Genomic DNA, 1,059,780 nt, shown 5'->3' with positions numbered 1-1,059,780 from the left:
ACAAATGTCAATTTATGTACGCTTCCACAAACGTTAGTTTCTATATATGTTTCAAAAATGTTGATTTTTATACGCATTTCTACTGTACACGTTTCTAAAAAATGCCGATTTCTGTACACGTTACTAAAATGTTGATTTTGTACGCATTTCTACAAAAACTTTTTGAAAAATGTCAATTTCTGTACTCTTTTCTACAAATGTCGATTTTTGTGCGTTTCTACGAACGTGAAGTAATTTTTTCGTAATGTTTACGTATCTGATAATAATGAATAAGAAACTCGAAACGTTTCTAAAAATCTACTTGCATACGCTTTTCTACAAATGTCAATTTCTGTACATTTCCACAAATGTTAGTATCTGTACACATTTAAAAACGTTGATTTTTGTATGTTTCGCATTTCTACAAATGTAGATTACTGTACACGTTTCTAAAAATATCGATTTCTGTACACGTTTGTAAAAATGTCGATTTTTATATACACATTTTTGAAAAATAGCGATTTCTATATTCTTTTCTACAAATGTTGATTTTTCTACATTTCTACATATGCTGGGGTAATTTTTTCGTAATGTTTATGTATCTTGATGATAATTAATAATTTGAAACTCGAAATGTTACTAAAAGTCGACTTGTACACTTTTTCTACAAATGTCAATTTCTGTACGCTTTTCTACAAATATCAACTTCTGTATGCTTTTCTGAAAATGTCAACTTTTGCATGCGTTTCTACAAATGTTAGCATCTATACGCATTTCAAAAATGTTGATATTTGTACACATTTCTACAAATGTAGATTACTATACACGTTCCTAAAAAATGTCGATTTCTGTACACGTTTCTGAAAATATTTATTTTTGTACGCGTTTCTACAAATTTGTACACATTTCTGAAAAATGTCGATTTATATACTCTTATCTACAAATTTCGATTTCTGTGTTCTACAAATGCTGGGATAATATTTATATATCTGATGATAATTAATAATAAGAAACTCGAAACGTTTCTAAAAGTCGATTTCGGCAAATGTAGAAAAACGTACGAGATTCTACAAAATAAATAGAAGATCATTGGCCTATGCTCTTTATCAAATCTGCATAACATTATATTTATTATTTATTATTATTTATTTTTAATTTTTTTCCAGTCTTGGCTTCTTGTTTATGACGTGGTCAAATTGCCCAACACTGGAGGCAACTGTGATTCGAGCTGACCAATAACAGCCCATCTACAGTTTCAGGTGGGCGTACACTGCACGCAGAGGGAAGATTAGAAGCGAACGAGGGGGTTCAGACAAAGTACACTCATAGTTCTAAAGGTGTTCGGGGGAGCTTCCCACACCTGCTACCGAAGAGAGTCCTTATTACTCGTGGTTGGGGGGGGGGCGAGATGATGGAAGAAAAAGAGCGAGGGTTAATGTTGCCTTCAGGGACTTTTCACCCCCTCCCCCTTCCGAACATCAGCACTGTTTCCTATCTGCTCTCTACTGTCCCATGGCGTCCGGATCCCGCGGTCGTGGGTGGGGCTGGAAACCTGTCCGGCATCTTCGGCTGTCGAGTGACGGGTATGCCCGTAATAAGTACAATGGTAAAAAGAGATAATGGTAGAGTACTCTCCGATACCTGGCCCTCAGATCAGAGTTCAGGCTGGCTCGTATCCAGTCTCGCTGTCTTGGGAGTCAACCCTACAAGATGATGAACAAAGCGGGGTTGATGTAATTGCAGCATTTCATGCAGACTGGGCTTTTTCCCTTTTTTTCTTTTTTCTTTTGTTCCTCGTGTTTTTCTGCTCGTTTGGTAGTTGGTAGCAGTGGAGTGACATGATCATCATCAAGTAGTTTTCTTCATCTCGCAGATAGAGGGCGTGCAAACTAAAATGACCCTGTGGTGATCCGATTCGGGAAATGGCTGTTTATGAGGTCAAAAACATTTTCGTTTGGTGCCGTTTTTACATGTCCGTTTCTCGTCTGCTTTTCTAGTAGAGACAATGTTAGTGGGCAGCTTTTTTTTTTAAATATCGGTATGTAAAAACAGTAGCGATAAAATATTTTTCAATTGACAAGAAAAAGATTTTCGTTTTTATTTATAGATTTATAAGAAAGAAGAGGGATTGCCTTCAGCCATAAAACAAGTCTTGATAGTTCATTGGTTGATTGACGTCTGTAATGAGTGTCGGATATCATTTAAGTTTGGAGTCGAAATGCTATCCGCTAAGATCGCTGTAATGATCCCTTCATGAATCAGAATTCAAGCAGTGATGGACGATCTTACACCAGTGTCCAAAAGTTAAGTTACAGTCATGTTTAGTATCAGGTATTTTTCTTGATATCTCAGCTAGATTTAGGGTTGAACTTAACTTTTGGACACTGATGTAATATTGTAATTTCGAACACCACTGTACTCGCAAGAGATTGGGCTAACACTTAAACAACAAAGGTTTGCACCGATGATCTTCATAAAATGGGTACGTAGACTCCACATAGACTACATGTTCCTTGGGATGCAGGCTTATGATTTGGGCTCCATATCACGAGCCCAAAGAGTTTGCTCCAATCTTATTATCGAGTTGTATGGATCGGTCATCTTCTCCTCTGTTCTATGTCCATTAAAATTTTGAAATGGAATGTTGAGGTTTCAACTTTACTATCTCTCGATCTGTCTTTAGATCCAACGTTCCACAATGATATTCGTTATTACACGAAATAACTCCATTCTTGCCCAATTACCACAAAGATGATTCTTCCAGACGAAACTATTTATCACGTTAACTAGAAAAGGCAGGAGTATAAAACCAGGAGCAAAATAGAACCTTTGTAGAGCTAATTCCGAACCCTATTAGTTGGACTTGATTCGATTCATTTTCGTTCAGATGAGTTTAGAGGAGGTGACATATGTATGGTTATAGACTCCTCAACGATCTTATGACATTGGCATACATTAAAAAAATTTCTTTTTAAATACGTGTACAAATAGGCGAACTTGTACACTTTTAGGTACTGATTCCAAGTCTGTAATTGATTTTTCATTTGGGTTTGTTTGCAATTCTTTTTTCAACTACATTAATCCTTTTCAATAGTCTGCCCTCATTGCCTCAATATTAGCAAGCGTTCCTAGGAGCAATGAATGCCATGCGGTTCATTGACATTCTGGACAGTCCTTCTTTCCTACATTGTGACAGGTAGTATAGAGAGAGGGATCCCTTTTATTTTTCTTCATAACTGTTTACCATGTCCTATTTCACAGGCTGTAGTGACTTGGTTTGAAGATATGGCGCAGAAGCCTCATTGGCCTTCAGAGTCCACAGGAGTCTCTTTTTGTATCGGTGGGATCCGGGCCGTGTCGCATCCAGTACTCCCTTCCTCCTTGGACCTGCACTCTGACATTAATCCCATTTCGGTTGAACGTAATTGTGACTTTGGACCAAGCCAATACGACTGCAGTCAGTAGCTGAATTGACCGCTGTGTTCGAGGAGTGTACCAAAATACCGTCCTATCCACACCTGGTGGAAAAGACCAGAGTTTGAGTCTCGTCGATGACGTGAGGAATTTTTATGGGCCTTTTTCACAACGTGGCCGAGTTAATCGGTCTCGGGCGAGGGTTGCATGGTTTTTCTCCCGGAAACTCGGATTTTTCATCCAGCAAACAGAAAATCGACCTCAGGATTTTAGGAGCATTAGCCATTTTACTCCTGAAACCCTACTACTACCAAAATACCGCCTTCATGTTAACAGTCTACCAACAATGATACAGTGGGCCAAAAAGATTAAATATTTTATCAATAAAAGGTTATTTTAATCATGTCATAAAAGCTAGGGATTCAGGGTACTGTCTGAATAATGGACCAGTATTCAATGGTTATTAATAAGCTAAGTACATGTCTTTAGGCAATGTCCTTCAGAAGTTGAGTGCGTAATCACAATAGCTTACACATTGCTCTATTGTCTAGTGACAATTATTAAAAATGAAAAAGGGCCCTGAGGGAAGAATTAACGTTATTTTAGTTGGGATGCAGGGATGAGGGGAGGGGTTTCACAGAGAAGAGAGAGAGAGAGAGATCAATGACTACCTATCTTTTTATATTCCAACATCGTTATCCTAAGATGGTGTCACAGGTATTTTATTTTTTGGATAAGTCAGCTACTAGCCACGTACCAGGCATCACGAGGTTCGGTGACCCTATCTCATTTTACCTGTCAGGTGAGCCACTGACAGATACCACAGTCACGCACGTCAAACTATCCCAACCCCTCGCTAAAGTATTTTCCCAGCTACTGATTATTAATGAATAAAAGAGCATCAAAAAAATTATTAAATCACTTGCTGACACGTTTCCTTGAATACACAGGTCCGGGGTCTCAAATATTTGTTCCCAACCCTCATAATAATCTACAATGTATTTCTTTTCTTAATGACGCTATTTATAAGCTTCTGTCACAATAATCCTTTAACAGAAGTAGTCGTAAATATTTTTGCGTGACCTTACACGATTGTGAACTATTTAATGGTTGATTAAGGGGGCACTAAGGGGGGCATGTATCAAAGTCTGCGAACAATATCTGACAGTTTTTTTTCGAAGCAGATTTTGATCTCCAATACAGATAACTCCACCATTGTCTGAAGTTCGAATTCGACATTGTTATTGTTAGCAACAGTCCTTGGCAAATCAAGGAATTGAAACCCCCTTACTATGACGTCTCACCTTGGCAACTATAACACATTGCACGAGCTATCGCGTGCTTGGCAACAATTAACGTGATTTTTACGTCACCAATGTAGATTAGATGGAAAAACTGATAGTTATTTTCTTTTGACAAAGCGCAGGTGATACGTTAGATATCCAATGGCAAAACAAGCCATAATCTTGTCGAATATAAAAAGTATTATGAGGACCATGACAACATTCATTTTCCTCCTGCCTTAGGAATTTTTTTTTTCTTTCTTTTTCGACTGTCGAATTTTATTGCTTATTTTATCTGTCTTTTGTTCGTACTGACAACGAGGGAATAAATTAACTCGTAATGCGAAACACATTTGTTAGAGAACCAGGGGATGGCGCTAAGGAGGCGTGGTACATTGGTATCTTCTCTTTTAAAGAAGGCTTCTTTAAAATTCAGAAGATTCCTTGGATGTCCCTAAAGGCGGTATTTGTTTTTTTCTTATTGCGAGTCTGGGTTGGAATCTCGTCAATTACTCCAGGAACTTTTATGGGCCTTTTTCACACGGTGGCTAAGTTAGTCTCAGGGAAGGATAGCAAGGTTTTCCCTCCCGGAACTAGGGATGATTTTGTTCAGCAAAAACAAGCAGATCAACCAGAGAACAGACTCAATTTATTCACACGGTGGCTAGAAAGGATAGCAAGGTTTTCCCTCCCGGAACTCGGGATGATTTTGTTCAGCAAAAACAAGCAGATTAACCAGAGAACAGACTCAATTTATTCATTTATTCACACGGTGGCTAGAAAGGACAGCAAGGTTTTCCCTCCCGGAATCTGGGGTGATTTCGTTCAGTAAAACACGCAAACCAACAAGAAGACAGATTCAATTGGAAAATTACTGATTCCAAAAAGAGTTAGAATAGTGGTACATGGATAAGCAATCTGGGTTATTTAAGAGTCTGGCCAATTAACATCCACCAACAGGATGACGCATAGGAGTGCATCGTCCTATTGGTGGATTCTCGTCAATTACTCCAGGAACTTTTATGGGCCTTTTTTCACACGGTGGCTAAGTTTGTCTCGGGGAAGGATAGCAAGGTTTTCCCTCCCGGAACTCAGGGTGATTTCGTTCAGCAAAACAGGCAAATCAACCAGAAAACAGATTCAATTGGACATAATACACATGTGCAGATAAGTTTGTTCTCTCCGGTATCCCTAATATGAAAATTTATACTTTAATTTACTGATTGCAGAGTTAGAATAGTGGCATATGGATAAGGAATCCGGGTTATTTAAGAGTCTGGCCAATTAACATCCACCAACAGGATGATGCATAGGAGTGTATCATCCTATTGGTGGGAGATGTTGACGACAGCATTATTAGAGTGAGTGACCATCACCATGGACTGCAGAAGCGCCAATGTCTCCTTCCATCCACAACGGAGGTGCAAGAGACGGGAAGTGCAACTATAGATCGTGGTGTGTTTAATGGATCACGGATGAAGGGACAGGCTTGCCTGGTTAATCTAGTTAATTGTTATGACGAAGTCATAAAACTCTTGGATGCAAGAAACAACTTTGATTTTGTTTATCTTCATTCAGTAAAGCTTTTGATCAGTTCCCTATGAACGGTTATTATATAACTGCAGAAAATTGGGATTAATGGCAAGATCCAACGAAGACAGTAGATAAAGAGTCCTGATCGAAGATAGGAGACAGAGGATAGTCATAAACAGCAGTTGGAGTGATCAATGTAGCAAGAGGAGTCCCTCGTTGGGATCATTTCTTTTCTAATCTTCCTTAATGACATTGATGAGGATGTGTAGGAGAAGAGGTCAAAGTTTGCTGATAATTTAAAGATCGGAAAGGTGATTAATTAAAGACCAGATTGGTGAGAGAGGTTCCAATCGATGATTATATGAAGAACGGCGTAGGAGGTGCAGACAGCAAAGTTTGACAACTAAACATCATGGGGAGGCTTTGGTAGAGGTTTATAAAGCCCCGAAGGGAATCAGTAAAATAAACAAAGGAGGTATATTTTTAATGGTAGAAGAGGGAAGAACAGAGAAGAACCAGAGGATACAAATACGAAATTTCAATTTCACACCTTTTTCAATTGAATCCACTGATGCTCAATAAAACTGAGACTCCAGAATTGGGTTGTCCAGAACAGATGCTTGACGTCTTCCTCGTGTTCTTGGAACCATTTATTTTTTCAAGAATTTGGTGCGGTGGATGTTGAATTGTCATCTTGAAAGTACCCTGTCCTTAGGAGTAATTATGTGACATTACCGGGTGTCTCTGATTTGCAAGCTTTCGCGGGTAGCTGAGTTGATATAATCACCTTACTCCCACACCGGGTGGAAAAGTGCTGAGTTCAAATCCCATCAATGACGCAAGAAATTTTTATGGGCCTTTTTCACAACGTGGCTGAGTTAGTCGGTCTCAGTTGCATGGTTGTTCAGCAAATAAGCATATCTACCACAGAACACTTAGGAAACGTATAACTCGTGCAGCATGTGATGAAGTGGGACAAAATTTGGTATGGTGGTGTACCATCGAATAACGATGAAATAAGGAAACAGCGAGAAACTTCGAAGAGGTATAAGGGACATTTATAGGGGGTTGTATAAGAATTATAGGTCACATTACAGAAGTCGATATAAGATACTCGAATTTACGGTCACATGACATCAGTACGGCGTATGATCCCCTCCAACCGCTAAACAGCGGTGGACCATGTTCCATATAGGGGTTTCTATAAGATTCTGTGGCAACAAATCCCATTCTTCCACCAGCGCAGACCTTAGCTCACAAAGGAGTTGGCTGTCGGCGTGTAATGCGACACCCAAGGGCATCCCACATATGTTCGATCGGATTTAATTCTGCGGATCGTGCTGGCCACGGCAGTCGCTGGATATCTGTAGATTCAAGATTCCTCCACTACGTGAGCTCTATGAGCAGTGGCGTTGTCGTGCATGAAAAGAAAATCTTGGCCAACCACACCCATTACAACTCGCACACAGAGTTCGAGGATCTGTTCCTCGAACAGAGGAACAGATCCTCGAGGGGTGCGGCTGTTGATCATTATCCCGCTCCACACGAGAGCACCGCCTTCACCCTCCCTTTCTCTGATGTTCGAGTGATGGTAACATAATCCTCGTTGTCTTCGGATGAAATAACGTCTAGAATCTGTGTGCAGGCCAAAACGGGACTGATCACAAAGCAGAATTGTACCCTATTTGTCAGGGCTCCAAGTCACATGTTCATGCCACCAGTTTCGACCAGCTCTGCAGTTGTTTGGGATTAATGGGATATAAACCATTGGTTTCCTTGCGTAGAGTCCACTTGAATTAAGCCTTCTTCACGCAATCAGTTGGAAATGTGTTCATCTGCGATCGCAGCAGCCTCAAAAAACAGTTGATGACAGGGCATTGGAGGATTCCGTCTTGCTGTTAGAGCCAGATAGTGGTCTCTTCTGTTTGATGTAGTCCTCAAGCGAATTTGGCCAGCTCTTCTTGTAATGGTTCCTGTCCCTTGAAACTGCTTCCATAGTGCCGAGACGACACTGCGTGAAACATTAAGCCGTCGTGCCATCTCCACCTGCGATTGCTCAGCTTCAAGTCGTCCAACGTCCAACGTCTAGTGACAAAATGATGCAAGGAAGCAAGCTTATACTGAATTAGCCAAAACAAAAAAAAAAAAGCAATCATTGATCTTCATGAGTCCTCCACTCCTGTAGTGCAGTCTTTATAGTATCTGACCATTGGTGATGTACTTGTGTAAAGTTCTAATGACACTAGTATTTGAACACTCTACAAGTACAGCCGCCCTCTCTGCTGCAGCACCTGCTAAACGCACACCGACAATCAGACCTCTTTCAAAGTTCGCAAGATTCTATTCGTTCCTCATTGCTGGCCAGCTGATTCCAGCTTTACAGTGATCAAGCAACTTTATGGTGCTTTCGTGCATATGTTAAATGTCACTATTTTGCATTTAGCTCAAACCTCCATGGTTCTAATAAAATGGATAGGTAGTGTAGTATGCTGAAAGGGCCAGAGATCTGATGAGCTAAATAAATTGTTCCTTGACCAATTTATCTACGGCTAAAAGATTTATTAGGTTACCATAAAAATTTGCCAACAAAGACCACTGTCGTGGTGTGCATCTAACGAAGTGTCTAAAGAGTGCCATAGGGATCTTGGTCCATGTTGAACTCGGTTGCTTCTACAATTGCTGCAAATTAGATCTTTCGTCTTACATTGGACATATACAGCATCCCTAGATGTCTGCTAACCTGCTGTATATCGCACGATACCAACAATGGGTGGTGCTATTACCGGATACATTTATTGCAGGACCATGTGACTTAAATTCCTCATTATTGGAACGATGCGATGGAATTGATGGTGGTCTTCATGCATCCTCCAAACATGATGGACAACTCGTGCCCCTAGAAGACATCATTGTTCCAGACTCCACAAATTTTTGAGAGAATAGTGTGCATAATTAGCGATTTTGTATTATCCATTTCCTTACCTCTTTGTTATTACAGAGACTGTCCTTTGAACTGTATCACCAGCTATATGCGTACCAACGATCATACCTCGTGTGAAACTGGTGAGGTCCTTTCCTTGTGCTAATGAACAGAATGCGGTAGTGGTGTTCCCCCACATCTCATCGAAGTCTTTTGCGTCCCTCGCACACCACATCATTGAGTTCATTTGCATAAATACTATCCAACTCACCTTTTGACCCCCCCTCGGTCCTAATAAAGTGATTAAGCAGTGTAGAAATCATAAATAAGCTAAGTGGCCTGTATCCAGTCTTGAGATTAATAAGCCAAGTCAAAGGTTAGGTTATGTTATGTTATGTGTGCATTAAGCGCCAAAGCAACTAAGGCTATGAGGTGTGGAGGTAAATTGTGTCGTTCGGTGATGTTTTATTTGGGTGTTGATGTAGTGATGGCTGTCTTTTTAATAATAATCAATAAACTACAAAGGCAGATTTTAAGAAAAAAAATTTATTTAGACATAGTCATTTTGTTTTTAAATAAAAGTCTTGGGATGTGACAGGAGGGTCCACAATCATTTAACGTACAAAAAAAAAAAAAAAAAAAGTATCAAACATAAACACAAGAAAGGCTTGTAACAACGCATCTGGAATATATATACAGATGTTCCCACATAGCTGAAGACACTGAAGAGGAATCCACTGTGAGGCATATCTGGCTAATCAGAAGGATTAGGTCAGTAATTATCAAACAAGACGTGGGGGAAACATAAACCCCTTTACATCTAACAGCAATGATGACCAACAAAGATTAAGTAGAAAAGCAGAGCTAAGACTGCAGCGCCACCTACCAACACAAATAGATTCGCAGATCTTTAAGCTAAAAATTTTTAATTATCCTACCAGGAGCAGGTAACATATAGGCTGACAATTCCAGTGTTAGATGCCCGTGACTATAAGTTTGACCAGGGCCTCCTAATAATTTGGTAACTCACTGTAGATAATTTTATAACTGAAATTTCATTATTTCTAATATTAACAGCTACTGACTATCGTAGCAAAATAGCTAGTATCATTAACAATTTCTTTCTTAAAGAAAAAAAAAATTAAACAAACGTCTTATAAATGCCTTCATATTTTATCACATGTATCCCCTAAGGATATTGATTTATTTATTTAACAAAAATATTATTATTTATTTTTTTTTTTAATTCCATATCGCATGGAACTTCTAAGACTACTGATTTTTTGTTTCTAACCTACAGTCCTTCTATAGGGCACCTATGACGTCACACCGTATTTTTAAATTTGGGCGGTAAACACAGTATACGTCTTTGGACGGTCAAAAGCAGTTTTTACTATCATCTATTAACAGTAATAACAAGTTTTCCACTATTAAGAACACATTAATTGAGCTCCATCAATTGGGATAGTGAGATTGAAGTAGATCAGCTTTTATTTTAATAGCTAGTGCAAGTTATCCAAAGGGGGGGTTGGGGGAACGTACTTCCCTCATTCGTTTGTTTTTCTGCAGAAAAACAAACGAATGAGATTAATGGAGAAAGAATAGAAAAGAAAAATCATCCAGAAGATAAAAGATAAGTAGGATCGTTGCCCTGGCAACCGCTTAAAAATTCTCTTAAATCTATGGAAAAATACGTTTTCTAGGTTTCTAACCTGGCATTTATTATTATTTGGGGGGGGGGGAGTTTAGTTTTTTGGGGGGGATAGTCAGCATTCCACTAAGGGTATTTGAGCAAACTGTTCATCTATATATATATATATATATATATATATTTTGACAGAGAAAAAGGGGTTTAGTGTTTGTCAACAAAGGAATATTTGGCCCACTGGGTATTTCAAAAAATGAAAGACAACAGGAAGTGACGTGGTAGATTATGGGAAATAAAATACAACATTATAACATCATTAATATTAACGTGATTCTCAACTTTCCTTCTAAATAAAAAAAAAAAAAAAATGATATTCATTATACCGATGTATAAAGATACACTTGAGCAATCCAATATAAGCAATTGGCAATTCCCTCCATTATTAATGTACATCTTTAACATACTCACGCACGCACACGCACACACACACACACAAACATACACTCAGTCTCACATACACGCGGGCTAAATGGGACCCTGAGTTTGGCATTTCGCCATACTTTACAACCTCTTATTTATTCCTTCTAAACCCAACATGTACTGAGCCTATCAGGAAGGGATCTGCTCACTAGCGCCACCTAGCGCCACTCGGTGCATATTCCGCATAGTTGCCATTGTAACGATCTCAGTTTGGCACACATTCTAATATCACCTTCGCGTTACGTAAGGTGCACATTCGAAGGGTAGCTAACTAACACCACCACCCCCTCGTGGGATGCACTTTTTTTTGGACCAATCACATCGGTCGTTGTAAAAAAAAACACGCGCATGACTATATATGTGGATCGGTTTGTTGATTCTCGATCTGTTTGGCAAACAGTTCAGATTCTGATAAATATTCGTTAGCTCTTAGATTTTTTTTATCATTGTGTACAGTCGTGGACACAATATTGTTCCAAAGAAAGTGTCCGATTGCTTACAAAGCACTTGATTTTTTTTTTTTTTGATTGTTCTCTGAAATGGCAGCTGAGTGCTCTGTAAGATGCAATGATTCGACAAGATCCAATGACGACTATGACTTTGTGGCAAGCCAGTGAACAGATCAATCCATCTGAAAAGTGGCGAGGGAGGGTGGAATATTACGTGATTAATATAGCGAACATTTTTGAGCACAACATTGGTCAATATACAACCCTTTCTAATATACAAAGTACTGGTATCAATAGCTAACAAAAGCCCTTTTTTTGGCACACAGTTATTTTAATACATAAACAAGCACGCACGCACACACATACACATGCGAGCTTTTTTTTTATAAAATTAATGTGAGCATCAGGCAATGGATAACCACTAAGGAGCTACATGACTCCTACGCGATTATCTTAAACTCTTGTCACAAGGAGAGTTGGTAAAATGTCTCTTTTATTGGCGTGTTGAATAATATCTTGTGTGGCACAGCATAACACATCTTTTTTATTTATTTATTTATTTATTTTGGAGACAGCTTTAAGCTCTCATCATCGGCACTAAGTTACTAAAGGAGGCATTAAGATAGTTTAATCCCTCTCTTTAAGGAGTGAGCATTTTTTTTTTCATTGTGTACAGTCATGGACACAATATTGTTCCGAAGAAACTGCGAAGGTTAAAAGTCTGTTGATCTTCTTCTTTTTCTGTATATATATACACACACATGCACATAATTTTTTTGTCAGTGTTTTATGATACAAGTTCTTAAAAGAGGTAAGAAATTTGTCTTCGAGGAGACACGTTGAATTTCCAGTACTTCGTATTCTTGAGAAACATTTCTTGAAATTCTTGTACATGTAGATATTGGGAGATTCATTTTTCTGATGATCGTCATCATGATCAGATAACAAAGGTTTCCAGCGCCACCTAAGAAGAGGAAAAAACAGTCAGTGAATATATCAAAAAAAACATTAGAGATTAAGACATTAGAGATTATAGGATTAGGGATTATAGGATTAGGGATTAATGCATTAGAGATTATCATTTACATGCATATAGATCATATGTGTGTATATGGTGGTAAATTTTGATGGAATCATCTTCTTAAGGTATTTACCAAATAAAACGGTTTTGATTAAATAGAAAGAAATCCATCCATCATCATTCAAGAAATGAACGATGATGGATGGGTATCTTTCCAACTGGACAAAGCAATAATGCTGGTCTGACGAAACCTCTTCCAATAGCACTCTCCAAATATACACAGACCTCAGGCTCAACCAACACAACTTCTGTAACGATAAGGAAGCAGAAGGTCCAAGGGATCTACCATCATATCAGTCTCCAAAGTGGATCCCAACGCTTACAAAATTCCACGAAGCCATCTAGCATACCATTCTGTTCGCTGTTAGCTCCTTAAATCAAATCTTTGCAGTAGCACAGTAATTATAATTACTGGCTTCTCAACAAAGCTGGTCACACACACACACACATTGGCAATCCTAAGGGGACTAAAGGGGCTAGCCCCCTATCATCAAAACATGGCGCTTAAAGCTTAATGATTTTCAGAACACTGCTTTAGCTCCCCCTTTAGAAAATCCTTGGACCGTTTCTGGTCACACACGCTCTAGATGATGCCTGCGTACCAGGTGTAGTCATCAACAATAATGCAATCGTAGTGTTAACATACTCCTTCGGGATCATAGAATGGATTAACACCGAGCTGGAGATCATGACCAAGAGCTGCCAACACCACACGAAATCGTCCTTGGAGAGACTGACCATAGCTCTGAAAAAAGAAGGAAGAGGATTCATAGCGAACCTGAAGGATTACTTCCAGAAAAACATAGTGCCACTCTACACCAGGCCATAAGGAAGGTAGACAAGCAACATTCCTCAATCAACCTAAGTGAGGAGAGCCCTCGCACCCAGAACTAGAAAGATGGGCAAAGAAGACATTTCATTTCAGACAATGCAATCCACCAAGACCAAACAGATAAAATGGCTTTCCAGCTCACGAGGTATGAGGTATGAGGTATACCTCATACCTCGCACCCAGAACTAGAAAGATGGGCAAAGAAGACATTCCATTTCAGACAATGCAATCCACCAAGACCAAACAGATAAAATGGCTTTCCAGCTCACGAGTGGAATGCTCTTCCCCGAGACTACGATTCATGCTTGCCATCCAACACCAGGTAATAAACACAACGAACTATAAAAAATATATCGCCAAAGAGCCCAGAGTGACAGATGAGACATGTCAATGATGCCAACTGGCCTCAGAAACTATCCAATCAGAATAATCACTCAGAAGGAGTACACTCGTAGACATGACCAGTTAACCAGGATAATACATCAGAAGCTAGCGAGGAAATACCAGTTGATCAAAGAAAGTGTACCGTATTAGAAGTACGAACCCCAGGCCATACTAGAGGTCCCAACCCAAAAGCTGTACTAGGACCGCGCCATAATAAAAAACAAGACAATCCTGCACAATAGACCAGACATAACCCTCATTGACAAGAAGGAAATGGCTACATACCTGATCGACAGAGTGGTGCTGGTGCACAGCACCATCAACCTCTAAAAAACATGCGAGAAAAAGATCAGGAAGTACACAGACAGGAAGTCAAAGAAATATGGCATATGGAACAAGTAATGATCATCGTGTCAACCATCAGCATGGTGCCAAAGAGCCTCCATAAGAACCTAGCAGCAAGAGACCTCCCAGAGAACACGTACATGCAACTCCAGAAGGCTGCCATCCTAAACACCTCTAGGACTATCAATTAGTTCCTCGACCAATAAATAAGTAACCGGTATTAATTACCTCCCGCGTACCTGGTACTAGTCCCCTTTGCGCGATAGGAAAAACCCATTGATTTATCAACCAATATGTAGATGGCGCAGTGAGTGTTCATAACGAACATTCTCTACTCTTAAGATTCATGGCACATCTGCAACTGCTGACCTATATCAGGTGTAATTTAAAAATGTGAGCAGTTTCTATATGTGGAAGATCTGTAGTTACCCAAAAATTTACCACAAGCCATTCGAAAATATTGAGCCATTTTTCAAAGCTTTCATCCTGCAGAAGCTTTCTGAGGACCACAAAGATTCTCTCTTTCACTTTCGCGGCACTGATCTTTGGAAAATTCTCACTTAATAATGAAATTCTCTCGAATTCATCCTCCTCTTGGTTACCACATTTGGTAGAGTCGCTGACCTCTCCATACTGGATGAAAAAGACCTGAGTTCGAATTCCATCAATGACGAAAGGAACTCTTGTGGATATTTTTAATAACGTGGATGAGTTAGTCACATGCAAGGGTAGCGTGGTTTTTGCTCCCGGAAACTTGTGTGTTTTTTGTCCAGAAAATAGCAAATCAAACCACACGCAATTGATGGACATATTATTTTAGTCTCCAAGCGAGAAATTCCGCATTGTCTTTGGAGAGGACTAGATCTCTAAAGAGATCATTCAACTCATCTTGGATATACAGATACAGATTGGCATGTATCATCATGAGGGTTTCATTGCTGAATTCAGGTTTGAACAAACAGTTTTTGCCTAATTCTTCACGTGTTTTAGTAATTCACCGGACCTTACCTGAAACAATTCATAACCATTAAAAAATTCTATTCAATCGATAACGAAAGATCTGTGGAAAACCGAAGGAATTAACCACCATGACAATGCACCAGCTCACAAGCATTTATTAATAGAGACAAACGTTTGTTAAAGAGTTGCATTATTATGTTATACCATTACATCATGCTTAAGTGATTCATTCTCCATCTACTCCAGACAACCTGGCAGACAGACTAAAAGATTTTAATTCAAGGGATTTATTGCGAGTAATTTGTAGAAGACATCACGATCTCGGAAGTTGTTTTTAATATAATCTCTCGATCTTCACACATTTAAGGAATCGTAATTTCTTGGGGTTTTCCTTCTTGCACAATGGTCTTCTCATTGAAGATGGTTGGCACGTAGGTGCTTGGAAAATACACGCGAGCTGACAGGTCTGTTTGATATGTAATTCGCTTCCTCACTTTCACCCAACTAATTATTAAGTCGCTACCTTAGAAGCTGGAATCTTTTCATAGATCAAAACAAGTGGACTCAAAGGTGAACTTAGGGACCACTCGTGTTCAAGTGGAGCGTTATTAGTAGGCTATTAACACGTCCGAAACCTACGTGTTTAAACACCTACGCTGTGACATTTCGGACAACGCCCTTGTTGAAATTCCCCGGGTGAAACCACTCTACGCAATGCAAAAAATTGCGCCTGCAAGACCAGGAAGGCGTCGTGTGATTAAAAAAAAATGTAGACAGGATTCTTGTGGGGAATATCCACAATATACAATCCCTCCTAAAAGATTGGAATCACAGAGTCACGCTACAAAGTATTTTTTATTAAGCATTGAAAAATTTGTGGCATTCTGGTGATTAATTCCATAATAGTGTCTTCCCTAAGCGATGGTTCCCCATAAATTTGGTGAAGATGGACAAACTTCGCGGACTAGATGGTCCCATAAAGGGTTTAAGTCAAGCGATGATCACACCATAATTTGCAATACCCTCTCCTGTTTTTTAGTTGCTAGAAAGTCCTTGCACAGCTTAGGGTCATTGTCTTGTCGAAACATAAAATTTCTTCCGAAATGTCAAAGTCCAGAGGATTATGTTCAAGAACGTTTTTATAGTCTTCTTTTCTTAAAATTCCTTCAATTCTGATAATGTCATCCCACTCCAGAAAAACAGAAGCAACCCAAGATCACGATGGAACCATCACTACTGTAGGCACCATTTTTTTTTTTTTTTTTATTCAGTTGGTTGTCTCACATAAATTCCACGCTTGGATCCAAAAATTTCAAATTTGGATTCATCCATTCACAGTACGTTTTTCCACTCTTCATTGTGTAATGTTGATGACTGTTGGCCCAAGCCAACAGTTTATTTCGACTTTCTGGTTTTGATAAGGGTTTTCGGACTCTCTGACCATGAAGTCCTTCTTGTTTTAGGTGAAGTTTTACAGTGGATGTAGACATGGAAGTTTCTCTGTTCCTATTGAGCTCAACTCGGATTTCAGGTGCAGTAAGTCATTGGCTGCGTTTAGAAATCAGTGTTATCTCGTGCTTCCACTATTACGCGCGATCCTCCTGATTGTGGTTTATCCTTTAAACTGCCAGTGTCCTTGAATCTTCGAATGGTAGTCTGTACTCCTTTAAATGACCACCTAGTTTTTTGCCAATACTTTTCATGGAATAACTTTTTTCATCTACAATGTTCTACCACATTTGGGAATCTTCTATACTTTTTTGGAAAAATTAAACGTGATTTCCCTACTTTTAGGCGAGAGTGTATATAAACTTGCCAAAATATTAGGAAATCGGATATCTCGATGTGAGTGCCACCTATCGATTATAAATGAAAATTATGTCACTTATTTTAAGAGTTCAGTCTAGGGGATGTATTATAAGAACTTTTCAAACAACTCGCCTGTTATAAAAGTACCAGTAATGGATAAAGAATACACACTCACTGGCCACAAAATTAGACACCTATATTCAGTATCTAGTAGGGCCATCTTTTGTCCGAATTACAGCGCGTACACTTTGTGGCATGGATTCCACTAGGTGTTTGAAGGAGTCTAGCTCCTGATTTGACCATTCTTTCATCATGATATTTGAGAACTATCGTGGAGAATTGAGAAGCAGAACTGCCCTTTCCAGCAGATCCAAGATATTCTTTATTGCATTCAGATCCAGAGAATTAAGCAGCTAGGGTAGATGTTGGAAATCTTGAAACGTTCTTCAAACTATTAAGATGCAAGCATTTCACAGTGGATGGTTGAGTTGTATCTTTAAACAATCCATTGCAATCCGAGTAAAAATGAAACATTGCAGGCTGAAGTTTGTCCGAAGTGGCGTGCCAATAGAACATACCACATACCACATACTACGATGCCATCTACAGTTGTTCGGTGGTGGATAGGAGACAGTCTGGTTGCATGGCTTCATGAGATTCCACACTTTCATCCACCCACCATTGGTGTTAATCGAGATTCGTCTCACCTCATGATCTTTTTCAATTGTTCCACAGTTCAATGTTGACGTTGGCAGCACCACCAGTCGAATATTTTGATTTTTTACAGAGAGAGAAATGGATTTTGTATACCCACACGACCACCAAATCCCAGTTTGTTCAACTCTCGCTGCCTTCGTGGGTAGCATAGTTAGTAGGATCACTGTCCTCCCCACACTGGTTGGAAAAGACATGAGTTCGAGTCCCGTCGATGACGTGAGGAATTTTTATGGACTTTTTCCACAACGTGGCCAAGTTAGTCGGTCTCAGGAAAGGAGAGCATGGTCCAGCAAACAAAAAATCTACAGTATACAGGAGCAATACGACCTTAGTCTTCTAAAACCCAACTAAAACAACAACTCTTGCTGCACAGTTCAGAAATGGTCATTGTTGTCCTAAATTAAATTTTCCAGTTGCTCGTTGGACCTACTGTTCTGATGCATTCTTTCTAAATACTTAAGGTCCAATTCTTGGATTACCGACTTTCTGCCTCATTTCTTCCTTGAGTTACATTTTCCTTTCATCTCCTACCATTCATTGTATTTCTGTAAGATAATTGCTTTAAACACACCAGTGATTTCCTTCTCAATTTTATCATCTGCTAAACGTGCTCCAACAATGACACCTTTCTAAAAAAATGCAAATATCTGTTGCACGCCAATTGCAAAACGTTTCTAATTTTTTGACAAGTGAGTGTAGAAGAATTAGAAAGTCACTTAGTAGAAAACTGGATGCTGGCATTCCCATGCGAGCATACACTTTTGTCCATTCTTGTTTTAAAACGTCTCCTTCTTCTTCCCCCCACCACACACACACACAGATCAAGGCAACTCGGGTGACGACGCCTCGTGACCTGAGTTGCCTTGATCAATGTGCGCGGTCTGCGTTATCTCTAAGGGATTTATTTGTATTCGGAAGCGTCACGTTGAAGGTTGACAGTGGATAGAAACTGCAAACAGTTTAGGTTGTTGCACCGTTCGGCTTCTGTAGGAATTAAACAGTTTTAGTTTAGAAGGGGCTCTCGAACAATGCAAGTTTTGTTTTTTTTTAGAGAAAGAGGGTCTAGAAGTGTGTCATCGTTTATTAAGTGTTTGCGCTCTTAAGAAGTGGGGGTGAAAGAATTTAAGTAGGGCCGTAGGAATAAGGTTACTGGAGAAGTATTAATAAACGCAAGGGCATTCTCCGAAAGTGGGGATAGTCGAGGGAGGGGGGGGAATACACCGAGCCACCCACAACAGTAATGCGTGCATCCGACGACAAATGTGATTGTACCGACTGCTGCTGACGGGGCTGTTTCGGTGCGCGTGGAAAACAATGCAGTCACTGAAGGTTTTGTCACAGACAGCGGCTAAGAAAAGTTTTCCGCGTCTTTGTTCCCGTAGCGTTTGTGGCGGCTAGACCGGGCATTCCGTAGCTGACAGGCCTAAATAGCTGCCACCCTCCATTCTGAGGGAGGACGACTCTTCTCTTCTGTTCTTCTCCCGGGACAGAATGCCCGACGCCTATTTATAGCCGCATGACCCCAGAGATTAGATGCGACTGCGGAATGATCAGAAAATGTCGCTATTTACTTACGGACGATGCAGCGTCTTTCTTCGGCTCTTTTCTCTTTGCATTTGCTCCACCCCACCCCTCTTTACCCATCCCATCCCCCCTTGTTGTTATTGTATCTCTTTAACGTTTGCTTTGCAGCTTGCTTTTTGCAACGTTCGCTCTGATACTAAAACCGGATGATCTCGACAGTTCTTCGTTCCTTCTTCTTCTTCTTCTTCTTCTTCTTGTGGAAAAAGAACGAGAAGATGGAAGGGATTGATAGACGCAGGAAGATGCGGAGAGGAGAAAAATCAGAAAGAGGAAACAGAAGAGATCGTGATGGAAGAAGCGAGACGATGAGGAAAAGGGAGAGAAGGAAGGAAGGAATGAAACGGAGATAGAAAGAAGGAAATAATTGAAAGAAAATTGGGGATAGAGAAAGAGAAGGAAAGAAAATGAGAGACAGAAAAAGACAAGCAAACTGAAAAGCGAGAAAACGACAGAGTGAGAACGAGAGAGAGACAGAGAAAGGAAAGCGAAAGAACAACGGAGAAAGAATGAGAAAAAGAGACGGAGAAAGAGAAAGAAAGACAAAGAAAGGTGAGATAGGGAAAGAGAAAAAAAGAAAGAGAGAGAGAAGAGAAAGAAAAACACAGCGAAAGGAAAGGAAAGAGAATGAGAGACAGAGAAGAATGAAAAGAGATAAAACGACAGAAGAGTGGGAACAAGAGAGACAGAGAAAGAAAGAAAATAGCAAGAGAGAAAGAAAACAGAAAGAGGAGAAGAAAGAACACAGAAAGAGAGAGAGATAGAGAAGGAGAAAGAAAAAGAGAGACAGAGAAAAGAGAAAGAAAGAAAGAGAAATGGGGACAAATAAGGAGAAAGAAAGAAGAGAAAAAGAGATAGAGAAAGGGACAGAAAAGATGGACAGAAAAAGAGATAGAGAAAGGGACAGAAAAAGAGAAATAGAGAAAGAATGAGAAAGAGAGACGGAGAAAGAGAAGGAGAGACAAAAAAAAAGGTGAGATAGAGAAAGAAAAAGAAAGAGAGAGAGGAGAAAGAAAAACACAGGGAAAGGAAAGAGAATGAGAGAGAGAGTAAAACAAGCAAACTGAAAAGAGAGAAAACGACAAAAGCGTGAGTACAAGAGAGAAAGTGAAAGGAAAGAAAATAGCGAGAGAGAAGAGAGAGAAAGAAAACAGAAAGAGAGTGAGAAGGAGAAAGAACACAGAAAGAGAGAGAGATATAGAGGAGAAAGAAAAAGAGATAGAGCGAAGAGAAAGAAAGAAAGGCAGAGAAAAAGAAAGGCAGACAAAGAAGGAAAAAGAAAGAAAGACAGAAAAAGAAAGGGAGACAAAGAAGGAGAAAGAAAGAAGAGAAATAGAGATAGAGAAAGGAAGGAAATAGAAAGAGAGAGAGAAGGAAAAAAGAAAACGGAAAGAGAAAAAACAGAGGGAGAGCTAGAGAAGGAGACAGAAAGAGAAATAAAGAGAGAGAGACGTAGAAAGAAAGAGACATAAAGAGAGAGAGAGACGTAGAAAGAAAAAAAAGAGAGGCAGAGAAGTAGAAAGAAAGAAAGAGAAATAGAGACAGAGAAAGGAAAGAGGGACATAAAAAGCGAAAGAAAGAAGAAGAGAAACAGAGAAAGGAAAGCGAATGAGAGACGGAGAAAGAAAGAGAGACTGAAACAGAGAAAGCAGAGATAAAGAAGGCGAAAGAAAGGAAAAAAGAAAGTGAGACAAAGAAAAGCGAGATAAAGAAAGAGAAAGAGAGACAGGGAAAGGAATGAAAGAGAGAGACAGAGAAAGGAAAGTGAGATAGATATAATTATAGAAATAGAGGGAAAACAAGAAAAGAAAGAGTGTGTGAGAGAGAGAGGGAGAGAGACAGATAGACAGACAGAAAGAAAGAAAGAAAGAGTTAGAGAACAACAAATAAAGAGACAGAGAATGGAAAGAGGGCGACATTCAGACAAAAAATAAACAAAACTAGAGAGAGAGAGAGAGAGAGAAAGGTTGTTGGTGGTGGTGGTGTTTCTGGGAATCATCATATTATGGCGTATTGCGTTGTATGTATAATCGCTGTACAATGTACAGTTCGGGAGTCGATTTCTACCTTGTCTGGGCTGACAAACCCCAATTAGCGCACACGCACACAAAACTGCACCCCTCCCCTCCTAGAAATAGAAAAGCAGAAATTCACTCGCTACGGCCCCGATTGAAGAGGACTTTAAAAATTAGCACTGCTCTCCGAAGGGATTTAAACATTCTCCAAGCGAGTGCTCAACACTATACTATCAGCGAGGACCACCGAAAAACACAGAGAGAGAACGAAGAAGAGACAGAGAAAGAAAGTGAAAACGAGATAAAGTCAGAGAGAAAAAGAAGGGGAAATAGAAAGATAGGGAAACAAAGGAGGAGAAAGAAAGAGAGATAGACAGAATAAGAGAAAAGAGAGGCAGAGAAAGGAAAGACATGATACACAAACAAACAAATTGAGAAAGAGAGAGAGAGAGAGAAAGAGAGAGAGAGAGAAAGAGAGACTAAGAAAAAAAGGCTGGCACTGAAAGAAAGAAAGAGCATGGGAGAAAAATATTGAGCGGTGACAGAGCGACATTCATCTTTAACGGAAGTTTTAAGAAATAGAAAAGCAGAAAGAAAGAGAGATAAGGGGAAAGAAAGAGACTGAGAAAGTAAAGAGAGAGAAGGGGAAAGAAAGAGACTGCGAAAGTAAAGAGAGACAGCAAGAAAGAAAGAGAGAGGATAATCGTCCACTGGACGTAACACGAAGAAGGCAAACAGCGCACCTGATGACCAAAGAAAAAGAACTGATAGTAATACTTAAAAGAAAATGAAGTGATTATAAAACTTTAAAGAAAAAGAACTGAACTCTAAACGTCGAAAGAAAACTGAACTCTAAACGTAGAAAGAAAACTGAACTCTAAACGTAGAAATAAAACTGATAATAAAACTTAAAAGAAAAAAAAGTGATTTCCGAACTCAGAAAAAGAACTGAATCTATGAAAAGAACTCATAATGTCCATCTGTATTGAAATCCCTCCCTCCCTCCCTCCCTTATGGAAACAAAAAACCTTTCCCCTTCTTTTGATAATAGCCATTTCTTTAAATAGACCTAACGTTAATCGATATTATCTTTTATTTGATGAGAGCGCCTGTAGAGGATGCTATGTAACTGGAGGAAGTGAGAATTTTGAATATCATTTGCTCAGTTTGTCACAATCCATGTTTGAAGTCGCACGCGTCATTACTAGTGAATAAACGACATGCTATATACCATCAAGTAACGTATGTTTTTTTGGGGGATTGAATCATATCACACGGACTATGGCCACCTAGGTCTCTCTCCTGATTTAACATCCCCAGACTTCTTTTTATGGGGATTATTAAAGCAGAAAGCTTTAATAACTCCACCCCACAGCAATCTACTAAGCATTCACCAGCTCAAAGAGAGCATTGAAAAAATTTGTGCCCAGAAAACCTTTTGCTCAAAGTGTTTAGCTTCGTGTATAGTATGAAATCCAGAAACTTGTAGCGAATGTAATTTTAAAATAATTTTATAGACCATGATGAAGAGTGGGAAAAAAAACACTCGAAACGTTATTTTGTAGCGTAGTTAATTATTTCTTGGATTAATATTTTTCGCAGTCTTTCGTGTTTCTTCCTCAACCTAAGAAAAGAGACATTAACAGTCTCGTTGCTATAACAGCCACACGTGTAATTCAGTTAACAGTGAGCCGCGTATTTTTGTGGCGTCGTGCGGGTTCGAACGCGCCAAACGCTTTTCTTTAAATACGTAAGACTTATAATTCAAAGTTTAATTTACACTCTCATTTCTTATTATTATCCGAATTGCTCTGAATAACCCAAAAAATTCAAAATTGTCAAAATACCTTGGCTTTACACTTTAAGTTCTTTTAACAGAATTTAACTGTAAATTTGGACAGTAACAGATTGTATTTCTTTTTCCTTGTTCAAGATAGGACACTAAAATTAAAGCTCCAGTTGACTTTCAAGCACAATCTGTGGCTCCACCTTTACAGTGAGCTGTCCCTGCTACTTTGTATCATACGAAAACATGTGGATCATTGCCAGCTCATCAGAGAGGCGAGTAGCATCCCCAGTGAAATGCCTACCTTCGTTTCTGCTAGCGAAAGAGGTAATTAACAAATTCCATTGGTTAGTTAATTCAAATATATCTGTATACTGAGTCTACGTGTTGTGTTAATAACGAAAGACAAGTAAAAGAACTTGACTTGCTGATTTTTACATCCAGGCAATAAGTTTGTTGTTATTTCTAACAGAATGGATGGTTGGAAATCAGATTTTCTGTACAAATAATAATTATTTGGACTTTAGATTTACTGTATAATGGTCATCAGAGCCAGCTAAGTGATGTTAAATGTTTTTTTGGGAAGTTTATGGGTGTTCATCATCATCAGCCATTTTCAATCCACTGCAGGATGAAGGCCTTTCCAGCAACTTTTCAGTTTCTTCTGTTTTGTGCAATGGCCATCCATTTACTACCCACGAACTCTTGAATTTCATCGTCCATCTCCGTTGTTGTCTTCCAGGTTTTATTTTATCTCTTGGGTATCATTCTATATATTTTCTTGGTCCATCTGTCACCATGTCTTCGAGCTGACTCCTGCCCAACTCCATTTCAGTTCTTTAGTTTTGATAAGAATGTCCTTTACTTGAGTTTGCTGCCATTTGTTTCTCTTCTTCTCCAACAGTCTAATTCCTAATATAATTCGCTATTCGCTGTGCAGTTTTCAGCTTCTCTTCCATTCTTTTGGTGAGTGCCCAAGTTCCACTCCCAGTAGTCATGGTGAGGAGTATACATTCGTTCATCATTTTATGTTATCCATCCGAAATTTATTCTTTTCTTGACTTCCGGCCATTTATCATTATTCCAGCTAATGACTTGATAAGTATATGAATCCACCATTTCAATTACTTCTCCTTCAATGATTATATTTCACCATGTTCATCTTTAGTCCGAAATCCTTACTAACTCTGCATAACTGATTAAGATTTTCCTCTAATTCCTCAGGATCGTGGCTTATAATCACAATGTCATCTGCAAATCGTAAATGATTTAGGTACTCTCCATTCACATTGATTCCTTTCTGCGACCAGTCCATTCTTCTAAAAGCTTCTTAAAGGGCAGCAGTAAACAACTTCGGAGATTATGTCTCCTTGTCGAACTCCTTTCTCAATTTTAAATTTGCTACCGTCTTTGTCTAATCTAACAAAGTCTTCTTTAGACCTTTCTAGTCCTTTTATGGGTATTATCCACACTTATTTTTGGGGAAAAAAAGGACTACCATCTCTTTGGGTACACTCAGACGTTGGGCAAACTCAAAAGAGAATCAATTGAGTAAGACAACAATACGGCAATGTTGTTTCAGCATGGCAATGCTCTACTTGGACGAAGAAGTTTGAAGAATTTCCTAGCAGAGATTTGAAGCTATTTTTCATCCTTTCTATAAATCATATTTGGCTGCAAGCAACGTTTTCTTTTGCAACAGTTGCAAAAAAAAGTTATGTAATAAGAAGCATTACTTTCTAGGCCACCCTCTTTATTAATGAATATTTTAGGTGTTGAACCAATTTGTGGATTACACATCAGAAAGAAAACGTCTCTTGATTCGTAATCCAATCTGAATTTTTTAAATAATATTTCCGAAGAGTAAATTTGACCAAGATTGATGCATTAATCAGATCTGCAACTATAAGACCCTGAACTGTCTGTCTGTCTGTCTATAGTTGCGCAAGAGGCCACAACAAAATTCGTACGAGAAAAGACTGGTCTAGTTATTACAAAACTCGTTCAAGGACTATGGTTTTAGATTAGCCAGAATGAGGTAAAACCAGTTCAAATCCATGAAATCTGCTTTATTTCCCCCTCAACCCATATATATCGGAATGCTAATTTTCTTTGAGAATAAATCCTATTTTTAAATACTTAGAATTTCAACTCGTAGTGGGATGGGTATTGAGGGTATAGTATAGTTTAATCACATCGCTCAATGAATTATAGAAAATCTTTCGAATGCTCTCGACACCATGTACTTCTTCCTTGAATTTATTCAAACGTTGTAACAGATTTCCCAACAACAGATGGAAATCTGTTACAACAACAACCATCCTCTTGCTCATGGCAAACCTCCCGCACGTCTATCCTGCAACCATCCTTCCTCAAATTGAATTTGAGCTCCCTCATATCGGCTGTGGGTCCTTTAGCCACACATTATGCTCTTGGTCCTTTAGCCACACATTTTGGGACATTGCCTATTAAACTATTGTCTTACACAGATGGCATTAAGCTGTACATTAAGAGGATGGCATTGCCGAATCCTCTGGTCTATATAGTGCGAATTGCTTAATCAGGCACTCAACAAATTTTCACAATGGACTTGACACAATAACCTGGCTCTTCACGTATCAAAATGTACAGTTGTAACTTAAGTGGACCCAAGAAGGAGAAAGATTTGTCATCAATATGAAAAAAATATTTCATGCAAATCCAATAATAAAAATCTAGATGCTCTGCTTTTCTTTCCTCCTCTCTTTTGTTTCTCATATACTGAAAACTTTTAAGAAATCCTACAAGATAGTGGAAAGATTTTCGAATATGTTTAATAACTAGAGTGGATGGGATTCATCCAATCATATTGAGGGAGGTAGCAAACAAACATTTGTGGACTGGAGATGTGCAAATCAAAGGGTGACATGAGAAATTACAGATCTCTTAACTTAACCTCTATTCCAGGGTAAATAATAGAGTCACTAATTAAAGAAGTAATGCAGGACCATCTAGACAGGACTGCAGTTACATTTCAGTCACAGAAGGATTTGTCAAAGGGCTGTCTTGTCTCATTATTTTGATTGGATACTATGATGCAGGGTTACTACGATGCAGTAACAAAGGAACTGAATGCAAAAAACAATTTTGATATCATATACTTGGATTTCAGGAAAGCTTTTGGTACTGTTTCAAATGGAAGACTGCTGTACAAATTGGTGCAGTATGGCATTAGGGGCAAGTTGCTGTTATGGATAAAGGGATGGTTGAGTGGGAGAAGACAGAGAGTGGTAATCAATGGACACTGCTCATCATGGACTAATGTTATTAGTGCAGTCCCCCAGTGGTGTTGGACCCATTGTTGTTTTCTATATTCTCAATGATATAGATGAAGTTATATCAGGCTTAATGTCCAGGTTTACAGATGATACGAAGGTTGGCAGGATGGTTAATGACAGGAATGATGGTATGCTACTGCAACAGGAACTAAAAAAGTTAGGCAGATATGGACTGAGAAATGGCAACTGAGGTTTAACATTGACAAATGCAAAGTAGATGAAATGGCGCTGTAACCCTAGAGCAACGTGCGAATTGTGTGGTTCTACGCTCAGGGTAATTGTGCAGTCAGACCTGAAGTTCTGTGAGAATTGCTAAGACAGGTTGCCAGTACAGCTCATGGGATTTCGTCAATGATATACAGAATTTTGCTAGCAGGGATAAGGAAGTGTATCCTATTGTATAAAGCAATGGGTACGCCGCATCTTGAGTACTGCATATAGGTCTGGTGGCCTCATTTTAGGAAGGATGTAGAGCTGCTGGAACGGGTACAGGGAAGGTATATCAGATTTAATGTCCAACAGGAGGACGAGACTTAATATCAGACTTAGTGTCCAAGAGGGCAACGAGATTGGTGAGGAGAGCATACTGCTTCAATTCTCTAAATTGATGTCTGGAGACTAAGCACCTGCGAGGTGAGTTGATTGAGGTGTTTAAGGCTTTCAATGGATTGAGCAAGCTCAATGCTGATGGGATTCTTCCTCTTGCTCAGACTACCCACATGAGGGGGCACAAATTCAAATTGAGGAAGGATGGTTGCAGAATCGATGTATGGAAATTTGCTTTCAGCCAGCGAGTGATTGATGGCTGGAAGAAACTTTCATCTATTGTTGTGGAAGTGGATAGCTTAAATAAATTCAAGGAAGAACTAGACAAACTGTTGGCGGGATGGTTAATATCAGTAATGTGCTATCTCATTTGTCCAAGAGCTGGAAAATATTCAAACAAAACTGTTTTGTTCCTTTTACTTCGCTACTATCTGACTCTCTTTTTTTATTTAAATATAGGACTGATTATGGAAAACTGTCCAATATTTAATTCTTTATCGTTAATGATCAAATTGCGTTTAGATCCTTTCATAAATCTACCAAATTAATTTATTGTTTGTTGATATAAATATACATACAATCACTGGCCAGAAATTAAGAACCCTTTTGCAATTCACCTGAACGGATAATTAAATGTGTAGTATGCAAATATAAGTTGATCCGTGGTATGATCACAAGGTCATTAAGATCAGATAAATACCGTTCGCTTTCTTAATCAATTCTGTCATGGGGAAGACGAGTGATCTTTTCAATATATAGGTGTTATCTTTTGGAGCATGTTTAGCAAGAGTTACAACAATTGAGAAACCAAAAGGAAATTGCAGGTGTGTCGAAACCATTTCAAAAGTATACAAAGAGCGGAAGACGGAAGGAAAATGCAGCTGTTAAAGGAAGAAATGGGGCAGAAAGTCGGTACTCCAAGAACGAGACCGTAGCAATTTAAAGCAAATTTGTGGGTCTGACGAGATGGTCCAGCGTGCAGCAGATGACTGAAAATTTCAAATTAAGCAAAGAAAGACTCATTTCCGATAGAACCATCAGTCCGAGTTAAAGAATATGGGATTTTTAGTCGTGTGCCTGTATGAAAACCATTTCGTTCTAAAAAGAAATCGAAAAATTCGACTGAAGTGGTGGAAAAAGATCAGGTGGTCTAATGAGTCTCGATTTACACTTTTTTTTTTGCAACAATGGTAGGGTGAAAGAGTGGCGTGAACTTCACGATGCCATGGATCCAGATTATCTGTATGTCCATCAACTCAAGCGGCTGCAGATAGCATCATAGTATGAAGTATGTTCTGTACAAAGGTGGACTAGGACTGCTCATACCGGACCAGCTGCTGCCGTCTGCATTGCTTCATTTTTATCGCATTGCAATGGATTCTTTCAAGACGACAACGACTACACAGCCTGGCAAAAAAATTACGAACTTTATTCAGAATCGGTAGTGGTGCAGCATGGATATCATAAGGCGTTTCATGCATTTTGTCTAATTATAACCATCCTTCCAGCAAATTATCGCATTGCTGCGACAAAGTTGAAGAAAGAGGACTTCGTTGCTGAATAGCTCTCTCCAGCATATCCCACACGTTCTCATTAGGATTGAGATCAGGTGAACGTTGGGAGATGGTAGAAATCCACGTCATGTTCTCCGAACTATTCTTGTACGATTCTGGGACGATGCGCTGTTGCATTGTCATCCATAAATTGGCCATCGCCTTCGGGATAAAGTGGAACATTGCAGGGTGCAGTAAATCGCACTCGCCCTTGAACTATTAGTTTTCTGCCACATTTACTCCTGTGTGTGGAAGAATTGCTTGCTCTCCAGTCATTTAGAACCTTTGAGATTGATGTTTTTGAGAAACCAGTTATGTCATTCGTTTCTTGAATCGTGGCTCCTGCTAAATGTCCAGCCACGATAAGACCCCTTTCAAAGTCTGATAGATCATGCGTTTTCCCCATTCCGGCTTCAGATTACTACAGTCGAAGAGCCTGTGCAGTCTTTATACTCAACAAGACAACACATCATCGCCCCACCTTACAGTTTTCTTTGCATCCATTTGCATTTCTTCTGTCTGCGACTCTTAATATAAAGGTTCGTATTTTTTTGGCCAGTGTGTGTATCCGTCGTTCAAAAATTTGGTTAGAGGAACATTCCCAGAATTTCCTACCTATATCCTGTTCACCTAAATTTCCAGATGTGAATCCAGTCGAGAATGTGTGGGATATGTTGGAAAGGGCAGTTCGACTTCACAGTTCTCTACCGACCACAACAGTTGACAAATATCCTGATGGAAGAATAGCGAAATGTTGAGCAAGACTCCCTCAGACACCTCATACAATAGGCGTGGTAAGAATATAGAAGCTTAGAAAAGCATCAATGTTTTAAAATGACAGAAAGGTCATGATGGAAAGCAAAAAAAGAAACATTGCAATTGTATTAAAGGTAGCATAAGAAAAGGCGTTCCTTGTAGTCAGGTGTAGCTACTGTTACAACGTTCCAGCACACCTGCAATGTTGCTGATGTAGGTGGTTGCCCATTGGTAAAGACTCTGTCGTGTGGGTGGGGCAAAACCCTGTCATCTTAATTGGTAAGAGAGCACTGGCTTTTCCATTCTGTAGCACAATGAAACAAAGTATGGACTTGTTCTACTTTTAGATCATTAATCAAAGTGAAAACCGGGAATTTAGAGGTGACATTTCATTCTTTGATATGTATTACCAGTTGCCAAATTGACTTAAAAATTTAGGGCAAAAGAAGTAAATGACAGCTTTATAGACTGGACGTTATCTCCGACTTGTAGTACCAATGTGACTAAGTAATTGTCTACCTGTTGTTTATGGCTGAAAATTTGATTAATCGCTTACTCCAAAATGAAATGGTCAACCGAGTATTCTACCTTCAGGTTTTGGAAGGTTTAAAGCAGCCCATTTGTCGAAAAAGATTGAAGATATCAATCGTATTGGCCTGACCTTGCCCCATGCGACTTTTTCGTTTTCGAAAAATAAAATTAAACGCTCATTGAAAGGATAAATTTGGATCTAAAAGACCAGATTCATATAAAATTCCAGAATACTAAAAGTTGATTTGTTTACCATTGTTCTTTATTGTCCCTGAAATCAGTTAAAGGGGTCTGTAAGCGTGGTATTAACATAAACACGATAAACCAGACATGACACCCTATAATCTTGACTGCCAACACGGAGATTTAAATTCACACCTGCGCGTTGGATGCAGAAAATATCGAGTTAAGTTTAACACGAGTCACGGAAGAAACCTTAGATCCCTCCTCCAGCAACTATTACTTTCCACAAATGCATAACAAATGGGATTAACCGAGCGTGTCCCAATGAAACATCGGCTCTTCTATTTCCCCACACTAGTATCCTCTTGCCAAACATCCAAAGTTACACGCAGAACCGCATTTGGATCAGGTTCAATGCAAGAAACACTGCGACTCCCACCTCTATTATTATCTTCTCACTCTCTAAGGGAAAAAAAAAATAGACAAAGACAGAGAGGCTGTGAGGAGACAATGAAAAAAGAAAAACAGAAAAGAAAAGTGGCCGATTTACGAAAAAATTGCTGGCACCACCCCAAATCGACAGAAATGAACCTTGAACAGAGGGAAGTCCTCTTACTTATATCGGGATGTCTGTGTCTGTCTTTTAAGCGGAACTTATGTCTCTCACTCACTCTAGGGTGGTTCAGTAGGAATTAAACGCGAACTCGTACTTTAAGGCGCTGTTTATATAACTACAGCAGCTTCTGATGACGTCGTACACATATTAACATATGTAGGGTTATATATTTTAAGAAATTTCGAAAGATGTCTGATTAAATGGGCTGGTGTTAATCCCTTTTGGGGTCCGATTTCATTTATTATTATTATTTTTTTTTTTTGGTGGTGGTGGCGCCTTGTACTAAGTTCATTGTGCGCAGCCATGGAAACTCGAGAGGTTCACATCCTTTTTTTTTTTTCAAGGGCCGTTTCTTTTGATTAAAGATAAACGAGACGAATGCAAATAGGGCAGCAGACGACAGATGTCAAGAAAGCGTCGGCTCACCCCCACTTACATCTGTTTGATAAGCACCAATTTATCTTTTGGACCTCTTTGCTGTCGCTATTTGAAACCACAGAAATATTTGACTTTTACAGTAGTTTAGCAGAAACGGTTTAGGTGAGTTGACAATCGTGACAGCCAGCGAAACGAGATATAACAAATGGGCTGGCACGCAGTCGAATCTCGTGAAAGGGCAAAAAACATTAGAAGGCAGTCCCACCCACTAAAGAAGAGGGAACACCACCTTTTCTAAATATACAGAAATGCAAATATAGACGTAGATTGGTAGCCATCTATCCACGCTTTAAATTTTAATCAAATTTATGTGGGGAAGACAAAGAGGAGGGCATGGTATCATTAAAGGCGGGACTAACCCCACTCCTCCCTCTGTTGGCTAGAAGGGGTGGGACAGTCCCGCCTAAATTTGGCTTTGCAGATCTACTGCTGACGTAAGAACTGGACCAATTTTAGAAATGCTGACGCTTTAAAGAGACAAAGTTTTTAAACTCCATCTTTTAACGGCGAAAGAAAAGCAACAACAATAAACAATCCTCCTCCTCCTCCCCTTTGCCCCTCCCCCTAAAAAAAAAAACGGTGTGAAGAAAGAGATGAAAGAGAAAAATTTGCGAACGTATTCTTCCGGCAAGGAGTTGTCTTGTCTTTCTTAAAACGGCTTGCACCGACTGCTGGAGACGACCCGTCTAACTATGTGAGGGGAGGGGGGAGGGGAAAACAAAGCTTAGGTCATCTAATTCGGGTCACAAAATGCTCGTAGGAGTCTTGTTTTGTCGTGTGACTATAATAGAAATCCCTGTCTTCATTCCGTTGTAAGGGTTAAATATAAATTTATCTGCTCTAAGAATTTATCTTCATCAGTGAAGAGAAGCAAACCTCTCTGTGTGTAGCCCTCTCTTCATCCCTCCCACCCACTTTATTACCCCCCCCTTATCCCTCTAAAGTTACTAACCCCTCAGCTGTTTCCCCTATGACGTCAATGCAAAATTAAGCTCTTTTAACGCGTCTGATACGAAGATTCTTCGTTCATTCAAACTTAGGTTTTTATAAAATCCATTTTTTTCCCAAGTCATTAACCTCCCCCCCCCCGCGCCCCCCAAGTGTCATTTTGAACAACACGTGTTTTGTGACAATCGGTATATGTTTCACGCTACAAAGCAGAGGCCCCAATCAATAACAGGCCTTACACGGAAGATGTGAGATAGATCTTTTTCCACTGATATTTGATAGTATTTGCTTGGTTACGCCCATCTGTGTAGGGAAGGAATTGAATACCCCCCCTAAGAAACCAGATGAAGCGGATGAAATAAAAAAGAAAATAAATAATATAAAGGTACCGGTTAGTACCTTCGGATGTTACGTCACCTAAGGGCTGGGGTTACATGTTTTAATAATGTCTATCCGTGATAGAGTGATAAAAGAAAGGTAATTGATGCCAAAAGCCAGATAATGGCCCCTGGTAAAAGTCGCATTTGAAGAGGTCAGGTGATAGGGTTAAGGGGATGGGTCTTTAACCTATTGTAATATCTATTTTGTAAACTCTTTTGACCCTATATATCCTTCCCCTAACACAGCATACTTGTTGGGCAAAATCAATTTTAAGGTACTTTGGCTAAGTGTCCACGTACGAGGGCTGTTTGAAAAGTAAGGTTACATGTTTATGGAGACAAATCGAATCCCCAGTAGTGAAATACCGCTCAGCCACGTTGTGAAAAAGACCCATAAAAATTTCTCCCGTCATTCATGGGACTCTGACTCAGATCTTTCCCACCCGGTGTGTGGAGAACGGCCATCCAGCCAACTGTGCAACCCACAAGGGCCAAAGAACTAGCTGCAGAGCTCCAAACTAATGTACGGTCTGTGGAGAACATCCATCAACAGTTCTATATGAGTAAAGTGTCTGCTAGATGGGTTCCCAGTCTTCTGACCCCTTACCAGAAGAAAGGTGCACTTTGTCGATGCGCCAGGAAAAACTGAACTCTTGCCTCGTCCTCCTTGCTAGTCTAGAAACTGTTGGTGAAAACTAAAATATCATGAGAACTGAGAGTGTCAGCAACAAATTATCCATTTCTGCGCATTTACCATATAATCCATTCATTCCTCCAACCAGCGTACGACAACAAACATGATATCCAGCTATAATATATGGTGGATAGCCTGTGTGATATGCATGTAAAAATAAATACTAATTGTCCGATTTCTATTGGTCCGATTTTAATGACATTTGTAATTTATTGACAAAACTTTTTAAAAGGCCCAAATATAAAATTTCATGAAAATCCCTCGAATGAGATTCGTGTTGTTACATGCGAACTGACAGACGGACATCTAAAAAAAGGTAGCATATTCAAAATTAGCATTAAAATTTTTTAATTGTTTAGTATTATTAGAAGTCTGACTTTTATGGTCTCATACAAGAAGTAATTAAGAAAAAAAAAAGAAAGTTTAAAGAGAAAGAGAGAGAGATGAATATCAACTCTACCATCTTTGTGCTTTGTTACTGTATAGAGAATCGGATTTCGTGCTTACTATAAAAAGTTGTGCAAACAGAACTAATCAGCTTGACAGCTTCGTGTCCAATCTTTTCTTTTTCTCTTTCTCTTCACCCCTCCCCCCTTTTCTTTTTGTTTCGGAATCAGTGTGAGGGTTGGCTACCGAATAAAACATCGATTCTCTTAAATCGCGGTGTATTTGTAAAATCTTCCTAATGTTTTTATGTAGACAGCAAACGCCATCCGCTTGTTTTCCTTGGCGTAGGTATCCTAGTCCCCGACACCCCTCCCCTTTTTCACCCCTCGCGTTGATACGTTTAAGTCTTTCACTTGACACTCTATTTTAGCTCTTTTAGTGCTTATTTTGAGTGTACATTGGATGTGGGCGCAACTCTCTGAAGAAAAGCGCTTAATGAAAATTCAACCTTTGTTTTCCTAAATTGCCAATTAAGAATTGGATTGCATCAGCCGGGATTCTGTTTACAAGAAATTCTGATTGGGTGTTTTAACAAAAGACTTCCTGATTTAATAATGCATCTCTTCTAAATTAAATTGCTCGAATTGCAAACAGCTTTGGCCCTAAACGTTCCACCTAAACATTAACAACAATGGATGAGAAGCTGGCTTGGTTAGTTAGTGGTTATAACTTGTCCCAGGTTTGAAACTCATAATTTTTTAGGAGTTTTCTTCCCACTATGACCGAATTAATCGGACGAGGATCGCATTGTTCCATCCCCACGTGGGAAACTTTCATTTTTCATCCCGTAAACTCTCACCAATTTATTAAGACACAATACGTCGACCCCCTCATGGCCATAGTAGCCTAGCAGGATGTTTTTCCTTCAACGGCCGTCCGTGTAATGAGATGGACAAATAAACAGCAACGCATTTCTCCTTTGGGAGTACTGCTGTTTGTTTGCAATGCAAGACTCGTGGCAATTGAACCATTGAGGCTAATTATGAGAGAATCACTGGACTCAGGAGAGATTCCGTTGGATTGCCAATACATAAGAACTTCTAAGAGTGTACTGGGAATGACCAGTCAGGCTAACTTCAGTAGTAGGGAAAATCATGGAGACAATGATCAAAGGTGGAATTCAGGATCATTTATATAGAAATGGAATTCTGAAGGATACGCAGCATGGTTTTGTAAAGAGAAAATCATGGTTAATAAATCTGGTTAGCTATTTTGACAGGATCACTCATGAGCTGGACTTAGGGAATAATTTCGACACTGTTTATTTGGATTTCAGAAAAGCATTTGACTCAATCCCACATTAGTGGTTACTTTATAACTGGAACACGTTGGAATTACATGAAAAATCCTTACATGGATGGCGGGATGGCTTCAAGGCAGAAGGCAGAGGGTTGTGATAAACGGTTATTCCCCAGATTGGGTTAATGTAAGAAGTGGAGTTCACCACGGATTAGTATTGGGACCACCGTTGTTTTTGAATTTCTTAAATGATATCAATGAAAGGACAGATGACGTGATGTCTAAATTTGCATATGACGTTACGATTGGTAGAATAGTTAATGATCGCCGCCAAGCAAAGCTTCTTCAGAATGACCTAGAGAAACTTCAGAGATGGTCAGAAAAGTGGCAGCTATGCTTTAATCCAGCAAACTGCAAGGTCTTACACCTTGGGAACAGCAACCCCAAAATAACTTATACGCTTGGTGGAATTGAACTAAAGTCAGCACTAGAAGAAAGGGACTTGGGAGTCAGACATGAAGTTCTCCGAGCATTGTAGACGGGTTGCAAGGAAGGCCCATGGTGTCCTATCGATGACCACAGTAAGATCACACTTGGAATACTGTGTTCAAGTATGGAGACCGCACCTAAAGAAAGACATTGAGCTTCTTGAAAGGGTCCAAAGACAGGAACTCGCCTGGTGAGATCGACAAAAGGGCATCCATGTGAGGAAAGTCTTCGAATATGTGGGTTGCACAGCTTGGAAACCTGGTATCCCAGAGGATACTTGATTGAGGTGTTTAAGGCATAAGTAAAATGAATGAGGACGAAATTTTCACGGTTAGAAATGATTCTAGAACTAGGGGCCATAATTTCAAGTTACTGAGGGAAATGTTTAGACTGGATTGCAGGAAGTTTAATTTAAACAGCAATTACTGGAAAAAGTTACCTACATGGGTGGTAGAGGCCGACAGATTGGGGAAATTCAAAGGTCAGCTGGATATAGATTGTCTATTTTCTTTTCTTTTATTATTTATTTTATTTTACTTTTTTTTTCTTTTTGGCTGGTGCAGCATAAGCCTTAGACTTCATGGTGACTTGCTTTGCAGTAGCAGATTTAAGTGTTTAAATCTCATTTAAGACGTTCTTAAGTGTCAAAAGTATTTGTTGGCTTAAATTTATCGATTTATAAACGCAGCAGGGGCGTAGCAAAAGTACAAAACTCATCAGAGGAATTGCAGTTGACTTCCTTAAGATGCAGACAATGGCCTAATACATTTTTATATTAATGCGCACAGGAGGAAGGACACAAAATGGTTCGAACACGAGAAGGAAACGTGACTTCTACAGTAATTGCTGACAATTAGAACGAATCGTGTTATGTTTGGTGGTTGGATCGTCTACTTTCCAGTGGACAATAAAAAAAAGAAATCGAAACTGGGTTTTTTTTGTTTTTACAGGCGAAGGTCAATCGCTTGAGGAAGTCAAAATAACTCCTTTTGTCGTTAACAGGTTTGGCCATCTATCATTATTTATTAATCCAATTGTTTACCTACTAAACAACGCGGTTATCTCAATGATCAGCAACTTTCTGAGTAGCATGTTAATAGTGCAATTAATATATAATGGGGGTAAACAGATACCAATATAATAAGGCACACGTGAACCCTCGCAATAGGCTGTCAGTGTCTCAAGAAAAAATCCAGAATTCTTATCTAAGGCTGAGTTATGGGTGTGTTGACAAGAGGTTCGAGCCATTTCCTTCAAACAGGAAATTCTAATGAGTCAGACTAGTTATTCACTTTTTGCTTAAGTTTGGAGAAAGTCGAGAAGCAGAGTGTAAAAAGGAGGAGTTTCCATCTAAAAGGGGACACGCTTTGCTCGGTTTTAGAGAAAGTCGAGAACTGGAGTATAAACCCAAAGAGTTTCCACCTAAAAGGGGTCGTTCTCAGCCCTCGCATAATTAAATGGCAAGGGGATGTGAGCAGTTTTTTGTTTATTTTCTATTTTGGGAAATTATGAACGAATGAGATTAATTGGGATGTCCAGAATTGATTTTGGTTGTAAGATGGATAGCGGTCCTCCCCACACCTGGTGGAAAAGACTTGGGTTCGAGTCTCGTCTAGAACGAGAGGAATTTTTTTTTATGGGCTTTTTTTATAATGTGGTTGGGTTAGTAGGTCTCAGGCGAGGGTAGCGTGGTTTTTTCTCTCTGACTAAAACCCTACAACAATAGTATTCCTGGCAAATCTCATCGTACCACACACGGATTAATGTCTTCTTCAGCTCTAAAAGTGTTTATGGTTTCTTTTGAATTATTTTAATTTCATTCCAACAATTTTCAACTGGATTGAGGTCTGGACTGTTCCCAAGCATTCAACCATTTTTTTTATTTATTGTTTGTTTTTTTGACAGCGAAATAAACCACATTTATTTAAAGAAGATGGGACATTTCATAAATTTAAAACTTTTGCTAATTTTCTGAAGTAGTACTTAAGTTTGGATTCTATGATATGGAGTAGAGTCGTCCTGAAAAATGCAATTGATAATTCCCCATCATCATCATCATCATCATCGGCCATTTTCAATCCACTGCAGGATGAAAGCCTCTCCAGCAACTTTCCAGTTCCTCCTGTTTTGAGCAATGGCCATCCATTTACTACTGACGAACTCTTGAATTTCACCTGTCCATCTCCGTTGTTGTCTTCCAGGTTTTCTTTTAGCTTCTCTTGGGTACCATTCTCTTATTTCTTAGTCCATCTATCGTCACGTCTTCAAGCTATGTGTCCTGCCCAAGTCCATTTCAGTTCTTTAGTTTTCATTACAATGTCCTTTACTTGAGTTTGCTGCCTGTTCCATGTGTTTCTCTTCTTATCCAACAGTCTGAGTTCCATAGTGTTTTCTAACTGTGGGAGGTAATTTTGTCCCAAGAATGTCCTTGTACACTTCAGCATTCTCTGTACTCTTTACAAATTCAAGAAGACCACGTCCTCTATGTGAAATACAGTCCCCATATCATTTGAGATGCAGAATATTTCACCGTGGAGATGATACGGTCAAGATGAAATTCATCTCCTCTTCTTCGTCTAACAGTCTGCTGGCCGTCAAAGCCATTCAAGTTTGATTCATCAGAGAAATTTTGGACCAACTACCATGCCCTTTTGCCCACTTTAGACTCTGGGCTTTCATTTTTTTTCTGCTTTTTCTTGGGCGAAGGGTTACTCATCCCGATGAGGAAAGACATCCACGTACCGTAACAGTACTTGCTTTTACTCTTGTATCCTCCTCCCGTTTTGAAATCTGTTGATGAGGATCTTATGTTTTGAACATAGAGACAGACCAGAAATCTGTCCTGCTTTGCAGAAGATATTCGTGGACATTCAATGCAGTAGCAACACTTTTCCTGTGGTGTTAATTGTGAGAAGAGCCATTGCAATAGCACAGAATACTGATCTGGTGGCATATGCACTGTGTTTATACTGTCGCTAGGGTGATGCAATCATTTATGGCACATGACATCATCTAAGAGACCATGCTAGAGATGGATGATGCAATAGGGTAATCTATTACGAAACATATACGATATTTTGCCAAATTTCATAGAAATTCAATGAATTCTGCAACTGATGCAATTTTTTTGGCAACCACTGTAGGTAATCTCAAATCAAAGATATTCAAATAAAACCCCAAATCAAATCTCTATTCAAATATCAAAGAAGATGTGACATTTATCTTAATTAATATTAACACTACAATAAGTTGAATCCTCTCTGGCTGTAATTTAGAAATTTTTTTGGACCTCCAAAACCAACTTATAAGTCCATGTGTATTATGTCCATAAATTGCATGTTCTCTGGAAATTGTTGTGTATTTTTCTAGTTGCTTGTTTTGCTGGATGAAAAATCCAAGTTTTCGGAGGAGGGAACCTTGCTATCCACGACTGAATGGTTGATACATGATTCCATCATCCTAGGGGCAATATAAACACAGTGCATATGCCACCAGTCCAGTATTCTGTGCTATTGCAATGACTCTTCTCACAATTAACGCCATATGAAATGCGTTGCTGCTGCGTTGAATCCAGAGGGACATTCTACGCATGAAAACTGACTAACTCAGCCATGGAGTGAAAAAGACGCATAAAACTTCCTCGCGTAATTGACAGGATTCAAACCCAGTGTGAGGAAGATGGTGATTAACGCACAGACGAATTGGGTACAGACACCAGGCTGCCACAGATTTAAGTAAATTTATCAGATCCTCTACATTCTGCAATTCTTCAGAGTTTTATTCCAAAAGGGACGGCCGCTTTCAACAATGCGTTATCAAGGGCCGGTGCTAAGGGGACATCAAGGAGGAGTACCCTCCCTGGATAAACGAGATTCTTTTTTGAGATTTGGTGTCCACTCAGTCCGAGACCTGGATGCATTAATCCTCCAAGCTACCGTCCATCGTTCTGCATTTATTCAATTCGAGAAAATTAGTGTTCACAGACCAGGTGCTTGCAGATTGAAACACCTGGTTTCTGTGGAGAGTTATTGAAGGATCGACTCGTTCACTATACAGTGCTGACCTAAATTCCACGTAACATCTCTGGGAGGGTAAAATCGGGGCATTCCACCTCAACATACTCCCTCTTTGCACTGCCTTAAAAAATAAAGCAACATTTGTTTGATTAACGTTGGTAAACACAAGATCACGTTTCGAGAGAAATACAAAGCGTTGTTTTCAGGGCTAATTGCTCACGCATACAATCACGTGACTCCTTTCATTCACGAATTTACCGGAGGAAAGCTTGATATCATGTCTTTTACCAACATCATTCAGATTCTCATGACTCCCTTTTTTTTTAAAGCATCTTTGGCCTTCTTTTCCATCAGCTCGTGCTACCACTTCCACCAGTTATTGCGTCCGTGTCGGGTCGGTTCATCCTTTCTTCATTTTAATCCCCCCATCAATCCTCTGGGGATGGAAAGTCCCGGTTGTGAGTGTACGTGGAAGGCCGTGGGCTATCAAAACCATAATCATATTGTTAATTACACCAAATTACTTGTGGGGGGGGGGAAGTTAAACGTTTTCTTGTCCTCCCCGTTGCTTTCTCCTCGATTGTAGGAACGCTGTCTCCGTCCACGCCGAGAGGCATGTTCGACGACGACCCTCCTACACGAAATGCCTCAAAGGTCATCCAGGCTATGGAGGACTAGACGCTGATGAACGGTAGCTATTGAGTTTCTCCCTTGAGTGTCGCAAATTAAGTGCAAATGAATCTCTTTTATTTTCTACTGACCCGTCCCTTAGAAAGATTTTCAATCATACTTAAAAATGATAACGTATTTTAAAAGGGACCGGCGTTTTTTGTCCCTAATATTATGGGGACGAAAAAAAATGGATGAAATTTTCTCGCCAAAGAATGGACTGATTTATCTGAAAAATTTCATGTGATGTACGTGGACGTAAACGATTATCATAAGAAGTTAATCGGCACAACGTGGCCAAGTTAGTCGGTCTCAGATGAGGACAGTATGGTTTTTTTTTTTTTTTTTGTTCAGCAAACAGTTTTGATTGCGAGGGTTCAGTTAGGTTAGAGTGAAAGGTATTTGTTGAAGAAGAGATGGAGGAATTAATGAGTTTATGATATTGTAAACAAAAAGAGACCCATGGAGTTGTTTCATAGTTTCCCTGGTACAAAATGATTTCGAAAGCATAGGAATTTGACCAATTTGATTTTGAATTCGTTTTTTTTAAATATTGCTCCGTTTATATTGTTTGTAAATTTCGTGTTCTGAGGTGGATTTTCTGTTTGCTGGATGAAAAACCCGATTTTCCGGGAGAAAAACTACTCTTCCCTTGCGTGAGACTAACTCAGCCACATTGTGAAAATGGCCCGTAAAAATTCTTAACGTCATCGACGGGACTCGATTCGGGGTCTTTTCCACCCAGTCTGGGGAGGACAGCGAGTCTACCAACGGTGCTAGCCACCAGGGCTAGCACCGTTGGTAGACTCGCTGTCTACCAACAGTGCTAGACAGCGACTAATATACAGTAATCTAAAGCCAGAATGGAGGAAGCGCGTGATCTATCAGATTTTGAAAAAGGTCTTATCGTGGATGCACTTTTAGCAGGAGCTAATATTCAAGAAACGAAAGACATAGCTAGTCTCTTAAAAGCATCCATCTCAAAGGTTCTTAATGACTGGAAAGCAAGTGGATGGTATATTGATGGTTGGTGGCTCTGAATGATAGGACCTCTCTTCTTCGAGAATACAATTGATGGACACATACTGTGCAGTCAGAACATTATGACCATCTACCGGATAGTGGACATATCCTGCTCTACCACCAGTCCTGACACCACACGGCATGTGCATGGACTCTATAAGGCCTCTGAAAGTTTCAGGAGGTATGTTGCATTGTGTTGTCAGGATTGTGCCCACCCCCCTTCTACGACAATCCGTGACAGAGAATCCAAACGACGGATCCGTTGAACCAAGTAATCCCAAAGGCACTTTGCAGTTGCCCTATAAGAGACTAATCCTATTACAAAAAAAAAAAAAAGGAAAAGAAAATATCCTTTGAACATCCCTGCCCTTGCCTGATCTTTCCCCCATACGATTTCTTTTTCGTGTGCACTCAACTGGTATTGCTAAACGTCCAGCCTTTTCATTAACTATAAGTTAAATTATCGCTAAAATGCTTTAATCCCGGGTAAAATATACTAATGTATGCTCAACGCATTGGATGGCAATGTCTACCAGTTCCATGACTAGTTCGGATAATCGAGGGTTCCAACAATACATCTTCGGATTATCGAGGTTGCTACTGTTATTTTTTATCACACTTAGAAAAGACCTGGGTTCGATTCCTCTCTGGACGGGAGAGGTTTATACATGTTTCTTTCTTTTTTTTTTCATATTTTGGCCGACTGAGCTTGCATGGTTTTTCATCCCACAAACAAAACGGACAAATTAGAATGAAAAGGCTGAGAAGTTATACAAAAATAAACATCGCTTTCAGATCGTTTTAAATAATACGTCAAAATTGTTTAAGTGGAGCTCGTTAATTCTTTGGGGATTAGATACTAGACCTCCTCCCTCCCCTTACTGTTCAGAGATTTCATTAATTCATAGCCATTTTTTGCTTTTGCCCTCGTGGTTAGCGCTGTGGTCGTAAAGTCCTCAATGTTTCAGATCAAAACCTATTTTATGCAAATGACATAAAAATCACACCAGTTCTTAAAAAAAAAAATTCAAAAAGTTTTGGAACATAAAAAAAATAACAGAAAGTTGCATGGAACAAGATCAGGGAAGTACAATAGATGTTTCAATAATTATTTTTGGGTAATATAAGTAAGCGACTAAAATTCTATTACCGAAAAGCAATGTGGGAACAGCTCCAAATTGTCTTTGCCAATATTGCCAACTTTATATCCCGAAAATTATTTATAAAAGTGTGCGTGCGCATTAATAGAAGTGCAGTGATGAATACAGTACGCTACATTTTAGTGTATATTAAAAGAAATTTTTACACCATTCCAGATATTAATTATCGATTAACTTTTTCGTGTCGTTTCAAAATTTTAATCTCGTCAAAGGGATTAAGTAAGATTTAATCCACTTTGTAATCCGAATTATATCAGAGTACACTGTCATTAGTGCTATCGTTTAAAATTAGGGCTTGAAAGAAAAAAAAAGTATTCTAAAATAGTGACAGTTCCTCTTTGTAAACATTTCCTTAACATCAGCTGATGCACCAAAAAAAGTGCTGATGAACTGTGCAAGTATTAAAACAGAGTATTTGGCAGTTCAAACCTACACTAGATGCCAAAATATTTGGCATACCTTCCACTAAACAACTTTTACGTTTGTACTATCTCTACAAAAACAAGTCGGAACCATAAGTTCTTAAAAGCGATAAAAGTATTTTGCAACTGTGACTTTTTTTCTCAATCATCCCGGGTTCGATTCACAATGCGTGAAATTTAGTAAAACGTGCTTCGATTTGTCTGAAGAAGGATCATAAAGTAATCTACCGAAACGTCCCAATCCATTGTATTGTTTTTAGTGTAGAAGTATTCATTTTTTTTTATTTGTAAAACTTATAATTAAGACGATTAATATTTAAAAAAAGATTGATACATTAAAAAAAAAAGTCTGATGGGGCAAGATCAGGGAAGGGTGGTGGAAATTAGAAGGTACTTAATACTTAATTCCAAAGTTTGTCTTTGTAATTAATTCTGATTTATTGATCTAGAATATCCCAATAGTGGTTTCGTCACTTGATACTCCTTTGGAGAGATCTGGGTTTGATTCCTGTCGATGACTGGAAGCATTTCTAAAGGTCTCTTCAAATGAGGCTGTAGCTCATCAAGTAGGTTATTCCGGATTTTTCATCCCGCACAACATACAACGCGTACATACATAATATAAAACGCTGCAATATGGTCTAGGTCGCTGATGCTCACAACAGCATCCAGACGGATAAGCGAATACCTTTAATTAAACGTAACAACAGTAGTATTAAAGATGGCCATCTTCAAAGTACTCTCCTGCTAACTGCAAACATCTCAGCCTTGCTTGTGAACCTTTCTGGAAACCCGATACGATTATTTTCTAGTAACACAACCACATAGTCCTTGGTTGATTCAAAATGAGATATAGAAAGGTTTTCAATTTCGCGAGAAAGTTGCATGGGGCAAGATCAGGCAATTATGGTTGATGTTCTTATATTGTTGATGGTTGATGTTCTTATAATTTTAGCGAACTCAATAAGCCTGACCTATCTAAGGTTGACTTTTAGAGGATATCCTTATTGAATTCGGTTAACTTGTTGGCGGGATGAAAAACCCGAGTTTACCGGGATAAAAAATAACATCTTAACCCTTACCAGGGATATACTAACTCCTCCATGGTGTGTAAAAACCCCGATGAGAGTCAAATTTAAGTGTTTCCAACACGACTGAAACAATTTCAAAACTTATCAATGTTTATAATTTCTTTCCGGGTATTCCTTTTATTCTACTACTGCGAATTTGTTTTCTAAATGTCGTGGCTTATAAGAACGCTATCAAAGGTAATAAATTGCGTTTAATGTCGAGCCAGACGACGTTCTCTATCGATGCAATTCTCCCTTCGTATACCCTTTCCGCCAAAGTGTCTCCTATCAGCGGGCAGGTGCCGGAAACCTGATGACAGAATCGTTTTGACGTGTACACTCTTGCAAGAATCCTAACATCCCCACTTTAATGACCCTTATCATTGTCGCGATCAGTGCGGACAAGGAAAATGCAGCCGAAAGGAAAAAAAAAAAAAAAAAAAAGATGCGGAGGTGGATTGAGACCCGAGACAAGCTAAAACGGAAATTACATTTAAAATTCAGTTTTTGACAAGGTTGCGTTCGTAGAATTTCGAGCTCGGCTGGCCGTGTTTTGTTAGCAGAAGACTTCCAAAAGGATTGCGCAACTTCCGATTATGCAATTTTTATTCTTGTGACCTTTGATAGTAACGTATATTGGCCCGTACATTGCTTCGGAAGTCATGTGTGTGTGTGAATCGTTGCTGTTCTTAAGGCTGGTTTGTCCATTTTCGGGATGAATAAACCTCCCATTGTATTTTTCTGAAAAATTGGGGATACAGATCGTCTGCACTGACCCTAAAAGCAAGATCGTCTGTGTTCTAAAGGCTCGTTTGTCTAGTTTAGGGATGAATAAACCTCCCATTGTATTTTTTTTGAAAATTACACTCTGAAAAATTGGGGATACAGATCGTTTGCACTGACTCTAAAAGAAAGATCGTCTGTACTGACCTTAAAGCAAGATCGTTTGTGTTCTAAAGGCTGGCTTGTTCATTTTCGGGATGAATAAACTTCCCATTGTATTTTTCTGAAAAATGCACTCTATAAAATTGGAGATACAGATCGTCTGCACTTTCCCTAAAAGCAAGATCGTCTGCACTAACCTTAAAAGCAAGATCGTCTGTGTTCTAAAGGCTGGTTTGTTCATTTTCGGGATGAATAAGCCTCCCACTGTATTTTTCTGAAAATTACACTCTGAAAAATTGGGGATACAGATCGTTTGCACTGACTCTAAAAGCAAGATCGTCTGTACTGACCCTAAAAGCAAGATCGTCTGTACTGACCCTAAAAGCAAGATCGTTTGTGTTCTAAAGGCTGGCTTGTTCATTTTCGGGATGAATAAACTTCCCATTGTATATTTCTGAATCCCCAATTTTTCAGAGTGAAAAATGCACTCTGAAGAATTGGGGATACAAATCGTCTGGACTGATCCTAAAAGCAAGTCGTCTGCATTAACCCTAAAAGCAAGATCGTCTGTGTTCTAAAGGCTGGTTTGTCCATTTTCGGGATGAATAAACCTCCCATTGTATTTTTCTGAAAATTACACTGAAAAATTGGGGATATAGATCGTCTGCACTGACCCTAAAAGCAAGATCGTTTGTGTTCTAAAGGCTGGCTTGTTCATTTTCGGGATGAATAAACTTCCCATTGTATTTTTCTGAATCCCCAATTTTTCAGAGTGAAAAATGCACTCTGAAAAATTGGGGATACAGATCGTCTGCACTGACCCTAAAAGCAAGTCGTCTGCATTAACCCTAAAAGCAAGATAATCCGCGTTCTACAGGCTGGTTTGTTCATTTTCGGGATGAATAAACCTCCCATTGTATTTTTCTGAAAAATTGGGGATTGAGGATTCAGATCGTCTGCACTGACCCTAAAATCAAGATCTTCTGCAATAGATTTTAACATAATACGATTCTTATTCAATATACAGTACAACGCAAAATATATTAATACAAAATGATAAAAAAGCATCACTCTGTTAATGGAGTAGTATATAAGCCCTGACTGTGAGTGCGCGCATCTGAGCTTTCTTAAACTGAGATTGCACTTATTGTTCGGCATAAAGCCTACGACACCTGAAGATATTTTTAAAATGTCTTAGCTATTGGGTATTTTCTGTACGTATATTAACTGTTACAAAAGATAAGGAACACCATACTGTGTTTGGTATCATCCAGGTTCGAATCGCAAAAAGTATTGAAGACAGCTCAAGTTAGTAATCGTGCAGAAATACAAAGATTTCTATCCAGGGAATAGAAATCTTTCTGTATGTCTATTAACTGTTACAAAGAATAAGGAACACGAGACCTCGTTTGGTATTATCTGGGTTCGAACTGAAGAGTATTGAAGACAGGTGAAGTAAGTTCTCGTGCAGAAATACAGTGATTTCTATCCAGGGGAACAAGTGCGTTCTAGGGACTGATTATCTAGTACAGTTCAGCCTTAGAACACGCTTAACTGGCAGAAATAATCTGCCTACTTTCACTTAATTGATATTTAAACTTTTAAATGAGATCACTTACCTATTTTTTGTTCGGCTGTCAGTCTTTACTTGGAGATTCGATAGGTGGCGTTGCCGAGCTACCAACAGTCAATGCACTTAGCTTTTGGGTTGGTGACATTGTACGCACTTCTTCGACAGGTGGTGTAGACGGCATTTTTTCTTTGGGGGATTTCTCCCGGGGGGAGTCACTCACGTCTTCGAAACTGGAACTACTATCGGGCAACTCGTATCTCGCGTGCGTTCTCATGTGTCTGGTGATCATGTCTCTGCGACAGGCGGCGTAAGGGCATTGGGGGCACTTGTACGGTTTCTCCCCCGTGTGGGTTCGCTGGTGCGTGCTCAGATGGTCACTACGACTGAACACTTGACCACAAACGCGGCACGTGTACGGCTTGATGCCCGTGTGAAGACGCATGTGCCGCGTTAGCATGTCACTGCGGGCAAAAGATCGCTTGCAAACTTCGCACACGTACGCCTTCGTAGTGCTGTCGATCTGTCGGCTGCGGTGACGACTAGCGACATGTTTGGCGAGACGATCGTGCAGGGAAAACATCTGTCCGCAGATCGGACACACGTACGCCATCTCCGTACCGGGGGTCACTTCTTCGACGACGGACGACACCTCGCTGCCGTACCGGGAAAGCGGATTGTCGGAACCGAATGGCGCTTCGACTTTCGGGAACATCAGGGCGCGACCGCCCATCCCAGCTCCTAACGCCGGGATGTCGAAAGGGGTGAAGGGGAGCCGCTGTTCCGTGCCGAAGGTCACCGGAGATAAAGGAATGCCGGCTGTCGGAGGCTGCGGACTGCCCGATTTTAGGGAGAGGTCAAGGGGCGAGTCTTGAGGCGACTGGTCCGAGTCGAGACTGCCTTCTTTCTTCACGCTGGGCATGCGCAGTGGCCCTTGACGCAACACGGTCCCTTGGATGGGTAGCTGAGTCGGCTGGCGGGGTGGTGGAGGGGGCATGATCACCGACGACTCGGTAGCGCCCTCTAGCCACTGTTGCAGATCGCTGTCCGAATGACTGCGACGTCTGTACAATTCGGGAAGGAATTTGGTGTGGAGGAAAGTTTCGAATCCGGGACCGACGGTAGTGACGGGGGTCAGGGAGGAGACCGGAGAGGTAGACAGAACTTTGATCGTCTCCGCCATAGTTCGCTGCTGCGTCATCTCCTCCCACACGGGCCCGAAGAATCCATGAGAACCAAAGCGGCCTCCGGTCCTTGTGGCGAGAGTTCGGCAGTGGTGGCAGTCACAGATGGGGAAAGGGGGGAACGAACCCCCCATCGGTGGCATTTTGGTTCTGGTGGCGCCGTTTCCCATAATGATTGGCGAGTGAGGCGCCATCTGTTGACCGAGCGAGGAAGCGAGGCTAGGGAAGTCTCTGTGTGTCGGAGAGGAGTGAGGGGGGGAAAAGATATCGGAAAGTTCGCCACTAGGGGGCACTGGTGGTTCCACATTAAAGGGGTCGTCCAAACACTCCTCTTCGAGGCTGGGACTGAGATTCTGGTCGTGGACGTCACCTTCCTCTCTACTGCCACCCGCACCGGAGGCTGTATCTGAAGCCGGTGGTGTAAACAATCCCATGGCCCCTTCGGTAGGGGACCCTTCTTCGTCTCCTTCTTCGGTTATCCTCTGAAAGAGCGATTTGCGTCCAGAAGACTCCAGTTTGAACACTCCCTCGATGGGACTAGACATCTCCGATGAAGATGGAGTTGGCGTTCGACATAGTGGCGACCGGGGTGACCTCTGGCGGTGAATAAGTTCTAACTTATCCGTTGTAGGCGGCATCGCTTTAGTGTTTTCGATCTCTTCCTCCTCTTCTTCTTCCTGTTCCTCTTCGGATTCAACTGGATCGACGTCTTCCAGACCCAGCTTGGTTTGGACGGAGAAGCTGACGTACGAATCAACCGACAGTTGTTTAAGGGGCGGTTTATGGGCCCGAATCTTGGGGCGCGATGGTTCTAATACCTGTTGAGTACTTTCGGAAGGTTCCTCCTTTATGGTGACGTTGGATTCCCTTGGACTTTGAGGAGCGGTGTCCTCCGATCCACTTTCAACGCTTCGACGTTCGATCTGCGTGGTCAGTTTGTCCAATACTGCGTTCAGTCGTTTGCGCTTCCTCGTGTTCTCAGCGAGTTCGGCTGATTTTTTGCTGTCCTCTTCATTACTGCTGGTCATGGTTGAGGTGCTATCAGCCATAATACACAGGCCTCATGTCAGGTTGAATGGGGAGCTGCTCGTAGCAGCAGCTAATGGCTGACATTCAGACGGCTGAATTGACAGTACGAGTCAATGGTAGAAGGGAAAAGTCACGTGGTCGAGCGATCCTCAGTGACCCTGAAGACGACTATTTGTAGTTGACCTGAAATATGAAAAAAAAAGTTTGTTAAGACATGAAATAGAGTAGAAAATAAACACAAAAGTATAACAATATACAGTGCCATACCAAAATATCAAAGTGGACTTTTCGTTTGGTAGAATGAGTGCCAAAAAGATCAACTCATTATCTGCGTCTCTAATACTTTGGTGCGGTAGTGTACATAAAAAGAACTTTCCCCTTTATGTATGTAGTTTTATCGGATTGCAATGGTATACATTGTTTAAAAAAATCTTTACCAGCTACACTTCCTGGTCACAAAATTAGAAATCTTTTGCAACTGGATAGATCTTGTCATGGGGAAGGCACGTGATCTTTCTGATTTTCAGAAAGGTGTTATTGTTTGAGTACGTTTATCAGGATCCACAATTGAGAAAACAAAAGACTTTTTCCATTGAGAACAATGGAAAAAGACCATGTGGTCTGATGAGTCTCGATTCACTCTTTTTGGTGCCAATGGTAGGGTGAAAGTGTGGCGTAATCCTTACAATTCCATGCGTCCAGAGTGTCTCGTGTCCTCCACTCAAGGGCTGGAGGTGGTATCATCCTAAGGAGCAAAGTTGTGTTGTTACAGACTGACCGCTCAAACCGTTATAAGGTTGTATTACCTCCAATGAATACCCTTCTGTCTTATATGACCAAGCTTACCCTGTAATACTTCATTTTCATCCAGATAATTGCGATGGATTCTTTCAAGACGACAACGCAGCTATCCACCGTGCAGAATTTGTACGTGAATGATCAGAGGAACATTCCCAAGATTTCTAACATCTACCCTCCCTGGCAGCTTAATTCTCCAGATCTGAATCCATATGAGGATGTCAGAAAGGGCAGTTCGGCTTCTTAGTTGTCTACCTACCACAATACAGCAGGTGGCAAATATCCTGTTGGAAGAATGACCAAATCTGGATCTAGACTCCCCTCACACACCTAGGGGAATCCGTGCCACGAAGTGCGTGCGCTGTTACTGGAGCAAAAGGTGGCCCTCCTAGATAGCGAATAAAGGTTTCTACTTTTCTCGCCAGTCAGTGTATAAATGTAAATCAAAAGCATCGCTTGGACTTGCAGAAAGCCTAAATGTTGGGACCTTCAGGTCCCAACATTTAGCTTTTTGGTTGATGTAGGTGAGAGTTGTCTCATCCCCTTTGCTACCTTCCCCTTCTTTATTAGCTTTGGACCTGCCCCCTTTTTAACCTAAATGATCCAACATCCAAGAATTCTACTATGGCAAAGCCTGTCCATGTGGGACGACCCTATATTTGGTTTTGTGACCACTTGACACCAAATTTCACAACTTCTATGACTCACCAGACGTCACCCCAACTTGCTCCAGAAGCTAACGATATTTAAGAACGCTAAGTTTATTTGCAAGGCTCTCGCAATTACTAACTGGTGACATACCGTACTCATGGATGTATTCAAACAGAGACCTCGCGAAGATTTCAGCTCCAACAAGCTCCACCCCTTACGCCAGATGCTGCCATCCCCAGAATCGACTTTCTTTGCATTAAAATACCAGAGAAAATCAATTGAGTCATGCAACAAACCATGCTGTCTCTGCAGCACACATGTTTTGTTTCCTTGGTAACCAGAGTATTTTTTTTTTTTTTTCTGCTCGTAGGTTACCACCATCAGAGCGAATAGTATTTGATTTCGGCTGTCTGGCGCCAATTACATTTTGAACATTCGTCCCCCCACTAGAAGACACCACTGGGGTCTTCAGGGCCAAACAAAATAAGAGGGGGGAGGTGGTTCGTCATAGAATTAGTTCCTTCATGCAGATCAAATGTCATTTCAAAAAGTTCATTCCGATTGCATAACAGGGAAGAGGTTCCGAAGCGGTAACAGTTCTCCCATTTTGGGCAGACGCTTTGTCGTGAGGAAGGTCACGAGTGTAGGCAGAAAATTGCCGACGCAGTCAACAATTAAACAGTTAGGTCATTGGGCGAGGGGAGGTAAATAGCACGTGGGATAAACGTGATGTTTGAAGAAGGAAAATGAACTCTTTTTTTTACCATTAACAAAGCCTGGATGCCTTCAGTAGAACTCGATGCTGTCCATTTGATCTATTTTATTGCCATCGTGGGTAGCATAGTTGGTAGGATCGCTGTCCTCCCCACACCGGGTGGAAAAAACTCGAATTCGTTAACTACTTGAGGAATTTTTATGGGCCTTTTTTCACATGACTGAGTTAGTTGATCTCAGGCCAGGGTAGCATGGTTTTTTCGCCCGGCAAAGAGACAAATCGACCACAGAAATACAACAAAAACTTTTATCGCTAACTCTAGGCTGTAGACTTGAACCCACTTACACGTTTGTCGTTTGTTGGTTAAATTCTACCTGATTAACTGTTTTTTTTTTTTTTCTCATTGGAAAAATTGTTCCCCGTCCTCGGTTCAATAAAAAAAAACATCATGGGTATACTCCTGAAACGAACTTAAATCAATTTCCGTTGTGTTATTATTATTATTTTTTTTTCTTCAAAAAAATCTGCTTTGTTTATTTCAGAAGTTCATCCTTGACGTTTTTAAACTGAGCCGAGGACGGGGAACAACTTTCTCACTTGGGAAGAAAAACAAAAGTTGATTAGGCAAAATTTAAATCTTGAAACCGCAAGATCAAAATGGTAATACTTAGTCCAATTTTAACATCAAATTTCACAAAAAAAAAAAAAAAATAAAATAAAAATCATAAAAATAAGCATGATAAACCCCGGTGCCGTTTAATCATCCCCCTGTTTAAAATAACTGGAAATTTTATGAAAAACAATTGCCGAAAATCTATTGGTCCGATTTTAATGATTCTTTTTTTTAATTAAACCCTAAAATATCATGAAAATCCGTCCACTCTGAGTCCAGTTATAACATGCGGACTGACGAACGGACATGGCAAAAATAATACGCTCTTTAAGCACATGCAAACTTTACCAGCAACTGTTACTTAGTTTACCTATTTTTGCATAATTTTGTCTTTCTGGTTTTGTTTACAAAGATTCATTTCAATGAAGCCTTCTAAGTTTTGTTGATATTTGTAAACTCCTCCAGAAGATCTGTGCTTTTTTGACTCTCTTTCATCAGGTATTATACAGGTTTCATTTGATTTGCCAATTTTTTCCCTTTCAAAGAGATTCTTTTTGGGGGGGGGGAAAGAGGGCAAATCAAATGAAACCTGTGTAATGTTCAATTATTACATTTATTCCCAGAATGTATATTTATGTATGACTTTCAAATTTCGTGTTTTTTCCCTCTTATGGAATATTTGAAAACTGCATCGGGATTTCTGGCTAAATTAAGCTCATCCCAGTTTGTTGGTCACGTGATTTTTATATATAGGATGGAGTAACTTCGTTCTGTATGTGGAAATCACTTTTAGAAATCGCTTATAGATCTCTTTAGAACAATATAGCTAATATTAGAATAATATTAGTTATTTTATTCTAAAGAAACGTCCGTCTGTCAGTGCGCATGTAACAACTTGACTCAGAGTGGACGGATTTTCATGAAATTTTATGGTTTCATTAAAATGTATTAATATTAGAATAATAATAATAGAATAAATCGTATTGACCAAATTGAATGGATTGTGTGCAGTGGATAATTTAGATGTTTGTATTCTTAATCCTAATTAAAATTCAGTGAGGTGGATAGCATCTCTACGTAAACATATAGTTTTTCTAACTTGGCATGCTTGCATGATGGGTGCAAAGATTGTTGCGTAAATTTACTGCGAAGTGCAGCTATTTATAATGTTATTTACTAACACGTTGTCCAATCAGGATAGTTTCCTGTAGGATTAAGAAATTTAAATAGATGTTTGATATTTATATCGATCCTTGATTTCTAATGATGCTGAATTTTAATTACATCCGTATAAGTCTAGAGCTAAAAATATAATGAAAAATAACAGCAGTTGCCACAGCATTTCATTTCGAATAAACAGCACTGTTCTTTAAGAGATATTTCTTGTTTTTTTTTATTATTATTTATTTATTGCATTCAAAGCTACAACTTTGCTTCTGAAGAGTTAAGAAGTTTTATTGGGGGAGGGTTAGAATAGACAGATATGCACTGAGAAAATTAAATTAAGTAGGAATAGAATCAACACATTAAAAATAACTTAGGAAGAACTCCTAAAAGGGTTTCTACAACCCAATCTGGTCGCTGATCATCATTTCCTTATAACCTGTCTGTTTATCAAAAGTTATCAATAATATTTACAGAGGTGGACAAAAAAAATTGCAACATTTATAAACCTTATGGAAATATTTATGACATTTCGTTTGGGCCTCTGGATATTGGGCCTCTTTTGTGATAAAGGTTAGCCAAAAACTGTAAATATATGAAGGAATGTAGATGCTAAAGAAAGCGAGAGGGTCCCAAAGATGATCCTAAGGGAACTCCACTCAACAATGAGAGTGAGTTTTATTTTGTATCTTTGACCAACACTTGAAATGTGTACTTTACAACAACTCTACATACATTCTAGACTTGACAAGTTGTTCCATCTGGTTCCACCCGCTTTCTGATGAGGCGCAATACCAATGAAACAGTTATCAGGGTATCGATACATAAAACACGTACGGTTTGACTTGGGTTCAGATCGCTCGTGGCCAGTTCGTTGGCGTTCCGTGATCCCCGCTCACTTCATTTTTACCGCTTTCAAGAAAATCCAGGTGTAATTACAACTCTGCCATCTAGCGGATTGATAGTAAAATACCAAAACATGCCAAAAAGAACTAAAACAAAAAAAAATCGATTTGAATATCTCATGAAAGAATCGAGAGCTTCTGTACAGGCCAAAAGTTTTAATTGGGGAGGGGGGGGCGAAACCATGTAAGGGGGGCTGTCTATATTCCCCCCAGAATCTTGATCTATTTTAAAAACATTTTTAATACTTAGTGAAACTTGAGATGGGGGGGATGAAAAACAAGTTTGATTTGGGACGATACTATCCCTCCCCTTCAGTGCTGAAACCCCCGATTCCGGAGGGGGGGAGGAGAGAAGAGAGAGAGAGAGAAAGAAAAAAGAAAACAACCGAATATTAATTCTGTATACGCAGAGCAAACGTCCTACGTAGTTCAATATAATTACGTTGCTATGGTAACTGCCTTTAAAGACTAATGTGGACTTACCGCTACTCCGTCTGTTGGTAGTCGAAGTGTTACACCTGTTTCGCGATCCACGGATAGAGAGGACACAAACGGGCGGCACTTCCCCATGCACGCGCACCCAAAAGGACACAAACACACACACTCCCGACAGTTCCGGCACACGGTAACTCGTCGAGTCGCAAGTGCGCGAGCTCACGCACCCTGCTAACGACTGGCAGTCTCACCTGAGTCACCTCCCTCAGCGGGTAGCCAACACTGCAACCCCCGCCGCTGCTACCGGCGGCCTAAACTTCTTCCCCCCCCCATCCCACGTCGGCAAGTGGGCTTACGGCGTAGGCGGGGCACACACGCTATCAGCGTTGGACCGCCGCCAGTGGCCCGGGTCTGTTGGAAGTTACATGCCCCCCCCTCCTCTTTTCCTACCCTCAAATGACTCCGTGATACTCGCGGGACTACAAGCATTTCCTCCCCTGCCCACCCCCTTCCAGCGAGGCAAGCCTCACTGGCTAGAAAACAAGTCACGTGATTGCGCAGGACACCGACGTGAAGCTGCGAGCGCAGCTGAAATTTAATTAGACGTTTCACCTCCCCCAAAGCGTTTCTCTCTTCCCCCATGGGTACTTTGTATCCCCTTGACACAGTGAAGGATAAATAGGAACTGCTAGCCATCCTATTGGGTTGTTATTAGCACCTATCCTCATCTATAGTCCTTTTCCATCCCCCCCCCCGAGTTTTAGATATCATCTAATAGACCTTAGATTGTCTGCCCCTGTAAATTGTCTTACTGTTGTCTTCTGGAAAGTATTTTTCTTTCTGCCAAGTAGGGACAAAAGATCTTTCTTGTGATGAAGCTGCTAAAAACAAAGAGAAAATCATGAGAATTAGCACTTCTTTCTGTGGAGTCAGCCGAAAAGTTAACCAACTGTCGAGATTTGCAACTTTGTGTATTTGCCATTAACAGTGTCTTGGTTAATGGCCATCTTGTTAATGTCTTACTTTTTGGATTATAATCAAAAAAAGAGAACGAGCGCCATTTTGGAATTTAGTTTTTCTTCTGGTTAGACTTTGGTCTGGAATTTAGCAACAAGAACCAATTAATCTTTGGAGTATTTCTTCTTGATGTTGTAATCTTATGCTTCTTCCACTTGCAAAACTTTCCCCAACATCATTGCCTCACTGGGACTTAACGAAGTTACTGAAGTGAAGATTTCTACGATGATTTTTTTCTCCCTCCTTCTTTCTTTCTCTTTCTTCTTGGAAGGATTTTTGGAGATGCCCTACACTTCCGGGTAATAACTGTACAGACGATGCAGACGCACTTTTACATACGGCTACAAAGGCGTCAAGGACGGAGAACCTAACTGCGTCAAGGTCAAGGACCCCGAGCCCCAGGCACGAAGCTCTTATTTCTCCATCAGGCTCCTGTCACCGTGGTGATGTGTCATGCTGTGATAAGTTCTGTTGCGCTACACTTGACAGTCACCATGACAACGGTTACCATCGCAACTGTTTCCCACGTGATGAATATCGGCGAGATCGCTTAAGCTCCAATGATTCGCGTTCGCTTTTGTCAGAAGAGGTGGCACACAGCGCCCTCTATCGGAAAAAATAATCAATGAAGGGTTAAAAATACGAAACGATTTTTTTTTTTTGCTTTAAAATGCAAAAAAATCGCTTCGTATTCGAAAATTCAAAAAATATTGATGAGTCTTAAGGGTACGAAGATTTCCCTCCCCCCTCTCGAATATTTTTAAATATATTTTTTAATAAACTTGGTATTTGTTTCGGGTTGGCTGTGGTCCTGCGATAGTGTAACTTCAGGATACGAGAAGATGTACCAGGGTGGACAGGGCCGGTTTTAGGGTAAGCCCGAGTAGGCACTCACCTAAGGGCACCAACGTCCCCTAAACCTTGGCTCAAATTGGTGAAATTAATTATTCTAAAAAATTAAAATCTTCTCATTGGCAGGAGGCGAGCGCCATGTCAGTGTGGCCCTTGAGCCGGCCCTGGTTATGAGCAGCATTTAGGATCGCTTCGGCGTCCAGTAATTTTGAAGACTCCTTCCTCTACGCCTCAATATTTCTTACTATTCCCCCCCCACTTGACTTTCATATTCCCCAATCTCTATCTTTTTTTTTTTGTCACTGAAAGCTCAGGCAATTAGGTGGCAGGACCCGCCAGAGAATAATGAGCAGCCTGGCTACCTCCTAGCGGTGTGTACGGGTAACGTGGGGTCCCATTAGGGGTCCTACAGCCAAAAGCCAGACCACAACAACAACAGAACCCAACATAATACTTCTCCCATACAATACTTTTGTTTGGCTTTTACAGAGTATTGTATACTTCACGAGTACTTATGGCACAGTTGTGGGAAACCACCGGTGGCGCCCCCCTTTCCCAAACACTATGTGCTGTCGAATGAAGTTAGGGCCGGTCCTGCGGGCGTTACACGCCACAATCTGTGCAAAAAAATCTATTATTATTATTTTATTTGTTTATTTTTTTTGTTTGCTAGGATATATCGGCTCTCCTAGCAAACAAAAAATAAAATAATAGTAATAATAGAATGTTAATAGTAATTGTGGGAGTCTAATGTTGGGATGTATTAATAGTTTAATTGGTTAAGCCGAATTACAGTTACTATAATTAATTCAAGTAAATCCATTCCTTCATCAGTAATGGCGACTGAGGTGCCTTATCACCTTTTATTGCAAAAAAGCGGGGGCCGTTTTCTAGTTGGAGGTGATGACTCGCAGTACAAGAAACGGCCTCCGAGTTGCTCATACCCTCCACGTGACGAAATGTGCGACCAATTTGAAACGCTGTTCGTATTTTGTGGTTGTGATAATGTCACGATGCATTAGTAAGGCAATCAGATCTTTCTCAGTAATCAGAATACAGGTTTGCCTCGGTCAGTTCCCCAGCGCAGGTGTCCTTTTCGTCCAGGTCACATATTAATCATTTACTTAGACAACCTATCTAACAGAAGGAAGACAGGACCTCACGCGCAGAGACTTTTTTTTTTTTTTTTTTTTGGCTTCTTTTTTCCGCTAAGCCCTGGGCAAGGATATCTTTGCTCAGAGAAGCTATTAATTCTTACAAGGTACAACAGGACGGCAAAAATATGATGAGGTGTATGATTGCTGACCCCGATTAAATCGTGTAACCCCCAACACTCCCCTCTTTTTCCAACAAAAAACAAAATATAAATATAATTGGATACTAAACGTTAATCTGGCAGTAACAGAATACAACTTGAAGTGATTTTGAAAGAAGAAAGGAAGGGGAAAGAGAAAGAGTGAGGATTTTAAGTCGCTCGCGAAGAAGACATTGATATTTATTAGTTAAAGCGGTCCCAGCCAACCAATAACAGAAGAAGAAGAAGAAGATAGAAAAGGATAGAAAGATGAGAAGGATTCTCTTGAATAGAAAATACTGAACTTTCAAAAACATCACTTTCTGCAAATAACAGTATCGCCATGGGTTATTTGAAGATTGTGCTGGCGTGCTGAACCCACGTGGGCGAAAATATTAGACAGAAAAAGAAAAGAAAACAACTCGAGCATTATATCAACTCTCCGAAGCGAAAGAAGTCAATAATCTGTAAGTAAATATCCCCGCAGAGTTTAAAAAAAAAATCCAGTATCTCTACACTAAGATATCAACGCGCTTAAACATCCCATTAAGTGTGCTGCTGGAAAATATGGTATCCAATTTCGAGGTCGTTTTTTCCTAAAGGTATCATGGCTTCTTGGAAAAGAACCTTGCACATCTCTAAAAACAGGCCTAGCATCTTTTATTAAGAAATTCTGGAAGAGAAGAAAGATTGTATTTTCCAATATTTAAGTAACAGCTATTAACCCCCTCGGTACAATGGGGGAAAGAAGAGGAAAGCTCTTTCATCATGAATACTTTGATGATACCTTCCGTATACGCGAAGAGGTGATGACCTTACCAGACACGCGCGGAGGTGTCTTGTTTCCAAGATGCTTAACCCCAAAAAGTTACTCTCCCTGCTGTCAAATATCTCCTACACGAGAGTTCTTGCCCTGGATGGAACATGTTCTCCAAGAACACATTGGTCACGCACCGTCTTCATTTGATCGAACGGCTACGTGTTGGCCCAGCGATTATTTTTTAATTTGAGATTCTACATCTCCCCTACCCCATCCGTCCCCTCCATACATACGCCTACCAAGCAATCCATTATGTTCTGCACACCAATCAAAACTCTAATTGCAATTACAGGATGCAGTCAATGACACTCGAATGATAGGTGCTTAGACAATTGCAATCATGATACAATACAGTAAAAAAAAAAAAAAAAAAAAGCACGCATGCTCAGTTGAAGCTAAGAAACGAGTTTATTTATTTATTATTTTTAAATTTGGCAACTTGGTAACGTGAAAGCATCTATGTACCCCTCTAGGTACCTCTTTTTTCATCGTCTCTGTTATTCTGACAAAGTGCATCTTTAAGTTGAACAAACAAATGTAAATCAGAAATGGCAAGATCAGGGAATGGGATAGGTTTTGAAAATTTTAATTAATTTTTATGACAATCAAATCCGTTTGTAGAATCAACTGGTGTTAGAAACTATTTCTCTTTAAAAAAAAAAAAAAAAACTCTTGTTTTAATTAAATTAAGACTTACCGAAAGAGGTAGCTTTTCCATCATATTCCATAACACATTGGAAAAGTACAGAACATGCAATCCAGAAATCAAAAAAAAAAAAAGGGGGAAAAAATTAGCAGTAAAAATTTCCAAGTGAAACTATAAATCCAAGATGACAACTCAGCTTAAACGAACGCGTAACCAGCTGAAGCAATGATGTTGTCATGGTGACAGTAAACAGAACAGTGTAGGTGTCTGGGAAGTTAGGGACATCGCCATGCACGACTTTTTTTTCTCTCTCTCTCTCTCTCTCTCTTTTCCTTTCCTCAGCTATTGTCTGCCCTGTTGCATTTTTCATAGGCACATTACTGTAACTTCAACGAAGACCTCCGTGTCCAAAGCTCACACGCGAACAGAGAAATACCACGCCGCCTACTCTTGTTGGCTACTTGGATGTACTGAAATCGCGTGCAGTCGACGTGCTCTTTTTTGTCCCGTGTTGGTTACAGTTTGGTGACGCGAAGTCTTGTTCCCATGGTTTCTAGAAAGTTGGAACAACACTCACTTCCTAACTCGAATGTGACAAATGTGACGATCTTCGAAGTCTTTCTCTCGATATGCAACTGCAATGAGTCTGTTATTATACCCACAATAAAAACCATTTGTTTTTAAATTTACTACTTATTTGTACACAATAAGGTAATAATGTGATTTTTCCTTTATAATTTTTCATTTTTAATCCAATTATGTAATTGCCAACTTTGTATTGCAAAAACTACATTTTTTGCTATATAAAGTTGGCAATATTGGCATTTTTGGTCAATTTTCAAAATGGCTGCCACTGTTCTCATTTCATCATGAAGTTGTACTGAAATCCACTAAATTTAATGAATAAAATATAACAATTATTATTATAGTTATTAATAATAATAGCTATTATTAAAATATTATATATAATAATAATTATTATTATAATTATAATTATTATTATTATATTTTTATATTTTACCTACTGACGGAGATTTAAATCTGGTGTTTGATTTAACGTAATAAACTTTTACGATTGCAAGGCTAAATTATTTACTAAATTTATTTTGTTAAAAGGTTTATGTGTAACTGAACTCTAATAAATAAATAGTTTCTTTAATTTTCTAAATACATTTTTTATTTATTTTTTATTGCATAATGCTTAAATTTCATTTTAATAATAGGTAAGACATGCTTTATTTTTGCACGATTTCTCAGTTAATTTTGACTAACGAGGTGTAAATTTATTTTATTTATTTACTAAATAAAATAAATTTACTTATTAATAAATTTATTTATTAATAAGTAAATTTTACGAAATAAAATGAGGGGATTGGAATACACTGAAATGAAACAAAAATTGTTTAAAAAACATTTCTCAGAAATAGTGCATCTTTCAAAAGTGATACTCATTTTTTTTTTAAATTTAATAATAATAAATAGAAATTATACATAAAAAAGTATTACTATGGTTAATTTGCATAAAAAGATTTGAATACTGAAATTTCCATTTAATTTCTTAAATTTATATTACTGTAATCTTAATAACAGTCTTTTTAAAAGCAGATTTTATAAGACACCGTTTTATTTTTATTAAAAGCAAATTTAAGAACCAATCGAAAAATGTGTTTGTTTTTCATGCAATCTGATGGTAGGTTGGTTTCAATCTTCATTATGTATATAGGCTAAAGCCGTTTCAGTCTTTATTGTTTCCGGTTCCTTTTCAAGATACTTCAGTCACATAACCTGCCATCTGGTGAAAAAAAGTTCAGGATTTTTTTTCTATAGGGCAAACTGCTTAGCATAAATGCTGTGCCACCTGTTGACAAAAAATTTAAGAAAATTTCGAAGCAACTGTTGAGTGCGCATCGTCTCTGGGCATGTGCGTAGTATGTACAAAAGAGTTTCCGAGTGGGCGCTCAGTCAGTTTGTGTAGGTTCAATAAAGTAGTTATTAGAAACAACTCATTCTGAAGAACAGCGCACCTATATCTTTGTTTCTCTTCCTTCAGAAGCGGAGGGCCCATGCAACGTACCAAGCATGCGCACAATTTTGCCCTATGATTTGAGCAGTCCTGTATTACTGTCCCTGACATCCACGCATGCGCACAGCATTTCAGAACTTTTACTATTTACGCTGAATGACGTCATAATTTGCCCTATGATTTTAAAATTTTTGAGCAACTAATTTACTTAGCAGTCCTGTATTCTGTGCCTGACATGCACGCATGCGCACAGCCATTTCAGAAGTTCCTGCTACTATTGCCTTATAACGTCAATTTTTTGAGCAACTAATTTGCTTAGTAGTCCTGTATTTTATGCCTGACATCGACGCATGCGCACAGCCATTTCAGAAGTTCCTGCTATTGCCCTTATAATGTAATTTGTCCTATGACTTCCAATTTTTTGAGCAATTAATTTGCTTAGCAGTCCTGCATTCCGTGCCTGACATCCACGCATGCGCATTTCAGAACTTCCTGCTACTATTGTGCCTGATAACATCATAATTTGCCCTGTGATTTTAGAGCAACATGCGCAGGCAAAGAAAATAGGACAATCCACGTGCCTGACATCCACGCATGCGCATTTCAGAACTTCCTGCTACTATTGTGCCTGATAACATCATAATTTGCCCTGTGATTTTAGAGCAACATGCGCAGGCAAAGAAAATAGGACAATCCACGCATGCGCACAGTAAAGTTCCGACTAAATCTTGAAAAACTGAGCAAACAAGACATTCGCAAAAATTGAAGATTGCGATTTCGCTCTATAAGAATCGTCTAAGAAGAAAAAAAATGGTGTTTTGAAAAATTTATAATTATTAACTAGAACATTCTAAACATTAAAAAATAATGAAAGAAAACAAAGTTGAATTTCATTATTCAAATAATTGTATAAAAATCATCGGAAATAACAATATTATTATGCAGATTTTGCGTTGTAAAAGAGTTCATTTTGCCCATTTTACTTTTTCATTTTACAGATGCGTATATATAAGAGAGAGAGAGAGATCCCGTTTTTCCTGGTCTCTTGCGTTGCCCCTGAACTCTTTCTATAGGCGCGGTGGGAGGGTGTGGAGAGGTAGAATTACGGACACTTCCGCCTCTACACTAACCTACGTCCATTTCTTACATTTTCTGTCTCTTATTCGTGCGAAAGTCGCTTGTCGGTGCCGTCGATCGATTTCAACCGTACTCCGCGCACGAAATGTTGCATGCCGTGATTTACTTTGCGGTAGAATTCTCATTTACATGAAATTATATATGCGAAAGGCGCAATCTACATCGTGTAGACAATGAGAGTCCGTTTGATTTACGTTATGCAGCCAATTCTTCCTTCTAGCGACCAATAACGGAACACCGCTCTCAAAGAAATGCAAAAAACACCGGAGGACCCGGAGGTAAAAAAAAAAAAAAAAAAGCAAAAGCAGATAAAGGTTATGTTACTGTGTTACAACTACGAAAACGATATCAGTAATCCATTTAGAATCCACTCGGAGGAACTGAAAGATTTAATGGAACGCAATTAAAACGCCACAACTAAATCGCTATCGGAAATCAAATCAATTTGCTCTAATAAGCGAGCACGTGTTCTAAATACACGCGCGAAAACAGTGCGCACGCGCAGCCAATGAATTACGTGACAGCTCGAGCGTGGTCTGGGGTGAAATTGACGTTATCTCGTGCAAGCTTCCCAACTGAAGCAGCAACAGTTCAAAAGTTTCTCCGTTGCCATAGCAACCGTCATGAACAGTTGAAAAGTGCGCTCGTATTAGAAGTGCACATTTGTTTCTGCGCATGGGTATTTGACTGATTTACGCATGCTCGTGTTTTTCAAGGTGGGTCTCCCTCTTCCCCCCTTCCTAAAGTGCAAATCGTACTTCATTTGTCTAATTAATATTAGAATTATAAAAAAAAAAAAAAAAAAAAAACCCGACATGAGCTGTAAAAGGAGAGCAAAGAAGGCTAACTTTAAAGACGGTCTGCCATTTTTTTTTTTTTTTTTGCGCGCGCGTTTTTTGTAAGTGGGACAGCTACGAAGATGTCCTGGCCCGAAGTAAAAAGAAAGTGGAAGAGACGCTTGAGTACACAATGAAGTGCGTTTAATGCATTATCTCGGTAGCCTGGCGTCGCCAAGAGACTAATTAGCAATAATCTAAGGCTAATTATCTTTAACAGCAATGGGGGTTAAAGGCAACGCCACCAAATGCTATACATGTAGACAGGCGGACGAAGATGGAGAATAAGAGGTGGGACAGGAGAGATAATGAGATGATATTTAATAACCGCTAACAATAGCTTGGGGAATTTGCAGAAGTACATCCCTGCCCCCTGGCGACAAAATACCGAAACTAAGCTTTCAGTTAGTTAATGTGTAGTTTAGCCCGTTTAAGCCTCTAAATGCCCAGAATTAGGATAAATATTGGAGTGGAGTGGAGGAAACAAAGGGGTAATTCCTCCCCTCGAAAATTATAAAAAAAAAAAAAAACTTGTCATTTTCACAGCTTTCAGGCCAGAAATGTTAAAATGCTTAAAGTATCTTTTTTGGAATTAATTTCAGCCCTTACTTCAAAACTTTGAAAAAAAAAAAAAAAAAAGAAAAAGAAAAAGAAAAAAAGATATCACAATTTTTGTGGATTTTTTTATATTTTTTTATACTATGATATTTTTATAATATATCATTAAAATTCATCACGTAAAATATCAAAAAAATATATAATTTAATAATATTTTTATAAAGTATTATTAAAACACACGAAAATGTAAAGTCCACAAATATTGTGATTTTTTTTTTTTTCTAATGTTCAGTAATAAATTCAAACGCTGTATTCAATCTACTACGCCGGTGATTCTTAAAGGGTTTCTATAAAGATATTTTAATGATAGTTTTATAAAATTTTTATGATCTAAAGGATTTTGAAAATATCGAAAAATTCGATTACCCTCTGAGGAAGAAACTGTTTCATTGTAGTCTGCTATAATTTCCTGTAAAGACAAAGAATGTTTTGTTTTTACGCTTAAACAACACATATATAATAATTATATGTAGAAAATTCATAATAAAGCTAATAACAAAGAATTCAGTTATTGTACTGCTCACTACTAAATAACATTGAAATTGAGTTTACTAAGGGTATTGGCGTAGTAAACTGAGAGTAGCTTTGTATAATTTTCCCTATACCACTTTCGCATATTCCATAATGTGATACAACTACTTACAGGCTTAGTTTACACTCAACTAGGATATTCGGATCTTTGAGTCAGCCATTTTTTTTAAAATTTTTAATGTTTAAATAATTGAATTTAATTTCAATTGAATAATTGAACCAAGTAAATTCAAATAATTGAGTTTACTTGGTTGTTTAAAGCATTTTAAAACAAATACAGTATACGAATTTTTTTTTGGAATTAACAGAAATCGTATATGCTGCCATCTGGATTTCGAAATGTGAACCATGTGAAAAAAAAATTAATTAAATATCAATCTATAAATAACTGATTGAAATACGCTTGAACAGTGCAGGTAGTTAATTATAATTTAAATATTTTTAGCTAAATACAGAAGTTATCACAATAGTAAAGTAAGAGAACAATATATTAAGTGAAGCTGATATTTTTAGGGTTAACAATTCTGCGTAACGCTAGTGACGTCATTCCAGGGCCCAGTATCTCACATCGATGAAGCTACATGGGGATGTGCAGCTTGAGAATGCTCCAAAGTGATGCTAACTTGATAACATGCATCTTAAAATATGCATTTTTTTAAAAAAATTATCCTTTTAAATTTTAAAATAATATTTGAATTTTTATAACGTTCGAATCCGGTACAGAAAGATTTAAACAAACAACTTTGAAAATAAAGAGAACTATAATTATTAAAAGACACTATTAAAAATTAATTTAAGCATTGTCTTTAATAAAGAGAAGAGTTGATTTAGCTTCTTAAGAACTCATAAAAGCAAGTTTCTTAGGGCGAAGTTTACAAGTTTAAAAGTGCGCACAAACTCGCTCTGCAATTCTGCATCTTTCTCGAATTATCTCTAAACTTAAAAACGAATTTTTCCAATGCACTCCTAAAGATTTTCCCAACAGGACATTAACCAAAGAGAATTTTGCAAAAGAGACAAACTTTAACTTACGTTATGTTCTCCAGGTGTGCAGCGTAGAATGCCAAAAGGTAGTCTCTTCCAGGAGTAGGGATTCTGGAGAAGTTGGTGATGGCGTTTTATTTTTACTCCAATGCCGAGCCCGCATCTGGGCAGACAGTGTCGGTCTACGATGCTTTCTCCTTTGACCCCACTTTGTTCTTGAGCGGAGCACAGGTCATCGATGCATCGATATCGCTGGACGGCAAGAGTTCTCCTTTGCCTCCTCACCCTTAGCTTCTGGTTCTCGCCAGGCCCGCCGTTGCCACAGCAACCGCACTGACGCATGTTGGATGCAGTTTCTATGACGACGAGCGGAAAAGCCCCCACATTTGCCGACATGAATATTGTTCAATGTCAAGGTCGGGCTGTACCTTGGGTGTCTCCAGAGAGCGCTAGCATCGAACGCCTAGCCAGCACACAAACAAAACCGAGAAAGTAGGAGTTTTTACGTCATAGCCGGATCAACTTAACGTCTCTCTCTCTCTCTCTCTCTCTCTCTCTCTCTCTCTCTCTCTCTCTTTCCAAGGCACATGATGTTGTGCAGCGAGCGTTTGTTAGTAGAAGCATGCATGCTTCTGCACATATAGTGATTTTTTTTATTATTATTATTTTGCTGTTTTTCAGGGGGTTATCAATTTTACCTGCTGTGCGACTCCAATTGGTAGAATATTGTTTTCTGAGCATTTTTGTTATTTTGCAGGTTGACGTCATTGTCATGCTCGTCTGTTTGCAGTGCTGCTGCCGGTCGATTTTGATTACGTCATTGCAAAATTTTGCCCGTGAACTTGCTCTATTGCTCACTTATGCATCATTTCAAGGTTCGGTTGATAAATAAGATGAGTTTTTTTAAAGTTTTTATGAACATAAGTACCTCTTATATACCTTTATTTCTGCGACATTAAGTTGGTAAAATTGCAGCTAGGGTTGAAGGGTGAAATGTCCGCATTATTCATACAGTCCTGATCTTGCACCTTTGCACTTTCACATGGGTGGGAAGCTGAAAGTGCATCTTTACGATGTATTTTAAGCCTCCATCTTCATAAACACTTTCTTATCTGATGAAATTGCTGGTATTACCTTGACATTACTAGGCATGAACCAGTCTGACGCCGGATTCGAGTCGGATTGACAATTCGTTGAATTTATTGACATCCTTTAAAACTAAATGACCTTAGCGATAATACTGCTTTTTTTTATGAAGCAATACTACGTTTAGTATTTTAGTCCGGAGTTCTAACTTTCCCTCCTAACGAACCCCAAGATCTTCCGGCCAGTTAGCAATCGTGTCACGTGCTAGTAGCCACCACCGGCAGCAAGGCAGAAGCTGTTCAACTGGTCCAGCTCCCCGGCCTCCGCAGTCATAATTGTCCCAACCAAGCCTAATAAGTGGTCTGAGCTCGCACTAGTCTCCGACCCCTTGTTTTTCGCAGTGATGGAATGATCGCCATCACTGCCCCCTGGCAGATAACAGTAGGGATGTGCCCCTAACCCACCATTAAGTTAAAGTTTGATCACAGCAGCTTGCCAAGCTATTAGAACCCGGGAAGTCCATATATCAAACTGGGCGAACAGCACACAATTTGTCCTGCTTAGACAAAACAGTTTGCTATCTGCGACGACGCAGTTGATGGAATTACTGTGGGGGGATGGGGGAAGGAGCTGCTCGAAAGACGTCCTCTGGAGAGGTGCGATTTTATCTATCGGTAAAAAGAAACCCATAACGTGGGATACTGATTAATGATTAAATAAATAAATAAAGTCGTGGAACTCATCCCTTATGAGTCCTAAGGATCCTTGCAATACGGGCAGTTGTAAAATTTTGTCGGAGATTTTATAATGGATTGTTCATCATGACAATGCGCCAGTTCCAAACTTGTGTTTCTTTTTTCCTATTTTATTCTGTTTCATTTATTGGAAGGGGGCATTTGTGAGGGCAGATGATGCTGCAGTTTGATCACCTTCCCGATTCAGCAGCTACCTGTATCCGTTTTCCGTTTCCTAAGTTGAAAAGCCCAATGATGTCTCTTTGGGTTTCTGACAGGATATTAGAAAATTGTAAACAACCTTGATGCCAAGCAAGCTGGTGTTCTCAGTATTTCTCATCTTGTTTTCAAAACCTGTGCTCCTGTTCTCTCTGTCCTCTTTTTTACACATAAGCTATCTCGAAACCATCCATTTGATCAATGACTGCCAATATGGATTCCATCAGTATGGATCAGCTTGTGATATATTAGCTTACGTTACTCATCTTTGGACAAATTCCATGGAAAAGTTTGATGAAACTGAAGCAGTTGCTTGTGATATTTCTAAGGCATAAAAGTCTTCTAAACAAGCTCCCATCTTATGGATGCCGACTGTTTTGTGTAATTCGGTATCCAGTTTTCTCTCTGACCAGTCTCTGATGGTAGACAGCTTTCTGTATTCTCTCTTCTCCGCTGGTGCTTCCCCAAAGTTCAGTTCTTTTCCTCTCTTTTCCAATTGTATATTAATGATTCCACTAACCAGAAATCTTATCGATAATTATGCCGATGATAGCACACTATATTCCAGCTTCCAATTTAAGAAACATTGCCCTAAATAAATAGCCTCAACTTCTCGAATACCCACCACTGATTTCTTAACTGTCACTCTTCTTAATTCTCCAATGGGGATGAAGAAAATTTTAATTTCAGTCCTTCTAAAACTCAAGTTTGCCTTATTTTTCACACAAAAAGGCGTCTACTACTTATATACCCATCTTCGATGACACTCAGATTTTCTGGACAAGTTCGCATTGAGGATTACCCTGACTTCTAATCTCTCTTGGCATAAGCACATTACGAATATTGCTTCCTCTGCATCTAAAAGAACTGGATTTTCTTCTAAACAACTACTCACTCTATACAAATCTTAAATCTGCCCTAGCATGGAATATTGTTCCCACCATCTGGAGTGGTACCCTCATAACCTAGATCCATTTCTGGATGGATGGATCTAGAAGGCTTCTATACATTGAAAAGAAGGCAGTTAGGTTAATTAATTATCCATCTCAAACAGAGTCTCCCCATTCTCAGTCTCATAGATGTTCTGTTTCTGCTACATGGCTTTTCTATAGATATTTCCATGGGCACTGTTCTTCTGAATTGGCTTCTATAATTCCTCCACTCTCTTCCAAACCAATCTGAACACGTACTGCAACCGGTCATCTTCCGTTCATTGCCCAACTGGAAACTCACAGAACCAATATTTCCTCTTTCTCATTTACCCTTTCTGTTCTCAAGAACAACTTTTCCTTAAATTTCCTTAAATCTAGAGAAATTCAAAAGTAATATCAACAAGTATCTTCTTTTATCTTTCCAATCTTCAACTAAATATATATATTTTTTCTACAGTGAAAAGAAATTTGGGTAAAGCAAGGCAATTCATTTTGCAAGAAAATAGTCGTAGCCAAGTTTCATCAAGTCTCATTTTGGAAAGAGGGGGTGTTTGGAAGGTGAATGGACTATCAAATACAGTAGAAACATATACACGGAAGGGACATCGAATCATATACGTCATTAGCAGCAACAGAATTTAAACACCTCGCTGAACTCCTCCCCCTGCATGTAACTCTGGCTTACAGCAGACTTGGGGGCTACGTGGCGCCTACATCCACCCCCTAGATGGCGACATGTTCAACGGCATTCTGGCTCCTTGCTTTCTGCAATACAAAGCTACTGCGTCATGCAACAGGGTAGCGATTCGCTAATATGCATAAAATGAAGTCTCAGGTCAACTATGGCTAATGAGTTTTGGCAACTTGGTATTGTACTAATGGAGAAATCGTTTCTCTGAGGACAGACCTAATTGCATTCAAATTCTCTTTCCCACTAGTTCCACAGAAACTTTGTTTATGCAGCCAAGGATATCATCATACAAGAAGTCGATTTGTATTTTTAATGTATATATTTACTTACATCGACAATACAAGACATTCTTCTTTTGGACCCAAGTTTGTATTAAAAGTATACACTCCCATCTAAAAGTTTAAGATCACGTCTTATTTTTCTTTATTAAAATAGGACCAACTTGTTTACCAATTTATATTAAAATATTTTCTTGTTATGGTCTTATCTTGTGCTTCCGTTGTTTGGATAGTGTACAACAACGAAAGCACAAAATAAGACAGGCCATAAGACTGATTTCTAAACTCAATCGATGACCTACTGCACCCGAAATCCGAGCTGAGTTCAATAGGAGTCAGAAAAACTCCCGTGTCTACGTCCACTGTTAAACTTCGTCTTAAAGAAGCGTGGTTGAAACAAATAGTGGTTCGAAGACCCTTATTAAAACCAGAAAATCGAAAGAAACGGTTGGCTTGGACTGATAGTCATCAACATTGGACAATTGAAGAGTGGATAAACGTACTGTGGACGGATGAATCCAAATTTTAAATATTTGGATCCAAGAGTAGAGTTTAAATTGAGATGAACTGGGAAAAATGGTGCCACATTGTTTAGTGACTACAGTCAATGGTGGTTCCATCTTGAATTACTTCTATTTATCTGGAGTGGGTGACATCATCAGAATGCAATATCCTCTGGACTTCGACTTTGTTGAAGAATTATATTACAACAAGGCAATGACCCAAAACACAGTCCTAAGCTGTGAAAGGACTTTCTAGTAACTAAAAAAGAGGAGAGGATATTGCAAATTATGGTGTGGCCACCTTAATCGTCTTAAACCCAATAGACCTTTTATGAGATCATTGAGACCATCAACTCCGTGGTCTGTCCATCTTCACTAAATTTATGGGAAACTTGCAGATCACTTGGAATAATGTTAGTTCTACACTCCACCTCACTTCAAGGAACACCTCACTTTAGAATACCTCATTTATAACTATATTTATTAATTAATTAACTCTTTCATCTTCTTAACCTTCAATGCACGCACGGTTATAATATCTTTCTTGTTTGGGGGTTTTCATAAAAAAATTAATTAACCACACCAAAGAGAAAAAATCGTTTGAAAATCATTGGCGTAAGAAACTGAGTGGAGCTTTAGATTTATTACAAAAAAAAAAAAAAAGAATCCAAGAAGACATTCCTACACTTACTGGCACGACTCCAAATACCAGAGTAAAAGGAAGACATACATACAAAATGGAATGTGTGAAGTCATTTGTTTTTCTGTGCTTCTACCACTTGATGTATAGAATTAGTCCAAACCAACAAAATAGCGTTGGAGCAGCCCAAAGTCATTACCTCAAATTTCGGGTGGAGTTGAGGAAATTTTCCTCCACTCGATTGTAAAATAGCAATTCCCGGTATATACTTAAACAGATTCTTCATCTGCTGTTTGCTAATGAATGAGTAAAATGGCCACAGATGCAAATTACAGAGAAGATAAGGTGGATTGTCGGTATGAAACGCGTAGAATTCAAGAAAAAAGGAAAAGATATGTAAAACGCACACCCCCTGAACTCAGAAACCAAAAATTACTGCGTAAATTATAATTTTCAATCGTTCTATTGACCATTCTTCACCCATGTCACTCCACACCAAAACATCTGCTGGACTGGGGGGAAGGAAAAGGGAGGTAAAAATTAGTTTGGGGGGTAGGTAAAGAAACGAGGGTCGATAATAGGTACAGACTAGCTTTTAAAGCTGGAGGGGACAGGTCCCGATGGTAGTGTCATGTGCACATAATTTATATCGACTACCCCAGACTATAATCCTTGTTATTAACTTCCCATTACAACGTCTGAGGGACTAAAAAAAAGAGAGGGTAGGAAGTGGTTAGGCTTGTCGAAGAGAGCAACCCTCTCTATGTCCCACACTTCCCTTAGGGTAGGGAGCTCATCGCTTGTCGGGTGAAGAGGGCAAAACCTGTAGACCCTACCTGCCCTCAGATATCAACTCTCTTAATAATAATACAGAAGGGAATTTAATCTTACGAAAGTAGAGAAGTTGAAGGTGGGTGGATGCATAGACCATTATGTCAATGTGGCCCATTAAGTTGAAGCAATTTTCATGGGTCAGTGCTTCCCCGATAAAGTATATTAAAATCAAAGATTTGCGCTAATCTTACAGCTAACGAGAAGTTCAATATATCACCACCAGATGGTTTCCTTTTTTTGCTAGTTTGACCACTACCATCATTAATGACAAAATTTCAGGGACCGTGAAGGAAAACCTTCTGGACAAGTGATTTGTTTACAGTTGCTTGGTTTTTCTTTTTGTATGAAGACCAGATTAAAAATCCCAGACGTCAGTTTGCCGCTGGGGGCTAGAAATTACGTCATGGCCACTGAATATCTTCGGTTATATCAATATAGAATTGAACTGGCCAATGAGAATTGAATTAAGCTCTGGGGATGGACTTTAAGCCCTATGTAAGCTTTTCATCCTTCTCCATTAGTGTTTGCTCTTTGGTGAATCATACATAAAAAAAAAAATGATAAATTGTAATAGTATTCCCCATATAGTGCAGTTGACCTTTGAATTCATTCAAACTTTCAGCCTCAACTACCTGCGAGGGCAACTTGTTCCAGCAAGCAAGGACTCGCTGGCTAAAAGGAAACTTCCAAAATCGAATCTAAACCTCAATCCCTGAAATTTTAATTTATGATCCCTAGTTCTGGAATTCTTTAGAATAGTGAGAATTCCACCTTCATTCATTTTACTAATCCCTCTCAGAGCCTTATAAACCTTAATCAGGTCACCTCTGAGTTGCCTGGTTGCCAGGCTCACATAATCGGAGTCTTTCCTCATACGGTCGTCCTTCTGCCGATCTTACCATTCGATTTGCCCGTCTTTGGATCCTTTCAAGAAGCTCAATGTCTTTTTTCAGATGAGGTCTGCATACTTGAACACAGTGTTCCAAATGTGGTCTTACAATAGCGTTATATAGTTGGATTATGACTTCCTGTCTCTACAAGATATCAATGAATTATTGATAGGACACCATGGACTTTCCTGGCTGTCCGTTTACACTGTTCAGAAACTTCATATCTGCCCGTATTGTAACTCCCAGATCCCTTTCCTCCTCCACTGTTTTCAATTCATTCCCACTAAGTGCATAATTTATTTGTGGGCTGCTATTCCCAAAGCATTTAGCAGTATTAAAACATAGCTGCCACTTCTCTGACCATCTTTGAAGTCTATCCAAGTCATCCTGAAGGAGCGCTGCTTGGCACTGATCGTTAACGATTCTACCAATCTTTACATCATCTGCAAATTTTGACATCACGCTTTCTATCCCTTCGTCGATGTCATTTATGAAAACGAGAAACAACAGTGGTCCAAGGACCGATCCTTGATGGGCCCCACTCTTGACTTTACACCAACTGAAGAATATCCATTAATCACAACCCGCTGCCTTCTGCCCTGCAGCTACTCATCAATCCATCTTAGAATCTTACCAGTAATCCCAATCTGTTCAAGCTTATACAGTAACCTCTCATGAGGGATCGAGTCAAATGATTTGCTAAAATCCAAATAAACTATGTCGAAATTATTCCCTAAATCCAGCTCATGAGTAACGTGAGCTAATGAGGCCTTTAATAATCAAAGGAAAAGCCAGCAACTCAACGATGAAGTCATTGGCAACTGACTTAAATGCTGCAAAGAAAATCTGACAAGTACGATGCATGTGGCATCTACACCACCCTCCAAAAATATTAGTGAACGCTGATATTTTCCAAATCGCTATCCACTGTTGACTTTGGACGCTGCCTTCCTGTCCTACAGAAGGAGGAGGAGCAAAATGGTATACGGATTGATCCACGTGACAATACTGAAATGGATCTTTGTACAGTGGACCCCCCCCCACCCGAAATAATTCTACTTAAGATGTTTTACCGCATAAGAAATTTAAACATATTGTAAGTCCTATGCGCTTAATGTATTTTTTCCCGCTTCTAATGTTCCCATTCAAAAGGAATTTCCTACTAAGAAGTTCAAATCGTTTGGTCCTGAAAACTTGTTTGCTCCAGTAAATTTAATATATTTTTTTATCTGTTTAAAAAGGATTTTTTAGATATTTTACTTCTGCATTCATGCGCGAAGAAGAAAATTTTGGGGGCACCAGAAGTATACCATGTTATAAAAGGAAACTAAATGATTTTGTGATAAGTGAGCGAAAGTATAAGAGAAATTGTTGAAGTTAAATGTAAATAAAGCATCTGGGGCTGAGGAATCGAGTCAAAGTATTAAAAGAAACAGAGAAAGAGATAAGCAAACCTTTAGCCATGATTATAAAAGCATTCTTGGATTCAGGCAGGGTCCCTGTGGACTGGAGATGTGCAAATATATCTCTGATGATGGGCTCCGGAAAGATTCTCGAAACGTTACTTTAATGTATGGGATTTAGTTAAAGCCAAATAAACTATCTTCATATTCACGTGGTACATGAGTGATCATTATAGAAATCTAGTAAGTTTTGACATGTTTGTGAAAGAAGTCAAGGTAGCTTATCCAAATTAATTACTGCGAAATTTTAATTTGGGTTAATTTATGTAAAGATTAATTTACAACCTTATTATTATTATTTTTTTGTCTCTTACAGTTAATTTTGTGTCAATTTTATATGAAATAAATAAATAAATAAAAGCAGAAAAAACTTTGAACGATTTTCGAATAATGGAAATTTCGGATAATCGGAATTCGGATAAGTGGAATTCTGTAATATGATTCATAATAATAACTCATTCTGTCTCACATGGGTTCAGATGAGTTGTACCATGGATAGCGTGATATGGATGGGTTGAGGGCCGGGCATATTTTAGTAATATCAAGTTTGACTACTTCTCCCTCGCCTGAATATTTTGTGGGAATATATTTTTTTTACTTCTGAATAACAGCAATATTTATAGTTAAGTAAACATAAATAAATAATGCAAATGGCAATCTTTTTAGGCGCATTAGCATATATGCAAAATGCACCTATTGCCTTCACCATGTCGGTCCGTCTGTCCGTCCACATGTAATAAATGGAGTAAATGGAGCTCCTAGTAAATGGAGTTTCATGAAATCTTATATTTTCGCCTTTTAAAAAAAAGATTTGTCGAGCCATTCAAATTTCATTAAAATTGGACCAATAGAAATTCGGCAATTATTATTATTATTATTATTATTATTATTATTATTATTTATTTATTTATTTTATTATTTTATTTTTTTCCGCCACATAACTCGATTTCTCGATTTTTATGAAATTTTATATTTTTGGACCTTTTCCCTGTTTTACAATTTTTTGAATAATTCAGCTTTCTCAAAAAATAAAAATAAATAAATAAAATAATAGTACTAAAAAAATTAAAATAAATCGAATGATGTGGAAGTTCAAATTTTGGTATTTGTAGTTATCCTTTTTTTCTTTTTGTAAAAAAAAAAAAAAAAAAATATATATATATATATATATATACAGTATATATATATATATATATATATATATATATATATACACTGTATATATATATATATATATATTTTTTTTTTTTTTTTTTTGCCCGTCCGTCCGTCCGTCTGCACGTAATAATTCGAATAAAAGTCGTTGCTTTTTGCTTTTTTTTTTTTTTTAAATCATAATTATTCATTCATGGTTTATAACAAACATTCCCCATCATGACGAGATTGATTGGACCAGCGTTGCAATAGGATTCTGACTACGCGATGAAGAGTAAGTGCGCATGTCTGGTAACACCGATACATTTTTTTTTTTTTTTCCGCGATCGTGTGTTATAGCTTAGGGAGGGGTGGCTACATTCCGCGTGCAACAGAAACAAATTCGTAACAAGGAAACCGGGATAACGAAAGAAAGAAAAAAAGAAAGAGAGAGAGAGAGAGAGGAAAAAAAAAAAAAAAGGATTGAAACGAGTTTTCGAACAGGAGGAGATTCGGATGGCTCGTGGCAGAAGTGTGGCCGAAAAATATATCGATGTCTGCAAATAGCTTCCGTATATCAACTTTAAGGATGCGAAGGTCGAATCGGCCATTGCCCTCCGTGTCCTGCGAAGATATCCAGTGCGTTTTTTTTTTTTTTTCTTTTTTCTTTTCTTGTCGTACTTGGAAGAGCAAAACCGGCCTGACCCGAGGGATGACAAAGTTACGCGCGCAAAAGAGATACGCGCACTTGGTGTGAGCGTAAAGAACGAATATTGGAAGTGAAGAGAACATCGGAATGAATCGGGTCGGTCCTCCGTCAAGCGTTCTTCGGTGGGGTTCAGCTCGCTGTTAAGAGCGGAAGGAACCGAAATCAGTTCCCGTTCATTTGCAGCTCTTTTGTATCACATTCAACTTCAAAACTGTATCAGATTACAAAACATCTCTCTCTCTCACTTCTATTTGCATCCTGATTGTCATTTTTTCTCTTTCCTTTTCTTTCCTTCTTATTTATTTTTCTCTCTTTTATTTCTTTTATATTTTCTCTTTATTTCTCTTCTTTTCTCTCTCCTCGTCTTTCCTTTCTCAGTGTCTGTATTTTTCATTTCCTTTTCTGTTCTCTATCTCTCAATCCAGTCTCTCTCTCTCTCTCTTTCCATTCTCTTCTTTTTCTCGTTTTCTCTATTTCACTGTTTCTTTTTCTCCATTCTCCCCTTCTCATTATCTCTCACTTTCCATCCATCTTTCTACCTTTCACTCATTCCCCCCTCTCTCTTTAATTCGACTGTTTGTTCTCTCTTTGAAAAAATCTCGTTTTCATCTTTCTTTCTTTTACTTTCTCTCTATTTCTTTTGCTCTCTTTCCATCCTTTTTTTTTTTTAATTTTGCTCTCTTTCCATCCATCTTTCTATCTTTCACTCTCTCTCTCTCTCTCTCTAGCTCGATTGTTTCTCTCTCCAAAATCCCGTTTTCTGTCTTTCTTTTACTTTCTCTCTCTTTCTTTTGCTCTCTTTCCATCCTTCTTTCTGTCTTTCACCCATTCTTTCTTTCGTTCGATATGTTTTTATTTATTTTTCCTTTTTCTATTTCTATCGTTTTCTCCACGTTTTCTTTTACACTTTCTTTCCATCTCTCTCTCTCTCTCTCTCTCTCTCTCTCTCTCTCTCTCTCTCTCTCTTACCAATTCTTATTTCTTTAATTCGATCTACATCTTTTTTTCTGTCTCGCGCTTTTTCTTCGTTCGATCTGTTTCTGGTAGTATTTTCTTTTTTCTTTCCTTCCACCTCTCTTTTCTTTTTTACTCTCTATTTCTTTTGTTCAATCTAACTTCTATTTATCTCTCTCTCTCTCCATTCTCTTCTTTTTCTCTATTTCACTGTTTCTTTCTCTCCTCGTTACCTCTTATTTTCCATCTATCTTTCTATCTTTCACTCATTCTCTCTCTAACTCGACTGATTTTTCTCTAAAAAGAAATACCGTTTTCTCTCTTTGTTTTACTCTCTCTCTCTCTCTCTCTCTCTCTCTCTCTCTCTCTCTCTCTCTCTCTCTCTCTTGCTGTCTTTCCAGCCTTCTTTCTGTCTTTTACTCTTTCTATCTGGCGATATTTTTTATTTATCTTTCCTCCTTCTCATTCTCTCGTTTTCTCCACGCTGTCCTTTTCACTTTCTTTCCATCCCTCTCTCTTCGTCTCTTTTAACTATTCTAATTTCTTTCATTCTATCTGTTAGAATGAAAGAAATTAGAATGGGAAACAGAAAAACGTTTCTGTTTTTCTATCTCGTGCTTTTCTTCGTTCGATCTGTTTCTGTTAATATTTTTTTGTCTCGTTCTTTCTTTCTTTCCTTCCATCTTTCTTTTCTTTTTTACTCATTATATCTTTCATTCAATCTGACTTCTATTTATATATCCTTTTCTCTCTCTCTCTCTCTCTCTCTCTCTCTCTCTCTCTCTCTCTCTCTCGCTCGCTCTCTTTCCACCCTTTTCTCTCTCATTTTCTCTCTTTCCATCCTTTATATCTTTCGTTCATTCTTTCTTTAATTCGATATGTGTTTATTTATCTTTTTTTTTCTCTTTCTGTCGTTCTCTCCACGCTCTCCATTTCATTTACTTTCCATCCCCCTCTCTCCATTTGTTTTAGCCATTCTTATTTCTTTCATTCGATTTGTTTCGTTCAATTTAACTTCTATTTATCTCTCTCTCTCTCTCTCTCTCTCTCTCTCTCTCTCTTACTTATCCTATGAAACGAAAGCAGCTAATGTATCAAGCCAAAACTAGTTCTACAGGGTGCCTATAAATTATTCACCTCATTATGAAGCTCGATTAAAATTTTATTGTAATTAGTATCTTAAAGCAACTCAATGAGTTTTTTTTTTCTCATGCGGTTGGCAACCATGATCCCAGAATGCATTGCGACAGTGCAGCATTAACTGTTGTAACTGTTTCAAAAAACCGGCAATGTGCTGCACCAGAAAGGAGCAGGTAGGTCTAATGTATCTGCAGATAAAGTTCGAAGTCCTACAAAATGTATTCGCATTTTGTAGGACTTCGAGTAAAGTTTACATCTGCGCATACTGCGAGCAACATTGCACAGGGTGGTTGGAAAGTGATTTCTCTCCACAAACAAATTGTTTGAGTTGCTTAAGTGTAGCAAACGTTTCACAATATTTTAATAGAACAAATCAAGTTTTGCACAAATCTGTTTCACTTAAACAGATGCAAGATCTCCTTCATCTAATAAACCCCTTGAACACACCGATGCTCTACAATTCCATCGATTAAAAGCAACACTCTGCAGATAAAACTTGCAATGACAAATCTTCAAAGATTCATCTTCTACTCTCCCGCTGGAGGGCGTGAACATCGGACAGTCTACAAGGTGATTTAAAAAAAAAGTTTAAAACTAAAGATGGACACGAGGTTCCTTTTAAGCCATCTCAAACAACTGTCCAGTGTGTGCCATCATATCATTACATCCAGAATGGTACTGTTGACACACTTTTAGAAGTATAACAAACATTACATCAAATTGCTAAGCAACCATGCAGCTACCTGGCAGAATCAACCAATCAGTCACACTTAAAGATTTTAATATAACACAATTATTACAGAATAAACATGATCCAGTTGAGGGAATGGTGTGGATTGCAGATTCCATTACAGATCGATTGGCCATGGCCCTGACATGATTAATGGATCGTAGCGCGGACAGACGTAGAAGACCGAAGTCTAATTTTTTTTTTTAACTCTCATAGCAGGGGAGAGGGGTGCTCGTACATCAGGTATTGTGCCATTTCCGGTTTCCCACACTATAAAATCTCACTCCACCTCCACTTTTCCCAAAGATCCAGCCTCCACCAGAATGCGTCAGGTAACTAAAAACCAACACGTGGTAGCTTGTATTTGAACATCCCCTTAGGGTTTCTGGGTAAGAGCAAAGAGAAAGGTCGTGAGAGCATTTGAGGCGTTCTTTTATCCGAGCAACGAGGGGTCAAGCGGGGGTGGTCGGATGAGAAGGCCTGTTTACCTGAGCCCACATCTGCTGCGGGTACTCCGCGATTTCAGCTAGAAAACACGAGTGTCTGGTCAACGTTTGACACAAAATATTCTCCCCCCTACCCCTCCTTCACCTTACTCCCCCTCCCTCCCTTCTGGGAATACGGCAGACACCTGTATCTGATGCGAGGCGAAGGCAATTGAGTGTCCTTCGCTGTCGCCCGAAGCTACTCCGAATTAAGTGGGAGACAGGGTTGAGAGAGAGAGGAATGTCACTCACAGGGTCACTGGCCTCCTCCCCCGCCTGTCCTTCACCACCTGAATTGCAACCGGGAACACGGGGGGTCGACAGGTTGCTTTGGAAAAGCGACAGGCTTCGAAATGTGGTGTTGAAAGAAGTGAATACAGTTTGTGTTATTCTACAGAACAATCTCTCTCTCTGCGGTATTGACTGTGTTCTCTCTTTCTTCTTCTTCTGTCTATTCTTTGCTTCCCTCTATCTCTCTAATAAAGATACACTCGAATAAGGCCGTAGACTAGCACGCTTAAACTTTCATCCCTTCGGCTACTGACACCACTACTTCCTGTTTACTCACCATTGTTTTCCTGTTGTGTGCGCATTCTATTAAGCAACGTGTTGTTCGAGTCCAAAACAAATTAGTTGTTAAAACTGTTTACAGAGGGCATTAGCTGATGTGATAGGTGTCCGGAACGTATCAGATAGAGGGAGAGGAGGAGGAAAGGCAGAAAGTGTGAAAGAGAAAAACAGAGCGAGCGAGAAAGATAAAAAGAACAGATATAGGAAGTGACAGCGAGAGAGAGAGAGAGAGAGAGAGAGAGAGAAAGAATGAGGGAAAGAAAAAGGTAAAAGAAAGAAGAAAAAAAGAGGCGGACAAAGTGAAAGAGAAAAAAGAAAGTGGCAAAGAGAGAGAGAGAGAGAAAGAAAGCGTGAAATAAAACGAGATGGGTTAGAAAACTAAAAGCGGAAAAAGAAAGAAACAAGAAATAAAAGAGAGAGAGAGAAACAAAAAAGGAATGAATAAACGAAAGGGAGAGAGAGAAAGGAAGAGGAGAGGAAAAAAGCCAAGTGAGAAAGGGGGAGAGAGAGAGAGAGAGATAAGAAGAAGAGAGAGAGTGAAAGAAACAGAGAGCGAGAAAGATAGAAAGAAGCAAAAAAAGGAGAGGGTGAGAGAGAGATAGAAGAGAAACAGAAGAGCGAATGAACGAAAGGGACAGGGAAAAAAAGAAAGGCAGAGGAGAGGAGAGAAAGAAAAAAGGTGAAAGAGAAAGAGAGGGAGAGAAAACAAGATAGATAAAAACCAAGAGTGAAGAAAATGAAACAGAAACAGACAGAGAGAGGGGGGGGGGGGAGAGAAACAGAGAGAGAGAGAGAGAGATAGAGAGAGAGAGAGAGAGAAAACAAGGTAGATAAAAACCAAAAGTGAAAAAATGAAACATAAACAGAAAGAGAGAAAGAAAGAAAGAGAGAAAGAAACAGAGAGAGAGAGAGACGTGATAAAGAAAAAAATGAAAGAGAAAGAGACAGAAAGGGGAAAGAAATGGACAAAGAGGGTAAAAGAGAGAAACAGAAGAGCGAATGAACGAAAGGGACAGGGAAAGAAAGAAAGGTAGAGGAGAGGAGAAAAAGAAAAAAGGTGAAACAGAGAGATACAGAGAGAAAACAAGATAGATAAAAACCAAGAGTGAAAAAAATGATACAGAAACAGACAGACAGAGAGAGAGAGGGGGGGATAAAGAAAAAAAGTGAAAGAGAGAGAGACAGAAAGGGGAAAGAAATGGACAGAGAGGGTAAAAGAGAGAAATAAAATAGATAAAAAATAAATAAGAAATAGGAATACAGAGGAAAAAGAAAAGTCGATGTTAAATAAAAAAAGAAAAAGAAACATAAAAAAATAAATAGGGAAAGAAAGAACAAAAGAGAATAAAGATTGAAAGAGCAAGGAAAATATAAGGAAGGAAAGTGAGAAAGACGAACCGAAAGAAATAAAGTCAGTGGTAAAAATAGAAAGGAAAAAGAGAGAGGGACATTGAAAGTAAAAGACAGAAAATTAAAAAGGGGAGAGCGTGAGAAAATGAACGAACGAGAGAGAGAGAGAGAGAGAGAGAGAGAGAGAGAGAGAGAGAGAGAAAGAAAGAGAAAAAAGACGAAGAGGTGGGAAAATAAAATTTTATTTTTGTTTATTTCGAAAGAGAAAGAGAAGAGGAAGACAAGAACCAGTGACGCAGAGATAGAACGAAAGAGCATGAGAGAGCGGACGAAACAGTATCGAACATAGAAAAAAAAAATAATTCATATCACAAAAGGCCCTCACTAGCGCCCCCTACTTACGTGCACCAAACTAAGAGGCGGTAAATACAAACTAGGTTCAGTCACTTTGAAAGCCCAATCATAATTTCTGAAAATAAAAATTAAATTTAAACTGTACAACTTCATTTTGATATCTCTGACCCTAGCGCCAATACGAGTTGCCGCGGACTTGCACCACAAATAAACAACACTTATAGTAACACAAATAAACAACACTTTTAGTAACACACATAAACAACACTTACAGTTGCTTATTTATAGCACTATAACTGTCTCTAATATTTCTATTCTTACTCCTCGGCGTTTTTCCTTCTTTCTTTTCTACAATAAAAAATAAAATCTTATTTTATTTCTTGAAAAAAAAATTCCCTAAGTTGCGTTTATCGCTAAGCCTACTTTTCTAAATACACCCGTACCTAGCAACAAACTAAACTTCTGCGTAGGACAATTTGAAAAGTTTCAAAACTGTGTGGCTATTGCGATAATTACTTACACTCCCCATTTATTATTATTTTATAAAAAATAAAAAATTACAATTACCTGAACAAGCAGGGGTGATAAGCACTGAATGGAACATCTACGAGTGAATTCATCCCAAGGCAATCCAGGTGTCAGAAGCAGTTACATAAAGCGAGAACACTTCACATTAAGAGCCTCACAGCTATCTCCACTCAAGGGTTTCCACGTGGACAACGTCTTGACTATAGTCGGGTAAAGTCCACACCGACCGTACCTCTCTATCTTTCGCTCGCTCGGCCGTCCCGTCAGAGTTTTCCGACTCAGGTAGCCTTCCACTTAGCCGCTACGGTAGCCCTCTGTTAGTACAAGGACACTTTAGGTCTGCAGCTACCGGAACGGCAAGGAGAGAGAGATTCTGGTCACGTGACGAGGGGAAAGCGTTTTCCTCGTAAGCACGTGCCATGTACGGAAGCGGTATTGCAGGTGACACCGTCGAAGTCAGATAACCACGAAAGAGATTGTCTTCTTTTTGAATACCTACTTAGCAGTTTTCAATTGAACTGTCCATTTAATAAGATGCAGACCATAAAAGTTGGTATATCAACTTGGTATACCATTAGAAGATCGTGTTACATCCACTGAATAGCTTCATGGTATCAACCAACTTCGCCCTAGAATGTTTCATTTTTAATCCGATTGCAATTGTACCTGAATGGTTTTGAAGAACATTCCAAAGATATACAACATTTTCCTTGGCTACCTATTCTCCAGTTCTCAATCCAATTGAGGATGTCTAGATTTGTTGGAAAGGGCAGTTCGGGTTCGTAATTTTATGACTACAATACGGCAACTTATGATGGAATAATGGTCAAATCTAGAGTTAGACTCTCTCGGACACGTGGTGGAATCCATGCCACGACGTGTACGGTCTGTAAGTTTGGTAAAATATGGCCTTATTGAATAAAGGTTTCTAATTTTTTGACTAGTGAATATATTATCTGAATGAATTTATCCATTTACTACGTCTTTTATTATTTCATGTCCTCTGACAGTATAGTAGATTCGCCCCTTGCCAGTCATTTGGAGAGGAATGAATTCGATTCCCGTTTATGACTGGAATGAAGTAAGTTTATGGATAGAATGGTTTATAGTTTTGATTTTTCCCCCCGGATTGTACACCTCATGGATTTTGATGAGCTTAATCCAAATCCTAAATCGGATATTGCCTGAAATCCAAAGATTTAGAGAGGAATGTAGATTATGCTTATCAAAATTTTATCAAAACGTTACCAAGGAAGGCTTCCACCTTCCTTGGTAACGTTTTTCTATGTTTGCCATGTTCGTTGCTAACTTCTCCAAGGTCATCTGGGAAAAGAGGAAATGTGGCACTGGTTCTGTTCTTACCCGAAAGTGTTCTCAAACTTTCTGAAGGATTTCCAAACTTCGAATTCTTGTGGTACCACTTACAGTTCCAGTACCCACTTCTTCCCTTGATCACCTATTTTGGAGCGAAAATAAGATTCATATCTTTAATAGAAGCGTTATATAATATATTAGAAAATTTAACACAATGTCCAACGGAATCATTGGATATTATAACAATGTCAGCAGAACATGATGTGATGTGTTGAGTCATGCTATACAGTCCAGATATCATCTGGAATCGCCTGGATGTGTTTTATGTCCAAAAATGGCACCCTTCTGAATTGTATTGAACGAGCAATGACATGTGGTGGGGTTGGTAGTGCAATGGCATGGGGTTTTCATCGTTTAGACTTGGTCCACTGGATATCCTCGATATAACCATGAATGTAGATGTATATTGTGACATCCTGAAGAAATTCTTTCTTACTTGCATCATAGCAACGTTTGGAGAGGACCTATAATCATGCCGGTACCATAAAGCGTGGTAAATACAATAGCGGTTCCAGGAGAATAATGTGGAGAACCTGACATTTTCAGTCCACAGCCCTCGTGGTAGCACAGTTTGTAGAATCGCAGTCCTGGCCACAACGGGTGAAAAAGACATGAGTTCGAGATGACGTGAAGAATTTTTATGGGACTTTTTCACAACATGGCTGAGTTAGTTGGTCTCAGGAGAAGATATCATAGTTTTTTTCTCTCCCGGAAACACAGGTTTTTCATCCAGCAAACAAAAGAGGCATGTAAATTTACTAAAATATGAAATATAGTATTGTTTCTCTTAAAGGTAATATTGAGTTGGTTTATTGAATGTCCTCGATTTTCTACTAAGCCACTGCTACACCCCTCAATATATTTTTTTTTTATCGATCAACATGCAACAATCTTATATCATATTGGTGTTACATTTGTGGGCAGCCGTCCCTTTTCTATGATCAAAGATTTTAATAGAGACTAAGAGTGTCTCCATCTATTGAAGGGATCGTTCTTCCAGTTATATTATTTAAAAAAATTAAAATAATATTTATTACTTTTAAATTATTTTTAAAATTTATTTTAATCATACATAATTAAATAAATTAATTTAATTTCAAAATTATTCCAATATTCATTTTTTAGTATTTAGAATTTCATATTTGCGTATTGTTTTAATAATTAAAATAATTTAATATCTCATTTAAATATTAATCTTTAATAAACAAAATTGGTCAAGTAGATCTTCAAAAAGATCTTCAAAAAGATCTACTTGACCAATTTTATCGCTAGAGGAAATTCAGTGAGCTTTTTCTTTGCACCAAACTTGCGTCCATGTTTTCATCTGTCTTTCAGCCTCTGATAATTGACAGAATAGATCCTTACACGGTTACAAGCAACCACTTGTCGTGTAGGAAGGTTGACTTTGTTCTGCTGACCCTCCTTGTTTCACCATCTTATCGATCGTATTCTTGGGAGGGAGTGAGTGAGAGAGGGAGGGAGGGAATTGGTCACATGATAAGCATGCTTTTGTACAAAGCCACTGGAAGAGCGTGCATCTTCACCCCAGCCGCTTGACGTAGTTGTTGTACAAGAGACGGATTGACGTCATTGCCGGGAGCACTAGTTTATCTGCACTAGTAACTTGCCGACGAGTCATCAGCTGGAGCTATTGTGCGATGGTGTTTATTGGTAGTCAGTCGGGTAAAAGATCTAACCATTTGAGATTCTTTTTTGATTAATAGGTTGGACCAAGTGAAATGTCAAAGATTGTTTACAGGAAACAGGTGACAGGAAGCACTTCGGACACCACTCTTCCGATTTCATTTTTTTATTTCTCTCGAATTAAGTCCTGGAAGACCACAAGTGGACGTCTGTCTAGAGAAGCAATTTTAGTAAGGTTTCTTGCATTTCTAGAGCATAGTCATGCAACAAATTCAGACGTATTTTATTCGAATTGCACTAAGTGGCCATATTAGTAGGATCGCTTCTGAAATTTGGAAGACCTCATTTTAAGTTACCCGGTGGGTAGCACAGTTGGTATAACCATCAATCTCCCCAGCGGATGGAAAAGACCTGAGTTCGAAACTCGTTAATGAACGAGGAAGAGTTTTTAATGGTCTTTTTTAACGTGGCTGGGTTAGTCGGTGGTAGCATGGTTTTCTCTTCTGGAAAGTCGAGTTTTTCATCCAGCGAACAGCAAATGAACCACAGAACACACGCAATTTACAGACATATGCATGGCGCAATATGGTCTGTTCCTGATGCGCTTACAACCAACAGCCAGGACTCTGCAACCTGGAGTCCGGGTACATGGTTGGTTTGAGTCCTCCCCTTTCATTGTCTCTTTCTTGATTGAGTTAATTAGGGATTACTTATTGTATTAAATAGGAAAACTGTACAGTAATAATAATACTGTTACTATTGTCAGTTGCGGGTTATCCTATAGGCAAAAAAGACATCTGCCTAGGGCCCCTATCAGAGGAGGCCCAAAATCACTGTTTAAAAAACTCATTGCTGTTTTTTACTAATATTTTCAAGTGATTTTTATCAGAAATGGAACTTTCTACCTGCCAAGGTCAATGAACTTTGATCATTAATCTGAAAATTACGTTTTTTCAAAAATGGTTTTACTGATTTTGATAAAATTTTATATTTAGTTCTTTTTGTTTGTTTTGTTGTCACAATAAAATTAAATTGAAAATGTTCTTTATTAGTTTTTTCTTTAGATTCCCCAAATTCCATTTTGCCTTGGCCCCCCTGAAAATATAAACGGGGTCCCCAAATTCCATTTTGCTTTGGACCCCATGAAGGTATAACGCGTGTTGTAAGTGCTCATCGAAATGCATGATGGAAGCGTTACATTCAGAGTAGCAAACGAGATTTTACACATAATTTCAGAAGATTAAATACATTTCTTCAGTGTTTCAATAGGATGTACTGTTTTAAAGATCGTTTCGAACTTAGTATTTCTTATATCTGCCATCAGGTGGTGTACAGTACTTAAAATTGATTTGTTTGTCTATAGAAATGTTATAATATTTAGGTAAAAATACAGAAGAATTTAAAAGAAAAAAAAATTGAACAACGAATCACAATCGAATTGCTGGATGAAAAATTCTGGGACAGTAAGTGAGGATGATCTCTTTCCCTCTCTCTCAGGTTTACTTTCGTTGGTTCATGCGCCTTCACCTTTCACTGCTAGGGGAAAGGCCCCCGAAAAAAAGAAAGGGTTAGTGTTAAGATCGCTGGAGGACACACACACAAAACGCAGAGGTGAATTGTGTCAACACAACACGGGCGAATTGCATCCCCCTAAGGAATGGCCTTTGAATGTGGTGAGAACTAGGTTAGTAGCAGTATGTAAGGGGACGGGTTAGACGATCCGTTACTCGGGGACTTTGGGGGGTGAGAAACACAGGTAAAGCTAAGGTGGGAGGCCACGAAGAACAGCTGGGTGGCAGGGCGTGGGAGCTGCGGGACCTACCGTAAGTATTACGTAATCTGTGAATGTCGGAAGTTTCCCGACTTTCCGCTTGGCTGTGTTCGATCTCTGTGGTCGGCACTTCCGCTTTTCGTCCGCCTGTCGTTTGTTCTTCAGCATCTCGAGAAGGCGGGAAGATTCGATCGAGGGATGTGTCGTCGTGCACCCCGAAGTGCACACAAAAGGCGAGTCAACGGACGGATGAAGGCGGGGTAGGCGAAGTCCCCGTGAGTCGCATAAGGGAAAAGCGTTCTCACGGGTTTACCTGAAAAGCAGTCGTAGGAGGGTTGGGGGAACGGAGGGTTCACTTTCTTTGCGGAGTGAGCGAGAAGAGGCGTCTCTCGCTACGCAGTTTGTGCAACACATCATCAGGTAGTCATGGATACCAGCGGGATGGGAAGACCTCACGGTGTTTCTACTGCGTCTTCTGTTCCTAACGTTTTTCTTACAGGGGGTTTGTTTGTAACGGTTCTTTGGTGTTTGTTTGGGGCGATATTGAAAGATCTTTCTGTTGCAGAGCTAATTAAGACAGTAACGACTTTCAAAATGGACTCAATCAGGCCTTCTTTGGCCCGATTCCTTATCTCTGCTTTCATGCCTCTAACAGACCATCGATACACATAATTACAAACAGACAAATCGACTACTAATACGCATGCTTGCACACAAACTGACCATTAAGCATGATTACGAACTAATTGTCCTTCTTCAGCACTTTATGCACCTCAATCAAAGCCCCATCCATGATATTAGAACCCTTTATAATCGCTCGGACATGGTAGGATAAGTAGCAGTCATCCTTGGTCATTTGTCTTGTTGCATACCCCTAGCATCATCTTCTCTTTACTGCAAGTCATTTCAAACCACACTGAATGAACATCTGCATTATCTTGATCTGACTCAGGGAACATTCTTGCCAACTTAAGACAGTTTTTGACGGAAGCATTATCCTCCTCCCTCCCACCCTTCCATCCTTCCATCCTTTCTTACCTCTTCTGAACCCGCACCATTCACGAAATGAAATTCTTCATCAGTTCTGAGTGGCACCATGTTTGAATAAGTCCAAGTACATTATTATTATTATTATTATTATTATTATCTGTTTATTTCTCTTCCGAGACACCCATAGACAGCACGTGGCTAGAGGGTGTGGTTACATTATAGTATTTACAAGCATGTTTACATGAACTTATTTACAAAATTTGGAGATGAAAACACAGAATATGTGGTTAATGAATTAATTGTTAAGTTGGTTTAATTAATTACAAATGGTTGTTAAATGCTAAATATTATTATATAAATTATTAAATTAGTCTTCTTATTATATTTATACTTGCCGATACACCTTACCAAAGATTTCTGTCCTATACATTTTGTCTGTACATAGTTTCTCTGGATCTATATTTAAATTATTAAAATAATTCACAGTATTTGCTGGGAAAAATCTCCCCAGAGAGTCCAATTGAATCAGTTGGCACTTGAGACTTGGTTCTTCTCTGTTTATTCTCGGTCGTGTCATCCGAGGGCGAGTGATCACGTTTCCCACTTTCGGCGCATCTATTCTCTCCGTTAGTAGCTTTGCCAGAGTTAAGATGTTTCTGGTTGTGATGATATACTTCCAGGGTATGATGTCCAGATTGGCAGACAAGACCGCTCTTGAGATGGTAAACGGTTTCCCGGCGATCTTGTTTAGCCATCTCAGGAGCCAGTATTCTACTCCTAAGAAGGCCTTGATGTTGCTCTCAGGGGCTGATGACCAGATAGTCGATGCGTACAACGGAATCGGTGTAACGCATTTAAGGATGTATTGAATTATAAGATGAGGGCTTCGGAGACCGGTGAGTTCTTGTCTAGTGCTCCACAGTGCTGCGTATGTCTTTTTCCTAATGTGTTCGAAATGAGGTATGAAGTTTAATCCTTCATCCCACTTAAGGCCAAGGTCAACATGTGCGGGGGAATTTTGGATTCTGGTATTGTTCACAAAAATCGTAATTTCATTTTTCTTCTTTTTGTTGGTGAAGGTCATTTGGGCAGTTTTCTTTTCATTAAGTTTCAGGCCAATGTAGTGCAGATATTCTTCTAGCTTCTTGATTGCCTTGTTTGCTTCCTCTGATAGATGGGGTGCAGTTTCTTGTTCTTTAGATGTTACAAAAAATTTCAAATCGTCAGCATATGTAATAAATTGTTCACAGTTTTGAGCTAAAAATGGGGCTAGTGCTATTGCAAAGAAGGTGGCGGACAATACGCCCCCTTGAGGTACTCCCCTGGAGATACAGTAAGATGCTGTTTGTTTCCCGTTTATTGCGATAATTTGTCTTTCTTGAAGGGTGTTAGTGAGAATGCTTAAAGTGCTTCCTGAAATGAGGAAATACTCCTTGAGGATTACTGTTATAGCTGGGATTGAGACGTTGTCGAAGGCTGCTGCAACATCCAGAAAAACGATGTCCAACTGTTGTTTATTATTTAAAGCTAACTGTATTCGGAGTAGAGTCTCCATTAAATTAGTAATAGTCGACCTTCGAGGAAGCACAGAATGTAAGTATTCTGGCCTGTCCCCAAAGCAGTGCTGATTGATGGTGGTCAGGATTGCTTTTTCAAATATTTTTTGCAGAGAGCATCCGATTGCGATGGGCCTGAAATCTTTACTGGTTTTAGGATTGCTTATTTTTGGAACTGGTTTTACGTAATATGTCTTCCATTTTTCCGGGATAACCCCCTCACTTAGTATTCGCTGGAAGAGGTGGTGGAGCGGGTCGATTATGTAAGCACTACATATTTTTATCATGAATAGCGGGAACTGGTCCGGCCCGATCGTTGCTTTACTGGGGAGCGAGTTAATAGCTTCCTTTAAGTTTTCCCTGCTGATATTAATTTCACGTAATATGTTTCTATCTCTAATTCGGTTAGTGCCAGTGGAATCCATCAGTTTTTCAATCATTTTCTGCATCTCGCGGATGTTTTCCTCACAATTTTTCTGCTTTTCATTCAAAGGTTTTCCGAATGTGACTTCTGTCCACTCTCTAAACAGCTGGTCCGTCATTTCTTTTTTGTTGTTTTTCTCGCTAACTATTCTCTTTCCCTTTTTTAATTTTTCCTTCATAACCTCAAAGTATGCTCGTCTTTTCAGTCGAATGAACTGTGCCCTTTCGCGTTTGTACATAGTCCGATCAGTCGGGTGCCCAGTTCTTTTCCACTTTCGGTAGAGCTTTTGCTTCTTTTTAAACATAACTTTTACTTGTGGAGTGAACCAAGAGTTCGCTCTGTCGGAGATCTTTAATACTTTTGCTGCTCCTAGACGGGCGATCTGCAAGAGTAACCTCGAAATCTCGTCTATGGCTTCTTCAGTGGACATCTTGTGTAGACTTTGAAAGTTATATTGCGCTAAGAATTGCAATATGACCTCGCATTTGATATATTTTGTGGAAAATATCAAATTTGACTCATTACTCTGATGTGTGTCGCAGTTCTGATAGGCAATCTGTCTTCGAAGAGCAACTTCCATTGAAAGCGCAGAGTGGTCGGAGGAAAACTGTAAGGAGTTGTCTATTAAGTTAACATCTTGCGCGTTGTAATAAATTAAATCCAAGCACTGTAATCCTCTTGTCGCAGGTGTTGTTAATTGTTTCATTCCGAGTGCTTCTACTGTGGCGTCTAGCTCTGCTTTTGCATCTTTATTCCTCGGTAACGGCATATTCAGATCTCCTAAGATGATTGTCTCAATATTTACGTCTAAGTTTGATACCAGCCAGGTAAAGAACTCATTTCTGATCTCCCTCGTATGTTCTGGTGGCATGTAGATAAGACAAAGCTGTACCTTGCTGTTCTCACCAGAGAATGTGGCGATAACAGCTTCAAAGTTATCAGAATTAGAGCTGTGTTCTTTCCCAATCTGGAAGTCGGTTTTATATATCATCATTACTCCTCCGCCCCTTTTGATTTCTCTCCCTCTACCGATGCACTTGTAGCCTAAATTGTCTGCCAGTGCGTTCAGCTGTTTATTATTTTGGAGCCACGTTTCTGTCAGACAGATAAATGAGTGTTCTGAATTGATTAGAAGGCTCTGCAAGGTGTGGAGTTTATTGGATATGCTGCGAACATTTTGTAGGAAAATGGAGACTTTTGTATCTTCTTTGAAGACTGGCGAGGTGTTCGTTAATTGCTATTGTTTTGCCAGGGTGTTCACTGCACTAGTTGTGGGCCTTGTCGATTGCTCTCTGTATCTTTTAACAAGGGTGCCACTGGGCCATATGTTTCTGCTCAGTAGTTGGGCTTCACAATTAATGGGGCAAGAGATGGTGAAGGAAGAGTAGGCAGGGTGTCTGGTTCGTACTTGACGTACCTCAACATCGATACCAATTCCCTCAACACACATTTCTCTGATGACACCAGGAGTAATATTGGGGTTGATTCGCGACACAAATATTTTCCCTCTCGTTTGAACCGAAGTGATGTTGTACTTTTCGGCAAGACAAGGACGATATCCTGTGGGTAACCTCGGCGAGGAAACAGGGATTTTATGCATAGGATCTCCATTTGGTCGCGTTGCATCATGTTGCTGATTGGTAGGTAGCGGGTGGCTTTCTCTTTTAGTAGAACTTTGGTCAGCCGATTTTGATGGGAGAGTAACCATCTGTGCGTAGGTAGGTTGTTTCGGTGCATATGGCTCTAAGTTGGAACAGCGATTCATATCTATGCAGGGTTGGCTTGCGGGTAACGCAGTGCTAGCGACTGTTGTCACTGCTCTGTTTTCCGTTCTGCAGTCTGGATTTCTTCTGTTCGGGGAGTAGTTTTCACTACTTTCTACAATTTCAGGGCGTATCTGTTCTCTGTGGGGAACAGCTTCGTGCAATACTGTTTTTATTTCGCCTGGGAGAGTAGTCCTGAGACGAGTATCATGCTCTTTATTTGATTCTTTAGGATGGGTAGCAGGGCCAGCTCGTAAGTTTTTTTCAGCTGTCTGATTATGTCGTCTGTTAATATGTTGTAGCTGTGTTAGGACGGTGTCTAGTTTCTTATCCATTACTTTCTGACTGGCAATTAGTTTAATGTTTTGCTCTCTTAGTTCGTGATTTTCCTTTTGGATGTCCTGGAGAGTTTTGAAAATGGGGAGAAGGAGTTCTTCTAGTAAGTCTCCCTGCCTCCGTATGTCGTTGGCTAATTGGTTGTGCTTCGCTTCGTTTTTATCTTCTGTCTGAAATGCAATACAGCTCGCTTCTATAGTGTGGTCTAAAATGTTACAAATATCCTGGGGGTCGTCACTTGTTTTCTTGTGTTCACATTCTTCTGGGCATGTGTCACAGCCTAAGATTTGAGCTAAGGAGTGATTTAGCTTCCTAGCGGACTGTGAGGTGGGGTCTTCATTTTCTGAGTCACTAGTGTCTATGATATCTTGTGGCGCTTCAGTTGTTTTATTCAGTTGTTCCGTTCTATCATTTTCATTTGTGGACTTACAACTTGTGCACAGAAACTTCTTGCGTCGTTTCTGATTTAAACGCACTATATCCACTTGAGAACAGCAACTTCCAATTATGATTCTGCACCGTGAACATTTGATCGTGTATTTATTTGCTGTCATACATTAGCTTTGATGAAGTTCTCAAATTCATTTAATTTTTTTATCACACACATGTCATTATTCGGATTACACGTATATAAACTCTTAACACTCATGACTGCAGAAAACAGACGATTAATATGCATGATTGCAGAAAAACAGACGATTAATACGCATTATTGCTGACAAACAGATGATTAATATGCATGATTACAGACAAACGATTACTATGTTTGATTACAGCAGACAATTACTACGCATGACTGCAGACAAACATACGATTAAGACGCATGATGGCAGACAAACGATTAATACTTATGATTGCGGACAAATAGACGATTAATGTGCATGATTGCAGAAAAACAGACGATTAATTTGCATGATTGGAGACAAACAGACGCTTAATATGCATGATTGGAGACAAACAGACGATTAATATGCATGATTGGAGACAAACAGACGATTAATATGCATGATTGGGGACAAACAGACGATTAATATGCATGATTGGAGACAAACAGACGATTAATACGCACGATACAATTGTAGACAAACAGATGATTAATACGCACGATACAATTGTAGACAAACAGACGATTAATATGCATGATTGGAGACAAACAGACGATTAATACGCACGATACAATTGTAGACAAACAGATGATTAATACGCACGATACAATTGTAGACAAACAGACGATTAATATGCATGATTGGAGACAAACAGACGATTAATACGCACGATACAATTGTAGACAAACAGACGATTAATATGCATGATTGGAGACAAACAGACGATTAATACGCACGATACAATTGTAGACAAACAGACGATTAATATGCATGATTGGAGACAAACAGACGATTAATACGCACGATACAATTGTAGACAAACAGACGATTAATACGCACGATACAATTGTAGACAAACAGACGATTAATATGCATGATTGGAGACAAACAGACGATTAATATGCATGATTGGAGACAAACAGACGATTAATATGCATGATTGGAGACAAACAGACGATTAATACGCACGATACAATTGTAGACAAACAGACGATTAATACGCACGATACAATTGTAGACAAACAGACGATTAATACGCACGATACAATTGTAGACAAATAGACGATTAATACGCACGATACAATTGTAGACAAATAGACGATTAATATGCAGACTGCAAACAAATAGACGATTAACATGCATGATTGCAGACAAACAGACGATTAATACGCACGATACGATTATAGGCAGACGATTATTATGCATGATTACAGACAAACAGACGATTAATACGAACGATACGATTATAGACAGACGATTATTATGCATGATTACAGACAAAACGACTATTATATGCACGTAAATCACACACAAGCAAATAAAAACAAACTACCATACATTGATCATGCGTAATCATATATTAATGCATATTAACACATGATTTCATACAAACCTACTTAATACACTTGATAAAAGACAGATCATTAATACGCATGATTAAACAGAAACCTTTAATACACATGATTTCAGAAACAGACAAAACATGATTCCAGAAACCGCCTATTAATGATCATAATTACAGCATTACATAATTAATACGCATGATTATAGATAATACGCATGCTTACACACAAACCGATCATTGATAACATGATTTCTCAAATCGCTTATTAATATGCTTAAGTACAGACAAACCTCACATTAATACGCATGATTATAGACAATCCTCCCACTAATACGCATGCTTACTCACAAACCGATCATTGAGATGCATAAAAAAAGAAAAAAGTTTTAGCATTTGAAGAACATCCTTACTGTTCACTGACGAGTCTATAAGTTATCTGAAACAGATCTCGCATTAAGAATATGTTTCTCCCACTATAGCATCTGTCTATATTCAGGGAGTGTGGGAAAATTTACTCTCCCCGAACCCTAGGTCGGGTAAGTAAGCGCTGCATGTATACCTATATATACATATGTGCAACGAGGGACCACGTAAGAAGGAGGAGGGGAAGGATATGGGTGGGGGTAAGGCAGATGCACTTTCCTCTGCTCTGATGATAAATGAAGTAGAAAGTGTGTCCGGTTGGGTTGATTGTGTCTGCTGCTGCCCACCTTTCCCTGTTTTGAGGGAGGAGGGGAATACGAAAAGGAAATGAGGGAAGTTTCGTGATCGTTTGGTAGTAGGGGTCTAAAAGAGAAGGGGGAGAAAAGTAAGATCTGTAATCTACGGAAGTAAAGGTGAACCTCAGGGACGGATCATATACTTTACTGAATAGCGTCATTTAGAACCCCCCCTCTCTTTTGAGAACGTTCAACAATCTTGAAATTACATTTTTACACCGACGCATTTTGGCCTGAGTTACCTTGGCATCTATTCGTATATATCTTGCAGCTCTGGTAACATGGGATGCTTTCAGGGCTTAGCAACTTCTCACCAGAACAGACTATCTCTGATGATGAACTGATTATAGGATATTCTGTGGAAGTTGTCTTCCAAGTTATGAATAGGTTACTAAGGTCTTGAGTTTCCTTCTTAATCCTCTGATATCTTTTAGGATCCATCTTCCTTCCCTCTTCTCTGTCCCCCCCCATCACCCTTATTTCTTATTCACCATTTCTCTCTTAGTTTCCTGCCTCTCTGGAAAATCTTTTTCGCAAATTTAAGCCTTAAACTGCCACCCCACGATCTTTGGTGACCTCCGTTTTTCGTTCTATAAACTCCTACCGGCCGACTACGGAGAACGGAGAGAGGGAACGAGCGGAAACACCGCTTTGAACCCACCTCTCGCACACAAACTGGGTAGACAAGCAAAAGGATCGGTTCGTTCGCACGCGGCCTTGCGTGGGAATGGCGGCTACGGTGTTCTCCGAGTTTGGTCGGGTCAGCCTGTTCCGCAACAGATTTACGAGCGAAGGACTAATCACTCGCAGTGAGCGGCAGGAGGAGGTATAATGGAACGCTTTATTCGTTGATAAACCGTGCGCATTCCGTTGTCGAGTAAATGAGAGAGAGAGAGAGAGAGAGAGAGAGAGAGAGAGAGAGAGAGAGAGAGAGAGAGAGGCTATTTTCTCCAGCGCGCTATTACTCCTGAGGAAGTGGTAGCCGGTGTTGGGTTACAAAACAGCCTCGTGTAATGCTTCTATCTGGTTCGTCTATCAAGTGTGGCCCGGTACGCTGTTCACGCGTTGCAGCTCGTGAGATACCCTGAAACAATGAAGACAGATGGTTCTGTGATTGCTCCATCTTCCTGGGAATCCACTTGCGCAATCCATAAACATTTTCCATCACGATACGTCATTGGCGTATTTAAATTATTGGTGCAAACGTGCCACAGCAGCGAATTTCTCAATAATTTTGCTGGATAATTAAATGTGGGTTTAAGATCAGGCCAAGGGTGTGTGCAAAAGAATGGCAGACGTTAAAAGTCCTCTTCAATCGAAATGGTGCAAAGAAGCTACCCGAGGCTCTTGCTATACTGGCATCTGATAAATAATTAATAATAAAATTCAATAAAATAAACTGCCTATCTGCCTTTTTCTCCTTCAAGAAGCTGACTTTTGAACTACCCTAAAGCTGTCAACCTCCACCACCCGTGGAGGAATTCCAGTAATTAAAACTCGCTGGCTATAAGTACAATACCTAAACCTCCCTCTCTCTCTCTCTTTCCGAAATTTCACTTTATGGTCCCTAGTTCTGAAATTATTTGTAAAAGTGAAAATTCCACCTTCATTCATTTTACTTTCACTTCCCCAGAGCCTTATACTCCTCAATCAGGTCTTATCTAAGATGTCTAGCCCACATATTTGAAGTCTTTTCTCCTATGGGTGCTCTTTTGCTGATCTCACCAATTGGGTTGCCCTTGAAGCCTTTATTCAAAGATGTGCAACCCAAACGAGATGTCCTTTTCAAGTTGGGGTGTCCATACTTGAACACAGTATGCTAAGTGCGGATTTACAATTGCCTTATACAGTGGAATTATGACCTCCCTATGTCTATAAGCAAATGTTCAATAAGTCGTCGATAGGACACCCTGGACCTTCCTTTCCGCCTGTCTACATTGCTCGAAGAGCTTCGTGTCCGACCATATCACAACTCCCAAAAGCCTTTCTTCCTCTGCTGTTGTGTAGTTCAATCACACCAAGTGCACAAGTTATTTTGGAGTTGCTGTTCCCCATGTCTAATACAGCTTGCATTTTGCTACATTAAAAGTAGCACGTTAACTCAATCTGAAGCGTAACCATTCATTACAATCTTCTGTCCTGCAGACATCCTGCGATCCATCTAAGCATTTTCCCTCTGATTTCAATATGTTCCAGCTTGTACAGTAACCTGTCCTCCCTCGTACAGTAACCTGCTTCTCCCACACTTGGTGGAAAAGACCTGAGTTCGAATCCCGTCGATGATGAGGAATTTATATGAGCTTTTTCACAACGTGGCTGAGTTAGTCTGCCTTGCGTTTTTTCTCCAGAAATTTAGTTTTTTCGTCCAGCAAACAGAAAATCAACCTCAGTACACACGCAATTTGTAGATAGTATACACGGAGCAATATGGCCTTAGTCGCCGATGCTCCTAAAACCCTACAAAAACAACATTCAGAATTCCATCCCTATCTAAATGATCCTGTTTTGTACTCTTGATCATTGCCACCATGATTTTTTCTACGACTGAAGTTGGACTGACCAGTCGATAGTCATCCACTTCACTCTTATAACCGCCTTTATGTATTTGAGATATATTGGCACTTCTCCAATCCAATGGAGTCTTTCTAGAGGATAGCTTTTAGCCGACTTCTGGGGGAGGAAGTAAGGTTTCCTCTCGTAAATTATTTCGAATTTTACAGCCAACACAACATAAAAAGGAGAGGTTTGTCATCAGAGGTTTGTTACCTCTGATGATCCGAAAAGAATGGAGATATAAATAAAAATACAGAACTAGAAATAAACCTACTTGTTGATTATTCAGAGATGGCGGGTCTAATTTAAGCGAATTGATCACAATTTTCCATCACAAAAAAGAATAGAAAGTGGTATAAGTGGTATTCTTTCCCCGATAAATTGCAACAAAGTTGGAAGGTTTCATCCGATTCGGATCTTGCCCTTACTGGGATGAAAACTTTGCATTTCTGGAGCATTTCACCCATACCAGAAGAAATCCTATGCAAATTTCTAGATAATCCTCCAGATGCTCATTATATGCTAAAATATGATCTGCAAATGCATTGAAAGGTAACTCATGACGATCCCTTTATACGCCTTTGATATATGGTCTCAGCCCCATTCATGAAGAAATTCATAACAATTGAGTACTGGATCCTGATACGGCTGAACAGAATCAGTGGAAACCCGTTCACCATCTATAAATCAATACTGTTTGCAAATACTAACATGATTCGATGAACACCAAAATTCTTGAAAAAAATCTTATCACTTTTGTCACACTATTAATCAGTAGGATGCATTTTCCCAGGTGAATAAAAATATTCCTCATCACCTCAGAGACATGGTCCCAGCAAACACAATAGAACAGTGCAATACTTTGTGAATTGACCCCAACAAGCTAGTGACCAAATATAAGAAGCAACTCGTGGAACACCTGCATCGAACTCCAACTTGCAGTGTGTCTTGGCCAAGACCATCGACCCAGTTCATTTATGAGACCATCAGCTGCTGTTCAAAGACGAAGAAGCTGCTGTTCCAAAGACCAAAGAAATAATCAGAACAATACCACGTGGATACACTAAATTCAAGTTAATGTAGCTATTTGAAAGGAACACAAGAAATATCTTGTGATATATTCAATTATTCTCTTCTTAATAGATGATAACTTTACTTACATTTTAAGGAGATGGTGGAGAAAATCCTATCCAAGGTTTTCTCTGATCTCCTTACATCAGCCTGGCAAGCTTTTCAGACATCAGTAAAGAGTCATCTGAATCTCCAGTGCGAAGGTGTTGAGTTCTTCAGGCTCTGAATAAACTTTAGTCAGAGTTTTCAGGACACAGCCCAATTTCAAGCTCTTCTACCCCACGAAATGTTTGATTAAATAACAGTTGTTGTGTATTATGTTATTCATTTGTTCGTTGTTTTACTTATCAACGCTGCAAACAGGAAAATAGGTCCTACCCTTCTTGACACTGGTTTGTTTTATGATCCTGTTCATAGAATCATCCTTTCACAATCCCTGTATTACAGAGCACATAAAAGAATTTATTATACACAGGGATAAAAGTTTTTTAGGAGCCAACGATTCAATTCATCCTAGAGATTCTCTAAGAAGAAGAGTCTAGGCTGGCAGTCCTATTTTTCGATGTTCAAATCCTCAAACCACTCCGTAACAACGCGAGCAGTATGGCATGGAGTGTTGTCCATTTGACACAGGTATGGCCTTCTCCGACACTCTGCTGCAACGTAGGTAACATATTGTTCTCCAGGACGTACATGGACCTCAGCATTCAGAGTTTTGTCCAAAACAATGAATGGTACCAGGCCCCAGATTATCACGTTGGTTGGTTGTTGTAAGAAAGGTTTTGGGAAAACATGCAATTTACAGAAATAATGTTTCTGTAAATTGCATGTGTTCTGTGGTCAGTTTGCTGGATGAAAAACCTGAATTTCCTGGAGAAAATACCAATGCTACCCTCGCCTGAAACCGACTAACTCATTCACCTTGTGAAAAAGCCCCATAAAAATTCCTGGCATCATTGATGGGATTCGAACTCACATCTCTCCAACCCGTTGTGGGGAGGAGAATAATTACCAACAGAGCTACAAATGATGAGATCTTGTGAACCGTGCCACACTGGTGTCTATATAAAATGAAGGTATATCAGTTGGCTCCAAATAATCCCAAAAACAGAGTAAACATGTAAACAGAGCTTAAAGACAATCCTAAATCTCTTTACCTAGGAGGTATTAGTTCCAGAAATATTAAGGTGACTTTATAGTCACCTGAATATTGCTGGAACTAATACCCCTCTCATTTATGATTGCAACATTCAGTTTATGGTATTCAGATCGTTGTTAGTAGCAATCACTGGGGCAGTTTTATTTTCTTAGAAGACTCGATGTTTATTCTCTATGGTCTCATGGTGCGCAGTAAGTCAGGTGGAAACAAAAGTGAGCAATTTCCCCATAATTATCTTCTAGGAAACAATCAATGTAGAAGTTTAAAGGAACATCGTTTGAGTGTTCTGGGAGATGTTTTGGACTATGTTTTGGAGATGGCACTATGTAATCAACTAAACAGAAGGTTTATTTGATAAATCAATATCAGTACGTAAATAGTAACAATCAGCCCTTACACGTGTTTCACAGTTGGTAAAATCACAATCCTTCCCACTGGATGGAAAAGACCTGAGTTCGAGTTCTCTTAGTCTCAGGCGAGGATAGCGTGAGTTTTTCTCCCTAAAACGGTTTTTCATCCAACAAATCGATCACTGAACACATACAATTTACAGACGTATTGTACACGGCACAAGATGGCCATAGTTGCTAATGCCCTTAAAAATCCTACAGCAACCAACCAACAATGCAATTTTGACGTTTACTTTATTTTACCCCCATTCGGGGTTACTCTATCAACTGTGTGAATTGTGTATGTGCTACTCGATCTACATGGAAACTGAGCGTCTACTTTTTATGTATACCTACCTAACAGCGATTAGGTTTGAAGTCTTGTCAGCCTCCATTGGACTTTCGCATTGAACTAGCTGCTTCCGACCACATCATCGCCGTTGACTGGATGTTATTAGGATATAGGACCAATCTCGATACACCCCAAACACAGTCGCACCTGAAAGGTATTAGATCCAATAGTACTTAGTACGGTGCATGGGCTAAAGGTTGAGAAGATACTTGTTGACATTAGACTTGAACTTCTGTAGATTGTAACTTTCAGGAAATACATATGAAGGAAGATTATTCCAGAAAATGGAAGATGAATGAATAAATGAGGAAGAAGAAGCCTTGGTTCTGTAAATTTGAAGCTGGACAGTAAAAATATGTTGAATGGTTGCAGCATATGTTCGGACTGCTTTGAAGGAGAGAGCGGGAATTATATAAGCCAACTCAGAAGGCAGTGTCCATGGAAGTATCTATAGAAAAGTCATGCAGCAGAAAGAGAATGTCTATGAGATAGAGAGTGGAGAGACTCTGGTAGAGATGAGTCGTTAATTAACCTAACTGCCTTCTTCTGAATGGAATCAAGAAGCCTGAGAGAGGTTTTGGGGACACGGCCCGAGATGTGGGAACAATATTCCATGGCACGGCGGATTTGTGATTTGTACAGAGTGAACAGCTGTTTGGAAGAAAAGTAATTCCAAGAGCGAAAGAGAAAACCCAGGTTTTTAGATGCAGAGGAAGTAATATTTGTAATGTGCTTTGGCCAAGAGAGATTAGAAGTCAGGGTAATCCCCAATAAAGATATGATCTTGTCTAGAAATCGAAGTGTCATCAAAGATAAGCATAGGAGCAGAAGAATCCTTTTTGTGAGATATAAGACAGGGCAAAGTTTTAGAAGGATGGAAATCAACTACGTTATCTTTTCCCCACTGGAGAATTGCTGGAAATCAGCATTTAACGAATTTGTAGTGGATATTCGAGAGGTTGAAGCTGTTTGAGCGGCGTAAGGTTTCTCACACTGGAAGGTTGAATGCAATGTGCTGTCATCAGCAAAACTATGGATAAGATTTCCTGTCAATGGAAGAAGGTCATTAATATACAAGAGGAAAAGAGTGGGAGAAAGAACTGAACCTTTCGGAGAACACCTGCATTAGTTTAGAAGTTAGAAGACAGAGAGCCATCTACCATTACCCTCAGTGAGCGGTCAGAGAGAAAACTGGATACCCAATTACAAAAACCAGTTGGCAAACCATAAGATGGGAGCTTATTTAGGAGACTTTTATGCCAAATGCGATCAAAAGGCTTTTGAAATGGCAAGAGCAACTGCTTCAGTTTCATGAAACTTTTCCATTGAATTTGTCCATAATTGGATACCATAAGTCAGATATCAGCAGTGGATCGACACTGACGGAATCCATCCTGGCGATCGTTGGTCGAATGGAAGGTTCTAGATAGTTTAAGAGTTGGCGGTTAATTGATTCTTCCATAACTTCAGAAAGAGCAGAAGTAAGTGCAATGGGACGATAATTGTATGGGAGGGATTTGTCACCCTTTTTTAGGGAGTGGCTGGATATGAGCAAATTTCCAAGCAGAAGGGAAAACACCTGTGAAATAAGAAAGTGAAAAAAGGAGAACAGGAGTAAGTTCAAGAGCACAGGTTTTGTGAACAAGTGGAGAAATACCATCAGGACCTGGCGCTCTCTTAGAATCAAGATTGTTAAAAATCCTTCTGACATCCTTTTGACGGAAGACCACTGGAGGCATTGAATGAAGTGTACTGGGAATGGTGGGAGGTGGTTTACCAATATCATCAATACTCGAGTTGGAAGAAAAGTAGGATGCCAGCAGGTCAGCTTTATCTTTGGCTGAAGTGGTAACAGAACCACTTCAGCCAAAGGTTTTAACAGAGGTGGGAGTTGCGGCCAATAGCTTTGGCAAGAGACCAGAATGCTCGGCTACCATTTGCACAAGAAGCAAGTTTTCTACTCTTATCCTGTTCGAAATCTAGTTTGGGCTGATTAATAACTGTTTTACAATTGTTGCGAGCTTTGGTGTAGGCAGTAAATGAACCTGGAGATTTGGATACAAGCCAATTACGATAAGCAGCATTATTCTCTTGAGCAGCCTCAGCACATTTATTGGAAAACTAAGATTTCCTTAAAGGACGAGATTAAGAGATAAAGAACACAATAGAAAGAAAGAGATTATACATACAGATATAAAGGCCACAACTATAAAATAAATAGACATAAATAATAAGCATGGTATTAATTAAGTTAATTTAACCAATTAATAACACTAATGATCAATAAATAAATTTTGTTTTCACATGGCACTAAATAATTAATGAATTCTTTGGAATTAGGTCGTAATATTTCCAGAGGAAAGTCATTATGAACTTTATTATTCATAAAATACGATAATATTAAGTAGAATAAAAAGAATGGAGGGGGAAGGAATGTCTCGTGCATGTTGATACAGTGTACTTGTAAGGTTGTAATGTCCCCAACAACAACAACAATGAAGAAGGGGTGAATCTATTCTGGTCTAAACCGTCTGCAATTTAGGTAGGTTTTAAAAGTAGCAACTTGAGTAATGGAACAAAGTGGGGAGAGACACACTGGAATTCCACACCCTCGTTAAAAGAAAATAAAATACGACCTTGGGATAACGATTAACAGGAATAGTCAGATAAGAATGTAATGATGGGACACAAAAAGAGTACGCACATTTCTTCTGTTTTTTATTGAAGTCTGATTCAGTTAATTTTGAATTATATCATAAATACTAAATACGCTGCTATGGTTGGTTATAACTGGAAGATAATGGAGTAAAGTGGGTTCATTAAATCACATGATGCTCGTGGATTCAGGGCTGTTCCACTTCAGACAGAAGAAGGCTGTAATCTGATCTCGCTGATCTCAGAGCGAAACTATACGAAGCATTTCTCCCTGATTTTTGAATCGTAAACAAAAAATCCACCCACTCTTGCCAACACACGCACACAGGAGTAATCAAAAGTTGGTACACACATTTTAGTTATAATAATAATTGAACCTTGAGGCGTATTGTGTTCGGTTTGTGAGCGCTTTTTATTTTTTTCTAATATTGGCACTTGATTTGGGTCAATGTCCAAGTGTAAACACGTGACAATTGAACATATACGGACAGGCGTAATTAAATTATTTTAACTTTATTGTACGATAGCAGAATAAAAAGAATAAAAAGAAGGTTCAAGATTTTGTATATTTGGATTTCGATATTAAAAAGGGATTAGAGACATTAACATGAATCCATTTTTAGTATTAGAACTTCAAAATGATCAAATTAATATTGGAATAGTCCAAAGGTGTGTTGGCATAATCACCGTCCACCCCACAACGGGTGGAATAAGATCTGAGTTCGAATCCCGGGATTCGAACACAAGGGATTTTTATGGGTCTTTTTCACAATGTGGCTGAATTAGTCGATCTCAGGAGAAAGTGCATGGTTTTTTCTCCCGGAAACTCGGGTTTTTCTTCCAGCAAATAGCAAATCGACCACAGTACACACGCAATTTACAGATATATTATATGCTATATGGCCTAAGTTGCTGATGCGCCTAAAACCCAACAACAACAACAACATTCTTTTCCTCCTGTATATTAATAACCTTTTTCCTGTTGACTATAAATACAATTCATAGTTTTGTTAATGAAACCACTTTTCCTTTGGCAAATCTTGATCTATACAAACAGCTGCTGCGACTTCTCGGATATCGACCACCAATTTCTTACATTCTAACCTTTAAGTTATTCTAAGTAAGGAGAAGAAAGTACACTTTAATCCTTCTAATGCTCATTACTGTCTGAAAAAAAAAAAGGAATCCTACTCTTATGCTCATCTTCAACAACACAGATTTCTTGACGCGATCACATATCTTTATTGGTGATAACCTAACTTCTAACTTTTCTTGACATATGACAAATATTACTTTCTCTGTATCTTCTCAAGAACCTTTCTTAAACTACTAGACTCTATCCAAAGGAGGGCGGTCAAGTTAATTAATGGTCCGTCAGTTAAACTCCCTACACTCTTTATCACACAGACGTTTTTCTACGATATTTTTATATAAATATCTATAGAAAAGACTTGTGCATGGTAATATGTCCATATTACCATCACAAGTGGTTTCATGGTAATACATCTGGGCCATAATGATTTAGAGAGCATAAACGAACTGATGAATTGGTTATGAAATATATGGCCATGTTGAAAAGTGTCGTAAGATAGGACAAAATATTCCTGTGTTTGCAATTCTTCATGAGAGATTTAATGATGAAAATCTTGTGGATTAACTGCAGGCTTGAGGAACTCTGCAAGACTTATGGGGAAATTTTTTTCTTAGCACGCACGGTTTGTTTGAAAGACGGTAATCACTTAAAAGAAGTATGTACTGGGTGTTTAGTACTCATTGAAGAAGCTGGTTGTTGTAAGGTTTTGAGGACATCAGCAACTTAAGCCATATTGCACCAACTATAATGTTCTGTAAATTGCGTGTATTCTGCGGATGATTTGCTGTTTGTTGGGACAAAAACCATGCTACTCTCAAGTGAGACTAACTCAGCCACCTTTTGAAAAAGACCCATAAAAATTCGTCGCGTCATTCACGGAATCCGAACTCAGGTTTTTTCCACCCGATGCGGGGAGGATGGCGATTATACCTATTATGCTACCCACGAGTGCTCCATTGAGGAAGCGCTGAGGACCCAGGGAAACTGCTAGTTCAGGGGTTTAGCAACTTTTTGCACATGATCGATTTCTGGTCAATGGCAAGGTACAGAATTGCGTTTGTACTTCTCTGAACAACTGGTAATTAAGAGTTGTGTACAACTCTTAATTACCATTAGCCATGAAATGTAAACTAATTGAAATAAAATCCAACAACAATCTTGGAGCACTCAAAAAAACACATAAGGGAGCAGTAAAAAACAATAAAGTACGAAATTTAATTTGTCTACACAGTGATGCCAGGAGTACTGTAAACGAATTAAAGGAATTTGAACTTTTGATCAAATCAAATCCTCTCGGGTAGGATGATGGTTGTAACTAACGTCCTCCAGGTGGGAAAAGGCTGGGGTTCGAATTCCGAAAGAAGATTCCCTCAGTCAGATCAAGGTAATGAGGACTTTCAGATGTCTAAAAGATAGGAAACAGCGGGTTGTCATGAATAGCCGGTCTTCACAATGGACCAATGTAACAAGTGGGACCGCTCAGGTGTGTTGTTTCCTTTTCCTATTTTTGATTTTCATAAATAGTACTGATGAGGGTATCCATGGTAAGCTGTTAGAGTTTACTGATGATCTGAAGGGTGGTTAACAATTTGAGCTAGGCGGCTAGGGAGCCCCTCAGTATCCTGTCTATGATTTATAGCACCTTTACTATTGGGAAAAGGACGTCATTATTCGTCTATACAAGACGATGGTTAGACTGCATTTGTAATATTGCTGATGAGTAAGGTAATATTTAATTGCGAGTACTCGGTTTGCCTGTTTGTTGGGCGAAACTTCGAGTTTCTAGGAGAAAAAAACATGCCACCCTCGCCTGAGATCAACGAACTCAGCCACGTTGTGAAAAAAAAAGCCTTAAAGCAAGCAAAATTTACCCTGACGTCTCATGTCCTGAATCGCCTAATCGAAAGCAACTTGTAATAATCTAAAGAAAACAATACGCCTCCCTTTCTCTGTCTTTCTCTCTGTCTCTCAAATCACCTTGTCAACCCGGAGTGAAATAGGGTGGCTTTGTTTTGACGACTGTGATAACATTTTGTCGCCAGGTGTACCAGTCCTCGCTAAACAGTAGTTGGTCCGATTACATTGGCAGCAGCTGCAGTCTGTGATAGAAACCGCACCTGCGTCTAATACCGCTATTTATGATCTTTCCTCCCTCTTTTGTGATGACCCACTCTTATAAAATTGCATCTTCAAATGTCAATGCACGAAGCCAGATTTTTCCTTTGATATATATATTTTTTGTTTAATTTGTATTTCAAAATCCGATCTGCTTCTGCAAGGAGTAAGAACAGTATCTTGTCATCAAATAAAAATGAAGATCACGTGAGAGAGGACAATGAGCCAAACTGAAGTGTTTTTAGCTTTATAATTCAATTACTCTGCATTTGTAACATGCTAACGAGACAGGATAGGTACTTTCTCCCCAAGGCATCGCTATATCCTCTTGATCCGTGTTGTTTGATAAAATTGATACATGAACATTTTTGATATTTTGTTTATTTAACTATTCAACACGCGATTTATAGCATTAGTTATGAACATTGCATTTCATTGAACTTTACTCCAAGGAGACACCTCCCTGCTTGCAATAACTACTTCCAGCAGTCATATGTCGGATAATGAGGAAACAAACTTCTGTTCTGTTGTTGGGTTTAGGGAGCATCAGCGACTTGGTCCACATTGCGACATGCTGTACAAGCGCATGTTCATGGGCTGATTTGCATGTGAGAAAAAAATCCCGAAATAACCCACTGAGGAAAATTCTACGCTCTTCGCTTGAGATCGGCTAACTACAGCCTCAGTTGAAGACTTCAGAAATTTCTCCAGTCGTCGATGCGAATTGAATCCATACTTCTCCAAATGAGTGAAAAGTGACTAAACCATACTGCCAAGAAGGAAACAAAAAAACATCGGAAAAGACTAGAATAGGTTACCATGGTTGCACAACTCGTAATACCCAAAGAACTATATCACCCAGATTTGTGGCCAAGTTAATCGGTCTCAGGCGAGGATTTAGTAAAGCTTTTCTTTCCAGAAACTTGCACAAATAATGAAGTTCAATAGTAGCAGTGTGAGAGTACGGGCCTGTTTCACGTGGTTTAGTTGCATTGTGGATGTTGTCGAGTTTTAGGAGCATCAGCGACTAAAGCCATATTGGTCCGTGTATACTGTGTGTTCTGTGGTCGATTTTCTGTTTTCTAGACGAAAAACCAAAGTTTCCGGGAGAAAAAACCGTACTACTCTCCTACTCTCGCTTGAGACCGACAAATTCAGTCACGTCGTGAAAAGGCCGATAAAAAAATTCTCACGTAATTGACAGGACTCGAACTTAGGTCTTTTCCAACAGGCGTAGAGGATGGCGATTCGTCCAACTGCTACTCACAAGGACACTACATAGGTCAGCCAGTTGATGTTGTGGTCAATCAACTCGACTACATAACAATCTTACAAAGTCTCTCTGATATTTGTTTGGGTCTGCGCGGATAGTAGTGTCCTTCTCACCTCAGGCCGAAAAGTCCTGGGTTGGAATCCCGTCGATGACGTGAGGAACTTTAATAGGATTGTTGTACTACTTTGTGGCCAAGTTAATCGGTCTCACGCGAGGATTTAGTAAAGCTTTTCTTTCCAGGAACTTGTTTGTTTTTTTTTTTTTGTCTAGAAACGCCCTCTATTTGAAAACAACTAATAACGTGATTATTAAAGATTTTCAATTAATAATTACTGGAAGGATTACTAAATTCCACCTCACCACCTCAGAGCACTTGAACTAGCAAATCATCAGCTTCGACGTGCTGATGTTTTATATCCAGCAGCTTTATGCAGATCTCAGAAAATTTCGAGTAGTTCTGTATTTCACACATAATATTTGATATATGAATAATAATAAATAATAATATTATTCATAGTATTATTTTCGCATCCATACACATTTTTTACATTAATTCTGAAACAGGGTTTTTAAGTCTCACATACTACAAAATTCTCGTGTTCTCTTTTTATGGGCTCTTTTCTCTCTAATAAAATTAATAATAATATAAGAAAATAGAAATAATAATAATACTTTGAATAATTACTACGCTGTGATAATAAAGAAATTCTTATATAGTCCACATTGAAATAATGAAAATTATTTAATTCGTGTGCTGCCATCTAGTGAGCTTAAGGATAATAAATTTAAAATTTAATATAGTATATATTTTTAATTCTTACACAGTTTTCGTTTCAATAAACACGTGAATTTATACACTTAATTTGGCTTAATTAAATCAAAAAATATTAAAGTAAAAATGTAGGAAATGCATTTATCTCTAATTATATTTAACTTATTTACATGCTTCTAATTTTAAGCGAATACCTGCAAAGCCAATGGGAATGATACCAAAATAACTTTGAATGCTTGATCTTTGCCACAGATGGTGATGACGTCATTTAATAATTCATGAAAACTATGCAAGAGAACGTATTCCGATAGATGTCGCCACTTGCGATAGTACTATTTGTTTACATTCGAATATTTTATTGATTTAACTTTTCTCCATGAAAATTTCTGCATCATAATATTGCCAAAAAACCGAATGCTTACTCTGTACAAAAAGAAAAAGAGAAAGAAAGAAAGAAGGGGGTTGCTTTCTTCTAATGACTACAAGAAACTATTTAGTAACCTGTTCCACCACAATATAATATACTCGTATTTCAATAGCTACAAATCAACGGATGGATGATGAATGAAATGTTATTAATGGTTCAAGATAAATGGACTGTCGGGGTGGGGATGAAAGATGTTAAGAAGTATGAGCTATAATACTCTCCTTTCCCCAAGATGGCGCCAAAATGGATGACAGGTATTTTTATTTATTTTTTTTTTAAGATGCATTTTACAAGAAGCCCTTGGCGACAGAATGAGGTATGCTATCAAGTCCAACGTACAGAAGGCAGGAAGTTTGTTAAAGTATTAAGCAGTCTGCTTAAAGCAGCTATAGTGGGACACCGATTATTCGATATTCGGATATTCCAAATTTATAAGTATTGTTCATTGATTGACTCAAGTTTGTTTGAAATCATAATACCAGGGCTGTTTGAAAAGTACGGTAACAGGACATGTTTTTACGAAAAAGATATTTAATCTTAGAACGATGAAACGAAGAATAATTGGAGGAACGTTACTGAACTACTTTTTGGCGTAGTCATCCCCCACATTAAGTGACTTGTACCTCTGTCTCATGACTGGAATTATACCGCTGTCCTGAAATTTAGGGATGTTCTCATTCAGCCAGGTTTTAATACACGGTTTAAATTCATACCTCACATGACTGTTCAAAGGCCCAAATAGATGGAAGGTTAAAAGGAGGAGGTGGGGACCGTATGGGAGAACACACTTTTTAAAATTTTCCTCGTTTCAAGTAGAGCCATTTTGGTTTCGTCACCATTGTCAACAATGGTGTACGGTGTTCTGTAACAAGAAATAGGGGGGAGGACACCCAAAAAACTACATATGAAGCGCATTAATAAAGTTCCCGGGCTGGTGCAATGAAAAGGACACAAAGCGAAGGAGCTCACAACCTGATTGAATGCACTTATTACCAAAAGTTGAAAGATTTTCTGAAAACAATCAGCGAAAGCTTCCAAAGAGATGATGTTCAGTTCGGTGGTTACTTTATATCCTCAACATCTTGAAATCTTTTTCCTTTGAGGGAACTTTTCACCTTGGGAAAGAGAAAGAAGTCCACTGGTTCTAGGTCGAGAGAGTGGTGTGGATGGTTGATCTGTGCAATGCCATCTTTCGTCAGAAATGTCTTTACAAGTGTGGAATGGGCGAGGGCATTGTCATGCAAGAACCAGCGTTTCGCCTGAAATTGCGGCCTCAACCAGAAAAGGCCCTTCAATTCTTTGAAGCACCACTACGTAGAACGCAGCATTAACTCTCTCCCATTCAGGTACAAATTCTTTGTGAATCACACTCTGTTTGCCGAAATACATGATTAGCAACTTTTTGGGCCTTGATGATTTTGAAGTCCACTGCATGCTCTGACGCTTCGTCTCTGGGTCGCACTAAAACACCCAACACTCATCTCCAATGAGTGTTGGGTTGTCGAAGAAATTAGGATTGTCTGAATGAAGACTTCACAATGACTCTCTTCGTTGCTTTTGCTCATCCGTGAGTCTGTGTGGCACAAATCATGCATAGACCTTACTTTTCCCTAAATCTTCAAGCAGAATTTGACAGATCGTCTCCTTATTCATATTAAACTCATTAGCCATCATTCTGAGTGACAAATAATAATCGCTTGCCACAATTTCCCGAACTTTTGCAACTCTGTCCTCATTTTGAGAGGTTGACGGACCCCCACTTGTTGGGTCATCGCGAACATCCTCATGTCCATCTTTGAACTGCTGATGCCATTCAAACACAATGATATGACTTAACGTTTCATCACCATAAACAGTTTTAACATTTCATTCGTTTTGTTGCCGATTTTCTCAGTCTAAAGCAAAATTTGATATTCGTTCGTTGCTCCATTGCAAAATCGTAACCGACGCTTTCTGATTGTTACCTGCAACCTGTCAGACTACTGGACAATCTCTGCACCACCACCAAAACTGGAGGACGTTTGAACTACAACGTACCACTTCCGTTTATCTTCAAACTCATCGAACATGACGCAACAGCACCAGTCCGGGAACTCTATTGTCGCACCTCGTGTATACCTTTATTTATATGACGTTCTACTATTGTCGAAGGCACTGCTTTATACTCTAACGTTACTTATCAAGCAGCCCCCATAACATAGCAGCAGTGAAACTGGAGAAATTGTTATTTATTTATTTTTTTTTTCAGTGGAAAGGTCTTCCCCGTCCTCGGTTTATCTAAAAAAGTCACATCTGTGACTTTTTAGATTAAACAGCGGTGAACCATGCCTTATATCGGTAAGGTTCACCGCTGTCAGGTCTGTTTAGCCATTGGAGGATCATGCGCCATACTGATATCATGTGACCATATTTTCGAGCATCTTGCATCGACTTCTGTACTGTGACCTTTTTGGTAATTCTTATACAACCCCTATAAATGTCCCTTATACCTGTCCAAAGTTTCTCTCTGTCTCCTCATTTCATCGTTATTCTATGGTACACCACCATACCAAATTTCGTCCCGGCTCATCACAAGAGTTACATCCCTTTACTACGTGTTCTGTTAATTTTGTTGAGCAGTGTAGTTGATTGTTCTAAATGTGTTTATAATTGAAAAGTGAATTTCACATGCAACCCTTGTGTCTATATATCTGTTTATCTTGGAATAAAATTGGTTTTCGTTCGTTTCAGAAGTGCACCGATTACATATTTAACTAAATCGAGAACAGGGAACAACTTTCCCGTTGGAAAAAATAAATCAGCTGATTAGACAAAATTTTAAATTTATAAATTACAGAACCTAAAAGGCAATAATCAGTCGAAAGTTAACATCAACTTGAAAAATTTCAAAATATGACGTTAGAAGATAGACAGACTAAACCTAAAAAAAAAAAAAAGCGAGACAGATTTAGGCGCTTTTTAATTTCATGCGACCCTTGTGTTATTTACAATTAAATGTATAACACTGTATATAAATGCTGAAATAAGAAAGGGACTCTTAAAGAAAAACAAGGCCGAATTGTAAGATGGAACTTGAGATTAATGATGTAGAACCCTCTCCTAACTATGATTACACGTCCCATCATTTACGTGTCTCAAACAGGGGACCTGATTACCGGGACTTCCTTGGTCATAAGAACTTAACGTTCTTATGACCAATGAAATTTCTCACCGCATTCTCCAGTATTAAAAAAAAAAAAAAGAAAGAAAGAAATCACCTGCACTAAAATGTTAATAGCAGCGGTCTTTTTACAAGGGGGTGGAAGCAGCAACCGTTCCCTCATAAAATGCATTATGAGGTCGCTTCTGTCGCAACTATACCCGAATATCTCTTTTAATTGGCCATTTCCATATCGTATGAGAGCCAATAAATCGAAAATCGTCTATTTGAGCCTCGAGAGATCTCGCAAACAATGCGAATGAACGTGGGTGTGGAGAAACAGACGATCTTTCTTTACAACGCCCCACAGTGGCTGGTATGTTAATTAATGGGATGGAGGAAAAGAAAAGAAAAAAAAAAGTAATCTCCCCTTTAGAGCTCATCACGACCTTTAGGGGGGGCGTGTCGCATTCTCGTATCAGAAATCGGACGTTTCGTCCTTGTCACCTAACTTTTGATGCTGCAGGGAAGCAGACGACTGGCTTTCCTTCTTCTCCTTCATCGGGTTGGGATCTTCTATCGTCATCAGCATTCATTAACAACTCAGCGTCTCTAATTTCTACGACCTACCAGCCCCGAAGAAGTGTTTCACTGGGGTGTATGACTTTACTAGTAACCCTCGTAAACTTTAAGGTCATACGTAAAGGTCAACACGACGGCATTCACTATTCCCTACCCGCTTATTACTCTTACTTTGTCTCTGTCGGGGAAAAGTCGGACGGTTAACAATTAATTGATCCGATACCACGCATAGTAATCTCGATGGAAGATAAAAAAAAAGAAAGAAAAAAATATTTAAAAAATATACAAAAAATTCCACGTTGGGTGTCTCTGCAACCCAACGAATTTCATATTTTCTTCCTAGTTTTGACTTTAAAAATTACGTTAAAAACTTCTTTAGTTTTTAAAGAAATCAAATCAAATACACTACCCTAACAATATATTAGAATATTAAACTGAAAATGGTCATTAGTTCTTCCTCCTGCGCAATGGAAGAATATCTGTTTCAATGGTGGTATTACATCTAGTACTTATCAAGTGACAGTGTGTGATGAAAAACCGAAATACTCCAAGGAGACAAAACCCCTCTCTCTTTCTCCATCTGAGATCGATTAACTAGACCTCTGGTTGACGAGAGATATGTTCCATCAGAGTTTTATTTCGATACGACTTATCAAATCCAAAATCGCTTAATATTGATAAGCAGTTGGTATGGTGTCATCTAATGAAGGCAAAGGCCTGAGTTCAAATTCCATTAGTGACATAAAGATTTTTTAAATGCTTTTTTCATGGTGGCTGATTTAGTCGGTCTCAGGAGAAGGGTGCATGCTCCTTTTTTTACTCCCAGAAACTCGTATTTTTCGTCCAGCAAGCAGTCACATTAATTGTAGAATATACTTACACCCCCATAGCCTTACTTGCTTTGGCGCTTAACACATCTAACCAACCTGGTGTGGTATTGAAATGAGATGATATTAATATCAGCTTCTCTAGATCTTTTCTATATCTATCCTAGTACATTAATAACCGAAAAAAATATGTTAAAAATTATAATGATACAAAAGTGGTGTACGCTACAAATATGCAAAATTTATTATTTTTATTATTTTTTAAATTATTAATTACGATTTTTCACGAAACACTTGTTCACTAGTGTTCCATGGAACACAATTTGGGAAATGCTGTCTGAGGATCACCGAGAATGTTAATTCAACTACTCATGTTTATTGTGTCTGTAAATTGCGTGTGTTCTCTTGTCAATTTGCATATTTTGCTGGACGATAAACCTAGTTTCTGGGTGGAAAAACCTTGCTATCTACGCCTGAGACTGACTAACTCAGCCACGGAGTGAAAAAAACCCATTAAAGTTCCTCGCATCATCGACGGGATTGGAACTCGGTCCTTTTCCACCTGGTGTGAGGAGGACGGTGACGATACCACTGTGCTACCCGGGCAGACCATACACAGTGCTAAGATATACACTGAGTGATCATTGAATTATGACCACTTACCTAATACCGTGTTTGGCTACCGTTCGCACGGATAACAGCCGCTATTCGCCTGAGCATTGAATCCACTAGATGTCTGGAGAAGTCCTTAGTGATCTGCAGCCATGCTACCTGCAAGACTTTCCACAGTATCGGAATAGATGATGGTTTAGTGTCCATACGCCTCATTTTCCGTTCCAAAACATTCCACAGGTGTTCAAATGGATCGAGGTCAGGCGAATTTGGAGGCCAATCAAGATGAGAGATATCTTCACTGTGTTCCTCGAACCGCTCATACACAGTGCGGGCTCGATGACAGGGAGCATTATCGTCTTGGAAGATCCCGTTTCTGTCCGAGAAAAATGCAACATGACATGCCCCATATTAAGCAACCACCGCCACCTGCTGGATATTTAGCACCATGCACACACGAAGCCATCCGCGGTCTGTTGCACCAGATATTTGGACTCATCCCACTAGCACACTCGTTTTCAGTCCTCCAGTGTTAAACAGAGTGTTGTTGGCACCACAGCATTCACTTTCGCTGATAATTAGCGGTGAGGAGAGGGTGTCTCTTGGGTCGGCTGTTGTGGAACCCCATACGTCTGAGTGTGCGGCGCATCATCATTTAGGACATTGTTCTTGCATTCCTCATATTGTTTGCGATGTCAGTCAGCTGTCGCACACAGTGACCTACCATTGCAGCCGTAAAGCGCTGCACCTTTTGCTCACCACGAACTTGCGTAATCCTTTACAGTTCTGTCGACGGTGGTTTGACCTGTTCGACACCATTCTTTGTGCACCTTATCCACAGTGAGCCGTGAGCAATGGACAAGATGTGCGCCGTTTCAGATTTGGAAACCCGAAGGATCATGCCCTTTTGAAACTCCATGATATCGTTACTATGTTCCTTAACTACTACTTTATCACTTTGTACCATCAGACGTAAATTAGCACTGCTCTAGTGTACGAAGCTGTTTTGAGTTAAATACGGTATAGTTCATTACGGATGAGGTGGTCATAATTCAGTGATAGTAGTGGTGGCATGTGATGCAAGAAAGCAAGTGTATGAGCTTATGCAGCATCAGCCAAAAAAAAAATCACACCATTCCCTCCAAATTACTGTCCAGTTCCTCCTTAAATTTATTTAACCTATCAACTTCCACAACGACAGATGGAAGTTTGTTCCAGCAATTAACCACCCGCTGGCTAAAGGCAAATTTCCCCACATCTATTCTACATCTGTCTTTCCTTAATTTGAATTTATGCCTCCTTAGGTTCGTAATCTGAACAAGTGGAAGGATCCCACCAGAATTCAGCGTGCTCAACCCATTCAAGGCCTTATACACCTCACTGAGTTTATTTTGAAGTTCGTTGTTGGGGTGAAGGATCACCCCGTTAGAAGTTCGATTATTTATTTACTCAATAAAGTCACCCGATACCTAAGTATCTAAGTATTTGGTTATCACTCTCCTAGGTTATGGCTGTCCAGGGTTAATCCAACAGGATTAATAAACTGATAATAATAATAATAATAAATATTCTTGCTTTCTGTGTTAGAAGCGTTGTTGATAGGTACAGTGGCTTCCAGACAATCCCTAAATCAAGATGGTATTAAACTGGCTTTATTTTGGCGTCTCTAAAATTCTGACAGAAATTTAAAAACCTATAAAGGGATTATTGGTTGCAGAGTAATGCAATCTTTAAAAACTCTACAACAATAGAATTATTCTTATGGAATAAATTATTAGTTCCAAATATTACCAGAAGGGGTCCTGATGCACAAAGTGACGTCAGTAAAGTACGTCATAACTTTACAGCAAAAACCGTTCAATTGTACACACACATTCTAAGGACTCGTTTAGGTAAGACTTGAGGTAAGCCCATAATAAAAAATCATCAACTGGTTTTAAGTCCCAGGATCTAGGAGGGTTGGATTTATGGACTCTTCTGTGAAAATCGAGTGTTGTGTAACATTGCATTTCTCACGAATTGAAAGCTTTTCTGTTTATCGTTTTCGAAAAGTTTATGCAGAAACTTTTCTTATATGGGAACATTTTGAAATGCGACTAAAGCATCATTGATAACAGAACGCCCAGATATTCCAAGTTTACGAGCTGCTCTTTGTTTACCTTTGTGGATTATTCTGCATTGAAACCCAGAGGGCTTCGACCTTTTCTAGAAAAAGAACGCTGCCGCACGTGATTGTTTTTGTTCTGTTACACAGCCCTCCACTTCAGACTGCTGGGATTGACAAAGTATCATGCTTCTTGAAAGGACCCAATGAGTTTCAAAAATATCTTTTCTCAGGAGCATTTATTGTTGAGGCGAAAATAAAGAGCGGCTCTTCTACTCTATTGTGATGGGAGCACGTGGCATTCACGGGCATGTAGACTGCTTGTGACTTATTGCGCTCTTTAGCAAATTTTTCAGGAACTACTGCAGATTGTCGCCAACGTTAAAAGAAATTCAACTAATGGTTCAGCTTTAAGTGATGCAAATGTGGTAACATTTTGGCGTGGCCAGCTATATTTCGCAACTTAATCCTATAGCGAAAGTTTGGGAGGCTTTTGGGAGATGTTTCGCAACTCTCCAGCCATCTCTGTAATCTCTCCAGGAATGACAGGAAATCTCCATCAAATCTCTCCTCATGAACACCAGCAATTATCACTGTTACTGAGTCCTGAATTGCAACCACAACCCTCACTGACCAGTATTAGGACCACTGTTATTTTTGATTTTCTTAAATGACATCGATGAAGGGATAGAGGACGGGATGTCTCAATTTGCAGATGCAAATTTGCAAATTCTTTATAGTGACCTCAGGGATGGTCAGAAAAGTGACAGCCATGCTTTAATTCAGCAAAATGCAAGGTTTTTACAACCGTGGAACAGTAAACCCAAAATAACACACACTTGGCGGAGTTGAACTAAAGTCAGCAGTGGAAGAAAGGGACTTGGGAGTTACGATACGGTCAGACGTGAAGTTTTCTAATCATTGTAGACAGGTTGCAAGGAAGGCCCATGGTGTCGTATTAATCGAATATTTGCTAGTAGAGATAAGAATGTCATAATCCCATATATAAGGCTATTGTTAGACCACACTTGGAACACTGTGTTCAAGTATGGAGACCGCACCTAAAGAAAGACACCAGGCTTCTTGAAAGGGTCCAGAGACGGTAATTCGCCTGGTGAGATCGGCAAAAGGGCGTCCATATGAGGAAAGACTTCGAATATGTGGGATGCAGAGCTTGGAAACTGGACACCTTAGAGGAGACTTGATTGAAGTGTTTAAGGCTCTGAGGGGCATAAGCAAAATGAATGAGGACGAAATTTTCACGGTTATAAATGATTCTAGAACTAGGGGCCATGATTTCAAGTTATGGTGGGAGATGTTCAGGCTGCATTGCAGGGAGTTTTATTTTAATCAGCGAGTTATAAATTACTTAAATAAGTTTTCTACATGGGTGGTTGAGGCTGACAGTTTGGGGAAATTCAAAGGTCAGTTGGAAAGTTACGGGAGGATAAGATGCAAAAGTTGGATATTTCTTTCTTTTTTTAAATTTTATTTTATTATTATTATTTTACTCTCTTTTTTTTGCTGGTGCAGCATAAGCCTTGGGCTTTCTTGCACCATATGGCTATTTATTATATCAATACTACACTGGTGCGCAAAACTTAAGGACCAGCGCTATTTCTAAAGGTTACAACCACAAAATCTTTACTTAAGGTACCCTTTACTGATGAGAGTAGATTCAGTCTCAGCAGCGATTCTGGACGTTAGCTAATCTGGAAAGAGGTAGGCACACGGTATTACCCCTCAAACATCACTGAAAGAAATCGATATGGCTGTCGAGGTGTTCTCGTCTGGGAAGGCGTTATCTTGGATGGACGTACACAACTCGTGATACTAGAAGGCGGTACTGTAACCCGTGCCCCATGTGCGTCTGTTCCGAGGTGCCATTGGCCCCGAGTTCGTGTTTATGGATGATAACGCCACACCCCCATCGCACTGCACTGTTGATATGCTTTTGAAAAGTGAGAACATTGTTCGTATGGATTGTCCTGCCCTTTCCTCCCTCCCCATCGAACACATATGGGACGCTTTGGGGAGACGCCTAGCGGCATGTACACACCCACCAGAAAATGTTCACCATCTGAAGATGGCGCTGACAGAGGAATGGACGATGCTACCGCAAGAACTTACCAACAACATCGTTATAAGTATGGACAGGCAGTGCAAAGCCTGCATCGACATTAGGGGGTGGCCATATCTCCTCTTGAGGACCACCTCTTCCCTTTGTTCCATCTTTGGCAGTGATGCATCTGTATCATGGCAGCCAGTGCTATGTTGCCATTTTTGAATAAAGTCTCTCTGTACCGTTTTGTTTCCGTTGTTGTGTCGGTGTTGTTTCCTTCATCATTTCTGTACCTCACGAGGTTCCTTTGGTATGCTTTTCCCATATCCAGGCCACTCCTATGAGAAGCTACAGGTGAAAACCTGACTAGTCCTTAAATTTTGCACACCAGTGTAATACTAATTGACATTCCATCCACGATTTATTCTTCGCCGACGTCCAGATTTTTTCTTGAGTATTTACTTCTCATTTTCTGTTTGCCAATCTACAGTATGGTACTCATTAATGATCATTTACAGTCACTGGCAAAAAAATTGAAACCTCTTGTAATTCATATCAACAGATAATTAAACGTATATAAATGTAAGATTGTTTCTTGGTATCCGATAAATTCGCTTTCCTCAGTCTTCTTAGTCGATCTGTTCATAGGAAAGACAGGTGATCTTTCCGATTTTCAGAAAGGTATTACTGTTGGAGCACGTTTAGTAGGAGCCACAATTGAAAAAAAAAGACAAAAAACAAAGGAAATCATTGGTCTGTCGAAGTACGCAATATAAATACCTTTCTGTTGTATCGGACCAACTTCACCCTCCAATATATCAATGGATTCTTTCAAGACGACAACACAACTTGCAAAAATTGCATCTGAATGATTCGAGGAACGATCCCAGGATTTTCAACTATCCTGGCCGCCTAATTCTCCAGATCTGAATCCAAATGAGGTCATCTGGGATATGTTAGAAATGGCAGTGCGACTTAGCAGTTGTCTGCCGCTAAGTATAGCAGCTGATAAATATCCTGGTCAAATCTGCTAGTCTCCTTTAGACACCTAATGGAATCCATGTCACAACAACACGTATGGGCTGTAATTCGGGTAGTAGGTGTCCCTAATAGATATTGAATAAAGGTTTATAATTTTTTGGCCAGTAATGTATTGTGAAATGGCAGCCAAATGTTTCTGATGTTCTGCATTTTGCTTTTGTTATTCTGGATACTATTTATCACTGTTTACCAAAGGGAATCGTGCCAGTTTAACATGATAGACGTGTGTCAAACAGCGCATATACTTATCAACTTACAGTTAATATGTAATGCATTCTACCACTCCACTCTCTTTCTTGAAATTGCTTTCCCCATAAATATATGGTAAGATCAACAAAGAAGTTACATGTTTACAGTATGAGACGCTGTTTACAAGTGCATACAAAGACCTACCTGCGGTCGGGATGACAGCTGCGGATGTCAAAGGTTACGGAGCCACATCCTGTGGGCGTTCATACGCAATCCTTTTTTTTTTTTTTTTTTTTTTCTGCGCGTTACTTTATCGACACGTGCGTTTGTTTGTCTGGAAACTAAACCAGACGACCACCTGGCTAACTATCCGCACGCCTCCCTTCCTTTTTCCGTCCTCTAGAACTCACTCTTTCTTTCCTTCTTTTTTTTTCACCCTCCCCCCTCTCTCTCTCTCTCTCTTCTTCTTCTTCTCCTAAGCCCCCTTTTCAAAACGATTTTGTGATCAGATTAGCTTTCCGCTGTTAAACGCGTTCACTGCTTTCGATGTTTATGACCTCTAAGACGCTGAATCTGGTCAGTGTGGCGTGTACGGTGGTCATTCCTCCGAATGCACTTAGCGTCTCTTCTCTTCCTTCCCTCTTTTCATCATCTCGCAAGTGACCATGAACTGTACGACTCATTTCATGTTAAAATGGCTACGTCCAGGAGCTACAAGTGGGACCTTTTATTAGCAAGGTTAGAAATTAAAAAAAAAAAAAAAAAAAAAGGGGGACGGAGGAGGAAAGTGTGTGTTGTGAGGGGTCAGTTGAAAAAAAAGAAAAAAAGCTGGAAAATAAAATTTGCCAGCAACTATGAGAGGTGTTAAGAAAGTAGTGGACACGGTTGTTAGAAAAGCAAAAACTTTAGTATTTGGCAGTCATTCGTTCCATCAGAGTAATCATCAGTCTCTCCTCCCCTCTGTAACTCTCTGAAGATATGAGTTTTATGGACGTAACCCAAAGAATTGCAGTCTTCTGCGTGCTAAGTCATTCTTTTTAGATCCACAGTACTCCTGTTGGAACACAATAAAACTCAACAGTCAGTATTTGCATTGCATATCGGCGTCCATTAGAGAAGCAACGAGCTGTACTTTGGACATGCATATTTTCCATCCATGTCCATACCTGGCTACAGTATGATAGAGTAATGCATTATACCTGCATGCATTCTGCAAACCACAGAAATATTTATTTTTTTTTCACCCCTTGGTACTTCATTCTTTATCCAAGAACAGTGATCTAGATTGATAGTGTACCTCAGAGCATTTTCTGCTTCCAGCGAAACAACTTTCCCAACCCTACACTTAAAGAAGTGCAACTGTCATACATGTATCCTTTTATACATATACACAGTTGAGTTATAAATACTTTTGGGGCAGTTGTACACTGTGGCATATGTTGCAAAAGTGTGGAGACGATGCAGACGAGAATTATATGAAAAAATAGTCTGTGGCCACTAAGCATTAGCAGCATCAGTAAAGGCACATGATGCAAGAAAACAAGCTTATACAACATTAGTCGAAACAAAAATGGATGGGTGAAATACCCATCCATTCACTCCAAATGTTTGTCTAGTTCTGCCTTGAATTTATTTAAGCTGTCAACTTCTACAACGTCAGATGGAAGTTTGTTCCAGCAATCAACCATCCTCTGCCTAAAGGGAAATTTCCGCATATCTATTCTACAACCGTCTTTCCTCAATTTGAATTTATGCCCCCTCAGGTGCAAAATCTGGGCAAGAGGAAGAATCCCATCAGCATTGAGCCTGCTCAAGGCCTTACGCACCTCAATCAGATCACTTCGCAGGTGCCTAGTCTCCAGACACTGCATTTGCAGAACTTACCTTTCTTGGTAAGAGCACCCTTTCGTTCTCCTCACCAATCTTGTTGCCCTTCTCTATACTCATTCTAGCAACTCTACATCCATCCTAAAATGAGGCTTGTATGCAGTGCTCAGGGCGTGGCCTGACCATTGCCTTTTACAAAGGAATAATTACCTCCTTCTTACTAGCAAAATTCCTGTATATCATCGACAAGACCCCATGACCTACCCTGGCAAAGGTCTATTACCCCTAGACCTTTTTTTATTCTCCACTACCCTGAGTGTATTACCACATAGATGGTACATTTCTCTGGGGTTACTGCAACCCATATGCAGTACTTTGCATTTGTCAATGTTAAATTTCAGTTTCCACCTCTCAGCCCATCTGCTCAACTTTTACAGATCCTGTTGCAGTAGCTTACTGCCATTAGTGTCATTACCAACCCTGCCAACCTTCGTATCGATATACCTTCATCAATATCATTAATAAATATAGAAAACAAAAATGGATCCAACACCGAACCCCGGAGGACTCTATTAATAACATTAGTCCATGAAGAGCAGTGTCCATTGATTACCACTCTCTGTCTTCTCCCACTCAACCATCCCTTTATCAATAGCAGCAATCTTTTATATGCAACAGTATCAAAAGCTTTCCTAAAATCCAGGAATATGATATCAGAATTATTCTTTGCATCCAGTTCCTTTTTGACCACATCACAGTATCCAATCAAACTGGCCAGACAAGACGTCCACTTAACAAACCCATGTCTGAACTATAACTGCAGCCTTGTCTAGATGATCCTGCAGTGCTTCTTTAACCAGTGCCTCCTAATTGTCTCACATATCCCAATATCCAAATGAAATGCATACATTGGAATACAGCTGAATGCTTATACATACATTCACTGGCCAAAAATTTAGAAACCTTTGCAGTTTAGATAAATGAATAATTAAATGTTTCCCACTTTCCTAGATATCCAAGTATATGATATCGAAATTATGATGTGATCACGTAACCTATTAATGAGAAGAGGATTTCTTAAAGATTTCCTTGAGAAGGGCGAGACTACTTGAGAGGATTTTTAAATCACAATCTCGAGTAGATATTGAGATGCAAGAGAACATTACATCGGGTATTTTCATATTTATGAATTTTTTTTTCTTTTTGACAATGAGTTTCTTGAAAATATAAAGGCTCTCAGATCCTGTACTCATAGTAAGTGAGAAAAGCATGCACCCATCTGTCCATTCACCTTTAAGGATTACCCAGTGTCACGTGGTACCCAGGGAATATTATTGAACGTAGACAGAGAATATAAAACAGCACTTAAAAGCAGACTAAGAGTCTAAGAGCCAGCAGGAACACCCATCTATCGCAGGTACATCGACAACAAACACTCCACGGTATTCGAAGCGCATGCTGAGAGTTATAACGGTTCCAAACAATCCCACAGTTTACTATCCGAAGTCCCCCAAAAGCTACATTCAGAGTGTTCATCCTAGCGTGATCCTTCTGTTCCAAATGCTCGGCTCAGAACAGAGACCTCCCTCTCGTACACCACCTGTACAATTTTCTGTTCTGCCGATCAATACAACGACAAAAAAAGTAAGAAAAAGAAAAGAAGAATAAAGAAAAAGCGCTTGCCAGTCTCTGACAGCCAACTGATGTTAAAGGTGAAATTTTTTGATGGAGTAGTCTGTCCTGTTTTCGAGTAGAATCTCACCATATCTCTCCTACCCAAATTGCTCACCGTAACAGAGTTATGCAGATGATTTTATTCGATTTCCATACAGATCAAAGCTTACGGTTACTAATCTTCTGCATGGCAGTGTACACAATCTTATGCAATCGACTTCTAAATATGAGGAAACGTTTGGTTCCTGTCTATTGAGAAATACTATTGTTTTCGACGTGTTTTTGCCGGAATCTACTCAACAGGTGTGTTGTAGCTGCCGAACGTTCAACTCTCGACCCCCAAACAAGTAATGTAGGTCAACTTCTCCCTAGTGAACGCCATTTCTGTGCGTTGGCTAAAAAGCATGTGGGAGAATGGTGAAGGGGGGCTTGAAGTTGGAAGAAAAAAAGAACTCTAGAGGTGACGCAACATTACACCCTTTGCTAGGTCGGTCCACCGATTCAGCAGACGAGAGACTTATGAACGCACGCTACCGCAAACAAAGATCGGGCGATTCATTCCCACGCCGCCCCCAAAACCACATACAATAGTAGCTTAAATGTCGGGCGTGCCTTTAGCGAGAGTTGTCTCATATAAGAAGCTTTAAAGTCTAGAGACATGTTCTTAAAGTAGTGTGGGGTAAAGTAAGCACACAATGTATTTACTACCCCTCTCTCTCTTCCCCCATAAAAAAGGCTTTATATCAAGGCACAAAGAACTTTTTAGTACGTCCACCAGTGCTGAAGAATGGTAATCTGTTATCGGCACAACGCTGCCATCTAGCGTGCGTTTCCCGAACACTTCAGAATTTTTAAATATTTTAATTTTCGATACAGTGCCATGGTAACAGGTACACTGATTTCTTAACCAGTGCAAAATTTTCACGGGAAAACAAGGGTTTAAAAACTATTTGAGAAGGTTTAATCAATAATTTCGGTTGAAAAACTACAAATTCCTCTCTAAAATTCTCTGTGCCTGTGATTTTCAATGTCGTTTCGACATTGAATTATTTCTACTTTCATCAGGAAAAGGGTTGGGTCAGATTGTTTTTGAAATAGCACGAGAAATATTTCAGTTCATATGCGTAACTTACGACGACTACCTGAGTCACATATATCCAGGTTTTATAGAACAAAGGAGGTTTTAATCTTTAAACGTGTCTTTTTCTCTTAGTATTTCGATATTTTTGGCAAGGCAGTGTAGTTTCGTTTCGCAATATTAAAACTGTCATATTAGGGCCACCCAAGAGCTTATCTGTCAATGTGTATTAGGTCTATCAATTGCGCGTGCTCCGTGGTCGATTTTCCTGTTTTTCTGAAGGAAGAACTCGTGTTTCCGTGAGGAGGAACCTTACTGTCTGTACCTGAGACTGACTAACTCAGCCAAAAGAGTGAAAAAGTCATCGCGCACCGACGGAATTCGAACTCGAGATTTTTCGCCCCGTGTAGGAAGGACGGTGATTATAACCATTGTGCGGTAAAATTTCAGAATAGGGTGCGCCCTCCAGACTATCAGCGAGAAGAAAAGGAAGAATGCATTGATTGACCGGTGGAGACTTGGCCAATCATTGCTTTCCCCCTTCTTCGCCTGCACGTTACTGGGGGGATGTCACGTGAAATCACAATATATCAGAGCTGAAATGGAAAAGCAATGGCAAAATGGCAATTTTTTTTTCAACAACAAAAAAAATTAACACCACATACAACCACTAATTCTTCTTGCCCATACATTACTAGACAATTTCAGGTGCATTAATAATGAGAATTGCTCATGCATGTCGACAGAAATACTTTTTTGGGGGGTTCCTCCCCCAGTCCCCTGCTTTTGTGGGGGATGCTGCCCCCACACCCCTGCTACTATAAAGAGAACCTGATACTAACAACTCACACAGTTACTATTAAAAAAATGAAATCATCAAGAAACAGCTTGAAAACAATAAAAGACTGACCTCACCAGTCCTCACATGCTGGCTTTATCACAGTGCATATCAGATTTGTCGCTTTAAAGAATTTTTTCAACCAACCATCTACTCCGAACTTAACAGCATTATACTCATTGATCTGAATTGACTTTGTGATGAAAGGTTTAACAGTTCTACTGGGGAACCTCCAGCTGAGGAAACGCTCTACCTACAATGTGTGCACTGACAACTGCTGCTGATAAGATCCCATTTACTTTTTCTGGGTCCTAGTGGGTAGCACAGTTGGTATAATCAACTGTGCTACCCCACATGGGATGGAAAGTGCTTGAGTTCAAATCCCATTGACACAAGAAATATTTATAGGCCTTTTTCAAAATATTGCTGCATTAATCCATCTCAGATGAGGGTAGCGTAGTTTTTCTTCCAGAAACTCGGGATCTTTCTTCCAGCAAACAGCAAATCAACCACAGAATACACACAATTTACAGACATTATATATATGCCACAATATGGCCTAAGTTGCTGACACACCAAAAACCCTACATAACCTACCAACCAACCATCTTTCCCTGACACCATCTCAATTATCAATTACCTCAACCACTACTTATCTGTTATCCTAATGATTTGCTCTCAGATTCTTTTTATTTCAAAGTGGTAATTATGCATATTGTCCACTGTGATATTCCTTGCCAGAAACTTCTTGGATTGGAATCTCCTCATTTTGATCTCCTCTCAGTTAAACTGTCTTTACCCCACTATGTCAAGTTCATATGTTGCTGCTGTCATTCTCTAAATTCGAAAAATCACTCTGACCTTTATGACCCTTTCTTTGAAACTCAACTTTATCCAGCTATTTTCCTAAGAGCAAAGTAATTTTTCCCCTTAGGGATTGTAATATCCACTACTCCAGCTGATTTTAATTTTTTAATTAGTATTAGCTGTACAGTGCCCTCATGGGTAGCACAGTTGGTAGAAGTGCCGTCCTTTCCCCATTGGGTAGAAATGGCCTGAGTCTGAGTCCCACAGACGAGATGAGGAATTTTTATGGGCCTTTTCACAACATGGCTGAGTGAGTTGGTCTCAAACGAAGGTGAAAAACCTCGAGTTTCCTTCTGGAAACTAGGGTTTTTCATCCAACAAACAGAAAATCGACCACAGAACACATGCAATTTAGAGACGTATATACAGCAATGTGGCCTTAGTCACTGATGCACCTAAAACCCCCACTACTACTACTATAAGTATATATATAGCCATAAACCCAGGGGCTCATATCTGGTGAGTATGGGCTTGGCACACCCAGGTCCTGAGCTGGATATTATCATTCTCTTTCTTGGTGATTCCTTTCTACTTCTGATTCTCTCTCTCAGCGTAACTCGGGAATTTTTTTTGGCTGGTGCAGCACAAACCTCGGGCTTCCTCGCACCATACTGCTAATAATAATATAGTGCAAGGAAGCCATGGGCTTTTGCTGCCAAAAAAATTAAAATAAATAAAAATTTAAATAAATAAAAATAAACAAATATATAAAAAATATAGTCACCCTTTTGCCAATCTCACCATACAAGTTGCCTTTCTTTACACTCTTTCAAAAAGCTCAATGTCTTTTTTTGGATGAGGTCTCCATACTTGGACATAGTGTTCCAAATGCGGTCTTACCATTGTGCTATACAGTGGAATTGTGACCTCCCTGTCTCTACAAGCAAATGTTCAATAAATCATTGATAAGTCACCATGGGCTTTCCTTGTGCATCTCTATACAGACTGGACAACTTAATTTTTGACTGCATCATAACTCCCAAATCCCGTTCTTATTCTACTACTTTTAAATCCCACCAAGTGCATTAGTGATTTTTCTATTCCTCAAGTGCAAGACCTTGCATTTTGCTGCATTAAAAGATAGCTGCTACTTTTCTGCCATCTCTGAAGCATATCTTAGTCATCCTGAAGGAGCGCTTCTTAGTGCTGATCATTAATCACTCTTCTAATGTCCTTGCAGGTAGTACAGTGCATATAAGCACTGTCCTCCCCCCCCCCCAAAAAAAGGTTCCAGGTTTGAATAACATCAATGATGTGTGAAATTTTATTGACTTTTTTAACAATATGGCTTAAGGTTGTCAATCTCAGGTGAGAGTTGCATGATTTTTTCTCCCAAAAACTCAGGTATTTCATCTAGCAAACAAGCAAATTGATCCCAGAACACACACAGTTTACAGACAGAGTATAAAAGGCACAGAGTCACTGAAAAATCCAACAACAACAATAACAACTCTTCCAATCACCTACAAATTTTGATGTCATGCCCTATATCCTTTTGTTGATGTTATTTGTGTAAACCAGAAACAGAGTAGTCCCAGAACTGATCCTTTGGGATCCCACTTCTAACGGTAGATCAATATGAAGAGTAACCATTAATTTCAACCTTCTGTCTCCTACATGGCCCGGATTAAGGATGAAATTTGAGGTCTCCTTCCCTGGCCATATTTAAATTTGAGGCCCCATTAATATATATATATATATATAATTAATAATAATAAGTTGTAGTGAAAAATCAGAATGGCTAAAAAAGAACGAAAAAAATATATATATATTGCACTAGTTTATGGATCCAGGTCACTGCTAGTAATAGCAGAAATACCCGGGAACTATAATGAAATATAGACAAATAGATTAGATTAGTGTATGAGTAGGGGTGCTGACCTGTCAGGTGTAGTTACAATGGAAAAAAATTAAAAAGTGCTTGAAAAATAAAAGCAGATTACATGAAATTAAATAAAATAATTAAATGAAAAAATATAAATGGTACTGAATGCTACCGATCCTAGTATTTTAACTACATCATCAAGGGCCAGCAGCCAAAAGAAAAGGAAATACAGCAATAAGTAAGGGCTCTGTTTCTGTTATGGATATATATACGTAGCAGACAGAAAAAGTGAGCAAATGTATGCATCATAGCCGACCCGACAGAGACCAAAAAGAAAAGGAATAGAAAACTAAACAAATATAATAATAAATAAAAGTAAAATGCAAAATTAAGCTGAAATTAAAACCAATTAAAGAAAAATTGAATGAATAGAAAATGGCTCTACTTGAATTTTAACAAAGAAAGTGTAATTTAAAGATGAAAGGATATAGTCAGAATATGACAACTTCCTGTCGAGCCTGGCAGGAGACGGTGAAATGGACTGAGAGAAGCAAACCCAACAGGCTGTATTGGAAACCAAAGAGGTTAGTTGAAAGTTCCCGGCAAATTTATAACCATTAAAGTAATCCTGTGAATGGGGGAGATTTGTGGAGTTACTTTAACAGCTTTAAATTTTCTAGGAATTTTGGCTAACCGCTTTGGTTTCTGATACAGCCTGTTGCATTCTCTTCTCTCAGCCCATTTCACCATCTCCTGCCAGGCTCAAGAATTAGTTGTCATATTCCGACTATATCCTTTCGTCTTTAAACTACACTTTCTTTGTTAAAATTCAAGTAGGGCCATTTACTATTCATTAAATTTTTCTTTAATTGGTATTAATTTCGGCTTAATTTTGCATTCTACTTTTATTTATTATTATATTTGTTTGGTTTTTTATTCCTTTTCTTTTTGGTCTCTGTCGGGTCGGCTATGATGTATACATCTGCTCACTTTTTCTGTCTGCTACGCCAGGAATATATCCATAACAGAAACAGAGCCCTTACTTCTTGCTGTATTTCCTTTGCTTTTGGCTGCTGGCCCTTGATGATGTAGTTAAAATATTAGGATCGATAGCATTCAGTACCATTTATATATTTTCATTTAATTTTATGTAATCTGCTTTTATTTTTCAGGCACTTTTTAATTTTTTCCATTGTAACCACACCTGACAGGTCAGCACCCCTACTCATACACTTATCTAATCTATTTGTCTATATATATATATATATATATATATATATATATATATATATATATATATTAAATGTAATTTTAAAATTAAAGTTTCAGTGGATGAGAAAAGGTTTCAGTGGATAAGAGAAGGTTTCAGTTGATGAAAAAGTTTCAGTTGATTAAAAATTAATAAGTCAGGTATGACAGATGCACCTAAAAGTGCAAAGCAGCATTAAAGGATGCAAAAGTATATATAAGTATGTATGAATAGATATATTAGATAAAGTATGCATAGATGGAGGTGAAAATTATACAAAATGCCAGTGACTAGAAGGGTAAGGATAGTAGAAAAAGAAGTATAGTAGATATGTAAAAGGTGAAAGAATTTTTTTTTTTCATGTAAACCCCAAACACGAGAGGTATTAGAACCTATAGTAATTAGTACCGTGCTTGGGTTGGAGGTTGAGAAGACTAAAGAAGATATTTGTTGACATTGGACTTGAACTTCTGTAGACTGTAATTTTCAGGAAATACGTATGAAGGAAAGTTGTTCCAGAAAACGGCAGTTGAATGAATAAACGAGGAAGATGAAAAGTTGGTTCTGTGAGTTTGAAGTTGGACAGTAAATGGATGTTGGCTGGTGGCGGCACGTGTTCAGATTGTTTTGAAAGAGAGAGCGGGAATTATAGAAGCCAATTCAGAAGAACAGTGCCCATGGAAGTATCTGTAGAAGAGGCATGCAGCAGAAACAGTACGTCTATGAGACAGCGAGTGGAGAGACTCTGTTAGAGATGAATCATTAATTAACCTAACTGCCCTCTTCTGAATGGAATCTAGAAGCCTGAGAGAGGTTTTGGGGGCACCACCCCAGATGTGGGAACAATATTCCATGGCAGGGCGGATTTGCAATTTATACAGAGTGAGCAGCTGTTTGGAAGAAAAGTAATGTCGAGAGGGAAAGAGAAAACCAAGTTTTTTAGATGCAGAGGAAGCAATATTTGTAATGTGCTTGTGCCAAGAGAGATTAGAAGTCAGGGTAATCCCCAAAAGAGATATATCATTTTGCCTAGAAATCGGAGTGTCACTAAAGATAAGCATAGGAGCAGAAGAATCCTTTTTGCGAGATATAAGACAAGACTGAGTTTTAGAAGGGTTGAAATCAACTAAGTTGTCTTTGCCCCACTGGAGAATTACCTGAAGATCGGCATTTAAGGAATTGGTAGCAGATTTTCGAGAAGTTGAAGCTGATTGAGCAGGACAAGGTTTCTCAAAATGGAAAGTGGAATGCAATGTGCTATCATCGGCAAAACTATGGATAGGATTTCCAGTCAATGGAAGAAGGTCATTAATATACAAGAGGAAAAGAGTGGGGGAAAGAACTGAACCTTGGGGGACACCGGCATTAGTGGAGAAGTTAGAAGACAGAGAGCCATCTACCATCACTCTGAGTGAGCGATCAGAAAGAAAACTGGATAACGAATTACTAAAAACAGTTAGCAAACCATAAGATGGAAGCTTGTTTAGAAGACCTTTATGCCAAACATGATCGAAAGCCTTTGAGATGTCAAGAGCAACTACTTGTGTTTCACCGAACCTTTCCATTGAATTAGTCCATAAATGGGTAACATAAGCCAGAATATCACCAGTGGATCGACACTGACGGAATCCATACTGGCGATCGTTGATATGAACGATATTAATATTCTAAAAGTTATGATGAATTAAGAAAATTATGGGCTGAATTACAAAGCCAATAGGAGGTGAGTGAACTGTAAAGTAAAATTATTAATAATAAGGTAAAATACAATACAAATAAAATAAAAAGTGGTAAAGCTGTCATCAGATATGGGGAGGGATCATATTTAGATAAAAGTTGGTAACGCAAATATGCAAAATGTGATGTCAGCTGAAGTAAATATTGATATTTACTTCAGCTGACATTGATACTTACAAAGCCAGAGTCCTTACTATAAGGTTGGGAGGTGCCTCCGTAGCCAGGTGGGAAGAAGCAGCAGTGCGTAGCACACGCTTCTTGATTAGACCGGGGTTCGAGCCCGTCACCACCAAATACGGAGCATGCGGAAAGGTCAGGGAATGACCACCGCACCGGAGCAATATGGCCTTAGTTGCTAATGCTCCTAAAAACCAAATAACAACATAAGGTTGGGCTTCACAACCCCAGCTAGCTCAGTGTGACTTAATAACTTTTTCTTTGCGTTTGTCTTTCTACTATCTATTTCTACCTTTCTTCCCGTTCGTAAAACTATTAGTGTATACGAGGGTGATATGAACATTCCTACTATCCTCCTTCAATTGCTATTTTCATCTTTATTTACTTAACTATTCCTTTTTCCTTTCCCTATCCTCAATTTAATACCTCACCCTATACCATGTGCTTGTTCCAAATTATTTAATTCTAATTTCCACATAATTACAACATTTAAATCCTACACAAAACATATTTTTATAAAAAATACCTTTTCCCATTCTGAAAACACTTTATATTTTATTCTAACTTGATCCTTATTTTATCTTAATAATTGACACTGCATTGCTCTTTTGTCCATGAAACATGTGTTTTAGCCCAAGCAAGTTGGTTCTTCCTCATTTGTTTGGTCAACAAAGGCGTCTTCTTGGGCCGATAGGCATGCAGACCACATTCCGAAAGCCGTCTTTGGATAGTTCGTGCACTTGTTTCAACACCAAAGGCCACCTCAAAGTCCAGTTTTAGATCAGGGGCACTAGCATGGTGATTATGAAGGCATAGCTGTTTCAAATATTGATCTTGGGAATGCATAGTCACTCTCTTACAGCCTGATCAAGGTCTTCTCTTCACACTTTAATTTCAGCACCCGGGATACTGTTGACTGGTGGCAGCCTATTTTATCAGCAATAGCACACGTAGAAAGCCCTTCCTGGGCCAGAGCAACAGCTACACTTTTTTTTCTTGGTGTCAACTGAATATATGGAGTCATGCTTACACCTCCACAAAATAGGATACTAATGAGCGTGCATACCCTTCCAATGCCTTATTTATATAAACGGCTAATGCAATACCTTGCAGTTGCTGTCAGATGCAATAGAAGCGTTATCTGATTCAATACCTTTGCTTTGCGACAAACAAAATGACTGTAATCAAACAATATCTTATACGTTTCACTACAAATGTTACTTTTTTAAGGTGATACAGTTTTTTTGTCCACCACTGTATGTATGTGTGTGCGTGTGTATTACATACATGCATATAAATGCAAATACTACATAACTTTTTACAGAGCTGTGCCGAGGGTGAGGCAAATGAGGCTCTTGCCTCAGATTAAAAGCTGAAAGGGAAACTAAAAGAAAGATTAAATAATTGCCAATGTTGCTGTGATTAACTGTAGGGCACAATTTTTCATTCTTGCCTCAGGTACTAAAATGGCTCGGCATGGCCCTGGTTTTTTATATTTATATTATGAATAATAATTCCTTGATAAAAATGTAAACTGAGAGGTCAAAAATGTTTTGTTTTTTTGACTTGAAAAATAAAGTAATAATAAAAAAAATTTAATAGAAACTTTTAACTTATTTATTGTACAATAAAAAAGGTATAGGAATAAAATTTAAGCACTTAAAGTTAAGTTTAGAGAATGCTTTTATATTACACATTTTCTTGTTCCAGCTTATATAGTATCTTATCGCAAGGGACTAATTCTCCAACAGTAAGAGATATGGGGATTTCAACTAAATTTTCTTCTCTCTTACAGTTCACCTGTGACAATATTAAAAAAAGGATTTTTTTAAGATGGAGTGAAGCCCCTAAGCTGTAGCTTGTTTAGCTTATGTGTAAATCTGGCCCTGCCTAATGGCTCTGATGAGTACAATGAACAACTGCGCAGGGAAATAGAGTGGGTGAGTAAATCAGATTGTATTCTAATGGGGGATTTTAACTTCCCAGATATTGACTGGAACTTGTGGGTTGGTCACTTGCACACTAGAAAGACTTTTGTGGATTTATCGGATGACTGTTTTGTGCAGCAGCATGTTCAAGAGGCAACCAGAGGGAGTAATACTCTTGATCTGATTATTAGCAGTGATTATTCATGCATTCCCCTCTGTTCGTTCGAAATACCTGTCCAGCTGAGCCTTAAACTTATTTAGACTATCAACTTCCACGACAAGGGATGGAAGTCTGTTCCACCCACCAACCACCCGCTGGCTAAAGGCAAATTTCCGCACATCTATCCTACATCTGTCTTTCCTCAATTTGAATTTATGCCCTCTCAGGTGATTTTTCTGAGCTAGAGGAAGAATCCCATCAGCATTGAGCATGCTCAAACCATTCAAGGCTTTGTACACCTCTATCAGATCACCCCGCTGGTGCCTAGTTTCCAGACACTGTAATTTGCAAAACTTAAGCCTTTCTTCGTAAGAGAACCCCTTTGTCCCATTCACCAATCTAGTTGCCCTTCTCTGTACTCGTTCCAGCAGCTCTACATCCTTCCTGAAATGAGGCCTCCAGGCCTGTATACAGTACTCTAGGTGTGGCCTGACCATTGCCTTATACAAGGGAATAATCACCTCCTTATCCCTGCTAGAAAAATTCCTATATATCATTGACAATACACCATGAGCTACTCTTGCAGCTCGTCTGCACTGCTCAGAGAACTTCATATCTGCCTGCACCACCACCCCCAGGTCCCTTTCATTCTCTACCACTGTCAGTGTAGTACCACAGAGTTGATACGTTGCTCTGGGGTTGCCGTTTCCCATATGTAGTACTTTACATTTGTCAATGTTAAACTTCATTTGCCACCTCGAAGCCCATCTGCTCAACCTTTCCAAATCCTGTTGCAGCAGCATAGTGTCAGTAGTGTCCTTGACAACCCTGCCAACCTTCGTATCGTCTGCAAACTTGGACATTAAGCCTGATATACCATCATCAATATCATTTATAAATACAGAAAACAATAAAGGCCCCAATACTGAACCCTGAGGGACTCCACTAATAACATTAGTCCACGATGAGCAGTGTCCATTGATTACCACTCTCTGTCTTCTCCCCCTCAACCACCCCTTTATCCATAGCAGCAACTTGCCTCCAATGCCACACTGCTCCAATTTGTGCAGCAGTCTTCCATGTGCAACAGTATCAAAAGCCTTTCTAAGATCCAAGTATATAATATCAAAGTTATTCCCTGCATCCAGTTCTTTTGTGACTGCATCATAGTATCCAATCAAATTGGTCAGGCAAGACTTCCCCTTAACAAAACCATGCTGTGTCCTAGCTATAACTGAAGTCTTGTCTAGATGATCCTGCAGTGCTTCTTTCACCAGTGCCTCCATTAATTTTCCGGGAACAGAAGTTAAACTCACAGGTCTATAATTACTTGTGTCAGCCTTTGATCCCCCTTTGTGAATTGGGGTCACATTTGCACATCTCCAGTCAATGGGTACCTCCCCTGAGTCCAAGGAAGCTCTCATAATTATGGCTAAGGGTTTGCTTACCTCCTTTGCTGCCTCCTTTAATATAACTGGATAGATCCCATCCACCCCAGGTGCCTTTCTTGTGTTTATCTTCAACAATTTCTCCTCCACTTTGCTCTCAGTTATTACAAGATTCTCTAGCTTACTGCTAGATTTGAATACACCTCTGGCATTCCCCTTGCTGAATAACTCCTCATGTGTGAATGTCGATGCAAAATATTCATTTAGTTTGTTAGCTACCTGAGCAGGGTCATCAACATTTGACCCATCGATCTCAAGTGGACCAATCTGATTCATCCCCTTCCTTCTAGAGTGGAAGTGGTTATTTTTATTTATTTATGTTACTTTTTTTTTTTTTTTTTTTTTTTTTGGCTGATGCTGCATAAGCTTGCTTTCTTGCATCAAATGCCTCTACTAATGCTAATGCTAATGCTAATGCATTAAGAATCTGCAGATAAAGGAACCACCATTTGGCAGTGATCACAGTGTGCTGACATGGGATTTACTCAAACATGTTACTTACTACCATTAAGGATAAAGGGAATAGTTTTTGATTTCATAAAGGTGACTACAGTGGTCCCAGACATTTTTAAATTTTATGCAGTGGGATCAACTGATGATGTTAAAAACAGTGAATTATAAATGGGAAGCCTTCAAGGAATAAATCTTGGAAGTTACAAGGCTTTTCATACCAACTAAGAAATACTGTTCAAAGTTTAGACCTAAATGGATGTCAGATGAACTAATGAGGCTCGTGGCAGAGAAGAAAAATGTGTGGGATGCATATAAATTATCAGGTGACACAGAAGCCTATGATAGATACAAGTTGGTCTGTAACCAAGTTACAAAGGAGGTTAGGCAGGCGAAGGCAGATTACGAGAATTCCTTGGCAAAGGATGCAAAGAAAAACAACAAAGACTTCTTTATTTATGTAAACTGTAGAAGGATGGGGATGAATCAGATTGGTCTGCTTGATATCAGTGGTTCAACTGTTGATGATCCTGCTCAGGTAGCTGACAGACTGAATGAATAAGTTTTTTGAGCAGTGCAGAGAGTCTGCAAGAGTAGCTCATGGTGTGTTATCAATGATATACAGGAATTTTTCTAGCAGGGATAAGGAGACAAAATTGATTATCCCCTTGTATAAGGCAATGGTCAGGCCATGCCTTGATTACTGCATATCGGTCTGGAAGCTGCTGGAACGAGTACAGAGAAGGTCAACGAGATTCACGAGGGGAACAAAGGGTAGCTCTTATGAAGAAAAGAAGAAAGGCTTAAGTTCTGCAAATTGCAGCATCTGGAGACTAGGCGAGGTGATCTGATTGAGGTGTATAAGGCCTTGAATGGTTTGATCAAGCTCAATTCTGATGGGATTCTTCCTCTTGCCAAGATTAATTGCCTGAGGGGCCATAAATTCGAATTGAGGAAAGACAGTTGTAGAATAGATGTGTTGAAATTTGCCTTTAGCCAGCGGGTGATTGATTGCTGGGACAAACTTCCACCCATCGTTGTGGAAGTTGACAGCTTAAATAAATTGAAGGCAGAACTAGACAAACATTTGGCTCGAATAGATTATTATTAGTATTACTAGCCATATATTGCAAGGAAGCCTGAGGCTTATTTATTTATTTATTTTTTGTTTTAGTTAGTTGTTGGCGCATCGGCTTCTGTGGCCATAATGCACCTCCCAAGGTTTTTGCAGCACTCTGATCTAAGCCTGAGGTGGGATTCGAACCAGTGCCTGAGGCTTATGCTGCACCAGCTAAAAAAAAATTTCTGAGTTACTCCGAGAGAGAGAGAGAGAGAGAGAGAGAGTCAGAAGTTGAAGGGAATCACCAAGGAAGAGAAGAATAATGATAGCCAGCCAAGCCCACACTCACCAGATATAAGTCCCTGGGTGAAATGGGAAGGTTTTTTTTTTTTTTTTTTTTGGCTGATGCTGTATAAGCTTGCTTTCTTGCATCATATGCCTCTATTAATGCTAATGCTATCAATGTGTTATTATTTCATACTAAATTATGTACTTCAGTGGTTCATTGTCCTGAGTGGTTGACGGGCATCCAGCAGGTTTGTTGCTTTGGTAGACATTACCACACTTTAAAAAAATGGAACCACTTAAAAACTTGCACAATTCTTTGTTGCATCAATTGTTGTTTTAGTCATCATGTTTCCAATTTTCACCTAAACTTTAAATAATATGTTTTGTTCTGTACTCTTGAACAGGGTTGTCAAGAGGGAGAAAGGTCAGCTGTTCTAGACCAGCCTCAATCATGTAGGACTTCTTGGTGAATCTGTTCATAAGACCTACACTGGCTCTTGACAAGGTCAAGAACCATGCCTACTCTTGAACCCAGGACTCAAATTGGATGAGAATGCACTGAAATGTTGTTCTGGTTTTTCATATGCATTGGTAACATCACATATCTTTAATATTAAAAATAAGATATTTTATTAATGTGTACTGTTTCATAAAATTTTCCATTTCCTGGTTAAATTCTTTCACCTCAAATGATTAGTTTTAGTTTTAACCAAATGAAATGTCCCTGCTTTATTGAAGGTATGCATTCTGTCCATTCTCTCTCCATATATACTGATAATTCTCATAATTAGGTAAAAAAAAAGTAAGTTTTTTCCTAGACAAACTCCTGCTTCCCTATTTGTAATTAGGTCTGTTTCCCTATCTATAACTGCCTCCAAATGAAAAAAAAAAAAGAACTTAATAAGAAAATTCCTTTAATTTGCAACTAGAACTGAACCTCATTTATAACTGGCTGAGTACAAGGGACTGTGAAAGAGGATACATTTTCTTGTAACACAAGATAATTTATTGTAAAGCAGTTAATCAAAAATGAGATGTGCATCATTAATTCTCACACTGCACAATCAAATCCAAGCTGTGCTACAAAAAATGTAGCCTATTGTTAACTGTGGCATGGGGATGCAGAAGCAAACTTATAGATTCTACACCCCACCCCACAAGATACTCAAATGGGTTCCCTGTACTCTTTAGAAACCAATACAGAATGAACCATTAATTCCCAGGTCTGTCTTAAGCATATCAACTGAAGACTAAATCTGGAAAAGACCAAAAACATTGGTCTTCCATTTGCACATGGAAGACTGCTACACAAATTGGAGCAGTGTGACATTGGAGGCAAATTGCTGCTATGGATAAAGGGGTGGTTGAGGGGGAGAAGACAGAGAGTGGTAATCAATGGACACTGCTCATCGTGGACTAATGTTATTAGTGGAGTCCCTCAGGGCTCAGTGTTGGGTCCATTATTGTTTTCTGTATTTATAAATGATATTGATGATGGTATATCAAGCTTAATGTCCAAGTTTGCAGATGATACAAAGGTTGGCAGGGTTGTCAAGGACACTACTGACACTATGCTGCTGCAACAGGATCTGGAAAGGTTGAGCAGATGGGCTGAGAGGTGGCAAATGAAGTTTAACATTGACAAATGTAAAGTACTACACATGGGAAACAGCAACCCCAGAGCAACGTATCAACTCTGTGGTACTACACTGACAGTGGTAGAGAATGAAAGGGACTTGGGGGTGATTGTGCAGGCAGATATGAAGTTCTCTGAGCAGTGCAGACGGGCTGCAAGAGTAGCTCATGGAGTATTGTCAATGATATACAGGAATTTTTCCAGCAGGGATAAGGAGGTGATTATTCCATTGTATAAGGCAATGGTCAGGCCACACCTAGAGTACTGTATACAGGTCTGGAGGCCTCATTTCAAGAAGGATGTAGAGCTGCTGGAACGAGTACAGAGAAGGGCAACAAGATTAGTGAATGGAACAAAGGGGTGCTCTTACGAAGAAAGGCTTAAGTTTTGCAAATTACAGTGTCTGGAGACTAGGCACCAGCGAGGTGATCTGATAGAGGTGTATAAAGCCTTGAATGGTTTAAGCATGCTCAATGCTGATGGGATTCTTCCTCTAGCTCAGAAAAATCACCTGAGAGGGCATAAATTCAAATTGAGGAAAGACAGATGTAGGATAGACGTGCGGAAATTTGCCTTTAGCCAGCGGGTGGTTGGTTGGTGGAACAGACTGCCATCCCTTGTGGTGGAGGTTGATAGCCTAAATAAGTTTAAGGCTCGGCTGGACAGGTATTTTGAACGAACAGAGGGGTGAAGTGGAAGTGGGTTTTTTTTTTGGCTGATGCTGCATAAGCTTGCTTTCTTGCATCAAATGCCTCTACTAATGCTAACATTTTAAATGTATGTATAACAATTGCATTTTGAGATTTCTGAAGGGTAGAAGGTGCAGGGTGGAGTTGAAGTTTATGGTGGCCAGTGATTTTCTGCTATACAATAATAGTATTAAATATTTTTTTTAATATGTGAAGTAAAAATAATAAAAAAATCTGTTAAGCCTATATTTGAAATTTTTTACTGTTCCTTGTTTTTTATTTACTTTTATGGCATAACATAATATGTACCAAAAGTTTTTTGAGAAATAATTTAACTAGAAAGGAAGTTTTGTCAATAAGTTCCTTAAAGGGCATGTTAAAAAATAGAGCTATCCATCAATTATAAAGACAAGACACTTTGCTGCATTGAAGTTTTTTAATTTAGAAGAATTTACCATTAACAAAGGAGAGGCAATTTTTTTTTTCATTCTTTAACATTTTTACTAATTAATAAACAAATGAAATATTAACATGATTAAAATCAATGGACTTACTCTCTTCATAGACTTTGGATATTTCAGGCAAAAATTTAGTCCCAAAATGTTTCTGCTGACTTGAGAGTCCTTTCCAATGTGCCTCACTTTCTGAAGCCAACTTCCAGCCAATAAGAGTTGACTTAATATAATTTGGAATGCAACTACAATGCACATTACTTCTACACAATTTTTTGCCTAAAAGTCAGAGAAACCAACACTGTATGGTCATGATATGAAGCATGCAAGTCCATGTCTGCTGTGACAGTATATCGGTTTTCCCACTTGTCACTCCTTTGGAAAGGTCTGGGTTTGATTCCTGTTGATGACTGGAGGAATTCTAAATTCCTCTTTAATTGAGGCTATGGTTAGCCGATCTCAGGCAGAGGAAGTAGGCTTCCCCCCCATGAGTTATTCTGGGTTTTTTTTTAGCCTATGCAGCATGCAGATTGGCCCAAGAACTCACTTATATACAGACATAATACAAAATGGCACAATATGGTCTAAGTTACAGATGCACCTAAAACTCAACAAACCAAAAGCAATTTCACTGATTTTAGTCATGCAATATTTCATTAATTTATCAATTAACAAGGCCATTAAAGAAAGGCAAGAAAAACTGCCTGAAACAAATTATAACTGTAAGTTTTAAATTAAAAAGTTTCAGTGTGTTTCCTTTATAATTATTTGGTTTGGCATAGTTTGTGGTTCATATATGGACACATGGTTATATAAGAAATATACAATTTATTTATTTGAATACTTATTTTTGGAATATTCTGCTCTCATTAGTGAGTCGGCATCCATCAATTGCTGCACTGATAGGTGTTTATCCAACCAGTGATGAGGAAAAAATCAAGGATGTGGAGAGCCAGCATGGTTTGTGGAGAAAACTACTTTTCCCTGTAGGGGACCTGGATTCCAATTCTGAGCTCCTCCTCCAATGTCTCGTGTAGCTGATCCACTTGTCCTATTGGAAATGTGTCACATGCCATCTAGGGGCAGATCCAGTAGCCACGCAAGGCAAATCAAATCTGCAATGCTTTTTCATACAACCCCCCACTAGTGATCCAAGTGGCACCATTTAATTTTTTTTAAATATATAAGTAAATTTTATGCTAAGTGCTTGAAATAATAAAAAAAATTAAAATTTAATACAGGTTTAAAAAACAAATGTTTGTCTGGCATAAATCATATCACAGGATGTTTAATAATGCCCTTACCTATATGCATTCATTAAAAGTGAAGCTAACAAGTGGTAAATATGAACCATGGGTTCCGGTTCCCATCTGTCGAAACTCAGAGTGTAATTTCCAACAGTAAAATTGGAATTTAAAATGTATATGCTTATCTTCATTTCTGATTTTTTAAATCAGTTGTATAATTCACATTATTTTTTCCAAATCAAGTGTGTCATATGTACTGCAGGTTGGCCAGCCCTAGTCTTTACAAACAACTTTGTGAACTTATTAGAAATTAATCATCCAGCAGCCTACATGTGAAAAATTATGTACAAAAAAAACTTTTAAAGTTACTTTAAGCTCCTACAGAAGATTAGGAATAAACCTTCACATTTTGTTGAGTTTTATATACTGGATTTTTAATTACGAAGATCTACTGTCAACTTGGATGAGATTATTTTTCCCAGCTCTGGACACATGAGATATGAAGTACTAGAAATTCTTATATAATTTGCATATTTGGTATATTATTTTCACAGCAACAAACTGTGATAGGTAATTCACATTACTTTTTTTTTTATTTTTTCATGTGAACAAATATTTCACTGCGACCAAAATTCTTCTATGAAATATCAAAAAGATTATTTAAGCAATTATAAACTGAAATAAAGCAATGTTAATGTTAAAGCAATAAATGAACAGTCTGGTTGGTAGATCATAAAAAAAATTTGAGGTTGACTTCAAGATTCTTTCAATATCTAGCTGCAACTTTTTGTTTTTAGTTGCTTTTGTTTTAGCTAGCATTTGCTATTACAAAATGTAAGTAGGTGGGTAGGTGATCAAAGCAGAGTACAAATCAGAAGGCTGGATGAAATTGTTGATATTAACAGTCCATTATGTAGACTTAAAGGAGCAAGTACATGGCAATATCTTTTAAAGTGCAAAAATCCAATATTACGAGTGTTTTTATTCTATTTTAATTCATATTTGTTAATATTTGTTAATATTTGCTATTTTTATGAATGAATGAAAACTGTCTGTGGGATACACAGGGGCGTTCCTTGGGCATGTGGTGCCCAGGTGCCAATCAAAATTTGGCACCCCCTTTAAAATTTTTTTCATATGTGTATATAAGTTTCAGGTTTTTGGGCGTACCCTTGAATGTTGATGCCCAGGTACTGTGCACCCTCGGGACGGCCTGCCCCTGGAGATACATGAAATAGGCTGCAAGCAGTATGTGGATCAGTTTTTGCCCATCTTTGATTTTCATCATGTTTAATTTGGAAAGAGAGCTCCTCAAGATTCAGGGCTGTCCAACTGGTGCCTTTGCAGACTGCATGCACAGGGCCGTACCAAGCCATTTTAGTACCTGAGGCAAGAATGAAAAATTGCACCCTACTGTTAATGATGGCAACATTGGCAGTTATTTAATCTTTCTTTTGGCACACCTTTCAGCTTTTTACCTGAGGCAAGAGCCTCATTCATCTCACCCTTGGCAAGGCTCTGTGCATGCAGCCCTCAAAGTTAGTTTTGTGTGGTCCACAATAATATTCTTCATTTTCCAGAATGCATATTAATGCATTCCTCTTGTTTGAAAAAAAAAAAAGCAGCAAAGTTTTCCAAATACAGTTAATGAAAGTGTTTACTAAATATTGCATATAATTTTTCAACTGATTGAAAAATTACATTGATATCTAATAAATAACTTTTTGTAAGAACAATTCATTTAAATTTTTTAGAAAAATTTGGTGTCTAGCATTAAAGTATATTAAGTTTAAATAAATGGTTTTGAACCTTATAGGTCTAATTATTATTTGTGCTTCATAGACCTAATCACTGTAGAGCAGATATTAGCATTAGTAGTGGCAAATGATGCAATAAAATTAGCTTATACAACATTAGCCAAAAAAAAAAAAACCCACCAAAGTACCAACATCATTTGTCCAACCCCTCTAATAAATTTTCCAGCCCTTCCTTGAATTTATTCAAACTATCCACTTTCACAATTTGTATTGGAATATTGAGAAAAAAAAAAAAATTATAATGCGTTTAAAAAATTTAATGCGTTTAAAAAATTATAAAAAAAAAAATTATAATAGTGGATTTAAGTTGGGCAGCTCTGCTTTACAGGTTCAGTGGTGAGATATAATTAGTTTGGCTCTTGTTTATTCTCTGGCATGACCAGAAGAGCTTACAATTAATTATTTTGGTACAAACGAATACAATCATTAACCATATTTAGCTGTCACATAAGCTCAAACCATGGTACATCCAAACACATACGTATTACTGCATTCTAACACTTAACCACTTGGTCACATCAATGTGTTAATTGATTATTAGCACCTCACTTTCAATGCTAAAGACTACATTATATTAATGTGAAAAACTATAATCTATTAGATTGTAAGATGTAAAATCTTACAAATATAATATTTTGTGGAGGAGTGAGATTTATTTAAAGTAAAACTTATAATATGGCAATATGGGGGAGCGAAACCATACGTCAAGAATATTACTAAGATCAGCCAAGGGATTAAATTTAGACAACGTCTATACAAGGGGAGCGGTAAGTGAAAAGCTATTAGCAAGCTAGGTACACTCCGACTCCCAGCTCACACAGCAACCAAACAATAGAAACGAGTAGCAACTGCTATTAGTAGAAGGGTCAACTCTGGTAAACAATAGCGCGGTGGACCATGTGTGGTCGGGACATTTCTTTAATCGGTGACATCTGAAGAGGAGACAAGGTGGGAAAAAACGGAACAAATGCTGGGAAGTAGATTTAAGTCTGTCTGGCTGGCAGTGATAGCAAGTTTTATAGATCGTGGGAAATTAGTCTGCTAAAGTATAACTATAAGCGGCGAACTTCAAAGGTACAGACAGCCTGAGAAAGTTTACTAATTTCTTAAAATAAGAAGTTAGATCGAGCAATAAGGAATCAGCTTGAGAAAATAAAACAGGCAAATAAGAAGAGAGTGGAAGTTGATAAAATGAGTAAGATTGGTTAAACTAAAAACTAGGGCAGATTTGACATATGTAGGCGGTACAGAAATTGAGATGAACAAAAAGAGAGAACCGGAGTGGAAGTGGGTGAGTCTGTGAGGTTTCCTTTTTGAGAAGGTGTTTTTTAACAAGGTGGAAAAACAAAAATAAAGAGAAAGTAAAAGGATGGAGTGAAAAAACATCAGCGAAGGCGTAAGTGCTTAGGAAAGGAGGAAGTCCCTTTTGATGAAGGCATCGAGTTCTGATGTCCCAGACAGGAGGAAGCAGATCCTGTATCGAAGCTAACAGGTGGTGAAGGCAAAGTGCTAGCTGATTAGACGGAACGAAGCCTAAAAATTAGTAGCTCAACGAGAAGGAAGGAAGCAGCGAATGGATGGTAGCCCGAATAAGGTGGAGAAAGAACGCCAGTCCTATGCAGCCAAGAGTTCCTAAAAAAAGTATCTGTAGCAAATTCAGGTGAAAGCAGATGAAGGAGATCCTCAGTGAGCCAAAAATGGAAGTTTGAAACCACCCCGGAAAGCAAAGGAAAGAAAAAAGATAATAGTAAGTACTGTAAGTTAACAAGGACTGTTAGTGAAACAGTATAGTGATTAATTAATGAAAACAGAGATAGCACTAGAAGTAAATTGATAGATAAATTATCTCTTAAGTAAATTATATATATACTAACAGAGTTTAATTAATTCAAAAAGGTTATTGTAAAATGCAAGAGAAACGAAAGATAAGTAATAGATTAAATTGTTGTTCAGATGATTATAATATATTAGAAAGATAATTGAACTATATAAAAAAAACTTTGAATGTTTTAAGGACAGATAATTGAATCCTATGAGAAGTTTTGATTATGTTTTAAGGATAGGTAATTGAATATAGTGTTTGTATTAATGAAGAATTGTTGGTCCAACTGAAAGACTAATAACAAATAGAGACTTTAGGAAAGTTATGATTGGTCTTCAGTGTATTGTAACAGAATGGTGAGAACACAGAGTATAATGATGAAAATAGCATATTGATTGTTAATATAAGAATAATATTTGCAAGGTATCCTATATTTAACTTTGTATGCATATTACATGTTTTTTTATTCAATTGTATATTATGTTGTATATATATATAAGTGTAAATAAACTATGTTATGTTATATATTAATGTGTGCGTTGTTTGTCATTCCTGAACACTCAGCCTTTCCGAAGGGAATTATACACAATTGAGAAGTTCCCTCGAATCTGGAATTCTCCTAGGAAGTAAAGTCAGATGCGTAAGTGGGGGAAATAAGAATAAAGTGGACAAACACATAATAGGGAACAAAATGAAATAAGAACAATAAAACAATAACTAAATATATAAACAATCATCTTTTAATTCCACCCCCCACAAGATCAATTATAGTTAAATTTAAAACTATTGAATTTTAAATAAAAGAAAAAAATTTAAAGAAATTTAAAGCTAAAAGGGTCTTCAGTTAATTAAGGACCCTTTAAGCTTTAAATTTTTTTTGAAGGTTCCCATCAAACAGCAAAATTTACTATTCTTCTTAGTTTGTAAAACTAAATTTTCTCAATTTTTAAAATATACAAATTTCAAGCATATTTATAAGACTCCCTGGAGTACCTCTATTAGTTACTGTATTTAATGATTCTTCCCACCATATACATGGGGATGAAATCTGTAATGTTCATTTGTGAATGACAGCTTCATAGAAATGTTCACAAGTCTCTAAAGTTGATTATTATATAAAATGCACTTTATTAAATAATCTTGTCTACAGCAGACGACTCATTACACAGTAACTGCTATAAGATTATAAAGGAGAGTCAACTTTGCCACTCTACTGAATGTTACTGGCTTGATGGAATTTTTAAAAGCCGAAATACATACAAGTGTGGAAAGATGAATTAGAAACATTGAAGTGTAGAAAAATACATGTTCGGAGGAGGAAAAAGAAGATGAGTACAGCATTTTACGAAGAGAAAATGAAACTTGGAGATAAGATTCAAGGAAACTGTACATGAAATATTTCACAATTTTTGTCTTGTAAGATACCTAATTTTCATCACCTGGGGAAAAAAAAAAAGAATTAATATAAAATTTTTGTTTTTTCAGGAATAAAATGAATTATATAATTGCTGATAGACTAAGGCGCATTTAGGGCTAGAGCACTTTATGATGCTAAGCACTTTATATACATAATTGCTGATATAAAGAGGACAGAAAACAAATTTTTTCAATTCTCTTTATATGCATACAAAAGTTGTTCAGAAAATAAAAGCAATCTATTTGTTATTAAAATCAATGCCAATCAAAAAGTATTCATTTCATTTCAATAATTAACATACGAGTAGCTTATCAGTTTTTAAATACTAAAAGGATAAAAAACTTCAAAATTCCATACAAGAAAAGAAGTAGTATATAATGATAAAAAAAAAAGTTTATGATTGGTTACAAATGTTTAATAGTATTGTATGTTATGCTGAGCAAATGAGTTTTATTGCAGCATGACAATGGTAGATTACTGATACAATTAAAAAACTTGGACAAGATATCTTAGGCTGGTCTAGATCATTTGGAGTTTTGGCTCTTTGGAAATTTTTTGTTTTTAGCCAAGAAATTCTATCTCTAGTAAGGCAATAACTAATTTAAAACTCTACAAACATAATGATATAGTGCAATTTATACAACACAAACTTTATAGTATAATATGTATTATTGCATTTAGGTATCTATTAGTTTAGTGTATTATTGTCAAATTAAATTGAATTTAAATGGAAATCATGCCTCAGACTAGAACAGCAAAGGAACAGCCTCAAAGTAGCAGGAGTGCTGTGGCTTGGGGAGAACACCGAAGGTACAGTTCTCCTGATGAAGGCCTTATGAAATGTGCTGCTTGTGTGATGATTGCCACTGACTGTATGGAATGGGACATGATAATGTCAAAGGGGATCTTTGTGTTCGGTGTAAAAATTATGAGGAAATTAGTTGCAAACTCAGTATTCGACGGGCTTCAAGAATAGGGTGGATGCTCTCAAAGGAATTAAAATGGGGGCCATTAGGCTCTCAGCTGCTCAACTCAATGCCAGGTTTTACACTTGAACATCATAGTGGTAGCTATCGTTGGTGACTCTATTGTCAGGTAAACAGGAAATATAGTGAGCAAGAAGGATAGGTGGAATAGGACCAGTGTATCTCTACCAGGGACAAACACTGATGACTTTGTAGAGCACTTATTGTCTTTTAAGGGCACAAAAGGTGATACTTTTGTACACATTAGCACTAATAATATTAAGAATAGGACATCTGAGGATTTACTTAATGAAGTACATGGCAACGTTATTATTATTATTATTATTATTATTATTATTAGCTATATGGTGCAAGGAAGCCTGAGACTATGCTGCACTAGCCAAAAAAAAAAAAAAAATTCTGGATTATCCTGAGAGAGAGAGAGAGAGAGAGAGAGAGAGAGAGAGAGAGAGAGAGAGAGAGAGAGAGAGAGAGAGAGAGAGAGAGAGAGAGAAAGAAAAGAAAAGAAAAGAAGTAGAAGGGAATCACCAAGAGAGAAGAATGATGATATCCAGCTCAGGACTCTGGGTGTGCCAAGCCCATACTCACCAGATGTGAATATGAAAGTGTAATTCTGCCCATAAATGATAGGAAGGAGTATATGTTGAGAGCCTTGTCAATCAATTTGGCCCTGAGAGGATGTGCAAGGCTCATGAGGTAGAATTTTTATCAGTATGGTCTGTGCTTGTTAACAGGAGAGACTGTTTTTAGAGGGATGGAATACACTTAAGTAGAAGAGGTGCAAGGGTATTTGCTGATGCTATTGGGGCAGTGATAGGTGAGTGGAAAGCTGTTAGCTTGAGGGGATATATAGACTAAAAAATTAACTTGAGCTGCAGGCATAGGTGAAAGTGATTCTTGCACTGCTTCTATTGTGACATGCAGCAGCCTGGAAAGCAAGGTGTAGGGAATTTCCAGCCTTGCTGTGGGTCATCATGGAAGAAGTAAATATATGGGCTGTGTTAGGGTAACTAAGAGTAAGAACATGCATATACACTAAAGTTAGGAGAATTATAAATAAATTTGATAAATTTGGAGTACTGATTAAGTCATCAAATTTACATTATAGGGATATCAGAGACATGGCATCACTCAAACATAAGCAAGGCTAAATTTGAATATGGGGAATACAATGTATAGAGAGAGGACAAGGAAAGTTAACAAACACAGGCCCACACTGAGAAAAATTCTGTCCCACAAGCCTTGCACAGCCTCTCCTGGGCCAAATTTATTGACAAGGCTCTAAACGTGTAATCCCTCCTATCATGTCTAGGCAAAATTGCATACACTTTCAAATTTAATCCTAACTTGCAACTTTTTCTTAACATTTCTCTTTACTTGTTAAGTAAGTCCTCAGATATCCTACTCTTTATATCTTTAGTGGTTTACAACTTGCTGGCTAAAAGGAATCTTCTTACAGTCCTGTCTAATCCCTTTCACCATAATTTCAATGTATGGCCCTTAGTTTTGGAATAATTTATAACAGTAAAATTTCTTCATTTCCCTATTTCCTCTCAGAGTCTTATAGACCTCAATCAAGTCCTCCTCTAAGGTGCCCTGGTTACCCAGTGCTGTACCACACATATTCATAGAGCTGTTGGAATGAGTACAGAGAAGGGCAACAAGATTAGTGAATGGAACGAAGGGTTGCTCTTATGAAGAAAGGCTCAAGTTTTGCAGATTACAGTGTCTGGGGACTAGGCACCTGCAAGGTGATCTGATTGAGGTGTATAAAGCCTTGAATAGTTTGAGCATGCTCAATGCCAATGGAATTCTTCCTCTTGCTCAGAATAATCACCTGAGAGGGAATAAATTCAAATTGAGGAAAGACAGTTGTAGGATAGACGTGTGGAAGTTTGCCTTTAGCCAGCGGGTAGTTGATTAGTGGAACAGACTTCCATCTTTTGTTGTGGAAGTTGATAGCCTAAATACATTTAAGGCTGAGCTGGACAAGTATTTGGAATGAACGGAGGGGTGAAATGGGAGCGGGTTTTTTTTTTTTTTTTTTTGGTTGATGCTGCATAAGCTTGCTTTCTTGCATCATATGCCTCTACTAATGCCAATGCTAATGCTAAAGTATTTCCTCATATAGGTACCCATTTGTAGATCTCACCAAGTGGGGTACCTGTCTTTGGATCCCTTCAAGAAGATTAATATCTTTTTATATGCAGTCTCCACACTTGGATACAATATTCCAAGTCTTCAAATTGCCTTATACATTGGCTTATTGCCTCCCTATCCCTACAAGCAAATGTTCGATAAATTATTGAAGGTTGATAAATTATTGAAGGACACTATGGACCTTCCTTGCCATCTGTCTACAAAAAGAGAACTTCATGTCTGCCCATAGTAACTCCCAAATCCCTTTCTTCTTCTACTGTTTTTAATTCCGCCCACCAAGTATTGAAGTTATTTTGTAGTTACTAAACCTGAAGCTGTAAGACTTGGCATTTTCCTGCATTAAAACATAGCTGCCACTTTTCTTACAATCCTTGAAGCATATCCAAGTTGTTCTGAAGGAGTGCTGCTTAGCATTAATCATTAACCACTGTTCCAATCTTTATGTCATCTGAAAATTCTCACATCTTGCTCTCTATCCCTTCATCAATATCATTTAAGAAAAAAAAATAACAGTGGTCCCACTACTGATCCTTGAAGGGGGAGAACTCCACTTCTAATGTTAGCCAAATCTGAAGAGTAACGACTGATCACAACCCTCTGCCACCTTAATGATTGACCACAGTCCTCTGCCACCTGCTCTGCAGCCACCCTATAATCTGTATTGAAACCTTACCAATGATCCCAACATGTTCCAGCTTATACAGTAAACACTCTTGAAGGACTGAATCATTGTTTATTTGAATTTTAGCTTTGCTAAAATTCTAAGAAACAAATACTTTTCTCCAAAATAACAGCATATTACTTATGGTTAATATAATAACAAAATTTTATGACAGCAGTGATTTTTTTACTTTGCTCATACTAGAACAACAGGCAGCTATAAAACCAAAAATCACAACAAAACACACACTAATATTTCATTGGCCCACCTCTTGCTTTGATGACTGCTACACATTATCATGGCATTAACTGGATGAGGTTCTGAATATATTCCTAGGAAATCTCATGGTACCAAAGACAGATTGGTGCCCCCTGTAGCCAGGTGGACAGGAGCAGCAGTGCGTAGCACACGCTTCTTGATTAGACCGGGGTTCGAGCACATGACCACCAAATACGGAGGATGTGGAAAGGTCAGAGAATGACCATTGCATATCCCCAGAGAAATATGGCCTTAGTTGCTGGTGCTCCTGAAAACCAAACAACAACAACAACAACCAACACAGATTAATGTCTCCTGCAGCTCTAAGTATTTTTGGTTTCTTTTGCATTACTGAAACACCCATTTTGTTCCAACAATTTTCAACTGAATTGAGGCCTGGACTGTTCCCAGGCCATGTTACAGTCCTTCAACCATTTTTGCACTTGTGGACAGTAAAGATAGCAAAATAAATTACACTTATTTAAGCAAGACTGCAACATTTCATAAATTTAAAACTTTTGCAAATGTTATGAAGTAGTACTTATGGTTTTGTCTCTATGGTATGGAGCAGTGTCATCCTTAAAATTGCAATTGGCAACATCCCCATAGTGATCTCTAATTGTGGGAAGTAATTTTGTCTCACAAATGACCTTGTACACCTCAGCACTCACTGTACCCTTCACAAATTCAAAAAGACCAACCTCCTCTATGTAAAATACAGCCTACATATCATTTGAGATGTAGAATGTTTCACTGTGGAGATGATACAGCCAGGATGAAATTCTTCTCTTCTTCTTCATCTAACAGTCTGCTGACCATCTGAACCATGCAAGTTGAATTTTGATACATCAGAGAAAATAACATATTTTTACTGATCAACTAGCATACCCACTTTAGATGCTAAGATTTCATTTTTTGCGTCAAAAAGTGGCTTTTTTCTTTGGCAATGAGCTACTAATCTGCTGAGAAAAGGCATCTATGTACTGTAGCAGTACTTTTCTTTACTCCTATATCCTCCTCATATCATGTGTTCAAGTTCTGTTGATGAGGAACTTTGTAACAGAAATTCCTCATCAATGGAACAGAAACCTTTCCTGTGCTGCACACAATATTCATGGATGTCCACTTCCTTTCTTTCTGTTTAGACCACCAGTTTCTGATAATTTTATTAATAAACATGCCACTGTTGACTGATTACAGTGAATCCTTTTAGCTATTTCATGCATAGAATATCCCTCTGCATTCAAATGCAGCAGCAGCAGCACTTTTTCTACATGTTGAAAACTTAGCCACTGCAATAGCACAGAATACTGGAATTGTGGTACATGCACTTTATTTATACTGTTGCTAGGGTAATGTAATTATGTATGGCACATGATGTCATCTAAGAAAGCTTGCTAAAGATAGATGATGCAATAGGGTAATTGCATTACAAAACATACATGATATATTGCAAAATTTCACAGAAATTTGGTGAATTTCGCAAGTGATGCAATTTTTTTGAGCAGCACTGTAGTTAAAGGTGATTTTCCTTAAACTATAACTATGGTGCAATGTTCAGATGGAGAACTGACTGTTATGGATTTTGTATTTATAATAAAAATAGCAGGAATAACATTATGACATAGATGCAGTATTACTCTAAATATATAAAAAGACATAACTGAGATATCTAGAATAATTTAGTTAGGAGGAATATAGTTAGAACTATTGTGTATTTAGAAAAGTATCTGATATTAAGGACAAAAGAATAGAAAAAAAAATACACATGGTACATACCTAAGGACATACTCATTTAATATTAGGATTCTGTAAAATTATGTACTTATTTATTATTACATTTGGATGAGATGTGTTATTTTGTTATTTGTTTTTTTTTTTTTTTTAGGAGCATTAGCAGCTAAGGCCATATTGCTCCAGGGGGATATGTGGTGGTCATTCCCTGACCTTTCCGCATCCTCCATATTTGGTGGGCACAGGCTCGAACCCCAGTCTAATCAAGAAGCGTGTGCTACGCACTGCTGCTCCTGCCCACCTGGCTACGGAGGCATCTTTGGATGAGATGTCCCACTTCAACCCCAAAGCAGAATTCTCAATTCATTCTGGCATGTATCAACCCTGTTTATTTTCCTGCCACTGATTTGTTGCTAATCTATATTAAATACTTTTGGAAATGCAAATTAAGAGTTTACTTATGTTTAATTATTCACACATAATTAACAAGCTATAATCATTCACATAAATCCAACTTACTTTTTTCTGTACAAGTGTTTACAGTGGCTCGAGGGTGTCAGTCTCTAACGATACTGACCTAAACAGAAAGAAAATATTGTAATAAGTTAAGTGAGTAAGGAAGTGTTACAATAAAAAATTTTATATATCAAAAAATGACTTTTTTTTTAGATAAAACAGTAAAATTCAGTACCAAAAGAGATCATCCAACTTTATGAATTCTAATGGAGCATATGTCATTAATACCAAGTAGACTAGATTTCATTTGCAATTTCTGCCACCTATATTCTGTTCCCAGAGCAAAGTTAAATTCATGTGTTATGTCAGATAAATCTATGGGTTATGAGGAATTCACCAGTAAAGATACACTGTTTGACTTCCTATCAACAGTTAAAATCCCACAACAATATGCATTCAACCAAAAAAGTAAAATCAATTTGTGCCCTTTTCATGAATCCCATCACTGATCTGATTAGCATTCTCCATAGTGTTGCTCAACATAGACAGATATAATTTGGAAAAACATATTAAGAACTCACTAGCATCTTTCCTTAACAAAAAAAAAAGACAAAAATTTAACCATCCTGAACATATAGGTACAGAAATTTCAGAGGGTAAAGGCCCTTATTCTGAAAAACTTGACAGTATCACAATTTTACAAATAAAACTTTTATATCCAAACAGAAGGAGGAACAGAATTTACAAATTCATGCACTATGGTGGTGAACTTTGCTACTCATTTATATCTGAGATTTAAAAATAGTATTAACAAAACAAAATATCTAGTCTTACCACTTAAATATGAGGTGTGAGGCAGAGTCCTAGACCAGTGCAGTAAAAAAGGATAAGCTTACCTTAGTCAGCATGTTCCCTTTAAAATATCCCCCCACATTTGGAGTTAATAAATCAAGTGCACAATTTCTGCCACTGCTGGAACTTTTTTTAAGATCACATTCAGTACTAACTGTATTGTATTTTTAATTAAAAACTACAGAATCTTATTCATGACAGGAGTCAAGCTGATTGGTTTATAATGCCATCACCTCTTTAGGTTCCCTTATGAACTAGGGAAATATTAGTGCTTCTTCAGTCCAAGGGGATCTCAGAGTGATGATCTAATTAACTGATGAACTGATGCACTCATATACTGCTTCTTTTAATATAACTGTTTATATGCTATCCATATCCTGAGGCTTTATCCTCCCTTAGGTTCAGAAACTTTTCCAACAGATGCTTCTCAGAGTTTATTATATCATTAGCATTAGCATTAGCATTAGCATTAGTAGAGGCATATGATGCAAGAAAGCAAGCTTATTCAGCATCAGCCAAAAAAAAAAAAAAACAACCACTACTCCCATTTCACCCCTCCGTTCGTTCGAAATACCTGTCCAGCTGAGCCTTAAATTTGTTTAGGCTATCAACTTCAACAACAAGCGATGGGAGTCTATTCCACAAACCAACTGCCCGCTGGCTAAAGGCAAATTTCCGCACATCTATCCGACATCCGTCCTTCCTCAATTTGAATTTATGCCCTCTCAGGTGATTATTCTGAGCAAGAGGAAGAATCCCATCGGCATTGAGCATGCTCAAGCCATTCAAAGCCTTATACACCTCTATCAGATCACCTCGCCGATGCCTAGTCTCCAGGCTCTGTAATTTGCAAAACTTAAGCCTTTCTTCATAAGAGTACCCCTTTGTTCCATTCACTAATCTTGTTGCCCTTCTCTGTACTCGTTCCAGCAGCTTTAAATCCTTCTTGAAATGAGGCCTCCAGACCTGTATACAGTACTCAAGGTGTGGCCTGACCAATGCCTTATACAAGGGAATAATCACATCCCTGTCGCTGCTAGAAAAATTCCTGTATATCATTGACAAGACACCATGAGCTACTCTTGCAGCTCGTCTGCACTGCTCAGAGAACTTCATATCTGCCTGCACAATTACCCCCAGGTCCTTTTCATTCTCTACCACTGTCAGCGTAGTACCACAGAGTTGATACGTTGATCTGGGGTTACTGTTTCCCATATGTAGTACTTTACATTTGTCAATGTTAAACTTCATTTGCCACCTCTCAGCCCATCTGCTCAACCTTTCCAGATCCTGTTGCAGCAGCATAGTATCAGTAGTGTCCTTAACAACCCTGCCAATCTTGGTATCGTCTGCAAACTTGGACATTAAGCCTGATACACCATCATCAATATCATTTATAAATACAGAAAACAACAATGGACCCAACACTGAACCCTGAGGAACTCCACTAATAACATTAGTCCACGTTGAGCAGTGTCCATTGATTACCACTCTCTGTCTTCTGCCACTCAACCATCCCTTTATCCATAGCAGCAATTTGCCTCCAATGCCACACTTCTCCAATTTGTGCAGCAGTCTTCCATGCGCAACAGTATCAAAAGCCTTTCTAAGATCCAAATATATAATATCAAAGTTATTCCCTGCATCCAGTTCTTTTGTGAGTACATCATAGTATCCAATCAAATTGGTCAGACAAGACCTGCCCTTAACAAAACCATGCTGTGTCTGAGCTATAACTGAATTCTTGTCCAGATGATCCTGCAGTGCTTCTTTAACCAGTGCCTCCATTAATTTTCCTGGAACCGAAGTTAAACTAACAGGTCTATAATTACTTGTGTCAGCCTTTGATCCTCCTTTGTGAATTGGGGTTACATTTGCACATCTCCAGTCCATGGGTACCTCCCCTGAGTCCAAAGAAGCTCTCATAATTATGGCTAGGGGTTTGCTTACTTCCTTTGCTGCCTCCTTTAATATAACTGGATAGATCCCATCCACCCCGGGTGCCTTTTTTATGTTTATCCTCAACAATTTCTCCTCCACTTTCCTCTCAGTTATTAGAAAATAATCTAGCTCACTGCCAATGTTTACTTCACCTACGACATTCCCCTTCCTGAATAACTCCTCATGTGTGAATGTAGATGCAAAATACTCGTTTAGATTGTTAGCCACCTGAGCTGGATCCTCAACTGTTGAACCATCAACATCCAGTGGACCAATCTGATTCATCCCTTTCCTTCTTGAGTTTAAATAGGTAAAGAACTCTTTTCTGTTTTTCTTTGCATCCTTTGCCAAGGATTTCTCATAATCCGCCTTTGCCTGCCTAATCTCCTTTGTGACTTGGTTACAGACGAACTTATATCTATCATAGGCTTCCATGTCACCCATTAATATGTATGTATCCCATGCATTTTTCTTCTCTGCCATATGTCTCATTAGTTCATCTGACAACCATTTAGGCCTGAACCTTGAACAATATTTCTTGGTTGGTATGTAAAGCCTGGTAGCTTCCAAGATTAGTTCCTTGAATGCTTCCCATTTTGAATTTGCTGTTGGTAACATCATCAGTTGGTCCCAATGTATAGAATTTAAATACTGTCTCAGACCATCATAGTCGCCTTTACGAAAGCAAAAACCCTTCCCTTTACCTCTGATGGTAGTTACCTCCTTGAGTAAATCCCACTTCAGCACACTGTGATCACCGCCACCCAGTGGTTCCTTTATCTGCAGATTCCTAATGCATGAAGAATCACTACTGATAATCAGATCAAGAGTAATACTCCCTCTAGTTGCCTCCCGAACATGCTGGTGTAGAAAACAATCATCCAATAAATCCACAAAAGCCTTGCTAGTGTGTGAGTGACCAACCCACAAATTCCAGTCAATATCTGGGAAATTAAAATCCCCCATTATAAGACTCTCTGATTTACTGGCCCATTCTATTTCCCTGTACAGTATCTTATTATACTCATCAGAGTCATTAGGCCTATAGCACACTCCTACTCTCAATTTTGATTTACCTATGCTTATGTCACACCAAACTGACTCGACACTGCCCTGTCCATCAATGTCGACTGGCTTCACTTCCTTGGATTTTATGTGTTTTTTAACTAATAGCATAACCCCTCCTCCCCTCCTGTCCTGTCTATCCTTTCTATACACATTGTACTCCCCAAATTCCAGTTCTGCATTCCTTATATCTGTGTGACACCATGTCTCTGATATCCCAACAATATCTGCCTTTGATGTTTTGAGCAATACCTCAAATTCATCAAATTTATTTACTAAACTCCTAGCATTGGTGTACACGCAAGTATACATGCACCTGTTTCTATTCTTAGCTACCCTAACACAACCCATGTGTTTACTTGTACCGCAATGACTTCCAGCAGTCTCTGAAATATCCTGCATCTTGTTTTTCAGGCTTCTGCTCATTCCAATAGAAGCAGTGCAAGAATCTCTTTCACCTCTGCCAGTGGCTACTGTTAATCCATTAGTCTTTGTCTCCCCCCAAGCTAGCAGTTTTCCGACCCACCTAACACTGCCTCGATAGCATCAGCAAATATTCTTGCACCCTTTCTATTTAAGTGTATCCCATCCCTGTAGAAGCAATCTCTCCTGTTAACAAGTACATTCCAGGCTGAAAAAAATTCTACCCCTTGAGCCTTGCACAATTTTTCCAGGGCCGAATTGATCAACAAGGCTCTCATCATATACTCCCTCCTATCGTGTCTGGGCAGAATTGCAGACACTTTCAAATTCAACCCTACTTCACGGCTTTTTTTCAACAGTGACCTGTACTTGTTAAGTAATTCCGCTGGTCTCCTACTCTTAATATCATTAGTGCCAACGTGTACAACTATATCACCTTTTGTGCCCTTAAAAGATGATATCTGCTCTACAACGTCATCAACCTTTGCCCCTGGCAGACATACCCTGGTCCTGTTCCACCTATCCTTTTTACAAAGCATGTTCCCCGTTTCCCTGACAATAGAGTCACCAACAACTACTAGTTCCTGTGGGACCAGCGCATTCTGCCTTGGGGGCTGCCTCTGTGTTGCAAGATGACCAAGTGCAAGCTCTGGCGTTGATGTGGGCAGCTGAGAGCTTGATGGGCCCCTCAATTTATTTCCTTCGAGGGCATCCACCCTGTCCTTCAAGGTCTCATATAGGCCCATAACAACGCCGAGTTGTCGCCTAATTTCCTTGCACTCCTTGCATCGTGCACACACAAAGAAATCCCCCATGGCAGTATCATGTCCCGTACCCGATTGCTCCACAAACATCAAGCAAACAGTGCATCTTAAAAGGCTGTGATTCAGAGGGCAACTGCCCCCCTCAGTTCTCCCCTGAGTCACAGCACTCCCATTAGCGTGAGCCTTTTGCTTTGCTGCTCTGGTCAGAGTCATGATTTCGATTTAAATGTCAATAAAATTACAATTTCAGAACAAAATTAAAACCTTAAACTTGTATCTTAACATAGTTATAACGCTATATTTATTTTTCAGTATCGAGTGTTATCTCGATACTATTAATTTAAAGCAAGTTGATTTGTGTTTACCTCCTGGTTCAAATACATTTTCACTTGTAAGGTTCAATGCAAAGTGCCTGCCTGTTCAACTCACCTACAACATTGTTTGGATTTTCCAAGATTCCACTACTACCATTTCATAAGGGTCCTATCTTGTTTACTCTCTTCTTTCTTGTCTTCCATAACAGTACAGTAGTTCTGTAACTAACATAGACCTTTCCAAATAGTGACACATCACTCATTCAGAGAGATCTAGATTTGAATCCCACTGGAGACTGAGTTCTTAATAGGGAATTCTTAAAGGTCTCTTGAATCAGGACTAAAGTTAACTGATCTCAGAAAGAGGAAGTATGGTTTATAGCTGTGAGTCATTCTGGTTTTTTTTAGTACACACACACACACACACACACACACACACACACACACACACACACACACACACACACACACACACACACACACACACACACACAGCATAATATATACAGAGCAATATGGCCCTAGAAGCCAATGTGCTACATAAATAATAACATTATTCTTTCTTGTATTCACATATGAATAGTACTCCTGGTGCCCATTCTTAGCTTACTTTGCTAAAGATTTGTCCTACTCAGCTATTGACCTGTTTCACCCCGTCAGTAGTTTTGTATAAATATGCTTATAATTGCTATACCAAGCAGCATCTCAAGATAGTTTGTAATAATTATCCCATGAATTTTTCTTTTCCGATATTAAACATTTTAGCTCTCTCTGGTCCATTTTGGCATCTTCATTTTGATGAATGTTTGTTGAATGAATATTTTTGCTGCTTGCATAAATTCCTTAAACACTTCCCTTAATAGATTCATAACATGCAGCATTTAGTTGTATTTCCAATTAACAGAGCCCAATAAGTTTTTTTTTTTTTTTGGCTGATGCTGTATAAGCTCTTGCATCATATGCCTCAACTAATGCTAAAATGCCAGAAAGTTATATTCCTCCCCTCCACAAAACTGAAGCTCTTAACCCCCTTCCATTGATCAACAAGATTTCCTTTATCCCTACCCATTTTATGATGTAGTAGCTACCTACTGTCAGTTCCTGCACAGTTCTTTTGTGAGAACCAGGTCAAGGACATTTCACCACCCCTTGCTCTCTCTCTGTGACATGTTGGAATAAATAAGTCATACAGTTCATTCAAAAATCTGATTCTATTTGGTGCATTGCCAGTCCATAATTTAAAGCCAATACAAGTTAAAATAAAGGTACTCATAATGAGGCAATCACATTCCCTTAGTTTGTTCAATAATCACATTTCCTTCATTAATAGTCATTTCATGCCACAGATTCAACTTCATGTGGATTTGATCATATTCAGTGTAAAATCTGGTTGCTTTTGGGCAGCTTTTTTAAGAAGCACAACTCCCTTTATGCTGTTCATATTTCTTTGTACACACTGAAAATATCATATTGAAATTCTTAATGCCTTATCTCAGGGTGGCACTAGACCTTTCATATGTCTCAGTTTAAGATGTGACCAAAGGTTCGAACTTGTTCATTTTGCTTGCAGCACTACTGGCAGCATTGGCATGATAGAGATAAATGAACATGTTCCTAACTGTTTATGAAATTTCCTCCTTTACCCATCTAAGCCTTTTCATTTAGCTAAATAATAAGTTTGTGACCGTAGGTTATGGTCATAAGGCTTCTCTAGCCTTCCTCTTCACATATATGCAAAACTGATTCTGGAGTACATGCAATTAATTTAATCAATGCATGGTTAGAATCAGCACTTGCAGAGTAGTAGAAAGCCATAAAGATTATCATATCACATAAACTTCAACAGATTAGCTAGGCACCCCTCCTATTTCACTGGATGGAAGAGAAAAGGAAAGTAAGGGAATCACAACATCAAAATCCTTCATGATGCAATACAACACCTGATGATAAATAATTCCATTATAAAACATTTTATTTCATATACAGTGAATGCTTGATTTTATGGACCTCAACTTAACAGACCTTGGATGAAACGAATGAAAAAATTTGACAGGCATTACAGTGCATTATGAGTCTCATGAGATAGAGAAAATCTGGAAATCATGATTCATGGCAAATTAAAGCAAGCATCCCAGTCTGTTTATGGATATGCCCACTCTCATATCTTTAAGTGCTCATTTGTGCACTATTTTTTTATTATAAATTGTATCATCATTTTGGTCCTAAAAAAATTGGTGAAAAGAGAAAGCATGTGCATCTGTACATTGCACAGAAATTAAAGATTACAGAAAGTATTACACACCTTCTGTAATGGCTTTAATTGGTGTGTCTGTTTTCTGCATCTGTGAAGAATATGGCATGAAAAATATAATAAAAAAAACCTGTCAGATATTGTAAAAAGCAAGGTTTAGGGAGCATTTAAGGAATCTGATTGAAAATTCACCAGTATCTCAACTTTGACTTCTTAGCTCTGACCCTGAATAAAGCCTTTCTGGGCACCATTATATGGTCCCAGTAAATTATCTTCTAATCAGGTACTATCAATCAATATAGTAAAGGTAAATAAAAGCTGTTTTTTTATTTCTAAATTTTAAATTATGTGGGGTACAAATGGTCTTAAAAACAAACTTTCAATTTTACAGACATTCAGCATTAATGGACACCATCCCCTTCCCTTATTAGTCTGCAAAATCAAAGGTTTACTGTAACTTATTCTATTTAACATGTGCAAAAGTTCAATTATTTCTGTATTACAAAATGGTTTTGTAAAATTTTTGCAAAAAATTTACAACATAAAAGGCATTAGGAAACTGTTTTTATAATTCATTTAATATCTTACCTTGTAAAAGACATTCCAAACATATTCAACAGACTAGATGGAGTAGATGCCCTCTTTTTTGCATGGAATTGTTCAGAAAATTCATGAATACGATGAGATAGGAAGACAGCATGCTCACGTTTCCTCATCATGAACTCATTTGGTAGCAGCCATTTGTTCTCAAGGCATTCATCCACAGTTGGGCGTTTTCTGCAAATGATTTTTAATTAAAGTTTTCAGATATATGTTTAGGCTATCTTTTTTTGAGATCACCTTAACTAATTATACTCTACTATACATAATAAGCATTTTAATTTTTGAAGATGAAATCCAGTAAATATTTCTGTGGAATAGATGCATGAATGTTAGAGAATAAAGTATGTTTAGAGCAATTCTTAAGTCAACTGACAAGTTCATTAGGCATAAATTGTGATCACTATTTATTATTATCATAAACCTTTTTTTTTGTTTATAGGATTGTTTCTCCCCAAGTGCATGGGGCGATTGGTTGTATCTGGTTACTATTATTATTGTTATTACTGTTGGTCAAGGAACTCTCTTTCTATCCTACAGGTGTTCAGAATTGCAACTTTCTGGAGTTCCATGTAAGTGTTCTCTGGGAGGCCTATTGCTGCTAGTTTATGAAATAAACTAGCAAATGAAGTTTAACATTGACAAATGTAAAGTACTACATATGGGAAACAGTAACCCCAGAGCAACGTATCAATTCTGTGGTACTACACTGACAGTGGTAGAGAATGAAAAGGACCTGGGGGTAATTGTGCAGGCAGATATGAAGTTCTCTGAGCAGTGCAGACGGGCTGCAAGAGTAGCTCATGGTGTCTTGTCAATGATATACAGGAATTTTTCTAGCAGGGATAAGGAGGTGATTATTCCCTTGTATAAGGCAATGGTCAGGCCACACAATGGTCAGGCCACAGGTCTGGAGGCCTCATTTCAAGAAGGATGTAGAGCTGCTGGAACGAGTACGGAGAAGGGCAACAAGATTAGTGAATGGAACAAAGGATTGCTCTTACAAAGAAAGGCTTAAGTTTTGCAAATTACAGTGTCTGGAGACTAGGCACTGGCGAGGTGATCTGATAGAGGTGTATAAAGCCTTGAATGGTTTGAGCATGCTCAATGCTGATGGGATTCTTCCTCTTGCTCAGAATAATCACCTGAGAGGGCATAAATTGAAATTGAGGAAAGACAGATGTAGGATAGATGTGCAGAAATTTGCCTTTAGCCAGAGGGTAGTTGGTTGGTGGAACAGACTTCCATCCCTTGTTGTGGAAGTTGATAGCCTGGACAGGTATTTTGAACCTCAATCAGATCACCTCGCAGGTGCCTAGCCTCCAGAAGGAGGGGTGAAATGGAAGTGGTTTTTTTTTTTTTGGCTGATGCTGCATAGGCTTGCTTTCCTGCATCATATGCCTCTACTGATGCTAATGCTAGGCTCTTATGGAGACTCTTTGGTACCATGGCAGTGGTTGATGCAGTGATCGGGATGGTGACTACTTGTTCTATATGCCACATTTCTTTGACTTCCTGTTTTAGATCTGTATGCCTCCTGATCTTTTCTTCATAGGTTTTTTTGGAAGTGTTGGCACTGCTATGTTGATCAGGTAGGTAGTCCTTTCCTTCTTATCAATGAGCATTATGTTTTGTCTGTTGTGCAGGATCACCTAGTCCATTATTATTATAGTTTGTGAGTAGGGGTCTTTAGTATAGCCTGTGGTTCATTCTTGTAATATGGTACACTTTCTATGATCAACTGGTATTTTTGCACTAGCTATAATAATAATAATTCTGCAATAATAATGATAATTATTATTATTATAACATTAATGGAATGAACATTTCATTTCAGATTCAGTCTTAGAATGAACAACAATGCTTCCAAAAATAGCACAATATCCTTAATGTCAAGCATAATTTCTTGGAGCATGGAATGTGGTTACTTCTAATATGAATTTTAATAGTAGTAATCGAGGCATGTGCTGCAAGAAAGCAAGCTTATGTAGCATAAGCCAAAAAAAAAAAAAAAACTTTCACACATCCATTACCTCAAATGTTTGTCCAGTTCCTACTTGAATTTATTTAAGCTATCAACTTCCACAACAACAGATGGAAGTTTGTTCCACAGCAATCAACTACCCACTGGCTAAAGGCAAATTTCTGCACATCTATTCTATAATAATCTTTTCTCAATTTGAATTTATGCTCCCTCAGGTTCGTAAACTGAGCGAGAGGAAGAATCCCATCAGAACTGAGCCTGCTCAACCCATTCATAGCCTTATACACCTCAATCAGATCATCTCGCATGTGCCTAGTCTCCAGAAGTTGCAATTTGCAGAACTCAAGCCTTTCTTCATAAGACCACCCCCTTTGTTCCCTTCACCAATCTTGTTTTCCTTCTCTGTACTTGCTCTAGCAACTCTACATCCTTCCTAAAATGAGGCTTCCAGACCTGTATGTAGTACTCAAGGCATGGCCTGACCATTGTCTTATACAAAGGGATAATCACCTCCTTTTCCCTGCTAGCAAAATTCCTGTATATCATTGACAATACCCCATGACCTGCTATGGTAGCCTGTCTGTACTGCTCAGAAAATTTCATATCTGACTGCACAATTACTCCCAGGTCTTTTGTATTTTCTACCACCCTAAGTGTAGCACCACACAGTTGGTACATTTCTCTGGGGTTACTTCTACCCATATGCAGTACTTTGCATTTGTCAATGTTAAACATCGGTTGCCACTTCTCAGCCTTGCCCATCTAAGAAGTGGCAACTAATTTCTTAGCCCATCTGTCCAAATGGGCAGATGGGCTAAGAAATCTAGAAAAGCAATTCTAGAGAATGATCAAAGAAATAGGACCAGGGAAGAAAGATATTAAGGATACCATGGAATTGCTTGCCTCTTGTGAAGAGGAATTGTCTAATGAGGACTTGAGACAAATGGAATAACAGTAAATTCTACAGGAGAGAGGGAGGGAGAGGAGGGAACAGGAACAGGAGAATCCTACTAAGAATCCAGACTCTAAACCACTTTTGAAAAAAATTACCTAAGGAATTCATATCTTTGATAAAGATTATCCTGAGAAAGCATAGCATATCAGTTAATAGTACAGTCGATTCTGTTTATTTGGGACACATCGGGACTAGTGCATTTTGGCCTGATTAAGCGGCTGCCCCAATTATGTGAAGTTTCACATAAATAGTTAAAAGTACAGCGGATCCCCACTTTACAATTAGTTCATTAAACAATCAAATCACGTTACGGTGGACTCACCATAGTAAAGTACAGTACATTATACAATGTATAGTAAGTGCCGGTCATTGTGATCACATTTGTGAATTGAATTTTAATTCTATTAAACAGTGATTCTAATAAGCAAAAATAGGAGGAATATTATCCACAGGCTATAAAAGTAAAGATATATTAGGCACAAATTTACCCTTTATTGCCTTACCAATTAAAAATTTAAATGATATGTGAAAATCAAAAGAATATATGTGGTAATCGGAAGAATTAATACGTACTGTAATATCGTATGTACATTCTATCTAGTTGACATTTCTGTTCACTGACATTTGTGGGTGGGGGTTAAAATTTAAAACAGTAAAAAGATAAGCAATCAATAACAAAGAACATGGCACACACAAATTGCAAGTAACATGATAAGCACAAGTGAGAATGGAGTAACAAGTTACAAAGGTTTAAAAACAGGAATGAAGAGAAGATTCTGAAAATTAATTTTTTTTATATGATTGAAGATTTCATGGAAGTGTAAACACATTTCACCATAATAACTCATAGAATTCAAACTGTCGGTATTATCACAAATTCAATAAGGTCGAGTTTACTATCTGTTTATGATAGATTGCACTAACAAAAAAGCCCAATACACAGGTGACTGCTAATTGTTTTTATTGTTTTTATGTTGTGACCTCCAGAAATCCCACTGAACCATGAGGTATGGTCAGAGAATCGTAGGGTAATCTCCAGTGCTGGGATCTCCTGCCCCGATTAAACAGCATGTTGTCCCAATTAAGCAAAGTAAACCCTGGCCATTTTTTCGATTGGGTTCTGTTCTTTAAGATTTGTCCCAAATAAACGGCTGCACCAATTAACCAGTGACCCAAATAACCAGAATCCACTGTATTTTAATCATAATTCAATACTACAGAAAGTTATACAGAGAAAATAAGAAAATAACACTGCAGCCATTATACAGCTACTTTTAACTTCACAAGATCAATTTTTCATGTGAAGAATCCTTCTAGTCACTCATCCAGTAAAACACAACAAATTCCATACAGTTATCTTCTTAAATAAAGACAAGATAAAAATATAGTGATTTTCTGTGTGGTCTGCCAGAGCAGATGATTAAATATCCTGAAAACAAGTGGCCAGTAATTTTTACTAAAGAACTTTTATTGTGCTTCCAATGCTCTGGTTCCAATTAGTGCACAAGGATCTGGAGAAAATTAGGAACAGCATTCAACCATTAAACAATGAGGTTCCAAAACAGTATAGGGGGGGAGTTGTAATGTGGCAGAATGGCCAGTGTGAGCTAATTCCTCCTAATTTTTATTGATTAACAATGTCAGCAAACACAGCAGATATTAAAATGTAAAATTTTTGTTAAAGAGCATCTCTTTCTATTCCACTAATTCTGTTTCAATAAAATAGAAATTTTTTTTCATTTTTTTATTCCAAGTTGTAAGATTAAAAGATACTATGCTCCATACAATTTTGGCCAATAAATGAGTTTACTAAAGTAAAAAGAGAAATTTAGTTTACAATTTACATTTCAATAACCTAACAGTTAGTGCCAATTTTATATGTTTTGATCTCCCTGTGCAACTCATTTTCAAGTCTGGATTACGAGTGTCTGATTTAAGTCTTACCCACTGGATGGTTACTATGGACTACCGGTTCCATAAAAGAGATAAAAGAAGAATCTCCACCTTCCAAACTTTGAAATGATGTCCACAGGGAGTTTGAATATCATCTAAAATTGGCACAAATTGTTGGGTTATTGGAATGTATACTGTAAAGAAAATCATTCCTTTCACTTCAATAAACTCAACTGTTAGCTGGAACAATATGGGATACAGTGTCCCTTTAATCTTAAAACTTAGAATTAGTTATTTCTTGTGTCTTTTTCTCAATAAATTAAAATGTTATTTCAATTTTATCGAGAAAATAGAAGGAAATGCAATGTTAAGGAGTTGGTTAGCCAAAGCCTGGTTTTGGCTAACTAACTCCTTTGCATATAAATAATGTCTTTCAATGTGTATAATGCTTAATAAATCAATGAGAATAATATATGTTAAAGGAAAACTCCAATATATTGAATAGTCATGAAAAAATTCATGCATCTCACTATATAGCTAAAACTCAACTTGAACATCAATTCTTTGCAACTTTTAGCCTCAATATTTCTCTCAACAACAGCATTAATTTTCTCAATCCAATAATATTCTCTTACTTTCCAATTATTCTTCATGTTGAAACAAAGCTTTAACGTAAATAAATATATCATCATACTGGTTTAGGCATGTTAGCATATAAGACCTAACTCTTACTATTAACATATGGATTTTTATGAAATTTTATATTTGGCTCTTTTAGAAAGAACTATCAAGATTTCCTGAATTTTATTAAAATTGGACCAACAGAAAGCTGGAAATTATTATTTCGTTTTTTTCTTTTTTTTGATATACACCGATGAGCCAAAACATTATGACCACCTACCTAATATGATGTTGGTCCTCCATGTGCAGCCAAAACAGCTTGTACTCAATGAGGCATGGATGCTACAAGATTTTTAAATGTGTCTTGTGGTATCTGGTACCAACACATAACCAGCAGATCCGAGTTGCTGTTCCAACACAAACCACAGATGCTCAATGGGATTGATGTCTAAGGAATTTGGAGGCCAGGGCAATACCTGGAAGTCTTCCTCATATTCCACGAACCAGTCTTGAACAATTTGGGCGGTGTGGCATGGCATATTATCTTGCTGAAAGACCGCACCACCAAGATGGAAGACCGTTGCCATGAAAGGGTGTACCTAGTCAGCAATGATATTTAGGTAGGTAGCAGACACCAGAGTGCCCGGCACATAGATGACTGGACCCAGGGTATCCCAGCAGAGCATCGCCCAAAGCATGACGGTGCTGCCACAAGCTTGTTTTTGTCCCATGGTGCATCCAGGCGCCATCACTTCCCCAGGTAAAAGATGCACATGTACTCGGCTGTCCACATGGTGCAACTGAAAACGTGATTCATTAGACCAGATGACCTTCTTTCAATCACTCAAGGTCCAGTTTCAATGCTTGTGTGCCCAATGTAGGTGCTGTTGCTGGTGAACCTTGGTTAGCATGGGGACTCGGAGCAGCCTGCGGCAACGCAGTCCCATTTTCAGCAGGGTTCAATGTACTGTGTGTTGTGACACATTACTCCCATCACCAGCATTCCAATTAACAGTGAGTTGCACCACAGTCGCCCTTCTGTTGCCATGTTTCATCCGGGAGAGCCTTCACTCACCTCGAGCATCGATGAGTCATGGTTGTTCAACACCTTGCCGGCAGTTTGTGAGTTTCCCCTCCTCGGACCACTTTCAGTAGGTACTAACCACTGCTGACCATGAGCATCCCACCAGCCATGCTGTTTCGGGTATGCTCTGACCCAGTCGTCTGGCCATTACAATTTGGCCTTTGTCAAACTCGCTTAAGTCCGCTGCCTTTCCCATCTGAAGAACAAGAGTAACACTGATTAACGGAGCTCAGTATCAGGTGTTTTTTATACTGTGTTTTGACACCTGCACGGGTCTTAGTTCACTTGCAGTTGCTTCGATTTGCATAATGACTCACTGGTCATAATGTTTTGGCTCATCAGTGTATATCGCATTGGTTATCTATATATTGTATAATGCAGAAGAAACACTGAATATTATGTTCACTGACATATGCTGATTGAAGAAATGAATGGGCAATGCATTAGCATTAGCATTAGCATTAGTAGAGGCATTTGATGCAAGAAAGCAAGCTTATTCAGCATCAGCCAAAAAAAAAAAAACCACTTCCACTTCACCCCTCTGTTCGTTCAAAATACCTGTCCAGCTGAGCCTTAAACTTATTTAGGCTATCAACCTCCACTACAAGGGATGGAAGTCTGTTCCACCAACCAACCACCCGCTGGTTAAAGGCAAATTTCCGCACGTCTATCCTACATCTGTCTTTCCTCAATTTGAATTTATGCCCTCTCAGGTGATTATTCTGAGCTAGAGGAAGAATCCCATCAGCATTGAGCATGCTCAAACCATTCAAGGCTTTATACACCTCTATCAGATCACCTCGCTGGTGCCTAGTCTCCAGACACTGTAATTTGCAAAACTTAAGCCTTTCTTCGTAAGAGCACCCCTTTGTTCCATTCACTAATCTTGTTGCCCTTCTCTGCACTCGTTCCAGCAGCTCTACATCGTTCTTGAAATGAGGCCTCCAGACCTGTATACAGTACTCTAGGTGTGGCCTGACCATTGCCTTATACAAGGGAATAATCACCTCCTTATACCTGCTAGAAAAATTCCTGTATATCATTGACAATACTCCATGAGCTACTCTTGCAGCCCGTCTGCACTGCTCAGAGAACTTCATATCTGCCTGCACAACCACCCCAAAGTCCCTTTCATTCTCTACCAATGTCAGTGTAGTACCACAGAGTTGATACGTTGCTCTGGGGTTGCTGTTTCCCATGTGTAGTACTTTACATTTGTCAATGTTAAACTTCATTTGCCACCTCTCAGCCCATCTGCTCAACCTTTCCAGATCCTGTTGCAGCAGCATAGTGTCAGTAGTGTCCTTGACAACCCTGCCAACCTTTGTATCGTCTGCAAACTTGGACATTAAGCTTGATATACCATCATCAATATCATTTATAAATACAGAAAACAATAATGGACCCAACACTGAGCCCTGAGGGACTCCACTAATAACATTAGTCCACGATGAGCAGTGTCCATTGATTACCACTCTCTGTCTTCTCCCCCTTTATCCATAGCAGCAATTTGCCTCCAATGTCACACTGCTCCAATTTGTGTAGCAGTCTTCCATGTGCAACAGTATCAAAAGCCTTTCTAAGATCCAAGTATATAATATCAAAGCTATTCCCTGCATCCAGTTCTTTTGTGACTGCATCATAGTATCCAATCAAATTGGTCAGGCAAGACTTCCCCTTAACAAAACCATGCTGTGTCCGAGCTATAACTGAAGTCTTGTCTAAGTGATCCTGCAGTGCTTCTTTAACCAGTGCCTCCATTAATTTTCCTGGAACAGAAGTTAAGCTCACAGGTCTGTAATTACTTGTGTCAGCCTTTGATCCTCCTTTGTGAATTGGGGTCACATTTGCACATTTCCAGTCTATGTGTACCTCCCCTGAGTCCAAGGAAGCTCTCATAATTATGGCTAAGGGTTTGCTTACTTCCTTTGCTGCCTCCTTTAATATAACTGGATAGATCCCATCCACCCCGGGTGCCTTTCTTGTGTTTATCTTCAACAGTTTCTCCTCCACTTTACTCCCAGTTATTTCAAGATTCTGTAGCTTACTGCTAGAGTTGAATACACCTCTGGCATTCCCCTCGCTGAATAACTCCTCATGTGTGAATGTCGATGCAAAATATTCATTTAGTTTGTTAGCTACCTGAGCAGGATCATCAACAGTTGACCCATCAATATCAAGTGGACCAATCTGATTCATCCCCTTCCTTCTAGAGTTTACATAAGTAAAGAACTCTTTGCTGTTTTTCTTTGCATCCCTTGCCAAGGATTTCTTGTAATCTGCCTTCGCCTGCCTAACCTCCTTTGTAACTTGGTTGCATATCAACTTGTATCTATCATAGGCTTCTGTGTCATGTGTTAATTTGTAAGTATCCCATGCATTTTTCTTCTCTGCCATATGCCTCATTAGTTCATCTGACATCCATTTTGGCCTAAACCTTGAACAATATTTCTTAGTTGGTATGTAAAGCCTAGTAGCTTCCAAGATAAGTTCTTTGAATGCTTCCCATTTTGAATTTGCTGTTGGTAACATCATCAGTTGGTCCCACTGTATAGAATTTAAATACTGTCTCAGTCCATCGTAGTCGCCTTTACGGAAGCAATAACCCTTCCCTTTACCCCTAATGGTAGTTACCTCTTTGAGTAAATCCCACTTCAGCACACTGTGATCACTGCCACCTAGTGGTTCATTTATCTGCAGATTCTTAATGCATGAAGAATCACTGCTGATAATCAAATCAAGAGTATTACTCCCTCTAGTTGCCTCCCGAACATGCTGATGTAGAAAACAATCATCCAATAAATCCACAAAAGCCCTGCTAGTGTGTGAGTGACCAGCCCCCAAATTCCAGTCAATATCTGGGAAATTAAAATCTCCCATTATAAGACTCTCTGATTTACTGGCCCACTCTATTTCCCTGTACAGTTTCTTATTATACTCATCAGAGTCATTAGGCCTATAGCACACTCCTACTCTCAATTTTGATCTCCCAATGCTTATGTCACACCAAACTGACTCGACACTGCACTGTCCAGCGATGTCGACTGGCTTCACTTCCTTGTTTTTTATGTGTTTCTTAACTAATAGCATAACCCCTCCCCCCTTCCTATCCTGTCTATCCTTTCTGTAGACGTTGTACTCCCCAAATTCCAGTTCAGTCCAGTTCAGCTTAAGTCCGCTGCCTTTCCCATCTGAAGAACAAGAGTAACACTGATTAACGGAGCTCAGTATCAGGTGTTTTTTATACTGTGTTTCGACCCCTGCACGGGCCTTAGTTCACTTGCAGTTGCTTCGATTTGCATAATGACTCACTGGTCATAATGTTTTGGCTCATCAGTGTATATCGCATTGGTTATCTATATATTGTATAATGCAGAAGAAACACTGAATATTATGTTCACTGACATATGCTGATTGAAGAAATGAATGGGCAATGCAGCAGATGCAAATCTGCCACATTGTTTTCAGTTCGTGCATAAAAGTTGTTGCTTTTTTGTATTTTTTGTTATTAGTTTGCTAAATACATGAATTATGAATTATTACTATTTGCTTATTATTATGCTAATTACAGCAGAAACATTAAGTACATATGTTTCAATTATTATTAAAATCAGAAATATAGAAATTAATGCATTACAAAAGTATTAAGAGTATGCTATGACTGTTTAATTATATATTCAATGCAAATGAAATACTAATGAAATGGAAGTGTGGTTAATGATAGTAATCATGGTGTGCTACTTCAACAGGATCTGGAAAAATCAGGCAGATGAACCGAGAAGCAGCAATTGAAGTTTAACATTGATAAATGCAAGGTATTGAATATGGGTCTAGAATAACATAATCACTGTGTGGTACCACACTCAGGGTAGTGGAGAATGAAAAAGAAATGGAGTAATCATGCACATGTGAAATTTTGTGAAGAGCGCAAACTAGCCTTCTAAGACAGCTCATGGGATTTTGTCAATGATATAATGAAATTTTTCCAGCAGGGAGAAGGAGTCGATTATTAATTGCTTATTGATTATTAATCATATAAGGCAATAGTTTGATCACATTTTGAGTACTGCATACAGATCTGGAGGCCTCGTTTTTTAGGAAGGATGTGGATCTGTTGGAATAAGTGAAGAGAAGAGCAAAAAGATTAGTGAGAAGAAAAAAAGGAGTGCTCTTACAGTTCTGAAAAATTGTAACATCTGGAGACTAGGCATCTGCTTCTTGCATAGACTACACATATGAGGGACATAAATTTAAATTGAGAAAAGATGGTTGCAGGGCAGATGTATGGAAAATTTCCTTTAGCCAGCAGGTCAACACATCCATATCACCTGTCCATCCCCTCTAGACAAACTGTTAGAGGGAATGAACAGGTGATATGGATGTGTTATTGATATATATATATTTTTTTTTTGGCAGTTGCTGTACAACCTTGCTTTTTTGCATAATTTTCCACTATTAATAGTAATACTAATATATGTTATATTAGTATTACTGTTAATTACTGTTAATATGCACTGTTAATATGTAACAGTATTACATAATGAGATTACATGAATATTATGTTGGGGTGAAGTGAAGTGAAAACAATTACTTTTATATATTATTAGCTAATCAATTAGTAAATAATTGGTAACATGATAATTAGTTATTTATTTTTCACTTCTATTAAGCACAGAAAGAAAAAAAATTAAATTAATTTAAAAAATAAAAATCTAACAAACTTGAAATGTAATGCACTGCATACATTAACGAACTTGATGTTTCTATCATACCAGGAGTGAAAATTAATCAGAATGTAACCATTAAACTCCAAATGCATAAGTTTTTATAATGCCTTAGCAATGATTGTTCATTTAAATGTACATAATGATCGAAATGTTATTCGTTTATTATTCAAACTTTCAAGACTTGATGAAACAAAAACAAATTACTCAGGTACTTTTGGAAAACAATGCACAATTTCAGCTTCACAAAACAAAAGGAGAAACTTGTATATAAAGATTTCTGTATTATCATTTTCTAAGTATCAGCTGTTCTAATTCAGCCTTTAATTACTTCTTAAACCATTCTAACCCCCCCACCTCTTTTTCATCCATTATAATAATAATTCATATCATCTCCTGGCAGCACTGAGCAAATATCAGTTCACAATGCTATGTGCACTAGTTTGGTTGGAGAAATTTACAAAAGTAAGCAGAAAGTTTAAAAGTTATCCAACTTATACTATATATAATTAAGTTTTTTAAAATTAATTTCATGAAAAGGAAGTATGACTGGCTCTTAATTAAGTAATTACTTATTTACTTAATTACTTTTACAGAAAAATTTATATCCTTTTAATGTTAATTTAATTTTATATAGAGTTAAGTGTGCATATATAATATCAGAATCTGTAATACATATAATGTAAAATTATGAAAATCATAATACATTAATGCAAGAGGTTATCAAATATTCTTAGGCATTTAATATAGGCTAAATTAGGCCATCAGTATATTAATCATATAATACTTTTTGTTTAAATAATTTCAATGAATTCAGTTTGCTGTTGTTTTCTAGCAACTACACCTGCTGTATGCAATTTGAAATCAATACACTACTGACTGACTTAAAAAAACTTAAAGTAAATGACTTACTGTGGTGTGCGTTTAAAAATATGCATTAAGAACCTGGTTGCTTCTTGAGTGGCTTCTTTGTGAAGATTATCAAAATGATAGCGAACATACATAATATTATTGGCTGTTTCATGCTCATTTTCACCAACATAGGGGGAGTTTCCACTCAGACTGAAAAAAAAAAAAATTCCATTTTAAATTATTGCATAGACAAACGTGAGTTGAAAGAAAAACTTTATAGATAAAAGATCAATAAATCACCATATAATTTACAAAAAATAAAAAGATAACCAAAATAGTAAAACAGACTTCTGCAGTATGCAATATAGAACAAAATAAAATTATTTATTAAAAACAATTACAATTAATATTTTAGAATCAACATCTGCATATGATTCTACAATAACACAAATTATAATTGTTTTAATTTATTTCAAAATTCTAAACTCTAATCCCTGAGCAGTTATTAAACTATTCTATTTTATTTTATTCCAAAATAGCATGTAGTGCAGAATTATATTTCATGGTTTTGATAAATAGATGTGCTCTTCAAAACATATATCAGAAATAAACAGAATAGAGTAGGCAAGAAAGTACACTGCATTTAATTAAATTTAAGAAAACACTTTATAGTAAAATCTCAGTATAACAAATTTGTGTGGATGACATACATAAATTAATGTAAAGGATATTATTTCATCGAAAAAGTAATAGCAAGTTTGTTTTTAAATGATTTTTTTTTAACAAATTAATTTTAATTTTTTTTTTGGAAAACCTGATTTGATTTTAACAATGATTTCATTCATGACTGGCATAAGTGACAAAAAAGATCATTCTGCTTCATGATAATCACATACCAACTAAGAAATATTGTTCAAGGTTTAGGCCTAAATGGATGTCAGATGAACTAATGAGACATATGGCAGAGAAAAAAAATGCATGGGATATATATAAATTAACACGTGACACAGAAGCCTATGATAGATACAAGTTGATCTGTAACCAAGTCACAAAGGAGATTAGGCAGGCAAAGGCAGACTATGAGAAATCCTTGGCAAAGGGTGCAAAGAAAAACAGAAAAGAGTTCTTTACCTATGTAAACTCTAGAAGGAAAGGGATGAATCAGATTGGTCCACTGGATATTGATGGTTCAACTGTTGATGATCCTGCTCAGGTGGCTAACAAACTAAACGAGTATTTTGCATCTACATTCACACGCGAGGAGTTATTCAGCGAGGAGAATGCCAGAGGTGAAGTAAACTCTGGCAGTGAGCTAGATGATTTTGTAATAAATGAGAGGAAAGTGGAGGAGAAATTGTTGAGGATAAACATAAAAAAGGCACCCGGGGTGGATGGGCTCTATCCAGTTATATTAAAGGAGGCAGCAAAGGAAGTAAGCAAACCCTTAGCCATAATTATGAGAGCTTCTTTGGACTTTAAGAGAGGTACCCATAGACTGGAGATGTGCAAATGTGACCCCAATTCATAAAGGAGGATCAAAGGCTGACACAAGTAATTACAGACCTGTGAGTTTAACTTCTGTTCCAGGAAAATTAATGGAGGCACTGGTTAAAGAAGCACTGCAGGATTATCTAGACAAGACTTCAGTTATAGCTTGGACACAGCATGGTTTTAGGTAAAGTCTTGCCTGACCAATTTGATTGGCTACTATGATGCAGTCACAAAAGAACTGGATGCAGGGAATAACTTTGATATTATATATTTGGATCTTAGAAAGGCTTTTGATACTGTTGCACATGGAAGACTGCTGCACAAATTGGAGCAGTGTGGCATTGGAGGCAAATTGCTGCTATGGATAAGGGGATGGTTGAGGGGGAGAAGACAGAGAGTGGTAATCAATGGACACTGCTCATCGTGGACTAATGTTATTAGTGGAGTCCATCAGGGTTCAGTGTTGGGTCCATTGTTGTTTTTTGTATTTATAAATGATATTGATGATGGTATATCAAGCTTAATGTCCAAGTTTGCAGATGATACAAAGGTTGGCAGTGTTGTTAAGGACACTACTGACAGTATGCTGCTGCAACAGGATCTGGAAATGTTGAGCAGATGGGCTGAGAGGTGGCAAATGAAGTTTAACATTGACAAATGTAAAGTACTACATATGGGTACAGTAACCCCAGAGCAACGTATCAACTCTGTGGTACTACACTGACAGTGGTAATGAATGAAAAGGACCTGGGGGTAATTGTGCAGGCAGACATGAAGTTTTCTGAGCAGTGCAGACGGGCTGCAAGAGTAGCTCATAGTGTCTTGTCAATGATATACAGGAATTTTTCTAGCAGGTATAAGGAGATGATTATTCCCTTGTATAAGGCAATGGTCAGGCCATTACCTTGAGTACTGTATACAGGTCTGGAAGCCTCATTTCAAGAAGGATGTAGAGCTGTTGGAACGAGTATAGAGAAGGGCAACAAGAATGGTGAATGGAACAAAGGGTTGCTCTTATGAAGAAAGGCTTAAGTTTTGCAAATTAGTGTCTGGAGACTAGGCACCGGCAATGTGATCTGATAGAGGTGTATAAAGGCTTGAATGGTTTGAGCATGCTCAATGCCGATGGGACTCTTCCTCTTGCTCAGAATAATCACCTGAGAGGGCATAAATTGAAATTGAGGAAAGACAGATGTAGGATAGATGTGTGGAAATTTGCCTTTAGCCAGCAGGTAGTTGATTAGTGGAACAGACTTCCATCCCTTGTGGAAGTTGATAGCCTAAATAAATTTAAGGCTCAGGTATTTTGAACGAATGGAGGGGTGAAACGGGAGTGAGTTTTTTTTGGCTTATGCTGAATAAGCTTGCTTTCTTGCATCATATGCCTCTACTAATGCTAATACTAATGCTAATGCTAACTTCCAACATTTAAAATCTGATTCAAGCTTTGTTTGGGATACAGCATTCATTTTTAGAAAAAAATAAATGCAGTATCCAAAATTTATTTTTTATTTATTTATTTTTTAAATAAAATCTGGGAAGCACTCAGGCACTTTATATACAGTCTAAATTTGCCACAGTGGGAATTTCATGGTTTTTTATCAGTTGGCAAAAAAAGGTTTAAAAAAATGCTTCAATTTGGATACTGAAATCAAAATTGTTGGATAATGGTCTCATCATCCAAGAGAAAGAATTTAAGAATTTTTTGAAGAGTTTATGTATTGATTAGCAAAATGACAGGATCCATGTAACCTAAAGGTGATTTAATTTTTTTTTTCAAAAGTCTTAAATGTGTTTTAATCGAACAACCCTTGTATATGTACATAGGATGTTCAAATTAAAAGTATTACCTAGGTCTGTCTTACTATTTTCATGTTTTCTCACCTAGTTCGTATCAGATTTGTATTGAAATCCTTAAATTTCTATTAAGATTGAGTTAAATATTACAGTTTAGTTGTGAGATCTGAACAAAGATATTACATAATCAACCAAATAATGCAAAAGTTTTTTTCATCACTGGTTATAGCCATCATTTTACAAGTACACCCTGTTTATAAATATCACTAGCCTTTTTGTAAAATGAACTTAAACTATTCATTTTCAAAAAAAATTAATGAAAATAAACATTTGATGTAAGAAAGCTTTCACATACAGTGGAAAGCTTTCATAAACAGTGGAAAGTGAAAAGAAACTATCCATTCTACATTGGGAGAACTGTTATTTTCTTTTTAAATAAAATTAGTTCAATTAATGTGTAAAGGCATATCCAAGTTGATAGACCTGTATATTTTGCAACATTCTGTATGATATAGATATATAATTAATCATACTTACAGAATATAAGTTAAGACTCCTACACCCCAGATATCTGTAGCCGAGCTCACCTCTTCTCCTTTCACAATTTCTGGAGCTGAAAAATAGAAATGGATTAGGTTATGAAACATTTAAGAAACCCTTAGGAATGACAATGTAATTCTAAAAGAACATAAAAATAAATACATAACCATCAGTACTGCACCATGTTGTACATGTATAATATATGTATCTACATGTACATGTATATCTATTTATCTTTTAAAATATAACATTGTTATGGACCTACTCAAGTTGAGCTACAGTTTGTAAGATGGATATTTGAGGTTGTAAATTAATTTTTGGTGTCAAAAATTCTTGTTTGTTGATGGAATGTTCATAACTTGATTGTTTGTAATCAGGAGATTTGCAAAGTACAATATAGTTTAGTTCTGTTCAATTAATATAACTTTCAACAGAATAGAGGGATTCAACTTCTGATATTGTAGCCCTGTGACATAAGATGGCCATTAATAGTAGGATGACTAGTCACTTTCTCTCTGCACATTCTTTTAGCCTACTACTCCAACAAAACTGGAGTGAATACTGTTTATTGTTTCAAAGTCGTGGGTCCATGGATGAACTGGAGAACTGCATGAAAAGGAATTGGAGACTGTATGAGCTGCAACTGAAAGATAAGTGGAATGAGAAATGATTATGCTCATAAAGATGATGTATAAATAATATTTTGATAAAACTTCTTTAAGAGAATTATTCCCCGTTGTATTTGCTCTTATCCTTCTGAATACTTCCATAATCCATCTAACAATTTACTTAAAAACCACTAAAAATTCTAGCAGCTACAGAGATACATCCAAGCAACACACAATAATGCCGATCACATTGAAAGAAGCTGATTAACTGAGCAAACAACAATGTTATTTCAAATTTGTTGGAACACTAAGCTAAAAAGAATGTGTAAAGAGAACAGTCAGTCAGGCTGCTACCAATGCAGTTTTTGGCAGCTAGAATATTGCACATTGGTAGCATATTCTGCTAATTTTGCTATTTTAATGTGCTATTGGAAAACAGTTTGTGCAAATGGACTGTTTTTCACTAGTAGTATATTAAAAAAGCTTGATGTGCTTGGCTGTATATGATTTTTATTTTGGAACACCATATAGAAAAAATAAGTTCAAATATCAACACAGGAAGTTTTTATTAGCAAAAGGATGTTCTACTCATCACAGTAGAACTCTGTTTGTCCAAAGTAATGTAGACTAAGGCAAGTTCGGATATTGATTTTATCTGATAATGATGAATCGAATATTTCCAAATACACAGCATTGAACTTCTTTGTATCCACTTCTTTGATTCTTTTACTTTCTTGTTTAATGTTCTGCCTTGTCATTTCTTCTTCTTCTCACTGAAGAAGTAGAACACTTACCAGAAATGTCTGAGGAGTCTTATTTTATTAAATTTTTATCCTACAAAACTGTCATAACACATTTAAAGTCTCCTACAGCAGGAGAGTACCACTGCTTTTTTTTTCTCTAATAATAACAGTCACTTCTCTATATATTGGTGATTTTTCTACAGTATATATTTTTAGTTTTCTATAAAGTTCAATTTGTTTTTGTCTCTTATATTTTAAAAGATTTCATCTATTACATTACTTGATTTCACTCCTTTAAAAGTTGACAGTTCCATTTTGGTTATATCTGTGTAAGTATTTAATTTCACGGCTTCATTTTAATATTTATAATTACATGCTGAATCATAAAAAGAAAAAATTAATACAGTACTAATTTTTAGAGTATTTTAATAAAAGAGAATATTTTAAATAATATATTTTAACAGCGTAAGTATACTGAAAACGAAATTTAATATTCATTTTTTATAAAAATATTATTATATGATAAATAAGTAAATAAAATTAAATCTTTCATACCCATGTATTCAAGTGTTCCCTTTATATCCACCTTTGCTCCCTCTGGTGGAACATAACGAGCTGAGCCAAAATCTACAAGTTTAATGTTTGGATGGTGTTGGTCTATCATTACAACATTATCTGGCTGCAACTCTAAGTAACAGATATTTCGAAAATGAAGGTATTCAAGTGCATCCAGGACCTAACAAGAAGAAAACAATATTGCAATAACTTGTGATAATACCCTGTGAAAAAAGGTAATACCGTTTGTTTTCAAAAGTACATTTTTAAACTATAATATAGTTTATAACTGTTTTGGTACTCAAAATGGAACACATCACCTAAACAGGACATCACATGAAACTAATCAAGATGACATCTCACCTTGAGCACTTTGTACTCATATTTAAACTGATTCCATCACAAACTAACTTTATCAATATATCTATAACTATAACTATTTTAATTAACCGAAAGATTTCAACTTTTTAAGCAGGCTTCTTGTACTGCATTTGTATACAAACTGTTGGCCCCTTAAGTGTCTGTACTAGTAGTGGCCAATTAAACCACCAGATATCAACTTGACATATCAAGACCAGTGAGCTTCCTTTACTAGGTGGTAAAATGGTAGTGCATGTTTTAGATGGTTTGAAACATAACTAGTGGAGTCAGACTGAAACATTTCAGTTTTTGATTAGTATTACTATTCTTTTCCTGATATGAGCAATCAAGTTGTTCACATCCTTGTGCATCCTTCATTGCACAATAGTTTGTTACAACGGCACTATGACAAAAAAAAAAAAAAGAAAAAAACTAAATCCAAACTCTGATAGATCTAGTCAAGCTTTTCAACATTAAATTTCATTTACATTAACTTTTTAATATAATAAGAGAGAGAGAGTATATGAATAACTGTTATCTCCTCATTCTGACACTGAAAAGTCCAGAAGCCTTCATTAATGTTTTTTGAATTGCAGCTACAGATTAACAGAAATTTAAAAAGATAATATTAATGTCCCCAATAAATATCTGTGAGCTTCTGCTAAAGCATTCCATACTAAAAGACCATATACTTGATACTGTTTCTATGGATTTGCTAATGCAAATATATCAAATGGCATTGATCACAAGCATAGAACACACTGAAAATTCTTGGAATATCCTTGTAAATCCTCAAAGCTCTGGATTATAGCAGAGTGATCTTAAGATATTTAGGATCAAATATGTGGTTGAAACAGATCCCTTTTCCTGAATAACATAATATAAGTACATAAAAAAAAAAAGAGGTGAGTTCACAGAAACTGACTTCTGGCTCATCAGTAGATGTGATTATAAGCAGCACAGCACCACTGTTTTTTATCATTGCAAGGGTCAAATTCAATCAAGTGCAATGTGAACAAATAACCATAATTCATCCTTGGTCACAGCAGCACTTTGGAGATGAACACTGGATTTTCCAACAAGACTTAGCAATATATAGCAATAAGAGCAATACAGAAAAATGGTGTCATGAGAATTTGTCAACTTAGATCAATACTGAAAATGTCTTCTGCACTCACCAGATCAGATTCCACTCAACTATTTTGAGTGGAGTATACATGAGTGGAGTGGAACTCATGTTCCTTAATGAAATGAAATGCACCAGAAAATTAAGGACAAATTCTCAAACTGTTTGGAGGTAGTAATCAAAGCAAGAGGCAATCTTGCCTCTTGCTTTGATTATTATTCTTGAATTTTGTTGTCATTTAAGTTTGTGATAAACATAAATAACAATCATAAAAACATAAAAAGCAATTAATTTGAACTGTGTTACTGATTACTAGGACACATTTAAAAATTGTGTTACACTTCATGATGCTATTTTCAAATAAAAATATTTAGTAATATAACAGTCTAAAAGTACTTTTTTGTCCTTGTATGATATACAAGATAAAAAAAAACAAACTAATACTGCCAGAACTAAAAACTAATAATATCAGAAGTCCAGGCTATGACTTCTGAAATTTCATACTTTTCCTGAAAGGCAGATAAAATTTCGAAAGGATCAGTTACTTCTGTGCAGGAAATATTTAAAAAAAATGCCAGGGAAATTTTTTTTTTTTACATTATGTGACTGCTGATGACTTAAGCATAGACAATAAAAGTTTCATTATCCAAGTCCTGGTTAACTGGAGTTCTGCATCATATGAAGATAAAACATTAAACATTTTCTATATTATAAAAATATCAAATAGAAAAAAAGAAAAAAGAAAAAGCAAACTTTTTTGAAATAACAAAGCTGTATCACAGCAAAAGGAACATTCAACTTTAAATCACTGCTGTTATATGAGTGGCAGTATGTATAAAAAAATGAATGAGTGGTAGTATGTGTATAACCAAACAATCTTACATTTACTATTACAAGCAGCATTTAATGAGAATAAAAATATTCAAATTTCTGCATACTAAATTATGCAAAAACCAAGGTTAAAACAGATATTCCATATTAACTAAGTTTTTGGTTATATGAGTTGTCCTTGTTCCCAAAAGTATTTTTGGTGCTACTTAACTTACCTGAACAACGATTTTAGAGATAGTCTCTTCAGAATATTGTGACCTGGAAGAAAGATATGTTAGCACATCCATCCCTGTAAGTTTCTCCGTAACCAGAATCATAGCACTTTCATCAACACTCGCCATCTCTAAAGCAGCAATCCTTTCATGGCGGAGTGACCTGAGGATATCATATTCTCTTTGAACTGCTGTTTTTGTCTCTGGAGTAATTAATGCTATCTTTGCCATTAATGTTGTGTTGAGTTTTTTTACCCATACCTTGACTACTACTGAGAATTGGCCCCTGTAAAAAAAAAAATAATAAATTAACTGATTAGTATAGAGCTAAGTTTTGAAAGTTATAAAGTTAAGTTTTTATTCAGTTAAGTTTAAATAAACTTAACTGAATTCAGATAGTAAAATAAGTCACAACTGAGTTGTTAGTTCTTGCACCTTCAGGTATCTATCTACCCACTGATGATGGGTCAAGCAGTCCTGAAATGGCCATATAGGTGTGGTACATAATTTAGCTCAGAATAAGTAACAATAGATATCATCTATTGAGGAAGTGTTGCCTATGTGAAATATAAGAGACAGACAACTTGTGAAGGACCATGCCATATGAGGTGTTTTATAATGATACCGTTCATACAACTTTGGTTGGTTTAGCTGCATACAGAAACGATGCAATTTTCCCTGAACTTGCATGTCAGTTGAATTATTCTCATGGCTTCAGGCTTTTTGCCCTTAAAATTTATGAGCCTGTTTTGAAGAATAAATAATATGGACGCTTTTTACCAAATGGAGTCAAAATAGTAAAGCTTAAAAAATGGGAAGAATAAAAGTACTGAGTAAAGGAAATCCTATAAGGAAAAGGAACATCTCTCCACCTAGAACAATCTAGTTTAAGTTAATCTATATAGTAGCTAAGTTTCTGGATCCACTTTTGAATCCTGTCAGCAAACCAAGGGGGGAATGGAATTCTGAGACTGCTAACTGCTACAACTTCAAACCAGAAATAATCAATGAAATTGTTGAAATGGTAGCAGTAAGTACTCTTAGAACTCCACTCGCTTTGGCTTGATAGAATTCCAAAGTGAAACTAGAAATGTAGCCAGTTCATAATTCAGTAATTTGACTATGCCAGGTGAAGAGACATAATAACCTACTGAGATGCATACTATTATTAAATTATAAAATTTTTCTGCTGGTATGTAATGTGAATATTTGTAAATAGATAGTTTTATTTATGTACTAAATAGCAACCTGTTTATTATGTGCAGAGAATGACAGATACACATAAGATTTATGTATATATGGATCATCTGTTGTTTGCTGTGTACACGAATTCTATGTTTTCCATATAACATCATTTAAAAAAATAATGAAAATCATACCTTGCCACTTCAGATACAAAATTGTAAAGCTCCAGAGGATTGCCTTCTATTAAAGGTATAGGATCGTCTTCTATATTATAATCAAGATCTGTAGTTTCTGGTTCATCTAAAATGAGCTGCTGGCCTTTCTCTGTTAATTCTTGCTGATACTTGCGTGCTTTACTTATTCTTATCCTTGGAGATCCTAAAATGTTGTTAGAACAGCATAATATGTAGTTGATAAATAACAAATTCAATGTAGCAATCAACATATAGATAACTGTTGAAAGAACCCTCTAAGGTTGGGTATACAATTATATTACTTCTATAATCAGTAACCAAACTGCAATTACGATGTCATTTGATATGCTAGTCCATTACATTGTCAAAGGTAAGATAGTATATATTATGTACAAATAAAATTCTAAAACTATAAATCAATAAAATTTGTATAAATAACAATAAAGATTATTTGCAATTAAAATTCTAAAATGACACCATGGATGTTTTTAACAATGAATATTGTTTTTCACAATATTCATTGTTAAAAGTCAACCACATATTCCTTAGGTCTGATGGCCTCTTATGTATATCAGCAAAGGTAGCTGAATCATATGGCTGAATCTTGTGATACTGCAATGCCAGTGGGAATAGCCCAAACTACAAATCATCATTAGCATAAACCAATAATTCACTGAATGACAGAATCCCCCCCCACCTTTCATTTATAATGATTTTCCATTGTGTTGTATCATAATGCAGTGTGAGTGACTCAAAGAGAGGGTAAAAATATGTGTTTGTTTTATCTCTGTTCATAATGCATTTCTTGCACTGGATATGCATTGCTCTTAATCATCAGTGGCATTTTGGTCTTTTTTCATATTTAATGGTTGCTGCTGCCATACAGCAGTTTAATAGGTATCCTTTATAAGTGTTTACTTCAATAGCTGAAGTAAAATCTCCATTGTGTATAGCATCCACACAGTTTCTCAGGTGGTCCTTAATCCGCTAATATTGCATATGAACTCAACAGTTACTTTGCATCGATATTTACAGAAGAAAAACCCTTTATGTCAATGAGATATTATGGGAATGAATTTGAAAAATATGTAATTAATGATATTGAAATTTCACATGATTATTTACCGAAAAATCTTTCGAGCCTACAGGAGAGTAAGGCTCCTGGGGTTGATGGCATATACCCTATAATTTTAAGGGAGGTGGCAAGTGAGTGCATTGAACCATTGAAGCTAATTATGAGAGCATCACTGGACTCAGGAAGATTCCATTGGATTGGAAAAGTGCCAATGTATCTCCAATACATAAGGGCAGTTCTAAGAGTGTAGTAGGAAATTACCAACTGGTCAGTCTAAGTTCAGTAGTAGGGAAAATCATGGAGGCAATGATCAAGGGTGGAATTCGGGATCATTTGGATAGAAATGAAGTTCTGAAGAATACACAGGATATACATGGCAGATATTTTTGGGATATCAGAGACATGGTGTCACACAGACATAAGATGTGCAGAACTGGAATTTGGAGGGCGCCTCTGTAGCCAGGTGGGAAGGAGCAGCAGTGCGTAGCACACACTTCTTGATTAGACCGGGGTTCGAGCCCGTCACCACCAAATACGGAGGATGCAGAAAGGTCAAGGGAATGACCACCGCATATTCCCGGAGCAATATGGCCTTAGTTGCTAATGCTCCTAAAAACCAAGTAACAAAACAAAACAAACTGGAATTTGGGGAGTACAATATATACAGAAAGGATAGACAGGACAGGAAGGGAGGAGGGGTTATGCTGTTAGTTAAAAAACACATAAAATCTAAGGAAGCGCATCCAATTGATGTTGGTGGACACTGCAATGTCTAGTCTGTTTGGTGTGACATAAGCACTGGGAAAGGAAAAATGAGAGTAGGTGTGTGTTATAGGCCTAATGAATCTGATGAGTATAATGAGCAATTGTCCAGAGAAATAGAGAGGGCCAGTATATTAGAGAGTCTTATAATGAGGGATTTTAATTTTCCATATATTGACTGGAATTTGTGGGTCGGTCACTCACGCACTAGCAAGGCTTTTGTGGATTTATTGGATAATTGTTTTCTACAGCAGCATGTTCGGGAGGCAACTAGAGGGAGTAATACTCTTGATCTGATTATCAGTAGTGATTCTTCATGCATCAAGAATCTGAAGATAAAGGAACCACTAGGTGGCAGTGATTACAGTGTGCTGAAGTGGGATTTACTCAAAGAGGTAACTACCATCAAGGGTAAAGGGAAGGGTTTTTGCTTTCGTAATGGTGACTATAATGGTCTGAGACATTATTTAAATTCTACATGGTGGAACCAACTGATGATGTTACCAACAGCAAATTCAAAATGGGAAGCATTCAAAGAATTTAATCTTGGAAGCCACTAGGCTTTTCATACTTTTCAAACAAAGAAATATTGTTCAAGATTTAGGCCTAAATGGATGTCAGATGAAGTAATCAGACATATGGCAGAGAAGAAAAATGCATGGGATACATATAAATTAACATGTGACACAGAAGACTATGATAGATATAAGCTGGTCTGTAACCAAGTTACAAAGGAGGTTAGGCAGGCGAAGGCAGATTACGAGAAATCTTTGGCAAAGGATACAAAGAAAAACAGCAAAGAGTTCTTTACTTATGTAAATTCCAGAAGAAATGGGATGAATCAGATTAGCATTAGCATTAGCATTAGCATTAGTAGAGGCATTTGATGGAAGAAAGCAGCTTATGCAGCATCAGCCAAAAAAAATAAAGTAAAATAAATAAATAAAAATAACCACTTACACTTCACCCCTCTGTTCGTTCGAAATACCTGTCCAGCTGAGCCTTAAACTTATTTAGGCTATCAACTTCCACGAAAAGGGATGGAAGTCTGTTCCACCTACCAACCACCCGCTGGCTAAAGGCAAATTTCCGCACATCTATCCTACATCTGTCTTTCCTCAATTTGAATTTATGTCCTCTCAGGTGATTATTCTGAGCAAGAGGAAGAATCCCATCAGCATTGAGCATGCTCAACCCATTCAAGGCTTTGTACACCTCTATCAGATCACCTCGCTGGTGTCTGGTCTCCAGACACTGTAATTCGCAAAACTTAAGCCTTTCTTCGTAAGAGTACCCCTTTGTTCCATTCACTAGTCTTGTATCCAGGCCTGTATACAGTACTCTAGGTGTGGCCTGACCATTGCCTTATACAATGGAATAATCACCTCCGTATCCCTGCTAGAAAAATTCCTATATATCATTGACAATACACCATGAGCTAGTCTTGCAGCCTGTCTGCACTGCTCAGAGAACTTCATATCTGCCTGCACAACCACCCCCAGGTCCCTTTCATTCTCTACCACTGTCAGTGTAGTACCACAGAGTTGATACGTTGCTCTGGGGTTGCTGTTTCCCATATGTAGTACTTTACATTTGTCAATGTTAAACTTCATTTGCCACCTCTCAGCCCATCTGCTCAACCTTTCCAGATCCTGTTGCAGCAGCATAGTGTCAGCAGTGTCCTTGACAACCCTGCCAACCTTCGTATTGTCTGCAAACTTGGACATTAAGCTTGATATACATTAAGCTCAATATCATTTATAAATACAGAAAACAATAAAGGACCCAATACTGAATCCTGAGGGACCCCACTAATAACATTAGTCCACGATGAGCAGTGTTCATTGATTACCACTCTCTGTCTTCTCCCCCTCAACCACCCCTTTATCCATAGCAGCAATTTGCCTCCAATGCCACACTACTCCAATTTGTGCAGCAGTCTTCCATGTGCAACAACAGTATCAAAAGCCTTTCTAAGATCCAAGTATATAATATCAAAGTTATTCCCTGCATCCAGTTCTTTTGTGACTGCATCATAGTATCCAATCAAATTGGTCAGGCAAGACTTCCCCTTAACAAAACCATGCTGTGTCCGAGCTATAACTCAAGTCTTGTCTAGATGATCCTGCAGTGCTTATTTAACCAGTGCCTCCATTAATTTTCCGGGAACAGAAGTTAAACTCACAGGTCTATAATTACTTGTGTCAGCCTTTGATCCTCCTTTGTGAATTGGGGTCACATTTGCACATCTCCAGTCCATGGGTACCTCCCCTGAGTCCAAGGAAGCTCTCATAATTATGGCTAAGGGTTTGCTTACTTCCTTTGCTGCCTCCTTTAATATAACTGGATAGATCCCATCCACCCCAGGTGCCTTTCTTGTGTTTATCTTCAACAATTTCTCCTCCACTTTACTCTCAGTTATTACAAGATTCTCTAGCTTACTGCCAGAGTTGAATACACCTCTGGCATTCCCCTCGCTGAATAACTCCTCATGTGTGAATGTCGATGCAAAATATTCATTTAGTTTGTTAGCTACCTGAGCAGGATCATTAACAGTTGACCCATCGATATCAAGTGGACCAATCTGATTCATCCCCTTCCTTCTAGAGTTTACATAAGTTGATGATCCTGCTCAGGTAGCTAATAAACTGAATGAATATTTTGCATCTACTTTCACATTTCAGGAGTTATTCAGGGAGGGGAATGCCAGAGGTGTGTTCAACTCTGGTAGTAAGCTAGATAATCTTGTGATAACTGAGAGTAAAGTGGAGGAGAATTTGTTGAAGATAAACACAAGAGAGGCACCTGGGGTGGATGGAATCTATTCAGTTATATTAAAGGAGGTGGGAAAGGAAGTAAGCAAACCCTTAGCCATAATTATGAGAGCTTCCCTGGACTCAGGGGAGGTACCCATGGACTGGAGATGTGCAAATGTGACCCCAATCCACAAAGGAGGATCAAAGGAAGACACAGGCAATTACAGACCTGTTAGTTTAACTTCTGTTGCAGGAAAATTAATGGTGGCACTGGTTAAAGAAGCATTGCAGGATCATCTAGACAAAACTTCAGTTATAGCTTGGACACAGCATGGGTTTGTTAAGGGGCAGTCTTGTCTGACCAATTTGATTGGATACTATGATGTTGTCACAAAGGAACTGGATGCAAATAATAACTTTGATATCATATATTTGGATCTTAGAAAAGCCTTTGATACTGTTGCACATGGAAGACTGCTGCACAAATTAGAGCAGTGTGGCAATGGAGGCAAATTGCTGCTATAGATAAAGGGATGGTTGAGTGGGAGAAGAAAGAGAGTGGTAATCAATGAACACTGCTCTTCATGGACTAATGTTATTAGTGGAGTCCCTCAGGTTGCAGTGTTGGGTCCATTGTTGTTTTCTGTATTTATAAATGATATTGATGATGGTATATCAGGCATAATTTCCAAGTTTGCAGACGATATGAAGGTTGGCAGGGTTGTTAATGATGCTAATGACAGTACACTGCTGTAACAGGATCTAGAAAAGTTGAGCAGATGGGCTGAGAGCGGAAAATGAAGTTTAACATTGACAAATGTAAAGTACTACATATGGGAAGCAGTAATCCCAGAGTAACGTATAAACTGTGTGGTACCATACTGACAGTGGTAGAGAATGAAAAGCACCTGGGGATAATTGTGCAGGCAGATATGAAGATTTCTGAGCAGTGCAGATGGTCTGCAAGAGTAGCTCATGGTGTTTTGTCAATGATATACAGGAATTTTTCTAGCAGGGATAAGGAGGTGATTATCCCCTTGTATAAGGCAATGGTCAGGCCACACCTTCAGTACTGTATACAGGTCTGGAGGCCTCATTTTAAGAAGGATGTAGAGCTGTTGGAATGAATATAGAGAAGGGCAACAAGATTAGTGAATGGAACAAAGGATTGCACTTACAAAGAAAGGCTTAAGTTTTGCAAATTACAGTGTCTGGAGACTAGGCACCTGCGAGGTGATCTTATTGAGGTGTATAAAGCCTTGAATGGTTTGAGCATGCTCAATGCTGATGGGATTCTTCCTCTTCCTCAGAATAATCACCTGAGAGGGCATAAATTCAAATTGAGGAAAGACGGTTGTAGGATAGATAGTAAGTGCAGAAGTTTGCCTTTAGCCAGTGGGTGGTTGATTGCTGGAACAAACTTCCATCTGTTGTTGTAGAAGTTGATAGCTTAAATAGATTCAAGGCAGAACTTGACAAACATTTGGAGCGTGAAATAATGTTTTTTTTTTGGCTGATGCTATATAAGCTTGCTTTTTTGCATCATGTGCCTTTGCTAATGCTAATGCTAATTGGGTGGACAGGTTCCTACAGCTTTAACAGAAAGAAATTGCCCAGTCTCTTACTGATAATTTCTTCGAGGAGGAGGAAAATGAAGATGAACCTGAATGAATACCAATTACAAAATGACAAACTCGTGAAGCTATAGCCATCCTCGGGAAAGCGTTGGATGAAACTGGTACAAGTAATCCTGAATATAGACTGTTATACAATATTCAAAAATCTATAAATAGACTCTGTAGTGATAATTTAAAGCAATCTAAAATAACTGACTATTTTAAATTATAATTATATTACAAAGTGTAATATGTATATTAATTAAGCTATGTACGTAAGTATAAATTTATTTTTATCTTGCTAACACGTGGATAAATTTATTTTTATTTTGTTCGGAACATAAAAATCAGAAGAATATTCCGATTTTTACGTATCTTTTAATTGGTAATAAACCTTTGGTAATAAAATGTAAATTTTTGCTTTATATCTTTATTTTTAAAGCCTCTGAATAATATTTGTCGATTTTTGCTTATTAGAATTGCTGTTTATTAGAATCAAAATTCAATTTGAAAATGTGATCACTATAACCGGCACTTACTGTATTTTATTTATTTATTATTATTATTTTTTTGGCAGGTGCAGCATAAGCCTTATGCTTCCTTGCCCCATATAGTTAATACTAATACTGTCTTTTGAATCATCCTATCTTTGAATCACTCACAAGATTTATGCATATAAATCTTGTGAGTGACTCAAAGATGGCTCAAATATGTAAAATAACACAATGGAAATCTGTCACTAATGAAAGGTGTTGGTGAGGGGAAGAGGATCATTCAATGAATTTACATGGCACAGAACATTCCTATGTGGCATCAAAATTATATGGTTCAACCACATACCTTTGCCAATATACACTGATGAGCCAAAAAATTATGACCAGCGAGTCATTATGCAATTTGAAGCAATTGCAGGTGAACTACAGCATGTATGTGGGTCAGGACATGGTATAAAAACACCCAATACTCAGCTCCATTAATCAGTGTTACTCTTGCTCTTCAGATGGGAAAGGCAGCAGACTTCAGTGAGTTTGACAAAGGCCAAACTGTAATGGCCAGAAGACTGGGTCAGAGCATATCTGAAACGGCATGGCTGGTGGGATGCTCATGGTCAGCCATGGTTAGTACCTACTGAAAGTGGTCCGAGGAGGGGGAACCCAAGAACCACTGGCAAGGTGTTGGACAACCATAGCTCATTGATGTTTGAGGTGAGCGAAGACTCTTCTGGATGGTAGTGCCAACAGAATGGTGACTATGGTGCAACTCGCCGGTAATTGGAATGCTGGTGATGGGGGTAATGTGTCATAACACATAGTACATCGAACCCTGCTGAAAATGGGGCTGCATAGTTGCAGGCCAGTCCGAGTGCCCATGCTAACCATGGTTCACCGGCAACAGTGCCTACAATGGGCATGCAAGCATTGAAACTGGACCTTAAGTGATTGGAAGAAGGTCGTCTGGTCCGATGAATCACGTTTCCTGTTGTACCATGTGGACAGCTGGGTATGTGTGCATTGTTTACCTGGGGAAGTGATGGTGCCTGGATGCACTGTGGGATGAAAACAAGCGGGTGGCAATGGTGTCATGCTTTGGGCGATGCTCTGCTGGGATACCCTGGGTCCAGTCACCCATTTGCCGGGCACTCTGATGTCTACCACCTACCTAAACATCATTGCTGACCAGGTACACCCTTTCATGGCAATGGTCTTACCCTCTGGTAGTGCCGTCTTTCAGCAGGATAATGCACCATGCCACACCACCTGGATTGTTCGAAACTGGTTCGTGGAACATGAGGAAGACTTCCAGGTATTGCCCTGGCCTCCAAATTTCCCAGACATCAATCCCATCGAGCATCTGTGGTTTGTGTTGGAACAGCAACTCCGATCTGCGGCATCTCAACCATGGACCCTACAGGAGTTAAAGGATCTGCTGGTTACATGTTGGTACCAGATACCATAAGACACATTTAGAAATCTTCTAGCATCCATGCCTTGCTGGGTACGAGCTTGTTTGGCTGCACACGGAGGACCAACATCATATTAGTTAGGTGGTCATAATGTTTTGTATGTAACATATCTAAGGCATTTATGGTTGTGAAAGACAATATTCATTGTCAAAAACTTCCATGATGTAATTTTAAAATTTTATTTTTAACAATCATTATTTTATTTCTACAGATTTTATTGGTTTACAGTTTTCAGAAATTTATTTGTACATAATTTATGTACTCTTACTTTTGAGAGTGTAAAGGACGTCTTAATTTCAGTTTGGTTGTTGATTATAGAATTAATATTTATCACGTATTACTGTATATACTTACACTGAAGGAGAAAAAAGTGCAAAATAACTGATAGAAAGGGATTGATTTGGTTTGGAAGTTCATTATGTTATGAGCCAACAGTACCATGTGCAAACTAATGAATAAAGCCATATTAAATATTCAAGTCAGCAAAAACATACAATAGATTCCCCAGTATTAATAGCCATTAGAAAGAAATCGGTGCTTACTACATTCCTAAACAGTTCGATGAATGGTTTACAGATTTCATCCCTATAACAATAAATGTGGCTGCTAAGACAGAAGCAGTCAGTCACTGTTCTTCTCTCATAGCCACCAGGGAAAAGGACTGCTATGAAGGAATGTACTAATGGTCTATAGGATTAAGGTCGTGATTATAATTGGATGATCAGTATCCTCCCTCTGTGAATATTGATCATTCAGTTAAACCCTGTATAGTGTGAAATTACTTTTCCTTAAAATGAAGTGCAGACTATGTTACTTATTATGGAGTAACTGATAAAATTTTATTTGCTCCTTTTAAATTTGAACATCAGTATGTAAAACAAAACAATTCTCAACAATTTTTTTTTTATAAAAACATAATTAAAACTGGAAAGACTATTTTATTTCTCAATTGATAATATTTTTCCTTAGTGTAATATAACGGCACAATTTTATATTAAACTGCACAGTTCTGATTTTTCCCCCCTCTGTAGCATATTTTCATTGTTTCTCGGCCAAAATGAATATGTGTATTTGGAATTTCCTAATTTTCTTGTATAGTTACAGAACACTTTTTAATATATTTTAAAATGTTCCATAACTACAAAAGAAAATTAAAAAGTACACAAATTCATTTAAAGAGATATATTAATTAATCAAATAGAAAAGTATCAATAATCTTACTTTCTGCTAGAGTATTCCCTGGTTCTGAAGGCAAACTGAACTCTCCCCAGCCATATTTATTCATTGCTCGAACCCTGAGGTGATATGTACTAGCAGGTTCAAGCTCATGTACCAGAAAGAATTCATGACTGATGTTACTTGCTACCTTGGTCCAGTTGTCTTCATCTGAAAAGAAAAGAAAAGATTAGCATTAAGCGAGGCATATGATGCAAGAAAGCAAGCTTATAGAGCATCAGCCAAAAAAAAAAAAAAAAAAAAAACCCTTCCCATTTCACCCATCCAGTCACTCCAGATGTTTGTCTAGTTCAACCTTAAATTTATTTAAGCTATCAACTTCCACAACAAGAGATGGAAGTCTGTTCCAGCAATCAACTACCCACTGGCTAAAGGCAAACTTCCGCACATCTATTCTACAGCTGCCTTTCCTCAATTTGAATCTATGCCCCATAAGGTTCTTAATCTCAGCAAGTGGAAGTATCCCATCAGCAATGAGCCTGCTCAAACCATTCAAGGCCTTGTACACCTCAATCAGATCACCTCGCAGATGTCTAGTCTCCAGATGCTGCAACTGAGAGAATTTAAGCCTCTCTTGGTAAGAGACCCACTTTGTTCCTCTCACCAATCTTGTTGCTCTTCTCTGTATGTGTTCTAGCAACTGTACATCCTTCCTAAAATGAGGCCTCCAGACCTGTACGTAATATTCAAGGTGTGGCCTGACCATTGCCTTATACAAAGGTATAATTACCTCCTTGTCTCTGCTAGCAAAATTCCTATATATCACTGCCAAATCTCCATGAACTGCTCTGGCAAGCTGTCTGCACTGCTCAGAGAACTTCATATCCAACTGTACAATTACCCCCAGGTCTTTTTCATTCTTCACCTCCCTGAGTGTAGTACCACACAGTTGGTACGTTTATCTTGGATTACCGCTACCCATATACAGCACTTTGCATTTGTCATTATTATTAAATTTCAGTTGCCACTTCTCAGCCCATCTACCTAACTTTTCTAGATCCTGTTGCAGTAGCATACTGTCTTTACTATCATTAACAATAATGTGTCATCTGCAAACTTGGACATTAAGCCTGATATACCTTCATTGATATGATTAATAAATATATAAAACAGCAATGGGCCCAACACTGAACCCTGGAGGACTCCACAGCAGTGTCCATATATTACCACTCTCTGCCGTCTGCCACTCAACCATCCCTTTATCCATTGCAGCTCTTGCCCTTAATGCCATACCTGCTCCAATTTGTACAGCAGTCTTCCATGTGCAACAGTATCAAAAGCTTTCCTGAAATCCAAGTACATAATATCAAAATTATTTTTTGCATCCAGTTCCTTTGTGACCACATCCCAGGGGCTCACATCTGGTGAGTTTGGGCTTGGCACACCCAGGGTCCTGAGCTGGATATCATCATTCTTCTCTTTTTTCTGGTGATTCCCTTCTACTTTTCTCTCCCTCTCTCTCAGGTAACTCAGAATTTTTTTGGCTGGTGCAGCATAAGCCTCAGGCTTCCTTGCACTATGTGGCTAGTGGTAATAATAATAATAATAAATTTTTTTTTTTTTTTTTTTTTTTTTATGAAAACCCCAAACACGAAAGGTATCAAAACCTATAGTACTTAGTACCATGCATGGGTTGAAGGAGAAGTATGGGGGGAGGGGGATGCCGGAAACTTTACTCTAGAGACTAAACATGGGTTTCACCACTTCAAGCCTCCAATAAGCAAAGTGGTGGTATTTCACCGGTTGATGAAAATCATCTACCACCTAAATTGGTCAGATAAGACTTCCCCTTAACAAACCCATTCTGTGTCTGAACTATTACTGCAGTCTTGTCTAGGTGATCCTGCATCACTTCTTTAACCAGTGACTCCATTATTTTCTCTTGAACAGAAGTTAAACTAACAGGTCTATAATTATTTGCATCATCCTTTGAACCCTCTTTGTGAATTGGAGATACATTTGCATATCTGCAGTCCACAGGGACCTCCCCCGAATCTAAGGATGCTCTCATAATTATGGCCAAGGGTTTGCTTACTTCCCTCGCTGTCTTCATCAGTATAACTGGATAGATTCCACCTGCCCCAGGTGCCTTTTTTATATTTAACTTCAACAATGTCTCCCCTAATTTTCTTTTCGTTATTACAAAATCATTTAGCTCCCTGTTAGAGGAATTCTGTCCTCCCCTTCCTTACAGAATTCTTCATGTGTAAATGTAGATGCAAAATACTAAATCATTTATCAGCTACCTGAGAATGATCATCAATAGTCAACCCATCTTTAAGTAAATACCACATCAGTAGACTATGATCACTGTCACCTAGTGGTTCCTTTATCTGCAAATTCCTAATGCATGCATCATCACTGCTGATAATCAGATCAAGAGTATTACCCTCTCTGGTTGCCCCTCGAACATGTTGCTGTAGAAAACAATCCTCCTATAAACCCACAAAAGTCTTGCTAGCATGTGAGTGACCAACCCACAAGTTCCAGTCAATATCTGGAAAGTTAAAATCCCCCATGAAGACATTCTGATTTACTCGCCCACTCTATTTCTCTGCACAATTGTTCGTTGTACTCATCAGCATCATTAGGCCTATAACATACTCCTACTCTCATTTTCCCTTTCTCAGTGTTTATGTCACACCAAACTGACTCAACATTGCACTGTTCATCCTGCACTGTTATACTTTGGCACAACTACCAGGTAAGAGGAGTTTATAATAAATTATGACTACAATCGTTAATCATATTTAGCAGTCACACTAGCTTCAATCACTGTCAACCCAAAAGAGTATGTATTACTGCACTCTCAGAAAGAATAAAAGAAGTTAGTCAGAGCCAAACCTGGTGAACGAGAGGCTTGATCTCAATAATCCTTTTTGTGAAAAAATTCTTTAAACAATTAATTTAGAATGTGCAGGTGCACTGTTGTGCAACAAATAATCAGTTCTTGTTTTCACAAAAGTCTGGTCTCATCCATCAAGTTCTTTTAAAAAACTGGTCCATCATAAATACTGATGAAACAATGATGGAGTGACTGCTGCAAAGAATTAAATGGGTTAAACCAGACTTTCACAAACAAGAACTATTTTTTTTTTTTTAATGCACGATAATGCACCTTCACATTCTACATTAACTGTTTGAGATTTCATTTGGAAACCAGGGTTACTGAGATCAAATATCCCCCTTTCCCTCCTTTGGCTGAACTTCTTTCTCTTTCTTTCAGTCAAGTGAAAAATGAAGGTGAAAGGGATATGATTTCATACCATCCAAAAGAATGTTAGCATCCATCTCAGGGAGATAAATTTGGAGGTATTTCAAGAACACTTTCAATAATTAAAAGAGGTATGACAAGCGTATAGAGATAGAGTCCCATGAGGACTATTTCAAATGATTTTTATAATAAATTCTTTTTATGAACATTTGTTTTTTTTAAAATTATTGTCTCATTACTTTTCAGATAAGTCATATGTACACGTATGTGTGTGTGTGTGTTCACTTGAATTTATTTATTTATTTATTTATTTGGTTTAAATGTTATGTAATGTGGTCACAATCAACTGTACAACAGTTTTTGCTAACACAACGCAAAATTAGATAAGGAATTAGATTAGAAATAGACAATTCCATCCTCAGTAACATCATAACAGCCCAGATGTTGAAATAAATAATTGAAGGAAAGAGAAAAGTATACGAACAAAGACACTATGCAGTTTGTACTCAAGTTATATTGTTGTTATGTCGATTAGGAAATGGTTTTATGTTTTAAAACAACTATCTCCCATTAAGGTTAATTTCAAAAATTATATGTACAGGTAACCCACTCATATATGGGAAAGGGTATCTCTTCAGAATGCCACACTAATTTCAGTAATTTGTAAAATAATAAGAGAAGTTAACCTCAATGTAGTACGTAGAACACTTACATATGATACTCTCCAGAAATTAAAACGAAAAAATTGAAAAACTTACATTAGAGTAACAAATTGTTTAAAAAATAATTAAAAATCAATTTAACACAATAAAACTCAATTTAACACAATAAAACTCAATTTAACACAATTAAAAATCAATTTAACGCAATTAAAAATAAGAAAATTAATTGCGTTAAATTGATTTTTAATTGTGTTAAATTGAGTTTTATTGTGTTAAATTGATTTTTAATTATTTTTTAAACAATTTGTTACTCTAATGTAAGTTTTTCGTTTTAATTTCTGGAGAGTATCATACAGAAGTGTTCTACGTACTATATTGAGGTTAACTTCTCTTATTATTTTACAAATATCGATATCAACGTAGAACATATTGGGCACCACAGCTCTGGTTCATACTATTAATTTCAATAATATACACTGAGGTAGTCCATACATATAACCTATAATATTTCAATAGTTGCCTATATCCTTATGCTGAATTACAAATAAAAACTCTTTTAAATTTACTTAGTCAATGTACAGGTAACTGTGGCATGAATACTAAAGTTATATATATATATGGAAAATTATGGATATATATATTTAAAACTTGTATATATATATATATCAATTAATGCAACAGAACTTGGTCTAGAGGTATCATAAGCCCAGCCCAATTACAGCTCCTAGACAATTGTCTTATTTATCCAGGCATAAATTCAGTCTTCAGGATAACTACTGTCTTTCATATGTCTGATGACGTGCTGAAATGAACAACTAAAAATCATTTAATGTTCTTTTTACACTAATAATAAAATACCTATTTTCTTATATTCCAGTGTATAACCCAAAGTTGGGGAATTTCCTTCAAATTTTGGTGGGTTCCAAGTCACAAAAAACTCTGCATCTGAGCACTGTTCTATTTTTGGAGGTTCTGGTTTTCCTGGAACATCTGAAAGCAAGAGAGAATATTTTTTAAATTTATTTGGCTCTAGCAATATAATTATACTAAAAATAGCAATTAAGAAATAATGAACTCTTTAAGAATAAATTTAATCAAAATCTTAAATGTCATTAATCTCTCAAAAATCCATTTTATTTTTTATATGTATTTTTTCAAGCTAAGGCAAGTTAAATTTTTCAAATGTTTCTCACAGCAGCTGTGCTAATGTTCATTTGTTTTCAATGCATCACCATATTAAAATTTTATACAAATATCATAATACCTAAAGAAAAATAATCAAAGCAGTGAAAGTGATTTAGCACTTTACCTCCAATTTTTAGCCTAGCTCTACATGTTGCAACTCCATGAACATTCCTAGCTACACACTTATAAACACCAACATCATATCCTCGAGCAGGTTTCAAGTGTAATTCACATCTATTATCTTTTGACTTTTTCACCTAGAAGTCAAAAATACTTTCATTATTTCATTTTGATTATTAATTAAAATGAAGAAGCATGTTTTAAATCAATGATAAAAGATGAATTATTTAATACAATCTATGGGAGAGTTCAAAATGTCACACCATTTTTAGAAATAGATGAATGTCTGATAGAGTATATGGTCAAGTTCACAAAGTAATGCATTGCTGTTTCTCAAACTTATGGAAAACAAAAGTTGGAATTTATTTCAATACTAAAACAAATACTTCAATACTTGGTTAACTCCTCCCTTTTCCATAACTTGAATCCCCCCCCCACCACTATGAATGCTTCTGTATTGCACTTATTTATAGCACAATATCTATGCATCAGAGAGGAGACCCATGTAATAAAAGAAATTCAGAGGATGAAACTTTTTTGTTTCAGAAATGTACAAACCTTTTTTGCAAGCAGCACCTAACTACAATATAATTAGTTTATTAACCTTCAAACAGATGGCCCACAAGGTGTATCAAAAAATTAAAATATCTATTAGGAGCAACATCAATGCAAATTTTAGTTTTCTTTCAATATGTAGTTTTGACTTTCAATCAGCATCACCAATTTCATTAGAATTAAAGGAGCATTGCTAGAGAAAAATGAGCTGACAATGCTTTTATTGTTGGCATGCTCTACCTAATATACTTAGTCATGCAAGTGGAATCTACAGATGGGAAATATACAACTAGCCATTCAAAGTGTTCTGTTTACCAACTTGTGTAACCTAAGCCCGAGAAAGGCTTAGGTTCTTCAGTGTGCCTGCACAATTTTTTTCCTATAGAAAGGCATAGTGATAAACAAAGGTCCCAGCAGGCACTTTTATTTTCAAATTCAGTTTATATATATGTTTGCAATTTAACGAAATATATCATTTCATTAAATAAATTCATAAGCTGTATCCATTATACAGTAGTGCTAAAATAAAGAATGATTAATTACAAAATGCACAATCCAGAAAATAATTATGAAGTGCACAATTAAGAAAGAATAATTACAAGAATTCTTCTTTATTTCAATAATTTATATAAAAGGAAGCAAAGGAAGTAAGCAAACCATTAGCCATAACTATGAGAGCATCCTTGGATTCAGAGGGAGTCTCCATGGACTGGAGGTGTGCAAATGTATCTCCAATTCAAAAAGGGGACAAAGGGTGATACAAGTAATTACAGGCCTGTTAGTTTAACTTCTGTTCCGGGGAAAATAATGGAGTCACTGATTAAAGAAGCATTACACAATCAACTAAACATGACTGCAGTTATAGTTCAGACACAGCATGGGTTTGTTAAGGGGAAGTCTTGTCTGACCAATTTTATTGGATACTATGACATGGTCACAAAGGAACTGGATGCAAAAAATAATTTTGATGTGCTGAAACAAACTTCCGTCTGTTGTTGTGGAAGTTGATAATTTAAATAAATTCAAGGTAGAACTAGACAAACATTTGGAATGAATGGATCAGTGAAATGGGAAGTTCTTTTTTTTTTTTTTTTTGGCTGATGCTGTATAAGCTTGCTTTCTTGCATCATGTGCCTCTACTAATGCTAATATCATATACAGCAGACTCTTGATTAACCGGGATCGGATTAACTCAAGACTAGATTAAAAAAAAAAAATCAAGCAGAAATAAAAAAAAATTCAAGTAATAACCAGAATAGGTATAAACAGATATTTCACAAGTCATAAATAAGCAACAAGCGGCATTATAAGTCATCACTGGGAGATTAGTGTACCTATTATCTTGCAATCCCCACCATCTTCACTCGCCACGCAAAAAAAAAAAAAAAAAAAAAACAAAAAAAAAAGAGAGAGACCAAATGTTTAATTTGTTTTAGTGCGTTGCGTCTATTGTTGTGTTCCATTGCAGCCCATTGCGAAAATGATGGGTAAACGCAAAAGAGTTGCATTTTCAGTTAAACAAAAACTTAAAATTATTCAAAAGTTTGAAAACGGTGCATCTGTAAGGAATCATTATAATAAGGATGTATCAAAATGGCGAAACGTTAACAAGTATCGCGCAAAATTCAGATTTGTCAATAATAATATAGTAGCAGTATGTTATTAGTCATTCCTGAGTTACGTAAAACTCGATGAAATAAGAAGTCCTGGACCATATCTCTTACGTATGTCGGGGACTTGTATTTTTGGATTAACCGGGAAATTGATTTTCTGGGATTTGTTTTTTACCATCTATCCTGGAAAATCGAGAGTCTACTGTACTTAGATTTCAGGAAAGCTTTTGATACTGTTGCACATGGAAGACTACTATACAAATTGGAGCAGTATGGCATTAAGGGCATGTTGCTACAATGGATAAAAGGACGGTTGAGAGGGAGAAGACAGAGAGTGGTAATCAATGGACGCTGCTCTTCATGGACCAATGTTATTAGTGGAGTCCGCAAGGGTTCAGTGTTGAGCCCATTGTTGTTTTGTATATTTATCAATGATATTGATGATGGTATATCAGGCTTAATGCCAAAGTTTTCAGATGACACAAAGGTTAGCAGGGTTTATAATGACAGTATGCTATTGCAACAAGATCTAGAAAAGTTTGACAGATGGGCCAAAAAGTGGTAATTGAAGTTTAACGTTGACAAATGCAAGGTACTGCATATGGGTAGCAGTAACCCTATAGAAGTGTACCAACTGTGTGGTACTACACTCAGGGTAGTGGAGAATGAAAAAGATCTGAGGGTAATTGTGCAGTCAGATATGAACTTTTTTGAGCAGTGCAGATAATCAATGATATACAGGAATTTTGCTAGTAGAGAGGAGGAGGCGATTATTCCTTTGTTTATACAAAGGAATAATCCAGGCCTCATTTTACGAAGGATGTAGATTTGCTAGAATGAGTACAGAGAAAGGCAACAAGATTGGTGAGGAGAACGAAAGGATGTTCTTATCGAGAAAGGCTTAGGTTCTGAAAATTGCAGTATCCGATGACTAGGAACCTGTGAGGTAATCTGATTTTGGTGCATAAAGCCCTGAATGGTTTGACTAGGAACCTGTGAGGTAATCTGATTTTGGTGCATAAAGCCCTGAATGGTTTGACAGGTTCAATGCCAATGGGATTCTTCCTCTTGCTCAGATTATGAACCTGAGGGGGCATAAACTCAAAACTGAGGAAAGACAGTTGTAGGATAGATATGCAGATGGGGTGAGATGGCTGACGCTTCATAAGCTTGCTTTCTTGCATCATATGCCTCTACTAATGCTAATATATATATCATTAATAAATTAAAATTAATTAGTAAATTGTAAAAAAATAACAAGAATAAAGCAAAGAAGAAAGAAAGAAAAATAAAATAGAGAAGAAATGGCAAACATCGGTGACTACATAGCATAACGGACATGTTGTCAGTTATGCTATGCATTAGCATTAGCAAGGGCACACGATGCAAGAAAGAAAGCTTATATAGCATCAGCCAAAAAAAATAAAAAATTCCTTATTTCACCCATCCCCTCGCTCCAAATGTTTGTCAAGTTCTGCCTGGAATCTATTTAAGCTATTGACTTCTACAACAACAGATGGAAGTTTGTTCCAGCAATCAACCACCCGCTGGCTAAAGGCAAACTTCCGCACATCTATCCTAGAACCGTCTTTCCTCAATTTGAATTTATGCCCTCTTGGGCAATTATTCTGAGCAATAGGAAGAATCCCATCAGCCCCATCAGTATTGACCATGCTCAAACCATTCAAGGCTTTATACATCTCAATCAGATCACCTCGCAGGTGCCTAGTCTCCAGACACTGTAATTTGCAAAACTTAAGCCTTTCTTTGTAAGAGCAATCCTTCATTCCATTCAGCTCTACATCCTTCTTAAAAGACCTGTATACAGTACTCAAGGTGTAGCCTGACCATTGCCTTATACAAGGGGATAATCACCTCTTTATCCCAGCTAGAAAAATTCCTGTATATCATTGAAAAGACACCATGACCTATTCTTGCAGACAGTCTGCACTGTTCAGAAAACTTGATATCTGCCTGCCAAATTACCCCCAGGTCCTTTTAATTCTCTACCACTGTCAGTGATACATTACTCTGGGGTTATTGCTTCCCATATGCAGTACTTTACATTTGTTGTGCCTCCATAGCCAGGTGGGCAGGAGCAGTAGTGCGTAGCACATGCTTCCTGATTAGACTAGGGTTCGAGCCCATGACCACCAAATATGGAGGATGCGGAAAGGTCAGGGAATGACCACTGCATAACCCCGGAGCAATATGGCCTTAGTTGCTAATGCTCCTAAAAACCAAATAACAACAACAACTTTACATTTGTCAATGTTAAACTTCAGTTGCCACCTGTCAGCCCATCTGTTCTTCTCTGCTTGGTTTCTTTTTTTTTTTTTCTTTTGCCAGTGCAGCAAAAGCCTGTGGTTTCCTTGCACTATATGGTGAATACTATTACTAATATAACAATGCAATAATATATTTTTATGTAGACCTAATGTTCAAAGTTTCAATCTGGAATTTATAACAAATTTGGAAATCTTAAATTTATATCATGATGGTATGAGGTTGTCTTTGCTGGTAAAAAATTGGTTTAATTTAAATGAGAGTAATTCTGGAAAGGTATGACCACAGGGATGGACACAGTAATGCTGTAGATGGAGTATAAAAATTGAAAATTCATCTTGATACAATGACACATTCAGCCGTATACTAAATAACTAAAATTTAATACCGTAAATTAAATTGTATACAACTCTAGAATGCTCTACAATCCATCACAGGTTTTCAGCTCTACCCTGCTGTTCACAAGCTCAGAAGATACTAGACAATAATTCACTATGTGTGGCATACTTCAATGGTAAGTGATAAAGGGATTTTATCTGCTACACCTATTAAGATAAATTAACTATAACATTGGGCCAAAACCAACTGTGGATACTTACTTCCCTTCCAACAAGTGCGCATATGCACGCACACACACACGCACACGCACACACACACGCGTGTGCGCAAGCACACAAACACGCACACAAACATGCACACACACACGCATGCACACACAAACACACACATCCTATTTATTGATTAAAACTTAAGCTATAATATGTGGTATTAGAGAATAATAAACATACCACAATTCGACTACTTTCAATCAAAATGCCATCATTTCGGAACCAGCTGTAAAGAGGCTGGGGGCTCACCGACTGCAAGACACCTAAACAATACATCATCATTTTCCTTAATAACAGCATCCTTAATTTTTTCACGAAAATATGGAGGTGTTCCTGTGATTAAAATAAAAATAAAGTGATGTTGGAAATATAAACACACCATGATAAACTTTTCACTAAATCTCTTTGGTAGAACAGCATTATATGGTTTTTATGCTCACAATTATAGAATTTTTCATATTATCTGATAATTACACCATAAAAATATGACAATGTAATATTACAGCTCTCAAAAAGAATGGGGAGTACATCAGTGATATAAGTAGAAAACTATATCCTTAGTGCAAACTACGTCAATTACATACACCAATGAGCCAAAACATTATGACCACCTATCTAATATGATCAGAGTGCCCAGCACATGGATGACTCGACCCAGGGTATCCCAGCAGAGCATCGGCCAAAATATGACACAGCCACCACTGGCTAGTTTTCTTCCCACGATGCATCCAGGCACCATCACTTCCCCTGGTAAACAATGCACACGTACCCGGCCGTCCACATGGTGCAACAGAAATTTGATTCATCAAACCATATGACCTTCTTCCAATCACTCAAGGTCCAGTTTCGATGCATGCGTGCCCATTGTAGGTGCTGTTGCCTGTGAATTGTGGTTAGCATGGGCACACGAAGCAGCCTGCAGCTACACAGCCCCATTTTCAGCAGTGTTCAATGTACTGTGTATTGTGACACATTACTCCTGCCACCAGCATTCCAATTACCGGTGAGTTGTGCCACAGTCGCCCTTCTGTTGTCATGTACCATCTGAGAGAGCCTTTGCTCACATCAAGAGCATCAATGAACCATGGTCATCCAACACCTCGCTGGCGATTCATGGGTTCCCCCCTCCTCGGACCACTTTCAGTAGGTACTAACCATGGCTGACCATGGGTATCCCACCAGCCCAGCCATTTCAGATATGGTCTAACCCAGTCATCTAGCCATTACAATTTGTCAAACTCACTTAAGTCCATTGCCTTTCCCATTTGAAGAACAAGAGTAACACTGATTAATGGAGCTCAGTATGAGGTGCTTTTTATACCATGTCTCGACCCGCACACGTGCCGTAGTTCTCCTGCAGTTGTTGCAATTTGCATAACGACTCGCTGGGCATAATGTTTTGACTCATCAGTATAGGTACTGTAACACTAATGAACAAACTCTGCATTGCAGAAATATATTTACAGTCAAAGTTCTATATAACGACCCAGTAGGGGAATAACAAAAACAGTTGTTATATCAGAAGGACGTTATATCAATTGTTCATAAAATCAGCAATAAAACAAATAAAAGCTTGGAAATTTAATGTAACTACTAATATAATATAGCATAATCTTATTTATAATATGTACTACAGTATTAAACAAGAAAATTATGATTGTAGAGCACAGTGAGGTTGCAATTAAATTGTAAATTTCACTACAGAGGCTACATACCTATCAACACCTAACAAAAGAATTGTTTCATACTTTAAATAATCTGTCAGAACACACTGTTTCAATGGTAGAGCATGTTTTAAAAGAGAATTATGAAGATGCGTGATAGCAGTTATTTCACTTTTGCAGCTAGGCTGCACTTGAAAAAAATCGGCGTACAAGTTCTCATCCTTGATGAGCATCTTGCACTGAAACGTCTTATTCAACCACAGTAGGTTCCTGATCTTCATCACTACAAATTTCAGATTCCATTATGTCTGCATCTGCAATGAGTTAATCTTCATTTGTGCATATTCTGAAACATTCAATGTCTGCATCCACTTTTGCGTAATCTTTAAAGCTTAAGTTTTCCTGTAAGTTTAGGTGATTTTTAAAACTTAAGCTATAACATGTAGTATTAGAGAAAAAATAAACTTACCACAATTCCACTACTTTCAATCAAAATGCCATCATTTCAGAATCAGCTGTAAAGAGGCTGGGGCTCACCGACTGCAAGGCACCTCAAATATTTCTTCCCTATTATTGGACTGTTCTTTGCAATTAATAGAGGAAGAAGCATGCAAAACTTCACACATTGCATCATTCAAGGTGGTAAATCTAGCATGTTTGAAGCAGTTGGTGATCACTTTTTCATCAACTTCATCCCATGCTGAAACACATACATACATTGCCTGCAGGATGTCAATTTTGCATTGATTTTTGCTTTCAAGACATAACATTGTTTAATAGAATTCTTCAATAGTTTTTCTTAAACAATTTTCCTTCTATTCATTTATAGCATCAATGTCCATGGCTGCATTTTCACCACATTTTTTTGAAAGACACCATGACAAGTCTTAAATTTCTGCAACCATCCATCTGAACTTTCAAATTCTTTAATATCCATTCAATGCACAGACGGTTCAGTCTAAGCTTTTAAAAGATTACCATCTATGTTTTCTGCATACATCATCATTAACTAACAATTACATAATTCATATTACAGTATATTTACATAAAACAGAATTATTTCAATAATTAAAGCCTGCATCTATAGTTCTTAGAAATCATATTTTCTTACCAGGTGGCATTTTGACCCCACTTCTCCTCCTTCAATGTTGTTCATAGCCAGAACCAAGGGTTCCAATTTCTCGCTGAAGCCTTAATGGGGACAGAGCGAGACAGGCCTCTCTTTTCATCATCAATTTTCTTCATCCATAATATCCATGAACTTTCTTCGTTCTTTAACTGCTACCTGTAGGTAATAAATTGAGCATATTAATATTTTTTAATCATGTTTGCTAAACAATATATATTTATTAATTATTATTACTATTTTTGTTTTTTTTTTATTTCTTCAATAGAAATAATTAGTGTTACACTGAAGTTATTTGGAATGTTACCAGTCAATACGGAACTACATAATACTAATTACAGTGGCCAACCATCTATGGTCAACCACCAGGAGTTGGCTGATCAGTTAATTACTCCAAAAAATTGTGTCTGTGTAATAAACATTGAGTTACATAACTGTTAGATTAGTCATTATTATAACCTACGGTGAAAAAGAGCTCAGACTAGCAGTTGCACAAATCATATTACAATACACTTATGGTATATTACATAAACCAGAGAATTACTTCAATAATTAATGACTGCATCTAATAGTTCTTAGAAATCATAAAATTTAAAATGGCAAGCTCTGCTATCCTAATTTATTTTAATGCTTAAAAAAATAAATTGGGATAGCAGAAAATAAAAAACAGGCTACTGGATACTATTAATAAAGCTTACAATGAGTTCTCCACATAAAAATAAAGTGTTACTTGTAACTCTCCGTGAGATGATAAATGCTAAGATTATTATAGAAAAACCTTGAGCAATGAGGCACATGACAGAAAAGATTCCTTGAGACAACCAACTAGACATGAGGTTAAAATAAAACTTTTATAAAGCAAAAAAACAATACAAGTATAAATAAAACATTAAAATGGAATTAAAAGTGTTAAAACACAAAGTTAAATAAAAACTGATAAAATCACTAAAATACCAAGAAGGTTTGAGGTGGAGTGTCCTTGTATCCTTATATTTCACTTGGGTACCCTTTCAAAGTTTCTTGGTATTTGATTTTGTATTTTAACACTTTTAATTCCAATTTAATTATTTTATTTATACCTATTTATATATTATTTACTTTATTAAAGTCTTATTTTAACCCCATAGCTAGTTGGTTGTCTTAAGAAATCTTTTCGATGATTATAATATGTATTTATAGGTAAAACAGACACCACAACCGACAAGTATATTTTGTGAGCTATATCTATAAATCTGAGACAGCAAGTGTATGAACCATTTTCTAGGTATAGCTGTGATAGGAAGTATTCATTTTCCCAATTCAAAATTTTTAATTGTCAATTAGAAGCAGCAGAAACCACAGATTGACCAGTGATAAAAAAAAAAAAAAAAAAGGAGATTACCAACCACTGTATTACTATTTGAAGCAGTAACAACCCAATTCTGGAACTATTAGGTAGTGACAGTTCAAGATGCAGCTGTGATGACAGTTGATTAATAAAAAAAATTATCAATACCTTTAAGGGAATAAAATGTCATAAAAATGCAAAGATTTCAGAAATTAAAGACACATGATTACCAAATAAAGTGAAAACTACAAAAACATATAGAATAGTGTCTTCCATTTCCTTATTTCTATTCTACAGTGCAAAAGAGATGTCTTTACAACATAGTCTTCATTTTTTTCACTTGGGTTCCCTTTCATCCTTATATAGTCCCTTCCTGATATTGTGCTAATATCAAATAAACAAAATTCCCCACAAAAACTAAGCATTTTGTTATTTATTTAAATGCTTGATTTAAAAAAAAAAAAGAAAAATTGATAATATAAGCTAGTTTAATCAGTTAATATTTGCAAACACAATAAGTGACTTTCACAGAACAAGGTTAGAGTTATAATACATTCGTTTCCTGAATAGTAATTTATATTTACTGACCGCTAAACTTCAGCATAAGCCAATTAAGCCAAGTAGGGGAGGGAAGGTAGAATAAAAAAAACAAGCAGAATATGAATATTAATAATCATCATATTATTTAAGTAAATTCTTAAGTTATAATTAATAACAAAATGTTAGCAATATTCTGTATGATTTTCTTTTTGTAGAGTCAGAAACACACACACACACACACAATTTCTATTTATTTACCTCACAATTTCCCCAATGCTTGTCCTGCAAGTGTTTGGCTAATGTTGGGCTGCGTCTGACTCCAACTCTAAGATACTGTCGAACTCTCACAGGAAAATCAGCATCTCTTAAGGGTAAAAGGAATGTATCTGGCCCACTTTGGTATCTATGAAGTGTAAGTGCACAATTACTTACTGTAGTAGAATTCTGTTCAAATTATGGCAACATGAATCATCACTCATTTACATTTAACATATAACACAAACAATATCAATATACCTCAATCCTAAGCCTAATTTCCTAATCCTAATTCCTAATATTCTAAAAAAGGCAGTCTAAGTATAAATTACTATAAACTTTGTTGTTAGAGTTTGTGTAATTATCATAGAATATTAATTTTTTATGTCTCCATTAAAATTATTATACGTAATAATAAAGCCCAACAACTAGGTGACATTGATTTGATTACAACAAGGTTATTACTGCTTAAATTTGTGTTTCAGTTGTAACAAAGTTAATATATAGCAGATATTCAAAAATAACTAATGGCAGAAACAGTTATTAAATGCAGAAAGAGGAAATGGCTCTACAAGTTCTAAAAGTGATTATAAGTTGTTTCATCATTTCATTTCTATAAATCTTTATGGAAACAGAATAAAAGATATGTGCATGGAAAGAGGTAACAAATTACACAATCAAAGTTGAATTACAAAACGAAAAGAGGAATTGATTTGATTTGGTAGTTGTTGGCGCATCGGCTTCTGTGGCCATATTGCACCTCCCAAGGTTTTTGTAGTACTTTGATCCAAGCCCGAGGCGGGAATCGAACCCGCGACCTTTGGGTTGCCGGGCAGGTACTTTACCCACTCGGCTAGCCCGGTCGGCTCGAAAAGAGGAAAGAGTGAAAAATAGTAGCACAGCAAACATTGGATATAAAGGCATACTCTTAAAGTATGTCTTAAAAGGCATATTTATTAGTGTATATTTATTTTGGTATAAGCTTGTCTTTACTTTTTTTTTCTTTTTAAAAAAAATATACATTAATAAGTGTACATCAAAACAATATACTTACTGGCTTTCTGAGCGAATATCTATAGGTTCTCTATTTATCTTCTGCTGGTAGGTATCATCAAAGGCTGCAGGCTTTATACGTGTGCGATCTAAGTGTCTTTCAGGGGTACTAGGAGGTGTGTATTCTTCAGTTGATGGATAAATCATACGGCTTGGATGTGTAAAACAAGAGTCTAGTGGTCGGCGCCTATAGAACCTGCGACAAGATGAACCAGCATACTGCAAGAGTATGAAACCACATTCAATATTACGAAAAATAACTATAGCAGCACAATTATAAACAAAAATATTATTTTGATCTCTATATAATGGATCATTAGCTTATAGTAATATTTTTCGATTTTCTTAATCCCATGAAAAATTATCAGTATATTTTGATAAAGATAAACAATTTAAATTGTTTCAAATTAAAAATTAAATTCTCATTTTACTGCATGCACATTGCATGAGGAGCACCCCACCTGTATCACATGTTAAACATATTGTACTATGCACGTGTGGTAAAACAATGTTTAATTTTTAATTTGAAATTAGTCTATAATGCACTTTGTTTTTACTATGATATAATACTGCATCAAATAAAGAAAGTACTAACCAATTCCTTGCATCATTTGGCCATTCAAATACTAACCATACTGTAACAAAGATGCAAAATAAAATATTTAGCACACATTCTCCAATCATATATGTTAAAACTGCTCCAGTTCACTCTTGCTAAGAAAAGAACAATAACAATTTTGAAAAAAAAAAAAAAAAAAAAAAAAAAACATGAAAAGAGAAAGAATTTTTTTCCAGTGCTAAACTCCATATTCCTAAAGATTTTGATCTTGTAGCTTGGTTTGACTGGAGGATTCCACCTGCCCTGCTCAGAGCAACCCCAATAATTTGCCCTCTTCACTTACTCCTCCGCTTATCAGATTGCTTCCTACCCTACCAGTTGCTTGGAAAAATCCAGGGCATCGATGCCAACTTACAGAAATTTGCTGTTAACTGACACTATAGGCAGAGGCTTCTGGGTCCCACACATCTCATGCCCTCCAATCACTCAGCATAGATAGAAGGTGCCCTCGACCATCTAGTCATATGGAATAGTCGATGAAGGTCTGGACAGTCTGCAAAAGGAAAAGCCTTCTCTTCATCGCATCCAAGCCAAATATGCCCTGCACTCACCACTTTAATGCTCCAGTTAATTAGGGAACATACTGGGGAAGGAGCCAGCGGTATGTGCCTCAGCTGCCTCTGTTCATGCTTTCTCTCCCACGAGCTGCGAAGACAAAAATCGGGACTTTCAAATGTATCAAGTGTCATTTTGTTAATTTAATTTAAACGTTATGTTATACCAGTATTTATTTAATGTAATTTTTATATCATCTTAATATTTTATGGAACCTAATGCCATTATGGAAGTCATTCGATGCTATTTCATTTAAATGTCCTATATCACCTAATGGCAATTTATTTATTTTTGTAATATATCTGCTTGTTATCATCTCTATAAGTGTTAACCCCTGGCCTTTTGGCCATGGGGGGACATTGCAACACTATCCAATTGTGTAACTGTCGCAAGTGAAGGTGGGGCAATAAAAGACTCTCTCTCTCTCTCTCTCTCTCTCTCTCTTTATTATATCAGAATAGCAAGTTTTTACACACTAGATATTCTACTTATTAGACCATTATCTAAGCATTACATTCTTCATGGCTGATTCCAATATAAAGTGATTCAAATACATAAAACTATTTTGACATCTGATAAAAAATTTTTGACCACTAATAGCCAGTGGGTCTTTCAGTGTCATTACTGCTTACAATTCTCACCAACCAATTATTTCCAAATGGGTCCAATCCATTCATTACAATATTTTCCAGGCATCAATGCTATTTGAGGATTTTACATGAGCTATATTACATTCCCTTTTACTGCCAGATGTTGTAATGTGGTTAACTCAAAGGTTACAAAACTAATCATAAATAAGCATCCATATAGCTCCCTCTCTGCAAATCATCTTTGTCAGTTCAACAGTAGCATTTGGTTCAGTACTTATCTCTCCCCTGCCTTTATCTCTTACAGGATTATTTATGTGATGTCAGGATCCAGTTCTGGTTTTTTGAATGTACGCTGAAGAGGGTTTTAATTTTAAAAGATATTAAACTTTTCAATTTTCCCCAAGTAGGTATTTCACAGAGTGGCTCCCTCTGCTTTCTTTTTTGTTTTGTACCTTTCTTAGAGAAAAATCCCATGTAAATAGCATATTCAGATAATATCACATTGGCTGTTCCTACTCTCAAATGTATTCCACAGAGAATTATTAGCATATTATTGGGCTTGTCAAGTAAATTTGTGAATTGTATATCAGAACAATTGAAATCTTAAATACACAGTTCTTCTGGAAATATGATCAAGGCACATATTCAATACTTTGAGAATGAAGGTTTTGAAAGTGAGTTTGGTAAATTGACCTCAATTGTGTATCTGACATTAAAATTCTAGGAAAATACATATTTATTGTGCTATGGATCTCAAAATAAGGTTCGTCAAACAAAATACCCTTTCATGGTAGTTACATCTTTAAGTAAATCCCATATCAATGATCTTAGTGTATTGATGTGGAATTTACTTAAAGATATAACTACCATCAAGGATAAAGGGAAGGGTTTTTGCTTTCATAAAGGTGAATGCAATGGTCTCAGGAGTTTTTAAATTCTATACAGTGGGACTAACTGATGAAGTTACCATCAGAAAATTCAAAATAGAAGCATTCAAGAGAATAATCATAGAATCTACTAGACTTTTCATACAAACTAATAAATACTGTTCAAGGCTAAGACATGTCAGATGAACTATTGAGACTTGTGGCAGAGAATAAAAATGCATGGGATGCATAAATTATCAGGTGATACACATGCCTATAGTAGATATAAATTAGTCTGTAATCAAGTCACAAAGGAGGTTAGGCAAGCTAAGTCAGATTATAAGAAATCTTTAGCAAAAGGATGTAAATAAAAACAGTGAAGACTTCTTTACATAAGTAAAGAAGTCTTCACTGTTTGCATCTGCATTCACACTTGAGGAATTCTTTATTAGCATTAGTAGAGGCATAAGATGCAAGAAAGCAAGCTTATGCAGCATCAGCCAAAAAAAAAAAAAACTGCTCCCATTTCACCCCTCCATTCGTTCCAAATACCTGTCCAGTTCAGCCTTAAATTTATTTAGGCTATCAACTTCCACAACAAAATATGGAAGTCTGTTCCCACCAACCAACTACCCGCTGGCTAAAGGCAAACTTCCGCACATCTATCCTACAACCGTCTTTCCTCAATTTGAATTTATGCCCTCTTAGGTGATTATTCTGAGCAAGAGGAAAAATTCCATTGGCATTGAGCATGCTCAAACCATTCAAGGCTTTATACACCTCAATCAGATCACCTTGCAGGTGCCTAGTCTCCAGACACTGTAATTTACAAAACTTGAGCCCTTTCTTCATAAGAGCAACCCTTTGTTCCATTCACCAATCTTCTTGCCCTTCTCTATACTCATTCCAACAGCTCTACATCCTTCTTAAAATGAGGCCTCCAGACCTGTATACAGTACTCAAGGTGTGGCCTGACCATTGCATTATATAAGGGGATAATCACCTCCTTATCCCTGCTAGAAACATTTCTGTATATCATTGACAAGACACCATGAGCTACTCTTGCAGGCCATCTGCACTGCTCAAAAAACTTCATATCTGCCTGCACAATACCCCCAGGTCCTTTTCATTCTCTACCATTGTCAGTGTAGTACCACAGAGTTGATACGTTACTCTGTGGTTACTGCTTCCCATATGTAGAACTTTACATTTGTCAATTTTAAACTTCATTTGCCACCTCTCAGCACATCTGCTCAACCTTTCTAGATCCTGTTGTAACAGTGTACTGTCGCTAGTGTCCTTAACAACCCTGCCAACCTTCGTATTGTCTGCAAACTTGGACATTAAGCTTGATATACCATCATCAATATCATTTATAAATACAGAAAACAACAATGGACCTAATACTGAACCCTGAGGGACTCCACTAATAACATTAGTCCACGATGAGCAGTGTCCATTGATTACCACTCTCTGTCTTCTCCCACTCAACCATCCCTTTATCCATAGCAGCAATTTGCCTCCACTGCCACACTGCTCCAATTTGTGCAGCAGCCTTCCATGTGCAACAGTATCAAAAGCCTTTCTAAGATCCAAATATATGATATCAAAGTTATTCCCTGAATCCAGTTCCTTTGTGACCACATCATAGTATCCAATCAAATTGGTCAGGCAAGACTTTCCCTTAACAAAACCATGCTGTGTCCAAGCTATAACTGAAGTCTTGTCTAGATGGTCCTGCAATGCTTCTTTAACCAGTGCCTTCATAATTTTCCTGGAACTAAAGTTAAACTAACAGGTCTATAATTATTTGTGTCACCCTTTGATCCTCTTTTGTGAATTGGGGTCACATTTGCACATCTCCAGTCCATGGGTATCTTCCCTGAGTCCAAGGACGCTCTCATAATTATGGCTAAGCATTTGCTTACTTCCTTTGCTGCCTCCTTTAATATAACTGGATAGATCCCATCCACCCCAGGTGCCTTTTTTATGTTTATCTTCAACAATTTCTCCTCCACTTTCTTTCCTATCAGTTATTACAAAATCATCTAGATCACTGCTAGAGTTTAATTCCCCTCCCTGAATAACTCCTCATGTGTGAATGTAGATGCAAAATACTCGTTTAGTTTGTTAGCCACCTGAGCAGGATCATCAACAGTTGAACCATCAATATCCAGTGGACCAATCTGATTCATTCCCTTTCCTTCTAGAGTTTACATAGGTAAAGAACTCTTTGCTGTTTTTTTTTTGCATCATTTGCCAAAGATTTCTCATAATCTGCCTTTGCCTGCCTAATCTCCTTTGTGGCTTGGTTACAGACCAGCTTATATCTATCTTTTTTTCTTTTTTTTTTTTGATTTGGTAGTTGTTGGCGCATCGGCTTCTGTGGCCATATTGCACCTCCCAAGGTTTTTTTTTGCAGTACTTTGATCCAAGCCCGAGGCGGGAATCGAACCCGCGACCTTTGGGTTGCCGGGCAGGTACTTTACCCACTCGGCTAGCCCGGTCGGCTCTTATATCTATCATAGGCCTCCATGTCACCCATTAATTTATATGTATCCCATGCATTTTTCTTCTTTGCCACATGTCTCATTAGTTCATCTGACATCCATTTAGGCCTAAACCTTGAACAATATTTCTTAGTTGGTATGACAAGCTTCCTAGTAGCTTCCAAGATAAATTCTTTGAATGCCTCCCATTTTGAATTTGCTGTTGGTAACATCATCAGTTGGTCTCACTGTATAGAATTTCAATACTGTTATAGACCACAGTAGTTGCCTTTACGAAAGCAAAAACCCTTTCCTTTACCCCTGATGTTACCTCTTTGAGTAAATTCCACTTCAGCACACTGTGATCACTGCCACCTAGTGGTTTCTTTATCTGCAGATTCCTGGGACAGAAGTTAAACTAACAGGTCTGTAATTACTTGTGTCGCCCTTTGATCCTCCTTTGTGAATTGGGGTCACATTTGCACATCTCCAGTCCATGGGTACCTCCCCTGAGTCCAAGGAAGCTCTCATAATTATGGCTAATGGTTTATGGAAGTGGATGCCAACAGTTTATCACTCTTAACAGATATATAAATGATTTTGTAATAACTGAGAGAAAAGTGGAAGAGTAATTGTTGAAGTTAAATATAAGAGCATAGATGTGCAGAAGGTTGCCTTCAGTCAGTGGGTGGTTGATTATTGGAACAGGCTTCCATCTGTTGTTGTGGAAGTGGGTGGATTAAATAAATTCAAGAGAGAACTAGAAAAATTCTTGGAGGGTACAGATGGGTGAAATGTTTTTTTTTTTTTTTTTTTTGGCTGATGCCATATAAGCTTGCTTTTTTGCATCATTTGCCATTACTACTGCTACCAATATCTGCAGTGGATGGGATCTATCTAATTATATTAAAAAAGGTAACAAAGGAGTTAAGTAACCCTTTAGCTATAATTATGAGAGTATCCTTGATTTCATGGGAAGGCTTCATGGACTGGAGATTTGGGAATGTATCCCCAATTCAGAAAGGGGGATCAAAGTCTGACTGATTACAGACCTGTCAGCTTAACTTCTGTTCCAGGGAAAATAAATAAATTCAAGGAAATAAAACACAGGATATAAATAGAAAATATAAAAAAATAAATTCAGCTTAAATAAATTCAAGTAAAAACTAGATAAACTTTTGGAGGGAATAGATGGGTGAAATAAGTAAGGTTTTTTTTTTTTTTTGGCTGATGCTGTATAAGCATGCTTTCTTGCATTATATACCACTACTAATGCTAATGCTAATAATGAAGTCAATTAAAGAAGTAATGCAGGACCAAATAGACAGGAGTGCAGTTATATTCTTCATTCACAGCATGGGTTTGTTATGGGGAAATCTTGCATGACCAATTTGATTGGATATTATGATGCAGTCACAAAGGAACTGGATACAAAAATAATTTTGATATGATATATTTGGATTTCTGGAAAACTTTTGATAATGTTGCACATAAAAGACTGCTGCACAAATTGGAGCAGTGGCATTAAGGGCAAGTTACTACCACGAATAAAGGGATGGTTTGAGTCAGAGAAGGCAGTGTACATAGCAATGTACACTGCTCTTCATGGACTAATGTTATGAGTGGACTCCTTCAAGGTTCAGTGCTGGGCCATTATTGTTTTCTGTATTTATTAATGATATCGATGAAGGTATATCAGGCTTAATGTCCAAGTCTGCAGATGATACAAAGGCTGACAGGGCTGTTAATGACAGCAATCAGGGTAAGCTACTGCAACAAGATCTAGAAAAATTAGGCAGATGGGCTAAGAAATGGCAAATGAAGTTTAACATTGACAAATGCAAAGTACTGCATATGGGTGGGTAGCACTAATCTTAAAGTAAGGTACCAACTGTGTGATAATACAGTCAGGGTAGTGGAAAATGAAAAGATCTTGGGGGGGGGGGTATATGTGCAGTCAGATACGAAGTTCTCTGAGCAGTGCAGAGCTAGACTGCCAAGACAGCTCATGGGGTTTGTCAATGATAGATAGGAATTTTGCTAGCAGGGACATGGAACTGATTATCCTATTGCATAAGGCAATAGTTAGGCTGCATCTTGAGTACCACATACTGGTCTGGAGGCCTCATTTTAGGAAGGATGTAGAGCTGCTGGAACTGGTGCAGAGAAGAATAACAAGGTCATTGAGGGGAATGAAAAGGTGTTCTTACTATGACACGCTTCAGTTCAGCAAATTGAAGCATCTGGAGATTAAGCACCTGCGAGATGATCTGATTGAGGTGTTTAAGGCTTTGAACGGATTGAGTAATTTTGATGCTGATAGGATTCTTCATCTTGTCAGACTACATATGAGGCGGGGGGGACATAAATTAAAATTGCGGATGGATGGTTGCAGAATTGATGTGCAGAAGCTTGCTTTTAGCCAATAGGTAGTTGATTGCTGGAGTAAACTTCTGTCTGATGTTGTGGAAATGGATAGCTCGAATAAATTCAATGAAGCACTATGAAACTACTGGAGGGGATGGATAGGTGAAAATGGGAAGGGTGTTTTTTTTGGCTGATGCTGTATAATCTTTTTTCCTTGCATCATTTGCCACTACTAATACATATACTAAGCTATGAATTTTGGATATGCACATGGATCAATGTGAAGGCCAAATTATCTTGCATTCTTTCCAGGTCTCAGTAACATTTTTTTCTTAATGCTAATGAAAAATTTTAGTGTTTAAGCCAGTATCATCAACATAGATGATTTAACATAAAAGGACATGATTCCCACCTTAATATATCACTAGTGGAATGAAATATTCTGTCACATAACCTGTCTGATTAAAGAAATTTTGAGATTTTGTAAAAAAAAAAAAAAAAAATGAGTTAGTGTTTAAAGAGTTAAACTTAGACTGCAATTGATGGTTAAAGGATTACTCAAACAGGCCAATAGGTAGAATTTAACTTGCCTCATCTTAATTGGAATAGTCTCATAAATAATCTTGTTAATATTTGATGACAATTTTTAAAGGTGCCTATTGAAATGTATATTTGTATGCCTTTCTCTAAACCCCTCCAAATTATTCTCCCAGGGTAATGCTAATTTTATTATTTTATGTAATTACTTTATTGCCAAAATATTATTTTGAATGAATGGATAAATAACAAATTTTATTTATCCATTTTTTATGATGCACTTGAGCAACATTACTACTGCAACTACAGACTTACCCAGTTCTTCCATCTCTTATAATATTCCCTGAGGTGGTCAATATTATTTAGCTCATCACACTTTCCCGGTACATCAGCATACTGCAAAACAAAATCATCCTTTAAGATCCATTAAATGACTTGCTATTATTATTATTTAATAGAGTTAAAAAGAATAGCAAAAAATGCCAGTGCATGCCTGCATGTTTGTCTGTTCATGTAAGGACATATATGAATATAAGAAATCAATGACTGGTTTGGGCATGCATACTCAATCATTTTATGGAGACTGAGAAAGGTATGTGTATGTGCATACTCTTCACTGGCATCAGATTTTTTCAAACTAAACAAGCAATGACCACAACCGAAGGTTGCAGGTAAAGGCTTGTAGATCTGCTTCCAACAATCATATTTCCTCTAAGCTGTGGTGGATGACAGCAAAAAGGAGCAACTCTGACGGCAGCATGCAATAAAACAACTAGTATCCCTACAATGGCACAAGCTCCAAAACTCTGGCTCTACTACACAACCTTAATTTTCATTATATCATTTGAAAATAATATGAGTTTGCATGCATATAAAAATTAATTACATAAAAAGTTACACACTGTTATCTAAAATGTATAATATTATTATCCAACATTGTAAATAAAATCTACAGGCACAACCATTTTTTAGATAAAGGATAAGATAATGGTGCTAGTAAAGTAAACCCCCGCTATTCGCGGTATCTGTATTCGCGGTTTCGCGTATTCGCGATCGCCAATTTAATATAAAATGAAACCTAAAAAAATGGGAATTTTAAAGCGCCGTGAATATTTTCCGCCATAAAAAAACATGAGCGTGGCTAAAATTATCTTTCCCGGTCAAAACAGCGCTCAGTGGGTGGGGGGAGAGGGGTGACAAAATCGCGAGCGTGGATGTTTCTCGCTAATCCTTGTTCAGTATGTGTTATGCGCTTGTCATGGAAGGTTTCGTCGTTTGCTTTTAATTTCTATGCTTATAAATTGATATGCTTACAAAAATGATAAATCTACCGTTTTGCAGTGTAAAACAGACTTTTTCGAGTGTTTTGACGGAAGAAAGTGACTTTATTGTGGACAAGTTCTTTCTAACCCCTACAAAAATATGGCTACGAATAACAAGAGAAATGTGAAAATATCAAAGAAGGTGATGACATTAGCGAATAAAATTGAGTTATTAGACAAAATTTCTAATGGTGAAAGTGTCTCCTTAGTGGCAAAACATTATAAAATCAATGAGTCAATGGTACGATCAATCAAAAAATCGGAATAAAAAATCCGCCGTAGGGTCCGTGAAAACGCGCTAATTGCTTCAAAAATTTGCTCTGTAACTTGTGATGTTAAATTAGAAAAAATGGAAAAACTTTAAATCTGTGGATAAAAGACCGAACTCAAAATAAAATTCCGTTAAGTTCACTCATCATTCGTGAAAAGGCAAAACTCCTTTATCAAAACTTTAGCGAAACTGGTGATAGCACTGGCGGGATAAGTTTTTTTGCTAGCAAAGGTGCTGGTTTGAAAGATTTATTTGAAATTTCTAATAAATATTACATTTAATATTAAATTGTTTCTTATTTTCATTTCAATGCCATATGCTTGCATTTCACTATGTACTGTCTATGTACATAGTCATATTATGAAGGTACATATAATAGATACATAGACAAAATTTTAGACTAGTTTTTCTTATATATTTCATACTTTGGAACGGAACCCCTTTATTTCTATGGGAGCCATAACTCAGTATTCGCGTTTTCGGTGTTCGCGACATTTCTCAGGAAAGTAACCCCCGCGAATAGCGGGGGTTTACTGTATTTTGGTGCCCTGAGGACTGCTTTTTTTTTTCATTTAAAAGCAATTCCTTTTATTGAAATTTAGTTTTCGATAATGACCACTCTTATACCATGTGAATATTAAGACAGTTTGTTTAGCTAATAACTAAATCCCTATACATTAAGGTAACATTTCGGGAACCATGCTAGAACCCATCCTCAGATTATACATAGGTTGTTGAACCTCCTACTTGCTAAATTTCTTAATTCTGACAGCACATTCTTTGAGCCTCCTACTCGAAGAATGCACAGGAGGCTGGCAGGAGCTTATGTATGGTCAGAGGATCGGTTCCGGCAAAGTTCCCAAAAAATTACCTTAATATATAGGGAGTTAGTTAATCTTAATATTCATGTGATATAAGAGTGGTCACTACAGAAAACTAGATTTCAAGGAAAACCACCATGTAATGTCCTTCTTCAACTACAGTTATTCCCCAACTTATGTAAGCCCGAGTTACGTAACTTCGGACTTATGTAAATTTTTTTTGGCAAAATCGTAAAGATACTTTCTGTATAATTTTTAAGAGTGAAGTTGAATGAAGGAACAATAAGTATACGTTTTTTAATTTTCGTTCCCATACAAACTCTGCTGGATAATAACCTGCATCATAAATAGAATCTAGATAAATAACTAGAATAGCCTGGGTGACATGTTTGAAGAATGGTTTCTAAATGTGTTTGTCCTTGAAGTTGAAAAATATTGCTTACAAATGTCAGTTCCTTTTAAGATATTAATGCTCCTTGACAATGCTCCTGGTCATCCTAAATATCTAGATGATCTGCACGACAACATCAATGTGGTATTCTTCCCTCCAAATACAATGGCTTTGATTCAACCAATGGATCAGAGAGTTATTTGGGCATTCAAAACTTATTACATACAAACAATTTTCTGAGGCTGTAAATGCAACAGAGCAAGAGAAAATGGATCTGCAGCAATTTTGGAGGACATTTAACATCTTTGATGAAATACACAATGTTTCAAGGGACTGGAATGATGTGACAACAACTTTTATGAGCAGAGTTTGGAAAAATCTTCTAAAATGTTTCAAGCATAACAAAAAAGGCTTCAACAAAGATGAGCTGATGTCTACTGTTACCAAAGAAATTGTAAACTTAGCCCAGGAGTTGCAGCTGGTCCTGGAGGATGAAGATGTAGATGAGCTTGTGGATGAACGAGGTGAAGATTTTACAACAGAAGATCTGGTCCAGTCAAATGTGCAAAGAGTTGAGGAGCCAAATCTGTTGAGGAATCGGAGCAACCCACAAAGTAGTTCAAATTAAAGAAAATGGCAGAAGCAGTTCATAAAATTCAGGAAGGTCTCTCTATGTTTGATAGAATATATGACACATGTTTCTTTAAAATAGAAAGAAAAGTTCAAAATGGCTTATTGCGAAATTTATGAAGGGGAAAAAAAGCATATAAAGCAGACGAAAATCAAAGAGTCTCTGATCTCTACTCAGTCTACAACGCTCTGTGATTAATGTGCCTTATTAATGCTTCAGGTTCGTTTTAAGTTACCTTCAGTTCAATACCTGAAGTGTATAGACTTTGATTCACTAATTTATGGTTAAGACCCTTAAATGTGTACACTTTGGTTTTGATTCCCTTAGTAGCCCTTATAAAGCTTACATGGCGTACGAAATACATATCAGTTTTTACAGTACAATAACATGCATTTTTTGCTCCTTTTATGTTTTCTTTTCTTATGTGCCACTCCAGCTACTTCACCACTGTCCATAGATAAAGTTTTAATTGTTATGGTATATAACTTTTTTCTTCATTCTTCTAAGGAAATTATGTGTAATTTTGGCATATCAGGGATATAGTAGTAATATTTTATTAGTTATTCCCGAGTTACGTAAAACTCAAATTACTTAAGAAATCCTAGAATGTATCTCTTACGTATGTTGGAGACGGACTGTATATTAATTTCTTTTAAATTTGGGAAAAAAAATAATAACAGTTCATGGTAAACAAATTTATATTTATTCAGATATTATTTTATTTTATTTCAAGCAGCTGTATGTAAATATAATTGCAAATGGAAGGGTTTTATTTTTATTTTTTTTATTAATTAATTGTCGTAAGAGCTTTGAGCACAATATTGGTGTGCATATAAATTAAATATGAGTAAATTTAAGACAAATTTTTCATCAGCATCATCCACTATAATTAATTTTAGGAAAATTGCTTATAGACTATAATCTTCTTATTTTTCCTTTAATCTTCTTATTCTTATTATAAATATTTATAATAAATTTTGGCCACAGCTTGCAGACCTCAGATTTAATAGAGAAAAGTAACAAGCAATTTTTGTTCATATTTTAATGCTTTTCCTAATGTGCTTTTCTTTTATTTAGATATTTTCATGAAAGATGGGAAACAAAATCAAATTCAGATGTAATAATCAACAGCATATTTGGAATTGGTAAAAAAATAAAATAATCCCCGAGGACTTTTACACCAGATACAATGACAAAGAATGGTTTAGCAACATTCGTCATCTTTGTCCACAAGAAACTGTGTCATTCCCTCTGCAGGTAAATCCATACCAAGTTTTAGACATAGCTTTCTAATGGAGTTGTGCTTGTTTGTTGTTTGTTATTTGGTTTTTAGGAGCATTAGCAACTAAGGCCATATTGCTCCGGAATATGCGGTGGTCATTCCCTGACCTTTCCACATCCTCTGTATTTGGTGGTGATGGGCTCGAACCCCGGTCTAATCAAGAAGCATGTGCTACGCACTGCTGGTCCTTCCCACCTGGCTACGGAGGCACCGATGGAGTTGTGCAGGTAATCATTATCTATATTTACCTGTAAAAACTGCTTTAGGTATGCTCTTTCACCAGGGCAATTTTTCTGCCTACAAGATTATAGTAGTATTGGATGCCATCAGAAATATGCAATTTGACCTGATTAAAACCTCCCCCCAACTCCCTCACCTTATCACGAGATCTGCCCTTTCTCCAATGAATTCCATAAGATAGGATTTTTATTTTTTTTTTTTTATGTAAACTCCAAACACGAGAGGTATTATAACCTATAGTACTTAGTACCGTGCTTGGGTTGGAGGTTGAGAAGACGACAGAAGATATTTGTTGACATTGGACTTGAACTTCTGTAGACTATAATTTTCAGGAAATACATATGAAGGAAGGTTGTTCCAGAAAACAGCAGTTGAATGAATAAATGAGGAAGATGAAAAGTTGGTTCTGTGCATTTGAAGTTGGACAGTAAATGGATGTTGGCTGGTGGCAGCTCGTGTTCGGACTGTTTTGAAAGAGAGAGCGGGAATTATAGAAGCCAATTCAGAAGAACAGTGCCCATGGAAGTATCTGTAGAAGAGGCATGCAGCAGAAACAGTACGTCTATGAGACAGCGAGTGGAGAGACTCTGTTAGAGATGAATCATTAATTAACCTAACTGCCCTCTTCTGAATGGTGGAATCAAGAAGCCTGAGAGAGGTATTGGGGGCACCACCCCAGATGTGGGAACAATATTCCATGGCAGGGCGGATTTGCGATTTATACAGAGTGAGCAGCTGTTTGGAAGAAAAGTAACGCCGAGAGCGAAAGAGAAAACCAAGTTTTTTAGATGCAGAGGAAGCAATATTTGTAATGTGCTTATGCCAAGAGAGATTAGAATTCAGGGTAATCCCCAAAAGAGATATATCATTTTGCCTAGAAATCGGAGTGTCACTAAAGATAAGCATAGGAGCAGAAGAATCCGTTTTGTGAGATATAAGACAAGACTGAGTTTTAGCACTTAATTATGAATGATCACAATTTTATTTCATTGGTTATTTGGTTCTGAGTTTTATGACCTTTTGGTCTTAGGTTCATTGGTCATCTGAATAAATTTTTTTTTTTTTTTTTTTTTTGGCAACCCTGCTTGGAATAGGATGCTAATGTCTGATTATTCCTGTATGCAATACAATAAAGATTCTTATTATTTTTTTCAGAATAAGAACAATTATTATAATAATAATAACTCTATAACTGGCCAACTTAGAATAATAATAATTATAAGTGGACCAGTGGTCAGTCATATACTTTGAACAACATAAAGCAATACCAGGATACAAAACATGTACACCGCTACACTTAGCCATAATCAGTATGATATTTTGAGGCAATAAATCGCAAAGTTGCTAAAGATTGAGTGGGACTACCTACATATGATAAATAAAAGCACATAAAAATGCTGTCCTTGGGAACATATGTGGCCCAATACATTGCTGTCTGAAGAGATCCTCTGTTTAGTTCCTATCAATGACTAGAGGAATTTTATCTTTAAAAAAGAAGAGCTGTAAAGCTGAAGTTAGCTGATGACATGACAGAGAGAGAGAGAGAGAGAGAGAGAGAGAGAGAGAGAGAGAGAGAGAGAGAGAAGGCTGTGAGTTTTTCCCAGTTTTTCAGCCTATGAACATGCTTTCACAGGACATAATAAACATACAGACGAGGCTTGAATGATATTAAAATAAATAATAATCTGTTCCCAAGAGTGAAGGACTTAAATTTTCTGGTGACTGGGCTATGATATTTGCCACAATGTTGCCGTAAATAAATGACTGTGCAACCAAGGCAATGAATTTTTTCAAAGAAGAATATACACTTTGCAGTGCCATTGAATCAAGTGCATTTCAATTCTTGGAGACAACATTAAAAAATGTATTCTCTAAGAATTGAGAATTTGGTACCAAAAATGCTTTGGTACTTTCTGGTACTTCATCTGCCATGAAATATGAGCAGTTGGCCCAAATCACAAGAATATTAACGTACAATAATTTTGTTGATTTTCTTGAAGAAAGTTATCTGCCTATTTAATTACTAAATAGAATTGTGAGTAGATGGCACAAAGGATACTCACACGAAGCCAAGGATGCTTAAGAGCTGCTTTTACATCCATACGACCACTAAAAATAAAATAAGAAATCGATCAGAATTATCAAAAATATTTTATTTCAAGTATTTAAAACAGTAGAATCTATATAGCCATGAAATAAATTTAGTAAAATGAGGACTGCCTTGTACTTCTCTCATCTTTGGCAGCTACCAGACATTTGACTGCCATACATGCAATGGTCTTAGTATTCATGAGTGAATGGACTTTGTAATCTAAACAAAGAGCAGATTATCCTTTTAGGGATATTATTTGTTTAATTAGTGATATCTCTGGGTGAATCAGAGATATACAAAGTCCCTTCTACTGTGAGTACTATGACCATAGTTTTAGAAGAATATTATTTATTAACTGAAGCATTTAAAATACAAGAAACTTATTGATGACACTTGAATTGTTTATCAATTCACTTTTCTAACCTTGCAGTCATTCCTTTCCTTTCATGTCTATACTAAAAGCACTTAAAGAAATGCTTTTAGTACAGACTATAATAAGTCTATTAGGGCCAATCAATGTCCTCTTTTTGCTGCCTCCCTCAAAATTACTGGGTGTATGCAATCAACTCCAGAAGCCTTACTCACCTTTAGACTCAAAAGTTTTTCTAATAAATAATCTAAAATTTCAATATTGATAATTTCATGTTTTCCAGCTTCCCCTGTAGAATTTCTTTTCACCACAAAGAGTCTTTCTTCTGTAAAATATCAATGCAAAGTACCTGTTCAATTCATCTACAACATCAGCTGGGTAATCCAAGACATTCGTGCATTCATTACACAAGGGTCCGATCTGATTTTTTCTTCTTTTTTTTGTATACTATTACAGATCTTTGTATACTGTTACAGATCAATTTGCTAATAGTATAGGCACCATTAGCCCTATGATGTAATCTGGTTCATCAGGTTCAGAATACAGTTTCCCCTAGATAAGTTATCTGGTTGATTTAAAAATTTTGTGCCTCATGGCGAGTTCCCAACCTATGCTGTAATCAATTAGGGGTAAACTTAAATTAAATCACCTATGAAATTAAACCACCTATGTAACAGTGGTACAACAGTGAGGAAAGTGGAAAAAGAAAAATACCTGTGGATAATCATGCAGTCAGACATGAAGTTCTCTGAGCAGTGCAGACTAGTTGCCAGGAAAGCTCATGGGGTCAATGATATACATGAATTTTTACAGGAGGGATAAGGAGGTGATTATACTGTTATAAAAAGCAATGGCCAGGCTACATCTTGAATACTGCATACAGATATAGAAGCCTCATTTTAGGAAGGATGTTGACCTGTTGTAACAAGCAAGGGGAAAGGCAACGAGATTAGTGAGGAGGGATACAAAAGGACACTTATACCAAAAAAAGGTGTCAATTCAGCAAATTGCAGCATCTGGGAATTAGGCACCTGTGAAGTGATCTGAGAGGTTTGAATGAATTGATTAAACTAAATGCTGATGGCATCAGCATTTAGCTTACTCATTTACATAAATTTAAAGAAGAAGAAGGTTGGTTGTAGGACAGAAGTATGAAAATTATTACTAATAATTAGCTTGCTTTCTTGCACATTTGCCACTACTAATACTAAGATATTCACAATTGCTAGACCATTCCATTTGCACCTAGAGGTCTCATCATAAATCTCACAATCTTCTGGTCTTTAGATCGCTCCCACTCTCATTATAACTTTGCCTCCAACTACCTCACATCACACAGATTCTATACTAGCATGCTTTGAATCAAGGGAAGCTTTTATTGCACTTAGGATGCTTTTGATAAAAAGCATGACCCCCATTACCCTTCTATCTTCCCTAACATTCCTAAAAGTATTGTAGTGAAAACTATCATAGTGAAACTCATCATCTCCTATTTCCAGGTGGTGCCATGTTTCCATTAGTCTTATTACATCAGTGTTATTTGTTCTAACCAGAGTTTGAATTCATTCATTTCACTGATGACACTCCTAACATTACTGTAAGCACAGTTAAGATTAAATGTTCTCATATAGTTTACTACCCTGATACACACCCCTTGAAGTTATTTAAGCTTGTTTTCTTAGCATTAGCTTCCTGCTCAGGCAAGATGTTCTGAGCCTAGTGAAACATCACTAGGCTCAGAACATCTTGCCAATATCAGCTGCTGTGGCAACAATCAAGAAATCTTGATATGTGTGCAAAAGTAACTTTGACCCATACCATCAGATAAATGTGTATCTAAAGGGTGAGACAAAATTATGTATACACACTTTGACAATCCATAATTCATGAATTTGATGACTTATTTATATTATTTCTTTTTCAGATTGGCTGACACCCTATAGAAATGATGGAGAACATGCAAATAAGTTTTGACGAGAGAAAGGCATTTCTTAAATGGTACAAGAAATTTGAAAATGTCATAGATGTTCAGCATGCATGAGAAAGACAATATGGAATAAGGGTGCCTACACTTTTAACAATAACCTAGCTGCATGATATATTTGAGGAACATGGAACTGTACATAATATCAACAAGACAAACAGCACGAGGGACAGGACATCAAGGCATATCGAAAACATTGAAGCTGTCATGAATGCATTTGAACATTACCCACATAAATCAAGAGGGCAGTGTTCCTGAAATGAAAACTGAAAATGAGTTAATTGAGCATTATAAGAATTTTAAAGGACAAAAATTTGAAGCCTTTCAGACCTCAATTACTACAGTCAATACAGGAAGATGATCTGGATCAATAAACACAATTTTATGAGTGTACAATGTATTATCATAAAAATGGCAAAACTGGTACTATTGAGGATGGCATTGTATGATGAAGCCATGAACACAGATAAAGCCATGTTCAAACTAAATGGACATTTTATTCATCACAACTGTGTTTATCAGGCCAGTGAAAATCTTTACTCACCTTGTAGAAAGGATGTTAATCTGCCAGGGATAACTGTGTGGATGGGAATCTGCTCTCATGGGATTACTGAAACTCACAGATTCAATGGCAATGTTACTGGGGAGAGTTATCTTGAAATTAACATTAAAATTAGTATTAGTAGTGGCATATGATGCAAGAAAGCAAGGAATCGTGCTGCACCCAATATCAGAAGCACATTTTCAGATATGATGGTTTTTTCAACAGGATAGTACACCTTCACATTTTCATACTGCTCTCCATGACCATCTGGAAAGGGAATTTCATGAACTATGGATATGTCACAGAGTGCTTCTGAATACCATACACGCTGACTGGGCTAGCCTGGTGAGTAAAGTACTTGCCTGGCAACCCAAAGGTCGCAGGTTCGAATCTCGCCTCAGGCTTGGATCAGAGTAATGCAAAAGCTTTGGGAGGTGCATTATGGCCACAGAAGCCGATGCGCCAACAACTAAAAAGAAAAAAAAAAAAAAAAAAACTAAGAATTTTTTTGGATGGGAATATTTGAAATATAAGGGATGTGTGCCCGAAAACCAAAAACACTGGAGGAGCTGTGGATTGTGATATAGAAGAAAACATACAGAATTTCAACTGATTTGTACATTTTTACATACAGGAGTATTGAAAAAGATGCCAGAGAAGGACATTTTGATCATTTTAAATAAGTGTTTCTATTTAAATAGAAGCCAAACATGTAATTCAGCTATCAAAAAAGAAAATTAAGGATGGTCTATATATAATTCTACCTCCCCTCATATATTACCCCCCACCCAACTAGCAATTTCCCTGAACCCTTAAGGTATCTTCACTAACACTGACAAAACCCTTGCACTATTTTTGTTCAAATGAATTCCATCTCTACAAAACACATTCCTTCTACCTACAAGTGTGAGCCATGCTGATAAAAATTTCCCTCCCTCAAAGCCTTAGAGTCCTTCAAGTCTTGAGTTAATCCACAAGGCTTTCAGCATATTATCCTCCTATCATGTCTAAGCAGAACTGCAGACAAATACACATTCTGACCTAACTTGTAACATTTTTTTCACATGGTCCTATAGGTATCTAATAAATCATCAGTGCATGTGTGCTTTATGTCACTAGTCCCCTACATGGATAATAATGCTCTTTATCTCTCCTCCTTAAAATCTGACAATCCGTTTGTGACATCAGGAATTTTTGTTCCTAGCATATGCAGCTTGGTTCTAGTTCATCTGTCCTTATTACAAAAACTGTTACTCATTTTTTCTTGACAATGGAATCTCCAAATAGAACTAAATTCTTTTGAACCAGAACAATCTGCACTTGATTGTTCTGTTCTGGGACTGAATTGGCATGCACCACATGGCAGATTACTAGAATCTTGAGTCCCTTATGAGCTCTCCAGTTAATAATTGTTACTATTGTTTTGACTTCTTGTCATGTAGTTTTGTTTTGTTTCAAATATAACTTAATTGTTCAACCTGTGAAAAATTAAGTGAATAAAGATAGTGAGAGGAGGAAGATGCATGCAAGCATTAGCATTAGTAGAGGCATATGATGCAAGAAAGCAAGCTTATGTAGCATCAGCCAAAAAAAAAAAAAAAAAACTTCCACTTCACCCCTCCGTTCGTTCAAAATACCTGTCCACCTGAGCCTTAAATTTATTTAGGCTATCAACTTCCACAACAAGGGATGGAAGTCTGTTCCACCAAACAACTACCCACTGGCTAAAGGCAAATTTCCGCATCTATCCTACATCTGTCTTTCCTCAATTTGAATTTATGCTCTCTCAGGTGATTATTCTGAGCAAGAAGAAGAATCCCATCAGCATTGAGCATGCTCAAACCATTCAAGGCCTTATACACCTCTATCAGATCACCTTGCCAGTGCCTAGTCTCCAGACACTGTAATTTGCAAAACTTAAGCCTTTCTTCATAAGAGCAACCCCTTGTTCCATTCACTAATCTTGTTGCCCTTCTCTGTACTTATTCCAGCAGCTCTACATCCTTCTTGAAATGAGGCCTCCAGACCTGTATACAGTACTCAAGGTGTGGCCTGACCATTGCCTTATACAAGGGAATAATCACCTCCTTATCCCTGCTAGAAAAATTTCTATATATCATTGACAATACTCCATGAGCTACTCTTGCAGCCCGTCTGCACTGCTCAGAGAACTTCATATCTGCCTGCACAATTACCCCAAGTCCTTTTCATTCTCTACCACTGTCAGTGTAGTACCACACACAACACACAGAGTTGATATGTTGCTCTGGGGTTGCTGTTTCCCATATGTAGTACTTTACATTTGTCAATGTTAAACTTCATTTGCCACCTCTCAGCCCATCTGCTCAACCTTTCCAGATCCTGTTGCAGCAGCATAGCGTCAGTAGCGTCCTTAACAACCCTGCCAACCTTTGTGTCATCTGAAAACTTGGACATTAAGCTTGATATACCATCATCAATATTATTTATAAATACAGAAAACAACAATGGACCCAACACTGAACCCTGAGGGACTCCACTAGTAACATTACTCCACGATGAGCAGTGTCCATTGATTACCACTCTCTGTCTTCTCCCCCTCAATCACCCCTTTATCCATAGCAGCAATTTGCCTCCAATGCCACACTGCTCCAATTTGTGCAGCAGTCTTCCATGTGCAACAGTATCAAAAGCCTTTCTAAGATTCAAGTATATAATATCAAAGTTATTCCCTGCATCCAGATCTTTTGTGACTGCATCATAGTATCCAATCAAATTGGTCAGGCAAGACTTCCCCTTAACAAAACCATGCTGTGTCCGAGCTATAACTGAAGTCTTGTCTAGATGATCCTGCAGTGCTTCTTTAACCAGTGCCTCCATTAATTTTCCTGGAACAGAAGTTAAACTCACAGGTCTATAATTACTTGTGTCAGCCTTTGATCCTCCTTTGTGAATTGGGGTCACATTTGCACATCTCCAGTCTATGGGTACCTTCGTAAGGCTTTGTAAATACTCCAATTTTAAATTAATAAATTTAGTAAGTAGCCTTTAATGAAGAGTTGTGTTTTTATCCATTCAAAAAAGAATATGTAATAAGCCTAATCCTATTCACATATATATATATCCTATGCATTAAAAACCCACTTACCTAGGATCAAATACTAGTAACTTGGAAACAAAGTCTTTCGCTTCATCTGAAAGAATGACATAGTTATCATGGTAGAAGTCCACTTTACCTTGCTGGACTGCTTGTAGGGTTTCTCGGTCATTCTCCCCAAGGAAAGGAGAAATACCCGTAAGTCTGAAAGATATTAAAAAGGAAGTATACTATATTCAAGGAATCTTTAGTTAGACCATGCAGATTTTTTGCATAAACTAGAAACAAATAGACATAGGCATATGAAATTTTATTTGTAGGTCCTTTACATTTATCTGAACAAACATTTCAAAAAGCTGTAAAGACCCTCTGTCCTTGGATAGGCATTCTGAAAAAGGTAGGAGTCCTGAGCACTGATTTTTTTCCTTGTGAAATTTTTAAAATTTTGCAAGAAAAATGAATTTATTATTTTGATTCTTATCTTGGTTACCGAATACTAATGTGAAATGACTGCAAAATCGAATCAGAATAAAAAAAAAATCATAAAAAGAAGAAAAATTCGTAAAAAAATCATTCCACTTTATTTTTTTGAGGTAATATTATCTTCTGTACCTATTTATGTATCTCTTGATTCAGTTTCGCGAACTCTTAACTCTGCACTTTTGTAAGACAAGTGCAATTACTTCCTCCAATTTTAAAATAAATTTTCATGCTGCCAACTATTATAAATCATGTGTATATTATATTTATTAGGAACAACAACAACAGTCCTAAATTAGGAATGTCTCTTACAGATATTGTCTCATGTATTGTCTCTTAGAAATCAGGTAAGAGATGTCAGCACCTATCAGACTTAAATGTTATTTGAAGTGACCATGAAAGATATATATATATATATGAGTATACTTGTATGTACTCAAGGTCCACACATAAAAAAACACATATCCTGAAAAAAGTTAACAAACTTTTGTAATGCCATCCTGTTAATTCCTGCGAGGAGCATATATATATGTAAACATGCTCCTTTAAGCATCCCACAGGAAGAAGTCATGAAGAAGTTACAGCCAGTAAAGTATGCAGGGATTTTCAATGGTCTATATGTGTGCATTTTGGCTGTTAATGGACCACTTGGATGAAATTAAGCTTCATCTATGAAACATGTCTTGTCCAGAATGTTCAGTCCACACAATGTGTTGTAACTGCAAGAGGCTACTCATATTCCTTTGTTGACTTCTTCAAGTTTGCACACCATGCAAAACTTCATTTTTTTAAACTATTCTCTGGCAAGTTCCATATGGAAAACCAATTATCCAATTATTAACCAATTTTGTAAGGGCTTCCACATCTTCAACATGTTCCATCAAAACTTTAGACTTACTTCTGTGTCAATAATCACATTTCCCAATAATTATTAGGGAGACATGATCATTCAAGTTTCTCTAAATTTCTTTATCAATTTCCAATGTTCTTCTTTCTTGATTATTCCTTTGTCATGTGAAATTGACATTTAAACTGCTTCTGCATGAACTAATATGATGTTGATTTTAAATAACTCTCCTGAATGAAATGTTACGCTAATGTTAATGACATTGTACACTTCTAGAAGCATACTACATATGTTGTGGCACACTGCTACTTCATTAATGGATGCATTAATGAATAGCAGTGTGCCACAACATATGTACTATGCTTCTAGAAGTGTACAATGTCATTAACATTAGCGTAACATTTCATTCAGGAGAGTTATTTAAAATCAACATCATATTAGTTCATGCAGAAGCAGTTTGTCCACACAACAAATTTTACATTCCTATATCTATCCATTTTGGGTTTATATATCAAATATTTTAGGTGGCTCAACTAAAGAGCACCCTGTATAGCAGACATAAATTATACTCCCAAAACTATCAAAAAATCCCTCTGATATTACTGAAATTGGTCCAACTGGTAGTATGCAAACAACAGTTATAAAAGTGTCAAGAGAGCACCATATATATTGGTAGCAGTTATCTTTGACATACCTCCAAGGGCTCACATCTGGTGAGTATGGGCTTGGTACACCTAGGGTCCTGAGCTGGACATCATCATTCTTCTCTCTCTTTCTTGGTGATTCCCTTCTCTCTCTCTCTCTCTCTCTCTCTCTCTCTCTCTCTCTCTCTCTCTCTCTCTCTCTCTCTCTCTCTCTCTCAGGGGTAACTCAGAAATTTTTTTTTTTTTTTGGCTGGTGCAGCAAAAGCCTCACTTTTCCTTGCACCATATGGCTAATTATAATAATAATAATAATACACAATCTTGCCAATACTGTAGTGGATCTCTTGTTTTCCAAAGATTGTGGAATTTCAAAGAGATTTGATTGTCAAGTGTGATATCAGTCTTTTGCCACTTCATATTACTGTAAATCAAATTTTTAATAGACTTAGAATACTTAAAGAAAAGAAATTAAAAGATGGAAAAGATATTGGTGGTCTGCAAGGTGGTCTGTGGCAGTGCAAATATTAAGAATTACATGGTAATGTCAATGGGATGTTACTATGTAAAGCCTTAACTTTTATTCAATTACTCTCAATATTTTTAAGGAAGTAGCCAAGAAACTTTGAGTGTGTTCAATAAATACCACCCTCTCCATCCAAACAAATGAGTGGACTGGGAGACGCGTACAGAAAAAAATTAATAAAGCATTTCCTTTAATTTTTCTAGGAAGCAATAAATAAAAATTCTCATTTTAGGAACTGGGATCTATGTTACACATGGACATTGGTTAGCTGTTCCATTACATGCTATTACAATCCAGTTCTCTCTATCCTCAGATTCTTATTACTAGCATTCTGAAATGATATAATTGGAAAAAAGAACGTGAAACAAATAAATAAATACATAAATAAATATGAATAAAATATGACAATAGGTTATTTTTGATTAATGCTATTCTGCATAATTAATAAAACGAATACTACTTACAGCAAGTATGTGATGATTCCCAGACTCCTAAAAAAAATAATAAAAAGTGTATATAACTAAAAATAAAATTTCTAATATAGTATTTATTATAATTTTTCTTTGTGTTTTATTTAATTTATTTACTTATTCATTTATTTTATTTTATTTTATTTTTTGGTTGATGCTCTATAAGCTTGTTTCCTTGCATCACTTGCCAATACTAATGCTAATACTGTATTGGGCTGGAAATACAGAATACTGTATTGTGAAGTTTCAAATAGTTTTCAAATCATTCTTATTAAATATAATAACAATAATAACGGACTATTTTATATAAATTTTTCACTTGAATGAACTGAACAATTTGTTCAACTATTTCAAATTATTTCATATAAAATTACATTCCTTCATTATTTATCACCATTAATTCCACATAATGGATCAAGTCATTAAACTTATGGGATTTTTTTTCTCATTGTCTTTAATAATTCTGAGCAATACACAGTTCCAAATCAAATCTGAAAGTATATTATTAAGTTACCAGTAGCTGTTTCCTCAATTGACCATTTAAATATAACAGACAGAGTATATCAAAAATTTAGAAATCATTATATCAACTCCCCAAAATACATTTATTTATAATTAGCTAGTTATGATTAAGCACCTCTTACCACAAATCATCATATAATTAAATTATTAAAATTTAAATATTTATGTTATATTTAATTATATAAAATAAAATTATTTTATATAATTAAATATAAAATAAAAATTAAATAATACCTAATGAATGCCGAAGCTTAATTGATGTTCTGTGTGATCAAACCTTATAAACCAAAGAATGAAAAAATGCCAAAACATTTAATTAAAAAAAAATATATATAAATTACTAAATGCTTTCACTTCATTACAAGTGGATTTATCCAATGAATCAGTTTACAATAAAGCTGTTTGTGAGAAAGCAGCCTACCATTTTATGCCTCACAGTCTCCTCACCCACCTTCAGTAAAATTGTCATTTTTTGTTTATATCAGTTTTCTGTTATAGCCTGTTGGCATATATCTTTTAAATATTAAAAAAAAAAAAAAAAAACACACTAAAACTGTTGTTCTTGTTGTTGTTTTTAAACCTATTTTAAAACACTTCAATTTTGAAATCTTGATTATATTAACTGCTGAGTTAATGAATTCTCTTCTGCTATTTACTTGATTCTGTGTTTCCTCTTATGTGAATCATTACAAATAGATTCAACAAGATGTGGGATTTCATCTTTCACATTATAAATATCAATTTCCAGTCTTAAAAGTGCCTTTCAGCTTTGGAATTAATAATCCTTGATGTTTAGTTTGAATACAAAGTTTGTTTTCTCTAACAATTATTACTGATCAACATCAAAATTATAATCCTTTGAAAATATCAGAAATTCCTGAATTTATCATTGTCAGTTAAGCTGTTCTCCCTTAAAAAGCAATAAAATTGTTTGTCCTCACTTTTATTATCACTTCCCTCCTTTATTCCTCCCACTCTCCTGAGAAAATTGAATAGAGAAAAATCTCTTGGTCATAACTTAAATATTAGAAATTGTGAATGTCTGTATTCTTTAAATAAACAAAATTTCAAGTTTATCTCATTTTCATTAACCCTTCCAGTGAGTTTCCTGAATGTATTGGTTCCCTATAGTGAAGCTTTTGATAAAGATGGGCTTCGTGGTGTGATTTCATTATATTTTTAAGTATTGTAAATATGAAATCTTTGTACATATATGCATGTTTAAATATATTTCTTCTTAATTTGACTTCATGGCAAAACAATAGATTTGCAGCACAGCTTAAAGTTCCAAAAATTTGACAGATTATATCATTAACATAACTGACCATTTGGTTAAAGCACAAAAAGTGAGAATGAATTACACAAAAGAAATTAAGAAACTAAAATTTTAAGTAACTAAAGAGCTCTGAATCCCCTGGAGAAAACACACCAGCATACTTGCATTATACAGGGTATATCAATGTGCCTGATGTCATTCTTGCAAATCTAGGTTTAGCATATCGTGTCAGTTATACATAAATTGAGAAAACACACTTTTCTCCCTCTTGGCACTGGATTATTATGGTTAGTGTTAGTGTTAGTTAGGGTGTTTATGCCCCACTTGCTGCTGTTTAAAACAGCAGCAAGTGGGGTATAAACACCCTAACTAACACTAACCATAACGGGCTAGCATGTCAATCACCACTACTCACAACGATCAGTCAGAAGGGGTATCAGATTGTAAAGACTTCCTTTTTTTTTTAAATTTTCATAATTTTACATTTACTAGCATAATACAACATTGTTTTTTTTTAAATTTTTTTATTTGATAATTTTACGTTACCAAGCATAATACAATGGTTTTAAATCCAAACTGTGATTCACTGCTGAAGTGTATTCTCAATCTATGTATAAGTGACATGAAACATTAGATTTGCAAGAATGATGGCAGGTGCATTGATATACCCTGTATAATGCAAGTATGCCAATGCACCTTCCATCAATGGTTCATCACTGAGAACTTAAAGCCATAATAAAATCATTAAAAAGAATGAAAGAACAAAGAGGTATGCTAGTCACATACCATTAAAGTAAAATTTTGTAAAATATGAAACTAAAATTTAAAAACAAAATTAAATTTAAAAAACTTTTTACTTTTTGTTGTGAAGGAAATAATGTACTCGTGCATCATTTAATTCAATTTCGTAAACTTCTTGATCTAAATTCCAAAGAATTCAGCTTTATAAGCCAAAATTGGACAACAGCCAATAGGTGCAATGTTCAAATGCAATTTTCAAATCTATTTTTGTGTTGCCATCTATTAAAACTACTGTATGTCCACTATTAGTTGTAAATACAGATAACAGATGGCAGCACATACTAGAAAAAATTCTACCTCCAACTTCCAGTGGGATTCAAACCCAGATCTCCCTAAATGAGTGTGCAAATACTATACTGTCAAAAAATTCACACACTGAAGAAAATATCTGATTAAAATACTCATATGAAAATAAAAAAGGAAAGGGAATCATAATGTCTAATTGCAGTGAGCTGTCAAAATGTATACAACCCAGAAATATGTATACAAGTGCATGCCTATAATTTAATGTATAATATTAATGTGCAACAAATATTAATTATGCTATTTACTGTTTAATTAAATTAGACAATTTGTCAAACTTAATTTTGTCACTTACCACATATCAGTAAGCAGAGATACATTCTGTTTGTTAGCAATTTCTGGTGCAACAAACTCTGGATGACCATACTGCTGTATATATTCTCTGCCAGTATATAAGCGAGCAGCTAATCCAAAGTCACAGAGTTTAATCTGATCACTGTTTATTCTTGTCATCAAAATATCTCCTATCTAGCATGTAAAAAAAGAGCCAGATATGTAATAATGATAATATATAATAGTATACTTAAAAATCATATAAAATTTTTACTCTGACAGCATTAAAAATAGTAAGAGTTTCTTTTTAATTAATTTCCTTCACTGTCAGTTGGGTTAAATGATCATAACAAGCACAGATGAAATAAATTCATGAGAAATTACTGCCTTATTCATCCAACCTTATTCATCCCTAAATGCATTCCAGTCAAAGTATGCCTGTTTTTTTAAACTTAAATTAAACTAATTATAAACTAAACTGAATTTACTTGATGAAATCTGGAAGGAGTTACTTCTTTCGTGATAATTCAACTGAATGGTAGTTTACATGACATGGAGTAGAACTCCAGATCTCATCAAGTGGTTTGTATGTCATTGGACTCTTTCAAGAAAATCAGTCTTGTTTTTTGGTGTGGTCTCCATACTTAGACACAGTATTCCAAGCGCAGTCTTATAATTGTATTACACAATGACATTATGACCTCCCTATCTCCTCAAGCAAATGCACAATAAATCAATCATTGACAGGAACACTATGGAACTTTCTTGCCAACTATGTTCACTGCCCAGGGAACTTTATGTATGAATATATCATGACTTCAAAATTCCTTTCTTCCTCTACTGTTTTAATTCAACCCCATCAAGTGTATAAGTGCACAGTCTCCAACTTTCTGAACCATTCCTGAAGCCTATACATCATTATAAAGAGTACTGCTCGGTGCTGATCATTAACCACTCTTCCAATTTGCATCATTAATCTGTAAATTTTGACACCATGCCTTCTATTCTTTATTGATGTCATTTTTATGAAAATCAGAAATAACAGTGGTCCCAGAATCAAGGAACCCACTTCTAACATTAGCTTAATCTGAAGAGTAGCCATTAATCACAACCCTCTGCCTCCTGCCCTGTAGTCACTCTGCAATCCATCTTACGATCTCACACCACGATCCCAACCTGTTCCTGCTTATACCATAACTCCTCAAGAGGGATTGAGTCAAATGCTTTGCTAGATGGATGAACTGACAATTTTTCATTATGTCAGTTTGTCTGACATAGTGGAAACAATGTCAGTTTCATCTCCCAGTGGACAGATTTTTATGAAATTTGCTTTTATAAATATTTGTCAAGCCATTCCATATTTCATTCAAATGAGACTATAGGAATCCAGCAATATTTTTTTTTTTTTTGTTAGTTGTTGGCACATTGGCTTCTGTGGCCATATTGCACCTCCCAAGGTTTTTGCATTTTCTACTCTGATCCAAGCCCGAGGCGGGATTCGAACCCGCAACCTTTGAGTTGCCAGGCAGGCACGTTACCCATCCAGCTAGCTCGGTCGGCTCCAGCAATATTATTTATTTATTTATTTTCATATATATCACATAGGATACCATATACTGCATGTGGTATCCTATGTGATTTTCTAATCACAAAAGGTCTGTTGCACTCCAATTTTTATTAAAATGCATAAGCAAGTTTTACATGTTGGAAGAATATTATGTCACGTGGCATATGAAATGAAGCACAGTAAAAATAATTAATTTTATATATTATATATAATTAATTATTAATTCATTCATAAAAAGTATTTGTTTATTTCTATTAACCACAGAAAATGTACAAATCATTTTAATTAAGGAAAAAGTTGAATGCATACATTACCTAACTTGTTCTTTTTTGCAGTTTATTGTTGTACCACACTATTACAATAGATACTGATTAACTCCTAAATAAACCTTCCTTAAGGAAAAAGGGTCAACTATTCCTTGACTACATTGCTACACCATTCCTACTGATTTTTCCAATTCATAGGTATTCTAGGTTATTGAAACTGTTTATTAAAAAACCATAACAGTTGCTTTTTTCTTCAATAACAATTCAAATTATGAAGGCTACCTGTTTTGTCTCTCTCTCTCATAAATTTGCATTAAACAAATCAGTTATTAATTTGGAATCATGACAATTGGGTATTTTTAAGGTAATTCATTGTGCCGCAATTCAGAGCATAACAATTCAGTGTATGCAATGATTCACTGCATGAAAGTTCAGTGTATGAGAGAATTTGGTGCATGACATTTTATGGTATGTGACACTTTGATGAAAGACCTGTGTATCAAACATGACAACTCTGCATATCACATACAGCATATGTGATACACAGAATAGAAAGCATAATGTAGAAATTAAGAAAATCAATGAAGTAAAAGGTTTGGGAAACTGAGAGAAATTTTGACTAAGACAAAGGAATACAGAAATTTAGAAAATAATAAAAATAAGAAAAGAATATATTATTTTATCAATTTATTTTATGTAAAACTATTCAAGCTAATCCTGCTTATAGGCAGGCTGGAAAGTGGATACATGCCTATTATTTTCAGCGACTATCCATCCACATAGTAACAACTTTACAATATGGATGGTCAGTTATACTGAATATAATAGGCACATACCCACATGAAGATAACAGGCATATATTCAATCCATCTATGCTGCTATTCCAGATACCATGTAATGGTATCTGGGGGGGGAGAGGTCTGGATGCATTGTTGGCTTTTGTTACAGCTATGCTATGCCATTTAAGAAATGCTTTGGCAGCTCCTTCTGTGTTGCGGCTCAGATGTATCACATCAAACACCATGGTCTCCACTGGTTAATTTTTTTTTTTAATCAAGCAAACAATAATACAACATAATCTGTAACTTACAGCCACCATATGCAGATGCCTCATGGTCTTAGTTGTTTGGTGCAAAAATAAACACCTTTTTAACTACCCTCCTTTGTGCTAACCAAATGTTCTCTGGCTTACTAATCCTTAATCAGGGGCATCAATAGCTCAATAGCTGCCATTGGCCCTCGGGAAAATACCTCACTGAACTGCTTTTCCCTGTATTCTGCCTGGTCTCCAATTCTAAGTTCCCTCCACAGTGCCCAGAGAAGCTTAGGTACTTGGTCCCTTTCAATGCTCCTGCCCTTAACCCATCTATGGAACTAGCCCACTACCTATTTTAACTGCTTTCAATGAAAAGTATAACACAGATTGCAAAGCAAACATCAAAAGATGCACATTAACTAGCCAGTATTCATTAATAATCTTTACTTTTAGTCTCCAGAAGAACAATCTACCTTCATATAAATTTCCTAAAAGTACAACATACAGAAGCAAAGGTGAAGTAATTGGAAGTAAAGTAATTGTTTCCCCAATCTTTAACCTGTCTGTGGTACTTTTTTTTTTTATAGGATCTCTCTAAGATAACAGAATGTGCATTAAACAACAAAGGTGGTTAGTCATGCATGACATTTCACGGTATGTGACACCTTGGTGAAAGACCTGTGTATCACATATGACAATTCTGCATACCACATACAGCATATGTGATACACAGAATAGAAAGCATAGTGTTGAAATTAAGAAAATCAATGAAGTAAAAGGTTTGGGAAACTGAGAGGTATTCATATCAAAACTTTTTTCTTTTTTTTTTTAATCGTGTGATGTGAGCAATACATAAAGGAACCAGTTTTTTCCTGCTTCCTTTGTGTATCGTGGCCATGAGGTCCAACCAGACAGTGCGGTATCATCGTAATATCCAAGCCCGAGGCAGGGATCGAACCATGACCTTTCGGTTGCCAGGCAGGCACTTTACCCACCCGGCAAGCCCAGTCGGCATATAAAAACTGTTCATATCAAAAATATGAACTATACTGTGATCACTAAATTAACCACTTACATTCACTATGTTAACCGCTTACATTACTTTTTCATAGGACAAATTCTCACAGAGAATTGAGCAAATTGTCATAACCAAGTGTGTGTCTTTCATCAAGTTGTCACATACATTTTCTGAACAGTCAAGTTGTCACATGACTGTTCAGAGTACGAGACAGTTATGCACCAAATTGTTGCATATGGTGAACTGTCATGCACTGAATTGACGTGGATTAATTTAATCTGATTTTCTTACCCTACATATTCAAATTATTAAAAAAAAATTTACACGTTTCAAGCATAAAAACAAATCTTACTGTCAGCCCAAGATGTCCAATATTCTTACGGTGCATATGATCTAATCCCTCTAAAATCTGTTTAACGTAGTTGGCGACATCACTTTCAGTTAGTTTTCCTCGTTGTAAAATATTATGAAGAAGTTCACCTCCTCCACAACTGATATAAGTTCAGGAATCATAAATTATAATGAAATCAAAATTTTGAAGTATTATTTTGTAGTTTTCCAAGTAAAATCAAAATAGCAAATAATAATAACCAATATAACTAATTAATTTTCTTCTTAGTGTAAAGTTTTGTGATTTTAGTGTATTTTTATTTCTTGACTAAGAAAATCTTGCTGCAAATGTTCCATCATTCACCAATTCTTGTTTTTTTTTTTTTTTTTTTTTCCTCTTTGAAAAAAAAGATATAAAAATGTCATATCTCAAAAAGATTCAGCTTAATGAGTGTAAAGCATGTAGCTTTGTAATATCAAATATGGAAATGCAGCAGGTGCAATTGAAAAATAACACCAAAAATCCCAAAAAATTATAAAATAAACATCATAAAACACACCAGGAATTTGAAGTTACATGAAGATTTAGCATTAGTAAAGTCACATGATGCAAGAAAAGAAAGCAAGCTTATATAGCATCAGCCAAAAAAACCCCTTCTCATTTCACCCATCCACTCGCTCCAAATGTTTGTCTAGTTCTGCCTTGAATCTATTTAAGCTATCAACTTCTACAACAACAGATGGAAGTTTGTTCCAGCAATCAACCACCCGCTGGCTAAAGGCAAACTTCCGCACATCTAACAACCATCTATCCTACAACCATCTTTCCTCAATTTGAATTTATGCCCTCTCAGGTGAATATTCTGAGCAAGAGGAAGAATCCCATCAGCATTGAGCATGCTCAAACCATTCAAGGCTTTATACATTTCAATCAGATCACCTCGCAGGTGCCTAGTCTCCAGACACTGTAATTTGCAAAACTTAAGCCTTTAAGACCAACCTGTTCACTAATCTTGTTGCCCTTCTCTGTATTCGTTCCAGCAGCTCTACATCCTTCTTAAAATGAGGCCTCCATACCTGTATACAGTACTCAAGGTGTGGCCTGACCATTGCCTTATACAAGGGGATAATCACCTCCTTGTCCCTGCTAGAAAAATTCCTGTATATCATTGACAAGACACCATGAGCTACTCTTGCAGACCATCTGCACTGCTCAGAAAACTTGATATCTGCCTGCCCAATTACCCTCAGGTCCTTTTCATTCTCTACCACTGTCAGTGTAAAACCACACAGTTGATACATTACTCTGGGGTTACTGCTTCCCATATGCAGTACTTTACATTTGTCAATGTTAAACTTCAGTTGCTACCCCTCAGCCCATCTGCTCAACTTTTCTAGATCTTGTTGCAGCAGCGTACTGTCATTAGTGTCATTAACAACCCTGCCAACCTTCGTATTGTCTGCAAACTTGGACATTACGTTTGATATACCATCATCAATATCATTAATAAATACAGAAAACAACAATGGACCCAACACTGAACCCTGGGGGACTCCACTAATAACATAAATCCACGAAGAGCAGTGTCCATTGATTACCACTCTCTGTCTTCTCTCACTCAACTATACCTTTATCCATAGCAGCAATTTTCATCCAATGCCACACTACTCCAATCTGTACAGCAGTCTTCCATGTGCAACAGTATCAAAAGCCTTTCTAAGGTCCAAATATATGATATAAAAATTATTCCCTGAATCCAGTTCCTTTGTTACCACATCATAGTATCCAATCAAATTGTCAGACAGGATGTATCCTTAACAAACCCATGCTGTGTCTGAGCTTTAACTGAAGTCTTGTCTAGATGATCCTGCAATGCTTCTTTAACCAAGGCCTCCATTAATTTCCCTGGAACAGAAGTTAAACTAACAGGTCTGTAATTACTTGTGTTGCCCTTTGATCCTCCTTTGTGAATTGGAGTAAAATTTGCACATCTCCAGTCCATGGGTACCTCCGCTGAGTCCAAGGAAGCTCTCATAATTATGGCTAAGGGTTTGCTTACTTCCTTTGCTGCCTCCTTTAATATAACTGGATAGATTCCATCCACCCCAGGTGCCTTTCAAGAGAAACTGTTGTTTATCTTCAACAGTTTCTCTTCAAGTTTGCTCTCAGTTATTACAAAATCATCTTGCTCACTGCCAGGGTTTAATTAACCTCTGGCATTCCCTTTCCTGAGTACTCCTCATGTATGAATGTAGATGCAAAATACTCATTTAGATTTTTAGCTACCTGAGCTGGATCATCAACAGTTGAACCATCGATATCAAGTGAACCAATCTGATTTATCCCTTTCTTCTGGAGTTTACATAAGTAAAAAACTGTTTGCTGTTTTTCTTTGCATCCATTGCCAAAGATTTCTAGTAATCTCCCTTTGCCTGCCTAACCTCCTTTGTGACTTTGTTACAGACCAGCTTGGCGCCTCTGTAGCCAGGTGGGCAGGAGCAGCAGTGTGTAGCACACGCTTCTTGATCAGACTGGGGTTCGAGCCTGTGACCACCAAATATGGAGGATGCAGAAAGGTCAGGAAATGACCACCGCATATCCCTGGAGCAATATGGCCTTAGCTGCTAATGCTCCTAAAAATCAAATAACATAATGACTAGCTTATATCTATCATAGACTTCCGTGTCACCCGTTAATTTATATGTATCCTGTGCATTTTTCTTGTCTGCCACATGTCTTATTAGTTCATTTGTCCTCAATTTGTTCAAGGTTTAATTAGGCTTAAACCTTGAACAATATTTCTTAGTTGACTTCATAAGTATTTTTTGATAAACATTCAATACACTAGAATATTCGATAATCTAGCAATGCTGCAGTCTTATGGATTCCAGGTTATTGGATTCCTACTTTTTAATGCTTTTTGAGATTGGGCTTTCCTCTCACATGGGAAGTCAAAGTCATGATTATTATTATTATCCTTATATCATCCCATTACCATATCCTTTATCAAGTAATATAATTATAGAAATTGATAAGGTAATGCATTGAGCATACTGAATGCAGGTCAAGGATTCAGAGGTAATGTAAAGTGACTTGGAGAAAATTAAGCTAGCAGGAATTAATTCAACTTTAACCTTTCTGCAAATATTTTAAAATGGCCACTGAAAAAAATGGTATGAATGAATAATCATAATTAGAAAGAATATTACTCCATTATCAAGATATATCAAACTGAAGGATACAGGTCTGTAACTAAGGTCAGAGATGATTTAGTTTCAAAAGCATCCCAAAGACGAACTAACTTAGGATGACATAACTGATTCATGATGTCCATTTCTGCATCCATGAAGTCCCTTGTTTTACCAGTGCCGTGCATCATTTTTGCTGCATAGCTATTTCCTGTTGGCCTTTTTACAGCATGATAAACAATCCCTTGGGTACCCCTATAAAGAAAAATTACATTTTTATATTAACTCTCAGTCAGTCGAGACAAATTTAACAAGGATTTTACTATTTTACTAACCAGTAAACCTTTGAATCATTGCTTGTTATAGCTTTCTGAATGTTAACAAAGAGTGTTTGTTCACTTAATTTTAGAAACTCAGCATTTTTTAATACTAAAAGCAAATAATTTTCAGCTACTCTATTTGCAAAAATATAACAAGAATTACACAGATCAAAGCAAGTATTTTCAAGAACAAATGAGATTTATTAAACTAAAAAAAAAAAAAAAAGCAGAAGAGAGTAAAATTACAATTATTTGTTTCTTCCGTCCACCCCATAATAATGCATTTAAATGTTAAATGCAAATTACTGGCATCCTTGAACTGCAGTGGGCATGACATTGCATGCCTGGTACTATCACTTCTAAAATTTAAATATCTTTTAGACTTATGTTAGTGTAAATTTTAGTGCCTAATATTTTCTTCAATTTGGATCAGATAGTATTATTATTTTTTAATTGGAAAAGTGTATCTGTAAAAAAAAAAAAAATCCACATCAGTGAACAAAATGTGCTGTGTGCAATTTTCCTATAAAAGTTTTGGTTCAGCTTGAATTTTTATTTCATATTTATTTATTTCATTTGCTCGGCAATGCTATACACTGAAAGTCAGGTATTTGGGAAAAAAGTTTTTTTTAGATAACAAGACCGCTATTTGATAAAGATAGTATTTCATCTTATTATCCATTATAGTGTCAAAATAAAGATATTATTTCATGTTATTTACCATTATATTATCCAAATAAAGAATAAAATTTTAAATGTGCCATGTTTAAATTATTTCTTGCCTTTTTACCTGAAATATTGAGTAAGCAAAGTATGCCAGCTTGTATGACTTTTTTATTGCACCCACTATATAGTTAATGAATAGAAGATGGAAATGAACCTATGGAGAGTAATTTTAACTTTGTTCATTCAGTTTGCTGATAAGAGTCAGAGGCACACAAAACAGCTATTGTTCACTTATGCATTCAAGTCTCTATGGATTGTTCACTAGCCTACAAGATCCTATCATTATTTCTAATTCTTATTAAACAAGTATATCTTGTAAGTGAAGCAAAGATTAATGTTTAAAGATAAAAATCTTAAGTCATGCTGTAAAGCTAAAGAAATAAATGTTTCATTACAAATAAAATAAGTTGAATTAATATAAAATAATAATAAAACACGAAATAATAACTTACCTTCCTAACTCATCTCCAATGTCGTAGAAATCCTCAAACTGTTTAGTACTGGGCTTAACTATCCTTGGTCGGGTGTAAGTTAAGATATTGTATTCCATTTCAGATTCTGCATAACAAAATCAGTAATGTTTTATTATAGCAAGAAGCATTAAAGCAATTACAGCAGAATTCCAGTTATCTGAAACCATTGAGACCAAGGGTATTTCAGATAGTCTAATTTTTTCATGTAATTGATTTTAAATGCACTCTAATACACAGTATAAAAGAGAAGCAGGAAAAAAAATTAACAAGAAAATTACAATAATTTGCATTTATATACTATACACAATATACTAACAGCTTTAAAATAATTGCCAATGATTTTATGCTTGAAAAATGTCAGTTTTTCTTTCCACTGTAAGGTTCTGATTTTATTCAAACACATCAATTAGCATTAGCACTAGCAGTGGCATATGATGCAAAGAAAGCAAGCAAGCTTATACAGCATCAGCCAAAAAAAAAAAAAGAAAAAAAAAAGACACCTCCCATTTCACCTATTCATTCCCTCCAATAGTTTGTCTAGTTCTTTGAATTTTAAACTATCAACTTCCACAACAACAGATGGAAGCCATCAGCAAAACAACCATCCACTAAAGGCAAACTTCACACGTCTATTCTGCAACCATCCTTCCTCAATGTGAATTTGCATCCCCTCGTGTGTGTGTTGTCTGAGCAAGAGGAAGAATCCCATCAGCATTGAGCTGGATCAATCCATCAATTGGCTTGCATTCACTGTTTTTTGTGATTTGGCCCATCCAATAGCAATCTCAAAGGTGTTAAATGTTTCACTGATCATTGATTTCCATGATATATATTCATCACAATGAATACACATCTCCTCTTCATTCCAATATCTATGTAATTCAGACTAATATTTAATGTGAAACTGTCCTCTTCATATGTCGAAAAGTGATAACCTGGACTGTTACAAAAATAACCAACAGCTAATATGCAGTTCATGCTTCATCTCTAGTTTAGTGCATTGTTGTTAAAATATTCAAAGAATTTATTACAGAGTTCAATCAACTGGACAGAAAACACTCCTATGGAAAGTAAAGTCAAAGGAATTATACAAAAAAATAAAATAAAAAAAACTAGAAAGTTTGTTGCGTCTGTGAAAAAGAGCCATGAAGCTGGGTAGATTATCCATGCTACCTCCATATAACACCAACCACACTGACATGATGCATAACAATTCTGCTGAGAAAAGATAATGATATTTTTACAAAACTGACCACATAAATTTTAATTTGTACTGATTTATATATAATGGTGAGATAGTTTTAAGTGAGGAGTTTATGCATTATAGCAGAGTAAATGCTATTATACTGAAGTGATATGGATGAAATTAACTCTTTTGTTGTTTCATTCATAGTGCTTTACTCAAGTAAAATCACGATTTTATTATACTCATGTGATAGTTTTTTTTCTTACGCATAAGTTTTAATTGTGACAATTTCTTTGAATGAAACGGAGAGGAAAAATAAAAGTGAAAAAACTGAAAATTTCAGAATTCAGATAACTGAAATTCTACTGTATATACAATATTCATCATGATGTTCAAATAATATGAAAAACAACAAGTAATCACTGATAAAATGTAAAGCAAAATGCCTTTATTATCATTTTATTAATTTATTAACTTGGATCTAAAAAAAAAAAAATTCCAACTAATGCTCCCAACACCATGGTAATGAGAAGACTCTAAATGTATGTGATGAATGTGCATTGCTGAAGCTATCAGAAGAATACAAATACTCTTTTTTAATCTAAGCAATAATTATTTTAGATGAAGTTCTTATGCCTCTAAAATATTTAGTTTCTGATGAAACAAATACCAAATCCTTACATTAACTCACTTTCAAAGTGAAAGAAAAAAAAAAAGAAAAGAAAGAAAAGAAAAATGGGAAATATTTACCTGCTTAAGCCTTATGGAAAATGATACGCTGCAACTGAAAATGGTATATTGATTCAGTGGAAGGTATTACATGAAATAAAACTCTCTTGTGGCAAGTAATGCTTTGCAACTCTTTAGGCTAGTGGATGGACTAAACTCCATACATAGAAATCATTTGGAAACACATAACCACCTTCTTCAGGAGGGTTACTTCAAAGTGCATATTTTCAATTTTTTTCCCTTTAAAGCTTTTAATTTAGAAATTGTCTCATTGATCAGGAATCAACCTAATTCACTAAACTACATATGCACACTTTGGGTACTTGGAAATTTTAAAAAATTAACAGTACAAATTTATTCTATATATCTGATCTACTCGAGATGTAATGGCTATATATCCTATTACTCCTCCATAGCCAAGTGGTCAGGAGTGGGGGTGCAGTAGCACATGCTTTTTGAGTAGGCCAGGGTTCAAGCTCCTGACTGCTAAATACGGTCGATCTGCCAATCCACACTAGACCAGCGTGGCAGATTATGGTCCATTTTCCTCGATATGAATTGTTGAGAAGGCTTTCCATCCTGCAGTGGGTTGATAATGGCTACAATTTTTTTTTTTATCCTATTACTATTTCACCTTCCAGATGTAGCCTCTATGAAAAGTAATCATTAAATTAGCCATAAAAGACAATTTGGGGGAGGGTTGTCTTTGATGGCTTTGGTCTTAAATGATTTTATTTATGTCTTTGCTTTTATATTTGAATATTTTACATTTTCAAATATTTTTTAAGTAATTCAGTTTTTGATGACTTTCAAGGTGAGTTTAATATAATGCTATTACAGTAATTAGTTATTGCAAAATTTTAGCCACTATGACAAGCACTTGAGCTTAAATGAATATTATTTATAACCAAAATTGTCTTCTTACCTTCTATTGTAAGCATTGCAGATGTGGAGGCATTTCCTGCAATATTTGATGCTGTGCAAGTATAAAGACCTCCATCTTTCAAAATTGATGAATTAAGAGTAAGTGTACACTTATCGGGTTCCTCCCAAGTAATTTTAATTCTGCTTGAATCATAAATAGGATGCCAATCTTTGAACCACTTTATCTTAGGATATGGTGTACCAATTACACGACAAGTCAGTTTTCCTCCACCTCTGATCATGATGCTTGTTTCTTCAAGACGTTTTATAAACACAGGTGGTTCTGAAATTGAAAAAAATATTTTGCGTTAATGAAGAAATCTTATATCAGAGTATAATTTTCATTAATGAAGATTTTCATTTATTGTTATACATCATCAATTACAAACTCCAAACCCAGTCTTATACTAATTACTCAAAACACCTTAGATTTGTACAAAAACTTTCAGACTAAGCAGCACATAAGAAAATGCTTGACAAAATAATCTGAACATAAAAATTTCACATATAATTTTTAATATACATATTTTAATATTCAATGTTTAATATACAGGGTGATTCAGGAGGAATAGTAAATATTTTGGGAGGTTATAGTATCGATTATTCTGAGTAAAAAAGTTCATATAAATGTGTCCAATTCTCAATGGATACGGAGATATAGCTGTTTGAAACTAGCATGCACATGTGCTGTACAACAGTCTAGAATCATCAAAATGTTCATTTTTTCTGAAGCCATTCTTCTGTCCAATTTTGATAACCAAGACTGAAAAATTCTGAACATAAGCCAAGCACTTCTATTGGCTTCATAATCACAGGGAAGTTGGTTAACTGCTTTAAAACATCTTGGCTTGGAAAACTTACCAATCACAAGTGGGCGTAGTTTTGTACTGCCACAGTACAGTACAGTACAAAACAGTGAGTTTTGTTTACTTAATTTTCCACCATGACTAGACTCTCCTAGAACAGCAAATGTTTTGTTTGGTAGCAAATTATAAAATAAACCTGTCTCGTCAAGATTAAAAGTATTCTTGCCTCATATTTTTCAAGTATGGACCGTACAGAACACAACCAGTCTGTAGCCTTTTCTTTGTCGACTAATCCAGACTCACTGCAAACATTTTGCGAAACCAAGTTATTCCTGTCTTTAAATCTTTGGAGCCAGCCACTGCTGCATTTGAAGTCACTAATTCCATGTTGCTGAGCTAGGTAATTTGCTTTTCTTGCAAAATTGGACCTGATATTGGCAAATTCGAAAAGTTTTGTTTCAAGCTCCTCGTGTGTTACACCACGAATTCATTTCCTGTTTTTCATAGCTGCTACAGTGTCATGCACTTCTTCAAGTCTTTTTCAGTTTTTCAGTATTGTAGATAAAGTAGATAAAGGGATGTTGTATTCCTTTGCAATGTCCGTTTTGCTTATTTCTATCCTATCAGCCTCTTGTATAATTTTTAGTTTAATTTCTAGGCTTAAGTCTGTCCATCTACACTTTATCACCATAACACTGCTAGATAAGATTTAATATAAACAAATTTTAAATTAATTTAAAGACACAAGTTCCAAAAAAGACATCAGCTCATATAAAATGGCACAAAAAATAGATTGCTGTATATGATAGCAAGAGAGACTCTTTGAACTGGGGTAATAATTGCAACTGACCTTATTCCTGTGGAGAGCGAGGGAGTGCATGTAAACAACTTAGAAAAACCTTTTATTCTTTTGTTAATTTAACAACTCATCCTTCAGAAAGATGTTTTTCCAAGCACACTTGATGTTGTAGCTACCATAAACTGCTTTTGTTTACACAAAACTAATTTCTAACAAGTCAGTGCCACCCTTTGGGAAGTAGGGAGCCAGGTGGCCAGGGGAAATAATTGGATCACTCTGCCAAGATTTGTATTAAACATACAAAATGACAATATTTATTTCTCACAGGGTGAAAAACAACTTTGTAATACATATTAACCAAATTTTGTAATAAGTGAATACATTTACATAGAAAAGCCTATCATTTTGCAAGGGGAATGGTATGTGCTTCATATAAATGAGTACTCTGTATAAACTGAGTTTGTATTAACAAAATTTTACTGTAGTTGTGTATGAAAATAAAAACTACCAACTACTGCATTATTGGCAATTTCTATTTTTTACTGGTATGTATGCAGTTTTTTTTTTTTTTTTTGGGGTGGAGAGAATCATGGAAAAAACTCATTTCATTTTTAATATTAATGGTTGGAGGAGGAGATAATATTAATGGTTGGAGGAGGAGATAATATAGTTTTTGTATTAAAGAGTTCTACATTTGAGAGAATTCAATGTTCATAGCTATAGAATGTGAAATATCTTGTATAGTTATGGTAAACACCATAAGACTTTTCTGTACCTGCAATTAATAACTTTATTCGCTGGCGGGCTTCTCCATGTTCATTAACAGCATGGCACATATACGTTCCCACATCAGCATCAGTCATACGTGTAATAAACAAAATTACTTGACCATTACGATCTTGTAGGAAGTCATATTTCCCACTGTCAACCTAAAAAAAAAAGATTAAATTTAGTTTTAATTGTGCATCACTATATAAATGAACATTTTTAACTAAAAAACTTTTTAATATTTTAGTTAAAATTAATGTGTGTATCCATATAATAACAACTAATGAGTCGGGCATTTTCCCAGAAGATTAATATTTTCCAGTAATTCTGCCCAGTAAGTTTGCTAACAGATAGCAGTATCACTACTTTAGTGAAGAGCCAATTTTTTTTTTTTTTAATAAATGGATAGTTTACATAAATAATTCAATAATTTCAGTCAATCCTATATAATGAAATGGGTTTTTTTAACATTGAAAATATTTTAAAAAATTAAATTATAGTTTTAAAAAATTTACAATTTATTTAATTTTTTTGCTTCCTCTAAATAAATTTTCATAAATATGTGATTTTATATTATATATAAAAAGATAAGAAAAAATCAGTTATTTACTGTAAAGTTAGGATGGTAAAGCATTTGTTGCAGCAGGAGCTAGCTATTTATCTAAAAATCTCAGTTAATTTCTGAGAAGTGAGGGGGAAGGATTAATGAATCTAGTGTATGGTATGGTTAGCAAATAAGACAAAAGCTGGGTTAATGTGATGAAATTCTTTGTTTTTTTTCCATACTACTTCTGTTCATTTTTACAATATACAGGGTGTTTCAAAAATTGCAAGGAACAGATGTAGGAGCATATTCTACAAATAAAAAGACAAAAAAGTTCCTATAAGCGTACGGAAAAATATTTATTTCTGAGATAAACCTTAATCAAAAATTACAAAACTATGTAAAATGTCTAAAAATTTTAACATTCAAATTTATATGTAAAATGGACTATAAACAATACAAAAGGTATGTATATGTACTAATTATTACATGAACAGAATATTTTATGCTATATGAATTATACCAATTACTCAGTTATAAGTAGCAGAATAGAGATTAGCATTAGTAGAGGCATATGATGCAAGAAAGCAAGCTTATACAGCATCAGCCAAAAAAAACCTTCCCATTTCACCCATCCATTCACTCCAAAAGTTTGTCAATTTCTTCCTTGAGTTTATTTAATCTATCAACTCCCACAACAACAGATGGAAATTTGATCCAGCAATCAACTACCCGCTGGCTAAAGGCAAATTTCTGCACATTTATCCTACAACTGTCTTTCCTCAATTTGAATCTATGTCCCCTCAGGTGATTAATCTGGGCAAGAGGAAGAATTCCATCAGCATTGAACTTGCTCAAACCATTCAAGGCCTTATACACCTCAATCAGATCACCTCACAGGTGCCTAGTCTCCAGACATTGTAATTTTCAAAACTTAAGCCTTTTTTCATAAGAGCAACAGTGAGTGAGTGAGAGTGAGAGGCTAAAGTAACTATTGCCAAAGTGTAGGTTTTTGCAATAGCTCCACCACAGAGGAAGATTTTTATTTCAAATGAAAAAGCAATCTTTCTGTGTGAAAGTAAGCAATAATTGAAGAGTCCATTTTTGTAAAGTCCACCTTTGTTTGAGAGTGAGCAATGATTTAAAAGTCCATCTTTGTGTTTGGTGCAAAGAGTATGAATAAATTAGGCATGAACTCAGTGTTCTAATGGGCATTTATGACAGCTTGAGAATAGGGAGGATGCCTCAAAGAATTTAAAACAGAGCCCATCAAACTCTCAGCTACACAACTCAATATCAGTACTTACACTTGTACAGCAGACAATACTGCAGTAATCCATATGGCAGTACATGCTGGTTCCCACATGAGGTAGTTATCGTTGGTGATTCTACTGTCATTGAAATGGGAAATACATTGTGCAAAAAGGATAGGTGAAATAGGACCGGGGTATGTCTGCCAGGGACAAAAGTAGATGATGTTGTACAGCAGATTGAAAGTGTGTACAATTCTGCCCAGACATGATAGGGGGAAGCACGTATAAAAGATCTGAGGACTTACTTAAGAAGTACAGGGAAATGTTGGAAAAAAGTTGCAAGTCGGGATTAAATTTGAAGGTGTCTACAATTTTGCCCAGACATGATAGGAGGAAGTACGTGTTCAGAGCTTTGTCAATAAATTCATCACCTAGACAGACTGTGCTAGGCTCATGGGGTAAAGTTTTTCTCAGTGTGGTTTGTGCTTGTGAACAGGAGAGATTGTTTTTACAGGGATGGGATAAACTTATAAATTCAAGTTACGGGGGGGAAATGTTTAGATTGGACTGCAGGAAGTTTTATTTTAGCCAGCGAGTTATAAATTACTGGAATAAGTTGCCTTCATGGGTGGTAGAGGCCGACAGTTTGGGGAAATTCAAAGGTCATCTGGATAGTACTTTCGGGTAAGAGAAGCGCATAGGATGATAGGTTTAATTTCTTTTTTATTTATATTTTATTTATTATTTTTTTTTTTATTTATTAATTATTATTATTTAGTTATTTATTTTTTTTTTGTTTTTATCATTGTTTTGTTCGGATTTTTTTTTTTTTTTTTTTGGCTGGTGCAGCATAAGCCATAGGCTTTCTTGCACCATGCGGCCGTTACTAATACTAATACTAATACTAAATAGAAGGGGGTGGAATGGTCACTTACATACTAGCAAGAGTTTTGTTGAGTTATTGGATGACCGCTTTCTAAATTCTTCATGCATTAAGAATCTGCAGGTAAAAGACCTACTTAATGTCAGTGACAACATTGTACTGATATGGGATTTACTTAAAGACATACCTACTGTCAAGGGTAAGGGGAAGGACTTTTGCTTTTGTAAGGATGACTACAGTGGGTTAAGAGAGTTTTTAATTTCAATGCAGTTGAGACCAACTGATGATGTCACCAACAGCCAATTCTAAATGGAAAGTATTCAGGAAAGTAATTGTAGAAGCTACTAGACTTTTCATACCAACAAAGAAATGCTGTTCAAGGCTTAGATGTAAGTGGATTATCAAATGAACTGATGAGACTTGTTGCAAAGAAAAATGCATGGGATACATATAAATCACAGGAGCCTACTGTAAATATAAACTAGTCTGTAATCAAGTCACTGAAGCAGTTAGGCGAGCTAAGGCAGATTACGAAAAGTCTCTGAAAAAGAATGCAAAGAAAAGCAACAAAAACTACTTATATTAACAGTAGAATGACGAGGATGAATCTCATTGATCCATTTGAAGTCAAAGGTTTAACTGTTGATGATCCTGCTCAGGCTGTTGACAACCTGAATAGATATTATGCACCTCCAATCATGCATGAGGAGTTCCTTAGGGAAGGTGATGCCAGAAGTTTATCAAACTCTAACAAGGATATAAATGATTTTGTGATAATTGAGAGGAAAGTGGAAGAGAAATTGTTGAACCTAAACATAATAAAAGCGCCTGAGGTGAATGGAATCTATACAATTATATTAAGGAAGGCAGCAAATTACACAAGCAAATCCTTAGCTATAATGATGAGAGCATCTTTGGATTTAGGGGATTGTCCGTATGGACTGGAAATGTGTGTATGTATCTCCAGTTCTCAAAAGGTGACATGAGTAATTACAGACTTGTTAGCTTAACTTTTGTTCAAGGTAAAATAATGGAGTCATTGGTTAAAGAAGTAATGCAGGACCATCTAGGCAGGAATGTAATTATACTGAAGTTGTAGCATGGACTTGTTAAAGGGCAATCTTGTCTGACCAATCTGATTGGATACTGATGCAGTAAAAAAGGAACTGGATGCAAAAAAAATAATTTTGATATCATATACTTGGATTTCAGGAAACTTTTGATATTGTTGCACTTAAAATATTGCTGTATAAATCGGAGCAGTATGGCATTCAGGGTAAGTGGTAAGTTACTGCTATGGATAAAGAGATGGTTGAGTGGAAGAAGACAGAGAGTGGTTAGTAATGGATACTGCTCTTCATGGACTAATGTTATTAGTGGAGCCCACGTGTTCTGTGCTGGACTCATTGTTGTTTTCTATATTTATTAATGATACTGATAAAGATATATTGGGCTTAATGTCTAAGTCTGCAGATAATACAAAGGTTGATTGAATGGTTAAGGACACTAATCAACATAAGTTACTGCAACAAGGTATAGAAAAATTAGCCAGATGGCCTGAGAAATGACAATTGAAATTTAATGTTGACAAATGCAAGGTACTGCATAGTACTGCATATGGGTAGCAATAATCTCAGATTAACAACTGTGTACTACTACACTCAGATTAATTAAAAATGAAAAGTCTGATGGTAATTGTGCAATCACATATGAAGTTCTCTGAGCTATGCAGACAGGTTGCCAGGACAGCTTATGTGATTTTGTGAATGATATACAAGGCAATTCAAGGCATTTCCTTATACCTTATACAAGGTATAAGGCAATTCTAATATTGTAGAAGGCAATGGTTAGGCTGCATCTTGAGTACTGCATCTAGATCTGGTGGATTCTTTAGGATGGATGTAGATCTGCTGGAATAGGTACAGAAAAGGCAGCAAAGTTGTTGAAAAGAACAAAAGGGTGTTTTTACCAAGAAAGGCTTCAGTTCTGCAAATTGTAGGGCTGGAGATTAGGCACGTGCTAGGAGATCTGACTGAGGTGCTAAAGGTCTTGAATGGATTGAGTAAGCTCAATGCTGATTGCATTCTTCCTCTTGCTTAGACTGCACATAGAAGGGGGCATAAATTCAAATTGAGAAAGGGCAGTTGCAGGATAGCTGTGCAAAAGTTTGCCTTCAGCCAATAAGTGGATAATTGGCTTTTTTGCTTTTTTTTTTTTTTTTTTTTTTGCCGATGCTTTATAAACTTGCTTTCTTGCACAATTTACCATTACTAATAACAATACATTCATAAAAATATTAGTAACTAATACATCTTTACTGACAAATGCAATCTATACATAAAAAAGTGATCATTTCATAATTATAGTTTGTATATGAGTAGGCTATAACTAGAAAGCAGTTACTCAATGAAAATGCTCAATTATAGTCATTTGTAGAGCTTCTTATTTTTCACTAAATTATAAAAACATGATGTCATTAAATAATTATTTGCATAATTAAATACTCTTATACTATATTAAAGGAATTGTTCCAAATTGCAAGAAGCAATACTGAAAATGTTCCAATTGCCACATTAATTCAAGTGAAAATTAAAAATACAGAATACATAAGCAGCAGCCTGCATTCACCTAGATAAGCATATACGCCCAACGTCCTGCTTAAAGAATAGCACATCTGCTTCTGGAATCAAGCAAGGACACTCCCACTGTACCCACAAAATGACTAAAGGCACCCACTTGAGAAGAAAGAAAGTTTAAGAACGCCACAGTGATCACTTCTTCAAGGAGGCACCAGTGCTGTGGAAAACACTCACATTTGGATTGGATTAGATTGGAGTTTTATTGCGCAAAAATGACTGAAGTTATAATGTACTAGGATAAAGTCATTATTTCAAAAAGAAACAAGATTTTGGTAATGTTTTAAATAGGTTACATTGTCAAATAATGCATGTAGAATGAAATAAAAGTCAGTATTAAAGTAAAAATAAATTGTCTTATTTTATATAAGTGTATAGAGAGTAATAGTTTGTAAAAACTGCAAACTGCTAACTCATGGTCATTGTCAGATAAATCTGACTGAGTGTATAAGGCTCAGTCAGATGGTTAAAAGTGGTAAAATGAGCATTTCTAAAATTGGTACACTTGGTTAAAATGTGCTTAATGAATAAAATGGGTCAATTGCTTGCACATAAGAGGATTATCAGCCCTTAGCAGAAAGGAATGTGTCCGATGACTATATCCTATGTGGAGCCAAGCAAGAGCAACTTCCTTTTTACAATCCCTGTGCAGAGTAGACTGCCATAATTTGATTGCAGGCTTGATCTGATATAGTTTGTTTGTTACCTGCCCATGATGCATTTTGCCACTCCAAATATATCTTATTATGGATTACTTACTTGTAGTCTGTATAGGAGATTGACAGGCCAAGATTATTCATTGGGGGCTGCGGTATCAGCCAAATCATTTCTGCTAATGCCAATGTGGCTGAGGATCCAGCAGAAGCAGATATTGAATCCACCTTCATGAAGAGTGCATATCATCTGCTGAACCTGGGACATGATTGGATGAGTAATGTATCACATTGATGATAAAGCTTGCAATGCACTCAAAGAATCAGTATATATAAGTTTATTTTATAACTGTTTGCACTGGTGAGTTCTTATGCGATCCAAGGCTAACTCTATAGCATGCAACTCTTCAGTGTATAAGCTGCATACAGGGGGCATCTGTATATTGTATTGTTTGGAAAGACGGCAGCAACAGTTCCCACACACCTCACATTTGGAAAAACATTTATTTCTGTCATGGCTGTGACAGAAAATGAGACTGTTTTGGGAAATTACACAGGCCTGATGCCTCCTTGAAGAAGTGGTCACTGTGGTTTCCTTTTCTTCTAATGTGAAGTCATCTGTTGAGTACAATGGGGTTTCCTGCATGTTTCTGGCAGCAGTTGTGTCATTCTTTTAAGCAGGAGACCATGCATCTGTGCTTGCCTGGGTAACTGCTTACCTATTCTGTATTTTCAATTTTATGTATTTTTTATTTGGTGTTTAATTTTTAATTTTTGCTTGAATAAATGTAGCAATTCAGTGTTACTTGTTGCATTTGCAAAAATTCCTTTAATATGGTACAATGGTGTTTAATTTTGTAAATCATTATCTTTTTACTTTCCTTCTTTAAAAATCTTACATTCACATGTATAAAACCAGGTTTTAAAAAAATTACCTACTTTTACTCCATTAAAATGCCAGGCAACATTAGGCTGAGGGTGGCCATACACCCAAAATTCAATGCTAACTGGTTGTCCCCTAACACCATACATTGTTTCTTCCTCTTGACGAATAAATCTTGGAGCGGCAGCTATAATTAAAAATTAAAAAAAAAGAAATAAACCCATGAAGAACTGATTCAAATAGACCAATTACAGTTTATAAGCATATTCATATAGGGTTTAGTGTTTTTATCTGAAAATAGCTTCAAAATATTTCTAAATTTTTTGGCTAGATACATACTCAGGGTTTCTGAAGGCAGGATAAAGCTAGTTTCATTTTGCCAATAGGTGTGTGTGTGTGTGTGTGTGTGTGTGTGTGTGTGTGTGTGTGTGTGTGTGTGTGTGTGTGTGTGTGTGTGTGTGTGTGTGTGTGTGTGTGTGTGTGTGTGTGTGTGATGAGTTGACCCACAAACAACGTTGTGTGTCAACACTCACAGTGTGGTTTGACGCAACAGTAGCTTCCTCCATAGTGACTGGATACCTGATGCATATATAATTTCATGCAGCTCCATAACCAGAAGTCTTAAGAAGGCTTAAGTTATTTAGTGAATGTGCACTCAGAAGGAAAAGTATGAAAATGACCATGTCTTGTAGGGGGAACATCACCGTTCACAAAGGTTGACTGGTCTAAGATACAATGTTCTTGCAAAGCTGGTATGCCAGGACTAAGTAACTCTCCATATTTTTTTACTGTTGTAATGTCATGTACATTCATTCCAAGCAACAACAAAAGTGACATCTTAACATCATATTCATCATATTTTCATCACAAAAGAACATTTTCGGTACCCGCAGAATGGTTTTTGACTCTGTTCCAATAATGCACTTTCTGGTATTAACAGGGTAAATTTCCAACTTTCAATTTACAGAATTCGAATCACTTCCTGTGTGACTTTCTTATAATATTATTACTATCAAGGTTAACCTGCACTGCATCAGCAATGATAGATTCCACAATTTTTTCTGCCACAGAAATCAGATTTATAGGTCTACAGTTACTTGGATGGCTGTTGGAACCACTCTTTGTAAATGGGAGAGAATATATTTGCATATTTATAATATTTTGGAACTTTTCTGAATCTAAAGATGCTTCAATTATTATAGACAAAAGGATCCTCATCTATAATAATGTCTAAGGTATTAGTAACCATCTTAGCCGCTTCTTTCAATATAACCAAATACTGTAGATCCCAACAGTTCCTTATGCTTCTTCACTTTTAAATATGATTTCTCCTTTAGAGCTTTTTCATTAACCACAAATTTGTTTAACTGAATAATTAACTGAATGAATATCTTCTCTCCTTTAAAGGCATATTTCTGTGCAAATATAAGTGCAAAAAATTTGTTTAACTCTTTAGCCATCTTCTTGAGGTTGCAGATACCGATTCCTCTGATCCCTGATGTAGTGAGCAAAAATGATTCATTCTTTTCCTTTTAGTGTTCACATACAAAAGAATTCTTTAATATCTTTCTTGTACCTCCTTACTAAATCCACTTCATAATCTGCTTTACCATGTCTCACTACCTGAATAATTTGCTTACAAACTACAACTGGATACATTTCATACTGAACAGACTCTCTTGATAATCTACAGATATCCCAAGCATCTAAGTGGTAGATGACTCTTGTTAACTGGCACAATACCACTACTTTGCTTATTGGAGGCCTGAAGTGGTGAAATCCATATTTAGTCTCTAGAGCAATGCTCCAGCAATCCCCTATCACTTTCATCATGCAGTATGACTGATGTCTTTTGAGGTTATCATGGGTACCACAGCAAGATCCAATCTTCCTTACATTTCAAGGGGTACAGTTCTAAAATGGTATTCTTAGGCTGTTGTTTTGTTGTTTTTGGTTTTTAGGAGCATTAGCAACTAAGGCCATATTGCTCCGGGATATGCGGTGGTCATTCCCTGACCTTTCCGCATCCTCCGTATTTGGTGGTGACGTATTCTTAGGCTGGCTGTTAGATAGTCCATAGGATCGAACCTGCTGGTAACTTTCTAGGAGACATCTGGATCAGCTAGTGTATAATCACACTGAATTGTGACTGGAGGGAGTCCAGTCACTATTCAGTGTGATTATATATTATATTTCACATACGTCACACACAAATATATGTGGTCTCGGTTCCAATCTCAGTGACATCCATTCCCAGTTACAGCCTGCCAAGCTCCACTTACTTTTACCGACAGAATCCCAATTATCAGTTGATTCAACCACTGCTCATCTCAGTTGCCATAATTATTAGCTGTATGATTCCTTTTCCTTCAAAGGTAGTGCTTGTGCATATGTCTGCTCTGATATTCCCTGTCAGAGACTTCCTAACTTGCAGTCTCCTCTTTCTGATCTTCTGTGGCTTAAAATCTTTCCACCCCATTTCTGTCCAATTCATCTGTTGCTTCTATTGTTCTCTTCCACTCCACTAATCACTTGGCGCTCTTTGCTTCCTTTCTTTGAAACTCGACTTTCTCCAGTCTAACTTTCCCAACAGTGAAGTAATTTTCCTTGGTGATTTTAATGTAGTAGTAATAGTAATAACAGTAATAGTAGAGGCATATTATGCAAGGAAGCAAGCTTATGTAGCATCAGCCAAAAAAAAAAAAAAAAACTTTACAACTGAAGCCAACTGAAGTTTTCTAGTTGTGTGGATCCAGCTGGTCAAGATGCCGAGGCTTTTGCAATTACTAATGACCTCACACAGATTGTCATTTACATACAAGACAATCCTAAACACACAGCCAACACTCTTAATCTTTTTTTCATGAACATCCCTTCCACTTTGGACGTGAGCAGTCTAGGCACCTCAGATTACAACTTGGTGATGGTTTCTTCTCTAGAGAAGCCTTTCTCTTGTGGCCATTCTGAGCCTCATGTTGTTTGGCATTACAAGAATGCAAAATGGGATGATCTGGGTGATTTCTATTTTTCTTTTCCTTGGTTGGATTACTGTTTTAAATCATCTGATGTCAATGTCACTTGGTCATCACGCAACACAGCGGCAACCCCCAGGCAGAATGCGCTGGTCCCACAGGAACTAGTAGTTGTTGGTGACTCTATTTTCAGGGAAACGGGGAACATGCTTTGTAAAAAGGATAGGTGGAACAGGACCAGGGTATGTCTGCCAGAGGCAAAGGTTGATGACATTGTAGAGCGGATATCATCTTTTAAGGGCACAAAAGGTGATATAGTTGTACACGTTGGCACTAACGATATTAAGAGTAGGAGACCGGCAGAATTACTTAACAAGTACAGGTCACTGTTGAAAAAAAGCCGTGAATTAGGGTTGAATTTGAAAGTGTCTGCAATTCTGCCCAGACACGATAGGAGGGAGTATATGATGAGAGCTTTGTCGATCAATTCGGCCCTGGAAGAACTGTGCAAGGCTCAAGGGGTTGAATTTTTTTCAGCCTGGTCTGTACTTGTTAACAAGAGAGACTGCTTCTACAGGGATGGGATACACTTAAATAGAAAGGGTGCAAGAATATTTGCTGATGTTTGTTTGTTTGTTTGTTTGTTTGTTATTTGGTTTTTAGGAGCATTAGCAACTAAGGTCATATTGCTCTGGGAATATGCGGTGGTCATTCCCTGACCTTTCCGCATCCTCCGTATTTGGTGGTGATGGGCTCGAACCCCGGTCTAATCAAGAAGCGTGTGCTACGCGCTGCTGCTCCTTCCCACCTGGCTATGGAGGCGCATATTTGCTGATGCTATCGAGGCAGTGTTAGGTGGATCGGAAAACTGCTAGCCTGGGGGGGATACAAGGACTAATAGATTAACAGTAGCCACTGGCAGAGGTGAAAGTGATTCTTGCACTGCTTCTATTGGAATGAGCAGAAGCCTGAAAAACAAGATGCACGATATTTCAGAGACTGCTGGGAGTCATTGCGGTACAAGTAAACACACGGATTATGTTAGGGTAGCTAAGAATAGAAACAGGTGCATGTATACTTGTGTGTACACCAATGCCAGGAGTTTGGTAAATAAATTTGATGAATTTGAGGTATTGCTCAGAGCATCAAAGGCAGATATTGTTGGAATATCAGAGACGTGGTGTCACACAGATATAAGGAATGCAGAACTGGAATTTGGGGAGTACGACGTCTACAGAAAGAACAGACAGGATAGGAAGGGAGGGGTTATGCTATTAGTTAAGAAACACATAAAATCCAAGGAAGTGAAGCCAGTCGACATTGCTGGATAGTGCAGTGTCGAGTCAGTTTGGTGTGACATAAGCATTGGGAAATCAAAATTAAGAGTAGGAGTGTGCTATAGGCCTAATGACTCTGATGAGTATAATAAGAAACTGTACAGGGAAATAGAGTGGGCCAGTAAATCAGAGAGTCTTATAATGGGGGATTTTAATTTCCCAGATATTGACTGGAATTTGTGGGTTGGTCACTCCCACACTAGCAAGGCTTTTGTGAAGTTATTGGATGATTGTTTTCTACATCAGCATGTTCGGGAGGAAACTAGAGGGAGTAATACTCTTGATTTGATTATCAGTAGTGATTCTTCATGCATTAAGAATCTGCAGATAAATGAACCACTAGGTGGCAGTGATCACAGTGTGCTGAAGTGGGATTTACTCAAAGAGGTAACTACCATCAGGGGTAAAGGGAAGGGTTATTGCTTTCGTTAAGGTGACTACAATGGTCTGAGACAGTATTTAAATTCTATACAGTGGGACCAACTGATGATGTTACCAACAGCAAATTCAAAATGGGAAGCATTCAAAGAACTTATCTTGGAAGCTACTAGGCTTTACATACCAACTAAGAAATATTGTTCAAGGTTTAGGCATAAATGGATGTCAGATGAACTAATGAGACATGTGGCAGAGAAGAAAAATGCATGGGATACATATAAATTAACACGTGACACTGAAGCCTATGATAGATACAAGTTGATCTGTAACCAAGTTACAAAGGAGGTTAGGCAGGCGAAGGCAGATTATGAGAAATCTTTAGCATTAGCATTAGCATTAGTAGAGGCATTTGATGCAAGAAAGCAAGCTTATGCAGCATCAGCCAAAAAAAAAAAAAAATCCACTTCACCCCTCTGTTCGTTCAAAATACCTGTCCAGCTGAGCCTTAAACTTATTTAGGCTATCAACCTCCACCACAAGGGATGGCAGTCTGTTCCACCAACCAACCACCCGCTGGCTAAAGGCAAATTTCCGCACGTCTATCCTACATCTGTCTTTCCTCAATTTGAATTTATGCCCTCTCACGTGATTTTTCTGAGCTAGAGGAAGAATCCCATCAGCATTGAGCATGCTTAAACCATTCAAGGCTTTATACACCTCTATCAGATCACCTCGCTGGTGCCTAGTCTCCAGACACTGTAATTTGCAAAACTTAAGCCTTTCTTCGTAAGAGCACCCCTTTGTTCCATTCACTAATCTTGTTGCCCTTCTCTGTACTCGTTCCAGCAGCTCTACATCCTTCTTGAAATGAGGCCTCCAGACCTGTATACAGTACTCTAGGTGTGGCCTGACCATTGCCTTATACAATGGAATAATCACCTCCTTATCCCTGCTGGAAAAATTCCTGTATATCATTGACAATACTCCATGAGCTACTCTTGCAGCCCGTCTGCACTGCTCAGAGAACTTCATATCTGCCTGCACAATCACCCCCAAGTCCCTTTCATTCTCTACCACTGTCAGTGTAGTACCACAGAGTTGATACGTTGCTCTGGGGTTGCTGTTCCCCATGTGTAGTACTTTACATTTGTCAATGTTGAATTTCATTTGCCACCTCTCAGCCCATCTGCTCAACCTTTCCAGATCCTGTTGCAGCAGCATAGTGTCAGTAGTGTCCTTGACAACCCTGCCAACCTTTGTATCATCTGCAAACTTGGACATTAAGCTTGATATACCATCATCAATATCATTTATAAATACAGAAAACAATAATGGACCCAACACTGAGCCCTGAGGGACTCCACTAATAACATTAGTCCACGATGAGCAGTGTCCATTGATTACCACTCTCTGTCTTCTCCCCCTCAACCACCCCTTTATCCATAGTAACAATTTGCCTCCAATGTCACACTGCTCCAATTTGTGTAGCAGTCTTCCATGTGCAACAGTATCAAAAGCCTTTCTAAGATCCAAGTATATAATATCAAAGTTATTCCCTGCATCCAGTTCTTTTGTGACTGCATCATAGTATCCAATCAAGTTGGTCAGGCAAGACTTCCCCTTAACAAAACCATGCTGTGTCTGAGCTATAACTGAAGTCTTGTCTAAATGATCCTGCAGTGCTTCTGTAACCAGTGCTTCCATTAATTTTCCTGGAACAGAAGTTAAGCTCACAGGTCTATAATTACTTGTGTCAGCCTTTGATCCTCCTTTGTGAATTGGGGTCACATTTGCACATTTCCAGTCTATGGGTACCTCCCCTGAGTCCAAGGAAGCTCTCATAATTATGGCTAAGGGTTTGCTTACTTCCTTTGCTGCCTCCTTTAATATAACTGGATAGATCCCATCCACCCCGGGTGCCTTTCTTGTGTTTATCTTCAACAGTTTCTCCTCCACTTTACTCCCAGTTATTTCAAGATTCTGCAGCTTACTGCTAGAGTTGAATACACCTCTGGCATTCCCCTTGCTGAATAACTCCTCATGTGTGAATGTCGATGCAAAATATTCATTTAGTTTGTTAGCTACCTGAGCAGGATCATCAACAGTTGACCCATCAATATCAAGTGGACCAATCTGATTCATCCCCTTCCTTCTAGAGTTTACATAAGTAAAGAACTCTTTGCTGTTTTTCTTTGCATCCCTTGCCAAGGATTTCTCGTAATCTGCCTTCGCCTGCCTAACCTCCTTTGTAACTTGGTTACATATCAACTTGTATCTATCATAGGCTTCTGTGTCATGTGTTAATTTGTAAGTATCCCATGCATTTTTCTTCTCTGCCATATGCCTCATTAGTTCATCTGACATCCATTTTGGCCTAAACCTTGAACAATATTTCTTAGTTGGTATGTAAAGCCTAGTAGCTTCCAAGATAAGTTCTTTGAATGCTTCCCATTTTGAATTTGCTGTTGGTAACATCATCAGTTGGTCCCACTGTATAGAATTTAAATACTGTCTCAGTCCATCGTAGTCGCCTTTACGGAAGCAATAACCCTTCCCTTTACCCCTAATGGTAGTTACCTCTTTCAGTAAATCCCACTTCAGCACACTGTGATCACTGCCACCTAGTGGTTCATTTATCTGCAGATTCTTAATGCATGAAGAATCACTGCTGATAATCAAATCAAGAGTATTACTCCCTCTAGTTGCCTCCCGAACATTCTGATGTAGAAAACAATCATCCAATAAATCCACAAAAGCCCTGCTAGTGTGTGAGTAATCAGCCCCCAAATTCCAGTCAATATCTGGGAAATTAAAATCTCCCATTATAAGACTCTCTGATTTACTGGCCCACTCTATTTCCCTGTACAGTTCCTTATTATACTCATCAGAGTCATTAGGCCTATAGCACACTCCTACTCTCAATTTTGATCTCCCAATGCTTATGTCACACCAAACTGACTCAACACTGCACTGTCCAGCGATGTCGACTGGCTTCACTTCCTTGGTTTTTATGTGTTTCTTAACTTATAGCATAACCCCTCCCCCCTTCCTATCCTGTCTATCCTTTCTGTAGACGTTGTACTCCCCAAATTCCAGTTCTGCATCCCTTATATCTGTGTGACACCACGTCTCTGATATCCCAACAATATCTGCCTTTGATGTTTTGAGCAATACCTCAAATTCATCAAATTTATTTACTAAACTCCTAGCATTGGTGTACACGCAAGTATACCTGCACCTGTTTCTATTCTTAGCTACCCTAACACAACCCATGTGTTTACGTTTATCGCAATGGCTCCCAGCAGTCTCTGAAATACCATGCATCTTGTTTTTCAGGCTTCTGCTCATTCTAATAGAAGCAGTGCAAGAATCTCTTTCACCTCTGCCAGTGGCTACTGTCAATCTATTGGTCTTTGTCTCCCCCCAAGCTAGCAGTTTTCCGACCCACCTAACACTGCCTCGATAGCATCAGCAAATATTCTTGCACCCTTTCTATTTAAGTGTATCCCATCCCTGTAGAAGCAATCTCTCCTGTTAACAAGTACAGTCCAGGCTGAAAAAAATTCTACCCCTTGAGCCTTGCACAATCTTTCCAGGGCCGAATTGATCGACAAGGCTCTCATCATATACTCCCTCCTATCGTGTCTGGGCAGAATTGCAGACACTTTCAAATTCAACCCTAATTCTCGGCTTTTGTTCAACAGTGACCTGTACTTGTTAAGTAATTCTGCCGGTCTCCTACTCTTAATATTATTAGTGCCAACGTGTACAACTATATCACCTTTTGTGCCCTTAAAAGATGATATTCGCTCTACAACGTCATCAACCCTGGCAGACATACCCTGGTCCTGTTCCACCTATCTTTTTTACAAAGCATGTTCCCCGTTTCCCTGACAATAGAGTCACCAACAACTACTAGTTCCTTCGGGACCAGCGCATTCTGCCTTGGGGGTTGTCTCTGTGTCACGCGATGCCCAAGTGCAAGCTCTGGCGTTGATGTGGGCAGCTGAGAGCTTGATGGGCCCCTCAATTTAGTTTCTTTGAGGGCATCCACCCTGTCCTTCAAGCTCTCATATAGGCCCACAAGAACGCCGAGTTGTTGCCTGATATCGATACACTCCTTGCATCGCGCACACACAAAGACATCCCCCTTGGCAGTATCATGTCCCGTACCCGATTGCTCTGCAAACATCAAGCAAACAGTGCATTTTATAAAATCTTTGGCAAGGGATGCAAAGAAAAACAGCAAAGAGTTCTTTACTTATGTAAACTCTAGAAGGAAGGGGATGAATCAGATTGGTCCACTTGATATCGATGGTTCAACAGTTGATGATCCTGCTCAGGTAGCTAACAAACTAAATGAATATTTTGCATCGACATTCACACATGAGGAGTTATTCAGCGAGGGGAATGCCAAAGGTGTATTCAACTCTGGCAGTAAGCTAGAGAATCTTGTAATAACTGAGAGTAAAGTGGAGGAGAAATTGTTGAAGATAAACACAAGAAAGGCACCTGGGGTGGATGGGATCTATCCAGTTATATTAAAGGAGGCAGCAAAGGAAGTAAGCAAACCCTTAGCCATAATTATGAGAGCTTCCTTGGACTCAGGGGAGGTACCCTGGAGATGTGCAAATGTGACCCCAATTCACAAAGGAGGATCAAAGGCTGACACAAGTAATTATAGACCTGTGAGTTTAACTTCTGTTCCAGGAAAATTAATGGCAGCACTGGTTAAAGAAGCACTGCAGAATCATCTAGAAAAGAATTCAGTTATAGCTCAGACACAGCATGGCTTTGTTAAGGGGAAGTCTTGCCTGACCAATTTGATTGGATACTATGATGCAGTCACAAAAGAACTGGATGCAGGGAATAACTTTGTTATTATATACTTGGATCTTAGAAAGGCTTTTGCACATGGAAGACTGCTGCACAAATTGGAGCAGTGTGGCATTGGAGGAAAATTGCTGCTATGGATAAAGGGGTGGTTGAGGAGGAGGAGAAGACAGAGAGTGGTAATCAATGGACACTGCTCATCGTGGACTAATGTTATTAGTGGAGTCCCTCAGTGTTCAGTGTTGGGTCCATTATTGTTTTCTGTATTTATAAATAATATTGATGATGGTATATCAAGCTTAATGTCCAAGTTTTCAGATGATACAAAGGTTGGCAGGGTTGTTAAGGACACTACTGATGCTATGCTCAGATGCTGCAACAGAATCTGGAAAGGTTAAGCAGATGGGCTGAGAGGTGGCAAATGAAGTTCAACATTGACAAATGTAAAGTACTACATACGGGAAACAGCAACCCAAGGCAACGTATCAACTCTGTGGTACTACACTGACAGTGGTAGAGAATGAAAAGGACCTGGGGGTAATTGTGCAGGCAGATATGAAGTTCTCTAAGCAGTGCAGATGGGTTGCAAGAGTAGCCCTTTGTGTCTTGTCAATGATATACAGGAATTTTTCTAACAGGGATAAGGAGGTGATTATTCCTTTGTGTAAGGCAATGGTCAGGCCACACCTTGAGTACTGTATACAGGTCTGGAGGCCTCATTTCAAGAAGGATGTATAGCTGCTGGAACGAGTAGAGAGAAGGACAAGATGAGTGAATGGAACAAAGGTTTGCTCTTACGAAGAAAGGCTTAAGTTTTGCAAATTACAGTGTCTGGAGACTAGGCACCGGCGAGGTGATCTAATAGAGGTGTATAAAGCCTTGAATGGTTTGAGCATGCTCAGTGCTGATGGGATTCTTCCTCTTGCTCAGAATAATCACCTGAGAGGGCATAAATTCAAATTGAGGAAAGATAAATGTAGGATAGATGTGCGGAAATTTGCCTTTAGCCAGCGGGTTGTTGGTTGGTGGAACAGACTTCCATCCCTTGTTGTGGAAGTTGATAGCCTAAATAAATTTAAGGCTCAGCTGGACAGGTATTTCGAATGAACGGAGGGGTGAAGTGGTAGTTTTTTTTTTTTTTTTTTTTGTTTTTTTTGGCTGATGCTGCATAAGCCTGCTTTCTTGCATCATATGCTTCTACTAATGCTAATGCTAATGCTAATGTCACTCAGGTCGTGTCAGTAAAATTATTCTTGTAGGTATGAAATCCTTTATTACACACTCCACCTTAAAATCTCATACTTTATCTAAACCTTGGTTTCCAATAAATATGCTAAGGCTGTTCAAGAAAAGAATGTTGCATACTGCAATTGGCTTGCATCCAAATCTCTGGAATTCATTTTCTACCTACATCAAAGTTTGCAACAATTGTAAACACTTTTTAATCAGCCCAAACTGGATTTTGAAAAGGCTAATGGTAGAAAACTTGTTTCTTATCCAAATGATAGTAGAAGATTCTGGTCTCATGCCAGAGTTAATGGCTGCAACTTTTGCCCATCTATACTCCCACTTCTGTTAAAATCCGATGGTTCTATTGCCACCCAAAGATAAAGCCAACTTACTAGCATCCTACTTTTCTTCTAATTTTTGTATTGGCTATCTTGGTAAGCCACCTTTTACCATTCCTAGTACACTCCACTAGATGCCCCCTGTGTAGAAATCTCAAATCTGCCCTACCATGGAATATTATTCCCACATCTGGGAGGTGTCCCCCTTTAACCTCTCTCTCTCTCTCTCTCTCTCTCTCTCTCTCTCTCTCTCTCTCTCTCTCTCTCTCTCTCTCTCTCTCTCAGGCTTCTAGACTCCATTCAAAAGAGGGCAGTTAAATTAATGACCCATCTCTTATTAACTGAATGAATATCTCTTACAAAGTCTCTCTGTAAGTCTCTCTCTCTCTCTCTCTCTCTCTCTCTCTCTCTCTCATAGATGTCTTGTTTGTGCTGCATGCCTTTTTTATAGATACCGCCATGGGCACTGTTCTTCTGAGTCGGCTTCTATAATTCCCCCCTCTCTCTCTTCCAAAACCAGTCTGAAAACATGCCACAATCAGTCAGCATCCTTTTACTGTCCAACATCAAGCTCACAGAACCAACTTTTCTTCTTCCTCATTTATTCCTCCAACTTCCATTTTCGGGTACAATCTCCCTTTATATGTATTTCCTGAATAATTGTAGTCTACAGAAATTCAAGTCTAATGTCAACAATGTATCTTCTGTCTTCTCAACCTTCAACCCACACACAGTACTAAGTACTATAGGTTCTAATAGCTTTCGTGTTTGGCGTTTTCAGAAAAAAAAAAAAAAACAGTATGGTTTAATGTTAGCTATTTAACAGTTTTGTACATTCAAATGAGTATAATCAAGAGCAATAAAAGAGACAAAGTTCTTTTATTGCGTCTTTTGCCATTAGTTAGTGATTTTCATTGTTTTGCCATTAGTTAGTGATTTTCATTGATATTTTCGTATTAATTTAAATTAAAAATCAAACTAAGTAACTATAGGATCATAAAAATGTGATATCCCAATATATATTCAGCTTTTTTTTTCTTCTTCATGTCAAAAGTTTTGTATTAAATCATCAATCAATGTATATTATAAAGTTTAACCAATAAAGTTTATAAAGTTTAACCAAAATAGGTTTGAATATTTCAGGTTTATTTTTTATTTTTTGAAAATTTAGTATTCTTCATTAAAAAATGAAAAATCTCATGTGCAGTTTACTGAGATATTCTAATATAATGACTAATCACACTTGTCTACTTTGTGAGGTAAAGTTTTAATCCTGAAAGAAAAAAGTTCTTTCTCTTTCTTTTTCTCACAACATAAAAGTGTGTTTAGTCATATTTCAAACTGATGTATCCTATGCATATGTTTTACATGCAATGCATCACTTCATTCTGATCAATTCCTACCATGTTTATCTAGAGGAGGATGTTCCAATTCATAGTCTCTTGGTTTATATTCTCCTGGTGTTGGAGGAAATAGCTTACTTCGAAGTGCAGTAACATAAGGAGAAGGTTCACTGACTCCATATTTATTTTCCACCCTTATCCTGAATCGGTAGTCCTGTCCAGGTTGTAAATCTCGAATCTCACACGTGGAATCTTTAATACCTACAGTTGGATATTAAGAAATTTATAACATATTATAAACATACATAAATATATTTAGATATATGATTGAAAGGAATATTATATATGAAACTTCATAAGTGTAAAGATATTTTCAAAGAAAAAAGTTCATATTTTTACTATTACTGTAAGGATAAGAATACATTTGTATTAGATAAAAACAGCAATAGTTAACTAAATGAAGCTCAATTTCAACAAGTACTCATAATATAATATAAATCAATAAAAATAATTGTCTAAATATGTTTAATTCATATAGTTACAAAATACATAGTATGGCCGAAAAGTTTTATTTATTTTTTTAACTGTAGCCAAAGGATGCAGCACATGTTCCCATTTTCATGTGGACACATACATGGCACCTAACAGACTTAGAAGCAAATGCACCATATAAATTCCATGACAATGAATGGATATACATAATCAATGAGGGGTCTGGATGTGCATGTTCAGTCAGTTTGAAATAAAGTTTGCATGAAAAGTTTGATATTACACACAGCAGGAAGCTACATTTGATCAATTAGCACACATATCATATTTCATATCAGCACACATATCATATTTTATCATATCATATTTCATTTTGTGCATGTGTTTGGTAAAGACTTTTCTCTACAACTTTCAATATGATGACAGACATTTACAATGGGGAATTCATGTATTGGGCATATCACAATTGCCAGAAATATTCCATGTTTTCAGAAATTTGAAGATTGACAATGACTGGAAGATTACCTTTACAAGCAAAATGTGGGGGAATAGCTAATCATTGCCCATGTTTAAAAAGTCATCTGATCATCTTCTAATGATTGCCTCCTTTTCGAAGCACTGGAATCTTTTGCAGACTCAGATATGAGACATGGATGACCCCCACCTTTCTCCTTCTGTATGTTGAAAATGTTAAACTAGTCTTGCTCACTGTTCAAAGGAACAAAAATCAATGCACATTATCGTCAATATCTCACCAAGGCAAATCTTATATGGTTCTTATCTTCTTTAATGACATTGATGAGGAAATAAAGGGGAAGTTTAGCATTAGCATTAGCATTAGCATTAGTAGAGGCATATGATGCAAGAAAGCAAGCTTATTCAGCATCAGCCAAAAAAAAAACAAAAAAAAAAACTCCACTCCCATTTCACCCCTCCGTTCGTTCGAAATACCTGTCCAGTTGAGCTTTAAATTTGTTTAGGCTATCAACTTCAACAACAAGTGATGGAGTCGGTTCCACCAACCAACCACCCGCTGGCCAAAGGCAAATTTCCGCACATCTATCCGACATCCGTCCTTCCTCAATTTGAATTTATGCCCTCTGAGGTGATTATTCTGAGCAAGATGAAGAATCCCATTGGCATTGAGCATGCTCAAACCATTCAAAGCCTTATACACCTCTATCAGATCACCTCGTCGGTGCCTAGTCTCCAGACTCTGTAATTTGCAAAACTTAAGCCTTTCTTCGTAAGAGCAACCCTTTGTTCCATTCACTAATCTTGTTGCCCTTCTCTGTACCCGTTCCAGCAGCTCTACATCCTTCTTGAAATGAGGCCTCCAGACCTGTATACAGTACTCAAGATGTGGCCTAACCATTGCCTTATACAAGGGAATAATCACCTCCTTATCCCTGCTAGAAAAATTCCTGTATATCATTGACAAGACACCATGAGCTACTCTTGCAGCTCGTCTGCACTGCTCAGAGAACTTCATATCTGCCTGCACAATTACCCCCAGGTCCTTTTCATTCTCCACCACTGTCAGTGTAGTACCGCAGAGTTGATACGTTGCTCTGGGGTTACTGTTTCCCATATGTAGTACTTTACATTTGTCAATGTTAAACTTCATTTGCCACCTCTCAGCCCATCTGTTCAACCTTTCCAGATCCTGTTGCAGCAGCATAGCGTCAGTAGTGTCCTTAACGACCCTGCCAACCTTTGTATCATCTGCAAACTTGGACATTAAACTTGATATCCCATCATCAATATCATTCATAAACACCGAAAACAACAACGGACCCAACACTGAACCTTGAGGAACTCCACTAATAACATTAGTCCACGTTGAGCAGTGTCCGTTGATTACCACTCTCTGTCTTCTGCCACTCAACCATCCCCTTATCCATAGCAGCAATTTGCCTCCAATGCCACACTGCTCCAATTTGTGCAGCAGTCTTCCATGTGCAACAGTATCAAAAGCCTTTCTAAGATCCAAATATATAATATCAAAGTTATTCCCTGCATCCAGTTCTTTTGTGACTACATCATAGTATCCAATCAAATTGGTCAGGCAAGACCTGCCCTTAGCAAAACCATGCTGCGTCTGAGCTATAACTGAATTCTTGTCTAGATGTTCCTGCAGTGCTTCTTTAACCAGTGCCTCCATTAATTTACCTGGAACAGAAGTTAAACTAACAGGTCTATAATTACTTGTGTCAGCCTTTGATCCTCCTTTGTGAATTGGGGTTACATTTGCACATCTCCAGTCTATGGGTACCTCCCCTGAGTCCAAAGAAGCTCTCATAATTATGGCTAGGGGTTTGCATACTTCCTTTGCTGCCTCCTTTAATATAACTGGATAGATCCCATCCACCCCAGGTGCCTTTTTTATGTTTATCCTCAACAATCTCTCCTCCACTTTCCTCTCAGTTATTACAAAATCATACAGCTCACTGCCAATGTTTACTTTACGTACATCATTCTCCTTCCTGAATAACCCCTCATGCGTGAATGTAGATGCAAAATACTCGTTTAGATTGTTAGCCACCTGAGCAGGATCCTGAACTGTTGAACCATCAATATCCAGTGGACCAATCTGATTCATCCCTTTCCTTCTCGAGTTCAAATATGTAAAGAACTCTTTTCTGTTTTTCTTTGCATCCTTTGCCAAGGATTTTTCGTAGTCTGCCTTTGCCTGCCTAATCTCCTTTGTGACTTGGTTACAGACCAACTTATATCTATCATAGGCTTCCGTGTCACCCATTAATTTGTATGTATCCCATGCATTTTTCTTCTGTGCCACATGTCTCATTAGTTCATCTGACAACCATTTAGGCCTAAACCTTGAACAATATTTCTTAGTTGGTATGTAAAGCCTGGTAGCCTCCAAGATTAGTTCCTTGAATGCTTCCCATTTTGAGTTTGCTGTTGGTAACATCATCAGTTGGTCCCACTGTATAGAATTTAAATACTGTCTCAGACCATCATAGCCTCCTTTACGAAAACAAAAACCCTTCCCTTTACCTCTGATGGTAGTTACCTCCTTGAGTAAATCCCACTTCAACACACTGTGATCACTGCCACCTAGTGGTTCATTTATCTGCAGATTCTTAATGCATGAAGAATCACTACTGATAATCAGATCAAGAGTATTGCTCCCTCTTGTTGCCTCACGAACATGCTGATGTAGAAAACAATCATCCAATAAATCCACAAAAGCCTTGCTAGTGTGCGAGTGACCAACCCACAAATTCCAGTCAATATCTGGGAAATTAAAATCCCCCATTATAAGACTCTCTGATTTACTGGCCCACTCTATTTCCCTGTACAATATCTTATTATACTCATCAGAGTCATTAGGCCTATAGCACACTCCTACTCTCAATTTTGATTTCCCTATGCTTATGTCACACCAAACTGACTCGACACTGCCCTGTCCATCGATGTCGACTGGCTTCACTTCCTTGGACTTTATGTGTTTCTTAATTAATAGTATAACCCCTCCTCCCCTCCTGTCCTGTCTATCCTTTCTATACACATTGTATTCCCCAAATTCCAGTTCCGCATTACTTATATCTGTGTGACACCACGTCTCTGATATCCCAACAATATCTGCCTTTGATGTTTTGAGCAATACCTCAAATTCATCAAATTTATTTACCAAACTTCTAGCATTGATGTACACGCAGGTATACATGCACCTGTTTCTATTCTTAGCTACCCTAACACAACCCATGTGTTTACTTGTACCGCAATGACTACCAGCAGTCTCTGAAATATCCTGCATCTTGTTTTTCAGGTTTTTGCTCATTTCAATAGAAGCAGTGCAAGAATCACTTCCACCTCTGCCAGTGGCTACTGTTAATCTATTAGTCCTTGTATCCCCCCCCAACTAGCAGTTTTCCGACCCACCTAACACTGCCTCGACAGCATCAGCAAAAATTCTTGCACCCTTTCTATTTAAGTGTATCCCATCCCTGTAGAAGCAATCTCTCCTGTTAACAAGTACAGTCCAGGCTGAAAAAAATTCTACCCCTTGAGCCTTGCACAATCCCTCCAGGGCCGAATTGATCGACAAGGCTCTCATCATATACTCCCTCCTATCGTGTCTGGGCAGAATTGCAGACACTTTCAAGTTCAACCCTAATTCACGGCTTTTTTTCAACAGTGACCTGTACTTGCTAAGTAATTCCGCCGGTCTCCTACTCTTAATATCATTAGTGCCAACGTGTACAACTATATCACCTTTTGTGCCCTTAAAAGATGATATCAGCTCTACAACGTCATCAACCTTTGCCCCTGGCAGACATACCCTGGTCCTATTCCACCTATCCTTTTTACAAAGCATGTTCCCCGTTTCCCTGACAATAGAGTCACCAACAACTACTAGTTCCTGTGGGACCAGCGCATTCTGCCTAGGGGGCTGCCTCTGTGTTGCCTGATGACCAAGTGCAAGCTCTGGCGTTGATGTGGGCAGCTGAGAGCTTGATGGGCCCCTCAATTTATTTCCTTCGAGGGCATCCACCCTGTCCTTCAAGCTCTCATAAAGGCCCATAACAACGCTGAGTTGTCGCCTGATTTCCTTGCACTCCTTACATCGTGCACACACAAAGACATCCCCCTTGGCAGTATCATGTCCCGTACCCGACTGCTCCGCAAACATCAAGCAAACTGTGCATTTTAAAAGACTGTGATTCAGAGGGCAACTGCCCCCCTCAGTTCTCCCCTGAACCACAGCACTCCCATTAGCTTGAGCCTTGTGCTTTGCTGCTCTGGTCAGAGTCATGATTCCGATTTAATTCAATAAAATTCAAAACAAAAATTAAATCCTTAAGTTATATCCCAAAACAGTTATGTTATATATATTATTTCGGTATCTAGTGTTTTCTACGAGTTCCCTTTATACAACTTCCGTATCACGTGTACCACTATAGTTATGTATTAATTATTTGTTACGATTAAGTCGTTATATATATATATAGAGTTAAAAATACAATTTAATTGACAATAAAGTTTATCAAGATTAATAGATTTACTGATTAATTGACAATATTATATTATGCACTATACTACACTAAGCTTATGCTATCGTGTAAAAATGGCGGGAATTCTCGAACGATATTTCTACGGACTCGTAAGTATTGATTAGCTTCCAAATCTCGCTATCTCAATTTAGAATAAACTAAGGATCCAGACTAGGTCTATAATCTACTTATAGAAGATAATTTGATATAACAATTGGTTAATAAATCGACTAAATTTGGTTAAAAAAAAGACCTCTCGTTCAATTTGTAACACGTGGATTTGATACCGTTACCGATACTAAGTAATATCTACAAAATCTCTGTCTAAGTTAAACTTTAAACTAAGTATCGTAACTAGGAATATAAAGCTACTCTAGAAAATAAGTTAATATGACAATTTAAACTAATAAAGCAGAAAATAAATCAGGAAAAACTTCTCTGTTTCAAGAGCTTTAAGGAGCAATGTCTGCACAAGTTGTTAAAGTTTGCTGGTGATTTAAAGGTAGGGAGGTGTGGTTAATAACCAATCAAGTAATTTTCTTCAAAATGACTTTGATTATTGCACAGATGGTCTGAAAAATGACAATTGAACTTTAATTCTTCTAAATGTAAAGTTTTGCACTTGGACAACAGAAATCCATTGCTCACAAGATAGGGGGAGAGGAGTTAAAAGTGGTTAAGAACAAAAGAGAGGGGAAGAGAGAGAGAGAGAGAGAGAGAGAGAGAGCACAAGATCAACTTATACTCAATTTAGAAATGGCATTGTTTCTAAAGTGAGAATAACCTCATGCTTTATTGAAATCAACAGAGGGCCAAATTATACAAATTATAATGCAGAGTAACCTTTCTTTATCATATTGCTATTATCTCGTACTACAGATGTAAGTTGAACATTATGTTAGGATAAGCCACTGGTATCAAGTATCTGAAGGAATATGATTATTAGATTTTTTTTTCAGACTCTGCTGTTTGTTTGTTTATGGGCTTTATGGTGCAAAGGCAGCAAGGCCATAATGTGCCTTTTGACTCTGCCTTGTAAGAACCATGAGGGTAAAAAATATTAATATTACAAAGCTTGAATTTTCAGTATATTCACTGTACTCTAGATTTATGAGTTGCATATCACATTTGATTAAATTCAGTGAACATTACTTTGATATTCTGCTGTAAATTGTTATGTACATAGCAATGATCAAACTAGGTTTGCTAAATTAATACATATACAGAAATTCACTGACACTTGTGTCAAATCAAGAAGAATTTTTTTTTTTTTTTAGTTAATATCACAGAAGAATTAGACCAATGTTTTGAGTAGTTTGTAGCATTTACTATTAAGATCACTAAAATTATGGAAAATCACATGCCCTACAATTTTTAATTATAGAACTTACATGGTTACACTTGAAATAACTAAATATAGTTGGTAGTGGGAGTTACTTTTGAACTGACTGATAAACTAACTAATAGCAGCAGCCACCTTGAGCAGGATAGTAGGCCATTGATTATACAGTGCAAAAGTTGTAGTGCATGGAATTTTTCCATAGTTGTAGTGATCTCAATAAACAGCGGAACAAATCACTTGAAATATTAAACTGATATTCTGATCTGATTAATCTGACATTAGGGCACAACCTCATCATGTACATAGGAATCAGCAAACTAGGTTTGCTAACTTAGTACATCAATCTCATATTGTGGAGGCCCCTTTGCTGTACCGTGCTACCTTGGTACTGCACTATTCTAAATAAAAAGCACTGTTCTAATGAGAATTATACTGCTATTTATTTGAAGTATACACTATTCTGATACTAATATTTAAATATATTTTAGTTTTTTGCAAAGACGATAAGCCTGGTAAAAGTAGAACTGGTTTTACATCACTGAATTAGCACAGGTTGGGACAATGAAAAAGTTTATTCTGCTACATATACTGTACTAAAGTAATTGCATATAATAAAATATGTTAACATTATAGAAGAAATAAACACTGTACCTTCCTTAGGGTGGAGCTATTATACTATTTATAAATTTACATTAAATATACAGCATTTTAGTAAAGGAAAGTCACTAAAGCATATCCACCCATAAGAAACTACTGTATATTAAGGATCAACGGGTTCTGTTAAGTTGAGAAAAAAGCAAATACATATAATTTAGTAAGGTTTATGACAGATTATTTTGCCATTATGTAACTGCCTAATTAATCAGGTGCCTCCGTAGCCAGGTGGGAAGGAGCAGCAGTGCGTAGCACACGCTCTTGATTAGACCGGGGTTCGAGCCCATCACCACCAAATATGGAGGATGCGGAAAGGTCAGGGAATGACCACCGCATATCCCGGAGCAATATGGCCTTAGTTGCTAATGCTCCTAAAAATCAAATAACCAACCAACCTAATTAATCAAATTGTCTGGTCATCACTAGTGAAAAGAAAGTACCAATAATGATACCTAATTAAATAAAGTAACTACAGGATTAAGTTTTTTTTTTTTTTTTTGCATATTATTTACTGATAGTACTTTAAAAAAAAAAACTCATTTCAAAGAAATCATTCCTAGTTATATAGGGTATTCAGAAAGTCTTGTTATTATTTCTATAAAAACTTCATTTTTTTTTTGTTACAAAAATAACAGCACACATTGTGGACACAAATGTCCAAATACTAAGTCATACCTTCATTCCAGTAATTTTGTCAATTCTCACACTGCACATGAAGGCACATAATTTTATGTTATAAAAATAACAGTACACATACAGGTACCTTGAATGAGTAGCAGTAGTGAGTTTACATTTACTGCATTTCATTTTAATCGGGTATAACAGACTTTCTGAACTGCTTGTTTCATATTACTTAAATATGATTAAGTTTATTTGATACTAAATTTACTATTATATAAATTTCAGAATTCTAAGCTGTTCACCTGATTTATAGTTGAACCAGTCTCCATCAGGATATCTGCATACTTCCACTTGATAAGTAACAGGTAAACGAGGATACATTGGAATGGATGGTCTCCAGCCTAATGTTAGGTTTTGGTCATTCATATTTAAGATATATGGCTGGTGAGGAAGAGGAGAAGGAGGTCCTAAATAAGGAAAAAAATGAAATGTATATTATATATTATTATTTTAATATAGCAATGTAAGTTAATTATTGTGACAAAAGTTAAACACTGAAATTAAGAATTCTGGCATTAAGATAGAATTCTTCCCATTGAAAAATTAATTAATTATTTATTATTTAATATTGCTCTGCACTGAAGTGGGAAGAATATTGCAGAGAAGACTACTGAGAAAAATAATTGGATACACCAGTTTACAAAATTTAAGAAGCAGTTACAAAATTGAGCATATTCATATGCAGGAACCTGTGGAAATATTTGACTATATTTTCACAAGTAGATAATCATCAATGAGTATTATGGATTTGTGAAAACAGAAAATGATAAGGAATACAGTATAAGGTTTTAATCAAAATGTTCAACTAGTGTTGAAGAAAATTAATTTTGTTCAATAATAAATTTTTACATTGTTAATTTTCTTCAATATTAACCTGCAATTCTTCTGCAATCTCACACTTGTTCCATCATATTATTGATCAAAACAAATTTGGAAGTCTCCTTCTGTGAATGCATTTAGGTGATCCATCATGTTTGACTAGATTCTTAGATTACCTTCGATATGTTCCTTTCATGTACCATTTTAATTTTGGGAATAGCCAAAAGTCACATGGTACCAAATCAGATGAATAAGATGGGTATGGCACAATGAGAATGATTTTGCCAGTTAAAAATTTCTGAATGGCAAGCAATGTGTGAATTCATCATTTTCAATATATGCAACAAATGAGAAAAAAGAAGTGTACGTTTAAAGCAGCTTTCTGTTGACACATAACAAGTTAAAACTTGGTGTGTGCATGCTGAAAAGATATCACTGTGAGTCCCACTCACAATATTTTAGTTACTGCTATGCATTCAAGAATTAAAAGATCATTCCAATTTTTTTTTTTTTTTTTTTAATCAAACAGTATACTGCATATACATATTATGGAAGACAAACATTAAAGGTGAAGCTGCGGGTAGAATGTAAATTTCTGTTAAATGGGGGATATGATTCCACTCCACCACATGCCATTAAATTAGGTTATCAAGGAGCAATGAGTTCCTGAAGAGATTATGTATGTGTTCTGAGGTTAGAAACACATCTATAAAAAGCATCCTAAGGATGCACTTTGGGAGGGAGTTTAGAAGATCATGTTAGCCATGCCATACAGATAATTGTGTTCATTGCCAGCTAGCAGTCAACAAGTTTGGCATCATGCCAGACTGATTGACTGCTATTTATAGCAACATTAGAACACGAGGGAGTGTTATTGAATCATTGGGATTCAATCCAAAGAATCTCCCCCTTTTGACTCGAGGGGAGATTTTTTTTTTACTGAAAAAGTTCCAATGTATTGCCAATACATAAAGGTGGTTCTAAGCATGAAGATAACTACAGATCAGTTAGTCTGACTTCAGTGACAGGAAAAATCTTAGAGGCAATGATTAAGAGTGCAATCCAGGGACATTGAGATAGACATAGCTTCGGAAGGACACATAACATGACTCTGTTAAGGGAAAATCATGTTTAGCTAACTTAGTAGGCTATTTTGACACAGTTACTTATGAGCTGAATTTAGGGAACAATTTAAACGTAGTTTATTTGGATTTTGACTCAGTCTCTCATGGGAGGTTACTGTATAAGCTTGAACAGGTTGGGATTACTGATAAGATTCTAAGATGGATTGCTAGGTGGCTGCAGTGCAGAAGGGTTGTGATTAACCAATATTCTATATTCTTCAGAGTGATGTAACATCAGGAGTGGAGTCCCTCGAGGATCGGTTCTTGGACCACTGTTGTTTCTCATTTTTATAAATGATATCGACAAATGGATATAAGACGTGATATCAAAATTTGCAGATGATGTAAAGACTGGTATAGTCGTTAATGGTCAGTGCCAAGCAGTGCTCCTTCAGGATGACTTGAAAAGACCTCCAAGATGATCAGAGAAGTGGCAACTATGTTTTAATGCTGCTAAATGCAAAGGTGGCTTACATTTGAGGAATAGCAATCCCCAAATAAATTATATACTTGGTGGAGTTGAATTAAAAACAATGGAGGAGGAAAGAGATCTGGGAGTTACAATATAGGCAGATATGAAGTTTTTTGAACAGTGTAAACAGGCAGCAGCCAGGAAAGCCCATGGTGTCCTATTTTGATGATTTATCAAACATTATCCTGCAGTGATAGGGAGGTCATAATTCTTCTATATAAGGCAATTGTGAGACCACATTTGAAATACTATGTTCAAACACACAGTGTCCTGAGCTGGATATCATCATTCTTCTCTTTCTTGGTGATTCCTTTCTACTTCTCTCTCTCTCTCTCTCTCTCTCTCTCTCTCTCTCTCTCTCTCTCTCTCTCTCTCTCTTGTGGTGGTTCAGAAATTTTTTTTTGGCTGGTGCAGCATAAGCCTCAGGCTTCCTTGCACCATATGGCTAATAATAATAATAATAATAATAAAAATATGGAGACCTAATCAGAAAAAAACACACTGAGCTTCTTGAAAGGCTCCAAAGATGGGTAACTCGAATGGTGAGATCAGCAAAAGGACGACCATATGTGGAAAGACTCCAAGTATGTGGGTTACAGATGTTGGCAACCAGGCACCTCAGAGGTGACCTGATTGAGGTTTATAAGGTTGTAGGATGTTTTCTTTTAGCCAGTGAGTCACTGATTGTTGGAACAAGTTGCCGTTGCAGGTAGTTGATGCTGATAGTTTGAATAAATTCAGAGGTCAACTTGATAGTTACCTGTGTGAGGAGGGAAGCATATAATTTGTATTTTCTTATCTACTTGGTGTTTTTTTTTTATTTCCAGTGCAGCAAAAGCCTGTGGCTTCCTTGCACTATATTTCAAATACTATACTATTACTGCATCTGCATAAGATCTCACACAAGGAATCAAGATTTGCTCTCACCCCCTTTCATGTGTTCAAACTCTCTCAAACACATATAAGTTGGCAGAGCCACACCAACCCAGTGGTGCACCACACCAGGACGGCAATGACTAAAGGGCAGCAGAGACTAAGAGGCTGTAAAGACCAATGTTCTGTAAACTCTAAAAGAGACAGCAAAGACTAAGGAGACTAAAAGTTCAATGTATCGAAGAATGTGTTTTGTTGTATTTTATATTAACAAATAATAAATTTAATTTAAATTTAAAACTTTTTTTTTTTCAACATTTCTCACATGTCTGATGGAAGGAAACAACTCGTGGTTATGAATACAGAAAAAGAAAAAAAACGAAAAGCGACCAAATAAAAACAGCAACAAGTTCAATTGCCAGGTTTCTAGACATCCAGCCACAGCCAGGTCCATCAACTTCGATTTTCTCTAGCTTTACTACTATTGATGAAGAAACTGAAACACGTGAATTATCACCTGTCCAAGATGTTGACATTCCAATTCAGCAAGAAACACTAGGTGTAAGTGAAGCAAATTCGGATGAAGAGGAAAGTGAAGATCACAATAGTGGTATACAAGATCAACTAATTTAACTTAGTGATCCCAGTAAATGACCATAAATTTTAAATAATAAAATAAGAATGATGTTAGTTGAAAACAAACCAGAACAATTAAAAAATTTTGATTTTCCAAAAGATAAAGATAATAATAGAAGCAACTTTTCTATTGAATATTACACTAAAAAATTACAAAACGGTGAATCACTTTTGTGCAACTGGCTACTGTATTCAATTTTGCAAAATGCTGTCTTTTGTTATAATTGTAACATTTTAATTGTAATATTTATAGTTCAATATTAATATTAAACTATTAATTTTAATATTCAAAATTAATAATATTAATTGTAATATTTTAAGTTTATAATTTTATTTTATTGTCTACAGCCAAAGTCATTAGGATCTGCTTCCCAATATTACCGATAACTTCAATCCTCTCGTTATCTGTAATTTAAATTTGCTGTTTTATTTTTAAAATATTTAACCTAGCATAAAATATACTAATAAGTACAAAGCATATTTATCCCCTAGTTCCTTGGCTACCTAGGTAATTGATGTCCTGCTATATGAAAGAATACAAGAAAATAAAAAGCAAACCTAAGAAATGGTTGTTAGAGAAAATGAACAGATAACATATATTTTTTTTGTAAAAAATGGAGAATAGTGAGAAGAATAAGCACTTCAACCTGCATAGAGTGTAATCTGTCTTTAATTTCTTAAAGGACTACAGATTATTCTCAGCAGAAAAGCAGCAGAACAGGCAAATGTGGTAACTTAATTAAACAGAGTTGTTACTTTAATTACACAACTCTTACTTTAATTTTACATTTAATATTTTTAATGTTTAATAGCAAAGAATCTTAAATATTAAAAATAAGATTAAAGTAAGAGCTGTATAATTAAAGTAACAACTCTGTGTAATTAAGTTACCACATTTGCCTGGTCAGTTGTCTTTATAGTCATTCAAGAAGAAGTACAGGAAGTACCATGAAATATCTGAGAATAATCTGAGTCCTTTAAGAAATTAAAGACAGATAACACCATATGCAGGTTGAAGTGCGTATTCTTTTCACTATTCCATATTTTGTGATTTACCTGTACATAATGCCAATAAAAGATATTAAAAAAAAAAAAAAAAAAAAATTCCCTAGTCAGCCTCCGTAGCCGAGTGGGCAGGAGCGGGAGTGCAGTAGCACACGCTCCTTGAGTAGACCGGGGTTCAAGCCCCTGACTGCTGAATACGGTCGATCTGCCAACCCGCACTGGACCAGCGTGGCAGATTATAGTCCATTTCCCTCAGCATGAATTGTTGAGGAGACTTCCATCCTGCAGTGGGTTGATAATGGCTGCACTTTACTTTTTATTAAAAAAATTAATTAAGTTGAAATGAAGACATGTAAAGAAAAGTGAACATACAAATTCCCAAGAATAAATCTCAATTTTGTGTCAATAAAACTATTAAATAATTCTTGTCCATTCTGAAGTTTTTTGAGAAGCTTCTTTATATGGGCAATGATACTTTGTATAAGTTATGAAGAAGACAAGTAGTGTAACTGACTATAGAAACAATAGACAGCATTTGGTGAACCAGGCTTTTGGTCCATATGGGATTTGATAATGTAACTGCCTAAGTCTGATGGCATTTAATATCAGTTAAAACATTTTCTCAATAAAGTAAATTTAATTCGTAGCTAATGGAAAGGCTGGATTTGCTTTGGTTTATCAATACAGTATAGATAATTAGGCAGAAAAACTGCAGTGCTGTATGCAGGATTGAGGCATCATCAGAAACCACTCAGTTAAATCTTGATAATACTTCTTCAAGCCTGTACCCTTCACAAGATTCACATCTGTAGTGTACCAAGTAGTTCAGGATTTTTCTCATTAATGCCCTCCATCAATCTACTAAGCATGTCATATATCAGCATGTGTGTTGTGTCTTGTGCAAGATGGCTCCTGAATGCTAGTAACACTCTGCAAATGCTAATGTCTGACATCAGCGTATCAGACATCAGTAGGATGTTATTTGAACCTCCAACGAGTGTAGTGCAGAGCTGTTCACACTCTAAATAAGCTGTAACCAGAATTATCACTATGAAAAACAGCAAAATTTCAAGCTCTTCTACTCCACACAAATTGGTAAGTGTAGTAAGGTACAATATTACATATTTTTAAATGTTTTTTTATTTCACAGTACAACAGTTTGTCACAACATTCAATTGACTGAATGTTATTTAAAAGAAATTCATATGTTTATTAAAGAAAACATATGGATTTATTTTGAATTTAATAGGAGACATTAACATCAAATGTTGATGTCTTCCCAGCCCATCAGTTCATGGCACCATACTGATTCATATATAATCCCGGATAATGTTCTATTAATCACTTAACCAACCACAATCTTCTGGAATGTCAAAAATGATTACATATGATTTAAGTCAATGTATATCTTTCTGTGACCACAGAGAAGAATTGTAGTTGTAAAGCATTTAGGATATCTGAAACACTCCTGCTGATATCTGATCTGTGTAACCTTCATAACCCTTTGTACAATTCCAGAGTAAGCAAGAGGAACAATATCTTTCAGTGTACATACTGAAAAGAGCAGTAAAAGTTTCTGGACATTTAAGAAATGTAAGAACTATCTTGCTCCTGCTTCATAATTTCCACAGACAACTACGGTTATAGCTTACCAGTAGACTGTTATTAAAAAAATTGGGAAACACATCATGGAACCCTAAGAAATGTCCATTATAGCACAGGCTGAGCTTTATCAGCCTGTGCTATAATGGGCATCACTGCTTTATCATTTATAACAAAAGTGATGAAGCAGAGATAGTAAAATTTTATTCTTTTCATCTTTTCCTTATTTAATAAGGTTCCTTTTTTTGTTTCTTTTATAAGATTTTATTTGCCAAGGATCTGAAACTAAGCCAGGCACAGTTCCTGAACCACTATATCATAAATTCTATTTCTATTTAAAACCATAAAAAATGTATATTATACTTAATTTTAAAACAGTTGTGTTACCTGTTTTTCGTTGTTTGTCATAATCCACTTGGTCAGCTGGAGGTCGAGGAATTTGTTTATCATCTACATCTGAAAAATATAATGTGAATCGGTGTAAAACTTGGAAGGTTCTTCAGAGGTGATGAAAGTAGTTGCATAATTGCATATTAGAGAAGTTTTGTCATTTATAATGTCTTGGATTCTTGTCACTTACAAAAATCCAATGTATGACAAAATATGCACTGTTATCACATAAATGGATCCAAATGAACCCTTTTTTTTTTTAAATGCATTTACATATATGTCCATCCATCTGTCTGCATGTAACAACTCGACTTCTAGTGAATGATTTCATGAAATTTTATATTCGGGGCTTCTAAAAATATTTGTTAAGCCATTTCCAAATATCATTAAAATTGATAGAAATCCAGCAATTATTATTACTTTTTACTATACAATTTGTATGGATAAAATAAATTCATAAATTAAATGTAGTTTTAATGCAGTATCATTTGCTTTAGACAGTCTGCACAAGTTTTGTGCATATTGTTATGTAAGACTTGTGAACATGGTATTGCTTGTGAAAAGATACATAGAGAGAAAAAAAATAGTATAGGGAAGGAAAGTAATAAATATTATACAGCTGTAATTAAACTAAACAGCTAAGTTTATAGAACATAATAATAGGGTTTTATTAAGTGTTCTATAAAGTTATAATCTTAGTAATTAATTGATAAGGAGATAACTACATTTAGTTTTCACTTCTATTAATCACAGAAAATGGAAAAAAATAATAATTTAATTTAAGGAAAAAAAATCAAACATTCTGAAATGTAATGAACCATGTATATTAACTTGTAATATCTTCCGCAAGAAATTTTTGATCCGGGTTTTGCCTCATATGTTCTAGTATTTTCAGTACACAAAATACTGTGTTCATTCAAAATAAATGAATGATAGAAGAATTTTATTCTGGGAGAGATATGAATGTTGTTTTATCGTTGTTTTACTTCTCTCATATGTAAGTAACCATAGTTAATTTCTATTAGAACTATGAAAAATTCTCAAAATTATAAATCTTTCCCAAAGGAAAAAAATTGAAATATAAGGTATCAGTATAAGAATATACACTGCTAATATACAGGGTGATTCACTACCAGTGCGACAAACTTGCAGGAGGTGTAGGGGGCACAAAGATGAATTGGAATCACATAGCATTGCAGGGTCTGAAATGCCTTCGTCATGCGGTAGAGGACGTTGAACGGGAGGTCACGTGAACAGCGATCCCGCTGGAAGTCAGCATTTGTGAACCAGTTCCCGAGGCAGTAGGATGGACAAGTATTCAAATGTTGAACTGGCCGACATGCACCTCGCATATGGAGCTGCGGACTGTAATGGGCACGCCGCTCTGCACTTGTACCAGGAATGTTTCATGCACAGGCGTGCTCCTCATCATACGATTTTCGCACGTGTGCACAGAAGGTTACATGAGACTGGTTGTTTCACGAGAGGTACCATGAATCGAGAGCAAATGACAAGGATGCCAGACAATGAAGAGAATGTCCTACGTCTAGCAGAAGGCAATCCGAGTACGAGTACTCGAGCGATAGGCCAATGATTGGATATTTCCCAATCCAATGTATGGAGGATACTGTCAATAAACCAAATGAGTTCATACCATCTGCAACGCGTCCAATCATTGGAGCCTGCGGATTATCCACTCCGGAGGACTTTTGCTACTTGGTTTCTTCAACAGAAACGGTTCGCAAATGCTGACTTCCAGCGGGATCGCTGTTCACGCGACCTCCCATTCAACGTCCTGTACCGCATGACGAAGGCATTTCAGACCCTGCAATGCTATGTGATTCCGATTCGTCTTTGTGCCCCCTACACCTCCTGCAAGTTTGTCGCACTGGTAGTGAATCACCCTGTACAATAGATTACTTCTCTTTTTGAGAAATACTGCTCATTAGACTTCAGCACCACGACAACTTGTAATTCTGACAATGCACTACTGTTCTACTATTGTAGAGCAGCAGTGCCTTTGATTCTTCCCCCCAACCCATTACTAGTTATTCTGATATAATGACTAATCTCCACAATAAATCCGTTTTTCCACACAGTTTTGTGTCCTTGTTTCAGCCTTATTTTAAATTTTAAGTGTAGAAACTGAATTGCAAAATAGACACTTGTTTCAAAAAAAACAACCAAAGTACTATTCTAATACTCAGCAGTTCATAAACATTTCTCCACAATTTAGTATCACAAAATTAGTTTAGTGAACTGTTCCAGTAAGAAATTAACAAAGTTCCTGACCCCAAACAGCTCCAATTGCAATTTTGAATTCAACTTTGGAATTCTACCTTTATGAAGGAATGAGTATCTCAAAGCTGAAGTCTTCTTCTTCTTCAAGAGGAGTGTTTCCATTTACAATGGGTTTCCTCAGCCTACAAGTTATTTCTCGTTAGGAATTTTTTCCCGCCATAAAGTGCGGTTCAAGGTGTCTTGGTCGGTTAAGCCTCGGGCTGTCATACACTCCCGTATTCCATCCATCCATGTCCTCCTAGGTCTTCCTCTTCTCCTTCTTCCAGGAGGTATCCATTCCAGGATAGCCTTTGGATATCTGTTTTCTTGCATCCATTTTACATGTCCATACCATGTTAGATGCTTTTCTTTGATGGTGTCAATAATAGTCTTTCTCACTTCCATTTTTTCCCTTATGTCTTCATTCCATTTTCTGTCTCTTCTAGAAGTTCCTGCTGAGCATCTCCAAAAATCCATTTCTGTGGAGAGCAATTTGTTTTCCGCTCGCCTATTCAATGTCCAGGTTTCCGCTCCATACAATAGAAGACTTTGTACAATCGTTTTAAATATAAGTTTCTTTGTTTTATTTAGGATATTTTTGCTCCACAGAACAGAGTTTAACATGCCGATAGCCTTTCTGTCATCTGTAATTCTCTTATTGATCTCTGCTTGGGATGATCCATCACTTTGTAAGATTGATCCCAAATATTTGAATTTATCGACTTGTTTGATTTTAAAACCTGCAATATTTAGAACGTGTCCTGGCCCTGAAGACAACATTTCAGTCTTGCTAAAATTGATTTTTAGACCCCATTGTTTATATTCCTCAAACAATTGATGACATGCATACTTTGCATCTTCTAAGTCTTGTGCTGTCACCACCTGATCATCTGCAAAAAGTAAATTGTGAATATAGGTGTTCTTATTAATCGGCAATCCCATTTTATTACATTTTTTTAACCAGGATCTTAGGCAGATGTCAATATAAATTTTGAAAAGTGTTGGTGACATGCAACAACCTTGTAATAAGCCTTTTGAAGTGTGGAATTCAGGTGACAAAGCTGATCCCACTTTAATTCTGCATCTATTATTCCTGTAAATTGCCTTAATAATGTTAATCAGTTGTCCATCAATATTTGCCTCTTTCAGTGCTTCCCATAAGAGTTTTCTTGGAGCACTGTCATATGCCTTTTCAAGGTCAATGAAAATCATAAAGATTTTTTTCCCTTTTGATTGGCATTTTTCAAGGATCTGTCGTACTGTTGAGATATGATCTATACATGACCTCCCAGCTGAAAAACCACCTTGTTCTTCTGATACCTTGATTCGGGCTTCTAAATGGTTCCTGATCCATTTTCCAAGGATCTTTAACAGCGGGTTCAGGACGCATATTCCTCTGTAATTTGAACAGCTTTTCTGATCGCCCTTCTTATAAATTGATGTAATATATACTGTTATCATTTCTTTCGGTATTTCTTCTCCTCTCAGTATACTATTTAACAGTTTTTGTATCAGAACAGCCACTCCTCTTCCTCCATATTTCAGAAGTTCCATGTTATGTTATTTTGGTTTTTAGGAGCATTAGCAACTAAGGCCATATTGCTCCGGGATATGCGGTGGTCATTCCCTGACCTTTCCGCATCCTCCGTATTTGGTGGTGACGGGCTCGAACCCCGGTCTAATCAAGAAGCGTGTGCTACGCACTGCTGCTCCTTCCCACCTGGCTACGGAGGCACCTCAGAAGTTCCATGTAAACTCCTCCAGGTCCAGGTGATTTGCCATTCCTTCCTTCCTTTAGCAGGAGTTCCACTTCCCTAACAGAAACTTTTAAGCCCGAGTCTTCTACACCAAAATCCTCCATCGTCTTGAAAGCTGAAGTACAGTACCTATTTCAACTACTACACTTAAGAGTTACAAAAAATTATTTGCAACTCTTAAGCATAATAGTTAGTTAGTTAACATGTACATCAGTTTTGAGGTATCCCATCCTGTTCCAAAGATAAAATTCCAAAGCTGATTTCAGAAATGCTTCTATATTAATTTTGTCACTGGGATCTATTCAGGGTCAGGAATTTCATAATTACTCTATGTTCCAATAAAGTAATTTTTCCAGGGAAACAGCAATATTTTATTTACTTATTATAATATTTAGCATGTGATGTCCTTTTTCAAATCACATTAAATATCAGTTCATGCTGCTTGAGCTGGCTGGTTTTTTAAAAATACCCAAGTATTATTTGAAAAAAAAAAAAAAAAAAAAAAAAATTAAAGTAATTAAAATTTAGGTTGGTTTGTAGGTGGGGGTGTTTGATTTTTTTTTATGGTGCATTGGCAATTTAGGCCATAATGCACCAAGTAGAGTTGAAATTTAGGATATTGATTTTAGGTATACAGTAGCTTTAATTACATTTTATTTAAGCTGTTTTAACAATGCTAAAACTAAACTGCAAAAGTACAATGTTTACCTTGTAATACAATTTTTGCTGTACATGTATCACTTCCATAGCGATTTGAGATAGAACAACGATATTCTCCAATATCTGATGGTTTTGCACCATAAATGATAAGGCGAAGAATTCCATTAGGTTCATGCTCAACACTGTGACGAGGGGACATTTCAAGTTGTTCACCATCTTTAAACCTACAAGGATAACAAGACATGATATTTTTAAACTAGATATTTTGATGATGCAGTTAACAGAAAATTTCAGTGTACACCACAAATATTATTTTGAAGTTAATGTAAGCTTTCACAACTCACTGTAATATTATTTTTTTTATATATATTAATTGAGTACAGAATTTCTATTTCAACATATTATATAATTAAAAATTATATAATATGTTCTAAAATTGTCAAATTTATTCTCAGCATTTATAAACTCCTATTTTAATAATATGGTAAAAAAACATTTGCTGTGCGGTTTAGAAAGAATGTTAGTATTAGTAGCGGCAAATTATGCAAGAAAGCAAGTGTTTAAAGCATCAGCCAAAGGGGAAAAAACTTCCCATATCACCTGTCCATCCCCACCAATAATCTGTTTAGTTGTTCTTTGAATTTATTCAAACTATCCACTTTCACAACAGATGGAAGTTTGTTCCAACAATCAACTACCCACAAGATGAAGGCACATTTCTGCACATTTATCCTGCAACCATCCTTCATCAATTTAAATTTATGCTCCTCATGTGTGTAGTCTGAGCAGGAGGAAGAATGCCATCAACATTGAGCTTCCTCAATCCATTCAAAGTCTTAAACACCCCAATCAGATCACCTCACAAGTGCCTAGTCTCCAGATGCTGCAATTTGCAGAACTGAAGCCTTTCTTGGTAAGACAACCCTTCTGTTCTCCTCTTCAGTCTCATTGTCTTTTTCTGCACCAGTTACAGCAAATCTACATCCTTCCTAAAATTCCCTTGTGGGTAGCACAGTCGCAATAATCACCATCCTCCCTACACTGGGTGGAAAAGACGAGTTCGAATTCTGTCAATGATGTGAGGAATTTTTAATGGCCTTTTTCCCAATGTCATGGACAAAATTCTGACAAAAATGATGCTAATAATGTGTCTTCACACACTTTTAGCACTATTTTGGCTTTCAGTTGGAGTTTTCCATTGAGATGATGGCTGTCTGGTTTCAGAATCATACCCATAAACCCATGTTTCACCTCCAGTTGTTATGATAAGTTTCAAAAATGTCTCATCATTAATCCAAGATTCAAACAAATCCTAAGCAACTCTGGAAATATTCATATTGTTCCTCTGTTAACAAGCATGGCATGAATGTTGCATAAATGCATCTCATGTTCAAAGTTTTCATTAAAATGGAATGACAAAAATCTGAAAAAAAGTTAATCTTCAGTCATCTCATACCAATGTTGGTATGAGATGACTGAGGTTCACATTGGTATGAAATTTCATCATTTGTTGAAGTTGAGGACAGTGCAGGTCGTGGTTCATTTTTGACAAACTCTCTCTATTTTTTGAAACAATGTTGTCATTCCATCACTTGTATACAGCCCATTTCAGAGTCATCATATGCTATTTTAAGATCATATGTTTCACTTTTGGTTTTTCTGATTTTAAAGAAAATTTAGCATGCATATGCCTGTGCATGCACACATTTCAGTGCACACACATTTCAAAATATGATGAAGTGTGAGAATGCCTTCATCATCTGCTAACAATACAGCCTGTCATAAGCAAATGAATAGCTTACTGCATGGAGGTAAGAATGACACATATTTAAACACTTTATGCTTTGTCACAGCATGCTCTGTTGTCTCAACCTCAAACAACAAGCATAACCCAGATATTTTTTGAACAGATCTCATACACTCTTACAAAACAAAAATGTGAACAATGCTAAAGCTACCTAATGATGGCTTTTAATAATAATAATAATAATAATAATAGAATCTTTAATTGCAGCAATGATAGACATACAATTAGTCCCGTCACGGCATGGTGGTGCCAGGGGTTCACAAAACACTATATTAATAAATAAATGTATATCAATCATGATTTTGGAATTTGGTAGGTCTGTGTTTGAAACCATAGCATAAAAGCAACTGATAAAAAAAAAATTATAAAAAAGAAAAGGTTTTCCATACAAAAACCATTAAAAGAAAAGTGTTTTCCAAAAATTGTACTGTTAAACTGTAAAAGTTTCCAAGTTTAGATGGATGGATGATTAGAGACACTTGTTCATGATTTTTAATATATAGATTATTTATAATATATATTTTTGTAGGTCAGGATTTTCACTTTTTATTTCTATTAGGGCATAAGAATGTTTAATAATCAAAGCAGTAAATTACAAGTAGATGGTAATATATATTTTTTAAAGTATCATCAAGCTATTAAAATACTGTGTGGCTTTGAAAGATTTCATGATACTAGTACTGGTAGTCTTTTCATGGTACTGATAGTCTTGAGAAAAGCTAAAAACCATTTTTGCACACTCTTGATAATAAACATCCCATGCACATTTTTATTTCAAAGTTACATACCATTTGACATCAGGTCTCGGTATTCCTGTGATGCATGCTGTAAACTTGGCAGTCATGCCTTGCATTAATTCACAGTCCCTTAATTTCTTAAGGAAACTTGGTGGCTCTCCTTTGACTGCTGTTTCACTGAAATGAAATAATGAAACCCTTAGACAAAAAGATGATGTCTCCTGCAGTTCCTAAATTATTGCACATACAATCTGGTGAAAGCAAAAAAAAGGATAAGCTTCCCACATATAATTTGCCATTTTTATCTGCTATTTTGAATTCTAACAGTATTTATTTATTTTTTATTAGTTTTTGTTGATCAACAAAATTTAAATCACAGAATGACACTAAGCTGTGGACTGCCAATTGGGAACCACTACTGTTGCTAATTTATTTTATTTGCATAAGGCAATGTTTGAGACTTGTTTTCTGCCAATTTAATATTGTGGTTAATGGATGCATACTGTATTTAAGTAATTATAATTTAAAATTTATAATTCAATTCACAAGAAACTAATTTATAAATTATAAAATTAATAAGTAAATTAAAACTGCATGTTAAAATGCAAATTAATGTAATTAAATTAAACAATTTCACCTAGAAGAACCCAAAAATCATGAAAAGTTTAACAAAATATGCATTTTAACAAGAAATGTGAAACATACTCTAATGTAAATTAGGCCTGATTGTCAGGTTGCATTATTATGTCAACGGAGGAATTTAAAAACAATAGGAAATATATACACCAAGTTGATTTTGCATTAACAAGGCTCCTTGTGTAGGAATGGACTCGTCTGTGATGCTGGTGAAGGTACAAAGTTGGGAATGGCTGATATAACATTGTAGTTTGCACACATAGTGATTAGTTTTGATTGTCTGTGAGGAAGAGTGGGTCAGCATTGAGATCTTTCTGACATTGAACATGAAACAATTGTGGGGAAAGACTTGCAGGTACCAGTATCTTGAAAACAGCCAACATTGTTAAGTGCTCCTGTTCTGTGGCATCAAGTTCACTGTGAGTAGTACAACTCACAGTGAACAAAAACTCAGTTGAACAACCAGCCAAAGGTCACATGTGGTTGGTGGCCCAGCTAACACCCAGTACAATGTAGCAATAGAAAAACTAATATCAACATGGACTATGCACCGGATATTAGCTTGCACATGCTATGGCAGTGGACAGCCATCATGAGTACCCATGCTCACTGTGAGATACAAAAAACCACACCTTGCATGAACAAGTCAGCACCAACACTGGACTACAGATATATGGAAATCTGTCACCTTTTATGGTGAATTACATTTCCAAATATCATGCTGACAGGCATATCTGCATTTGGAGAAACAACATGAGGTCATGGCACCTGGATGACTGTTGGTGTTTGGCAGATTTGAGGCAATGATGTTATGATTTAGGGACTTTTTTTTTGTAGCATGCTCTGGGTCTTCGGATCACCACTAATCAATGGCTTGATGGAAATGCCTACTTTTCTATTGTTGATGACCAAGTACACCTCCATGATGACAGTGTATCCAGATAACTCCAGTGTCTACCTACAAGGTAAGTAACGTATCATGCCATATGACCTAGCAGATTGCTAACTGGTTTCAAGAATATGACAATAAATTTCCCATCCTCCCATGGCCACCTAACTGACTCAATCTCAACTCAACTGAGCACATTTGAGACCTATTGAAAAAAGATATTCGATGCTATGGCACACTTTCAGTTGGATCATCATCTAACTGAAAGTGAGCAGAATTACTGGATAAATTGGGCAATGCATGAGGCACAATTGCAGGACACAATGCAAGTGAAAATCTTAACTAATCTGGTTAGTTATTTTGAATGATTCATCCATTAGCTGGATGAAGGATATAATTCTGATACTGTTATTGGGACTTGAGAAAAACATTTAACTATCCCACATGAGACATTATTGTATAAGCAGGATCATGGTGATATTATGCATAATATCCTTAGCTGGATCAAAACATGGCAGCAGGAGAGGAGAAGGGGGTCATTAACAGTTATTATTCAAGAGAGAGTTTTATTACTGACTAGTGCTAGAAGTGGGATCCTCAAGGATCTTCAAGTGGGATCCTCAAGGTGCTAGCACAACTGTTGTTTGTGATTTTCTTAAATGGCATTTAGTATTAGTATTAGTATTAGCAGAGGCATACGATGCAAGAAAGCAAGCTTATGCAGCATCAGCCAAAAAAAAAAAACTTCAATACTCCGTTCGTTCGAAATACCTGTCCAGCTGAGCCTTAAATTTATTTAGGCTATCAACTTCCATGACAAGGGATGGAAGTCTGTTCCACCAACCAACTACCCGCTGGCCAAAGGCAAATTTCTGCACATCTATCCTACATCTGTCTTTCCTCAATTTGAATTAATGCCCTCTCAGGTGATTATTTTGAGCAAGAGGAAGAATCCCATCAGCACTGAGCATGCTCAAACCATTCAAGGCTTTATACACCTCTATCAGATCACCTCGCTGGTGCCTAGTCTCCAGACACTGTAATTTGCAAAACTTAAGCCTTTCTTCATAAGAGTACCCCTTTGTTCCATTCACTAATCTTATTGCCCTTCTCTGTACTCGTTCCAGCAGCTCTACATCCTTCTTGAAATGAGGCCTCCAGACCTGTATACAGTACTCAAGGTGTGGCCTGACCATTGCCTTATACAAGGGAATAATCACCTCCTTATTCCTGCTAGAAAAATTCCTGTATATCATTGACAAGACACCATGAGCTACTCTTGCAGCCCATCTGCACTGCTCAGAGAACTTCATATCTGCCTGCACAATTACCCCTAGGTCCTTTTCATTCTCTACCACTGTCAGTGTAGTACAACAGAGTTGATACTTTGCTCTGGAGTTGCTGTTTCCCATATGTAGTACTTTACATTTGTCAAAGTTAAACTTCATTTGCCACCTCTCAGCCCATCTGCTCAACCTTACAGATCCTGTTGCAGCAGCATAGTGTCAGTAGTGTCCTTGACAACCCTGCCAACCTTTGTATCATCTGCAAATTCGACATTGAGCTTGATATACCATCATCAATATCATTTATAAATACAGAAAACAATAATGCACTGAACCCTGAGAGACTCCACTAATAACATTAGTCCACAATGAGCAGTATCCATTGATTACCACTCTCTCCCCCTCAACCACCCCTTTATCCATAGCAGCAATTTGCCTCCAATGCCACACTGCTCCAATTTGTGAAGCAATCATCCATGTGCAACAGTATCAAAAGCCTTTCTAAGATCCAAGTATATAATATCAAAGTTATTCCCCGCATCTAGTTCTTTTGTGACTGCATCATAGTATCCAATCAAATTGGTCAGGCAAGACTTCCCCTTAACAAAACCATGCTGTGTCCGAGCTATACTGAAGTCTTGTCTAAATGATCCTGCAGTGCTTCTTTAACCAGTGCCTCCATTAATTTTCCTGGAACAGAAGTTAAACTCACAGGTCTATAATTACTTGTGTCAGCCTTTGATCCTCCCTTGTGAATTGGGGTCACATTTGCACATCTCTAGTCTGTGAGTACCTCCCCTGAGTCCAAGGAGGCTCTCATAATTATGGCTAAGGGTTTGCTTACTTCCTTTGCTGCCTCCTTCAATATAACTGGATAGATCCCATCCACCCCAGGTGCCTTTCTTGTGTTTATCTTCAACAATTTCTCCTCCACTTTACTCTCAGTTATTACAAGATTCTCTAGCTTACTGCCAGAGTTGAATCCACCTCTGGCATTGCCTTCGCTGAATAACTCCTCATGTGGGAAGGTCGATGCAAAATATTCATTTAGTTTGTTAGCTACCTGAGGAGGATGATCAACAGTTGACCCATCGATATCAAGTGAACCAATCTAATTCATCCCCTTCCTTCTAGAGTTTACATAAGTAAAGAACTCTTTGCTGTTTTTCTTTGCATCCCTTGCCAAAGATTTCTCCGAATCTGCCTTTGCCTGCCTAACCTCCTTTGTAACTTGGTTACAGATCAACTTGTATCTATCATAGGCTTCTGTGTCACGTGTTAATTTATATGTATCCCATGCATTTTTCTTCTCTGTCATATGTCTCATTAGTTCATCTGACATCCATTTAGGCCTAAACCTTGAACAATATTTCTTAGTTGGTATGTAAACCTAGTAGCTTCCAAGATAAGTTCTTTGAATGCTTCCCATTTTGAATTTGCTGTTGGTAACATCTTCAGTTGGTCCCACTGTACAGAATTTAAATACTGTCTCAGTCCATCGTAGTCGCCTTTATGAAAGCAATAACCCTTCCCTTTGCCCCTAATGGTAGTTACCTCTTTGAGTAAATCCCACTTCAGCACACTGTGATCACTGCCACCTAGTGGTTAGTTTATCTGCAGATTCTTAATGCATGAAGAATCACTACTGATAATCAAATCAAGAGTATTACTCCCTCTAGTTGCCTCCCGAACATGCTGATTTAGAAAACAATCATTACAAAAACCTTGCTAGTGTGTGAGTGACCAACCCACAAATTCCAGTCAATATCTGGATAATTAAAATCCCCCATTATAAGACTCTCTGATTTACTGCCCACTCTATTTCCCTGTACAGTTTCTTATTATAGCTTCACTTCCTTGGATTTTATGTGTTTCTTAACTAATAGCATAACCCCTCCTCCCTTCCTATCCTGTCTATCCTTTCTGTAGATGTTGTACTTCCCAAATTCCAGTTCTGCATTCCTTATATCTGTGTGACACCACGTCTCTGATATCCCAACAATATCCGCCTTTGATGCTTTGAGCAATACATCAAATTTATCAAATTTATTTACAAAACTCCTAGCATTGGTGTACATGCAAGTATACATGCATCTGTTTCTATTATTAGCTACCCTAACACAACCCAAGTGTTTACTTGTACTGCAATGACTTCCAGCAGTCTCTGAAATATTCTGCATCTTGTTTTCAGGCTTCTGCTCATACCAATAGAAAAGAGATATGACACATAATGTCAAAATCTGATGATGACCAACCAGTGCCAAGCAGTGTTTCTTTGGTATGACAGGGAGAAGAAGAAGAAGAAGAAGGTGAAGACATAGAGATTTGGAGGTTACAATACTAGCAGACATGATGTTCTCCAAGCAGTATACACAAGTGGCAAGGAGGGCCCATAATTAAGGATTTATCAAACTTATGCATATAAAGATGGGGAGGTTATAATCCCACTGTATATGGCAATGGTGAAACAGCACTTAGAAATACCGTGTCACACTTGAAAAAAAAAAGATACTGATCTTCTTGAAAGGGTCCAAAAATAGAAGATACATGCTTGTTGAGATTGGAAAAGTGCACCCATGTGAGAAAAGACTTCAAATATGTGGAATACAGAGATTGTTAACTATATACCTTGGAAGGGAACTGATCAAAGTCTTTAAATATGCTGACAATGCTGAGTTTGCCCCAGGACAACTAATGCAACACCTATAGAGGCTTACAGTAAAGCATAAAGACACATACCTTTAGAATAGAATACAATTAATAGGAAAGACAAATTATTGACTTTGAGAGGAGATATTAAAACAAATTGTTATTTGTTATTATCGGTTGTTGTTGTTGTTGTTATTTGCTTTTTAGGAGCATGAGCAACTAAGGCCATATTGCTCCAGGGATATGCAGTGGTCATTCCCTGACCTTTCTGCATCCTCCGTATTTGGTGTTCATGGGCTCGAACCTCGGTCTAATCAAGAAGCGTGTGCTACACAGTGCTGCACCTGCCCACCTGGCTACGGAGGCACCTATTAAAACAAATGAAGGTGAAATTTTCAGAGTTATAAAATATACTAGCACTAGAGGATCATATCCAAATTATGCTATAAAATATAATCATACAACCTTTATTAATAATTGAGTTGGTCTCTCATCAGATTTCTGATGATTCCAACATAAATTATATGAGGATAACAACATGTATGCAATTTTCTAAATGTAAAAAAGAGATTTGTCACATAATGATAATATGAGTACAAATGTTATTTGACAAGTTAAATGTTATTCTAACATAGGAGAAGTTATTAAATAATGTTGAATTAACAGCATTTATCAGTGTAGTCTCTTGTAATGCAATGCACTTTTTCTGGTGATTCTCCAGATTCATAATCTGGTGGGCTGGATACAGTAGTTATGCATAGCCACAGGCAAAGAGGTTGTGGGTTTGAGCTCGTACACTGCCATGAAAAGTGCATGGCCTATTGCTAATTGTTTCACCAAAAATATGGCTGCCCTTATTAATTCAATGTAGTCACAGCAAATATGTAGTCACAGTGAATATGTAAACTCTTCTGGCCTCGCCCATATCAAGAATAAATGGAAATTTATTTATTATTTATTCCAGTTTTGTAGTTACTTTCTTGGAGGTCATGAAAAAAAAATGGGGTTTGGCTTGTCACCTCATCATCCAACCCAAATTTCCTTCCAGATAAGTTGTTTCGAGAATAAGTGTAAATTAGACATAACTAGATCTGATGAGTATGGTGGATGGAGCAACAATTCATAGCCAGCCTGATGAACTGAAGGCATGGCAACAGCCAATATGCAAACAAATGCACTGTACTGGCAGCTTGACCACATCTCATAATTTAGTTACTAATTTAGAATAGTATTATCTATTTACTGTTTGTCTCTGGAAGATAATCTGCCATTATTATCCCCAATGCATCCTAGAAGACATGTCATGACCTTGCCTGCTAACAGGACTGACTTGGACTTGTTTGGAGGTTGTGAATCAGCATACTTCTCTTGATTGCAGTTTTGACTCTGGTTGGTAGCAAAGAAGCCATATTTCATACATAGTTACATATCTGCTCATGAAGTTTTCAGTATCTGTTTGAGCGGAATACTCTTGATTTGATTATCAGCAGTGATTCTTCATGCATTAAGAATCTGCAGATAAATGAACCACTAGGTGGCAGTGATCACAGTGTGCTGAGGTGGGATTTACTCAAAGAGGTATCTACCATTAGGGGTAAAGAGAAGGGTTATTTTTTTCGTAAAGGCCTATGATGGACTGAGACAGTATTTAAATTCTATACAGTGGGACCAACTGATGATGTTACCAACAGCAAATTCAAAATGGGAAGCATTCAAAGAACTTATCTTGGAAGCTACTAGGCTTTACATACCAACTAAGAAATATTGTTCAAGGTTTAGGCCTAAATGGATGTCAGATGAACTAATGAGGCATATGGCAGAGAAGAAACATGCATGGGATACATACAAATTAACACATGACACAGAAGCCTATGATAGATACAAGTTGATCTGTAACCAAGTTACAAAGGAGGTTAGGCAGGCGAAGGCAGATTACGAGAAATCTTTGGCAAGGGATGCAAAGAAAAACAGCAAAGAGTTCTTTACTTATGTAAACTCTAGAAGGAAGGGAATGAATCAGATTGGTCCACTTGATATCGATGGGTCAACTGTTGATGATCCTGCTCAGGTAGCTAACAAACTAAATGAATATTTTGCATCGACATTCACACATGAGGAGTTATTTAGCGAGGGGAAAGCCAGAGGTGTATTCAACTCTAGCAGTAAACTAGAGAATCTTGTAATAACTGAGAGTAAAGTGGAGGAGAAATTGTTGAAGATAAACACAAGAAAGGCACCTGGGGTGGATGGGATCTATCTAGTTATATTAAAGGAGGCAGCAGAGGAAGTAAGCAAACGCTTAGCCATAATTATGAGAGCTTCCTCGGACTCAGGGGAGGTACCCACAGACTGCAGATGTGAAAATGTGACCCCAATTTACAAAGGAGGATCAAAGGCTGACACAAGTAATTATAGACCTGTGAGTTTAACTTCTGTTCCAGGAAAATTAATGGAGGCACTAGTCAAAGAAGCACTGCAGGATCATTTAGACAAGACTTCAGTTATAGCTCGGACACAACATGGTTTTGTTAAGGGGAAGTCTTGCCTGACCAATTTGATTGGATACTATGATGCAGTCACAAAGGAACTGGATGCAGGGAATAACTTTGATATTATATACTTGGATCTTAGAAAGGCTTTTGATACTGTTGCACATGGAAGACTGCTGCACAAATTGGAGCAGTGTGGCATTGGAGGCAAATTGCTGCTGTGGATAAAGGGGTGGCTGAGGGGGAGAAGACAGAGAGTGGTAATCAATGGACACTGCTCGTCGTGGACTAATGTTATTAGTGGAGTCCCTCAGGGCTCAGTGTTGGGTCCATTATTGTTTTCTGTATTTATAAATGATATTGATGATCGCATATCAAGCTTAATGTCCAAGTTTGCAGATGATACAAAGATTGGCAGGGTTGTTAAGGACACTACTGACACTATGCTGCTGCAACAGGATCTGGAAAGGTTGAGCAGATGGGCTGAGAGGTGGCAAATGAAGTTTAACATTGACAAATGTAAAGTACTACGCATGGGAAACAGCAACCCCAGAGCAACGTATCAACTCTGTGGTACTACACTGACAGTGGTAGAGAATGAAAGGGACCTGGGGGTGGTTGTGCAGGCAGATATGAAGTTCTCTGAGCAGTGCAGACGGGCTGCAAGAGTAGCTCATGGTGTATTGTCAATGATATATAGGAATTTTTCTAGCAGGGATAAGGAGGTGATTATTCCCTTGTATAAGGCAATGGTCAGTACTCTAGGTGTGGCCTGACCATTGCCTTGTATAAGGCAATGGTCAGGCCACACCTAGAGTACTGTATACAGGTCTGGAGGCCTCATTTCAAGAAGGATGTAGAGCTGCTGGAACGAGTACAGAGAAGGGCAACAAGATTAGTGAATGGAACAAAGGGGTGCTCTTACGAAGAAAGGCTTAAGTTTTGCAAATTACAGTCTGGAGACTAGGCACCAGTGAGGTGATCTGATAGAGGTGTATAAAGCCTTGAATGGCTTGAGCATGCTCAATGCTGATGGGATTCTTCCTCTCGCTCAGAATAATCACCTGAGAGGGCATAAATTCAAATTGAGGAAAGACAGATGTAGGATAGACGTGCGGAAATTTGCCTTTAGCCAGCGAGTGGTTGGTTGGTGGAACAGACTTCCATCCCTTGTTGTGGAAGTTGATAGCCTAAATAAGTTTAAGGCTCAGCTGGACAGGTATTTTGAACGAACAGAGGGGTGAAGTGGAAGTGGTTTTTTTTTTTTTTTGGCTGATGCTGCATAAGCTTGCTTTCTTGCATCAAATGCCTCTACTAATGCTAATGCTAAAAAGTTGCTATGAAGTTTTGAATCAAAGCAGTTTCTGATTGGGTGTCAAAATGTAGAGGACCCATCATGCAGAAACCTACTTTTAAAGAAAAATTTGCACCCATTCAATTAATTCCTGTAACATCTGCTATTTCTCTAATGGTTACTAGTCAATCATTCATCACCATGTCACAAACTTTATTGATATTTTCTAGGATGGCTGATTTTGATGGATGTCCACTGCACTGCATTGCTATTCATCTTTGATGCTAGTTCTACCACATTTAAATTCAGCCACCTAATTTTTGACAATTGTATACGATGGGATAGCGTCCCGTAATGTATTTATCATACCTTCATGCATAATCTCTTTTTGTAAAGATATTTTATGGTGCAAACTTCAATGGCCTGAAAAACTGAGCTATAACTTTGCATGCATTCATATAAAAGGTACAAAAGAAAAAAATATGGGTGCCTACGTAGCCAAGTGGGCAGGAGCAGCAGTGCATAGCACACGCTTCTTGAATAGACCGGGGTTCAAGCCCGTGACCACCAAATACGGAGGATGGAGGATGCAGAAAGGTCAGGGAATGACCACCGCATATCCCTGGAGCAATATGGCCTTAGTTGGTAATGCTCCTAAAAAAACAAATATATATATGCACTAAAAATACATCTCTCTTCTGTGAGAGGCTAAAAACTTATCAAAGTATCTTCATACGTATAAGCTGCAGAAAAAATCACTTTCCAACTGGTTTATGAAGCGGTGAAATTGCTCCTCTGAGCAAGTGGGACAATATCTAAACAATTTGTTATCAAATAAAAACTTGAAGGTAAAAAAAGTTATTATGATAATAATAGTTCTGATATGTTCACTTAAAAAAAAGAATAGTTCTATTGTTACTACCTGACATTCATGGTGGCACTGCAACGATCTTCACCAAGAGGATTCTTAGCCACACACTCATATACACCAGAGTCTCTTGTTCGTGGGAATGGAACTACAAGTGAGCAAAAGTCATCTTCTCGTAACACGTTGTACTTCAATCCTGGCAAAATTGGAACACCATTGTAATACCAAGTAATATCAGGCTTAGGAACACCCTCTACTCTACAAGTCAGCTTCATTGGTTCAGATGTTGGAACCTACAAAGTATAAGATCAACTGTATTTTCCACGAAGATGTATATTTGTACATATACATCTTCGTGATGTATATGTACAAATGATGATGTATATGTCCGAAGATGTATATTTGTACATTCTTTATATTTCAGGAGTATAAAAACACTTTTTTTTTCTAGAAATAAAAGACCTAACACTACCTTACATCATAAGTGCAAATGTTTCTCATGGGGTCTTTGACAGCCACTTCCAATATGCATCCTTTTAACTCGATGTCCATGGGCATTTAAAAGCATTCTGGTTTTCTGACGAGGTTACCATAAAGAACAATTTTTTTTTTAAAATGTTCTATCACTTCACTAATAGGATTCCACAACAGTCTTGCATGATGATAATAATCTTTTCAACAACTTGAATGGGAAAGTATGATTCCCTCATTATATGTTAGATTAACTTTTTTATTTAGAAATTGTGGGCTGACAATATATCAAGTAGGATCACATTTTCAAACCAGGTAAGTGATTGTTATTTACTGCAACACATCAGAGAAGTTACAAGGGACTCAATGTCCTTGACCAGGTTCTCAACCAAGGATCCAAACAGTATCAAGGGAAGAAGAATGTAAATATTGATAGAAACTTCCATGTCTCATAAAATTGGCTGTGTAAAAGTTCTTAATATCATTACATGGGAACTGATAATTAACTAAGAATAAATTTGATACACAATACACTTAAAATTTTATGCAATGACATTTCAAGAATTTACAATACAAATTCCCATCATCAGAATGACTGAATGAACTTAGAGTTTCACCTACTATAAAAGCTTTTGTGAAGTCATCTGTACCCTACACGACCACACGACCATAGTTGCTAGGCACAACATATTTATTTTGCATATTGAATTTGAAGTTTCAACAAGTAACTGGTGCTCTACCTGCCAATCCCTGTGGTAGCACAGTGTTTGGTGTTGATCCTCTTACTTTTTAGTTTTGGCTACCTCACTCATCATATTAGTTCATGTAGAGTAATGGCTAATTATGATCACTCATTGTCTCCTATGATGTAATCATCCCTTTATGAATAATAGTAACTTGACCTTAATGCCAAATTGCTTCAATTTACACAACATTCATACACGGACGACTACTGTACAAATTAGAGAAGAATGCTATTAAGGATAAGGATACAAAGGTCGGCAGGGTTGTTAATAGCAGTAATGGCAGTGTGCTACTGGAACAGGATCTAGAAAATTTGGACAGATGGGGGCTGAGAAGTGGCAACTGAAGTGGCAACTCTACATATGGGTAGCAGTAACGAACCAACTGTAGAGTAACATACCAACATACTAGAGTAACATACCAACTGTGCAGTACTACACTCAGGGTAGTGGAGAACGAGAAAGACCTGGGGGTAATTATGCAGTCAGAGATGAAGTTTTCTGTACAGTACAAACAGGCTGCATTCCTATATATCAATGATATATAGGAATTTTGCTAGCAGAGACAAAGAGGTGATTATCCTTTTGTATAAGGCAATGGTCAGGCCACACCTTGAGTACTGCATACAGGTCTGGAGGCCTCATTTTAGGAAAGAAGTAGAGCTGCTGGAACGAGTACAGAGAAGGGCAACAAGATTGGTGAGTGGAACAAGGAGTTGCTCTTACCAAGAAAGCTTAAGTTCTACAAATTGTAGGTATGGAGATTAGTTACCTGCGAGGTGATCTGATTAATTACCTCGTATAAGTGTATAAGTGCTTGAATGGTTTGAGCAAGCTCAATGCTGATGGGATTCTTCTTCTTGCTCAGATTCGCACCTGAGTGGGAATAAATTCAAATTGAGGAAAGATAGTTGTAGAATAGATGTGTGGAAATTTTCCTTTAGCTGGTGGGTGGTTGATTGCTGGAACAAATTTCCATCTGTCATTGTGGAAGTTGACAGCTTAAATAAATTCAAGGCTGAACCAGACAAACTTTTGGAGGTATGTATGTGTGAAATGGGAAAGTATTTTTTTTTTTTTTTTTGGCTGATGCTATATGAGCTTGCTAATGCTACATTAAAATTCTCCCTCTCCATCATTAGAATTACACCATGTTTGTATTATAGCTATATGTTAGCATTTTATGACTTAACCAAATTTATTCAAAAAAAAAAACCAAATTCCAAATTTATTCCTCTTCAAATTCACCAAATTTCTTTACCGGGTTCCTAGATTATTATATATTATAAGCAAATAAATGTCTGTAACCCTCCACACTTTGCTTTCTAGGCTGCTACAACCCAATAGAGGTATTGCAAGAATCAATTCTGCCTCTGCTTGCAGCTGCCATTAAACTATTAGTGTACTCTCCAAAATAACAGTTTTTTTGATCCATCTAACACTGCCTCAATAGTATCAGCAATTCTTTCAACTCCTTCTATTTAAGTACATTCCATCCCTGTAAATGTCTCTCCTGTTACTGAGTACACACCATGCTGAGAAAAATTCTAGTCCATGAACCTTGCACAATATCTCCAAAGCAAACTGACTGACAAGGCCCTCATTCCAGACTGCTGACTGCAATACCCTTCCATTTGGATGGAATTTCCTTTTATTCCTTTTTTTTTTGGCCTACTATTCATTGCTGTTTCCATATCAACAGTGCAACACAACACACTGTCTAAATTTTTAGTAATTTCAAAAATAGTATTTTACTGTTTTTATTAAAGAATTAATATTTAGTTATTAGAAGAAAAAAAAAAGTTACTCACATCCATATCTACAAGTCTCTGTATAAACACTGGAGCTTTATTTTCTGTTACCTTGGCACTACCTTTAGAAGAAGCATCACCAATAATGTTTTTTATCTCACACGAATAGGCTCCAGCATGTTGTGGATTGGAATGTTTAATATCCAAAGTTACCTATTATAAAATGACATGTAATCATAGATATTACTGAATTTATATAATTATTAAAATGTAATTATTATAACAATTATTTAATAAATTACTTTAGGTTAAAAATCAAGTACACTCTATAACATAATAATCAATTTTCAAATCTACAAATAAATTCAGTAAATTTATTTTTAATAATCTGCTTATTTATTATTATACAAGTACAACAAAATAAAAAGTTGCAAAAAGTATCATGCATAATCACAAAAAACTTTAATTCATAATTCACAAAATTTCAGTACTACAAAAGAAGAAATGATAACAATAGTTCTCTACATCTAAATTTTTTTTCCTAAATTGTATACTTCCAGAGAATAAGAATTCTGAAAACTATATAAGAGAAAGTCAGTTGAATGATAAAAGTATTTTTACTGTGTTTCCAATTTCCAATCCACCATTGCAGTAAATGCTAGTTAAACCAGCTGTACAGCTGGTGACTAAAGAAAGTTGGTTTGATTAAATAAATAATAATAATCATAAAGAAAAAGAAAACTTACATTATAAAAACATCTGACCTTCTGAAATGAATGACTGAAGCAAATGTGAAACTGAAAGAAACAAGATAAAACATCCAACATACTGTGAAATAGAAAGTTGTCATTGCAAAAAAAAAATGCCTCGAGAGTAAATCGCGTGTTGTTGAGAAATGATTATTTCACACATTTAACCCCAGGGGCTCACATCTGGTGAGTATGGGCTTGGCACACCTAGGGTCCTGAGCTGGATATAATCATTCTTCTCTTTCTTGGTGATTCCCTTCTACTTTTGACACTCTGTCTCTCTCTCAGGATAACTCAGGGAATTTTTTTTTTTTTTTGGCTGGTGCAGCATAAGCCTCAGGCTTCCTTACACCATGTAGCTAATAATAATAATAATAAAATGCTAGTCAAAACAACTGTACAGCTGGTGACAGTGTGAAAAAGCCCCATCTTATATGAATTCCATATGGGCAGGAATTTCCAATAAGAACTATGTGGTGTTGTACAAAGGAAATGCAAATAAGAAAGCTCCCATCTTACCATTCATGTTATATCACCCATAAGATGAGAAGGCAGCAGTTGCAGATTGATTAGATGAACACCTAAAGGTGTTCATCTGATGCTATGTGAAATTTATCATATGTAACTTTTCCTCTACTGAGATATAAAAATAATGCAGATATTAAATTACATCCCCTGTGAAGAATGCTTCCTCTGTGAGCAGAAATCAAACTTGAGTTGTGGAAAAAGTGCCAAAACAGCCAATGACTTAAAGACTCTTTGTTTGCAAAAGATTATGAGTTGAACCACACTTAAAATCAAATAAGGAATGAAACTAGTTACTATAATTCAAAAATATTTATTCTTCCTTTCTCTATATGTAGTTTGCTATACTATTTCACATTTAAACATCATAAATGAATGAGAAGAAACAAATGAAAGAAACAAATTCAAAACATGAAGTGATCATTAGATTAACCAAATTCAGATATTAAAGACAAAAGAGAAGAATCAGAGCATTCTGAAAAGTAATAAAGGGAAACAAGAATTTAACTTATATTTTTTAACTAAATTTTATTTAGTTAAAAAATAATAAACACTGTTTATTATTCAGTTCATAATGAAAGGTATATACCAATAAAGGCAGTACCAATACATCATCTCTTCTTAACAGATTACAGTGTTCATATGTAATTTTTAATAAAAAATTAAACATTTAAAAAATTCTGTTTTTTATACATTATTTAAAAAATATTATTTCTACTGACAATGGGAAAAAACCTACACATTCTTTGTAGCCTCACCACACAAAGATGGTCTAAATTGAGTACGATGGAGAATCACCATCATACTCAATTTAGACCATCACCACCATAGATTTTTGACCAAGAACAACCTCGGTCAAAAATCTATCAGACACAAGATGATCATCATGTTACGATGCTGTGAGATCATTGAAAAAAAATTACAGTAAAATTCATGCAGCACCTATTGATATCTCAGAATGCAAAGAACAAAAACTGACAGTGGTTCACAAAGCAAAAGCTTTGATAAATAAACTGAACAAGTTAGAAATATCCTTAATGACCGTCATTTGGGAAGATCTGAAAAACACAGATAGAGTGAATAAAGAAATTCAAGAACCTGGAATTGAGTTATGCATAATTGTGAAATTATATGATGCACTTCTGGATTATCTGATTGATGTTTGAGACAAATGCAAATTTTATGATTTTGAAATGGCAAAAGAATTCATTCCAAATTATGATTACAGACAATATGAAGACTGAAGGCGGAAAAGAAAGAAACCATTTGTTGAAACATCAGAGGAATTGGTACCAGCAGAACTAAGTGCAAAAGATACATTTTGAAGTCAAGTTTTTTATCGTATTGTAGACATACTGGTCACAGAAATGGCAAAACAACATGCTGCATACAGTACATTACATGATACTTTCAGTTTTCTTATAGATAAATCTATGTCAAAAGAAGAAATTCAATCCAAAGCCACAGCATTAGTGAACACCTACTCTTCTGACTTAGAAGTAGACTGTTCATGAATTTCTATTGTTTTCAGCACTATACAAGGACAAAACTTCTGTGGCAGAATTAATAAAGGCACAAATAAAAGATAAACTGATTACTAGTTTTCCAAACATAGACATAGCTTTAAAAATTTATCTATCCATAATTGGATCAAATGCTGAAGGAGTGCGCTCATTTTCGAAACTTAAGCAGATCAAGAACTGTGAACACTCAACTATGAGCCAAGATCGCTTATCGTCATTGGCACTTCTATGTATCAAAAACGATATAATTTGTCATATGGACTTCAAGGACGTTATTAAAGATTTTGCTGTAATGAGAAGCCAAAGCAAGAAACTTTTGTAATCTTAAGAAATGTTACAAGTAACCTAGATATTGTAGATTTTGTTTCCTTTTAATTTCAAGTATAATGTTGAAGTTTTATAATTGCATTATTTTTAAATCTGAAAACCTTTTCCTCCCTATTTTTTTAATTTTTTTCCCTTCCTAAAACTGTCATAGGCCCTAGGCACAGTGCCTACAATGCCTAATGGGAAATCCGGCCCTGGATGGTAGAATGAAAACTGATTTTAAAATTGGAGAAGGAGATTATACCAGTCAGCCACTCTTGTACGATTATGGCTTATAAAAGCCAAAATTCTGTGGAATTCAGATCTAGAAGTTAGTGAAATCGAATCAAGTGATATATAAACAGAAGTAGAAGATAGTATGACATAAAAAAAAAAAAAAATTATAAAGTGTTTTATGATTTTTTTTAAATTCTCATTTTGTTTTGAAATAATTTCACTTTAATATTGGGCAACAAGGTCAAAATAATAACAAATTAATATTTAAAAGCATTTTGGTATAAAGTATTTATTTGTATGAATTTTCAAATTTTCACAAAGAAACAAAACACAACACAACACAGAGCCCACTGCCAATGGAAAATCCACTGTTTGCTTGGTGCTCAGACAGGTTCAAGAAACTCACTGCAGAAAAAGGTTAAAGAAAGAAGGAGGGTTCTATACAACCACTCATATTACAAAACAAAATATGGTTACTTATGAATTAAATAAAACATTACAGATTCATTTCATATTAAATTATGATCACCTTTTTGCCATCAAATGAAGGAATGATATTGTCTGATGCATTTATTGGCTGTTCATCAAGATACCACTGAACATCTGGAAGTGGATTACCTGATACAGTTGCTTCAAATTTGATTGGTTCTCCCTCATTCAGAATTAGGTCACCAAGAGGTTTGATGAAGATAGGAGGTGAATGTGGTTCTGCTTTGCGTTCTTTTTCTGTTAACCATACAAATAAATAAAAACCATTTGTTATTAATATTATTTAGAGGATCAGCTAATGAGAATATAATTAAATATATTCAAAATCAAAATTTTGCATATACATATTATTCAGAAATAGAGTACCATATGGATGGAATAAAAAATAAGACTATTTAAAGCAGACTAGAAGTATAATTTATTATACAATCCCATAAAAATTTAACTGGTATATCATCTTTGTAACTCATAATAATGGGGAATACAGAATTTGTCAATGATTCACATTGGTTTTGTATTGAAAAAATATATATTTTAAAATTAAATTAGGTAAGTTAAAACTAACTACAAACAGCTTAAATCTCAATGTTTCAAGTGAATATTATTATTAGCCTTCATTTGGAAAATAATAAATTTATATTATAAAATAAAAAGGAAATAATGTGGCATCTACCCAGTAGATTTGTGTCAATAACATTTATACTACTGTATCTTGACATATACACTTACATACATTTGAGAAATCAGTACTGTCTTCCTATTTTTTTTTTCTTGTACTATAAAAAAATGGATATAAGTCCTATTATAGTAAAATGGACAGGCTTAGAATATTAATCAGCACAATTTTAACAACTTAAATTTCAGTATACTTGATAGGATTAGATTCACTGAAAATGAGTCAAGTGCAATGTCGTTAAGTGAATGGTAATTTTGACATGCTCCCTTTGCACATTATTTTTATTATTATTATTATTAGCTATATGATGCAAGGAAGCCCGAGGCTTATGCTAACTGGTATATCATATATACCAAAAAAAAAAAAAAAAAAAAATTCCCAAGTTACCCTGAGAGAGAGAGAGAGAGAGAGAGAGAGAGAGAGAGAGAGAGAGAGAGAGAGAGAGAGAGAGACAAAAGTAGAAGAAGATCACCAAGAAAGAGAATGATGATGATATCCAGCTCAGGACCCTGGGTGTGCCAAGCCCATACTCACCAGATGTGAGCCCCTGGGGATGTGTTATAATGATAAATGCATACCATGAAAAAAAAAAAAAAGGGGGAAATTTTTAATAAGTTATTAGGGTAACATAGTAATTTGAAAGAAGTTAGCTTACATATTTTGCACAAATGGGATAATGAGAGCCTAGCTATACTGTATAACTGTAAATAATAGGAGAGGGCCAAAACTTTGTGGATAATACTGAACCATCCTCATTAGGCCTATCACCATAAAAGAAAGGTAAAACTGCAGAATAAAAAAAATTAACATTTGTATATTTTTTTCCCTCATTCAGTCGCAGATAATGAAGCATCTATTACAGTAGAGGTCATTTTACATATAAATATATTGAGATCTGTGTACTCTTCTTATCTTTGTATCATAGCTGGCAACATTCATATGAATGTTGCCATGGTTCTACTGTATAGTAATGCCAGGAGTACTGTAAATAAATTAAATAAATTTGAGCTTTTTATTTAGTCAACCAATGCTGATATAACAGGACTAACTAACAGTGATATAAAAAAGAAATGAGAAATTTCATTATAGTGAATATAATGAAAGTTCTTAGTCATGCTTCTTATCAAAAGCTCCCTCAAACAGACTGTGCCCAATGTTAGATCAAGTGCATAAGATGGTGTATGTTACAGACCAAACAATTCTGAGGAGTATGACAAAAAAAAAAAAAAAAAAAAAAAAAATCTGTATAGGCAACTTGGATGGGCTGCTAAGCTGCCTTTTACAGATAGTACCAGAACTTCAAGCTGCCTCTTACAGATAGCATTGAAAACCCTCCCATGGACAAACAATACATTATTTTTCAGTCCACTATTTCATGAGCAGTGAACTACAAATTAATGGATTCAAAATCTTTCAGGTATAACACTGATACTCAATCTGTGTTCTGCCTAAGGATGTTTTTTAATTAAAGCTATACCTAGTTTGTTTTAAGTTGATGTTATTTCTAGAAATTTTTAAGTAATTAGGCCCTCTTTTAAGATATAGTGGCTTTGCTATTTCACTGATTTGGAGAGGTTTGAGTTAATTCTCACTTTTAACCAGAGGAAAAGCCTTGTTAATTTGGTACCAAGTTAGCCAACTGCAGGCATAGAGATTAGGGTTTCCTTTTGAAATTTGAACTTAAGATGCATTGAGATTTAACTCAAAAATGTAAAACACCAATTCATTTCTGCACTCAATTATCCTGTGGTTTTTTCAGTTCACATGACAAGCAAATGCAGTAAAATCTCCCTAGTCAGCCTGGGTTCTTGCACTCAGATTATATTATGGACTCTTTATAACAGAGGACAGAATCAGAGAAATAGGGACAGTAACTCGATAAACAAAATTATAACCCTTCCGATATCTAAAGTAACAGGACAAAGGCCCTCATGCTATGGGAGTATATGCCACATGTTTCAAATAAATGACAATGTAGTTCTCCCTTGGGAACAGTGCTTTTTATTTGAAGTCTGAGTGTAACATGTAAATAAATTGTGGTAAGTACTTCAACAATATGTATTGATGCATTTCATAGCAAATTTAGATGGCTCATGGTTCTATATACAAAACTGAGGCTATCTATCGGCCTACCTGTACAATAATGTATAGCACAATATCTTAAAAATCAGAAATGTATAAATTTTCGCAAATGGAATTCTGTGCTTTATTCATTGCATTTTATTACTCAGAACATCTCAAACAATATTGTGGAACTGTTAAAAACTTTATTAAGCTAATTTCATTATAATTTTTGAAGGTACTGCTCCTTAGTCTGAATATAAATGTTATTCCTTTTGAAATTTGAACTTAAGATGCATGAAAATTTAATACCCAAGGAAGTAAAACATAAGTTCAGATGATTTATATATTAGTTTCAAATATCTCATTTAGAAAATAGATTAATTTGTATAAATATGTAATGTTTACACCTATAGTAAAAGGGAAGAGAGAATTGGTATGGAATTATTCTGAATTAGTCTGGCCTCAGGGTGTCAATGTATATATACGTGCGTGTGTGTGTGTGTGTGTGTGTGTGTGTGTGTGTGTGTGTGTGTGTGTGTGTGTGTGTGTGTGTGTGTGTGTGTGTGTGTGTGCGTGTGTGTGCGTGTGTGTGCGTGTGCGTGCGTGTGCTTGCATGTGTGTGCATGTGTGTGCGTGTGCTTGCATGTGTGTGCATGTGCCTGTAAATTACATATGTTCTAAGGCTGATTTTCTCTTTGCGAAATGAAAAATTCAGGAAAATTCTGAAAGATCTTAAATATTTACCTTACGCCAGCTACAGCAGCTCTGCTTGAAATGCTTTAATAAGTTCCTTGCATCACTGACAGGATTTGAATCCAAATTTGAAACAGATGGCAATTTACATAGTCATTATACTGACATGGAAGCAAAAGGAAAAGAGTTTTATAGACTATATGGATTAGAGCAAACAGAAGATTATCTAGTATATGTGAGATGCACTGACTCAAAAAAAGTGTTGATTCGATACTTTAAAAACAGAAAGTTAATTTTAGTAGTTAGTTTTTGTTGTTTATTTCAGACATTAAATTTTATAAGATTAGGCATACCACCAACAGTCATTTCTCCAGATGTAGAGGTTTCACCAAAAGGATTCTTTGCTTCACAAGTATACTTTCCACCATCTTCTGGACAGCATTTATCAAATACTAAAGATACTGTGCCATCAGGCAAATGTAGAGCCTTTATGTGCTCCCCATCAAGTGTAATTTCTTGACCATCCTTTAGCCTATGTAGAAAAAATAAAATTATCTAAGAATTTTAATAAGACAATATCCTAATTTATATGTAGAGAAAAAAATGATTTTCAGAGCTTCACTGTTATTTATGTAAGAAACTGCTAAGAAACTTCACTGTTATTTATGTAACCCCTAGCATCACAGCTGTTATGGTTATTACATCAGTCATCAATGTAAAATACATATTACTACTGATTGCAATAAAGATATACACCTATAAATAAATGACATAAGTTGTGATCTAAACATTGTACTCTCAACAAGATTGTACTCTCCTTGAGGAATAGGGCAAAATCTTGGAACAGCTGGGGTGAATAACTTTTTTTGTGTAAATTCTTACAAAAAAAGTATTTTTAGTAATAGTATACAAGTCAGTTTCCATTGTTGTTGTTGTTTGTTATTTGATTTTTAAGAGCATTACCAACTAAGGCCATATTGCTCTGGGAATATGCAGTGGTCATTCCCTGACCTTTCCGCATCCTCCATATTTGGTGGTGACAGGCTTGAACCCCAGTCTAATCAAGAAGCGTGTGCTACGCACTGCTGCTCCTTCCCACCTGGCTACGGAGGCACCTCAGTTTCAATTGGTGTGAAGAAAAATATAAGAAAGACTTGGCCTTACGCTGTCTTGTGAGTATGAGCTTGGCACACCAGGGTCCTGAGCTGGATATCATCATTCTTCTTTTTCTTGGTGATTTCCTCCCTCTCTCTCTTGGGGTAAATTCAGAAAAAAATTTTTTTTTGGCTAGTGCAGCATAAGCCTCAGGCTTTCTTGCACCACATGGCTAATAATAATAATAATAATTATTATTATTATAATTATAATAGATTTGGCAGTTATGGAGCAAGCCTACAAGAAGCACCGCAACCTATACATGGCCTACATCGATTACTGCAAGGCCTTCGACTCCGTACCTCATAGCTGGCTAATAGAGACCCTGAAGATCTACAAGGTCAATCCGATAGTGACAAACTTCCTAGGAGCAACAATGGCGAAATGGAGTACCACCATTAAGGTCAAGAATATCACAACCAGGCCAATCCCCATTAGAAGAGGAATCTTTCAGGGAGATGCTCTGAGCCCACTGTGGTTCTGTCTAGCACTCAATCCGCTATCCACCATGCTTAACAGCAGCAAGTATGGATATAATCTCAAAGAAGGAAGAAAGAACCTGTACACTCTCACCCACATGATGTACATGGATGACATCAAGCTCTATGCGGTAACCGAGAAGCTACTCCGGATCACCGAAGAATTCAGCAAGGACATCAGGATGGAATTTGGTCTAGACAAATGCAAGACCCACACACTGCACCAGGGAAAATTAGTTGGCCAAAACTACCAGCTGCTGACTGGTAAAGAGATCGAAGCTATGACAGAAGGAGAGACCTACAAATACCTAGGGATGATGCAGGCTGAGCAGTTAGAGCACAAGGAAATCAAGAAGAGCCTGACCGAAAAATATCATCAGACTCAGAAGCCTGCTGAAAGCCAAATTGAATGGAGGGAACACAGTTAAAGCCATAATCACCTATGCAGCTCCAGTACTAACATACACCTTTGGGGTCATAGATTGGACTAACACTGAGCTAAAAGATATCATGCGAAAGACAAGGACAATGATGACCAAGAGCCGCCAACACCACCTGAAGTCAGCAGTGGAGAGACTAACAATAGCTTGGAAAGAGGGAGGAAGGGGCCTGATAGACCTGATAGAGCAACAGAAAACAGCGATAGTTAACCTGAAGGATTACTTCGAGAACAACACAGCACCACTCCACCAGGCCATAAGGAAGATAGATAAGTGGTATACCCACTCAACCAAAGCGAGGAATCCCCACCCACCCAGACGGCACAAGAAACGAAGTTAGAAAGATGGGCAAAGAAGACACTACAATGACCTCCATCATGGCAGACACTACAATGACCTCCATATCGATAACATTGCTTCCAATGCATGGCTCAAAAGCGGAATGCTCTTCCCCGAGACTGAAGGATTCATGCTGGCCATCCAAGACCAGGTAATCAACACCAGAAACTATAGAAAATACATCGCAAAGGAGTCCAGAATGTCGGATGACACATGCCGATGATGCCACTTGGCCTCAGAAACGATCCAACACATCACCGCGAGTTGCAAGGTGATCACCCAGACTGAGTACACTCATAGACATGACCGGGTAGCCAAGATAATACATCAGAAGCTAGCAAGGAAATACCAGTTGACCAAAGAAAGTGTACCATACTACAAGTATGAACCCCAGGCAGTACTAGAGACGCCAACCCACAAGCTGTACTGAGACCGCGCCATAATAACGGATAAGACCATCCCACACAACAGACCAGACATAACCCTTGTGGACAAGATGGAAAAGGCTACCTACCTGATTGACATAGCAGTGTCCAACACTAGCAATGTCCAGAAAACCCATGAGGAAAAAATTAGGAAGTACACGAACCTGAGACATGAAATCAAGGAGATGTGGCATATATAAGAAGTATCGACCATCCCGATCATTGTGTCAACAACCGGTATGGTGCCAAAGACCCTACATAACAGCCTAGCAGCAATAGGTCTCCCAGCGAACACATACAAGGAACTCCAGAAAGTTGCAATCCTGAACACCTGTAGGATAGTCAGAGATTTCCTCAACCAACAGTAACACCAGACATTACAACCACCCTGTGTACTTGGTAGCAGTATCCGTCACGGAGTGGAATCCCCCAATCAGGGAGAAATAATATAAGAGCAACAATAATAATAATAATAATATTGAGATGTGCTTCAGACCAATTACAAGTTTACTTCAGTCTTTCTAACAACTTAAAGAATGTAACAAAAGGGAAATTCATGATTATCATCTGAAAACATCTGGATCATAGACCTGAGATTAAATATACAGCTATGAGAATTTATACTCTAAGAAGATGATTTTGAATCCATTAGAAATAACTTCCAAACTAGCAAAAAATATTATAACAAAAAACTACTTTACAAGCATTCTTGATTTAGGATACAGTTGAAATATTTCATTAAGTCATCCTGTTAATTTCACCAATTAGCTTAAATGTTTCCCAAAATTTCCCAGATTGAAATGGTCCAACTAAGTGTTTTTACTAAAACTCTTGAATCTCAAAAACACTTTTCTTAAGAAATTAAAAATTTATTAGCAGAGATATTAAGCTGTGTCAAATGATACAGTTACTGCATGAACAAGATTAACAACTCTTAAATAAGCTTAAAGCATTATACAATCTATCTGCATAAAATTCTAAGCCAAACCATAAGCTCTGAGGAGGCTGTAAATTATAATTCAATTTCTTTTTTTTTACAATCAAAATTTTAAATTTCTTAATTCAAGTCCATCAGTTCAGTTGCTTAAGTTTAAATAAGAAACATTATAACATAATCTTTAATTATAAATTCAATCTAAAAGAAATAATTTGCATGAGAAATTATATTTCAGTAATATTTCTTCAGTTATATAGCATAACATACACCGCCTGCCAAAACTGTATTTTATTTAATTTTTCTTCCTTTGTAGCCCTTTTAATTACATTACTGTTTTATTTTTCTGATAGAAAACAAAGTGGCTTACTTCTATCATCTTCATTATCAGTGATAATAAGCTTCAGAATTGTGTGCATGTGTGACACATTACCTTTATTAGAATTATCAAATGTAATAAAAATTTGTTATTCTTTCTTCAGCATCCATAATATTGCTGTTAAGATCAGCAAAAAATTCCTCTTTAAGCCATCAATGCTTGTACATGACACGAACAGACAAAATCTGATGTGCCAACAGAGTTTCTGATCACAACTTTCCTCAGAAAAAAAAAAAATTTATATATAATACAAATAAGTGTAGATAAATCCAGTGTAATTGCAATATACTAAAAGTAAATCACAAAATATCACAAAGTTTTGCATCTTTTTTCCCATTACTCTTCAATATTAAACCTATTGTTGTGTCTATAAAGACTGTATTTTGGATTGTTTACAAAATCTCTTTTTTTCAGTCTTTTAGTGCTCCGTCACTATAAACAACCCACCTAGGCAACACTGTCATACTTTAAAACTCACATATAAAATGATTCTCCATCATATCTAAATTAATTTCTGTACTTTATATAATTGCAGCAGCCATTCTGCTTTCAAGCTTTGAAGCACACATATTGGAAAGAAAGTTAACAAAGCCCAACATTACATTTTTTTTTTTTTTTGATAAAAGTAAAATGTAGGAAGGTCACAAAGAATTCAGGTCAGAAGGTTCTAGAATTGAGAAATAGCTTGACCCAAGTTAATTATGTAGGTTATTTTTATTACATTTTCTGTTATTATTATTACATAGGACTGCAGGGGATATTAATGTAGAAATTAAATACAGACAGGTCTAAAATGCATTACTATGCAAGGTCAATCACAGGAATGTTCTGTTCCCTCAAAATTCTGATTAAGTTATGTCCTATGTCCAACTTAGAAAACATTATCCATGGGGTCAGCCTAAGTTTCTAATATTCTTTTTAAATGCTATTAGATGTACATCATTTGATGTATATTTAAATGATATTAGATGTATATAAGTGGATTCACCTACTGGATGATGCTACATGATTTATCACTTAGCATCATCCAGTAGGTGAATCCGCTATGCATTTAAAAATTTGAGACACTGCCAAGGCAGTTGTCAAATATCAATAACCAATATTGATATTTGACAGGTCTTTTCAAAGAAAATTTTAGTCCAGTAACTACGAAATTGTCTCACATTCAGAATGGCATGAGCGGGTCTGCTCAAATATCAATATTGATTATTGTATCACAACAATGCCCTTTCATCACAACTAATTCTAGGTGAATACAAATCTTTTTTGAACCCTATCCCCCCTCATATAATTATTAATTATTAATGTTTTCCCTCATTATAATCCACTGACAGAAAACCACAGGATTAGTTGCAATGTATGGTCATTAATTAATCAATTAATTATACAGTTAATAATTCAATCAACATGCAGTTGTTGTTGTTGTTTGGTTTTTAGGAGCATTAGCAACTAAGGCCATATTGCTCCGGGGATATGCAGTGATCATTCCCTGACCTTTCTGCATCCTCCATATTTGGTGGTCATGGGCTTGAACCCCGGTCTAATCAAGAAGCGTGTGCTATGCACTGCTGCTCCTGCCCACCTGGCTACGCAACATGCAGTTAAACTCACTTTAGTGTAACTGCAAAAATATATAATTTTTTAGAAGAGAAGTTTGAATCCACTCAGTCACAGAGCTGAACAATTTCAAGCATAAGTTCTATATATATTTATTTTTATTTATTTTTTTTTCAATTGTTTTACCCTAAAAAATTATGCAGCTAAACTTTCTTTTATTTTTTCCCATTTTATGTAATCTGTTTTCTGGTTATCAAATTATAAAAATTTTTTCCCAACTTTCTAAATTTTGATAACCAAATTAACAAAATTTTCTATTTTTTTGATAACAGTTTTACTACATCAACCCAAAAATACAGACCAATCATTTATAATTTTTTGAATGCATCTGAATCTTTACAGACTTATACTGGATGAATCCAAAGTAAAAGTGAATGTTTACACCATCATGAAAAAGCTGAGTCTGCTTGTAGTGTAAAATAATATTTTTTTTGAGAATGTAAAAAACTAGTTGATTTTTAGTATTTTTTTTTTTTTTGATTCATAACAACTTACCATTTAACTTCTGGAGTAGGAACACCAGTTAACACTGCTTCCATTTTATTAGGGTAACTGGCAACAGCTTCTACCAACTCAAGCGGTTTCACAAAGATTGGAGGTTCTAAATAAAATAAATATAATATGATTAACCCACATACAATATTTGTAATAAACTTTCTTATCAATTAATTTCTTTTATACAGAACAAATATTACAGGATATAAAATATACATTACTAATTAGTTGTATTAGATACTGTGCTCCAATAGGCTGAAGTTAATTTCCAAACATGCACTGCTGATTTAAAAGCTGATGCTGGTGCCCCCTCTGTCTTGACAAGCTGGGTTTTCTTGCAGTCAAGAAGAGACACAGCTATGACACATACAATAAAGGGTTATTTATCAAATTAATATAATATGAATCCCAGTAAATGCACTTCCTGCAGGTTTCATTCCAACAGAATTTGGAGGCCCATGTATTGTGTAACTACCCTGACTCCACAATTCAGCTGAAGCCACTAACCAATTTATGCATTTTAAGTGTTTTCACAAGATTTGATTTGTCCTCAGCTATCTTATTAATATTGTTGCTCTTGCATTTAGCTTGATAAGTGAAATTCTCCAATTAAAAAAAAACAACTGATACCAACACTGGCAAATAAAATTCAGTGGCCTGCATGTAAAGTGCCACCATTTTGTAATCTACTGCCACTGCAGTTATACTGGTTTTTGGATAAAATTTGAACTATAACTCTGATGTTGAATGTTCCAGTATTACACTAATATAACTATTACTTGCATAATGACAATGGCTTAAGGAGGAAAATAAATAGGAAGCATTATTTCCTGCATGTTCCTTAAATGCATGGGTCTAACTTTTTAATAAAAAATATCTTTGATGTAAATTTTTTAAATTTCATAAAGTGAATTAATAACTATGAATTAATTTGATTTTACTGTAGATATATATACAACGTGGTATAAGTATAATAAAATCAAATGAATGTACAAGTATATATAAAGCGATATTCTTACGGTTTACAGTAACAGGTGCTGAACTTCTTGTTTCCCCTTCATCATTGGCTGCAATCACAGTATATTTTCCTGCATCTTCAGGTTTCACTTTATCAATCACAACAGCAACATCCCCACTAGGTTCTCTTGACAACTTCACTCTAAGAGTCGGCTTTATTTCATCCCCATCTTTCATCCTGTAAAAAAATATAAAACTATACATAAATATAACAAATATATAAAAGTTAATGGTGAGATTACATTTAGAATACTGTTGTCATTATTATTATTATTATTATTATTATTATTATTATTATTATTATTATTAGTAGTAGTAGTAGTAGTAGTAGTGGAATTATGATGCAAGAAAGCCAGCTTATAAAGCATCAGCCAATAAAAAAAAAAATCCCACATCACTATACATCCCCTCCAATAATTTGTCTAGTTCTTCCTTGAAGTTATTCAAATTGCCCACTTCCACAACACCAGATGGAAGTTTGTTTCAACAATCAGCCACCTGCTGGCTGAAGGAAACCTCTGCACTTCTATCCTGCAATAATTCTACCTCAATTTGAATTTATGCCCCTCAAGTGTGTGGTCTGAGCAAGAGGAAGAATGCCATCAGCACTGAGCTTGCTGAATTCATTCGAAGAGGATTGCACATGGTTTTGGAGGTCACAACTAAAGGAAGGCACTGAACTTCTTGAAAGGGTTCAAAACCAGGTGACTCATCTGATAAGAATAGCAAAAAGGTTCATTAATATGAGGAAAGCCTATGAAGACTATGAGTTACAGAGGTAAGGAACTAAGCATCTTGGAGAGGGATGGAAGGATCTAACTGAAGTGTATAAGCCACTAATGGGAGTGAGCAAAATGAATGATAATGATATGGAAGACAAACACCAGGAACATAAACTGAAACTCTTGGAGGAGGGTAATACTGGACCTTAGGAAGTTTTTTTTATGTTTGCTCAGTATGTTGTCAACAACTAGTATAAACTGCTTCACTGGAAGGTCAAGGATGATACTCTAGTGAATTTAAGGGATGGCTGGATTGGTATATTGTAGAGGTGAGAATGAATATAGGGTGTAGAGGTAAGTTTTTTTTTTTTTTTGGTTTATTTATGCAGCAAAAGCCCAGCTTCCATGCATCATATGAAAGATGCAAGCCAAATTAGTATTATCATTAAACTGAATTAGTTTTAAGGTGAATTAGTATTATTAAAGCTAATTCAGGTTCTAATAACAATCACAAAATTTCTTCACAAAAGGCATTCAGAATAGAGCAGAAAGATGGGAGAGGAGATTAGTCTCAAAAAATAATGTTTGTATTATTGATCCTTAGTGCAAATAAAATTTTATTAAAAAATTTTCATTCATATTAATTACTTTTAAAATGTTGTTATTATCAGGTCTGAATCACAATTTCTTTACTAAACATACCATTTGACATCAGGCTTTGGTGCTCCATCAATTTTGGCTATTAATTTTCCTGGTTCTCCTTCAGAAAACGTTGCTGGCTTCAATGATTCCACAATTTCTGGTTTTTTAACTGGACGACCTAATAAAAATATGATAATGCTATTTTTAATAATAATAACATTTTAACAAAAATAATAATAATAACACTCTAATGCTATTAGCAGAATTGATGATAATAATAATAATAACTAACCTGTAACTTCCACTGCAGCAGCACTACGAGTCTTGCCCTCATCATTTGTAGCTACAACAACATATTTGCCAGCATCATCTGGAGTCATATTTTTAAGTTCAAGTGTTACTGTTCCATCTGGCTTTTCAGTCATTATAGCACGTTCACTTGGCAGAACCTCACCCCCATCTTTCAACCTTTAAAGAATGAAACAGACAGCATTATTCAGTTAATTAACATATATTTATAAAGCTATTTCCTTAGGTGAAATATGTGAGATGTTTATCAATCACATAACTTTTATGCTTCATTTAACTTAAAAGTTCAAAATAAAAACTAAAGATGGATGATCTCTAAAGTATATAAAAAGAGTAAGTACTGTTCATTTGCACTTTCTTTAGGTCCTGAGACCAGAGACCAGTAAGCTCAATGCTGATGGCATTTTTCTTCCTGCTCAGACTACACACACACACACATGAGGAGATATAAATTCAAACCGAGGAAGGATGGTTGCAAGACAGATGTGTGGAAGTCTACCAGCAGGTTGTTGACTATTTATTAATTGCCTATCCTCTCCAAACTATTAGAGAGGATGGACAGATGGTGTGGTAAGTTTTTTTTCTATTGGTCTGATTTTAATGAAATTTGGGAAGGATTGACATATCAGAGTTATTATGTGCAGACTGACAGACAAAGAAATAAAATTAATAGATTTCTATCAGTCCAATTTTAATGAAATTTGGGAAGGCTTAACAAACTTTTTAAAATGTCCAAATATAAAATTTCATGAAAATCCATCCACCAAGTGCTGAGTTTTACATACAGACAGACACGGTGAAGACAATAGGCAAATTATGCATATTTGCTAACGTATCTAAACAAGATGTTTTTTTAAAGTCTATACTGCACTTGAAATTAAATTTTACTTAAAATGCAGCCATAGGATTGTTTACCCATATGGTATGCTTTTACACATTAGCTTGCATAACATTTTTCTGTTTATGGATTTCTGTTTGTATATGCTATTAGACCAACTAATTTTGACTGCTTCAAGAAAGATACTGTTACAGACTTTGCCCTCTTCAGAAATATTAAGTCAAATTTTTTTGTTCAGTTCATAACAATGGTTCTTCTCTCTAGAATTAGCTGTCAGCAGCATTTGCAAAGCTTCACCAGAAAGAGAGGATCTGGACTCAGTTTTTGTTTTTCTAACTGGCTTGAATATTCTTTCACACTGAGCACTGCTATGAGGAATAAAATTTATTCCTCATAGCAGCAAATCTCCTTGTGCACTTGTCATTCCCACTAACTAAAGGCTACTGCATTTCAATTCTTTCATAATAGCATCTGGTGAGTTATCACACACTGAAACTGAAGAACATAAATATTAGATATAAAAGCATTGTTAGTGAAATTTCATGGGTAGGTAAAATAAAGAGACTCTGATGGCTCCGTAAAGTGAGCCATTTTCGATTACTGCAGATGGCAGTAAACAAAGCAATTCCTACCTATATCCTGTTGTGGTGACCTTTTTTAATAAAAAAAAATCATCACATTGAAAGCAGTTTGCTCTCAGTGCCATCATTGGAAGGTGACTCTACAAGTTTCAGCATTAGACACCTGAATGACCTGAAAGCATGTGACATTCTTTCAAAAATCTGTCTAGAAATTAGTGTTGTTGAGATTCACCTGTTATGGTAGGTCTGAGAACTGTAGTAACAAGAGTATTAAGAGAGGAAATTGAACACTTAGTGGTAATAGGCTGTACTTGTCATCTTATTAATTTGTGCAAGGAACAGGGTGCTACATGCCTTCTTCTGAAAGTGGATGAATACTTGGTGGAAATTTACTACTGTCTAAAAAGAAGTGTTAAAAGTGTTAAACAGTTTCAGTTAGCATTAGCATTGGTAGAGGCATATGATGCAAGAAAGTAAGCTTATGCAGCATCAGCCAAAAAAAAAAAAACCACCCTTCTCATTTCACCCCTCCATTCATTCGAAATACCTGTCCAGCTGAGCCATAAATTTATTTAGGCTATCAACTTCCACAACAAGGGATGGAAGTCTGTTCCACCAACCAACTACCCGCTGGCTAAAGGCAAATTTCTGCGCATCTATCCTACATCTGTCTTCCTCAATTTGAATTTATGCCCTCTCATTATTCTGAGCAAGAGGAAGAATCCCATCGGCATTGAGCATGCTCAAACCATTCAAGGCTTTATACACCTCTATCAGATATATCAGATCACCTCACCAGTGCCTAGTCTCCAGACACTGTAATTTTCAAAACTTAAGCCTTTCTTCATAAGAGCAACCCTTTTTCCATTCACTAATCTTGTTGCCCTTCTCTGTACTCGTTCCAGCAGCTCTACATCCTTCTTACAAGTCTACATCCTTCTTACAAGAAATGAGGCCTCCAGACCTGTATACAGTACTCAAGGTGTGGCCTGACCATTGCCTTATACAAGGGAATAATCACCTCCTTATCCCTGCTAGAAAATTTCTTGTATATCATTGACAAGACACCATGAGCTACTCTTGCAGCCCGTCTGCACTGCACTGCACTGCTCAGAAAACTTAATATCTGCCTGCACAATTACCCCCAGGTCCTTTTCATTCTCTACCACTGTCAGTGGTAGAGAATGAAAAACTCTGTAGTACCACAGAGTTGATACGTTGCTCTGGGGTTACTGTTTCCCATATGTAGTACTTTACATTTATCAATGTTAAACTTCATTTCCCAACCTCTCAGCCCATCTGCTCAACCTTTCCAGATCCTGTTGCAGCAGCATAGTGTCAGTAGTCTCCTTAACAACCCTGCCAACCTTTGTATTGTCTGAAAACTTGGATATTAAGCTTGATATACAATCATCAATATCATTTATAAATACAGAAAACAACAATGAACCCAACACTGAACCCTGAGGAACTCCACTAATAACATTAGTCCACGATGAGCAGTGTACATTGATTACCACTCTCTGTCTTCTCCCCAAATGCATGCCACTGAAGTAAATAGAGTTTGGATCATACGTACATGTTGCCTGTCTTTGGTTAGACTTGTAACTAGTAACTCGTAGAATAGTGGCAACCTTTGACAAGTCTTTTTAAAGAACAGATTAGATATGATAAAAAAAAGCAATGTGAGCACTATTCAGAGGTACCAAATTAAAAAAATACAGCAAGCGATCACTAGTGAGTGCCACTGATTCATTTTCGAATCCAGTTTATGTACATGTCCTTATTAGTAGGGACACATGCCATGGATATGCTCCATATCCAGTAAGCATCTCTACTTGTAATCCAATTGGTGACCAACATCGGCTTATTTACTTTCATTGTATGGTGTATCTGATACAAAAGTTTGGAAAGATGACATATTTATGAATTCCCCAACAGAAAGGAGTTCTGAATTGCAAACATCTGGTAAAAGCAATCCCAAACATGATAAGCAAGCTGATAATATCAGGCATATTATCCTCACTCATGCAGAAATTCTGTTCATGTTTCTATCTTATGGTGGTTGAATAAAGCAGTTTGCTTGTTTCTTTTAAATATGTCAACATTTGAAAATCCAAACATAGCTCTTGAATTCAACATACCTCACATCCACATGGTCACTACCACTAGATATGTTGAAGAATGTTATGGAAAATTTATTTTACAGTTTTCATATCTCCCATTTTGAAAATTAATTATCATAGCAGACTAAATCAGAATGATGAATCTGACTTAGTCATAGGCATTTCTACTGCCAAGGTTGGGAAGAGTCTAAAGCAAGAGGAGAAGAGGCTGTTCTTTTGCTCAGTGAGGAAGTATGTTATTGCCGCATGTGAGTATGTGGTGCACAAAATTCAATTGGTAGTGCATCATTTTCAAATAATTTTTTATGGACAAGTTTCCAATATTTGTAAAAGAATAAGAGAAGTTTACCTCAATGATATGTAGAACACTTCCCTATGGTACTCTCCACAAACTTCTCTTATTCTTTTACAAATATTGAGATCAGTGTAGACCATATCGAGCTCCACAGCTCTGCCTTTATACCATCAAGAACAAATTTCCAGTACTTCTTGGTGTTGTTAAAGATAAAGAAATGAATGTTTTGCATCATCTGTTCTTCTGTGCTTATTTATTTGCAAATCTGATTTGCATTTCCACTTCACCACTTGAAACTGAAAAATGACATCCACATGTAATATAATAAGGCAAATGTGTTATCTGTTCAGATTTTAGACTACGTGGAAAATCTTGCATATGTCTTTTAAAATTTAATTAGCTTTGCACTACACAAATACTAAGAAATGATTCTACATAACAGAGAACAATACTATTATTGCACGTTTCTAGTTTGTAATGCAGATTACTACAGAACACCTGATAACCAATTTTTTAATGAAAATTGGCAGAAATTGGCAGAAGCACAAAATTTTTTAAAAAAAATCCAGTTTTAACCTGGTTTTATTATTATTATTTTTTTGTGAAAAAAAAAAAAATATGGAGAAAAATTGAGTTATTTGCAAAAATATGGAGAAATTCTTTGTCCCCAACTATATCAGAATGGTGAGATGGAGATCAAATTCAGTAAAAAAGACATTCTTCATTGCAAATCATGAAGAGTTGGGAACTATATAGTACCATTTAGACAAACTTTTTTTTTTTCCAGTTTAAATGGAAAAAAAAAAAAAGGCAAATGAGTAGGGCTGTATAGAACATAATAAAAACTTATTTTTATTACCTTCTATTTAATTAGTAATACTTATAAAAAATCCTACCATTTGATAGCAGACTTTGGTTCACCAGTCACAACTGCTTCTAATTTGAGTGTTTCTCCTTCTATCACTTCAGCTGGACTCAAACCTTTAAGAAATTCTGGTTTATTACCTCTAGCCTCAATCATTTCAGGAACAACTGCAAAGAAATATAAGAAGTGGTTTATGTATATTTATGCAGAGGCAAAACATTTTAAGAAACGAATTGCTTAAATAAAGGAAGGTGCCACTAAAAAGAAATATTCCCTGAGTTTTCCTTCAATTCAAAATAAAAATACAATTAAAAATTGAATATGACATTTCATAAAAACAATCGACCTAAAAACAGGAAATTCCCAATAAAAAAAAAAATTTAAAAACATAAACATTGAACAAACTTGCTTTAATCTGAAGCAAAACTGTTTCATGTATATGATTTTAAAAATGTCAAGGCAATTTTTACACATGCCTTGATGTTTTTTTTTCAGTGATATCTCCATTATTTTTAATATTTTAGCAAAGTAATTTGTAAATTTGCTTCATATAAACAGTGACAAGACTTCAATATTACAGAAACAGAATTCAAAATTAAGATTTCTGTAATATACAGACCTTGTCATTGTTTACATGAATCAAATCTACAGATTACCTCTTTGGAAGATTAAAAAAAAAAAAAAAAAGAAAAAAAAAAAAAGATGCTAAAATTCATAAAACCATTATATATATATCAAATCTTCCTATCTTCCTAAACAAGGACAAAGGTCTATTTCAGTAATTCTGGAAGTAATTCTTCCAGAATTACTTCTTTTGCATCCAGTAAATAATTAATATGTACTGGATGCAAAAAGTAATTTTGATATCATATGCTTGGGTTCCAGGAAAGCTTTTGACACTGTTGCGCATGGAAGACTACCGTACAAATTGGAGTAGAATGGTATTAAGGGTAAGTTGCTACAATGGATAAAAGGGTGGTTGAGTGGGAGAAGGCAGAGGGTGGTAATCAATCGGTACTGCTCTTTGTGGACTAATGTTATTAGTGGAATTCCACAGGGTTCGGTGTTGGACCCACTGCTGTTTTGTATATTTATCAATGATATTGATGAAGGTATATCAGGCTTAGTATCGAAGTTTGCAGATGATACAAAGGTTGGCAGGGTTGTTAATGACAGTAATGGCAGTGTGCTACTGCAACAGGATCTAGAAAATTTGGGCAGATGGGCTGAGAAATGGCAACTGAAGTTTAACGTTGACAAATGCAAAGTACTGCACATGGGTAGAAGTGACCCCAGAGGAATGTACCAACTGTATGGTACCACACTTAGGGTGGTAGAAAACGAAAAAGACCTGGAATAATTGTACAGTCCGATATGAAGTTTTCTGAGCAATGCAGACAGTCTGCAAGAGCAGGTCATGGGGTTTGTCAATGATATACAGGAATTTTGTTAGCAGGGAAAAGGAGGTGATTATCCCTTTGTATAAGGCAATGGTCAGGCCATGCCTTGAGTACTGCATACAGGTCTGGAGGCCTAATTTTAAGAAGAATGTAGATTGGCTTGAGCATGTACAGAGAAGGGCAACAAGATTGGTGAGGGGAATGAAGGGCTCCTCTTACTAAGAGAGGCTTGAATCCTGCAAAGTGCAGTGGCTGGAGACTAGGCACCTGTGAGGTGATCTGACTGAGGTGTATAAGTCAGATCACCTCACAGGTGATCTGACTTGAATGGGTTGAGCATGCTGAATTCTGATGGGATTCTTCCACTTGCTCAGATTACGAATCTAAGGGGGCATAAATTCAAATTGAGGAAAGACAGTTGTAGAACAGATGTGCGGAAATTTGCCCTTAGCCAGCGGGTGGTTAATTACTGGAACAAACTTCCATCTGCCATTGTGGAAGTTGATAGCTTAAATAAAGTCAAGGAGGAACTGGACAAACATTTAGAGGGAATGGTTGTGTGAATTGTTTTTTGGCTGATGCTACATAAGCTCATATGCTTGCTTTCTTGCATCACATGCCTCTATTATTATTACTATTAGCATTAGCATTAGTAAAGGCCATGATGAAAGAAAGCAAGCTAATATAGCATCAGCCAAAAAAAAAACAAAAAAAGAAATCTAATTTAACCCATCCACTTGCTCCAAATATTTATCTAGTTCTACCTTGAATCTATTTAAGCTATCAACTTCTACAATGACAGATGGAAGTTTGTTCCAGCAATCAACCACACGCTGGCTAAAGACAAACTTCCACACATATATCCTACAACTGTCTTTCCTCAATTTGAATTTATGCTCTCTCAGGTGATTATTCTGAACAAGAGGAAGAATCCCATCATCAATGAGCATGCTCAAACCATTGAAGGCTTTATACACCTCAATCAGATCACCTCACAGGTGCCTAGTCTCCAGACACTTTTTATTGTTTACCCAGAATTATACATTGAATGAATCTGCTAGATAACATGGCCATTTATGTTACTATTTTGCCTTCAATCTGAACATGCAGCTTTTGGTTTCAGTGAAACATGAAATAATACATTTCTCGCCCAACATTTGCTTCTTCTACAGATATTAGGTACTCAATTTTATGTTATCTTATTTAAAAAATGGTTTTTATCTTGATTATTATTATTAATTATGTAAAATGATTTATTGTGCTGATTATTATTATTTATCTATTTATTTATTTATTCATTTATTTGATAAAACATAATTAATATGTTTGCATGCATAAGTTTGAATTCTAGAATGCTAAATGGTTTTCTAAACTGGAAAATGAAAATGACTAATATGTCATGTTTACACATTATGTTTATAATGTTTTATTATTTCAGCAACATTAATAAGTTTCATTTTGTTGAAAATTTTTTGATATATTTTATTATTTTAACTAGTATATTTTCCCATACATAAAATATGTAAAAGAACAAATTTTTAACTTTTCAAATTTTCTGTTAAAAAATAAAACATTACATTGAATAAGTATCACACTCCATAGTAAATGATCAAGAACTGGTGCTCTTAAAGCAGAATTCAAAAATATGAAAAACTTTTTCAGAAAAAATAAATAAATTTGGACACTTGTCAGATGATACATGACCATTTTTGTCATGCTCAGAGATGTGACTGCTGCTCGATTAAGTAACTCTGTAACCGCCATGTATTTTAACTGCTATTGTAATTTGATATTTTTACATCAACAATCTACATGCAACCATTGCCCTTGAAAATCTGTAGATCTAAACTGTGTACATGAATACATGTAATACATAATATATATTTATACATTAAAATTTTACTTTATAACACAATTTTCTTACCAGTAACTTTTGCTTCACTCCTTTTCTCAGATATACCATCAGACAAAACAACTGCATACTTCCCAGAATCTTTCAATATGACCTTATCAATTAAAAGAGCAACAACACCATCTGGTTCCTCCACAATAGTGAAGTGATCATCAGGTTCAATATCTCTGTAATATCTCTGTTCAATATCTTTGTAATCTTTCTGCCTATTACCAAATGATAAAATCACAGCCATTTGTATGGAAAACTATATATATATATAGTTTTATTACCTGTAATATAGCCAATATATATATATATATATTGGCTATATTACAGGTAATACATATTATTAAAAAGTGTATAATTTTTTTACATTTTGTACAGTTATTAACATTATATTATGTATGTATAAGTATAGTGCAAAAGCATCAATAATACATAGCCAAATCTGAATTAATGGCAAAACGGCATCATCTTAAGTTATATCTCATATTGTGAATACCTTCACAACGAGTTGCCATGATATTGCACTACTTCGAATAAGTAATGATTCACCTGAGGAGAAGACTAATGTTACTTATTCTCAGATGCCAGACAGCACCGTTTCAGGGCTATTTGGCCCTTCTTCGGTGGGTGGGTAGGTATCCGAGTGATGCAATGATGGCAAAACAGTTATGAAGTATGACTCCACAATATCACAATATGAGAGATGCCTGATGGTGCCCTTTCATTCTTCTACACTGTTTCTTTTCCTCTTCCCCTCCTAGTATTACTTTCCTTCTACCTTTTTGCTTTTCTAAGTCTAATAGGGACAACTGGATAGTCGAGTTATTATCCGACACAAATACAAAATAGCCCTGAAACGGTGCCATCTGGGGGGGTCTGATGGCCACTGAGTTTCCTCGAATAGGTAACAACAATCTTCTCTACTGGGAAGCATTGCCTATTCGAGGAATATATGAGCTTTGTGTGTGAGTTGAAGGAGCTGAGTTTCCTCGAATAGCTAACAACAGTCTTCTCTACTGGGGAAGTGTTGCCTATTCGAGGAATATATGAGCTTTGAGTGTGAGTTGAAGGAGCAACTGTCCCTTTCTTCCTTCTATGGCATTTCCTTCCTCTACCTCTCCTACTATCACCTTCCTACATCTTTATCTCTTTTCTAAGTCTAATAGGGATAGTATGAGGATAACCAAGAACTTTATCCCATACCATATTTCAAAACGGTGCCGTCTGGGTGGTGGTATCCATCTGAGAATAAGTAATATTAGTCTTCTCCTCAGGTGAAGCATTACTTATTCAAAGTAGTGCAATATCATGGCAACTCGTTGTGAAAGTATTCACAATATGAGATATAACTTAAAACGATGCCGTTTTGCTAACATTCTGTTAATTCAGATTTGGCTATGTATTATTGATGCTTTTGCACTATACTTATACATAGTCTAGACTTTACCATAGCTTGAGGCTTCAGCCCTAAATGCTTTATACATTATATTATGTTTATGTTTATATACCCTTTAAATTTTTATAAAGCATCTGACTAATATTAGTTTAGAATTAGTATATTTAACTATAAATAACTGGTTTATATATTGTATACTGGTGATAATATAATACACTCACTGTATTTAAATATTTATGAAGAAATGTCATTTAATATGAGCATGTGTTCAAAAATGTGAATGTAAGTTCACAGAAGTGTCTGGAAGAAAGGCCTTAAAAAGAGTTTCTTTCTGTGGAATCCCAAGCAGCTTTACTGCAATACAACTGGGGGAAATTGTGAAGATCAACCTACACAATCACCTCTCAAATACTGATAGGTGAGCAATATGAAGTTTGAATTACTGTTCATTATAATGAAATCAAGGCTACAGCAGCTAAAAAAGAGCAAACAAAAGATCCAAAGGTTTTATCCCAATATCTCTTATTGTTTTAGCAATAGAACTAAGCTTTCTAAGTTCCTCTATTTTAAGCAGTTAATGTTCATTTAATACTAGTGTATCTCCTTAGCTTGTCTACTCTTGGTTTTATTAATAGCTACAAGACCATTCTGCATGCTGTTTTGCTCTCAACAAGTATCATACTTAAATCCATTCAAATATTTTTAGGTTTAAAAATTACATCCAATTTACTTGTTTTTCTATTCACTCATCATTTATTGATCTACATCCCCTTGATAGAATATAATATATTTCTCTTTCTTTCCATGTGTATTTATTTTCTCTGGGTTACTTTTTTTCTTTTATAGCATTCTTGTTAGAGATGTAGTTGCATACCACACATTGGTATTAACAAAATTATAAATATCTATCTATTTTCTTTTTAGGGTAACTGTTAATAGCCCATGTGACTTAGGTGTTGATGATGGTACTTGATCAGGGTTGTGCATAATACTTAATAACTATATAATATCAGTGTAGATACACCATAGTTTACTCATAAATTTAAACTACATATGTTGTTTAAATTTATGGGTAAATCTATGGATAATTAGTAAAATAATTAAATTTATGGATAATTAGTAAAATAATTAAATTTATGGATAATTAGTAAAATAATTAAATTTATGGATAATTAGTAATATCTACACTGATATTATATAGTTAATTACTTAAAACATATATAATTATGACTTGTGCATTTCATCTTTAATATTTGTAAAATAATAAGAGGAGTTTACCTCAATATATTACAGCTCTGATTCATACTATCTAATTTCATCTTTAAATAATACTTAATATTAACATACTGTACAAATAAATTTTGTAATTATCTATGAAACTTTTTTTGCTAATTTCTGATTGAATATTTGAACATACTGAAATATGCTTTGCAACTGACCATTTGCCAGGATCTGTTTTAGGGCATAGTTCAGCTACTCACTAAATTCTTCTTACACAATGTGAAAATTTTATTGCCAGCAATATATATATAGACTATGTAGTCTTTTTATCACATCATGTGCAATATTGCAATTACAAGAATGCACACCTGTACTATGCTGTGAAATCTGATTTAATTCAATCTTACAGAATTATTAAGATTTTAACAATTCCACTGGATCTTCTTACCAGTCTTTACCGAGAGCTTCAAAAATAATTAAGTAAGGAATATAAATTAAAAGAACAATAAAATAAACATCTAAATCAATGGAAACAAATATAAGGCTAACAGTATTCTTGTGACTTATCCCATTGTATAATTACCAAATAATTAATTTAATAACATTCACTAAACATTTAGTCAAGATATCTGACACTAGTTAGCATTAGCATTAGTAGAAGCATATGATGCAAGAAAGCAAGCTTATGCAGCATCAGCCAAATTTATTTAGGCTATCAACCTCTACAACAAGGGATGGAAGTCTGTTCCACCAACCAACTACCCGCTGGTAAAGGCAAATTTCCGCACATCTATCTTACATCTGTCTTTCCTCAATTTGAATTTATGCCCTCTCAGGTGATTATTCTGAGCAAGAGGCAGTATCTCATCAGCATTGAGCATGCTCAAACCATTCAAGGCTTTGTACACCTCTATCAGATCACCTCGCCGGTGCCTAGTCTCCAGACACTGTAATTTGCAAAACTTAAGACTTTCTTCATAAGAGCAACCCTTCGTTCCATTCACTAACCTTGTTGCCCTTCTCTGTACTCGTTCCAGCAGCTCTACATCCTTCTTGAAATGAGGCCTCCAGACCTGTATACAGTACTCAAGGTGCGGCCTGACCATTGCCTTATACAAGGGAATAATCACCTCCCTATCCCTGCTAGAAAAATTCCTGTATATCATTGATAAGACACCATGAGCTACTCTTGCAGCCCATCTGCACTGCTCAGAGAACTTCATATCTGCCTGCACAATTACCCCAGGTCCTTTTCATTCTCTACCACTGTCAGTGTAGTACCACAGAGATGATACGTTGCTCTGGGGTTGCTGTTTCCCATATGTAGTACTTTACATTTGTCAATGTTAAACTTCATTTGCCACCTCTCAGCCCACCTGCTCAACCTTTCCAGATCCTGTTGCAGCAGCATAACGTCAGTAGCGTCCTTAACAACCCTGCCAACCTTTGTATTGTCTGCAAACTTGGACATTAAGCTTGAAATACCATCATCAATATTATTTATAAACACAGAAAACAACAATGGACCCAACACTGAACCCTGAGGGACTCCACTAATAACATTAGTCCACGATGACCAGTGTCCATTAATTACCACTCTCTGTCTTCTGCCACTCAACCATCCCTTTATCCATAGCAACAATTTGCCACCAATGCCACACTGCTCCAATTTGTGCAGCAGTCTTCCATGTGCAACAGTATCAAAAGCCTTTCTAAGATCCAAATATATAATATCAAAGTTATTCCCTGCATCCAATTCTTTTGTGACTACATCATAGTATCCAATCAAATTGGTCAGGCAAGACCTTCCCTTAACAAAACCATGCTGTGTCTGAGCTATAACTGAATTCTTGTCTAGATGATCCTGCAGTGCTTCTTTAACCAGTGCTTCCATTAATTTTCCTGGAACAGAAGTTAAATTCACAGGTCTATAATTACTTGTGTCAGCCTTTGATCCTCCTTTGTGAATTGGGGTTACATTTGCACATCTCCAGTCTGTGGGTACCTCCCCTGAGTCCAAGGAAGCTCTCATAATTATGGCTAAGGGTTTGCTTACTTCCTTTGCTGCCTCCTTTAATATAACTGGATAGATCCCATCCACCCCAGGTGCCTTTCTTGTGTTTATCTTCAACAATTTCTCCTCCACTTTACTCTCACTTATTTCAAGATCTTCTAGCTCACTGCCAGTGTTTACTTCATCTATGGCATTCCCCTTCCTGAATAAATCCCCATGTGTGAATGTAGATGCAAAATATTGATTTAGTTTGTTAGCTACCTGAGCAGGATCATCAACAGTTGAACCATCGATATCAAGTGGACCAATCTGATTCATCCTCTTCCTTCTAGAGTTTACATAAGTAAAGAACTCCTTGCTGTTTTTCTTTGCATCACTTGCCAAAGATTTCTCATAATCTGCCTTCGCCTGCCTAACCTCCTTTGTAACTTGGTTACAGATCAACTTATATCTATCATAGGCTTCTGTGTCACATGTTAATTTATATGTATCCCATGCATTCTTCTTCTCTGCCATAAGTCTCATTAGTTCATCTGACATCCCTTTAGGCCTAAACCTTGAACAATATTTCTTAGTTGGTATGTAAAGCCTAGTAGTTTCCAAGATAAGTTCTTTGAATGCTTCCCATTTTGAGTTTGCTGTTGGTAACATCATCAGTTAGTCCCACTGTATAGAATTTAAATACTGTCTCAGACCATCATAGTCGCCTTTACGAAAGCAATAACCCTTCCCTTTACCCCTGATGGTAGTTACCTCCTTGAGTAAATCCCACTTCAGCACACTGTGATCACTGCCACCTAGTGGTTCCTCTATCTGCAGATTCTTAATGCATGAAGAATCACTACTGATAATCAAATCAAGAGTGTTGCTCCCTCTAGTTGCCTCCCGAACATGCTGATTTAGAAAACAATCATCCAATAAATCCACAAAAGCCTTGCTATTGTGTGAGTGACCAACCCACAAATTCCAGTCAATATCTGGGAAATTAAAATCCCCCATTATAAGACTCTCTGATTTACTGGCCCACTCTATTTCCCTGTTCAGTTTCTTATTATACTCATCAGAGTCATTAGGCCTATAGCACACTCCTACTCTCAGTTTTGATCTCCCAATGCTTATGTCACAGTAGTTCCATTGCTTGGGACTACTATTGGTTGCTCTCTAAACCTAATATTGATATGATATTCACTTACAGTCCTATTGATTTGGATGTTTATTTCGTCATGCTTTTAAGTTACATTCATCAGTTAGCATTAGCAAGGGCACATGATGCAAGAAAGCAAGCGTATATAGCAATAATCAAAAGACACACACACACACACACACACACACACACACACACACACACACACACACACACACACACACACACACACACACACACACACACACACACACACACACACACCTTCTCATTTCATTCATCCATCTGCTCCAAAAATATTTGTCTAGTTCTGCCTTGAATCTCTTTAAGCTATCAACTTCTACAATGACAGATGGAAATTTGTTCCAGCAATCAACCACCTGCTAGCTAAAGGCAAACTTCCACACATCTATCCTACAACTGTCTTTCCTCAATTTGAATTTATGCCCTCTCAGGTGATTATTCAGAGCAAGAGGAAGAATCCCATCAGCATTGAGCATGCTCAAACCATTTAAGGTTTTATACACCTCAATCAGATCACTTCACAGGTGCCTAGTCTCCAGCCACTGTAATTTGAAAAACTTAAGCCTTTCTTCATAAGAGGAATCCTTTATTCCATTCACTAATCTTGTTGCCCTTCTCTGTACTCGCTCCAACAGCTCTACATCCTTCTTAAAATGAGGCTTCCAGACCTGTATACAGTACTCAAGGTATGGCCTAACCATTGTCTTATACAAGGGGATAATCACCTCCTTATCCCTGCTAGAAAAATTCCTGTATATCATTACAAGACACCAAGGGCTACTCTTGCAGACTGTCTGCACTGCTCAGAAAACTTCATATCTGCCTGCACAATTACCCCCAGGTCCTTTTCACTCTCTACCTCTGTCAGTGTAGTACCACGCAGTTGATACGTTACTCTGGGGTTACTGCTTCCCATGTGCGGTACTTTACATTTATCAATGTTAAACTTCAGTTACCATCTCTAAACCCATCTACTCAACTTTTCTAGATCCTGTTGCAGTAGCATAGTGTCATTAACAACCCAGTTAGTTATTTCTCACCAGATGAAGACTGGTGAGAAGATCTAGAAGAAACACTGAGATCTGATTATAATAATTCTCTAAATAAGATTAAATTAAATTGAATAAAAGAATAATATCAGATGAGAGAGAGTTACATTTTGTATTTATTTATTTTTAATTTTTTGACTCACTCTTCCTCACCCCTCAGAAAGTTCAAACACATCCTATTAAATCTTCTCTAATGTGTTCTGATAATGTTTATCAATTTCATTAATCTCTCTCTCTCTCTCTCTCTCTCTCTCTCTTCATTTATTAATGTTCTAACATTTAATCTACAAATCTTCAAATTTATAGTATTATATGAGGATTATTCAAGAAAGAATTTAGCTGGTATGCTTTAAATAAATCATTAGAAAGGAAATTTAAATCCCCGAAAACGCCAAGGGATCTTGAAAGATGTTAATGTATTTGATTACTATTGTTAACAATCAAGTCAGCTTCGCTTACCATGCACAATTTATGCCTGACCTTCTAAGGCATGTAGGAAAAAAAAACAAAAAAAAAACAATCTCTAGAAATGTTGGTCTACAGAATTAACTAATCAAGTTTTATGGAATAAACAACAAGAAATATCTATAAACAGAGAACTTTAAAAATTTATTATTTATTCTAATACTGTATTAGATGACATTACAAAATATCATTACAAATAACAGTCTTCTTATTCAAAACAAAATTATTTCCCTGACTGTCTTAAGATCAAATTTCAGAGTCACAGAGTGGGCAAAATATCATGGCACCAAAAATTCTATAGAAAATTAAGAGATGAGTGGTAGGGCAGCATATGTTTACTCCAATATGGAGACTTCAAGAATTTTTTATGGCTTTATTTCTCCAACTGAAAAATAATTAATAATGCAAAATCAGGAGGATACTTGAGGAAGATTAAAATTCACATAATTTTTTGGCAGCTGTTGTACCCCAACATGCCTGCTCAAGAGTTTAATATTCTTTAGACAAAACTGCAACAACCGATGCTCTTTAAAATGTTAAATGTATTTTTGAGGCTAAAATAAATCAATGAAATATATAAGAAACTAACCAAGTGATGGATGTTGGTTTTGGATCTTCACAAATTTTTGCTTCAAGCCGTGCAGGCTTTCCTTCAGGGAGTAAAGCTGGCATTAGTTCTTGCTCAAAGTCAGGCTTTTTCTGCCATGTTTTCCTTTTCTCTTCTTTTACTTCTGGGATTACTAAAAATGAATGAAATTATACTTCATTTCATCAATAAAATAATAATATATGCACTGAGAAATTGAACAATTTTTTTGCCATAAAATAATTCTAAAATAACATAATTCAGTCATTCCACTTTGAGTTTAATATTACTTATGGTGTCATATAACAGTCTTAAGACTCAATCAGAGCAGCTGCACATCAGCAACTTGAGAAACAAAAACCATGCGCAAACATTTGATATTGACTGAATTATAACCACCTAAATTAGTTTACTAATATATAGAGACAAGGACTACACAGAATAACAGCAACTTGAGATAGTGAGCAATAAGAGCCATAACTTCATGAGCAGAATTCTTTTACTGTCCACAAAAATAAATACAATTTCTTCTTCAGGCTATGAAATTACTTTTCATTATGGAAGTGATGATGGGAAAGTGAATTCATGTTTCCGTTATACTGAATGTTGCTTTTAGCTGATATACACTGAGTGATCACTGAATTATAACCACCTACCTAATACTGTGTTGGGATGCTGTTCTCACATTTATAACAGCTGCTATTCACCTAGGCATTGACTCTACTAGATGTCTGAAGATGCCTGTAGGGATCTGCAACCATGCTGCCTGCAAGGGCTTTCTGCAGCGACAGAATATATGATGATTGCACACCCATACGCTTCATTTCCTATTCCAAAACATCCCATAGGTGTTCAATTGGGTTGAGATCAGGTGAATTTGGAGACCAATCAAGATGGGCGATATCTGCACTGTGTTACTCTAACCACTTGTGCATAGTTCAGGCCGACGACACAGAGCATTGCCATCTTGGAAGATCCTGTTTCTGTCGGGGAGAAAATATAACATGCAGGGTGATGTGGTCTCCTAAAAGCTGCTTGCAGACCTTACCAGTGAAACATTGATCCATATGCAATGGGGAGGGGCCTAGTTCTTGCCAGCAAAACATGTTCCATATTAAGCAATCATCACCACCTGCCTGGATAGTGGGCACCACACACAATGGGTCCATGGACTCGTGTTGCTTGCACCACTCATGAAGGCATCCATTGCTATATTGTGCCAAGTAATTGGATTCATCTGACCAGCACACTCCTTTCCAGCTCTCCAGTGTCCAAATAGCATGTTCTTCACACCACCACAGCATTCACTGTCAACAATGATCAGCAGAAGAGGGTGTTTCTTGGGTTGTCTGCTGTGGAACCCCATATTAGCATTAGCATCAGCAGAGGCATATGATTCAAGAAAGCAAGCTTATACAGCATTAGCCAAAAAAAAAAAAAATTCCCATTTCACCCATCCATTCACTCCAAAGGTTTGTCCAGTTCCTCCTTGAATTTATTTAAGTTATCAACTTTCACAAGGACAGACGGAAGTTTATTCCAGCAATAAAATCCTGCTGGCTAAAGGCAAATTTCAACACATAATTCTACAGCTGTCTTTTCTCAATTTGAGTTTATGCTCCTTCAGGTTCTTAATCTGAGCAAGAGGAAGAATCCCATCAGCATTGAACCTGCTCAAACCATTCTACAGGGATGGGATACACTTAAATAGAAAGGGTGCAAGAATGTTTGCTGATGCTATCAAGGCAGTGTTAGGTGGGTCGGAAAACTGCTAGATTGGGGGATACAAGGACTAATAGATTAACAGTAGCCACTGGCAGAGGTGAAAGTGATTCTTGCACTGCTTCTATTGGAATGAGCAGCAGCCTGGAAAATAAGATGAAGGATATTTCAGAGACTGCTGGGAATCATTGGGGTACAAGTAAACACATGGGTTGTGTTAGGGTAGCTAAGAAAAAGAACAGGTGCATGTATACTTGCGTGTACACCAATTCTAGGAGTTTGGTAAATAAATTTGATGAATTTGAGGTATTGCTCGAAGCATCAAAGGTGGATATTGTTGGGATATCAGAGACGTGGTGTCACACAGATATAAGTAATGCAGAACTGGAATTTGGGCAGTACAACGTCTACAGAAAGGATAGACAGGATAGGAAGAGAGGAGGGGTTATGCTATTAGTTAAGAAACACATAAAATCCAAGGAAGTGAAGCCAGTCGACATCGCTGGACATAGCAGTGTCGAGTCAGTTTGGTGTGACATAAGCATTGGGAGATCAAAATTGAGAGTAGGAGTGTGCTATAGGCCTAATGACTCTGATGAGTATAATAAGAAACTGTACAGGGAAATAGAGTGGGCCAGTAAATCAGAGAGTCTTATAATGGGGGATTTTAATTTCCCAGATATTGACTGGAATTTGTGGGTTGGTCACTCACACACTAGCAAGGCTTTTGTGGATTTATTGGATGATTGTTTTCTAAATCAGCATGTTCGGGAGGCAACTAGAGGGAGCAACACTCTTGATTTGATTATCAGTAGTGATTCCTCATGCATTAAGAATCTGCAGATACAGGAACCACTAGGTGGCAGTGATCACAGTGTGCTGAAATGGGATTTACTCAAGGAGGTAACTACCATCAGGGGTAAAGGGAAAGGTTATTGCTTTCGTAAAGGCGACTACGATGGTCTGAGACAGTATTTAAATTCTATACAGTGGGACCAACTGATGATGTTACCAAGAGCAAACTCAAAATGGGAAGCATTCAAAGAACTTATCTTGGAAGCTACTAGGCTTTACATACCAACTAAGAAATACTGTTCAAGGTTTAGGCCTAAATGGATGTCAGATGAACTAATGAGACATATGGCAGAGAAGAAGAATGCATGGGATACATATAAATTAACGTGTGATAGAGAAGCCTATGATAGATATAAGTTGATCTGTAACCAAGTTACAAAGGAGGTTAGGCAGGCGAAGGCAGATCACGAGAAATCTTTGGCAAGGGATGCAAAGAAAAACAGCAAGGAGTTCTTTGCTTATGTAAACTCTAGGAGGAAGGGGATGAATCAGATTGGTCCACTTGATATCGATGGTTCAACTGTTGATGATCCTGCTCAGGTAGCTAACAAACTAAATCAATATTTTGCATCTACATTCACACATGAGGATTTATTCAGGAAGGGGAATGCCATAGATGAAGTAAACACTTGCAGTGAGCTGATGATCTTGTAATAAGTGAGAGTAAAGTGGAGGAGAAATTGTTGAAGATAAATACAAGAAAGGCACCTGGGGTGGATGGGATCTATCCAGTTATATTAAAGGAGGCAGCAAAGGAAGTAAGCAAACAGTTAGCCATAATTATGAGAGCTTCCTTGGACTCAGGGGAGGTACCCACAGACTGGAGATGTGCAAATGTAACCCCAATTCACAAAGGAGGATCAAAGGCTGACACAAGTAATTATAGACCTGTGAGTTTAACTTCTGTTCCAGGAAAATTAATGGAAGCACTGGTTAAAGAAGCACTGCAGGATCATCTTGACAAGAATTCAGTTATAGCTCAGACACAGCATGGTTTTGTTAAGGGAAGGTCTTGCCTGACCAATTTGATTGGATACTATGATGTAGTCACAAAAGAATTGGATGCAGGGAATAACTTTGATATTATATATTTGGATCTTAGGAAGGCTTTTGATACTGTTGCACATGGAAGTCTGCTGCACAAATTGGAGCAGTGTGGCATTGGTGGCAAATTGTTGCTATGGATAAAGGGATGATTGAGTGGCAGAAGACAGAGTGGTAATTAATGGATACTGCTCATCGTGGACTAATGTTATTAGTGGAGTCCCTCAGGGTTCAGTGTTGGGTCCATTGTTGTTTTCTGTATTTATAAATAATATTGATGATGGTATTTCAAGCTTAATGTCCAAGTTTGTAGACGATACAAAGGTTGGCAGGGTTGTTAAGGACGCTATGCTGCTGCAACAGGATCTGGAAAGGTTGAGCAGGTGGGCTGAGAGGTGGCAGATGAAGTTTAACATTGACAAATGTAAAGTACTACATATGGGAAACAGCAACCCCAGAGCAACGTATCAACTCTGTGGTACTACACTGACAGTGGTAGAGAATGAAAAGAACCTGGGGGTAATTGTGCAGGCAGATATGAAGTTCTCTGAGCAGTGCAGACAGGCTGCAAGAGTAGCTCATGGTGTCTTATCAATGATACACAGGAATTTTTCTAGCAGGGATAGGGAGGTGATTATTCCCTTGTATAAGGCAATGGTCAGGCCACACCTTGAGTACTGTATACAGGTCCGGAGGCCTCATTTCAAGAAGGATGTAGAGCTGCTGGAATGAGTACAGAGAAGGGCAACAAGGTTAGTGAACGGAACGAAGGGTTGCTCTTACGAAGAAAGGCTTAAGTTTTGCAAATTACAGTGTCTGGAGACTACGCACCGGCGAGGTGATCTGATAGAGGTGTACAAAGCCTTGAATGGTTTGAGCATGCTCAATGCTGATGGGATACTGCCTCTTGCTCAGAATAATCACCTGAGAGGGCATAAATTCAAATTGAGGAAAGACAGATGTAGGATAGATGTGCGGAAATTTGCCTTTAGCCAGCGGGTAGTTGGTTGGTGGAACAGACTTCCATCCCTTGTTGTAGAGGTTGATAGCCTAAATAAATTTAAGGCTCAGCTGGACAGGTATTTCGAATGAACGGAGGGGTGAAGTGGAAGGTTTTTTTTTTTTTTTTTTTTTTTTTGGCTGATGCTGCATAAGCTTGCTTTCTTGCATCATATGCCTCTACTAATTCTAATGCTAATTCCAGGCTTTATACACCTCAATCAGATCACCTTGCAGGTGCCTAGTCTCCAGATGCTGCAATTTGAAGAATTTAATCCTTTTTTTGGTAAGAGCGCCCACCCCCTTTATTCCCCTCATCAATCTTGCTGCCCTTCTCTGTACTCATTCTAGTAACTCTACATCCTTCCTAAAATGAGGCATGTGGCACATCATCATTTGAGATATTGTTCTTGCATTCCCCATATTGTATTGCAATGTCAACTGTTGCACAGTTACCTGCCATTGAGCTCATACAACACACTGCACCCTTTGCTTAACATCCACCTTGTGTGATCCTTTATAGTTCTGTTGGGGGGAGGTAGTTTGACTCATTCAACACCATTCCCTGTACTAACTACAGTAGGATGTGAACAACTAGGTGGTTTGACTAATCAACACCATTCCCTTACATCTTAACTACAGTGGGCTGAGAACAACTGAAAAGACATGCTGTTTCCGACATGGAAGCACCCAACACATGAGCTTCTACAATCATGCCATCTCGAATCTCTGTGATATATTTACTACTATGTCCCATAACTGCTACTTTATCACTTTGACTTGCACGAACAGATAAAACTTAGCATAGGAAGTTGTATCTGTTCTCTCTCTCTCTCTCTCTCTCTAGCATCTGTTTTCTTTTTCTCCCTAGCATCTCTAGCAGTGTAAAAAGGTTTTCAACTTTTTGTTAGCATTGAATTTGTACATTAAATTTAAACTGAATTCACATTCTGCCTCATTGTCATGGAATTTGACATGTCATGTCATGAAAGGTGATATAGTTGTACACGTTGGCACTAATGATATTAAGAGTAGGAGACCGGCGGAATTACTTAGCAAGTACAGGTCACTGTTGAAAAAAAGCCGTGAATTAGGGTTGAATTTGAAAGTGTCTGCAATTCTGCCCAGACACGATAGGAGGGAGTATATGATGAGAGCCTTGTCGATCAATTCGGCCCTGGAGGGATTGTGCAAGGCTCAAGGGGTAGACTTTTTTTCAGCCTGGACTGTACTTGTTAACAGGAGAGATTGCTTCTACAGGGATGGGATACACTTAAATAGAAAGGGTGCAAGAATTTTTGCTGATGCTGTCGAGGCAGAGTTAGGTGGGTCGGAAAACTGCTAGTTGGGGGAGATACAAGGACTAATAGATTAATAGTAGCCACTGGCAGAGGTGGAAGTGATTCTTGCACTGCTTCTATTGAAATGAGCAGAAGCCTGAAAAACAAGTTGAAGGATATTTCAGAGACTGCTGGGAGTCACTGCGGTACAAGTAAACACATGGGTTGTGTTAGGGTAGCTAAGAATAGAAACAGGTGCATGTATACCTGCGTGTACACCAATGCTAGGAGTTTGGTAAATAAATTTGATGAATTTGAGGTATTGCTCAAAACATCAAAGGCAGATATTGTTGGGATATCAGAGACGTGGTGTCACACAGATATAAGTAATGCGTAACTGGAATTTGGGGAATACAATGTGTATAGAAAGGATAGACAGGACAGGAGGGGAGGAGGGGTTATGATATTAATTAAGAAACACATAAAGTCCAAGGAAGTGAAGCCAGTCGACATCGATGGACAGGGCAGTGTCGAGTCAGTTTGGTGTGACATAAGCATAGGGAAATCAAAATTGAGAGTAGGAGTGTGCTATAGGCCTAATGACTCTGATGAGTATAATAAGATATTGTACAGGGAAATAGAGTGGGCCAGTAAATCAGAGAGTCTTATAATGGGGGATTTTAATTTCCCAGATATTGACTGGAATTTGTGGGTTGGTCACTCACCCACTAGCAAGGCTTTTGTGGATTTATTGGATGATTGTTTTCTACATCAGCATGTTCGTGAGGTAACAAGAGGGAGCAATACTCTTGATCTGATTATCAGTAGTGATTCTTCATGCATAAAGAATCTGCAGATAAATGAACCACTAGGTGGCAGTGATCACAGTGTGTTGAAGTGGGATTTACTCAAGGAGGTAACTACCATCAGAGGTAAAGGGAAGGGTTTTTGTTTTCGTAAAGGTGACTATGATGGTCTGAGACAGTATTTAAATTCTATACAGTGGGACCAACTGATGATGTTACCAACAGCAAACTCAAAATGGGAAGCATTCAAGGAACTAATCTTGGAGGCTACCAGGCTTTACATACCAACTAAGAAATATTGTTCAAGGTTTAGGCCTAAATGGTTGTCAGATGAACTAATGAAACATGTGGCAGAGAAGAAAAATGCATGGAATACATACAAATTAATGGGTGACATGGAAGCCTATGATAGATATAAGTTGGTCTATAACCAAGTCACAAAGGAGATTAGGCAGGCAAAGGCAGACTATGAAAAATCCTTGGCAAAGGATGCAAAGAAAAACAGAAAAGAGTTATTTACATATTTAAACTCAAGAAGGAAAGGGATGAATCAGATTGGTCCACTTGATATCGATCGGTCAACTGTTGAGGATCCTGCTCAGGTGGCTAACAATCTAAACGAGTATTTTGCATCTACATTCACGCATGAGGAGTTATTCAGGAAGGAGAATGATGTAGGTAAAGTAAACATTGGCAGTGAGCTGGATGATTTTGTAATAACTGAGAGGAAAGTGGAGGAGAGATTGTTGAGGATAAACATAAAAAAGGCACCTGGGGTGGATGGGATCTATCCAGTTATATTAAAGGAGGCAGCAAAGGAAGTAAGCAAACCCCTAGCCATAATTATGAGAGCTTCTTTGGACTCAGGGGAGGTACCCATAGACTGGAGATGTGCAAATGTAACCCCAATTCACAAAGGAGGATCAAAGGCTGACACAAGTAATTATAGACCTGTTAGTTTAACTTCTGTTCCAGGTAAATTAATGGAGGCACTGGTTAAAGAAGCACTGCAGGATTATCTAGACAAGAATTCAGTTATAGCTCAGACGCAGCATGGTTTTGTTAAGGGCAGGTCTTGCCTGACCAATTTGATTGGATACTATGATGTAGTCACAAAAGAACTGGATGCAGGGAATAACTTTGATATTATATATTTGGATCTTAGGAAGGCTTTTGATACTGTTGCACATGGAAGACTGCTGCACAAATTGGAGCAGTGTGGCATTGGAGGCAAATTGCTGCTATGGATAAGGGGATGGTTGAGTGGCAGAAGACAGAGAGTGGTAATCAATGGACACTGCTCAACGTGGACTAATGTTATTAGTGGAGTTCCTCAGGGTTCAGTGTTGGTTCCGTTGTTGTTTTCGGTGTTTATGAATGATATTGATGATGGGATATCAAGTTTAATGTCCAAGTTTGCAGATGATACAAAGGTTGGCAGGGTTATTAAGGACACTACTGAAGCTATGCTGGTGCAACAGGATCTAGAAAGGTTGAGCAGATGGGCTGAGAGGTGGCAAATGAAGTTTAACATTGACAAATGTAAAGTACTACATATGGGAAACAGCAACCCCAGAACAACGTATCAACTCTGTGGTACTACACTGACAGTGGTAGAGAATGAAAAGGACCTGGGGGAAATTGTGCAGGCAGATATGAAGTTCTCTGAGCAGTGCAGACGAGCTGCAAGAGTAGCTCATGGTGTCTTGTCAATGATATATAGGAATTTTTCTAGCAGGGATAAGGAGGTGATTATTCCCTTGTATAAGGCAATGGTTAGGCCAGATCTTGAGTACTGTATACAGGTCTGGAGGCCTCATTTCAAGAAGGATGTAGAGCTGCTGGAACGGGTACAGAGAAGGGCAACAAGATTAGTGAATGGAACAAAGGGTTGCTCTTACGAAGAAAGGCTTAAGTTTTGCAAATTACAGAGTCTGGAGACTAGGCACCGGCGAGGTGATCTGATAGAGGTGTATAAGGCTTTGAATGGTTTGAGCATGCTCAATGCCAATGGGATTCTTCATCTTGCTCAGAATAATCAGCTGAGAAGGCATAAATTCAAATTGAGGAAGGACAGATGTCGGGTAGATGTGCGGAAATTTGCCTTTGGCCAGCAGGTGGTTGGTTGGTGGAACCGACTTCCATCACTTGTTGTTGAAGTTGATAGCCTAAACAAATTTAAGGCTCAACTGGACAGGTATTTCGAGCGAACGGAGGGGTGAAATGGGAGTGGTGTTTTTTTTTTTTTTTTTTTTTTTTGGCTGATGCTGAATAAGCTTGCTTTCTTGCATCATATGCCTCTACTAATGCTAATGGTAATGCTAATGCTAATTTAAATAAATATATATATATATATATATATATATATATATATATATATATATGCATATGTGTATATATATATATATAGATACATATATAATATAGATGTAAAAACACCATAGTCAACTCTTAAAGGAAAAAAAACTACAATAGTAGTGTAAAGGGCATCATTTCAATTGTATCTCATATTGTGCTCATCCTTCACAAAAAGTTTCCATGTATTGCACTACCTCGAATAAGTAACACTTCACTAATAGAAAAGACTATTGTTACTTATTCTCAGTGGGCACAACCACCCAGACAGCACTGTTTCAAGGCTTGTTGGCCTTTCATCGGTGGGTGGGCAGGCACTCTGGTATTGCAGACATGACAACCCAGTTGTGAAGATAATCACAATATGAGAGATGCCGAAAGGTGTACGTGATAATACTTAAGTAAGACTAAATGCAACTAGGCATAATATTTTTAAGATTATAACTCTTAAAAACATACATATATAGATATATTCAGCACACTCAGTAAACAGCCACTTAGATGATCAGGTAACTGATGAAGGAATCAAAGCGATCTGGAAGGGCCATTGAATGGTCGTTTTAAACCATTCTGACTACAACATGAAAGCCCTATCACTTCTACAAGACACATCCATCTATGAAGCTGTGCTTGCCTCCCTTGTCAAGATTCTAGAATGATGGGAGTCTGAAGTGAACAGCCTTGTCTACAGTGGTTTTGATCGGGGAAGATCACTGAGTCTGTATGTTGGCACCTACATGACACCAGACCAAATTCCACAGTTCTATGGGCTGCCAAAGGTACACAAGGAGGGGGTACCCTTATGACCCATTGTCTCCTGTTGTGGTTCGCCGACATATAAACTATCCAATTTGTATCCAGTCTGCACTCACCCCTGGTGGGTAAGACTGCCTATACCATTTCAAACAATGGGGAATTCTTGAACTGAGTTAGCAGACTACCCGTTTCAGATGACCAGGTGATGGTCTCAATCTCAGTCCAACTAGCCATCACATGTGCAAAGGAGCGTTTAGACAATGACCAGACCCTAAGCAGCAGATCTTCTCTAACTTCCGACAATATTTGCACCACCCTTAGATTGTTGTTGTTGTTGTTGTTGTTGTTGTTGTTTGGTTTTTAGGAGCATTAGCAACTAAGGCCTGCTCCGGGGATATGCGGTGGTCATTCCCTGACCTTTCCGCATCCTCCATATTTGGTGGTCATGGACTCGAACCCAGTCTAATCAAGAAGCGTGTGCTACACACTGCTGCTCCTGCCCACCTGGCTACAGAGGTGCCGCCTTAGATTGTACCTGACTGGTGGTGCCATTATGTTTGGTGAGTCCATTTACCGGCAGGTACATGGCACAGCCATGGGTTCACCGGTTAATTCAGTCATGGCAAAAATCACCTATAGCCTTTTGCCAGTATGTGGACGATGTGTTCTTGGTCATCCCTTAGGAGTTAGGAGACCAGCTTCTATGCCACTTCAACTCTCTGTCGCCCTTCATTCAATTCACCATCGTACTGGAGTCAGGCAATGCCCTTCTTTTCTTAGACACCCTTGTCTGGCATGAGGGTTTGTGTTTAAAGACTTCAGTCTTTTGCAAGCCGATGTGTGCTGGCCAATTTACCAACTACCAGTCAGTACATGCATGCAGCTATCTTTTCGGCACAGCACATGCCCTACTAACCCATGCCTAGACCCACTCCAGTTCTGAGGATGATAGGTGCACTGAAGTTACTAAGGTTAAGGCAGATCTGGCAAAGTGCAGATACCCCACCAGTGCCCTGGATAGGTAAGACCTACAGGCCTGTGGCTGTGTTGCCAACCACAGGGCCCTGTGCAGTAATGACTCCACCACAACTGCATTTATCCCGTACTACCTGAACCCGTCACAAAAAATTTCTAGGGTCTTACAGGTTCGTGGGATAGTGTTTACAACTTCCAGGGAGAAAGTTGCGGTCTCTTGTCTCAAGAGTTGAAATGCCAGTTCCCCCTCCCCCACAACAGAGTGGATTGGTGTACTGTATTTCCTGCAGTGATTGCACTGGCTGCTATGTTGGGGAAACCCACAGAAGGCTCAGTAATCGGGTCTCTGAGCACGAGAAAGTCATCCATTTGACGGACACAGATCACTCAGCGATTGCTGAGCACTTCTGGTCTATCCAGCACAGCATCAATCCACGCCTCGACATCGAGATTATTGACCAATCCCGCAACTACCATCACCATGTCTTGTTGGAATCGCTCCACATCTCATGTTGTAGCGGTTCCTTTAACCGGAACAGAAAATGTCGCATCAACCCCATCCCTGAGGAAACCATCCTCCTAGCTGACAAATGTCAGTGGGTGCTCAGAGCATTCCCGAGTATTGCAACTACAACCACAAGCCCCCACTTCAACCAGCTAATTGTTGCAAGTACCTGTAGCACACAATTCTCACAATGCATGACCACCATGGCACGCACATGATATTCTGTATTTTTACAATAACGGTAACTGCCACTGCTACTTAAATCAAGAAGGGCACTTTCAGTCCGAAAGCTTTGTGTTTATTACCTTTGTTTTTTGTTCTAATCAGTTATTAAATGAACTTTAACCCAACCATTTATATTTTATTTTATTTTCCTGGTTTCCCAGAGATGCAACATTATCGCTCTAGCATGAATCTTGGGTACATAGGCCTTTTTTCACATATGATAAGGTATTACTAGAAATTCTAAAGATAATTTATATGCCTACCAATAACAGGAGCATCTGTTCTGTCTTTTCCCAATTCATTACTAATTATGGCTGAATATTGACCAGCATCCTCTGGGGCAACAGTGTCAAACTCTAAAATGCTACCATCAGGAGTGTCCTTCACTTTTATATGTTGACTGGACAATAGTTCTTTGTTATTTTTCAACCTAGAAGGAAAAAAGTTAGAGATCTGAAATAATTTGAAATGAAATATCTGTTCACTAAAAAAAGTAATCTTGGTTTAAGCAAACAAAAGGAACATCTTACACTGTGAAGAAGTTTTTTGGAGCTTTCTAAATGTAATTATTCGTATTCATAAAAAATTATAGTTTTATACTAGTATTAATCTCACAACTAAGGTCTCATAATTCAATGGAATGCATCATCACAGTATTCTTAAAAGGAAGAAGCAGCAAGGTGGTTTCCTGTCACTTACCCACCTGACTTTTTTCTATAAAGATATGCTATGCATATTTTTTCTATATCTCCCCCCAGTCCTTGGGGAGGGGGGGACTAGTGATTGCTTAAATCAAGAAAAAGTTGTAAATATGTTAGCAATTTCTCTGGTCAATCACAGGAATCAAATTTATATCACCCAGGAGGAAACAACACAGTCACTATACAGCCATGGAGCCATATTACCCTTCAGTTCATTAATTATAATAATTCCAGGAGGAAGGATCTCTCTCTCTCTCTCTGCATACTCAGAAAGAGTATTCCTATTTTAACTACTTCATTTCTTGTCTGAGCAACTTCAGCTCTTAAATTTATCAATTAATTAGTATCTGGCCATTCAAGGAGGAAGGATCTCTCTCTCTCTCTCTCTCTCTCTGCATACTCAGAGAGAGTATTCCTATTTTAACTACTTCATTTCTTGTCTGAGAAACTTCAACTCTTACATTTATCAATTAATTAGTATCTGGCCATGTAGTAGAAAGTCAGATTTTTGCTGACCAGGGAAAAACAAAAATAAAAATAAACTATTTATGTCTTTTCATAAGTACCAATCCAGTTGGGTTTTGAATTTCCACATGCCATTGACTTCAATTACCAATAGAGGCAACTTATTACAATGATTAAAAACTTTCTGGCTAATGGAAAATTTTGAATGTATCTATAATGAAAAATTATAATTATTAGTATTAGTATCAAAATGGCATAATAATGCAAAAAAGCAAAAAATAAACTATGTGTAGTTTATTTTTGCTCCCAAACTTGCAGAACACTTTAAAATGAAAAATAAGTTTGCTCCCAAACTTATTTTTCATCTTCAAAAAAAAAAAAAAAAAAACTCTTTAATATTATTCCATTATCCAAAAGTTGCTGTCATTCTTTGAATGTTGCCAAACTCTCCACCTGAGCCACCATTTCAGGCAACTTATTTCAATGTTTCCCAACATGCTGCACAAAGATAAACTTCATAACATAAGAGAGGAAAGTCCTCATACTTTTCATAAAGGCGCCTCCGTAGCCAGGCGGGAAGGAGCAGCAGTGCGTAGCACATGCTCCTTGATTAGACTGGGGTTCGAGCCCGTCACCACCAAATACAGAGGATGCGGAAAGGTCTGGGAATGACCACCGCATAATCCCAGAGCAATATGACCTTAGTTGCTAATGCTCCTAAAAACCAAATAACAACAACTTTTCATGACTGTGAAAAGGTGAAATATGGGGATGGTTGAAAAGTTTGTGACCTCTTAAAAATTTCTGTATTTAATGCAGAACACTTCAAATAGTAACTCACCAAGTTTCATATAGTTTCAATAATTATTTTTTTAATTACAAGTCCTGAAGTTAACAAAGTTGTGTGAATGAGAAAAGACAGGCAAATTCAGTCACCATGCAATCATCAAATATTTGGGAAAAAAGGAAGTAATGCCAAATGCAATTCATGAGGATATGCAACATTAGGGAAGAATGTTCCTTCTTACTCCATGGTTAAAAAGTGCACAACAGAATTTCAATGAGAGAAGGAAAGCCTGGAAGATGACCTGTGCTGTGTGGAAGACCTGGACTTCCATCACTCCAGAAGTTATTCAGAGTGTGCATGATTTGGTGATGAGTGATTGCCAGCATCTTGGGCATCTCATCTGACCGTGTGTATCACATAATAAGAGGTTCATTCTATGACAAAAGGTGTCAGTACGACGGATCCCAAAGTTGCTGTCAGCAGATCAAATATGCACGAGTAGTCAAGTGAACATTTGCATAATTTTCAAGCAGATCCAGCAAATTTCCTTGCAAGGTTTGTGACTATGGATGAGATGTGGATCCATCACTATCAGCCAGAGACAAAGGAGCAGAGCATCAGTGGAAACACAGCTCTTCCCAACCTCCAAACAAAGTAAAATTGATTCCTTTCAGTGCCAGGGAGATTCTGGTAGAATCCCCTGGCACTAACAAGGTGATCACATCAGTTTTTTGGGATGTTGATGGAGTTTTGCTAGTGGACTACTTTCAGAAAGGGCAGACAGATACAGGAGCATATTACATAATCATGTGAGGCATTTGCCCAAAAACATCAAAGACAAAAACACAAGTAAATCTCAGCAAAGGAGTCTTATTCCACCAGGAAAATGTGCCTGCTCACAAGTCTGTCATTGCCGTGGCTACACTGTATAAGTGCAGCCTTGAAACCTTGGACCATCCCCAATATTCACTAGATCTAGTACCATTGGACTTTCACCTATTTCTGAATTTGAAAAAGTACCTGGCTGGAATCTATTTTCCCACTGACATTGACATCACTGCTGCAGTGAATGCATTCCTGGAGGCCCAAGAGAAAACTTTCTTTGCAGATGGAATTGATGCAATGCAACATCAATGGCAAACATGTGTTACTCCAAAGGGAACTATGTTTGAAACTAACATGTTACCAAACTCTTCAAATGAACCCTTCATACACAGGCGATGAAATTTTCAAATGCCCCTTGTAGTGTTAGCTCTCTTATTAATTTTAAAGCCTAGAGTAATTATAAAGAATTTAGTGTTCATTATAAATCAGAGAAAACTGATAATAGTGTTTAAAATTGAATAAACAAAGTGCAGAAGGAAAACATAAGATTTTTGTATTTCTTTTCTGAAAGTTGTTATTACCATGTAATAGATGGTTTTGGTTCACCACTGGCTTTTACTTCTAATTTTCCTGGTTGACCTTCCATAAGTTGTGTTGGTTTTAGTTCCTCAGTAATTTCTGGTTTTTTACCTAGATTAAGAAAAATTAACCATTACAATTGAAATTTATACCTTATACACATATATTACAACTTAAAAAAACACTCAGTGAAAAAAACACTCACAAGTTACATTGCCTTTTTAACTAACTAGAAGTAGCTGCATTCTACAAAATGATAACATCTTTATTATGAAGCTTATGGGTTGTCATAGTTATTTAAAAGGAAGCAGAGGTTGTTTAGAATATATAAAAGTTTACATTTCAGAGTACAGAAGTACTGTTTTTGCATGCTCCTATGACATCTCTAGCCATGAAGAGAGCAGCAACAGAGGTTTTTGTTGTGAAGCAGGTAAGACATGTAAAGGGGATTTATTTGGGCAATGCTGTGAATTCAAATGATGTTTCAGAGTCTGAAAGTTGTATTCAACACATTTTATGGTATAAAGATGTAACATGTTCCAGCTCTAAATGGACATTATTATTAAAGTCACATTTGGTTGATAGTTCCCTTGACATCGAGAATGGGTGCATGTTCTGAAAAAGACTTGAAACTAATAATTAAAAAATTTCCAATTACCTCTGAAATCTGATACGATTTTCTTCCAAATGTCTGTTTCAAATTTTTGTCTCATTTTTTTATCTTTCACACATTAATCTAATTATATATCAAGGTGTTAGGATCAGGAGATGTGCCAAGGATTTGAAAACTATAGTCATTAATTTCCCAAAGGTTCCAAATGCTAAAAGTGTTATGAATTGTTGAACTATTTCAACATGTTCTCCTTTTTCTAAAAGGTGCTTGAAAGAATTTTGATACAACCTCTACAAAATCAACTTTTTGCTAATAGGGTAAAATCTATTCATTATGGTATAAGAAGACAGTTAATGGTCAAGTGCCTTCAACAACAATTGACTGCAGGAATTTGCACAGTTTGGAATTTCAAAACCGACCTGCATGTAGTTTTTTTTAATGTCAACTTGCCTTTGATTCAGTCCAAATTCTCCTTTACTAGAAGTACTTCAGTTTTGGAGTGATTTACAGCTTTAAAATATTAAAAGATATTTTTGTCCAAGCATTTTCTAGGGCATTTCCTACTGCTGTTGGAATCCCATAAAGTAGTATCCTTCTTTCTACACTTTCTTTCTCTCTTCTCTTTTTCTTTCTACGTGGGGCAGTGTGAACTTACTTCCTATTACGATGTCTTGACAATTTCAAGGATGTCCAACTCAGATTGCCGAGCCAGTCAATGGAAATAACTTATTCAGAAGAGGGTGGATGATTTGATAGTTTTCCTACAGTGTTTTGGTCTTTTAGTTAATTTAGGAAATACAAGTATGTGACTTTTAGTTTATCTCATGTCATAATTACTTGGAGGTAAAATTATTATTTTATTATTATTAAGCCATATGATGCAAGGAAGCCCCAGTTACCCTGAGAGAGAGAGAGAGAGAGAGAGAGAGAGAGAGAGAGAGAGAGAGAGAGAGAGAGAGAGAGAGAGAGAGGGGGGGGGGAATCACTAAGAAAGAAGGATGTCCAACTCAGGATTCTGGGTTTGCCAAGCCCATACTCACCAGATGTGAGTCCCTGGAGTTGACGATGTTTATGATCAAGAAATACCTAAGTGTGAACTTGTTCAGTTTCTAAGAACTATTACTTAATCCAAATCGCCTCATTATCTGACCCAAATTTCCTTCCAGACAAGTTACTTTTTAGTTTCAAGAATAGGTGGAAATCAAATAGAATGATATCTGGTGCATATGGTGGATAGAGCAACAATTTGTAGCTAGCCTAATGAACTGCAGCCATGGCAACAACCGATGTGTGAACAGGTGCATTGTCCTAGTGAAACAAAACACCTTCAGTCAGCTTTCTTGGCCTCTTTGAAATTGCATCTCATAATTTAGTTACTAAGTTAGCATAGTATTATCTATTTATTGTTTGTCCACCTTGGGAAGATAATTTACAATTATTATCCCTTTGAATCTCAGAAGACAGCTGCCATGACCCTGCCTGCAGTTGGGACTGACTTGGCCTTTTTTGGAGACAGTGAATCAATGTGCTTCCGTTTAGATTGCACTTCTAGTTGGCAGTGAAGAAGCTATGGTTCACAGTTAAATATTTGGCCAGAAAGTTTCAGAATTTACCTGATAATGAGCAAAAAATCATTTTGAAGTTTTGAATAAAATAAATTTCTGATTGGGTGTCAAAAGGTAGAGTACCCATCATGAAGAAATTTTTGTCTGAAATTTTTGGCTGAATGTTTTGCACCCATTAAATTGAGATGCCTGTAGCCTCTATTATTTCTCTAAGATATCATGAATATAGCGATGGCAATTCATCCATTAGTATGTCATGAATTGTATTGATCTTTTTCAGGAATGGTTGCTGTTGGTGGACATCTACTGTGCTGTTCATCTTTGATGCTGGTTCTGTCACAATTAAATTCAGCCACCCAATGATAGTTGCATATGATGGAGCAAATTCTCCTAATGCATTTACCATATCTTTGTGAATATCCTTGCTTGATTACTAACCCCTTTTTGTAGAGATATTTTATTACAGCTCAATGTTCAATTTTTTTCCATTTATGGAGGCTTGAACCTCAATGATCTAAAAAAAGAGAGCGATATCATACAGTATAAAAATCTAAGCCTTCAGAGTCAATATGAAGTTAAGTCCAGTTGCAGAGAATGCACAAAGGTCATTCCAATAAAAAAAAAAAAATTCAAAACTAAAATTAAACTTACCATAAACAGTCAGTTTGGCAGAGGAACTTGCATCACCAACTTCATTGCTGGCTTTCACAGTATATTCTCCTGCATCTTCAGGAATGGCTTTTTCAATAGATAGTGTTGTAGAATAGTCGGGCAATTCTGTTATTGGTGCATATACTGTAGACTCAAGTCTTTCACCATTCTTCATCCTGATGAAAGTGATTTAATTATTTTATTATTATAATTTTAAAAAATACAAAATGCAATAAACATTACTATAAACAATGAAGTAATTCTATGAAAAATCCCTCTTGGGTTGGAATATATGTTTCCTATTAACATGAAACCTGCTTTGTGTTCAAACCTTTTCTTTTATAAAATTAAAACAAATTGATTCTGCACATATTAATACAGAAGGATATTAATACATATTAATACATATACCTTTTGAAAACTCCAGTTTTTCTTATTTTTTATCTTATTTTCAGTATATTTTTAACAGTGGATTTCATTAGATTTGCTAATTTTATATGATAAATGGATGATAAATACATTTTATCATTTTATTTTCCAGTATTATCATGCTTATGTTTTCATTTTGTGTGATTATGTTACATAAAAGAAAAACTTAAATGATATCTCTCATAATAATTATGAGAGCTTCCTTGGACTCAGGGGAGGTACCCATGGACTAGAGAAGTACAAATGTGACCCCAATTCACAAAGGAGGATCAAAGGGTGACATATGTAATTACAGACCTGTTAGTTTAACTTCTGTTCCAGGGAAATTAATGGAGGCACTGGTTAAAGAAACATTGCAGGATCATATAGACAAGACTTCAGTAAGTTTGGACACAACATGGTTTTGTTAAGGGGAAGTCTTGTCTGACCAAATTTATTGGATACTATATGATATGGTCACCAAGAAACTGGACTTTTTTTTTTTTTTTTTTTTGGTTGATGCTGTATAAGCTTGCTTTCTTGCATCATATGCCTCTACTAATGCTAGTAATGCTTATAACATGAGTGCATGTGAATATTTCTCATTAAGTTTGTTTTACCACTCAAGGTGGTGAAACAAAACAAAATTAATAAAGGGATCAATTGCAATGTTTGCTTTCAGCCAGAGAGTAATTGATTATTGAAACAAACTACCACCTGGTGTTAGCATTAGCATTAGTAGAGGCATATGATGCAAGAAAGCAAGCTTATTCAGCATCAGCCAAAAAAAAAAAAAAGAAAAAACACAACCAGTACTCCCATTTCACCCCTCCGTTCGTTTGAAATACCTGTCCAGCTGAGCCTTAAATTTGTTTAGGCTATCAACTTCAACAACAAGTGATGGAAGTCTATTCCACAAACCAACTACCCGCTGGCTAAAGGCAAATTTCCAAACATCTATCCGACATCTGTCTTTCCTCAATTTGAATTTATGCCCTCTCAGGTGATTATTCTGAGCAAGAGGAAGAATCCCATCGGCATTGAGCATGCTTTTAGCCATTCATGCAAAAGCCATTCAAAGCCTTATACACCTCTATCAGATCACCTCGCCGATGCCTAGTCTCCAGACTCTGTAATTTGCAAAACTTAAACCTTTCTTCGTAAGAGCATGCTCTTCATGTGGCGACTACTGCTTGAATGAGTAAACCAGAAATTTTCCCTCTCGCAAACTGATGAACAGCAGCGTGTATCGACTTACGATGACGTTTCTGGTTATGGGTTCCTATGCGATTCACATTCCTTTAGATGTGACCTACCTCTCCTAAACGTTTGTACCAATATTTTTGAGACATCCTGTATAATGTCAAAGTTGCTTATTTGCATCCAAATATTTATATCAGAAACAACCAAAACTGTAGTTAAAATAATTTAATTCAATAAAATTAATGAAACAACTATTTACACAATTTGAAATTAAATTCTATACAAATAAAATAAAACTACATACACTGAAGGGTTAAAATTTAGTACATAACAATAAAAAAATAAATCATACCATGTAGCTTTTAACAATAGAGATTTCCCTACTCAACTATAATCTTAAATGTATTGACAAGATATAATTACCTCAAAATATGAAAGGAAAAGAACTAATGAGCACATCTTTGTCATTATCATAAATTGTTGATGTATCCATCACTGTCCCACTGCATCTCAGTTTTTTGTCATTTTCCATCAGTTGAGACCAACTGATGATGTTACCAACAGCAAATTCAAAATGGGAAGCATTGAAAGAATTTATCTTGGAAGCTTCTAGGCTTTTCATACCAACTAAGACATATTGTTCAAGGTTTAGGCCTAAATGGATGTCAGATGAACTAATCAGACATGTGGCAGAGAAGAAAAATGCATGGAATACATATAAATTAACAGGTGACACGGAAGCCTATGATAGATATAAGCTGGTCTGTAACCAAGTTACAAAAGAAGTTAGGCAGGTAAAGGCAGATTACAAGAAATCTTTGGCAAAGGATGCAAAGAAAAACAGCAAAGAGTTCTTTACTTATGTAAACTCTAGAAGGAAGAGGATGAATTAGATTGGTTCACTTGATATCGATGGTTCAACTGTTGATGATCCTGCTCAGGTAGCTAACAAACTAAATGAACATTTTGCCTCTACATTCACATATAAAGAGTTATTCAGGAAGGGGAATGCCAGAGGTGTATTAATCTCTGGCAGTAAGCTAGATAATCTTGTAATAACTCAGAGTAAAGTGGAGGTGGTTGTTATTTGGTTTTTAGGAGCATTAGTAACTAAGACTTTGCTCCGGGGATATGTGGTGGTCATTCCCTGACCTTTCCGCATCCTCCATATTTGGTGGGTAAAGTGAATGAGAAATTGTTGAAGATAAACATAAGAAAGGCACCTGGGGGTGGATGGAATCTATCCAGTTATATTAAAGGAGGCAGCAAAGGAAGTAAGCAAACCTTTAGCCATAATTATGAGAGCTTCCTTGGACTCAGGGAAGATACCCATGGACTGGATAGGTGCAAATGTGACCCCAATCCACAAAGGTGGTTCAAAGGGAGACACAGCTAATTACAGACATGTCAGTTTAACTTCTGTTCCAGGGAAATTAACGGAGGCACTGGTTAAAGAAGCACTGCAGAATCATCTAGACAAGACTTCAGTTATAGCTGAGACACAGCATGGGTTTGTTAAGGGACGGTCTTGTCTGACCAATTTGATTGGATACTATGATGTAGTCACAAAGGAACTGAATGCAAAGAATAATTTTGATATCATATATTTGGATCTTAGGAAAGCTTTTGTTACTGTTGCACATGGAAGACTGCTGCACAAATTGGAGCAGTGTGGCACTGGAGGCAAATTGCTGCTATGGATAAAGGGATGGTTGAGTGGGAAACGACAGAGAGTGGTAATCGATGAACACTGCTCTTCGTGGCTAATGTTATTAGTGGAATTCCCTGGGGTTCAGTTTTGGGTCCATTGTTGTTTTCTGTATTTATTAATGATATTGATCATGACATATCAGGCTTAATGTCCAAGTTTGCAGATGATATAAAGGTCAGCAGGATTGTTAATGATAATAATGACAGTATTCTGCTGCAACAAGATCTAGAAAAGTTGAGCAGGTGGGCTGAGAGGAGGCAACTGAATTTTACCATTGACAAACGTATATTTTAAATATACATCACTAAGACCAGGATTTTTAGGAGTTCGACTATAAATATTCTATAAAATGAAATATGCCTATTAAAATAACATGGCTAGAACCATAAAAATACTGATTATAAAAATAAAACACAAGCACTAAATGAGCAAATTTAAAAATTACCATGTTATAGTAGGTTTTGGCATCCCTGTCACTTTGGCCTGCAAAGAAACTGGTTTTCCTATAAGTGCATTAGTAGACTCAAGTTCTTTAATAAAAGTGGGTGCTCTTTGTATAGTCTTTGCTGTTAATAGAACAAATGTACATATTTTCAATTAACCAGTCTAAGCATTCATGAATCAGATTTTTAGAAGCTTCAAATTTAATTCAAACTAATATTTATGCCAAATTCTGACTTCTGATTTGATCAATTAATATTGCATTATTCAAAAATAAATCAATAAATATTGCATTATTCAGAAAGGTTCACATTTCTTTGTTTCATTTCTTTCACATTTCTTCACTAAAAAATATCAAGTGAAATGTTATATAGTGTCTGCATAATGGAAATTACTCTAGCCTAAAAAGAGATTGGTCTAATTACAAAAGAATTAGGGCAATTATTTTTTAAAAATAAAAGTAAGTATTTTTTTCAAGTAACCTTTCCTATAAATATCAATGGAACAAGTGTGAATGTTTTGTTGGCTAGTTTAAATACACACTAAATTCTTAGGGATGTTGAGGCTCAGGCACTCCTCACTCTTCAATGATGAGGGTGATAGGATTGTCAACAGAAACATGTGATTAATATTTTTTTAGGTAAGTATTTCAATTAGTTTTCTTTATCATATAAAGTTATTCATTGTATTTTCATTTGTTCACCTTAATACTATACTGTTAGTAAGCACACACACACACACGCATGCATGACACACACACACACGACACACAACACAATATGGCAAAAAAAAGAAGTAATGGGACTGAATTTAAAAAAAAATATCTAACATGAGCATCACTCTGGGAGAGAACACTAGAGTCCTCGAAGTGGATTATTTAAAATGACCTACAGTTGAATTGGCATAAAAGTGAACAGTTTACTAGCAAGCTACTGTCAATTAACAGTGACAATGCTAGCAAATAAGTTAAATGTGAAGAAGGAATTGAAAAGGCCCACAATTACCCCAAAAAGAAAAATTTTGAGATGAGAAAAAACTCAAATTATTGGGTGCTTGCAAAGATTTTGTTCAAACAGCTGATAGTGAAATTCATTTCCTAAACAGCATTATCACTGGGGACAAGAGCTGAATAATTTTTTCAGTCATTGCAAACCTATGACATTTTAAGCTTTCTTAAAAGGAAGCTTTAAGCTTAAGAAGAAAAAAAAAACACGGGGAGCTAAATGTGGTAAGTATGAAGGATGGGAGGCCACAGTGATGGAGTGCTCTTTACAAGAAATTTTTGAATGGGAAACACTAAATAAGCAGGGGATTGTCATGATACAAACACCATTTCCTGAAGCCCACTTTTCTAGCCATTTTCTCTGAACAGTATTGCACATTACAATAGAAAGAATCTCTGCAAGACAAAATATATGATAATCACAACCTTCACATTTGATTGAGATTGTCTTACTTTTCTAAGCCTTGGAGAAGATGTAGCCTTCTATTGAAAGAACTGGACCTTTATTTCCAGGCCATAGTCATAAATGCATGAGACATTACCAGTAATGAAAGAATAAACAAAATCAGTAGCCTTGCATCCTCACTTGCTCTCATCTATGATCATAAGTGAGGATGCAAGGTTCAAACTTGGCTGAAATGAGTTGGATTCCCAAATCTTGTGTCAAAATTGACATATTCCACAAACTATAACAATTGACTAACAACTTCAGAGATAGTTGAACACTGATCACAAACATTTGAATCATTTGTTTATGAAATTGAGAGGTGGCCAGGGTAAGAATCATCTTTGATAGACAAGCAGCCCCTTTAAGCTTTACAAACCACTGAAAAGTCTTTAAATTACATATAGCATCTTCGATGAAAGCTATCTATAATGTTTCACAGGTTTCTGTTGCACTTTTTCAAAATTTGAAACAAAAAGATTGGTTTTAATGAACAAATTGTTGCTTGGTAAGATCTCTCAATTTAAAATGCCAAAAAAAAAAAAAAAACACATCAAAACATCTTCTATTAAGTGCTAATTCAGAGTAACTACAGATAAAAATGGGTGATTCATACATTACTATGTCTATCTGAGTCATCAATCATGTTATAATAAGCCACAACCCACTGCAATTTCAAGACACAAAGTCAGTGCCCAAATGTTCTGATCACACTTTCTACATAAAATACCACCAAAAGTATTCCAACATCTGGTCATTCTCAGAATCTAACATGTTTGGAAAAAACACCAGTTTTACAAACAAATTAATAAAGTGTAGGTCCATCTTTGGCCCTAGCATCAATTCATTCTGGAATACTTTCAACAAGTTCCTGGTAACAGGGCAGAAATTTATGGCCAACTTTTCTTCAGTGCAGTTGCCAATTTAGTTTTTTAGTTTTGTTAGTTTTGTAGCTACTGAAGAAAGACATATTGACTAAGCTCTGATCTAGCATTCTAGTTTTCCAAAGTTGGTTGATCAGATTGAGGTCTAGATTCTGGTGATGACCCAACGACTTGTTAGAGTTAGGTTTCTTTAACTGGTTTTTACACTGCTCACTGTATGAGATGGATCATTATAATGGTGAAACATGAGAGGGGATCCATTTCCACAAAACTGTTACAGTGTGAAGACCATAGGATTGTTCAAGATGCCAGTGCATGACTTAGCATTGATGTTTATTGGCACCACAAACAGTGGTCTGAGTCTGAACTGCAAAAAAGCAGGCCAATACCTTGCTTCCTTCAAACTTCACTGCAGGTACAATACACTACAACTGACGTTCTCCCAACATTCTCCACACTTTCTGTCTGATGTGAAGTCCACATAATGTGACATCTTTCCATGAGACCTGTTTTCACTGTTCCACGGGACACTACAAATGACTCTGGCATTTATTGGTGATGTGGGGCTTGAGCAGCAGCTCTGCCATGAAATATACAGACTGTAGCACTTACAGACATTCCTGTGAACATCTGGTGCTCTGACACAATGTTTTCCAAGGATGTTGCTTGGTTCACTTTATGGAGTTGATTCAGGGATCAGAAATTCCTATCTGTTAGTTTTTCAGACTGTCTGACATTTGAATACAACTACTCACTCATTCTTCTGTCTTTTCACTACATCCACTATGGTTGACTTTGAAAAGTTGAAATGTGTGACTGTTGTATGCAATAATAAAATGATGATATAACATTCAGTGATTAAGCCTCTTTGAAACACCATACCCTATGCTTTTTTCCATGATTCATTCCTTGTTTGTGATGTCTCTGCTTATTGTCTGCACACCTTTAAACCTGTTCCTGGCATGCCTCTTGTTTACACATGCAAGTACACACATGCACTTCACTGTGAAAACAAAGAACCATTTTCTATTTTTTTTTAAAAATAATACCTGCTTCAATTAATTGGATAAAGATGTAGTTAAAAGATTAATTTTAAGATTCAATATTGCATTTCTGTTCCTGCTGCATCACTGTTTCATTTGGCCACTGGGACTGAGTGAAGGAAGAACTATCTCTTTAAATGTTTTTCAGTTATTTACACATTACTCAAGGAGTGAATAAAGCATGTAAATTAACTAAATGTCCTAAGAAGTAGTCAATCTGTATATAAAATTATACACATCTACTATGCCACAGTAATATGATTGGCTGTTAATAAAGTAGTCACAGATAATCTTCAGTCTTTTTAGTCAGTCTGATAGGAACAAAGCATAAAATTGTTTCATTTAGTTCTAATTATGGTGAATTAATAAACACTATAATTTTACTCACGTTGTACATTAACTTGTGTCCTACTGCTGACTTCTCCCTTGTCATTTTTAGCAACAAATGCATATTTTCCACCCTCATCTGGTTTTACATCATCAACAGTCAACTGACTGTGGCCATCTGGCAAACTTTCTATCTTTATTCTGTCATTAGGCTTGATTTCTTTTCCATTTCTTAACCTGGTAAAGAAAAATACTTATGAAAAATGCTTATCACAGATTATTTTATTATTGAATTCTTAACTATAAAATTTTGAACTGCAGCATCACCAAAAAAGTCATTATAATTTAACTGACACTACAGAAAACAGATTTAAAAAATGTATGGGTCCTAAGACAAAATATCGATACACAAACCCTTATAGACAGCAGAGTTCAAGAGAAAAGTTAGCATTAGCATTAGCATTAGCATTAGTAGAGGCATATGATGCAAGAAAGCAAGCTTATTCAGCATCAGCCAAAAAAAAAAAAACCACACCACTCCCATTTCACCCCTCCGTTCGCTCGAAATACATGTCCAGTTGAGCCTTAAATTTGTTTAGGCTATCAACTTCAACAACAAGTGATGGAAGTCGGTTCCACCAACCAACCACCCGCTGGCCAAAGGCAAATTTCCGCACATCTATCCGACATCCGTCCTTCCTCAATTTGAATTTATGCCCTCTGAGGTGATTATTCTGAGCAAGATGAAGAATCCCATTGGCATTGAGCATGCTCAAACCATTCAAAGCCTTATACACCTCTATCAGATCACCTCGCCGGTGCCTAGTCTCCAGACTCTGTAATTTGCAAAACTTAAGCCTTTCTTCGTAAGAGCAACCCTTTGTTCCATTCACTAATCTTGTTGCCCTTCTCTGTACCCGTTCCAGCAGCTCTACATCCTTCTTGAAATGAGGCCTCCAGACCTGTATACAGTACTCAAGGTGGGGCCTGACCATTGCCTTATACAAGGGAATAATCACCTCCTTATCCCTGCTAGAAAAATTCCCGTATATCATTGATAAGACACCATGAGCTACTCTTGCAGCTCGTCTGCACTGCTCAGAGAACTTCATATCTGCCTGCACAATTACCCCCAGGTCCTTTTCATTCTCCACCACTGTCAGTGTAGTACCACAGAGTTGATACGTTGCTCTGGGGTTACTGTTTCCCATATGTAGTACTTTACATTTGTCAATGTTAAACTTCATTTGCCACCTCTCAGCCCATCTGTTCAACCTTTCCAGATCCTGTTGCAGCAGCATAGCGTCAGTAGTGTCCTTAACAACCCTGCCAACCTTTGTATCATCTGCAAATTTGGACATTAAACTTGATATCCCATCATCAATATCATTCATAAACACTGAAAACAACAACGGACCCAACACTGAACCCTGAGGAACTCCACTAATAACATTAGTCCACGTTGAGCAGTGTCCATTGATTACCACTCTCTGTCTTCTGCCACTCAACCATCCCCTTATCCATAGCAGCAATTTGCCTCCAATGCCACACTGCTCCAATTTGTGCAGCAGTCTTCCATGTGCAACAGTATCAAAAGCCTTTCTAAGATCCAAATATATAATATCAAAGTTATTCCCTGCATCCAGTTCTTTTGTGACTACATCATAGTATCCAATCAAATTGGTCAGGCAAGCCCTGCCCTTAACAAAACCATGCTGCGTCTGAGCTATAACTGAATTCTTGTCTAGATGATCCTGCAGTGCTTCTTTAACCAGTGCCTCCATTAATTTACCTGGAACAGAAGTTAAACTAACAGGTCTATAATTACTTGTGTCAGCCTTTGATCCTCCTTTGTGAATTGGGGTTACATTTGCACATCTCCAGTCTATGGGTACCTCCCCTGAGTCCAAAGAAGCTCTCATAATTATGGCTAGGGGTTTGCTTACTTCCTTTGCTGCCTTCTTTAATATAACTGGATAGATCCCATCCACCCCAGGTGCCTTTTTTATGTTTATCCTCAACAATCTCTCCTCCACTTTCCTCTCAGTTATTACAAAATCATCCAGCTCACTGCCAATGTTTACTTTACCTACATAATTCTCCTTCCTGAATAACTCCTGATGCGTGAATGTAGATGCAAAATACTCGTTTAGATTGTTAGCCACCTGAGCAGGATCCTCAACAGTTGACCGATCGATATCAAGTGGACCAATCTGATTCATCCCTTTCCTTCTTGAGTTTAAATAGGTAAAGAACTCTTTTCTGTTTTTCTTTGCATCCTTTGCCAAGGATTTTTTGTAGTCTGCCTTTGCCTGCCTAATCTCCTTTGTGACTTGGTTACAGACCAACTTATATCTATCATAGGCTTCCATGTCACCCATTAATTTGTATGTATCCCATGCATTTTTCTTCTCTGCCACATGTCTCATTAGTTCATCTGACAACCATTTAGGCCTAAACCTTGAACAATATTTCTTAGTTGGTATGTAAAGCCTGGTAGCCTCCAAGATTAGTTCCTTGAATGCTTCCCATTTTGAGTTTGCTGTTGGTAACATCATCAGTTGGTCCCACTGTATAGAATTTAAATACTGTCTCAGACCATCATAGTCGCCTTTACGAAAACAAAAACCCTTCCCTTTACCTCTGATGGTAGTTACCTCCTTGAGTAAATCCCACTTCAACACACTGTGATCACTGCCACCTAGTGGTTCATTTATCTGCAGATTCTTAATGCATGAAGAATCACTACTGATAATCAGATCAAGAGTATTGCTCCCTCTTGTTGCCTCACGAACATGCTGATGTAGAAAACAATCATCCAATAAATCCACAAAAGCCTTGCTAGTGTGCGAGTGACCAACCCACAAATTCCAGTCAATATCTGGGAAATTAAAATCCCCCATTATAAGACTCTCTGATTTACTGGCCCACTCTATTTCCCTGTACAATATCTTATTATACTCATCAGAGTCATTAGGCCTATAGCACACTCCTACTCTCAATTTTGATTTCCCTATGCTTATGTCACACCAAACTGACTCGACACTACCCTGTCCATCGATGTCGACTGGCTTCACTTCCTTGGACTTTATGTGTTTCTTAACTAATAGCATAACCCCTCCTCCCCCTCCTGTCCTGTCTATCCTTTCTATACACATTGTATTCCCCAAACTCCAGTTCCGCATTCCATATATCTGTGTGACACCACATCTCTGATATCCCAACAATATCTGCCTTTGATGTTTTGAGCAATACCTCAAATTCATCAAATTTATTTACCAAACTCCTAGCATTGGTGTACACGCAGGTATACATGCACCTGTTTCTATTCTTGGCTACCCTAACACAACCCATGTGTTTACTTGTACCGCAATGACTCCCAGCAGTCTCTGAAATATCCTGCATCTTGTTTTTCAGGCTTCTGCTCATTTCAATAGAAGCAGGGCAAGAATCACTTCCACCTCTGCCAGTGGCTACTATTAATCTATTAGTCCTTGTATCCCCCCAACTAGCAGTTTTCCGACCCACCTAACTCTGCCTCGACAGCATCAGCAAAAATTCTTGCACCCTTTCTATTTAAGTGTATCCCATACCTGTAGAAGCAATCTCTCCTGTTAACAAGTACAGTCCAGGTTGAAAAAAATTCTACCCCTTGAGCCTTGCACAATCCCTCCAGGGCCGAATTGATCGACAAGGCTCTCATCATATACTCCCTCCTATCGTGTCTGGGCAGAATTGCAGACACTTTCAAATTCAACCCTAATTCACGGCTTTTTTTCAACAGTGACCTGTACTTGCTAAGTAATTCCGCCGGTCTCCTACTCTTAATATCATTAGTGCCAACGTGTACAACTATATCACCTTTCGTGCCCTTAAAAGATGATATCCGCTCTACAACGTCATCAACCTTTGCCCCTGGCAGACATACCCTGGTCCTATTCCACCTATCCTTTTTACAAAGCATGTTCCCCGCTTCCCTGACAATAGAGTCACCAACAACTACTAGTTCCTGTGGGACCAGCGCATTCTGCCTAGGGGGCTGCCTCTGTGTTGCCTGATGACCAAGTGCAAGTTCTGTCGTTGATGTGGGCAGCTGAGAGCTTGATGGGCCCCTCAATTTATTTCCTTCGAGGGCATCCACCTGTCCTTCAAGCTCTCATAAAGGCCCATAACAATGCTGAGTTGTCGCCTGATTTCCTTGCACTCCTTACATCGTGCACACACAAAGACATCCCCCCTTGGCAGTATCATGTCCCGTACGAGTATCAAGTTGGAATAATGACTCTAAAAAAATTAACTTATAGGCTGCTGGACAAATGCCTTATTTAGCTAGGCATACATCCTCATATATAGTCCTTTTTTTCCCAGATATCCTGATGGAACAGCTATTGATTCCAACAGAAATTGATTCCAATGAAATCTTGTAAGAACAACAGTCTAGTATGAGGGGCACTTGAGAAGTTTGTGGCTCGACAATGAAGGGTTTATTTGAGAATTCTGGTAACATGTTACCACAGTTCAACATAGTCCCCTTTGTAGTCAATACATTTTTGCCACTGATGCTGCAATGCATTGATTCCGGCTGCAGAGAAAGTGTTCTCTTGGGCCTCAAAGAATGCATCCACTGCAGCAGTGATGTCACTGTCAGTTTTAAAATGGCTGCTAGCAAGTTATTTTTTAAATTTAGGAAATAGGTGAAAGTGTGATGGTGCTAGATCTGGTAAATATGAGGATAGTCCAGGATTTCAAAGCTGTACTCATGTAGTACAGCCATAAAATGGCATGTTGTCCTGGTGGAACAAGACTCCTTTGCTGAGTTTTCCCTTGGTGTTTGTCTATGATGCAAGCATCTCACAATTTCTGTGTAATATGCTCCTGTCACTGCCTGGTCTTTCTGAAAGTAATCCACTAGAAACATTCCATCATCATCCCAAAAAACCAATGCCATCACCTTTGCAGCAGAAAGAATCAACTTGATTTTCTTTGAATGGGGAGAAGAGCTATGTTTCCACTATTTGGACTACTCCTTTGTCTCTGGCTGAAAGTGATGGACTCATACATCATCCATGGTCACAAATCTTGCAAAGAAATTTGCTGGATATACTTGAAAACAGTATGAATATTCACTTTACTTGATAATTCTTGTGTGTTTTTGATCTGCTATCAACATAGATGCATACAACTGCTTGCATCATAGATGCTTGCATCTATGATGCAAGCATATATGATGCAAGCACTTTACCCACCCGGCTAGCCCGGTCGGCCATATATATATATATTAAGTATAGACATTTTTAACTTAGTACCACTGCCACATCTTCTATAGGTAAGGGGAACATTTTGGCAGCCTTCAGACTCAGGTGCTTGTTTTTTTTTTTAATATGTAAAACCTTGATTTTATAGTTTTTGTGACTTTAGGTTCCTTTTAATTGATTCCAATGAAATCTTGTAAGAACAATGTCAAATTTAACTCAAAAATTATATTTTGGGTTACTTCCCATATCCACACATTTACTGATAATAGTTTAACTACTGCAGTTTTGCCAGTCATGTAATGACTTAATTGTTTTCTTCCACTGATTTTTTGGGCAATAGTGAGATTGCCCACTATTATCAACATATTGTTTAACATTACCAGCATACTAGTCACTGATCTGCAGGAACTGCTAAAAAAATTTTGCTATAACTTCACACTCATAAAAAGTGTTACATAGCTGCTTCACTTGACTTCAAAAGATCTAAATTGTAGGAGAGGGAGAGAATCTTTTCCCAAAAGCTCTAGGTTGGTCTGCTTGTGGAAACAGCAAGAATACTTGGCAAACTTTCTTTTTTGTTATTTGGGTACATTTCCATGACAACATAGTGGTTTTTCCAATTATCAGTTGTTTGGAGAGATCTGGGACCAAATTCTGTCAAATATGGAATTGAGGAATTCTTAAAAGCCTTTGCTCAGTCAGTAGTCAGTTGATCTCAAGCAGAGAGAGTAGGGTTTCTTCCTGGATAGTTAGCAGTATTAGTATTGGCCATACAACGTAAGGAAGCCAAAAGCTTTTGCTGCATTAGTTTCAGTATGGGCAACATATTTTTGTAACTTATTTTCAAAAACGAGTAAGGCAGAAAAGCATTAGAAGCTTCTTTGATTAAAAATTAATAATAATAAAATAAATAAATAAATGAATATAGTCCAGAATGTGTCTAGAAGCAAAGGTGAGGAACTCTGATGGAACTCTCAGGAAATCTTGTTAATGGGTAGCATAAGCAGGAAACAAACTTTTTTCAAGAGACAAATTGAGGCCAGTCACAGATTAGTAGTAGTATACAGCCACTCCCCGACTTCTGTAATACTTGACTTACGGAAATTCGACTTTACGTAAGTTTTTGCCGGCCAGTGCAAACTTCAAAAATTTGTGGAAACGTATTTTGCATCACATAGGAATAAATGGAGGTATCATGAAAATATTGTAATGTGAACCCAATAACACATTGTTTTTTTTTTGGTAATTCGTTCCAAGACCTTGGAAGTTGAACTTTTTGCTATATAACTAAGCTATTTATCTCTCTCTCTAAAAGGTCATTTTTATAATGGAAATTGCACTACTCTTTCATCGTTATCCTATGTTCCGTTATAAGAATCAATTTTGAATGCATTTGTGATATTTTTCTAAAATACATTTCTGGAGGTCACTACCATAAAACAATAAAAACAATTTGCACTTTCCAGTTGATTGGGCTTTTCTGTTAGTGCATCTAATTATAAACGGGTAGTAAACTCAATCTTATTGCATTTGCAATAATCCAGATAACTGTAATTGTGTGGGTTTTTACGTTATTATGGTAAAATGTGTTCCCTTCACTGAAATCTTCAATCATATAAAAATCATAAATAAATTTTCAGAATCTTCTCTTTAATCCTATTTACTTATTACAATGATGAAGGGAAAGTGACCAACAGCAAGTGCAAGTGCTGGTAGTGGTAGGAAATGAAACAAAACAAAATTGATTTAGAAATGAAGATGATTAATTAAGAAGTATGAAGCAGGACAAAGTCTGTCATCTATTCTGCAAGGGAATTAGGTCTCGCTGCTTCAACAGTGAATACTATTTTAAGGGACAGTGCATGTATAAAAGAACACGTTAAAGGATCAATATATGTTGGGCCAGTCCGCCCCAACAGTAATCACAAAACAGCGTTCATGTGCTATATCGAAGATGGAAAAGCTATTAATAATATGGATGGAAAATCAGATTCAGAAGCAAGTGCACCTGAATTAATGGCCATTCAAGCAGGAAGTATTTATGAAGATAACGATAAGTATGGCAAACCACAAGCCAAGTTCGTGGCAAGCAACAGATAGTTTAATAGGTTCAAGCATCATGCTGGTTTCCAAAACATTAAAGTATGCAGTGAAGTTGGGAGTGGCTGTATTAGTATTAGTAAAATAATGCAATGAAGCAAAGCTTATGTAGTATATAGCCAATTACTTTTTGATTACAAGTAACTGAGTAATTAATTTATTACTCATCATCAAACTCTATAACAGCTGAGATAAGAAGTTTATTGAGACATATGCCTTCAGGAAATCAACACAGAAGACATACGTCCATGCTGATTGCTTGGAAATACTGGCAATTGCAGAGTGCAGAACAGAAGACTAGATTCTCTGTATAAAAAAATCATATTTTTCACTGCAAATATATTATTTTGGTTAATTTAATTCAAAACATGATATGGAAAAAGTTCTTTTTTCTATAAATACTTGCCATTTAACATCTGGAGGTGGCTGGCCATCAGCTTTGGCATCCAGTTTTAATTGGGCACCTTCTGGAACTTCAGTAGATTTTGGAAGTTCATTCTCCAACACTGGAGCAACATCTATATAAAAAAATTTAAATTATACCAAAAGTATTAAGACAATTATAAACTTTAGGTTGCAGAAAAGTCCCTTATAGACATTTAATGCTCATATTTAACTGGTTATCTTTAGCATCAATCAAACAATGCAATATACATCTGACCTGCTGCATCTGAGCAATAGCTGTTAAGAGTCAATCAAACTGCACATCTTCTATTGTAGTTAGTGGAACTTTTCTATATTGTAAACCAAAAGGGTTTGCAATCAGGGTAGGTCACTTAAATAACATGTTCATATAGATGAAATATATATGCTGCAATCTCACTATAATGTGGGCGTTGAAAAAAAGTACTGATGCTTGAAAAAGTGTCATATTATGATTGCCCCCCTATTCCAAGCTGATCCTTGAATTATGGAAGTTATGGTCAGGCTATTAGCTTTGCTGCTATTGGTAAATGCAGCATCACAGATCCTCATTTTCACATAGAGCATGTCTTTTTTTTATTGTTATTTTAATTCAGTAGTAATTTTGGTAAGAGTTTTGAAAATGTTCACTCAGTGAATCTCCCCTCCTCCCTTCAAAATTTGACAAGAGCATTGATTTTCAGCAAAGTGCATCACATTATTTTTGAACATGCAACTAAAATAGGAGATGATGAGCTGACAATTAGGATTAGTGAAAGCCAACAAGAGTTAACATCAGCTACATCACATGGCTAATTCCATGAGACCTATGGTAAGAGTATTAGCATTTTTTACCATTGATGCAATGGTAAAAAAAAAAAAAAGAAAAAAACCTGCTCTTGTCATATCTGAGTATAGTCCACATAAATTTTCTTGCATAATACAGTCAGAGTGTGTTAAATTCTAATGTACACAGTTGTTGTTTGGGGGTTTTACAGTACAAGGGCAACATGGCCATAACGCCATAATGAGCCAAATGTACACAGCAAAGAGTTGTTTTATGTTAGCATAACTGAACACAAACAAAGCTTAATTCCCTCCCCAATCTCTATTTCACATTGAAAACAAACATCTTTATAAAATAAAATGTGGCAACATTCAATACTTTGGTTATTTTCAGTAATATTTAATTGCTATATACTACTCTCAGAAAACAAATTGTAAAGTATATTAATGCCAATTAGAGTCAGAACTGTGGTGCTTCTGATCTCCCTTTCAAAACTGACAGTTGCAAAGCTATATAAATTAACCAACAGTTATAATGTAAAGTTTTATTAATGTGTCCTTGGAAGCCACTGTGTGAGGCAAAAAAAATATTTAGTATTACTATTAATAGCAGAAAATGATGCAAGAAAGCAAGCTTATACAGTAGAAGAGAGGGAAAAAAATCCCATATCATTGATCCATCCCTTCCAATATTCTGTCTAGTTTCCATCCATTCTAGTTTCCTTATTCTGCAACCATCCTTCCTCAATTTGAATTTATGCCCTCTCATGTGCATAGTATGAGCAAGAGGAAAAATTATATCAGCACTGAGTTTGAGCAAGCCACTCAAAGCCAAAAAGACCTCAGTCAGAATGCCTCACAGGTGCCTTGTCTCCAGATGATGCAATTTACAGAACTGAAGCCTTTCTTGATAAGACCACCCCTTTGTTCCCCTCATTAATCTCATTGCCCTTCTCTGTACCCATTCCAGCAGTTCTGTATCCTTCCTAAAATGTGGCTTCCAGTCCTATATGCAGTACTCAAGATGTGGCATGACCATTGCTTTATACAATGGGATAATCACCTCCTTATTCCTGCTAGTAAAATTCCTGTACATAACTGACAAACCCCACAAGCTGTCCTGGCAACCTGACTGCACTGCTCAGAGAACTTCATATCAGACTTCACAATTACCCACAGATCCTTTTCATTTTTCACTATCTTCAGTGTAACACTAAACAGTTGATACATTACTCTCAGATAATTACTACTCATACACAGAACCCTGCATCTGTCAGTGGTAAACTTCAATTGCCATTTCTCAGCTGATCTGCCTAATTTTTCTAGATTTTGTTATAGCAGCATACCTTCATTCCCGTCATTAACCACTTTGCCAACCTTTGTATCATCGGGAAACTTAGACATTAAGCCTGATATACCCTCATCAATATCATTAATAAATACAGAAAAAAGCAATGAGCCCAGCACCGAACCCTGTGGAACTCCACCAATACCATTAGTCCACGAAGAGCAGTTTATATTGATAATGACTTCTCTGTTATTAATATTAATAGACATAGAGTTATTATGTCTATTAATATTAATAATAGACATTGAGTTATTAATAACTCTATGTATTCTCCCATTGAACCATCCTTTTATTTATTTATAGCAGTAACTTTCCATTCATGCCACACTGCTCCAATTTGCACAGCAGTCTTTTATATGCAGCAATATCAAATGGTTTCTTGAAATCTAAATATATGATATCAAAATTATTTTTTACATCCAGTTAATTTGTCACTGTATTGTTAACATTTGCATAAGCAGTGGCAAATGATGCAAGAAAGCAAGCTTATATGGCATCAGCCAAAAAACCTCACTTTTCCCATCTCACCTATTCATTCCCTCCAACAGTTATGTCTAGATCATTCTAGAATTTATTTAAGCTATCAGATTGCACAACAACAGACAGAAGTTTATTCCAACCACCACAGGCTAAAGGCAAACTTCTGCATATGTATTCAGCAACCATCCTTCCTCAGTTTGAATTTATGCCCCCTCATGTGCATAGTCTGAGCAAGAGGAAGATTGCCATCAGCAATGAGCTTTCTCAATATCCATTTAAAGCCTTAAACACCTCAATCAGATCACACTGCAGGTGCCTAGTCTCCAGATGATGCAATTTGCAGAACTAAATTCTTTCTTGGTAAAAGCATGCCTTTGTTCCCCTCACTAACCTTGTTGCCCTTCTCTGTATTCATGCTAGATGCTAAACATCCTTCTTAAAATGATGATGCCTCTAGACTTGTATGCAATACTCCAAATGTGGCCTCATCATTACCTCATACAATGGAATAAACATCTCCTTATTACTACTAGCAAAATCATGTATGCATTACTCAGAGAACTTCATATCAGAGGTGCCTCCGTAGCCAGGTGGGAAGGAGCAGCAGTGCGTAGCACATGCTTCTCGATTAGACCGGGGTTCGAGCCCGTCACCACCAAATACGGAGGATGCGGAAAGGTCAGGGAATGACCACTGCATATTCCCGGAGCAATACGGCCTTAGTTGCTAATGCTCCTAAAAACCAAATAACCAACCAACCAATCATATCAGACTGCAAAATTACCCTCAGTTCTTTTTCATTTTCTCCTACCCTGAATGTAGTACCACACAGTTGATATGTTACTCTGGGGTTACTGCTACCCATATGCAGTACTTTGTATTTATAAATGTTAAACTTCAATTGCCGCTTCTCAGTCCATCTGCCTAACTTTTCTACATCATGTTGCAGTAGCATACTGTCATTAATCACCTTGCTGATTTTTGTATCATCTGCAAGCTTGAACGTTATACCTGATATGTCCTCATCAATATCATTGATAAATATAGAAAACAACAACAATGGGCCCAACACCTAACCCTGGTAGGCAATACTAATAACATTTGTCCATAAAGAGCAATGTCCATTGATTACCACTCTCTGTCTTCTCCCATTCAACCATCTCTTTATCCATAACAGCAACTTGCTCTTAATGCCATACTGCTCCAATCTGTACAGCAGTCTTTTATGTGCAACAGTATAAAAAGCGCTCTTGAAATCCAAGTATATGATACCAAAATTATTTTTTGCATTCAGTTCCTTTGTGACCACACCATAGCATCCAATCAAATTGGTCAAACAAGATTTCCCCTTAACAAACCCATGCTGTGTCTGAAGTATAATTGTAGTCTTGTCTAGATGATCCTGCATTACTTCTTTTACTAGTGACTCCAGTATTTTCCCTGGAACAGAAGTTAATGTAAGAGGTCTGTAATTATTCATATCACCCTTTAATATCCCTTTGTGAATTGGGGATACATTCGCACATCTCCAGTCCACAGGGATTTCCCTGAATCCAAGAATGCTCTTGTAATTATGGCTGAGGGTTTGCTTATTTCCTTCCCCACTTCCCTTAATATAATCAGATAGATCCCATCTACCCTAGGTGCCTTTCTTATGTTTAACTTCAACAATTTCTCTTCCATTTTCCTCTCAGTTATTACAAAATCATTTAGCTTCCTGTTAAAGTTTGATAAATTTCTGGTATCCCCCTTCTCTAAAGAATTACTCATGTGTGAATATAAATGCAAAATACTCATGCATGAATATATATGCAAAATACTCATTCAGTTTGTCATCAACCTGAGCAGAATCATCAACAGTTCAACCATTGGTATCGAGTGGACCAATTTGATTTGGCCTTTTATTTTTAATGTTTATATAAGGTTTTTTTTTTTTTTTTTTATGAGAACCCCAAACATAAGAGGTATTAGAACCTATAGTACTTAGTACCATGCTTGGGTTAGAGGTTGAGAAGATGAAAGAAGATATTTGTTGACTTTGGACTTGAACATCTGTAGACTGTAATTTTCAGGAAATACATATGAAGGAAGGTTGTTCCAGAAAATGGCAGTTGAATAGTAAAGAAGTATTTGCTGTATTTTTTTTTTATTCTTCACCAAAGATTTCTCACAATCTGCCTTCACTTGCCTGACCTCCTTTGCGACTTCATTACAGATTAGTTTATATCTACCATAGGCTTTTCTGTCGCCTGATAATTTATATGCATCACATGTATTTTTTTTTCTCTGCCATGGGTCTCATTAGTTCATCTGACATCCATTTAACCCTATACCTTGAAGAGTATTTCTTAGTTGGTATGAAAAGCCTAGTACCTTCTATGATTAATTCCTAGAATGCATCCCATTTAGAATTTGCTGATCAGTTGTCATCACTTGTCAGAAATTAACATCATCATAAAAAATATGCAATGTTTTGTCATTGTGGTGAAGCAACATTTTCACTACAGCAATTATAGTATGTTCTCACAACAAGAAATTTTCCTGAGCATATTCTAATCCTTACATAAAAAAAAATAAAACTGCCATAGTGGCAATTGAAAATTATGTATAGCCAAAGGAAATTTTGCTGTAACTTCCAAAAACAGCACATTTACTGAACTACATTTGCTGAATATTATATATCATCATTATTATTATTATTATTATTATTATATTATTTCTCCCTGATTGGGGGTTCCACCTCGTGATGGGTATTGCTACCAAGTACACAGGGTGGTTGTCGTTATGTCTGGTGTTACTGTTGGTCAAGGAACTCTCTGATTATCCTACAGGTGTTCAGGATTGCTACTTTCTGGAGTCCCTTGTAGGTGTTCGCTGGGAGACCTATTGCTGCTAGGCTGTTATGTAGGGTCTTTGGCACCATACCTGTGGTTGACACGATGATCAGAATGGTCATTACTTGTTGCATATGCCACATCTCTTTGATCTCTCGTCTTAGGTTCGTGTACTTCCTGATTTTTTACCCATGGGTTTTCTGCAGGTTGCCAGTGTTGGGTACTGCTATGTCAATCAGATAGGTAGCCTTTTCCTTCTTGTCCACAAGGGTTATGTCTGGTCTGTTGTGGGATTGTCCTATCCGTTATTATGGCACGGTCCCAGTACAGCTTGTGGGTTGGTGTCTCTAGTACTGCCTGGGGTTCGTACTTGTAGTATGGTACACTTTCTTCGATCAACTGGTATTTCCTTGCTAGCTTCTGATGTATTATCCTGGCTACTTGGTCATGTCTATGAGTGTACTCAGTCTGGGTGATCACCTTGCATCTCGTGGTTATTATTATTATTAGATATGGTGCAAGAAAGCCTGAGGCTTATGCTGCACCAACTAAAAAATAATTCTGAATTACCCCTAGAGAGAGAGAGAGAGAGAGAGAGAGTCAGAAGTAGAAGGGAATCACCAAGAAAGAGAAGAATGATGATATCCAGCTCAGGATCCTGGATGTGCCAAGCCCATACTCACCAGATGTGAGCCTCTGAGGTTTATGTTTGCCAATCAAACATGTTTCATTTTGACCAATTGCCCAAGGGAATTTTCTATATATAAAAATAAAGTAATCGCATAAAGAAATTCGGTTCACTGGTCCAAGGGTGATATCACCCTTGGTCCAATGAACCAAATTTCTTGGACCAATGGACAGTAGCATGAATTTTCCATGCACTACTATTTGCATTTCTTGATTGAGGGCTTTGTCGTCAGCAACTTCATTATGCAAGTATTTCTCAATAATGAGGCATTTCTCATGATGGATTTCTCAATCATAATTAATGCAGTGGCTGGCATAATTTCATTAGCATTAATTTTACCCTTAAATAATATCATATACAAATTAATGTGGCTATGGTGGTTATCTTCAAAAAACTGATCTACAGTTACTGAACATAACTAAGTTCTCTCTCTGTTATTAGAGAAGTCTATGCATCTAGGGTTTTTCTCTTATCCTAATTCCTTTCTCTATCTTAAAAATAACATTTTAGAATTACATTGATGAGAAAGGAAATTTCAAATTACTGAAAATGATTTTAAATTATTTTAATCAATACAATCACTTTAAAGAAGTACTATTTTCTTTTTCAGAAGTAGAACCATATCATCATCATCATTCCATTAAGACAAATCAGAATACCATAAGTGTATTTCAAAAAATCTTAAAAAATCTTTTTTTTTTCTATATTGATGCCATTACTGTTAGATTTTTTATAAATGATTTTCACATGTGAAATTTTATTCATGTGTTGTTTATTGATGCTATGTGAAATATAATAATACAAAAAGGGAAAGGTCAAAAAATCATAAGTATGGGTTGAGTTGCCATAAGTAATAACACAGGTAGTGATTTCCTTTTAATTAGGCATAGATTTATAAAAAATAAAACCATATGCATAAGTAATACTTTGTTAATATTTTTGTCTAAATAAAATATAAAAGTACAGTAAAATTTAAAAAATTAAGTAGCAAATTTTAAAACTTTTTGTAATTAATAATAAAATCCAATATGACTTTTCACATAAATACATACCTTCTGCTGAGAGTGAGGCTTTACTGGTTGCCTCTCCTGCAGTGTTTACTGCTTTGCAGCTGTAAGTAGCAATATCTTTGGATTTGATATCCATAATCTCCAGGGTAAACTGATCATCCTTCTGAGTAACCTTAACATGGCCATCAGATACTAAAGCAGTATTTCCTTTGTACCTAGAAATGTTAATTATGAAATGTGATTAAATTCTTTAACTAGGAATTAGGAGTTACATAATAAATAAACATGTATCATCTTCCTTAGATATTTTGACTTATTGTCATATACTGCTCTCTTAATATCTTAATGTTATCAAAAAAAATTTAAAGATTATTTAATATATGTTTCTCTTAAGTATCTCTATTTACAACAGAGATGAAGCACAAAGTACTGGGGAAATATTACTGCAGTCTTTCAAATTCCAATTCTCTCATGTTACTAATGCCACATGTTTTCAACACTGCTGTTGGTAACGAATGGTAACGTTACCATTCGTTACTGCTGTTGCTTTCCATTCATGACTCTATGTCTTTCAGTAGAGATGCTCTTTCCTGCTGTTTTTTTTTTTCTGAGCTGCTCATTATGTTCACAACTAAGTCTAATTAGCCACCAGCCATAAAATCTTCAAAAATTTTAACCCTGCATAGTTGAGTAAGTTATCAAGGGGAAATGAATTTTCTTAAAGAAATAATGATCATCTTCTGAAGCAAATAAGCCCTTCTCCATTTTAGAAATAATTTGTAATGAGGACAAAGGATAACTTTATATAAATTAGTAGAGAAATGGAATCAAGTGTATAATAATCTAACTTAGTAGTGGGATTTTAAAATACCAAATGAAACATCACACTACAAATATACCATTGGCCTGTACTGACTGGACATACACTTTCAGCTTATACATGAGTCATTATATGTTTTCTGACTTCCTGAGGGTCAAAACTAGGAATGTTGACTTATACTCAAAGTCATCTTGTACTCAAGTATCTATAGCAATGTACATTGTGCTCCCAATCTTAGAGGATTATTTCAGTGCAAACATATAATACTATCATAAGAGCTATCTGAAAGTTTAATTTATTACAAAATCAACTTCCTCATTATTATTTTTCTACTGTTAAATAATAATAATAATTAAATACTTAAATAGAGGAGTAATAATTTCTGTTCTGTCTATAAGTGTACACAACTGAAACCGCATAATATCCATGAAATTGCATAAAAATAAACTAATACAAGAAACATATCATTAATGACATATACAGTAAGCATCCATAACAACAAACTTCTTAGACATGAAAAAATCACAAACACTGATATTTTGTTCTAATGAATATCACTGAAAATTATGTAAAAAACATTATATATACAAATACATAAATTTACTTATTTATTTATATATATAATTTTGCATTAAAATCAATAATAAACAAATAATGTCACATTTACTACAAAAGTAATAATATTTGTTCAGTGTCACTTTGAAAGAATATTTTATTTATAAAAAAATACCATGCATTCAGAAAAATAGTATAGTAGATATAAATTATCATTATTTTTCTCTTATTAATACATCGTTTTATTTTTAATGTTTTAATTTTTCCCCTTGCATTAATATGAAAATTAGAAAATATTAATGGATGACTGGACAGTGGTTTTTTTCTTTTCATCTTAGATTTCTTTTTAGCAAGCAAGCATATCATTTACCCCTCTGTTAACTTTTAGGAATCGTTCGCTGTCAGGATCCATCTTCTCAAACCTCGCCATTGTGAATGCAATTTCACGAAATGCCATTGCCATCTCTCTGGTGATGAAATGCCTTGGCTCCTCATTTGGTTCATCTTAAGCTTCATCAGCATTTTTTTTCTTTCACTCTCTTCTTCCACTATTAACTCCTCCACGTCTTTGGCATCAATCTCCAACTGAAGTAACTTTGAAACCTTTACAATATTATCTGTAACCTCTTCATATGATTTGTCTTTTTCAAACCCTTCAAAGCCTTTCACTTGCTATAGGCGTATTTTCTTCCATGCGCCATTTAAACAACTTTTAGTAATTTCCACCCAGTCCTTATTAATGTTTAAGATGGCATGGTAAATATTGTAAGATTTCCAAAAGTCTCTTAATGTAAACTTTTTCTCATTGTCTACTGCAGACAATGCCTGAGCAAATGTTGTGTGTAAATAGTATGCTTTTAAATTCAAAATAACACCCTGATCCATATGTTGGATGAGTGACGTCTTGTTTGGCGGTAGAAATATGACTCTCACACGTTCGAATTGAAATCATCTAGATGTGTGGGATATCCAGGAGCATTATCTAATAGAAGCAAAATCTTGAAAGGAATGTTGCTGTCTTTACAATATTTTTCAACCTCGAGAATGAATCAGCATTTAAACCAATACTCAAAGAGAGATATTTTTATCCATGCTCTCTGGTTCGATTGAAAAAGCATGGGTAGGGTGGCTCTACTGATGCCCTTAAATGCACAAGGATTTCAGAATGGTACACAAGCAGTGGTTTTAATTTGTAATCTCCGGCTGCATTAGCCCCAAGCAAGAGCGTGGCCCTATCTTTTGACACCTTGAAACCTGGAATTGTATTTTCCTCTTTGGCAATGTATGTTCGATCTGGCATTTTTTCCCAATACAGAGCAGTCTCGTCAATGTTAAAAATTTGCTGCATTGAATAGCTGCCTTCATCAATAATTTTTTCCAACACATTACAAAATTTCTCTGTAGTTGCAGAATCAGCACTGGCACCTTCACCACATACTTTAACATTGTGGAAACCAGCGCGATGCTTGAACCTATTAAACCACCCATTGTTTGCCATGAACTTGGGTTGGGGTTCGCTGTACTTATCCTTAATATCTTTATAAATACTTGTTGCTTTTGCTTGAATGGTCATTAGACGCAGGGGCACTCGCTTCTGAATCTGATTTTCCATCCATATTATTAACAGCTGTTCCATCCTCGATATAGTACCTGAACGCTGTTTTGTGATCACTGTTGATCTTAAATACATTGATCCTTTGACATGTTCTTTTATACGTGCACTGTCCTTTAAAATAGTATTCACTGTTGAAGCAGCGAGACCTAATTCCCTTGCAAAATAGGTGACAAACTTTGTCCTGCTTCTTAATTAATCATCTTCATTTCTAAATCAATTTTTTTTGTTTCCTGGCACTACCACTACTTGCCCTTTTCATTGGTTGCATTCCCTTCATCATTGTAATGCGTAAACAGGAATGAAGAGAAGTTTCTGAAAATTTGTTTTTTATATGATTGAAGATTTCAGTGAAGGGGAACACATATCACTATAATAGCATAAAAATTGCAGTTATCGGTAATATCGCAAATGCAATAAGATCGAGTTTACTACCTGTTTATAATTAGATGCACTAACAGAAAGGCCCAATAAACTTGAAAGTGCAAATTGTTTTTATTGTTTTTTGGTCGTGACCTCCAGAAATGTGCTTTAGAAAAATATCACAAAGGAGTTTAAAATTGATTCTTATAATGAGAACATATGATAACGATGAAAAGGTACTGCAATTTCCATTATAAATATGACCTTTTAGAGAGATAAATAGCTTAGTGATATAGCAAAATTTTCAACTTCCAAGGACTTGGAATGAATTACAAAAAAAAAAAAAAAAAAACAATGTGTTATTGGGTTCACATTACGATATTTTCACAATACTTCCATTTATTCCTAAGGGATACAAAATACGTTTCCACGATTTTTTTAAGTTTGCACCGGCCGGCAAAAACTTACGTAAAGTCGAATTTCCGTAAGTCGGGGAGATCCTGTATAATGAATTCTGTTATTGCATTTCTTAAAATCTCCATTTTTAAGCATAAGTAGACTTTTAAAATAATTTGTTGTACTGAATTTTTTGTCAAAATTATTTTGTTCAAATGAGACAGCACAAATAATATGGGAAGTCAGCTGGGACCAAGGAATATTTTTGATATAGTGAAATTTTTGTTAAAACAGTATTCATTGTTGATAGGATTTTAATGTACACAATGTTTATTAATTATTCATCTAATTGTGAAGCTCAGTTAAAATTTTATTGTAATAGGAATTACTTAGCAAGTACAGGTCACTGTTGAAAAAAAGCCGTGAATTAGGGTTGAACTTGAAAGTGTCTGCAATTCTGCCCAGACATGATAGGAGGGAGTATATGATGAGAGCCTTGTCGATCAATTCGGCCCTGGAGGGATTGTGCAAGGCTCAAGGGGTAGAATTTTTTTCAGCCTGGACTGTACTTGTTAACAGGAGAGATTGCTTCTACAGGTATGGGATACACTTAAATAGAAAGGGTGCAAGAATTTTTGCTGATGCTGTCGAGGCAGTGTTAGGTGGGTCGGAAAACTGCTAGTTGGGGGGGATACAAGGACTAATAGAGTAATAGTAGCCACTGGCAGAGGTGGAAGTGATTCTTGCACTCCTTCTATTGAAATGAGCAGAAACCTGAAAAACAAGTTGCAGGATATTTCAGAGACTGCTGGTAGTCATTGCGGTACAAGTAAACACATGGGTTGTGTTAGGGTAGCTAAGAATAGAAACAGGTGCATGTATACCTGCGTGTACACCAATGCTAGGAGTTTGGTAAATAAATTTGATGAATTTGAGGTATTGCTCAAAACATCAAAGGCAGATATTGTTGGGATATCAGAGACGTGGTGTCACACAGATATAAGTAATGCGGAACTGGAATTTGGGGAATACAATGTGTATACAAAGGATAGACAGGACAGGAGGGGAGGAGGGGTTATGCTATTAATTAAGAAACACATAAAGTCCAAGGAAGTGAAGCCAGTCGACATCGATGGACAGGGCAGTGTCGAGTCAGTTTGGTGTGACATAAGCATAGGGAAATCAAAATTGACAGTAGGAGTGTGCTATAGGCCTAATGACTCTGATGAGTATAATAAGATATTGTACAGGGAAATAGAGTGGGCCAGTAAATCAGAGAGTCTTATAATGGGGGATTTTAATTTCCCAGATATTGACTGGAATTTGTGGGTTGGTCACTCGCACACTAGCAAGGCTTTTGTGGATTTATTGGATGATTGTTTTCTACATCAGCATGTTCGTGAGGCAACAAGAGGGAGCAATACTCTTGATCTGATTATCAGTAGTGATTCTTCATGCATTAAGAATCTGCAGATAAATGAACCACTAGGTGGCAGTGATCACAGTGTGTTGAAGTGGGATTTACTCAAGGAGGTAACTACCATCAGAGGTAAAGGGAAGGGTTTTTGTTTTCGTAAAGGCGACTATGATGGTCTGAGACAGTATTTAAATTCTATACAGTGGGACCAACTGATGATGTTACCAACAGCAAATTCAAAATGGGAAGCATTCAAAGAACTTATCTTGGAAGCTACTAAGCTTTACATACCAACTAAGAAATATTGTTCAAGGTTTAGGCCAAAATGGATGTCAGATGAACTAATGAGGCATATGGCAGAGAAGAAAAATGCATGGGATACATACGAATTAACACATGACACAGAAGCCTATGATAGATACAAGTTGATATGCAACCAAGTTACAAAGGAGGTTAGGCAGGCGAAGGCAGATTACAAGAAATCCTTGGCAAGGGATGCAAAGAAAAACAGCAAAGAGTTCTTTACTTATGTAAACTCTAGAAGGAAGGGGATGAATCAGATTGGTCCACTTGATATTGATGGGTCAAGTGTTGATGATCCTGCTCAGGTAGCTAACAAGCTAAATGAATATTTTGCATCGACATTCACACATGAGGAGTTATTCAGCGAGGGGAATACCAGAGGTGTATTCAACTCTAGCAGTAAGCTACAGAATCTTGAAATAACTGGGAGTAAAGTGGAGGAGAAACTGTTGAAGATAAACACAAGAAAGGCACCCGGGGTGGATGGGATCTATCCAGTTATATTAAAGGAGGCAGCAAAGGAAGTAAGCAAACCCTTAGCCATAATTATGAGAGCTTCCTTGGACTCAGGGGAGGTACCCATAGACTGGAAATGTGCAAATGTGACCCCAATTCACAAAGGAGGATCAAAGGCTGACACAAGTAATTATAGACCTGTGAGCTTAACTTCTGTTCCAGGAAAATTAATGGAGGCACTGGTTAAAGAAGTACTGCAGGATCATTTAGACAAGACTTCAGTTATAGCTCAGACACAGCATGGTTTTGTTAAGGGGAAGTCTTGCCTGACCAACTTGATTGGATACTATGATGCAGTCACAAAAGAACTGGATGCAGGGAATAACTTTGATATTATATACTTGGATCTAGAAAGGCTTTTGATACTGTTGCACATGGAAGACTGCTACACAAATTGGAGCAGTGTGACATTGGAGGCAAATTGCTGCTATGGATAAAGGGGGAGAAGACAGAGAGTGGTAATCAATGGACACTGCTCATCGTGGACTAATGTTATTAGTGGAGTCCCTCAGGGCTCAGTGTTGGGTCCATTATTGTTTTCTGTATTTATAAATGATATTGATGATGGTATATCGGGCTTAATGTCCAAGTTTGCAGACGATACAAAGGTTGGCAGGGTTGTCAAGGACACTACTGACACTATGCTGCTGCAACAGGATCTGGAAAGGTTGAGCAGATGGGCTGAGAGGTGGCAAATGAATTTTAACATTGACAAATGTAAAGTACTACACATGGGAAACAGCAACCCCAGAGCAATGTATCAACTCTGTGGTACTACACTGACAGTGGTAGAGAATGAAAGGGACTTGGGGGTGGTTGTGCAGGCAGATATGAAGTTCTCTGAGCAGTGCAGACGGGCTGCAAGAGTAGCTCATGGAGTATTGTCAATGATATACAGAAATTTTTCCAGCAGGGATAAGGAGGTGATTGTTCCATTGTATAAGGCGATGGTCAGGCCACACCTAGAGTACTGTATACAAGTCTGGAGGCCTCATTTCAAGAAGGATGTAGAGCTGCTGGAACGAGTACAGAGAAGGGCAACAAGATTAGTGAATGGAACAAAGGGGTGCTCTTACGAAGAAAGGCTTAAGTTTTGCAAATTACAGTGTCTGGAGACTAGGCACCAGCGAGGTGATCTGATAGAGGTGTATAAAGCCTTGAATGGTTTAAGCATGCTCAATGCTGATGGGATTCTTCCTCTAGCTCAGGAAAATCACCTGAGAGGGCATAAATTCAAATTGAGGAAAGACAGATGTAGGATAGACGTGCGGAAATTTGCCTTTAGCCAGCGGGTGGTTGATTGGTGGAACAGACTTCCATCCCTATTGGTGGAGGTTGATAGCCTAAATAAGTTTAAGGCTCAGCTGGACAGGTATTTTGAACGAATAGAGGGGTGAAGTGTAAGTGGGTTTTTTTTTTTTTTTTTTTTTGGGCTGATGCTGCATAAGCTTGCTTTCTTGCATCAAATGCCTCTACTAATGCTAATGCTAATGCTAATAAGGCAATGGTTAGGCCACATCTTGAGTACTGTATACAGGTCTGGAGGCCTCATTTCAAGAAGGATGTAGAGCTGCTGGAACGGGTACAGAGAAGGGCAACAAGATTAGTGAATGGAACAAAGGGTTGCTCTTACGAAGAAAGGCTTAAGTTTTGCAAATTACAGAGTCTGGAGACTAGGCACCGGCGAGGTGATCTGATAGAGGTGTATAAGGCTTTGAATGGTTTGAGCATGCTCAATGCCAATGGGATTCTTCATCTTGCTCAGAATAATCACCTCAGAGGGCATAAATTCAAATTGAGGAAGGACGGATGTCGGATAGATGTGCGGAAATTTGCCTTTGGCCAGCGGGTGGTTGGTTGGTGGAACCGACTTCCATCACTTGTTGTTGAAGTTGATAGCCTAAACAAATTTAAAGCTCAACTGGACAGGTATTTCGAACGAACGGAGGGGTGAAATGGGAGTGGAGTTTTTTTTTTTTTTTTTTTTGGCTGATGCTGAATAAGCTTGCTTTCTTGCATCATATGCCTCTACTAATGCTAATGCTAATGCTAAAATGGTTTGCTGCAGTTATTAAAGCAACTCCATCAATTTTTTCTAATGCAGTTGGCAGCCTTGATCCCAACAAGAATTGTGACAGTGCAGGAGAAAGCGATGTATGTTTTGTGGCTGTGGGATACCACATTGCCTTGGCCGACCGGGCTAGCCGGGTGGGTAAAGTGCCTACCTAGCAACCCAAAGGTCGCGGGTTCAAATCCCGCCTCGGGCTTGGATCAAAGTACTGCAAAAAACCTTGGGAGGTGCATTATGGCCACAGAAGCCGATGCGCCAACAACTACCAAAAAAAAAAAAATACCACATCGCCAGTGACTGTAAAGAGATATTTTCAATGGGAATTCCAAAAGATCCATCTATGAAACAATAAATAAAGAGAAGGTTGAAACAGTTTCAAGAAGGAAGTAATGTGCTGCATCAGAAAGGAGCAAGTAGGCCTTAGGTATCTGCAGATAAATTTTCAGAAAAAGTAAGGAAGTGTTTACAAAAGTCTCACAAAGCCTATCTGCCAGGCAAGAGCGCAGCTGCAAATACCATGAGCAACATTACACAGGGTGGTTTGCAAAAGATTGAAACTTTATGCTTACAAAGTGCAAATTGTCCAGGAAATTAAGCCTCATAACAAATCACAATGAGAGGAATTTGCTGTTCACATTGGGAACTATATAGTTCTAAACTGAACTGTATCATTTAAGTTATAAATCGTATGATGTTTAAAACTTTCATTGTTCCCTCTCCCGCCACACAGTTCGAACATGAGCATGATGATCATTATCAGGTGACACAGAACCTATGGTAGATATAAGCTAGCCTGTAATAAAACCACAAAGGTGATTAGGCAAGAGAAGGCAGATTACGAGAAATCCTTGACAAAGGATGCGAAGAAAAACAACAAAGACTTCTTTACTTCCTTTTCTAGAAGGAAGGAGATGAATTAGATTATTATTATTATTATTATTATTATTATTATTATTATTATTATTATTAGCCATATGGTACAAGGAAGCTTGAGGCTTATGCTGCACCAGTCAAAAAAAAAAAAAAATCCCGAGTTACCCCGAGAGAGAGAGAGAGAGAGAGAGAGAGAGAGAGAGAGAGAGAGAGAGAGAGAGAGAGAAAGAGAAAGGGAGAGAGAGAAGTACAAAGGAATCACCACGAAAGAGAAGAATGATGATATCCAGCTCAGGACCCTGGGTTTGCCAAGCCCATACTCACCAGATGTGAGCCCCCAGGGTTAAATTGGTCAATGATATCAATGGTTTGAATGCTGGTGATCCTGATAAGGTAGCTGACAAACCGAATGAGTATTTTACATCTACATTCACACATGAGGAGTTGTGTAGGGAAATGTAGGCCAGAAGTTTATCAAACTGTAACAGGGAGCTAATTGATTTTGCAAATAAATGAGAGGAAAGTGGAAGACAAATTGTTAAAGTTAAACATAAGAAAGGCACCTGGGGTGGATGGGATCTATCTAATTATATTAAGGAAGGCAACAAAGGAAGTAAGCAAACCCTTGGCCATAATTATGAGAGCATCCTTGGATTCAGGGAGGGCCCCATGGACTGGAGATGTGCAAATGTATCCCCAATTCACAAAGGGGATCAAAGGGTGACACAAGTAATTACAGACCTGGCATTAGCATTAGCATTAGTAGAGGCATATGATGCAAGAAAGCAAGCTTATGCAGCATCAGCCAAAAAAAAAAAAAAAAAAACTTCCACTTCATTCCTTCATTCGTTCGAAATACCTGTCCAGCCGAGCCTTAAATTTATTTAGGTTATCAACTTCCACAACAAGGGATGGAAGTCTGTTCCACCAACCAACTACCCGCTGGCTAAAGGCAAATTTCCGCTCATCTAACCTACATCTGTCTTTCCTCAATTTGAATTTATGCCCTCTCAGGTGATTATTCTGAGCAAGAGGAAGAATCCCATCAGCATTGAGCATGCTCAAACCATTCAAGGCCTTATACACCTCTATCATGCTCAATGCCGATGGGATTCTTCCTCTTGCTCAGAATAATCACCTCAGAGGGCATAAATTCAAATTGAGGAAGGATGGATGTCGGATAGATGTGCGGAAGTTTGCCTTTGGCCAGCGGGTGGTTGGTTGGTGGAACCGACTTCCACCACTTGTTGTTGAGGTTGATAGCCCAAACAAATTTAAGGCTCAACTAGACAGGAATTTCGACCAAAAGGAGGGGTGAAATGGGAGTGGTGTGTGTGTGTTTTTTTTTTTTTTTTTTTTGGCTGATGCTGAATAAGCTTGCTTTCTTGCATCATATGCCTCTACTAATGCTAATGCTAATGCTAATCAGATCACCTTGCCAGTGCCTAGTCTCCAGACACTGTAATTCGCAAAACTTAAGCCTTTTTTTGTAAGAGAAACCGCTTGTTCCATTCACTAATCTTGTTGCCCTTCTCTGTACTTGTTCCAGCAGCTCTATATCCTTCTTGAAATGAGGCCTCCAGACCTGTATACAGTATACTCAAGGTGTGGCCTGACCATTGCCTTATACAAGGGAATAATCACCTCCTTATCCCTGCTAGAAAAATTCCTGTATATCATTGACAAGACACCATGGGCTACTCTTGCCGCCTGTCTGCACTGCTCAGAAAACTTCATATCTGCCTACACAATTACCCCCAGGTCCTTTTCATTCTCTACCACTGTCAGTGTAGACCTGTTAATTTAACTTCTGTTCCAGGAAAAATAATGGAGTCACTGGTTAGAGAAGTAATGCAGAATCATCTAGACAAGACTGCAGTTATAGTTCATGGGTTTGTTAAGGAAGTCTTGTCTGACCAATTTGACTGGATAGTATAATGTGGTCCCAAAGGAATTGGGTGCAAAAAATAAATTTGATATCATATACTTGGATTTCAGGAATGCTTTTGATACTGTTGCACATAAAAGACTGCTGTACAAATTGGAGCAGTGTGGCATTAAGACAAATTGCTGCTATGGATAAAGGGATGGTTGAGTGGGAGAAGGCAGAGAGTGGTAATCAATGGACACTGCTCTTTGTGGAGTGCCCCAGGGTTCAGTCTTGGGCCCATTGTTGTTTTATATATTTATCAATGATATTGATGAAGGTATATCAGGTGTAATGTCCAAGTTTGCAGATGATATGAAGGTTGGCAGGGTTGTTAATGAAAGTATGCTACTGGAACAGGATATAGAAAAGATGGGCAGATGGGCTGAGAAGTACTCTAGTTTAACATTGAAAAATGCAAAATACTGCATATGGGTAGCAGTAATCCCAAAGTAACGTGTGTAGTACCAACTACAGATAACCATAGTCATTTTTGCACTAGTAAAATCAAAGTCAATCAACCAACTACACAGTTTAACATTAACAAATGTAAAATACTGCATATGGGTAGCAGTAATCCCAAAGTAATGAGTGTAGTAATAACTGTGTGGTACTACGCTCAGGGTAGTGAAGAATGAAATAGACCTAGGGATAATTGTGCAGTCAGATATGAAGTTCTCTGAGCAATGCAGATAGGCTGCCATGACAGCTCATGGGGTTTTGTCAATGATATACAGGAATTTTTCTAGCTGAGATAAGGAGGTGATTATCCCTTTGTATAAGGCAATGATCAGGTCACACCTTGAGTACTACATACTGGTCTCAAGGCCTCAATTTAGGAAGGATGTAGAGTTGCTGGAATGAATATAGAGAAGGGCAACAACATTGGTGAGGGGAATAGAGGGTTTCTGTTACTAAGAAAGGTTTCAGTTCTGCAAATTGGAGCATCTGGTGACTAGGTGATCTGATTGAGGTGTTTAAGGCTTTGAATGGTTTGAGCATGCTCAATGTTGATGGTTGTAGAAGAGATGTGCAGAAATTTGCCTTTAGAAAATGGTTGATTGCTGGAACAAACTTCAATCTGTTGTTGTGGAAGTTTACAGCTTAAATAAATTCAAGGAAGAAGTGGACAAACTTTTGACTTTTGGAGTGAATTTATGGGTGAAATGGGAAGGGTTTTTTTTGCTGATGCTATATAAAGCTTTTGTGCATACGATGCACAAAAGCTTGCTTTTGTGCATTGTATGCCACTACTAATGCTAATGCTAATGATAGTCCTATGGTAAATGTGTGGTGCACACCGTCCTTCAGCCAAATGACTGGGAAATTTTTCTTCCCTGAAAGCACTGTGAACTTCACAAATTACATAGATATGCTCAAATTGTAAGCTGTAACTCAGTTGGAAAATATGCAGCTAGATGTATTCTATCAGCAAGATGGTGTACCACCACACTGCAGCTTGCACATGCATGATTTCTTCTATAAACAATTTCCTAACTGATGGATCAGCTGGAATGGTCCCATACCATGGCCTCCTCATTTCATAGATATTACAACTATGGATTTCTTTCTATGGGGCTATGTAAAGGACAAGGTGTATATATAAAAAAAAGTTAATGTCAGAGAGTTAAAAGACTACGTTGAACTGCCAGTGACTTCCATCTCTCAAGATATGCTTCAAAACATTTGGAATGAAATCAGCTACCGTCTTGACATTCTGCATATGGAGTTATTAAAACCAAAGGTGCCCATATGGAGTTATTAAAACTGCTTTTCAATAACTATTGCAATAAAATTTTAATTGCATTTCATAAACAGGTGAATAATTTATAGACACCCTGATAAAACACACATTTTAGTGTTCTCTGAAATAGCTAATGTTTTGCATAATTAAAAAAAAAATTCCCGCCAAAATCTTTTTTTTATTTTTGAAATAACTAACGTACACTTAAAATTAACAAATAAAGCTCACCAGGTAATGGTTGGGAAAGGATAGCCACTGACACGAACTTCAAATTTTGCATTCTTTCCTACCTTTGTCTTTACACCAGTCATTCCTTTCAAAAATACTGGTGCTTCTACTGTAAATAAATAGAGAAGGAATAATGTTTCCATAATTGTACACAACTGAAATTATACAATAAATGTCACTTAAGCATAATCACATGATATGATGATTTTAAAAAAACAACAATGAATAATTATCATCTTCAATTCTGAATTAACTCTGTAAAATATGTTGTCCTATGAACATAAAGCCCAAAATTCATTCTAGATGAATACACTAATTGAAGCTCTATTTGTTTACCATAAAAACTAATAAATAACTAATAAACTAACTAATAGTTTATATTATTAATAATACTAACTAATAAATAAAAACTAACTAATAAACTAATGTTTAGAACTTTCATTGTACAAGAGCATGTATAGTGCTTATCTAGTTATATTTAACCTTCTAGGTTAAATATAACTTACTTTTAAAAAGGATGGCAATGCTATGAGAGTGAATGCAAAAAATTACAAAATCATATCAAGACAGTTTTTTTTTTCCACAACTTTTTGGAAATAAAAAAAAAAGGTTACTTATTCTCTTCATTATTCTAATAAGATGGAAAACCTGCTATATGACAAGATGTGCAAGGGATTTAGTGTTAATATAGCCATATGATACAAGGAAGTAAATGTTTTCTGCATCTATCAAATAAAAAAATCTCACGAATCATCCATACTTTTCTCATAATCAAAATGTGACCATCAAATTCTTACTTGAACTGTAAGAAACTTGCTGCTTCAGTCACTTTGAAAGGTAATTATACTAATCTATACTACCTGAAGGAAAACTTCATGAGATCCAGTCTTCTATTGATCCCTAAGATTTTATGTTTGTGTCCCCTCATTTGTGTCTCTCCTATTAGTAAAAATAATACCCCTCATTCACTTTATTCATTCCTTTTAAGGATAATCTCAATAAAGTCCCCCCTCCAAAGTATCTAGCTGACAAATTAGGCACCTCCGTAGCCAGGTGGGAAGGAGCAGCAGTGCGTAGCACACGCTTCTTGATTAGACCGGGGTTCGAGCCCGTCACCACCAAATACGGAGGATGCGGAAAGGTCAGGGAATGACGACCGCATATCCCGGAGCAATATGGCCTTAGTTGCTAATGCTCCTAAAAACCAAATAACAACAACAACAGCTGACAAATTCTACAGTGCACACGTTATATGCTGTTCATTGCAAGAGCAGCAACTAATGTGCTTTACCAATCTGGTTGCCCTCCTTTGAACCCTGCTCTAGAAGCTTTGCCTTTTTTTTTTTTTTTTTTTTTTTTTTTTAAAGGACAGCCTCCAGATCTATCCTTTCTAATGTTTCCAATAAACCTCTGACAGGATATCATGTGCCTTCCTGGCCACCTCTTCACAATGAATGGTAAATTTCATATATAATAGTATTATAACTCCTAAGTGTCTTTTCCACTTTGAACCCCCTTTAAGTCCTCCCCTCTTCAATGTCATTAAGGAAGATTAGAAACAAGAAGTGCTCTAGCAGCAAGCTCTGAGCAACTATACTTGCTAAAGCTAGCCCATTTTGACGAATGTCCATTTATGACTACCACCACTTCACCTAAATCATCTATCTTCCCTGTGATTTCAATTTTATTCCAGTATGTACAATAACAATCATAGTGGGGATCATATCAAAAGCTTTACTATAGTCTAGGTATACAGGGTGTCTCAAAAATATTGGTACAAACGTTTAGGGGGGGTAGGTAACATCTAAAGGAATGTGAATCGCATAGGAACCCATAACCGGAAACGTCACGGGAAAGTAGTAGCAGAGACACAAAAAGCAGAAATGACACAGGGCAGTAATTAGTGGCAAACATTTATTTGACATAATATTAATACGAGATGGATGCATTTCATGATGTTAAAACAGATGCTCGAAGGTTCCACCATGAGACACGATGCATGCGTGACACTGACACAGCATGGATTGGCGGACACGGTCAAACACACCTGGAGTTTCTTTGACAGTAGCAGCAGCGCAGATGAGTCTCGCCACAAGATCCATTTCTGTCTCCACAGGCAATTCATACACAATAGATTTGAGGGCCCCCCCCACAGAAAGAAATCAAGGCTCAATAAATCAGGTGAGTGTGGGGGCCAGGCAACGGGTCCACCACGGCCAATCCATCTACGCCCAAAACGCCTGTTCAAATGGTCATAAACACACCTTCCATAATGGGCAGGCACCCGGTCATGTTGAAACCAAATGTTGCATCTCACATTTGCTGGAACATCGTCAAGTAACCCTGGTATTGAGAGTTGGAGTGTGCTATAGACCTAATGACTCTGATGAGTATAATAAGAAAATGTACAGGGAAATAGAGTGGGCCAGTAAATCAGAGAGTCTTATAATGGGGGATTTTAATTTCCCAGATATTGATTGGAATTTGTGGGTTGGTTATTCACACACTAGCAAGGCTTTTGTGGATTTATTGGATGATTGTTTTCTACATCAGCATGTTTGGGAGGCAACTAGAGGGAGTAATATACTTGATTTGATTATCAGTAGTGATTCTTCATGCATTAAGAATCTGCAGATAAACGAACCACTAGGTGGCAGTGATCACAGTGTGCTCAAGTGGGATTTACTCAAAGAGGTAACTACTATCAGGGGTAAAGGTAAGGGTTATTGCTTTCGTAAAGGCGACTACGATGGTCTGAGACAGTATTTAAATTCTATACAGTGGGACCAACTGATGATGTTACCAACAGCAAATTCAAAATGGGAAGCATTCAAAGAACTTATCTTGGAAGCTACTATGCTTTACATACCAACTAAGAAATATTGTTCAAGGTTTAGGCCTAAATGGATGTCAGATGAACTAATGAGACACATGGCAGAGAAAAAAATGCATGGGATACATATAAATTAATGGGTGACATGGAAGCCTATGATAGATATCAGCTGGTCTGTAACCAAATCACAAAGGAGGTTAGGCAGGCAAAGGCAGATTATGAGAAATCTTTGGCAAAGGATGCAAAGAAAAACAGCAAAGAGTTCTTTACTTATGTAAACTCTAGAAGGAAGGGGATGAATCAGATTGGTCCACTTGATATCGATGGTTCAACTGTTGATGATCCTGCTCAGGTAGCTAACAAACTAAATGAATATTTTGCATCGGCATTCACACATGAGGAGTTATACAGCGAGGGGAATGCCAAAGGTGTATTCAACTCTGGCAGTAAGCTAGATAATCTTGTAATAACTGAGAGTAAAGTGGAGGAGAAATTGTTGAAAATAAACACAAGAAAGGCACCTGTGGTGGATGGGATCTATCCAGTTATATTAAAGGAGGCAGCAAAGGAAGTAAGCAAACCCTTAGCCATAATTATGAGAGCTTCCTTGGACTCAAGGGAGGTATCCATAGACTGGAGATGTGCAAATGTGATCCCAATTCACAAAGGAGGATCAAAGGCTGACACAAGTAATTATAGACCTGTGAGATTAACTTCTGTTCCAGGAAAATTAATGGAGGCACTTGTTAAAGAAGCACTGCAGGAGCATCTAGACAAGCTTCAGTTATAGCTCAGCCATAGCATGGTTTTGTTAAGGGGAAGACTTGCCTGACCAATTTGATTGGATACTATGATGCAGTCACAAAAGAGCTGGATGCAGGAATAACTTTGATATTATATACTTGGATCTTAGAAAGGCTTTTGATACTGTTGCACAGGGAAGACTGCTGCACAAATTGGCATTGGAGGCAAATTGCTGCTATGGATAAAGGGATGGTTGAGGGGGAGAAGACAGAGAGTGGTAATCAATGGACACTGCTCATCGTGGACTAATGTTATTAGTGGAGTCCCTCAGGGTTCAGTGTTGGGTCCTTTATTGTTTTCTGTATTTATAAATAATATTGATGATGGTATAACAAGCTTAATATCCAAGTTTTCAGACGATACAAAGGTTGGCAGGATTTTTAAGGATGCTACTGACGCTATGCTGCTGCAACAGGATCTGGAAAGGTTGAGCAGATGGGCTGAGAGGTGGCAAATGAAGTTTAACATTGACAAATGTAAAGTACTACATATGGGAAACAGCAACCCCAGAACAACGTATCAACTCTGTGGTACTACACTGACAGTGGTAGAGAATGAAAAGGACCTGGGGGAAATTGTGCAGGCAGATATGAAGTTCTCTGAGCAGTGCAGACAGGCTGCAAGAGTAGCTCATGGTGTCTTTTCAATGATATACAGGAATTTTTCTAGCAGGGATAAGGAGGTGATTATTCTATTGTATAAGGCAATGGTCAGGCCACACCTCGAGTATTGTATACAGGTCTGGAGGCCTCATTTCAAGAACGATGTACAGTTGCTGGAACGAGTACAGAGAAGGGCAACAAGATTAGTGAATGGAACAAAGGGTTGCTCTTACAAAGAAAGGCTTAAGTTTTGCAAATTACAGTGTCTGGAGACTAGGCACCGGCGAGGTGATCTGATAGAGGTGTATAAAGCCTTGAATGGTTTGAGCATGCTCAATGCTGATGGGATACTTCCTCTTGCTCAGAATAATCACCTGAGAGGGCATAAATTCAAATTGAGGAAAGACAGATGTAGGATAATTGTGTGGATATTTGCCTTTAGCCAGCGGGTAGTTGGTTGGTGGAAAAGATTTCCATCCCTTGTTGTGGAGGTTGATAGCCTAAATAAATTTTAGACTCAGCTGGACAAGTCTTTTGAACGAACGGAGAGGTGAAGTGGGTTTTTTTTTTTTTTTTTTTTGGCTGATGCTGCATAAGCTTGCTTTCTTGCATAATATGCCTCTACTAATGCTAATGCTAATGGTAGAACTTGTTCAAGAAAGATCCGATATTTAGCAGAGTTCATGCAGGATGGTAACAGGTATGGGCCGACTAAGCAGTCACCGACCATACCTGCCCACACATTTATTGCGAAGTGATGTTGTGCTGTATGGGGGCACACACCGTGGGGGGCCCTCTGCTAATCCATACACTAGGTGCATGTCTGCCAGCTCACAGTTCATATATCGAAGCATGCTTTTCGTGCTGCGGCTACTGTTTGAATGAGTAAACCAGAAATTTTCCCTCCTGCGAACTGATGAACAGCACCATGTATCGACTTACGGTGACATTTCTGGTTATGGGTTCCTATGCGATTTACATTCCTTTAGGTGTTATCTACCTACCCTAAATGTTTGTACCAATATTTTTGAGACACCCTGTATAATGTGAAAGTTGCTTATTTGCATCCAAGTATTTATATCAGAAACCACCAAAACTGTAGTTAAAATAATTTAATTCAATAAAATTAATGAAACAACTATTTACACAATTTGAAATTAAATTCTATACAAATAAAATAAAACTACATACACTGAAAGGTTAAAATTTAGTACATAACAATAAATAAATAAATCATACCATGTAGCTTTTAACAATAGAGATTTCCTTACTCAACTATAATCTCACAAACTGCAGCCTCTTAAATGTATTGGCAAGATATAATTACCTCAAAATATGAAAGGAAAAGAACTATTGGGCACATCTTTGTCATTATCATAAATTGTTGATGTATCCATCACTATCCCTCTGCATCTCAGTTTTTTGTCATTTTCCATCCGTTGATGGATACATTGTCAGTTGATGGCAATGATAATGTGTTTATAATCTTGCAATTGGGGTGCCTCTTAGCCAGGTGAACTCATAATACTAAATGGAGCAAGCTGATATTCTGTTGTCACAGTAGCTTTTGACAACAGAATATCAAATTTTGACAATAGAATAGCTGATATTCTATTGTCAAAAGCTACCATGACATGGCTTAGTTATGTATTATTTACTAAATTATAACCTTTCAGTGGATACAGTTTTATTTTATTTATACAGAAATTAATTTCATACAGTGTAAATATTGATTTTATTGAATTGGAGGATTTAACTACAGTTTGTTCAGTGTCTGATAGAACTCAGTACATATTGTGTTCTTAACATCAGTTGATTTTTCAACAATTTTATAACTTCATTAAGTATTTAAATGGACTGATCAGATAAGACCATTTTTTCATGAGTCATGCTACGATCCTGTCAAGATTCCATTCTTACTGATATGGCCCTATATTGTGTTTCTAACCAAACTCACCAGACTATAATTTCTCTTTACCTCTTTGGTCCTTCCTTGTGTATATTGGTATGCTCATATAAGGGAAGACTGAGGAGACTTCTCCAGTACAAGGAATCATCCTAGAGTTTAATGACAATTTTATTAAGGTTACTCTTTTTTTGTAGTATTATCTTCTGGGGTTTTAGCATCCCTTAAACTCAGTAAATTTTCCAACAAAAGTGTCTCATAGATTTTTATATCACTAATTTTACAAAACTCCTCATTGTTTGCTTAACACACACATATGCACGCACGCACACAATTGTAAAAATTGACACCATCTGGGTTATCTGAGGTAGCAGATGGCACTGCTACCATCTTGAAGGTGCTCCTAGATGATTTTTTTTTTGTATTCCTATATTAGCATTAGCATTAGCATTAGTAGAGGCATTTGATGCAAGAAAGCAAGCTTATGCAGCATCAGCCAAAAAAAAAAAAAAAAAACACTTCCACTTCACCCCTCTGTTCGTTCGAAATACCTATCCAGCTGAGCCTTAAACAACTTATTTAGGCTATCAACTTCCACGACAAGGGATGGAAGTCTGTTCCACCAACCAACCACCCGTTGGCTAAAGGCAAATTTCCGCACGTCTATCCTACATCTGTCTTTCCTCAATTTGAATTTATGCCCTCTCAGGTGATTATTCTGAGCGAGAGGAAGAATCCCACCAGCATTGAGCATGTTCAAACCATTCAAGGCTTTAAACACCTCTATCAAATCACCTCGCTGGTGCCTAGTCTCCAGACACTGTAATTTGCAAAACTTAAGCCTTTCTTCGTAAGAGCACCCCTTTGTTCCATTCACTAATCTTGTTGCCCTTCTCTGTACTCGTTCCAGCAGCTCTACATCCTTCTTGAAATGAGGCCTCCAGACCTGTATACAGTACTCTAGGTGTGGCCTGACCATTGCCTTATACAAGGGAATAATCACCTCCTTATCCCTGCTAGAAAAATTCCTATATATCATTGACAATACACCATGAGCTACTCTTGCACCTGTCTGCACTGCTCAGAGAACTTCATATCTGCCTGCACAACCACCCCCAGGTCCCTTTCATTCTCTACCACTGTCAGTGTAGTACCACAGAGTTGATACGGTGCCCTGGGGTTGCTGTTTCCCATGTGTAGTACTTTACATTTGTCAATGTTAAACTTCATTTGCCACCTCTCAGCCCATCTGCTCAACCTTTCCAGATCCTGTTGCAGCAGCATAGTGTCAGTAGTGTCCTTGACAACCCTGCCTACCTTTGTATTGTCTGCAAACTTGGACATTAAGCTTGATATACCATCATCAATATCATTTATAAATACAGAAAACAATAATGGACCCAACACTGAGCCCTGAGGGACTCCACTAATAACATTAGTCCACGATGAGCAGTGTTCATTGATTACCACTCTCTGTCTTCTCCCTCCCAACCACCCCTTAAAGGATATAATGACGAAATACATTTCCCGAAACCCGGGATCGAACCAGGGACCTTTAGATCTTCAGTCTAACACTCTCCCAACTGAGCTACTTCGGCTTCAATATGAAAAGAATCACTTTGGCAACTCTCTTTGCCAAGTAGATCTTGTATTCAGCTTTTGCCTATCTTACCCATTCAATGATTTGGTTACAAATATCTTATAATTTATATATAATGTGTCTCAGGATAGTCTGTAATTATTGCATTCTTGTTTTCTTCTCCTTCTTCTTTTCTTCAATTAAACCTTTTGACTTTTATTCATCATACCATCTTTCTTTTACAGCACTTCTAAACTGGAGTGAATGTATTAGTGGCTTCAAAGATGAATCCCTTGAAACTTTCTACAATACATTTTTGTCCCATAGAAATGCATTATAAAAAGTGTTTAAGCTCTTGTTTGCCCAGATAGATTTTTAACCTATTCCTCAGAGTTATTTGCCTATAACACACCTCAACAAATTTGGTAAAATGCTAATTTTCAAGGAGCAACCTTATGGAATCAACTGCCAAAAAAGATGGACAATCATCAGTAAGTGTAAGACTAGCCTAAAAGACAATACCTTAATATACTGATACCTTGATATACTGCATCTGGTTATACCAGTTTCAGATATAATGCAAGTTTGATTATGTTCTCCAAGAAGAACATAAAAAAAAAAAAAACGGTTTATGGCAAAACATGACTTTCAAAATAGACACTAGGCTTCTATGGTATATTCCCTCAATTAGACGATTACTTTTTTATAAACAGTAGTTGCCCAAGAGTAATTATTGTATATGTTTAGTTTCTCCCCTGTCTTGCCCCATTAGAATTGCAATAACAATTACATCAAAGAAACATTAATTGCATATGGGACACTCAAAAAACTGAATATTTTCTTACTCTTAGAGGGAAACTATATACTATAACCAGCTACTATATTTGTCAGTTGTGATATACAAATTACAATTTGTTTTCAGTAACAGAATGTGATATTCTTTTCAAGAATGAAATCACATTTAGAATGGCAAAAATTGCAAAAGACATAATGCAAAGTGTGAATGAATTGAAGAACAGTTTATATATTTTTATAAGTAGCTGCTATTGACTTCCACAGTTATACTGCACTATTGTAAAATTCACTTTTATAATACTACCATATAATTTTAAAATATGTTTTTATAATCCAAAGCAGTACATCCTTGGGGGAAAGGAGAAGAGGAAATCTCATGGTGCGATCCAGAATGTAACCCAGCCATATTATGCTATTTTCGATCAAAATGATTTCTGAAATATTAGTAGGGAAGAGAGGAGAGAGGTTTATCAAACTTGAACAGGGAGCTAAATGATTTTGTAATAACTGAGAGCAAAGTGGAGGAAAAATTTTTGAATAATATATCTAGTTATATTAAAGGAGGCAACAAAGGAAGTAAGAAAACCCTTAGCCATAATTATGAGATCATCCTTGGATTCAAGGGAGGTCCCCATGGACTGGAGATATGCGAATGTATCCACAATTCACAAAGGGAGATCAAAGGGTGACATGAGTAATTACAGACCTGTTAGTTTAACTTCTGTTCTGGGGAAAATTATGGAGTCCCTGGTTAAAGAAGCATTGCAGGATCATCTAGACAAGACTGCAGTTATAGTTCAGACACAGCATGGATTTGTTAAGGAAGTCTTGTCTGACCAATTTGACTGGATACTATAATGTGGTCCAAAGGAATTGGATGCAAAAAATAATTTTGATATCATATATTTGGATTTCAGGAAAGCTTTTGATACTGTTGCACATAAAAGACTGCTGTACAAATTGAAGCAGTGTGTCATTAGGGGCTAGCTGCATTTATAGATAAAGGGATGGTTAAGTGGGAGAAGACAGAGAGTAGTAATCAATGGACACTGCTCTTTGTGAACAAATGTTATTAATGGAATCCCCCAGGGCCCAGTATTGGGACCATTGTTGTTTTCTGTATTTATCAATGATATTGATGAAGGTATATCAGACCTTAATATCCAAGTTTGCAGACGATATGATGACTGGCAGGGTTGTTAATGACAGAAATGCCAGTACACTACTACAACAGGATCTAGAATATTTGGGCAGATGGGCTGATGCGATGACGTAGATTTCCAAAGAGGGCTTTGCTGCTTACTCCCTGGGTTGAAGTGGTGAACCCATGTCTTATAAGCTGTTATAACCTTGTGCAGAATCTCACTATCTTCAGATCTTCAGTAACCTTCTGTTGTGGATCCTGACAAACCTCCATGCGAATTTGTTGTTGCTTAGGGGTGAGTAGCCTTAGAGTCCAGCATGCACAAACACGTGTCATATGCAAATGGTCATGGAGAATACCGTGTTTGCTTCCTACTGATATTCTCAACATCTCTGCCAGTTGCTTTAGATAAGACGATCTTCTCTCATTATTACAGAAGCAATATTTCACGGTTTAAGTGACAGCAGTGATTGGAGCTCCAGGACTGCCAATTTTTGTGATTGAATCATGTCTATCCTTAAGCATTCTAAACCACCTGCGAGCTATGCTAAATGAAAGCCTAGATTCACCATAAGCCTCTTTTAATATTTCATATGCTTCAGCTGATGTTTTCTTGAGCAGAAACAAAATCTGAGTGCAGCATAAACTTTACCGACTGGCTTGAATGGATTAAGTCAATTGCATAGTTTCTGTGTGATGCAGCTTGGTTTGGTCTTAAATTCTGCAGCTTAGGTAGAAATAGCAAGCAGTATGGTTGTTCATGAAAAATTATGATCATTCTTTATTGAACAGTCACAGATCTACTAGTTAAGATACAGAGAAAGGCAACAAGATTGGTGAATGAAACAAAAGGGTGCTCTTACCAAGATTCATTTCTGCAAATTTTAGTATCCAGATTAGCCACCTGTGAGGAGATCTGATTGAGGTGTTTAAGGCCTTGAATGGATTGAGTAAGCTCAATGTTGATATCATTCTTCCTCTTGCTTATGCTACATACATGAGGGGGTCATAAATTTGAATTGAGGAAGGATGGTTGCAGGATAGACGTGCAGAAGTTTGCCATGAGCCAGCAGGCGGTTTATTGTTGGTACAAACTTCTCTGTGGTGGAAGTGGTTAGTTTGAATACATTCAAGGAAGAACTACACAAATCTGTGTGAAGTGGAGAGGGTTTTTTTTTTTTTTTTTTTTGACTGTGCTCTATACACTTGCTTTCTTGCATCTTTTGCCACTACTAATTCTAATACTAGAAAAAAAAAATTAACAAATTCAGTACTAATTATTGGTTTATATTTGTTTAGGACTAAGCCAAGTTTAGACAATATTAGTTTTAATTTGTTAAAAAAAGTGTTAAAAATTTGTTTTGATTCCTCACTTCAAGCTTATCTATATCTTTTAATTATTATTTCTAGGCTTAAATGAATACATGAATCAAAAACAATGGGAAAAAAAATTGTGAAATGAAAAATGACAAGTTATCATAAGAATATTTCCAGCAACATTTATATAAAAATTTACAAATATAAGTTCAGTTTACATTTTATCGAGAGTTTTCCTTCTCCTTTTGTTTTCCCAGCACAATTTGAAGCAACGCAGGAATAAATGCCCACATTTTCTTCATTCATATTCCTTACAGCTAATGCGTACTTCTCTACATCCTTTTTAGCAGTTATCACAATCTGATCAGAAGCCTGGATCTTTTGGTCCCCCTTAAACCTAAAAAATGAGTCAGTTAATTTTGTGCATTTAATATCATAAAAATAATGCTTAAATAATACATACAATACTGAATACTAAATGTATCTTCAAATAAACCAAAGGGAAATTATCAGTTGCAAGTAGAATAAGAATTATATTAAAACTACTGGAATACAAAATAGTGAAACTGTTTGTTTGTTTGTTATTTGGAGCATTAGCAGCTAAGGCCATATTGCTCCGGGGATATGCGGTGGTCATTCCCTGACCTTTCCGCATCCTCCGTATTTGGTGGGCACGGGCTCAAACCCCGGTCTAATCAAGAAGCGTGTGCTACGCACTGCTGCTCCTGCCCACCTGGCTACGGAGGCACCTATAGTGAAACTGATCTCTTAATTAGAGATAACTGCAAGGAAGAAATGAAACATGACTTTTCATAGTGGACTAGAGATACTTGCAATACTTATCTAAATGTTTATAAGAAAAGACTCAACTATAGACGGTTAAATAACAATTATTAAATTTAATGAATTCAAAAATTATTGGCCATACCAAGAACTGCCATAATAAGAATATTGCAAATATCCTAATATAAAGGGATCCAGGAGTTGAATATGATTTTTAAAGCATGTAGAAAACAGACATATCCAAAAGGATGGTGAGGTTTGCTTTCAATCAAGAAGCACATAGATTCCAGAAAAGCATATCCAACACAAGTACTATCAAGTCAGCTTTTATATAAGTAATGAGAAAAGAAATACATTATAGATCAACTGACTCTAATGAGTATAATTGAAATATACTATATGATATATAATATTTTATAATTTAAAGAAACAATATTTTATATTTTAAAATCACATTAGATGAAAGTTTCAAGGTAGTAAAAGTGGCTGTTAACTGATTTTTCCATTACTACAGAAAGTTAAATAAGGCTGGATGGAAAGGCCTGCCTCTCTCTCTCTCTCTCTCTCTCTCTCTCTCTCTCTCTCTCTCTCTCTCTCTCTCTCTCTCTCCCTTCTCACCCCCAAAGAGGGTTGACAACATGAGGTTGGGTTTAAGAGTTTTAAGACAATACAGTTTTAAGACAATATAGTTTTAAGAGCAAATTCTAAGTGGGAAGCATTCAACGAAATAATCACAGAAGCTGCTAAACTTTTTGTACTAACTAAGAGATACTGTTCAAGATACAGATTTAAATGATGATAGGTGAACTGGTGAGACTAGTAACATAGAAGAAAAATGCATGCCATGGTTATAAATTATCAGAGGACACCGAAACATAATAAGTATGAACCAGTAAATAATCAAGTCACAAAGAGGGATAGGCAAGCTAAGACAGATTATAAGAAATCTTTGGCTATGAATGTGAAGAAAAGTAGCAAAGAGTTCTTTGTTTATATTAACACTAGAAGGAAACAAAAGAAACATATTGGTCCATTAAATATGAATGGCATAACAATTAATGATCCTGTTCTGGTTGCTGACAAGCTGAATAAAAATTTTGCATCTATGTCCATGCAGGAAGAAGAGTTAAGGGAAAATGCATACCAGAAGTATACCATGAGGAGATAAATAACTTTGTGATAACTGGGAAAAAAGTGGAAGAGAAACTGTTGAGGCTAAAAGTAAATAAGGCTCACAGCACTGATAGAATCTATCCAATTATATGAAAAGATGCAGCAGAAGAGGTAAGTAAACCTTTAGCCACAATTATGAGAGCACATTCTTGGATTGAGGGGAGGTTCCTACGAATGGAAGACATGCAAGCTTCCACATTTATATAGGGGATCAATGGGAAAAGTGAGTAATTACTGACCTGTAACCTTGACCTCTGAGAAAATAATGGAAAGAAATAATGTAGGATCATCTTGATAGGAATGCAGTTATATGGCACTCACAGCACAGATTTATTAAGGGAAGATCTTGTCTGGCCAATCTGATTAGCTATGTGGATTAACTAAGGATGTGGATGCCAAAAATAATTTTGACATCACTTACTTAGATTCCAGTAATGCTTTTGACAATGTTCCAAATGAAAAACTACTGCACAAACTGGAGCAGTATGGCATTAGGTGCAAGTTATTGCTATAGATAAAGGGAAGGTTGAGTGGCAGAAACAGAGTGATTATTATGGGCACTGCTCTTCTTGAACTAATGATATTAGTGGAGTCACTCAGTGATCAGTGCTGGGTCCCTTACTGGTTTGAATATTTATTAATAGTATTGATGAAGACATATCAAGAATACTGTCAAAGTTTGCATATTCAATGATGATACAAAGGTTGGCAGTGTAGTTAATAACTAAGGATCAAGGCATACTACAGCAACCTAGAAAAATTAGGTAGATTGGCTGAAAAGTGGAAATTGTGGTTTAACATTTATAAATGCAAAGTACAAAATATGGGTAGCAGTAATCCCAGAATAGCATACTAATTGGGTGGTACCATACTCAAGATGGTGGAGAATGAGAAAGACTAAGGTAATTGTACAGTCCTCCAACATGAAGTTATTCAAGCAGTGCAAACAAACTAGGACAATTCATGGAGTTCTATCAATTTTATTAGTGGAGTCTCTCGGCAATCAGTGATGGGTCCTTACTGTTTTCAATATACACAGATTAATATATTAACTTGAACCACAGGCAGAGGTGAAAGTGATTTTTGCACTGCTTTTATTGGAAGATGCAGAAGCCTAGAAAGCAAGGTGTTGGGAATTTCAAGTGCTGCTGTGGATCATCATGGAAAAAAGTAAACACATGGGCTGTGTGAGGAAATTAACAGTAAGAAGAGATGCATGTAACTTGCATGTACACTAATGTGAGGAGCACTGTAAAAAATTTGATGAATTTGAATTAGAGATCAAATCATCAAAGGGAGACATTGTAGAGATATTAGAGATTTGGTGTCACTCAGATATAAGAGATGCAGAGTTTAAATTTGGGAATATAATGTGTTGAGAAAGGACAGACAATAGAGGAGGGAGGGGATTATGCTCTTGATTAAGATAAAGATATTAAATCCAAGCCATCAGTAGCTAAGTGAAATGTTGAGTCAATTTGGTGTGATACAAGCACTGGGAAAATGAGAGTAGTAGTGTACTATAGACCTAATGACTGTGATGAGTATAACAAACAGCTATAAAAAGAAATAGAGGGGACAAGTAAATTGGAATGTCATATAATGAGGAATTTTAACTTTACAGATATTGACTGAAACTTATGGGCTGGTTGCTCACACACTAGAAAGACTTTTGTGGATTTACTGGATGACTGTTTTCTACAGCAGCATGTTAGAGAGGCAACAAGCAATATTCTTGATCTAACTATCAGCAGCAATTTTCATGCATTAAGAATCTACAAGTAAAAGGCCCACTGGGCAGCAGTGATCACAGCAAAAGCTATTCCCTTTACAAAGGTAAAGAGAAGGGCTTTTGCTTTCTTAAGGGTGAGTACAGTGGTCTTAGGAAGGTTTTTAAATTCTATGCAGTTCAACGCCAAAGATTTTACCTACAACAAATTCTAAGAAATATTTCCTCTGGCAGTTTCATTCTTTGACTGCTCTGCTGTTTGCCAAATCTAATTAAGCTGAGTTTTGCAGCCAAATGTCCTTATTGTTACCACTATAAATAAGCTATGGAGTATCTCATAGATAATTCTATCTTAGATTATTATTTAGATATAAACAATTCCTGGAATTCATATGTTCTAAGGACAGTGTCACTATTTGCAGGAGTAAAGTAACAAAGAATTAATCTCAGAAGGTTATCCTATCACTGTAGCTTGAGAAAGAATAATTTGATAACATGCAGGAAAGGTCCTTACTCACAAAAGTTCTCTACAGCAATAGGAAAAACTGGACCTAGTGCAAGCAAATAAATTCAACCCTTTTATACTAACTGGCATGGGTAGAAAGGCAGTAGATACCAAAGGAAGCACAAAACTGAGCCGTCAAGGTAATAAGAAGGTTATATAAGAAATTTTTCTTTTAGCCAATGGGGTATCAACTGTTGGAACACCTTGCTAATTAATCCTGTAGAACTAGAGAGCTTGCATAAATTTAAAGGAGAATTAGACAGATATCTGAATGAAATGAGGTCAACCAAAATTTTTTTTTTTGTTGATCTGATTTCATTCAGACATCTATCTAACCTTCCTTGGCCAACGAAAAAATTTTTTTTTTTTTTTTTTTTTTTAATATATGGCAGATACTAAATAAACTTGGTGTCCTTGCATCCTGTTATCTTTAATACTGATCTCAAAAATGGCATTATGTAAAAATCTCATACTATTATCCCAATAGCTAGTCCCACCGTCTCCTCCAAAAACTAATATGATTAGAGTGAAAAAAAATATATTTTATATGGAGATGGAAAATGATTTTAAATTTAAAAACATATAGAAAGAAAACTTACCATTCCACATCTGGAGTAGGAAAACCTGTAATAGTCACTTCAAATTTTGCTACTTCTCCCTGTTTTACTTCTAAGTCACCCATTCCATCTATGTGAGGGGTAATTGGTTCTAAAAACAAATATGGAATGCATACTCAAATTCAAGTGTTTTACAATAAAAATTTTCATTTAAAAAGCTTTCTAATGACATCACTTACTTAAAATAATGAAAGTTTTTCTATTTAAATCTCAATAAATGAGCTTCTATGTTCACATTTATAGTTTGCTATTCCTCTTCATTATTTATTTTTATTTTTTGGAAAAATAGGAAGAACAGATACAGAGAATAATATAATGAAAAGTAACCAGATTTGTTTCATTCCAGTCTTGGGATTTATTTCTTTTCTTACTCTGAATAAATTCAGTACTATAAGTAAATGTTTTTGCAGAACTACTGCACAACTAACTACTTTCCCTTTTCCCTAAACATATGTGTATGAATAAATTATGGAACCCTTTCCTTTTTACCACTTGAAACAACCTCATGGTGGATTGTAATCAAGTTGCAATCAGTAACATTACCATAGAAAATCCACCCCACTGCAAAAACAAATCACCAGCCTCTGGCCACTATTCAGGATCAAGAGTCCAATAAAAAAACATGCTTTAGGCCTCAGACCTCTTCCATACTTGGGTACCCCTCATCACAACTTTGTTGGCTTCAGCAGATAATTACACCTCTGGTAACAATAATCACAGTTTATAATTTGGTAATAAACTTTATTAAAATTCTGGATATCAGAATGAACTTAAATTATTTCAGAAGACCAATGTGAAGGTAGGGTGTGATGTTCCACCCAAAATACATTTAAATTTTGAATGTGGGCATAGCAAAAACTGAACAGACATGAAACATTTTTACTTAACAACCACTAATTACCTCTGATAATGTAAAATGCTTTCATATAGGAAGGCACTATTCACAAGGTAAGATAAGTTTAACAAGTGAAAGTACACTGAACTGGTAATAGTCTTTTTATTACAAATAATTGAAAAAATGGCATATGACAACACAGCTTTAAGACCATAAGAAGGTACTTCTGTAACTCTGGTGACAGCTGACTGATAATATACCACTCCTTAACTATGGTAGTACTTTAATAATTAAATTTTTATATTCTTTTTGTTTTATTACAAAAAAAAAAACAGTAAAATATCATTTCCTACCTTTAACAGTTAGGAGAGCACTATCAATTGCTTCTCCTTTTTCATTTATAGCTTTACAAGAATATTTTGCAGTATCATCCAATGTTAGATCACGAATGGTAACAGAGTATTCATTATCATCCACAACACTATCAACTTTTATGCGGTCTAATGATGGGATCACATCATCATTTTTAAACCTAGAAATTAAAAAAAAAATTAAACATAAAATAAATGAATACAAACTAATAAAATAACAAACAAATCTAGCCAATTATACAAGTGTACTTTTTGTTTGAATTCATTCAGCTCTGCAACAGAATGGAATCTTATGTAATTTACTCTAACAAAAAAATTAATATGCAAATTTTCAAAAAATTTAGAAAGTAATCTGTTTGGATATTTGTTGATTATCCAAAAGCAATTCCAACATACTATACATTTACAACATGAAACTTTAGCGACACAGTAACGAAAACTATGAACATCTTTTGCTTTAAAGAGATAACATGAAAAAGTTCCCTAATCTTAACATGAGCAGAGAAATTCAGGACTGAAGCAGTGAAAAGAGAAAAATGGGTAAAAGGGACACCTATCAGTTTATGAAACCATGAAGCATGTGATATTTAATTTTAATACTATTGTACTATGAAACTGGAATACCTGCCCACTGGTTCAAGAATCTAGAGAACACAAGTACCCTGTCATGGAGTTACCTTTCATAACACAGAAACAAAGCTCAAAATTCATAAAGCACGTGATGTTTGATTTTAATACTACTGTAATATGAAACATTAGCATTAGCAGAGGCATATGATGCAAGAAAGCAAGCTTATACAGCATCAGCAAAAAAAAAAAAAAAACAATAAACCTTCCCATTTCACCCATCTGGTCACCCCAAATGTTTGTCTAGTTTAGCCATAAATTTATTTAAGCTATTGACTTCCACAACAACAGATGGAAGTCTGTTCCAGCAATCAACTACCCGTTGGCCAACTTCTGCACATCTATTCTACAACTGTCTTTCCTCAATTTGAATCTAATAGCATTCAAGGCCTTATACACCTCAATCAGATCACCTCGCAAGTGCCTAGTCTCCAGATGCTGCAATTTGCAGACCTTAAGCCTTTCTTCATAAGTGCACTCCTTTGTTCCTCTCACCAATCTTGTTGCACTTCTCTGTACGCATTCTAGCAACTCTACATCCTTTCTAAAGTGAGGCCTCCAGACCTGTATATAGTATTCAAGGTGTGGCACCATTGCCTTATACAAAGGGATAATCACCTCCTTGTCTCTTCTATCAAAATTCCTATATATCATTGTCAAAACTCCGTGACCTGCTCTGGCAGCACGTCTATGCCGTCTCCCACTCAACCATCCTTTATCCATTGCAGTAACTTGCCCTTAATGCAATACGGCTCCAATTTGTACAGCAGTCTTCCATGTGCAACAGTAGCAAAAGTTTTCCTGAAATCCAAGTATATGACATCAAAATTATTTTTAGCATCCAGTTCCTTTGTGATCACATCATAGTATCCAATCAAATTGGTCAGACAAGACTTCCCCTTAACAAACCCATGCTGTGTCTGAACTATTGCTGCTGTCTTGTCTAGGTGTTCCTGTATCACCTATTAACCAGTGACTCCATTATTTTTCCTGGAACAGAAGTTAAACTAACAGGTCTATAGTTACTTGTGTCATCTTTTGAACGTCCTTTGTGAATTGGTGATACATTTGCATACCTTCTGTTCATGGGGCCCTTCCCTGACTCTAAAGATGCTCTCATAATTATGGCTAAGGGTTTGCTTACTTCCCTTGCTGCCTCCTTCATTATAACTGGATAGATTCCATCTGCCCCAAGTGCCTTTTTTATGTTTAACTTCTCCTGCACTTTGCTCTCAGTTATCACAAAATCACTTAGCTCCCTGTCAGAGTTGCATAAACTTCTGGCATTCTCCTCCTTGAATAACTCCTCATGTGTGAAAGTAGTGCAAAATACTCATTCAGTTTATCAGTTACTTGAGCAGTTACTTGAGTCTATGTTAAGTGGACCAATCTGATTCATCCCTTTCCTTCTAGAGTTTACATAAGTAAGGAACTCTTCGTTGTTTTTCATTGCATCCTTTGCCAGAGATTTCTCATAATCTGCCTTTGCCTGCCTAACCTCATTTGTGACTTGATTACAGAATAGCTTATATCTGTCATAGACTTCTGTGTCGCCTGATAATTTATATGCATCCCATGCATTTTTCTTCTTTGCCATGAGCCTCATTAATTCATCCAACATCCATTTAGGCCTGAACCTTGAACAATATTTCTTAATTGGTATGAAAAGCCTAGTAGCCTCCAAGATTAAGTCCCTGAAGGCTTCCCATTCAGGCCAACACACAAATTCCAGTGAATATCTGGAAAGTTAAAATCCCCCATTACAAGACATTCTGATTTATTGGCCCATTCTATTTCTCTGCACAACTGTTCATTGTACTCATCTGCGTGATTAGACCTATAACGTACTTCTACTCTCATTTTCCCTTTCCCAGTGTTTATGTCACACCAAAGAGACTCAACATTGCACTGTCCACCTGTGTCAATTGGATGCACTTCCTTAGATTTTATGTGTTTCTTAATAACAGCATAACCCCTACTCCCTTCCTACACTGCCTGTCTTTTCTGTACACATTGTACTCCCCAAATTCCAATTCTGCTCTGCTTATATCTGTGTGGCACCATGTCTCTGATATCCCAACAATATCTGCCTTTGGTGTCTTGATCAGGACTTCAAATTCATCAATTTTATTTACTATACTTCTATCATCAGTGTACATGCAAGTATACATGCCCTTGTTCTTACTCAAAGTTACCTTAACACAGCCCATGTATTTACTTGTTTCACGATGATTCCCAGCAGCTCTTGAAATCTCCAGCAACTTGCTCTGTAGGTTACTACTCATTACAATAGAAACAATGCAAGAATCACTTTCACTTCTGCCTGCAGCTACAGTTAATCTTTTAGTCTGTGACCCCCCAAACTAGCAGTTTTCTGACCCACCTAACACTGCCTCAATAGCATCAGCAAATATTCTTACACCCTTTCTATTTAAGTGTATCCCATCCCTGTAGAAGCAGTCTCTCCTGTTAGCAAGCACAGATGATGCTGAAAAAAATTCTACCCCCATGAGCCTTGCACAATCTCTCCAGGGCCAAATTGATTGACAAGGCTCTCATCATATACTCCCTCCTATCGCGTCTGAGCAGAATTGCAGACACTTTCAAATTTAACTCGTGACTTTTTTTCAGCTTTGACCTGAAATTGGAATACCTGTCCATAGGTTCAAGAATGTAGAGAACAAAGTATGCTGGCAGGAGACACCTTTCAAAACAAACAAAGCTCAAAATTCATAACCTTGAACCTGAATTTTGCAATTTTTTGGACAATAAATCACTTCAACAATATGCCAGGATGTTATATTAAAATATAAACAAGATTCAAAGGGAGAATTAGTTCAGAAAATACAAATAAAAAAAAATAAAAAAAGCAAAAAGTAGTGACTTTTATGCAAAAACTGAAAAATTTCATTTCTAATATTGCCCATTCATTACTCCACAACCAGTACATGGACAAACAATATCTAGCATTTCAGCTGCAATGTACAGTATATGGATAGCTTATGCATAAACATGAAAAAAAAAAAATAATAAAATAAAAAAATAAGAAATAACAATTGCCAGATTTATATTATTGCTCTGAGTTTAATGATATTTGTGAAGGCTCTATAAATCATTCTAAAAGAATCAAATATAAAATTCCATCAAAATCCATCCACTGGAGGTTGAGTTATTACATGCAGACATGCATACAAAGAGATAATAATTGTCAGATTTCTATTGGGCCAATTTTAATGAAATTTGGGATGACTTGGCAAAGCTTTCTAAAAGGCTGAAATATAAAATTTCATGAATATACAACCAATGGGAATCAAGTTATTATATGCAGATGGATGGACATGGTGAACACAACAGGTATATTATGCCTATATGCTAAAACAACTAAAAATGAAATTAAGTGTAAAAACAATTACTAAGTTATATTCTTTTTCTATTATAAAATTTGATGTAATGATGAGTGCAAGGAGTTTTCATTTTCTATATTTTCAAAGACTCCATTGGCAATAAAATGCCACTTTGTTATTGTTAATTGTTATTTTTATTTATTTTTTGTCTAAACAAGGAACTGAAAACATAATTATAGCATCGGTTTTCCATACATATGTTGAAGAAGAAATAGTCAAGGAGAAATGTATCTATTTGGAGCATTTTATAAGCTTTTAAAATTAGTGTAATTAGTGTGATTCTGCAAATACTTATGTTTTGTGTATGAAAAGCTTGTGCTACTCAAGGCAGATTTTTGAAAAAATTATGTTGGTCTATAGCATATTTTTTGGGTGGAGGGGACTTTTTTTATAAAACTCATGCATGGACCTAAAATTAATCTGTGTTCTGTGAATCATTGGAGATCTCCAAAGGGGATTCAGGGTTTCCCAAGTTCACCTTGTCTTGCTATTGATTTCTTATTTAACATGTACCAGTGTGTATGTGTGTATGATATACACACACACACACACACACACACACACACACACACACACACACACACACACACACACACACACACATATATATATATATATAACCATACAAATAAATTAGAATGAAAGTTAAAATAAAAAATAAAATAAAATAATGCCAGCAGTATGGCAAGACAAGAGCGAAAATAGTCGAAATTAAATCTAAATTAAATCAAACCAAACAGGAAAGGAAGAGAGTGGGGTAACAAGAGTAAAAATATTGCAGCAGAAACTCTCTAAAATAATTTAGAAAATCTAAATATAAGAATAATAATTCATTGAATTTTGAAAGCCAATTAAATAGAAATTTAACGGCGCCCCCTCTGACGGGCACCAGGTCCAAATTTATGTGAAATATCACCAACAGAGATGTAAACCATTACAATGAAACAAAACAAAAATAAACCAAAAATAGACTGACCATTATGCCCCATCTTGACAGAGGACCACAAGGCCAATAATGGTCAGGGAATCGCTGCATTTCGATTGCTAGATAAATCGCCACAAAGGAGAATCGATCGAAAGATCAGTCCGCCATCCGATCCCCAGATCGAACCACCAATGCAGGGGATTTGAATAGCGGTGGTCCTGATGGGGCGTAATGGTCAGTCTATTTTTGGTTTATTTTTGTTTTGTTTCATTGTAATGGTTTACATCTCTGTTGGTGATATTTCACATAAATTTGGACCTGGTGCCCGTCAGAGGGGGCACTGACAGACACCAGGTCCAAATTGGCTTTCAAAATTCAATGAATTATTATTCTTATATTTAGATTTTCTAAATTATTTTAGAGACTTTCTGCTGCAATATTTTTATTCTTGTTACCCCACTCTCTTCCTTTCCTGTTTGGTTTAATGTAATTTCGACTATTTTCGCTCATGTCTTGCCACACTGCTGGCATTATTTTATTTTATTTTTTATTTTAACTCTCATTCTAATTTATTTGTATGGTTATATTTCAAGCATCATGTAGAGGAATATGCTTTTTGCTGCCTCTGATGTATGCTGTACCTTTTTATTTTATTTTTATTATGAAAGATTCCGTTTCCAACAATTTTAAACGTTATTCAAATATATGTATAATTATATATATATATATTGTGTTCTTAATGATGGTTATGATAATGATATCTTGTCAATTTTACAGTGTTAGGAGTTTGTCAGTTGGTGGCCAAGTGAGGGAATGTTATTGAAATTTATTTTGTTCATTTGCATTTTTTGTTTATTTGCATTTATATTGTTATTTTTATCGTTATTTTCATCATTTAGCATCATATTATTTTTAATACCATTACATTCATATAACGTTTATGGGCCTCCCAGGCTAAAGTTAGTTTACATTTGCTAACTTGGTAACCTGATCCATATACACCTAATTGTCTACAGATTAATAACATTTAATTAAACAAAATCTATCAATATTATATATATATATATATATGTGACCAGAATATGTGACTATGGGACCAGAATAAAAGAATGCTAAAAGTGGGATAATACTATGGGAGTGTTATAACAGGAGTTTATATATTACATGTAATGTGTTGAGGTTCCATAAAAAAAAACTAGGTTTGAAAAAGAGTCCTTCAGGTATTAAAAAAAAAAAAACAGTTGAAAAAATACTGCAACTCTCAAGCACATGCAACACTAAATTTGACTCTGCTATGTTTCTGGACCTCTTTCCTGGTCTCTTTTGATGAACAGCTTCCTTCAGTTTATTCAAAGTACCACAGTAATGGATTGCCTCAATTGTCTCATTCCTTTAGAAAAAGTCCTGAACAGGAAATTGTGCAGCCTAGAAGACTTGTCATAATTTTTTTTCAGTGATAGGCAAAGGCCTGTTTTGAAATTTTTTGTTATCAGGGAAGTGTCTTTCCATGTCATGGAGTCCACTTTTGAATCTGTTGTGACCCATATCATACCACTGCTGCTGATTTTGCTTAAGAAGCTCTGTTGGTTGTCTTATTGCAGAGAAGATGCTCTAAAGAGAGTCATGTGGTTTTGTTTTGCTTCATCAACTGTTTTGGCTTTCACCATGATAACACCTTCCTGAACCCAAATGTATCATGAATGATTTCATGGAAAAAATGTTTTATTCATGGCAAAATGTACTATTCATGTTTTACGTACAAAAATATTTTATTCATGGCAAAACTGGTAAAATGTTCAGCTGTGCTGCAATTTGCCAAACTTTCAGATGCCATTCTTCTCAGATAAGGGCAACGGTGTGAGACAAGTGTCTCCTGATGTAGACAAATGTGGTCTTCCCAAGCATGGTTCATAATTCAGATCAACAAGTAGAACATTACACAGAAATTTGTTTTCTGCTCATTTTCCACTTGTGAACATTTATTACATTCTGTCCTTTTTTATACCTTACTTTTGCAACATCTATCATAAGTAACAATCTACAGTAGGACCTCTCTCTCCATATAGTGAATTTTTCTATGTAGAAACTTTTTTGATTTCCCCTTGGTCATTACATTGAAAATAGTTTTTGTATAACGAAGAAAATTTCCATGTAATGAACTGATTTCGAGAGATCTGGGTATGCATCATTCGCACCTCTGGCCTTTAGGCAATAGAGCTAATGCTGTAGAAAGCACAAATTAAGAGCAAAAAGGATTAAGATTAATCCCTTTAGCCTTTAAGAGCTAAGGGATTAATTTCAAGAATTAACAGCTAAAACATTTTACAATTTAGTGGTGCCAGTAAAACACTGCAGGAGAAAACTGGCCAACCAGGGCACGAGACAGAAAAAGATGGAAGGTTTTGGGAGAGGCCTTTGCCCAGCATTGGGTCAACAATGCTAAAAAGAAGTAAAACCTAAAACCTATACATCCTATACACTACTGTACTGAGAAGCCACACTGATCAGCTGCTATTTATGTGTCCACAGCCACTGGCAAAGATTAAGACATTTTCCCGATGTGGACATTGGGTCAGATCAACCTGTTTTCTACTGTAAGCATCCTATGAGAGAATTAAGAGAGAGTGATTTTCCTTTATCCTGGAAATTCATCTGTTGTTTCAAAGAAATGAGTCATCCACACTTTCACTAAATTTAACCTGTCTCTGTTTACATGGTAGGTAAAAGTGTCTAAGAGGAAATCCTTGAGTGCAGTGGAAAAAGTGAAAGTGCTTAATAATTACAAGGGTGTGCATATCAGAGTTGGTGAAAGTGTGGAGTTAAGATGTTACCAACAGCAAATTCAAAATGGGAAGCATTCAAAGAATTAATCTTGGAAGCTACTAGGCTTTACATACCAACTAAGAAATATTGTTCAAGGTTTAGGCCTAAATGGATGTCAGATGAACTAATGAGACATGTGGCAGAGAAGAAAAATGCATGGGAAACATATAAATTAATGGGTGACAGGGAAGCCTATGATAGATATAAGCTTGTCTGTAACCAAGTCACAAAGATTAGCAGGCAAAGGCAGATTATGAGAAATCTTTGGCAAAGGATGCAAAGAAAAACAGCAAAGAGTTCTTTACTTATGTAAACTCTAGAAGTAAAGGGATGAATCAGATTGGTCCACTGAATATTGATGGTTCAATGTTGATGATCCTGCTCAGGTGGCTAACAAACTAAATGAGTATTTTGCATCTACATTCACACATGAAGAGTTATTCAGGTAGGGGAATGCCAGAAGTGAATTAAACTCTGGCAGTAAGGCAGATGATTTAGTAATAACTGAGAGGAAAGTGGAGAAGAAATTGTTGAAGATAAACAAAAAAAATGCACTAGGGGTGGATGGGATCTATCCAGTTATATTAAAAGAGGCAGCAAAGGAAGTAAGCAAACCCTTAGCCATAATTATGAGAGCTTCCTTGGACTCAGTGGAGGTATCCATGTACTGGAGATGTGCAAATGTGACACCAATTCACAAAGGGGAGGATCAAAGGGCGACACAAGTAATTATAGCTCGGACACAGCATGGTTTTGTTAAGGGGAAGTCTTGCCTGACCAATTTGATGGGATACTATGATGCAGTCACAAAAGAACTGGATGCAGGGAATAACTTTGATATTATATACTTGGATCTTAGAAAGGCTTTTGATACTGTTGCACATGGAAGACTGCTGCACAAATTGGAGCAGTGTGGCATTGGAGGCAAATTGCTGCTATGGATAAAGGGGTGGTTGAGGGGGAGAAGACAGAAAGTGGTAATCAATGGACACTGGTCATCGTGGACTAATGTTATTAGTGGAGTCCCTCAGGATTCAGTGTTGGGTCCATTGTTGTTTTCTGTACTTATAAATGATATTGAGGATGGTATATCAAGCTTAATGTCCAAGTTTGCAGACAATACAAAAGTTGGCAGGGTTGTTCAGGAAACTACTGATGCTATGCTGCTTCAACAGGATCTGGAAAGGTTGAGCAGATGGGCTGAGAGGTGGCAAATGAAGTTTAACATTTACAAATGTAAAGTACTACATATGGGAAACAGCAACTCCAGAGCAACGTATCAACTCTGTGGTACTACACTGACAGTGGTAGAGAATGAAAAGGACCTGGGGGTAATTGTGCAGGCAGATATGAAGTTCTCTGAGCAGTGCAGATGGGCTGCAAGAGTAGCTCATGGTATCTTATCAATGATATACAGGAATTTTTCTAGCAGGGATAAGGAGGTGATTATTCTATTGTATAAGGCAATGGTCAGGCCACACCTTGAGTACTGTATACAGGTCTGTAGGCCTCATTTCAAGAAGGATGTAGAGCTGCTGGAATGAGTACAGAGAAGGGCAACAAGATTAGTGAATGGAACAAAAGGGTACTCTTACGAAGAAAGGCTTAAGTTTTGCAAATTACAGTGTCTGGAGACTAGGCACCGGCGAGGTGATCTTATAGAGGTGTATAAAGCCTTGAATGGTTTGAGCATGCCCAATGCTGATGGGTTTCTGCCTCTTGCTCAGAATAATCACCTGAGAGGGCATAAATTCAAATTGAGGAAAGACAGATGTAGGATAGATGTCCTGAAATTTGCCTTTAGCCAGCGGGTAGTTGGTTGGTGGAACAGACTTCTTCCCTTGTTGTGGAAGTTGATAACCTAAATAAATTTAAGGCTCAGCTGGACAGGTATTTCAAACGAACGGAAGGGTGAAGTGGAAGTTTTTTTTTTTTTTTTTTTTTTTTTTTCTGGCTGATGCTGCATAAGCTTGCTTTCTTGCATCATATGCCTCTGCTAATGCTAATACTAATGCTAATAGACCTGATAGTTTAACTTCTGTTCCAGGGAAATTAATGGAGGCACTGGTTAAAGAAGCACTGCAGGATCTTTAACCAAGTTACAAAGGAGGTTAGGCAGGCAAAGGCAGATTACGAGAAATCCTTGGCAAGGGATGCGAAGAAAAACAGCAAAGAGTTCTTTACTTATGTAAACTCTAGAAGGAAGGGGATGAATCAGATTGGTCCACTTGATATCGATGGGTCAACTATTGATGACCCTGCTCAGGTAGCTAACAAACTAAATGAATATTTTGCATCGACATTCACACATGAGGAGTTATTCAGCGAGGGGAATGCCAGAGGTGTATTCAACTCTAGCAGTAAGCTAGAGAATCTTGTAATAACTGAGAGTAAAGTGGAGGAGAAATTGTTGAAGATAAATACAAGAAAGGCACCTGGGGTGGATGGGATCTATCCAGTTATATTAAAGGAAGCAGCAAAGGAAGTAAGCAAACCCTTAGTCATAATTATGAGAGCTTCCTTGGACTCAGGGGAAGTGCCCATGGACTGGAGATGTGCAAATGTAACCGCAATTCCCAAAGGAGGAACAAAGGGCGACACAAATAATTATAGACCTGTTAATTTAACTTCTGTTCCTAGAAAATTAATGGAGGCACTGGTTAAAGAAGCACTGCAGGATCATCTAGACAAGACTTCAGTCATAGCTCAGACACAGCATGCTTTTGTTAAGGGGAAGTCTTGCCTGACCAATTTGATTGGATACTATGATGCAGTCACAAAAGAACTGGATGCAGAGAATAACTTTGATATTATATACTTGGATCTTAGAAAGGCTTTTGATACTGTTGCACATGGAAGACTGCTGCACAAATTGGAGCAGTGTGGCATTGGAGGCAAATTGCTGCAGTGGATAAAGGGGTAGTTGAGGGAGAGAAGACAGAGAGTGGTAATCAATGGACACTGCTCATCGTGGACTAATGTTATTAGTGGAGTCCCTCAGGGTTCAGTATTGGGTCCATTATTGTTTTCTGTATTTATAAATGATATTGATGAGAGCATATCAAGCTTAATGTCCAAGTTTGCCGACGATACGAAGGTTGGCAGGGTTGTCAAGGACACTACTGACACTATGCTACTGCAACAGGATCTGGAAAAGTTGAGCAGATGGGCTTCGAGGTGGCAAATGAAGTTTAACATTGACAAATGTAAAGTACTAACAACAAATGTAAAGTACTAATGACAAATGTAAACTACAACATATGGGAAACAGCAACCCCAGAGCAACGTATCAACTCTGTGGTACTACACTGACAGTGGTAGAGAATGAAAGGGACCTGGGGGTGGTTGTGCAGGCAGATATGAAGTTTTCTGAGCAGTGCAGATGGGCTGCAAGAGTAGCTCATGGTGTATTGTCGATGATATATAGGAATTTTTCTAGCAGGGATAAGGAGGTGATTATTCCCTTGTATAAGGCAATGGTCAGATCACACCTAGAGTACTGTATACAGGTCTGGAGGCCTCATTTCAAGAAGGATTTAGAGATGCTGGAACGAGTACAGAGAAGGGCAACAAGATTAGTGAATGGAACAAAGGGGTGCTCTTACGAAAAAAGGTTTAAGTTTTGCAAATTACAGTGTCTGGAGACTAGGCACCGGCGAGGTGATCTGATAGAGGTGTATAAAGCCTTGAATGGTTTGAGCATGCTCAATGCTGATGGGATCCTTCCTCTTGCTCAGAATAATCACCTGAGAGGGCATAAATTCAAATTGAGAAAAGACAGATGTAGGATAGACGTGAGGAAATTTGCCTTTAGACAGCGGGTGGTTGGTTGGTGGAATAAACTTCCATCCCTTGTCGTGGAAGTTGATAGCCTAAATAAGTTTAAGGCTCAGCTGGACAGGTATTTCGAATGAACAGAGGGGTGAAGTGGAAGTGGTTATTTTTTATTTATTTATTATTTTTTTTTTATTTATTTTTTTTTGGCTGATGCTGCTTTCTTGCATCAAATGCCTCTACTAATGCTAATGCTAATGCTAATCATCTAGACAGGACTTCAGTTACAGCTTGGACACAGCATGGTTTTGTTAAGGAGAAGTCTTGTTTGACTAATTTGACCAAAGGAACTGGATGCAGGGAATAACTTTGATATCATATATTTGGATGTTAGAAAGACTTTTGATACTGTTGCACATAGAAGACTGCTGCACAAATTAGAGCAGTGTGGCGTTGGAGGCAAATTGCTGCTATGGATAAAGGGATGGTTGAGTGGGAGAAGACAGAGTGTGGTAATCAATGGACACTGCTCTTCGTGGACTAATGTTATTAGTGGAGTCCCTCAGGGTTCAGTGTTGGGTCTATTGTTGTTTTCTGTATTTATAAATGATATTGATGATGGTATATCAGGCTTAATGTCCAAGTTTTCAGACGATATGAAGGTTGGCAGGGTTGTTAAGGATACTAACGACAGTACACTGCTGCAACAGGATCTAGAAAAATTGAGCAGATGGGCTGAGAGGTGGCAAATGAAGTTTAACATTGACAAATGTAAAGTAGTACATATGGGACGCAGTAACTCCAGAGTAACGTATCAACTCTGGGGTACTACACTGACAGTGGTAGAGAATGAAAAGGACCTGGGATAACTGTGGAGGCAGATATGAAGTTTTCTGAGCAGTGTAGACGGTCTGCAAGAGTAGCTCGTGGTGTCTTGTCAATGATATACAGGAATTTTTCTAGCAGGGATAAGGAGGTGATTATACCCTTGTATAAGGTAATGGTCAGGCCCCATCTTGAGTACTATATTCAAGTATGGAGACCTCATTTTAAGAAGGCTGTAGTGCTGTTGGAACGAGTACAGAGAAGGGCAACAAGATTAGTGAATGGAATTAAGAATTGCTCTTACAAAGAAATGCTAAAGTTTTGCAGATTGCGACTAGGCACCTGCGAGGTGTTCTGATAGAGGTTTATAAAGCCTTGAATGGTTTGAGCATACTCAATGCTGATGGGATTCTTCCTCTTGCTCAGAATAATTACCTGAGAGGGCATAAATTCAAATTGAGGAAAGACAGTTGTAGGATAGATCTGTGGAAATTTGCCTTTAGCCAGTGGGTAGTTGACTGGTGGAAGACTTCCATCTTTGGTTGTGGCAGCTGATAGTTGAAATAAATGTAAAGCTGAGTTGGACAGGTATTTGGAATGAATGTAGGGGTAAAATTGGGAGTGGATTTTTTTTTTTTTTTTGTTTTTTGGCTGATGCTGCATAAACTTGTTCTCTTGCATCATATGCCTCTACTAATGCTAATGATAATGCTAAGATGTGATAGAAACAATGATTAAGAATTGTTTTGCTAAAATACCAATTAACAACAATGAGAGGGTTGAACTACTACAAGACATTGAGCAATCTTCGGAAGAGTTTCAAGCGAGGTTTCATTAGTGGAGAAATTGTTCATGACGAATTTTTAGGAGTTGATAATGATGTCATAGTAGCTGAATATCTGAGTGACTCCAACATTTTTGAGCATATTTATTATTATTATTATTAGCAATATGGTTCAAGGAAGCCTGAGGCTTATGCTGCACCAGCCAAAAAAATTTTCTGAGAGAGAGCGAGAGAAAACAAGAGCCAGAAGTAGAAGGGAATCAATTACCAAGAAAGAAAAGAATGATGATATCCAGCTCAGAATGCTGGGTGTGTCAAGCCCATATTCACCAGACGTGAGCCCCTGGTATCAATGATGAGTTGGATGAAAATGAGGGCAACAAGGGGAATGAGGGCAATAGCAATATTAAACCTTCCAAACAACAAATGTTGGCAGTATTTGGAACTTTGTGTCTAGGCTTTCAGCGTGAAAAAAATGTGCCAGAAAATAATTTGAGTGTTTAAACAAATGTGAACATTTTTATGAATGGTGTACAGTAGAATCCAGTGAACAACAAAAAATAACCAAATATTTTATGACATAATTCTTAAAAGTGCACTAATGCATTGTGCACATCATGTAAGTAGTCATTTCTTAATATGTATGTATTATTAAATTAATTGTTTTAAAATGTTAGAAAATTTATTCATTCCCACTCATTTTTGATTTATTTCCCATCTTTTACTATATTTCTGTATTTTACTATATTTCTGTTTTTACTATATTTACAATATTTTTCACAGTTGAAAAGTAATTTCTTTATAACGAAATTTCTGTTTAATGAATATTTTCAAGGGAACAATCGATTTAGTTATATAGAGGTCCAACTGTATATAGTCTTTGTGTGTTATACAATAGTTTTTCACCTCGAATTGTTGTCTGTGACAAACTGCATTAACAATTTCATAATAACCATTTAATACTTTATATATATGAAGTAAGTTGACTATTCCTATGCTGCACAAGATATTTTTTTTAGATACTGTATATTTGACTTCACACAATTTAATTCAGTGTAAGTAATGCTAAATATACATATGAGAAACAGCTTTTAATTTAAAAAAATTTAGCTTTCTTTGTAGAGTGGTAGTCTGCTGAATGTAGATAAATGGCATGTCAGTGAAATCATGATCCATTTTAGAGCTAAATAGGTTTGTAAATAGTGGGCTTTATATGCAAAATAAAAAAACTATTGTCTTTAGTAGTTCTCAAAAAGAAAAAACTTTAAAAATAACTGTAAAAAATAAAAAAATTATAATATTTTTACATTTTAACAGTAAAATTGTAAACTGTAATTGTAAAAAATAAAAAAAATAAAAAACTGTAAAAAATGTACATATTATAAAGAGCAAGAGAAATTTAGCAGTACGAATTCATCTCAATAAAGGAATATAAAGATGCTTACCAAGAAATCACTGGTTTAGGTTTTCCAATCACTTTTACTTCAAGCCTAGTTGCATCACCAATGACAATTGTCTGGTCTTTGAGATTTTGAATAAATGTAGGTGGATGGGTTTCGTCCATAGCTATAATTTGGAATTATGAATAATATAACCCTTTATTACAGCATGTGTTACATAAATTTTTTGAAAATATTAGCAAGTAAATTAATTATTAATTTTTTTATAACATACTAATTTCAATAATAACTGAAATCTGCTCTTAATCAATCCTGTATTAACCTCCACAACGCAAAAAACTATACACTTCACCCATCCATACCTTGATGGTCTTTGAGGCTGTCACAGACATTCTTTCAGGTATATCATGCTGGGCTTGCTACCTAGGAGTTTGAAATGCTGATGGAACTGATATTCAGGTGACAGTCAAGTTGAGTGGACCTAATTTCGACAAAGTCCGGTTGATCTGTGACAGCCAAATCCACTGCTTGCATCTTCATGATAGTGGAACTGTTAGTAACCTTCAGTAAAACCTCCATGTGCGAGTCCTGAAATACAGCACCTAGTATAGAGAAGGTGACCACCCAAATATGAATCAACATAAGCAGGGGTTGAAGTGTGGTGTCCACACCACACAGAGGAATGCCTCCCCTCTGTGTTACCAGGCAATACTAGGTGGTAGATGACTCTTATCAACTGGTGCAATGCCACCACTTTGCTTATTAGAGGCTCGAAGTTGTGAAACCCATGTTTAGTCTCCAGAGGAAGCTCTGACAACCCCCAATCTCTTCCATCATGCAGTAAGATTGATACCTTTGAGGTTATGATGGACATCATAGCGAGATCCAATCTTCCTTACATTTCAAGGATACAGCTCTAAAACGGTGCTCATAGGTCAGCTGCTAGATAGTCCACTGGACCAAACCTATTGGTTTGGTCTTCTAGGAGGCTTAATAATATTATATATATATATACACTGAGTGATCACTGAATTATGGCCACTACCTAATACTTTGTAGGTTCTCCTTTTGCCCTCAGTACAGCAGCTATCCGATGTGGCATTGATTAACAAGATGTCAGAAGTGTTTGGAAGGTATGGACAACCAAGCTGTGTGTAATGTGGTCAGCAATGCATGCAGGTATGGAGGTGATTTGTGTATCCAGATGCCTGATATGCCTTTCCATAGTGTCCCACAAGTGCTCTATGGAATTGATATCGGGGGAAGTTCGGAAGCCAATCAATATGCTGGAAGTCAGAACTGTGTTCCTCAAACCATTCCTGCACAAGTGCCCAATGGCTTGGCTCATTGTCATCTTGGAAGACACCATCGTCATTTGGGAAAAAGTGTAACATAGCGAGGTGTACACAGTCAGCAAGCAGTTGTGATAGCGGAGACCACTGATACGTTGTTCCACACGCACCAGGGGTCCAAGTTCCTGCCAGTGAAACATGCCCCACACCAAACAATTGCCTCCACCGGCCTACTCTTTTGATACCATGCATGATTTAGAAAGGTTTAAGTTTTGCAAATTACAGTGTCTGGAGACTAGGCACCAGCGAGGTGATCTGATAGAGGTGTATAAAGCCTTGAATGGTTTGAGCATGCCCAATGCCGATGGGATTCTTCCTCTTGCTCAGAATAATCACCTGAGAGGGCATAAATTCAGATTGAGGAAAGACAGATGTAGGATAGATGTGCAGAAATTTGCCTTTAGCCAGCGGGTAGTTGGTTGGTGGAACAGACTTCCATCTCTTGTTGTGGAAGTTGATAGCCTAAATAAATTTAAGGCTCAGCTGGACAGGTATTTCGAACAAACAGAGGGGTGAAGTGGAAGTGTTTTTTTTGGCTGATGCTCCATAAGCTTGCTTTCTTGCATCATATGCCTCTACTAATGCTAATGCTAATTGCTAAAAGCCTCATGTTGTTGACGCCAAATCCGTACACGACCATCCACGGTGTGGGGTAAATAATGTGACTTATCTGACCAGCACACCTTCTTACAATCTTCTAACGTCCAACTTGCATGCTCTTTGCACCAGGCTAGTTGTTGTTGTTGTTGTTGTTGTTGTTGTTGTTATGGGAGTTTAATGACGCATAACCTACTATGGCTATAATGCACCTACCAGGCTAGTCTTTTATGCCAATGAACCTTGGTTAGGAGAGGATGCTGTAGGGGTCATCTACTGGTATAGCCCATACGTGCGAGCGTGCAATGCAGGGTCATGCCAGGTATTGTTCTGGGTTGGCCCATGTTGTATTGGGTAGTCAACTCTTCAACAGTGCTGCACCTGTTCGCCTGTACGAGTTGTTGGACCCGGCGCTCACCTCTAACATCAACCTTTCACTGACTTTTGCAGTTTTGCTGTCGGGTCATTGTTTGACCATTTTGACACCAGTCCTAGTACACTTTAACTACAGTGGCTCTCGAACACCCCACCAGTTCAGCAGTTTGGGAAATCGAGGCACCAGCTCCTTGAGCACCCACAATCTGTCCTTTATTAAAGTCCAATAAATCCTTCCTTTTACCCATCACACTCGGAATTTTACTACCTACTGAACCACTGACACCTTATCTATGCTACGTAGGTCGACTAACTCCACACTCTCGTACCTCACATGGTCAATGGGTTGCATTCAGTTTTCATAGGGGTGGTCATAATTCAGTGATCACTCAGTGTATATGTATAATATTATGGGTAACCATAATATTATATATATATACATATATAATATTGTGGTTACCCATAACAATCATCATTTCTACATTTCTAAATTAAAATTTAATAGTCCTTTCCAATTGCTTTTTGTAATTATATAAAGTATTTTTTTAAAAACGTTTCTTTAAAAATGCGTATGCTACATCAGTACATTTAATGTAAAATTGCAATGCTTACTTTTAACTGTAAGTAAAGCTTCTTGTTTAGTTTCTCCAGCTTTATTTTTTGCTCTGCAAGTATAAGTTCCACTATCTTTCACTTGTGTCTTCTTGATGATTAGTTTATGTGTGTTTTCATCTGATAATATTTTGAACCTGTCAGATTCTTTTATTACTGAATCACCTTTATACCTAAAGTACAGTAAGATCTAATCATTTTCAAAAAAATTTATACACAAAGAAAAAATATATATGTATTAATTAAATAAATTATTCTGCATTTACAAGGAAAGAACAATTCTGGCTTGTAAAATGAATAGGGGCCATAAATTCAACTTACAGGGGAAAAGGTTTAGACTAGATTAGAAAGTTTTCTTGTAGCCAGAGAGTTGTTGATTACTGGAATAATTGCATCTGCAGGTAACTGAGGCTAACAATTTAAAGAACTTCAAAGGTCAAAAGGAAGCATGTAATTTGTCTATTTTTCTCATAAATTTTTTACTCTTTTTTTTTTTTTTTTGCCAGTGCAGCAAAAGCCAGTAGCTTCCTTGCCCTATATGGGTAATACTAATACTAAATAGATACAGTTTATTGACATTGGGCTGGAAAACGAACATTTAAAAAAAAGAAACAAAGAAATCAAGGATTCATTCTTATAAAAAAATTATGTTTTAAAGTTATATCTTCAGTTAACAGACAGTTTAATCTTTTCTAAGATATTTCTCTTTATTAAGAATACTTCCTAATTTTATCTCTAATGCATCTATTAACATTTAAATGTTAATAGATGAAATGAAACATTATAAACTTATTTTCTGTGCATGTTCTTTTCTATGTATCAGTCAAATGTGAATAAGTTTTTTTTGACAATAACTGGTACTTTATTTAAAAATAAAATTCTCCACCACTGTTTAGGCACTTATCCCATCTGCATACCAGATTTTTCACACCCTGCAGCACACAGAAGTTGTTTGATTGCTGTTGGAACCATTATTTGATAGCTTCCCTCATCCCATTTTCTACAAAATGTGTGTTTGAGAGGCAACAAAGAGAAAGCAATACTCTTGATTTGATTATTAGCAGTGACACACCATGCATTAAGAACATCCAGATAGAGGAACTGCTAGGTGGCAGTGATCATAATATACTGATGTGGGACATAATTAAAGATATAACTACCATCTAGGGAAAGGGATTTTGCTTTCATACAGGCAACTACAGTGTCTTAGACAGTTTTTAAATTCCTTTCAGCGGGGCAAACTGATGATGTTACCAACTGTTAATTTTAAATGGGAGGCATTACAGAAAGTAATCACAGAAGCTATTAAGCTTTTTATTACAATAAGGAGAGACAGAGATCGAAGTTTAGATTTAAATGGATGTTAGATGAATTCATGAGACTAGTGGCAGAAAAGAAAAATGTGTGAGACGATTATTAATTAGCATCTTGCATGGAATCCTACAGCAAGTACAAACTAGTCTGAAATTAGGTCACTAAGGCAAGCTATGGCAGATTATAAGAATGTTAAAAAAAAAAAAAGTAGCAAAGATTTATTTTGCTTATGTTAACACTAGAAGGAAAGAGATGAATCATACTGGCCCACTAGATATGAATGGCATAACTATTGATGATTCTGTTTGAGTTGCTGACAAACTAAAAGAATATTTTGCATCTACATTCATATATGAAGATTTTAGGGACACCAGAAGTGCACTAAATTATAACTAGGAGCTAAATGACTTTTTTATAACTGAGAAATAAGGGGAAGAGAAACTGCTGAAGCTAAAAGTAAATAAGGCACTTGGGCTATTCATTTGTATTAAAAGAAGCAAAAAAAAGAGGTAAGCAGGTGTTTGGCCTAATTATGAGAGCATCCTTGATTCAGGGCAGGTTCCTAAAGACTGTAAATGTGAAATGTATCTCCTATTCAAAAAGGAGGTATCAAAGGCAACGTGAGCAATTATAAACCTGTAAGCTTGATTTCTTCCAGGGAAAATAATGGAATCAGTGATTAAAAGAAGTATTGCAAAACCATCTTAACAGGAATGGAATTATATGGAAATCACAGCATGGGTTTATTTAAGGGAGATCCTGTCTGACCAATTTGATTAGGCTACTATGATGCAGAAACAAAGGAACTGGATGAAAAAAAATTTTGATGTCATATAATTGGATTTTAGTAAAGCTTTTGACACTGTTCCACACAAAAGACTGTGTACAAATTGGAGCAGTGGGGCATTAAGGGAAAGTTACTGCTGTGGATAAAGGGATGGTTTAACAATAGAAGACAGAGAGCAGTTATATATATATATATATTTCTGAGCTACCCAGAGAGAGAGAGAGAGAACAAGAGTCAGAAGTAGAAGGGAATCACCAAGTAAGAGAAGAATGATGATATCCAGCTCAGTACCCTGGGTGTGCCCAGCCCATACTCACCAGATGTGAGCCCCTGGGGTTAATAAATGGGCACTGCTCTTATTGGACTAATGTTATTAGTGGGGTTGCTCAGGGTTTGGTGCCAGGCTCCTCACTGTTTACAATATTTACTAACAATATTGATGAAGGCATATTAAGCTTGTCTACATTTGCGGATGATGCAAGGATTGGCAGGGTGGTTAATGACAGGAATCAAGGCAAACAACTGCAGCAAGACCTAGATAAATTAGGCAAATGGGCTGAGAATTGGCAATTAAGGTTTAATATTGTTAAATGCAAGGTACTACATATGGGCAGCAGTAATCCCAGAATAACAATTAGGTGGTACCACACTCAAAGTGGAGAACAAAAGAGACCTAGGGATAATTGTGCTGTCTGACATAAAGTTTTATGACAGTGCAAACAGGCTGCTAGACCAGCTCATCTGTGCTTCTCTCATTGATATACAGGAACTTTGCAAGCAAGAGGTGATTATCCCATTGTATAAGGCAGTAGTTAGGCCACATCTGTGTATTGGTCTGGTTGACTCATTTTAAGAAAGATGTGGCCCACTTGAAACAGGTGCAGTGAAAAGCAACCACGATTACAAGAACACAAAGGACTACAGAAGACTTTGGTTCTGCAAATTGCACTACTTGGAAACTAGGCAGGTGCAAGGACATTTGACTGAAGTGTTTAAGGCTTTAAATGGATTGAGTAAACTTAATGATGATGGTATTCTAACTCTTTCTTAGACAAAGTATACAAGAGGGCATAAATTTAAATTGAAAAAGAATGGCTGCAAGATAGATGTGGAAAATTTGCTTTCAGCTAGAGAGAGTTGTTGTTGTAAATTGAGTTTTAAGACATATCATTGGCTTAGACCATATGGCACCATATACATTATGTCTGTAAATTATGTGTGTTCTGTGATATATTTGCCTGTTTTCTGGATGAAAAACCCAAGTTTCCAAGAGAAAAAACCACGCAACCCTTGACTGTGTGGTTTTTTTTAATAAGTTTTTTTTAAAACAATCTATATAAGTTTTTTTTTAAACAATCTATATAGGTTTTTTTTTAAAACAATCTCTATATAAATTCCTCCCATCATTGACAGGATTCAAACCTGGGCCTTTTGTACTTAGTGTGGGGAGGATGGTACTTATATCCACATGAGAGCAGCCACAGAGTAATTGGCTGCTGAAATAACCTACCATCTGGTGTTGGTGAAATGGACAGTTTCAATAAATTTAAGGAAGAATGAGATATATTAGAGGGAAAGAACAAATGAAGTGGTTTTTTTTTTTTTTTTTTTGCTGATGCTGTATGCACTTGCTTCCTTGCATATATTATATTTATCAGTAATACCATTGATAATAATAATTATTACCTATATGGAAATGATATCTTGCCAAGTCATTTTTCTGTCTACCAAAATATGAAAATTGCAAGATGACAAAGTCCAGGCTGTAAGATGCTCAATCACTTCCCAAGTTTAAGTTTAGCTGCTAGATGGTTGTGTTAACATGCTGAGTTGTGTGTGGTTGCACATAGTAACATAACAAAATAATGTAAGTCAAATGCCAGCATCCTTTGTTTTTGGTCACCTGTTTGTTTTAGTTTTTATGATGCATCAGCCAGTGAGGTTATAGTGCATTGTTTATGATGGGCACTTCACAGATCAACTCTAAGGATTCATGCATAATTTTGTGAGCTGACTGTTTCACCTTTACATATGGAATAACACAGAAGCAGTCCCTATAAGTCAAAGAAGAGCATGAGCATAATTATCCTAGAAATTTTGAAGTCTTGAATGTTTTGACTGGAGTGATGACTGATGTTTTCACCACATGCTGTGTTGCTCATTTTTTGGTGTTCAAAGTGCCAGCATGTCTCAATGACAGTCACTATGTAATCCAAGAAGTCATTTTCCATCCTCTGCATATTGCATTAAATGCTGCAAACACAATCTCATTTGTAAATATTTCTGGTCTTCATTAAGATATTTGGGAATCCAAATATCTTAATGTACTACAATCTGTTATACATGATGATGTAGGTAGATCAACAACTGATATCTCCAGTGACCTGGCAAACGTCATCAGTCATAGTACAATGTTCTGCTCTGATGACACTGTCTTGGGTGACAGTGTCATCTGGGCATTTTCTTTTCTGATGAACTTGTCCTGGGCAAAATACATCCTCCTGTTTTTCTTCCTTCACAGTAATGATCTGCTCACTCATACATTTGTGAGCATGACACATCAGCATACCAGTTAATTTCTGCTGGAGAGATGCCCTCTGCTATAAGAAACTAAATAACACTGCACTGTACTAGCTTGGATTCACCTATTCCTGTAAACACCATATTGTCACTCCTCACATGCACAACAAAGTCAATGAGCTCCATGTCTAGGAGAAGCATTAGTGCCAACCATTAAATTTACATCCATGGAAGTACGTAATTTAAATTTAGAGAATCGAAACTTTGTTTTCATTTAATGCACCCTCACCTCTATGCTTAGCTGGAAATTGAATGTTAAAAAGAAGGATCCATAAATAGTTTTTGCATTTATGGATAAATATATTGGAAAAATACATCTAATGAAAATTAATTAGGGACCTGATGATTTCAATGTAGCTCCTGTGATAAAAAATGTCTTTTATTTTTTGAAATATATAATCAGTGCTGATGCCAGGCTATTTTGAATCCTAGGCAAGGCTTGCACTCTCCTAAAAAAATTGCCAAGTTCAATTTTCAAAAACATATGTCTTATAGAAAAAATGAAAAGCACAAAACTTGAAACATTGTGATGTTAAAATTTAAGTCTCTTAAAAGTTTCAATTTCAGGAACATCAAAATCTCACTTTTTCTGCCTTTTCCTTTACAAATTTTGTCACCAATTCCTTCAGGTCAAGTGCTGAAGCTTGGGCATGTTCAATTGATATAGATACCAAGCCAACTAGTCTCTTTTGCAACATTGTTGAGCATGTGTAAGTTTTTATAAGTCTGAACTTTGAGAAACTACTTTCACCACTTGCCACTGAAAGTGTGAGAAGGATCCTTAGAGCAACAAAAATATTAGGCACATTATCTAGGAGTTTTTGTTGTAGTATGAAGAGAAGTACTCCTTGTGATGGCATAGACTTTGGAAGTCTTTGAGCTATTGCTATAAGTTCACAACACAGATCTTCGGAATCAATATCTTTGTTTCCATTGTGCATCAATGATTTTTCCAAATTCTTGCAGGCCTTAAGTACATCTTCAGTAGATTTTTTGTTGATACTGTATATATCATACAGGAAGCCAGTTGTTCAGAAATATACAGACAATGATAATGCAATATTGTCTAAAATGTGAAGACAACCAAAGAACCATATATACCATTCCTACATCATGATGCTTACTTATTGTGACAAATTTCATGTTTCATATTACATGCATAATGTAACTGACATTTCACATTCCATATTGTAATCAATGACTTGTTATTTCTTCCATTTCATAAGAATTCTTGATAGTTAAAGCAGCAATGACTAAAGAAACTGAATGAATACAGATATCCTTATCAGGAAACCAATAACTATCACATGTTGCAAGTCTGTCCCGTAGCCTAGTGGTCAGGCGCGCGGGTGTATAAGTACACATGCCTTGAGTGACTGGGGTTAAAGCCCGTGACTACTGAATACGGTGCTGTTTCTTGTGAACCCCTCTGACCGTTTGGTCATCCCGTAGTATAAACAGAAAATTTATTTATTTATTTATTTTATGGTATCTTGCTTCCAACTGAATGTAGCTAACTTCTGAGCAGGAACATTTATTAAGAATGTGACTTTTCATATTGTATGAAATATTGATAGTGAAACGTTATGTTAGATGTAGCATTCCCATTTTGTCAATGATGCTGTATATGATGAGACATTTAGTAATATGGTTTGTATGTGTGTTAGGCATATCATATCATATCATATATTTAATACTTTGCTGAAACACATACCAAAAGACTTCAGGTTCGGGGATACCATTAACTTTCACTTCAAATATAGTTTCCTCTTCAGCCCATGTTTCGATATCACTGAGGCCTTTTTCAAAACTAGGTTTAGCTATAAGAAGTTAAAAATAAACATTATTGTTTCACATTAACAGACAGCAAAACAATGAATCTGATGTTTAAGATTATTTTAAATTCAGTGTGAGATAAAAGGTCACTTATAAAAGTTCTAAATAATTTTTTCAATGTCTACAGAACTTGAACATGATATTACGTAACCAAGGCAGAGTTCTTATCCATTAGGGTAAATGTTATTTATAAACATTGTTATTATTTATTTGCTGGGGGACATCTAAGGGACACCTACCACTGTTTAACAAAGTAATGTTTGACATGCAAGATTACACATGAAAACAAATGCATTCTAAATCAAATGGCAAAAGAACAACTTTCATAGCAATGTGAGAAATGTGAGTAGATAACAATATATTTTAATTAAGAATCACAATTTTTTGAAAATGCACTCCAGGTATGGTTACTGAATCAACGCTACTTCTGTAAGGTTATTTATTAATTATTGCATATTAAACAAAGTTCCCTTGATTAGCAGAATTGTATGGTGCAGGTGCAAATTCACGCACACATAGTGACCATACAATTATGTAGATATAATACATACAGTCCACCCAATGAAAATATTCAGAAACTAATTTGTCATGTTATTAGTAACTTCAGCTGATGGTGATTAACAGGAAAAGAGGCCAAGCATTCATTATACTTCTACTAAGAATAAGGCCAGGCTTGAAGGAGAGTAGGAAATGACTTAGACAACCGGATATATAAAAAAAAAGAAAAATCCTATCTCACAATGATTTACAGTCCTATAAGTTCAGTATAGGACATTACCATATCCTAGATTTTATAGGATATGGTAATGTTGTTGATATTATGGTACATCTCAGGTCAATACTGAACCAGTGTGTTATGTCCCAATGTTTCCACTCCTATTTGCATGTTCAGCAGACTGGAAACCCAGAATAATTCACAGAAAAGAAACCTCCTTCTGCTGAAGATTGGCTAATTAGAGCCCCAATTGAAGAGGCCTTTAAGAATTCAGGCTCTCCTTGACAGTACAATGGTTTCACTACTTTACTGTCATGGAAGACGCTATATTTTATAAAGGAAGATAATGTCCAATAAGTAAGTCAGTTTCTCTCTCTCTCTCTCTCTCTCTCACCCCCCCCCCCAATCTGAGGTCTGAAATCCACTAAGAGGGGGAAATGAGTCAGTTTGCCAGCATAACTAAAAAAAAAAGGTAAACTGCAGCCATTATCAACCCACTGCAGGATGGAAGCCTCCTCAACAATTCATGCTGAGGGAAATGGACCATAATCTGCCACACTGGTCCAGTGCAGGTTGGCAGATCAACCGTATTTAGCAGTCAGGGGCTTGAACCCAGGTCTAGATCAAAGAGCGTGTGCTACTGCATTCCTACTCCTGACCACTCGGCTACGGAGGCCCAGCATAACTAACACAGGACTATTTAGCAGACTGAGGGGGAAGTGGCAAAATTTAATTACAACATTGTGAATCACTATGGATCTCAATACTGATCTGTTGAACAAACAAACAACTGAAAAGAGCTTCAAGCAATTCATACAGAGAAAATATCTGAAAGAAGTAATGGATATCATTTCTGTATGGAGAGAGAGAGAGAGAGAGAAGATATCTGAAAGAAGCATTAAAAAATAGAAAAGAAATGAGTTCAATGAATACTATAAAGAAATACAAAACTAGATCAGAGCCATGCATTCTGTATGGCTCTGACCTAATTTTTAAAGGTGAGTTAAGGGAGATTTTGTCTCACCAATCTAAACAGCTATTATGAGGTAGTTACGAAGGAACCGAGTGCAAAAAATGATTTGGATATCATATTTCAATTTCAGTAAAGTTTTTAATACCATTCCATGTGAATAACTGCCATACAAGAAGTAGTATGGCAGTGAGAGCATGTTACTGCTATGGATAAAGGAACAGTTGAGTGGCAGGAGTCAGAGAGTAGTTATTAGTTATTAATGATTGCTGTTCTTTATGGATTAATGTTATTAGTGGGGTTCCTCAGGGTTTGGTGTGTTGCCCACCTTTACTGCTTTTAATAACTATTGATGATGTTGGCAAAGACATGAATTTTTATGTCTAAGTTTGCTGATGATACAGAGATGAGCAAGTAGTTAATAACAATAATCAAGGTATACTATTCCAACAAGACCTGTATGAACTCAATCATAATTTTTCTGCAGATGAGCAAAAAAATTATGATTGAGGTTTAACAGTAATAAAGGTAAAATTGCAAAAATCCAGAATAACAGCATTTGAGTATCAAGAATCCAGAATAACATAATATTTGGGTGGTACCAAATGTAAGGTAGTGAAGGACAAAAAGACCTATGGGTAAACATACAGTCCAACAAGAAATTTTCTGAGCAATGCAGACAGGCTGCTAGAACAGCTCATAGCATTCTGTCAGTGATATATGGAATTTTGAAAAGTAATTATCCTGTTGTGTAAAGCCATTGTTTAGGATACATCTGGAATATTGCACACAGGCTTGGACATTGTTGTCTGTTGGAAAGGATACAGACAACAAGATAAGTTGGATGTACAAAAGTATATTCATACCAAGAAAGATTTTAAAGGACAATTGGAAGAATTTAAAAGATTGGACAAATTATTAGAAGGGATGAGCAAAAATAAAATGGGTAAATCTTTTTTTTTTTTTATATATGGCTGATGCAGCATGAGCTTGCTTCCTTGAATCATTTTTCCAATACTAACATAGAGTTCAAGACAGAAAAAGAAAGTATACACGGTATGTAATGCAATGATTGGCCCAATTATAATCAGGGAATCAATGAGGTGGAAAATGATTTCCAACCTGTGCTTAGGCTATGTATATATTTTGATTATAACATACTGGTGATGCTCTAACCCTTCAGCACAAAATATACAATAATGCCTGCTAAAGATGAATTCAGTATGTCAGGATCTGAAACAGTAATACCAAATGTATTCCCCTATATTTATTTGTAAAACAGTCTGCACAGAGAGAAATCCACAAAAACCAATCCATTACTATCTGTGGTATTTCTATATTTCTGATGAGTACAGAAAAGTGATTGTTGTTGTTGTTATTTGGTTTTTAGGAGCATTAGCAACTAAGGCCATATTGCTCCAGGGATATGCGGTGGTCATTCCCTGACCTTTCCGCATCCTCCGTATTTGGTGGTCATGGGCTCGAACCCCGGTCTAATCAAGAAGCGTGTGCTACGCACTGCTGCTCCTGCCCACCTGGCTATGGAGGCACCCCAGAAAAGTGAATTAATTGGATTGCATATATTGTGATTTATGTGGCTGGGCCTGGATTTGGTTTAGGGTAATGCTAAGACATCAGTGTAATGCAGCTGTTATCTGCATGTAATCTTAACATCTACACATTTTCCTGAGACTGGTTAATTCAGTCTAATTTAGTCTCAAATAAGATTCTTGTGTTGTGAACAGGATTTCTGCCAGTGAATTCCAAACTGGTGGAAGAGTAGTTAATAATAATTACATGTTATTAATAGCTATTAATACATATAACTTTCTTTTATCCAGCCCTGCTATTATGAGTATTCAAAAAGGTGCAATAGATTGAACATATGCAATAGATTGAAACTACAGTAATGTATCATTGTAAGATAAAAAAAATGGATAAAGAGAGGAAAATAATGAGGAGAAAGGAATATAAAGTGACATCGGAAAATACTATAGGGTTAAAGAAAATAATAGTATTCTTAATAAGCAGTAATGTCTTGACATAGCAAAAACTTAAGTTTTTTAACCAAATTATGCTAGCATTCATAAATAACAATTTATAAATGACACTTAAAGAAAGAGAATAAAATTAAAATAATAATATAATAAAAAGTTTTATAATGCTTGAAGAATTATAAAATGGAAGTAATGCATTATACATATTAATTTTACTTATAATGCAGTTGAATATGTTATATAGCTTAAGTAAGTATTTCAATAATACTTACTGTTTACATTGACTTTTCCCTCTGTAGAAGCCTTTCCAATTTTGTTAGTTGCTTCAAAAATGAATGTTCCAGAAAAAACAGTTGTAATTTTTTCTATTACTAAGATATAATTTTCTTTTTCTTCCTTAACTATTTTGATAGTGGCTGAAGCAGAGACATCTTCCCCATTTCTCTTCCTAATTAAATCATAAAGCAATTCCTTAATAAAAGTAATTTTGAAAACTTTCTTTAATTACAGTTGTCAAGTATTATATATTTGTACTATACAAGGTGTGGCAATAAATTTTTACTGGCGCAATAAAAAGAACACAAAGTGAAGAAGCTTAAAAATGGTTTTATTTTTTTATTCAAATTAATCACCAACTGATTGAATGTGCTTATTACACCATTCTGAAAAGTCAACAAAGGCATCTAAAGAGATGATATTCCATTCAGTGGCTGTATTTTTCTTTATATCCTCAACATCCTGAAATCTCTTTCCTTTGAGGATAGTTTTCCCCTTGAGAAAGAGGAAAAAGTCTGCTGGTGCTAGATTAGGAAAGTAAGGTGGATGGTTGATCTGTACAATGCCATGTTTTGTCAGAAATGTCTTCACACCAAGTGTGGAATGGGCACAGACATTGTTGTGCAACAATAACCAGCTGCCTTTGTCTCAAAATTGCAGACTCACCTGAGAAATATGCTTCAATAGTCTTTGAAGCACCTGTAAGTAGAAAGTAGCACTGACTCTCTCCCTGTCAGGTACAAATTCCTTGTGAATCACACCGTTTGTTGAAAAACATGATCATTGTCTTGATCCTAGACTTCTGTATATGAAGCCTTTTGGACCTTAGTGATGGTTTTGAAATCCACTGCATGCTGTGACACTTTGTCTGTGGATTGTATTGAAACATTCAATATTCATTTCCAGTGACAATGCAGTCAGGGAAATTAGGATTGTCTTGAAAAGTCTGGATGAAATCTCGCATGATGACACTCTTTGCTGCTTCTGCTGATTTGTGAAGCTGTGCAGAAAAAGTTTGTATAGACCTTCCTTTTCCCTAAATCTTCATGGAGAATTTGATGAACTGTCTCCTTATTCAAATCCAACTCATCAGTCATCATTCTGAGTTTCAAATGATGATCTCTCCCCACAGTTTCCCAAACTTTTACAACTTTATCAAAATTAGCACTGGTATTATGACAGCACTCCTCAAGATTGTCAGGAAGGTTTCAGTGATTTCCAAGGCAGAATCTATTTTTAGGAACAGTTAAAGTTCAAGTATTATTTCAAAGTCTCTCTTTTTTAGCTTTACAAAGTTCACGCTAGCATAACGTAATTGTCTATAGCTTGAGAGTTTAAAGTCTTAATGAATCTTGAACATGTTTGATGTATGACAGTTTTCAGCTGGGTTGAAGAAATATACACACATATAACAAAGTGCTTGTTCATAACAAGGCCAGCTTTGTTTCATTTGAAATTCCAAATATGGAGCAAAACTGATCAGCAGCAGTGATTCAACTGAACTGCTGATGGGCAAGAAATTATTATAATGGCATTTTGGCTGTGTATGGTGAAAACTGCAACTAACAAGAAGGAATTCTGTGATTTTCTGCATTTAGACCTAATGCGCAAAATCCACCAAAATTTGGAAATAAAAATGTCAGAACTGCATACCTGCCAACTTTTAGAAATTGAAAAATGTAAGGTTTTATAATAGATATCCAACCTTTGCCAGAATGCATCAAAGCTATGTTCTGACACTACAAATGGCACTCCAAAGTTTTTCTCTGAAATAAATGGCTATTAATTAATGCTTCTCGCCTTCTGAAGTAGTAAATTATGTTGCACGAAATGCAATGAACTGTATTTTAAACTTTTTTTCTTCATTCATTTATTAATTCAGTCAAGACAAGGTCTGCAGATTTACTTAAAAAAAGTACAGGTCAATGTTGAAAAAAAGTTGCAAGTTAGGGTTAAAATTGAAAGTGTTTGCAATTCTGCCCAGACATGATAGGAGGGAGTATATGATGAGAGCCTTGTCAATATGTAAACCCATTCAAGGAGCATGTTTGTTTGTTTGTTTTGGAATTTATTAGGCACATCGGCATCTGTGGCCATAGTGCGCCACCCATTCAAGGAGCAAATACTAGTTCCGTGGAGGGGGGGGGGTCATTATATTTATGCTAAACATGAGCAGAGCCATCTACTGTCAGCTTTTATGTGTATATCATTAAATTTGTTAGGTCCATAATTGAAAAAAAAAAAAAAAAATAGCATATCTACACATTTGAAAAATAACAAAAATCTGACTAAAAATCAGAAGACCAAACTTATCAGAAGACTGGAAGATGCACCCAATTATCAGAACACTTCTTACTAATTTTGGAGAGTTGACAAGTATGCAAGTGCTAAAAATCAGTACAGGAAGAGTCTGTTCCATTATTCATGATCTTAGTTACCATGACATGATGCTCAGTGGATTCCAAAGTGACTGAAAAAGCAGAACTTGCAAACGGCATTATTGTTTAAGCACATGTTACACTATCACAGAGAGGGCTATGATTTTTGAATAAGATTACTTGTAGCCATTATTTTCAATCAGTCTAAGCTTTTCGGTATGTAGCAGAAAGAAGGAAAAATGTCAATCCCCTACCACCCTATCAAAAATAAGTTAGATTAACCATTTTCTTAGATCACTGTAGTCTTCTGCTTTAAAAAAACATGATGCCAATATTAACTTGGAACATTATGCTGACATTTTGAACCACAAGCACCTTGGCATACAAGTGACAAGGGCAGCTGATAGAAGCAATGAACTTGCTTCACAGTTAACCATATATCATTCTTTTTTTTACAGCTCCACCACCACCATACTGCATTTGTGTGGAAATACCTTAACATTCCTTATTATTGCTAAGAGCCAACATAATGTCAAATTTGGAAGGATGCCATTTCAATTCATTTGCTAAAGTCAATATAACTGTCAAAAATTGAAAGAATTTTTTTTAAGGAATATGCAGGATTATGCTCAGTGGAAAGCATGTTTAAACATTAAAATTGTTTAAACATGCATTCCATTGAGCATAAATTCACTTTTAGTGTACACTAACACTAAAAGTGAATTTTAAAATTTTTCAAAAATAACATTTTTTAAAAGATTTAATGTTTTAATTGAGCCATCATATATTTATATACTTTTGCTCTTATAGTTTACTTTGTTTTTAATAACATGTTATTCTCTTCAATACTTATTTATAGTTAATTAGATGTTTAAGATTATGTACCATTTTACATCTGGGGATGGGGTACCAGCTGCTTTTACAGTAAGCTTCACTGTTTCTCCTTCTATTGCTTCAATGTCTTTCAATCCCTCTATGATTTTAGGCTTAACTATAATAGATCCATACACATATATGAGATTTTTGCTATTTTGCCAAGATAATTAGATATTATAAATTTTACAGACTTTTAGATTGCTATTCATTTATAAAGTATAATACTAGTATCACAGCAATAATATCATTCCTTTCTACTCTTCTCCCATATTGTAATTTATTTGGAAATAATTTATTTAAGATGGAGCATCCTTTTCACATATAGCAAGCACCCATGTAAAATTAATATTATAATAAAAATTTAATTTAATAATCATAATCACAATCATAACAATCAATAATATACATTTAGTTTAAACTGATTACATAACAGTATTTTAATTTAAACTGAAAACCTGCTGACTTTAGGATATTGAAAAAACTGTGAATTGACTTCAAAACAATTACAATTAAACATCATAATAATTAGCATTAATATAGCAAGATCATGGCTATAGTGACCAAAACTCCAGGGACTCACATCTGGTGAGTATGGGCTTGGCACACCCAGGGTCCTGAGCTGGATATCACCATTCTTCTATTTCTGGTGATTTCCTTCTACTTTTGACTCTCTCTCTCTCTCTCTCTCTCTCTCTCTCTCTCTCTCTCTCTCTCTCTCTCTCAGGGTCACTCAGGAATTTTTTTCATTTTGTTTTAATCTGGTGCAGCATAAGCTTCAGGCTTCCTTGCACCTTGTAGCTAATAATAATAATAATAAAGAAGGATTATTTCATCAGAGATAATGTACTCAAATAACAAAACTTCATGTTTGTAATGAGCATTTTAACGTTGGATTAATTTATATTAATTGTTAAATATAAATTATAAATATATTATAATATATAAATAGAGTAAACTCTTGATTTAACAGACCTGAGATTTAATGGATGAAAAAAAAATCCAACTTGCACCAGAGTTTATTCTGAGTATGCTCATGAGACGGGGAAGTCAGAGAACTTGTGTCATAGCAGCCATCAAAATTCAGAGTAAATAAAAGCTTGATCTTTATTGTTTAACCTTATTAACTATTTAAAGTTAATAAGGTTAAACAATAAAGTTAATAAGGTAAAACTAAATTAACTTATTAACTGTTTAAATTGTTTAAACTGTTTAAATCATCAATTGTGTGGGATTCAAATATCTAAAAAAACTTTTGATTTAAGCAACATTCGGCAACAGCGGATAACCCCATCCTCTCTATTAGTCTGTAAAATCAAGAGTTTATATTTTATAATGTATATGTATATTTTATAAATATAAAAAATATACACTGGTTTGATATCGGCCAGATACAGTGATCTTGACATTTCCAACACACAGGCTATCAGAAATACAACTTTCAAAATGCATCAGTCTTTAAAAGACAATTCAAAAATAAAATTGTCAATATATACTTGCAGCTTATCTTAAAGAAGAGTGAATAATGCTGAAATCTTACTGCATACATTAAATAACTTGTAATGGAAATGTGTTATTGGATGTTTAGACATTACTTAATCAGAAAAAATTCAATTCATATCATATTTTCAGCATATGTTTCATAGGTCTTATGATTGATCTTATAGGCATTCCCTGGAAAGCCTATTAGATCATTCAGAGCCTCCCCTGTTCCCCCCCCTCCAACCACAGAACTCTACTCATAGAAATAAAAGTATATTTGACATATCTATTGGTTCTTGGAAAAATTTCAGGTCCAGCTATGATTTCACAGTTCTTGTTCCCTCTTCCACTACAAAAATCGGCATAATTTCATTAATTGACATGAAAAATGCAGATTGCTACTAAATTTTTAACATATATTCTTTTGGCTCCTGGGATGGCATTAAGTTCAGTTCTGATTTCATAGCATTCTCTCCCCAGTGTTTCCCCCTACAGAAATATTACTATAGATTTAGAAAAGGAGCTCTAATAGATTTCAAAATTTCAAGGCTTACTTAGAATATTTTAGGAATCTTTGTAACAAATTTTCATGTTGATGGGTTCATGAATTATATTTATGGGTTCATAAATCATGAATTATTACTATTTGCTAATGCACCTGAAATGTATAATGCATTGCACTGCATACATTAACAAACTTGTTTTTCTTTGCTGGAGTTTTCTTCATCTTTTTATGCCCAGTTTCAAGTGTTTTAAGTTTAACAGCTTATCTGGAATGCATTTCAGCATAAGTAATGCCTTTTTAATGGTTACTCACTTTTTTTTTGTTTCTTCTTTATTTTTGATCTTTCCACAATGAGAATTTAACCATGCAGAAGTGAGTTATTGAAATTAAAGATGCTTTGCTCATTTACTTCTGATTGTTAACTATAAATTAGCAAAAATTTTAATGAGGGTTAGCACACATTTTGATCCCTCAATTTATATTAAAAATCTTCCAGTAAATATCTCATATCAGTGTTTCTATGTAAATGCAGACTTGGTTTATAATAAATGGCAGCATGAAAACAGATTTTGAAACTGGAAGAGAATATTTTTTGGTAACAGAAGCCAAAATTCTCTGAAATTCAGATCCAAAAGTTAATGAAATTCAGTAAAGTGATATATAAAGAGTTGTAGATGAATATTACATAAAAAAAGTAATGACAAATGTATAATGAATCTTTTAAGTATTTTTTAAATTCTTTTCCAATTTTGTCTCAAATTCTGCCTTTTATTTTTGAAATAATTTCATCTCTAATATTGAGCAACCAGCAAAAATAAGAAAAAATTAATATTTAGAAACCTTTTGTACAAAATTTTTACAAATTTTCAAAAAAATTTGAAAAAACTCATTCCTCAGGGCCTACTAATGCTTATGAACTCACTTGTGAAAAGGTTAATTAAACAACTTAAATTAACTTTGCATTAGGATCAGAGAATAAACCTATAATGAGTTCAGTTAAGAAAATTACAGAGAATCTACAGAGACCTTTTGCTAATTGATCCCACTGTATGTATGTATAATTTTAATCTGTGATCCTAACATGAAATCATGTAAATTGTTTAACTTTATTGATCAAACTAACATCCTGTAATATCTACTGAAGAAATCCCACAGGGAAAAGTCAAAATGTGTTGTAACCCACAGTAATATTAACGTTATTATTATTGAGGATTTAAATTATTCAGAATGAATTTATTATGAGATTAGTGAGGGGGGAACAAAAGGGCGCTCTTATCAGGAATAGCTTCAGTTCTGCAAATTCCAGAGTTTGTGAAGATTAGGCACCTGCAAGAAGATCTAACTGAGGTGGTTAAGGCTTTGATCTGACTGAAATGTTTAAGGCTTTGAATGGATTGAATATGCTCAATGTTGATGACATTCAGATCATTCTTGTTCAGATTATACACATTAGGGGACATAAATTCAAACTGAGGAATGACAGTTGTTAGACAGATGTGCGGAAATTTGCCTTAACTAAAGTTTACAGGTGTATCATTATATAACACCACAATTCTAAATATTTAATAAAATTTAATAGACTTTATACAATTACCTTTATTTTTAATTTAGTTACCTCTCCTAATCAAGCTCATTTTGATCAATATCATTTTTGACTCTCTCAGAATTAGATTAGTAATATTGCTCCTGACATTTAAAATGAGGTTTGTCTGTCTGCTGGTACAAATACCAGTTTGTGGACTGGGGTGACATGATTAGCTAAATGGCTAAGCTAAAATAATTAGGAATTTGATTAATTACCTAGGGTTAAAATAAAATATTACAAAATACACTGAGCAAGAAAGCTTTGTTCTCTTTTACCAACTTGAAGAACCAGCACAAATTTGAGAATATTATATTAGGATTATTCAGTTCAGACTAGTAAAAAAAAAAAGAAAAAATATCTACTTACTGAAAACAGTAAAGGCAGCACTAGTATCTGCTTTGCCACAAGAATTAGTAGCCTCACAACTATATTTGCCCGCCATCTCTGGAGTTGCCTTCTTGATTACTAACTTGTAAGTCCCTGTATCATCATCTGAAACTGCTTTGTAATTTTCACTACTAGTGATATCCAAATCATCAATAAACCTGTGTTAAAGATAAAAATCAGCTTTTTAATTAACAATGAAATATATTTAAAACTAATGATCATAATGGATATAATGTAAAGGAGCTGCATATTCATGACAACTAACCACTTAATTGAAGGACGAGGGGCACCATCTACCTCTACTATCATTTCTATGTTGGAATCACCTTCTACTGCTTCTTTGTCACTGAGCTTGCGTTTAAATACAGGCTTACCTATACCATGAAAAGGAAGAGGGAGGTTTAAGAAAAAAATCTTAAAAAATATACTAATATAAATAATATATAAATTATATATTATTATATTTTATATTATAAATAATTTATATATAATATATATATAATCAGACATCTCTCATACTGTGGGGTTATACTTCATTACTGGGTTGTACCTACCCATTCACCGAACAGGGGCCAAAAAGCCTTGAAACGGTGTCATCTGGGTGGTGGTATCCACCGAGAATAAGTAACAATAGTCTTCTCCATAGGTGAAGCGTTATTTATTTGAGGTAGTGAAATACCATGGCAACTCATTGTGAAGGTATTCATAATATGAGATATAATTAAAATTATGCATTAAAACTACCTTGATAGTAGAAATCATGTGTGTGCATTAACCCATGCATAAGTAAACTCCTTCATACTCTAAGGCTTTAGCCAAGAAATGTCTTTTAGAATATATAATTGATAAATGATATTTTATGTGGCACAAATTTTGATATAAATAATACTGTAATGAAACAGTAATAGAGTGCAGCTTTACAAAATGAATGAATGTGTGGAAAGGGCTGTTCTGTGTGCTGAGGCATACTCACACATGTTCAAACCTTCCATGTAACTCTAAACTTGTAGCAGATGGCTGCTCAAACAAGTTCAGACCTGACACAATATTTATACAATATTGTGTCAGGTCTGAACTTTCGAAGAGTAGACTGTTCTTTAAATGCTATGTATTTAAATGCTTTTCTTTAAAGCTGCATAAGCTTGCTTTCTTGCATCATGTGCCTCTACTAATGCTAATGCTAATAAGGGAAGGACTTTTGCTTCCATTTTACTTCCTTTACTTTTAAAACCTTTCTTTGCATTTACAACCTAAGATGCCATATAAATGTATCAATTGTCCTAATAGTTTTTATTATATATGTAGTGAGCTAACTTTTAAATCACAGAGAGAGATGAACCTTCACCCTTCTAGTTAAAACAGCTTACAAACTTTATTTTGGATATAAAGTGGGTGATCAAGATAAGTCTTGGGCCCCTCATTTCTGATCTATCAGTTGTGTTAAATTACTTACTGTCTGGTTAAATGGATCTCACTTCATGTGCCATTTGCAGTTCCTATGACCTGGAAGGAACTAAAAGACCATTCTACAGATTGTTATATTTGTTTTCGACAAACATTTCAGGGATTATCTTTAAATCTGGCACTAATGATATTAGGAATAGGAAAACTTGGGATTTAATTAATAAGTGCAAGGAAAAGTACAGGGAATAAGTTGCAAGTTAGGATTAAATTTGAAAGTATCTGCAATCCTGCCCAGACAATATGAGAGAAAACGTTGAGTGCCTTGTCAATCAGTTTGGCCCTGTAGAGACTATGCAAGGCTCATGGGGTAGAATTTTTCTCAGCATGGTCTGTGCTTGTTAACAGGAGAGATTGTTTTTACATGGATACATTTAAACAGGTGGTGCTAGGTGGGTCAGAAAACTGATAACTTCTGGGGGGATAAACAGACTAATACATTAACTAGAGCCACAGGAAGAGGCAAAAATGATTCTTGCACTGCTTCCATTGCTTCTACTGGGACATGCAGCAGCCTGTAAAGCAAGATAGCAAGGATTTCAAACCCTGCTGTGATTCATCATGAAACAAGCAAATGCATGGGCTGTGTTAGGAAAATTAAGACTAAGAACAGGTGCATATATACTTGCATGAACACTAATGCTAGAAGTATAGTAAATAAATTTGATGAATTTGAAGTATTGATTAAGTCATCAAATGCAGACATTGTGAGGATATCAGAGATGTGTGGTGTCACTCAGATATAAGGAATGCAGAATTTGAATATGAAGAATATGATGTGAACAGAAAAGATTTTTTTTTTTTTATTTATATACAGAAAGCACAGACAAGATGGGGGGGGGGTCATGCTCTCAGTTAAGAAGCATATTAAACCTAAGGCAGTGCATCCAGTCAATATGGGTGGTCAGTGCAATGATAAGTCAGTTTGGTGTACCATAAGCACTAGGAACACAAAAATGAGAGTAGGAGTGCATTACAGGCCTAATGATGGTAATCAGTATAACAAACACTATACAAGAGAAACAGAGAGGGCATTAGGATGTCTTATAATGATTAATAAAGGATTTTAACTTTACAGATATTGACCAGAATTTGTGGGTTGGTCACTCACACACTATGAATACTTTTTGTGGATTTATTGGATGACTGTTTTCTACAACAGCATATTAGAAAAGCAACAAGAGGAAATAATATTATTGATTTGATTATCTGCAATGACCCTTCATGCATTAAGAGCCTACAGGTAAAATACCCTCTTGATGGAAGTGATCACAGTGTGCTGATGTGAGACTTACTTAAAGACATAACTAATTCTCAAGGGTGAATGGACAGTTTTTAAATTCTACACAGTAGGACTGTCCATTGATATTGCCAGCAGCAAGTGCTAAATGGGAAGCATTCAGGGAAATAATCACAGAAGATACTAGGCTTTTCATATACCAACTAAGAAATAACATTCGAGGCTTAGAAATAAATGGATACCAGGTGAACTGATGAGCCTTGTGGCTAACTAAAAATATGCATGGGAGGTATATACATTTTCTGGTGATGCAGAAGCCTATGGTAGATATAAGATATAAGGTATTCTATAATCAAGTCACAAAGGAGATTAGGCAAGCTAATGCAGATTATGAGAAGTCTCTGGTAAAGAATGCCAAGAAATCAGCAAAGACTTCTTTACTTATATTAACAGTAGAAATAAGGGGTTTAATCATATTGGTCCGTTCGCTAAAGATGGTTCATCTGTTGATGATCTTGCCCAGGTTGTTGGCAAACTGAACAGGTATTTTGCATCTACATTAAAGTTGAGGAATTCTTTAGTGATGGAAATTCCAGAAGTTCATCAGAATCTAATAAGGAGATGAATAATTTTGTGATAACTGAGAGTGGAAGAGGAATTGTTGAAGTACAACCTGAAATAGGCATGTGCGATGGATCCAATTATATTAGAGAAGCAGTAAAAGAGGTAAGCAAACCCTTAGCCATAATTATGAGAGCATCTTTGGATTCATGTGAGGCCCTATGGACTGGAGAGACGGAAATGTGTCCCAGTTCTCAAATGGGGATCAAAGGGTGATGTGAGTAATTACAGACCTGTTAATGTTCTTAACTTCTGTTCCAGGGAAAATAATGGAGCCTCTGGTTAAGGAAGTAATGCAGGATCATCTAAACAGGAATGCACTTATACTGCAGTCATAGCATGGATTTGTTAAGCGGCGATCTTGTCTGACCAATCTGATTTGATATTATAATGCAGTAACAAAGGAACTGGATGCAAAAAGTAATATTAATATCATATACTTGGATTTCAGGAAAGCTTTTGATACTGATGCACATAAAAGACTGCTGTACAAATTGAAGCAGTGTGGTATTAAGGGCAAGTTATTGTTCTGGATAAAGGGATGGGTGAATGGGAGAAGACAGAGAGTGATTATTAATGGACACTGCTCTTCATGGACTAATGTTATTAGTGGAGTCCCACAGGGTTCAGTGCTGGGCCCTTGTGGTTTTCAATATTTATTAGTGATATTGATAAAGGTATATCAGGCTTAATATCTAAGTTTGCAGATAATACAAAGATCAGCAGGGTGGTTAATGACAGTAATCAGGGTAAGCTGCTGCAACAAGATATAAACAAATTAGGCCAATAGGCTGAGAAATGGCAGTTGAAGTTTAGCATTGGTAAATGTAAGGCACTACATAGATGTAGCAGTAATTCAAATTAACATACCAACTATGTGGTACTAGACTCAGAGCAGAGATAAATGAAAAAGACCTGGGGGTAATTTTGCAGTCAGATATGAAGTTCTCTGAGCAGTCCAGAGAGAGAGACTGCCAGGACAGTTTATAGAATTTTGTCTATGATTTACAGGAACTCTACTAGCAGGGACAGGGAACTGATTATCCTATTGCATAAGGCAATGGTTAGGCTGCATCTTGAGTACTGCATACTGGTCTGGAGGCCTCATTTTAGGAAGGATGTAGATCTGCTGGAATGGGTGCAGAGAAGGGCAACAAGATTGGTGAAGGGAATGAAAGGGTGGTGGTGGTCTTACCAAGACGCGCTTCAGTTCTGCAAATTACAGCATGTTGAGGAGACTAAGCACTTGTGAAGTAATCTGATCTGATCGAGGTTTTTAAGGATTTGAATGGATTGAACAAGCTCAATGCTAATGGCATTCTTCCTCTTCTTGCTCAGACTACCCACACATGAGGTGGCTTAAATTTAAATTCAGGATGGATGAACACTTACAATTTGGTTGCAGGATAGATGTGAGGAGGTTTTCCTTCAGCTAGCAGGTGGTTGACTTTTGGAACAAACTTCCATCTGGTGTTGTGGAGGTGGACAGTTTGATTCAAGGAAGAACTAGAGCAAATTATTTGAGGGAATGGACAGGTGATGTGGGATGGGTTTTTTTTGTTTGATGCTTTATAAGCTTGCTTCCTTGCATTGTATGCCACTGCTTTTACTACTAATAATAATAATTATTATTATTATCAAAACATGCCGTAAAATATTCTAATGTACTATCAGCTATAAGACTTGTTTACACAGTGAAGAACTACCTGTACCAAAACCACTGGACACTTACAATTTGGATGAAAAAGAATAACCAGATGATTTCGATAAAAAATGGAATGACTATGGAGAAGACCAACAAATTAGTGACCCCACTCATGAAGTGACATGTTCATCCTCAGAATAACACTTAATATCTCAAGAGAAACTAAATGATCTTGTTCATAATTTTAACTTATTTAAAAACCAAGCTGAACTTTTGGCTTCTAGGCAGAAAAGATGGAATTTCCTGAAAGAGGGCATCAAAATATGCTATTTTCATAAACATCAGCAAAAACACTTATACATTTATTTTCTCAAGAAGGAGATTTGGTTTACTGCAGTGATGTAAATTCTCTAATAGAAACTCTAGGACACCTGTACAATCCAGCTAAATGGTAGTTATTTATTGATTCCTCAAAAGTGAGTTTGAGTGGGCCCCTCAGTTCTTGTTCCCTCCCCCACTACAAAAAACCGGGGGCCTCCATAGCCAGGTGGGGAGGAGCAGCAGTGCGTGCCACACGCTCTTTGATTAGACCGGGGTTCGAGCCCATGACCAAATACGAAGGATGCGGAAAGATCAGGGAATGACCACCGCATATCCCGGAGCAATATGCTCCTAAAAACCAAATAACAAATAAACAAAAAACAGTAGAGATAACAAATCCAATAATGAAAACACATCACCATGGGCACCGGCAGCATTAAACCAATACAAATTCTACAAAAATATGCTCTCCCGAATGCGCTCGCAGTCTGCACAGTACTTTCACCCACCTATCATGAAACGTTGGCTTGGTTATACATGTAAATAAGTCAATCTTGACTTAATTAAGATGTTGCATGTATTCGAAAATTTGGTGAACAAAAAATTTATTCCAAAATATCCTGCTGGCACCCATGTACATCACCATCCTTTGCATATGCTATGCAAATGAAAGAAACCTCTGATAACATGAAACTTCACAAGCTTCAAGTATGAGCAGTTTTCTTAGCATATCTGTAGTGACCTTAAAGTGATTGCTCTTTTACTAGGCCTACAGCTTGACTATATCAAATATTGCCACTTTATTCTTGAATGGGCCAGTAGAAATAAGAAAACCATTATGTTAGAAAACAATGGCCTTAAAGAAAACAGTTGATTCCAGGAAAGAAAAACCATAGTATTTGTGAATTAAAATAGTATATTTACTATCCAAATAATGCAAGGAAGGCACAGGCTTTTGATGCACCAGCCAAAAAAAAAAAAAAAAAAAAATAGATAAGAAACAACAAATTATGTACTTTCCTCCTCATGTAGGTAACTATACATTAAATTTCTTTAAACTGTCAGCATTCACTACCTGCGGAAGCAACTTGTTCCAGTAATCATTAGCATTAGCAAAGGCACGTGATGCAAGAAAGCAAGCTTATATAGCATCAGCAAAAAAAAACAAAAAAAACCCCTTATTTCACCCATAAAGGCAAACTTCCACACATCTATCCTACAACTGTCTTTCCTCAATTTGAATTTATGCCCTCTCAGGCGATTATTCTGAGCAAGAGGAAGAATCCCATCAGCATTGAGCATGCTTAAACCATTCAAGTCTTTATACACCTCAATCAGATCATTCAGTCTTTATACACCTCAATCAATTTGCAAAACTTAAGTCTTTCTTCGTAAGAGCAACCCTTTGTTCCATTCTCAGGCGATTATTCTGAGCAAGAGGAAGAATCCCATCAGCATTGAGCATGCTCAAACCATTCAAGTCTTTATACACCTCAATCAGATCATTCAGTCTTTATACACCTCAATCAATTTGCAAAACTTAAGTCTTTCTTCGTAAGCGCAACCCTTTGTTCCATTCACTAATCTTGCTGCCCTTCTCTGTATTCATTCCCACAGCTCTACATCCTTCTTAAAATGAGGCCTCCAGACCTGTATACAGTACTCAAGGTGTGGTCTGACCATTGCCTTATACAAGGGGATAATCACCTCCTTATCCCTGCTAGAAAAATTCCTGTATATCATTGACAAGACACCATGAGCTACTCTTGCAGACCGTCTGCACTTCTTAGAAAACTTCATATCTGCCTGCACAATTATCTCCAGGTCCTTTTCTTTCTCTACCACTGTCAGTGTGGTACCACAGAGTTGATACGTTACTCTGGGATTACGGCTTCCCATATGTAGTACTTTACATTTGTCAATGTTAAACTTCATTTGCCACCTCTCAGCCCATCTGCTCAACTTTTCTAGATCCTGTTGCAGCAGTGTACTGTCATTAGTGTCATTAACAACCCTGCCAACCTTCGTATCATCTGCAAACTTGGATATTAAGCCTGATATACCATCATCAATATCATTTATAAATACAGAAACAACAATGGACCCAACACTGAACCCTGAGGGACTCCACTAATAACATTAGTCCGCGAAGAGCAGTGTCCATTGATTACCACTCTCTGTCTTCTCCCACTCAACTATCCCTTTATCCATAGCAGCAATTTGCCTCCAATGCCACACTGATCCAATTTGTGCAGCAGTCTTCTATGTGCAACAGTATCAAAGGCTTTTCTAAGATCCAAATATATGATATCAAAGTTATTCTTTGCATCCAGTTCCTTTGTGTTGTTGTTGTTATTTGGTTTTTTAGGAGCATTAGCAACTAAGGCCATATTGCTTCAGGGATATGCGGTGGTCATTCCCTGACCTTTCCGCATCCTCCATATTTGGTGGTCACAGGCTTGTACCCCGGTCTAATCAAGAAGTGTGTGCTACGCACTGCCGCTCCTGCCCACCTGGCTACGGAGGTGCCCCAGTTCCTTTGTGACTACATCATAGCATCCAATGAAATTAGTCAGACAAGACTTCCCCTTAACAAACATAAATGAAGCTGAATGAACTACATGGAACTCACTTAAAAACTTTATTGAATGAAATTTTTTTGTGAAATTAAGGCTGAAAATTAAGACTGAATCCAAGAAATAGTCAATAAGCTTCTCAAAGTCTATGAAGTTATGGGATATAATATAATAACACATCAAAATAATTAACTGATATGTGAGTTTCGTCAAAGTGGCAAGTAAGCAAAACAAACCAGAAGAGATACTGGAAAAGATAAATTGTGAATAAAATCGGCAAATTTCCTTACCATACTCTAAAACTAACAAAAAAAGATATTTAGCAGTAGTAAGTAATGGCAGATGATGCAAGAAAGCAAGCTTATATGGCATCAATCCAAAAAAAAAAAAAAAAAACCCCAGTTCACCCATCCATACCCTCCAAGAATATTTGTTTAGTTCTCCCTTGAATTTATTCAACATATACACAAGGCTAGGGACTCACATCTGGTGAGCATGGGCTTGGCATACCCAGGGTCCTGAGCTGGATATCATCATTTTTCTATTTTTTGGCGATTCCTTTCTACTTCTGAATCCTCTCTCTCTCTCTCTCAGGGTAACTTGGGAATTTTTTTTTTGGCTGGTGCAGCATAAGCCTCAGGCTTCCTTGCACTGGCTAATAATAATAATAACAGATGGAAGCCTGTTCCAACAATCAACCCCCACCGGATGAAGGCAAACTTTGCAAATCCATCCTGCAACCATCCTTCCTCACTTGAATTTATGCCCCCTCAAGGATGTAGTCTCAGCAAGTGGAAAAATGCCATTAACATTCAGCTTATTCAATCCAAGGCTTTGAACACCACAACCAGATCTCCTTATAGGTCTCTAGCCTTGAGATTTAAATAGATTCAGAAGATAAAAGAAAAATAAAATAAAATCTACTACTTTATTCTTTGATTCACCAAAGAATAAAGTATATGAAATATAATGTTGCATTGGTTATCTTGATCAAATATATATCTAGGATCAAACTATTTATCAAACTATTTATCTAGGATCAAACAGATCCTAGATAAATAGGTTCTAAACTACACAGGGTTTAAAATTTAGAATTTAATATGTAATTTAAAATCTGCCTTTTATCTAAAATTTACAAGTATATTATGTCTGTACAAGTGGGTCTCCACAGACCAATTTGCAAGTTGTGCAAGGCTGAAACTCATAACTTACAGGAAAAACCCTACTCCTGCCTAAAATTTGCCAATTACAGCATTTATTAAAGAGGTCTTTAGAAATTCCTCCAGTTATCAATTCAGGCCTCCCCAAATGAGTGACAATGGGCAAAACCCAAAAACCTATCATGAAGAACAGCAAACTTTAATTACTGTCATTAACTACCCTGCCAACCTTTGTACCAATAGCAATCTTAGACATTAAACTTGAAATACCTATATCAATATCATTATTATTCAAGGCCACACACTGTGGCTGTCTTCCATGACAGTATCATGGTTTCACTACTTGTCATTCATTTGGGGAACCTGATTGTTTGATTTTTGGAGAATCTGATTGATTTTTGGAGCATCATTTGATTGTCAGAACAAATTTTCATCTGGTGAATAAATTCAGGGAAGAACTAGACAAAAGATATGAGAAGTAGGGTTTTTTTTTTTTTTTTTTTTTTTTTTTGGCTAATATGAATGTGCTTTCTTGCATAAAGCCACTACTAATACTAAGTTCATTCTACTATAGACTGGAAGAATTTCTAAAGGCCTTTTCAATCAGGGCTGTATCTAGCTGATCTTGGGAGGAGGGAGAGTAGGGTTTTTTCAATATGCACAACATGTAATATGTTTCTGCAATATGTGCAATAGGGTTTTTCCAATATGTGCAATGTTGCACATATTATATGTATATTATATGTATACCTCAATGCAACAAATATCCTTAAATTTTAAAACAGGAATGAATATTTATAAATGCTTTACTCTTGAATTCTTGACATATGCTTCCAGGTTCAAATTTGTTGGTATGAGGTAAGGTATAAAGTCTTTCATGGTTGCGAATCATATTTAATTAAGCATGAATTTTAAAAAAACCCTCGAACTAAATATCTAAGAACAAAAATGAAGATATAAAGTGAAATTTTATTAATTAAAAAGTCATTAATTATGACTTTTTAATTATAAAAATCAAATTTTCAATTTACAATACATTCATGTACCAACTTCATCAGTCTGAGACTCAGTTTCACATTCTTTTAGTTTAATCTGAAATCTACAATCGAATTCTGAAGCTTCTAAAATATTATTAATAAACATAAAATAATTTACCTTTCACTGTGACCTTCCCACTACTTGTTTCAGCACCACACTCATTGCTAATTGTGCAGGAGTATTTGCCAATATCATCTTTAGAAGTTTTAGTAATGATTAAAGTAAAAGTATCAGATGCTTCTTCCTTAGTCTTTATGTGTTTTCCATCAATTGTTAGCTCTGCTCCATCTTTATCCCTGTGCATTCATGAAAGTAAAATATTTAAACAGAGCAGAATGGAATAGATTAGGCATTTCAGTAACCTTTTAGAACATGTTATTATTTAGAATATTATTGTTGAAAGGCATAGTTTAAATACAGGTTCTTGAAATTGGTAGGAATATCATATGTTACTGAACTGGTGCAATATATGTGTTATGATAAAGTATTTAATCTGACAATTTTTCATAAACACTAATGATTCCTATGATTACTGATCAACTTGGTGACTGTGCATATTTTTCACATTCAGTGGTCATTTTACATAATCACCAAGTATTAGTAGTGAGTGTTTTAATTAGGTAGAATAAGTAATTCACTCGGCTAACAAAATGGGTAGGGGGATGGTTCCTCTTTACCCTCCCCTCCTTTCTTCTGGTGGGGGAACTTTACCCCCCCCCCTGTTCCAAGGGAAGGTTTGTTTGTTTGTTGTTTGGTTTTTAGGAGCATTAGCAACTAAGGCCATATTGCTCCGGGATATGCGGTGGTCATTCCCTGACCTTTCCGCATCCTCCATATTCGGTGGTGACGGGCTCGAACCCCGGTCTAATCAAGAAGCGTGTGCTACGCACTGCTGCTCCTTCCCACCTGGCTACGGAGGCGCCCCAAGGGAAGGGGTGGAAAGTGAACCAGGTGAAGGTACCCGGTTCAGATTGCCAAATGGCATTTTGGCAGCAGAACTGCAGAATGTCTTTGTCGGGTCTTCCTATGCCATTCCTGGGACATGTTGTCCCATCCCTGTGAGGTGATCAAGTTCAGATATCTCATGATTAGCATTTGTCCTTGTCATAACTACACAAGCCCACATAATTTATCTTTTTCAGTCTGACCCAATTTCTAGCATTTCTCTTCCCCTCCCCCCCACTTTTTTTAAGGTCCCAGCCACTGAAATCTCAGAAAATTAGGTGGCAGGACCTGCCAGAGTAAATATATAAAGTACTGGTGTACCTGATCTGATTCAACAGGGCTTAGTGTGGGCAACAGTGGGTCCCATTAGGGACCCAATGGCTAAAATGCCAGATGAACAACTTCACAAAACATTACACATCACAATATCTATACACTTTTAAACCTGGCCTCTACAGTGTTCTGTAGAGGCCAGGTGTGTGTTCTCTGGTCATCAATGTATACCACATAGAGATGGGGGCAAATCCCTGGTGGCGTTAGACCCTAAACACACTATACGCTATTGGTAATGCAGTCGCAGTCAGTAACAGCAAGTATTCTTCGTAAGCATCACTGATGGAACATGTTGAGTTTCTGCACTATTCGTTCTATGATCCTCCATGTTTCACTCACATAGATCACAGTTATAGTGTTGTAGAGTCAGATCTTCATTGTCACTATCATTATGGGGGAAAAAGTGTCACCAGACAGTCATAACATGAAAAAACAACAATGGCATTGTGTTAATTTCTCAAACTATTTCAAAAGCAGTGTTGAAATAGCCTCATTTCTTTAATTTAAATTTAAGAAATTATTTAATTTATTTAAATAATTATTATGTCCATCAAGTTGATCAGTGATTATTAAAAATCACCACTAGTTTCTTACTTTCACCATAGCATGTGTATATATGTTTATTTATTTCTTAATTGATCCAGGAATAAAATATAAAATGAGGGGAGCCTTAAGTTATGACCCCTCTTAATGAATCTTCAGAGGATAAGATGGGGGGGTTATACTGATAATTACACTGTACTTACATGAGCACTGTAAATGATTAAGAAAGTAGAATAATATATTTAATAATAATATTAACCCTATAGTCATGGCACTTCTATTTGTTACAAAGTTGGTGGCAACTACACCTGACAGTTGTAAACTTTCTTTTTAATTTCTGGAAAAAGTTTGTGTTTTTTGAATTCTACTTGGAGTAGGCCAATATTTCATCTTTTCTTAATATACTGTAATACTTACTGTATGGATGTTTCAAGTTTTTAATAAAAAAAATTAAATATTTAAAAAATGTCCTTTTTGCACCTTTTATTTAAAAGAAAAGAATATATATAATGATCTTAAAAATTAAAAAATCCATTAGAGGCATGAAATATAAAAATGAGGCTATTAGCCTCTTCCATTTTCCAGTCTAAAAAATATTAAATGCTGAATGATTGACTGATTGTTTTAGGTGCATTGGCAACTTAGACCAAATTATGCCATATATATTATATCTACAAATTGTGTGTTCTCTGGTCATCAAAGTTGCCAGAGGAAAAAACCATGCTACGCTCAATTGAAACCAACTAACTCACTCAGCCACATTGTAAAAAGGCCCATAAAATTTTTTTGCATTGGCAACAGGTTTTGAACTCAGTTCTTTTCCACTCAGTGTGGGGAAGCTGACAATTATATCACTACCCAAAAGAGCTAACTGCATTAAATGCATGAAATTTTAAACATATGCATATATTTCTGTTTATTATATATATAAATAGTTTTAAAAAAATTTTAAAAATAGGCCTAGATTAAGATGTTAATATTCACAACGCTAAAATATTTTCAAAATTTATTTCAAATTCTTCCTGGTGCAATAAAATTCACAAATCACACAAAATTTTAATATTACACATGTTTCTAATTCTCTGTCCCAAGTGATTACACTTTCTGTGTTTATTATTCAAAAATAATAATGAATATTTCAAATTAATGTTTCAAGAAAATGTAGTTTGCAACTGTTAGAAACCATTAATAGCTGTTAATTCTAATAACAGATTAAATAACACTACATTCCACATAATTTTTTATAGACAAAAAATGCCATCAAAAGTATCCTTTAAATGGTTGGGCTGGAATGTTTTCTTTAAAGCACTTTTTCAATAAACTCTTATCATGTTTTTCCTATGGTGAAGTGCAACATTGTTTAATCTGTTATTAGAATTTAAAAATATATATATAATAATAAAAATAAAATACAGGTTAAAGGGTTTCATTATCTGAGTGATCTTTCCATCACAAGGAAAATTTAAACATCTGTGATAACATGAATAATCACAATCCATTTATCAAATTCACTGCGAAAAAAATCAGGTAACTCCATACCCTTCCTCTGATTTTAGATTCAATAAAAAAATAAGTCTGTGAAAGAAAGTTTTCAGAAGAACAGATTCTAAATGCTATCTACACTACACCTTTAACTGCCTATACAGGCTCAGACCAATATTTTTGGTACTGTAATCCAACAAAAGAAACAATTGCAGCATATATATCCATATACACTATCTCTTTTGTTTCATTGCTTATCTGATACTTCATAATCACATACTACAAAGATGTTAGTGAGAAAGAAGTCACATTTTGAAGAAAAAGAAAAATCACTAACATCTAATATACTTCAAAATGACACAGCCCCACACTATTCTTTTAACCTTAACTAATCCAAGGCAGGGACACAAGAAAAGCAGAAATATGCAATTGGCATTTGAAAAGTTTGTGGCCTGAGTATGATGAGTTTATTTGAGGAGTCTGGTAGCATGTTACCACTTTAACACAGTCTCCCTTTGAGTCAATACACTTTTGCCATCAATGCTGCAATGCATTGATTTCAGCTGTGAAGAAAGTTTTCTCTTGGACCTCAAGGACTTCAACTTGGGCTTCAACAGCCGTTTTCTGGAAAAACCTTCCTTCATACGTATTTCCTGAAAATTACAGTCTACAGAAGTTCAAGTCCAATGTCAACAAATATCTTCTTTCGTCTTCTCAACCTCCGACCCAAGCATGGTACTAATTACTATAGGTTCTAATACCTCTCATGTTTGGGGTTTACATATAAAAAAAAAAAAAAAAAAAAAAGGAATGCATCCACTGCAGCAATGACACCACTCTCAGTAGAAAAATGGATGTCAGCCAGGTATTTTTTCAAATTAGGAAATAGGTGAAAGTCTGATGGTGCTAAACCCCAGAGGTCATATCTGGTAAATATGGGCTTGGCACACCTAGGGTCCTGAGCTGGATATCATCATTCTTCTCTTTCCTGGTGGTTCTCTTCTACCTCTGACTCTCTCTCTCTCTCTCTCTCTCTCTCTCTCTCTCTCTCTCTCTCTCTCTCTCTCTCTCTCTCTCTCTCAGGGTAATTCAGAAATTTTTTTTTGGCTGGTGCAGCATAAGCCTCAAGCTTCCTTGCTAATAATAATAATAATAATCTGGTGATATGATCTTACAAGAAAAGATTTCACAAGTGATGCTCCACGATTTCAAAGCTGCATCCATGCAGTTCAGCCATAGCAATGGCAGACTTACGAGCATGCATGTTGTCTTGATAGAAAAAGATTCCTTTGCTGAGTTTTCCTCAGTGTGTGTCTTTGATGCCTCATAAGGTCTATGAAATATGCCGCTGTGATAGTGTGACCTTTCTGAAGGTAATCCACTAGCAATACCCCATGCACACCCCCAAAAAACCGATGCCAATACCTTGCCAGTACCAACAGAAAAAATCAAGTTAGCTTTCCTTTGGCGAAAGGGGGGGGCGCCTCCATAGCCAGGTGGGAAGGAGCAGCAGTGCATAGCACACGCTTCTTGATTAGACCGGGGTTCGAGCCCGTCACCACCAAATACTGAGGATGCGGAAAGGTCAGGGAATGACCACCGCGTATCTCAGAGCAATATGGCTTTAGTTGCTAATGCTCCTAAAAAACTAAAATAACAACAACAACAACAGCGGGGAGGGGGGGGGTAGCTGTGTTTCCACTGTTTTGACTGCTCTTTATCTCTGGCTGAAAGTGATGGACCCACATCTCAACCATGGTCAAAAAACTTGTAAGGAAATTTGCTGGATCTGCTTGAAAACAATGCAAATGTTCACTTAACTTGACAACTCTTGTACATATTTGATTTGCTGTTAAGAACTTTGATATCCATTGTGCTGACACCTTTTTCATAGCAAGAACCTCTGTTATCATGTGGTAAACACATTCAGATGAGATGTCCAAGATGCTGGCAATGTATCAAACTATCATTCAGAAATCACTCATCACCAGATCATGCACACTGTCAACAACTTCTGGAGTGAAGGACATTGCAGGTCTTCCACAGTGTGAGGCATCTTCCAGGTTCTCTCTCCCTCCCTCCTTTAAATTAGGTACAGAAATTTTTAACGCTGTATCAACCCTTTCATACTCAGGCCATGAACTTTTCAAACCCTCCCTCATATTTAACAAAACAGACTGATCCAAAATTGGACAATATGAGCCCACAACTTGAAAATAAATGTATCACTACAAACCATTTAACAGATGGCTTGGGATGGCCAGCAATTTTGACAGTTAATGATACCTCTTCTCCCTCTTCCACCTCCACATCCTTCAGACCTTGAATGAAGGTAGGTGGAGCTGCAAATAAAGACAAAAAATTACTAATAACTAATATTAACACTTAAACAATAGCTTTTAATATAAATAGCACAATACAATATAATATAAAGATGAGTAAGTACCACCTTTAGGTTAGCTAAATGGAAATAATTTAATTACACACACGTGCCTAGACTAACTTAGATTTGCTGTACCTCACCAGATTTAATAATAATAAAAAAAACAATAACTACTAAATTATTGGAATATCAGGTACTACTATAATTGCCTTCTGTAACTGCATAGCTGTTGATAAAATATCAAGGCTATAGACAATGAATTTATTGCAAAAATGATTAATTTATTTGGCATATCACTAAACACTAGATAAGCATCAGTGCTGCCCTGTCAATTAAAATTCCGAATTTCTAAAATAATTATGAGAATCCGGAATCAAACTGCTTTACTTATAATCTTAATATAATACGTAAAGTTAACAAGGATTTTTTAGTACATGTCTCTTAAAATCTATATCAAATTTTGCTTTAAAATATAAACTTTGATGAGATGATCCTGGTTAAAAATGTTATTTTCAATATTTTCATCACCCTAGTGGTAGACAGATAATGAAATTACATTTTTGTAATAAGTAGTGTTTTTCTTATATTTAATATCTGAGGTGTAGGATTTACCCTTTATAGACATACTGCTGTGTCAGGGATATGTCAAGTCAGGCGTGACAGTAAATCTGCCCATCAAATATAAAATTCTACAGCAAAATGGATATTAACTTTTTTTTTTTTTTTTTTTTTACAATTACTATGTTACAGTTACCACTTGCAGAACTTCATCAATTAAATTACATTAAGAAACTCAATGAAAAAAGCAAGGAACAGTAAAAAAGCCTTACTGTGAATTAAAATTAAAAAATGGTTACTATCAGAATTTTTGTAAAGTTTATTATCAGAACATCTGACTTACTTTCTGCTTGTTTTGAGATTTCATAGATCACTCCTTAAACACAAGAAACTATTTAGTGAGGGAAATTACAGTAAAGAATCAAGGATGAAAAAAAAAAAAAAATGTGCTCCATATCTTTTTAAGGTTTTTGAGAAATAGAAAAGATATCCAACATATAAGATTTAATGCCTGTAGAAGTACAGTAAAAGAGAGATAATTCATAGAATAACAAAATTACATATCAATTTATGTAAGTTCATTTTTACATGCACTCATGAATGCAGTGATGTCACATTACCAAACTTGTTAATCATTATTGTTTGATATGTTTATGGTGATGAAGTATGTTAATTAATCATTTTTGCAAGTGAGTTTCTGGATTATATTATATGCAATCTGGATTGAATTTTTTCTAGGAACTTGGAGGTTTGCAAAAACTGAAAAATAAAATCCAAATATTTTTCATAAAAAAAAATTGAGTAGAATTGAAGAAATACATAAAAAATAAAAACTCATTATTAATTTTTTGATTAATATATTTTCTGTTTATATATGTATTATTTGATTCAGTTTCATCAACCTCTGGATCCAAATTGCAGAGCATTTCTTCAGTTTTGATTTGTGTAAGTCCACATTATCTGGAATCTTGTTGAAAGGGTACACTATTCTATGCCAATTTTTGAAAAAATACTGTAAATAGAAATATACAATGAGTGATCAATGAATTATGACCACCTACCTAATACTGTGTTGGGCCACCATTCACATGGATAACAGCTTCTATTCTCCTCGGCATTGACTCCACTAGATATCTAAAGATGTCTGTACGATTTGCAGCCATGCTGCCTGCAAGGCTTTCCACAGTGACAGAATAGATGACAGCTGAGTGTCCGTACACCTCACTTTCCATTCCAAAACATCCCACAGGTGTTCAACTAGACTGAGGTCAGGTGAATTTGGAGGTCAATCAAGATGGATGATATCTTTACTGTGCTTCTTGAACCACTCGGGCACAGTGCGGGCCCAATGGCATGGTGCATTATCATCTTGGAAGATCCCCAGGAAAAATGCAACATAGCATTTTACTGGGTGAGATCTCCTAAGATCTCACCCAGTAAAATGTTTGTCCATACACCCAGAGGTCCTAGTTCTTGCCAGCAAAACATGCCCCATATTGAGCAGCCACCTGCCTGGATAGTGGGCACACCATGCATGGTGGTTTCATGGACCCGAGGCTTGCACCACACATGGTATGTTGCACCAGGTATTTGGACTCATCCAACCAGCACACTCATTTCCAATCCTCCAGTGTCCAACTAGCATGCTGTTGATAACACCACAAAACTCACCATCAACAATGATCAGTGGCAAGGAGAGGGTATCTCTTGGGTCATCTGCTGTAGAACCCCATACATCTGAGTGTGTAGCACATTGTCATTTGGGGTACTGTTATATGGATATGTCATATGAATCAAGTGATGAATATGCTGAATCTGGTTCAAATGCATTTGTTGGCATTAGAATGCTACAAATAACAGTTGTCAGCATTACTTGGAGTGATGATTCTTCACATGAAATCCATTTACTCAGAAGCACTGCCTACTTGCTCCAGTGCCCAGAGAAGCACCCCAAGGCACAAATAAAGGACCTCACAAATATAAGCAGCAGAGAACATGTTAAAAAAGAGATGGAAAAAATACAATAGAAACATATGTCAGTAAATCAGTTATATGTGCATCTACAAGTTTAGCAAAAATTAGACATTTGAAAATTTTGGTGATAAATATTAACATATGCCAAGCAATGGGGATTTAGGAAGAAGTTTTTGCATTGAAGGATTACATGTGGGAGTACTACAGAACACAGTGAGAGTGACTTGAGAAGGATTGTTCCAGTGTTGTATGACAAGAACCACAAAAAGTCAGCTCTCACAGATGAGAGATATATTTAGTAAACAAAACCATGACAGTAAATATCATTTGCTGTTTAATTCTATTGATAAATAGAAAACAGTTAGTTTGTAGATCCACAAAAAAATATATTTTGTAGGTCTACAAACTAAATTAAATAGAATGTCATCCCAGGAAATTACATGACGTGAACTGCCAAAATGCATGTAAAAATAAAAATTTAATCATATTATAATCCTCTGCACTCCAAAAATCTTTGATAGACTTCTCGTGCTGAAAGCCCTCACATAATAATATTTTCTTCGTAATAGCAAACTGGATAGTTGGATTCACTTAGTGAAATGAGAAAACAGTTAAAGTCTGGCATGATGTAGCCGAGAGGTCAGGAGCGTGAGTGCAGTAGCACGCATTCTTCGAGTGGACCAGAGTTCAAGCCAGTAACTGCTAAATACGATTAACATTTGTATTGATGATTTATTGTAAACTCCACTGGCCTGGTGGTCATGCCGGAATATAAACAAGAACATTAGTAATATATATACATACATACTTACAAGTTTTTTTCTCATCTTTTGTAACTGTCAGTTGCCCACTAGAAGAAGCTTTTCCAACTTTATTGGAAGCTTCACATGTGTATTTTCCTGCAAGGTCTGATGAAGCAGATTTCACCTTCAGTGTATATGTGCCTGTGTCCACATCTTTTAGCAGCTTATAATTCTCACTCTCATCTATTTCAACATCTCCAATATACCTATAGAAAGGTATTGTAAAAAATATACATGAAAGAAATGATTGCAGTTAACTGAAAGAGGATATTATTTATTAAAAATGCAAACTATAGTTGTTTAATATATAAATCAAGTTTCCACCAATCTAAAAGAGATCATTAGAATTTCAAATATTCTTTTCAATGATAACTATATAAATATGCAATCAAACACCTAATAGAAGAAACTGTCTTTGATTGCAATAGAAGAAACAGAATAGAGGCACTTAAACAAACAAAACAGATTCTCAAGATTCTCAAAAGTAAAAACTAAGATTGAATTGTGCAATACACATGAAAGCAGGATATAGCATGGCTTTTCTTTATAATTTAATAACTTTTATAATTAAAATTTTAATTAATGAAATTTATAATTTATCAAAAATTACTGTTTCCAGAGTTTTAACGGGAAGATTATATCAACTATAACTATTACTACTGCAATAATAATTTGTGATATTCCTTTTTTAATACGCAATCCCATCAAAATATTATATTTGTGACTACTATGCAAAAACAAACAAAAGAGATTCTCAACATAAAACCAAGACTAAATTGAGAAATACATATGAAAGTGGAGCAGAGAGTTTTTTCTTTATAATGAACTGATGAAAAATTACCAAGTTTCCGGAGTTTTAATGGGAAAATTACTCAACGGTATCTATGACTATATACACAAAAGCAGTACAAATGCTAATAATAAATATTCTTGATGAATTATATTATTTACATCATAAATATTTCAATATTTTATTTATAAATACTTTGTTATCATGCTAGTGACTTATTACTATGTCAGTAATAATTTGTGATATTACTTTTTTAGCATTAGCATTAGTAGAAGGAAATGATGCAAGAAAGCAAGCTTATACAGCATCATCCAAAAAAAAAAAACCCTCCATTTCACTTATTTATTCTCTCCAGTAGTTTGTCTAGTTCTGCTCTGAATTTATTTACGCTATCAAACTCCACAACAACATCAGATGGAAGCTTGTTCCATAAATCAACCACCCACTGGCTGAAGGCAAACTTCTACACATCTATTCTGCAACTGTCCTTCCTCAATTTGAATTTGGCTCTCATGTTTAGTCTGAGCAAGGTGAAATATCCCATCAGCACTGAGCTTGCTCAACCCATTCAAAGCATTAAACAGCTCAATCAGATCACCTCACATGTGCCTAGTCTGCAGATGCTGCAATTTGCAGAACTGAAGCCTTTCTTGGTAAGAGCACCCCTTTGTTCTCCTCACCAAACTTGTTGTCCTTCTCTATACTCATTCCAACAGCTCTACAATCTCCTTAAAATGAGGCCTCCAGACCTGGATGCAGTACTCATGATGTAGCCTAACAATTACCTTATACAATGGGATAATCACCTCCTTATCCCTGCAAGCAAAATTCCTGTATGTGATTGACAAAACCCCATGAACTGTTCTGGCAGCCTGTCTGCATTGCTCAGATAATTTCATATCCAACTGAACAATTACCCCAAGTCTTTTTCATTTCCACTACTTTCAGTATAGTACTTTTTTTTTTTTTCTTTGGTAGTTGTTGGCGCATCGGCTTCTGTGACCATAGTGCACCTCCCAAGGTTTTTCGCAGTACTTTGATCCAAGCCCGAGGCGGGATTCAAACCCGCGACCTTTGGGTTGCCAGGCAGGCACTTTACCCACCCGGCTAGCCCGGTCGGCAGTATAGTACTATAAAGTTGGTACATTACTCTGAGGTTACTGCTACCCATATGCATTACTTTGCATTTGTCTTAAGTTGAAGCTTAATTAATATTAAGCTTTAATTATAATTTCTCTGTGTATCTGCCTAACTTTATCTCCAGTTCAGTAGCATGCCATTAACCACCCTGCCAACCTTCATATCATCTGCAAGCTTGGACATTAAGCCTGATATGCTTATGTCAATATCACTGATATTATAGAAAACAAGAATGGCCCCAACAGATAACCTATTAGTCTGTGTATCCTCCCATGCTAGCAGTTTTCCGACCCACCTAACACTGCATCGATAGCATCAGCAAATATTCTTGCATCCTTTCTATTTGGCACCTCTGTAGCCAGGTGGGCAGGAGCAGCAGTGCGTAGCACATGCTTCTTGATTAGACAGGGGTTCGAGCCCATGCCCACCAAATACGGAGGATGCGGAAAGGTCAGGAAATGACCACCGCATATCCCCAGAGCAATATGGCCTTAGTTGCTAATGCTCCTAAAAATCAAATAACAAACAAACCTTTCTATTTAAGTGTATCCCATCCCTGTAGAAGCAGGGATTGAATATTTAATATTTCTTAATCAATACTCTTACTAATAATTTTTAATACTCTTTCCCATCAACATTTGGGTACCTTCATCTAATGAAGGAGATGGGCTGTGGAAAAGAGCTATTGGCATTCCAAACAGGACTAAGTATACAAGTGATGTTTCTGGACTTCAAAACTAGTGATCTGCTTGAATTGGATAGTTGAAAATGATAACTGAATGTATATTCTAAGCCTTACAAAAGGATTGTAACATGTGCCCCTCTATCAAGAATGAGCATGAAAATTTTATCTAGAATGTGATATACTACAGTAAACACACAAACCTGCTAAGAATACCAATTGCCAAAATGGCATTTGGTATTCTTTATAATGTATATTTCAGTCATAATGCATGTTATTCCTGTTTCTGTTGATTTGAAGTGGATTTTTGGTTATTATACATATTAATATGAACACAGCTTTGCCCACTCAAGAAGTTCTAATGAGCAACAGAAACTGTAACTCCTGGTTTAACAAACAATAACATATCAGGCAGGAAATGCAAACAATTTGTATGCAAAGTTCCAACCTGAATCATATCAAATATCTCTGGTATGAATTTCAACATTGTGACATATTGACTTTGTTGCTTTCCACCAATTTGGAAAGCTCTCAGTTTGAATCTCGTTATGAACTAGAGGAATTTCTTAAAGGATGTTTTACTTAAAACTGTAGGTAGTTAAAAAAGAGTCTACTGTCCTTTCACTTATCTTTAGTGACATTCAGATTTCTAGAGAAAATTACACATCTCTACTAGGAATTATCCTAACTTCTTACAAATCCCCCTTGCAAGAAGCACATCACAAATATTACTTCTTCTGCATCCAAAAAAAGCAGTTTTTTATTTTGCTCTTGGCATTAGTTTTCTTCTAAGCAACTTTAACTTCTGCAAATAACTCAATCTGCACATGACAATATTTAATATTTGTGGTTGTTATATTACCTTTACTTGTACTCAACAGTGTTTATAAGAAATAAATTTGTGATGCTTGATCCTCTATATGACTATATTTTAATTTATTTTATAGTTAATAAATTCATTATTTCAGTTAACTTTCCCAACAATAATCACTTTTGATTCAATTATATTTTAACAATTAAAATACTAAATTTACACAATATAGTATTTTTTTTTTTTCACAGTTGGGTTTATCTTCTAATTAAATTAGTAAACAGAGGAATAGTATATCCTTTGCATTTTTCAGCAGCCAGCAGAATTTTGAATGCCACGCGTAAATGCTATAATTTATTTCATAAGCCATATAGTTTTCGATATATTAAAATAATTCAATTTTTATCTCCTTTAAACTGCGTGGAAATTCAGACAGAATTGCTTTATTATTCTCAAACCATCAGAGCTTTGCCAATTAAAATGACTTTGTCCTGTATTTTAAACAAATAGCAAAATAAATACCTATTATAGAGAAAAATAAGAAACACTAATGTCCCACTAAAATAATGCAACAATTAATGTTATTCTTGACAAGATCTAATTCTGCACAGTTCTGAATATTAGAGTACCTCAATATATATAGGTTAGTGCAATTGCATCAGTTTAATTTGTAGCCATCTACCAAAAACAAAAAGTCATCTACTGATGATGAACAGTACTATACTTTATAGTCTATACTACTGTACACTATCAGGCATCTCTCATATTGTAGAGTTATACTTCATAACTGGGTTGCCACTATTGCAACACCAGGGTACCTGTCCACCCACCAATGATTGTTTTGTTTGTTATTTGGTTTTTAGGAGCATTAGCAACTAAGGCCATATTGCTCCAATCCACCAATGAGAGGCCAATAAGCCTCAAAACGGTGCCATCTGGACAGTGGTATCTGCCAAGAATAAGTAACATTAGTCTTCTCCACTGGTGAAGCATTAATTATTCGAGGTAGTGCAATACCATGGAAACTCATTGTGAAGGTATTCATAATATGAGACATAATTAAAATGATGCCAATTTAACTACTTTGGTAGATGGCTATGAATTAAACTGATGTAATTGCACTAACCTATACGTTAATCATTCTACCATTTAGCATGAGGCTCTTGCCCTTAAATACTTTATAGTACCTCAATACTTAGGTGACAGAATTGCACTTTGTGAAGTAAAACAGCAGCCAGCTGTTCTACTTAAGCACTGCTTTCAAATAAACATGAAAATAATTACTTCTTTTAAGCCAATAACCAAAAATATATGCTGTTATTTTATATTATTGTAGCAATACTATTAATACTACTACTACTAATAATAATAATAATAATATTAAAATTTTTACAGTAATGTAAAAGCATATCTTTTTGGTTATTTGTTTAAAAATAGTTATTTGTAACTGTTTTTATGTTTGTTTAAAATCACTGCTTCTCAAGACAATTTGTGATTAAGATCAAGTCAGTTGAAGTCCTGCTGACTCCAAAATATGACAAGATAGTCCTCGATTTATTAGTTTATTTCACATGCCATACAGCTCTTGCTATATTAAAATAATATAAATTATCTTCTAATTATTATGAAGGAGGACTGAAAAGTAATGCCTCTTAGTTCATAAGCTCTTTGTTAGAGCTTATGATTTCACTCATTTTGAAGCTAAATGTTAAAAAGGCACCTGGGATGGATTGGATCTATATAATTATATTAAGGGAGGCAGCAAGGAGATAAGCAAACTCTTAGCCATAACTATGAGAGCATCTCTGTACTCTGGGGTAGTTCCTATGGACTTGTGATGTAGGAATGTATCCCCAATTCACAAAAGGGGATATGAGTAATTACAGACTTGTTAGATTAACTTTTTTGTTCCAGAAAAAATAATGAAGGTTACTGGTTAAAAAGGTAATACAGTACTATCTAGACAGGAATACAATTTTACTGAAGTAACTCCAGGGGCTCACATCTGGTAAGTATGGGCTTGGCACACCCAGGGTCCTGAGCTGGATATCATCATTCTTCTTTTTCTTGGTGATTCCCTTCTACTTTTCTCTCTCTCTCTGGGTAATTTGGAAATTTTTTTTTTTTTTTTTTGGCTGGTGCAGCATAAGCCTCAGGCTTCCTTGCATATGGCTAATGATAATAATAATAATAACAGCGATTTATGATATTTATGATTTTTCTGCAATAGCCTAGCAACTTAGGCTATTGCAGTAACAGCATGGCTTTACTAAAGGACAGTCTTGTCTGACCAATTTGATTGGATACTATGATGCAGTTGCACAGTAAATGGATGTAAAAAATAATTTTAAAATCATATACTTGGAATTCAGGAAGCTTTTGATACTGTTGCACATAAAAGAGGGCTGTATAAATTGGAGCAGTGTGACCCTAAGGGCAAATTACTGCTATGGATAAAGAGATGGTTGGGTGGAGAAGACAGAGAGTGGTTATTATTGGACACTGCTCTTCATGACTAATGTTATTAGTGGAGTCCCCCAGGGTTCGGTGTTGGGCCCATTGTTGTTGTTTTCTATATTTGTCAATGATACCAATGAAGGCATGTCAGGATTAATGTCCTAGTTTGCAGATGATACAAAGGTTGGCAGGTTGGTTAATGACAGTAATTAAGTAAGCTATTGCAATGAGGTCTAGAAAAATTAGGCCAATGGGCTGAGAAATGACAGTTGAAGTTTAACATTGACAAATGCAAGGTATTGCACAGGGGTAGCAGTAATTCTAGATTCACTTACCACTGTGTTGTACTATGCTCAGAGCAATGGAAAACAAAAAAGATCTGGGGGTAATTGTACAGTCAGATGTGAAGTGCTCGAAGTAATGTAGACAGGGTGCCAGGATACCTCTTGGGGTTTTGTCAGTAATATGCAGAAACTTTGCTAGCATTGATAAAGAGGTGTTTATCCCATGTACAAAGCAAGGATAGGCAGCATCTTGATTACTGCATACAAGTGTGGAGGCCTCATTATAGATCTGCCGGAACAATGCAGAGAAGTGCAATGACATTTGTAATAGTAATAGTTATGTAACAGTTAAGTGTATCAGCTTATGTAGCATCAGCCAAAAAAAAAAAAAATTCATATAACCATTCCCTCTAAATGTTTGTCCAGTTCATCCTTGACTTTATTTAAGTTATCAGCTTCCACAACAACAAATGGATGTTTGTTCCAGAAATTAACCACCCGCTGGCTAAAGGCAAACTTCCACACATCTATTCTACAACTTTCTTTCCTCAATTTGAATTTAAGCCCCTTAGGTTCGTAATATAAGCAAGTGGAAGAATCACATCAGAATCCAGCATGCTCAACCCATTCAAGGGCTTATACACCTCAATCAGATCACCTTTGAGGTGCCTAGCCTCCAGCTGCTGCAATTTGCAGAACTTAAGCCGTTCATTCCCTTCACCAATTTTGTTGCCCTTCTTTGTACATACTCAAGCAAATCTACATCCTTCCTAAAATGAGGCCTCCAGACTTGTATGCAGTATTCAAGGCATGGCCTAATCATTGCCTTATACAAAGGGATAATCACCTCCTTTTCCCTGCTAGCAAAATTCCTGTATATCATTGACAAAACCCCTTGACCTGCACTTGCAGCCTGTCTGCATTATTCAGAAAACTTCATATCTGACTGCACAATTACTCCCAGGTCTTTTTCATTTTCTACCACCCTAAGTGAAGTACCACACAGTTGGTAAGTTCCTCTGGGGGTTACTTCTACCAATATGCAGTACTTTGCATTTTTCAATGTTAAACTTCAGTTGCCACTTCTCAGCCCATCTTTCCAAATTTTGTAGATCCTGTTGCAGTAGCACACTGCCATTACTGTCATTAACAACCCTGCCAACCTTTGTATCATCTGCAAACTTCGACACTAAGCCTGATATACCTTCATCAATATCATTGATAAATATACAAAACAACAGTGGGCCCAACACAGAACCCTGTGGAACTCCACTAATAACATTAGTCCATGAAGAGCAGCATCCATTAATTACCACCCTCTGTCTTCTCCCACTCAACCATACTTTTATCCATTGTAGCAACTTACCCTTAATACCATTCTACTCCAATTTTTACAGTAGTTTTACATGCGAAACAGTCTCAAAAGCTTTCCTGAAATCCAAGTATATGATATAAAAATTATTTTTTGCATCCAGTTCTTTTGTAACCACATCATAGTATCAAATCAAATTTGTCAGACAAGACTTTCCCTTAACAAACCCATGCTGTGTCTGAGTTATTGCTGCAGTCTTGTCTAGATAATCCTGCAATGCATCTTTAACCAGTTTGTTTGTTTATTTGGTTTTTAGGAGCATTAGCAACTAAGGCCATATTTCTCCGGGGATATGCTGTGGTTATTCCCTGACCTTTCCGCATCCTCCGTATTTGGTGATCACGGGCTCGAACCCCGGTCTAATCAAGAAGCGTGTGCTACGCACTGCTGCTCCTGCCCACCTGGCTACGGAGGCACCTCTTTAACCAGTGACTCCATTATTTTACCCAGAACAGAAGTTAAACTAACTGGTCTGTAATTACTCATGTTACCCTTCGAAACCCCCTTTGTGAATTTGGGATACATTGGCATATCTCCCGTCAGTGGGGACCTCCCCTGAGTCTAAGGATGCTATCATAATTATGGCTAAGGGTTTGCTTAGTTCCTTTGCTGCCTCCTTTAATATAACTGCATAGATCCCATCCATCCCAGGTGCCTTTCTTATTTTTAACTTCAACAATTTCTCCTCCACTTTGCTCTCAATTATTACAAAATCATTAAGCACCCTGCTACAATTTGATAACCTTCTGGCATTTTCCTTCCTTAATAACTCCTCATGTGTGAATGTAGATGCAAAATACTCATTCAGTTTGCATGCTATCTGAGCAGGATCATCAACAGTCGAACCATCAATATGAAGTGGACCAATCTGATTCATCCCCTTTCTTTTTAGAGTTTATATAAGTAAAGAAACCCTTGCTGTTTTTCTTAGCATCCTTTGCCAAAGAATTCTCGTAATATGCCTTCACTTGCCTAATCTCCTTTGTTACTTGATTACATACTACCTTATATCTGCCATAGGCTTCTGTGTCGCCTGATAATTTATATGCATCCCATGCATTTTTCTTCTCTGCCACAAGTCTCATTAGTTCATTTGGCAACTATTTAGGCCTAACCCTTGAACAATATTTCTTAATAGGTATGAAATATCTAGTAGCTTCCACAATAAATTCCTTGAATGCTTCCCACTTATTCCCTGGTGAAATTAATAAAAATATACTAAGAAAGGCTTCAGTTCGACAAATTGCAGCATCTGAAGACTAGGCACCTGCAAAGTGATCTAATTCAGGTGTTTACGGCTTTGAATTGACTGAGTAAGCTTGATGCAATGGCATTCTTCCTCCTGCTCAGATATTATTATTATTATTATTAGCTGTATGGTGCAATCTAGCCTGTCACTTTTGCTGCACTAGCCAAAAAAATTTTTCTGAATTACCTGAGAGAGAGAGAGAGAGAGAGAGAGAGAAGTAGAAGTGAATCACCAAGAAATAGAAGAATGATGATATCCAGCTCAAGCCCATACTCACCACATGTGAGCCCCTGGGTGGGCATAAATTCAAATTGAGGAATAATGGTCACAGGATAGATGTGCAGAGGTGTGCCTTCAGACAGTAGGTAGTTGATAGTTGGAATAAACGTTAATCTGTTCTTGTGGAATTGGGTAGCTTGAATAAATTCAAGGAAGAAGCAGAGAAATTATTGGAATAGATATACAGGTGATATGGGAATTTTTATTTTTTTTTTGGCTGATTCTTTATTAGCTTGATTTAGCATTAGCATTAGTAGAGGCATAAGATTCAAAAAAGCAAGCTTATATAGCATCAGCAAAAAAAAAAAAAAAAAACCATCTGCATTTCACCCATCCATACACTCCAAAAGTTTGTCTAGTGCCTTGAATTTATTTAAGCTATCAACTTCCACAATGACAGATGGATCAACCATCTGCTAGCTAAAGACAAATTTTTGCACATCCATTCTACAATTTTCTTTCCTCAATTTGAATTTATGCCCCCCGAGGTGCAGAACCTGAGGAAGAATCCCATCAGCATTGAGCTTGCTCAAACCATCCAAGGCAAGATACACTTCAATCAGATCACCTAGAACTCACAGGTGCCTAGTCTCCAGAAGCTGCATTTTGCCTTCCTTGGTAACAGCAATTCTTTGTTCCACTCACTGCCCTTTTCTGTACTCGTTCCAGCATCTGTTGTTTTTGCTGTTATTTGGTTTTTAGGAGCATTAGCAACTAAGGCCATATTGCTCCGGGGATATGCGGTGGTCATTCCCTGACCTTTCTGCATCCTCCGTATTTGGTGGTCACGGGCTCGAACCTCGGTCTAATCAAGAAGTGTGTGCTACGCAGTGCTGCTCCTGCCCACCTGGCTACGGAGGTGCCATTCCAGCATCTCTACATCTTTCTTAAAATGAGGCCTCCAGACCTGTATGCAGTACTCAAGGTGTAGCTTGACCACTGCAATATACAAGGGGATAATCACTTCCTTATCCCTGCTTGCAATATAACTATACATATTATTGACAAAACCCCATGAGCTACTCTTGCAGCCTGTCTGCACTGATAAGAAAACTTCATATCTGACTGCAAAATTACCCCCAGGACTTTTTCATTCTCCACTACCCTGAGTGTTGTACTGCACAGTTGGTAGGTTACTCTAGGATTACTGCTACCCATATGCAGCACTTTGCATTTGTCAATATTAAACTTCAGTTGCCACCTCTTAGCCCATCTACTCAACTTTTCCAGATCCTGTTACAGTAGCGTACTATTCTCAGTGGGATTAACAACCCTATCAAAGTTCATATCATCTGCAAACTTGGACATTAAGCCTGATATACCTTCATCAATTTCATTGAAAAATACAGAAAACAACAATGGGCCCAACACAGACTCCTGGGAGCACCACTAATAACATTAGTCCACGAAGAGCAGCAACTTGCCCTTAATGCATACTGCTCCAACTTGTATAGTAGTAGTCCATGTGCAACAGTATCAAAGGCTTTCCTAAAATCGAAGTGTATATGATATCAAAATTATTTTTTCATCCAGTTCCTTTGTGACCACACCATAGTATCCAATCAAATTGGTCAGACAAGACTTCCCCTTAACAAAACCATTCTGTGTCTGAACAATAACTGCAGTCTTGTCTAGGTGATCCTGCAGTGCTTCTTTAACCAGTGACTCCATTATTTTCCTCAGAACAGAAGTTAAACTAACAGGTCTGTAATTACATGTGTCAACTTTCGGTCCCCCTTTGTTAATCAGGGATATATTTGCACATCTCCAGTCCATGAGAGCCTCCCTGAGACCAAGGATGGCCTAATATTCATGGCTAAGGGCCTGCTTAGTTCCTTTGCTGCTTCCTTTAATATAAGTGGAAAGATCCCATCCACCCGAGGTGCCTTTCTTATGCTGAACTTCAACAATTTCTCCTCCAATTTGCTCTCAGTTATTACAAAATCATTTAACTTTAATCAAAATCATTTAGCAGTAACCCAAGGGAAACGTACCAACTGTGTGGTACTACACTCAGGGAGGTGGAAAATATAAAAGACTTGGAGGTTATTGTGCAGTCAGATATGAAGTTCTTTGTGCAGTACAGATGGGCTGCCAGACCAGGTTATGGAGTTTTGTCAATGATATATATGAATTTTGCTAGCAGAGACAAGGAGGTGATTATCCCTTTGTATAAGGCAATGGTCCTTGAGTACTGCATACAGGTCTTGAGGCCTCATTTTAGGAAGGATGTAGAGTTGCTAGAACGAGTACAGAGAAGGGCAACAAGATTGGTGAGAGGAACAAAGGGGTGCTCTTACCAAGAGAGGCTTGAATTCTGTAAGTTGCAGCATCTGGAAACTAGCCACCTGCGAGGTGATCTCATTGAGGTGTATAAGGCCTGGAATGGTTTGAACAGGCTCAACACTAATGGGATACTCAGCTTGCTCAGATTAAGAACCTGAGAGAGCATAGATTCAAATTGAGGAAAGACAGTTGTAGGATAGATATGTGGAAGTTTGCCTTTAGCCAGCTGGTAGTTGATTGCTGAAACAGACTTCCATATGTTGTTGTGGAAGTTGATAGCTTAAATAAATTTAAGGCTGAACTAGACAAATATCTGTAGTGACCGGATGGGTGAAATTGGAAGATTTTTTTTTTTTTTTTTGGACTAATGCTATATAAGCTTCCTTTCTTGCCTCATATTTACCAACTAATGCTACTGCTAACTCCCTGTTAGAGTTTGATAAGCTTCTGGCCTCCACTTCCCTACAGAATATCTCATTTGTGAAGGTAGGTGCAAAATACTCATTCAGTTTGTCAGTTACCTGAGCAGAATCGTCAACAATCGAATCATCAATATCACGTGGACCAATCTGATTTATCCCTTTCTTCTAGAGTTTTCATAAGTAAAGAAATCTTTACTGTTTTTCTTTGCATCCTTTGCCAAAGATTTCTTGTAATATGCCTTTGCTTGCCTAACCTCCTTTGTGACTTGATTACAGACTATATTATATCTACCATAGGCATCTGTGTCTCCTGATAATTTATATGCATCCCATGCATTTTTCTTCTCTGCCATGAGTCTCATTAGTTCATCCAACATCTATTTAGGCTCAAATCTTTAAGTATTTCTTGCATCATTTGCCACTACTAATACCAATAATACAGATATATCCCCCAAACAACTTGTTTTAGCATTAGCATTAGTAAAGGCCATGATGCAATAAAGCAAGCTTATATAGCATCAGCCAAAAAAAAAAAAAAAAACACACAGACTCTTCTCATATCATCCATCCTCTCGCTCCAAATGTTTGTCGAGTTCTGCCTTGAATCTATTTAAACTATCAACTTCTAAAACACCAAATGGAAGTTTGTTCCAGCAATCAACCGCCCGCTGGCAAAAGGCAAACTTCCACACATCTATCCTACAACTGTCTTTCCTCAAATTGAATTTACGCCTTCTCAGGGGATTATTCTGGGCAAGAGGAAGAATCCCATCAGCATTGCGCATGCTCAAACCATTCAAGGCTTTACACACCTCAATCAGATCAGCTCGCAGGTGCCTAGTATCCAGACAGTGTAATTTGCAAAAACTTAAGCTTTTCTTTGTAAGAGCAACCCTTTGTTCCATTCACTAACCTTGTTGCCCTTCTCTGTACTTGTTCCAGCAGCTCTATATCCTTCTTAAAATGAGACCTCCAGCCTTGTATACAATACTCAAGGTGTTGTCTGACCTTTGCCTTATAAAAGGGGATAATCAGCTCCTTATCTCTTTCCATAAAAATATTCCTGTATACTACTGACAAAACACCATGAGCTACTCTTGCTGCCCATCTGCACTACTCCGAAAACTTCATATCTGCCTGCACAATTACCCCCAGATCCTTTTCATGGACCCAACAGTGAACCCTGGGGGACTTGACTAATAACATTACTCCACGAAGAGCAGCGTCCATTGATTACCACTCAAAGAATAATTTTGATATCATATATATATGGATCTTAGAAAGGCTTTTGATACTGTTGCACATGGAAGAAAGAGTGCTGCACAAATTGGAGCAGAGTGGCATTGCAGGCAAATTGCTGCTAGGGATGAAGGGATGCAACAGTATCAAAAGCCTTCTAAGATCCAAATATATGAATATCAAAATTATTCTTTGCATCCAGTTCCTTTGTGACCACATCATAGTATTCAATCAAATTATTCAGACAAAACTTCCCATAAGAAACCCATGCTGTGTCCGATCTATAACTGAAGTCTTGTCTAGATGATCCTACAGTGCTTCTTTAAACAATGCCTCCATTAATTTCCCTGGAACAGAAGTTAAACTAACAGGTCTGTAATTACTTGTGTTGCCCTTTAATCTTCCTTTGTGAATTAGGGTCACATTTGCACATCTCCAGTCCATGGGTACCTCCTCTGAGTCCAAGGAAGCTATCATAATTATGGCTAAGGGTTTGTTTACTTCCTTTGCTACCTCCTTTAATATAACTGGGTAGATCCCATCTAGCCCAGGTGCCTTTCTTATGTTTATCTTCAACAATTTCTCCTCCACTTTGCTCTCAATTATTACAAAATCATCTAGTTCACTGCCAGAGTTTAATTCACCTCTGGCATTCCCCTTCCTGAATAACTCCTCATGTGTGAATGTTGATCCAAAATACTCATTTAGTTTGTTAGCTACCTAAGCAGGATCATCAACAGTTTAACCATCGATGTCAAGTGGATCAATCTGATTCATACCCTTCCTTCTAGAGTTTACATAAGTAAAGAACTCTTTGAAGTTTTTCTTTGCATCCTTTGCCAAAGATTTCTCACAATCTGAATTTGCCTGCCTAACCTCCTTTGTGACTTGATTACAGACAAGCTTATATCTATCAGAGGCCTCTGTGTCACCTGTTAATTTATATGTATTCCATGCATTTTTCTTCTCTGCCAAATGTCTAATTAGTTCATCTGACATCCATTTAATCCTAAATCTTCAAAAATATTTCTTTGTTGGTATGAAAAGCCAAAGATTAATTCTTTGAATGCTTCCCATTTTGAATTTGCTGTTGTTAACATCATCAGTTGGTCCCACCGTGTAGAATTTAAATACCGTCTCAGACCACCGTAGTCACTTTTACAAAAGCAAAAACCCTTCCCTTTAACCCTAATGGTAGTTAGTACCTCTTTGAGTAAATCCCACTTCAGCACCTGTGATCACTGCCACCTAGTGGTTCCTTTATCTGCAGATTCTTAATGCATGAAGAATCACTATTGATGATCAGATCAAGAGTATTACTTCCTCTAGTTGCCTCCCGAACATACTGATGTAGAAAACAATCATCCAATAAATCCACAAAAGCCTTGCTTGTGTGTGAGTGACCAACTCACAAATTTCAGTAAATATCTGAGAAATTAAAATCCCTCATTATAAGACACTTTTATTTACTGGCCCACTCTATTTCTCTGTACAGTTGTTAATTATACTCATCAGAGTCATTAGGCCTATAACACACTCCTACTCTCAATTTTGCTTTCCCAATGCTTATGTCACACCAAACTGACTCGACACTGCTCTGTTCACCCATGTTTTGTTCCCAAAACTTAAAAGGCATATTCAAGGCAACAGATATGACTCTGATTAAGAAGGTAAATCAGCTGTAAAAAGATGATTGACCTCTTAGATGTAATAATTTTACACGAATAGTATACAAAACCAATTAAGCACTTGACAAAATGTATCATGTCGTGTCAGTTGGGGAACAGGCAGAAAGTGTGTAAGTTTTTTTTTTTAATTTTTTTATTCCTTAAAAATTATGCAATAAGAAGCATTACTTTTCAGCTCACTGTAACACTTAAATCTGTAATACTTATATGTAATATTCTGTAATACTCTATAATTCTGTTGATATGGGTTATGACATTTTTGAATATCCTTACCATTTAATTGTTGGCTGAGGTGTGCCTTCAACTTGCACTGAAAATTCAACATCTGTAGTGGCTGATTTAACTGTTTTATCTGACAGTGATCGAGTAAAATGAGGCTTCACTAAACAAGAAAAGCAAACAACTTGATATTTTGAAGCTGCTCGCAAAGTAAAGTAAACAATAATCCAAAGTATACTGTTAATTATAACTATAAAAGTATCATGTAAGTATATTTAAGTTTAATATACACTCAGTAATCAATGAATTATAACCACCCTATCCATAATGGACATGCTGCATAGCTCGCAGTATAAAAAAGCCAAACAGATTTTTTTACTGCATTTAGCAGTTTCAAAGGGCCTGATTGCAGGAGCTCGTGCATTGGGCGCTTTTGTATCAGAAACAGCATGTCTTATCGGTTGCCCATGGCCCACTGTCAGGGCCAAGTTAACACCATGGTGAAACCAGCCATGGCCAGGGGGCTTCATAATGATAATAGTTTTTATATATATATATATTAAAGGGGCCTATTTCTTCCTTAATGCAGTTCTACCCACTGTAGTTGAAAGGTGTACAAAGAATGGTGCTGAATAGGTAAAACTACTTCCCACCAATAGAACTTTAAAAGATTACACATGATGGATATTCATGGTAAGTGAAGGGTGCAGCACGTTTTATGGGTTCAACAGCAGGATACTGTGCAACAGTTGACATCACACAACATGAGGAATGCAAGAAATATTCCAAATGAGATGATCCAGACACTCAGATGTCTAGGAGTTCCATAGCAGATGACCCAAGAGACACCCTCTCATCACTGCTGATGTATGGTGCAAGCAACACAAGTCTATACACTCATTGTGCATGGTGCCCACTATCCAGGCAGGTGGCAATAGTTGCTTAACATGGGCATATTTTCCTGGCAAGAACTAACCCCTGGTGCATATGGATCAAAGTTTCACTGATGAGGTCTACTGGCAGCTTTTAGGAGACCACATGCACCTGCCATGTTATATTTTTCCCCCAACAGAAATTGGATCTTCCAAGATGGTAATGCTCTGTGTCATCGGGCCTGCACTACACAAGTGGTTTAAGGAACACAGAGAAGACATCACCCATCTTGATTGGCCTCCAAATTCACCTGACTGCAATCCAATTGAACACTTGTGGGATGTTTTGGAACAGGAAGTGAGGCATCATCATCATCATCATCAGCCATTTTCAATCCACTGCAGGATGAAGGCCTCTCCAGCAACTTTCCAGTTCCTTCTGTTTTGAGCACTGGCCATCCATTTACTACCCACAAACTCATGAATTTCATCTATCCATCTCCGCCTTTGTCTTCCAGGTTTTCTTCTAGCTCCTCTTGGGTACCATTCTGTTATTTTCTTAGTCCATCTGTCATCATGTCTTCTAGCTATGTGTCCTGCCCAAGACCATTTTAGTTCTTTAGTTTTGATAAGAATGTCCTTTACTTGAGTTTGCTGCCTAATCCATGTGTTTCTCTTCTTATCTAACAGTCTGATTCCCAATATAATTCGTTCCATTCTTCGCTGTGTAGTTCTTAGCTTCTCTTCCATTCTTTTGGTGAGTGCCCAAGTTTCACTTCCATAAGTCATGGTGGGGAGTATACATTGATTCATTATTTTACGTTTCAGACAAACTGGGATATTGCTCTTCAGTATGTGACTATATTTCCCGAATGCTATCCATCCAAAATTTATTCTTCTCTTGACTTCCAGCCATTTATCATTATTACAGCTAATAACTTGTCCCAGATAAGTATATGACTCCACCTTTTCAATTACTGCTCCTTCAATCATTATTTCCCTTTCCGTGGCATACTTGTTCATCATTACTTTTGTTTTAGCCATATTCATCTTTAGTCCAAAATCCTTACTAACTGTGCATAACTAATTAAGATTTTCCTCTAATTCTTTGGGATCGTGGCTTATGACCACAATGTCATCTGCAAATCGTAAATGGTTTAGGTACTCTCCGTTCACATTGACTCCTTTCTGCGACCAGTCTAATCTTCTGAAAGCTTCCTCAAGGGCAGCAGTAAACAGCTTCGGAGATATTGTGTCTCCTTGTCGAACTCCTTTCTCGATTTTAAATTTGCTACTGTCTTTGTCTAGTCTAATAAAGGATGTAGCACTCTCATATATTTTCTTCAAAATCATAATATATGGAGTATCTATGCCTTGTCTTTCCAGTGCCCGAAACATTGCCATATGCTGTATGGAGTCAAATGCCTTTTCATAATCCACAAATGCCAGGCATAATGGTGTTTTATATTCATTTGCTTTCTCCATTAGCTGTGATATTACGTGAAGGTGATCCATAGTTGAGAATCCTGTCCTAAAGCCAGCTTGCTCTTTCGGTTGATTCTCATCAAGTATTCTTTCTAATCTGTTAGTAATGACCCTTGTGAACAACTTGTAGATATGGGATAACAAGCTAATTGGTCTATAATTTCCAATTTCTGATTTATCTCCTTTCTTATGCAGCAAAACTATGATTGCATTATTCCATTGCTTAGGCATCACACCTTTTCTAATGCACTTTGTGAAGAGCCTTGCCAGTTTTTGTGTTATGTCTCTTCCTCCCAATTTTAACAACTCTACAGTAACTTCATCTTCGCCCGGGGCTTTCCGATTCTTCATTTTCTTCAATGCATGTTCTACCTCATCAGGAAGAATATCGGGTATGTCGTATGTGTTGCTACTTTGCAATCCATCTTCCCCACTGCTGGTATCATTCCCTCGCTCCTTGTATAATTCTCTATAGTAGTCTTCTGCTATTTGAATTATGCCTTCTCTGCTGTTTATAAGTACACCATCGCTATTCTTCAGTTTCAGTATCATTTGTCTTTCTGTATTACTGCTCATGGCTGCTGATTTAAATCCTTTGTTTTCCCTTAATGCTTGTTCTACTTTTCTTGTGTTAAATCTTCTTATGTCCTCTCTGAGTCTCTTTCTAATGGCTTTGCATAACTCAGTATACTCAATTTTCTCCCTGTCAGTGTTTTTCTTGCTCTTCATTTGTCGTCTTTGATTCATCATGACAAGTGTTTCTTGACTAATTTTTTCTTCTTTGGATTTCTGTTTCCCTATAGGTTTCTTGGGCTTTATCACTTTCAGAAAGTTGTAATATTCCTCGTCGATATCTTGGTCCTCAGCAGTCTGCAGAAGCTCAAACTTGTTCTTCAGTTCCAGTACATACTGCTTTTTCTCCTCCTCTGTTATTTCAAAGACCTTTGTATTATTTACTCGAGTCAGTTTTTTCCTTTCCTTTCCTACATCTATATCAAGTGTACATCTTACCATTCTGTGATCACTTCCAACATTTACCTTATTCAGGACGGTAACATCATTCACAATATATCTTCTGTTAGTGAGGATGAAGTCGATTTCATTAGTTGTTAATCCATTTGGACTCTTCCATGTCCACTTTCTGTTCACCCTTTTCTTGAAAAAAGTGTTCATTATTGACATTCCTTGAGATTCTGCAAATTCCACAAGTCTTTCACCTCTTTTATTTCTTTCACCAATTCCAAAATTTCCTATAGTTCCTCTTTCTGCGCTGTTTTGCCTTTTTCCAACCTTAGCATTGAAGTCGCCCATAATAATAGTGTAGTGGGTTTTCTGCTCATCTAGAAGACTCTCAATTTCAGTGTACATTTCTTCAACCTCTTCATCATCATGGCTCGATGTTGGTGCATAAATCATTATAATCTTTAGCTTGTACCTCTTAGAAATCTTGAGTATTAGTCTTGACACCCTTGGTGATGTACTTTTGAATTCCAAAATGTTGTTTTTAAAATCTTTATGGACCAGAAACCCAACTCCACCTTCACTCCTTTCACTGTTTCCATTGGTGTACAGCAGATTTCCACTTGATAAATTTATAAGTGATTCATTTCTTCTTCTTGTTTCAGCCAAACCGATGATATTCCAATTCACATTTTCTAATTCCTTTTCCAGCTCTAATATCCTGTCTTCACCGATGAGTGATCGTACGTTATAACAGGCCAAGTTCAATTTCCGTGCATGGCAGCCTGGTCGTACCCAGAGATTCTTAGCACCCTCTGCTTCCACTCTGATCCTCTCGCTGCCGTAAGAGGGAGAGTGAAAGCTGCTGGGGACTGAGGGCCATTTGTATTGTTGTGCTCTCATTGCTGGAGGGTTTGGTCTTTTCCTCTTCACACTGACCAGGCGTCTTGAAGAGAACCACTCTACACGTTCGTTGCCACCTAAGTGACGTAACAGGGCTTACCATCGAGAAGGTGTGCATGAGTGGATTTTAGGGAGGCAGGCCAACCGGACTTCTCCTAAATCTTCTGTAATAGAGAGATATTGGATCCATCAGTGTTTTAGGCTGAGTGTCTGATAACACACAGGATACCTGTTCCCCTCTAAGCCCCTATGGATGTGCAACCATCATCTATTCCAACATTGCAGAAAGCCTTGCAGGCAGCATGACTGCAGATCCATACAGATGTCTTCCAACATCTAATAGAGGCAAAGCTTAGACAAATAGTGGCTGTTATCCATATGAAAGGTAGCCCAACAATGTTACATTTCAGGCAACATCAAAATAATAATTTGTGATTTATTTAAAAAAAATAAAAAATAAAAAACTGATCAGAAAGCAACAACTTTTATGCATGAACCAAGAGCATTTCCTTTCTGTGCATCTGCGATGTTGCTAATTTGTTCCTCCAATCTGTGCATGGCAACATATAATAATATCCAATCTTCCGCTACATTATACAGTATATGAATAGCCTATGTGATAGCATGAAATGTTAAAAACTGTTTATAGTGATGAAACATTAAGTCACAACTGTATTTGAATGGTATAAACAGTTCAAAGAGAGAGGTGAGGTTTCAACTGCAGATTATCAAAAATTATAATTTGTAATTGAAACACATTTCCTGCGTGAGACCACAACTGTATTTTGGGGTTGCTATTCTCCAAGTGTAAGACTTTGAATTTTGCTGCATTAAAACAGCAGCCACTTTTCTGACCATTTTTGAAGTTTGTTCAAGTCGTCCTGAAGGAGTGTGTATTTCAACATCTTTAATTAATCCTGAAGGAGTAATTAATGATGTTGAAATTTCACATGTTTATTTAATGAAAAAACTTTCAAGCCTACAGGCCAGTAAGGCTCCTGGGGTTGATGGCATATACCTTATAATCTTAAGGGAGGCGGCAAGTGAGTGCATTGAACTATTGAGGCTAATTATCAGAACATCACAGGACTTGGGAGTGATTCCGTTGCATTAGAAAAGTGCAAATGTATCTCCAATACATAAGGATGGTTCTAAGTGTGAAGTGGGAAATTAACGGCCAGTCAAACTTCAGTAGTAGGGAGGTGCCTCCATAGCCAGGTGGGCAGGAGCAGCAAGTGTATAGCACACGCTTCTTGATTAGACTGGGGTTCGAGCCCCTGACCACCAAATACGGAGGATGCAGAAAGGTAAGGGAATGACCACTGCATATCCCCGGAGCAATATGGCCTTAGTTGCTAATGCTCCTAAAAACCAAATAACAACAAACAGTAGTAGGGAAAATCATGGAGACAATGATCAAGGATGGAATTCAGTATCATTTAGATAGAAATGGAATTCTGAAGGATACTCAGCATGGTTTTGTAAAGGGAAAGTCATGTTTAATTAATCTGGTTAGCTATTTTGACAGGGTCACTCAGGAGATGGACTTAGGGAATAATTTCAACATTGTTTATTTTGATTCAGTGATCACAATAGTTAAACTAAATTCCAGTTATAAAATCCTTCAAAACGAAACCCTCGTCATTGAGTGGTTTAAGCACCACACATCACTTAACATACTAAACAAAAATATTCCCACCAACTTCTCCCCTATTTGGAATTTAACATGTATTAAGTTTCCACGTGCACTGAAATGCATTTCGGGAACTCAACCTGTATGTAACACACTCGCGTGCTCTCCCCTCCCCACTATAGCTAACTGAAGACGATTTCGAAAGTCGCTCGTGCACGGCTATTAGCTTTTATCTCACTTCATTTAATTTATTTTAATTAGACAACCATAGAATGGAAGGTGCACTTTCCTTTCTTATAAAAATTTTTAAAGCCCATAACTTAGTTTTTAAATTTATAATCCCTGTAAGTTATTAGAATCTCTTAACCACTATGCATGTGGCAAAACTTTCAACCAACTAAGTGGATTACTATGAGGTGAGCGCTGAAAAATTAAGCTAAGCTATATCTACGATCTAGACATTATTTTCCCTTAACAAAACACCGTCATGTGTCCTTCAGAATACCATTTCTACCTAAATGCTCCTGGATTGCACTCTTAATTGTTTCCTCCAAGATTTTCCTAATCAGCCCATAGTTACTAACTTCACTCTTGGAGCTGCTTTTATGTATTGGTAATATGTTGACACTTCCCCAATCCAAAGGAATTTCTCCTGAGTTCAATAATGTCTTCATAATTAATCTCACTAGTTGTACATTCTCTGGCCAACTCCCTCAAAATTACCAGATATATGCAATCAACTCTAGACCCCTTCCTTGCCTTTAGGCTTGAAAGTTTTTCTAATAAACAATCATCTGTAATTTCAAAAGCACTAATTTCATATGTCTCACTTCACCTGTACAACCTCTCCTCAATGCAAAGGGTCTTTTGTTAGTAAACATCGATGTGGAGTACCTGTTCAATTCATCAGCAACATCAGCTGGGTTATCTAAGACTTTCCCCCACTCAGTACACAATCTGATTGTGTTCTTCTATGGTTCAATCTGATTAATTTTCTTCTATGTATTCACATACATTAAAAACTTCTTGTCCCCATCATTGGTTCACTTAGCAGTGCTTTTCCATACTCAGCCCTGGCCTCCCTAACCTTATCTGTGGCACTATTACTGATCAACTTGCAGCTGTTATAAGCTTCAATAGTTTCATCACTCTTTTAACTTTCCCATGCTATCTTTTTCTGCTCTATTAGACTGGTGGTTGCAGAAGTTTGCCTTTAGCCAGCGGGTAGTTGGTTGGTGGAACGGACTTCCATCCTTTGTTGTGGAAGTTGATAGCCTAAATAAATTTAAGGCTGAGCTGGACAGGTATTTGGAATGAACGGAGGGGTGAAATGGGAGCGTTTTTTTTTTTTTTTTTTTTTTTGGCTGATGCTGCATAAGCTTGCTTTCTTGCATCATATGCCTCTACTAATGCTAATGCTAATGGTCAGCTCCATATTCATCCATCTCAAGATTTGCCTCATGCTATTTTTTATTAATGGTATATATGTGTTCATGGCTTCTGTGATTATTGCTTTAAAGGTATTCCTTCATTATAATGTATTTGCTCTTCCTCTACAACCTGTCCAATTAATAGATGTCATTGTATCACCTTAAACTGTCATAGTCCCCTCTTCTGAAATTAAAGCCCATGCCTCTACCTTTAACTAAGGCAATGTCTTTTTTCATCTTTCAACTAAAGACTGCATGATCACTAACTGCCAATGGTTCCTGTACTTCAAGCCCTGTGATGTCATCTGATTCATGATGAGGTCTAGAATATTCTTACTCCTAGTATTTGCATTAACACGATAGTACAAATAATAATTATCTAGTTTCTTTAAAAATTTTGTTTTCAATGGCAAATTTCCCTCCTACTTATTCCATTCAATTAGAGGCAGCTTGAAGCCACTCAAAATAAGATTTTCATACTTGCTTGCCCATTCCATCTACATAAAGAGACTCTCATTATATTCTTCACAATCCTCTAGTCTGTAAATTACTCCTGCTTTCATCATACCTTTATTTTTACCTAACTCACCACACAGATTCTATGCCGTCAGGCATAACTTCTGACTCAGCAAAAGCTCTTTGCACTAAGGATGTTTTTGATAAGAAGCATGACCCAGCCACCACTTCTACCTTCCTTATCTTTCCTAAATACATTACATTCCATAGTTGAACTTGTCATCCCCAATTTTCAGGTAGCACCAGTTTTCTGTTAGCCCTGTCATGTCATCATTTTGTCCTAACCAGGAGTTCAAATTCACTCATTTTATTAACAACACTCCTGACATTACTGTAGACAAAGTTAAGTAGTAAACTATACAAGAATACTTAGTTAAGACTAAGTATAGTAAGATTAGTTAAGTTAAGACTAAGTATAGTTAAGACTAAATTAAGACAAGGTAATCAACTACAGAAGAATACTTAATTAAGACTAAGTATTCTTCTATAGTTTAGTACTTGGAGTTTTAGGCTTTTTTACCTAGATTTATCTACCCACTCATTTCAAACATTGCCAACATCAGTTCTTGTTTGTGGCAACAAACAAGAACTCTTGAGATACGTACAAAGATTATTTTGATCCATATCATCAGATATATATGTGTAAACATGTGTCTATGTTACACTTCTACCCCCTAACTGGCAGTTTCTCTGAACCCTTAAAGTGATATTGCAAAAACCCTTAAATGATACTGCAAAAACCTTTGCATCATCTTTGTTCAAATGAATACCATCTCTACAAGATAGATTCCTTCTACCTACAAGTGTGAGCCTTGCTGATAAAAATTTCTCCTCTGAAGCCTTGCAGAGTTCCTCAGGTTTTGAGTTAATCCTAAGGCTTTCAGCATATAATCCCTCCTATTATGTCTGGGCAAAATTGAAGATGGTTGTTGAAGTGCACAAAAAAAAATTTATTCTGACTGACAATTTTGACATTCATCAAGTGTCAGCAAAATTTTTCCAAGACTTTTGAATGATGACCACGATGAGGAGCTAAAAATAAGAGCAGAAATAGACTCTAATTTCATCAATTCCATGTTACTGGTGAAACATGGGTGTATATGACTATGAAATAAAATTCTAGTCAACCCAGTGCAAGTCATCAAACTTGCTTCATCCAAAAAAAAAAAAAAAAAAAAAGCATGATTGATTTGATTAAATATGAAAATTATGTTTCTTGTTTTATTCGATATTCATGGTACAGTTCATTATGATTTTTGTTCAGAATAGTCAGAGGGTAAACCAGGCCTATTATAAAGAGGGTCTGATTCAATTGAAGAAAACAGCTAGGAGAAACATAACTGACTGTTTGGAAAAATGGTGGATGGTTTTCCCATGACGGCAATGTTCCTATACACACACTCCATTCAAGAATTTTTGGTCCAAAAAAAAACTTGTAGTATATCATCCTCCATATTTACCTGTCATTGCCCCATATGATTTCTCTTTGCCAAACTAAAAATGAAGGTGAAGGGAAGAAGATTTTATGATATACCAGCTATCCAACATAATATGAAAAGCAGAAAACTCAAATAGCTCACAACTGAAGACTTGCAGTAATGCTTCCCTTCCAAAAGTACATTATTGGGGGGGGGGAATATCCTGAAAGGGGCTATTTATAAAAATGTAAGTAGAACCCTTTTTTTTCTTTGAGAAAAATAAAATCTTAAACTTTTTGATCAGACCTAATAATTAGTAATATACAGTGGTACATATCTTGATATAGTGGAATAACTACAATTTTTTTAAAATATCTAAAATTTTTTGTTCAAAACATCAGTTGCATTAATCAGTGTTGATTAGAAACTAATTTCATACCATTTACTTTCAGCTTGCAACTTGTGGAATCTTCACCATACTCGTTAGTGATCTTGCATGAATAACTACCTTCATCTTTCTCAATAACTTTCTCTATGATGAGTGTCAGAGTATCTGAAGATTCTTCTTTTACTTTTACATGTTTGCCATCTATTGTTAATTCTGCAGAGTCCTTCTCCCTGTAAAAATATAAAGTAAATAAACAATAATTATGTTTAATTCAATATGACACACATGCATATATATCATATCAGTAAATGTGAAAAGCTTGATACCGCTTTGTACAGAACACTACCGAATATTTACCTTTTCAACTGATCTAAACAGGTCTCACAATTGAAAAGAAACATCCTCAGGAAGAAAAACACGATAGGTCCAAAAGTAGAATTTTGTTTTAACAAGAACTGAGTAATTAATGAAATTTAAAAAGCAGCCAAAATTCAGTCTTTCAGTATTTGTTCAATAGGCAACAGATGAGTGGTTGTTATTTTTTGCCAATGGAATCAAAATTGACTGTGAACATTTTAACTTTTTAAAACCATACATTTATATAATTTTTAATAAATAATAATAATATATATTTGCAGAGGAATGTGAAGATGAAACCAGAAATATGCACAAAATGAAACTAAATAATAAGACAAAGAGAAAACCAAAAATTAAAAAAAAAGAAATAATACCATGCCTCTAACCAGTGCAAAGCAGTTATAGTCAAGATGAATGCATAAATAGAACACTAATAGTGCTGTAATAAAAGGATTAAGTAATTTTAAAATAGATGTTGAATGAAGGCCATTATATTGGTTGGTTATAACAAATTAATGTGTAGTAATTAAACCACATGAATAATTACTATCAGTTGAATTTTATTGTTTAAAAAGTGTTACAGTTTATAATAATAAAACTAAACTCTTAACACAGTAGAATAACTTAACAACTGATGATGTTTCTAGATTCAATGTGAAACCTGTCATAATGTCTAATCAAGAAAGAAGAAACAAAAGTCAGAACAAAATTGTAGAATAGAAGACAGAAAACTATGTCAACAATTTTCCTCCTGCTACAGTTTATTTCAACTTTAATTCTTTCTTGATTAGGTGGCATAAGGAAACATAAATTTAAATTGAAAAAGGATGGCTGCAGAGCAGATGTGTAGTAATCGACTGTTGGAACAAAATCCAACAGTGTGGTGTTGTGGAAATGGGGAGTTTAAATAAATTTAAGGAAAGAATAGAAGCACAGAAGGGAAATGCAAACAAAGCGTTTCTTTTTTTTTTTTTTTGGTGATACTGTATAAGCTTGTTTCCTTGCATCATTTGTCATTACTAATACAAATACTACTGTATGGGAGTTTAGCTTAATTATTGTAACACTTTGAAATAAAGATGCTTGTGATCTATGGTACTTCTTCAGACTAAGGAACTTAAAAAAAGAGGGTGGTGGAATGCCATTAAAATGACCCAACCACCACCACCCCTTTTTACCAGAATTATGCTGAGTTTATATTCTGGTTAATATGGTACTGAGCTTCACAGTAACTGCTGCCTTGACAGTTACTGTGAAGTTATCAATTGGATAAAATTTCTTTATTTTTGTTATCAATGATAACAAAAATAAAGATAAATTTTATAGCAATAGATTTATTTTTTTCTAAAAAAAATATATAACTATAAACCTTCCCTGAAACTGAACTATAACATTTTGAAACCAATCATTATCAAAGGAAAGAATAAATAAATATATATATATATATATACAGGCATACCTCGGTTAACGTTACCTCTGATAACGAAGCTTCGATATAACGAAGTCGGCAATTTCAAGCCCCATTTAACATAAAAAAAAATATTCCAGTTTAATCACCTGAAATCTAAACAAACTGAAGAAATTACGGAAACCTTTGGGCTTCTCGTGGTTGGTTCGAGAAATTTAAAAAACGGGCCAGGATTCATAGTGTAAAATTAACAGGAGAAGCTGCAAATAAGTTTCCAGAAAACTAAAGGAAATAACTGAACGTGAAAATTTTCCAAATTTGGTGTTCAAGCTTGATGAAAGCGGTTTGTTCTGGAAACGTCTACCAACAAAACGCTTCATTTCTATTGAAGAAAAATCAGCTGATGGGTTCAAAGCAGCCAAAGACCGTTTAACGTTACTCTTTGGATCAAATGCCTCTGGCGATTATAAATTTAAATTGTTATTAGTTTACCATTCAGAAAATCCGAGGGCGTTAAAAGGTAACATAAAAATGAATTTACCTGTAATATGGAAAGCAAATAGAAAGGCTTGGGTTACCAAGAGTTATTTACTGATTGGTTTGTTAACCACTTTTGTCCTGAAGTAAAACGGTATTGTCAAAAAAAAAAAACAAATTTGAAGAAAAAGCTCTTTTGTTGTTAGACAATGCTCCGGGACCTCCTACTGATCTTAACACGTTGGACACATGCATTCCTGTCAAAGTTGAGTTTCTTCCAGCAAACACAACTTCCCTGATTCAACCATTGGATCAGGGAGTAATAGCATCATTTAAAGCTTATTATCTGCGTCGAACATTAAGCAATTTAACTGAACTAGAGGATAAAGAGGAAATGACAGTTAAAACTTTTTGGAAAAACTACACCATTAAAAACGCAATTGAAAACATTGATAGTTCTTGAAAAGAAGTCACTAAGAAATGCTTAAATAGAGTCTGGCGCAAAATATGGCCAGAAGTTGTACTAGAAGAAGAAAATAACATCCAAGAAATTAGAAATGAAGTTATCTAGATGGCTCAATCAATAGGTTTCGAAAATGTCGATGAAGAGGATGTTAGAAATTTATTGAATGCAGAAGATGGTTTTTCAGTGGAAGATTTAGAAAACATTGTTAGCAACGAAGACAAAGATAATGAAGACGAAGTTAAAGAAGTTCCTGCCGAAAAAGTGTTAACAACCAAAGATTTAAAAAGGTGCTTAAATGACATTGAAAACGTTTTAAATTTTTTTAGTGAAAATGATCCTGATTTAGGAAGAAGCATTATTGTTAAGCGATCAGTGTTAAATGCAATAACTCCGTATAGGCAATTGTTAAATGAAAGAGAAAAAGAGCATAAACAAACAACTTTAGACTCATATTTTAAAATGTAATTTCACTTTGTATGTAAGTTGACTGTTTATTTAATAAAACTTTTCTTTGTTTGAAAAAAAAGCTTTTCATTTTCTTTACGTAGGAACGTATCCCTATTCTGGCCATAGTATTTTTACCTCTGAAAACGAAGTTTCGCTTAACGAAGTAATTTCGTGGAATGCATCCTATTCGTTATTCGAGGTATGCCTGTATATATATATATATTTATTTATTTATTTATTTATATAACACAGAATATCATTCAGGTAAGAGATGATTGATTTGCAGTCTGAAAAAAAAAATAATTACATAAGAAATGTTAAAAAAACATATCCACAACTGGTTTAAGAAAAGATATCAGGTGATAAGAAAAAAGTGGAAAAAATCACTAAAATAAATAAAAAAATTATAATTTTATCAAAAATATAAAAGGCCACATAATCTGTTAAAAATATTTCCTGAAATCATAGCCTTGTAAATTAACTTACTTCAAATACACAGTAATTTTTAGTCAATAACCCACATTGAACTTGTTTTTTTACTTTTTTATTTTTTTAATATTCATTTTACCAGTCACCCAAAATATGGTGTTGTTAACAGAAAATACTGCTGTGGAAAATATACAACAGTATTTTCTGTTAAAATAACATGATTATCATAATTTTTCACTTATATAAAGGCATTCAAACGAAAACCAAAAAAAAAGTTAAATAAAAATTGGATCTCACAAACAACAAGGAAACTAAGCATGTTAATCTTTAATATAGTCCCCATTACATTCAAAACACTTTCTCTAGTGCCATATTGATGGCTGGATTTCTGATGCCTGGATGCCTGGTTGAGAAATCCAGAATAAGATGGTGCAATTTGTGCACCATCTTGATTCATCATCTGACAAGAAGTGACATCCTCTTAGTACATCTTTTAGTAAACAAAAAAAAAAGATGACAATGATAGATCTAAGTCTAGTGAATATGAAGAATGAGGGTAGTACCTCAATTTCATATCCTGCCAGTTGGTGCAAGGACAGGAATTATTATGCTGCAAGAATACAACTGAGGGTACCAAATCACATTTCTTTCAAGTTGCTGACTCTAAATGGCTCAGAATCACATCACAGAAGAACATTCAGTTGACATGGGTGGCTAGTGCAATGTTAAGTCAGTTTCATGTGACATAAGCACTAGGAAAGCAAAAATGAGCATAGGAAAGTGTTATAGACCTAATGACTCTGATGAGTACAATGAACAAACTGTACAGAGAAATAGAGTGGGCCTAATCTATCAGAATGTCTTATAATAGGGGATTTTAACTTTCCAGATAATGACTAGAACTTGTGAGTTGGCTACTTGTACACTAGAAAGACTTTTGTGGTTTTATTGGGTGACTGTTTTCTACAGCAGCATATTAGAGAGGCAACAAGAGGAAGTAATACTCTTGATCTGATTAACAGCAGTGATTACCCATGCATTAATAATCTGCAGATAAAAGAACCACTAGGTGGCAGTATTCAAAGTGTACTGATGTGGGATTTACTTAAAGATGGAACTACTATTAAGGGTAAAGGGAAGGGTTTTTCTTTCATAAAGGTGACTGCAGTGGCCTCAGACAGTTTTTAAATTCTATACAGTGGGACCAACTGATGATTTTACCAACAGTGAATTCTAAATGGGAAGCATTCAAGGAATTCATCATAGGCTTTTCATACCAACTAAGAAATACTCTTCAAAGTATAGGCCTAAATGGATGTCAGATGAACTAATGAGACTTGTGGCAGAGAAGAAAAATGCATGGGATGCATACAAATTATCAGGCAACACAGAAGCCTATGGTAGATATAAACTAGCCTGTAATCAAATCACAAAAGAGTTCAGGCAAGTGAAGTCAGATTATGACAATGGATGCAAAGAAAAACAGCAAAGACTTCTTTAGAATGTAAACACTAGAAGGGGATGAATCAAATTGGTCAACTTGATGGTTTGACTGTTGATGATCCTGCTCAGGTTGCTGACAAACTGAATGAGTATTTTGCATCTACATTCACACGAGGAATTTTCTAGGAAAGTGGAGGCCAGAGTTTTATCAAACTCTAACAGGGAGCTGAATGATTTTGTAATAACTGAGAGCAAAGTAGAAGAGAAATTGTTGAAGTTAAATATAAGAAAGGCACCTGGGGTGGATGAGATCAGGCAGCAAGGAAGTAAGCAAACCCTTTGCCACAACTATGAGAACATCCTTGGATTTAGGGGCACTCCCCACTGACTGGAGATGTGTCAATACATCCTCAATTCACAAAGAGGGATCAAAGGGCAACAAAAGTAATTACAGACCTGTTAATTTAACTTTTGTTCCAGGGAAAATAATGGAGTCACTGGTTAAAGAAGTAATGCAAGATCACATAGACAAGGCTGCAATTATACTTTAGACAAAGCATGAGTTTGTTAAGGGGAAATCTTGTCTGTCAATTTCATTGGATACTATGATGTGGTCACAAAGGAAATGGATGCAAAAAAAATAATTTTGACATTATATACTTGGATTTCAGGAACCCTTTTAATATTGCACAAAGAAGACAGAGAGTGGTAATCAATAGACACTGCTCTTAATGGACTAATGTTATTAGTGGTGTCCCCCATGGTTCGGCATTGGGCCATTGTTGTTTTCTATATTTATCAATGATACTGATGAAATCTTATCATGTTTCATGTCAGTTTGCAGATAGCACAAAGGTTGGTAATGTGGTTAATGGAAGTCATGACTGTATGCTACTGAACAGGATCTAGAAAAGTTAGGCAGATGGGCTGAGAAATAGCAATTGAAGTTTAACATTGGCAGATGCAAAGTACTGCATATGGGTAGCAGTAACCCCCAGAGTAACATACACTCAGGTTAGTGGAAAATGAAAAAGGCATAGAGTAATTGTGCAGTCAGCTATGAAGTTCTCTGAGCAATGCAGATAGGCTGCCATAATAGCTCATGGGGTTTTGTCAATGATGTACAGGATTTTTCTAGCAGGGATAATGATTATCTCATTGTATAAGGCAATGGTCAGGTCACATCTCGAGTGCTGTATACAGGTCTGGAGATCTCATGAATACAGAGGACAACAAGATTGGTGAGGGGGAAAAAATAGTGCCCTTACCAAGAAAGGTTTCAGTTCTGAAAATTGCAGTGTCTGGAGATTAGGTACTGCAAGGTGATCTGACTGAGGTGTTTAAGGCTTTGAATGGATTGAGTAAGTTCAGTGCCAATGGGATTCTTCTTCTTGCTCAGACTATGCACGTGAGAGGACAAAAATTCAAATCGAGGAAGGACGGTTGCAGATTAGATGTACAGAAGTTTGCCTTTAGCCAGCTAGTGGTTAATTGTTGGAACAAACTTCCATCTGTTGTGGAAGTTGATAGCTTAAATAAATTCAAGGAAGATCTTGGCACCCTATTGGAGGGAATAGGTGAAATGGGAAGTGTTTTTTTGGCTGATGTTGTATAAGCTCACTTTCTTGCATCACTTGCTAATGCTAATGCTAATAATATTCCAGAATCACTTCTTTATGATCAGAGAATACAATGCATAAGACTTTCCTAGCTGATGCTTGAGTATACAGTTGCTTTGATCAAAGTGAGACTGTATGCTGTTGCTCAGAACTTGCACATTTTCTTTCTAGTGTGTAATATGCATCCCAGATTCTTCTCTGGTCACTATGCACTCTAAGATGGCATCTCCTTCATGCTCATATTGCTCAAGAAGCATGGAATACACATTAAGTCAGTGTTCATTCAGTTCTGTTGTTAGAAACACATAATTTTCAAGAGAGCAACACCTCACTAACTATAGTATGTGCTGAACCAACACCAATCTTGCACTCCATGGAAATTTCTTTAATAGAAATTGTGACAGTTTCCACAAATAACTTCTTCCACTGCCATGATAACATCTTGTGTCATAATTCAATGTGTTTGCTCTGGTCAAGAAGACTTCTCAAAACTTTCAGTACCATTCTTACTGTTCTTCTCAATGCCTTTAATGCTATTCTTACCAACTCTTTGAATACTATTCTTCTTCTTCTCAATGCTTTCAATACCATTCTTATCATTCTTCTCAACACTTTCAATATCAATCAGATTCTTCAACTATAAACATCCACTCATAAACTTCCCATTGACTCATACAATATTTATAATATTTTTGAATTAATATTTTCATACATTTCAAGCAGGTTTTATTCCTTCTTCATTCAAAAATTGGATTATAGATTGCATCTCTACCTTGGTAAATGACTGCAAGGATGCTGCCATTTTGAAAATTGACTGCTTCCAAATAACATTAGCAGATTAGTATTAGTTTCCATATTAGCCATGTAATACAAGGAAGCTACAGGCTTTTGCTGTGTCAATCAAAAAAAAAAAAAATTGATGTTGCTATATGAGCACTCATTGTTGCTGATGGCAGCCTTTGTTCAATAATGTGACACAACATTACCATCAGATTTTACATTACATATATTTCATATTGGTTTTATGGTTTTCATTTGAATGCCTATTGTATGCTTTCATATGAGTAGACTTTACTAATGGTTATAATTCCAGATCTAAATAAGTTTTAAAGAAATTCCTACCATCTCACTGAAGGTTTTGGATTTCCAGCTATTTTCACAGTGAAATGAACATCTTGATCTTTCACACCTTCTGTATCTTTTAAACCCTGGGTGAAAGATGCAGGAGATGTTGTATCTAAATAAATAATGAGCAACCTTTTAGTCCTTGTAATTAAAGTATTGCAATTAATTTAACACTAAGGAATACAAGGTAAGAGAAAGATTTAAGTGCATAGAAGCTTAACTCAAGACAATAATAAAACTTTCAGCTTAAGAAGAATGCAAATATAAACAGAATATCATTATATTTTTATTCCTAACACTGTGCAATTAATAAAAACCCATTCTGTTTTGTCCTGTCATCTCACATATTTCAAAAACAAGGCATGAGAACATTTTTCATAATACATTTTATAGCCTTATGGTAAAGCTTAAGAATTTCGTTAATTTAACATGCAAATTAGTTATGCTATAATTGATTTTGGGGTTATAAACTAATAATAATAACACATTAAAACATATATAAAAAATATATTATAATGATCAAAAATATTCAGACCTCCTCCACAAATAATACTATGTACTGTGACTGAATTCCTTCCACATATGCATATCATATCAGGCATACCAACAAAATTCTGCCTATGCAATAGCAGTATATTAGAAACCAGTATGGATCATGGGCCACAACTTATACTTTCAATGTGGTATAATGATTGGTTGCCAAATAAATAACTTTTCTGTACGTGGAACTGTAACTCAGCTGAACTTTCAAAATCCACTGTGATAGATGTTATTCAAAGAAGATAGAACACAATAGGTGATATCAACAATAAAACAAAAAAAAAAAAAAGTCTGAACATCCTCACAAATGCATGGAATATATTCAACAAACCACAAACCATAAAGAGGTAGTTCATGCCTCACACCAGCCATTTGCAAAAAAACATCACTGAGTAAATTCAACAGATCACAGGAATGTCTGTCAGTATCATTTATTCAACCGATGCTGCTGCTCTTTGAGCTATGCTAATTGGCTCAGTCTGTCTTAAATTCTCTCCTCCTCTGGCTGTAGTCTATGACTGGAATGTATGGGCTTTGGAGGCCGGTTGGACCCGGTGGTTCCCATTTATGGAGTAGAATGCTATGTCATCCCTTCCCAATGTTCCCCTACCAATGTTGCTTTTCTCTGAACAATTCCAATAGACCTATATCTTTTCTAAAATAATCTGAAATTTCTAAAATGAAAGAAAAATCATTTTTCTTCCATTTATAAACCTGGTATATTTCTAGCATCCCCATCCCTAAAAAAATTCTTCACATGTGAATGTACATACAAAATTCAGTTTGTCAGCAATCTGAAAAGGATCATTAATAGTTATGCCATTCATATCCAGTGAACCAATGTGGTTCATCTCTTTCCTTCTAGTGTTAACATAAGCACAGAATGCTTTGTTACTTTTCTTTATGTTCTTACCCAATGACTTTTCGTAATCTACCTCATCTTGCCTTCTCTCTCTTAATGACTTGAATGCATACTAGTTTGTACTTACTGTAAGTTTCTGTGTCCCCTAATAATTTATAATCATTCCATGCATTTTCCTTGACTAGTCTCGTGAATTCATCTGACAACCACTTAGGTCTAAACTTTGAACAATATCTCTTAGTTGCTTAAAATACATAAATATTTTAAATAGATTATGATCACTGCAATCTAGTGATTCCTTTATTCTGAGGGTTCTTAATGTATGAAGCCTCATTACTGATAAATGAATTATAAAATTAGACTGTTACTGCTGATAGTATAATTCTAATTGGAATCTAAATGAATTTATAATTGAGAAGAAATTAGAAGTTAAATTGCTGAAGCAAAATCTACCATGCCCTGTCCTTCTCTCTGTCATTGATTTCACTCCAGTTTCCTCCTCTCTTAATGACATTAGTCTTTATCATGACATTATGGTGACATTATACTCACCATATTCAAATTCTGTATCACCTATGTATAAGTGGCACCATGTTTCTAATATCCCTATAATGTCTACATTTGATGACTTAACCAATAATTCAAATTCATCAAATTTATTCACCATACTCCTAGCAGGGATAGGAGTATAGTGAGGAGCCACACTCATAAAATGTTTAATATCCAACACACTTTGCTTTTTGGGTTGCTGCATGTCCCAGTAGAAGCAACATAAAAATCGATTACAGCTCTGCTTGCAGTTGCTATTAAACTATTTGTCTGTGTATTCTACCAAAACTAGCAGTTTTCCAACCCACCTAACACTGCTTTGAAAATATTCCTGTGCCCCTTCTATTTAAGCATATCCCATCCCTGTAAAAACAGTCTCCTGCTAACAAGCACACTGAGAAAAATTCTACCCCATGAGCCTTGCATATATTGGGCTATAAAGGGCTCTCATCACATACTCCCACTTATCACTGGGTAGAAATGCAGAAACTTTCAATTTAATTCTTTCAATTTTTTCTCAACATTGCCCTATACCTCTTAAAGTAAATCCCCAGCTCTGCTATTCTTAACATCATTACTAATAATGTGTACAATGATATCACCTTTTGTGCCCTTAAAAGATAACTCTTCTACAATCTCTTTAACTTCAGCTCCTATCAGACATACCTTGGTCCTATTCCACCTAACCTGTTCGCACAATATATTTTCTGTTTTGCTGTTCTGCCATTGTAGATTCTATTGTTTTGTCAGATGCACAAGTACAGTCCCATGCATTAAGATGGGTAGCTAAGTGCTTCATAGGTGCCTTGTTTTAATTACTTTGAGCCCATCAACTCAGTTCTTCAAGTTTACACATTTGCCTATCACAATTAGCATTAGTAGCAAGAAAGCAACTTATATAGCATCAGCCAACAAAAAAAATAAAAAACCCTTCCCATTTCACTGATCCATTCATTCCAAATGTTTGTCTAGTTCTGCCTTGAATTTATTTAAGCTACCCACTTCTACAAGATGGAAGTTTGTTCCAGCAATAAACTACCCGCTGGCTAAAGGCAAACTTCCACACATCTATTCTACAACTGTCTTTTCTCAGTTTGAATCTAAGCCCCCCCCTCAGGTTTGTAATCTGAGCAAGAGGAAGAATCCCATCAGCATTGAGCCTGCTCAATCCATTCAAGGCCTTATACACCTCAATCAGATAGACTCACAGGTGCCTAGTCTTCAGAAGCTGCACTTTGCAGAACTTAAGCCTTTCTTCATAAGAGCACCCCTTTGATCCCTTCACCAGTCTTGTTGCCCTTCTCTGTACTCATTCTAGCAACTCTACATCCTTCCTAAAATGAGGCTTCCAGACCTGTATGAGTATTTAAGGTGTGGCCAGACCATTGCCTTATACAAGGGGATAATCACTTCCTTATCCCTGCTCACAAAATTCCTGTATATCATTGACAAGATCCCATGCCCTACTCTGGCAACCTGTCTGTACTGCTCAGAAAACTTCATATCTGACTGCACACTTATGTGCAGTCAGATATGAAGTTTTGGTACATTTTTCTGTGGTTACTGCTACCCATATGCAGTACATTGCATTTGCCAATGTTAAACTTCAGTTGCCACTTCTCAGCCCATCTACTCAACTTTTCAGATCCTGTTGCAGCAGCATACTGTCATTACTGTTATTAACAACCCTGCAAACCTTTGTATCATCTGCAAACTTTGGCATTAAGCTTGATATACCTTCATCGATATCACTGATAAATATACAAAACAACAATGGGCCCAACACTGAACACTGAGGGACACCACTAATAACATTAGTCGACATAGGGCAGTACCCATTGATTACCACTCTCTATCTTCTCCCACTCAACCATCCTTTTATCCATTGTAGCAACTTGCCCTTAATGCCATACCTCTCCAATTTGTACAGTAGCCTTCCATGTTCAATAGTATCAAAAGCTTTCCCGAAATCCAAATATATGATATCAAAATTATTTTTTGCATCCAGTTCCTTTGGGACCACATCATAGTATCCAATCAAACTGGTCAGAGAAGACATCCCATGCTGTGTCTGAATTATTACTACTGTCCTGTCTAGATGATCCTGCAATGCTTCTTTAACCAGTGACTCCATTATTTTCCCTGGAATGGAAGTCAAACTAACAGATTTGTAATTACTTGTGTCACTCTTTGATCCTCCTTTGTGAATTGGATATACATTTGCACATCTCCAGTCCATGGGGATTTACCCTGAGTCCAAGGATGCTCTCATATTTATAGCTAAGGGTTTGCTTACTTCCTTTATATTATCTTCCTTTATATTTTCGAGGTCGAACATGTACCTCGAAAAGTCATCACACTCCTCCAAACTGCATACAACGGTTTAACCAGCCAGGTGCGCATCCAGAACGATTTATCTGAGGAATTTACCATCCAAACTGGAGTCCGCCAAGGGGATGTAGCCTCCCCGTTGCTTTTCAACATCGTGGTCGATGCCATTATGAGGCAAGCATTCAGAAACAGACGGGGCATACAATATGACAAGGATCACTATGTGACTGACCTGATGTTTGCCGATGATAGTGCTGTCTTTGCTGGTAACGACTCTGAAGCCACGGACATCCTCTACGACATTGCCCGCATTGCCCAGCCATACGGTTTGAAGATCAATGCTGATAAGACAAAGGCCCTGACAACAGATGGGTCGCAAGCCACCATCTATCTCGAAGGCGTCCAGATCGAGCAAGTGCAGGACTTTAAATACCTTGGGTCGCTGGTCCAGGAGAAGAAAGTTGCATCCACCATGGAAATCCACAGCAGAATTGGACAGGCAGCCACTGCGTTCACCTCGCTCAAATGGTGTCTGTGGAAGAGGACCAACATTTCCTTAAAGACTAAAATCCGACTCTTCCGGACTTTGATCCTGCCCATTCTCCTTTACGGATCAGAAACATGGATTTGTCTCAAGCTAGATTTAAACAAACTTGAGGTATTCCAAATGCGATGCCTGCGGCAGATTTTGGGCATCTCACTTCATGACCACATCACTAATGATACCATCCGCGCCAGATGCCAACAGCAACCAACCATTGCCGACCAAATCCAGAAGCGAAGGCTTAGATGATTTGGCCACATATGTAGAATGGGCATGAACAGAATACCATCCACACTCCTTTGGAGACAACGACCCACCCAATGGAGCATCCAACGGACCACGCCTAGGAAAACGTGGGCCAAGCAAGTGGAAAATGACTTGAAGAGCCGACGTCTCGACCTTAACCAGGCCAGGACTGACGCCATGGATCGTAAAGTATGGAAGAACATCACAGAGCAAGTCCGAAACCCTGCGGCACCTACAGCAGCATACTGGTTGCGTGGCCAACCGCCTCCCCCAGCTGCCAGCTAAGGACCAAGAAGAAGAGTTTGATAAACATATGGCCCTCTCCTTCTTGAATAACTCCTCATGTGTGAATGTAGAATTAGTATGCAAAATACTAATTTAGTTCGGCAGCTATCTGAGAATGATCATGTACAGTCAAACCATTGATATCAAGTGGACCAATCTGATTCATCCCCTTCATTTTAGAGTTTATATAAGTAAAGAAGTATTTGCGGTTTTTCTTTGCATCCTTTGCCAATGATTTTTCATAATCTGCCTTCTCTTGCCTAACCTCCTTTGTAACTTGATTACAGACTAGTTTGTATCTACCATAGGCTTCTGTGTCACCTGACAATTTATATGCACCCCATGCATTTTTCTTCTCTGCCACAAGTCTCATTAGTTCATCTGACATCCATTTAGGCCTAAATCTTGAACAATATTTCTTGGTTGGTATGAAAATCCTAGTAGTTTCCAAAATTACTTCCTTGAATGCTTTCCATTTAGAATTTGCTGTTGGTAACATCATCAGTTGGTCCCACTGTATAGAACTTAAAAAATCTCTGAGACCACTGTAGTTGCCTTTACAAAAGCAAAAACCCTTCCCTTTATCCCTGATGGTAGTTACATTTTAAGTAAATCCCACATCAGGGATCATTGCCACCTAGTAGTTCCTTTATCTGTAAATTCTTAATTATATAATATTGGTGAAGGCACCCCATAGTTTACCCATAAATTAAACTACATATGTAGTGTGAAGGCATCATATTGTAATGACCTTCACACTATGTATGTAGTTTAATTTATGGGTAAACTATGGTGTATCTACACTGATATTATATAGATAATTTAAATCCATATCGTATTATGCCTCATGCATTCCTCAATCTTCAAATATTGTAAATTCTTAATGCATGAATAATCACTGCTGATAATCAGATCAAGAGTGTTACTCCCTCTTGTTGCCTCTCTAACATGCTGCTATAGAAAACAATCATCCAATAAATCCACAAAAGCCTTGCTAGTGTGCAAGTGACCAATCCACAAGTTCCATAATGCTGACTTTGTGTGTAATATTCTCATACTCTGCATCAAAAACACACAAAGCATCCCCACCTGGCTGTATCATATCCTGCTATAGATGGCTTTGCAAACAAGCAGCAAGTAGCACATATTGTACTACAAAACCCTATCCTCAGCAGTTCTTCCCTGAGCCACAGCATTCCCACTATACCAAGGTCTTTGTTTTGCTGCTCCAGCTGAAATTTAAATTTAAAAAATCACACCAAACAAGAGATACATATGTACAATCACAATGCTACACTATTCCCAAATTATGTGACAGTATCTAGAGAAGTCCAGATTATCTGCAAAACATAAAGAAAAAAATAAAATTAAATGAATTTATACCTTTGATTTTGATTTTTAATTTTCCACTAGAATTTTCTTCACCATATTCATTCTTGATCTTGCAGGAATAATTTCCACCATCCTCTTTGGTGACCTTTTCAATGATCAGAGTAAATGAATTTGACTCTTCCTCTTTCACCTTAACATGCTTTCCATCTATAGTCAGTTCGGCTCCATCTTTTTCCCTATACAGGAAAATTTACAAACACAAAAATTTACTGACATTAAAATAAGAAGTGACTACTGAAGAATTTCCTGTATTCATTTTCAGGTATTGTACAGCAATGAATCGAAAATATTGTTTTCATTTACAAATATTAAAAAAAACTCAGAAAAATTATTTAGCATTTACTTACTAATGATGTCAACAATAAACGTATAAACTGAAAAGTCGTTTTACATTTTATTCAATTGTTATTGTCTGCTATTTTCTCATATTATTTGAAAACTAACCATACTAATCATTTACTAGCCCCTTTATTATTTCCTTAGGAGATAATTATACTTATCTAAAAGGGTGATAAACTGATAAAAATAACAACAGAAAATTAATAGGTGGTAATTACTTAAGGCTTCTTGGGGGGGGGATGTCCTCTACAAACTGAACAAATGCAATTTCACACGAAGTTCAAACATTTCATGAAATCAGTTGAATTCAGTTATAATGAGCACAGATGTTACAAGTCATGTAGTGAGAAAATAAGGAAAATTTTGTCAGAAACAATGTTTTTAATATCAAAATTCCACATTTTATGTGTATGGTAACTGCAGGCTCCATGGAAGTAACAAACAAAAACAAAAGGATTTTTAGTTATTTGCCAAAGATAATTGTTTCTTTGAAGATAATAAAGCATTCAAACCTACTTTAGTACAATTATGTTTATTTACAAAATTGGAAATATGTATATAATGGAGTCAAATATTTCATGGCATTTTCTTACCACTTCTTCAGTGACAGCTGTTTTTGCAAAGACAGCTGTCACTGACTAATTTTGAATACCTCAAATAATCGTTTCTCTTTTCTATGAAAGTTGGGCTGGCAGAAAAAGGTATACAAATACCATAAAAATCAGATCAGATGATGATATCACACATTTTTATAACTTTGTTTCTCCACTATGCACTCATTGGACTAAGCAGCTATGTCCACCTACCCATCATCCATGAAGTCGTTTCAAGTATTATTTTATTGAGTAGCATGCTTATTCAATGAAGTTGATTTTATTTTCTGCTATTTGGTTTTTTTTTTTTTTAAGAGCATTAGCAACTACGGCCATATTGCTCCGGGATATGCGGTGGTCATTCCCTGACCTTTCCACATCCTCCGTATTTGGTGGCAACGGGCTCGAACCCCGGTCTAATCAAGAAGCGTGTGCTACGCACTGCTGCTCCTTCCCACCTGGCTACGGAGGCACCTTTATTTTCTGCAGGGCACAATATGCTCTATTAACAAGTAAATTACTGATATAAACTAAATTATATCTGCTATTGAGTGTAATACATTTGGTTGTCTCTGATCTGATTCTGCAGCTGATAAATGTATGCCCAGTTTCTGCAGAATGAGAATTAATTCCATTGGCTAGAACAAAATTAGTTCTTAATGGTGGCAAATCACATAAATTAAAAACCTTTAATTTTTGTTCCTAAACACGAGGTTCCCCACAACTGTTGGTCAAAATATTCCATGCTTTGCTCATGTATTTCTCAATTGAAGGCTTATTATTTCCACTGCTGCATGCCCAATTTTTACCAACAGCCCTATTTTAGTTCCCCACATTTAAAGTAAAAAGTAAAGGTTTTTAAATTTCTTTGGAATTAATTTTTTCCCCCTACAAGTCAGGCATCCCCTTTGGCTATTGATCAAAAACTGGTTGGCAGAAACAATAACTTTCAATCAAGAAATTCACATAACAAAATTGCCAAAGCAATTATTCCCATGTAGTTGTATGTTATGATTCGAAGCAATCTATCAGAAACATTTGATTATTGAGGAATCATCCAGTCATATCATATCATTGATATAAATGATATTTCTTTTCCTTCATCATTATTTTTGAAATTTTATAAAAGCATTTAAATCCATTACAACAAGTAAGGGATTTAATGTACATTTTTCAAATAAACCTTTAGATCTCATTAAAACTAAGTCTAAATGAATTAGTTACATTAAATTTCTAAATAAGCATTTTGAAAATTTATTACTTGTTAATTCAGTGTTAAAATATCTATAATTCCAATCTATACAAGAAAAAAGTATAAATTTTTCATATGGGAATGGGCCACAGAAAGAATGAAAAGAATGACATTTTGGAAGGGGTTGGAGCTGCAACTCCAAGGAGGTCAAGATCTTAGATGGCTAAATATGTATTTCCAGTTTTCAGTAGCACACATGACCAAAATACCTGCTGTAATAGTTTACCCAAAACATTTGTAGTGCTTTTGAAATCTGCATTCTAGCACCAGAGCTATTCACATTTCTGAACATATTACATGTTCCTTTGTATAACAAAGGATGGTAAAAGATAATTTTATTTATAATTAAATTAATCTACCAATCTGCTATAAATTTGCTAATTTATTTAATTTAACATCTTAATTTTTGGTCTAATGTGAACAATTATATATAATACTTTTATTTTAAAAAAAAGTAAAAGTATTAGTGATTTGTAAATATAAACTTTAACAAATCATTCAAAGCATCTTTTCAAATCCCCATGGTTAAAACTAGGTGAAGCTTTCTTTATTTAGAGACAACTTATTCACAAAACAAAAATGCAAATATGATTTTATGAAAGATTATTTTGGTTTTATGTTTAATCCATGGTATGTAAACCAATTTTCATCTTTCTTTCTTGAAATAAAAGTGTGAAGTGACATATTATTTTCCTTGTATATGCCATAAATTTAACTGCACAAATACCAATTGAGAAGTTAAATAAATAGCAAAGCTTCTATTATGGTAAAAAATCTTGAAATTTGCACGTGAGAAACAATTAAAAAATAGACTAGAAAATTATATAGAAGTGAGTTACTATCATGAAAACTTTACTATTAAATTAGTATTGATCACACAGTAACTAGAAGCTTTTTTGGACTGTAGCATAGCAAGTCACAAAAATAAAGCATAAAACATAAAAAACATATGTTTCCGGCAGTCTAATGAAAGGTTTTGTTCATTTGTTACTTCAGCATTTAGAGTTCACTGCACACATTAATTATCTCAAAATTATCTGTCTAGTTAATATTAATTTCAATGAATAACATGTGAATTTATTTTTAAAAAAATAAACTATTAATAAACCAACCATTTCATTGATGGCTTTGGGTTTCCTTTAATCTTCACATTAAAGCTGACATCTTGATTTTCAACACTCTCCACATCTTTCATTCCATGAATAAAACTAGGTGGAGCAGTTTCATCTGAAAATTAAATTATATATGGTTTGACTGTGACTTAATAAAAATATTTTCTTCATATACCAAAGAATTAATTCTCAACAGATTTTTCCTGGTGTATCAACAAAACAATTACATATTAAGATTTAAACATTTTTATTACTTATGAAGGTTTATTTTAGTTACAAAGTTTATGATATAAACTAAAGTACTATTAAAATATGTTTTATTAAAAAAAATCTGTTATAACTTAATGGTGTCTCTGGTAAAAATAATAATGCAGTTATATGGCAGTTACAGCATCAATTTGTTAGGGACAGTCTTGTCTAACTAATATGATGAAAAACAAAAGAACTGGAGGTGCAAAAAAATTATTTTGACATCATATGCTTAGATTTCAAAAAACATTTTGATGCATAAAATAGAGCATGTTAGCACTAGGGGCAAGTTACTGCTATGTTTAAAGGGATGGTTGAGTAGGAAAAGAGAGAAAAAGCTGCTCTTCTTGGACTTATTTCTCTTTCACTGCTCTTCTTGGACCATTATTGTTTTCAATATTTATTAATGAAATTTATGAAGGCATCAGGCTTAATGTCTAAGTTTACAGATGATAAAAAAGTCAGAAGGGTAGTTAACGACAGTAAGCAGGGTATGCTATGGCAACAAGATCCAGAAAAATTAGGCAGATGGGCTAAGAAGTGGCAGACTCTCTCTCTCAGTTGAAGTTTAACACTGACCTGGAATAAACATTAAAATGACCTGGGATAATCATGTAAACATGAAGTTATCTGAGCAGTGTTAACAGACAGCCAGAATAGTTAATGGAGTTTTGTCAATGGCATACGGAAACTTTGCCAACAGGGATAAGGAGGTAATTATTCCATTGTATAAGGTAATGGTTAGGTCACATCATGAGCATTGCATACAGGTCTAGTAGCCTCATTTTAGGAAGGATGTAGATCTGTTGGAACAGGTGCAGAGAAGAGCAATTAGATGAGTGAAGGAAATAAATGGTACTCTTACCAAGAGAGACTTCAGTTCTGTAAGTTGCAGCATGTGGAAACTAGGTACCTACAAGAAGATATGACTGTGGTGTTTAAAGCTTTGAATGGATTAAGTAATTAAGCTAAATGTTGATGGCATTCTCTTTCTCATATAGGTGCCTCCGTAGCCAGGTGGGAAGGAGCAGCAGTGCGTAGCACATGCTTCTTGATTAGACCGGGGTTCGAGCCCGTCACCACCAAATACGGAGGATGCAGAAAGGTCAGGGAATGACCACCGCATATCCCGGAGCAATATGGCCTTAGTTGCTAATGCTCCTAAAAAAACCAAATAACAACAACAACAAATAACCTCTTTCTCATAAAACACGAGGGGGGCATAAATTTAAATTGAGAAAGGAAGGTCGCAAGACATTTGTGCAGAAATTTGCTTTCAGCCAGTGGATAGTAGCTGACAGGGCTAGCCGGGTGGGTAAAGTGCCTGCCTGGCAACCCAAGGTAGCGGGTTCGAATCCCGACTCGGGCTTGGATCAGAGTAGAAAATGCAAAAACCTTGGGAGGTGCAATATGGCCACAGAAGCCGATGCACTAACAAAAAAAAAAAAAAAAAAAGTGGATAGTTGGGTGTTGGAATTCCATCTGCTATTGTGGATGGATAGTTTGAATAAATTTAAGGAAGAACTAGATAAATTATTAGAGGGGATGGACAGGTGATATGAGAAGTTCTTTTTATGGCTGATGCTGTATAATGAGCTTCCTTCCTTGCATCATTTGCCACTATACTAATACATGCATTTCTTTTCTTTTGAATTCAATATAAGATGGGTTCATGGATGCAGAGATTATCTGTTTCTGTGAAGCTAAAGTTCTTCATGTAACTCACATTCATTACCTTCAGATGTCATTTCCCCAATGAAATGCATATGTATACGAAAACCTAGATTTTCATGATGCATAGTAAACCAGAAAAGTTCTGAAAAAGAAATTGCACAAACTTCCATTTTGAGATCCATTAGACATGTAATGCAGAACAAATGTTCTTACCAATACACTATTATAAATAAACCAAGTAACCTTCCATAAAAAACCATTTTGTGAATCTTATATTCAAATGAATAAATTGTGAAACTAGCAAAAACAAAAAGAAAGAATAAACTTGCAACAGAAAAAAGTTCTTTCTAAAAAAAAGTGACATCCATCCCACGGAAAAACAGGATCTATAAAACCTTCCCATTAGATGGAGGAAAGTATATATATATATATATACACACATTGATTAAAAATGATTAATCAATTAAAACCTGAATAACATTAGATACAAATAACTGTAAGTTATAATTTTTGAAGAAAGCAATTTCACGAAAAATATTCAGTTTTTGCTCCAAGAAGTTCAAATAATATTCCTTATTAATTTTGTGATAATCAAATATTCTCTGAGCTGCCAAACTGTGTGTATGTTTTTCTTTTTTTTTTTTTTTTTTTTTAATGATGTGGGCTTTTTTTAATGATATAGTTATAAGAAATAGAGTAAACTGGGATTAAAAGATATATCTCATTTTATACACTTTTTTATATTTCCACTGTAAGGGACCATATTGATCCTGAAGCAGCATGCTTTCACTGGCCTATTGATGGTGAGAAATCATTAGTGCCTCGATGAACATATGGACATTTTAATTTGATTTTTCCGAATGAGTTCTGAAAAAGAGGGATTAGATCATAGTTTTAAGCTCTGTTCAAAACCATTTTCACTCCCCTTCATGAACAGAGAAAATATGAATTTTTTATAATATTTTATGAATATTTTATATGAACAATTTCCACACTACTTTATAAAGCAAATTAAAACTAAGGAAGGATGGCTGATGCAGGACAGGCACTTGGCAGAGGCAGTCAGTGGTTGATTGTTGGAAAAAAAAACTTCTATTTTTTGTTGTGGAAGTGGGTAAATTCAAGTTTGAATTTTTTATTTTTTTTATTCAAGGAATTGAATAAATTCAAGGAAGAAATAAACAAATTATTGGAGGGGATAAACAGGTGGTGTGGGAGGGTTTTTTTTTGGCTGATTCTTTCTTGCATCATATGCCACCCACTAACAAAACAGAGAATATTAAAGCTACATTCATGGTTAATCTGTCTTTAGCCTTTAGCCAGTGGGTGGTTGATTACTATAATAATTAATGATAAACACCAGCCAAGAAATTAAACTGAAAATTTACTATACAATGAAATAATATACAATGATGCAAATAAAAATAAAACACTGATTAAATTATAGTTAAAATATAATTTAAAATATAGTTAAAAGCAATAAAATTAATTAAAATAAACTAGGTTAAAAGTGATAAAACAATGAAACCTGGAGCTTTCGGAGAACTGCCGTCTCCTTCTTCAACAGCATACTACTAGTGCTAAGACACATCCTTAAGTAGCCGGTACATGGCACTCATGCACGTGATCATCAGACACATGATCTACATTCTCCATGCGCGTATCGGAAATGGAAGTGGCTCGGGAGTGTGTCAAACAGAAATGGTCATCCCTTCTGAGGACAACTGCCTCAAACAGGGGGTGTAAACGGATCCCCCTGTCCCTATTAATAGTATTGTGACTGGATGAACCGATTATTCGCAAGCTCTTGAGCCACTTGCGTTCCCAAAATCCATGGGCGCGGTCAGTAATGACCGCGTCTTCAGGCGAGATCCGATGCTGCTTTTCCCAGAAATGCTCTGCCACAGCAGACCTCGCATAGTTAGCAGTCTTGATAGCGGTCGTGTGTTCCCCCAGACGGTCCTTTAAACGTCGCCCCATTTCCCCCACATAACACTCCTCACAATCCGGGCACTTAATCTCGTAGACCACATTGCTAGTATAGTCCTGGGCTACGGGATCTTTAACTTGGGATATCACTGTGTGCAACCTCTGACCCGGAAGTTGCACACAGCGAGTCTGGCACTCCCGCAATGCCTGTACAATACGTTCTGAAAGGCCCGGATAGTAAGGAATGTATGCAGTAGCCACAGGGGCAGGCGACTCCCTACGATTGGACTCAACCCTATGAATATATTTGTCCAAGACCCTCTGGGGGTATCCACATTTCCTGAGGTCTGCCGTGACTTTGCAAATTTCTATTTCCTTTTCTTCAGGGGTACTACAGTGGGTCCCCACCCTATTCAACAATGCCCTGGCTACACTGTTCTTATGATGACAAGCCTGTGCTGAGCTATAATGAACAAATTGGCCACGGCACATAGGCTTTCTATAGATCGTTGTTTTTAATCTAGATCCATCTCTGCTCACCAAGACATCCAGAAACGGGAGGGACCCAGCTTCTTCCACCTCCGAGGTAAATTGTATAAATGTGGAAAAGCTGTCGAGCAAATTGAGAACCTCATCTTCCTTTCCCTTTTTTAAAATAGTGAAGGTATCGTCCACATATCTCCTCCACTCACGCATGGGGAAATTCAACTGATGAAAAACCCTAGTTTCCAGTTCCTCCATTGCCAAATTGGCCACAATGGCACTGATGGGGGAACCCATGGCCGTGCCATGGACCTGCTTATACATAACTTTTTGAAACACCATGGTATTCCAGTTCCTCCATTGCCAAATTGGCCAAATTCCCAAATTGGCCACAATGGCACCGATGGGGGAACCCATGGCCGTGCCATGGACCTGCTTATACATAACTTTTTGAAACACCATGGTAGCCTATGTGCCGTGGCCAATTTGTTCATTGGCCACGGCACATAGGCTACAAAAAGTTATGTATAAGCAAGTTATGCAACTTCCGGGTCGGAGGTTGCACACAGTGATATCCCAAGTTAAAGATCCCGTAGCCCAGGACCATACTAGCAATGTGGTCTACGAGATTAAGTGCCCGGATTGTGAGGAGTGTTATGTGGGGGAAACGGGGCGACGTTTAAAGGACTGTCTGGGGGAACACACGACCGCTATCAAGACTGCTAACTATGCGAGGTCTGCTGTGGCAGAGCATTTCTGGGAAAAGCAGCATCGGATCTCCCCTGAAGACGCGGTCATTACTGACCGCGCCCATGGATTTTGGGAACGCAAGTGGCTCGAGAGCTTGCGAATCGGTTCATCCAGTCACAATACTATTAATAGGGACAGGGGGATCCGTTTACACCCCCTGTTTGAGGCAGTTGTCCTCAGAAGGGATGACCGTTTCTGTTTGACACGCTCCCGAGCCACTTCCATTTCCGATACGCGCATGGAGAATGTAGATCATGTGTCTGATGATCACGTGCATGAGTGCCATGGACCGGCTACTTAAGGATGTGTCTTAGCACTAGTAGTATGCTGTTGAAGAAGGAGACGGCAGTTCTCCGAAAGCTCCAGGTTTCATTGTTTTATCGCTTTTAACCTAGTTTATTTTAATTAATTTTATTGCTTTTAACTATATTTTAAATTATATTTTAACTATAATTTAATCAGTGTTTTATTTTTATTTGCATCATTGTATATTATTTCATTGTATAGTAAATTTTCAGTTTAATTTCTTGGCTGGTGTTTATCATTAATTATTATAGTATGGAAATTCCCAGCCCCATAGGCCTGTTTGAAGATATAGGGTGGTTGATTGTTGGAACAAACTTCCATCTGTCATTGTAAAAGTTGATAGCTTAAACAGATTCAAGGCAGAACTTGACAAACATTTGGAGCAAGTGGATGGATGAAATAAGGGGTTTTTTTGGCTGATGCTATATAAGCTTGCTTTCTTGCATCATGTGCCTTTGCTAATGCTAATTACTCAGTCACAGAACTAAATTTTAATCACAGTTTCCACACAATCTGAAGACATTTGGGAAATTATCTACAACAAAGAAGGAAAAAGAATTTATACCTTTTATTTTGATATTCAATTTTCCGCTAGAGCTTTCTTCACCATATTCATTCTTAATATTGCAGGAGTAATTTCCACCATCATCTTTGGTGACCTTTTCAATGACAAGAGTAAATGAATTTGATTCTTCCTCTTTTACCCTAACATGCTTTCCATCTATAATCAGTTCTGCTCCATCCTTTTCCCTACAGCAAGAAAAATTATAATTTTTAAAATTTACTAAAATCAAAAAAAAAGAAACAGTAGAAAAATTTTCAGTAGCCATTTTGAATATTAAATTGTATGAATCACATATTTTAACTTTATAAATACTAAAATAAAAAGCAAAGTAAAAAATTGAAATAATTTCTAAATTGCTTATACTTAAAATTCTATGTATATTTAGTGTGTTAATTTGATTTACTTATGGTGTGATTTTTTAAAAAATTTCAGGTTAAATAAAGCTGAAATGTCTGATATAGTAGTAGTAGTAGTTTTGCAGATTTTTGATGTGTGTGTGTGTGTGTGTTCATAGGCTGATCTGCACACTGTCTAGGCTGAAAAGCCTAGAATAATTAATGGGGAGGGGTAATCCTATTCCTCCATCTGAGATCAGTGATAACTGAAATTCAGACGGAAAAGAACCTTAAGAATTCCTTCAATCTGAAATGGGTTTAAAACTAGCTATACTATCATGGTGGATATAGCCAGTATTGCACCATCTTTGATATTTTCTACTATATATAGTTGGAAAAATTACAAACATTAAAATTAACAACTTGTGGTTGCAGCACATTCATATATAGCTTTGGCATACTTTCTGTACCTTGCCTCACTGATTAGATATTTTATTTTAAATTTCATCTTTAAAAAATGCTGTGTTTATGTGAAGTTTTATGTATATATTTTGTCTTTTTAAATTTATTTACTTAAAAATTTTTTTAGTTAAAAATATCACGAAAATTTTAAAATTATTAAATCACTAAAGTAAATAAATATTAAATGTGCATGAAATGTCTATAGCTAAATTCAGTTAGCTGTAAGCATTATTTATAGACATAACTTCAGTTGTCTTTAATCTTAGTATACCTTCAGTTATGTCTTTAATCTTAGTATACCTTCAGTTATGTTTTTAATCTTAGTTATAGACATAATGCAGTTGCTATTTTCGGGATGAAAAACTTACAGACCAATCTTGCCCACAAGTGAAAAGAAATTCAGTTGAAGCATCGAATTCCCCAGGTTTTCCCAAATGGGCTGAAAGACGGTTCGTTATACTTTTATGAATAAAGCATCGAGGAGCTCACATCTGTTGAGTATGGACTTGACACACCGAGGGGTTCTGAGCTGGATATCATCATTCTTCCCTTTCTTGGTGATATTTCTCTCTCTCTCTCTCTCTCTCTCTTTGCTGCACCATACAAAAATTTTTTTTTGGATGGTGCAACAAAAACCTCAGGCTTCCTTACACCATATGGCTAATAATAATAATAAAAATAATAAACTTAACTTAGCTAACTTCAGTATACACCATGAAAAAAAACAGACTAATTAGTTTTCATGTGATTTAGTTTTTATCACTGAATATACTGTGTGGATAAGTGAGAGGCAGGCTCTTACACAGAAATGGCACACAAAACAAACAAGTCATCATTAAGGAAATGTACAATTAAATGTTTTCACATATTCATGAAAAAAAATGAGGTTCTGCAAAGAGTTTGTTTACATACTATGATAAATCGGCAAACCAGTATCATCTACTAGTGGTAAGTTCTATTCTCCAATTTATACTAAACACATTTCCTGAAACATTTAATCTTTAATTGTAACCAGCAAAATAAAAAAGCTCAAAAAATTTCTTAAAGTGTCTAAAAAAATGTTTATCGTTAGAGGTGAAATTATGAATTGTAGAGAGTTTTAGGTGGGTGACAGGAAATACGAAGTTGTTTATGCTTTTGGTTTTGCACCTTCTACTGCATATTAATTATGAATTATGCAGAAAAATAAGTCAACTATCAAAGCTATAATAACCCCTGGGACTCACGTCTGGTGAGTATGGGCTTGGCACACCCAGGGTCCTGAGCTGGATATCATCATTTTTCTCTTTCTTGGTGATTCCCCTCTCTCTCTCTCTCTCTCTCTCTCTCTCTCTCTCTCTCTCTCTCTCTCTCTCTCTCTCTCTCTCTCTCTCTCTCTCTCAGGGTTACTTGGAAATTTCTTTTGGCTGGTGCAGCATAAGCCTCAATCTTCCTTGCACTATATGGCCAATAATAATAATAATAATAATAATACAATACAATTTTATTTATCAAGAGAATTCGTTTACAATAAATTAACTTGTTAAGAAAAGTAAATTTCTTGACAACAAGTTGTAATTCTTCTTTTACAACAGTTTTGTACAAATTTGTTATCTTACAGAAAAGACTATGAAGTCACTACACATAGTATATTCCACACTGTAAACAGAGGTAGTAATTTATCTGCATATCAATTCTAATCTACTGTGTCATTGAGTATCAAGAATTTTCTTATTGGGAATTTTAATTTGGAGATGGCGTAACTTCTCCTGAGCCTGAAATCAATGCTAGCCAACAAGTTGTTTATTATATTCATTGTGTGCCTATCTCCAAATCTATTTAGTACCCTAGGGTGAGGCAAAGTAATTGCTTTTGGGTTCCTTAAATTTTGTGAAACATTTCTTTGCAGATTCGACTCTTCAAAAATAGTGTTAAGATTTTTTAAGAATAGATTTAACTTCAGTTTTTGAACTGGATACAGTATTTTATGTTTCAACCAAAATTGCCTTCTCTTGTTCAGGTCATTCCAAGAGTTTGTCCCCATTAAAAGTTTCAGAATCCTATTCATTAAGTTGTTTATTGCCCTTATTTCTGTTTTATTTGCTCGTGCCCATATATTTACTAAATAATTGAGTTGAGAGCCCACTAATGCATAAAATAAGGTAACTTTTGTTCTAAGATTTAACTTATTCTTAATGTAGGAGAAAAAGTACACATAAAATCTCATTTTTTTGTACAAGTTTGTTATATGCATTACCCAACTTAGACTGTAGTCAATCCATAACTCAAGGTAACAATGATTTGAAACTTCTTCCACTGTTAGACATTTGCAATTCTTGAAATTCTGATCATGTAGGCAATCATGTTTGTGCAATTTGATAGAGGGTTGAATGTCCAAGGTTTGATGAGGAGGTTTTATTACCAAAAATTAGCCTTATATCAGTGTATAATGTATAAGCCTTATATCAATGAACAAGTTACCACATATAAAATAATATAATGATCCCCTTTAAATAGCATCATTTATATGATGAAGAATTACTCTGATCTTATTTGTTTTCAAAGGGCTATATTCAATAAGGGCTGGGATCAATAATATTCATTGTTATGACGCAACAATGAATCACAGGAAGCTGCTTGTTGCTGCATGTTGAGACATGTTCATACGTGCATAGTAGCCGCCGCGCCAAGTCGATGGGCTCAGTTATTCATTAGTAGTGAGAGTGTAAAGTGCTTGCGATGGCATCGTGGTCATGAAATGAGATAAGGACAGTTTTGTGGTATAATTTCGTGCGTGGTTTAACCATAGACCAGTGCTTAGAAGAAATGACTCTTGCACTAGATGATGATTGTCCACATCGTACAACGATATTCAGGTGGTATAGAGAATTCCAAAGGGGAAATTTCACTCTGGAGGATTCTGAGAGGCCGGGAAGGCCACGAACGTCAGTTACGGAGGAAAACGTTACTGCTGTGAGGAAAATGCTTGACGAAAACAGGCGAGTGACCTACCAACAGATAGAGGATACTTTGGGCCTAAATGCACCAGCAATTCGTTCGATTCTGCAAGATCATTTGCACGTGAAGAAACTTTGTTCTCTCTGGGTGCCGCATCAACTGACTGAAGAGCAGATGACACGACGTGTGACTTGGTGCCGGGAGATGTTAAAAAAGTTTGATAAGGGACAATCTCGGTATGTGAACAACATCGTGACAGGTGACGAGACTTGGCTGTACTATTACGATCTGCCGACCAAGGCTCAAAACAAAGTTTGGATCTTTGATGATGACGACACACCCGTAATTGTCAGAAAATCCTGATCTGTAAAGAAGAAAATGATAGCTGTATTTTTCAAATCGAGTGGAATTGTGGAACGTGTCGTTTTGGACACGCAGAAGACAGTCACAGCTAAGTGGTATACTGAACAATGCCTGCCTAAAGTCATTGGATCTATGAAGAACCTGCGGCCAAAGTCAAGAATGGACACCCGGTACCTCCATCACGATAATGCTGCAGCTCACCGCGCCAAAGCCTGCACCGAATATTTGACCATGACAGGACTGAAACTTCTCGAGCACCCTCCCTACAGTCCAGACCTTGCCCCCTGCGACTTTGCACTGTTCCCGCATGTGAAAATGAAGCTAAAAGGGAGGCGGTTTTCCAGTGATGAGGACCTTCTACGGGCTTGGGAAAACGAGTGTGCTTTACTCCCTAGTGAAACTTGGCAGAACTGGTTTAAAGATTGGTTTCGGAGGATGGAGAGGTGTATTGAATGTAGAGGAAATTACTTTGAAAAAATTAAATAAACAAAGCTGTATTGCAAAACTTTCCTAGTACCCTTTGTATATATAAAAAAAAATCACGTTATCATCAAATTAGCTAATTTACTTTTAAGCATTTACTTAATTTCTGACATAATATAAATAGTAATAGGATATCCTTTTGGATATCCTATTACTTATACTGTTTTTTGGATTGGCTTGCTTTTAAATATGAAGTTTAAAAATGCTTTTGAAGGTGAAGAGTCAGGTCATTAAATCTTTTCTTTTCTGATGATCTCAAACTAATAGTTATAAAATATGACTAGTTATTTGGAACAAGCACAGAGGCAATTAAGATCATAAGGGCATTAGTATATTCTTGTTTTGAATTATATGTATTCTTTGTTTAAAAAACAGATTCTCTGTGAAAGAGGTTTTTCTTTTTGCAAAAGTGGAAACACTTTTCCAAATGGAAATGGAATGTTTCCAAATGGAAACATTTTATAATCAAAATCTCTATAAGAATGGATATATAATACAGGTGAGCTATAGCTAAACAATAATTATAATTTAATATGTTCTCTCTGTCCATATGAGAATTAAACTCAGGCTTTTTCCAAATTCTGCAGAAGAATAGCAATCATAGTCACAGTGATAACTATTAGGGTCTAAGAATCAGAGAGGAAAATTATAATACAGATTTAAATGCCAAATGGAAACATTTTATAATCAAAATCTCTATAAGAAAGAACTTCTTATGGATATATAATACAGGTCAGCTGCAGCTAAACAATAATTATAATTTAATATGTTCTGAAAGTAAGATACAGTTAAAGAAGGTGTAGCAATAACTTAGCATTAGCATTAGTTGAGTTGAGGCATATGATGCAAGAAAGCAAGCTTATACAGCATCAGCCAAATAATAAAAAAACCCTTATAATTTCACCAATCCATTCTTCTAAAAGTTTGTCCAGTTTCTCCTTGAATTTATTTAAGCTATCAACTTCCACAATAACAGATGGAAGTTTGTTCCAGCAATCAACTACCCATTGGCCAACTTCTGCACATCAATTCTACAACTGTCTTTCCTCAATTTGAATCTATGTCCCCTCAGGTTCTTAATCAGAGCAAGTGGAAGTATCCTGTCAGCATTGAGCCTGCTGAAACCATTCAAGGCCTTATACATCTTGATCAGATAACCTCGCAGGTACCTAGTCTCCAGATGCTGCAACTTGCAAAACTTAAGCCTTTCTTCATAAGCGCACCCCTTTGTTTCTCTTAGCAATCTTGTTGCCCTTCTCTGTACTCATACTAGTAACTCTACATCGTTCCTAAAATGAGGCCTCCAGACCTGTATACAGTACTCAAAGTGTGGCCTGACCATTGCCTTATACAGAGGGACAATCACCTCCTTTTCCCTGCTAGCAAAATTCCTATATATCATTGACAAAACCAAATGACTTGCCCTGGCAGCCTGTCTGCATTGCTCAGAAAACTTTATATCTGACTGCACAATTACTCCCAGGTCTTTTTCATTCTCCACCTCCCTGAGTGTAGTACCACACAGTAGGTATGTTTCTCAGGGATTACTGCTACCCATATGCAGTATTTTGCATTTGTAAATGTTAAACTTCAGTTGCCACTTCTCAGCCCATCTGCCTAACTTTTCTAGATACAACCCTGCCAACCTTTGTATCAACTGCAAACTTGGACATTAAGCCTAATATACCTTCATTGATATCATTGTAAAATACACAAAACAACAATGGGCCCAGCAACGAAACTTGGGGAACTCTGCTAATAACATTACTCCACGTAGACCAATGTCCATTTATTACCACTCTCTGCCATCTCCCACTGAACCATTCCTTTACCCATTGCAGTAACTTGCCCTTAATGCCATACTGCTCCAATTTGTACAGCAGTCTTCCATGTGCAACAGTATCAAAAGCTTTCTTGAAATTCAAGTATATATAAAAAATATTTTTTGCATCCAGTTCCTTTGTGACCACATTGTAGTATCCAATCAAATTGGTCAGACAAGACTTCCCCTTAACAAACTCATGCTGTGTCTGAATTATTACTGCTGTCTTGTCTAGGTGATCCTATATCACCTCTTTAACCAGTGACTCCATTATTTTCCCAGGAACAGAAGTTAAACTAACAGGTCTATAATTATTTGTGTCACCCTTTGAACCCCCTTTATGAATTGGGGTCACATTTGCACATCTCTAGTCCATGGGGGGGGGCCTCTCCTGACTGTAAGGATGCTCTCATAATTATGGCTAAGGGTTTGCTTACTTCGCTTGCTGCTTCCTTCATTATAACTGGACAGATTACATCTGCCCCAGGTGCCTTTTTTTATGTTTAACTTCAACAATTTCTCCTCCACTTTGCTCTCAGTTATTACAAAATCACTTAGCTCCCGTTAGAGTTTGATAAACTTCTGGCATTCCCCTCCTTGAATAATTCTTCATGTATGAATGTAGATGCAAAATACTCATTCAGTTTATTAGCTACTTCAGCAGGATCATCAATAGTCGAACCATCTATGTTAAGTGGATCAATATGATTCATCTCCTTCCTTCTAGAGTTTACATATGTAAAGAACTCTTTGCTGTTTTTCTTTGCATCCTTTGCCAAAGATTTCTTGTTATCTGCCTTAGCCTGCCTAACCTCCTTTGTGGCTTGATTAGAGACTAGCTTATATCTGCCGTACGCTTCTGTGTCACATGATAATTTATACACAGCCCATGCATTTTTATTCTCTACCACGAGTCTCATTAATTCATCCGACATCCATTTGGGCCTGAACCTTGAACAGTATTTCTTAGTTGGTATGAAAAGCCTTGTAGCCTCCAAGATTAAGTCTCTGAAGATTTCCCATTTAGAATTCACCATTGATAATGTCGTCAGTTGATCCTACTATATAGAATTTTAAAATTGTATGAGACCACTGTAGTCACCTTTACAAAAACAAGAACCCTTCCCTTTACCCTTGATGTAGTTATATCCTTCAGTAAATCCCATATCATTACATTGTGATCATTGTCACCTAGTGCTTCCTATATCTGCAAATTGTTAATGCACGAATAATCACTGCTGATAATCAGATCAAGGGTATTACCCCCTCTGGTTGCACCTTGAACATGTTGATGTAGAGTACAATCCTCCATTAAATCCACAAAAGTCTTGCTAGTGTGCGAGTGACCAATCCACAAATTCCAGTCAATATCTGGAAAGTTAAAATCCCCCATTACAAGACATTCTGATTTACTGGCCCATTCTATTTCTCTGCACAACTGTTCATTGTACTCATCAGAGTCATTAGGCCTATAACATACTCCTAATCTCATTTTTGCTTTCCCAATGTTTATGTCACACCAAAGAGACTCAACATTGTACTGTCCACCAATGTCAACTGGATACACTTCCTTAGATTTTATGTTTCTTAACTAACAGCATACACCCTCGTCCCTTCCTACCCTGCCTGTTCTTGCTGTACACATTGGACTCCCCAAATTCCAATTCTGCACTGCTTATATTTGTGTGACCATTTCTCTGATATTCCAACAATATCTGCCTTTGATGTCTTGATCAGCACTTAAAATTCATCAATTTTATTTACTGTACTTCTATCATTAGTGTAAATGTAAGTATACATGCACTTGTTCTTACTCTTAGTTACCCTAACACAGCCCATGTATTTACTTGTTCCCTGATGACTCCCAGCAGCTCTTGAAGTCCCCAGCAACTTGCTCTCTTGGCTGCTGCTCATCACAATAGAAGCAGTGCAAGGATTACTTTTGCCTCTACCTGCAGCTACTGTTAATCTTTTAGTCTGTGAATCTCCTCCAATCTAGCAGTTTTCCGACTCACCTAAACACTGCCTCGATAGCATCAGCAAATATTCTTTCACGCTTTCTATTTAAGTATATCCCATCCCTGTAGAAGCAGTTTCTCCTGTTAGCAAGCACAGACCACGCTGAAAAACATTCTACCCCTTGAGCCTTGCACAATCTTTCCAGGACCTAATTGACTGACAAAACTCTCATCATATACTCCCTCCTATTTTGTCTTGGTGAATTGCACACTTTCAAATTTAACCCTAACTCACAACTTTTTTTTCAGCATTGACCTGTACTTGTTATGTAAATCTGCAGGTCTCTTACTAACTTTCAGAACTAGTTTGAAAGGAAATTTATTTGGCTGAGAAGCATTAGTCATTACATAGTAGAATTATGCCAGCAAAATTTAACATAAAAAGTTTGTTTGTGAAATTTGTCTGGTCATACAGCCCACAACAGAAGACTCAAAAAAAGAAGAAAGAGAAGGATTCATTAATACCTGCATCTTAGAAAAAGCAGTAGAAACTAACCACAAAGAAAGAATAGTGTTCATTGGAGATTTAAACAGCAGGGTAAGAAATGGCCATTACCTCTACAGAGATATTTTAATAAAATTTGATACTAGAATTTTGCGCAAGTCACACACTTTTAATTTTAAAAACAATATTTTATCATAAAGACAGGCACACATTTACATGGGGGTTGATAATAAAAGAAAGAAAAGCATAATTGACTTTTTCATTATAGAAAAGGATTTTAAAACAACTAGTTAAAGTTACAAGAGTATACAGATGATTTGAGAATTGGAAGTGACTATTAATCTTGCACTGAGTGAATTAAAAATAATTGGCACCAAAAATAAGAGACATAAAAAAAAAAGTTAAAAACAGACAAAAATCAAAAATTTTTGCCAAAAAAGAAACATTAAATGTAGAAGCTTCTTGTTCAAAAGTTAAATGCCACAGAAACTACTGATATAACAATTTGACAAAGATGGTATTCTGTCTTCCTTATCAAATTGTGAAACTTTCCTACAAACTTGGTAGTGTGATTCTCATCCACAAAGAATGATCAAATCATTTTGAAATTTGCTCCAATATCAAAACCGAGAACTTACCAAACAATTAAGAGATACTGAGAATATTTTAGATTACCTTACAGCTAAAACACTATTTATTTGTGTTAAGGCAGGCTACAGTCAATCAGAACTGCAGAAAAGCTAAGTAAGTTGATCATGTCCAACAGATCCTGCAAAGTCAACCATGATGGCCGGTGGTGGATCCAGAAAAAAATGACAGGAGGGGCACCATTTGTGATAGGGGGGGCACACCATTTTGTGCACTAGAATGACGATCACATCAGCATCAGTGTTGCCAACTGTAGTCAGTTGAAAATAGCTGAGCCACAATGCAAAAATAGATAAAATCCTATGTTAGCAATGAAAAAAAAAAATTTTTTTTTGTAGCTAAACAGAATTTAAACAATTGATATATAAGCTCCGAAAAACGACATGGGGGCACATGCCCCGGTGCCCCTACCCTGAATCTGCTACTGATGATGGCTATTACCTGAACTGAAATTAATTGTCACAAACTTCAGTTATAAGAATTTTTAAAAACTCTGTACATAAAGTTTATATTCTGATTTTATATCATAGTCTAAATGATGATTCCCAAAAGAAGAAAAGAATTTGCCATGACCACACTTTTATTCTAAAGACTGGTGAGAATGAAATTTTCCCACATGTATAGACTGAAAAGTAAATTAAATGTTTCTCAGGTGGCTGGTTTTTTTTTTTTTGGTGGAGGGGGAATCTGTTTGGAAGGAATGGTTGGAAGACTTTTTTTTTTTTTGAGAATATTATCACTGCAGAAAGCTTTCTTTCAATGTTACAGGGCATACCTATCCTAAACTATAGGAAAAACGGATGAAGTCACCTCTGATCCAGTAAGAGGTCTCCAAAGTCTGAAAGTCTGCCTTGACTTTCAAGACCATTTAGTGGATCACAGATCAATTTAAACTCCTACAGACTTGTAGTAGTTTAAACTGACCTTTTTTGTAGAAGTATTTTTTTAATTTGTAGGAAATATTGAAAAGAATAGATGGATGGTTAATGACAAAGTATGTCAACATATGGTTAGTATGTTGACATACTTTGTATTAAAATAATGTTAATATTAAAAGAATGATTTTACATATTGAGGCACAAGAACAACATTTTGAAAACTAATACTGGAAGATTGTTTTTGTTGTTTAGTCAATGATATGTATAACAATTTTCACCCTCTCTCTCTCTCTCTCTCTTGAAATATTAAAATAAAAGTTGTAAAAATAATGATATTTAACATGGTTGTCATAAGAGGAAAAGAGTATAAAATATGGCAATTCTACTTCCCTTAATCTAAAGTTTTGTTTTTTGTTTGTTACTTCAACATGTAGATTTCTCTGTACACATTAATAGCTAACTTAAAATTATCTATCCAGTTAATGTTATTTTTAATCAAGTACAGTATTCTTAACAAAAAAAAACAGACTAATTATTAATAAACCAACCATTTCATTGATGGCTTTGGGTTCCCTTTAATCTTAATATTAAAGCTGACATCTTGATTTTCAGCACTCTCAACATCCTTCATTCCTTGGATAAAACTAGGTGGAGAAGTTGCATCTGGAAATTAAACTATATATGGTTCGATTGCAACTTAACAAAAATATTTTTTTCTATACTACAATTTTTATTTCTATTATGTTTTTATCCATTTAGTATGGATAAAAATGGTTGTTACTTTTTTGGTTGTTACTTAATTCATTTAAATATTTAAATGAATTAAGTAACAACCAAAACGTAATTGCAATTACAATCAAAGTTTAAGTAGAACTGAAAAAAAAAAAAAAAAAAAAAGAATTGACAGAGACAAATTCAAATTATTATTTTCACATGAACTGAGCTTATTGCTTGTATCCATATTTGTATATTATGTCTGTATGTGTGCATTCATGAGTCAATTTGCATGCTGTGCAAGCTAAAAAATCCAGAAAAAATGGTCGGCCCTACTCCCTCTGCCTAAGATCAGCTAACTACAGCCTCAACTGAAGAAGACTATAAAACTGAAGAAAACTTTAAAATTCCTCCAGTCATCAACAGGAATCCAGCCCACACCACTCCAAACTGACAAATGGCAGTGTACAGTGCTGACTGAGCTGCAATGGAGGGCAGCTGCTGAAATAATGAAAATTAAAAAAGCCAGTTACTATTTTACTTGATTTAAGAGTCTAAGGTACATGAAATAGAGCTTATCTGATGTGCATAGTGTTCTACACTATATACACTATAGTGTTCTACACTACACTATACTCTTCTACACTATATAACCTTGATTAAAAAATATAAAATCTCTTAAAATACCAACAAATCAACAACCCAATAGAAATACTTACATAAGCTTTTTATAAATGACAGGTTACAGAAAACAAAAAGTTTGCAGCTGAAAAAGAAAAGTATTTTACAAGATATTAGTCATTGTTTGTTTGTTTGTTATTTGGTTTTTAGGAGCATTAGCAACTAAGGCCACATTGCTCCGGGATATGCGGTGGTCATTCCCTGACCTTTCCGAATCCTCCGTATTTGGTGGTGACGGGCTCGAACCCCGGTCTAATCAAGAAGCGTGTACTACGCGCTGCTGCTCCTTCCCACCTGGCTACGGAGGCGCCCTATTAGTCATTCAAACTAGAGATTATCATTTCAGATTGCTTCAGTGTTACACTACAAATAAATAGTACTTTTGAAAAAGAAAAGTATTTTACAAGATATTAGTCATTCAAGCTAGAGATTATCATTTCAGATTGCTTCAGTGTTACACTACAAATAAATAGTACTTTTCCTGAGAGAGAGAGAGAGAGAGAGAGAGAGAGAGAGAGAGAGAGAAAGCACTATTTATTTGTGATGTGATGCCACTCCCTTCATCACTGAATTGTTAGTTACTGATGGAGTATCTAGCCTTCCACCAATGATGTACAAGAATCACCATATTATCACCAGGGTGCCATATTACAAATAACTGCATTTCTTTTCTTAGGGGAAGTGCCATTTATTTGTAATGCAGCACTGAGGCAACCTGAAGTGATATGTTCACAATTTAACAGATTATTATTGCCTTGTAAAAGGTTTTCCTATTTCCATCAGCAAATTCTGTTTGCTACAGTCCACCTATAAAAAGCATATGCAAGTACTGCCATCATGTCAAATCTGAAAATCAGGCAGGCAGGCATGAAGCTCATTATGCTCTAAATTGCTATGGTAGTTGCTCTCCCACTGGCTCTTACTAAATTGTCTAAGGCACAATTAAGGGAAACGTAAGTATCTTATATAACTACTTTAGTTTTCTCATTTTGAAAAATTAAAGCTAAATGGATCACCTAACCAATAAGTGCACAGCCAACCCCTGATATTCATGGAGTTAGATTAGGAGAAACTCAGAAGAATCGAAAGATACTAATATGTTGGGCCCATGGAAAAATATGAGTTACCAGATTCACATAATGGTACCTATCTCTGAATATTACTACACTGATTGCATATGAAAGAGAGGGATGAATAATTAACTATAGAAAGAGTCATAATTCAAAAACACATTAAATTATAATTTAACTAACCTTAAAAGAGGCCCCCCTTCCAGATAGAGAAATGGTCATATGTAGCTACTCTTCTACACTATATAATGCAGAAGAGCAGCTGCCACAGATATGGAATCACATAGGGTGGAAGCAAAAAAAAGAGCTCAAGGTTCAATTTTTACCTCTTTCCAAAGTTAAAAGATATTTCCCATCTGATACAAAAAATTTGATATTTACAACTGTTTCCACTAGAGTATGTCAGTTTCAGGATGTATGTTTTATTTTCCCTTACTAAAAAGAATAAACGCATATGCTGTATAGGCACTATGGATTGGTTATTCATTTTAAGAATATCAGTGATACATATCAGCATATTTTTCTGTAGTAGCAAAAACTACAGAACTAGTGCAAGTGGAATTGATTTAATTGTATCTCATATTGTGACTACCTTCACGAGTTACCATGTATTGCATTACCTCGAATAAGTAACGCTTCACCAAGGGAGAAGACTATTTTTACTTATTCTCGGAGGATACCATCACTGAGAATATTATTATTATTAGCTACATGGTGCAAAGAAGCCTGAGGCTTATGCTGCACCAACCAAAAAAAAAAAAAAAAAAAAAAAAAAAAATTCCCTGAGTTACCCTGAGAGAGAGAGAGAGAGAGAGAGAGAGAGTCAAAAGACGAAGGGAATCACCAAGAAAGAGAAGAATGATGATATCCAGCTCAGGACGTTGGGTGTGCCAAGCCCATACTCACCAGATGTGAGCCCCTGAGAATAAGTAACAATAGTCTTCTCCATTGGTGAAGTATTACTTATTCAAGGTAGTGCAATACAAGGTAACTCATTGTGAAGGTAGTTACAACATGAGATACAATTGAATTGATACAATTGAATCGATGCCATTTACCGATTCCATAGTAGTAAAAAACTACAGAAGTAGTTTTTTACTACTATGATATTCTTATAGTGATTTTCCCTTATTGAACCAATCCCACAAACAGGCAAACCAACCACAGAATTAAACACATTAATCTTCTCATTGGCCCAATTATAGTGGATTGGTCTGGGAGGAGAGGGGTGCTAAGAGAGCCAGTCTTAAAAAGAGTTAAGGAAGACTAAGAAAATATGACAGATTAATAATAATGTACTGTAACTACCAGCAGGTGGCACAGAGATAACTTAAAATCATAATCTGTGATTTTAGGCTCATTAAAGGAAGAATAACTTGTTTGTCATTATAGCTATTACACTCATAGCTATAATGACAAACAAATCTAACAGTAGAGAAGCTAAACAAAGTTTTAACAAATCAGATTCCATCGAGAACAAGGACTATCTCATAACAGTACCCACAGCCAAAAACCAGTATGAGTGTATGTGCTCTTGAGCAATATGCTAATTTGATCAATGCAGTAGTAATTTCAAGTAATGGGATAAAAAAATAAATAAAAATAAGTTATATATGAGGTGTGACAATAAAGTTCCCAGACTGGTGCTGTTGCAGTCAGGTTCAATAAGTTTGAAAACTAACAGAAATGGTACGTTATACTACAAACTTCCTCCAACAGATGGTGGCACAAAGAATGTCCAATAGGCTGACAAATTACAAGTAACAACCAGTTTCATTAACATTCTGTGTCACAATTTTGCAATGGAGCAACAAACTAGCATCAAATTTGCTTTAAACTGGGAAAATCTTCAACAGAAACAAATGAAATGTTAAGTTGTACCAGTGTGTTTGAAAGGTATAAGTGGTTCAAAGACAGACCTGAGGAAGTTCATGATAACCCAAGGAGTGGGCATCTGTCAACCTCTCAAAATGAAGACAAAGTTGCAAAAGTTTGGGAAATTGTGGCATGAACTTATTTGATACTCAGAATGATGCTGATGAGTTTCATATGAATAAAGAGACAATTTATCAAATTCTGCAAGAAGATTTAGGGAAAAGGAAGGTCTGTGCAAAATTTATGCTACAGAGCTTCACAGATAAGCAGAATAAATGAAAAGTGTCATTGTGCGAAGATTTCATCCAAACTTGTCAAGACAATCATAATTTCCTTGACCATATTGTCACTGGAGACAAGTGTTAGGTGTCTCAGTGCAACCCAGAGACAAAGCATCACAGCATGCAGTGGATTTCAAAATCATCACCAAGGCTCAAAAAATTTCATTTACAGAAGTCCAAGATCGAAATGATGCTGATCATGTTTTTCAACAAACAGTGTGATTCACAAGAAATTTGTAACTAAAAGGGAGAGAGAGACAGTGCTGAATTCTACATACAGGTACTTCAAAGACTACTGAAACACATTTCCCTTGTGATAATAAGTGCATTCAGTCAGGTGATTATTTTGAATAAAAATAAAACCATTTTTGAGCTCCTTCACTTTGTGTTCTTTTTATTACATCAGTCCAGGAACTTTATTGCCACACCTTGTACATGGGAATTACATGACATTTATGATTTCTCGTTCTTGATGAAGATTTTGGATGACGGGGAAATCATTATACAAATGCAATCATTATCATGACAGCTTAATACAATGCTAGAAGTAGGCATTTTGTGGCATTACAATCTCACATAGCCAATATAAAAATCACTTTATTTCATTCACCGACAAGCATTTCACTCACTGAGAACCAAATCATTCATGTTAATAGCTCCCATGTTAAAATAAAATAAGCATCTCCAAAAATTAATTAAATTAATCTATACCTTTGATTTTCAATTTTGCACTAGAGCTTTCTTCACCATATTCATTCTTAATCTTGCAGGAGTAGTTCCCACCATCATCTTTAGTGACCTTTTCAATGATTAGAGTAAATGAATTAAACTCTTCCTCTTTTATCTTGATATGCTTTCCATCTATAGTCAGTTCTGCTCCATCCTTAGACCTATGTGGAAGGTACAGACATAAATATTTATGAATATAAATAATAAGACACTATTCTAAATACTTCCTTTGATTGTTTACTCATGTTAAGTTTGTAAATTAATTAACTTCTATTTGAAATGCTGAAAGTAATTAAAATGAACTAACCATTTCACTGATGGCTTTGGATTCCCTTTAATTTTAACATTAAAGCTGACATCTTGATTTTCAATGCTCTCAACATCCTTCATTCCTTGGATAAAGCCAGGTGGAGAAGTTGCATCTGAAAATTAAACTGTATAATGTTTGATTTCAAATTAACATAAAAATAAAAATTTTCTATAATATAGCTTTTATTTGCAAATAGGCAGAATATGAGTTCTCCAGTAAGTTTACATCCTTGAAATGACGTAAACTTACTGGAGAACAGCCTATCTGATTAATCCTAAAATTAATTGTGCATTGTAATATAAACCAACAGTACAGTAAGAGTTAAACTTTGTATTACTTTTTAAAATCTGTTGGTTACAATTGCTCAGGTCAATCTTGATATGATGCTTATTACACTGCTACTCTGTTTAGAAAGATCATAAAAAAAATTCTCTTTATTACTATCACCAATGTCATTAATTAATTGACTGATTATATTCATAAATTTTCTAAGCTAACTAAGGAAGAGGATGACTTATTTTAAGTTGAGCAGATCGCCAAACAAGAAAAGTTAATAACTCCATGTAATCTAATCAAGAATATGGCAACAAAGAAAGTTCATAAGTATAACTTGAAATTTGGCAGAGGTGTTAGAGATATTCTCTGCTGTGGGAATTGTCACTACTTTTTGTTGCTACTTCATGTGACAGTTAACATTCAGTGGGATGCCTTATCCTGCATACTGAATGGAGTGTTTCTTGTAACAACCAAACCTTCATTGAAGAATGATAAAGGAGAAAAAAACGTTATCCACACAGCTATGATTGCTGCTTATTAAATCTCAACTAAAAAGTTTCATCTTTTATACTGAGTGTATACAATCTAAACTGAGTATTCCGATATACCCCAAATAACAGCATTTGTGTATTTGTCTGGATCAATAGTCACATTGCAGTGATAAACATTAGTTCACCTGTATTCAGAAATACTACTCAAAATAAGAATTTAACTGAATGTATAATAATCAATAATATGCAACTATTTTACACTCTGAACAAAATATAAAAATATGGAACAGGACCAGGAACAGAACCAGGGTATGTCTGCCAGGGGCAAAGGTTGATGACGTAGGGCAGATATCATCCGTTAAGGATGATATCTAAACTGAGTATTCCGATATACCCCAAATAACAGCATTTCAGTCAGCATTTGTGTATTTGTCTGGATCAATAGTCACATTGCAGTGATAAACATTAATGATAAACATTAGTTTAAGGACACAAAGGGTGATATTGTTGTACATGTTCGCACTAATGATATTAAGAGTAGGAGACCGGCAGAATTACTTAACAAGTACAGGTCACTGGTGAAAAAAAGCCGTGAATTAGGGTTGAATTTGAAAGTGTCTGCAATTCTGCCCAGACACTATAGAAGGGAGTATATGATGAAAGCCTTGTCAATAAATTCAGCCCTGGAGAGATTGTGCAAGGCTCAAGGGGTTAGAATTTTTCTCAGTCTGGTCTGTGCTTGTTAACAGGAGAGACTGCTTCTACAGGGATGGGATACACTTAAATAGAAAGGGTGCAAGAATATTTGCTGATGCTATCGAGGCAGAGTTAGGTGAGTCGGATAACTGCTAGCTTGGGGGGATACACGGACTAATAGATTAACAGTAGCCACTGGCAGAGGTAAAACTGATTCTTGCACCACTTCTATTGAAATGCAATTGAGCAGCAGCCTGGAAAGCAAGGCAATGGGAATTTCCAGGACTGCTGGGCATCATAGTGGAACAAGTAAATACATAGGCTGTGTTAGGGTAACTAAGAGTAGAAACAGGTGCATGTATACTTGCATGTACACCAATATATAGTTAATAGAGTATAGTTAATAAATTCAATGAGCTTGAAGTACTAGTCAAGGCATCAAAGGCAGATATTGTTGGGATATCAGGGACATGGTGTCACATAGACATAAGCAGCGCAGAACTGGAATTTAGGGAGTACAATGTGTACAGAAAGGATAGACAGGACAGGAAGGGAGGAGGGGTTATGCTGTTATTTAAGAAACACATGAAATCTAAGGAAGTGCATCCAGTTGATGTGGGTGGACAATGCAATGTTGAGTCTGTTTGGTGTGACATAAGCACTGGGAAATGTTGTTGTTGTTGTTTGGTTTTTTTTTTAGGAGCATTAGCAACTAAGGCCATATTGCTCCGGAGATATGCTGTGGTCATTCACTGACCTTTCCGCATCCTCCGTATTTGGTGGTCATGGGCTCGAACCCCGGTCTAATCGAGAAGCGTGTGCTACGCACTGCTGCTCCTGCCCACCTGGCTATGGAGGTGCCGCACTGGGAAAGGAAAAATGAGAGTAGGTGTGTGTTATAAGCCTAATGAATCTGATGAGTATGATGAACAACTGTGCAGAGAAATAGAGTGGGCCAGTAAATTAGAGTGTCTTATAATGGGGGATTTTAATTTCCCGGATATTGACTGGAATTTGTGGATTGGTCACTAACACATTAGTAAGGCTTTTGTGGATTTATTGGATGATTGTTTTCAACAGCAGCATGTTCGGGAGGCAATTAGAGGGAGTAATACTCTTGATCTGATTATCAGTAGTGATTCTTCATGCATCAAGAATCTGCAGATAAAGGAACCACTAGGTAGCAGTGATCACAGTGTGCTGAAGTTGGATTTACTCAAAGAGGTAACAACCATCAAGGGTAAAGGGAAGGGTTTTTGCTTTCGTAAAGGTGACTACGGTGGTCTGAGACAGTATTTAAATTCTATTCAGTGGCACAAACTGATGATGTTACCAATAGCAAATTCAAAATGGTAAGCATTCAAAGAATTAATCTTTGGCTTTTCATACCAACAAAGAAATATTTTTGAAGATTTAGGATTAAATGGATGTCAGATGAACTAATTAGACATGTGACAGAGAAGAAAAATGCAACAATACATATAAATTAACATGTGACACAGGGGCCTATGATAGATATAAGCTGATCTGTAACCAAGTTACAAAGCAGGTTAAGCAGGCGAAGGAAGATTACGAGAAATATTTGGCAAAGGATGCAAAGAAAAACAGCAAAGGGTTCTTTACTTATGTAAACTCTATAAGGAAGGGGATGAATCAGATTGGTCCACTTGATACTGATGGTTCAACTGTTGATGATCCTGCTCAGGTAGCTAACAAACTAAATGAATATTTTGAATCACATTCACACATAAGGATTTATTCAGCAAGGGGAATGCCAGAGGTGTATTCAACTCTGGCAGTAAGCTAATAATCTTGTAATAACTGAGAGTAAAGTGGAGGAGAAATTGTTGAAGATAAACACAAGAAAGGCACCTACCTGGCATGGATGGAGTCTATACAGTTATATTGAAGGAGGTGGAAAAGGATTAAGCAAACCCTTAGCCATAATTACGAGAGCTTCCCTGGATTCTGAGGAGGTACCTATGGACTGGAGATGTGCAAATGTTACCCCAATCCACAAAGGAGGATCAAAGGGAGACAAGTTAATTACAGACCTGTTAGTTTAACTTCTGTTCTAGGGAAATTAATGGAGGCACTGGTTAAAGAAGCATTGCAGGATCATCTAGATAAGACTTCAGTTATAGCTCGACACAGCATGGATTTATTAAGAGGAAGTCTTATCTAACTAATTTGATTGGATACTATGATGTAGTCACAAAGGAACTTGATGCAAAGAATAACTTTGATATCATATATTTGGATCTTAGAAAAGCCTTTGATACTGTTGCACATGGAAGACTGCTGCACAAATTGGAGCAGTGTGGCATTGGAAGCAAATTGCTGCTATGGATAAGGGGATGGTTGAGTGGGAGAAGACAGAGAGTGGTAATCAGTGGACACTGCTCTTCATGGACTAATGTTTTTAATGGAGTCCCTCAGGGTTCAGTGTTGTTTTCTGTATTTATAAATGATATTGATGATGGTATATCAGGCTTAATGTCCAAGTTTGCAGACGATATGAAGGTTGGAAGGGTTGTTAAGGACACTACTGATGCTATGCTGCTGGAATAGGATCTAGAGAAGTTGAGAAGATGGGCTGAGAGATGGCAAATGAAGTTTAACATTGACAAATGTAAAGTACTACATATGGGAAGCAGTAATCCCAGAGTAACGTATCAACTCTGTGGTACCACACTGACAGTGGTAGAGAATGAAAAGGACCTGGGAGTAATTGTGTAGGCAGATATGAAGTTTTCTGAGCAGTGCAGATGGTCTGCAAGAGTAGCTCATGGTGTCTTGTCAATGATATACAGGAATTTTTCTAGCAGGGATAAGGAGGTGATTATCCCCTTGTATAAGGCCATGGTCAGGTCAGGCCATACATTGAGTACCGCATACAAGTCTGGAGGCTTCATTTTAAGAAGGATGTAGAGCTGTTGGAACGAGTACAGAAAAGGGCAACAAGATTAGTGAATGGAACAAAGGGTTGCTCTTATGAAGAAAGGCTTAGGTTTTGCAAATTACAGTGTCTGGAGACTAGGCCCCTGCAAGGTGATCTGATTGAGGTGTATAAAGCCTTGAATGGTTTGAGCATGCTCAATGCTGATGGGATTCTTCCTCTTGCTCAGAATAATTGCCTGAGGGGGCATAAATTCAAATTGAGGAAAGTCATTTGTAGGTTAGATGTGCAGAAGTTTGCCTTTAGCCATCGGTTGGTTGATTGCTGGAACAAACTTCCATCTGTTGTTGTAGAAGTTGATAGCTTAAAGAGATTCAAGGCAGAACTTAAACATTTGGAGCTAGTGGATGGGTGAAATAAGGGTTTTTTTTTTTTTTGGCTGATGCTATATAAGCTTGCTTTCTTGCATCACGTGCCTTTGCTAATGCTAATATGGATTAAACCTGCAGATTCACCTTTTCAGCAGTATGTAAGCAGTTCTACATTTTAAGGTTGCTTCAAACACTATATGCCTTTATATATGAATTGTCTTTAAATTATGTTATGTGTTCTGCTTATCTGTCTTCCTAACTAATGAAGACATAGTTTATAATAGAGGACAGCATGAAAATAGCATTAGCATTAGTAGAGACATATGATGCTAGAAAGAAAGCTTATATAGCCTTCCCATTTTACCCATCCATTCACTCCAAATGTTTGTCTAGTTCTGCCTTGAACTTATTTAAGTCATTGACCTCCACTACAACAGATGGAAGTTTGTTCCAACTATCAATCATCCACTGGCTAAAAGCAAATTTCCACACATCTATTTGTCTTTCCTCAATTTGAATTTATGACCCCCAGGGGTGAGCAATCTGAGTAAGAGAAAGAAACCCAGCTTTGGAAATCAGAGATGATCTCACCTGTTGACCTCAGTTGTCTTATTTAGGCTTACAAAAGCTGAAATTGAAGAATTTCTGTTGAATTCAGATCCAGAATATTTGATAAAATCAAGTAATATATAAATAGATGTAGAGGATTTTGTTGTATCAATAAAGTAATGACAGATTTTATTTAAGATTTCTTCACATTTTCTTTAGAATTCTGATTTGACTTTTGACTATAATTTAACTCTACTGTTCGGCAATACTGCAAAATTAACAACATATTAATATTTTAAAGCATTTATGTACAAAATTCTAATTTTTAGAATGTTTCAAAATTCATGGAATTTTGAAACATTCTAAAATTATTTCATCCAAGATATTATCGGTCAATAAATGACAAAAGTAATCTATAGGATTACCACCTGACACGGGTTGCAGCCAAGACTCGGATTTTGTAAAACGAAACTGTTTCATCGATGTTACGTCATTTTCCCACATGACGTTTTCCAACTCACCGGAATCCTGCTGTGGAAGTGTAGCCTCTTCCACAATATATCTTCTTCATCTACACTTTCCGAATCCGAAGCGTCCTTTGGAGGGATAAAATCTTTGTCATCATCATAACTGACATCACTGGGATATATGTCAGATAACTCTTCCAACATTTTTGCAATTTCTTCATCTGTAAGGGATTTTTTATATTGCACTTTTCTTCTTTTTGGGCATGACGGGCCTGCTAAACTATCATCTGCACAACTCATATTACAAGGTTTTTCAACACGTCATGTAACAAAATGTTCAACACCACATACAACTACATATAGTTTACACCCTTTACTTGACACTGAAACAACTATACACAGCAGAAACACAATGCCAACTGAAGTTGAGAACTTCATACTAACGTCTAACAAATCCCGCGCCCGCGCGTGATTGGCTACTGGGTAATGATGCCACATCCCGTGCCCGCGCGTAATCGGCTCTTCAATACTGCTGCGACATCACGCGCTGTTGCATGATCAGCAGCGAATGTGTTAAAGGGAGTTCTTTGTCTAACCAATTTGATTGGGTACTATTATGTGGTCACAAATGAACTGAATGCCAAAAATAATTTTGATATCATATACTTGGATTTCAGGAAATCTTTTGATACTGTTGCACATGGAAGACTGTTGTACAAATTGGAGAGGTATGGCATTAAGGGTAAGTTGCTACAATGGATAAAGGGATGGTTGAGTGGCAGACAACAGAGAGTGGTAATCAATGGATACTGCTCTTCATGGACAAATGCTGTTATTGGAGTTCCCCCATTGTTGGGCCCATTGTTGTTTTGTATATTTATCAATGATGAAGGTATATCAGATTTAATGTCCAAGTTTGCAGATGATACAAAGGTTGGCAGGGTTGTTAATGACAGTAAAGACAGCATGCTACTCCAACTGGGTCTAGATAAGTTGGGAAAATGGGCTGAGAAGTGACAACTGAAGTTTAACATTGACAAATGCAAAGTACTGCATATGGATAGTGATAACCGAAGAGAAACGTACCAACTGTGTGGTAATACATACAGGAAAGTGGAAGGTGAAAAAGATCTGATGATAATTATGCAGTCAAATATGAAGTTCGCTGAGCAGTGCAGATGGGCTGCCAGGGCAGGTCATGGAGTCTTTCCAACTATATATATAGGAATTTTGCTAGCAGAGACAGGTAGGTGATTATCCCATTATACAAGGCAATGGTCAGGCCACACCTAGAGTACTGCGTACAGGTCTGGAGGCCTCATTTTAGGAATGATGTAGAGTTGCTAGAACGAGTACAAAGAAGGGCAACAAGATTGGTGAGGGGAACAAATGGGTGCTCTTACCAAGAAAGGCTTAAGTTCTGCAAATTGCAGTGCCTGTACAGTAGGCACCTGCGAGGTGATTTGATTGAGGTGTATAAGGCCTTGAATGGGTTGAGCAAACTGAATGCTGATGGGATTCTTCCTCTTGCTCAGACTAAGAACCTAAGGGGGCACAGTTTCAAATTAAGGAAAGATAGTTGTAGAATAAATGTGCAGAAATTTGCCTTTAGCATGGCTGAGCTGGACAGGCATTTGAAATGAATGGAGGAGTGAAATGGGAGCATTTTTTTTGGCTGATGCTGCATAAGCTTGCTTTCTTGCATTGTATGCCTCTACTAATGCTAATGCTAATGTGGTCCTCTATTTTCTTTTAAACCACTTCTATTGCACTATACCATATACAATACCCTTTAAAATATATTTTCACTGATGAATGAATTAATTTTATCACTAATTCATACTTTTTTAATGAAATCAAAATGTTCTGTTAATGACAAATGCCTCAAGTTCTTAATGAAAAACATGAATTAACAATAATTTTTGATAAATAAATCACTAATTTATTAATAATTAAGAAATCAATTAATAATAAATAAATTATTAATTCATTAATGATTTGCAGAATTTCATGCTTTTGCATTGGTATTAATCAATGTTGGCTGGTGCAGCAAAAGCCTCACGCTTTCTTGCACCATATGGCCAATAATATTAATAATAATAATTGCATAGTTTATTTATAAAAAAAAATGCAAGCAATTACATAAAACAAATATACAGTTAACTCAAAAACTAGTTACCTTTAACTTTTAATTTTCCACTTGTTACCTCTTTACCATATTCATTAGTGATTTCACATTCATATTTGCCTTCATCATCTTTAGTTACTTTCTGAATAATTACGGTTAAAGAGCCATCTGCTTCTTCTTTTGTTTTAATGCGTTTTCCATCAATAGTTAGTTCTGCTCCATCTACAGTCCTAAAGAAAGAAGTTATTCATAAGTTCTAATAAACTAGCTTCATAAAGTAGAATGTAAGGTTAAAATCATGAGGTACGGTAAAATTATGAAAATTGGTGAGGGAAGAATACATTATGTATAAACATAAACACACTATCAATAACAGTTTGAAATTTGAAACTAATTTAATAATTTAACAAATTTAAAAATTAAATTTTAAGTTTGTTAAATTTAAAATTTAATTAATCAAAAATTAACAGATCTAAGATTAAAATCAAATTTAAAAATTAGCATATTTATGATATGATATATTTCAGGACACAAATTATTAATTACTTCAATTGCATTCTAATCAAACACTGAATAATTTAGTCTGCTACTAATACTCTTTCTATACATTAACATGAAACAATGGATGTGCAAGAGAATAATGTGTTGTTCAGAGGTGGGAGAAGGGATCAGCTGCCCCCAGGCATTTCCAGGATTAGGTCTTAGATGTTATAAAAAAAGAGGGCTGAGTAAGGTTGTCTGACCTGGAGTCTGTGGACCCTCTAGACTTCCTATCCATGATAACTTGGAATATACTTGGGCTAGGCTGCAATAATAAAACCACGCTGATAACTCAATTTCACAAGCCTCAGTAAGTATTATCCCAACTCCACCTCTGATAGTAATAGTAATAATAATAGAGGCATGTGATGCAAGAAAGCAAATGTATGAGCTTATGTAGCATCAGAAAAAAAAAAAAAAATTCACACAACCATTCCCTCTAAATGTTTGTCCAGTTCCTCCTTGAATTTATTTAAGCTATCAACTTCCAAAACGACAGATGGAAGTCTGTTCCAGCAATTAACCACCCACTGGCTAAAGGCAAATTTCCACACATCTATTCTACAACTGTCTTTCCTCAATTTAAATTTATGCCCCCATAGGTTTGTAATCTGAGCAAGTGGAAGAATCCAATCAAAATTCAGCATGTTCAACCCATTCAAGGCCTTATACACCTCAATCAGATCACCTCGTAGGTGCCTAGTCTCAAGCCACTGCAATTTGCAGAACTTAAGCCTCTCTTGGTAAGAGGATCCCTTCATTCCCCCCACCAATCTTGTTGCCCTTCTCTGTACACGCTCAAGCAAATCTACGTCCTTCTTAAAATGAGGCCTCCAGACTTGTACGCAGTACTCAATGCATGGCCTGATCATTGCTTTATACAAAGGGATAATCACCTCCTTTTCGCTGCTAGCAAAATTCCTGTATATCATTCACAAAACCCCTTGACCTGCTCTTGCAGCCTGTCTGCATTGCTCAGAAAACTTCATATGTGACTGCACAATTACTCCCAAGTCTTTTTCATTTTTTACCACCCTAAGTGTAGTATCACACAGTTGGTACATTCCTCTGGGGTTACTTCTACCCATATGCAGTACTTTACATTTGTCAATGATAAACTTCAGTTGCCACTTCTCAGCCCATCTTCCCAAATTTTCTAGATCCTGTTGTTGCAGTAGCACACTGTCATTAACAACCCTGCCAACCTTGTATCATCTGCAAACTTCAACACTAAGCTTGATATACCTTCATCAATATCATTGATAAATATGCAAAACAACAGTGGGCCCAACACCGAACCTTGTGGAACTCCACTAATAACATTAGTCCACGAAGAGCAACACCCATTGATTACCACCCCCTCTCTCTCTCTCTTCTCCCACTCAACCACCCTTTTATATAACCATTGTAGCAACTTACCCTTAATACCATTCTGATCCAATTTGTACAGTAGTCTTCCATGTGCAACAGTGTCAAAAGCTTTCCTGAAATCCAAGTATATGATATCAGAATTATTTTTTGCATCCAGTTCCTTTGTTACCACATCATATTATCCAATCAAATTTGTCAGACAAGACTTTCCCTTAACAAACCCACGCTGTCTGAATTATTGCTGCAGTCTTATCTAGATGATCCTTCAATGCATCTTTAACCAGTGAATCCATTATTTTACCCAGTAGTTATATTTGGTTTTTAGGAGCATTAGCAACTAAGGCCATATTGCTCCAGGGATATGCAGTGGTCATTCCCTGACTTTTCCGCATCCTCCATATTTGGTGGTCATGGGCTCGATCCCTGGTCTAATCAAGAAGCATGTGCTATGCACTGCTGCTTCTGCCCACCAGGCATTTTACCCAGAACAGAAGTTAAACTAACTGGTCTGTAATTACTTGTGTCACCCTTCGATCCCCCTTTGTGAATTGGGGTTACATTGGCACATCTCCAGTCCATGAGGATCTCCCCTGAGTCCAAGGATGCTTTCATAATTATGGCTAAGGGTTTGCTTAGTTCCTTTGCTGCCTCCTTTAATATATTGCATAGCTCCCATCCACCCCAGGTGCCTTTCTTATGTTTAACTTCAACAATTTCTCCTCCACTTTGCTCTCAGTTATCATAAAATCATTAAGCACCCTGCTACAATTTGATAACCTTCTGGCATTTTCCTTCCTTAATAACTCCTCATGTGTGAATGTAGATGCAAAATACTCATTCAGTTTGTTTGCTATCTGAGTAGGATCATGAACAGTCGAACCATTGATATCAAGTGGACCAATCTGATTCATCCCCTTTCTTTTAGAGTTTATATAAGTAAAGAAATCCTTGTTGTTTTCCTTAGCATTCTTTGCCAAAGATTTCTTATAATCTGCCTTCGCTTGCCTAATCTCCTTTGTGACTTGATTACAGACTAGCTTATATCTTGATGCTGTCATTCAGATAAAATCAAACATAGAGCTGTATCTACAAACACAGAATATCACATAATAGTTAATGAAGTGTTCAAGCTTCTTTAGATATTCAATATTGCACTTTAGTGGTAGCATAATGATGTTATACACTGTGCTACCACTTTATTAGGTACATCCCTGCTGTGCACACAAATGGTTTGTCCCACAACGTTGCAAGTCACATGACCACTGGATATAAATGCAGCAGAACAACCTTTCTAGTATCAGTTAAGTGTACCAGCTTAGCAAGAATGGGGAAAATGAGTCATCTAACGGACTTCAAACATGGTATTGTATGAGTCATCTAACATCCTTTGTCCAGCACGTCTTGCACATACTGGTGCAAGACGTGCTGAACAAAGCATCTCTGAAATGGCAGTTCTCCTGAACTTTTCACGCACCACCACAGTTTCAAGGGTGTATCGAGAATGGTGCAACGAACAGAAAACATTCTCTCAACGGCACTCCTGTGGAAGAAAATTGCTTGTTAATGAGAGAGGTCAGAGGAAGATGGCTATAAATGTGTAAGCAAACAGACGGGCCACAATGTCGCACATCACATCAGAATATAACCTTGGTGCACAGAACAAAATATCGCACTTTGTTGCGAATGGGCTACAACAGCCGACGGCCACATCACGTACCTTTGTTATTGATGAAGAACAGGAGAGCACGCCTCCTGTGGGCACAGCAACACCATCACTGGACTATCGAAGATTGGAAAACAGTTGCATGGTCTGACTAGTTGAAGTTCCTGGTGCATCACATTGATGGAAGGCTCAGAATTTGGCGAAAACAATATGATGACTACTGTGTTATGGTGTGTAGAATGTTTTCTTGGCACACGTTGGGTCCATTGATACCCATAGATTCACGTCTGAATGCCATATCGTACCTAAACATTATTGCTGATCAAGTGCATCCGTTCATGTTGACAGTTTATCCTCATTCAGATGGTTACTTCCAGCAGGATAATGTGCTAGTGCACAAAGCCCGAATCACCATGGAATGGTTCCAGAAACATTACAATGACTTTTCTTTGCTGCAGTGGCCTGCTCAGTCCACGGATCTCAATCCTATTGAACATCTTTGGGATGAGCTGGAAACGGCTGTTCGCTGTAGGCCTACACCTCCGTCGAATCTCAAGGAACTGCATGACACATTGATGTCTGCATGGCACTCCATTCCTGCACAACATTTTCAGCACCTTGTTCAAACCATGCCTAGACGAATTCAGGCTGTTTTGAAGGCTCAACACATTACTAGGTAGGTGTACCTAATAAAGTGGCAGCACAGTGTATGTTATAATGTAATATAATGATGTAATATGTTTTCACATTATACTCTTTTTTTTATGTATAACTTTGTTTAACTATTTTCTAATATTTTGTGTTTTCTACTAATTTTGAAATTAATTTCTGCTAAAACCAGTTCATATATTGTGTAAATATCACTTATCTGTATATATCACCTGCCTGCAAATGTTTATTTTTTATTGCATTTTTTAGCTGTTCTTTAAGCTGTCTATTTTATTCATCTAGATGGTTACTCTCTGTTTCTTCAAGAAGAAACAGAGAATAACTCTCTTCCTGAAGAAGCCACTGGCTGTTTAAATGTAATTTTTTTATGTTCATTAATAAACAGAACTGATGATAAATATGATGATTACAAATGGCACTTCTTTCAATATTTGTTATGCTTAGGATTTCCACCAGTGAATTGCAGATTTTCACCCTGTATAACAGATAATCAAACTTATATTGATACTGCATTTCTTTTGCTGCATTTTGTTTTAAACTTTTACTTTTTCCTTCAGTTGAATCCCCCATATCTGTATTTACAATATGGGATACACTGTATCATTCATAACTTTCACATAAAGGTTTCTTTTTCTTCATTTTAAGCCAACACATTCTATGCATAGCGATATAAGTTGGTGCAAATGCATCATGTCTATATGCAATAAATTAACCAAAATTATTATAGTGGCATTGTTTTTTTTACATCTCATATTGTGAATTCCTTCACAACAAGTTACCAAATGGTTATACTTCGAATAAGTAATGCTTCTCCAATAGAGAAGACTCTTGTTACTTATTCTCAGTGGATATCACCGCCTAGACAACTGTTTCAGGACTATTTGGCTCTTTATTAGTGGGTGGATATAACAGCTGTTGACCCAGTTATGAATTTAAGTCCACAATATGAGAGAAGTCAAATAGTATTTAGTGATCTAATACTTAATAAAGATTCAGGGCAAAAGCCTCAGGAGCAGCCTTCAGACTGTGGAAAAAATTTACAGACATATAAGTTAGTGCAAATACATCATGTCTATGCAGTAAATTAACCAAAGTTATTATAGTAGCATTAGTAGAGGCATATGATGCAAAAAAGCAAGCTTATGCAATGTCAGCCAAAAAAAAAAAAAACCTCATTTCATCCATCCATTTGCTCCAAAAGTTTGTCCAGTTCTTCCTGAAATTTATTTAAGCAATCACTGCTGCCATTGTTTCATTACATCTCATATTGTGAATGCCTTCACAATGAGTTGCTTATTTGGTTATACTCTGAATAAGTAATGCTTCAAAATTTAATCATAGGCAAACTCTGAAAATAATTCACTGCCATTTGTTTAAAACTAATGCCTAATAAAACAATTCATGGTGAAGCTCAAGTATCAGCTGTGGGCAAAACATTTACATTTACTGGGTAGTTTAAATCCTGCCAACCAAAAAAAAAGAAAAAGTATGTGTGTATCCTGTATGCATAAAAGATGTTTTATGTGAAAACATCTTTGACAAAAATGTGAAACAGAAATGACACAAATTACAACATTTCCTAAATGGCGCTAATGCAGTCACTAATGTTGATTCGGCAGAGTAAGTGGCAGACGTGAGCCAGCTACTTACTCTACCGAATCAACACTAGTGACTGTATTAGTGTAATTTAGGAAGTAACATCATTTCTGTCTGACATTTTTGTTACCAGATAGTTTTGCTTCAGTCCAAAAATGTAGTAGGTGCTGCCAAAGATGTTTTCACTGCATTAGTGTCATTTAGGAAGTGATGTCATTTCCGTCTGACATTTTCGTTACCAATTGGTTTGGCTTGAATCCGAAAATGTAGTAGGTGCCACAAAAAAAAAAAATAGTTTGAGACAATGAGAAAGTCCCCTACTTTTCATAATATTAAAAGTTTCTATTATCAGAGTATTTATAAACACAACATACCAAGTGGTAGTGAAAATAATTCACAGCCATTTGTTTAAAACTAATGCATGGCAAAGCTCAAGCATTAGCTGTGGGCATAAGACCTTTACATTTATCAGGTGATTTAAATCCTGTCAGCCAAAAAAAAAAAAAAAAAATTTGAGATGATGAGAAAGTCCCCCCCCCTACTTTTCATAATTTTAAAAGTTCTATTAAGTATAAACACACCATACCAAGCAACAGCTATTAACACTGAAAGCCATAAATATCAGGTTTTAAGTAGTTGATCCTTCATAAATACTGATTGAGCAAATCTGCCAGTTTCAAGTGCTGGGTTTGCACCTGAGAAGAAAAAGAAAATTACAATGAAGTGAGTATGTGTAAGTTACTTATATGAAAAATACACAAACCATTTCACTTTAGGCTTTGGATTTCCACCAATCTTCACATTAAATGAGACATCCTGATTTTCAACACCTTCAACATCTTTCAGTCCCTTAATAAAGCTAGGTGGAGAAGTTGCCTCTAAAAACAAAATGATTAAACATAAAGGTAATAAATTATTTTAAACAATTATACAAAATTAAAATTTAAATTATAAGAATTTAATCAAATAATAATTGTTATTTTAATGAATTAAAATAATTCCTCACCCAGCATACTGTTTGAAGTTATTTATTTATTTACAAGGCTTTTTTTTAACACCTTTTAAATTTTATCACCTCACACTATCATATAAAAACAAACTAAAATGAATTCAGGGTGAATTCACTATCAAATAAAAAGAATTCTTGTTTGTTACCACAACAGCTGGTATTGGCAAGATGTTCAGAGGTAAGTGATATTTCAAATGAGCAGGACACTCATGGTAGGGGAAACAAATTTAAATAACTTCAAGGGGTGTACCAGGCTAGTAAACTGTACAAGAACACTTGGCCATAACTGTGCATGCTGTAATGTTAGGAGTGTTGTCAATAAAATGAATGTGAACTCCTGCTTAAGACAACTAATGCTGACATAACAGGCTAATCACCCCCAATTTCTGGGGATGATTAGTGGGCAGCTAATGGAAGCATGCCACCCAGAAATTTGGGATGATGAGTTTCACTAGGGTTATGGTATTTACAATGTATTTAGGAAGGATAGGGAAGATAGGAAGGGTAGTGAGGTCTTATCAAAAGCAGCCTGAGCACAACAAAAGTTGTTCCAGGTTCAGAAGTCATATATGGTAGTACAGAATCTGTGTGGTATGAGTTAGCTTCAAGCAAAGGTATAATGAGGGTAGGAGTAATCTACAGATCAGAAAATTGTTATGATTATGATGAAAGCCTCTACATACTGTACAAATGGAATGGGTATGCAGTTGTGAATGTCTTATAGATGGTTTCAATTTGCCCCTAATTGACTGGAGCAAGTGGGAGGGAAACTTATCACGGGGAACAAATTTAACTCAATTAGATAATTATTATTTTTATCAGCATTTTAGAGAAGTACTGGAGGAAAAAATATTCTTGACCTGATCATCACTCATGAACAAGATGATATCCCTGGATGTCATAAGTACAGGAACCATTAGGAGTAATTCTACATTAGATAATGAGGAGAGTATAGATGTTAAAGGCAAAGGAATGGGTTTCACTTTTAGAAAAGAAGATTATATCAACTTAAGGTGCTAAATAACTCTTGCACATACCTCAAGAGTTCTTATGTTACCCCAACTGGATATATTATCTAGATGTTCTGGGGGCAGAAACGTTTCAAGTGAGTGGGTAGCTAATGCCAGGGAAGAGAGCCTAAAAACCTTCAAGGGTTGTGTTAAGTTTGTTAAATTTACAAGGACAGTAAGTCTTAATTGTTTATATAGTAATGTTAGAAGTGTCATCAATAAAATGAGCGAATTCTAACTGCTGGTTGAAACAAGTAACACTGACATAATAGGGCTTACGGAAACGTGGTGCCACCCAGAAATAGGGGATGATGAGTTTCAGTATGGCTTGTATAATGTATTTAGGAAGGATAGGGTAGACAGAAGGGGTGGTGGGGTAATGCTTCTTATCAGAAGCAGCCTGAGTGCGATGATAGATTTCCCAGATTCAGACGTTTCATGTGCTAGTATAGAATCTGTATGGTGTGAGATAGTTGGAAACAAAGGTATAATGCGAGTGGGAGTAATCTACAGACCAGGTGATTGTGAAGATTATGACGAAAGCCTCTACATGCAAATGGAATGGGAAAGTAAGTGTCAATGTCTTATTATGGGTGATTTCAATTTGCCTCTAATTGATTGGAGTAAATGGGAAGGAAACTCAACATGGAGAACAAAATTTTTAAATCAACTGGATGACTGTTATTTGTATCAACATGTCAGGGAAAGTACTAGAGAAAAGAATATCCGAGACCTCATCATCACCCATGAATCAGATGACATAACAGGGCTGACAGTAGAGGAACCAGTAGCAGGAAGTGATCACAGAGTTCTACGGTGGATGATGAAGAGAGAGAGGTAGCAGTAGTAAAAGGCAAAGGAATGGGTTATAATTTCAGAAAAGGAAATTACGATGCCTTAAGGTGCTACATGGCCTCTATTAACTGGGTAGATATCACACAGAGAACAAATACAATTGAACTGTGGTATGCTTTTAAAACATTAATCACAGATGCCTTGAATACGTATTTACCATTAAAAAAATACTCCATGAGGAGGGTTCCAAGTTGGATGAATAGTGAAGTTGCCTCATTACTTGAGCAGAAAAAGGTGGCATGGAAAAGTTACAGAGCAATAAAAAGTACTGAAGCCTATAACAGCTACAAGATGATCTGTAATAGAGCCACAGAAAAGGTTCTACAGGCAAAGCCAGTTTATGAGAAATCGCTAGCAAACAGAGCAAAGAGGGGGAATAAGGAATTCTTCACATATATAAATGCTAAGAAGAGCAGGACAAACCAGATCATACCTTTACATAAGGGAAAGGGGATAGTATTAAATACACCAACTGCCATTGCAGATGAACTCAACAGTTATTTTGCATCGATATTTACAGATGAAAAACCTTTTGTGGCAATGGGAAATTGTGGGAGCGAAGTTGAAAAATATGTAATTAATGATATTGAAATTTTGGAAGATTATTTAATGAAAAAACTTTTGAGCCTACAGGCCAGTAAGGCTCCTGGAGTTGATGGAATATACCCTATAATCTTAAGGAAGGCAGCAAGTGAGTGCATTGAACCATTGAGGCTAATTATGCAAGCATCACTAGACTCTAGGAAGATTCCGTTGGATTGGAAAAGTGCCAATGTATCTCCCATACATAAGGGTGGTTCTAAGAGTGAAGTGGGAAATTATCAACCTGACTTCAGTGGTAGGGAAAATCATGGAGGCAATGATCAAGGGTGGAATTCAGGATCATTTGGATCGAATTGAAATTCTCAAGGATACTCAGCATGGTTTTGTAAAGGGAAAATCATGTTGAACAAATCTTGTTCGCTATTTTGAAAGGGTCACTCACGAGCTGGATTTAGGGAATAATTTTGACATTGTTTATTTAGATTTCAGCAAAGCTTTTGACTCAGTCTCACATGAGTGGTTGCTTTATAAGCTGGAACAGGTTCGAATCCCTGGGAAAATACTTAGATGGATAGCAGGATGGCTTCAGGGCAGGAGGCAGAGGGTTGTGATAAATGGCTATTCCTCAGATTGGGTTGATGTAAGAAGTGGGGTTCTCCAAGGATCAATATTAGGACCACTGTTGTTTTTAATTTTCATAAACGACATTGATGAAGGGATAGAGGGCATGATGTCTAAATTTGCAGATGATGTTAAAATTGGTAGAGTAGTTAATGATCACTGTCAAGCTCAGCTTCTTCAGAGAGACCTAGATAGACTTCAGGAATGGTCAGAAAAATAGCAGCTATGCTTTAATCCAACAAAGTGTAAGGTATTACACCTGGGAAACAGTAATCCCAAAATAACTTATTCACTTGGTGGAGTTCAACTAAACCCAGTACTGGAGGAAAGGGACTTGGGTGTTATGATACAGTCAGACATGAAATTCTCTGAGCATTGTAAACAGGTTGCAAGGAAGGCCCATAGTGTCCTATTGATGATATATCGAACTTTTGCAAGTAGAGATAGGGATGTGATAATCCCATTATATAAGGCTTTTGTTAGACCACACGTGCAATACTGTGTTCAAGTATGAGACTGCACCTAAAGAAAGACATTGAGTTTCTTGAAAGGGTGCAAAGACGGGTAACTCGCCTGGTGAGATCAGCAAAAGGGCATCCTTATGAAGAAAGACTTTGAATATGTGGGTTGCAGAGTTTGGAAACTAGACACCTTAGAGGAGATTTGATTGAGGTGTTTAAGGCTCTGAGAGGCATCAGTAAAATGAATGAGGACAAAATTTTCAAGATTATAAATGATGGTAGAACTAGGGTACATAAATTCAAGTTACAGGGGGAGATGTTTAGATTAGACTGCAGGAAGTTTTATTTCAGCCAGCGAGTTATAAATTACTGGAATAAGTTGTCTACATGGGTGGTAGAGGCTGACAGTTTGGGGAAATTCAAAGGTCATCTGGTACCTTTGGGTGAGGGAAATGCATAGGATGATAGGTTTAATTTTCTTTTCTTTTATTAATTATTAGTTTTTTTTTTTTTTTTTTTTTCATTATTTTATTCAGTTTTTTTTTTTTTTTTGGCTGGTGCAGCATAAGTCATAGGCTTTCTTTCACCATGCGGCCATTACTAAAACTAATACTAATACTACATGGCCTCTATCAATTGGGGAGATAGCTCACAGAGTATGAATACATTAGAATTATAGTATAATTTTAAGGTTCACAGAATCTTTGAAAGTGTATATGCCATTAAGAAAATACAATACAAGGAGGATTCTGAGATGGATGAATAATGAACTAACCAGTTTAATAGAGTAGAAAAAATGATAAGGAAAAGTTACAGAGCAATAAAAAGTACTAAAGCCTATGACGGCTACAAATTGATCTGCACAAATACCACAGAATAGGAATTCCAAACAATTAGATTATGCTCTATATCTTTCTCCATTAAGAGTTTCTACATGATCATTGTCCTCAAAGAAGTAAGGACAGATAATTGAGCAGAAATGCTGCATTGAATAGTAGCATAACTTGGATGCATTTGTCATTTAATGATTACTCTGGCATTCTCAGTTCCCCGAAACCACAAATTGTGCTTATTAACAAATCCTTGCAAGTGAAAATATACCTTGTCACTCATTATAAATTTCAATATGGAAGTGTTATCTTCAGCTGCAATATATAAGAAAGTCTACACGAATTATAGTCAGTTTTCTTGAGCCACTGGCTTCAATTTTTGCACTAACTAGATTTTTTAAGAGAGGTCTTAAAACATTCGTAAAAATTTTCAAAGTTGATATTCAGATACCTAATTAAGCAGAACAACTCTGAGTCAATGTTTCAGTATTTTCATTAATGTTTTCCCATACTTGCTCAATAGCTGTGGAGATCTGATTAATCATGGCCATCTACTTTATCTTGCATCCTCAACTATACTTATCACAAAATTGAGCAACAAGCTATCAAATAATTGGTACTGTTCACAAGGCAAAATGTTGATGACAAGCTCTCTGAGTCTATAAATGGAAGAGTCATTTCTAAAGTAAAATTCTACCACCTTGTGAAGTCATTTCAACATAATTTTTTTCTCCTATAGCTAATGGGAAAAAAAAGAAAGAGTTACAACTGAAGTCAAATATAATCTTTAAAAAGCAGCTAGTAATTCATGATGGTGTCCTTTTCACTATCTCTTAAATATTAACATTTTAAAATTTGGAATGAATGGTTATTAGAACAGGTACATCTAATGTAATTATTAATGATTCATGCTACCTACATTTTCAACTTTATTTATTTAAAAGTTAAAGTAGTTTTCACAACAAAGAATTCTTAATAAGTACATAAATGCATAATTGAGTTACCAGAAAAAGAAAAAAATCACAAGAGAAAAATATAGAGTGAACTCTAAAACTAGTTACCTTTAACTTTTAATTTTCCACTTGTTACCTCTTTACCATATTCATTAGTGATTTCACATTCATATTTGCCTTCATTCTCTTTAGTCACCTTCTGAATAATTAAAGTTAAAGAGCCATCTGCTTCTTCCTTTGTTTTAATATGTTTTCCATCAATAGTTAGTTCTGCTCCATCTACAGTCCTAATGAAAGAAAGAAGTTATTCATAAGTTCTAATAAACCAGCTTCATAAAGCAGGATTCCATCAACTAATAATGAACTCCAATTTCTTAAAGAAAATTATTATTATTTTTTAATGGTACACAAAAATTGTGTATTTGTTTCAGCTTATTTCTGGCACACAGTGTGTAAAATGTTTTCCACAAATGGCTTACTAACTTCCTAGAAACACAACCTTTTATTATTAATTCTGAAAAAATTTCCATTTGAAAACTAATAAATTGTAGATTCAACACATTCCAGAATACAAATCATTAATTATTTAAATTACATTTCAATCAAATCCATACTAACATGGACTTCCAGTCTTTCTAAACATTAACATGAAGCAATCGATAAAAAAAAATTATGATCAGTCTTTATTAGCTAAACACAGACACAGAACTATTCAACTTAATGAATATCTCAAACTTCTTTAGATGTCTAAAACTGTACTTTTAGATCTTTCCAAATGTAAACTAATTATTTAATATGTTGTTTTATATATTCTTTTTTATGTCTTAATCTTTGTTTAATGTATTTTGACTCCATGTTTGTCACAATTTTGAAATGAACCTCAACTACAGCTAGCTCACATGTTATGTAAATATCACCAATTGCAAATATTTATTATTATTATTTTTTCAGTTGTTTTTTAAGTTACCTGTTTCAACTCTTCTAAATATTTACTTTCCACTTTGATGTGCTCTCTATTTGCCTCCTGACTGCTTAAATGTACTTTTTAGGCACATTAACATATATTCATAAACACCTGTTGTCTTCACTATGTCTGTCCATCCATCTACATGTAACAACTCAATTTCTAGTGGACTGATTTTCATGAAATTTTATATTTGGTTCATATAGAAAGCTTTGTCGAGCCATCCTAAATTTCACTAAAATCAGAAAAATAAACATCCAGCAATTAGTAATTCTTTTTTTCCATACAAATTGTATGGAAAAAAGAAATTCATAGAATAAATTAAGTTTGATGCAGTACTGTGAGCTTTAGACAGTCTATACACACTTCACACATTGTTATGTAAGAATCATGAATATGGTGTTGTTTGCAAAGAGATTTAATGCAGAGATAGAAAAGGGACTTAAAAGTACATGGAAGAAGAGCACTAAATATTATACAGTTGTAATTAAACTGAACAGCTAAGTTTCGAGAACATAAGACTACAGAGTTTTATTAGGGGTTCTATAAAGTTATAATTTTAATAATTAATTGATAAGAAGATAACTATATTTTTTTATCATCTTCAGTTAATTACAGGAAAAGAAAAAAAATTCAATTAATTTAAAAAAAAAATAAAATGTACCTGAAATGTAACAACATTTCAAGGGAACCAAGTTGTAGAATAGATGTGGGGAATTGCTGTTAGCCAGTGGGTGGTTGATTGCTGGAACCAACTTCCATCTGTCATTGTAGAAGTTGACAGCTTAAATAAATTCAAGGCTGAAGTGAATAGATGAGTGAAACAGGAAGGTTTTTGATTTTTTTTTGGCTGATGCTTTATAAGCTTGCTTTCTTGCATCATATGCCTCTACTAATGCTAATGCTAATGCTAACATTACCTAATTTGTAATGGAAGTATGTTATCAGATATTTAGATATTACTTAATAACAAAAAGTTCAATTGATATCGCATTTTTGGCATATGTTTCATTGGTCCCTGGAAAGCTTTTAAGATCAATCATTGCCTTACCTGCTCCCCTTTTATCACAGAAATCTGCTTATATAAATGAAAGTATATTTTGCATTGTTACTCTAGAACAAAAAGCCAGATTAAGGCTAAATTTTCAATCTATGTTTGTTTTGTTGGTCTTTGGGAAAATTTCAGGTTCAGTTAAGATTTCACAGTCCTTGTTTCTCCCCCCCCCTACAAAAATCAGCATAAATGAAAGTATATTTTTGTATTAAATGACAAGAAAATGTGGATTGCTACCAAAATTTCAACATATATTGCTTCTGTTAGCCCAGGGATGGTTGCAAGTTCAATTCCTATTTCATAGCATTCCCTCCTCCGGTTTCTCCCTGCAGAAATATTATTGTAAATTTAGAACAGGAGCTCTGATCCATTTCAAAATTTCAATGCTTATTTAGAATATTTCAGGAATCTTTATAACAAATTTTCATGTCAATAAGTTGACTTATTTTTTTATAAATCACAAATTATTACTATTTCCTAATGTACCCAAAATGTAATGCACTTCAAACATTAGCTAACTTGTTTAAGTTCATTAATAAACAGAACAGATGATGATGATTAAAAATGACACTTGTTTTAATAATTGTTTTTCTTAGGATTTCCACTACAAAACTTCAGATTTTCAGCTTACAAAACAGATAATCCAACTTAAAATGTGGAAAATGAAGTAGAGGATGTGACATGACATGTCTTTTGCTGTGTTGTTTAAACCTTTCATTCTGTTTTTTAACAAACAAATCCTGCCATAGCTGTATTGAAAATGTGTGGTACACAGTGTTATTCATCATTTTAACATTGTAAAAATCAACACATTTTATGCACAGGTGGACTTTGAAAATAATTCATTGCCATGTACTTAAAAGCAGTGCAATAACTGTTATTGTTATTTTGGTTTTTAGGAGCATTAGCAACTAAGGCCATATTGCTCCGGGATATGCGGTGGTCATTCCCTGACCTTTCCGCATCCTCCGTATTTGGTGGTGACGGGCTCGAACCCCGGTCTAATCAAGAAGTGTGTGCTACGCACTGCTGCTCCTTCCCACCTGGCTACGGAGACGCCACAATAACAAGACAATACATGGTTAAGCTTAAGTCTCAGCTATAAGACCGTTACATTTATTAGATAGTTTAACATGTTAACTGCATATAGACGCATATGTGCAAAAAGGAGTTTTTAATCTATTTGGATGAAAAACCAACTAAATTTAAGAATTGTTTTCTTTTGATTTGACAATTTTTTGTCAATTTATCTTGACCAACAAGTTTAGCCATAGTGAGAAGAAAGCCCAAAAATGTCTCAGCTCTCCCTATTCCAGACTAACTCAAACCCATAATTTTTGAATTCAGTTTATTAAGGACATAGGTCAAGCCAGCAATGTGTCTTAAACCTTTTCAGCCAAAAAAAAAGTGTGAGAGGAATAGAAAGGTAATTTCCATAAATTTCCATTATCAAAGTATAAACACATCATATCAAGCACAGTTATTAATCATAAATATCTGGTTTTCAGTAGTTCCTCCTTTATAAACCCTGGCTGACACAAATCCATCGATTTCCAGTGGTAGGTTTGTAAACTAAGAAGAAAAAGAAAATTACAGTGAAGTGTAATTACATGTAAGTTACTTAAATAAAAATTATACAAACCATTTCACTTTTGGCTTTGGATTTCCACCAATCTTCACATTAAATGAGACATCCTGATTTTCAACACCTTCAACATCTTTCAGTCCCTTAATAAAGCTAGGTGGAGAAGTTGCCTCTAAAAACAAAATAATTAAACATTAACATTTTAATATTATATGTAATTTTAATGAATTAAACAACAACTAACATAATTTCTTCCCCAAGAAAACTGCTTGTAGTTATTCAACTATAAGCAATTCAACCATTTTCTAGTTGAATAGCTACAAAGGATTGAATTTTGTAGTTGAATAACTACTTGTTATTCAACTACAACTGTAAGTCCTTTTTGTAAACACCTTTCAATTATGGTGCAAGGAAGCCTGAGACTTATGCTGCACCAGCCAAAAATGTCTGAGTTACCTGAGAGAGAGAGAGAGAGAGAGAGAGAGAGAGAGAGAGAGAGAGAGAGAGAGAGAGAGAGAGAGAGAGAGAGAGAAATTTGATCACACTATCAAATAAAAATAAAATTTAGCCCATGTAAAACAAACTATAGTGATATGTTAAAATGTTTTTATATATATGGAATTATCATTAATAAGTGAATTAATTTTCTTTTAAAAATCAGTTACTAAAGCTGCCATCTCAGCACTTTTTTGTAAAGAAAAAAATCTTGTTTAACTAATATGGTTATATGGTCAGTAATTTTGAAAAAATTAAACATGAGCTGGATTTGTACATAATTTTAACATTGTTTATTTGTACTTTACCAAAGTATTTGACTCTAACCCACATGACAAGTTGCTGTATTAGTTGTAACATGTTGATATCACAGGAAGGTCATTAGATGGATTTCAGGATGGCAGCAGGAAAGGAGGCAAATGATTACCATTAATAGTTACTCTTCAGACTAGACTAAGGAAAGTCTTGTCTGACAAATTTGATAGGTTATTATGATGTGGTTACAAAGGAACTGGATGCAAAAAATAATTTTGATATCATATATTTGGATTTCAGGAAAGCTTTTGACACTGTTGCGCATAGAAGACTATTGTACAAATTGGAGCAGAATGGTATTAAGGGTAAGTTGCTACAATGGATAAAAGGATGGTTAAGTGCGAGAAGACAGAGGGTGGTAATCAATGGGTGCTGCTCTTCTTGGACTAATGTTATTAGTGAAGTCCCACAGGGTTCGGTGTTAGGTCCACTGTTGTTTTGTATATTTATCAATGATATTGATGAAGGTATATCAGGCTTAATGTCGAAGTTTGCAGATGATACAAAGGTTGGCAGGGTTGTTAATGACAGTAATGGCAGTGTGCTACTGCAACAGGATCTGGATAATTTGGGCAGATGGGCTAAGAAATGGCAACTGAAGTTTAACCTTGACAAATGCAAAGTACTGCATATGGGAAGAAGTAACCCCAGAGAAACGTACCAACTGCGTGGTACTACACTTAAGGTGGTAGAAAATGAAAAAGACCTGGGAGTAATTGTGCAGTCAGATATGAAGTTTTCTGAGCAATGCAGACAGGCTGCCAGGGCAGGTCATGGGGTTTTGTCAATGATATATAGGAATTTTGCTAGCAGGGAAAAGGAGGTGATTATCCCTCTGTATAAGGCAATGGTCAGGCCACGCCTTGAGTACTGTGTACAGGTCTGGAGGCCTCATTTTAGGAAGGATGTAGATTTACTTGAGCGTGTACAGAGAAGGGCAACAAGATTGGTGAGGGGAATGAAGGAATCCTCTTACCAAGAGAGGCTTAAGTTCTGAAAATTGCAGTGGGTGGAGACTAGGCACCTGCGCGGTGATCTGATTGAGGTATATAAGGCCTTGAATGGGTTGAGCATGCTGAATTCTGATGGGATCCTTCCACTTGTTCAGATTACGAACCTAAGGGGACATAAATTCAAATTAAGAAAAGACAGATGTAGAATAGATGTGTGGAAATTTGCCTTTAGCCAGCGGGTGGTTAATTGCTGGAACAAACTTCTATCTGTCGTTGTGGAAGTTGATAGGTTGAATAAATTTAAGGAGGAACTGGACAGGCATTTGGAGGGAATGGTGTGATTTTTTTTTTTTTTTTTTTGGCTGATGCTGCATAAACTCATACATTTGCTTTCTTGCATCACATGCCACTACTACTACTACTAGTGTTAGAAGTAAGCTACACGAGGGATCAGTGCTGGGACCACAGTTGTTTTATAACAGTGAAAAAATTGATTAGGACACAGTGTCAAAATTTTCAGATGATATCAAGATCAAGAGAGCAGTTAATCACCAGTGCCAAGCAGCATCCCTTCAAGATTACTTGGATATCCTTCAGGTATGAATAAATATAGTGGCAACTATGTTTTAATTCTGCAAAATTCAAGGTCTTATATTTGTGAAAAAAGCAAAACCAAATTAATTTATACATTAAGAGAAGTTGAACTAAAAACAATAAAAGGAGGTAAGTTTGGAGTTAACAATCCAGGAAGACATGAAATTCTCCATTAAGTATAGACAAGCAGCAAGGAAGGCCTATTTTTGGCCTTGATGTCCTATAAATGATTTATCAAATATTTGCTTGCAGAGTTAGGAAAGTCATGATGAAGTTCTCTGTGCAGTGTAATGTGATAGCAAGAAAGGCCCATGTGCCCTATCAATGATTTACCAAACACAAGTTTTTAGAGATAGGGAGGTCAGAATTCTGCTATATAAAGACTGCACTTGGAAAAATGCATTTAGGTATGGAGATTGCACCTAAAAAAAAAAAAAAAGACATCAAGCTTCCTGAAAAGATCCAAAGAGACAATAAGGACACTAATGACAGTATGCTGCTGCAACAGGATCTAGAAAAGTTGAGCAGATGGGCTGACAGGTGGCAAATGAAGTTTAACATTGACAAATGTAAAGTACTACATATGGGAAGCAGCAACCCCAGAGTGACGTATCAACTCTATGGCACTACACTGACAGTGGTAGAGAACGAAAAGGACCTGGGGGTAATTGTGCAGGCAGATATGAAGTTTTCTGAGCAGTGCAGATGATCTGCAAGAGTAGCTCATAGTGCCTTGTCAATGATATACAGGAATTTTTCTAGCAGGGATAAGGAGGTGATTATCCCCTTATATAAGGCAATGGTCAGGCCACACCTTGAGTACTGTATACAGGTCTGGAGGCCTCATTTTAAGAAGGATGTAGAGCTGTTGGAACGAGTACATCTATCCTACATCTGTAGGATAGATGTGCGAAAGTTTGCCTTTAGCCAGTGGGTGGTTGGTTGGTGGAACAGACTTCCATCCTTTGTTGTGGAAGTTGATAGCCTAAATAAATTTAAGGCTGAGTGGACAGGTATTTGAATGAACACATTCAAAATTTGAAATACAGGTTCATTCAAATACCTGTATTTGAATGAACCCCTAATTATACATTACCAGTCCAGTCCTGAAATGCATCATCCTTATTGATATGCTAATTTTTAGATATACAGAAAAATACTGTTACAATGAGATTTTACTTTATGAGCAAAAATCAAATGTGCAAGTGTGCATTTTGTTGTACAAAATGCACACTTGCACATTTGTAATGTATAGAATTTGCAATTTCTACCTTATATTTTTTTTAAATATTGATTATAAATCGAATAATAAATAAAATGAACAAAAAATATATACTAAAAAAGTAAATATATTTGTTCAAACTCTTGTTCAATTTCAAAATGATATCTTGAACAAATATATTTGTTCAAAATATCATTTTGAAAGTGGAGTCATTATATTTATAAGAAATATTATGATTTTATTTACAGGAAATACACTATAAATACAGTATTACATTTTACATTTTAATAAAATATAATCCAGTTATATCTGAATATAGTTCAGATATAACTATAGTTTTGAATTTGTAGTTTATTAAGGTAATAATAAGTTATCTATATATAATGTAGATAAAATTTATTTTTACTTTCATGTATCAATATGTTAATTTTTTTAACATTACAATGAATGATGAATGTTTAACTGCTGAATTAGATAACTAATTTATCTGAATAGCGAGTGAACCTCGAATGAGAATGTTTCTACAGTGAAAGACCTGAAACCATGAAAACACCAAACCTCTTGTATTATGATTCTATATCTGCTATTCATATATTTTCAAGGATTTTAGTGGGGTTTTTTTATATTTCCTAAAACAAAAAAAGGGAAAAAACTACAGTTATTTCCTGAAATAACTACAGGAAAATATATTCATCATCTCACAGACCACATCAATCATTGCACTTTTTCATTTTACCATAACCATTCAAAAATGTTGGAAATGAAGAAGATGTCGTGCTATTTTTAATTTTTTTTACTGTATCTTTTAAAACTTTCATTTTTTTTAAGTGAATCCTATCCCAGCTGTATTTATAATATCGGATACACTCTGTCATTCATAAGTTGCATAAAAATATCTTTTATTGTAAACCAGTACAATTTATTTTATAGGACTGAATTGTCCTCCATATAGCAGCTTAGTTGGCATGATACATCCCCACTGGCCACCCACTTGGGTAGAATTCACATCTCAAGAAATTCTTTAGGCCTTCAATCAGAGCTATAGTTAGCTGATCTCAATGGAAGAAGCAGGGCTTTTCCCACGGGTATTTCCACCTGCACAACATCTGACAGTGAATACATATGTTGTACAGATAAAAGGCATGGTCTATATTAGAATTAGTCACCTAATATAGGAGATGAGATGAAGTGGAAGTTACTACAAAAGAAAGCAAAATTACTTCTTTACCCACAGCTGCAGTTGTGAGGTAATCATGCCATGGTATGTCATATCACTGAATTATTCATTTAAATGAGGCTTGCATCACTAATAATAAGGGAAGTCACCTGAAACCTGAAAATATTTTCTCTTGTAGTGAAATTTTCATTAAAATATTACTCATTGCAATAATATTTTACTCTATAAAATCATATTTTATTTAAATATTAACTGGTAAGAAAATTATATTCATTACAAAAATGAAATATTTCACAATTAAAAATAGTCTATTCAAAAAATTTTAAGCATAGGTTGAAATAACAAGCAAGTGAAACTTATTTATGGATATTTCTTTGAATATACAACACACTATGAAAATACAAATAATTTATATGAAAGTGGAGTAATTTTTTTAATATTTTATATGTTCACATTTCATCTAGAATAAGAAAGAGAATAAAAATAAGAATTTGACAGGAAAACTGACTGTATAGCTTGAATAAAAAACATGTTAATCATTATGTCAATTAAATATGTTTTCTTTCTAATCATGTCATAATAATAATATATAAAAGTCATATTAATGTATGAAAATCCTTGTTGATTAATATTAATTTATAAAAAAAAGTAGGGTAGTTACCTTTTACTTTAAGTTTTCCACTTGTAACCTCTTTTCCATATTCATTCTTGATTTCACATTTATATGTACCCTCTTCACTTTTAATCACTTTCTGAATAATTAAAGTTAAAAAGCCATCTGCCTCCTCTTTTGTTTTAACATGCTTTCCATCAATTGTTAACTCTGCTCCATCTACAGTCCTTTGACAAAAAAAAATTAAATTTAATTATTGATTTAATAATAATAATTTTAAAAATAATTTAAAAACAATAATGACTAATAAAACAATCTATAATTTTTCTTTATCAGAGTTAATTCTATTATTTTTCTGATTCTTACAAAAATTAATTATACATATTAAATCAACGGCAGTTTAGTTTAAGACCACAATTCATCATATATTCCATAACAATTTCTTTTTTCAGGATTTTGAGCATATTAAAACTCATGATACTTGACAGTACATAGAGATAATGAGGTTTAAGGTTTACCCCAATGTATTTTGCTCACTATAGGCAACTACATTCCAATGACTTCAAATAAGGTTAATCCTTATGCAAAAAAAAAGAACATATTATATAGCATTCTAAACATAAAGTATATAGACTTTAGCAAAAAAATAAATAAATAATAATTCTTTGGTTTTATTTTCTATGATGACAAATGATTATCATTTTATTGTGCATCAATATTAATTTTGTCAGTATACACTGAAGAAAGTTTTGTTTTTTTTGTTTTTTTTTTAGGAGCTGTTATGTTGTTATTTGGTTTTTTTAGGAGCATTAGCAACTAAGGCCATATTGCTCCGGGAATATGCGGTGGTCATTCCCTGACCTTTCCGCATCCTCCGTATTTGGTGGTGATGGGCTCGCACCCCGGTCTAATCAAGAAGCATGTGCTACGCACTGCTGCTCCTTCCCACCTGGCTACGGAGGGGCCTTTTTTTTTTCTTTTTTTTTAGGAGCATTAGCAACTAAGGCCATATTGCTCCGGAGATATGCGGTGGTCATTCCCTGACCTTTCCGCATCCTCCATATTTGGCGGTCACGGGTTCGAACCCCGGTCTAATCAAGAAGCATGTGCTACGTACTGCTGCTCCTGCCCACCTGGCTATGGAGGCGCCACTGAAGAAAGAATGCTGGATATGTTAGACTGGATGTGAATAGGAGTGTGGTATAGGCCTAATGACAGGATGGGTATAACAAACAACTATACTCAGAAATGGAGTGGGCCAGTAAATCAGAATGTATTATGATGGGTGGTTAACTTTCTGGATATTGACTGGAAGTTGTGGATTAGTCACTCACACACTAGCAAGACTTTTGTGAATTTATTGGATGACTGTTTTCTACAGCAGCATGTTAGAGAAGCAACAAGAGGAAGCAATACTACTCTTGACCTGATTATCAGCAGCAGCAGCAGCAGCAGCAGTGGTGTATTTGGGCTGGAATGCACCGGAACGATGTTCCGTTGCTTTTTTCTAAATGTCATAATAGAAAATCATTAAATTTATACACCTAACATTATGAAACAATGGCATAATCAAAGGGGAGGGAAAAATATCTATTTTACCCATTGCTACTAAAAATATATATTAATAGTAATCTTTAAAAATTTATTTAAAAACAAAAATATGAATTTCGCAATGAAACTTGAACGTTTCTTACTAAAATACAATGTGTTAGATAAAGAGATCCAATGAATGAGATATACTGTGATGATAGGACCACAACATTCCTGATTAAGATAATTGCATTGCCCATGCAGTATAAATCCTCATTAAGAGGATCATAAATCTTGCTGTCCAAAAAGATGAAAAACAGATGAAAGGACAAGATAGTCGTTATAAACATTTACAGATACAAATAAGTTCAGTTGTGCCTAATATTTATTGACATGTGCTCCTCTAGAACTGCTCAACCCATTAGTTATACCTCTCTAAAATCCAGAAAATTTTAAAATACGTCACCTTGCAAACCCCGAGGATGTTGGATTTTAAAGGGTTACTGTATGTAGCTTTATCATGCCTAATTTGCATTAAATATGTAATATGCATTAATCAACAGGATGTATCTTATTTCAACTTACCATTTCACTGATGGCTTTGGTTTCCCAGCTATTTTAACAGTGAAACTTGCATCCTGATTTTCAACTGTCTCAACATCTTTCATGCCTTGTATGAATGAAGGAGGAGTAGTATCAGCTAAATAAAAAAAAAAATACCAAAAAAGAATAAATTTAGAATGAAGTGAAGATAACAATAATATTTGTGATACTGTATCTTCTTATTATTTTTTTAATAGTGAATCAAAAATGAACAGAACTAGAACTTATTCATTGTTCACTTTATCCTTTTCTATCCATAGTAAAGCAAATCTTTCCTGTTCTTTTTTGGGAATTTTTAGTGCATCAAATCAGTGGTTCTATACACTAATTCTTTAGAATTTCTGTAGAGCCCACTTTTCAGGAAATCATAAAGAAAGTTGTCCAAAGAGCAAAAAGGTTCAGTGACAAACACATCAGTTAAGCAAATTTGGAATTGAGCTGTCAATGGATGTTGACTAGGTGATGCACATATTTGGATTGGTTCAGAAGCAAGTTGTGGAATAATAGAAACTAATTCAGAAGAAAAGTATCCATGAAAAGTATAGTAAAGGCATGCAGCAGAAACAGAATCACTACTTGGCATTTCTTATATTGTGTGTAATCAAGTCATAACTTGGTTTTCAGCTCCTACACTCAGGATGCTTACTGCCCACTGATGAGGAAACAGAAATCTCCGAAATGGAGAAATACAGGGAGTGGAACTCAACTGAATATATAAAATGATGCTTAAGCACTTCTATACATTGGCTATTAAAAGTAAAATTAAATTAACTAAAGTTAATTAAATAATTGATTTTATTTTTTATTTTGTTTAGTGTACAGTATAATACTTTTAAGGAATTAGATTTTTGAGAAATTGTAGCTGTTTGTGTAGAGCTCAATTTCCCGAACTTGAAAGTGAAAGGTAGTGTGCTACTATCAGCAAAATTATGGAAAGAATTTCTAGTCAATTGGAAGTAAGTGAAAGAAGAGAACTTTGGAGAAATCCAGCTTTAGATGAGGAGCTAAAAGATGAAGAACCATCACGCAGAGTGTACTGGTTAGAAAGGAAACTGCTACCCTATTTCAAAAAGTATAGAGTTTCCATTTTATTTCCACAAGATGAAAACTTGTTTAAAAGACCTTTTGCCAAACATAAACATAAGCAAAAATCTTAGAAATTCTGAAATCAACTGGCTTTCAGAATTTCTAAGATTTAGCTTCACCAAACTTTATTGTGGAATCAGACCACAGTTGCATAAGACAAGACAAGATATTACCAGTGTATTGACACTGACAGAATCCATATTGGTGACTATTTATCAGATGGAGGGTTTTAAAATAGTGTTAAGAGTTGGAGTTTAACTGATTTCTCCATTATCTTGGAAAGGTTGAAAAAGTGCAATAAGATAATAATTGGAAGGGAAGAATTTGTCATCCTTTTGGCTGGACCAAATTCCATGCAGAAGGAAAACATCAGTGACACCAAACAGTAATTAACTTTTGAAGCACAAGTTATAAGAACAAATATAAAACAAGTACCTGGAGAATTCTTGGCACTGAGTCTCTTTTGGATTCTTTTAATCTTTCTGTTAGAAAACTAAGGGAGGTACTAAATGGAATGTAACTGGCATGGCGGGGGGAGGAAGACCTACTGAGATCAATGCATGGGTTAGAAGAAAAGTGAGATGCTAATAAGCTAGCTTCATGTTTAGATAAAGAAACCATAGAACCATTTTGATGTAACAGAAGCAGAAATATGGATGGGCAGAAGTCGCAGCCAATGGCTTTAATGATTATATTTATGATTAACAAATATTTGACCCATTAGGAATTTCTATGAACTACCATGAAAAATTAGTTATGGTGGTGCACATCACAAATTCCCACCCACCAGTCCACACACACACACACACACACACACACACACACACACACACACACACACACACACACACACACACACACACACACACACACACACACACACACAGTACTTACCACTGACTGAAAGTATTCCACTAGTAGAATCCTTGCCTACTGAGTTAGCTGCTTCACAAGTATAGCTCCCTGACATATTGCACTTAACATCCTTCACTTTCAATGTGTATGTGCCATTTTCTTTGTCTGATAATATTTTATAGTTCTCACTCTCTGTGATCTCCATACTGTCAATATACCTGAAAGCAGAGGTGGAAAATCAACTTGGGGTATCAACTGGAATAAAGTATGAGTTCCAAGTCTACATACTGTTTTGCCTTTTTATGTCAAAAATTTAATAATGCTTAAAATTCCAACAGCGAACAAGATTAGAGAAATTTTAAATTTTTGGTGAGGCTTCCAATACTCTGATGTAATTAAACACTTAGCTTAAGCAGTGAACTGAATAGACACATGGTAAAGAACATCATTATTACTAAAAATCATTTTTGGCTTATAAAGCATTTTAAAAAATCCTCTAGATGCTACTTTCTACTCATTTGAAAGTAGATATTTCTAACTTACATTCTGGTGAGGCATCAATAACTGTTGAAATATGTTGAAGGAGATTTCAGAGAGAAATAGTCAAGATGAACTAAAAGTAGCAGAAATGAGTATCTAGTTGCACAGTTTGCCAAGTAAAATGGTAAGTAAAATGGTAAGTAAAATGGTCAAGTTAATTTTTTTTTTAATTTCATGCATTTTAAATATGTGACACAACAATGGAATGGAACAGCTAATAAAAAATTTATCTATAATGAATTTAAAGAAAAAGAAAATAGAGTGGGTGTTGTTACCACAGAAAGAAGGAAACAAAGTTTTTAACATATTCCCCTCCCACCAAATATTTAAGAGGAAGGAAGGAAGAAATATATGAAACTAAACTGTTGGTTAAAATATATAGAATATATAACAGATAAAAACTGATGAATGCAGCAGAGACTAAAATCACTAGAACAAAGATATTACCAAAATATTTTTGTTCTAGTGAAATATTAGCGAAAACAAAAATATTACCAATAACTCTTAACAGCAGAAATAACATAAAATGAAAGTACAGAAACCATGAAATAATAAAATTTTAAGTATAAAAGAGCAATAGCCAAAAATAGTAGTAGAAAGTAATAGTAGTAGTAATGGAGGCATGTGTTGCAAGAAAGCAAGTGTATGAGCTTATATAGTATCAGCCAAAAAAAAAAAAAAAAAAAAAAATTCCACACATCCATTCCCTGCTGGCTAAAGGCAAATTTCTGCCCATCTATTCTACAACTGTCTTTCCTTACTTTTAATTTACGCCCACTCAGGTTCGTAAACTGAGTAAGCAGAAGAATCCCATCAGAATTCAGTGTGTTCAACCCATTCAAGGCCTTATACATCTCAATCAGATCACCTCGCAGATGCCTAGTCTCCAGCCGCTACAATTTGCAGAAAAGCCTTTCTTGGTAAGAGGACCACTTCGTTTCCCTCACCAATCTTGTTTCCCTTCTCTGTACACACTCAAGTAACTCTATATCCTTCCTAAAATGAGGCCTCCAGACCTGTACTCAGTACATGGCCTGACCATTGCCTTATACAAAGGGATAATCACCTCCTTTTCCCCTACTAGCAAAATTCCTGTATATCATTGACAATACCCCATGTATTGACAATACCCCTGTATATCATTGACAAGACTTGCTCTGGCAGCCTGTCTGGATTGCTCAGGAAACTTCATATCTGACTGCACAAATATTCCCAGATCTTTTTCATTTTCTACCACTCTAAGTGTAGTACCAAACAGTTGGTATATTTCTCTGGGGTTATTTCTACCCATATGCAGTATTTTGCATTTGTGACCACATCATTGTATTCAATCAAATTTATCAGACAAGACTTTCCCCTTAACAAATCCATGCTGTTGTCTGAATTATTACCGTAGTCTTGTCTAAATGATCCTGCAATGCATCTTTAACCAGTAACTACATTATTTTCCCCAGAATGGAAGTTAAATTAACTAATCTGTAATTACTTATGTCATCCTTAGATCCTCTTGTGAATTGGGGATGCATTTGCACATCTCCAGTCTGTGGGAACTTCCCCTGAATCCAAGGATGCTCTCATAATTATGGCTAAGGGTTTGCTTACTTCCTTTGCCACCTCCTTTAATATAATTGGATAGATTTCATCCACCCCAGGTGCCTTTCTTATGTTTAACTTCAACGATTTCTCCTCCACTTTGCTCTCAGTTATTACAAAATCATTAAGCACCCTGTTACAGTTTGATAAACTTCTGGCATTTTCTTCCCTTAATAACTCCCCATGTGTGAATGTAGATGCAAAATACTCATTCAGATTATCAGCTGTCTGAGAAGAATCATCAACAGTCGAATCATTGATATCGTAGACCAATCTGATTCATCCTCTTCCTTCTAGAGTTTATATAAGTAAAGAACTCCTTGCTGTGTTTCTTTGCATCCTTTGTCAATGATTTCTCAAATCTGTCTTCGCTTGCCTAACCTCCTTTGTGACTTGATTACAGACTAGCTTATACGTAACATAATCTTCTGTGTCAACTGATAGTTCATATGCATCCCATGCATTTTCTTCTCTGCCATGAGTCTCATAGTTCATCTGACATCCATTTAGGCCTTAACCTTGAACAATATTTCTTATTCAGTATGAAAAGCCTAGTAGCTTCCACGATTAGTTCCTTGAATGCTTCCCACTTAGAATTTGCTGTTAGTAACATCATCAGTTGGTCCCACTGTACAGAATTTAAAAACTGTCTGAGACCGCTGTAGTCATCTTTACAAAATCAAAAAACTCTTCCCTTTACCCCAGATGATAATTATATCTTTAAGTAAATCCCACATCAGCGCACTGTGATTACTGCCATTTAGTGGTTCCTTTATCTGCAAATTCTTAATGTACGAATAATCACTGCCAATAACCAGATCAAGAGTATTACACTGTCTGGCTGTCTCTCAAATGTGCTGCTGCAGAAAACAATCATCCAATAAATCCACAAAAGTCTTGCTAGTGTGCAAGTGGCCAACTCACAAGTTCCAGTCAATATTTGGTAAGTTAAAATACCCCATTATAACACAATCTGATTTACTGGTCCATTCTATTTCTCTGTAAAATTGTTCATTGTATTCATTAGAGTCATTAGGCCTATAACACACTCCTACTCTCATTTTTGCTTTCCCCCGTGCTTATGTCACACCAACTGACACACACTGACTCTTATGTCACACCAAACTGACTCATCTGCGTCAACTGGACTCCTCCTTAGATTTTACGTTTTTCTTAATTAACAGCATAACCCCTCCTTCCTTCCTACCCTGTCTGTCCTTTCTGTACACATTGTACTCCCCAAATTCCAATTCTGCACTGGTTATATCTGTGTGACACCATGTCTCTGATATCTCAACAATATCTGCCTTTGATGTTTTGACCAGCACTTCAAATTCATCAAATTTATTTACTATACTTATAGCAATGGTGTATATGCAAGTATATGTGCACCTATTCTTATTCTTAGTTACCCTAACACAGCCCATGTATTTATTTGTTTCTTGATGGCTCCCACCAGTCTCTAAATCCCCCAGCACCCTGCCCTCCAGGCTGCTGCTCATTCTAATAGAAGCGGTGCAAGAATCACTTTCACCTCTGCCTGCAGCTACTATTAACCTTTTGGTCTGTGAATCCCACGAGCTAGCAGTTTTACAACCCACCTAATGCTGCTTCGATAGCATCAGAAAACACTCTTGCATCCCTTCTATTTAGGTGTATCCTATCCCTATAGAAGCAGCTTTCTCTTCAGTAAGGTGCTAGATCTATAAATGAACAAATAGTTCAAAACAGTCCAAAAATCTATGCAAAAATCTAATTTAAATGGCTACAGCTTTTATACTGTTAAAATGTTAAGGAAGCAAAAGATATCATAATAAATACCAAACTAGGAAATCACCACATCATAACAATATTCTCTCAGATATGCCAGAAAAGCTGTACTTGCTACCTAGGAGTCTAAAACGCTGATGGAACTGATATTCGGGTGACACTCAAGTCGAGTGGACCCAATTTTGGTGAAGTCTGAATGGTCTGTGACAACCATATCCTCTGCTTGCACCTTCACAATGTTGGGACTGTTAGTAATCCTGGGTATAACCCCCATGCACAAGCACACTGTGCTTGTGCATGGGGTTGTAATGTAAGCAGGCCAATGTAAGCAGGGGTTGAGGTGTGGCGTCCACACCACACAGGGGAATGCCGCCCCTCTGTGTTAACAGGCAATACTAAGTGGTAGCTGACTCTCATCAACCAGTGCAATATCACCACTTTGCTTATTGGAGGCTTGAAGTGGTGGAACCCATGCTTAGTCTCCAGAGCTAAGTTCCGGTCAAACCTTCCCCATATCTTCCATCGTGCAGTATGACTGATGTCTTTTGAGGTTATGATGGACATCATGGCAAAATCCAATTTCCTTACATTTTGAGGGTATTCGCAGGCTGGCTGCTAATTAGTACACCAGACCGAACCTATTGGTAACTCTTTAGGCGGCTTCCGGATCAGTAACTAAATCTACCTAATCAATATGCAACTAGCTCTATCTGGTGAATCATCATGTATATATGATGATTCACCAGATAGCACGGCGTGCAAAGATGCTTTGATTGATCGGCATGAAACAAGAGGAACATTATAAATTTATTTAAAATAAAATAATGAAAAAATGTATAAGAAAACAATTTTAGGGGGCCCTGGGCAGTTGCCTAGTCTGCCTAGGCCCTTGGAGTAAGTGGCACCTCCATAGCCAGGTGGGCAGGAGCAGTAGTGCGTAGAACATACTTCTTGATTAGACTGGGGTTCGAGCCCATGATTACCAAATACGGAGGATGCAGAAAGGTCAGGGAATGACCACCGCATATCCCCGGAGCAATATGGCCTTATTTGCTAATGCTCCTAAAAACCAAATAATAACAACAGCCCTTGGAGTAAGCTTGTCTGTGAAAGATCTAAACCTCCCAAACACTTCCTAGTTCATTTCATAAATATATATGGTCTCAATTCTAATCTCAATGATGTCCACTTCCACTTGTAGTCTGCCAAACCTCACGTACTTTTTCTCACAGAGCCTCAGTTATCGGTTGATTCAACTAATGCTCATCTCAGTTGCCCAAATTATTCGCTGTATGATTCTTTCACCTCAATGGTGATACTTGTGCATATGTCCATTCTGATATTCCCTGTCAGAGACTTGGTAATTTGGAATCTCCTCTTTTTTATCTTCTCTGGCTTAACCCCAAGGGCTCACATCTGGTGAGTATGGGCTTGGCAAATTGAGGGTCCTGACCTGGATATCATCATTTCTCTCTTTCTTGGCAATTCCTTTCTACTTCTCTCTCTCTCTCTCTTTCTCTCTGTCTCTCTCTCTCTGGATAACTCGGGAATTTTTTTTTTTTTGGCAGGTGCAGCATAAGCCTCAGGCTTCCTTGCACCATATGGCTAATAATAATAATAATAATAGAGCAAAGCTGTAGGTGAATATAAAATAATTCTGAATACTAAGCTGAAAGTGAGCAAATTTAACCAGAGTGAACTTTTCTATCAGAGTAACGGCTATAGAGCAGCAAAGATAGCACAAAGCAGATTATTTCAATACTACTCTATATGTAACTCATAAAATAAACAGGAACTATGTATTCCATATATTTTATGTATTTAATTTTGCATTCCATATATTTTTCCCTACAGATTACTTTCACATATTTCTTCCTTACTTCATATCTGTCTTGTGAGTTATATGTATAGTATTTGAATAAGTTGCTTTACACTATCTCTGCAGTCAAAAGTAGACACATGATCTGCATATACTTTTGATTCCAGATACCACTAAGCAAAGTATATGCTTTATTTTTCAGATTTTCCTATAGAATTTCCTCTTACTTAAAGAAATATTAAAATTTTCCTGGTGTTTACTATAACTTGCCAATATTACAATGAAGCAGCTATGAATAGTTACTTATACTTTGTTCTTATACTTATACTTTGATTCAATGGCACAATGGAAAGAGTAGTGGGAAACAACTACAGAGTTCCAGCTACACCATATGTTTTGTGCTGCTCAAATCGCATCTGACTCCAACCTCCCATGCAAGAGCTGGACAACATTTTATAGGATACACACACAAATTATGGTCAATGTGCAAACTCACTATTTAAATGGAATGAATCACCTTCTCCACAATGCAATTGTAGTGCTTCTAGACAGAAAATTCATGACATTTAAATGACTGCAAGCTGCATGCCTACTGTGGTGACTAACATGTTTTAATCAACTTTTATGTTATAGCTTATATTTTAGTTTAAATTTTAAATTTGTATATGCTCATACATTATACATCTTATTTAGCATTATTCATCATTATTTAACATATGGCTTATACATCTTATAAGATGTATAAGCCATATGTTAAATAAACAAATAAGTTACTTATAATTACTAGTAATAAGAAACTATTTACTTCTTCACTGGTTACTTTTTCTTTCACCACCATAAAACAAATTATTTGCAAAAGTTATGGTTAAAATTATTTTTATTTACTTTTTCTGATAAATTTGGAAATGAGATAATTATCAATAGTAAAACTGAGCCACCTCAAATACCAATTTTCCACTGTGGATTAAAACATATTTTCAATTTCCTTTACAAAAATTTTATTGCTGAATGAAGTAAGCTGAACATAGAGATAAAAAACATTTTGGCAGGCAATAAATCAAAAGGCTGACTTTTAGTCCAATATGCCAATGTATCACACCTCAATAAAAGAGAATAAGCTACTTTTTATTCATTATTTTTATAACCAGTCAGATTACAAAAATTAGATTAAGGTTGTAAAGGAGCATTTCCAGAAAAATTACTACCCTGGTTAGGATGGTATGCACATGTTCATTCTTGGTATGTCAAATCTGATTAGCAATTTACACTCTGAATTTAGAGTACAAAAAATATTAAACTTACATCATTTTGAAGGGATAAAAGAAAGGGAGGGAGGGAGAGAGTGAGGGAAGGCAGATGACATATTGGCTTTTTTTAATAATCTTTGTACAAATGCAATGGAAAAGTCTGGTGAAATTCAACAGTTCCTCTTGATATTTCTAAGTATTTGATCATGTTTGGCATGAACACCTTCTAAACAAGCTCCCACCTTATGGCCTATTGACTGTTTTTTTTCCTGCAATTAGGTATCCAGTTTTCTCTCTGAACATTCACTTTAAGTGTGGTAGACTCTTGTCTTCTAACTTCTCCAATAATACTGGTGATCCTCCCCACATGGTTCAACTCTTTCTCCCATACTTTTCCTCCCATATAGTAATGATCTTCTTCCCCTGAATTGAAATCCTATCCATAGTCAAATTCATGATAATGCTCATGATAACACATTACATTCCACCTTCCAGTTTGAGAAACCTTACTCTACACAAACAGCTGAACTTTTTGAATATCCACCACCAATTCCTTAAATGCTGATCTCCAGGTAATTTCCAATGGGCAAAAGAAAACTTTGTTAACTTCAATCTTCTAAAACTCAATCTTGTCTTATTTCTCTCAAAAAAACTGAGCCTACTGCTCCTATACTCACCTTCAATAATACTCTGATTCTCAGACTAAATTACACATCTCTATTATGGATTATCCTCACTTCTAATCTCTCTCGTGGCATAAGCACATCACAAATATTTCTCCCTCTCCATCAAAAAAAAACAACAAAAAAACTGGATTTTCTTTTATACTCTTGGCCTTTACCTCTAAACAAAACAACTATTTACTCTGTACAAAACCTCAGAGATATTACATTCAATTCAAAAGATAACAGTAAAGTTAATTAATGACCACTCTCTCACAAAGTCTCTTCATTCTCTGTCTCAAAGACATTTAGTTTCTGCCACATACCTTTTCTATAGATACTTACATGGGTTCTATTCTTCTGAACTAGCATCTGTAATTATCTTTGCTCTCTTCCAAACCAGTCTGAATATTTCTCTGACACACACACACACACACACACACACACACACACACACACACACACACACACACACACACACACACACACACACACACACACACACACACACACACACACACAAAGTAGTATAGGGAGCAAAGGAATATATCAGAAATAAATGATCAGAAAATAATTAGGTACTTATATTTACCATTTTAAAGTTGGCTGTGGCTCACCCATAGCTTTTACTGTAAATTCAACATTCTCTCCCTCTTTGGCACTTACATCATTAAGCTTCTGACTAAATGATGGCCTTGCTAATGAAAAAAAAAGGAAAATTAAATATAACTTAATGCTAAAAACATTAGTAGTTGACATTTATATACTACTGTGGGAAAATTTTTGGTAGCATTAGGAAGCAGCATAGTTGCCCATGTTAATCAAACTGACATGATGATATTACTGAATGGCGAAATGATAATGAAATTGCATGATGTGTGCCTCTTACTGGTTGCCCCTAATCATGAATGACAGCTACTGTTATTCAAATGGTATGCCATATAAACTTTGAAAAACAAGCATTTTTTTAAATACTTAAGACAGTAATGCAGTTGCTTGTTTCAAAATTTTTCTAACATGAACAAATGTAATTTAATAAAACCACCGTATAGAGTTAGATTTAAAAAAAAACTCACTAATATATTACAAGGGGGATGAAATAAAGTTTTATTTCTAATATGCAGTTATAAAAAGACATTGCACTCACTTGGTAGTATAATATTCCATATAGCACAGTGTGATGTCACTGCTTTTTTATTTCTCCAACATAATTTCCTAACATTACAAAATTTCCCTAACATACTGTAATCTAGCATAAGGAAATCACTGCATGCAGTTAAGTTCTGAAAATTCATTAGAAGGTCACAGATATAAGACAAGTTTTTATTTCTAAATAAGACACTGCATTCTCTCTTTCTCAGCAGCTTAATGTTCTATAAAACAGTTATATCATTATCCTATGCTTCCTTGTGTGCGTGCGAATTTCTTAATTTTGGGCTTTCCACTTTGAAAATGTCTTTGAGTTAGCCTTAATGCAACAAAATTACTGTGTGTGTGTGTGTGTTTCAGTTAAGGAAACTAAATGAAGTATTAAATGAGGATAAGAAATTTTTTTCTTTTTAAATGCATTACTTGGCAGTGTAATGTTCCATAAAATAATCAAATGCCATTGTCCTATACTTTAGCAACTTTCTTTTGATGCATTTGTAATCACCACAAACCATGATAAATCCATGGGAAAGTTTATCAAAGTGCTTATCTAGTTGACAAGCACTTGCCTCAAAACGTGCCCAAAAACAAACACACAAAATATTAAAATATAATTTATTTAAACACATTATTTACAATATTGATTATTCAAATACCTTAAAAGGTATTTGAATAATCAATGAAGACATTTATGGAGATGCATATTTTCTGAAGTTGCATTAAATTCAATGTGCTTTTAATTTATACTAGATTCACATTCTAAGTTTTAATAGACATATTTTAAGATTTATTTTGTATAGTTTAACAGCTGTTTTCAGTCATAATTAGGAGCAGCCAACGAGAGCCATACATCATGCAATTTCATTATAACTGCCCACCCAATAATACCAAAGCATCAGTTTGACTGATACCATTATCTGGGTGAAACCAAATAATGTATCAGTTTTTTTGCTGCTTCCTAACCAGCAAAATATTGATTCCACTGAAAGTTTTCCATGGTAGTACAAAATTAAAATTAAACCCTGACAAAAAATAAGTTAAAAGAGCTTTTTGATTCAATAAATTTGATTACTACATGTATAAACACAAATGCACATTAATAAAACTAAATAAGATACTATGATATAAATATGATTAAATCTGGATAAGGCAGTCTGTAGGATTATAAACTTAATATTATAAATAAAGTAATTTGAAGTTATTATTGAAATTAGAAAATGAAGTTAAAATTAAAAATAGTAAGTGGAGTGAAACAAAAGTAGGAATGTGCAATGAAAATCATTCCACAAATTAAACCAATCTGAAATCAAAATGTTCAAAACAGCCCTCAATGTGAATAAGAGAAGACTGCTCAAGTATAACCTTATGTTACTTACTATAATATGCAAAATTTCTTAATATGGTAGGTGCACAAAAAAGTTAATTGCAAGGTTTAAAACATGCAAGGCTTAAAACATAAAAATTTTGCATGTTTTAAAGAAAAATTGTATTAATTCAAGGAATAGTAGAATGTTAATCTGTTAGTGCATCACATAACAGCAGGACAATATACATGATGCATTTGCTATATATACAGAATGACATTTATTACAATAATAAAAGACAACCCATAACTGATAGGGTGGGACAAACCCAAAATGATTGCTGTCTGCTAGAAAGCAGGCTCAGCATAAACTCACACAACAGTATCATGGCAGTTGAAATGCCATTAATAGCATAATGTCATTAATGGTTCTGCAAGTGCATAGCTAGCCATGAGAATGTATCTGCAAGATCTCAAGGTCATGCAGATACAGATACAGCATACACCCTGGATTTCACATAATTCCAAAGAAAAATGTCAAGAGGCATCAAGTTCTGTGTCCGAGGTACCATGGAAAAGAGCCAAAAGGGCTAATCCACTGCTGTTCAAAGTTCATTAAAGCTCTCAATTAACCAATGATGTCCCAACCCCAAATGTGTATTTCATTTAAGTTATAGAGTTAATGCTGCTCAAATGCTCATGCAGGTGCACACATGCATACACAAACACAAAATTTCAACAGAAGCATATATTGAAACAATTTCATTTCCAGCTTTCAAAAGTAGGTATATAATAGAAGTCTACTTGGGTAAGTAACACGAGCTTACTTACTGTGGTAGGTATTATTCTTACTTAAAAAGAGTTAACTGCAAGACACACAAGATCCAAAATCTGATGTGTCTTGCATTTCAAAAAATTTTTTTTTTTTTCATTCATAAAATCACTATTTCATTGAAAACAGAAATTTCATGGGAACTGTCCTGTTTTCATTGTGTCTAATAACCTGCTTTTTCACAATATGTCAATAAAATTGCATGTTGCAATAAGAAAAATGAATAGATAAATGCATACAGAAAAAGTATTTGGATATTACATTTGTTCAAATCACACAAAGATTTATTATCATTATTACAATAAATTATTTTTTATGCAAATAATGTTTATAAAACATTATTTTAAAGTATATCTACATACCAGATACCTTTAGCTTTCCTGCTGTAGATGCAGTGCCAAATTCATTTGTTATCTTACATGTATATGTGCCTTCATCTTTCTTTGTAAGTTTTTCAATGGTCAACTTATAGGAATCTGTTTCTTCTTCTACCATTTTAACATGTTTATCATCAGCTTTTACCTCTGAATTATCTTTTAACCTAAAATTATTTTAAAGAATTAAAGTTGCTAATAAAGAATAGAAATGGATTTAATAATTTAATTTCTGTAATTAAGTTTTCACTTTTATTGATTTATTCACATTACATAAAACCAAAACAATGATGTTCAAAAATTTACTGATAATATTTCAAGTTATAACTCTTTTTTTCTTTTTTTTTTTTGGTTCTTGTGAAGTGCACAAGCATTAAGAAAACCACAAATGCAGTAATCAAGATGAAGCCTAGCCTAACCAAAAATTGCTGTATGCAATTTTGCTAGTGTGAATTGGAAAAGTGAATTGGAATGAAGGTAGCAGGTGGCATCTCTTCATACTGCCTTGTTACAGTCCCTACAACCCTACAGTTTGCAACAGTTTCTTTAAGATAATATAAAAGTGTTTAATTTTGTAAATCAAACCACACCACATTTGATATCATAAGTTCAGAGGGCCATTCCTGAAAAATGTTATTTCAATGTGGGTCCATTTCTTAATGGTTTTGGAATATATGTAGTATACTCAAAACATACCCAGAATCACACTCTAGTATTTAAATGGTTTCTGCTATGGTCATAAGGTTTTGTGGGGCACTGGTGCATATGCAAGCTAAGTGGGAATTGGCTTAGTCACTTCACTCATGTATCACAGCTGACTGATTTCGAAACATCACAGTTTGAACAACATGCTAACATAAAGTTCTTTAAATTTGAGAAAAGTGCTATAGAGATTCTGCAAGCATTATAGAAAGTTTATGGAGATGATACTTTGAAGAATACAGTAGTTTATGAGTGGTTTAATTCAGTTTGTTTTATTAGCATTAGTAAAGGCATACGATGCAAGAAAGCAAGCTTATGCAGCATCAGCCAAAAAAAAAAATGCTCTGATTTCACCCCTCTGTTCATTCCAAATACCTGTCCAGCTCAGCCTTAAATTTATTTAGGCTATCAACTTCCACAACAAAAGATGGAAGCCTGTTCCACCAATCAACTACTGCTAGCTAAAGGCAAACTTCCACACATCTATCCTACAACTGGCTTTCCTCAATTTGAATTTATGCCCTCTCAGGCGATTATTCTGAGCAAGAGGAAGAATCCCATCAGCACTGAGCATGCTCAAACCATTCAAGGCTTTATACACCTAAATTTTTTTTCACTGTTGAAAAAAAGCCGTGAATTAGGGTTGAACTTGAAAGTGTCTGCAATTCTGCCCAGACACGATAGGAGGGAGTATATGATGAGAGCCTTGTCGATCAATTCGGCCCTGGAGGGATTGTGCAAGGCTCAAGGGGTAGAATTTTTTTCAGCCTGGACTGTACTTGTTAACAGGAGAGATTGCTTCTACAGGGATGGGATACACTTAAATAGAAAAGGTGCAAGAATTTTTGCTGATGCTGTCGAGGCAGTGTTAGGTGGGTCGGAAAACTGCTAGTTGGGGGGGATACAAGGACTAATAGATTAACAGTAGCCAGTGGCAGAGGTGGAAGTGATTCTTGCACTGCTTCTATTGAAAAGAGCAGAAGTCTGAAAAACAAGATGCAGGATATTTTAGAGACTGCTGGTAGTCATTGCGGTACAAGTAAACACATGGGTTGTGTTAGGGTAGCTAAGAATAGAAACAGGTGCATGTATACCTGTGTGTACACCAATGCTAGGAGTTTGGTAAATAAATTTGATGAATTTGAGGTATTGCTCAAAACATCAAAGGCAGATATTGTTGGGATATCAGAGACGTGGTGTCACACAAATATAAGTAATGCGGAACTGGAATTTGGGGAATACAATGTGTATAGAAAGGATAGACAGGACAGGAGGGGAGGAGGGGTTATGCTATTAATTAAGAAACACATAAAGTCCAAGGAAGTGAACCCAGTCGACATCGATGGACAGGGCAGTGTCGAGTCAGTTTGGTGTGACATAAGCATAGGGAAATCAAAATTGAGAGTAGGAGTGTGCTATAGGCCTAATGACTCTGATGAGTATAATAAGATATTGTACAGGGAAATAGAGTGGGCCAGTAAATCAGAGAGTCTTATAATGGGGGACTTTAATTTCCCAGATATTGACTGGAATTTGTGGGTTGGTCACTCGCACACTAGCAAGGCTTTTGTGGATTTATTGGATGATTGTTTTCTACAACAGCATGTTCGTGAGGCAACAAGAGGGAGCAATACTCTTGATCTGATTATCAGTAGTGATTCTTCATGCATTAAGAATCTGCAGATAAATGAACCACTAGGTGGCAGTGATCACAGTGTGCTGAAGTGGGATTTACTCAAGGAGGTAACTACCATCAGAGGTAAAGGGAAGGGTTTTTGTTTTCGTAAAGGCGACTATGATGGTCTGAGACAGTATTTAAATTCTATACAGTGGGACCAACTGATGATGTTACCAACAGCAAACTCAAAATGGGAAGCATTCAAGGAACTAATCTTGGAGGCTACCAGGCTTTACATACCAACTAAGAAATATTGTTCAAGGTTTAGGCCTAAATGGTTGTCAGATGAACTAATGAGACATGTGGCAGAGAAGAAAAATGCATGGGATACATACAAATTAATGGGCGACATGGAAGCCTATGATAGATATAAGTTGGTCTGTAACCAAGTCACAAAGGAGATTAGGCAGGCAAAGGCAGACTATGAAAAATGCTTGGCAAAGGATGCAAAGAAAAACAGAAAAGAGTTCTTTACATACTTGAACTCGAAAAGGAAAGGGATGAATCAGATTGGTCCACTGGATATTGATGATTCAACAGTTGAGGATCCTGCTCAGGTGGCTAACAATCTAAACGAGTATTTTGCATCTACATTCACGCATGAGGAGTTATTCAGGAAGGAGAATGATGTAGGTAAAGTAAACATTGGCAGTGAGCTGGATGATTTTGTAATAACTGAGAGGAAAGTGGAGGAGAGATTGTTGAGGATAAACATAAAAAAGGCACCTGGGGTGGATGGGATCTATCCAGTTATATTAAAGGAGGCAGCAAAGGAAGTATGCAAACCCCTAGCCATAATTATGAGAGCTTCTTTGGACTCAGGGGAGGTACCCATAGACTGGAGATGTGCAAATGTAACCCCAATTCACAAAGGAGGATCAAAGGCTGACACAAGTAATTATAGACCTGTTAGTTTAACTTCTGTTCCAGGTAAATTAATGGAGGCACTGGTTAAAGAAGCACTGCAGGATCATCTAGACAAGAATTCAGTTATAGCTCAGACGCAGCATGGTTTTGTTAAGGGCAGGTCTTGCCTGACCAATTTGATTGGATACTATGATGTAGTCACAAAAGAACTGGATGCAGGGAATAACTTTGATATTATATATTTGGATCTTAGAAAGGCTTTTGATACTGTTGCACATGGAAGACTGCTGCACAAATTGGAGCAGTGTGGCATTGGAGGCAAATTGCTGCTATGGATAAGGGGATGGTTGAGTGGCAGAAGACAGAGAGTGGTAATCAATGGACACTGCTCAACGTGGACTAATGTTATTAGTGGAGTTCCTCAAGGTTCAGTGTTGGGTCCGTTGTTGTTTTCGGTGTTTATGAATGATATTGATGATGAGATATCAAGTTTAATGTCCAAGTTTGCAGATGATACAAAGGTTGGCAGGGTCGTTAAGGACAATACTGACGCTATGCTGCTGCAACAGGATCTGGAAAGGTTGAACAGATGGGCTGAGAGGTGGCAAATGAGGTTTACCATCGACAAATGTAAAGTGCTGCATATGGGAAACAGTAACCCCAGAGCAACGTATCAACTCTGCGGTACTACACTGACAGTGGTGGAGAATGAAAAGGACCTGGGGGTAATTGTGCAGGCAGATATGAAGTTCTCTGAGCAGTGCAGACGAGCTGCAAGAGTAGCTCATGGTGTCTTGTCAATGATATACAGGAATTTTTCTAGCAGGGATAAGGAGGTGATTATTCCCTTGTATAAGGCAATGGTAAGGCCACATCTTGAGTACTGTATACAGGTCTGGAGGCCTCATTTCAAGAAGGATGTAGAGCTGCTGGAACGGGTACAGAGAAGGGCAACAAGATTAGTAAATGGAACTAAGGGTTGCTCTTACGAAGAAAGGCTTAAGTTTTGCAAATTAAAGAGTTAGGAGACTAGGCACCGGCGAGGTGATCTGATAGAGGTGTATAAGGCTTTGAATGGTTTGAGCATGCTCAATGCCAATGGGATTCTTCATCTTTCTCAGAATAATCACCTCAGAGGGCATAAATTCAAATTGAGGAAGGACGGATGTCGGATAGATGTGCGGAAATTTGCCTTTGGCCAGCGGGTGGTTGGTTGGTGGAACCGACTTCCATCACTTGTTGTTGAAGTTGATAGCCTAAACAAATTTAAAGCTCAACTGGACAGGTATTTCGAACGAACGGAGGGGTGAAATTGGAGTGGGTTTTTTTTTTTTTTTTTTTTTTGGCTGATGCTGAATAAGCTTGCTTTCTTGCATCATATGCCTCTGCTAATGCTAATGCTAATGCTAATGCTAAATCAGATCACCTCGCAGGTGCCTAGTATCCAGACACTGTAATTTGCAAAACTTAAGCCTTTCTTTGTAAGAGTAACCCTTTATTTCATTCACTAATCTTGTTGCTGTTCTCTGTACTCGTTCCAACAGATCTACATCCTTAAAATGAGGTCTCCAGACCTGTACACAGTACACAAGGTATGACGACCATTGCCTTATACAAGGAAATAATCATCTCCTTATCCCTGCTAGAAAAATTCCTGTATATTAACAAGACACCAGGAGCTACTCTTGCAGACCATCTGCACTGCTCAGAAAACTTCATATCTGCCTGCCCAATTACCCCCCCAGGTCCTTTTCACTCTCTACCACTGTCAGTGTAGTACCACACGGTTGATATGTTACTCTGGGGTTACTGCTTCCCATATGCAGTACTTTACATTTGTTAAAGTTAAACTTCAGTTGCCACCTCTCAGCCCATCTGCTCAACTTTTCTAGATCCTGTTGCAGCAGCGTACAGCCATTAGTGTCATTAACAGCACTGCTGACCTTCGTATTGTCTGCAAACTTGGACATTAAGCCGGATATACCATCATCAATATCATTAATGAATACAGAAAACAACAATGGACCTAATACTGAATCCTGGCGACTCCACTAATAACATTAGTCCACGAAGAGCAATGTCCATTGATTACCACTCTCTGTCTTCTCTCACAAAACCATCCCTTTATCCATAGCAGCAATTTGCCTCCAATGCCATTCTGCTCCAATTTGTACAGTAGTCTTCCATGTGCAACAGTGTCAAAAACTTTCCTGAAATCCAAGTATATGATATCAAAATTATTCTTTATATCCAGTTCCTTTGTGACTACAACATAGTATCGAATCAAACTGGTCAGACAAGACTTCCCCTTAACAAACCCATGCTGTGTCTGAGCTATAACTGAAGTCTTGTCTAGATGATCCTGCAATGTTTCTTTAACCAGTGACTCCATTAATTTCCCTGGAACAGAAGTTAAACTAACAGGTCTGTAATTACATGTGTCTCCCTTTGATCCTCCTTTGTGGATTGGGGTCACATTTGCACATCTCCAGTCCATGGGTACCTGCCTTGAGCCCAAGGAAACTCTCATAATTATGGTAAGGGTTTGCTTCCTTCCTTTGCTGCCTCTTTTAATATAACTGGATAGACTCCATCCACCCCAGGTTCCTTTCTTATGTTTATCTTCAACAATTTCTCATCCACTTTACTCTTAGTTATTACAAAATCATCTAGCTCACTACTAGAGTTTAATTCACCTCTGGCATTCCCCTCCCTGAATAACTCCTCATGTGTGAATGTAGATGCAAAATACTCATTTAGTTTGTTAGCTACCTGAGCAGGATGATCAACAGTTGAACCATCGATATCAAGTGGACCAATCTGATTCATCCCCTTCCTTCTAGAGTTTGCATAAGTAAAGAACTCTTTGCTGTTTTTCTTTGCATGCTTTGCCACAAAGGCAGATGTCTTGCAATCTGCCTTTGCCTGCCTAACCTCCTTTGTGACTTGAAACAAGAGGAACATTATAAATTTATTTAAAATAAAATAATGAAAAAATGTATAAGAAAACAATTTTAGGGGGCCCTGGGCAGTTGCCTAGTCTGCCTAGGCCCTTGGAGTAAGTGGCACCTCCATAGCCAGGTGGGCAGGAGCAGTAGTGCGTAGAACATACTTCTTGATTAGACTGGGGTTCGAGCCCATGATTACCAAATACGGAGGATGCAGAAAGGTCAGGGAATGACCACCGCATATCCCCGGAGCAATATGGCCTTATTTGCTAATGCTCCTAAAAACCAAATAATAACAACAGCCCTTGGAGTAAGCTTGTCTGTGAAAGATCTAAACCTCCCAAACACTTCCTAGTTCATTTCATAAATATATATGGTCTCAATTCTAATCTCAATGATGTCCACTTCCACTTGTAGTCTGCCAAACCTCACGTACTTTTTCTCACAGAGCCTCAGTTATCGGTTGATTCAACTAATGCTCATCTCAGTTGCCCAAATTATTCGCTGTATGATTCTTTCACCTCAATGGTGATACTTGTGCATATGTCCATTCTGATATTCCCTGTCAGAGACTTGGTAATTTGGAATCTCCTCTTTTTTATCTTCTCTGGCTTAACCCCAAGGGCTCACATCTGGTGAGTATGGGCTTGGCAAATTGAGGGTCCTGACCTGGATATCATCATTTCTCTCTTTCTTGGCAATTCCTTTCTACTTCTCTCTCTCTCTCTCTTTCTCTCTGTCTCTCTCTCTCTGGATAACTCGGGAATTTTTTTTTTTTTGGCAGGTGCAGCATAAGCCTCAGGCTTCCTTGCACCATATGGCTAATAATAATAATAATAATAGAGCAAAGCTGTAGGTGAATATAAAATAATTCTGAATACTAAGCTGAAAGTGAGCAAATTTAACCAGAGTGAACTTTTCTATCAGAGTAACGGCTATAGAGCAGCAAAGATAGCACAAAGCAGATTATTTCAATACTACTCTATATGTAACTCATAAAATAAACAGGAACTATGTATTCCATATATTTTATGTATTTAATTTTGCATTCCATATATTTTTCCCTACAGATTACTTTCACATATTTCTTCCTTACTTCATATCTGTCTTGTGAGTTATATGTATAGTATTTGAATAAGTTGCTTTACACTATCTCTGCAGTCAAAAGTAGACACATGATCTGCATATACTTTTGATTCCAGATACCACTAAGCAAAGTATATGCTTTATTTTTCAGATTTTCCTATAGAATTTCCTCTTACTTAAAGAAATATTAAAATTTTCCTGGTGTTTACTATAACTTGCCAATATTACAATGAAGCAGCTATGAATAGTTACTTATACTTTGTTCTTATACTTATACTTTGATTCAATGGCACAATGGAAAGAGTAGTGGGAAACAACTACAGAGTTCCAGCTACACCATATGTTTTGTGCTGCTCAAATCGCATCTGACTCCAACCTCCCATGCAAGAGCTGGACAACATTTTATAGGATACACACACAAATTATGGTCAATGTGCAAACTCACTATTTAAATGGAATGAATCACCTTCTCCACAATGCAATTGTAGTGCTTCTAGACAGAAAATTCATGACATTTAAATGACTGCAAGCTGCATGCCTACTGTGGTGACTAACATGTTTTAATCAACTTTTATGTTATAGCTTATATTTTAGTTTAAATTTTAAATTTGTATATGCTCATACATTATACATCTTATTTATCAACAGTTGAACCATCGATATCAAGTGGACCAATCTGATTCATCCCCTTCCTTCTAGAGTTTGCATAAGTAAAGAACTCTTTGCTGTTTTTCTTTGCATGCTTTGCCACAAAGGCAGATGTCTTGCAATCTGCCTTTGCCTGCCTAACCTCCTTTGTGACTTGGTTTCTGTGTCACCTGTTAATTTATATGTGTATCCCATGCATTTTTCTTCTCTGCCACATGTCTAATTAGTTCATCTGTCATCCATTTAGGCTTAAACCTTGAAAAATATTTCTTAGTTGGTATGGCCTAGTAGCTTCCAAGATTAATTCTTTGCATGCTTCCCATTTTGAATTTGCTGTTATTAACATCATCAGTTGGTCCCACCGTATAGAATTTAAATACTGTCTCCGACTACAGTAGTCACCTTTATGAAAGCAAAAACCCTCCCCTTTACCCCTAATGGTAGTTACCTCTTTGAGTAAATCCCACTTCAGCATACTGTGATCACTGCCACCTAGTGATTCCTTTATCTGCAGATTCTTAATGCATGAAGAATCACTACTGATAATCAGATCAAGAGTATTACTCCTTCTAGTTGCCTCCCGAACATGCTGCTGTAGAAAACAATCATCCAATAAATCCACAAAAGACTTGCTAATGTGTGAGTGACCAACCCACAAATTCCAGTCAATCTCTGGGAAATTAAAATCCCCCATTATAAGACACTCTGGTTTACTTGCCCACTCTATTTCTCTGCACAATTGCTCATTATACTCATCAGATTCATTAGGCCTATAACACAAACCTACTCTCATTTTTCCTTTCCCAGTGCTTATGTCACACCAAGCAGACTCAACATTGCATTGTCCACCAACATCAATTGGATGTACTTCCTTAGATTTTATGTATTTCTTAACTAATAGCATAACTCCCTCCTCCCATCCTGTCCTGTCTATCCTTTCATTGTACTTCCCAAATTCCAATTCTGCACTGCTTATGTCTGTGTGACACCACATCTCTGATATCCCAACAATATCTGCCTTTGATGTCTTGACCAGCACTTCAAGCTCATCAAATTTGTGAACTATACTCCTAGCATTGGTGTACATGCAAGTATACATGCATCTGTTTCTGCTCTTAGTTACCCTCACACAGCCCATGTATTTACTGTTCCACAATGGAAATCCCCATTGCCTTGCTTTCCAAGATGCTGCTCAATTTGATTTCAATAGAAGCAGTGCAAGAATCACTTTCACCTCTGCAGCGGCTACTGTTATAAAGTATTAGTCCGTGTATCCCCTCAAGCTAGCAGTTTTCCGACCCACCTAACACTGCCTCGATAGAATCAGCAAATATTCTTGCACCCTTTCTATTTAAGTGTATCCCATCCCTGTAGAAGCAGTCTCTCCTAACACGCACAGACCAGGCTGAAAAAAATTCTACCCCTTGAGCCTTGAACAATCTCTCCAGGGCTGAATTGATTGACAAGGCTCTTATCATATCCTCCTATGTGTCTGAGCAGAATTGCAGACACTTTCAAATTCAACTCTACCTCATGGCTTTTTTTCAACATTGACCTGTACTTGTTAAATAATTCCGCTTGTCTCCTACTCTTAATATTATTAGTGCCAATGTGTACAACAATATTAGCATTAGCATTAGTAGAGGCATATGATGCAAGAAAGCAAGCTTATTCAGCATCAGCCAAAAAAAAAAGAAAAAAAAAAAAAAAAACAACCACTACTCCCATTTCACCCCTCAATTCGTTCGAAATACCTGTCCAGCTGAGCCTTAAATTTGTTTAGGCTATCAACTTCAACAACAAGCGATGGAAGTCTATTCCACAAACCAACTGCCCGCTGGCTAAAGGCGAATTTCCGCACATCTATCCGACATCCGTCCTTCCTCAATTTGAATTTATGCCCTCTCAGGTGATTATTCTGAGCAAGAGGAAGAATTCCATCGGCATTGAGCATGCTCAAGCCATTCAAAGCCTTGTACACCTCTATCAGATCACCTCGGCGATGCCTAGTCTCCAGGCTCTGTAATTTGCAAAACTTAAGCCTTTCTTCGTAAGAGCAACCCTTTGTTCCATTCACTAATCTTGTTGCCCTTCTCTGTACTCGTTCCAGCAGCTCTACATCCTTCTTGAAATGAGGCCTCCAGACCTGTATACAGTACTCAAGGTGTGGCCTGACCAATGCCTTATACAAGGGAATAATCACATCCCTGTCCCTGCTAGAAAAATTCCTGTATATCATTGACAAGACACCATGAGCTACTCTTGCAGCTCGTCTGCACTGCTCAGAGAACTTCATATCTGCCTGCACAATTACCCCCAGGTCCTTTTCATTCTCTACCACTGTCAGCGTAGTACCACAGAGTTGATACGTTGATCTGGGGTTACTGTTTCCCATATGTAGTACTTTACATTTGTCAATGTTAAACTTCATTTGCCACCTCTCAGCCCATCTGCTCAACCTTTCCAGATCCTGTTGCAGCAGCATAGTATCAGTAGTGTCCTTAACAACCCTGCCAACCTTTGTATCGTCTGCAAACTTGGACATTAAGCCTGATACACCATCATCAATATCATTTATAAATACAGAAAACAACAATGGACCCAACACTGAACCATGAGGAACTCCACTAATAACATTAGTCCACGTTGAGCAGTGTCCATTGATTACCACTCTCTGTCTTCTGCCACTCAACCATCCCTTTATCCATAGCAGCAATTTGCCTCGAATGCCACACTTCTCCAATTTGTGCAGCAGTCTTCCATGCGCAACAGTATCAAAAGCCTTTCTAAGATCCAAATATATAATATCAAAGTTATTCCCTGCATCCAGTTCTTTTGTGACTACATCATAGTATCCAATCAAATTGGTCAGACAAGACCTGCCCTTAACAAACCCATGCTGTGTCTGAGCTATAACTGAATTCTTGTCCAGATGATCCTGCAGTGCTTCTTTAACCAGTGCCTCCATTAATTTTCCTGGAACCGAAGTTAAACTAACAGGTCTATAATTACTTGTGTCAGCCTTTGATCCTCCTTTGTGAATTGGGGTTACATTTGCACATCTCCAGTCCATGGGTACCTCCCCTGAGTCCAAAGAAGCTCTCATAATTATGGCTAGGGGTTTGCTTACTTCCTTTGCTGCCTCCTTTAATATAACTGGATAGATCCCATCCACCCCGGGTGCCTTTTTTATGTTTATCCTCAACAATTTCTCCTCCACTTTCCTCTCAGTTATTAGAAAATCATCTAGCTCACTGCCAATGTTTACTTCACCTACGACATTCCCCTTCCTGAATAACTCCTCATGTGTGAATGTAGATGCAAAATACTCGTTTAGATTGTTAGCCACCTGAGCTGGATCCTCAACTGTTGAACCATCAACATCCAGTGGACCAATCTGGTTCATCCCTTTCCTTCTTGAGTTTAAATAGGTAAAGAATTCTTTTCTGTTTTTCTTTGCATCCTTTGCCAAGGATTTCTCATAATCTGCCTTTGCCTGCCTAATCTCCTTTGTGACTTGGTTACAGACCAACTTATATCTATCATAGGCTTCCACGTCACCCATTAATTTGTATGTATCCCATGCATTTTTCTTCTCTGCCATATGTCTCATTAGTTCATCTGACAACCATTTAGGCCTGAACCTTGAACAATATTTCTTGGTTGGTATGTAAAGCCTGGTAGCTTCCAAGATTAGTTCCTTGAATGCTTCCCATTTTGAATTTGCTGTTGGTAACATCATCAGTTGGTCCCACTGTATAGAATTTAAATACTGTCTCAGACCAGCATAGTCTCCTTTACGAAAGCAAAAACCCTTCCCTTTACCTCTGATGGTAGTTACCTCCTTGAGTAAATCCCACTTCAGCACACTGTGATCACTGCCACCCAGTGGTTCATTTATCTGCAGATTCCTAATGCATGAAGAATCACTACTGATAATCAGATCAAGAGTATTACTCCCTCTAGTTGCCTCCCGAACATGCTGGTGTAGAAAACAATCATCCAATAAATCCACAAAAGCCTTGCTAGTGTGTGAGTGACCAACCCACAAATTCCAGTCAATATCTGGGAAATTAAAATCCCCCATTATAAGACTCTCTGATTTACTGGCCCACTCTATTTCCCTGTACAGTATCTTATTATACTCATCAGAGTCATTAGGCCTATAGCACACTCCTACTCTCAATTTTGATTTACCTATGCTTATGTCACACCAAACTGACTGAACACTGCACTGTCCAGCGATGTCAACTGGCTTCACTTCCTTGGATTTTATGTGTTTTTTAACTAATAGCATAACCCCTCCTCCCTTCCTATCCTGTCTATCCTTTCTGTAGACGTTGTACTCCCCAAATTCCAGTTCTGCATTCCTTATATCTGTGTGACACCACGTCTCTGATATCCCAACAATATCTGCCTTTGATGTTTTGAGTAATACCTCAAATTCATCAAATTTATTTACTAAACTCCTAGCATTAGTGTACACGCAAGTATACATGCACCTGTTTCTATTCTTAGCTACCCTAACACAACCCATGTGTTTACTTGTACCGCAATGACTTCCAGCAGTCTCTGAAATATCCTGCATCTTGTTTTTCAGGCTTCTGCTCATTCCAATAGAAGCAGTGCAAGAATCTCTTTCACCTCTGCCCGTGGCTACTGTTAATCCATTAGTCTTTGTCTCCCCCCAAGCTAGCAGTTTTCCGACCCACCTAACACTGCCTCGATAGCATCAGCAAATATTCTTGCACCCTTTCTATTTAAGTGTATCCCATCCCTGTAGAAGCAATCTCTCCTGTTAACAAGTACAGTCCAGGCTGAAAAAAATTCTACCCCTTCAGCCTTGCACAATCTTTCCAGGGCCGAATTGATCGACAAGGCTCTCATCATATACTCCCTCCTATCGTGTCTGGGCAGAATTGCAGACACTTTCAAATTCAACCCTACTTCACGGCTTTTTTTCAACAGTGACCTGTACTTGTTAAGTAATTCCGCTGGTCTCCTACTCTTAATATCATTAGTATATTACCAATATTACCCTTTGTGCCCTTAAAAGATGATATCTGCTCTACAGCGTCATCGACCTTTGTCCCTGGCAGACATACCCTGGTCCTTTAGCTATTTTAGCTATTATAAAGTGGGTACCTACTTGAAATGCCAATGAGAATCAGGTTGGCTATATCAGGCTGGATGATCAGGGTCTGCCTTTTGCCAAAAATTTGAAGGATACTCATGATTTTGATACTCTTGCATTCCAGGATTATAACTATCCAGTTTAAAGGGTCCTATACTATTTTAAACTGGCATGGGGAACATGAAAGAATGGTATGGCATTTAAATTGGTCAGCAAAGTCATCAGAATTAAATCCTATTGAGAACATACAAGACTATCTTGAATGAAAAGTGAAAACATAACAATAGCATCCACAAAACCTGAATGAATTAAGAATTCGATGATTTTCAGAAAGGCCTAATATTTACAAACTTTGAAAGTTCTAGTTGAATCACTACAACAATACCAATGAGAACTCCTGAAGCGATTCACATTGCTTTCATAAAAAGTTACATATTATTAAATGAAAAATTACACAAGTGACAAATTTTGTCACTTGTGCCTGGTGTCTGTGTTTTACCATATCAAATTTTGCACATTGATCTGATCTTAAAGTAGACAGTAGAAAGTAAAAATAGAAAATTAGTTTGCAAATTAGAATGTACAAAAACACCAGAAACAGCAGGCCACATTCAAGATGCCAATGATCATATGCAATCCTGCAGGCAATATGATTTACGTCTCTGATCTAGCTGATGTGGAATATATACTATAATTATTTCTATATATCAAAGGTAGAAGAACAGGAATGATAGTTTATAGACTATTGGTTATGACTACTAGTGTTTATTAATATACTGTTATTTAATACACTTAAACTAATTATACAAACTGTCAATAAATATATTTTAAAGTTTCATTTATTATTGAACATGCACGCAAATAAAAGGAAACTTTTCTGTGCAGTTTATAAATTTAATAATATAAATTTAAATCTAATTATTCAAAACACTAAATGATAGTATGCTATGGCAACAGGATCTAGATAAGTTGGGAAAATGGGCTGAGAAGTGGCAACTGAAGTTTAACATTGACAAATGCAAAGTGCTGCATATGGATAGCAGTAACACGAGAGAAACGTACCAACTGGGTGGTACTACAAGGGAGGTAGAGAATGAAAAAGACCTGGGAGTGATTGTGCAGTCAGAAGTTCTCTGATCAGTGCAGACAGGCTGCCAGAGCAGGTCATGGGAGCTTGTCAATGATATACAGGAATTTTGCTAGCAGGGATAAGGAGGTATTTATCCCTTTGTATAAGGCAATGGTCGGGCCACATCTTGAGTACCATATACAGGTCTGAAGGCCTCATTTTAGGAAGGATGTGGATTTGAAAGAATGAGTACAGAGAAGGGCAAAAAGACTGGTGAGAGGAATAAAGGGGGCTCTTACCAAGAAAGGCTTAAGTTCTGCAAATTGCAGAATCTGGAGACTAGGCACCTGCGAGGTGATTTGATTGAGGTGTATAAGGCCTTAAATGGTTTGAGCAGGCTCTATGCTGATGAGATTTTTCCTCTTGCCCAGATTATGAATATGAGGGAGCATAAACTTAAATTGAGGAAAGACAGTTGTAGAATTGATGTGCAGAAATTTGCCTTTAGCCAGCAGGTAGTTGATTGCTGGGACAAATTTCCATCTGTCATTGTGGAAGTTGATAGCTTAAATATATTGAAGAAACTGGACAAACTTTTGGAGCAAATGGATAGGTGAAATAGGAAGGTTTTTTTTTTGTTTTGGATGATGCTGTATAAGCTTGCTTTCTTGCATCATGTCCTTCTGTTAATGTTAATGATTTAAAGATATTATTTTTTCCACAGCAACTTCTATGCTTATATAATTGGCATTTCTGAATTTAGATACTCATAACTTTTAATATTAAGTGCTTATTGGACAATTGGGGTGTGGTTATGTAACTACATAAGCTCATTGTGTCCAGCATAAGTTGATGGATTGGTTGTTAGAACAGTTGTTGAGCTCCATGGCCCATAACAATATCGTATAGAATGCAGGTCATGTATATTTGGGTAGTGTCATTTAACAATTACAAATGAATCATGAGCTAGGATTACATGCTGTTTTAGATGATTATTTTACAATTCAATTCAATTATCCCTTCATTTAGATCAAGTATTAGTTATATTTGATGAATTTGACAGAATGTGGCAACAGTTGTTCTGTTGCCCCTCAGAATAATTTCTCTCAGAGAGAACCTTTCATTGGGTATGACAAGTTCTGTTCTTTTGACAGTACAGGCAATTGGTCCTTGAGACAAGCTGTACTTGCTACCTGGGAGTATAAAACACTGATGGAACTGATATTCGGGTGACATTCAAGTCAAATGGACCCAATTTTGGCAAAGTCCGGAGAGTCTGTGTCAGCCAAATCCTCTGCTTGCACCTTCATGATGGTGGGACTGTTAGTAATCCTGGGTATAACCCTCAGTGCAAAAGCACAATGACGGTGACTACCCAGGTGTGAACCAATGTAAGCAGAGGTCGAGGTGTGACATCCACACCACATGGAGGAATGCCGCCCCTCTGTGTTACCAGGCAATACTAGGTGGTAGATGACTCTCATCAACCAGTGCAATACTCCCACTTTGCTTATTGGAGGCTTGAAGTGGTGGAACCCATGTTTAGTCTCCAGAGCTAAGTTCAGGTCAACTCTTCCCCATCTCTTCCACCATGCAGTATGACTGATGACTTTTGAGGTTATGATGACCATCACGGCGAGATCCAATCTTCCTTACATTTCAAGGGTACAACTCTAAAATAGTGTTCCCAGGCCGGCTGCTAGTTAGTACACCGAACCGAACCTATTGGTAACTCTTTAGGAGGCTTCCGGATCATCTAGTGTATAATCTTGCTACCTCTGCTCTGCCAAATAGTGACTGGAGGGAGTCTGAGTAGTGTGTATGTGGGGGGGGAATTGTCGAGGCCACGTTATGTCAAGGATCTGGGTATATTCTTACCATGTGTACGCCGTATCCAAAAATTTCATTACTTCATACAGCATGTCCCACCCACTTTTTCTTACTATTGAATACACTATGAATTGTCAAACTAATAAAGAAAGTTTATCTACAAAAATATCTAAACCTACTACACACTTCCTAGTCCATTTCACAAATATACATGGTTTAAATTCTAGTCTCAACGATGTCCATTTCCATTTGCAGTCTGCCAAACCCCATGTACTTTTCCTGACAGAATCTCAGTTATCGGCTGATTCTACTACTGCTAATCTCAGTTGCCCAAACTATTCACTGTATGATTCCTTTCGCCTCAAAGGTGGTACTTGTGCATGTCTGTTCCGATATTCCCTGTCAGAGACTTAGTAATTTGGAATCTCTTCTTTTCGATCTTCTCTGGCTTAAAATTTCTCTGCCACATTCTGTCAAATTCATCAGTTGTCTCTACCGTTCTCCCAACTCCAATAATCACTTGGAGTTCTTTGACTTCCTCTCTTTGCAACTTGACTTTCTCCAGTCCAACTTTCCTAACAGTGAGGTAATTTTCCTTGGTGATTTTAATGTTCACAACTCCAACTGGCTTCCATTTTCTAGTCACACCGACCCAGCTGGTCGAGATGCTGAGGCTTTTGCAATTACTAATGACCTTGCACAGATTGTTCATTTACCTACAAGAATACCGGACAATCCTAACCATACACACTTGATCCTTTTCCCACAAACAACCCTTCTAAGTAACGGTCGAAGTGAGTGGTCTTTTAGGCACCTCAGATCACAACGTGGTGATTGTCTCTTCTCCAATGGAGCCTTTATCTCACAGCTATTCCCAACCTCATATTGTTTGGCATTACAAGAATGCAAAATAGGATGACCTGCGAGATTTCTTTTCCTTGGGTTGGATTACTGTTTAAAAACTTCTGATCTCAATGTTTGGTCAGATCGTGTCAGTAAAATTACTCGTGCAGGAATGGAATCCTTTATTCCACACTCCACTTTAAAATCTCGTCCTTTATCTAAACCTTGGTTTTCCAATAAATGTGATAAGGCTGTTCAAGAGAAGAACGTTGCATATCGTACTTGGCTTGTTTCCAATTCAACAGTTTCATTTTCTGCCTACGCCAAAGCTCGCAACAATTGTAAAGCAGTTATTAATCACTCCAAACTAGATTTTGAACAGGCTAAAAGTAGAAAACTTGCTTCTTGCCCTAATGGTAGCTGAGCATTCTGGTCTCTTGCCAAAGCTATTGGCTGCGACTTTTGCCCATCTCTGCTCCTACCTCTGTCAAAACCGGATGGTTCTGTTGTCACTTCAGCCAAGGATAAAGCTGACCTGCTAGCATCCCATTTTTCTTCCAACTCGTGTATTAATTATCTTGGTAAAACACCTCCCACCATTCCGAACACATTCCATTCAATGCCTCCTGTGGTCTTCCGTCTAAAGGATGCCAGATGTATTTTAATGAATCTTGATGCTAAGAAAGCTCCAGGTCCTGATGGCATTTCTCCGCTTGTTCTCAAAACCTGTGCTCCTGAACTTGCTCCTGTTCTTTGCCGCCTTTTTTCTCTTTCTTATTCCAAAGGTGTTGTTCCTTCTGCTTGGAAATTTGCTCATATCCAGCCAGTTCCTAAAAAGGTCAACAAATCCCTCCCATCCATTTATCATCCCATTGCAATTACTTCTACTCTTTCTAAAGTAATGGAGAAATCAATTAACTGCCAACTCTTAAACTACCTAGAAACTCTCCGTCTGATCAACAATCGCCAGTATGGATTCTGTCAGTTTCGATCCACTGTGATATTCTGGCTTATGTTACCACTTATTGACAAATTCAATGGAAAAGTTCAGTGAAACACAAGCAGTTGCTCTTGACATCTCAAAGGCTTTCGATCGTGTTTGGCATAAAGATCTAAACAAGCTTCCATCTTATGGTTTGCGAACTGTTTTTTGTAATTGGTTATCCAATTTTCTCTCTGATCACTCACTGAGGGTGATGGTAAATGGCTCTCTGTCTTCTAACTTCTCCACTAATTCTGGTGTCCCCCAAGGTTCAGTTCTTTCTCCCACTCTTTTCCTCTTGTATATTAATGACCTTCTTCCATTGACTGGAAATCCTATCCATAGTTTTGCCGATGATAGCACATTGCATTCCAGTTTCCATTTTGAGAAACCTTGCCCTGTTCAATCAGCTTTAACTTCTTGAATATCCACTACCAATTGCTTAAATGCTGATCTCCAGGTAATTCTCCAGTGGGGCAAAGACAACTTAGTTGATTTCAATCCTTCTAAAACTTAGTCTTGTCTTATATCATGCAAAAAGGATTCTTCTGTTCCTATGCTTATCTTTGGTGACACTCCAATTTCTAGGCAAAATGATATATCTCTTTTGGGGGATTACCCTGACTTCTAATCTCTCTTGGCACAAGCACATTACAAATATTGCTTCCTCTGCATCTAAAAAACTTGGTTTTCTCTTTTGCTCTTGGCGTTACTTTTCTTCCAAACAGCTGTTCACTCTGTACAAATTGCAAATCCGCCCTACCATGGAATATTTTTCTCACATCTGGGGCGGTGCCCACAAAATCTCTCTCAGGCTTCTAGATTCCATTCAGATGAAGGCAGTTAGGTTAATTAATGACTCCTCTCTGACAGAGTCTCTCCACTCGCTATCTCACAGATGTACTGTTTCTACTGCATGCCTTTTCTACAGATATTTTCCATGGGCACTGTTCCTCTGAATTGGCTTCTATTATTCCCGCTCTCTCTTTCAAAACAGTCCGAACACATGCCGCCACCAGCCAACTTCCATTTACTGTCCAACTTCAAACTCACAGAACCAACTTTTCATCTTCCTCATTTATTCATTCAACTGCCGTTTTCTGGAACAACCTTCCTTCATACGTATTTCCTGAAAATTACCGTCTACAGAAGTTCAAGTCTAATGTCAACAAATACCTTCTTTCATCTTCTCAATCCAACCCCAGGGGCTCACATCTGGTGATTATGGGTTTGGTGCACCCAGAGTCCTGAGCTGGATATCATCATTCTTCTCTCTCTCTCTCTCTCTCTCTCTCTCTCTCTCTCTCTCTCTCTCTCTCTCTCTCTCTCTCTCTCTCTCTCTCTCAGGGTAAATCAGAAATTTTTTTTGGCTGGTACAGCATAAGCCTGGCTTCCTTGCACTATATGGCTAGTAATAATAATAATCTCCAACCCAAGCACGGTACTAAGTACTATAGGCTCTAATACCTCTTGTGTTTGGGGTTTTCATAAAAAAAAAAAAAAAATTCCTTTTTGCATTTGCAATGATTCCTCACTTGCCTGAACTACTCTCCATTTATGGCAAGTAGATTCATTTAACTTGTTATATTACTGGATTAAGTTCAGTATTAAGTTTGAAAAATGGAAACTGACTTGCAATTTGGTCTAAAAATGTTTTTTTTTCATGAATGATCAAAGCCCAAACGAAAAAACTGTGGATGGTGAGGTTTGTTATTCTGACTTCAGTGTAAAGCAAGGTAAATTGAATTGTGGGTACTAATTAATCGACACCATAATTTAAAATTAATGTAAGTAGAAGCAACATAAAGTGGAGTATGCCTATATATTTTGCCAGCTGGGAGAATGCCAAATTATATGGCATTCCTCATCAAATTTAAATATTTTACTGCAGAGGTTTTAAGCTTGTCTTTCATACTTACTCCAACTGTTAAGCTGTGCATATAACAGTTGCATAATAGTAATAATAATAATAACAGGAACTTACCACTTGAGAGATGGCTTAGGTGTTCCACATATTCTAACAGAAAAGCTAATGGATTCTTCCTCAATTCCAACAGTATCATTTAACTCTCGAACAAAAGACGGTGGTTCTAAAAATGCAAATTTATTATTGAGTTTTCATTAATTTGATTAGTTTTATTTCTCATATTAATCTCATGTTGTTTTCTTTGTTATTTCTACATCAAGAGTAAAATAATGTAATTAACAGCAAATTGAAAATAAATAATTACAATGGTTCTACCGGTGCTAGTAGCTCTCTCTTCCAGTAAAATTTCATTTCCATTTTTATGCAATACTGTTTTAAACAGAAATATCATTTTTGTGAAATTAAGTGACTAGCTAAACAAGATTTGAACTTGGAAAATAACCAAATTTTCTTAATTTTTAGCATAGCATATCTGCCAACTTTCAGAAAGTGAAATCTGGAAAACTTTTAATACAGATCTATCTTTTTTTTCAGAATAATTCCAGAATTTTTACCCTCTGAATTAATAAGCAATTAATGTGTAAAAATCCAGAATATAGGGGGGAGAGAACCCTAATGCCCTCCCTAAAATCAACTAACTATAAACCCAACTGATCGCTTTTAGAGAATTTCTTCAATCTCTAACAGGATTCAAACCTGACCTCTCAAACAAATAGCAAGTGTAAAACCCACTATACTGTCATGGAGGATATGTGTATACCATTTGCATGTATATCTCACATTGGTGTGTTCCACATTACAAATACAGAACACACCGGTGTGAAGTAATTTGTAATGAAGATTTTGATAAGTGATTTGAAATAATACATCAATTTATTTCAAAAAGGAGCATACAAATATGGTGTAAATAAAAATATTTGCGGTTATGCAAATATATTTTACACATATTAAGTCAAAAGAACTTATAAGAAAATATTTCATAAGTAAGGAGACATTTTATAAGAGTAGGTGGGATAAGCCTCCCATTTATCAATGGCAATTTTATTATAAAAATAATACTTGCTGTATTTAGACTTAATAATAGAACTGGTAAGGTCAAATGATGCAAGGAAGCAAACTTTTTTTCTGAATCAGTCAAAAATAAATAAATAGAATGATAATAATAATAATAATTAAAATAAAACAGAATATTCATTATATTCCCACTGCCACAAGGTAATCCAATTCTGCTTTAAAATTAGACAGGCTCATTGCCTCCACCATGTTGGGAGGCAATTTAAATCAATATTCAACAACCCGCTGCCTATAGGGGAACATCATAGGCCCAATCTTCCATTATTCCCTGAAATTTTGTATGTCTTCTGGTTTGTGTTTCATATACAAGGAAAAACAGACTTTCTTCATTCATTTTAATCAATCTCTACCAGTACTTTGAACTTTCTCTTTCTCTCTCTCTCTCTCTCTCTCTCTCTCTTTATATGCATAGTTGTCAAACTTTGCAGTCCCCATCTTCTAATCCATTCTTCACATGTGCACTGCTTTGGACTTATTACAAATCTTGTTGCTCTTCTCTGAACCCCCTCTCCAGAAGTTCTATGCTTTTTTTTTTATGGATAGCCTTGATCCTTGAGTCTATCACAGACATTCTGTCAGGTATGCCAAGCTGTGCTTGCTACTTGAGAGTCTAAAACACTGATGGAACTGATATTTTTGGGTGACACTCATGTCAAGTGAACCTAATTTCTGTGAAGTCTAGTTGGTCTGTGGCAGCCAAATCCTCTGCTTGCACCTTCACAATGTTGGGACTGTTAGTAACACTGGGTATAACCCCCATGTGCAAGTCCTGAAACATAAATATGGCACCTAGCACACTGGAGGTGACCACCCAGGTGTGAACCAACATAAGCAGGGGTTGAGGTGTGGCATCCACACCACACAGAGGAATGCTGTCCCTCTATGTTACCAGACAATACTAAGTGGTAGATGACCCTCATCAACCGGTGCAATACCACCACTTTGCTTACTGGAAGCATGAAGTTATGGAACCAATTTTAGTCTTTAGAGCAAAGCTCTGGCAACCCTCACCCATCTCTTCCTTCATGTAGTATAATTGATGTTTTTTTGAGTTTATAATGGACATCATGGTGAGACCCAATCTTCCTCACATTTCAAGGGAACAGCTCTAAAATTCTAATGTTAGAAAGCTGGCCGCTAGATAGTCCAGCAGATCAAACCTATTGGTAATCCTCTAGGAGGTTTCTGGATCAGCTAGTGTATAATTTCACTGCCTCTACTCTGCCAGATAGTGACTGGAGAGAGTCCGAGTAGTGTGTATACAGGGGGAATTGCCGAGGCAATGTTATGTCAAGGAGCTGGGTATATTTTTACCATGTATATGGCATATCCAAAAATTTCATTACTTTACATAGTATGTCCTTGCTTTCTCTTCTGAATACACCATGAATTGTCAAAATGATAGAACAAACTTATCTGCAAAAAGATCTAAATCTCCAAAATGCTTCCTCGTTCATTTCACAAATATATGTGTTCTCAGTTCTAATCTCAATGATGTCCATTTCCACCTACAGTCTGCCAAACCCCATGTACTTATTCTGACAGAATCCCAGTTATTGGTTGATTCAACCACTGCTCATCTCAGTTGTCCAAATTATTCACTGTATGACTCCTTTTGCTTCAAAAGTGATACTTGTGCATGTGTCTGCTCTGATATTCCCTGTCAGAGACTTAGTAATTTGGAATCTCCTCTTTTCGATCTTCTCTGGCTTAAAATTTCTCTACCACATTCTGTCAAATTCATCTGCTGCCTCTATCGTTCTTCCAAGTCTACTAATCACTTGGAACTCCTTGACATCCTCTCTTTGAAACTTGACTCTCTCCAGTACAACTTTCCTAACAGTGAGGTTATTTTAGCACAGCCTAACCGCTTGATCTTTTACACAAAATAACCATTCTAAGTATACAGTAGAGGTGAGTTGTCCTCTAGGCATCTCAGATCACAAATTGGTGATGGTCTCTTTTCCAACAGAGCCTCTCTTTTTTTTTCCTTTTTTTTTTTTTTTTTTTTTTTTGATAGTTGTTGGCACATAGGCTTCTGTGGCCATAATGCATCTCCCAAGGTTTTTGCAGTACTTTGATCCAGCCCGAGGCGGGAATCGAACCCGCGACCTTTGGGTTGCCAGGCAAACGCTTTACCCACCCGGCTAGCCCGGTCAACCACGGAGCCTCTCTCTTGTGACCATTCTCAACCTTGTATTGTATGGCATTACAAGAATGCAAAATGGGATGACCTGCAAGATTTCTTTTCTTCTTTTCCTTGGTCAGATTACTGTTTTAAATCTTCTGATGTCAACTTTTGCTCAGATCATGTCAGTGAAATTATTCCTGTAGGGATGAAATCCTTTATTCCACATTACACCTTAAAATCTCGTACTTTATCTAAACCTTGGTTTTCTAAAAAAATGTGCAAGAGAAAAACTTTTTTTATCTTAATTGGTTTGTATCCAAATCTCCAGGTACATTTTCTGCCCACACCAAAGCTTGCAATTGTAAAGCAGTAATTATTCAGTCCAAACAGGATTTTTAACAGGCTAAGAGTAGAAAACTTGCTTCTTGTCCAAGTGGTAGTTGAGCATTCTGGTCTTTTGCCAAAGCTAATGGTTGTAACTTTTGCCCATCTCTGTTCCCACCTCTGTCAAAATCAGGCGGTTCTGTTGCCATTTCAGTTAAAGATAAAGCTGACCTGCTAGCATCCTATTTTTCTTCTAACTCATGTATTGATGATCTTGGTGAGCCACCTCCCACCATTCCCAGTACACTCCATTGAATGCCTCTTGTGATATTCCATCAAAAGGATGTCAGAAGTATTTTGAACAATCTTGATGCTAAGAAAGTGCCAGGTCCTGGTGGCATTTCTCTACTTGTTCTCAAAGCCTGTGCTGCTGAACTTACACCTGTTCTGTCTGCGTTTTTTACTTTCTTATTCCAAAGGTGTTTTCCCTTCTGCTTGGAAATTTTATTATTAGTATTAGCAATGGCCACATGGTGCAAGGAAGCCTTATGCTGCACCAGCTTATGGCTTATGTTGCACCAGCCAAAAAAAATAATAATAAAATAAAATAAAAAATGTAAATAAAATAACAAAAATAAATAAAATAATAAGAATAAAAATAAAATAGTAACAATAATAAAAAAATAATAAGAGAAAAGGAAACAGACAACCTATGTGTCTCCCTCCACCCATAGGTAATTATCCAGCTGACCTTTGAATTCCCCCAAACTGTCAGCCTCTACTGCCCATGTAGGTAACTTATTTCAATAATTTATAACTCACTGTCTAAAATAAAACTTCCTGCAATCCAGTCTACACATCTCCCCCCTGTAACTTGAAGTTATGGCCCCCTTGTTCAAGAATAATTTATAATTGTGAAAATTTCATCCTTATTCATTTTGCTTATGCCTCTCAGAGCTTTAAACACCTCAATCAAGTCTCCTCTAAGGTGCCTAGTTCCCAAGTTCTACAACCCACATATTCGAAGTCTTTCCTCACATGGATGCCCTTTTGCCAATCTCACCAGGCGAGTTACCCATCTTTGGACCCTTTGAAGAAGCATAATGTCTTTCTTTAGGTGCAGTCTCCATATTCCAAGTGTGGTCTAACAATAGGCTTAAATAATGGAATTATGAAGTCCTTATCTCTACTCACAATTGTTCGATAAATCATCGATAAGACACCATGGACCTTCCTTGCAACCAATCTACAATGCTCGGAGAACTTCATGTCTGACCATATCATAATACCCAAGTCACTTTCCTCCACTACTGGCTTTAGTTCAACTCTGCCAAGTGTATAGGTTATTTTGGGGTTACTGTTCCCCAGGTGCAATACCTTACATTTTGCTGGATTAAAACATAGCTGCCATTTTTCTGACCATTCCTGAAGTCTATCTAGGTCACTCTGAAGAAGCTCTGCTTGGCAGTGATCATTAACTACTCTACCAATCTTTACAACATCTGCAAATTTAGCCCTCTATCCCTTCATCGATGTCATTTATGAAAATCAAAAACTACAGTGGTCCTAATACTGATCCTTGGGAAACCTCACTTCTTATGTCAACCCAATCTAAGGAATACCCATTAGCATTAGCATTAGCATTAGTAGAGGCATTTGATGCAAGAAAGCAAGCTTATGCAGCATCAGCAAAAAAAAAAAAATAAATAAATAAAAAATAACCACTTCCACTTCACCCCTCTGTTCGTTCGAAATACCTGTCCAGCCAAGCCTTAAATTTATTTAGGCTGTCAACTTCCACGACAAGGGATGGAAGTCTATTCCACCAACCAACCACCCGCTGGCTAAAGGCAAATTTTCTCACATCTATCCTACATCTGTCTTTTCTCAATTTGAATTTATGCCCTCTCAGGTGATTATTCTGAGCAAGAGGAAGAATCCCATCAGCATTGAGCATGCTCAAACCATTCAAGGCTTTATACACCTCTATCAGATCACCTCGCCGGTGCCTAGTCTCCAGACACTGTAATTTGCAAAATTTAAGCCTTTCTTCGTAAGAGCACCCCTTTGTTCCATTCACTAATCTTGTTGCCCTTCTCTGTACTCGTTCCAGCATCTCTACATCCTTCTTGAAATGAGGCCTCCAGACCTGTGTACAGTACTCAAGGTGTGGTCTGACCATTGCCTTATACAAGGGAATAATCACCTCCTTATCCCTGCTAGAAAAATTCCTATATATCATCGACAATACACCATGAGCTACTCTTGCACCCGTCTGCACTGCTCAGAAAACTTCATATCTGCCTGCACAACCACCCCCAGGTCCCTTTCATTCTCTACCACTGTCAGTGTAGTACCACAGAGTTGATACGTTGCTCTGGGGTTGCTGTTTCTCATATGTAGTACTTTACATTTGTCAATGTTAAACTTAATTTGCCACCTCTCAGCCCATCTGCTCAACCTTTCCAGATCCTGTTGCAGTAGCATAGTGTCAGTAGTGTCCTTGACAACCCTGCCAACCTTCGTATCGTCTGCAAACTTGGACATTAAGCTTGATATACCATCATCAATATCATTTATAAATACAGAAAACAATAATGGACCCAATACTGAACCCTGAGGGACTCCACTAATAACATTAGTCCACGATGAGCAGTGTCCATTGATTACCACTCTCTGTCTTCTCCTCCTCAACCACCCCTTTATCCATAGCAGCAATTTGCCTCCAATGCCACACTGCTCCAATTTGTGCAGCAGCCTTCCATGTGCAACAGTATCAAAAGCCTTTCTAAGATCCAAGTATATAATATCAAAGTTATTCCCTGCATCCAGTTCTTTTGTGACTGCATCATAGTATCCAATCAAATTGGTCAGGCAAGACTTCCCCTTAACAAAACCATGCTGTGTCCAAGCTATAACTGAAGTCTTGTCTAAATGATCCTGCAGTGCTTCTTTAACCAGTGCCTCCATTAATTTTCCAGGAACAGAAGTTAAACTAACAGGTCTATAATTACTTGTGTCGCCCTTTGATCCTCCTTTGTGAAATGGGGTCACATTTGCACATCTCCAGTCCATGGGTACTTCCCCTGAGTCCAAGGAAGCTCTCATAATTATGGCTAAGGGTTTGCTTACTTCCTTTGCTGCCTCCTTTAATATAACTGGATAGATGCCATCCACCCCAGGTGCCTTTCTTGTATTTATCTTCAACAATTTCTCCTCCACTTTACTCTCAGTACACACCTCTGGTATTCCCCTCGCTGAATAACTCCTCATGTGTGAATGTCTTTCTTTAGGTGCAGTCTCCATACTTGAACACAGTATTCCAAGTGTGGTCTAACAATAGGCTTAAATAATGGAATTATGAAGTCCTTATCTCTACTCGCAATTGTTCGATAAATCATCGATAAGACACCATGGACCTTCCTTGCAACCAATCTACAATTACTTGTGTCGCCCTTTGATCCTCCTTTGTGAATTGGGGTCACATTTGCACATCTCCAGTTCATGGGTACTTCCCCTGAGTCCAAGGAAGCTCTCATAATTATGGCTAAGGGTTTGCTTACTTCCTTTGCTGCCTCCTTTATCCCATTTATCCCAACTCTCTGCCTCCTGCCCTGAAGCCATCCAACTATCCATCTAAGGATTTCCCTGTGAATCCAACCTGTTCCAACTTATAAAGTAACAACTCGTGTGGGACTGAGTCAATGCTTTGCTGAAATCCAAATAAACAATGTTGAAATTATTCCCTAAGTTCAGCTCCTGAGTGACCCTATCAAAATAGCTAATCAGATTAATTAAACATGACTTTCCCTTTACAAAACCATGCTGAGTATCCTTCAAAAATTCCATTTTTGTCTAAATGATACTGAATTCCACCCTTGATCATTGTCTCCATGATTTTCCCTACTACTGAAGCCAGTAATTTCCCACTTCACTCTTAGAACATTTTGCTCGTATCCAGCCAGTCCCTAAAAAGGGGACATATCCCTCCCATCCAATTATTATCATTAGCACTATCATCAGAAGTGGCACATGATGCAAGAGAGCAAGCTTATACAGCATCAGCCAAAAAAAAAAAAAAAAAAAAAAAAAAATCCCAGATATTGCAGTTACTTCATCTAAATATGTTTTCCAACTGTATTTTGTAATTGGGTATCTAGTTTTCTTCTGACACTCACTGCAGGTGATGTTAGATGAGATGGCTCTCTGTTTTCTAACTTCTGCACTAATGTTAGTGTTTCCCAAGGTTCAGTTCTTTCTCCCACTCTTTTCCTCTTATATATTAATGACCTTCTTCCACTGACTGAAAATCCTATTCATTGTTTTGCTGATGATAGCGCATTGCATTCCACCTTATAGTTTCAGAAGATACAGTGGAAGCAATATTACAAATATTGCTTCCACTGTATCTAAAATTTCTCTTTCCGCTCTCAGAATTACTTTTCTTACAAATAGCTGTTCACTGCATACAAATCGCAAATAAATCATATCATGGAATATTGTTCCAACATCTGGGGCAGTGCCCCCAAAACCTCTCTCAGGCTTCTATATTCTATTCAAAAGAGGGCAGTTAAGTTAATTAATAACTCATCTCTAATGGAGTGTCTCCACTCTGTCTCAGAGATGTTCTGTTTCTACTGCATTGCATTTTCTTCAGATTCTTCCATGGGCACTGTTCTTATGAGTGGCCTTCTATAATTCCTGCTCTCTCTTCCAACGCAGTCAACATCCTTTTACTGTACAACTTCAAACTCACAGAACCAACTTTTCTTCTTCCTCATTTATTCATTCAACTTTCGTTTTCTAGAACAACATTCCTTCCTATGTATACAGAAGTTAAAGTCTAACGTCACCAAGTTTCTTCTTTCATCTTCTCAACCTTCAGCCCATGCATGGTACGAAGTATTATAGGGTCTAATACCTATTGTGTTCGGGGTTTTATTAAAAAAAAAAAAAAAAAAGGTCACCAGACCAGAATACAATATTTCAAATATGGCCTAATCATTGCCTTGTAAAGAGGGATAATGATGTCCTTCTCCCAACTTGCAAAGAGTGTAAGTCCAGCATTAGTTGATTAATCAAAAGCTTAAGTTCATTTAATTTTTTTTACAGTACTCCAGGCATTCCTGCAAAGACAAATAAAAATAATGTACTTTGTTGCATTTGACAACCCTGATGTAGTCCTTATAAACACATGAGTAGTATATGACTAGTAGGTACTCATATGTTTTTCCATGTGGTTTTCAATTATTGATAGATTATTCTTCTATTGCACTTTCTCCTTCAATGTTTAATGAAGTTAATGGTTGTTGTAAATTAGTGCTCTCAGATAGGATGAATGCAATTTTTCCACATGCAGCTCACTTGAGCCAACTGCATGCCAACTTCCTGAAATAGCAGTTTCCCTGAACCCTTAATACATTCTATACATTAGCAAAATATGTTTATTCTCCTATATTTAAGTGAATACCATCTTTACAAAACAAATTCCATCTGAGAACTAATAAATCACATAAGAAAATGTTTTTGTATTAGTTTTCAATGTTATTTCCTTTCTTTTCAATATGTGAATTCCAATTCAAATGCATTATACAAGCATATTTCTTGTACAATGCATTCGAATTATTGTCCTTATGTATTAAGACATCACGTGATGGCTCTAAAAAGAACTCTTTACTCTGCACATGAAACCAGGTTTGAACTACTTCATCACTTGTTTTGAAGCTCAGTTTCTCCAAAACTGACACTTTCAACTGCATTTTCAAGGCTAAAAGGTTTAAAAGGCTAAAAATCTGTAGTCAGATCCAAACTATAAGGGAAATTTCTAAATATTTTACAGTTGACAGTTTTACAGGACACACATGACCTAGCATTGTCATGTTACAATAAAATTCTCTTGCTCAGCATGGCACCTCTTTTTTTTTTTTTTTTGATGAACATTTGTATTGATTTAAAAACTTTTCTACTGGCAATACAAATGATTTTATCACACTGTTCCTTAATTTTTTTTGTAGATGTTTTACTCCTCTATCATTCAAAAAAAAAAAACAAATTACAAAGTACTTGGTGCAATCCTTTAACAAAGACATCATCTTTATAAATAAACTATCCAAATTACATAAGGACATCATATCTTAATACATAGAGCCATCAGGCGCCTCCATAGCCAGGTGGGAAGGAGCAGCAGTGCATAGCACATGCTTCTTGATTAGACCGGGGTTCGAGCCCGTCACCACCAAATACGGAGGATGCGGAAAGGTCAGGGAATGACCACCGCATATCCCGGAGCAATATGGCCTTAGTTGCTAATGCTCCTGAAAACCAAATAACAACAACAACAACATAGAGCCATCACGTGATGTCTTAATACATGACAATTTTAAAACTGACCAGAAAATATTTACCAGATGTTTAATTACTAAATTGAAATAAAAGAAATGCATTTTAATAACCATAAATTTCATAAATAAATTTATATTATTTTTTAAATTGTTTCTGCATTACAACACAGCTACTCTATTGCATAAGAAACCATACTTAAAATTTCAGAAGAGAAAAATAAATGTAGAGAACATAAAAATCAAAATTTTAAAACAAATAATATATAAATAAAAATATATAAATATAAAAAAATAAAGGACTATATAAAGGAAGAAACTTCCACCTACAGAGGCAGATTATTCCTTTATATCTCTATCTATTGGTCATCCTGTTTGACTTTTTACATACCATTTACTACTAGAGCACCAAATCCTGTTTGACTACCATTATCATTACTAATAATACAAGAATAGTTGCCAGCATCTTCGGGCTTTGCTTTTTTAATAAAAAGTGAACAAGCTTCTTCTTCCTGTAGTATTTTTACTCTCTCACTTTCAGGCACTTGTTTACCATCTTTGAACCTGTAGATAGCAAAATATATAGGTTATTGAAAGAAAGATATGCATAAAAATAACAAAATTCATATATAAGAACAAGCAAAAAAATTGTCATAAATAAAACCTTTTCACATAAACAACAAAAAATGCAAATTTTTGATAAATATTCATGACTTCATTCTTCATTTTATTAGTATTAATAAAGGCCAAAGGATGCAAAGAAGATAGGCTTTTAATACATAAGTCAAAAAAATAATTTTTTTTTCAACCTCTATCTGCCACCATCAGAGGGCACTGATCCAGCTGCCCCTTAAATTTTATCTTTCACCTTGACCACTCACAGAAAACACACTGATCAAACAAGCTTTATGGTCCAGTCCATTAGTTTTCTTTAACAGTTTGTATTCATGTCCTCTGTTTTCTGCTCTTTATTTCAATGTGAAAATATTACTGTTTTTCACATTATGCCACCCTTTCAATGCCTTACTCAATCAATCAGATCTTTCACAAAATGCCTAGTTTCTATACCATGAAACTCACATTTTCATAGTCTCTTCCCCCATATGAACATCCCTTTACTATTCTCACCAGAAAAGTTGTCATCGTATCCTATCAAGTTCAATGTCATTCTGTAGATACAGCTACCAGTCCTGAACATGATATTCAAAATGTGATCTCATCATTGGCTTATATAGTGGAAGTATAACTTCTTTCTCACCCTTTAGATGCAAGGATATGGTAAATCATTGAAAAAGCAACATGCCTTCTTAGCCACTTTCTTACACTGTTCAACCATAGCATTTATGTGATGACAAAGAGTGAGAGAGAGAGAGAGAGAGAGAGGGAGAGAGAGAGAGAGAGAGAGAGAGAGAGAGAGAGAGAGAGAGAGAGAGAGAGAGAGAGAGAGAGAGAGACTAACCTCATTTGCTATTTTAAACTTTTTAGGTGCAGCTCATAACGAGCTCATAAAAATAGAGAAGCACTTATCAATAGTATTTTATTCATACATGTATCTGTATGCATATAACATCTTTTTGGATTAACATATTTTGTGTATCAAATTTAGTACCTGAAGTCCTTCATAAAATTTATTTTCCAAATTCATTTTTTATGCATAAGTGTATATTTTGGAGAATATTTTCTTATATAGATCTTTGTCACATTAGTACTAGCAGTGGCAAATTAAGTAACAAAACAAGCTTAGAAAGCATCAGCCAAAAAAAAAATAATAATAATAATGATAACAACTCTTCCCAACATCAACTATTTTTATCCTTCTAATAGTTTGTCTAGTTCTTCCATGAATTTATTCAGAGTACTAACTTCCACAACATCAGATGGAAGCCTGTTCCAACAAATTACCTGCTGACTGAAGGCAAACTTCATATGTCTATCCTGCAACCATCCTTCCTCAATATGAATTTATTTCCTTTCATGTGTGCAGTCTGATCAAGAAGAAGGGTATCATCGGCACTAAGTTTACTCAATCCATTCAAAGCTTTAAACACCTCAATCAGATCTCCTCCAGGTGTCTAGTCTCCAGATGCTATAATTTGCAGAACTGAAGCCTTCCTTGGTAACAGCACCCTTTCTCTCCTCTCACTAATCTTGTTGCTCTTCTCTGCACCTGTTCCAATAGATCATATCCTTCATAAAATGAGGCTTCCGGACCTGCATACAGTACTCAAGAAATAGTCTTAATATTGCCATATAAAATGGGATAACCACCTCCTTATCCCTACTAGCAAAATTCTTGTGTATCATTGACAAAACCCCATCAACTGTCCTAGCAGCCCATCTGCACTGCTCAGAGAATTTGTATCTGATTGCACAATTACCCAAAGATCTTTCTCATTCTCCACTCTTCCATGTGTGGTACCACAGAGTTGGTATGTTATTCTGGGGTAACTGATACCCATATGCAGTACCTTGCATTTGTCAATGTTAAACTTCAACTGCCACTTCTCAACCCATCTGTCTAATTTTTCTAGATCTTGCTGCAGTAGTATGTCCTTATTATTGTCATTAACCACCCTGCCATGACATCATCAGCAAAATTAGACATTCTCTCATTAAATTCCAATTCCAATTAAATTCAACTATCCCAATGACATTATTACTGACCGCGCCCATGGATTTTGGGAATGCAAGTGGCTCAAGAGCTTGCGAATCGGTTCATCCAGTCACAATACTATTAATAGGGACAGGGGGACCCGTTTACACCCCCTGTTTGAGGCAGTTGTCCTCAGAAGGGATGACCGGTTCTGTTTGACACGTTCCTGAGCCACTTCCGTTTCCGACACGTGCATGGAGAATGTCGATCATGTGTCTGATGACTACATGCATGAGTGCCATGGACCTACTACTTAAGGATGTGTCTTAGCACTAGTAGTATGCTGTTGAAGAAGGAGACGGCAGTCTCCGAAAGCTCCAGGTTTCATTGTTTTATCGCTTTTAACCCAGTTTATTTTAGATAATTTTACTGCTTTTAACTATATTTTAACTATATTGTAACTATATTTTAATCTTTATTGTATTTTATTTAATTTTCATTACATTACTGTATATTATTTTATTTTATAGTAAATTTTCAGTTTAATTTCTTGGCTGGTGTTTATCATTAATTATTACAGTATGGAATTTCCCAGCCCCATAGGCCTGTTTGAAGACATTAGTACTTACCATTTAACATCTGGTGTTGGGGTACCTTCTACTTCTACCTCAAATTTAATTGGATTATCAGTCATCACTGACACATTACTCATAGGCTTGCGGAATGCAGGAGGAGCTGAGATAAAAAAAAATATTTATTTAATAATATAACAATTTTATCCTTGTACCCTTTCTTTATGTTTCTACATAAAGTTTAAATCTCCATTAATTTAATTTTTAATTTAACAATAAAAGTTAATGTTTTCAAATACAGAGTAAATTTACAGAGTTATTTAATCAAAGAAAAAGTATTATTCTGTTATTATTAAATATCATGAATTATCATGTAGCCATTTGGAAGATTTTGATATACAACTTTGAAAAAAATATTATAAATGAATATGTATAATATTAAAATATTATACGTCCCAGCGAATCAATCAATGAAATCAATTAACCAATGATCCCATTAGTCTTCATTATTAATGAATATGTATAATATTAAAATATTATACATATTCATTAAGTATATACACATTATACTTAATACAATCTCTGTATTGTATTAATGTACTTAATACAATCTCTGTATTGTATTGTAAGTATTAATACAATACTTAATCTCTGTCTGAGAAGACAGAGAGTGGTAATCAATGGACACTGCTCATCGTGGACTAATGTTATTAGTGGAGTCCCTCAGGGCTCAGTGTTGGGTCCATTATTGTTTTCTGTATTTATAAATGACATTGATGATGGTATATCAAGCTTAATGTCCATGTTTGCAGATGATACAAAGGTTGGCAGGGTTGTCAAGGACACTACTGACACTATGCTGCTGCAACAGGATCTGGAAAGGTTGAGCAGATGGGCTGAGAGGTGGCAAATGAAGTTTAACATTGACAAATGTAAAGTACTACACATGGGAAACAGCAACCCCAGAGCAACGTATCAACTCTGTGGTACTACACTGACAGTGGTAGAGAATGAAAGGGACTTGGGGGTGGTTGTGTAGGCAGATATGAAGTTCTCTGAGCAGTGCAGACGGGCTGCAAGAGTAGCTCATGGAGTATTGTCAATGATATACAGGAATTTTTCTAGCAGGGATAAGGATGTGATTATCCCCTTATATAAGGCAATGGTCAGGCCACACCTTGAGTACAGGTCTGGAGGCCTCATTTTAAGAAGGATGTAGAGCTGTTGGAACGAGAACAGAGAAGGGCAACAAGATTAGTGAATGGAACAAAGGGTTGCTCTTATGAAGAAAGGCTTAAATTTTGCAAATTACAGTGTCTGGCACCAGCGAGGTGATCTGATAGAGGTGTATAAAGCCTTGAATGGTTTAAGCATGCTCAATGCTGATGGGATTCTTCCTCTAGCTCAGAAAAATCACCTGAGAGGGCATAAATTCAAATTGAGGAAAGACAGATGTAGGATAGACGTGCGGAAATTTGCCTTTAGCCAGCGGGTGGTTGGTTGGTGGAACAGACTTCCATCCCTTGTGGTGGAGGTTGATAGCCTAAATAAGTTTAAGGCTCAACTGGACAGGTATTTTGAACGAACAGAGGGGTGAAGTGGAAGTGGGTTTTTTTTTTTTTTTTTTGGCTGATGCTGCATAAGTTTGCTTTCTTGCATCAAATGCCTCTACTAATGCTAATGCTAATGCTAATGCTAACAACAAAGGAAACAAAAGAACTAATAGACAAAGTACTATTGACAAGCTTTTTTAAATATATGTAAAGCAAATAAAGTAAAACAAATTCTTATATCTAGAAAATATTTTGGAAGATTAATTTATATAGGCAGATTGTACCACTATCAAGAAATTACAGGGAATCCCGTAGGATTGGTAAGATTATATTTCATGTTTCACATTACGCTCACATAACGTGAACATTCCTGAAAACTGTATTCAAAAATCAATTCAATTTTTGAACACAAAAATCAAAACATTTTTTTTTAAATTTCATATTACATAAAAGCTGAATAAACAAATTCAAAAAAAAAAAAAAAAAAATGTGTGTGAAAATTTTAGACAATACAATACAATATGACTTTTGATAAACATAAAAGGATGTAATGATGGAAACACCTTCAATAATAATAACTTGGACAATATCATAACCAGAACATAATCACAAATACAACATAATGCAGGAACTACTAGTATAACGTTACTGTTCATTTAGTGGTTTAATCAACCGCTTTACTGGATAAAATTTATTCTCAAAAGTAAGGCAATATTAAAAAAATAATAATAATAATAAATAAATCACCTAATAAAATTTTAAAGAATAAAGTTTTTTTTAAGTTCTTTGTAAGCCAGCATATGAAAAAACAGTTTTTCTATGTTACTATGAAAATATCAGTTAGATTATATTTCAAAATAATACCCAGGATATACAATGGTCCCAGCGAATCAATCAATGAAATCAATTAACCAATGATCCCATTAGTCTTCATTATTAATAATGTAATTAAAGAAAATATATATTAAAAATCTGTCTATCTGTACGCAGCCTGTTCCATACATAACTGCTTATATCTTGGATTCCATAAATGCTAACCTATTCTGTAAATAATTCCATAAATGTCTGGATTCCATAAGTCTCAAACCTCTCAAATTAGTGTGATGGCCTTACCTCTTAGAATATGTGTGACTGGTAATGGAATTAGTTATCTTTCAAAGTATTTTATCAATAAACAAAAAAAAAAAAAAAAAAATCAAAATCCCTTTTAAAATATCACTATACACACTTAATTGTACCTGCTCGTAATCTGGTAAAGGCTGCATAATCAATAGATGTGAAACTTTTTTAACAAACACTTTTTTTTATTGGCAAATATCAATAAAAAAATATTGTTGCTTCTCAAGATAATAACATCTGAACACTTTTGCCATCTTTCTGCTAACTTCTAAATGTATTTTTAAGAAGCTTTGTGATTTTTCAGATCCACTATTGACTTCCTAGTAATTTTTAAATTTTTTGCCACCTAACTCTTTAATGGTCTTAGCATTAACTCTTTGCTGTCCAACGTTGTGCCCACCATGACATCCAGTGTGCTCATCAGTGTTTCTAATATGGATTTTTTCCCGCTATGATGATGCAATTATTGCACTACTATCTATTTACATTTCATATAAATAATCTGAAAAGCTAAATCTGTCTTTATTGATGTTTATATTCAATTGTTAAGTGCAAGTGGCACTGTTTTCTTTAGTCCTCTTTCAGTCTGATGTCATGCCACTGCAAACGTTGGCATTTCTGATTATGAAATTTGTTTTCCCCTTGTGAATTTGGCTGAGCAAGAAGGCATCGTTGAGGCAGTACAGTGTAGTTCTTGTGCTAGCACATGAAGGATATCCATGCATCTCAGTGTTTCCCAATCAAGTATGGAGAACATTGCACAAAGAAGGTACCACATGCAGTGTGTTTGACACCTAGAATCTGGGGATTCTACCTGATGGCTGGAATTTTGTAACTGACTGAATGGCAATTGCCATTTACATTGCTACATCCTATTTAGTGACGAAGCTCGATTCACTTGAGATGAGTCAACAACACACAGTTCCCACGTTTGGTTGGAAATGAAGTCCCCATGCCCGTCTATGATCAGTTGAATGTTCCACTTATTTTTGAGGATTACCTTACTGGACAGGTCTATCTACAAATTCTACAGAATGAATTGCTGCAATGAATTGAAAAAATTTCATAACAAGTACTATGCAAATGAACTTGGCACTTTTCAGACATGATTTTGAGTATTAATTAAACTAGTCTTGCCACATCTACTCTAAGTAGTTACCTTTCCGCCCAATAATCTTATCATAGCTGCTTTACATCTCTAAATTTCTTCATAAGCCAGAAATAAAAAAAACCTAATTCATATTTGAACTATCTTTATATATTATCTTTTTATAACATCTCATGTAAACATAAATAATACATACATGTAACAACCAGCTGGCAAGAAGTTGTTGCTTCAGCTAAAGCATTTTTAGCAATAGCCACATATTCTCCTGCATCCTCTTTTTTTACATTCTTGATCACTAAAGTATAAGACTCTTCATCCTCAGCAAGAAAACGAATACGATCTCCAGCTGTTATTTCTTTTTCACCTTTTTTCCTACAAAATTGTACATAGTAATATACAACAAATAATATTTACCCGAAAATGTTATTAAAAAGAACTACACTTTGATAAATACATAAACTGAACAACCAATAAAAAACTGAATACAAGAGACTTATTTTTTGTATTTAGTTAAAAATATATTTTTCATTTTAACAAAGAAGTTATTAAGAATAAGAATTTATTTTATAATCTTTTATTTTGATTGAGATACAACTTAGAGATGGTATATAAGGTGTACCCATGAATTAGCAGTTGCAATTTCCTTTTAATTTTTCCTGATACTTACCTTTCATTTTTTTTTTTTAATACTACTGTCAGTTTAAATATGTTTATAATTGTCAATTGAATCAATGTCTCATGGAAGACCGTAACTATTCCATTCTTTATTTACATCAGTTAAGCTCCCTTATCTGCAGTCTCATCCTTGATGCTGCCCAGATACTTGGTGAGAACTAGATCAAGGACATTTGTACCCATTCTATCATGTTGGAATAAATAGGTCATCCAGCTAGTTCAAAAATCTAATGTCACTTGGTGGTGGTTCATGATTTCCCATCTATAAAATGGTGCAATCAGACTTGATCGCTCATTCTGTTTTGTGCGACATAAACACTGGAAAAGGAAAAATGAGAGTAGGAGTATGTTATAGGCCTAATGATGCTGATGAGTACAATGAACAGTTGTGCACAGAAATAGAATGAGCCAGTAAATCAGAATGTCTTGTAATGGGGCATTCTAACTTTGCAGATATTGACTGGAACTTGTGGGTTGGTCACTCACATTCTAGCAAGACTTTTGTGGATTTATTGGAGGACTGTTTTCTGCAGCAACATGTTCAAAGCACAACCAGAGAGAGTAATACCCTTGATCTGATTATCAGTAATAACGATGCATGCATTAGGAATTTGCAGATAAAGGAACCACTGGATGACAGTGATCACAGTGTACTGATGTGGGATTTACTTAAAGATGTAACTACCATCAAGGATAAAGGGAAGGGTTTTTGTTTTCATAACGGTGACTACAGAGGTCTCAGACAGTTTTTTAAATTCTATAGAGTGTGATCAACTGATGATGTTACCAATTGTGAATTCTAAATGGGAAGTGTTCAGGGGCTTAGTCTTGGAGGCTACTAGGCTTTTCATACCAACTAAGAATACTGTTCAAGGATCAGGCCTAAATCGATGTCGGATGAATTAATGAGTTACTGCAATGGGTAAAGGGATGGTTGAGTGAGAGACAGCAGAGAGTGGTAATAAATGGACACTGCTCTATGTGGACTAATGTTATTAGTGGAGTCCCCCAGGGTTTGGTGCTGGGCCCATCGTTGTTTTGTGTATTTACCAATGACATCGATGAAGGTATATCAGGCTTAATATCCAAGTTTGTAGATGATACAAAGGTTGGCAGGGTTGTTAATGACACTAAAGACAGTATGCTACTGCAACAGGATCTAGAAAAGTTAAGAAGATGGGTTGAGTAGTGGTAACTGAAGTTTAACATTGACAAATGCAAAGTACTGCATATGGGTAACAGTAACCCAAGAGAAATGTATACCAACTGTGTGGTACTACACTCAGTGATGTGGAGAATGAAAAAGACCTGGGAGTAATTGTACAGTCAGATATGAAGTTCTCTGAGCAGTGCAGATGGGCTGTGGCTCCTCCATAGCCAGCTCGGCAGGAGCAGCAATGGTCCTGCTGGGGTTTGAGCCCATGACCACCAAATACGGAGAAAGCGGAAAGGTCAGGGAATGACCACCATATATCGCCGGAACAATATGGCCTTAGTTGCTAATGCTCCTAAAAACCAAATAACAACAACAACAGATGGGCTGCCAGAGCAGGTCATGGAGTTTTGTCAATGATATATAGGAATTTTGCTAGCAGAGACAAGGAGGTGATTATCCCTTTATATAAGGTAATGGTCAGGCCACACCTTGAGTACTGTATACAGGTCTGGAGGCCTCATTTTAGGAAGGATGTAGAGTTGCTAGAATGAGTACAGAGAAGGGCAACAAGATTGGTGAGAGGAACAAAGGGGTGTGCTTATGAAGAAAGGCTTAAGTTCTGCAAGTTGCAGCATCTGGAGACTAGACACCTGCCAGGTCATCTGATTGAGGTGTATAAGGCCTTGAATGGTTTGAACAGGCTCAATGCTGATGGAATACTTCCCCTTGCTCAGACTAAGAACCTGAGGGGGCATAGATTCAAATTGAGGAAAGACAGATGTAGAATAGATGTGCGGAAGTTCGCTTTTAGCCAACGGGTAGTTGATTGCTGGAATAGACTTCCATCTGTTGTTGTGGAAGTTGATAGCTTAAATAAATTTAAGGCTGACTAGACAAACATTTGGAGTGACCAGATGGGTGAAATGGGAAGGTTTTTTTTTTTTTTTTTGGCTGATGTCCTATAAGCTTGCTTTCTTGCATCATATGCCTCAACTAATGCTAATGCTAATTCAAGTTGCCTAAAGAGATTTTTATCATACTGTGTGCTGTTATTTGGCCTGTAACACCATCCTCACTATTGTTGTCCCTATAATACTAGTAAACCTATGCTGTAGACTCAACTTCCACCCGGGTTTGATCGGATTCTGGAAATGATCTGGTTGTCCTCAGGCATCTTTTGAATAAAGGTATTACTACTCTCCTCTGACGCTCTTTATGGTGAATACGATGTACACACCGTATTCACCAGATTGAAATTCTTCATCCTTATATCTAGATAACACCATGTTTCAATTAGATATACAATATCAGTGTTATATAACCTAACCAAAAGCTCATATTCATTCATTTAGTTTAAAGCACTTCTGCTAATACTATTATAAGCAGATTAAATTTGATTACCATTTACTACCCTGACATATTCCTTACAGGTATTAAATAAGCTTTTCTAGGTCTTTCTCTCCTAATAATATGAATGCCTATTTCCACAAATATCGTAATTTAAGGTTGCATGTGAGCACTCTCAAAGAGAGTGTTGGTGTAACCTTGGTCCAAGCCACCAACCTGTGTCTTTTCAGTAATTTCCCCACTAATTGGCAAACAAACATCATAAGAAAGCAATACAGAAACATCAAAGGGTACTAAGAACAAATATTTTCAAATATTATAGTTAATGTGAAACTATTAACTATTAAGTTTTAAGGTTGAGGAAAAAGGGGAGGTGCAGTGCATAATATTTAGAACTGCCTGCATGGCCATAGGCCACACAATATGAAGAAATGGGCCAGACATTGCCCAAAGGATGTGGGTTGGACATGCCTAAGAAATGATTCAGTGTTTGAATCACTTGAGACCAATTATTAGATTGCACACTAAAGCACCACATTTAACCTTCAACACAACAGATTAAAGATAAAACATTTCAAATTCATACATCAGCTGAGATGCCTTCTGTATTATGTATACAACCATCCTATCTTTGTGATTTCATTGACCTTTTAAAAATAAGAAGAGACTGACAGTAGTAGTAACAGTAGTAATAGTGGCATGTGATGCAAGAAAGCAAGTGTATGAGCTTATGCAGCATCAGCCAAAAAAAAAAAAAAAAAAAAAAATTACAAAACAAATCCCTCTAAATGTTTGTCCAGTTCCTCCTTAAATTTATTTAACCTATCAACTTCCATAACGACAGATGGAAGTTTGTTCCAGCAATTAACCACCTGCTGGCTAAAGGCAAATTTCTGCACATCTATTCTACATCAGTCTTTCCTTAATTTGAATTTATGCCCTTTAATATAACTGGATAGATCCCATCTGCCCCAGGTGCCTTTCTTATGTTTAACTTCAACAATTTCTCCCCCACTTTGCTCTCAGTTATTACAAAATCATTAAGCACCCTGCTACAATTTGATAACCTTCTGGCATTTTCAAAACTTAATAACTCCTCATGTGTGAATGTAGAGGTAAAATATTCATTCAGTTTGTTTGCTATCTGAGCAGGATCATCAAAAGTCGAACCATCGATATCATGTGGACCAATCAGATTCATCCCCTTCCTTTCAGAGTTTATATAAGTAAAGAAATGCTTGCTGTTTTTCTTAGCATCCTTTTCCAAAGATTTCTCGTAATCTGCCTTCGCCTGCCTAACCTCCTTTATGACTTGATTACAGACTGGCTTATATCTGTCATAGGCTTCTGTGTCGCCTGATAATTTATATGCATCCCATGCATTTTTCTTCTCTGTCACGAGTCTCATTAGTTCATTTGATAAGCATTTAGGCCTAAACCTTGACTGAATATTTCTTAATAGGTATGAAACTTTTAGTAGCTTCCACGATTAATTCCTTGAATGCTTCCCACTTAGAATTTGCTGTTGGTAACATCATCAGTTGATCCCACTGTACAGGATTTAAAAACTGTCTGAGACACTGTACTCACCTTTACGGAAGCAAAAACTCTTTCCTTTACTCCTGATGGTAATTATATCTTTAAGTAAATCCCACATCAGTACTCTGTGATCACTGCCACATAGTGGTTCCTTTATCTGCAAATTCTTAATACATGAATGATCACTGCTGATAACTAGATCAAGAGTATTACCCTCTCTGGTTGCCTCTCGAACATACTGCTGCAGAAAACAATCATCCAATAAATCCACAAAAGTCTTACCAGTGTGCAAGTGACCAATCCACAAGTTCCAGTCAATATCTGAAAAGTTAAAATCCCCATTACAAGACACTCTGGTTTACTTGCCCACTCTATTTCTCTGCACAATTGCTCATTATACTCATCAGATTCATTAGACCTATAACACATGCCTACTCTCATTTTTCCTTTCCCAGTGCTTATGTCACACCAAGCAGACTCAACATTGCATTGTCCACCAACATCAACTGGATGCACTTCCTTAGATTTTATGTATTTCTTATCTAATAGCATAACCCCTCCTCCCATCCTGTCCTGTCTATCCTTTCTGTACACATTGTACTTCCCAAATTCCAATTCTGCACTGCTTATATCTGTGTGACACCACATCTCTGATATCCCAACAATATCTGCCTTTGATGTCTTGACCAACACTTCAAATTCATCAAATTTATTTACTATACTTCTAGCATTGGTATACATGCACCTAGCACATCCCATATACCCACCTGTTTCACGATGACTGCCATCAGTCCCTGAAATTCCCAGCACCCCTCATTCCGGGTCGCTCTTATTCCAATAGAAGTAGTGCAAGAATCACCCTCACCTCTGCCTGTGGCTACTTTTAAACTTTTAGTCTGTGAACCCCCCCCCCAAGCTAATATTCTTACACCCTTTCTATTTAAGTGTATCCCATCCCTGTAGAAGCAGTCTCTCCTGTTAATAAGCACAGACCACGCTGAAAAAAATTCTACCCCTTGAGCCTTGCACATTCCCTCCAGGGCTGAATTGATTGACAAGGCTCTCATCATGTACTCCCTCCTATCGTGTCTGGGCACAATTGCAGACAGTTTCAAATTTAACTCTAACTCACGACTTTTTTGCAACATTGACCTGTACTTGTTAAGTAAATCTGCAGATCTCCTACTCTTAATGTCATTGGTGTCGACATGTACAACAATATCACCTTTTGTGCCTTTAAAAGATGATATATGCTTTACAACATCATCAACTTTTGCCCCTGGCATACCCTGGTCCTATTCCATCTATCTTTTGTACACAATATATTCCCTGTGTCCCTGACAATATAGTCACCAACAATAACTAACTCCTGTGAGACCAGTGCATTCTGCCTTGGAGATTGCCACTGTGTTGCTTGATGCCCAGGAGTGAGCTCTGGCTTTGAGTTGGGCAGCTGAGAGCTTGACGGGCCCCTCATATTAATTTCTTCGATTGCATCTACCATACACTTCAAGCTCTCGCTGATGCCCATTAGAATGCTGAGTTGATGCCTAATTTCTAGATACTCTCTGCACCTGGCACACACAAAGACATCTTCATTGACTAGATCATGTTCTGTTCCAGAGAGTTTGGCAAACATTTCACAAGTTGCACATTTTTTTAGGCTGTGATGCGTTGGAGAATTGCCACCTCAGTTCTTCCCTGAGTCACAGCACTCCTGCTACTTTGTGCCCATTCCTTTGCTGCTATAGTCTGTGGCATGATTTTTAAATTAATAAGATCAATAAATTTAATTAATTAATTGTCAATACTACACTATCTAATAGAATCCTAAATGCAGTGATGATTATTACGCTATATAATTTTATGTTAGAGCTACCTAGTTACCACAATTAAAAATTTGAATTCCCTACCACTCTATACAAAAACAATGGCTGCAAGATTCGCACGAAACAACGGTTTTACGTATATTAAGTAGTAATCTACAAAAACTCTTATCTAAATTAAAAATAAAAATGACCAGGGTAACTTAGAACTATAAGACTACATATAAAGTACAATATAAAATAACAATTAGGTAAATAAAATGGCAAACACTTATCGCTCTTTCGGAGCCTGTAATTCACAGCTGTAATTTTTAAAGAGAAAGAGTAGCTATAACACATCTGACCACAAGACGACCTTTAAAATTATTGCACATGGTTTGAAAATAGATTAATAAATGACTGTATGTCCAGAACCCAGTTGCCTCAATTCTATGGTGTACCTCAGGTTCACAAACCAAGTACTGGTAAGACTAAATGTGGACTTTAGAAAAGTGCTGACAATAAAATATTCCATTTTCTGGTTGGAGAATGTATATGGAAAACAATATTTTTGAATTTGTTAATTTAAGAAAGCAATTGTCTGAAGATCTTGAAATTATGATATTATTCAATGTAATGGCATTGTTCAAAAATATACCAATATCGAGAGAAAGATATACAGGGTGTCTCAAAAATACATGCTATAACTTCAGGAACGAGTTCCTCATATGTAGACGATAAAAATATTTTATATCAATGTAGTTCCAGAAATGCTTGGTTCCCAAGTTATTAACTGGAATGTCTTATCTCCCACAGGTGATTTCCTTTATCACAAGGTACTGACAGAATCTGGTGGTTTTCCATCTCGACCGTGTACTCAAATCAGGAGCAAGTGGATGCCAACCGGGCTAGCCGGGTGGGTAAAGCGCCTGCCTAGCAATCCAAAGGTCGCAGATTTGAATCCCGCCTCAGGCTTGGATCAAAGTACTGCAAAAACCTTGGGAGGTGCATTATGGCCACAGAATCCAATGCGCCAATAACTACCAAATAAAAAAAATTAAAAAAAAAGAGCAAGCGGATATTCACTTTATGTATGGTTTGGCAGACGGCAATGCTCTGGAGGCTCATGGTTTGTACCATGAAAGGTTCCCAGAACGAAGATGTCCAGACAGGAAAACATTTGATGGTATCCATTGCCGCCTTTGTGAACATGGGACCTTTACACCTCGTGCTGCCAACAGAGGATGACCAAGATCTACGACTCCCAAAGTAGAGGAGGAGATTTTGGATGTTGTGCATGCCATTCCTGGAATCAGCACATGCAGAATAGCAATACAACTGGCTGTTCAATGTTCGACTATTTGGAGAGTGTTGCGAGAACTAACTGTATCCTTACCATCTGCAAAGAATACAGGCCTTGTACCAGCAGATTACCCTGCACAAGTAATGTTCTGCAAGTGGTTCTTGCAGCAGTATGGTACAACTCCTCACTTTCCTGCCTTAGTGATATTTACAGATGAAGCACAGTTCACATGAGACGGAATCCAAAACTTTCACAATCAGCATGTACGGGCTGAGAAACCCACATGCAATTCTTCCATCACATCACCAACAGCGGTTCAGCCTCAACATCTGGGCAGGTGTTTTTGGTGATAAGTTATTTGGGCCCCATGTACTTCCAAACAAACTCACAGGGCAGGTGTACAGAAACTTTCTGGAAAATAACATGCCTGATTTCTTGGACGACATGCCACACTGATCATTCGCCAACAAGTACACTTCATGCACGATGGTGCTTCTGCACATTTCAACCACCTAACCCGCAATTACCTGAATTGAAGGTTTCCTGGTCGGTGGATAGGTAGAGGTGGACCAACTGCCTGGCCTTCACGCTCTGATTTAAACCCACTAGATTTCTTCTTGTGGGGCCATTTAAAGTCATTGGTGTATTCAACTCTGGTAGCTGATGTGGAAACTCTCCACACTCGAATTGTGGCAGGTTGTGAGACAATAAGAAACAATAAGATGTAGGATAGATGTGTGGAAATTTGCCTTTAGCCAGCAAGTAGTTGGTTGGTGGAACAGACTTCCGTCCCTTGTTGTGGAAGTTGATAGCCTAAATAAATTTAAGGCTCAGCTGGACAGGTATTTCGAACAAACGGAGGGGTGAAGTGGAAGTTTTATTTATTTATTTTTTTTAATTTTTTATTTTGGCTGATGCTGCATAAGCTTGCTTTCTTGCATCATATGCCTCTACTAATGCTAATGCCAATGCCAGGAATAGGTTGTTATTTGGTTTTTAGGAACATTAGCAACTAAGGCCATATTGCTCCGGGATATGCGGTGGTCATTCCCTGACCTTTCTGCATCCTCCGTATTTGGTGGTGATGGGCTCGAACCCCGGTCTAATCAAGAAGCGTGTGCTACGCACTGCTGCTCGCAAGGAATAGCAATTTGGCATCGTCTTTGCAAGTCCGTGACATGTCGATGTGAGGTTGTAAGGACCCATCCTTACAAATATTTAATAAAGTTTTTTTTGTTAAATATTGGGGGAGTTAATTGTAGTTTAAACAGTCAGCTTTCAGTTCAAATACCGTGTGTTAGGAAACAATGGAATTTGAAAGTTTATTCCAGACACTCCCAGCTTTAGTTATATCTCTCGGTTGAAAAGGATTCCTTAAGTGATTCGTTAATTGAAATAGACCGAAACAAATCCCACTTAAGAAAGGGGCAGTACTCAATAGAAAGGGCACTGAGTATGGAAGTGCGCTCTTAAAAATTTCATGGTGCGTCTAATGACAGGTAAAGGGCGACTTAGTAGTGGGTGGGGGTGTGAGGTCACAAGGAAGATCTGGAAACTTCTTGGCTGACCGGAACTTCCGTTTTACCTTCTAGAAAGTTCCAGAAATTGTTGGACAAACGGAAGTTCTCGCATAAAGGATGGAAGACACGCCCATGGAAAGGAGAGGAGACGAATGGGAATCACGAGGGAAGGGATGTGGATGTCAACGATTGGCCAGAGGAAAAAGCGGAGGGAATTTTGAAGGGAACCAAGAGAAGGTTTGTGAGGGTATTCGTGACAGAGTCGTGGTCGAGTTTGGGTGGTGGCTGCAGTCCTGGGATAGATGGAAGCTGTAGTGGGAGAATTTGTTATAAGAACTTTGTGAAAGTCTAGAGTCGGAAGGAATGTTCCCTTGAAGAAGCTAATGCAGTCTATGGAGGAAGAAAGGAGAAACGCCCACAGAGAGTCCTAGAGGCAATTTACTCAATTGAGCTGTTGAGCGACTGGCTGACCCGGAAGGTATCTCAGTCCTCGGACGCAACGCAGACCAAGAAAGGAGATAGGATCCTGTATTAACTTCAGCAGTGCAGTACCCGGTAGGGAAACCTCAGATAGATTACTGTGTTCCCCGGATGAGCAACCTTTCGCCTTCCAGTCCACGCCCCGAGCAGATAGAAAGGGAGACCGAGCAGGGAGGAATGCCAGCCCATTGCGTAAGTGATAGAATAAGTACTGAAAAAAAAACTAACTTAGTAATGAAAAGGACTCTAGGAGAATGCTATAAATTTTAGGAGAGAATGCCAAAGTAATAACTATATATATATATGTACGATTGTAATACTTAAAGAGAGATAATTCAATTTAGTAGAGGGGATCAGAGTAATGCAATTAAAGAGTAAGTTAATCTGTAGTTGGAAGTGAAGTTCTGTCTTAATATTAGATTTGAAAGAAATGATCAAATAAGTAACTAAGAATGGTTAACAAATTGGGTAATGGATTACTAACTAGTGTGGAAGTAAAAGTTGAACTTTGAATTATTGTGAATGTTGATTTATTGTGAGTATATCTTATTTGGGTAGAAATTGATTAAACAGGTAGACAATTAAATGAGCGTCTAGCACTAATTAAGGAATTGTGGATTAATTGAACGGAAAGGTAACTAATTAATTTGGTTGATTATTGTTGACTGTTGACCTGGCTACAAGGAAAAGTTCTTGATTGAATATATGTATTTCCTAATAATTTTGGGAAACAAGGAAAGGTTCTTGATTGAATATATGTATTTCCTAATTATTTTGGGAAACAGACACTTAATGAATTATATTTGTCTGATTCATTGGCTGATAGTTGTTTATTGACTTACATGGACTGTTAAGGAGTAAAGAGACAGATTGTGTGTTGTGAGAGGTAATAAATACCCGGACCTACTGAAACCTATGTAGAACAACATGAAGAGACACAATGATATATATATATGTATTAGAATTTGGTAGTTCTTTTGATAAAAAGGTTGACTTTGATTACAAGATATAAACACATTTAATCGCTAGCAGTATAACAAGTTCACACTAATTATTGTATTCAGTTAGATGTTGTTGCAAGTTTTTTTATGTAAGAAATGCCAATAAATATTGTTATATTCTACACTTATGAGTTTGTCTGTCATTCTAAACATCAGCCAGTCCAGAGGAAGAATACTTATAATATTGTGACCCCCTTTGAGTCTAGGATTTTCTGAGAATCAAACAAGTCAGGTGTTAAAGTGGGAAGGGTGAATAGGGGGAAAATAAATATAAATAAATAAATAAAAATAGAGAAAGAAAGCACCACCACAAATTCCACACCCCCCACAAGGTCTGTATTCAGGCAGAAGGTGGACATTTTGAACAATTACTATAAGGTGATGTGAACAGTTAAGTGTCATAGACAGACCTTCAAAACTCAGAAACCAAGCATTTCCGGAACTATGTTGATATAAAATATTTTTATTGTCTACATATGAGGAACTCATTCCTGAAGTTATGCCATGTATTTTTGAGACACCCTGTATAAAACATCAGTATATACTGAAATACCAAGAGATAACACCACGGACTGTTCATAGACTGTTAATTGAAAATGTATTGTTACCAGAATGTCAGTTGGAACAAGTGATTTTTGTTTGACTGTTAGATTGTTTGTCATAAATATGATTTTTAAGGAATTTATTAAAACATAAATTAAACATGATGTGATTAACTAATGATTTAAAAATTAAACACTATCATATCATATTAAAGGAATTGTTGCAAACTACAACAAGTAGTGCTGAAAAGGTGCCAACTACCCCTTTTAAGCCATAAAAAATTAAAAAATCAAATATCAAACTACCAATTAAAAATAAAATTAAATTACAGAATAGATAGGTAAGGGCCTACATTCACCCAGGAAAGAACAGAGGCATATCTCCTGCTTAAACAATAGCACAACCTACTACAAGAAACAAGCAAGCACAGGGCTGATGACTCCTTTTTCCAGGAGTCATCAGCCCTGTGAAAATTCCCAAACCACTTGCATTTTTGTCATGGCCATCTAACAGAAAAAAAAGAGAACCATGGTTGCTCCTATGCAAGTAATCAAAACAGATTCAACGGAAAATAATCAATAGACACTGCTCATTGTGGACTAATGTTATTAGTAGAGTCCCTCAGGGTTCAGTATTGGGTCCATTATTGTTTTCTGTATTTATAAATGATATTGATGATGGTATATCAAGCTTAATGTCCAAGTTTGCAGACGATACGAAGGTTGGCAGGGTTGTCAAGGACACTACTGACACTATGCTACTGCAACAGGATCTGGAAAGGTTGAGCAGATGGGCTGAGAGGTGGCAAATGAAGTTTAACATTGACAAATGTAAAGTACTACATATGGGAAACAGCAACCCCAGAGCAACGTATCAACTCTGTGGTACTACACTGACAGTAGTAGAGAATGAAAGGGACCTGGGGGGTGGTTGTGCAGGCAGATATGAAGTTTTCTGAGCAGTGCAGACGGGCTGCAAGAGTAGCTCATGGTGTATTGTCGATGATATATAGGAATTTTTCTAGCAGGGATAAGGAGGTGATTATTCCCTTGTATAAGGAAATGGTCAGACCGCACCTAGAGTACTGTATACAGGTCTGGAGGCCTCATTTCAAGAAGGATGTAGAGATGCTGGAATGAGTACAGAGAAGGGCAACAAGATTAGTGAATGGAACAAAGGGGTGCTCTTACGAAGAAAGGCTTACGTTTTGCAAATTACAGTGTCTGGAGACTAGGCACCAGCGAGGTGATCTGATAGAGGTGTATAAAGCCTTGAATGGTTTGAGCATGCTCAATGCTGATGGGATTCTTCCTCTTGCTCAGAATAATCACCTGAGAGGGCATAAATTCAAATTGAGGAAAGACAGATGTAGGATAGGCGTGAGGAAATTTGCCTTTAGCCAGCGGGTGGTTGGTTGGTGGAATAGACTTCCATCCCTTGTCGTGGAAGTTGATAGCCTAAATAAGTTTAAGGCTCAGCTGGACAGGTATTTCGAACGAACAGAGGGGTGAAGTGGAAGTGGTTATTTTTTATTTATTTATTTTTATTTATTTATTTTTTTTGACTGATGCTGCATAAGCTTGCTTTCTTGCATCAAATGCCTCTACTAATGCTAATGCTAATATGGTTAACCTGATGACTAGGAAGCAACTCAAACAAACTTAAAGGGCAAAATGTAAATTTCCATGTCAGCTAAAGCCAATTTACAGGTCAAACTAAAATGCAAATATGCAATATAACATCTACAATATGGAAAGTCCACTTGTTTTCTTGGACTGTCCATATTGTTTTCTGCACAGTCCATTTGTTTTCTTGTGTTCTTCTGTCTCTCCTGCTCACCCACTTGCATTTGTTTTTCTTTAATATGGTTTGTGAATTAAAATTTTTTGCCTTTTTGAGTTTACTTATGTTTAGTTTTTTAATTTAAAAATATATAATATGGTATTTAATTTGTCTTTCTTCATAATTTTTGTTAGTAGAATGCTCTCTCTCCCTCTCCCCCCATCTCACTCCCCTAATTTCCTTGACACTCCTATGATGTTTTTTCCTCCTCTTTTAATTGTAATAACTCATATTAATTTTACTGACAACACATTAAGAATTATAGTTACAAATTTTATTTAATTTCTGTGTGCTTGCCTGTTGACAGAGTTATAGAAAAACTTGGAAGCAACCAACCATGTTATTTTTGGCTTTGGATAACCATCAGCCTTTAGTTCTAGCATAGCAGAGGCTCCTTCACTGACTTTCACGTCATGAAGAGTAGCTTTTATGACAGGAGGTTCTGGTTCTCGAATTAGCTGATTCACACCACCTAAAAAACAACATGCATACCTAGATAAGTAATGCATTTTAAAATTTAACGAGCTGGAAAATGTAAAATATATACAAATCAAAGTATCCTTCTAACTCTCCCAAAACACTCAACCATTAAATGAAATCTCTTATTTATACTACACATCAATAAATATAATTATTCTGATATTGTAACTTGAACAGCAAAGAGAATAGAATATAACAATAAATGCAGGCACTATATATTATATATGAATCCTTCCTCAATCTGATTTTCAAGGATTGGATCAAGAAGATTTGAATCCCTTTTATCCTTTGTGCATGACAGGAGGTTAAATGGAATAAATAGCATCAAATTGATTCAATAATCTGATTCCAGATTTGTATTGCTAGGCCATGAAATTCATTCTATAAGAGATGAATTAAAGTCAGCCATAATGAGGCAATCACACCAGTTTGCCCACTCAAGTTGCCTAAGCGGAAATGTTACTTTAACTATTCAATAATTCTTTTTCTAAGAGGAAAATGGGACTGCTATGCTCTTTTCACACCTATTGTTTCTACCCACACCACTGTCTCTCTCAAAAATCCCATTTACCAGAATAATTTGAACTTATTTTAACATATCAAAACTGTCACATTACATAAATGATTTGTTTATCTTACAAAATAATAATGAAGGTAAATTTATTAATGTTTATGAATACTGAAAATATGTAGGTGGGAATCAAGCTTCTTGCCTTTCTTAATTGTCCACCATATCCTAAAGGAGCCTTAAGTGGTATCTATAGGCTAGCCAATAAAAATTATATATAATGTGATTCATTATAGTGTATTAATTTGACTGATATGAGATGAAGGGGAGAAACCAAAATAAAAAACTGCTAACAATAGGTCTAAACCAATCAGTTAAATAGCAAAGATTATCTCTAAATTAAATGAATCTGAATTATCTGACTTCTCTAAATCATCTGAAGAAATTTATAAACATTATCTAAGAAATATATCCTGAGCACTGTACAAAAATCAAACTAATTTTCATTTCAACAAGTGGCACTTTCTGTATAGATGACTAGGACCATATGCATATATGAATGTATTTTATTCAAAGTGATCAAATGATTGAATACAAGCATTTAATGCTGTTTAAACTATACTTGGTTTTATACTTTAGTGGTGGGTTAACATAGAGTGGTGGGTAGATAGGCTTCAGGGATGGTCTGATAAGTAAAAACTATATTCTGCTACTGCAGGATAAAAAAAGTAAAAAGTATGTAAAGTGTAAAAACTTTGGTGAGTTAAAAAGGTAATAGTGTACAGATAAATATAATTTTTTTAAAAAACAGATTTACCAGAAACTCAATATATTTCAAAGTAACTGGTAAAATAACATTTTAGAGTTGGGAATACAAGAAGTATACCAAGTTATAACTGAGAGTTAAATTATTTTATGATAACTGAGAAGAAAGTGAAAGAGAAATTGTTGAAGTTAAAAGTGAGTGGGGTACTTGGGATTTATTCAATTATATTAGAAAATACAGCAAAAGATATATGCAAACCTTTAGCCATAATTATAAGAGCATCCTTGGATTTGGGGGAGATTCCTATGGATTGATGTCAGTTTACAAAGGGGATCAAAGGGTGAAGTAGTAAGGACAGACCTGTAAGCTTGACTTCCGTGCCAGTGAAAATAATGGAGTCGCTCATTAAAGAAGTAATACAAGATCATCTAGACAGGAATGCAATTAAACTTTTCAAAACAGCAGACAGCAAATTAAATTAATAACACAATTAAACAGCAAAAGCAGCATGGATTTGTTAAGGAGTGATCTTGTCTAATCAGTACTGCTCCACATGAACTGCTGTACAAATTGAAGTATAGAAATGTGGTATTAGGGGCAAGCTACTGCTTTGGACTGAGTGGAATGGTTGAGTGGGAAAAGACAGAGAGTGGCTATCAATGAGCACTGCCTGCTATTCTTGGACTAATGTTATTTGTGGAGTCTCCAAAGATTTATTGCAGGACCCATTGTTGTCAATATTTATTAATGCTATCAAAGAAGGCATATCAGTGCTATTCTTCTAATTCTCAGCTAAAGATTTCCAAACTACCATTCTCAAGTTCTTACTGGTTTATTGCAGCCATACATTTTAAAATCACAAGAACTGGATATCCTCCATTCAGTCCTTGGGCAATCCTTTTAAAGAATGAATATACTATATGCAGAGCCAGAAAGAGTCATATTCAAAGCATTCTTGAAATGACTCTCAAACCCTTATTTTCTATGGAATATAGCACTACTTCAGGATGACTTAGATAGGCTTCAGGGATGGTCTGATAAGTTGAAACTATATTCTGCTACTGCAAGGTTTTACACTTATGCAAAATACATACAATACACTTACACTTTGTTTTATACGTTTACAGTAATTTGTTTTGTTTGTTTTGGTTTTAGGAGCTTTAGCAAATAAGGCCATATTGCCCCCCGGGGGGGGGATATGCGGTAGTCATTCCCTGACCTTTCCACATCCTCTGTATTTGGTGGTCACGGGCTCGAACCCGGTCTAATCAAGAAGCGTGTGCTACGCACTGCTGCTCCTGCCCACCTGACTACGGAGGCGCCTTTACAGTAATGCAAAGTTTTACATTTGGGAAATAACCTAAAATTAAATTATACACCAAGACAGGTTTAATTAAAAACAATAGAAGAAGAAAATAATTTGGGGGCAATAAAACAGATAGCCATTCTGCGTAAGAAGGAGCCCAGGGTCTTGTCACTAATTTATTGACCAATGCTTGTATAGAGAAGGAGAAACCTTATGAAGTGCATGGAGATCAGGGACAGGATACATGGAAAATTCAGACACCAACCACACAAGAGATGCAAAAAAACTCAAAAATTGTTTGCAGATATGAAAAACTAAGAAATTGCCAACATGAAGAACTCTGAAATTGCTGATATGAAAAAAGACAAGAAAAAAACTCAAATTGATTGTCAAGACAACGTTCAGCATGTACGATGAGAAGTTTAAATATATAAAAGCAGTCTCTCTCTCTCTCTCTCTCTCTCTCTCTCTCTCTCTCTCTCTGTATGAAATACTGAAGAAGAATGACCTTTTGTTTTTCACTACTGAAGAAAGTTCAGTAGTGAAAAAAAAAAAAAAAAGGTCATAATTCCATTGTAAAATGCAATTGTGAGACTGCACTTGAGTCCAAGTATGAAAGGCTACACCTATGGAAAAAAAAAGTCCTGCAGTAGATAATGCATTTGGTGAGAGTGGCCAAAGGGTAACCATATGGGGAGAGACTGGGTGGGTTACAAAACACGGCAACCCAGTACCCTGGAAGGAATCTAAATGAGGCTCATAAAGGAGGGGATAGTAAAATTAATGAAAGCGAGAAATTTTCAGAGAATTAAAATGCTCAAACCAGGAGACACAAATTCAAACAAATGGAGAAAAATTATAAACTGGGTTGTGGGAAGTTTTTCTTTAGCCAGCAAACTGTATATATCATTATATTACTGTCAGCAACCTGAATAAGTTGCTTCCATAGCAGTTGAAGCCATATTACAAGAGCCATATTACATATTACACACAGGCTAGGGGTGTTTTTTTATTTTTATTTTGGCAAGTGGAATAAAAGGCAATAGTTTCCTTGCATTGTATGACTAATTCTAATACTAAAAGCACAAATGCACTGCTAATGTCAGCAGGATGTCATTAAATGTTCTCCTTTCCTTTGGATCCTTATCTAAATATTGTCTTACCTTCAGCTGAACATTTTGACAAAAGATATTATTTAATATAAATTAGGAACTCATGTTGAAAAAATATATGATAATGATATATTAAAAATATTAATTTCCATGTGTTGTAACACAACACAACACAACACACCTTCAACAGCAAGATGAAAAAAAAAAAAAGAAAGTAATAGTTTCAGTAGTTCATTTCTTAAACTTATTAATTATATCCAGAGGCCAAAACTCTTGTGAAATAAATGATGATTTAAAAAACAGAGTTTGCAAAAATGTCATCCTAAAACCATAACAATTGGAAACTGCTTAAAAAAATATTTGGGATTCATCTTATTTTTTTCACCATTTTTTTCTCTTTATTAATGAAATAAAGACTTGATCCTGTTCTCTACCTTGAATTTTTATGACATTTTCAAGATGCATTGCTATATATTTAGCTATAAGCTAAATATTGCACCATGTCTTTAAATATTTAAAGAAAGCAAATCAGAGTACAGTGAGAATTACACCTGTAGAGAATTTGGATAGTAGGGGAAAGTAAAACGGTAAAGATAATAATGCAACTATGTGAATAAACAAAAACAATAAGTTTACCTGAAACCAGAACAGAGTCCATTTGTTCATTAGCAAGACTATAATTACAATAAGCAACAGTATCATATTTAATATTTTTCTTACATTATAGTTGCCAATATTCCACTTACATTATTATTCAGTAAAGATTAAAGATTTCACAACTGATTCTAATCAGTTTTATAAAATGAAATTGCTACTGTGCTTGTTCAAGTACATAATATCGTGTAATTGTGATAAAAATCATAATTACAATGTCGTTACTGAAAAATACAAAAACAACAGAAATTTCTGAATTGACAGAAGTTGAAAACACATACACATGGAAAAGAGATTGTGTGTGGGAGATAAATACAATGGAGTTGGATGAAAAGTAAACTGTTGAAAGCAATCTTTATAAAGATTTTATATTTATATGTTTATGATGTTTTAGCTATGAATTTTTAAATAACTTTATAATTGTTTAGTTATTTCTGATATCATAAAACTGCAGAGTTTAGTAATAATTTATGAACTGTTTAGAAACCTAAAATATTTAATGTTTGATTTAAAGATTTTTTTTTTTATAAAAAGCCTTTAAAACCTCACCAGCTTTACAATTGTGTTTATGATTTAATTTTTATTAATTTAAATATTTAATAAAACAATAAAAAAATGTCCAATGGTAACAAGCATTAGCATTTCTACATATATGACATGCAATTATTTCTATTGTACAAGTTAACTTCAGATATATGCATTTAAAAATAGGCCAATTCATGCCAGCTCTACTGAAATAACAGGCAAGCAAATAAAAATGTCATGCTAATATTATGTATGGTCTGAAGCTACCTTGAACGGTGAGCTCAGCACTGCATGAAATATTTCCGCTAGAGGTGCTAGCAACGCATGTGTACAGGCCAGCATCATCTGGTGTGACATGTTGAAATACAAGAGCCAACGTGTCTTCTTCTTCATTAAATGACACTTTAAATCTCTCACTTGCTTCAAACTCCTTTCCATCCTTAAGCCTCCAGGAAAAAGCAAAAACACAGAACAAAAAAAAAAAAAAAAAAAACAAATTAAGCATTATATTTTTTGGATGTATCTAGAAATGCATAAAACAATATAAATATTTATTTTCTAATTATAATTTATATTTACCAATACTCTATATCTTAATATGATGTACAAATTTAAATGATCAGTATTTAGCCTTTTTGTACAGTGCCATTGAGAAATTCTGTGTTTTTAAACACACAGTTGGCTAGCATAGCACAGCACAGCACAGTGACTGGTTAAGGTATCTGTATAGTAATAAACCAGAATACTGATCTGCACTTATCCACTTATTAAATGAGTACTTGCCATTGTCTAGAAAAATAAAAGGGAATCAAGTAAGAGTGCCTTCCAGACACCAACTGCTTCCTCTCAAGGAGTTATTTTAACAACATGACTATGATCAGCATTAACAGAAGTATGATGGTCTATGATGAAATGCATAAAACAATATAAATATTTATTTATATTGTTTTATGCATTTCATCATAAGCATTCAACTCTGGTTTAAACTTAATCACAGGATTTATATATGCATTTGATTACAATAAGCAATGGGGGGATTTATTATTAAAAAGGCAGAAGCTTTTACAGGAAACTGATTTTTCATATTTTGAAGCTATCAAATTGTCACAGTGTTACACTATAAATAAACAATGCTTATTATAAGAGTGCCTAAGGAAAATATATTATTAACAGAACAATAGCAAACAAGGGTTTGAAAAGACAAGTCTTTCAATGCAAAATTAAGCAAAATTTTTAATGGCACCAGAGCTTGTCATTCATAACCATATTATATTTTTATCTATAAAATTATGTTCACAGGGCAATTTGCATGTTGTGTAGGCTGAAAAACCCAGAATAAGTCATAGGGATAAATCCTTCCCTTCTGCCTCAGGTTGACTAACTACAGCCTCAACTAAAGAGGACCTTAAAAATTCCTTCAGTCAATGATGGAAATTGAATCCAAACCTCTCCAAAAGAGTGGCAGAGATGTGATGTATTGTGCCAACTAAACTGCCATGGAGATATTCATATACTGGCTTTCATTATATTAAAAATTCAAGTTTATATTTTCTATATAACATGTCAGCCCATAGAATGCTTCATTAATCACAAGTCATCAGAGATTCAATAATCAAAGACCACAAACTATCTGATGAGAAGCCAGTAAGTCTGAGATGTTATGGCAGTGTGTCATATTTTAAACAAATAGCAAAGCAGCTGTACAGCAATGTTTTCTGTTTAAAAGTAATGTTTCTCAAAGCATTTGAATCCTGAATATTAAGATAATAGCATTACTTATGACTATCAAAATTCAGCCAACCACCAAAGAATGACCTTCCTAAACCACTAATTTATTTAATTGGCCATGATGGTTTTTTTTTACCTTAAATATAATATAATCAATGTTTTAAAATTTAAAATCTAACTATTTTAAATGTTTTAAAATTAATCTAACTATTGAAAAAAAGCAGAATAAACCTGTAAATCCTTTCAAATCACATTTAAACATCAGATCTCAATGATGCAGCTCATATTTTGAATAACTTAAGCCTAATAATAGTTGTCAGTCTTCAAGGCTTAGCGCATAAAAACTTTGGCTGCCACATGGAAAGGTCAGGTTTCAAAATCTCATCAATAATGGATGTAACTTTTTTCCAATTATTTTCTTTAAAGCCAAATCTATCAGTCTCAAGCAGAGGTTATGGGATTTTTTGTTTTTTAATAAACAGAAAATCCACATTCAGAGAAGTTTTAACTGTTAATTCCAGATTTTCACTCTACAAACCAGATAAACTAACCTTTAAAACAAGCACCATTTACAGACATGATACAATGACAGAACCTAACTTGAGGTGCTTCCTTGTTTGTTTCTGATTTTGTGCCAAGACAACTAAATATAATTATACTAATTAGGTCTAAAAATTAAATTTATGTTTATACTCCAGCATGACAACCAAGTCAGTAGAGTTTACAATAAATCGTAAATACAAATATTTATCGTATTTAGTAGTCACGGGCTTGAACCCTAGTCCACTCAAGGAATGCGTGCTATGCACTCTTGCTCCTGACCACTGGGCTACGTCAGGCCCCAAATTTTCTGTTTATACTCCAGCACGACAACCAAGTCAGTAGAGTTTACAATAATTCATCAATACCAATACTCAAGCGTTTAGGGCATAAGCCTCAAGCTATGAAGGAGTCTAGACTATGTATAAATATAGTGCAAATGCATCAGGAATACATAGCTGTATCTGAATAAATCAGATTATTAATAAAACGGCATCGTTTTAAGTTATATCTCATATTGTGAATACCTTCACAACGAGTTGCCATGATATTGCACTACTTCGAATAAGTAACGCTTCACCTAAGGAGAAGACTAATGTTACTTATTCTCAGATGGATACCACCACTCAGACGGCACCGTTTCAGGGCTATTTGGCCCTTCTTCGGTGGGTGGGTAGGTACCCGAGTGATGCAATGATGGCAAAACAGTTATGAAGTATAACTCCACAATATGAGAGATGCCTGATGGTGTATCATGTATTTAGACTCAAGCGTTTAGGGCATAAGCCTCAAGCTATGAAGGAGTCTAGACTATGTATAAATATAGTGCAAATGCATCAGGAATACATAGCTGTATCTGAATAAATCAGATTATTAATAAAACGGCATCGTTTTAAGTTATATCTCATATTGTGAATACCTTCACAACGAGTTGCCATAAAACGATGCCGTTTTATTAATAATCTGATTTATTCAGATACAGCTATGTATTCCTGATGCATTTGCACTATATTTATACATAGTCTAGACTCCTTCATAGCTTGAGGCTTATGCCCTAAACGCTTGAGTCTAAATACATGATACACCATCAGGCATCTCTCATATTGTGGAGTTATACTTCATAACTGTTTTGCCATCATTGCATCACTCGGGTACCTACCCACCCACCGAAGAAGGGCCAAATAGCCCTGAAACGGTGCCGTCTGAGTGGTGGTATCCATCTGAGAATAAGTAACATTAGTCTTCTCCTTAGGTGAAGCGTTACTTATTCGAAGTAGTGCAATATCATGGCAACTCGTTGTGAAGGTATTCACAATATGAGATATAACTTAAAACGATGCCGTTTTATTAATAATCTGATTTATTCAGATACAGCTATGTATTCCTGATGCATTTGCACTATATTTATACATAGTCTAGACTCCTTCATAGCTTGAGGCTTATGCCCTAAACGCTTGAGTCTAAATACATGATACACCATCAGGCATCTCTCATATTGTGGAGTTATACTTCATAACTGTTTTGCCATCATTGCATCACTCGGGTACCTACCCACCCACCGAAGAAGGGCCAAATAGCCCTGAAACGGTGCCGTCTGGGTGGTGGTATCCATCTGAGAATAAGTAACATTAGTCTTCTCCTTAGGTGAAGCGTTACTTATTCGAAGTAGTGCAATATCATGGCAACTCGTTGTGAAGGTATTCACAATATGAGATATAACTTAAAACGATGCCGTTTTATTAATAATCTGATTTATTCAGATACAGCTATGTATTCCTGATGCATTTGCACTATATTTATACATAGTCAATACCAATACTTATCGTATTTAGTAGTCACAGGCTTGGTTTGCCAACTAACCAGAGAATACCAACTAACTCATGGTGTGAAAATGCCCATAAAAGTTCCTTCTGTCTCGATAAGTCCCAAACTCAGGATGTGGAAAAACAGTGTGATCATAACTATTACACTGCTATGAGGGCAATCTGAGTTGCCTTGGCACTAATCTAATAACCTAGCTCAATCCTACTAACATCTAAAAATTAATGTGTTGCATACTTCATTCCTTCTAATTTACCTACTATCAAATGACACATGGTAGCACAACTGACACACCATACACTGTCTAAACTTAAAGTATTTGTGTAATTTTAATGGAAATATCAAATGTAAAATGAAAAACACTATAATCAACTATCCTTACCATTGATATTCAAGTCCTCCTCCATCATCCAAAAGATTTTCTGCCTCCACTTCTTCCTCTTCTAAGCCTTGGAAGAAGACTTTCTGCTCTGAACAAAACAGGTAAGAATGCAGGCTTGATGTATAAACATGCAATCTCTGTGAAATTCATCACAGATGTAAAAGCATTGGTGTATGTAGTAGGTCATGCATTATATTACTGTCAGTAACATTGCAAGTTTATGCACCTCAGTTAATAATTTCACTCTGCTAGTCAAAACTTTCACTAAGAAAGCATGCCCCAGGCATACTATCTGACATGACTCTGGTATCATGCATTTATTTAATAAACTAAAATATTTATTATCATATTTAAAGTTCTAATTAGAGAAAATTTGATTGAAGAACCCTGTGATTAGAGAAAAATTATTTAAAAAGTGTTTGTTATTTATATTAATTTATTTTTAAATTAAGAAATCAGTTTAATGAAAAACGTTCAGTATAAAGATATTTAATGGGGATTTTCCTGAAAAACAAAAAAATAGAAATTTATGATTCTGGAATTACTATAAGAACTGTTTATTGTATAAGATTACAAGAGGAGAATAAATGGGGGAAAAAATGATGAACGATGATAAAATGGCTGATTTGATTCTTAATTTTTGAAAATAATCAAATTTAATTTAAACTATAATTTATAGAAAATTTCCTATTTAATTCTGTATTTCAGAACTAAACCTAGGCCATATGGAAATTTCCCATAAGAGTTTCTAAACCACATGAAAGGATGAAAGTATTCAGCATTTCAAAGTATACAAAAACTATATTCTATATGAAAAGAATAAAGTTCTAACGATTACAATAAATCTTCTGAAACACAGAAATACAAATTGTAAGAGTGATTCTAGATGGATGAGAAGCACTATATCCAGTGTGAGAACGTTTATTATAATAAGGTTTTGGTATATCTGATACTGTTCTATTTATACTACTGTATTTTAAAAACTATGATAATTGAAACATCCATTTCTTATATGCTTCAAACGCCTCACTCTTACTATACATATTTATAGCAACTATGACATTTTACATGTTCCAAATTAAAACAGTAAATGTACTATGAAATCTTCCTTTTCTGAAATTTGCTGCATTCTTGGGAAAGGCCTTCCTCCATATAAATGGTATCTCAATAAATTCATTACAAAATATTATATACACCTACCTATATACATACATATACAGGATGTCACAAAAGTTCTGTAACATAAGAAAAATAATATGCACACATAAAAAAAGTCAAGGCTGGTTGGTTTCATAAAAGTTTTTAAGACGTACTCACAATATGTTATTCATCTATATTTAGGGTTGGCTGTGATCCTGAAGTGATGTACATTACATGGACATGGATATGCACATTACGAGATTAAACCTGCAATGCCACAAAAAATGTGCCTCCACTGTTAACTATTCTTGTATATTGGTTACAATAAAAACAGTTCCAATGAAATTATAAACTTCTCTAGCCATGTTGGCCATATTGAGCATAAATATTTTATTTATGCTCAATATGGCCATTTATTTAACATCTCTACCAAGCTCATGACTAAACCAGATTATATTTAAGACTCTGCAGAATTCGATCTAAGAACTTTTCGTATTTTTCTTGGATAATTTCATATATGAACCACTAAGGACCAGACACAACTTTTACAATAACTCCAGCTGTTGCTCAATATTTGTGTGTCTTCCTGATCCTGGTCTATTGTTCATTGATCCTAGAAATTTAACTTCTCCAAAATTCTGAGAACTGTCAATATGTGATGGTCCTGTCTTTATTAGGTGCTATCTACAAACTTCTGCACTTGCACTGAAAGCACTTAGTGCTGATACATACAGGGACATTAATTTCAAGTCACCCTAGTTATTCATATTACTGAATAATTGGGATAACAAGAAACATTTCATTATTCAAGACTTTTGAAACCTCACTCACTGCAGATACACATATGTACATATTTATTGGGTCAACAAGAAATAACTAACTATTTGTCAGTCTTATCTTTTATAATGATTTTAAGTCATAAACGTGTAATGCCTGTGCATAAGTTACAGCTGAAGTTATACTTTCTTTATAAAGGAAAACAAGACTTCTTGCACAAAAAGTCAAGTATAAAGCAATAAACATAAACCACTGTTTAAAAAGCTCAATTTCCAATAAACATAAGCAATAAACATAAACCAATAAACCACTGTTTAAAAAGCTCAATTTCTAAAAACTTTTTTGTTTATTGTTTAATTTTGTTATCTGATTATACTTATTGTCTAATCTTATATGTTATAATTTTTAGTTGGTATTACATCCAAGTCCTTTTTTTCCTTTGTCCCGATTCACAATCATAGATGGCCTTTCTAACAAAAAAATGCTCTATAGATCCATAATTCGTACTTCAAGAACAAAATTATGCAACTTGCTCAAACAAGTTGCATAATTTTGCAGTGATGCAGTCAACTGTCATATCAGTATTTGCTACAACAATAGCTATCTGAATTTTCAGTATCTCAGCTGTAAGCAGATAACTCCTACATAATACCTTTAAGGTAATCTTACAAAAAACAGCCACAGGGACTAATGTTCAGAGAAAACAGTCATAGCTATCTGTATCCAAAATGATCAGGGTTTGAAATTACTCATAAAAATGGGTATTCAGATGTTGAGATTATTTTGAATTTGTGCAAAGACAATTAAGGCCATGACACATCAGCATAACTTGTCTATAAATTGCATGTGGTCCATGGTTGGTTTGCCTCTTTTTTTTGATGAAAATCCATATTTTCCCAGGAGGGGATAAAACCAAGTAATGTCCAGCTAAGCTCAACTAACTCAACCCTGGTGGGGGAAGGGGAAGTCCATAAAGGTTCCTTCCATCTTGATGGCATTCAAATTCATGCCTTTTCCATATACAAGCCTTATCAGTGTGGAAAGACAGTGATTATAACCCAGTGCTAATTATGAGGGCATATACAGTGCTGATGCAATCTTATTTGAAAAATATTTTGAATCCAACTGCCCAATACTTTATACAAAAGGAGTGAAAGATCTGTCAGAACTTTAGCATAACACTGAGAGGTCATAGTTCAAAAAATGATGATTCTCTACATCTGAAAATGGAATTCATCTGTAGACCAAAACTTCTGATAATCTATGATATCTATGAAGAAAGTATAAAAATGGGTAACGGTTGTCAACTGCCCAGTATCTGCAGCATACTATTTTGTATAGTTGTTCAGGCCTTCTTTAAAATCATATTATGTTATTCCATAGTTCATTCCTAAGTGATGTGAATTATAAACTGATACTGCCATAATGCAACTAATAGTTTCTTTAGTTTTTGTTTAAACTTAAGAGATTAATGTTAATTATTTTAACCCATCATCTTCAGTTAATTATTTTAACCCAGTCCATACCTTCAATTCAGACTTCATTTAACTAACAATTCCTTTGTGACTAACCTCAACAGATCCTGTTTCTTCAACTTTCTCCAGTGTGTAACTGATATTTTTTAAAGAATCTTTTCTGTCATTAAAACATTTTTAATACTCTCTTTAAAGCACTATGACTTTTTGCTACTGTAAAATCTTTTTGCAATAAAGACTCTGTTTCTTGATATAGAATATCAACTAGCCTGAAAATTGCAAAAAAACACAGCACCAACTTAAATTACAAATATCTTTTTTTTTTTAGGAAATAGCACAGACAAAATATAAGATACCAAACAAATAAAAACAGTGCACAAAGCAGTCAGTTATTTCTTGGTAACTATGCATTTTTTCCCGTGACATATCTCCTACTAAAGTCTGACAATATTCTCTTAATACCCTTTAAATGTGTAGATGACTGAATAAATATTAAACTTCACATCCAAAGAATTAAATTTTTAACCAATTTTTTTTTAGCTCTTTCAATTTTTAAAAAGAAAAGTATGCAATCCAAAGTGAATCTCAAAACAGGCCTATTTCTTATAGTTTATATAAAATATAGTTAATTAATAAAATACAAAAAAAAAAAGCATTTTATGCATGAAATACTTTTTGAAAAAAAAACAAAAAAAAAAAACAGGTATCTGTAAAATAAATACAAGATTACATGCTGATTTTGTAGTACTGTACTATTAATATCTAGAAAACTATTTTTTTAGATATGATTAATAATGCATAAATTACTGACATATTTTGCATATATAGGATGACACAACAAGAGCTGTCCATCCTATTAATGGGCAGCTTTTGTTGCTTAAACTACTAGACACAGGCCACTGCTCAGTGAATCACTAAATTTTAGATAAAATGGTCTGTCTAGTTATGAAGGTAATAGTTATATTTTATGAAAATCTCAATCCAGGATCAGTAATTTTAATTTACTAATGCTTGATTATCTCTAAAATTAGAAATAATATGTAGGGTGGGAAGGTGAGGAAGGGAGGGAGGGAGTGAGAGAAAGATTGATCAATTTAAAATGGAACAATATCCTCTGCTTAAGAAATATGCATTTATAACTTATAATTATTTTGTGGATAACCCTGAGTTCCAGGAATGAATTGACAAGAAGAATTAGAATACTTTATTAAATGGGACTTATCTCTTTACTTCTTGGGTTTGGATTTAATGAGATTAAATTAGAAAGAAATGCGGACCATTAAAAACTTATTAAAAACTATTAAAATGAGATACAATAGAGGAGGGTGCACTTTTCTCTAGTATTCATCATAGAAAATTGCTTGGTATTAAAATCATATGGCAGAACCAAGAGTTCAAATGGTGAACTTTCGAGTATCATCCTCAGTTAGTTCTGAACAATGAAAGGGAGAAAGAGTGTTATGAGTCTTAATTCCCATGGTGCAACTCAGACGTAAATAGGAAATTTACATTGTTCAAGTACCATATTAGTGAAAACGTTTTTGGTAATTTAACATTAACGACTGAAAGTTGTGTATTATGTTTAAACCATTCTATTACTAGTCTTTCATTGTTTGCTTTGTTTATTTGGTTTTTAGGAGCATTAGCAACTAAGGCCATATTGCTCCGGGGATATGCGGTGGTCATTCCCTGACCTTTCCACATCCTCCGTATTTGGTGGTTGTGGACTCAAGCGTGTGCTATGCACTGCTGCTCCTGCCCACCTGGCTACGGAGGTGGCCTAGTCTTTCATAAGTGGTTAATTTATAACTAGAAGATAATTTGACTAATGTTATAGCAAAATCAATCTGAGGTCGGCGGAAAGCTGATTGGGCATGTTGGCTGAGTTCAGTTCCATGGTATTGTGTATGTAAACTGGCTTCATAGTAATGAGCTCTACTATTAGATATGTTAGAGGTGCTACATCGTGTATTACATTCTTGTTGGCAAAGGATTTAGTATACTGTGTTGTTAACATTTTGAATATTCTATTTGAAGGTGTCTTTATAGCTGTTAAAGTGTGTTGATTCTATTATAGAACCAGAACTAAAGTGACGTCATTGTTAGAAAGCACATTTTTAAGTTATCTGGGCAATTGACAATGATAAGGCAGAATTATTTTGTGTTAGTAACTGATTTTTTTATTGCAGGAGGACTCTTTAATCTACTTTTTTTTGCTTTATGTATGGTTTCTTGGATTAATTTATAAGGATATTTTCTTTTTAAGAAAGCATTAGTTAAGTATTGTATTGTAATTCTGTTTGTAAATCATTTTTATTATGAATATGCAATATATAAATGCACTGTAAACCTGTATATATAAATAGAATTTTTTAACACTGTATGGATGATGTGAATAAAAGTGCAAAAATTTCCCTGTATAAGTCTTTTTTTTTTTCCCTATAAATACAAGTTTTTAAATGATCATTATGCTTAAACATTTTTTAAGTTTATACTATTATTTTGTTCAAGTTCAGTTGTGTATTTTGTATAGAGTGGACTGAATTAAACTTTGAGAAAAGGTTGTTTATAGTTTGTTTGTCAGAAATTATAAGAACATCACCTGCATAATGAGGGTGCCTCTGTAGCCAGATGGGCAGGAGCAGCAGCAGTGCGTAGCATACGCTTCTTGATTAGACTGGGGTTAGAGCCTGTGACCACCAAATACGGAGGATGCGGAAAGGTTAGGGAATGACCACCACATATCCCCGAAGCAATATGGCCTTAGTTGCTAATGCTCCTAAAAACCAAATAACTAACAAACAAACATCTGCATAATGAATGAATCACTTAACTGTAGAAGGAGGGTTGAGGATATGATCTTCTATGGATAGTAACTACCTTGTTTGAGCAAACTTCCATCTGGTATTGGAAGTGGGTAGTTTTAATAAATTTAAGGAATGATTAGCAAATTATTAGAAGGGATGGAGAAGCAATGTGCAATGTTTTTTTTTTTTTTTTTTTGCTGTTGCAGTATAAGTTGGGTTCTTTGCATCATATGCCTCAACTAATATTAATATTTAAAAAATATTTTTTTTTTCCTAACCTATAATGTATGAATATCATGAAGCTACCATGTGGAGTGCTTCAAATGTAAACTATCACAATGGATCCTATGATATGTGAAGCACTCCTTGTGGTGGCTTCAAGAAAGGAAAAAAATCTAATTTACCCTTTCAAGGAATGTAACCATGTACCTCATTTAGTTTACTTATAATATTTTTTATTAATTCTGTTTCCTTCCATAAGATTTCAGAAGGAAAAATTTTGAGAGTGAGGTTCTAAATTTCAATAACTATTCCTTGAATGCACAACTGAAAAATTGTAGTTTTTGCTACATTTCTGAAAGATTTACATTCACTTTCCTGAATGGCAGTATCTTGTGGTTCTTCTCTTTCAACATCTATGCAGGTATAAATGTCAAATACAGCACCTCTCCTGAAGAATTCAAAGATTCTCTGGTTTGATGTCATAAAGATCAAAATGATATTGCTAGCAGACATCCAACATCCAGATGTTTTATTTTGCATAACAGAATTTCATATGATAATGAAATTTGCAAAAATATTGCATCCACCTCATCGAAAGGTATAACACAACTTCAAAAAATTCACTTAAATAAAAGAAATTATCAGAAGTATACAAAAGGATACAAACTTCTATAGCCACAAAGAAAAGAATGCATATAACACTCACTTGTTACTGATATATTTCCAGCAGTAACATCTTGTCCTTCTTTGTTAACTGCCACACAAGAATATTTGCCAGAATCAGTCGATAATACATTCTCCAAAATGAGTTCATACATCTCTTTGTTTTCTGTTCCAACTTTTATCCGTTCATCTTGTATAAGTTCCTTGTCATCTTTGTAACTGTGAAAACAATTTCAAATTATAAACTGTTTAATTTAATTTAGCTCAAAGTTATTAGCATTATTGTTAAAATAAAAGTGAATACTACTACTGCAATAATCTAATGCTATTATATAATGTTAAGATAATAATTATTATAATAAATATGCATTATCATTTCAAAGTTATGCCATTCAAGAATTACATTCAGATCTCCATTAATGGGGCAGAATTTTTTCAGCATGGTCTGTGCTTGCTAACAGAGAGACTGCTTCTACAGGGATGATATACACTTAAATAGAAAGAATGAAAGAATATTTGCTGTTGCTATTGAGACAGTGTTAGGTGAGTCGGAAAACTGCTAAAAGATTAACTAAAAGAGTAACAGCAGGCGGAAGCAAAAGTGATTCTTGCACTGCTTCTATTGTAATGAGCAGCAGCCTAGAGAGCAGGTTGATGGGAATTTCAAGAGCTGCTGGGAGTCATCATGGAACAAGTAAATACATGGGCTGGGTTAGGGTAACTAAGAGTAAGAACTGGTGCATGTATACTTGCATTTACACCGATGCTAGAAGTATAGTAAATAAATTTGATGAATTTGAAGTGCTGATCAAGACATCAAAGACAGATATTGTTGGGATATTAGAGACATGGTGTCACACAGATATAAGTGGTGCAGAATTGGAATTTGGGGAGTACAATGTGTACAGAAAGGATAGAAAGGGTAGGAAGGGAGGGGTTATATGGTTAGTTAAGAAACACATAAAATCTAAGGAAGTGCATCCAGTTGACATGGGTGGACAGTGCAATGTTGAGTCAGTTTGGTGTGATATAAGCACTGGGAAAAGGAAAATGAGAGTAAAAGTGTGTTATAGGCCTAATGACTCTGGTGAGTACAATGACCAATTATGCAGAGAAATAGAGTGACTAGTAAATCAGAATGTCTTGTAATGGGGGATTTTAACTTCCCAGATATTAACTGAAACTTGAAACTTGTGGTTGGTCACTCATACGCTAGCAAGACTTTTGTGGATTTATTGGAGGATTGTTTGCTACAGCAACATGTTCGAGGGGCAACCAGAGGGAGTAATACTCTTGATATGATTATCAACAGTGATTATTCATGCATTAAGAATTTGCTGATAAAGGAACAACTAGGTGACAGTGATCACAGTGTACTGATGTGGGATTTACTTAAAGATGTAAGTAAAACAAAAATCCTTCTCTTTACCATCAAGGGCAAAGGGAAGGGCTTTTGTTTTTGTAAAAGTGACTACAGTGGTCTCAGAAAATTTTTAAATTCTATACAGTGGGATCAACTGATGATGTTAATAACAGCAAATTTTAAATGGGAAGCTTTCAAGGAATTAATCTTGGAAGCTACTAGGCTTTTCATACCAACTAAGAAATCCTATACAAGATTTAAACCTAAATGGATGTCAGGTGAACTAATGAGGCTCATGGCAAAGAAGAAAAATGTATGGGTTACATATAAATTATCAGGTGACACAGAAGCCTATGGCAGATATAAGCTAGTCTTTAATCAAGTCACAAAGAAGGTTAGGCAAGCAAGGGCTGATTATGAGAAATCCTTGGCAAAGGATGCAAAAAAAACAACAAAGACTTTTTTACTTATGTAATGCTAGAAGGAAGGGGATGAATCAGATTGGTCCACTTGATGTTGGTGATTTGACTCTTGATGATTCTGCTCAGATAGCTGACAAACTGAATGAGTATTCTGCATCTACATTCACACATGAGGAATTCTGTAAGGAAGGGGAGGACAGAAGTTCACTAAACTCTAACAGGGAGCTAAATGATTTTGTAATAATGGAAAGTAAAGTGGAGCAGTAATTGTTGAAGTCAAACATAAAAAATGCACTGGGGCAGATGGAATCTATCCAGTTATATTGAAGGAGGCAGTGAGGGAAGTTAGCAAACCCTTAGATTCGGGGGAGGTCCCCACAGACTGGAGAAGTGCAAATGTATCCCCAATTCACAAAGGGGGTTCAAAGGGTGATACAAATAATTATAGACCTGTTAGTTTAACTTCTGTTCTGGGGAAAATAATGGAGTCACTGGTTAAAGAAGTGATTCAGGATCACCTAGACAAGACTGCAGTAATAGTTCAGACACAGCATGGGTTTGTTAAGGGGAAGTCTTGTCTGACCAATTTGATTGGTCAGACAAGACTTCCCCTTAACAAACAAATTGGTCAGACAAGACTTGATTGGATACTACGATGTGGTCACAAAGGAACTGGATGCAAAAATTAATTTTGATATCATATACTTGAATTTCAGGAAAGCTTTTGATATGGTTGCACATGGAAGACTACTGTACAAACTGGAGCAGTATAGCATTAAGGGCAAGTTGCTGCACTGGATAAAGGGATGGTTGAGTGGGAGAAGACAAAGAGTGGTACTAAATGGACACTGCTCTACATGGACTAATGTTATTAGTGGAGTCCCCCAGGGTTCGGTGCTGGGTTCATTGCTGTTTTGTGTATTTATCAATGATATTGATGAAGGTATATCAAGCTTAATGTCCAGGTTTGCAGATGATACAAAGGTTGGCAGGGTTGATAATGACACTAAAGACAGTAAAGACAGTATGTTACTACAACAGGATCTAGAAAACTTAGGCAGATGGGCTGAGAAGTGGGAACTGAAATTTAACATTGACAAATGAAAATTATTGTATATGGGTAGCGGTAATCCAATAGAAATGTATCAACTGTGTGGTAATAGGAGTAATTATGCAGTCAGATATGAAGCTCTCTGAGCAGTACAGATGAGCTACCAGAGCAGGTCATGGAGTTTTGTCAATGATATAGGAATTTTGCTACAGAGACAAAGAGGTAATTATTCCTTTGTATAAGGCAACAAACAGTCCACACCTTGATAATGCATACATGTCTTTAGACCTCATTTTAGGAAGGATGTAGAGTTGCTAGAACAAGTACAGAGAATGGCAACAAGACTACTGAGAGGAACAAAGGGGTGCTTTCGGAGCCAGATTTACATACAGGGTGATTCACTACCAGTGCGACAAACTTGCAGGAGGTGTAGGGGGCACAAAGACGAATCAGAATCACATAGCATTGAAGGGTCTGAAATGCCTTCGTCATGCGGTAGAGGACGTTGAATGGGAGGTCGCGTGAACAGCGATCCCGTTGGAAGTCAGCATTTGCGAACCATTTCTGTTGAAGAAACCAAGTAGCAAAAGTCCTCCAGAGTGGATAATCCGCAGGCTCCAATGATTGGATGCGTTGCAAATGGTATGAACTCATTTGGTTTGTTGACAGTATCCTCCATACAGTTGATTGGGAAATACCCAATCGTTGGCCTATCGCTCGAGTACTCGTACTCAGATTGCCTTCTGCAAGACATAGGACATTCTCCTCATTGTCTGGCGTCCTCCTTGTTCATTCTCGATTCATGGTACCTCTCGTGAAACAACCAGTCTCACATAACCTTCTGTGCACACGTGCGAAAATCGTATGATGAGGAGCACGCCTGTGCGGGAAACGTTCCTGGTACAAGCGCAGAGCGGCGCGCCCATTACAGTCTGCAGCTCCATACGCGAGGTGCATGTCAGGCCAGTTCAACATTTGAATACTCGTCCATCCTACTGCCTCGGGAACCGGTTCGCAAATGCTGACTTCCAGTGGGAGTGCTGTTCACGCGACCTCCCGTTCAACGTCCTCTGCCGCATGATGAAGTCATTTCAGACCCTGCAATGCTATGTGATTTCGATTCGTCTTTGTGCCCCCTACACTTCCTGCAAGTTTGTTGCACTGGTAGTGAATCACCCTGTATAAGCTAAACAAGCTCAGCTTAGGGCCTCACATTACAAGGGGCCTCATTCCATCTTAAGAAATCCTTCTTTAATATTGTCACAGGTGAACAGTAAGAGAGAAGGACCCTAAGCTAATACATGTTATAGCTTAGGGCCACAACAAGTTTAAATTCAGCCCTGTGTGCTGTGCTTTACCAAGAGAAGCTTAAGTTGTACAAGTTGCAACATGTGGAGTCTAAGCACCTGCAAGGTGATCTGATTGAGGTGTATAAGGTCTTGAATGGTTTGAGCAGGCTCAATGCTGATGGGATTTTTCCACTTGCTCAGATTAAGAACCTGAGGGAGCACAGATTCAAATTGAGGAAAGACAGTTGTAGAATAGATGTGTGGAAGTTTGCCTTTAGCCAGCGGGTAGTTGATTGCTGGAACAGACTTCCATCTGTTGTTGTGGAAGTTGATAGCTTAAATAAATTTAAGGTTGACCTAGGAGGCAAACATTTGGAGTGAACGGATGGGTGAAATAGGAAGGTTTTTTCTTTTTTTTGGCTGATACTATATAAGTTTGCTTTCCTGCATCATGTGCCTCAACTAATGCTAATGCTAATATTGCTACTTCAAAGTTATAAACTGGGGCTTTCCAACTGAATCAGGCTGAACACTAATTGGAAGTGGTGGTTACACAAAATTAATCTGTTTTAATATATATTCCTAAAAACGTTTAAGAAATAAACCAAATAAAAATATATATATTTATGTGAATTAAATTTTCAGTGAGAACAGAAGTACATAGATACAATTTTTTTTTAGGAATTGAAGCAAATACTAAAATATAATGTATCAATAACATAACAATTTAATTTCCCATACAGAATGTCTCAAGTAAAATAGACCAATTTGCTGCTCAATTCAATATGCTGCTGATAGAAAACAATTTGTAAATGAATGGATAGTAAATTACAGTAAGCAACCTATTTTGTTTACATTGTAGGTCAAGAAACAAACAACGCAGGTAAGTTAACAACATGGGTCGATGGGCTGAGAAATGCCAGTTGAAGTTTAACACTGACAAATGCAAGATACTGTACATGGGTAGCAGTAATAACCCCAGAGTAACTTATCAACTAGCATACCCTCCTAGCAAATGTTTGCTGTCTAGGGGTAGATGTAACCTTTCCTTTTCCTTTACTTCAATAAATAAATAAACTGTGTGGTACTACACTCAGGGTAGTGGAGAATGAAAAAGACCTGGGGTAATTGTGCAGTCAGACATAAAATTCTCTGAGCAGTGCAGACATGTGCCAGGACAGCTCATGGAGTTTTGTCAATGATATACAGAAACTTTGCTAGCAGGAATAAGGAAGTGATTATCTCTTTTATAAGGCCATGGTTAGGCTGCATCTTGAGTACTGTATACAAGTCTGGAGGCCTTACGTTAGAAGGGATGTAGACCTGATGGAATAAGTGATGCAGAGAAGGGCAACCAGATTGGTGAAGGGAATAAAACAGTGCTCTTACCTAGAAAGGCTTCGGTTCTGCAAATGGAAGCATCTTGAGATCAAGCACCTGTGGGGATTATCGCATTAAGGATTGACTGGATTGAGTAATCTGAATGTTAATGGTATTCTTCCACTTGCTTGAGGGGGTATAAATTCAAATTGAGGAAGGATGGTTGTAGGATAGATGTGTGGAAGTTTGTCTTCAGCCAGCAGGTGGTTGATTGTTGGAACAGGCTTCCATCTGTTGTGGAAGTAGATGGGTTGAATAAATTCAAGGGAGAACTAGACAAATTCTTGGAGGGTATGGGCAGGTGAGGTGTTTTTTTTTTTGGCTGATGTTATATAAGCTTGCTTTCTTGCATCATTTTCCATTACTACCACTATATAGAAGTATATGAACAGACTCTGTGACCTTCCCTCTGCAAAGTCAAACTGACTGGTCCATAATTACCCATCTCATACTTAGCTCTCCCTTTGTGAAATAGAGAGAGATGGTGACACTTCCAATAAAAGGGATTCCACCCCCCACCAAGTCCACCCCCCCACCAAGTCCAAAATATAACCTCGTTATTAACCCTAATGGTTTGATGCAGTCCTTCATAGAATTTCATTCAATATGACTGGATAAATACCATTAGCACCAGGCCTTATACTTTCAAGCTCAATAGTTTTTGTCATAGGCTCTTTTCTCTAATAACTATATCACCTATCCTAACACAACATTACAAGGATTCTCAACCTTTTTTTGTTAAAGTACCCATTTAAAAAATTTGGAAAATTATTGACTGCCACAGTAATAAATAATAAATTATGTGAACATTGTTATGTCTATGTAATTAATTTTCATTTTTTTTCTTATGGGTTCACATAGGAAAACACAATTAGGTGTACCACCAGCTGTACACATTCAGGTTGTGAACCCATGCATTAGTACAATATCCCACAGCTGAAAAAGAAGATTTTCTACTGTGAAATGAATTCAATGAATGATTAACCTATAGTCCACAAACTGGGTAAGGCCCTCAGTGCTTCTTCATTCCTAGGGTATGATCCTAATTGAAAATTACAGAATGAATGACTGCCTGGTCCTAAAATTGATTAATTGGCATTTCAATTATATTCCATTTGATAATGGAAAGTTATAGAAGTCTAAAAAGAACCTTAAAAATGCTCAGAAATTATAAATATATAAATAAATTATAAATATAATTAAATTTAGATAAATTCTGCTCTTTAAAAATATATTTACTAATCTTGCTTTTAATATCATATATATCTATATTAATTATATTTAAAAACATTACACCACATTTTATCAGTGATACATACAAAGTAACCTTTGGTTCTGGATTTCCTTGTACAGTAACACAAAATCTCACAGATGTTCCTTCCATTAGTTCTATATCTTTTAGTTTTTCTATGAAAGATGGAGGATAAGGAAGTGCTGTTCCTCCAGGTGTAAAAGGTCGAGCAGTTTCTTCATCTAAAAATAAATTTAAAAAAAATCAATTCCTTTTAAAAATTTACCTAAGTAAATAATTCAAAATTGTGCACAAATCAAACATACAAGAAAACTTTGTAGCAAGTTCAAATATCAACTTCAACTGTGCTCATCTAAAAGCTCTAGAATGCACGGCCGAATGTTTTATTATATGTGTGCAGAAACTGAACAGTGGTTGATAACATGTTCATACACAAAGTCATTCATAACATGTGGGCCATATTTCAGAATCAATTCAGGAAAAAATTTCCTGAAAACAATGAAAAAGTTTATATATGTATATCTAATTCTGAACAGTTAGAGTTATGCTATTTTCATTATGTAGCACAGAGCAGAACGGAAAATAAAATAACGAGTTGTAGTTAGACTAGGTTTAATGTTAAATACGATAAACAGTAAAAACAGAATATGTAGATACATACAATAACCATAATTTTTTGTATCCAGCTCCTTTGTGACCACATGATAATATCCACATGTTCCAATAGATACAGTACAAGGACCACTTTTACCTTTTCCTGCAGCTATTGTTAATCAATTAGTCTCTATATCCCTCTAAGCTAGCAGTTTTCCGATGCATCTAAAGTTGCCTTGATAGCATCAGCAAATATTCTTGCACCCTTTCTATTTAAGTGTATGATATCCCAATAGCACGGTAGAACTGGCAACAAAATTAATGTGCGAGTTCATGTTGCCAGCAGAGCTAGAAATATTTTGCACACTCTAAGCAAGTTACTAATAGTAGTATTAGAACAGGTAGTGGCAAATGGTAAAAAGAAGCAATCTTATACAGCAGGGGTGGTCAATGAGTCGATCGCGATCTACCAGTCAATCGCGGATTTAATTTCGGTTGATCGAATTTTAAATATACAGTCATCCCTCGATTTGTGCAATGAAATTTTTGAGATGTTAGATCGCGACACATTTTGAAGGAAAAAGTAGATCGCATCACAAATTAAGTTGGCCACTCCTGTTATACAGCATCAAGCAAAACAAAATTGCCACCTCATCTGTACAAAGTGATGGCCCCAGATTTTCTAAGGAGGGGGGGATTAAAGCAAGTTCTGGGAAATTAACAGTTAGCAGTAAAAAATCCACATTATTTTAATCATAGGAGCTCTGTAGCCACTTTAATTCCTATCTGGGATTGTATTCTTTTAGAATACAATCACCTTGTATTCTAAAAGATATTTCTTGGCTAAATGCCTAAGAGTATAAAGGAGATTGCTTATGCATGGGTAATGCGCACACACATGCACACATCATTTCTACTACCAAGGTAATTTTAATGCATCATTTTAATTATATCTCATATTGTGAATGCCTTCACAACGAGTTTCCATGGTATTGCACTACCTCAAATAAGTAACACTTCACCTATGGAGAAAACTAATGTTACTTATTCTCAGCAGATATCATCACCTAGATGGCACCGTTAGAAAAATGGCATGGGATAAAACACTGTTATCCACAAACTGTCAATTTAGACTTAGGAAAGCAAAAAGGTGTAGGAAAGTGATAGTAGGAGAGGAAGAAGAAATGCCACCGAAAGAGGAAAGGGACAGTTACTCCTCATGCTCAATCACTGAACTAAACCACTCATAAATCCCCTGAATAGGCAATGCTTACCCATTAGGGAAGACTGTTGCTACCTATTCATAGTAATGAGGGCCTCATTACTATGAATTGTTGTAGTAATTGTTTTGAAGCTTGTTGGCCTCTCATTGGTAGGTGGGCAGGTACCCTGTTGTTGCAATAGTTGCACTATTGCAACAACAGGGTACCTGCACACCCACCACTCAGAGGCCAACAAGCTGGCGTTGGTGGTGGTGGTGGTGGTGGCGTCTCAGTGGTGGTATCCACTGTTCGAAATGCATTCGTTAGATGGAAAATATATATCTCTGTGAATGAAATCCAATAAAAAGACTCCACCTGATATACTTAATTGCCATAAATATCTTCCCAAAGGGTAAAATGCATAATTAATGGAAATATGAGAAATCATGCAAATGGCAATCATGACAACCAAACCAAACAAACATTTTATTGCATTTACATGTATAAACTGAAATGACAAGTTAACATAATAGTATTATGTACTGTAAATCAGCAAAATAAATCCTCAATATTTTGTTGTTCCTCCTCGAGCTGCAATTACAGCCTTGCAATGATCTGGCATAGAGTTAATCAACTTCTAGATATACGATTGCCCAATTTCATGGTACCACACCCTTACAGTGCTCTCCTGCAGCTGAATCTTCTGAGCAATTTTAGATGGCATTATGTACTAGCAATTTTCAATAGGGTTCAAATCTGCAAACCAGGCCAGTCCAACACTGTAATGCCAGCATTTCTGAGGTATGATTGCACCTTAAGGGAGAAAAATGAGGGAAAACTTTGGTGTAAGTACTGTATGAAATCATTAAATCTAAATAGAATAAAACTTAACAATTTTGCTGTGTGGCAAGTTTCTGAGTCCTCTTAAAAAATGCAGTTTTGAATGTCTGTGTGGTGATCCCTAATAACAGGTTTCAGGCACTCCTCCAAGATAGTAGTTTAGGTTTCTGCATTCGCCACTCCGTTAATAAACTTAATTCATCCCACCCCTTTGCTTACTATGCATCCCCAGACCATCTGACATGGAGCCAAGTTTACAGTCGGTGTTATGCAGTCAGGATGGTATGCCTCCAATTTTCGTCTTCTGACATATCACTTGCCGTCCGAGCCATGCAGGTTGAATTTTGATTCGTCAGAAAAGATGACAGTGTCCCAATGCTCTTTTGTCAATGAAATATGTGTTTTAGCCCAAGCAAGTCGCTTCTTCCTCATTTGTTGGGTCAACAAAGGCTTCTTCTTGGGCCGATAGGCATGCATATCACATTCCGAAAACCATCTTTGGATAGTTCGCGCACTTGTTTCAACACCAGAGACCATCTCAAAGTCCAGTTTTAGATCAGGAGCACTAGCATGGTGATTATGAAGGCATAGCCATTTCAAATATCGATCTTGGGAAGGCATAGTCACTCTCTTACAGCCCGATCCAGGTCTTCTCTTGGCATTATCGGTTTCATTCTTTAATTTCAGCACCCAGGATGCTGTTGACTGGTGGCAGCCTATTTTATCAGCGATAGCAGGCGTAGAAAGCCCTTCCTGGGACAGAGCCATGGAGCCATGCTTACACCTCCCCCAAACAGGATACTAATGAGCATGTATATCCTTCCAACACCGTACTTATAGAGATGGCTGATGCAATACCTTGCAATTACTGTCTGATGCAATAGAAGCACTTTTAATGCAATACCTTTGCTTTGCGACAAGCAAAATGACTGTAATCAAACAATATCATATACATTTCACTACAAATGTTACTTTTTTTAAGGTGATGCAGTTTTTTTGTCTGCCACTATATATCACAATATGAGATATAATTAAAACGATGCATTAAAACTACATTGGTAGTAGAAATGATGTGTGTAGGCATTACCAATGCATAAGCAAGCTCCTTCATTACCTTGTATTATTAAAATTTTTAGAAATCTGTTACATTTTAATTACATACCTGTAACATTAACAACAGCACTACAGGATGATGTACCATGACAGTTTGATGCTACTATTGTATATAATCCACCATCCTCTGGTGATAATTCCTTGATGGTTAAACCAAATTTATTTTCTTCTGAAGTCATTTTTTTCTTATTTGTCTCAGTAACTAACTTGTTATCTTTCATCCAGTTTACGGTAGCTGGAGGAGTTGCTGACACTTCACACTCTAAATTAGCAGTGCTGCTTCCTATATAAAAAAAGGGGAACACTATATGATGTATAATATGGACACTGAAGATAAAATTAATTTTAAATCAAATTTAAATTTCCAATGATAAATACATAAAGAAAAAATTGCATACACCTCTATGATCAAAAGTTTTTGGGCATCCATTGACAAATGTTGTGTACTGTGCCATACGTCTCTGGTGCATGCAAATTAACTCAGATATACTAATATAAATCTCATGAGTCTACTTCTGCAGCAGGAGAACAACATCAGAAGCCAGTATGGGTTGTGGATTGGAACTTAGTATTTCAATGTGGGAAGCTGGTTGGATGCCACATTAATAACCTTTCTGTGCACAAAAGTGCAATTTGTTTGAATGCTTCAACCACAATGAAAATCCACTGTGGCCAATATCATTCAAAGATGGAAGACCACATGTGATATCTAAATCAATAACACAAGGGTATCAATGACCTCACAAACTCATGTAACCTGTTTGAGATAATACGTCTTGCCTCGTGTTACCTGTGGAAAACATCAGCATTTCCAAGAGGCCGAAGGATATTCATCAACACATCAATCATCTATAGGGAGCTGCATAGTTCAGTGATAGAGCAGCTGTGCATAAGCCCAATATCATAGTCTACAATGCAAAATAGCATTTGGAGTGGTGCCATTCTCAACATTTATCGATCGCAGAACAGTGGCTGAAGATGCAATGGAGTGACAGATCTTCCTACACAATGTGTCATTTCGATTAATGTAAAAGTAATACCTATATAGCGTAAGGAAACCACAAGCTTTTGCTGCACCAGCCAGAAAAATAAAAAGAAAAAAAAATGAGTAGATAAGAAAATACAATTTTTTTTTCTTCCATCCTCACATAGGAAACTATCCAGATGACCTATGAATTTATTTGAACTGCCAGCCTCAACTACCTGTGAAGCAACCTGTTCCAGCAATCAATGACTCGCTGGCTAAAAGAAAACATCCTACAATCTAGTCTAAATCTCTTTCCCTGTAATTTCAATTTATGCCTCCAAGTTCTGGAATTTTCCATAACAGTGAAAATTCCACCTTCATTCCTTTTACTAACCCCTCTTTTATAAACCTCAATCAGGCCATCTCTGAGGTGACTGGTTGCCAAGCCTCAATATCTTTTTTCAGAGGAGGTCTACATACTTGAACACAGTATTCCAAATGTGGTTTTACAATTAGCTTATACAGTGAGACTACGACTTCCATATCTCTACAGGGTAATGTTCGATAAATCATTGATAGTTCACAATGGTATTTCCTGGCTTCCTGTTCACACTGCTCAGAAAACTTCATATCTGCCCATTATTATAACTCACAGATCCCTTTCCTTCTCCACTGTTTTTAATTCAACCTCTCCAAGAGTATAATTTATTTATGGATTACTATTCCCCAAATGTGCAAGACCTTGCATTAAAACATATTTGCCACTTCTCTGACCATCTTTGAAGTCTGTTCAAGTCATCCTGAAGGAGCACTGCTTGGCATATAATGATCATTAACTACTCTGCCAATCTTTACGTCATCAGCAAATTTTGACATCACACTTTCTATCCCTTCATCGATGTCATTTATGAAAATGAAAAACAACAGTGGTTCAAGAGCCGATCTTTGAGGGATTCCACTCCGAAGAATATCGGTTAATCGCAACCCTCTGCCTTCTGCCCTACAGCCACCCAGCAATTCATCTCAGAATTTTTCCTGTAATCCCAACATGTTCCAGCTTATACAATAATCTCTCATGAGTGTCTGAGTCAAATGCCTTCTTAAATTCCACCTAAACTATGTTGAAATTGTTCCCTACATCCAGCTCATGAGTAACTGTGTCAAAATAGCTTACTAAGTTAGTTAAACATGATTGATTTTCCTTTAACAAAACCATGTCATGCATTATTCAGAATGCCATATCTATCTAAATGTTCCTGGATTGCACTGTTAATCATTGCTTTTAAGATTTTTCCAACCACTGAAGTCAGATTAACTGGTCTGTACGAACTTTGCTCTTAGAGCCACTTTTATGTATTAGTGATACATTAGCACTTCTCCAGTCCATAGATGCCCTCATAATTAACTGTAATGGTTCAACATTCCCTGGAAACCTCCCTAAAAGTACTGGGTATATGTCATCAACTACAGAAGGTCTTATTTGCCTTTATGCTCAAAAGTTTTTCTAATAAACACTTATCTATAATTTCAAAATCACTAATTTCATATAACTCAGCCTCACCTGCACAGCTTCTTCTCAGCATGAAGGGTCTTTCTTCAGTAAAGACAGATGCAAAGTACCTGTATAATTATTCATGTGCAACATCAACTGGATTGTGTAAGACTTTCCCACAATCGGTTCCTAAGGGTATAATTGGATTCGTTTTTTTCTTCCTTGTATTCGCATAAATTAAAAATTCCTTGAGTTTGATGGTGGGAACTTCCCTACTCAGGCAGATCTCGTATGTAGCAGAGGCGATATATTCACAATCCTTTCGATACCAAGTGGAAAAGACCTCGGTTCGAATCCCGTCACTAAAGCAAGGAATTTTTAATTGTACTTTTCATGACATAGCTGAGTTAATTGGTCCCATTCCAGGATAACATGCCTTTTTCTCCAGGAAGGCAGGTTTTTCGTACAGCAAACAGCAAATAGAAAAAATGTGCATACGCAATTTACAAACATATCATATACAACGTAATACAGCCTAAGTCAGGATTTCCGTCCTCTGACACCGGGTGGACAAGACCTGAGTTCGAATCCCGTTGCTGGCAGGAGGAATTTTTATGGGTCTTTTTCATAATGTGGCTGAGTTAGTCAGTCTAAGATGAAGGTAGCATTGTTTTTTCTCCCAGAAACAGGGGTTTTTCATCCAAAAACAGAAAATCAACCTCAGAAAAAAAAAAAAAAAAAGATATTAGGGTTCCCTGTAAATGATTACATCTACCCATATACATATATTTAGCTGTCTGTAAATTGCGTGTGTTCTCTAGTTGATTTACCTGTTTGCTGGACAAAAAAAAAATTTCTAGGGGGGAGGGAGGAACCTTCTATCTATGCCTGAGACCGACTAACTCGGCCACGGAGTGAAAAAAGCCCACTAAAGTTCCTCGTGTCATCGACAGGATTCGAACCCGGGCCTTTTCCACTCGGTGTGGGGAGGATGGTGATGATACCACTGTGCTACCCACGCAGACACCTCAGAACATACACAATTTACTGACAACGTACATGGAGCAACATGGCCTTAGTCGCAGATGCTCCTAAGACCCCAAAACAACAACAAAATACCACCTAAGTTGCTGATGCACCTATCCTGTTACAACCAACCAACCTGCTCAGAGCACAAATCCTATCAGAGTATATCTATATAATTCCTGTATATCCTATTATAAATCCTATATAACTTCAACCATAAAGTCTAATGGAGATGATCTAATGGTATTACCTGAAAGCATGAATAGTAGTAGCAATAGTAGTAGTAGTAGAAATGTTTTAGGGGGCATCAGCGACTAACACCATATTGCTTCGTATATACTGTCTGTACATTTTCTGTTTGTCAGACGAGAAATCCGAGTTTTCGAGAGAAAAAGCCATGCCATCCTCACTTGAGACCAACTAACCCATCCACGTTGCGAAAATCACCCATAAACTCCTCATGTCCTAGACTGGACTTGACCTCAGGTACTTAACACCTGAGTTCGAGTCCAGTCTAGGACTCGGTGTGGGATCCCACTAGGACCCCCACAGTGGACTAGGACCCACTCAGTCTAGGGTGGGGACGATGACGATTCTACAAACTGTGCTACACGCAAGGTCAATACCACACTTAGACATTTGGACAATTATACGCTACTTGCTCCATAGTATTACTACAGAAATAAGCCTTATTATTATTATTAGCTACATAATGCAATGAAACCTAAGGCTTATGCTGCACCAGCCAAAAAAAAAAAAAAAAAAAAATTCCCGAGTTACCCTGAGAGAGAGAGAGAGAGAGAGAGAGAGAGAGAGAGAGAGAGAGAGAAATAGAAGGGAATCACCAAGAAAGAGAAGAATGATGATATCCAGCTCAGGACTCTGGGTGTGCCAAGTCCATACTCACCAGATGTGAGTCCCTGGGGTCGTTTTGTTAAGCTCAGCACAACAACTCCACAATTCAGTGAGAATCATTCAGGACCGTCTTGTGGACAGTGACGTTGAAAAGTCAGTTTGTTCAACTCATTTTGAGACCTCAATACTGTACTGCTAAATATCTGTGAGACAAAGTGGGGCATCGGTTTATGATGCAGCCAAGACGGCTTCCTTCCCAGCTGTTTGGGGTGGCCGCTTTGTAGAATGCTGCTATAGTTGTTGTCGCCACTTTGAAGGGTTTAGGTTCATTAGCACTTAAGTCATATCATGTCGTATATATGTCTGCAAAGTGTATGTGTTCCATGGTATATTTGCTGTTTGTTAGACAGAAATTCATGCTAACTTCGCATAAGATTGATTAACTCATTCAAATTGTGAAAAAGACCCATAAATAACTCTCACGTTCACTGAAGGGATTTGAACTCTGGTATTTTCCACCCAGTGTGGGGAGAACAGTGATTATACCAATTGTACTAACCAGGAGGGTAGAGGATGCTGCAAATTTTTGCTACAGCCGGTTTGAAGGCAATTCCAGCCGAAAGTTAGTATAGTATAGTGTGTATATATATATATATATATGTATGTGATATTAGGGTCCCCTGTAAATGATTACATCTACCCATATTTATTTTGTCTGTAAATTGCGTGTGTTCTCTCGTCGATTTGCCTGTTTTGCTGAACGAAAAAAACCTTGCTAGCTACGCCTGAGACCGACTAACTCATCCACTGAGTGAAAAAAGCCCAATAAAGTTCCTCGCGTCATCCACGGGATTCGAACCCGTCCCTTTCCACCCGGTGTGGTGAGGACGGTGCCGATACCACTGTGCTACGTAACCGTGCAGAGAGTATAGTCTGAGCAGACGTAGTACGTTGTGACGCGCAGACAGTATAGTATAAAAAAATATATATATATTATTATTATTTTAGGGTTGCCCGTAATTAAATACATTAACCCGTATTTGTGTCTGTAAATTGCGTATGTTCTATGGTCGATTTGCCTGTTTTGTTGGACGAAAAAACCCCAGTTACTGGGGAGAAAAACCTTGCTATCTACGCCTGAGACCGACTAACTCAGCCACGGAGTGAAAAAAGCCCAATAAAGTTCCTCGCGTCATCGGCGGGATTCGAACCCAGGCCTTTCCACCCGGTGTGGGGAGGACGGTGGCGATACCACTGTGCTACGCGCGCAGACAGTATAGTATAAAGTACTGTATTAGTATAAAGTACTGTAAAGTACAGGAGTCTGCTGACGAGGCTACTAGAGACGGTCGTTTTCAAAGCCGCTAAGTGGATTTTTGTTAATTATTGATTTGAAATTATTGTTTTTCTAAAACTTTTGATTTAAATTTAGTAGTATAACATTATTTTGTGATTTTCTGATTAATTTGGTGTATTTTACTCGGCCTTGTAATTGCATAAAAGTATCGGTAAAGGTTTCCACGTGTTTCAACTCCGCTAACCGTTCGTAATTTTCCCGCCTTTGTGATACGATATACCGTACTAGATAGCGTTAGTTGAACTTCGTTAGCAGTTAAATTGTACGTTTAAATAAATACATATAACGACTTAGATTACAAACGTAATATAATTAATTTTATTTAACATAATTAATTATACATATAACCACTTAGGTTACGTAACATAAATAATTAGTAAAAACAAATAATTAATACATAACTTGATACGAAAGTTATATAAAGGGATTTCGCAGATAACACTCGTTACTGAAACGTAAATATTTCGTAGATAACACTCGTTACTGAAACGTAAATATTCCGTAGATAACACTCGTTACTGAAACATAAATATAGCGTTATAACTGTGTTTGGATACAAGTTTAGGATTTAATTTTGTACAGAAATTGAAATTTTATTGAAAGTAAATCTAAATCATGACTCAAACCAGAGCAGCAAAGCAAAGGGCTCAAGCTAATGGGAATGCTGTGGCCCAGGGGAGAACTGAGGGGGGCAGTTGTCCTCTGAATCACAGCCTTGTAAGATGCACTATTTGCTTGATGTTTGCGGAGCAGTCAAGTATGGGACATGATACTGCCATGGGGGATGTCTTTGTGTGTGTGCGATGCAAGGAGTGTAAGGAGATAAGGCGACAACTCAGCGTTGTTATGGGCCTATATGAGAGCTTGAAGGATAGGGTGGATGCCCTCGAAGGATTACAAGTGAGGGGCCCATCAAGCTCTCAGCTGCCCACGCCAATGCCAGAGCTTGCACTTGGTCATCGCGAAACACAGCGGCAACCCCCAAGGCAGAATGCGCTGGTCCCAAAGGAACTAGTAGTTGTTGGTGACTCTATTGTCAGGGAAACGGGAAACATGCTTTGTAAAAAGGATAGGTGGAATAGGACCAGGGTATGTCTGCCAGGGGCAAAAGTTGATGACGTTGTAGAGCGGATATCATCTTTTAAGGGCACAAAAGGTGATATAGTTGTACACGTTGGCACTAATGACATTAAGAGTAGGAGACCGGCGGAATTACTTGACAAGTACAGGTCACTGATGAAAAAAAGCCGTGAATTAGGGTTGAAATTGAAAGTGTCTGCAATTCTGCCCAGACACGATAGGAGGGAGTATATGATGAGAGCCCTGTCAATCAATTCGGCCCTGGAAAGATTGTGCAGGGCTCAAGGGGTAGAATTTTTTTCAGCCTGGTCTGTACTTGTTAACAGGAGAGACTGCTTCTACAGGGATGGGATACACTTAAATAGAAAGGGTGCAAGAATGTTTGCTGATGCTATCGAGGCAATGTTAGGTGGGTCGGAAAACTGCTAGATTGGGGGGATACAAGGACTAATAGATTAACAGTAGCCACTGGCAGAGGTGAAAGTGATTCTTGCACTGCTTCTATTGGAATGAGCCGCAGCCTGGAAAATAAGATGCAGGATATTTCAGAGACTGCTGGGAATCATTGGGGTACAAGTAAACACATGGGTTGTGTTAGGGTAGCTAAGAAAAAGAACAGGTGCATGTATACTTGTGTGTACACCAATGCTAGGAGTTTAGTAAATAAATTTGATGAATTTGAGGTATTGCTCAAAACATCAAAGGCAGATATTGTGGGGATTTCAGAGACGTGGTGTCACACAGATATAAGAAATGCAGAACTGGAATTTGGGGAGTACAATGTGTACAGAAAGGATAGACAGGATAGGAAGGGAGGAGGGGTTATGCTATTAATTAAGAAACACATAAAATCCAAGGAAGTGAAGCCAGTCGACATCGCTGGACAGTGCAGTGTCGAGTCAGTTTGGTGTGACATAAGCATTGGGAGATCAAAATTGAGAGTAGGAGTGTGCTATAGGCCTAATGACTCTGATGAGTATAATAAGAAACTGTTCGGAGAAATAGAGTGGGCCAGTAAATCAGAGAGTCTTATAATGGGGGATTTTAATTTCCCAGATATTGACTGGAATTTGGGGGCTGGTCACTCACACAGTAGCAAGGCTTTTGTGGATTTATTGGATGATTGTTTTCTACATCAGCATGTTCGGGAGGCAACTAGAGGGAGTAATACTCTTGATTTGATTATCAGTAGTGATTCTTCATGCATTCAGAATCTGCAGATAAATGAACCACTTGGTGGCAGTGATCACAGTGTGCTGAAGTGGGAGTTACTCAAAGAGGTAACTACCATTAGGGGTAAAGGGAAGGGGTATTGCTTTCGTAAAGGCGACTACAATGGACTGAGACAGTATTTAAATTCTATACAGTGGGATCAACTGATGATATTGCCAACAGCAAATTCAAAATGGGAAGCATTCAAAGAACTTATCGTGGAAGCTACTAGGCTTTACATACCAACTAAGAAATATTGTTCAAGGTTTAGGCCTAAATGGTTGTCAGATGAACTAATGAGGCATATGGCAGAGAAGAAAAATGCATGGGATACATACAAATTAACACGTGACACGGATGCCTATGATAGATACAAGTTGATCTGTAACCAAGTTACAAAGGAGGTTAGGCAGGCGAAGGCAGATTACGAGAGATCCTTGGCAAGGGATGCGAAGAAAAACAGCAAAGAGTTCTTTACTTATGTAAACTCTAGAAGGAAGGGGATGAATCAGATTGGTCCACTTGAGATCGATGGGTCAACTGTTGATGACCCTGCTCGGGTAGCTAACAAACTAAATGAATATTTTGCATCGACATTCACACATGAGGAGTTATTCAGCGAGGGGAATGCCAGAGGTGTATTCAACTCTAGCAGTAAGCTAGAGAATCTTGTAATAACTGAGAGCAAAGTGGAGGAGAAATTGTTGAAGATAAACACAAGAAAGGCACCTGGGGTGGATGGGATCTATCCAGTTATATTAAAGGAGGCAGCAAAGGAGGTAAGCAAACCCTTAGCCATAATTATGAGAGCTTCCTTGGACTCAGGGGAGGTACCCATTGACTGGAGATGTGCAAATGTGACCCCAATTCACAAAGGGGGATCAAAGGCTGACACAAGTAATTATAGACCTGTGAGTTTAACTTCTGTTCCCGGAAAATTAATGGAGGCACTGGTGAAAGAAGCACTGCAGGATCATCTAGACAAGACTTCAGTTATAGCTAGGACACAGCATGGTTTTGTTAAGGGGAAGTCTTGCCTGACCAATTTGATTGGATACTATGATGCAGTCACAAAAGAACTGGATGCAGGGAATAACTTTGATATTATATACTTGGATCTTAGAAAGGCTTTTGATACTGTTGCACATGGAAGACTGCTGCACAAATTGGAGCAGTGTGGCATTGGAGGCAAGTTGCTGCTATGGATAAAGGGGTGGTTGAGGGGGAGAAGACAGAGAGTGGTAATCAATGGACACTGCTCATCGTGGACTAATGTTATTAGTGGAGTCCCTCAGGGTTCAGTATTGGGGCCTTTATTGTTTTCTGTATTTATAAATGATATTGATGATGGTATATCAGGCTTAATGTCCAAGTTTGCAGACGATACAAAGGTTGGCAGGGTTGTCAAGGACACTACTGACACTATGCTGCTGCAACAGGATTTGGAAAGGTTGAGCAGATGGGCTTCGAGGTGGCAAATGAAGTTTAACATTGACAAATGTAAAGTACTACATATGGGAAACAGCAACCCCAGAGCAACGTATCAACTCTGTGGTACTACACTGACAGTGGTAGAGAATGAAAGGGACCTGGGGGTGGTGGTGCAGGCAGATATGAAGTTCTCTGAGCAGTGCAGACGAGCTGCAAGAGTAGCTCATGGTGTATTGTCAATGATATATAGAAATTTTTCTAGCAGGGATAAGGAGGTGATTATTCCCTTGTATAAGGCAATGGTCAGGCCACACCTAGAGTACTGTATACAGGCCTGGAGGCCTCATTTCAGGAAGGATGTAGAGCTGCTGGAACGAGTACAGAGAAGGGCAACTAGATTGGTGAATGGGACAAAGGGGTTCTCTTACGAAGAAAGGCTTAAGTTTTGCAAATTACAGTGTCTGGAAACTAGGCACCAGCGGGGTGATCTGATAGAGGTGTACAAAGCCTTGAATGGTTTGAGCATGCTCAATGCTGATGGGATTCTTCCTCTAGCTCAGAAAAATCACCTGAGAGGGCATAAATTCAAATTGAGGAAAGACAGATGTAGGATATATGTGCGGAAATTTGCCTTTAGCCAGCGGGTGGTTGGTGGGTGGAACAGACTTCCATCCCTTGTCGTGGAAGTTGATAGCCTAAATAAGTTTAAGGCTCAGCTGGACAGGTATTTCGAACGAACAGAGGGGTGAAGTGGAAGTGGTTATTTTTATTTATTTATGTTACTTTTTTTTTTTTTTTGGCTGATGCTGCATAAGCTTGCTTTCTTGCATCAAATGCCTCTACTAATGCTAATGCTAATGCTAATGCTATTTCCAGAAGGGTTGAGGCCATCATACCGATGAAAAACTAAGACTATCTTTCGGGCGAAGGTGGCCCTACCACCTTCGCCGGGAAGATATTATGTTTTTGAATGTACTTCTTGCAGCTACATGTGAGTGTTTGAACACGTTCAGTAATGACAATATCGTACCATAACTTAATTTGGCATTATCCAACTTCTCTTCAAAATACAGCATATTTATTAAAGTTTTGGGCCAAGCTGCATATCATTAGCATTAGTAGAGGCATATGATACAAAAAAAAAAAAAAAAAACCATCCCTTTTCACCAATCCATCCACTCCAGATGTTTGTCTAGTTCAGCCTCGAATTTATGAAAGCTCTTAACTTTCATAGCGATAGATGGAGGTTTGTTCCAACAATCGACCATCCTCTGGCTAAATGAAAATTTCCGCAAAAACTGTTTCCTTAATTTGAATTTATGTCCACTAGGCTATTAATCTGGACAAGAGGAAGAATCCAAACAGCATTCAGCTTCTTCAAACCATTCAAGGCGTTAAACACCTCAATCAGATCACCTCGGAAGTGCCTAGTCTCTTCTCCAGACACTATAAAATACAGAATTTACATCCTTCTTCGTAAGAACAACCCTGTGTACTATTCACTAATCTTATTGCCCATCTCTGTACTCGTTCCAGCAGTTCTATATCCCTCCAAAAAGGAAAGCTCCAGACCTGTATAGAATACTCAAGGTGTGGCCTGACCATTGCCTTATACACGGGGATAATCACCTTCTTTTCCCTGTTAGAAAAATATCCTGTATATCATTGATAAGACACCATGAGCTACTCTTGCAGCCCGTCTGCACTGCTCAGAAAACTTCATATCTGCCTGCACAATTACTCCCAGGTCCTTTTCATTCTCTATCACCCTCGATGTAGTACCATACAGTTAAGACGATACTGCTACTCATGTGCAGTACTTTACATCTGTCAATGCTAAACTTCAGTTGCCACCTCTCAGCTTTTTTAGATCCTGTCAATACTGTACTGTCATTGGTGTCATTAACAACCCCGACAACCTTCGTATCGTCTGTAAACTTAGACATTAAGCCTGATATACCTTCATCAATATCATTAATAAATACAGAAAACAACACTTAACCCTGGAAGACTCCTCTGTCTTCTCCCACTCAACCATACCTTATCCATAGCAGCCATTTTGCTCCAATGCCACACTGCTCCGATTTGTGCAGCAGTCTTACATGTGCAACAGAACCAAAAGCCTTCCTAAGATCCAAGGATATGATATCAAAATTATTCTTTGCATCCGGTTCCTTTGTGACCACATCATAGTATCCAATCAAATTGGTCAGACAAGACTTCTCTTTAACAAATCCATGTTGTGTCCCAACTATAACTGAAGCCTCCATTAAGTTCCCCAGAACAAAATTTAAACTAACAGGTCTGTAATTACTTGTGTCACCCTTTGATCCTCCTTTGTGAATTGAGCTTACATTTGCACTTGGGTACCTCCCCTGAGTCTTAGGAAGCTCTCATAATTATGGCTAAGGGTTTGCTTACTTCCTTTGCTGCCTCCTTTAATATAACTGGATAGATTCCATCAACATCTTCCTTTGCTTACTTCTTTTGCTGCCTCCTTCAATATAATTGAATAGATCCCATCCAACCCAGGTGCCTTTCTTATGTTTATCTTCAACAATTTCTCCTCCACTTTGCTCTTAGTTATTATAAAAATATTTAGCTCACAGCCAGAGTTTAATACACATCTGGCATTCCTCTCCATGAATGACCCATAATGTCTAAATGTAGATACAAAATACACATTCGGTTTCTTAGCTACCTGAGCGGGATCATCAACAATTGAACCATCGATATCAATCTGATTCATCCCCTTCTTCTGGTTTACATGAGCAAAGTAGTCTTTGTTGTTTTTCTTTGCATCCTTTGCCAAAGATTTCTCGTAATCTGCCTTTGCCTGCCTAACATGCTTTATGACTTGATTACAGACCAGCTTATATTTGGCATAGGCTTCTCTGTCATCTGATAATTTATATGCATCCCAGACATTTTTCTTCTCTGTCACGAGCCTCCTTAGTTCATCTGATATCCATTTAGGCCTAAACCGTGAACAATATTTGTGAGTTGGTATGAAAAGCCAAGTAGTTTCCACGATTAGTTACTTGAATGCTTCCCACTTAGAATTTGCTGTTGGTAACATCATTAGCTGGTCCCACTGTACAGAATTTAAAAACTGTCTGAGACCGCTGTAGTCACTTTTACAGGAGCAAAAACCCTACCCTTTACCCCTATTGGTAGTTACATCTTCAAATCCCACATCAACACACTGTGATCACTGCCATCTAGTGTTTCCTTTATCTGCAGATTCTTAATGCATGAAGAATCATTACTGATAATCATAATCGGACCAAGGGTATTACTCTCGCTGGTTGGTTCTTGAACATGCTGCTGTAGAAAACAACCATCCAATAAATCATTATTATTATTATTATTATTATTATTACCCCCTATGGTGCAAGGAAGCCTGAGGCTTATGCTGCCCCAGCCAAAAAAAAAAAAAAAAAAAAAAATTCTGAGTCACCCTGAGAGAGAGAGAATAATGATGATATCCAGCTCAGAACCCTGGTGTGCCAAGCCCATACTCACCAGATGTGAGCCCCTGGGGTTATCATATCTTATGCACAGGTAATTATCACAAGTATTTCTTTGCATCATTATTGTGAATTTTAAAATGCTGAAAAGAATAATACAAAAGGCCAGATGATCACAGCGAAACTCATTTTTAAACTATATGCAAAACATGCAGCATTAAACAGAATAAAAAGGTAAGAGGGAACTAAGTGCCATTTTTCGATTGCAGCTCATGAAAAGTAATAGAATAATCAGGTGTTATACCTTTGATTGTACGATGAAGGCTAAATGATAGTAGAAAGAAAAGGAAAATAAAATCACACAATATATAAAAAGTAATCCCGCAAGGCTAAGTGCAGCTGCACATGTTTAAAATCTGTGCTAACTGATAGGGTTGTGAATAGGCATAAACCAAAAATGGCAATCCTGGTAGTGTTTTCACGTAAGACTGGGTTTCGGCTTCGTCAAGATTAGCGTCTGCGCGGGTAGAACAGTGGCATTGCCACCTCCTTCCCACACCGGGTGGAAAAGGTTCGGGTTCGAATCCCGTCGATGATATGAGGAATTTTAATGGGCTTTTTTCACTAGGTGGCTGAGTTTGTCGGTCTCAGAGGTGGATAGCAAGGATTTCTCCCTTTCAGGATTTTTTGTCAAGCAAAACTGGCGGATTGACCAGAAAACACACGCAATTTACAGACATAATAGTAGTAGTAGTACTGGCACGTGATGCTAGAAAGCAAGTGTATGAGCTTATGCAGCATCAGCCAATAAATAAATAAATAAATAATAATAATAAAATAAAAAATAGAAAAATAAATTACACAATAATTCCCTCTAAATGTTTGTCCAGTTCCTCCTTAAATTTATTTAACCTATCAACTTCCACAACGACAGATGGAAATTTGTTCCAGCAATTAACCACCCGCTGGCTAAAAGCAAATTTCCGCACATCTATTCTACATCGGTCTTTCCTTAATTTGAATTTATGCCCCCTTAGGTTCGTAATCTGAACAAGTTGAAGAATCCCATCAGAATTCAGCGTGCTCAACCCGTTCAAGGCATTATACACCCCAATCCAATCACCTCGCCGGTGCCTAGTCTCCAACCGCTTAAATTTGCAGAACTTAAGCCTCTTTTCGTAAGAGAATCAATTCATTCCCCACACCAATCTTGTTGCCCTTCTCTGTACACGCTCAAGCAAATCTACATCCTTCCTAAAATGGGACCTCCAGACCAGAACGCCGTACTTAAGGCGTGGCCTGACCATTGCCTTATACAGAGGGGCAATCACCTCCTTTTCCCTGCTAGCAAAATTCCTGTATATCATTGACAGTTTGCTCAGAAAACTTCATATCTGACTGTGTGTATATGTAAGAAATTACTGGGTTACCCTGATATAATGGTTTGGGTTTTTTTTTTTTTTTGTATCAAGTTTAGCCCAATAATTAAATAACCTCTAGCGAAACGCCATTCTGCGATCGCATGCAGCTTGTCGATACGAGAATCGAATGGAAGCTGACTTGTGGAGGATAACAGAAAGGCAGTCAGTCAAACTGAAACTCAGTGAGGCGAGATGTGTGTTAAGCACAAAAGGAACTATGGTATGAAACGTCAGTATCTTGTGTTTGTAATTGTGTGCATTTTTTGTCGGTTTGTTAGACGATAAACCTAAGTTTTCAGTGTGAAACCCAATAACTCTATTCATCCTTCGTCCGAGACTAACTAACTCAGCCAAATTTGATATAATTCCCATAAAATTCCTCGCGTCTTTGACGGGGTTCGAACTCAGACCGCTCCACACAGTGTGGAAGGATCGTGATTATCATCACTGTGAACGTAGTTATCCTAGGATTTAGGCGCATCAGAAACTTCGGTTATATTGCCTCGCATGTCTGTAAATTGTGTGTGTGTTTTGTGGTCGATTTGCTGTTTGCTGGACAAAAAACTCGAGTTTCTGGGAGAAAAAAAGATGCCACCCTCGCTTGAGACTGACTAACTCAGCCACGTACGAAACAAACCTATAAAGATTCCTCGCGTCATTGGAGATATTCGACACAAATGTGCTACCGCGAGTACAGCAACTCAGTGTAACGGTAGTAATCAAAAAGGCATTTCAGACCACTGAACTCTTCGTGTTTGGCCACTGCGGAATATCGTGTTCCACTCCTCTCATCAATAAACAAAAAGGTATTGATGCTGCTGCTGCTGCTGCTCTGGACTCAGAAACACCAACACAGAACAATTAGAATAATGTTTCCTGGCCTGACGAATCCCATTTGGTGCTGTTTCACGCGGATTTTTTTTTAAATTTATTTATTTTTTCTCCAGGATCTAGAAGAAAAAAGCCTCTGGATCCATCCTGTCAAGTGCCAGTAATGCAGGCTGGTGGTGGTGGTGGTGTAATGGTGAGGGAGTGTTTTTGTAGTGTAATGCGGTCTGCTTGATATCAGTGAAGCAAAATTTGAATGCCGCATTATCTGTAAACTTTCTTTGTTCATGAGCAATACTTCATTGTATTCAATGTATCTATATGTGAATGAATTCTTCCAGATAATGCACCATGTCACCAGGAAAGGAACATGGGGTGATTTGGCATAGTTGGATGCATGCTAGGAAGAATCCAAATTACTTTTGGGATTAAGGGGGAGAACATACTGGCTATTCGGTAGATGTACCTAATTAAATACCCTCATGAGTAGCACAGTTGGCAGAATCGCTGTCCTTGCCACAACGGGTGGAAAAGATCTAAGTTCAAATCCCGTCGATGACGTGAGGAATTTTTATGTGTCTTTTTCACATGGCTGAGTTAGTAGTTCTCAGGAGAGGGTAGCATGTTTTTACTCCTGAAAATTTGGGTTGTTCGCCCAGTAAAAGAGAAAATCGACCACAGAACATACGCAATTTACAGACAGTACACATGGAGCAATATGCGTTAGTCGCTGATGCTCCTAAAAATCCTACTACAATAACTTAATTAAATAGTCATCCAGTGTATAATTGTACTGTCACATGTTGATGCTTGTAAAAGATGTCTAATATGGTACCTACAAAAACATAATTTTTGGGTACATATCTGGCCATGTGGTTTTATTAATGAATTATTGAATTCATCTCGAGTAATCAAATCACCATGTAAAAACATTAATTCCTTATTTTTAATAGCTGTACATTAATAATAGTTCAGAAAACCCATATACATAACAATCTTTCGTGTAGTATCAAATTCTGTAATATACAGAATTTTTCTGCTATCTACTGAGATTTTTAACACGAATCTCCTGAATATTTTCTTCAAAACTGATACAAACTGAAGCAAAGTAGTGGCGCGATTTTCAATGTCTAATTATGTGGGATAACTTTGTGCTCAATTTTGAAGGAGGCGAAACTGTTAATTTTGGCCCTAGGAATGAAATTTTCGATAACCATAATATTTACGATGTGCTGACAGTGGCCACAATAACATCTGATGAACCTGTCTCTAAAAATCCGAACATTTTATGTGTAGTGTCAACGGAGTATGGTGTCCTTAGTATTGACGACCAAGTGTCAATCTTCTCTAACAACTTCAGTCATTTGTTGATGCGTTTAAAGTTTGACACCGAAATAGAATGTATTGATTTTAGCGAGGATTGTAAATTAATACTTCTTGGTGAGCAAAAAGGTACTCTTCATGTTTTTTATGTTCCGGAGTATAAAGAATTGTTGGCCTTACCATTAGCTGTGCATGACAGAAAAGAACAGACATTTAAAGAAGGGTTGTTTACTCCTCCAGACCAAGATGGAAATATCAAAGTAATTATTTTAACCCAAAGCAATCAGTTATTTATATTTTCAAACTTGAACTTAAGTCATTTGTATGCGGCACTTGAAGATGGGGATGCACAACTGAATGCTTTGGGAGAGTGTTTAACGCCACAGATTATTGAAGTGTCAAATGTATGTAGTGAACTTTTAACAAGTAAAATATTTTATAACGATGTTGATAAAAGAATTGGAGTGTTTGGATGCGGTTCTTGTTGCTTAGTTAATGGAATTAACATTAGCGGCAGTGTGGATATGATTTTGCCAGCATCTTGTCTTGGAGAGTCTTCTATTGAAAAGCTTTGCGTAACAAAAAATGGTCTATATTTTATAGTATTGGATAGTAAGAATTGTTTAAGCACACTGTGTGCAGTTACTCTTACTGTTATAGTTACTTTTGGTGAATATAAAGTTAAAGATTTCCAGTTAATTGAAGAAGCTAATAGTAAACATGATGAAGAATGTAAACTCATTTTAGTAAGATTGCCTCTCTTAGATGATTCTTTAAAGGTTGATACATCTAGTATTCTTGAAGTTAGGAATTTTCCATCATTTGAACTCTTGTATTCTCTTCAGCTCTCAGACTCAGTAATACTTGCTCAGAAACAGAAAAACCAGGACTATATTTATTTTATAGAAGGAATAAAGAGTCATTCAGGAACTGATGCATTGTATTCTACCCTAAGAGTCAGGACATTATTTGAGGCAGTTCCAGAAAAACGATTTTTTAAATTACTAAGTAGAAATAAATTTGAAGAAGCTGAGCGGTTAGCTAAATTATTTGGCTTTGATATTCAAACAGTGCACAAATCGGCAGTTTCATATATCATTACCTCCTTGTCCCACAACAGCTTAACAAATGAAGAAAAGGCTGCTGCATTAAGTAATCTAGAAGAAGCATTGTCAAAAATACAAGATTCTGAATTTATAGTAGATTGTTGTCTTTCAGCAAATATACCTTCACTTTTTGACAACAGGCAGTTATTACAGTTATCAAGAAAATGTTTAGAAAAAACTGAAGTTTGGACTGCAAGTGTGGAATTATTACTAGCAGAAATAAACAGAAATCTGCATCGTTTGGTGACATTAGAAATTATATCAAAAGAAAGAAATGTTCATTGGAGACAAGAGTTTTTAAAAGGTGATATTGTAAATGTATTTATAAAGCTGCTTAAAACAGAAGAAATAAGTGATGCCTTTTTGATATGGGAAAGACATCAAGTTGAAATAGCCACTTGCATAACTGAGTTAGCCATAAAGGAGATTCTTAATGCTGTTCCTGACTCAATTCCAAGTGAAAAATTAATACCCTTTATACAGCATAGTTTTTTGCCCTGCATTTTCATTTGGGCACCTGGTATGCTCGATGAGATTGCTCTGTGGTTAATAGCACGGGCCCATAAGTTGCAGTGGCTAGAAGAGAGTGGATGGCCAAAAAATGCCCAGAATCTATTACAAGTAATAAGCCATACTTATGATGCAGTGTTGCAGTTTCACAGAACAGGATGCACCAGTGTTTCTTCATATCTTCAGTTTTATATGATTCAAAAAAAGGCTGAAGAAAAGAATTCTCCGTTAAGAAGGCTCCAAGAATTAATAAATGATCTTGATTATTTAATAGCTTTAAAAGAAGACCACAACTGTAATCTGATTTTAGGTGATTTTTTCCAAGAAGATAAACAACAGGTAGTGTTTTTAGTGCTAGACCATCTTGAAGTACGAAACATATCAAAAGGAGTGAATAACTTTTTGAGGTTGTACACGAAACAACATAATTTGGAAGATGATTCTGTTTTACTTCAGTATGTGCAACATGTAATTCAAAGTTCTCCATACCATTGGGCATCATATAATTTGGAAATGCCATGGGAAGACAGAGTATTAGGTGTTATTAGTTGTATCCATAATCTGGATTACAAAATTTCTGCTATAATAGCAACAATAAATGAAGTCTTATTACCATGGAGTTCAGCAGTAAAAAAACTAATAGAAGAAAGTTTAAAATTACACCATCCAAAAATAAATGAATTAAAAACCAAAATAAAGCTTGCTGAGTGCAAATTTATATTAAAACGTTACCATTTATTGAATTTTTCCTTATTTGATAAAAGAAATGGTAGAAGTGCAGTGAATTTTATCTTACAACAAAACAATACTTCAGCTTTAGACGATGCAATGAAAATAGCTGAACTGTTTAATTATGTTCACACAGTTGATATTTATTTATGTCGCATAAGATATTTGTTTAAACAGGAGAAGGTGAAGGAGTGTTTAGATATTTTGGCAAGTCTACCTAAAGAACAAGTCACAGTCTGTTGTCAGAGGTTTGTCAGTTTTGTTGATCTCTATCTTCAGAGTGAAATTTATAAAAGTGATGAGAAAGTACTGTCTAAAACATTTCTTTCTGGCTCAATTTGTATGTTGAACTTTCTTCAGCAGTTACAGCCAGAAAATTTAGTCCAAAGTGTTAGAAATACAAAATTATTGCAAAATTGTTTCAGGATACAGAAAGAATTTGAGATATATATGTCATTAAAACAACTTGAATGCCCTTCATACTGCTGGGAAATTGTTTTAAGAGAAATAAATGGTTTTCTATCTACAGAAAGTGATGCCCATCGAAATAAGAAAATTTCAACATATTCCCAAATGAACAGATTAGGAGAATTGCTTGGCTTCAGTAAGAAAAAGGTACTTGGGCAAATAGCATGCAGGGCTACCCAAAAGGGAAATTCTATTCTGGCTACTGATATTTGTAGAGAATTAATTTCTTATTTTCCTTCTTCAGAAACAGCAGAGATACTATTAACGTTTGTTAAATATGTATGCCATCGTCTAGACAAAATTTCTCTTTTGGATTCAGATTCAAAGAATTATCTCTTATTGTTGCATGATGTTATGGCTTTTACAGCTGCTTATTGTGACATTATTCTTCTGGAAGAGAGTATATATATATGTGCATGGATTTCTTTTCTGGCTAGTCTAAGTCCACTCTCTAATCTGAAAAGTCACATGTTTTCTGTCAGTGATATCAGAAGTTCTTATGCCCGATGGAAGTTCTCTCCATGTTTTCAGGACCCAGGAATTATCATTGAACTTAATAACTTTTTTCCTTTATTAAAATTCACCACTGACTCATATTTGTTTATTCAAAATCCAATTCCATTAAATGTAATAACCAAGAAAGAATCCCTAAAGAATTTTTTTGATACAGTAACAGAGCTGGTTGTCTTTATGAGAAAGAGGGGACAGTATACAGCCATTACGAGATGTTGCATCAATGCATTTTGCATACTTTCATGTATAGAGTTTTCTGAAATGGAAAAGGAGACGGATATTATAGAAATTGTTGATGATAAAAAAAACTGTAAACAGTTATTTGATATAACTAATGATTTAACAAAATTGTTATCTCAGATTGTAGATCAACCGAAACCTGATCTTTCGCTTGGGCTAGGACTTTTATGTATGACATCAGCAAAAACTGGTTGTGCAATTTTAATGAACCTAATGAAGTGTGCAACCCATGATTTTCATCAACTAGCATCTATTTCTGCAATTGGACAGAAATATGCAAAAATACAAATGCTACCCAATGCATTATCAAAATTTCAAAATTTTTATACCCAGGCCTACTGGGGATACAAACTTTCAAAACTACATATATCATTCAAAGAAGCTATTTCTCATTCTGCTGTTAAGGAAAAGTTAAAAATAGCACAACTTATGATTGTCCATGATAAAATTGATATGGATATAGTCCACCAGTATTGCTTTGATTTTAGCTTGCAAGCAGATGATGCATTTATAGAATCTCTGAAAGCCCTGTTCCTAGAATTTGATATAAAACAGTGCCATTTATGTGAAGGAAATTTAGTAGGAAAGCATCTAGATGATATTTTAATAATGGGAAAGAAGATAATAGATAATGTTACAAACAAAGAACTTCTTCTTGATACATTACAGTACATTTGGGACAATGTTGACTTCTACTGCTATGAATTAATTGAATTTTTACAAGATAAAATTTTTAATATACTTGTATCATTGAAGAAAAATCCTCTAAATTTTATATGTAAAGGAAGAGAACTTCTAAAATTTCTAGAGCTATACAAAAGAAATTCACCACCATCTGAAGCAGAAACTGATATTTGGTTTTCTAATAATCCACAGCATAATGAGCTTCCAGCAGTTTCATCAATTCGACTTCCCCTTCATCTTCTTCTTCAAAAACAAGCTTCCAAATTTATTGCTCCAGAGCTTTCACCAAGGACTGCAGAGTTGTGGTTAGGAATGTCTTCATTATTGAAATTATCTGAAGACCATTTATTAATGCTGGCAGTAAACAACAGTGTATCAGCATTGTTAAGGAGTGCAGAGAATGAAAAACGTTCTTATTTCCAAGAAAGTGTATTGGAATCCATTAATGATTTGCTATTAGAAATAAAAGATCCAAAAAATGCAATTGCTTGTGCTACTTTTGTAATAAAGCGATTGCCAGCCACTGTTAATAAGGTCCATTTGGCCAAAGTTGCAATATTTTTGGCTCAGAAATGGAAATGTGAAGGTGGTGGTAAGAAAGCTTCTGAACTTGTAGAGGAATTTACTTCTATGTACAATAAGTTATCCATTGAACAGACTCTTTATAAATACAGGCTAGATACACCAGATTACCTTGCATTGTACAGAGATCCTTTAAAACTTATATATAGTCTTTTGGAAAACAAGCTTAGCTGCAGTATATTTGAAAACTGTGTTAATGTGATACAAATTGCAAGGGAAATAGGTTTATTAACAAACTATGATATTTCTGATTTATTAGAAAAGTTACAAAATAAATGGTTACCACCAGTGCAAGAAGTCAGAGAATTTGAACAAGACACACTTCCAATATTATGTACTCAAAGATATTTCATCCATGAAAAAGAAAATGTTGAAAATTTACAGAGAGTCAGAGCAATTTTGCGTGAATTTCCCATAAATGATATCATACCAAAACTTGTAGATTTGGCAACAAATGAGTGTCATAATATGAACTTTAGTCATAAAGCACGTGCACTTTGCTGCTTGTTTTCTCTTGTCAAACCAGACATGATTGAAACTGTGAGTGGTTACCAGAGTGAGGATTTATGGAATACTCTAAAGCAGTTATTCTGTATGTCTCTTTTGGAAATTGTACACATTCCTTGTAGTCTGTTCAACTGTGATAAACTCGAGTTAATAGAAGGCTTGTTAACATCTGAACGATATAATCCCAAAGTTTTATTGATTGCAGCATCTTTGTGTTTTGAATATCGGATATGGAAACCACATGTGTGGAATGTAATATTGCAAAGTATGGAAGATTTGAATATGATAGATAACTTATATCTTTTGTTGCAAATGCTGGGAGGTGTGCCTCAGATTTGGAACCAAAGTGCATTTATTAGTGCATGGTCTGCTGTGCTTTGCACCTCACTTAAAAACTGCCAATCAGCAACTTTAGAATGGGACAAGCCATCAGGAACATGTATTCCATTCCTTAGATGTCCATGTAAGGAGGAACTCGATCATCTTTCTGAAAATCTGAGGTTATTAGAAAATCCATGGAAACATGAAACAGTAAAGTAATAAACTGCTGTTTTTTAAAAATATTCAATGTTTAGTAAATATGCGTTAATTAGATTTGAAGGGAAATAAGTTCTAAGAAGAAAATATTTTTATTTGCAAAAATTACCTTTTGGAAAAATGTAAATAAACTTGTTTTATATGTAGTGAAATCAGATGAACTGTGAGCCCCTTATCCTTGGGTTTAAATGCAAGAATTGCATCATTTGCATATTGTAAATCATTTTCAGTGGGACCCAGTGAAATGTCACAATTTTTTTTTATAAACATTTGTTTATAAAAAAAATTGTGCCATTTCACTGGGTTGTTGTAATTTTAGATGTATCACAAAAAAAAAGTAAATATTTAAAATCTGATTGATAGTTCTTGCATTTAACTGTTAATATTACCATGCTGCATTTAATGGAAGCATTCAAGATGATGATCAAAATGCTATAGGACTGCTAAAAATTGTAATGGATTCAAACTGCGTTTTAAATTGGTGATTGACATATTTAGCATCTTTCAACTGCAGGAAAGATGAGTGTAATCTGGACATCATGATGTTAACAGTGTGCTCTTATTGCAATCTACCTTTGAGAAAAAGTACCCTCAAGTACCTTTAAAATTTGTGGATCCGAGTTAAAACCAGCTGCATACTGGCTGTGCCATACTAACGTCGGCGAAACTGTAACATCATGGGCTCACGACACGTGGACAGAGCCTATGGCATGTGCAGGTTGCTGATTTGTTAGGATAGGTTGGATTATATATATTACAGTCAGAACAAATAACTTATTACTGTATATTACTTTTTTGTAATACTTTTTTGTAATACTTTTTTTTTAATAAATTGCAGTATTATCCAGTTAAGAACTATTTTAATTTTTCTGAAAATTTTTATAGTCATTGTTCTGATATGAATAATCAGCAACCTGCAGGTACTGTGAATGTGATATACATTCCATCCATTTCCCGAGACTAAAGTCTAACCAAACAAATACTGTGATCTGTGTTTTTTTTGTGCTACGCATTAACTTTTGGAATACTGTATATTATTTAAGCCATCTTGTACTGGTTCTCAGAATTTCACATTTGTATTTTTTTGTATAACATTTTTCATATTAAAATTAAAACTGTAAAAAAAAAAAACACTGTAAAAAAAAAAAAAAAAAAAAAAATTGAAATATTGTTTTAATTATTTCAAAACCCCCGACAGGAAGTGTTTTCTTCTCAGCAAAGGCAGTATGGCAGAGTATAATTTTTATTTGGCAATAGTCTAAAATTGAAAAAAAAAAAAAAAAAAATTGAAATATCATTTTTATTATTGTAAAACCCTGAGAAGTGTCATCTTCTTGGAAAAGCAGTGTGGTAGAGCATAATTTTTGTTTGGCAGTAGTCTAACCTGTTTCTTATTTTGCTATATGCATACATCAGAAAAATGGAAAGCTTGTTTGTCTACATAATGCCTGCTAAAGAGTGTATTTTATTCTGGTTGATTGCAAGAATTGACTTTTGAAACAAGTTATGAAGAGCATTTCATGCTATTTCCTCTTTACAGTGACTTAAATCTCGGAAATATATATATATTTTTTTTTAGGATTAAATTTTGAATGTGTATTTATACCTATATGTCACGTGTATATTCATTCTTGAACTGGCTGAAATGCCTTGGTTTTAATGCACCTTAAAAGAAAATCCATGGAATAAATTTAGATTTGCAGATAAATTATCATGGCCTTGTTACTTTGGAATTTTTAAATATTGGTTGAGTTGCTGTTGTTATTTGGTTTTTAAGAGCATTAGCAACTAAGGCCATATGCTCCGGGATATGCGGTGGTCATTCCCTGACCTTTCTGCATCCTCCGTATTTGGTGGTGATGGGCTTGAACCCCGGTCTAATCAAGAAGCGTGTCCACCTGGCTACAGAGGCGCCAGTTGAGTTGCTACATTTCAAACTAAATGTAATCCTTAATCTATTATTATTTTAGTCTGTGCTTCCACTGATCTGCAATTGCACTTTTAAAAATACGTCCTGGCAAAAAAGCAAAATAACTTTATTTTGCTTTTCTGCTAGAAAATGTTAATAAATAATAATATTAAAGAAAGAACAAAATTGTAGATTAAAAGTACTGTTTTTGTTTTAAACTATTTAATAATGTTGCACTACGTGTATTTCTGAATGCTTTTGTTACAGTTATATCTGTTGAATTTCTTGTTAGAGTAGTCAGTTGACCAAAATTGCCTTAAAAGGTTTATATTATACTGTACAGTAATGCATTTGCTTTTAGCAAATGCAAAATGTAAAAATAAAATAACCAGCAGCTTGCTTATAATGCTTTTTTATCATACGGTAAAAAGTAAAAATAAAAATTTTTATTGTGTAGCTCACTCATACTAGTATGATTTTTGTACATCTTGTGTCAAAAAAAAAAAATATATATATATATATATTTAATATCAATAGGGGATGATTCTGGTCAAAGATTGGATTATGACTTCTTACATACACTATACAGTTTCACTTACCAGTTCTAAGTTAAAGATGCGATCCTCTCTTGCTTTCATATCATAGGGATTTGGAGAATTTTGATAACTAGGTCATTAAGAAATACACCTAAAAATCTAATTTAAATATAAGATTGATTTCATACCTTTATTGTAGCAAATCTTGACCAGACGCTCGCATCTAACTGATCGGGTTAATGTAATATAAAATCTTTATTAAAACGCGAACATATTCCTATTAAAGGATTGTTAAATTATGTGATATTATATATCAACTCGTTAACTCATTACTTCTTGTGAGCACGGTTTACAACCGAAATATCTGGTCATGTATTAAGAAGTTTAGCCTAATATTTTAATATGGTTTTAATTTAATATAGTTTTAATACAGTTTGACAATTGTCTTCTTTTTCTGGTCTATCATTGCTGATGGGTTTAGTTTGGGGTAGGTTGATGTGCATCAGCTGCACTTGGCTCTTTCTTGATAGCAGTTGCAGACTATGTGAATTGAAGACAAGTTTAATTTTATATAATATCACATAATTTAACAATCCTTTAATAGGGATATGTTCATGTTTTAATACTTAAAAATTTTATATTACATTAACCGGATCAGTTAGATTTAAGCATCAGGTCAAGATTTCCTACAATAAGGGTATGATATTGATCTTATATTTAAACAAGAGTACTTAAAGTAGGAAAAATTGGGTTTCATTGCTCTTACATTTTGAAATCTAAAAATCTAATATACTCAGTCTGACAGACCCTTAGCCAATAACTGATTGAACATCTGAAATATGACACTAAGCAAATGATAACTGACCAGTATATATTTTACATATATAGTATATTTTTGGTCACACTGCTTCTATCTACTTAAAATCAGATGAACTGAGTTCAACAAAACGAGCTCGTGTTCATTCTTGACATTGAAGCTTTTAAATGATTTTATGGTTTCTTGGGTTTACTGTAAAATAGTTTGCAGTGTTTCCATTCCTCATTTAACAATTGTAGAAGTCAGCTAACTTAAGGAAGAGTAGGCATCAGCCACCATTTTTGTCTCGTTTCAAAATGTTTTTCACTTAACTAAGCCCACCTGTGAAAAACTTTTGACAACTGATGCACGTTAGTAACTGATCCTTGATAGAGTTATTAATGTGCATCAGTTGTCAAAAAGGCCTGGAATGAACACAGTTTTTATATTTGGTATGGCATCCACAGCAAGGAGAGTTCCCATGTATGAATTTGTTCTTGTAACATGCATATTGCTGGTCCCATAAATTACCCCAAGACCACACCCATCCACTAATCAGTAAATTTCTCAGAATGACTTTCCCTTAATTTTATTTTTTTTTCCCTAGCCCAATTATATGAGGTGTGGTCAAAGCATTTGATGGCTGAACTATTATTTGGGAAATGAAACTTATTGCACTGATTCTGTGCTTCTGGAAGTATTCCAGATAGGCTTATTTTGGAATTACAAATAGCTTCTGTATTACTTTTTTTTTTTTTTTTTTTTAATGAAAATCCCAAAAACAAAAGGTATTACAACCTATCGTACTTTGTACTGTACGTGGATTGAAGACTGAGAAGATGAAAGACAATACTTCTTGACAATATACTTGAATTTCTGTAGATTGTAATTTTCAAGAAATATGTGAGAGGTGAGGGATATTCCAAAACAGAACTTCAAAGAATAAATGAGAAAGAAGAAAAGTTGGTTCTGTGTGTTTGAAGTTGTGCATTAAAAGGATACTGACTGGTTGCAGCATCTGTTTGGACTGGTTTGGAAGAGAGAGGGTGAATTATAGAAGCCAATTCAGAAGAACAGTGCCCTTGAAAATATCTATAGAAAATGCATGCAGCAGAAACAGAACATCTATGAGACAGAGTGGAGAGGTGTAAGAGGTGGATTGGTAACCTAACTGCCCTCTTTTGAATGCAGTTTAGAAACCTAAGAGAGATTATTATTATTAGCCATATGGTGCAAGGAAGCCTGAGGCTTATGCTGTATCAGCCAAAAAAAAATTCCCGAGTCACCCTGAGAAAGAGCAAGAGTCAGAAGTAGAAACAAATCACCAAGAAAGAGAAGAATAATGATATCCAGCTGAGGACCCTGGATGTGCCAAGCCCAACACAAACTCACCAGATGTGAGCCCCTGGGGATAATGGGGGCACAGCTCCCAAATGAACAATATTTTATGAAAGGGCAGATTTAAGATTTGTACAGAGTGAGTAGCTGTTTAGAAGTGACACAGAGCAACAGAGAAAATCTAGTTTTTTAGATACAGAGGAAGCAATATTTGTGATGTACTTATGCCAAGAGTGATTAGAAGTCAAATCCCTAATAGAGATATCTGACGTCTAGAAATCTCAGTGTCATCAAAGATAAGCATAGGAGCACAAGGATCCTTTTTGTGAGATATAAGACAGGCCTTAGTTTTAGAAGGATTTAAAGTAATTAAGTTATTTTTGCTCCATTGCAGAATTTAAGGAATTAATAGTGAATTCAAGAAATTGAACGTTTGTTCTGGGTAAGATTTCTCAAACTGGAAGATGGAATGTACTTTGCTATTATCAGCAAAATTATGAGTAGGGTCAATATGGGTAGGGAAGAAGGTCAATATACAAGACAGAAAGAGTGAGAGAAAAAACAACCAAGGGGAACAGCAGATGAGCTGTTCCCCTTGAAAGAAAAAAAAAAAGAATCAGAAAAAAAAAAAAAAAAAACATCCATCCCCTCCAAAAATTTGTCTAGTGCTTTCTTCAATTCGTTCTTGAATTTATTCTAGATTCACTTCCAAAACAATCAACTCCCTGCTGACTAAACACAAACTTCTGCACATCTATTCAATGACCATCCTTCCTCAATTTAAATTTATGCCACCTCATGTGCATAGTCTCAGCAAGACGAATGCCATCAACATTAAACTTACTCAATACATTTAAGGCCTTAAACAAATACCATATGAGTCAAAAAATATAAACACCAGATCTCAGAAGTGCCTAGTCTCCAGTTGTTGCAATTTGCAGAACTGAAGACTTTCTTGGTAAGAGCACCCTTTTGTTCCCTTCACAAATCTCATTGCCTTTCTCTGCACCCATTCCACCAGAACTATGTCCTACAGGACATAGTTCTGGTGGAATGGGTGCATAAAATATTAAGGGCAGTAACTTGCCCTTAATCTTTTATGTGCAACAGTATCAAAAGCCTTCCTGGAATCGAAGTATATGATATCAACATTATTTTTTGCATCCAGTTCCTTGCATCACAGTAACCTATCAGGTTGGTTAGACAAGACCACCCCTTAACAAATCAATGCTGTGATTGCAGTATAATTGCATTCCTGTCCAAATGGTCCTGCATTACTTCTCTAACCAGTGACTCAAATTATTTTTGCTGGAACAGAAGTTAAACAGGTTTGTAATTACTCATGTCACCTTTTGAATCCCCTTCATGAATTGGGGATACATTTGCACATCTCCAGTCCATAGGGGCCTCCTCCAAATCCAAGGATGCTCTCATAATTATGGCTAAGGGTTTGCTAACCTCCTTTGCTGTCTCCATTATTATTATTGGATAGATCCCATCCACTCCAGGAGCCTTTTTTTATGTTTAGCTCCAACAATTTCTCTTCCACTTTCAGTTATCACAAAATCATTTAGCTCCCTGTTAGAGTTTGATAAATTTCTGGCATCCCCTTCCGTAAAGAATTCATCATGGCTGATGAAAAATAGCCATTCAGTTTGTCAGCAACCTGAGCAGAGTCAACATTAGTTAAACCACAAACATCAAGTAGCCCAATGAGATTCAACCCCTTCTATTTAGGAGACCTTTATGCCAGACATGAACAAAAGCCTTTGAAATGTCTGCTTGAGTTTGACCAAACTTTTCCATTGAGCAGATGGTAGGGTTCTAGATTATTGTTTATTTTATTTTTTTGGCTGATGCTATATTAGCTTGTTTCTCGCATCATTTGCAAATACTATTACTACTGTTTAGGAGTTGGCAGATTTCTCCATTATTTAAAAAGAGTAGAAATAAGTGCAATGGGATAACTGAATGGGAAGGATTTGTTGCCCTTTTTAAGAACTAGCTGGATATGAGAAAATTTCTAAGTAGAAGGAAAAACACCAGTGGAATATGAAAATGTAAAAAAGTGACACAGAACAGGAGTAAGCTCAGGAGCATGGGTACCAATTCTGAATAATTTTCTCAGTCGTTTAAAATCTGTGACCTTTCAAAGGGGACTTTTAAGCTTGCAGAAAAATAACACAGCTAAATCTAGTGCAATGGCAGAAAGGGGGAAATCTCAGTGATGGAATACTTTGCAAAAAAATTCTTGAAAAATACATGAAAGGTACTGAGACACATGTGCCAATTCCCTAAACCCCCTATTTCTATCTGTTTTCTTCAAACAGCATTGTGTAATTGCTGTAGAACTGTTGCAATACTGTATTCCTGGTTCACTTTCACCATGTGGGACAAATTCATAATGAACAAATATCATATAAGTCAAAAAATATAAGCATGATCAAATTCACATTTGATCACGATTCTCTTGCTTTTTTTGGGCCTTTGAGAAGATAATCATAGGTGCACTATAGCAAAGCAGCTAATGCACCAATAAACAATCATACTACACACACACACACACGACAATTATCTACTGAGAGGAATGAATCTTTTTATCTTGACCATAGTCATACACTCATGATTCATCAGTAATGAAAGAAACAAAGTGCAGGTCAGCACCGTTGACAAAGACCTGATGTGCAAGAACTTGCCGGACTCTGATCATCAGTGAAGATGCAAGACACTGACTTGACTGAAATGCATTACATTCCAAAATGTATTAACAACTTATTAAATCTTGTACCAACAACTCTGAAAATGGTGATGCAAACTTCATGCTTGGAAAAATCACTCATTTTAAAAACAGTACAATTTAATGCATTTTAATTCAGACCGACTGCAGATAAATGTCTGATTTATGCATTCCTATCTATATGAGTCAATGAACGTGTAACGAGAAGTTAGAGCTCACTATGAAGGTATAAAGTCAGTCCCTAGAGTTTTTGATCAAAGTTCATATGATATGGTCTGGAACTCTACATATCAAACTTTTAGTTCTGAACTATCAGTTCCTTACATGAGCTCTATAGGAGGGATGTTGTCCTCTAGCAGGGATAAGGAGGTGATTATCCCCTTGTATAAGGCAATGGTCAGGCCACACCTTGAGTACTGTATACAGGTCTGGAGGCCTCATTTTAAGAAGGATGTAGAGCTGCTGGAACGAATACAGAGAAGGTAACAAGGTCAGTGAATGGAACAAAGGGTTGCTCTTACGAAGAAAGGCTTGAGTTTTGCGAATTACAGTGTCTGGAGACTAGGCACCTGCGAGGTGATCTGATTGAGGTGTATAAAGCTTTGAATGGTTTGAGCATGCTCAATGCTGATGGGAATCTTCCTCTTGCTCAGAATAATCGTCTGAGAGGGCATAAATTCAAATTGAGGAAAGACAGTTGTAGGATAGATGTGTGGAAGTTTGCCTTTAGCCAGCGGGTGGTTGATTGCTGGAACAAACTTCCATCTGTTGTTGTAGAAGTTGATAGCTTAAATAGATTCAAGGCAGAACTTGACAAACATTTGGAGCGAGTGGATGGGTGAAATAAGGGTATTATTATTTTTTTTGGCTAATGCTATATAAGCTTGCTTTCTTGCTCTCTCAGATAGAAATCTGTTTCTTAGATTTATCAGTAAGAATTTAAATTTTCAGTCTGTTTCCTTTCTTAACATGTTAATTGTCCAGGAGACACATAGTAATCATGGCATGTGATGCAAGAAAGCAAGCATATGAGCTTATATAGCATCAGCCAGAAAAAAAAAAAAAAAAAAAATTCACACAGCCATTCCCTCTAAATGTTTGTCCAGTTCCTCCTTAAATTTATTTAACTTATCAACTTCCACAATGACAGATGGAAGTTTGTTCCAGCAATTAACCACCCACTGGCTAAAGGCAAATTTCCGCACATGTATTAACTAATGTGACAACATATCGCAGTTCACTTTACTGTTTGAGCTGAGTGCTTTCTGCAGTGACACAGTATGTTCTTTAATGGAAAATAAATGTAGATTGCCTGGCAGACCCAAATGTGATTTTAGCTTAATTTTTTTTTTTTTTTTGTATGGGTTATGCTATTTGTATTAGCCACAGGCATTTGCTTCACTAGCCAAAAATAAAATATAAATAAAAATAAATATATATCAAAAGAAATAACCTATGTTTCCCTCTACACATAGATAACTATCCAGCTGACCTTTGAATTTTCTGAAGCTGTCAGCCTCAACTACTCATGGGGGAACTTATTCTAATAATTAACAACTCTGGCTAAAAGAAAATTTGTCAAGTTTCTGGGAGAAAAACCATTCACTAATAATTAACATGAAGGAAAATCTATTACAACTTGTTATAAGCATGCAGTGCTGGACCAAGGTATTTTTGTGCCCTTGGCAGAAAGATTTTTCAGTGCCTCCTTTCTAAGGATTTTTTCCCCTTGATTTGTAAAATTTGGTGCCCCCTAAAGAACGATGCCCCAGGCAAGGGCTCTGCTAGCCCATGCTTTAATCCAGCACTGTGAGTAAGTCAAAGTCAGTAAACTAAAAACATCTTACAATTTTCATTTTCATATATAACAAAGTTCACTTACGTTTTCCAGTCACTCCTTTAAGAGGTTTGGTAAAACGAGGCTTTCCTGGACCGCCATCAATTTCTGAAGCTGTTAAATAAAGAGATGGTTCATCATCAAGAGCTGAGTGGAAATCTGAAAAATGCCAAACAACAGAACACCATATCCCCACTTAGCAAATTTGTTTTAATCATAAATATGTTGACAGCTGACCACCTCTGTTCCTCCCATAATGCATCTTTCTTCGAGCAACAGTGGCAAAATTTTTTGCAAGAGTGCTACTGATCACTCTTTTGTGAAAGTACAAAACATTAAGTTTATCATGTCATTAGTTGTATATTTACTATTTCATTAATACTACCGAATTAATACACAAAATTATTTCTTGTCTATGTTGTTCTCTCACTTATCCCAGGAACCCAGATGTAACATTCCCATTGCATCATCTATTTGCTTGGTATAAAGACATCCACTTCATGAAAAATCCAGAATAACTTCCCAAGAGTTATTCTGAGTTTTTCAGCCCTCATAACATGCAAATCTATCAATTTCTACAGACTAATAAATCTATGGATATAAGCTATAGCTGCTACTATGTCTTTAAAATAATAATAATAATTTTAAAACTTCATCATCATCCCGATTATGATTATGATTTTGGCTTTCCCTGGTTGACCTGATTTGACTGTCTTCATTAAGATCCTAATCACTAATGGTAGATCCAACCAGAAAAAGCTGTTTGCTTTCATCTCTGTTTGAAAACCGTCCTATCCATATTTATTTTGGTATTAGTATCAGCAATGGTAAATGATGCAAGAAAGCAAGGTTTATGCAGTATCAGTCAAAAAAAACAAAAAAAAACTAACACCTGTCTTATATCACTTGTCCATCCCCTCTAGGGGATGGACAAGTGATATAAGACAGGTGTTGGTTTTTTTTTTTTTTGGCTTGTTTGTCTTGGTCTCCCTTGAATTTATTCAAACTATCCACATCTAAACACCTCATTACAACTACCATATTGCAGAAACTACAGGAGGTACTAAAGAGCTGCTCTCTCTCTCTCTCTCTCTCTCTCTCTCTCTCTCTTCACTAGCAATTCACCAATTCATGGAAGGAATTACTGAATCTTAAAGGTCAAAAATAAGGTTAATGAAATGATTACTTATACTGGTAATTCAGAGTGATTATGCTGCTTGTTATTGCACATGTAGATTCAGAGGGAAGAAGCATGGTGGTGGGAGTAGGTTTGGTATTCAGTGTCTCATATATTAAAAGTATGACAGAGCCACATGGTAATTCCCTGTAATCCTTTCTAGAAAAAAGTTTCTGGAAGGAAGTTTCTAGAAGGAAGGAAGCTGAATCAGCATTCAGCTTGCTCAACCGATTCAAGGCCTTATACACACCCCAATCAGATCACCTCGCAGGTGCCTAGTCTTCAACCGCCGCAGTTTGCAGAACTTAAGCCTCTCTTGGTAAAAGGATCCCTTCATTTCCCTCACCAATCTTGTTGCCTTTTCGCTCAAGCAACTCTACATCCTTCCGAAAATGAGATCTCCAGACCTGTACACAGTACTGAAGGCATGGCCAGACCATTGCCTTATACAAAGGGATAATCACCTTTTCCCTACTAGCAAAATTCCTGTATATCATTGACAATACTCCATGATCTGCTCTGGCTGCCTGTCTGCACTGCTCAGAAAACTTCATATCTGACTGCACAATTACTCCCAGATATTTTCATTTTCTACCCCCCAAGTGTAGTACCACACAGTTGGTATGTTTCTCTGCATTTTTCTTCTCTGACACGAGTCTCATTAGTTCATCTGATATCCATTTAGGCCTAAACCTTGAACAGTATTTCCTAATCAGTATGAAATGCCTAGTAGCTTTCACGATTAATTCCTTGAATGCTTCCCATTTGGAATTTGCTGTTGGTAACATCAGTTGGTCCCATTTTGCAGGAAAATATTGGGTGGCCAATATTCTCCTGCAGTGTGCCACATACCATGTTGAAAGTGCATTGCACAACACCTAGAAGTATATCCATAAGCTACCCTTCAAAAGCCACTAGATTACTGTATTAGTCTACTAGTTTTTGAAGCAATTATCAAATGCAAAAAAAAAGGACACTCCACCAAACTGAAAAATTAGACAGGAATTAGGCTTCTGTTAGGGAGAAGCAGTCTATTCAACATGGCACAACTTAAAAATGAAAAATTGTAAATGAAAGTGTAATATCCTATTATTATTATTATTTCTCTATACATCAAAAAAGCTTTCCTCCTAGTGATATTGATTCAAGCCAATGGGAGAAGAGGGCAGTGCAATTACATCATTACAAATGCAAAGATAAATAATTACATAGGTCATTTCCCAATTAGATTTCAATCAGTGTGTTATAATGTTAGTATATTAGTATAATGTTATTACTATACAGTTAATAACATTATTATTTGTATTGTAAAATATTATTATTATACAAATAATAACATTATTCAATACAAAACTATACAAATATTTGGAAAAAACTAAAATATTTCGTTCACTATACCTCTACGTTGGTGAACGTTACATAGAAGGAACCCGAAAATGGTTACTGGGCAGAATCAGACACTTGCTGTGGACAATGTAGAGCACGTACATGGGACACATGTCAACGTTCGTTGCATTGAAAGACAACTGCCTCCATAACATTCGCTGACCTCGTGGAAGAGGTTGGTGAACGTCATGGCATCATTTGATGTTCTGTTGTAATATTAGCTGATGAAGGGACCCAATATAGTTTGTATATTTGTAAATAGTTTAGTATTTTGTAAATATTTTAAATATTTGTATAGTGTGTAAATATTTTAGTCCTGCTCTTTTGGATGCAACCTCATGCATTATGGAACCCGAAGCAAAAGGCCTTTTCCTAAGTGCCCTATGTAGACTCAGGTAAATAATTAGATAGTGATATTTATTCCACCTTGAGAATGCCGCGTGGTGGGGTAGCCAATGGGAGAAGAGGGATGCGGATCACGTGGTACAAGTGGGAGGGGCAATTACGTCACTACAAATGCACAGGTAAATAATTACATAGGTCGTTTCCTGGGTAGATATCAATCAGTGCGTTTCAACAGGTGTGTCTTTACATGGAAAATATTCAACTTACTCCGTCATACATCTGCAGGGTCAGCAAGCAAAGCGAGCAGGGGCAGAACCCCCTAGTTATTATTATTAGTAGTAATCATCATTAGCCATATGGTGCAAGGAAGCCTGAAGCTTTTTCTGCACCAACTAAAAAAAAAAAAAAATTTGAGTTACCAGAGAGGGAGGGAGAGAGCAAGATTCAAAAGTAGAAGGGGATCACCAAGAAAGAGAAGAATGAAAATGCTTCAAAACTTTTGAGAGTAACAGCGAATTCTTCCAGCATTTGTGATCATTTTGTCATATTTCAGTCAATTACAATGATAAAAAAACTTTGCCAGTGCCTTTAAAACATTACTGTATTTAAAAAAAAAAAAAAAAAAAAAAAACTTGCTTCATATATTCAACATAATTTTGTATACAAAATATGGTGTCACGTTGAATGGCCTATGTACTTGCATTTCTCAGGTTTATAAAATGCTCTTTCATTTTTAATATTGATTTAAAACTTTATTTCCCTCTGGAATTAATATTACTTTATTTTTCTCTTATGAGTTTCACAGTGAATAAATGTTTTTTTTACAATGAGACAGAATGGCATCAAAATTTTTGATCTTCGTATGGTCAAAATATTTGATGTTTCTTTGGAATCAACATTATTATTAGCCATATGGTGCAAGGAAGCCTAAGGCTTATGCTGTCAAAAAAAAAAAAAATTCTGAATTACCCTGAGAGACAGAGAGAGAGAGCAAGAGTCAGAAGTAGAAAAGAATCACCAAGAAAGAGAAGAATTGGCACACCCTGGTACTTAGCTGGATATCCAGCTAGGTACCACAATTGGTACTTAGCTGGATATCACCATTCTTCTCTTTCTTGGTAATTCCTTTCTACTTCTGACTCTTGTTCTCTCTCTCTCTCTCTCTCTCTCTCTCTCTCTCTCTCTCTCTCTCTCTCTCTCTCTCTCTAACCTGGACTGTTCAGAGATGCATCTAGACATACCAGAGGTCCCAATGTGAGCCAGTTGAACACGCCCCAGACCATCACCGACTCCACACATTATAGATGTGTATCTTTTCTCTTACAAGGGCATAATACATATAATATGTCTCTAAACTGCATGTGTTCTGTGTCGATTTTCTGCTTGCTGGAAGAAAAAAATTTGACTTTCCGGGTTTTTCATCCAGGAGAACAATCATACCCGCCTGAGACCGACTAACTCTGCCACGTTGTGTAGAATTATGTGAATCATATGTTTTAAAACATAAGATTGTTTGAAGTTATTTTCGTGTTCATTATGGTTATAACCCCAGGGGCTCACATCTGGTGAGTTTGACACACCCAGGGTCCTGAGCTGGATATCATCATTCTCTTTTTTGATTTCCTTCTACCGCTCTCTCTCTCTCTCTCTCTCTGGGTAATTCAGAATTTTTTTTTTGTCTGGTGTAGCATAAGCCTCAGGCTTCCTTGCACCATATGATAATAATAATAACAATAATGAGAGATTTTCAGCTGTGGTTTCAATACTAAATGCAGTCACACCTTGACTACGACTTAAACTCAATACAGTACCAGCGATGTCGAACCTTTTCTACTAGTATATTGCCAAATATAAGTTGAAGCAAAAATATAACAATTTTCGCATGCTATAGGAAAAAAAAAGAAAAAGCTGACTAAATTTAGTAAACAGCTATATTGGTATTATAAAATGATAGAAATATTTGAATGTTTCCAGTTAGAGCTTGGTTGCCGCGCAATTTTCCGAATGTTTAACAGTTTCATCGCTAGTTGTGGCTGATAGACGAAACAACAAATTTGTTTTCAAATAAAAATATATTATAATATAAACTATGAGCGGCCAAGTGCCAGTATATTTTCCTATGCGTACCACTGATTCGCCATCACTGTGTGTGCGGACGATGTGTGATATAGACTATGCAAACAATCATACTACTTTGTGGGACAATTTGACACTGTGACCTTTGGCAAGCTTGATGATTTTTCTGCTGTTTAATGTAATATTACTGAAATAAAAGCGACCTTTCCCTACAAAATTGTGGACATACGAAAAAATAATTTTTAATGCACTTTTAATCAATCGATGTGCTACTGTAATTTTATACTACACAGTGATTGAGTTTCTTACACACACACACACACACACACACACTACGCTCATTCTTTATTTACTCCAAAACCCTGGAAGATGGTCAGTTTTCCATAAGAGCTATTATTATTATTATTAGCCATATGGTGCAAGGAAGCCTGAGGTATATGCTGCACCAGCCAAAAAAAATTCTGAATTACCCAGAGAGAGAGAGAGAGAGAGAGAGTGTCAGAAGCAGAAGGGAATCACCAAGAAAGAGAAGAATGATGATATCCAGCTCAGGACCCTGGGTGTGCCAAGCCCATACTCACCAGATGTGAGCCCGTGGGGTCGATTATTGTAATGTCATGCTGACTCCTTATATACATACAAGTACTCCAAAATTCTTGGTCTTGACTGATTCATGTTTATTTGGATGACAGGCTTAGCAAAACAAAGGTTTCAGCTTCCAATAAAAAATTATTGGTGTACATATACACTAAATTTGCTTTGCATGAGCAAATCCCACCTAATACCTCAAGGAGCGAGATATTAGGTAGGATTTTCCCGTAATACAGCCCTACACGTCTTGGCATAGACTCCAGTTGCAGGGTGTCCTGTAGTAGTGCTACCTATGAATTGCACAATGGATCTCCCAAATGAAAAGGGGGGGGGGGTCTCCAAATTCCAACAATGGGGACTTCTTCCTCAGAGTCCCGGCTGAGAGGGAGATGGACCAGACGGACCAAATTGCTCCATCTTGGCCTCGTGTCCTTAAGGAAGGATGGAGCAATTTGGTGACCAATTCTAGTACCAACTCTACTACCAAATGTTATACACACTGGTAAAAAAATTACAAATCTTTATTTAACATCGAATCTGGCTGCCTTTGTTTCGAATAACAGCAAGAGTGCATTGATTCTATAAGGTGTTTTAGTGCATTTTAGTCTAATCGTAACCATCCTTCCAGCAAAATATCGCATGGCTGTGACAAAGTTGAAGGAAGAGGAGTTACTTGCCAAATAGCTCTCACCAGCATGTCACACAACTTTCAATAGGATTAATATCAGGCGAATGTGAGGGTAGGGACAATGGTGGAAATCCATGTCATGTTCTCCGAACCATTCTTGTAGATGTGATACAAAAGTCAGGCACTCCCTGGAGGTCCTTGTGGGTAGCACAGTTGGTAGAATCGCCGTCCTCCCTACACCGGGTGGGAAAGACCTGCTTTCGAGCCCCGTCGATGACTTGAGGAATTTTTATGTGCCTTTTTCACAATGTGGTTGAGTTAGTCGGTCTCAGGCGAGGGCAACATAATTTTATCTCCCGGAAACTCGAGTTTTTCGTCCAGCAAACAGAAAATTGACTACAGGGCACATGCAATTTATAGACAGTATACACGGAGCAATATGGCCTTAGTTGCTAATGTCCTACTACTACTCCCTGGATGACATTCAATCTTCCAACAGTATCTATGGGCCCAGTCCGTGACAACAAAACATTCCCCATACTATGATACCACCTCCAGATGTTTGAGTTGACTTAACAAGGCAAGCAGGGTCCATCGATTAGTGAGGTTCTCGCCACACTCTCTGACTATCATCAATGCAAAACAGATGACTTTCATCGATCGTTCCACTGTCCAGTCTTCAGCATTACTCAGACTCAAAAAACTCAGATTTTTTAGTTGTTTTCTTTTTTTTTTTTTGAAACAAATAGGTTCCGAATAGGTAGGCGACTACCAATACCCAATTTCTTTAATTCCCTACGCATGGTATAGGCTGAAATGTCATTACGGCACGTCACAGTTTCTTTGCATCAATTTGTATTTTCTCTCTTTGTTTGTGACAGTTTTAATACAAATGTTCTTTTTTTTTCTTTTTTTTTTTTTTTTTTGGCCTTTTTGTGTATAATCGTTATATAAATGCGCGCCTTATGTCAAACAATTTTTAGAGTGGTATGTAATATAATTTTTATATGCACTGTGTGATCACATCATATTCCAAAAATACTAATATTTAGATTTTAAAAGCAAAATCTATCAAAATTTCTTGTTATTTTTAGCAAAATGATAGCACCGGAACTCTTAACATTTTGCTGGTCCTGTGTCAGCATTTTTACTCACGCTACTCACGATGCGCGTTCGAATCACACTGCACAGTCATTACTAACTAATTGGCTCGTGTGGGTTGGATCAGGGTCGATCCTAGAGTTCAAGGGAGCCCAGGTGCAAGAATTAATCGTAGGGATATACTTTCCCCTACTAAGAATGAAAGATTGTTTTTTATATGGATTAGGATCCTTTTCAATCAGTGGCCTGTATGTGTTGCACTCACTTCACAATTGCACTCTCTCCTCCCTTTTCCCCAAAGATCGATCCTCGCTACTGTAACAACGAAATTGTAATATTTCTCTTGGATGTCCTGCAGCATAAAGAAAAGTGTTTTTCAATCAAAATTTTTGCAATTACAAATATTCCCTCAGAAAATTTGCATGAGAGGGTGCAGTTAAAACCAATCCCACATGAAAGCTCAATTTGCAGTGGTAGTACCCATGAGTTTCGTCCAGTGGCGTAGCTACCATGTAGGCAGGCAAGGAAATTTCCTCCGGACCCGGACCCATGGGGGGTCCGGCGTCTTTGACTGTCTCCTCTTTTTGCAATTTTCATTAATTAAGTAGGGGACCGAACATGTTCTTTGCCTCCGGGCCCGAAAAACGGTAACTGAAGCTCTCAGAATCAAAGAGGATCCTCATTCTCCAAAACGTATATAACCAAGGTTCCCCATAAATATCAAAATTAATAATATTTGAATTTAAAATTAAATTTAATTACAGAAATGTAATTCTGAAAAGCTCCTTGGTTCCTTATAATTTCGTTCATATATTACAATTTTCTGTTGGTAATATAGTGCATGGCACAAATAATAATAATAACTACAAACAACAACAAAACATATACATAAGATAACACCTGATCACGGTTTAAAATTTAAATTTAAAAAAATACATTAATTATATAAACCATGATATCTCGTAAAATGTCATGCATAGTTCTTAAAGCGGTTATGTAAGGCGCTGCAGCATAAGCAAGCGAAAGGTTGAACTTTTTTTTTATAACAGATATTTATTAACTTGAAGAATATTAAATTAATATTTTTTAAGTTAATAAATAGTTATATATAGAATGGAATGAGTGCTATTTCACTTCAATAGTCTATCCAAGAAAATATTAATAAAGTATACTTCCGAGAAGGACAGATATGGTCAAGCTGTTCAATTTCAAACATTAGTTGAAGATAAGAAAAGGAAAATAAAGAGCCTAAATCAATTCTGGATAGTGCTCAGCTCAAAAAAGTATTAATATTCAAAATTTTTTGTTACTTTAAGTTTCGGTGTTATGCATTAGTTTTAAGCACTGCTATGCTTAATTAAAAAAAAAAAAAAAAAAAACTTTCTGATGCACCCATTCAAGATATATTCACGCCAGCCAGCATTCACTTGAAATGGCATAGATTATGTCATAATTAAAACAGTTATGTGTTACGTTCAAAAATAAATAAATAAAAAATAATAATTCAATTATAATTATCAAAAGAATAGTAACTGCTAATTATATGAAAACTAATATATTTTAGTCACCAGGGGGGAAAATGTAGATTTGGTTCTTTAAATAAATTACGGTACTAATGTGTGATTTACTTGAGTAATACATTTTCAAACTTCATATAAATGAAATTATTTTCATGACTTATTTTATAAAATTCCATGGTTTTTCTTTTCCTTAGAAAAACAAATGCACCGAAAAAAAAAATTAATTAATTAAAAAGAAAGAAAAAAAAATCTTTGGAAAAACAAACTACATTTCTCCAAGTCAAAAAGTTGACTGAGTATTTTAATTAGGTTTAATTTTAATTAAGTTTAAACTACTGAATACGTTTGAACTATTGAATTTTAATTTGTCTCAGACTTTAAAAAAATAATGGCGCATAGTTCGAAAGGAATTTTCAAGACTGTAAATATTTCTGAATCTGCCAGTAACCGTGATTGCAATGTAACAATACAGGAAAAATTAAACTAATAAAATTAATTCATCCGATTTTTCCAAAATCGAATAAAATGAGGAAAGCGTTTTAAATTTAATACAAATTTTATATTCAGTTATACCTATTAGTCGAGAGTCATTCTTGGATCGAGTAGGGAGCCTGGGATAAAGTGTGACTTCTTTTTATTTACTTCTGTAATAAAGTTTGTTTGTTTTTTTTTTAAATATAATTATGACCAATCTACGTACAAGAAATGATACTTTGTGATTCTAGATAATCACTGAAAAGAACTGCAACATCTACCTTGCAGTTGTGTTTTGTGAATACTTTTCCAAAAGTGGATGGTTTCAATCGCTTTCAGATGCGGGTTAATCGAAATATCAACGAGAGTTGCTGTACTGAATAAGGCAAACCCATGTTTGCCTTATTCAGTACAGCAAACTCATGTTTGGTATAGCTTTAGTCATATGTCACTACAAGATTCTAATGTAAACCTTCTTGTTTCTCTGGCTATTTTAAGCACGCTAAAATAATTCCAATTTACAAATAAATAAATAAATAAATAACCCAAAAGGGAATATAACTGATTCCATCAGTTCCCACTTCATCATTAAATTCAAATTCAATGCTGTTGCCAAAACCCCTATGAAACGTTAATTTTAAAGTATCCTAGCACATTTTATATTTCAAAACATTTCCTAAAACCAAAAAAATTAAACCAATTTAAATTTCCAAGTATTAAAGAAGAATAAATTAGCATTTTTTAATATAATGGACGAAGTCAACATAATAGACCTCAATCTACAAAAAAAAAAAAAAAAAAAAAAGTAAAATTAGAGGGTAACCGAAGACAACTCAACCACTTATATCCATAAATTGCATGTTCTCTGGGCGATTTGCCTGTTTATCTGAACGAAAAATCCAAGTTTCAGGGAGAGAAAACCTTGTTATCAGCACCTGAAACCGACTAACTCCGCCACGAATAGAAAATAGACCATAAAAAGTTAGTTGGGTTATTGACAAAATCTCAAACCAGGACCTTTTCCATTCGGTGTGGGGGAACGGCGATTATAATTATTATACTACCTTGAGAAGTAGACCTCTCTCTATAGTACAAAAAAAAAAAGGCTCAGAATTTTCTTTATTGTTGGGAAAAAACGCATTATAACCTGCAGCATATTAACTTGCAACTGAAAGGAAATCCTTCCATTCCATAGTTCTTACAACACGATTTTGCATTGATCAGATCTCTACAGCAACTACAGTTGATGGGAAACTTGAAGTGTTACAATTGACCAGCGTTGCAATTGATCCTGGTCTATTTTTTTCTTTCTTTCTTTCTATTTTATTTTTTTTTTTTTCTAATGAAGGCAACTGAAATTGAAAGGTATTAGAACCTATAGTACTTAATACCGTGCGTGGATCGGAAAGTTCAGAAGAAAATTATTGACATTAGACTTGCATTTCAGGAAATTGTAATTTTCAGGAAATACATGTGAAGGAAGGTTGTTTCAGTAAAAGGTAATTGAAGGGATAAATGAGGAAAACGAAAAGTTGGTTCTGTGAGTTTGTAATCGGACAGTAAATGGATACTGACTTGCTGTACGTGTTCAGTTTGGAAGAGAGGAGGAATTATTGAAGGAAATTTAGAAGATCAGCGCCCATGGAAGGATCTATAGAAAAAGAATGCAGCAGGAACAAAACGCCTATGCGATAGACAGTGGAGAAATTTCGTAAGAGATGGGTCATTAATTAACCCTCTTTTGAATGGAGTCGAGAAGTTTAAGAAAGAGATTAGGGCACCGCTCCAGATGTGGGAGCAATATTCCATGGTAGGGCAGATTTGACATTTGTACAGAGTGAGTAGCTATTTAGGAGAACAGTAACGCTGAGAGCGAAAGAGGAAACCCAGATTTTTAGATACAGAGGAAACAATATTTGTGATGTTCTTATGCTAAGGGAGATTAGAAGTTACAGTAATCCCCAATAGAGATATATGATCTTGCCTAGAAATCGAAGTGTCATCCAAGATAAGCATAGGAGCAGAAGAATCCTTTTTGCGAGATATAAGTCAGGACAGTTTTAGGACTGAAATTAACTGTTATGTTCTCTCCGTTGGAGAATTACCTGGAGATCAGCATTTAAGGAATTGGCGGTTGATATTTACTCCCTTACTGTATACAGAATTTTATTATTTGATGAAATTAATTAATCAAAAAATAAATCAAGAAAAAAGTGTATGCAAACTTTAAGTAAAGTTTTTAAGTTTAAGAAGTACTTACGTGTTAAAACAGTATTGTTAATTAGAAATCCTTTAAGCACATCATAATCGCTGGTTGATATTTCACTGTGATTACCAAAAATAATAATATAATCGAGAGAGGGGTGGACAGGTTGAGTCAACTGCCCCTTACCTGATTCTAGTAAATCCAGTTTTCACTTGACACACCTCAACGAGCTCCAAAACATTTATGCCATCCTAAACTTCTTTGTCCTTGTTTAAATCTTTCTTGTGGTGGTCTCTGATTTTTTTTTTCTCGTATCATTATAAAAATATTCATGACGAAATATACAAAAGGTTATTTTTAAACTGACATTAGTTCCTCATAAATCATTCTCACAAGATCGTACTAAAACACTTTAAGAAAAATGGTACTCGAAGGTGAAATATTTAACGCTATTAATAGTTCCAGAATGGAGTAAATTAAGAAGTAGGGATCAAAAACTGTCTCATTATCGTCACTTGACTGTTGTTTCATTATTCGGAATATGTGCAATGACGGGGGTGGAGGGGGAAAGAAAGAAAAAAAGAAAAGGCCCATAACAAGAATAATTCTAAATTAAAAAAGAGTATCGCCTGTTACAAAAGGTAGGAAGGATAGCTGAGTATTTTTATACGCATAGTAATAAAAAGTTATTTGAAGAAGACATTCCCCCTGTTTACTTTCTGAATTATGAGGTTAGTGGCTCGTTAGGTTCAATGTATTTTAAAACCATTTTAATCTCTAGTGATGGTTATAACAGATGAAAGAACGATTGTTCATTCAGGGTGCATTAACCTTCTTTTCCCTACAGTGGTGTTAATTCTGCTTGCTGCTTCCATTTTGATAAAAAATAAAAGAAAAAAATTAGTGTGGTATTTCAAACGTCCAACGGTAACTTTGGATTACAGAGTCTGAAGGGGGAAGGCAGCCGGAGAGACTATTTTCATCGGGGCACTCATTGGCTTTCGATGCCCCTGTGCAAAATACCACAACCACTGTGTTTATTCATTATCTTATTGTCGAGTCTTCGCGAGTTGCACAGTGGTTATGATCAACGTTCTTCTTCGAGTGAAAAAAGCCCGGGTTCGAATCCCGTCAATGACATGAGGAGCTTCTACACTCCATGGCTGAATTAGTCGGTCTCAGCAGAGGTTAGGAGGGTTTTTCCAACCGAAAACTCGAATTTTTCATCCAGCAAAACTCACAACCGACCAGAGAACACAAACGATTCATGGACATAATACAGATGAGGAGATGAAGTAATTTTCGGGCGGCCCTAATATGACTTTTTATTTATTTTTTTTAAAATCTCATTCTCTGAATGAAACAATTATTATTATTATTATTATTATTATTATTGTGATAAATATTGTGATAAATGGTGATAAATAAAATTGTATTGTATTGTATTGTATTATTATTATTATTATTATTATTATTATTATTATTATTATTATTATTATTATTATTATATTGAATTAGAAATGAGTATAGAAGAGAATTTTCAAGTTGGGTTTTCTTCAGTATTCATTTACATGTTTTTAATATGTAATTTAATCATAACGATAACATTTCTGATCTTCTTAGCTCTCGTTTTAGTGAACTATATGTCATTTATGAACGAAAATCCTCATCATTTTGATATTTGAAATAGATATAGTCACATCGTGATGTACTTCCGTGAAAATGCTGTTGAGCAGATTCAGAAATTTTTACTGGCCTATTTCACTAGCAATGGCAGATTATATTTGATTTTTAATTCCACTAGCTGGAACAACATTGTTGTAACTAAATAAGTTGGTGCTTTTACGTTTCACTGATTCTTATTGAGAAAATTTTCATCTCTACTTTGGTTGCACTACGTACAGGTTTTCGATTCGCCAAAATCCAAAAACAAACAAACAATATGCCTTACTTACTATACAGAAAAACACTCACCATCCAAAGATGTTAAGGATCCGGATCTCACGCTTTCAGTTATGACTGTATTCATTTCTTCATAGGCCTCGTAGTCTTCCAAAACTTCCACTTTAGCTTCCATTTCCACATGGATTTTCGTCGTCTCTATAATTTCTTCGGTTTCTTGCCTTTTCAGTTTCTTTTGTTCAGGTTCCGTGATTATTTCTGGAGACTTCGGTTCTTCCTGGATTAACTCAGGTTCGTCCTCTCCAAGATCTTCAATGGCTGTTTGCAAAAGAACACGAATCTATTAGCAAATGTTAATAAAACATACAAAATATTGATAATTTAGGTCATTAAGTTTTCGTATTTATTTTTTGTAAATTACGTATTATAATAAAGTTGCATTTGCATGAGATTTTGATAAAAATAGACAATAACCAAAGGGCTTGTCCCATTAATATTTGAGAGCAGGGACGGCGCAAGTGTGATTTCATCTCAGACAAGAAGCTTCTCTTAGTGGTATCAGTGCAAAAATATGTCCGAAATGGTTTCCTATTAGTGTGTGGTGGGGAGGAATTGCCCTGTAGCAAAATATTAATAAATACCGTTATACAGGGTGATCATTTTAAATGATAACCCATGAAAATGCAAATAGCTTCCAGTATGCTAGAGACATGAAACTTGCAATTATTGATCTTTATTCTCTTACTTAATTTTGAAATGTTTCAACACAGAAATGTTGAAAATATTGCCATTACGAAGCTTATCTGAAAACCCGTGTTAAACATCCCTCGGTTGCAACAATATGGCAGGTGGAGCAAACTTCCATCTTTCGTTGTGGAAGTTGACAGCTTAAGTAAATTCAAGGAAGAACTGGACAAACGTTTGGAGCGAATGGATGGGTTTTTAAATGAGTTTTTACTGCTTGCACTGTTTATGCACATTTGTAGTATTGTGGGTTGACCACAGTTGCGAAACCATGCACAGAATGAAGAAAGTTACTTGTTATGTCTAGCACTCTTTTACTCGAAATTATTCGTATTTCATGGTCACTCCGTATTAAAGATAATATTAACGTGATCGCTTCCACTTCTCCATTTTTGTCAGTAATCTTTAAAATGCTGAAGAAAAGGAAAAAAAAAAAAAAAAAAGTGCTCACACGTTAAAGGCCAGACTTGAATTGGTTGTATGAAAAATTTACTAGCATGGCTCGATTAGCCAGTCTCTGGCGGAGTTTCAGGGTTTTTTAACATCCCCTAAATGGCTGAACTGACCTTAGAACACATGCAAATTATGAGTTTTCCTTAACACAAATTCAAATTCTAGTCGCATCTCAAACGTATCATTATTTGTATTATACAGAATGATTCTTTAGTTGGGCCCTCGTGGGTAGCACAGTTGGTAGAATCGCCGTCCTCCCCACACCGGGTGGAAAAGACCTGAGTTCGAGTCCCGTCGATGATGTGGGGAATTTTTATGGGCCATTTTCACAATGTGACTGAGTTATTCGGTCTCAGGCGAGGGTTGCATGGTTTTTTTTCCTTCCGGAAACTCGGGTTTTTCTTCCAGCAAACAGAACGCACGGCAACTTACATACAGTATATACAGTACGAAGTAATATGGCCTTAGTCGCTGATGCTTCCAAAACCCTACTGCTACTACTTTAGTTGGGTAATCCAGAATATTTTCAGTAACCCCGAAATGAATAGACAGAATATTTGCAGTAAATAAAGGAGAATATTTGCAGTAACCCCGAAATTAACAGACATAGAAATGGGAAATTTGTGCATAGGTATACCGCATACCCATCATGGAAAGAGATAATGCCATGTTGATGTGTCGGTGTTTAAAAGTCAATCTAACATGACAGTAGTATACTAGGAAAGTAAAAGTTGGTAAAGAAATTCAGGGAGACAGGACACTTGTATGATTATCGATACGTAGCGGTTAGCCAAATGGTTAGATAGACTCTAAAACGTGTTTGTAAAGAGGTCCTCGCAAATCCTTTAGAAAGTATGCAGCACACAATGGTTTTTCACACAATACTTGCCATATGACGATTAAAAGAAATTCCAGTGACTTCTTGGCCAGCAATAATGTAAATTAATCTTTATTTAAAACTGCACAGGTACAAAATGTGATCAAAAGTTCGGGGACTGAACTAATATTTAGGAATTGATGAATCTTACCGGCTATTCTGATGGATTTCCTTCAGAGATGTTTCTTTGGAACTGTATACACTAATTCCAATGCTTCTGCAAAAAATTCCGTAATCTTTCCGGATTGGATTCTTTTGAAATTGCTAATAGTTCCTAAGTCGTGTTCCGAATAATTTCCTCAGTAGTTGCAAAGTTTTGTCCTTTTCAATGGGGTTTTAAGTTTGGGAACCAAGAAAAAAAATCACAGCGAAATCTGGTGAATATGTCGGATTGGGCACCACGGGGGTGGAGTGGTCGTGATGCAAGGGCCAGTTCCTTTAAGCCCACTTTTCTGAAGCTCTTTCTCCAAATAACATCGCGTATGCGCGAATGATTTTTCGTTCCAGGTTTACTGCTTGATAAGGCGTGGCAAATTCATAATGAACAATGCCCTGAGAGTCAAAAATTATGATAAGCACGACCTTCACAATCGATCAAGATTGTCTTAGCTTTCTGAACCTTGGAGAAGATGGAGTCTTCCGTTTCCTGTTCATAGCCATACACCCATTATTCGTTACTAGTAATGATAGAAGAAACAAATTGTGGGCCCACAGTAGCACATTAACGAAGCACAAATATAGTTGAAACGTATTGTGGTAAAATTTATTGTATATCCCATAAAAATATTAATTTCGCTAGCACCTTCGCGGATAGTTCTTTAAGCTTTGCAAACCACTGAAAAAAGTCTTCGAAATATAAATTGTATCTTCTCCCAAAGCTTTTATAAGCATTATAATGAGAATAGTTATTTTTTAAATATTTTTAACATAATGCTATCAACAGTTACAGAAACATAATAACAAATAGATAATTATTTGACATTTTCTCACCTTGAGGAATAGCTGTTTGAGTTATTTCCTTCAACCACGCCTCTTTTTGTTCAATTGTTTTAGCTCGGAGTGTAAGTGGATAGCCGGATATATTTTTACTTATACCTTGAATTCTTATTTTCAATTCGTCATCGTCGGCATTATCTACAATTTCAACTTCTGGAAACTGTAAAATAAAAATATATATTTTTTTATCAGTTTTTCATTTTCAAAATGATTACTGGATTATCAAGAAAAATGAATAATATATTACATTCAAAGTAATGAGTATGAGAGACACAACGATACGATACACTCTGTTAGGCTGGAATTCCAGCACGCGGAAGGAACAGGAAAACAGAGAGGATAGGCAAGGAGTTAAGGAGAACATTGAGGTTCAGAGTAATAAGTACACGACCAGGGTTCAAGCCCCTGTGGTTCTTAAATACGGTGCTGTTTCTTATATATCTTTTTGAACCCTTCTAACCATGTGATCGTATCGGAGTATAAACAGAAAATTTATTTTTATTTTATAAAAGTTGCAGTTGCAAATGTGTGGGGACACATTTAGTGACACAAAATGATGCTTACAATGGACAGATCAATATGACGTAAGTCCACGACGATCGCGGATACATTGGGCTAAGACTCTCGGCATTGAGTCATACAGATATCGACTAGCCTACTATAGCATTTCCCACCAACCTCTTTGCACCTGGTCCCACAGAACATTCATGGTCTGTGCTGGCTGTGGGTGGATCTGCAGATGGCTCCATTCATGGCACGCACATGCTCGATGGGGAAGAAATCCGTGGACCTAGATGGCCAAGACAGTACGTCCAGGCTACAAAGCCGCTCAAAGGAAACCCTGCGATATGTTCCAGCATTGTTCTGCTGAAAAATGGCGTCAGGATAGTTAGGCTGACGTGTTGTAGGGGTTTTAGGCACATCAGCAACTTAGGCCATATTGCACCGTATATGACATGGCTATATATTGCGTGTGTGTTCTGTGGTCGATTTGCTTGACGAAAAACCCAAGTTTCCGGGAGGGAAAAACTATGCTCCATCACCTGAGACCGATTAACGCAGCCACTTTGTGAAAAGGCCCTTAAAAATTCCTCACATCATTGAAGGGATTCGAACTCAGGTCTTTTCCACCCGGCGTGGGGAGAAGGCGATTCCACCAACTGTTACCATTCCTGGAAATGATGATGTAATTATGAAAAAGCAGTCGTATGTCGTCAAAAAGATTGTATCAAAAAGATTGTATCATGTGGAAGCTACTAGGCTTTACATACCAACTAAGAAATATTGTTCAAGGTTTAGGCCTAAATGGTTGTCAGATGAACTAATGAGGCATATGGCAGAGAAGAAAAATGCATGGGATACATACAAATTAACACGTGACACGGACGCCTATGATAGATACAAGTTGATCTGTAACCAAGTTACAAAGGAGGTTAGGCAGGCGAAGGCAGATTACGAGAGATCCTTGGCAAGGGATGCGAAGAAAAACAGCAAAGAGTTCTTTACTTATGTAAACTCTAGAAGGAAGGGGATGAATCAGATTGGTCCACTTGAGATCGATGGGTCAACTGTTGATGACCCTGCTCGGGTAGCTAACAAACTAAATGAATATTTTGCATCGACATTCACACATGAGGAGTTATTCAGCGAGGGGAATGCCAGAGGTGTATTCAACTCTAGCAGTAAGCTAGAGAATCTTGTAATAACTGAGAGCAAAGTGGAGGAGAAATTGTTGAAGATAAACACAAGAAAGGCACCTGGGGTGGATGGGATCTATCCAGTTATATTAAAGGAGGCAGCAAAGGAGGTAAGCAAACCCTTAGCCATAATTATGAGAGCTTCCTTGGACTCAGGGGAGGTACCCATTGACTGGAGATGTGCAAATGTGACCCCAATTCACAAAGGGGGATCAAAGGCTGACACAAGTAATTATAGACCTGTGAGTTTAACTTCTGTTCCCGGAAAATTAATGGAGGCACTGGTGAAAGAAGCACTGCAGGATCATCTAGACAAGACTTCAGTTATAGCTAGGACACAGCATGGTTTTGTTAAGGGGAAGTCTTGCCTGACCAATTTGATTGGATACTATGATGCAGTCACAAAAGAACTGGATGCAGGGAATAACTTTGATATTATATACTTGGATCTTAGAAAGGCTTTTGATACTGTTGCACATGGAAGACTGCTGCACAAATTGGAGCAGTGTGGCATTGGAGGCAAGTTGCTGCTATGGATAAAGGGGTGGTTGAGGGGGAGAAGACAGAGAGTGGTAATCAATGGACACTGCTCATCGTGGACTAATGTTATTAGTGGAGTCCCTCAGGGTTCAGTATTGGGGCCTTTATTGTTTTCTGTATTTATAAATGATATTGATGATGGTATATCAGGCTTAATGTCCAAGTTTGCAGACGATACGAAGGTTGGCAGGGTTGTCAAGGACACTACTGACACTATGCTGCTGCAACAGGATTTGGAAAGGTTGAGCAGATGGGCTTCGAGGTGGCAAATGAAGTTTAACATTGACAAATGTAAAGTACTACATATGGGAAACAGCAACCCCAGAGCAACGTATCAACTCTGTGGTACTACACTGACAGTGGTAGAGAATGAAAGGGACCTGGGGGTGGTGGTGCAGGCAGATATGAAGTTCTCTGAGCAGTGCAGACGAGCTGCAAGAGTAGCTCATGGTGTATTGTCAATGATATATAGGAATTTTTCTAGCAGGGATAAGGAGGTGATTATTCCCTTGTATAAGGCAATGGTCAGGCCACACCTAGAGTACTGTATACAGGCCTGGAGGCCTCATTTCAGGAAGGATGTAGAGCTGCTGGAACGAGTACAGAGAAGGGCAACTAGATTGGTGAATGGGACAAAGGGGTTCTCTTACGAAGAAAGGCTTAAGTTTTGCAAATTACAGTGTCTGGAAACTAGGCACCAGCGGGGTGATCTGATAGAGGTGTACAAAGCCTTGAATGGTTTGAGCATGCTCAATGCTGATGGGATTCTTCCTCTAGCTCAGAAAAATCACCTGAGAGGGCATAAATTCAAATTGAGGAAAGACAGATGTAGGATAGATGTGCGGAAATTTGCCTTTAGCCAGCGGGTGGTTGGTGGGTGGAACAGACTTCCATCCCTTGTCGTGGAAGTTGATAGCCTAAATAAGTTTAAGGCTCAGCTGGACAGGTATTTCGAACGAACAGAGGGGTGAAGTGGAAGTGGTTATTTTTATTTATTTATGTTACTTTTTTTTTTTTTTTTTTTATTTTTTTGGCTGATGCTGCATAAGCTTGCTTTCTTGCATCAAATGCCTCTACTAATGCTAATGCTAATGCTAATCATGTTAGCATAGCGGTCTGACGTCACAGTTGCTGGCCGATATTGGTCAATAATAGGCCGTTTGATAAAATTACACACTACAACCTGGTCACTGTGCAGTGGTTGCTAGTGGAATTGGCGAGGATTTCCTTCCGATTGATAACGAAAATTTTTTTTATTTATAAAACCGTTTAGATGAAAGTGAACCTCATCAGACATTAGCATTAGAAGAGGCATATGATGCAAGAAAGCAAGCTTATACAGCAACAGTAAAAAAAAACCCTTCCCATTTCGTCAGCCATTCATTCGCTCCAAATGTTTGTCTAGTTCTGCCTTGATTTTATTTAAGCTATCCACCTCTACAACGACAGATGGAAGTTTGTTCCAGAAATCATCCACCGGCTGGCTAAAGACAAATTTCCGCACCATCTATTCGACAACCGTCTTTCCTCGATTTGAATTTATGTCCCCTCAGCACTGAGCTTGCTCAAACTATTCACGGCCTTATACACTTCAATCAGATCACCTCGTAGGTGCCTAGTCTCCAGACACTGTAATTTACAAACCTTAAGCCATTCTTCGTAAGAGCAACCCTTTGTTCCATTCACTAATCTTGTTGCCCTTCTCTGTACCCTTCCTAAAATGAGGCCTCCAGACCTATATATAGTACTCAATTTCAGTTAGAATTTCTTGACAAAGGTGACGTGTGAGGAGATCGCAAGATTTTAATTCTTGCAGTACTTGTATCTTATAAGGATGGAAATTTAAGTCCTGTATTTGTCGTACGCTCCTATTGGCTAAGTTCAGCCAAAGTCACGCCAACCAGCAGAACAATTTGGACTCCATAGAGAAAGCGGTCCCATATTTCAATGGTATACGCAGATGATACAAGACCTTGACGCTTAAGGTTAAATCGTTGTTTTTGTAAAATACCTTGACGCATCACTCCAGTGTTCTTCCCTGGTTACTAAATGGTGTGATATGGACAAGGGTATATCGAGTGAGCCAATCCTTCCCACCACACCGGTACCCAGAAAACCGGCTTTTAAAATTGCCCATTCTTCTACCCCATTCTTTGCTAGTCAATAGTCCAATTAAAACCATGGTTGTATTTGAAGTGCTCATCTTAAAATACAAAATAAAATGAATCAAAAGTTTTATTAATTAATTTAAAACTAGAAAACTGACTATGCAGTGCGAGATAATCTATATGAGACTCGTGTTAAAAAACAGAACCTTGGAATAATTTACCTCCCTGCTAGCACAGCGTTACGATTACTATTCTTGCTAATCAGATTCATAATATACTTTTTTAGATTATGATTACACTTCAAGTGTAAGGTGCGCGGATGACAGGTGAATTGGTTCAATGTAATACATTAAGACCTTCAAAAAGAAAGAAATGTAATAGCTCTTTCCCTCTCTGTTTCCTGATTTAAACAGGGTAGCCCATATGTGTTCAGACTTAATAGTTTCATTGGCCAAGCATGGTTCACATTAGAAAGACAGTGATTAACAGCCACCATACTAAAAAGGAACAGAGTTATTTCAGGCTAGGAGGAACAAAACACTACTCAAGCATTCAGAAATCCAAAGAGGAGGAGCAGGAAAATATTTTTAGAATTTCCAGCGTCCTGTTGAAATTACGTGCCTGCCAAGGTGTCAGTTTTCTAGGTGAGCAATATTTTACAGCATGGAGATCTAAGGAAAAGTTAGATAATAGTTTTTTCCAATTGAAGCTTTTCGAATATTGAACTTCTTTTTATCACGATTAATAAAACGAATAGAGTTGACAGCTGGCCATCTAGCAGAATGCATCACTCCAGTGTAGTAGGTCATTATAGTTTATTCAGTAATATATATATATTTTTGACAATTTATTCAATTACAGTACACTGTTATGCCTTTCAAAGTATGCTGAAGATCTATCTTACCTTGACGATATGCTTGACTAGATAAAACGTTTTATCCTTAGTAATTTTTTTGGTATCCGTAATAAAGATCCTTCCTTTGAATAAAAATACATATCTCTCCCGCCGTACTCCCTTCTTATCGGTGACATCAAACCATTCCTGGAATTAAACAAAAAGAATTTAAAAAAAAAGTTTGAAATTTTGCACTTTATAAAACTAGGACTAAGGGCATCGAAGTGTGAAAAATATATAACAAGATTAACATCACTTCCTTGCGTATTTAAAGTAAATTTCGTATAATTATAATTTGATTACTGATCATATTTTATTCAGTCAAATAAATCAGATTTGAATCTTTCTCTGAAGAGTAGTGTCTTCCCCAGGAATATTTCAAAACATTCCTTTGGATTTAGAAACCGCATTCACTTTCAACATTTCATTGCTAATATACGAGGGGTGACTATTTAATTGGAGGACTGGTGCAAAGTCTTATCTTAATTGTCATCATCTGAATCTTGGAATCTGTGGATTTCTCCTTCTCGAAATACTCTCCCTTGAACTTTTACACACTTTCGCCACCATCGTACCCACGCATTAAATGCTTCTCGCAAGCCATTTTTCGAATAACCCCGGGGGCTCACATCTGGTGAGTATGGGCTTGGCACACCCAGGGTCCTGAGCTGGATATCATCATTCTTCTCTTTCTTGGTGATTCCCTTCTACTTTTGACTCTCTCTCTCTCTCTCTCTCTCTCTCTCAGGGTAACTCGGGAATTTTTTTTTCCTGGTGCAGCATAAGCCTCAGGCTTCCTTTCACCATATGGCTATTAATAATAATAATAATAAAAGACCGCGAAGTGCTTCCGTTGTGGTTCTACGAGCATCGTTGCATGAGACACGAAACGCTTGCCTTTCAGAGCTGTCTTCAGACGTGAAAACAGGAAGAACTCACACGAGGCTAAGTCATCTTGGCAGTGATCTCTGGTTGCACAATATTAGCCTTATGGGGCCTGACGTTGTCTTGATGGAGAAACCACTTCACCCTGGAAAGTTGTTGACGTTTCTCACGAATGGCACGGCGAAGCTTGACTCTGAGAACCTCGGAGTCAAACATGCTCCCTCATTCATAGTTGCTCCATGAGGCACAAAATGGGTAACAAGAATGCCTTTTATATCAAAAAACACAAGAACCATTTGTTTGTCAGCCGAACGAGAAGCTCGAAATTTCTCAGGTCTTGGCGAATCAGAATGCTTCCACTCACTCAGCTGTTGTTTTGTTTCTGTATCACAGTGAAAAATCCAAGTTTTATTACAAGTCATTATACGATTTAAGATGTTTTGACACTGTGCTTCAAAACGATCAAGCATTTCTTTGCACAAGTCTATTCTCTGCTGATTTTATTCTGGAGTCAAATTGTATGGAATCCAGCGGGCACAGATTCGCAATATTTTCAGGTGACCTTTCACAATATTGTGAGCACTACTATATGAAATGGACATTCTAACAGCTAATTCACAAAGTGTTTTCGCCTGTCTTCATCCAAGATTTCCTGGTCTTTTGCGATTTGCTGAGGAGTTGTTGAGGAGGAAGGCTGACCAGGTCTTGGGTCATCTGCAACAGACTCACGGCCTTCACTGAATCGCTTGTGCCATTTAAATATGGCAGTCCTACCAAGGCACTCAATACCATACACTTCATTCATCTCCTTAACTGTTTCAGATGCATTTAATTTCAGTCTGACACAATAACGCTGTTCAATCTGTATGTCCGACATGATACATGCGTCAGTGACACGCAGCTAAAAAAATTTACTTCATGTAAGACAGCTCGACAATATTGGCATGTGCTCACAGAATCTGCCCAGTAGCGATCAGGGAGAGTGCGTCTAGCAACGGTTACGGAAAGTTAGCGTGGAAAGGCTAGAATTTTTCCCTGGAACCATAAAAAGATAATGAAATGTTTGAAGAAGTTGTTTGTGTATAATTATTTTGAGTTATCCATTAAAACGAATGTCTAATACTATCAACATACCACTTTAGCAATGACAGACACCGATTAAATTCTAAGGCTATTAGAGTGCCTTGTTGGAACTGCCAGGAAGATTAAATGTTTTAATCAGATTAAGTAACCCGATTTGAATCTGATTCAGTTATATATGCACCAGCTAGAAGAAACTGTTACGCAAGACATGTGTATATTAAGCACCAAAGCAACTAAAGGTATGATGCATCAGTATATTGTCTGCAATTGGAGAGTATTCTTCAGTTAGTTTCTTTTTTTCTTTTTTTTCTTGTTTTTTTTTTATTTTTATTTAATGAAGACCCCCAAACACGAAAGGTGTTAGAACCTGTAGTGCTTAGTACCATACATGGATTGAAGGCTAAGAAGATCGAAGATACTTGTTAACATTAGACTTCAATTTCTGTAGATGGTAATTTTCGGGAAATACATGCGAAGGAAGGTTTTCTTCCAGAAAACAGAGAATGGATATATGAGAAAACGAAAAAGTTGATTCTGTGAGTTTGTCCAGTGAATGGATGCTGACTGGTTGCCGTTTGCTCTACAAAAAAAAAAAAAAAAAAAAATCTGATGAAAATTCTTAGTGTCATTGACAGGATTTGAACTCAAGATTTTTCCATCGGGTGGGAATTTCACGGACAAGAACATGGAGCTTATACTTTGGAGTGTGTATAAGTTTTAAAAACGTCCTCAGGGTTTTGAAATCCTTCTTGGTTAAGTTAAGAGGATAATTTAATCTCTGAGGATATCAAAATTGTCTGGTTGACGTTCAGAACAACGAGAGTTAATAGTAAGAATTCCCATGGTTCAGAATTAAATGTTTTCGAGGAATTCTGATATCAGAAATAAACTATTTTTTGAGTTCGCTAATGTTAAAAGCCATATTAAGGAATGGAATCCTTTGAGATATAAATAAAATGTAAAAGAACTGAGGTGAATGAATAAATATTTGTTCTTGGTTAAAATAGTTTAGCGTATCTGGATCAAAGATGACCTTCTTTGATAACCTTCATCCCACTCCAAACTCGTCTGAGAAACTGTTCTAGAGGTTAAAACTTTCTATAACAGTCATCAACGGACGACTGAAGGAGACAAACAAAGATCGGGAAGGCATTGAGGACAAGTTTAGACTGCTCTTGTGAAAACAGAGGATTCGATTATCTGCAACTGTGTATTTGTCAGTCTTCTAGAACAGAATACCTAGAACTCATGACCAGGTCTTTAGGAATGTCAAAATCATCAGAAAATAGTCACATGAGAACATGAGACGCATGCTTTACGAAACAACTGTTTGGTTCATTACAAACAAAGAAACTTTCACAGAAAGTTTGGCAGCCAAGTTAGCTGTATATGGCCCAACGAACTTGTCTTCTACAAAAGAAATGAAACGACGCATTTCACATTAGTGTCATTCACCTTAAAATATTTATGACAGATTGGTATAATTAGAAATAAATCACAAATATATTACAAATAACTATAATCATTCATTTTAAAGTGGAGAAATGCTATTCTTACTCGTTAACCAAAGTATTAAAACAGGATTTTATTTTAAGGCTCACTTCGAGACATAATGTGCAGTTTTAAAAATGTAGTTTGTTATGGAATCTGAAAGGATTATTTACCTATATACACCACCCTACCATAAATATCTGGACACCCCTCCGTTGATTGTTGGTCACGTCCTATCAAAGCACCACATGTTGTTGTTATTGTAGTAGGGTTTTAGGAGCATCAGCGACTAAGGCCATGTTACTCTGTACATACTGCGTGTAACTTACGTGTGTTCTGTGGTCGATTTTCTGTTCGCTGGACGAAAAAACCGAATTTCCAGGAGAAAAAACCATGCCATCCTCGCCTGAGACCAACTAACTCAGCCACGTTGTAAAAAAGGGCCCGTAAAAATTGCTCACGTCATCAAAGGAACTCGAACTCAGGTCTTTTCTGCCCGATGTGGGAAGGATGGCAATGCTACCAACTGTGCTATCCAAGCGCACCACGTGTTTATACAACTATAAATATGCTCGTGGGCCTTCGAAGAAACAACAGTGCGATTGTGAATGTAAGATTCCGCAATCGAACGAGTTTAATAAACTTCTAGCACGGAATGATTATAGGGTACCACATCAGTCTGTATATGACATTTCGATGGCAGTGAATATCTCTAGGTCGATGATTGGTGATTTGATCTGCAAATAGAAATGGATTGGTACTGAAACCGTCACGAAACGACCTGGAAAACCTCCAAAGTCTATCTCGACGTCTTGGACAATAATGGGTTGCATACGTTGTGACAACAGGTTGGGGAAGATCCATACCTATATTAGCAGGGCAACGCTCCATGTCATACTGCTTGCATTGTGACGGAATGGTTTGAGGATGTGAGTATTGAAAGGTTGGATTTGCCAGCTCAGAGCTTTGATCTCAATTCCACAGAGATCGTCTCAAATTAACTGGATCGTCAGTTGCGTGTGGTGAGAGAATGCCAAAAAAACCAGAACTGAACTGGTAGTCTTGAATGGTCGCGGAGATTAGAAGCTGTCATAAAAGCTTAAAGAGTTTAGCTTTTATGACAGCTTATTATTAGTATTTCTGTAAATGAAGATTATATGAAACCTTTAAATTTTAATTGTATGCAATTGTATGAATCGTTAAATTGAAACCTTTGACGCCAGCTCCTTTCTCTCGTCATATTTCTTCAATAAAACTTAACCATTAAGCTGTTCATATACACTAAGTGACCACTTTATTAGGTACACTTGCCTACTAATGAGTAGTTTTGTTATCCCCTTTAGCTCTCAGAACAGCTTGGATTCGTCATGGCATAGCCGCAACAAAGTTTCCAAAGTGTGCCACAGGGATGCTGGTCTATAGTGATTACTTCACACAGTTGTTGCAAATTGGATGGTTGCGGTTCTCTACGTCGACCAGCTCGTTCCATCTTATCCCATCGGTGCTTCATTGGATTGAGATCGTGAGTGGGAAGGCCACCATAGTAGGCTGAATTCGCTCTTATTATATCTACTAGAACCAGTTTTGTACAATTCTATTCTTGTGACATAGTGCATTGTCCTGTTGGAAGAATCCATTTATAGATAGATACAATGCAGCCATGAAGGCATTTCTAATCGGAACCAATTTCTAGATAACCCGTAGCATCTAAATATTGCTTTAATGGTATTAAGAGGTCCAGTGTGCCACGAAAACACTCTCCACACCACACCACGACACTCGCCGCCACTAGCCTGCATTGTTCACACCTGAGCACATTCGCCATATTCTAGGTCCTCTCATCAGGGTGAAATAGCAGGAACCGGGATATGTCAGACCAGGAAACGTATTACAATCCTCCAGTGTCCAGTGCTGGTGGATTCCAACACTGGTTTCCTGAGCTCACTGTGATGGTATCTTTTCGTTTTTGATGATAGAACAGGAACCTGGTTTCGGTCGTCGATTGCTAAACCTCATCCATAACAAAAGATTTCTGAGTGATGCTTTGCTCTTACCCTGCGAAAGTCTTGTCAATCTCCATTGGTCACTCACATCAGCGACCTGTTTCCGACCACAGAATCGTCATTGGCTGGATGTTATTTGTTTATTGGACCAACCTCGATACATACGAGGCAGTCGTACGCAAAAACCCCAAGAGGGTTGCAGTTTCCGAAATGCTCACATTGATGAGTTTGATGCAGACTACCATACCACGTCACTTAAATCTTTCGTCATACATTCAGTGTCCCTAAGTATCTATCCCCATTTACAGTATCATATGACACGAATATGTGATGCTGTTGGTGAGAAAATTCTCCATTTCATGAAAAGAATAAGTGACTAATAAAATGGCCATCCAGTGTAGAACAATGTGCAATATGATGCTATAGCTTGTTTGTTTGTTTGTTTGTTTTATGGCGCATTAGCATCTAAGGCTATAATGCGCCAAGTCAAGATGATGCTGTAGCACTTACAGTGCAGTATACGTTATTTCTTATTGAATGATCATTTATGCATGAAAAAATTAAATAATAAGCACGGTCTCTTGACTTTGCAATATGTCATGGGATGATCTTTGCTTTCTTCAACACTTTGTCGATGTTTAGTTTACTGTTTAAGGTACCCGTTCATCCTATACGTGTTTATGTAAGAGCTTTTGAGTAGCTGTTTGCTGAAATTAACTTCGAAAAGTCAGGCCAGACTATCTTGAAGTTGGTTGGCGTCCTACCAAATCGAGGAGAAGAAATTATAGTCTTAAGATACCGCTGTCATATTATTGTGGTTTAGAGGCAAAGACCTTGAAGGGGTTGAATAAGCCTTCTCTTTGAGTACGAATAGGATCACCATTATGAAAGCTTGTTTGGGGCTGGCACGAATCAAGAATGTCTAAGAACAATAACAGAACATTTGGCAACACGTAGATGGCAAAAAAATTAGACATCTAAACACACCTCCATGCACAATACATTGCACAATTCTTAAAATAAACATAAAATTTTTCGTTCTTTTTCCAAATCTAAAAGGTTAATAACTTACGTGCTTCAAGATTCGTCCCAGTTTGTGAATGTCTCCACGATAGCCTTGCATATAATTAAGGAAATTCAGATCAGCAATTCTTTGAGGAATAGCTTGCATGAAATCGTATGCCTTCTCTAAATCGTATGTATCTTCCTTCAATCGGGCCGTGTATTTAATAAGTTCCTAAAAAAATCAGAAATTAATGTATAAAAGAATGTTTTTCCACTCAAACTGAAATCATGAAATAACAGATTGGTGATTATTGATGTTATTGTTTAAATCCGGTACGACCACCAGGTCAGTGGAGTTTACAATAAATCAATCAATAAAAATTGTTAATCGCATTTAGCAGTCACGGTCTTGAACCCCAGTCCACTCAAAGATCGTGTGATACTGCACTCGCGCTCCTGACCACACGGCTACGTCAGGCCTAAATCAACAACTCTCTCAACATGCACTTATAGAAAGATATGATAAGCATCACAGCTCCATTAATGTTGGATCAATTCTATTGGCTGGCCGGCAGCCTTTGAAATGAAAACGAAAATTGAATAATGGCGGGCGCTTACCCTGTTGAAACCACGGTGGGTGGTTTGTGAGATGAATGATATGCCTTTGTGCGGATGTTTGTGGGCTGACCTGACGAAAAACATTGTTTTTTTGGAAACTGGCATAGGCGTTTCAATGGTAAAAAGGTCTGGCTCTTGGTTACACATCTATGGTTAAGCAGGATTAAAGCCATTCATTGCCTGACGAATGAATGGCTCTAATCCTGCTTCGGTTAGAGTACCACATGAATAGCAATTCATTCGAATAAGCGAGTGGAAGCCGTCTTGTGGCAATTCAGACAAGAAGATCGGAAGTTGTCTGAGACTGAAGAATATCTCCTAGAGTGGTATGAGACTTATATGAACTGATGAGCCAACTATGAAATTGATCTCGACATTGAGGGCAGCATTTATGGACGAGACTTGAGTTTGAATTTGTGATCCATCACCCTTGAAGCGCTCCTGTCTCCTCTTAGTGGCTGGGTTCGTGTCGGAGAAAACTAGGGGATCCTGTGGAGGATTAGACCACCACAGTGAGTCTGTCGCTTGTGATCGCGAAGACCGAATAGTGAATCGTTGCTTTGCTTCTGGTTCGGGCTTATCTGTTGTTGAGCTGCGTATTGCTTAGTAGTTAATGAAATAATGCTACATCCCTTTTCATTCCATTACTGCATGGATTTATATATGGATTGCGTTCCACTTCCTGAGCAGTGCTATTCCTCGTGAGAAAGACATTCTCTAATCAAGACTAATGAAACGATGTTATTTTTGAAATATGAACTAATGACCGCTGTTATTTTCACCCCCAAATTGGGGGTATTTATATTGATGGTGTTTATAATGTCATCAGTACACTGGCAGACGGCCAGGGATCTAACCAACTAGTGGTAGCATATGTTATGTTAGAATTACCTGTACAGTATTGCAATAGATGGTGGGGTTGCAGGAAAGCTGGCTGGTACCGACTCTTTAATAAATAAATAATAATAAAAAAACCTTCTATCGTGTTTAGGCAGGACTGCAGACACATACACAATCTGTCCTAACTCGCGGCATTTTTTCAGCATGGTCCTATATATTTATCCAACAAATCGTCAGGCAATTTTCATTTAATATGGTTAGTACCCGCATGAATAATAATGCTCTCTTTATTCCCCCTTAAAATGTGATAATCTGATAGTAACATCACCAGTCGTTGTTGTTGTTGCTACCAGCAAGAACACCGTGGTTCTGGTCCACCTATCTTTATTACAAAATATGTTATCATTTCCCTAACAATAGAATATCCCAATAAAACCAAATTTCATTCAGGCAGAGGAGTATGCACGTCACTATTCTGTTCCGGAACCCGAATCGAAGGTGCATCAATTTGCATGTCACAAGATACTTGAATCCCTGACGAGCTTCCAGTTACAGTTGTTTCTAGGGTAAACACCCGTTCCAGTAATGCAGCAATTTTGAGATAGGTAGATTCCTTATATCTGGTGCAAAGAAAAGAATCGTCAGTTATGCTTGGTCTGTCTACTAGACTGACCTCAGAACATATGCTACAAGCTATACCAGCAACGTACTCATTACTGACACCGGAAGTGCCAGCATAACTCAGGCATTCTACTTGAGTTACGATGTCCTTGGACGATGCATTGAAAGTGGATCTTGTAACAACCATTATTCCGCAAACATTTTAGATTATAAAATTGAAATTTGCAATGTATTACAGAATTTAAATTAACAAAGTATTACAGAAATTAAACTGTTACTAACAAGTCCATTAAGGATCCCCACAAATCTCCTTCAAGTTACCTCCGAAACAACTTAAAACACATCTGCTCTCTTCGATTACTACAACAAAATGTTCCTTTATATATACTGATCGAAAAAAAAAGGTACAAATATGCAAATTTTGGAGATATTTTGTACACTATTTATCAATTTATTCATCAAAGGGCGTTCTAGACCATAACAGGGTAGGACCTTCGATAGCCGTGAAATATTCACATTGAACTGATTTTAAAGAAATAAAATGACCCACCGATTTCTACCACAGGACATAAAAAAAAAAAAAAAAAAAAGATTAATATCTTGTAAGTTCTACTTACTTTTAATAGTAGCTGATAATCATTAATCCTCTGGATTGGGAGTTTTAGGTGTTCTGATAATGATTTATCATCTCCAAGTTTCTTGCTATACTCCTAAAAGAGGGAGAAAAAACTATTACTTTCTTAATTGAAAATTTGGTATTACAAATCGAAATCTATGTAAATGATGTAGAAATTATTTAAATAGATGAAAGGATTTTAAGGTGATGAGGTACTGCTTTGTTGAGAAGTTGCCCTTATGACTCTAATGGCCTAAGTTTCTGATGCGTTTAAAACCCTAATACCACCAACAAACTTAACTGACATGGCTCTCCAGATCGTGTCCCTTAGAAATCTTTCCAACCAGCCTCAATGTAATAGAATGGTCAATTTCTGGACAATATCAACATTGTGTTTTTTAAGGTTGTCCCTTGTCGCTTGAAAAGATCCGGGTCCAATTTCTGTAGCCAGTCATTTATTCGTTCTGGTGATATGACAACAGCAACAACTTGTTGGATATCTGGGAACTTGCAAAGGGCTTTCAAGCATGATGAAATTTGTAAGGGACATGCAAGAAAGCAGAGTACTCATATAAATGAAGTGAGTTCTATTTTATGTCTTCTTCTATTGGAGAGATAAAGAAAGGTAACATAGATAGATTGGCAATAGGTAGGGATATACAGAATTTTACTTACATCGAAGTATTCCTTCAAGGGACCAGAAGATAATGCTTCTTGAGCTTGTGGTTCATCTCTACAGTAGTTTACATGCATATCAAAATCACGTTCCTAAAAAATATGCAAATGTAAATAAACTGAATACAAAAACATGTCTACTTTCAGTTTTAAATTATGCAAATGAGATCGACTTTTTTCATGATTAGTCTGTTGAAAAACATAAAAAGCGATCAAGTGATTTAATAATTTCATTAATTCAATCATAATGATTAATTCCATGCATTAATTATAATTTAAATTCATTAATAATTTCAAATAATCCACTATTATTTTTAATTTTAATTATTATAAATAATAATTATTAATTATTTATACGAATAAATAATTATTCATTAGTATCTCTTTAAACAACATAAGAGAATATTTAAGTAATGAAATGAAATATTTTTAATGTTCCATTAAATATTTCTACGAGTGTGATCAAAAGTTGGGGGATTGGCTTTGTTTCTTGAAATTGTGATCGTAGGCGAGTTGCAACTTGTCACAAGGTATTCGACGAATTAGCGCATTAAATTTAAGGTCTGATCAATCATGATCAGATCAGGATTGATCGAGATTTAACTATCTGTTAAGTTGATAGGGAAATTTGTATTATTTGCAGGATATGTCAATAAATTTTAATACAATATGTCAGGACCTGCTGTTGCTGCTGCTGCTGCTGACCCATACTGTTTCTTCTATTTGGAACGAATTGTGGTGTATGGATAAGGTCCGGACAAAAGGCTCAGTCCTCTCAATAAAAGACTTCATATTCTCCCAGGTCACAAAAAGCAAAACAATCTAAATCAAATGGAAAGATCACTCTTATTGAATTTTGTGGCTCACAGGCATTGCTCATTATGAATTTGTTCCGCATGGAAAAACAGTGAACCAGGAATACTAAAAAACAGTTCAACGGAGACTGCCCTTTGAAGTGTGGTAAAACTGGCTGGAAAACTGGGTTTCAGAGAATTAGCATTTGCATCATTACAATATTCCTGTACATGGGGCGCTTTCCATTCAAGAATTTCTTTCGAAGTACTCCGCAGCAATGGTCTCCCAGCCATACTCATCAGATTTAGGTACCTGTGATTTACTTCTTTTACCCAGCCTTAAAGTATCACATTTGCAACCACTGAGTAAATTATTCAAAACGCGAAGCAGAAAGTATTAGAGATTCCGAAAGTTGCAGAAGCATTGGAATCGGTGTATATAGCAAGGAAACTATTTTAAAGAAGATTATTCGAACCACAGGGAAGATTCATTTCCAAATATTAGTTAAATCCCCAAACATTTTGATCACGCCTCATTGTTATTTTGCCTGATGGCCATGGCATATGAACTTGAGTTGTAGAAGGATGGTGGATAGGAGAGAGAGAAATGAGACGAAACTATTTCTCATTCGGAATTTTAATTCAACTTACCAATCGAAGAAAAGTTTTCCCTAGTCTTCCAGGTTCACTGGCGTAGTACTGGACTCCTTTGATTAAAACACTGTAAAAGAAGACAATACTCATTCCACTTTGATCAAATAAACAAAATAAAAGTTTAGTAAAGCTTAATTACTCTACTCATTAAGGTCAACGGATGCTACATTAGCTTACATGGTTAAAATAGTTACGAAAAGTATATACTGTCCTACAGAAAAAATATTCCTTGGAAGTACTTCTACAATGTGAAAATTAAACTAAAGTTAAATAAATGAAAATGATAATAATAATTACTTGTTATGAAAATCAGAGATGGCTTTGAAATTGCTAAACACTACATCTTTGTAATCCCGAAGTTCCTTGGGCATGGATTTATTGTCCATCTCGGTCATATAATTGTTCACAACGTATTGCATATCACGGGCAAAGTCTTCTTCCGTCTCCACCAGCTCCTTCACCACCTTCCTATAAAAGGAAATAATAAAATTTATATAAAGTTTGTTATTCAATGTATTTACTACATACACTGCCCTACCATTAATATCTGGAAACCTGCATATGAACAAATAACCTTTATTTACAGGAAAACTAATAACGTGTGCTGAAACCTGTGTGACAAACATTAGTTTCTGTGGAATACTCTCCACCAATTCTTTGTAAAGGTCCTCCGATATTTTCCTATTCAGCCTTCAAAGGGGTGACTAGTCAGCACTGATTTTTTGGGCAGTCCTCTTCACACGCACTCCTCGATCTAATTTACCACAGAGGGTATGAATTGGATTGAGGTTTGAGGACAGGACTCTGGGTTGGCCAGTCTAACTATTCGACGCTCATGTCCTCAAACTAGTCCGTCACAACACGAGCAGTACGACATGGAGCACTGTCCTGCTAATACACGTATGGCCCTTCCCCAACGTGCTGCTACAACCGTAGGAAACTCACCATTGTCCAGGTTCTTCGCACAGACATCAACATTCATGGTTTTGTCCAAAACAACCAATGGTCCCAGGCCATCACGCTACCTTCATTGTAGGGGATGATACAATCCGGCGCACTGTATCATCTGGCGATATAATCCCAACGATGCAGTTTGGTTCGTTCTACTATATACAGTACCTTATCCAGCCTTTTAATTCATCATCATCATGCGCTTTAAAATCCTTAAAAATACAGACAAAAGTTCCACAGACCCTTTTTTGTCATATTCTCCCAAAAGCGGGAAACAGCTGGAACCAGGATTCAACCAAGCAATGGTTTTGCACTCCTTCCTTGTGCAATGTTCATGTTTCCAAGCCCACTGTAACCGCCAAATTGTTGTTTCTGTAGGATTTTAGGCGCATTAGCGACTTAGGACATTGCGCTATATATTGTCTGTAAATTGGGTGTGTTGTTTGTGATCAATTTGCCTGTTTGGAAGAAAAACTTGAGTTTTCGGGAGAGAGAGAACCATGCTATCCCGAGACCAACTAACTCAGCCATATTATGAAAAAGGCCCATAAAAACACCTCGAGTCATCGACGGGATTCGAACTCAGATCTTTTACACCCGCTGTGGGGAGAACCAAAGACAAAGGTTTGATCAAGTTTCACTGTGAGGTAAACTAGGAATAAATTAATATTAAGAAATAGATAAATTAATAAATAGATATTAAGGGGTTGAATAAGAGTTAATTAATTGTAATATAATTAATAATTTTTTACTCACTCCCTCCGCAATGCGGCTTCTCGTGCTTTCGGATCAGTTCGTTCGGTTTCTTGAGTAGTGCTCTCTATCGTCTTTTTCTCCAGGTAGCAGGATGGCACGAGACCCTCTCTGCCTAGTAATGCACTGGACATTGGACGGGTCTTCACTCGCCATCTGTAAAATCAAAACAAAGTTTTATAGCACACATTATTATAGTTTAAAATGTTACTTCGAATAATTCGAACTATAATATAGCTTGGATAATTTCAAGCTGAAGAGGAATCAAAATTATTTCGAATTAAGCAATTTAGAATTATACAATCTCCACTGTAGTGTACGTAGTGTACAAGAACATAGTGTACTGTAAAGTAACGTTTCTTCTCATATCAGTTCTTAAAGTTTCGATATGACGTAATTTTTCAATTTAAAAGTTAAAATTTTATTTATTAACTTTCCCTTCGATAATATTATATTGGCTTATTATAAGAAACAAAATTTTAACAGCAGTGCTTTGCAAACAAAGCACATGGTCCTACTATAATCATTGACGACCTGTATAGCACCACACAAGTCGTTTTGACGTCAACAAATACCTCTTTGCTGAAACAGATAGACCAAGGAGGTGACAGAAAATTTCGAATTCATTATTTATTTAAGTCTGGAAAAATTTAGTTTCCAGGAGAGAAAACCATGCTGCCCTCGCCTGAGATCGACTAACTCAGCCACGTTGTGAGGGATTTCTAAAGTCCTCTTCAATCGAAGTTGTAATTGCACGATACATCAACCCTTGTGGACAAGATGGAAAAGACTACCTATCTGATTGACATAGCAGAGCCCAACACTAGCAATGTCCAGAAAACCCATGAGGAAAAAATCAGAAAGTACACGAACCTGAGACACGAGGTCAAGGAGATGTGGCATATGCAAGAAGTAACGACTATCCCGATTATCGTGTCAACCACTGGTATGGTGCCAAAGAACTTACATAATAGCCTAGCAGCAATAGGTCTCCCAGAGAACACCTACAATGAACTCCAGAAAGACGCAATCCTGAACACCTGTAGGATAGTCAGAGAGTTCCTCGACCAACAGTAACACCAGACATTACAACCACCCTGTGTACTTGGTAGCAGTACCCGTCACGGAGTGGAATCCCCCAATCAGGGAGAATTAATATAAGAGCAACAATAATAATAATAATTATGGATAGTAGGCCATATTAAATAATGTATCTATGGATCCGAAATTGTCTTTACCTTGTATTGCTATTATTATTATCAAGTTTTTTTAATTAGAAATTTCAAACAACATATACACTGGTGTTAAAAGAAAGTGCATCACCCCTTAAAATTGTAATGGTCGTCCGAATAACGTAGGTACCGTATATGGCAATATTTCTTACAGATTGCATCAGATAAGATTGAAACGCGTAGGGGATGACGTAATATTGCATCAGCTGTTACTTCCAGCTATATAAGCATGCTCTGCAAGAGTTGCAGTCATTCCTTGCTTGTGTCAAGATGGCGAGTTACGTGCAGTTGACGCCACAAAGAAAGAATGCTATTGTTGCTTTACGTGAGGATGTTTTTCCCGTGATACTGCTTATAGAGTGTCTTGTAATCAGTCGACAGTGGGTAGATTTCTTTCCAAATTCAAGAATATTGGTTCTGCTGATAGGAAAAAAGGAACCGGACGCAAACGATTCTCTACTCCAAAACAGGACCGCGTTTTGAAGCACTTATGCCTTAAAAATCCTACAGCTTCTTCGTCTGAGCTGAAAAGAGAATGAGAAGAACATACAGGAGTGCCAGCAAGTGCAGTAACAGTCAGAAGACGCCTCTTGAAAAATGGACTTATAGCCCGTCGTCCTAAGAAAAAGCCCCTCCTCACACAAAAAAAATGAAACAGGCCCGATTAATTTGTTGTAAAGAGCATGTCAAATGGACCCCCGAGCAGTGGAAGTCAGTAATTTTCTAGGACGAGAAAAAATTCAACCTGCATGGCTCTGATGGAAGACAAACGATTCGCCGTAGACGTGGTGAAGAATACCATCCAGACTGTATGGTGTCTACAGTGAAATTCCCTACCAGCCAAATGATATGGGGGTGCATTTCGTATCGCGGAGTAGGTCACCTGCAGTTTATAAAAGGTTCCGTAAGTGCCAATAGATACCTGGCTATATTGGAAGGCAAATTTCTGCCAACCATTAGAGACCATTTCAACCTGCCAAGTAACTGCAACTTTCAGGATGACTCTGCTCTTTATCATCGGGCGAAAAGTGTAAGTAGGAACGTCTGTAGTTACTTTAGTTTCATTTCCACATTAGAGGTTCGACAGTAATGTGTTTACATTTGTTACAGGTGAAAAAATGGTTGGAAGAACGGTCCATTACAACTCTTAACTGGCCAGGAAATAGCCGGACCCGCATCCTAGAGAACTGTTGGCATCGTGTGGAATCTGCAGTTGCCAGAAAGAAACCAAAGACCCTTCGGGAACTTGAGGAAGCCATAATTAGTGTTTGGAACCACGAACTATCAGTTGATTATTTTCATAAATTGATCTTGTCAATGCCTCAACGGTGTACTGCTGTCATCAGGGCCAGAGACGGTTCAACTAAATATTAGTTTGCACCTGGTGAACTTTTCATTTTGTTTTCCATTTAAAATGATAAACTGAAGCAAATTGAGGGCTTCTGTTTACCATAACCGTTGTATAAAGGTTGCAAATGCTCATTTTGGAATATTTTGAGAGCACCTGTCAAATATTACTTAGCTTTGCCTTAACTATTAATAAATATCTTTTGTTTATATTTCTATTTGTGATGATAGTCATTAATGTAACATACCATCGAGAAAAAGGGTTAGAAATGTGAAATTCCCAGTTATTCACTTTCTTTGAACATTAGTGTATATATCTGTCAGAGATGAAATACTCTGTGTGAAATTAGCCTACATCTATCACACTAACTGTCAAACAACACGACCGCGTAATTTGAAAAAGATGGATCTTTTACGGTCCTTTGTGTAGACGCACTTCGGGGTTTTCAGCAATTCCAAGAATGTTTCTCCGGACTTCATGGCATTTAGAAATACAAGCGTACATGTTTAATCTCAGCGAAAAGCTGAATAGGAAAACTCGAAAAACTAATAAAGGAGAAACTTTATCAAAACATTTTATCAAACTTTAGCGATAATCAGTAACCCTACTGAGCATCCACATAAACACCTGTTCGTGTTTATTTATCTCTCTTGTGCTCTTGTGGATTTGATTTGAAATCACATAAACTCAGAGCCTGCAATCTAGAAGAATGATGATATCCAGCTCAGGACCGTGGGTGTGCCAAGCCCATACTCACCAGATGTGAGCCCCTGGGGTTATAATAAGAATCAGAGCAGTTTACAACCAATCTTTTTGGAATTAACCTTATTTAGCAATCATGTGGCTCGAGCCTGCAGTGAACATCCGTTCGAGCTACTGTCAACTTGAACGTTTGTGCTCTTTGGTAGATTTGCGTGTTTAATTAGATGGAAAAAAATTCAAGTTTTCCGAGCTAAAACCGTGAAGCCTTCAGACACCGATTAAATTCGCGCCGGAGTGAACAAAGATCACAAAATTTCCTCGTGTCCTTGACGGGATTCGAACTCAGATCTTTTCCGGTCGGTGTGGATGGTTATAACCACTGTGGTGGAGACGTGAAATTTATGAGTAACATTCTTTATTCTGTCATGGTGTCATCATCTGTTGTTAACTTGTGATTTTTGCGTTTATAAAAATGGTCATTATCTCTATCATCCTCCCACACCAGGTGGAAAAGGCGCGGGTTCGAATCCAGTCAATGACACGAGGAACTTTTATGGGCTCTTTTTAGTCTGTTGCATTTATTCGGTATCAGGCGTGGATCGCAATTCCTCCCTCCCCCCCGAAAACTGTTTTTTTTTTTTTGTCCAGCAAAACTGGCAAAACGGAATTTTTTCATCCAAAATACGGGTTTATATAATGAATTACGGGTGACCCTAATATAGTAATTTGAATTCCCCCCCCCCCTAGTATATTGTTGACACTCCAAAATTAAAATTCTTTGCAATGCTACTGAGTTAAATATCGATGTCATTTATCGAAATTACCAGAAAAACCTGCAGTTTTTAACTTCGGTGCCCATTCCATTCCAACGACAAGCTACTATTCTAATTCATAAACTAACAGAGCGTAGAACTTTTCAAGGGCAGGATTTGTAAAGTAGCAGCCTTGGAAATTTGTTATATAAAGGAAACAGAGGGAGAAAAGTACGTTTTAAGACCAAATCCATTACTTGCGCTAAATTGTGGACAGCTACTCTAGTTAAGTGAAGCATGTGGCTATTAATGGAGAAATGAAAACCTAGATGGAACACTTACTACAGTTGAGACGAAAATAACCAAATAACTGTCACGTGACTCACGCGGAAGAGCTGAGAAATAGGAAGCGATGTTCATGATCTAAAAATGATCTCTTTTTGCATCCCGTTTGACATTTTTAAGAAGAAAATTTGATTTCCATATTATTATTTCCTTTATGGAAAAATAATCTTTCGATTGAAGTGAATGCTCATTATAAAATTTTCAAAAAATTGTTAGCAAACCAATATACACTAAACATAGCGAGTTAAATTTTAGCAGACAAACTCAAAATGATTTTTCCCAACCAGGACAGCTGGACCAATTTCTACGGTGTGATGACGTCGAGCACTAAGTCTTCAAGATTTTGTCTAAAACTGAGTTGTTGTTGAGTTTTAGGGGCATTAGCAACTTAGGCCATACTGCACCGTATATGATATGTTTGTAAATTGTGGTCAGTTGTGGTCAATGTAAAGCTGTGGTCAATTTGCTGTTTGCTGGACGAAAAATCCGAGTTTCAGGGAGGAAAAAACCACGCTGTCCTCGCTTGAGACCGAAATTAGCCAAGTTGTAAAAAAGCCCATAAAAATTCCTGGCATTGACTGGATTCGAACTGAGTTCTTTCCACCCGGTATAGTGTGGAAGGTGATTACACCAACTGTGCTACACACGGGAGAACAATCCAGCACAGAAGTTCTTTTTTTTCCCCTTGAGTTTTTCATTGAAAAATAACTGGATATTCAGTATATCTTTACTAGTGTGGTGGCAATAAATTTTTGAAATTGGGGTATACAGGATAATTAATTTTGAATTATCCTTTATATTAACCCAATACAATGTAAATTTAAAGTTCTGCTTTGTAATTTAAAAAAAAAATACGAAATGTAATTACAACCCAACTAACTTTTATTAAATTCTCAGCAACACTTTTTATCATTTGGAACCTTGGCACCTTTCTTAAAAGTTATTTATAGAGAAATGCTAAAGGCAGTCCATTAGCTTCGCCTAACAAAAACTCATCCAGAGGCAATGGCTTTAAGTGTGGAGTGTGGAAGACAAACAATGACATTAAACTGTCTGCTCGGTCTGGTAGCCAACGAAATAGTTTTACCATTAGTCTATAGTTGGAAAGAAAAAACAAATTTGGCAAAAATAATCACACCAAGAGAAAGAATAAATAACAAAAGCTGGTCTACTCAAAAACAAGTGATATTATGACTAATGGGGATTAATACAGCAATGCCATCTGGTGGGCTCTGGTGGATTATTGCCAACTTACCTCCTGGTAAGTTGGCAATAATCTGTAATTCTAATAATCTGTAAAATTCCTCTTTAAATTTATTCAAAATACCAACCTCCACAACATTAGACGAAAGTTTGTTCCAACAATCCGTTACTCCCCACCTGAAAGCAAATTTTGTCGCATCTATCCTGCGCCCATCCTTACTGAATTTAAATTCATGTTCCCTTATGTGTCTGTGTTGCCCAAGAAAGAATAAAAGCGCCACTAACATTTAGTTTACTCAATCTAGTTAAAGCCTTAAACACTTCCATCAGGTCTCTTTGCAGGTGCCTGGTTTCCAAGTGCTGCAATTTGGAGAATTGGGTCTTTCATGGTAAGAGTACCCTTCTTTGTACCCTTGAGTAATCTTGTTGCTCTTCTCTGCGCCCGTTCCGGCAGATCAAGATCTTTCTTAAGTCTAGTAAAACTGTATGCAGTACTCAAGATACGACCTTATACAAAGAGATAATCACCTCACTGTACTCGCTGGCAAAATTCCTGTATATCATTGACGGAAACTCCGTGACCTGTCCTAGTAGCCTGTCCGCACTGTTCAGAGAACTTCACGTTGGACTGTACAATTACCCCTGTGGTTCTTTCATTCTTCACTATCAAAAGTGTGGTACCACCTAAATGATATGTTAATTCGGAATCATACCAGTAAGCTCATTGCTGATGGGAGTCTTACTCTTGCTCAGATTACGCACTTGAGGGGCATAAATTCAAATTGAGGAAAGACAGTTGTAGAATAGATGTGGGGAAATTTGCCTTTAGCCGGCGAGTGCTAAAATTGCTGGAATAAACTTCCATCTGTTGTTGTGGAAGTTGATAGCTTAAAATTCAAGGAAGAACTGGACAAACTTTTGGAGAGAATGGATAGGTGAAATGGGTAGCTTTTTTTTTTTTTTTTTTTGTTTTGGCTGATGCTTGCTTTCTTGCATCATATGCCACTACTAATGGATCTTTCGAGGACTTCTGCTGCTGTTTTAGATCCTGGAAATCGCGAGTGGAGCTCTGTATAGGCGCGGCTGGAGAGTACTTTGAAGGGAATAAACATTGAAATTGTTGTATTTAAAATAATAGATTTAAAAATATTTCTCCTTTCTTTTTAGCCTCATATTAACTGTACTGATTTTTTTATTCTACGTTGATTTTCATAGTTTATTTATAATTGATAGTTGGTAGATATTGGTTGATAGTTTATAATTCTGTCCATCATTGGAATAGACTCTCTTTAGCCACGAAACCGCAAAAACCAATTATACTGACTGAAAAAAAATTGGCAGCAGCTGCATTCTTTCACAAATAAAGCTGTGAGTCAGTCGACACAAACAAAACATCTACACGAAGCTGGCATGTGGTTAGGGCCGGCCTTGCTTATATAACAAAAGTCAACAATGTCAACCCTCTTTTTGAAGTTAAATATCGAGTTCATAGAGGTTTTTTAAATCGAATCTGGAATTTCTGACAAAACTTCAAATTCATTTCGAAATAAAATTATCTGTTCATTGCCATTGATTAAAAAAAAAAATCTTCCTTTTATGATAGTAAGCCAATCCTGTAAAAGAACTTTAAGGTAAAAATTCTCTAGGAGATATTTAATTTATTTTCCACTGCGAGTTGTGCCCCTGAAGGTTTCGTCCTTTTTTTTTTCTTTCTCCCTTGTAGATGGCGAAACTATTAGAGTAATTTAGAGAGCAGTGTGGTTTCTTTGTTTTTTAAATCCCAGAGACAAAATTCCCCTCCCTCTCACCAAATATGGAATGGCACGTCCCTAGGATCTCTTTCAGTCTTTCATTAGCAAGGAAATAAATACGAACCTTCGTGAACTTTATTGTAACGTATCCATTTTCATTTAACAAAAGTATTTTTTTTTTGTCTTGAGAACGTATTAATTTTATTTCTCTTTTGAACAGAAACATTTTTTTAATATGGCTGTACACGAAAGAAAAAAATTCAAACATCATTTTAATTAAAACACCATAATGGGATGGGTGTCCACTTTCATTTTATAACTATGTATTCTTATCAATGGGTAATATCTAGGGCTTAAAATACCGGGATCCCAGTCATTTTTTTCCGGTATTGAAATACCGGTATTGACACAAAAAATACCGGTTTTTCAGTACTAATTTGAAAAAAATAATTGTTTATAATTTAATCACATAAAGATCACCTTTATGTGATTATGATGTCGTTATCTCTACTAGCAAATGGAAATCATCGATAGGACACCATGCAACCTGTCCACAATTCTCGGACAACTTCATGTCTAACCGTATCGTAACTCCCAAGTTCGGTTCCTCCACTACTGACTTTAGTTCAACTCCACCAAGTGTATAAATTATTTTGGGGTTGCTGTTCCCCAGGTGTAAGACCTTGGGTTTTGCTGAATTAAAGCATAGTTGCTACTTTTCTGACCATCCCGGAAGTCTATCTAAGTCACTCTGAAGAAGCTCTACTTGGCGGCGATCATTAACTACTCTACTGATCTTTACAACATCTGCAAGTTTATTAGACCTCCGCCCTCCATCCCTTTATAGATGTCATTTAAGATAATCAAAAACAACAGTGGTCCCAATACTGATCCTTGGGGAACCCCACTACTTACATTAACCCAATCTGAGGAATAACTATTTATCACAACCCTCTGCCTGGTGCCCTCAAGCCATCGTGCTATCCGTTAAGGATTTTCCCTATGCTTCCACCCTGCTTCAACTTATAAAGTAACCACTCATGTGGGACTGAGTCAAATGCTTTGCTGAAATCCAAATAAACAATGTCGAAATTATTCCCTATATCCAGCTCACGAGTGACCTGTCAAAATGGCTAACCAGATTTGTTAAACATGATTTTCTCTTTACAAAAACCATGCTGTGTATCCTAGAGAATTCCATTTCCATCTAAATGATCCTGAATTCCACCCTTGATCATTGCCTCCATGATTTTCCCTACTATTGAAGTTAGACTGGACGGTCGGTAATTTCCTGTTACACTCCTAGAACCGCCTTTATGTTCCAATTTACACCAATTCAACGGAATCTCTCCTGTCCAGTGATGCTCTCATAACTAGCCTTAATGGTTCAATGCACTCACTTGCCGCCTCCTTTACGATTATAGGGTATATGCCATCAACCACAGGAACTTTACTCGCCTGTAGGCGCGAAAGTTCTCATTAAATAATCATTTGAAATTTCAACATCATTAATCACATTTTTTTCCAACTTCACTTCCATAATATTTCATTGACGCAAAGGGTTTTTTATGCAAATATCGATGCAAAGTAACTGTTGAGTTCATCTGCAATTTCAGCTGTCGTATCTAATATTGTCCCATGTCCATTACATAAGGGTCCAATCTAATTTGTACTTCTGTTATTTGCATTTATATATGTGAAGAATTCCTTTACTGCACTCTTTGCTCTCTTCTTTATTCCTTATCCCCACTCTTTGCTCTAAAACAAGAAATTGCCTGACTCCAATGAGATTTTAAAAGATGAACTTGAGTCAAAAATTAATGAAATACTTTTAACTATTTTTGCTAAAAAAGTGCAAAGCCTAGAAAATATGGACTGAGATCGTCCACGATTATATCAGTACCAGAATAGAATCCGAAAGGGGGTTTTCTGCCACCAATCAAATATGTACCAAAATTAGATCCATTTTAAACGATCATACTATTGATTGCTTATGTTTCTTAAGAGCTCACTTTATTCGGACAGGTAGTGTAGTGTGGATGCTTAAAAACATAACTAAAAGATTAAACTTTGCAGTAACAATATATCTTTTTGTTTTTAGAATAACTGGATTTTAATGATTTTTTCAGAATATTTATTATTGAAATAAAAGTTTATTAAAAACATAAATTCAAGTAATTAGTGTACTTGTTTTTTTCCTTACTTATTGCAACTAATTGTCATCAAATTTTATCGAGAAAACGTTTGTTTTTGGAATACCGGTATTCTAAAAAAAACCGGTATTAAGATTTTGACCGGTATTGTAAGTCCTAATAATATCTCCTCTGCTGGCTGAACATGGCTTATGCTGCTCAGTCATCTGAAGTCCCTGCACTAATTTAGTTCCTAATTCTAAGTCATCTGATGTTCCTGCGTGGAGTTTCTCTCGACTTGGTTCATGATGCCGAATCATCATCATCAGCCATTTTCAATCCACTGCAGGATGAAGGCCTCTCCAGCAACTTTCCAGTTCCTTCTATTTTGAGCACTGGCCATCCATTTACTACCCACAAACTCGTGAATTTCATCTATCCATCTCCGCCTTTGTCTTCCAGGTTTTCTTCTAGCTCCTCTTGGATACCATTCTGTTATTTTCTTAGTCCATCTGTCATCATGTCTTCGAGCTATGTGTCCTGCCCAAGACCATTTTAGTTCTTTAGTTTTGATAAGAATGTCCTTTACTTGAGTTTGTTGCCTAATCCATGTGTTTCTCTTCTTATCTAACAGTCTGATTCCCAATATGATTCGTTCCATTCTTCGCTGTGTAGTTCTCAGCTTCTCTTCCATTCTTTTGGTGAGTGCTCAAGTTTCACTTCCATAAGTCATGGTGGGGAGTATAGATTGGTTCATTATTTTACGTTTCAGACAAACTGGGATATTGCTCTTCAGTATGTGACTATATTTCCTGAATACTATCCATCCAAAATTTATTCTTCTCTTGACTTCCAGCCTTTCATTATTACAGCTAATAACTTGTCCCAGATAAGTATATGACTCCACCTTTTCAATTACTGCTCCTTCAATCATTATTTCCCTTTCTGTGGCATACTTGTTCATCATTACTTTTGTTTTAGCCATATTCATCTTTAGTCCAAAATCCTTAATAGCTGTGCATAACTGATTAAGATTTTCCTCTAATTCTTTGGGATCGTGGCTTACGACCACAATGTCTGCAAATCGTAAATGGTTTAGGTACTCTCCGTTCACACTGACTCCTTTCTGCGACCAGTCTAATCTTCTGAAAGCTTCCTCAGGGGCAGCAGTAAACAGCTTCGGAGATATTGTGTCTCCTTGTCGAACTCATTTCTCAATTTTAAATTTCCTACTGGCTTTGGCTAGTCTAATAAAGGAGGTAGCACACTCATATATTTTCTTCAAAATCATAATATATGGGGTATCAATGCCTTGTCTTTCCAGTGCCCGAAACATTGCCTTATGCTGTATGGAGTCAAATGCCTTTTCATAATCCACAAATGCCAGGCATAATGGTGTTTTATATTCATTTGCTTTCTCCATTAGCTGTGATATTACGTGAAGGTGATCCATAGTTGAGAATCCTGTCCTAAAGCCAGCTTGCTCTTTCGGTTGATTCTCATCCAGTATTCTTTCTAATCTGTTAGTAATGACCCTTGTGAACAACTTATAGATGTGGGATAACAAACTAATTGGTCTATAATTTCCAATTTCTGATTTATCTCCTTTCTTATGCAGTAAAACTATGATTGCATTATTCCACTGCTTAGGCGTCACACCTTTTCTAATGCACTTTGTGAAGAGCCTTGCCAGTTTTTGTGTTATGTCTCTTCCTCCCAATTTTAACAACTCTACAGTAACTTCATCTTCCCCCGGGGCTTTCTGATTCTTCATTTCCTTCAATGCATGTTCTACCTCATCAGGAAGAATATCGGGTATGTCGTATGTGTTGCTACTTTGCAATCCATCTTCCCCACTGCTGGCATCATGCCACTGCTCCTTGTATAATTCTCTATAGTAGTCTTCTGCTATTTGAATTATGCCTTCTCTGCTGTTTATAAGTACACCATCGCTATTTTTCAGTTTCAGTATCATTTGTCTTTCTGTATTACTGCTCATGGCTGCTGATTTAAATCCTTTGTTTTCCCTTAATGCTTGTTCTACTTTTCTTGTGTTAAATCTTCTTATGTCCTCTCTGAGTCTCTTTCTAATGGCTTTGCATAACTCAGTATACTCAATTTTCTCCCTGTCAGTGTTTTTCTTGCTTTTCATTTGTCGTCTTCGGTTCATCATGACAAGTGTTTCTTGACTAATTTTTTTCTTCTTTGGAAATACCTTTGCAGTCTAATGTAGAAATACCAGCTGAAGCAGTCAACTTGACTGCTTCAGCTGGTATTTCTACATTAGACTGCAAAGAAGATCCAAGAATTCGGAGACGATGGTGTGCGATTGGAGTTCTTTGTACTCCTTCGGCGCAATCTCGTGTGTCTCGTCAAATTATGCTCCTGTATGTGGTTCCTGTGTATGGCTCATTATGCCACTCGTGGTCTCTGTATGTATTTTGTGCTTCAAGAAAGATCTGTTCAGGTTGGTCTTCAAGAAGGAACTGCTCAATCTTTTCCTGTGCTTTGGAGAAGCTGTTACTTGACACGTGACTTGGACTTGAGATCCGATTGTGACTTTTCTGCGTATTTCTACGCTAGACTGCAAAGAAGATCCAATAATTCTGAGACACTGTTTTTGCAGTTTTTGTGCTCCTCGGGCGCAATCTGGTGCGTCTCGTCGCCACATGCTCGAGCATGTGGTCCTGAGTGTGGCTCCTTGTGCTCTGTACGGATTTAGTGTTTCAAGAAAGATCTGCTCAGATTGATTTTCGCGAAAGATCTGTTCACTTGTGGGAGGAGCTAATACTATAGGTTTACCTCTTCTGATCAAGGACATTTGTATACCAATAAAAGTGCTAACCCGAAATATAACAGTCAAAAGAACAGATTGGACAAAAAATATGGAATTTCTTTCTTTACAAATGGTACTACGAGGAATGAATAATGGCTTAGCTTCTAGCTTACGCTTACGAAAATAAACACACAATGGAAAAGATTCTGGTAATGATGTTTTCCATATGGTGTGCAGGTTCTTAGAGAGCGGATGCTTTATGACAGGATGAATTGTGTACTGTTAAAGCATTTCCAGAGGGGAAAAGAGCTTGAACACGATTATTGAAATGTATGAAAATTCTAATTTAGTTTAAGGGGGGCGAGACTCACTGATTTTTGAGTAGAATAAAAATACTTTATATCATCTAGAACTGGTTTTAGTTGATATGATGTGGTGATATGAAAAAAATTATGACATACTTGTGAGCTCTGCTGGAGTCGATGACTTCAACCTCTTGTCCTTCCTTCAGATGAACAGCTTCCGTATCCCCTGGCCTTGGTGTATAATCCATAATTGCAACATAAACTTCTTTCGGCTGGAATGAATCCTAAATAAAAAAAAATCTAAATATTAATACTACATAATTTCTTTTTTATTTAGGTATTAATACTGAATATTAATACCTAAATGAAGCAAATTAAATCTTAATACTACAGTTTCTGTAGTATTAATATTTAGCGTTAGTGAGGAATTCATTATGTATGAAAATTCGAAATAGGAGGGGCCCAACACTGACCCCTGAGGGGGACCTCACTTGTTAGGTTATTTCACCCTGAAGTCTGACCATTTATCACAACCCTCTATTTCTAATATTTTAGTCAGCTTGCGATCTGGGGGTTGGGGGATGGACCATATCAAATGAGGGATCGTATCAAATGCTGCATTTTAAAACCAGTTCAAGTTAAAGAACAAATTATATCGCACATTAAAAGGGTTCTTGTCACTGAAGCAAATCGAGGAATTTATATTAACCACATAAAGTGTAGTCAATCCTGTTTAAAGATAAAATAATGCTTTATTTTATCTTTAAACAGATAAATCCGAGTAATAATTAAAAAGTAAATTTAAAAATATATAAATATGATAGTGAAATATAGGTTTTATATCTTCAGAAATACAGTTTTGGAGATGTTTTATCGAAGGTACAAATGTTGGTTTGGCACATTCAATCATAAATCGCATGAAATTTTAACGGGAAAGTGAGGAATGTACTGTCCTGTTCTGCAGTTTCTGGCAAAGAATCAAATGCCATCAGTCTCAACCCTCCCCCACTTTACTTTCCGGACCTTGCTAGCTGCGACTTTATTTTGTTTCCAAAGATGAAATTGAAGCTCAAGATAAAGAAATTTCCTGGTGATTGAAGAAGACAACTGAAACACTTTTTCAAGAGAGTATTTTAATCTATATTTTTAGTCACTGTTAAACTCCCTTTGAGTGACCAGAGTTCAAGACCGTGTAGTTGCTAAATATGGTACTGTTTCTTGTACTCTCTCTCTCTCTCCCTTGTAAACCGCTCTGATCGTGTGGTCGTCCCGGAGTATAAACAGAAAAAATAAAAATACATTCATTCCAAGAATTGTAATGGGAACTGCATTTAAATGTCAGAAGATCGAATGCTTCGATGGCTTTTTGGCAGACCAGAGACTTAAACCTGTAATCATACCTGTATCAAGGTTATGGCAACAACAACAACATGACGAGACAAGAGGGCAAGTTCAAGGTTGGCCATCATTACGGTTTGCTGAAGGTAAGAAAAGGCAAAAACATATGTCGACAACTTTGTCAAATGTTATGGTGCTGCCGGATGATCTGCTGTTGGAGAAGAGATAGCGGTATCGTCTTTTCGAACTATCCCTAGCCTCCCCTCATCATCCTGCACATTTTAAGTCTTCTTTGACGAGTCAAAACTACTGTTAGAGTCAAGTCTGAGACTTGGGCTCCTTTTCAGAAAGGGTTTCCGAAATGAATGAAGCTTCATAAGCTTCATTTATGTCGGAAACTCTTTCTCAGACCCACAAGGTCTGCGCGGTAGCACAGTGGCTATAATCACCCTCCTCCTCACACCGGGTAGAAAAATGCAGAATTATGTAAAGTTAGTGTTTAGAATAACCTCAACGGCTAATCTGCTGAATTTATTCTTAAATAGTCGTCTGAGTGAAAAGTGAAAATTATAGCTACACCACTGGTACAATGAATAATATTCTTCATTAGCAGTAGGTATTGCACTAGCGATTGAGTTTAAATCAAAAAATGATTTGCACGTCATAAAAACAGTGTCATTTAGACTATCCAAGAACTAAATCCTCTGTCCATGTGTAATATGTCCATAAATTGCATGTGTTCTTTGGCTGGTATGCCTGTTTCAGTGGACAATAAAAAAAAAAAAAAAAAACGTGTTTCCAAAGAGAAACCTTGCGCTATCCTCACCTGAGACTAACCCAACCACGGATTTAAAAAAAAAAAAAAACATGAAAGTTCTTCGCGTCATTGATGGGATTCAAACTCGAGCCTTTTCCACCTGGTGTGTAGGGACCTCCCCCAAGAACCTTTCAGTTTCCCCCATAGAGGCCTACTTCCAGTAGGTTTATCGCGGGAACATTGTGTTCTTGAGGGTCACAAATTGGAAGCTCAAATTCAGTACTAACCTATTTTCAGCGAATTTACTCAGTATTACTCCACCTTAATAAACAACACTTTATAAAAAAATGACTTTACTGTTTATTTAAAAGAAGGTGCCACTGTCCCGATAGCTGTCTGCGAGAGTAGCACAGTGGTATCGTCACCATCCTCTCCACACCGGGTGGAAAAGGACCGGGTTCGAATCCCGTCGATAACCCAAGAAACTTTAGTGGGCTTTTTTCACTCCGTGTCTGAGTTAGGGGTCTCAGGCGTAGATAGCAAGGTTCCCCCCCAGAAATTCTGGTTTTTTTCATCTAGCAAACAGGCAAATCGACCAGAGAACACACGCAATTTACAGACAACATAAATATATGAGTAGGTGTAATCGTTTAAGGGGGATCATAATTTTTTTTTTTTTTGTCCCGCCAGCTGTTGCTGCGTATGCAGTAGACTGAATTCATTGTCATGTTCCTGGAACCAGTTCTTTACAATTCTGTACAATTCTGCACACAGCGCTGCTCGACGTGGAAAATCTTCTTCATGCAACAGTTGAATGTGGTAGGACTTTTTCATCAGTGTCGAACGCAAAATTCCGTGAACTGGTGTCTTGGGTATATTCAGTCTTCGAGAACCCTCCCTAACTGATAATTTTGGGTCCTCTTCGAACATTTCTCGAATTGATTCAATGCAATTCGTGCTGTCCTTGGGCGTCCACATCTCTCCTCGTCACGCACAGTTCCAGTTCTTTTAAACTTATTCACCAATGCACGAATCGCAATGGCTGTAGGACAGGAGCTAAGAAATCTCCTTGAAAATTTCACAAAACTCCATTCTTTTGATGCGGGATGTTACATTAACCGCTTTTGCATATACTTTTTCGATAACCCTCGTACTTTCTAAAATTCGGTGTCTAAGTATTCCAATTTCCACGATCTTGAGATTCCACGATTTGAATGTCCACGATCTTCTAGCTGAATAGTGGGATTAACTAAAGGAGGCCAGAGCCTTAATTTAAAGGAATAGAAGTGGAAATTGCGAAAATATTAGTCTTTTATGAGGCAACTCTCATGGATTTGAACTCAGATTTAATGAAAAAGTACGACAACCCTTTTGCTAGCAGAAGCGAAAGTGAAAAAAACAAAAAACTCTAAAATTAGCTGAGAACCGCTACGTGTTTAAATGGTTAGTAACTTGTTGAGTTTGTACTCCAAGCGAGAAATGGTACGTAGCAAAAATAAATGGGAACCAGCAACAGCTTGAAATGAAGGCGAAGAACCAGAGGAACTTGACAGAAATAAGGAAAGGAGGCAGGATGGCAAACTGCCAAAGCAAACAGGAAAATACAAAAAAAGAAAAGATGATTTCGAATGACGGGAAGATCCTGCAAAGAGGTCTCCAGAATATAAAAAAAAAGGATTAAATGAGAGCACCCACTAATAACAGGAAACGAATACCGAACAAGCAAACATGGTGTAAAATAGTCGGAGAACAGTTAATTTCGAAACGAAATCATTGGAAGAAACTGCCAAAAAATGCTCAGCAGTAGTTTTCAAATTGATCAAGTTAAGGAAGTTTCGTTCCGCGTGTGAAAAATTATGGGTAAAACTTGTCATTTCTAAGATATGCAAATTGATTCATGCGTACCAGAAAAAAATGAATATCCAGCAGGATTGTAAAAGACTAGATCATAACAGAGTATATGATTAAGAGATGTGATTACTAGTACAGTGAGCAGGGCGCTGCATGACATGGGTTACCACAATGTGTCTGGTAGTCTTGTCTGTGGTCTTCAGGGTTCCCCAATTTTCCTTATGGGTTTCTATAGTCGTACAGCTCTCCCTAATAATGCCAGACGTACTCTCGATGGTAGAACAGTTAGCATAATCACCATTCTTACTATACTGGGTGGTAAAAAGCTGAGTTCGAATCCCGTCGATGACATGAGAAATTTTTATGGGCATTTTTTTTACGACGTGGTTGAGTTAGTTGGTCTCAAGCGAGATAACATGATTTTTCCTTCCAGAAATTCGGGTTTTTCGTCCAGCAAATAGGCAAATCGACCATAGAACATAGCAATTTACAAACAATATGTACGGTGCAATATGGCCTAAAGTCATACATCAACATAATCACTATAACTTTTATGGTGTTCAAAATGACAATCGATATTATTAGACAAGGAACATGATGTAAGAGTTTTATTACTAATAGGAGTCATTCACAAATTATGCGAATTTTAAACTCATAACGAAAGACTCCAATTCGTCCCCTCGTGGGTAGAACAGTTGGTAAAATTGCTGTCCTTACACCGGCTGGAAAAGATCCAAGTTCGTGTCCCGTCATTGATGTGAGGAATTTTTATGAGCCTTCTTTCACAACGTGGCTCAGTAAGTTGGTTTCAAGTGATAGATTTTTCTCCCGGATAGTCGGTTTTTCATCCAGCAAACAGAAAATCGACCACATGCATTTACTGATAGTATATATGGAGCAACACCGGGTGATGAGGATCATCTACTACCTAGTACACAGTGGTCCGACCATTCCTCTGTGTGGCATGGATGGCACATCTCGATCTCTCCTTATGTTGGTTAATACGTCTACTGTCAAGGAAAACATGACAGTATATTAAGTGATATTCCGGGTAGTTTTATGATCTGCTCTTTAAGTATCATAAGTGAAATTATCTTTTATAATCAACTGTTAGATATCGTTTAAAAAATATCTGTTTATTGGGCTATTCGTTAAGATAAACACTTTTAAATGAATATAATTTTTTATTTATGTTGCATGGAACAGAAAATGGCAAACCAACAGAATTTCAGAGATAAGAATAAATAAACTGCAACCAAAAAAAAAAAAAAAAAAAAAAAAAACAGGGTAAAACTTTCCAAAATCCCAAGAAGCTTTGTATGTTTTATAATATTTTTTTCATTAGTTACATACACTGTGCTGCCACTTTATTAGGTACACCCGTGCTGTGCACACAAATGGTTTTTCCCACAACGTTGCAAGTCACATGACCACAGTTGTAGATATAAATATATCAGAACAACCTTTCTAGTATCAGTTAAGCGTACCAAGGGGGAAAATTAGTCATCTAACGGACTTCGAACGTGGCATGGTAGTAGGTGCAAGACGTGCTGGACAAGGCATCTCTGAAACGGCAGTTCTCCTGAACTTTTCACGCACTACCACAGTTTTAAGGATGTATCGAGAATGGTGCAACGAACAGAAAACATCCTCTCAACTCACTCCTGTGAATCGCTTGTTGATGAGAGAGGTCAGAGGAGGATGGCTAGAATTGTGCAAGCAAACAGACGGGCCAAAATGTCGCTCAACACGTCAGAATACAACCTTGGTGTGCAGAACAAAATATCGCAACGGACCACTAGCCGCACTTTGTCATGGATGGGCTACAACGGCCACATCGCGTACGTTTGTTATCAATGCAGAACAAGAGAGCACGCCTCCTGTGAGCACAGCAACGGTCTGACGAGTCGAAGTTCCTGGTGCATCACGTTGATGAAAGGCTCAGAATTTGGAGAAAACAACATGAATCCATGGACCTGTCATGTCTGACGACTACTTGCAAGGTGGTGGGGGCAGTGTTATGGTGTGGGGAATGTTTTCTTGGCACACGTTGGGTCCATTGATACACATCGTACCTAAACATCGTTGCTGATCAAGTGCATCCGTTCATATTGACAGTTTATTCTCAGTCAGATGGTTACTTCCAGCAGGATAATGCGCTGGTGCACAAAGCCGAAATCACTATGTAATGGTTCCAGGAACATGACAATGACTTTTCTTTGCTGCAGTGGCCCGCTCAGTTCTCGGATCTCAATCCTATTGAACATCTTTGGGATGAGCTGGAAAGAGCTGTTCGCTACAGGCTTACACCTCCGTCGAATCTGAAGGAACTGGGCGACACACTCATGTCTGCATTCCTGCACAACGTTTTCAACATCTTGTTTAATCCATGCCTAGAAGAATTCAGGCTGTTTTGAAGGCTAAAGGAGGCTCAACACGCTACTAGGTAGGTGTACCTAATAAAGTGGCAGTACAGTGTATTTAAACTGACTGGATAAATTTTTGAACAGCTCACAAGATATATAATTTTTTTTCCCTGTGAAAAGACAACAAACTGAGAAAATGGCGCTGTTGTGCTATGATATAGTGAATAAATTAGTGCTCTGTAGTATAAACAATAAACATATAGTATTTTAAATCTTTCTTTCGTATTCAAAAACTAGTTTCTCAAGCGAAAGATCTCCTGAACTTCACTAACTGATTAAAAAGTTATTTGAACTTTTTTCTTAATAATAAGCCTTTAAAAGGCTATTGCAGACTCGCCACTGGGGAATTTTTTTTTTCCTGGTGCAGCATAAGCCTCGGGCTTCCTTGAACCATATGGCTATTAATAATAATAAAATAATAATAATAATAATCACCATCCTCCCCACACCGGGTGGAAAAGACCTGAGTTCAAGTCGCGTCGATGACGTGAGGAATTTTTATGGGCCTTTTTCACAACTTGGCTGAGTTAGTCTGTCTCAGGTGAGGATGGCATGGTTTTTTCTCCCGGAAACTGGAGGTTTTTTTTTCAGCAAGCCAAAAATCAACCACACGCAATTTACAGACAGTATATACTGTGCAATATGATGCTCCTAAAAGAACCTCACACCAGGGGGGAGAGCAAAGGCCCGGGTTCGAATCCTGTCAATGACGTGAGAAACTTTTATGGGCTTTTTTCTTTTTTTTTTCCACTCGTGGCTGAATTAGTCGGTCTCAGGAGAAGGAGCAAAGTTTTGTCCCCGAAAACTCGGGTTTTTCGTCCAGCAAAAACAGGAAAATCAACCAAAGAACACACGCAATTTATGAACACAAAACATGGGTAGATGAGGTTATCTTCACGTGTCCAAATATGACAATTTTTTAAGGATAAGTAAAATAATTAAAAACTGAATGTAGTTGGTCTTAAGTATTCGCTTAATATTTTGATTCTTATCAAAATAAATTAATCATTTTTTTCTTATCTCCCTGTGAGGTAATTTATTTCGTTTAACCTTGACTTCAATTAACTGTTGCCAAAATCTGAGACCACTTAAAATTTCTAAACGTATAATGAATGACAACATATGATAAAAACAAAAAAAAGGCACATTCATTACGTACTCACTAATGGTAATTAGCCTTGAGGTTTTTTATATTGGTGTCATCTTAAGTATCATGAATATAGAGGTCGCTAAATATCGACATTGATAATTTTTTCGCTTTTTAGTCTTTAGATAAAGATGCCAGGTATGTTGTATCTGGAGGAGAGGATGATAGCGCTTTTATTTGGGATGTCTTAATCTAGAGAAGTACTTCTGGAATGTAAGGGACACAAAGATTCAGTTATAAGTGTAGACTTCAATTATGTCTTCTCTTGTGGCTACTGGAAATATGAGTGGTGTGATTAAGGTATGGAGCATGGCAATGAAAGAAGAACTATACCAGTTTGAAACTTCTGACTTAATATTCTTGGAGTGGCAAACAAACAGGCATTTTTGGCTGGAACAAATGATGGAGAAGATTGGTTATGGGAAATTTCTAGCGAAAAGTGCAAAACATTTCAAAGTTTTGGTCATAGTTGCTCTTGTGCAATGATTTTGCCTGATGGAACTAGGACTTTCATGGGGTATAATGATGACAGGGTTCGATTATGAGATCTGAAGACAGCTTAAATTACTGCATCTACAGTTAGCAGTTGACACACTCGTTCAGTAAATGCAATAGATGCCCACCATGAAAACTCTTTAACTGCCTGGAATCTGAATCAACAGATTGTACGACAAAATTATTTAGTGCTTCCGCTGGCAGGGTAGTTGCCACATTTCAGTGTGAGAGATAGTCCTCTTGATGTATTTAATGGATCTGTATAAAGTGTAGCCGTTTTCAGAAGCTTGCCCCATCTGACCACTGGAATTCTGGTACAATACGAATTTGGAATATTCCTTCACAGACTAACAGAATGTTTTTCAAGCAGGAAGATGGTATTGTAAAGCTTTTGTATGATCAGTCATCACCTCTATTATATACAGCAGAATTAGATAGCCTTGTTAAAATGTTTGATGGACGAACTGGCCAGAAAGAAAGGCAGTGGTGTGGCCACAAATTAGAAATTTTTGATTTTGCACTTAGCAAGGACAGGAGTATTATAATGACAGCATCTGAAGATAAAACTTGCAAAGTTTTCTGGAAGGGATACACAAAAAAAAAAAACATTTTGTATAATGTATTTATTTTTAATAAATTTAAATAAAAAGCAAAAGTTTCTAAATCCTCATTTTCCTTCCTTTGAATGAGGCAATGAAGCAATCCGCAGATATAGAAACACGTCTTTCCCATCCGAAATAACAAAAATTCGACAAGACTAATGGAACTTCCGGACAAACCGCATCACTCTGATTTATGTTGCAACTCTAGCAGTAAGATAGAGAATCTTGTAATAACTGAGAGTAAAGTGGAGGAGAAATTGTTGAAGATAAACACAAGAAAGGCACCCGGGGTGGATGGGATCTATCCAGTTATATTAAAGGAGGCAGCAAAGGAAGCAAGCAAACCCTTAGCCATAATTATGAGAGCTTCCTTGGACTCAGGGGAGTCCAAGACTGGAGATGTGCAAATGTCACCCCAATTCACAAAGGAGGATCAAAGGCTGACACAAGTAATTATAGACCTGTGAGTTTAACTTCTGTTCCAGGAAAATTAATGGAGGCACTGGTTAAAGAAGCACTGCAGGATCATTTAGACAAGACTTCAGCTATAGCTCGGACACAGCATGGTTTTGTTAAGGGGAAGTCTTGCCTGACCAATTTGATTGGATACTATGATGCAGTCACAAAGGAACTGGATGCAGGGAATAACTTTGATATTATATACTTGGATCTTAGAAAGGCTTTTGATACTGTTGCACATGGAAGACTGCTGCACAAATTAGAGCAGTGTGGCATTGGAGGCAAATTACTGCTGTGGATAAAGGGGTGGCTGAGGGGGAGAAGGCAGAGAGTGGTAATCAATGGACACTGCTCGTCGTGGACTAATGTTATTAGTGGAGTCCCTCAGGGCTCAGTGTTGGGTCCATTATTGTTTTCTGTATTCATAAACGATATTGATGAGGGTATATCAAGCTTAATGTCGAAGTTTGCAGACGATACAAAGGCAGGCAGGGTTGTCAAGGACACTACTGACACTATGCTGCTGCAACAGGATCTGGAAAGGTTGAGCAGATGGGCTGAGAGGTGGCAAATGAAGTTTAACATTGACAAATGTAAAGTACTACACATGGGAAACAGCAACTCCAGAGCAACGTATAAACTCTGTGGTACTACACTGACAGTGGTAGAGAATGAAAGGGACCTGGGGGTGGTTGTGCAGGCAAATATGAGTTCTCTGAGCAGTGCAGACGGGCTGCAAGAGTAGCTCATGGTGTATTGTCAATGATATATAGGAATTTTTCTAGCAGGGATAAGGAGGTGATTATTCTCTTGTATAAGGCAATGATCAGGCCACACCTAGAGTACTGTATACAGGTCTGGAAGCCTCATTTCAAGGATGTAGAGCTGTTGGAACGAGTACAGAGAAGGGCAACAAGATTAGTGAATGGAACAAAGGGGTGCTCTTATGAAGAAAGGTTTAAGTTTTGCAAATTACAGTGTCTGGAGACAAGGCACCAGCGAGGTGATCTGATAGAGGTGTATAAAGCCTTGAATGGTTTGAGCATGCTCAATGCTGATGGGATTCTTCCTTTCGCTCAGAATAATCACCTGAGAGGGCATAAATTCAAATTGAGGAAAGACAGATGTAGGATAGACGTGCGGAAATTTGCCTTTAGCCAGCGAGTGGTTGGTTGGTGGAACAGACTTCCAACCCTTGTCGTGGAAGTTGATAGCCTAAATAAGTTTAAGGCTCAGCTGGACAGATATTTTGAACGAACAGAGCGGTGAAGTGGAAGTGGTTTTTTTTTTTGGCTGATGCTGCATAAGCTTGCTTTCTTGCATCAAATGCCTCTACTAATGCTAATGCTAATGTTACTTAACTGTAAATCCCAGCTGTGAATCAAAGCCCCTCAAGTGGGAAAAGTGGGTTGTTATTTTTGTTACGAAACGGACAATCGCATATTTCACGATGCGACCGAGTTCCTCTTGTCAAAACTTCCTCAGAGGCATTCTTCTACCAGATTCAGTTTCATCGTGCAATTTTTCTTCTTATGGCTATGTTTCCTATTTCTGTTATGTTTCCTGTTTCCTATATACAAATTTGTATGTTTCCTATAACTTTAACCGGGTTTGGAATGGCTTGAAGGATTGGATTAGCTCTAAGGCTTGGGACCGATATCCTCCATCCGCAGTTAGCCCAGAAATCTGGTACTGAAATAATGCCGACCATCATTTTGATGGCAAAGACGAGTCTTCTCTCTTGAATGATGGCAGGAAGACGTCTGATGTTGAGAGCTGCCGCCATCTGGGTTGTCCTTGGTGCAAGGGGGCCAGTCAATATCCATAAGATGCCAGCTACAAACTCACTAGTTTTTAAATTTTCCTCCTTTATCTCTTCTACTTCTGTTTTCTAGAATAACGTAGCTTCACATGTATGCATATTTCCCTAAAATTACGTCTATTGAAATTTAAGTCTAATGTCAACAAGTATCTTCTGTCTTTTCAGCTCATGCACGGTACCAATGAATATATGTTATAATACTTTTCATTCTTGGGATTTTCATTAAAACAAAATGTTACAACTGACGTCGTTGTTTCCTACTCTGTCACAGTGTGTTGAATTCGTATGGTCTTCATATGATCTTTACTGTGTCTATGTTCGCGGACTAATTTGTATGTTGTGATATCTAAAAACCTCAGAATAACTCAAGGGGAACCCTATTCCCTCCGCTTGAAATCTATTAACTACAACCCAGATTGGTGAAACCATTAGGTTGGGTTACATTAGTTTCCTCCATTCTCCGACGGGATTCCAACCAAGAATTCCCAAAATGAATAACAATCAGCGAATCCTACGCGTGTCTGTGTATTATCAATGAACCGATCACTAATAATATAAATCCATACATGCATATAAATGCAGATGCACAGCCATGAAGGTGCTTTAAGATTAGATTAGGTTAAACGTTTTTAGATTTTATTAAGTACTTTTGGCAATAAAGATTTTATATACAGACTAGCTTTTACACGATAATATTTTTTTAATTTTCAGGGTAATTTTTATGACATTTATTTACTTGGTTTCTTTTATTGGGTATTTTGCTAAATATAAACACCATCAATTTAAACATGTCACGCTGAATAGTAGCCCTAGTGGGTGAAAACACCGACTTCCCCACACCGGATGGAAAAAGCCTGACTTCGAAGGCTTTTTCCATCCGGTGAGGAATTTTTAAGGAACTTTTTAACAACGTGGGTAAGTTAGTCATTCTCAGGCGAGGGTACCATGGTTTTTTCTCCCGGAAACTCGAGTTCTTTTTCGTCTAGCAAACAGCAAATTAACCATAGAACACTTACAATTTACAGTCATTTTATATACAGAGAAATATGGCCTAAGTTGCTGATGCGTCTAAAATCCTACAACAGCTGAACAGTATTACAGTATATTACATATTACCTTAAAGCAACGTTTTCTCAAACTGTGAACTGAGAGCTCCTTGAGGGTTGTTAGAGATCATTATTTGCGGACTCTCTGAAATACTCCAGGAGGTCCGCAAATAATGTCCGAAATTTCATATAAATATTCAAATACTGAAACAATTTTGTTGTGCTTGATGCTCCGCGAAAAACTAAAAAGGGGTCCATATGCACTAAAGTTTGAGAATTACTATCTTAAAAGATTAAAAAAAAAAGAGCATTATAATAATTTTTGTTGAGTAAATACTAAGAACATTAGTGCTAGAAAATAATAGATAATCTTTGAAATACTTTACCCGAAATGAAACTAAATAAGTTTATAACTTATGGAATAACTAAAAAAATAGGAATTGTTGATAATAAACTGGTTAAGCATGTTTATAAATTAATATTTAATTCTTAATTTCTAGTATTTAGATTTTTATATCCTTTTCAGATTAATACTATGAATACAGATTTACCTATGGACTGTTGATGATTGCTGGGTAACGCTCAATGTCCCTGAGATACGTAGGTATGAATTCAAATACCACTGTCAGTTAAAAATAAATGTTATTGGCCCATTGGATTTTGTACAGTTATGTATCCTATAGTTATGGAAAAAGTATTAAAGCCAACTTCCTGGTTAACCCCGTTCTGGTCCGCCCTGTTTTAAATGATAAACGATGACAACAAACTGTTTCACCAATTAGGAGAATCTAGAGGGGAGAAGGGGGATGAAAAATTCCTAACTGAAAGGTAGTGAAAAACGTATCCATCTTATTTAATTCATTCACGATACACGAAAAATTAGATCCCGTGAAAATCGTTGAGTCTAAACTATCCTAATTTCTTATGCATTTTCTTGAGTACATTCAATCGCCAAACAAATGTAACTTATAGACCAACTATGACTGACATTTAAAACAAGAATGGTTAGAATGCTGTTTTCTGGATTGGTCCGAAGGGTATCCATGAGCAGTTCATTCCCTGAACACAAAAAAACTGACAAATCTATGTATTAAAACATGCCTTACCTTAAGGGGTAAAGTGCAAACCCAGCCCAATGAATTCCTTTAGTAAACTGATTAACACGTATCCAAACCGAAGGAGTGACTACTTTCACACATCCACTTTACAGCAGTGTGTCAAACTTAGACCTGTTCCGAACGCCGTAGCAAAGTTATCCCCGGGTCAGAGGAACAATAATGGCATTCAGGCACCTCAGACGCTTGTCTCTGTTCTCTTCTCTATTGTTGCCAAGGGGGAGAATGTGCTCGTGAAGCATCAGGGACGAGCGTTCTAATTCTTCAATGTTACAAGGGCCACACACACTCATTAAAATAACACTATGTTCGCTTAACTGAAATGGTGACAATACGGATTTGCTCCTTACTAGGGTGAAAGGAATTATTCATTGGGGGTATTCACTGTACACTGCTACACTCCATTGAACATTATCTAGCGTTTTATGTATACACCTATTGATGGAGTGGCAGACTAATTTTGTAATTCATATTAAGTTTTATGTCATTCACCAGTAGTCACTATTACAAATCCTGTTTATAATTCACTATTATTTTTGTTGCATCAATACACCTGCTCCAATTCACACCGTGGCTGTGTGAATGGCAGTTTTATTAAACTAAAATATGTATTGAAACGTAACCATGAATGTTCATAATTATAATGTTTATTAAACGTTGTGATTTCTAATTATCGATTATTCTGGAGTTTATAGCTATATAAATATACAATGGGTAATCTTTCTGTCTCCTCTTGTCTTGATTATTTGTCTACGTTTGCACACGATCAGCACAATTAGCTTCCATAATGGTTGAATGGAATTCGTTTGTCCTCGTTTCTGTTATTTTTGGTTGTGTGGCCAAGGAAAGAGTACTTTTTTTTCTTTCCCATTTTGATTCCATTAAGAACAGTGCAAGGACATCACAATAGTCAGCTATAGACGACTTGTGTCAGCAGTGCAATAAGTCTAACACCCTACCCGATGCAATAAATAAACACATAATATTACTTCCTTCCAGGAACCACCGAGAAAGGTTTGTCTTTTAATTAATTATTAATATTATATTTTATTCATAATAAAATTTTATGATAATATTGATTTTTTTTTTAGTAAAATAAAAACTCGTAAGTTTGTACTTCAATATAACAAGAATTAAAATTTACCCTTGTTAAAATTGAAATTTAATTTATTAGTATGTTATAAAAATATTATACTGATAAAATAATTAATTTTATCAGTATAATATTTTACTGATTTTATCAGTATAATATTAATATAAAATTAATATATAATTTTGATGATTTGCTTTTACTAAAGCAAAAGTACATTTTTAATAAACTGATTTTCTGCGTAAAAAAACTTTCAAATAAAGTACCAATACGATATATTAATTTATTATTTAAGTGAAACGTGAAATTTTATTAAATTATCTCTCTTCCCGCCCTCCTCAATAAGATGTACTTCAGATAATTTATTAGCCATTTTAAACATAATTCAGAGATTTAATTTTTAAAAATAAAAAAAAAATTGCTTTTATAGATGGCGCTATAACAACCAATCAGTGAGAGTTGGCGAATCATTCAGATACTAATCTGATGTTTATCATTCTGTAAATAAGCAAGGGATTAGGGATATTTTACCTCCTTCCTCTATCCTCTGCGTGCCATTGCTGTACCGACAATTGGGAATATATATATACAGTATATATATATAAACAAGTTAAATATCGCTACTACTGCAACGTTGTCATATAATTCGTTCCCATGGATACGTATCTTTCCAGCTTTACAACAAGATGGCAGAATTAAATAAAAATCAACTCCAATACTAAACGAAGAAGCGTAAATGTGGAAATTTGTGTTACTTAAGGTAAATAAATGGCTCATTTTTCATATTATTGTTATCAAATTTTAACTATAATAAACATTGACTATTTATCTTCATAATAATATATTAATAATAACTATACTAATAATTAATTTTACTATATGTAATTTTTTACGTTATTTTGATTGGCTTTTGGCATTTATTTTTTAATATTCAAGTAACATGTCTATTTATTTATATTTATTCATTTATTATTTATTGCCTATTTATTGTGCAGTCTTGTAATCTATATAATAATTTACTTATGTCTCTCTGTCCGGAACGCTCTTTGAACTTTAATAACTCAAAGATTAAACAAGCTTTTGACCTGATTCCTTTTGCAATAGGTTTTATTTAGCAGTAAAATTAAGAAAAAAAAAGGGGGGGGGGAGTCCAAAACATTTTCCGACTAATTTTCAAAATTTCTGTTGTTTTTATTTATTTATTATTTTTTAAATTTATTAAAAACAGAAAATTCCAGGAGAAACTACTTCTCAAAGACGTCCCCGACAAGTTTAAGAATGAAACAAGTGATGCAGATCTCGGGAGAGTGATGAAAATGCAGCTGAAATAAGGAGAAAAAGCGGCTGAAAGTAAAGTAAAAAGGTAAAGGATTGCAAGACAGAAAGAAAGAAGTAAGAGATAGATGACATGAACCTGTTAGAAAAAGATTTGCAAAGAAGAGTGGCTAACCAAACTGGCAAGCAAATTCAAATTAGAGTTAAACTTAATGGTGAAAGCCGTGCCCCAGCAAGAGCGAATCCTAGATCAGGGCAATATAAGAAGTGTCCATAGTTGACAACAATCCATTTTTAGTCATTTTATTGCTGGACTCTGTCTCCCACTGACACTTGAGCTAGCAGGGAAGGGAGTCGAGGGAGAGGTTTTTGTAATTCCTTCGATATTCGTTACTTTTCTGAAGCAGTTTTGCCGAAATATTCACCACGGGTATTCTAGTTATTAATAAAATAAAACTTAAAAATGTAGGAAAGCAAAGAAACATAAATATTTAAATATTAATGGAAAATAATAATAATAAAAACATCGCGAAAGTCGATTCAGTGGACCTACAACCGGAAGTGGCGCCGTCTGGTGTCACCCCAGGAACTAACAATGGCACTGGACCTAAGCCGAAACTAAATCAGTCCACCTCCATAGACAGATGATTGGTGCAGATGTGGGTGACCACTGGTGGCGCCTTACCCTAAATACTATGCCACTATGTATTGCATCGAGTGTAGCACAGGATAAAGTCACTCGCGTTCAAGCCTTAGGCAGAGGGGTCGGTTCGAAAAGTCAGAGACCGTCTCCTGAGGAAGACAGTGGAGCAAGTAGCTCTGTCCCTCCATATGGCTACCACAAGGGAAGGGCAAGACCATCCAGCTCAATCAACTGGAAGTGCATCCTGCGCAACTGAGCTAGTGACCACCCAGGAGGGAACAAAACACCAACGCATAAAGTGGAGCATCGAAATGAATACGTACATCATGGGAGCATACTACGAAATAACCAATCTAGAGACCGATATGATAATGTACAGGTCGAGACTACATACCAAGATGCTGGAACGATTTCCAGATACTCAGATCACCAAACAGCGAATGGCGGACCAGAGAAGGACCACCGTCGCTAAGGACTTGATAGCTCCTACAATCTTGGAAAAAATCAAGCAGGACGTGAGCGATCAACTACAAAAAATATAGACAACACAGAATCAGAGGAGGAAGAACAAGAGACTATGCCGTTAGAAAGAGAGTTCCCAGAGGAAAATAAATAACTGAATCTTCAATGAAAACCAAAGAGCCTACAAGGGTATCCGACAAGAAGGAAACGGACCACCCGAGTAGAAGACGATTGAGGAGTTCTGGGGAAACATATGGAGCAGGTAAATAAGACATGACAGACAAGCCCTTGGATAGAACTAGAACGGAAGAAAACCAAGGATATACAGAGATGAGAGAATGGAAGATTCAGGAGGAAGATGTACAACAGTCGATCAGAAAGTTCTACAACTGGCGAACCCCGGTAATAGATAACGTTCACAACTGCTGGTACAAGAAGCTCTCTTGCACACACAAGCACCTAGCAGTGCAGTTCATCCGAATGATAAGTCACCTAGAGACAATTCCAGAGTTTCTTACTCAAGGAATCACATATATGAAAGCTAAAGACGAAGATACAAGAAACCGGAAAAATATAGAATGATCACCTGTCTCCCAAAGACGGGAAAAATCATGACCAGCTGCATAACAAAAAAGATATCAGACCACTTGAAGAGCCAGAACATCACATCATGGCCGAACAGCAGAAAGCATATAAGCAGATGAGCATCGATGCAAGCAACAATTAACCATTGATGCCGCAGTTATAGAGCAAGCCTATAAGAAACGCTGCAACCTGTACAAAGCTTACATCGATTACTGCAAGGCCCTCGATTCCGTGCCTCATAGCTGGCTAATAGAGACGCTGAAGATCTACAAAGTCAATCCGACCGTGACAAACTACCTAGAAGCAGCCATGGCGAAATGGAGTACCAGCAAGGTCAAAAATATCACAACCAAACCGACCCCAATCAGGAGAGGATTCTTTCAGGGAGATATCCTGGGCTCACTGTAGTTCTGTCTAGCATTCAACTCGCTATCCACCATACTCAACAACAGACATGTGGATATAACCTCAAGGAAGGAAAAACCTGTACACTTTCTCCTACCTGTTGTACACGAATGACATCCAGCTCTACGAAGCAACCGAGATGCAACTCCAGCAACTATTCCGGATCAACAAAGAATCCGTCAGTGATATTATGATGGAACTAAGTCTAGACAAATGCAAGATCCACAGATTGCATCAGGGCAAATTAGTAGACCGAAACTACCAGGTACAGACTAGTAAAGAGATCGAAGCCATGACAGGGGCAGAAACCTACATATACCTGGGAATGATACAGACTCAGAAGTCAGAGCACAAGGAGATTAAGGCCTGCCTGATCGGAAAATACCAAGAGAGAGAGAGAGAGAGAGAGAGAGAGAGAGAGAGAGAGAGAGAGAGAGAGAGAGAGACTCAGGCGCCTGCTCCATGCAAAGCTGAACATAGCGGAACACATAAACACCTATGCAGTCCCAGTGCTAACATACTTCGGGATCACAGATTGGGCTAACACCGAGCTGGAGGATATCATGAGAAAGACAAGAACAATGATGATCAAGAACCGCCAGCACTACCCGAAGTCAGCCGTGAAGAGACTGACAATAGCTCGGAAAGGAGGAGGAAGGGGTCTGATAGATCTCATCGAGCAACAGATAACCTGAAGGATTACTTCCAGAAAAATATAGCAGCACTCCACCAAGCCATTAGGAAATAGACAAGTGGCATAGCCCACTCAACCTAAGCGAGGAGGCCTCTACAGTCCAGACGGAGAAAACGAAGCTAAAAAGATGGGCAACGAAAACACTCCAATGACCTCCATCAAGGCCAAATAGCTAAAATGGTTTCCATTGTATGGCTTACGAGCGGGAAGCTCCACCCGAGACTGAAGGATTCATGCTCACCATCCAAGACCAGTTAATCAACACCAGGAACTACAGAAAATACATCGCAAAGGCGTCTGGAGTGACAAATGACTCATGTCGACGATGATACTTGGCCTCGGAAATGATCAAACACATCACCGTAGGATGCAAGGTGATCGCCCAGACAGAGTACACTGAAAGCCACGACCAGGTAGGCAGGACAATGCATCAGAAGCTAGCGAGGAAATACCAGTTGAGCAAAAAAAGTGTACCGTATTACAAGTATGAACATCAGGCGGTACTAGGACTGCTCCTTAATAACGGACAAGACAATCCCGTACAACAGACTGAACATAACAGTTTCCCACAAGAAGGAAAAGGCTACCTATCTGATTGACACAGCGGTGCCCAACACTGGCAACCTCCAGGAAGTCCATGAACCTAAGACAGGAAATCAAAGGGATGTGGCATATACAACAAATAACGACCATCCCGGTTATCGTGTGAACCACCAGTATGCCGAGGTCTCTACATAAGAGCCTAGCACCATAAGTCTACCAAAGAATACCTAAAGGGATAGACAGAAGGTTTTTTAACCAACAGTAATAACAGCTGGACATAACAACCAGCCCTCATGGGTAGCACAGTTAATAGAAGATGGAAAAAGACCTGAGTTCGAGCCTCGTCGATGACGTGAGGAATTTTTATGGGCGTTTTTCACAACGTGGCTGAGTTAGTCGGTCTCAGGCGAGGTAGCATGGCTTTTTTTCGTCCCAGAAACTCAAGTATTTCGTCCAGCAAACAGTTGTTGTTATTATTAGGTTTTAGGATCATTAGCGAAGGACATATTGCTCCGTATATAATGCCATACGAACAACTATATGTTCTTATGGCATTATCGTGTGTTGCCATAAGAACAAATAGTTATTCTTATGGCAACACAAGATCTTATGAAGATTTTCTGTTTGCTGGAGGAAAAACCGGAGTTTTCCGGGCGAAAAAACATGCTACCTTCGCCTGAGACCGACTCACTCAGCAACGTTGTGAAAGAAGCCTACAAAAATTCTTCACGTCATCGACGGAACTCGAACCCAGGTGCTTTCACCAGGTATGGGACAGAACAGCAATTCTACCAACTGTGCTGCGCACGAGGGCCCACAAAACAGAAAAATCTACCATAGAACACATGCAATTTACAGAACAATATGGGTTAAAACCGTACACAAACAAAAAGAACATGACAATCACCCTGTGCACTTGGTACTAGTACCCGTCAAGGGCTAGAATCCCCCATCAGAGAAAAATAATAACACAAGTATAATAATAATAATTAAGTGAATTAAACTGATATAAATGAAATTCGTAATTGCAGTAAAAAATATCACCTGAACTGCACTTCCAAATAGAAGAAATAAATAATACTTTATCAAACCAACAACAATCTCATAAATCTAAATTCTTACCTCTATTAATTAAAAATTTCACTAATATCCAATCATGTTTCAAGATGTCTGATGCATTGCATAAACATTGATAAAAAACACTTTAATCCAACGTTCCCTTGGCAATAATGGAGTCATAAGGTACAATAAAAGTAACATCCAAGCTTGTTGAATGCTTCGAAGCACAGTGTGGCACTGAAGTATTCACCGAATAAAGGACGCTTGAGGATTGAGGAGCTCAGTCTTTCATCTATTATCACCAAGTACCTCTGAACTAATGATTTTTTGTGATGTTGTTCGTTAGTTCTCACAACCGGCCACTATAAATACACCACGTGCTGTCCATCACTTAGCTACTCTTCACGCACAAAAGAACACCCAACTACTATTTATAGGAAGGATATCTAATGAACTAGGAAGAAAAGGAAGATAGTAACGTACTTAACCACTTAAGTTTAACGATTGAAGCGGATGACCGATTATAAAAAGGGACTACAAACTTTAATCATGTACCAGAAATGAGGCAGTTCTTTTGTGAATTGTTAACTACCCCCTTAGTTCTCAATTGTGAGACAACTGATCCATAGATATGGTTAACTGATTATTCATTTATCGATTGTCTTTGGGAAAAAAAAGGATAATAAGACGTAACGCTTCACTGAGCAAATAGTACCATTATCTTATGATATTTTACTTTGGATTTCCCAGGAAAGAATGCATTTAAAAGGTAATAAGAATCAATGAACAATTACAAAGCCGTTTGCAAGCAGGATTTTCGTTTTAATTGGATAACTATATATTTAAGTATTAATTTCAATTGCGTTTTATCCAAGAAGATCGAGTGTTCAATCTCAATCTTGCAAGAAGTGCTGTTGCGCATTCCAAGAATTACTTCGAAACAAGAAGTAAGTGTATATTCATCATTTGATAGATCGTTTTCGAGAGACTGAAAATGTGCATGACAGAAAAAATACAGTCGCTCTGAACTAGTGTGGACAAAGACAGGAAAATTAAAGTTCACATTGCACTTGAGAATTCTGCAAATAAATCAAACAAAAAGTTCAATTATCATATGGCAATTAAAAAATTAGACTTGCGTGCATACTGCATCCCAGTGGTCCATAAAGTGAAAGAATATGGGAAAAAAGGTGCAGGGATGAGATACTGGTATCATTTGTTTGGTTATGTAAACAGGAAAAATATCTACACTGGGTGGACAGAATTCTTGGGATACTTACCTAGTAACGGGTAGGACCACCTTTCGCCCGGATAAGGGCAGTCACACGGCTAGGCATTGAGTCCACTAGTTCACGAAAGCGTTCCACGGGTATTTCCATCCATGCTTGCTGCGCGCTGTCCATAATTCCGTCGCATTCCTGGGTGGAGGATCCAAAGCTCGAACGAACAATTCCAAAGATGCTCCACAGGGTTCATGTCCGGTGAACGGGGAGACCATTCCATGATGGTAAAATCAGCGGAATGCTCTTCGAACCATGTTCTAGTCACTACGGCTTTGTGGGGAGGCACGTGGTCCTGCTGGAAAAGTACATTGCCCTGTGGGTGCCCGATGACCATGAAGGGATGCAGATGGTCTGCAACGATGGGCACATAACTTGGACCGTTCAGAAATGCGTCGACACATACCAGAGATCCCAACGTGTGCCAGTTGAACGCGCCCTAGACCATTACGGACCGTCCACCTGCCTGAACAGTTCCTTGTTGACATGACGGCTGCAGAGCTTCGTGTGGTTTCTGCCAGATACGCACTCTCCCGTTCGCTCGAAATAACTGGAAATGGGACTCAGCGGACCAGGAGACCCGTCTCCAATCATTCAACGTCCAGTGCCGAAGTTCTTTCGCCCAGTTGAGACGTACAGTCTCGTGTCGTGATTTTAGCAATGGGAATCTGGTGGGTCGGCGGTCCCATAACCTATTGCGGCGCTAATGATCGTCTGATGGTCATGGCAAAGCCGTTTCTGGCACCTCCTTCTTTGAAATTGGCGGTGATTTGTGCCACTGTCGCACTTCGGTTGGCTATAACGTGAGACAAATGTCGGCGGCCAGGTTCATCCGTCACCGTTCTCCGCCCACAACGCTGTCCACGATGGGGGCGGAGAAACCACCATCATCTCTCTTTCAAAGTCGGTTAACTAACGACGTTTATCCATACCGACATCGAATTACCGTCTACGTGAATGCAGTGTACCTATATACCTGCCAAGCGGTGGGTTCGTCTACTAGCGAGAGGGGTGACAGCTTTGCGTTGCCCAGGAACCAAGCATCCCATAAATTTTGTCTTCTCAGTCTACATCTGGACCTCTGTGAATTTTCCACCCGTTTTTGAAAAACCTTTGAATACATTTAAAATTGGTTCGCTATGCCACGAAAACGTATTCTTGAAACTTTTTTTTTTCAACGAATAATTAATGCTGAATGATACCATGAGATTGTTTTACAATTTATTTGATTCTCCGGATGAAGTTGAAAGTTCCAATGAGATGGTACCACCTACCAAACGGCCAAGTGAATCTGTTGGAAGAATTTTTTTGTTAGCACATTTCGAATAATCCAGTAGTGTTACGTCGATATATAGAGGACACTATCCACATGCCCATGACTTATATACCTTGTGATTCATCAGCGAGTACCATCCAATATGATAAAAGGGACAGTATTAGTATTAGTTCTGGTATTGTTATTAGCTGTGTAGTGCCAGGAGGCCATCGATTTTTACTGCACCAGCCAAACATAAAATAATATTATAATAAATAATAAAAGAAAATAATAAAAATAAATAATAAGGAAATATTTTAAAAAATACAAAATAAACATAAAAAATAAAATAAAATATAAAAAAAAGTAGATAGAAAATTAGCTTAACTTTGTGCTTCCCTCAAGTAGGAACAATCATGTAGATCTTTGAATTCTCTAAGCTATTAGCCGCGGAGGTAACGGATTCCGGTAATCAACACCTCGATTTCTAAAATTAAGCTTTCTGCAATCCAGTCTAATTCTCCCCCCCCCGTAATTTGAATTTATGGTCCCTAGTTCTGGGATCATTTATAACAGTGAAAATCTCGCCTTCATTCATTTTAATCTCTCCTCTCAAAGCTTTATAGATCTCAATCAGTCCCCTCTAAGATGCGTAGTTGCCAACTTCGGTAATCCACATGAACGAAGTCTTTCCTGATACGGTGGTCCTTCTGTAGATCTCTCTAAGCGGGTATTCATTGGACCCTTTTCAAGAAGCTGTCTTTTTTTTTTTTTTTTTTTTTTTTTTTTTAGGTGAGATCTCCATAATTGGACAGTATTCCAAGTGTGGTGTTACTATTGCCTCATACAGTAGGATTATTGATAGGACACCATGGCTTGCCTGGCAACCTTATCATGGTTCCCAAATCGCTTTCTGCTTCTATTATTTTTATTTCAGCCCACCAAGTTTATAAGTTGGGGTTGCTATTCTTTAAGTGTAACAATTTGCCTTTTGCTCTGTTAAAACATAGCTGCCAAGTTTCTGAAAATCCTTTAAGTCTGTCAAAGTCATCTTGAAGGACCGCTGCTTGGCACCGATGATTAACCGCTCTCTCCATCTTTATAAAAGCAAAAAGCTAAGCAGCAGCCATTATTTGTCAACTTCAGGATGGAAGCCGCCTCAACAATTCATGTTGAGGGAAAGGGACCATAATCTGTCACGCTGGTCCAATGAAGGTTGGCAGAGTGACCGTATTTAGCAGTCAGGGGCTTGAACCCCAGTCTACTCAAAGAGCGTGTGCTACTGCACTCCCGCTCCTGACTACTCGGCTGCGGAGGCCTTGCATCTTTATATCATTTGCAAACTTTGGAATTACGCCCAGTATACCCGCGTCGATGTCGTTTATATAAATCAGAAACAACAGTAGTCCACGAACCTATCCTTGGGGATCCCACTTTTGACGTTACACCATTCTGAAGGATATCAATTAATCATTACCCTCTGCCTGCTGTCCTGCAACCACTCTGCGATCCATCTTAGAATCTTGCTCTTGATCCTAACATATTCCGGAAAGCTTATTCAATAATCTCTCATGAGGAACTAATTCAAATTCTTTGCTAAGACCAAAAAAATAGGTCAGAATTTAAATAAATAAATAAAGTTTCTGTTTATACCTCGGGAAGACAACATAAGGTGAGAGGAGTTCACAAGATAGAGAGAATACAAGAGCATTATACCGTATTTAGCAATCACATGAGCTTGACCCATGGTCACTCAACGCAAGTGTACTTTTTTGCACCCTCGCACCTGACCACTCGGCTACGGAGGTGTTTTATTCCCTACATCCAGTTCATGGGTAACTGTGTCAAAATAGCTAACCAGACGCGAAATAATTAGAGAGATAATCTTTATTGCCCTTCACGGCCATAAAGCCAGGGGTTTACTGGCTTTATGGCCGTAACTGGCTAAATAATAACCAATAATTATTTATAACCAATTAATTAATTAATAGCCATAAAGAAAACATCTCATTTAGAGACAGCTAACGAGGTTAGTTAAACAAGATTTTCCCCTAGATGTAAATTAAACGTTTATACGATAAATCGTATTAATGAATTACATAAATGCATTTTCCATTTCCTTCAGCTTATAATCTTATACCCCAGACTCGCCACGGTTGAATGAAGGGTTTCAGCTAGCCAATTATGAGTTTGACCTAGTCGGTAAGCGGAGGTGTAGAGGTTTCTGCCGTCATTCCCCACCAAACAGGAAAGTCTACCTTGAACATAAGGAACCATTGACCTGCACAAGCTAGATTCTTGAACCTAAAGCAATATGCAAGGTTACCTTGGTAAATACAGAATACCATCACCATTCTTGTTACGCAATGTTTCCTTCCACGTTTACTGTTTTCTTTTTTTCCCCCTGAAGATTATGAGCTTGATAATGAACAGAAGACAGTTCCAGTTCAATGTCTTTCACCGGGTTTTGCATTTATATCCAGAATCGAACTAGAGCGACGATACGACAAAAATCTCGGGGAGTGGTAGGATAACTCTCAGTTATTTATATCATGTCTTTATAATGTCTATCCTTGAGATGAATAACTATAACTAGATCGATCCTCCCTCTATCCCATCACCAAGTAATTAAGAGTCTCATACAAAATCTTAAATGGATGAGACATGTTTTTTGGAAGGAAAATCTATTAATTTGAATTATTTACCCTGATTCTTGGCTGACGTCTCTTGACACATGAGACACACTAAAGAGAGATTTAAGGACTCCTCCTGTCTCTCAGAGTTTGAACACTGACATCGCCAAACGAATGATTATAATAGCGTGTTCCAGCGTTCTTTTGAGTAGTAGAACACTTTGTGGATAATAAATTGGGACGGAAACTACTGGGCCCCAATTTGGTTGTTCCACATTGGCTGAATATGAAGTCTAATAATAAAGTAGTCCAACTAATTATGTAAAAAAAAAAATCCTCTTATTTCTCCAAAAGATTCAGTCTTTTTTGACAAAAGTTAAGATGGATGTTTGATAAAATGTTTGTTGCGGAGGAACAAATTCGTAATGGAAATTTCCTTTGATACTGAATATGAAGATCAACATGATTTTGACCTTCGATTTTGAAGCTGCTTCGATTCAGGTTTGAAAGGATATGAGGTTTTACCTTTAAATCATTTATTCAAGAAATATTTTATTACTAAAATTTTCTTTGTTTTAATCTTCCCTTCCTTCATGAAATCTTTTAACCCATACAAACCTGTGCTTTACACATTGTTCCGCTCCCATAGACTTGTAGCATTTATAAATGTTTCTGACATTTTTTCAAATTTAATAAAATTAGAAAAATCTGCCGTAAAATTTTGCAGAGGAATAAAATACTGCCTCAATAAAATACACTATCGAATCAAAACATTACGACCACCCCAATGTTTTAGCAATCGTTCGTTCCTCCCTTCATAAAACGTGTAGCTGTGAGAACCGGTAAATGTGATACCGCAGGTTCGTGATGTGGGGTCTATACAAAGTACTTGATCGACACGGGCAAGGGACGTGATCTGACAGACTACAAAAAAGGGATGATTGTCAAGTACCAGTGAAGGGTTGCCACCCTTCATCTGGTACCTGACAGTACGGAAACTACCAATCTTGTAGATTGTTCGCGAAGTGCTGAAGTTAAACGTGTTCCAAGAATAAATGGACAGTGAACGAGCAGCAGTCGCCGAGCCAATGGAAAACGGCAGAATGACCAGCGGTGTTTCCAAGACCACGATTCAACGAACCCTCCTCCGTATGGGCCGCGGAGTAGGTGCTCACCATTTACAACTATAAAAAATTGCCTTTTCGATTAATCACGTTTCTTACCATACCATGTGGACGGCAGATAGAGGGTACGGTGGCAAACTGCTGAGAGGAATCACTCCGATATCCTGGTCTATCAGAAACACACAGATGGCAGCAGTGTTTTGGTATGGGAGATGTTTTCGTGGGAATTTCTTAAAGAGTCCTCATACTTCTAGACCACACTCTGAATACAACATATTTCCTGCAACGTTCAGAGGCTTTGTAGAGTCCATGCCTCGCTCTGTGGCGTGGACTCTACATTAGCGTTAAGAGGAAGCCATAACCTCTCTGGTAGGTGAACATAATGTTTTGATTGGACATAGTGTATAGTGCTAATTTTAATGCGACTATGGGGTTCCCCCAACTCCTCTTCGGGCAATGTGATGAATACAAAACTCTGTGAAGGCCAAATTTATGTAGGTTAATAAGTGTTCGGTATTAGTGTGGGCTTGTGATGTTCATCTCGTCTCTTAGTCTAGGGGGCCTAGGTTTCACCCAAAACCTCTAGTTTACCTTCCAACGCCACGAGGAGGCGGGCCAGGCTGTAGGGAGTGTAAAGCACTAGCGGGGAAAACCCTGTGGTAGCCAAAGGTACAGACAGGGAAAACTCAGTTAAAAAAATAATTAAAGGCTGAAGGTCATGCTGGGAAGATAGGAAGTGGGAGGGGATTAAAGTGGTAGAAAGAAAGAAGGGGGAAGTAGTAAGGGCGCCCGCCTGGTTGAAAGGGGAGACAGAAGGGGTCCCCCAGGCCAGAATGCCTATCCTGCCCTGGGAGTGGGAGTTGACAGATAGCAGGGGTTACCCACCATGAGAAGGGGGGCACCCAGGTTGGGGGAGTGAGAGAACAACCAACCCAGGTGATAGGAACGAAAGATCATAGGGATCCTTATGTTGGAACGCCTGTGTGGTGCTCTGTCCCACCCTGGTCAGAGTTTAATCCTTCTGACCAGTGTCAGCATCCCACATCACGCGGGCTGAGTAGCAACAGCATGGTGTCTGCTACTCAGGCAGGGGACCATAATGAGCAATCTGCACATCATCCTATCCGGGGGGGGGGGGAGACAAAGAATATACTTCACTCATAATCTACATTTAAGCTCAGCTTCCATTCTATATTTTATACTTTTGTCTTACATTTGTAGTCAACTGGTCATGAGATATGATCCGTTATTATGATCCAGAAACACCTCACAAAACGATTCACGCTTGTAGCATTTAACTTCGAGCCACAGACAGGTCGGAACTTGCAACAATGTCAGCATATTCTTGGACATGCACCCTTCTGCCATCTATTCGCAGTTCCCCGAAACTAATGGTTGTACGATGGCACTGCCATTCCGTGAATTAAATTATCAGCTTGTGTAAAATATTCTAAATGCAATTCTTGATTATTTTTATTATTACTGGTCATAAATCAATTGAATAGGCGTCTCGTGGGCCTGGGTGGTTTTGGGTCCGGTCCACTGACAGGTTCAAACGTGCTTTGAAACAGCGCTATTCAAAACCAAAATAATCTGCAACTTGAAAGACTGATAACAAGAAGACATGCCTACTTCTATGTATTCTGCAGCTTCCAGAAAGCAATTCCAGTTATCGTTTGAATTATGCTACGCTTTCATTAAATCCAGCATTCATCCGGGGGCGGTTTTATAAATTTGCGTACTATAGACTAAATATCCATGAACGGACCCTACAGAAAAGTAATCTCAAATCGTGAATAAGAATAAGTATCGGTAAGGAAGGAAGGATTTATTGCATATACTCTAATTTGTTTTCAGAATACTAGCAATATCAGAACATTTTATAAAAAATAAAGTGGTTTTAATACAATTTTTCACTTATTACTTTATTCTAATTCGTCCTACAAAATGAATGGCTATACAGAAATAACAGAATGAAGACCAATGTTATTGGCAACTTTCCCCCCAGAAAACTACTTAGCTTTGGACAACGTTCAACACGGCACAGCTTTTCAACAAAGATTCTTTGTAAAACAGTCATCTGGGTCATGGTTTGTCATGCACTGATATCCAAGACTTCCAATCGAAATTTTAACACCAGAGTCAAGTTTCTTGTAGTCACAAATGGAATTTGACCTTCATGGTCTAGGCCAGCCATCTTCCCTAATTTTAAGTAGGAAGTAGACCACGGCGTTTGTGTTTTGAGGACAATAAAAATAAGAACAAGTGTAATTGTCTAGAAGGTGAAATTAAATAAAAACTAATGACAAGTGGATAACAACACAAAGAGGTTCGCTGTCCTTAATAAGCTGTAGACAGTAAATGTTGGTTAGGAAACGTATCTAAATATATCTCAGAACCAAATTCACGGGAAAACGAGTGTTGCCAACCTTCGATACTTCTTAGGAAATCTGCACTTGGAGATTTTATAATTTCTTGTATGGATCCTACTCGGAAGCGAATTTTCTCATTTAAAGCTAATGATTCTTTTCTGAATGAGGAACCTTTGACTACTCAAATGCAAAATATACGTCGACATTTTGACTGCTCAAAATCAATATTTCATCAATAAAATTTATAAGGAACTTGTTACGTCTGTACATTTATGACAATACACTGCTCGACAAAATTAATAGAACAAAGTGTTTTTCATTAATATTTTATTATGAACAGTATCGTCGAAGGCGAATATTTGATATAATAGGCATCCTGGCATGAAAATTCCGAGTATCCAATAGAAATCAATCTACCACGTTACAGAGCCGCACATTATGCAAATTTTTAATGCCTATAAAAGTACAGGTTGCGACCACATCACTTCATTGGCGTTTTTTGGCTTGCTCAGTGGGATAGCCACATTTCCAGTACTCAGGATGGCAAGTGATTGCAGTTTAGATGATTCTTTGAGATGACGGGTCAAGGGAGTATTTGGTCCCTAGGCAAATATTTTCAGGGGACCCTACGTCCTACTTTAACAGTAAAAAAATAGGGTATAGGGGCCCTCGGAAAACAGATTCTAGACATTATTTCATCTGGAGACAACGAAGAATGAGGTACCATCCTCCAACATCATAGAATGGGACAATTACAGAGGCGATATTCTCGTGTGGGGTGGAATAATGATCAACGGCCGCACCCCTCTTCATGTTTTTGACAAGGGTACCGTAACTGCGAAGAGATCCTGGAACCCTATGACGATTTTTGAGAGATACGATTGGCCCAGATGAAAATAAAATCAATATTGATTTTCTTTTCATGCACGACAACGCCAATGCACAGAGTTTAAGTGGTGGAAGAATATCTTGAAACTGATGATGTCGAACGACTGCCGTGGCCACACGATCACTAGACTTAAATCCGATCGAACTTGTGTGGGACGCTGACAGAGAATTCCTCGGTCACTTGGTGAGCTATGATCTGCGCTGATAGAAGAATGGGATTTATTGCCACAGAATCTTATAGATATTCTAATATCGAGCATGGTTCACCGCTGTCAGGCCTGTTTAGTCATTGGAGTGGATCATACGCCGTACTGATGTCATGTGACCATATTTTCGATAATCTTGTATCGACTTCTGTAATGTGACCGCTTTGGTAATTCTTATACAACCCCTATCATCATCACACCACATTTTGTACCGCTTCATTGCAAGCTGCACGAGTTACCACACGTTTGCTACGTCTTCTGTTAATTTTTTTTTACTTAGAATTTTTTGATAACTTTCACAATTTCAATAAACATTTGTTAAAGAGATTTAAAAATTGATGCTCTCCATTTTAATCTATTGTTATTATTATTATTTCTCCCTGATTTTGGGGCTGTACCCCGTGACTGGTATGCTACCAAGTACACAGGGTGGTTGTTGTTATGTCTGGTGTCTGGTTGGTCGAGGAACTTTCTGACTATCCTACATGTGCTCAGGATGCGACTTTCTGGAGTTCCTTGTAGGTGTGCTCTGGGAGACCTTGCTGATAGGCAGGGTCTTTGACATCATACCGGTGGTTGACACGATGATCGGAATGGTCGTTACTTGTTGCATATGCCACATCTCTTTGATCTCCAGTTTTAGGTTCGTATACTTCCTGATTTTCTCCTCATGGGTTTTCTGGGGGTTGCCAGTGTTTGTCACCGCTATGTTAATCAGATAGGTAGCCTTTTCGTTCTTATCGACACATTTTATGTCTGGTCTGTTGTGTGAGATTGTCTTGTCCGTTATTATGGCACGGTCCCAGTACAGCTTGTGGGTTGGGGTCTCTGGTGCTGCCTGGGGTTCGTACTTGTAATAGGGGACAATTTCTTTGATCAACTGGTATTTCCTTGATAGCTTCTAATGTATTATCCTGGCTACCTGGTCGTGTTTACGAGTGTACTCAGTCTGGGTGATCACCTTGCATCCGCGGTGATCTGTTGGATCGTTTCCAGGTAGCATCGTCATGTGCCATCTGACAATCCGGGTTCCATGGCGATGTACTTTATATAGTTTATTATTATTATTTATTATTGTTATTATTATATTTTAGTTAATTTTGACCAGTTTAAGGCGATCATTTTCAAGTACGTCATATTTGTTGCATGAATTGCAATATTATGCTTCTTCCAGCTTAGGATACTGTCTGTAGGTTGAAGTAAAAAAAAAAAAAAAAGTAATGTGAGCTGCTAAAGGCATATAATATATTTTCTTTCCCTTTTTTTTTTTTTTTGCTTGTACCGTTTTTTTTTTTTTTTTTTTCACTTTTGAAAGTTGGAAACCCTATTTTAATTACAATATAATAATAATAATAATAATAATAATAATAAATAAAGAAAAAAAATGAAGTAGTTCATTTAAAATATCAACATGAATTTCGGCAACAATTTCTCCTCATACAGTGGCGGACAAAAAAAACTGCATCACCTTAAAAAAAGTAACATTTGTAGGGAAACGTATAAGATATTGTTTGATTACAGTCATTTTGTTTGTCGCAAAGCAAAGATATTGCGTCAGATAACGCTTCTATTGAATCAGACAGTAATTGCAAGGTATTGCATCAGTCGTTTCTATAAATACGGCGTTGGCAGGGTATACAGGCTCATTAGTATCCTGGTTAGCGGAGGTGTAAGCAACATAAAGCGTAGAAAGCCCTTCCTGGGACATTCTCTATCCCAGGAAGGGCTTTCTACGCGTGTTATCGCTGATAAAATAGGCTGCCACCAGTCAACAGTATCCCGGGTGCTGAAATTAAAGCGTGAAACCGGGGATGTAAAGAGAAGACCTGGATCAGGCCGTAAGAGAGTGACTACGCCTTCCCAAGATCGATATTTGAAACGGCATGCCTTCGTAATCGCCATGCTAGTGCTCCTGATCTAAAACTGGACTTTGAGATGGCCTCTGGTGTAGAAATAAGTGCATGAACTATCCAAAGACGGCTTTCGGAATGTGGTGTGCATGCCTATCGGCCCAAGAAGCCTTTGTTGACCCAACAAATGAGGAAGAAGCGACTTGCTTGTGCTAAACGCATGTTTCACGGACAAAAGAGCAATGGGATACCGTCATCTTTTCTGACGAATCGAAATTCAACCTGCATGGCTCGGATGGGAAGCGATATGTCAGAAGACGAAAATCGGAGGCATACTATCCTGACTGCATAACACCGACTGTAAAGTTCCCCTCCGGTCAGATGGTCTGGGGATGCATAACAAGCAAAGGGATGGGTCGAATTAAGTTTATTAACGGAACGGTGAATGCAGAAACCTACACTGCTATCTTGGAGGAGTGCTTGAAAACCGTTATTAGGGGTCACCATACAGACGTCCAAAACTGTATTTTTCAACAGGTTCTGACTCAGGACCTTGCAACACAGCAAAATTGCTGTGTTGCAAGGTCCTGAGATTTAATGATGAGTTTGTCTTCTTGTCTCACAAGGCTTAAAACATATTACACCCTTGTTTATCCTCGTTTTTCTCCCTTAAGGTGCAGTCATACCTCAGAAATGCTGGTATTACAGTGTTGGACTGGCCCAGCAACAGTGCAGATTTGAACCCTATTGAAAATTGCTGGTACATAATGTCATCTAAAATTGCTCAGAAGAAGCCAAAAAAAGTAAGATTGAGCTGTAGGAAAGCATTGTAAGAATGTGGTACTACGAAATTGGGCAACCGTATATCCATAAGTTGATTAACTCTATGCCAGATCGTTGCAAGGCTATAATTCCAGCTCGAGGAGGAAGAACAAAATATTGAGGACTTATTTTGCTCATTTACAGTACATAATATGAAGTTAACTGTCATTTCAGTTTGTACACGTGCAATAAAATATAGCATTAGCATTAGCATTAGTAGAGGCATATGATGCACGAAAGCAAGCTTATTCAGCATCAGCCAAAAAAAAAAAAAAAAACCCTCTCCCATTTCACCCCTCCGTTCGTTCGAAATACCTGTCCAGTTGAGCTTTAAATTTGTTTAGGCTATCAACTTCAACAACAAGTGATGGAGGTCGGTTCCACCAACCAACCACCCGCTGGCCAAAGGCAAATTTCCGCACATCTATCCGACATCCGTCTTTCCTCAATTTGAATTTATGCCCTCTGAGGTGATTATTCTGAGAAAGATGAAGAATCCCATTGGCATTGAGCATGCTCAAACCATTCAAAGCCTTATACACCTCTATCAGATCACCTCGCCGGTGCCTAGTCTCCAGACTCTGTAATTTGCAAAACTTAAGCCTTTCTTCGTAAGAGCAACCCTTTGTTCCATTTACTAATCTTGTTGCCCTTCTCTGTACCCGTTCCAGCAGCTCTACATCCTTCTTGAAATGAGGCCTCCAGACCTGTATACAGTACTCAAGATGTGGCCTAACCATTGCCTTATACAAGGGAATAATCACCTCCTTATCCCTGCTAGAAAAATTCCTGTATATCATTGACAAGACACCATGAGCTACTCTTGCAGCTCGTCTGCACTGCTCAGAGAACTTCATATCTGCCTGCACAATTACCCCCAGGTCCTTTTCATTCTCCACCACTGTCAGTGTAGTACCGCAGAGTTGATACATTGCTCTGGGGTTACTGTTACCCATATGTAGTACTTTACATTTGTCAATGTTAAACTTCATTTGCCACCTCTCAGCCCATCTGTTCAACCTTTCCAGATCCTGTTGCAGCAGCATAGCGTCAGTAGTGTCCTTAACGACCCTGCCAACCTTTGTATCATCTGCAAACTTAGACATTAAACTTGATATCCCATCATCAATATCATTCATAAACACCGAAAACAACAATGGACCCAACACTGAACCTTGAGGAACTCCACTAATAACATTAGTCCACGTTGAGCAGTGTCCATTGATTACCACTCTCTGTCTTCTGCCACTCAACCATCCCCTTATCCATAGCAGCAATTTGCCTCCAATGCCACACTGCTCCAATTTGTGCAGCAGTCTTCCATGTGCAACAGTATCAAAAGCCTTTCTAAGATCCAAATATATAATATCAAAGTTATTCCCTGCATCCAGTTCTTTTGTGACTACATCATAGTATCCAATCAAATTGGTCAGGCAAGACCTGCCCTTAACAAAACCATGCTGCGTCTGAGCTATAACTGAATTCTTGTCTAGATGATCCTGCAGTGCTTCTTTAACCAGTGCCTCCATTAATTTACCTGGAACAGAAGTTAAACTAACAGGTCTATAATTACTTGTGTCAGCCTTTGATCCTCCTTTGTGAATTGGGGTTACATTTGCACATCTCCAGTCTATGGGTACCTCCCCTGAGTCCAAAGAAGCTCTCATAATTATGGCTAGGGGTTTGCATACTTCCTTTGCTGCCTCCTTTAATATAACTGGATAGATCCCATCCACCCCAGGTGCCTTTTTTATGTTTATCCTCAACAATCTCTCCTCCACTTTCCTCTCAGTTATTACAAAATCATCCAGCTCACTGCCAATGTTTACTTTACCTACATCATTCTCCTTCCTGAATAACTCCTCATGCGTGAATGTAGATGCAAAATACTCGTTTAGATTGTTAGCCACCTGAGCAGGATCCTCAACTGTTGAACCATCAATATCCAGTGGACCAATCTGATTCATCCCTTTCCTTCTCGAGTTCAAGTATGTAAAGAACTCCTTTCTGTTTTTCTTTGCATCCTTTGCCAAGGATTTTTCGTAGTCCTCCTTCGCCTGCCTAATCTCCTTTGTGACTTGGTTACAGACCAACTTATATCTATCATAGGCTTCCATGTCACCCATTAATTTGTATGTATCCCATGCATTTTTCTTCTCTGCCACATGTCTCATTAGTCCATCTGACAACCATTTAGGCCTAAACCTTGAACAATATTTCTTAGTTGGTATGTAAAGCCTGGTAGCCACCAAGATTAGTTCCTTGAATGCTTCCCATTTTGAGTTTGCTGTTGGTAACATCATCAGTTGGTCCCACTGTATAGAATTTAAATACTGTCTCAGACCATCATAGTCGCCTTTACGAAAACAAAAACCCTTCCCTTTACCTCTGATGGTAGTTACCTCCTTGAGTAAATCCCACTTCAACACACTGTGATCACTGCCACCTAGTGGTTCATTTATCTGCAGGTTCTTAATGCATGAAGAATCACTACTGATAATCAGATCAAGAGTATTGCTCCCTCTTGTTGCCTCACGAACATGCTGATGTAGAAAACAATCATCCAATAAATCCACAAAAGCCTTGCTAGTGTGCGAGTGACCAACCCACAAATTCCAGTCAATATCTGGGAAATTAAAATCCCCCATTATAAGACTCTCTGATTTACTGGCCCACTCTATTTCCCTGTACAATATATTATTATACTCATCAGAGTCATTAGGCCTATAGCACACTCCTACTCTCAATTTTGATTTCCCTATGCTTATGTCACACCAAACTGACTCGACACTGCCCTGTCCATCGATGTCAACTGGCTTCACTTCCTTTGACTTTATGTGTTTCTTAATTAATAGCATAACCCCTCCTCCCCTCCTGTCCTGTCTATCCTTTCTATATACATTGTATTCCCCAAATTCCAGTTCCGCATTACTTATATCTGTGTGACACCACGTCTCTGATATCCCAACAATATCTGCCTTTGATGTTTTGAGCAATACCTCAAATTCATCAAATTTATTTACCAAACTCCTAGCATTGGTGTACACGCAGGTATACATGCACCTGTTTCTATTCTTAGCTACCCTAACACAACCCATGTGTTTACTTGTAACGCAATGACTACCAGCAGTCTCTGAAATATCCTGCATCTTGTTTTTCAGACTTCTGCTCATTTGAATAGAAGCAGTGCAAGAATCACTTCCACCTCTGCCAGTGGCTACTGTTAATCTATTAGTCCTTGTATCCCCCCCAACTAGCAGTTTTCCGACCCACCTAACACTGCCTCGACAGCATCAGCAAAAATTCTTGCACCCTTTCTATTTAAGTGTATCCCATCCCTGTAGAAGCAATCTCTCCTGTTAACAAGTACAGTCCAGGCTGAAAAAAATTCTACCCCTTGAGCCTTGCACAATCCCTCCAGGGCCGAATTGATCGACAAGGCTCTCATCATATACTCCCTCCTATCGTGTCTGGGCAGAATTGCAGACACTTTCAAGTTCAACCCTAATTCACGGCTTTTTTTCAACAGTGACCTGTACTTGCTAAGTAATTCCGCCGGTCTCCTACTCTTAATATCATTAGTGCCAACGTGTACAACTATATCACCTTTTGTGCCCTTAAAAGATGATATCCGCTCTACAACGTCATCAACCTTTGCCCCTGGCAGACATACCCTGGTCCTATTCCACCTATCCTTTTTACAAAGTATGTTCCCCGTTTCCCTGACAATAGAGTCACCAACAACTACTAGTTCCTGTGGGAACAGCGCATTCTGCCTAGGGGGCTGCCCCTGTGTTGCCTGATGACCAAGTGCAAGCTCTGGCGTTGATGTGGGCAGCTGAGAGCTTGATGGGCCTCTCAATTTATTTCCTTCGAGGGCATCCACCCTGTCCTTCAAGGTCTCATAAAGGCCCATAACAACGCTGAGTTGTCGCCTGATTTCCTTGCACTCCTTACATCGTGCACACACAAAGACATCCCCCTTGGCAGTATCATGTCCCGTACCCGACTGCTCCGCAAACATCAAGCAAACAGTGCATTTTAATAGACTGTGATTCAGAGGGCAACTGCCCCCCTCAGTTCTCCCCTGAACCACAGCACTCCCATTAGATTGAGCCTTTTGCTTTGCTGCTCTGGTCAGAGTCATGATTCCAATTTAATTCAATAAAATTTAAAACAAAAATTAAATCCTTAAGTTATATCCCAAAACAGTTATGTTATATATATATATATATATATATATATATATTTTTTTTTTTTTTTTTCGGTATCTAGTGTTCCCTTCATACAACTTCCGTATCACGTGTACCACTATAGTTATGTATTAATTATTTGTTACGATTAAGTCGTTATATATATTTATAGAGTTAAAAATACAATTTAATTGACAATAAAGTTTATCAAGATTAATAGATTTACTGATTAATTGACAATATTATATTATGCACTACACTACACTAAGCTTATGCTATCGTGTAAAAATGGCGGGAATTCACGAACGGTATTTCTACGGACTCGTAAGTATTGATTAGCTTCGAAATCTCGCTATCTCAATTTAGAATAAACTAAGGATCCTGACTAGGTCTATAATCTACTTATAGAAGATAATTTGATATAACAATTGGTTAATAAATCGACTAAATTTGGTTAAAAGACCTCTCGTTCAATTTGTGACAAGTGGATTTGATACCGTTACCGATACTAAGTAATATCTACGAAATCTCTGTCTAAGTTAAACTTTAAACTAAGTATCGTAACTAGGAATATAAAGCTACTCTAGAAAAAAGTTAATATGACAATTTAAACTAATAAAGCAGAAAATAAATCAGGAAAAACTTCTCTGTTTGAAGAGCTTTAAGGAGCAATGTCTGCACAGGCTAACCTCGCTCCCAGATATGTTTGGTTGTCATGATTGCCATTTGCGTGATTGCTCATATGTCCATTAATTATGCTTTACCCATTTATGACAATTTGGTATATCAGGTGGAGTCTTTTTATTGGATTTCATTCACAGAGATATATATTTCGTCTAACAAATGCATTTCGAACATTTCTGAAACCCACAATGCTTTATTTGCAAAATTCACAAGTGATGCAGTTTTTTTCGTCCTCCACTGTAAGTGGTTGGAAATTAAAATACAGAATTAAGATTAATTTTAAATGTACGAAAGTATAAAGAATACCGTCGCTTCATAAATAATAATAGAAAAAAAATCATAATTTGAATTTTACTAACCTTTTACAATGGCAAAGTTATGCATTCTCCAAAAAAGGTTTAAATACACGGAATATCGTAACCTTCAGCATCTGTGCTCTACACCACGTACTAATTTTGATGTTAATATTAGCAAATTCAGCACACATTATTTTGATTCCCATTTAAATTTATTTTCTGTTTTCTGCATCAAGGCACGATTTCTTTTATATATGTTATTCTCGAGCGTTAATGGGCCGAAAATGGGCCATGATTTCTTACATAACAAGAGTATAAAGCGCAAAGTTTATTTCCACAACGTTTATTATCCATTAACTACGTAAACAGTGAATTGCTCACTAGCGACCCCACACAGAAGTACAGAAGTGCCTTTTCTAAAAAAAAAAAAAACAACGTTTGCAATAAAAATAATCTTATCTTTTTGAGAAGAACTGAAAGTGTAGCCATTTATGGAAAAATTATGGGAAATACAGAGTACAGTATTCTTTTAAATATTTTGTTTCCCAATTAAAAGAAAAAGCTGTCCACCATTTAAGTTTTCAGTTTTATTCTATTATATTAATATATTTAATTACACATTATATTATATTTAAGTTTTATTTCAGTTATTAACAATTGATAATTATTATTATTAATTATTTATAATCACATATAAATTAGTGTAGTAGCATCATTTTTATACGTAGCAAACTACCAAGTACAGTAGGTAAAATTGGCATCGTTTTAATTATATCTCATAGTGTGAAAACCTTCACAACGAGTTTCCATAATATTGAACTACCTCGAATAAGTAACGCTTCACCAATGGAGAAGACTACTGTTACTTATTCTGGGCGGATACTACCACCCAGACGGCACCGTTTCAAGGCATATTGGCCTTTCATCGGTGGGTGGGTAAACTTCCAAAGTAGCTTGAGGCTCTAGCCCAATAATGTGGGGAATTGGTGCCAATTCGCGCAATAAGAGCTTTAGGAGACCCAGGTTGGAAAACGTGCCTGGGACGGGCGCCAGGAAGCAGCTGCCCAGGTGTGACTGCTTCCTGGTGGTGAGGTGGACTGAATATAATGTTAGGGCCACCTAACATTATATTCAGTATTATATTATATAATTATATTCTAACATTATGTAATATTCATAGAGTACATGTTTGACTATAATTCTAAGTGGATTTGGACGAGAGTCTTGGACAAAGATGAAGATGATGATAGCCCAAGAATGCTTTTAAGTTTATTTATAATCATTAATCATTATAGATAACACGTTGTCAAATCATTATTTTCAGAATGTCTTGAATAACAGGTGATCTCCTAAGGGTGAACCCTACGGTTAAAACAGAAAGGAGGAAGGGGAAATTGATAGCATACCACCTGAGACCGATATTTCGGCATAATGATGCAAAATCAAATGATAAAATCTCCTAAAGGATGGAATGAGGATTGAACCTTGACGTTTTTCTCAGTGTTTCATCTTTGGCTTCACTACCAGGTAGAAAAATTTTAACTACTAGCTGAGCACTGATGTCGCCTGTTGCTAATTAGATATAAAGACCTCCAACTGGTGGTTCGGTTTACTAATTAGTACAAGAAACTAATATCAGGAATGGAAAGAGTTTGGCACATTTACTGTTAGTTTTTCTTAGCTTGAGTTCTACTATTGTTACACGAAACAAATTTGCTGTTCATTCTCGCTCTTTGGAGAAGGGAGTAGAGAAAGTGCTTTCCGGGGGATATTCTTATTGTTGAATGAATTAAGAATACTGATAATACGTCTTTCTTTGTCTGTTTAATTTATCTAAAGCCCATTTTCTAATCCACTTTAGGAATGATATTTTAAATGCATAGTTATGAGAAAAGCATTTCTAAATTTTTAAAAGCCGAACTGTTTGGATTAGGGCCAAGGCAACTCAGTCCATGAAACGTTATCGATTCTGTAAATTCCATGCGCTTCATTTATGTCGGTATATCATTTTCTGAGATGAGAGACCCATTAAAATTCAAGAGAAATCCTTACATCTCCGCCTGAACTAATTTTTCCTCTTTCGAAAAGCCTTAATAAGTTCTTGCATCATGTATAGGATTAAGCTTCAGATACTCTGCAATTGCAAAATCGACCCAGCCCTGAATGGAATCTCCCTCCCCAAGACTTAAAAATAGTAATGGCAATCTCACAAATAATAATTATACTAATTTATAGTTTTTTTATTATAAGAGAAGAAAGTAGCTGTTCATTGATTATTACAATGAACGTTGAGTATTACATCAACTCAGTTCATTGATTATTACAATGCTATCATATAAACTTGAACCCTTCATACCGCCATCGAAATCTGTTTCTTTCTTTTTTCTTCAACTAATTGAATGAAACTCGAAACGGTTCAGAACATTTGTATAGCGAAACATACTCTTTTGCTGTATTTCGCATATACGGCCAATATACGGTATTTTACGGTATTTTGAAAAAAAAATGAATGTATTATGCAGTAGAATGAACATGTGCACGGATATCAAAGTTGAACAGCCGTGTGGTCATAGCAGGAGTGTAGTCATACGCCCCATTTGAGTTGACTGCGGTTTGATCTAATGTGACTGCTCAATGCCTGGGCTCGAATCATGTCAAAATGACTATGGTGGAATTTGAATTCCTATTATACAGCTTAGATATAAAAAGACGTGAAGTCTTCGAAAGGGCATTGATCTCGCAAACTGTGAGGCCACCACAACGAATTGCCTTATGCTGAACCATTAATAAGTAACACTTCTCTGAATACAAAAGCATTATGTTACTTATTAGTGTAAGCTATCATCCCCTGAAGGTGTCCGTTTCGGCTCTTATTGGTACCACATCGGGTCGATGTTTTGCTTGAGGTGCCTAGCTCCCCCCCCCCACCGATGAGATGGTTTTAGAGAAGTGTTGCTTAAGTGCAGCATAAGGTAACTCGTCCTGGTGGCCTTAGAATTTGAGTGATCAATGTCCGCTTTTGAAGGTGTCTTTTTATGCCTTGGCTATATGACAGGAATGCAAATTCCACCATAGCAATAGTGTATGAAGCAAGCTGGTTTGAACTTTCTTAGCTCATACTTTTAAAAAATTGTTAGAATGATTGATTATAAACTCCTCTGATCTATATCGTCGTACCAGTGTATAAACAATTGGACCTAAAAGAGATGCAGAAATATAAGAATGGAGGAACAGCGAATTAGAATTCTGGGAGAAAGAAATATACCGAGCGAAGCATCATTCGAAGATAAAATATGAGAATAGCAAGATGGGTGGACATGCAGTCAGATGAGGTGTCTGCGAGGTAGCACAGTGGTATCGTCACCGTCCTCCCCACACCGGCTGGAAAAGGCCCGGGTTCGAATCCCGTTGATGACGCAAGGAACTTTAATGGGCTTTTTTCACTCCGTGGCTGAGTTAGTCGGTCTCAGGCGTAGATAGCAAGGTTTTTTTTCCCCAGAAAACTGGGGTTTTTCGTCCAGCAAACAGACAAATCGAACATAGAACACACGCAATTAACAGACATAAGACACAGCACCGCAGATGAATTTAATTATTCAGGTGGCCTAAATATAATAGTTTGGTTTTTCTAGTTTTTTTAGTCAGATGAGGTAAATTAGGCATCTTATTTGGTATGCCTAACATTATCTGATACAGTACGTATCAGGTAATGTTAGGATACCAAAGAGTGATTACTAGGATGGGAAGGTGGAGTGATGAAACGAGACAGTGATTACTGGGATGGGAAGGTGGAGTGATGAAAGACTTGGGGAAATGATTAAATAACAAAGGGAAAATTTGGACAGGAGATAGTCCCAATGGGAATCATTTATCGATGCATTCAAGAACACAAGAGGCTTCTAGCACCATTGAGAAAGAGAATAAATAGGCGTCATAGAAATAACCTTGATTGCATGATTACAAAATTACCAGAGAAGGTCTGTGTGTACGAACATTGGCATTTGTTCATGCAAAAGCAGTTGAAATCAGTTTCTTTATTCCAAAGAATTTCATAAAGCACCCTGCAACAAAAATAAAGAAACACTGGAGGATATGGGAATACTGTTAAAAATGTAACGCCCAAATCTTTTGCACATATGTTCAGTAAAACCAAAAGTAAGGAAAACTTAATAAAAAAAAGTCAAGAAAATAAAATTTGCCTTTTGTGTGGCGTTATTATTTATTCCTTATGTTTGTTTGTGTTAAAAACACATACGGAACAAAGAAAATGGCAGATAAAACTGTATTATATCTTATAGTGAAGGACATTTAGTATATTCAAACGTCAGTACTGCTGCCAGAATCCTTATTTGTGTTTCTGTTTTAGGTGAATTAATCAGTTTAAGAAAGAAGTGCTTCTTCGTCTCCAAATGTCAGCCAGGGGCATATTAAACTTTTACGGTGGGATCAATCAAACAAACTTCTTTGTATTCAAGAAAAATCAATTTTTAAGTCCACCAAATCGAATTTGGTTGATACATTTTACTATAGTTTTATTATGAAACTATTGCGTTTCGTTGTAAATTCAGTAAACACTGTTTTCGCATTAGAAATTTAGCCACAAGTGTAACTATTTTTAGGCCTAAATGACAGAGGGTTTATCAAGTTTTCCATCAACCATATATTTTGGTGTACTTGGCAGAAAACGAAGCGCACTGGCTCTATCGCAACAGAAGTCAGCATTTTCTGAAGCAGAAACAATACCCTTACAGTGGGGGAGTGGAAAATACTTTTGGTTTAGTTGAACCGGAGAATGGTTGTAAAAATATCCATTGCTAAACTTTAGACAATCAACTGTAGTTAAAGGATTCTGTTAGGTAAGAAAGTTTAGAATAGACACGAGTTAAGAATAAACGGCCTGAAGATAGTGCTACTTTCTTTATACAGTGTTTCAATAAAGTAACCCTGCTTATTTTAATATACCGGTTATAATTTTTGTGTTTAAATGAAGAATTGTTTGTTATAGAGTTTTAGACTCATCAGCGACTTTGGCCATGTTGCCGTATACATTACGTTGTTGTTGGTTTTAGGACCATCCTCAACTTAGGCCACATTCCTCCTTGTACACTGTCTCTAAACTGCAAGCGTAGATAGCAAGGTTTTCCCCCCCAGAAACTGGGGTTTTTCGTCCAGCAAAACAGAAAAATCGACCATAGAACAGAAGCAATTAACAGACCATAAGACACTGCACGGTAGATGAATTTAATTATTTGGGTAGCCTAAAAATAATAGTTTGGTTTTTTTTTTTGTCTCTAAACTGCGGGTGTTCTGAGGTCGATTTTCTGTTGGCTGAACGAAAAATCCGAGTTTTCGGGAGAAAAAACCATGCCACTCTTGCGTCTGAGACCGACTAACTCAGCCACGTTGTGAAACAGGCCCATAAAAATTCCTCACGTCATCGACGGGGCTTGAACTCGGATCTTTTCCATCCGGTGTGAGGAGGATAGTGATTCTACCATCTGTGCTACAGACGAGGTCATATATTATGTCTGTAAATTGAGTGTGTTTTGTGTTCGATTTTTCTGTTTTACTGATGAAAAACCCCACTTTCGAGGAATAAAAACCGTCCTATCCTCTCCTGAGGCAAACTAACTCAGCCGCCTTGTGAAAAAAAGGCCATAAAAATTCCTCATGTCATCGATGGAATTCGAACTCTTTTTCACCTGATTTGGGGAGGCCAGCGATTCTACAAATTGTGCTGCCTGTAAGGACAAATGAAAAATTGCACGTCTCTAGTGGCAAAACTCTTGATAAAGACTGAGGAATTTTAATGGCAAAATCACTTAAGAAAAGCATAAATATTTTCTGACAAATTTAGAGAAATCTAGCAAAACCTTCTAAGATCGCCAAATCTGCCACCAGTCAGCACAGAATTCAAAAAAAAAAAAAAAAAAATAAGCAAACTTGTTATAATGGGATAACACACTGGATACGAAATTATCACCACAGGGCATCCATGAAACCGGAAAATTTTAAAATACAATCAAACTAAATCAAGTTAAAATAACAATAAAATAAGAAAACCGAATAAGAAGAAGTCATTTGGTTAGTTGTATATGGATTATGATCATAAACCCTATACGAGTATCTAGTGCAATACTTATAAGGACAGAGTGTAGTGTGTTTAGTGTCAAATGGCACCAGGGGTTCCCCGCCCCCAACTCCGCATAGTATACATTGTGGGTGTGAAACCGAACGCTGTCAATGCCAGAGGTTTAAAGGTATATGGATTTTGTATATGTGTAGTGTCGTGTACCGTTGTTCCTCTGGTAATTTAGCCGTTGGACCCCTAATGGGTCCCAAACAAGGACATCGGAATTTTGATATTGTCCATCAAGGAAATGATTGCTTGTCTAAATCTCAAAAATAATGCTCGTTTTTAACATTATCAGCAGTGTCCAATATGCGGAAGATGCGTGCAAAGATTCAATGATTCACTGGAAGTTAATTAATTTTTAAAGCTGTTTTTGGTTAAAAAACTGGATTTTTTTATTCAAAAAAATTCGCAACTGTGAGTTGTGCAAAGGTCATAATAATTAATTGAGACTTTATTAGGAATACCAAAAATAAAAACGTTTCAGAACAGAGGTTATAAATAATTATAATAAATATCTATACACTATAGAAGCGTGTGTAAGTAATTTTAGTGTGTTCTTGAAACAACCTCATCTGCAGTTTCTGAAATCGTCACTACTAACTGCTTAAAATAAGTTAAACATATACGCAATTCTCTTCTCTGGATTTATCTTACCATTAACATAAATGGAAGAAGCAAAATTTGGAGCAGATTTATAAAACAAAAAAAGTGATACCTCCAGACAGCTCATTGAAGCAACGCTTCTTTGGAACATCTAGCAAAATCTACCACGACATAATTGGGCATGCTAATTGACGTTCCGGCTGTTGAATTTTCTAGCTCTTGGCAAATTTCTTAAACACGTGTTCTTTTTACTCAAAGATGTCCTCGATTTTTTAAAATGTCATTAATAAATAGTTCAGCACAGTTTATGGAGGCGGACAGAAATTTAGGACCAATGTGTTGAAACTGCGGTGCTTTGATTTTTTACAAGCTATAGAACTGCTGGAAATTTTCTGACTAATAGCAGATTGTTTCTGACAAGTCCTAGAAATTCTAGGGCAGGGCCTGCTTCTAATAAATTTGAGTCCTGGAGGAGATTCAGATAATTAGTACTGCACTGTGAGAAGTCGCTCTCTCTCTCTCTCTCTCTCTCTCTCGCTCTCTCTCTCTGCACTCTTAGAGAGAGAGAGAGAGACCCAATTTAAGCGTCAGCTAATTTAAGATTGAAGTTCATGTCTTTTGTATTATTTAATAATCTATTTTAGAAAACATTTAAATCCAGTTAATGAATTTAGTAGAAAAGAGACAAATTCTTCGGAATTTTTAGAGAAATTTTTTGTTCCTTAGGTTTGTGCAGTTTGTCATATCATTATTATATCTACTCCTTTAATGTCTGTTAACTTTCTCTCAGGTTTCTTTTCTGTTATCCATGATTTTCAATTTTTCATTGTTTTTTTTTTATTGGAAGGTATTGGCACACCCAGGGTCCTGAGCTGGATATCATCATTCTTCTCTTTCTTGGTGATTCCCTTCTACTTTTGACTCTCTCTCTCTCTCTAAGGGTTACTTGGGAACTTTTTTTTTCCTGGTGCAGCATAAGCCTCAGGCTTCCTTGCATCACATGGATAATAATAATAATAATAATAATAATAATAATAATTCATACAAGGAAAACGATTGAGTCATTTGTGAGTTTTATGGGTTTTTTATTTGTACCAATGGGAGTGTTTATGGGCTGCACGTTGTGTAGGTTAAAAACCTGCAATAACTAACGTGGAAAGTCCACTCCCCTTGCCCCATGAACTGAGCTACAGCTCCAATTAAAAAGGCTTTTAAAATTCCTATACTTATACCCATTAGAAAAGCTGGATTCGAAACCCCGCTTTTCGAATGAGAGCTAAGTGTCGAAAGTGGCTAAGTGAACGAATTTGCAGCAGAAATACTGCAATTCACTAATTGGTACAGAAATTGTGCAATACAGCCAGGGATAGTCTTAAAACAAGAAAGAGACTACATTTCAAACTTTTAAAAATTAAAACTCGAAAACTGAAGGTCAATATCTGTGGGAGTTTTTCACACAAGTTTGAAAATCAGTTCGGGATTTAACCACAGGGGTTAAGCGATTTATTCACTCCAAATTAGCATTTATGCTAATAAACAAATTAGCATTTGTGTTCGGTATAAAACAGGAATGACTCTATCTGGGACTGGAGAATTTGAGTGTTTGCTCGTCGTGGTCTTATTGTTCGTCAAGATGAAAAAGCTAAAAGCTGTAGCCCCAACTTGAATAGTTAGGTCCAAGCAGGTTTGTTTTAAAATATTGCCTACAGATAAAGTACTTTTAATTAAATTATATTACAAGAATGTCAATAGTGATATTGCAGTCCTCAGAGTGCATCAAATACTGAAAAATGGCTGAAGAAATGGCTCCTTGTTCGAGAAGAACCGTATTAAATATTGTAACGTGTTCGAAGAAAACTATCTAAGCCTAGAAGTGGTCATCCCTCAGCATCACAAGTAATCTCAAAGAATTAACGAGGTTCAACAATAACAGATTTTTCAGATTTGAAGGACGTAATCCTTTGGGAGGTAAAGAACATTCTATCGGAAATTTAAGGTATCTGTGGAAAAGGCAATGCCCCCTCCCCCTCTTGATTGCTTATTACAAAATAATGGTGAACACGTGGAGATTAGATGACCAATAAAGATAGGCGAAAATGTTACCTTTTTCGTATTTTCGAAATTAATTGTCCTCCCTTTCAGTTAAATTTCAAACAAATTTTTTATTATTAAAATAATCCCACATATTTCCCTCCAGGTTTCTTCTCTGTTCTATGTTTTATATTAGTTTTTAGAAAATTTAGCTTATCTGCAGATAAATAAACTAAAGATATATTTTGTTTATCTATTCATCGATTAATGGAATTCATTGCCAAGCACATATACAACACTAAATTTGACTCGGGCTACTTTTCTGGATTCTAGCCGAATCTTATCCCAAGTTCTGGCACTATAAGCTAATGAAATTTACCTAATTTTATTTTCATTAAAGTAAATTAAGATTTAAAGTATCACCAATATGAATAGTAATTTCTTTCTATAATTGTGGGAAAAGAGGACTTACAAAACGTTTTAAATAAAACTTTGAAATGGTCCCTTGCAAACTTTACTGGACGGCAACTTATTATTTTATATGTACATTATCTATGTTTGGATGATAATTGTACGATACTATACACGAGACTATTTTTATAAGGTGGAATATTTTATACTTTCACCTTAATGCAAATGGAGAAAGGAAATTATGGATGTGGACCTCATCTAAAATTTGTAACCTATCAGAGTTTCCAGTTAACATTTTGTGGTGAGAGACTAAGACAGACCCATCCAGCTTTTCAATATATACTTTTTTTTGGATGAAGATAGCAAGAGGCATCGCAAACTCTGAGGCAGAATATAAATGATCCAAGTGGTCAAAGCTAACGAGTGAAATATGTTGTATAATAAAAAAACAACAACAAAATAGTTTCAAGAAAATAATTTGACCAGAAGAACCGAGTAAAATATCTACCATTGTTTGTCTTCAAATGTTATTTAAAAATTGGAAACTTTCTCCCGAAAATTGGTTGGTTGCTTTCTTGGTCATTTGCACCATATATGCTGTCTATAAATTACTCTTTTGTGTTCAATTTACTGGACGAAAAACCTGAGTTCTGGAAAAAAAACAAACCCTGCTACCTTCGCCTGAGACCGACTAACTCAGCCAAGTTGTGAAAAATGCCCATAAAAATTCCTTGCTTCATTGAGGAATTCCAACTCATGTCTTCCACCCGGTGTGGGGAGGACGGTGATTATAACAACTGTGCTGCTTACGTGGTTTAAAAACTTTGGCACATCATCATTCCAGGAAAAGCTTTCTTTATTGTGAGAGCTTGGTCATATAGTTTCCATAACATTGTTAGCATCCTATAAATATATATAGCGTAGCCTGTCAGTAAAGATGCCAACAAGATGTTGTTGTACTGGGATTCGCATGTGGCTCGAAATTTTTCAGGGAATTTTATCATCAGCTTCTGAAATTACTTTAGCTCTCCTAGGCAATAAATCAACAAGACGGTACGAACATCCTCAGTTTTCTAAAACATAATGATTAATTCGTTGTGTAAATATACCAAACATTGTCTATTGTGATTTGAATTAAAACGGACTTATATCACTTATTCTGGTTTAGAATTCTCTCCCTTGTTTTTTACTTTATTATTTTTTGGTCTGATGACGGGAACCATTAACTCTCGTTTCTCCAGGAACGTAATCTATCAACCAATACTTCAGGACATTGATGTGAATAGTAGGTAAATGTGTGTGTAACTTCATTAAAGTATTTGTCAATAAACTAAGAGTTTGCTACCACACATGAAAAATAACTGTCTGTTTTAATTCCAACAGTTTATAGTGACTAAGATTTTGAATTAAGAGAGCTTCTTCTTAAGCTATGCTCTGTGACTTCTGTCTCTTCGGTGTTTCCAAATGGCGCAATTGGTCTCATCCCTTGTAGCTATTAGAAAAATAAAGCCTAAAACTTCAATACTTTCCAAAAGTTTAAATTATATAATTGCTCTTGTATTCTATATGTGGCTTTAGTTAAGTGTTCTCGAAATTGAGACTTCGTGGTTAGCAGTTGGTAGAATCGCCGTCCTTCCCACACCGGGTGGAAAAGTCCTGAGTTCGAATCCCATCGATGACGTGAGGAGTTTTTATGGGCCTTTTTCGCAATGTGGCTGATTTATTCGATCTAAGGCGAAGGTAGAATGTTTTTTTCTCCCGGAAACTGGGGTTTTTCATCCAGAAAACAGAAAATCGACTAGAACACAGAATTTACATACAGTATACGGAGCAATATAGCATTAGTCACTGATGCTTCTGAAACCCTACTACAACAACGATTTGTTTGCTAACCTAAACTTATTTAAAATGTACCCAAAATATATATATAAGAGGGAAAAGTATAATTGTGCAATTCTTGTAGAAAATTGTTTTTCATGTCTTATATTTTTAATGTTTTTTTTTTTTTTTTTTTGCTTCTTGGGTCTTTCTTTTGTTTTATAAACGGTGTTTGAAGGCACCGTTTTTATGAAATTGACCAGTTAATACTTGTGAGCAATGCCATACAACTTATTTTAATTTTGAATTGATTTCATACACTTTGAAAAAAATGCAGAAGTAAAAGGTAATGGACAACTTATGTGGCAATAAATAAATAATAATTTACAAATAATATTAGCTATAATGTCAAACTCTTCTCTCCCCACTAATTTATTAATTCGCTGAAAATGGTTAATAATTTACGTTTTATTATTATCATTAGTTTGCCAACTAACCACTTGCAATTCTTTCATTATAAAAATTTTATTTCCAGATGAATGAGCAGTCCTATTATTATTCTTCTACGATATTGAATTTGATGTGTTAAAATCGCTCCATTTCTTATGAAATTGGCGTTCAAAAACAACCCGAAAAAGTCACCGTTATTTTGGTCTTCGTCAGGAGGAAAATGAAACGTATACACGTGGATGAGTTTGTACCTCAGAGCTGAAATATTTCTGGAATACGACCTTACTTCCACACTTGCCAAGAAAGACAGACAGCAGTAGCAGTACTTACTGAGACACAGAAGTGACAAACACGAACATAAATGAAATCTCCACGCCCGAAATAGTTATTCAATTTCAACAAATTGAAATACTGCGTCTTCGCTTCAATAGGGATACAGGGCTTTTAAATAGCATCTTGTGATATGCTGGTTAGCGTGCATCTTCTCCCATCCTGCATCCTCTCTCCCTCTCTCTCTCTTTCTCTCTTTTGCCATACAAATGCCATACAAATTCTTTTCATTTAATTGAAGAAATTTTCGCAAATATTTCTGACCTATTTCTGTTTATTTTCTCTTTTCGCGATCAGATATTTAATCATACCACCAGAATCTGTGGAGAAACCATGCACTTTTTTTAAACGGTAAGTTAGTATTGGCGTTAAGATTACGTATTATGATGGCCAAATGATGCAAGGAAGAGGACTTGTGAACCTGCCAAAAAATTTTAATTTTTTTTCCTAATAGTCGTACCTTTGCAGTTGCCAAAAAAGTGGCTATCCAGTTTCGCTTTGAACTTGACCAAATTGTCCTCCTCCAACATCGGATTATGAAATCCAGCCTTCTGTTACTCCCCAAAATTTTGTAATTGTGCCCCTAGATTGTAATTGTGTTTGTAATTGTGCCCCAATTCTTCTACCAGAGAAAATATACCACCAACATTTATTTTACTGATTACCTTCAGAGCCTTTATTACTGATTCCTTCAATACTTCTGTCAGATCCACCCTAAGGTGTCTAGTTGTCAAGTTTTGCAGTGCGCACCTTCTAAGGTGGTCTTCATATGAGTCGATTAAGCACCCCTTACCGATCTGGTTACCCATCTTTGAACTCTTTCTAGTCATTCTATGTCTTAATTCAATTGTGATCCGCAGACCTGAACACAATATTCTAAATGCAGTTTCACCATCTTCGTGTATAAAGGGACAATGCCATCCTGTCTATGGAAATTTTCATATCTGACTGAATTGTAACCCCTAAGTCTTTTTCGTTCTGAACCACTTTTAACTTCACTCTTCTAGCTCGTAAGTAATTCTTAAGTTTATGTTCCCTAGGTGCAAACCTTATACTGTATTCAGAAACATTACACTTCGATTGCCATTTTCCAGACCTTTTTTGCAACTGGTCTAAGTCATTTTGAAGCAAAAATAAAATAATCCATTTCTGGTTTTAACCACTCTTCCTGCCTTTAAATCATCAGTAAACTTCGACAGCATCTCCTACACACCCATTATTTAATTACTTATTCTAATAATTTTTTCCTTAATTTATTACGTCAAGTTGCTTACTTTCATTCTAATATTTATTTATTTCAATTTGTTCGCTAGGAGCCATCCATTGCTCTATCATCTGACATTCACCACAAATTGAGAGACCCGAATATCTAATATGGCCACCATGAGCTTTAGTGAACTGTGAATGCAATTTCAACAAGATTTCTATATATAGATAACTTATGAATATTTTGATTTCCGACCTGAGTCGATTTGCCAGTTTTTCTGGATGAAAAAATCAGTTTCCGGGGAAGAAAACCTTGCTGTCCACTCCTGAATCTGATTACCTCATTCAAAGAGGGAAAACAGTCTATAAATTTCCATAATTTCCTTCTCGTTGACGGGATTCGAATCCCGTTCTTTTCCATCCGGTGTGGGGAGGACGGTGATTATAACCACTATGCTACCTACACGGAATGTTAATCTAGAATATCATGATCGTCAGCAATCACAATTTTGGAGACAATGTTGGAGACAATAAGCATATGTCAGTAAATGTAAAAACAAGTATAAACTTTCCCCGCCGAACTTTAATGTTAATGCTTAGTTGTAGCTAATGCTTAACTGTTTAATCCTTAGCTGTAACACGATTCATCACTCGATATTATCCTTTCAAGGTATATTTTTTTGTCCTCATAGGTAGCACAGTTGGCAGAATCACCGTCCTTCCCACACCGGGTGGAAAAGGTCTGAGTTCGAATCCCGTCGGTGACGGGAGCAATTTTTATAGGCCCTTTTCACAACGTGGCTTAGTTTTAGTCGGTCTCAGGCGAGGTACATTGTTTTTTCTCCGGAAAACTCGGGTTTTTTATCCAGCAAACAGAAAATCGACCACAGAACATATGCAATTTACTAGACAATATATATATACAGCTCGATATGGCCTTAGTCGCTGATGTACATACAACAAACAACTGTATTTTGTTCCTACTGTATGCATTGTGGCAAATGTTGGCTGAAATTACGCTGAGTGGCCAGTTTATTAGGTGCATACCTAATAGCGAATAGGTTCCTCTCAGTACTTTCAGCCTTCAGAAAAGCCTAGATTCGTCGTGGCACGGACTCAACGAGATATCAAAAGTGTGCCATAGGGAGGAAGCTGGTTCATGTTGACTCAAATGCTTCTCACAATTGTTGCAAATACATGTATAAATAAGTGAAAAATACCTACGTGCTCAGGATTCATGCTTGAAGATTCACGCCACTGGGGAAAAAACCCAGTTTTTTCCCAGTGGCGCAACATTGTTAAATACATGTATAAACAAATACTAGGAAAATTAATATATCGTAAAGATTTTGCTCCTGTAATAATTTTATTAAAAAAAAAAAAATTACGCAATTATTATGTTCTTTCTGTGTGTGCGTTAAACTCAATCAACTACGAGAAGGCTATGAGGCGTCAGTGTCTGTGTGTTTTAATATTCTTTAATTGCAGGTATTCTTCGCCCAGTGGTTGCCTGTTTACTGGATGAAAAACCCGAGTATTCAGGAGATAAAAACCATATCCGAAATTGACTAAATCGGCTGCACTGTAACATAGCTCCTAAAAATTCTTTCTACATCATTGACATGATTTGAATCTAGAATCACGTCACTATAAGATTTTACTGCTCGTAATCCTATGCTCTTTCTACGCTATTTTAAAGAAACGAACCTGTTGTTCCTCTAACCATTTCTAACCATTTTGGTCAACTATTATCTTCATAATGGTTACTGCTCTTCCGTTTTTGAGTACCCTCACACAACTCCAATTTACAAAGAAGATGGAACCGATCCCATTAGTTACCGTTCTGTCACTCTATTCAATGCTGTCGTCAAAATCTAAGAAATATTAATTTGCGAGTGTCTCAGTATCTGTCTGACCTACTTTCATTCTTTTCTCATCACCAATGCAGTTTTATTTTAAAAAATCCACTTTTTCCATTCTCTCCATATTCATACACTTTATTCGTTATTCCTCTCTTTAAATACCCATATGTGGTTTTTTTTTTTTTTACTTAAACAGCTGCTTTGCAATCGCCATTTATCTGTTAGCGTTGAAGGTGAGGCTTCAATTTTTTTTGATCCTTTGAAGTCCCACAATGTTCTCCTTTAGGCCTTGAAGTGTTTACGTTATGCCTAACCGATTTTATCCATTTTGCAGCCTGCCAACATCCAGTTAATGAATGATTTGAAGCTTTACAAGGTTATTAATTCATCTTCCGATGGTTTAGAACCTCTCTCTCTCTGGTTGAACAAAAAATGCTAAAATTCTATATAAAGTGAAAGCCTATATATGTAAACATTGCTGGAGTCAACTATGTGTTACAAACTTTCCAAATGTGAATGTTACAACTGTTCCCATGAAGCAGTTATTTACGATATAACAGGAAATAAATTATTTATTTATTGCTTCGTCGTGAAAGAAAAATCTTTCCATACCATAGTTCACAACATCATGTTGTATTGCTGAAAGAACTTGGCTGCTGTAGTAACTGAGGTAGGCGCGAAATTTGAATTGTAGCCTAGGTTTCCCTTCTCAAGCTTTTTTGGTATTTTTTCCGTATGCTTATTATACAATTGATATTACAATTTAACAAAACATGCATTTAGAAAATTATGCTTAAAATTCAAATGCAAAATGCGTCTGAATTCAAAAATTACAAAATATGCATAAAATTAAACGGATCTTTGTTAATAAATTCAGAATCTTCAACCGAAATCTTCAATTCGTTATATGGTATGTATGTTAAAAATTTATGTATATATTTATGTACGTTAAGAATTGATAGTGAGGAGGCCATCACATTAGGCATGTTCCTGGACAATGCTGGTCTTATGACACGGAGCTTTACTTATGACTGGAGCTTTACCCTGTTGAAAGGACCGATTTGCAGATGGGTACATTGAAGCCATGAAGGGGTGCGCCTGCTCGGAAACAATTGCCAGATAACCTGTTGTTATCTGAAAATTATTTCAATTTGGTGTGATTATCTATAAATTGTTGTCGTTGTGAACATTGCACTCCAGTGTGCATCACGGAAACATTCCATGGAATGTTTCCGTGAAACATTCTATGGAATGTTTCATGTATGAAACATTCTATGGAATGTTTCATACATGGACCAATCCTACCGGATTGATCCATGTACTGATGCTGTACTGATTCAGGCGAAGGTAGCATGGCGCTTTTTTCTTGCCGGAAATTCGGGTTTTTCGTCCAGTAAACAGCAAATCGACCACACACACGCAATTTACAGACATATTATACACGACGCAATATGGGCTAAGTTCCTGATTCAACAGCAACCAACACCATATCATTACTCCGCCAGCACCAGCCCATATTACTGACACTTGGTAGGATTGATCCATGTACTGATGCTGTTTTCGCCATATTCTGGTCTTCCCATCAGCATGACACAGCAGGAACCGTGATCCTCAGACCAGGCAATCCAATCAGCCATTTGCCAGCATTTGGCGTTCCTGAGCATATACTAAGTGTATTCTCTTCTTCTGTTTTTTTTTTTTTTTCTAAGGGCTGTGGAACACAGTTCGATCATTATTTTTATCACAAAAGAAAATCATTCTTGTGCTAAGACCACAGGATCGCCGTTTTCATATACCAGCGCTTCTAGCGCCGATTGTCATGCCCAGTTCACAGTCAATTAAATCTTTCGACTTATTCTGTGAACTGTATACAATCAACATTCTTACATATCTGCCCACCTGATTTATATCGAATAGTAAGGAAACTTGGTGCTATTACTGAAGAAACACTCCATTCATGAAAAGGGGTAAAGTGCACTCAGTTTAGATGGGCGTTCAACTGAACTTTGCAACTTTATTACTGAATTTTTTCCCACACGATCTTTGAGTAGATCGAGGTTCAAACCCCTGACTGCTAAATACGGTCGATCTGCCAACCCCCACTGGACCAGCGTGGCAGATTATGGTCCATTCCCTCAACATGAATTGTTGAGGAGGCTTCCATCCTGCACTGGGTTGATAATGGCTGCAGTTTACCTTTTTATAAGATATAACTGTTATGTTTAGTTTCACTATTTAGTTTCACCATTAACCATCAAAGACAGTTACAATGGAAAGGAAAATTATTTATATTACAGAAAGAAAGAAAATGAAAAAAGAAAAGTAAAAAAATTACTTTTCTTTCTTTATAAATTACCAAAAGACTTTTATTAATCCAAAAATCAATAAATCTGCGATTATAAGAGTTAGATGGATTAGTGCTTATAAATACTGAACATATTTTTGGGAACGCACATTTCTCGGATCGATAAAGCATTGCAGAGGGAGAGTTGCGAAGACACTGCAAAATTTTCTAAAGTTCAGGAAATGGCTAGTGTTCACCCTCCTTTCCCTCCCCTTCTGACCCAAATGTTTGCTCCAGCATGAAGATCATATTTAAAAAACGCTTTTGGAGTTGATTTTAATTCTAAAAATATCTAATCATATAAACAGCTGAGTTACTGATTGCACAAAAAAAGAAAGCAGTTTATTACAAATGTGTGAAGTTTTAGTGTCATTCAATTAATTAGTAAATATAAAAATTACATCTAATCATGACCTTGATTTAAGTATATGAAGTGAGAAGTTATAATTTGACAGTTTAGTTCCGGGACTGGGCCAATTTAAAAGAAACCAGACGTTAGAACAAAAAAAAAAAAAAAGTTAATACTGTAATTTAGTATTAGTATTACTATTAGTAATGGTCGTATGGTGCAAGAAAGCCTATGGCTTATGCTGCACCATCAAAAAAACCCGAATAAAACAATGATAAAAAAAAAATAATAATAATTAATAAAAGAAAAGGAAATTAAACCTATCATCCTATGCGCTTCCCTCACCCGAAGGTACTGTCCAGATGACCTTTGAATTTCCCCAACCTTTGAATTTCCCCAAACTGTCAGCCTCTACCACCCATGTAGGCAACTTATTCCAGTAATTTATAACTCGCTGGCTAAAATAAAACTTCCTGCAGTCCAATCTAAACATTTCCCCCGTAACTTGAATTTATGTCCCCTAGTTCTAGCATCATTTATAATCTTGAAAATTTCGTCCTCATTCATTTTACTGATGCCTCTCAGAGCCTTAAACATCTCAATCAAATCTCCTCTAAGGTGTCTAGTTTCCAAACTCTGCAACCCACAAATTTTAAAAGTAATTGTCTTGAGCAGCTACACACTTGTGAGATCGCTCGTGTAACTGTTGGAAATATTTTTTAAACGCATTTCTATTAACCACCATCAATTTCTTCATCACATTTCTGTTTTTGTCCTCTATACCCTCAAATCGTCCTCCATCAGCGTGGATTTGATTTTGGGCAAAAAAAAGTAGTAGTCCGAGAGCAATAAATCAGAGAGGTGGAAGAGGGGGCGGAATGATTCAGCTCCAAGGTCCCACGCTTTACAAAAAAGCTCAATGAAATGAGCAAAATGGGACTGGCGTTGTCCTGCAACAGGAACCAGCTTCCTTTTCTTGAAATTGAGATCTCTCTCTGAATCATCATCAACTGTCATCGTTTCGCTATTCCACGGGTCGACGCATGAAGCATCGCCACCATGCCCTGTTCGTGCACTTCTCTCCATCGTTGATTTCACTCCAATTTCCTCCTCTCTTAATGACATCGGTCTTTATGTCCTGCCACCTCATTCTTGGTCTTCCCCTTGGTCTTTTGTTCCTTAATTGTAAATCAAATACTCTTCTTGGCAAACGCCTCTCGTTCATCCTCTTGACATTCTCTCCCTAATCACATCATTTCTGATTTTTTCGCGCCTTATCATTCCGGCTATGCTCCTCACAAATCTTATTTCTGCCCCCTGCATTCTGCCTTCATCCTTTTTCTTCATAGTCCAAGTTTCAGACGCATAGTCACAATTGGTGCGTAATTGGTTTGATATATAACCTTCTTACACTTCATTGCTTTGTACTCTCTGAGTATTTTAATTAAATTAAACCAACGTCGAACATAATTTTTAATTATGTTCGATAATGGGATCCAGAATTTGTGCATCGTCCTCCTTATTCACCGTCTTATCTGGTGGAATAAATTCCTTATGAATAAAAGAAAGTGATCAACATCACTTGGGTTTTTGATTTCTGAAAACGATATTTTTTGTGCCATAGACAAAAACAAAAATCTCAGAAAGCACGTTGATCACCATTCCACGTTGATCAACGATCACCATTCCGTGTTCTTCGTTGTGGATCGTATTCGGAACGCCATCACTCGTCAATTGTTGCGATCGAATCCAGCAAGGAGAAATCATCATCAACAGCTTGAATCTTCAAATCTGAGCAGCTTTTGCTCATTCATCAAACAGCACGGAACGAACTAGGTGCAGACCTTCCATTTGCTCAAATCAGGTCAGAATTGCACGAGTATTTCTCTGTTAATGTGCAGTTATTTATTCATCATTCGAAAAGCCATTCGAGATTAGACAGTGTGCGAATCTTTTTTGACTGTTTCTGGGGGTCCAAGCGTTGTTGGATGCCCCCAGTGTTTTCCAGAACCTCGCGGCTATCCAGAAATCTTAAAAACCAGAGAAAACACGCGAGAAAGACAGGGCATCGTACTTGTCTTACCAATTCGTAGGCTTCACATGCATTTTTCCACAATCTGAAACAAAATTTAAGTCACTCTTTGTTACTTTACTTTAATGCAGTGAAAATGTATTGAATAACGTAATAGCTCTAAAACGATTGCGTGCGAACGACTGACGATATACAAATGACTTTGTAGAGGCAGCAGCACTTAGATCACTGCCACAGCGCATTGCATTGTGGGCTTAAGTGCATGCGTGCAATGAACTTAATTTTAAAACCATGTATTATTCGGGAATTGTTCAAGTATTGTTAGGATTATGTTCGTGTATACGTGAGCTTGTTCTTAAATATTAATATGAATTATAATCTTTTTATACAATTTTATATCTGAAACAGTGATTAAAATATTCCCATTTTATTTAAAAATAATTACAAAAAGCCAAGTACACACTGCCAGTTGATTTCAAAAGTACCCAATACTGTTAACACAATTTTTTTTTTTTTTTTTTCAATTTGCAAAATTTTATTTATTCAGAGTAAGAAAACGTACATAAAAATGCTCAAAATCACACCCATACAAATAAAAAAAAAAAAAAAAAAAAAAAGAATAATCACAGTGATTCGTTGAAGTCGTCCTAAGATCTTGAAGTGTAACGTTTCTGTGATCTCCAATATTTACTTCAGCCTTCAATGGATCCCAACGACGTCTTCTATATTAAGGGAGGGGATACAAAATATAATAAAGGCTCATATTAGCAGAAGAAAGCAAATTTGAAAAGCTTTTTCTCTCCTGAAATAGACGGCTTTCTTTTAAATACTGCAGGAGGACCACACAAAGGTTGGTGAGGAAGAAAGGTTGAGAAAGGAGAGGAAAATGAGAAGGAAATGTTTGTTAGTGTTGGGCTCAGTTGGATATCGAACTTAAATTATTCTTTGAAACGTAATGCCGCAAAGATACATTACAATTAATACAAGAAGCTTATCAAAAGGTTGTAATAACGGATGAAAAGCTTTCTGAAATCTCAGAACTAGAAACCTACTCCCGCCCCAAAGACAATAGGATCGAAAGTGGTACCACCGTCGAGAGGCACTCCTGAATGATGTCAAGTCGGTGGTCCGGGTCTATCTCAGTAAGCGCCAGACCTGCTTTAAATTACATTTTCTTTAATGAAGGATTACAATCTAAATTCGTATCCACATTCCAAAAAGGCCATTGTAAACAACACGATGAATAATTAGTATACCAAATAACAGGAAATATTGCAGTGAGGAAAATCTTTCACTGACCCTATCACCTTACCATATTAGGTTTCTAGTTGAGTCACCTCTGATTTAGCACTCCCCCATCTATTCAAACTTTTAATTTAAATATTTTCTACATGTAATTAATTTCTAATACTAACTAAATTTGTAACTCTTTTTGTAAGCCCGAAAACGAGATTCGATAAAATCTTTAAACGTTTCTAATTTCGCATTGATTATACGTATGGTTACATGATTATCTTCTCTTAAAGCCGATTTTTTTAAAAAATCTCCATTTTAAGAGAATAAATTTTACTAGTTTGGTTACGAGGTTTTTTTTTTATTATTATTATTTATTTTTCAATTAACACCATGGCAATTTACGCTATGAGGTAAACGTATGAAGTATATAATTGCCTGCTTTCTAAGGTCGGTTTGTCTGTGGTAACGGGAAAAAGGTACTGGGAAAACCTTACGCCTTTACTATGTAACTAAGCCCTGCTTGAAAATGCTTCCTGACACCATTAGTAGAAATAATTCTAAACTTTTCAAACGGTGGCAAGTGACATAGCTACTAGCCTGTTGCGGAAGACATTATAGTTAGTCAAAAGTTATTAGCTTTACATTTAACTCTCAGTTAAAGAACAAAATATACTGTATTACTCACAGTATTATATATTTATATTAATAATAACTGCAAGTTCATACTAATTCCAGCAACCACCAAGATTAAAACAAAACTGTCATAAAAATAACCCTAATTCATTGTCTGTGTAGAGATTGAAATGAAAATTATCGTTACCTATCAACATAAAAATTGCAGTGTATTTCTACATTTTCCCGAATTAAGAAAATAATAAAATTCTTAACAAAAGTAAAGATTAAAAAACGCTCATACCCAATAACTTCAAATCTAGTTTTATATCCCTAACTGAAAAACTCAACTCAATAATCATTGATCATGGTTATAAATTTGACATTTGTCAAGATATATCTGATCAATAAGTTGTTTATAAAATCGTTAATCGCAATACTTCTTCGAGAGTGATTTAATACGAGTATGGTGTTAATTTACCATTTGCAAGAAAAAAAAGTAAAGTTACAATATCTCGTAACTAAAAAAAAAAAAAAAAAAAAATTCGAAAACAGCTATAGAATTTTTTTTTTCTCGTAAACGCAGTTTATAAGGGAAGTGAGCATAATGTTAGTAAAAAATCAACAAGCAAAGGAAAAAAAGGAAAGCAATCATATCACAGCAATTTACAAAGCACAAAGTAATTTAGATAATTAAGTAAACAATAATAAAACATAAAATGTAGTAAGAAAAAAATAATTGCAATATTAAAGCGAAATATTATGCATTATTTGCAGTTTTATTTTGTGTTACTCTTTACTGCTTAAATAATAATATTACATTAATAATAGTACAATAAATGCATTAGCTAATATAAATCTATATTTAGTTAATGATAATTGCCTTTAAAATAAGCATTAAAATTTCATAAACACAGCTTAAAGCAATGAATATGAATTAACATACTCCATAGCAATGGTTCTCCAGCTAGTGCTCGCGAGCAAACTGACGTCTGCTTCTGTATTGTGACAAGTGGCGCCCCACTTCTATTTCATGTGTTGTTGAGGAAATCGTCTATAAATTATTTTTATTTTAATAATTACGGACACCGAATTATAAGAAGTATAATTATAAGTACTTTTATAATTCAGTTTTAAATAAAATTATGACAAATTAATATAATTGTGTATTTAATATAATTACAACACTCTTCTTCCAGTGGAACTTCTTTTCAATCTACAAAATCAGTTTAATGAACCAAAACTGATCTGAGATTCAAATTTTAAAATTTTCACTTTTTTTAAGTTCCACATTTAACATAAAGGTGTTCGTTAAATTACGAACATATTTATCATCCATTAGTGCATGGAAACTGAATAACCTGAATGCTGAAGAAGCAGTTAAATATTACTTCTTCAGTCATGTCACAGAGCTTGCCGGTGTAAGAAGCTGCTGGAACCACTGATCTATATAATATAGCTATGTTTGGTGTATAATCGTGTATTAATAAAACATTTAAGTTAAGTTACTTATTGTAAATATATCATATAAGTCTTGATTTGGAAAACAGTACTGCAGGTTCAACGTCCTTTCATGTTTCGGATTAACTGCAGAGATTTAGTTTTATTTTGTAATATGGTTCAAATTATAAAATTCTTTTATCGTGTGTAATTGTTTTTGTTTTCAAAACGACAAAAAATCATTTCAATCATTGCCTTAACTGTGAAAATAAAATAAAATTTTAGTATTTGTCTATAATATCGATTAAAATACAGTATATTATTTATTCTCTGGCAGATGAATGTTAAATTTTTTACAAAAAAAAAAAAAAAAAATCAAACATTTCTTGAAGTTGAATATTGCAAACAATAAAGAAAGTAAGTAACATCAGTAAACCTTCCTAGAAGTACCAAGTAATGTTTAATATTAGAGTAATAACAGTTTCCCCTATGTAGACTGCAAACAATTCGAAATTTTTCTCTTGTAGCCTATATAATAGTTTTCAATAGAGACTATTGATGAATTAATCAATTCCAAAACAGTTTCTTAAAACTTGTCTTGAATAATTTTGATTACTGCTATAGGAGGTTTGTTGATCAAATCAATCGAAGAAGTTTTATCCTTGTATTCATACATACTCATAAAATACAAGAATAAAATATTTGAATTACGTATTGACTTATGGTAAACAGAGTTTGCCTTAAGCCTTAGTATTACGTGAAATATAAAAAGAGAGTTTTAAAAATAGCTCATTCATTTCGAGAGACGTTCAAACCCCAAGAAACTTTCGTCCCTCATCTACTGTTTTCCTCTCGTTCTCCACTGTGGTAAGCACTTGATTTCTGTCAGAACAAAATTTAATATATTGCACGCCAGCCAATATCGTAGGACAATATCACGAGAAAAGCATATTTCCGTCCCAGTATATTCATATTTAATCTCCAAAATATAGACACTGCTACCTTTCCATTATCTTGCCTGATACCAAATGTTTCTACTTTTGATGCAGTTTAGGTCACAGTAGTACTGAATGAATAAGTATTGAAGTGACTATGGTGTCGCTCAACAAAAACAATAATCAGTATTACTTTCATGTTGCTTGGTTCTTACTGGAGTTTTTTTCACTCGAAGAAACTCTCGATTGCATTAGTGGTTTTATTTTTAAATTAGGATTCGAAAGCCTTCAATGTTTGGTATAACACAACAACGCGGCATACGAATACATTGCCTTCTCTGCGGTAAAGGTCCAAGTACAGCTTCGAGAGTAACAGTGACACTTTTTTTCTTTTAAGAATCAAAAATATGTATATTAAAAGAACGGTGTTTGTAAGCGCCAAAACTATGGCTATGAGGCATCGGTATATTGGATATTGTAATTGAGTGCATTCGGCAAAACAGATGTGTTTGCTTTTTACTGAACAAAAAACTCAAGTGTCCGGGATAAAAAAACATTAAAAAAAATGCAGCCCTCTCTGGTAGAACTGTAAATTTTTAATACTGTATATTATTTTTAAAATGCGCGCACACAGATGTGTGTATGTTGTTGTTGTTGGGTTTTATGCGCATCAGCGACTTAAACAATATTGCGCTGTATATATTGTCTGTAAATTGCATGTGTTCTGTGTTAATTTGCTGTTTAATTGGACGAAAAATCAGAGATTACGGGAGAAAAACCATGCTACCCTCGCGTGAGACCGACTAACTCAGCCACGTTGTGAAAAACACCGACAAAAAATCCTCGTGTCATTGACAGGATTCGAACTCATGTCTTTTCACCAGGTGTGGGGAGGACAGTATTATACCAACTGTGTTGTTACCCACGTGTGTGTGTGTGTGTGTGTGTGTGTGTGTGTGTGTGTGTGTGTGTGTGTGTGTGTGAAGTACCAAGGCAATTAAGGCTATGATGTCCGTATTGCGCCTGTAAAAAAATACACATGTATCTCTGGTCCACTTGTGGGACAAAAATCCAGAGCTTCCAAGAGATAAACTAATGGAACCCTTGCCTGAGACCAACTAACTTAGGAAGACCACGATTATAACCACGTATAGCATATACGCGGGGGATACTAAAAGAAGAATAAAAGTTTGCAGGATGCCCTTCAAAACGCGTGCAGCCTTTGCTGATCTGCTTCAACCACCACATGACGACTCAACTACAGTTGCCAGCTTCCAGTAGGAAAGAAATAATTTTACACTTTTCATTCTGCAATGTACACTGTCATGATTATACCGAAAGACTTTTATTCACTGAGTAGCAGTTCAAAATGGCAATTCACGTGTCCACGCGACGTTCCACAGTGTTACACCTTACTCCCACACTCCACCTCACGTTTGATCCAATTCTAATTTGGCAAGCATGGTTTAAACCAGTGGTATTCACTAAGAAAACAGGAAGCGTATATTGCAGCAATACAAGGTATTTCAAATATTGCTATCAACAAACGTAGAAGTACGAGGGGTTTCCGAAATGTAAGGTAACACATTTTTTCTCTCGATGATGTTTAATAATACGAAGTTGAAATTACAGACCAAGAAAGAAGTGAACATGCACTACTTCTCCACAAAGTCTCCAGTTTTATTGATGCACTTGTCTCAACGATGGATAAAGTTTATCAATACCAGTACTGAAGAAGTCCGTGCCCACACGCAGTAACCAAACATAGCACCGCCTGATGAACTTTCTCATCCGTGGTGAAATTCTTTCCTGAAAGGTGTTTTTTCAGAGGGCCGAACAAATGGAAGTCTGAAGGCGCTAAGTCTGGGCTGTAGGGGGGAATGTGACAGAGTTTCCAACGATTACGGGGCTACCACTCATGAGTGGTGTGGAGTTGCGTGGTCGTGCAACAAAATCACGCTGCTTGTCAGTCCTGGTCGTTTGCGTTGAACGTTGGCTTTCAGTTTTCCCAACGTTGCACAGTAAAGCTGTGCATTGATTGTTCCTCCATTCGGCAAGAAATCCACCAACAGAATGCCTTGGCGATCCCAGAACATTGTGGCCATGACTTTTCGGACACTGAGAACAGTTTTGAATTTTTGGCGCACAGAAGATTGTGGATGTTTTCAGGTCATGGAGTCTTGTTTGCTCTCCACGGTAAAGTGATGAATCCACGTTTCGTCTGCTGTGACTATGGGTTTATCTGTCCATCGCGTTTCATCTCATTCCCTTTCACCATTATTAAGAAAAAAATGTGTTACTTACTTTTCGGAAACCCCTCGTACAGATAAAATAAGAGAAAAAAGTTGTTATAAACATATGTCTCAAAAGTCTTCATTTCGGAGATATTAAATATTAATTATAAATCACAAAATCGTGTAAAACTACGAAGCATTTTAATGTTCAAATTTATGTCATAAAAATATGATTGATGAATGGGTTTCAAACAATACAAAACAAATGTATCGAACCAAGATGAATAGTTCTACTTCACGAATTATACTAATCAGTCAGTTGTGAGTGCAGCACAGTGTACATATTAGCAATGTCAACGTGTCTGTTACTCGAGTTTCGCCCTCGTGGATAGCACAGTTGGAAGAATTGCCGTCCTCCCCATGCCAAGTCCCATCGGTGATGCTATACAACTATCTCCTACCACAAGTACCATAAGGTTGTCAAGTTATACAATTGTTTCATCTGCAAGAGTATGAAGGACATTACATGAACAGCAGTTGTATCCATTTACCATTTCGCCTGTATAATAATTTTTGCCACTTGATATGAATAAAAGCTTTTCCAGTGGTTCATTTTGCAAAAGTATACTTGATCCACAATTTATCAACCATGTTCTAGTTACGTAAGAATCATCGTTTTGTAAGAAACGAAATTGTCAACTCTCGAAACGTTCATACCTGTATCGAAAACAACCCACATACGATTTTCGATACTCATTATTTGGGTTAAATCTTATTGGTCCTTATGTTTTAGTAGAATGGCTTTCAGGAGTGGTATACCAACATTTTCTGTGAAACAATTTGAGGGAACTATTGGATGGCGTACCCTTGAAAATTTGGCAGAGGATGGAGTTTGCGCACAGATGCAGAGCCCACTTTTCTCCTGAAGTTTCTGGCTTTTTAATACGAAGTACAATAACTGATGTCGGAATGGAGAGTTGTAGTTGTTGAAGGGTTTTTAGTCACATCAGCAACTTAGGCCATATTGGGCCGTATATAATATATCTGTATATTGCGTGTGTTCTATGGTCTGTTGTTGGACGAAAAACCCGAGTTTCCGGGAGAAAATATCATACCACCCTTGAACTTTTCCACTTGGTGTGGGGAGGATGGCGATTCTCCAATTATACTACCCAAGTGGGTGGAACAGAGAGAGAGAGAGAGAGAGAGAGAGAGAGAGAGAGAGAGAGAAGTTCTGCGCTATCAGAGAACAAATTAACAATTCTATGCTTCAGATCATTAGAGAAGAGTTGCCTTTAAATATTGGCAGAATAGCGAAGACAGATCTATTAGATATAGTATAAATAGATGAAATCTATAGTAGAGCCTTGTGGGATGCCATGTTATACAATATAAAAAAAAAAACTGGCAGGAAGGGCATTTGGATCACTTCTCTTAATTAAGGTTATAAAGGCCGAAAAACACAGCCTTTCGTTATCATTTCACCATAAACGGCTTCATTATAAAAGTGGATGGAAAAAATGTTATAATTGACCCTGGTCTTACCCTCGTTCTGAAGTAACCATTTATATGAGGCTAACTATTTCTATAAGGCTTATTTCAAAAAGCTAATGTAATTAATGCAACAGAACCTGAATAGGACATTGTTAAGGGGCCAGCCGAAATACACTCGTACGCAATTGCAAAACTTCCGGATATAAATTGGGTAAGACCTCGTTGGTCGTGCAGTGAATACCACTAGTTTAGACCTCTCAATAGTCAATATCTAATTTCACATATACGTTGCACTTTTAACAACAGAAAGCAATATCAGTTCGGTAAAAGAATGAAGTAATTCATTCTTTTTGCACAACCACTCACACCCTTTGTAGTCAACGCTATTGGAGATATATAGTGTTCTCATAACTTTTTGTTCAACCCACGTAATAAGAGTTCCATTCGTTTTTAAAACATTTCTTTCAGTAATTTTAATAATACTTTTTTTTGCAAAAAATTTTATTAAGTATTTTATCCCGCGATTTAATTTTATCTTTGGTATAACATTTGAGAGAAGGGAAAAAATGGATACTTTTGATCAGGCAGTGTGTTGGGCAAAGAGGAAAAGTGGATGGGAGAGTCCAGGGATTTGTACTTACCGTCTCTGACATTTCGCTTGAATACGATTCTGAGGACTGGAAACTAGACTTGGCGACTTTCTTAGTAGATGTGTCGTCTGATTCGGTCTTTACAGACACTGCTGCATGAGAGGCGCGCTTTGATTCCTCGGTTTTGTTTTCTTCTTTCTTATAAGCGGATTCAATTTTTGATTTTTCCATTAAAAAGCTCTTTTCATCTTCCTGAACGGACATTGACGACTGGGAGGAGCGAATAACGGAATCGCTGGTATCATCATCAAGCGAGGAACGAAGAGAGCTACGTACAGTGGAAGAAAGATCATTGCCACCAATTGAGGTAAGAGCGGTCTTGCGGAAAGCATCGGCTTCATCCTCAAGAGATCCCATCGCACGAGTAGAAGCCAAAGAAGATAATCGCTCTGAAGTGTCAGATGATTGGATACTTGTGGAGCTAATCCTTGAGGATGTCACGGAAGATGACACGCTGCTGCGACTGTAAGATTCCTCACTCAGTCCTGAAAATATAAAACAGAAGATCAGTATCTTCGTGACTCCAATAAAAAGAAATAGCAACTCAATAATAGCTTAAAATTGATTCGTTATAATTTTCATACGAAAATCTAGTATAACTGACACCAGTCATGGCCTGATGTCAGTTATACTAGATATCCTATATATAATTATCATTTCATTTAAATTCAAATTAAATAAATTTAATTTAATTGCTTACCTTTTGTCAACTTAATCGAATGGGAAGACATGGTGACAGCTTCTTAGTCTTCCAGTAGCCTTGTATTTTCTATTTGTAGAAATTACATTTTAGTGGGAAATAAGGACAGGTGAAATTAAAAATAAATAGCATAATTGACATTCTGAAATTCATTAAATGGCAACCACAAGCATTTATATTTTGATGATGGATTTACCATAAATCTATTATACATTATCATAACCATTCTTGAATATATCTTTGTTCACGATATCGGCCTCATTGGATTTACAAACATAAATAATATATCATTCGAAAAGTTTTGTGTTTATAAAACACAAAATTATAATAAATCAGTCAAATAATGACCTTCCATAGATTCTACATTTAATTATACCACGCGGAAATAATTTAATCACATTTCAAGCCTTGTTCTAAAGGACTTTCCTTCCATAACACTACTTGCCACGAAGTTGCTGACTACGCACCTCCTTCTGATAAGGGTGACCATGATGAATGTTTTTGGTGGAGCTATTTAATTGTTTTTCTCCTAATAAAGATTTGATCTCTGTGTGTTCCAGCAAACGTAAGGTGGATCAAAAGCCTGGCAACCAGAAATGAATTTCGTAAAACAAAAAAAATTAAAAAAAAAGAATGTCTGGAAATTGATCCTGTTCATAATTCATAAATCTTCGAGGATGAATATATGTCATACAAAGAAAAAAAAAAGCTGCTATCCATAATTACTGTAATAATGCAAAATTTGGCAACTGGCCATCTCGAAGGAGAACTGATAGAGATACACAACACTTCTGAAGGCAATCAGTAAAATGAACGAGGGAGGTATATTTTCACTGAGAGAAGAAACAAAAACAATTAGGAAATAACAGAAGGCTGGACCTCATGAAAGTTACTTTATGGGGTAGGGTGCTGTAGACCATCGGAATGAATTGCCTTCCACACTAGTGATAGTTTGCTAAAGTTCATAGAGGAATTGGAGAATCACTCTTTCGGGGAGGACGAGGTATGAGTTTAGAATTTTTATCTTTTTTTTTGGAAGATTCAAAAATTTCCGCTTCCTTTCATCATTTATCAATTTAACATTAGAATTATTAACAATGGGGGAAAATTATTTGTTTTTTTTTTTTATAAGTGATTGGTTTGTGTTTGTTTTAGCACATCTTTTTGCGCCAAATTTTATCGTGCATTATTTTCCTGCCAAAATGTGTGTAAGTGCTTATGGAACGTTGTAATATGTCGCATAGATTTCAGGAGCATCGGTGACTAAGGCCATATTGCTCCGAGTGTACTGTCTGTAAATTCTGAGGTCGATTTTATATTTGCAGGATGAAAAACCCGAGTTTCCGGGAGAAAAAAAACCACTTTACCCTCGCCTGAGACAAACTAACTTAGCCACGTTATGAAAAAGGCCCATGAACTCCTTACGTCATCGACGGGACTCGAATTCAGATCTTTTCCATCAGGTGTTGTTGTTATTGGGTTTTAGGAGCATCAGAAACTAAGGCCGTATTGCCATATTATACTGTCTGTAAATTCTGAGGTTGATTTTCTATTTACTGGGTGAAAAAATCCGCGTTTCAGGGAGAAAAACCATGCTGCCCTCGCATGAGACCGACTAATCTCTTGGATCTGATGTTCTCTTCAGCACCATGCGACCTCGAAGACAGTCCTCAAAACCTATTTCAATCCGATCACGAACCCATTGCCATACTCCTGCACTTAGCCGCACCTAACTTTGATATCCAAGGCCCAAAAAAGAAAAAAAGACATCACAGCACCCAAATTCATTGATCCATCACGATGTCTCGAAGCTGCATCCTCGATACCTTGGGAGGCTCTCAATAATTGTGATCTCGAGCTAGCTGTGGACCTCATGACCAGATGGATTCGAACCATTGCAAGTTATGGTGCTACAAAGACTGTCTGCATCACTCCCCGTTCGAGAGCTTGGTGGACACCAGCACTGAACAACAGCTTTCAACAAAAACAAAATCTGCATAAGAGATGGAAAGAATCAGGCGCTATACAAGATCGTATTGCCTTCTCCAGAGCCCGGGCAGTTTTCAGCCGTCAGAAAATATTTGCAATTAAAGAGCATTTAAATTCAACCCTACGAAAAGGCAAATCATTTTATGACTCTCAGCACACAGGATTACCTAAAGCACTGGACCTTGAACTGTGGATGTGTAGACATGTAGACATGTATAGTATCTTATGTAGGACGGCACCTGAACGAAAGTTCATCTCCGTCTTTGTACACTGTGATGGTTACAGAAAGCACTGTAACAGGCCAGAAATGTGTGTAACGTTATGTTCGTGCAGTGTGTGTGTTGTTGTGTTGTTTAGTTGTTTCTGGCCGTTTTGTCACCAGGCAGGCGATCACCTGGAAAGCCTGCCCAGTGTCCGTCTACACCACGGGGAGGTAGGCCACAACTGCGCAAGAACCATGGCCAACCTCAACAGTCACGTACTGAATGTCCAAAGAGGATTTGGAGCCATTCAAAAGAACCCCGCGCCAGCAAGCCGGCAACAGCGCGCGCACGCACACACACACACACACACACACACACACACACACACACACACACACACACACACACACACACACACACACACACACACACACACACACACACACACACACACACACACACACACACACACACACACACACACACACACTCCCAGGAGAAAGGACAGCAGAAGACGAAGAAATAAGGATGAGAATAGCATAAAGTAAAAAAAAAAAAAATTAAAAAATAAAAATAAAATCTTTATCCATTTCTTGCCCACATCTGTATGCAGTGCTGCCCAAAGTGGTCCACAAAGAGAAAAGGTGTATTGTCAAACAGAAGTTGTAATGTCATTCAATCATGATCGGCAGGAACAAGTTCTAGATATAATTCTGAATTCTGTTAATCTGGAGTGGTGTCAGAAGTCTCTGGTAGATGACGGTATCACTGAGCAGAGGTTTAGTTGAAGAGAGTCTTGATAAAGGATGAGTCAGAGAAGTGCAGCATCTGTCAAAATCTTTGTGTGTTCTTGAAAGCCACAACAATTTTGTATATGACGTCATCAGGACGACGAGGCAGCGCACAGTTGTATTATGATTTATGATGCATTTTCAGTTTCATTTCTTGAATTAACATTGAGGTTGAGAGCCTTCCTGCGATTAAAAGCAGCATTGCAGAAGGTTTGAAGGGCCTGGAAATTGTTGACAGAAATGAGTATCTTCTCACCTCCGGGACACAAGTTTGGTACTGTTGCCTTAAGAGCCGATCTTAGATCATCGTAAATGGAGCATTCAAAAAGTACGTGAGGAGAGTCTTCCGGTAGCCCACATCGACAGGAGACTGTATTGGAAAGTCTGAATTGGTAGAGTTTTGCGTTAAGCGAACCATGCCCAGTTAGTATGTAGGACTGTGGATGGACCACATTGCACGGTCCTCAAACACTGTGGCCCCGATGCACCTAGGCAACTTACCCATCAACAACGTCCCTACTGATATGCTCGCCACCGTTCGCATCACCAGGAAGCAGCTTATAACTGCTATAAATGGATTGCCACCCACTGCAACTGCAGGCCCCGATCTTGTGCCACAATTCATGATTAAATGTCTTAGCTCGTTTATAATCGGTCCTCTACTATCAATTTTTAACCGTGTCTTAACGCAGCAATACTTCCCCCCCCCCCTCTGGAACAGATATACTGTGAGGCCACACCCTAAATGCCAATCTGCAACCCTAATTAAACAGTTCAGACCAATTTCTCATTCTTCCAGTCTCTTGAAGCTCATGGAGAAGACATTACTTTCCATCATCATCAATCAAATCATGCCTCACAAACCCCCACAGATTCACTATGGCATTCCAGGTAGATCCACAGTCAGAAATTTAACATCGATAACCAACACCATTCTCAGTGCACTAGAAGCTAAAGCAGAGCTTTCTGTCACCTACATCGACCTGAAAGCTGCTTTCGACTCCATCAGTATCCCCTCACTTGTTCACCTCCTAGAACACTACTTCTACATAAAAGGTGACATGTTGTGGTTTATCACAGCCCTGCTCTCCGACAGAACCATTCTTCTTAAAGCGGATCAACACACAATCCGGAGAAAGATCACTGCGGGAGTTCCCCAAGGCGGAGTTCTCTCCGGAGCATTATTCACCGCAGTTATTATTCCGTTTGTGCAACAGAGAGAAGACATACTCTGCTATGCCGATGATATTAAAATATATACTCAGATTAACCCTGGCGAACATCTCTCAAACATCAATAAAAATATCTGTGAAAAGTTACACGACTTAGGATTCTATCTCCATCAATTTGGCCTCCTCATTAACCCTGCCAAATCAGCCCAAATTGTCGTTTCTCTGAAGCGCCAACCCACGGAAATCCAAGCTCCTCTAGATGGCATTCCCTTCCCAGTGGTCAAGATGCATACAGACTTGGGAGTCGTTTTCGACTATAAACTGAGCTTCAACCCCCACATTGACAAGCTCATAGCAAAATTCTGTCAAATGCGCTGGACCACAAAACAACAACTGCTCCACGTTAGGGATCTGGATGTGACTCGTCGGTACATATACTCCAGCTCAGTATACTCCGTCGTACTGTATGCCTCAGAAATTTGGGGGTCCGCGGCCCCTACCAACATCAAGCGCGTGTACTCCGCCGAATACTGGCTCCTTCGTTGGATCACGCAAAAACATCGTCGTCCACCCCAGCAAAGAACAACTGCGATGGCGACGTCACTTCACTTTGCCCGACTTCCAGATCTTGTATTTGAAAAACGCCTTGTTCTCACTGTCAAGATGACAACCGGAATGATATCCGAGCCAAGCATCTGGGAACTGTGTGGATGGAGGATCCCTCTACCCGGACTGAGGTCAGCTCCCACGCTCACAGCTCACTATAACAGACTATCACTCAGTGACCGCTTTCTCCCCAGGGAGATGCTCCCCACAATCCTTTCAATTGACGGCGACCTCTGTAGGTTTGTGAAGGATCGGAGGTACCGAAGAGAGATCCTTAAGAGCCTGACCTTGGCCAGGCAAAGTGCACATTGATAAGGGCAGCATAATAATGCCCAATATATTGTAAATAATGTTCAAAGCACGATGTCTTTATGAATATGTTGTAAATAAAGTCAAGAATATCTTTATGAAGATAAATATTAATATAACATAATGTAAATCTGAATATCTTTATTATTTCATTGTAAATACTGTGAAAAGCATATCCTGTAAATAATCTGACACTGATTCTATTTTATTGTTGGCTCTGGGGGATGAGCCCGAACTTCGATGTGGGCCCCGTCTCCCCAAGGCTATTATTGTCCACCATCCAATGTAAAACCCCTGGCATTGCTGCTGTGAAGGGTCTATTGTATATACCACGTTTGTATACAATAAAGATTATATATATATAACTCAGCCATGTTGGGAGAAAGACCCATAAAAATCCTCCCGTCATCGACAGGATTCGAACTCGGGTCTTTTCCACTCGGTGTGGAGAGGCGGCGATCCTACCAACTGTGCCACCCATGAGGGCTTTATGGAACAATTTTCGTGTTGTGGGGGCTGAGAAACTCCAAATAAATCACGATATTCCTCCCTCCCGCCGTCCCTCCCTCTCTCCACCTGAGACCAGTTGACTATAGTCCCGTTGAAGCAGTCGAATCCCATCGGAAACTGAACGACCTCTCCATCCGAACGACAAGTGAAGAACGATTTGATTTATAATATTTTAGTTATTTCATCATTTATTGATTATTTTTTCATAGCTTTAAAAAGAATTTTAGATGGCCCATTACGAATGTTCTAGTTTCGTATCGCATCCAAATGATGCAAGGAAGCAGAGTTTTTCTGTATTATCCAAAATAATAATAATAATAAGGAGCGCAGTTAGCCCAGTGGTTACAACGGTAGACCACCAATATCGTGGACACGGGTTGGAATCCCACCGCGAAAAAAAAAAAAAAAATCGCGAAAGTTGCTTCATTGGTATTACTCCACCAAGCTCGAAGTGGCAGTGAGGCAGTGAGTAGCGCCGTCTGGTGTCGTTCCTATAAATACCACCCATCACTGGATGTCAACCCTAAACAGATTCGCCTTCATAGATGGACCAAGATGAGTTGTAGAAATATTGAACTTATTGCATCGAGTGTGGTCAGGATAAAGTCACTCGTGTTCAGGCCTTAGGCAGAGGGGTCGGTTCTAAAAGTCGGAGAGTCTCCCGCGGACGAAAGGGGAGTGACTGACGCTGTCTCCCATATAGCTTTCACTAGGGAAGGGCAGGACCATCCAGTCCAACCAACTGGAAATGCTTTTTGCGCGCAACTGCACTAGTGACAACCGAAAAAGGAAGAAAACGCCAACGCATGAGTGGAGCAACGAAAAGAATACTTTCATCATACAAACATATTGTGAAATAACCAAGCTAGAGACCGATATGACAATGTACAGGTCGAGATTATATAACAAGTGGTTGAAACGATTACCGGATATTCAGGTCACCGAACGGCGAATAGCGGACCAGAGAAGGACCGTCGTCACGAAGAACCTGATAGCTCCTGCAATCTTGGAAAAAAAATCAAGCAGGATATGAACAAAAAAATACAAACAACAACGAATACAGACACAACGGAACCAGACTGGAGGACGAACAGCAAGTACAAGGACTACAACCCGGAACAACTGAAGCGGAAACAGACAAGGTCGCAATATCCAGAATAGAAGAAGAGTGGAAGAAAGCCCCAGCAGAATTCGAGGGAATAGACCCCACAAAGACCCACACCATACTAAAGCAGAGACCCAACAGAATCTTAGGGCAAGTCACAGACCACCTCAATATGCAAATAATACCCCTGGTTGGAAGATTATTAATTAGATGGATTCCTAATGAATGAAAGTTATTTAGCACACTGGACTGAAGATGCATACGTTGAGGGGAGTCACCTGTCTCCCAACAATGTATAAGATCCTGACCAGCTGCATAACTAAGAAGATATCAGACCAATTGGAGAGCCAGACCATCATGACCGAGCAGTAGAAGGGATGTAATCAGACGAGCAGAGGATGCAAGGAGCAATTCACCATTGACGCTGCAGTTATGGAACAAGCCTACAAGAAGCACCGCAACCTGTACACGGCCTACATCAACTACCGCAAGGTCTTCGACTCTGTGCCCCCATAGCCGGTTGGTAGAGACAATGAAGATCTACAAAAATCAGCCGAGCCCTGAGACGCTTCCTAGAAGCAACCATGACAAAATGGAGAACACCATCAAGCTCGAGAACATCACGACCAGACCAATACCTATTAGAAGAGGAACCTTCCAGGGAGATGCCCTGAGCATACTATGATTCTGTCTAGCACCCAACCCACTGTTCACCATGCTCAATAAAACGAAGTTACGGATATACCCTAAAAGAAGGGAGGAAGAACCTGTACACCTTCTCTCACCTGATGTACATGGATAACATCAAACTCTATGCCGCAACAGAGAATCAACTCCAACAGCTACTCCGAATCACTGAAGAGTTTAGTACTGACATCAGGATGCAGTCTTCCTAGACAAATGCACGACACATAGATTGCATCGAGGATATCCAGTCGGACGAAACTACCAGCTGAAGACCGCTGAAGAGATTGAAGCCATGACAAGGAGAGACATACAGATATCTGGGGATGATGCAAGCCCATAAGTTAGAACACAAGGATATCAAGGACTGCCTAACTGAGAAACACTATCAAAGAAGACTGAGATTCTGCTAAAATTAAAGCTGAGTCGCGGGAACATAGTCACAGCCATAAACACTAATGCAGTCCCAGTACTAACGTACTTCTTCGGAATAATAGATTGGACCAACACCGAGCTGGAGGAAATTATGAGATCCATGAGGATAATGATGATCGAGAGGCGCCAACACCATCCGAAGTCGGCCATCGAGAGACTGACCAGAACCCGTAAAGAAGGAGTGAGGAGATTGACTGACTTCATCGAATACATCAACAAAGACCCTGAAATAACAGATGACACATGTCAACGATGTCATCTGGCCCCAGAAACATTCCGGCACATTATTGCAGGATGCAATGATGCAGTGTGATCACCGAGACGGAGTACACTCGCAGACACGGCCAGGTGGCCAGGAGCTAGTGAAAAATTGTCAGCTGATCAAAGAAAGTTTTGCATTTTTTTGCCTTTTGATTTTTTTTGTTTTGTTTTTGATCAAAGAAAGGAAATGGCTACCTACCTGATCGATATAGCAGTGCCCAACACCAGCAACCTCCAGAAATATACGAGGAAAATATCAGGAAGTATTCAGATCTAAGACAGGAAGTCAAATGGAACTCAAATGGAAGTGGCATATGGAACAAGTAAGGACCATCCCGATCATCGTAACAACCACCGGTATGGTGCCAAAGAGCCTCCATAAGAACCTAGCAACAATCAGCCTCCCAGAGAACACTTACATGTAACTCCAGAAAGTAGCGATGCTGAACACCTGTAGACAGTAACAATTATATAAATAGTAACCGGACACAACCAACCACACCATGAACTTGGTATCAGTACCCGTCATAAGGCGGAAAAATCCCATAAAAAGGAGAAAAGCTTTATAATAATAATAATAATAATGAATGTTCCTATTCCCATAAGGTAAACAATCTAATTCCGCTTTGAACTTAGACAGACTCATTGCCTCGAACACGCTGGCAGCGAGTCTCTCTCATTGCCTCAAACATTGGAACAAGTTGTTCCAATGTTCAATGACCCTCTACGAGATGTGAAAACACAGCTTCGTTATCAGCTAAGTGTTTTTTAGCTGATAAGAAGGTTTCTCTAAGAAACTCTTAGAAACAAAAAGAAACTGTGTTAAGCAAGTGAAGAGTTTGCTGCTTGCAAATAAGCATAAGACACATTATGCTGCTCACAAGTGCTTTGCTGTCTCTACCTTGAACAACGAGAATAATCCAGATACTTTTTGAACACACTTCCTATATCATTATAAAGTATAACCCCCGCTGTAGTAACGACATAAGCCGTTATGCATCGTGGCCTTGAGTCAAAAAGGTGCCTGATATCCTCTTGGGGAATATCCCTGAATGGCGCTAAAGTTGCTTAGAAATCGTAGCAGTCCAGGAGAGCATATGAACATTGCAAAGAAACTGGCTTTAGCAGCGGTAGGAGGTCGAGCATTGCCCTCTTGGAATATAGGATTACGTAACTCTGGTAGAAATGGCAAAGGACAATTCTAAGTACAATTTTAACGTGGTGTCGACCAGTTTGGTTGCTCAATAACAAAAAATTGGCAATTAACTGCCTCATAAGGCATGACACTTCATATCGTGATTCCCTTGTTCGATTTTTATGCCTCTGATGGATACAGCCTTCGTGGGTAGCACAGTTGGCAGAATCGCCGTCCTCCTGACACCGGGTGGAAAAGACTTAAATTCGAGTTCCGTCGATGACGCGAGGAATTTTATGGGCTTTTTTCACAACGTGGCTGAGTTAGTCGGTCTCGGGCGAGGGTGGCATAGTTTTTCGTCCAGCAGCAGAAAATCGACTTCAAAACACGCGAAATTTACACACAATATACACGGAAAAATATGGCCTTAGTCGCCTATGCTCCTAAAAACCTACAACAACAACATCAGTTTTAATATGGGATTGAAGAGGAATGGGGCATGGCTAGATGGGATTTTTGAATTTACTAAACTGGCTGTGCCACCATGGGTAGCATTTGCTGTTTGCTCGTCTCTCTCTCTTCAGAAGAGCATGAAATTTTTTCATTTAAGGGTAGAAGTTTGAGATCAACGATAAGTAAATCTGTTGTAGATAATACATGTGTGTGTTTTCCCACTGTAACAAACATTCAGCAAGAAAATTTATCTAAACGTAGAATGGACTATCCTCTTTGCAGTGACTACTTTCCACATATCAAGTGTTCGGCAGGTCAACTTAGAAATTTCTGCGAGCTGATTAGGATAAATATAAACAACTTACCTCTCTCTCTCTCTCTCTCTCTTATTCTTCTTCTCACATTCTAACTAATGTCCTAAATAACAATATAGTGGTTTCGCCACTTAGGCCTCGTTTGGAGAGGTTTGGATTCGCTTCTCGTGGACGACTGATAGAATTTATAAACCCCTCTTCAATCGAGGATGTAATTAGCTGATCTCAGGTGGAGAGTAGAGCTTCTCTCAGTGAGTTATTTCGAGTTTTACAGCGCGCAACATGCAAATCGGCAAATCTAACACACATTTCTACAGACATAATACACTTATATCAATGAAGTTACTCTTGGAAACCATTTAGGATGCGTTTCTAAATCTATTTCTTCTCAGAATTATTTGGCTGGTTGGATTTGTTACTCGCCACTGTTTAAAAAAGTTGAAGTTCGAATTCCATCGATGACTCAGGATTGAAGCATACTGAAGTAGAATCTAGCTAGCTAGTCTCAAGAAGGTTTCTTGATATCTAGTCCTGTTTCTTCAACCAGAAAATGGATACGACAATCTCGGAAAAATTGGTGCTTTATTAGCTGAGTCGACTTGGCTCTAATCCAAGCTAGCCACGTCTCAGAATTATTTGAAATTTTTAATTTATTTTAGGACTTTTACAATTAATCGCATTTCGAATAACAATTAAAATATGGAGCTGTTCAAAGAATAATATAAATTCTTTAAACCTTATTTGTAAATAAGGTTTAAAAAATACTGTTGCTATACGTGTTGTCAACCTTATAGACAGTCTGCCACTTAGAAGTTACACCCCTTAAAAGAGGCACCTTATAAAAATAAAGGGTGAGGAATAAATATGATTTTAATAATCATTAAAATTAATAAAGTAGCTAGCAAATAACAATAAACTTATATTTCCTTTCAAATCTTTAAATGAAAATCATAAGTAATTTTATTTAATGTTATTTTTATATTTAAATACATCAAAACTATTTTGCTCCAAATATAGTAATAATAATGTCGTGGCCCTCGCACAGTTAATATAACTACCTTCCTCTCCACACCGGGTGGAAAAGACCCGAGTTCGAATCGCGTCAATGACGCGAGAACTTCTTATGGGCCTTTTTCACAACATGGCTGGTCTTGGGAGAGGATAGCATGGTTTTTTATTCTGGGCGTCTAGTTCAGAAAACCGGCCACAGAACACATGCAATTTATACTGTACAATATGGTCTTAGTCGTTGATGTGCCTAAAACTGTACAGCCGGATTTTCTCCTTAGAATAAAGCTCCTCACGTAACTTATCTTGAAGTTACTCTAACACCCCGTCCCCAATTTCTTGGATAATTCTGTGCACTATCCTCAAGATGGGAGGGGAGGGGGTGGATCAGAGTTTTTACCTCGAGATAAGTTAAATTAAGAACTTTAAAGAGGAGTTCTCAAAGTACGACTGTGGGCCACAGCCGAGGGAGTTTTTTTTGGGAACGGGTGGAAGTTGACGAACCACAGGGTGTTTTGTTCTCCGAAGTGGTATCGCGACTGAAAGGTTGAAGGAACACTGCACTATAAGGAATAAACCGAAAGAAAGAGATTTCAAAACTCATTCCAATTAAAATTTAGTTATGTATTTAGCTAATTTAAATATAAACCGAATGTTAGCTAAACAGCTAAAATTACTTTACAAAATCACGAGATTTCGACTTTTTTGTTAATCGCATTTAATATAATGCTAAGTTCCACTCCAGATAACTCCATTAGTGTGATTATTTTGAAACATATCGTGCGATGATGTTCCTGTCTTTTTTAATCAATTCACGTGCTTTTATTTCCAGCAGTAACTTGAATAATTGAAAGGCAATGAAATTTATTTAATCATGCAACACTTCATAAAGAAAACTTACGTGAAGTTCAGCACGCACTGAAAGATAAATAGAAAGAGATAGAGAAAGAGGGAAAAACTCCAAATGGCCCTCCTCGCTCCACAAACGAGCACAACTACCTTCCACTCACAAGTCACATTCATATAATCCCTCTGCGCAAGCAGAACACGTTACTGTGGAATGATGCCACAGCGGATGACAAACTTGCTGTTTTTAGCGCCACGTTTCCAAGAATGGGGTATTAGGGGCATCCACGTGATCCAGTAAAAGTACGAGAAGAAGATGCGAAAATATCAAAAAAATAAAATAACCTAGCGTTTAAAGATCTCGTTCACTAGCCAACAGGTAATATTGGTCATGGTTACTTGTATAAAAGTGAACTATCAAATTTATTCAGCGTTTATAGTTGCCCGATTTTTTTTCTGTATATTTTGATATTTTTGTTTTTAAGTCGTAATTTTAATTATACCACCGTTTTTTTAAATTTATTTTATTTTATTTTTTTGATGAAAATAAATACGAGCTGAAATAAACGCGATTTAGAAAGCCAACTGTGAAGTAAAATTGTACTTAAAAAAAAAGGTTAAAAATAAATGAAAGCCACACGTTATGTTTATTTGTTACAATTAAAATTAAATTAATTAAACTACTCATAATTAATAACATTTTAAATTACTTAATTTAAAATGTAATAACCATGTTTTAAATGCAATAATTTTTATCGACTCTGTAATGTTGAGATACGTATAGAACTTTCAATATAATAAACTACTTATTTACAGGCGACGTTTATTAATCTACTTTGGAATTCTTATCAATTCAACGCAAAAGTGAATAACTGTCACCAGACAGGGACGAAAAGAGAGGGGCAAAAAAAAAAAAAAAAGAAACACAGATTTAGAAAAGGTCTTTTTTGTTCCTTTTAAAACGTGAAGTGTTAAATGTTTTAATTAGGGGCTCATATGGTGAGTATGGGCTTGGCACACCCAGGGTCCTGAGCTGGATATCATCATTCTTCTCTTTCTTGGTGATTCTCTCTCTCTGGGTAACTCAGGATTTTTTTTTTTTTTGGGCGGTGCAGCAAAAGCCTAATGATGATAATAATAATGATAATGATAATAATTGTAATTGTTAATTCCCATATCAAGCCTCAACATATTTATTCCAAGCAAAACGCCCTGCCCTTGCGGTAGTACAGCATTTTCCTCCCAAGACTGGAGCCCTCGTGGGTAGTACAGTTGGTAGAACCACCGTCCTCCCCACACCGGGTAGAAAAAACCTGAGTTCGAGTCCCGTTGATGACATGAGGAAGTTTTATGGGACTTTTTCACAGCGTGGCTGAGTTAGTCGGTCTCAGCCGAGGGTAGCATGGTTTTTTTCTCGGAAACACGGGTTTTTCGTCCAGCAAACAGAACCAATTTACCAATAGTATACACAGAGCAATATGGCTTTAGTCGCTGATACTCCTAAAACCTTACAACAACAATAACAACAACTCCCCACACCGGGTGGAAAAGGCCCGGGTTCGAAACTTGTCAGTGACACGAGGAATTTTGAGATTTTTCACAAAGTAGCTGAATTAGTCGGTCTCAGAAGGGGGTTGAACGGTTTTTTTGATCCATCAAACAGGCAAATCGACGGTGATGGCAGTATAGTCTAACTGCTGATGAGCATAATACTTTATAATAACAACAAAAACACCAAACAAAACTAACCAAATGCAGATTTCTGTGAAATTTTCTAACGTCCTGTATCATATTCTAGATAATAGTGAAAATAAAAATAATAGAATTATAACAACGCACTAATACGCTGAACTGCCATTTTATTAGGTACATCTGCTCAACAGGGAGTAGGTCCACCTTTTAGCCCTGATAACAACTTAAGTTCGCCGTGTCATGGATCCAATGAGGTGCCAAACACGCAGAAAAATCCAAGCCGAGACGTGACCTTCACTCGTCTTGGAAAGCACTAGAGGTGGCGAAGGGGACAGGAATGATGGAGTAGTGGTACTCAGATTTGTCTTTTTAGAAAGTCGATTTTCTCAAAAACGAAGCTTCGTATGAAAAAATTTTATTCTGCAAATTCGACTTATTTTTTCATGAAGAATCAACCTCTTGCCGGTTGTACCTTCTTGGTTATACCAAGAATTACGGATCATCCTGTATATTAAATCTAGTACTGTACTCTACTTCTACAAGAAAATACACAAGTTACAGTTCCTACAACGCTAGATGTCTGTGTATTAAATTAAACAGAGGATATGGATTTGATTGAACATTTTAATTAATTGTTTAAAGCTAGTTTCAGATGACCTGAGTAATAGTCAAATGTATAATTGAAAGAACTTTGTTATCTACTGCTTTTATAGGTTAATCCGTGTACTATCACGCTACCTCATAGTATCAGAACATGTATGTATGATGGCTGAGACCGTACGAATCCTAACCACTGGATGAAACTGTCCCACCTTCCCGTGGTATGGACGAGTACTCGGAAACAGCTTTCCGGGAGATTGTTACTTCTGAAGTAGCTAAGCGGCCATGACAACATAACACATGCAAACATACGCTATATTTTCTCCTTCTTCTTTTTCTTCTTGGATTTCTCCATTGTATCAACGGTTATCCTCAACCTAACTTTTTTTTTATTGTTTTAATTAGTTACGCTATATTTTAATTAGTTTTAAACACTTCCAAAACTGTCTTTCAGCGCTTTCCTCCTCCCATCCTAGAATTGCCAATCGTTTTGCTTTCAGCAGGACAGTCCTACTTTTAACTATTAAATGTCCTACGTCCTTCCTGAAAGCCAAGTAGGGACACAGAATATCCTACTTATCATTAAAAATAGCTGTAATATATTATTATTATTTATTTTTTGTATTAATTATTTTAAGTAGAGGCTTTCTACTGGATGAGTATTTTCGGTAGTTAATTTAAAAAGTGGAGCAATAAGAAGAGGTGGTGCAAAACAGATGTGATTAAAAATTTGAATAGTAATTTGTCATACAATAACTTTTACAATCAGTATAAAAATAATAACCGTGTATTTTGGTAATTGCAAACTGAGTGTGTTTTTCTTAAATATTATTATCATACGAAAAGGATTTGTATTCTATTCTCATTAGTGTTTTGTAATATAAAATTATGGGTATGTTTAAAGATTAAAGTCTGGGTTCTACAGGAGGAATTCTTAAAGGCCTCTTCAATACAAAAAATAAATAATAATAATAAATTAAATTAAATAAATAAAATCCAGTGAATTTTATCTATGATAACATATTTAAAAGATTTTACTTTCACCACAGCCAATTTTCCCATATTCGTGTTATTATTCCGATTTGTTGAAAATACAAGTTTATTTTTAAATGGATATCCAAAAACATTAGCTACGAAACTTGTTTATTTATAGAAATCTTGATAAGAAAAACAAAGCGTTACTCATCTCGATTTCAGAACTATTTTATCAGAAAACATCATTGGGAAAGATTTCAGAGTTGCAAAACATGGTAGGCCCAAACTTTAACTAAAAAAAAAGGTAAGAAAAACTTGGATTGTGCTTGCGACGAGACGGCGCTCAGGCAGTTTAAGGGTCGGTAGACTGTCCTTGAAAACTAAAGAAATAACACGAAGGTAACGTGTCAGTTCGCAAACCGTAGGTATGACACAACAGCTCTGCAACTCCTCAGTACTTGTGTTTTTTATCTTAGACATGGTGATACAGTGTGGCTCTAATATTGTACCAACGAGGGACGGTTTTAGAGAGGTTTTGAGGGAACCATCCTCGGATATAAGAACAATTTAATTGGTGGGAAAAGAGAGAGTGAAGGAGTGACAGCCGATACGAAAATAGAAATACTGACGTTTTAGATGCTGAAGAAAACAAATTAACGAAAACTGATAGTGACCTTGGCTGTCTTGGTAGATAAAGATATAAGGAATAACACGCCAACTCACTCAGCTACAGTGTGTAAGCGAATGAAAGTTCTTTCCATCAAAACAGATCACCAATCGATTTCTAGTGGATATTCGATATCACAGGTAGTCAAACTTCTTATATAGTGCTACTTTGAAAAGGAATTGCTTTTAAAGCATACTTTTCAAGACTATTCTAAAAATGAAGTTATGGTTTAGACTTGGGGACATTGTCCCCAAGATCTAAAGGAAAAGAAACAAGCTAAAAGTTCAAACAAGAAAAAACGATATACAGTATATGTGTTTATTTATTTATTAACCTACAGTAAATGTTTTTTTTTTTTTTGATACAATTAAAAGGCACATCATGTTAGTGGTTGTTTTTTGGCATTCTCTAAAAAAAAAAAAATCAAAAGTTTCTAGGCATAAACAAGGATCTGAAAATGAACAGGAGAAATATTTGAAGGTATCAATTCCCGATAGTATCATTAATTGGGAAATGAACAGATGCTTTTTAGGAGTTGATCCTTAATATTTCTACAATTTGGAGTTATTTAATTAAGAACTGGAGAAATACATTCCAATAAAAAATCTCTTTAATTGAATTCGAGTAGTTTATTAATAAAATGATACTACATACAGCTTATGATTTCGTTAAAAAATAATAATTATTATCACGGCTTAATAATAATAGTAATTATTATTATTATGTAAGCCAATCATATTTGCATTGGGGATTATCCTGACTTCTAATCTCTCTTGGCATAAGCACATCACAAATATTACTTCCACTGCATTTAAAAAACTGGGTTTTCTCTTTCGCTCTCGGCATTACTTTTCTTCCAAACAGCTATTCACTCTGTACAAATCGCAAATCCGCCCTACCATGAAATATTGTTCCCACATCTGGGGCGGTGCCCCCAAAACTTCTCCCAGGCTTCTACATTCCGTTCAAAAGAGGGCAGTTAGGTTAATTAATGACCCATCTCTAATAGAGTCTCTCCACTCTCTGTCTCGTAGACGTTCTGTTTCTGTGCATGCCTTTTCTATAATTCCTGCTCTCTCTTCCAAAGCAGTCCAAACACGTGCTGCATCAGTCAACATCCTTTTACTGTCCAACTTCAAACTCACAGAATCAACGTTTCTTCTTCATCATTTATTCATTCAACTTCCGTGTTCTGGAACAGCTTTCCTTCATACATATTTCCTGAAAATTACAATCTACAGAAATTCAAGTCTAATGTCAACAAGTATCTTCTTTCAGATTATCAACCTTCAACCCATGCGCCGTACTAAGTACTATAGTTCTAATACCTCTCGTGAGGTATTAGAACTATAGTCAGGAATGTGAAAATACAAGAAGTTTCAATAAGAAGAAAATAATAAAGCCTTCCATCGAGCAAGCGAGTTTTAATTACGCCGTTAGGTAGTAATGCCTTGACAGCTTGGCATCTTGATCATCATTGCAACTGGAAAATCAAAACGGCTGATTATGGCGAGGAATTTACCTTAAATTGGAACTTAGTATGACGAAATTTAAACTGTATGGAAAAAAGATTAAAAGATAAAAATGAATGATTTTTATAGATAATTTTAGGAGAACAATAATAAAGATCTTGGTTGAATTTAACAAACTAAGAGTTAAGTAAAGAGTTTAAGATTCTACAACGGGCATCCTCTGACATGAAATACCTTGAGTGTACACGCAAATACACCTTTTATTTTTAATAGAGTGAATCAGAATTAATAATTGGAACATCATTGAAAGATGGTGGATGGAGCCCGTCGTTGAGTTGTAGACTGTCACCTCCTAATATTTATAAAATGAATTTGGGATTGTTTTATTTTGACCACCGTTTGATTATAGTTCATATGGCAAGTAGTCATTAATCACTTGAGATTGAAAATGACACCGAGGAGAAGTAAGAAATGAAGCCGTCTGTGGTGTTAGTGGCTGTGCCACTTATCTTCCGTTTTAAAAGATCCAGATTCAATTCCCTTGCCAGACCAGAGCGATTTATTCCCTTCAGTTGACAGCAGTACAGAATCGTTTATAGTGAATTGTTTTACTAATACACGCCAATAAATTTTCTAAAATTAGTTTTGTTACTTCTGATTGTACCTCATACATACATATATAAATTGAGCCATTTCCATGCTATATTTGTCTAGAATATTTTACTATTATACACTACTTTTATTAAGTTTATTATTTTTATTTTCACATTGTGTATAAAAAATGTTTTCTTCCTCCTCTTCCTCTGCCCTCGTTGTTAGCACAGTTCATATAACCATCGTTCACCACAACAACGGGTGGAAAACACCTGAGTTTACATCCTGTCAAAGATGCAGGAATTTATATGGGTCTTTTTCACAAGTTAGTGGACCTCAAGCGAGGGTAGTGGTTGTTTTTTTTTTTTTTTTATCCCCGAAGCTTGAATTTTTTTGTGCAGCAAACAGCAAATCGACCACAGAACGCACGCAATTTACCGACATATTATACGTTGCAATATGGCCTACGTTGCTGATGCGCTTAAAACCCTATAATAGCAATCTCTTCCATCCCTACCGAACAAAAGAAAAGAAAAAAAAAATCCGGAAACAGGCCCTGTGCGAGTGATCACCACACACCATTGATCTATTAACATGGCTGTTATCAATTTTAAAAAAACAAAACGTTCCTACCGAGTGAATGAGCAATCAAAAATATCCTAGAAAAAAGTGACAACTGGAGAATTTATATCAGATGTGGGATGGTATCCAGTTCTTTGCAATAACAGGAACTGCTGTAAAGATAGATTCTAAGCAAAATAATATATAAGCTAAAATTTTAAAGTTCAGTTTTACTACGAAGAAAAATAATATTCTTTCGATGCCTACACTTAGCTCCAAAAAGGTAAACGGGCTTGAAGCAATCACACATTATTTTTTGTCTTGTGGAACGTTTATCCTTCTTCATTGAAAAATGTCCATCGATTTAGGCTCGACAAGTTGTGTAACAAAATACTAAACATAAAGCAAGAGTAAAAACGGCATTTCTTTCATAAGCTGGCGTTTATCGATGGAAGCGCCAGCTTGTGGATATCCACTGCACTGCGTTATTTTGGGAAAGTACGAATAAGGCAAGTGAGGAAGGAAGGAAGGTAGAAAAACAGCTGAAGGTTGTGCACTATGGGACACCGTGCACATTATCTCTCTAGCTGGCACAAGAGTCAAATAGCTTGAGTGCCAAAGGTGGCCAAAAATAGACAACGATCCATGGAGTACCAGATGAGTAAGTTAAGTGACGTCACAACCGCTCGACGAGAGACTGGCTAACAGAATGTCTGTCAGTAGAGTTACCTATTTACGAATGCGAAGCAAATTTGTAACATTCATCCAAACCAGTAAATTATTTTGCCCGACTATACATAAAAGCTGAAATATGAAACGCACTTTCATTTACGAGTTTCCAGGTTTCTAAAACTCGTTATTACACCTGCTTAAAAAAAAAGAGGGGAAATAAAACTTGATCGTTTTTTCAAATAGTGTAGCTCCTTTTGTTTATACAGGCCAAGTAATTCCATTGTATATAGTCTTTTTTTTGAAAACCCCAAACACGAAAGGTATTAGAACTATAATACTTAGAACCGTGCCTGGATTGAAGGTTGAGAAGACGAAAGAAGATACTTGTTGAGATTAGACTTGAATTTCTGTAGATTGTAATTTTCAGAAAATGCATGAAAGACAGTTGGTCCAGAAAAGAGAAATTGAAGGGATAAATGAGAAGGAAGAAAAGTCGGTTCTGTGAGTTTGAAGTTGGAACAAGAAAAGGATGTTGACTAGTTCCGGCACGTGTTCGGACTAGTTTGGAAGAGAGAGCGGGAATATAAAAGCCAATTCAGAAGGGCAGTGCCCATGGAAGTATTTATAGAAAACGCATGCAGCAGAAGCAGAATCCCTATGAGACAGAGAATGAAAGACATTGTAAGAGACGGGTTAAATTAACCTGACTGCCCTCCTTTGGATGGAGTCTAAAAGCCAGAGAGAGAGAGAGAGAGAGAGAGAGAGAGAGAGGTTTGGGGGGGGGGGGGTACTATTCCAGATCTTGGAACATATTTCATGGTAGTGGGATGTGGGATTTGTACAGTGTGTGGTTGTTTAGAAGAAAAGTAATGCCTAGAGCGAAAGAGAAAACTCAGTTTTTCAGATGCAGAGAAAGCAATATTTGTGATGTCTTTATACAGAAGAGAGGTTAGGATTCAGAGTAATCCATAAAATATATGCGATCTTTTCTAAAAATCTGAGTGTCATCGAAGATAGGTATAGGAGTAGTAGACTTTTTGTGAGATATAAGACAGGACTGAGTTTTAGAAGGATTGGAATTAACTAAGTTACCTCTGTCCCATTGGATAACTATCCGGAGGTCCGCATACACTAGTAGTTTCCTCCTTATTACTAGCCATTGGAGTTAACCATGACAAAAAGTTTTACAATTGTTTCATATTATTAGTAGTAATGGCAGATGATATAAGAAAGAAAACTTACAGAGAATCATGAAAAAAAAAAAAATTCTCATCACCTGTTTATCCTCTCTAAGAATTTGTCTAGTTCTTACTTCGTTAGAATTATTCAAACTACCCAATTCCACACACACCAGCTACAGGTTTGCTGTCACAGTCAATTGCGCTCTGGTTGAAGGCAAATTTCCATACATCTTGCAACCATATTTCAATTTCTTGTTATCTGATCAAGAGGAAGAAATCCGTTAGCATTTAGCTTACTCAATCCACTCAATCCTTAAACACCTTAATCAGATTTCCTACAGGTGCCTGGTTTCCAGATGCTGCAATTTGCAAAACTGAAGTCTCTTTGGTAAAAGTACCCATTCCCCCCCCCCCCCCATCATTCTTGTTACTCTTCTTTGCCGTTCCAACAGATCCACATAATAAAATGAGGCATCTAGACCTGTATGAAGTTCTCAAGCTGTGGCCTGACCATTGTCTTGTACAATGGGATAATCACCTCCTTATCACTTCTCACAAAATTACCATTTATTATTGACATAACCCCATTAGTTGCCCTAGCACCTGGTTTGCACTGCTCAGAACTCCATGTCTGGCTGCACAATTACCACCAGGTTTTTTTCTTTTTACACTATCCAGAGTGTTGTACCACATAGAAAAACCAAATCCAAATCCAAGGAATGATCGAAATTCAAGAAACCAAATCCAGGGGATATTTCTGTCTTACAATCAAGACAGGAACATACCGCATTCACTGGAAGTAGTATCCGCCAACTTCAGATATTAATCCATTCTTGCAGTACCTAGAAGCTTGAACTTCTTGAACTTTTACCAGAACTTGAACTTGTTATTATCCTAATGGATGCAAATTCCAAATCTATACTGTGGCATAGGCAACTACCGACCACAGTCGATTATAAAAAGATTTAATTTCTGCCCATCATTTACATATCCTTAATCTCCCAAATAAGCCTTCTACCTTTTGTAGCAGCCTGGGGCGATCTAAGATCAGGTCACTCTGCCAACTAGCAATATATTTTCTCTAATTTCTGAGTGGGATGTACATACAGATTGGACAGTTTCCGATCATCGACTTATGTCTTTTGACATATATTCTTCTAAAAATAATGCAGCTCCACCCAATGATTTGATCAGATTTTCCGTATGTAATATAATTTGGGAACTTTGATAACTCAATCTTTAAAGATCCTCTATCTGATTCTTCAAATTCTGTGGATCATCTTCATGATGATCAATTGGAAAATTTTGTTAAAAACACTATTAGTATTAGCATAGAAAGCAGACTTATACGGCGCCTCCATAGCCAGGAGCAGCAGTGCGTAGCACGTGCTTCTTGATTAGACCGGGTTCGAGCCCGTGACCACCAAATACGGAGGATGCGGAAAGGTCAGGGAATGACCACCGCATATCCCCGGAGCAATATGGCCTTAGTTGCTAATGCTCCTAAAAACCAAAATAACAATATAACAGCAGACTTATACATCACCCAAAAAAACCGTCCCATTTCACACATCCATTCCCTCCAAAACTTCTAGTTCTTCCATGAATTTATTTAAGCTATCAAATTTCACAAAGACAGATGGAAGTTTGTTCCAGCAATCAACTACTCGCTGGCTAAAGGCAAATTTCCACACATCTGTTCTACAACTATCATTCTTCAATTTTAATTTATACCTCCTCAGGTTCGTAATCTGAGCAAGATAAAGAAGCCCATCAGCATTGAGCCTGCTGAAGCCATTCAAGGCCTTATACACCTCAATCAGATCACCTTGCAGGTGCCTAGTCTCCAAACACTGAAACCTCACCAATCTTGTTGCCCTTCTCTGCACTCGTTTTAGCACCTCTACACCCTTTCTAAAATGAAGCCTCTAGACTTGTATGCAGTACTCAAGGCGTGGCCTGCATCCAGTCTGCACTGCGCAGAAATCTTCATACCTGACTGGATGGTTATCACAGGTCTTTTTCATTCTCTACCACCAAGTGTAACTCCAGTGAAACGTACCACACAGTTGGTACGTTTCTCTGGGGTTACTACTACCCATATGCAGTACTTTGCATTTGTCAATGTTAAACTTCAGTTGCCACTTCTCAGCTAATCTGCCCAACTTTTCTAGATCCTTTTGCAGTAGCATACTGTCATTAACAACCCTGCCAACCTTTGTATCATTTACAAACTTGGACATTAAGCATGATATACTTTCATCAATATTATTGATACATATACAAAACAACAATAGACCTAAAACCGAACCCTGGAGTCCCACTAATAACACGTCCACAAAGAGTAGTGCCCATTGATTACCACTCTCTGTCTTCTCCCAAGTAACCATCCTTTTATCCATTGTAGCAACTTGCCTCTAATGCCATATTGCTCCAATTTCTATAGTAGGCTTCCATGTGCAACGATATCAAAAGCTTTCCTGAAATCCAAGTATATGATATCAAAATTATTTTTTGCATCCAGTTCTTTGTGCCACATCATAGTATGTATCCAATCAAATTGGTCAGACAAGACTTCCCCTTAACAAACCCATGCTGTGTCTGAATTATTACTGCAGTGTTGTATAGATGATCCGGCAATGCTTCTTTAATCAGTGACTCTATTATTTTCCCCGGAACAGAAGGTAAACAGCTCTGTAATTACTGATGTCACCCTTTGATCGCCTTTTGTGCATTCGGGATACGTTTTCACATCTCCAGTCAGTGGGGAACTACCCTAATTCCAAGGACGCGCTCATAATAATGTTTAAGGGTTTGCTTTGCCGCCTCCTTTAATAATACTGGATAGATCCCATCTACCCCAGGTACCTTTCTTAAGTTTAACTTCAACAATTTCTCCTTCACATTGCTCTTAGTTATTACAAAATAATTTAGCTCCCTGTTAAGAGTTTAATAAGCTGCTGTTCTCATCTTCCCTACAGAATTCCTCATGCGTGAAAGTAGAAGTAAAATACTCATTCAGTTTGTCAGCTATCTGAACAGGATCAACAGCCAAACCATCGATATCAAGTGGACCAACCTGATTCATTCTCTTCCTTCTAGAGTTTATATAAGTAAAGAAGTCCTTGCTGTTACAGTATCACAAAATCTACCAGAAGGATAGGTTTCCGTACAAAATGCACCTACCCCGCCCCGTTGAGGGGTAGGTATGTTCTGTATGTACACTGTATGTGCAAAACCTATGGACCAACACTATTTCTAAAGGTTACAACCACAAAATCAAATGAAACAGCCTGTGGTGATTTGCATAACTGTGGCCGTTCAGTAGAAAGCTGGTCTACATGCAAAAATTTGAATCGTGATGAAAGAGCTCACATAAACAGATAAAAGCGGCAGTTCAGCAGTTAAGTGCAAATTACCGAATGATGAGCACGATTGTTACAGACGTTCGATTGGTTTCATAGTGCTACAGACAACGAAATGGTCAGTAGACAACATCTGAATGACTTTACCCGGGGTCGAATAATTGGGAAGCTCGAAGTGCGAGGAGTATGGCTGAAAAGTTCGGTATCGCCCATAGCATCGTCTCACGTGCGTGGTTGGCCTTCAGAACGACAGGTACGGCAATTCGAAGGACCAGTGGTGGTCGTACACGAAACACAACGCCCAATGATGACCGCTATATACTCCTACAGGCCAAGAGGGACCGACACCAGACAGCGGGATCCATTGCAAACCAGCTGCACAGGACCCAGGATATCACGGTTACTGTGGCCAGGTGACTCCACAAAAGTGGACTGTTTGCCCGACGGCCAGTACGCTGTGTCCCTTCTGCCCATCGGAGACACCGTTTACAGTGGTGCATCGAACATAAGAACTGGACAGCAGTGCAATGGGGTAAGGTACTTTTTACTGATGAGAATAGATTTAGTCTCAGCAGCGATTCTGGACGTCAGCTAATCTGGCGAGAGGTTGGCACACGGTATAACCCCGCAAACATCACTGAAAGGGATCGATATGACAGTCGAGGTTTTCGCGTGTAGAGGCGTTGGATGCACGTACACAACTCTAGATACTGGAAGGCGGTACTGTAACCGGTGCACGCTACTGTACTGAGGTAATCCTTCCCCGTGTGTTCCGAGGTGCCATCGGCCCCAAGTTCGTGTTTATGGATGATAACGCCACACCCCATCGCACTGCAGCTGTTGATATGCTTTTGGAAAGTGAGGACATTGTTCGTATGGATTGGCCTGCCCGTTCTACCGATCTAAATCCCACACATATGGGACGCTCTGGGTAGAGGCCTAGTGGTACGTCTACATACACCAGAAAATGTTCACCAGCTGAAGATGGCTATGGCAGAGGAATGGACGATGTTACCACAAGATCTTATCAACAACATTGTTCTAAGTATGGACATGCGGTGCAAAGTCTGCATCGACATTTGGGGTAGCCATATCTTCTACTGAGGACCACCTCTTCCCTTTGTTCCATATTTGGCAATGATGCATCTGTATCATGGTAGCCAGTGGTATTTTGCCATTTTTGAATCAAGTCCCTCTGTACCGTTTTGTTTCCGTTGGTATGTCGGTGTTGTCTCCTTTATCATTTCTGTATCTCACAGGGTTCCTTTGGTATGCTTTTCCCATATCCAGGCCGCTCCTATGAGAAGCTACAGGTGAAAACCTGACTGGTCCTTAGTTTTGCACATCAGTGTATGAGCTAACGATTGAATGTCGCAACGTTCATCACGCTAGGCATCTTTATCAAAAAGAAAAATGCAAAGGACAGCCTTTCCTTGTAGTCAGTAAGTTACATTTAAATTTTAAAAATTAAAAGAGGAAATATACTAAAGCAATATACACTGTGATCACCGAATTATGACCACCTGTCTAATACTTCGTAGGTCCTCCTTTTGTCCTCAGTACAGCAGCTATCCGACATGGCATTGATTCAACAAGATGTCAGAAGCGTTCGGATGGTATGGCCAATCGAGCTGTGTGTAATGCGGCCAGCAATGCAGGTACGGTCATTCGTGTATCCAGACGCCTGATATGATTTTCTAGTGTCCCACAAGTGCTCTATGGGATTGATATCGGAGGAGTTCAGAGGCCAATCGAAGAAATAAAAACACAATGAAACAATGACCTCCTTGTTCCTACTAGCAAAATTCCTGTACGGCATAAAATACATATTTTCCCAGTGTCCTGTCCAAACTTATGAGAGATCTTCATATCAGATTGCATAGTTACTCCAAAATCTTTTTTTCATTAACCTAGCAGCAGTGAGTAGCACCACAAACTATAATAATGTGGCACAGGGGACAGACCCCAAATTTTATTTCAGAAAATTTTTTTTTTTTTTTTTTTCTTTCAACCTGCTTAGGTATACATTAATGCTTGATCTTCTAATCAAAAAAAAAAAAAAAAAAAAAAAAAAACACAAAGCTTTTAATTCTACTGAAAATGAAAAAAAATATATAAATATAAAATATAACCATGGAACTATCAGTTCTGTTTAGAATTTTATAAAATTAAGTTCACAAAATTTAGCATTACATGTGCATAATTTCCATTTAGAATATATACAGTAGTGATCGCTGAATTATGACTGTCCTCATCCGTAAGGACTGTGCCACATAGCTCAACATAAAAAGTCGAACAGTGGTAATATGCATCTCGTCACACAAGTCCAAGTGATAAAGTAGCAGTTATAGGAGGTAGTATATGACGTTAGCAGTTATAGGATTCAAAAGGGCATGCTTATGAGAGCTCACGTGTCAAGCTTCCATATCGCAAATTGCATACCTTGTTAGTTGCTCACAGAATGTTCAAACGAGTCAAACCACCTCCTGCCGATAGAACTGTAAAGGATCACACATGGATGTTCATGGTGAGCAAAGGGCACAGCAGGTTGTACAGCCTCAACTGCAAGTCACTGCGGAACAGTTGATATCATATCAGAATACAAAATGCAAGAACAATAACCCAAAGGACAATCTGCCACACACTCAGATGTGTGGGGTTCCACAGCCGACAACCAAAGAGACACCCTCTGCTCACCACTGATTATTGTAGACAGCAAATGCTGTGGTGTGGTGTCAACATGCTGGTTAGACACTGGAGGACTGGAAATGAGTGTGTTGGTCGGATGAATCCAAATATCTGGTGCAGCACACTGACAGATGCCCTCGTGTGGTGTAACACAAATCCATGGACCCATCATGCATGTTGCCCACTACCCAGGCAGATGGCAGTTTTTGCTTAATATGAAGCGTTTCTCTGGAAAGAACTAGGACCCCCTGGTATGAACCAAAGTTTCACTGGTGAGCTGTATTGGCAGCTATTAGGAGACCATGTGCATTCTGCCATGCTGCATTTTTTTCCAGACAGAAATGGTCTTACAAGATGCTGCCGTGTTACTGAGTCTGCACTATGCATGAGCGGTCCAAGGAATAGTGAAGATATCACCCATCTTGATTGGCCTTAAAAAATTTGCAGGATCTCAAACCAATTATGCAACTGTGAGATGTTTTGGAATGAGAAGTGGCATATGGACACAACTGTCATCTATTTGGGCATGTGAAAAAAAGCCTTGCAGGCAGCATGGCTGCAGATGCTTACAGCCATCTAGTGGAGTCAATGCCTAGGTAAATAGCAGCTGTTATCCGTGCAAATGGTGCCCCAACATGGTATTAGGTAGGTAGTCATAATTCAGCGATTACTCTGTGTCTGAGGTAGCCAGTAGTCAGGAGCTAGATTGCAATAGCACGTGCTCTTTGAGTGGACTGGGGTTAAAGCCTGTGACTGCTGAATACAATTAACGTTTGTACTGGTGATTTATTGTAAACTCCACTGAGCTGGTGGTTGTGCGGGAATATAAACAAGAAATATACTGTATATACAGTTGAATCTCTCAAAATATGGCATACACACCCTGCAGTAAATTTACTGTACTGATAGATCTAGGAACACTTATACGCATGGTTAAGGGGGAGCATATTCCCCCTCCCCACTGAATGTGCCCCTGGTATGCGGTACACAATATTTTAGAAGGTGTAAAGGAAAATATTCCACAAAACTGCTTCACTGAAATCCCAATATCAAGCATCTTTGGCAAAGCAATGTTTCTGACTAGTGCATTTTCTTTTAGGCAAAAAGGAATTAAAAGTTGCTAAGTTGACGTTGTTTACAAATGACAATCTAAAAATATTCACTGAACAGGGAATTTAGTGAATCCTCACTCCAGTGTAATGCTCCTTGTAAGAATTTGCAAAATTAAGCACCTGAGTAATCCACTGCTTACTATTAATGGTCAATGGTTTGTTATTCACGTTCATAAATAGAATACAACAAACAACTTTCTTGATCTTGTAAAACTTATGGCTCTGGGGCAAAATCTCCAACTCTGCACAATCAGCACAACCAGCTCTGACATGCTGGCTTGGCAAATAGAAATCTGAGAAATAAATTTGCTGATTCCCAAGTAGTTTGTCAGTTTCGGCCTATTTTTCCAAAAATATCTGGAAAATGGGTGGTGCCAGATAAGGAATTTCAAGATTTGGAAGATTCGACTGTATTAGATATACATCTATTGTTGCCTATATTACCATTTACTTCTTACTATTCTCCAATGTGCACTCATACACTGATTGGAAGCACCTTATATTTTATTGGAAGCACCTTATATTATATTGGAAGCACATTATATACATTTTGTAAAATAAATAACAGACAAGAAACCAATTTATATAATAATTCAGACAAAGTGAACAGCAACTTTCCATGGCATTAACATCAACTATCTGATGAGAACTATACTTTAATGCAAACCTGAACACAAAAATATAGGAAGGTAGGTGGAGTTGTTACAGATGCTAAACTCTAACTGGCAATTAGCAAATTTAAAATTGAGAAAGGAGTTCGACAAGGAGACACAATATCTCCGAAATTGTTTACTGCTGCCCTCGAGGAAGCTTTCAGAAGATTAGACTGGTCACAGAAATGAGTCAATGTGAATGGAGGGGGAGTACCTAAACCATTTACGATTTTCAGATGACATTGTGGTCATAAGCCACGATCCCAAAGAATTTGAGGAAAATCTTAATCAGTTATGCAGAGTAAGTAAAGATTTTGGGCTAAAGATGAATATCGCTAAAACAAAAGTAATGATGAACAGAAAGGGATATAATGATTTAAGGAGCAGTAATTAAAAAGGTGGAGTCATATACTTATCTAAGTCATTAGCTGTAATAATAATAAATGGCTGGAAGTCAAGAGAAGAATAAATTTTGGATGGATAGCATTCAGGAAATATAGTCACACACTGAGGAGCAATATCCAAATTTGTCTGAAATGTAAAATAATGAACCAATGTATACTCCTAACCATGACTTATGGAAGTGAAACTTGGGCACTCACCAAAAGAATGGAAGAGAAGCTGAGAACTACACAGTGAAGAATGGAACAAATTATATTGGGAATCAGACTGTTAGATAAGAAGAGAAACACATGGATTAGGCAGCAAACTCAAGTAAAGGACATTCTTATCAAAACTAAAGAACTAAAATGGTCTCGGGCAGGACATATAGCTCAAAGACATGATGGCAGATGGACTAAGAAAATAACAGAATGGTACCCAAGAGGAGCTAGAAGAAAACCTGGAAGACAATGACAGAGATGGACAGATGAAATTCATGAGTTTGTGGGTAGTAAATGGATGGCCATTGCACAAAACAGAAGGAACTGGAAAGTTGTTGGAGAGGTCTTCATTCTGCAGTGGATTGAGAATAGCTGCTGATGATGAACTGGCAATTACTGTTGTTGGGGGGGGGAATCTATAAGAACAGGCATCACTGTTTACAGTTTAAGATCTATCTCAAATTTGTTTCTTTCCAAGTAATACATGTGACTGGCAAATTACCAGATGCCTATAATTTTGGAAAATATATAATATACAATGTCAAAATTATTCTTCGCATCCACTACTATGAATATTCAGAAAGTTGCCAATGTACTTTATATTAAATACAGAGGAATTATATCATGACACATAATTTAGCACAATAATCACATGGTAAAAAACAACGACAAAAAAAAAGTCATGCAAGGTTTAGGAGCATGGGCACTATTCTGACGAAGGCCATTATAAAAATAAAGAAAAATTTATTTATTTATTCATGTTATTAGTCGCAGCAGTGTAATTCAAATAATGTAGGAAATTAAAAGTAAATTGTCAACCTATAGATATAATATTAATAAAAATAACTGTGACAAAACCATTTCTGTAAAATTTTATTTTCATTTATTCTAGAATATAGATCACATTGACAGAAAATACACTAACAGAAAGATACACAGCCTGAATGTGAAATATATGGGTAGCAAAAAATACCAATTTATATATTCCAGTACAGTTCTGGTGATAAAGTTCATTAAAAATTAATTATTCAATTTTTTTTATTTTTTATCAGAACTTGTACAAATATATTCTTACAATTCTTTATATCAAAAATCTGAATGTCTGAAACATCTACAATAAATCACAATAAGCTCATTAAAAATTTTAGCTATTCACTTTTTATGGCATACTTTTTTGGAAGGTGTAAGGTAATATTTAACACTATTTTACATTTTCTAAAAACAAATTAACAAATAAACAAATTTTCTAGAAACAAATTAATATCTGAAATGCTAAGTTTCACCAGAGCATTGGCCGTTTTATATTCAGCCCTAAAATATGTACAACGAATTAATTTACTGTACACTAAAGCAGTTGTTTTCCAACATATCCATGTGACCCCACCTTCGCCTTGAAAGCATCTCTGTTCTTGCAACCTCACTTCATGAAACGTAATTTTAGTTTAATTTTATTTAGTGAAAATTCACTGTAACCCCTACTCCTAGTTGGGGATCCACAGTTTGAGTATCACTGCACTAAAGCTATAGAGGCTGTATGTTTCAAGAAGTTTTCCAACCTTTTTTTAGGAGATATATTATAGGAACTAAATTTAGAAAAAAATATAAGAAACACTGTCATTGCTAATGAAAGCGTAATGTTTTTTAATTATTTTTTGTAAAATTAATTGTTATTGGTATATTGTATGATGGGGAGGGGGAGAGAGAGAGAGAGAGAGAGAGAGAGAGAGAGAGAGAGAGAGAGAGAGAGAGATCTTTGAATGTAGTATTTACCTGCAAACCCCCTAGAGGTTCATAAGAAAAATTTTTGGGATTCAAAAGAAAAATTTGTTAGTTAATCACAAATTTTTTACACCTCTGTTAACAACTTTTAAGTTCTGTGTTCTCCAAAACAAACTCAGAAGCCTTGCGTATGCACACTGGAAAATCAAGCGCATACACTGCTACAAAAAATGCACAGGCCATTGCTAACAGTTGCACTAGTTTATCAGCTGCAGAAAAGCAAACAATTACAATGAAGTTCAGAACTCCCCTGCTCCCTTGGGATCATAGTGGAGTATAAACCGAATTTTATATATATATATATATATATAAAATATCAGAACTAGGATTTTACTAAAAACAAGCTCTGCGTTATATGTTACAAAAGTTGTTTTTCATAAATTTAATATGTTGAAAAATTTTTTTAATTTATTAACTATTAAAAGAGGCGCACTAAATATATTACACAAAGGGGTTCATAAAGATAAAAAGATTGGGAACCACTGCTCTAATGTCCAATAAAATGTTTCATTAGTACATGGTGTAAAGGTAGTGGTTACTAGTTTATAATGGCACCCCTCCTCCATAGCTTAGCAAAGTTTTTAATATTCTCCCCCCCACTTCATATTCATAATTGAACTTAACAAGAATGCTCATTTTGCATCCCACTGGGGACTACAAAGAAGATGGAAACCTAAAGATTACATGGGATAACATGGGTCTTAGCAAGAAATAGCCTCAATTAAATAAAAAAAAAAAAAAAAAAACAGTAAAGAATCCAACTAATTTAATCCAATACCTTATTTTTTTTTTATATAATAAAATAAACAGATTTTCAGTTCATTGGACAGATTATTCACTCTTAATGAATGAACCATGCATATGTATACATGCCAGCAAATTAATAAATTACTGTGTGGAAGGGTTTTCCATGATTTTATCAATGGGTGAACAAAAAATTATATGAAATTTGTCTTTACATACATACTGAAGTTGCACAGACAGAATACAGCAAATTACTTATGTAACCTGAATGATTTATTTCTACACACATACTGAAATTATTTTGCTGCATTCTGCACGAACAGAATACAGCAAATTAACTTTTATGTAATCTAAATGACAAATGCATAGGAACTACTCAGCCAGCTATATCTCTTCCATCAACTCTAACTGATATTTAAAATCATTCAAAATAATGAATAAAAAATTTAGAGATATATTAAATTTTTTGAATTTAAAAAAGCACAGGCCATTTCTAACTCTTGGAACAAACTAAAACTGCTTCATGAATTTCAAAGATAAACTTGCATTCATCAGTGTTATTTTGGAAAAATATTTTGCATAGACTATTTTTAAATAGTGAGAAACAAAAGTTTTTCTTATTACACAAAAACGATAATTTTTTTAATTATAAATTAACAGAAACTGTTAACCTGTCAAATTTATACAGCTTAGTTAAAAAAAAACATAATATATGAGATTAAGCAACATTAGTGTCTTTTTTGAATGGGCAACTTTTTCAAACTGACATTTAAATTAGATTTTAGGATTCTATATAGTGATTATGCCACAATATTTTTCTGAATTCCTGATAATAATAAATTTGTACAATCACTACATTACATTATAAATAAAGGGCTTTAAAAAAACAAAATGATTAACCATTTAAAGTGCTGTAATAATGCTGGCTGTCAAGTGGACAGAACATGATGTTATCTAGACTATTTCTCACCAGAGTGAAAAAGTAGTCTAGCAGCACGCCATAATATTCACATGTAAAAATTATGCATCTCTGCATATCATTTACTTCCCTTGCACAAGGGAAATAAATGACTAACTTATTTCCGAGATTATTAACATCTTATCTGAAATGTCTTAACAATCTCGGCACCTAATGCTATTTCATCAATTATACAAAAATAAAAAAGCATATAAAAAATATATGTAGCAATCAGTATGATGCACACCTGCCATTTTGCAAGGTTTAAATCCTATCTAATACTGAAGGAATGTTTTCTAGCATTTTCGTCTGCTGCTGAATTAGTCTCGGGCAGAGGTAGTAGATCTGTCACAACAAAGAGATGTGATAAAAATAAAATGACCCTGTTTGTTTACAAGCTCTCTTCATAATTTTGTAATTCCTGATGTTATAACATAAGCAACTGATGCAAAAAGCATTACAAAAATGTATTCATTACTCCATTACAGTTCCATTACTCACCAAAATGAGGTGATATCACACCTGAAAACTTGGTAGCATTCATATTTAGTCCATGTGAAGACAGGAAAGCAAATGGTTAGTCAAAGTTGATTTCTTATGCAGCCACAATCATACTGACAACAAGCAAGATTTAACACTTTTAACTGTTTATTTACATCAACAAACCAGCTTGAGGAGGTGGAACAGAATGTATTTTTCAACCCACATCCATTTTTAAACAGAAAACATTTTTTTCTTAAAAAACAAATGATTTTACAAAAAATTAATTCAAAATTTTGTTCACAATGCTAACACTGCTCTTTTGAGTTTTTTTGAAAAAAATTATAAAAAACATTAATACATTGCCAAATTGTTTTAAAATTTGTTTTAAAAAATTTGCTAAAAAGAATACTGCAATAATGAAAACAATATCGATGGTGATAAGAGGCAGTGAAGAAGAATAACTAAATAGTTAAATATGGAAGTAGATAAAACAGTTAGAGACCTTTTATTATTTTTTTTTTAAGTTAGGTTTTGATGGCAGATGCTAAGCTTTGCTTCCTTACACTATTCTGCCATTTTAATACTAAGTAATGTATTTAATTTTTGTTTACTACACACATCTAAAAATATGAATTACCAGTCAGTTGTAATATGCACTCAAATGCAGTCCCCAAGGTACTTGTGCTATTACACTATTACAAAGATTTACTGTCAATTATTTAGTGGGCATCATTTTTATTTTAGATGAATATTGTATTCAAATTCACATTGTTAAAACTGCCTTTTGAAATATGGGTACACAATATTTAAATAATTATAGTATGTATTAAATGTATGCTATGTATGGCATTATAATTATGAATGATATGTCTGGTATGTATTAATTTAGTTAAGCTTAATTAACCTCAACTATTTATACAGTGGCAGGATATCCACTTCCATTCATTTTTATATTTACATTAGATCAAAAGGCTATTTATTATTTACAGACATAGAACAAAAAAAAAAAAAAAAAACCAAGTAAGAGCTTACTTTTAATTCTCGTTTTCTTCCTAATTTATTTATTTAGTACATACAGAGTTGCTAAAAAGTAACTGCACCCCATCTGTCTTTTCATACATTTTGTGTGTAGAGAATTAGAACCACACATGAAAGGCCCTTTCCTCTGATGTGTCATCTACCATAGCATCCATCTGCAAAATGATGACAAAAGAAGAATCTTAATTTTACTAAGGATGGCCATTATATGTTATGCTGTGGATAAATATATGACTGTCAGTTATTCATTAGCCAAATTACTCTGACATGTTTGTCAATATAATGGAATGCAAGGAACTGTTACAGAGCTGATATCCAAGTCAATCATAAAACTATGATAATGTACAACATAATGTTCCAGCACATTCGGCACTTGCTGGGTGTATGTGTCACTTCAATACGGTTTCCCTCCAAGTCAATGGTTGTGTTTTTCTTCTAACATCCTATATTACTTTCTTGGTCTTCATTCAGTCCTGCTCTAATCACCACTGAAAATGTCTTTCTGTGGATTCATTTAGTTCAAGTTGCTACACATTGGTATAAATGAATATCAATAATGAATTCTCTGCCAATGTATGAGAAGCCTTCACTTACATCACCTCTCCAGATAACACAGAAAAGTTGCAAAGGACCTAAGATGTATCCAGCTTTATTTGGAGCATGGTGGTACACACAGTGCACATCTGATCCAAAGGTAAGAAACAAAATGCAACTTTTCAGCCACTCTGTATATAAAGATTGCGGGGGAAAGGAAGTGTAAGGTTGTACAAAAACTAACTATGACAATAATTATTAAACAAGGTATATGAAAATTAGAGATACAAACCTCTTCCCCACTTTTAACTGTTAAATATTTTGTTACAAGTAACAACTATCCATGAGTAAATTACATAATACTAAACTGTACTTGAAATGTCCAATAAAAGTAATGAGGAAAATATTTAAAGATACTTTTCTAAAACCACGTAGAAGAAAGCCCTATTAATTTTGAAAAGTTTTGTATAAAAAATGTATATAAACATGAAAATACTGGATTCAAAATATGGCAAAATAATAAATGCATTCTAAATAACTGCAATAAATACAAAATTTCTGATACTTTTTTTCAATGAAAAATAAATAAGTTAGGATCTTGGTTACTTTACTTGCATTTCATTTAAAAAAAAAAAAAAAAAAAAATCAGTTACAGCATATCTAATATACCTGTGTATATATATATATATAAGTATGGAATGCAGGTGAATATTACATTTCTGTGGAAGTGAAAGTTAATTTATGATGTACACATGAAGCAAAATGAAGATGCAGTAATATTATAGATGCAAATCAATTCTTGTTAAGTTATTAAACAAACTACAAAATAAAATTTGTTATAAAATAGCTAAAGCTTTAGCTGCCAAATGAATTTCACCAAAATATATGCAAACAATCACTTTGTATATACTAATAGATACACCCCAGTTCAGAATCTGTAATATTCTCCCATTACAAATTGAGAGAAAATATTGCAATTATTCAGCAAAGCTTATGCAAAAACTAAAGGTATACATTTTAAAAAATGTTATATATTTACATTTAAGGAGAAAATGAATAAAAAACAAAAAAACACAGATAACATAGTAATATACAATTAAGTACTAACTAAACTTATTCAACTTCACTTTCACTATGTGATTTAATAAACTGGCAAAAAAAATAAAACAATGGAAATATATGAAGCAGTATAATCAACAACAGAATTATCAAACGAAATGCTACAGTCTAATAAAGTGTGTGTGTGTGTGTGTGTGTGTGTGTGTGTGTGTGTGTGTGTGTGTGTGTGTGTGTGTGTGTGTGTGTGTGTGTGTGTGTGTGTGTGTGTGTGTGTGTGTGACCAATGTATATTATCACATCTTAAAATGTTTGTAAACATACAAATTGGTTTAAAAATATGACCAGATCCTACAGCTGGTATTTTATATAAAATGTAAATTTAAATATAAAATCATTTATAAAAAGAAGCGAATAACTCAAACAATTTTATATAAAAATGGTTTTGTTATTCGCCTAGTTACCTCAGGGCTAAAAGGTAAAAGCACCAAAATTCTGCTACATGGTACCCTGCTTATCAAATATATCTTTACGTATTACAGTTTGTGACCAAGTTGGCACGGCACTTATTCAAAGATCAGTATCATACCAAGCTGCTAACTGGCCACCACCATCTTGCTGAGGAGCAGAAAGTGCTGGCTCCAGCTCATCAAAATTTAATTCTGGAGGACTTCCAAGGCTCATACTAGTATCCACTGGGTAACCTTGTGGACCACCCAAAGCTAATTCCTCCATTGAATCAATTGGTAATTGAGAATCAAATCCTGGAAACAAAAAAAAAGGAAATAATTTAAAAATTGAATGCCTAAAATAAGCTTTAGTATTGTTTCTTGCATAATAAGAATTACAATGAAAGATGGTATCATACTCTAAGAGCAGTCTTAAAAATTCTTATATACTGTACTAAATTTTTTTTCATATGATTATTTGTCTCATTTTTTTAAACTGATTGCCCCTAATTTAAAAGTTTATTAAAATATACACCACTAGTATCATGAATGGACTGAGAGGCTAGACGAAAACTATTAACACTAGACTTGAATTTCAGTACATTAAAATTTTAAGGAAATAAAGAAATAGTTTGTTACAGAGAAAAGAATAAAAATAGAGGAAATAAATGAAAAATAAAACTTAATTTGATAAGTTTAGAGTTGAATTGTGAATGAATGAATTCTGGATAGTATACAAATGCATTTGAACTGGTGTGAATGAAATGGGGTGGAATTACAAATCTGAAGACCAGTGCTATAGAGACATCTGTAGAAAAAGCAAGCAGCAGAAACCAAATGATTGTATGGAATAGTTATTATGAATGGTTTTTGAAAATATAATCATTACATTACCTGAATGCTCTCTTTTGAACAGCACCAAAGAATTCTGGAGGGAAAACTTGGAGCCTTCCCCATATATGGGAACAATATTCCATAACAGAATGGAATGCAATTTAAGTGAACAACAGCTTAGAGAAAAAAGAATGCTAGGAATGAAATGAAAGCTTAGGTTACTGGAATGCAGTGAAAGTAATAGTTGTGATAAGCTTGTGACAAAAAAAGAAAAAGAAAAAAAAAAAAAAAAAAAGGCATCTGCTACAAGCTACTGAATAACTGTTTCTGAGAATAAGGCATCACTGAAAAGGTGATGAAAGGGTAAAGATAATTTCTGAACAGATAAAATTATAGCTAGTATTCAACTAAATGACCTTCCAAAAATTTTATATTATTACAGAGTGATCAATGGGCTGCATTCTTGTTTTTTATATGCCCAAAACACAGTGAACTGTTTTGTGTTTTGTTGTAACCAGGGATGTGCTGGTAAATTTTTAACAACCGGCTCTCGAAAAGGAAGTAGGGGTACCAGCGATCTGAACAAATTTTAATTGCGGCCGCCTATCTCCCATGATCCTTTGTGTGGGGAATACCGTGCAATGCGATTGATCACATGACTCACCTCTCCTGGACTTTTTTGTAAGAGGGATAAACTAATGAAATAAATCTACAGTCAGACTGCTATATAACGAAATTGATTGTTTGCCTGCAAAGTTTCATTAAACAAAAATTTTGTTAAAAAGAAATAAGACCTTTTCCACAATGAAAAATAATTCATCGATATTGTCACTAGTTCTTAAATTTGAATTTTTTCTTTTTTTCTTTTTTTTTTTTTTTTAAACTGTCCAAAGTGTCGGGGTCATTCGGATACTCAGCTCCAGAACACCACTGGTTGTAATGGTTGTAACTATCTTTAACCTACCTGAATATGTAAAACTTTTATAAGCAAAATACTCAGCTACTGATTCTTTGTGAGAAAACAAAAAAAAACAAAAAAAAAAAAAAAGAATGGTAATGTGGTTTCAACAATTCATTATGACGTTTTTTTTGCATTCCGTTACATTGACATTTCCTGACTACAACATAACTGCCAACTTTTGACTTTTGAAAAGCTGAAGCTTGGATAATTGTAAGCAGGATGGAAGCAGATTTTTCAGTCAAAACAGGGCTCTTTTTTTTTTTTTTTTTGGAAAAAGCAGAAGGAAAAAAAGAAAAAGAAAAAAAGATTTTCTGTAAAGGCATGGGAGGGGGGTTAAAATCTAGACTCCGGACTTGGAATTAAATTTCACTAATAAAACTTGCATTTTATAATGAAATACAGCCATGGGATGGTTTGCCAAAATACAGCCACAGGATGGTTTAGTAGTACAGTAATGCTTAATCATTAGATCATTAACTTACCTAGGGTTTTTCAGTCTGTGGATTTTTGCTTGGATTGTGTGTTAGCTATCTACAGATTATAACTGTTTCAAGAAAGATACGCTGGTGGACTTTGTCCCTTCAGAAATTTTGAGTCAAAGTTCTGTTCGTAACAATGGCTCTGCTATCTTAGACTTGGCAGTCAAGAGGATTTCTAAAGCTTTCCAAAAAGAGAAGATCTGAACTCAATTTTTGTTTTTCTCATCTGGCTGAATATCCTCTCACACTCAGCACTGCTATGAAGAATTGTTAAAATGTCAAGCATGACTCAAGATAATCTTGTGCACTTGCCAATTCCACAACCAAGAACCACTGTATATTAATTCTTTATCCTTTCATAATAGTACCTGGCAGGTTCTCAGACTGAAACTAACAGAATGATTAGCATTAGCATTAGTAGAGGCATATGATGCAAGAAAGCAAGCTTATTCAGCATCAGACAAAAAAAAAAAAAAAGCACAACCACTACTCCCATTTCACCCCTCCGTTCGTTCGAAATACCTGTCCAGCTGAGCCTTAAATTTGTTTAGGCTATCAACTTCAACAACAAGTGATGGAAGTCTATTCCACAAACCAACTGCCCGCTGGCTAAAGGCAAATTTCCTCACATCTATCCGACATCCGTCCTTCCTCAATTTGAATTTATGCCCTCTCAGGTGATTATTCTGAGCAAGAGGAAGAATCCCATCGGCATTGAGCATGCTCAAGCCATTCAAAGCCTTATACACCTCTATCAGATCACCTCGCCGATGCCTAGTCTCCAGACTCTGTAATTTGCAAAACTTAAGCCTTTCTTCGTAAGAGCAACCCTTTGTTCCATTCACTAATCTTGTTGCCCTTCTCTGTACTCGTTCCAGCAGCTCTACATCCTTCTTGAAATGAGGTCTCCAGACCTGTATACAGTACTCAAGGTGTGGCCTGACCAATGCCTTATACAAGGGAATAATCACATCCCTATCCCTGCTAGAAAAATTCCTGTATATCATTGACAAGACACCATGAGCTACTCTTGCAGCTCGTCTGCACTGCTCAGAGAACTTCATATCTGCCTGCACAATTACCCCCAGGTCCTTTTCATTCTCTACCACTGTCAGCGTAGTACCACAGAGTTGATACATTGATCTGGGGTTACTGTTTCCCATATGTAGTACTTTACATTTGTCAATGTTAAACTTCATTTCCCACCTCTCAGCCCATCTGCTCAACCTTTCCAGATCCTGTTGCAACAGCATAGCATTAGTAGTGTCCTTAACAACCCTGCCAACCTTTGTATCATCTGCAAACTTGGACATTAAGCTTGATATACCATCATCTATATCATTTATAAATACAGAAAACAACAATGGACCCAACACTGAACCCTGAGGAACTCCACTAATAACATTAGTCCACGTTGAGCAGTGTCCATTGATTACCACTCTCTGTCTTCTGCCACTCAACCATCCCTTTATCCATAGCAGCAATTTGCATCCAATGCCACACTGCTCCAATTTGTGCAGCAGTCTTCCATGCACAACAGTATCAAAAGCCTTTTAGCAACAGTTAGCATTAGCATTAGTAGAGGCATTTGATGCAAGAAAGCAAGCTTATGCAGCATCAGCCAAAAAAAAAAAAAAAACCACTCCCACTTCACCATTCTGTTCGTTCAAAATACCTGTCCAGCTGAGCCTTAAACTTATTTAGGCTATCAACCTCCACCACAAGGGATGGAAGTCTGTTCCACCAACCAACCACTCGCTGGCTAAAGGCAAATTTTCGCACATCTATCCTACATCTGTCTTTCCTCAATTTGAATTTATGCCCTCTCAGGTGATTATTCTGAGCGAGAGGAAGAATCCCATCAGCATTGAGCATGCTCAAACCATTCAATGCTTTACACACCTCTATGAGATCTCCTCGCTGGTGCCTAGTCTCCAGACACTGTAATTTGCAAATCTTAAGCCTTTCTTCGTAAGAGCCCCCCTTTGTTCCATTCACTAATCTTGTTGCCCTTCTCTGTACTCGTTGCAGCAGCTCTACATCCTTCTTGAAATGAGGCCTCCAGGCCTGTATACAGTACTCTAGGTGTGGCCTGACCATTGCCTTATACAAGGGAATAATCACCTCCTTATCCCTGCTAGAAAAATTCCTATATATCATTGACAATACACCATGAGCTACTCTTGCAGCCCGTCTGCACTGCCCAGAGAACTTCATATCTGCCTGCACAACCACCCCCAGGTACCTTTCATTCTCTACGACTGTCAGTGTAATACCACAGAGTTGATACGTTGCTCTGGGGTTGCTGTTTCCCATGTGTAGTACTTTACATTTGTCAATGTTAAACTTCATTTGCCACCTCTCAGCCCATCTGCTCAACCTTTCCAGATCCTGTTGCAGCAGCATAGTGTCAGTAGTGTCCTTGACAACCCTGCCTACCTTTGTATCGTCTGCAAACTTCGATATTAAGCTTGATATACCATCATCAATATCATTTATGAATATAGAAAACAATAATGGACCCAACACTGAGCCCTGAGGGACTCCACTAATAACATTAGTCCACAACGAGCAGTGTCCATTGATTACCACTCTGTCTTCTCCCCCTCAGCCACCCCTTTACCCACAGCAGCAATTTGCCTTTCTAAGATCCAAATATATAATATCAAAGTTATTCCGTGCATCCAGTTCTTTTGCAACTACATCATAGTATCCAATCAAATTGGTCAGACAAGACCTGCCCTTAACAAAACCATGCTGTGTATGAGCTATAACTGAATTCTTGTCCAGATGATCCTGCAGTGCTTCTTTAACCAGTGCCTCCATTAATTTTCCTGGAACCGAAGTTAAACTAACAGGTCTGTAATTACTTGTGTCAGCCTTTGATCCTCCTTTGTGAATTGGGGTTACATTTGCACATCTCCAGTCTATGGGTACCTCCCCTGAGTCCAAAGAAGCTCTCATAATTTTGGCTAGGGGTTTGCTTACTTCCTTTGCTGCCTCCTTTAATATAACTGGATAGATCCCATCCACCCCGGGTGCCTTTTTTATGTTTATCCTCAACAATTTCTCCTCCACTTTCCTCTCAGTTATTAGAAAATCATCTAGCTCACTGCCAATGTTTACTTCACCTACGACATTCCCCTTCCTGAATAACTCCTCATGTGTGAATGTAGATGCAAAAAATACTCGTTTAGATTGTCAGCCACCTGAGCAGGATCCTCAACTGTTGAATCATCAACATCCAGTGGACCAATCTGATTCATCCCTTTCCTTCTTGAGTTTAAATAGGTAAAGAACTCTTTTCTGTTTTTCTTTGCATCCTTTGCCAAGGATTTCTCATAATCTGCCTTTGCCTGCCTAATCTCCTTTGTGACTTGGTTACAGACCAACTTATATCTATCATAGGCTTCCATGTCACCCATTAATTTGTATGTATCCCATGCATTTTTCTTCTCTGCCATATGTCTCATTAGTTCATCTGACAACCATTTAGGCCTGAACCTTGACCAATATTTCTTGGTTGGTATGTAAAGCCTGGTAGCTTCCAAGATTAGTTCCTTGAATGCTTCCCATTTTGAATTTGCTGTTGGTAACATCATCAGTTGGTCCCACTGTATAGAATTTAAATACTGTCTCAGCCCATCATAGTTGCCTTTACGAAAGCAAAAACCCTTCCCTTTACCTCTGATGGTAGTTACCTCCTTGAGTAAATCCCACTTCAGCACACTGTGATCACTGCCACCTAGTGGTTCCTTTATCTGCAGATTCTTAATGCATGAAGAATCACTACAGATAATCAGATCAAGAGTATTACTCCCTCTAGTTGCCTCCCGAACATGCTGGTGCAGAAAACAATCATCCAATAAATCCACAAAAGCCTTGCTAGTTTGTGAGTGACCAACCCACAAATTCCACTCAATATCTGGGAAATTAAAATCCCCCATTATAACTCTCTCTGATTTACTGGCCCATTCTATTTCCCTGTACAGTATCTTATTATACTCATCAGAGTCATTAGGCCTATAGCACACTCCTACTCTCAATTTTGATTTACCCATGCTTATGTCACACCAAACTGACTAGACACTGCCCTGTCCATCGATGTCGACTGGCTTCACTTCCTTGGATTTTATGTGTTTCTTAACTAATAGCATAACCCCTCCTCCCTTCCTATCCTGTCTATCCTTTCTGTAGACGTTGTACTCCCCAAATTCCAGTTCTGCATTCCTTATATCTGTGTGACACCATGTCTCTGATATCCCAACAATATCTGCCTTTGATGTTTTGAGCAAAACCTCAAATTCATCAAATTTATTTACTAAATTCCTAGCATTGGTGTATACGCAAGTATACATGCACCTGTTTCTATTCTTAGCTAACCTAACACAACCCATGTGTTTACTTGTACCGCAATGACTTCCAGCAGTCTCTGAAATATCCTGCATATTGTTTTTCAGGCTTCTGCTCCTTCCAATAGAAGCAGTGCAAGAATCTCTTTCACCTCTGCCAGTGGCTACTGTTAATCTATTTGTCTTTGTCTCCCTCCAAGCTAGCAGTTTTCCGACCCGCCTAACACTGCCTCGATAGCATCAGCAAATATTCTTGCACCCTTTCTATTTAAGTGTATCCCATCCCTGTAGAAGCAATCTCTCCTGTTCAATCAGGCAATCTCTCCTGTTCAAATGAACAATCAGGCAGATTGTTCGTACATCTCTTTACCTTTAATGACACCAAGTAACTGGAAGCTGTTACAAGAAATTTCAAATTTGAAAATAATGCACTGCCAACTGATTAAATTTGTGCTACTTTGGCCAGTATATATCAGAACATCATTTTTCAATTAAGAACTTAGGCACCACAAAACAGCCACATGCAGCAAAAAATTACATCCTCACAGAAGAAAAGAACAGAATCCTCTCCCTTTGACTCTAGATGACCTTGGCAGTAGAAATGCCTAAGTCGGAATAAACCTTCTGATTTAGTCTGCTATGGTCAACTTCCAAAATGCAGATTATAAAAACTGTTGCTATAACAAACACATAAAATTCTTCAACATAGATTAATTCTGTAACGAACCACCCTTTTACCATGTGAATAATAACAAAGTTAGTTTATTAAGTGCTTAAGACTTAATTATACTAAACTTGTTAGTATAGTTAAACAGTCTTAGGCAAACCAGAGAATAAGATTCTTGAGCATACCTAGAACTAATAACATCAGTATACATGGATGGAAGGTATGTTGGATTCAAGAGCTATGTTAAGATTTTCAAACATTGGGATAACATTAAAGAGAAGTGAGCTGGTTGCTTGATTCATATCAGAAGAGAGGAATATGAACAAACTTTCAACATAATGCCCAGCATTATTAGGTTGCTTGGCCTGTTTAAGATTACTTTCACCAGTAGTCTCAGTTTCAGAAGCTCTTTTTCTTCAGGAGTTCATTAATTTGTCTTCTTTGAAAACTTCATTTGGATAAGAATAAGTACCACTCACTGGTGACTGCTTGTACTTTTCAATTTAGTATCTCTGAAAATTGCACATACGGCTTATTTCATCACTTCTAACCTCTTCTTTAAATAGACTTGTTAGAGGTTGCCACTGCTCTTGTATAAAAGTTTCCCTAGCCTAGTGAAACATTTACACAAGGCAGCCAACATGTACCCATGCTTCAAAATCTTTTTTTTTTTTTTTTTTTTTTTTTACATCAGTGAGTGGCATACATGCATTGAAACTATGTTTAAAACTATCTTTCCTCTTAACACTTTTTTTGGATAGTGATAAATGTTTACCAAATATTCATTCACTTTCACAGGAAGGCATGCAGCCCCCTTTCAGCACACATATTAATGATATGACAAGGACAACTTATTACCACCAAGTACTCAATCTCCTCTTAAAACTTTACTACTCCAGTTTTCAGGTTTACCATAACAGGCATGTTATCAAAACTGAGTGGCACAGTTTGTTAAAGGAATCCTACATGTTTTCAGATTGTTCAGAAGAAGATGCTCAGTTGACTGAAGAACCCTGTGAGGTCGGGAGTTGGATACATAGTCATTTCTTGCTTGCATCGACCAAGTGAAAAGAACTTTATTACTAAGCGAGAGAGTACACACAATAAAAAATAAAATGGAACTGACACATGGCACAAATATTCAAGAGATAACATATATTAAATTTAGCACAAATAAAGAACATAACATAGAAGCTTTTGGCTTCAGTATGTAGCTTTTGTCAACTAATTAAGCACTGAAAAGCGATGGTTTTATGTGTGTGGCTGACCTTCAAGTATGTAAGTACAGAAGTCACGGAGGAGAGGAGGGTGGTTTACAAGTATGTGTGAATGGTGACGAGGGAGAGGAAGAGAGAGGTGAAGAGAGGGAGAAGGTTGAGGTAGGTGACTGCCATCGTAGGCAGCTGCCGAGCTCACGGACCATGAGAGGCTCAAAGATGGGATGTATGCAGGTGCAGCAGTCCCTGTTGATTGTACTTCCGGTGACACTGATGTGTGCCGATTCCAGCCAATGGCAAATCTTGAAATTGCAAGAGAAGCCTATGATTTCAGTGTTGTTGGGTGTGATATCATGTCCCACCTGCCAACAGCAAGCAGCTAGCGCTGAATGGGCAAAGTCAGTTCTAGTGATGGCAGTGTGGTGGTCCCTCAGCCGGTCTTTCAAATGACGGATTGCCTCCCCGATGTAGCTTGCATTGCAGTCCTGGGAGGGCATGCGGCAAATGATCTTGCTCAGCTTCAGAGGTGGAATCAGTGTTTTTAGAGGGGGGCATGTGGCTTGCAGTTTCTTTCTGGGTGTTTGAATGGTGCAGATGTTGTAGCTACAAATGATTCTGGTTATACCGTGCGATAAAACAGGGTAAAATGGGATGCAGGTGGTGCCTGCAAAAAAAGAAGTGTCAGGTTGGCAGGTGTCAGATAAGGAGTATCCGGTGTTGTGACAGCGTGATGTCTGTAATTCCTAGTAATTGAGGGTCTGTTCAGGGTAGCCACATTTGCTGAGGTCAGACTTGACCTTATGCATTTCTTTACATGTGTCCAAGCCCTGCTCATTAATGACCGGGTAACGCTGTGAGGTGGTTGTGTGACAGAGTGACAGGAATGGTAGTTGGTGATTGTCCAGCACATGTGGGTTTCTGACACTGACGTGACCTGTGAACCCTCTCTCTTTAACCACACATCTAAAAACAGAAGGGCCCATTTTTAAACTGGTCCTTCTCAGTTTAAAAAGGAACTTTAAAGCAGGTGATTTGCTGTTGAGATAGCATAGAAATGTCATCTCGGAGCCTTGGGGGAGTGTGGTGAGGGTGTTGTCCATGTATCTATGCCAAAAGGTGATGGGGGGATCAGAAAGGGAATCGGTTTTGAACTCCTCCATGACTAAGTGAGGACTGATGGGAGAACCCATGGCTTTGGGTTTGTTTGTATACGGTGCTCTTGAATATGAAGATGGAATGGTTGAGGCATAGTTGTGTTGCTTCACAGATATCCGACACAGAAAGTTTTGTCCTATCACATAAGGTGTGGTCGCGTTCAAGTCAACGGCGAACACAATCTACTGCACACAAGATGGAGATGCATGTATATAAGGAGGTGATGTCATAGGAGACGAGGTCTTGTCATTGATGCTATGGTTCTTTAAGCATTGTATGTGTTCCTGGCTGGATTGGATTGTGAAGTCTGTCTGGTCTACCAGCAGGTTGATGAGATTGGAAATGAAGCGTATCAGTTCGAGGGTAGGGGCATCCAATCCCAAAACAATGAGGCACGGGGGGGTGGGGGGGTCCAGTTTATGGATTTTCGGCAGACAATAGAAGTGGCCCCAGTTGCAGCTGGTGGCATAGAGGTTCCAGTATTGTCCTTTGCTAATTTTGGCCTGGTTGAGCCTCTTCCTTAGAGAGTTTACTTTGTTTTGGAGAACGTTCACAAATGGTGGGCAGCCCGCCTAGAATGTTGTGTGATTGCCAAGGTGTTCCAGAGCTTTCCCTCGGTACTCCTGTTGATTCATAATGACCAACATGAGCCCTTTGTCTGCAGGTACAATAATAATGCCAGGGTTGTTCGGGATTTGTTTTAGGTGATGGATTTGCTCCTTAGTGAGATTGGGTTTGATCTTTTTTTGCTGATCTAATTAATTCGATGATCATGTAGTGTGTATCCATTGTGGTTTCTTTGGAGCATCCTGAGAGGCTGGCTTTGACTCCTAAAAGAGTCTGTGTGACGGGAATTTGTTGGGAGGTAAGGGCAATTTTTGGGACAAGCTTTAAAATGTCCAGCTGTTCTTGCAGCAAGGACTGGTGGCTCAAATTTAGAATGAATCATTATTGGTGTGGCCACTGTACCTCTGGTAGTTCCTAGTTTCCTGTTCTTTGACGAGTCTCTGTAGTTTGCAGATTTGACGAGTTCTCACGTTTTCCGCAGTGGTGGCAGCCTCGTTGACGATAATGGTTACGAGTGAGCAAAACAGGGAGCTGCACAATCGTTCCCCGTGGAAATCACTTACCTTAGTTTTCTCGGTTTCGGTATTCCTTATATCTGTGTGGAGCTTGCGTATCCAGTATTTTAAAATGCATCTCTGAAAATAGCTGATGAGTGTGTTGAGTCTGGTATCCTGAAAAGGGAGTTTAATATGCAAGCTTTTGGGGGTGATCCTGTGGCCAAAATATCTGTGGGCGAAGGTAAGATGCTGTCTGTTCTTGGTATTGCTGATATATAGCTTCTGTAACTGGCTCACCACTCGCCAGGTCTCGGGGTAACACGTGGAAAGAACATGACTGAAGAACCCTGTGAGGTCAGGAGTTGGATACATAGTAATTTCTTACTTGCGCCGACCAAGTGAAAAGAACTTTATTACTAAGCAAGAGAGTACACACAATAACACAAAATAGAACTGACACAAGGCACAGAATACCTCGTTTAACGAATCCTCTGGTAACAAAGCTCCTTTATAACGAAGTTGGCAAAAAACGCTGTAGAGCACATATGAAAGTTTGCAGTAGGGATTTTTGACATAGCTAGAACTCACTTCATAATATACAGAGCAGTGGTTAATTGTCATTGATATCGTTCGTACCTACTGTAGTTGTTTTAATATATTTTATCAAATATGTAATTAAATAATAATTTCCCAGTATGTCATGAAAACGTAAAACGATATCTTTAGAAACCAAAATGCTGGTTATAAGGAGGATAGAAGCTGGAGAAAAGAAATGCCATGTAGTGCAATCAATGGGGTTAGCACAATCAACTTTAAAAACTATTTTAAATCAATCTGATAAAGTTAAGCAGTCTGTGCTAAATTCTAGTGACATTACCGCGTCCAAATTAACACACACGTAGTAACATTATAGAAAACATGGAAAAAATGCTAAGTGTTTGGGTAGATGATATGACTGTCATATGCCAGTCACCCAGGCGATAATTCAAAACAAAGCATTAAACTTATTTAACCATTTAAAGGCATAGGAAGCTGAGGAAACCACCAACACTTCTGCAGCTTCTCATGGTTGGTTTGAGAAATTCAAATAACGTGCAAGAATTCATAGAGTTCAACTGACGGGGGAGCCGCATCCAGGCAGCTGCAGAATTTCCTGCACAACTGCAAGCCGTAGTAGAATGAGAAAAATACCTGCAGAATTTGGTAACGTGGATGAAAGCGAGCTATTCTGGAAATGCTTGCCTTCCAAAACTTTCATCTCCCAACATGAGAAAAGAGCTTCTGGGTTTAAAGCAGCCAAGAACCGATTAACACTGTTATTGGGCACAAATGCATCTGGGGGATACGAAGCTAAAACCAATGCTTGTTTAACCATTTCCAAAATGCCTCGAGCTATGAAAGGATTCTTCAAACCTAATTTGCTGATAACATGGAAATCAAATAGAAAGGCCTGGGTGACAATGGACTTGTTTAACGATTGGTTTGGCAACTATTTTTGTCCTACTGTCCAAAGTTATTGTGAACAAAATTTTTAACCAAAGGCACTTTTGCTACTGGACAATGCACCAGGTCATCCTTCAAACCTTGGCTCACTTCAAACATGCATTCCTGTTGAAGTGCTGTTTCTCCCACCAAACACAACTTTGCTGCTACAGCCAATGGATCAGGGTGTTATAGCAGCCTTTAATGCCTACTGGTTGAGCACTTTTAATCAACTGACTGAGGCTAATGATGAAACATAACAGTCGATCAATGATTTCTGGAAAAATTACATTATGAAAGCAATCAGCAATATCAAAGAAGCCTGGGATGAAGTGATAGATCAGTGTCTTAATGGTGTTTGGCAACAAATATGGCCCAATGTTGTTACAGAACATGATGGAATAGAATGTGAAATTCCTGCAATTAGCACAGAAGTTATTTGAATGGCACATGCAACAGGCTTTGCAGAAGTCAACGTTGCTGACATTCAGGATTTATTAAGTAGCCATGGTGAGGCACTAACAAATGAGAACCTCCAAGTGTTAACAGAGCAACAAGTAAACAGTTCAGAAAATGAAGAGGTTCTCCCAGAAAGGATATTAACAACAGAGACCTTGTCTAATTGTTTAAATGAAGTGACTCACTCCTTAGATGTCTTATCAGAAAATGGTCCCGAATTTCAATGAAGCTGTATTGTGAAGAGATCTGTTTTAAATGCTTTTAACTTGTTATAGTGAGATGCTACGGGATCGTAAAAAAAAAAAAGCAAGACAGTTGACCCTAGATGCATTTTTGAAAAACTTATCAAGTTAGCACTAGTGTTGTTTTGTGTTATTTTTCATAATAGATTTTAAGTTTACTGTTTTACTTGACTCTTATGAAGTTTTCTTTAATATTTTATAATATAATACGTACGTTCTCATTTCAAATAAATTTATTTTGAACAATCTGTGCCTCATTTTTAAGTGCGGGAACATATCCATATTCTTGCTATGGTATTTCTACCTCCAATAACGAAGTTTCTTATAATGAATTAAAGTACTGAAATGCATCAACTTTGTTAAGTGAAGTATTACTGTATTAAAGAGATAACATATATTAAATTTAGCACAAATAAAGAATATAACATAGAAGCTTTTGGCTACTGTATGTAGCCTTTGTCAACTGAGCATTGGAAAGCAGTGGGGTTTTTTTGTGTGGCTGACCTTCAAGTACATAGGTACGTGAGGTCAGGAAGAAGAGGAGTGTGGTTTACTGGTATGTGTGAACGGTGATGAGGGAGAGGAAGAGAGAGAGGTCAACGGCCACATACAGTAGCTGAAAGCGACTATGTTATGTTCATTATTTGTGCTAAATTTAATGTATGTTATCTCTTGAATATTTATGCCTTGTGTCAGTCCATTTTATGTGTTGTTGTATGTATTCTCTCACTTAGTAATAAAGTTCTTTTCACTTGGTCGGCACAAGCAAGAAATTACTATGAAGATGCTCAGTGTTGTGCCCTGTAGAGGTAACTTCCAATGCTGGCAATGAGAGAAACCTGCTTTTGATTTGACAATTTGTTTTATTAGGAAAGATAATCACAATAGGATTTGTTTCGTTAGGAAAGATAATTGCAATAGGATTTGTTTCGTTAGGAAAGACAATCACAATAGGATATAGCTTAGACTTGGTTACTGCTATTTGTGGCAATTAAAAAATTAACATTTTTCAGAGCCTCTTCCTTCCCTCTCTATGCAATTTCACTAACACGATTGGTTTTTTTTTTTTTTTTTGTTCTTCACTATCAGGAAATTTCTGAACATACCCACACTTTTAGCACAACTTGGAGGATGACTATGTTCTTTGATAAATGATGCAAATAAACATTTGGTAAATATGATAGTATCATCTTCACTGTGCATTGTCCATTTCTCCCTATACAGTACTTGTTATCCTCATGTTTATTTGTTTGCAAATATCTGAATTCATTGCATTTCCTACCACTTTAAATTGAGAAATCACATCTACACACAGCATACAAAGAAAACCTGCTACCTTTTCAAGACTTTACAATGCACAGAAAAATCTTGCATATAAGTCTTCTGAAATTTTACATTATATTTCTTTGACATCTTGCTGAAGGACACTATTAATTACCTCTGTACAAGCATGCACGCACACACATAAAAAAAAAAGTAACAAAAAGTACAATGAAAAATTGGTGCTTAACAGAAAAGCACTAAACATTTCTTGCATTTCAACTTCCACTAGCACACCTGATGGCCATTCAATAATGAAAACAAGCAAAAACTGACAGAATTTTTTAAATTCCAAATTTAAGAAATGCTATAGTTTTACTATTCTTTTGTGAATAAGGTGGGGAAAAAAAAAGAACTTATGATGGTAAGATGGAGAAGGGGGCCAAAAAGACAGATTCTCTATCATAAATCCAGAGACAGGTTAGCAAGTAACAACCACTAATAAATTAATTTTTATTTATTTATTAATCATAACTGATCTATCATTATAATATGTAAAACACATTTATTACAGCCAAAGTAAGTTTTACATTTAATTTAAACAATATTATTACACATATCTGACAGGATCAATGCAAAGAACAATGTAAACACAGAATGAGAGAGAGAGAGATTGTAAATAAATCATGATTAAAATTTGGTTTTTACCCTGCTGTGGAAAAAGATTATGTCGTCCTCCACCAGCATGTACGCCTGGAGGTCCTTGGTACATCTGTTCATGATATGACTCCTCAGGTCCCAAAAGATCCATTTCGCCTGCCTAATTGCAATAAAAAAAAAATAAATTCATATGTATTATGTAAAAATTATATTGTCATGTAACATGCATATGCATTCATATTGGTTTCAAATTGTAAAACCATAACATAATTACAAGATAAAGAAATAATAAAAAAAAAATTAAAAAAAATTTGTAAGTTACAATCTATGAAAAAAGTTTGGTCAATATAAAAATCAATGTTCATTTGAATTAAATATTAGAAATATTGAAAGTGGCCTGAATGTGATATTGGATAAATTTTTATTTAAGAATAGACATGTAAACTTCAAAAATGTAGTAAGCCTTTGTCTGGAGAAGATTTTACAAACAGATATGCCATGTATGGGCTCGAAACATGTATATGGATCAAGCCCATATGACTGCTAAACATTAGCATTAGTTGAGGCATATGTGCAAGAAAGCAAACTTATAGAGCATCAGCCAAAAAAAAACAAACTTTCCAATTTACCCCATCCAGTCATTCCAAATGTCTGTCTAGTTCAGCCTTAAATTTATTTAAGCTATCAGCTTCCACAACAACAGATGAAAGTCTGTTCCACTAATCAACTACCCACTGATTGAAGGCAAATTTCCGCACATCAATTCTACAACTGTCTTTCTTCAATTTGAATCTATGCTCCCTCAGGTTCTTAATCTCAGCAAGTGGAAGTATCCCATCAGCATTGAGCCTGCTCAAACCATTAAAGGCCTTGTACACCTCAATCAGATCATTTTGCAGGTGCCTAGTCTCCAGATGCTGCAGCTGACAGAATTTAAGCCTCTCCTGGTAAGAGAACCCCTTTGTTCCTCTCACCAATCTTGTTGCCCTTCTCTGTACTCTTTCTAGAAACTCTACATCCTTCCTAAAATGAAGCCTCCAAACCTGTACACAGTACTCAAGGTGTGGCCTGACCACTGCCTTATAAAAAGGTATAATCGCCCCCTTGTCTTTGCTAGCAAAATTCTCATATATCATTGACAAAACTCCATGACCTGCTCTGGCAGCCTGTCTGCACTGCTCAGAGAACTTCATATCTGACTGAACAATTACTCCCAGGTCTTTTTCATTCTCTATCTCCCTCAGTGTAGTACCACACAGTTGGTACATTTCCCTGGGGTTACTGCTACCCATATGCAGTACTTTGCATTTGTCAATATCAAACTTCAGTTACCGCTTCTCAGCCTATTTTCCCAACTTATTTAGATCCAGTTGGAGTAGCATACTGTCTTTACTGTCATTAGCAACCCTGCCAACTGTGTATCATGTGCAAACTTGGATATTAAGCCTGATATACCTTCACCAATATCATTAATAAATACACGAAACAACAATGGGCCCAGCATCGAACCTTGGGGGGATCTCCACTAATAACATTAGTCCGTGTAGAGCAGTGTTCATTTATTATCACTCCTGCCATCTCACACTCAACCATCCCTTTATCCATTGCAGCAACTTGCCCTTAATGCCATACCGCTCCAATTTGTATAGCAGTCTTCCAAGTGTAATAGTATCTAAAGCTTTCCTGAAATCCAAGATATCGAAATTATTTTTGGCATTCAGTTCCTTTGTGGCCACGTCATAATATCCAATCAAATTGGTCAGACAAAACTTCTCCTTACCAAACCCATGCTGTGTCTGATCTATAACTGCAGTCTTGTCTAGGTGATCCTGCATCACTTCTGTAACCAGTGATTCCATTTTTTTCCCCAGAACAGAAGTTAAACAGGTCTATAATTACTTGTGTCACCCTTTGAATCCCCTTTGTGAATTGGGAATAAATTTGCATATCTCCAGTCGATGGAGACCATCCCTGAAAAATGGTTATATTATATTTCCCTATCTTGTAAACTCTTGTTACCTTATTTGGCCATCCTGGAGTATTAAAAAAAAAAAAAAAAAAAAAATCCAAGTAACCTTTTCAAATGAAAAACAATATCTTTATCCACTATGTCAATCTGATAGGCAAGGTACTCATAATAAATACAATCAGTAAATGAAATGTGGGAGGTCAATAACAAATGCAGTTCCTTAAATACCTAATAACCCACAGCAGCATAACATACCATTTAGTTGTACCTCTTTGCACTGTTAAGATGGTGTTGCAGGAGGTACAACTGAAGAACAGTTTACTGTTGCACATTTCCTGTAGATTAATGGATGTTTGGCTGAGGGTATTCACAAAGAAATGCTTCATGCTATGCAGACTGAAGTGCTTATTTTTCTAATTATTCTCCATTTCTTGATTTATCTGTGCACAAACTGCTAAAAGAATATCAAAGAAATGCTTTCAGTGTGTGGTGAGAATTGTTTATCATATAAAGCTGTTTACAAATAGGTTTAAAATTTTTCACATGGCTCTTCAATACTTCATGACTCAGATCAGGAAACTCAGTTGAAACTGAGAGTTATGCAGTTGTGGCAGTAGTGAAATCCATGATCTGAGCTGAGATGAATAAAGATCAATAACGTAGCAGACTGCTATGGGCATTCTCATGGCTTAGCCTACCCCATAATGCACGATCACCACAAATTTCAAAAAAGTGTGCACATAAGGGTCCAAGAGAAGTGAAAATTGAACACAAAATGCACTACACAGAAGCTGCAATGGAATATTGTCATTATTATAACGTGGAGGGAGATGATATGCTAAATTCTTCGATTCACCCTTTCAATCCAGATCCAAATGTACATAATGCAACAGAAGCACAGGGTTCACCCTCATCACAAAGACTATACTATCAGCAGAGAAAATTCCAACTGCATTCTGCAACTGTCATGTAGGTGTTCTAGTGCTTTTTAAAAGGGCTGGAGATATCGCAAACGTTGCATTGTACTGCACACTTCTGAAAGAACTTGTGAGAAAAAGTTTTTTCGGAAGTTTCATGCAACTTTGCATGAAAATGCAAGGCTGTATAAAGCATATGTTACCAAGAAAGACATTCTTTAAACAGCCATTAATGATTAGACCATTAAGTTTTGGGGTAGGAACTTCTTATTCATTCCTACAGCCCTGACCACACCCCTACACATTTCTACTTGTATGGTATACTTAAACAACAGTTTTTCTGACAATTTTGAAAATGTTTAGCACTAGTTACAACAGCAAGCAATGACTTGCTTTTGTAAGAATTCTCAACTTCTATTAGAATAAGTAGCGACCTGGAGCGAGGGGTGTTGGGGGTTTCAGGGACGGATGGCAGTCATCCTGAAATAGGTGGGTATATGGGATGTGTTAGGGTAACTAGGAATAGGAGCATGTATGCTCGCATGTATACCAATGCTAGAAGTATAGTAAATAAATCTGATGAATTTGAAGAGTTGGTCAAGACATCAAAGGCGGATATTGTTGGGATAGCAGAGACGTAGTGTCACACAGATATAAGGAATGCAGAACTGGAATTTGAGGAGTACAATGTGTACAGAAAGGATAGACAGGATAGAAAGAGAGGAGGTGTTATGCTGTTAATTAAGAAAAACATAAAATCAAAAGAAGTGCACCCAGTTGATATAGATGAACAGTGCACTGTTGAGTCAGTTTGGTGTGACATAGGCACTGCGAAAGCAAAAATAAGAGTAGGAGTGTGTTATAGGCCTAATGACTCCAAATGAGTACAATGAACAATTGTACAGAGAAATAGAGTGGGCTAGTAAATCGGAATGTCTTATAATGGGGGATTTTAACTTCCCAGATATTGACTGGAATTGTGGGTTGGTCACTCACACACTAGTCAGACTTTTGTGGATTTATTGGATGATTGTTTTCTGCAGCAGCATGTTTGAGAGGCAACCAGAGAAAGTAATACTCTTGATCTGGTTATCAGCAGTTATTCGTGTATTAAGAATTTGCAGATAAAGGAACCACTAGGTGACAGTGATCACAGTGTACTGATGTGGGATTTACTTAAAGATATATTTACCATCAGGGGTAAAGGAAAGGGTTTTTGCTTCCGTAAAGGTGAGTACAGTGGTCTCAGAACGTTTTTAAATTCTGTACAGTGGGATAAACTGACGATGTTAACAACAGTAAATTCTAAGTGGGAGGCATTCAAGGAATTAATCGTGGAAGCTACTAAAAGTTTCATACCTATTAAGAAATACTGTTCAAGGTTTAGGCCTAAATGGTTATCAAATGAACTAATGAGACTCGTAACAGAGAAGAAAAATGCATGGGATGCATATAAATTATCAAGCGGCTCAGAAGCCTATGGCAGATATAAGCTAGTCTGTAATCAGGTCACAAAGGAGGTTAGGCAGGCGAAGGCAGATTATGGGAAATCCTTGGCAAAAGATGCTAAGAAAAACAGCAAGGATTTCTTTACTTATATAAACTCTAAAAGGAAGGGGATGAATCTGATTGGTCCACTTGATATCAATGGATCGACTGTTGATGATCCTGCCCAGATAGCAACCAAACCGAATGAGTATTTTGCATCTACATTCACACACGAGGAGTTAAGGTTTGGAAATGGCAGAAGGTTATCAAATTGTAGCAGGATACTTAATGATTTTGTAATAACTGAGAGCAAAGTGGAGGAGAAATTGTTGAAGTTAAACGTAAGAAAAGCACCTGGTGTGGATGGGATCTATCCAGTTATATTAAAGGAGGCGACAAAGCAACTAAGCAAACCCTTGGCCATAATTATGAGAGCATCCTTGGACTCAGGGGAGGTTCCCACGGACTGGAGATGTGCAAATGTATCCCCGATTCACAAAACGGGATCGAAGGGTGACACAAGTAATTACAGACCAGTTAGTTTAACTTCTGTTCCGGGTAAAATAATGGAGTCACTGGTTAAAGATGCATTGCAGGATCATCTAGACAAGACTGCTGCAATAATTCAGACACACCATGGGTTTGTTAAGGGAAAGTCTTGTCTGACAAATCTTATTGGTTATAATGATGTGGTTACAAAGGAACTGGATGCAAAAAATAATTTTGATATCATCTATTTGGATTTCAGGAAAGCTTTTGACACTGTTGCGCATTAAAGACTATTGTACAAATTGGAGCAGAATGGTATTAAGGGTAAGTTGCTACAATGGATAAAAGGATGGTTAAGTGGGAGAAGACAGAGGGTGGTAATCAATGGGTGCTGCTCTTCGTGGACTAATGTTATTAGTAGAGTCCCACAGGGTTCGGTGTTGGGTCCACTGTTGTTTTGTATATTTATCAATGATACTGATGAAGGTATATCAGGCTTAATGTCAAAGTTTGCAGATGATACAAAGGTTGACAGGGTTGTTAATGACAGTAATGGCAGTGTGCTACTGCAACAGGATCTAGATAATTTGGGCAGATGGGCTAAGAAGTGGCAACTGAAGTTTAATCTTGACAAATGCAAGGTACTGCATATGGGTAGAAGTAACCCCCAGAGAAACGTACCAACTGTGTGGTACTACACTTAAGGTGGTAGAAAATGAAAAAAACCTGGGAGTAATTGTGCAGGCAGGTATGAAGTTTTCTGAGCAATGCAGACAGGCTGCCAGAGCAGGTCATGGGGTTTTGTCAATGATATATAGGAATTTTGCTAACAGGGAAAAGGAGGTGATTATCCCTCTGTATAAGGCAATGGTCAGGCCACGCCTTGAGTACTACGTACAGGTCTGGAGGCCTCATTTTAGGAAGGATGTAGATTTACTTGAGCGTGTACAGAGAAGGGCAACAAGACTGGTGAGGGGAATGAAGGGATCCTCTTACCAAGAGAGGCTTAAGTTCTGCAAATTGCAGTGGCTGGAGACTAGGCACCTGCGCGGTGATCTGATTGAGGTATATAAAGCCTTGAATGGGTTGAGCACGCTGAATTCTGATGGGATCCTTCCACTTGTTCAGATTACGAACCTAAGGGGGCATAAATTCAAATTAAGAAAAGACAGATGTAGAATAGATGTGCGGAAATTTGCCTTTAGCCAGCGGGTGGTTAATTGCTGGAACAAACTTCCATCTGTCGTTGAGGAAGTTGACAGGTTGAATAAATTTAAGGAGGAACTGGACAGGCATTTGGTGGGAATGGTGTGATTTTTTTTTTTTTTGGCTGATGCTGCATAAGCTCATACACATGCTTTCTTGCATCACATGCCGCCACTACTACTACTACTACTACTACTTTCATGCATCAGGTTTCCGGAATTTGATAACTTTTTTTTTTTTTTTTAATTTTGACTTACTGCTTCCCTCATAAAAAAAAATACAAACAATATATCAGCAGAAATACAATAATTTAAATACAGTAAGTCCCTGACTTATGTAAGCATGCCCAAATTACATAACTTCAGACAAGTAAATTTTTCACTCAAATGTTTTTTTTTTAGGATTGTAAAATTTAAAAGAGTAAAAAAAATAAATAAAATAATAATAAGCAATCAATAATGACAAACGTGGCATGCATAAATTGCACTAGTGAGATATGAGAAACAAGTATACGAAGCCTAAAAAATAGGAATGAAGATAAATTCTGAAAATTTGTTTTTTTATATGACTGAAGATTTTAGTGAAGGGGACACACATATCAATGACACACATTATAATGGTGATATGTGTGTCCCCATTATAACGTAAAAACCGTATTAAGATCGAGTTTACTACCTGTTTATAATATATTTCATCAACAGAAAAGCCCAATAAACCAGAAACTGCAAATTGATTTTGTTTTTTTTAGATAGTGAACTCCAGAAATGTGCTTTAGTAAAATGTGAGCTCGCATGTAGTGATAATAGTGTGGTTGCGTAGTGATAATAATAGTAGAGGGATACAAGGATTAATAGATTAACAGTAGCCACTATCAGAGGTGAAAGTGATTCTTGCACTGCTTCTATTGGAATGAGCAGAAGCCTGGAAAACAAGATGCAGGATGTTTCAGAGACTGCTGGGAGTCATTGCAGTACAAGTAAACACATGGGTTGTGTTACGGTAGCTAAGAATAGGAAGAGGTGCATGTATATTTGCTGCGTGTACACCAATGCTAGGAGTTTGGTAAATAAATTTGATAAATTTGAGGTATTGCTCAAAGCATCAAAGGCAGATATTGTTGGGATATCAGAGACGTGGTGTCACACATATATAAGGAATGCAGAAATGGAATTTGGGGAGTACAACATCTACAGAAAGGATAGACAGGATATGAAGGGAGGAGGGGTTATGCTATTAGTTAAGAAACACAAAATCCAAGGAAGTGAAGCCAGTCGACATCGCTGGACAGTGCAGTGTCGAGTCAGTTTATTGTGACATAAGCATTGGGAGATCAAAATTGAGAGTAGAAGTGTGCTATAGGCCTAATGATGCCGATGAGTATAATAAGAAACTGTACAGGGAAATAAAGTGGGCCAGTAAATCAGAGTGTCTTCTTATAATTGGGGATTTTAATTTCCCAGATATTGACTGGAATTTGTGGGTTGGTCACTCACACACTAGCAAGGCTTTTATGGATTTATTGGATGATTGTTTTCTACATCAGCATGTTCGGGAGACAACTAGAGGGAGTTATACTCTTGATTTGATTATCAGTAGTGATTCTTCATGCATTAAGAATCTGCAGATAAAGTAGCCACTAGGTGGCAGTGATCACAGTGTACTGAAGTGGGATTTACTCAAAGAGGTAACTATCATCAGGGGTAAAGGGAAGGGTTATTGCTTTCGTAAAGGCGACTACGATGGTCTGAGACAGTATTTAAATTCTATACAGTGGGACCAACTGATGATGTTACCAACAGCGAATTCAAAATAGGACGCATTCAAAGAACTTATCTTGGAAGCTACTAGGCTTTACATACCAAATAAGAAATATTGTTCAAGGTTTAGGCCTAAATGGATGTCAGATGAACTAATGAAACATATGGCAGAGAAGAAAAATGCATGGGATACATACAAATTAACAGGTGACACAGAAGCCTATGACAGATATAAGTTGATCTGTAACCAAGTTACAAAGGAGGTTAGGCAGGCGAAGGCAGATTACGAGAGATCCTTGGCAAGGGATGCGAAGAAAAACAGCAAAGAGTTCTTTACTTATGTAAACTCTAGAAGGAAGGGGATGAATCAGATTGGTCCACTTGATGGTTCAACTGTTGATGATCCTGCTCAGGTAGCTAACAAACTAAATGAATATTTTGCATCGACATTCACACATGAGGAGTTATTCAGCGAGGGGAATGCCAGAGGTGTATTCAACTCTGGCAGTAAGCTAGATAATCTTCTAATAACTGAGAGTAAAGTGGAGGAGAAATTGTTGAAGATAAACACAATAAAGGCACTTGGGGTGGATGGGATCTATCCAGTTATATTAAAGGAGGCAGCAAAGGAAGTAAGCAAACCATAATTATGAGAGCTTCCTTGGACTCAGGGGAGGTACCCATAGACTGGAGATGTGCAAATATGACCCCAATTCACAAAGGAGGATCAAAGGCTAACACAAGTAATTATAGACCTGTGAACTTCTGTTCCAGGAAAATTAATGGAGGCACTGGTTAAAGAAGCACTGCAGGATCATCTAGAGAAAACTTCAGTTATAGCTCGGACACAGCATGGTTTTGTTAAGGGGAAGTCTTGCCTGACCAATTTGATTGGATACTATGATGCAGTCACAAAAGAACTGGATGCAGGGAATAACCTTGATATTATATACTTGGATCTTAGAAAGGCTTTTGATACTGTTGCACATGGAAGACTGCTGCACAAATTGGAGCAGTGTGGCAATGGAGGCAAAAACTGTTGCTATGGATAAAGGGGTGGTTGAGGAGGAGAAGACAGAGAGTGGTAATCAATGGACACTGCTCATCGTGGACTAATGTTATTAGTGGGGTCCCTCAGGGTTCAGTGTTGGGTCCATTATTGTTTTTCTGTATTTATAAATAATATTGATGATGGTAAAAAAAAAAAAGCGGCCCCCGTAGCCGGGTGGTCAGGAGTGGGGAGTGCAGTAGCACACGCTCTTTGAGTAGACCTGGTTCAAGCCCCTGACTGCTGAATATGGTCGACTGGACCAGCATGGCAGATTATGGTCCATTTCTCTCAGCATGAACTGTTGAGGAGGCTTCAATCGTGCAGTGGGTTGATAATGGCTGCATTTTACCTTGATGATGGTATATCAAGCTTAATGTCCAAGTTTGCAGACGACACAAAGGTTGGCAGGGTTGTTAAGGGCACTACTGACGCTATGCTGCTGCAACAGGATCTGGAAAGGCTGAGCAGATGGCCTGAGAGGTGGCAAATGAGTTTTGCATTGACAAATGTAAAGTACTACATATGGGAAACAGCAACCCCAGAGCAACGCATCAACTCTGTGTTACTAACTACACTGACAGTGGTAGAGAATGAAAAGGACCTGGGGGTAATTGTGCAGGCAGATATGAAGTTCTATGAGCAGTGCAGACGGGCTGCAAGAGTAACTCATGGTGTCTTGTCAATGATATACAGGAATTTTCTAGCAGGGATAAGGAGGTGATTATTCCCTTGTATAAGGCAATGGTCAGGCCGCACCTTGAGTACTGTATACAGGTCTGGAGGCCTCATTTCAAGAAGGATGTAGAGCTGCTGGAACGAGTACAGAGAAGGGTAACAAGGTTAGTGGAACAAAGGGTTGCTCTTACGAATAAAGGCTTAAGTTTTGCAAATTACAGTGTCTGGAGACTAGGCACTGGCGAGGTGATCTGACAGATGTGTATAAAGCCTTGAATGGTTTGAGCATGCTCAATGCTGATGGGATTTTTCCTCTTGCTCAGTATAATCACCTGAGAGGGCATAAATTCAAATTGAGGAAAGACAGATGTAGGATAGATGTGCAGAAATTTGCCTTTAACCAGTGGATAGTTGGTTGGTGGAACAGACTTCCATCTGTTGTTGTAGAAGTTGATAGCTTAAAATAGCTTAAATGGATTCAAGGCAGAACTAGACAAACATTTGGAGCAAGTGGATGGGTGAAATGAGATTTTTTTTTTTTTTTTTTTTCGTGGCTGATGCTATATAAGCTTGCTTTCTTGCATCATGTGCCTATGCTAATGCTAATCATTATGGTAAGAATAGCATGTATCACAGAAGGGAGAGAAAGTCAGATGGGGGCCAAATTGGATGGCAGAGGGAGAGTGTTCCATTTGAAGGATCCCTTTTTCTGTCAACAATTTCCTTAGTGATAATGCAATGTAAGCTGGCACATTGTTGTTGTGATGCAACATCACTTATCAAGCCAAAATTCACACCTTTTTCCTCACATACTTTAGAACTTGAAGACAAAATGTTCAACTGAAAATTTGTCTTTGGAGAATGAATTCTGAATGAACAATATCTTTTTTAATCAAATAAAATAACAAGTTCTCAAATTCTGATCTTCTCATCCTTATTTTTCTTCTGATCTTGGAGAACTCACCATTTTCCACTGTTTGCTTTGCCATTTCATCTCAGGATCATACTGATTTTCGTTTTTTTGTCCTCTGTGATTATATTATCCACAAAGTTTAGTTCTGCTTGAATTTTGTCTAAAAAGTCAATACAAAGCTGTTCCTCAGTAATTAGTCATGAGTGAAGCATTTTGGTACCATCTTCCCATAGACCTCTTTCATTCAAAGACTGTTGATTCAATTTGATAAACACTCTTCACAAATCAAATTGCTTCCTTTACTCTGATGGTCATTCTTAGAATGGAATAACTGCACTTTGTTCAAGTTTTTTTTTTTTAACTTTTTCATTAATTTTTGCTATCATCAGACAGACGGACTGTGAATCATCATGCATGTTTTCTCTTTCTTCAGAAAGCTATGCCACTTGAGAAATCATTCTTTGACTGCAGACTCCATACATCATTTGTAACAATTTACAACTTTGGTGGAATTTTCCTCAATTTAATCAGAAATTTCAGGTTGATGCATTGCTCCTTAAATTTTTCAGACATTTTTACATTTCTGAAGCAAAACCCAATTTAATTAAATTAATACTTAACACACACACAATACATGCACAAACGGTCACAATAAATGCATGTAAACATGATCACTGTATGATAAATGAAAAATGCAAAAAAAAAAAAAAAAAAAACGTGCTGGCAGCCTTATCACAGCAACATCATCTTACTGACCGTTCTTGAAACTTTCTCACCACACCTTTTATACTATCAGTAAGAATAAACATTCACTTAACAATAAACAATTTATTGTGTGTAAGAATTATTAATAAAAGGCCTGTACTTACTGTAGTTGGCCATGGACTTGCATCATCTTGAAACAGAGAACTGGTTAATTCCATGGATAGTCTCTTCTTGTAATCTTGGGGTTTATCCTCTGACATACGGAACAAAACTGCTGCAGCATATGTGGCTAGGAGATTTACACATAACAAGACATGCACATGCATTTTAGCCAACAAAAGACCATTGATGCAAAAATAAATCTTGTCTAAGCTTAGCAAAAATTATATAAAGTCAAAAATGTTAGCTATTTTCATGATAAAATCTGAACAAAACATTAAATACATGCAGATTAGTCAGAAAAAATTTAATAAAAAAAAAAATAAGCAGTGTAAACAATAAAAAAAATAATAAAAAAAAAACAATGCCCAAACAGAAACTGGGGATGCAAGCAAATATGCACAATATAAAGTCCAGTTTTGTTAATTATAATCATTAACAACCCCTGTTTTCTTTTTAAAATTTTTCATTCCAAATAGTAATTATAATTCCATTAAGGAAAATGCTTACCAACACCTTCACTTCGAGAATGCAAAAGATCTGTAAGAGGAGCTGTTGCACCTTCAGCTTGAATTAACTCTGCTCCTTCCTTATCAGAAGCAAGTTCACAGAGTACACCTGCTGATACTCGCTGAATATTTTCAATTTCACTGTACAATAACTGAAAATAAAATAATAAAAAAACTATATTGGCGTTTTAATATGAAATGGCTTAAAAACTTCACACCTATGTAAAGTATAAAGATATTAATAATAACAAAACCCACATCCTTTTTCTATATTGCTCTTTCATTTTAAAGTTTACACTTTTATATTCACCTGACATCATTTGCATTTAAGCCTTTTATAACAAACTACATATTATTTTAAAAGGTAAATATACACTTGTTAGGCAAATGTTCTTAACATACATTTAAAAAGCTTCACTTTAAAATTACATTACAACACCACTATCCCTGTTTCTTTCGTTTTTTTTTTTTCTTTAAGATGCTAACAATGATACCTTATTAGGAAAAATTAAATGGAATCATCTGATGAGCCACTCAAATCACTGATTGTCACTTCTGGCCAACATGCTGCCAGTTACCAACTTGTAGGTAGACCACCATTTAATTTCAATATCCTTTAAGTATCTTACTGATTACAAATGATCTGAAGCATGTTGAGAATGGCAATATTATATATTATCAAAACCATTCTTGAACTGTGTGGCTATTAAATAATGAGACTGTTACAATAAAATAAATATAATGAAGTATTTCACACCCTACAAGTTATCTCCTTCAAAATTATTGCTATATGTTTCTTCCAAGCACAGAAACATTTCTAGAAGTCACTTTGGTATTTTTTTTTTTTTTTTTCTGAATGTTTTCAATGGACTGAAAATGGATTCCTGGTACACTTTTCAGTTTAGGGAAGAGAAAAAAGTCACAAGGGACTAGGTCTGCCAAGAAGGTGCATGATCACACACAGGGATTTGTTTTTTGGTCAGAAACTGATGAACTGTTGTTTGTTTGGTTTTTAGGAGCATTAGCAACTAAGGCCATATTGCTCCGGGATATGCGGTGGTCAATCCCTGACCTTTCCGCATCCTCTGTATTTGGTGGTGACGGGCTCGAACCCCGGTCTAATCAAGAAGCGTGTGCTACGCACTGCTGCTCCTTCCCACCTGGCTACGGAGGCGCCTAGGGAAAACTGATGAACAGAGAGCATGCTGTGTGCTGGAGCATTGTCTTGATGGAGCATCCAAACATACTTCCACAATTCAGGTCTCGCCCTTCAAATGTTTTCATGCATTCTCTCAGAACTTCTATGTAGTATGCTTGATGACAGTCTGATTATGCATTATTCAGTCATAATAATTCCTTTAAAATCAAAGAAAAAAAAAAGCATGGTTTTCAATTTTTGATTTTAACATTCTTGCTTTTTTTTGGTCTAGGTAACTGTTTTGTCTTCCACTGCATTGACTGTCTTTTAGTTTCTGGGTCATAGTGGAACAGCCACCTTTCATCACAAGTAATTACAGTATTCAGAAAGTCTGCTTACGACTTTCTGAATACTGTAATCCAAGTTTCTAAAGATGCTTTGAAAAAAACATCTTTAAAAACTTGGAGTCTTCTCATTCTTTGTCCTTCATTCAAAAATTTTGGCAACATTTTGACACACACACTTTTCTCATGCCTAAATTTTCAGTTAAAATTTGTCTGTTTCTTTGTCCATATTGAGTTCTGATGCAACCATTCTAATGCTTAAATGATGATCACTTCTAATCAATATTGTTACCTGGTTGACATTTTCATCAGTTTTCATGGATGGGCTGGCCATTCATAGTTTTTAATTCCATGTTCTCGTTTCCTTCTAAAAATCTTTTATGCCATTCAAACATGTGAGCTCTTGACATAGTATCTTCCCCATAAATTTGACATAACAACTCTTTAACTTTCAGTTGCAGTTTTTTTTTCGTTTTGTTAAAAGTCTGAGGTTGATTCATTGTTCAATTCTTTTGTCTGTCATTTTTCCAGCAAACTGCAAAAAACACAAGGTAACAAAAACCTGTCTCACTGAATGGACATGCTGGAACATGACTTGGCAGCCAACTAGGAAAATGTTTGAGGTAAACTGCTGTCCCTTTGTTTCACAGGTGGCAATTTGGTGTGTAGCAGCTGCATCCGCAGAGCTGTTTTTTTAACAGGCACACATCGTACATTTGTTCACAATGCGGGCCTTGAATTTTGCATCTGCAAGTTGTAAATCATTTGAAAAACTCCAATCAGGAATTGAGTTTATGATGTTAACCAGCATTTAATAAGTTTATTTTTAAATGTGAAATTATATAATTATGCATTTGCACAAATGACTAACTGACACTGTAAATCAGACTATTATAAGAAAAGCAACAACAGCTGAACCACTAATGGATATTAGTCATGGGAATTAAAATGAATTGTTCTTTGCCTCTATTCCATTCTCTGATGAATACCTCCTAGTCAGTGACTTTAACATGTCACACTGCTTGAAGCTAATTCATGCTTAGAGTATAACCTGGAAATAATGCCCTGTACCCCAACAAAAAAAATAATTTTGTTATCATACTTTATCCTCAAATTTCTACTCAGTGCAAAGTTATCAAGGATGATCCCTGATAATTCTTCACTGACATTTCATCCATTTAAGATGATATTTAAGATTTAATATAAGAAAATCAATCTTCTAAAGTAACAAACTGATCAGCAACCCTAAACACATCCTGCAGTGAAATATATTTACTTGCCTACCATGGGACTTGCTAGGTTGAAGATGTTGTATTCTAAGTACTCAGCTACTTAGAATACAGTATCTTCAACACTCAGTTCTCTAGCAATCTCAAAAATACGCATGAACTGTAATATCTCAAAATCACAGTAGTAACAGGAGATAAAATGTATTTTGGACAAAACACTGATCCACAAAAACTTTAAAAGATATCTTTCACTCAACTTGTACAATACTTTTTAATTTTTCAGTCAACAGAGAAAATTTAAATTAGAGTTTCGATATTTCCTCTGATTTCAATATTTCCTTTCAGAATATGGACATAGAAAGCTGAGCTAGTTGTGCACTAAGAAACCAAGATAATATTCCTCTTTTAATTAATTATCTTATTAATTATTTGAATGTTGGTTTTTCATGTTGAAAGGTGGTTTTGAATGTTGATATGTCCCCTTGAATAATTTGCAGTAAGTGTTGATCATATACCAGATTGGATTATTGGTAATCACATCATACTGAAAAAATTCTTCACAGATAGGCAAATTTCCAAAATTTAAAAAATTTTTAAAGTAATTCCTTTGTCCTTAAAATGTTTTAGCAGAATTCCTTATCAACAAATTTAACAAAAAATTTAAATCCTTATCAATAGCAAAACTCTCTCTCTCAAGTGCACTGTGCTATGCACAATCATTCCACCTTCACCTGCCCTGTTTTGACATCACAAATTGCAAACAATTGGAAAAATAAGCTGATTTGCAGTCTTTTTTAGACATTTTAGCAGCTTTTCATTCAGTATACATTTGTGCTATTATAGTTACTTTTTAATGATTTCAATACAGTATATGCCCGATTAACCGAGACACATTTAGGTTCTGCATTATTAAAGGTGAATTGTCGAACAGTTGTATATACTTTTTTATCATAGACAAGAGTACGTAGTTCAGTACAGAGCAGGAACTCACACCAGTTGACTGTTGAGCTGCGCTTATCTTTTACGTTTGTTGATTTTGTAACTTTTTACTCTCTAATTTTACAGATTTAATAAAAAAAGATTTTAAAATTTTACTCTTTAATTTTCTAATGTTTTTATTTGTCATGTTTCATCTATGTTATTAGGGTTAGTGTAAGCACTATGAGTGGAAAACGGAAGCATGTTGTTGTGTCTTTAGATATGAAGTTGAATGCGATCAAACACTTGGATCAAGGAGAAACAATAAAAAAAAAAGAGGCTGTTGGTGAAGTGACTGTAGGGGACTGGAGGAGAAAGAGAGCAGAAATTAAAAAATGGTGTTCACAAAGAGCATCTGTATGTGATAGTGAAATTTTGAATAGAAAAACAATGAAGAAAGGAGAATTTGAATAAACTTCTGGACTGACTTTACAGGCCTTAGAATTTCATAAGCATTTCAATGAAGGGGAGAACGATTTACCACAAGTTTTGGTTGGTTGCATCATTGGAAAAAAAAGTTTGGAGTTAGAAATCTGAACATCACTGGTGAAAAATTATCAGCTAGTACGAAAGAAATAGCAACATTTACTGCTAAATTAGCAAAAATTATTCAAGGAGAGAATATGAATTTGGATCAAATTTACAATTGTGATGAAACGGGCCTGAATTATAAAATGCTCCCATCCAAAATACTTGCAGCTAGAAAAGAAAAATCAGCTCCTGGTTATAAATGAAGCAAGAAGAGAATGATAGTACTGGCACGTTCAAATTCACCAGGGGGGGGGGAGGCATAAGATTAAACTAGCTCTCATTGGAAAGTCCAAGAACCCTTGAGCTTTAAAAATTTTTAAATGTTTGCTGTTAATTATGCAAATTTCAGGTTTGTTTAAAACATGGTTTCATGAAGAATTTGTCCCTAGCACAAAAAAATATTTGAATGAAAAGAAACTTCCTCATAAAGCACTTTTAATTTTAGACAATGCTCCATCCCATCCAGACGAAAATGAACTAGTTTTTGGTGACATCAGAGCTCTGTTTTTGCCACCTAATGTGACATCCATTCTTCAACTTCTAGATCAAGGTGTTTTGGAGATTTTGAACAACTATAGGCAACGTCTCTTAAAACATCTGCTTCAAAATCCTGAACAGGGACCAGTGTTGTTGAGAATCTTAAAAAAAATAAATATCAAGGATGTTATTTACTGGTTGGCAGAAGCATGGAACAATGTAAAAACATCTACTCTTATTAAATCCTGGAAAAATATTTTATGCTCCCAAAATGAAGCCAACAAGAACGAGATGGCAAATGAAGATCAAAGAGGTGAGGAAACCCTTTTAGAATTACCTAATAACCTTCCTGTTACAGAAATTCTTGCAACAAAGGATATTAAAGAGTGGTGAATTCTGAATAGCTGGAAATGACTGATGACATGATTTTAAAGCTTGTTGACTAACAAAAAAGATGAAAGTGAAGATAATGATGAAGAGTGCACAGAAAATACAAAAAAAGGATGCACGTGGAAGGTCTAATATGATATTGAGTCAGCTTTACGTTATATTGTACAGCAGGTGGTACAGGTGGTAGATGACTTTCATCAACCGGTGAAATACCACCACTTTGCTTATTGGAGGCTTGAAGTGGTGAAACCCATGTTTAGTCTCTAGAGCAAAGTAGTAGTAGTAGTGGCCTGTGATGCAAGAAAGCAAATGTATGAGCTTATGCAGCATCAGCCAAAAAAAAAAAAAAAAAAATCACACCATTCCCTCCAAATGCCTGTCCCAGTTCCTTCTTAAATTTATTCAACCTATCAACTTCCACAACGACAGATGGAAGTTTGTTCCAGCAATTAACCACCCGCTGGCTAAAGGCAAATTTCCGCACATCTATTCTACATCTGTCTTTTCTTAATTTGAATTTATGCCCCCTTAGGTTCGTAATCTGAACAAGTGGAAGGATCCCATCAGAATTCAGCATGCTCAACCCATTCAAGGCCTTATATACCTCAATCAGATCACCGCGCAGGTGCCTAGTCTCCAGCCACTGCAATTTGCAGAACTTAAGCCTCTCTTGGTAAGAGGATCCCTTCATTCCCCTCACCAATCTTGTTGCCCTTCTCTGTACACGCTCAAGTAAATCTACATCCTTCCTAAAATGAGGCCTCCAGACCTGTACGCAGTACTCAAGGCATGGCCTGACCATTGCCTTATACAGAGGGATAATCACCTCCTTTTCCCTGCTAGCAAAATTCCTATATATCATTGACAAAACCCCATGACCTGCCCTGGCAGCCTGTCTGCATTGCTCAGAGAACTTTATATCTGACTGCACAATTACTCCCAGGTCTTTTTCATTTTCCGGCATCCCTCTCCCCCCCATACTTCTCCTTCAACCCATGCACGGTACTAAGTACTATAGGTTTTGATACCTTTCGTGTTTGGGGTTTTCATAAAAAAAAAAAAAAAAAAAAAAAGGAGGATACCACGCCCACCGATGTTTTGTTACTTAGGTGCCTACAAAATATAGCAGCTAAAAAGCGAGGAGTTTCTATGAAACAGAAACCCACTAAGGAATTTTTTATATGATATTAAAGTGTGGTGCTAACAACTGTAAGTGTACATTTTTCTCGTGTATCACTTGTAATTTTTATACATGTAAAATATTTTTTTTAATTTTTGTAATAAAACAATTGTAAATAAATTTAAAAGTGCTTTATTATATAATTTAAAAGTCATTATGTTCAATAAGTAGATCTAAACTGAAAATAGAGTGTACATCACATTATTTAATAATAATTTACCAAACCTTCCATGTTATCTGAGTTTTTGATTATCTGATGTTCCCTCAGTACACATTAACTTGGATAATCGGGACTCTACTGTATTTCCAAATCAATAATTAAAATTCGTACTTCCATTCTATCAAATACAATTGTACTTCAATATAATATATTGAAGTACAATTATCTCTATTAAAGTGTACTACTATTATTACTATGCAATTCATAAATTAAACCTTGTAAGGAGGAAGAAGAACATGTCACTGCCATCTGAAGTGAAACTTGATTTTCTTCCCAACTTCTGATGTGAGTTTCATCACTTTGATGGCAAATTAGTTCTGCTAAGTGAGGTTTAATAACTCAAGTGCAAGCCCTATGCATTCCCATACAAAAATTCCCACCTTAAGCACTTGCAAATCATTGAAATTCTCAATAATAACATTTGAGAATAGAGTTTTTAGTCAGGGATAATATTTAGATCAAGATTCCAACAATTCATTTGTTTCATAATCTTATTTAGAAATATACTAATACTAAGATGGACAGAAGGGGTTAACAATATTTATAAATATGACAAGTTGCACAAACCTGTACAAACACTGGAACTACATTTAAACCTCTGATTACTGTCCTGTTATGGGCATCTCTTGCTAGAATATGAAGTGCTCCTACTGTTCCTTCTACAATTTCTTCCATTCTTATTCCATCACTATAAGTGTCACTGCAGTTGGACACTACACTAGATCTTGGCTATAGAAAAAAAAAAGATTACTTATAAAAAATGAATTCACGTTTCTTTTGGATTACTTATACATAAAAATTAATTTTGACAAGTAAAATGAACATAACATTAGTTTAACAGTAATTAAAATTTAATCATAATATTAAGTGGAATACTATTTTCCAATATTCTAAGAGTATATCATGTTCATTAGCTTAAATACTTTTATACAATTAAATAATTTTAATTCTTAAAATTAAAAACTGTAGGCCCTAAAATATAGGAACTTATATTTAAAAATATATAGACGAAAAGCTTTTGACCACTGATATTTCATTGCTAGATTCTGGAGAAGTATTACTTAAAGTAAGTTCACATCTAAAAGAGTATCTAATCAGTGTTTCTGAAAATGGTGAAGAATCAACTGAGAAACTCAGAATTCTTGACTTCATCGTCATCATCAGCTGTTTTTAATCCACTGCAAGATGAAGGCCTCTCCAGCAACTTTCCAGTTTCTTCTGTTTTGTGCAATGGCCATCCATTTATTACCCATTAACTCATAAATTTCATTTGTCCATCTCTGTTGTTGTCTTCAAGGTTTTCTTTTAGCTCCTCTTAGGTACCATTCGGTTATTTTCTTAGTCCATATGTCATCATGTCTTCTACCTATGTGTCCTGTCCAAGTCCATTTCAGTTCTTTAGTTTTCATAAGCATGTCCTTTACTTATGTTTTCTGCCTAATCCACGTGTTTCTCTTCTTATCCAATAGTCTGATTCCTAATATAATTGGTTCCATTCTTCACTGTGTAGTTTTCAGCTTCTCTTCCATTCTTTTGGTGAGTGACCAAGTTTCACTTTCATAAGTTATGGTGAGGAGTATACATTGGTTCATTATACAGTGGATTCCGGTTATTTTGGGCCACCGATTAATCAGGGCAGCCATTTATTTTGGGCAAATCTTAAAAAAACAGAACCCAATCAAGAAAATAGCCAGGGATTGGGATAACATGCCGTTTAAATCGGGGCAGGAGACCGCAGCACTTGAGAACTACAATTGTCTCCGACCATACCACGTGGTTCGGTTGGATTTCTGGGGGTCACAACCAATAAAACAATTAGCAGTCACCTGTTTATTTGGCTTTTCTGGTAGTGCAATCTATCATAAATGGATAGTAAACTCGATCTTGTTGAATTTGCAATAATACCGACAGCTGGAATTCTGTGGGTTATTATGGTGAAATGTGTTTACACTTCCATGGAATATTCAATCATATAAAAAAATTAATTTTCAGAATCATCTCTTCATTCCTATTTTTAAAGCTTTGTAATTTGTTATTCTGTTCTCACTTGCACGTATCGTGTTACTTGCAATTTGTGTGTGCTGTGTTCTTTGTTATTGATTGCTTATCTTTTTACTGTTTTAAATTTAAACTCCACCTACAAATGTTAGTGAACAGAAATGTCAACTAGTTAGTATGTACATATTACAGTACGTATTAATTATTCCAATTATCATGTATATTCTTCCAATTTTCACGTATCATTTAATTTTTCAATTGATAAGGTAATAAATGGTAAATTTGTGCTTAATATATCTTTATTTTTATAGCCTGTGGATAATATTCCTCCTATTTTCACTAATTAGAATCACTGTTCAATAGAATTAAAATTTAATTCACAAACGTGATCACAATGACCGACGCTTACTACACATCGTATAGGGAACGATACTTTACTATGGTGAGTCCATCGTAACGTGATTTGATTGTACAGTGAACCAATTGTAAAGCGAGGGTCCACTGTATTTTTAACTATTTATGTGAAACTTTGGATAATTTGGGCAACCACTTAATCGGGCCAAAATGCACTAGTCCCGATGTGTCCCAAATAACCGGAATCGACTGGGATATTGTTCCTCAGTATTTGACTATATTTCCTAAATGCTATCCATCCGAAATTTCTCGACTTCCAGCCATTTATCATTATTATAGCTAATGATTTGTCCCAGATAAGTATATGAATTCATCTTTTTCAATTACTGCAACTTCAATGATTATGTCCCTTTCTGTGGCACACTTGTTCATCATTACTTTTGTTTTAGCCATATTCATCATTAGTCCGAAATCCTTACTAACTCTGCATAACTGATTAAGGTTTTCTGCTAATTCTTTGGGATCGTGGCTTATGATCACAATGTCATCTGCAAATCGTAAATGATTTAGGTACTCTCCATTCACACTGACCCCTTTCTGCGACCAGACTAATCTTCTGAAAGCTTCCTTGAGAGCAGCAGTAAACAACTTCGGAGACATTGCGTCTCCCGTTCGAACTCCTTTCTCAATTTTAAATTTGCTACTGACTTTGTCTAGTCTAATAAAGGAGGTAGCATCCTCATAAATTTTCTTCAAAATCAATGTATTGGGTATCTATGCCTTGTCTTTCCAGTGCCCAAAACATTGCCTTATGCTGTATGGAGTCAAATGCCTTTTCATAATCCACAAACGCTAGGCATAATGGTGTTTTATATTCATTTGCTTTTTCCATTAGCTGCAATATCATGTGAAGGTGATCCATAGTTGAGAATCCTGTCCTATAAAGCCAGATGCTGGATCATTCCCTCGCTCCTTGTATAATTCTCTATAATAGTCTTCTGCTATTTGGATTATGCCTTTTCTGCTATTTATAAGTACATCATTGCTATTTTTCAGTTTGAGTATCATTTGTCTTTCTGTATTACTGCTCATGGCTACTGATTTAAGTCCTTTGTTTTCCCTTAATACTTGTTCTACTTTTCTTGTGTTAAATCTTCTTATGTCCTCTCTGGGTCTCTTTCTAATGACGACGCCTCTGTAGCCAGGTGGGCAGGAGCAGCAGTACATAGCACATGCTTCTTGATTAGACCGGAGTTCGAGCCTGTGAGCCACCAAATACGGAGGATGCAGAAAGGTCAGGGAATGACCACCGCATATCCCCAGAGCAAAATGGCCTTAGTTGCTAATGCTCGTAAATAATAATATAATAACTTTCTAATGGCTCTGCATAACTCAGATACTCAATTTTGTCCTTGTCAGTGTTTATCTTGCTTTTCATTTGCCGTCTTCAGTTCACCATGATAAGTGTTTCTTGACTAATTTTTTTCTTCTTTGGATTTCTTTTTACCTATAGGTTTCTCAGAGTTTATCACTTTCAGAAAGTTTAATTTCCTCATCATTATCTTGGTTCAAAAGTACATTCTTGACTTACTTCATCTTAAATGCATTATTACATTTCTAATGTCAATAATCAAATGACTGCATCTAGCCAGTGAGTACAGTTAAAAATTAAATTATTTAATAATAACTACCGTGAATGTAAAAGGAAGGTTTAGTTCAATAATTACCTGTTGAGAATCTTGATATGCCTGTACCAACAAATGTACAAGTCGCGATATAGCACCATGTTCTCTCAAGGGAACAAGATTTGCTGGACAGAGTGCTAAGTTACGAATTAAGCCAATAACAGCCTGTAAAGAATTAAGTATTAGCGTAAAACAGAACATTAATTTATTCTAATTTTATTTTAAAAAAAGATTAAAAACATCAGAATAAATTATTCTGCTGTTTGAAAGTTAAACTTTTTTTTGCAATAAAGATACACTATCTCAAATTTAATTGCAATAAATGTAATGTAATGGTTGATTGTATGCAACAACCATTAAAGTTTAATGGTTGTTGCAGTTTTAAAAAAAAAATTACTAACAAAGTATTTGCTAGTAACTTCACCCTTGAAAAAATTATAAGATACCTTTCACATGACCTAGTCTGTGCAATTAATAAAAAGGAAGAACAGTTAGTGTATTTGTGGATATTTTTACAAGTTCCCATTTAGGAGTCCTCTTCATAATCTTTACATATAAATTTTTAATGTGAAATAATATCAGTATGTCTTCCTAACTTTAATATACTGAACTCACAGTTAGTAACAGTAACATGATTTCTAAATACATTTAATCTAAATATAACAGTTAGTGTATTTATGGATATTCTTACAAGTTCCCATTTAGAAGTCCTCTTCATAATCTTTACATATAAATTTTTAATGTGAATAATATCAGTATGTCTTCCTAACCTTAATATACTGAACTCACAATTAGTAACAGTATTATGATTTATAAATACATTTAATCTAAATATAATGTATATTTCATTTGAATAAGGGTGAAGTGAACAGATTAAGCTTTTATTCACCATGCCAAAATTAAGATGTAGATGGACAAAATGTTATAGAAATTTAGTAAGAAATCTGCTTTAAATCAATATGATCTGGCAAAATTTTTTAAAATCGATAAAATTAAGAGCTTTATGAAAGTGATACTGCAAATAAGGCAAAAGAAAAGAGTTGCCAATGAGTTTAAGGTAGAATTTTCTGATGTTAGATTTAGCAATATTGGAATCATTACTAATGGTGGCAAACTTGATACGCTGAGAGACAATGATATTAGATACTTTTAGAGATATTGGATAACCACTGAGAAAAATTAACCATCGCAAAGTTGAAGGTATAGTATTTATTATAAAGATTAATAGCAGTATGCCCACTATTAATACTAATATTAAGATCAAAGTAATTGGCATTTTGGTTGCAAAAATTAGTTTTTTTCAAGATAAGCTCTGAGAATGTAGATGGCCAAGATCTTTGAGAAAATTTGGACGATTCAGCACACAAAGATCAGCTACATATCTAAATATAAAAATATCCTGTGGGAAAGAGATTTCAAACCAGTAGAAGTACAAGTTAGCAATGATATATGAAGCAGGATTGCCATAGCATTCCCTGGATTTGTGGATAAACCATATTACCATAGAAAACAAAGTTAGTGAAAATACAAAGATTATTCTAATATGTGGCATTGCATTTAATTTCATGTTTATTGAACTGTTTTAAATTAAACAGATTAATACTAGTGAAAAAGGCTATGAAAGCCAAAGGTTTGAATATCTTTAATGTTACTGGTATTTACTGGCTGCTCCTATGTCCAAGTATAGATTTATTACTTCATGTACAGGCAGCTACATAGGAGCACCCAGTAAATACCTAGAATTAAAATTAAACCTTTTTGCAGAAAATATACAAATTTACTGCAATAAGCTTTTGGCATTACAAATTTCAAATTCATTGGCAATAGTCATAAAATATTAGAACACAACAAAAACAATGAGACAAAATTAGTGTATACATTATTCAAAAAACCTGTTCACCAGCATATATGTAAATTTAAAATTGGCACTAAATTACTTCTACAATGAATTTCATAACAGCTTAGTTTGTAGCAAGGTGTATTGGAAAGAACTAATTTCACTGTGTATTAGTAATAACTATATTAAATTTGGAGGTAATATCTATATACAATCTAGAGGAATAGCAATGGGAGCCACCAGTTCATATAATTTGGCAAATTTGTTATCAGCATTATTATATAAGAAATCTAGCTCACAGCTTAAAAATATTTTGATTCATAGATGACCTTATCACATTTGATTATGATATACAGTAACTGCCGGTAAAGACAGTATGCTATTCCAACTGGATCTAGATAAGTTGGGCAAATGGGCTGAGAAGTGGCAATTGAAGTTTAACATTGACAAATGCAAAGTACTGCACATGAGTAGCAATAACCCAAGAGAAATGTACCAACTGTGGTACTACACTCAGGGAAGTGGAAGGTGAAAAAGACCTAGGGGTAATTGTGCAGTCAAATATGAAGTTCGCTGACAGTGCAGAGGGGTTGCCAGGGCAGGTAATGGCGTCTTGTCAATGATATATAGGAATTTTGCTAGAATGGACAGGGAGGTGATTATCCCATTATACAAGGCAATGGTCAGGCCACACCTAGAGTACTGTGCTCAGGTCTGGAGGTCTCATTTTAGGAAGGATGTAGAGCTGCTAGAACGAGTACAAAGAAGGGCAACAAGTTTGGTGAGGGGAACAAAGTGGTGCTCTTACCAAGAAAGGCTTAAGTTCTGCAAATTGCAGTGCCTGGAGAGTAGGCACCTGCAAGATGATCTGATTGAGGTGTATAAGGCCTTGAATGGGTGGAGCAAGTTGAATGCTGATGGGATTCTTCCTCTTGCTGAGATTAAGAACCTAAGGGGGCATAGCTTCAAATTGAGGAAAGACAGTTGTAGAATAGATATGCGGAAATTTGCCTTTTGCCAGCAGGTGTTGATTGTTGGAACAGACTTCTATCTTTTGTTGTGGAAGTTAATAGCCGAAATAAATTTAAGGCTAAGCAGGAGAGGCATTTGGAACGAATGGAGGGGCGAAATGGGAGAGTTTTTTTTTTTGGCTGATGCTGCATAAGCTTGCTTTCTTGCATCGTATGCCTCTACTAATGCTAATGCCTCAAATCATATTATGGTCTGTACAATCAATACGACCTTGATACCCCCCTTACAACAGTCTATAATTGCAGCATCTAAAGTAATAATCCCTGATTGACAAAGCATGGAGAAGTTTGAGGTGGGTCCCAAAAAACTTTTACAACTAGTTAAAATATTTTTAATGACTAAAATGCATACAATACTTTAGCTTTTACTGAGTTATAGGTAGAGGACTAGAAATTTCTTGATGTTTAGGTGGACCATGTTATTGAAAAGGTTACAAAAGAATCTCTCTCTCTCTCTCTCTCTCTCTCTCTCTCTCTCTCTCTCTCTCTCTCTCTCTCTCTCTCTCTCCCTCTCTCTCCTCTCTCTCTCTCTCCCCACATATTCTGATGCACACTTTCAACATTATTTAATAAACCATCCTGTTATTCTCTATTAATGGCATAGATATTTTCATTCTACTTAACATTGAGATTTATAAAGCATTACCTTTGTTAATGGCCATCGACTTGGTGGATTTAGCAGTGAGACTATCACTTGTAGGCCGTAGTGTAATCTAACAGCATTCTGTGCCAATTCTGCTTCACGATGCCGGCTTGTCAGATGCCTCAAAGCACAAACCTGAGGCAAAAGAAGTGGTATATTTCAAAATTAGCAAAATATGTGGAAAAGCTAAGGTTCAAAAAAAAAAAAAAAAAAAACCAGTTATTAATACAAAATATACACACAGAACATATTACCTTTACCCATAATGGAGAAATATTTGCATTTTTAAGATGCAAAATTCCTACTGATGTTAAAAAAAATGCAAATATTTTTACTGATGATAACTAAGCATGAAAAACTCTCCAAAATTACAAATTAATTAAATACAGACGAAATGGTGTTGGTATCCTAATCCAGAAAAACTGGGCAAAAACTGGGAAATTCAATGTTATGAATACCTACCATATAGATGACAGACTACTAATGGTGAAAATAAAAACATCACCGAGAAACCTAGTAATTATCCAGGTATACTTCCTGACATCTAACAGTGAGGACCATGAAATAGAAGTCTCTTCTATTTCATGGTCCTTCTGTGAACATTATGAGAAAATCGAAGATCTCTTGAAATTGACAAAGGATAGTGACAATGTAATCATGGGAGAGTTCAATGCAATGGTTGGATTGCAATATGATAGAGTAGGAGTTGGGAAGTTTGGACTGGGAAACAGGAATAGCAGAGGTGACAGGCAGCTCAACTTCTGCAAACAGTATGATATGGTGACAACCAATACCTTATTTGAAGTACCACAGAGAAGAAGGTACACCTGAAGAGCCCCAGATGATACATAATGCTATCGAATTGATTACATACTAGTCAAGACAAGATACTGCAACCAAATTAAGTTGGGCCACATCCTGGAGCAGAAGTTGACAGTGACCACTGTCTTGTGATGGCAAAGTGCAATCTCAGATTTAAGAAATTCAAACGAATTGGAAGGACTAGCTGGGATTTGGATAAATTACAATATGAACATGCTAAGAGGAATTACGAAGAGAAAACAAATGAAATCATAGCTAACATAACAGGTGAGATCAACTGGGATTTGAAAAGCAAGGTATATTAAAAGTAACACAGGAGACATTAGGATGGAGGAGCTTTGATCCAAGGAAACCATGGATCACGGAAGAAATACTAGAGCTAATACAAATACGTAACAAATATAGGAAAATACCCACAGAGGAAGGTCAGGAGAACTATAGATACACAAAGAATCTAATTACAATGGAATGTCAGGAAGCAAAACAAGACTGGATGAATAAAATGGCAGAAGACATTGATGAGGACTTGACAAAGGGAAGAACAGACAAAGCATATAGAAAGATTGTCATTACAATACAATCCCAAAACGAGGAGCATGATGATTAAAGACAAAGAAGGGAACCCACTGATGGACCGAGGAAATTGGTGAGCATTGGAAGGAATATCTAGAACTCTACTGTGGAGAAGAAACAATTGATGAGAATGACTACATTGAAACAGAAGACAAGGTGGAAGAGGACGCTAAAGGCCCAACAATTACAAGGAGTGAATCTGAGTTAGCATTAAGTCAATTAAGGAACAAGAAAGCAGCAGGACCAGAATGTCAAAATTGGGAGGAGACATGAAAGATAGGCTTTATCAAATGATACAAACAATCGATGAAAGTGGAGAAATCCCAGATGACTGTAATAAAAGCAAAACAATCACTCTTCCAAAGAAAGGAAATGCTAATGACTGTGCCAATTACAGGACTATAACCCTACTGTCCCATGCATCCAAAATCATATTGAATGTAGCGAAGAACAGGATCAAGAAAAGAATAGAAAAGGTCATCGATCAAGATCAGTTTGGCTTCAGAACTGGATGTGGGACAAGGGAGGTGCTTCTAGCAATGAGAACAATTCTTGAAAGAAGAATGGAAATGAATAGGAGAACATACATTGCTTTTGTTGATATACAAAAAGCCTTTGATAATGTAAATTGGAAGTTGTTCAGTCATGAAAAACTTTGACCTGGACTGGAGAGGCAAAAGGCTTATCCTGCATCTGTACAAGACACAACGTACTGAAATAGATATTAATGGTACCATAAAGGAAGCAAGGATCAGGAAAGGTGTGAGACAAGGCTGCTCTTTATCCCTGTACCTTTTCAACATGTTCATTGAGGAATCCATAACAAAAATGAAGGAAGCAAAGGGTATCAAGATTAATGGACAACAGATTCACTGCATCAGATTTGTGGATGACATAGCATTATTAGCTGATTCAGAGCAGGAAAATAAAATGAAAAAAAAAATAAAAAATAAAATGTTGGAAAGGCTAATAAATGCTATGTGTCATTAATCTTTTCTAATTATTAGAAAAGATTAATGACAGAGTTTTAGATAATATGGATACAATTTCTGAATTAAACTTTGTGTTTAATTCAGCAACTGCCTTTTTTATTGCACTTGTTGCATATAATCTTAGTTTAACTTATTTATTAAAAATAAATATAATTTAAATGGTCACACTTTATTTTGGGATGGCCACCTAGATGTTTTGATTATATTGTCTCTAGTTACAGTTAAAGATAAAATATCACTATGTGCACCTATTATACTTTTGAACCATAAGACACGAGAATTTCAGTCAACATTAACCAGGGAAAAAAGTGTCATGTCGTAAAATATGGTAAATAACCAAATAAAAATAATTTTTTTCTATAAGGGATTTCTTCTGGATAAACCCCAAGTTCTCTGAAAAAGTATCAGAAAAAACATGAGCACAGCTCTGTCTCCACATACTGCATATTAAGGACACTGTCTTTGTGTCATTGTTATTTGTTATTTGGTTTTTAGGAGCATTAGCAACTAAGGCCATATTACTCACGGGATATGCGGTGGTCATTCCCTGACCTTTCCGCATCCTCCGTATTTGGTGGTCACAGGTTCGAACGCCGGTCTAATCAAGAAGCGTGTGCTACGCACTGCTGCTCCTGCTCACCTGCACATAAAAATAAATATGAAAGGGTCATATTTATTTTTATGTGCAGGCTACGGAGGCGCCAGTCTTTGTGTCCTTAGCAAGTGCATCACATTTTAAAATGTATTAAAAAAAAAGTTTGGTTTAAACATCTACAAGATGTACAGTCTGGCAGAAGCTGTGAGTCAAGATTAGAAGCAACTAATGAGAAATACGAATCACAGACTGCTTATCGACAAACAATCAAATAATATCACAGCATAATTGATTGATATTGACAAAGATGCAGATTTGGGAAGAAAAAGCTTGGGACCAATGAGTTACACATGCCACATACTTTGTATTAGCATCCAAGCAGGGAAACTGTACATTTGCTAAAGTTTTTTTTTTTCTGGAAATTATAACATTACAGTGAATGAAATATTTAAATCTTTCAACATTAGATTTTCCAGAATTTAGTTAATTTTTGCAGAGGAATAAATTGTCTTGCTAGACTATTTCTAAAACGTTGTCAATAGCTTTTTATTTCACTTTATTTTTATTAAAACTGAGAAAAAGACAAAAAATCTGAAAAAAGAAAGACAATAAAATAATTGAGAAGCAGAATTGAAAAAGGATGAAAGTGCCCGAAAATTCATTTTTCGGTTTTTTTTCCCCATAAATTGGTTGTATATGCCTTGCTTGACAGCCTAGTGAATGCAGAAAGTTTTGGAGAATAATAGTTTAGCAAGGAATTCTGTCAAAATAATGCGCTACTGTGATAGCGACATGGCTAGCAAATTGGAGACTGATGAAAGTGCCAGTGCACACCCTCAGTCATTGTGCTCTTGCGAGAGTTTTGTTTAGTGTTGCATCTCTTGAACTTTGAATAGTTTTTTTTGTTTTAGGGCAGTTTTTGAAGTGCAATCTGGCCTTACATACCACAATTATGCTAAGATTCATGTTAAGTTTGTGTTTCTCTCAGTATGTGCAGTTTAGAACATTGTATTTCTAATCCTTTGTCATCATATCTACCCTCGCTTCTGTACCTACTTTGTCTTCTGAACCTGTGAGGAAGGCACAACAAAGAAAGAACTGGCAAACTAAGCTGGTAAGCCCTACACATCTTCTTCAGGGAAATGTATCCTTCAGAAAAAATCACCATTAGAAGTTCCTAAACTTACAAATTCCAGAATGTTTTACTGATGCTAGTTTCTTGTTACAACCTCTGCATATACAACTCGACAAACGATAACAGCTACGTGTGTATGTGACATGAGGGTATCTCTGGTTGGGGATGAAATGAAATTGCATCATGCTTTTTAAGGTGTCTTCAAAAATAACTAACACTAGACATGTTGTCATATGGGCTGAAAAGTGTGCAGCCCAAAATAATTGTTAGTGGCCAAACAATTTTTGATATTGTTGAAATTAAATACGTTGTTTTGGGGCACAGTTTTATGGCCTGTGACAGGGACTTCAGGTTTATATAAAAAAGAAAGAGGCTCATGAAGCCATGATCTCTGATCAGCTATAAAAGGTCATCAAAAGTGAAAGACATTGTGTAAAAATCGTTATAGGAATCCTATAGTCTCAAAACTTTATGCTAGACATGTTGGACAGACAACTTGTGCAGTCAAGACCTGCTAATATTCGTAAAATCGGACAAATGCTAACTTATTGTGATTTTCTCTTGTAGAAGATCTGTGTTCTCATTTTGAATTTAAAATCAATGTTGTGAATTTTAAACCAAATAAAAATAGAGTAATAAATAGAAATATTAGAGGAATATTAAATGTTTTGAAATATTATATTTTAAGTGATAAATTTTCTTACCTGAGATTTTTTCAGGAATAACTGAATCCATGTAAGAATGGAATTAGAATAGTATTGAAAGACCTGCCTAGAGATAATTAAACCTTGCAAGAGGCCGAAGGAATAAAAACAAGCTTTGACCCTAAATCTATGCATGGCAAATAATTGAAAGTATAAAGGGAGATGAATTCCCAAAGCTTGATGGGGGCTTTTTGTTAATACCATCTTCAAAGGGGGAAGCAAGCATGTGTCGAAGGCCATATTTATAGTCTGGGAATGTTCCATTGCCATATTTCAAAACCGTAGTGGGGGTGTTTGAGTAGGTGAAAGGAGGGGAAAGGGATAGAAGGAAAATTCCTGCCCGCTCATATTTCACTAATAGTTTGGGAATTTGAAAATTTAGAGATTTAGAACAGCTTAAAAGTTTTTGTGGAGAAAGAATATGAAAGTTTCCACTAGGAAATCTGGGTGTATGACTTCCTGGCCCCTTAGTAGAGATCCTGGATGGGCAAGACTGAAAAAAACCTTTTGAGACAGTTAAAATGGGCCTAGAGGATTCTTCAATTTTGAGAGACTGGCTGACAACTTTATAAATGTCATTAAACTAAGCATAAGTAAAGAATCACAAATCAGAGTGACAAGTCATCAACTAGACCAAGTCCAGATAAAAACTTCATTCAATTAACTTTTCAACTGGTAGACCGTCACTGAGTTTAACAAAAAAAAAAAAAACTAAAACAGCTAAAGTTTAAAGTCTTGAATGGATTAAGTAAGCTGAATATTAATGGCATTCTTCCACCTGCTGAGACTACACATATGAGGGGGGCCATAAATTCAAGTTGAGGAAGGATGGTTGCGGGATAGATGTGCTGAAGTTTGCTTTGCCAGCGGGTAGTTGATTGTTGGAACAGGCTTCCATCAGTTGTTGTGGAAGTGGATGATGGGTTGAATAAATTCAAGGAAGAACTAGACAAATTCTTGGATGGTACGATGGGTGAACTGTGGTTTTTTTTTTTTTTTTTTGCTGATGCTATATAAGCTTGCTTTCTTGCATCATTTGCCATTTCTACTACTACTACTACTACCACTACTATACCACTTGATGTTATAAAATTGCTGATTAGTTGTAAGCAACTAATTTGCATTTTTTCCATTGGAAAGGATGGTATGGTATTTTTCTGGCACATTAGCAACTACAGCTATTATGCACCAAAGCAAATTGGAAAGGAGCACAGATCCAGAAAGTTATGGAGACTCATGTTTATATGTCTGTATATTTTTATTATTTTAGCTCTTATACTTTGTGTTTTTATCTCGATATAGTATATGATACAGTACTGGAAAACATAGTTTTTTAAAATCAGTAAATTAAAACTTTTTCCTACCGGTTTTCAGTTTCTCTGTGTTTACAGCTTATAGGTTTAGTGTAGACACCCTTACGCTACAAAAGGTTCATGGATAGACTAATTCTTAAAAAATAAAAAGTTATGTTGTTTTCTACATACAAAAATAGAATCAACAAAACTAACACTTACAGCTGGTTCTGTGATCTCTTCCCTATCTTCAGCCTGAATAATGATATGAACTAATGCTTCAATACCACCAATCTGACAAACTATAACCTTGTTGCGTTCATTGTTACATGTTAAATTTGATAAAATTCCTGCTGCACATGTAACAACATCGATATCTCTGCTACTCAGAAGATGAACTAAACTGTGCATTAAGCCATCCAAATTATCCTGAAAAACAAAATAAGCACTGCAAGTTTTATGCACTTCATGCATTAAAATATTTGATTATTTTTAAAATGTTTAAATTTTTAACTCTAACCAGAACTAAATAAAATAACACAAAATCACAATTTTATACAATACAGGCCAATCCTTTGTTACACAAAACATTCCAATTTATATTCACAATACAAGGTGTGCTCATAAAATAGAGCTAATTTTATTGTGCAACTTCAACAGGGCAATTAACTATGTAGAGCTTGTAAAGACACGTCCTTGGGTGCTGTGCATTAGCAATATTCATGCAGTTGGATTATCTACTAGCAAACAAAATCAACAAACCAAAAGTTACATTTCTGAAAAAGTAACTTTTGATTTGTGAGATAAGTTTATGATTATTGCTTGTCTCAACTGTAAGCTGTACAATGAAGAATTAAATGATAATTCATAAACAGTATTAGACTGACTGCACTGCAAAAAATTTTTAAAAGTATTGTGTTGAAGCTGACTTCCCAAAATTGCCAATTAGTTAATTCATTTGAAAAAGGACCCTTAAAAAGGGAGGGGGGAGAGAAGAAAGACAGATGCAAAATTTGTTCGTATTACTAACCAACTATCAGCTTTTAGGGGAATTAGATTATAATTATCCATATGGAAACTAATGATATAAAGCAAAAAATAATGTCACAAGATAAGTCAAAATGTTCTGCAGTTCTGCTCAAACGTGATAGGGGGATTTTATGATGATTAATACAAATGCAAGGGATCTCCCCCCCCTTTTTAATGAAAACTCCAAACATGAAAGGTATTAGAAACTACAGTACTTAGTACAGTGCATGAGTTGAAGGCTGAGAGGAGAAAGGAGATACTTGTTAATATTAGACTTGAATTCCTGTAGATTTTAGTTAACAGATTTCAAATACATGTGAAAGGAGGATGTTCCAGAAAATAGTTCAAGGAATAAATGGGAAAGAACAGTCGATTCTGTGAGTTTGGAAGTAGACAGTAAATGGATGCTGACTGGCAGCAGAACATGTTCAGACTGGTTTGGAAAAGAGAAAGAGAGTGGGAATTACAGAAACCAATTCAGAATAGTGCCTATGGAAGTATCTATAGAAAAGCATGCAACAGAAACAGAACATCTAACACAGAGAGTGAAGTGACTGTAAGAGATGGGTCATTAATTAACCTAAATACCTTCTTTTGAACGGAGTCTAGAAGCCTGAGAGAAATTATGAGGGCACCAACCCAGCTGTGGGAACAATATTCCATGGTATGGGGATTTGAGTTTTGTACAGAGTGAATAGCTGTTTAGAATAAAAGTAACCCAGAGAGCAAAAAAGAAAACTAAGTTTTTTAGATGCAGAGGAAGCAATGTTTGTGATGACAGCTCTCTTGACAGCTTATGTCAAGAAAGATTAGAAGTTGAGGGTAATCCCTAATAGAGATATGTGATCTTGTCTAGAAATCTGAGTGTCATCAAAAATAAGAATAGGTGCAGAATAAAGTAAAAGCTTTATGCAAGATAGAAGACAGTTTTAAAAGGATTGAACTTAACTAAGTTATCTTTGCTCCACTGGAGATCGGCATTTAAGGAATTGGTAGTGTATATTGGAGAAGTTGAAGCTGTTTGCACAGGGTAAGGTTTCTCTAATTGGAAGGTGGAATGCAATGTGCTATCTCATCAGCAAAACTCTAGATAGGATTACCAGTCACTAGAAGTTCATTAATATGCAAAAGGAAAACTGAGGGAGAAAGAACTGAACATTGGGGAACACCAGCATCGGTAATACCCATATAGTGTAAGGAAGCCACAGACTTTTGTTGAACTGGCAAAAAAAAAAAAAAAAAAAACACAAGTAGACATCCAGTTGACCTTTGAATTTATTCAAACTGTCAGCCTCAACCAGTAATCAACGACTCGTCTAAAAAAACAAAACTTCTTAATTTGAAATCCTGCCTTCGAGTTCTGGAATTCTCTATAACAGTGAAAGTTCCATCTTCATTCATTTTACTAATCACTCTCAGAACCTTATAAACCTCAATCAGTCATCTCTGAGGTGCCTGGCTGCCAAGCCCTGCAGTTCACATAATCAGTCTTTCCTCATATGGTGGTCCCTTTGCCCAACTTCGGACCCTTTCAAAAAACTCAATGTCCTTTTTCAGATGAGGGCTCCATACTTGAGCATAGTATTCCATATGTGGTCTTAAAATTGCCTTATACAGTGGGACTATGACCTCCAAATCTCTACAGGATAATGTTCGATAAATCATAGATAGGACACGATGGGCTTTCCTGACTGACTATTTACACTACTCACACAACTTCATATCTGCCTGAATTGTAACTCTCAGATCTCTTTCTTCCCCTACTGTTTTTAGGGTTACTATTCCCTTTTGCAATCATTTTCAAATGACCTTTAGTTTTAATCAACTTACTTTTCTGTCAATTAATCACTTTTTCTTCCTTGGCGCCATAAACTATGCTGTATTTTCCATTTTCCTTTTGAATGATTCACTTGTCGAACTTTATATACATATTAGACTAAAAACTGCTATAGAGGGCACTCATGCTTCCTTCTATTTGTATAGTTCTCTTTTACTGCCGTATTTTACTTCATATATATAATTTCCAACTTCCAGAAATTTCTCAATTGTGCCAGCTTCTCTGCTGCCGTTTTATGTCAAATTTCATCTACTGGTATTATATAGCTCACACTTTACGTTTTCCTGTCTTAAAGGAAACACGCTGCAATTCTCGGAAATTCCAGGTATTTACTTTTCTCTGCTGTCTTGCACACAATTGAATAATTCTCTGTATCCCGGCATTTTTCTTATTTTAAATACTTCGTATTGTATATTTGGCAAACCATATTTTGTCCCCAAAAAACATTTTATATTACAGGCATTTGGTATTAGCTTCATTTTCTACTTACACTTACTTAGTCATGGCCCTCTCTAAGAGGTTGGGTCATTATGGCCCTAGCTTGCCCAAGTATCCATTTAAATTCTTTTCTACGCTATACAAATTTTTTTTTTTCTCCCATGTATTCTAGTTAACAGTTTCCTTTTAATATTTTTTTTTCCATAACTATATGTAAGCATAGAAATGCAGTTTTTTGATATATGATCAAGTGTAGTCCCCCTGATGAAATACCTGCATTATGTATCAGTCTTTAATAGCATGCATCAAATCAAATCAAATATTTTAACCTTCATTTTTCTTTCCCTTATTTTTAGGTTTCTATAACATACTATTATTTTCCCACCTTCTATATTTGCTGCTTGCTATTTATTTGCAATTAATTAATCTTTTTTTTTTCCTTATAGCTTCTTTCCTTTCACAATTAGAATATAATTTGATGTATCATTTAGGTTTTTCATATTCATTCTCTATCATCTACTTTTAATTCTTCTCTTTCTTTCTATCCTTTTTCTACTACTTTTGGTACCTTGTGTTCTTACCCTTCTGTTAGCTTTTTTTTTTTTCCTCACTTTATTACTTCAACTTTAAATATATACTTTGTATCCTTTGCTGCTGCTTAGTGCACCTAGGTAAACTATATATATATATAGTTTACCTAGGTGCACTAAGTGCACTAGGTGGACTCGTGGTCCTCTGTCAAAATGGGGCATAATGGTCAGTCTATTTTATTTCATTTCATTTTATTAATTATTATTTTTAATTTATTTGGTCACGTAATGTTGTTAGTCTACGTTTCCACCTTAGTGACATAATTCGGAAACGGGTGCCTACGAGAGGGCACCGTTAAATTTCTTTTAATTGGCTTATTTTTCTAATTATTCTAGGAACATTGCTTCAACATTACCCTCTCCTTCTTTATCCCCTTTCCATATATTTTTCTGTTATTGTTATTTTTTATTTGGTTCAGTTCATTTTTAATCTACTGGTTTGCCATGCTACTGGCAAAAATCCTATTTTAATTTAGTTTATTATAAGCAACATGTAGTGGACTGTGCTTTTCTGCTGCCACTGATGTTAGCCTTTCTACTATTTTTTCTTATATACAGTAGACTCCCAGTTAACTGGCACCCACGGGGATTGGTAGATGCCAGATAACTGTAGTTTCTGGTTGCTTGAGAGTTAGTATTAAAAAAATACTTGACTATTATACTAAGCCCAATACTTAGAAAATTAAGACAAACGTAGACAAATTTTACTAAAGGAACTGAGTTTTATTATAGAAACCACTTTTTGAATACAGTAACTTACAAAAAAACACACTCAAAACTGTTGCAGTAGGTAGAGTTTACTGGGTAGACATCGCATGGGATAGTCAGGATCTGCTGATGTAGCTGGGACAGAATCAGGAGGGGTCTGTAGATGGTTTTGGATCTGCATCAGTAGCTGATGTTGTGCTGCCAAACTTGCTTTCAGCATTTTTCAAAAATGAACGAATGAAGTCCTTGCTTTGAAGTCTTACATCTCTCAGACAAAGTCAGGTTATGCATGATGTGGAGCTGCATAAGATGCTGAGAAGTGAAGAAGGGTTGCTGTTCCACAAAAGCTATTAAAGTTTCAAATGCTGCAGTAACTCTCTGCCAGGATACTTTTCCCATCTGACACACATCGTCATCGCTTTCTTCCTCCTCTGTAACGTTCATTTTTCCATGATTCACAACAGCTTCTATGATGTCTTCCATATTCAGTGTATGAGTTACTGGTATATCTCCATCCACAACAAAGCAGTCGTCGACTTCATCTCGAGGCAAATTCATTTCGTCAACTAACTCAGATTTCATCATAAACAGTGCTACTGACAGCTGCACTATTGCCTGGAAACTCCTCAAATTCGACAGAGGAGGACTTCTCAAATATCACAGCTGGCCACAACTTTCTCCAACATTTCCATAATATTTCACTTCCCAGAGTCCCAAGCACAACTGATAGTGTAAATAGCATCTTTGAGGTTATATTTCTTCTGAAAATCCCGAACTGTCCTATCAAAATTAGTAATTTTCTGCATGAAGTCACGCCTGTAAAAAATTTTTCTGTTTTGCATCACTCCCCGATCAATTGGTTGGATCAGACTTGTGACGTTAGCTGGAAGATAACACACGAAAATGTTGTCATTAACTAGCTCTTCAGCAGGATGATGTGCATGACAATTATCCAAGAGCAACAAAACTTTACTATTCTCTGGTAATCCTTTCTTTCGTAAATTTTCTTTAACACTAGGGACAAATGAATAATGAAACCACTTGGTAAAGATTCCTGCATCCATCCAACTGGTACTCTGTGCATGATAATGTACGGGAAGGTTACTTACGCCTTTAAAGCACCTTGGTTTAGCAAATTTTCCGACCACACACAGCTTTACCTTATGATTTCCTGATGTATTTGCACAAACAAGTACAGTTACATGCTCTTTATTTTGCTTAAACCCATGAGCTACCTTCTCATTACCACCAGACAAAAGTAGAATTAGGCAGACACTTCCACATTAGTCCTGTCTCATCTGCATTATAAATCTGTTCTGGGGTCAAGTCATTTTTTTCCACTAAACACTTCACGAAATGAAGCTGCAGCCCGAAAATCAGCCGATTTCTGCTCCCCTGACAAATCCAGCCAACAGATGCCGTGACGAACCTTGAATCGAGTAAACCAGCTACTTAGCTTGAAAATGAACACTTACCTTCAATTTTCATTTTCTCATAAAATTATTTTGTTTTTTCTTGCAACATGGGTCCAGAAATGCAACCACCCTCGGATCTTTTCAGCGAAAACCACTCATACAGGGTCTGGTCAAGCACTCCATTCTTGGTGTATGAAGAGTATGACACTTCTCTACACTCTTGTCACTCTCCAACTTGGCATAAAATTCGTTTATTTTCTGAGACTGAGCCTTAATGTCATAGATCGTTGACAAGCCAACATTAAATTCTTCCATGAGTGCTGCACGACTTTCGCCTTTCTCAAGCCTCTTGCATATTTCCATCTTCTGCTTGAGGGTAAGCACTACATGTTTATGCTTACTTGCTACCTGTTTCGGCATACTAGGGGTTGAAACAGAATACAGAATTTGAATAACAATAAATCAACCAGTATATTTACACAGTGAATTGTTGGGAGTGAGAGACAAACATGTGATGAGGGACACGTGTGCGCATACTCACAGCGCAAAGTGACATGCCAAGTTTGAATCATTTTATCTAGAAATTAATATGTATCATTTTAATTTTTCAACTACCTACTATTTCCAAGATTTTTGCCAGTTGTTTGAATTCTGGTTAATGGAGATTCTACTATATTTTTAATTTTCACCTCTCTATTTAATGTTTGGATTAATTGGATTTATATATACATATATAAAAGATATCATACAATCTAAGAAATGAAGCCAACCTGAAGATTCCACTTTTCAGAAAAGCCATAGGTCAGAAAAGTATAAAATACAGAGGTGCTAAAACCTGGAACAAACTTCCTGCAAAAATCAAAAATGTCACTTCACTAAATCAATTCAAGAAACTACTAATTGAACACATCACCAGGGATGTCTGATTCAAATTACCTTCCACTCAACTCCTGGATTTTAAAAACACCAACGTGTAAATAATGTACAAATGTTAAAGGAAGCAGTTGGCAAATAGTTTGTAAATTTCTGTGCATGTATCTCATCATTTTCTTCTCTCTCCTCATTTAATTGTAAAAATGTTCACAATGATGTTATAAGTAGTGATGCTTTTTGAAGTCTTCTGTAAAGAAATGTACAAAAAAACTCCAATTTATTTATGTCTTTCCCATTGAACATTACCTGTACAATTTCAGAACTGTAGATTTTTCAATTGTATATTTGTATATTCATAATTTTTTAAGGGAACACCCCCTAAAAAGCCATTGGCTTATGTGTTCTCCCTCCCTTTTTGCTGTTATCTCCCAAAAAAGTGTAACATAAAATAGGGATAAATAAATTATTATTATTATTATTATATATATACATTATTACTTTTTAAATTATGGTACTACTTATGGTACTAAATTAAGTACATATATAACCCATGCACGTATAATGTCTAATTGTCACTGTACAATAGCATTAACGTAGGAACTAATACCCTCATTTACACTATTTAAAAATTTAATATTTAAATCTAATTGTCATTAGACATAATTCCAACACACACACACACACACACACACACACTTCACATGCATATAACACAAGACATTTTATATGCCTTTTTATTAAAAATATTCATTTTAAACTATTTTATGTTTACTACAGATTTATATTAATATGATTAATGGTTTTCTTTTAATAAAGAACTAACATGATCATCTTATAATAGTCTGGTACCTGTTTGGTTGCTGCATCTGATAAGTTTCGGAGTGTCCACAAGCAATTTAATACCAGTCTTTCACTCTGATGACCCAAATGCATCGAGAGGGCTTGCATACCACCTAAAATTAATTTTTTTATTTGCAATTAAAAAAAAGTTATATTTTCCCTTACAAAAATTAATATATAAATAGCAATCAAAATTGTAATATAATTATGGTTGTTTCATCACCAATACCAATGAATAGAGGACTAGAATCAAGTCCTCTGTTGTTCAAATTCTCATGCTTAGAAATTAAACATATTTTTCTGTTTTTTATGATATTCAATTTCCTCATGTCTTTTCTTTGTTTTTCATGCCATAGAACCAGGGAGGAACAAAGGATATAAGTATCGCAGCTTCATGAGATACCAGGATAATCACAGAAGATTCCAGACTCTCTTCTGTGATGTAGCAATGCATATATAGATGCTCAAGTTGATACTTAAAGCAATTACTATTGCATTCTACCATATTCACATACTGACTTCACTGTCACCATAGCATACAGTGCATTAAATGACTCTTGTTAATTAGGCATTTTTGACTCGGCTATCTTCTGAAGTCATCAACTAAAGCATGAATGGAAGAAATTCTTCCACACTGTGAACTACTTAAAAATCAGTCATGAGCCACATTTAAATAAATTTTTAATTGCACATTACCTTAGTCCTATGTTTTCTGATTGGAAACATGATTCCCTTCCCCTCCCTTCCTTGCTGTATCAAGTATTTCAGAAAAGCACCATTTTCTGATACTCCTTTTAATAAATTTTTATGATTTAATGAATAAAATTGATTAATGATGCCCCTGGTATTATATAGTCTTTATGGCCTTTGTAATCTAGCACATCCCAGATTGCTTGTGGCAGTTTTCAGGAATTTTCTAAATGGATATTTGATTAGTTCTAATGTTTTCCATGATATTAAAGCCAGTTAGAGCTAAGACAGATTTATGAGAACCCTAACAGTCTCTATATTTTCTTGGTACGTTCCAACTTACTGTAGGTCCCAATAAGATGGCTCAAACTAGAATTAAATTTATCTATGCTTTTAGCTGTGATAAACTATTTATTATTTGTATACCAACAAGAGATGCATTTCCTAACTGATATTTTTAAACAATAAAAAATCTATTTACTTTAGCATTTATCTGAAAATATTACACATAAGGATCCACAAAAATAATTTTTGTATCTATCATGATAAATAAAGCTCATATTGCATAAAAGCCATAAGAAAGGCACATCTAGCAGTAGCAAAGAAATTACATATGCTCTATATGCAAATAATTAAGTGACAAATGAAATACTGGATTTCTGTATACTACCTAATGATAAGAAATCACCACGTGCATTTGAAAATTGTCAGGCCACTTGGATAAAGTTCATTGTAATACATATAGTTTAATGCAAATTCCTCTGAAACCATTAGAACACTGCAAAATTTCAGACAAGATCCTTTCTCTTTTCTCAGTGGGTGAGAAAACATCTAACAAAAAAAAATATATAAAATCAACTAGATCCCTCCCCTCATATTCTATCACCAAGAAAAAAGATAGAAACTTAGAAAATTCTAAAAATTAAGTAAATTTCAATTAACTATTAAATCTCAAGCAATCTGACAATTTTAACATGCATCCAGTAATTCTGTGCCATTACAGTATATACAAAAAACATCTTATTTGGCAATGTTAATATGCATTCAGTGATTCTGCACCATTATATTGTATATAAAAACATCTCATCTATCACTACTTCACCTGATAATTTGCTAATTAAACTTGCAGTTTTTACTTTCATGTACAATTTCATGTTATTTCTTCAGCAATGGTAGGAAATATATTAATGACACTGAAAACAACTATTTTAAGCAAAAAATACATAAACACAAAACTAATTAGATAGTATGAATCAGAGCTGTACTACTCAATATGTTCTACGTTGATAATAATATTAGTAAAATAATAAGAGGAGATTACCTCAATATAGTGCGTAGAATGCTTCCGTATGATACCCTCCAGAAATTAAAACGGAAAAAAACGAAAAAATTGACAACTTACCGGTAAATTAGAGTAAAAACTAAATAATTAAATAATCAATTTAACACAATTCAAATCAATTTAAAACAATTAAAAATCAAATTAACACAATTAAAAGAATCTAACGAAAATATTCAAAACAATTTTCCTTCCTGAAGCTGACAACGCTTTTCGACCGTATATCGTGATCACAGGAATGAAAATTACCGAATCGGGTTAAACCTGATACTTAAATAGAGATTATTTGTCTTCGCGCATGCGCGTAAAGGTCCATTAATTTGTTAAATTGATTATTTAATTATTTATTTTTTACTCTAATGTACCAGTAAGTTGTCAATTTTTTCGTTTTTTTCCGTTTTAATTTCTGGAGGGTATCATACAGAAGTGTTCTATGCACTATATTGAGGTAAACTCCTCTTATTATTTTACTAATAAACACAAAACAAAAAATGTACTGTGCAAAAATATAGAGAACCAAAACAACATACCTGCATCTACAATTGCAGGTTTATTACTTGAACACACTGAAAGGACTTTCAATACACGAGATGTAGTCCATAAAAGCTTTTCATATGTATTATTTTTCATAATGCGTACTAGTTCAGCTGGTCCTCTACTAGCCAATATAATTAACTAAAAGAGAAAATTTGAATAAATGTTTGATAGAACAGCTATAAAAATAAAGACAAATGTGTTTTACTTTTATTTATACACAACTTTCTACAGAAGAAAACATTCAATAACATTTCATAAATTAAGCGCCATCACAAGAAATGATCTGAGATAACTAAGTTTGGATGATGTAAGTGCTTATATATATATATATACAGGGTGATTCACTACCAATGCGACAAACTTGCAGGAGGTATAGGGGACACAAAGACGAATTGGAATCACATAGCATTGCAGGGTCAGAAATGCCTTCGTCATGCGGTAGAGGACGTTGAACGGGAGGTCGCGTAACCAGCGATCCCGCTGGAAGTCAGCATTTGCGAACCAGTTCCCGAGGCAATAGGATGGACGAGTATTGAAACGTTGAACTGGCCGACATGCACCTCGCATATGGAGCTGCGGACTTTAACAGGCGCTCCGCTCTGCGCTTGTACCAGGAACGTTTCCCGCACTGGCGTGCTCCTCATCATATGATTTTCGCACGTGTGCACAGAAGGTTACGTGAGACTGGTTGTTTCACGAGAGGTACCATGAATCGAGAGCGAACGAAGAGGATGCCAGACAATGAGGAGAATGTCCTACGTCTTGCAGAAGGCAATCCGAGTACGAGTACTCGAGCAATAGGCAAACGATTGGGTATTTCCCAATCCACTCTATGGAGGATACTGCCAACAAACCAAATGAGTTCATACCATCTGCAACGCGTCCAATCATTGGAGTCTGCGGATTATCCACTCCGGAGGGCTTTTGCTACTTGGTTTCTTCCACAGAAACGGTTCGCAAATTCTCTTCCAGCGGGATTGCTGTTCACGCGACCTCCCGTTCAACGTCCTCTACTGCATGACGAAGGCATTTCGGACCCTGCAATGCTATGTGATTCCGATTCGTCTTTGTGCTCCCTACACCTCCTGCACGTTTGTCGCACTGGTAGTGAATCACCCTGTGTATATATATATATATATAATTACGATAATAAAATTAAGTAGAGAAATTGGATTAGAATTTGAATTTGAATAACGATAATATGAATTATGGATCAGGGACACTGCAAGAGCAAAGGTACCCTACAACCATAATGTATATATAAAATTATTTTTATTGTTATGTGTAGAATGTAGTAGGAATATATCTATAATTTAACTAGTGTTAATAATGAAAATACCGTGTACCCTAGGAGCGATATATGTTGATTAAAGGGGGGAAGAAAAGAAAAGAAAAGAAAAGTGTAACGTTATAAACAGGAAGAAACAAAGTGCGAATTTTGAAAAAGCAAGATGCAAATTTTGAAAAGAACGACCAAGGTAGAATATAGTGTTGCAGTATCTTTCATAATTTTTGTGTCTTCTTCAGAGGTCATCCACCCAAATTATGAAAAAGAACAGCAATACTCATACTTCTGTTTCTGACATGTTCTGTATGTCAAAAAACACGTGTAAGTAGTCACGGGTAAAAACTAAAAATAATTTAGAATACAAATTTTGAATAAAAAATAAAATAAAATACAAGTTATGCAAAACTATTTTGTGCCACTAAAGTATAACATACAGAACATGGATGACCTTACAGAAGTAAGCAGCCCGCTAAAAAAGGTGAAGACAAAGGAAGGGAGTGTCCTAATGACAAGAACTTACCGCTACTGGACGGGTTGACAGAAAACCCGTCCAGTAGCGGTAAGTTCTTGTCATTAGGACACTCCCTTCCTTTGTCTTCACCTTTTTTAGCGGGCTGCTTACTTCTGTAAGGTCATCCATGTTCTGTATGTTATACTTTAGTGGCACATAATAGTTTTGCATAACTTGTATTTTATTTTATTTTTTATTCAAAATTTGTATTCTAAATTATTTTTAGTTTTTACCACGTGACTACTTACACGTGTTTTTTGACATACAGAACATGTCAGAAACAGAAGTATGAGTATTGCTGTTCTTTTTCATAATTTGGGTGGATGACCTCTGAAGAAGACACAAAAATTATGAAAGATACTGCAATACTATTTTCTACCTTGGTTGTTCTTTTCAAAATTTGCATCTTGTTTTTTCAAAATTCGCACTTTGTTTCTTCCTGTTTATAACGTTACACTTTTCTTTTCTTTTCTTCCCCCCTTTAATCAACATATATCGCTCCCAGGGTACACGGTATTTTCATTATTAACACTAGTTAAATTATAGATATATTCTTACTACATTCTACACATAACAATAAAAATAATTATATATATATATATATATATACACACATGTGTATAATGTGTTATGCAACAGATAACCCAATGTGTGTAATTTTTTTACATAATGTATTAGCACTAGCATTAGTAGAGGCATACGATACAAGAAAGCAAGCTTATGCAGCATCAGCCAAAAAAAAAAACCCTCCCATTTCACCCCTCCATTCGTTCCAAATGCCGATCCAGCTCCGCCTTAAATTTATTTAGGCTATTAGCTTCCACAACTAAAGATAGAAGCCTGTTCCACCAATCAACTACCTGCTGGATAAAGGCAAAAATCCACACATCTATTCTATAACTATCTTTCCTCAATTTGAAACTGTGCCCCCTCAGGTTCTTAGTCTGAGCAAGAGGAAGAATCCCATCAGCATTCAGCTTGCTCAACCCATTCAAGGCCTTATACACCTCAATCAGGTGCCTACTCTCCAAGCACTGCAATTTGCAGAACTTAAGCCTTTCTTGGTAAGAGCACCGTTGAATAATCACTGCTGATAATCAGATCAAGAGTATTACTCCCTCTGGTTGCCTCTCAAACATGTCGCTGTAGAAAACAGTCATCCAATAAATCCACAAAAGTCTTGCTAGTGTGCAAGTGACCAACCCACAAGTTTCAGTCAATATCTAGAAAGTTAAAATCCCCCATTATGACATTCTTATTTACTGGCCCACTATTTCTCTGCACAATTGCTCATTATACTCATCAGATTCATTAGGCCTTATAACACACACCTACTCTCATTTTTCCTTTCCCAGTACTTCCTTAGATTTTATGTGTTTCTTAACTAACAGCATAACCACTCCTCCCTTCCTGTCTATCCTTCCTGTACACATTGTACTCCCCAAATTCCAATTCTGCACTGCTTATATCTGTGTGACACTACGTCTCTGATATCCCAACAATATCTGCCTTTGATGTCTTGACTAGCACTTCAAGCTCATCAAATTTATTAACTATACTCCTAGCATTGGTGTACATGCAAGTATACATGCACCTGTTCCTACTCTTAGTTATCCTAACACAGCCCATGTATTTACTTGTTCCACTATGACTCCCAATAATCCTTGAAATCTCCATCACCTTGCTTTCCAGATTGCTGCTCATTCTAATCGAAGCAGTGCAAGAATCAGTTTTGCCTCTGCCTGCGGCCACTGTTAACCTTTTAGTCTGTGTATCCCTCCCCCAAGCTAGCAGTTTTCTGACCCATCTAACACTGCCTCGATAGCATCAACAAATATTCTTGTACCCTTTATATTTAAGTGTACCCTATCCCTGTAGAAGCAGTCTCTCCTGTCATCAAGCACAGACCAGGCTGAAAAAATTCTTACCCCTTGAGCCTTGCACAATCTTCTCCAGGGCTGAATTGGTCGACAAGGCTCTCATCATATACTCCCTCCTATCGTGTCTGGACAGAATTGCAGACACTTTCACATTCAACCCTAATGTGCGACTTTTTTTCAACATTGACCTGTACTTGTTGAGTAAATCTGCAGATCTCTTACTCTTAATGTCATTAGTTCAAATATATAGATGTAATAAAGAATCCTTGTTAGTTTAAATAGAATTTGTGAGTAGTCATTCAGAACACATGAGCCTAGCTGGTAAAGAGGAATCTTGCTTAGTGCAACATTCTGGGGAATCAAAGACTAAAAGAGATAAGTACGTGTACATTCCTGAGAGATCTTCTGTACGATACATCGGGTATGTGACTCAGATAGTGGAAAGTGAGGGAAGTAAAGTAAGAAGGTGGTAAAGTATGAAGACAGGTTTGAAATTAAACTAGCAAATAAGTATCATTACAATATAGCAAAGTAAAGAAAAAAAACAGTAAAATAAAAAGAGAAAACACCCTTCCCCAGAGTCTATCATCAAACAGTTTTAGTGTCTACTGATTGGTCAAATTAATTATTTTTTTTCCTGACAGAGCTGGAGAATAATTATGTTATATATAAACAAGTTTGTTTGCACAGCAGGCTGGGTTTTCTAATAAACAATAATTAATCATATCTTTAATTTGGTATCATATCTTTAATTATTAAAAAGGCAATTTTCTTCAAAGATATTTTGGAATATGTGCTGGTAAATGCTAACAGTACAACTGCAATTTAAAAAAGACATCACATAGTAAATATTCTAATAAATAAATTCTGTTTATACTCCATTGTTATTTGTTGTTTGGTTTTTTGTTAGGAGCATTAGCAACTGAGGCCATATTGCTCCGGGGATATGCAGTGGTCATTCCCTGACCTTTCCGCATCCTCCGTATTTGGTGGTCACGGGCTCGAATCCCGGTCTAATGAAGAAGCGTGTGCTACACACTGCTGCTCCTGCCCACCTGGCTACGGAGGCGCCCATTTATACTCCAAGACAGCCAATAGGATCAGAGGAGTTTTAAGATAGAGAGAATACAAAAATAGCACCATATTAAGCAGTCCTGTGGATTAGAATAGTCAACTAAATGGGTGTACTATTGTCTTTTTATATTTGACCACTCTGCTACAGCAGCCAAAATAAATAAAATAAAAACACTTCTCCAAATGAAAATTTGTTTATTCTAATTTTACTGAAAGAAATTATAAATTCCTGACCCTGAACAGTTCCTAACAGCAAACCTAATACAGCAACGTTCCTGAATTCACCTTTGAAGTTCTGCCATCAAGGAATGGAGTACCATGAGACTGAAATACACTAACTTATCACTAAACAAATTGCAAATAAATCTCTTATGTATGACTTGTAAGTATAGTGGATAGCATACTTAAAAGTATCCCATCCTGAAGTGATGGCAGAATTCAAAAGATGAATTCGGAGGTGTGCTAGCTCTTCTAGTGGGACTGTTCAGTATCAGAATTTGCAATTTCCTTCTATAACATCCTAATATAAAAATTTTTCATGTGGAAAAGTATATTTATTTTTTTACTTAGTATTATGATTATAAATTTAATGGTGTTTTTATTACAATAAGGCAAAGCAGTAATTTTACTATTATCCAGTGGTATACCAGATTTTGTGATCAACTTATTTATACTGAAAAATGATAGCCATTAACAGATGAACTTCAGGTAATTAATATTTTCAATATTAATATTCAAGTAATTATTAGTAAATATAACACTTCAAATTACAGTCAAACTTGGTTATAACAAGCATCAAGGGACAGACAAAATTTCCTCATTATAACCATTACTCGCTATATCAGTGATGAGTTAAATCTACCTCCTATTTTTTTTTAATTCTCAGTAACTTGATAAAAAGATAGATTCAAAAAACAAAAGAAATACTAGAGAGAGAGATATACCTACGTATTATTATTATTAATATGCTTGTATTCGGTTTTTAAATCAATCCAACCAACTGTTGTTACATACAAAATCGTGTCCAAATTCTTTAGCAAATTTTTCCGCTTGAGCCTTCAAGATTGGACCGTCTATCGAAAATCCAGCACTTCTTTGTGTAGTGAACAATTGAAACAATGTTTAATTAGCGTTTGTAATGTAACCTTGCACTTTCTAATTTTTTTTTTCAGTTATGTTCTTTTCCAGTGCCGATATGTAAGCAGTTTATTCTTCCACAATATCATTACTGTTGAAAAGGACAAAGAAACTTTTTACACACTTCAAGATATTTTGCACCACGTTCTAACTCACCAATAATTTTGACTTTTTCGCAAATAAAGAGGTGCTTTCTTTTGTTAGTAGACATGGTTCCGAAGGAAAGGTTCGTTTCTAACTGATTTTATATAAAACAACAGTAAAGTAATCTGCATACAAAGTTCTTAGAAATCCTGAAATGCTTACAAAGTTCTTATACGTCCCATCGACAAAATTCTTAGAAGTCCCGACATAAATTTATGGTTCAGTGAATACAAGACAATCTGTAAATAGGATAATGCGACAAGTGGAATGCAAATGCACTATTGTATAGTCCGCAAAAGGACAAGGTCATAAACCAGCCGCTAATCCGATGCGGGTGGTCATAAAAGCTAAGTCGTCCTTTTCATTTTTGTCTATTCCAAGAATTGGGTTTTTTTCGACTACCAGAGCAATTAAGAATGTTTGCATAGTTACCAAAATTTGTACGGTATATCCGTGTACTATGCTCATTATAACAGTGAGCAATTGTATGGCAATACGAGTAAATTAAAATCATTATAGCTTTTTGCTCGTTACAACTGCAATCTTATTTCCATGCTCATTATAACCAAGTTCAACTGTATTATATTTTTTACATTTTCATTTAATCAAAATGCTTTGAAATAAGGTTAAGTTAGTTATAAGGGATACAAGGTTAATGAGTTAAGTTAGTTATGATGGCACCTGTAAGTAAATATACTGGATTATATTTACTTAGAAGATTAAACAAAAATAACTTTACACTCATAAAATCATACTTTTAATCCAATTAAAAAAGTAAAGTTTTCAGTTCTGCTTACTTTGCTTTCTTGGTTTCCATATGCTAAGATATGCAAGCAGTCTGTGACAATTGCAAGGAATTTCACATTATCACGCTGAAGAAGTGCCACCATCTTTTGCAAACCACCAGCCAAACGAACAGCCATTTTTGAACCATCCTGATGGGAAAGCAAGTTATGAAGAGTGGTGATAGCATAAAACAGAACAGCATCCACAGGAGAGCTAAAACAGCAACAATTCAAATACTTGTATAAGAACTTATTGGATTATATTTCTATACAAATATTTAGTAACTTTTATAAAATAAAAATACTACTCTTTAAAGAAGCAATTTCTTGGATTACTCTGCAAGTTTATATCAGACAAAATAAAAACAGACTATAAAAATAGAGCTATTTTTATCTTGAATTCCTAGTTTGAGTTACAAAAAAAATTAAAATACAGCAGTTATGAATATTTGTTATCTAGGGGGATACTATGAATAAAATTCAATTCTGCAACATGTGCTTATACTAAACTCTAACTCAAGTTGAAATGCTATCGCTACAAGCTACCTATAGTATTGCACTACTGATCAACAGCACTTATCTATGGAAAACATATGTTGCTATATATAAATCATGTAGTGCCATCCCCACTAGTAGGGAATTAAATAAGTAATAGTTTTCACCATATAGTTCAAGGAAGCCACAGGCTTTTGCTGCACTGGCTCAAAAGAAAAAACAGATAGTAAGAAAATATATAGGTAACTATCCAGTTGACCTTTGAATTTATTCCAACTGTCAGATTCAACTACCTGTGAAGCCAACTTGTTCCAGCAATCAATGACTCACTGACTAAAAGAAAACTTCTTACAATGTAGTCTACACCTCTTCCCCCTGTAATTTGATTTTTATTGCCCTTAGTTCTGGAATTCTTCATAACAGTCCACCTTCATTCATTTTACTAACTCCTCTCAGAGACTTATAAACATCAATCAGGTCATCTGTGAGGTGCCTGCTTGCCAAGCTCTGTAGCCCACATAATCGGAGTCTTTCCATGCACAGTCACTCTTTTGCCAATCTCACCATACAAGTTTCCCATCTTTGGACCCTTGCAAAAAAGCTCAGTGTCTTTTTTCAGATGAGGTCTCCATACTTTAACACAGTATTCCAAATGTATTCTTATAATTGCCTTATACAGTGGGATTATGACTTTCCTATCTCTATAGGATAATGTTCAATAAATCATTGACAGGACACCATGGGTTTTTCTGGCTGCCTGCTCCGAAAACTTCATATCTACCCATATTGTAACTCCCAGATCCCTTTGTTCCTCCACTGGTTTTAATTCTACTGCATGAAGTGTAAAATCTTTTTTGGGGCTACTATTCTCCAAACGTAAGACCTTGCATTTAGTTGCATTAAAACATAGCTGCCACTTCTCTGACCATCTTTGTAGTCTGTTCAAGTCATCCTGATGGACCACTGCCTGGCAATGATCATTAAATGACTACCAATCGTTATGTCATCTGCAAATTTGGACATCATACCTTCTATCCCTTCAAATGTCATTTATGAAAGATGGTAATATTAGAATAGCAATTGCTTAAAATGGTAATATTAAAATGGTTACTAGTGATGGGCAAAAACAAGTTTTTTCTTTGATTTGATTCAGTTCAGTCATTACATAAAATGTGAATTGAGTCAGTGACTTGAGTCACTTCAAAATAATCATTCAACCCAGCAGCAATGACCATCGAGTGAGGAATTTAAATGAATCACCAATTTGAGTCATTGAATGTCCAAAAGATTCAATACCGATTCAATACCTGCCTGAGGTAAATGATAAGCAGTTTCATGTAAATTGTAAATGAATGATTGTGTGACCTGATACAAATGTAAATAATGGCAAAAAAAACCCCTCAGTGCATTGGTCTAGGTATTAGGCAAATAGTAGTTATGCTACTGCCTCAATGAGCACAACTAGTGTGTTCATTCTACAGGCCAACTAAAATGAACTGAATAATTGTCTGACTGTTTAGGATAACAGCAGAATCACATTTAGCAATCCATTTTAGTCATTTGCTGTCATCGCTACCATTAATCTCTTTCTATACCTCTTTCAGCTACGATTGTTCTTGGAGCGGTATACACCTGGAGCAGTTTACATGGGTTGTGTTAGGGTAGCTAAGAATAGAAACAGGTGCAGGTATACTTGCGTGTACACCAATGCTAGGAGTTTAGTAAATAAATTTGATGAATTTGAGGTATTGCTCAAAACATCAAAGGCAGATATTGTTGGGATATCAGAGACGTGGTGTCACACAGATATAAGGGATGCAGAACTGCAATTTGGGGAGTACAACGTCTACAGAAAGGATAGACAGGATAGGAAGGGGGGAGGAGTTATGCTATTAGTTAAGAAACACATAAAAACCAAGGAAGTGAAGCCAGTCAACATCACTGGACAGTGCAGTGTTGAGTCAGTTTGGTGTGACATAAGCATTGGGAGATCAAAATTGAGAGTAGGAGTGTGCTATAGGCCTAATGACTCTGATGAGTATAATAAGGAACTGTACAGGGAAATAGAGTGGGCCAGTAAATCAGAGAGTCTTATAATGGGAGATTTTAATTTCCCAGATATTGACTGGAATTTGGGGGCTGGTTACTCACACACTAGCAGGGCTTTTGTGGATTTATTGGATGATTGTTTTCTACATCAGCATGTTCGGGAGGCAACTAGAGGGAGTAATACTCTTGATTTGATTATCAGCAGTGATTCTTCATGCATTAAGAATCTGCAGATAAATGAACCACTAGGTGGCAGTGATCACAGTGTGCTGAAGTGGGATTTACTCAAAGAGGTAACTAGGATCTGGAAAGAGGATCTGGAAAGGTTGAGCAGATGGGCTGAGAGGTGGCAAATGAAGTTTAACATTGACAAATGTAAAGTACTACACATGGGAAACAGCAACCCCTAAGTATTATTGTTTCCGTAAAGGCGACTACGATGGACTGAGACAGTATTTAAATTCTATACAGTGGGACCAACTGATGATGTTACCAACAGCAAATTCAAAATGGGAAGCATTCAAAGAACTTATCTTGGAAGCTACTAGGCTTTACATACCAACTAAGAAATATTGTTCATGGTTTAGGCCAAAATGGATGTCAGATGAACTAATGAGGCATATGGCAGAGAAGAAAAATGCATGGGATACTTACAAATTAACACATGACACAGAAGCCTATGATAGATACAAGTTGATAGGCAACCAAGTTACAAAGGAGGTTAGGCAGGCGAAGGCAGATTACGAGAAATCCTTGGCAAGGGATGCAAAGAAAACAGCAAAGAGTTCTTTACTTATGTAAACTCTAGAAGGAAGGGGATGAATCAGATTGGTCCACTTGATATTGATGGGTCAACTGTTGATGATCCTGCTCAGGTAGCTAACAAACTAAATGAATATTTTGCATCGACATTAACACATGAGGAGTTATTCAGCGAGGGGGAATGCCAAAGGTGTATCCAACTCTAGCAGTAAGCTACAGAATCTTGAAATAACTGGAAGTAAAGTGGAGGAGAAACTGTTGAAGATAAACACAAGAAAGGCACCCGGGGTGGATAGGATCTATCCAGTTATATTGAAGGAGGCAGCAAAGGAAGTAAGCAAACCCTTAGCCATAATTATGAGAGCTTCCTTGGACTCAGGGGAGGTACCCATAGACTGGAAATGTGCAAATGTGATCCCAATTCACAAAGGAGGATCAAAGGCTGACACAAGTAATTATAGACCTGTGAGCTTAACTTCTGTTCCAGGAAAGGTTGAGCATTAATGGAGGCACTGGTTAAAGAAGCACTGCAGGATCATTTAGACAAGACTTCAGTTATAGCTCAGACACAGCATGGTTTTGTTAAGGAGAAGTCTTGCCTGACCAACTTGATTGGATACTATGATGCAGTCACAAAAGAACTGGATGCAAGGAATAACTTTGATATTATATACTTGGATCTTAGAAAGGCTTTTGATACTGTTGCACATGGAAGACTGCTACACAAATTGGAGCAGTGTGACATTGGAGGCAAATTGCTGCTATGGATAAAGGGGTGGTTGAGGGGGAGAAGACAGACAGTGGTAATCAATGGACACTGCTCATCGTGGACTAATGTTATTAGTAGAGTCCCTCAGGGCTCAGTGTTGGGTCCATTATTGTTTTCTGTATTTATAAATGATATTGATGATGGTATATCAAGCTTAATGTCCAACTTTGCAGACGATACGAAGGTTGGCAGGGTTGTCAAGGACACTACTGACACTATGCTGCTGCAACAGGATCTGGAAAGGTTGAGCAGATGGGCTGAGAGGTGGCAAATGAAGTTTAACATTGACAAATGTAAAGTACTACACATGGGAAACAGCAACCCCAGAGCAACGTATCAACTCTGTGGTACTACACTGACAGTGGTAGAGAATGAAAGGGACTTGGGGGTGGTTGTGCAGGCAGATATGAAGTTCTCTGAGCAGTGCAGACGAGCTGCAAGAGTAGCTCATGGAGTATTGTCAATGATATACAGGAATTTTTCCAGCAGGGATAAGGAGGTGATTATTCCATTGTATAAGGCAATGGTCAGGCCACACCTAGAGTACTGTATACAGGTCTGGAGGCCTCATTTCAAGAAGGATGTAGAGCTGCTGGAACGAGTACAGAGAAGGGCAACAAGATTAGTGAATGCAACAAAGGGGTGCTCTTACGAAGAAAGGCTTAAGTTTTGCAAATTACAGTGTCTGGAGACTAGGCACCAGCGAGGTGATCTGATAGAGGTGTATAAAGCCTTGAATGGTTTAAGCATGCTCAATGCTGATGGGATTCTTCCTCTAGCTCAGAAAAATCACCTGAGAGGGCATAAATTCAAATTGAGGAAAGACAGATGTAGGATAGACGTGCGGAAATTTGCCTTTAGCCCGCGGGTGGTTGGTTGGTGGAACAGACTTCCATCCCTTGTGGTGGAGGTTGATAGCCTAAATAAGTTTAAGGCTCAGCTGGACAGGTATTTTGAACGAACAGAGGGGTGAAGTGGAAGTGGTTTTTCTTTTTTTTTTTTTGGCTGATGCTGCATAAGCTTGCTTTCTTGCATCAAATGCCTCTACTAATGCTAATGCTAATAATTCAGACACAGCATGGGTTTGTTAAGGGAAAGTCTTGTCTGACAAATTTGATAGGATATTATGATGTGGTTACAAAGAAACTGGATCCAAAAAAATAATTTTGATATCATATATTTGGATTTCAGGAAAGCTTTTGACACTGTTGCGCATGGAAGACCCTTAGGAATCCATTTAGGTATTCCCAAGCCTTTTTTTTTTTTTTTTTTTTCAGTAACAGTATAAGTAATACTAATAGTACAAAATATCTTCACAAATATTTTCTTTATAGTATTATTATAAACAAGAATAGTGTATAATTTGTCATTACCTCTCCCTCCCCCAAAAGATCAACCTTTGTGTATTCAATTTATTGATTGAACAATTCGTTTCAATATATTTTTAGATTTCAATCAAAAAACATGATCATTTTGTCGGCCTACAATACTTTTGATTTTCTGAATTTGATAATACATGAAAGATTCAATGTTTTTATTTTATTTCTTTATAAACTGTAATTAATGCATGAATAAATAAAAAACATAAAACATTATAATAAAATTACACATTAAATTACAAAAGTGTCATAAATGGAAACCACAGCAGAATGAGAGACTAAAGAACACAAACAATAAAAATACTATACAAGTTTTTAAAAAAATATATATTCAAACATCATATATTAGATTAAAAAAAACATCATTTTGGACATTTTGCCATTTGCCAACCTGCTATGTTTTCAGAAATTGTCTGCACCTCTTCTGAGAAAATTGTCTCACCTGGAAAAAAGCTGAGATTATGCAAAATCAATTTTGGACTAATTTTAAAAGTCTGGAATAAATGGTTTTCTTTTCTTTCCATTAACTTAGTGAATTTCTGTTTTTGGCAAAAGGGACTTTTGTCAAGAGACAGAAGGAACAAATGAAATATGGCATTTATTTTTTTCCTTTAAATAATACTAGCCATTGAAACAGCTTTATGCAGGGGGAGGGAACCACTGAATCCCTAATAAATAAATAGCAACATTATTTTTAAAATTAATATTAGTAGTATTCTGTCAATAATATGCAAGAATTTTGGCAGCAGGTATAATGTAGTGATTAACTGGTTGTATAAGGCAATTGGGCCGCATTTTAAGTACTGCATAGTCTCGAAGCTTCATTTTAAGAAGGATGTGGTTCTGTTTGAACAGGTACAGAGAAGAGCAACAAGATTAATCAGTGGCAAAAAAGGGTATGCTTACTGAGAAAGACTTCACTTTGGTAAACTTAGGGGTGTCTGGAAACTAGGCACCTGCAAGGAGATCTAAATGAATTGTTTGAAGTTTTTAATGGATTCAGTAAACTAAATGCTGATGAGACCTTTATTCTTTCATGGAAAACACACATAAGAAGACAAATTCAAATTAAAAAAGGATAGTTGCAGGAAAGATGAGCAAAAATTAACTTTCAGCCAGGCAGTCATCAATTGTTGGAACAAACTTCCATCTGGTGTGTTGTGGTTGTTGTAGTAGGGTTTTAGGAGCATCAGCAACTAAGGCCATATTGCTCCGTGTATACTGTCTGTAAATTGCATGTCTTCTGTGGTCCATTTTCTGTATGCTGGATGAAACACCTGAGTTTCCGGGAGGGAAAACCATGCTAACCTAACTTGAGACCGATTAACTCAGCCATGTTGTGAAAAAAGGCACATAAAAAATTCCTCATGTCATCACCATGACTTGAACTCAGGTCTTTTCCAGCTGGTGTGGGGAGGATGGTGATTCTACCAACTGTGCTACCCCAAGGGCTTGGTGTTGTGGAACTTTGCAGTAGATTATATAAATTATTAGAGGGGGTATGGGCAGACAATGTGGGCTTTTTTTTTGCTGTTGCTCTATAAGCTTGCTTCCTAGTATCATATGCCACTATTAGTATTAATAATCATTGTCATATTTTCAGCCCTCCAAATTATTTGATTACTCGTGAGGGGGGTAGAGAACAAGGACTAACTTTTCTTGTTCTTTCTATTCCTTTCACCTTATATGGCACAAGAAATAAAGAATCTAATACACACACATATGTGTGCACCCTTCTCTTTGTGTAATTCAATACAGTTGTGCTATTATATTTTGTTGTTCTACTTGCAATTTTTTTTAATTATTTGCTTTTTGCTTAGATTTCGTTCTTTAATTTAATTTTATCCTTATTTCTATTATCAATTCTCACAGGCAATTTATTTAACTCAAATTGGTCACGCCTAAATTTGAGCATTGCAAAACATTTCTACACGATGGCACTGCAAAGTGATTTCCAGATTCAGTGAGGCTCACACTTTTACTTCTGCCCCATTCAGTCCTCTCAATTAAGGTCTTTTTTACAGGAGAAGGCCTGTTCTTCATTAAGAACAGGCCTTCTCCTTGCTCAAAATATTAAGGATTTGCCTAACCTCACTCATACTCCATTTTTCCTTGTATTAATCTAATATATTTAACTTACTGCAATAATTAAAGACAAACATCAGCCAAGGAATTAAAAATTTACTATAAAAATAATAATAATAAAATATACAGAAATAAAATATAATGGAAACACTATCGGAAGACTAAAATATTACAATAAATTACAATAAAATAAACTACGATATAAACATTAAAAATATAGTTAAAAATAACGAAGCAATAAAATTATCTAAAATAAACTGGATTAAAAGCGATAAAACCTGAAGCTTTCGGAGACTGCTGTCTCCTTCTTCAACAGTATACTATTACTGCAATGACACATCCTTAAGAAGCAGGCCCATGGCACTCATGCACGTGGTCCATCAGACACATGGTCGGCATTCCCCACGGGCACATCGGAAATGGAAGTGGCTCGGGAGCGTGTCAAACAGAACTGGTCATCCCGTCTGAGGACAACCGCCTCAAACAGGGGGTGTAAACGTGTCCCCCTGTCCCTGTTAATAGTATTACGACTGGATGAACCGATTCGCAAGCTCTCGAGCCACTTGCGTTCCCAAAATCCATAGGCACAGTACGTAATGACCGCATTTTCAGGAGAGATCCAATGGATGCTGCTTCTCCCAGAAATGCTCTGCCACAGCAAACCTCGCATAATTAGCAGTCTTAATAGCGGTCATGTGCTCCCCCAGACGGTCTTTTAAATGTCGCCCCGTCTCCCCCACATAACACTCCTCACAATCCGGGCACTTAATCTCATAGACCACACTACTAGTATAGTCCTGGGCTACGGGATCTTTAACTTGAGACACCACTGTGTGCAATCTCCGTCCTGGAAGTTGCACACAGCAGGTCTGACACTCCCGCAGTGCCCGTACAATACGTTCTGAAAGGCCCAGATAGTAAGGAATGTATGCGGTAGCCACAGGGGCAGGCGACTCCCTGCGATTGGACTCTACCCTAGAAATATATTTGTTCAAGACCCTCTGGGGGTACCCACACTTCCTGAGATCTGCCGTGACTCTGCAAATTTCCATTTCCTTATCCTCGGGGGTACTACAGTGGGTCCTCACCCTATTCAACAACGCCCTGGCTACACTATTCTTATGATGATAAGCCTGTGCCGAGCTGTAATGAACATACTGGCCACGGCACACAGGCTTTCTATAAATCGTTATCTTTATTCTAGACCCATCTCTGCTAACCAGGACATCCAGAAATGGGAGGGACCCAACTTTTTCCACCTCCGAGGTGAATTGTATAAATGGGGAGAAGCTGTTAAGTAAATTGAGCACCTCATCTTCCTTCCCCTTTTTTAAAATGGTGAACGTATTGTCCACATATCTCCTCCACTCGCGCATGGGGAAATCCAACTGATGAAACACCCTGGTTTCCAGTTCCTCCATTGCCAAATTGGCCACAATGGCACTAATGGGGGAACCCATGACCGTGCCATGGACCTGCTTGTACATAACTTTTTGAAAGATCATGGTAGTGCTAGCAAGGCAAAACTCAACGCCTTTACAAATATCATCAATACTTAGTAAACATCTAGCACTTAAGTTATCATCCTGTTCCAAGGCCAACCTTACACAATGCACCCCATGTCCAATGGGGATACATGTGAACAAAGATACAACGTCAAACGAGATCATAAGTTCATCTTCACCTATAGACTGGCTTCTTATAAAGTTCACAAATTCCTTGCTATCCTTAACTACTAAACTGGAGCGTCCCACTATAGGAGCAATAACTCTAGCTAAAAATCCAGATAAGGCATATGTGGGACTACCCACAAACGATACTATTGGTCTCAATGGAATAGCAAGGAATTTGTGAACTTTATAAGAAGACAGTCTATAGGTGAAGATGAACTTATGATCTTGTTTGACATTGTATCTTTGTTCACATGTATCCTCATTGGACATGGGATGCATTGTGTAAGGTTGGCCTTGGAACAGGATAACTTAAGTGCTACATGTTTACTAAGTATTGATGATATTTGTAAAGGCGTTGAGTTTTGCCTCGCTAGCACTACCATGATCTTTCAAAAAGTTATGTACAAGCAGGTCCATGGAACGGCCCTTTGAACCCCTTTGTGAATTGGGGATACATTTGCACATCTCCAGTCCGTGGGGACCTCCCCTGAATCCAAGGATGCTCTCATAATTATGGCCAAGGGTTTGCTTACTTCCTTTGCTGCCTCCATTAATATAGCTGGACAGATCCCATCCACCCCAAAAGCTTTTTTTATGTTTATCTTCAACAATTTCTCCTCCACTTTGCTCTCAGTTATTAAAAAATCATCTAGCTCACTGCCAGAGTTTAATTCAGCTCTGGCATTCCCCTCCCTGAATAACTCCTCATGTGTGAATGTAAATGCAAAATACTCATTTAGTTTGTTAGCTACCAGAGCAGATTCATCAACAGTTGAACCATCAATATCCAGTGAACCAATCTGATTCATCCCCTTCCTTCTAGTTTACATAAGTAAAGAACTCTTTGATGTTTTTCTTTGAAGATTTCTCGTAATCTGCCATTGACTGCCTAACCTCCTTTGTGACTTGGTTACAGACCAGCTTATATCTATCATAGGCTTCTGTGTCACCCATTAATTTATATGTTTCCCACATATTTTTCTTCTCTGCCACATCTCATTACTTCATCTCACATCCATTTAGGCCTAAACCTTGAACAATATTTCTTAGTTTGTATGAAAAGCCTAGTAACTTCCAAGATTAATTCTTTGAATGCATACTATTTCGAATTTAATGTTGGTAACATAATCAGTTGGTCCCACTGTACAGAATTTAAATACTTCTCAGACCTTATACCCTTCATACCTATTAAGAAATATTGTTCAGGGTTTAGGCCTAAATGGTTGTCAAATGAACTAATGAGACTCGTGGCAGAGAAGAAAAATGCATGGGATGAATATAAATTATCAGGCGACACAGAAGCCTATGGTAGATATAAGCCAGTCTGCAATCAAGTCACAAAGGAGGTGAGGCAGGCAAAGGCAGATTACGAGAAATCCTTGGCAAAGGATGCAAAGAAAAACAGCAAGGATTTCTTTACTTATATAAACTCTAAAAAGAAGGGGATGAATCTGAGTGGTCCACTTGATATTGATGGTTCGACTATTGATAATCCATCTTGCTCAGATAGCAAACAAACTGAATGAGTATTTTGCATCTACATTCACACATGAGGAGTTATTAAGGTTTGAAATGCCAGAAGGTTATCAAATTGTAGCAGGGTGCTTAATGATTTTGTAATAACTGAGAGCAAAGTGGAGGAGAAATTGTTGAAGTTAAACATAAGAAAGGCAACTGGGGTGGATGGGATCTATCCAGTTATATTAAAGGAGGTGGCAAAGCAACTAAGCAAACCCTTAGCCATAATTATGAGAGCGTTCTTGGACTCAGGGCAGGTCCCCACGGAGTGGAGAAGTGCAAATGTATCCTCAATTCACAAAGGGGGATCGAAGGGTGACACGAGTAATTACAGACCAGTTAGTTTAACTTCTGTTCCGGGTAAAATAATGGAGTCACTTGTTAAAGATGCATTGCAGGGTCATCTAGACAAGACTGCAGCAATAATTCAGACACAGAATGGGTTTGTTAAGGGAAAGTCTTGTCTGACAAATCTTATTGGTTATAATGATGTGGTTACAAAGGAACTGGATGCAAAAAATATGTTTGATATCATTTACTTGGATTTCAGGAAAGCTTTTGACACTGTTGCGCATGGAAGACTACTGTACAAATTGGAGCAGAATGGTATTAAGGATAAATTGCTACAATGGATAAAAGGATGGTTGAGTGGGAGAAGACAGGGTGGTAATCAATTGGTGCTGCTCTTCGTGGACTAATGTTATTAATGAAGTCCCACAGGGTTCGGTGTTGGGTCCACTGTTGTTTTGTATATTTATCAATGATATTGATGAAGGTATATCAGGCTTAGTGTAGAAATTTGCAGATGATACAAAGGTTGGCAGGGTTGTTAATGACAGTAATGGCAGTGTGCTACTGCAACAGGATCTAGAAAATTTTGGCAGATGGGCTGAGAAGTGGCAACTGAAGTTTAACCTTGACAAATGCAAAGTACTGCATATGGTTAGAAGTAACCCCAGAGAAACGTACCAACTGTGTGGTACTACACTTAAGGTGGTAGAAAATGAAAAAGACCTGGGATTAATTGTGCAGTCAGATATGAAGTTTTCTGAGCAATGCAGACAGGCTGCCAGGGCAGGTCATGGGATTTTGTCAATGATATATACAAATTTTGCTAGCAGGGAAAAGGAGGTGATTATCCCTCTGTATAAGGCAATGGTCAGGCCATGCCTTGAGTACTCGTACAGGTCTGGCGGCCTTATTTTAGGAAGGATGTAGATTTGCTTGAGCGTGTACAGAGAAGGGCAACAAAATTGGTGAGGGGAATGAAGAGATCCTCTTAGCAAGAGAGGCTTAAATTCTGCAAATTGCAGTGGCTTGAGACTAGTTACCTGTGCGGTGATCTTATTGAGGTGTATAAGCCATTCAATGGGTTGAGCACACTGAATTAAATCCACAAGGGGATTTAATTGTTGGAACAGAAAACTTTGTTCAAAATTTTATTCAACTGACCTAAGGAAAAAAAAAGAAATGAACATAGTATTAGCTTGTTTTAGAGAGGTCAGCAAAAAACAACAAAGCACCCTACTTACCCAAGTAACTTGACAAGTGCAGGAATGCCACCACTCTTGAAAATTGCTAGGAGACCTTGAGGATGCTGTGACAAGTTGTGTAACGTTCCTGCAGCTGATTTAGTAGTTTCTAAGTCGTTTGAATTAGACATAGCACGTACTAAAGCAGCTATCATTTGATGTGATTGCCGAGAATTCATTATTGCATGTCGAGATGCTTCCTTCTTTGATAACTGATGAACCATCATAGCGGCTTGACTAACTACTACTTGGTCTTCATCATTTAGCAATTTTATTAGTTCAGGAACTGCTCTGGTTGCTAAGTCTGCATCATCCTTAATAGGAGAAACAGATAAATATACATATATATATATAAAAACATGTATGGAAAATAAAAATCTATTTAAAAACATGCAATAAGAAGGTACTAACAATATAACTACTGTATTTCCCTGAAGACAAGATACATTGAACCAAAAGACCCATATTTAAGAAGGCAAATTTTGAGAAAAAAAATATTTTATCACATATTTCAAACACAAATTCAAAATTACTTACTAAACAAAATGACATGCTTTTACTCACTGTAGAATGCCAAAAACTGCTTGCTACTATCATACTCCTCATTACTAACTTTATAGTCTGAACTTTCACTTTCTTCAAAGATTGCATCAACTTCAGTACCATCAAGTGCATTGATGATTTCACATTAATTCAAAGACACGGCTGTCACAAGTTTCAAATTTCAAATTTCTCACCCAGTTACACACCTATGAAATTGTAATTTGGTACATCCATCTAGCTGGTCTACTCCTCACATGCAATGCTTTAAAGGGTCTGTTAAATAAGATATCGAATGGCTGCAGTTGGCTAAATCCTCTCAAAATCACAACTGTTGTTTTATCCAGCAATGCCCTTTTTTATTGCCTTTGTGTGATCTAAACACAAAGACAGAGTTAGCTTTTTTTTTTTTCAGGGCTCCTAACATCTGGACAATAGACATATATATATATGTAGCCACAGACAGATATAAAAACATCAATGTGCACCAAAGTATACCTTTGGACCATAAGATGTAGAAGAATCTGGGGCAATATTTTCAGAAAGAAAAAACAGTGCATCTAGCTTGAAAACACAGTATTTTGTTGCTAAAATGATTAAGAATTCAATATAATCACTATTCCTATTACTTATAGATGTACATTATATTAACATTTGGCAACGATGTGGTACAACTACACATTTTGACTATGGCTGTTGTTGACCACTGGTAGTACACTTGTCAATTCACTTTCTATATATTTAAAAATCTTGCACTTAATAGCAAAATCCTCCATGTTGGGCACACAGCTACCAGCTACAGCATAGGTACAAGTTGTTCAGTGTACCTCTGGTGTTTTGACTCGTATAAAAATATGGATGTTATAAGTTAATAAAATTAGGAAAAAAAAAATTAAAAAATATATTTTATTTTTGAAACAAATACAGTTGTATTTTAAATAATGAGGTCAAAACTAATCAATAAAATAAAATAAAAAACTTAGTAAGTAGCTCAAAACGAGGAATCTTTGGCAAAAGATGCAAAGAAAAACAGCAAAGAGTTCTTTACTTATGTAAATTCTAGAAGGAAAGGGATGAAGCAGATTGGACCACTTAACATAGATGGGTTGACCATTGATGATCATACTCAGTAGCTGATACACTGAATGAGTATTTTGCATCAACATTCACACATGAGCAGTTATTCAATGAGGGGAATGCCAGAAGTTTATCAAATGCTAACAGGGAGCTAAGTGATTTTGTAATAACTGAGCAAAGGGGAGGAGATTTGAAGTTAAACATAAAAAATGCACACGGGGAGAATGGGATCTATCCAGTTATATTAAAGGAGGCAGCAAAGGAAGTAAGCAAACCCAACCCTTGGCCATAATTATGAGAGCTTCCTTGGAATAAGAGGAGGTCCCCATGGACTGGAGGTGTGCAAATGAATAACCAATTCACAAAGCAGGTTCAAAAGGTGACAAAAGTAACTACAGACCTGTTAGTTTAACTTGTGTTCCAGGGAAAATAATGGAATCACTGGTTAAAGAAGCATTGCAGGATCATCTAGACAAGACTGCAGTAATAGTTAAGACACAGCATGGGTTTGTTAAAGGGAGGTCTTGTCTGACCGATTCGATCGGATACTATGATGTGTCACAAAGGAACTGAATGCGAAAAATTATTTTGATATCATATACTTAGACTTCAGGAAAGCTTTTTATACTGTTGCACATGAAAGACTGCAGTACAAATTGCAGAGGTATGGCATTGGGAGATAACAGAAAGTGGTAATCAATGGACACTGCTCTTCGTGGAGTTCCCCAGGGTTGTGTTGGGCCCATTGTTGTTTTGTATATTTATCAATGATATTGATAAAGGTATATCAGGTTTAATGTCCAAGTTTGCAGATGATACAAAGGTTGGCAGGGTTGTTAATGGCAGTAAAGACAGTATGCTACTCCAACTGGATCTAGATAAGTTGGGCAATAGGGCTGAAAAGTGGCAATTGAAGTTTAACATTGACAAATGCAAAGTACTGCATATGGGTAGCAATAACTGAAGAGAAACGTACCGTGTGTTGTTGTTATTTGGTTTTTTTAGAAGCATTAGCAACTAAGGCCATATTGCTCTGGTTTCTATTCCTCTTCTTTTTTATTGTACTACTGTTTTGAAATCTTACCAGATCTTAACACTAACTCAGACAGTGTTACTCAACTCATTCTTGTTGGGATTAAATCCTTTATTCTTTATTATTCCACTCTAAATTCTTGTCCTTTATCTGGACCTTACTTTTCTAGCAAATGTGCTAAAGCTGTTCTGGATAAAAATAAAGCATATTGCAATTGGCTTGTATCCAAATTTCCAGTTTAATTTCGTGCCTATACCAAAACTTACAACTGTTAGAAATAAGTTATTAATATATCCAAACTTGATTTTGATATGTCCAAGAACAGGAAACTTGCCTTCTGTCCAAATAACAGTTAGACTTCCTGATTCCGTAATAAGACCACACTAGCTCTGACATCTGTTTATCCGTATCTGTCCATTATACTTCTTGTACATCCTGACAGTTCTACTGAATCTTCAGCAAAAAAAAATAAAGGTGACCTACTAGTAAATGAAGTTTGCAACTGGCATAACATGAAAAGCTTCTTGGAACTATGAATAATGCTCTTGCATGTGCTTACAAACCCAACTAATTCTGTATGTTTGATACTATACATATATGGAATCTTCACTTATCATAAATTTTCTTCATCTTCTATTGAACTCTCATTAAACATTTGCATCTTTTCTTGTGGGAAAGGCAGGCAAGCATAATTATTTATGAACTGGTTACTTAAACTATTTTCATGTTTTAGATCAGCAGTTCCCAATCTTTTTGACTCCAAACCCTTTCTTCCACTTTGATTTTGACTTGCGAACCCCTTCTTCACACCACTCTCTTCTTCGCATCAAAATTCCATATAAAATATGGAATATAATATATTCCATTTATTTATAATTTTATAAAAATATTTTTATTAATAATTTATATAATAATAATCTTTATATATATATATATAAAATGCTTAGGTGTGCTGCCCAATTTTCCCAACTGCTAATTGTTGCCAGCTCCAGTTCACGCGGTTCACCTCGTATGATCACCATACTGGGCATTCTTTATTAATTTTTGTACTAATGTTTTTTGACTGAAGAAAGTTATCGATGTATGTTTATTTTTAACTGTCTATTTTATGTTTTCAATTTTAAACCGTTCTAAGTTTTAAGAAGTATAAAAATGGCTGAACAGTGTATAAGAACTTTGAGAAAATGTAGAAGAAATGCTAATGAAACATTAGAGGAGAGATCTAATAGACTAAGAGACCAAAACAAGACTCTACAAAGATGGACAGAAAACATTGAAGAAAGAGAAGCAAGACTGGAAATGAGTAGATGCTGTAGGACTAATCAAATAGAAGTACTGGACGCAAATAATCAACAAGCCGTAATTAATGTGGAAAAAGAGCATGACACAGGAAATATGTGTTACAACTGTGAGTATTGCAATGCAAGATATTGGGGACATGAGTTAAACACATCGAATAAATACACTAAATGCTGCCATGATGGAATATGATGGAAACTTACTCTATTATGAGAGCTGCTTACAGTGGGTGGGGGATACACGTGAAGCAATTAACTACAGAGAACATATATGAGAGTAGAACTCAGCAATGGCATTCACATCAATGGGCGCAGAAATTAAATCACCGCCTGGGAATGGTCCATACTGTTTTAGAATACACAGTCAGATTTACCATTTGGTCTCACCGCTATATCCAAATGAGGCAAATAAGCCAGGATATGGACAATTTTATATTTTTGATTCTGTTGAAGCAACAACAAAACAGCTTGAAAAACAATCAAACCAAGGGTGTATGGCTGAAGTAATGCAACAATTGGACGAGATGCTGCGAAAAGTTAACCCATTTGCTGAATCATATAAACAAATGCATCGAATAACCCAGGCCAATCCAACAATGAATGTGCACATGGCATTTATAGAAGACCTGAACTTAGATAACAGATGATATAATGCACCTACATCCAAAATGGAGGTTGCTACAATATTTGTTGGAGAAGATGGGGAACCACCTACAAATAGAGACATATACATATATCCCACAGGTGACTACTGCAGAATTATATCACCGCTAAACAAGAATGGTGAAGACTAAAGGATCTAGATTAAACTATTTATGCCATAATCAGAAAGATGGTGTATGTTACACCGGGTACAACTAGTTTATATATAATCATTATAATTTATTCTATGTAATATATGGAGTTTTAGCACAGAAAAAATATATTGCAGTATATTTCTTCCATGATCCATTTCTCCCTTTCTACACGTCACAACCTGGCTAATCAAATCCCTCTCTATTTATTTTGTCTCACTCCTCCTTGTCTTCGCTTAATTATTACATTTATATAAATTTATTTGTTAGCTCCTCGAACTAAGTATCCATCTTTCCTTTCCTACCTTTCTCACTTGAAACACTTCAACTGCCATTCTTTATGATTCATTCCTTAAGGGCACTCCTTTCTCTGGGAAACATATAATTAAAATTACATCTATTACTCATTAAGCTACTTATTTTCCACTATCTAAATTCTTATCCTACAATTTGTCCTAATTATTGTGCCCTTTTCATTTCAAAAGCTTGTTTCCAAAATTTCCTATGTAAATCTAAGCAGACACCATTACAGAATTTTTAGTGTGAACCAACTGGAACAGTTTCGCGAACCACCAGTTGGGAACTGCTGTTTTAGATTATACTATTAATTAATACATGTGTGAATGATCTATTAAAATAATTACAGTATGTATTTAAGTCTTTGTGTTTGGTTTGCACAATTTTTAAAGGCCTTTATGATGTAACATTGTTTACCTGACTTTAATATATATGCCTCACTGCCATAGGTGTGTGATTTTTAAATGAAACGTAATGGCTTTAACATGGTAACTTTCTGGTGAATGGAAAAAATTTTAAAGTTAGCTGAATATTGACTTTTATTCTCATTGGTGAAGTTCATCTGTGATCCAGGTTATCACCTGACCAAGCAGCTTCCTCTCCACATTTCTGTCATGTGACAAACACTTCTAATATTGCACATAAGATCATAACAAACTTAAGCATTTCAGAGGGGTTTTTTTTTTGAGGATTCTTCTGCAAAATACTTTGGGCAAAAATTCTGTGTTTCTTTCTAAAGAGTATATCTAATTACTATTCTAATTCAGCTTCAATTATAGAACAATTAAAAAAGGAATTAATATGTATATACAATCTAAATTTCATTTTGATTTTCAAACTACATTCATCTAAATGTCTGAATTACAAGAAAATAAAAATTATAGGGAGAGAAAAACATGCACTTAGTAGATGTTTTGTGGGAGGAAAAAAATCAGAGCCAAAGCAAACATATTAAAATTTTAATAGCCAAATTATGGGTATTTATGATTTACCTAAGGGTAAATCGTAAATCAATCCATAAACTATTATAAATTACCTGATAATTAATGATATTAACTACTGCAAGCTTTAACATCTGAGATGGCTCTGAGAGTCTTTGTACAGCTGTTGCTTGACTTGGATCAAATTGTGTTGAAGGAATTTCAATACCCTCTTCTAACGTCTCAGGAAACATAGCTGCTCGAACTCGCTGGGATCGTGTCTGGTTAAGCTGCTGATTCATCTCTAAGTTTCAAATCAAAATCAAGTTCACACATAGAAAAAAAGAAAAGAAATTAGCTTATGGTCTAGAATAATAACTAAATTAATTTCAGTGAAAACACTGTCATCATTTAGCAGCTCCTGTATTACTTACTGGAATAATGACATTTTAAATACTGAAATACCTTTGGCATTAAGACATTCATTCCACTGTTTCACCAGGCACAAGATACATTCCTAATAAAATTCCTTCAGCTACTGATTTTATATTTGACAAAAATCAACATATCATTTCTGTACAATACAGTTTACTGGGATACAAAAAAGTAGCGGCTACAATAAAAAAAGTTGCTACAAGTTGCTACAGTGTTGGAAAGTTCCAAATTTTGGGCACGTAGTTAACTAATAATATTTCCCTTCTGAGATACGAGGGCTGTTCAATTAAGAACGATCATAATTTTTCATGAACAACCATACTGCTAGCTATTTCTAGCTCAGCTGTGGAATTTAAGACCAAACCAAACTGTATCACATAGCAATTGTGCAGTTGACTCGTGCCATGGTAAACTTGACCAACCTTGGCGGTCAAGTTTACACCTGTTCAATTTTGCCTACATAACAATAGACATGACATGCAAGGAACAGTACTCTGCTCTCAAATTTTGTTTCCGTCTCAAGAAAACATTGGCTGAAGTGTATAAAATGTTAAGAGGCTTATGGTGAATCTAAATCTATGCTTCCATATAGCACAGCTTATAAGTGGTTTAAAATGTTTAAAGATTCAATCACAAAAATTGGCAGTCCTGGAGTTGGCTCCGAGAGTCATCTCCATAATGTCCTGGAGCTCCAACCACTGCTGTCACTACAGAAACCAGAAACACTGCTCCTGTAATCATGAAAGAAGATTGTCACATAACAGAAACAATTGGCAGAGATGTTGAGAATATCAGTAGGAAGCACATATGGTATTCTCCATGACCATTTGCATATGACACATGTTTGTGCATGCTGGGTTCCAAGATTACTCACATCTAAGCAATAGCAAGTTTGCAGGGAAGTTTGTTAGGAGCTGCAGCAGATGGTTACTGAATATGGTAAGGTTCTGCACAAGGTGTAAACAGCAGATGAGAGATGGGTTCATCATTTTGACCAAGACAGTAAGCAACAAAGGTCTGTTTGGAAGTTTTTGTCATTGCCAACACTGTAAAAAGAAAAAAGTTGTGGCTTCTGCAGAAAGGGTTATGGTCATCTCTTTTTCTGACATTCAAGGAATGGTTTACCAGCATGTTGAGCAATGATACGACTGTTATGAGACCTTACTACAAAACTCTACTGCATGCTTTGCAGGATCACATTTGTTGCAAATAACTATAGCTGCACACACAGGCAGGTGGATGCTGCATCATAACAATGCAAGACCTCACACTGCTTATACCGTGATCAAGTAGTTAGCCAGCATTAATGTCAAATGTGTTCCTCATCTGCCCTACAGCCCTGACCTTGCAATTTTTTTTTATTTCCAAAGTTCAAGAATGAGCTGCAAGGCAACCATTTCCAGATGTCAGAAGTTGTAAAGATACTGGAAGCAATTCTCAAATGCATGTCAAAAAATGGCTTCCACCACATTTTTAAAAATGGAAAATGCTGGAGCAAGTGCATTTCATCAAATGCGGACTAATTTGAAAAGGACCATCAAAATATGGGTGGTTAATAAAGGTATGTTGTGAAAAAAAAATTATGATCATTCTTTATTGAACATAAGCTCAATAAAGAGTGATCATAAATTTTTTTTTACTGAACTTTAATACTGACGCTATCAGACTTCCATCTGCAGTTGTGGAAGTTGATAGCTTAAATAAATTTAAGGCTGAACTAGACAAACATTTGGAGTGACCGGATGAGTGAAATGGGAAGGGTGTTTTTTTTGGCTGATGCTACTTGCTTTCTTGCATCATATGACTCAACTAATGCTAATGATGCCAATTTCCCAAAGAAGCCAATATCAAACTTACAGTATAATACTAGATGGTCCACTGATAATTAGACTCTGTGAAAATTAAACACTTAAATTTCTTTAAGTGATTAACTTTTATCTGTGTGTTAATATAGATAAAATTTAATTACTTAAAGTTAGAATAGTTAACACATCATTTATTAATGCAAAGTCCCATAAGATAAACAATGTTTTCACAAGTGAACAATCCTTGAATATTTGTTTTTTTTATAATAAATTTGAATAGGATAAAATTTGTAATATCAATATTGAAAAAGAAATTAATTGCAGATTTTGCATTTTCCTAACAAAGGTTGGATATGAACACAATACAACTAATTATTAAGCAATTATTCTTTATCATGTTTCTTCAACCAATAAGATTCATTCCATAATATGTTATCAAAAGTTTAATAACCACACTAAGGGTCCATTACTTCCTATATTACATGTTGTGGAAATCATTGATACACAGTAATTGTAAAACAAAAGGGCAGTTCAACCTCACAACCCCTATGGTGACCTGTAAAATCTAGTTACCAAAGGCAACTGTTTGTCAGCACCTAACATATCTTAACTAAAAGTTCCTCAGCACCTAAAAAGTTTGTTTATGGCAAAAAAATTCCTTAAAAATTTCTGACTCAGTACAATTAAGGAACATTAAATTTTGGCTCATAAGAACTCAGTTACCTATGGAATTCTACTGACCTACTATAAAAGCCTATAATCAGAAATACTCTTCAAGGTATAGGCCTAAACCAATGTCACATGAACTGAAGACACTGGTGGCAGAGAATAAAAATGCATCGGATGAATATCAATTAATAGGCAACACAGAAGCCCATGGCAGATATAACCTAGCCTGTAATCAAGTCACAAAGGAGGTTAGGCAGGTGAAAGCATATTACGAGAAATCTTTGGTAAAGGATGCTAAGAAAAACAGCAAGGATTTCTTTACTTATATAAACTCTAAAAGAAAGAGGATGAATCAGATTGGTCCACTTGATATCCATGGCGTGACTGTTGGTTATCCTGCTCAGATAGCAAACAAACTGAATGAGTATTTTGCATCTACATTCACACATGACGAGTTAAGGATTGAAAATGCCAGAAGGTCATCAGATTGTAGCAGGGTGCTTAACAATTTTGTAATAACTGAGAGCAAATTGGAGGAGAAATTGTTGAAGTTAAACATAAGAAAGGCACCTGGGGCGGATGGGATCGATCCAGTTATATTAAAGGAGGCGGCGAAGGAAGTAAGCAAACTCTTAGCCGTAATTATGAGAGCATCCTTGGACTCGGGGGAGGTCCCCACGGACTGAAGATGTGCAAATATATCCCCAATTCACAAAGAGGGAATGACAGGTGACACAAGTAATTACAGACCAGTTAGTTTAACTTCTTTTCCGGGTAAAATAATGAAGTTACTGGTTAAAGATGCATTGCAGAATCATTTACATAAGACTGCAGCAATACTTCAGACACAGCATGGGTTTGTTAAGAAAAGCTTTGTCTGACAAATTTGATTGGATATTATGGTGTGGTTACAAAGGAACTGGATGCAAAAAATAATTTTGATATCTAGGAAAGCTTTTGACACTGTTGTGCATGGAACACTACTGTACAAATTGGAGCAGAATGGTATTAAGGGTAAGTTGCTACAATGGATAAAAGGATGGTTTAGTGGTAGAAGACAGAGGATGATAATCAATAGGCACTGCTCTTCGTGGACTAATGTTATTAGTGGAGTCCCACAGGGTTTGGTGTTGGGTCCATTGTTGTTTTGTATATTTATCAATGATATTGATGAAAGTATATCAGGCTTAATGTCGAAGTTTGCAGATGATACAAAGATTGGTAGGGTTGTTAATTACAGTAATGGCAGTGTGCTACTGCAACAGGATCTAGATAATTTGGGCAGATGGGCTAAGAAGTGGCAACTGAAGTTTAACCTTGACAAATGCAAAGTACTGCATATGGGTAGAAGTAACCCTAGAGAAACGTACCAACTGTGTGGTACTATGCTTAAGGTGGTAGAAAATGAAAAAGACCTGGGATTAATTGTGCAGTCAGATATGAAGTTTTCTGAGCAATGCAGACAGGTTGCCTGGGCAGGTCATGGGGTTTTGTCAATAATATATAGGAATTTTGCTAGCAGGGAAAAGGAGGTGATTGTCCCTCTGTATAAGGCAATGGTCACGCCATGCCTTGAGTACTGCATACAGGTCTGGAGGCATCATTTTAGGAAGGATGTAGATTTGCTTGAGTGTGTACATAGAAGGGCAACAACAGAGGCTTAAGTTCTGCAAATTGCAGCATCTGGAGACTAGGCACTTGGGAGCTGATCTGATTGAGGCCTTGAATGCTTGAATGATAAGGCCTTGAATGGGTTGAGCATGCTGAATTCTGATGAGATTTTTCCACTTGTTCAGATTACGAACCTAAGGGGGCATAAATTAAAACTGAGGAAAGACAGCTGTAGAATAGATGTGCGGAAATTTGCCTTTAGCCAGCAGGTGATTAATTGTTGGAACAAACTTCCATCTGTCGTGGAAGTTGATATATTATAAATTAATTTAACTACTTTGGTAGATGGCTACATTAAATTGATGCTTTTGCACTAACCTACATTGAAGTTGATAGGTTAAATAAATGTAAGGAGGAACTGGACAAACATTTAGAGGGAGTGGTTGTGTGAATTTTTTTTTTTTTTTTTGGCTGATGCTACATAAGCTCATACGCTTGCTTTCTTGTATCGCATGCCTCGATTACTATTACTATTAAATTCACACGAGGGAAAGTGGCACCAAAAGTTAATCGAACTAACAGAGAGCTAAATGATTTTGTTTGTTTGTTATTTGGTTTTTAGGAGCATTAGCAACTAAGGCCATACTGCTCCGGGATATGCGGTGGTCATTCCCTGACCTTTCCGCATGCTCCGTATTTGGTGGTGACGAGCTCGAACCCCCGGTCTAATCAAGAAGCGTGTGCTACGCACTGCTGCTCCTTCCCACCTGGCTATGGAGGCGCCTAAATGATTTTGTAATAAATGAGAGGAAAGTGAAAGAGAAACTGTTGACGTTAACCATAAGCAATGCACTTGGGGTGGATGGAATCAGTCCAATTATATTAAGGGAGGCAGCAATGGAAGGAAGCAAACCCATAGCCATAATTATGAGAGCTTCCTTGGATTCGTGGGAAGTCACCACAGAATGGAGATCTGCAAATATTCCCCCAATTCACAAAGGGGGAATCAAAGGGTGACACAAGTAATTACAGACCTGTTAGTTTAACTTTTGTTCCAGGGAAAATAATGGATGGAGTCACTGGTAAAAGAAGTAATGCAGGATCATCTACAAAAAGTTGCAATTATACTTCAGACACGGCATGGGTTTATTAAGAGGAAATCTTGTCTGACCAATTTTACTGGATACTACGATGTGATCACAAAAGAACTGGATGCAAAAAATTATTTCATATCATATACTTGGATTTCGAGAAAGTGTTTGATACTGCTGGACATAAAACCCTGCTGTAAAAATTGGAGCAATGTGGCATTAAGGGCAAGTTGCTGCTATGGATAAAGGGATGATTGAGTGAGAGAAGACAGACAGTGGTAATTAATGGACATTGCTCTCTGTGGACTAATATTATCAGTGGAGTCACCAAGCATTTGGTGCTGGGTCCATTGTTGTTTTCTGTATTTATTAATGATATTGATGAAGGCATATCAGGCTTAATGTCCAAGTTTGTAGATGATACAAAGTTTGGCAGGGTGGATAATGACAAGAATGACAGTAATTGCAAAAGGATCCAGAAAAGTTAGGCAGATGGTCTGAGAAATGGCAAAGTACTGCATATGGTTAGCGATAACCCCAGAGTAATGTATCATCTCTGTGGTACTACACTCAGGGTAGTGGAAAATGAAAAAGACCTGGGTGTAATTGTGCAGTCAAATATGAAGTTCTCTGAGCAATGCAGACAATCTGCTAGAGAAAACATGGGGGTTCTGTCAACGTTATGCAGCAGTTTTGCTAGCAGGGATAATAGGGCAATGGTCAAGCCACCTCTTGAGTACTGCATACAGGTCTGAATGCCTTATTTTAGGAAGGATGTAGAGCTGCTGGAATGTGTACAGAGAAGGGCAACTAAGATTGGTGAGGGGAACAAAGGAGAGCACTTACCAAGAAAGGCTTCAGTTCTGCAAATAGAAGCATCTAGAAACTAGGCACCTGCAAGATGATTTGATTGAGTTGTTTAAGGTTTTGAATGGACTGAGCAAGATCAATGCTGATTGGATTCTTCCTCTTGCTCAGACTACACATATGAAGGGACGTAAATTCAAACTGAGGAAGTACGGTTGCTGAATAGTTGTGTGGAAGTTTGCCTTTAGTCGGCGGGTGGTTGATTGTTGGAACCAACTTCTATCTGTTGTTGTGGAAGCTGATAGCTTAAACAAATTCAAGGAAGAACTAGAAATACTGGAGAAAATGAATAGGTCAAATGGGAGGGTTTTTTTTTTTTTTTTTTTGCTGATGCTGTATTAGCTTGCATTCTTGCATCATTTGCCAATACTGATGCTAATATCAATAAATATAATGAAAAATAAAATAAAAATGACACTTTTATTTCACATTAAGATCAGGAAGCTCTTAACTTACCATCTACCTGTTCCTGAGTGAATCCTTGCCCGAATCCAGCCTGATCCCAATCGAGCATCATCTGCTCATTTTCAACATCCTCTTCTTTCCCACTTAAGGATGGAGCCTAAAAATAAAAAAAATAGATAAAATAAAATAAAACATGAAATGAGACAAGTGAATATAATTTCAGGATTGATATCTTATACTGCTCTATTGGATGTAACATCAACCTATAGAATAAACTACAACCTATAAAATTGCAATAAAAACTATAATGTTTATTAAATGCGAATAACACAAATTAAACCATGTGATTTGTTAAAATGAATTTTACTGTGTATGATATTATATAAAATAAGTTAAACTGCCACTAAATAAAACAACTTCATTGGCAACAAATCTGTATTACTAACTGAATCTTGTCATCAGGCCTAATCAGGTAAGATTTGGAATCTGTTCCTAACTTTACAGGATGGAAGAATGAAAATGGGATTTAATAATGGATCTAGAAATATTGCCAATTATTAAGTAGTTCTATTGTGTGAGAAATCAACTTACTTAACATATCTTTTTACACAATAAAATTCACTTCAACAAATCATGTGGTTTAAATGCTGTTATTCACATTTAATTAACTGATTATGAACAACCATATTACATCCTTTTCTAAACATAAACATTTATGTTAAGTATAAAGTTATAGAATTCTTATAGTACCGTGATAATAGACTAAATATAAAAATAGCGAAATGCTTAAAGTGCGGTACTCACCTCGAATATAATCTGCAATAGTTTTATGAAAAGACTGATGGCTAAATATAAGGTGGAATGGTTAAGTTAATGCATTAAGGTGGGATGAGATTTAATTTAACGGAATTTTAAAATAAGTGCAAGGAAGTAGAAGTGCACTACTCCGTCCCTGGTTGTCATAAAGTAGAAAATAGTTAATCTGGAACATAAAAGAATTGATATTGCCAATAGTCGTGACGACAGACTTTTGTTAAGTTATAACGTCTTCAGTTGGCGGTGTTAAATGAGAAGTAACGCGTGCTGTATTTTAAGGAATTTTCTACTCTCGTGATGCTCTTTGGGACACGTGGGAATCTCAGATGTGAGAGATTCCAAGCCGAGGAAAGGTGAAAGGGAAGTTTTGCATTTAGGATGTTGAGATTAGTATTGTGTCGAAACCATTCGATAATGAGGGCTTCATATTGAAGAATTTTGTGTGGCTGGTTTTAAGTCATAAAATATATACGCAAATATACACATCATCCTCCCATACCATAATGAACTTGCCGGACAATTCCGCCGTGTGTTTACAGGTACAGATACCTCCCTTATTTTTTCAGCTTATAATAAACTCAGATCCTTATTCAACACTTACAAAGATACACATAAATACCCAACCAACGATTTGAACAATATAATTTACTTGATTAAATGTCAACCAAACTGTGATGCCTGTTATATTGGTAGTACTACTACCAAGTTTGGTTCTACCAAAACCTCCAACACTCGCGCGTACTACCACTATAATAGTCTTAGATCGGGACAAGCTAGTACAGAACTCATAATTCATGCCCAAACCCACAATCACACTCCTTTAATTGACTCCACTATCACCATTATAAGACTTAAAACCAGCCACAAAATTCTTCAATATGAAGCCCTCATTATCGAATGGTTTCGACACAATGCTAATCTCAACATCCTAAACGCAAAACTTCCCTTTCACCTTTCCTCGGCTTGGAATCTCTCACATCTGAGATTCCCACGTGTCCCAAAGAGCATCACGAGAGTAGAAAATTCCTTAAAATACAGCACGCGTTACTTCTCATTTAACACCGCCAACTGAAGACGTTATAACTTAACGAAAGTCTGTCGTCACAACTATTGGCAATATCAATTCTTTTATGTTCCAGATTAACTATTTTCTACTTTATGACAACCAGGGACGGAGTAGTGCACTTCTGCTTCTTTGCGCTTATTTTAAAATTCCGTTAAATTAAATCTCATCCCACATTAATGCATTAACTTAACCATTCCACCTTATATTTAGCCATCAGTCTTTTCATAAAACTATTGCAGATTATATTCAAGGTGAGTACTGCACTTTAAGCATTTCACTATTTTTATATTTAGTGTACATTTATGTTATAAAATTAATGTTAAGGAAACACCAATAAAATCATATAAGCATAAATCACATAAAAAAACAAAATGAATATAAATAAATCATATAAAATGCAGAAATAAGATAGAAACACATAAGTAGGATTAAGGTAACTTTAGTGGGTGTCAAGTTGGTTTCTCAATTCATTCATAGCACACTATTACCTTTAACAGATATCCATAAAACAGCAATTTTGCATGTTGCAAAATGAACATCTAAACACGTGAGAAACAGTCAGCATCAAAAGCCTAATTTCTGTTTTTCTTAATTTATTATATTCATCTTTTGTCCCCGAAACAGCTTTCATTATGCTGTTTCTTAAAAATTATAACCTAAAGAAATTTAAATCCAATGTAAACAAGTAATGTTCCCCGCACTTAACCTACTTATATTGCTTTCTGGGGATTACCATAAAAGAATACAAGTAGAATGCATATTGTAAAATGAGTGGATGTAACTGGCTCAACAAATACATAAAGAACCATACCATGTTCATAAAATTTAATGTTTACACAGCATACTAGAAGTTATATATTGTTTGTCTTGAATTCTTCAGGTACGGAATTTTTATACACTAATTTATACAACAGGATAATTGCTTCTTTGTTCATTCCAGCAGTGTTCCTATATAGCACTGACTGTTTGCTTGTTTTTTTAGCTTGTTAACTGTTTAAAAAAGTTTTCAAATGAGACTGAAATATCCATTGTTCACCTGATATTTTGAAACTTTTGAGTGTTGTTATTTCAACACCTCTTCACTAAAAATATAATTTTTTAGGAAGTATGAATATTGTTCTCTACAGGAGAAATGCAAATAGTAAATAATAATGAAATTGCAGGTATAAACAAGGTAGTAACCTTTAATAAAAACTACAGATACAAAATTAAGGTAAACTAAATGAATAGAATAAATTAAAGTAAAGTAGCTTTCGAGTCTGAGGGACTCTTCATCAGCTCGAACATAAACATTAGTATGAAACAAATAATGCCTTACATGACCATGCTTTGTTTGCCTTAGGCATGGTCATGTAAGGCAAACAAAGCATGACATGAGCACAAGCAACAGTAGAGACAACAGTAGAGGTGCTTGTAGCTGCGAATGCAGGGCACACACATGGGGCACATGCCAATGTTTATCACATTGCAGGATAGCTGCCTCCATGATTGGATGTATGTGCATGCCTTTATTGCGGTTAAAAATACTATGACAACCGGATATATGGAGTGATTTGAGCCATACTCGTTGATGGTAATTGTGTGAGTGATCGATGATTTTGATATGGCGTGGGTTAAGGTCATGTTGAGAAGACCAATAGTGCTTTGTGACCACAGAGTGCTCGTAATCGGCAGATTGGAGGCTCTCATGTTCTTGGTGCCTCCTGGCAGATTCCCTGATGTAGCAACTACCACAGTCATGGCAGGCAATGCGATACACCGAGCCGCTGCATAACAAGGCAGGGATGGGCGTTTTTACCCTCGAAAGAAGGGATTGCAGTTTTTTACCAAGAAACTGAAAACATTTTATTCGGTGAGCACGTAGAATTTTAGAGAGGCGTTGTAAGATGCCAGTGTAATAAGGGATAAAGGCAGTCAAGAACGTGTCATCACTGTGGGAGGCTCTGGGGTGTGTGACAAGCTCACGGGGTCACAGATCACATTTATCCAGGGCACAGGCAGGGTAGCCACAGACAGATCTGTTTTTACTTTCGAAACTTCACTGCAACAAAGGCATACGCATACATCCAATCATGGAGGCAGTTATCCTGCAATGTGACAAGTGTTGGCAAGCGCCCCATGTATGCACCCTGCATTCGCAGCTAAAAGCATCTAGTTCTGGTGCTTCCGTAGCCAGGTGGGCAGAAGCAGCAGTGTGTAGCACACACTTCTTGATTAGACTGGGATTCGAACCCGTGACCACCAAATACGGAGGATGCGGAAAGGTCAGGGAATGACCACCGCATATCCCCAGAGCAATATGGCCTTAGTTGCTAATGCTTCTAAAAAACCAAATAACAAACAAACAAGCATCTAGTTCTAACCAGTAATTGTCTCTACTGATGCTTGCACTCATGTCACGCTTTGTTTGCCTTACATGACCACACCCAGGCATTATTTGTTTCATACTAACGTTCAAACTGATGAAGAGTCCCTCAGACTTGAAAGTGCTTTACCTTAATTTATTTAATTTAATTTATTCTATTCATTTAGTTTACCTTAATTTTGTACCTGTAGTTTCCATTAACCTTGTTTGTAGCTACAATTTCATTATTATTTACTATTTCCGTTTCTCTGGTGGAGAACAATATTCATACTTCCTATACTATGGATCTTGGAACAAGAGGCCTAAATAACTGAAATTAAGCGAGGTGTCGAACAAAACATTTTCTCCTATGCTTTACTATGGGATGCATTTAATTATAATTTTTTCTTAATAGTAAATTTATCAGTTCTCAATGCAGATTTACATGCCACATTCTTCAGTTATCAAGTTTTAGCATCTATGTACTGCCTTACAAATCTCACATATAGCTGTTGATGAAACCATCAAACATAGTCCAAGTCCCTTTAAAGTTCTAACGTCGCAGACTGTATGGCAGCTCGCACTGGATAACTTCATTAGCAGTGTTACATCAGGAACCACCTGTTATGTCACCAGAGACTACCTGCTATCTGATGAGAGGAGCCAAACAGGCTGTCTCATCCTTTAACTAACTCAACTGATTAACTTTGGTTATGCTATTTTGTTTAAAAGTAGTACAATACCAAGGCAGCATGTGGTAACATGAAGTCTACTCTGCTGTGAACATTAAGACAAATGCAGTTTAACTGCATTTGTCTTAATGTTTTTTGGGGCTTGCAGTTTAACTGAAAGCCCCCAAAAAAACCACAATAAGAACGCAGAAGCCGATCTACTTTTCATAATTTTGAAAAAGTCAAAGGGATAATTACTTTTCCTCATTTTTCAACTCATTTTGATGAACCTTTAAAAAATAAGAAGTTCAAATTTATAAAATAGTTATGATGGGTAACCTTTTCAAAGTTATGAAATGTGTGAGGGGAGGTCCTTGTCCTCGTATTTTTTTGTGGCTGGTAGGATTTCAAATGCTGATGTCTTAATGCTCATAGCAGAACAAACAAACCTCATGTTACCACATTCTGCTTTTTTATTGTACTACTTTTAAGCAAATATCATGAGCAAGAGCTCATTTAGTTAAAAGATGAGAGAGCCTGTTTTGGTACATTGTCTCCATCATCACTTATAACAGCGTTTCTCAAACTGTGTTCCGTGAGATGTGAACAAGTGATCTGCAAAAAATCGTAATTAATAATTAATAAAATAAAATAAATAAATTTTGCATATTTGTAGTGTACACCACTTTTGTATCATTATAATATTTAACATAACTTTTTTTTGGTTATTAATATACTGGCACAGACTAATAACCCTAATAACCAAATAGACCACAGAACACTTTATTTTTGCATAGAGATGCAATGTATGCATAGAGGTAATGACATCTACGCAAAAGTAGCAATGTGGTGATCTAGTATGCCATTTGTATGAGATTTAGCAGCCTGGAGTTGTTTGTTTGTTATTTGGAGCATTAGCAACTAAGGCCATATTGCTCCGGGAAATGAGGTGGTCATTCCCTGACCTTTCCACATCCTCTATATTTGGTGGTGACGGGCTCGAACCCCGGTCTAATCAAGAAACGTGTGCTACGCACTGCTGCTCCTTCCCACCTGGCTACAGAGGCGCCCGCAGCCTGGAGTACATGGGTTGAAGGAGAGGAGGAAGCGAACCGATATCATAACTAAACTCACTTCTTTGTATAAATTTTTTTGATAATTATTAGTATTTCAAAATATTATTATTAAAATATGTGACCATGGATTTGTGGTTGAAAAAAGGAACTTTAAAACGAGAAGCAAAGTACTTCTAGTAGTGCAACTGTGGTCAATGAAAACGAACACAATATTGTCCCACTTCAAAGTGAGGATGAACAATCGCAGCCTTTTGTTCCCCAAAAATCCAAAGTGAAAAAACAGGAACCAACTAATAAAAGACCAAAACGAAAGTATAATGACAGTTATTTGAATTTTGGCTTTACATGTGTTGGAAATAAAGATGCTCCTGATGCACAGTGAGTCATATGTAATAAAATATTAGCAACAGTTCTTTGGCTCCCGCTAAACTTCTCTTTCGTAATTGTTCGGTGAATATGTCATGTTGTTGTTATTGTTGTTATTTGGTTTTAGGAGCATTAGCAACTAAGGCCATATTGCTCCGCTGCGGTGGTCATTCCCTGACCTTTCCGCATGCTCCGTATTTGGTGGTGACGGGCTCGAACCCTGGTCTAATCAAGAAGAGTATGCTACGCACTGCTGCTCCTTCCCACCTGGCTATGGAGGCACCTTGTCAATATGTCATGAGATGAAAAGTGTTCTGTGAATATGTTGTGAGATGAAGTGTTCCATGACTAAAAAGGTTTGGGAAACACTGACTTAGAAGGTAATCTCTAGTAACAATTTCCTGATATAACAGTGTTAATGAAGTTATCCAGTGTAAACTGCCATACCGTATACGTCAGAACTTTTAAATTATAAAATAGCTAATGCTATTTGGTTCTTCAAAATTAAGAAAAGTAGAACTTCCTCATATTGTTTTTTAGGTGTTTGCATATACATAAGTTGGCTTTGCATTAGCAAAATGTACCTAATACCTCATGGGGCCACCTTCTTCCCATAATACAGCTTGTATTAGCATGAATCTTGGCATGAATTCCAAAAGGTGTTGCAGGGTGTCCTGTGGTAGTGCTATCTATGCATTATAACGTGACTAGTAATGCCTACACATTGTCAGGTGGATGGTCCATCAAATGTCCTTTTCTAGTGTAAGCTGCCATACCGTATAGTCTCCAACATGTTCAAGTGGGTTGCCATCAGGTCAATTGGTTGGCCATAGGAGGATGGAGAATTCATTATCATGTTCTTGAAACCAGGTAGCAAAACCTTGAAAAAAAACCTGCCAGGCCCTGTGGCCTGACACACTGTCTTGTTGATAGACGTTAGAGTTGTCAGGATACAGTGTCATCGTGGAGGGGTGTACTTAGTCAGCAACAACATAAAGGTACGTGTTCCATCAAGCCCGGTTAATTAATGGTAATCAGAGGACCTAGGCATGCCACAAAAACAATCCCCAAACAATAACGTCTCCACCTTCAGCCTGCTAAACACCAACAGTGCAACCAGGTGTCATTGTCTCGTATTGCTTTTTCCAAATGCAGATACACCCATCAGCATGATAGAGCTAGAAGTGGGATTCATCAAACTAGGTAACAGATTTCAACATGTTAGTGGTCAGCAGTGGTTAAACTAGGTGGTAGATGACTTTCATCAACCGGTGAAATACCACCACTTTGCTTATTGGAGGCTTGAAGTGGTGATACCCATGTTTAGTCTCTAGAGCAAAGTTTCCGGCATTCCCCCTCCCCCCCATACTTCTCTTTCAACCCATGCACGGTACTAAGTACTATAGGTTTTGATACCTTTCGTGTTTTGGGTTTTCATAAAAAAAAAAAAAAAAAAACTGTGGTTAAAGGCACAGCTTAACAGTGGTTAAACTGTGCCTTGCAGTGAGCATGGGTATCCGTGATGGCTGTTGACTGCCACAGCCTATATGAGCTAATGTCCAGCACACAGTACATGTAGATATTGGTCTTGCTATTCCTATAGTGTAGTAAGTGGTTGGTTGGGCCACTGTGTTGCATTGCTGCTGCATTATGAGATGAGACACACACCACTAGCATCAATTACACATGGCTGTCCCATGTGTGACCTTTGGCTGGTTGTTCAACTGCTGCTGAGTTAGTCACAGTAGACTTGTAGCACCACAAGATGGGAGGCACTTAACCAAGTTGGGTATTGTCACGGTACTGGCAATATCTTGACCATAATCATTCCACGTTTGAAGTCCGAAATATCTCGACACCAACTCACCAGCATCTCAAACTATCCATCCCCTACAAAAGGGGGTTAATGATGCAAAATCAATTCAGTTTACATCCATCTGTCTCTCCATTTGCTTGTAACAACTCAACTCTCACTGGTTGGATTTTGTAAATTTATATTTAATTCTTTTAGAAATATCTGTTGAGTAATCCCAAATTTCAATAGGATTGGACAAACAGTAATCCAGCAATTATTTATTTTTTCCATATAATTTGTATTGAAAAAAGAAATTCATATATCAAATGTAGTTTTAATGGCAACGAAGTTAGCATTGTTAGGCAGTCCATGGAGGCCAGTTTGCTGTTATGCAAGGCTCATGAACATGGTGTTTCTTGTGAAGAGATACGTATATGTATGTATGTACACTGGTGTTCAAAGAAAGTGCATCCCCTTAAAATTGTAACTGTCGTCTGAATAACGTAAGTATATGGCAATATTTCTTGCAGATTGCATCAGATAAGATTGACATGCGTAGGTGATGACATAATATTGCATCAGCTGTTACTTTCAGCTATATAAGCATGCTCTGCAAGAGTTGCAGTCATTCCTTGCTTGTGTCAGGATGGCGAGTTATGTGCAGTTGACGCCACGAAGAAAGAGTGCTATTGTTGCTTTACATGAGGAAGGATGTTCTTCCCATCATATTGCTTATAGAGTGTCTTATAATCAGTCGACAGTGAGTAGATTTCTTTCCAAACTCAAGAATACTGGTTCTTCTGATAGGAAAAAAAGGAACCAGACCAAAACGAGTCTCTACGCCAAAACAGGACTGCGTTTTGAAGCACTTATGCCTTAAAAATCGTAAAGCTTCTTCTTCTGAGCTGAAAAAGAATGGGAAGAACATACAGGAGTGGTAGCAAGCGCAGTAACAGTCAGAAGACCCCTCTTCAAAAATGGACTTGTAGCCTGTTGTCCTAAGAAGAAGCCCATCCTCACACAAAAAATGAAAAAGGCCCAATTCATTTCGTGTAAGGAGCATGTCAAATGGATCCCCAAGCAGTGGAAATCAGTTATTTTCTCGGATGAGAAGAAATTCAACCTGCATGGCTCTGATGGGAGACAAACGATTCGCCATACAAGTGGTGAAGAATACCATCCAGACTGTATGGTGTCTACAGTGAAATTCCCTACCAGCCAAATGATGTGGGGGTCCATTTCGTATCGTGGAGTAGTTCATCTGCAGTTTATAAAGGGTTCCATAAATGCCAATGGATACCTGGCAATATTGGAAGGCAAATTTCTGCCAACCATTAGAGACCATTTCAGCCTGCCAAGTAACTGCATCTTTCAGGACAACTCTGCTCCTTGTCATCAGGCAAAAAGTGTAAGTAGGCACTTTTGTAGTTACTTTAGTTTCATTTCTGCATTAGAGGTTCGACATTAGAGGTTTTACATTTGTGTTTACGACAGTGTTTACATTTTTTACAGGTGAAAAAATGGTTGGAAGAACGGTCTGTTTTGTTGTTTTGTTGTTTGATTTTTAGGAGCATTAGCAACTAAGGCCATATTGCTCTGGGATATGCAGTGGTCATTCCCTGACCTTTCCGTATCCTCCATATTTGGTGGCGGCGGGCTCGAACCCCGGTCTAATCAAGAAGCATGTGCTATGCACTGCTGCTCCTTCCCACCTGGCTACGGAGGCGCCGGAAGAACGGTCTATTACAACTGCTAGCTGGCCAGGAAACAGCCCGGACCTGAATCTTATAGAGAACTGTTGAAATCATATGGAATCTGCAGTTGCCAGAAAGAAACCAAAGATCCTTCGTGAATTTCAGGAAGCCATAATTCGTGTTTAGAACCATGAACTATCAGTTGATTATCTTCAGAAATTGATCTTGTCAATGCCTCAACGGTGTGCTGCTGCTGTCATCAGGGCCAGAGGTGGTTCAACTAAATATTAGTTTGCACCTGGTGAACTTTTCATTTTGTTTTCCATTTAAAATGATAAACTGAAGCAAATTGAGCGTTTCTGGTAACATTTCCGCCATAATTGTTGTGTTTACCAAAACTGTTGTATAAAGGTTGCAAATGCTCATTTTGGAATATTTTGAGAGCACCTGTCAAATATTACTTAGCTTTGCCTTAACCATTAATAAATATCTTTTGTTTATATTTCTATTTATGATGCTAGTCATTAATGTAACATACCATCGCGAAAAATGGTTAGAAATGTGAAATTCCTAGGCGATGCACTTTCTTTGAACACCAGTGTATATACATAAAGAGAGAAAGAAGATAAAGTAAATTAATATTAGTATTAGCAATGGTCACATGGTGCAAGGAAGCCAATGGCTTAAGCTGCACCAGCCAAAAAAAAAATAAAAATAATAATAATAATAAAAATAAATAAATAACAAAAATAAAATAACAAAAAAATAAATAAAATAAAATAAGAAAATAATAATAAGAAGAAAAAAATTTAACAAAAAAATAATAATAATTAATAAATAAGAGAAAAGGAAATGGACAACCTAAGCATTCTCCTCCTCCCATAGGTAATTATCCAGTTGACCTTTTAATTTCCCCAAACTTGTCAGCCTCTACCACCTATGTAGGTAACTTATCCCAGTAATTTATAATTTGCTGGCTCAAATAAAACTTCCTGCAATCCAGTCTAAACATCTCCCCACTAGTTCTAGAATCATTTATAACTGTGAAAATTTTGTCCTCATTCATTTTGCTTATGCCTCTCAGAGCCTTGAACACCTCAATTAATGGGAGAAGAGTGATAAATGGGAGAAGCGTAATAAATATTACACAGCTGTAATTAAAGGAATGGCTAAATTTATAGAATGAAAAACTAAAGAGTTTCATTAAGTGTTCTATAAAATTATAATCTTAGTAATTAACTGATAAGAAGATAACTATACAGCAGACTCTCGATTTACCAAGATCAGATTAACCGGGACACTTCAAGACTCCAAATTAGAAAAAAAAAAAAAAAAATCAACCAGAAATCATAAAATTCAAGTAATAAATATAAAGGTATAAACAGATGTTTTGCAAGATGTAAATAAGCGACAAGAAGCACCGTTATAAGTTGTCACTGGGAGATTAGTGTACCTATTATCTCTAGTTTAGTTTGTAATTTAGTAAGCTGCATCGTAATGCAAATGTTGTTTGTTAGTGCGTCGCATCGATTGTTGTGTTTCGTCGCACCGCAAAAGGACAAATTTTGTTTCATTATTTATGTCAGGGATGTCGGTATGTTTTTTTTTTTTTTTTTGTTTAGAAATCGCAAAAATCATAGGCAAACGCAAGAGTTGTGCTTTCAATAAAACAAAAACTTGAAATTAATTCAAAAGTTTGAAAACGGTGCATCTGTTAAATCTCTAATGAACCATTAAAATGTTGGCGACCAAACCATAAAGGTAAAAAATAAAGGGAAGCATCGTATTGGACACGCAAGTAGTGCTTGTTAAGTTTTTTCATTTTTTATTTATCACCATACTTTTTACGTAGGTTGCTGAACATTTTTTGATACAGTAAGTCCAAGACTTACATAACTTCGGACTTACATTACATTAGACAGAATACAAGAAGCAGTGAAGGGATTGGCACCAATGAAGTAAATTATAATAACCAAGGCTACGAAACACATATCAGTTTTTACAGTACAATAACATGTGTTTTTTCTTCCTTTTATGTTTTCTTTTCTTATATGCCACTCCAGCTGTCCCCAGATAATTTAATTGAACTAATTAAAAATATATAACTATTTTACTTCATTCTTCTGAGGATATTGTGTGATTTTTGTAATTTTGGTATATCACGGATATAGTAGCAATATCATATTAGTCATTACCGAGTTCGTAAAACTCGACTTACATAAGAAGTCCTGTAATGTACACTTACTGTATTTTTGGATTAACCGGGAATTTTTTTTTTTACCATCTAGCCCGGAAAATTATCAACATTATCAAAATTAAGAAAAAAGTTGCAACCTGGTTAATGACTATTTCTAATGGTTTTGGACTCAAAATTAATGTTGATAATCCCTCATATACATATTACAAAAAAAAAAAATCTGTCTTTTCTCTGTTCTCATTGTGGTTGATGGTCATCCAATTCCATCCTATCTATGTCTGCCCACAAAGACCCTGTCCTACTGGTTGACTCATCTCATCAATTATATTCTGCAGACTGAATCAGCTTAAGATGTGAGCTAGGATGTGGGCCACATCTGCTAACTCGCATCTTAAGCTGATTCAGTCTATAGTGTATAAAATGCTCAAATAGGCAAACAAACACCAGCAAAAAATCTAAATTAGTTTTGCTACAAACTGTATTAAGTTTATAGACAGAATGTTTCCTGGTCCCTCCCTGGTATTAATTAACAAATTTTAGACAGATCCTTCTTTGCTAAGTGTATCTACTTACAGAAAAGAATTTAGGTTATTTTGCATAATTCCTAAATCTTATGGGACTTCTAATGTGTACCACCTTATTATACATAACTGCTCTCCTTTTTACATTTTTTATATTAATATGGCTCCTTTTATTTTATCTTAAACGTTATTTGGTATTGTAGCCTTTCTAATTTCTTATTTTTCAACGTATGACCGAGCCACATACAAATTATAATAATGTTTTATTTCCATAATGTAAGCCCATCTGGCCTTTTATCATCCATGACATATAAGACGAAGTACTTTCTGTATATATATATTACAAAAAGTACTTATAATAAATTGATATTTATTTATTTACATTTTGAAATTCCTATAATCAATTAGCCAATTTTACTGCGTTCAAAATAATTAATAATTAAACATTCTCAAAGACTTCTACAATCTAAAAAAAAAACAAAAATATTACCTGAGTTGTGGCACCTGAGTGGATACCAGAATCAGATATGAAGGCATTCTGCTGCCAAAGAAGAGTCTGTTCCTTAGGATTAACAAGTGGTAAATCAGCAGGATTAGTATAGCCACCATGAGACACTAAAAAACAAGAAACACATAAATTTTTTATTTTTTTCCCTTTGCTATGCTATGCACTACACTACACTACACTAGATAGTATGAATCAGAGCTGTAATACTCAATATGTTCTACGTTGATAATAATATTAGTAAATTAATAAGAGGAGTTTACCTCAATATAGTACGTGGAACACTTCCGTATGAGACCCTCCAGAAATTAGAACGGAAAAAACGAAAAAACCGACAACTTGCCGGTACATTAAAGTAAAATATAAATAATTAAAGTAAAATATAAATAATTAAATAATCAATTTAACACAATTCAAAATCAATTCAAAACAATTAAAATTCAAATTAACGCAATTAAAAGAATTAACGAAAATATTCAAAACGATTTTCCTTCCTGAAGCTGACAATGCTTTTCGACCGACTGTCGTGATCACAGGAATGAAAATTACCGAATCAGGCTAAACCTGCAACTTAAATAGTGATTATATGTCTTCGCGCATGCGCGTAAAGGTCCACGCATCGGAGATCAAATATGGCCGCCGAACATTAACAGAATTCTCGTGTAATTTAATTTCAACGGTTTCTGCAATTAATAGTCGCGTATAATTACGTTGAACGTTAAGTATTTTGGCCTCGTTAAATAAAAAAGTATGTTTTTCGTTAATGGCATGAAAGGCTAATTCTGACGCTGCTGACCGAGAAGCACGAACTGAGGCTTCGTGTTGATTTACACGAATATTAAGAGAAAACCGCGTCGAACCCTGGTAAGACGAGTCGCAATCACCGCAAGAAATGTTGTGTACTAGATCATTAATTTGTGTTGCGAACGCGGAAAGAACCGAGCGATTGTTCAGTATAGTGTGTAACTTCCGTATAGGCCTAGCTATAATTTTAAATTCGGTATCTTTAAAGAATCTGTTAAGTTGTTTGTGCCACTGTTCAACATATGGGACAGAAATAAAGTATTTTTTGATATTACTATTGCTGATTGGTGTAGTATTTTTTATCCTATCCTTAGCTTGTACCCTAATTCGATTTATTGTGTTAATGGGATAACCCCTGTTCAAGAATCTGCTAGTTAATATTTGTATTTCTGAGTCCAAAGCAGAATCCGTCGTTGAATATTTATAGGCATTTAGAAATTGATTAAAGATAATCGATCTTTTGTAGGTGAACGGGTGGTAGCTATTATAATGAAGAAGCATACCGGTGTTTGTGGGTTTTCGATAGATGCTAAATTGTATTTTGTTCGAGTCACGGGTAAGCGTGAAATTTAGAAAGTTTAATGACTTAGTATCCGTATCTTCCCTTTCCAATGTAAATTTGAGTCTAGAATGAATATTATTAAACGAATGTAAAATGTCTTGGATAGTACTACTATCAGTAATAACTAGAACATCGTCTAAATACCTCCCATAGTATGTGATACGGGGACGAAAAGGTGTCAAATGTATCTGCTCAATCGTTGAGAGATAGATCTCTGACATTAAGCCACTCAGGCTCAAACCCATTGGTAATCCAAAAATTTGTTTGTACACCTTGTCTCGAAAGGTGATGTAGTTTGCCTCAGCTAATAGTTTAATTAAGTGAAAAATTTCCTTAATGGGCAGCTTCGTATAATTAATCGGTGTCGAGTTTTTATTTAACATATCCCAAATAATATCTAATGTGTATTCAACGTTTACATTCGTATATAATGAGGTAACATCTAATGAGAATAAATTGTCATTGTCGCCGAGTCTACAGTCTTTAAGATTATTAAATAATGTATCGTAATTCTTAATCCCAAATTGTATAACCTGTTTTTTTTTTTTTTTTTTGATTTGGTAGTTGTTGGCGCATCGGCTTCTGTGGCCATATTGCACCTCCCAAGGTTTTTGCAGTACTTTGATCCAAGCCCGAGGCGGGAATCGAACCCGCGACCTTTGGGTTGCCGGGCAGGTACTTTACCCACTCGGCTAGCCCGGTCGGCAAAGTATAACCTGTCTAAAAGGTTTTATAATATTATATACATGTGTGGCTAAGGCTGAAAATGCCGAGTTCCTGTAGGAAACAATAGGTCGAATCGGAAATCCAGGCTTGTGTAATTTTACCTGACCAAAAAGTGCAGGAATATTGTATGTTCTGGACTTCAATTCCTTCAACTGAACCATAGTAATGTAGTCGTTTTTACGATATGTGGTTAACGTTTTATTGTATTGATTTACCAAATTGGTAAACAGTGCCGGTTCCACTTCACGATAAGTGGAGGTATCAGACACAACTGAATCTAACTTATTAATATAATCATGTTTATCTAGTATTACCACTGTATCTCCTTTATCTGCCCTCTGTATAATAATGTCCTTATTTTCTCGAAGTTCTCGTAAAGCTGAACTGTCATGTGTATTCAATTTAGGAAGTCGCGTTTCTTTTATGTTATTTACTACTTGGTTAACTTGTTGAATAAATACATCTTTTTGTGGAACACTACGAAGTCCAAATTCAATATCAATTACGCATTGTTTTTTTGGCAGCTTCCGAGGTGGTAAATTATAATTTAATCCTTTGGATAAAAGTGAAATCTGGTCCTGCGATAGTGTACACGAGGAAAGATTTGTAACCTGTTGATATGTTGGTTCGTTGGATACTGGGTGAGGGGGTGTTCGTGAACTAGCCGACATATTCTGTGGTAGTGCGTTATGTGTCTGTGGGGGGGATGTCACCCAACTCGTGTGAACTTGGTCGCAAGCTCGCGACAATGTATTAGAATTCGCATGAACGTGTCTTGAACTATTCGATAATGTTTGCAACTTATTAACGTGTCTGTTTTTTATTTCTGAGGCTTGTGCTTCCCGTCGCAAATCTATGGAGGTCTTCAATACAGACCAATCGTTCGGATGTAGATAATTTTTTAATTTATCGCGAAGCTTCCTAAAAAATCGCGATATTCGGATAAACAAAAATACCTTTCCCAGGTTAGGAAGCTTCGCGATAAATTAAAAAATTATCTACATCCGAACGATTGGTCTGTATTGAAGACCTCCATAGATTTGCGACGGGAAGCACAAGCCTCAGAAATAAAAAACAGACACGTTAATAAGTTGCAAACATTATCGAATAGTTCAAGACACGTTCATGCGAATTCTAATACATTGTCGCGAGCTTGCGACCAAGTTCACACGAGTTGGGTGACATCCCCCCCACAGACACATAACGCACTACCACAGAATATGTCGGCTAGTTCACGAACACCCCCTCACCCAGTAGCCAACGAACCAACATATCAACAGGTTACAAATCTTTCCTCGTGTACACTATCGCAGGACCAGATTTCACTTTTATCCAAAGGATTAAATTATAATTTACCACCTCGGAAGCTGCCAAAAAAACAATGCGTAATTGATATTGAATTTGGACTTCGTAGTGTTCCACAAAAAGATGTATTTATTCAACAAGTTAACCAAGTAGTAAATAACATAAAAGAAACGCGACTTCCTAAATTGAATACACATGACAGTTCAGCTTTACGAGAACTTCGAGAAAATAAGGACATTATTATACAGAGGGCAGATAAAGGAGATACAGTGGTAATACTAGATAAACATGATTATATTAATAAGTTAGATTCAGTTGTGTCTGATACCTCCACTTATCGTGAAGTGGAACCGGCACTGTTTACCAATTTGGTAAATCAATACAATAAAACGTTAACCACATATCGTAAAAACGACTACATTACTATGGTTCAGTTGAAGGAATTGAAGTCCAGAACATACAATATTCCTGCACTTTTTGGTCAGGTAAAATTACACAAGCCTGGATTTCCGATTCGACCTATTGTTTCCTACAGGAACTCGGCATTTTCAGCCTTAGCCACACATGTATATAATATTATAAAACCTTTTAGACAGGTTATACTTTGCCGACCGGGCTAGCCGAGTGGGTAAAGTACCTGCCCGGCAACCCAAAGGTCGCGGGTTCGATTCCCGCCTCGGGCTTGGATCAAAGTACTGCAAAAACCTTGGGAGGTGCAATATGGCCACAGAAGCCGATGCGCCAACAACTACCAAATCAAAAAAAAAAAAAAAAAAAACAGGTTATACAATTTGGGATTAAGAATTACGATACATTATTTAATAATCTTAAAGACTGTAGACTCGGCGACAATGACAATTTATTCTCATTAGATGTTACCTCATTATATACGAATGTAAACGTTGAATACACATTAGATATTATTTGGGATATGTTAAATAAAAACTCGACACCGATTAATTATACGAAGCTGCCCATTAAGGAAATTTTTCACTTAATTAAACTATTAGCTGAGGCAAACTACATCACCTTTCGAGACAAGGTGTACAAACAAATTTTTGGATTACCAATGGGTTTGAGCCTGAGTGGCTTAATGTCAGAGATCTATCTCTCAACGATTGAGCAGATACATTTGACACCTTTTCGTCCCCGTATCACATACTATGGGAGGTATTTAGACGATGTTCTAGTTATTACTGATAGTAGTACTATCCAAGACATTTTACATTCGTTTAATAATATTCATTCTAGACTCAAATTTACATTGGAAAGGGAAGATACGGATACTAAGTCATTAAACTTTCTAAATTTCACGCTTACCCGTGACTCGAACAAAATACAATTTAGCATCTATCGAAAACCCACAAACACCGGTATGCTTCTTCATTATAATAGCTACCACCCGTTCACCTACAAAAGATCGATTATCTTTAATCAATTTCTAAATGCCTATAAATATTCAACGACGGATTCTGCTTTGGACTCAGAAATACAAATATTAACTAGCAGATTCTTGAACAGGGGTTATCCCATTAACACAATAAATCGAATTAGGGTACAAGCTAAGGATAGGATAAAAAATACTACACCAATCAGCAATAGTAATATCAAAAAATACTTTATTTCTGTCCCATATGTTGAACAGTGGCACAAACAACTTAACAGATTCTTTAAAGATACCGAATTTAAAATTATAGCTAGGCCTATATGGAAGTTACACACTATACTGAACAATCGCTCGGTTCTTTCCGCGTTCGCAACACAAATTAATGATCTAGTATACAACATTTCTTGCAGTGATTGCGACTCGTCTTACCAGGGTTCGACGCGGTTTTCTCTTAATATTCGTGTAAATCAACACGAAGCCTCAGTTCGTGCTTCTCGGTCAGCAGCGTCAGAATTAGCCTTTCATGCCATTAACGAAAAACATACTTTTTTATTTAACGAGGCCAAAATACTTAATGTTCAACGTAATTATACGCGACTATTAATTGCAGAAACCGTTGAAATTAAATTACACGAGAATTCTGTTAATGTTCGGCGGCCATATTTGATCTCCGATGCGTGGACCTTTACGCGCATGCGCGAAGACATATAATCACTATTTAAGTTGCAGGTTTAGCCTGATTCGGTAATTTTCATTCCTGTGATCACGACAGTCGGTCGAAAAGCATTGTCAGCTTCAGGAAGGAAAATCGTTTTGAATATTTTCGTTAATTCTTTTAATTGCGTTAATTTGAATTTTAATTGTTTTGAATTGATTTTGAATTGTGTTAAATTGATTATTTAATTATTTATATTTTACTTTAATTATTTATATTTTACTTTAATGTACCGGCAAGTTGTCGATTTTTTCGTTTTTTCCGTTCTAATTTCTGGAGGGTCTCATACGGAAGTGTTCCACGTACTATATTGAGGTAAATTCCTCTTATTAATTTACTAAACTACACTACACTATACAGGGTCATCAAAAAAGGCGTCCACGATTTCCCTTTTAATTATCTTCGGAAATATTTGATCAATTGCTGTGATGGTAGCAGCAAACAGTGTGGTAACTCACTAAGTTTTATTTGACACCCCAACAATGACCTTGGCTGCACTGTGAGTGTGCGCAGAATGACTAACTACGTACAGTGCCTCAGTCAGTATCAGTAAGTTGGCCACCAAGAAGTTCTGACCTGACACCATTGGACTTTTTCTTGTGGGGTTACCTAAAGAACATAGTCTATGCAGAAAAGATTCGCGATCTGCGCCATTTGAGAGAGAGAGAGAGAGAGAGAGAGAGAGAGAGAGAGAGAGAGAGAGAGAGAGAGAGAGAGAGAGAGAGAGAGAGAGAGAGAGAGAGAGAGAGAGAGAGAATCACAGCTGCAATAGCAACCGTTACGCCGGAAATGATTGAGTTAACATGAACAGAGATCAACTACCGCTTGGATGTTTGCCGAGCAACAAACAGTGCTCATATTGAAACATACTAAGGTATGAAGTAAAACTTGAGATATTCCTGTAGATATTAACAAATAAATCAATTGATTGATTGATGTAAGTATTTGCGTTGTTATTTTATCATGAAATCACGGACACCTTTTCGATGACCTGTATCGTATCACTTCATATTATTCAATACAATTTTATTAAAAGAAATAAAAAATATACAATTTAAACTCATTAAGGAGCAAGCCCTCCTTAACACAGATTTTAGTTAAACAATTAATGTTATTAAAAACATGTTAAACATGAACTTAAAAAAACATGTTAAAACACAAAAAGCACCAGTTTTTAACCAGTGCTTTTCATTGCTTTAACATACCTTTCAACAAAAGTGTTTTCTCTGATTTCTCCATTGAAAATTCAGGATATCTTTGTTATTGCAAAAACTGGAAAAATACATGATCAAATTAAACCTATTATGAATAATCATATGCATGTGCTGAAAAACAAAAATTGTAAATTAGTGACATCTCCGCTCATGTGCAATTATTGAAGCACATGCTCTTTTACATTTTATAACAGCACACCCAATTGTTACACACTGTGGCTTCACATCATGGAAGAATCTGATTGGCCAATTGTTGAAGCACAAGTTTTTAGATTGACATTCTGCTCACTGTCAGTCAAGATAATAAGGGAAATAATATTCAAAGGTGAGAGGTGATGAAAAATGTCTAAAGCTCTACAGTGGGTGTCTTATTTCCAAAAAAAAAAAAATTTTAATTATATTTTTAATATAAGAAATGGATTTTTCACAGTTGTGTTCATAATATATTGAAAATAAAAGCGGCAGCAAAAAAGCTGAACAATTTTTAATTATTCCTTGTCAATTTTTAAGATTTGATTCCTTTTTATTAAATATTGATAAATAATTTCAATTAAATATTAAGTGCACATGTGATCCTATCCTCAAAAAACACTGGCACTACTGGTTAAGGCTAAGGATTACACCAAAAAGGGCTAAGGATTACACCAACAAAGGCTAAGGATTACACCAGCACAGAAGTGTAAATTATAATGTCATTAAGAATCACAATTAATTAAATCAACTTACTTCTTTAGCCAGAATTTCAGTACAAAAGTCAAACACTGGATTTGTCATCTAAAGTCTAAATTAGATGAGGTCTCCTGTAGATGTTTATAACCATAATTATTCAATATCATTGGATGGTTCAACCTGGGAAAGAAGGGTGTGCAATACCAAGATGAATCACCATAAAGGAACAAGATGCAAAGAATAATTCTGACATCATATAATATACTATACCATATGTACAAATGTATAAATTGGAGTAATATTACATTAGGGGCAAGTTACTGCTATAGATAGAGGGGGTGCTTAGAGGGGTGAAAGAGTAATTATAAATGACTACTGGTCTTCGTGGACTAATTGATGAATGGATAGCACAGTAATTAGTGTTGAACCCCTAACCATTTTTAATAGTTTTTAATAATACTGAATAATGTTATTCTTACCTAAATACCTCACGTTTGCTGCCCGCTTGTGATGATTATACAAAGGTGGGCATGGTGGTTAATCAAATAATCAGGATATGCCACTTTAAGAAGATCTAGATGAACTGAAAGAAAGATGATCTAGAAGATCTGAAAAATGGCAACTGAGGTTTAACATTAATGAAAGAAGGTACTGATTTGGGTAGCAGTAATCCTGGAATAACATACCATTTGGGTAACACCAAACTCAAGGTAGTTGATAAGGGGAAAAAAGACTAGTGAGAACTGTACAGTCTGATTCACCTAGTACTGCAAACAGGCTGCTAGAAGAGATGATAGGGTTATCAATGACATGCAGTAACTTTGCTAGCATGGACAAAGGCAATTATCCTGTTGTATAATGCAATGGTCAGGCTGCATTTGAAATACTGCATACAGGTTTGGAACCCTCATTTTAGGAAGGACACAGATCTATTTGAAAGGGTACAGAGAACAGCAGCAACAAGCTGACAAGTCTAAGTGGTATTAATTTCTCACAACATGAAAATTTAATATCACCTGGACTTGTCATTTATTATGTATCCTATTTCAGTAATCAAATATGGATTTATTGTGAAGTTGAGGAAACAAAAGGATATTCTGAGATCTAAGAAATAAACTGACCCCATTAACTGCTATCTCTGGAAACCAAGAAACTTTAAATGAGTTGACTAAATGTTAATGGAATATTTACTGTTTCTCAGATGATGTATATACAAAGGAACATAAATTTAAATTGGAAAAAAAAAAAGTTGCAGAACAGATGTATGGTAATTTTCATTCAGCCACTGGAGAATAATTGATTGCTAGAATAAACTTGACCTAATGTGGAAGTAGGTAATCTGAATATAAAGAAAGTTTGGAAAAATCATTAAAAGAAATGGAAAAATGAAGTGGATAAATATGGTGATATCAAATATGGGTGTATAGTATTAGTATTAGTAATGGCCGCACGGTGCAAGAAAGCCTATGGCTTATACTGCACCAGCCAAAAAAAAAAAATATCCGAACAAAACAATGATAAAAACAAAAAAATAAATAAATAAATAAAATAAATAGATAATAATAATTACTAAAAAAAAAAGGAAATTAAACCTATCATCCTATGCGCTTCCCTTACCCGAAGGTACTATCCAGATGACCTTTGAATTTCCCCAAACTGTCGGCCTCTACCACCCATGAAGGCAACTTATTCCAGTAATTTATAACTCGCTGGCTAAAATAAAACTTCCTGCAGTCCAATCTAAACATTTCTCCCCGTAACTTGAATTTATGTCCCCTAGTTCTAGCATCATTTATAATCTTGAAAATTTCGTCCTCATTCATTTTACTGATGCCTCTCAGAGCCGTAAACACCTCAATCAAATCTCTTCTAAGGTGTCTAGTTTCCAAACTCTGCAACCCACATATTCAAAGTCTTTCTTCGAATATGTATATACACTGGTGTGCAAAATTTAAGGACCAGTCAGATTTTCACCTGTAGCTTCTCATATGAGTGGCCTGGATATGGGAAAAGCATACCAAAGGAACCTTGTGAGGTACAGAAATGATGAAGGAAACAATACCGACATAACAACGGAAACAAAACGGTACAGAGGGACTTTATTCAAAAATGGCAACATAGCACTGGCTGCCATGATACAGATGCATCACTGCCAAAGATGGGACAAAGGGAAGAGGTGGTTCTCAGTAGGAGATGTGGCCACTCCTAATGTCCATGCAGGCTTTGCACCGCCATACCTAGAACAATGCTGTCGATAAGTTCTTGTGGTAATATCATCCATTCCTCTGTCAGCAGCATCTTCAGCTAGTGAATATTTTCTGGTGGATGTGGAAGTGCCACTAGGTTTCTCCCCAGAGCGCCCCCATATGCCTCAATACATACGAACAATGTCCTCACTTTCCAAAAGCATATCAACAGCTGCAGTGCGATGGGGTGTGGTGTTATCATCCATAAACACGAACTAGGGGCCAATGGCATCTCGGAACAGACACACATGGGGAAAGATTACCTCAGTACAGTATCGTGCACCAGTTAGTACTGCCTTCCAGTATCTGCAGTTGTGCATGTCCATCCAAGATAATGCCTCCCCAGACGAAACCACCTCGTTCTTGATTGAGAATGAGGTGTTTTATCGACTGCCATATCGATCCCTTTCGGTGATGCTTGCAGGGTGATACCATGTGCCAACCTCTTGCCAGATTAGCTGACATCCAGAATCGCTGCTGAGACTGAACCTACTCTCTTCAGTAAAGAGTACCTTAACTAAAGATTTTGTGGCTGTAACCTTTAGAAATAGTGTTAGTCCTTAAGTTTTGCACATCAGTGTACTATGTAGCTTAAATATTTAGCTTCATTATATATTTATTATGTTTACAGGCAAAGAAAAAAAATATATTACAACACCCTATGTATCCATAGTTTAAAAAAAAAAAAAAGTTCATCTTAACTCATTATATCAAATTGTGTGTGTGTGTGCGCGCGCGTGTGTGTGTGTGTGTGTGTGTGTGTGTGTGTGTGTGTGTGTGTGTGTGTGTGTGTGTGTGTGTGTGTGTGTGTGTGTGTGTGTGCGTGCGTGCGTGCGGGTTTAGTGGCACATAAGTTGCACTGACTATAGCATGCCTGTATCAAACTGATTAACACCTTTTGGTAACTCAACTTGTCAGTTAAATCACTGCTGAGTTGCTAAGTGCTATATTGATAGGGTGCCTAGTCTTTTAAGCACCAAAATGGTTATTTTGAGGAGGTGCATCACATTACAATAAATGATATTATATTTCACCTACAGTAAGTACTGTTTATTATGGCAAAATGCTGAGCCTGTTTATGGTATTAATGAACAGCCTTAGTATGAAAAATTAACATAACCTGGATTTTTCTTTTATTATGTTAACTTTTGTTTTCTATTTCAGTAATCAAATATGCATATTACTGAAATTTACTAATATTTAATGGAAAAAATTTACAATAACTTGGTTACACACATACACAATAATAATGATGGTAATATGAAGAAGAAATTACAAATGTAGAACACAGAAGACTATACAACAACTTGGTTATAAGCAATTAGATATTAAATGAAAAGAAAAGACAGTAATATGCAGAATAAATTTAAAATATAAATAAAAGGAAAATACAAAAGGCATTTACTTGGACGTGTTACTGCTGGCCCAGGTGAATGCATCTGATAACTCATTTTGGTGATTTGTTCTGCTTCTTTATGCAGTTGACCTTGCTAATCTAAAAATAAAAATAATTATTAAAAAATTGCAAATACAGGTCTCTGTATAGGTCACATATACAACCAATACCAAAAGTGAGCAACTAATGCTAATCATGGACATGTTCAATCATTCTTTAATAACCTGATATTTTTTTATTTGTACATTAAAACAATGGTATCCATTTTGGTTTTAGTTCCCATATGTTTTTCATCATAAAACAAACTGTCTGTTTAGCTTTAAATTGTCCTGACACTTTAACACTGACTATTAATTTTTGATTAAAGGAGCTGAATTTAATAAATAAGACCAACCAAATGAAAATACAAATTATTTAAATAATCAAGAGGTGTCTGGAGGTGTAAAAACACCCTGGGTTCTAAGATGTTTACTGCCTAAGAATGAACACAAAAGTGGCCAAAACTGGTGAGACCTTCAGTGCCGTTCAAAAAAAAAAAAAAAAAAAAACGAACTTTCATTCACCTTTTTAAGAATCTACAGGTAAGGAAGTGATTACTAAAAAATACAATGAGAAAGTGCTTAACATGTAACCATATCCACTGCATTGATCTAAAGCAATTAGCAAAATGACTAATAGATGCTCAGACCTTTGTAAAAAAACAGCTAATCTTTCATTCAGTAATTTTAAGTCCCCCACCAGATCAAATGAATGCCTTTGAGCTGTCAACTAATACTAAGATCCTCACTGTTCGGAGAGAGTCAATTTTCCATTCTCAAGGTTCTGATTTACAAAAAGAGAAAATTGTACTTATTGTTTCAATTTAGCCTTTCTTGTGGTAGGTTAGTTCTATGATAATACAACTGAGTAAAAGAGAAGTTTTGAAGAAATTTACAGCTTTATTCACCCTGTTATGTAATGTATCAAATTATACATAAAGGACAAAAAAATTTGCTTGCTTACTTCTTGTCATTTAATAAAATTTCTTGAAAATAATATTATTACAGTATCTTTTTATCAGACAAAATTAATTTTAATTAGAAATATTCATAAATGGCCATGTTATGAACTTCTGCAAAAATAAAAATCAGCCTGTTTAATCATTCAAGTTATCATTTAAAAAATAATGATAATTACTACCATCATGAATATAAGTACTGTACAGTATTTTATTTTTGCAGAGCTATCATTGAAAAAGACCAAGATGACAAGTCAGCAAAGATCCACATTTGAGTAAAATCTGAAGGAAGGTTGAAATCAAGGATGTTTATTGAGACTTTTCTGGTTAAAGATGCATTGCAGGATCATCTAGACAAGACTGCAGCAATAATTCAGACACAGCATGGGTTTGTTAAGGGAAAGTCTTGTCTGACAAATTTGATAGGCTATTATGATGTGGTTACAAAGGAACTGGATGCAAAAAATAATTTTGATATCATATATTTGGATTTCAGGAAAGCTTTTGACACTGTTGCACATGGAAGACTATTGTACAAATTGGAGCAGAATGGTATTAAGGGTAAGTTGCTACAATGGATAAAAGGATGGTTAAGTGCGAGAAGACAGAGGGTGGTAATCAATGGGTGCTGCTCTTCTTGGACTAATGTTATTAGTGGAGTCCCACAGGGTTCGGTGTTAGGTACACTGTTGTTTTGTATATTTATCAATGATATTGATGAAGGTATATCAGGCTTAATGTCGAAGTTTGCAGATGATACAAAGGTTGGCAGGGTTGTTAATGACAGTAATGGAAAGTGTGCTACTGCAACAGGATCTGGATAATTTGGGCAGATGGGCTAAGAAGTGGCAACTGAAGTTTAACCTTGACAAATGCAAAGTACTGCATATGGGTAGAAGTAACCCCAGAGAAACGTACCAACTGTGTGGTACTACACTTAAGGTGGTAGAAAATGAAAAAGACCTGGGAGTAATTGTGCAGGCAGATATGAAGTTTTCTGAGCAATGCAGACAGGCTGCCAGGGCAGGTCATGGGGTTTTGTCAATGATATATAGGAATTTTGCTAGCAGGGAAAAGGAGGTGATTATCCCTCTTTATAAGGCAATGGTCAGGCCACGCCTTGAGTACTGCGTACAGGTCTGGAGGCCTCATTTTAGGAAGGATGTAGATTTACTTGAGCGTGTACAGAGCAACAAGATTGGTGAGGGGAATGAAGGGATCCTCTTACCAAGAGAGGCTTAAGTTCTGCAAATTGCAGTGGCTGGAGACTAGGCACCTGCGCGGTGATATGATTGAGGTATATAAGGCCTTGAATGGGTTGAGCACGCTGAATTCTGCTGGGATCCTTCCACTTGTTCAGATTACGAACCTAAGGGGGCATAAATTCAAATTAAGAAAAGACAGATGTAGAATAGATGTGCGGAAATTTGCCTTTAGCCAGCGGGTGTTTAATTGCTGGAACAAACTTCCATCTGTCGTTGTGGAAGTTGATCGGTTGAATAAATTTAAGGAGGAACTGGACAGGCATTTGGAGGGAATGGTGTGATTTTTTTTTTTTTTTTTTTTTTGGCTGATGCTGCATAAGCTCATACATTTGCTTTTTTGCATCACATGCCACTACTACTACTACATAATGACAAAGTGTGTGTGTGGGGGGGGGGGTATTTCTGCCCTGCTGGATACACTTCGTGGGGCCACTTTTGGAGGACACCTTTCTGTCTCATAAACCACTAAATCATCAACAGGAAAATACTTGCCATAAAAAAAAAAAAAAAAAAAAAAAAGAACTTCAGAAATGAAAAAAAAAAAAAAAAAAGGGAAAGAAATGTGAAGTAGTGGAAAAGAAAAACAGATACAGCAAAATTTCAAAACCATATTGGCTTACCATCCATATGGCAGTATATGAATTATGTGCAAGTGCACTCATTTTTTCCTGATAGCTGCACCCAACTGGGACAGAAGGTTCAAATAATATGACTTAATCATGAGTGTCTTTGAAAATAACCAGTGAGGATCACAATTCTGGTCCCAGAAGACTGATAGCAAAACCTTTCCGACAAATACCTACCTCCTTGCCTTCTTCACTGAGAATGCTTCTGCATAAAGCTATTTAATTATGGGGAATTTAGGTCACATCCATAGTCACCAATTAGAAAAAAAGTCATTCTGGTCATTGCAGCAAATGGTCAAAAGTTACTCTGCACAATGAAGTTGCTGCATTTGAAGATTATAGGAAGGTGACAACAGCATTTGGCAGAAATCTTGTGCATGTGTGATTTTTTTGTATGATATTTTCCACAGAGCCAATACATTACTGGAAACCCTGGAGGTAATTTTACATAAGTCAGCTGCAGCATCATCAAGTAAAACATTAAATGTATCACTGTTATCATCAATCTCTCTGGATTTGGAAGCAGTGTTTTGCTTTTCTTCAATCAGTTCCAGAGAAAAACTTGTATGATTCCAAAACTAAGCAATGGTCATAGTTATGAAATCATTCTAAAATTGTAGAAACCATCTAAGCAGAATAAAGTTGATAAATCTTTGTGTCATAATTGTTCTCCTTAACTATGAGAGGCTGATTAATCAGGTCATGGCAATAATTGAATTTAGGTTTAAAAGAAATGGTTGTGTGATCAAATGGCTGAAACTATGAGGTCATGTTACTGGAAAGAAATACTATGGCTGTTGCCATCAAGTTAAGCTGCATACTGTGAGCTGAACAGTTAGTATTAGTTTAGGCATATAGTACAAAAAAAGCAAGCTTATAGAGCATCAGCCAAAAAAAAAACCCTTCCCATTTCACCCATCCAGTCACTCCAAATGTTTGTCTAGTTTAGCCTTAAATTTATTTAAGCCATCAACTTCCACAACAACAGATGTCAGTTTGTTCTAGCAATCAACTACTTGCTGGCTAAAGGCAAATTTCTGCACATCAATTCCACAACTCTCTTTCCTCAATTTGAATATATGCCCTCTCAGGTTCTTAATCTGAGCAAACAGAAGTATCCCATCAGCATTGAGCCTGCTCAAGCTATTCAAGGCCTTATACACCTCAATCAGATCACCTCACAGGTGCCTAGTCTCCAGATGCTGCAACTTGCAGAATTTAAGCGTCTTGGTAAGAAAACTCATAAGAGAACCCCTTTGTTCCTCTCACCAATCTTGTTGCCCTTCTCTGTACTCGTTCTAGCAACTCTACATCCTTCCTAAAATGAGGCCTCCAGACCTGTCACAGTACTCAAGGTGTGGTCTGACCATTGCCTTATATAATCACCTCCTTGTCTCTGCTAGCAGAGACATGGAAGTGATTATCAAGATTACTTTTCTGAATATCATTGTCAAATACAACAGAACATTCAGGAAAAATTCATTATTCACTTTTTTATTCAATTTGTCGGTAACTAGAATATAAATTATACCCTTCAAATAGCAAGGTTCAGCTGATCTGTAAACTCATTCTTTATGACAATCTCTACTTTTAATGCTGTTTTTGAAATCAGATGATTTTTCCAAATAAAAGGGCAAAGTGATGAGCCCTATGACTTTGCTCTTTTATTCCTATCGAAGAGGACTCATCCCCTATTTCTGTTTTAACTGGTGGTTGCCTCCTTTTCTAAAGATTAATAAAAAAAATCTGATTTTTTTTGTCTGTTTGTTTTTTTGGTGAGGAGGGGAGACTCTCACCAGAAAGCTCGGGCAGCTCTGGGACAGCCTTGCCAGAGAACTGCCCTACTTACCTAGCTTGGCTCTATACACTGAAGGATGGTAACTAAGGGTAGCACTATACATACTGAACAAAGCTGCAAAACATGTATTAGAAAATTATGAGAATATTAACCTTCAATTGGCAATGTCATGACTTTCTAAATTTTCTTGTTTATACTCCAGCACGACCATTAGGTCAGTGGAGTTTACAATAAACAATCAATACAAATGTTAATCGTATTTAGCAGTCACAGGCTTGAACCCCGGTCCACTCAAAGAGTGTACTACTGAACTCGCACTCCTGACCACTCAAAAATATTGGTATCACTTTTGAAATTGGAAGAGGAGGTTGTTTTGAGATTGTCAGGTATTGTTGCCAGCCCCTGTTATATAAGCCAGTTTCCAACTGGCTTAAAAAACAGTGCTTACTTCAGCTTTTGTAAGCCAGTTGGAAACTGACTTATAAAAGCTGAAATTCTTCAGAATTTAGTTCAAAAAGTTGAACCTAAACAAATGATACATAAATAAATGTAAAAAACAGTATTATACATATAAAAAAAGTAATCAGGAGATTTTTTTTTAATTTTTACAAATTGTTCTGCAAGTTTCTAATAATTTAATTTTTTTTTCAATTTCTTAAAAATTCTAAGCTGACTTTTGACAATAATTTCACTCTGATGTTAGACAACCATGTCATAATCATAACAAATTAATATTTAAAAGTATTTATGTACAAATTTTCATTTTGATGACATTTCATACAAATGCCACAAGCATATAGACAGATCAAAACACTAAAATCATCTGACAATTTTCGAAAACACTAATACCACTATAAAATTGGAAAATATCTCTATATCAGATTGATAAGTCAGCCTGCATAGTCTTCTCACCACACACTAAAATAAAATTTTAAGCTTGTGCTGTCTCTTAGACATTGTAATATAAATAAATAAAAATATTCTCTCATTAGGAAGCACTGTTTATTTCTAATGAAAAAATAAGTCAATTCTTGAAAATAAATCCTTTTTTTCCTTTCTTTTAGAAAGTTCTGCTTATAAACTGCAAGCTCTAAAAAGAATGTTGCAAGTCCCATAGATTTAATTTTCACTTGTAAGCAGCATAAATAGTTTTCTCTGTCAATACTTTTCCAATCTCAAATTTTGCACTGTCAGCCCACCTATTCTAATCACCATTGAGATTTATCAGTCTTATATATCTTTCTAAAGATTTGTGCCTTTCATAAATGCCCACATTATTATTAATTTTTTTATTCTATTTACAACAAATGTATTCACTACATTAACAGATGTAGCCTTTGCTTTTTTTTTTTTTTTTTTTCAAGTGGGGGGAAGCATAGGAATATTGTTCTATTTGGAGATACAGCAACTAATACAAAATCATGCCTTTGAGCTGGTAACTATAATAAATACAATGGACTGCACTTGCATTTTATTCTTGAAACATCAATTTCAAAATTTTATACAAAAGCATAGGAATATTGTTTTGTTTAGAGATAATGCCAAAGCAACAAATACAAAATCATGCTTTTGAGCTGGTAACTATAATAATTACAACAGACTGTATTTGCATTTTAATTTTTGAAACATCAGTGCATCAATTTATGTATAATGTACTCTTGTCTATTGCACTTATGTGGTAAATTTCATAAGCTTATGTAGGAGCAAAATGTTGTTTTAATTAGGAATCTTTATTGTGTTGTACACAAGAAAATACACATATACAATTTCTCTTCATGGCAGGCTAACAGATTAATTAAACAGCCTTCCTTTTTTCACTCTAACTGCCATCAGTCCTAGTCCTAGACATTCCTTCCTTCATAAGTTTTCACATTTTTATTTAGATTAAGTTCATTTTATCTGGGTTTGTCCAGAATTTTACCTGGGCAACAAACTAAATAAGAATTTCCGGTGGTACCAGAAAGTCTATCACTGTTTTTTTTTTTTATTTGTCTCAGGAATTGCATGGCATGGGGTGGGAGAAGGAAAGCGTAGATATGCATCTGAGATGGTACCTTGCAACTTTGTCCTGGGTTCCACACAGAGTAGAGACAGGTCTGTGAATAAATACACTGTGGGTGTATATCTCAGACACAATATATTTCAGACTTGAAAATAGTGAAACAAGCAAGTTGTTGAGGTTGTTTACTTTATATACAATATTTATTTCTGACTTGCTATTGTCGAAATATTGATTTTTATTTAGGATTGCTATACCAGTGTTTTATTTAGGATACCAGTGTAGATATCAATTTAAAAGAGGTAATTTCCATCATCAATGCCGCTTTCATTCTGGATGAATAATGCCTGTTTTTCTAAATTATTCAAAATATTATCAATACTTCATTCAAAAGACAGCTCTGAAATTGGAGCTTATCAGCTCTTGAAGAAACTTGACACAAATGAAGAAGCCCTTTGAAGATGCCTGTATCTTACAAAACACGAACTAAATAAACATAAACTTACCGAAATAATGAAAGTAAATGAAATGTTTAAAAAACAGCAAACAAACAAACCAGAGCTTTCAACACTAACCAGATTTAAGTTCACACATCTGCATAAAGAGTAATTAGAACGAACCGGAACAATCAAACCAAGTAATTAACAGATTCGTAGTTCACATTTGTAAACTCCATCAATAAACACTACAGTACTTAAGGCTAAACGTCAAAACCAAGCAACTAAGAATAACACACTAATGTGAAGCTCTGCAATTTCCCGATAGAGGGCTTATGGATAAATTTATATTAGAAAAAACCAAAGAGGTCATTATCTAAGACGACAATCAAAGATGTCATCTAAGAGATAACCACAGTGATTGAAATCATCAACACCGGTTTGAGGAGGGTGGGATGGTTCTCAATAAAGGTGAAGGGTAGAGAAATTAATAAGGAACTGCCCAACTCAACTCCAGGGCTCACTCTTGGCCATCAGAAAACAGAGTAGCAATCTCCAAGGCGGAATGCGCTGGTACCACTGTTGGTGATTCTATCGCCAAGGGAGACGGGGAATATATTGTGTAAAAAAAGGATAGATGCAATTGGACGAGGTATGTCATACCAGGGGCAAAAGTTGATGATGAAGTAATAGTAGTAGTGGCATGTGATGTAAGAAAGCAAGTGTAGGAGTTTATGCAGCATCAGCCAAAAAAAATAATAATAATAAAATCACACCATTCCCCTCCCAAATGCCTGTACAGTTCACTCCTTAAATTTATATAACCTATCAATTTAGCCATAATTATGAGAGCGTCCTTGGACTCAGGGGAGGTCCTCACGGACTGGAGATGTGAAAATGTATCCCAAATTCACAAAGGACGATCGAACGGTGAAACGAGTAATTACAGACCAGTTACTTTAACTTCTGTTCCGGGTAAAATAACGGAGTCACTGGTTTAGAGATGCATTGCAGGATCATCTAGACAAGACTGCAGCAATAATTCAGACACATGGTTTAACATGGGTTGTTAAGGGAAAGTCTTGTCTGACAAATTTCACAGGACATTATGATGTGGTTACAAAGGAAACTGGATGCAAAAAATTTAATTTTCATATCATATACAGTATTTGGATTTCAGGAAAGCTTTTGACACTGTTGTGCATGGAAGACTATTGTACAAATTGGAGAAGAATGGTATTAAGGGTAAGTTGCTACAATGGATAAAACGATGGTTGAGTGGGAGAAGACAGAGGGTGGTAATCAATGGGTGCTGCTCTTCGTGGATTAATGTTATTAGTGGAGTCCCACAGGATTCGGTGTTGTGTCCTCCGTTGTTTTGCATATTTATCAATGATATCGATGAAGTATATCAGCCTTAGTGTCGAAGTTTGCAGATGATACAAAGGTCGGCAGGGTTGTTAATGCCAATAATGGCAGTGTGCTACTGCAACAGGATCTAGATAATTTGGGCAGATGGGCCAAGAAGTGGCAACCTTGACAAATGCAAAGTACTGCATATGGGTAGAAGTAACTCCAGAGAAACGTACCAACTGTGTGGTACCACACTTAAGGTGGTAGAAAATGAAAAAGAGCTTGGGAGTAATTGTGCAATGAGATATGAAGTTTTCTGAGCAAGGCAGACAGGTTGCCCGCGAAGGTCATGGGATTTTGTTTAGAGATATGTAGGAATTTTGCTAGCAGGGAGAAGGAGGTGATTGTCCCTCTATATAAGGCAGCGCCTTGAGTACTGCGTACAGACCTGGAGGCCTCGTTTTAGGAAGATGTAGATTTGCTTGAGCGTGTACAGAGAAGGGCAACAAGATTGTTGAGGGGAATGAATGGATCCTCTTACCAGAGAGGCTTAAGTTCTGCAAATTGCAGTGGCTGGAGACTAGGCACCTGCGCGGCTAATTTGACTGAGGTGTATAAAGCCTTGAATGCGTTGAGCACGCTGAATTCCACTTGTTCAGATTACGAACCTAAGGGGGCATAAATTCAAATTAAGAAAAGACAGATGTAAAATAGATGTGCGGAAATTTGCCTTTAGCCAGCGGGTGGTTAATTGCTGGAACAAACTTCCATCTGTCGTTGTTGAAGTTAATAGGTACATTAAATAAATTTAAGAGGAACTGGATAAACATTTAGAGGGAATTGTTTTGTAATTTTTTTTTTTTTTTTTTTTTTTTTTTTTGGCTGATGCTCATACATTTGCTTTCTTGCATCACATGCCACTCAGGGGAGGTCCCCCTGTAGTAGTAGTAGTACTACTACTACTACTACATATCGAAATGAAGAATTTGTATCGTCCTTTTTTACAACGTGACCGACTTCATCGATCTGGGTCATGGCGTTGCAGGGTTTTCATTTCTCGGAAACTAGTTTGTCGTTCAGCAAACACACATATAAAACAAAGAATGTGCGCTGTTACATAGTTTTCGGCGATTACTCTATATTGTTCCGCAAGATTTCCACCTCCCCTTTTGTATGACAAAGCAAACACGAACGGTATTAGAACCCATAAGTAGCTTTCATTGGTTGAAGGCAGTGAAGTGGAGAAGACAATTCTTGTCATTAAACTTGAATTTCTGTACATTGTAGTTTTCTGGAAATACAAGTGAAGAAAAGAATAGAAGTATAAGGGATAAATGAGCAAGAGGAAATGTTTATTCTGAAATTTTGGAGTTGAACAGTGAAGGGATGTTGACTGGATGTATTTCGTGCTCAGACTGATCAGAGAGTGAAAGAATTGTGGATGCCAGTTCAGAAGAACATGAAAACAGGGACTATCTTAGAATTTTCTAAAGATGGTGGTCAAAACAATTTTCTGGGAAATTATTAACTTTAATCATCTAATCAACTTTAGACATCAAAGGCGGATATTGTTGGATTATCAGAGATGTGGTGTCACACATATATTCTCTCTCTCTCTCTCTCTCTCTCTCTCTCTCTCTCTCTATCTCTCTCTCTCTCTCTCTCTCTCTCTCTCTCTCTCTCTCTCTCTCTCTCTCTCTCTCTCTCTCTCTCTCTCTCTCTCTCTCTCAGTTTACCGTGTTCGTTAAAGACGTTTGTGATCATGGTCTTCCACATCTCTTGATCTGTTGCTGTTCTCTGCAGGTCTAGACTCCATACATTCATCCAGTTGATCAGACTACTAATACAGTTTATTCTTTGTCTTCCTCTGCTTAGCTTTCCATTCACCTTGCCTGTCATGATGATCTCCTCCAAAGCTTCCTTCCTCATGATGTGCCGAAAATTTTTCAGCTGCTTTCTCTTATGTTTCTCAGCCATGATCTTTGCGTTCGTGCTCTTTGTATTACCTCTACATTCGTGATATGTTCAGTCCAGAATATTCTGAGCATCTGTCGCTAAAACCATATTTCTGTCGCCTCCAAACGCTTTGCCATTTCTCGGGAGATTTTCCAGCATTCACTACCGTACGTAAGGACAGGTATAACTTAAACACATACAAACAATTGGAACTTGGGAAGTACAATGTGTACAGAAAGAATAGACAGGATAGGAAGGGAGGAGGGGTTATGCTGTTATTTAAGAAAAACATAAACTCGGAGAAGTGCATCGAGTTGACGTAGATGGACACTGCAATGTTGAGTCAGTTTGGCGTGACATAAAAACTGGGAAAGTAACAATAAGAGTAAGAGAGTGTCATATGTCTAATGATTCGAATGAATACAACAGTAATTGTACAGAGAAATAGAATGGCCTAGTAAATCAGAATGGCTTATAATGGGGAACTTTTGTGGATTTATTGGCTGATTATTTTATGCAGCAGCATGTTCGACAGGCAGCCGTAGAGAGTAATACTCTTGATCTGGTTATCAGCAGTCTCATTCGTGTATTAAGAATTTGCAGGTAAAGGAACCACTACGTGGCAGTGATCACAGTGCACTGATGTGGGATGTAAAGATATAATTACCAATAGGGGTAAAGGAAAAGGGTTTTTGCTTCCGTAAAGGTGACTAAAGTGGTCGCATATAATTTTTAAATTCTGCACAGTAGGACCAAATGATAAAGTTACCAACAGTAATTCTAAGTGGAAAGAATTCTAATTAATTCTAAGTGGAAAGAATTCAAAGAATTAATCGTGGAAGCTACTAGATTTTTCATACTTATTAAGAAATATTGTTCGAGGTTTAGGCCTAAATGGTTATCAAATGAAATAATAAGATTCGTGGTAGAAAAGAAAACTGGATGGAATGCATATAAATTATCAGGTGACACAGAAGCCTATGGCAGATATAAGCCAGTCTGTAATCAGGTCACAAAGGAGATTATGCAAGCGAAGGCAGATTACGAGAAATCTTTGGCAAATGATGCTAAGAAAAACAGGAAGGATTTTTTACTTGTACAAATTCTAAAAGGAAGGGGATGAATCAGATTGGTCCACTTAATATCGATGATACGACTGTGATATGGAAAATTAAGAGGTATGTAAAATTTAAAGTTTTCGAAACTGCAAAGGAAATTTTTAAACAAATGAATATTTTGAATAAGAAATCACCTCTACCCCGAATTTATCTTTTTTTTTTTTTTTTTATGAAACCACCCAAAACACGAGAGGTGTCAGAACCTATAGTACTTAGTACCCTGCATGGTCTGGAGGTTGAGAAGACGAAAGAAGATATTTGTTGACATTAGATTTGAACTTCTGTAGAGTGTAATTTTCCCGAAATACGTATGAGGAAAGATAATATTTCGAAGTCGAATGTTTAAATGAGGAAGGAGAAAAGTTGGTTCTGTGAATTTGAAGTTGGCCAGTAAAAGGATGTTGAGTGGTAAAGGCACGTGTTCGGACTGCTTTAAAAGAGAGAACAGGAATTACTGAAGTCAATCCAGAAGAACAGTGCAGATGAAAATAACTATAGAAAATGAATACAGCCGAAACTGTATGTCTATGAGACATAGAGTGGAAAGATTCTGTTACAGATGAGTAATTAATTAACCTAACTGCCCTCTTCTGAATAGAATCTAGAAGCCGGGGAGAGATTTTGCGGACACCACCCCAGATGTGGGAACAATATTCCATGGCAGGGCGGATTTGCGATTTATACAGAGTGGTACAGACTAAGGCGCATTTAGGGCTAGAGCCTCAAGCTGCGAACAAATTTAGACTATGTATATAAAGTGCTTAGCATCATAATACACAGCCATTTCTGAATAAACAGAAAATTTTTAAGGTGGCATCGTTTTAGGTTATATCTCATATTGTGAATACCTTCACAACGAGTTGCCATGATATTGCACTACTTCGAATAAGTAACGCTTCACCTAAGGAGAAGACTAGTGTTACTTATTCTCAGATAGGTACCACCACCCAGACAGCACTGTTTCAGGGCTATTTATTATTCTGTTTATTCAGAAATGGCTGTGTATTATGATGCTAAGCACTTTATATACATAGTCTAAATTTGTTCGCAGCTTGAGGCTCTAGCGCTAAATGCGCCTTAGTCTAAATACATCATACACCATCAGGCATCTCTCATATTGTGGAGTTATACTTCATAACTGTTTTTGCCATCATTGCAGCACTTGGGTACCTACCCACTCACTGACGAAGGGCCAAATAGCCCTGAAACAGTGCTGTCTGGGTGGTGGTACCTATCTGAGAATAAGTAACACTAGTCTTCTCCTTAGGTGAAGCGTTACTTATTCGAAGTAGTGCAATATCATGGCAACTCGTTGTGAAGGTATTCACAATATGAGATATAACCTAAAACGATGCCACCTTAAAAATTTTCTGTTTATTCAGAAATGGCTGTGTATTATGATGCTAAGCACTTTATATACAGAGTGGTACATTAAATAAATTTAAATTCAGAAAAGTAACGCAGACAGCGAAAGAGAAAACTAAGTTTTTTAGATGCAGAGGAAGCAATATTTGTTATGTGCTTGTGCCAAGAGACATTAGAAGTCAGGGTAATCCCCAAGAGAGATATATCATTTTGCCTAGAAATTGGAGTGTCACTAAAGATAAGCATAGGAGCAGAAAAATCCTTTTTGCGAGATATAAGACAATACTGAGTTTTAGAAGGATAGAAATCAACTAGGTTATCTTTACCCTACTGGAGAATTATTTGAAGATCAGCATTTAAGGAATTTCTATTAGTAATAGCAGTAGAACAGTTATTTGATTCAAGAAAGCAAGCTTAGTTGCTATCAGCCAAAACACAAAAAAAAACATTTCAAACATTCATTCTCTCTAAAAGTTTTCCAATTCTTTCTTGAATTTATTTAAGCTATCAACTTCTATAACAACAGCTGGAAATTTGCCCCAGCAATCAACTACCTGCTGGCGAAAGGGAAATTTCTGCAGATCTATTCAACAACTGTCTTCCCTCAATTTCAATTTATGCCCTCTCAGGTTTATAATCGAGAGGAAGAGGAAGAATCCCATCAGCATTGAGCCTGCTCAATCCATTCAAGGACTTGAACACCTCAATCAGATCACCTCACAGGTGCCTAGTCTCCAGATTCTGCAATTTGCATTACTTAAGCCTTTCTTGGTAAGAGCCCTCTTTGTTCCCTTCACCAATCTTGTTGCCCTTCTCTGTACTCGTTCCAGTAACTCTACATCCTTTCTAAAATGAGCCTGCAGACCTCTATGCAATACTTAAGTCGTGACCCGACCATTGCCTTATACAAAGGGATAATCACCACTTTTCCCTACAAGCCAAATTCTTATATACAGGGTGTCTCAAAAATATTGGTACAAACATTTAGGGGAGGTAGGTAACGTCTAAAGGAATGTGAATCGCATAGGAACCCATAACCGGAAACGTCACGGAAAAGTAGTAGCAGAGGCACAAGAAGCAGAAATGACAAAAGACAGTAATTAGTAAGTGTAAGTGTAAGTGTAAGTGTGTGTTGTTGTCTTACGGCACCAGGGGTTTCCCCCATCTCCGCGTTGCTTTCATTGTGGTGAACCAGTTCACTGGGAAATGCCAGAGATTTAAAAGTGTGTGGGAATTGTTCATGTGTTGTGTTCTGTACCGTTGTTCATCTGGTCATTTAGCCGTTGGACCCCTATTGAGGCCCAACGTTGTCCCACTTACGCCCCGTGGAGGCAGACCAGGAACCCAGTAGCTGTAGATTCACTCTGGCAGGTCCTGCCGCTTAATTTCCTGGGATTTCGGCGGCTAGGACCTTAAAAAAAAAAAATAAATAAATAAATAAAATAAAAAAAAATAAAATAAAAATAAATAAAAAAAAAAAATAATAATAATAAAAATAAATATATAAGTAAATAAAAAATCTGCGCTGGGGTAATGTCGCTTTGGTTTGCTAGGCCGAGTTTTGGGCGTAAGGTAATTTTATCATATTTAGTTTTTGACGTGTGGGGCTTTCGCTATGATGAAGGTAGAGAGGGGAGGGAGACCGAAGATTGGGGGGAAAAGACAGAAATATGGGGCCAATAGAGTAGATAGCCCCAGTTTTCAGTGGGGCATGCCCATGCCCCACCAGAGTAGAAGTTTGGGGGTGGAGGAGAAGGAACAAAAAATGTCCCCTCCCCCCAAGGAAGTGGGAATAATAGGTGAAGAGGGCGAGGGTGTCCTCTTCAGATCGCCATCAAGCTGTTTGCAACTGTGCTGCGTTTAGTCTGTTCTCTACTGTCTGTGCTGCATTCCCCCGTCCTTGCTTTTCTCTTCCGTGTGATCAGCACTCTTCTTTTCCAAGTACTGGTCCTCTGCAAGGTTTCAGTTTTTTTTGTCACATTTGGCGCCGATTTTTGTCAATCTCTGTGTACGTTGCTGTAGATAGCTATTAGTGTTTTTCTCCTGGTGAATAAGTCTTGCGCATACTGGGAGAGTGCCCTATATTCATCCTCAGTGTCCAGGAAGTGGTGCTCCAGTCCTTTTGGGAAGTATCTTAACCTTGTTATTAGTAGCCCTCTGAGGTCTTCATAGTGTTGACAATCATAGACTATGTGGCTCCAGCTTTCACTTTCTCCACATATGCAGTTGGGGTCCTCAACGAGTCGGAAGCCAAACAGCTTCTCCTTGTAGGGTCCGTGTCCGGTTAATAGTGTTGTCATATGGTACCCTGGGAAGTACCACGGTGGCTGCTTTGGGTATATTTTCTGGAGGTCTGGTAGAAATCTTTTTGTTACTTCGCCTTTTGTAGTCTCTGTCCATCTTCTCTGCCAAAGATCTAGGAGGTGGGTCTGTAGCCTATTTTTTTCGTGTTTTAGGTTGCCCGCCGGGTCAGTCGTGTATCCTTGGTGGGTAGCGGCCACTCCCCTGGCCAGCAAAAACAGTAGCCCGGCCTGAACTGCCTCCAGGTCCAGAGGGAGCGCTCCAGCAAGTACCTGCAATGCTGGGGTACTTACCGTGCTGCAGGCGCGCGTTGTTGATAGCAGTATGGTCCTTTGGGTCATTTCTAGTGTTCTTTTGTTGACTACCAGTGTCGTTTTTGGATACCAAACCGCTGCTGCATAGGTGATTGCAGGCAGGAAGGTTGTTTTATAGTAAAGCATCAGTGCTTTTTTCTTGAGTCCCCAATCTTTCCTTGTGATTCTGGTTACCAGTCCAGAGTATCCTCTGATTTTTCTTCTGATGTATTTCAGATGCGGCTGGAACGTCATGTTTTTATCTAGGATAACGCCCAGATACTTCAGTTGGCTCACAAATTTGATTGTTACATTGTTGATTTTAATTTGCGGGGGTCGTCGTAGTTGCAGAGTCCCCTTTAGCAGGATCGATGAGGTCTTGTCTGACGATATTTTCAGCTGGTTCTTTGATGCCCATTGCTGCAGCCGCTGCAGTGCCTGATTTGCCAGCGTCTCCAATTGGGCCCTGGAGTCCGCCTCTACCGTCAATGTCAAGTCGTCCGCGAAGGCGTGTACTGCCACAGAACCCAGGTCCGTAGTCAGGAATTCATCGAGGACCATTGTCCACAGAAGCGGCCCAAGCACCGATCCCTGCGGACATCCTCTGTGCACCTCTCTTGTTATTTTTTGATAGTGTACATTGATTTCCACTCTTCTTTGTGTTAAATAGCTTTCGATTACTTTGTAGAGGTTAAGAGGCACCTCAGCCTCCCTCAACCTTGCCAGGACGCTTGGCCACCAAAGTGAATCAAACGCCCCAGCAAAGTCAACAGAGATGAGCAGCAGATACTTTCGTCTACAATCCTGGAAAATCCTTAGCAAGTTTCCCAGTGCGTCCACGGTTGAGGATCCTGGTCTGAAGCCATACTGATTTCTGGCATGTAGGCCTGCCGCTTCATAGTGTTTTATAACTCTCACATGGAGTAATCTTTCAAACAATTTGCTTGCCACTGGGAGCAGTGCGATGGGTCGATATGAATCCGGAAATTCTGGATTTTTGGTAGGATTTTTCAGTATTAGTTTTAAATTTGCTGTTTTCCATGCAGTTGGGAAATGTCCTGTTTCCAAGCATCTATTGTATAGTGTTAGGAGTAGGTGCGGATTGTATTCCACGGTTTTCTTCAGTATTTCAGGCTCAATAAGAACGAGGCCCGGGCATTTTCTATTTCTGACCCTACTAGCGGCCACGCTGAGTTCATCCAGGGTGAAGGGAGGCTCAATCGCCTGGTTTCTGTAGTTATCGTTTCTGTAGCATGTCTGTTTCTGACCTGGCATAGTTAACATATTTGGTTTTTGATATATTCTGTCGAGTATGTTATTCATCGACTGCTCCCAGGTTGTGGTGAGATCTCCCTGCCGAGTCCTAGTGGTAGAAATCACCTCCCCCCTAGGCAGTCTATTGGTTGTTACTTTGTAGACAATGCCCCAGGGGTCATTGTTCCCTGCTGTGGAGACCAAGGACTCCCAAGAGCGTCTTTTACTTGTCTTTATGGCGTCAGTGTACCGGTTTCTTATTTGTCTATATATTTGCCTCAGGGCTTCAACCTCATTTGCTGGCCATGTTCTTCGGGCCCTCTGGAAGTCCTTCCTACTCTTGTTCATTTGTCGCCGGAGCATGGCAATGTCCCGGGTCCACCAGGGGACTGCGCCCAGTCGGGGTTGTTTCTTCCTGATAGTTTGGTTGCTGATATCTATCATCAATTTAGTAATTGCCTTCTGCAGTTCGTTCGGATTATTCTGTGGATCTAGGGACGGAGGTTTGTTGTTAACCGCTGTAGTTAGTAGCTCTTTGTATTGGGGCCAATCTGCCTTGGCAACTGCGTATCTGTGGGGTGTTTGTATATTTGTTGTTGTTCTTGGCAGCGTTCTTGTTACTTTGCAGGTGATGACTCGATGGTCCGAGGTGGTCCAAGCGTCTTCCACCCTCCAGTCGGTCACGTGGTTCGCCAGGTTCCTAGTTGCTAGAGTGATATCGATGGTGGCCTCCCAGAGGGTGTTGCAGAATGTTGGCAGATGGTGCGGTTGGTTCAGTACAACAAATTGTGATCCTATCAGATAGTTTTCGAGTTGCTGCCCATTTGTTGTTCCTCTTCTGTCGGCAGTAACGCTGTGCCATAGTGGAGAGCGACAGTTTACATCCGCTCCTATAATTATTTTTTCATTCGGCAGAGTGTTTTGGAGACGGCGCAGGTAGTTGATTGTGGCCTCAATTTCCTGTCCTGGCCTGCTGTAAAGGGCCACTACATATAGGGAGCCTAGTGCTGTAATGAGCTGGGCACAGGCAGCCCAGGTCGTGCACAGTTGAGTTACTTTTGTTGCAGTGATTTTGGTGTTCCTGACTAGGACCGCTGCCCATGGGGTGTCCTCCTCCGTGTGGACGGCCTTATATTGCAGTGGATACCCCACCACCCGCTTTGCGTGAACGTATGGCTCCTGCAATATGATTATGTCGGTGTCTTCCTCATCGGCCCTGACCCGGATTTGGTCTGCCACTGTTTTGGCTCGTTGCGCGTTAGTCTGGATTATCTTAATCATTGCTATATTATACTTTTTATTTCTTGTCCCCATAATCGATTCTATTTTGGTATATGCTTTTGGCTTTAAGGTAGACTGGGCACTTCGGGTCCTTGATTGAATGCGCGTGTTCTATTTTCATTGCCTTACAGTTTGCGCAGGTGGCTTCCTTGTCTTTGTGTGGACAGTCTTTAAAGGCGTGTCCCTTCTCTGTGCAGTGTCCACAAGTTGGAACTGTCTGGGTGCAGACATGCGTAGTGTGTCCGAACTTGCAGCATCTAAAGCATTTCGGAACCACCACTCGCTCCCGGAATCGGTAGCTGCCCCACTCAATATATACCCTTGTTCTGTCCTTTAAGACTTGCCATGCTTCCGGTATAAGCTCCACACTCCAGTTGTTGTTTATTCCTCCTCTCGCCTTTATATGAAACTTTGTGGTTATTACTTCGTGTGTTTCTTTGTCTGGTATTTCCTTTTGCAGATTCCTGAGGTAGAGCTCTTCGGCCAGCTGGGCAGTAATTAGTGCCAAACATTTATTTGACATAATATTAACAATGGAGTACGAGATGGATGCATTTCATGATGTTACGACAGATGATCGAAGGTTCCGCCATGATACGCGATGCATGCGTGACACCGACGCAGCATGGATTCCATTTCCATTTAAGCAACAGAACCTTCAGTGCGCCACCCAGGTAATTTGCCTATCTGCGCAAAAGTCTTAATCTTTTGTTTTTATTACAAATTTATTTGTGTGATTTATCATCACTGCAATAGTTATTAGGCCAAAATTATTCTAAACATTTCTGTTGATTAAATAGGTCATTATATCGGTCTTTAGCCTGTGGTCACACAGAGATAAGCAAATATCCCGTGTGACCACAGTTACCGCCCCTTCCTCGTGGAGGAAGACCTCTACTCGTACGGCGGTTAAAAAATTTTTAATCATGAAAAAATTGTAGTCTCACACTGATTCTCTCTCCAAGCACAGCACTATCTCTAATCATAATCTGTTCTTCTTCAATCTAAGGCCATTGCCTTTTCATACTCGGGACAAGTATGGTCTACAGCATTATGTTCTGCTGTCTGTTTTTTACGTTTGCAGTTTATACAACAAGGTGGCTTTTCCTTGTTCACACAATCTTTATAGGAATGTCCTTCGGTGGAACAATGTCCGCAGAACGCTTTCATTTTACAGGACTTTGCGATATGGCCAAAAGTCATACATCTGTAACACTGGGTTACCGTGACAATGTCACGGACCTGACAGGCAGACCAATTAACGAACACTTTTCCTTTTCTGATCAACTGTTTATGGACAGGACCTGCTATCTGCACTATCCAGTTATTCAAATTCTTGCTCTTTGCTTTGTTCACAGATATCACGTTGAAACTTTCTTGGAATACTTCTTGGTTTACTCCATAATCTTTTAAATTCTTAATCCATAATTGTTCTTTCAATTCATCTTTATTCACATCTAGTTCCACATCGTAAATCAAAACTTTAGGATTTCGCTTCGGTACCTTTTCTACACACAATTTTAGTTCTTTAAACTTTGGACAATCAGCGAGCATATCTATATCTTTTTCTGACTCTACTTCAAGGACGATCTTATTATCCAGAACAGTTCTTAGATTTTGGACTTTAACATTCTGTAGTTCAGGTCTCACATTTCTAATTAGATATTTTTTAATATCTTCACTACATTTATGTTTACTGTTCTTGGTAGTAATAATTGCTACCCTGGGTTTTGCAACACACTTTTCTTTTACCACCGTAGCATATTCCTTTTTATTTTGCTCTTGAGTATCTTTCTTTTCAACCCTACTCACTTGTAGGTCTATCTCCAACTTTACTATGACCATTTCTAGATCATCCCATATTTCCATGATCTTGGTTGCTACATTGCCCGTTACTCGATGTTCTCTTTGTAATAGGAGAGTCCTTAATCTCTCTCGTGCCTCCACTATTTTTTCTAAACTAGTTACTACAGGTCCTTGTCCTGAACTTTTTATCATAGAGTTCAACAACTTCTTCATACTGTGTATCATTTCTAATTTCTTTTCTGGTGTCCAATTCTCCTGCTTTCCCTTTTCAGAAGCTGTATTCTGTGGTGTCCTTGCAGGAACTATTTCTTCCACTTCTTCCTGAACTTCAGAGTTTCCACTCTCTGAATCTTCTGAATCACTATCCACTTTCCTCTCAATATGTGCTTTTCTCTTGGAAAGAGAGCCAGCGCTCGACTTTTTACCGAACATATTAAAAGGCTGTAATTGCCAACTATTTACAACTTTACAATACAAAATACAATTTTAACCAAATTCACTCTGCCCCACCAACTCAATACCCGTTTAGCCGGTTAGGGAGATGAACCCCTAACCGCTCACCCCAGACGTCGAGAACGTAGGGCAGCTAATCTATGCACTTCGTGCAACAGAAAACTTGAAATGTAACAAATCAATAAAGAAATTTAAATCAAACTTCACTAATTACATTTCTGATAAGTCACTTAGTCAAGTCCCCAAGATTAGCCCCTGGGGCCTAACGCAGCATGGATTGGCGGACAAGGTCGAACACACCTGGAATTTCTTTGACAGTAGTAGCAGCGCAAACGAGTCTCGCCACGAGATCCATTTCCGTCTCCGCAGGCGATTCATACATGATAGATTTAAAGAGCCCCCACAGAAAGAAATCAAGGCTCGATAAATCAGTTGAGCGTGGGGGCCAGGCAACGGGCCCACCACGGCCAATCCATCGAAGCCCAAAACGCCTGTTCAAATTGTCACGAACACACCTTCCATAATGGGCAGGCACCCCGTCATGTTGAAACCAAATGTGCCGTCTCACATTTGCTGGAACATTGTCAAGTAACCCTGGTAGAACTTGTTCAAGAAAGATCCGATATTTATCGGAGTTCATGCTGGATGATAACAGGTATGGGCCGACTGAGCAGTCACCGACCATATCTGCCCACACATTTATTGCGAAGTGATGTTGGGCCGCATGGGGACGCACACCGTGTGGGTTGTCGTGAGCCCACACATGATTGAATAAGCCTTCCCGAGTGAAATAATCCTCATTCGTGACCAAAACGTAGGCTGGAAAATTCAAGTCTTGAACACTTTCTTGGAGAAACCACTGCGCAAAAGTCACACGTGCAGGATGATCTTGGGGAAGCAGTAACTGAACCCTTTAGAGATGAAAGGGGTGTAAGGAACTGTCGTGCCAGACGCGCTGTACACTGGAACGAGACACTCCTAAGGCAGAGGTAATGGCACGTGTGCTGGTAGTAGGATTATTCTGGACGGCATTCAACACGCTTTTTTCCATGGCGGGAGTTCACTTCGAGCGTGGTCTGCCCGCACTACTCCTATTACCTCTAAATGACCCATAATCGCACAAATTTTGATGCACACGCGCAAACAAACGGTGGTCCGGTACATGTCTGTCTGGGAAGCGTTCTCCATAAATTCGTTGAGCGGCTCGTCCATTGCCCTCTGCTAATCCATACATTAGGTGCATGTCTGCCAGCTCACAGTTCGTATATCGGTGCATGCTCTTCGTTCAACGACTACTGCGTGAATGAGTAAAACAGAAATTTTCCCTCTCGCGAACTGATGATGTTGTTGTTGTTGTTATTTGGTTTTTAGGAGCATTAGCAACGACGGCCATATTGCTCCAAGGATATGCGGTGGTCATTCCCTGACCTTTCCGCATCCTCCGTATTTGGTGGTCACGGGCTCGAACCCCGGTCTAATTAAGAAGCGTGTGCTACGCACTGCTGTCACTGCCAACCTTGGTACGGAAGCGCCCGAACTGATGAACAGCGCCGTGTACCGACTTCCGACTTACGGTGACATTTCCGTTTATTGGTTCCTATGCGATTCATATTCCTTTAGATGTTACCTACCTCCCCTAAACGTTTGTACCAATATTTTTGAGCCAACTTGTATAATTGACAATAACCCTATGACCTGATCTGGCAGCCTGTCTGCACTCTTCAGAAAACTTCATACCTTGTGCATAATTATTCCTCGATCTTCTTCATTTTCTACAACCGTAAGTGTAGTACCACATAGTTGGTACGTTACTTGTTATTGTTTCTTCCCATGTGCAGTACTTTGCATTTGTCAATGTAAATTTCTACTTCTCAGCCCATCTCCCCAACTTTTCCAGATTCTTTTGCAGTAGCCCGCTGCCATTATTGTCATTAACAACCCTGTCAACCTTTGTATCATCTTCATACTCGGACATTTTGCCTGATATACCTCATCAATATCATTGATAAATATACAAAACAACGGTGGGCTCAACACCGATCCTTGGCGACTGCACTAATGACATTAATCCTCTATGAGCAGCGTACGTTGATTAGTAACAGCTAATTGATTAGTAATGAGTAGCAACTTACCCTTCATACCATACTGTTTCAATTTGTACAGTAATCTTTCATGCGTAACAGGATCTAAAGCGTTGCTAAAATCCAAGTGTATGATATTAAAATTATTTTTTTGCATCCAGTTCTTTTGTTACCACATTATAGTATCCAATCAAATTGGTCAGACTTTTCCATAAGAAACCCATGCTGTGTCTGAATTATTACTGCAGCCTTGTCTAGATTATTCTGCAGTGCTTCTTTAAGCAGTGACTTCGTTATTTTCCCCTGGACAGAAGTTAAATTAACGTAAAGTAATTAGTCGTGTCACCCTTTGATTTCCTTTTTTGAATTGGAGATACATTTGCATATTATTGGAGATACATTCTTCAGTCTACGGGGACTTCCCCTGAGTCCAAGAATGCTCTCATAATTATGGCTTAGAGTTTGCTTACTTCCTTTGCCGCCTCCTTTAATACAACTGGATAGATCCTCTGCACCCCAGGTGCTTTTCTTATATTTAAGTTGAACAATTTCTCCTCCACTTTACTGCCAGTTATTACAAAATCATTAAGCTCCGTGCTAGTGGATATTCAAGAAGTTGAAGCTGTTTGAGCAGAGAAAGGTCTCTCAAACTGGGAAGTTGAATGCAATGTGCTATCATAAGCAAAACTATGGATAGGATTTCCAGTCAATAGAAGAATCTGATTAATATACAGGAGGAAGAGTGTGGAAGAAAAAAACTGAACTGTGGGATACACCAGCATTATTGGCGAAATTAGAAGACCGAGAGCGATTTACCATTAACTGCAGTGAGCGGTCAGAGAGAAAACTGGATATTAAATTAGAAAAAAAAAAAAAAAAAAAACAGTTGGCAAACAATGGGATGGAAACTTATTTAGAAGACTTTTATGCCAAACACGATCGAAAGCCTTTGAAACGTTATGGACAACTTCTTGAGTTTCACCAAATTATTTTTCCTTATTATAAAGAACCAAATTCTTTATCTACGAATTTGTCCCTAGATGGTAACATGAGCCAGAATATCACCAGTGGATCGACACTGACGGAATGTATACTGGCGATCGTTGATCGGATTGGAAGTTTCTAGATAGGTTTAAGAGTTGGGGGACTGATTGATTTCTCCATCACTTTAGAAATAGTAGAAGTACAGTATTTGCAATGGGAGGATTATATTGTCATCACATGCAAAAACCCTTTTAATAAATAAGGATGAGGAAGAGGTTATACTAATGCAATTTACATGAATGATAAATTACTTTTAAAAAAGTTTAAAGAAAATTTCTTAAAAAAGTTTTAAATAAGGGGGGGTTTGCTTTTTTATTATCTACCATTTGAATTTCATTTACTACGATTACTGATTTCATTTGCCGCCTTTAAATGTGTTCTCCCTTTAGCATTAGTAGAGGCATATGATGCAAGAATGCAAGCTTATACACCATTATCTTTCTTTTGAATGAATTCATATAAGACTACTCTTCAAGCAGGTGCGTCTGGTAAAAAATATAAAACATTGCGGATTACTTCTATTCCCCTCATTATAGCAAATGTTAAATACAAGTTAATTCAATTACAATTTAATAATAGTTTTCGTTATACATAAAATTTTCCGTTGCATGTTGTGTTTCGTTTTATAGAAGAAAAGAGTCTGGTTTTAGATTATTGGCATGGCTTTCATGAGTTGTTCGTGAGGTTCGTGTGTAAACCTTTAAAAATCTTATAAAATAATATGTTTTAAATATTTTTAGGTATGTATTTAAAGATATAACTATAAGATTGATATTATATGCATCATAATTTAACTTATTTAGTTAAAATCAAAAGTGAGAGTCCATTTTAATTAAAAATAAGCGGCATTTCTGATTGTAATTGTTTTCCTCAAGTAGCAAAGCGGTTCTAATTAATTAGCTCCCTCCAATTGGCCTAAAAACCACCCTTCCCTTCCCATATTCCAGTTTAAAATATTGTAAATGAAATACATGGACAGAAAATTCAGTTTTTGAAAGTACAATTTTGCTTAAATTAACTTATTAGATCAAGTTGAAGGCGAACAGATAAAGGAAAAAAGAAATTTTGGTATTATTTTTTGATGTAGAGTCCTTGTCATCTCCAACCCTCAGCATTTAAATAGTGTAGAATCATTTCATTAAGGCTAGATTTACTGAGGTGCAGTGGCAGTAGTAGGTCTCCTACTTCCAAGGTAGTAGGAGACCTAGGAACAGTGCAAATTATTGTTTCTAACCCCCCACGACCATGTACTTCTGGCATTACACTTGATCATTGAAGTTTGATAGTTTTGCTGTATTTCTAAATACTACAAAACCATTGAGATGAATGTTCATAAAAAAAAAATTCATAAAAAAAAGTGATTGAGCAGTGATCAAGTTCCTGCATTTGCAGGGCAAGAAAGCTAAGGAAATTGATGATGAAATGAAGGCTGTGTATGGGCAGAATTTTCCATACTATGATACTGTAAAAAAAAAAAGTGGAAACTGGAGTTCTAGTGTGATCGTACAAGTGTCTTTGATGAAAGAATGAAGGCCATTAACGTCCACAGTAAAGGTCTGCCTGGGCCAGGTAACAAGAAGGATGTTCGGGCTCAGGCCGGTAACATGAATGATGTTCGGGTACAAATAAGCATAATGAATTATTATTTCGGACTATTTTCTACACACATATGTATATACTGTATATATTTCACAGACTATTTATTTTACAAACCACACATTATTTATATATATATATATATATATTTTTTTTTTTTTTTTAATAAATTAAATTTTTAAAGGTTTTTTAGAAAAAAATGTTTATAGTTATCTGTTGACATTTTTAATTGGCCAATAAGGTGCACTTTGCCAACATCTCCAAAATTCACTGAAATTTGTACTCTTTTGTGGAAATGGCCCAGTCTGTATTTTTTCTCAGTAAAGTAGCCTTTACTCTTAAGTGGGCATAGTTGCAATTTACATTACATCAAGGGAGTCATTATGTCCCCCGGCAGTGGGTTCCTTTTTAGTTGTATGTGTACAATATATATGTAACTATATAATATCGGTGTAAATACACCATAGTTAACCCATAGATTTGAGCTACGATTATAGCGTAGAAGGCATCGTTTTAATTATATCTCATAATGTGGTTGCCTTCACAACAAGATAGCTACTATTGAATTACTTCAAATAGATAACGCTTCTCTAGTAGAGAATACAACTGTTATTTATTTTCAGTGTACCACCACCCAGACGATCGTAGTAGTAGTAGTGGCACATGATGCAAGAAAGCAAGTGTAGGAGCTTATGCAGCATCAGCCAAAAAAAAAAAAAAAAATCACACCATTCCCTCCAAATGCCTGTCCAGTTCCTCCTTAAATTTATTTAACCTATCAACTTCCACAACGACAGATGGAAGTTTGTTCCAGCAATTAACCACCTGCTGGCTAAAGGCAAATTTCCGCACATCTATTCTACATCTGTCCTTTCTTAATTTGAACTTATATCCCCGTAGGTTCGTAATCTGAACAAGTGGAAGGATCCCATCAGAATTCAGCGTGCTCAACCCATTCAAGGCCTTATAGACCTCAATCCGATCACCGCGCAGGTGCCTAGTCTCCAGCCACTGCAATTTGCAGAACTTAAGCCTCTCTTTTTAAGAGGATCCCTTCATTCCCCTCACCAATCGTGTTGCTCTTCTCTGTACACGCTCAAGCAAATCTACATCCTTCCTAAAATGAGGCCTCCAGACCTGTACGCAGTACTCAAGGCGTGGCCTGACCATTGCCTTATACAGAGGGACAATCACCTCCTTTTCCCTGCTAGCAAAATTCCTATATATCATTGACAAAACCCCATGACCTGCCCTAGCAGCCTGTCTGCATTGCTCAGAAAACTTCATATCTGACTGCACAATTACTCCCAGGTCTTTTTCATTTTCTACCACCTTAAGTGTAGTACCACACAGTTGGTACGTTTCTCTGGGGTTACTTCTACTCATGTGCAGTACTTTGCATTTGTCAAGGTTAAACTTCAGTTGCCACTTCTTAGCCCATCTGCCCAAATTATCTAGATCCTGTTGCAGTAGCACACTGCCATTACTGTCATTAACAACCCTGCCAACCTTTGTGTCATCTGCAAACTTCGACATTAAGCCTGATATACCTTCATCAATATCATTGATAAATACACAAAACAACAGTGGACCCAACACCGAACCCTGTGGGACTCCACTTATAACATTAGTCCACGAAGAGCAGCACCCATTGATTACCACCCTCTGTCTTCTCCCACTTAACCATTCTTTTATCCATTGTAGCAACTTACCCTTAATACCATTCTGCTCCAATTTGTACAGTAGTCTTCCATGCGCAACAGTGTCAAAAGCTTTCCTGAAATCCAAGTATATGATATCAAAATTATTTTTTGCATCCAGTTCCTTTGTGACCACATCATAATAACCAATCAAATTTGTCAGACAAGACTTTCCCTTAACAAACCCATGCTGTGTTTGAATTATTGCTGCAGTCTTGTCTAGATGATCCTGCAATGTATCTTTAACCAGTGACTCCATTATTTTACCCGGAACAGAAGTTAAACTAACTGGTCTGCAATTACTCGTGTCACCCTTCGATCCACCTTTGTGAATTGGGGATACATTTGCACATCTCCAGTCCGTGGGAACCTCCCCTGAGTCCAAGGATGCTCTCATAATTATGGCTAAGGGTTTGCTTAGTTGCTTTGCCGCCTCCTTTAAAATAACTGGATAGATCCCATCCACCCCAGGTGCCTTTCTTATGTTTAACTTCAACAATTTCTCCTCCACTTTGCTCTCAGTTATTACAAAATCATTAAGCACACTGCTACAATTTGATAACCTTCTTCCATTTTCAAACTGTAATAATTCCTCACGTGTGAATGTAGATGCAAAATACTCATTCAGTTTGTTTGCTATCTGAGCAGGATCATCAACAGTCAAACCATCGATGTCAAGTGGACCAATCATATTCATCCCCTTCCTTTTAGAGTTTATATAAGTAAAGAAATCCTTGCTGTTTTTCTTAGCATCTTTTGCCAAAGATTTCTCGTAATCCATCTTCGCCTGCCGAACCTCCTTTGTGACCTGATTACAGACTAGCTTATATCTGCCACAGGCTTCTGCGTCACCTGATAATTTATATGCATCCCATGCATTTTTCTTCTCTGTCACGAGTCTCATTAGTTCATTTGATAACCATTTAGGCCTAAACCTTGAACAATATTTCTTAATCGGTATATAAAGTCTAGTAGCTTCCACGATTGATTCCTTGAATGCTTCCCACTTAGAATTTACTGTTTGTAACATCGTCAGTTGATCCCACTGTACAGAATTTAAAAACTGTCTGAGACCACTGTACTCCCCTTTACGGAAGCAAAAACCCTTTCCTTTACCCCTGACGGTAGTTACCTCTTTGAGTAAATCCCACTTCAGCACACTGTGATCACTGCCACCTAGTGGTTCCTTTATCTGCAAATTCTTAATACACGAATGATCACTGCTGATAACCAGATCAAGAGTGTTACTTTCTCTGGTTGCCTCTCGAACATGCTGCTGCAGAAAACAATCATCCAATAAGTCCACAAAATCTGACTAGTGTGTGAGTGACCAACCCACAAGTTCCAGTCAATATCTGGGAAGTTAAAATCCCCCATTATAAGACATTCTGATTTACTGACCCACTCTATTTCTCTGTACAATTGTTCATTGTACTCATTCAAGTCATTAGGCCTATAACACACTCCTACTCTTATTTTTCCTTTCGCAGTGCTTATCTCACACCAAACTGACTCAACAGAGCACCGTTCATCTATATTAACTGGGTGCACTTCCTTTGATTTTATGTTTTTCTTAATTAACAGCATAACACCCCCTCCCTTTCTGTCCTGTCTATCCTTTCTGTACACATTGTACTCCCCAAATTCCAGTTCTGCATTCCTTATATCTTTGTGACACCACGTCTCCGCTATCCCAACAATATCCGCCTTTGATGTCTTGACCAACACTTCAAATTCATCAAATTTATTTATTATACTTCTAGCATTGGTATACATGCTCCTATGCCTATTCCTTGTTACCCTAACACATCCCATATACCCAACTATTCCATGATGACTGCCATCCGTCCCTGAAACCCCCAACACCCCTAGCTCCAGGTCGCTTCTTATTCTAATAGAAGTTATTATTATTAGCCTTATGATACAAGAAGCCTGAGGCTTATGCTGCACCAGGCAAAAAAAAAAAAAAAAAAAAAATCTGAACTACCCTGAGAGAGAGAGAGAGAGAGAGAGAGAGAGAGAGAGAGATTGAGAAAGAGAAGTAAAAGGGAATCACCAAGAAAGAGAAGAATGATGATATCCAGCTCAGGATCCTGGGGGTGCCAAGCCCATACTCACCAGATGTGAGCCCCTGGGATTAATTTGTCGCACCAACCCAAATTTCATCAAAACTGGACAAACAGAAATTTGACAATTTCTTTTTTCCACACAATTTATATAGAAAAAAATAAATTCATATATTATTAAATGTTGTTGGTTTTTTTTTTATGAAAACCCCAAACATGAGAGGTATTAGAATCTAAAGTACTTAGTACCATGCTTGGGTTGCAAGTTGAGAAGACAAAAGAAGATATTTGTTGACATTAGACTTGAACTCTTGTAGACTGTAATTTTCAGGAAATACGTATGAAGGAAGGTTGTTCCAGAAAACGGCAGCTGAATGAATAAACGAGGAAGATGAAAAGTTGGTTCTGTAAGTTTGAAGTTGGACAGTAAATGGATATTAGCTGGTGGTGGCACATGTTCGGACTGTTTCAAAAGAGAGAGCGGGAATTATAGAAGCTAATTCAGAAGAACAGTACCCATGGAAGTATCTGTAGAAAAGTCATGCAGCAGAAACAGTATGTCTATGAGACAGCGAGTGGATTGTTGTTTGTTTGTTATTTGGTTTTTAGGAGCATTAGGAACTAAGGCCATATTGCTCCGGGGATATGCGGTGGTCATTCCCTGACCCTTCCGCATCCTCCATATTTGGTGGTCATGGGCTCAAACCCCGGTCTAATCAAGAAGCGTGGGCTACGCACTGCTGCTCCTGCCCACCTGGCTACGGAGCCGCCACAGCAAGTGGAGAGACTCTGTCAGAGGAGACATTAATTAACCTAACTGCCCTCTTCTGAATGGAATCTAGAAGCCTGAGAGAGGTTTTGGGGGCACCGCCCCAGATGTGGGAACAATATTCCATGGTAGGGCAGATTTGCAATTTGTACAGAGTGAACAGCTGTTTGGAAGAAAAGTAACACTGAGAGCAAAAGAGAAAACCAAGTTTTTTAGATGCAGAGGAAGTAATATTTGTAATGTGCTTGCACCAAGAGAGATTAGAAGTCAGGGTAATCCCCAAAAGAGATATATCATTTTGCCTAGAAATCGGAGTGTCACCAAAGATAAGCATACGAGAAGAAGAATCCTTTTTGCGAGATATAAGACAAGACTTGAGTTTTAGAAGGATTGAAATCAACAAAGTTGTCTTTGCTCCACTGGAGAATTACCTGGAGATCGGCATTTAAGGAATTGGTAGCGGATATTCGAGAAGTTGAAGCTGATTGAGCAGGGCAAGGTTTCTCAAAATGGAAAGTGGAATGCAATATGCTATCATTGGCAAAACTATGGATAGGATTTCCAGTCAATGGAAGGAAGTCATTAATATAAAAGAGGAAACAGTGAGGGAAAGAATTGAACCTTGGGGGGACACCAGCATTAATGGAGAAGTTAGAAGACAGAGAGCCAACTACCATCAACCTCAGTGAGCGATCAGAGAGAAAAATGGAAAACCAATTACAAAAAACAGTTGGCAAACCATAAGATGGAAGCTTCTTTAGAAGACCTTTATGCCAAACATAATCGAAAGCCTTTGAGATGTCAAGAGCAACTGCTTATGTTTCACCAAACGTTTCCATTGAATCTGTCCATAAATGGGCAACATAAGTCAGAATATCACCAGTGGATCGACACTGTCGGAATCCATACTGGCGATCATTGATCAGACGGAAGGTTTTTAGGTAGTTTAAGAGTTGGCAGTTAACTGATTTCTCCATTACTTTAGAATGAGTAGAAATAATTGTAATGGGACGATAATTGGATGGGAGGCATTTCTCACCCTTTTTAGGAAGTGGCTAGATATGAGCAAATTTCCAAGCAGAAGGAGAAACACCTTTGGAATAAGAGAGTGAAAAAAAGGTGGCAAAGAACAGGAGTAAGTTCAGGAGCACAGATTTTGAGAACAAGTGGAGAAATACCAGTTGTGCAAGAATCACCTTCACCTCTGCCTGCGGTTACTGTTAAACTATTAGTCTTTGTATCCCCCCAAACTAGCAGTTTTCCGACCCACCTAACACTGCCTCGATAGCATCAGCAAATGTTCTTGCACCCTTTCTATTTAAGTGTATCCCATCCCTGTAGAAGCAATCTCTCCTGTTAACAAGTACAGTCCAGGCTGAAAAAAATTCTACCCCTTGATCCTTGCACAATCTTTCCAGGGCAGAATTGATCGACAAGGCTCTCATCATGTACTCCCTTCTATCGTGTCTGGGCAGAATTGCAGACACTTTCAAATTCAACCCTATTTCACGGCTTTTTTTCAACAGTGACCTGTACTTGTTGAGTAATTCCGCCGGTCTCCTACTCTTAATATCATTAGTGCCAACGTGTACAACTATATCACCTTTTGTGCCCTTGAAAGATGATATCCGCTCTACAACGTCATCAACCTTTGCCCCCGGCAGACATACCCTGGTCCTGTTCCACCTATCCCTTTTACAAAGGATGTTCCCCGTTTCCCTGACAATAGAGTCACCAACAACTACTAGTTCCTGTGGGACCAGCGCATTCTGCCTTAGGGGTTGCCGCTGTGTTGCGTGATGACCAAGTGCAAGCTCTGGCGTTGATGTGGGCAGCTGAGAGCCTGATGGGCCCCTCAATTTAGATCTTTCGAGAGCATCCACCCTGTCCTTCAAACTCTCATATAGGCCCATAACAACGCTGAGTTGTCGCCTGATTTCCTTACACTCCTTACATCGCACACACACACACACAAAGACATCCCCCATGGCAATATCATGTTCTGTTCCAGAGAGTTCGGCAAACATTTCACAAGCTGCACATTTTTTTAGGCTGTGATGCGTTGGAGAATTGCCCCCCCTCAGTTCTCCGCCGAGTCACAGCACTCCTGCCACTTTGTGCCCGTTGCTTTGCTGCTCTAGTTTGGGGCATGGTAGTTTAAATTAATAAAATCAATAAATTAAATGTCAATAGTATTTGAATAGAAACTATTAAATAGAACAGTGAAGCATATTACTATATAATTATGCGTTAGAGCTACCTAGCTACCTCAATTAAAAAATTTGAATTCCCTACCACTATATACAAAAAACAATGGCTACAAAAATCGAACGAAATAACGGTTTTGCCTATCGTAAGTAAAATCCACAAAAACTCTTTATCTAAATTAAAATAAAAAATAACCAGCGTAACTATAACCATATGACTACGTATTAAGTACAATATAAAATAACAATCATGTAAATAAAACGCAAACACTTATCGTTTTTGCGGAGCCTGTAACGGACAGCTGTAACTTTTAAAGAGATTCCTCTTTAAAAGTTGTAACTTTTAAAGAATTAAATGCACTTAAAAAAATCAAAACCCATAAGGATTATGTCTAGTGCATTTAATTTTCCAAATACATTACCACCACACCCTTCTGGCATCTCTCATAATGTGGATATAACTTCGCAACTGAGATGGCTTGTTGTATTACCTGCCCGCCCACTGATGACGAAGCCAGAAAGCTTCGAAACGATCGTCTGGGTGGTTGTACGCTGAAAATAAATAACAATAGTCTTCTCTCCTAGAGAAGCGTTATTTATTTGAAGTAATTCAATAGTAGCTATCTTGTTGTGAAGGCAACCACATTATGAGATACAATTAAAACGATGCCTTCTACACTACAATCGTAACTCAAATCTATGGGTTAACTATGGTGTATTTACACCGATATTATATAGTTAATTATCAAAACCCATAAGGATTATGCCAAGTGCATTTAATTTACCAAATACAATATATATGTGTGTGTGTGTATATATATATATTTTTTTTTTTTTTTTTTTTTTTTTTTTTTTACAGATTTATCATGTTGAGGACACGAGACCTAAATTTTCCATACAACTACACAGATATGGGATGTTGTCTCCTCCACACGGAGGTCCTCTGTTGGCGGCGCTTCCAACAACCATAGGTCCCGTGAAGCACCCTGACAGAGATGACTTTTATGTCTGATCTTGTTAGACCTAGACCTAGTAAAATATTAGCAGAAGTTCTACACCACAACCCTCTATAAGAGAGGGTTATAGTGGAAACCACTTGTTTATTTCCTTCTTGGACCTCTACTTGATTCTTCAAGTCCCTATTCATATTGTATTTGTGCATTTTCAAATGATGAGATACCTCTAGTCCATCGCCGGCTCCAACAATTTGTGCGTCTAAGATATATGTCAAGTTATCTGATTTTCTTACACCCTCGCTAGTGGTGAATCTAGGCTCCACACGAATCCTCCATCCCCTCTGACTCAGCCTGTTGTTTACAATACTTACAACAGCATCATGTCGACTTATCCGCTTGTCATGGGACTGATGACAGTGGAGTGCCACATGAGTCAGGGACTCTGCTGCTAAGCCTCCCCTACAATTATGATCCAAAGATCGTCCTCTTGATGTTCTGGAGAGGGTAGGAAGAGCATTAATTTGGGTCCTGACCAGTTCAATATACTCGTGACCAGCCAGGAACTGGGTCCCATCCCCTACCCATTGATGCTGAGCTGAGACAAGGGAGGACTCCTGCAGAGCACGTCCATCCACAGATGTATAGAGGAGTGCTTCCCAATATTTTGCTATGGCAAGTTTATTATTTACATGCATTGTCCATCAAAACACAGCTGACTCGCTTTACTTCTCTCTCTATGAAAATAAATGTGATACTAATTTTCAAATAATAGTGCAGTTTGAGGAAGCAAGTTTATCTAGTCTGTTTCTCTTCAGGATGGGAATACTCCATCTAAATGATGGTAAACCTAAACCTCCATCCCGAATACTTGCATGAAAATATGGATTTGGAGTAGCCTTTTGGAGATTCAGCCACTGTTTTACCGAGGACTTAATCTTTTGTCGAGGGAGTTGAGTCTCCCAACAGTGATCCTTCCTAGAACTAAGTGATGATAGAATCTAGAGATTAGGTAAGACTTCAAAATAAACAATCGCTGCTGGAGGTGGGGCTTTCTTTAGCCTACTCAACTCCACCTCGAGGTCCACATCCACTTTTGTTATCCCAGCGGCCAAAAACTCCCACCTAGATACAACCATTTATCCTCATGTTGTTTTACCGATAATACCTCATTTCCCAAGAGAAACCTACTAGGATCAATCTTGACTTTCTTCTGTTTTCTCGAGGCAACTAGGGAAAGAGTCCAGGACTTTTTGATGTTAATCTCTAGACCTCGCTTTGACAAAAAAGATTTTGTTCTGTCTAACAACCACCCTTTGTACTCGCAGCCAGTATGAGGTCATTGGCAAAAGCCATTGCGTGTACAATTTTATTCTGAAGTCTAAACCCAATATGCTTGGGGTGGTTCCCCAACAAGAGGTCAATTACCATATTAAACAACAGAGGAGACAAAGGATCTCCCTGTCATACACCCCCTTGTTGGAGCTACACAATGGCTTCTGCCATGAAACCTTATAGTGGTTGTGGCTCCTCCATATAAGTTACATAAATATTTTGAAAAACTATACGGGAGGCCATGCCGAAAAGCGGCTTCAATGATGGCAGAGTGGTCTACCGAGTCTACATAGCTCTTCTGCTATATGTCTATCCGGGATTTCAATGGAGTTATACTGGAACATTGCCTCTGAAGCACTTTGAGGCTCTTGTGTTGGACAAAACAAATCTTTCCAATAGGAAAAGAAATCTTCGTGTGGAATGTTCCAATTGTTCATTGATGAATCATTTAATATCTGTAGGGTGCAACGCCTCCTATTTTTATAATACAGCTGTTATATCTTTGCATATTCCGTCTTGCGAATTCTTTTCTTACTGATGTTTCCGTCTTTCTTTTCAATTACCACTCGACTCTAGTAGGCCTTCGTATGGTAATATCTGTTCCTGCTAACGTGGTCTTAATATATTTATTTAGCTCATCAAAGTCCAGTTTATTTTCAAGCATTTATACAACATAGACTTTGAGAAGGCGATGGTTATAAGAATCAATTGGAAGTCTCCAAAATTCACTGAAATTTGTACTCTTTTGTGGAATGGCCCACTCTGTATTTATGTTCGGTAAAGTAGCCTTTATTCTTAAGTGGGCATAGTTGCAATTTACATTACATCAAGGGAGTCATTATTTCCCCCTACAATGGGTTCCTTTTTAGTTTTATGTGTACAGTATACATTAAGTGTGATACCATTAATTCCTAGTTCTACTACATCTGAGATTTTGGGTTAACCTACTTTCAGTTCTAAGAACATTCACTTGTAACAATTTCTAACTGCTTCTTTGCTATATTCAACACTGACCAATAAGTTAGAAATACAGTCTATAAAGTATTTAAGGGCCAAGGTCTCATGCTAAGAGGTAGAATGACTAATATGTAGGCTAGTGCAAATGCATCTTTTTAACATAGCTATCTACCAGAGTGATTGAATTAATTGCCATCATTTTGGTTGTATCTCATATTGTGAATGCCTTCACAGTGAGTTGCCATGGTAATGTACTACCTTGAATAAATAGCACTTCATCAGTGGAGAAGACTTATTTATTCTCGGCAGATACCAGCACCCAGACGGCACCGTTTCAAGCTGTGTTATTTATTCGAGATAGTACAATACCATGGGAACTCATTTTGAAGGCATTCACAATATGAGATACAACCAAAACAATGCCAATTAATTAATTAATTCAACTACTTTGGTAGATAGCTATGTTAAAATGATGCATTTGCACCAACCTACATGTTTAGAAATACAGGTAAGGGGAATGCTTACCCATCATTCATACAGTGAGAATTGCCAGTGACAGTCAGTTCTAATTATTTAATTTAAATAGAGGTGGATATCGATATTCGTTTTGGAATTATATTAAATATGGTAAATTGAAAATTTATTACATTTTCTTTTTTATATAATTAATATTGGTAATTATTTTGGATAATTAATATTGTTATATAATTATTAATATTGAATTTTGAATCTGAAAGTTTATTTTTTTTTATTATTATGAAACTTCAAAGTAATTCTAGCGATTTTATTTATATAAAAAGTTTCAATTGGTGTGGGATAAAAATCAATTCTTTGGGAAAAAATGTTGAGCTCAGGTTGGGCCAGGCTGGCTAGAGTTCTTGCCGGGCCGAGTAAAAATAAAAAATCTAGGCCCATGCAGACCTCTAATCCACAGACAGTGAGATGGTTTCAAAGGTTGAGCAGCTGGTGCTGAGTGATAGGTCTGTGACAATTCATTTCATTGCAAATGCAGTGGGAATTCGTTATGTCTGCCCACAGCATTTTATATGACCATCTGCACATATCTAAGGTCTCCGCACGATGAGTTCTAAGATTGCTGATGCCTTTGCAGAAGCGATGTCGAATGCAATGTTCTTGCCAATTGTTGGATTTGTGTAATGCAGATGTTGAGAACTTTTTTGATTGATTAATGACATGGATGCCGCTTTGATTCATCTCAGGAAGTCATCAATGAATTGTAATTATGGTTTCAGGCAAAAAATACAGACTTCTATGATCAAAGCACCAGACAACTGATCCATAGGTGGGAGAAATATGTTACTATACGTGGAGAGTACACAGAAGAGGATTAAAGTTCCTGTGAATTTTCACTTTTCTAGGGCTATTATTTTTAGGTAAGGGTATGATACCCTCTTTATGAACTTTTTGATACCCTCATAAGTATACACAGTGTACACATCTTATTGTGATCATTGCAATATCGGGATTCAGCTAAACTAATAATAACTGAAGAAACAAGGATTCAGCTATTCAGCATAGTTTATTGATGCAGAGCAGAAATGGCTACATAAAACAGTGGAAGTGGACAGAAAGAAAATGTGAAAATCAAGCAATATAAAATACTTTTTGACTGTCTTTAATTTGTTCACAAAAGATGTTGCAAAATTGAGAAAGACATCAATAAAAATGAAACTGAAATGTAATAACTGAGAGTAAAGTGGAGGAGAAATTGTTGAAGATAAACACAAGAAAGGCAACCGGCGTGGATGGGATCTATCCAGTTATATTAAAGGAGGCAGCAAAGGAAGTAAGCAAACCCTTAGCCATAATTATGACAGCTTCCTTGGACTCTGGGGAGGTACCCACAGACTGGAGATGTGCAAATGTCACCCCAATTCACAAAGGAGGATCAAAGGCTGACAAGTAATTATAGACCTGTGAGTTTAACTTCTGTTCCAGGAAAATTAATGGAGGCACTAGCATTAGCATTAGCATTCGTAGAGGCATTTGATGCAAGAAAGCAAGCTTATGCAGCATCAGCCAAAAAAAAAAAAAAAAGTAACATAAATAAATAAAAATAACCACTTCCACTTCACCCCTCTGTTCGTTCGAAATACCTGTCCAGCTGAGCCTTAAACTTATTTAGGCTATCAACCTCCACCACAAGGGATGGAAGTCTGTTCCACCAACCAACCACCCGCTGGCTAAAGGCAAATTTCCGCACGTCTATCCTACATCTGTCTTTCCTCAATTTGAATTTATGCCCTCTCAGGTGATTATTCTGAGCTAGAGGAAGAATCCCATCAGCACTGAGCATGCTCAAACCATTCAAGGCTTTATACACCTCTATCAGATCACCTCGCTGGTGCCTAGTCTCCAGACACTGTAATTTGCAAAACTTAAGCCTTTCTTCGTAAGAGCACCCCTTTGTTCCATTCACTAATCTTGTTGCCCTTCTCTGTACTCGTTCCAGCAGCTTTACATCGTTCTTGAAATGAGGCCTCCAGACCTGTATACAGTACTCTAGGTTTGGCTTGACCATTGCCTTATACAAGGGAATAATCACCTCTTTATCCCTGCTGGAAAAATTCCTATATATCATTGACAATACACCATGAGCTACTCTTGCAACCCATCTGCACTGCTCAGAGAACTTCACATCTGCCTGCACAACCCCCAAGTCCCTTTCATTCTCTACCACTGTCAGTGTAGTACCACAGAGTTGATATGTTGCTCTGGGGTTGCTGTTTCCCATGTGTAGTACTTTACATTTGTCAATGTTAAACTTCATTTCCTACCTCTCAGCCCATCTGCTCAACCTTTCCAGATCCTGTTGCAGCAGCATAGTGTCAGTAGTGTCCTTGACAACCCTGCCAACCTTTGTATCGTCTGCAAACTTGGACATTAAGTTTGATATACCATCATCAATATCATTTATAAATACAGAAAACAATAATGGACCCAACACTGAGCCCTGAGGGACTCCACTAATAACATTAGTCCACAATGAGCAGTGTCCATTGATTACCGCGTAGCACACGCTTCTTGATTAGACCGGGGTTCGAGCCCGTCACCACCAAATACGGAGGATGCGGAAAGGTCAGGAATGACCACCGCATATTCACGGAGCAATATGGCCTTAGTTGCTGATGCTCCTAAAAAAAAAAACCAAACCAAACCATTGATTACCACTCTCTGTCTTCTCCCCCTCAACCACCCCTTTATCCATAGCAGCAATTTGCCTCCAATGTCACACTGCTCCAATTTGTGTAGCAGTCTTCCATGTGCAACAGTATCAAAAGCCTTTCTAAGATCCAAGTATATAATATCAAAGCTATTGCCTGCATCCAGTTCTTTTGTGACTGCATCATAGTATCCAATCAAATTGGTCAGGCAAGACTTCCCCTTAACAAAACCATGCTGTGTCCAAGCTATAACTGAAGTCTTGTCTAAATTGTCTTGTCTACAAATGATATTAAGAGTAGGAGACCGGCGGAATTACTTAGCAAGTACAGGTCACTGTTGAAAAAAAGCCGTGAATTAGGGTTGAATTTGAAAGTGTCTGCAATTCTGCCCAGACACGATAGGAGTTAGTATATGATGAGAGCCTTGACGATCAATTCGGCCCTGGAGGGATTGTGCAAGGATCAAGGGGTAGAATTTTTTTCAGCCTGGACTGTATTTGTTAACAGGAGAGATTGTTTCTACAGGGATGGGATACACTTAAATAGAAAGGGTGCAAGAATTTTTGCTGATGCTGTTGAGGCAGAGTTAGGTGGGTCGGAAAACTGCTAGTTGGGGGGGATACAAGGACTAATAGATTAACAGTAGCCACTGGCAGAGGTGGAAGTAATTCTTGCACTGCTTCTATTGAAATGAGCAGAAGCCTGAAAAACAAGATGCAGGATATTTCAGAGACTGCTGGGAGTCATTGCGGTACAAGTAAACACATGGGTTGTGTTAGGGTAGCCAAGAATAGAAACAGGTGCATGTATACCTGCGTGTACACCAATGCTAGGAGTTTGGTAAATAAATTTGATCAATTTGAGGTATTGCTTAAAACATCAAAGGCAGATATTGTTGGGATATCAGAGACGTGGTGTCATACAGATATAAGGAATGCGGAACTGGAATTTGGGGAATACAATGTGTATAGAAAGGATAGACAGGACAGGAGGGGAGGAGGGGTTATGCTATTAGTTAAGAAACACATAAAGTCCAAGGAAGTGAAGCCAGTCGACATCGATGGACAGGGCAGTGTCGCGTCAGTTTGGTGTGACATAAGTATAGTGAAATCAAAATTGAGAGTAGGAGTGTGCTATAGGCCTAATGACTCTGATGAGTATAATAAGATGTTGTACAGGGAAATAGAGTGGGCCAGTAAATCAGAGAGTCTTATAATGGGGGATTTTAATTTCCCAGATATTGACTGGAATTTGTGGGTTGGTCACTCGCACACTAGCAAGGCTTTTGTGGATTTATTGGATGATTGTTTTCTACATCAGCATGTTCGTGAGGGAACAAGAGGGAGCAATACTCTTGATCTGATTATCAGTAGTGATTCTTCATGTATTAAGAATCTGCAGATAAATGAACCACTAGGTGGCAGTGATCACAGTGCGTTGAAGTGGGATTTACTCAAGGAGGTAACTACCATCAGAGGTAAAGGGAAGGGTTTTTGTTTTCGTAAAGGCGACTATGATGGTCTGAGACAGTATTTAAAATCTATACAGTGGGACCAACTGATGATGTTACCAACAGCAAACTCAAAATGGGAAGAATTCAAGGAACTAATCTTGGAGGCTACCAGGCTTTACATACCAACTAAGAGATATTGTTCAAGGTTTAGGCCTAAATGGTTGTCAGATGAACTAATGAGACATGTGGCAGAGAAGAAAAATGCATGGGATACATACAAATTAATGGGTGAGATGGAAGCCTATGATAGATATAAGTTGGTCTGTAACCAAGTCACAAAGGAGATTAGGCAGGCAAAGGCAGACTACGAAAAATCCTTGGCAAAGGATGCAAAGAAAAACAGAAAAGAGTTCTTTACCTATTTAAACTCAAGAAGGAAAGGGATAAATCAGATTGGTCCACTGGATATTGATGGTTCAACAGTTCAGGATCCTGCTCAGGTGGCTAACAATCTAAACGAGTATTTTGCATCTACATTCACGCATGAGGAGTTATTCAGGAAGGAGAATGATGTAGGTAAAGTAAACATTGGCAGTGAGCTGGATGATTTTGTAATAACTGAGAGGAAAGTGGAGGAGAGATTGTTGAGGATAAACATAAAAAAGGCACCTGGGGTGGATGGGATCTATCCAGTTATATTAAAGAAGGCAGCAAAGGAAGTAAGCAAACCCCTAGCCATAATTATGAGAGCTTCTTTGGACTCAGGGGAGGTACCCATAGACTGGAGATGTGCAAATGTAACCCCAATTCACAAAGGAGGATCAAAGGCTGACACAAGTAATTATAGACCTGTTAGTTTAACTTCTGTTCCAGGTAAATTAATGGAGGTACTGGTTAAAGAAGCACTGCAGGATCATCTAGACAAGAATTCAGTTATAGCTCGCTCAGACGCAGCATGGTTTTGTTAAGGGCAGGTCTTGCCTGACCAATTTGAGTGGATACTATGATGTAGTCACAAAAGAACTGGATGCAGGGAATAACTTTGATATTATATATTTGGATCTTAGAAAGGCTTTTGATACTGTTGCACATGGAAGACTGCTGCACAAATTGGAGCAGTGTGGCATTGGAGGCAAATTGCTGCTATGGATAAGGGGATGGTTGTGTGGCAGAGAGTGGTAATCAATGGACACTGCTCAACGTGGACTAATGTTATTAGTGGAGTTCCTCAGGGTTCAGTGTTGGGTCCGTTGTTGTTTTCGGTGTTTATGAATGATATTGATGATGGGATATCAAGTTTAATGTCCAAGTTTGCAGATGATACAAAGGTTGGCAGGGTTGTTAAGGACACCACTGACGCTATGCTGCTGCAACAGGATCTGGAAAGGTTGAACAGATGGGCTGAGAGGTGGCAAATGAAGTTTAACATTGAAAAATGTAAAGTACTACATATGGGAAACAGTAACCCCAGAGCAACGTATCAACTCTGCGGTACTACACTGACAGTGGTGGAGAATGAAAAGGACCTGGGGGTAATTGTGCAGGCAGATATGAAGTTCTCTGAGCAGTGCAGACGAGCTGCAAGAGTAGCTCATGGTGTCTTGTCAATGATATATAGGAATTTTTCTAGCAGGGATAAGCAGGTGATTATTCCCTTGTATAAGGCAATGGTTAGGCCACATCTTGAGTACTGTATACAGGTCTGGAGGCCTCATTTCAAGAAGGATGTAGAGCTGCTGGAACGGGTACAGAGAAGGGCAACAAGATTAGTGAATGGAACAAAGGGTTGCTCTTACGAAGAAAGGCTTGAGTTTTGCAAATTACAGAGTCTGGAGACTAGGCACCGTCGAGGTGATCTGATAGAGGTGTATGAGGCTTTGAATGGTTTGAGCATGCTCAATGCCAATGGGTTTCTTCATCTTGCTCAGAATAATCAGCTCAGAGGGCATAAATTCAAATTGAGGAAGGACGGATGTCGGATAGATGTGCGGAAATTTGCCTTTGGCCAGGCGGGTGGTTGGTTGGTGGAACCGACTTCCATCACTTGTTGTTGAAGTTGATAGCCTAAACAAATTTAAGGCTCAACTGGACAGGTATTTCGAGCGAACGGAGGGGTGAAATGGGAGTGGGTTTTTTTTTTTTTTTTGGCTGATGCTGAATAAGCTTGCTTTCTTGCATCATATGCCTCTACTAATGCTAATGCTAAATGATCCTGCAGTGCTTCTTTAACCAGTGCCTCCATTAATTTTCCTGGAATGTATGGTTGTATGGTTTCCTGGAAAGATGGTTGTATATCTACTTATTTCTTCAGCATGTCTGGCTGCTTTCGAAAATCCCCATGCTGAAAATTCTTAGCATATCCTTACACTTATTCCATAACATGGTGAAAAGATGCAGTGTATCTGGAATATTAATTTTTTTGGTCAGATCATTTGAACTCATTTGTTGCATGTCCATATTTTCTAAGAGTCTCGTGTGCATTTCTTGACAGTAAGCCTTTAGGGTTCAAATGATTCCCAGGTCATGTGACTCTCCTAGTGATGTAATATATTTGCAGGTGAGAAAACAATCTTGATATGTTTTAACAAAGGATTTACAATGTATGCAGCATATTTGTCAATAAGTAGAATAATTTTGTGGTCCAACCTATTATCCCATTTTATTAACCACTGATTAATGATCAGGGCTGTCATCCAGGCATTGGAGTTTGAACAGTAGTTAATGGGTAATTTATTTACATGTTCAAAGCACTTTGGGTTCTTGCTTTTACCAATTAAACCATACACATTGCAGTAATTCAAGAGCCATACTCAGAAGGGGGGATACTCCTGTCATATTGGCTAATCCAATCAAACTCAATAACAGTGGGACGTGGTGGCAATGCCAGAAGAAGGATATGGGCTGCCATTGTCATATTAGATCCCACCATCATAGGAACCAAGGTCACATCACTGTGCGCGACATATGCTGCTTGTGGTAGATGACTTTCATCAACCGGTGAAATACCACCACTTTGCTTATTGGAGGCTTGAAGTGGTGAAACCGATGCACGGTACTAAGTACTATAGGTTTTGATACCTTTTGTGTTTGGGGTTTTCATAAAAAAAAAAAAAAAAAAAAAATTACCAAAAGCTTTTCTTTGTCACCAGATGAACTTGCACAGCATAAGATTGCGACACAGTCCTTTGAAGTTTTGCTGCCTTTTGTATTATCATTTTTGAAAAAATAAGTGTGTTTAGGCAAGGCATAATAGTCAAGTCCAATTTCATCTGCAACAGTGTCAAAAGCTTTCCTGAAATCCAAATTTTGATATCATATATTTGGATTTCAGAAAAGCTTTTGACACTGTTGTACAAATTGGAACAGAGTGGTATTAAGGGTAAGTTGCTACAATGGATAAAAGGATGGTTGAGTGGGAGAAGACAGGGTGGTAATTAATGGGTGCTGCTCTTTGTGGACTAATGTTATTAGTGGAGTCCCACAGGGTTCTGTGTTGGGTCCTCTGTTGTTTTGCATATTTATCAATGATATTGATGAAGGTATATCAGGCTTAGTGTCGAAGTTTCCACATGATACAAAGGTGGACAGGGTTGTTAATGACAGTAATGGCAGTGTGCTACTGCAACAGGATCTAGATAATTTGGGCAGATGGACTAAGAAGTGGCAACTGAAGTTTAACCTTGACAAATGCAAAGTACTGCATATGGATAGAAGTAACCCCAGAGAAACGTACCAACTGTGGTTTTTTTTTTAAGGAGCATTAGCAACTAAGGCCATATTGCTCCGGGAATATGCGGCGGTCATTCCCTGACCTTTCCGCATCCTCCGTATTTGGTGGTGACAGGCTCGAACCCCGGTCTAATCAAGAAGCGTGTGCTACGCACTGCTGCTCCTTCCCACCTGGCTACGGAAGCACCACCAACTGTGTGGTACTACACTTAAGGTGGTAGAAAATGAAAAAGACCTGGGAGAAATTGTGCAGTCAAATATGAAGTTTTCTGAGCAATGCAGACAGGCTGCCAGGGCAGGTCATGGGGTTTTGTCAATGATATATAGGAATTTTGCTGGCAGGGAAAAGGAGGTGATTGGCCCTCTGTATAAGGCAATGGTCAGGCCATGCCTTGAGTGCTGCGTACAAGTCTGGAGGCCTCATTTTAGGAAGGATGTAGATTTGCTTGAGCGTGTACAGAGAAGGGCAACAAGACTGGTGAGGGGAATGAAGGGATCCTCTTAGCAAGAGAGGCTAAAGTTCTGCAAATTGCAGTGGTTGGAGACTAGGCACCTGTGCGGTGATCTGATTGAGGCCTTGAATGGATTGAGCATGCTGAATTCTGATGGGATCCTTCCACTTGTTCAGATCACAAACCTAAGGGGGCATAAATTCAAATTAAGAAAAGACAGATGTAGAATAGATGTGCGGAAATTTGCCTTTAGCCAGCAGGTGGTTAATTGCTGGAACAAACTTTCATCTGTCGTTGTGGAAGTTGATAGGTTAAATAAATTTAAGGAGGAACTGGACAGGCATTTGGAGGGAATGGTGTGATTTTTTTTTTTTTTTTTTTTTGGCTGATGCTGCATAAGCTCATACACTTGCTTTCTTGCATCACATGGAACTACTACATTACATGGCAGAAATTTGGAAACAGTTTTAGTCTTCAACGCAAGTTTCAACTGCCAAGAAATTAGCATCTTTTTGTTCACTATGCATGCATTTGTAAATAATGTTCTCTTGTTTTTTTTCAATGATGGAACCATCCCTCTGTTTCAACTAAATCATCTTTCTCCATTTCTTAGCAAGTTCTGCTACATCAGAGGACCATCAACACAGGCACTTGATTCTTCGATATTAGACAACCAAAGTTTTAATGCTGATTGCACCTGATCATCTTTTTCACTGCAATTTCTCTTACAGTTCAAATTTTTGATTTTGTTTTACTGCACTCTCAATAATACCTTAATTTTTTTTTAAATTGTACACAAAAGATGTTGCAAAATTTTTAACTGCATTACTTTGACTCATTTTGGGTAATTTATAATGGTGTTCTAATATGATAAGAGTTTCTTCGAGGTTTAGAACATTATTTCTTTTGCACTTCTCCATTACAGTATGTAATAAAAATAGGATTAATGCTCTACTGTAAACAGCCAGATTAGTACGAGTAGAGATACAGTGCTTTCTTTAACAGAGGAACAATACCAACAACCACACATTATACAAAGCAACAGCAGTAACTGGATATTTGCATGTCAGGATTCAAGAATAAATCAGGATGTTACATAATTACTTCCACTGCACATTCATGAACTGCATAAGGCAAAAAAGAGTGATGATAAAAACTGAAGTGCTGACTACAGTAAACAACATTTTGTCTATGTATAAGTATGTCCCTGATTAGGACTTCATAAAAGTGATAGCATTAATTGAATGGTATATGTAATCTTATGAACCTTATATGTAATCAAAATAAGCAGTGTCCACTGTATATACAAATAAATAAGTTTTTATGCAGAATAAAGATAATAGAAAGATAGGGACAAATATCTCTAATTTGACCAGAGTAGCAAATCAAAGGGCTCAAAATAATGGGAGTGCTGGGTAAAGGGGATCAAAGGATGATATAAGTAATTACAGACCTATTAGCTTAACTTCTGTTTTAGGGAAAATAATGGAGTCACTGGTTAAAGCAGTAATGCAGGCCCATCTAGACAGGAGTGCAGTTATACTTCAGTCACAGCATGGGTTCGTTAAAGAGAGATCTTGTCTGACTAATTTGATTGGATACTGCAAAAAATAATTTTTGTATCATATACTTGGATTTCAGGAAATCTTTTAATACTGTTGCACATAAAAGACAAAGTATTGGAGCATTATGGCATTAAGGGCAAGTTAGTGCTGTGGATAAAGGGATGATTGAGTGGGAGAAGACAGTTGTTATCAGTGGACACTGCTCTTTGTGGACTAATGTTATTAGTGGAATCTCACAGAGTTTGGTGCTGGGTCCATTGCTTTTCTGTATTAATGACATTGATGAAGGTATACAGCTGGCCTCGCATAACGTGATATTCAGTTAACGCTATTTGAAAAATGATACCACTTTTCACTTTAAACGATGCAAATTTCCAGTTAACGTGATCTTTTTTTTTTTTTTTTTTTTATGCGATAGTTGAAAAGGATTTGAATCGCGCGTTAAGCTTACCGCGAGTCGTACGGTCAATAAACAAATGTTTGCGCCTGCTGCCCGCCACGGTGTGTTCCATCAACCATCGGAAGAAGGCATGTTTGTCTCCTGCTAATAAAGTCAATGCAGACTTGCATTTAAAAATTCAAATTTTTAAATGAGCCAGATGAAAATGTTACCGCGAAGGAGATAACGGTAAAAGAATTAGATGAAATGTTTCGTATCGCTTAGAACCTCAAACAAAAGGTTTGATGTTCTCTGCAATATTTATTTCGCCAAGACCCAGAGAAGATTGTTGTTGGATATCGGAATTGATTGATGAAAAGAGAAAGTCAACACTGTTCAAATATTTCCGCAACAGTAATTTCTTCATTGTGTATTGTATGTCAGAGGTTCCCAAAGTTTCTCGGTTCACGGCGCCTTTAATGTCTCAGTAATTTTTTCAAGGCACACCCAGACCAAAAGAAATACCTAACAGTTTCGTTTAGTAGTTAGGTCCAAACAACTTAATAAGAAATGCTGAAACTGTGAACTACCTCGAGATAGTAGTTCGCGCGGTGTCCGACAGATGTCGAGTATCGCTGTTTCCCTTGAAAATTTAAAATATTCCGCGGCACACAGTTTAAGAACCGCTGTTTTATGCAATAAACATTTAATTCCATAATTATTTTTATTGTCTTTTACATTGTATACAGTTAAAAAGTTATTTAAAAGGTATTTTTAAAATTCTTTATGGACATTCCAGAAGGTCAAGGACCAATTATAATTTTTCCTATTGGTTATTATATTCGATTAACGCCTTTCCGTTTTGCGCGATGCGCTCGCGGGACGAATTAATCGCGTTAATCGAGGCCCGCCTGTGTTAGGCTTAATGTCTAAGTTTGCAGATTATGAAGATTGGTAGGGTAATTAACGACAGTAATTAAGATCAACTACTCCAACAAGGTCTAGAAAAATGGTCCTTTTCATTTTATCCTCAGGTTAGTGGAAAATGAAAAGGACCTTGGTGGTAGTTGTGCAGTCAGTTCTCTGAGCAGTGTAGAAGGCTGTCAGGACTTCTCATGTGATTTTGTCATTGATATACAGGAATAAGGTGATTATCTTATTGTTTTGTGTTTTTTATTAATGAAGCTATGTGTTTATCAAAATTACTATTTCATTTTTTGTGTTTATTGTATCAATAAATAGGCAAATCAACAGCCAGACACTGACAATGAAGGTAACAGTGAAGAAAGTAAAACTGTTGCTACACAGTTTCTGATTCATTGTCAAAACTAATTGATGATTCTCTTGGAAGAGATGAATTGGCAGAAATATAAGTGAAAATTAAACTTAATGAGAACCTATTAATCGACAAAAGAGCCAATATGGCTGATTACCAATTATCTACTGATTAATTGTGGAAGTTAATGATAGGTTGAATAAATTTAAGGAGGAACTGGACAGGCATTTGGAGGGAATGATGTGATTTTTTTTTTTTTTTTTTTTTGGCTGATGCTGCATAAGCTCATACAAATGTTTCTTGCATCACATGCTACTACTACTACTACTAATCGGTACATCACTAGGTAATACAATAGTGTCCAGTTAACAATGTACCATGCATTTTTTTTTTTTTTTTTTTTTTTTTTGTAGCGATGCATGGATTTGAACTTCCAAAATGGGATTGTGGGTGTGGTTACTGATAAGTTGTCTGTATATTATGATTTGATAATCTCTCTTTTCCAAGAATGTGCAACAAACAAATTTCCTCTTACTAGCCTGCAGTTTCCATGCTGATTGATGTTAACTGAATTTCTTAACAGTATCAATGTATCATCACATCTCCAAAATATATAATAACCTGAATACACTGCATTGTAGTATAATATACCAGTTTCTGTATTTGGAACTGGTATTCTTTTTGTAAGCCTCTTGCTTTCATTTTATATGAGAACTTTGGTGACTCGTGTTATATTCTTTTCATTTCATTATAATTGCTGTATACTGTGTAGTTCAAAACAAATTTCTGAACTTAATCTTATATTTTGCCATTTGTGTCTTTACTTCCCCTCACTCACCCTAAAATGTTTTGTAGATATATGATGGGATTTCTATTCCCCACCATATATTTCATATAAAAAATTATTCTGACCATGCCATAGCTGCATACCTTTCAAGGGAATTCCAAATATCTGTCAATAATAATGCCCATTTAAGTTCAGCAGCCACAAAGTGGGTTTAAAATATCTTTAAGGTATATGTATGTCAAAATCGACCTGCCTTACGCCCACTGAGAATTTTAACAGGTTAAGATACATAGCCTGTTCAGTAGATCATTTGTGGCAGTATACTGCAGAAACAGGGACCCACTTGGAGGGTCCCTGTTTGTAAATATTGGCATCTTTTTACATCATTTCCATTTCATAAAGAAAAATGGGTGGGGAGAGGAGATTGCACAAAGGATCATGGGAAGCGATCTTGAATGTGCTCAGAGCTGGCATACTGCTAGTTGTAGAAAAACGTTTATGATTCAGAGCATACTACTTAGGTGGCTTTGGGCTAACCATTGTCACCCGTGGCCGAAACCTTTTGTAACCAAATAAATGTATATCTTGAGGGGCATGATCTCTTGAATGTGCTCATAAAACAGCTCTGAGCACATCTAAGATGATTACATTGCATGCGTTTTAGTTTTACAAGTTGAAGAGGATGTAATGTAAGCATTACAGTATCCATCTATATTACCGAAGTGGTTGTATATTTCCATCAAGAGGCGAATCATAAATGTTTTTCCGCAACCAGAGTATTTGAATCGGTTCGCGATTGGGAGATAAGACTCAAATTTCATGCATGGGTAGAATCATTTGCTTGTCCTTGGCCATTCTCATTAAGTTGCAGAAGTCCTCATTGGTCATCAAGTTTTTGCATTTCTTTGCAATTGCGCTGAGTCGGTTGAGCGTAGCAAGCTTTAGATCCTCATTCATCTCACTATTTGGGTGATTGTAAAAGTTTCAAGGGGGGGGGTCTTCTCGCAGTTGCATTATAAGGCTATGTAGGTCATTACTGCATGCTTCATCAGGGTCACTGATGTTGTCTCGACACATCATCTTATATATTTCAATCATTTTACAAATGTCCAAGTCCTATTCATACAATTTACGATCTAGTATGAGCTCTTGATTGTCATCATAGATCTTGACATATTTCAGTTTCCTCATTGCAAAATGGAGTGTGCAGCAGTACCATCTCACGCTTGTACTCGTTGAGATGCTGAACCAAGTCATAGTTTCGATAGCGTATTATGCGTGGATACTGTTGTTTCTTGCAGATCTCGTTAGCACTGCATGTGTAATTTGTGACAAAGTATGACAGAGTAACATGATAGTATGATTGTAGCAATACAAATACTTGTATTGTTGCAATCGTACTATTCAACAAATAGCTACAATCAAATGGGTAATTAGACTATTGGCCTAATCTCTTCCAAACGTTGATTCAGTAGAGTAAGCAGTGGGCATGTATATCCTATTTATCACTAACACTGATTTGGTAGAGTAAGTAGCGGGCGTGCATAAATTACATTGTTCATGATTTCGGTTCAATCTGTTTGAAATTTAGTAGGTGTCGTCAAAGGTGTTTACACATAAAACATCTTTTGTGAGTACAGGGTACACACACAATTTTTTTATTTCAGTGTTGTCTCCAGATCTGAATATAATATTCCAGATGCAGTCTAACCATTGTCTTTTATAGAGACACAATGATATTGTTTTCCTTGCTGTCTAAGGTCCTACAAATCTTGGACAGAATGCCATATGCCTACCTAGCCATTTGTTTTATGCTACATGGAAAGTTTCATGTCAGATGGAATTGTACCACTTAAGTCTTTTTCATAATGAACCACTTTTAGATCCTCTCTCCCTAGCTTATACGCTACTCTACGATTTCTTTTCCCCAAATGCATAACCTTGCATTTAAGTGGGAGCATCTTTGAACTTGGTTTGAACAGTGCTATTATCAAATTTCTGACTGCTGAAAACGTTAGACCTGTAGAAATTCATTATAATTATTAGCCATGTAGAAGGATAAAACTATGATGTTGGCACCATTTGTCAGTGGGGGTTTTAGGCAAAGTTAGTGAAGTTGGTAAAGGTACTCTCAATATCGGAGTCAAGGCAGATAACTGGTAACATCAACTGATGAAGCACTTAAACAAAAGAGCAGATGAACTTGTTTGTTGCGATTGTCTTATAAAATAATCAGCTTGGGTACAGAAAGTTATGTGCAAGATGTCCTCAGAACACTTGTAGGAAAAATTAAAAGACCAAGTGGATGTTTGTCAATGATTTTTATCCTGTTTTGAACAAAAGAAAAATGCCTTCTTGCATCGTCTGCCACTGTTAATACTAAGTGTAAACTGTGTATCAATTAATAATAATACTAATCGAGTTGCTGACCGGACTAGCCAGGTGAGTAAAGTGCCTGCCTGACAACCCAAAGGTCGCGGGTTCGAATTCCACCTCAGGCTTGGATCAGAGTAAAATGCAAAAACTTTGGGAGGTGCATTATGGCCACAGAAGTCATGCACCAACAACTAACAAAAAAAAAAAAAAAATAATCGAATTCTATAAATTGATGTGGAAGATATTTTTGCATCAAAAAAGGAAAATGGAATTTATTTACAATCTGGGTTTTTTTTTTTTTTGTTTTTTTTTTTTTTAAATTCAGTCTGATTTTGATTTGTTTGGCTGTAAAGTAAAAATAAGAACATATTAACATTTTAAATCACATATATACAAATATTTCATTTTTGCAAAATTTTAAAATTCTATGAAAAAAATTCATTCATCCATATGTGGCAAACTCAGATTTACCTCTGAGGAGGTTAATGGTAAGTTGTGTCCTGCTTTTCCATTTTTTTTTTTTTTTTTTGTTTTTTTAAATGTTATATTGAGAATTGAAAAGAATTAAAAATCTTTTTTAAGTTACAGAATGAGATACACCCTCTGTTTGTCTTTTTAGCATTAGCATTAGTAGCAGCATATGATGCAAGAAAGTAGGCTTATACAGCATCAGCCAAAAAAAAAAATCTTTCCATTCGCTCCATAAGTTTGTCCACTTTTAAGCTATCAACTTCTATAACAACAGATGGAAGTTTGTTCCAGCAATCAACTACTTGCTGCCTAAAGGCAAATTTCTGCACATCTATTCAACAACTGTCTTTCCTCAATTTCAGTTTATCCCTCCCCCTCAGGTTTATAATCTGAGCAAGAGGAAGAATCCCATCAGCATTGAGCCTGCTCAATCCATTCAAGGCCCTATACACCTTAATCAGATCACCTTGCAGGTGCCTAGTCTCCAGACAATGCAATTTGCAGAACTTTAGCCTTTCTTCTTAAGTGCATTCCCATTGTTCCCCTCACCAGTCTTGTTGCCCTTCTGTGTACTCATTCTAGCAATTCTACATCCTTTCCAAAATGAGGCTTTAGCTAAAAATGTGAAAGTGATTCATTAAATTGGAACAGTATAGGATTACTTGTTACTCTTACTCTTTATAATAATAATAAATAGGATTTATTATTATATTTTTATTTGTAATCCATTTCTCTTGCAAAGGGAAGCTTTAGCATTTTAATTTTAATTAAAATCAAAGTTAACCATGAGCTACTAATTAAAATTTTATTTTTATTTTAATTAATAGCTCATGGTGTCTTGTCAGTAATATACAGGAATTTTGCTAGCAGGGATAAAAGGAGGTGATTGTTTCCTTGTATAAGGCAGTGGTCAGGACACACCTTGAGGACTGCATACAGGTCTGGAGGCCTTATTTTAGGAAGGATGTAGAGCTGCTCTAATGAGTAGAGAGAAGGGCAATGAGATTGGTTAGTGGAACAAAGGGTTAAGTTTTGCAAATTGCAGTGTCTGGAGACTAGGCACCTGCGAGATGATCTGATTGAGGTGTTATAAGGCCTTGAATGGTTTGAGCAAGCTCAATGCTGATGGGATTCTTCCTGTTACTCAGATTACTCACCTGAGGGGAGATAAATTCAAATTGAGGAAAGACTTGTAGAATAGATGTGTGGAAATATGCCTTTAGTCAGCGTGTGGTTGATAGTTGGAACAAACCTACGTCAGTTGTAGTGGAGGTCAACAACTTAAAGTTCAATGCATGCAGAACTAGACAAACATTTGGAGTGAATGAATGGGTGAAATGGGAAGGGTTTTTTTTTTTTTTTTTTTTTGGCTGTTGCTATATAAGCTTGCTTTCTTGCATCATCTGCCTGGTAAATGACTTTCATCAACCGGTGAAAGACCACCACTTTGCTTATTGGAGGCTTGAAGTGGTGAAACCCATGTTTAGTCTCTAGAGCAAAGTTTCTGGCATCCCCCCTCCCCCCATACTTCTCCTTTAACCCATGCACGGTACAAAGTACTATAGGTTTTGATACCTTTCGTGTTTGGGGTTTTCATAAAAAAAAAAAAAAAAAAAAATACTAATGCTAATTATCCCCTCTGAAATAGCTAGTGGTCGATAAGTTTCATATATTTTGTGTGATGTACTCTTATTAATTTTTTTTAGAGAGCTGAGTAATACATTTTATAGTAAATTAAATTGATATTAATTAATTTATTTAATTATAGTTAGATGGCATTAATTTTCTTTAATTTGTACATTTTCAGTATTTGCTAGTTTCTAAGTAACATAAAAGAAAAGATGGCTACACAGCTGTTTAGCACACTTGGAAAAATTGGTCTTGGTTTAGCATTGGCAGGTGGTGTGGTCAATACAGCACTCTATAATGGTAAGTTTCTTTGTGTGTATGTCCTATTTGTTTTTTAACTGTTGTGTTGGGAATTAGAACAACTTTATCCTATCCAACCTTCACAACACCTTGAAAAAGTTGCGAAGACTGGATAGAATACAGCCACTCCCCAGCTTACGTAATACTCGACTTATGGAAATTCGACTTAATGCAAGTTTTTGCCAGCCAGTGTAAACTTAAAAAAATTGTGGAAACGTATTTTGCATATGATATGATTGATATTTTTTATGTGATTGAAGATTTCAGTGAAGGGGAACTCATTTCACCATAATACCATAATGTAAAAACCCACAGGATTCAAGTTATCGGTATTATCGCGAATTCAGTAAGATCGAGTTTACTAATCATTTATAATATATTGCACCAATAGAAAAGTCCAATAAACTGGAAAGTGCAAGTTGTTTGCACTTTCCGGTTAATTTGGCAACAAACAGGTAGGAATAATGGAGATATCGTGAAAATATCTTAATGTGAACCCAATAACACATTGTTTTTTTCTCAGGCGAGTAATTCATTCCAAGACCTTGGAAGTTGAAATTTTCGCTATATAACTAAGCTGTTTAACTCTCTAAAAGATCATTTTTATAATGGAAATTGCAGTACACGTTCATCGTTATATGTTCTGTTATAAGACTCAATTTTGAATGCCTTTGTGATATTTTTCTAAAACATTTCTGGAGGTTACTATCATAAATAATAAAAACAATTTGCACTTTCCGGTTTATTGGGCTTTTCTGTTAGTGCAATCTGTTATAAACAGGTAGTAAACTCGATCTTATTGCATTTGCGATAATACCAATAACTGGAATTCTGTGGGGGTTTTTACATTATGGTATTATGGTGAAATGAGTTCCCCTTCACTGAAATCTTCAATCATATAAAAACATAAATAAATTTTCAGAATCTTCTCTTCATTCCTATTTACTTATTACAATGGTGAAGGGGAAAGGGACCAGTGGAAAGTGCAAGTGCTAGGAAACGGAAAAAAATTGATTTAGAAATGAAGATGATTAATTAAGAATTATGAAGCAGGATAAAGTTTTTCATCTACTGCATGAAATTAGGTCTTGCTGCTTCATCACGGAATACTATTTTAAGGGACAGTGCACATATAAAAGAATATGCTAAAGAATCAAGGCATTTAAGATCAACAGTGATCACAAAACAGCTTTCAGGTGCTATGTCGAAGATGGAAAAGCTATTTATAATATGTATGGAAAATCAGATTCAGAAGCAAGTGCCTCTGAGTCCAATGGCCATTCAAACAAAAGCAAGAAGTATTTAAGAAGATATTAAGGATAAGTACTGCAAACTCCAAGCCAGGTTCATGGCAAGCAACGGGTGGTTTAATAGGTTCAAGCATCGCACTGGTTTCCAAAACATTAAAGCCAGTGCTGATTGTGCAGCTGCAGAGAAATTTTGTGATGTGTTGGAAAAAATGCCTTCTAAATCTCCACAGCCCTCAACTTCCGCAGCAGCTTTCTTATCAACTGGAGTGTTAATTCTGGCAACGATACTGACGTTATGCTTGTCTCCTCTCTCTTTTTGTAATTTTATAATTTTGAAATTTTTATAATTTTTCCTGCACATGAGATAAAAAAATTGAATAAATAATTCTATTTACATGTTCGTCAGACGTTTATTTTTTTCTTCAATCAAGTTTGTGAGTGCTGCATGAGCATTTAGGGAAATTTCAACTTATGTAGAGTTCTGCAGCAGAACGCAACCCTTATGCGAGTCGGGGAGTGGCTGTATATCCAATATGTGGCCTTGACTAAAATCAGAAAAGTGAATAATTCATCATTAACATGGAATGGTTTTAATAGACCACTTCCCTTCTCCATTAGAGAGCTGGATAGATGTTTCCTCTTTGGAAGCCAAACAGCTATAAATTGCAAAATCATATACTGTATACTTGGAAAGTTCTTTTATCCATCACTTGCAAAATTAGTTTATGGTAAATGCAAATTTTATTTATATGAGGTATTTAGCAGAGCTGCAAAGGCTCAATACGTTCTTCATTATAAATAAATTAGTTTAGAAATGAAGGAATTGCCTCTGTGATGTCTTGTAGAACACTTCAGTACTGATAGTCTCCATTGCTGAATAACTATACAAATAGATTACATGTATTCCCCACCCTCATAGACAAAAATCAATGATCCAATGCACCACGAAATCAGAGGCCCACAGACCCCAAGTTCGACCCCAAAATACATTGAATCACCAACCCTAATCTTTGAGCGAGAGAATACAATACATCCATACTTTTAATACTTTAAAAACTAATATTAAAAAAAAAAAAAAAAAAATTCTGTGGTGCATTGGATCATTGATTGTCTACGAGGGTGTAGAATACATGTAATCTATTTGTATAGTTATTCAACAACAGAGAGTATCAGCACTTAAGTGTTCTACAAGACATCACAGAGGTAATTCCTCCATTTCTAAACTAAATTATATGAGGTATGAACAAAACGTTTAGTGCCTGAGCTAATATGACATGTTTCTTTTACATATTCGAATAGATCTTCAAAGTAGCCTCCTTGACACCGTACTGTTGTACACCAGTTCTGGTGCTTCTGCAACTTCTCGAAGCACATTAGATTTTGGATTATTGTACAAGATGTAGCAGTAAAGTTACTGGAGTGGTGCAACAAAAAGAACAAGTGAAAGAGCTTAACAATGGTTTTATTTTTGTTATTCTTAGTAATCACCAATTAATTGAATACACTTATTACATCATTATAAAAGATTCTTAAAAGAGTCAGCAAAGTAGTCCGAAGAGATTATGTTCAGTTCAGTTATATTTTTTATTTATATTTTTCTTTATATATTTTTATTTTATTTATATTTTTCTTTATATCCTCAACATTCCAGAAATCTCTTTTCTTTAAAGGTGGGAACCTGAGAACAATGGAATGGAACAACTTAAAGTTTCATCACTATAAACATTTTTTAATATTCATGCATTTCTGTTGCAGATTTTTCCAGTTTAAAGCAAAATTTGATATTTGTTTGTTTCTCCATTGCAAGAGGAAGAAGTCTACTGTTGCTAAATCGGGAGAGTAGGGTAGATGGTTGATCTGTACAGTGCCATGTTTCATCAGAAATGTCTTCAAAACAAGTGTTGAATGGGTGGGGCCATTGTCATGCAACAAGAACCAGCTGCCTTTCTCTTGAAGTTGTGGCCTTGCACAGGAAATGTGCTTCAGTAGTGTTTGAAGCACCTGTACATAAAATGACTCTTTCCCCTTCAGGTATATATTCCTTGTGAATCACACCCTGTTTGTCAAAAAATGTGATCAGCATTGTCTTGATCCTGAACTTCTGTTAGCAAAACCTTTTGGACCTTGGTGATGATTTTGAAGTCAATGCATACTTAGATGCGTTGTCTCTGGGTCGTACTGAAACACCCAATGTTCGTCTTCATTAACAGTACGGTGAAGGAACATTTTCTTTACAAGTCTGGATGAAGTCTTTACATTCTTTGTTGCTTTTTCTAATCTATGAGGCTGTGTGGCACAAGTTTTGCAGACTTTCCTTTCTTCTTGCAGAATTTGATGAATATTCTTATTCATATCCAACTCATTAGCCATGATTCTAAGAATCAAATGACAGTCTCTTGCCACAATTACCCAAATTTTTGTAACTCTGTTTTCATTTTGAGAGGCTGATGGGCACCCATTTCTTGAGTCATCACAAACATTCTCACATCTGTCTTTGAATTGCTTATATCACTCAAACATGCTGGTACAACTTAGTTTAATCACCATAAATATTTTTTAATATTCATGCATTTCTGTTGCAGATTTTTCCTGTTTAAAGCAACATTTGATATTCGTTTGTTTCTCCATTGCAAGATCATGATACAGAATGTTAACATTACTAACAAAACTCGTTGTTACTGGGAACAAAGGAATGTTACTTGGAAAGGCTTAAGTTCTGCAAATTGCAGCGTGTGAAGAGACTAGGCACCTGCGAGGTGATCTGATTGAGGTATATAAAAGTCTTGAATGGCGGTTGAGCAGACTCAATTCTGATGGGTTCTCCCTCTTGCTCAGATTACGAACCTGAGGGGGCATAAATTCAAATTAAGGAAAGACAATTGTAGAATAGATGTGCAGAAATTTGCCTTTAGCCAGTGGGTAATTGATTGCTGGGACAAACTTCCGTCTGTTATGGAAGTTGATAGTTTAAATGTCTAAATAAATTCAAGGAGGGAATGGATGTGTGTGTGTGTGTGTGTGTTTTTTTTTTTTTTTGGCTGATGCTACATAAGCTTGCTTTCTTGCATCTCATGCCTTTACTACTACTACAACCAAGTAACTGGTTGTTACTTGGAACTCCATACCACAATCTATTAGAAGATCAAATTCATTGAACAGCGCACCAGTCCAGAAACTTTTTTGCCACACCTCATATATTTCCAACGCAATAGTAAAGATCCAGTACCATTTTTCTCTCTGCTACATTCTGAATAATTTCCTCAGTTGTTGCAAATCTGTAGATCATTTCAAGCAATGGCAGCTCATGACTGATGTATGGTGGTGCTGCTTCTTAAAGTTACATTAAATTGCCTTGGTTATAAGAAATGTAAAAATGCATATTAGCAACCCACCCACCATGCATTGACTCAACCACTGGGAGCAAAATGTGGAACTGTCTAGCATACAGTTCTGCTTACAGTTAAACTTCAAAGTTGAAAATGATTTCGTGTTTTTATATGTTTATTATTGAAATGATTATTGGAAATATTTTTTCTTCCTCGAACCACTGGCCTTAGGCTATGGTTGGGCCTGGATGGCCCGGGCTCTATTTAATACTTGTATTAAGTAAAGCAATTATTTTTTTATTATTTTTATTTATTTATTATTAATATTTTTTATTTTTTTATTTTTGATTATTGGAAATAGAGAATGAGTATACTATATGCAGATCTTGTTAATAAAAATATTCTTTGCGTTGCATTGTTCTTCACAAAATTTCATATTAACTCCGTTGACTGTATATTTATGTTTACAAATACAGTGCCTACCAACAAGCCACCCCTTGTTTCAAGGGAAAAAAATCAAGGAACTAAATTTAGTGAATATGGCAGGTTGGGGACAGTGATGGAATGCTTCACAAGAAATTCTTGAATGAAAAGCTCTGTGCAAGGGCATTGCCATGATGTCATCAATTGCCCAGAAGCCCACTTTACAGGCCGTTTTCCAACCAGCATTGTGTAATCGCCGTAGACTGAATATTATTTGTGGTTCACTATTTGATCATAAGGCACAAATTCTTAATGAGCAGTGCCCGGTGAGTTAGAAAATACATTAAGCACGATCTTCACATTTGATCAAGATTGTTTTTCATTTTTTGGACTTGGAGAAAAATAGTCTTCCGTTGAGAGGGACAACCTTTGTTTCTGGGTCATGTGTAAATGACAATTACTTCCATATTTTTATAAGCGTGAATAATTTGCATAATGTGCAGCTCTGCAAAGCTGATTGGAGTTGTAGATTGAGCTCTGTAAAGTTGTAGATTCATATCTGTTGGATACTCAGAATTTGCATGCCAGGATGCCTGTTATATCAAATATTTGCCTTCGTCAGTACGGTTTGCAATAAAATATTCATGAAAAACATGTTTAATTTTGTTCAGCAATGTAGTAGTGGTGTCTACTGACTTAGCCATAACCAATAGAAGATATCTTTGCTAATTATGGTTTAAATATATTGAATGGCACATTATACTGATAATGTGCCATTCACTGCACTCTCTTTATAATTGGTGGTATATTTTGCCTATAATTTGTATATCAGAACTTTAATAATTTTTATTAACTTTTCTCCTTAGGGCAGTTGTACTTGATTTTCACTCAAGATTATATATACTTAGCCATTTTAGCCATTTGGTTTTCTAGCTAAAATGTTTATTTCTGCCTGCCTGCCTTCCAACATAAACTCTGCATTCGAGACAGAACGTTAGAATGATTCTCGAAGGCATTGGTCTTGCCTGAGACTCTTCTGTAGTTACTATTTAGTAGTTTCCTTTAAAATTATCATATATATATATTCTAATAAATATACATACACACACACAAAACATTTTAAACTTTTAACAGATAGTTACCATATTTCCCCATGTATAAGACACACCTTAATTTTGGGGCCCGAAATTTGAAAAAATATATTACATAAAGTTATTCAACTCAAGTTTTATTCATCATAAAATTCATACAACTCCTCATCACTGTCAAAACTCCCATCCATTAGCTTGTCCTCATCTGTGTCTGATGACAAATCACTGTCTTCATATATTGCCTCGTCCTCAGTTCCATCTATGACATTTGAAATGCCACACTTCTTAAATGACTTGACAACGATCTCAATCTTGATATTGTCCCAGAATCTTTTCACCCAGGTACAAACTCCTCCTCTAGTTGGTTTCTTCACTCTTCCTGCTGGTGTCAAATTGTCCCCAGAAGACTTCATCCATTGGTTCCATTTGTCTCTTATGGCAGCTTTGAAGGGTTTGTTAATGCTGACATCAAGTGGATGTCAAGCCTCCAAGTATGACAGCAAGTTTTGTTTTTTGCTCTGCAGCAGTCTTCTTTGTGTTTTTTGTTACGTGTGCCCTGAACTGATCAAGCACCAATAGGGCAGGTTTGCGTAGGAGCCCACCTGGTCTCCTGCTCCAAACTTTCTCAAACCAGATCTTCATCCCATCCTGATCCATCCAACCCTTGTCATGAATGTGAACAATCACTCCTCGAGGAATGTCTTCTTTTGGCATTGTTTTGCGTTTGAAAATCAGCATAGGAGGCAGCTTGGTTCCATCAGCACAACAAGCTAGAACAACTGTATAATGGCTCTTTTCATGTCCACTTGTCTTCACAGTTACAGTTTTCACCCCCTCTTATCAACAGTTCTGTTACTTGGACATCAAATTGAAGGGGGACTTCGTTCATATTTGCAGTCTGTCCCAACTCAAACTGATGTGTCTTCTGACATTGAATGATAAAACGATGAAATTCAAGGACCTTCTGCTCATAGCAGGCATCTTTTAGGCAAGTCTGGTGCGTGTATGCATGCTTAGTCCATTCTGTTTCATGACCTTGAAGCACCAATTGTGCCCTCCTTTGAAATCAGTAACTTCTTTTTCATCAGCAATTCTTCTTGCCTCATGCTGAACAATCTTTGTGGACACAAGAATTCCAATTGCCATTTGCTCTTTAATCCATATCTTCAATTCCCCCTCTAAACCAGGCCATTTTGCTGATTGCCTCTCATGGCCTTCTTCTGCCGTGACATTTTCAGTAGGGTTTCTTCTTCCCGTGGCCAGTCTCAGATTGTTTTCTCGGTTGGAGGAGGACCAAACTTACGTTCAGCAGCACGATTTCCATTCACTTTTGCAAACTGGATCACTCTTAACTTGAATTCAGCACTGTACGAAAATCTTTTCTGAGCCATTTCTGGGCAGAACGTGGAAAAACGTAACCTAATATACTGGTAACAAGTGTGAAACAATGAGCGAAAAGACAACAAGCGCAAAAAAGCAGGAAATGCAAGTAAAAAAATCTAAAACCACTGTATAAGACGCACCCAGTTTTTAGACCCCAAATTTTTCGAAAAAGAGTGCGTCTTATACATGGGGAAATATGGTATTTTAATTTTTAGTTACCCCCCTTGTTTTTTTTTTTTTTTTTTTTTTCTATTTTTCTTAGAAAATTCATTCCGATTGTCTACTTTGGAGTGACCTATCAATATATAAACTATTTATAGCACTTTTTAGTTTTGAAATGCAGTAATCCCTTACCAAAAGCAATTTTGAGTTTAGGCCATTATTTTTTGAAGTCAGTTTTTATTATACCCTATATTTTCATATGTATGCAGTTTACAATTTCATTTTTAATGAATTGCTAATGCTAACGAATTCATAATTCCCACCACGTGTTAGCAGTAGTGAGGGTGAGACTTATTTCGGCTTACAAATGTCGACCTACTGACCATGTAAAAAGGAAGCAAAATGTAATGACTTTAGAACAATAAATGGGCTGGATATGGATGGACTTGCATGTGTAGAGAGTGCAACTTCACTGGGACAAGTTTTTAATATAAATGAGTCTACTATTTGAACAATTAAACAAAAAATGAGGATTCTATGAGGGCAAGTTTTGCATGTTTTCTGTATTTATCAATGATGTTGTTAAAGGTATATCAGGCTAATGTCCAAATTTGTAGATGATACAAAGGCTGGTAGGGGTGCTAATGACAGTAATGATGGTATGCTACTGCAACAGAATTTTTCAGGAATGTAATCCCTGCTTGTTGATGGATTACACTATTGTATACAGCTACTTCTTTATTATTACTTTTTTTTTTTTTTTTTGCCATTTTCATTAACTAAAATTGAAAAAAATATATTTTATATAGCAGAAAAACTCAAGAAAAGCAGTGACAAAAGTGGAAAACCTCTTCAGATAACTGGTTCATTTTTATATTATCATAACAGAAAGTGAATCTTATGGTTACAGAATTGTTATTTTTCTTCACCCTCTATCTTCTTCAATCAATAAGATTTTTTCTGTAACAGAATGCACTCAGTGGCTTATTATCTTTAATGTTAAGTGTATAACATTATTTGATAAGACAGAAAACCTCAACAGCATTACTATAGGAAATTCTAGGTGTCACTATATTTCAGGCATCATGGTACCTGATGCCCTGATTTTTTTGTGCTTTGTATGTATAGAAAAATTTTTAGAAATCATTATACAGTATAAATAAAAGGTTCAGAAATATATATTCTTATATATTGATATTAATATTTATAAATATTTGTGTATTTAATTTTTAATTTTATATATATATATATATATATATATATATATATATATATATATAAAATGTGTAATTGCTAATTCATTATTTACAAAGATTCTTAACTTGTTTATTTACTTTTAAAGCATTAATTTATTTTTCTTTTTTATTCAAATATAAAAGAGAAGTGACCAGTAAAATACTCAGTTATACTAAATAATTTTTTCTATACAGTTGATGGTGGACATCGAGCAGTCATATTTGATCGTTTATTTGGAGTAAAACCTAATGTTATTGGAGAAGGAACTCATTTTCTTATTCCATGGGTTCAAAAACCAATTATTTATGATATTAGATCACGGCCTAGAAATATTCCAGTTATAACAGGAAGTAAAGGTAAATCATTTCCATTCGCTTTTATTTCAGATCTTAAAATGAAAGCTGCTATTATTATTAATAATAATTAATTATTTTTTTTATTATTATTTTTTTTTTTCTCTCTAACAATGTAATAAATATATTCATTTTAACTTTACAGATTTGCAAAATGTGAACATAACACTTCGAATACTGTTCAGACCAGTTCCTGATCGGCTTCCAAAGATGTATACCACATTAGGTATTGATTATGATGAAAGAGTTCTGCCATCAATTACAAATGAAGTTCTAAAAGCAGTTGTGGTAAGTTTATAAATCATGCAGAAAATGAGAAAGAGAACGACAGAATGCATGTATATGAGATGCAATAAATTATTACTGTATTGAATAAATTATTTCCTCTCTTTTGGTTATATTCTTGAATCTTCTATAGCCGAGAATGAAATTAGACCTTATCACTTAAAATTTCCACTCAATTCTAATTTCACAATGCAAGAAGTTCTGTTTTTTAAAAGATCCTTTGTACCCATAAAACTGATTTATTAACTTGTTTTCCCATAAAATTGCACTATCAAAGCTCCAAATTTCATCAGGTAAGTAACAAAAATTAAAAGAAATTGAAAAATTGTGCATGGAAAATCTGCAAATCATGCAATTTAATACACACTGTGTGGCAATAAAGTTCCTGGACTGGTGCAATAAAAAGAACACAAAGTGAAGGAGCTCAAAAATGGTTTTATTTTTATTCAAAGTAATCACCACATGATTGAATGCAATTAGCATTAGTAGAGGCATTTGATGCAAGAAAGCAAGCTTATGCAGCATCAGCCAAAAAAAAAAAAAAAAAACCACTTCACCCCTCTGTTCGTTCAAAATACCTGTCCAGCTCAGCCTTAAACTTATTTAGGCTATCAACTTCCACGACAAGGGATGGAAGTTTGTTCCACCAACCAACCACCCACTGGCTAAAGGCAAATTTCCGCACGCCTATCCTACATCTGTCTTTCCTCAATTTGAATTTATGCCCTCTCAGGTGATTATTTTGAGCAAGAGGAAGAATCCCATCAGCATTGAGCATGCTCAAACCATTCAAGGCTTTATACACCTCTATCAGATCACCTCACTGATGCCTAGTCTCCAGACACTAATTTGCAAAACTTAAGCCTTTCTTCGTAAGAGCACCCCTTTGTTCCATTCACTAATCTTGTTGCCCTTCTCTGTACTCGTTCCAGCAGCTCTACATCCTTCTTGAAATGAGTCCTCCAGACCTGTATACAGTACTCTAGGTGTGGCCTGACCATTGCCTTATACAAGAGAATAATCACCTCCTTATCCTTGCTAGAAAAATTCCTATACAGTGAAACTTCCCTTTAATGGACAGCCATGGGGAACGAAAATGTGTCAGTTAGAGAGAAGTGTCCGCTAACAAGAAGTCTGAGGGAGAAAAAAAAGAAAGAAACAAAGAAAAATCGTTAAAAGTTTAATGTAAAATTAAATTAAATTATATACAGATTTTGCACAATATTTTTGTAAATAATATACATACAATTGTGCTATGCATATTATGACTTTATCTTAAGAAAAATACATACAGTAATCACTTATTTTCTTCTGCACCTTCTTCTGGCTGATAATTTTGTTTTCAGCATTTGTTTGGAGTGAAGAAACCATCGAAAGTCCTTCAGTATCTTCTTCAGTGGCGAAAAACATTTTTAAACGATTGATTTGTATGAGCACTTCTTCTATTTTCATCGGTGGTTCGTCGTTAATATGTTCTTCGACAGAATGACCTCCTTCCATTTCTTCATCCTCATGAGGAACTTCTTGAAAAATATCGATGATAATGTCGTTGATATCTAGAGCACCACCATCTTCTGTAGTGAGGTTTGACTCTATATCTTTGTAGCCAGGGTCACTTGCAGCGGAAGTATCGTACATTATCAATAGATGTTGAAGTTCTTGTTCTTCTTGGTGCTCCACATTGCTGTTCACAACTTCAATTTTTGCGTTTGAGAAGCCAGACTTTACAAAACAGTTCACGACAGCTTGTTTTCTAATTGCGTTTACTGAAGAGGAAATCCATTGAATTGCATCTAGGATGCTGATTTTCTTTGCAGGGTCACTTGCACATGTTACATCATTCATGTTTGCAATGAGATGTCTTAAAACACGTTTTCTGTAGTGAAGTTTAAAATTTTTTATTATCCCTTGATCCAAGGGCTGACACTCTGCAGATGTGTTTGGTGGCAGACAAACGATTTGAATGTTGGACAATTCAATGTGCGGATGAGATGCAGCATTATCCATGAAAAGAATAATTTTTCTCTTTTGACGAATCATGTTTTGGTTAAAGTGACTTATCCATTCACTCATGATATCTCGTGTCATCCACGCTTTTTTATTAGACTTCCAGTCAACATTCAAAAGATTCAACTTTATGCCCTTGAAACAACGAGGATTTTGTGGTTTTCCTATAACAAGAGGTTGTTCAAAGTCTCCCAGCATATTTGTACACAATAGTACAGTCAAGCATTCCTTAGAAATTTTTCCGCCCTGGCACTTTTCGTTTTTAAGACTCATTGTTTTTTCAGGAAGAGCTTTAAAAAAACAACCCTGTTTCGTCACAGTTGTAAATATCCTTAGCTTCAAAATCACGACATAAATCTTCCAATTTGACGGTCCACTCTGTTACAACCCCAGTATCAACAGATCCACCTTCACCACTTACGGTTTTCCAAGAAATTTTATGCTGCGTTTTGAACTTGTCTAGCCATCCCACAGAAGCTTTGAACTCGTTTACTCCCATAATTTAATTTTTTAATGGGGTCTAAGGTGTTTGAGGGAGTATGTCAGGAGAAAATGCCCAGGACTTCTCCTGAAAATGCTCAGGAGAAAATAGCACACTCAGGACTTCTGTCATGATGCAGCACTTCTGCATCATGACAATACCCTAATCTGTCAACTTTGTCAGTTCAGCAGTTTTTAACCAAGAACAAATTGGCAGTGGCCCACACCATCCCTTTCCCAGGAAGAAGTCATGGGGGCAGGTTAGGAGAACAGGGAGAAAAGAAAATCCAATTAAGAGGATGAAGAAGATAAGATTCGTGGAGGAGATTCAAGCTGAATCACAGGTGTTGGATGGTATCACAAACTGAAGTTCCAGAGATGCTTTACACAGTGAGAGAAGCACCAGAACAATATATAAACTCTTGAGGGGACTACTTTGATGGGGACAGTGCCAACATGGCATGTCTAAATTAACTTTATTGTGTCAGTCCAGAAACCTTTGGCTCACACCTCATATGTAGCATTGTATGTAGTTAAAGAGGCCTACGTGCTCTGGATTCATAATGCGAAGGAAATTTATTTGTTACTCAGAGCTAGAATACACACATAAAAACTATAATAAATAAATTAGCTTTCGGCTGGGTGGCAGCCTTCATCAGATTAGAATACTTTGAATGGCAGTTGGAAGTAGAGATGCACTGCCAGGATGGTGCGTGTGGCACGTGGCTAACTGTTTGTTGATGTTTGTGGCTGTGACGTATGGTGGTGACGTGGCCAGCGTTTGTCCATGGACAGAATTGCTGCTTCTGTGATGGGGTTAAGTTGACAACCACTGTTCCTGTTCAACGAGGTATCCGAGCATTTTATATTTAACGATTCCAACCAGGTGCGCCTTAGGTAATGGTGGGACCTGTCCACAACCACGACATCGCGGTGTGGGTCGATGTCGTGGTGGGTTGTCCAGACATGCTCGGCAATAGCTGAGTGTTCTACATCCGCCAAACGGATCGCCCTTTTATGTTCTGAGAGGCGTTTCTCGAGTCGACGTCCAGTCTCTCCAAAGTAGCAGCTCGTGCAGTCACGGCAAGAGATGCGATAGACCAAACCACTCTGTAGAAGGGTGGGGACAGGTGTTTTTATGTTGGAAAGGAGAGAACGCAGTTTCTTGCCTGGGAGTTGGATGCACTTTATCCCATGTGATCTTAGGATTCTACCGATCTGCTGTGACAGGTTGGGGTAGTATGGGATGAATGCCCTCGTGGATGACTCGTCACTGTTGGCATTGCTGTTGGTCGTCACGTTGTCGCGTGCTTGTAGATCACACCTGTTAAGGACGTCGATGGGGTAGCCACACCTCGTAAGGTCTACTTTGACTCTGGCGACCTCTTTGCGCCTTTCATCTGCAGAGCTGGAGTGTGTCCAGGCGCGAGTTAGCAAGGTTCGGGCGGTTGAGAGGAGGTGGCCCCGTGCGTGTGCTGACTGGAAGTTGGTAAATTGGCCAGCACACATGGGCTTACGATAAACTGTCGTCTTCAAGCATGTGTCTTCGCGCCGGACAAGTGTATCTAGGTATGGTATAGAGTTGTTCGACTCCAGCTCAATCGTGAATTTTATGAAGGGCGACAGTGAGTTGAGGTAGGTTAGGAGTCGCTGACCTGAGTCTCTAGGGATCACTACGAACACATCGTCTACATAGCGACACCAAAAGGCGATGTGATCCGGTGCGCGTGTAAACACACGTCCCTCTAACTCCTCCATCACGATGTTTGCTGTGACCGAGCTGACAGGGGAACCCATGGCTGTGCCATGTATCTGCTGGTAGATTGAGCCATTAAACATGATTGCACCCCCTGTTAAGCACAGTCTGAGGGCGGCGGAAATGTCATCAGGCGTCAGCTTAGTTCTGTCGCTAAGGGTTCCATCATTATCCAAGAGTTGTTTTGTGCAAGAGATGGCAAGTTCCACTGGGATGGAGGTAAAAAGTGATACGACATCGAACGATGCCATGACTTGATCTTGCGAGATGGATATAGTGCGGATCCTTTCTGTGAACTCAGCACTGTTGGAGACGGTGTAGGTGGTCTTGCCAACTAGAGGAGAAAGAAGTCTCGAGACAAATTTAGACAGCTCGTAAGTCGGTGATCCACAGCAGGATACAATAGGTCTTAGCGGTGTGCCTTCTTTGTGCACTTTCGGCAGGCCGTAAAACCGTGGGATCTGACACCCGGAGGCACGGAGGTGATTACGGGTTGATTGTGTGATTTTCCCTTGCTTCAGCCAAGTGTTGATGAGGATATTCACCTCTGACTCCCATCGTTCCAAAGCCTTGTTGGGGTTGATGGTTAGGGGTTTGTAGATGGTAGTGTCTCGTAAGAGCAGTAAGGCTTTCGCCATGTAATCAGTGTGGTCCATTACAACCGTACGACGGCCTTTGTCTGCCAGTAGAATGACGATGGACGAATCCCGTTTCAGTGCCTTGAGGGTAGAAATCTGTATACGGCTGAGGTTTGAAGAGATGGGGCGAGCATTGTGTAGAACTGCTGCAGTCTTTAAGCGGATTGCGTTGGCTACATCTTCTGGGAGGCGTGATAAGCTTGCTTCCACACCCAAGGCGATGTCGGTGATTGGTGGGTGCTTTGGAAGAACGGCAAATGTCATGCCAAGGGTCAATACGTTTATTTGTTCTGCAGATAACTGTTTGCAGCTTAGGTTCAATACGAAATCCGTGCAATTTGTGAGAGGGGCATTACGCTGGCGCCGAAATTGACGGGATTCATTAATCAAAGTATTGAACTTACGTTTCTGTCGGGCACAATAACGATCTGACTCTCTGACGGCCTGGTAACATAAAGTATTGATTACCTTGGTGTAAATAGGATCGGGAATCAAAGCCTTAAGGTCGGCAAGTAGGGCTACTTTGCTCGCTGAAGCACGTTGTATGTCACGATGGAGGCAGCCGATCCATATGCGTAGAGTTCTGAAGCCGAAGTTCCGACAGGCACGTCCCATACGCTCACCAGGAAACGGTTGTTTGTAGCGAAACCCTTTCGGTATAATGCAGTTAGCCTTGCATCTATGTGCAAATCTCAGGTGTTGTCTGCTACGGGCTATGAAGATAAAATCTTTCTGGAGCCTCACGACCATATCGTATGTTGGTTGGCCAAGAGTAGTCCGTACATAGTTAAAGAGGCCTACGTGCTCTGGATTCATAATGCAAAGAAATTTATTTGTTACTCAGAGCTAGAATACACACATAAAAACTATAATAAATAAATTAGCTTTCGGCTGGGTGGCAGCCTTCATCAGATTAGAATACTTTGAATGGCAGTTGGAAGTAGAGATGCACTGCCAGGATGGTGCGTGAGGCACGTGGCTAACTGTTTGTTGATGTTTGTGGCTGTGACGTATGGTGGTGACGTGGCCAGCGTTTGTCCATGGACAGAATTACTGCTTCTGTGATGGGGTTAAGTTGACAACCACTGTTCCTGTTCAATGAGGTATCCGAGCATTTTATATTTAACGATTCCAACCAGGTGCGCCTTAGGTAATGGTGGGACCTGTCCACAACCATTGTATGTGCTGTATTGTACTGATAAAAGTAAGTTTGAAAATGGGGTAAGTAATGCAACTTATAGCTCTTTTATGGAGCATATCTCTGACTTAAACGAAAGTGTGCATTTTTGACCAAAGCTCATTCAGAGTCTGAGGCACTCTCAAGTAATTTATACCATTTTGAGGCTGTAGTGATCTGGTGGAGCACATCCTCCATAAATTATTTTGTGTTTTTCATCTCAAAACATGCAATCTAATCCAAAATAATATACCCTTCTACACAGACCTGTATTTACTCCCCCCCCCAGCTTATCTATAGGTTGTCTGCTGGTGAAGTAATTATTTAAATAAATAAAAATGAAATTGCTACCACCACTGACTTAAGTGATTTGTAAAATAATTAAGTAAAACTAGGAAATGTTTCAAATATTTAAAAATACAATTATCATGTGACATATCAAAATTATTTAAACATACATACTTATGTTGGTCTATAAACTTAAATATCATGTTTAGTTTATATTTAAAATTCCTTGTTACAGGCTCAGTTTGATGCAAGTGAATTAATTACTCAACGAGAAGTTGTATCACAGAAAGTGTGTGAAGAACTTACTGATCGTGCATCCCACTTTGGCTTGATTTTGGATGATATATCCATTGTAAGTATGCATAATTGATAATTGCTTATATTTGTTAAGTATGTAGTAAAAACTCACTTTAATGGACTATGGGGTAAGGCCTATCTACTAAAGCTGACTGTTCGGTAAACTCAAAAGAAGTACACAGTTTGCTGAAGTTGCTGGAATATTATGAAATAAAAAAACATTAAATGTTTTGATGCTATATTTTCTGTGCTTGCCAGTTGTATGAAATAGACGAGCTTGAAATTTTAATGTGTTGTTTACTGCAAATTCTGACCAAAGCTCATTCAGATAAGGTGATGATGGTGAAGAAAATTCTAGCTTCCTAACAACAAAAATATTTTGACTGTTGGTAAATACAATCAGACTGAGGTGGTTAACATCACCAGATTCTAAATAGGCGAAAAGTCTAGTTCAGTAGATGCTGTTCATTATTTTCAAAGTCTATTAAAACAGTTGATCACACATTACTTTTATTGCTATTTGTAGTAAGTTTTAAGCCTTTTTTTTTTTTTTTTTTTTTCTTTTTTTTAATGAAAATCAGCTGCTGCACATTTTTAATTTAAGGATATTAATGTATAAATGTAAAATGTTTTATACTTCACAATGTAAAATGTTTTATACTGTTGTGGCAAATATAGTTTTTCTTTTTTTTCTTTTTTTTTTTTAAGCTACATATAGAAATTATTTCAGCACTATTTGTACATAACTGCTACCAAATTTGTGCTAATAACTGCCTTAGCCTATCTGTGGATAATAATTATTTTTATAATAGGGCTTATGTTCTTTTTTATAGAATAGGTGAATTGAAATTTTTCAATTTCATCACGGATATATTTTATATTTTTATGCAGACCCATTTAACCTTTGGTAAGGAGTTCACACTAGCTGTAGAGATGAAACAAGTTGCTCAGCAGGAGGCTGAAAGAGCTAGATTTTTAGTAGAAAAGGTAAGAAATTTATATATCATTGATCTTAAATAGTCTGGGTTTTGGAACAACCTTGCATTTATTTTCCTTTAAAAAAATAAGTAGAAGTACAGTCCCTAAGTGCCAAAGCCAAAATCACAACAAAAAATTTCATTATAGAGAAACTGCTGGGTAACAGAAAACTGTTATTCTTTCAAAGAATGTTTCAAATGCTTGTCTCATTCCAATGCAGTTTCAAATTTTGACAGTGGCCTAAGGATTCCTTGCATATAGCAGTGTAATTGTAACAATTCTGCATAGCCTTATGGCTGGTGTCCTCTTGTACCATTAATAAACAATTAGCAAGCTCTATTTTTGAATTTTATGTTGTGGAGTGGATGCAGTTCCTCCTACTAATTAAGTTAGCAGGACTTGCAAAAAGCTTGGTGGTGGGAAATATGACTAAGCTGCTGGACAGAAATATTTCTATGGTAGTCTGCAGGTTTACATAAAAAAAAAAAGAGCTCTGATGTGTAATAGAATACCCTGCACAAAAAATAAAAAAGTTATAAAAAATATATCTTTTACAGAGTACTTCCCTCAGCCACTGTTAAAAATTATTAGGTGAGTATAATTTCTGAATTTATGCCACCAAGTAAAACACATGCCTGTGGGCAGTACAAAGATTTACACAATGAATTCTTACAGCAAATAAAATTTAGTTCATTTTTGTAATTTATAATTCGCCGTTCACTGGAGTGATATATTCATTGGCAGGATGCATTCAATCAAAAAGGATGGTATTCTCCGTCCACACTGCTGAAATGCCTGTCGGGTGCTCAGTCTCCATTGAGCTGTGGCCACAGGTTGTGTTTACTTGTGCTCTGTCATATTTAAAAACTATTTAACAGTTGTTTGTGTGGGATGAAGGAGCTGGATGTCTAAATGAACCTGTAACAGGAAGGTACTGGATTCACCCTTTTCGTGCTAATTGTGAGAATTTTTTAATAAGTTAAAAAAAAATCACAAATGTTTTTCATACCAGATGTCTAACTCTTCCTTTGAACTTTTAGAAATTGCACATGCTTCTCCTGTAATGAAAAATATACAGTCATTGGTGGAACCCAATAAGTGCAGATGAGAAACTGATCATGATCCCTGTCTGTACAGTTCTTTTTTTCCTGGCACAGTATAACCACAGTTGTTTTTGCACCGGTAAAATCAAAATCAACCATATACAGTTCTTAGAATCCACCTCCCAGATAAGGGGATTCATGTGGACACTGAATAAATTTATCACCATCAAACATGGTACCAAAACAGTGCACAGAATGTAACAACAGGTTCTGCACAGCATAGCTGCTTTCGGTAAAGTGTCTTGATTGCTGCTCTCTTCTTGTTGTTCATTCATCCTGTCTGCCCACAGCAGATTTCGACACTTGCAGTTGTACTGAAAATGTGTAGACACTTATTTAAACCCTTGAATAAGCCCTTTCCTGCTAAACAATTCCTGTCAAACTGGAGCTGTTAAAATGCAGTGTGGTCTTAGACTAAGAGAAACGTTAAAAAGGTAAACAAAGGGTCAACATTTGTTCCTTTTAACGGTAAACAAAGTTAAATCAATTTACCCCCCCCCCCTTTTTTTTTTTTTTTTTTTTTTTTTTAACTTAAGAACAACATTAAAACTTTCAAGTTATTCTTCTCAGGCAATCAGATGCTCCTGGTTGTCTTCATCATTACTGGGACTTTTAATTTTTTTTTTGTTAAATCTGCCAATTTCTGTTTCATTTAAGAGAAAAAATCCAAAACGAGCTTACCTCATTCCCAAAGCAGGCAGTTTTTATGTTGGTGTTATCTTTAATATTCAATATAAGTAAAAATGGGAAAGCTTTATATCTTCCAGATCTCGAATATACTTTCTTGATCTCAATTTCAATTCTAGGCAACAAAACTAAATTTATTGTTAAAAAATTTATCCCACACAAATAGAGATATCCATTGCTAATTAAGCAATTCTACCAAAAAATTACATTTGCCAAACTTGCTGTGAATTAGAAAAAACTGCTCTAACATTTTTTAACCATGAATGAAAATGAGGCCTTCAATATATCTAATTTATCATGGCATTTTACAATACACATCCTCTCTCCTTATTCTTCTCTCAAATGCTGCTTTTGTAGTCTATTTATAGCGACAGTTTCCAAAAGCTCTTAAAGCCGCTATTAAACTTTCATAACTCTGTCATGATCATGTGTATAATGAACTTTCCACGTGCATGAACGTATCCCCAGTTCACAAAGGGGGATCTAGACAAGATTGCAGTTATATTTCAGTTATATGTTTGTAGAAGGATAAGAGAAATTTACCTCAATATGATATGTAGAACATTTCTGTATTATACTCTTCAGAAATTAAATGAATAAAAGATTAATGCAAAATGATTACAGTAAAAAAATCAATTGAAAACAATTCAAAAATTAATTAAAAATTCAAAAAACAATTAATTAAAAAAAGTTTAACATAAATTATGAAAAACTATTTTCCTTTCTGAAGCCGACAATGCTTTTCAACCATGTGTCGTGATAACAGGAATGGAAATTACGGAGTATGTGAGCTTGAATCTTAGAGAGAGAGTATATGTTCTTGCTCGTGCATAATATGCCACAATTATTTGTCTGTGCAATAGATCATGAATCGGAGACTAGATATGGATGACGAACATTAATAGAATTCTCGTGTGGGTTTCTGCAATTAATAATCTCGTATAATTTGGACACTAAGTATTTTGGCCTCATTAAAATAAAAATGTATTGGTTTTTGTTAACAGCATGAAAGGCTAATTCTGGCACTGCTAAATGAGAATCATGAACTGAGGACGCATGCTAATTTACTCGGACATTCAGCAGAAATAGCTTTGATCTTTGGTATGCCAAGTCATAATCACTGCAAGAAATGTATACAAAGTCATTTATTTATGTCATGAAAGAGGAAAGAACTGAGCTATTGTTCAATATAGCGCAAAATTTCCTTATTGGTCTGGCCACAATCTTAGATTCGGTATCTTTAAATGTCCCGTACATTGAACATGCTTGTGCCACTGTTCAACGTATGGAATAGAAATAAAGTATTTTTTTATGTTACTGTTGTTGGTGGCACCAGCTGTATGCTAGCTAAATTAGTGCGCTATTAAAATTAGTTAATAAAGAAGGTTTTAGGAAGTGTTTCTCAAAAAGAAGTTATATTTTAGATAAAATAAGTGTTGGTGAGTGATAGGCTAAGATCTGGGACCTAAAGGTGGTTTCATTTTCCGACTGTGAACTTTTTTTAAAATGGCTATCATTACTATTCTTGGATATGGGAAAACAGGAAATTTCAAGGTCATTAAATTTTTAAGGAACTGTAATCAGTCACTGGGAATTATTAGCGGAATAGTTGTGCTATCTGATAGCTTTGCGGTAGAAGTTTTCAGGATACCAAATCATATGTAAAAATACTCATGTGTTGCTAAGTTATTTATTACTGTTATTTTCAAGGTCACAGTCATTCTACGGAGTCAGCCATTTTCATGAGATAAAAGAACTACAGCAGTGCCACATGCTTGTTCAGTGGGATTAGAAATTTGGCATAAATTGCATAAAATTATTAAATTGCGACATCACCATTGTATAAGAGCTACCACTTCCATATAGCTGCATAAGGCTTGGCAGATCGCCAGCTTAAATCCGTAGCCTGGATAAATGGTGAGGGTTGATGTCAGGAAGGGCATCCAGTCATAAAAACTATGCCAAAACAAAAGGTGATTGATGGAAAGTAGATGTGTGCTGACCCTTATTAGATATTTAAGCAATCCAAATAGTTTAAATGGGGTTAATAATGATTTTTTTGCTTTGGCAAAAAAAATGAAATTATGTGATCTGCAAAATGGAATGAATTTTCAAAGAAAAGTGTACTTCAGTAGAAGAGTCTGAAACAGAAAATAATAAGAACAAATAAATGGAAAATTCTGAACCCAGGGAATTAAAATCGGATCTACAACCAGAGTTAGCAGCAAAAGCAGAGCTAATCCAATCAAATAAGGTATTTTCATCATTAAGAAGTGAGATGAATATAAAGCAACCTGACACTGACATTGAATCAAAAAATTTTATTAGATGCACTTCTAATGATTAGACCTACTTCAACCCAAAATGAAAGAAAATTTTCTACTTCAGGTTTATTTGTAACTAAGCAAAGATCCAGGCTTTCCGACAAAGCAGTTAATGAATTTCATTTTAACAATAATTGTAAATGTTAATGCTAATGTTAGTTTTCCTTATTGTTTGCTTCAGTATTAGTGTTTACTTAGGATTTCTTTTATGCTAATCTCAAACTTAGTGTTTTCGAATAAATGTATAGAATAATTTGCTTATCTCTACGCTGTACTAATATAATAAAATTTTCTTTTTAAATTCATCAAATTATGAATTGTATTTTTTAATGTCTAATTCTCCTTAAATTTTAGTTTTTTTACTTATGCACCACAATGTATAGTTCATTATTATAGAGTTTTATGTCTAGAATAAGGACAAAAATTCTTATCAAAGTTCCCAGTTCCTGAAGATTAAAACATGTCATGCAATTTAAAAACCCTAGTTGTTAATGAGAGTAACAGGGTCTAGAAAAGCTAGGCAGATGGGCTGAGAAATGGCAATTGAAGTTAAACATGGTTTTTTTTTTTTTTTTTTTTTTAAATTCTGTTCTGAATTTTGAGAGTTTCTCTACAATAAAATCGAAATAAGAATATATTTATATTTTAAATCATTTATATATAAAGTTTGATTTTTAGGTGCATTTGTATGTATACATAATGCACCTGTTGCCTTCTGTCTGTCTGTCTGTCTGTTCATCCATCCACATGTAAAAAATCAGCTCCCATTGGACTGATTTTCATGAAATTTTCGATTCGGGCTTTTTAATACATTAACTGCATTGAAGGGGTTTTTAAACCATTTGGATGAAAAACCGTCTGACTCTTATGAACCATATTCTTGATGGAAAAAAAACACGTTTTGTCAAGCAACCTTTACCAGTAGCTGACTAATTTAGCCACAGTGTGAAAAGAAAGCCCAAAAATGCTCTGCCCTCTCCAACCCCAGGTCGACTCACTCCTATAATTTTTGAATTTGGTTTACTAAGGTTGTAGGTCAAACTCCAGTTAACATATTTAAAAAGATTTGGCAAGCCATTAAAATTAGCCAAAAGAAATCGGCAATTGTAATAATTGTAAAATCAGCAATTCTTTGTAAATTTTTATAAATCAGCAATTCTTTCTTTTTTTCCCCCCGATACTCATGTAATAACTCAACTCCAAGCAGTGGGTGGATTTTTTATTTTTTTTTTATTTTATATTTCAGCCTTTTGGACAGATTTTTCTAATCCTCCCAAATATTAAAATTGGACCAATAGAAATTGAGCAATTCTTTTCTTCACACATATCACTTAGACTATTTGTGTATCTTACATCGTAGTTGAAGCACTAGTTATTACACTCTCTAATGAAAACATTATGACCACCCATCCCCACTTTTTAGCAGTTGGCCATTCCTCTCCACATAATGAACTGGTAAATGTAATACTGCAAGTTCGTGGCATGCAGTCCATATGACAAACTTGATTGTCATGAGCAAAGGATGGGGTGTGATCTGACAGACTTCGAAAAAGGAATGATTATTGGGCACCAGTTGAAGGGTGGCAGTATTATGGAAACTGCAAACCTTGTGGGCTGTTTGCAGAGTGCTGTAATTAAGTTGTTCCAAGGGTGGACAGATCAGCAGTTGCCAGGCCAATGCCCACACCTCATCAATGATAATTGTGAACATGGGTTATTTTTCATTGTGCAAACCAATAGTTGGAAAATTGTGGGGCAGCTGACCACTTAAGCCTGTCAGGTTCGTGACATTGTCACGGTGACCCAGTGTTACAGATGTATGGCTTTTGGCCACATTGCAAAGTTCTGTAAAATGAAAGCGTTTTGCGGATATTGTTCCACTGAAGGACATTCCTATAAAGATTGTGTTGACAAGGAAATGCCACCTTGTTGTATAAATTGCAAACACAGAAAAGTAACGGCAGAACATAATGCTGTAGACCATACTTGTCCCGAGTATGAAAAGGCAATGGCCTTAAGTCGGAGAAGAACAGATTATGATTAAAATTGTTAAGTGATGTTGTCTGTGGTTATGGGTCTGTATATGGAGGTGCCGTGGCTTGTCATTGGCCTGGTAGGTAAGGCTTTAATGAGATAGTGGTATGTTTGGAAAGAGACTCAGAGTGAGACTACAGTTTTAATAACATTTTATAAAGTTAAAGTTTAATAATTTAACCTCCATACGAGTAGAGGTCTTCCTCCACGAGGAAGGGGCGGTAACTGTGGTCACACGGGATATTTACTTATCTCTGTGTGACCACAGGCTAAAGACCGATATAACGAGTCATTTAATCAACAGAAATGTTTAGAATAATTTGGCGTGATAACTATTGCAGTGGTGATAAATCACATAAAATATAACTGTAATAAAACAAAAGATTAAGACTTTTGCTCAGATGGGCAAATTGCCTAGGGGGCGCTCTGGAGGTTCTGTTGCTTAAATGAAATGACCACTTTAACCAGGGATGACCAGTGGTCTTTCCAAGACCATAGTCCAACAAATCCACCTCTGTATGGACCCCTGGGACAGGCACCTGGTCAAGGTGCCCATTCTTACAGCCTCCCTCCCCGAACAGTATCATCGGGCTATTGACATCTGGAAAAGAGTTGCCTTTTCCAGTGAATCACATTTGCTGCTATGCTGTGTGGGCAGTAGATGAAAGGTATGGTGACAAACTGCAGAGAGGAATCACTCAGATGTCCTGGTCCATGGAAACAGGCAGGTGGCAGCAGTGTTTTGGTATTATTGGGAATTTATTGGCATCTCTCTCATACCTCTGGACTGCACTCTGAATGCTAAAAATCCTTTGTGGCTGATCAGGTACACCCCTTTATAGTGACTGTCTTCCCAGATGACAGGTGAGTATCCTCCTACCATGTTGCCAGTATTGTTCGAGAGTGATTTGCCAATTGCAAAAGTGACTTCTGGGTGCTGCTACCTCAGTTGTCAGGTGTGATGAATCCCATAGAACATCTCTGGAATTACATCATGATGTGCATGAAATGTAATGCAGTGTACATTAACTTTTATTACAACATTTCAAAATTCCATGAAAAATCTTGTTATGTTGAGTTCCCCACCATGAAAATTCACTGTGGCAAGTACACACCCTGTGTACCAAAAACTAATTGCTGAAAGGGTTAATAAGCTAAAAGTTATATCAGCAACTGTGAATTAAATTTGAAAATTGTTTCGTATGAGGTATTAAGTTACACATTCTACAGTTTCACTCTAGAGACTGTCAATAGAATTAATAAATTATAATTAGAAATAAGGTCACTTAATAACTTCAGAATGAAGTTTTAATTTTGGTGATTCTCTTCTTTTTTCTAGGCAGAGCAACACAAAATAGCAACAGTTATTTCAGCAGAAGGAGATTCTCAAGCTGCTACACTATTAGCAAAAGCATTTGGAGATTCTGGGGAAGGACTTGTTGAACTTAGGAGGTTGGAGGCAGCTGAAGATATTGCCTACCAATTGTCACTTTCTAGGAATGTTATATATCTTCCAAGTGGTCAACAGACATTGCTTAGCCTGCCTCATTAATACTTAAAAAGTGTTATTTGTTGAAAAGACAAACATTATAATAGAAATATTACTGACAGTAGCAGCAGCATCTTTGTGTCCTTTTAGATCATGTGAAATATTTCTTTGAATACAGGTTAAAAAATAATGTTTTTCTGTATTGATTTTTAATAAAAATGTCATCCCTAGTGAAAATAAAAGCATAATTATGTTGAGTTTTTCTGCTGCTTTAAAATTCTAAGAAATTAAACTAGTGTTCTTAATTAAATTCACTGATACAAGGAAATTCTGTTAAAAATTATAAAACTGTGCAATTTTTGCTTATGAGTATCACATACCTTTCAGGTTGATAGTGAATTGCAGTTTGATGAAAATAAATTAAAAATGTAGAATTCTAGGACTGGATTAGTCAAAGTATATATTATTTCTTGATAATGATTTTGAACCAGTAATATTTTTCTATTGACTTAAATCATATGTTATAATACAAGAAGTTAATATTATACATACTATGCTTCTGTTAGTGGTCATTATATGAGTTATTAAATATTCAATATTAAAACACAGCCAGAGTGCAGTTCTGTGTTGCTTGGAATTCCTCACATAATAGTATATTAAAAATCCAAATAAAATCTATTTTATCTAAAATTATAAAGGAACAAAAGACATTTTGTTCCTTTACATCTCTGGAATAAAGTTTAAATACTCAGTCAATATACACAAGTATCTTGCATTCCAAGAGTCATGTGAATTGTAGTGATATATAAAACCAATATTATTATTCTGTTCAGCAATTATCAAGATGATGTCATAAAACCAACTTCTTCACACTGATAGATAAAAATAATAAAGTATACAATTTGATGGAAAACCTAACTAAAATGATGGTTGCTAGTCAAGGATTCTTCAGCACATTAATTATTTTGGTCATAGTGTATCAATTTATATAGTATGCCAGTTTGTATAGTGTACTTGTCTCTGAGAATTCCTCCAGTTTCCAATGGAAAATTCAGACCTCTCAAAACAAACAATTGACCCACTATACTGTCACAGGAAGTAAAAACGTGCCAAAAAGGAAATGTTTTTCTATTTCCTATTCAAAAGTTTACAGCCTCTATTGTAGCAATACAGATATGATATTTTCCTTGGCACCAATCCCATTCATCTAGCTTGTTTCAATGTCATCTTACACAATTTCAAGCAAAATCTAACTAGACTAGATTTGAAAGAATATGCGGAAACCTCAAAAAACATGTTGAGGATGACCAACCCTTCCTTTCAACAGTTGTCATATTCTCAGAGGTGAAATGTGGGTTTACTGATATCAGGACTGTGTTTTGTAGGCCATAGATACCCTTCATTCCAAAGCTGTACTACATTATATCAAACATTAAATTGCCAGGCAGATTTATTCAATGTAAGGAGAATATGGCATTGTTTTTTGATACTGAGAATGTCAATTACCAAGAATTTGCTCCATGGGGTTAGAATTTAAAATTAGGGGGAATTAATGATATTTTGCAGACTCCACACAAACTGGGGCATTGCCAATGAGGGGGTGGGTACAAAACAGGTATGTTCCTGGCAATGGCAGAATCTATGGGTAAGGTGTATTACTTTGCAAGGTGACCTCTTGGGGGGGGGGGGGGGCCTTGGAAAAGCTAGTGAGTTTTTTTGTTTTTTTTTTTAAATCCAGAGAATTTTTGGCACTTCTTATACTGTGATTTAATTTTAAATTGCACACAGCCCTAACAAGAAATTACTTATTTTTTTACCGGTTGCTGTTTATCTTAGATGCAAGAAGACAAGATAAATAGAAAAATATTTCCTTTTTGGCGCGTTTTTACTTCCTGTGACAGTATAGTGGGTCAATTGTTTGTATTGAGAGGTCTGAATTTTCCATTGGTATATATAAGACTACAGCAGTCAAAAGTAATAACTATCTAGTAAAATGGTATAGCCACATCTGACTTCAGGTTGGTGATTTATAAAGTTCGGTGTAAACTAAGCAGTTTCTAGATTGATGTGCCTCCCAAATATTTTCAGAATTATTCCTTTAACCTTTAGCAAAAAAATAACAAAAAAAAAAAAAAAAAAAGTGCTGAATAATATATGCCGTATACCACATGATTTGATAATTATTTTTAATGCAGGTTATGCACACCAATGCTCACTTTCTCCACACACAAATAGTTGCTGCTCAAAATTATTTCTCATTAACTGCATAGAGTTGGTAAAAGTTCCATTGATCTGTGAATTCATCGATTTCAAAATGCATTTTCCTATCCTTGTTTTCATTTATTACATAACAGATTTAAGATTTCATTCATTATATTTTTAGCTATGGTGTCTTGCAGCCAAAGCAATTGGCTGCAACTTCTAGTCATCTATACTTCCATATCAGCTCTGTCTTGATGGTTCTATCATATTACCATTATTAGTGGCACATGATGAAAGAAGCAAACTTATACAGCAACAGCCAAAAAAAAAAAGCACTTCCCATTCACCTATCTCTGTTTTCTCCAAAACATTGTCCAGTTCTTCCTTGAATTTATTTAAACTATAAACTTCCACAACAACATATGGAAGTTTGAGATGTGCAATCTGAACAAGAGGAAAAATCCCTTGCCTAGATGATCCTGTATTGCTTCTTTAATCACCGACTCCATTACTTTCCCAACAGAAGTTAAACTAACAGGTCTGTAATTACTCGTGTCACCCTTTGTGAATTCGGGATACATTTGCACGTCTTCAGTCTGTGGGGACCTCTTCTGAATCCAAGGATGCTTTTGTAATTATTGCTAAGGGTTTGCTTACTTCCTTTGCTGTCTCCCTTAATATAACTGGATATATCCCTTCCACCACAGGTGTGTTTCTTATGTTTAACTTCAATTTCTCCTTCACTTTCCTTTTAGAGTTTGATAAACTTCTGGCCTCCACTTCTCTATAGAATTCCTCATGTGTAAATGTAGATGCAAAATACTCATTCATTTTGTCAGCTTCCTGAGCATGATCAACAAATCTGATTCATCCCCTTCCTTCTAGAGTTTACATAAGTAAAGAAGTCTGCTTTTTTTCTTTGTATCTTTTGATAAAGATTTCTTGTGATCTGCCTTCACCTGCTTTGTGACTTGATTACGGACTAGCTTATATCTACCATAGGCTTCTGTCTTGATAATTTATATGCATCTAATGCATGCATTTTTCTTCTCCATATCTGATTAATTCATTTGACATTGATTTACGCCTAAACCTTGAACAGTATTACTTAGTTGGTATGAAAAGCCTAGTAGCTTCCAAGATTAATTCCTTGAACACTTTCTATTTAGAATTTGCTGTTATCAACATCATCAGTTGGTCCCACTGTATAAAATTTAAAAGGCTGTCTAAGACCACCACAGTCACCTTTACGAAAGCAAAAACCCTCCCTTTACCCCTGATTGCATAAGTAAATTCCACATCAGTACACTGTGATCACTGCCACCTGGTGGTTCCTTTATCTGCAAATTCTTAATGCATGAATAATCACTGCTGATAATCAGATCAAGAGTATTATCTCTCTCTCTCTCTCTGGTTGCCTCTTTCACATGCTGTAGAAAACAGTCATCCAATAAATAAATGTCTTGCTAGTTTGTGAGTGACCAACACAAGTTCCAGTCAATATCTGGAAAGTTAAAATACCCTATTATAAGACATCCTAATTTACTGGCCCACTCTTCTCTGTAAAGTTATTCATTGTACTCATCAGAGTCATTAGGCCTATAATGTGCTCCTACTCTCATGCCTGGCAAGGCATGGACGCTACAAGATTTCTAAATGTCTTGTGGTATCTGGTACCAACACGTAACCAACAGATCCTTTAACTCCTCTAAGTTCCCTGGTTGAGACGCCCCAGATCGAAGTTGCTGTTCCAACACAAACCACAGATGCTCTTTGGGATTGATGTCTGGGGAATTTGGAGGCTAGGGCAATACCTGGACGTCTTCCTCATGTTCCGCAAACCAGTCTCGAACAATCCAGGTGGTGTGGCATGGTGCATTATCCTGCTGAAAGACAGCACTGCCAGAGGGGGAAGACCATCGCCATGAAAGGGTGTACCTGGTCAGCAATGATGTTTAGGTAGGTGATAGACATCAGAGTGCCAGGCACATGGATGACTGGACCCAGGGTATCCCAGCAGAACATCGCCCAAAGCATGACACTGCTGCCACCGGCTTGTTTTTGTCCCCCGTGCATCCAGGCACCATCACTTCCCCAGGTAAACAACGCACACGTACCCAGCCATCCACATGGTGCTACGGGAAATGTGATTCATTGGACCAGGCGACCTTCCAATCACTCAAGGTCAGTTTTGATGCTCTTGTGCCCATTGTAGGCGCTGTCACCTGTGAACCCTGGGCACTCGGAGTGGCCTGTGGCTACGCAGCCCCATTTTCAGCAGCGTTCAGTGTTCTGACCCATTACTCCCATCACCTGCATTCCAATTACCGGCAAGTTGTACCACAGTCGCCCTTTTGTTGCCATGTACATCACCTGCATTCGGGAGAGTCTTCGCTGACCTCTAGCATCGATGAGCAGTGGTCATCCAACACCTGGCCAGCAGTTTGTTGGTTTCAGATCCTCGGACTAATTTCGTAGGTACTAACCACAGCTGACCATGAGCACCCCACGAGCCGTGTCATTTCGGATATGCTCTTAGCCAGTCATTTGGCCTTTGTCAAACTCGCTTAAGTTCGCTGCCTTTCCCATCTGAAGAACAAGAGTAACACCAATGGAGCTCAGTATCAGGTGTTTTTTATACCGTGTCCTGACCCGTGCATGCACTGTTGTTCACTTGAAGTTGCTTCAATTTGCATAATGACTTGCTGGTCATAATGTTTTGGCTCATCATTGTATATGGGACCTTATTAACAATGATTCGGTTAATATAAATAACAGGAAATTTCCAAAAATAGAGATTTTCAATTTAGTAAAATTTTTAGTTCAAGCAAATTATATTGCCTTCTAGGATTTGGAGACAAATATTCGGATTACCCATGGGGCTTAGTTTAAGCATTCTCATTGCTGAAATATACCGGGTGTATTTAAATTGGTGTCAAATATTCTAGGAGCATATTCCCATCGACCAAAAAAAAAAAGTTCATGTAAACATGGGTCTAGAAATGCTTAGTTTCTGAGGTAGGAGGAATTTTATTGTTTAACAATATCAAATAAGCAATCCAACAACAAGTAATGCAATTAAACAAGACATTTTGTTACAAAAATTGTTCAAAATGGTCACCTGCTTCGATGCATCCTCAGCCTGTGTTCCGTACTCTTGAATACACCTGGAGTGTTACATATTTGCTCACATCCATTTATTATACACTCTCTTAAAACATCGACATCAGGCACAGGAGTTGCATAAACAATGAACTTTAAATGTTCCCAGAGATAAAAGTCCATTGGGTTCAAATCTGGTGATCGAGCAAGCTATTCAATGAATCCCCGCAACCAATCCATCTTTGAGGAAAATGGCCATCCAAATGCTGATGAAGTGAGCCGAGGTGCCATCTTGCATAAACCACATTTGTTGGACGATGTCCAGAAGTACATCCATTAAATGGTGGAATTAATTTTCAAGAAACTGCAGATAAATGTCTCCTGTCAGACATGGAGGTAAAAAATCGGGACTTATCAAATGATCATGCACAATTCCAGCCCAAACGTTTAGACTAAACTTATGTTGATGTTTGTCCTGTCATGCTGCATGAGGGTTGTCATCGCTCCAATGTGGTTGTTACAGTATTTAAGACCCCATCACCTGTAAAACCAGCCTCATCAGTGAACAAATGTCAAGAAATTCAGGACCACAGCACATTTTTGTTGAATGCATTGGCACAATGTTCAGAAAGTCTGCCTCAGTAAGTCCTTGCACCTGTTAAAGATGGTAAGGGTACAGGTTTTCATGAACACTGTGCCAATGCATTCAACAAAAATGTGCTGTGATCCTGAATTGCTTGACATTTACCTTGACCTTCCGGCGTCAAAAGATTTCTCAAATGAGCCAATCTCTTGCAAACAGTGGATTCACGTGAATGTTCTTGGACAAGGTAAACACCTGTTGGGGTACCTTTCTGAATACAGTTCATGTGCTCTTAATGCATTCCCATCTGCAAGACCATAAGCGTAGTGCATCTCTGGCATTTCACTCACTGAATACGTTTCCTTTAATCCAAAGTAATCTGCAATATCTTCCACAACCAACTAACATTTCTAAACAACAAAGCAAAAGCCAATCAGCAAAACAAAACACTATCTATTGCAGATATCTTTTCCGCTGAGCGGTGGAGTGTACTAGTATCGTGTTTACATGATAGAGGCATGCGGGGAAGAAACTAAGCATTTCTAGACACATGTTTATATGAATTTTTTTTTAATGTTTAGTCGATGGATGGGAATACACCCCTAGAATATTTGATGCCAATTTAAACACACCCTGTATTTAAATAGAATAGAACAACAGCTACACTTTTTTCTTGTTGTCAACTGAACATATGAAGTCATGGTTACACCTCTGCAAAACAGGATACTAATGAGCATGTATACCCTTCCAACACTGTATTTATAGAAATCGCTGATGCAATACCTTGAAATTAATGTCTGATACAATAGAAGTGTTATCTGATGCAATACCTTTGCCTTGCGACAAACAAATGACTGTAATCAAACAATATCTTATACATTTCACTACAAATGTTACTTGTTTTAAGGTGATGCAGTTTTTTTTGTCCGCCACAGTATATCCTAACAATTGGTCCGTTTTGAAGACCTCCATAGATTTACACCATGAAGCATTAGCCACAGAAATTAGAAACCGACACGTAAATAAATTGAATACGTTATTGCGTACTTGCAACCAAATGTATATGAATCATTCTACAACCCGTGGCCATATGTACAATGAGACTACACACAACTTCAATACATTATCGCATACTTACAACCAAGCTCATGCAAGGTTTCCGGCAAACCCTCCCTTGCAACGTTCCTTCATATCAATTTAATTTGGATTTCAGAACATTTCTCAAAAAGACTTAATTGTTCAACAGGTAAACCAGGCAGTAAATAACATAAAAAGTTTGTTTGTTTGTTATTTGGTTTTTAGGAGCATTAGCAACTAAAGCCATATTTCTCCGGGATATGCGGTGGTCATTCCCTGACCTTTCCGCACCTTCCGTATTTGGTGGTGACGGGTCTAATCAAGAAGCGTGTGCTATCAAGAAGCGTGTGCTAAACAAGAAGCGTGTGCAAGAACCCCGGTCTAATCAAGAAGCGTGTGCTATGCACTGCTGCTCCTTCCCACCTGGCTACAGAGGCGCCACAACATAAAATGTCTGTGGCTGCCTAAACTGAGCAGGCATGAAAAAATTAAATTCTGTTATATCAGATACTTCTACCTATCTTGATACAGACCCAGTCCTATTTACCAATTTGGTTAACCAATACAATAAAATATTAACCACATATCGGAAAAACTATTACATTACTATGTCACAATTAAAAGAGATTTCCCATTCACTCAATTTTTTCATACAGGAACTTGGCATTCTCATCTTTGGCCACTCACCTATACAATATCAGACAGGCTATTAAATTTAGCATAAAAAGCTATGATACATTATTCGATCACCTCAAGGATCATAAATTTTACAATAATGATAAATTATTCTCGTTGGATGCCACTTCCCTATATATAAACGTAAATGCCAACTACACTTTAAGATGTTTGGGATATGTTAAGAAATAACTTTATGCCGATTAATTATACCAAACTTCCTATCAAAGAGATTTTCCACTTGATTAAATTCCTAATTGAAGCCAACTATATCACTTTCTGCGATAAAGTTTACAAACAAATTTTTGGGCTTGAATCTTGGTGGCTTAATATCTGATTTACCTTTCACAATTGAACTCATACATTGACACCTTTTCTTCCTAATATTACATATTATGGGAGGTACTTGGATGATGTTCTTTGTATCACTGATGCTAATACTATTCAAGATATTTTATATTCATTTAATATTCGCACCAGACTTAATTTCACATTAGAAATAGAAAACTCTGAAACAAAATCTTTAAACTTCCTGAACTTCACACTCGCCCATAATACAAATAGAATCCAATTTAATATCTTTTGTATACCTACTAATACTGGTCTCTTCCTTAATTATAACAGTTATCATCCATTTACCTATAAAAGGTCTATTATTTTTAACCAACTTCTATCCTGCGATCAAGGCTCTTAGTCGAAAAGCCCAGTCCACTTCAGGAAGGTTGTTTCTAAATTGCTTTAAATTACTTTAAATATCACATTTCATTGTTGTAATCATTCTTTGCTTGATTTTATTATTGGACATAATGTCTTCTTTCACTCATGGTTGCGTGTCAGTGGTTTTATGTGTTTTGGGGTTGAGTTGGGAAACCTTGGCCATCGATTCCGGATGCGTTGAATCATTAGTATGTCTTTGGGTGTGAGAAGTCATTAAATTTCTCTTAATTTTCTATGAATTAATATACAACATAGAACTCATTGAGAATCACAGCTGTTTTATTAATCATGATGTGTGTGTGTATATAATGCCACTACTATCAAACATTAGATCCCAACAATGAAAAAGTAGCTCTGTGAAAAGATCTTCAGTTTTCTTAAACTGCACACTGTCACTGGAAAATTTCATAATAGGCTTTTGAACAATGGAAAATTTGCCATAAATTCCATGTATAGTATGGATTTCTGTAATGAATTAACAGGAACCCATCATGATGATCCTTTTTAAGCCCACCCCATTTTATTTTATTAAGTTGGTATACAGAAATTGTATATCTGATCTTACACACAACTTGATTTTGAATCTCCGTGTATCAGTATAAATGCTTTGTAAATCTTGTCTCCAGAAGAACATACTCAGAGTTGCATGAATGCCAAAGGCTCATAAGAAATTGGTTTATTAAAATATCTCAATGCTTTGACATATTCTTAATCATCTAATCTCTTTACTAAAATTGAATTAAAAGTCCTCATCCAATTTGATTTGTTGCCAGAAATAACTACCATTAAAGATACACGTTACGATTAGCTGAGTTAAAATATTTTTATTAGCATTTTTCTTCTGTACCCTTTGTGTTGGATGATTGAATAGGTTTAAGACTTGAACTTCTTAATCAGTGCAAGATATACAGAAAAAAAAATAAATTAATGACAAAAAAGGATAGTAATGATTGATGATTCAATAGCAGGATATGAAATGCAAATTACATCTGTATACAGACATTTTAAGAAAATTTGGAACAAGACATAACAATAATGGTAAAGGGCTGCTAAAATTTTGCACAAGAAAGAGCTGATCACAGATGGAGGGAGTAAGGCTGTGAGTTATTTGGTTTTCTGCCTGCACACAAAAAATTGGCCTGAAATTGTGAAGACATAATACACTGGTACAATTAGCCTTATATGCTGATAAAATAAATTGTAAAATCACTTTTACAGTTGAAAATATCTGAACTATATAAAAGTGTACTGTAAAATCAAAAAAAAAACAGTGGGATCATTTGGACAGGAATAGAATTACAAGGGAATTGCAGCATCATGGGTTTATTAGGAATGATCACATCTGACTGATTAATTATTAGGTTGTCAAAAAAGAATTGGATGCAAAGAATAATTCAAAGCATTTAATCTTGTAAATGGACTATTAATTTAATGTAATTCATAGTACATTTACAAGATGAAATGCCTTGACTGCCAGAATAACTAACAGAAGGAGAGAAAAAATACAAGGTTGGGCCAATGCACTGTCCAACACTGCGTCATAAGTGAAACTGGTAACCTACAAAGCAACTCTTTCAAAGGACACTTGCCCATTCAGCCATGCCTTTGAATCTGTTTCTCTCACAATTAGATGCTTCTGAAAGGTTAGCATAAAGAACTTTGTATAAACAGGAACAATATGGCATTAGCAGCAAGTTAGAAACTTCTAACTGAATAAAGGAATGACTAAAATGGTAGAAGAATGATTATAAATGCTTTCATGGACTGATGGATCTCTTATTGTTTATGGTATTTATTAATGAATAATCGAAGTGTGATCTAAATTTGTTGGAGATGAGAGGGGTTGGTTTTAATTCCTAAACACCAATAATAATCAAAATGTGCATCTACAAAAATTGTTCAGGTGGACTGAAAAATGATAAAGGTAAATGGAAGGTCTTGGATTTGGATAGCAGTAATCCTAGGATAACTTATTACTTGGGTGACAACAATCTTAAGACAGTTATTATTATTATTATTAGCCATATGGTTAATTAAATGAATTATGCAAATAACATGTTATTTGCATAATCGTAACTAAGATAGTTACGCGCCATTCAGTGACAAATTTTGTAACTAATTCTTTTTTCCCAATAAATGGCGAGTGCATTCTTTATTGTATCTACTGTCCAAATTTCTCTTCAGTACGAGCCTTAGAACTCGCTCCAGAGCCCTCTACGTAGGGATACTTTAATTTTAACAATCCTGCATATATCACTTTGAGCTCAATACACATCCTCCATTTTGAGAGAAAAGAAGAAGAAATACCTTAAAAAAAACCTTTATCTGATCTCTGAAAAAGCCATTCATAGCATAGTCAAAATTATCATCACTTTAAAATTTATGCCCTTGTAGGTGTTTCATCAAACTTCTTAAGAGGAAATAGTCACTGCAGGCTAGACCTGAACTGTAGGACAGGTGGTTCAACTGCTAGAAACAGGTGCAGAGCAGCAACTGCTTTACAGGATTGCATACAGGAGCATTGTCGTGAAGAAACAAGTCACTTCATGTCAATTTCCCTCTTCTTCTTGTTATGGGGGTTTTATGGTGCATAAGCTACTTGGCTATAATGCACCTTTTCTCTCTTCTCTGTTGCTTTATGGCCCCCTCTTAAATTTTTTAAAACACCAGCACAAGCATCTCCAGCAATTGTTTTCTTATGTAGCATGTAGTCTCTCAAAAGAATTCCTTCCATATCCCAAGAAATGGTGGTCATAATCTTCCCAGTGGAGGGTTGAATCCTGAATTTTTTCAAAATTAGACCATGGAAATACCACAGGCAGGTCACCTATGATATTTCCATTGTTGCATGAGTTCCTGCTTCATTTCTAGATCCCAGCGGTGAATCCACATCTCATCACCAGTTATAATTCTTGAAACCCTTGCAGGCCTATATCATGCATGTAAATTTTTCTCATAAATTTCGGTGCTGTACTGTTCCTGAGAAGGTGCACATTCTTGGACCCACCAAGGACTGCCATTTAACACAACCAAGTGTTCGTGAAGGATGGCCAGTACCATTTCCTTTTGGTTGGCTACTTTAAATCTCTTTTGCTCTTTTCATACCTCACTATATTGAGCTGGATCCACATAAATAAAATAGACGTTTATGAGAGTATGTTAAAACTACAAGTTTTTATATACCAAGCATATTTATAGTCAAGGTAGATAGCATATTGAATGCAATGCCTCCCTCTTATCTGTTGATATGGTATCCACCAAATGCTGATTTACAATTAGTATTTCTTAAAGTAAATGAGGGCAATTTGAATGTACAGTATTCTTTAAAAACTTCCATAGATAGAAATCAGGTAGGCTGAGGTCTGGACTTCTTGGTAGTCATAATCTTTTTAAAACCAACTGTCTGTGAAATGTGCATTCCAAATATGCAAAGGACGTATGAGAAGTGTGGCCAGTATTGTTGAAACCAAGTTTTAGAAGTTTGTATGGTTTTATAACTATATGAACTCCTTAATAATGAATAGAAAAATACTGTTTTCAACAAAATACACACTGGCAACATAATGCTTATCACTGGTTGTCCCATTAACGAAAGTAATGTAGACAGTCCCCACAAGATTTCTCTACACCATATAAAGGAATTTTGAAAAATAATGTATCTGAAGTGGAATCATGTGTCATCCGTAGAGATCTAATCATCTAGTTGCCTTTTCTTCAAGAATTACATGTTCCATAAACCACTGACAATACTAGAGATGGCTGATGTGCAACATTTTTTTTTTTTTTTTTTTTTAAGTGTTTATGAGAAAATCTGATAGACATTGCACTTTGGAAGTAAGCCTCCCTATGGCCTTATTCAGAATCTCGATTGCTAGCAACATAAACATTGTTTCTTTTCAATAACCATTTGCATATTTCTACTTTTATATGCACCTATGATCCCACACAAATTTAAGAAAATGGAATATGCAAATATGATATTACCAGTGTTTGAGGGTACTTTTCTTCAGAAAAACTGATTTTTATTTTTAATGTAACTTTTTAAAATGAATATTCTTAGCTGCAAGACTCTACATCATTCTTGTACTTAATTAGCTGAAACAGGAAGAAATTATGACATAAATGGGGAGCAACTTATTTTTTTGAACATAACGATTACACATCTTGAATATTAGATATTGGTTTATTCTAAAATAGTGTACTGTAGCATATCTGCTGGCATCACTGTTATCATACTATGGGGAATTCATTTGGTGACAATTTTTTTTTTTTGAACACGTTACAGAGCAGAGCAAAAATATTAATTTTCATCACAAAGGGATATTTTCAATAAAAGACTTTTCCATAAGTTAACATTCCTTCTTTGAAAAACCAGATTGGTTGGCTGTTTTAGAATTTGTGCCAAGGCAACTAAAGGTTATGAGGTATCAGTAGTTTATGCCTGTAAATTATCATTTTTGTATTTTTCTAGATTAAAAATTAGAGTTTCTTGAGGGAAAGGCCAAACAGCTGTTGTCCAAGAAATCCACTATGGATTTCTTGGACAACAGCTGTATCCCACTCAAGATGGGATTTGAACCTGCCTTTTCCACATTGCATGGAAAGACAGCAATTATAACCACTATGCTAGCTGTAAGAGTTGAACACCAGGCATCTATGTGGTGATGTAATTGAAATATGTAATGCTTTAGAAAAAGCTGAGCAAACTTAATGTCAAGGCAATTTTTACTCATTCTCAGATGACAGACACAAGAGGAAAATTCTGATTGAGAAACAATAATTATAGAAGATATGTGAAAGTTTGTCTTTATCCAGGGTAATTAACTGTGTAGAATAAACTCCCACCTAGTCCAAGAAGCTGGAACAAACTCCCACCTAGTTGCAGATAGAAAACTTCAAAAGAGATCAGAAAAAGTAACTATATGAAGAGATTGAAGTGGCATGGGCTTTAAACAGAAAATTTTACAAACCGGAACATTTATTAATACATCTTATTTTTAATATGAATGTTAGTGAATGTGATAAATCGAGAGTGTAGTAGTAGTAGTGGCATGTGTTGCAAGAAAGCAAGTGTATGAGCTTATGCAGCATCAGCCAAAAAAAAAAAAGTCACATCCTTCCCTCAAAATGCCTGTCCAGTTCCTCCTTAAATTTATTTAACCTATCAACTTCCACAATGACAGATGGAAGTTTGTTCCAGCAGTTAACCACCCGCTGACTAAAGGCAAATTTCCGGACATCTATTCTACATCTGTCCTTTCTTAATTTGAATTTATGCCCCCTTAGGTTCGTAATCTGAACAAGTGGAAGGATCCCATCAGAATTCAGCATGCTCAACCCATTCAAGGCCTTATACACCTCAATCAGATCACCGCACAGGTGCCTAGTCTCCAGCCACTGCAATTTGCAGAACTTAAGCCTCCCTTGGTAAGAGGATCCTTTCATTCCCCTCACCAATCTTGTTGCCCTTCTCTGTACACGCTCAAGCAAATCTACATCCTTCCTAAAATGAGGCCTCCAGACCTGTACGCAGTACTCAAAACGTGGCCTGACCATTGCCTTATACAGAGGGACAATCACCTCCTTTTCCCTGCTAGCAAAATTCCTATATATCATTGACAAAACTCCATGACCAGCCCTGGCAGCCTGTCTGCATTGCTCAGAAAACTTCATATCTGACTGCACAATTACTCCCAGGTCTTTTTCATTTTCTACCACCTTAAGTGTACATTTCTATGTAACCCCAGAGAAACGTACCACACAGTTGGTACGTTTCTCTGGGGTTACTTCTACCCATATGCAGCACTTTGCATTTGCCAAGGTTAAACTTCAGTTGCCACTTCTTAGCCCATCAGCCAAAATTATCTAGATCCTGTTGCAGTAGCACACTGTCATTAACAACCCTACCAACCTTTGTATCATCTGCAAACTTCGACATTAAGCCCGATATACACCTTCATCAATATCATTGATAAATATACAAAACAACAGTGGACCCAACACCGAACCCTGTGGGACTCCACTAATAACATTAATCCACGAAGAGTAGCACCCATTGATTACCACCTTCTGTCTTCTCCCACTTAATCATCCTTTTATCCATTGTAGCAACTTACTCTTAATACCATTCTGCTCCAATTTGTACAATGGAACCAGAGTAGTGTTCTGTACTCTGGCCCATTCCAACCACTAAGACCCGCAGTCACCTCAGTATTGGTCAGCTGAGGTGATTTTGACCCCCATTTTTCTGTTATATCACTCACTTGAAAAACCATTCTTTACTAAAGGGTAACTCCAGTGCTTCCCAAGGTAATTTTCTATCACAGTTTCTCCAAAAAGTTGAAAATTTTCATTACAATGGGACAAAAAGTGGTCCTCAGAGCTGAAAATATCCTGTATATGATTTCAATGTTTTTATAAAGTGTATTTGCAAACGTGTAAAGCACTTATTGTCTTTACTATAGCAATCCACATGTAACAACTTGGCTTCTATTGATGGATTTTCATGAAATTTGATATTTAAATCTTCTAGAAAGGTTTCTCAAGTCATCCCAAATTTTATTGAGGTGAGAACAAAAGAAATGTGACAGAAATACATATCTTGAGTTATCTATATACATAAATAACGTTTTCAGGTATTACTTAATAAGAAAATGGATTAATACCAAATTTTCAGCATGTTTGGCTGGTCCCTGAGAAGGGGTTTCAGGCTCAAATCACTTTCACATAAATGAAAGGATTTTGTTGTTTGTTCAAGCATTATACAAAAAAGGAAAAAAATAAATAAAATCATATTGACAAAACTTTCAGCATATGTTTTGGGAAAGTTTTAGGCCCAATTCAATAACTTTTCCTCTCTAGTTCCCCCTTACAAAAATCTATATAATTAATGAAAGTACCACATATTCTGACATTAGTAAACTTCAATTTTTTGCCATGAAAATTTGTGCTTGAATCATACATTCACCATATAAACTAATATCCACTTTTTTTACAATCACCTTGTGTACAAATATTTTACTGTAATACACAGTGATGTATTACAGTAAAATATTTATTAAGATATTAAGTAAAATATTCTACATAAGTTAAAAATTAAATTAAAAGTTAAAGTTAAAAATTCTTTAAGTAAAATACCCTTTAATTCAATTATTTCTGCTCTTTTTCTTAAAAGTTTATATTGTGACATTTTTTTACAATGCATAATAAACTGTAAGCAAAGTTAGTATGCAGTATTCCCTCATGTAGGTCATGAAACCAAAACTTAAAGGCATAGGTGATAATGCAGTTTTGCTCTTACTGATGCTGTGTATTACATGGGAGGCTTCCATTATGTAACTGAACCATCAGTTATGTAAACAATGGAATTATGTTTACAAAATTGACAACCTTGAAAGTTTACTTTTCAAGAACAAAAACAGAACTCTAGATAAGTTCCACATAAACAGTGCATAATTCAAGAGTCAAACATGCAGGTGTCAAGCAAATTCTTGGGTTTTAAAAGGCGAGCAACAATGTACAAGTATATCTGTATAACCCTAAGCACATTCCTTTGATTCAAACTTAGGATTTTATACCTGTATATGTTGACCTTATAATTTTAGAAATTTTGGTTAATCTTTAGATTATGAGGATCTATGTACAAGTTCGTGCAAATGCATCATATTGGTACACGGCCAATTCTAAATTAGCAAATTATTTGCAAAAGTGGCATCATTTAAGTCATATCTCATATTGTGAATACCTTCACAACGAGTTGCCATGACATTGCACTACTTCGAATAAGTAATGCTTCACCTTAAGGAGAAGACTATTGTTACTTATTCTCAGTGGATACCACCACCCAGACAGCACCGTTTCAGGGCTATTTGGCCCTTCTTCGGTGGGTGGATAGGTACCCAAGTGATGCAATGATGGCAAAACAGTTATGAAGTATAACTCTACAATATGAGAGATGCCTGACGGTGTATAAGATGAATTAAGACTATAATGCATTAAGGGCTTATGCCTCAGGCTGCGAAAGAGTTAGACTATGTACAAGCAATCAGGAATCTCTCATATTGTGAAGTTATACTTCATAACTGTTTTGCCATCATTACATCACTTGGATACCTACCCACCCACTAAAGAAGGGCCAAATAGCTCTGAAACGGTGCCATCTGGGTGGTGGTATTCACTGAGAATAAGTAACAATAGTCTTCTCCTTTAGGTGAAGTGTTACTTATTCGAAGTAGTGCAATATCATGGCAACTCGTCGTGAAGGTATTCACAATATGAGATGACTTAAACGATGCCGCGTTTGCAAATAATTTGTTAATTTAGAATTGGCTGTGTACTGATATGATGCATTTGCACTAACTTGTACACAGTCTAACTCTTTCGCAGCCTGAGGCATAAGCCCTTAATGCATTATATTATGAGGATCTTTATGACAAGAGATTGGCAGGTTTAGCTCTGCCCACTGGGTTGCTTACTAATCATTGCAATTTTGTGTTATAGTGAATGCCATTTCTCAAAAGACTAACAGCCAGCAACAGGCCAATAAAGCTGACCTATGTTTTTAGTAGACTAACAATTTCAATACATTTCTCTCACTTACAGCTTTCGTATTTGGTTAGTCAAAAAAAGGTTAGGTTAGTTTTATGCCATTAATTAGGGATGGATTCAAGTGAAGAATGGTGTCCATAATCTTTAGTGTATGGTATTGTCCATGGCCATTTTTTGCTTGAATCTGTCCCGAATTAGTAGCATAAGCTAACCTAATCTTTTATGACTAAACGAAAATGCAATCTATTAAAAAAACCCAAAACTTTTACAATCTTCAGTACACAGCCTTTCACAGGACTAGATCTTCTAATTAGCAAACCAATGGGTGGAGCTAGATCTGCCCATCATTTATAGTTGCAAAGATCCATGGGATCTTTGCAACTATAAATGATGGGCAGATCTAGCATGTAACTCAATCTAAAGAGTAACTGAAATTTTTTTTTAGTGCTTCAAAGGTGAACCTATATGTCAGAATATATGCATTGTTTTATATATTAGACAATGCTTGAGAAATTAACCCCAAATTTGAAATTTAGGTACTACGGGCCATGGGAAGGCTTTAGGGTCAATTCTGATTCCATAGCTCTTTACATAAATGTTACTATAAATTTAAAACAGACAAATCCAATCCTTTTAAAAATTTTAGAATTTATTTAGAATTTTTCCTGGACTTTTCACCAAATTTTATGGTAACAGGTTAACGCTTACATTGTGAAGCCCTTCTCCCCCCTTAAGTATTGCCACACAAATCCTACCTTGTGACTACCCATTACTTGAACATTATGTGGTAAAGTTCTTAGTACAGTATGGTATCAGTGGTAAGGAATTGTTCTTGTGGCCAGCAACTTTCAGAATCCTATCTATTTTGCCAAAAGAAGGTTAGACATCCCTGTTCTATGCAGATATCACTGTAAATATTCTGCATATTTTATTCTATGTTCTTTCATACTATACCCATACTAGAAAAAGGTTGTAAAATATAGGAAATTCTTGCAGCCACAGACCACAAAAAATGAAAATTTAAGAAGCTGGCCAAGACAGTGTTGCCATTAGCCAGCTCAGAATTTAACAATAACAGCAATGCTGAATTTGAGGAAATAAAAATTAAAAATAAAACGTCTACCTATATATGAAATAATAATTCTTCCATACTTCGTTGTTTTATCCAAAGGTGGGATTTTTATTTTTAAATTTCATTTATTTAAATTTGGCATTGCTGATAGATACATACTGTCTTGGCTGGCTTTTTAAGTTCTCATTTTTGTGTGTGGAATGTCTCTGCAAGAATTTCCCATGTATCCCAACCTTGCCTCTAAAAGGTTGTAAAATTTTGCTCATGAAAATACCATGTTATTCTATTTAACAGAGCTAAAAAACTACAACTTTTTTTAACTTCCAAATTCATTCAAATCACAATTTTACTCAAATACAGAAATAAAACTTTCCATTTCATTTAACTGATCTAGACATCATGGTTGGTATCTTTCTATACGTCATAAAACAAAATATGCCAATGTAATCTTAATACTTGAATTTGGCAATCCCCAGCACCTCTATATAAACATTTCTTTTTAGCTCTTTTGCATTTTAAAACTATTGTTCACCCAGTTGTAATTCACAATTTTTTTAAAATTTTTCCTTCAGTTTATCTATTAAAAATTCAAAAACTCATCATTTAAGAGGATCAAAACAATCCATATGCCTGGATTTTTGTGCTAGTGCCACCAGATTAGGAATAAATTGTTAAAAGAAAAAAAAATAATAATAATTAATCCAGTATTATTTTCATAGCATTCTGAAAAATGTCACTAATGCTGTTTCTATATTGTGTAACATTTCTCAATTTCTACCCACACTACAGCCATTTATGCAATGCCTTACTCTCATCCCCAATTGTAACCATTCAAGTATGGTTACAATTGGGGATGAGACTATCCATTCAAGTATAAAACACGCTTAGCATTAATTTTCTTTCGTATACAAATATCCAAATGAAGCATTCTTTAAAGACCAGGAGGCTGTGCAAAAGGGTGGAGGAGGCATATACATGGCCATCCAATTGTTTTGTTATAAAAAAAGAAAAAAGTTAGGGAACCCAAAACCAAATAATATACTTGGGCCTCAAAGACCTCAAGCAGGGATGCACCTAGGATTTTTCCTTGGTGAGTGCTGATGATCACAGCCACTGCATTGACAAAGAAGATTAGTCAGTTTTTGTTTGTGTACAATGGATAGAAATTTTCTATCTATTGCACAATTATGTACAATAGATAGAAATTTTTGAATTTAGATAAGATCAGAGTGTGCTGTGTGGGGTTTACTTAAAGAAGTAACTACTATCAAGGGTAAAAAGGTTTTTGCTATCATAAATAAGACTACAGTTTTCAAGTAGTTTTAAATTCTATACAGTGGGACCAACAACAATTTCTAAATAGGAAGCATTCAGGGAAATAATTTAGAGAAACTACTAGGCTTTTCATACCAACTAAGTTGATGTCAAAGTTGATGACCTAAACCGATGTCACATGGAGAAGAAAAATGCATGGGATGCATATAAATTATCTGGCAACACAGAAGCCTATGATAGATATAAACAAGTCATAAAAGAGGTTACGCAAGCCAAGCAAGATTATGAGAAATCTTTAGGAAAAAAATTGAAAGGAAAACAGCAAAAACTTCTTTACTTAGTAAACACTAGAAGGACGGGGATGAATCACATTGGTTCATTTGATACTGATGGTTTAACAGTTGAAGATCTTGCTGAAATTGCTGACAAATTGAATAGGTATTTTGTATCTACATTCACACATCAGGAATTCTTTAGGAAAGCAGATGCCAGAAGTTTCTCACACTTTAACAGGGAAGCTAAATGATTTTGTAATAACTGAGAGGAAAGTGGAAGAGAAACTGTTGAAGTTAAACATAAGAAAGATAACTGGGGTGGATGGGTTCTGTCCAATTTTATTAAGAGAGGCAGCAAAGGAGGTAAGCAAACCGTTAATCATAATTACAAGCGCATCTTTGGATCCAAATTAAGTCCCCGTGGACTGGAGATGTGCGAATGTACTCCCAATTCACAAAGGGGAATTTTTTTTGTAAGTTGTTGGTGCATCGGCTTCTGTGGCCATAATGCACCTCCCAAGGTTTTTGCACTACTCTGATCCAAGCCTGAGACGGGATTCGAACCTGCAACCTTTGGGTTGCCAGGCAGGCACTTTACCCACTCGGCTAGCCCGATCGGCCAAAGGGGGATCAAAGGCTAACTTGAGCAATTAAGAGACCATTTAGCTTAACTTCTGTTCCAGGGAACAATAATGGAGTCACTGGTTAAAGTAATGTAGGACCATCTAGACAGGACTGCATTTATACTTCAGACACAACATGGGTTTGTTAAGGGGAAAATTTTGTCTGACCAATTTGATTGAATGTTATGATGCAGCCACAAAGGAACTAGATGCAAAAGATAATTTTGATATACACTTGGATTTCAGGAAAGCTTCTAATACTGTTTGTAATTTGTAAAGCAGTCATATTGCACATGACTGCTTTACAAATTGTAGCAATGTGGCATGAAGGGCAAGTTATTACCACAGATGGGATGGTTGAGTGGAAGAAGAGTGGATATCCATGGACACTGCTCTTTGTGGACTAATGTTATTAGTGGAGTCCCCCAGGGTTTGGTACTGCACACATTGTTGTTTTCTATATTTATTAATGATATTGATAACAGTAGTGACGATATGCTACTGCAACAGGAAATAGAAAAGTTAGGCAGATGGGGAAAGAAATAGCAATTGAAATTTAACCTTGACAAACACAATGTACTACATATGTTGTTGTTATTTGGTTTTTAGGAGCATTAGCAACTAAAGCCACATTGCTCTGGGAATATATGCGGTGGTCATTCCCTGACCTTTCCACATCCTCTGTATTTGGTGGTCACGGGCTCGAACCCCGGTCTAATCAAGAAGCGTGTGCTATGCACTGCTGCTCCTCCCCACCTGGGTACTGCATATGTGAAGCAGTAACCCCAGAGTAATGTACCAACTGTGTGGTACTACACTCAAGGTAATAGAAAATGAAAAAAGACCTGGGGGTAACTGTGCAATTAGTTGTTTGTTATTTGGTTTTTAGGGGCATTAGCAACTAAGGCCATATTGCTCCGGGGATATGCGGTGGTCATTCCCTGACCTTTCCGCATCCTCCGTATTTGGTGGTCACGGGCTCGAACCCCGGTCTAATCAAGAAGCGTGTGCTACGCACTGCTGCTCCTGCCCACCTGGATATGGAGGCGCCTATGCAGTTAGATATGAAGTTCTCTGAGAAGTGAAAACAGGTTGCCAGGACAGCTCATGAGATTTTGTGAATGATAAACAGGAATTTTGCTAGCAGGGATAAGATGATCATCCCATTGTATAAGGCAATGGTCAGGCCACATCTCGAGCACTGCATACAGGTCCCAAGGGCTCATTGTAGGAAGAATGTAAAGTTTCTGGAACGGGACAGAGAAGAGCAATGAGATTGGTGAGGAGAACAAAGGTGTGCTCTTATCAAGAAAGGCATAAGTTTTGAAAACTGCAACATCTGGAGACAAGGCACTTGAGAGATGATCTGATTGAGATGTTCAAGGGTTAAAGGTGGTCAAAGATGTTTTGAATGGATTAAACAAGCTCAATGCTGATGGGATTCTTCTTCTTGCTCAGTCTACACACCAGGGAGCATAGTTGTTGAACAGATGTGCAGGAGCTTTCCTTTAGTCAGTGGATGGTTGATTGTGAGAACAAACTTTCTTCTGTTGTTCTGGAAGTAGATAGATCAAATAAATTCCTTGAATTTATTTAAGCTACTATAAAAACTACTGGGGGGAATGGATAGGTGAAATGGGAAGTTTTTTTTTTTTTTGGCTGATGCTATGTAGCTGATGGCTGATGCTATGCATTGGCTGATGCAAATGATGCTTTCTTGCATCATTTGCCACTTCTAATACAAATACTAAGATGTACAAGGCAAAATTACACATACTAGGGCAGGCATGGTAGGGCTTTCAAGTCAAGCTTCTTTTCCATAGCCACTGAGGAAATGCTTAAAGTAAGCCTCAGAATGTATGGCTTTGCAATAACATGTACTGCTTATTTTTAACAGTATTCAAATTCTACTATATATGTATTATTTTCTAACTAGTGTACATAACTGTAACCTCATTTGAAACAGTTATCTCTTTTTAAATTTTCATTTCACACACACTGCATAGTGTGTTTGCCCTTTTGTAAGTTTCGATTTAATTCCGAAAGAGATGAATAGGTCTGCCAAACTGATGAAGGACCATTATTTAGAAAAATAAATCCAGTCATTGTATAGCCCAGAGATGTTAGTTATAGTCTGATTTAATTATTGAGTTTTCTATAAAATACATTGATTATTCCTCAAAGTTCTACACAGCCTATATAAATGGTCATTAGCATTAGTAGAGGCATATGATGCAAGAAAGCAAGCATCAGTCAAAAAAAAAAAAAAAATCCATCACATCTCACTCATCCATCCATTCACTCCAAATGTTTGTTGAGTTGTCATGAATTTATTCAAGCTGTCAACTTCCACAAGGACAGATGGAAGTTTGTTCCGGCAATCAACCACCTGCTAAAGGTAAATTTCTGCAAATCTATTCTACAACTCTTTCCACAATTTGAATTTATGTCTCCTCGAGCAACTAATCTCGGCAAGAGGAAGAATACCATCACCACTGAGCTTGCTTAAACCATTCAACGCCTTATACATCTCAATCAGATCAACTCGCGGATGCCTAGTCACACCAGGCACTGCAATTTGCAGAACTTAAGCTTTTCTTTGTAAGAGCAACCCTTTGTTCCATTCACCAATCTTGTTGCCATTCTCTGTACTCACTCCAGCAGCGCTACATCCTTCCTAAAATGAGGCCTCTAGACCTATACATAGTACTCAAGGTGTAGCCTGACCATTGCCTTATACAAGGGGATAATCACCTCCTTATCTCTGCTAGAAAAATTCCTGTATATCATTGAAAAGACACCATGAGCTACTCTTGAAGACTGTCTGCACTTCTCAGAAAACTCCATATCTGACTGCACAATTACCCCTAGGTCTTTTTCATTCTCCATTAAGTTGAGTGTAGTTCCACACAGTTGATATGTTACTCTGGGAGTTACTGCTACCCACATGCAGTGCTTTACATTTGGCAGCATTAAACATCAGTTGTCACCTCTCAGCCCATCTGCTCAATTTCTCTAGATCCTATTGCAGTAGTACAATAGATCCTATTGTTGTGATTAGTACCATTAACACCCCTGCCAACATTTGTATCATCTGCAAACTTGTACATTAAGCTTGATATACCTTCATCTCCGTAGCCGAGTGGGCAGGAGCGGGAGTGTAGTAGCACAAGCTCTTTGAGTAGACCGGGGTTCAAGCCCCTGACTGCTGAATACAGTCGATCTGCCAACCCGCACTGGACCAGCGTGGCAGATTATGGTCCATTTCCCTCAACATGAATTGTTGAGGAGGCTTCCATCCTGCAGTGGGTTGATAATGGCTGCACGTTACTTTTTTTATACCTTCATCAATATCATTAATAAATACAGAAAACAACAATGGTCCCAATACTGAATCCTGGGGGACTCCACTAATAACATTAGTCCACGAAGAGCAGTCTCAATTAATTACCACTCTTTGTCTTCTCCCACTCAACCACCCCTTTATCCATAGCAGCAATTTACCCTTAATGCCATACTGCTCCAATTTGCAGTAGTCTTCTATGTGCAACAGGATCGAAAGCTTTCCTAAAATCCAAGTATATGATATCAAAATTATTTTTTTCATTAAGTTCCTTGGTGACCATATCATAGTAAACAATAAAATTGAACAGACAAGACTTCTTAATAAACCCATGATGTGTCTGAACAATAACTGCAGCCTTGTCTAGATGATCCTGTAATGCTTCCTCCATTAATTTTCCCAGAACAGAAGTTAAACTAACAGGTCTGTAATTACTCGTGTCACCCTTTGATTCCCCCTTTGTGAATTGGAAATACGTTTGTTCATCTCCAGTCCACAAGTACCTCCTCCGAGTCCAAGGAAGCTCTCGTAATTATGGCTATGGGTTTGCTTACTTCCTTTGCTGCCTCCTTCAATACAACTGGATAGATCAGTTGTATTGAAGATTTACCCCAGTGCTTTTATGTTTAACTTCAACAATTTCTCCTCCACTTTGCTCTCAGTTATTATAATATCATTTAGCTCCCTGCCAGAGTTTAATAAACTTATGGCATTCCCCTCCCTGAATATCTCCTTATGTGTGAATGTAGATGCAAAATACTCATTCAGTCTGTCGGCTACCTGAGCAGGATCATCAACAGTCGAACCATCAATATCAAGTAGACCAATCTGATTCGTACACTTCCTTCTAGAGTTTACATAAGTAAAGAATTCCTTACTATTTTTCTCGTAATCTGCTTTCACCTGTCTTGCCTCCTTTGTGACTTGATTACAGACTATCTTATATCTACCACAGTCATCTGTGTATTCTGATAATTTATATTATGGATTTCATGCATTTTTTTTCTCTGACACATGTCTCATTAGTTCATCTGACATCCATTTAGGCCTAAACCTTGAACAATATTTCTTAATTGGTATGAAAAGTCTAGTAGCTTCCAACATTAATTCTTTGAATGCTTCCCATTCAGAATTTGCTGTTGGTAACGTCCTCAGCTGCTCCCATTGTATAGAATTTAAAAACAGTCTGAGACTGATGTAGTCACCCTTATGAAAGCAAAAACTCTTCCCTTTACCTCTGATTGTATTACATCTTTAAGTAAATTCCAAATCGCTACACTGTGATCATTGTCCCCTAGTGGTTCCTTCATCTGCAGATTCTTAATGCATGAAGAATCACAGATTAAGAGTATTACTCCCTCTGGTTGCCTCTCAAACATGCTTCAATAGAAAACAATCATGCAATAAATAAATAATCAGATTAAGAGTATTACTCCCTCTGGTTGCTTCTCAAACATGCTTCAATAGAAAACAATCATGCAATAAATTCAAAAAAGCCTTGCTAGTGTCCAACTCACAAGTTCCAATCAATATCTGGGAAGTTAAAATCCCCCATTATAATACAATCTGATTTACTTGCCCTCTATTTCCCTTTGCAGTTGTTCATTGTACTCATCAGTCATTAGGCCTATAACACACTCCTACTCTCAATTTTGCTTTCCCAATGCTTATGTCACACCAAACTGACTCAACATTGCACTTTTCACCTATGTCAACTGGATACACTTCCTTAGATTTTGTGTTTCTTAACAGCATAACCCCTCCTCCCTTCCTATCTGTACACATTGTACTCCTCAAATTCCAATTCTGCATTTCTTATATCTGTGTCACCATATTTCATATACCAACAATATCTGCCTTTGACACTTTGACCAGCACATTCATAAAATTTATTTACTAAACTCCTAGCATTGGTGTACATGCAAGTATACATGCACCTGTTCTTACTCTTAGTTACCCTAACACAGCCCATGTATTTACTTGTTTTGTGATGACTCCCAGCAGCCCTTGAAATCCCCAGCACCTTGTTTTCCAGGCTTCTGCTCATTCCAATAGAAACAGTGCAAGAATAACTTTTGCCTCTGCCAGCAGCTACTACTGTTAATGTATTAGTCTGTGCTTCCCCCCTCCAAGCTAGCAGTTTTCCGACTGACCTGACCGATAGCATCAGCAAATATTTTTGCTCCCTTTCTATTTAAGTGTCTCATACCTGTAGAAGCAGTCTCTCCTGTTAACAAGCACAGACCATGCTGAGAAAAATTCTACCCCAGTTAGTTATTTGGTTTTTAGGAGCATTAGCAACTAAGGTCATATTGCTCCGGGATATGCGATGGTCATTCCCTGACCTTTCCGCATCCTCCGTATTTGGTGGTGACGGGCTCGAACCCCGGTCTAATCAAGAAGCGTGTGCTTCGCACTGCTGCTCCTTCCCACCTGGCTACGGAGAATTCTACCCCATTTTACCTACATACAAGGTTTCGATGAATAAGGTCAAACTTCTCCAAAAGTCCAGTGTTGATAATTCAGTCATTAAATCAAATCTTTACTTCTCAAGGAAATGACTGTCTTCAATTCTTAACTTTTGCCAAATGGTTAATTATTTAACTATTTGACAGTTACATACAAATCTTCCAGAAAGTGTTACTCTGCATAGTAGGATACATATTCCCAAGAATACTTCACTGCTTGACCATGAAATCCATATGCACACGTCTTCATTTTAATCCTAAAAAAACTTAACAGGATGAAAAAAAAACATAAGGAATAGCCAGTTTTAAATAAAGGTGCAGTGCACTACACTACCTACATAGTAATTCTGAATAATTTAACAAACTGAAATATATATATATATTTGTTCCATGTTTTAAAGATCTACAGCTCCCTCTTCAGTAGCTATAGTACAAAACAAAGAAACCTTAAATGTTCCCAAGAACATTAAAAACAAGTGAAACAACACAATGCTGGGTACCTTTATTTAAAGCTGTAACAGTATTCAACAGAGATTTCAAAATTTTAATAGAGAAACTGGCAAAAAAGTTAGTCAAGAAGTACTTGAGTTTCTGTAATGAATAGATAGGGTGTTTGGGCCACAAGGGAGAGACATGGGGGGGGGGGGGCAAATGACTTCAACAATTAACAAGTTAAAGAGAAGATTCATAAATGTCACACAATAAGTCAGACTTTCAGAAGTTGAGGCATACACTGCTAGAAATGACTGAATAGCAGTGACAATACATTATTAAATTCAATATTTTCTTTAGTTTCTTGTAGCTTTGTATATTATAAAATATAATATTAAAATTATAAGTTCTCCTTGAGTAGGCTAAGCTGTCATTTTTAGCATTCTGCTTCTAAACTGTGTAAAATGGGGGTTGATGATGTATTTATTGTAGTCCATTCAAGTGTGCATTCATAGGTTGGTTTGTATATCCTTCAGACTGAAGAACTGAGAATAACTTGTGGGAAGGATCCTATTCTCTCCATCTCAGACTGACTGACTAGTTCTTGAAGGGGCTTTTAAGAAATTCTATAGTTCTGCTGGAATCCAAACCTATAAGCAAAATGATTAGCACATGACAAACCCATTATGGCATTATAGACATAACTGGAGGTTTAGCAGACACAAAGAAGCAGCATTGGCACAAAAAAACAGGTAGAACTCTAATCATTTGTTAAATTTGTTGATCTACTTATGAGAGAAAAAGTATAGAGGTTCCTAAACCAACCTTGCAACTGGTTTTCAAGGTACCATTACAGAATTTTGTTCATAATATCTAACCCTATTTTTCTAGTCGACCCTCACGACAACCTAATCTATACAAAATAATGCTCTTTTATGTGATTGTATACAAAAATGGACATTACATCCCTTTTGATGATGTCTTCCAATGAAACTAGCATGGAGTTCTTTAAAAACAAAATTAAGTTTATTAATTCTTTAAACAATGAGGTGGAATTCACACTTTTTTTGCATGCTGCTGTAAACTGTCTTCATGGTTACAGAAGAACCTGTAATTTATAGACAAGTAGAAGAATCTACAAAGGTTTTCTTTTTTTCTGAAATGAATTGAAATTAAAATGAAAATTGTTGGAATGCCAAACCATGGCAAAATCTATTATATACACATATATTAAAGCAAAAGGCAAGAGTAAATGGTTCATATCATGTTCATTTGCATGAGCCATCCACATAAGACGATTTCTGAACACTCATAGCTCTCCTAAACACAAATTTTGTTAGGAAGTTCCCCATTTAAATTTTTTTCCAAATTACCATAATTATTAAAATATATAAGGAGTACATTCAAAGTAAATCATGACTTCAATCTTCCTTCATTGGGTGTGCTACTTTTGCCTTCGAGTCTTCATTGAATGCTTGATATACAAATAGTGCCAAAACAACGTGCACTGTAATAACACTAACTGCAGTTGCATAAATTAAACTTTGATTGCCAGAAGTATCAAACATCCAATCTATAAACGTCCTGGACAAAAAGAATGCAGATATTGGGAAAGTTATCATTAACATGCTATAGAAAAGAAGTGCATTAAATGGACTGCTCGGGGAAATTGCTGGCATATCTAACCGATGTTAAAAATCAACCCTAGAATAAAATACTCGAATAATAACTACTCTGTAAGCACAAATCATAAATACACGTCCACTCACAAATAAATTACGGCACCACCAACTCAACCATGTGATAACTGTTTAATTAATAGATGGCACCACTGAGGCTTAGTTTTCCCCGCATCTTTTCTACATACAACTGCAGTATGGCTTGTGTCACAGTCTGAATAAAGGAATGAACAAGTTATTATTATTAGCCATATGGTGCAAGGAAGCCTGAGGCTTATGCTGCACCAGCCAAAAAATAATTTCTGAATTACCCCGAGAGAGAGAGAGAGAAAGAGAGAGAGAGAGAGAGAGAGTCAGAAGTAGAAGGGAATCACCAAGAAAGAGCAGAATGATGATATCCCTCAAGACCCTGGGTGTGCCAAGCCCATGATCACCAGATGTGAGCCCCTGGGGTTCACGTTATTAAACTGTTGTATTAGGGTAACTTGGAAATTTACTTTCAACTATCCGTGTGTATTGTGTCTGTAAACTGTGTATGTTCTCTGGTCAATTTGCCTGCTTTACTGGACAAAAAAACGAAGTTTTTCAGGGGAAAAACCTTGCTAACTATGCCTGAGACCGACTAACTCAGCCACGGAATGAAAAAAAAAGCGCATAAAAGTTCCTGGCATCATCGTGAAATTCGAACCATGCCTTTTACACCCGTTGTGAGAAGGACGGTGATGATATCACCGTGCTACCCGAGCAGACGTTTTTCATGTAGACGATTTTGACATAAGGGCTACAGCAGCCATATTGTACCTATCAACATATCAATATAAAAGTTTCAAGTTTTTAAATGAACGTGCTTATTAGAGGTGAGAGAACATACTTATAGTGTTTACTGAACTGAAGAATTAGTCTAGGCGTGCTTCATTTCCAACATATGCTTCATTGTAGGTTCCTGTAAACTTCTGAGAGATATAAATATTTCTGGTTTTTTTTGCGGATAACAGGAACATTGCAATAAACTACATTTTACTCAGAAGCAGAGCAAAGTTATATGGCTCCAGAAGGTAATGCAATATATTGGAATCCAGAAAAAAACAGTCTGAACAAATAGAATCCAAAGACAAAAGCAGACTCTCAAATAAAAGATAAACCGAAATGATAACAAATAATAGGAGTATCACAGGCATGATTTCTTTAGGAAGTACCCAAACCTGTCATCACCCAAATAGTATTTCCATAGTGAACGACTGAAACACAGCCAAATGTTTTTTTTTTTTTGTCTTTTTTATCTCTATATATACGAGGGGGTTTCGATAAGTTTCCGGCCTGACGAGGAAAAAATTTAAATAGATGAAAATCCTTTTAGTATGTTGTTACCTAATGTTTCATAACATGTGCAAAATTTCATTCATTTCCTAATAGTAGTAATTTTTTTTTTACTGAAGTGACCATGATGGCACAAAGTGTGAGTTTTTCCAAAGTTGAGAAGAGAGCTGTCATCAAGTACCTCTTCTCCAAGAAAATGGGAGCCAAAGAAATTTATGACGAATGGAAACAAACAATGGCCAAGGAGTGTCCTTCATATAGCACAGTAAAATCGTGGGTGGCGGGTTTCAGGAGGGGGAGAACAAGCACAGAAGATGAGGAAAGACCAGGAAGACCCAGGACCGTAGTGACTGTGTAAATTGTCATTAGTATCCACGACCTAATCCTTGCAGACAGGAGGACGGCTGAGCAACGTATAGCAGACATTCTAGGCATCAGTTTGGAGCGGGTGCATTACATCGTGCATGAAGAATTGTGTACGAGAAAACTCTTTCAGGTGGGTTCCCAAACTCTTGACAGAGTTTTCTCATACACAATCCTACATGCACGATGGGCCCATTGTGCGTGCCCATTTTGCAAGCACGATGTGCTTCCAAAAAAGTGCAAGCACATCGTGCTTGAAAAAGTAGTGCAAGCAATGTTATTCAACGAATAGTGACAGTTGATGAAACACCATTGTACGTGTATGATCCTGAGACCTAAAATCAATCCGTGCAGGGGTGCCATGATGGATCACCACGACCCAAAAAATTTCTCAGACAGAAATCTGCAGGGAAAGTGATGGGTATGATATTTTGGGACTGTGAGGGAACAATACTCAGCAAATACCTGGAAAAAGTCACCACCTTGAATGCTGAACGTTATGTGGTCATGTTGGAAAAATTGCATGCCGCTTTGAAGGAAAAGAGTCGGGGAAAGTTGTCAAAACGCATCCTTTTTCTCCAAGACAATGCTCTCTGCCACAAGGCCAGAATTGCAATGGAGAAAATTCATGATTTGAAATATGAAATCGTTGAACATCCCCCTTGTTCTCCAGATCTTCCCCGCCCGGACTATTCTGTTCCTGTTCCCCAACTTCAAAATGCACCTCAAAGGTACTACATTTACGGACAAAAGAGACGTTATATCAGCAGTAGAGGGGTGGTTTGCAAACAAAGACAACGACTTCTATTACCATGGAACAAAATTGCTGCAGGAACGTTGCGCCAAGTGTATCAACCTGGAAGGGAACAATGTTGAATAAAATTACATTCATTTGCCACTGGCGCTATATTTTCTTTCTGAGGTCTAAAACTTATCAAAACACCCTTGTATGTATATCTTCACTCTTTACTCTTCAAACATTAAAATAGTTGCACATAAAATACTAATGTACAAACGGGAGAAGTGTGGCATTAAGTGCAAGTTACTATTTGCCCTTAATGAAAAAGAAATGGTTGAGTGTAGAGAGTGATAATCAATGAGCATTCCCTTTCGCCGACTAATGTTATTAGTGGAGGTCCCCAGGGTTCGGTGTTGGACCCATTGTACTTTTCTATATTTATCAATGATACTGATGAAGGTATATCAGACTTAATATCCAAGTTAGCAGATGATTGGAGTTGGGAATGAGAGTAGCCTTGTGCAGGCGAAATATTTAGTGCTCCTGGAAATAGAGAAGTTTTTCTGTTTTATTAGCTTAAATTGGCATATTAATTTATTTTCTAGAGTAGCTTTATATTCCTAGTTACGATACTTAGTTTCAAATTTAACCTAGATGGAGATTTTGTAGGTTATTACTTAGTATCGGTAAGGGTATCCAATCCACGTGTTACAAGTTTTGCTGCTCCACTGAACGAACGTTTTTTAGCCATATTTAGCCCCTTTATTGACGAATTGTTATATTAAATTATTTTCTATAAGTAGCTTATAGACCCAGTCAAGATCTTTGGTTTATTCTGAATTGAGACAGCGAGATTTTGGAAGTTAATTAATACTTAAGTGTCTGTAGATTTACCGTTCTTGATTTGCCGCCATTGTTATACGCTACAACGTAATATTCCGAAATAAATAGTGTTAGCTTAGTATAGTATAATATTGTAAATTGATCAGTAAAATCTATTAATCTTGTTAAACTTCATTGGCAATTACATTGTACTTTTTAACTAAATACAAATAACGACTTAGATTTTACAAACGTTACATAATTAATTAATACATAACTTGATACGGACGTTATATAAACGGAACTCGTAAATAATACTCGATACTAAAAAAAAAAAAAAAAAAAAAAAAATATATATATATATATATATATATATATATATATATATATATACAGGGTGTTTCAGTTAAACGTTTCAGAACTTCTAAGAGGGGTAGGGTACATCCTGACAACTCGAAATCATATAGCAATGTGGGGTCGGAAATGCTTTCCTGAAGCGGTGTTGTACACAGAAGCACCATAAAGAAAAGAGACCGTAAGTGAGAAATCGTTTTAATAATACATGAAAAGAAGCAAAAGGTACATGGATTAAAGTAAGTGTTCCAAGTTTCTTCCACGGGCTACAATGCACGCCCCACATCTCCGACGCATGGACATCCGAACATTCTGGAATACTCCAGGCGAATTTCGAATTTCTTCGGCAGCTACTGCGATTCTTGCAACCAGCTCCTCAGCATTGTCAACAGGGGTGTCATAAACTAGCGATTTCATATGACCCCAGAAATAAAAATCAAGACATGATAGGTCGGGTGACCGAGCAGGCCAACGCACGGGACCACCACGTCCGATCCACTGTTGACCAAATGTGACATCCAGGTAGTTACGAACATCTCCGCTATAATGGGGAGGGGCTCCATCGTGTTGGAACCACATTGTCTGTTGCGTCGATGCAGAAATCTGTTCATCTCTCAAAAGTTGTGGCAATACTTGCTGCAGAAAGATCCAGTAGATAGGTCCGGTTAGACGACACGGTAACAGGTAAGGTCCGATGAGGTGATCTCCCATAATACCGGCCCATACATTGACCGAAAATCGAATCTGTGCTGCACAACGTCGTATTGCATGCGGGTTCTCGACCGCCCAGATATGGTCGTTATGCGTGTTGAAAATTCCTTCCCTTGTGAAGGATGCCTCATCGGAAAACAACACTTCAGCAGGAAAAAGGGAATTTGTAGCACATTTTCCAAGGTACCACTGTGCGAAAGCAATACGAGGTTGAAGAAACATCGAACACTTACTTTAATCCATGTACCTTTTGCTTCTTTTCATGTATTATTAAAACGATTTCTCACTTACGGTCTCTTTTCTTTTTATGGTGCTTCTGTGTACAACACCGCTTCAGGAAAGCATTTCCGACCCCACATTGCTATATGATTTCGAGTTGTCAGGTTGTACCCTACCCCTCTTAGAAGTTCTGAAACGTTTAACTGAAACACCCTGTATATATACAGTGAAACTTCCCTTTAACGGACAGCCATGGGGAACGAAAATGTGTCCGTTAGAGAGAAGTGTCCGCTAACAAGAAGTCTGACGGAGAAAAAAAAAAAGAAAGAAAGAAAAATCGTTAAACGTTTAATGTAAAATTAAATTAAAATATATACAGATTTTTAACAATACTTTTGTAAATAATATACAATTACATACACAAGAGATAAAGAAAATCGTTAAACGTTTAATGTAAAATTAAATAAAATTATATACAGATTTTGCACTGCTTCTATTGGAATGAGCAGCAGCATGGAAAGCAAGATGCAGGTTATTTCAGAGACTGCTGGGAGTCATTGCGATACAAGTAAACACATGGGTTGTGTTAGGGTAACTAAAAATTCGAACAGGTGCATATATACTTGCATGTACACCAATGCTAGGAGTTTGGTAAATAAATTTGATGAATTTGAAGAACTGCTCAAAACATCAAAGGCAGATATTGTTGGGATATCAGAGACTTGGTGTCACACAGATATAAGGAATGCAGAACTGGAATTTGGGGAGTACAATGTGTACAGAAAGGATAGGAAGGGAGGAGTGGTTTGCTATTAGCTAAGAAACACATATATTAAAATCCAAGGAAGTGAAGCCAGTCGACATCGCTGGACAGGGCAGTGTCGAGTCAGTTTGGTGTGATATAAGCATTGGGAGATCAAAATTGAGAATAGGAGTGTGCTGTAGGCCTAATGACTCTGATGAGTATAATAAGGAACTGTACAGGGAAATAGAGTGGGCCAGTAAATCAGAGAGTCATAATGGGGGATTTTAATTTCCTAGATATTGACTGGAATTTGTGGGTTGCCCAATCACACACTAGCAAGGCTTTTGTGGATTTATTGGATGATTGTTTTCTACATCAGCATGTTCGGGAGGCAACTAGAGAGAGTAATACTCTTGATCTGATTATCAGTAGTGATCCTTCATGCATTAGGAATCTGCAGATAAAGGAACCACTAGGTGGCAGTGATCACAGTGTGCTGAAGTGGGATTTACTCAAAGAGGTAACTACTATCAGGGGTAAAGGGAAGGGTTTTTGCTTTCGTAAAGGAGGCTACGATGGTCTAAGTCAGTATTTAAATTCTATACAGTGGGACCAACTGATGATGTTACCAACAGCAAACTCAAAATGGAAAGCATTCAAAGAATTAATGTTGGAAGCTGCTAGACTTTTCATACCAACTAAGAAATATTGTTCAAGGTTTCGGCCTAAATGGATGTCAGATGAACTAATGAGACATATGGCAGAGAAGAAAAATGCATGGGATACATATAAATTAATGGGTGACATGGAAGCCTATGACAGATATAAGCTGGTCTGTAACCAAGTCACAATGGCAGATTATAAGAAATCCTTGGCAAAGGATGCAAAGAAAAACAGAAAAGAGTTCTTTACCTATGTAAACTCTAGAAGGAAAGGGATGAATCAGATTGGTCCACTGGATATTGATGGTTCAACTGTTGATGATCCTGCTCAGGTGGCTAACAAACTAAACGAGTATTTTGCATCTACATTCACATATGAGGAGTTATTCAGGAAGGGGAAAGCCAGAGGTCAAGTAAACTCTGGCAGTGAGTTAGATGATTTTGTAATAACTGAGAGGAAAGGGGGAGGAATTGTTGAGGATTAACGTAAAAAAGGCACCCGGGTTGTATGGAATCTATCCTGTTATATTAAAGGAAGCACCAAAGACCCCAATTCACAAAGAAGGATGAAATGCTGACACAAGTAATTATAGATCCGTGAGTTTAACTTCGGTTCCAGGAAAATTAATGGAGGCACTGGTTAAAGAAGCACTGCAGGATCATCTAGACAAGACTTCAGTTATAGCTCGGACACAGCATGGTTTTGTTAAAGTAAAGTCTTGCTTGACCAATTTGATTGGATACTATGATGCAGTCGCAATAGAACTGTATGCAGGGAATAACTTTGATGTTATATATTTGGATCTTATAAAGGCTTTTGATACTGTTGCCCATGGAAGACTGCTGCACAAATTGGAGCAGTGTGGCATTGGAGGCAAATTGCTGCTTTGGATAAAGGGTTGTTTGAGGGGAGAAGACAGAGAGTGGTAATCAATGGACGCTGCTCATCGTGGACTAATGTTATTAGTGGAGTCCCTCAGGGTTTAGTGTTGGGCCCATTGTTGTTTTCTGTATTTATAAATGATATTGATGATGGTATATCAAGCTTAATGTCCAAGTTTGCAGACTATACAAAGGTTGGCAGGGTTGTTAAGCACACTACTGATACTATGCTGTTGCAACAGGATCTGGAAAGGTTGAGCAGATGAGTTGAGGGGTGGCAAATGAAGTTTAACATTGACAATTGTAAAGTATTACATATGGGAAACAGTAACCCCAGAGTAACGTATCAACTCTGTGGTACTACACTAACAGTGGTAAATAATGAAAAGGACGTGTGGGTAATTGTGCAAGCATATATGAAGTTTACTGATCAGTGCAGACGGGCTGCAAGAGTAGCTCATGTTGTTTTGGCAATGATATACAGGAATTTTTCTAGCAGGGATAAGGAGGTGATTATTCCCTTGTATAAGGAAATGGTCAGGCCACCTTGAGTACTGTATACAGGTTTGGAGGCCTCATTTCAAGAAGGATGTAGAGCTGTTGGAATGCGTACAGAGAAGTGCAACCAGATTAGTGAATGGAACAAAGGGTTGCTCTTATGAAAAAAGGCTTAAGTGTCTTGAATGGTTTGAGCATGCTCAATGCCGATGGGATTCTTCCTCTTGCGCAGAATAATCACCTGAGAGGGCATAAATTCAAATTGAGGAAAGACAGATGTAGGATAGACGTGCGGAAATTTCCCTTTAGCCAGCGGGTAGTTGGTTGATGCAACAGACTTCCATCTCTTGTTGTGGAAGTTGATGGCCTAAATATAAATTTAAGGCTCAGCTGGGCACATATTTCGAACGAACGGAGGGGTGAAATGGGAGGGTTTTTTTTTTTTTTTTTTTTTGGTTGATGCTGCATAAGCTTGCTTTCTTGCATCATAGGCCTCTGCTAATGCTAATGATACAAAGGTTGGCAGGATGATTAATGTCAGTAATGACAATATCCTACTGAAACAGGATCTAGAAAACGTTAGGCAGATGGGCTGGGAAACGGGAATTAAAATTCAAAATGGATAAATGCAAAATACTGTATATGAGTAGTAGAGTAACGTACCAACTCTGTGGTACTATACTTAGGGTAGTGAAAAATGAAAAAGACCTGGAGTTAAATGTGCAGTCAGATATGTAGTTTTCTGAGCAATGCAGATAGGCTGCAAGAGCAGCTCATGGGGTTTTGTCAATAACATACCAGAATTTTGCTAGTAGGCATAAGTAGGTGACTACCCCTTTGTATAAGACAATGGTGAGGACACATCCTGAGTTCTTGATACAGAACGGGAGGCCTTGTTTTAAGAAGGATGTAGAACTGCTGGAACGAGTACAACAACGGGCAACGATATTGGTGAGCGGAACAATGTGGTACTCTTACTCATAATATATTCAGTTTTCTCAAATTGCAGCGTTTGGAGACTAGGCACCTGCGAAGTGATCCTAATGAGATGTTTAAGGCTTTTAATGGAATTAGGATGCTAAATGCTGATAGGATTCTTCCTGTTGTTCACAGGGCCGCCGCAAGTGGGTAGGCGAGATGTGAGTGGCGCAGTCTTGAACCGCTTACGGGTTCAAGAGTGCACCAAAAAAACTTTTGACCTACACAAGTCGGACCTATGTTTAATTAACGTACTTCTTTATAGCGAAATTTTCTGTTTAGCGATACGCTCAGTATCACATGTTCTTTAATTCCGCTCAAAGTGTTTCATAATTTCGTTTTTTTTCCTCTATTGACAGAGGTGGACTGGCCATAAGTCGTAACAGAGAAGAAAAATGCATGGGATGCATATAAATTATCAAGCGACTCAGAAGCCTATGGCAGATATAAGTTAATCTGTAATCAGGTCACAAAGGAGGTTCGGCAGGCGAAGGCAGATTACGAGAAATCCTTGGCAAAAGATGCTAAGAAAAACAGCAAGGATTTCTTTACTTATGTAAACTCTAAAAGGAAGGGGATGAATCTGATTGGTCCACTTGACATCGATGGTTCGACTGTTGATGATCCTGCTCAGATAGCAAACAAACTGAATGAGTATTTTGCATCTACATTCACACGTGAGGAATTATTAAGGTTTGAAAATGGCAGAAGGTTATCAAATTGTAGCAGGGTGCTTAATGATCTTGTAATAACTGAGAGCAAAGTGGAAGAGAAATTGTTGAAGTTAAACGTAAGAAAAGCACCTGGGGTGGATGGGATCTATCCAGTTATATTAAAGGAGGCGGCAAGGCAACTAAGCAAACCCTTAGCCATAATTATGAGAGCATCCTTGGACTCAGGGGAGATTCCCACGGACTGGAGATGTGCAAATGTATCCCCAATTCACAAAGGTGGATCGAAGGGTGACACGAGTAATTACAGACCAGTTAGTTTAACTTCTCTTCCGGGTAAAATAATGGAGTCGCTGGTTAAAGATGCATTGCAGGATCATCTAGACAAGACTGCAGCAATAATTCAGACACAGCATGGGTTTGTTAAGGGAAAGTCTTGTCTGACAAATTTGATAGGATATTATGATGTGGTTACAAAGGAACTGGATGCAAAAAACAATTTTGATATCATATATTTGGATTTCAGAAAAGCTTTTGACACTGTTGCGCATGGAAGACTATTGTACAAATTGGAGCAGAATGGTATTAAGGGTAAGTTGCTACAATGGATAAAAGGATGGTTAAGTGCGAGAAGACAGAGGGTGGTAATCAATGGGTGCTGCTCTTCTTGGACTAATGTTATTAGTGGAGTCCCACAGGGTTCGGTGTTAGGTCCACTGTTGTTTTGTATATTTATCAATGATATTGATGAAGGTATATCAGGCTTAATGTCGAAGTAAAGGTTGGCAGGGTTGTTAATGACAGTAATGGCAGTGTGCTACTGCAACAGGATCTAGATAATTTGGGCAGATGGGCTAAGAAGTGGCAACTGAAGTTTCACCTTGACAAATGCAAAGTACTGCATATGGGTAGAAGTAACCCCAGAGAAACGTACCAACTGTGTGGTATTACACTTAAGGTGGTAGAAAATGAAAAAGACCTGGGAGTAATTGTGCAGTCAGATATGAAGTTCTCTGAGCAATGCAGACAGGCGTCCAGGGCAGGTCATGGGGTTTTGTCAATGATATATAGGAATTTTGCTAGCAGGGAAAAGGAGGTGATTATCCCTCTGTATAAGGCAATGGTCAGGCCACGCCTTGAGTACTGCGTACAGGTCTGGAGACCTCATTTTAGGAAGGATGTAGATTTACTTGAGCGGGTACAGAGAAGGGCATCAAGATTGGTGAGGGGAATGAAGGGATCCTCTTACCAAGAGAGGCTTAAGTTCTGCAAATTGCAGTGGCTGGAGACTAGGCACCTGCGCGGTGATCTGATTGAGGTATATAAGGCCTTGAATGGATTGAGCACGCTGAATTCTGATGGGATCCTTCCACTTGTTCAGATTACGAACCTAAGGGGGCATAAATTCAAATTAAGAAAAGACAGATGTAGAATAGATGTGCGGAAATTTGCCTTTAGCCAGCGGGTGGTTAATTGCTGGAACAAACTTCCATCTGTCGTGGAAGTTGATAGGTTGAATAAATTTAAGGAGGAACTGGACAGGCATTTGGAGGGAATGGTGTGATTTTTTTTTTTTTTTTTTTGGCTGATGCTGCATAAGCTCATACATTTGCTTTCTTGCATCACATGCCACTACTACTACTACTACTACTACTACTTACTGGGGAAACACATGTGGGCCGGAGGCTGGTGTGGTTTTGGCCATAAACACTTGTATGAGGCTACTACAAGTTTTCCCCGGTAAGAACGTTTGACAGTCTATCGATAATGCTTTTCTTTTCGCTCTGAATCTATGGTATCTTCACCAGCATGCTTCCTTTTCACACTTTTCTCAAGTATTTTACTCATTTTAGAGAACAAACACAATTACAGTATAAAAAAGACAAAAATGAGAAAGCACGCTTGATAAACATAAAGCTGCCCACTTGTAGCAATGTATAAAGAAAGCAGTAAAGACAGAAACACACTAATATTACTTCTCACTAGCTCATATTTTACTAAAACACATTTCTGGAAGTCACTACCATAAAACTACGAAAACAATTTCCAGTTGCGTTCCTGCTAGTGGAATCTGTTACAAACGGATAGTAAACTCGATCTAATTGAATTTGCGATAATACCGATAGCTGGAATTTTGGGTGTTTAGGTTATTATCGTGAAATGTGCTTCCCCTTCACTGAAATCTTCAATCATATGAAAAACATAAATACATTTTCATTCTCTTCATTCAGTTCGGGTGATTCCAGAGTTCGACTGCCATCTCTTGTAAACACGAATGCGAATCGTGCATAAGCGAATTCGGTTCGTGTTATAAACGACATCGCTCCCCTATTTATAAATCGCGTATGATCGAATTCGTGTAGTATAAACGCGTGTTATTCGAGCACTGACTGTACTATGCACTGTATTTTAATTTTTTTCTCAGGGTAAGTATTTTTTGTGTTACCATGTGCAACTTTTTTTTTTATTTTATTTGTTAGCATATGCTTATAGATTCGATTCTTTATACGATTTCAGTTTTTCAGCATTGCTTTTAAAAATTATAAAAAAACTCCCCAAGTGGCAAAAAGTGCACTTTTTTTCCGCTTGGATCGTCATACATAAAAATTAACGATTATGAAACAAAGAATGAGAAGAACCTAACGTTGGATTTTCGTTGGATGAACGTCCTAACGTTGGATTTTCGCAGTTCTGTCATTAATTCGGGAAGGAAATTCTGAGTGTTATAAAGGTTAACTCTAGCTCCCGTGGTGCATGGTTAGCACGCGCGTGCCCGAAATTTTAGATGTTATCCTCTCAGGATAACATCCCGAGAGGTTCAGTCGGAAAACCATTGAATGGCTGAAGCTTCATGTATTAATAATAGTTTATAACTGGAATTCAGTTTTGTTAATATTATTGCACAATCTGTTTGAGTGTTATTATTATGTGAATGCAAATGTTGACTGAGTTCTGTGGCTGAATAATTAGCATGAGCCTGCTTTGGTGATATTTGCTCTATTTGCAGTTTTAGTGAATTCAAATTTGGCGGTAATAGTACCAATGTTGTATGCATTAGGACACCTACAGACTGCCTACACAGGCCTACCGTGTGTAGGCAGTCTGTAGGTGTCCAAAAACCAAACACAGTGAACGAAACAAATAATTCATATTTAATGCATCTTAAATTCTTCTTCACTACCCTTAAGCTGTATGAAGAAATTGTTCTTCGCTACCCGTTTGAATTGTTACAATATATTTTTAAAAACGATTTTACATATACTTTTCCAAATGTAGCAGTTGCACTAAGATTTTTTCTGACTTTAACAGTTTCAGCTGCCTCAGGTGAACGAAGTTTTTCAAAATTAATCTTTTGATTAATTTTAATTATTTACAATCGACAATGTCTCAACGACTTTCTAATTTGATAATAATTTCAAAATAAAATGACCTTTTGGAAAAAAAAAACATAAATAAATTCGTATTTCTTAAAACAAGAAAATATAAATTTGTATAATTTTTTTAACATTATAATTTTCCTTTTATTTTATTATTGTGATAGAATATGATTACTGCGATTTAGAATTTAAAGTTTATTTCTAGGATTTCAGAATGATTTTGTTATTTTTGCTTCTTGTTTCATTATATTATTATTATTATTATTATTATTATTATTTCCTTCTGTTAGCATTAGCATTAGTAGTCGCATGTAATGCGAGAAAGTAAGCATATACAACGTCAGCCAAAAAAAAAAAAAAAAAAAAAAATATATATATATATATTGTAAACGAATTCTCTTGATAAATAAAATTGTATTATATTATTATTATTATTATTATTATATTTTGTAATTCTTTTATTTTTCAATAAATTAATAATTATTTACGCCTTATTTTATTTTTTAAAAATCCAAATATTTTGGGGCGGAAAATTTGATTTTGCTTACTGGTGGCACATAGGGTCGCGGCGACCATGGTTGTTCAGACCACACACAAAAGAGAACACAAGTTCAAATTGAGGAAAAATGGTTGGTTGCAGAATAGCTGCGCGGAAGTTTGCCTTCAGCTAGCGATGTGGTTGTTTGCTTTAACCCCAGTGATTCACATCTGGTGAGTATGGGCTTGGCACACCCAGGGTCCTGAGCTGGATATCGTCATTCTTCTTTTTCTTGGTGATTCCTTTCTACTCTCTCTCTCTCTCTCTCTCTCTCTCTCTCTCTCTCTCTCTCTAATTTTTTTTTTTTTTTTTGGCTGGTGCAGCATAAGCCACAGGCTTCCTTGTACCATACAGCTAATAATAATAATAAAAAAAACAAATTTAAATTTCCTTCTGTTAGCATTAGCATTAGTAGTCGCATGCAATGCGAGAAAGTAAGCATATACAGCATCAGCCAAAAAAAAAACTATATATATATATATATCCATTTCACCCATCCGTACACTTCAAAAATCTGTCCAGTTCATCCTTGAATTTATTTAAGCTACCAACTCCCATAACGACAGATTGAAGTTTGTTCCAACAATGAACGATGTGCTGGCTAAAAGCAATTTTCTGCACATCTATTCTGCAACTGTCTCTCCTCAGATTGAATATATGCTCCCTAATAGCATAATCTTAGCAAGAAGAAGAAGAATCCCATCAGCATTGAGCTTGCTCAAACCATTCAAAGTCTTATACACTTCGATCAGGTCACTTCGCTGGTGTCTAGTGTCCAGCTGCTGCAATGTGCAAACTTATTCCATTCTTGGAAAGAGCACCGACTTTGCTCCCCTCACTAATCTCGTTTTTCTTCTCTGTATTCCTTCCGGTAGCACTACATTCTTCCTAAAAAGAAGCCTGTAGACCTGTATGCAGTAACCAGGGTGTACCCTGAGCTTGATGCATGACCCTTGTTTGATTATCCCTCACACAAAGGGATAATCACCTCCTTATCCCTGATAGCAAAATTCCTGTACATCGTTGACAAGTCCCTGTGAACTTCTCTGCAGCCTGTCTGCTCTGCTCTGAAAACGTCTTATCTGACTGCACAATTACCCCAGGTCTTTTCATTCTCCACTACGCTGAGTGTACTATCACACAACTGGTACGTTGCTCTGGGTTTATTGCTACCCATATGCAGTAACTTGCATTTGTCAACATTAAAGTTCAGTTGCCAGTTCTCAGCCCACCTCCCCAGCTGTTCTAGAACCTGTTGCAGTAGCATACTGTTATTAACAAACCTGCCAATCTTTGCATCAACCGCAAAATTGGACATTAAGCCTGATATACCTTCATCAATATCATTTAAAAATATAGAAAATAATAATGGGCCCAACACTGAACGCTGGGGTACACCATTAATAACATTTATCCACGAAGAGCAATGTTCATTGATTACCACTCTCTGTTTTCTTTCATTCAACCATCCCTTTATCTATAGCAGCAACTTTTTCTTAATGCCACATTCAAATTTGTACAACAGTCTTTTATTTGCAACAGTATCAAAAGTTTTTGTTTAAATCCAAGTATATAATATGAAAATTATTTTTTGTATCCAGTTCCTTTCTGATTAGATACAATCTGGGTTCCAATTTGGATGAATAGTGAAGTTGCCGCATTACTTGAGCAGAAAAAGGTTGCATGGAAAGGTTACAGAGCAATGAAAAGTACTGAAGCCTATAACAGCTACAAGGTGACGTGTAATAGAGCCACAGAAAAGGTTCGACAGGCAATGGCAGTTTATGAGAAATCACTAGCAAACAGAGCAAAGAGGGGGGATAAAGAATTCTTCACATATATAAATGCCAAGAAGAGCAGGACAAACCAGATCGGACCTTTACGTAAGGGAAAGGGGATAGTAATAAATACACCAGCTGCCGTTGCAGATGAACTCAACAGTTATTTTGCATCGATATTTACAAATGAAAAACGTTTTGTGGCAATGGGAAATTGTGGCAGCGAAGTTAAAAAATATGTAATTAATGATATTGAATTTCGCAAGATTATTTAATGAAAAAACTTTCGAGCCTACAGACCAGTAAGGCTCCTGGAGTTGATGGAATATACCCTATAATCTTAAGAGAGGCGGCAAGCGAGTGCATTGAACCATTGAGGCTAATTATGCGAGCATCACTAGACTCTGGGGAGATTCCCTTGGATTGGAAAAGTGCAAATGTATCTCCCATACATAAGGGTGGCTCTAAAAGTGAAGTTGGAAATTATCGACCTGACAGTCTGACTTCAGTAGTAGTAGGGAAAATCATGGAGGCAATGATCAAGGGTGGAATTCAGGATCATTTGGATCGAATTGAAATTCTCAAGGATACTCAGCATGGTTCTGTAAAGGGAAAATCATGTTTAACAAATCTGGTTCGCTATTTCGAAAGGGTCACTCACGAGCTGGATTTAGGGAATAATTTCGACATTGTTTATTTAGATTTCAGCAAAGCTTTTGACTCAGTCCCACATGAGCGGTTGCTTTATAAGCTGGAACAGGTTGGAATCACTGGGAAAATTCTTAGATGGATAGAAGGATGGCTTCAGGGCAGGAGGCAGAGGGTTGTGATAAATGGCTATTCCTCAGATTGGGTTGTTGTAAGAAGTGGGGTTCCCCAAGGATCAGTATTAGGACCACTGTTGTTTATTTTCATAAACGACATTGATGAAGGGATAGAGGGCGTGATGTCTAAATTTGCAGATGATGTTAAAATTGGTAGAGTAGTTAATGATCAATGTCAAGCTGAGCTTCTTCAGAGAGACCTAGATAGACTTCAAGAATGGTCAGAAAAATGGCAGCTGTGCGTTAATCCAACAAAGTGTAAGGTATTACACCTGGGAAACAGTAATCCCAAAAAAACTTTTTCACTTGGTGGAGTTCAACTAAACCCAGTAGTGGAGGAAAGGGACTTGGGTGTTACGATACGGTCAGACATGAAATTCTCTGAGCATTGTAAACAGGTTGCAAGGAAGGCCCATGGTGTCCTATCGATGATCTATCGAACTTTTGCAAGTAGAGATAGGGACGTGATAATCCCATTATATAAGGCTTATGTTAGACCACACTTGGAATACTGTGTTCAAGTATGGAGACCGCACCTAAAGAAAGACATCGAGCTTCTTGAAAGGGTGCAAAGAAGGGTACCTCGCCTGGTGAGATCGGCTAAAGGGCGTCCTTATTAAGAAAGACTTCGAATATGTGGGTTGCAGAGTTTGGAGACTAGACACCTTAGAGGAGATTTGATTGAGGTGTTTAAGGCTCTGAGAGGCATCAGTAAAATGAATGAGGACAAAATTTTCAAGATTATAATGATGCTAGAACTAGGGGACATAAATTCAAGTTATGGGGGGAAATGTTTAGATTGGACTGCAGGAAGTTTTATTTTAGCCAGCGAGTTATAAATTACTGGAATAAGTTGCCTTCATGGGTGGTAGAGGCCGACAGTTTGGGGAAATTCAAAGATCATCTGGATAGTACTTTCGGGTAAGGGAAGTGCATTGGATGATAGGTTTAGTTTCCTTTTTATTTATTTTTTATTTTTTTTTATTTATTAATTATTATTATTTAGTTATTTATTTATTTATTTTTTGTTTTTATCATTGTTTTGTTCGGGGTTTTTTTTTTTTTTTTTTTGGCTGGTGCAGCATAAGCCATAGGCTTTCTTGCACCATGCGGCCGTTACTAATACTAATACTAATCTAATCAGAAAGGAACTAGATACAAATATTACGTTGTATCTAATCGAGTTGGTTAGACAAGACTGTTGTAATGGGAGTTGATATCTTAAATAAATTCGAGGAAGAACTTGACTAAGTATTGAACGGAACGAATATGTGAAATGGGATGTGTCGGTTATTTATTTTATTTTTTTGTTGATGCTTTATAAGCTTGTTTCTTGCATCATTTGCCACTACTAATGCTCAATCTCCATTTAAACTATGAATTTCTTTTTTCCTTACAATTTGTATCGAAATTTTATACACAGATGAGCTGAAGCATTAGGACCAGCGAGTCGTTATGCAAATCGAAGCAACAGAAGGTGAACTACGGCACTTACGGGGGTCGGAACACGGTATAAAAAACATCTGATACGAGCTCCGTTAATCAGTGTTACTCTTGTTCTTCAGATGGGAAATGCAGCGAACATAAGCGAGTTGGACAAAGGCCAAATTGTAATAGCCAGACAACTGGGTCAGAGCATGTCCAAAAAAAAAAAAAAAAAAAAAAAACAAACTATTATTTTTAGGCCACCCGAATAATGAAATTAATCTGCCGTGCTGTATAACTTATGTATGTTATTTGCGTGTGTTCTAGGGTCGATTTGTCTGT

General features: G+C 36.9%; 6 protein-coding genes and 1 pseudogene across 8 annotated transcripts; 3 read left to right on the top strand and 4 right to left on the bottom strand.

Moving 5' to 3' along the window:
- Positions 1-10,949: 10,949 nt before the first annotated feature.
- LOC150075842 (uncharacterized) lies at positions 10,950-54,084 on the bottom strand. The gene is made up of 3 exons (XM_090387659.1): positions 53,711-54,084; positions 46,218-48,564; positions 10,950-12,670 (listed from the first exon to the last, which is right to left on the bottom strand). The coding sequence occupies exon 2, from the start codon at positions 48,399-48,401 to the stop codon at positions 46,236-46,238; it is 2,166 nt and encodes a 721-aa protein (XP_090243785.1). The 5' UTR covers positions 48,402-48,564; positions 53,711-54,084; the 3' UTR covers positions 10,950-12,670; positions 46,218-46,235.
- An 88,875-nt stretch (positions 54,085-142,959) lies between these two features.
- On the bottom strand, positions 142,960-201,943 carry LOC150075841 (protein Obscurin-like). Its single transcript, XM_090387724.1, has 13 exons — positions 201,919-201,943; positions 199,324-199,476; positions 194,086-194,218; positions 193,635-193,766; positions 188,886-189,050; positions 179,493-179,676; positions 178,117-178,399; positions 175,585-175,765; positions 173,676-173,751; positions 169,911-170,060; positions 157,726-157,914; positions 149,591-149,648; positions 142,960-143,294 (listed from the first exon to the last, which is right to left on the bottom strand). Exons 2-12 carry the CDS (start codon positions 199,441-199,443, stop codon positions 149,609-149,611), a joined length of 1,653 nt encoding a protein of 550 aa, XP_090243850.1. The 5' UTR covers positions 199,444-199,476; positions 201,919-201,943; the 3' UTR covers positions 142,960-143,294; positions 149,591-149,608.
- A 19-nt stretch (positions 201,944-201,962) lies between these two features.
- On the bottom strand, positions 201,963-800,323 carry LOC150075838 (protein Obscurin-like). The gene is made up of 93 exons (XM_090387723.1): positions 800,155-800,323; positions 788,279-788,347; positions 787,570-788,063; positions 722,145-722,272; positions 709,446-709,598; positions 708,036-708,206; positions 707,736-707,805; positions 706,291-706,383; positions 705,617-705,709; positions 702,988-703,152; positions 696,463-696,600; positions 691,208-691,373; positions 688,216-688,461; positions 674,783-674,896; positions 643,296-643,529; positions 639,565-639,718; positions 632,784-632,959; positions 625,657-625,744; positions 621,453-621,631; positions 616,132-616,306; positions 602,820-602,995; positions 598,901-599,006; positions 596,070-596,242; positions 585,869-585,974; positions 566,086-566,264; positions 563,032-563,137; positions 554,848-555,026; positions 552,850-552,964; positions 550,783-550,961; positions 545,423-545,537; positions 541,871-542,049; positions 536,244-536,358; positions 529,693-529,871; positions 521,762-521,876; positions 521,437-521,615; positions 516,653-516,767; positions 505,714-505,898; positions 499,758-499,872; positions 496,453-496,637; positions 489,710-489,824; positions 481,993-482,171; positions 472,391-472,499; positions 457,428-457,624; positions 453,937-454,042; positions 448,515-448,693; positions 438,601-438,709; positions 438,315-438,493; positions 434,389-434,494; positions 431,122-431,297; positions 427,046-427,151; positions 420,651-420,823; positions 417,760-417,880; positions 403,135-403,313; positions 401,929-402,037; positions 397,358-397,536; positions 386,160-386,268; positions 373,377-373,549; positions 366,193-366,304; positions 358,493-358,668; positions 354,734-354,854; positions 350,967-351,142; positions 348,140-348,248; positions 345,044-345,210; positions 333,262-333,412; positions 325,384-325,577; positions 322,091-322,226; positions 317,338-317,513; positions 317,106-317,223; positions 315,684-315,859; positions 314,665-314,770; positions 308,755-308,933; positions 305,009-305,205; positions 301,200-301,352; positions 298,229-298,467; positions 288,115-288,240; positions 285,568-285,743; positions 280,820-280,888; positions 274,144-274,308; positions 265,775-265,975; positions 253,340-253,470; positions 246,439-246,592; positions 244,060-244,341; positions 241,199-241,304; positions 239,755-239,955; positions 236,534-236,672; positions 232,317-232,489; positions 229,114-229,140; positions 226,207-226,359; positions 220,153-220,198; positions 213,447-213,527; positions 205,110-205,327; positions 204,059-204,203; positions 201,963-202,092 (listed from the first exon to the last, which is right to left on the bottom strand). The coding sequence occupies exons 2-93, from the start codon at positions 788,307-788,309 to the stop codon at positions 202,039-202,041; spliced, it is 13,806 nt and encodes a 4,601-aa protein (XP_090243849.1). The 5' UTR covers positions 788,310-788,347; positions 800,155-800,323; the 3' UTR covers positions 201,963-202,038.
- rod (kinetochore component rough deal) lies at positions 659,522-665,587 on the top strand. The gene has a single exon (XM_090387835.1). It carries the CDS (start codon positions 659,522-659,524, stop codon positions 665,585-665,587), a length of 6,066 nt encoding a protein of 2,021 aa, XP_090243961.1.
- On the top strand, positions 723,307-737,412 carry LOC150075839 (angio-associated migratory cell protein-like; annotated as a pseudogene).
- Positions 800,324-824,018: 23,695 nt separating the features above from the next.
- LOC150075837 (armadillo segment polarity protein-like) lies at positions 824,019-944,460 on the bottom strand. Of its 2 annotated transcripts, none has more exons than XM_090388187.1 (17): positions 944,347-944,460; positions 937,096-937,185; positions 926,048-926,172; positions 913,063-913,168; positions 906,245-906,432; positions 900,170-900,483; positions 887,920-888,121; positions 881,082-881,226; positions 878,532-878,635; positions 871,015-871,221; positions 864,683-864,814; positions 861,211-861,333; positions 857,699-857,860; positions 850,646-850,796; positions 850,141-850,265; positions 838,855-838,966; positions 824,019-824,289 (listed from the first exon to the last, which is right to left on the bottom strand). In XM_090388187.1, the coding sequence occupies exons 2-17, from the start codon at positions 937,139-937,141 to the stop codon at positions 824,096-824,098; spliced, it is 2,436 nt and encodes an 811-aa protein (XP_090244313.1). In that variant the 5' UTR covers positions 937,142-937,185; positions 944,347-944,460; the 3' UTR covers positions 824,019-824,095. The 2 variants fall into 2 exon arrangements, with proteins under 2 accessions (XP_090244313.1, XP_090244314.1); XM_090388188.1 differs by having other exon boundaries at positions 850,141-850,229.
- Positions 944,461-961,144: 16,684 nt separating this feature from the next.
- On the top strand, positions 961,145-1,014,687 carry Phb1 (prohibitin 1). 2 transcript variants are annotated; one of them, XM_090388046.1, is made up of 7 exons: positions 961,145-961,197; positions 989,577-989,698; positions 998,764-998,925; positions 999,068-999,210; positions 1,005,789-1,005,905; positions 1,006,742-1,006,837; positions 1,014,316-1,014,687. In XM_090388046.1, exons 2-7 carry the CDS (start codon positions 989,611-989,613, stop codon positions 1,014,526-1,014,528), a joined length of 819 nt encoding a protein of 272 aa, XP_090244172.1. In that variant the 5' UTR covers positions 961,145-961,197; positions 989,577-989,610; the 3' UTR covers positions 1,014,529-1,014,687. The 2 variants fall into 2 exon arrangements, with proteins under 2 accessions (XP_090244172.1, XP_090244171.1); XM_090388045.1 differs by having other exon boundaries at positions 961,175-961,253.
- Positions 1,014,688-1,059,780: the final 45,093 nt, after the last annotated feature.

This window comes from Mastigoproctus giganteus, chromosome 13, assembly GCF_048544385.1.
Source record: "Mastigoproctus giganteus isolate SK-2022 chromosome 13, ASM4854438v1, whole genome shotgun sequence".
Taxonomy (NCBI): Eukaryota; Metazoa; Arthropoda; class Arachnida; order Uropygi; family Thelyphonidae; genus Mastigoproctus; species Mastigoproctus giganteus.
The sequence above is the reverse complement of the archived record's forward strand: the minus strand, read 5'-3'. Positions and strand labels throughout refer to the sequence as shown.

Excerpts from the sequence above, each read along its gene's own strand:
- Phb1 (XM_090388046.1), top strand. The coding sequence starts at position 989,611 with ATGGCTACACAGCTGTTTAGCACACTTGGAAAAATTGGTCTTGGTTTA. Across the intron at positions 989,699-998,763 it reads CAATACAGCACTCTATAATG|TTGATGGTGGACATCGAGCA; the intron begins GTAAGTTTCTTT and ends TTTTCTATACAG. Across the intron at positions 1,005,906-1,006,741 it reads TTTTGGATGATATATCCATT|ACCCATTTAACCTTTGGTAA; the intron begins GTAAGTATGCAT and ends ATTTTTATGCAG.
- rod (XM_090387835.1), top strand. The coding sequence starts at position 659,522 with ATGTGGGATAACTTTGTGCTCAATTTTGAAGGAGGCGAAACTGTTAAT.
- LOC150075837 (XM_090388187.1), bottom strand. The coding sequence starts at position 937,141 with ATGAGTTATCAGATGCATTCACCTGGGCCAGCAGTAACACGTCCAA. Across the intron at positions 926,173-937,095 it reads GCCAGCAGTAACACGTCCAA|TGTCTCATGGTGGCTATACT; the intron begins GTAAATGCCTTT and ends CTTGTTTTTTAG. Across the intron at positions 881,227-887,919 it reads ATGGAAACCAAGAAAGCAAA|TTAATTATATTGGCTAGTAG; the intron begins GTAAGCAGAACT and ends TTTCTCTTTTAG.
- LOC150075838 (XM_090387723.1), bottom strand. The coding sequence starts at position 788,309 with ATGTCTTCCCATTCGATTAAGTTGACAAAAG. Across the intron at positions 434,495-438,314 it reads TGCTGCCTTTACTGTTTTCA|TTAAGCCTAAAATCATAGAG; the intron begins GTAAGTAGATAT and ends GATCTATTATAG. Across the intron at positions 397,537-401,928 it reads CCTACTCCAGATGTGGAATG|GTTTAAGGGGGACCAAAAGA; the intron begins GTAAGTTTTCTT and ends CTCATTTTTTAG.
- LOC150075842 (XM_090387659.1), bottom strand. The coding sequence starts at position 48,401 with ATGGCTGATAGCACCTCAACCATGACCAGCAGTAATGAAGAGGACAGC.
- LOC150075841 (XM_090387724.1), bottom strand. The coding sequence starts at position 199,443 with ATGCTGTTATTAAGGAAAATGATGATGTATTGTTTAGGTGTCTTGCAG. Across the intron at positions 178,400-179,492 it reads TTTGTATCTGAAGTGGCAAG|GGGCCAATTCTCAGTAGTAG; the intron begins GTATGATTTTCA and ends TTTTTTTTACAG. Across the intron at positions 175,766-178,116 it reads TCTCTAAAATCGTTGTTCAG|GTCCTGGATGCACTTGAATA; the intron begins GTAAGTTAAGTA and ends TCTTCTTGTTAG.